Source organism: Hetaerina americana, unplaced genomic scaffold (genome assembly GCF_022747635.1).
Source record: "Hetaerina americana unplaced genomic scaffold, ioHetAmer1.1.p SCAF_1, whole genome shotgun sequence".
NCBI lineage: Eukaryota > Metazoa > Arthropoda > Insecta > Odonata > Calopterygidae > Hetaerina > Hetaerina americana.
This window is the reverse complement of record NW_027286069.1, coordinates 103,855,882-105,009,314: the sequence shown is the minus strand read 5'-3', so window position 1 is coordinate 105,009,314 and position 1,153,433 is coordinate 103,855,882. Positions and strand designations below refer to the sequence as shown.

The 1,153,433-nt window shown below is 39.2% G+C and overlaps 6 protein-coding genes and 1 non-coding gene across 10 annotated transcripts; 4 read left to right on the top strand and 3 right to left on the bottom strand.

Annotated features, from left to right (window-relative positions):
• The first annotated feature begins 132,452 nt into the window (after window positions 1-132,452).
• Window positions 132,453-368,261, top strand: rhea (Talin_middle and talin-RS domain-containing protein rhea). Of its 3 annotated transcripts, XM_071594371.1 has the most exons (47): window positions 132,453-132,903; window positions 139,669-139,746; window positions 186,475-186,551; window positions 242,537-242,682; window positions 321,074-321,266; window positions 322,839-322,936; window positions 323,170-323,299; window positions 323,395-323,565; window positions 323,740-324,010; window positions 324,155-324,323; window positions 324,530-324,787; window positions 325,489-325,565; window positions 325,649-325,743; window positions 326,870-326,958; window positions 328,627-328,770; window positions 329,158-329,266; window positions 329,894-330,099; window positions 331,054-331,353; window positions 331,987-332,207; window positions 332,461-332,641; window positions 333,561-333,794; window positions 334,519-334,746; window positions 336,261-336,539; window positions 336,773-336,972; window positions 338,155-338,287; window positions 339,780-339,904; window positions 339,990-340,158; window positions 341,280-341,419; window positions 341,915-342,105; window positions 342,644-342,903; window positions 343,478-343,640; window positions 343,971-344,292; window positions 345,245-345,482; window positions 345,962-346,132; window positions 346,910-347,206; window positions 347,341-347,607; window positions 348,044-348,272; window positions 349,242-349,366; window positions 349,917-350,042; window positions 357,407-357,523; window positions 358,402-358,587; window positions 358,865-359,078; window positions 360,936-361,072; window positions 361,760-361,885; window positions 362,688-362,933; window positions 364,494-364,795; window positions 365,809-368,261. In XM_071594371.1, the coding sequence occupies exons 5-47, from the start codon at window positions 321,131-321,133 to the stop codon at window positions 366,356-366,358; spliced, it is 8,430 nt and encodes a 2,809-aa protein (XP_071450472.1). In that variant the 5' UTR covers window positions 132,453-132,903; window positions 139,669-139,746; window positions 186,475-186,551; window positions 242,537-242,682; window positions 321,074-321,130; the 3' UTR covers window positions 366,359-368,261. The 3 variants fall into 3 exon arrangements, with proteins under 3 accessions (XP_071450472.1, XP_071450477.1, XP_071450478.1); XM_071594376.1 differs by lacking the exon at window positions 139,669-139,746; XM_071594377.1 differs by lacking the exons at window positions 139,669-139,746; window positions 186,475-186,551.
• A 29,824-nt stretch (window positions 368,262-398,085) lies between these two features.
• On the bottom strand, window positions 398,086-423,597 carry hyx (cell division cycle 73 hyrax). The gene is made up of 11 exons (XM_071594358.1): window positions 423,467-423,597; window positions 423,207-423,312; window positions 422,951-423,070; window positions 422,368-422,513; window positions 419,456-419,669; window positions 418,028-418,301; window positions 417,487-417,632; window positions 410,454-410,572; window positions 408,540-408,769; window positions 402,667-402,808; window positions 398,086-399,239 (listed from the first exon to the last, which is right to left on the bottom strand). Exons 1-11 carry the CDS (start codon window positions 423,595-423,597, stop codon window positions 399,203-399,205), a joined length of 1,665 nt encoding a protein of 554 aa, XP_071450459.1. The 3' UTR covers window positions 398,086-399,202.
• A 2,400-nt stretch (window positions 423,598-425,997) lies between these two features.
• DNaseII (deoxyribonuclease II) lies at window positions 425,998-490,823 on the bottom strand. The gene is made up of 8 exons (XM_071583977.1): window positions 490,659-490,823; window positions 476,260-476,591; window positions 466,292-466,478; window positions 443,829-444,132; window positions 439,020-439,217; window positions 433,380-433,485; window positions 431,806-431,938; window positions 425,998-426,263 (listed from the first exon to the last, which is right to left on the bottom strand). The coding sequence occupies exons 2-8, from the start codon at window positions 476,403-476,405 to the stop codon at window positions 426,150-426,152; spliced, it is 1,188 nt and encodes a 395-aa protein (XP_071440078.1). The 5' UTR covers window positions 476,406-476,591; window positions 490,659-490,823; the 3' UTR covers window positions 425,998-426,149.
• TRNAD-GUC (transfer RNA aspartic acid (anticodon GUC)) lies at window positions 428,471-428,542 on the top strand. Its single transcript has one exon. It is a non-coding gene; the product is annotated as a tRNA-Asp (tRNA).
• Window positions 490,824-515,816: 24,993 nt separating the features above from the next.
• On the bottom strand, window positions 515,817-1,065,228 carry LOC139695520 (14 kDa phosphohistidine phosphatase-like). Its single transcript, XM_071594346.1, has 4 exons — window positions 1,065,149-1,065,228; window positions 1,064,605-1,064,790; window positions 548,889-549,013; window positions 515,817-516,322 (listed from the first exon to the last, which is right to left on the bottom strand). Exons 1-4 carry the CDS (start codon window positions 1,065,183-1,065,185, stop codon window positions 516,230-516,232), a joined length of 441 nt encoding a protein of 146 aa, XP_071450447.1. The 5' UTR covers window positions 1,065,186-1,065,228; the 3' UTR covers window positions 515,817-516,229.
• On the top strand, window positions 658,595-1,048,288 carry LOC139686909 (phosrestin-2-like). The gene is made up of 11 exons (XM_071583976.1): window positions 658,595-658,666; window positions 984,181-984,246; window positions 990,294-990,429; window positions 993,937-994,086; window positions 996,623-996,770; window positions 1,038,306-1,038,413; window positions 1,040,896-1,041,119; window positions 1,043,493-1,043,696; window positions 1,045,027-1,045,044; window positions 1,045,339-1,045,401; window positions 1,045,988-1,048,288. Exons 1-11 carry the CDS (start codon window positions 658,602-658,604, stop codon window positions 1,046,198-1,046,200), a joined length of 1,395 nt encoding a protein of 464 aa, XP_071440077.1. The 5' UTR covers window positions 658,595-658,601; the 3' UTR covers window positions 1,046,201-1,048,288.
• Window positions 1,065,229-1,065,247: 19 nt separating the features above from the next.
• Window positions 1,065,248-1,083,073, top strand: LOC139695513 (pseudouridylate synthase TRUB2, mitochondrial-like). Of its 2 annotated transcripts, none has more exons than XM_071594322.1 (6): window positions 1,065,248-1,065,539; window positions 1,065,723-1,065,914; window positions 1,069,617-1,069,842; window positions 1,070,322-1,070,458; window positions 1,077,678-1,077,972; window positions 1,082,938-1,083,073. In XM_071594322.1, the coding sequence occupies exons 1-5, from the start codon at window positions 1,065,416-1,065,418 to the stop codon at window positions 1,077,968-1,077,970; spliced, it is 972 nt and encodes a 323-aa protein (XP_071450423.1). In that variant the 5' UTR covers window positions 1,065,248-1,065,415; the 3' UTR covers window positions 1,077,971-1,077,972; window positions 1,082,938-1,083,073. The 2 variants fall into 2 exon arrangements, with proteins under 2 accessions (XP_071450423.1, XP_071450433.1); XM_071594332.1 differs by lacking the exon at window positions 1,082,938-1,083,073 and adding an exon at window positions 1,081,610-1,082,017.
• The last annotated feature ends 70,360 nt before the right edge of the window (window positions 1,083,074-1,153,433 follow it).

Sequence of the window (1,153,433 nt, the reverse complement as noted above, 5' to 3'; positions counted from 1 at the left end):
TGCAGTCTTTCATCCTCTAAAGTAGGTGTGGATTTGTTCCTTGCCTTTATGAAGAACATAATCTCATATTTAATGTTTTTCAGATACATATTCATAAAGCATCTAGATTCTTTCTGTCATGTCCTGATTACATATAAATGATCTTTTAATCTTGTCCAATTCATGTAATTGTTCTCAAAGTTATCCAAATAAACAAAGCTAGGTGAATTCATCTGTAAAAAGGAGGTGGAGTTGATTGTCTTGTTAAAAAATATCATGCCTTGCTTAAGTTGCTTGTCGCAGATCTCGACAATGTACCAAATCATGGAGAATACACTTGGAGCAAATATAAGTTCTCTGCGGAGGTCTCCCTCAATTGATTCTCTTCCCTCCCTCACGTTCTCCTTCTTCCAGGCCAGACACCCTAGCAAATATCTAATGTTGGATGTAGCCATTTTTTCCTTTTGAAAAAATGACCTCATGTCTGACATAATTCCAAGGAAAACTGAAAAAATCCACGAAAATCCTTCCTAATATTTAGCATGGATGTGCAATGGACGCAATTTAGCAATTTCCTACAGGGGCCTGGAGTTCTGAGCATGATAACCAGTGCAATGTCCAAACCATGGTTAATCGTCTTATCTCAAGTTTCTGTTGTAATGCAGGCTGCATAACCACTCAATTGTTGATTACTCGTGTGCATGAAGTGTGTCACTCCTGTACCAGATTGGGACCGCTTTTTTTTTCATCCTAATACTTGTAGGTAATTACTCATTTTTGAGATCTGACTAACTTACTCAGACTGCTTCTCATCAGTTGGTTACATTTACTTTGAAAAGAAAATTGGCCAAAGCCACTGAATAGGGAATGGTTTACTGAGTCTGGCATGAAATCTTAAACAGGGAGGTTTTGAGGACACTGAATAAAATTGTGCTGCATCACCAATGCATATTTCTCAAACTCAAGAATTATATCGAAGGGATAAATCACTCCCATGCACCACTGACATAAGATCTCTCACCTTGATTGAAACTGTCTCAAATTAGGGATGTGCTATTAAATGGCATTTTAATGGTAGTGTACTAGTGGGATAGGTTTTTGATGGACCCAGGTCCCCATGTACTTTCTTACTATATATGTACTTCCAAGATCCAACCAACAGGGCAATGAACACCATAACTCCTTTTAATATCGGGGATCAGGATTAGTGTGGTGGCTATTGTACTGGCTTCACACCCAGAGGGCCCGGGTTCAAATCCCGGCGATGTTGAATATTTTCAGAGGTATGTCGATCCCTACTCGAGGTGGTTTGTGGAGGGCACTTTGAGTGAGTATGCTGTCCGTCGGATGGGACGTTAAGCTGCGGACCCCTTGGCGCCTTTCATTAAGAGTAGGCTAATGCCGACGCCAGGTTTCTCTCCACCCTTCATCCTTTCCTATCCATCCCCTATGGCGTAAATGACCTCAGCTGTCGGTCGCCCCCCTAAATACTACTACTACTCCTTTTAACATCAATGAACCATATTTCGACTTCACCTTCTTTCTATTTTCCTTCATTCTCTCTAGCATGCTTGAAGTTTTCCTCCCTCTATTTTGCTAACTCAACATTTGCCCCTCCATCAGTCTTCAGACATTCAATTATCACTCAATATGACCTGCATCTATTTTCCCTGCCTTCTTTACATTCGGTCTGAAGACCTTCCTTCTCCTCCTATCATGTCTGGCACTTATTCACTTGCTTTCCCGTTGACCGATTTCACTTTTCCCTTCTTTTCCACAACCACATCTCAAAATCTCTGACTAATGCACGTCCTCTGCCTCAACGGTATCAAGTTTCCAAGTCATACAAAATCACATACGTCAAGGTTTACACCGGCCTTTTCTTCACATCTCTCCTTTGTCTTTTTCATCAACTTCCTCATCTTATTAAAAGCTACTCAATCTAATGTCATCATTTTTTCTATGTGCACTTTGCACATCATCAAACACATTTTTTTCATTGACCTCTTCTACCTTGCTTTATTTTATGCCCCCAAATTTAATATTCAACTTAAATTTTCTATTTGGTAAGAATCTCAGTACATTCATTTTCTTATCATTGGTTCCCATCCAATACCAATCACACTGATCCAGCTATGCTTATTACTGCCCATCTCGCCAAACATCTAGTAATATATTCATTAATTATATACCATTAATATTTTGAACGCAATCTCAAAATCCACAAATCAAAGAAATACATCCTGGTAGTGTTTTACATTTCCTACGATCAGCATTCTCAAGTCCAATGGCATTGCACATACCTCTCTCCTTCTAAACTCAAAAAAAATTTCCACTATGTAAACCAGTTCTCCTTCTTTAGATCTATTTATTGGCGATGCCAAGTACACTTTATATGCTTTTGATGTCCTACAGTCCTCAACGCACTGCTGCTTTCCAATTTTTGGGGATTGATAATAATCAATGGCATAGGCACAGAAGGACAGTTCCTCCTACCCAAACTTCTGCCCTAGCACATTTTGGCCAAAACCACTGACCTACAACAATAATTAATCGATTCAGTTCAAATACAAATCAATTGCAGAAAAGTTCGGCAATTGATTTGTGTTTTTCTACTAACATATTAATAACTAAGGACCACACTTTTGGGCAATGAACTGTCTTTACCTAATGAATTGACATGATTCTAAAAAGGTTTGATGTTTTTGGATAAACTGGTAGAGAAATTACACAAATTGAGTAGTTTCAAGCGTGATGCGGTGGAATTCAAACATAACAGTTTAATCATACGACCCAGTTTCAATGTATTACATCTAGACCTAAAGATGATGTAATACATCGAAACCTGGTCGTACTATTAAACTTATTCAGTGGAAAATTGTTACTCTCTTTCCTTATTATGGTACAGATATTTTCTATTGTTTCAGGCTTCACTTCGTGGAAGTAATTGATATCCATTATTGAAATAGAAAGAAAGACTCGTACTTTTCCACAGATTTTATTATACGGCACGATGCGTTTCACCGACTTGCAGCATCATCAGGTACCTGATGATGCCGCAAGTCGGTGAAACGCGTCGTGCCGTATAATAAAATCTGTGGAAAAGTACGAGTCTTTCTTTCTATTTCAATAATGGGTACAGATATTGTTCATAAAAGAGTAATGGCATTCTTTGAGCTAATTTCTCACATTTGACTCCATACTCTGAAAATAATGTGTAATCATTGGAAGTTTTAGTAACCTTAAATATTACAATGATATGTTGTTTTTTAAGTCCACTCAATGATTTCATTTTTTTAACCCTGACTTTGGCAATAGGAGTTACCAAAATTTAATTTGGATGTAAACTTATCAATAGCACTATTCACAGCAGAGTAAAATATAGTGTACATTTGCAGAATTATTACACCATAGACTTGGCCGGATAAGATTCTCAAGGCATGAGCTAACCGAGGCATTATAACATAAGGAGAAATCAAAACCAGGGCTTTGCTTCTAATGAAGACACAAATCAAAAGGGATAATAAGTTGAGGACAGGATGATGTAAGTCACCTGGCATAAGTGGCACACAACAAAAGGCTACAGAGGATATTTCACAAAAAGCTGGATCTAGCATTCTGTTCAGAGAGTCAAGGGTCTAATTAACTTCGTATAAGTCCAAAGAAATTAATTGTCTCAAACAGTATTTTCCCTTGTAAATATTTTGTTTAGCAAATATGGTCAGGGTCTTTAGAATCACAGTTAAAATCACTAATATTTTAGTCACCATGCAAAAGAATTTTGGTGAATTCATCTGAGGTAATATTGTTTTCAATGTTATTATGTATGACACAAATTGTGGTATTCACCACTATGGGACCAGGTCTAAAAATGATCTGCACCGAACTTACGTAAGAACTAGAACCACCGCACTAGGCCCTAAATCTATGGGTCTCCTTATGTTTAATAAGCTAAACGAGGACCTGAAATCCAGCACAAACATTTATCTATTTAAAAGAAAATTGAGAGCTTTTCTTCAAAGGAATTTGTTCTATTCTATTAGGAATTTCATGGAACATGAAACTTAGAATAGGCATATGTATTTACATTGTGTATTATTGTATATATTGACGTGTCCTATACTATGTGTACAATTTTTTTGTATGATGCAGTCTCTGGACAAATAAAAATTATTATTATTATTATTATTGTAATGCTCAGTTTTCAGGACTTGAATCAGGGGGCAGACAGGTGGCACCAATAAAAACTGACTGGGTTACAAAATAAATACATTCATACAATCAACTGCCTCATTGAATGTGAATAATTATTTGATTGCAAAGATGGGAGAGAAGAACAAATCGAAATCAATACACCACCAGCCCTCATTTAGCTGCTATACAACTTGCTTCTGTCTTTTATTAGATCAGCTAAACCAGCTCTAACAATCCAATATTTGGTGAAATCATTGCCTCAGTCAACATGATTATATCATATAAATGATAGGTGGAGCACGTTCATTGACTTGACTTTGTCCCTTAAGACCAGAGTGTCAAAAAACTCAACAAAGAGGTAGAATATCGAAAGAAAATATATACTTTTTACATATGTTTATCATTGTTTGTATTCTTTTCTGTCGTAGTATTATTATGTTAAAATTATAAATGCTCATCAGCATTTTTAATTGTAATTATGTTAATTAAAAATATTTTATTGCAGAAAATAAAAAATAAGCGTCTTATTCTTAATGCAAGGACTGATTAGTATGTGCTGTTTACTGAAAGAATACATCAAAATCAACAAGTAATCAATAAAGAACATTTTGTAAATCATAAAGGCGGTTTTTAAATACCCAGTGAAGTTAAATTCGAATAGATAAGAGCCACCAAGGAGTGATTGCATAATATATTCTAAGATTAATAAATTTTTATCATATTTAGAGGCATGTAAGTAATTATAATTTCTTCATAACTTACTGAGGGGTGGATATTTTGGTGCAATTAAAAAGCCTTGAATTCTGGTTGCAGGTCCAAATCTGGTTGTGCCGGCTTCAATCCATTGGGGCCCAGGTACTACAAATTTTCTTGGTGGTGGAGGCTTGTGTCCAACTGTGTATGCAGGACTACGAAATCTGGTAACGTCATAGCCCTCATAACCAAATGTTGGTGGTATATGATAAACCCCTGGTCCAGGACCTATTCTAAGTTAAACATAAATAAATATCTATGTTGCACAGAGTACAGACCACTTACGGGAAAAAATTCTACCCAAACAAAACCATAATTATACAAAAATAATCATTCAGCTGAACCCTTATTCTAAAAATTGAATATTACATTAAATATTAAATATTAACAAAAAAATTATTTCCAATTAAATATTAAAACAAAAAGTTCCATCAAATATTAGAACCTGGTTTGAATATGCTGATGCCAGTAATTGACAAAGTGAAGTACTTTCAAAGCTTGAAAGAAATCGCCATAGATGTTCCTCAGCAAAATGCTATCAGTTTAGGTATAATCATCCTTAGTATCCAGTCCTAACCGCCCTTCGTACTGTACTCCGTACTTACTTCCCTAATCTTGATTCTAGGACCAGATTTTTTTGCTATCAGTGCTACATTCCATATAGTTATTAGAGCTTAGGATAATAGGATTTCTTAAAATTTGAAGATAGTAATGCTCCAGTGGCATGTAAATTGAAAACCTTTTAAAATGATAATTTTTGTGTGATCATGCTATAAACATCAGTGGAAACTCTCCCATAATAATTAATAATATAGCAAAATCTGACCTTTAAGGCGATCTATGAAAAAGATTCATTATTTTACTGCTTGATGCAAAAAAAAATTAGTTTAACTTTTAACCATAATAGACTTTTGAAGAACATTTTTAAATATTTTTTTGTGTTATCAGTCCCTATCCAGAATTAGGTACAATGAGTTACGATATAAATGAGGGTTATGGGCTAAATGTCAGTCAAAACTCATAGACAATTTGAAGAAATAAGTTTACTCTGTGAAGTCATTGTTATTTCAAATTATAGCGGATATGCTACATTAGCAAAAATGGAGTTGTTTTATTTAAGCTTCAGAAGCAAGAAGATTATTTACATAAAAATAAATATTTTTACACTATTTACAAAAATAAATTCGAATATGCCCTATCATTTGCACATCCTTTAATGAAGTACAGTAAGACAAAGGGCTGAGTATTACTGTAGTTTGAAGATGCATTCTTCAAGTTGTATGCATTTATTCTCCATTGCCACTGTCTTTGATGTTCGAGATTCCAGCTGAATGATGGATTCCTGCAGTTGGTTCCACAACTGGTCCATTAATCGTTTAGCTTTATTCAATCTCTTCCGTGTCTAAAAATAAATTTGCATATATATTCAAAATTAACTAATACAATGCAATACTTAAGGTATTTTATTTTAAGTCACACCATATTTTATGTCCATGTTAACTAATTAGTACTGCTGTAGAAGATAATACACCTGAAATAGGTAAGGCTACTAATAGGTAAGCCACAATAAAGTTTGATTATTTGATGGATAACATAATTTCTAGATTTGTTCCATTTTATGGACATGTCTTTCAGTGGTCCAGCAAGGTTTTAGGATATACTGATTCAGCTATGTTATTATTATTTGCTGCAGTTTTTTGCATGTTTTCCTTCATGAAAATTTCCAATATAAATACCAGAAATGAGTGATGTCTGAAACTGAGTGTTTTTCAATTCTTGGTATTATTCCTATGCTACCATTTTCACAAAACATTTTGAATACACATTAAGTTTTATAGAGGTGAGTGAAACCATGAAACTGCTTTGACTGATTCCATTCAGGGTTTTAAGCATTCTTTCATTCAGGAAAATCTTCAATCTGTTTATCCTTGCATTAAATTCATTCATTATGTTGGATCACAATCTAATATATTTTGGACTTTACCTTGTAGAATTTCTGAAGAGGCCAGTTATTGCAAAATTAGTGTCATTATCATTTATATTCACAAGGGCAGCTTTAGGAGAAATTTCAGGAACTTACTTGATAAAAAGACAAAGCATGGCCATAATATATATTTCTATTACCTTTGGGAAAAATCAGGTATTTTCCATAATTTTGGGTTTACATCTAGGCACTTTTATTTGTAAATGTTAATGAGACATTAGGTTTGTTGGAAAGTAGTGGTCAGGTAATATAGAGCCCTTGAGTGCATGGCATTTACATATTGAGTTTAGCATCTCCTTTTTATGTGTCAGCTATGATTTCTGAGCTCTAAATGAAATAACTTACCTCATCTCTTTCTGCTTGCATAGCATGGGACCTAGCTCTGGTTGCAGCCAGTTTTATTTCAAGGCCTTTTATCTACCTTTGATATGACCTTGCTGTTCTGTCATATCTTTTCTTGGCTGTGGCTACTTGCCTACCATTGTAGTCTTTTATGTGCTCTAATTTATTATTAAGCTGCAGTATTTATACAGATTTTTCTTCCGCCAATTGTCTAGACAGAGCTGCAGATTCTTCAAGTTTTTTTATTTCTCCTCTGTAAAGTCAAAAGCAATTGCTCCATATCATTTCTGTTTCATATATTATCAATTTACATAAAGTACACACACATAACTATATATATATATAATTATATATATTATAAATATAGAAACACTCACACGAGCAGCACAATAATGGGATGGCACAATTGAACACAAAGAGAATAGTAACATTTAATTAGACACTCACACGGTAAATTGTTCGAGCTTTCAGCCTTCTCCGAGGCCTTCTTCAAGTAACACTGACTTGAAGTGAGAAGTAAGTGAAGTAAGAAGACTTGTCTTACTTGAAGAAGGTCTCGGAGAAGGCCGAAAGCTCGAACAATTTACTGCGTGAGTGTCCTTTTAAATGTTGCTATTCTATTTGTGTTCTATTGTTCCATCCCATTATTATAATTATATATATATATATATATATATATATATATATATATATATATATATATATATATATATATATATATATATATAAATTTCTTCTAAATGGAGCGCTATTTGACAACGCACTAATATATAAAAAACACAGATGTAGATTTTTAAAGTATAGTAACATAAAAAAAGGACATTCACACATGTAGTTTTGATGTTTTGATGGCTCGACCTTCTGATAATGATGGTTGAGCCGTCAAAACATCAAAACTATATATGTGAGTTATATAGTTATTAATATTTATATATATAAGGAGGATTATACTAAGAAAACCAAGTAAAGCAAATAAAACTAGAAAGATCTATTTTATTCATTTTCTTATTTTTTTAATATGATTTTCTGAAAGTTATTAAATATAGCAAATAAAAGGGCCCACGAGCCTTTGTCTCGTTTCAACTTATGGATCATAGCAAAAAAGAAATAAGGCAAATATTTTAGTGAAACAGATGACCTTAGCGTAAATGGGGGTAAGTAAACATGCAGGCTAGTCAGCATGACCATATATTAGTGTCTTTCTTTTAATTTACATCTGACACTGTAGGGGTTTAATTTTGTCCATGAACGATATCCCATCTGAACATATGTTAATCTCAGTGAAATTTTAATGGTAGAGAAAATTGCCATCATTTCTCTTCATTCACAATAAGAATGAATTGACAATGTTTTCCTGAGATGCCAACAATTTTCTGACACCTACGAAATAAGTTGGAACAAGTTTGAACATCAATTCAGATTCTCTAGCTTGTAAAAAAATCAATATTTAAGCTTCTCTATAAAAAATAGTATGAATTAAGTACAAGATGTAGAAAGCTTTTACTAGCTTCAGATATGAACCTGGCATGATTATTATATGAAATTATATTATGCCACTTACATTCAACCTGTATCATTTTTCCTTTGTTTCCTTTTGATACGAGTACACTTGGTGGAATTTTTACAACTTTTATTTTAACATAAAAATAATTTGCTAGTGAAAATCGCAAGAACTTATATAAAGATAAATGTGAAAAATCAACTTTTTGGAAAAATTTACACTAAAAATCAAAAAATTATGATATTATATCTCTTGATATAGTGTCTTTGTGAGTATCACAACCTAATAACCAAACAGTATAATAATAATAACAGCATATGATTATATTCATACATTAATTATAAATATATTATTTATTATTAGGTAATCTATGGGTTAAGGTAGGGTTTTGGATGGACACAACTACCAAATAAATATTTTATGACCCCTAGCAAAACACGATTCAGCATTCTACCCTACATCAGGTCCCTCTTCATCTCTGAGGACTTCCTTCCTCCCTTCATCCCATCCAACATCCCCATCCTGTTCCTACCCTTTCCTTGTTTGCCTAGCATTCTCCCCTCTATTACTGTCTTCAACATCCCACTGCCAGTCAATATCCCCTTCATCCACTTTTCCTGCCTCCATAGGATTTCTCCCAACAAACCCCTGTCCTCGACCACCATACCAAGTACTTCTTCATTTGTTTTCCTCTATGTCCATTTCACCTTCTCCATACCCGCATTTCAAAAGCCTCCAATCTACGTCTATCCTCCTGCTTCAATGACCACGTTTCCGCGCCGTACATAGCTACGCTCCATATCAAAGTATTAACGAGTCTTTTCTTAATATCCGTGCTCAAAGTCCCTTTCATCAAGTCCCTCTTCCTTGTGGAAGCCTCTTTGCCTACGCAATTCTTCTCCTTACATCCCTACTACTACTTTGACCGTGTTGGTCCAAAACACTACCGAGATACGTAAACTGTTCTACCTGCTCTAGGTTTTGCCCTCCTATTTTAAGGTTTAGTTTAGCCTTTTTCTTTCTAGAAAATAGCATAACCTTTGTTTTATTAATATTGATTCTCATCCCATACCTGTCGCACTGAATTTCCAATTCACTCAGCAATGCTTGCAATCCTTTGACTGACTGGCAAACTAAAGCTTGGTCATCAGCGAACCTAACTGATTTTACAAATTCCCCGCCCACATTCACTCCTACCTCCAGTTAATTCGATGCCTCTTTAATCAATTCCTCTGCATACAAGTTGAACAGCAACGGTAATAATGGGCAACCCTGCCTTACACCTCTTCCTAACACTGCCCATCCGGACTCCCCATTCCCCACCCACACCTGAGCAGTCTGAGACATGTACAGATTGCGGATTAGCCTCCTTTCCCTCCAATCTATTCCTATTTTCTGCAATATACTCATTAGTTTTTCCCAATTCACTCTATCAAATGCTTTTTTGAAATCTACGCAACAGGCAAATACCTCCTTGTTGTGTTTTATATTCCTCTCGATTAATAATCTCATTACTGCAATGGCATCATGCGTACCTCTCCCCTTCCTAAACCCAAACTGATCATCCCCGAAGTAAACATTTTCCCTACTCTCTATCCTTTTGCTTATCATCCTGAGAACAGCTTTAGATGCGTGGGATATCAAACTTATTGTCCTGTAGTCCTCGCATGATGTAGCCTTTATCTTTTTCGGAATAGGAGCTAAAACTGATCTCACAAAGTCTACCGGCCAGATTCCTTCCTCATAGATACTACGAATCAGCCCACAGAGCCTCTTCCTCTCACATTTGCTTGACATTTCAATAGTTCCGCGGGAACGTTATCCGCCCCGAAACCTTATTTAGTTTCATCTCCCTTAAAGCCCTTTCTATCTCTTAGGCTAGTATGCCTCGACCTAAGCTATCTTCCTCTACGTCATATTCTTTTTCTATGTCTAACGTTGTTGGTCTAAGTTCTTTATTATACATTTCTTCTATATACTCCTTCCATCTCTCTTGGATCTTTCCTTTGTCAACTATTATCTTTGCCGCCTTATCTCTAACTGTTAGCATAGATCTCCCTTTCTTACTTCCCGATAAACATTCAACTTTGCTGTACAGCACACTAATTTCACCCTTCCTTTGCAAATTTTCCATATCCTCGCACTGCGTGTTCCACCATGCTTCTTTTGTTTTATTTGTTGCCCGCCTAAATTTATTGTTTGATTCTTTGTACTTCATTTTGCCCAAATCTGTATTTACATTTTTCCATTTTCTCCGCTCAACCATCTTTGTAATCATCTCATCCATGATCCATGATTTCCTAGTCCTTTTAGCGTTAACGGTTCCATTAGTGTCTTTTGCGGCTTTCGATTCACCCTTTCTTGATCCCTTCCCATTTTTCTTGGATAGTACTTAGCTGTTTACCATCCTCCATGATTTCCTCTGCCGCCTTTTTGTACTCCTTCCTTTTCAAACCATTTAATGCTTCTATATTCCATTTTCTAAGCCGCCGCCTCTGCCTTATCCTTTTACCCTTCCTCACGTATCCTTCTGCCTTACGGACGCTACATTTCATAACAACTAAATTGTGGTCAAGGTCCGCATCCGCTCCCGGGAAGCTGTGCGAATATATCACACTGTTCCTAAACCTGTGTCTAACCAGAATATAATCTAGCTGATACCTTTCTGAGTCGCCTGGTATTTTCTATGTATACCTCCGTCTTTTGTGATGTCTAAACTAAGTGTTGGTGATGACTAACCCCTGTCTCCTGCAGAACTCAACTGCATTCTCCCCGCGGTCATTCCTCGTCCCTAAACCGTAGTCCCCCTCCTCATCACCATCTCTTCCTTCGCCTACCGTTGTATTCCAATCCCCCATCACTATCAAATGTTTCCCTGCTGGAACACACGCGATTATGTCCTCTAACTAATCGTATATCCTATCGACCTCTTCTTCCTTATGGTTGCTCGGTGGCATGTATACCAGAATAATAACCAAGGTTCTGCTTTTGTGTCTACTAGTAATATTCTATCCGTTACCTGCTCTGTGTTGACTACGCTTCTTCTGACCTCTTTATTTAATAGTATGGCAGCCCTTCTTTGGCTCTCGTCCCCGCCGCTGTATATTATTCTATACTTATCACTCCAGTAATCCCCGCTATCCTTCCATCTCACCTCGCATAGACCTAAAATATCTACAATTCCCCTTTCCATCTCTCGCTTAACATTCTCCAATTTCCCTGTACTCATGATTGTCCTAACATTCCACGTTCCTATTCTAACGAATTCGGTCTTCTCCTGCGTCTTCTGTCCTGCTGCTGCTGGTTTTCCCTTGCAAGGTTTTCTTGGGATGACAACCGCGGAAACCTTGCCTCCCTGCTGCCGGGAACAACACACGGCCGATTGGGCCGAGCCCCATTGTTGCCAGGACTGAAAATCTCTGTAGTGACCATCATATTTATCTTGGGAATGATAATTGAGGTGATTTCCCGTTGCCTCCCTCAATAGTGTTTTTAACGTGACACCATTACTAACTGGACGCCCCACTGGGATCAGACGCCTTTGCAGCCGCCTCACTGAGGAATGGACGCTGCGTGGACTACCTTTCGTCTGGCTCCTAACCTTCGACCTATATGGAATGGGTGATCCTACCAGGAGCAATTATTATTGCTGCCACCAACACAGCTCTAGGGGTCATCGGAACGCACAAGCCCTTCCACCATGTCAAGGTTGTAGTCCGGGGAGGGTGGGAGGATATATGTGGTCTAATATGTTTTGAGTGTAAAGTGCGGTTTGCTTGCTTTTTTGACAGGGGATATTAATATCTAGCTACTTTTCTCCAGGCATATTTTTGTAAAAAATATTTTATAAAGTTTTAAAGTTCACTTTTTCATATAATGCATAGGTTTAAATTTAACTTACCGTGACCGTTTGAATATCTTCTTTGAGTTGTTTGGTTATTAGTCCATTTTCTACCTTCATTAGTCCTATTTTTTGCTTATCTTCTTCAACCTTTTCCTGAGCAAACGAATCCGGAAGAATGGATAATTTTTTCAGCCACTTTTATTTTTGAATCAAGAACCTCAACATTCAATTTTAGTGTCTAAAAGCCACGTGATTTTTCAAAACATTAAAGTTTTATTTTTATTGCATTATGGAATACAGTTAGCTTACAGCCCGTAAATCATTAATTGTCGACCCCACTAAAAATAATCCTTTCTTAGTGGTAAGAAATTCTTATACCTTTTGAATTTCCATATTTGATTCTTTGGCTTGGGGGGTGAGGGTGGTTTAGAATGATTATTTCTTTGCTCAATATAAAATGAAAATATATATATTCACCATTTGGGGATGCTAAATGAGCGTAAGAAATGCAAACAAGGAAAACAAATAGAAAAAACGTAAGTAATTGTGCAAGACTAGTGCTTTAATATAAAAACTAGAGAAGACGTGTAGTTATCCCCGCTAACACAATATTTTTCGAAGAGTTTTCTGTTAGTTGGAAAGATTTTTTTCCAATTTTTTATCAAATTGACTAATTAATGGGAATGGAATTTAAAAATGCCGCCCTTAGACCTAAATATTACGAGAAAAAACCGCATATACGATCAGGAAATATCTCGTTTAAGTTTCCTCAATTATGTTGTCTGAAAAACGTCTCGAAAGATCTGGTTGAACATGTCCTCCTTTAGTTTCCTATGGAAATCTGATGGAGCCCAAAATGCGAATATGGTGGGTGTGGAATCAATCCATATTATTATATTTCAAGTTCTTTTTGCATAAATTCGACATTTGTGTGTGGGCGTTATTTTGTCTTCATGGAATCTGACCATATTCCTTGCCATTCTATTTGTGTATTTTTCTAATATGGGTCCAGGAGACTTAAGTAGTAATAATGTTAAGAAATTTTTTTAGTAGTGGGAAAATAATCTAATAGCATAATCCCTTTGGCATCTTAAGAGGCTCTAGTCATCGCCTTAGAGGCGGAACTCATTGCTTTTGATCTCTTTGGTAAACTTAAATCAACACGTTTGCACTGGTGTTACTACCGTATTGTCTGTTCGGTACAGTAATAAACCCATGTTTTTTGTGATTCAAAAATGGCTCAGGAAATTGCGTTGAGCTCATTGAGCGTTTTAGATTAGAAATTATACCTTAAAATAAAATATGTTTGCTAGAATGAAGCAGGAGACCCCTGCGCACTCCCTCCCCGCGACACGCACCCGGCGGTAGCAAATAAAAAGAAGCCTAAGCTCTACACCAGGAGTCAAGGTCAGTCTTGATCCAGTAAACAAAACAAAGGCACGGCCTTCCCGGCGGAAGAAGTCGAGAGTCAAACTGCACGCTTCTTGATGAACTAGGCGGTCAACCGCCGCTCGAAACAAAACACGATCGGAACCTCGATTTCCGAGAGAGTCCGGCAGTGCCGCTCTCCAAACCCCGGCGGCCGAAGCCTCGGACGCCGGCGAATTTTAGACACTCGGTGAACACATGCACGTCCTGCTATCGAGGCGTCCTCTTAAACTCTGAAATTTTGGGGCTTTTAAAGGAACAAGATGTTGTGACGAAATACCGTACATACAATGTCACCGGCATTCGTATTCGTGCGTGACGCGCCACATTTGGTCGAGGGGGCTCTAGTCCGGGCTATTTGGGGGCCAGAACTCCTTTGACCTGAACATGTCAATGTTATCTGAGAGCCAGTTTTGGACTAAATGACTCGTATGAGCTGGTGCATCCTCCTGTTGAAATACATATTATCTCCCCGAGGCCACAGTTACCATCCACAGTTTCACGACATTCTTCAAAATTTGTCCATTCGCAAAACATTGCAAAATTCCTCTGAAATCAGCGCCTGAGCGTTTCCTCTCCGGGTTAGCGAAACCTTCCCCAGACTTCTCCGAAGCATTATATAGGTATTTAGCCACAATACCGTAAACAGTTGATCTGGGGTACCCGAAGAATGGAGCTATTTCACTGGGTGAACGCCCAGTGCAAACATTTTCGATAATACCGGCTCTTCGATTGTACTCCGCACTTGTACGTAACATCTTGGCCGTTTTGAGCTTATGACTGTTTACTAGATGCATGTAGCTTCATAGTTATCTTGAAAGTGTGTAGATGTGGCGCATCAGTGTGTGTGTGTAAATATATATTGGGCGTCAAAATACGTCTATATCCATACAAGGGGTGATCAAAAAAATACAGGACTATTTTATAACTTGTTTATTTCGACGGATACAGCTTAATCGAACTTGTCGCCCTCAAAGTACATTCCTTGGCTGACGACACACCGTTGTCAACGTTTCTTCCAGCTCTGGAACCCTGCCTGGTAAGCCACCTTAGGGATCCTCTTCAGGTCCACCGTAGAATTAGTTTTATTTCCGCAATAAAGTCGAATCGGCGCGCTTTCAAGGATGATTTTAACTTTGGAAATAAAAAAAAGTCTGATGGAGCCACGTCTGGAGAGTAGGGTGGCTGCGGGATCACGGAAGTTCCGGTTCTGGCGAAAAACTCTTGTCAGGATCAGCGCAGTGTGAGCCGGTGCGTTATTGTGGTGGAAACTCCATGCATTGTTTCTCCACGTGTCCGGCCTCTTTCGGCTCAGTGCGACCCTCAGCCTCTTCATAACCTTTAAGTAGAAATCTTTGTTGACGGTTTGACTTTGAGGGACGTATTCGCAATGAATCAGCCCTTGCTAATCGAAGTAACACACCATCATTGCCTTCACGTTGGACCTGGACATCCGAGCTTTCTTTGGTGGCGGAGAATAAGGACCTTTCCACTGAGAAGACTGGGCCTTTGTCTCAATATCATAACAGTAAACCCAGGTTTCGTCACCGATTGCGATGGTTTTAAGAAATTCTGGGTCGGCATTGGCTCGATCCAGGAGTTCCAGAGAAACTTCCACCCGTTTTTGTCTCTGTTCATCAGTCAGCACCTGCAGGACGAATTTTGATGCGACAAGCGTCAAGTCCAAAATGTCTGTCAAAGTTGTCTGAAAGGATCCAAAACTAAAGTTCACTTCCTTGGCTATCTCCGTAACAGTTAAACGGCGATTTTCCCGTACCAAATCGTTCACCAATTTGAAATGGTTGGGGTCTGTCGAAGTGGAAGGCCTTCGCGAATCTTCACCTGTCAAGGTTCTGCACGATTTAAAACGACTATACCAATCAAAACACTGGATCGGACTCATAGCTTCATTAACAAAGGCTTGCTGAATCATTCCAAATGTCTCCATAGCACTTTTGTCAAGTTTGAAACAAAATTTCTGCACACACGCTGGTCCAGCAAGGTTTTTGGATGTACTGATCCAGCTATGTTAATATTGCTTGCTACCAACTTTCATGTTTTCCTTCGTGAAGAGTTCCAATATAAGTACTGGAAATAAGTGCTGAGAGTTTTTTAATTCCTGACAATATTCCTTTGCTTCCATTTTCACTCACATCTTGAATACACAATAAATGATATAGAGGTAAACCAACCTATCAAACTGCCTTGACTGATTCCACTCCGAAATTTAAGCATTATTTCATTGACTTTTCATTTGTCATATTACAGGCTTTTGCGGGGGATGAGGGTTTAGAATAATTATTTCTTTCCCTCCATCATCCAATATATGAAAATTTGTAACCACCATGCTACTATGCTAAACGAGTCTCAATAAAAATGAAAACAATATATGAAAATGGAACAATGCAAAGAAATGTACCAGACGAGATCTTGAAAAGAGGGATTACTATAAAAGAGAAAGTGTTCCCATTAAACCCAATTTAATAGTTGATGAAAAATCCAAGAAGTAAACCTATGGGAGACGTGCACTCATCCGCGGTAACTGAATGTTGTTTGAAGAGTTTTCTTCAAGTATCAAAGACGATTTTCCGATTCTTTGAAATATATTCCATCATAATGAAAGAATAAGGGTAATAGAATTAAAAAAAGCCGCCTTTAAGATAAAACATATCGAGTAATTTCCAAGCGTACGATTAGCAAATATCGGTTCATAGTTTCCCCAATTACGTTGTCTGAAAAATGGCACGAAAGATCTGGTTCAAGATATCGGCATTCCTTTTGTTTCCCATGGAAGTCTGATGGAGCCAAACAGGCGAATATGTTGGGTGTGGCAACCATTCGTATTAGGGTTCATGTTTTTTTTGCATGAAGTTTTTTTGCATTTGTGTGTGGGCGATATTTTGTCCTCATGGACTTTTATTTTTGAATCAAGAATATCAACATTCCTTTTTAGTGACTAAAAGCTACGTGAGTTTTCAAATACATTCAAGTTTTATTTTTATTTTGTCTGTTCGGTACAGTGATAAACCCATGCTTTTTCTGTGATTCAAAAATGGCTCAGGAAATTGCGTTGGTTTTTTCTTAAGCTGGTTAAATATATTACGGAAATTCCCTATTTGATGTGTCCCTGATCCTTCGTCATGAGTTCCGGCACCCCTCTATCTGATGATTTTCTCATTTCAACTGACATTGCTAAAATGCCATAAGCCCGTTCAGAACAAATACATCCGCCCTCCAGAGATTTCTCGCCCTTTCTAATCGGCTAATCTCCACGCATATTTTTATAAACTTATCCAATTAATATCTGGAACATTGGCACATTTTGACTTCAATCTTTTAAGGATCATTATCCAAGGTCTCTCGACAAAACATAACTTAGAAATCTTAATCTGTGCTTACAACAAAACATAACTTAGAAAAATTATTAATTTAAATGGTTTTCAAGAAGTTCTCTCGGGTTTCCCACCGGGTCAGGACATCCGGGTCACGGGTTCTGACCCGGTGGGAAACCCGAGAGAACTTCTTGAATACCATACGCCGGGAAAACCTGAGATCCTTCATTGAAATGGTTTGTTGATAATGGACCTCAACTCAAATATTTAGCCCATGAAAAATCATTTAGTTATTTATGTATGTAAAGAAATTTCTAACTGGTTTGCATCCATTAGATGGGATTTCAGCTTTATAAATTATTCATTGATGGCTATGAAATCTTGATGCAGGATTTCTATTGCCCCCTCTTCCAACAACAACAATTTCACCCAACTCAAAATGCCATCCAATTATCCATGTGGCGAATATCTGAAAAAGTTTGTTAATTATTTTCATAAGGAAAAACTTAGTAATTTCAATGCAATAATTTCAGAGGGTAAAAATCATTATCCTTGACTGGGATTCGGACCTGGATCCCTTGATGTCTGGCCGAGCGCTTTAATATGCCTCGATAGCTATAAGCTATCGAGGTATCCTCTTTTCCTCAAAATTTCATAGTTTAATAGGATGCCTTGATAGCTTAACTGACTGAAGCACTCGGCCAAATATCAAGGGATACAAATCAATCAAGAATACAAGGGTTCAAATCCTGGTCAAGGCAAATGATTTTTGCATTTTATATTCATCTCCCTAATTCACCCCTTTCCTCGACATATCCAATGAAAATCAAGAGTGATAGTGAACATTACTGTCTCATCTATCACCCTAACGCTGCCCATTCCGACTCTCCATTCGCCACATGCACCTAAGCAGTTTGACATTTGTTTAAGTTGTGGATAAGTTGCCTATCCCACCAGTGAATTCCTTTCTTCTCTAGTATATTTAATAATTTTACCTAATTCACTCCAGAAAATGCCTTTGGGAAATCTGCAAGACAAACAAATGCATCCTGATTATATAGTATATTCCTTTCTCTTAATAATTTCAACACCGCATTACTCCTTTAACACTTTACCATTTCTTCCTCTCATTTATCTTTGTAATGATATTCTCATTAATACATGGTTTTCTTGCCATTTTCCTATTAGCTCCTATAGTTAAGTTTGCTGCTTTTGAAGTTTCCCTTTCAATAGCTTCCCATCTTTCATCTTCTTTAACCATTTTTCTGTCCTCAAGGATAATTTTTTCTATCGCTCCCCAATTGCTCCTTTTTTGTCCTAGTTAATGCTTATACATGCCATTTCCTCACTTGTCTTCTCTACTTCATCCTTTATAATCTGCTGTTATACTTTATTTCTGCCAAATTATGATCAGCATCCACATCATGGTGGGGTCTGCAACTGCAACTAAATCCACACCCTAACCATAATTGCCAAAACTGTTATTTTCCTTGATCCCCAGCATTTTCGGTTTGTACCTTAGTCTATTGTTGCATTTAAGCCATGTCTTCATTGTGATTAAACCCTCTCTCCTGCAGAGCTCTCTTGCTTTCTCCCCTTGGTCATTTCGTGTTTCTAAACCGGAGTCCCCTACCTCACTACCAGCTTTTCCATCGCCTACCGTCAAGTTCCAATCTCCCATCACTATAAAATGTTTCCCTCCAAGAGCACTCGAAATTATGTCCTCTAACTCGTCTGATCGTATACCCTGTCGATGTCTTTCTTCCTATGATTGCTTGATTACATGAGGACCTGAACAATCACCAAGTTCATAGGTTCAGATTTTCATTCTGTTAACAACGTTCTCTCCCTCGCTTATTAACGTTGTTCACTGCGCTTCTTCCTTCACTTTTATTAAATATTATTGCCCCTTCTCGCTGGGGTGGAATAACGCTGGCTCTCTTACACTCTGCTGTATATCACTCTATAACAATCGCTCCAGTAATCACTAGTATCCTACCATCCTACCTCGCACAGCGCTAGGATATCAATACGCTCGTATTTCTTCTCTTCATATCTATATAGTGCCTAATTTTTTTGCCCTTTGTATTGTCCTAATATTCCAAGGCCATATTCTAAATGGTTCGGTCTTCTTCTGCGACTTCTTCTCTGCTGCTGCTTTCAATTTTACTCTGCTAGGATTTCGAGAGTTGATAACCGTGTAAGCCTTGTGCCTCCCGCTGGTGGGCAGGAAACATGCCCCAGTAGGTCGAGTCCAAGTTGTCAGGACTCATACTCAAATCTTTGTCCATCATTGTTTGATAGGATAATGAATTGAGGTGATTTACTGCTGCCTTTTTCAAAAGTGTTTTGGAAGTGGCAACATCACTCAAATGGCCGCTCCACTGTGGTTTGAGGCCGTTGTAACTGCCTCACTGAGGAATAGAAGCTGCGCGGCCAGCCTTTAGTCTGGCTCCAACCTTTTTGCCTATCTGGTATGGATGACCGTACCAGAAGTAGTTATCAGTGCTCCCGCTAGCACAGCTTTAGTCTATCTATAGTCATCTTTTTTATTGAAATCTTCGTTTCTTAGAAGTTAAATATTACTTAACGAACGCGCATCATCGACAACGAGTCAATTATCAAAAATATTTGGGGGTTCTCAAATCAAGTATTTTCGTTGAAACCTCAGCGTCCCAATTTGTTCAATACACAATACACTAAGTACATTACTGAACTAAAATTTGCATGTAGAAGGTGCTAATTTTCATGGGGTAAAAGTATCCCAAGCATTTATTTTTCTGGATTTCCCAAAAAATCGTGTATTTTACCTACCAGCTTGTATCGTGCTTCTCAATCTTTATGAGCATGCCCAACAGCGGGAGTTTTTATAGTAGTAGGTCAAAAGGTCTCGAAATGTTTGATCTAGAAGTACATTTTTTAATTTTCGTGAAAATTGATACATGATTCAAACCATTTGGTGCTGAAGGTATATGTTGACCTTTGTCACTCTAACCACGTTTAATTCCCAGCTCTTGGATTTTGGTGTTTCCCCAACTCGATGTACTGAGAATATGAGGTCAAATAAATGTGTGAATTTTATCCCTCGCCAAGAGGATCTACCTACTGCATTAATAATAAAGCCAAATCAAGACCTTCATAGCAATAACCTAATATCTTTTTCATAATCCCTCCCTCGTGTATACATCACTCATTTCTATTATTTTCCACGACCATCTATCTCTTTTCGTGAGACCATCACGCACACAGAAAAACTGCAGGCGAGGATTCTTTTATTTTTTTTCCACATTTCACCGGACCTCATCCTTCCTCCCTCCCTCATCCCATAAAAGTGATTGCCGGCAGTAAATATATTCTCCCTCAGACTTTTGTGAGAATTCCAAGATTTCCACGTTATTTTTTTTTCTCTGCACTTTGGTATCTGTGGTCGGGCAAAGTGGACAAGCAAGTGGATGAGAATGTGTGAGAGAGATGAGGAGAGGGTGGGGATGTGGCGGGGGAAAGGAGAGAGAGGCGAAAAAAAAGGAAAGAGAAAAGAATGAGGGTGAGGAGAGGTGTGAAAGGGGAGGGAAATTTCCCCGGGAAGTTCACGGAGGGGTGAGGGGTTACGTGAAGCGAGTATTTGTGAAGGTTTTTGGTGGAAAGGGGTGGGCGGTGAACACTGCGGTGCGTCGGAGGAGGAAGAGTGGGGAGGGGGTTTAGGGGTGTGGGGATGTGAGCGGCAAACAGATTACTCCCGGGGAAAAAAGGTGGATGTGGAGGGGGGGGGGTTAGGGTGGTTGAATTTAGTGCTTGCCCGAACGGGCGGAGTGGGAAGGAGGAGGAGGAGGGGGTAGGTCCGGGGGAATGGTTAGAAGTTGGCAAATGGGCCTGGGGGTGAAAAAGGACTAGAAATCATAAATCCGCTCGCGGGAGGGATGAAGTTTCCTCCCCACTCGCCCTCCCCCGACCGGTGAAAGAGGGTGGGGGCGGCCCAGAGGATGTTTTGGGAAAGGAGTAGGGGGGAGGTTAGGGGTGAAAGGGGCGGGTGGGTGGGGGCGAGGAACTCTCTGTTTGCGTGAACGTTTCGCGAACGTAAAAGGGGGATTTGTAGTCGAGGTAGGGAGGGTGGGACCGTGAGGGTGGATGTCGGAGGGTTTGGGGTGGCAGAGATGGCGGGGGAAGGGGACCTGGCTGGGAGAAGGGGGACAGGGAGCTCTGAGAGGTGGAGGACGATATTTCCCAGATATATTTTATTCTGAGATATGAATGTCGGGGAAGCAGTAGGACTTGAAGAAATTTTTGATTGATATGGAAAGCAGAAATCTCTGGACCCTTTTATTGAGATGAAGAGTGATGTTCAAGGTATGAAAGAGCCCGAAGTATCCCGTTAAAGTTTTGTGGGCTAGGTGCTGAAAGTATTTTGCGCCTAGACCTCCAGCAGGAAGTCCTGTCTTCCGTCGGCGATCAAGTTCTTCGCTCAAAGCATCTCCTGGTCTCTGTGTTCCTGTTTTAAACATGAGCGTTTATGCTTACCGGGCGGTTGTTGAATGGTACCGCCGTTCCGTGCGATTGATGACTGTGGTCATCCCTTTACGATCGTAGTCGAAAGACTGTAACTGCTCAGTATTTACTCTGCACTGCATTATATGATACAAGAATACCTACGGATGCAAATATTGTGCTCATCTGGTATTTTACAGATTACTGATTGTAGAATTGCATTTTCTGATGAACTACTCAAGAAAATTAGTGCTTCTTGATCCTCGTCGTGGAAATCTTATTCTCTCGGTATTATATAAAAACATGAACAATAGGAGGTATATATCGTTGCCTAATATGAGGGAGATATGTCAATTATGTTATTATGAGATTGACTTAGTGTACAAATGTTATTTACTTTAATTTTGAACCTACACGTTGAGTTGGACTGGGATGATAAAGAAACGGTTCTTAAATGGATAATTTATTTTACACGTAGGTCAGGTATTTACTTTTAAGGTATTACAGTCACAATTACGGTGAAAAACTGCCCACAGTACTCATGTGGACTCATAAAAATATACGCTTTAGCGTGGAATAATCAGGTATAACTTTAAGAATAGATTGAAAATGGAATTAACAATAGAAAAATAAATAGTGATTTTGCTGAACGCCAAAATATGCACGATAATATATGTGCGACATTTTCAAGTGGATGGAATATAAATTTAGTAATTTAGTTCAGTTATATACTCTTTTCGATAAGAGCTACTTAATACTGTAATTTTGTTGAAGTGCAATACTCAAATTTACGGCAAATATTAATTGTACTGATAGGTGCCTACTCTGATCAATTTTTTGTGCGTGATCTAATTTTCCATAATTTAATCAGGGGCTTGTTTATATTGTTTGATTGAACTGAAGTACAGAAGTCATTTGTGAAGTTTAGTTCAAAGTAAATTAAATTAGAAAATCAAATTAGAATTGGTTTAAATTAGGATTATAGAAATTAATGCTTTGGCTGTGAGCATGTATATAATTTGACGGGAATTTCAGCGACTGGTAAGATTCCATGATGCCTAATTTTTAATTACTTACGGATTTTTTTTCACTTAAGTTTTTCTAGAATCGTATCAAAAGGAAAAGTAATTTAGGCCCTAGACTAGCTAAAGTAACTGATGGATTTTTTTAGTTAAAGCGCCTTTCCTCGCCCTGCATAATTTTATATTGCACGAATATGTTAAGCTGATTTTGCTGGGTTCTTAATGCGCTCAAATACTCCAATCAGAAATAATATTGGAGCAAGCAAGTGTAGCGTTTTCCTGGATCCCTAACTATTAAAATTGATTTATAATCCTTTTTATTCGTTCATTAGCATTAGGATTGTATTTCCTTTGAACATGATCTCATTAATTAGCGAGAGACTCATTCACAGATTTTACCCAAAATTAGTACTTGTTGGCTTCCCGGAATACGATATTTTAAAATTTTGCTATTACCGTGACTGAAGGAACTATATAGTATTAAAATAATGTAACAAAGCGTTTTAATATAATATAAACGACATATTTAAAGATTCACTGCTGAATTCTAACGACCTCAATCTCAATTGAAATTTGACTAAGCCATGTGAATGATTCACTCTAGTACAGCTGGTAGTTACGCATATGCGCATTTATATATAGTTCAGTCAGAACTTTGACTGAATGAATATCCTCGTACGCCTCCTAAGCCTTCTAATCTATTCTTTCTCGAATCTATCTTTTCCGCTTTTCCTTCTCCCCTCCTTTCTTTCCGTTTCGTCCGCATATTTCTCCAATGACTTCCGTTGTGAGATTCCCCGTTTCGTGCTTTTCTGACTTCTTCCCCTTGTTTCCAGATACTATATGTCCAATGCATCAGGTCTTTCTTTTCCATATGCTATTCCATTATGCTATTTTTCTCCTTTTCTTTATTCTTCCTCATTTTTAATCCGGCTTCTCCAATTGTCCATTCTAGTATCAATCGGCGATCACATATTGTACTTATCGTAATTTCAGAAATCACTTTCATTTCCTTGAGCATGATATTGATTGCAATGATACGGTTATCCCGCATATCGCCGTGACACGTACAATTCAATCGATAGCGAACACCTTAATAAAATTTTCATTCATGGCCAAACTTTCCATTTTTTTCATAATCTTCTCCAAAAACGGATAACGTAAATTCACTGGCGTTGTGAAAAATCGTGAAGATTTGACTTTTAATATTTACTTCAAATTTTGTCAAATAATTACATGCGTCATCTTTTACCTTCGATTGCGTTATGCTGAACCTTCGATTGTAAAATTTTTATTTTCTTGATTTTTTTTATCAGCCACATATTTCACCACGGGCGACGATTTGTCCACCGTTTTCCAGTCTTGGGAGTAAATGGACGGGGCGTTTTCGTTCGCACCTCCCCTCAGTTCCTCCACCCCTCCAAAGGGGATATTATTCTCCTCCCTGGAGCTCCTTGCGCCTTGTTTCGACTGCATGGATTGTCTCGAAAGGACTTGCCCGCTACCCGGAGATGACAACAACTCGTCAAAATGAAAGGAAACAAAGTCACTTAAAGAAAAGAGACAAGTTGTAGAGGGTTTCGGGAGGATAAAGGATGGAAAAACAAAGAGAAAGGACGAGAAGAAGATAACATCGCCGCCTTATCCAGTTTGCTTGTCAGCCATTGTTATTCCCTTCCCTCGACGTCCTGGGTGGGGTTTTATATTTAAGGACGGAGGGGAATGGTCTGCGCCATTCGTGGGACGAGTAAAAGTTTCCTGCAAAGAAGAAGAAATGAGAGCGGTGGGTGGCGAAGAGGAAAATGTGAGGAATGGGAGGAAATGGGGAAAGTAGAAATGGACGTGACGAATAAAGGATAGTTCCCAGGGTACGACGAGAAAGCGTGGTAGTAAGGGATCTTGGGATTGCAAGGGTGTGGGGAGGAGCGCGAAGATTAATGGGATGGCTCTTGGGGGAGGGGGTTGAGAGTGAGTTAGGAGGAGAGAGGGTTGATGAGAGGACGGGGAAGGGTGCGCAAGGGTACGCACGAGGGCCTGGTGAAGGGGATTGCGGTTAGAGAGGAGCAGAAAATTTGCGAAACTCGATTTGTTGCTCGCCAATTTTTTTACTGCTCGTGTGCGTTGATTTATATCTACTGACACGAGGAATGGGGAAGTAGTTTCGGGAAAATTGTTAAGATTTTTTTAATTTCTTCATTTATTGAAAATGATTGCATTATTTTATGCGAAGGACAAATTTTCCATTAGTTCGTCATCATAAACTAAAACTTAGTAAATATTATACTTAAAAGTTTCAGACTTCACTTCGTGGAAGTATTCGGTATCCATATTAAAAGATTTCGTAATTTCCCACATATTTTATTTCGAGATGCAACGCGTTTCACCTACCTGCGTCATCATCATGTACATAAGACGTTCACATACAGCAATGGAAAATGTGCGCTTACTTAAAAATTGATTGTTCATTCATTTTTCATTATTAAAGTACGTTACAGTATTCATGACTAAAAATATTGATACATTGCCGTAGGTCGTACGAATAGGAATAAGGCATTAGGTTAAAAAGATAAAAAATCAAAACTAAGCTTTGTATAACGAGTGCAGTAAATTGAACTATTAACACTTGTGAGGCGGTCAAGTATAATTTTCATGATTTCGGAGAGTAGCCATGCAAAATGTATTCATTTTAGATATTATATTGCGAAAAAATGGGGTTATTTTTGAATGGGTATGAATTGTTTTTGTCAGTACATTTTCTTTTATAGTCATACATGTTTCTACCTATATGGGATCTCTCCTTAAACCTACAATTCATATGAAGCCATAGAATGCGGAAATAGAGAAACTTTGGCTCGCAACTCACTACGATGAGCTTGCGTACACCGTATTGTAGGGAAAAAGGTGTTAAAACGTTTGTTCGATATGAACCGAATGTAACAATAAGATATTTAATGATACTTGAAATATGACAGAAGACAAATGAGTAGTAGCAGCAGTAGAAGAGAGGAAAGGAGGAAGAGATGGGGATGGTAGAGGAAGGAAGGGATGGAGGGTGGGGTGGGGGAGGGGGAGGACTGGAGAAGTTTGGATGGTGTGGGGGTGGTGAATGGGGTTGGGGTGGAGTGCTGTGTGGGAGAGTTGTCGGCGCCCGGCAGTCGCCGAAATCAGTCGACCAATCAGAGAGGGGTCGCTTCTTGCCCTCTTCCCTCCGAAATTTCCGAAGAACATTCCCTATCTCCTCTCACAACAATATTTTTTACCCCACCCACCTATTTCCCCTCCTCCCCCGCATATATCTTCTTCCTTCCTTCTCCTCCCCCTCCCACACCCCCCCCCACCCGCCCAGCTCAGCTCTCTTTCCCCGGACGTCTTCCCTGAGCGTCTCCAACCTACCCAGGACTCAAGGCGGGGAACTCTTAACCATTCTTTTTTCCGAGTCGCTTAGGAAAAAATAGGACTGTCACTGTGGAAGAATTGAGTCTCGCTCGTGAGAGCAATAAAATGGATAAAGACTGCGGCCGTGTGAATGCTTAATTTATTTTTTTTAATGGTTCAGTTTTTCATGGAAGGATTGATGAATTTTTTCCTGCTTGCAAGATACTCGCTAAAATTATCTCTGCAACTAACGTAATGTGGAGGTATCCTTTTATTTTCTTGCGGTTTTTTCAGCATTATTTTAAGGTTGGTTGCTTTAACTCATATTAAAAATAAACCTTGAGCATTATTATTGTACTATTCTGGTAAAAGTGAGTTTTCTGATACCTTCATGTTTCTCGTAATTTGAAAATTATGGAAGATTTAAGAACGATTGAATTTATGTGGAGAAATGGGAGAGTTCAATCCGTATCATATTCTTTGCTTTAAATTATTAACCTATGCATAATGGATGGGATAAGGCCTGATAAGAACTATTTTACCCCATCCAATGGGCATTCAATATTTGAACTGTTTAGCCATCAGGCAAAACATAATTGATTTGTAAATTCATGATAAAATTACAAGTGATTATCCCGTGACTTTAGTAATTGTGAGCATAACATTCTAAAAATATTCAAAAGGTGCGCAAAATTCACAATAGTTATTCTTGACAATCAATTTGGTTACTTAATTATATGTTCCATGAAGTGTTTAAGTAACTGTTCGAGGAGAATAATATTATTTTTAATGCATAAGATGTTTATATAAATTACTGTTGCAGAATAAAAAAAAATGTCACCCTTATGTATTTACATGCAGCGCAATTAATTATTCACTCACTGTGGTACATTTGAAATATCTGCTTGCGCTGAACAAATTACAAACGAGTTGATAATTTTTGAAACATTATAAACTCGTAGACTAATTCAACAGAATGCTGGCTCATTACCTTTCGTAAGGCTTTTTAGTAGGTATGGGGCTGTTTTTCAAAGCTACATATCAGTTTTCGAGTAGCTGTAATTTATATATTAAAGTTTTTTGATGATGATAAATGGTGCAGAAATTTTCATTCGCCTTCAGTACACAAAATGACAATTTTAGAACTTGGAATAGCATATTCGAATTTTCATTGGATATGTAATTCGACTTATAGCGTTGAGCGGATTCAACGAGGTTTTGTATGCTAGAAAATCAACTTAAAAATATATTGTAGGTGGTTTTGTCAAAGTATAGGTAATCAGAGAGACTTTGCACGATAAAATGAACCAAAATTACACGCTGAATAATACATTGGGTCAATGGACTACATGCACAACGAAGTATGTATGATGGAGAGCCCACTTCGTTGAATTGCGAAACCGTCATCAAATAGTCCTGGAGGCCCGCAATTGAGGACAGACAGACATAAAGATACATACGACAATAGTTCAGCTACATAAAAATTCTGAACTTTTTGCAATGGTGGATTTCGATCTTATACGGGAAAAAATTCAAAGTAACATCTAAATATACCAGCATTCTCGCGACTGACTTGACCACAGCGTAAATAGTTCCCTTGTGAACCTTAAGGGGATTATGGATCAACTAAATCATGAAAAAATATGTTTGTCGCATTCAAGTAGGAATGGGAGAAATGAAATTTCAAAGTTAAATGACTAATGGAGTTGGTTAATTAGGGCAAAGTGATCACAAATTACAGAATCTTTCCCCGCCATTGACATAGACTCGCACAGAAGACTGTGAGAGTCTACGGATGATTCCATTCGTATGTTATTTCATGTTGTGTAATTCGAAACATTTTTATTAATATCTCTAGAACGCATCGTGCTTTTACGAAATCCACTGCCGGAGATACTGAAATATGGAGATAACGTCTTATTGATTTTAACTCATATTCCTCCAAGTCTTGTATACAAATCATGTTGGTCTTTCTATCAGCCTCAATTTTCATCCATCGATTGAGAGGATACAGTTCTCTCCTAATGCATTTGGAATGGATCGAAACTTTGATCCTTCGTTATTCTGAAGCAGCATAATCGAATGGTAATGACTCAAGACATGAAGGTAAAAATATACACAGGGTTGTATATATGCTCCTTCGGCGTTCAGTGATGTCCATGTTCTATCGTCACGAGCAGAATTTCTGTGTAAACTCCGCTAGTAAGTTTATAAAACTGAAAATTTTCCGAAGGATCTACCGAGTTCGCAATATATAGATAAAAATTATCTTGAAGGGATTTACGTAGACGGACACTTAAAATGAGATGCCTAATGTTGTAGTTAATGTTATTATTTCAATGCAAAAATGTAATTCTAATTTGACCTTGAAATTTAGACTATTACCTACCTAAGAAAATAGATTTATTTGTTACCGTCTTAGGAAGATGCGCTGATATTCGCTGGTTTACTCGTCATTTATGAAAGTCAGGTCCTACACACGTTTCCATCAGTATCCTACATCAGATTAACAGCATAAATGAAACATTTTATTACAGATGGTTGCATATTTCATTTTTTTCACATTTTTCTTCCACTTTCACGTGAAAATTCATGATTTCTGGCTTTCTCTTGTTTTCCTTTTGCTATTGAAATTTTTTTTTGTTACGGTAGAGTAGAGCATATTTGATAAGAAATTGGTGTAAATATTTTTGATAGATACCATGTGATAATCCACAAAATTTTATATTCCGTTCACGTGGAAATCAGTGGGAAGCAGTTATAATGTAAATAATATTTTTTTAAATTCGAGTATTGATATTAAGTGTTCCATAGTTATGCCTATGAGAATCAATGTTGATACGATTTCTTAAAACTTAGTTCAAAGCTCATTAATTTGTGAAAAAATGCTATCTCACTCACAGCTGTAATATGCGGGCATTAAGGTTGCGTCTAATTTTCGATATTTTAGTCGGATTATTGACTAATTACATTTCATGCGAGGGGTCTGTCTATGAGCATGGAATCTGGGCGGAATGCTTTGTGAGACCAGTGTTAGTTCCTCTTCCGAAAAAGGTAAAGGCTACATCATGTGAGGACCACAAAACAAAACGTTTGATATCCCACGTAGCTAAAGTTGTTCTCAGGATCATAAATAAAAGGATAGAGAGTAGGGCAAATGATTACTTAGGGAATGATAACTTTGGATTCAGGAATGGGAGAGACACGCGTGATGCTATTGCAGTAATGAGATTATTAATCGAGAGGAATATAGAATACAATCAGGAAGTATTTGCCTGTTTCGTAAATTTCGAAAAGACGTTTGATAGAGTAAATTTGGAAAAACTAATGCGTATATTGCAGAAAATAGGAATAGATTTGAGGGACATGAGGCTAATCCGCAACCTGTACATGTCTCAGACTGCTCAGGTGCAATAGGGGGACGGAGAGTCCGGATGGGCAGTGTTAGAAAGAGGTGTAAGGCAGGGTTGTTCATTATCACCGCTGCCGTTCAACGTATATGTTGAGAAAATGATTGAAGAGGCATGGGAAGAACTGGCGGTAGGAATAAAAGTCGGAGGGGAAGCCGTAAATTCAGTTAGGTTTGTTAATGACCAAAGTCTAGTTTGTCAGTGAACCAAGGGGTTGCAAACATTGCCGAGTGAATTGAAAATTCAGTGCGATAGATACGGGATAAAAATCAATATTACAAAACAAAGGTTATGCGATTTTTCAGAAAGAAAAAGGCTAAGCTAAACATTAAAATAGGAGGGCAAAAACTAGAGCAGGTAGAACAGTTTATGTATCTAGGAAGTGTTTTGGACCAACGCGGTCAAAGTAGTAGGGACGTAAGGAGAAGAATTACGCTAGGCAAAGAGGCTTTCGCAAGGAGGGTTGATGATAGGGACGTTGAGTAAGGATATCAAGAAAAGACTCGTAAAAACTTTGATATGGAGTGTAGCTATGTACGTTGCGGAAACGCAGTCACTGAATCAGGATGATAGAAGAAGATTAGAGGCTTTTGAAATGTGGGTGTGAAGAAGGATGGAGAAGGTGAAATGGACTGAAAGGAAAACAAATGAGGAAGTACTTGGTATGGTGGGCGAAGAGAGGGGTTTGTTGGGAGAAATCCTATGGAGGCAGAAAAAGTGGATGAAGGGGGTATTGACCGGCAGTGGGATGTTGAAGACTGTAATAGAGGGGAGAATGTTAGGCAAACGAGGAAAGGGCAGAAAGAGGATAGGGAAGTTGGACAGGATGAAGGAAGGAGGGAAGTACACAACGATGAAGAGGGGCTTACCATCCAGCAACTTACTCTACCTAGTAAAGTAGGTTGCTGGATGGTATTTGTTTAGGAGTCACCAAATATTTATTTGGTAGTTGATTCCATCCTTAATCTATCTTAACCGGTAGATTACTTAATAAAAATAATATTTCATGCGTCTAAAATTCATCGAAAAAATCCTTTGACGAAATGTACTGACATATGAAATAGACCGACACAAAATGGACTGACACTAGGCACCCTTAAGAAAATTTATATGATCTATAACGGAAGATTGATCCACGCTCTCCATTGAGTTCTGGTGAAAGTTATTAAAAAACTATATGCTGTAAAATCAGGGATGAAGCAAGGTATACTAGTAAAAAGTAAATCAGGTATGCTAATTTTCCATAATGATATTAAGTTGTACATTAGGAAGGCAGTTAACGTTGTCAAGGAAAAGATAAGAGGAGGCGTACAACCTCAAGTTTTAATGATAAGTATCCTACGATTTTCCGACAACATAGCTATAATGGCAGAGAAGAAAGAAGACGAACAATTGTAGAGAAAGGGATGAAAATTTACAAATTCACTCTAAACGAGGATAAAACTAAGATAATACTTGACAGTCAAAGTGGTGCTGAAAATTTCCGAGAAAGACCTTGGAAAGACAGTGAAACCGGTGGAAGAATTCAGCTAGTTAGGCAGGAGGATCACTAGCAATAGTAGAAGCAAGAGGAATAGCCGAATAGGAAATGGTGAAGAAGGTTTTCTACTAGAAGGAGCAACAAAAACGGGAAGCACTACTAGCATAGACTTAAGAAGGTGATTTGTCAATCTCCATTAGGATTCGTTGACTTAAGGAGACGATTCGTCATTAGTTATAGATATTAAGTCTACTTTTCTACAGATTTGATTCTTAGCCGATAGGAGCAGCCGGGAAAATAAGATCGGAGGCGATGAAAATGTCATACCATAGAAGAATGCTAAAAATAGAAAAATTCAAGGTAAAAATGACGGAGAAAGGCTGATGATGAACTATGAAAAGCATGCAAAGGGAAAAATCTGTGCAGGGAGCCATGAGGGAATGAAAAAATTGGATAAAAAAAATTGGAAAACGGGATAATGTGGAGAGCTGGCTAGCGATCCTCGGATTGACAACCCATGATGTTAAAACTTCTGATTATGTATTAAACTACGGTAAAAAAAATATATTCTTGATGCAAGGACGTAAGTAGTGAACAAATAGCCCGTGGTTGAGTTCAACATAATTAACTTGATACAAACAGTTCAGACATCATGTTCACCGAACTCATTTGTCGATAATCCGCGAGCTGCTAACCTAATTCCATGGACTAAACAAATAGCAATATAAATAAGAGGACTTCATGCTAACGATTTAAGTTAAATACAGTTTCCTTCTTTCTTCATTTTTACTTCGATTTACTGTACGGCCAACGAAATTATTGGAGCAACTCATAAATAGAATAAATATTTTTTGCCGAAATTCAACTTCCTCAGGTAAATTCAAGAGAGAATCTGCGAGTAATAGAAGTCATAACCAAAGCAAATATTTATCGGATACCATTTATTTAGAATGCGCTTCTGTATTAGGTGACATCAACGTATGGCATACGTTTTTTTTTAAATCTATTCAGTATGTAGTAGTAATTGGGGCTTCGCGGTTTGTCGGCAGCTTGAGGCATGTCGCAGCGTAAACTTAGTTTAGGAAAATTCATGATGGCCTCTCCGCATCCCAGCCTGAGACAAGATTCGAACTCTTGCCCTTCATGTTAGCCGATGATGACGTTACCTCCAGGACCAATGGTATCAGCACCTAATATTTTTGGAGTCAAGGCAAGGAAACTCGAGCCTTCCCCGCTGCGAATAGTTCGCAAAATTTACGTCCATGTTGCTTCAAGGCATAGCTAAATGTCTTCCTTTATTCTTCGAAGCGTACTGGGAAGTCCCCACACACAGTACACGCAGGGACTAACGCGAGCCATCTCCTCCTTTGATCGCACCCTATGTAGTTCCACTGCCTCGCCCTCTCGACTCCTATTCCACCCCTTCCATTTCCCTCTCCACCCACACCCCCTGGTCTTGGCGACAGTATCCCCGATCCTTCGCAGGGCATTGCATCCTCCCGAGGCATTTCCTTTTCCTCTTCTCATGGCTATCATTCCCATACCGACCGTCTAATCCAAAGTCCCATCTTCAGCAACCCCCGCCTCCCACCCCTGATCGTTCCCGACGCACCCCTATGAACCCCCTCCCCCTTTGCCCGCGCACGCTCCCCCGTTATCCCCGTTCTCCAGAATTCCCACTCCCCGAGTCCCTCAAACCCCCCGCCCTACACATCCCCCACGTCATCCCGAAATCGCGAAATCCACCGGCGCCAGGCGTCGCGGCGCTCTGCCAAAAAATAAACATTTAACAATAAAAGAAAAAGGGATCCAGGAGGCGGAGAGAAGAGAGCGCGTTTGGGGTGGCGTGAGGGTGGGGAGGAGCAGGAGGGGGTTGAGGAGAGAACGGGACACGAAGGGGAGCGGACGAAAGTTTTTGGTGGGAAAGGGGGACGTGGAGGGAAAGAGAGAGAGGGAAGGGAGCGGGAGGGAGGTGGGTTGCAGTTGTGTGAGTTCACGTTGGCTTGGGGGGACTCGCCCGGGAGTGGGAAGGGTTTTTGCCGAAGGGGTGGGGGGGAATGGTCCCGGGAAGGCGCCAGTCAGACAGACGACTATCGAATAGTCGACGGGCGGGAGGGTGGAGGAGGGGTGGAAGTTGGGCTGACGGGAGGGGGAGGGTTTTGGGCGGGATTTTGGGGAGGGGAGTGGGCGGGGCGTGGGAGGAGAGGCATGGGAACGAGATTTCGGGAGAGCACACGGATGTCGGGATGAAAGAGGCAAGGAAGGGAGGAGGGGGGGGGTGGAATGGAAGAAATTGTGGGGGGATGTAGGGGGGGTCGCTGGAAGTAAAGCTGGAAGAGTGGCGAGAGGCTACCCTTTTTATTCGGTGAGCATTTGGGGCGCCTGAGAGATGGTATTGCCGTCCGCCATTAAAACACAGGCCGTTCCCAGGATGGACTAGATAACCCCGTGGAATGGGCGTCGAACGTGGTACCCTGCGTTCCGCGGATATGGCGTATTTTTTATAAAAGGGAGCGGCTAGAGAATGATTCCCCACTCGAGCGTTTTACTCAGTGCGTGGAAGATGGGGAGAGGGGGTTGGCAGATAAATGCGCAGCGCCAGCCAGCGAATGGGGGTGAGGGAGGGATGCGGGCGGAGGAGAGGAGGCAAGTGCTTCTCTCCCCCCCTCCCCCCGATGTCTATCTCTCTCTCTCATCCTAATATCTTCATTCCACGTCCCGACTCCTCTCCTCCATCTTCCCTCATACTTGATCACAATCCCCAAATACTTTCCCAACTACCATTTTACCCTATCTCTGCTTTCGATCTCCGCATTTGTTACTCAGCCGAAGATATTGATAAATAATTTTATACGTTTTTTCTTATCTTCTTCTCCTATCATAAATAAATTTATTTTATCCACATACTATTCAGAGCATAACTTAACATTTGAATGATCAAGAGCCGATCTACCGCACAGAATTCTCCTATATATTGCGCCACAACGTTTAACTGATCAATGCATTTACGCATCTCCGTGTTTTCATCCTTAATAAATAATTGCACTACAATAGGCTATGAGTATTCATCCCACATAAACTTATCTAAAAACCTTATCCTTTTTGTAATTGCGATCTAAATCAATTCCCTTTATGAAGTTGATGGGCTTATGGTGTAACTTTGTGGAAGGACTGAATCATCCGAATTAAATTTAAAAAATTTATTTCCTCCAAAAAGTGTTTTTTATTAAATAGCAAGTGTAAGACAATGCAAACTTTAATGATAAGCGCTGCGCGGAAAACACAGTTTATAATTTGATAGGGATAATTCTTTCTCTAATTTGGATGTCAACCTCGATGGTATTATTTTCAACGATTTTAATTAAATTTCTAAGTAATCTTATCCGCGTTGACATGGCTTGGTTAAATTTTCCCTCTTAGATATTCCATAGATACTTAACATTTACTTCTACATCCTCTTCCTTTTAGACGATCTTTTTCTCCTTCCCCCCCAAATACTCAGTTATTTTTCGTCGCTCTGATTTCTCCCTCTCTTGACTCTCTTATACCGTCCTGTTACCTCTCATTTTTATTAATAGTTTCCCAGCCACCGGTATCGTGGATACTGTCTTTGAAAGCTGTATGATTTATAGAGTAGTGAAACTTTTTTCTGCCGAGCACACTAGGGGAAGGGGCCATAATTCCTATTTATGCTTTGTGTAATGTAATATTCATGTTCACCTTCGGCGGTCGCGTCACTTGCAATGCACGACTCTCATCTGATTCAGCGGTGGAAAGTTTTGCCTCTTTTCCAAGGGAAGAATAAATGAAGGAGGGATACTTATCATGGCTGAAGCAGTGCCTTCAATTTTTCCTTCCCTTTTCTTCAAAATATAGGCTGGTATAAACGCCCCCTAAAGCTTTTCTCTCTCGCGCCGCTCAGGAATTTACATAATTGTTTATACTTTTGCTAAAGTTCTAAGAAATATGCTAAAGTTGTCCTGCTACAAGGATCCTTGCCGATTATTTTTCAAAAGGGGATAATTTTTTAATGCTTATTAGGCAACATGGAATATTGAAGACAGTGATAGGGCGGGAAAAGTTATGCTAGCGAGGAAGGGGTAGGAAAATATGGGTATACTAGAAGGAATGAAGGGACGAAGAAATTATAAGAAGTTAAAGATGGATGTATTGCAGCGTTAGGTGGCAGGTAGTGTTTTGTTAGCAGAGGCCAGAAGGAGTGCAGGAGGCATCATTGTACGGTCTTGGATCATCCAAAGCCTACCTTTAGTAGTAAAATAACAAAAGAATAGCCAACATTTAAACATATTGATTTCCATAAAAAACGGCTAGGTGACATAGTGCATATATTAGAGGCGTAGTAGATCTAAATATATATTCAAAGAAAAAAGATTTTTTTGCGGAATAATGCATGTAGGGTACTTACTTTACGGCAGTAAATTAGATTGACTATCTTACCACGATATTTATTTTTGACATTCCCGACTAAATCGAACACTTATGAAAAATTACCTGGAAGATTTGAGTGACCAAGTCTCCAGGTTAGTTTCAGTCTACTTATGGCACTGAAAATCGTTATGCATCGGCTGCCATCAGCAGAGTGACTTCGGCTTATGGCATCCAATGGAGAACTTCTCGTTCAATAATTTCAGATTCACTTATACTTCGTCTATGTAAATTTACGGAGATTAATATACCATTCAAATATTTAATTATTGAACTGCGGCATAATGGCTCTTTCCAGTTTACGTCAAGACTGGTATAAAAATTTCCACCTTTATATCCTCCGTCTATCGCTTGAATTGCTTTGATAGCATGCCAACTATGGGTAAATAATCTAGGGCGAAGAAAGAGCGGATCGGGTCCGATGCCGTGGGGGAGAATAAATAAAGATACATTAGGAAGACAAAGAGAGTAACGGGGAGGATATTTTCGAGGGATGGACGTCAGGGGGATGTGCGGAGTAAGGTCGGTGGGGACGAGGGGAGAAGGTGCAGGTTGGGGGATACTAATGGGGAAGGGAGCGGAGGCGGGGGAGGGGTGCGTGAGGGGCGGAGGGAAAGGGGGGAGTTGTTGCAAGGAAGGGTGGACGGACGGCGTGTGGATGTGCGTAAGAGGCTCCATCACAGAGGGCATGCAAGGAAATGGATTGATTGGGAGGGAAGAGGATGAAATCATTTTATCCAGAGTATACACAAAGAAACCACCAGATTTTTCCTCTTACACCACAAAAAAATTCAGAAATAAGCATCCTAGGGTGAAATAGTATAATGTGAAAAGAAGGGATACAAAATATTGAAGCTTAAAGTTTCACCAGAAAAATTACACGTGAGTGGAGGAGTTAGCTTCGTAAAATAAAATTGAAAGGATAATCAATGAATTTCGTTTACATGAATGATTTCCTCGAATACTTCTCAGTATTTTCCTCTGAATATCATCTTTTTTAAACAAAAGGGGAAAGAAAAAAGGTTTAAAAAGTTTAAAAAACTTTTCATTATTCGCGGGAAACAAAATGCTATATATATATATTATTATGGTATTAACATTAACGGCGAAACTGGTAGTCACCGACTACTCCGAGGATCGAGAATTCTTTGAATTAATCTATATATCGTATCAAACCAGTCCCTAAACACTACACCTATGAAATTTCTTCCCACCTCCGTTTCTCTTTCATGGTTTTCTCATTATAATTCTTATTTACCGTTGGTGCCACGATGCTTTCTACCTGCTGTTTGCTTAAAAAGCCAGACCTGCTTCTATGTGAGATTTGACTCAATAGAAAAACTGACTAACAAATTAGCGGCTACCCTTAAACTAGGGAAAACGTAATTTGTAGCATACGCGCCTAAGGCGGCATTTAGAATTCTATCATTAATGAGCAAGTCATAATAATATTTTGATACCGGACTAAAAAGATATCGGACTGAGTTTTAAAACTTGTCCATGGTTAAGAACAGTTAATGGAATTTTCTTAAATAATTTTTGAAACACTATAATATTATAAAAGTGGTATTTGAGCATAAGAATTCCCACTGGTCCATCATCTTATTGTCAAACTTGCACACATAAAGCCAAGGGTTGGCTCAATCCAGTTTATCACTCAGGACTCATCCGATATTCCATTCACACATTCATGTATGCTATCCGTTGTCCTTAATTAACGCAGTGAGCCTGAGACTTCTCCACGAGATTTCATTGCCGCATAATGATCCCATGAACGCGTTACTAATAATCATCTCACCAAAAATATTCAAGATGAAATTGGCGTATATTAAAATATTAGCGGATATCCTACTGTTGACGTCGAAAAAATGGGAGGAAAGACTGTACAAGAAATGGGAGAGAGAGAGAGCAAGGAGATACAAGCAAGATGAAGTAATGGGAAGAGAGAGAAAGAAGGAAGGAAGAATGGCATGGGAATTGTTGTGATTTGATGAAATAAAGAAGATAGCGAGATGGAATGAGTGTGGGAGGCGAGGAAGTATTGCAGGTCTTAGAAAAGCGGGATGGAGGGGTTTGTATGAGTGTTGGGGGGATGGACGCTCGTAAATCGGAAAGTCCTATGGTTGAGTGAAGAATGGGGGGGGGTGGGGAACGGAGTGGGAGGGAGAGGAGGTTTGCCCATGCATAGTGAGGGAAAAAGAGATGAATAAGTGGATAGATATCCATAACTGTCAACCGGGTTACTCACAGGCTAATTGCGGGGTCGGGCATCTCCTATCCTCCCCCCTCTCACTCACTCACCTCCCTCTCGACTCCCCCCACCCTTCTCACACCCGCTCACGGAACCCCCTCGCCCCCCCCCCTCATACCGGCCCACCGCATCACGCACGTCATTTGTTCCTGCGCCTCCCTCTCCCCATTTGCAGCCCCCACACCCCCCTCCTACAGTTTCCAATGTTAAACCCAGCGACATTTCCTCCATCCTTGCCCCCATCCCCCCACCCCTGGGTCCGGCCTCTCCGCGTCAACCTCCCCATCCCCACCGCTCTCTTCGCTCGGGGAGATCAGAGCAGCCGTCCTCTTCCGCACGGGTTCCTTTCTCTCTTGTGTGTGTCGCCCCTTCCACTACTTCGCCCCCTCTTTCCTCCTCTTCCTCCCTTTATCGCTCCGCGCGGAGAGTTGCTCCCTCCCGCCCGTATCTTCTCTCCCTCTCGTGGTCGCAGTCCGTTTTCTTTTGAAAGGACTTTTTTCGCAGTTTTATGCCTTTCTCCTTCCGCTCCCGAGAACGCTACCCTCGTTCCTATTCTGCAGATCTTACGAGGGCAGTTAAATTATCCCGGGGTGAATTTTTTCCCTTCTCGCCGAAAGTTGGGCTCCACGTGTTTTTTGTTTCATTCCTCCGTCGTCGGAACGGACCCGTATTAAAAAAAGTATACGAAACACGCACCTTTTTTTCACGCTTGCTAAACAGTAAATTGGATCGTTAATCTTTTATAAGAGCTGGAAATATAACCTTAACTTTTTACCATTTACTTTTTTTACTTTTCTCCGGAGAATATAGTACGGCTGTTTTCGAAACTGTTTTCTCTTAATCCGTTGACGAAAATATTCAACTAAATTTTCTCTTTTTGAAACGATGCTATTTTTATTTTGAGTATACTGGGAGAATGTTACAAAATTAAACTTTGTTCACTACATGTAATTTTATACTTTTTTTACAAGTTATTTGTAAAATTATAAGGTTTCCATTTGGATTTTCTCTCCCTCTATTTAGAGAGAATCTAATTTTTTAAGTAAAGGAAAACCGAAATTCTACAGGAAAAGGAGTCTATCGACGTTTTTGGAGGTTTGAGATATTTATTTATCTTTTACGCCCAGTACGCTGTATCTGAATCTCATAAAGATTACCGATGTCATCAACATTCATATCAGATAAAAAATCAAAGTCTAGAATGCAAAATGTAATTGCAGAAATGAGACACCTCATAAGAACGTACTGATATCGTTCTAAGTTTATTTATGTCGTACGTAAACTTTTAATTTTGTTCTCTAGGATGGCGATGATACAAATAGTACCATACAACAACAAATTTCTTGCACTTTAATTAATCGAATGAGATCCCAGGTATAGATAGAGGCTGTAAAATATATAGGCAGGAAAAAAGTTCATCTATTTACATATATACAGTATATATATGTGTGTGAGGGTCGCGGTAGTCTAGTGGGTAGAGCGTTGGACTGCTGACCGGAGGGTCCCGGGTTCGATTCCCGAGCAAGGCACTCTGGGCACCTGCAGCTCAACCCAAGCTATGTGATTTTTCGGGTACCAGTTCTTCCTGGGAAACCATAACCGGCACAGGGAAAGGAACTGGCAGCCCTACCCTGATGTGTGAATTTCACACGCCGTCGGGCTCAGTACTGTGTGAACTCTACCATGACCTACCAAACCGACCTTCGGGTATTGGTATACATACTTCCTTCGACCCTTTATTCTATTCAGCATGCATATTCTCCCCTCTATCGCGAACCTCAGCATCCCATCGCCAATCAAAATCCTCTGCATCTAACTTCCTTGCCTCCTTGGGATTTTTCCTAACAATCCTCTCTCCTCCCCCCCCCCCAAGTGTAACATTTCCTTATTTGTATTCCTTTCTGTCCATTTTATCTTTTCCATCCTTCTCCACATCTACTTTTCAGAAGCCTCCCATCCACGCCTATCATCTTGTTTCCGGGCCGAGCAAAAATACCCTCCATATCAAAATCTTAACGGCCCTTCTTTTTAATATCTTATTCAACATCTCTGTCATCAATTCCATCCTGGTGAGATCTTATTTTCCTAGCGCAATTTTTATTCTTACGTCCGTACTACTTTGACCAATTTAGTCCGAAAAACTTCAGACTTTCTGACCTGAACAAGGCCTAAGAGAAGAAGAGCTAGTAGAATACAAGACCTGAAGAGGCCTTGTATTCTACTGACCGGAGGGCCGGGGTTCGATACCCGAGTAACCCTCTCGGCTCCACTCAAGCTATGTGATTTTTCGAGTACCAGATCGTCCTGAGAAACCATAACACGGCACAGGGAAAGGACCTGCCCCCCTGCCCTGATGTAATACTGATTCTTCTGGAGAAAACGGAGCTTATATATATATATATATATATATAAATATATATATATATATATAAAAGCTCCGTTTTCTCCATATATATATATATATTTCTCCTGTATATATATGTATACATAACATTTGAATGGTACAATAGAACACAAGATAAAATAGATAACACGTAAAAGGACACATTGTACATTGTTTGAGTTTTCGGCCTTCTCTGTGGCCCTCTTCTAGTCAGACTGGAAGTTCTCGGAGGTAAACAATGGAGTTTGGTGAGGGAAGGTTCAGGGCATGCTGGGAAGGGAATTCAAGATGGTGGTTAAGAGTGGGAATTTAAAAAGATCGGAAAGCTAGTTTATATGCGGATACGCGATTTCTCATCTCTATATTGGTGGCTGAATCGGGTAGGGATTCTAGGATGGCAAGGGCAAAACACTTGTGATCGAGGGCTTTGGAAATGTAATCCATAAAGACTCCTCAGTTGTAATTCGTGGTTAGAATTACAACTGAGGAGTCTTTATGGACGGTGGCGACAACGATGTTGAGATTGGACTGTACGGTTTTTAGGGCATGATATATATATATATATATATATATATATATATATATATATTTATATTTATTTATTTATTTATATATAAAATGGGTTCTTCGGGATACGATGCTATAGTGCATCGGCGTCGATGGAAATATAGACCGGTCAATTCGTGTCATCCGCGTGGTCCGAAAAGCTAAATTCTCCAAGTGAAGACAGTGAGCACATCTAACATGTACACTTTATGTTTGCATCAATGCCTTTTCCCTATCCCACACGGACCCGTCCTTTTTGGCTTCTGATGAGTCACACTTCCGAACTCCTTCAATATTGTATTACGTACTAATACAGTAGTTACATATTATATGGCAGTTTTCGAGATAATCGCTGACGATGAGCGAAATTAAAATATATTTTATAAGAGATACCAAATCACAAATTGTATATCCATTTGTGATTAACGTATTTATTATTTATTTTAATGGTGGTATTGTTCCGCATGCATTTTTGATTGATCTGATCTTCTACCATTATTCGAATGCGTCGTATGCAAAAGTGCACAGGAGTTGCACTGCCTTGGCATTATTCTGCGTGTCAGGAACTATCCATTACATAAGTACGCGGTTGTTTGCATAAAGAAGAACCTACGTGTACGTATTTTCAATCTGGTGTCTTTATCTACTCTTAGTTTCTCATTTCTTTACATTTTAACTCAGTCGTCTCCAGATGACTTTCATTTAATCTAACCAAAGCTATAATTTGGGAAAACGTAACCAGAATACTAAGTAGTAGTCCTAGTATTTAGGGGAGGCGACCGACAGCTGAGGTCATTTGCGCCATAGGGGATGGACAGGAAAGAATGAACGGTGGAGAGAAACCCGGCGTCGGCATTAGCCTACTCTTTACGAAAGGCGCCAAGGGGTCCGCAGCTTAACGTCCCATCCGACGGACGGTCGGCCCCCGCACCATCTCGATCCCCTATAATATTAAATAGGAGCATGAAGTATGTCTTCATAAGTGATTCAATAGAGGAAGTCTCACAAACTCAATTTCTTATCAACTGCTGGTTGTGAGTATTGCTTCTTTCCAATTTGATGGTCACATTCATGCCTTTTTTGCACTAGCTGTTCTTTACGCGAATGAAGACTTGTGTAAACGCTCTTAGAATGTGTTTCGGCCTCATAATTTGTTTTAATCCTTATTTTGCAATCCACGCCTCTTTTTTTTGCACAAACGTTTTTCCTTGTGCAAAGGAATGTGTTGGAATATTGTGTCCTGTCTCACCTTTTCTTATCAAGTAACTCCCTTTACTTTTTATTTTTCATTTTTTTATATTTCATATAAAAAAGTATCGGTTCAAGTTTTCTGGTTCGGTTGAATGATTTAAAGAACACATCTATAAAGTTTGAAAGTTTTCTGAAATAGGGAGTCACTTTTCCGAGTCCGGAATATTTTCAAGCCCGCGGGCCATTCACGTTTTTAAATAAATATTTAGCCAGTAAATACGACGTTCACCAAGTAAAGGCAAAAGAGTCCATCCGCCGTACCAGTACTCACACTATCACAGCAGTTCGAGCTCCCTCCCTGCTCTTCGGACTATTTTCCAATCTGTATATATGTATTATATTAAGGTTCTGCCTCACTATCCTTCTTCCGATGCTTGTTTGCGGCCCGCCCCACATTCCCTAAACCTTCCTCAACTAACCTCTTCTGACTGCGGGAAGTGGATTTGATCGTATTTCACGCAATCGGTCCAAGTGCATCCATCACCGACCGCGTTCGGTTATCGAGTTATTCCCCGCCCCCACCTCGGCCCCCATCCGTAGATCATATCTGGTCCTCGGTCCCCGCCCCACGCCCCCTACGGCACCCACTCCTCCCTTGCCTTCGCACCCCCCATTCGCACCGCCCCTTTCCACCTCAGTTCTCCCTTCTACTACGCCCGAAATTTCTTCTTTCCCCACGCAACACACCCGCACCACTTTTTCTAAGCCAATCGAAGTCGAGGCAAGCTCAAAGAATGCGTAGATGCGCTGTGCCTCATTAGCTAACAGCGTCGACAGTGCTCAAGTAATAGCAGCCAATCCTTGTGAATCCACCTTTCATTACGAGAATTCCTTTCTACGAACGATATGATCTTACTGTTTTTTTTAATTATCTCATTCACGGCGTGCTCTTTTATCACTATCACTCAGTGGTATCATATTCGATAATTCCAATCTGTGTTAAATAATCTATTACTTCATCAAGTTCGATTTTTTTGCTCTAATACTAGCATCTTCGGAATTGAAATCTGGAAGATTTGTCTGAAATTAAAAAAAAAGAATTTCATTACATCTTGGCACAGACTGAATAGTAGTTGGGTGATTCCACTTTATTTTATTCACGGTTAGTAATGGCATTGAAGTATCATGAAAATAATTATTTTACAAAAAGGAAGGTTTTTTAATGAGGGTCAATAATTTATAGATTTTTTTCCTGAATTGGAAGCAAATTGCGCATCAATTTCCCAATCATAATCACTTTTCTCAAGTAATTCCAATTTACACGAATGCATCAAAACGAATTATTTTAAGCTAAGCATAAGTTCATCTAGTTATTTATACGGGTTACCATCTGCGACACTTAAATGCCTGGTGGAGGACATGGATAAGGTACCCTCGCGTTCTGCACAGTGTTGAACTAAATTGACCTTCCAAGCGAATTCGTGGATAAGGCGCTCACTGGCTGCCCTGAGACTAACATTCAACTCTTGACACGGGTACATCGCTAAGTACTGAATTCCGTACTTTTTGAGTTAGTAACGCGATATTACCTATGTTACTCTTGGGAGCCCCAAGGAATTTGGCCGTTCTCATTTCACAGTCGGAAAATATAGTGCTGTTCTCTCGCCCGATGAGACTTCACCTGACCTCCCACTTTCATTTTGTCACTTAACGCTCTTTCAATATTCTAATAACGGTTGGACTAGAAGTATCGACAAAGAAACGAAGTACGTATTTAAGAAAATATAAATTTATGGAAGCATTTTCTGCATTTCATATTCGATGGAAGTAAGATTTTTTTCTATTCACCTCTTGAATCCTGTGTACTCAATTATCCTTTCTGTCGCCACAACTCAGTAAAAAATCAATGAATCCGTTAATACTTTAGACTGTAATCAAACTAACAACGTTACGCTACCTTGAAAAGTTAATTCATGTCCCGTTAAAATGAAACGGCAATGTTCCTCATCTTTAATGGGCAATCAAATATTCAAACAGTGACTTTAATGTTAATGGAGTCAAACATCATTTTAGCTTATGCTTTTATGATTGATCCCACCTTTATGCATAAAAAATAGCCATAACATGCATTGAAAGTTCGGAACGTCTTTTGAAAATATATTCGTTCCTTTCCGCTCAAGCCTTAATTTAAAACCGAAAATGCTCCATGAGGATCAGCCGATAAGTATATTACTTGCTACAGGAACATGAGTAGGTACATGGTTAGTAATCTTAGGCATAGTACATAGATATTATTTCAGAATAATTGATGATTTAGTAGCATGCCACGTAGCTTAGTATCACTCTTCTCAACCCACGTTCAAAACTCTTCAAAACAAAGTTTCCTATGTGAGATGCGTAGGTATTCCCTCCCGCCTTTGATTCACTCCAGTCGCATGCATGCATGCGATGCCTTCGTGCCTCCAATCAGTTATGTTTAAACTGCATGCGAGTTTGCACTTGGTATAAGAGTTTTTAGATCTCCCTCAAAGTTTTGCCATGGCGTTCCGTGTATTCCATGAATGCCTTACGTCGTTTCCCCACTGAAGCATTTCTCGCCGAGAAATGGCGTTCCACACCTCTGAAATTTTCTTCATTCTTTCTTTCACTTCATTGCCTTCCTCACGAGAGTAACACGAAACGGAAGGCATTCTACGAAGTCGGAGCAGAAGAAACGGCGGTTAGGGTACAGAAGAGGTCATGGGGGGTTTGCCTCTCGGGGGGTCGGGAATAGGGGAGGGGAGATGGGGGGGGACGTGCCACTGCACCTCATTCGACATGCACTCTCAATGTAAGGGCGTGTTTCATAACGGCCGAGTACAATGCGAACTTTATTATATGCGCCACTCTCATTCGGGGAGTTTATGGCGATGCGCTGAGTCAGCGCATCGCCACGATCGTGGATGGAGGGGAAAAGGGATTCGACAATGCACCTCATGAATGAGACTCGAATTATAAAATGAAATGGTTTTTAAATCATTCTCATCTGCGCGTATTTCATCACAAAGAAGATAAAACCAAGCCATTATTATGCTAAGGGTATTTTGGAGTCTTTGAGTCCGTGTCACTCCTTGAAAGCGAACTCGGAGGACTAGCGTAGGTGATGATGAATCAAGTTTGTCTCAGTTTGTGCTACTTGAGCGTTGTTAACAGTCATGGTGACTTATTCCTGAACGAATAATTGCTAGTTCATGGTGTGAATATATTATTATATCGCAAGATCATCAAAATAATAAGTAATCAATTCCCTCTTCGTCCCTGAAGATTGTGGATGGCTGAAGAATGTGATCGGTTGAGCCCTTAGCACCGATCAATAGCGCGGGAAGACTCAAAAATCCCATTTCGATCATTATGATTTGGGAGAAAGCAACATCTGCAATTCGCACGGTCCATGCTAGAGGCTTTACGCGCATCTTACAAATTAAATACGCGTAGAGTAGGATGTCCGTCGACCACACTTGAAGTTGGTATTCCTGAAGTCATTTTGAATGTTGTATTCCCCTTGAAACTGCTGTTCTGCTCATTTCGAATATACTTGGTTGCATACGGCAAGTTAAATAGTAAGGGAGAAAACTTAGTAGCAACAGTATCGTGCGCCAATTATTTACACAATAAATATCAAATTCCGCGTACGTATGTTTTTCTCCGTCTACGTATGAGGTTTGGGTGTTTAAAAACGAGTCTATTGTTATATGCGTCATCGTTAGAAGTCCGAGGTAAAGCCAAAGTGATGTTTTCGGATTGATGAGAAATAAATAAAATTAAATAACTGATTAAAGCAAATAATTTGATCAGTGCAAACAGCAACAAGTACAATTGAGCTCCCCTTTTAAATAAATAAGAATCAAAACCATGACTCTATACAGCTATAATCAAATTCAGAAATATGAATCACCAATTGTAGATGAATATGAAATTAACTTTATTTATCCAGCAGAATATATACTTCCCGTTGTTTTCTGGTTCTGAATGAACCCCAATTTTTTCAGCAATCCAACCTCACCCAATTTTTCCTATATTCATGGCGAGCAGATTAAAATCTTTGAAAATAGTGCTGCTTTTTGACATTTTGAAGGTCCGTGGTTATCAGCAAGACACCTATCAATAAATGAGAATTACGAAATAAAGTTTTATATGATGTTCATCTTTGAAAGGGGGCGTTAAAACAAATAACTTTGATTTCTTTGTTAAAGGGATTCGTTGGAAATTGGAATGTCAGGTAGGAATTTGGTTTTTCGATCAGTCTTTTTTGGAACGTATTTAATATTGGTTCTGTTGAAATCATGAAATGTCTAAGGGTCAAAAGTGTTTGCTAGTGGTGAGGCCAATTTCTCTTACTTTAACAATTATTTGAGCAGAAGGGTGATCAAATTCCATAGACGAGTTCAAAATGGACTTGCATGCTGAAATCTAGCTCCACAGCGATAAATGGACCCAAGCATCATTGTGAAAGAGATAATAATTTATGCGTGAGAAGGAATGTCTTTAGCTGCCTGATTGATTTTATGGAAATATGAGAGACTATTATCTTCTTTTTCTGCTAATACGAGCCTGGCTGTATTAGCAGAAAAACGACACGAAACTTAGCCGTCAAGTCGAGAGAGTAAGGGTAAGCTTCGAGCGGCAAGCACCGCTGCACCACACGGTGGAATGGCGCTATTGCCGAATGATGGGAGAGGAAAATCTGGACAGTGCATGCGCAAAATCAGAGGTCTACCAATTGGGGAACATAACTGCTACATGTGGAATGTTACACCACACTATCCATAATATTTCCATACATTTATTTTAGTCTCAAAAATATATCTATTTGGTTACTAACATAGCTGAAATAAAAGATTCTTGGCAATTTCTTTTTCGTTTTGTAGTGCTATTACTTCCCTTCGTGGTAATTTCTACCCAGTAAGTTTTCATCTGCTGAAGAAACTGGCAATGGCAATACCAAATTGGTTTTATCATAAACAGTTATTGTGCTGGATAAAATATTTAATAAATTCAAGTCTCTCAATTTAATCATTTCTGTCTCAATCAGGCAATTCCCAAATCTGGTAATTTGTTAAAATTGAGATTGTTTTTAATTTAATCCCCACTTTAGATGATAAGAGATTACATCCTATTTTGATCCGAACATAAAAAACTGACCAATTCCTATATTTGTTCTACAGATGGGAGATTGTCCAAAGATAATTTATTCCATGTCGAAGTGATGTTGTAAAATCACCAGACGTGTTGCATAGTAAAAGTGTTCTCTTCAACATTTAACATTTTGTCTTTGATGTTTCATTTATATCCTTTCCGCTCGATGTTCGATACGGAAGTGAATTTTTTTCAGAGCGAAATGCCTATGGAGACGTCAGTTGTCTGGTTCTCCTCTCTCCCTCTCTCTTTCTCTCCCTCCTTCCTTCTTTCTGCCTACCATCATCGGGTCCTCCTCTTGCATCTCCTCCCTCGCATCACTTGCGCGCACTTAATCTCGGTTCTGCCAGATCCTCGGAAACTGTCGCTTCCCCTCCCCTACCCTCTCGGCCCCCACTCACCCTCTCATTCAAGCGACAACCCCCGATCCTACCCATCTTCGTTCCTTCCTCCCTCACCATTCATCGCTTTCCTTGCCCCCACAGGCTCTCTCACTTCCTGCATCACCACGCCAAACTCTCGCCCCCATCCCCACCCCCGAACACCCTCTCTCGCTCACTTCCCCGTGGAGTCAGCTTCCTGTTCTTGGTGCCGAGAATGTCGCGATGGGGAATCCGCTCAAGGAGAAAGAAGACGACGAGGATCCCCGCTGGAGAGAGGAGAAGGCAGTGGGGGGGAAGGACATTGTACTCCTCCCCGCCCCCCCATCCGCCACCTCCCCTCTCGCATGGGGGAGGGTGTTCCTCCCCCGTTCCGTGCGACCCATCCATCCGCTGACGGAGTGCGTATCCCTTTTCTTAATAGTGCACCCTCAAAAGAAAGGAAGGGAAGACGGAGTGAGGGGGGCGGGCTTGGAATCATCATGTCTTGGCGGAATTATTGGGCGTCTCCTTTTTTCACCCTCGGGTTCGGAGAGGAATCCGTGCAATGGAATGGACGGAGGAAGCATTATGGATCTTTCCTTTTCCTAATCAGCATTGCGCACAGTAATGACGGGCAATTAAATAATTCAAGGACCGACGAATTTGTAGTAGCAGTAGCAGAAGGGGGGGTGTTGTAGGCAATCAGCCCCTCTGTTTCTCCTGGGACCATCGCCGCGCTCAATTTATTTCCTCCAGTTCCTTTCCATTTAGCTTCGTGATTTTTATCCTCGTATCTAAAATTGGTCGAAATAACACGTTAGCCATGGTCTCCAATGTCTACTTAATATTCATTAATAAGGTTACGAGTTAGCCATTATTGACTTGCTTAGTCTACTCTCCATAATGGTTCTCTAATTCAGGGTGTGCTGTCCAAATTTTCAACTAAATGTAGATTATTTCTTGAGTAAACTAAATGAATGACCTCTTTAAAGGCAAACTTAGTTTTGATTATTTCACGTGCGTTTTCCGGAAAATATCCTGCAAGTTATCCTCTCTGCCAGATATTGTTTTTATTAATATCCTCTTATTTTATTTACTCAATGACGTCAATGAAACACCATAGGAAATGGGAACCATGTTGAAATCTGCAGTAGTATAGGAGGTAGCCATACTATATGTTGCTTTCGGGGATTATTCGGTGGAAATGTACCACAAGAACAAAATACTTGCTAGATAATAACAAAATGATGCATAAAATATGAAAAACTAGTTGTCAAAAGAGTGGAAGCACTAGTAAAATGAAAACTTCAAGTTGGCCTCCCGTCATTTGGACTCAGCAACGACTGTTATCGTTCTGTTGTTCCGCATGGACCTTAGCATAATCTAAATGCTACCGAAACAATGGTTTTGACAGAGCTTTAAATTGATTGCACGGGATAATGCATTTCGTTCATCAAAATACTCTATAAACGCTCCTGTTAGCTTCCAAAACCTGTCACGAGTTTACCACATAGAAAACGCCTCCACGAACAAACGTAATATTTAGACAAATAACCCCATTCAATTCAAAAATTTTAACCATATCACAGTCATTTTTAACGACAGTATCATTAAGCCATATTCATGTCAAAAGTTGTTCCATTTGATATTTCAGTCTACTATATTTTTACTGGTTTTTCCACTATAAGAAATAAACATCATTTTTTTGGAAAAATACTACCTCCGAAATGGTATGTTTTATCTTAACGGATTATCGCTACTGATTCATCCCCACTCCCATTTCTATGCCATAAGTCTTAAGGGTCAGGTTTTATGGTGCACATCTCCATGCAACTGAGACGTTAACATCACTTTTCCTTGAAAATATATCAGACCTTTTGTTCTGAAAAATAAATCGTACTCAGAAAGTCGTCTTGTTATTGGAACTTCCGGGTGTTATTCTATATTATTTTTCTAAAATATCCTCCTATGCTCATATAGTTCCCAAGTAGGTATCCCCCAATCACTCCATGAATACAGTCAATGGGAAGGGTTCCCGCTGAGGGGAGCAATTGTGGGAGGGTTGATGTGAATGAAGAGCACTGGAGAAGTGGTTTGTTCAGCAGTTGAGCAATAATATCTGTAGGTCCCCTGTCGTTTCCCACGCGTTCCCAAGTCCCACATCCACTCCTCCCGAGCGTCAAGCGTTCTGCATCTCGTCGTTCGCATTAAGGTCCTCTTCTTCTCTTTCCGGGGCCTTCCTTCCATCGGCTCGTGCGGACTCAACCCCCGGAGGAGGCGTAAGCAGTCGATGGTGAGGAGGAGTACGGCGACAGAGAAGGTCTGGGGGGGTGAAGGGGGGTCGGAGGCGTGGTTGGGACTCCACCACTTCCATAGCGTTCGGGGACACAAGGGCGTGTGCAGTTACTGGCACTTCTCCCTGGCGACTGTTTTTGCTATCACGAGACGAGGGAGGATGTTAAAGAAAAAAAGAAAATAAAATGCTGGAAGGCACTCCAAAAGCTGCCGAGAGAGAGACGGAGGGGACAATTGGATGCTTTGGCAAAAGGGGTTGGAGGGAAATGAACCCGATTCGGGGTGAGTAATTGAATGGGTGGGTGGAGAAGGGTGGTTTTGCTATTCGAGGGCGCCGGAATTGGACGGTGGGATTATGGGAAGGGAGGCCTGATATTGCGCCATCGCCTTTTTTTTGGGTTGCTTGCTTGTTTAAGCGCGGATGCATTCGGTGAAATTGAACGGTGCTTCAAAGCATTACGTTGAGAGTCGCCGAGATGGTGATGGGATCCCAATTACATCCTTTTGCTGTTGATACTTGAAATCTGCTGTTATAGGTGCGATGGGATCTTGCATTGTATGTCTAGGGAAATGGAGCAATATGAAGATCTCTGGATAGATTGCTGTGAAATGTCAATGCATATGTATGTTTAGTTTGAGAATTTGTTTGTAGAAGTATTTTATATGTAGCATTCTTCAGGGTTATGACAGAGGAATACATGGATTAGAGTTCTTGTTTATGAGATGGTAGGAATCTAACAAAAGAGAGTAGAGAATATTCGACATTCTAAAGAGCTTCATTAAACAATGATGAGTAAAATTAAAAAAAATAGTTTATATCTTTTTCAAGTGTAAAAGAACTAGCTGTATAAATGATGGATAAAGACTTCTGTTTAAATATTTTCCATTTTGGCGCATGCAAAGGCGATGTAGCCATTTCAAATAATATTATTCAGGGATTGTATTTCTCTGTTTAATAATATTCGTAATTTTAAATTTAAACAGAAAGCATCAGTAAATATCAACTCTCTGTACATCTTGGTGGAAATGAACTAAAGAATTAAGAATGTTGCAAAAAATTTCTCGGGTATTCCTCCGTTTAAATCCCATAGTTGAAATTCTGTAACTCTGTCCATATTAATTTGAAAATGGAAAACATTTTTTAGACTCCGGAATCCTCATTGAGTAACTGTAAAGTGCTAGAAGATGAAAAGCCTCGGCTATGGTACCGAATATTCTTAAATAACCATTTGTTCTCATGAAATCCGTAAATTTATGAAATTGTGTGTTTTGAACTTCCGAATCCTGAAAATTATAATACGATATAAACCGGTGTTGAAAGGTTGAAGGAAGTTTCCTTGTAAACTAGTAATAAAATTATTCGGGTATCAATAAAATCAACGGGATACTTCCAAAAATATTCCGTTTTGCTCGGTGGTACCTAATTTAAAGGAAGATGCTGGCAACGTTACGTATGTGTGTGTGTGCCTGCTTGTTCAAATTAGTCAGTTGGATTATTTCCTGACGCAGGCTTTTACTTCACGACTCCTCATGTCGTGAAGTATTCCAACCGCAACAGAATCGAAACTGATGACATGAGAACTGATGTATCGAGAATTATCAAAATCAACGTTCCAACTTCTTGGAATCGTTTTGAAGTGAGCAACGGTGTGTCTAATGCCCGCGAGCATAGTTCCCGTGAGAGTTAACTGGACGTGGTGTGTGCGCTTATGCGGAGCGAGGGAGGGAGGGGTTGAAGGTGGATGGGGGAGGAGATGGGCCCGAGTATCGTTCCGGTGCGGCCATGTTTGCTAATGGAGATGCACTTCCATTTGGGGCGTTATGTATCCAAACTGGCGTATTCACCGAGGGGGCAACAAAAGGGGTGCTCCGAAGTGAGGGTGGATGATGGGGGGGTGATTGATGGAGGGAGGCGGTCGGGAGAGGGGTGGGGCTCTCGCCCGCGCACTGCGAAGCGGCATGTCAGCAAGCGTCGGACAAATGGAGCTAATGGAGCGGGGGGAGGCGAATGCGGGGGTGGGGGATTATTCAAAGAACTATTCGCTCGAGTGCTCCCTTTAAATACGCTAGGGTTAAGGGCGTTACGTTTTCATTATGAATTCCGCAGGGAAAAAAAAACAAAATTATTGCCTTTGGGTTGGAGCAGAAACCGCAGTTAGTAATTACTGAAATCCCAGTCGTCAAACCTAAAGCTACTCACGCACACAAGGATGCACGAGTATTTTGTCGAAGGCACGTCATATGTGCTAGCCAGTTAAAGTAAGCTTTTTGTCAATAACAAAATACGACATATATTTTAAATGTCAATAAATATCACTTCTTTGAATTTTGTTTTTCAATTTAAAAGTGCCTCACGAGCGCGATGCACGAAAGAAACAATTTTGTACTGTTAGAATTATACATTTATATATAGTTACAATCGTATGGATATACATTTGAAATATTTATTTTTCGTCTCTATCAACGTCGTCAGATGAAATATTAACATGATGGGGCGTAAAAAATAGTTTTCCGCCGCATAGCGGAGCTTAAATATAGAATTAAAAATGAGAATCGAAGTGTTAAGTCTCTAGCGCCCAGCTATTCGTCGCAGGCCACTATAACTTCCGTGGAGGTGCTCGCATTGTAGCTTAAATATCCTCGATGAATATTTATTAACAGATATATACATGTATATAACACTCTATTTCACTTATTACATGTCTACATTAAAGGTATTTTAGGAAGTATTTATTTATAATATCTGCTTAGAGAAAGGGATGAGTAACACAACTATTTCTTCATCAAATTATTAATCAGTTCAGTTACTTGCATTATATTTTGATATTTTATTATTAGCAATAAGCTGTACTTAATGAGCCCTTCAGTGGGCGATACTTTGGGAAATACACTTTCGAAATGAAAGCGTCGTTTGGCGAGTTTATGTTTGGTCATTAATTGTAATATATTAAGTTATCCAAATGTTAAAATCCATTAGTGGTGCGCAACATATATTTGGGAAACTGAATGAAGAAATTTTATTTGTCTTAACACATATTTTAAATCCATTTCAAATGGCAAAATATAGTACAAACCGTTGGAATATGTACGAGTAAAAAATATAGTTATGTTAACATGGGGCTTTTGAGCTGTTAAATATCTCTGTTTTAGGTAAGAACTCCAATGATTGTGAAACTCTTTGTTACTAGTCATAAACCTTGTTTACAAAACACAAACATGAACTCGTTACTAAGCGTTGATGTGCGGCAAAGGAATCCCGCACCGGGATTCAGAGACACGCAAGCTATAAGTAAACAAAATATTCACATTGGTCTGTAGTACACAAATCTTGTGGTTGTTTGTAGGAATACCAATTCCAAACCAGTGATAAACATAGGCCACAATCAACCTCCCATTTCTTGATTACTCAGAGAGTTATTCTTGAGAGAACTCGTCAAAGGATGCCGCTGCCAGGTCGCGAAGAGACAAAGTGGTTTGCGAGGAAATTAATTTCACGCCAGGGACCAACTTATTACACTTACTCAAAACTTCCTCGAAGTAGCTTGCAAGGAGTTTAAACAGACGAGAAACACTAGCACAGCGGAAGAGGTACGCACTCACATATTTTCGAAAGTTATTAATAATACTGATTGAGTTTTCATTCCAACTGGAGTGCATTATATTCTAATTTAATGGCAAAAAGACATATACATTCATATGCAAGGGTGCATTCAGACAACCCGATTAATATATAGTTCACAACGTCACAAGACAGTTGTTAATTTCTCAGTACTCCGTGTTATATTTTGTATGGTGATCAATCTGTATGGATTTAATAACTCTCGGAATTCCATGAAGCGTAAAAAAACTAAATAGCATCAGACCGAAATAAAAAAAGTGGGTATATATTAGTGAGGAATGATTGGTGTGGCTGAAAAAGCCACTTTCGAGCTCTCGCTTTACCTTGGTCAGCGAATTCAAATGCCCATGCCATCAAAGACGCCAATTTTTTGGAGGATGATGAATGGGCAATACCCACTGCAGAGACTGATTTTTGCTTTATTGATCGATGACCGGCACCGCTTCCTTGGTCGACTGAGAGAGCCCCCACCCCACCCTCAGTCCTAAGAATCTCTCCCTTCAGCACGCCGCTGCGAAACTTCCTTGTATGGCCATTGTACCGTGGGTTTGTGCCTTACAACCTGCTCCCCGCCTATTGTCAGCATCCTCCCCCCTTACACACACATTGCCCCTTGCCACGTCACCACCCCTCCGAAAACGCCTTCGCACCCTCCCGGTACGAGGGGGTCCCCTACCCCTCCACCCAAGTCCCCCTCTGCCCCTCTCCGTCACGGTCTCCGGAGTCGCGGAACGACCGCCCTCAACAAAGGAAAGGAAATGTCCGTGGTGCCGCCGCCACGGACTCCCGCTTTGCGTTCCTTTCCTTGGGTCCAGGGCGGGGGAGGCGGCTACGCCTGGAGCGGTCTGAAGGCGGCCGAGTGCCTAGTGTCGCGCAGGCCCCGGTGCCGCTGTTTTTTCAATGGAACCCTTCCTATCAACTGCGGCGTAAGTTGGCACTATGCGCTCATTACGATATGTCATTAGGGATACTGGCTTTATCAAATATATATGTTGGCTTTACGGACGATAGAGTTTTAACAGGTTAGAATAATTTTTGAAAATTTACACCAAAAGTTTTATGAATTCAGTGGAAAAATATTGACTGTATAAAAATAAAATATAATAACTATAGAACTATAAGTAGATAAATCAGTTCCAATCGTTTGACTTTATCCATTTGATTTATTCAGACTTTCTGCGTTATTTTTGGTGAATGAACTGGTATTTTATATTATGGAATATTTTCTTTGCGGATGATTTTTACCATGTGAACTTTAGTTTATGAAATTCATTGTAGTGGTAAGCATGTATCAGTGAATCGAAAATTTGTGTTAACTTCGATTTAATAAAGACTTATATCACCCTAAATATTACTCGTAGACTATAAATCCATGGTTCAGAGTACAGAGTTAGGTATTTTATTCGAATTTTTATAGCTCTCCAAAGGCTATTTAAGATTTTAATATTGTTACTATTCTAAATTAATGGAATATATTAATCCAATTATTCTATTTTTCCCATAAATCCTTTAAGATTCGCGGATTTTTAACTCATGATTAATAGGCCTTTCGCAAACGGATGGGTATAAGAAGCCATTAAAATTTTAGAATCGCTTCGCCAGTCCAAAGTGAAATCATAAAAGATGTTTTTAATCAAAGCGATAAGAACTTTATATTCCATCTATTAGAAAATGTTATTGTTTCAAGTAGTTATATTTTTATGAATAGGTTAATGAGGGTTTATCCGAATTTACAGTGAAAGTTATGCATTGTTTGATTTTATACCAAGTTCTTAAATAGATGGATCATGGCAAAAACTCTTTGACTTTTATTGCCTTAAAATTCTTAAAAAATCAAGAAAAGTAGGGTTGTGCTTTACATATCGGGAGACAAGGGAGGGGGTAATAAGAGTAAGAGGATAAGAGAGGTGGTTGCCGTCGCGTGAGAGGAGGTTCGATCCATTTTTTATTCAAATGAGTGCAAAGAGTTTCAAAAAATTCCGACTAGAAATTCGAGCTATATTTTCCGTCTCCAGTGGCGAAATGTAAATGAGCCAGGATAAAAATGGGTGGATGGGCGTGGATTTCGGGGGAAAGGAGCTGGGAGGAAGTGGGGTTGGGCCAGAGTGTTAAGGGGGGAAATTCTCGCCGATGGTGATTTCAACGCTTGCAGTTTTATGTTGTTGGCAAATGAAGCGTAATAAAAGTAAGTCCGTAGTTAATGCCGCAATTCATCCTGTCCCCATGTCATGAAAATGTTTTCTGAGGAAAAATCGTCCATTTTTCTTCATGCAATCATGTAATTCTTGTATTCACTTACCTCTGCATGGTAACTTTCATTTCAACAAGTACGGTTTGTAGAAAGGGATGACAGGTATTCCATCATTAAGGCTAAGAACTTAAAGACAAGTTTTATAATGTAAAGACGACAGATTTTCAGGTACTGCGCTGTTTTTTTTATATTTTACTCTTCAATTGAGACAAGCTGTCAGTAGTGATTTTATTTTAATAGCAGTCATATATGAAATTAGCTACTCGCTAAGCCATATAGTCAAATTATTGCATTATTTTCGATGTTACTCGGGGGAATTTCTCCATTATGGAGGTAAGAGAAACACACAGCAATATCACAATTAATATTGATTGCCAACAATGGTTTCGTCACTGTGTGGCATCATTGTCCGATGATGCCATGGTCGCCAGTAAATACTTAATGCGAAATCGCTGGTTTTCTATTTTCAATTAGTCAATTTATCTCTTTGATGATTTCTGTAATAAAATAGGTTGTTTTCTGATTTCTATTTGTATTCTCATTCCCATTCATACAAAACAGGACGATAGGCGTCTGCATGTCAAAAATATTTGCTTTTATCGTATATTGAACGAGACTTAAGCATTTTATTGTTATTTTCCATTGCATAACATATATATATATATATATATATATATATATATATATATATATATATATATATATTTCATTTCCAAGGAGTCATCGGTGATTTCGCTGTAGTAGCCTTTTTTTTCATGATATTTAAGAGCCACTTTGTAATGTTAGGTACAATATAAGTGCATTTCTAAAGGGTGGCCAGCCATCTTAGAAAGCTCGGAAGAAACAGGAAAAGAATAAATTGTTGCAAAAATCTGGAAAACACCTGGAATAAAGTATTAAATCCTAAAATTTTGGAGAGTTAATTCTATTTTACCGGGAAATATATAGCGGTGGAAACAAATAATTACCGGCCGGGTTAGTTAGGTAAACAACGCGGTTGGATGCTGAGTACATATAAGGTCATTTGTTCAAATTCCACCTTGAGCATGGGCTCAGGGTCTACTCGGTGGGTTTAGACCTTGGTACTTGGTGACAAACCCTGGGCCTCCGAGAATACCAGAGAGCTAAAAAACGGGAAAATGACTAAAGTATTGTCTTCATTCAAATTTAATATGAATGACTTTTCTGTATGTATGTTTAAACAAGCAGTTTTCAGTATGTTTTATGTTCTGTAAGACATATTGTAGGCCGCACCTGTGCACATTGACGGAGCATTCGTGCAGTTAAACGAGTTAGTGTCGCGTTACGAATCAACTGTCTACCTACTGCCTCTGAGCTACAACTGAGTAGTAATCGTTAGGTACTTATTTCTTGGAGTAAGAACACCATGGTAGATAAATACTCCATGATAAGATTGATTTTCTTAAGTTATACTAGGTGCGTACTGATATTCTTATGTATCATCAAGTAGGTATTGAATACTTCCCGATTAATATTAAGTATTTCATGCTTGTGCCTCATCTGTTTTTCAATAGTTAATCCAAAAGAGAATATAATTTCCTGTCAGGTCATGCTAATTTCCTTTTCAAAGCTGTAATGAGTTTTGCATTGGTATTCGTTAATGCACTCGTATTTGTATTTCATGAATTATATAGCATATAAAAAAACGCAAAAAGATTTGAAAGCATGGTTAATATTCGTCTTAATTCTTGAAAAGGTCAATAACTTCAGGGTATGACTCAAGAACGGCAAGCAAGGTATTGGATCTGTCTACCATAAGTGGGATTGGTGAACCTCTAAATTTTGAAAACTATTTTGATTCAGTCATTATCTACTCATGGATTTCCATGATACAGGGGAACATTCTGAAGTATTTGCGCATGCAAACTTGTCACCCCTCATTGGATTTCATACATTAAATACGAGGTAGAAACCTTGTGCGAACAGATTTTTATTTTTTTTAAATCTGGAATTAGACGCCATTTTATAGCTGGCCACGCTGCCCTAAATCTCTGTGCTCTGTCGTAATTTTTGGCAAAAATATTCAGCAAGTTGGAAATGAAATGTCTAGATTTGGCCAATTGATATACCCTGGGAAATGTGAAATTCGGACATATGGCAGTATTCTGCACAGACGTGTCTTCTTAATTTATGTGTAAATATTTTTTCTATATTAATTTTGGTTTGCGTTACTGAATTTCGTTATTTTGTGGTTCTGTTGTTAAGAGTTGCGCTAATATTGTAGTGCTTATTTGCATTAAAATATTTTTTTAAATTCACAACATTATTTTGCTACTATTTTTCAAATACGGGTTGTAATAAATCGTAATTAATTACATTAACCACGTATAATTTTCTTTTTGTCGCATATTCAACTCTTAGGACAAATATACTCTAAGTAAATCGCAAGCGTTTCACCGTTAACGGAATGAACGAACAAATCTCTTACTTGAAAGTATCCTTTGAAGGACCCCAATTTGTGAAATTAAATCTGAAAAGAAAATTAATAATTGCGCTTATTAATAAATTGTGTCATGAAAATAATTCTGGCGAACTTGATAAGTTATTATCAATTAATATTTAGCTTCAGTTTTTGAAAAACTTTATTTCGCACTTATTTGCAGAAATCCACTATACACATTTTCACACCACTTTGGTAATTATACTCACATTTTTATGTAATCAAACGCGCTGTTTCCACATAATTTCTCCTTCTCAAGCACAAAACGATTATGTACGGAAGTCTACAAAGCCACTGCATTGAATCACAATCACCAAACGCCAAATGTCACACTTTCCATTCAAAACAGTGCCTTTCTATTATTCTATCCATCAAATCAAATTCGCCTACTCTAAGTCACCAATTTTTTCCTCTCAATTATTGAGCCAATCTTTCTTCCCCCGTGTCATTGATTTTCTCCTACTGGGGATAAACACCCTAATTTATATCCATAGTGTGTAAATAATTGAGGAAAATCAATGTAGTTACATCATTATTTTATTGGCAATATGATCTCTTGTCTTTTAATTTCATTCCTTACATGCTAAGCAAGTTATTTCAAGGCAGAGATTGGAAGGCTACAATTCATTCGCTTCCTCCAATTGAATTGTTTGCTTTCTAAACTTTCAGTAACCTGATAATAGTTTATGCATGGTGTGGAATCACCCAGCGATACACAAGTGGTAGCTTACAGCATACTATGCTCTTTTAGATATATCTAGACTAAAGAGTGAGTACGTCGGAGTGCCATCCTCCTGTTCGCTCTTGCTGTAATTCAGTTATATTTGCGTGGCTTTTCGCCGGTTCGGGAAGCTTGAGATGCCCCAAGGCACGCGCTCTTGCCGCCGGGATATTGCTATCCCGGGGCACCGGTCGTTCAGATTAAGATGTTGAACAACGAAGCTCTTTTATTCTGAGGTAAATATCATAAATATTCCTCGTCGTAACCAAATATGTTTTATTTTCTTTATCAATTCACAAATCTAAACTTTTTAGGTTCGTATTTATCAAGAAATTGTTACATTAATAATTTTCATACATAATTTAAATAGCCGCTAATTTGTTCGAATATTAAAACTATTGTGAAAACGGATTATGATTTTGGGTTCCTTGGCGCTGCAACATTAATTGCCCTGAAACGACCAAAATATACCATGAGCATGCTGGGGCTCGAACCGGCGACTTTTGGGTATCTTGGGGAGCGTATTACCCACCAAAGTAAATATCCACAGCTATAGATAATTCTTATAGACAGAACTCAATTATCACGATATCGCAAATAGATATTTTGAAAAGGTGAACATAAAAATTGTTCACCGATACGGAAGTATATTGGAATTATCATTAGTTAAGAATATTCACAATTTTAATGGTCATTACTTCAGTTCTCTATTCCATTCTCTCCTTGATTAATTCGTCAATTTTACGTATTTCTTTACTCAGTCTTCTTATTTTATGTACTCCTTGAGTCTCGTATGAGTTCTTCCTTTGTCATCTTTCCCGTTCACTTTATCTTGAGCGCCTGACTTCATACAATCGCTCTATCTCAAAATATTTCCCTCCCATCTTATTTTTAAGCGTTATGTTTGCCTTACTATAACTTTCCTACTTAATGGTCTTGCCGACTGTTATTTGACTCATGCATTTAATTTAACAATTTTTTCGTTGTACCACAGTTCCGTTGCTTAGAAACTCTGCTTTTCTATTGCGGCCATTGTCAATGTTTCACTCCTAAAAAACCATGCTTTCTATATGCATTTAAATAGTTGTTTCCTGGCATGCTTATTATTCTCATGTTATCCGACTTTTCTTAAAACAGAATACCCTCGTTCACTGGTCCTTTCTGCTAATTATATTCTTATTGCTTCTAATTCTACTTCTTAAATGGCAAAACTCTCTTAGATTTTGATTCCTCAGTTTCACAACTGTGTTCTTCTCTTCTCCCGAAGGAAAAATAAGCATTTTATTCTCTTCGCCATTAATGGCCTCAGAGTTAAAATAGCTTCACTCAAGTCCTCACTTTCACAAAAAGTAAGTTGTTTCCTCCTCGAAAACTCCCTGAATTAAACTTTAAAACTTTTAAATGCACTTGTCAATGTGTACGTATGTACATCTTCATGTATGTAATATCACATTTTTCAGGCCTCTTCCTGCATAGCTTATATTTCTAATCAATATTGCGTTCCTCTAGTTCATACGCTGCCCCATAATTGCTGCATCAAATGTTGCTTTCTCTTTAATGTCTCTTCATGATTCCCTAAGCGTCTTTTTAAAATATTACAGCTCGGAGATATTTTCCGCTCTAAAATGTGTTCCACTCATTATTTCCTCCGCTTATTTTTTATCCATCCGTTAAAGATTTCCACCATGTTTTTCCAAAGATGAACGTGTTTTTTATTTGATTTAACGCTATCGTACCGCTTATCGTTCGATGTGCTCTTTTAAACTATTTTTTAAATTTTTACGGTTTTATTCAACGTCTTTACATATGATATTCGTTCTTACCTTCCTGGCTTGTATTGAATAACGATTTATTTCATTTCTTATCCTTTTGAGATGATACTGTTCTTCACACTTCAGTTGCTTTTATTGTTTTCTTTTCAGTTAGTTCAGCTACTTTTACCAGCAGCCATTCTATCCATGCAGCTTTTATTCGTTCATGGCTCGTCTTTTTCCGTTTTTCTTCCTTCTGAATTAGTATTATACCATGTGCACTTCCTAACTCCCTCTAAACTCTTTGGAAGTTGAGTCTCCTCTCTCCACTTTCCGTCATTTCATAAATACAAGCTATAATAGACTGAAGACTATTGTGACCAAGTGTGATAAAACCAGAACAAACTAAAATATTAATGAGACAGAATACTTATTCCGCTCAAATTGCCTTCGCTGTTTCATATACCTATACAACCCGAAGACAACCAATAGATTTTATCAATTGGTATGTGATGATTTGAAAATAAATGGAGGATGGCTTTGCATGGTATACCGACTATATAGCAGCTTATGCTTGAAATTAAGAGGTGATGAGGATACTAGTCTCGAAGTACCCCCAATAAACAATGGCTAGAAGATCTTTTCCTAAGTGGTAAAAATTGTTCAAGTAAAAATAGACAAGGCGTTAGTGCAAAAAGTCTAATTAGTGGACAAAATCTAGTACTCACATGAATGCCAACAATGAAAGATAATAAACTGAAGAGTACAAACATAGGCATCCTATAAGAAGATGCAACTGCGAACTCTAAAAGACAATAGCCTTGACATCAGGAAACGCTTCATGACAAATTTATTACTGGAGTTCACTGTGAAGCTTAGGCGATAACAGCAGCAGATAGGAGGGGATCATAAGTGATGGAAGTGTGAGGTTAAAGAAGAGTAATGAAATAAAATGGAGATACAGTGATTAATTTAAAAGTTTTTCAAAATTATAAAAAGCCTGTGTAATACAATTACGAGAAGATTATTGAATTATTTTGGGTGCATTACAAGAATAAATAATTAACTAAAAATAGTAAAACAATGGATGCAGTCATTTTTATGTTCGGAAAACTTCACAGAAGGGGGCTAAGGAAGTTTAATGAGGCTCAAATGAGTGTTCTCCCTTTTAGAATGATACACGACTCTCTGAGTTTATTTGTGACGCTGGGGTAATCATTAGGACCCAAAATTATATTGGTAGATTAAATCATCAGGATTAAAGAAGGGAAATAGGACCAATCAATGTCAAAGTTAAATACTTATTATCCCCTCGTGTAATCCGCGTTAGCAATATCACGGTAAAGTATTCTAAAAATTGTAGTAGAGGAAGCCTCAAAGGGTTAGACTTAACATGGCTCTGAAAAATGTTTGCCTCACTAAGTTTCAGTGGAGTGTAGCATGTAAATTCAATTGGAAGCTTAAGTTCACAAATGAATTACCGGCTCTTTTTTCTTAGACTGTCAGTATCCATCCTGTTTTTAATAAATTTACTGTGCAGTGTTTATGAATAAAGATCTTCAGGGACAAAGGTGACAAACGCATTCCGTAACTTATGTTCCTTCTTACAATGTGCTTTTGTTTTGCACCTTCTAAGTTGGCCACCGTATTCCATTTCATGTGTAACATTTTGTATATCCTCGTCATCTTGATAATTGCTTTTTCATGAAACACTTAAGGCAGTACCTTGTCGAAATAGCCTCTCTCTGTTCACTGCTGTTTCCTTCAGGCTAAAAAATGATCTGAAGTCCATCTCATGCTCAATTTTCTCGAAGAAGGCAGCTCTGGGACGTCCTATTAGTTTCTTCCCTACAATTTTTCCTTCAGTTATGTTATTAAGGAATTGGTTATGCCCGATTCATTTCGCTCTTTTTTGTCTTTCTATTCTTGTGAACGATCTCCTTTCTTTCACTTCAACTAACGCTCTTTAATTACTTATACTTTCTACCCAGCTTCTTTTTGTTAGTTTCTCGCAATTCCACATCTCCACTGCCTCTTGCATTTTTCTTACCGCTTTTCTGGTTGTCAATGTCACACTTCCATATAACAATGCACTCCAAACGAACGTTTTGATGAAGTTTTTTTTCTGGTTTCTATGCTTTAATGGTTATTGACCAGTAAATTCTTCTTATTTACTTTGTTTCTTTACTTAATTAATTATTTTTAAGAACATTTTTATTAACGTCAGTATTGCTGAATTTTGTAAGAAAGTATTCGCTCTTCATGTACAATTGCAATGATAAATCTAAAACCCTGGGGCGCATAACTTCCATATTTTCGACATTCATATAAGTATTCTCCCCTGGCAGTTTTTCTCAACTTCAAATTGTCAAACTTTACCTGCGATTTGGTCTCATTAGTGACCTCGGGACTCATTCCGAAAGAATTCAATCTATCGACCCTTGTCAATCGCGAAGTTGAGGATCATGAATTCGTTGTTATCGAGGCTCGATAATTTCGAGTCCATCTTGAGCAATCTCTTAGGCACTTGCTATTCTCTTGAACGGGAAACCAGGTAAAATTTGGGAACCGCACACTTTCTTCAAACCTTCTCGAAGAAATGGGTAAAAGGCATATTTTTTGTAGGATATCAACTTGATTCGGGAAGTCTTACGGCTCCATTGTCGTGATTTGTTAAAAGAACTGCAGATTCAAAATTGGAGTTTTCAGTTGTTTCCAATTGCATAAATTAGTCCAGTCAGAACGACCGCAGTAACACCAGTGGCAACCGCGAGTTGATAAGCTATATTTGAGGTTAATGTTGGTGTGAATAAATTTCGAGGAACTAGATTTCTCAATGTAAATACTCAAACATTTATCAGTCTTTAATCTGGAAACTCCTATGGTACATTATTATATTTTCAGCATGAACTAATTAAGGTGCAATGCATATCATATCGAATATCATTAAAAGTTTATAGATTTTGAGGGAAACGTTGAGACAAATCAGTAAAAAGATAGCATCATTTTTTGGTACAAAAATCGAGAACAAGTTGGAATACGAAATCAAGAAGACAAATGGCCACCTAGAGATATTATTATACTCACGGTGACGTCTCCTTAGGGCTAAAATAGATAATCACCCCTGTTGGCTAGAATAGATAATCACATTATTATTATTGTTATCCCAAACTATCCCGAGCTAGGATGAGTTTTTATAGCCACTAATGATGCAAGATCATTAGTAAAATTAAGATAACTACGCTGTGATATAAGCTGCGATTGAGCAGGAATTTATGGTTTCTAAGGAGAAATAAGCCAGTACTGTAAGGTCTAAAATTCCATTTCCCTGTAATCAGTTTGCAAAGCACTTACAAGCACATACGGGTACCATTAGCACATTTTAAACACGAATTCAGTGAACCTCAAACTCGCATCTCCTCCGGACTATAGAAGTCAACTTTCTCTATATATATGGTTTTCCCCTATGAGCTGGTTTAAATGTAAATGAGGAAATCGATTGAAATCAAACTCGATGGAAGCTAATGAACGGAGGGAACATTACTATTTAATCAGTTGAGCATTGGTTGAGGTGTGTGAAGCGTGTCTGTAAAACATTACATGGCCTGAGTTTGGAGCAACGAGATCTCAAGGAAGCCCGACGGGAACGCGCAAAAGTTAAGCGAGGACTCTTGAAGATTGATGATTGGTTTGGTAGAGCTCCGGATGCGGAGCGAGGAAAGGAACGGGCGAAGAATGCGTGGAGGACAGCCAGAGGGAATGGCAAGGGGTGGGAAGGAAAAACGATGCATCTTGGGTAATAGTGGAATGAATAGAGCGGCGGATTCATGTACAAGGATAGTAGGGGGGGGGATGACGATGTCGTAGTGAAGGCACCGGGAGGAAGGGAGGGAGGGGGGCCAACGGTACGGAGGGTTGTTTCGGAGGGGGGGGGAGTGGATGTAAGGACTGGGTTGATTCATTTGTGGGAAAAGGCAGGGCACTGCGTAGTTGTTTGGAGAAGCGTGGGGGTGAGTCTTAACTTAGAGGGAACGGAGGGCGGTGGGACGGAGAGAGGGGGTAGTTATGTGGATTGCCGGGACCGAAGTAAGTGTGCGCATGGGGGGCGCTGTAGGAAGGGGCGGACAGGGAAATATAACGTATTGAGAGGTTCTTCGCAAGCGTCAGTGAAACGGGGGTTGGATTTATTCGAGAGCTGTTTTCGGGGGCAGGAAGGGGAGGAGGGGGATGGTTTATCTAGATGCGCTGATGGATTTGCTTCCCTTCCGACGAGTCCGCTCAGTCATCGAATCGCATAATGCGCGTGACTTCGCCAGGGCTTCGCTTGCAGTCCCACACGCTCCTCAAATTACGAGACTTACGTCTTCGGGTGCCGAATGCATGACCGCATTCTTATCGAGGATATATATATCGCCGAGGGAAACACCGAGTTGACTTTCAAGGATGGATCATAGCCTGCGTCCGTTCCATCTCCTGCTTGTTCGGAATATTTCTCCGGAGTGTGCGTTTACATGAATTCTTCCACGGTAAATGTTGAGTCCCGTGGCTCAATATCAGCCTTAATCCTTCGAACCAACTGGTAAAAGTCCTCTGCCAGTTTGAGATTAACAACTTCTTCGTGGTTCTCCGAGGCATACGGCACTTACTCGTATATATTCCGTATCGTAACTGCATCGAAGGACTTAAAGTTCTACCATTCTTCTTTGACAGATTGCCGTCAAATGGGACTCTTTACATTGCTTTCATTTCAGATAATTTTCAAGATGGATGATATTTTAGTCTGAAAAAGGGCCCAAAGATTAATTTCCACCCCTAAAGTAATTTTATCTAAAAAATGATCTATGCATAGTATTTTTGTTATTTCTGACTCGTAAACCGTGGTCAGGCTTAAAATTAATTCAGAGCGCATATTGTAAAAAATTTCTCTGACAGAGTAGTATGCTAGTATTATAGAAACTTTTGGAAATTTAGTTTTTTGACGACATTTGTTCCATTTTATTTAGATTTCATATCATATGATTGCTGTTTCTTATTGTAAAAATTCCGATGAAACCATGAAATGAAAGCGTAACAATGTTGACAAAATGTTTTAAATGTAAGATTCTCTAACCAATAAATGATAACTTGTATTTATTGTGTTGGAGCATAGTGTATTACAGCTATAGAAATAGTTGTTCAGGTTGATACCTTAGTTCAAAGTTTTACTACTGTAGTTAAGTTACTATTAGCAGACTTTCGATGCAATAATGATCAGCATAAACAAAACCTACGTAAGGATATCATATTTTTATCCCATTCAGAGTGTTCTCAATACTTAAGCTTTTTGAATGTATTTTGTCGGTTATAAAAAAATTAATTGCAAAAAATATGGTTGTAAACACATAATATGCCTAGGGTCATAAAACTAAGGAGAGCCTAATCTGTTCAAATCATGTGGAAGTGACCTCGGTTTTTGCCAAACCGGGAATAAGATAAGATAGACGTAATTTCGATAGGCAATCATTAATGGTCAACCCTTCCACTTAATTTTATTGAATTCCCGTTGGCTTAACTCTCTCAAATATTCTATATCAAGGAAAAATATAATTTGTTTTGTATTTTGTGATGAAAAATTACTTGAATCAAATTAATTCCACTATACGAGTAATTCATTATTCTCTGGTTTTACTATTAGGAAAAATAGTTTCAAAATAAATCTTTTTACACTAATTTATGGACATTAATTTTCTTACATATGCTACAATTACATTCTTTTAATAAACATTTTTCATACAAATACTTGATTCATTTACTTATATATCGACCTTCTGTGTCGTCAAGGGGAGCTGCACAAAATTCTTCCCTTTCCTTAAGGGTGGAATGTATCCTTCTCGATGGCCCCAGGCCAAATCTCCTCGTAGTAAATATATCCTATGTCAACGGATTGGATATTACCCTACTGAAACTTAGCGCTAGGGATTTCACTCCATTCCCATTCAGAGTAAATAAGTTGTATTTTTCGTTATAATTCTGCGATTTCTAAATTTACTTTATTGGTGTATCAACTTTCTTGTCAGCCTGATTTCTATCTTCAAATTAATTTCGGTTTTTGCCAAGCCGCTTTTTTACTAGTTAGATCTCACGCTCATATTTAGCTATAATATCTCTTTACTCATATTCTCTAATTGAATATCATGACCCCGAGAATGGAAAAGATATGTATCAGTATTTCAATTCAAATTGACTAATATTTTCATAAAATTTATTTTATGCTAAATGTTATACCACCGTTAATGATTACCAGTAGTTAAGATAATATTAATATTTTGCTTTTCAGGTCAGCACAGCTCATTTTGAAACGTAGCTTATCGGTACGATCGTTCTCATAGATTCAACGAGTGGAAACAGCAGGAATGCCTGATTAGAAATTTCATTGCCCGGCGTCGAAACCTCAGGTTAGGTCTCTAAATAGGAATGTCAGCATCCAGTCCTAACCATACAATTTTAAGGTGCTGTTTGAGTTTTAAATAATTAATTCTTGACAAATTCCAAAGAAACTGCGGGAGATGCCGCAACAGTAACTTTTAACGGAGTCATCCGCTAATGTGCATTTCAATGCAACAATTTCAGAGTGTAAAAATCATTCGCCTTTCCTGGGATCCCTGTCAAGGCGAATGATTTTTACACTCTGAAATTGTTGCATTGTAATTAATTCTTCATTAATTGATCAGTCGTTAGTGTTCATGTATTTATTTGAAAATATTATTCGGTCAAATTTTGCTTTCATCTATCGTGGAGAAAATCATATCTAAGAATTATTAAATTAATTTCTTAGTAGGAAAAATAATAAAAAAAACAAAATGCTGTGGTTTCTTCCTAAACCTGAGCCATTCACTAATATGTGTATCAATGCTGAGGATAAGACATTAGAAATTAAATAATTGGTTCACATCCGCTTGTGGATGTGCCGATGAATGCGCATCTACTTTTGCTCTCACGTGTGTCTTCATTCTCCAACTTATGGCATTTTTTCACATGCACAAAGTATTCATTAGCTTGATTAAACCTGAGGGATGAACCGCTTAAGAAAATATTTTGATTTAATGAAAGCACAATGCTTCTAAAACAATGTAGTCTAATTTAAGATAACATAGTGTACAGAAAATATATTTGTTTGGTATCCAGCCTAATTTAGCTCTTGATTATGTAAATTTTTCTGTCTTTTGACTCGCTTAATTTAATTATGATAATGAAATTTCATTCAGATATGTGAACTTCTAACTTGCTCACTAAATAATCCAAAGTAACTCTTTTCTACAAGTTGTTTGTATGCTTAATATACTTTATTTTCTGAAATGGACGTCATAATATACTCCATTAAAGAACAAATTATGGAAATAAATATGTTACCTAAATCCTTATGCTTGAGCAGTTCCGTGGACCTTTTTTTGTATATTTATTCCGCTTCTTTTTTTATTTTTGGATAAAATCCAATGAATCATTCCTCTTTCACCTGTATGATCCACAAATACACCAAACATTCAGTTTATGCAAATTATCTTCATAATTATTGGCTCTTTAAAGTGCCTAAATAAGACCAATGCATTGGATGATTTTTATTCCAACTTTTTTTTAAAAAAACATTGACCAATTAGCCGTAGAAACTGGGACTTGGCAGCAAAAATTGTGACGCACCAGGTACCAACTTTTTTGCCCCCTTGACGTCTGGCCTTCCCTATTTAGTCACCCTAAGGTTTTTCCTCTGATTCCACGTCTCCCCTCCGTCAAACACTAGCGTCCTGCAAAAACCTTAAGCACGTCACTCGCAGTGGGCGTTGTTGCAAGAGCCGTGCAGAAATGTGTAAAAAAGGGACACCAAGGCCCCCCACCCCACCCCCTCCTCCATTCCACCCTCGGGAGAGACAGATGGGGGAAGATGGCCGCCCGGTGCGCGGGGAAGGAGAAATCGTGGAGGGAGGAGAGAGGGTGTGAAGAGGAGGGAGGAGGGCTGTGGGTGGAGTTTGCGAGAGTACCATGAATGCGGAAATAGCACCTGATGTCGTGACCACGCCCCTCCTCCGAGGCTCCCCGATTGGACGCGCGGGGGTCGGAGGCGCGCAGGCTCCGCCGGCGAGGGGAGCGTTTGGCGCCAGGGGGCGCGCGGACGAGGGAGGAGGAATATTCGGCAGTGGAGAGCGGGAGGGGGCGGTGGGAGGGCCGGGAAGGAGGGACGGTCGAAGGGGGGTGGGGTGAAAAGGGGTGGAGGTGGCATAAGATAAGGGTGGAAGGGGAGGATTCAGTTGGGTTGGCGTCACCCCCATTTTTTTCAAACGAGTGGCGGGGGGCTGCGTCATGGAGCTTCCATGCGACGCAAAATAAAAGGGCGTGATAAAATCGATACCATAGGAGAGGAGGATCAGCGCTTGATTCCAAAAAATCATGCTGAAGCAATAAGGTTCAGCGACGATACGAGTAACGCAATGCGAAAGATTTTGATTCAACCAAGTTTTTACGCGGTTGTAAAATTTTCTACTTTTATCTTTTTCCGATAAAATCGACGGTCGTTAAAAAAATCACTTCCCCGCGTTTGATGGCACGAGTATAGTTGTTCGGACGGAAATAGTTGTAACCATTGTCCTTTGACTCCCCCCCTCCAGTGCCTTCGACGCCGCGGCGATGAAAAGTTTAAGCCTTATTTTTTCTAAGATGAATAATGCTCGTAGAAGCGCACCGTATTATTAGGAAAACCGCATCGCCTGGCAATTTCATGACTACACCAATGAGATAATGTATTCAGAAAATGTTCTGATTTTAACCATTTTATTCATTCTTTCTCTTTTATTTTCAATTTTTGCAAAGGGTTAAACCAAGCGATTTGGTTCATTAAATGAGGAACCGAAAACTTCAGATTTGAATGGACAAAGAGACATTTCTGCTTTTTCTGGAGGGCATAAATGAGCAGTTATGTAGTGCTTCATAATAAAATATACCGTAAAATAAAGATGACCTTGTGTGCCTGTAAGTGCGGCGGCTACTTTAGTCGAAGTTCTACAGTAACTTGCAGGAAAGTTCATTTCTTTTGCTGGATCAGAAAATATGCATTAACTTCATTTACGACGCCCACAAGACGGATTCCTGTGTATGCTCATACCTGTTGAAACTGTATTTATTCACAGGCACGAAAGATTTAGTAATCAATTGAGAAATGAGACTAGTGTCTTAATACACTTTTGTGCTTAGATACGTCTTCTCCAATATATCCGGACGCCCTAATCACCAACCCCTTTGAGGTATGCTATTTGCTTATGTTATTTAAATCTTTCTAAAGTACCACGCTGACAGCGTTGTAAATAAAAGAATTCTAATTTAGCCCTCAAGAGGTAATCGCTCAAGGAAATTCAAACTATTTGAATACGTTAAATGTTTGAATCGGTAAAACAATGACACTTGTTTCTCCTCCATAAGAATGTAATCATTACCTTACTTTCTTACCAAGGAGAGAAAAATGTTTTTGCTAGTCTAGCTAGAATAGAGCGAAGAACAGGGACCATTCCCATAGTAAGTATATTTTATAAAAGTGGAAAAATTGAATGAAAAACTAGAAATAATATAATTAATGTCATAAAAAGCTATACAGTTTACGTATTGCATAGTAATGTTTACACAATTTGAGTCATAAAAGAACGCCAGGGCATACAGATTTTTAAAATTTTATACTCGATGGTATATTTATTCCATTTTTTATTATAAACAAATATTCATTAGAATTCAGTAAATCAAAAAAAATCAGTTGAAAAATTCGTTCAAGGCACTGGTGAACTAACCAGATAAGATCATTATACCGTTTTCAAGAAATGTTCTTTTAATATAGCGGAGAAATTACGCAGCTTCACCCAAACTATGTTAGCAGTAGTTCAAAAAACATTTTTTATGCACCAGATCTTTCTGGGAAACCATAGGTGGCGCAGTGAAAGGAACTGTTATCCCTAACCTGAATCGTGAATTTAACTCGCCGTTGTACTTAGAATTAGACGCTAAGAAACCAATCTTTAGGCTGATGACTATGGAATGGGGATGGAATGCCTTATATTTAGAAATTTCTTGTAAATGATTAAGACTCCAGACATGTCTGAAAGGGTGTCAAGAGGATTTCAGTGGCAGATATCTTCAAATCAGTACATCATTGCTTCATAAATGACATCTGCTCATCAATAAAGTTCATCCTTCTGGGCGCTTGTTAATATTTCTCGCATCTCTGTGAACAACGACTTTTTACATCTTCATGCTACCTTTCAGATCACCACTAGAGTGGCGGCGGGTAATAATTCCATACCAATCATTTACCATTCACATTATTTTGTGTAAAAACTTAGAAACTTACGGAAAAGCTACATACAACCAACAATGAAAGTAACACGAATTCCAAACAGCTGTATACTTATACGTTACAGTGTTTTGTAAAAGGGTAGTAGATTAAGCTGAAAAGCTTAAATTACTGCTCTACGCATTCGGGAAAATTGTTATTACATAATCGTTAGTCTACAGAATGATCTCCATTCAAAAAATGCTATAAAATAAGCTGAGGAATTATGCATTAGAATAATTTGCCAATTGCAGTGAAAATACAGATCAATAATCATTCCTCGGGTGGCAGGTTATTCTAAAACGATTTAGAATCTGAAAAAGTTTTGTGGATTTTAATTAATTCTTCATAAAGATGAAAATTTTATGTGATACTAAATGAATTGGAAGGCTAAATAATAATAAACCTTGAGTGCAGAAACTAGAGCAAGCAGACAAATTCTCTTATTTTTGAAGCGTTTCAGAAAAAAATGGATAAAAATTAGGGTAGGGCTTTATGTAATTAAGGTTTTTCGAAGATGATGGCATTGTTATTAAGGATTGTGAGTCAATATGTAAAGAAAGAATGTGCGAAAGCTTAAACTCGAGCATAATAATATTTTTGGCTCCATAAACTGGTCGTTGAAAAAAGAAGGTACCCAAGCGTAGAGTGATCACTTTCGAGATATTGATTAGGAGAATAATTAAAAAATTAAATGGACAGGAAGGAAGTGCGAGGTATGGTATGCAGGAAAGAAAAATTTATAAGAGAAATTCAAAGAAGATAGGATTAGTGAATGCTGTTGTATAGGCATTGTGTTATAGGCTTGTAGTTATAGGCATTTTGATAGGCAATGATATGTTGAAGACAGTGATAGAGTGGGGAGTTCCGGATTGGATAAGGAGAGGAAGGAATAGATCTGGCTAATTTTACGAAATGAAGGAAGTTAGATAGTGTCAGGAGTAATAAATTACTTTATTGTAATGTAGGATAGTATTTGCTGTGATAAGAAATATAATTGTGCCTAATCTGTTTTTCCTCAGATACCTGCCTCAAGCTACCTTAAGTGATCGGCTACTTCTGATAATAATCATCCTAACAAATATATTATGTATAACGTTTGGAGCAAAAGATATTCTAAATCAACCACTTCATTTTTAAAATGAGTGATTCATTTGAGTAAATTGAAACAAGTAAGCTTTCTCTATTACCCAAAACCTTTCACAATTCAAGAACTTTGTGAGGTTATAAAAGGCATGCCTTCCAGAAATCAAAATTAAATCGAGTGTAAGAAAAACATAATGATAAAGCAAGGAAGTAGTATTGATTGGACCGAATCTGAAAAATGTCTATTGAACGACCTCTGAAACGACTACTTTTGACTGCAATTTATAATTATTACTTAAGATATTACATAAGAAGGATATATAAGTAGTATATTTACGCAGCATTTGTGGAAAATTAACGGAGAAACTAAGCTGGGGATTCCCCCATTTCACGATGGCAGCAAACCACAGTTGAAGAAAGATAAACATGTACTTGTACTGCACTCGAGTTCATAATTCACGTCCGTCTATGGATTATAATGGACTGTTGGCTGTTAAAAGCAGAAAGTACTTCCCAGGAAAAAGATTAGAATAACAGCTCTGCGAATGCTTGAATCCTTTTTTGAAATCCACTTGCTAGTGCTTTCCTCGCGTATTACTAAATCACAACAAAACCAAGACTTAATCACTTTATCTTTTCTGTTGGATGGTCTTGGTTCAATTTCCCATTCCTTAGGCTCTCACTTCAATTTAATCCACAAATATAACATTAAATATCTCCCCATACCCTCTGTAACTTGGAAAATGGCAAAGTTGGCTTAGGTGTAAATTTAAACAGAAGTTTCAGATTACGTGGATAAAGAGACAGGCTGGAAAATTGAAACAAATTGTTGAAAATATTTTGAAATTCAAGAAAACATGTCAGTAACATAATCTCCGCGATGTTAATGACAAGTATTTAAACCCTTTCCTGTAGTGAGCGTGAGTTAAGCGATGAAGACATTAGAGAGAGACGCTTGAACAATTGGTCTGAAGCAGTCTTTCTCTCCCGCGGAATCAGAACTGAAAGAGATGGGACTATTGAAAATACTTATCTCTTCAGTAGTCGTTTTAAACTTTCCGTGCACTCTCTGACCACCAATTCACCCAATAAAATTGAAATATGTGGTATTTATCAGTTCTGAAAATCTAATGAAACTCACCAAAGATTAGCCCCAATGTCATGTATTGGTAAATCAAAATTTGAAGTTTAAATTATAGGAGCATAGAATATAATCAGAATTTCTTGATGTTCTCCGTTTATTTGGAATGAGCCCTCGAAAAAGTCAACTCTCGACTTGTCCAAAACTGCACATGAATCAGACGGCGTAAATTATGATACGTAGTCGGGATGACAGTAATCGGCAAGGAAGTAAGACTGGGTTGTCCATTACCACTGCTACATATCCTTTAAACTTATATTCTGCGGTAATATCAAGGGTGACATGGAAAGGACTTGAGCTGGAAGTAAAAATGGTCGCTGCGATGGTTAAGGCTGTTCTGCGGAAAATCAAGCAGAAATCAGTCAGGCTATCAAGGAATCACAGTTATTGGTTATTGTTCAATGCTTTACAGAATCAACACAAGAAGTATGGCATGAAGTTTAAGATCCACAAGCGATCCAAAATAAAAAGATTCTGAAAACGTAGGATGAATAGGTTAATTATTTAAGTTTAAGGGAATAAACTAGAGCAGGCGGTGAATTTCACATATTTGGATAGTATTTTAGTAAGTAATTGGACCAAGTTGTTAGGAAATAGGAAGGAGAATGACGTTTACCAAAGAAGAATTTACAAAAAGAAGAGAATTGTTGATAGGTACACTAAATTAATGACGTAAAGAAATAATTAGAGCAGTCTTCAATATGGAGAGTAGCACTGTATTGATGCAAAACCTTATCCTTAAGGCGAAGTGATGAGACCGTGGGTTTAACGTTGCTGTACAAGGTATAGAAGGCTGCACAATACATGTATTTTGGGTTTATTATATAAGTATTTGTTCGATTAATTATATCCACTCTCCTCCTGGAGGAGAGTGGATATAATTAATAACTATAATTAATCGAACAGGAAGAAGACTAAAGAGGAATTATCTGGGAGAGGAGAGGAAGTTGGTGGGCGAACTTCTAAAAACGCAGAAAGAATGGGTGGAGGAAATACTGGGAAGCAGTGGGATGTTGAGTGCCGCGATAGGCAGGAATATGGTAAGTGATACAGGAATTTTACCTGTAATTGAAAAGGAAGGAAGAGAATATGCTTCCAGTGCGGCATGAAGGGAGAAAGAAAACATGAAGAAGAAAATAATAAGAGGGTGTTCAATTGATCTACAGTAATTTTTAGGGAACGATCAAAAATACGTTTACTAGATAGATAACTAATGAAGAGATATGATTTAAAGTGCCTTGTCATATGTGGAAATTGTGATACAGCTCTGATTTTACAGTAATGTAATACTATTTATTTAAAGTAGGGCTTAGAATACTATTTCAGCATAAATAAAAGTTTGATTTTTCATACCGCATAGCGTTTGGATTTTATTATTTTTGGTATATAAGAATTAATAAAATTGGACTTAATTTATATTATAAACTATTTCTTCAGCCACCAGGAGGATTATTTTTAATAGAAAAAGAGAATATATTTTAATAGGAAATAAAACCACAGTATCCACCTCACTTATTGCTTTACTAAGCCCGTAGTCATGCAAAATCAGGGTAATGAGACCAGTTTGTTTTCTTGCGTTTCCTGCTGTTTCCCAGGAAAATTCGGTACCTCAAAAATCATACCGCTTGGATAAAATGGACGGATTCTAATATCATCGAGTAATCAATGTGGTCAGTGACTGAACGTTGAACCCACTAGGCTACACACTCAGGCAGCACCAAATACAAATGAAGGGTGACATTTGGGGCTCAAAGGCGGTGTCCACTGATTCAGGAATAGCTAAATTTGTTCTCCAAGATGGTGAGTGTGGCAAGACGGAAAATAGTTATTTTGAGGGTATATTACTTAGTACTCTTCCACTTTTAAATGAACTTTATTTCGGACTATCATAATCCGCCCGTTTCAATCCGAGGACAAAATGAAATAGGGAGATATGGACAATAGATCACCTTTTTCGCCCCCTCCCTGGAACTCCTGCCACCCATTGCCACTCCTTTCTGGGTATTATATGGAATTTATGACGAATAGATTAGTTAATTAAAATCTGATAATTGTTCAGTGAAACTAAACCGCGTTGTTTGATGAAATTCATTCAAATTAGAAAATTGAAAAACTTATGCCCTTAAATCACTCAATTTCTCCAAAAACCCAGGAAATCCCAGGCCCGAGTTCATTGAAAAATTTGGGACCATAGTTTGCAAATCGGGAATTCCTGATGAGAATTATATCACCTGTTACAGTTGAAACAATTCGTATTTTGTGTAGGCCAAAACTCTTACGCACTCTGGAATAAACTATGGGACTGAACTTAGCGATATCAGTGGCATGCACAATGATGAGGGATGATTCACAAAAAGTAGCAAACATATTCATAGCACTCAGGAGAAAATTCGCGAAGACATCATTTTCGCCAAGAAAATGTCGGGAATGGGTATTTAGAAAAGCGGCCATACTAACAAAGTCTCCATAGGCGAACCCTCGTTTGGTCAGTCTATTGAGTATACCTTTTATTACCGAAAACATCAACACTTACCGCATATAAGCTATAACTCTGGGTAGTGGCTGCACTATAGCGGCTCTCTAGTGATGCTATTTTGGTCTATAATGCTGCCTGTAGTCCTCAATAGATTGCTTGCCCTTCGAAAGTCAACTTATAATAGAAATGTATGGTAATGAGTGATGAGTTCTGGAATACATAAGATTCGTTAAAATGAAGCATCTCCACTTTCCTACGGCATTTTAAACAGATTTTTCATGTTAAAGAGGCGATTTTCCATCAAAAGTATTTCAGTTCGTAATTTTGCATTGGCAAGTGCATTTGGTAAAGAAATTTCCAGTTCCAAACTTGTTTGCAATTTAGTCTTTAAGATTTGCGACACCATTATTTACTACAATTTCATAACTTCCCTGATGTTAAAGCACGTATCCGTCAGGAGACGAAATGAGAGTTCGGTGAAAAACTAAGAAGTCTTTTTGTAGAGTAGAGCATGGTTTCTTTCTGGGTATTATTGCTGCCTTTCAATGAATTATGGCTCTTAGTAACGATTTAAAACAATATATATATATATATATATATATATATATATATATATATATATATATATATATATATATATATATATATATATATATATATATATATATATATATATATATATATATATATATCCCTTTTACACAAGAAGCAAAAATAGAGGCTACAATAAAACTGTTTTCAGTAGCATCGCTGGCTATAGAAAGTAACTCCTGAAGAAAGTTTGCCGTGATATTGCATTATTTTACTATTGTTCCGTGAATCACTTAGTAGAAATGGATGCACAGTGAAGTATTGCATCTTTGTAATGGCATGATAGCTTCAATAAATGAATCTGTAATGAAGAGAACGCATGGAGACGGGCGTCATGGGCTAAAATGTGAAGTGGTTCGTTTTAATCCTAATAAGGAAAAGTTCGACCGACATCAAGCGGAGAATAGCCCAAGCTAAGAACGCATTCATGAAGAAGAGTCATTTGAGCAGTCACTATATTCATAGAACCTAAGGCTGGAAATAAGGGAGCAATTCGTTAAGACTTTCGTGTGGAGCATGGCGCTCTATGGCTCCGAGAGTTGGAACATTGGAAAAGTGGATCAGCGAAGAAAAGAAGCCTCTTAAACATGGTACCGGAGGAGAATGCTGAAGATTTAATGAGCAGACAAAGTAAGGAATGAGGAAATGTATAGAAGAGCAGAAGAGGATAGGACAATATGGGGAACTACATGGCAAAGAAAAAATAGATGCATTGGGCCTACATTGAGGCACAATATATTGATTAGGAATATAAAAGAAGGAAAAATAGAAGGGAATATTTCACGAGAAAGACCAAGAGACATGTACGAGTACATAGAATAAATTAAGAAGGACGTAAAACAGAGAAGGTATCAGAGATTGAGGTAATTGACTTTGAATAGAGTAGAACGGAGGGCTACAGTAAACCAATCCTAGGATTGAAATACTGATGATGATGAATGTGGTAGTAATTCGCGTATTTCCTGGCGTTGGAAATTTTTATGAAGCGGTCAAAGACCAGCATTTTGTAGTGAAAGGTGCACACTGCCTCATCTATAGCACAAGTGAGAACACTACGCTTGAAATAAGACATCAGAGTTGATTTAGGGAAATACTGTTTCTAGCAAATTGCATCATGCGGATAAATCGGTTCTTTTCTAAATCTTGGTTTAAATTTCTTATTACATTCTCATCATGCTATAGCATTTGGGGTTGGTAATTACTCAAGAAAATTTAAATGAACCACTTTACTGCTGATGGTACCATCGCTAAGCATACCGCATCCGGATCTGCTGGAATTCTTCGAATCCCATGATTTATCTTCTCCTTACTTTCGAATAATTCCCATAAATATGAGGCGTACGAGTTGAGTGATATTTCTTTGAATGAGATCCATTTCGAAGTTCTATTGCTTAATCTTCTTCCGGAATGTCAGGTCAAAAAATATTGTGGAAGTAAATTACAGTCTCACAAAGACGTAAAATGCGTTTACGTGAGCAATAAAAGTTAGGATGGGTGGAAGGGGGATTGAGTTCGATTTACGGCAGTTCTTCAATTAAATCACAACCTTTCCGGCGTAAATGCCCTCCACCACAGCCACCCCCTCCTCTCTTTCCACCCCCTAGTGTCCGCACCCTCTCCCTCCACGCCTTCATTCCTCACCTATGGGAGAAGTCGCGTCCTCCCATCCACAGCCCTCATCCAATACGGCGCCCCTGGATGTCCGCCAATGGTGTGGGATCGCATGGGCGTTGGGCGTGACATGCGCACCTGTTACCGCCGTTCGCGCATTCTGCATCTCCCCCCTCCCACGCCTCCTACACCCCCTGCCGCTTCCGGCCCACCATCTCCTCCCCAACCGCGTGCCCCAGGGGGGCTCATATCCAGAGCCTGCGTGAGAAATTCGCTTTGAAATGTGTCCTCTAGCCATGGCGCCTAGACGCCTTCACGGGCGTATATGGGCGCATATCTTGAATATCCTAGTAATGCAGTATCAAATGCCTTCGCAACTGCATACTACTACAACTAAATAATGTATATTTCAGCGCAGATGAAATATGAAAAGTTAAGCTGTTAGTTATGTGTTTTCACGTCGCGTTATAAATAAATCTAGTAAGCCTAATTCATGTCACGGTTTTAATGTTAGCTTTTATTCTCCGACAACATTGCAAAGTGTAAAGGATTTACAATATCTCTTTAGAGGAGTCTTTATGGTGGGTAAATAGGGATAAAACTTTTAGAGACACGCTCGAATTCTCGCGTCCCCATCAGATTGAGTCAAACATATACTCGTATATTTCTGTTAGTCACAGTATTTGTTCTTAATTATTTTACGATATAGGTGCAGATACTACCTTGATCAAAAAGTTCCCGGAATAACCACCGTGTGGCGCTCCCATCGTTCCGATTTGAGTTCTGTATTTTTTGTTAAATTGGTACATCTGTTGTTGATATTCCCTTTAAATCTTAGTGTCATAACTTGACATTTGCAAAAGTTACGTAGCCAAGAGTACATCTATCTCTGTGTGTGTTGGCGATTTTTTACAATTGCAGAAATGGATTTAAATTTGCAACAACGAACTTGTATTAAATTTTGCGTAAAAAACGGATTTAGTGGCGCACGGACGTTGGAAATGTTGGAAAGGTGTTTCGGCAACGATTCTCTAAAAAAAACGGTCGTTTACCAGTGGCACGAGCGGTTCAGAAGTGGTCGTGAGTCAATCGAAGATGATGAACGCAGTGGCAGACCATCGACATCGAAAGTCGGTGAAAAAATTGATAAAGTAAAAGAAATGTTGGTCAATAACCGCAAATTAACCATCAGAGAAATAGCGGAGGACTTGAACATTGCCTATGGATCCGCCCAAGACATTGTGGTTAATGATTTGGGTTTCCGTCGTGTAGCATGCCAAAAGACCTCAATTTCATGCAAAAAAGAGACCGTGTTGACGTCGCAAAAGACATGATTTGCGAGGCTGAATCCGATCCCACATTCATCAAAAGGATCATTACTGGAGACGAGACGTGGGTTTATGAGTACGACACGCAATCCAGACATCAGGCAAGTGAATGGCGTTCACCAAATGAGCCGAGACCAAAAAAACCACGTCGTTTTCAGTCAAAAAAGAAGGCACTGCTGACGGTTTTCATGGATTACAACGGTGTAGTGCATCATGAATTTTTGCCAGAAGGCCAGACAGTAAACAAAGAGTATTATTTGGGCGTTATGAGACGTTTGCGTGAAGCAATTCGCCGAAAGAGACCAGAAATGTGGGCAGAAAACTCGTGGATTTTGCACCATGATAACGCACCGTCGCACAGTGCTATCATTATTCGTAATTTTTTGACGAAAAATGCAACAAATACCATCCAACAGCCACCGAATTCACCTGATTTGGCTCCCTGTGACTTCTTTCTGTTCAATCGAGTTAAAAAACCATTACGGGGAACGCGTTTTAGCAGCCGAGAGGAAGTAATGGAAAAATCGCAGGAAGCACTGATGGACATACCGAAAACCGAATATAAAAAATGTTTCGAGGATTGGATCAAGCGCTGGCATAAGTGTGTTGCAGTCGATGGGGATTACTTTGAAGGGGACAGTATAGATTTAGATGAATAAACTTGTATTTTTAATTTTCTGAATAAATTCCGGGAAATTTTTGATCAAGGTAGTATATCATAAAATTTACGAAATAGGGCTGGAGAAAACCTCTGTATCCGTAGAGGAGGGTTTTGATAAGCATAGTTTTAAAATTTTGCGTGTAAAGGTGGATTAAAACTGATTGAAGATGCCCTCAAAACAAAAACTATCAATCGATTACAATTGCAAAATAGGCTTGTGTTGAGATTATACTAATGCCGCAAAAACTTCACATATTTCATATTCTAATAAGGAATTATCCTTCCTCCACTCTTCTATGATTCTCCATTGCTTTTCTTAAAATCTTCTCCACTTCTAATTCTTCCATTAGGTTTGGGGAGTTGGGTCCGATTTACGGCAGTTCTTCAATTGAGTTACAACATGCCTCCATTCTATGTCAACTACGGACTTAATTAATATTTTTTAGAACTAATTTCCTTCATGTAGGCTTTTTATTACAACTCAGTACTGCTAAACACAACTGGTTCGGATGGCAACGTCAGAATTTTAGCTCAAACTTCCTTGCTACGAACCTTTGGTGCAAGAAGGTGTGAGAAGTACCAACTGGTTGTTAGTAATAGTTGAACATTAAATTGCCTGGAAAAACAGAGTTTTGTATAATTATGAAGAGGCTATAAATTATACATATCCTGAATGTTTGAATTAAGTAATGGTTTATACTCGTATATTAATTTAAACGAGCGGAGAGTTAAAAAAATGGGCCGCCTAAAACTTTTAAACAGATGTGGCAGCCATAAATGATGCGCTATGAAGAAAAAACATACTATGCATGTTCAAAATGTTATCTTTTGGCCGACATATTCAAAAGCAACTTTTTAAAACACGAGAAAAGCAGCACATTAGTGGCAGCAATGAGTGTGATTATCTCCTTCAATCCATCTACTAAGAGTGATTATCTCCTTCAATCCATTGCTCAGATCTCCGAGTTCTTTCGGCTTCTTAAATATCGAAAAAGGGTACCTTTTTCTTATTTGTCTTCATCATAGTATCTGACATGAATCCCGTGAAGTTGGTAAAATGAACGATTGTCACCGGAATAGAAATGAGGGCCTTACAGTTTATATTTTGATGCGTAAGTCGATTTCGATTGATGTGTACATCGATTTTATATTATGTTATCTTATGGGACTTGTTACCACAATTGATAACCGTCATACATGATTAGCTTTAATCGTTACGTGGATGAGTAATTCACATGACTAAGATTTAATATCCATGGGCATTAATTAATGATTAATGGAAAAGTCAATGTTACGGATAAATGAATGTTTTATATCTTGTTTAATTTTGCGTAATTAATTTAATGATTTATGGTCTGAGTTTTAATCATGAGAAACCCCTAGTTAGAATCAATAGCTTCATACAGCAATAAATAGCGGGTTACGAATCCATTTCCTGGCTTAACCTGACAAACATGTCATACTTGTTGTCTATATACAAGGATACGCGTAAGATTAGCTTGCATTCTGCGAAGATAGCCCGGTAAATATGTACATATAACCTTACATTATGACTTATTCCATTTTAATTGGATTTCTCTGCAGGATGGTAACCTTACTACGTATTTCCTCAAAAGCTTCTCTCGAGAGCATGGCCACTTAACATTTATAGACGGCGAAGTACATCGATATTCTCTTCAGTATATGAAAGTGTACCTACCTGCGTAAATTTGGAATTCGTAAGCATTTTCACCGTTAGAATCTACTCTGGTAGCCATATATGTAATGATAAAATTGGCTGTCATAGTCAGTTGGCGTTCTCAAAGGATGATCACTTAGTCGTGAAGATCGATAATGGAATTCCTCGATTTCTTCAAATATTCTGTTATCAATCAGGAATACGGCTGGATATTTCGAAAATATCGGGAATCTTAATTTCTTTTTCATATTTTTACCGGTAATTGGGAATTCTTGATGACAACTACGTTCCTACTAGTTTTGAGATTAATTTGTGTTTTCCGCAGGCCATCGTACGCGCATAACCGGCAAAACCTAAATTTTAAAGCATAGCCAACTTAAGTGATATCAGTGACAAACACACCGAGGAAGGTTGATCCACAAAATGCACCTAATAGAAAACTATTAGATTCCAGATTCCAATTACTCAGGAGGAAATCCACGAGAAAAAGGACATCATGGTGGTCGGGAAGATCGAGCAAAACTCGGGAATGGGAATTTGGTAAAATATGAGTGAACACCCTGACTCAGAAAGTTTTATCGCATAAATTGGGTGATTCTTTTAGTTAGCTGCTTCCTAATTTAGCACCACTGAAACATTTGATATTTCAAGATAAATTTAGTCGGTTTTAAGGTTGTAAATTGTTTGTTTTACTCATATGTGAGTATGAAGTGAAAAACTGCTGCTTTTTCAAAGTGTCCTGCTTGTAGTAAAAGTGCTGTACGCATACGGACAGCTTGTCTCAGCATTCTTTGTATCTGGGTGTAGCCCAAGATCAGAAACGTATTTTAAAGGCGCAAAAGAATAGTGTTTGACAGCCATTAGCCACTTTCTATCAGGCTAAAGCAAATCAGTGGACCTTTCGTCTGCTGCACGACAAGCAAGGAAACGTGAGATATGAAGCCGCATCCAACCCTTGAACTTCTTTCATTTGTGCACTTCATGGCGACGGGTCATCGTATAACTCACCGGGAATATAAGATATCTAAGCAAAAATTCCAATCTGAGGCAGAAATATATTCCGAGTGGGTTGTTTTACTGCTTGTCATGTTTGGTCATGAATATGTAAATTAAATATGAGTAAACCTAACATATTCATGATTCATTTAATTATATATATACATATAAATTCAAAATTCGAATCTGTAAAAAATCAAATGAATATTGACAGGATAGTCTCTCTGTACTATTTCAAGGCAACCATTTTTTTTGCAGGAGCTCGAATATTTTTTGAAAATTCCATGCCGCTAGCCACGGTTCTGCTTTTCATAAACCACTCATCTAGACTGCAAGACTGGGCCAAATAAATATGAAGTAATCACTGAAATTGTTGAATGTCAGTGTAATAGTTTTCAAAACAGACGAAGATGATTAATTATGAAAAACAACAGGAAAACAAACTACGACTCAATGAATTTTCCTCAGTTTTCAATCTCTTAAGATTATTTCTTTTTGATATCGCGTAAATAATTTCTAGTTTTTCAACAAGGATAAAATATACAGCTTAATATTTATATAATTGTGATTATTTTAATAAGTGTCATGTATCGTGAAAAATTCCTTATTGAGACTCTAAGATACTTAAATCTTCCCTCCCCGTCGACTCCTGTGACTATCCCTTGTATCATGTCATGTACTCGCCTGTTCACAATAAACCTTCAGTTTTTGTTCGCTTCGTTTGACACCAGAATTTCACACCTTTACAAAGCGTTCTGAAGTTTAAACTTAAAATTACGAAGGGTCGATTTTTGTGTGATTTTCCCTCAATAATGGTACTGTTGCGCATCTTTAATTTTTCTCGTAGAACATACTCTCTCACCAATTAATGCAAGCTATCTCACTCTTTTGCGCCCATAAACTCTTGTGTGCTCCGAATTTCGACGTCTCTTGAAGTTACATTTGTTCACATGCACTTATATTTACCAGCGCTAAGGAATGTATGAAAAAATCATGGAACTGGAGGCTATCCATCTCCGCCAAATCTTGCTGCCACTCTTGATTATGATTCCCTCTAAAGGGAAATACTGGACGAGAAAAAAGGGACTTTGATTTATGGGGCTGGAAAACACGACTCTGTCTATAGTGGTGGTGATAGATTATCTTCTCTCAGCTCTAGTCATGTTTGATTTTTAAATCAGTTCTCTGAGAATCGTTGAGACTCACAAAGATGGCGTCACACTCGAATTCGTCCGCTTCTCGAAGCATTTGTGAAGTACAATAAGAATCCTTGAAGTAATAACTCCTATTATTTCTTTTTAAAAATGTCTTAAATAAGTTACCAGCACCTTATTATTCATATAAATGCCATAACCATAAATGTTAAGGAAAAGCTATTGTCAGCATCTGCACTGTATAGCAACACCTGCATTATATACACCACAGATGTTCATAAAGAAATTAAACAAATTTGCTGTAGCTCCATGTGTTGGTTGAAAGCAATAGTTTGGAGTTTAATGTTATCTTTATTTTCGTCCGTAAGTTTTTGTATTAATAAGCTAAATTCTTACATCCTGAACGGGTATGCAGAGCCTCCTACCAGTTTTCATTCGAACGACTGAAGGTCAGCTATGAAATTCGCTAAAGGAAACAAATCAATTCTGTTGAATCATATCAAAATCAATACGATTGATATAAATCGAATATCGATATCAATTATATCATATCATACCGAAAGAAGTAGAACGAATCGTATATCTTGTATTGATATTAACTTAGATTTGACAGATAAACAAAGAACACAATAGGGGTGACGAAGCAGATCTTTCTGAAAACCAAAACGAAATTCTGCAAACCATTAGAATAATGAAGCGTTTTGTGTGGAGTGTATTTGTGACAGATCCAGAGACATCGATGAAAACAGATGAAAGGATAGTTCTAATATGTAAATATGAAGGAAAATGTTTAAGATCAGTTGGAAAGATTAGGATTTATTGGAAAGAATGGAAAGTTAACGCCTTTGGAGGCAATACAAACGGGAATGCGAGCTGAATAAGGCATGTGCTTGGAGGGAACGGTTTGTTAAATAACTCAATTGAAGAGGCGGTTGGAAATGAGAAGGGAAGAGAAGTAGTATCTTGACACTAGATGGACTGAGAAGAGGAATTCAATGACAACAATGACCATGGGAAGTGAAGAAGAAAGTGGTAAATATTTGCCAATCAGGCTCCAGAATCGATCTATTTATCTGACGATCAATCAATGATGATCAATCTATGATGATCAATCTAATGTTGCATGTGCTCTAAAGGGAAGTAAATATTTTCAAATTGTTTACTAACTTACGCTTCATATTTTCTTTAAAATGTGGTACCAATACTCATTCTTATAACTACAATGAACAATTTCCGCTCATAAAAGCACATTTGGAAGAATATCAGAAGATAATATAGGCGATTTCAATAATGGAACACATTGTCAATAATTAAATATTAACCTTGCTAAACAGGTTTCAAAATAACATTTTCAATTTTCATCGTTATTAGTACCATAGGACGTTTTTATCAACCCTTTTAAAGCAATTAACATAAAAACTTTACTGATAATGATGTTAATTGAAGAATATTTGTCCGCACCTATCTTGATGATAATTCAATGATAAACTACCTCTCTTTGTTTTCCGGTGCTTTGCCACTTTGGTAGTGCTGTTTTATGAGGAGGTTTAGTGAATCGGATATTCATACTATACTAAAACTTTATAGCATATATTGTAATGAGAGACGTAGTGCGGCGCGGTAGAGATGAGTTGGCTGGGGGAAAACTGGACCACAAAAGGCAGGAAGTATTCGAAACAGTGTTAAAACCGCCAATACTTTTGTGATTAATTGGGTAGATGAAGAGAAAGCAAAATACAATACAGATGGAAAGAATGAGTTGGATTGGTCCCAAGTTGAAACTTCCGAAAATAGTCACATTCAGTTCGTAGGAAACGCATCCGAAATAAAATTTAAAAAGAATAAATGGAAGGGGAGCTTCATAAAGCATTTTTAACGGAACTTCTAAGATTCTGATCCTTTCTTTCATTTAACACTTCTTAAAGTAATGAATAACACAAATAATAATTGTTAATTATAATGTGGATTGACATTATATAATTTAAAATATATGCTGTTTAAAAATGTTAGTTTAGATATATGTCAACACAAGAAAAATTAGGAATTTTAGGTCTATTATATGATTAGCCAAAAAATCACTGAATAGAATGTCTACACAAGGCATAGTTGTGTGAAAAATCTGCGCAGCCGTCTGAGATATTTACTACGAGGGAATGATTGAATACATGTAAAGAAAACAATGGTTCAATAATTCATGCTCTGAAGAATGAAACAGAAAAAGCACTGTTTATTTGCCATATTTGCAGGTATTGTGGAATATCGTATCCTGTATCGTAGAATACTACATAACCATCGGAAGAATAAGTGAACATAGGGGAGGAGACTTTATAAATGAGTGCGAATGTAGAAAAATGAAGTGCCACTTTCACAAATTTTGAAAATTACAATTACAATTTGTCCACAAACTCAATTGTTTTTAAGATGCATCATATTTATTTATTTATAAATTATATTTATTTTCATTTATCTGTTTTCTTCATATTGGTGGCTATGTTCCTTTAAGCGTCGTACGCCCTTTTTATTTGGGAACTTCTCGGATATGGCGTTTACTATCCTCCTCGTGCCTAGATTTTCGTAAGGACGCAAGGAGGAATTATTCACGGAATCCATGAAATATTCAACCAAGTAGTGGTTTATTCAATGAGATAAAATTCTAGATGGGCGTTACCCGGAGATTTGTTGATGGAAGATACCCGGGATCTCGAATTTTCCTTACATAATCCGAGCAATTTATTCCCTCTTCCAGGATAGCCCCGTGTCAGAGTCATGCCATTCCTCATCCCTCCAAGTTCGACCCTCGCGGAATTCGTAGGGGGAGTGGTGCCCGCGGAGGGTGAAAGGGGAACCGCAGGAAAGGGAGGGGCTAGTATCCCCTCCCCCTTTCCGGTTCACCCGGTTCATTTCCCGGGCCTCGAACCTCCGCCCTCCCCTTACTCGACCCCTTCGAGACCTCCTCCTCCCTCTCTTTCCCTTTCGAAGCGCGAAGGGCCCCCCTCACATCGACAACCACCCCAGTTCGGGCGACCCCACGGTCGTAGAGGACGAACATTTGGGAGGGACGCATCAGGAGAGGAGAAGGCGAACAGAGTGCACTCTCCGCCCGCTCCCCTTCCGAGGCCTTCCCTCGTAAACCCCCTCCTCCCTCCATATTTCCCTCTCGCCCGACCACTTGGGCCCCCGGGGGCTTCGATCCCGCCCGGGAAAGGCAGCAGCCCGCATTGCGGATGTCCCCGTGGCCCACCCCCTGGCGCCACGGCTCTTCATCCTCCAACCATCCGCACCGCCCCCGCCTCGACGTCGTATCCAGCTTCTCTTGCCTGATCTCCCCATTTACCCTTTACTGCGAATCCCTCTGCGTCCCTAGGCTCTCCTGCCTTTGGAGAGAAGTATCTGTTCGACTCCCATGGCACGCCTACCCTTATTGAAGTTAACCTTCTTCATCGCCCCAATTAGGTCCTCAGCAGTGGGTTTAGATATTACTTTACGTCTTCTCGTCGTCCCTGTTGGGAGGAAAGAAACGACGTAAGACTTGCTCAGTTATAGGCATTCACTAAAAGATAGCTTTTATTCACAATTCACCCTTCATATAAAAAATGGCATTATAATTCTTGATATTCAGAAATATACTACCAAAATCAAAGACATACGGCAATATTTGCCATTGAAAATGACCTTGGAGATAATTGATACTGCTACTGCTTTCCATTCTGTGGAAATGTATTCATTAGTGGAACTCATGTTTAAAAATAGAACACTATGAGCAATGTGCATCGCGCCACCGTTGTCTCTACTTCTAAATTATGTTCAATATTAACTTCGATGGAATTGGTATTTACGTGTATTGTTACAGTTGCGAAATGAAAGGGATCAGAATTACTTGCAGAATGCCGAAAGATTGACGGCTCGCAAACTGCTGATAATTTCATAGGATTTTATTTTAGAAATTATTCAACTAGGTGTATCGTGATTTGTATATACAATATTTGTATAAAAGGTATTGGGAAAGGTTTCGGAGAATAGATATATTTCAGATATTGCTATAATGCCTTAAAATTCTTCTAAGTACATCCCTTGAGCTTTGACACACTTTTGCAAGCCAGGCTCCCCGGTAGGTTAATTTCTGGAAGGTCATTCAGGGTACGCGTGCAAGCTTCTTTGACGGCACTTAGGGTCCCATGGTAGTGTCCTTTTAGAGAGAAATTCACTTTTGTGAATTGGAAATAGTCTGCTGGTGCCAAGTCGGGACTGTAAGGGGGTTGGGGAATAGTCGCGATGCCGGGGCCGAAGGTCTTTGCAAACAGGCACTCAACTCTGCTCTTGGTCGACCGTCAAGATCTTCGGGACGAATTTAGCGCAGATCTTTCGCGTCGTCAAACTTTCAGTAATAATGGAGTGCATTAGCCGAATTCTTAACCAAAAATCTTAGCAATACAATCCGCGACCATGGGCACACTTGACCGAAGGGGAGGATCGGGATGGTGCGGTGGCTAACGTATTGAGTTCCCACCCCGAGGGTCCGGGTTCTCAGTAGCGGCAGATATTTTAATGTGGTATCCCGATTCCTACTTGAGGCTTTGTGGAGGGCACTTTGAGTGATTGCACCGTCCGTCGAAAGGAACGCTGCGGACTCCTTGGAGCCTTTCCTTAAGAGCTGGCTAATGTCGACGCCGGGTTTCTCCCCAACCTTTAATCTTTCCTGTCCATCCATAACGGCGCAAATGACCTCAACTGTCGGTCACCTCCCCTAAATACTACTACTACATACATGACCGACGGTCTGAATTCAGCACTACACGCACACCTTGCACGTTGTCGTCGGTTCTTGACGTCGTTGGCTGTCCAGCGCGGGGCTCGTCCTCCACACTCTCTCGGCCATATTTGAAGAGCCTGTGCCACTTAAGCACAGTAATTTGTTAAATGCTTTCATCCTCGAACACTTAGCAAATTGTGCTCAGCATCGCCGTACCCGATTTCCCCAGTCCAACACAAAATTTGATGGCGCACCGCAGTTCAATTGTTCGCTGCATTTTGTGCCTGCACCGACTCACTCGACAGGGGTTCACTAAAACCGCGATCTACCCTGAACGAACGCTCGCAGGTGATTAGCGCTTGACGCGTATTGAAGACCAGACCCCCCACCACCAAGTCTACGTGGTGCGAACCGCTGCAACGTACAGACACGTGAGGGAAATATTGTTTCCGATACTTTTAATCCATTCCATTCATAGTAATCATCCATGCACTGGTGGGGAATAACTTTCAGATTGATTTTAGAGCCTTGGAAATTAAAGATTAAAATACGATAATTTTCTTGTTTTATTTCAATATTATAAAGGATTGAACCAATTTGAGGAGATCGATTCTATGGATTCGAGGCTCAAATCTTATCCTTTCACGAAATCACCTTGGCAACGGCGATATATGACGAATGTCGTCCGTAGTTCCTTCCTAATTAGTCATTATCAATTCTCAACGAATTTGAGCGTATTTTTAGCGTATTGGCATATGTTGACGACACCTAATTCTAATGCCGAATACAAAGCTAGGAAACTTTGTTGTGATTGATTTAATGCTTTTACCTAATATGGACAGTGATATGAAGCCCAGAGTCACAAATTAACTCCTACATTGTAACAATAGTAACTAGTCATAGAGGATCTATTACCATTCTGTGGTATTTTTGCAAATTAACTCTCATCTGGTTATCGTGCAAACATACATACCTGTATTCCGTTACGAGTAATGTATATTCTCACATACCTAAAAGACATATAGTTTACGTAGGCGTAGGACTTATGATGAAGATACTTTACGAAGTAAGAAAAAACCTTTTTAATTCCGATCGATTTTAGGAGTAAATGGGCAATACGATTACACCGCATAACCGTTTTTTGCGCTGCACAAGGGGAACAGCGGACGACTCTTCAGTTGTATTTGCGATGCAATAAACTCTATTTATTGAACTATTAATATTTTCATCGAATTATAAATACAGGCTTTCCGCAATCTGCTATTTACAACATAAAATCTGTGAAAATAACATCAGATTATCGTCCTGTATTTTTTGACCCAATGGCAAATACCACTGATTGAAATAACTCTTCGCAAATCATCTTAAAATGAGTGAAAAAGATTATTTGTTCATTTAAGAGTTAATAAAAATTTGTTTTAAAATTAAATCACTCGTCAATTTTATGCTTAAAATCTTCAAAGGTTTTATGTTACTTTGTGGGAAAGGATAAAATTATGCATGTGCTGAAAATATCATAAGAATTATATATTTGAATTTTGATTAAACTTTCCAAGCATTCGGTTAATTATATAGCGGTGGGCATTCTCGTAAATTCAATTATACCAAAGGAGGATCATGCTTTTGGATTCAGAAACAATATTTTTTATTAAACGCATCCATAATAGTTTTTGATTATATTCTATTAACCAACATTAACAGTTTTTTAACATTTCAAAATTGCTGAAAATGAAAATATTTCCTGTTTCGTCCACGTTCACATTAATTTATATTCTACCAGCTTAGAAAGTCTGTAAATCATTTATTAGTATGTCCTAATTAATGAATCATCGAATTACATTTTAGGTACATAATTATTAAGCTAATAATGAAGATAACTTGCGAATAGAATTTAACGGTTGTTCAATAAATAGCTTTAGAGCAAAGCAGGGCGCTTTCAACGCATCTCCGTGTTAAGTTCTATGGTTTGTCTCAAGCTATGAAGCTTCTGATAGAGGGCGTTGAATACAGAAATTGTCGGAAAAAAACTCGGCTCCATTCAACTAATGGCCCTTTCCAATTAATTCAATAATTTTAGTAATGAATAGCTTGAATAATGCTTCATTTAGATCATTAGTATTACTATATTATTTACTGTTTTAGGAATCCAAGTTAAAAAAATGTTTCTCAGCTTGTATTATTAATGAAACTTGTTTTATTTTCTGACTTCAGTTTTATAGTCAAACTATATTTACACTTGAATTTGACGGAGGAAAAAGAAGTATGATGGAACAGTATCAGGGCAGCAGGGCTAAGTACATAACCAACAATTTTGTCTCGTATGCATAATATATAATTTTTATATGCCATAGTAAGCAAATGAAGCTCTCGATTGAATGCGATAGTCATGGAGTAATTACAAATTAGGCTTAGCTCTCCACAAGAAAGGTTGTTTCGGAGATTTGTATTAACTATTTATTAAATTATTTTTAGACGCAATCTATGGTAAAATGTTCCTTCCCTATAAAGAAAATAGCTCAATTTGTGTTTAAAAAATAATGAGCTAGAGGAATACGGAACGTTTGAGTGTGGCGCATACGCCAACTGGCAGCTCTGTCCGTCGTTGGCTTCGAATCCTGGTCACACGCGAATGAAAACGTAGTTTGAAACGTAAAGACTGGCCATTGTAAAAAAAAGGGGGGTCCGGAGTGGCAAAGTATGCTCACTGACAATTATTTCTCTTTTACGAGTTCTCCCCTCCGATTGTGGGACGGGTCCACAAATTCGTCCAGACACTCGTCTGGAACTCGGGCCTAATGGATCCCACGATGCCACCACGGCCCGCTGCATCCGCCCAGACGGGTGCTTCTTTGTTTTTGTAACCCCCTCTCCCCCCACCGATCCCTCCGTCCACTGCAAGTGGGATCCAGCCGTGGCAGTAACATTGCAGTCCAGCAACGAACGCCTAGAACAGGCGTTTGAGTCATGCCAGAAACGTAGAGTGAACTTATAATCCTTAATAATCTATTTAACTTTATTTCGAAGACACTATCAAAAATATAAATCCAATAAAATTTTTTATTGCGGTTCCAGCAAAAATTAACCATTTAATACATTCGGTAATTCTTTAAGATTGCCTCAGTAATGCAACAAATGGTATTAAGTATGTGAACACCACTAGTAGTCAACCATTTGACTTATATTCCTCGTCCTTTTCCCTTTAATTGTGTGGTTGCGTGTTAGGATCTCCATGTTCTCATAATTTTTTACGATTATTTATGATCGAGTACATTATCCTTAGCAACAGATGTGGTAAATAAGACATTAGGTAGTGGATATCAGTGGTGTCGTTGAGGAATTTAGAGTAATTTAGCGGAGGATAAATAATGGCAATCAGTCAAATGAACTTTGATTTAAAAATACTTATATTTTCTCAAAAGTTTAAAAAATCCTATGATGAAAACAACCTTATATTTCAATGTCGACTTAGGACTTGGATAGAATGCAATAATATCATAAGACTTTGCAAGTCGCCTAAACCACTTTCGTGGCCGTCCAAATTAAGATAATCTTTCTAAAAGTTCTTACACATAGCAAACAGCTTTGTTGAACTGAATGCACCTTTTGAGTCATATTCCATATTACCTGCGGAATTGCTTTCCTAATCTATTTCTCTCTTTATTCTTCGCTCTACTATGGGCTATCTAAGTATCTCGAAAGTTACATCAGCTATCATGAATATGTGTGGAACATTTGTCTCACTTAATAGTGATGTCATTTTAGACGTCGGCAACTACGTATGCTATTGCGAATGAGTTATAAATAAGAGCATCACTTTCCGTTATTTCTTGGGTAATTTACTGACTCTTCTATGTATTCAGGTTCTTTTAGCATTTTCATTTTAGTATTTCTGTATGCGTAATTCATTTTTATGCACATTTTAATTCTTTTTGTGAAATATGGGACGATTTTTTTTCGGATTTTGGGGATTGATCCAAACATATTCATATCTCTCCATGTACTTAAATAAGACGAGGGCTTTTGCTTAGCTTCATCTTTCCTGCCATATACATACCATTCCTGGCACATTTTTAAAAATAGCACCAAATCAGAATATAGAGAGACCAGTTCAAAATATTTCTTACGGTATTAGTCATTCGATCAGAAGAAATCTCGATTGCAGCCCTCCATTTTTCCCTCCCACTTTCGTTGGGCCATGATGTATTATAATCTTCGTTTGCAATCTCCCACTCCTCTCGTGTTTCCTCTTCTATTATACTCCCAACAAATCCATTGAATATTGAGATAAAGAATGTTGAAAATCTTGAGAACCAATCAACATGATTCATCTATAGTCCTCTCTATATGGACTTATGGTTTCCCGCTCTTCAGAGTACATCCTAAGTTCATATTTAATCATGTGTCCTTTCTATTTCATGTGAAATTCCTTACTCCACTCCAATTTTTCATGCGCTGATTCTTTCTTTGTTGGCTTTCCATAAGCGTATTACAAATGACTGGAGGTATTATCCACTTTCTGCATAGCGGATTGGACCTCCCTTATCTTAGCCTTTCTCTTCAACATTTTCATCTCTTGTTAGCGAAACAGATCATTTTAATACCTTCTCCTGCCACCTTCATTAATTTTTATAGCATTCAAAGGAGGTTTAACTATTTATAATACAACTCAAAGGGTACTATGCATAGTGGTATCCTTAAAACCACGCTTATGGTTTAGATTCATTGTTCTGTCGGTGATTCTTCCATTGAGATATTTGACACCAGTGTCGTAACAGTTGTTACCTAAATATTTTCACATGTATCGACCCTTCTCCTTTTTCTAAAATGTTTTGGAGAATATTCCACTAGAAATTCGCTAGTATTATACATTTCAGTGTATATCACAAATTATTCTGTAATATACACCTTTGAAAAGTTCAAATGCCTAATATAATTTACATCTTATCAATTGGTCTTAATCTTATGCCATCAGTTAACCTTTAATGAAAATGCCATTAGTCTATCCTCAATTTGTATCACACATTCTGTTGGTTTCCAAAAAATGGTTTTTCACTATAAAGCCAATATTCTTCAACCTTTCCATTCAGCTGATAGCTTTACACTTTTAGCCCTCTTTGCATAAATTAATCCCAGGATGTTCTTTCCTTAGAACTTATGTCATCTCCCGTAGCGTTATTTCACTGTTGACGTTCTTCTGATCTCCATTTCTTTTTCTTCACTTCTTTATCTCCAATTGTTTGCATTACTTACTCCGTGATCACAAGTTTTCCCATGGTATCTTTCTTTCAACTCACGACTTAGTTTCTTTTGTTTGTCCACATACTTTCAAGCAGCGTCTTTTTCAGATTAGCATTTCTCATAGAAAGACAAAAATTTGCGGTCTAATTTATTAAACTAAAACCTCTATTAAAATATAGTTGATTGATTGTATTTCCCATTCATGGACATTCATGATGCAGGTTTCTCGCAGGATATTTGAATTTTTTTTTAGGTTTCCTTGAGCTCGTATTCCATGAATAGCTGAGCATGTCAAACGGTCAAGAAGTTTCCAGGCGAATAATAAACAATCCCCTCTCACCGTGGCTCGGGATCCGTTACGCAGCAACGCCTATGGTATCGGAGCCAACGTTGGTTGGGCCATTAAGTTAACAACGCGAGGCGAAGCGCTCCCAACCTCACCCCTTTCGCTCCTCTGCACTCGCCCTGTTTCAACATCCCTTATAAACCTTTCCGATAGCAGTTTTCCGCCCGCTCATCCATCTCACTCAAGGCATTTCGACGCCTCTGTCACTTTGTCGCTCGCTCTTTCATTTCGTTAGGTCGTAAACGGAATGCCTTCCGCTCTTCTTTTGTTCCCGTAATGGCTCCGCCGTAACCCGGGTCGTCGTGGAAGGGGATATCGGGGAAGTGCCCTGGGATTGCATTACGCCGTCCCTCCCAAACCATCTCGGCGCAATTAACACGCCCGTAGCGTCGTTCCCCGGCCACGAGTGCGAGGCGGACTGTTCCCTCGTGGCGGGCCGGAACGCCCCTACGCGCCGGGCCACTTCGTCGACGCGGCCGCGTCCTCGTCATCCCCTCAGCCGAACCTCCGAGCGTCCAATGGGTGGGGGACTCTAGGGGTTCTGCGTGCGGTGGGGCTCGTAATCTAATAACCAGCAGCCCCCCTCAAGTTTTAAACGCGAGCGTTTCAACGATCAAAGCTATCCGGGAGAGGGAAGGGAGGCCAAGAGTTGTGAGGGCACACGCCATTCTGCGTTGGCCGACGTGTAAATTCAAATTAAGCGATAGGGCCCACTCACTGTAAAAGCCTGGATGTATTTCCCTCGATGGGTTTAATCGGCGTCCTTCTCTTAATTTCATCATTGCCATTAAGGCAGGGGTAATTGGATTGGTTTTGATTGTAAAGGCGGTTGCGAGGGTCCCTCTCCACTTTCATTCTTTAGCGCATTTGGCTTAAGCATATTAATCTTCCTTCTGTATGGCATACGTTTGAGAGAGTGTCTTTCGCTTATAATATACGTGGGCAGGTATGAATTCAGGCAGAAGTTCACTATGGCTCTCAGTGTTAGGACCGGCAAAAAGCTAAATCTCACATAGTTCGGCTACGTACATATTTTAGAAGGGATCGCATCTATGTAAATAAGTTTTTAATCAAGTAATATTCAACTTTCTAAACTTATTCGTCTGTCAAAAATTTTTAATATTAGTAGCACTGATATCCTGCAGTGTTCAAGGACCTCGGCATAATATTACGTTGTCTTTGCCATCTTGCGGTAAATATTAGCAGTAATAGAGGACAATAGCGATGATAGCGAAATAGGATCAAAAATAGAATGATAGCGTAAATATATTAGGGCTATACTTTCGTACACTACACTAAAATCTGGGCTCTAAGAGTTTCTGGACACCGGACCTTCTTAGGAAACCTTAGGTGGCATGGGGAAGGGAAAAGCCTCACATGCCCTACATCAATGAAATTTCAAAATTTTCAAGTACCAGGTAGCATTTACCTTTACCCCAATTACCACTCAAATCAATCTTCGTATTGCTTTGAGTAGTATTACTATGTTTTTGAGCTTGAGAGCTGGAAAACTGAGTAAATAAGTGAATTCGTGAACTAAGGACATACAACAAGATAGACTAGTGAAGTATTATAAACAGTGAGCCTGCCAAATACTATGGCTGAAACCGTTTATTTTAAAATCTATTTCCAGTTGGAAGTGTTTCTTTTATTTGTCTGAAAATAATAATAACATTCAGTACATGCATACTTTATTGCCAACACCACTGGCGGTCAATTGCGAAGAAGCTCATTCCAGCTATATTGATGGATGGTGGCAGAAACCTTCGTATAGATTCGCATCCACCACAAATGAGGTCCTATGTACGAAAATTTGTACTGTAACAAGTACGAAAAATAATTGAAGGGGTGAAAAAATAAATAAAATAAAGGAATAAATAAAATATTTGAAATGGTCTTTCCTTCCCTGATGGCAATTGGGATTTGTGATTGATGGCAGCGAATTCCAAGAAATAATGGCGGAATTTACTGGCCTCAGGAAATTTGGACAGAAACTGTTTATGGCTCGCCCAAACTGAAATCTACGTGATTACAGTGACTCTTTGATTGATTCTTAATTTTTAGTTCGTTTATTTGGAAAATTGTGGCCCGCACTCTCCTTTGCAATTGAATTAATGTTAATATCAATTCATTCATGTAACTCAGTATCATTTAAAACCATAGTGGAGCATATGTTACCCATTGCCTATTTCGTTTCAGTTGGCGAATCCTTTAGTGTTACCACACACTACTCGATTCCTCTGGATTTCGAATTAGTCGTTCTACATGTTACTGATATAATGCTGTTCCAACAGCGAAAATTATAATGCTATGTGCCACTGGTCTGATGTAATATAAGCATTGCTCTTGTATGAATTTTGTCAGCGAAATTACGTTGATGATATGATTAAATGTTGCTTTAAAAATACATTCATTACATCAAATACTTTGCGAAAATAATATGTGACCGAAAACATCAATTTCTCTACCCATATTTAATTCAATTCTCTATACTTATGTTTGAAACATTTCATTTCTTACCGGGGATAACATTCTATTCATGATTTTATTTCTAAATTTTATCCACGATAGGTATGAAATATTAAATAAATTCATAATTATTAATAATTATTTTGCTAAAAAAGTAAATTCCGCATTAGTCGCAGCTTTAATTTTGTCAAATACGGCATCAGTATTAAGTACTTGCGGGGCTATTATATCTTTAGAGCTTAATGTGCGGCAGAGTTAATAGAAATTTAGGAAAAATTAATTAAATTTAAATAAAAGAGTGCATCTAATTTATATACATACACGCGCACCTTCATTCATTTTGCGTGGAAAGAAAATTCAATGCTACGCACTCGTTCAATACTCGAACATTAAATATTACGCCCGGGCGTCCCCGTTCCGGATTCCTGGGAAGAGGTTTTTACACTCTGAAATTGTTGCATCGGAATGCACATTAGCGGATGACTCCGTTGAAAGTTACCATTGTGGCATCACCCGCAGTTTCTTTGGAAGTATTAAATGGCCTCAGTTTCACTCAGACAAGGAACTGATTCAAGCATTATGTTTAATTGAAGGCCATTGCTCAAAAATTCTATTAAATAGATTCATTTGCAGTTGTGCTTTAATTTTCGGAGAAATTTAGAAATAATGAAACAAATAGGTTATAACTCTCTTAATATTTGTATAACTGTCCGAACTCGGAGTGAGACGCATCAGTATCATACTTTGCAGTCTCTGTAATCTTATTTTTCTTTTATATTTCTTTCGAACCTTCAAATAGTAGGAAAAGCTTTAATAACTAAAATCCAGCTATTGGCGCATTCGTAAGTGCACATTATGTATTTAATTTTTCTATATACGAGCATTGAATTCAATTCTATTCAATATAAGAGTGTGCACCCCCACTTAGTGAACGGAGGAAAGGGTGTTGAATTGGTGTGGTGACTGGTGGCTTCTATCGAGGAGGGTCATTACCAATAAGAATATTATTGGATTGTAAGTAAAGTTTTGGTAAAAATCGATGCTTTATTTCCATCTAATTCAAACTTGCGACTAGTAGCGAACATATGTTTAGAACCCACCTGAACCCTTTGGTTATGTAGTAGCCTTAACCAGATCTGTACCCTGAGCTGCAGGTGCCTTGTGTTTAGCACTTAGGCAATGTTTGTTCGTCTCACCCACCTTTAAACCTCACTTCTGTTTTCTAGTTCCATCTTTAAATATCGGTCGAAGATAAACGAGAATAGTAACCTTTGCATGTTGATGAAATTAATGGGCTAACCGAAGATTACCTCTCTCGGAAGAAACTTTATTTGGGCTTTGTATATTGCACCAAATCATTAGTTAAATAATGTCTCCTGAGGGCATAGCTTAAGCCTTAATTCAGTGCCATGCGAAGATTGCCTCAAATTACCTGTCTTCTGCATGGTATAATAGCCCTTCTCTTCAAGTCCTTTTTTCCTATCAAGAAATGCTTTAATCAATTTCCCCTGGACCTTATTTTTTAATTTGAATCAAATATCGTATTAAATATTGAATGCTGCTAATATTTTAAGTCATCATTCATTATGAACTGAAGTGTTTGATTCGTAGAGAAGGAAACTATAAAGCATTGAGTAGCATGCGTTTCGCTGTACCATACAAGTGAGAGCTTAATTCATGAAACTTACTCCAACTGCCATGGAACAGTCCGTTGAATGATTTTAATTGTATATTTAAAAGCGTGTTTACTTCTGTCGCGCGTGTTGGCGATTTCTTTGCTGCCATGCGCAGGGGAATCTCGTTCGAACTGGCCGCCATTTGGTAAAGAGAGGTAGTCGGATGCTCCCGCTACCTAGCGCCCATGTGGAGAAGCACTCGCGATCCGTCTCGCAGCTATCAGACGCAAATGTGTGACTCACGCGAGAGGTAGAGAGTCGGGGACTTCGAACGATTTGCTACCGAGAAGTCGGAAAAACTACCCGAAAGTGGAACATGAGGCATCTATAATGACGACCGTCTAATTTTAGCCATTTTGCGAATTGCGGATCCATCGTAACTTAGTGGTTACGATGTTCGGAGGATGATGTCATCTCAATCAAATCAGCTGATTGCATGAGGCGTGTATTCTAAGGAAAATATTACAAATCAATTTCAAGGAAATTCGCGCTTGATTGAAACATTGAGGAATTCTATTTTAAAATGCCGATTAAATTCGTGTGATTTTATTATGTCGCCCGATGCATACATTTGTTATTTGTTCTAGTTCTGTGACAGTATTGAAATATGTTCACGTAATCATTAACTTGTATTTTATCTGATACGGTTGGTGTCTCCTGCCAGAGTTTTTTACTGTGAACAATGACAGCCATTTTAGTGACATGAGAGGAGCGACAGAACAGCCTAACCAATATGTCACACTTAACTAGGGCAAATATCTCGCTGAGTGGAGTCAGTGCCTATGATCTTCAGGTTTGACATTTTAACTTCCACTTGCATCTTAAGAGAGTGGATCTTAATTGGGCGCAAAACCCCCGTAGATTGTGCTCAAGGAATCTTATTTTGCATTTTCGTTTGCGAGAAATGTTTTCTTTAGTCTATGTCTATAATTAAAGAATTTTAAGAGTTTTTCGCGAAATAATAATCAATGAATTGGCAAAACGAATTTTCAAGTGCTGAGTTTAATATTTACAAATGTGCTCCAACATTACATTTAATTGATTTACTTTTCACTTTATCGGTTAGTTTTAAATTAGAAATAAATTGAAAAATGATTTTTCATAAAACAGTCCTTCGATTAAAAGAACTGTATGGCTAGGCTATGATTATCATTAAAAAATGTACGACAAAATAAGCCAATAATTGGAGTACATACACAAAGAAATTGTGGTTACTTTACATGTTATTACGCATTGCATTGCGCGATAGAAATGGTTTAGTTAGTCAAATATTGCATCCCTGAGCTGTAAATGAATATATGTTAATAACTCTAGTAATTCAATAAAACATTACCGTATACGAATCTACTATATGTAGGTAGGGTCATTAAAGTATTAATACCGAGATATTCCAAAACTGGCATGCTATGCTCCAAAAAGTCATCTTCTGCCTGCAATACACACTTCAGGCAATAATTCACATGCTGCAATAATGCATTATATCCTACCATATCTTAGAGCACTACCGATGTGCTAAATAGCGAGGTGACAAATGTAATGGGTAATTTTCTCAATTTTTCGTCTTCAGTTAAATGCCTCGAAAACACTGATGCAATTCTGCTTAAAATTCGGATAGGGTGAGTGGATTCGTCGTGTTTATGCTTGGTTGCGTGCGTGGACACATCTTGGATGTCCCGAGCATCGGCATAAGTGTATATGTGGCCCTTCCAGGAAAAACTGTCATTGACGTCATTGTTGCGGGTTAAATTACATGCCATTTGCCGCTCGCACGGCCGGATGAGCTCTTCCAGATCTCCAAAATCTCTCCCTCTCCAACTCAGGAATTGTTTTAGCGAGTGATGGCCAGTGAACAGAGGGGTGCGGCAGTGGCCTTGCCTAGGAGGCGGGTCTTAGGGGGACCGCTATGGGGGGAAGAGATGGGGAGGTGTGGGACCGGAAGCAATCTCCGCCGGGGGTGGCATCGGACCAGGGTACCACCGAATCAGCTCCTTCCCCCGTCGGAGCGCCCTTCTCTAGCCGTCAGATTGGAACGAGTGGGGCGACAGAGGGAACTTTTATCTCGGGGGCAATAAATATTTTTCCATTCTTTGCGATTTCCACGGGAGGCCCCTCTACTTCGTTACCCCCCTCCCCCCGCTCTTACTCTCTGCCCCTCCCTTCTGGCTCTCCCGAAAGGGCTCCAGTCGCGAATCATGTTGTTCGCCACCAACCTCATCCACTTTCCCTCGTTCACTTTCCGTTGGGTTCGTGCGGGACAGGTTTGGAGGACAGCTAGATACGAATACTGCACGCCATTCGTAAAGGAATCCATCGTTGGTGGCCGTCGTATCAATGTGCATTAATTAATTTTCATAGAGTATAAATATGTCATCCGTCGCATATGAAAATAAATGTGATCGTCCTTTTTCGTTCCAACTCTAGTGATTCGAACAGAATTCATTGCAGTACAGTGATACTTCTTCGCTACTGTTCTTCAATCGAGGCACAGCAGACTTAATTTTTTTACTTCCCAAATGAATGTACTCGTGGCCATAATTTATCAGAAATACGCATTTTGATACAATCTCAATGAGTAGTTTTATAAATAAATATCATGTATCCTCTCGCTCATTGCCGAAAAGTCGTAAAGGAAAGGAAAAATTTAACAACACGTAGTTTCAAAACGACACAATCTGAAATTTTAAATAATCCAGAAGTTGGGAATGCGAATGAGGAATCGGATGATTAATACATGTGTGTTTAAACCGTAGTATTTTCTTATATTTTTTCCTTCCATATGTGTTTCGTAATATTCAGAAAATATATGCTGTATTTCATGGGAAGAAAATATGCTGTTGAAACAAATTCCGTTGAGTGATAATTCGCCAAGGTATTTCTCTCTCTCTCTCTCTCTCTCTCTCTCTCTCTCTCTCTCTCTCTCTCTCTCTCTCTCTCTATCTCATTTAATAGATAATATGTGTACGGATGCATTAGTACGCCTTATCAACTAACCATAGCGCAGCAAATATTGGCGCGACTTAAGCCCCCCCGTTCAGAGAAAGTACACGTAGTAGGTGCGGCTAGATTTCAACAAATATAAAGGTGAATCGCTGTAAGTTTGTTTTTAGCTATAGTATCATTGCGATTGGCACCAGCTCTGGATTTTTTAAAGAATTTTACATCCGCAATAGCCTACGAGTTTTATTCATTAAGTTCTTTAAGGAATAGAATCTAATTTATTTTTTAAAATGATGAAATATAAATAATTCATGATTATTGAAATCATGACAATACTATGTGTACGTAAATATTATTTAATCATGGATGTACCATGTGTAAAGAGTATATCATAAAATTATAAAACATATCATAACTCCGTGGATTAATACGGATTTGTAGTGGAAAATAGGATTTAATATGGAAATCTAGCATGTTTTTGTAAGCTGGCTATAGGTATTATTGGCATGTACGACAACCTTTCTGATGCTCCAGAGCTTTGGGTTGAGAACTATTGGTTGACTAGCCGTACCGTACGTGGGCTGTGCCGTACGTGAACCTCAGAAATCAGACCGACTGATACCTTCTGGTAGAGATTAACAAATTCACTTTCCTCCCTGAGTGACAAATACTCTTTCTAATAAGGCAGTAATAGGCATTAATAATCAAGGTTAAATGGTACTTTAAGTCCCGCGATAATCGGAGACCCGAGAAGCGAAAGCCCTTTTAACCTATCATGGTTTTAGTACCAGTACTATGGCAGATGGGCCACGCAACAAAGAAGCGAAACATTTTTCTTGAGCAAGAGGAAGGACCATTGTGATATGAAATACTCATAAGTAACTTAAACGATGGAGCCGACCTCTGATTCAGAATAACGATGTCAGCCCGTGATTTCCATAGTAAATAATTTAGAAAAAGGTTAATGTTCGACCCCGATGAGGTATGATGTGAATCTTAGTATGATTGCCAAACTATATTTAGAATAAAAATCACCTTCTGAGACAACTGGATTTACCCTTATATAAATCAATGGTACTGTTTTAATTCATGTACTTGCTTCTTCTCCTTATGAGCAGATGTCTGTACTATTGCATTAAAGGTAAGATTAATTATCCGTTTCATAAATCAAGTGGAAGATTTTATTTCATACATAACTGTGAAATCTTTCAGTTAATATTCTCATCAGCAAGTTTCCCCGAGTGTTTGCTAATCTTTATAATTACGCTTGTCCCATTTTTTTTAATCCTTGAATGAGAGTAGAGGTCTAATTTGTTCTCTCCTCCAAACGTCATGGAAATCGAAACGCTACGGCGAGAGGGCTCAACACTAAGAGTTTGTGGCACCTCCAGGCCATTTCTTTTCTGTGTGACTCATCGCCTAGAGCCCTCGCTCGCTTTCGTGCGCAAAATTACTGATAGCGGAAATAGCCTAGGAGCGATGGATTCGTTTCAAACCCCGATGGCAGTTAGGTGCCTCAGGAGGGGTGTGTATATATATAGTTTGGGATAAGAGAGTATAAACATCCCTCCTCATCCACCGCGATGAAATCGGTTTAGGCTAATGCTCCTTCCCGCTACCCCCCTCCCCCACTCCTTGGAGAGTGCACCCCCGGGACTAACAGAACAAAACCGACCCCACGACTAGTGGGGTTTCCCTTCTCCTCACAAGGGATATATGGTCCATCTCTTATTTCTCCCACTGGGAGACTACGGAAGAAATGGTGGATGAGATTCGGAATTTGCAATGAGCACGTAAGTATCTATTACCTGGAAACTTAGGTTTTCAACTAGAGAAGAAATTATGTTCATTGAAATATCTTGAAAATTTGATATCTTCAGTCTGAATTCCTCAATTGATACATCACTAATGCATTGATTTCAAACTTTCGAAGACTTACGTCTAACTAAAGCAAAATCATAAAATAAATAAGTATAGAATTCCACTGTAATCTTTCTTATTCTCTCTCATTTCCAACGAAATACCCTAGTTTAAGTCGAAAACTTGTAGTTTATTGAAATCCAGTCAAAATCGTGCATTCTAGTTGAACCCTTGCATTCAAGTGAAAACAATTCAAAAGACGTAGCAGTGAGAAAAGTCCAGTCTTGATAGTGAACGCTACCTGAATAGTGGAATTCCTCAATTATTTATTTCAAAATACGAGATGTAGATTCATCGTAGATGAATCCTACCGCAAGTAGTTTAAAACTTTCTCATATTATAGCATCATAAGGCGATGCGCGCGCCGCAGCTTTCTGCACTTTGCCTTCTTTCGGAAGCATTCTGCTGACTTTAGCTGTTTGCTATGTTTATTCTGCTGACCGGATTTTCCTATATAATTCCTTCAGCCTGGCTTCTCCAAGGAGCAACAAGGTAAGCATACAATGGAGGAACATGAACCTGGCAAAATCTTATAAACAGGACACACACACTCATGCAAAATCCTAAGTTATGACAAGTAATCGCAAATAATAATTTGTGAAATCGGTCCGCAGCATCCGTCCAAACTGCCCTGTTTCATACTTTATTCTTGATCTCTTCATAATTCATAGCGTCTATGTCTTCCATTACTTACTCATGGTAAATTATCCTTAACTCTATCTCTCTTTTGCTCTGCCCTTCCATGGTGACTTGATTTAAGATCTGCAATATATTACGAATATGATTCCTTAACTTCTACAGTGAGCCTCAAATCGAATGTTACTAAGTTTATAAATAATCAAACCGTTGGAGTGCGAATTGCGGATCAGATAACCTGTCTTCATTTAAATTTTCAACCGAAAAATGCATTACTTTTATCCCAGAAAAATAGGGGGAATCTGCCTCTGGGCAACTGTGGTAGCAATGGCATGAGGGCAGGGCGAGGCGGTGTTTCTCGATGGACTCTCGGTAGTGGCTGCGGCCTCCTTGCATGATCCAATCGCTCCAATTGCGCCATAAAAATATTTGAGAGATGGGCAATTCGGAGATTTGGATTCTGGGAGGGAAACAACAGCCGGGGAAGGGCTATACTATTTGGGGTTTGGGCGGGTGGCCGTACGGTTGGTTCCGGAGGGTTACGGCGAGAGAGGATATGTATCGGTGTGAATAGAGGGGGGTGGCTTCAATTGCTCTGATTGGGGAAGGCAGGATGGGCGTTACGCTCTGTGGTTTTCAAGTGGGGTGGCGTGGTTGGGAAGGGGGGGAGAGGGGGTGACGATGCACAGTCGGCGCTAGGGGACTGGTCTCCTACGGTTGAGGTAAGAGTTGGACTATGGGCTCGGATTGATTTTTCTAGCTCCTATCTGGGTCCTAAGATTTTTCCTTCGCTCTCGTGTTTATCAATTATGGTTTCTGCCTGCAAACGGAGACCGCGAAAGTATGCTTCTCAATTTTTTCACTCAAGAAAATAACCAAATTCAGTCTTCAACGCGAATTTCGGGTGGAGCCCATCTGGCACCGGTGGTAAGTCTCAGGTGCGTCAGATTCACAGTCACGGCTTTTGGAAGTCACGTGCGTGTACATTCATAGTGTGGTCTCCAGATTCTCAAGAGAATGTCATACGTAAGAGCATAAAGTTTGCGAATAGTTGGGTATATTGCCCGTATTGGAACTTGAAATCGCTCTGCCAGTTCCACTAACTTACTCAAATTTTCTAATTCTTTACCACACTTTTTATGGCAGATAATAGCAATGTAATCTATGTATATTGATTTCTTCAAGATCATAGGGGATCTGTGAAATCCATTGTACGGATGGTGAATTCCGAGAAGAGTAAAAGACTGAGATCTAATTTAATTTCAATTACGGGTTTGAACAATCAAGGTTTTAAGAGGCGTAATAAATTTTTACGATAAGGCAATTGTCTGTACAGGTATGCGAGTTTACTCCTTAATCGATTGAACAGCCAAGTAAGGGACAATATTAGTCCGGATACTTGCATAGGTTTTATAAACAATTTTTTAGTGATACAGTGAGTTTTTTAATTCCATGGTTTTGTATATTTTGTTTTATTGTCATATTTTTACACGCGAAAGTAAAATGAATATCTAATTCATTTTAAATTAGAAAATAAATGATAAGCGAATTTTAGATGAAGAGACGATTTTTTAATTCTAAAATGTGGTGGTGATAAATGAATTTGCAGTTTTATTCCTTTGCTCACTTTCTGGTAACTTCTGAGAGTTACGTGCAACCGTCTAGACATAGTAGTAGCAATTAGGAGAGCCGATCGAAATATGAAGGTATTTGCACCATTGGATGGATTTGTCCTGTACAGATTGGAGTCTGATGGAGCGAGGATAGGTTAATCCGGTATCCTAGGCTTAAAAAAAGACAGTAATAGGGCAACAAACCAACGTGATTTCAGATGGATGGAATACTGTGCGAGTTTCTTTCAAGGCTTCAAGAGACAATTATTAGTAAATGGTCACCTAAAGGCTTTGAGCTTGGAACGTAATTATTGTAAACCGATGACGAAGCCACCACATACGATACCCAACAATGGTCATAGTCTCGTTTTCCCAGTACAATACATAGGTGAAATACACCAATTTTGTGGAAAAATAAGTTTCAAAAATAGACATTTTTTTAACTCAATGTATGTTTTAGTAATTTGAATGCTTTCGTACGCCGCAATTTTAATCTTGTCTTATTAGAGTGAAAATTTAAGTTCAGAAAGTTAAGTGGGTCCGTCCGAATAAAGATATATGAATGACATCCTGAAACTACTACGAGAACTTTCCTTAAACCTTTTTATGTTTAATAGCATAAGTGTTACAGTGATTCATACCCAACTGGTTTGGGAGACGTGGGAGAATAGAATATTCCACCCTACATTGATGCTACTAAAATTTTAGAGCGCCTAGTTCACTTTTGAATTGAAATGTGTCATTTATAGCCCTTAAGTCAATATTTGTACCCTGGACACGAATAAAACATTAAAATATCGACAAAATAGAATAATAATATATCATTATAAATTTTAGTTTAAATTAATTATTATACTATAAGTTAAATTATAATATATCGAACTCTTAATGAGTTAAAGTATAAAACAGAATCGAGAGATATAGGAGTTAATTTCCTCCTCGATTAATATTTGATTTCAACAACTCCCTCAGATTCCTTTCCCATCCAGTGTCCATTCCCATATGTGCTTGTGTCCGTTGTAATTCACGTTCGATTGCTTAGCAGTATCTTCAATGAATCAGTCGGAAATTGTCCTTTCTAGGAAACCTACGCTTCTAAAGGCAGGCTTTATTGAATTTTTTAATTTTCTTGTTGAGGAGGAGAGTTATAAGTATCAATTAAAAATGAAGTACACGGCTAATATTACAAAATCATTTAAAATGTCGGACATTGGACAAATCTCCGTCATGCATTACCATTGAAGTGCAATGAAGACATCAACTTATATCACGGCTAAAAATATTGTACACGGTGCAGCAACATAATTTCCTTTTTTAAAGGGGTTTTCCTTCATAAAAAAGGACCTTATGTTGCCACACCCTGTATTTGGAGCTATGCCATACCATTTGTACCCTCTTATATTTTCATAACCCTAATATTACCCTATAATTATTAATTATGTTAACCCAAGTTTGCTTCATATAAGAAAAGAAACATATTTACTGCATTATAATTTAATATAAATGCGCTCGAATTTAGTGACTGATGAAAAATTAAAATTATACCACTTTACCCCTAATAAAGGATTTATTACGACGCTCACTTCGACTCACATAACTATCATCCAGCAAAGAACCAAAGATGAAGTCTTGTGAGAGAGCTGAAAGACGCGTCGTAACGTATCTTTTATTTAGTGGAAAAGTTCAATGCTTTTAATTCTCAATCGTGAAATCCTTCCACCACATCAAGTCTGAAATCGTAAACCTCGAGCAAGTGGCTATTAAAGTTTCTCTCGGCGCACAGAATCAATCTTTATACCGTCGCCATGACTCCCGAAGAATACCATCATCGATTCCAGATTAAATTTATCGATAAACCTCATTATTCGCGTCATACATAGATGCATTCTGTTGAAAAACAATGATATTCTGAATTGTTTTTAGTTCAGTGAATTAGGTTTTAACCTTCTTCCTCTGATCGTATTTATAAAATAAATATTTGATGAAGGCATGACACCATTCTTCCTTAAGAGCGAGAGCATTCGCAATGAATATGGGGCATCTCCAAAATTATTATATTTGTTATATCGGGCGCATAAAAATTTCAGAGCATTAGATAGAGGGGATGTATAAGGTGCAATTTAAGTACCACAAGGGGTAGTTAATCGGAGGCGAATGGAATAGTGGTAACCCCTTAGATAGGGTGAAAGCAGTATTTTTTTATCTAAAAACAACTCGAGAACGGTTTCTTTCACGGATCGTCGGTGTGCATGTACGGTACATTTCCAATACGGCGCAGGATGCACGCGGAGAGGGAAATGACAAGTCCGTTCCAGCCCTGGATCCGGTGGGCTAGAGCAGAGGCACGCCACGGCAGATAGCTGGGGCGTGTGCGTGCGTGGCCATGTCCGATTGTGCGTGTTCGTGTGCGCTTGTGTGTATGTGCGTCCGGAGGGGATCGAGTTTGTGGACGTGAAATCGAGAGGGGCGGGAGATAAGAAATGAGATTTCCCCCAATATATTTCGGGCGGATGGCCCGACATGAGAGATTGGCCGGGAGTGATTTCGTCGGATTGGATGGATCGGAGTGCCGAGTACGAAATTGAGAGAGTTGGGATAAGTAGATAAGGATGGGAGAGATATTACATGTTGCCACGGCTGTACAACGGGCGGGTGGCGGAGAGAACAGTAGCCGGCGGGCATGTCAGTAAAACAGTCTGAAACAGCTCTGAATGTGCTCCCAGGAAAAATTAATACAGAGGCAATCTGAGGAACATCGCCGCAAATCTCTCCGAAGTGCCTCTTTCCTTTTGCGACGAGAGAGTATTTATTGACTCCCGCTTGACAGCGCGAATGACTCGTTATCATCTCTTTATCATTGGTTTAATTCCAGCGTGCGTGAGTGCAATATATATATATATATATATATATATATATATATATATATATATATATATGTATATATATATATATATATATATTGGGACGGCACAATAGAACACAAATAAAATAGTAACACTTAAAAGGACATTCACACGGTAAATTGTTTAAGCTTTCGGCCTTCTCCGAGGCCTTCTTCAAGTAAGACTCTATATATATATATACACTCACACACACACACACACCACAGAGGTTAAACTATGCATTTCCTTGCTGTCCTTAGGTTTCGTATTTGAAAGTTATTGCGGCAGTATTCCCTTCGGTAATTTTTCTGGTTTTCAACCGCATGTGTCAAACCAAGGCTTCATTCATTTGCCTTCGCAATTGGATTGTTATATTCACATTGAGAGTTTCTTATATTAAAGCATTACCATATAGCCATCCCAGTACCCATCCGATGATACAGCTCTGTGAAATGACAGGGGCATATCCTTTCAGTTTTTGCCTGGGTGGTAGGGGGGGGCGCGGGGAGATTGCTTGGGAAAAATCTTATACGGTTTGTTCCCCCCTCCCTATTACTCTGAAAGTAGGAATCTCTTTTCCATAAATTCACAGTTCCCAAGCGTTTACTTCTTATCGTAATTTGTATGTACTCGATCGCTGTTCCTATAAAATGTCTGTGCATTTTTAATGCTGAAATCTTAAACTAGGGGTAGAGTTTACCATGCCCTCCTGTTTGTCCATAATGGCGTCTCTTTCAAATTTCGCTGAAAACGCACAATCTGATTGTGAATAAGGCTAAAGCATCCTTATTTCTTACCCATTATGGTAACTAGTAGTAAGATTACTTCAAGTGATCCATGAAAACACCGATCGGTGACTCAGCCCTTGGAAATTCTCACTGAACTAGAGCAAAACTCACACACTAAAGCTAAAATGAGAAAACTATCAAAATAAATGGAAAGTGGACAGAAGTGCCTAGATTTGAATCTGGATTAATAAATATTTAGAATTAGAAGGGATTAACTTCATTTCGAAGCACAATGGCCAAAAGGAGAAGTATTAAGGGCATTATTCAAATTGAGACAAGGCAGCAGCCAGAAATGGATTCTGTTCAGACTAAATAGTAGCCAGTAACCGTGAAGGAAAACTGGTACGTAAGTGATATAATGAACCCAAACTGGTGATGTATCCATTAGGGTTGTGAAACATAAACAATCGAAGCAACAGAATATACACCCGATTATAACAGGGAAGAAAATGATATAGATTAATATGATCTGGCACATACAATAGATTCTGTGGTTGGTACATACGAGTATGTAAAGCATAACTAATGCTAAGGAAAGAGAAACTTACAGGAAATTCTGAGGCACCTGAACTTACTGAAAAAATATTTACGTAAATATGTAAATATATTGTCGATCCTTAATTTAACAACGTTCCATGATCCAAATTCTGGCATAAAATTAATAATCAAAGAAAAAAGGAAATTTGATTTTGTGAGAGAAAACATGATAACAGGAGACTATGCATCGAAATCAACTTCGATGAGAAATATAAAAATGGAAAGAACAATAGATAAGTTCATAAGATAAAAGGAGATTTAAAGGAGATTGTAATTCATAAAATAGATGGGAAGTGCGAACGAAAGGAAATGGATTCCTGGAAAAATATGAGTAAAGGTTTTGCATTTTCGAAAAAAGGAAAAAGTGAAGTAAAATTATCATCCATGCAAATTTGTTCCAAACCGTCAGTTTAGAAGATGTATTTTAAAGAAAGGTCAAACCTTGGATCAAGGGTGCATAGCACATATGTTTTGTGGATTCATGAAGTTGATTTTGACGAATTAATATGAATTTTGTGTTTATGATGAAAAAATTAGTGAAATCAAAATCGAAATCTTGGCAAATCGCAATCTCGGCAAACCACGTTTGTGCCGATTTATAAAAATAGCAGCCATATACGAATCGGGGATATTTTAGGATGTTCGACAAGGAAAATGAAATGAGGAAAGAGGATATATGGATTACCAGCCATGTTTCCTACGCGCATGATTCAGCCGAATAATCACCTGATCTTTCCGCCAGATACCCACCAGATGACCAGCCAACTGACTGACATTTGCTCATATCGCATCTACCATAACCATCGTAGAGGATTTACATACCGTAACTTTCTTTGACAATGGAATACGTTAACTGAATTTCTCCCTGCTACATTGTTGCAGATGACAGCGTTTCAAGTAACGGTCCAGGCAGTTCAATTTCTATTTCAATGGAAAAGAACGGCAGTGGTAGAGGCTCCATTATAAGTTCTTTAGGACATTCATAATAACAAATGGTAAATGCTATTTCGTATATATAAACACTGGATGTTTTCACGTAGCACCACACAAGATATTAGTCGTTAGTTTAAATGAACACTTTGTCGTGCACCTGGCATTTATAATTGTCACATGCATATCCAGTTTGTCCTGCTGACAGAACTCTCGCGCTAAACCGAAGGCCGCGAGTTCCAATTACGTCTTGGGCATGAGTGTTGGGTGATGTCATGGTCTATATTGAATTGTGTTAACGGTAAAAAATGGTCTCATCCGACGAGGAACATAAAGTATAACCGATTATTTTCACACTATAATGAAAGTAGTTTGCCATTTACAATAACCACCCATGGTTCTACGTTAAATGTCATGTTGAAATGATTGTGTCAAAATGATCATGCAAAATGGCCATTTTAAAATTCTATTTCACCCGTCCTATATTCTGTTTATTCGTGCTATGAAAGGGGGTGATAAATGACAATAAAAATCAACGAAACCTCTTATTACGATTTAACTATGATGATGTTGTTCTCGAACTATAAAGTATGGATAAATAATTGCTGGAAATTGACAGAATAATTTTTGTAAATTCAGTGGTTAAGGGCAGTAAATGTGAAGAAACGAAGACTGGCTTTATTATTTGAATTTTATGCAGGTGCATTACAGTAGATCCGTTGTTTATTAATTTATTAATCTACTCAAATGGAAATATCTTGATTTTTCATATCTGCCAGAAAAATCTGTAGGCCTTCGATGCGAAGAAGTGAATGACATTGCCCATTGAAAATCACGGAATGGATCTCGAGTATGAGAAACTGCAGTTTTATTGATGCACGTAATGATTTTCAAAAGGTATGCATAGTGATTATTAATGAAATATTGGAGTGCGAGACAGTGAAAAAGTTCATCAGACCTCACTTGAGGTTCAAAATTGAAATTGAATTTGATTGAAGAGTGAATTTTCCCTGAAATACTATATTTCTTAGACCGTTCACTTTGATAGTTTTGTAGAATCTATCCTGCGCTCCCTTTGTTAGTTCATTTACACTCTAATATCTCACCACTTATGCAACTTTCCCAATCGTCACCAAGTGCGTATTGGTCTTCAAACTCCCTCGGCCCGCTGAGGTCGCTTTCCCTCGACCTGGTTTGGTGGTATCCGTTCAACATTAACTTTTAATACATCTAATATGGAAGCATTTTGTCATGTGGTGTCCATTCGCCGTCTCTTTTTCTTTAATGTAGTATTTTCATGTTCCATCCTGCATAGGTACTTCCCCATTTCCCAATAATTAATTTTTATCAGAGGTCTCCGTCACTGCTTTCCGAAAGCTTTCGATCTTCTTTTGTACGCTGTCCCAATCGTCCCCACTCACTTGGATAGTTGGAGATTTAAAAAGCAATCATTCGGTTTTTTTTCCGCGCATCATTTTCCTCTCCTCACATTTCATTTAATTCCGCGGACTCTCAAAGATGAAAGTCTCCCGTGGTATCAATTTTCTCCTCGCCCCGGTCGTTAAACGGTCTTAGCCTGACGGAGGCGATTTCCCTCCTCGCTTCAAACGAAACGGCCGCCGCGGGAACAGGTTGCTCGCTTAGGTTCTCGCGAGCGTGCGGGGCGCTATTCAAATCGCCAATCAGCTGTTGGCAATCTGAACCCTCCTTGGTGCAATCCTATGGAGGCAAAGGAGGTTTACGAATTCCTAAGGCAACTCGATCGCCGCCCACACGTGCCCCCTCCCCCTCCCCCAACGCAATCGACCCCAGTGCCCGCACGCGCTCGCTCGTCAGTGGCACTCGGACCATCCCCTTCTTCGCCTTCGCACGCATTTCCGCCCCACTCGGACGAGGTGGTGGGGGGTCGGCGTGAGGCTCGGACGGAAGGGGGTGGGGTGGGTGGTTGAATCGAAGGCCCCCTCCGCCACGCACCACGGTGTCTCTCGCCCGGCTCGCGCATAAACAATGAAAATAACTTCGAGCGCTGTGCTATACGTAGAATCGGTTCTCACTCACGTCGCGACATGACAACCTCTTCGCAAGCGCACTCCGATGACTACTAAAGAACAACAACTGCACGACCCCACATGAAATGTCATCCTTGCCAATGATTCGGCCGATCAAAGAGCAAGGAAGCTACAGAAGGTCATTCGGGAGAATGGCGATTTGTCATGAATGAGATTGTGAATGTTGATAATCAGCGTGAGCCTTTTCGTTTCCATCGTGCTCAAGAAATGATCGAGTTTAAGGGCCAGAAAAAGAGCAGGAAAACTCTCTAGGTTTAAAACGTGTTTTTTTTTGTCTTTCTGATGGCATGGAATTGAGTCTGTTTATTTTGCACGACATATAATGTCGTGAGTCCCTGCAATCTTTGATTAGTATTAATGAAATATTGATTTAATTCGTACCTGATCAGGTTTTACCGTCAATCCATCCGTCAGCAGAAAAAATGACCATTAATATTTTGATATACTTACCATTTACTAAGGTCCGAAATCATAATAGCTAAAAGCATGGATGAAGAGAGTTAAAAACGCATTTTAAGTGTATAATATTAATTGTATTTTATAATTTCTGGAATTTCCAGCCTAAATAAATAAATTCTATTTCCTGAATGGACTAGGGTAGTGGAAAAGAACCATGAAAACCTCAGGGCTGGTGCGCGGGATGGACTCTATTTTTGGGGTCGAGGGAGGAAGATGATGCTGGTAATGTTTTTAGATGGCTAATTTGAGCATTTCGGTTTGTTTAAAATTTTGGTCACTAGTACGTTAAATCTCAAAAGATTTTCGAGGCATACTATTGCATCTGTTTCCTGAGGCCCCTAGGTAGTTAGTTTTACTCATCAAGGTCGTAGATTGAAGGAGGAAAATATGTTCATTCTGTTTTATCTAGCTATATAATCCCAATGCATTTGATTTCATTGAGGATCGACCAGCTAAGATTAATCCCATCACGATTTACATGCTCCAAGTGGCCATGTCCCATGAATGAAGAGTCTCGTGGAATGGTTATTTATTATTTTCATGTCACCGCTAAGTATGCTGGGAATGAACGAAGTGAATTTATTCATCCGACGAATGCATTTCTTTCATTAATTATTAAAACTTCGCATTTGAATTTAAATGCATAATGCTATGCATTCATGTGTATGTTAAAATGTAAAATTTCCTATGGAGAAAAATGCACGCTCTTCAATGGTGTTGTTTTTAAAATGAAATAAAGCAATTATTATTACATGATTATAACTTATAAGATTACCAATAGGTTACTAAGCTAGTATGATAAGTCCCGTCTTCTCCCTATTGTAAAATGTCCATTTTTTTGCTCCAAGAATCTTCATAGATTCCGGATTGTATGCTGGAGTTAGGGGTTCAAAGTCTGCATCTTGCTCCTGGCGTAGCTTCAGCCATCTTCCAGATGGCTGTGGCCATGCCTGTATTTCTACATATTTCATTAAAAAGCTATTTCAAGACAATTAACCAAATGTCCTGCCACTTAACGGAGATATTGTTATTAATTTTTGGTGCGAAATAGATCGTGAAACTTCCCTAAGAAAATCCCATTTGTCCTCTTGGGTAACCAGCCCAGCGGACTTCGCAAATTATTTCCTGAGCTCCGGGCGAAGTACTAATGCAGCGGTCCTCAATCAGACGTGATGCCGCGTAATGAAGTAAGTTTGTTTCCATTCAAGTCTGATCTTTCGTCACTATTTCTGCAGAGACAATCGGCGAGCTCGAAACGCACGTTCGTTCCAAGAGCTCCGTGACTTCTGGTATGGCCATCTTCCATCCCCCTACAGGAATGTACAATCCATGATAAACTGTGTGATAACACCACTTAGAACCACAATCAATTGTGATAAACCATCGATAATATTCCATTGTTAGTGTATAAGCTATTTCCTTTATTGCTTTCTAGTGCACCGTGATTTTACGGACAATGTGGTAATATTATCCCCAGCGTGTATTTAAGGCAGTGGGCATCTCTTGAGAAAAACTTAATTGGTGACCCTTGATATAATATATTGGACGTATAAATTCATATTAGTCACGCAGATATCAATATGCTCCCAAAATGCCTGTACAATGTGCTTAATCTATGAGGAATGAGAATCAGTGATGATTTCCCTGTTGTTACCACCGACACAACTTCCGAGGTATCAGTGGAAATGTATTTTGATGCTAATTATTTGTCGCTACGGCCATCGGTGTATTTCCAATTGAAGATCTTAGGGGTTGATGGACGGACATCAGTTTTAATACATTTACACTTGCCACTATTTTAGCTAATGCGTTCCCCAATGAGATCGTGTACCGTGAAAATAATATCACATTTGTGAATTTAAATGTGATACCGAAGAACTTTGAATAGGTTGGTAATCGTGATCAACATTATCCTATCGTAAGAATTGCTCTAATATGGTGCATCAGAATAGCCTACGCTCCAAGCGCAGCCTTTTGGAAAATCTCGCTTGTGCTGACAAAATCATCCAATTAGTCACACCTAAAAATGATCTCCTTTGCTTGGAACATATCAAATGTTTCCTTCACTTTCTGACCGCTATTACCCTTGCTTTTTTAATGATTATGAGCAAAGCGTGCTTGCTTGTCCCTGGTAAGTCATTCATGCATGCAGTGTGCCGTGTGTTTCTCGGAAAATTGAGGTATGCTCCCGGTATATTTAGGGCGCAGAGATTCCTGTGAAGCGAACTCCAGGGATCCCGCTGGAGGCACCCAAACTCCCGCCCCCCCCTCCCCCCAATACGCTGCTTCCTCCCTCCCCTCTCCTCCTCGCCCATCCACCATCTCCGCATCGCCCTTCCCGGGGGGCGACGAGCCCCGCGAGGGTGTGCGTGCGTCCACGGTGAGGAGGGGAGGGTGCCCGGGCCATTCGCACCCCCTTGGGCTTCGAGCCACGGACCCGGAACGCATCCCTCCTAACTAATGTACATGCACGGGGTGGACGTGATTTATTCTCCACATGGCGAAAATCCATGACGCGCGGGAACCGCGGGGAGTTTCGCTCGGCACATTTGAAAGAACCTCACACGGAGTTCACATTGGACAGAGTAGATGGCAGTATGGGATCGGGCGGTATACTGATGGAGAAAAGAGGTCGAAATACTACTTTTCACACTTTTTAAAAGGGAGAATTGGATAGCGAGATATGGCGCATGCTGATTATGATATTCGTGCAAAATGAACTTATCTTTATCGGTATCTTAATGCGTTTTTAAGTGCTAATGTTTCGAGTTTTTGTTCCGAAACATGGTTGTAACGCATTCCCAAGCTAATCAAGTATGAAATACAAAAGCCCTTGTAGTGAAATAAAGTGTGGTACATAGTCTTTCTTACACGTGCGTACCAATTTTTTTTATTTTTGTGCGATACACGAGACCGAATGAAATATTAAGAATTCTGTCTATTTCTCTCAGCGTTCTCAATGCGTCTTCATTTTTACAATGCTACCACCCATTCTGGAAATTCTATTGTCTACTCAAATATTTGTGATCTCTGAGAGTTGAAAACAGTTGCATATGCCAATGTGCGATACGTTTGATATTTTTGTCAGCCCGCTGGAATGAAGGAAGTATTTAGTTAGTGGTTCAAACACAAAGCCGAAAATGCAAATTTAAATCAGGTAATATCACTTTTAGATAACAACTGTTTTTGGCCTTATTATATCTTATTATTAGATCCTACTTAAATATATATTAGCATTATTTTTTATATATTTTTAGTATTATATTTATTAGCATTATTAAATTACGCATTTTCTTTTAGAATTACGTATGCCTTCATTTGAAGTAAGTAGGCGCTCAAATTCTTTCCGAGAGGAATTTTTCAATGCAAACCGATGCATTTCCCAAAGTTGGAAAACAAATACCCGGATATCCTCAGCCGCTGAGTTCAGGGCTGTATCGACGGCATGGACGAAAAAATTCTCACTCGCACTTCGCTTTTTTTGTAAATATGTTGTTATTCGACACAATGCGTACCTCAAAGTGAGAGGAAAGGATACGTTATGGACATGGGATGGAATATTCTGTGGTCAGTTTACGGATACGATTCGATGAACTTACTTCTATCCAGATCTCTTTATCTACGAGTTATTCGCTGCGAAATTGTGCAGAAATGTAGGATTTGGAACACTTCTAGACTGACTTTAAACAACCCATGGTAAATGACCTTGTTTCTTGGAAAATGTGTGCTTCTATACTACAAAGATACAAGGTACTCGTGCAATGCATAATTTTAGCAAAAGAAGATTTCAATGCGTACGTATTATCAATGGAAGGGAGTCTTTCCATATTTTCTCTTTCAATGAAAGCAGGTTTTCAACCTCATTTTAGATAATAGTAAACGTATTATAATTTAACCTACTGTTTAATTTCAATTTATTATACTTTTTTAAATTGCATTTATTCAGTGCATGTCCTTGAAATGATGGCTTCTTTGCTGTCTTCATGTTACGCTCACCACCCCTGCATCTGACCACGAACAAACTGGAGCCGAATAATCAATGCACTAGAAACAAAAACAGTGACTTCTGGGAACGTACAAAGGAAATGAAATCAGACAGAAGCTGTACCAGAAGGAAGAAGTTTGCGGAAAAACTGAAAACAAAGAAGTAACATTATTTAAAATTTTCTGCCACTCAATCAGAGTCCACACATAAACTCATGGGAAGAGAAAAAAAGCACTTAGTCCTCGCAAAGCTCCCAAAATAACCCTGATAAAAATGTGAATCGCCAAATTATATTCATTTTAAATGCAATTCACTGTGAATAAAACGTTTCTGACCCTCGAGAGATAATAAATGGCCACATATCTGATTAATAATAAATTTTGTTGTTTCTTCTGATTAATAATTAAGCTAGTACTTGCAATGTTTCTCAAGTGAAGCGTAAAGAAATCTAAGACCATTAGATCAGGTACGGAGAGCGACACACACAAGGACTAACTACAGTTAGCTCTCTCCAAACAAGGATCTTTGATGGAATAAAGAAATATTTGCATATTTTTCATTGCATTATAGTGATTGCAACTTTGTTATTTTTTAAAGGGAGACTTCTTAAGCCAAATATAATATAGTATTTGCGGTTGGATTAACGGATTGGTTGACGAATAGTCTTACAACCTTTCGTCAGTAACTAACCATATTCCTTTAACCGTTACTCTGACCCACGAGGACTTGGCGCATGTGGGTGGCGTGGATTTGCATAGCCATTTGGGGACTCTTAGTGGAGAGATGCTTCAAGAGCACGGAGTTAACGGTCCACCGTGTTCCGATACACTCGCTTGCACGCTCACCCAACGAGTCCAAAATGTCTCCTTCTCGGACGTTTCCTTCCATTTCGTGTCTCTCAGCACTCTCTTCTTCTGCTCTCCCAAGACCGCCGCCTTTTTCTCTCTTCCCTCAACTCTCTCCCCCGCTGGGGACGTGCGTCATGCCAGACTGCAAGTATGAATGACGGAAAAAGAGAATGATGGCTACTCTCATTGTCCTCTGGACAACATTTAGGCTTTACCTCGCAACACATTTGGTTGTCTCATGAGAAATCATAGGAATCTGAGACGAAGTAAACTAAACAGCTTTGCGTTGATACAAAATTACGCTATTTGCGGACGGCAATGCATACTCGTGGTGCAATTAACAGATGGAAATAAATTATTATGTTTAAAATGTTTCCTTATCTTCTTGCTGCCAGACCCGATTTAAAGCGAAAGGCAGGTAGGGGACTCACCCTGTTCGTTAAAAGCGTGCACGTTGCAAATGGTGAAGAAACCTTTGGAGGTCAGGGAGATAATTTGCGGGAAGGGAGTGCTCAATCTCATCCGCTACCCCTCTGCCTCTTCTTCGATTTCAATTGAGGGAATAAGCATAGAGTATCGCCAAGAAGATGAAAACGAAGTGCAGGATGCATTCAGTTGAAATATGTGAGGGAATACGCAAAAGAGAGGAGGTTAGTCGGTCACTTCATTAGATGGATTCGGCAAGTCATCGGACCCCGCGGACCTTCCTCCACGCGCTCACTCCTCGCCGAGCTCCCCCCTCCTCGCCCTTGGGTTCCCTTCCTTCACCTCCGCAAGGCCGCCTCCGCCGCAGCAGCGGTGCATTCCGAGTAGGGGGGAGGAGCGGAGTCGGAGGAGGAGGCGGAGTGGCCCGGGGCGGTTATAACAGGAGTAGGAGTGGGGTACTTGGGTTCGGAGAAGGGTTGGGAGGAGGAGGTTGCGGCGAGGGTTGATTGGGGGAGAATTGGCGGCCAGGCTCGGACGTGTTGTTGGTTGCGCGGTGGGGCTCGTGCATGACCGATTAGTGACGCGATCGGGTCATGATTCGCACGTTTTTGCTCCCTTGGTGTTTTTGTCCGCCCGGATGGCGGAAGGAAGACGAGCGAGTTGGGTGAGGGAAGAGGCACGGACTTGGGAACGGAGAGAGGGAGCGAGATCGCTCAGATGAGCGAGGGCGTTTTGCGGCTGAGCGAGGAAGGACCTCATGAATGGATGAAATGGGAAGGGGAGGAGAGGAGTGGGGGAAGGAGCATAACTGTTTTAAGCGACGGAGAGGTAAGGCGCCCTCTGGGGGAGGGGAAGAGAAGGGCGAGGGAAGGGGTTTACGGGGAAAGGGGGAGTCACAGGTTGACCCGCTGTTCTGGAAATGGAGTTACACGGACGGGGATTTCCGGGCAAGGACTCCTCGCTCACTCACCTAATGGAGCTTGCGTGTTGAGCGCCACTTATCCCGCCCGCCTTCTCCTCATTACGGATTCGTATTCTGCGGATTTTTCCCATTATTCACGTGAACGATCGAGTCAACACCTTAACTATGCGGCCAGCTTGTGTTTTCATCCGTATCTATCAAGTTGCATCCAAGACCTCGGCGTGGTTCCCTCTGAAATTTTTTAGACGGACGTTTTACCTAATTAAGTCCATCTGGTTCTGGTGAAGGTGGAATATTTAAATGGTAAAATTAATTCCCAATATTCTGTGGCAGCAAAACGTGCAGGTTGTATAATTTAAAAACATCTTTATAGTAATGCAAAAATTGCTTACGATTATCAGCTATTGTCGGTGCTTGTTCAGTGTGAAATGAGAGCAGGAAAACAATTGTTCTTCCTTTTCAGCACTCTATGCTTCGAAAATTATATTTTCGTGTTTCATGCCAAGTTCTCAGTCGCGTCGCCAAACTCAATTCCTAACTCCTTGCGACGTTTGCGGGTCATATTATCCTTCATGTGATACTTTCGGATTATAGTTGGGTTTCGTGCCCCCCTTTAGTCTCTGGTGTAATTTTGTTCTCTGGTTAAGTTTGTCGAGATGACCGTATGGTGCAATATAGCCTATCAATTACGTTAGGAGTGAGAGTGGAATTTAGAGTGACATTAAGGAATAATGGCCTGAATATCTAAAGCCATTGTTTTAATTCACAGAAAAACAATTAGGTTGCTCGAACTTTTACTTTATTAATGCCTGTCTTTAAATGCTCTCTTTGAAATATTGAAATCTTTTACTAAATTAGCTTTCACTGCAAAGTATTTCAAACAAATTGTGATGCTCAAAATGTCAGGGTATGGCCATAGAAATATTTTTATTATTCATACTCATTAAGCAATGATGCAAACAAATTTTTTATGGTGTTAAGAATGACGCTGAAATTATTCTTTTACTCTTTCTTGAAAGTTTTCGTATTGATTCCACCATGCACAATATGGAAAATAAAATTTTTTGATTAATTTTTCCTCTTCATTACAAACTGGGGTGACTTAAATCCCGCAATTAGTGGGTGAAAATGCAACACGGGTTGTGCTTAAGAGAACGATAAATTGGAATTTTAGAAATACTCAATTCTGTGAAAGTTACTTTTAGAGAAAGACGTAAATTAAATTTTCTTCTCAAACACGTGAGAATCCGTTTCGCTATATTTAAATATACCATAAATGTTTAATATCTTTAAAATTAGAACCTATGCGCAGAGAAATTAACGAGGGAAACATCTCTCGTCTTCCAGAAATTCCAATTGAATTGACACACCGGTAATGAAGTGGGATCTTTACCTATATCATCTCAAAAAGAGCCTTTTCTATGTCATCATGACAGCCATATGAACGATCGATTTCCACTGAAAACGTGCGCAACATTTTCCCACTCTCGTCATGTTCACCCTTCTTACGAACCTCAATCCAGAAATTCACGCCTCTCCACGCAGGCATTCCAAAAACCAGAAAGATCATACTGAGAAAAAGATTTCCATTCCAGGAGAGCATTGCTTCATTCCTAAAAATGATTCTAATATCTGGAAACGTCGGCCGGCTATTGCAAAAATTGTGAAACCTAAGTGTTGAATTCGTTTCCTTTTTTGTGGGAATCCTCGTTCCTGCCACTCTTTCGACGCCTTCGCCGCAAACTTCCGGTCTTCTACCGCTCATCGTGGGCCGCGAAGAGGTCACCAAGGACAATGCCCGCGCACCACGAGGTGCCCTTCTCGTGTATCGGCAGCAAACGATTCATTGAGCTAAAGAGACGCAGCTCATTCCGTTCCCTATATCAAAGCTGGTAAACATAATACTGATAAATATATACTTTCGTTGCCACTAACTGGATTTCCTGTATCGGAAAACATTGGAGCAATAATAAGACAGTAATGTGGGCACAGCGTCCTTACATCAATGACGTGTTTACGATCGATCGAAGCCTGAGATGTTGAGGAGTGCCGGTTCAAAGCGCTCCGTAAACGATACTTCATAAGAGCCATTTCACTGCGGGGGCTTTTGTTCCTGCTGAAGATAAACGGAATTCAAATATTGCGAGCATAGATAATGGACAATTTAGCCCACGAACATTTTTGCCTATATTGTGGATTTGCATGCGCAATACAGTATGTATACAATGCATGATTATTGTCTTAAATATGTGTAAACCCAAACCGTTATATTTTAGCAATCCATAGATGTAACGGAATTTAGCCGGCATGAAAATATGGTACGATGCCAAGCGTTACTGAGAAACTACACAAACAGTACAGCCAAAAGTTTGTCACGTAGGGTCCAAAGTCTTTTGTAAGATATATACTAATAATGGCATTAAAAGTTAGTAATTAAGAATTTGGTTTGCTCTTGACCACATCCATATTCCCGATAACCACTGGGAACAAAATATTTGAAAATCCCAGATTGCAGATTAATAATCAATTCGAGTTGTGCTGACAAGTGCTTGCACATACTCAATGTACACCAAACAATGGATGATTTCAACTTATTCTTTCCGCGCTAAATCGATATACAAAGGTTATACTGGACGTGATGTCGATAACTCGTGGAAGGGCGTAACCCTGAGTAGAAGGAGCTGTGGGAGGGGGGAGAGGGAGAACGATGAGCGAACAGACGCGCTTTATAACAATAAACCTGCCAGGATTACAAAATTAGACTCCTCGACTGCAAGGTCTCAGTCCGTATCCACATTCATGGACTTAGCTTCAATGTCTTCCGCGTAAAGCGCGCTTCGTCATATGTGGAAGCTATGCAATACCTAGACGTGACTTTTACTAAAAACCTGACCAAGAACTTGTGAAAAGCCTTTACGAGGATTTTATGAATGTGGTGATATTAGGAATAATTGAAGGGGCATTAAAGAAATGCATTGGGAAATTTGGTGTCGGCGTTTCATTTAATGGTCTGATATGGGGATTCAGGTTAAGGTTTCCTAGATAGGTATATGTGAAATTAATTTTTGAATTGTCGTTTAGATTAAGCGCAACAAAGAGAAGGGGGATTAGTAAAATGATCTTACGTTAAACTTAGAGAAATGGGATTGTTAGAATAATTCGAATACATTGACGAACGATTACATAAAGAATAAATCTCTTATAGTATCGCATTATCGTTCTATATAAAATCCATCTTACTCTTGTCAGTTGAATCATAAGGGTATAATCAAAGAGATAAACTGTGGAATGAGCAGGGTAATGATATCTTATTCTTATAAAAAATCATCAAAGGGTTTCTAATTCCTAACTCTTTAGTAGTATGTGATGTCTACAAGTCATCACTAGTGCTGAGTCATACCCTACCGCTAACCCCAGCCTTGTAAACGAGCTTTGTAGTATACAAATTCACTTTAGATAAGAACTATTTTAGCACTAAACATACCTAACATAAAACCATTTGATTACTGAAATAAAGGCATGCTTCATCCATCTTATCCATATAATTTTATTCGAAACTGTAAATGGATATTATAGATAAATTATAGAAAGGTAACTATGCACATACGCATATGCAATAGATACTTTGAGGTGGATATGTAATCCCAAATGTTAATTGTCCATGCGCGGATCCACTTTGGCGCAGTACCCTTGTAATTCCAGGCTCTCCTTCGCGGCCCCTTCAATTGACGTGTCTCCTGACGGGGTCACCGCAGGAAGGGGAAAGTCGGGCGTTGCCGATCGACCGAGGAACGATTGGCCGCGGAAACGTGAAACTGTCAAGTGAATGTACGCGTGGTTTTCTCACAAAAAGAATTTTCTCGTGGAATTGGACTCTCCCCAGCTTGAAGACGTTTAGATTACGTATGCGGAAACCTGTGATATTTGCTAGGTGAAATAGAGAAAAAGAAATATTGAAAACGGGAAACCAGTGAAAGAATCGCATTACTCCCTCAGCAGTTTTTTAATTGAGGCAGTAGTCGCAAATTTTGCGTTCCGTTTTTGAAACACCATACGACTCGGTGACTGAGTAAACAACTAACTAGGTGTTCGTGAATGAGTTTTTGCACATGTTAATTGTAGTTGTTGAAGGAACTGAAGGGTCTAATAAATTCAATAAAAAATGGCGTCTCTGTCATGTTTGCAACAGATGTTTGTCCATAATTTTCGTAGGACGAGTGGAGATCCTATTGACATGATTATTTGGGGAATTCAAAAGATCGCCCCTTCCCCTTAGGTACTTAAATGTACTTAGTGGATGGGTCGTCATACCGTCCGCCTAAAATGTGTCTGCAACCGCAGGATAACCTTTTAATTGTCGCAAGAGCAAGTGGCAGCAGTACTAACATATCTGCTATTAAAAAGAAGATTAAGAAGTCTTCGAAGGGGAGAAATGTTTTTTTTTAATTTGTGTATGGTTTCCCCTTTCTGCCCTGATCGTAAATTCTGCGAGAGGTGATAGGAAAGATCTGTTTCCAGAAATGCGCAGGACGAATGCTATTTTTTTTACAAATTAGCTTCACGAATACTACTTACGTATATATTTCCAAGTAAATTCCAATTTGATGGAGGCATACTGGTAACCAGGAACACTATTTGATTGCATCCAAGAGTGTTATTAAGGGTTCTTATCTCTCCGAATTCTATTACCGTTCGTAGTTCGATAATTGTTGATTTAGTCTCAAGCATTCACGAATACGATATCCGTGTTTTTTAAGAAAAAAATCTCTGAATAAATGTTTCCTCCATTAGGAAGCACAATAATTTTTTTACTAATAGTTTTAATGATTCGACAACTTGGGAAAGTGTGCGTAATTTCGCCCCATCCTCTCCTCGCGGGAAACTGGAAGTTCCGCTTGTGGGCGTGGCGGATGACGATGCACTGTCCCCACGCTCCGAGGACTCGGGCTCCACCCCCGGGAGTTGCGTTTTATTGCACGTTTATGGCCTCCACTTTCGGCGTAGTGAGGATCACTCAAAGTGCACAGCACCACACATCAAATGAGATGCATAAACATCTGCCTCTTTAATTTGGGTGGGCGAATGCTAAGCCCAGATGCGCGTCCAGTCTCTCTCTCTCTCTCTCTCCAACCTCCTTCGTTTCCATAATTCCCAGCTATTATGCCATAAACTCGCATACCGAGAGGTGCAAATGACTGCGTAAATCATACGCTTCCCATTAGCAATTCATACAATGCCTATTGACGGCGTCACAGAACATTACGGAGCCCTCTACGTTTCGCATGGTGTCTGACGTGCGCGAACAGGAATTTGTTCAGCCGAGAGCTATTGTCTATTACCGCGGCGGGAGTCCCGCGTCCCGTATTGCGTTGTTTAGAGAGCATGTGGGTGGATGTCTTTTTATGCTCTTTAATCCGCTCGAGAATAAACTACACGGATTGCGCTGTGTTCTCTCTACTCCTGTATGTTGTTGGGCCACAGTCGGAGTGAAACACCAGGCAGTTGCTCGAGCAGAGGAACCTCCAAACTACATGATTCGATGCACCGCAGGCATTGTTAAGGTGATATTTTTAGCTTACGTCTTGCATTCTCCAACTAAGGCCAGAAAGTTTCTTGAAACCTCTCACTATTTCATTGCCTCCATTGTGTGCGACTGAGAGAAAGAATGTCCAATAATGCATTTCAAGATTTTCCATTCGTCCTTGCGAAATGTCTCGCCGTGATCGCTCGAGGAATTCAGACAGCCGTCTAGTATGTTTTTCCTCGTGCGTGTGCTTCGAACGGGCGCCAGCGTCGCCCTCGAGGCGTTGGTCACGCATTTATGCTGGGCTCGGATAATCCTTATATGGATTGGGAATCTCAGATCTTGAGGCCAAGAATCGTTGTGCATATTTAATAACCTCAGCACTACGGTAATATTCTCCCCCAATCACTACTTTTTTATGAGCCGAACACGCAAAGAGGGCATCAAATTGAAACTTCGATAAATAAAACGAATGATGAGACATTTCATCTAGAAAAAAATGAATTTGAATCAAAGACATGGTATATTCCAATCATTATTGCTATGTCACGAAGCCATTGTGATAATATGGTGGGGATACGCTATAGATCAGGAGATATTTACAAGGAACGTAAGGCCTCCAAATATACTGTTCAGTTAATCCATATATAGTGCTTCTAAATAACATGAGTCTAAAATTTTGTTGTAGCGTATACGAGGTCTGTCCAATTAATACGCAAACTGAGGCCATAAAAACTTTATTTTGCAAAATTTAGTCTACATCGATTTTTTTCCCCTTCAAAGTACTCTCCATTCGTTGCTATGCACTTATTCCATCTTCTTTTCCACAGTTTGAAGCACCCTTGGAAGCCCTCGGCAGTTAGGCTTTTTAGTTTCTTGGTCGTTTCTTACTTTATTGTGCCCACATCTTCCCAGTGATGTCCCCTCATCACATTTTTGCATTTTCGGAATAGGAAAAAGTCGCAGAGGTCGAGATCTGGCGAATAAGGAGGATGATCAAGGATCAAGGTGATTGAATTTTTTACCAGAAACTGGCGAACAATCAATGCTGAATGTGCAGGGTGCATTGTCATGGTGAGGGACCCATCCATCGCCTTGAGTCAAATTTGATCGCACACGACGCACGCGATCGAGAGATCTTTAGATCGAAACGCTTTAGAACTGTGAGGTAGAATTCAGCATTTAATGTTGGTCCATCAGGAATAAATTCATGATGAACAACACCTTCGACATCAAAGAAAACCAAGAGCATGATTTTGATTTACATTCGGATTTTTCTTGATTTTTTAGTTTGATTTAATCCATTTGAAAACGGGTGTTTTCTTCAGAGCATTATCAACGTAAACAGTTGTCAACATTCCAGTAATTTCTTGGTAACTTTTACCACACTTCACCAAAAACTTGATGTTGATTCGCAGCTCCGTGATTTCGTCGAGTTCAATATTCGACAAACAGTAAAAACAAGGACAACAGAAAGTAGCATAACTGGCAACATACGCACAGCTCGACGATCCGCCTAGCACAGATGGCTCATTGGGTCTCAGGTAACTAGCGACGCTAGTGGGCACGGCTATAGCCCGCGTAATGGCCACCAGATTGCACCAGTTCGCGTATTTATTGAATAGACTTCGTAGTCTATGAAATTTGAAGGGAAACTGATGCAATTTTCTAAAATACGAATAGTTGGGTGATTTGAGCATATAAAACATTTTATAGAGTTAAGTATGAAACCCGGTGCTGGCCGACCGACTAACTGCCAGTGGAAGAAGCCTCTCGGCGGCATCGACTAAGCCATTCGCCACATCCTGGATTTAAACTTGGACCCTTCAATTGCCAGAGAATGTAAACGCTGGTGTGTAACGATAACAATGACTATAATCCCCGAGAATTCGAGTTGAAATAAATAAATATAAAAAAATGAAGATTGCAGTTAAGTTGGGCTTCACTGTAATCATTAAACGACTTAATACTTAGCTTTAAGGCAAAAAACATTTTTGTGTTGCATGCTTATAGACTATACTAAATATATATGTATGTGTGTGTGTATATATATATATATATATATATATATATATATATATATATAGTATATATATTCAAACACGAAAACCCACCAAACCGTGAACAAATATGCTGTATTGCAAAGGAAACACTTGGTTTTTCCACAGTGGAAAAACCAAGTGTTTCCTTTGCAATATGTATCGTTTCCACAAAGTGACGCCTGAAGCTATCTCCTTTAAATATGCTGTAAGTAATATACTATGCCATACGCTTTCGATATTCACCATAAAACCTTTGTTGATTATTTAGTTTGTTGAAACATTAGGCTTATAAAGCCTTAGTATTGGTGTATATATATATATATATATATATATATATATATATATATATATATATATATATATATATATATATATATATATATATATATATATATATATCTTCGAAATGGAACGCTCTATATATATATATATATACATATATATACACAAGCACACGAGTAGTAAGTCTTTATAAGCCTAAAGTTATTGTCAACAAGGGTATTAGGATGAATATCTAGCCATGAAATTTTAATATTTTAATTGATTTCATAATTTCAATCGGAGGTCAAATGCTAGCTACAAGTAAATTTGATTTAAAACTAATAAGGTCTTTGAAATTTCAATTTCCGAGCCGTTCGCGATTTTCTGTCATTATCGCCTTCATCCTCACTGTCATCATATTGGGATTCATAGTTCATTCACCTCATTTTTTGATCGATTTATTTTACTCCTGGCCCTCTGGGCAACACCTGACGTCCATCCCCTAATCCTCTCGCTTTCTTTGTTCCCATTTGTATGAGAGTCTATTATAAGACACCGCTAGGGCGCGGTCGTGTTACGGCCAATCGCTCAATTTTAGTTTCATGGAGCAAGTGCGATGGCCAAGGTGTAAAAACAAACACCAATGTGTAAGCGCTCGGCCTCTTCTTTTTTGATGAATCTGTTTACATCTTGACCACTCTTTGAAACCACGGAATTTTGATAAATCGTCGTTACCCGTCATCTATACTCTCAGTATGACTTAACGGATTGATGATTTCTATGGGCTCAGCTTCGAAGTATTCACACGTGAATCATGCATGAAAAAATGACTTCGTCCTGGTGATCTAACAATGAAGCCAATGATGCAGACAACTGAGGCTATGTTTTTCGTGATTACAATTGTGCATACATTCTTCTACATGGGACAAACCTATTCAACCAGAGTTTACAATCGAAGGTAATTAAAAAAATAGGTAATTGGAGATTATTGCATGATATTTTGAAAGGAAACTACTCAAAAAATTTGTAAAACTACTGCAAATGGAAATTAACGTGATACCAGATTCCAAGAATATATGGGGAATGAAAACAGTTAATGTTTTAGATAACTACCAGATGGAAAGAGTCTGGAAAGATGAAAAGGATATAGTGCAGCAAAGGTATAAACCAATTATAGCCACGTATAACCAATCCTAGGGTTCTTTGGACGTGGTAGTCCAGGGGTAGAGCGTTGAACTACTGACCGGAGGACCTGAGTACGTGTCTGGGCGCCCTCAGTTTTACCCAAACTGTGAGATTTTTGAGGTGCCAGTTCCTCCTGGGAAACCATAAGCGGTACAGGGAAAGGATCTGACCCCCACCCTGATTTGTGACTTTCAAACGCCGTTTTGTGCAGTTCTAGATGAGCCCTGACTTCACATATCAAACCAACGTTCGGGTTTATAACTGTGGTTATAACCAATCTTAAACATCAATAGTGTGTTTTATGGCGAGCGCAAACTATTTAATTAGTTTCTGTAATAAACAACTACTATATGCGAACCACCACAGGGCACGTGGCGGCAAATATTAGCGCTTTAACAACGAAGGAGAATTTGTGATACCATCTTTAGACTTATAAGAAGAGAGGCATGGGTTTAGTTAGTTGTCAATAAGTTTTAATTATTGTGAGTCATGTTTTCGACTTCCATGATCGGGACTTTTGCGAAGTAAATAGGATTTCATGTATCGGTGCGTTCGATGGTCTGTTTATCTTATTTGTCATAGTGGCTATGCTTATCAATGAAATATGGTCAAGGTATATTGCTCCGGAGTCAAAATTAAGCTAGTTGTTTATCTCATGGTAAAAATAAACGAAAATTTTCCGGGAACAAAAATAATTCCAATAAGTTATATCATCGGAAGAACTTTGCAACTTCTTTGCATTCCTTCAAAAATTGATCTAATTTTGTCATTCTGGGTCAATTTTTTCCTATCGTTTAATAAATGTTTAAATATTTACCTGTTATTTTATAAGTTCCCATCAAACCTCGAATTTTATGAATTGGGATAAACTTAACCTGCACGTTCAGTCTTTGTACATGATGACGCCGTAATTCGTTGAAACGCTTCGTTTAAATAAACTCCGAGTAATAGTACTTTGTATGTGTTTTAATGTGAATAGAATAATAAGGAGATTGTAAAGATGTCGGTAGAAATTAGGATATTGCTGGGTTAAATCTTAAAAAGGCAGAATTATGGCTGTTGCTACTTTTTAAACCATATCCATGAAATATGGAAACTTTGATGGTAGTAAGTCACCAGTCTTCTCCTCTACTGACATTTCCCTTTCTATGAACTGAAAGTAAGAAACTAGTTAAATGTCCGGAATAAAGTAATTTTTAGCGGTGTCATCTTACTCTTGAGTAACTGGGTCTTCGCATGCCACGTATTTAAAATTACAAAAGCTTCGAAAACTTGCAGGCTCGCTAAAATACCATACATAAATGAGACGAATATTTTACACAGATCTAGTACCAAAATTTGCTTGTTTGGGTTTCAGAAAAGCGGATACGTAAGGCATAACATATGCAGGAGATAATAATGTGCAACGTGGTTGTAAGCCAATCGCACGGCGGACCTATCAAACATTTTGTTTATTAGTGGTTCTTTAGATCTACGAACTCTTGTCTCACCATAATTGTTAACTATGATGTTATTTGATGGTTATCTATGACCTAATGAGAACAATCTTGGGTCAGCAATCAGCGCAACTGTGAAACCAAACATTTTGCAGTAAATGAATGATAAGGGAAAAGACGGCAGTGATTTTGGGTTTGCTTGATTATGAAATAATGGAGCAAGGCCTTTGGTTTTAGTGTCGCTAGAATAAGCATCAAACTAATATAATTATTTCGGTGCCATTCCTAGTAATTGCTAATGAGTTTACATAACCAATTAGTAAAAAAAATTAACTAAATGGTCCAAAAAAAATAACTGAAATGTAACGCTTAACTTCCGTAATGATTCAATTAGATGAGCTATTATTTAGCAATTTTTTTCAATGGAAATGCGTGAGTTGTGCTTGTATACACCATATGAAAGAATCCTTTCTCTTTCACTGTGATATCATCATGAGTTGCCAATCCGAGGCTTTGTTTATAGAGGCTTGCCAAACTATCATGTTTCTTGACAATTTCTTAATTCCCTCAGAACTTCTTACACCGACATTTTCCATTACCTGCTTCTCGTAGTTCATCCTTGGACTTCTATAGTTCTTTCCCTCTATATTTACTTCTATTACGGCCTTCATTTAACTGAAGATGCGTCAAAAGTTTCCCTTTTCTGTTTATCTGTCCGCTCTTGGCTTACATGCATCTTTTCAACCACTCTTCCAAGTATATCTTTGTCTTTATTTGTTACTCTGTCTATTTTTTATTCATCATTCTTCGGTACCACCACATTTTCTTGTCAATTGTTCTCTGCTGCCTGTCACGTCTGACATCCATTGAAAATAGAACACAAGATGTGATTTTTAATGAGACGCTTTTTCATTCAGATACAACTACTTATATGTATATCTGTTGCATTTCCATGCAGTGGTGGAATTTTGGCTTCTTATTCCAGTTTGCATGTAATTGGATACATTTTTTGAAATTCTAAGGTGCAATTGTTTGTTAGCCGATAGTATATGTATTTGCATGCGTGTAAGTTGATAGGGTTTTTGCATAAATGTATACGCCTTTGTGGGTGTAGGTTTGCATGGATGTGTTTATTTTGCATGTGGTTTAGTTCTCTTTTACGGGTAGTGACCTCGGATGAAAATAATTGTCACTTTTTGTGTGACCCAATTCTTTTCCCTTATCAGTGGCAATTCGAGGCGGAGGTGACCATAATCTAAGCGGCCCACGCCCGCCCGAGGACTCCCCGCCCCCGCCTTCCACGGCAGGTAGGCATGCTCTCGGAGGAAGGGAGGGACCTGAGGAAGTTGGGAGGGGAATGTGGCGCTGGTGGGGGGGAAGGGGGAGGTGCGGCCGGGTCGTCCATTTTTGGTCATCTCTACCTCACTTCGTGCTCTTCCTCCACTCCCAATGCCGACACACGGGGTACATCCATTGGAAAATAAAAGGGAAAGGGGAGGGGGAATAATGCCACCAGATCCACCCACACGCCCGCAACCATCCCCAATTTCGCCGACATTCCAAGGTCTCTAGTCGCAATCCTTCTGAATTCCATGCTCGACACCCACTTGCTCAGGTGCCTCATACGCGTGTTCCCGGTCGAGTGTTTTCTATGTTCTATCTGTCGCAAGTTGGAAATGTTATGTTAAATTTATCGCTATTAATTATACTATTTCGTCCTCTTTTCAAATCAATTGTTTCATGATTCAATAAGAATGATCCACTTAAGGCCTTTTTGTTTACGGTATGAAGAGGATTGTTGGCTCAGTTTTCCACAGGGGTCGGCACGTTGGCCTCACGCTCTCAGCAAATGAATACTTTCTAGACCACATTCTTTCATGATCTTGAAATTTTTCTTTGCAATTTCGGTTATATTTCGTCATTGAAATCTCTTATGCATATAGCATGGATGAAGTGATACCAAATCGCTCTGAATGGTGAAATAAAACTTGGGAGACTACTTTGGTATAGTTAGCACATGCAACTTTGAGACATTTTTAATCTTCTTAAATCAATGAACATTTGATGAAGAATTATCATAAAGCTATAACTTGGATCAAAACTTACTTTGTCTTTCCAGAATGTAAATTAGTTGATTATGGATATTCACTAAATGATGACATGTATTCATGCTGCATTTTCTCGGGAATTTCATTCATCCCGGCATTGAAGTAATAATAGTTGAGGAAATATTTTTAACAAGAAGAGCATCTAATATTTCAGATATTGTATGAGTTCTGCATTACAAATTTTGGTTTATGTATTTAATACTGACGCTTGTGTGGTTTTGGAGGAAAAATTTGTGGTCTTTAAATAAAAAGCTCATAGAAAGTACAATTTAGGCCCAAAATATTTTTATAATAACAAGATCATCATCCACTGATAGAAGTAATTTAAAACCATGTAAAAATCAAAATATGGATCTCTTTTCATTCAGTAGAGTGTTGTCGGTGTATTAATGAAGAAACGATAAAATATCCTCTGATAGAAACGACTTTACACCACGGCTCTCAGCTTTTCCTTTCAAGTAGCGCGCTGGGATAAAAATGACGTAGACTTGATGGAAAGGAAGGTGGAGGATATGAGAACACCCACTCTCTTCATTCTGTCTGCTAGCGAGAGAGAAAAAAAGACTCACGCTAATGTTAGCTTCTCCTTAGAGCTACCGCAAATGTTTAAAGAAGCCACGGACACTTTTAAGCTGTTTCTGTAGCCATTTAGGTACTTATGAATCCACGACATGGTCTTTATTTTTACATCTGCGGCCTGTATAGTGTGCATAAATGTACGGCTGCCATCGCCATATATGGTGGACCAGTCTGGAGATCAGCTTGTGTGAGACGAGAAAGCGACTGTGTGCGTGCGCGCGCGAGTGGGCAGACAAGCCAACGCACGTTCTCTTCGCCGTTGTGTTTCCGAATCGATCCAGCTCCTCGACGCTCTCGTTCCCAAGCGACGCCAAATAATACGCCAGAATTTTCCTTGTTACTGTGATTTTCACTGTGGGAATAGTATAGGAATATCTTTCGGACAAGCCTTCTCAGTGTACGGATGTAAACATCCGACTGGTGACTGTGGCAACATCCGGTGGTGACGTCACAGAAGTTCTCTCTCAATCCCTCATCCTCTCAGTTTCTCCCCTTTGCTCTTCGAACGCTCACGTTCATTCCCCGCCCAACAGTTCGTCGCAGGCCGATAGGGGTGTGCCTCACAAGAGAGCGAAGCTAGCCGCTTTGGGTGGGAGCTTATGTGTGTATGTGTGTGTGGATGAGAGAGAGCGGCAGGAGCCGTGAAAGAGGACCGAAGGAGAATCGCCAGTGTGTTGTATCGCTGGAACTAAGGGGTAAGTTCATAGTCTAAGAGAAGTAAATTACGGCTCCCAGATCCGTGTGGCGAACCCGGTGATACTTTGATGTTGTGTCTGAAGACCTTATCTCATTTTGCAACACCATCGATTTATATTATCTTATCGGGAATGTGTGATAATCAATGTCTGTGTCACAGATGGGGGCTGCGTTACCGTTATGTTGCAAGGGAGAGAGCGCCCCTCCTCTTTCCTTCCTACCTACCCTTCGTTCATCATCAAGGAAAAAGTAGACTGTGCTACTAGTGAATAGTGTAGTTCCATTTTGCACCATATGTATTTGCATGATAATCTGCAAGATACAATATTTCCTCTTGTTCACTCTACTGCATGGAAGATTCAGCTATCTTTACATGTCGTGATGCGTTGTGGGAAGACTGATTCTGACAATCGACTAAAGCTTCTGCGCAATGCGCCCATGAAATACCAGTTAATATCACAGTTTCTGCGGTTCTTCAGTGAAAATATTTCGTAAACTGGTTTAAAGTGTAATAATAAGTTAGATTTTACTAACTTATGAGAGTTTTTGGGCAAAAGAGTTGCATTTTGATCAGTGAGTTCAGCTTTCGCTTCTACGTTTGTATTGATTTCTTGAGTTTTATGTTCTGGGTGCTCGTTCATATCTATTTTACTGGTTTTTAGTAACCTAAGTGCATTCCAAGCTATGCAAGTGATTATATTAATGGGTATGTACTACTTATTTCGGGTAGAAGACCATTAGTAACCATATACTTGTTTGAAATTTGCAGTGATAGGCCATACCTTTGGGACGTGCTAGTAAACTGTGAGATTATGCATGCAATATTGAGTTCTTGAGATTTACGCGAAGTTAAGATGTGAGTGACTGTGTAATTGTCCGAAATAGTTTTTATTTATTGCTACGAGTAAACAGTTCCGATCTGATCGGAAGTGCGTATTTATGTGGTCATAATTATTTTTGGCGATATGTTTCTGAGTTCATCAGCCATTTTTAGGCTTTAATTATAACCACGTCTCGATGTTAACGGAAAGTTTCAGTAATTATTTGAAAGAAAAGTCGGTAGAATAAGGACGAAATCAATACGCCCATGCGAACTTCATTGCGTAGGTAGCTACTTGAAAATCAATATTGTACTGTTCACTAATTTACATATGCAACAGTTTGTAAAACTAACGAATGTTTTAGAAAAGGAAATTCCGATTAACATATACGAGTGGATTCGCTGACCGAAATATGGTGGTTATTTACTGGCAATTGGCACCATTTGAAGTAATTACTCAAAGCAGCTTCTGTGTCAGTGATGGATGGAATTTGGAAATACCTGTGTTGTTTAATAGTGGTGGCACTATGATAACTTTAAAATGCCAACTTTTTGTTTGTAGTTTGTCATGTACCTAAATCAAGTATTGAAAGTTGACCTCGATTGTTAACGATTTTGTGGTGCTGGTTCTTTGGATGTTGCTACCTTAATTGTGAATGTGTTTAGACACGAGGGTTCATAAAATCTTAAGGAAGTTCAGACACACTCGAATTTCGAAAGAGATGCTCTTATCGAGAACATGTCATACACAATTGTAGACGTTAACTGCCTCCAACGTTAGTCACATCAGTTTGACTTTGAGTAGTCGTGTATAAATTTCAAATTACTTTTTTGGATTGGGAAAGTACAAAATATTTTGGGTATATTTCCATTTATGGTAAATAATTCGAACACAATCTACGTGGTGCAAAAGAAAATTTCAGGATATTGTTGCAGGTATTGCTAAATGTACTTGAAATGCTACTGTAAGGCTGCATAAATATCTTTTCCTTTTTATTTCAAAAAAATAATCCCACAGTTTTTCTGCCTTAATATGGCAGTCTAATCAGTTAAAGTTACTGCTTGTGTCTCTAAAACATTCACTTAGGTTTTTCTGTTCTTAATGTCATAGTTATTTATTTTTTCCATATTACTTATATGTATTTCACTGTTTAATAAACTCCTGTGCAGTTCAACATTACTAACGCCTTAATTTATTAGAGTTGAGGGGGTGAAGGTGAAAAGTTGCTGCATTAGTTTTACTTTTGGATATTACCTTGATCTTACCCGATTCCCCTTTTAATAGTCTGAATCGTCTCCCTTCTTTGCAATTCATACAAAAATGAATGATTATGTCCTATCAGTTTACTGCTATTAGCATTTGTTTCAATATGATGTGCAAAAATGAATTTGAGTAAGTTCCTGTCACACTATTTAAATGCATAAATTAGCCTAGTTATTAGTCATAATATTTGTTTTTTAATTCTCAAATTCTACAGAGACTTCTACTATGACGTTCAGTGTGTTCACTCATTCAGACAGAAAAGTTGTAGTGTGTCCAATTTGTTTTGTTCTTATTGTGTCGCTTTTAATTTTCAAATAGGAATTAATAGAAATGAGTACCAAACCAGATTGCAGGCCACTTTACTTCAAGAATTTGTACTCATTTAATGGCTCCACAACAATAAAGCAATTAAAATTTATCATGCTCCATAAATTTCTATAAGCAATTTGAAAGGGCCAATGATTTCATTGTATAATATTTCGGTGATGCAGCATGTTTACAAATTAAAGGAAACATTTTGATGAATGGTTTGACTGGCATGCACATATGTATTCTATAAATAATATATGTATAGCGAATGGTAATGCATGATATGAATGGGAGATGCAGGAAAATAAGACGTATAATGAGGTCTCAGTGAATTTTATATGAGCTTGATTCATGTGTCAGAAAGAATAATGAAATATAATTTGTTATGACTATTCTCATTGCTTAGGATTTTGCCTTGCTGTTTTAATTGCTACTTCACCTTATCCTCAGTGGTGATGGAAGTCAATGCATACCTTCCAAAGTGCTGGTTATTAATTGTATGACTTATTGATGCCAAAAGCTTGGCTAGTCCAATTCATTTGCATTTTTCAATCAAGGAATGGAAAAGTTCTTATCCTACATTGCATATATGCATCTTATGGTTTGATATAGTCAATTATGACTGTGTAGCAAATAATAAGCATTCATTTTTTATTTTAAAAACAATGCAACCACATCACAAAAAATGATATCAGGTGTCTTTTTTGGAAATCTTGAGGTGAAATTTGGTATTGGACGTACTTGTATGTGTATAAAATATTAATAAACAGAGGAGAAGTTAAATAAGTCATTATTGTTAATAAAACTGAATTCAATTATCTTAAGTTACCTCTACTGGAAATTCAAATTTTCCATATGCACGGGCATGATTTGCTGTTTCTGGGCTCACAAGTGGTTTGAGTCTCTATCGCAAAACGGTCTACATATGTTGTCTTCATGCTGAGTACGTTTCCTAGGTATGTTTGTAATGATTCTTGCCATCAGTGAATCTGGCACATTTTAATGAGTAGGCCTTTTTACTTAAAGAATTTGTATGAAATCTGATGCTTTGCTGTCCACATATTGTCTAGCTAACACATGGTTATGTACGTTTTACCTTAGCTCAGATCTTCGTGAATTATTACTTGATGTTTCTAGGGCTTTCAGTCTATTACGGTGGATAATATGTTTTAATTTACCCTCATTCACAGCTTAAAGAGAAGTGTAGGAGTTGGCTCTTATCAATCTTTTTGTATTTGCCCTTTCCAGCAATGTAAGGTGTTGTGCTGCCTCAATATATTCACAGCCCCGTCTTTTCAACTTAATTGTGTGTGCATGCCCTAAGCACAGAATAATGTAGAATTGATGTGACCATTTGAGGTACATTGAGAATTCAGGGCAAAAAAGCTGGGTTATCACTTTGAAAATGACATGGAAAGCTCATGGGGTTATATCTGAGTGCAAGGAATATTGTTAAATTTTTACTCTTTTGAAGTACATCTAAGGTATGAGATTTTATGAGAGAATATTTGATTCAGTCTTAGTATAATTGAGAAAAGTAAATTAGGCTCCTTGCAATTTATATTAAACATTTTTTCCAAGCCAAGCAAAATTATATTGAGACAGCATATAGAACTAAAAGTATGGCGATTTAAGTATGACTATTTAAGTATGACCTATACATACTGGTGATAAAGACTTCGCTGGTATGATAGCAGTAGCAAATCGAAATCCCCCTTAATGCAAGACGTTATTACAATTGTGATTTTATACATTTGGAATGAATATTTTAGTATTAAAAGTTTATGGTGAGGGTGAAAGAAAGAGAAAAAACAACTTTGCACTTCCACACACTTTTTAATATAACACGACCATGGTTTCGATGCTGCGCATCATCTTCAGGTGGTTCATCTCCACCTGAAGATGATGCGCAGCATCGAAACCATGGTCGTGTTATATTAAAAAGTGTGTGGAAGTGCAAAGTTGTTTTTTCTCTTTCTTTCACCCTCACCAGGAAAGAATTCCACCAAGTTAAGCCTGAAACTGTTAGCTTTAAAAGTTTATGGTTATAATGCAGCTTTAGCTCAAAAAATAACTTTTTCATAAATGACTATTAATTCGGTAGTTTTCCCATTTTCATAATATTCTTTTATAACTTTATTACCTTAGGTAATTTCAGGAAAAAGTGGATCCTTAGAGTTATGATACTGTTTCATGTATGAGTCCTTATTAAGCATTGGCTGCAATGAATGCTGTTTCAAAGCTGATATGTTTTTGAAACATATTGTTTGTTGGGAAAGAAAGTAAAACCCAAAGCCGTACAGCCGTACAACTATATTGTTTGTTAACCGAAATATATTCAGTGAGATGCTTTCTGTCTAATTCGTCAATGTTTATGTAAACTTGTTTCTCTGTGTGTAAAAATAAACTACAATTTTGATATATATCCAACATCTCAGGTATGAGGTCTCATCCAAAAAACAATGTGCAAATGCATTCACATTTTTCACATGATGATTGAATTTTGAATATTAGCACACTTGCGGAAGCATATCAAGTCTAAAAAGCATGCTCAATAAATTTATATCTTTGCCACCCCCTCCCTTTGGAATCATGTTTTCACAACTGCATGCTGTGTGAATGACGTTGAAGATGCTTCATTGGTCGATGCACGTTTTTTATTTAATGGAATAAAGAATTGGCCAAGAGTAGCAGCTTGGTGGTCTCAACAAAGCATTGTCCATTATTTTAAAATTTTTGTTGTCACTTCACAAGCTAGTTTATTAATGTAATGTAGTGTAATTATTCAGCTGTTTAAAACATATATGCAGAGAACTAACATACAGAATTGTGGATTGATGGCATTGTTATTTTTAAAAATGAGAGATTTGATTTTCCTACCCATTTTATTTTTGAATTCAATAGGGTAGACTTGCCCTTGTTTTTTCATGTTTTCCTCCATTCTATCTACTTGTATTCATGCCCTCTCCCTATCCATCAGTGTGTGACTGAAATCCCTACTATATCGAAGGATGATCCCTGGATTTGATTTTGTAGTGCAAAGAGGATATGTTCTTGGAATGATAATTTATCTATTGCAAAAATTAGCTTGCTTAAAAAGGTATAATCTCTTTTTAGTATTGTCATAGTGGATTTATTTTTTCATGTTTCTATATTCATCATTCATGGTATGCAGACTCCTATCCTTCTTTGCTAAAGTCAAGTTCATTAACTTCGTAAATATATACATATATATATAAATGAATTTATATTACATACAGTAAAAAACAGTTCTAAGTATACCCTTATTATAAAAATATTTACTATGTACTATTTGGATTATCTGAGGTCGGTCCTGTGCTGAACTGAAGCTGCCTTTGTTGCACCTTTGGCATCACGGTACACTCCTTAAGCCTTCTCTAAAATACTAAATCGTAATTAATACAACATTTTTCAAAATATTAATTGTTTTTAAGTGGCAATTAATTAAGGCAACATTAGATGAGCCTTTCATCTGAAGTGCCAACCATGAATTTACTTGACCAAGTTGTGTACCACCATCAAAACCTGCTTGCTGATGTTTTTCAATCTCATTACACATATGCCCATCACCCCTGAGCTTAGCAACATGCTATTTCATCTCAGCGGAATGTTAATTTTGTGTCTTGAAGGTTGTAAATTAATCATTCAACATCCTCTAATGGTGAATAGTTAAGACTTCCATTGTCAAGGCAAATCTTCCTTAGTCTTATCACTCTCCTTTTAATAATTCATTTTGTCATGGCCTGTTGCATTTGGTTTAATGAAAAATTAGTGACCAGCCATTTAATAGAAATATTTTCAATGAAAAATTGAAATTTGTTGAATTTCATATTTTTTGTACAAGACCTCAAATCCGTATTCATTGATCCATAATTTTGTTTGACCAACCTGGTTTCTTACACAAATTTAGATGTTTTTGGATTTCTTATATGGTGACTGGCATCACAAGGGTGGCAGTTATAATTTTAGCTCTGCAATTATGAACAGTTCATAAAGAAGGAATATTATGACCAGTATTGAACGATATAAGTACTGAATTAGTTTTCTTTCTTTGTAAATTCAGCATGTGAGTAGAACACTTGTATTGATTCTTCGATATTGCCAGAATTTGGCATTCATTTTATTTCTATTTACCTAGTCAATGGTATGGAGATATTGAAACATCACATAATGCACGATATATACACAGAGTGCATTTTTTAATTAATTCCTCGCATTGTGATCATGTACTATATGGAATTCAGAAACGGATTTAAATTCTTATTTAGGGCTCTTTAGTAGGTAATCATTGTCTTCTTTCTCTCTACATTATAAAGAGTTTCAAATATTCAAGTTTCCCTTCCTCCACAGAACTTCCTCATTCACCAGATGATGACCTAAGAAGGGGAAACCAGGGTTTTGGGCTTATAGCTAATTAACGCAAAAAAGGTATTTGGCTTTTCGATTTAATTGGAGTTTTAATTAATCTGGTAGTGTAGCGCAGTTTTCCTGGTTTTGTGATTTTATTTTTCGTTTTTCTTATCTGATGATATTTTATAGTATCAATATTGGAATTGATATTCGTACCATTGTTCTGTGTTGACCACATTATTCACTCAGGAGAATAATTTCAGTTTTTGTTGTGCTATGTGGATGTGTAGTTGTGTAATAAAGGTTGTTTATGAGGCACCAGTCTTTGAAAACAATTCATATATCTCCCACATTCTTACAACTTTTGTGTATGTAATTATATTTCATTGTGGTAATTTATTTGGTGTTTCTTTAAATTGGCAGTCATTACTGGGATTGTCACCAAAACTCTTCATAATATGTTTGGATAAGAGTTTATTCAGTTCTTCAAAAACTATTCAATTTGGTAGTATTTTTTAAATCACTTTTGATTTCTTATAATTATGACGATTTCATCACAATGTCCCTTTTAGGTGGAAGATCCTGATAACACTTAATTCTTAAGTTGAAGAGGTGACTTATGTTATTACACCAAAAAGTTTCGCCATCATTCATTGCTTCCAACAACCTCTGGGCTAATGTCCAATTGTTGGCAGAACTTCATAATAGTAAATATTGGAAACAGTCAAAACATTTTTTGAAAGGAAGAAGTTTTTAATGGATGTAATTTTATTTAAATTAAATGATTGATATGATATGGAAACACAGCTTTCTGTCCATATTGACATTTAGGAATTGTTTTCATCCAAGCATTCTCCTTTGAACTCAATCTTGTCTCTTTTTCATTCTGAAATTCTATTTTTTATTTCAATTTTGTTGGGCTGAGTACTTGAAGTGCGTGCATGTAATCATGCTTTAAACACTTCCTGTCTTTGAGAGGATAGTTCATAAGCCATAAAAGAAGTCAAGTAAGTTTTTGCTAATGAATACATATATGGGTGGCACATTTGAGATTATGCCTTAACTAGTAATAGCGTAGGTTCTGTACCATACCCAAATAATGAATTCGGTGGTGAATAAAATTAACCACTCTCCTACTGTGCCTCCATTCTAAATTAGTTGTCTCGATATTCCTGTGGCAAAAGTGGCCGACTAGTCTTGGATCGTTTTCGTATTTGCTTTCAGTCAAGTGGTCAACGCTGCTACTCGGCGTTGGCCGGGATGGTCGTTAAAAAAAGAAGTCTCCATTAAGAAGAAGGGCAGTTCCTCCTACTTATTACAGCTGCCTACTGGTCAGGACACACATTTAGAGTGTGGAGGAGGAGAGGGAGTTACATGGCATCCATTTCGAAAGGAGTTCGCCGTCTTATTCTTTGTTCGGTGGGTGGAGCTTCGAATGTGTAGGGAGTTCGTTGTCACGAGACGGAGGGGGGCAGGGTTATGGAGTTCAGCGCAGAGTATAGGGTTGGCAGCAGGGCTGGGGTTGTGGAAGGGTTATATGGGGGGAAGTTGTCGGAGGAGCGTCTCTCTCCCCCTTTTCCTCGTCCTCTCCCCTCCCTACCACCGCTCTGCCCCCTGAGGCCCATGACAACATCGCACCGCCTGGAGACCCAGACCTCTTTTCCCCCAGGCTATCCATTCTTCTCGTTGTCCGAGATTCTTCAAGTCCAATGGACAGAATGGAGTTGCACACTTCGTGAGGATTGTTTAAGTGGGTTTAGAAATTAGAGCAATGCATCGTGATTTACGCTCCGCTGTCCATGATTTAACTCCCCGGGTGCGTTGTATGTCATCGGTAGCTAACAATTCCATCTCAAAGGATTGGCCTCATCATTGTTTTTAAGTTCAATGTTCTAAAGATACTTTTAGAATTAAAATTGTTTACGTTAGGTTGTGTTACGTTAAAGCAATCATTTTGGAGTAGCTTTTTATTTTCCTTGTAAGCTATATTTTATAATAGTAGCTCAATAAATTAAGTCATTTTTCGAGGAAAGTTAAGTGTTTCATGTACTTCTATCGCTGGACAGACATGTTGTAGGAATGGCCCCGTTCTGTTATTTGTCTAGGATATGGGTGTAGGATGGTAATTCATTATATTCGAAATGATAATTTTATTCCATTCAAAGTCCAGGCGGGTTAACTAAAATGATGCAACTATTGAGCGAAAAATCCCTCCTTTCTGAGTATCTTTGCTTTAATACCAGTTCGAATGGAAATATTAGCATCGCATCATTGCATTCTTGACAGCTTTATCGGATGCTAAACCCCTGACGAGTGTGTCATTCAATTTCCGCGGTTGTTAGCATCAAAATAGAACCCATGCTCACCGGTAATTTTTCCATTGTTTTCTTTGAAAATTTTGGCTAGTTGGTATCTTTAAATGCCTTTCCTCCATATGGTTCTCATCCTGACTTCAGTCTTGTCTCAAAAGCATACGTCAGTGCACGTGCGCGGTCGTCCTTGCGAACATCTGTCGACTAAATGTGGTCGAGACAAGTAATATTCGAGGTTCCGAAGATAGCGTGCCTTTGATCCACCGAGCCAGAATGCAAAATTCTCCATTTCCACTCTTCCGTGCCGAAGTCATTGCGATACTCATTTTTAAAATGGCGGAACCAGTCGAATGATTCATATTTTGCGTTACCCAGTTGATTGGGTTTGACACTCAGGAGAAGTTCTGATGCACTAGATCAGTTCCGGTGATGTTTATTGTTTAAATTAATGCAAGAGCACTGTCGAGCTCACGATAACAGCTAAGTCGTTACAGGCGTCCGAAGAAAAAATACGTCGCCTACAAACCTCGGAACCTCAGAAAGCGGCCGCGCGACGTAACTTAGGAGAGTGCCATCATGTTCGCGGGAGAGGGAGAGGGAGATCGGTGCCAAGTGACGTAATGGGGCCCGGAGGCGTGCTTTTGCTTTCCGCGTATAAGGCTTGTTCGGTGGAGGGAGAAACTTCATGTAGAATAAATCGTGGGAATGGCTGCTTGGTGTGCTTCATTGTTTTGACTTTAGGATTCGATTCATACCGGACTCAAGTCGACGGATGTGTCGTCGTTCCTTTTTATTGTCTTAAATGAAGCAGACTAGAGCACTGTCAAGGACTCAGATCTTTAAAGAACGAAGGAAAAGTGTGATGCCCGAGAGAGTGCGTGGGATGGAGGTGTGCATGTATATATATTTAAGGCGTGCGGAGGAACTCTCTCATGCTTTTAAATGGAAGTTGTCCGGTCTCCCAAGTCTACCCACGTGCTCGCCCGACCTCTTCTCCCCTCCTTCCCACTATCTCTCCCAAGGCTCCCCACGCGCTTATTCGGAGAACTCGCAAGTTTTTATTTTTTTGATGGATTGTAACTTTCGTATAAAATGTTAACCGTTATAACGAACCCCTTTGCGTCGACCAATTTTCATGGGAAGTAGTAAGTTAATGAAATGATTTCAATAGCAATGTCTTTGTTAGAACTAATATTTCCTCTTTGATAATGGTGACACAGTGCTTTCTGCTGGTCATCTCACGTTGGTTAGTCAAGCTCTTCCTGAAATCTGTCGCCAAACGATGTGGACATTTTCTTCTTGATTTTAAGTATTCGATAAGCAGTTCATATAAATAGTTCTGAAAAATATTTTTTAAGGTTCGACTGTTTTTGGGAAACAATTTTGTGGACTCGATTTCGTTTTGTTAATTGTATGTAGCCAATTTTGCGTGCGCATATTGGTCATTTAGCACTGTTACTGATTTGTTAGTATGTTTCGAAAATCTGCAGATGTATCTCCTTTCAGCTCAAAGTCTGATTGGTTAGGATGAGGCTCACATGTTACCTCATCCAAGAGACCCACCGCGGGCTGAAATCGAAAAAGCTGCACACTCAAAACTGATTATTTTTAATACTATATGTAATGGGGCATTTCACGTAATCACTTTAAAAGAATTGAATCGGATATCTATGTTATCTCTGCTGTCTCTACCCTATTCCAATGTATGAAAATGATCCATTATCTCCTTGCTCAACTGCTAATACACAAAACGCCTGTCTTCAACTTTCGCTCAAAGTATTCAAGTAAGTGCTTTGTGGAGTTTATCAGGGAAAAGTTGTGAAATACAATTTCTAAAATTGTTCTTTTCCTTTCAGTTTTCCTTGTTTCTGGCAATATATTGGGCTCTTTTATTCTTCTCTATTAAAAAATGGTGGGCGGTGTTTTTAGCGCGATATTTGCCAGAAGCGTTAGATCAATTTCAACGCGGAGCGATGCAAGAGAATTCTAATATGAGATTAGCTAAAACCTTTAAAAAGTAAATTTGAATAAAGTAATTGCGACAATTGCCATCGCTGGCAGTTAAAACGACTTATGTGCTCCTGCGGATTTTGACCTCGGCAGGCGTAGCCTTTACGCTTGCTCTGAATATAGGTAATTTTCATGATAAAATACATACAAAGCCAATTAAAAAATTCCGTAACTTGACCAAAGGACCTCGAGATTTACTTCCAAAGACAATGCTGAATAAGAATTTTAATGTAATGGCATATTTTTTAAATGAATCTCCTTTTGGCTGCATCGTCATATTCATCACCCTACGTTTATTAATCACTATACGGCTGTTTTTCATGTACATTTAGATTGTTTTTGCAGTATATGAGAGGGCTGTCTGCAATGAGCAGCGAATAAACGTAACATTTTGGTTCAAATTAATGAAGCTGTTTACTGAGACCCATGAAATGTGAACGTTTGTGGCGGTCAACGCGCAAGTAGTACAAGTTGTTACGAATACTTAACTGCAAACTAAGGTCGATAGTCAATTATGATGATTATTGGCTGCCCTTAACGTATTCTGACGATGCTCATATTACCTGAGTTCGCGAAATCTGACATTCGTTTGACAGGTTGGGAAAATAGCGGAGAAGTGTAAACATATCGGTAAGTTCATGTGATGATATTCTCTCGACAAAATCAGAAATGCACCAGACATCTGAAAAGTATGCTCTACCGTCTCTGATACGGTCAGAGAGATGCCAGGTCACGCATCACCACCTATACTTAACTTGAGTAGTTCAAACCACCATCGTTACCCTTCCTCAGCATGCCTACTCACCCGACCTAGTTTGATCAGGCATTTTCTTTTCCGTGAACTGCAACCCATCATGAAAGGACGATGTTTGGAGACAGTTTAACACAAATAAACTCTGATAGTGGCGGGCCCGCGAGCTAACCGGAAGGAGACTTCCTAGGAATTGTCCTCAGAAGTGGTGAGGGCGTTGGAAGCGGAGCGTCAAGGAATGAGAGAAGGACTATAAAGGAAATTGGCCGCGCAAGGTTGCCCGAATGTAGGAAAAATGTGCGTTAAAATTCCAGAACAGTCTGTATGTTGAAGTGGACTTCCATTGACAATCTAAAGATCTGGGAAAATTGAATTGTACCTAATTAGTTTCAGCTGTAAGTGTTAGTATTACCAATACCGTTCTCTTTCGATGTATCGTGGAAGAAATTACGTGATAATCAGTTATGTGTAACTCCTTTGTTAGCCTTAATTTCGCGAAACACCCGTCAAATTCTGCTGGCGTTTGAAATGCATTGCCCGATTATAGATTATGCATTTAATATAATTTAATTTTTTTCATAGGAAATGGGTGCTTGCTATCTAATAACTGTAGCAAATTCAAATAACTATTGGAATACAAATAAAGTATAAAATAAATAATTGTATTCGTTTTTCAGCCCAATATCGGTATGTATTTTTAAATGTTTTCAGCCAAATTTGTTCTTCATCTCACTCCGCTGAAAGTGGTCCTTGCTGATTTTGTGTCAAATTTCAAAAGTGATGAAATTATTTTTAAATGTCTTAAAGCCATTCACATGTAACTCGAAAGGTTCTTAGAAGTAGCAATGGGGACCTCAAAATAACTTAACTATAGCTACAAAAATCAACGGACGCATAAAACCAAATCTTAACGTAAAAAACGATCTTAACACATTTTTGATTGAGAAGAAATTGCTCAATGAATTAAGGCAATTTATTTATTCTCGTTCGCCAATCCCCTTTGATTATTACCTAGAATATAGCCAGGCGCAAGGGAGTATGGCATTGATGATGTGCGGGGGAAATTAGTCGAACCCAAACTTTCTAACCAGTAGCCGAACACTCAACCCACAAGGCTACCACAACGCAAAATTATTTAATCATATTAAAAAAAGACAACTCAAATCTCGTTATGTCATATTCTATCCCCTGTACAGGTATATTGCAAGGTAAAATGTTCCTTTGGGACTGCAATAGATTAATATGTGTAGAATTTTAAAATGTGTTTATTAATCCTAATGATTCAGAATCCATCATCAAAGTCTGTTGCGCTCGCAAATGCACGAGTCACGTCCCGACCCTTGGAAGTAGTTTTGATTGAGCCCAGTGTGATCCTCTCTCTTCTCTTCGCTCTATCACTTTCTTAGAGTCCAGTTTAGAAAGGATATTTATCGCTTTCCCTGCAGAATTTTTGTGTTCTTCCATGGAATTTAAGATGGGCGACGGTCATCAATTACACCCCCGTTGAAGGTAGTGGTCTGTTATTGTGGCTTTTGGCTTTCACCCCCATTTTTCCCTCGTGTGCCCAGGCCTCGGAGTAATTGTAGTGGCCGCCGCCTCATCCCTTCCTTTCTTTCGCTGATCATCGCCGTTTGTTTTGGTGCCGGGAAGAGACGCCATATTCAACCCCCCCCCTCACTCCCTCCCGTGTACGAAGAAAACAGCCGGGAGGCGCCACCCACGGAGAAGTCCCGCACACACACACATGTATGTCTTCGCGCCGTGTGGAGAGGGTGAGGCGGGGAGGGGGTGACTGGACTCCCACGGGGGGATCGGGTAGGGTGCGGCGGGTGAGGGTGGAGGAAATGATATTACTCCCGTTTCGGCGACGCGCTCTCACATACATTCACACGTAGGTGAACGCGCTCCGTCTGTGTGGCAGCGGCCCACGATAATGTCCGCTTTGAGGGGAGCAATAGCCTTCGTTAGCCTCCGCCAGCGGGGACACGGCCAACGATGATGCGCTTGATGGAAGGGGGGTAGCGAAAAAGAGGGTGTGATTGTGTATGTGTGTGGGACGGGGGAGGACGGACGGACAGCTTCGCTTCCACGCTCCCCCTCATGCGTGTACACTCCCCGTCCCCCTTCCCCCACCCCCATATCATCTCTCTCCCACTCTTCCCATTGCCATGACGACGAATCCAGAGCTGCTCTTCGTCCATCCCTCTCCTCCCCTCTCGCTCTCTCGCTGCCCACCCGTGAGATCGCTCCCGAATGCCCTTTAATTAGAATCCCCTAGGTTGGCATCCCTTCTTCGCGAAGGCAGGAGCGGCGCGGGGCTACGGCATTGGGCCGCGCGCATGATATCACTGCGAGGGCATCCGACCGACCGACCGACTGGCTCAGTATGTGTAGTTCGGTGGTTCGCGAGTGCACGGGGATGAGAGGTATGGCCCGGAATGACAATGGGTCGGTGGGTCCGGCTGGGGTGTGGGAGGGAGGGGCTTTATGAGGAGACGGCTCCGGAGGGTAACGAGATTTTGGTCGGCGCGGATCTAGCGTGGGGGAGGCCGTGGGCGTCGAGGCCAGCGCGCCCATTCTTGGTCATTTTCTTCTTCCAAGAGAGTTCTTCCCCTCGCGCGACGGCATTGCCAAGGTCTCTGATCTTGCCTCAGTCCATGTAATCCTCGGGCTCCAACCGTGCGTCGCGATGATTGCCTCAGGCGAAACGCCGCCCAAGTAAGAAGACTATTTGAATATGAATGGCTCTTATTGCCAACTTCCAGGTAATGAAAGACTGAACGTGGATTTGCGCAGTTCCAAATATTTATTGCATTTTGTAATCCACCGACTGTTAAACTTGCTATTACTGATGGGATAATGGAAGCATGTTCGAAAACTCAACTAGAACAGTTTGCAAAGAGTGAACTATATTATTAGACCGTTCTCCAGCGGGCTGAACTTCAAGTGAATCTGCTATATAAAATAACTTTCATTCGACCTAGTAAGAGCTAATTGTTTTTGGTCTTATTTTTTGTTATTTCATATTAGTAATAAGGTAGCAATTCGTTCGGTATTTTGCGATACTGGGGAAATGTGTTGCTGAACCACGCAACGAATGCCAAATGCTTAAGCCCTCGATCTCTGACTTCACCAAAGTGAAGTTGTTATTTAATAGAAAATCCGTCGGTTACCTCGTACGTCGGTATTTATCAAGCTTTTTGGAATTCAATCTGGAATAAATTGCACTCATGATCTTAGAAATCGAAGCTTGACTTCAGGTTTTCTCATTATTTTCTTTCGACATTGTAAGCTCTTAGTTTATTTTTGGTGCTGTCCCTGTCGAACGCTCGATAAAATTCTTCCATTCCCTTTCATGCCTCACGCTCTCTTGAATTTCGGTCATCATTAAGTAGCGACCATTGGTTCTCGCATAGGAAACGCTCGTGGCAGACCTTGGGCGCTTGTTAGAGCGCTCGTCATAACTTGTTTCCATCTCGTCTTCTTCTGAAGGTGGGTGTGATTTGTCTGGGGGTGCTGCTTGCCTTTCGTCATACGCTTATGTCATTCTTCCTACTGCTGACGAATTGGATACGCTAAAATACTCTCTTTCGCCCTTTTAATTTGTTACCAGTATATAGTTGATCGCGTAATTGTATCCCTATATTTTCTGATGGTTAGTTATGTGGTTAGTTTAATGACTTCAAGTAAGTGAAGAAAAATTGGAACTCACGGAAACGTCAGGATCACAAAATATCAATCTGAGAAAATGAGTCGTGGAAAATCACTTAATTAACTTAAAATTTTCTGGTAATATTTTCGGGTAAGATCGTGAAGAAATTGTAGAAAAAGATCCTCTATAATTCCTAATGTGACGACACTGTAATGATATTGATTCCAGTATAGTTATCGTAAACAAAATTGTAGAGGCGGATACTTATAAAACTGCCAACTTAATTTTTGATACAGTGAAACGTTCAATTTTGTAGTGGAAACTTGTGGGAACAATTTGCGTGTTACTCCTGATTGCACTTTTTTTGTCAATGTGCGTCTTTTAATAAACCAATTATCGTGTTTGTTGAGGATGTAATAGTATGAGAAGTAGTCAGTGCTTAATTTATGGAGTTGGAGTCGTGCTCATTAAATTACTACCATGGTAAGAGGATTGTAAACGCTCACTGCCATTCCTAGTAGGTTATCGATGAACCTTTATTATTTGCAATAATTTTACAGTTACCTCCTTATAGTATTATGCCGATTCCAGTTGGTTTATTTGTTTACAATTATCTGGCATTTCAAGGGCTTCACATTAATATTATATACTCTTTTTATTTCATATTTTCAAAACCTTACCTAAATAACTGCAATAGCAGTGGTCGTTTGTAATCTAAATGAAAGCCAGTTTTTATATTTTCCGTAGACTTATAAAAGGGGGAAGACGATCGATTTGAACTGGAAACTGTTGAAGGCCGTTATTCCGTTGGCTCTTTTTTTATTTCAGTAATACTAATCTCCTTTCCTTTGGGCGTGGCCTGCCACTCGCTCTTCCCCTCCCCCACTTTTCCTCCTCTCTTCGATGTATTTATTTATATGTGAGCTCCCTCGTTTTCGGGCAGTCTTTAGGGAGGGTCGGAAGTGTCCATTACGAATTGCCGGGGCCGGGAGTGTGAGGAGGAGGGCAATCATCGTGGGGCCATCACGAGAGAAGCGCCATGAAAGCATTCTATAATTCCCCCCCCCCTCAGCCCTCCTCTTCGCCTGCCCGCCTCCTCAGTCGCTTCCAATCATTTGGGAAACCGCCGGGGGTTGGCGAAGGGCGAGGAAAAATAGAGTGGCGTTCTGGGGGGGGGGGGAGTGGCGTGGCCGTGCGCTCGCTATTCGCTCGTAAACTCGGTGGAGGAATCAAAGGGTGGACGGGGCGGGAATTGCTCTTCCCTCTCGTTCCCTCCTCGCACTCTCTCCCTGTCCCGCCCTCACCTTCATTGCATCTCCAATGAAATGACTGCTATCCTGGGGCGAGGTCCCTCATTTTCCTTCGGAACCAGGTTTGTTTTATTCCTTCGGAATTGGCGGGATGCAACCTCGAGCGATGTAAACGTGTTGGTTGTGCATTTTTTTTATGACCTGCCTCGATTTTTTACCACTTAGCCTTTTCATCGAATTAACTCCCTTCTATAAAGAAGTTTAGTATTTTGAAACCATCGAAAGAAAGAACGTTGCCGCTATTTTTACAGTAATTATCGCTGCACTATAGAATTTTGAGTAACTGCTGTGTGTGACGTTCTGTCAGTTTTTATCGTTAAACCGTGGATTACTAATTATTTTTACTACATTTAATTACTAATAATTACTTCAAATTGCATAGAAATTGATATGATTTCGGTTATGATGAAGATTTAAAGAACCAATACTTTTGTTTGTGCTACGTGGTATATCATCTATGCTCACTTTCCTATGCGATGAATTCGGAATTTCACTTTTCCTTAATCTAGGGGTGAAGTCCACAGTGGCCATTTTATTCCTCTTAAGCTAAGCGGGTCTACGCAGCAACGATGAAATGACGTTTAGTGTAATGCGTGTTTTACTTCATTTATCTTCCCGTGATTATTGAGGTGACAAGACAGTATTTCAGGCTCATAGAAATTCATTGCTAAGTCATCACCCGAATGTGATTAACTCTGCGCATAAAGCAATGCATTATTGTAAGTTAATCGAATCTATTCCGTTGAGTAAGGGTTAAGGTGACATTTTAAAACAGCTTAACGCATAAAATGATTTGAGGCGTCACTTTGTGGAAGCGATTCATATCGGAAAAAGAAAAACTTAGTTATTCCACATATATTGTTTTATATTTCACAGCTTCACGTACTTATTCACTTAAATATATCAAGATTTCTTTTGCTATACTCGATTGATTTAAAGAATTAAATAACTGTATTCTCACAATTACTCACTTTAAAATTTCTCCCCTGAGATCGTTGTCTGTTTATATTTTTGTGAGGTTTTTTAGAGCGATTATGTGTTCTCTTGGCTATTCTCTGCCGTGTTAAAAAGTCACGAGATAATCACGAGCGGTATTTTTTTATCAGATCGTTTGACGCGCGGTTTATGGTGGAAAAAACATCCACGTGGAAGAATGCGCGAACATTGTCCATTTGACCTTTTCTCCTTCTCAATTTTTGTCCTCTGCCACATATAGGGCAAGAGAGTGGGAGGGAGTAAGTTTGCAACAGAAATAATATAACTGTTGGCGCATCGTTCCCGGTTTCGGGACCGGACGAAAGAGGGAGCTAGAGATGGGAGGATACGTTGACGAAGTGGGTGGGTGCCCGCGAGAGGGCGCAGGCATTCGTGTGGGAGCGGTTTGACGGCCGCCCCTGTCGGGGGCACGGGGGCTCGTATGAAATGTAGTGCGTGGGAGGGAGTTCCGGGGGTCCGGGAGCCCCAGCCCTTGAGGTCTGCAGGGGGGCGAGTGCAGTGCCGAGCGCACGTACTTGTGTGTTTGCGGGCAAGCGTGGCCGACCCCTATCCTCGTACGCTGAAGAGGATGCCAAGGGTGTAGACCGGTTGGATACGATGTTGGCAGAGGGTGAGAGAGAGGCAGGGGTGTGTCGGGGAAGGGGAGAAGGAATGGAGCGAGCGTCTGTACGATATGGCTCTGCATCGACGTGGTGTCGTCACATGGCCCATTTTGATGCGCCCCTTGTAGGAAGCGTGATGGAATCGATGCATTGAGGTCCTGACAAATATCGTAAATTAAGATGTTGCCAGGCACAACGTCAGTGCATGCTTTAATACCCGCTTCGACCTCTGTTCCGGATCTCATTCGATGGCTGGGCGTTGAGTGAAATGGCATATGGTCATATCAAATTATCGCTAATTCGATGTTCATTGAATAAGAACAGTTTCACAGGAAATAATTTTTCGGCACCACATGTTTCCCCGCTTTATACTGCATCAGCATGGAGTAGCTTAGTATTTCAATTAGTTCGTACCGATGCCCCAAAGCGAGAAAAGCCGTCGTACCATTAAAAAATATTTTCTGGATAATATAACAATTATTATTCTTTTTCAATGAATGTTCAAAACTTCCTCAAAGCTAAGTCTGAAGTAATTGAGTTTACCTCGCGATGTTTTTTTTTAATATCGTGGGTCGATATCGGAATGGAATATCGCACAGCCCCAGGGGTTGTGGGCGCTCGTGTGTGCGGCTGTGCGGGGAGAGGTAGGGTCGATCGGGAGCGGGGGGTGTTGGGCGTCTCCGGGCGGGCGTTGGCCGGCGCGGGGTGCCCACGTGGTGGCCGGGTGGGGCGGGAGGAGGGGATGGGGGGAGGAAGTGCGTCGACAATCGGGTGGTGGCTGGCTGTAAATCCATAACCCGATAACAGCATGCAAAACGCACCCGCCCCCTTCGATATGCTCTCGTGATCTTCCTCCTCACCCTCCGGTCCCGCCATTGTCTCCCACGCCACCTCTTCCGTCAACACCTCTCCCGTGAATCTACCTCTCCCCTTTTCCTCCCTTCAGGACTCTCTCCCTCCCATCTCGTATACTTTATTCCTTTACTTTTTGCGGCGTTGTGTGCTTACAGCCGTTTCCAAGTGCCGATTTCCGACTTTACGACCACCGGGCCGGGCGAAATATAAACACCGTGGCATTTCGGTGTCTCGTCGACCTCCACACATTAGTTCGCAAGCCACCGAACGGGTATGCAGCGGTGGATGTGGGCACGGACTTGTGCAAAGTGCAGATGTGTGAGAAATGATTGAAGATTTTATGTGGAGAAATGAGCGAAGGACACGAATATGGAGGAGACTGGAACCTCTTCTGTCTCGTCGGAGGAGTGAAACAGTCTGATTGCTGTCAAGCACTCAGTAACATTAAAAATGGTCGTGATTTCCTCTAATTTGTTAGAAAAATAAGTATTTCTGAGATTTGTGTATAGTTTGCATTGTTAACTATATTTAATATTAATTGATACCATAGAAACACCTTAATATTTATGCAGTTATAAGGATTAGTTAAGTTAACATTGAATATCCGAAAAACTTTTCCTTAGCATAATGGATTGACACGTATGTTTTTTAAATGAACTGCAGAAAGTCGCAGGATTGTTTTTTCTATCTGTCAATTGATTAATTTTATCCCATGGTATTTAATGGTTTTAATTAATCAACTATTGACTACCCCTATTCTAAAAAAACTTTGGTTGGATATCTAAGGTTGGAAAACCACTGCAGTCAGGTGCGTGAAAACATCCACTCTGAGGTGGAGGTAGGAAATGCTCGCGAAGACCTTTGAGAAATAGCGGAAATTATAATTAAATATTGAAAGATGCTCATAGAAACCATTTGTATTCGAAAAATGGGGACAGATATAAAAACTGACGAGCATGTTGTTATGGTGACGAGTGTAGTAAATATCCTTTCCGTTGCTCTTGTATCATTAAGGATATCACACCCGCCAACAAGGCCCTGCTGTTGACACTCACGGTTGAATTTCTAAGGCCGGGACCACGATTCAAAAACAGGTTTTTGTAATTGGCGCAACCGCGTTACGGTGCGCATCCGTGGGAATAGTAACTGCATCTCTGCAGCTCCGGCTTCCATACCGGAGCGCCCCAAATGTGGCAGTCTGGAGTGTCTTTCTGGTCTCCTTCACCTCGTCTTTCCCCCCTCTGTTTATTTGCAGCGGGCAGTTTGCGTTAGGGGTCAGTTGAGGAGCGGGACATCCCCCCAGTCAATCAGCGAGAGTTTTTCTCTGTAGGATATAACTGTATTAATGCGTGTGTTTTGGCAAGAGTTAAAGCTTTTCGCGGATTGGATCTGGACTACACTCCTCGTCTGACTTGTCTTAAAAAGGCGTAGTACATTTTGTCATGCGGTGGGGAACGCTGCTGTGCTGCGTCTCGCCTCCCATTTATGCGTACCTAAGTTTACCGTCGTGTATCCTTGTCCCGTGCTAGCTTTTGAAAGAGGGAAATGAGAGTAATCTCTTCACTTCAGCGGCTCAGCCTTATCAGTTATCCATTTCAGAAGGCATACTTAAAGTTTATCTCTAGCGTGGGATTCGCGTCCAAGGCCTTTGAACAAATGTGTATGCCTCGCTGAATAAAAGAGGAGAAATTCAGAATTTTGCGCAAAATTTTCTTCGTCGTCTAGTTTAAGTGGTTGTTGATTCCAGTATAATGGGTAATTCATTTTAATATGATTAAAAATCATTCATAAGGAAAACCTAGTGCTCGAAGGAGCTAGGGAAACGTTTTGACATTGCTTATATATTTTTAGGTGAAACGCCTGAAGTGGATTGGTGGCAGTTGAAATTCAGCAACTCTTATTTCCCGCGGCTAGGGAGCTGCCGTTGCCACACGGAATGCGTAGCGACTTACCGTCTGTTGTAAAGTATCAACTAACGGTTTCAGTTAAAATAATTTATGTTCTCCTAAACCAAGTTCAGTGTTCGCAGGACTTGAGCCCTCCGTGGCCTTCAAACCGTAGATGATTGGAGACTTGAGACGTCCGGTAGGTGCGAACGTCTGGTAAATGCCAAGTGCAATTCACGACGAGTGGCCAAATAGGCGGAATGAAAGCGCCAACGGGTCGAAATAGGGGTGTGGAGTCTCGGGCCTCCCCTGACGTAGCATGAGGAGTGACTTTCCTTACGGTAGGGATTGATGCGTGGGGGGAGTGGCGTGCCTGCTAGCCGGTCATAATCAACTCGTGGGATGCCAGGCGGCGAAAGGCCAAGCAATTTTGGTCGTGCCGGATAACCACGGAACAGGCTCGCTTCGAGAGGAATGGTAAGCGTATGTGACGAAGACGCGTCTTTTTAGCCGTGTGCAGCTTTAAACAAATCTTTGCGACGGCATAGAAGCAAATGCAGCTGACAAGCACATCATACTATATTCAAGTTAATCAAGCGAGGTAGGGGAAGAAAGGGGTAGGGATGATGGTGTGGGGTGTCAGGTTTTGTCTTGCGAGGCGAGGAAATGTAGAAGAAGTGTATAGTCTGTATCCATCCAAAACCCACCTTAAACGGTAGACTCTCAAATATACATGTTTTTGTAAAGAACGACTGCAAATGGACATCTTTTCTTGTGCTGCTTTCATGTACGTGACAAAATGTGGTCATGAAGGAGGATTAAAAAAGTGTAATGGCTAGAAAGGAAAACAAATTAGAAAGTGCTAGCGTAGGAGGAGAGGGGATTTTTTGAAGAAATCCGAAGGAAGCAGGAAAGGTGGATGCATAGCGTTTAGATTGGCGAAGGAATGTTAAAGACAGTGATAGGGAGGGGGGGACGTAGTCACACGAGGAATGGGCTGGAAAAGGATGTAGGGATATTGGACGAAATGGAGGAAGGAAGTTTACGGGATTGAAGAAAGGTTTATTGTAATGTCGGATTTCAGATTGTTTTGCTTGGAGTGGCGGAGAAATATATCGTTGATTATTCTGTGCCAATCTAAAACATACCTTAAAAGATAGAGTACCAATAATAATAATAGAAAATGTAATTTAATGATGGTAAATAGAGAGACTAGTCGCTCGAATCTTCAGAAAAGAGAGGCACTGTCTTCAATTCTAAGCTCTAGCAATCCGAAGAAGATGGTTTACAGTATGTAAGTTAAACTAGTCACATCTGAAAGGAATAGCTATCGTTGAAACCATTGCTCTCTGTGGAACCGTAACCCTCTTCTCTTTTGTTTGTTTATGTTAAATAAAACAAACACTTCTTATTTCCTCATTCCTTCTAGCAGTGCTATGCTATGGCATTCATGAGAGTAATCGACTTGATGCAAATGAACATGCAAAAGTTGTATCAACCCCCGCTTAACCATTGCGGAGTAATGAAAACGCCGAGAACAGCTCAGAATTCGATACTCGTTGTAGGAAATTGGTCCCTTATCAGTTTAACGTGTACCATGATACAAAGATACCATAGAGTTTCAGAAGAGATATTCCAGGAAGTTAGAAGAAAAAAAGAGAATCATTTCTACCCTATTTAAAGGTGGTCCGCAGAATGAAGAAAATTACTTGAAATTGTAAAATTTTAAGCAAGTCTCTATTTATATTTTTATGTATTGTTTGATGATATGCGGTTTTTTAATAATTATTAATATTGTTGAAAATAAAGCGTGTTGAAGTTGTAGGCTGAAAAATAGCAACTAACATGATGTGCAGTAGAATATTATGTAAAAGGAGCAGCACTTTAAAATAAAACATTTATTTCCTGGCACGTCTCCATTAATGCTCATTACGTACATCTTCTGATGACTCTTCCCTAGCGCGTCCATTTCCTTATTTTTAATTAAAATAAATATAAACTCTTATCTTTCTTATATCAGACATTCTATATAGCTCTCTACCCACTGGACTACCAGACCATTCCGCGGAGTTACTTATGCATTAGGCACACCCTGCGAAAGTGATAAATCGGGAGTTGTCGGGAATACTGAATCCCCGCCGGGGGACAATATTGAACGATTGTAGATAAAAAGCATTCCTGAATGCGAGAGTCACGGCACGACATCCTCCTCACTTATCTCTACGACGTTGGGGACTCTGAATACAAACGTACAGTAAGTTCTAAGACGAGCTGGGGGCAACCTCCGCTGCGAAAGATATCGGAAATTTAAAAGATTTGCGTGCTTTTTTGAATTTAGCGGAACTCTTCGATACTTAAGATGCAGCAAAATATGCCATCGACACGGCGAAATATATCTGTTCATTAGGTATATTCTTAATCCTTGATTTGTAGGGTCATAAAAACTGTTATATAAAATTTATATTGATATAGCTGGAAGGTTCAATCTTTCAGACCAATTCTATTTCCATCGCCCCACCCTTTATTTTTCACACTTTGCTTACACAAACCGGCAGACCCCTTACAAATGATGTTTGGTATGAAAAACTGAAATGCATGTGGGGAAATACTGTTCTCCTAAGTATTTGTACGGAAGCATTTTTTTCTCGGTTAATCAAATTGAGAACGTAACAGTAGGAAACAAATTGAATTTTCCAACGCCATGGATTCATGTATCATCAGTCTCTATCTTGAGTGAGCTCAGAAGAACAGAGTTCAGCAAAAATTTCAAGCCTCTGAACATTGCATTTTGGTGGGTAATAACCTCTTGCCACACACCCTAGCGGATATTTGCAGTGTACCATGTGAAATTATAACATTCATAAATACTTGTATAATAAAATAAAAACGTATTGGTGCTACGGGATGAATATTATAAAATACGTCAATATGAGATGTGCTTTTTGTGTTGGCCAGAAATGTAAAACTCAATTTGTAATGGAGCCCCGTAAATAATCTTGATAACAACCCATTGATGTATTGGACCATGCAATAATGCTCACAGTTTGAACCTGCTCGTTAATGTCTAGTGGATCTGAAAATTAAAGATTAATGCGGCAGAGAGGAATAGGCATGTGTATATAATAGTGTTCTAGTCAGTGAACATGCCACAGTGTTTCGAACGGTCGGTACGCTCCATTCCTTGGAGCTCTTAAAGTTAAAGCAGGCGGTGCATTCATGAGGCACGAACCAAAACACTCGTGAGGTCTGATTTAATGAGCGCCATCAATATTTTTACAGATTTCGCGAAATAGCTACTCACCAGTCACATTGGAGACACTTCAGATTTTTTTATATCAATTCAATTCGTGAACTCATTTCCTTAACATAAGGAAAAATCATGGTAAATATTCGATTGCCTGTAACTCAAAATTGCCAATGATTAACTTTGTAGCATCAGCCCTCGACAGGATGGGCAGCTCGTGGAGGAAAACAGTTTTCATGTCGTCTCATCTAATTTGTGCCAATAAGGAGGAAAATTCCGATCCGATGGCGCATAACAGGTAGATCGGATGCCGCCTTCGACTTCTCTCTCCACCGGTGACGGTATTGTTTTCTGCGAATCTCGTGTGGCGACGGTGCTGTTTCCCCGAGGCGCTTCCAGTTTCATTTTTCGATTGCCTTGATTTATCAAATCGGTAGCGGCTATCCTCGTGAGGTCCTCGTTTTCTCTCCCCACGCTATAGTCTGGGTCATCTCTTTCATCCCCCTCCAATAATGCCATGGGGCATCCAGTGCCTCCTGCATCCTCCCCCTTGTCAGCCCTCCCCTTCATACTGGCGGACGCCTTCCTTCCGGTCAAGAGGTGCCCCGAGGGGTGGAACGAGTTTAGAAGGGTTTGGGGGGGGGGGCTGGATGCAGTCTGCCTGCACCGTTATTGCTAGTAAGGGCATCTCAAGTCATGTGGGGGGAAAAAGAAAGACGGAGGTTACCAGATATATTTTTCTTTTGTTTTTTTTGACTGATTTAGGTGATCTAATCGGACCCTATACTATCGAATCCAATATTATGCGGTTATGCTATTTTCAAGAATGAAGAAAGGTAAGTTCTGAGAGTGGATTTATTCAGCTAGAGCAGGTGGGACAGTTTTACGTATCTCGGAAGCGTTTAAGATCAAAATGGTCACAGTGGTAGGGACGTAAGAATAGTAAAAATGCGTTAGGCTAACAGAATTTCCCAAAGAAGAGAGAAGTGATGATAGGGGACGTTGGATAAGGATGCTAAGAAAAGGCTCGTTGAAACCTTGATATGGAGCGTGGAACTGTAAGGCGCGGAAACATGGTCGTTGATGCAAAATGTAAGGCGATGATTAGAGGCTTTGGAAATGTGTTTTTGGAGAAGAATGGCAAAGGTGAAGTGGACAGAAAGGAAAACTAACGAGGAAGTGCTAGGTATGGTGTGAGTGGAGAGGGGATTGTTGGGATAAATCCAAAGGAAGCACGAAAGATGGATTCAGAGCAAATAGTTTGGGGATGGGATGAGAGGAGAGAATATGGTGCGGCAGGTGGAAGAAATGGTGGACATTTTGAATAGTATGAATGGAGGAAGCAAGTATGCGGAATTGAGTAGAGGATTATTGTAGTGCCTGATGTTAGGTTGTGTTTCGTTAGGAGAGGCAGATAAATGTATTCCTATACCGTTGCATGGTGTGTGTTCATCAATTAGCTACCTTAAACGGTAGAATGGCAATAATGATAATACAAAACCTGGCAAGAGTCGGTAACACCAGGATTATTTGTAAAATTATCATTTGCATTGGTATAATTAAGAAATTTCGTGCAATTGTTTAATTATTGTTAGTTTTCTAGGCTTACCCTGCGGCATTTCTTAAAATTCCTAAATATTTAATTGTCGACGTATGTACGTGTCCCGATATGTTAATGGTAACTCAATTAAAGCAATAGTGAATGGCGTGACAATGGAATGGAATAAGGGGTATAAATACTAAAAAACCTATATATTGCCTGCTTCAACTTTTGCATTGATATGGGAAGAAATATGTGTGAAGGAGTAAGTAATGAACTCCGCGTAGAAACTATTTTGGCGGAGGAAATTGGGTGGCCGGGAGAGTGAGATGATATTGAGAAAAGGAACTTTGGTAAAGAGGGGCAGACAAATAAATAGAGAGGAAGTTCTTTGTTGGGAAATTAGAAGGCAAAAGTGTGCATGGCGGAATAATTGAGAAGTATGTGCGATTGTGATAGTTGTAAGAGGCATGTGTGTTTAAGGGATTGTCCAAAATCTACTTTTAGTCGGTAGATTACCCTCGATAGCAATTTATCCTCTCATGAACCTTATCCAAACATATACCTTTAGGCAGCGTACCCATTTATTATCCTTATAGGTTAACGCTGGGTGATGATAAATGAAATCAGGCGACACTCGTATGTTACAGATAACAGAATTATGAGGCGCTCTCTCACAATACCCGATAGAAGTACGCAGGTTCTAAGAAAGGAAATAACTGGTTGATGAATTGAGTTCATAATTTTGATTTGATCTAAGTGCGGCAATTACACCTTTTTGAAAACGGAATCGTTTTTAAGAAACCTCGCATATTAAAGCATAATATATTGAATATTGTCAGATTCATGGGAATTCTTAAGTGGAGTGTTTTACATTTTTGGCTGAAGATATAAGCTTCATTAACTCATTCATATGAAGCTTGCGAAATTTTAAATTTAGCGATTTGGTATTATTTTTGTAAAACACACATTTGAATGTTTTTGTTGTGAAAAAATTTGAATTCAAGATTTTAAAAGTACCTAAGCTTGTCCTCTTGTATTAGAGTGATGTTATACACAAATCATGCAGGTGTTACTTCGTGTCGTACTGAATCCCAGACATTTTTAACATCGGAGAAGTTAACATAGGTGGCAAAATGTAATTTAATTTAGAATAAAAAGACATTCCATCCTTTTCTCCTATTTCTTATATCAACAATGACGAGAATGTGGAATGAATACGAATTTTATGCGAAAGAGAGGGAATTGGTCCGTCCTCCGTCTCCGCAAATCTTCTTGTTTCCGGTACTCTTCGACAAGCACGGCCATAAAAACTTCAGTCGCACAATTTGTTTTCCTCCAGTAGGTTGTATGGACGAAGTGACTGACTTCTGTGGAATTCCAGAACGGAATTGGTTTCAAATAGTGGGCACAATACGCTCAGTGGCGCACAATTTAAGGGAGTGGAGGAATGTTGGAGGAAGCGAGAACCATCGGGGGAATGCTTTCGGGAGGTGTTTATATCTTCTTATCTCAACCCCCTCCCTCCCTCGCCAATTAACCTTGCCTCTTCCCCTCCCCCACCACCTCTCCCATCCCACCCACAAGCGACGCTCCCCTCTTCTCATTCCGCTCTCCTCCAGTTTGGCCGTCCCCAGTACTCTGCTCTCTCCTCCCTCTCTCATTCTCGGAATATTTCTGTAATGACCAATCCGCCCTCACCGCCCACTTGTCACCGACTCGCTTCTTGACTTCGTCGGCCGCTCTGTGTTTCGGTGTCTCTCCCATTCTTTTGTGATTGTCGCCTTTTACTTCGTCATGGTCTTGTTTCCCGGTACCATTCACCCCTTATTTCGTCAGTAAAAATGTTCTTTTTTTCTCGAAGTTTAGGGTTACGGAATGCAATTTTTCGTTTTCTTAATTTTTAAAATTAAATTACTAAAATCAGACTCTCCTTTCTTCACTTATTATCATTACTCCTCGATGGTTTTAGTCTCATAACCACTGCAGTAAATCAACCCGAAGCAGTCTCTGATCACAAGAAAAAATTAATATTTCGCTAATGAATAACATAAATACATTTAGAGTACATATGTGATCATTCATGCAGACCCTGCTTTACTTTCTTTCTCGAGTTAGTGGCTTATTACTTGCTTTGGTGTTGGACGTGATAGTGTACAAATATATTAAAATATGAAGTTGCATGTTGTACAGTCTCTTCCATTTCGTCTTCCTGTTAGTTTCATAGTCTTCAGTTTTTTTAGGGGGAAGGAAATCATTTTCCGGTGTAACCAATTCAAATTATTTTTTCATTTTCCCTTATAGCTATAATTACAAATTTTCGGTATCGGCGCAGGTTAGCTGAATGAAAGTCGTGTTTAAATATTAATATATCAGTGATTCTATTTGCCAGGCTACCATGACTGTATTTCCCATATTGCCATTACCATCTGGAATGTTCTACTGCGGTGCGGCGTCAAATCTGTGCTATTCGGCTGCATGCATTCGAGGATTGCTGTGATGCTAGCCGACGGGCCCACGACACTCTTAATTGTTCTGGCGGAAGATGGACCGAGTTATATTTTCGGTCAACGTCTTCGAAGGGGCGTTGAACTGCCTGATCCCTAGTAATATCCACACGTAAGCGTATGCGCTAGTCAGGTTTTCCCTTTGTGAAAATCATTTGGCAGCGAGCAGTCGCACCTGCTCAAGTATTAATACATGATCGGTGGTCATGTGCACCCACTGAGAATGTCCGAGTACATTTCTACATTCGCCGGGAAAAACGTTTCAGTATTCGCCGAGATAAAGCTCGCTTTATCGTTGAGTGATTTACGCACAGTTGTTTTCATTCGTCAGGGAGTCGTAATCCACCTGCTATGTGCCGCCCGCCGAAAGTGGGTTGCTTCCTCTGGCGTATCGAGCGAAATGATCTTTTCCCCGTGCAATTCGGGTCATGCTTCAAAATCGTCCGTGATTTATTTGTTCTACATCTACATCTACTCAATACCCCGCAAGCCGCCGCAAGGGCGTGTGGCGGGGGGTGCTAGGACACCACCCATAATTTAGAAAAGAAAAATAATAAAAAAAAAAATCGCATGCAATAACGACAAAATCATATATAAAAAAAAAAAAACATGGCATACATTCATGCATGAACACTTACACCCCACACACATGCAAACACTCAAACTACCAACTAACATACACATGCACCTGAAAGTATACCTAACATCTCTATAGTGTTTCATTTTGTTCCGACTTGTAAATTCAACGTTTTTAATATTTCTAAAGTGACTTCGGTTTCTTGCAATTATGATTACTGATTGTTCGGGGAAAGAATGAGTATTTGTACCTATCTGTCTTGGAATCTATCTCCCTTAGTTTATCTTTGTGGTCTGATCTATCTAAGTAGTGTGGGGCCATTATAATTCCTTCAGTGTCATATTTAAACTCGTTTGTTCTGAATTTGTTTTCGCACATCCGTGCTCATATTACTAATGTGGCCGGGTCACCCCACCATGTGCTCCCCTCTCCATTCCCTTTCCTCCGGCGCGATCTTTTCGGCCTCTTTCACCCTTCCCGGCCCTCTGGCTGCGTACGTACGTGTCCGCTCGCTTTCCTCATCTTCTCTCCCTCCTCACGTTCCCTTCTCCGCCGTGGCCTTTTGGAGTGAAAGGGTCAGCACTCTTTGAGAGTTCGTTCCTTTATGGCGCTTTATACCTCCGCAGCCCTTTTCCCTTCGTAGAGTAGCTCAGCGGAACTTAAGTTCCCCCATCCAACCCCGGTTTGCTTTCCAGAAGGACAGGCACCGATTCAACTTCCTGTCCAAATTGGAGAATCATACAGGATATATTTGGCGGAGTCCGATTCTTTTCGATTTTCTGCAAGGTCGATCACCCCCATCGCAACTCGAGTATATTCGAGAAGACTTGGGTTCTACCAGGGTGAACTGTGTTGGACGCCGGGGTCACGGGGTGATCGGTGTTTGAGCTGACCTGGTATCGGAACTATTTTGCAGTGGCATCCAACCTCAGTGTGAGGTCTGCGAAAGGGTCGATGGAAAGGTGACGACGGTTCTGATGGAGTGGAATGGAAGCGCTTCGTTTGTGTCTGCTGTTGAACAGTGTACGGACAGAGAACAGTGCAAGTTATCTCACCAAGCTTCAAGATGAATTTCTTCTTGTCAAGATTTTAAAAGTTCTTTTTGATTTACTTCTTCACGACTTCAATAATACCAGCGATTCAAGCGGTGGAAAACTAGCGACTGGAATGAGCGCCAATAGTGTTTCACCGCTCCTTTAGATTAAATCGTTTTCTCTATATTCGATTATTATGTTTTTTTTTCACAAGACGTCACAAGAAAGACGAACGGTTCAGGCTAAATGGCAGTATTAGTCTGTCACTTCGAACGTTTTCACTAGCCATCGAAGTTAAACCCACCAGCTCTTGCCATATAATTTTGTGAAAGTAGGTTACAGTCAGTCGTTTATTTGATTTGTTTATGGCTGTTATTGGGACGTAATTGGTATCGATTTGGCTCGTTAGTGGCACGGTTTTGATAATTTGTTTTCTGTCCACTATGGTGCAATCCTGAATAGTGACTTTTATTAACCATAAGTATTCTTCTTCCCTTGAGGAAATCAAAAAAATATCTAATTTGAAAGTTCTTTTGAGGCATTCGGCTATGCGATTGTCGCTGACGAAAGGTGAAAGTGCGAAAGGTTTGGCAGAAGAACTGCAAAAAAATCCAGGACAAACGAGCGTCATTGATTTGGGAAGCGCGCGAGTTAGTGAAATTCCTTAAGCTTTATTCTATAATCGGAAGCGTAAAATAATGTTGAATATAGTGAAATAGATATGTTCATTTACGAAGGTCATATATGTAAAAGTCAGGATTGTTGTGTTAAAGCTGGTAGATTTTTTGGCTTAACGTCGTGTACGAAAATATCTGGTTAATAATTACTCGAATTTCATTTCGGTAAACGTGTCATTCAGTTGTATGAATTTTCAAAAACGATTTCAGCCACGAGCCAAAAACTATTTGGTTCAGCGTAGACATTTTTTCATTACTTTTTCAATATGCTACTTATCTTCCCAATCACTGATGAAGCTTTCGTCCACAAAACAAAATTCTTCACCAATGATGCGTATTGCAAAGCCCAAGTTTTTCTCGGCCGATAATTCTACGTTTGGAAGACTCTCGTTCGAGTAGTAGTAGTGTTTAGGGGAGGCGACCGACAGCTGAGGTCATTTGCGCCATTAGGGATGGATAGGAAAGGATAAAGGGTGAAGAGAAACCTGGCGTCGGCATGAGCCTACTCTTTACGAAAGGCGCCAAGGGGTCGGCAGCTGAACGTCCCATCCGACGGACGGCGTACTCACTCAAAGTGCCCTCCTCAAAGCACCTCAAGTAGGGATCGAGGTACCTCTGAAAAAGATTCAACACCGCCGGGATTTGAACCGGCGCCCTCTGGGTGGGAAGCCAGTACGATAGCCCCCGCACCATCTCGATTCCCGAGTCTCGTTCGATTATGATGTATTTGTGAACAAAACTTGCCAAATGGTGGGTTTACTCTTGCAGGCTAAATAATCATGTGTATTCAAATTAGTTGGAAATGACACTCATGATGTTGACTGCGTTTCTGCCTCTTAGGTTATTCGATTTTAATGCGCGAAGACGCGATTACCCCAAAAGTAAGTTGCATAAATCTGGCTATGATATATCGGGTATCTGTTGTTAAAACGGGTGCATAAATCTTCAATCCAATTTTTCATAATTATTACATTTTTGAGTAATATTTACATAATGTACGTAAATTCAGAATTATATATTCGTTAGCAATCTTTACACTCTTATGAAACCATATTTTCTATAATTGGTTTCAGGGTAAATCCTTTTTGTTCACACTGTTCGTTGCCTCCAACTCAATCAAACTTTGTACTCTCATTAGTATTGACGAAACACTGCTCTCTACTGTTGAAAGGAATCGCAGCATTTTCGCAGGCACTTTTTCGATTGTATAAAATATCCGAATTTCTTTACGTGTTTGTTTGAATCGTTCCGCAGCTTTTGGGAAAAGTGTACTACGAGTATTTCAACGTTGTTAGCCGATTAAAACGCGACCTAAAATCGTCTGCATTACGATTCCTTTCGAAAAACCCTCATTTTTGCATTACTACGACCTATTTCTAACGAGAAAGTATATTCAATATCCATTTAATGCCATGGCCCATAGTAAGTAATTTATGGAATTATGAAAAAGAATCATGGGGTGCCCCTTCGACAAGAGAGGTAAATGCGCTAAAAGTGCATCTACATTACGCCTTACCCATGCAAGATACCCAGGAGGCGTGTGGCCGAGGGCCAAAAGGCTTCAGTAACTAAATGGATTAGTGTTGGAGGTTAGCGGGCGGCAGTTAGATTCAATAGGTACGTCAATGCTGAAAAATGAACGTTCTCATGCGTTAATTTGTGGGATGTCTGCATATTCACATTAGTGGCTGGTAAGAATGTGTACCAGATGATGCCGTAATGGGCGAGACCGGTCGTGCTGCAATTCTATTTTGCTTGGAATTTTAGTGTCCTTTGGTCAATACTTTTTTTTAACGTCGATGATGCGCTTTTTGCCGAATGAACCTTTCCACTGGGAATATGAAAGACACAATAAAAAATGATCTTTCATCACTTTTGGTTTTAGATTTAGGCCTATATCAGAAAGTTCCTGTAGATTAGTGTAAAGACGAATTGAATTTGGGTAATTCAACACAGCTGCAGGGCAAAACTACTTAATAATGTTTTACTTAATATTTTCTCATGTTCATCGTCAGTTCAGAATAACCGAGGCGTACTGGAAAAGGTCAAATGAATATCAAGGAAAACGAACGAGGAAGTGTGAAGCATGTTGGGAGAGGAGAAGGTACTGTTAGGGGAAATCCAAGGGAGGCTGGAATAGTGTATTTGGAGTATTTTATTTGTCGGTGAAATGCTGAAGACAGTGATAAAAGGAGAGAACGTTAGGCAAGCGAGGCATTGGTAGGATAAAGATAGGACATGTTGGTGGGAATAAAGGGAAGAGGGGAGTATGCAGAATTGAAGAAGGGTTTATTGTAGTACCGAATGTCGCGTTGTGTTTTGTTAGGAGAGGTAAAGAACTCTATCTTTGTAACATTTTTTATCCATTCCCACCCAAAACCTTCCTTAAACGCTATAATACTGATAATAATAAGCTCATTGGAAATCTCAGATGACTAAAAATTACGTAAAACTAATTGTGACGGGTGTAGGGAGTCGTTATAATCGCAACTTTGAAGAAGTACTCCAATCACTTCGCGGTTGGACGTCCGCTTTTGCCTCCCGCTCGTGACTTCCCTCTCCGTCAACAGGCGGCAATTATTGCAATCGCCTTCCTTTCTTTTATTTCTCGATCGTCGTCGCCCTTGGCATTCGGATGCGTGGCCGTGGCGCCTCTCGGCTCAGTCGGCCGTGGGGGGGGGGGACATGAAGTCACCCCTCTGCGGTTTGTCTCCCATTCCGCACCTCCCTCCCGCTCCCCTTCCGCTTCTCAATTGTCCCAGGGTGCACAGAGCGTGGAGAGGCAGCCTCCGTCTCGCTCCCCCACCCCGAAAGCCTCCCGCCCACGCCCTCCCCCCTCCCAGAGCCCTCCCCCCTCCCAGAGCCCTCCCTCCGTTCTTTCTTTCCTTCCTTCTATAGGTTGGACCTCAGCCTTTTTATTGATTGGCCCGTGCGGAGGGAAGAGAGGAAAGAGAGCAGCTCCCTCCTCGGCTCTGTTCATCCGTTGCACTCATTCGCTCTCCAACCCTCCTCACCCCCCCTCCCTCCTCCATTTTCCCCTCCCTCCTCTCTCCTCCAGCCTCTCCTTCTCAGGCTCCTCCACGGTATCCCTCCCCCGTATCTCCAGCCGTTCGAGCTGTAGGATCGGGCTCGCACGAAAATTATTCTCCGCAGTTCATCAGGAGAAAGTGGTGTCATTATGGAAATGGAGGAAGCTAGGTACACAGCCATTGAGCTGCTTCCCATGACAGTAATGCACTTGGAAGCCTTGGAAGTTTCCATTTTTGAAATCGGAAAGCTTCATATCCCCTCACAAGTTTTGTGTGAGAGAATTTTTAGCGGCAGCACGCGCGTGTAACAAGTATTATTTCAGCTTTATTACTTTTTAATCCAGGTGCTGTGACAAAGGAACAAAGGTATCGCGTCAAGCAATAAATTTCTCGCCGTTAAAATGCTCTCTTTTGTTGTAATGAGCGAGAAAATTATCTTTAAATGACGATGTCGTATGTTTTTATGGATATATCAGAATAACTTTATTCATGCATATTTCAATTTTTTCTTTTATGTGAAACGGTGATGGTGATATTGTAACCTTAAAAGAAATTTTTATTATTGTTTTTACTGGTTAATTTAACTAGAATATGTATCTAATAATATATATCATCGATTAGTTCGAAGAAGTGAATGTTCCGAGCTAAAGGGGCAATGACCCGTGAATGAAATCATTGCACTAATGACACTCTCCTTTTATATGTCAATTATCTATGCGCAAATGGCTCCTGATGTCTAATCGCACTTGACAATTGATTCATTTAGTGACCGATCGGTTTAGAGGAACAGAAAATCGAGTTTCCTCGCCGTCATGAAATATTTGTTTTCGCTGAAGATTGCGTTTTATTTTTAAACCCTTCCATATATTTTTGAAAATGTGGGTTCTCTTCCTCGCCGCTTCCTCCACACGGTTATATTTGTCAGCTCAATCCCAGGATTTTGCAAATTTTATTGCTAATACACACTAACTCCGCATAATGATCCATCATGACAACGATGCATGCTGTACAAATACTAAATATTTTTTCTCTAATAACGTTGTCACTCACATAGTGTCCATGCGAAAGAGAATACTGAAGAAATACATTCTTGGGAGAAATGATCATTGATCTGTGCTCTAAGTAACCTCTTTAATTAAACATGATGTTTATTCAATGACTCACTCTGTTGTTCTCCCCATACTGTTTTAATTTCGTTGGTAACAATGGATTAGTTAAATGATGATGATAAACATTTTGCATAATCTTTTCCATATTATCTGTGGTATATCAGCAATATTTGTAACCTATTTCTCATATCATTAAAATGATCAACAGACCCTTTAATCCAAAGTTTCTCTTCCCGTTTGCATATGATGCATATGCATAGCAAACATTCGACTTAGTTTCCGCCAACGAACGATACTTGATCGCCAATTATTTCCTGATTTTCCTTTTACCTGAATTCCATCAACCAAAAGCAGCTGTAATCCGTGATCAAAGCATCTTGTTGGCTTCAGCGACAAAATACCCATTAATTAGGGAGGGATAAATAAGTATAGGTGACTGATTAAGAATTTTAATGAATATGATGTAATGATAAGGAATTAATTGCAGATTTAGTGATTGGTTATTGATCAAGAGTCGGTGGCCTCGGCCTCGTGCATACATGTTCCAACCATGCATCGGCAATACGTATGTAGCCGCGAGTGTAGAATTGTAGCGACTGGATTGATGAGAGAGCTCATCTTTTTGCAAAAAGAGCCCTCTCATTTGCCTCGCAATAAAACGTAGATTCGAGCGCGTAGTGGTGTTCCCGGAGCAGGTGTTGGCATCACCGCCCCTGATCCCGCTCGCTTTTCACTCTCCCCCGTCACCTCCTCCCGCCCCCGTAACTCCCCTGGGTTTCATCTTTTTTTTGTGCCCTACCCTTCATTTCTTTATCTCGCCCCCTCTATCGCTGGTTGTCAAGAAGAAGAGAGAAAGGTCTCTTTCCATTCCACCCCCTCTTTCTCCCTATTTTCTCTCTTTCTCGCTCTCTCTCCCTCTCCAGTCGCTCTTTGTTAGCGCTTGGAAGTGTGCGTGCTTTTGATCTGCCTTGAAAAATGGCGGTTCCGCGATAGCCCAGCAACCTTTCCCGTAAATCACACGAAAGGCCCAAGTTGGTGCCCTACGACCCGACGAGTCATGGGTGTCGGAGCAACGGGCCGAGTTGGGTCCCGTTTGTCGCCAGTCCCAAGCCACGGGGTTGAGAATTGCCAACTTGTGATCGAATAGCGAATGAACAATTAACGCCATTTCGGTGAATAGCACTTGCGCTAACGTTGGCTTTTGGGGCAGAGAGCGAATTGACGACTTGGCACTGCGGAACTCCACTGAAAGCGGCCTTGCGACATTCTGGTAGGAAAGTAGATGAAGGTCCTGCCGATAGAGCTGTTGAACACAATCCGCCGTCTTGATTTCGTTTATTATGTCTAACCATACGTAAAGTCCACGTGCTTCCATAGTCCATGCCTAAAAACAAGAGAATAGAATTATTACAATTGTATGCCGGGCTTTAGAAATTTAAGACGTTAATCTATGCCAACATATTTTCCCGGAATGCAACTCCTCTTCGTTTTACACGAAACCTTAATAGTTGGTTAGGCACCCCCTGCCGATGTCTTTTTGTGGCTTGAAAGAAACCTAGGGAGTAACTGGCGAAAGAGTGGCGTGACGGAGCGATGAGGCTTAGGGGTGTCGAATGTTTCTAGCCTTGTTTCAGGGGAAGTGGAAAGGCATGGTGAGATGAACGAGTACGCTTAGATCCTGCCCCCTACCCAGCTGTGTTACCGGCTGGAGGGTATATCCTGGATGAAGGTAGCTCGGGAACCAGTGTCACCCAAGTCGGAAATTATGGCTTCAACGAACTCAGGAGTAGTAGATATCAACCATTCCATATTTGTCAGAAACGTTGTTACACTATAAAGATAGGTGTTATCGTATGAGAATGGTTTCCGTTTACCTACCGCTCTCTTCGTGTAGGCAGTGAAAGTTCAATGCTTACCGTCTGATCTCAGCGCTTTTAACAAGCGGAATATGGCTAGTGGGCGTGGATATGTCTCAATAAAATCGGAGCCAATTATCGATGTCATAGAATGTTATCATTATTCACAATCCTACAGTGCCAATGTTAATGTTTCAGGCATCGTGTCATAATGGTTTCAAGCCGTTGCTTTCAACGTAGTACTCAAATATTATGACAAGTATTCTTTTGACCAACGCCCTCATTTCTCGGTAACGGCTCAGTTAATTTCTTCAATGTAATCGTATTCTGTTCCCTACGTATGCGTCATAGGAGTAAATACTGTTGGATGGGATCAGAGAGAGGACTGGAGGGAGGAATGAAATATATATCTGGAGGAGTAAGGAGGAGCTCACTTCCCTTGGATGGTTCAGGGTAGTTTAAGTGACGGAAGGTCGCTTCCTCTCATCTTTTTCTATTCATTTCCATTGTCCTTGGACCCTCCCTTTTGTGTTAATTTATTGAAGTTCCTGTCTAAATCAGGGAGAGAAAAAAAGAAGTAATTTTTAAGGAGTGACGAAATTATTGCCCCAGTGTGATTAAATTACAAATGATAATAGAGTGCTATATTTCTGCATGTATGACTGGTGCCCTAACACCCCCCGCCGCATGTCCTTGCGGTATTATTGCGTAAATGTAGCGCGAAAAATTTGTGCGTTGCCATCCGTGGTATGTATCGGCGTCGTTTTGCCAATTGAATTGTCTATGAATGAAACTGAGTAAGGCTTAACGCTCCCACTTACATGTATGCGTGAATGCTGGAGTGTTCCCTAGTTGTGTACGACTGTGGGTTTGCGTGGCTGTAGGATTTCGGTATCGTACAGTCGCCGGAGAAAACTTAAAATTCGGTAAATCCAACCCCAGCGTAACTCTAAAGAAAATATATTAGCCCTTGCATGGAGGTTATTGCTAAGAAATTTAGGGCGCAGAATTTTAGTTCGCGAATAAGTTACTATCCACCTATAGGAATAATTTGGAATAAAATACACCTAGGGTTAAAGAACTACTTCATTCTTTTCGTCTTTTGTACACTCTTGACCGAAAGTACGTTCAAGTAGTTCGAACTCGATTTTATTCTACCGATGCCGTAGTTTCCATGGACAACAATATTGTCCATGAAAACTACGGCATGTTGATTAGCAATAAGGCTATAAAAGCCTAATTGCTAGGAGTATTGAGCATTTCAACGATATCCTGTTTTTAGTATTGTCCTAATGATAGCGTTGTTTATTATACGACCTGTGTGCCTTATACTTGCATTTATGTTAACTCAGTCATTCATATCTTACCCTTTGTATCGTGTATTTAATCCGACAAAGCTGTATTTCTTTTCTAATCATAAGATTCCCAACTGTTTTCCTCGCGGCTATCGTGAAGCATTCGAACCAAGTTACGCGTTTAGCATATTATCCTATCTACAATTCCAATGTTTTATTCTCCTTTCGCATCCACGGGACATATTGAAAGCCAGGGACTAATGTGCTATGCTATGCCGCGGTATTCGTGCCAAATGTCCACGTATAGTGAAAAGGCAAATACCTCCTCATTTGTGCCAGGCACGCAATTAAGTTTGTCTCCATTTATTTATCATGTAATTTATTATTTGAAAATAGTCCATATCAATTACGCTTTCAAGAAGCATTCCACGGTCATCTCATCGAAATAATAATAATATTAGTGTCGGTACCATGTAATTACATGTGTGTAATTACACGTACCTATTCTTCATGCTCTTTTACCATACTCATTTCTTCTGTTTCAGCCATTATTTATTGAAATAGTGCACATTATTATTGCAATCTGTTTCGAGATAAATGCTACTCCTAAACTTCATACTCATTATTAGTATGAGCTTAATTATTATTTTTTAACTAGTTAACTGGTTTTATAAGGAATATTTTCATTGAAAACGATGTTTCAAGAAGCATAAAAGCATGAAGGATTCGTAGATGGAATTTTTCTCTGTCTTCCGTAAGTACCTGCATTTTTGTAGGTGATATTTAAACTCAAAATCGTGTAAATTGTCGTGGTAGGTGCTCGTTAAATATCCACGCTTTTGGATGGAGTTAGCCAGAGAAAAGTTTCCAACAGTATTTTCCAAACTAGAAATGTTTGTTTTTTTTGTCAGAGTTTTCATGTGGCCGATTTTCGTGTGAAAGACCTAAATTCGATGCTTCCATTTCAGAGTTCAAGGAAAATTTTACAGAGTAATTGATGAAAGTAATGCACAAAAAATTGACCTCGGTGTGAAATCTCGCTACACTCCCTGATCTCTTCAATTGGGTGCGGCCAATATTGAATCAATCGATTGTCGATATGTTTTCTTGCTAATATTATCGGTGAAAACGGTCAATAGATCGATTTTCGATATTTCAAAACCCTCTAAAAACGCAATTTGAAGAGATGTTGGCTCATGACGGATGATTGCAGTTTTTCAAATACGCTGTTGAAATTCTTTGAAAATTCTACATGTTAATAAGCTGCTTGTGGTTAATCAAGGTCAGATAATATACTCTGGTTGGGTGAAGAATGGTTTTAAATCGATACTATGATTGGTTTTATTCAGCTAACACAGCAATAAATTCGTTGTGTAATTAATTCAAAATATTTATAGAATTACAGTTTTCATTGGAGTCGGCTTAAATGCTTCTCAGGACTGTGATTTCTAGATGAAAAACTACTGGATCAAGTAATAAATATCTCCTTGGAAATCAAAAGCGAAGAGAAGACACGTCTCATTGATGGAAGTGGTGACAGATATCAGACATCTATTTTAGATGAATTCCTTAGGTTGTTGAAGTCCTATCGCTCTTACACGTGTTTGTTTTACTGTCAACGTGTTACTTGAGTACTCAGGAATGGATTTCTTTCAAACAGTAATCTGTTTCCAAGAGAATTAGATTTGCCGCCAAGCGATGTTACCACTTCATACATTTATGTTCTGTTTGTTAGATATTTAAAATAGTTGCCTTTTATTTTCCCAGCTCGAACTTAACAACCCGGCTTACCGACCCAGGTCATTTGATATTTTCTTCAAGACATTCCACTGGTGTACCTACTCGAACAAAGTCTATGAGAATGACTCTTGATCTGTGGAAAGATGTCTGCGATGAATTTCTAATGCGGAACATTAAAATGCGTGCATTTCACTTGAACGGCGGAATCATTCGACGAAGTTCATCCCGATTTCTATGTAGTTCCGTTTACACTCGACGGAATTTCTTTTGAGAAGAAGGCATTAAGTTAACCGCGGCACTGGGATAGTTAAAATAGCTACGGACGCTTTGGTGGGACTCCTTAGGAAAGTGAATGGGGGAAAAATGTTCGAATGAGGTGGATCTAAAATGGAGTGAAATGACGGGAGAGTTGGCTCCCGAGAGGTAAGTTTCCGCGGAATAACTCGTAATGAGTTGTGAAAGAAAAGAGGAGATAGCAGGGAAGGAGATAGGAGGGAATGAATGGCCTTCGTGCGAGGAGAGGGTCTGGAAGGAAGAGGAGAGCGGTCGAGCCGAAAGGAAGGGAGCTGAATAAAGTGAGCAACGTTGTTCCTCTTAGGAATGGGAGGGAAGAGCCCGGAAGTGAAGAATGGGGAATATTCATGTCGGAACAATAACCGGTACTCTGTAGAGACGTACGCTTTCACAGGAGTTTTTCCTGATTTGTCTTCCATTCCCTTTATTTGTCTTTCGTCATTTCTCTTGCTTTTGTACGCATTTCAACGGTTCACTCACGTGAGATGTAGTAGATACAGGTGCTGTAAAAAGAGTTACTCCATCGTTACCCATTGAATGGGGTAGTAGTATTTGAGGCCAGTCAGGCACCACCCCTCCGGGGGAACATTAAGGATGAATTACCCAGGCGGAAGTTCCTCAAAAGCAATTATAAATAGACGAGAAATATATCTTTTCCATCGTTGCTGGATTACATTTCAAGTCGGATTAAGTAAGAGAAGCATTGGACACGATTTATTATTATTTTTTACCCAGCATTAAATAACAATTTACTCACCAAGTTTCATCTGTGTAAAAATTCTATGTAAGTGCTTCCGCGCGAAACGATTCAAGTTTTGCACCTCATAAGAAACGTAATGTAGTGAATCTGACGAAGAATTTGTTTTGCCGATAATGGGAATTCTGGTACTCCATATGCGACACGGCTTCCAACGACTCAAGTGCCACACTGTTTAACACAAGTTTCCGGTTGAATTATGAGATTCGTTGAGTTTTGTTAACCCCTCCCTTCGATCGTAAAAAAATGTGACGTTGATAAAACTAGAATTAAACGAAATTTTAAGCGTTTCGCTTTAAACATGAACGGGCAAAGTGGAAGAGGAGCGTTGGATGAATGTGATGGCGTGGCCATTGGCGCAATAAGCAAGGGAGGGGCTGTGGAGGCGTGGAAGAGGTTGAGTGCTTTAAAAGATGCGGTGGGGACGTTGGAGGGGTGCGGGGGCGGGAGGGATGGAGGCGGGAGAGAGGGAGTGAAATGGTGGGAGATCGATGATTACGCAGCGATGGGGGAAAGGTTCGCGGGAGTAGTTGCGTTCGTGTGGCAATGGGAAGAGGGAAAGAGGGCGCGAAGGAGAGATGAGTGACGGTGAAAGGGAGTTAGTTCTCTAGCTTCCCTTTTCCTCGTCATTATTTGGAGTAAGTTTATGTTATTTTAACGCCTCCTTTATTTTTTTTTCAATGGCGGCAATGTAGACGGCTGACAACTTCCAGCACCTTTACATTACTCAGCATTAAAACCTCGAGATTCATTCTGCAGTTAAGGCGAGAAATGTTTGCTCTGATTGAGTCCTCTTGAAAGCTGGGTTCTTCGCAATAAAAAGTGGAAAAGTTGCCATTAAAGGTGATGTAACGTCCCTTTTTTTACTACTTAAATGGGTACAAAACAAGACCATCAAGAAAGGGCAATGCATTGAATCAGTATTTAAAATAGTTTTTTTTAATTATTATTACGTTGTGTTTACAAAAATACCCAAGGGTTTAATGAAAGCATGGTTTTGGTTATGATTATAGCTCCCGGGAAGTATATGTAGGTGTAGGAGGGTATAAATATTTCGATAAGCAAAATTAAATGCAATGATAGGTTAAGTAAAGACAGGCGCTACTTCAGTTGATGTTATTCTGAAACTTGTGATGGCAGATTCATTCTCGAGCGAGTCGATATTTCGGAATTAAAACCCTGCGATAAGTAATTTTAGGTTTGCTAGATGGTAGCATGTTATATGCATCAATTATTTTAAAATAAATCTGAAGAGTGCATTTCATCGCAATCAGGCATGGTGGTGCAAGTTCTCGTTAAGAGTTCACGTGCATCCAGATGTTATATATATATATATATATATATATATATATATATATATATATATATATATATATATATATGTATATATAACATCTGGATGTATATATATATATATATATATATATATATATATATATATATATATATATATATATATATATATATATATAATATCTCCATGCATTCGTTGCAAAACTGATTGAAATGTAATTTATTTTTTCCATTTTGTGTGCATTAGTGAGGATTGGCAGTTCACATTGTGTATCCATGGAAATAAATGAAACCGTTTATTTTTTCTCTTATGAGAATTTTTTTGCTGAAGACTTTTCTCCGCTATTTCTCTTCGTTTTGTGTCCGATTCTAATTTCAGAGATTTATTTTGGCAGTTATCTAAATAGGGTGGATTAAATTTTGTTTGTGACGCTCGGTTGGGAAACCGTGGTCTTTTTTTGAGGTATCTGATTCTAAATCCTGACGTTCATCTTCAAGAATATAGCTCGGGTTATTTTTTCAGTTTTAGCGAGTCGCTGTGGAAATTCTCAATCGCATTTTCTGCGCAGTTCTCACCATTTACCGGCAGGTATTCTCCGGTCAAGAATTCCTCAATTCCAGGCTGAACAATCTCCGAGGAAAAATTTTTATCATGCTATGACGGTCTTTTCTATCACTTGTTCCCATATGCTCAGCAATGAATCGTAACTTCGATTTTGTCGCCGGGCCGCTTCAAAATTTATGAAATTACTTTTCAATTCCAAACTATTTCAAATTCTATAACACCATTGCCTTCGATTCGCCTCATTAGCCTGAGTCATTGAATGTTTGTTCAGCATTCAAGTGATTATCAATTGTAAAAATCATTCACCTTGACTGGGATCCCAGTCAAGGCGAATGATTTTTACACTCTGAAATTGTTGCATTGAAATGCACATTAGCGGATGACTCCGTTAAAAGTTACTGTTGCGGCATCTCCCGCAGTTTCTTTGGAATTTGTCAGATTATCAAGTAGTGAAAATATTTTTAAAGGAAAATACTGAATGAAACAATGGCTGGGCATTACAAGCAAGAGTTAGCGAACAACAGTCTTTATTTTACATTGTGATGGTTCTTGGTCTTTTTAATTCTCTCGGTGTCAAAATCAAACTTGAGTGCTTGATGCAAGGTCAAGTTTTGCCCATTCTCTATAAGAATGGATTGATTTTGGTTTCTCTCCTCGCAAGTTATAGTTTCTGACAGATCTCACGGATCTTGAACTTTTTATATATATCCTTAAGTAAATACCGATTGGTTCCCATTACTTATTGTGTACTCAATGTACTAAAATATTCTTCTAATGGCTGTTAACCCTAATAAGTGTTTGTACATCGATTACGATTGGCCATTAGCCAAAGCGTAGTAGCCTATGAGGTGATTCCTCCAGTTGTGCCTTTCATTCAGATTAACTTTTGCGCCTCCGTCTCCATTCAATAACCATTCCTTTCCTTTCTCTCATTCGGTGTAAAAAGCGATCGATTCACCCGCAAGCCCCATTCTGGAGAAGTAGGCGCGCTCTGGAGCGAGCAAGTGGGGGGGGGGGTGAGGGGTAGAGTGGTGTTTGGTGGTTATATTGTCTGAAGCAATTATTGAGCGCGACGAATGGGAAGAGGGAGCGGGGGAAAGAAGAGGAGGGTGGTTTGGCAATGGAGGGAGAGGACGATAAAATGGAAATACGGATTCGTTTTCATTCCTCGCAAACCTCAGATGTCGTGGCCTCATGCTTTCGACATTTTATGAGATATAGCCGGCTACCAACACGCTGGATTTCAGTTGCCATTTATGGAAATGTAATGATTTAGTGGCGAATTGGCGTCTTTTTCTCAAAGATAATTGCCACAATTAGTAATTGCTGGTCATCGCTCCCCTTTTTTCGGAATGATGTATTTGGCAATAAGGTTACTAAGTTCACCTTCATTGCAGAGTGGTCCTTTATTAAGTTATTGTAGAGCGAGACATTTTTTATGGATTTAATGTTTTTATTTCGTGGCGAGGACTCTCTAACCATTGTATTATTTCAATATTAATTTGAAATTCGTGGTTCGATATTCTTTAATGTTGGATGACGTAGAGGTTTTCGGTCAATGCCCATATTCAGTCTATGCTTTTTTCTTTTGCTCCGTTTTTCCTTGGCTACTTCATAATTTGTCTTGGAGTCATAATAAGTATAGTTTGTCTAGGAGTCATAATACATAAACAATTTTTATGCCGCAATTGCACCTTAGGTTAAGGTTAACTGAGAAAAATTAGTCCTACATTAATTTCATGTACATTATTATTGTAGTATCTGTTGAATATGTCACCGTCGGATGATATACTTATACATGTTTTCGTAATTGACGAAAGATTATTTTAGTAGGGTTGAAATCTAAAATACCACGTTACGCTAAAAAACTTCGTGGGCTATACTTGGTCGAATTCAACCGTTTTCTTTTATTACTTTGAAGTATACTTTGTACTTACATGACTTATCTGAATGATTTGCGAAGGAAAATAAGAAGAGGAAATGTTACATACCGTCCAGGCATTTATTTTGTAAATTACCTGAAAAATCACGATTGTACTGTGACGATGCACCAACCTTACCGAAATCCCAAAATAACCCTTCCGAAGAATTTGAGTTATGTTCTGTTGAAAATCATGTTTTATTTTTAAGGGCGCAGAAAGGTGCAGAGTTTTAAAATGTTATATTTTTTACTTCCAATATGAACAAGTATTTTTCCATGGCTCATAAGAAGAAATCAGTTTTATAGTACGTGGGTACAACCTCATTGTAGATAGTAAAAATTCGTAATCCGTAGTCCACAATTCGGTTTACCCATGAGAATTTATACGATTATTTATGTGTTGAAAATAACTTTTATAGCAACAATGTTGAATCAAGATATTAAGTATAGTCCTCACGTGAAAAATATTGTATTAAAATTCCTTCAACTACGATTGCCGTTCTACCGATACGAGCCTACGTACTCACAGTTTATCGCCATGTATCGGTGGAAGTGTCAGTTAAATTAAGAAAATTTATTTTTAATGGTTTATTATATCACAGTGTTAATGCTGTATTAGTTGGTTTCTATGTTATTAGTTTTTGTATGAAATTATATTTTCAAGTAGTTATTTTGTAATTTGAAATACAATGTACAATCGTTTTTCCCTTCACTGCCAGTTCCCGGTAATCTCATTGACCGTCGAAGCTTCTGGATGACCTTTGCTGCCCAATATCAGTTTGCGCGATGTGCAAACCGTTAACTCTATCACCGATAGCCTAATGTGTGGTTTTACTCCCATGCCCAGCGGCGAAATTCGGATGCTTACTTGTTCATTGTAGTTCGCTCCGTGACATGGAAATTGCCCTTGTAATGGACGTTGCATTCATCCTTCAATTAATTGCAGGGAATGGTACCCTCTCGCAGCATAAAGCTACCGCAGTCGTAACGCGTTTGCCAACGTAGTCATTACCATGTTTTAATTGCGCCGAAAGTGTAATTGTTTAAATTCCTGCAACAATTTCAAATTCTGCATGTGTATGTTGGTACTCTGCCATTGCATACTAGTTATTTGAATAAGCGGGCAATTACTCCAAATTTCATGTTGTCTGGAGTCAAAAATTGACACGACGCCCACCCTTTTTTATGGTTCGTTCTTTACAGCATGAGACCGAAAGTGTACAGCTGACCTTATACACCCTAGTATAAAAGGCAAGTTGAAGTTTTCATTTGCCTGTATTTGACCCAGAATTGACTTAGTGCGTTGGAAACATGAAATGTGGATTGGATATGATATATGATGTATGTTCATCATGCCGTATTTCGGAAACGACAGCATTTTGATTATTAAGAACATAAGTGTATAAGTATACAAGGGATAACTTGCATATGCCTCATAATGAGGCATATATTGTAAGATGCAGTTGACGTATCATATGCGTCAACCATTTCTAAATAATACTTGTGGCAATATTTATTTCGTCCGCTTCTACGTAGTCGATTCATGCTCATCCAAGGGTAATTGTGTAAAATTAAATGCTAGTGCTCAGACGAGCACCCAGGATTTCCTCTCACAAAAAAGGATTTCAAGAGGGGGATATATTTTGCGGTTATAATGTACATATTTATCTATTTTAAGAATTGAAAGTATAACGAAACCGACGTCATTGAATTTAGCCGTGTTGGTTTGCCGGCTGAAACATTTCACCGCAGGATCGTCCCTTCCTTGTACGCAACCCGCGAGTCCCGTCTGCGTCATTACTGCTGCAAGCCTGGAATGATGCATAGTTGTTCTAGCCAAGGTTAAGTAGCCTAATGCATCGCTTTCCGAATGGAGTCGCGCCCCAAAGCTGCGTGTTGACCCCATCGTAGGCAGGGGGAGTCTCGTGTCTCGCACTCAAAGCTGTAGAGGGCAAACAAAATAAATTTGGCATAGCCCTTGGGGTCGACTGACTCCTTTCTTCGAACCTTCCTTCCTCACCCTGCTGGCGAGCACCCCTCTGGGAAACATCCCCCTCTCCTCTATGACCCCGCACCCGTTTGCTTCCCTTCGGACCTCTCGGAATGGAGAGGTGACGCTAGGGATTGCGGAGGAGGATGGCGGCGGCGAAAGCGGGCTCTTGTCGCAGGCCACGGACGGGATGGCGCGTGGAAGTGGGGGGGGGGGGGGGTAGAAAAGGTAGTCTCGCCGTGCTGTGGCGACGGGGCGGAGGGTGCCTTTTTGAGGGCCGGCGGTCGGCGAGCCGCGTGCCGGCTATCAAAATGGCGACTGGCTTCGGTGAATTTCACCTAATGCCGGGTGTGAGCGACTTTTCGTACTTCTTCGAAACATCTCATTGCACTTGGACCACAAAATATTAATAAACAGATTACGGGTTTAACGTGAACGGTACGGAAGAGAATTGAAACGGGCGTCTTGCACTAAGCGTATGGAAGGTTTTGACGTCCACAAACGATTTACTGTAGGGCATAAATTCCATGAAATATTTAAAAAAACCAGGTTATTTGCGGGTATTGTGTGAAATTATTGATATTTTTCGAATGAAAACCGTGAAGCCTATTGCGAGTAGTAGGCGATGTAATGGTTTCATAATAATAATAATAATAATAAACTAGCATAATTCCATGCATAATCTTAAAAATTTTGTCATTTTCATTCAATTAATATTGGGACCTCATTGTGCTGGTACTAAGCCGGTCATTCTCTAATTAGAGAGTTGAAGTGATTAATGTCTAATCGTAGAGAATTCCCTTGCGGAAGGTTTCATTTTGTACGTTTGATCGAAACATTGGCGCAGAAAAGTGGAAAAGAAAAATCTTTAAATAGACGTATCGCATCCATAACATGGGAACGTACCAGAACTGAAACGAGAGTGGTCTTCCGTTCACGCTCTGCTTTTGCGCACCGACAGATTTCCTCTTTGCCCAGTCTGGCAGCACCATTCCTATCGATGACTCTAGCAGGCGTGGACCACGGCCGCATTGCCGGTCCTCCGAAACAGCATGCCGTGCGGGGCTGACCCGTTAGGGTTTCCTCGCACCGTCCTCAAGAGGGATCCGTCGGCAAGGGTGAGTGGAAAGCTGGGAAAGGGGATGGGGCGCTGCTCTTGTCTGCCATGTGGCGGGGGTGGACGAGAGGGCGTACTGAATAGAGGGGGGGAGAGTGGGCAGCGGTGCTCTCTCTGTACGTACGAGCGGATGGATCGAGGTGCTGAGTGTCTGGGCGGACGGTATGTTAAGAGGGCATCACGGGTCGGGAGCGTGAGTTTTGCGCTTGAGGATGCGCCGAGAGGTGCGGCTGGGGATTCGGGTGTGTTTAGCAGTGCTGTGTGTGCATGTGGGGAAAGTTTTATGTTGTTGAAGGCGAGAGTTCACTCCGGGGTACAAATCGGGTACTCGACATGTTGTATTGAGAATTATGAAAATTTCGCAAGGTTCGTCATAGAGTATCACCACAATGCATCTCATTAGGTAACGAATAGGTAGTATATAATGGAAAACCCGAATAGAATCCGGTGCCACAAAAAGCAAATATTTATACGTCATTGTGAGTCACTTTCTGTTTTTAACTTTGTTTACAATCCACAATCGAAAAGTAAATGTTATTCTTGACCTCACACTCGCCCTTGTGGTGATTTGTGGCTATTGAATAGGCGTAGAGCTGTAAAACAAAATGATCATCCAAACGAATGATGAAATAAGTTCGATTATGAATATTATATATTTATACTATATACTTATCAAAATTAGTCATTGAATGTTAAAAATAATGCGAAACAAGTAATTTAGGATCAGGTGCAAGTAAGTAATGATAATAATCGTAATTGATGCAATTCCTCGTTATCCCCTCGCATAATTTGAGATCAATATGAAACCAAGCCAAAAAATGACCTATAACCGTTTTAATCGAAATACCTTCGCCATTCCCCTGACTACACCATTAAAGGCTGGCCTGCTCGCACACACCCTGCCATCAGGCCCTCGCGAGCATGCGTGGCGTTGAAAGTGGGTGCAGGGAGCGGGGTGACTGGACGCGAAAGAGTGCATGTACTGTGCGCTGGACTGGACGCCTGGGTCTTTCTCCACTCCCATAATCTGTCTCCCATGCCGCCCTCTTTCCCCACCGCCGTCCACCCCGTGCACTTCTAAACTCTCTTCCCCCGGGAGCAAGCGGGGGAAGGAGTGTCCAAGGGAGTAAAGGGGGTGGATCCATCCTGTCAAGAGGAGATGACTCCCGCTCGGCGACACTCTTCCCATCTCCCGCTCCCACCCCCTTCCATTAACTCCACTACTCACTCCTCCTTTCACCCCCGCTGTTCACTCTCTTCCTTCCTTATCACTCACCATTGTTCAATTTGCCAGTGTGGAGTAGCGTAGCGGGCGCTGTTGCCGCATCGCACGCTAAGGCGTGCCGTTGGCACGCATTGTCAGGATAGGCGCGATTCGCGAACAGATTTTTCTGCCAAGTTTCCTGAAAAGGATGATTGGCGATGGTGAAATTCTTCCTCTCCGCGAATGAGGCATCCCCGGCAACGCTTGAATCGGGAAATTCCTCTATGAAGAGGGAATAATGTTCTTTTCCGGGGAGAACAAGAAAATATATTCGGTATTCCTGCACCATTTCCCCTTTGAATGTTAATATCAAAGTGATATTATCACACAAACTTCGTTACATAATGTCGTCAGCATTCGTTTTTCATCTAATACTTCGCTTGGAACATTGAACCATATAAACTTCCTTTGAAATGGTGTATGGTATTTTGGAACCGAAAAGTAATGTCCCCATTGATTAGTAATGACAATCAAAAAATGACCAACTTCTCGGCAAGATGGCGGGTTTCCTGAAGTTTAAAGTATGCATAGCAGTTCCATTAAAATAAGATGAGGTAATAATGCTTTGAAAGTTATTATTTCCTGCCTTATGCTACTGTCGAGCCAAACATATCTGAAGATAGAATTTCATTTTTCGATTATCTTATATTGCTGTAAGTCTAGGTGACTGCATGTTATGATTGCATTTTTATGCGGTGTCCTTTTTGTTGTAAAAAATGAACAGGAATATTAGCTTGAAATAAGGGCTCATGCTCTTCGTTTTTCAATTGAGCCAATCTTAGAACTCGGAATTATAATAACTGGCCTAAATGATGTAAGATTTTACTCGTGTAACTAACGACATGTGCGCTCTCTTTCTCCATGAATGGAGTTGTATTTCTCGCAAAATTTGCCTTTTCGCAATTTATTTGTGGCCGTCGATGTTTTCTCCGTCACACTATTCTCGGACAACGGATTATTGTCAGTACGGAGCATTTGGAGAGCCTTTTTTGGGTCTCGTCTCTCGGAAGTCGTTAATTAATGTTAGACCCAGTTTATCACGAATGGGAGTATCCCACGTAATTGGGAAGAAGCAAGTCATTATTTTAGAGAACATTGATGAAACATCCAGGATTTTTATATCATGAATTTTAGAGTAATTCCTTGCTGTTATAATAATGATTAACCTCACAAATAATCATAGAGTCTTTTTAAAAATGGATTTGTAAAATGCTCTTTCAACTAAACCTGACAGGTTACACCGAATTAAAAATTGAAATTCTGTGGAAAAGTACGTTCTCTTTTTCATTTGATGCTCTTTGAAGAAAAAAATAGCGGTAATTTTAGACGGAAACATCCCAATGTGGAATGAATTCATGTCTAAAAACTTTTAACTGAAATTTCCAACGCGAATAATGAATAATATTGTTTTTCCCTAATAGGAACAAGTATGATGAACTAGGAACTAGCCGATGGAACATTTCTCCAATGACCACCTAGAGAGAGGGATCGTGGTCTTTCACTGTTTAATTCGGATATTATGTTGAACAAAATGAATTCATTTACATATAGGTTTTCAAGAAAAAATCGTGGGCGTATTCTGCCGAACTTCCTTCACTCCCGCATGCGCTCAGTGATAGTGTTTTGTCACTCCCCTGCACGCACATTCCTAACCACTTTCCACCGCCGTCGTTCAGTGACCAACCCCCTCGGCTCCCTCCTTACCCTCCCACTACTCCACCCCCCCACCCACATCCATTCGTCTTCTGACATATTGCGCAGCCCCGCCTGCTGGATGTCGGACGGCCTCATAAGGGGGTCATCTTTCAATTAAAACAGTTCTTTGGCCCTGGTCCCTTGAAGCATTCGCTGGGCCTCGCCGCTGTTGCCCGTGGCTTTGAACCCATCGCCCGGCGCCGGCCGAGGGACGCCGAGTACTTTGGAGAGAGAAAGAGAGGGACCCTCAATTGCAGCCGCTCGAAACCGACTCCGCGAGCATCATTTGTTGCCGAGCGTGCCTCTTCCCCGAAGGCACTCGTGGCCCAGCGGAAAGTCCGCCCTCCGCGGGCGGCCATTACGAGTTCGAGTGCGGCTGAAGCACTTCTCCGCGCTTCGGAATTTTCGGGGCTCTGATCTATCCCTCCGGCTGTATTCAATGAAGTGTGTTTTCGGGTCTAGTCCAAAGGAGTTTCCGGTGAAGGGTTTCAAGCATCTAACATTAATATAAATTGCTTGCTCGACTACGGTTAGTTGGAATCTCACAAGGGGAGTTCCGTGGATTGAAGTAGTGCAGCCGGATTTGGGTGGTCGTGTGTAAGAAATTGATGATTTCCATTTAAAAATTGTTGAATAACAATGCATTAATTTTGTTAAAGAGAGGGAAAGCCTTAAAATATCACCCGTTTGCACCGGTCTTAATTAGTTATATTTCGCCACAGTCGAGATGAATTTAATGTTCGTAAATATTTTTCAACCCACGCTTGAGAGATTTTTTTTCTACACAGTGTGCGTGAACGTAGGTTTGGACCCCTGGTTTTCATCGTCTGTCTAGGATGGAATTTTTCAAGCGCGGTCTTTCGCGGAAACCCCTCAAAGGAAGCGATAAATATGAAGGATTCCGAGTCATCGGATGTTACCCCGAAGCGGTGTTTCATTACCTGTTCGAGTGATTGATATTCAGCAAATCCCATTTTGCGGAGATGCTAATGGAAGCGAATTAGCAGTGGTGGGGGTTCATAATTTTCACTTACTTACTTCCTTCCCTTTCCAGTAACTCTCCCCGTCACTCCCGACACCCTCCACCCTGTCTTCTCTTCTTCCGCACCCCGCCTGTCTGCTGACGTATCTCTCATTAAGGCCCCCACCCACACCCAAACGCCTTCCCTCCCTTTCATCTTTGCTGATTGGAAATTTCAGCGGCCCGAGCACCGCCACCGTTGGAACGCTGCGAGGATCGTAGAGTCGGAGGGAAGGAATTAGGTATCGATTGCCTCTACCCTTGCGCATCAACCCCTTCCACCTCCCCTGCCTCCCTGCGATGTTCCAGGGGAAACAAGTAAAATATGCTGCCCCCCTAATTTCGGACCAGTGATTAAGTGCTTTCAGTGTTAGTCTCCGTAAAAAATGTATCCCCCAATTATAAGATTCGAAGGTGGAAAATTAAACATTTGTCATTGGGTGTGAGAGAAGTTCATTGTTTTAGGGTCCAGTGACAGGAGGGATTACCCTTATTTCGTTTGTATCTCATAGTCGAAAGCGCCAGAGCAGAATTCCTGTTTTTGTGAACTGCCGTAGTTCCTAAAGGCGAATTTTGAGCTCGCGTTGGTAAGTTTATCATTGTTAGGTTTTTGACAGAGGTTTTCGATTGTTTATTTGAAATCACTCTGTTTTCCGTACCTTTTGTTTGCATTACACTATTTCCGTGCCCGGGGGGAGGATTAGGGCTCGCCCATGAACAGTTTTTCTTTGCATTCCTTTAAACTGCACCATTGATTCATTGTTTCTCTTTCGAACAACCTATCCCTGTTTCCTTGCAAGCTGTAAGATTTATGAAACTACAGTGCTAATATGAGGATTAGAACTGTAGTAAAATTGTTCTTTTCCTGTAATGCTATGATTTTATTTTATTTTTTTATTTGAACAGATTATCGGAAAATAAAATACTTTGTTCTTTCACGTATATTTTATTAAGGAAGAGCAAAGTATTTTCTTTTCCGATTTGAATCGCCTCCACGAAGTGACGCCTCAAACCATTCTATTAACTCAGATTGTATATCGTATTCTTTGCACTGTAATCATTCGCCTATCCGCAAGATTTCATTAGACTCTTGTGCCTCTGGTTGAATTCCTCGGAAAGCCAGCGACTCCGCTGAATTATATTAGAAAATCATTTATAAAAAATCTCCCTTTATATGTTAAATTATATGTTTAAAAACCATTGTTCTTTTAAATAAAACATAAACTCGACCAAAAACAGAAGAATACCGTAATCTTGCATAATCGTGCGGTCACATATACCCTTGAAAAAGCAAATAGTCAGAAGCTGGTGGTTCAGTCTTTATTTGAGAAAAAGTGCCCAATCGGCGTAGTTATGTGGCATCCATTCTTTCATATAACTGGTCGGTGCTGTCATGATTGTTGCGAACAATCTATTTGGTAATATAATTAATGACATCAGTGGATAAAGATGATATTTCGATGCTCCTGAAGTGGTATGATTATAAAACAATATAGCTATAAAGCTGAAAAAATTGATCCTGTGGAAGAACTACTCGTATTATGTTTTTTCTGTTTTAGCTGAGTATTTTTTGGGATTCCACATAGTATGTATGCCATTTAGTCAGAAATAATTTAATAATTATTTATAATGAGTCAACTTGATTGCGACTCAGAACGAGACATTGATTTGGAATGACATAAAAATTGTCGATCGATGAGCTTGGTGAATTTATGTTCTAGTTCTTACGTAAATGCTGATATTGTGATCTGGTTTTGCCTGTCTGATACAATTGGCACCATGCACATTGTGCTCCTTTCGAGCTCACTTTTCCTATCAAAGTGTAGTCTTCCTCACTGACCTAATGTATTTCGATTACTATTTCGGAGTGCGGTAGATGATGATGGGTTATTTTTGTTTCCGCCTAGAGTTGAGCGCGGAGGCCGCCGTTGGCGCCTGGAGGCATTGACCGCATTCGGCGAGACTCGGCGACAGCAGTGTGTGGGTGAGCAACCGACTTTCACTTTCCTCCCGGTCCACTCTGGCCGGATTTACTCGGACAAAATTGTTGGTGGGTGGGTGGTGGGGAAGTGGAAAGAGAGTCCCCATATGCCTCCACATATTCCCGAAGAACATTCGAAATCCTTCCCTCGAACCCCTCCAACCTTCAAAGGCGGGGGGGGGGGGGAGGCACACCCGGTATTTACGCTCCCTCCTCGCTCGCTCCTGGGTAGCGCCACCCGCCCATTAATTCACGATTTTCGAGGGGCGTGTGCAAGATGAATGTGTGTGGGAGCCGGAAGTCCTGCAAACTATCCAAGGATTGATTGCAAACTATCCGGGTATCCAAGGATTCGGCTTTTCAGGTGGGGCTCGCCCCGTTGCTTCGGACTCGGGAATTCAAATACTTCATCCTTGCAGATATTCGGCTTTCTGGGTCCTGTTTCTCGAAGTTTCATCACGACACTGTTCCATCCTGCCACTTGTGGAACAAACTCTTTTTTAATGCTCATTTTTTTCAATTTTGTAACTCTTCTCAAAGCACATCTCGCAGCAAGAACAACACCTTAGGATCAAAGTCGATGATTTTTGTGGAACCAAATATTTGTTGAAATACTCGTAAAATTGAAAATTGCATCCTTCGTTGAACGGATCTCTTGGTAATATTTTTCGGCAATTAATTTACAACCGTCTGTGGTTTCAGTGGGTTTCTGTCATTATCAACGATAGTTATATTTTGGAATTATGTTCGGCTGTTTTAAATTTTAGAGGATCATCACGAACTGATTTGTTCATTCTACTAAGGACGCATTCCACAAAGTTAAGCTATCAGTCTATTCTTTATATTGAAAGTCGCATTTCAGGATATTCTTCTTCGGTTGTGACAATGTAAAATGTATAGTCACCAACGAAGATGATGATGCTTAGCTTAACTTTATTTATTTCCGTTAGCTTTAGCGTATTTTGTGTGAGGTTAATTTTCACTCGAATCTGCTGGAAAATTTGGGGTTTCAGAATAAATCCGAGTAGTAGGCGCAACTTCGCGGCACAAGTAGTGAAACTGTGATTCATGATTAATTCTACAGCCAAACCCCTTTTCATGATCATGAAAGGTTTCTTGGAATTTATGTAGCGCTACTGTTCAAATTATGTCCCTGAATGAGCCCGTTGCACTTTTCCCTGTAGCTGGTGGTAACTTCTAGCCCTACTACCTTGTACAGTTTCCCTGAATTCCTCAGATTCTCCTAGTTTAATATTTTTACCATATCGCTCGCTTCAATGTACACATTACTGAATGCACGTGTCCAATATGAAGTTTATTATGGATTAGGGTGTCCGTTTCCTAATTAGTCGTACATAACTCAATTGTATTGTTAAATTAGCGATTTAATATCCATGAGCATACTCGTAGATATTCAGCGATGAAAAAATGTTACTGGCACAGCTAAAGTGGAAAGAAATATGAATTAGGTTTGCACCCTTTGTTATTAGATATTACTTCACGAGTCTTCGTGCTCTATTAATTCGCGTGAAGTCGAAATACGAGATGATTTAAAATGCGCAGAACTGTTAAAATTATACCCATTGCCCTACCTCATTATTTACTGTACGTCTTAAGAAGTGAACTCCCTCTAGTGTGGAGTCCAAAAATCATGGCATGTTATGTCAGGATGCTATTCCCACATTTTGCGGCGTATGCCTCCTTCCGTATTTTATTCCGTGAAATAGCGAAACCACTACCGCGCCTAGCAGAATTCTCCGTGGACGCTCGAAGCCTTCGCGACGGCCCACCTTGAATGGGAGAAGCGACCGTCAAAACCGTTGCAAGGTAACGGCACATTGTAACCTTAGCCGTACCTGGCATCGGCAAAGGAAGGAACTCTCCTCCCTAGGCCACCCCCATTGTCCGCCCTCGTCGAGGGTGACCCCACGAACATGCGCCCATCTCGGGCCCCTTCTCGGAAGAGGCACCGTGCCCTTCCAGGCAATGTGTGGAGATCCAAGCTCGTCCCTGCGCTGATGTCTGTCCTAAGCTTTCGAATTCCGAGGGATAATGAGGAGTGGGAGGGAGAGGGGTTGAGTGCGAGCGATACACTAGCCAGCGCCTCTGAATGGGCCCCCTGTTCTCTCCCACACCCCCGTCACTCCCCCCTCTCTCTTTTCCCTAGCCACTCTCCCAGCATCTATATGCTTCCACATCGCTCGCGCTATCACTGCCTTCTTCCCCCCCCCACACTCACGACCACCTCGCGCTTCGCCTCACTTTCTCACGACCTCCTCCTCTCGCCTTCTCTCCATAGTGCGGGAGCCCCACCCCCCTTCATACCCGTTTGCAGATGTTTTTGTTTGTACCGAAATGAGGATGCTATCTTAAGGATTTACCTACGTGAATCTGAGTATGAATAGGTTTGAAAAACAACACCCACATACTTTTATTCTAGACCAATGCGATTCATTTTGAGCCCAAAATATTGTAATTGATCTGTTTCTTAAGGGCAAAATCCTATTCGTCACTCATCCCTACACTGAGTCATCTTGACCTTTTCAATTGCGCGTATTCTTGCTCATGTCATTTCCTCTAAGTAGTTACTTAAAAAGAATTCACACTTAGTATGCAGCTGTACTTACTTCGCCAACTCGATGTGGGCGAAAAATTCTCTCATATAATCATATCCCTGGTGCGTATTGAGACTCATGCCCACTAGATTGTAATTCTCTCTAAATTTCAACAATTTCACCGTAACTCCGAATAAACAATTTTCTTAAGCTCCCAGTGACATCGAGCCAAGACTGGACGTGTTATAACATTTTTCTGTGCACAATTCCTCGCAAGTCGCCGTAAGAGTAAGCACTTGAATCTGTCGCTGACGTTAACCTCTCTTATTTTATCTTCGTGGTCGAACCTACCAAAATATTTCAGTGTCATAATAATTCCCTCGGTTTTGCAATAATACTACTAGTATATAGGATAGTGTTGTATATTTGCAATGAATGATTAATTATTGTCGTCGCCCAGATTGCACTTATGTTGGCTGCGTGGCGGCGATGAATGGCGTGCAAGTCATGACGGGGTGATGGTTAGGGTTCGGTTGATTATATTTTCGTTGTTAACATATTCCGCGCTGGAGTTTATTTGCCGAACGATGGTAGAATGGTTTTGGCGGAGAAATAGCAGACGGCCTCTAGTTCGTTTACCCCTTAGGTGAAGTACATGTACTCTGGGTTAAGTTTTTTTTCGTCCAAATATCGTCCCATCAGTACAATTTGTTGTTGGTTAAGTATTTAACTTTTTAAAGATATGAAGATTTAAAAGTTAATGAAAATATTTGTCAATCCTTTGGGTAAATTGATCACATTGCAAATGCCCTCACCTACTGGGGAACTGTGTATGTACTCTCTCGACGCAACTCCATCGACAGTAATTCTTTCCCCTCGGTTTCTCTCGACTTCCTTTCAATCCCACTATCGCCACTGAAGGTGGTTTAGGCAGACCAAACCTGCTGGTTCTGCTGGAAGATAGGTTATATCTTCAGCCCTTCCCCCTACCCTCCGAAATAGGGTCTTATGTGTGTGATATCCCCGCATTCAGGTTGGAAGGCGAAGAGAAGGCTTGATAACATTGCAGTCCTTTCCTTGTGCCACCATTCTGCTTCTCATTAAGTTCTAGTGACCAGACTATCGAACCGCTTGAATTTTAGATGAGGATGCCCGAAGGCATCACCCGAAATTCTATCTGGGGCTCTAGGGTTTTTAGTGGAGTTCTGAACATATTGAGCTCCTCGCTTAATTACTCTTAACGCCTTCTGTGTCGCAATTACCTTCGTCTATTGATTGCCTTCTAATGTGTTCACTACGGAGGGAGAATTGGAATGCGAGAAGTGTGGGGATATTCCGTTCGCGCGCCAGGGTTATTCGATCGGCATGTGGCGACCGCCGCATGGGGAGATAATGGGTTAGTTGGGTCAGTGCGAAGGCGATCGCTGAGGGGAATGAGGGATCTTGACCATGGGACCGATAGTAGGCACTCGAAAGCGAAGGCAGGCGCAAATAGGGTTAACCTCCCTCCATCCTCGCACGAATCTCCTCAGTAGGCAATAGATGTTAAATATTGTTCTTGTATGGACGAAGCGATGGATTGAGCGATGAATTTTATGATGTTCTCATGTCGTATTCCATGCATCAATTATTTTTACGAGGAGAAAGATAATGTTCTGATAACAACGATGTTTATTTTGTAATTTGTCGCAATACTCCATTTTTTACCTTAAGCAACCCGCTATCATCCTTGGCGAATGTAACTTTTGGTCCCTGCACTTATTCAGATGGCATTTGATGCACGTGTCTTTGTCGTTAAATGTTTTTTTAGTTGTGGACTATTCCCAAATTTCTAGGAAATTAGATAATATATAAAGTAGGAATTAAGTTCCTGGAAGACACCATAAATAGAATGTTTCAATCACGAGTCTTTTAAGTTCACTGAAAGCATAAAAACCTCCTTGCTTTCCAAATTGATAGAAATCGTCTATTAATATGTACAAGTTTGGGATCACTTCTTCCGCAGGTGTTTAAAACTGATCAAATGAAAAGTTATCCCTCACAAATGTAATAAGTATGTAGACAATAGTTTCTTTTATCGTTGCCTTTAAAAAACGAACATTATTTTCCTGGAGAATGATAGTGGGAAATTAGAATGATAATGGGTTGCGGAACGTGATTGTTGCAATTTCGATATTTTGATTACTTATCTGGTTGAAAATTGCATTTTAGTCGCGAATGACGTTGTCGGCGTGTGAGATTCTTTAAAATTGATTTCGCTCGTCAAAGCGAACCGAACATTCGTTGAATGCGAGCTGCGAGAGAGAATTCCCCTTCTTAGGTTCAGTCCACCCCTCTTTCACTCTCCGCCATCCCGTTCCCCTCGCCACACCTTTTACTTCCTCTCTCTTCGGCTGCTTTCCTACCCTCCTCCCCTGTTGTTGGCTTTACTCCTCTGGGATCCTGCTTCCGCGGGCGGGCGAGGGGTTGGTTGGTGGGTGTTTGCAGGGGCTCTTGGAGAAGGGGGAGCGGTGGGGGAGCTCGTGGGGGAATGCTCGCAGGGCTGAGGGTTTTCGGTGGGGTGGGAGTGGGTTCGGGGTGGCATGAATGCCGGGCGTTATAGTCGAGCGTCGCACGCCTCTCTCCTACTCCACGGTTGGCGGCCCTGCTTCCCCCCTTCCCCTCCCTCCCTTAACCCTCATCCCTCGCTCCCCTTCACCCCCTCCTCCCCTTCTCCCCTCATCCCTTGGGAACCCATATTCCTCACCAGCTCTCCCGTCAATGTGTGCGCGAGTTTTCGAGAGAGGAAGCGTAGGCGGCGCTGTTGGATGCAGGAGCGGAGTTTCGTGGCGGGGGACGGCGGAGAGGGGGTTGTGGGCGTGTGGGAGCGGGGCGGGGGAGGGGGGGATGAATTCTCGTAGTGTGCCGCGCGGTGTATACGCGTGGCTAAAGAGCGTGGGAGAAGTGTGTTGAGGGTGGGAGGGTGAGGAATAGGTGCATGAGTGGAGGGGCGGGAGGGTGAGGTGGCTTCGAGTGGGTTAATGGGGATGTGCCGATGCACAGGGAATCGATGCGAATCGTGCGCAGAGTATCGGTTGGCTTGCCATGGAGCACTCATTATAGAGAAATCGATATCACCGTCGTGTTGATTCGAACATGAGATATCATCAAATAGGCTTGAATCGCGTAAATGTTGATTGAAATTGGGATTCCACTCGTTTTGCCGAAACTAGATCTCCCTTCTTCTTTTCACCACGGCGGACTGCGGTGCACTGCGTATATGTTTATGTACGAAATTAGCTCTAAAAACTAGTTACAGTTTATATTAAATATAATATACAGAGTGGAAAAAGGCAAAGGGCAACTCTAAAAGAACCCTAATCGATAACACCAAATTGTGTTTGACTCCAATGGGCTCTATCGGAGAATATTTGGACCGATTTAATTTCATATTCAATCTTCTACCTAATATCATAAGAGGTACACTTGCAGAAAAACTTTGCTTTTGATGTCGTTGCCATCATAGCTAACAGTAGCATGATGGAGTGAGATCAAGAGATTGTTCCTTTTCGATTACGGTGCGTTATGTATCTTCCTCATCCTACGAAAAATGTGAATTTTGGGAAAATATTTTGTAATATTCTGTTAAATACATGTGAAAAGTTGTTGGTGACTAATATGGAGGTAAAATGCGCATGGTCAAATATATCGAGAGGGTGATGCAATGTATTTAGGTACATATATCGATACATATTTCGATGCATCAAAATCAAGTCCCTGGCGTGGCGGACGCCACCATCGGGTTGAATCTGGAGTCGCCTATCTCGTCAGCTCTCGCGTGCAGGAGCAAGGGTGTGATTTAGGAGAAGAGGGAGGGTGAATGGAAGAGGTGGTGGGGTGTTTGGAACCCCTTATCCCCTCTTGTCCCCTCTGCCCTCATTCCCACCCCTTCCCCTGCACCGCATTCCCCCCCAACCCCCTCTCGCCCCCCTCATTCCGCCCCTCCGGCGTGGAATGGAAACGTAAGGCACGTGCTGGCGTGGAGAGCATCCTTCTTCTCCCTTTCCCTCCACTCGTGCCCCGCCCCCCTTCCCCGTATTTCCTCCTCTCCCTCTTCAGAGTCACCACCACTCCATCCCTCTCTCACTCCTCATCTCGTCCCCCTCCACCCTCTCACCCACTCCACCCGCCCCCTCCTCCAACCCAATTGCGTCCCCACCACCATCATTCCCCAAGCTCTCTCTGCCATGGTGTTCCCGTAGCATCTCTTGCCATCGAGTCATTGCGGGAAGCAGGAGAATCCACTTCCTCTGACCTCTTCTGTCCCTTCGAAAAAAAAAACGCTTTCAAAAAGTATCGCGCGGAAAAAATGGAAACTCTCCTTTGCCTCTACCGATTTACATACTGATAGGACGTGTGAGCGTTGAAATATATACATAAATAAATATGTGTTATGTGAGCTTTTTTGTGGGATCCCTTTGATGCCTGCGGCGCAGCATATATCATCGCAGAAAGTCTCGCGTTGAGGGTTTTGATTTCTTTTTATTAATTCAAAGATTTTGTCATTCACCCGTGACGTAGCGCTTAATTGGAAACACGCATGAGGAGATGAAAAGGAGGGGTTTGGGCTGGCATGTTAGAGGTTTTGAGGGGTTCGAAGGGGGTTGTTGGATGCCGAGGCATTTTATTAACGGATTGGCCGACTTTCCTTCGCAAACGGCTTCTTCTCCCGCGAATTTATATTCTCGACATGGTAGCGGGTGTGAGGACTAAGTTGAAACGGCTCGCGGTCTTCACTGAGACACCGTTTGTCATTTTTAAAATGTATATTTCAATGACGGATACCCTATAAAAATGTGAGAAATTTATGGAGTAAGGCCATTCAGATTCGAACTACTTCGGCTGTCTTAGCGCGAAGGGTTTCCCTAGGTCGGTTCGTGTTCCTGTGACCCATGGCAGCATTTCAGTGTATAGTTTAGACATAAATGCGTTTATCAGTAATAGATGTTAAATAAGAGCGGAGTCAGCTAATAGAAAGGCCTGAAGATGCTACAAACGGTTAGTTTTATTGTAGCCATCGAGACGTAGTATGCCCAATCAAGGATACGCTGGCAACCTCACCTCGTGATAATGAACTTATTTTTTGGATGCCCATAAACTTATCGCGTTGCCATAAAACCACATCAGATCGTTATCGTTTCTCCCTGTTTTTTTGAGAGATGCGATTTTCTGACAGGCTAACTTGTTGATAAGATTTTCGTTCGTTTTCTACGTCAGCTGTCTTTCAGTATAACCAGATAATGTGGAAGAAAAATGTTATGATGCTAGGAAAAATGTTTGCTCTGTTCCGTAAATGACGCTCAATAATGTAAAATAACTCATTATTACGAATCGCAAATACTTAATGTTATATAGTTGGCGTTATCCACCGTATGGAGAAAAATGGAATCGTATCTCAACAGTATTTTTGGAGTCGTCGCACGTTACAGTTCTTCTGTCGCAACGAATTAAACGTTTCTGATAAGCTGCGAAGTTGATACTTGTTCTTGGTGAGTCTTGACTGAATTAAAATCAAGGAATATGACTCCTAAAGTTATGGAATCACTGTTCGAATAGGGTAGCGTGCTTGCTTTCTATGTTAGTGGTGTGCGATGGTAAGAATAGCGTGAGTTAGTGCAATTTCATGAATATAATTACTAATATTCATAAATGAACGGTGGGTCGCGGTAGTCGAGGGGGTAGAGCGTTGGACTATTGACCGGAAGGTCCCGGGTTCGATTCCCGGGCAAGTCTGTGGGGTCCTGCAGCTCCACCTTTTCGGGTACCAGGTCTTCCTGGGAAACCATAACCGGCACAGGGAAAGGAATTGGCCCCCTACCCTAATGTCTAAATTTCACACGCCGTCGGGCTTAGTACTGGGTGAACTCTACCATCACCTAGCCTTCCCTTCCTTCGAGTTGATTACTGTGTTTAGGGTTTTTTATAAATTAACGGCGCTTTCATTCGTTACAGAGACGGGTATATAAAAATGTAGAAAAAGAGGCAAAATAAAAAATGATTTAGCCGAGCATTCTTATGTTCTCCCTTAGCGTTCCCAATGCCTTCTTTCCCGCGGGCAGACGAAAACTTTCCAAAGAGAGAAAATGCCGTCTCATCAGGATCAGGGAACTCGAACATGGACGCAAGGATAAAAATTCAAAATTCTTGTGCTGCGACTTTTAATCCATCTCAGTCGTTCATCTATTTGGTGTTTGAAGGAATTTATTTCCCTATTAAACGCCGTTCTTTGAAATCGTTTACTTCTTGTGGTCTGAGACTCAATAGAAGAGTAAAAAAATGTTATTAGTGTAAAGAAGTGACAGTCACGGTGCTTTATCGCCGTTTTTATTAGTACGAATTCGACTGGGTTCAGCTATTTATGACATTTAATTTTGTCTTGATCATTCCAAAATATGCCTCAGATGAAGTGAAATCGGTCACATTTGTTTTAATAAAAAGTGCGGAAAAGTACCTCTTCCCTTATCTTCTTTCCATGTTGGACACTACCGCAAAATTACGACTAAAAGTACTGTCTATTTTAGTTCTTTCTTATCTAATGTTAGCGGTTTTCAAATACTCTTTTCATCTCGTTAAACAGTGGATTGATGTAGCCCGCGATTCCTTTTTCACAGGTTGAGCTGAACGGCTCTCCTGAAAATCCAGTTATCGAAATCGGTTGTTGCGCTAAATGGGCCTTAATCCTAATAGTCTCCGAAATGGTCGATCACATATCTGGGATCAATAAGACGCCGAGGAAGTGTTTATGTTGGGTGCCACGGAAGCCCATTTTAAATGGTCTAGGAAAAGATAGACAATGGGTCTCACGATTATTCTTGATGATTTATAGGTTAGTGTCACTTGCTGACGTCATCATTGAAGTGTTCCTCACTTTATTTCATTGGGTAGCAAGGAATGATACTACTAAACCACCACATTCCACAAAGCGCACAATTTCATTTGAGCCATTTTGATCTTGGGAAAGTTCAAAAACTCTTGGATAGAGATTTTATAATTTTTAAATGAATGAATCGAAAGGCAACAGAAATAAGCGATCTTCTTCGGTGTTTCAATTCCATCTGATAGGAATTAAGGGATATCTTCGAATCCTTTCGAACCCCAATTAGAGTGTCCGTGTGCGAGTAGCTCTTCGATTTTTCGTCGATAATGCCCTTCACTGGGCTTTGTTCGCCCTTGGCGCCATCTCGTGGCACAGGAGGCCCTTCCTTCGGGACGTCGTCGATCCTCAGCCCTGTGTGGACACCGAAAACATGGGGACCGCGGGAGAGTGGCCACGACCTCCCGCCCGGAGGAAGACGACGGACGAGGGGTCTGAACGGGGCAGTTCCCTTTCCCTAGCGTACCCCAGATGGGTTATGTGGGTTTGTGTGTGTGTGGGAGCGAGGGTGGACCCTCATTGTGCGCGGAGAGGGTTTTCGGAGGAGACGCCGAAGATCCTTACGCGGCCGAGTTTGGTGTGTGCGTGCGGAGGTTACCCCCCCCCCCTAGAGGACGAAGCGGGCAGGGAAAATGCTTTTAATAAGGGCTGTAGGGAGGCATTTAAAGAGTGGAGGGGAGGGGTTGAAGGGCGAAGAGGGGTTAAGAGTGAGAGAAGAAGGGGGTGTGGTAGGCGTGGAAGGTTTTTTTCCAGTCGGAACCCGGAGGGAGAGGGGTGCGGGGTTAGTAGTATTAGGAGGGAAAAGGCCAAAAGGGTTCGCAAGGGAAAAGGGTTTCGGAGGCGGGCGTGAGCCCCAGGGGTTGTGGAGGTGGAAGGGCGGTTTTGGGGGATGGGTGGAACTGGGACGCCGCCGCTGCTGCTACTGCTTTGGCACCTCCTGCGTCGCTCGATACGTCTTCTCGAGTCTGCTCACTGGCTTAATCGCCATATCGGGAAATAGTGTCGGTTACCGGGAGAGGTGAGGTGGAAGGGGGGTCGGGGGGGGGGGGCTCTTTTTGGTAGCTTCTAACACGTACACTCGCGGCACACTCCTGGCGTTTCGTCACCTCTCTCCTTCCATCCTTGCTGATTTAGTTCATCATAAGCTGTAACCGATGCGGGCCGAACTATTAAGATGTTATATTATATGAACCGAGGACGCAATGCTGACAGTGTAATTTGGTATAAGATGCCTCTTGTTGTGATGATGTATCGGTAAAGTTATCACAAAAGGCGGAATCCTGAAGCCAGTGAGATCAAAAAAGCAGTATCTGAGATCGATATTTCAGTCAATCGTGAGCGTCGTCAAGAAGGACATACGCGTGCTCATGGAAAGGGGTCTAATGGAAATAGATCACTGCTGTGCTCTGATCTTCCTGCAAAGTTGAATACAAAAGATTTTTTACTCTGGTCGCATTTTTTTCATTCTTTGGAGACGTAATGTTAAGATAGATATATCGATATTGGAGAATGTTTCTCATGTTCTATTGCCTTCATTTTCACTGGTGACACCTAGGTACCTTATTTCTTTATGTATTTATGGCTATTTAATGTCCAGTTTTCGGCACATTTCCCGATAGGTTTGTCGTTTGTGTTAGGTATCTTTCTCTGGAAATCTTCACTTGCAGAGCTTTTACCAGAGGACGTGTATGTATCCGTTGCTCATTCTCTGTATTATCTCTAGCACCGAGTCCTGCTCATCCGAAGTGTGTGGCCGGATCGGGGCGGCCAGTGTTAGTACGCGATAGGACGCCCAATGTTATCTCTTCCTCGGAGATTAGCGTCGTTGGAGCGATTTTCAGGAAGCCAAGTGCCTCGTTCGATCCGGGGCTGCGAGAGGAAAGAGGCAAGATTATCCAAGGTGCCAACCGAGCGTTGGAGGAAGCGCTCGGCCAATCGTTTGGCGAACTTTGTTAAGCCTTCATGCCACCCATTCCCCCGGCAGTGTGCGTGTTTAACGCGGTTCGATGCCGGCACTTATATATAAGGGCCACTACAAGGCTGGTAGTTATAATAGATATGGAAATGTTAGGCAAAGAAAATGTAATGTTGAAAACCTATTGCTACACTTTGGCATGGAAAACCATGGAAAGTCCGTTCAATTATAATTTAAGACTATAATAAGTTGGCGTCTTGGGCATGTATATTTTGTCTTCACGAAACCATAGGATTTAACGAAACGCTCTTTGAGAGATTGTGTTTGATCAATGCGTTGCTAAAATTTCACTCTGATCTGTTGGACGCCCTGAAATTTTCATTTGAAATAAAATGTTATGTTCATATGAAAGAACGATATAACTCGGGTTGGTTTTCGTAAGAGGACAAATGTGGCGACTCTGGTGTCCTGTACTTCCGTGAAGCATTCAGTTCCTAAAATGTGGAAAGCGATGGCAAACCGGATCTTTAGTAGTATTTTTTTAAGTTGATATATTTGTAACTATTAAACTATCCTGTGTTGAAATCTAAAAAATTAGTAAAATTAGTCCAAAATTATTGGTCTTTTCATTCATATTTATGGAGAAAAATTATACGGTTTCCAGGAAGTCCGAAATTTTGAGGGTAATTTTTATAAGGCTCTCTGCCAAAGGGTCTAATTTTGTCTGACATTGAGTCAAATATTTCTTTTCCGATAAAAGCGTATTTTGACATAATTAGAGTACCCATTTTACATTCTGCTTGACAACTCGAACCTCCGTGAGTCTCGGAAGCTGCTTGCTTGTGCCGTCGACTCTCTTCCTTGTCGGTGTGCGACACTCTCCAGTCAAATGTCATCGATAACCGTTTCCGTAATCCCCCCCCGCCTGTCTTACATCATTGATTTCTCCTCCCAGGGGTCGAGGCGCACTCGCTCAGTTGCACCCTTACGGTATTCCAGCCCCTCTTTGTTTCCATTCAGTTCACATTTTTTATCCCGGATTGGTTGTTTTATAAACTTTGAAAATCTTCTCTAGAAGTCGGTCAAATAATTTCAATGTCTGCTTGTAATCTATCTCAGTTAATCTAGAATTCTTGTTAAGATATACTTGCAGTATTTTCTTAGAGAGGGTAATTCTACATTTTATGGTCGATATCGGCTTACCATTTTTATCAAGGAGTGAGAGTTGTTGATATTCATCCTGATAAAACTTCACAATGGTCAAACTATGTGTTTACAAATGTTTACTACGTCCATTTCATTGGAGTTTTTGTGGGTAATTGGGAGAAAAAATTAAGATTATGGATGCTACGATAAATTTTAGTCAGCTGAATCGTAATAGATCCAGTTAGATCTCGTTTTCCGCACTTAACATTTCATAAATACCTAGCCTGAGGACCAATTTCAGCGGCACGTTTAAAAGAGTATCCGTGAGAATGTTCTGATGGAGGCTTTGGTATTTAGATTCAGTTAGATTTATGTTATTCAGTACCACTTGTCGAAGAGGTCTTACTCTGAGAACAAGAAGCGGCCAGCCGTTGCCCTTTATGTGCTAAGTGATGATGTGTGCAAGCTTACGGATGTAGATCATTAGCAGTTAATAGTCCGTTTTAGTAATTTGTTTTGTTTTTACTTCATTCTTTGTTTTTAGCCCTTAAAAAATCACATTAAATGTAGTTGGTGCGGTTGCATTTTGTGTCCTATATCCATTGCCTTATCTTCTTAGAAAGTCGGATATGAATTTTATATTTTTAATATTACAAATAAAATAACTTTAAAGTACAATGATAAATATCATAAATTTGCTACAGAATATTGTGTGCAGCATTTCGTCAGATAAAATAATTTCGTTAAATATTCTTACTTTTTTCGTGTGAGGCTTGGTACCTTAGCGGGTGGAACGTTTCACTTCTGACACGAAAGTCTGTGATTCAAAGCCGGGCGATGCCTCTGGATGCCTTCGCTAAAATTTAAGCAGTTTAGTTTTCTGTATATATTTTGTAATGCTATAAAGCATTTCGTTGTCTAATACATCTCTCAAATTCACGAGACAAAAGACACGAAATAGGTTATTTGACAACAGCGAACGCATTTTCGCTCGCAGCTGTTGATGGAAAAGGTAAGAAACGGCAGCTCAGACCTTTGTTGGAAACTGCTGGTGACGAAGGGAATGTAACTGGCAATTGTGCACTAAAAGTTTGAATCCTACTCGCCTTAGGGCTTAGTACGAGCTGTAAACTCCTCTCTTTATTTGAAAAGCAACGTTTGGAATTATTTCTGAAAAAATGAGAAGCCTTTTTTTAGCACCCAACCAGAAAAATTAAAGTAAAGGTTCTTTTAGTGTATGGCGTGCATTTGGTTTATTACGATACCCAATAGTGAATTTAATTTCTTACGATGTGCGATCCCACAAAGTTACCACGCCTACCATCGAGATTATCGGCGAAGTGGTGGATTCTTCCAAAAAAAAAGAGAAAATTCCAACTAAACTCCCATTTGTAATGAATGAGTTACCGATTTCCATTCGTTCCCATTGCCAATCGACACGGGGGTGAGTGCGGCCGAGTTCCCTTGGGGACAAGTGCAGGGTGGGACGAGTGCCCCTCGAGTTTTGGAATCGAGGTACGCGCGTGTCTCCGGCCGCCCACTTGCCCGGCGAGGAAGAAGCCAGTGACACGGATTTTAGTGGCAGCCATGAGATGGGGTGACGGGCCGCTGCTTATTGATAATCGATCCTTTAACCATCCTTCGTCCTTTCTCCCTCAAAATCTCCCTCCCACCTCGAGGGTGTTCTCCCATACCATCTCTGCTGAGGACGCCCCTCTCCTCTCGTTCGTTCCCCCCCCCAACCCTCCCCTCACCATCCACTTCTCGCGTCCGTCCGTCTTTCGTTTCATTTTTCCTTCCACAATCTTCTCTCGTCGCGCGTGAAGTGAGAGAAGGGTCGACTCTTTTTATTCCCTTTCTGCCGCGTTTATTGTGCGAAAGTCGTGCTTGCCCTTTGCCAGAATTTTCCTTCTCGCTCTTTACCCGTGTCTCAATTCTCCAAAGCCCATTCTCGGTGGTCTCGTTTCCATTTAAATATTTTTAAAAGGACCATTTGCACCCATTCTTCTTAATGCCATTGACCTCGTGGGAAGGTGGTATTTAATATAATATAAGGTAATATTTTTATTAATTTAACGATTAACGTCAATGGCATGTGCTTGTCGAGGGCTTCATGCCAGACTGGCGTAGATATGCATCAAACTTTTCAGGAGAATTCCTCCAACCTTTTATGCCGTAACCAGTTCTTTATGATATCTTATACGTTAATTTTTCTTGTACGTCGACATCAATATCCCCATAACTCCTTAAACTTAGGTTTTAATTGTGTTTTTTGTGGGTTTTTAATTTCAGAATTATATCTGTAATGTATGTAGTTTACTCCTCTTGCCTCTAGTTTGGTATCGTGATGGGTACATTCCCCTGGCATGAAACCCTCCTAAATATGTACAATTTGCGTAAATTTTTGCGCAAATTTTCATTTCCATTTTCGTCTCTTGCCCAGTCTCATGGTGTGTTTGGTGATGGACTCAATCACAGCGAACGGGAATACTATATATCTAATTCCCGCCCTATTCCTCGTCTTTTTTTTCGTCTAACGTTCTTTGAGATTCTTGCTTCAGACCTGTCAGAAATTTCTCGGAGAGCGGAACATTGGAACCCGGCGTCGACTAGAACCCTTCATCCCCCCCCATCCCCCTTTCCTTCTTGCGGATGACGTAATATATGGAGAGCTCCTAATGAGTTCGTGTGCGCCTTCGTCTTCAGACTTTCCTCCCCTCTTGACCTCCTCCCTCCCTGTCGCGGCCGTTCATGTCTTTTCCTCCCTCTCTGTCTCCCCCGCACTTCTCGCTTCCTACTCTTCGTCCCCGCCTCGCCTCTCCACTTCCCTTAATTTACTCCCGTCGCTAAAACGCCTCCGCCCCCACCCCAATCGCATCCCTTCGCCATCACTGCTTTTGAAGCACGCTCCCCACTCCGCTCGCTGCCGTGACGCGTGCGTGGGCACGCTGGCTGCGCATTCCTCCGTCGCGACCCTCCCCCCTCCTCCCGCCGTGCTCCAAGGCGCTCGTAATAAGCCACTCGATATACTGTTACAAGAAGTCGCTTGTCTTCCCGTTTCTCATCTTCTACCCGTTCTCATCTCCACTTCTAGGGCTTTGCGATGTCCCCTTTCCATTATCGATCCTCGGTGTTGAAGAAGCAGTTGATGAAGATGTATCGTAATGACGATACGCATAATGGCCAATCGTCATCCTCGTAGATAATGTACCGACAAAGAGGTAGTGTTTTGGCGGGCACCGAAAAATATGACGCATCATCGTGGGCCTCGTAGCGTTTCCTCTACCCCTTAACTCTTGTTTGCCCTGCATTATTTTCTCTTTCGTCTTGTCTCACTTCCTACCCATCTTTATTTTGTCCAAAGAAAAGCTATCAATACCTTCCTCACACTCTCCTACTTACTACTCTCATCTTCAGCACCCCACCACCTGCAGTTATCTCCTATATCTCCACTACTGGCCAGTAAACTTCATCTCCTCCGCCATCACGTTTAAAAAGTCTTCTTTTATACATATTTCTGTCTGTCAATCTTATTTTCTCCATTCTTCTCCATGCTCTTATCTAAACTTATTTGCTTGCCTTAGTGAACGGTTTTCGCATTTGTGGGACACGGAAATACCTATTGAAGTTTTTACTATATTTTACGTCTTTGCTTCGAGTACCATCTGTGGGGAATGTTCGATCTTAACGCCTTACCTCCGAACCGAAAATATACAATGTATCACATACGAGATCTTCGATATCAGTCTCCTGTGCATCAAAGTCAACCACTTGTATTCGTGGTTATTTCTTTCTTCGCACGCAGGTGTGAAAAGAAAATGAAAAATATGGAAAATATTGTCATTTATCTAAGGTAGTCAAACGTGTTTGATAATATCTGGGCAGTTCTCTATATAGATCCGATGATTGAAATTACGTCTATACGTGTATATCAATACGTCATATTGCACCCCACCCCCATCCTGAGGTCTCCACTTTGGGTGTTTGGTTCTTCCGGTGATGTTACTGAGGGGAAGGTACTCGTAATTGCCTAATGTTCGTCGGAGCCGAAATACCCGACAGTGATTTGCGATGGGGGAGGGGATGGAAGCCGACTGGCAGAGGCTTCCCGCTATCGAGAATGGACTCCGTCCGTTGCCCTATATTTCGTTTCAAGAATCCTAGAGCATTGCGAACATTGAAAGTAGCATCTTATGCTTACGTGTTATTCAATATTCACGAGAAATTTTTAATCAAGGAAGTATTGGGCACTATCACATGAGATCCTATCTCATTTATTCCAACATTTTTGTCCCTCTCTGCCATTGCCGTCGCTTGCCTTGCAACATTGGCTTCATTGGTAATCCACAATCAAGGTATCAAATCACGTCGCTCTACCCGTGAATAGATAAGGATTCACGCTAGAAAGTTTTATCTACGAATTAGGCAACTAGGGATCGAACGGAGACAACTGGGCTGAAATGAGCGAAGCAAAATTGACCCTAATATGACGTTAAGATGTTGGGAGAATGGAATTATATAACCACATAGACTTTTTTTAGGCTTTCGCGAGTATTATTTTGAGTTTCACCGACCTGTCCGTTACTTTTTATTGTGTCCAACGCGTGTTCATTGAAAGTTGGAAGGCTGCACATATCAACAAGATTTACTAATAAAAAAGGACGTTTCGGGCTTGATATGGTGGAATATCATAATTAATTAAAAATTGGCAATATTTCCACAAAGTAAAATTTATGAATGCGACCGGTTTCTAGATTTACTAAGTTGTCCTACATTCTATTTGCAAATGTATGAATTACAAAGTCCCCCTGGAAGGCTTTTGCTCGTACATGTAAAGGACCGGCACAATTTTCCCTCTCACGAATGTAGTTTCAACAGGCTCACCGAAAGTAATGGCCTGTGTTCTCGTCGGAGTGAATAGCCCCTGGCTTAACGCAACGCCAGAGGCTGCCCAAAGATTAGTTTTTCTTTAATCTCTGAGTATCAGTAATATCATATCCGTGGCCCGATAGAAGAGCATGAGGAAACAGCACGGAGGCCAGCGAATTTGGTGTATGTTCCCTTTTAAACCAACACAAATAATGTGTATGGGCATAACCCCACGACGGATTTGTGTGGGCTCCTCATTAGGGAGTGGGAGCGATGAGAGATCGTTCCCCACATGGATGGGGGCTATTATAATTAGATCCAAAACTTTACTTGAAATGGTTGCCTCTTCCTGTGCGAAGAAATATATTTTGCAGTAAATTTATTTTTTTCCTCTGACCGCAGCAGTCCCTTTCGCCTTCCGCGAGGCGATCAGTTCTTACAGAGTCCGTTGGGTGTAAGGTTACAGGTGGTGGTTTGTAACGAAGTAGCATGGAGTGAAGTGGAGGGGGTTTCGTTCTAATTGCATCGCGCGGCGGCGTGTGTACCCCCTACTCCCTCCCCCTCCTTCCCGCTCATTCGGTCTTTTCATCCGCATTCCCTTTTTCACCGACAAGGCCCGAACTCCAATTACGACCACCGCCATTTTCCTATGCTTTCCCTCTCTCTCCTCTTGTCACCCCCCCTCCTTCCCATCCACCCTCCGCGGACCCTCCCCTTCACTTCATCTGACCCTCGCGTACGGGGGAGGGCTCCCCGCGGCGACCCTTCGGGCACATCGGGGGGGGGGGGGGGTTAGAGTGAGTATTGGAGAGGAATGGGGCGGGCGCACGTGCTCTCAGCCCCTTTCAGCCCTCTCTCGCATCATTTCCCGCTCTCCGTCGCCCTTGAGAAGTTGCTTTTTCCACCTCCTCCAATCACCACAATGCTCTGTGTTGTTGCTCTCTGTGGCACTCCTACGTGTTTGCACCCTTCTTCTTTTAATTAGTATTTGCTCTCCGTTTTTAGTTTATGGGGTTGAATATTGGCTTAATTTATTTTCCTCGGATGGCATGAGTTTTTCTTTTGCTGCCACTGCGTGATTGTTAATCATTTTTATGTTTTAATGGAATTTACGAACAAAATCACTTTTGTCGGCGATAAATGAAATTGATCAAATGAAACTTGGTCCTTAAATTAAACTCTATCCCTCTCTATTCCGTGTCAATGTTTTGTTTACATTGGATTATTCTCGGATTTGAAATTTAAGATTTATGAAATCTTTATTATTATTTATGATTATTTAATCTTTTAGATGAAGGAATTGAAAGAATTTAGCATTAGAAGTATCACGCCCACTAGTATCGTGTATTGTGACATCGGACGGGCTGCATTATCTATATTATTGTGTCATCAGTCATCTGTATCGTACTCTTTATCATAATTCTTCTATGAAATCGCAAATGGAGAACATATTTCATACTTCCTCTTTTTTCAAGTTTTCCCATTTGGTAACTCATAGTGCGGGGAAAGGAAATTTTTTTCTCATTCAACTACAGCTATAAATCGTTTACCTCTGTTTGTTAATGGATAAATTGTGTTCTGAAAAATGTGCATTGACACCTACCCGGCAGGGGTATCCATGGGGAAGTAAGTTTGGGGAATATACTCTCCGGGTGCAAATGCGTTTTACTGGTTTCGAAACATATAATAGGTTTTTGAGAGTAGAGCGGAGTCAAAAACAAGATCCCAACTGATATGACTACGGCGAATTTTCCTTCTTACTAAAATACTTCTTCTATACGCACGAAATTGAGCACTATGTATGTGGTTGTTCAATATATTGACGGAACTCATATTTGAAAATATTTCGGCTCGAGTTTCAACTAATTTACATACTCTACTGTCTTTTACTGAGTTTATGATAGGGTCTTGAAAAATGTTACGCACATACCTAGATACGATTGTATTGTTGTATCTTCGGACTCTCATGCATTTTCTTCTGTACGTTTTCAATGTTATTTTGTTTCACTTTATCTAAGATTCAACCATTTTGCCTATCGTGTAATTGTCCGCCCGGGCAATATTAAAGTTAAAATTTTTTAATCAGTCCGCATTCTAGTCACAACCCGCTCGAAAACTTTTCATCACACACGTTATGTAAATCATTGCAGGCATTAAGAACTCTGGATCGGCAACGAGCTGGCCGCGATCCGCAGCTCTGCTCCCGAGATAAAAACCACTCTCGCCCCGTTCACCGAGGCGGGGATTAAAATCCATCGCTCGGTGGCGAGGGAGGTGAGCGGGGAATGGAAGGCGTCTCATCCTCTCCACTCCTACCCCGACCCCCCACGGCCGCCTCCCAGAAGTATTATATAATACATAACGGTCGGGCCGAGTTTAATTTCGGGCGTTCCACGAGCGCAGTGATGCCGCACCCTCCCTCTGGCCATGGATATAAACTTATAATGCACTCTGCTCCGTGGAATCGCCTCTTTATCCCTCCCTCGCGTTTGGGATGGAATGTGGCCGCGGACCTCCCTCAACCACTGACTGCCTCACACCCACTCGGTAGTATTTCCACCCTCCCCGTGGCCTCCTCACCCCCCCCCCCTGTGTGGTAGGGAGCGATTCCCGCGTGCCCCGCTGCCGGGAGCCTTCGTGCTCTCGTACATCCATCCCTCCGCCGCTCCCACATGACACCTCCCCCCACGTCCCCCCACCCCCCTTCGTTCCTCTCGTTCAATCGCCCCCCCTCCCCGTACACCCTTCCATCCTTCACCGCCCCCCTCCCACCACTCCGCCTAAATCCAACTCGCCACTTCGTCCCACCCTTCTTTCTCCTTATTCCCCTCCTCGTCTCAAAGCCCCCCCCCCACAGCCCCCCCCCTCGTTCTTCCAATGGTTTCCTATTCCTCGTTCCCATCCCATTCCTTCTCCGCTCCCTCCCGACCCGCCCTTCGGTTTCCATAGCGCCGGACGTCCGCCCCCACGGTTTTAATACGAGCGCTTACATGCAAACTCGGCAGGGTGGAGGGGGGACTCCCCATCCTCGTCTTTATTCTCCGCCACCCCCTCATCCTCCCATCCGCGTCGCCCCCACACCGCGCACCTTTCCTCGGTCCCTCCTCCGTGCCCACTCCTCCGGAGCCCCTTCCACTCCCTCCCTCTACCCTCTCCATCATCTGTTTTTTCATCATCTCCTTTGGCTCCTTTCATCACTCCCCTCCTCAATCTTCTTGCTTTCAATATTCATTCAGTTCCCTTCTGCTCCGGTCGCATTTTTTAAAAACATATGCGCTCTTGTTTTTCCCGATACCTTTCTTACCGTTGTTATGTTTTTACTTCGCTCTGGTTATAGGTTCATCTCCTATTGCTTTCAAATTATCCTTATATGTTAAACATTTCTGAGTTCTCTTCTATAACAGTCCCCGATCTAATTAGACTCGTGGATCGTGTGTTGATTGAGGTCAGTTTTCTCTTCTTGCTTGGGCTATTAGTTTTTATTCAAACCAGATAGGTCTTATTGCAATCTGCGGAGTTTTAGGTAGTTGACATTTCATCGTCGTCTTTCAAATTTATTTATTAATTTTTCTTTAACTGTATTGTTTAACGTTGCTGTTCTCTCGTCCTGAGATAAGATCTAAAAATGTTTGAAGCCCTCTATCTCCCCTAATAATTTCGCGTCCCACGTATTTAAGAAGGAATATATTCTTCGCCTACTGTCTTGCTGATTGTATTTTTCCTTCTCATAAGTTGTGACTCCTTTTCTCTATCGGGTGCTCTGCTTATAATTGCATTGCTATCCCCTGATTCCTTTACCTTTTTCTTTCTTTCTTCCTTCCTTACGAACCAACGTGAAAGGTTCAACAAATGGCCGATTATCCTTCATCTCTCTTGATTAGCGGTAATCCTGTGGTGTTAATGCTTTTTCCAGTATAAATTTGATTTCCCCTGCGGATTATTTCATTCAAGTTATGAACCTAAGGAAGGGCCATGTCACTGAGTTAAGCGGATTTTGAAGACATAAACCGACTCTTCCTCGTCGCATACTTGCACCCACTTCGAGGAGTCTATGTTTACCGTATTAACCTCTAACCTTGTTCTCTCCGGTCACCAAAAATAATGGTGGATCTGCATCGCTTTCATATTTTTCTCCCTCCTCGCTCGGTAAAGGTTTCATGCTCCTCGTCATCTCTCTCTAATGAGGGGAGGCTTATCCCGCTGCCCTCATTACCCCCGCGTCTTCTCATAGTCCTGAACATCTTTATCATCGCCTTCTGTCTTTACAATCACCCCCTTCATCTCCCTCCCATCCCCGCCTGCCTATTAGTCTCGCCCCGTTGATTTGTGTGGCCCAGGGACTTTTAAGGGTGGGCGTGAGTTTTAATGTCCGACCCTCGAGCTCTGCGATCGCTTAGTATACACGTATTTCTGAAGGCCGTGTTGCCGCCTGCTGTGGGAAAAATCCCCACAAAAAAAAGAGCCACACGTCGCCCTGCGGCTTCTGCTCGCGCCTCTCCTCCCTCTGTCGCATCACACTCGTAATCATGAGGAAGTTAGCTGCGTATTGATGCCTTCGGCTCTGAGCAGTCTTCTAGGTTTCATTTGAATCTCTGATCAGATTTTTTAGTATGATCACTTGAATTGCCTAATAACACAGTTTTAGAAGTATCATACTTTCAGATTCCCTGATTATGTACCGAATGAGGTATTCGGCATTTGCGTCGAATTTCTCTGACTTTCATTCCATTATTTTTTAATTCTATTGACCCTTATCGCAATTTTTAATTGTACTTGAATAGTTTCTCTTCGAAATCTTTCAGCCTTTAATGCTAGATTTCATGTATATCATTCGCGTAATAATTTAATTTACAGGGAGTGTGCTACTGTTTCGTGCAATTAATTCGTGAAGAGTTTTCTGTGGCTTTTGCTCTACACGCATCTCTGAGAAATGCTAACGTATAAATTTGTTGTGTATCGAGTTATGAGCGCTTTAAGGGGTTATGAAAATCAAATAACTCAACTGCAAAAGTGACAAGAGTCGAAATTCATTTTCGAATAATTTTCCAGTTTTTCAGGTTGGGTTATAATTCAAGTAGAACGGTCTCAACACTTTTACCTAGTAGTCGTTATTAAGGGAGTCGATCGACATCCATGATGCTTAACTCCATGGTATTGCTAAGTTTTCCAGCCAACCTTTTAGAGGAAGTTTATGGGATTAATATTTATTTATGAATCAGTTATTTTCTTTGGGAACTTAGCGTTTGCCCTTCTATTTGCTCGGTAAGTTCTATCCTGTCCCTTTCCTGCCCATCGCATTCTCTTCGGAATCCTTAACTCGGCGCAAAGGAACTTCTTTCCCATTAAGAGAAAAGGTCTACCCAACTACACCTCTGGCCTCCTCTCTGCACTCTCCACCGAACTGGTTTGCTCTGCTCCTCGCCTTCTTATCCCCTCCCCGGTAGGGCCGCTCTCTCGTGTCCCCGCTCCCTCTCGTTCAGGCGATGGGTCGGGGGAAGGGGGGGGGCGTCCGTCGCCGAAGCCGCCTTGGACATCGTCGCGGCTGACGTCCATCGGCCACCGTCGTCGCCATCTCCCCCTCGGCACCCATCCTCCACATCTCTCCTCCTCTCGTCCGCTCTCTTTTCATGCGACGGCCTCCACCCGTGCTTCGACCCACCCGGACGCTCCATCACTCTACCCCTCCCCTCACCACCCCGTTCTCCTCCGGCACTCCCCAGCCTCGCAACCCCATCCCGACCCCCCCCTCTCCATCCTCCTCCCACTCCCGGTGCCGAATAAAGGGAGACCGAGTGGCGATCAATAATTTACTCCATCCCTTCTTCCCTACCTCCCCCCTCCCTCTCTCTCTCCCCGCCTCCCCTCTCCCCTCTCCCCAGCCCGTCACTTAGCCTCTCTCACTAAGCACTCCTTCCCACCCGATTCCCCTCTCGGACTCTCCTACCCTCTCCATCCCATTCTCTCTCCGTGCTCTCCGCTGGTTTAGTTTTTATTCCATTTTTTCCCCTCTCGGCCACCACTACCGCAGTTGTTGAGAGAGCGTTTTGTGACCGACCGGTTTCCACGGGCCGTACGTCGGTTGTCTCCCTCCCCTCCGCCCCACCCCTCCTCATTTCCCCGCTCATCCCCAGACTAAGTGTGTGGGGTGAAGTTTCGTCATCCGCGCGGGGACGTGTTCTTTCAGAGGGCCGCGGGTAGGGAAACCACGAATGGCGATATACGGTCTTGCGAACCGGAGGATACGTTTCCTGCTCTTGTATCCTATGTTAAATGAGAACGAAGTGATCCAAGGGTTAGCAAGTGTATCATACTCGTCGTCAGAATGATTATGTTTCTTTGAACTTTCTAATGAGTAAGGAAATAAGTGAATTTAAGTGTTGAGGACCATTCAAGGGTACTCATGAATGGATGTTCCCAAAACATTGCCCGAGAAGGGACTTAAAGAAAACTGAAGTGAAGCCCTACGAGGAAATGGAATGAATGTGAAAGAAGGAAATAAATTGCTTTGTGGAATAACAGGGGATATGTCGAACTAAAAGAATTACGACCGCGGGTGAAAAGTTTTACTCATCGGTGACGAACAGTCATTATTGAGTTAGATTTACTGCATCGGTAATTGCAAATGTTAACTGTTTAAGTGTAGGTCGGAAATTTTATAGCTTTCGTTGTAATTACGGAGCTATGCATATTTTACTCGGTAAACGTTGCAATACCTTCTTGCCGTATGTTATTAGCTCGTTTTTAACTGTCGAGGCTTTCCTCAAGTATTATAATTCGCGGCTGACAGAAAACGGAATAATAAGGTTTTACTATGTAATCCTCATCAGTTCGTTACTCTCCCGTCTTTCTTTTTGCACGGATGCGGTTTACTTGAATACGCATGCGCGATTTCCACGATGGTCATTTATGCGCCCTCGGTTACCCCCCCTTTCCCTCCCCCGCCGCTTGTTCGCGAAGGCGGGCGAAAAGACAAAAGAGGACCTGCACGCGGCTCTGGGTCTTTGGTCTCCGCGGAAAGAGGGAAGGGGTTGACTCGGCAGGGACCGGGAGGGATCCGAGAATGGTGGGCGAGTGAATGCGAAGAAGAGAAAGGAGGAGAGTGGCGCACAAATCACGACGTGAAGCGTTTCGTTGCTTCCACTCACCACCGCGCGCCGAGGTTTACGCTCCTTTTCGTATCGCGCTCTTTTTCTCATTCCCAGCCTTTCGGAGTTTGAATTTGACGACTGAAATGCGAATTCCTTACTCGCGGAGCACAGTAGGGATTGTAGCGATGTGTCAAACCTGTTGCACCTTAGGAAAGGTCGTAAACTATTTTACAAGTCCGATGACTGGCAGGAATTATTTCCGTGACGTTTAATTTTCATTAAATTAGCGTTTCTGAACTTCGGGTCGATATCCGCATCCAATGGTCTTTGATTACTCTTTGGTGAAATCAAATCCTTGTGCAAGCATCGAGGGGTCGTAATGAAGAAACTTTTCTCTCATGATATAATTGTGCATGAAAAACACTTCTACCTTCTCTCTTTTGAAGAATCAATGTCGCCAATTCGGCTGCCATTGACTGTTTAATTTTATCACAAAACAAATTAGCACTATCATTCCCTCATTTCGGAGGATATGCTAACAATAGAAGCTATTTATGCTTTGCTTTTTCTTAATTTTGTGGCTAGACTATCAATAACGTTGCCCCGTATTCGTGGGTATTGTCAAGTGGGGAGCGCTGTTCCGGCAACGCTACCTTCCCAACTCTCGAGCTTAGTTTTTGGCCTAACTCCCAGGAGTGTAGAATAGAATTTATCGTCAGAAGACGTCTGGTTTTGACCCCGCTCTTACTTTTCCCTTTCTGAGTCTATTATGTCATTAAATGCTATTATGGTCATAGTCGCAGTGAAGGAATGGCTTCTGGTAAACATTCGGTCGGCGGTCATTTTCGTTCCTTCCTGCTTATTTGCGGTAAATATTAAGTTTTTTTTCCCAATTGAAACCGTCCAAACGTGTTTGCGTCTGGTATGTGTTTGGAAGGAGTATATAATTTTAGGGTCTAGAAGACAGTGTTTTTTATAGCTGTTCTTATTCAGATGCATTTTTGGGCGCGGAAGGCGGAAAATGGGTGCGTGAAAACTTAAACGACGTAAGACACTTTTAAATGTATGAACGAAACAATGAAAAACTAACAATTTTTTTAAGTTGGTCAGTGCAAAGAGTTGGTTATGAAAGGAGCATCTCCGAAAGAGTTTATTAAAAAATCCATCCCGGGGATATTCTTTTTATTGATATTGAGCATTTTTTAGGCAGCTACTCATAATAGATAGTACCCAGGGGTTTCTTTTCCAAAGATACGCTTTTGGCGTGATTCAGATTATACATACGCGGATACAAAATAATTACAAGTTTAAGCGGCACTTGTACAAAATTTTGAGCAAAAAACAATAAGTGTTTTTGTATTTTCGCAGTTTACCGTGATGACGTCATAGTCTCCGGAGTAAAAAAAAACTAAGAGAGCTGGGCATTTTCCTCTCGGAGAAGAACTAATACTCGTAGAAGTACTCGTAAGTATCTTCATGTTATAAATTTTGTTTCAAACGTTATATATGCGTAGAAATATCCCTATTTTATTAATAAATGTGTAGGTAACTACGCTTTGTGTTTAGCAATTAACAAAAATATAATTAATGCACTTATTTTTAGGCATATATTTTTATACAGACTCGAATAGGCATGGGCATATCGCGTACATCCGTCGAAGACCGACAGTCGTAATGAAAAACTCAGTTATAATATCTTTTTTAAAATAACCAGATAAGTCGACTAACGAGGTTATTTTCGCGTATCTCTGCTCTTCTGAAGAAATATACATCGATCGTTACTTCTTCTTCTCAAGTTTCTCTTCGAATGAGTTTTGGCGTGGCCGCCCTCGAGGGGGTGCCGTTCCCCCACCCCTCCACACTCACCTTCCTCGCTATTCCCCCTCTTCCTCCTCGGCCCCCCCAAACCCCTGCACGCCCCGCTCGCGTCTTCGTCACCCGGCGTCACTCCCACCCACCCCTCGGTGCGTCCTGCGCACTCCATTATTCCTCCTCCCCCTTTCCCTCTTTCCGACATAGGCGCACACATAAACGTACACACAAACGGAAAGACGTTCTCAGAATTTCCCCCTTTAACTCTCTCCTCTCACACCACTACAGTTTTATATTTATTTTTCCATACGGCAGGGGGAGAGGGAGGGGACGGAAGAGGGAGGAGGTGGGTCGGACGCCCCAAATTGAATTAGGGAACCATGCCACCTGAGGGTGCTAGCAGGATAAGATTTCCTTTCACGGAGGGTGGTGGCGAGAGGGGTGGGTGTGGGGAAGGGAGCAAAAGGCGAAGGGCAGATGAAGAAAAAGGTGTCCTGAATGTAAGCCGCCGAGAGATGCCCATTTTTCATTCTATATATCACGTCCCGGCTAATTCCCTGTCGTATTTTGTGCACTTTTTGGAATTAGCGCCCGTTTCTTTCGCTGTGTTTTATCGTTCTATGTTGGCTTGAGAAATGTGTTTCAATGGTGCTCTCTGCATTTGTATTACCAGCTCGTGGTCGTGAGATCAAGTGAATTTAGTAAAACCTTTTGCCCAACAGGATTTGATTTGACCATTTCTGCTTTTACTTTGCCTTCTTCTAAGCGGTCCGTGCATTCGCTCTATTGGTTATTGCTTTCTGCCATACTGTTAGCTGTTCAATTTAATGCCGGCGAAACGTGTTTTCGCGATCGAATTCTCTGTTCCCATCATCTCAGATGTGTAAAAAGACCATTAATTAATGCTTGAAAATTGTGTAATGGCTACTGACTTAGTGACCTAGAACTCACTCACTCACTAGTCCAAAATTATGACTATCCATTATTTATGCGTTCTGTGTCGCTATTCTCTTCCTTTTTTTAGCCATTAATGTATTGCGCAGGAAATTAATGTTAGCATCGGTATGAATGTGTAATAAGCGAATAGAGAAAAAAATGTGATACCCTTTTTGTGACTGTCTACCTTTTAAAGTTATTTTTAGTGCGTTTTAATTGTAATTATTGGCTATCTTGGTAAGTTTCATGACGTTTTAAACGAATCAAGGAATGTCATTTACTTCGTCGAAGTATTTGGGTCGCTCTCAGAATCGGACGATGTTGTTGAAGGTGTTAAATCCCTATCCAAAGCCAAACAGTCGTTCAAATATTTAACTTCTGAGATTAAGGGCGTGATTATCCCAAAAATGATAATATCAATGCTGTAAACAGTGCATTTAAATTAAGATTACCGTTCTCGTGAGAACATACCGAGTGGTATTTATTGTTCTACTTGATACAATGGGTGTACTTAGTTGTATCTTAGCACTCAGTAATATTTTTGCTGGTGTAGACTATTTCCTTTTACCGTAATTTTTGTTTTTATATTTCAATCAAATTATTGTTCTCTCAGAGCTTGATATTATTGGACTTGGGGGTCTGAAAAGTTTCCGACCTAACAAAGATGCAAGACATTTTTTCTGAAATTTTATGAGTTCGGAATTGATTTACGGTTTCAAGGGTCTGAACATTTTTCTTGCTGATGTATGCTCCCTCCATTTCACAGAATTTTTGTCTCCTGTTCCTTTTTCTCTGTGGAAATCACTACAGCTCACTTCGTGTTCGATATTCATTCACTCCGGTGCACTCGTTAATGCTGCAATGCGTCTTCCGGCCGCCGGGTCACTGCCATCGCCGCGGGACACCGCAGCGCCCTCATGGCGGTGCTAGTACTTGAACTTTTCATCAATGCCTTTTGTCCACCGATCCTATTTGACCGCCTCCGATTGGACGTAACTCCCCTCCTTTGTCAATTGTCGAATTATTGTAGAAATTGGAGACTGTGTAATGAATTGTCACTTCATCGAGCAATGGCGTAAATGTATTTATTTTCTTCCAATTTTATGTCAATAAAACAGGTTGCCCCCAGAAAATGAAACCCATCGCAAGTAATTGTTTTCGATAGGAATATTATAGTATTCGATAGGAATCTCCGCTATTTGTTAATTGCTACTTTGAAACATTTTTTATGATTAATATTTAATTATTTATTGTTAATAATCATATTGACGTATTCTATCCAGCATGCGTTCACTGGTGTAGTAAAACGGAGAAGGAAGGCCTTCTGAACTCCACCTGCTGTTTTCGGCCGTGACACCGCATTTAACGTACGTAACCGTCTGTTGGTATTCTACATACCCACTTCACCTCTTGCATCCTTCTCTCGTGCAATTTTGTAGAAGTAGAGGCCTTATGGAATATTCCTACATAATCACCCTGAAATGAAACCTAATAACATATACTTTAAGAACTATTCCTCTAAATATTTTAATCCTATTCACTTAACGATTATCAAGGCTTGACCGATTTGGTGTGCATCAGAAATGGATGTTAAAAAACATTGAATCGGAAACATTGTATGTATTTTAGATTCGCCACGTCGACCCTGCTGTACGATTGCCACTAGTGAACATTCGTCATTTTTATCATCAAGTGTACTGAAACCCGTTCCAGGTAGCATCGAGCCAGCAGATGTGGACGACGCGAGGGCTTCTTTAAAGTCGCCTTTAGACTCATTTCATTCATGAGTTTGCCGAGTGTCTCGTGTGTGTCACGCGTGGGAAAAAAATAGCGATTCGTGCACCGCCGCCTCAAGTTTTGGTGCCAGACTTCCCCCTCCACCCCCCGGTGGTGACCGGCGGAGAGGTGGTGGGCAAAAGGGGGGATGGGGTTTTGGATGGAAGGGCTCGTGAAAATATTTTGATCAAACGAGCCTTCTGTGCACGACATCAATCGGGTCGAGTAACCGTGGAGGAGGTGCGAGGTTTGGGATGGGGTGACGTCCGCACGATGATGCCGTACGGTTGACGGCTTACCCCGCGCGGATTATCACTGCTCGCCTCGCGACGAGTTCACCGCGCTTCTGAACGCGACCAGATGAACGGGGTACCCTCGAGGAGGGAGCGGCCGTCTGCCTCTCCTTCTCCCACCCTCATCCGCGGTCTCCCCCCATATTGCCCCGCCACACCCATCTCATCCCCACCTCTCACTCCTTCCCGCCCTGAGGCCTCTGTCGTTTTTCCTCTCCCTCTCTTTCCCTCGCCTCGCCCCCACCCCCCAAAGAGCAGGGCCCGCAGCCGCCCCCCGACGGTCTCCTCAACACCACACGCCGTCCCAACACTATAAATACATTCCTGACTTAAGGATACAATTTTAGGATCGCTCGAAGCGCGTCGGATCCTACACGAGCGTGGCTGCCTTCGCTCCGAATTTCGGAGACGTCGTCGATGTAGGGCGCAAGGGGAAAAGCTTGACGGAATCAACTGCTGTCGCGCTCGGTGGCAGTGTTGCACGCAAAAATATGCCCGCTTCCCTCGGAATGATCGAGAGCCCTGCGGTTCACGTGGACTTATGGAATTTGTTAATCCGGGGAATTTGAGAATGGGTATCTCCTCACGATAAACATGGAATAAGTCATGAATTTCCCTACCAATATTGAAGCCAAGTGGAATATAAAGATAGAGCCCCGTGTAGGCCGATATTGTGTAAATAATGTGTTAATTTACCAGCAAAATAATTAATTGTTCAACAGTCACTCCGTGATCTCCCTTGTGGGCTTCGAGGTACACAGCTGGAAGCATGTTGTTCTCAAGTTTGTTTAGTTTAGTTGGCAAACATTTGGTGAGTATGTTAACTTGTGAATTGCTATTCGTTCATCTCATAATTCACATTAGTCTTAATCACTTAAACTGCTGTTTTAGTCTTCACTACCTACAAACTTAAATAGTTTATGATCAAACGATATCTGTATGATAACAATATGAACTTTTTGGTCTTATTGTGTGAGTGTCATTGTATAAATATTGCTGTAGAAATGAATGAACGAAATCGAGACATTTTTATTTTACCTGAGCACGACAAAAGACAAAGTATTTATTTCCTGCTGTTTTTCTAGGAACCATTTTTAACATCTCCCGTCACCATTTGGGGACGAGCCATGTTGTCGAAAAACATCGGGCCAGAACAGCAGAATATAGTTGTTTTTAGATCCCATGCATGAATCAACGTTAGGCATGTTCAGATTAAGGTTTTGTAAACTCTGCGTTGAAGGGCATGCATAATTTTCGATATTAGCATACCAGGGATGGGGCAATTTTAGTAGTTGTAGTAGGAGTATTAATTTTTGTGGTGCGTCAGCATCTAAGGTCATTCAGCGCCAGAGACGTTGCGTAACGTTCAAAATTATATTTAGAGTACTTTTTGAAATGCATAAAAATGGTAAATGTACATATGTATATTTATTTAATAACTCAACAGGCAGTAATAATTTCGTTAAAGATGCTAAGCATGAATTTGCTTTGAGTGAAGAACGCTTTAATCTCGCTGACAATTTAAACATTAGACCACTGTTAAAAAGGGATGATTCATTCAGTTTATATATTACAGTGATTTGAAAGTTATTCTAAAATAATGGCTGATTTTTCTCAATTCTTCGTGACTTCACATTTGTCAGTTCAAATTTTTTCTTTCTTCCTTTTTTCTCTTCGGCGTCGGTTGTAACTTCTTGGAAAAAATCCCAATGAGCCGCTTGCGTTCTATTGCGTTCTGGATAAATATAGACTCTAGAAAGTATTTCATCGCGCCGTCGAAGGGTGATTTATTCAGTTTATTCTGGAACTGCCTCCTGGCGCCTCCGAAAATGCCGGATACATCTTTATTCAGAGTTCTATTTTATCCCCGAACCATTATTCCACCTTGGTGTCCCAGCGCCGTACTGGATTCAGAATCTCCTTACTGCCTGAAAAGTTTCTGCTTAATCTTATCCACCAAGTTGATTATCCTAGGCGACTTCGGGATAAGAGATGGGTTCCCTCTTCTTATCTTTCGCAGCCTCCTGATGTCTTTCCCTTCCCCTCTTCCTTCCACCATCTGCCTTCATCAGTCCTCCGCACCACCATCCCTCCCTCCCTTCACCGCCCCTCTTCCTCCTCCCAAACGGACCAACCCCGTGCTCTCTCCACAATATCTCTCATTTCTCCTCTCTTTGGACTTGACGGAGCAATGTGATGGCTGGACGTTGAAAGCTATTCGTTCTTCGTGAGCTTCTCACAGATCTGTGAGTTGGTTCCGCGTCTGGAGTATTTAATAGAGATCGTTTACGTTTAAGACGTGCTGGATTCCTCCGATTCTTCTCCGATACAGCTTTCGTTATTTCTTCTTATCAATATTATTTCAGCTTAGTTCATTGTGTCGAGGGGAATTGGAGTAATTGTTTGTTGTCGATAGCTAACCGGGAATCCCTCACGGAGAGAAGGGTGAATTAGAGATAGACTCTCTTGCATAAATTGGAAGGAGTTTTATTTAGCGATGATGTTGAAATTGTGTTTGAGCTCCATCACACTACAGTAAGTGAGGTCATGTAAATAAAAGTTGAGAGATTAAGTGTAGAACCGATATATTTAGATGTAATTTTTCCCACGAACGGTAAATGGATCAGAATAACTTTATCCGACCGTGCTACGGGGGAGTAATATTTTGCGTCGGAAGTAGTCCGGTTGGTAATCATCCCCTGCCACACACCTTTGGCGATTGCTTGGAGGGTACCATGTGTGAACGAATGGGATAGACCGTCCATCCACCACTCACCTCCCAGATCTGGAAAAGCTTTGCCTCCGTACGATTCTCTCTCGCCTTTTAAAAAATGTTATTAGTTTCATTAAATGAGTCTCCTTTCGTATTGTAAAGTGAGTGGTGGATATGGTGAATGTGAGGCGTATATGAGCATTTGTGTAGTAATCCAACACAATATAGGAAAAATAAAATTCCGATCAGTGATTTGTGACATGATATTTTCTTTTAGCCTAAAAAAAGAACGCCCTATATTCTCTTAAATATTTCGTTTCTACCTGTTACGGAAAGATTCCACGATATGTTAGTGGAAGAAGGTTGCACTTCTTTCGGGCCCGGGACAAATCGGGAGTGTCCGTACCATTAGCTGTTTCTCAGTAGCTCAAGCAGGTTTTTCACGCACTCCTTTCCGCGTGGGTTCTTTCACTAGCGTTTCCCCTCGATTCCGAATGCCACAGTAAAACACCTGTCGTTTGTCTTACACCTTCTAGTTGTTTTTTCCAGTGTTTTTTTAATTTCAACTTTTTTAGTTTTTCCACCATTTGATGTCGCGTAGGTGTATTTGCCAATGTGTTAGCATATGTATGCACTTACGTGCATTCATCTCCGACGGCGAGGTGGGTGGAAGAAGTGAATTATTGGCGTCACTAATGTCCAAAATAGAGGAGGTTATCTATATATACTCATTTATTATCTGCCGTTTGCTTCGCGCTCACTTCCTCCTCACACCCGACTTCGGAGCAGCTATCGCAGGCATCCGGGGCTTCTTTTTTTTCAACGCAGTACCTCCCCACCCGTCCTCAAGGGATGGCCTCGCGGATGGATGGAGGAAGAGTACAAGTGGTAGGGGAATGATTTCATTGCGTCTGTCCTCAGAACGTCGTCGTCTGCGGAAAACCTGTCTTCGGCTGTTTTCAGACCGGCCGGAACAACCTGTCTCCCCTCCTCCTTCTTCTTCTGCACCTCCCCCCAGTCTTTTCCATCTGTGCCCAGATCCTTTCGCAATGCACCGAAGCTGCTCCTCTCCCCCCTCCCCCATAACCCCGTCGTCCCCCCGCCTACTCTCCCTCTTCCTCCCCCTGCCGCCTCGTCGCAGTGGTCGCTGCTTTCCTCGAGGGTCGGCGAAGGTGGTGTTGGCTGCGCCCGCCGCTTTGCTAGGGCCGTGCGATTTTGCTCTGTATCGATTGCGATGCGAGTTGTTCGCGAGGTATCCCATCTGCCGGGAAATTCAATGGGAAAATGAAGTGTCGAAGAGACTTCGATGTGGGTTATAATTATTCTACATGTACATGATACCCCGCAAGCCGCCGCAAGGGCGTGTGGCGGGGTGTGTTAGGTCACCACCCGTAAACAGGAACAATACCACATGCAAAATCAACAACATGAAAACTACGCCCGAAGCGGCGTATACACTCGTGCAAAAATCCCTTCATCCAACACTCATGCAAACACATATACCTTAAACCAACAAACAACTGCACCCCAGGATGCAGTACGAAAGCCATCCAACATCACACAAGCCAGGACACAACAAGCAAGAAGGCAAAACTCCACCACCACATGAGCATGCAACACAAAACGCTCTCCTCCCCCCCAAGGAGACTGTGAAAGGCAGGGAATGCGACCCAACGTTGCCGGTAGCGGGCGGGTCCTCCCGCGGAGAGGGACGAGTGATTGAAGGGAGACTTAAAATAGATGAACAGAACAATGATGAGGTCATTCGTAAAGGATGGGTTATGATAACAAAACACACGAGGTTAGTGAAAGAGCATGTAATTGAGTAGAAATAATTATTCCCTAGACGCGGAGGCTGGCAAGTTGAATTTTTGCGTTGTGGTACTGCATAGCAATTCGACGTGCGGTGCAAAAGGCGATGTCGTCCACCATCCTGGTGATGTAAAATAAATGAAGGTTTTCGCGATCTTCTATTATGCGAGGTTCATAATCGACCATCAAACAACTCCATCCGCGGCTCATCTCGTCGGGTTTCCTTTTCAAGTCCTAAGTGTGGTGCGATTTCGGTACTCAAGGTCGATTGTTTAAGAAATGGTAGCTAATTTCATACGATACAAGAAATGGTATGAGAAGGTCTTATAGGCGATTCTTTTTCCTCAATCCACGGTGCCATTAATGATTTCAACGTTCAATCCTTTACTAGTAACCGGATCGTCGTTGCCTCCATATTCGTTTATATCGAGCTCGAAGAGCGGAAGTTACGTCAACATCCCATTCTCTTCCTATGACGGTCAGGAACGGGAAACCTAAGGTTTATAAGGAATGTTTATACCTAAAGTTTATAGGTTGTCGTGGGAACTACTTCTGTTATTCGAATGAAATAGAATGGCGTTTTGCATTTTAGTAATCTCATTCGTAAAAAAATCCCTACTCATTCAAGTGATTTGATTCACGTTTTGTTCAGGATAGGTTTCATCGAGATCATCGCAATTTTTTCCTTAGTGTTATATAATCGTTAAAGTGATTTATATATTGGCACGTTGTACTTTAAAAGCATCTAAATTGCATTAAGCATCGAAATTTATAGTTAGTAGTCATCGTTATAATTTAACGAGAGTATTTTCAGTCTTTAGATTTTTCGGCAGATTTCGGCAGTTTCATGCATTGAATTTTTAAATGTAAACTCATTTTTTACCTACCAGCCCTTTCTTATTCTGCAGTACGCAGTTTATTCCAGCATAACGTCTATAACATCTCATTCTTCTGTTACGATCCTGAAAAGCGGTAGGCAGAAAACAGGGTGGGTCCTTCCTTGACTACGCACTGCCTGTTACTCTTGTTTTCCTTTTGGGCCGTGGATCAAGACAAATTCCCTTCTCAACATCATCCCGGTCCACATTTAACCCCCTCTTGAATTCAAGGTATTTGGTCTAAAAGAGAAAATATCTCCATGTGTATTCATGTGCTAATCTTGTCAGCTCTCGTATACTCTACTGTTTTTGATTCTATCGAAGAATCAAATACGCCCAATGAAACGCGACTCCTTTTACTTCCCGTTTCTTATAACCCGGCTAGTTACATTTTTGATTCACAGGTTATTACATTCATTGGAATTTATTTTACTACCAACCGCGTCCTAATGAGGAATCTTTTCCAATTTGTGCGAAGCCCTACGACACGTCGTCTCATTCTTTAAATGACCGATTAGGGGTCATTTTTTTAATTTTAAGATGATTGTCAAAGTTGGACAGATTTAATGTTATAATGGTGCTTTGGCAGATTTATGTACATGACAGTTTGTGTAAGGTTAGCTTACTTTATTGAGGTAAAGGATTATAAAAGTGATTGGTTGTATATTTTTGTAATTACTCGCAACTTGTACTATATGTACTGGTGCGTAGGAAATAAAAACACTGCTATACCACACAAATATATCGTATGCTACTTTTCTCGTAGCTTCTTTCTTTTTGCAAGGTCTATTTTAGTATCTCATTTAAATCTGTAGTGCTGTTGCTAACGATGCTGAGTCAATCGGCTTTGTTGAATTTACTAAATTCCGGCCATGAAAAATTTGATTCGTCAGTGCGTCATCTTCCGCGTTGGGTATACTCGTTTGAAGAAATGATCCATGGAGTGGAGAAGTTAGAAAATGTGTTTTAGAAAACCCAGGCTCCTACTTTGAACAAAATCCTAGCTAGTCAAGTAAAATATCCCGCAAGCTAATTTTATTTTATTGCAATAGAATTGAATTTCTTTGTGAAATTGAAAATTATTTGCTGGCTATACCTCGTAATGGGTTATTATAAGTTTATTAAGTGCGAGTTTAAGGTAACAGCCAGGGGTATCTGTCGTTAGCCATTGAATCTAAAACTGGATTCCTCGTAGAGCATAAAACTTCGAATACCATTTTATATATGTTCACGTGGTTTTTTTGTGACTGAGGGTGTTTAGAAGGGAGCCAAAAAACATTTCAATTAGTCGGTCGCAAATGGAAGTAGTATGTGGAATATTTTAAAACTTTTCCGTTCCCTCATTGAAAATTAGCGCCTACCTGAAGAGGCTGCGTGGAGCTCGCGCTTGATCTACTGAGGCCAAGGGCACACCATTCAACACTCGGACGCGGGTGCATGTGCTTGCGCCGTCTCTGGTCTCGCTTCGCCAGCTGCCGAATTTGCAACCGTGCAGACCTGTGTTCGTTTTTGAGGGGACCCAAAAAAAGTGAAACCGTTTGCTGAACCCTTCTTCAACTAGACTCGTAATGGGGAGGGACGTCCGAAATATAAAAAGAGGGAATGGCGTTTTTTCCCCGATTCGCGAGGCGGTGGTGTCGGTAAGGGGGGGGGGCGGTCGGGGAGTGGTTCATGCTCACTTTCATCCCGCCTTCCCTCATCTCTCGCTCACCCCTTTCCCACAGACGCCACCCCTCCCTACCGTTTCCCGATCGCCCCACTCCCCCTTCAATTCCTCATCGCCACACGTTGTGGGTTGTTTTTGTGGTTCGTCAGAATGCGATGTGTTCGACGTTGGCTTTGTGAAAGGGAAAGAGGTGGAGTTGGAGGATGAAGGGGGCATTTCGATGGAAAGGAGGGAGGAGTGAGTGGGTGGAGAGGGGTGGTCGGAGAGAGTGAGTGTCACCAAAGGGAAGTGGATATCGGTCGATGACAATTAATCGCCATTGTTGGAGGGAGCGCGAGGCGCGAATGGGGTTCAAGGAGGGCTTTTGCGGCGAGGAAGAAAGGAGTGGGAGGGAGGCTGCAAGGGGAGGGAGTGGGGTTTTTTTTCAAAGGGGGATAGGGCCGGGGGAGTGGTCGGGGGGGACGGAGTGTCTCCGTGGAAGGAGGAGGGTGGGGTATCCGAGAATGGAGTTGGCGACGGGGGGAGGGTCCGGGGGAGGGAGGAAGAGGGCCCTGAGGGGCAGAGGGTGCGGAGTCTCTCACTAAAGGAAGGCGCTATCGAGCGACTTGGCAACATCTGCATTGTCACACGTAGGCTGCTTTAATGTTTAAAGCCGAAAACCTTGTGACATGGCTAAAGCTTTGGAACCTTAGATCTAAATTGATGCCACATGCGTTGTTGATTGACTCTTTTAATTAAACGTAACTCTCTTAAAACTTGGTGCCATATTTTATTCGTTTACGATAACATTAGCGTAACAAGAAAAATGGCCGAGGATGATTTTGTAGTTGTATTCATGTTGATATTCCATGTGGGATATAGCACTGTCCTCTAAAACAAGAGAGCGGCAAAAGTTTAATTTTTTTTTCGACAGCGTGGTTTCTTGGATAATAACTTGCATGAATGAGGCGCCAGTCGAAAAGTAAATTTAATTATTTTTCCTGTGTTTCATGATCTCTGAAACCTTGATTACGGCCTCGTTTGATTATTCACGCATTCTGCTCACGAAATTAGGCCTCGTTGCTCTCTCTATGTTCTTTTGCGTTTTATGTTTGTGTGCTGTACGTACGTCTTTGTCGCGCATTATGATTAGTATCACTTCCTATGTTTTCCTTCACCTTTCCACGATTGTGAGGCAATGGGTCCCGTCGGAACTTTGATCATCCGTAAATTTGCTAATATTTCTTTAATAATTATTTCCTTTCCTCTTTGTGGTTCCCTGGCCCGATTCCTCTATTCATCTGTAGTCAGTATATTTTACAAAAATAATACGTCTTATTTAAATTACTAAATTACTACCTCCGGCATAACATTATTGCCCTCTGTCTTCAGGCTGTAAAAATATTTCATTCCTTATTAGAATAATAATTGCGATGAGATATAATATATTTTTTGTAATAAGTCTATTCTTCGACAGTCATCAAATGCTAAGCGAACTTGAATGCTATCATCGAAGGTATGTCGCGTCGGTAAGGATCTTGCGATGTATTTTATTGCCTAAACTGAGCCACCAGTTACGTTGTCGGTAGCTCCCTGGTGACCAATTTTGGGTACTTCAATTTTCTTCGGCCTTTTACCCGGGGAAAGAAGGCAACTTGTCCGCTTTGACGAATATATTAAATGGGTGAGCATAGGGTGAAATGCAGAATACACGAGTGGCTCATTCGTGTCAGTGTCGTGTCAGCAAAGGTTGCTGGGACGCCCGTGCCTAGGAGACTTAGTCCAGCAGTTTGTCTCCCGAGCAGTCGACCGTAGGCTAATAGGTTTTGTCCAAATAAATTAATCTCGGGTGTAATTTATTCATAGCTAAAATTTGCATGAATGACAGGCAGTTATATCCCCGTGTTAACGCGGAAGTCGACGTTAAAATGACTACCGCAGATAAATATCTGAAACAAGAGAATGTCGCGGATGGACACGCTGGTGGGGTGGAATGATAAAATGATTTGTTCCATTTGTAGCATTTTTCTTGCAGTCTAACCAATGCTTTATCACGCTTAGATAATTTTAGGCGAATTGCGACAAACCTAGCCACTTATAATCATTCACAATGATTTTCTAACTTCATCCATATTTGGCTAAAGATATCTATGCATAAAATTTCAACCCCGAGTTTAAGCGTTTTGAGAGGCATTCTGGTTCAAATACTGCACTATTTGCAAATTACCTGGTGCTCTACCTTGAATTATAACCTGAAATAATGAATGAATGTATGCATCACGTGGGTTTACTGTAATATTATTGAAGTGATTATTAAAATTTAAGGAAATTTCTTGGACCTGTAAAAAGTTTTTATTTGACTGCGCTTTAAGTTGACTCATTTGAAAATTATGCAAGGCGTAGTACCCAACGCTCTTTATAATTTTATTTTGAAATGATCTTCACTGTAATATTTCCAATGAGTACAAAATTATCTTATTTATTTTCGATTGAACGTTTGGTTTTGGAATCTTGCGCGCTTCGAACCTGTTGTTCTCGTTCACTCCCAATATCTGTATTACACCAGTATATCAAATGAAACTCTCTAATCTCAATGGAGAGGGGAAAGGCATCCGAAAGCAAGCCAATGTCGACTTTTACATGAATTATATATTTGTGTGGTAATCTTCGCAATATATTTTTTTGAATCTCTATAGTTTTGGTACTAGTGTTTACTCTGCGGCACAAAAACTCCAACTATTCTATTTCATAAATATTTAGAAAAACACTTCCCTCTTAAATGAAATAATCCCATTCCTGCGAAAAAACGGTCGTGATTGCGTTTAAATATTTGTGTGCAAATGAGTGAGTGAGTTTTTCTCTTGAATATTCATGCATTATTCAAAATCTCCGAAAATATTCGTCCAGCTTAATTCGCGTCCATTGCAGAACATTTGTTGAATACATTGCTTAGATGATAAGCAGGCACGTACTCAGATGGGTGGAATCGTCTTCTAACTAAAAGGATACAGCTGGTTAACGACCTTGCATTCGGCGTAAGCGGCGATGGTCACCGTGAAAAGTTTATTATGTTGGGTGGTCATGTGATTTAATTTTTCAATTTTAGCATTCGCTGAAGCGTGATCGTGCCCTTTTCGATCTTCCATCTGGTTTTAAGGGTGCACGAGAAATAAGATATCACCACAGAGGAGCGCCAAAGAAAATGTCTTTTGGTTCCGTATCGAGTTGTTTGCCATAGCGGGTGTGCGATGTATCGAATGCCGATGACCCGAAACCTTCCGCAACGGTGACGTCCCCAGAGAACAGTCCTGGGATTTTCCCTCTGCCGTTCTAGGAGGAAAGCCGAGGTGGGAGGAACCCTTCCCGTCCAACTCATAGACACGTATTTTCCCCCTTCGGATGCCATTCGTCATGCCATATCCCCCCATCTCTCACAATGGCCTCTACCCCACCTTTCAGACATCTCCATCGAGTCTGTCACTTGGTGTGCTCTCGCTTGCGACGTGAAATATTCTTCATGTCTGTCAGGTGACGCCCGCGGGAATCCACCTTCACAGCCCGCTTTCCTTTTCCGAATATTCCGAATCGTCAACTTCCCCTCTGAGAATCAATACTCGACATGATGAGATTTTTAAACTCTAGATACTATAGAATATTGATTTTCTATTGTTAACTTAGGGCCGAGCCGGATATAGCAGCAAGGTTTGAAAAGCTTAGGTGAAGATAAAACGTGTGACTGGGCTGCACATTCGTTGGGCGACGAGGGTGTTTCGATATCTAGACTTTGAATTCAGACATCATTTGAATGTTAAAGAACTTTTTTTGAAAGCTCTTTCGTTTAAATATATTAAAAATGTTTCATCCCGTGAAGAGACCAGATTAATTGTAATGATAAATAGTAAGAAATAAAACATGAGCTAATGTAGCTTTAGTCGTCTACAGTTTTTAATGCGACGAGATTGCATTCTAGGTATCGATGGCAACTTGTGTTTATTCAATATTAATTAAAACTGCATACTTAAACTTAAACCCGTTTGCTTTGCTTAAAACTTGCACCCGCAGGTGCTTTAATGTATAGCTTAGACTCTCTAAGCGTTATAACTATAGCACTATCTATGCATTGTGAATAGTATATTCGTCTCCGGCTATATTCCCTTGCGGTGTTTTATGGGGTAAAAGTTAGATGTATAGTGGCTGTGGTGTGCACTATTATGGTACCGTTGGTATCGCTAATCTGATTTCGTGTAGTTTTGGTACCAAATATCCACTGTTATAATTTGCTCAAAACTAAAATTTCGGAAAATCCAAACATCTTCTTGTAGCGTCTGAAAAGGTCAGGGAAATTTCCAAATTCCGGTCTTCCGGTTCGTCCTTCCCCTGCTTCCCACTACCCCCGTGCCCATTCCTCCGTCAGCTTCCCTGCTTGCTCTCCGAGAGGTCCCTCCTCCCCTCGCCGTGCCGGATGAAGCCGGCCGGCGGCCGAGAGTGCGGTGGCGTTAGAGAGTGGAAAGTGGAGTCCAAAAAAAGTTCCTTCCCCTCCGCCGTGCTCCCGGTGCGTTTGATTTGTTTGATTTCCCGTAGAGCGGAGATTGTTGAGTGGATCGTGGAGTGGAGAGGGCAGAAGTTGTTGAGGGGCGTAAATATAGGCGGTTGGAAAAAGCGGAGGACCTCGAGATGGAGAGAAATGAAGAAAGGATGGACTGGAGGAACTCGGGAGAAGAGGCCGAGGAAAGGAGAAAATCTGGTTGAAGTTTTTGGTATTTTGGCGCTTCACTCGAAATGTCCTTTCCCTTTGTCCGTCTGTTTGCAGCAAATTATAGGAAAGGGAAGAGGCAGAGCGGAGTTGATATTATTCTTGATGGGTTGAGCCTTTTTATTGACCCTATTTTAAATGTATTCATCAAGCGTATGTGTATGTTAAGTGTTGTGGTATATTTATAAAAGCATGTGTTAGGCCCAAAAACATATCTCATTTCCAAAGCGCCGTGAAGAACACCCATATACGTAATGCAGGACTTGAAATCTCGATCACTCTTGTCAAATTCGTTAAAATGTTACTTTCTGTACATTTCGATCGCCACGAAGCTGTTAGTAGTCACTTAAACCGGATACTTGAACGAGAAAGGGATTTTATGTGAACATTAACCGGACGATATGGCTGTTGTTTGGATAACGATTTTCCTTTAGCGGAATGCGCGTTAATTTACGGATCATAGGTGACGTGTCGAGTTTCTGAATACTTAATTAAGTCTTAATTTTAATTATTTAGCTGATACAGGTGACTGTTACTCTCCATGATATGATACTAGGTAATCAATTTCCATGAAGGGAATTGCTGACAGATAATTTAAAAATTACGCAAATGCCCATCATTGAATTTATTCCGTTTCGTCTTATATATTCTTTCTTTCCTTCCTTGTGGGTGAGGTGGGTGTTCTCTCAATTATTAGGTGGAAGGGGAAGATGGTAGCCATCGAGAAGCGACTGGAAAAAAATCGTCACTTTCGGAATCGAGAGAAAAGATCAAATTCAGTTTTATTTCGTATGGCGATTTTTCTCAGGAGCTCTGCTCATTTGAACCGAAATCAAATTATAGTTAGTATTGAATGGAGTTTGAACCAGTTTTCACCGATCTCATTTCCCGTCGTTACCGCGGAGGTATTAAACCTCGCGAGGCTTAGGGACTTCCCCTCCAACTTCCGACCTTTGGGGCAAATTTTACGGGTTTACCGCAACCAGGTCACGAACGATATGCGGCGACGTTGCGCAGAGCCGCGGTTTTAAGCCTTCCTCCCTGAATTCCCATCTTCTCTTCTCATGATTTATGAGAAACCATTAAGTTTTCCACCTTAAGTAATAAGATTTAAGTTTTCAATCCATTGTTTTGATCGTTTTGTGATATGTGGATGTAATTGTAGCAAGCGCGTAACTGTGTGAGATTGTAAATACCAAAGTAATCAACTCTAAGGTTGGTTTGATAGGAGAGGGTAGAGCTCACCTCGTACTAAGCCCTCTACGGCGTGTGAAATCGAGGGTTCCGAGATTGATTGGTGATCATTAATTGATTGATGCTTCAATGAAGCTGAGAGAGGCCAGATGCCTCACCCGGAATCGAACCCTGGCTCTTCGGTCAGTAGCCCAGCTCTTAGCCAACTAAGCTACCCTTCCCACGTGTGAGATAACATCTCCCAAAAATTAACTGCTTCCATTTCTATGACTTATCCGAAACCAGCCGTAAATCGGCACATGGCTTATTGTTTGGCCTTTCTTCCTTCCGTCTCAATATATGACAAGGCGAGGTTTGCCAAATCCATCGTGGCTCCGTTTTAAAAAAGGGTAGAAAATCATGACTGCGATGAAACTTGTGGCAAATTTTCATTGATAGTGTGTGATTCATAATAAAAATATTTTCTTAATTGCAATTTATTGCAGGATTAATATTAGTGCTTAGAGATGAAGACAAGAGGTGCTAATAGTACGTTTTCAAAATGTATCCACTTATAGTTCATTTTAATTAAATATTAAGAAGATTCCTTGAAAAACCTTTTGTTTTATACTTCAAGTACCTACAAGTATTTTCAATACTATAAAAGCCGCTGTTGTAATGTGGTACTTTAACTTTATTCCGATGTTGTCCTTACATTGGAGAGTCCCATATTCAAAAGTTGTTGATTATTTCTCTTGCTTTTAGGAATTATGTCTGAAAATAGAAATGCAGATGATTACGAAGATTTTTCGGCAGATTGGTAGTGTAGTGGTAAAATCAAGAACTGGCGCCAGTGTACAGTTTGGGTTGTACATCTCTGTGATTTTGCTTGCCAAATAGTGAAAAAATACTTTTTAATTATCCTCATTGTAATCTACGCGGTGACCCAAAGCCGCGAAAATTCAGAGTAAAGCGTTGGCTAAAAATTCGCTCATTGACAACAATGACGGAATAATTTATGATGACTAAGTGGGCTCCCATTAATTATTTGTGTAACGTCGAAGTATAAAAATATAGATTAAGAAAAGCATCCAATTCACCGAAAAAAATTGTCAGATTCAACATTAGCGAGTTGAAGACATGACGAAAGGATTGGAAAACATTTGTCGCGTAAACTCGCTAAGTCACTGAAAAAATATTCAAAGCATTAAGAAGTGTCGGGCGTGTTGGTAAATTTGAAGATGACATGAGACATGAAGTCTTCTGTAAATTAAGGAGTCTGAAGTTTGGCAAGGAATTCAGGTTTTCACTACATTCCCTGTGAGGAGGGGGAATTAATTTGATTTAGGGAAGGCTTGTTTTTGCCCTCTCGTCGATTGAAGCGGGTGTGGGGGAGAAAGGAGGGAGAAAGGGGAGGTGGCGAGCGCCAAATGGCGGTCAAGGAACCGCTGCCCCTTCCTTCCCCTTCATCGTTCCCCTTCGCAATCAGCTGGTCTTCCCCGGCATGTAAAAAGTGCCAAGGAGCCATGCGCTTCGATACTTGCGATGGCGCCACCCTTATCCCATGTCCGTCCGTCTCCTGGGGGATTCTCGGAAGAGTTAATCACAGGGACACTTAATGCAACAATCTGCTTCTTTTTGTTCCTTTTGAAAAATGACGATGCAGATTAGATGCTCGACTTTGGAAAGAAGAAATAATGAATGCGCTGGGCTGATTTTCAGAAAATGGTACTTCTTGAAAATATTTTTACTTGAGCCGTGACATGTTTCAATCGCGAACTCCGCTTCTCATTACTCTCTTCTGAAAAGAGTAATTCTGTCCGTTGTTGGCCCTCTACTCGTCAGTTCGCACGCGTACAAAGATTCCTCACTGAAACGCCACTCGGTGGATCGGTAGTGAGTGTGTATTCGGACATGGGTTTAACCGTCGGCCGACCGTCCGTCGGTGACGTGAGAGCCCTCTTACCAATTGCATTCCCCTGGTCGACCGGGTCACGGCGCCGGCCTCACTTTAGTCTAGCGCGCGCTCGCTCGTCTCAGCGAGGAGGTCGGGAAGACGCGCCCGTGGGAGAGGGGTCGAGCTATTTTTGGAGAGCGACCCCCGGGATAAGGCGCGGGGTAAATTTAGGGGGTGTGGTGGGGGTGGGTGAGTGGGTTGAAGCGCGGGGGTGTTGTTGTGAGTGTGGGGGAGGAGGCCACGGATTTTCACTATCCTGGCACAGACGCCCACCCGCCGCCCCTGAAATGCCCAACATACCCCTCCATCCACTAATCTCCCCCCTCTCCTCCCCGGAGGCGCCTTTTTTTTACGCCTTTCCTGCTGATTCGAACGCATCGCCTCCCCCTTCTTTCATTTGCCACTTTTCATCCCTCCTCCTCCCTAAAATGAGAATAGTTTTTTCATATTATTTTTTGATTGCGAGCGTGGCTTTCTCGCTTTTTTTCTTCGTTTCGACTACGTCCGCCTTGCAGCGTGTTTATTTCCTGCCTTATTTTTTTGAACCTGTTTTCCCCTCATCGTCTTCAATTATTCAATGTTTTCTTTTCCGAAATCCACTGGTGAGGAACTAGTTGTTGGTTTTTCCCCCGATCTAGCCTGGATCGCAGCTATCCTATTTCACAAAATGCCATACCTAACAGGCAATTATCGCCCTTTGTGCCGGCGTTTTTCGCGAAAATCGGTGGCGACGCAGTTTAAATGTGAGATGTTTGATCGTCTTAATTTTTATCTCCGTAAGAACCGATTTGCTTCGAGGAATGCTCTCGTGTGCGTAGTTATGGAGGTTATATAACGTTGAACGCAGCGAACGTGCGAGGGGGAGAGGTCTTGCAATCCCGTAAATATAATTTAGTGAACTTGAACCTCGCTCAGATGGAATATTAGTACCCTGTTTTGGGGAAACCGATCCGAGGTCCTATGTTGCATTTTCGCGCAAGATAATTTGGGTCTTGAGTCTTTATTTTCCTAACGTTTGGTTTTCCTGCCCAGTTTTCATTGTGTCATCGGTATAGCAGATTTAATTAATTAAGGGTGCCGTGTCTGTTGGTGTCTTTCCCTGATTTCTGGAAAGGGTTAGTAAGAGGAGACTTGAGGATAACTAGGCCAGTTGCTACATCTTCCTCCGTTTCGACTCCACCGAGTTGATTGCCTTCCCCTCCCCCACACACTCCCCCTCTCGCTAGTGGAGACCTAATTCCTTCAGATCCCAAAATATGTGTTTCCAGCCAGATGTCAGACGACCCGGAGTCTCCAGCTCTTTAGTATGCCGAGGACTATTTATCCTTGTCGCAGTCTTCGTTAATCGGCTTGGAATAATCTCGCTTGATTCAGTGATATGTTGAGACCATTTAGGGCGGCATTTTGTCGGTTCTTGTGTATGTCGTGGCCACGTTTTCATTCCGTCCAATTCCTTTCTTTCTTTACCATTGTTTGGGCGAGTGTGTTCTTGCATGCCTTCTCGCCTATCTTGACGACATTTATCATCGTCATTGTGCTTTTCGGATTTTAGGAGAGGAGATATGCGGTGGTATTCACTCTACTGACTCAGCTCAGGTCGATTCGGTCGGTGTTCTGAAGATCGGGGCAATTACGGTGTCCCAGCGTCACCGTTGCTCTTGTTTTCACGATGGTTTTTCGTAAAGTTTATGTTGTAACAAGGATTCGTGGGTGCTAACGTACTCGTATGCTCTACAAGAATCTAATGGCCAGCCTCCGAGACGGGGGCAAATGATGCCATTTCCGATGGAGAAGAGTTTTGCACTTTTCCTGTTTCCCTTCTTCCAAAAGGAATACACCGTTAATATTCCAAGTTATTTGCCAGATATAAATGATAATTCATCGTATTTACGTACGTGTGTGTTAAACTTTTCAGCTGTTCAGTCGAATAGAATATCATTCAAAAAAGGCGAAATATAAATGAATTGATTTCATGATTGCGAAGTGAAAGTTTTTGGGTTAAATTTGAAATTAGATTTTAGCTGCCATTCAGTCGCCTTTAGTTAAGACGCATTCCCAACGATGATTCAATCTACTCTTATTTCATTCCTTATATTTCTTAGGGAAAAAGTAAGAAATTGCTTGGCTCCTTCTTCCCTGTGGTATGCACATATATTCTCTTCCCTCATGCATTCATATTCACTGTCACGAATACATTGTATCGCACGAGGTGTGTCATTTCCTTCGTATCCTTAGTGTGTTCTTCCCTTTATTTCAAGTGTGTATTGTAAGACGATATAATAGTATTTGATGGTCTGAAGTTCACTCTGTAACTTGTGCTGTCTTAATTAAAACGACGCAACACACTGAACCAAAGTTGAAAGTGATCGCCCGGTGGAGTTCTCTGCCCGCCGTTTCCTACTGTACGACTCAAAATTATTCCGGCCGTATGCGATGTGTGATCAAGAAGTAAGATGACTTTTCAAATTTCGCGGGCAACATGCTGTCGATTTTCGATTTTTTTTGTTTTGTTGTGTTGGTACACATGTCACAAACAATTTCAACAGTATAGCATATTTAGTTTGTTATTGACAGATACAAATGTTAGACCTATTTTGGTGTGCTCGGCGATTTTCTGCTATTAAAAAATGGACCGAAGAATTTGCATCACATTTTTTGTAAAAAATGGAATGAAGTGCTCCAAAACACTTGAAATGTTGGCTGTGGAATACGGTGAGTCTGCTCTTGAGTAGTGAGTGGGTGGTACAAGCCCTTCCAAGATGGCCGAGGAGATGCCACTGACGAACCTCTCTCTGGACGCCTCAGCACGTCAACAACAGATGAAAACGTTGAAGCAGTGAAGAAAATTGTTTTGAAAGATGGTCGAATCGCTATTAGAGACGTTGCTGAGGGTGTTGGCATATCGGTTGGCTCGTGCCATGCAACATTTTTGGATGTTTTGTGCATGAGACGTGTGTCAGCGAAGTTCGTTCCGAAATGGCTTAATTTTGACCAGGAGAACCGTCGCATGAGCAACGTTCAGAAGCTGTTGAATGACGTCCTGATTTGCTCAAAAGGATCATAGCTGGTGACGAATCATGGGCGTATGGTTAAGACATCGAAACCAAAGCCCAATCGTCCCAATGAAAGACCTCAGGAGAACCAAGACCGAAAAAGCACGCCAAGTTCGATCAAAAGTACATCAGGAGTTCTTACCACAAGGTCGCACAGTCAATAAGGAGTATTAACTTGAAGTTATGCACTGCTTTCTTGAAGCAATACGAAAAAAACGTCCGGAATTTTGGAAAAACAACTCGTGGCTTTTGAATCACGATAATTCACCGACTCACTCATCGTTGCTTGTGAGAGACTTTTTGGCGAAAATAAACACCAAAATCATGCCTCAGCCACCATGTTCACCGGATTTGGCGCCTTGCGACCTTTTCGTGTTCCCAAAACAGAAGAGACCTCTGAAAGGACGGGGATGTGCAACGATTGAGGGGATAAAGACTGCATCGCCGGAAGACCTCAAGGCTATACCAAAAAGTACTTATCAGAATTGCTTCGAGGATTGGAAAAAGCGTTGGCACAAGTGTCTTATATCTGGGAGGGATTACTTTGAAGGGGACAACTTGAATATTGAAGAATATACAAATGAGTAAACACAACAAATATTACATGAAAATGTAAATTCATCTTACTTTTTGAACTAACCTCGTATTTTAGGATTTTTTATTGTCCTCTCTTTTTTCTTTTTTCCAAGCTTCTCTTTTTTGGCTTTTCCTGACACCCGCCTCCATTCGCCGGTCGCGGCTGCTGTAGTGCTTGAACTCCGATGTGTCGATGGGAATGGAGGGTGCGGATGCGGTCGAGCGTAATCGTTATTCGATCTATTCATCATGCATCTACATGACCTCCCTCCCTTCCCCCTCCAACCAATCCCCCCGCTCCGCAGTCGCCCCATTATCGCCAAATTGATTATTTGTTCCGTGATCCTCCTTCGCCACGGTGAAGTTTTGACGTTTCCATGTCGCTTTCGTCGCCGTCGTTTGCCTCTCTTCCACGGACGGATTTCAAGTGCGTTGGTGACTTTAATGAGTTGCTGGGTAGAATTTTAACGAAAATCCAGACGGCTGGGAGTGGTTTAAGTGTCCCTGTCGTGTCGTGGTTCGCAATGGAAGGCAGATAATTTTGTCACGGAGCACAATTGCATCGCTCACGTATTTCCTTAAATATAAGCCTCTTGTTCATTCTTTCAGTAAAATGATACCAAATCCGGTTTATTGTTATTAATTAGGTAATTTTTATCCATTGAATTTGAACTTCGGCGTTTTCATTACAGATTTGTTCCACGTATTACAACTTTAATTTGCACATGAACCTGAGAAGTTTGTTGCTCTGTTTATGATTAACCCGTCCCTTCCTTTACTTTCTTAACTTTCCTCAAGTATTCTTTTATTATTCCTTTCCTGCTGTTCTCTTTAATTCATTAGAGTACACTTTACGCTGACGTTTTGGGTCGAAGGTCCCTATACAGATGCATTTTAAGAAGGATACTTACAAAGTTTGTTTTTCCTCCGTCTTGTCGGAGTAAGTTGTGCATGCAATGGTTTCCCCCACTTGGGATTTTTAACTACCCTTTTCTCCCGTTACGAATCTATCATATCAGCTCCTGCTCTACAAAATACGAGTAGACCTTGTGATTGATGAACCAACATAAGTCAATAAAACTTTTGGGCTTTTTGGAATCATTATTTGTGTATCTGTCTAGTTATAACCCACAATTATTGTGCTCTGTACATATACCTGGGGGATTCATCCGTAGCTAATCATGCAAACGATGGGAAGATCTAAGACATGTTTTTGGATTTGGTTTTTCAGAAAGTACGGTAATTCTCTTCGATGTGATTTCCATGAGGGTGTACGATTTTTGACTAAGATTCTCGTGCAATTTCTATATATTTTCTCGACCTCAATAGCGATAGCAATAGATAAATTAAGTTCCTAGAAATGTTGGTGCCGAAAATCGCAGTTTGCAGGAGGCCTGTTCCCATTTCAGGACCAGGTTGTAGGATTCACGTGAACCGAAATAAAGAGTAGCATTTTCCATTCATCTGTAACAACAAGGTCAAGCATCATATTTTTCATGAAGTCCACGCTCTGGTAATTTCTAATATAAATTACAGATTCAGGTGTGATGTATTAACATTGTTCCATAATAACAGAGACGAAAACTCTTTACAATTTTTCACGTAATAAAAATTTATTTCCTACTAGTTTCGATATACTACATCATTTTCAAGTCTTGAAATTGATGCAGTACATCGAAACTAGCCGGAAATAGGTTTGTATTAAGTTGAAAATTGTAATAGTTTTCTTCTTTATTATCTGGTAATTATTTTTCTAAAACAGCTTCCATTCATCCTCTTCGTCAACCGTACAAAGTTCATATTTATGTTTTCTTCATATTCATGGATATCTTTGATCAAGAGAGACTTGGGATTAAGATGTCACCGCGTAGGAAAGATTGATGTAATTATCTTTCAATTGTTTAAAAGGTGCTCAAAATTGTGTCAAGTTTTCTGTTTGTATGTAATCGATTTTGAATTTTATTAATTCCGTCTAAAGGTGGAAGGTACTTATTAATAACTGCCGAGGCCTGTAAATATGGCGCCAAATACCATCGAAAAATAACTCCTTCATTTTGTTTCTGTTAATGCATCTGTTAACTTAGATCGATAATCAAATTTCTGTTTCGGAGGTTTCATTTTTAAATTTGAAAAGCATTTCTCTTCCTGAGCAAGTATCCAGTGTTGGTTAGTATCCGGCCTCATAGGAATTCAATTCGCTTAGAATCTCCGTTGAGGCAGATGTTTACTTTTGCGGAAGAGGAACATTTTTTATGAGTGCTATTGTCACATGAATCCGTAGAATGATTGTGAAAAGACAGCGTCTGCATGGACGTTCATCCGTGAGCGTACACAATGCGGGGCATGAGGAGGGGTCTTTCTTTGGAAAACGAGCGGTGTTTAAAGTAGACTCGCGGTAGTTGATTGGGAAATAACATGAGTGGATGAACTCGGAGCGTTCATGAAGGCGTCTGGACGGGTGAGGCGTAAACATCGTCGCGGCCGCTGCACGGGATTGTCCGCCACCCCCTCCCCCCTCCTAACCCGGCGTGGTCGCCCTTGCATCAATGAATTCATTACTGCTCCTATTCTGCCCGTTTCCTCCCCCCCTCTCTAGGTCTCTCTTTCTTCCCCAATTCCCCTCGCGCCCCGCACCCAAGCGTACCACCGCCCTGGGGAACCCTTTACCCCTCACCTTCCCCCCCGGCTCTCGGTCCCTCTCCCCCACCCGCCGCGCACATTCCCTCGCCATAATTTAATAATTCAATCCCTCACTCACTCGGTGGACGGGACGGGCGAAGGGTGATCGGCGGGGGAGGGGGGGGGGAATGGGTGACGACAGGTTTTGCGGTTCGTCGTTGGCTTGCCGCTGTGCGTCCCCCCGGTTTCGGCCGTCCCTCTCCCCACCCGAATACCCCTTAAACTCATCTCTTGAAGTAATTTCTTCGCCTCCCCTTCCCCGAGAACAAAAGTGTCTGGTCCTTCTCTTGGGCACTGAGATTTGGCACATTCTGACCTTGTTCCGAAATAGCGGATGCAGAGGTGGGAATTCAAGGGTGAAGGTGCTTGAGAGGTGTCTTTGAGCGGCGGGAGGAGGGCGTTCGGTGGTGCTGTGGAATCGATGTTCGAGAAGTGGACGAAAGGAAAATAAAAACGAGCATACAAGTCTTCACATAGTTCAAACACTGTTCAAGTACCCACTAGTGATTGGAAAGGAAAAGCGCCTTCGGCCGTCACCTGCCTTTCCAAAATTTCTGATTTTTTTTCAAATGTCCTTTATCGAGTGGAAAGCCCGAGGAAGCACCATTTTCTTGTACGTTGAGTCGGACTTGGATTTTTAGCTACGACTTCATAGTAAATCTGTCATTACAAGTTTCAGAGGAAGTACACAATTGTATGTCTAATATTTTGGCCTGTATTTCTTAGTTAACTGGTGTACCTTATTTATCATTGTGCGTACATCACCGTGTCTATCGTTCGTTCATCAATGAGTTTTCCTGCGCCCAATCTCTGCTTTAATAAGGCTGTCGTTAATTTAGTTTTTCAAGATCCTCTAAAGATTGAGGATATATCGCTCTGTGTGACATAATTGTATAAGATGGGTAGGCACCTCTCTATTTGGTTGTGCATACCGTAGACAGAAATGTTTCGGTCAAAATAAATCTGCTGAAGTTACCTCTGAAGATAATATCTAGCGTGAACCAAGGAATTTGAACAAAATGCCATTTAAAAGTGTTTTTTAAAGCGTGCATCATTCATAAGTGGGCAAGTTTTTAGTTTGCGTGGGGTGTGTAGATAAGTGAGCGTAAATGAAACATGAATAGAAAGCATAAATGAACCAATTCTTAACTCTCCAAGATATCTTTATTCGATTTGATTTGTATATTTTTACAAAATGAAAGCGTGAAAATGGTTCCGAAAAATAACGGGGGAGTACATAGAAGTGGACCATTTAGCTGAACTCTGTTCGTTTAATCCTAACGAGAGCACGGGCGTGCACCTTGCAGAGATCACGAGTAAGGCTCCATTGCTTTGGCGGTATTCGTTTCCGCCTCACGACGGCAATTCCTCCCCTTTTCCGCACACTTCAACTTCCCTCAATCCCCCTCCGCTCCCCAACGCCCCCGCAACCGCTCTCGCACGTCGCCCTCATCCTCTCCGCGGCCCCTCTCGGCCCCTCCCTTCCCGAGCGTCTTCTTGAGAGATCTTCCCTCCCTCTTCCGGAACTATCGTCACTTCCTGTCTGCGTCCGTCGTTTGGGAGGGGGGTGCCAGCGTAGGGGGAGGAGGAGGGGGGTCTTCCTCCCTCCCACGTGTATTTCCCTCCCGCCCGCCGCCCCTTTCGTTCCCGCATTCACCGAAGCTCAAAACATTCCTCCCTCTCACTTCTTCCTCCTCCTCCTCGCCACTTTTCCTCCACCAGTCCAATTCCCCAGGATCCGCTTCGAACTCACAGAGCAAGCAGTCTCGCGAGGCCCCTTACGTATGCTTGCTTCCCTTTCCTCAAGCATTCCGATACCGCTGTTGATGATTTGGCTTTTAAATTGAAGCAGTGCTTCGTGCTTTTCCTTGTATCGTACCTTGAATGCCAGGTGCTCTTTGTACACGTATTATACCTGCTCTGTTCCCTGTTTACCTACGGAACGTTGGGTGGTTTTGCCTTGTGAGCTGACAGGCCGAAATCTGCGAGGGAAGGTGGATGAAAGACAAATGAAGCTTCCTCATTAATCATCACCTTCTCCTCTCGACTCCTTTGAGGTGGCTGTCATTTGCTTCCAGCGCATATTCTTGGCAGGCTTAAGTGGTGTTGGATTAACAAAATAAATGAATGGGTACGGGAAATTTTTATGGTCATCAAAAAATCTATTTAATCCATTTCGCTGCCGCGCAAGCTTGTATCCATATCGAAATAAGCGTCAGCAAAGTCTTAAGTGAGTGATCGCCGCGGTTTCATCGACCTCTGCGTAGAAGTCTAGCGATAACTGGTTGAGAAGTGCGAGCGAGAAGTCAAGTTTAATTCGCACAGTATGCACATTTCGTTAATGTGTCATATAATGGGGGACGAAACTATCTTCTAGGTCAGTGAATTCCAGGTCCTCGATTTGAACTGGCGTGTGTCAGAATGATGTCGGTGTGAATCGTTGGACGGACTTCCAGTTCTCCATCCCTTAGTCCTTGGTTCTTCAAGCAAGGAGATAAACCTCCCATTCTGCCTAATCAGGTTGGCAAACGTATTTGGCAGCCATTGAAAACAGTTTATCTCTGTGGATTGAGAAAGTTTGTTTGTTTATAACCATTTAGCGCGGTATCTGTTTGTATAATCCTCCGGCGTTTTGAAAACATTGTGGAGAACTCATAATTTTGAACGCCTAAATTTGAAATGTAAAACTTTTTTCATCATAAAAAATCGAATGTTCACTTATCACGTAAACTTATCGTACATTTAAGAGAGTGGCCAGCCATTCATGAATTCTTGAAAACCACTAAAAAACCTGGAATTTTGGAGGCGTAATGTTATTTTACTGGAATGGTGGATAGGCGAAACTGGACGGTGGACAGGAGGAGTAACAATGACTTTTGTATTTTCTTCATTTAAATTTACAATAAATGCCTGCTTTTGACACTTGTAGCTTTCAATCTGCGAGCAGGTAAAGAATTTTCTGACATATCTGTGTTCATTTTTAGAAGCGTTCGTGCAGTTTATTGGGCTGGGTGCTTTGCTATAATACAACATCCTGCTTAACGCCGCTCTACCACTTAGTAGTAGTGGTTAGGTTCTTACTTCTTTGGATGAGGCTACCTCTGTAGATATACAATACGTAATACGAAAGGAATGACTTTTTCGCTTACACTAGTTGCCTACTTTTATCCTGTATTACCACGAATTGGTACTAGTTACTGAATGCTATCAATAAAACTTAAAAAATGTCATTTATCTTCGTATTCATCTGGATGTTAGTATATTTTAGCACCCTACAAGCCACCGCTAGGGTGTGTGGCAGGGGTTGAGTAGACACCAGACTAATTTTGACCTGAATATAACCCTATCGCGGTCAGACTATGTTATTCTGATTCCATATCGTTCGTGGGAAAAATAACATCTCAAATCTGTCTTTTCTGCACTTACGCTAACTTTATTGTCATGATCTCGCCTACCGTAGTTCTATGTGGCTAATAATATATTGTCAACATCATCGCTTAAAAGGCATCCTTCCAATTTATTGAAAAAGGTCAAAACCCGCAATGTAGAACTCCACAATGTAGAATAATGTAGAACTCAAAAGTGCAAGCGAGGTGATCTCTTTACTGTATTAGGGATTTTTATTTGGGTGTTGCATCAGACTTTTGAAAAATATTCTGTCGCTTGATTACACACTGACGAATGCCTCTGCTACTGGGGAAAATGCTGGACTATTTGCGCGTGTAGATTTAGCGGTGTCCATTGGATTACATCGGAGAAATGTGGTTGTTGTAAAAATGGTCGCACGAAACATTAAAATATGCATTTTTATCCTTATGAACCTGGAATCAGAAACCATCACGTAATTGATAGCCACCCTGCCTCATTTAATCCTGGATTAAAATACCAAAGATCTGAAACGCTTTGGTTACAAAACAAAGGAAAAATTCACTCATTTTGAGGTTGAAAGTTTCTTTTGTTTTAGAAATGCCTAAGTCAACATGTTTATCTCTACTTCTTTGAATTCTTGATGTATGCAAATACGTACCGCGCTTACTTAATCAGCGATTAAGATGCTCAAATTATGAACCATTGGAAGGACCCCAGGTCTCAAAATGCTGAATTAAAATGCTTATAGAGTAATATTTTATTTCACATACTGCGTATAAATGATATTGTTTTAATATTAATATGCGCATTGCACTGAGCGAAAGTGAGTAGAAAATATTGTTCAATTTTGCTCATGGCCGACGCGGTAACCTCGAGGGTGAGGGGGTAAGGTTCAGAGTTGAGCAAGGGGGGGTGTTTGGTTCAAATACAGGAAATAACGCGGAATACCCTCAGTGTAATGAAATCCTTATAATTTCCCGAGTGCTAGGTTTTTTGCATAACTAGAGAGCAGCAAAGGAAAGTAAATGACTCCTACATGAATTAATTTTGCTTTTCTGAGAGCACATGGCCGATCTCTCTCCATGTCGCTCCATTCTGACCTTGGCTTTCAGTCTGGTGGTTTTTTTTGTAGGCTTTGAGGCTGTCATTTTTTTCATCGCCCCATGTGTTGTTTTAAAGGGCAATTTTGCTACGCAACGCTCAGCCAAGTAATAGCTGGGTGGTAATGAGCCTAATCTTTAAGATAAGGATGGTGTTGAAAATGACCTGTCTCGTACTGAATCGTTTCCCTGTATAGTAATCATACACTCGTAACTGTGCCCAAAATTTGCATGTAGTGCATTTCTTCATATGGATGATATTATTGAAAATTGAAAGTAAAATTGGGACAGAAAAAACTCCAGTTGATCTTTTAAGTAGAAAACCATTATTAAATTAGAAAAATAGTATATGGTTGCATGTGGAAATTGTTAATTCGTAAAAGTGTGATGAATTTATTGATCTTTAGTGTGGTAAAATTTGTCAGTCAATTCTTTGAAAATATTCAATCAATTTGGCAGTTGGGTTAGTCAGGTGGATTACGCGCTCGCTTTCTGACGCAAAATTCTAGGGTCCGAGTCCCACTTCTGGCATGTCAACTCTTGTGGTTCGGCCCATGGGCAACCCGATGCCAATCCATACGCCTATTGGGATACCAAACGGCTTACAGGCCACCAGAGGTAAATGGAGAGCAACAAAAATCCCCTTGACTCATCGCTGTCATTTCGGATTATGGTATGCTAGGTATGAACGCGGTAATTTCCTCTCGTGTTAATTCTTGAGTAGGTCGGAAGCATCAGGGCACCTCAAGCACCTTCGTGTCAGCACCACCTTTGAAAGGCATTCTAGAACTGAGTGCCATGATAGCATGGAGAGGGAGAGAGAGGGTCTAATTCGAATTAAGTGCTCTTCAGTAGCCTTGGGTTTTCATTATGTCATTAATCTCTGCCATTGTTTTCCTTTTTTTATAATTATTAAGTGTAGTGTTCCTATAATTTGCATTTCTAATGAGATATTGTTTCTTTTGATCTCATTTCAGTACCCAACGGAGAGGTTCACGCGAGGGGCTTCATCGGGCGAGAGAAGGAAGATCGTCAAATTGCAGTCAGCTCTTCGGTCAGGAACGAAAAAGCCGAACGATAAGGGAAAGCGAAGTGAGGGGCAAAGGACCACGAGCCTTGAGCGGTGAGTTGAAGCGTTCGAACGCGCATATGCATATCCCGATTTCAATCGCCCTTGCGATCCGCCTTCGGGGAGCTCCCGGCCATCCCACGCGTCATCTGCCCAGCCGGTTGTCCTTGACACTCGGCTGTGTTTTCTTTGCGCCGATGACCGAACATGAAAGGTGTGGAATTGCGTCATCTCCACGGGGCCTCCTAGCCTCGGAATAGCGACTCCATGGATTGCATTTGGCCTAGATTTTGAAGCTTGGCTTAGTTTTAAAATACTATAAAACTATGAAATACAATTTGGAGGGCACTCTACTTCTTAGAAATAACTTAGGCCAACTGTACTTGGTATAGTTGGATTTCTAAGTAATCTTATTGGACGTGTTTTTGAAGTCGCTAATCGTGGAGTGATATGCGGATAAAGGAGTCTTCTTTTGGTCTAACAAAGTGTCAGTCATTTGTGTGTGCGTGTCATTTTTTTAATTAGCTAAATTGGTTCTTTCGCTCCAATTTCACAGTTACGGACATTCACAAAGCAGGGTTCCTGCAGCAATAAACACCCTTGCAATCATTCGTGGATCAATAAATGATTCAATAAGTTTCGTAATATCCATTACAACGAATGGTAATTTACGCTGTAGTCAGATCTTTCAATATCAGAGTAGTGAAAGGAGCACATGTTACTTTTTCGTCAGTTTGAAGCATTGAGTATGAAACAAACTTTAATGATAAGAGAAATACTCACGCAAGGGTAAATATTATGACTGTTATTTTGCCTCGACTGTTACGATTAGTGTTTTCTTATATGCTGCATTGGTTACAGTTATTGTCAAAGAAACCGGTGGTGTGAACTGAATTTATTACTCTCGATTAAATCATCATAACTTCCTAATGTGGAATTTTATGGGCCGGCTTTGCGTCTCTCCTCAGTCTTTCGTTTGAGATAGATTGCTCCATTGAATGATAAAACACTCCTCAGCCATTGCGCACCTCTTAGCAATACGTTGCATAAATTTGGAAGTGTGACCTTATTTGAAACCTGTATGACTCAAACATTATTTTTAGTACTCTGCTTAAAATGGCATGGGGCCCACATATGTTAAATCTTTATTCTTCTTTAGGTGAATATCTGTAACAATGTAATTTCCCTTGTGCACGAAAAACAAATAAGACTGCCTTATAAGTGAACGTTGTATTCTTGTGTCATATTTTCAGTGCATACATAAGTGTCTAGCGGTGGAATATACATATTTTATACAATATGCAGCTATGGAACGCCGTTGAATGCTTTCCCTCGTTTTCCTTTTGGCATGTCTGTTTGGATGGACTCACGACTTCCGTTTAGAAGTAGAGAAACCGATAGCGTAATCCCGATGAAAGCAGAAATGGTAATAATTGTCACTCGCGTGTGGGAATATTTTTATCCTTTGGACGATGTGAGCGTCAGAGAGGAAAGAATATGCATAGCATATGAACACCATGTCTCTGAATGAAAGATCGCATTGAAAACAATATAACAGTTATATATACAAGTATCAAATCACAAGTTATCACAGCTCTTATTCCAAACTAGAAAGTAATAGTTGCAATGCAGCTTCTATTCACGGTGATATGATATCTCCATGTAAAGTAAGAATATCCGTAAAATTCATTTTTACATTTACGATGTGACAGAGTTCGTGCCAGTGCTATGCCGGCTTTTTGGAAAGAAAAAAATGCCTTCTCTTGATAATTTGTGTTTATTTTTCTATTGTAATGACCAGTGTCTTTAGTGGATAACCAAATACAAATATGCTGAATTTTGAAGCACATATTGCTCGCAGATGCTAAATCTAGAATTTGAGAGTTATTTTGTGCTCTTTTTAATGTTCTGATATATCAATTTCGAATAATTTGCAAATCGGGCGACAATTTCCTCGGCTGTCTAGAGTGCTAGTAAGTTTTTGTCTGAAAAACCCATATAGTTACGTGTTGTCCATAATCACCCACGACCATCGGCGCCCTTAGTGACTCTGCGGCTTGAAGACACCCTACCTAATTGTATATTTCGCCCCAATACTTAGTTTTCCAAACGCACGTTATCTATTGAGCATCACGAAGATTACGTGGCTTTTAATACGGGGAGTGCGAGCTTTGTTGGAAAGTGGAGGAATTCCAAGGGAAGAAAGAGGGGGCCGCCGAAAGGCAGAGACACGCAAGAGGGGGGGGGGGGAATGGGGAGTTTCGGTTGGGAGTGTTGCGAAATGAGTTCCATCACCCATTGCGACCGTCGATTCATCGCGCACGCCTTGTCATCGCGGCGGCGGTTGGGTGGGAATAGAGGAGGTGGGTGGGGAAGTGCAGTCGGCGAGCTAGCGGATGTGCGATATTCCATTATCGTAACTGGTTGCGGATGGAATGTCAAAGCTATGACTCTATCTGTTGCTAGTTTATGCATTGCAATATTCAGTACATGAGAATACGTTCATTCTATGAGTGTGTTGTTACAAAATACAAATCCATGTAGCTAAGCACAAGTATAAAACGCTCTGAAATTTGAGTAAAACCAACTAGGCCAAGAGAAGCCCAGGTTTGATCTAATAGGTGAGGTAGAACTCACCTTTAATCAAGCACCGTGTCGCGTGAGATGCAATCATATTGCCCTTTCCTTTCTCTTTGTCATCTGTGGGATTTCTTGCAGCCAGAAGATCGCACAGCTTGGGTCTAGCTGAGAGGCATCTCCTGGATTTGAAACCAAGAGCCTTTGCTCAGATGGCGCAGGGTTGACACACTCTACTACTGCGGTGTCTCATATTGTTCAACGCACAGAATCGCCGCGAGAGTTAAGTTTGTTTCCATATCTAGGTTGAAGTATCCATATCTAACTAATTCATCGAAAGAGTTCGTTTCACTCTTAAAAGTAGGTTATTCTCTCTCCCCATTCTCTGTCATAGTGTGCTGGAGATGTGCTAACAGTACGTGAGTGAGTCATGTGCCGAATTGATGGTAATTTCAATGCCAAATTTGAGTTTTTTTATATTTACAGTTAATGGACTTTAATTTTGATTTTAAAGTTGTAATGCCTCAAAGGAGCTTGTTAGTGCTTTGTGAAAGTGTTCTATATTCTAGTTCGCCAGTATTTGTACTTTGAGTTTTAGTTTAGTGATGAATTTCGAGTTGGTTATCGAATATATTTGTATATTTTGTAATAATTATGCTCAGTAGTGATGTCGAGAACTTGATATTCCTGACCAACTGTGTACTTTCCAAATTATTTGAATTTCTCAACCGATGAGATTCACTTCGGAAAACAGGACAAATAGAATAATTCCTTAGTGCAATTATTGTTGAAATTCTGAAAGTTTTTCTTCGGTCTCCATCGATACTCTAGATTAGTACCAGAAGCTTGTATTTTCCTGAAAATTTCAGCTCTATAATATCTTGAGATGTTTCATATTATCGGTTTTATTTTAAATGACCTCTGATGCAATCATATGGAAATGAAATTGGGAGTGTATGCATCGAACCTGTGACACCAAGTGCATTTTTTGGCGAGGGTTTGCCCATATTTCACTCCGTCCCCAAGTGTTTTAATAGGGCTGAATCCTATCCTTTGGTCGAATTTTAAAGCATATCTAACACGCGTGTTAGTACTGTCTTACCGTATTTCTTAAATCTAACGAGCCAAATTAATAATTTTTATTATTGGGCAACGTTTTCGAATGCTTTCCCTTCTCAGCAATAATGTTTTGAAGTGTGAATTCAGCTGTAACAATCGACGTCCGTAGTACGAAAGTTAAACTGTCATAAGAGATTTGATTCACAATCGTTATAAATATTGTTTTTCATTTAAAATTATTCCATGGAATAGAATTTGCTATTAATTATTACTAGCATCCATCCGTGTAACCTACTCTATTACACCACCCTCTTGTTTTGCTTGCTATAAAGAAGATGGTGAGAATCCGATAGCCCTAAAGCTTTCATTGAATCAATTAACTGTTGGGTATACGGGTGTGGAATTATTTTGACACATGTCAATCAATGGCCAATAGTCTCTCCATTCGGCTGTTGCTCACTAGCTGAACAGCTTTACCTGATCCGATCGGTGCAGATATATTCTCGGGCAATCGAGGTTTACGGGGATCGAGATGGTGAGGGGGCTAACGTACTGGCTTCCCATCCTGAGGGCGCGGGTTCAATTCCCGTGTTGAATATTTTTCAGAGGTATCTCGATCCCTACTTGAGGTGCTTTGTGGAGGGCAGTTTGAGTGAGTACGCCGTCGGATGGGACGTTAAACTGCGGACTCCTTGGCGCCTTTCGTAAAGAGTAGGCTAATGCCGACGCCGGGTTTCTCTCCACCCTTCATCCTTTCCTGTCCATCCCCTATGGCGCAAAAGACCTTAGCTGTTGCCTCCCCTCAAAACCACCTACCTCGAGGTTTACACGGACCATTTCTTTGCCACCCAGAGGGCCCGGGTTCAAATCCCGGCGGTGTTGAATATTTTTCAGAGGTATCTCGATCCCTGCTTGAGGTGCTTTGTGGAGGGCACTTTGAGTGAGTACGCCGTCCGTCGGATGGGACGTTAAGCTGCGGACCCCTTGGCGCCTTTCGTTAAGAGTAGGCTAATGCCGACGCCGGGTTTCTCTCCACCCTTCATCCTTTCCTATCCATCCCCTATGGCGCAAATGACCTCAGCTGTCGGTCGCCTCCCCTCAAAACTACTACTACTACCATTTCTTTGCACACACGAATCTGTTGTTTTAAATAAGATTCCTAATGTTTCAGCTCTATTTGATTCGGTGAAATCTAATTCGGAGCCATACAGATTCGAGGAAATATTCGACTATCACCCACTTCCTTCGACGATTTGAAACCCTTCTATCGTAAATACTGTCTAATTACGGCCTGTGAATACTGTATCGTATTTTCGATATTTCAAACATCTCGTTCACTCAGACCGAATTGATCTCAATGTTCATATTAATTAAAAATCCTATCCGATACTGTGGGGAAATCAGTTCACGTACCGTCAAATATGAAAAAGTGACTCTTGTCGGGTAATCGATAGGTACGGTTAAATTTGAAAAAAATCTATCATCTAGTCGGGCCATTCGTACGAATCGCCCATACGTTAACGTTTAACGTGCGTCCATCGTACCCGCCAATCTCCCACCGTCCCCAAGTTTTCTTTACTCGTCCCTTCGATTTCAAAAACTGTCTCGCTCGCTGAAATATTTGTGTCAGAAATGAAGTTCCGACGCTTTGCTCTTTCGTGCCGCACCGACCGTGTTTGTGCCCTTTGTGTGTTTGAGTTCTTGTAGTATGGTAAAATAAACATCCGAGTCGGAAGGAATATTTCCCTTGCATTTTTTCATTTTTTTTGTTCTCCTAAGTCGTCGAATCGGATACATAAACATAAGATTTTCGTGTTCCCCAACGCAGGAAACTGTTGCTTTAATCTCCATTTTGCGAAGTTTTTTTGAAAACTTTTACTGCACGCATACTATGTAGTGAAAGAATCTGCTGAGAGTCTATACGTTATCACAAGTGTGCACTCTTGTTTAGCTATTTATTTTAAAGATAGAAATAACTCTTTATTGTACGAGAGAACGTTCCACGGAAATGTACAGTAATGAGCATGATGAATTGGGCATTGTTTTATTTCCTAAAATCATTTTTACTGTTAAATAAATCTGTGACGACTGAGCGGATTACATTGTCTTGGGCAGATCCAAATTTTCCGTTGTCATCACCATGGCGTCTTCCTTCTGAGGCGGATCGCTGTCCCCAATTTGGACGGAATGACGCTCTCTCCATTTAAAGCAGTCCAAAAAGTGTAGCGAACTCACTCCGGTACGCCGAGGTTGTGATTCAGCGCCTATGCGCTTGCACAATAGGTAAGCTCCTATCTCACCCTATCGCACACTCATCGTGCACTGCCAGAAGTGGCCAAGACCTGGGCTGATGCATTAGATACAGGTTTCCCAACCTGAATGTTGCGTGGTGGGGGTTGAACGGTTGGCATACTAATTTTACTTCTAATCCGCGTCAACCACCTGTCCGAATTGGCAAACACAAAAATGTATTGGAATTTTCAATGCAAATTTTAGTTTTAGAGAAAAGGTAAAATAATATCTAAATTCATACAATCTCGCTGTAGTGGAGGTGATTGACTAGGGTGTGAACATGTTGACTTTTATCGTATAAATTTCTGCGCTTCTATTGGAAAATGACTTTATTCTTCGATATAAATTCTCAATGTTATTTCATTATTTGCCTGTGATTAAGTATTGAGGTTTGAAAGTGTTGTTTAAATAAGTTTTAAAAATAGAGCATTGGATTAATACTTTTAGTTATCCAATTTGGTTTACCCGACAAGATAATTACAGGAAAAACAATAAATGTAATATATTTTTTATAGAATTTCGTTCTCTAGCAAATACTTTACTAAAGTGCATAATATTTTTTAAGCTACCACGTATTCAAATTATTACAGTGTAACCACTTAACGGGTAATTAGGCGGTTATTATATATATAAAATGTATAAATATATATAAATAAATATATATATATATATATATATATATATATATATATATATATATATATATATATATATATAAGTATATGGTACATTCTTATTAAAGTGTCAGCGGCGAATTTGCTGGACGAACTTGGTGCGATGGAGCTTATCTCGGCAGTATTCCTTCTCTGGTCGCGGGAGGGGTAGGATGGCATGCACTCTCGTTTTGATGGTCGTCGTAGCCTTCCGGAGGTGCATGCTCTTTGCAGCGAGGCCAGGCCGAGACTAGTCGCCTCGCCCTTCCTTCCTCCCCGTTCCACTTTCCGCCGTGTTTGCTCTGTCATCGTATCACACTCAAACTCTCTTCAATCTAAGTTGATAGTGACGTCATGGACCTTTTTTTAGCACATCATGCTTTAACCTCCAGCGAGAAATAGGAGAGAGAGTTCGTAGAGAACCTCCATGTTGAACTCTACCAACTTCGGTGTTATGCGATAGGGGAAAAAAAAGAAGTTCAGAAAATTTTGCTATATTGGGCCAAAATCCATCGTGGCGTCATTCGAAGCGTTGGGAATAGATGTGATTGACATCGAGGTTTTTCTCTATGCCTTGATCATTGAAGGAAAATCAGTGTCAGAAAAACCCTCGACGCCACTGCCATATTTCAGAGAGCCTATGAACCTACTCTGTATGAACCTATTGGAACCGGTAGAATTCATCCTACCCATGGTCTGAGCGGAAAATCGAGCCACCAGTAAGCTCTATCTAAGGCAGTCAGAAGCTCTGCTGTTGCAGAAGGCGGCCTTTTATGGTAATCAATTAATACGCTCTGTGTTTGAGATCATTACAACTCAGAATACTCGATGAATAAGATAGCCATCCATTGAATCTTACGAGAGGGTCATGGATACCATATATTTTCTTAACAAATGTAATTAAATTAGCAGCCATCAGGTTAATGAAATTTAGTTTAATTCGTATTTTTTGTTTTGTAAAAACGTAGCGTAACTTTAGGGTTTTGAATAATTAATGAACATTGAGTACTTACTCAGACCATTTATGCATTAAATTTACGTAAGCTTAGGTACTTGACGGGCTAACCAGTCAATCGCGTTCTAAATTCCTTCGCGAGTCCCACCCCGCGAGTCATCGTTGAGATCGTCTCCCAATGGTTCGAGTCCGGGGGTGACCTACTCAATCAATGGGTCTGATTTGGACCTTGTCCAATACATGTAGATGGCATCGGTTTGGAGGAGGGGTGGGCGACTTTTGGGGAGAGGGGAAGGGTGGATGAGAGGTGGGACGCCCATATCCAGTGCCTCGCTCCCTCCGTGAATCCGCCTCGAATCATCCCTCAAACTCCACCGCCACCCCCCGGATTTCCCGCTCGTCGTCACGGCCACCCACCGAACTCCTTTTTTCCCCTTCTCAACCCTCGTCTCATCCGCCGTCTTCTTGCGGATATGCAAAGCGTCGTCGCCGCTCGACCACTCGAGAAACGATGAAAAATGGACAGCTTCCCTCATGCGAACTACTTCGGGTACCTACTCTCTCTCTCTCTCTCTCTCTCTCTCTTTAGCCGCCACCCCCCATCGACACCCCCCCATCCTTTCTTCTCTTGATCGCGATGCGCCTCTTCCAGTGGGGGACATCCATCCCCCCTCGCGATCCCCACTCTCGACTGTTATTCCGCATGTCGTGCGTTATGATGTTGATGTTTTCCGAGGGTGGAGGTGAGTGAGGCGTGTGGGACGGAGTGGGAGGGGCGATTAGTGTGGAGGGTAAGGGGATCTGAGAAAACGCTTCGGTGTGTGGGTCGTTTGGCGGCGGGAGACGGCGTGGGGACCTTTCTTTTTTTTCCTGTTTTGTCATTCGTGGAAAAGGGGTCCAGTCATCCATTAGGGTTAGAAGGGGAGGTGTTATTCGAGGGGGGGGGGTCAGGCTTTGCACACGCGTCGCGGCGATCAAGGCAACTACCCCAGATGAGGAAGTACGCTTGCAATCGGGGGTCTTCTTCTTTGGTACCGAGGAAACACTCGAATTCGTTACATTAATTGAGGAAAGGAGAGGGATGTATAAGCAGGCTACATTTTTAATCCCCTAAATACTGTGAGTATGCATTTCTCCTAACCGGGAAATATTTTACTGTATATTTGTGCTTTTCAGATGAAACAGGCTGAATTGAAATGCTGTACTTGGTTTGGTCGGTTTTTCGTATACTCTTTGTAATCAGATATGCCAGAAATTATTCTAATCTAGATTGTGTAAAAAATTATTCTCTTAAAATAAATCGGAAAATCTGGTGGTACTCTTTTATAAAAGGTTCATTGGTGTTAATAATTCAATAACTACATATAAGGCCGTAAGTAGTTCTCGGATTTGCATGTACAGGATGCTCTGCGATTAATGCCTTCATTAAGTTAAAGCACCGAGTAAAAATATGTCATTAATGAGAGCCATATTTACATTTGTTACAGAACTGAGAGCAATTGATATGATTCGGAGAACTGAGGGTAAATAAAATTGCATTGAAGGTAATTGAATTGTTATTAAGCCAGAGTGTGCAAGAGAGGAGTAAAAATGAACTCGGACGATGCAACGGCATTTCATGATTACCATGAGTTTTGACGTTTTTAAACTTTTCTAAGAACATATGGTAAAATATTAATGCGCATTAGGGCATTAGTATTCATAGTGGTTTTTTCATTTATTAAATAGATATAATTATTAACCATAGTTCTGAAGCAAGTAAGATTCGGACCTTGCGCATCCGATAATATTAAACCCTTGAGGTTCCATGGGGAGGTATTGCCGTTGTGACAAATCTAGCGACTGCCAGTGCATTAGCCATTAAATTTTCCACATTTAATGAAAAGAGAGGAGGCAATAATGAAGGCAGATTGGCCTCTTAGGGAGTCAGATTGACAAACTGCTGTAAATGCTTCTGTTGGGGTTTGTATGCAGCTGCCTAGCCGGTACTCGTGGGAGTAGTGTGATTAATGCCAGCCAATATTCGTTACGTATTTATACAAAAAAATAATTTCTTCTTGAAGCCCTAGAGAAATTTTGTCGCTCAGTGTGATAAAAGAAACGATCCTTGAGCTTAGAGTAAATTTAAATGAGAACCTTCAGTTGTGGGGGCTCCTAATCCTCTAATCCTTGGAGAGGCGGCGAATGGTTTCCTGTCGTTAAATTGACTGAAGAAAAACTTTAACTAGTACTTATATTTTATAGTATATATTCCTGGACTATAATCGCGTTTTTATGCTTTCTTTTGGCGGTTCTCAAGTCTGTATGGAATACAAGTCATAAATAAGTAAAGAAACCAGTTCTCTTCCGGTGTGAATTTTTGACATCATCTGGTGAACTTTTGTGTTCTATTTTACATTCCCCATATTTTTATTGGCTCGCAATTTTTGATTGAAGCAGAATTATATTTACATTTCACGGTTAACTAATAAAGTGACAATGAAGTTATAGTGAAGTGAATGACGTGACGAATGGTGTCCTTCACTTCGTTTCAAAAAAGGTGTATTTTTATTTGAAATGACGAAACGAAAGGGCGAGTTTGGGGTCGCTCCTTTCTCCCCAAATTCTATTTGCTGATAAGTCTGCTGCCTTCGGCTCTGGAAACTCCTAGGGCTTCTTCCTTGAGCGATCCGGTGGCTTGAGAGCTCACAACTCTCTTCGGAGGGTTTCACCGAGGAATTCCTTGTCAGGGATTAAGGGAGGGTCGCGTTTCTCGGCATCCCCCCCTCTCCCCCAGAAACGGTCGATCGTGTTCTGTTTTCAATTATCATTTTGGGCGTTCTTTAGTTTTAACTCTTTTACATTGACTTTCGCATGGACAGTATGCTATTTATCGCGTAATTCACGTCGATTGTTTTTAAATATTATCTCCTTCGTACTTTTTATTGTTAGATATTTTCGTTTAATTGTATAATTATCTAATAGATGTATTTAATGGTACATAAGCTGTCGTCATAGTAGAGCGACGATTAACGGGGAATTGTGCCCAGAGATGCGATATAATTCGAATCGTCAGATGTCTATAACATCGTTAGTTGTTCGGGGCACAAATGCAATGTATTTAATTCCACACGTGCGAGTCATCTGTTAACCGGCGTATTGTTTTCACGCGAACGCTCGCCTCCTCAACCTTGTTCGTCCTTGTAAACGGCGCTAATTTGTTGTCTGCGGCGACTGGATTTTCTTTTTCGTCAAAAATGAAGACCGTTCCTTTGAAATTCGCGTGACCCCAGAATTGACTACTTTGGGGAAGGAAACCTCGTAAATTCCATTTTTAGTGTCTTTCCTACTTGGAGGTTGGGGGATGGAGGTTGAGGGAAGGGGAGGTTGTGGGTCCACTGGGCGTTAAGTCCGAGATGTAACCGGAAGTGAAGAGTTCGCTGGAGCGCGAGGACGAAAAGTGATTAGGAGTCGATTCCGAGGGAGCAAGAAGTTGGGGGGGGGGGATAAACGTGGGGGAGCGGAGGATGAGGGCAGCGGGATGGGGAGGTCGTGTTTGAGGGGTCGATCTGGCATCAATCTTTCTCTTAGCGACGGCTGAGATGACATAGATCGCGGAGGGGAGCTTTAGGAGGGTGGATCGTATATGGATTCGGTCGGGGGGTGGTTGGGAAACTGTGACGCTGCCGCGTTGCCGTGGATACCACATTAAATGGAGTGGGCACGCAGAGTAGGAGAAGCAGTGGCCAACTGCGAGCGGTGGGAATGTTTCAAGGATCGGTAAGGTTCCTGGAATTACTCTCTTCCTTTAATACCGTGAAACGCCGCTCATTCGGGAACAGAAAATTAAAAGGATGAGAATTTTAAGGAACTTTCAGCTTTATGAGTAGTATATTAATGCAACCTTTTTCCTCTAGACTTATGGATGAATGAACAAAATTCTCATCTCACGTTTGGTTTCCGTTTTATTTTCGTGATCGCATATAGGGTGGTACTTCATCCCCGAAACAATCTGTTGGAGTTTTTTATGGAATCACTACCTCGGTAATAAAAATATCTCTAGGTATTATATGAATAATTCACCGAGTTCTTTCCGTGTTTAAATTGTAGTTTTCGCTCAATGACGTGGGGAAGTGTCCAGCATCTGTTTTCTTCCTACCCCATGACTGCTCTCATGGCTCCCATTTGTCCATTTTCATTTAATATAATGTAGTTATAGAGTGATTAAAAGGTCTTGTGCTGTATCTTAGTTTATTATAAATACTCATTGATTTGATCCTTTGATGACCTGCTGATAGTATGAGTTATTACCTAAGTTAGACCGTGTATTGTTAGAGAATCGTTATATGTGACGTGTAATAGTCATATGACATATTAAAATACTTCAAGGTGTAATCATTTAAGCAGGCGTGTAAAGGCATGGCTAGTGGAATATAATTATAATAAAATGTAATATGGGTTACCTTGTATTTTAATCCCTTTGTTCAAATGAGTGCACGTACTTTCTTGTGACTTCGTGTACTCGCGTGGGCAAAGATCAGTCAAGATGATCAGCTAATTTTATTGGGACACCTACGGACAGTGGCTAAAGGGCAGGCAGAGCCTCCAAATGTTATATCTAGTGCGTGCGATTTACGAATGTTGATTTTCAAATTTTCTCCTTTTTCAAATAGGTATGAATAATTGAAATTCTTCAGGAGGGTGTGTCATAATTGATCTCGCCTCTGTGCTAGTTCATCGACAGGGCTGCCAAGTATTTTTAATTTATTCCAATGCATTCCGCTTCATGTATCGTCAACGATAATTTCGTTGTGTGTTTCAGTTTTGCCCCTCCTAGCATGATCCTTTGAAAATTACTGTCTCAAAAGTCATCAATCGATGCTGAGCACTGGTGAATTATTTACTAAAGATTTGTTTAAAAATTTCGGTAATGTATTATCTTGTAGAATAGGTGACCACATTAGAAATTTGTGTATTACATAGAGAGTTATATGTCTGATTATGGTGTATATTTTTTCAGTAAAACCGTGGTGATTTGTTGATATATTTAGTCCTCTTTTCAGAAATTGCCCTTGAATCTCATAAGTTTCGAATCGTGTAGTATGGCATTATGATAATAACCTGACCACTGTGAAGATGAAATTGAGTGGTTATTTCCTCTTATCTTGCATCTATTAGTTTCAAATGTTTTCTATAGTTGCTCATTTAATTCATTCGTCGGATTATGCTGCCATTTAATAACAGTCATTCATCGTTAATGAAATTATATTTCACTGATAATCTATTCATGCGAACTTACCCTTCTACTTTATCGTTGCTGCTAAATAAATGTACTCTATTTCTGAAATAGATACGCCTTATATTGTGTGAAAAAGGTAAGCAATGATCATAAAGCGTTGGTTATTCCAAGTAACTATTTTGGCATCTCCCCTCTGGCGGTTGTGTAAGGGTTGCGTGGACTTAGTGAGCGGTGAGTTTGATTTTCTTACCCAAGGAGCGGTTTTTCACATCCAGTAAAGGGTTTAACTGCCCCTTCGGTTTCTCAGGAACTCATTGCAGGTTATAAAAATGAAGATCGTAATGGTCGAATGAGTGTATGAAGACCACCGTCGTTGAAGAATGGTGAGGGATTGAGAATTTTACTTTTTTATCGCTAGAAAATTCTCATGAACTCGATATTCTTGTGCTGCAGAGATTTGTGAATCGCGTTTGAACAGATGGCGTTCTAGAGCTTGAGCCAATGTTCCTTAACCCAGTGCAACCGTGAGGATGAGTGTTTTCTGTACATTTCAACTTGAAATTTTATGTCTTACCCGTGTGGGGGAATCACTTCGATTGACATGATTGTCGCCTTGCAAAATCATGAGTAATATCTATTTGCCTAAAAACGCCTATCCTACACGTATTTCAACACCCTTCCACGCGTAGAAGAGAGACTGAGCACTTTTGGCTTCAAAATGTTTGCGTTCGATTTGCTGGCTGATAACAAAATGAAGCATTTGAAGCTCCTACTGTGAAATGTAGACGTATTGTGAGTACTAAATTAAATTTAATGATTTATGAAGTGTTTTGCACTGCGCTCCGAACAAAGGGTGTACTAATTCCAGTCAGATTATCCCTCTCATAACGTGCCCGAAACGTTTGTTTCTCCACCTCCCGATACCGATTCCTACCCTTACCCATTTACTATCATATCTATCACTATCCATGAAATGATCCAAGAAAACAAGGTTTTTAGATTATTTCGGAAACAAAACCATAAATAATTGGTTGTTTTTTATACTCATAATAACGGTCATTAGAGAAGGAGCTATCGAATTGTATAGGAAAATATAAACCATGTGGTTTTATTTAATTATTATTCCGGTTATGTAAACTGTCGCAACCCCTGGTTAATCGGTATCATGGTGTACGTTTCTTTCCGCAATTTTTAGTGTCTTATGTCTTGTGTGCCTGACAGCTGGCAGGATTTGACAGCTGACAACAGGCAGGACAGCTGGCCAACCCTTTGATTTGATTCAATTCCAAACGATATCCACCGAAGCGCAAATTGGTTTGTCGCGATTTTTACAGCCACATGCATGTGATTTAGTCCGAATAATTAAATTGTTGATATCATAACTGCTTGAATAAGAACCAAATATGAATAATCAAAAAAGAAAAATTCATCCTTTCTTTTTTTTACCTCCTCCCATCAAAACGTAGGGAGGGAAAAAATTAGCATTTTTAAGTGGTGACCCATTTCACTCAAGTGCTTCATTTTTCTCCCAGAATCGGACATCCCTTTATTTCAGGAACTCCTTCAATCGCCGAGGAGCAAATGAGGGCCCTTCCACTTTTGCTCGTTGTTCTTTTAACCCTTCGCGACGAGTCGAATCCACGCCGTCGTTCGAGGCGGGAGAGAGGGTGGGGGAGGAAGGCGCCGAGAGCCGCGGCGGCGCATTTCGGTTTTCACGGCTCATCTCGGCCACTCCCTCTCCCCGAAAAGAGGAGAAAGTTTTCGTTCCCCCCCCCCTTGTGCCCCCTCATTCGACCCCCTCCCCGCCCAACCCGTTCCCGAACCCTCACGCAGCAACCCACCCCCCCGGGGTGGCGGGGTCGTCGGACGCCCGGGATACACCTCAACCCCCGGAGATGATGCAGCGTGCGGACGGGCTCCCTGGGGGGGGAGGGGAAATTTTAGATTCATTCTTCTACATCCCCCTCTCGGCACACATGCAAGCACATCTTCTCTTCCCCCGCCCCCCCTCCTGAACTCCTGGGACGACGGGAGGAGGAATTACGGAGGAAGACGACCCGACTCGTAACGCAATTAATCAGAAGAGGGGGACAATTAATAAGGGGGATTACTAGCGGTAACCGCGGGGGGACAATTACACGAGGCCCAAGATCGTGGGCTTTTCACACAGCTCGCGCGCGTGTGCGTGTTAAAGATGAAAAGTGAACACAAAAAAATTGAGTGATGGTTTCGAGAGAGAGGGGTCATGGGCGAGCGTATGCCGGAGTGAAAAAAGGAAGGAAATACATATTAACTTAGTCCGAGGAGTTGGCAATGCGGAAAAGACAGATGAGGAGTGGCGGCGTGTGCGGGAGAAGGAGGCGGAGTGCGCGTGGGTGAAAGCTCGGGAGGATGGCCGTCGAAGTTCTCCCGCGATGACAGAGGCTTCGTAAGATGGTGGTCGGTGATCCAGCATCTTTCCGACGAGGTGGAAAGAAATGAATGCGTTGGGAGGGACGTGTCGAGACGGGCAGGAGGAGGGGGACACTCTATTTATTGTTTTAAGTTCCGCCATTGTTCTCCCGCTGGAAAATAGGCTTAAGAGCTCTAGAAAGGAGCTACGCCCTCCTTCGTTGAATCCCTGCGCTTTGCTCCGAAGATTCGTCGAGCCGCTTTGGAGGCCAGGGCCTCGAAAGGGAATGGTGAGATTACGACCTCACATTTTTATCCCCACCTATGAGGCACTGTTTTAAGTCGTACCGTTGGTAATAAACTAATATATTAATCGAGGTTTTCTTGAAAATTCATCTTCATTTTCAATTAATCAAGCTCATGCTCACTTTTGGGACTCCGTGGGCATGGACATAATGCTTGTGTTGGATTCATTTTTGGGTGCTTGCGTTAAATACGTCCACTGTACTTCGATTGGGGAAAAAAAATTCCACTGGACTTTGATTGCGCACTCGTTGTTGCGAAATATTTATAATGCATTTGTGGGATGTACACCATTTTGTTGCTTTTGGAGCGTTTAAATGTTTTTTTTAAATATTAAATTCCATTTAGTCATTTTCCTTCAGTATTAAACGAGCTAATTGAGTTGCTTCAGGCGTGATGTGGTGGAAGTCGAACATAGTGAATAAATGATCGTAGCACTTTTTTTCACTTCGCCTGAAGCTACTCAATTTGTTCTTAACGCTAGCATGGCAGTACTCGGCAAAGTTGTATCTAAAATTGTTCCTCAAGTGGCGCAAAACCTCTCTCAACATGTATTTCACCAGCAGGTGTTTGAAATTCGGTGTTACCCTAAATTTTGCGCATATCAAAACCTTTATTTCTTCGTCAGCAGCCCAAATTTTGATGATGTGATACATCGAAACCCGGTCGTAAAATAAACATTTAATCAAGTGGAAAAGTGCTACGATCAGTTATTCATCATACGAGGTATTCATAGAAGGTATCGTATATCAGTTCCTTCTGCTGATTGCAGCGGGATTGTTTTCGGGGGCTGGCTATATGTTAAATTAAAAAAAGTTGTATTTTAATCAAGCAGAAGTTGTCGTATATGCTACACTTTACTGCTGTTGGCAGTGCAGTTTTATAGATAATCGTTCTGTCTGTATTGAGCATTTTAGAACATGTATAGTATTGGAAGTGCTTAGGGTGGAGATTTGTCCGTTTGCATTGAGTACTCGTTCAACTTCAGTTGACTCCGTGACTGTAGCGTTTACGTTGAGCCAAAGCGTTGGAAGTAAAACCCAAATACTTGGAATTACGAATGAAAGAAGAATGTATATTGACATCTTGAATTAAAAACATTTATGAATATTTAAATGCTTGAATTTGCATTTCCCCTGAGGTTTCCATAATGGTTTTAGTTGTTACTGATTATCTTTTCATAATAATAATTATCATTGCTCACCCATATCATACAGTATCAGCCACTGATAGTAAGAATGGCGATTTTATTTACGCGCACGAATCCATACGGCATCATCTCGTCTCCTGAGAGTAATTTTTATTTGGCATCGAAGGTAAAATTACTTCGGGTGACTTGACTCTAACATTTTAATTGAAGATAGAGAACGGTACCTATTTCACCTATGTATAACTTTCGAGGAAATTTTTGGCGCCGTCTCTTCCGAGAGAGCGAGAAATGGACCTCCGTTCGGATGCGCTTTTCTGTGTATTCGTGGGCGGGGTGAAGAGTAAGAGAGGAGGGAGGAAGAGGTAGACGAAAGTTTAGCCCTGAATTGAGCCAACGAAATGGGAGGGAATGGTAGTAGTTTTAGGAGTGCGGCTTTGCGAGGGGGAGGGAGCAGGGGCGAGGGGGCAGGAGGGGATAAGAGTTTTGCGGTGATCGTGAAAGTGGATGGATGAAAGGCGTAATGGAATCCTGGGAAGGTGATGAGGAGGATGGGGGTGGATTGGTGGGTGGGGAGGCCGGCGGTACCGTATCAGGGGCGGCGGAGGGGGAGTGTGGAGGAGGGAGAGCCGGAGAGGTTAGGTGGGCCGAGACAGGGGCGGATAAAGATGGAGGATGACGGACTACTAAGCGACGACGGCGTCGGGGCCGCTCGGCGCCGGGGCGCCAGGCGTCCCTGTCGGCCGACCTGGCGACGTCACACGACGGTAGTGGTGGCCCCCTCTCGTATGGTCGGCCGCTGCCACTTAAAACGAGGGGGGGGCAATCCCGGGAGTCGTGGGGTGCCGCGTGCGCGGGAGGGCGCAATGAGACCCCCCCGCCCCATTCCACACTCTGTCAGGACGGCCCTGGACCACATGCCCCTCGGGCCTCATATTACCTGCTTATCAAAATCATGATGAACATTTCAACGGAATAACCCAAAAAACAGAGCATCCGGCAGCGTTTTCGTGTGTTTGTAATTTTCTTCCCGTTCTTTCAAATTCAAATCATAGAGTAAATTTTGGGACGCAAAATCCAATTCATCCTTTTTGCGTCCGCGTTTCGTAGTTTTAGCCTTTTGGAGAGACTTCTTGAGAAAAATTGTATAATTATTCGGCATTAATTCAAGGGGTGTTGTTGATATTTCTTTCGTAGGGAAGATTGTTGAACTAAGGTCACTGTACAACTTCTCCACGGTAGTACGAATTAATGGAGATTAGGATGCTCAGAATTACTAATGGATAAATCATGATTGGGGATGCAAATATTTGGCATTGAAAAATAAGAATATTCATGTTACCGCGTAAGTCGATATTAGTAACTTGTAAACCTATGATTAAGAGGTCTCTTTGGCAGAAAGATGGCTGTAATTTTTAAATAGTACCGCCGACATCGATAGTTATTCACACCCAAGTAAACCGTGTAATCCACGCGTTCATATATGTTTTCAGGCATCTTTATTTACACGTGTACGTCCTAAATTATATTATAACATGTCGTTGAAGGTGATTATTTGGGAACCGCGCCTCCAACTGCCTTGTCTACATTGCACCTCCATTGGTCTCTCTCTGCAGAACGCTACTGGTAATCCATGTGCAGCTAAAATCGCCGTAATCTTATTTTTGGCATGCGGTCGAGTTTGTCGGAAGCCGCACTTCCATAGTAAGCAAAAGTCCCATTTACGATGGATAACTCAAGCCAGCGGCCCTTGGGTAAACAGGAGAACACTTTCTAGCAGAATATCATAGCCGTCTGTTTATTATCTTTCATATATCCTCTGTTCCTGACGAATTCATCGTGGTTCGTAGTGTGTTCGATGTTTCTTCTTCGGTGATGTCGCTGGATCCTCTATCCCCTTTTATGCCTTATTACTCCGCATTCGTGTATACATCCATTTGTTTTTCTTCCATTGTTTCCGTCGATGTAACTCAAAATGTTTCTTGAACTCTTTTCTGTTGTCTGCTCTCTCGGAGGTGGTTCGCATTGTCATGTGCAAGTTTTAATTAGGTGCTCAATCAAAAGGGTAGTTGACAGTACGGTAAGTGGCAGCTTGGTAATATGAAATAGTTGTCTATTTTCTGTAAGCGTCCTCATACCTCGTGTTCTGCTGAATATGATTCGTGTTGAACTTCAAATACTCGACGTTACCTCACCCATGAGCTGCGTGTAATCGCATCTGGCTTCATACACGTCTAGATCCTCTTCCATAAAGGTTTGCATTTTTGTGTATTTCTGTTAATATTCATTTTTGCATTGTCCATACCGCCCGCTAATTACTTGCATTTCTTTATTGTGATTCCCTTCGGCAACTTCGACAAATTCTGGTAAAGTTCACATGTTGTATGTCCATCCAGTCTTCTATAAAAATGACTAGTTGACTTACTTTTGCCTTTCCACCCTCGTAGAAATATCCACGTAAAAACTGAGAATTAATCGTGCTTGATGTAAGTTTAATTGCAATGAAACCTCTCATTAGGTGAATAATTTCTATGCTTCGTGGACATTTTAGTGGCAGTGGTTCTTAAAAGCTTGATTAATGTTAAGTTAAAGTGATGGTGGTAATTTTTGTCAAGTTGAAATGAAGTTATTTGATAGTTTCTGGGGTTATGTTGTTTTATCAAAATGCAAGACGATTGTTCAATCTGATTGGAAAGCATTTAAATTCTTGAATTTTATTTTCATCGTGCAAACGGTGTGGAATAAAATGAAAATTTGTAATAAACCATTTAAGGAAAAAGATTATTATTATTATCATCAAGTCGCTATTGTGCCCCTATATTTGATTTTTAAAATATGAATGAAGGGTTGACAATGTTTATGAATATTTAAACAAATTAATAATACTAAGTCTTTTATAGATAATAGAAGCCGCTGGCAAAGTCTTGCAGGCAGTCTCTCGTTAAGGATTACTTAGTCCAAATGCATTCTCTAAAGGCTATGGTTATGGAGAAACGAGCAGCTAAATAAATAAATATAATTTCATATCAACAAACCATCAATTTTAATTTAACATTTTATTGATACAATTCCATTCCATTATTATTGTACTACTACTTTTTTTATGCCGTGTCGTGAGGGATGACGCATTGCTCCGAAAGTTCCCTTTATTCACGGAAACGACTTACTATTAGGTGAGACGGACGTATTGCAAAGCGGATGCCCTTACTCATTCCAACGAATTTCCTAATAAGGAAAATTTCCATCCTTTTCTTGGAGGGCTTTCTCCAGCTTATAGCAGGAAAAAAACTCGTTTATTAAAACGCCATCTTTGGGTTCTACCTACACGCTTACTCATTGTTCTGAGTAGCAGCATCATTAATGTTATTTTTCATTGCAAATACGAAATCGAAATTAAAGTCTCTTTCCCATCATGAATGTAAGTGGTAGAAATTCCTCTGGTTTGAAAACTATTTTACCAACCCTATATATTACTATATAGTTTACGGAAAAATCGAAATGAAATATTCTAGGTAGTTCCTTTATTAACGGTTTAACTATACATATATTTATTTATTTATGACCGAACCGGAAAGGGGTGAAATTGAACTAACTAGGCGTTTTTATTTAGTCGCGTGATTATGGCCTGCGTGCTTTTCTCTTGAAGTTAGTACGAGTATTTTGCGTGATATACCTGTATGACCCTTTAAAGGTTCATTTTTAACCTTTTAATGCATTAATTGTGCCAGATAGATTGTTGCGTTTCTTGAACTTTTTTTATTCTGTTACTCCTACTGATGTGACCACTTGGCTTTTGCTCAGGTAGTGAAATATTTTCTCTTATCATTGCTATTTCGTTGAGCTTACCCATTTTCTCCTGTGCCAGGGGTGAGGAATCTTGCAGCACACTTCTGGGCTTCATGAAATCGAGCAGCCTCCTCCACATCTTTCCAATCCGTTGTCTTCTCACTCGGAACGTGAGACTTTGAAACGAAAAAATTAGCTCTTCAGAATTGAACAATTTCGTGACACTGTGGTTGTTTTTGCAACTGTTGCAGTTTGTCTTCCGCTTTTGGTGAGGCATTCACGTCCGCCTTGTCCCCCCTTCTTTTCCACCCCCTCCTCCCGACTTCTTTCTCTCTCTCTCTCTCTCTCTCTCTCTCGAAAATACGTGGAAGCGCCTCCAATCCCATCCGATTTCCGTCATCTCCCTCCTCCTTCCCTCCCTCTCCCAACCAACCCAACACCCATCCGCTCCCCCCACTTGATCGCTCCCCACCCGCATCCCCACCCCACGCTCCATCCCCCACCCCCACCCTATTGTTGCAGGGGTCGGCGAAGAACGAGGGGGACTGAGAGGGGGCGGGGGTGAGTGTGCTGGAACGCGTATTGGTAGGGTTTAGGGAGATGCGGGACACGGGGTGGGGAGGAGGCGTCGCTTTCGGTGGGTGGCAATCCGAGAGGGACGGGGTAGGGTGGCGGCGAGAGAGGGGGGGAGAGAGAGTGAAGGTTCGGGCGCCGAGTCTCTTCGGCGTCGCTTGGCGCCGGCGTCGCGGCGCCTCCGACGCCAGAGATGTGTAGTGTGGGGTGGGTGGGAGGGGAAGTTTGCAACCGGATGCTTTGGGGAGGATCAGGATAAGGGGTTTTAGGGGGTGGGGTCGGGATGTGCCGCGCGTGAGGTCGGTGTGGCGGGGTTTTGGGAGAGGGAGGGGGTGGTGGGTGGGCCTGTGGATGTGTGCGTGTCTGTGGACGTAGTGTGGACTGAAGTGAATGGGCGAGCGTGAAAGAGTGGGGAAGGGGGAGTGGCGTGCGCGTGTGTGAAAGAGTGATAGCCATTGATGAAGGCACACCTCCGCTGAGGGGAAACTTGAGGATGCCCTCCGCCTCGCTTGAAAGGAGACCATTTGAGTCTCTTTTGCCTGTTCGTGGTCATCAGCTGGTTTGAGGAATAATTAATATTTTCACACAATTCTAACAATTATGTTTTTTAGCGTTTATTGCGTGGAAAATTGTCTGCTAACTTGTTTTTTTCTTATTTCTCTACCCGCCGTCGCTCAAGCTCTGTTGCCTTAGTGAACCAACGTGATATTATTTATGGAAAGCGAAGACCTGTGTATGTGTTGATTATGACAATTGTCCCACAATTTTTCTTTCGAAGTCTTTGAAACGCTAGGATACCTGTCCACCCAAAACTAACCTCCTTTCCTAAGACATGCCCATTACCTTATCATCTGCTACCGTCTGGAGGGTTAGGAGGATCTGATGGGTGTGTATACACTGTGAGATTGTTCCTTTTCCAACTAGGATTGTCATGGTGTTGCTTCGATACCTTTATTTTGTATTCCCTAAGTATCTTGCCACGAAAATTTATGAGGTTTTGGGAAATGAAGTGTCCCTGAGGATTCATACGGAAAAAAGGAATGTTAGATTGTTCGAAAACACAGCTTCGGTGGCGTTGGGATTGGCTTAAGTCCGCCCCCCAATAACTAAATACAATCCCTTTCGATTCACCGTCAACTTGTAGCCGATTTGAATCGCAATTTATTGGCCACTTGCCATGAAAAGAAGAGATTATGAAATTATAAATGTGGCGTCTATATTATATTCATATTGAACAACAGCCCCTGCTTCGTCGCAGCGGAAGGGCCACTTGAATGAAATGAAATAGTAATAATGAAATTGAAGTACAGATGATATCTCTTTCCAATGCGACGCACTCTTTGCAGCATAATTATTTAAAACATCAGTCCAAATGATTACGGTGACTTTTGATATGGCTAAATATGAAATCGGGCTGGAAGTCTTCCTTTTTTTTAAATTCGAGTGATTCATAGGCATTAGATTATCGTTCCTTATTTATTTAAGCGACGTTTAATTGATAATTATTATGGATTTCAAAGCATGTCATTGTTATAGTTATGAATAACGGCCCCGAAACTTATTAGCTGAAGTATCATATGAAATGAAGCCAGCATAAATTGCTCATTTGAAGAGGATTTGAAGTCATATCAGCTAGTTATGCTACCACACTCTAAATCTGCGAGCGTAAAAATAAATAATTTAAAATTAGTCTTACTGAAGACCCGAATTCCGTTATCGGTAATGATCTATAAAACAGTAAGGCCAATTTGTAGAAAGACATCATTCCAAGAATCCTTTGAATGTTAGGAAAGGTTCACTTATTTTACTCGTTATCAAATAAAAAAAATATCATCATGTTTATTTCATCAAAAAAAATTACAAACCTTGCTGATAAATAACAGACAACTGAGAGCGGTAATGTAAAAATTTCTGTATTCTTATGATGCATCTCGTATATCCTCAGACGCTTTTTATTATTCTGCGATTGTTTGTCATTTCAAACCTGTTTCGATCCCAAATTGTTATCTTAATCATGTGAGAGTTATTCGTTGACTGTTAGAATAGCTATTTCAATGTATGCTTGTGTCGTAAATAAATCTTCTTAATGCTTGGACTTACCGTTACTTCAGCTGGTATTATACTATCGAGCACTGTCGCAGTAAACTGTCGAAAAGATATTTAAATCAATAACATTTAGCGAATGGTGCCAATCCATATTTGTGACTGTATACTTTTGACAGAATGGTAATTTCATGAAATCAGTAAAATTTAAAATGTAAGAATATAGAATATATCTAATTTTTACGCATGACATGTATTATTCTGTTTGGACCAGGTTTTATGTTTCAAATTTAATGGAAGATGGTTCATAATCTTGGTTTTCATGTTTGTGGGTTTGAGATGTGGAATCTCCAAAAATAGCCCGGCCGAATTTTATTCTTACCATCTATTGTAGGGAGCTCACATAATTTTAAAACACGTTTGCGTCCCATTTCCGTCTCAGACGTTTTTGCAAGACCAGAACATTTTCAAAAGTTGTTAAATCTGAAAATTTAGTGTGTGGAGATTCTCTGTCCTGTTGACTTTCATGAAAGATTTCTGTGTATTAAAGCTAACCAGGTCCTCCTGTAGATGTTTTAGACACAGTCAGCGTATTGAATAACGGGTACCTACATCGTCGTTTTACCTCCTACATCCATTTATCTACCTCTCCTATGTTTATCCGCCAACGCATTTAATAGCAATGGAGACAGTACCGTAGACGATACTTTACGATATTCCTGTTTCTTGATGTGGCAAAATATGTTTTGCTGCTGTATCGTTTGGATTAACTGGTATTCAGAAATATTTCAGTCTCCCTTTATTATTTACCCTTTTCACTCAGTAAGTTCCATTTTCAATAGCCATGTCTATTGTTGACAGGGTGGTAAATTCGCGTAGAATGTCTGACCGTTCCTAATCTTTCGTGGCATTCGGAAACCTAAAATATGGAGTGAATATTTTGCGCATCGTGCTTCTTTTGTCATTTTTGGAAATTTCTGGTCAGTGTATTTGAGCCCCTCCCCTCTGATTCTTTGTTCGGAGTCAGCAGCGGAGAGTGAGATCGTCTCAATGGATCGTTTTGTTTTCGTGATTTGTGGTTCACCGTTGGCGTTTTCGAACGCAGAAAATCATGTTTCTTCTCCTTTTCAGGAGGGAAAATATTATTTTTGGAAGGCAGGGCTCCCTTCGCGTTATCCAACTTATTTGGGTTGGGGACTCCACCAAGAGCGATCGTGATCGCCGAGTGATTACCATTTGCGTGATAGGAGCGTGCCGTCCTCCCACGTCCCTCAACTACGCATCTTGCCACGGTGCCGTGGAATATCCCAGCGACCCCGTTAGCCGCCTCCCAACCCGAACTCAACCTACGCAAAACCGACCACGTTTACGTTTTGCGGTCCACTGAGAATAGTCTATTGGCTGGCAGAGCATATCGATTGGCAGATTGACGTGCAGGTTTTATAGCTCATTGTGGACATTCTTCTGCTGTTTCTGTTCCGAATGCTGACTGCTGTTCGTACATTTGTCATCGCGAATATCAAAATTATACAAAATCTGCTGTTTTCTCATGTCTTTTGCTTTTTTCATTCTTAGAATTTTTTCAACAAGCCGACCATGTTAGTCTGACGGGTTGAGCGCTCACCCATATATAGCAACCGGTTAGCCCCTCGGCGTTTAGCGTGCTGAGCACGGATTTTATTGTGGCTTTTAATTGGTGACATTGACTAATTTTCTTTGTGCGCTGACCTGTTTGGAATGGCGTTTATCACCTGAGCGTTGGAAATTTCAATTTTGACTGCACTTTTTATCGCGCTAACCGTTGTCAAGCCTTCTCAAAGCTCTGCATGTTTCTTGACAAATTAACTTACATATATTACTTTTCTAAAATAATATATTTTTTGTATAGTTTCAGCGTTCCCTTTTTCGAAAATCATGTTTTCTTTTAAATACTTACATTGAATTCATTTCTCTTAGGCGCTGATAAAATTCAGCATTGGGGGTGTGTTGAAAAATATAAATGTGAACATAATTTTATTACTCTACTGTTTTAGGCCTGTCGCACTTTCTTGTATCAACTGCCGGGTGGAGCAAACTTAGTAACTAAGCCCCATGGCGTGTGAAATTCACACTTCAGGGTGGATGGGCCAGTTCCGTTCCATCTGCCTCCTATGGTCCTCCAGAAACTTGTCGGAATATTCGCATGATAGTTCCCCAGACATGAAATTTCTTTTCGCTCCATGTCCTACCACCGGCTCTACCGTAATATATGACATCACGCTCGTAAAGGCGTGCGTTACTCTTTGCTCGCAACTATACTTCCGAGTTCCCCTACATTTACTCGATTTCTCTGCATGCAAGGCGTTAAAATGTGTTCTTTTATACACTTTTCCGATACTAAGAGGAACATTTCATAAAATTAGATTCATTTTTCCAATTCTATGACCAAACATTTTTCACGGTTAAGAAAGCAATAGGAGGACAATCATGACTAATTCCTTAAATTCAAGTCTTAGTAACCACTTAGAGTGCTTCACTTATGAACTCGAGCGATTCCATTTGTCTTTGATATCACCGAGTTGAAAAGAGGTAAAAGGCAAATGTTTGTCGTTCCTATGTTAAATATTCCACCAACGTGAGCAATTATGGCAGTATAGAGCTAATATTGGCATTTGAAGGTGATGTTTTCCGCTAGTGTATTTTATATTCCATTATGACCATTCTCGGTGGCCAAATCTCTGAGAATCCTTCCATGGCTTCCAGAGCCTCCATAGACTATGTGTGTGTAACTTTACCTGTAGTTTCTCATCCCTCTTCAAGATCTCAAGATGAATTTCCTGAAGGGCAAGAGAATCGCTCCAATTTTACCATTATATATGGGGACAAATGATTGCTTGGCTGGTTACTGTGTTTTTTTACTCGTAAATTGAGGGGTGGTTAAAGAAAAATTGGCATGGGAAGTTCGACATGGGAAGAATTAATTGCAAATAAACGAAAATCGCATGCAATATGCGATTAGCAGCTTCCTTTGGTGCGAGTGTTTGGCTTACAGTAGGAGACGGAAGATTAAAAACTCCCTCACCGGTACTTAATGTTTTCGCATCCTCATTTGCCGTGTTTCTCGTTCACCCGTTATTGGAGCGCTCCGTAGTGATGAATGTTGGGTCATTCCATTTGGAATCTACCCTTTGTTTGTTTGTCGGGAGCGATATCTCGGACTCCCGGGCCCCCTTTCTCTCGGCCAAGGACAAGAAGAAGAAAGACTCCAGAAAAGAAGGCTGGACGTTGGTGGGAGGCGAGGAACGGCCCGGGGGGCGGAGCCAGGAGAAAGTGGCGACCCGGAGGGGACCGGAGAATTGAAGATCATCGGAGGGGGATCGAATGAGCACTATGGAGTGAGGGAGGGGATATTTGAAAGGGAGAGGCATCCAAGATTTAAGGGATCCGAAGATTAACAGAAGAGGGTATGAAAAGTAAAACATAAGCATAAAAGTTTTGAGAAATCAAACTCTTTTCTCTCGGGTCGCAATCCGTTAACGATCCGCTTACGAGGGATGTTTTCAATCTAGATCTAATTGAACTTCTCAGTATAAGCCTTTACCGTCAGATCCGCAATTTTTCTGATTTAGTTCGCGCATTGGAATTGAATGTTGAAATCTAGTTTTAATTGTTATCTGTCTTTTATTCGTTTTTATCCTTCGGGAAACGAATATTACCAGAAATACACGTATATATCTTTTCACGTATTTTCTCTGAGAATTTTATTGTTTTAACAGGGCAATGGTTAATGACTTCATTCTTCTTATGTCGGGCCTTACTCGGTATTCTCTCGTCTCGCTCTACATCTGGATATTGTATATTGTAATTTGATCCACTCAATAGTTTACCTCTTAATTTGGAAAAACAAAGATAGCCCAACCGCTTGTTTGGTCTAAAAGAGAAGCTTTTGAGAAATGGCATCAATTGTTTCACCTCCTACTCTTCAAGAGTAATTCTATTAGGTACGTTTTGAGAATGGGGTTTAAAAGAGGCAATTTCTATTTTTCGAAATCCTCCCGCGCCCTTCTTTCGTGGTACCATTCGCAGAAATTCTCACAGTGGCCAGCGGGCAATTTTACACTTTAGGCGGTAATGGCGGAAACGGGCGGAGGTCAAGTTGGGAGGCCCCCTCTTAAAATGGGAGGGGTTGGGGAGGGGGTTGGTCATGGAGGAATGGAGCCGGATAAACCGCTCTCTTATTTCTCTCCTCGGGCTGAGGGGAGGGCGAGGGGACGGAGTCCGATGGAGGGAGGGGTGGAATTAGGAAGGTGGGGGGGGATGGGGGCGATTTCTCAGATAGCGCGGCGGGTGGGAGGGCACCCTGGAGAAGATGCTGACCCTAGTAGCACTCTTTATTTCTTTTCCCTCTATTTCCCTCCCTCACCACCTTTGCCCCTCGCCTCTCACTCCCCCCTCTCGCCCCATCCCCCCGCGAACATTCCCCCTCCCTTCCACCCATTCCCTTCTCAATATTCTATAACTTTCATTCGGGTGCTTTCCTTTAATTTCCTTTCTCCTATCCTCACTTCCCTCTCTGACCCTTCTTTTCTTTTTCATCTCCGTTGTCTTTATCTCTTTCCTTTTATGGTGACTCGTCTCCTTTTCTTCTTTCGTGGCAATAAAAGTCATCAGGAGCGTGGGTATTTCTTTTCTCTTTCCTTTCGCTACCATCCTCATGTTTTTCTTCCGAGTTCTTTCCTTTCCTATTCTTCACATTACAAGTCTTATTCATCTGAATAACTTAAACTTCAGTCAAGGTTTATTAATAAACGTAGGAGAATTGGAGAAAGATAATATTCCCTGCCATATCATTTTCACGTTTTCCTTGATTCTGCTGTGAAAAATGTCGAACTATAACCGTTTTTATTTACTCATTCTCTTCTGTCACTCCTGTCCTCTTTCTCCTTTGGTCTCCGCTTAACTACGTACTCATATTCCCCCTCGCCTTCCAATGGTGCCATTTTTCTGTATTTCTTTCTCTACGAAATCGTACTATTTTGTCTAAGATTTCTCCGTATGCTTATTGCTTGAACATCTTGGAAAGTTAAGAAAACTTTCCCTCTGGAACTGCGGAGGGATCATGATGAATTATTGGTAAAATGTGAGATTTTTATTTTTATGTTTCTCCTTTGAAGTGGTGTCGAAGATCTATGCGCGTTACGGTTCTTTTGAAGGATCTTCTCAGTAGAAATTACGGGCGTTGTGGAATTTCATATTCGATTCCGTTTTCGCCATCTCTCGTTTGAGTCCAGTTTCATCCTTCAGTTTATACAATCCGTTAGACGAGCTCTGAAAGAGCGTGGAAGAAGTAACGTGTGTGTGTTAACGTGGAGCACTAGCGAAGTAGCGTCATTTCCGAATAAAATTAAGAGTGCGCGAAGGGCGAGGAATATTAAACAGGTTCATGTTAGATTAGTTAGTAAAGTGGCCATGCTATTTTCGTGGCGGGCCTGCTGTGGCAATACTGCCCGAAGAATAACTTCATCACATATATTTCTTTAAATAAAAATTATTGGGTCCGTCACTCACCGCATTCAGGTCAATTAAGGCAAACCACATTTATAAACTTGGAGTGGATATTTTATTATTGGAGTGGAAGCGATGGCATTTAATTAGCGGCTGCGAATGTTAATGGAATTGTGACTGAAATAATATCTTTAACTCCTATTATATCGCTTTTTAGTTATTGTTGGTATTTGTATGACTGCGGTACTAGTTGATGATTTAAAGAATGAAAGCATTTCGTTTGTATTTGGAAATGAGTGCAATTTATTGGAGAAAAAATTGTCAATTTCATCTACTGATATCAATTACTATTACGTGAACTCGTTTATGATACAGAATATCCATGACGATGAAAATTCACATTCATTGAAAACGACTTCAGTGTCCTCCACCTTCTCCTCGGTATAAGTTAGTTAAGTGGATTATCATAGTATTCATTAGACTGTTGTTAAAGCAAAATGTCTCTAATTTAACTTTTCAATTATTACAATTGTGAGGCAAATTGTTTTCAGAAGGCCATGTAAATCACTCGAGATAGCTTGGGGTGATTATTTTGATAATCGCTCTTGCTCAGCACCTCATTGAAAAAAACACTTTGTCACTTATAATGATTGTTGCTTTTTAATTCCAGAAAAGCTGTTATCGTTTTTATTTTCTGGCGCGCAGAATTGACGCTAAATGCTTGATGAAATACATGCCTACGGCAGAACATGTATCTAAATCAGACTTTTAAAAAGCGGAAGTTTCTACCTTTAATAGCATCATCTGCCCTGTGTCGTTGTTATTCAACCTTTAATGAGCGTATGATCGTCAGCGTTTCATTTTTTAGCTTACCGTCTGCAAAATCATATTTTTGAGTAGGAGATTTCCATGCCAGAAAAAAATTTAATGTACTTTTTTAAATTGAGGAGGCTTTCGTAATTAAGGTTTGCGGTTGCTACGCCGAAAAAATATGAAAAATTATATGAAAAGAGCTGATATCGCACGAAATACTGAAACTAGTTGAATTTCGTTGTTGCCAAAATTTCGATATTCTTTGAAAAGCTCGACGTGGTTTCATCTCCGCTAGGAGCATTCAAAGAAACTGCGTGGTTTAGGCAAAACGATGGCATCGAGTCCAATAAAAGTGTAACAATTTGCTCATTCTGGCGATTATGGCTCCGTGGAAATATATTTTTTTTAAATAAAAGAAATTTGTCATTGCTTGGGAGTCGTGAGAAATCAGAGTTGTATTTTTCCCTTGCTTTGTAATTCACTATTCGTCGAAGTATTCATTTTTCTCGGGAGACGTCTTTATTGGAAAAGAAGTTTTCGGAAGCTTGAAATTAGAGTTTCACAAGCATTAAAAATGATCGGGAGAAAGTATGTTATTTTTTAATGAAATTTTACTGATATCTCTAGGGAAATTTTCATTTTTCTCTTATTTTTAAAGCGAACCCAACCCCTTTCAGGTTACAAGAATTTGTAGGACATTGTCATGTCCTTTGAAGATGAGTAATGAAAAGGGAACTATTAATTTTGCTTCCTGTGGGACCCGATGTTCCATTCTTTTTTTAAGCTTGTCTGGTGCAGAGATAGGGTTAATGATGCATAAAGAAATTTCGCTTTTGTTATGTTGTTGTACGTTAATGGGGAGCTTCGTCGTGCGCTTGAGCTTTTTTTTCATTATTTAGCATATTTGTAGGTTGAAAGGGTTGACTGATTACTTTGAGTCTTGCCTCAGTCGATTTCCCGAGATCTGCCATGGGCATAAACCGTAGATGCGTGAATTGAACGATTTTCGTCGATGCCCCCAATGTTTTTCCAGAATTTTGGAGAAATTAGTCTTCGTTCTTACCCGCCTCCCAGGGAAAGATATTTTTACTACCTTAGAAAAATTAGTTAGTTTTCTGGGGCATATCGGTCTATTTCGCAAATAAAGGAATTATCAATGGATTAATTGACCCTATAAATATTGTGAAATGGTGACAATAAACGTAGGAATTCATTACTTCTCCTTTCTAAATGTATAATTTTTTCTGGACATTCCTCGTGGAGCCGAACAGAAAATCGATAGTTAATTATTATTATATATCCGCCGTTTATATTTGAATTATTGTTCGTCCTCCTTAATGCTTTATGAAGTATAGTAGAATGGAGAAAATATGTATTTCCCTTACCTTTTCAGTTGAGATTCAGAGTTCAGTTCAGAAGAAGCTGTGTTCATCGAATCATTGTACGTAGAAAAGGTCGGAATGTCATGGGAAACAAAAATTCCTGTGCTGACGGTATTCCAAAGTATTGTTTTTGGCCTAAAACAGAATTATTTATTTATAGTTACCTTTTGGCTGCGTTGGATTGCCATTGCGCTGGGCATTACTCGGTATAATCGAGATATCAGTTTGTAAAATGTTCATCGGAATCAATCCTTTTCTGAGCAATTCTCTTTCATCAGTGGGGGGTCAGATTTCCTTCCTCCCAAACCAGAGCGGCCGGAAGACGGTTTTTTCCACGTGCGCGTAAGAAAAAAAGAGTCGGATTACTGTCGAATGAAACGAAATCTGTGAAAGAAAAGGTAGAGGGAGATTGGAGTTGTACCGTGCGCTTGTGTGTATGCACGTGTGCCGCGGAATGGATCTCCGGGGAATTGTGAATTTTCCGCGGATTTGTTTTCATTCGATCGCGCTGTGCGTTAATGGTTCTTCACATGCGCCGTGGCAGGCCGACCCAAAACCTCCCCTCCCCCTTTATCTCTCTCTTTCTCGTATGTGCGCCCTTCCCCACGGACCACTCCAACCCTCTGTGCATCCCCCCCCTTTTCACCACGGCTGCCGCCACCCCCTCGCATCCATCCCCTCTCCCTCCCTTGAAACTTATATCTATTCGCATCCGCTCCCCGCCCCGGCCCTCCTGCTGTCCCCTCCACCCTGTGTCCCCTTGCCTTTCCTCCATCCGCAGATTCCCCCTCCCCACACCGGAACTACACCCCCACCCTGACCCCGCTCCCCATCAACCCCCACCCCTAGCTAGTCCACCGTTCGTCCACCCCCACCCCTCGTCCTCTCCCCATCCCCAATGAAAGCATCCCCTTCTCTCCTCACCCTCATCCCTTCTCCTGGTCCACAACCCCTCTCCTCCCCTTCCCTCTATTCTTCCCCCCCCCACACGTACACGGTTCCGCCACTTCCCTCCCACCCTCCCGTTTCCCGCTCCCTCGAGTTTGCCATTTAGCCCACCCCTCGCCCCGACCCATCCATCTGCCCCCGCCCTCCCCTCCCGCCTCCTCTCGCCTCGCCCGCACTCCCTCCCTTCCCCCGTATCACTCTCTTCTCGCCCGCTCTGCAGCCAGCATGTGTCCCAGGCGATCCTCGCCTCCCTTCGCAGCATCCTCGCCGCTTTTCCCGACACGGGAGATACCTCCTCCTCTTTCGCCTCTTCTTCAGAGGACCCCTCGGCGGCAGCGGCGGCGGCGGCGACCATGTAAGTGAACACCCCCGCGCGGACATCCCCGGAGCCGTATCTCTCTCACTCCCGGCCTCCGACCCCGCGGTCCCTCGTCCTCTCTCCCCGTCCGTGTGCACGCCTGCCTCTCTCCCTCTTCGCCTCTCTCTCTCACCCACACACCATAGCTCTCTCTTTCTCTCTCTCTCTATCCCGTCGCCTGCCTCCCTCCTCCGCCTTTTTTTTTCTCTTCGAGCACGTTCACCTATTCACGTGCGTTCGCCCCCCGCCACTTTCCCTCCTCCTCCCTCCTCATATCCATCGTCGCCAACTCACCGTTTATTAGAAAATCCGAGGCGTGTGGGTGTCTTTTGTTGTTGATGTGTGCGTGTGCGGAGATTTTGCGATTTGATTTTTTTCCCTCCGTCTTTGTCATTAGAGGTGTCTTTGATGACGGATTGGGCCTTCGTCACCGGTGGTATTACGTCCGCCGGCTGATCCGCGATTACCCTGCGCCCTCCTCCTTCCTCCCTCCTGGCTCCCCTTCCCGCCCGAGTTCTCCTCCGCGCGGCTGTCATTAGGGTGATTCCATCCGACCCCGATATCTCTTTTGTGCCTTTCAGATCTTCTTCCAAGTATTAAGCCGCCGAGCAATTTGTTGCGACTCGGTCGGTTCCATTTTTATCGCCGATGTCACCGAATGTCCCGCCGATGTCTCTCTCTCTCTCTCATTCGTTTTTTCGCATCACGTGCTTAGCTCCGCATCAGGAGTCGTCTTCTCTTAAATGTAATTTTTTCCATAAAGCAGTAAGTACTAGTGGAGGGTTAAAACGATTCCAATTTATTCCTTAGTGTAATATCTTGTGGCTACATTGAAATAATCGGTAGTATTCCATGACCGTATGTGTGCTTCTGTGTTGCCAGCGCTTGACCTTATACGAGTATTACTTTGAATTTTCTTTCTTTTGTAAAAAGTATCTGGCGTGCTTTCAAACCATTGAGACGTATTTATAATAGCGCGTGGGTTCTTTCTGTCTCACTCGGCTCAGAGTTCATTATAAGTTCTTAATATTTATTATGTATAGTCAGATAATTCTAGGAGAGAATATGTATCCGTCCTGTAGTGTCCGTAATTAGTGCATTCTTGTGGGAGTTACGCATGCCTTTTAAATTTAGTTGCCGTACTTCTCATATCTTGATAAGGAAGTGTTTTCGCGGTTAGTTGATGATACGACTTAGTTAGTTCAAACGATGTTTTTCACACTGTAAAATGACTACATCTTAATTTGCTCTTAATATTGCATTTATATAAGATATACTGTTTTAATCGTTCGGTGATGACGTGATTCGTGATCGTAGAGTTATTTCGTCAGAATGCAGCCGTTGTATTGCTATTTATTATTCATAACTCATGGTGATCATTAAAAAACGAAATGTACATCAACTGCTGTTTTTCAGTTTTATTTATATGGTTTGAAATCCTGAGAGGCATATTTATTCCCTTATAGTGGTCAAAATTTGCTGACGAATCCATAATAAATGCAATAGTTCGTTAGTTGGGTGGTACGTAGAACTTCATTGGAGTACAGGATTAGACTTTTTCTTATCATTTTTAGTCATTACTTATAATTTTATAATACGATTTTCATAAGATTCCTTTTGACGGTGATAAACGGCTGGCGTCCACACTGAAGCTGTCATCGGGACAAGTGGCTGCGCATCGCAACTACGTGTTGCTGCTTCTATCTCCTTACCAGTTTCCTTACGTCGTATGTATTGGAAGCCTCAATTCCACTCCCTAATCTCCCGCCTTGAATCTCCTTCAAATGTTGGTTTCATTTTGCAATGTGTATTTTTTGTTGCTCAATCACCTTTCTTTGAGCCATTATTCATCTCAGTGAGCAAAGAAGCTGTATTTTCCGTCCGTTGAATGAACGTGCTTTGTGTGTTGGTGTACTTACTTCGACCAGAATCGGCAAGTTATGATGCAGTATCTGCCAATACCTAAATTCCGCGTTACTTTATGATACTAACGTATTTTCCATTTCCAGCGAAGTTTACTAAATGTATTTTAATTCGGCTTTCATATTTTAGCCTTGCAGAATAACTTAAGTCGCTGGGATTCCTTCTAGACTGTGTGTGGGACTTCGAAAATGAGTTCTGCCGAATAAATCCGCAGCTACCACAGGGCTCGAGTGTTTCGACTTTCAAAACAGTTCTGGACGTGGCAAACGTTAAACTACATGGATAACTCCACCTGGATGTCATGTTCTCGGATGCCATCCCCCTTGAGAAATAAATTCACATCGTCGCAGTTGGCGGCGAGCGGTTTGTATTCGTGAAGCTCGGCGTCGTGTCCCGTCGCCCCACACCCCCGCCCCGTCGTGTCGGCCGTGGGCCGAAATATTTGCGATCGCCCGGTGTTTCGTCGTAGCCCGCCCGTGCCGCCGCTCGCGGCGAACGCTCGGTCCCCTTGCCGCCGCCGTTGACTCACCTCCTCCCCCGCCCGCCCGCATCGCCACCCTCACTGCTGTATCCCTCTCACCCTACTAGCCCTCCCGTCTCTGGGGAATATCCCCAGATGAGCGGCGGCGGATAGGCGTCAATACTCGTGGTGGTCGTGTTGGTCTTCCGCCGCCGGCGGGGGGCGTGGAGGTTCCCTCGCCTCCCATCTCGTCGCCCTCCCTCTCCTCGCCCGCCCAGACACACACAGACACACACGCTGCCACCCTCCCGCTTTCCCATTTTCCCTCACACTCGGGCGGCGCGAAACACTTTCCGCCACGAGCTCTCCCCCGCTCCTTGCGAGCCCCGTTATTGCTTCGGTTTGCGCGCGGGGTGCCGTGTGGCGGGGGGGGGGGGGGGTGGTCGTGGGCAGGAAACGTCCTCCGCTGACACTTTTGCTTTTTTTCATTTCGCAAAATTAAATCCCGACCGTGATTTCATTGTCGTGTTGAAGGATGGGAGCGGCGGCTCCTGTATTTCGAAGTATCACGCTTCTCCACCACACTTACCTCCTCCCGAGACTCTGCATCCCGACTTTTCTTATGTTGTGACGTTAAAAAGGGATCGGGTTGGAGTTTAGAGGATGATAGATCGCATGGCGTGATTTCGTGTGACATTGAATGCATGTGAGCTTGCGTGCCACTCTTGCGCCTCCACGGCAAATATTTGGATCGCGATTTTTATTTCCTTCCATCGGATTGGCATTGCTGAGAGTTGTGCGGTTTACCCTCCTTAATTATTCAGGTAGTACCTATCGGCATTTGGCGTGTCGTTTTATTCTATTATTTTAAGGTAGCATTGAAAGATGAATATTTACCTGAAATTTACTATGATAAAATTATATTTGTATGAAGTGCATGATTAAATGCCTAAGTTTTGTTTTTTTTTTCGGCAGCCTGGTTGGTCAGGTGGATTCTCGGTTCCATTCTCTCTCTGGTAGCCGATCATTGGAATCTGGTTTCAACTTCGTTGTTAAATATTGTTTTACGTTCTGTATGGATTTCCTCCAGCGTAGATTTACGTTTTGGTATGGCCTTAGCAGCTGATTTATTTTCTCTTTTCTAGCTTCTGTGAAAATATCGTTCTATTTTATGAGGTCTAAAAGAAGACTTCTTTGCCTTTTTAACATGATAGTTTTTGGATTTCATTTGTATTACAAACAAGGAGTTAACTATTCATAGGTTGACCAATTTTCTCAAATAAGTAGAGACCAGTAGTTGCTCGGGAGGTTTTCTTCCCATGGGATGTAGGTGTTAATGATTTAGATAGGCTGTTTTTAATTATATTATAGTAATAGTTTTCGAATTTCAAGATCTCTTCATTCATTTCTTCTTTCTTATTGGAGGCATTTTACATAATGTGATGTACGGAAATTATGTGCAAAGTGTATTATTAACAGTCCCCGTAAAAGTTTACTTTTATTTTGCAGTATTTCCCTGTACTATTTCACACTTAAAATATTTTTAGTGTTATGGGGTTGAAATTCAGTCAGATGAATAAATTCACTACCAAAAAGATCTCATTTTAGTATTGAACCTACCTTACGATTAGGAATTTTAATATGTGTTTTTATAAAAAAAGAGATCAAGTTGGAGCTTTCAAATGTGCTGTTTAAATTTAGCAGATGTGTACAATTGTCTTTTTGTAGTGTTCATGAGTTTGACAAATCCTTCTCCTCCAGTAGTATCTCCACTTTCTCGCCCTTGTCCATACTCCGTCCACACTTCCTTTTGCTAGGATGACCATTCAACGAGTGGAGTGGCATTATGTTGGAGTGAACTTTGTCTGAGTCAGCTATCTATAGTCAACCATAGACGTAAACAATGCGTATTTAGATGAAAGTTTTATTGAAAGTTTATACCTGCCCATCAATTAGAGGAAACTTCCCAAATGATTGACGCCGATCCAAGGTGAAGTTGTCTTTGTCGCCGTGGATTGAGGTTCCATGAAAATTTTTTTGGTTTAATTAATTTTGGGAATCGCCAGTGCTGCATTGGTATGTACATTTCATTTTAATATTTTGCTATACTTGATGAATATAGAATTAATTACTAAATTCTTAACTTAATATTCCAACATTCATGAAAGAAAGTAAGCTTTTGTAAGCAGCTCCTTTTCGGTTACACCGGTTTTCGGTTTCGGTTCGATATTAAAACTTGGTAGTGCCGTCTAAAATTGCGGTCAGTCTGTAAATCTCTTGAGTGAACTTTAAATCATTCCATTCTTTGTCAAGAAAACGTGACCGTACGCATCTCACAGTCTCTTCTCTTCATCGCTGAAAGTCTCTTACTTCCGTTTTGGTGTGCTCGAACATCGGATTTTCGCAGCACTAAATCAGTCAGAGTGATAATGTATGAATTTTTTCTCTCACAAACTCTGTTTCCCACTAAAGCATGGAATTATACTGTAAAGTATCCCCATAAGATTTCAAATGGCTTACAGTAGTTATCGTTTCGCCTTCTCTCGCCCTTTCTTCTTGCGCCAGAAAGTAGAAGAAATTAATCTGCTTGAGGTTGTTGGTGAAGGCAGTGATTTTTCCTGTAATGTATGGGACTACTAGTCTCAGTTTTGACGGGATTTTTGGATTGTGTGTGATCAATCGAATGTACGAAATCTGTCGAGGCTTGTTCACCTATGCCTCCCTTTCCCTCGGCTGTTTGTAGGGAAGCGTTGCGTGTGGCCGTCAAATACGGCGCACTTACGTACCCGTAGTGCCAGCGAAGAATCCTCTGTCTACTTTGCACGCGCTTTTCTTTCAGCTATTATATCTTGTTATTTACTCTATGAGTCGATAAATGAAACTCTAAGCTGGCGGTTATTGGTATATTTTTAACGGCTTATGCGTGTTGGTCGACCTTTCAAATTTCATTGAAAAAGAAATGAAGCTAAATGGCTCAAAATGCGGTTTTTATATAATACCTTATTTCTTGATTCCAGTTCTTCGTATGAATTTTAATGTCTGCATTTTTATGCTAAATTTAACGCAATTAAATTGTTTGCTTTTCGCTTGAAGTGTTTCGTTTTATCTCCTCTTTGAGTATCTGTTTAGGGATGACTAGTACTGTTGATTTTCTTTTATTCTGAGTTTTTTATTACCTGAAAGCAAACATTTAATTTGAATAATATTTCGCTACACATCAGGAAAATGATCGCATAGGTATTCAGAACGGAATGGAAGAGACCGTAAAAATTTCAATTCGTATCTTTTTAATCGCACACAGCTCACTCTCTCCCAGAGGCATCGTAATTAATTCCGTCTACATTTTCTGTCTTTTATTTATTTTTATTTATTTATTTATCGACTTCATTGGGCGAGGTTGAGACTAATAGTCCCTTCTTCCACCCAACCCTACATTACAGACATTATATTGAAGACAATCACATACAACCAAGCCCTAGATGAATGGAAATCCCCCAAGGCGGGAATCGAACCCGTGACCTTTGGGTTGGTAGGCGAAGACGTTACCCCGCCGCCACGGAGGCCGGCTGAGCGGAGGTCTTTACGGTGGAGTTTGTGCAGGAGAGCGTTGGGGGCTCGGTTGTTTGTGAGTTGGAGGTACCGTTGGATTAATCTTAAACGCCGGCCGCGCCCATCTCCCCGTCCCTTTGGTCCCGCACCATGCGACTAGGGCTCCCCTAACTTCTCTTCCCTATCCCTCCGGCCCCTCTTCGATCCCGGTCCCTTTCCCGTCCCCTCCGGCCCTCCACATGCCCCCTTCATCCTCAACTTATCTTCTTTTATTCTCATTTTAACTGCATCCTCTTCTCTCAGCCCTTGCCTCTTCTATTCTATGTAGGATTTGACCTCCGTTCTTTGCCCTCTTCCCTCTCTTTCACCTTGCCTTTTCCTTCTGCCAATCTGATTCTATCACCTTTGGATATGCTTATTACTTGCCAACTTGTAAATGTGGTGATTACACCTGTGCTTATCGAGAGGGAAAAAATGGTCAAAAATGACAACATTTAGCATCGATCCGGTTGATCTCAACTACTGTCGTCAAGTTTTTTATACGGATAAAAGAATGAATGACTTTACTGTTCCTCATTTTTTTGCGTGTCATTAAGAATTTCGTGTTTCCCCCATTTGCGGTACACCGTATTACAAATTATTATTTAAGTTGGTTTTTTGGTCTCTTGGTATTTTTAGGATGGTGTAGAAGTTGGAAAAAGCCACCCCTATTATTCTGGTGGGTAACGCACCCGCCTGCTAAACCCAGGGCTCGTCTCCCGCCACGGGTATTGGTGTTGCGGGGGCTCATGTTGTTCATTCCTTGGGAAACCTGAAAGGGGACGCGAAAGGATCCCGGGAGCGAACGGGCCTTCGACAGAGTTTTCAGTCAGTGCAAAAATCCAAGAGAAACAAGAAAAAAATCAGGGACGAGGCAACCAGGTTTCGGCCCCACGGAAAAAATGCTCCCAACAACCCCTGTGCTCTTAATCTATCAGGATCCCGTGCTCAGGGCGTTATGGGAGGGGCGTCCGCAAGGCATGGGCATCGGATGGCACGACACCACGCGGCCCAGAACTTTTAAGCACCCTCCCTGATGTGGACTCCCTGCTGGCTGCCTCCGCCCACCTTCCCGTCTTTTTCCTTCCCTGCCTCCCCTAGCCACCTCCACACTTCTCCGCCTAATTGCTTCTCGTATCCGGCGCTGTATCTAGGCGCCCCTTCTGATTCTGCCCTCCAACCCCTCCCCCCTAAGCCCGGGGTCTCTTCCTCCCACCCTCCCTTAAGCCCTCCTCCCCCCCACCATTTTACTTCCTTACCGGAGATCCCTCCCTTCCCCTCCCGTCGCCCCTCGGGGATTCTCCCGGTGGGAGGCAAGGTCCCAACACTCAAGATCCACCTCTCTTTCCGCTTCCCATGCACAATCCCCTCCCATCGCTCTCACTTTGCCACCCTTATCTAAATCTATCTAAACTACCCCTTCCTCCGCTTTCTTTCACCCTTCGTCTTTTCCCTTCAGCCCCCCGAAACCGCCCCTTTTCGCAGATGAGGAGAAATTTTTGGTTCTCCTTCCGTCTCTTTTTTTCTCGCCCTCCGCCCTGCCCTCTCCATCGCCCCTTGGCGGCACTCGTGGGGTTCCCTCCCGCCTCCACCCCGGAGCATCGCTCCCCGGCACTTAAACGCTCCGATCCTTACCGTCCCCTTTCGTCGTTCTTTCCCATCTCCCTGCCCTTTGACCTCCTCCCAAAGGTTCTCGGCCAAATGATAAAACGCTGGCAGGGAATTGCGAGAGAAAACACTGTGATGCAATTGCGAATGAAATATACCTGCGATGTCCCTCCACGCTCACATTGTAGAGATCGAACTCCTCCCAGCGCTCATAGGGGCTTCTCCCGTTCTTCTTAAATGCTCGGAGAGCGCCGTTTTGTATGATTCCGAAAATGGAAGATCTCATGAAATGCGGCGTCGTTTCTTTCCTTTTTTCTTCCATTTCGCATCATTTACCTCGCGTATGATTCTCGATGACACCGTTCCAATTTTCAAATAACCTCGATTGAGTCTCACGGTCTGTCCAGTCGTTTGAACAAATTGTTTTTTCACAAATGTTCTTAATTGATGGAGACGACGAACCACGAAATTCATAGTTTTGGGTTGGTTTCAAATGTTGTTCACTAGCCTCTCTATAATATTTGTCACATAACTTTGAACAAAAAGTAAGATTCGAACAGTGTACTCATATCAGTTTCTGGCATTACTTTGTGAAAATGGGAAATATGTAAAGGAGTGTCTTAGTCTTTTAAGTCTTCAGTCTTTTTTTAGGTCTCCATAGATTTTTTGAGATAGTATTTCCGACTGTTATTGCTTTGGATAAAGCCAGACTTTCTGTTATTGCAAAAGTATACGAAAACTCTTGTCGGTGCTAAAGTGGACAATTTTTACTGAGTCTGTGTGAGCTCATGATGAGGAACAATCGTTCCGATGGGCCCCTCTATGGATTCCTCCGCCTCCCCGGCCGCACTCGAAAACTCTCGTTCCGCAAAATCGGACCTTATCCTGCAATTCGCGGGACCAAAGGCATACATATCTTTTCCTCTCTCTCTATCGCCCGACTCCCATTCGCCCTGGTTTTATTCGTCGGGCTCCCGTAGCCTCCCAGCCCTTTGCCCCCCCTCCCTCGAGGGGCGTGCGAGGCCCTCCCTCCACTCCATCCGTCGCAGGAACTTTCCCTCTCTCGGGCTCTCCTTTCCGGAAGCCCAGGGGCGGGGAGAGGGAGGGAAAGGGTTGGTGCGCGCCTCCTGCGGCTTTGCGCGGATCGGGCGGGCTGGGGAGGAGGGCATCCCCAAGGGGGTCGAGGAGCTAGGTTTTTTTTCTCGTGTGGGGCCGGGGCAGGAGGCGGTGGGAGTGTCACCGGGAAAGGTTTTTCTTCTTCCCGTTTTTTCCTCCCCTTCATCTTTTCCTTCCCTCCCCGAAAAAAAAACTTTTCTCTCTCGCTCACCATCGCAGGAATATCACCCTCTGTCCCCCTCCTTTCCTCTTCCCTCACCCACACATTCGTCCTCTACATACCCCCATCTCCCCTAACCAACCATCTTCCGAGTGCGGTGGGAGGGTGGTCGAAAAGGATTTTTCGGGAGGTGGTATCCGCAAAGAGGGAGGGAGGGGGGGCGTGTTGAAGGTGGGTTATCGAAGCTACTGGGGGGGGAGGGTGGTTGACTCTCGGGAGAGGTGAGGAAGGGTTGAGTCGAGGGAGGGGAGGAAGGAGGGGGAGCGGGAGGGAGTGAGAGTTCAGGAGGGAGGCTACGGAGGATGTGAGTCGCTCCCTGGAGGAGGACGGCTCCAGTGGAGGACAGCTCTACGCACGGGCTCCTGCTCCGGCCGACATTAGTCGGATCCCTGGCCCCGTGTGCCGCGGGAGTGTGGCGCACCTTCCTCCCCGACCCCTCTCGCCTCCTCCCTCTTGCCCTCTCCGCTGCCCGCCCGTGCTCGCCAGAGAGATCATCATCTCGTGCCGTCCACTCATCTCGGCGGATTATCCACCGGGTGAAGGCCGCATGCCGCCTCATTCCTCCGCCTCCCTCGCCGCGGAAGTTCAGTGGGTGCACGGCACGGCATTACGGAGAAATCACGGCTTCCTGAGGCTTGCACTTCTGGGGATCTGCGATATTTTTTCCTATCCTTGCCCTCAAAAGACTTTTGCTGTTTCCGTTTCCACCACTCGGGAACTCGTTGGATCCTCGGCTGGAGAGAGGGAAGGAAATGTTTCGTCGAGCGAAGCGGAGTGGGGCTTGTTCGGCGAGCGCCCCGGGAAGGAAGGGAAGGAAGATCCTCAAACTTGGAAGTGGGCCTGAAAAGTTAGTTTTGTCGTTTCGACCCGTCGCTGGTGATCCCGCCCCTCTGTATCTTCACGTGCGTTCGTCCACTGTAACAAGGGCCTCGTGCGGAATTCTATTTCTGTGATGGATCCCGTAGAAATATATGTATTTTTACGGAGGAAGAAAAAGAAGTCGAATTTCGAGTGAAACTCTTGAGCTTGGTTTTCCTCAGGGAAAAGACTGTCTGTGGATGACTTGGGGCTCTTCGGTTTACTTTTGCCAATCCGACAGAAGCTGGTGGAAACTACTCACTGTCAAATCAAAGTTTCTCCCGTTATTTGTGATTTTCTGTGATCGGAAGTCTGGGAATATCATTTAAAAATCAAGCCATGATCTTTGTTGTAATCTTTGCACGGATCAGTGTTCCTTATCCTAGCCGTATTCAAACTACGAGTAAATCCCCCGATCTCTTCCGACAGTGATAATTAAGATGAAACGTTGAAATGGGGTTTAAACATTTTTTAACTATAAAATGTTGAAAGGATATTACTTGTTGACTGGATGTAATATTGTATTCTCTCTGCAATATTTTTGATAAAGAGATATCTCTTCTGAAGAGATTTTTGAAGTTTACTTAGCGAATGGTGTGTTTCAAAAGGTGATTCGCTAAGTGCTACTGAAAGGTGTTCTTACACTGATCCCGAGAAAAGGCTGACCGTGGTCTTCATCTTTTTCGCCGCCATAAACGCAACGCATGAGAGCCCAAGGGTTATGTAGTTTTCGAAATTCCCTCTTTACGACAATCCCCCTCTCCGAAAGCACCTCCAATTTCTGCACAGCAGCCCGCCTTGAAGAAGATTTCATCGTAGCGTAAAGTTACTCCCGCGATGGCAGGCCACTGATTTCTCTTGCGTCTCCGCCTCCCTCCACTCTCGTAGTGTCTTTCCCTCTCCTCTCCTTCCCGCCCATCCACCCTCTATTTCCATCCGCAAGAGGGTCAACCGCCATGAATCGGTCCGAGCACCACGAAGATGCCCTAGAGGGCCGCTCCCTGCCACATGGCACCTCCCTCACCATCCCCCCGGGGGGGCCACGCCCCCCTAATCCGTCCTCCTCGCCCACCCCCTCTTCCAATTCCTCCACGGGCCACGCGCGCTCTATGTCCTCGAGCTGCTGCGGCCTTCTCTTGGGCCTCTGGTGTCCGGCGGGAACGGGCGGGGGGCTCGCGGCGGCGCTGAGGAGGCGGCGGGCCAGGAGGGCCACCGCCCCCCCCGCGCTCTCGGGATTCCCAGTCCCCAGCCCCTGGGACACGCCCCCCAACACCCCCTCGGTGAGTTTTCCCTTCCTATCTTTCTCTTTCTTTGTTTGTCTCAATCTCTCCCGCAGGGTGTTTGCCTTGCATTGAAATAATAGAACTATTACTATGAAATGTGTATGTTGAATAAAGAATGCACGTTTGGGAAACGGGTATATAGCCTGGAAATTTCTTCCGGGTTATGCATCCGTCCTTGGGAACAAGTGTATCTTTCAAAAGTATACCATCCATCAAATGATTCCAATTTTGTGATTTTTAATATTTTTCCATCGAAATGTAAGGCAAACTCTTTTGGTTTTCCGAGTTCAAATTTCTCCATCTGTTTCAGCATCACTCTTATTCCCTCTTAGAAGTTCCGTACAGATATGAGTGCATTATATAAGAAATCTCTCTGAGGTGTACCTTTTTCTAAGTTTATAGCTGTACTTTTTTGCGCATTACAACGACCCGAATATTCTAAGAAGAAATAAGGAATATGAAGAATTTTACATTTTCTTCGTGTACTACTTTTAGTATTGGCTTACTGCTTGTGTCTTACTTGTGGTTTTCCCATATTTCTTTTCTTCTCTGTTCTTCCTTGTTTTGTTAAGTCCGTGCACGATAGCTGTTGAGATCATTGGGAAGTGCATGGCTGAAGTAAACTCATTGATTCAAACGTAATTGCAGATTTAATTTTGGTTCAATGATTACCTGGTTTACGAGCCCCGTTTTTTATGGATTATATATATCACGGAGATCGCCAACATTCGCAGTCAGTTATTTGCTTGGTATTATTCCGAATAATTGCGTGTGACTATTTTCGAACAAAAGCTTTTTATTTCACTGTCGTTCTCGTAAATGTACAATTTTAATGAACCTCAGCAATGGAGATAAAATTCCAAGGGGTAGGTATTTAATTAGAAGTACCTTAATACGATAAGGCTGGGCATTACAAAGGAATTGACCATATCTTCGGGGACGTTTTCCTTCCTGTTCTATTGTCAGTTTCCTTATTCGTAAATACATGACACTACGATATCTTTATTGTCTGAATGAGAGGCGCCACGTTCTTCCGTTTTCATTAAATACCGTGGTTAGTGAAAGCCACGAACTACCGTTCTGGAGTTTTTTCCGGAGACAATGGAGAGACCTACAAGCAAATCTAAAGGGCCAACGAATTCATAGCCATGTTGTGTCTTCACTATTACGAAAATGGTGGGCCTCTGGTGTATGACGCACCTTCGCAAGGCAATGGAAAGCGTCTGAAGATGATATCCAGTCTCTCATTTCGTTCGGAATTTCTTTAGTGAAATGTTACGACTTGGAGAGTCCATTATGCGGGCAAGTTCATTTGCAGTTGGAGTATTTTACAATGGGTAGTGGATATGTAAGGTACCGAGTAGGGGTTAATGGTTAAACGGAGAGGAGTTGATGAAGGCGAGGTATCCTCCACTCTTTGCCATCTACTCTGGAAAGATGATCTCCCCACCACCCCACTCTAGATTCGATCTTCTCCCGTAACGACTAGAAGATATGGTCGCCCACTTTATGGCCCTTAACAATGAGATTCCCACAATGAGGTTTTAGCCAGCGGAGACCCTTTTTGAATCACTTGATTGGAGCCGTGTTTAGTGTACCATATACGCGAGACGCCTCATTGATGTTTCCCCATGGATTTTAAGAGGGCCTAACAGGATGGGGTGGTGCCCCTCGCGTCGCACTAAACTTAATAACGTCACCGCGGAAATATACCTTTTTGTTTTACGGCCGCATATTTGTTGGCGCATTAATAGGCCAAAAATGGGGCAAGCGACATTAACCCTCCCAAACTCGCCCCCATGATATACATATTTCGACGAAAATAGTCGCACTTAAGCTTTCCAGCGCCATTCAGTTTTTGAGGTGTAAATGAAACGAGAACAATGTTCATAAAAGAGGCCTCTAAAGGAGATCGTTATGTTTTTATCTTCATTTTGAAGAGCAATGAATAAGTGTCGTATATAAGGCGCACTTTTCCTTCAATATATCCGTAAAATATTCCCTGGGAATTCCCTATTATTCAAGATATGTGGTACCCTCCTTTGCTGGAGGAACGTTTGAAAGAAGTCACCGAGACGGATACTAGATTCAGCCTCTTTGTCTCCGTCCCTTTCGATTCCTCTTTAAGTTTCCTCTGGTAGGAGTATAGAAAATGAGATTTTCGAATACATTTTACTTCCTAACGATGAGGAAATCAAATTTTCGCTTTTATGGCGGAATATTTGTGAATACCGCGAATCAGTTTTTGTCCTATCGATTCGTAATGATTTTTTACTATTTTTACTATTAAATGTTTATGCAAGTGCGTTGCTGTCTCCGCAAAACATCATATTAACCGCATTTATCACCAATACGTCGAGACCAAATTTGAACTGCGCGTTTTCGTTGGTCGTACAATTTCGTCCCCTTAACCGCTGCCGCTTGTGGCTTTGAAAAATGTTGGCGTAAAAATTATAATTTGACCTTCGGTGTCATCAGCTCTCTTGGTCTTCCCGATGATTGATACTGCGAAGTTGATACATTCGGTACATTCCATCGTGAAATGCTTCCATTTCACATCTCCTAGGGGAATGGAAGGGACCTTGGCGGCTCCGATAATTCTTCCCTCGGGCAAGAAACAAATAACTCATTTGCTTCATTCATTTGTTTCGCGAGCGGGGTCCTGGGGCATCGGGGACGCACCCGTTCAATTTCGTCACCGACCATCAATCAATCGAGTGAGGAGGGTGGGAAGTAGGGACGGGAGTTAAAGGGTTTCTGGTGTTGCTGGAGGGGGAAATTCTTCAAATTACTCCCTTGTCTTTACGTCTTTTTCGCCCCACTTCCTGCCTTCCCTCTCTCCCTCGGACTGCGTCCCCTGGTGATGGTTCCCGATGCAACTCGCCTTGCCTAATGCTACACGCTAGGACCGCTTGACTACTGCCCACCCCCTGGATGACTCCCAATTTATCTCGCCCCTCGCAACCCCCCGTTACACGATCCCCACCCTCCCTTCCACGTTTTCTTGCGAATCCCCCCCACCCACCCCCTCCTTCCTCCCTGTCCTCCCCTCCAACTCGTTAGGTGCCCCCTCGGATCTCATTCTTCCATTCCGTCCCCGTTTAATTTTTAATCCCCAAACGAGCAAAGTTTCCAAGCGCCCTCCTCTCTTCCACGAAGACGGAGATGAGACATTTTAAAAAAGAGAACGTGTCCGTTCTTTTCTTTCTCTCCTAGTCCGTTCGGGCGGATCTTTCTTTTCTCTTGTTTTTTTTTACTTTCTTTCTTTACCCTTTTAGGAGACAGCCCACCGCCCCTTGCCCACCCTCTCCCTCCCTCCCAGCCGGACGTCCTCCGGTTCACCAACCCCACTCCCATTTCCCCTGTAACCCTCGTGGGGGGCGTCTCCCTGGGTCCTCTTTGCCCGTCCCCTCGTGACCCCTACCGACCTCTCCCTCCTCCACCCGAGTCCCCTCCCCCTCAGTTTCTCCGTCTGCCTCACCTTTCGACCTCTCCTCCACACACACCCGCGCACACACATACCACCACCAACACCAGCCGTACACGCTTCTACCTCAGTGCACCTATTCTCAGAGTTCCCCGGTGTACAAGTATGTATCTGTGCAGTCACATGACTAATGGGTATCATCTGTAATTTATCTGTATACTATTTGTTGCGTAAATGTTTATTTCAGTGTTTTACCGTCGCCGTCCATGTCCGATTTATTTGCGGTCCTTTTTTTTCTTCAAAATACGTTGTTCAGCTGACCATCTTGATTCCTTGTCCATTGGCGCACGCTCGTACATTTATGTTGCATGTGCCTCTGTTTGACATAAATGTTCACGTTGGTTCTAGCATTGAGGAAATCAGTTTTAACTCTTTCAAAATCATCTGAGAGTACACCTCTTTGCCATCATTAAGATAATGAGTTTTACCACGAGAGTATGGTGATATTTTCAGAATTAATTTGGATGTGATAAAAGAGATAAAATTCGACATTCCATCGAACTATGTAAACCTGATGGGTAATGTCTTGACATTGTTTTTATATCCCAGCGTATGGCATTATGCACGCATATAATCTCTTTAGAGTGATTCATTAATGTTCAAACTTATTCGGGACTTCTACTATGTAATAGATCCCTAAGTATTCTTTACGAGGTTTGATGGAACAGAACCTGAGTAATGCTATTGCTTATTACGAATAATAGTCGGTAATCGTAACATTTGATCATACTCTTTGCTTGGTAATGTATTCATAGGTGATCCTGGTCAAATGGATATCGTTAGAAATCACGGTCATGCAAGTGGGATTCCAATGACGCTTCAAATTCATCTGCTTTGTTGATAATTTTTATTAGACTGGAATAGCTTTTATTGCCTTGGCTGAGAGTTCCTCACATGATGTAGGCGGTAGGAATGAAGACTAGATTTTTCACTGGGTATTCTTCTCGGTGTCCCCTTTTTGCCAATGCTGTCTGTTTTCATTCGTTTCCTCTTTCATTGTAAGTACACGTAAGCTTCTTAAACCGTCACTCTTATTCTTCCACCTCCGTCTCGCTCTTTTTTTGACACACTGTGAATATTCCAATACCTTACGTTTATACTGGACCTGGATCCCATTTTTTCCCCAGTTATTATTTAGTTTTTTTGGCCACGGATAACGATGGGATTGGCATCGGCCTCTCGCGCGCGCCGAAGCAATGAATTTACTGCCCCTTTAAGCCCATCGCAGCAAATGTAACGAGTTTCCCGGACGCCATGAAAATGGCGCCGGCGACTAGTCATTGAAATGGGGATACTTGTGGATCGACCCGGCTCAAAGAAACATTTCATTTCTCTCCAGCCTTCTCCTATGTTCCGGTGGAGGGGGGGGGGGGCGCCATCTTTAGCGGTTTTGCCTGCGGTGCCGAGAAATATCGGGGCGCCCGTTCCCGGATTTCCCGCATTTTGCCATCGCTTTCTCCTTCTTACATCCTCCTCCTCCCTCCACCACGCCCCTCCACCACCGCACCCTCCTTCTCCTCTCCCTCCCACCTACCCCATCGCCTCAACCGTCCCTCTCTTTTACTGCGCCATCATCCCTGTCACTCTGATCCACGTCCTCCATTCATCTCGTGCACCCTCCCTCTGGCTCCCAGCTCCCCCCCCCCACGCCCTCACCGCGCACCCCCTCCCCGCCCCTCGCCGGCAATTTCCAGGGTTCTCGCACCATCTCCGACGGCCCCCACCACTCCCGCCCGCCTGCCCTTCCTCGCACCCCCGACCCATAACTCCTCCGCCCCTCTCTCCGCCTTCTAGGAGCAGTTAAAGCCGTCGTTCCTCCGGGGCTAATTGAGCAAACCTCCCCTTCCCTCTCTCTCTCTCTCTCTCTCTCTCTCTCTCTCTCTCTCTCTCTCTCTCTCTCTCTCTCCCTCCCTCCCCATTCCTTCATCTCCCTTCGCCTCTCCGTGCGCAAGAAGGGTCCCCGGAAGGGTTGGATGGTTGGGAGGAGAGAGAGAGAGAGAATGAAATGCTTCTTGCTATTCGAAGGCGTAGCAGTAACGTACGTAGGTGCATGAGTTTTTAATAGGAGACCTAGGCGATCACCTCCGTGGGGGTGGCGGAAAGGCGAAATACGTGTCGCGGCGTTAGTGTGGCTTTCTTAAAAATTGATGGTTCAATCAGAGTCCCCATTCTTCGACTGACGGGTACCTTGAGCAAAATTCTAACCAAATTTTAAGCTTTTCATATCCTGTAATTTCTGTTAAATCTCATGTTTTGATTATTGTGCTAACGAATAATGGGTTTGAGGTTGAGAAATTTGAGCACGAAAAATTCGGGGTTTAGCTATCTGGGATTCTTCCATTTTGGAGTGCTTTTTCGAATTTGTAATTTTTTGTCATTGGTAATTTTTTTATTACTTCCGCGGGTTCGCGGCCTCTGCTGATGTGTGGAACGGGTATGCCGTGTTGGGAGTTAATAACGCTTTCGGTGATGGCTGGCGATGCTTTAGATTCTCTGAACTGCGGAACTATAATGGATTGGAATATTTCCCCTTTTATTTTATATTCTGTTTTACTAGATGCCACTTCGACCAGTTGGTTTCCTCGTCCCCCGTTGTTTTGATTCGAATGTTAGTCATTGAGGACCGTAATAAATGAATCTTGACAATCAAATGAAATTTAAATGTTTGCAAATGAGTTTTTGCGTGTTCATCTTCATATTTGTTTTTTTCCTGTAAATCATTGTTTCCGATGTGACTGATGGCAACGGCATGCCCTAAATTACAGGCTATTCGAGCGCAATGAGTGAAAAATAAATGCAAGCCTGAATCAAGGGGAAAAATATCTGGCTGTGGCAAAATTTTTGGCAGTTGATTTTTTCTTTTAGCTTATTTTTGGAAAAGGTGTGATAATATAGCGGCAGCGACTCCTGTCTATGTGTGATCCTCCCTCTACAGTTCCTTTCCCATTTTTTTAATAAATGACCTCACCTCCGGTGGGAATATTTCATGATTTTCGTGCAATACTTGGCTCTCGCCTTTTAACGATCTCTTAATTCTCACGAGTTTAGTAATGGGAAAAGATAATGGTGGCGAGCGTCGACTTCAGAAGCAGAAATCTCGAGGGTTTTCGAACTCGAAGAAAGACAGCGAAATTTATAAAACTGATGTACAATTAGGGAATACCTAGTATTTAACTAAATCTTTCTTGGAGAGCGACTCAAGAAAAGCTAAAGCCTGATTTTTGTATTTTCAATAATAATTTTAAAAAATTAGGGTTTAATTATTTTTTATTTGCTTTGCTTTGTAATTCCCTCTGCTAGTTACCCGCGCTCAACGGTACGATAAGGAAGATTTTCGATGGGCGTGAAAACTGATTCCAAAACGGAGAGTCGCTTCATAATATGTAAATAGCCTTTGGTGGTTACAGAGAATTTCGAAAACCAGGTGAATATTGAAAATAAAAACACTATGGAAATATCTGAGAATTTTTCTTTCTGGTTTCTGTCGTTTCCACGAGGGGGCAGTGTGTTTCGCGTACGGGTTTTTGTGGTGACTAACGAGACGTAGGTATCGCCTGTTCCTCTGGTGTCTCCATGCCAACCCTCGGCCGTGGGTTTGTCCGGGTGATTTGTAGACGTGGATAGCTCGCCCATGAAATCTGCCCGAGCGCGCGCAACAGGGCCGCTTCTGCGGTCCACCCCTCGGGGAACACAGCTCCGCTCCTCCCGCCGCCCCGAATAGCATCACGTCGTCCCCCCCCACCCCTACTCACCCTCCCCGCCCCTTCCACACCTCCTCCCTCCCAACTATCCACAACATCTCCCCGCACCCTCTTCACTCCTCTCCGCAAAAAAAATAATTCTCTCTCTCTCCGGCAACCGACTTTTCGGGGTTCTTTTTTCGTCTTGTTCCCTCATTATTTCTATTCTGCCTCCCTTAATTCCTCAATTTCCATTCCTTCTCCCTTGCGATTCCGCATCTTTGGATTTCTCTCGTTAAAATTTGACTTTCTTACCATTTCTCTGAGTGAATGACGTCATGATCTCTACAGCTTACTTACTTCAACTCAATCTGGGCCACCGCCACGAACACCAAAATCACCCCATGCGCGGAGTTGTTGTCTCCCCAGTTGTTAAAAAAATCAAATTTTGAAAATCCAAGTATTTTACATTACTTGATTGAATTTTCAACGATACAGGTCTAAAAGCCCAGACTCTGCTTCTCGTGCAATTATTATTTTCCACGTTTTAAGGCAAATAGGCACGTCTGTCAAGTGCCATTGGACAAATTTCATCCTCCCTCGCATTATTTAGCTAAAATATTCCTATCTCTCTAATTATGTTTAAATTTAGAGGTTAAAACTCTTTGAACTCTAAAGAATGGCTGACAGATAGTAATGTTATACAGGTAATTTCGATCTTTCACGGTACCCGATGGATCTCAGAGCTACCACACAGCATCCTTTGGTATATTTCAAGTCATCACTCATATACCGTAGGGATTCAGAAGAAGCCTTTTTCTTATCGTGGTGCACGAATTCCTTTCGAAAACACGGCCTTTTAGTGGATTCATTAAAATCTCATTGTAATTCGGGGTTGACTCACGCCCATTCAATTATCTTGCACCGTCCGCTCCGACATCTTTTTCTCCGCGCCCCTTTGCCCTCCCTCTCGGCTCTCCCCCACCGGACCCTTCCCGCCTAAATCCCTCCCACCCGCGCCCCCTCCTTCGCTCACCCCTTCGCAGTTCGGCGAAACCCTTTAGTGTGCGGGAGATTGTCTCCCCTGGCCGACTCTAGAGTGAATTTCTCCGCCCTTTCTCCCCCCTCTCTCCCCCCTCTCTCTCTCCCGCTCTACACCCAATCCTCTAGTCCTTCCTGCCCTCTGCACCCCCACCCCCTTTAATCCCTGCCGACGCTCCCCCCTCTCCGTCCCCACGCCTCCCTCCCTTTGCGTCTAATCCCGCGACCGTCACGCCCACCCATTCCCATCTCGGTAACCCGCTTCACCGTTTAATCGGAGAGGGCCCCGCCCGCCCTCTTCACATCTCCTTCCCCTCTCGACCCATCTTCCACCCTCTCCTCCCCTTTCTCCTCTCTTTCTCTCCCTTACCTCATCCTCTCCATCTCCCCCTCTGACCTCTCCCACTCCCCTGCCTCCCAAATCCTCCCCGCTCCTCTTTCTCTGCTTTGCGAGTATTTCTCCCTCGCTTGATTTTATTTACCTCCCCTTTCCCATCCACGCATTCGTCGGCCAAGCCATTCTTGTAAACATTACGCCATCCTAGCAGCGCGAAGATTGTCGGTTCGAATCTTGTCGCGAGAATGGATATTTTGAAGGAAAAAACGACAATTGAAGTACTAGTAATGTTTGTAAAAAGGTACTATTTTCACTCAGTGAATTAAGAGGACATATTATTATCATCCATCGTTACTTTACCTATTCTATCAATATTTTCGTCGTTAATTGCTAAATATTCGTAATCGCACCAGGATATTTGCAGGTTGATGGACGGTGTGCTTCCTCATCTTCGAAACTTTTTGATAAAGAGACCGATTCAGAGTCGCTCAAAGTATTTTCCATCAAATATAAACCTCTGATTTTGATTTTTTTATTTACCTCCTTGTACTATGTATATTGCAATGAAGATTAAAATGGAAGTAGCTGCCAAAAAATGTCTTATGTTGTGGAACAAATGGAAAAATGTATAGGTATATCTCTGTATGTTTCCCCTACTTCACATTCGTCTGCACTCTCTCTCAAATGCACATTTTTTTCCACGCTCGCTGATTTCTAGGATTTCGGAGTTTTTGCTCATGGAGATCGATTGTTCTAGCCGATCCTTCGATTGATTCGCATTCATTAAACTTACGACAAAGGCGCCCCGAGGCCTACAAACGACGTGAATATTTTTTTCAGAACTGGATTTATTTTCTTCGCGACACGTCACTTTGGCTTCGTATTTACTCCCATCGAAATAATTAACGAAAACCTGGCGGCGTTCTGAGATTTATCGACTCAGTGGAGACATGGGATTTTTTTTTTACGTTGTATCACAGAACTAGACAGCCCTTAGTGATTCTCATATATATGTTAATCCACTTCACTTCTTCCTTCATTCTGACCTATATCCGATTAGAAGTTTTTTTTAACATCTTATTTTTTTATTTTTCCATAGCCCTAAATCAAAAATATTTTGTATCCGATTTTGATTATTCTACATGGATAGGAATTATTGGGCTGTTTTTGCCTTTTTTTGATTCACCGTAGAGTTCGCAAGTTTGATCGATTGACTTGAAATGTTCACTGTCGTCTCGACAGTCGCACCAGGTTACAAGGTGTCGGAGCTTAGTTCATTGAGCTGAAAGCGTAAATATACTCGTATACTGGTTCAAAGGAAATAGAAGGAGCAGTGCAAACCATTTGCCAATTTACCATCAAAAGAGACTCATCTCTCTGGTGAAAAGAGGAAGATAAAGAAACCTAAGCATTCAATTTATTTCATCGACGACGTTCATATATAAAATAATTAAACGGAACAATGAAAATGGGTAAAAGTGGATGATTTCCATTAGTATTTAACCGTTCGCTGTCCACATCATTGAATAAGTCACTGATTGAATTGTGCTGGAAACACAGATCAGTTCTGAAGCATCCGTCGCCGGCAGGGTGTTACGGAGTTGGAAGAAACAACGGTTCGCATTTCATCTTTGCTAGTGTATCACCCGATCCTATCCCTCCCGAAATTCACCTGCCCCATCTTGTGTTCTCTTCTTTCCTATTTTAATATTCCAATTCACTCGTCCCCTTTGGTCATCTCCCTTCACATTGTCTCTTCGCGAAGGCTGTTTTCTGTGGGCGGTGCTGCCCTCTTCCCACGTCATATTTCGGTTCTCTCTCCGCCCCCCACTCTCCCCTTCCTCACCGAACCGTTTTAATCCTCCGCCCTTCCCTCGTCACTTGGTGTCCCGTCGTCCTTCACCGGACCCGACCCTCTTTATTTTATGAATCCATTCATTACGGCCAGTAATTGCCGTTATCGTCATCCAGATTAAGTTTTAAGCTGGAAATATGTGAACTCCATTCTTTACTTTGCAGGCGTAATCGCCATCGATTTTATTTGGTTTTCCACTTGTGCTCTGGGACTTCTTTTATTGCCATCTTTCTTAATGCTTTATTTGCCTCATATTTTTACCTTTATTTTCATCTCCATTGTAGCATACACATGTGTGTGTATGTATACTATATACATATATATATATATATATATATATATATAGACATACATATATGAATTAATATTTGTTTGCCTAATGGTGGTATTGCGTGTTTGAATGCGTGTATATATACGAGTATGTGTGTGTGTATATATATACAAATGTATGTATCTCTTGTTCGAGAAAAATGTCCTTATAACGGTCGTAATTTTTCATCTTCCATTACTTTCCTCGTATATTAACCTTAATTTCCGTGCGAGCTTGATTTCTATTTTATTGTCTGATTACCATTGCTCAAGCTAATCTTCTTAATTATTAGATTTGCTTGATAACCAAATACTTTTCAAGGCTTAAAAAAATGTTAGCATATAGCCCTTTTTAACTTAGAATTGTGGGCTCTTTTTGCTGAAAATGTGCGATGTATTTTTTTCAAATAATGAAATGTGAGAGGTTAAGTGCAACTAATAATCCAGATGACGCTCTGTTTATTATGTGCTTGAATATATTGTTTCCTAGTTTGCCTAGTGCAGAACTAGACAGGACGCTTACTGTTTCAGAATCACCGCGAAGGAGAAAAAGTTAACTATTGACTTTTCAGTTCTGATTTTCCCTATCGTCCGTAAATTAACACTTTGTTTATGCACTTCTCTCTTTCTTTTATAAGCGCTGTCTATTCAAGCAGGAAATTAAAGAAAGATTATTGGTTCATAAATTGTACTCTCCGAGAATATATCGTTTTCTTCGTAAATCTAATCAATTCTTCCCGTTCCTAGTTGTTTTCGCGCAAAGATTTGCGATCATTGTGAGTTCGAATATTTCGGTTTTTGCTCAATTTATTCCGTGTATATTAGGTACGTATTTTCATTTGAGAAATATTGTTGCTCGCCAATACCTTGTTAATATAATATTTATGTATCGCTAATGTTCACCGAACTGCAATACCAAAATATAATGGGATAAAACGATACTGCCGATGCTGGATTCATCACTACCAATTCTGCACGCTGAAAATTCCTCATATCTCTTGTCCCGCTCAATCACGTAGAGCTATCGAAGTAAGCGATATTTTAAAGTGTAACAATTTGTAGTTTATATTTTGTGTTCAATTATTAACTTCGGTTTCTTTCGATCTGTAGTAAACCTTCAACCTTCCTCTAATTTTTTCACGTTTAAGAGCTTGCCGCCTGGGCGAGCCGCTCGCCGAATTGCGAAAACCGCATCCATAGAAAAGTATTAAGCATCTCGGTCTCTCTGGCCCGCTTGGTGCGCACAAAACCATCAATATACTTTCACCCTTCCGGGCGCCAGGTTTATGTCACTGGAGGAAATATTAGAGCGGAAGTCGATTTCCCGAATTATCGTTGAGAAATCAACTTCTTCTCTCGCGGTGAAAAAAAAATAGTGGCAGCGGAAAAATGGTTTCCTGAGTTCGTGAAACGAATTGCGCTGCTGGAGATAGCGTCCCTTTCTAAAGGGTTGCTCTCCTTCTTCCTCCACGTCTTGAGGCCCACGGAGGAGGGAGTGGCAGGGGTGTCCAGGGCGTGGAAGGAATTAGGGAGTCCGGAAACCTTTTCCCCGCCTTATCTCCTGTCTCTCTCTTCTCTTTCTTCCCTTCTGCTCTTTTCTCTTCTCCGTCCCCCCCCCCCCCAAGCCTGCGATCCGGACGCCCTCCGCCCCCTCAAACCACCTTCCTCCCCGACTTCCTTCCTTCCTCCCTCCATCTCTCCCTCCCTCCCCCTTTGTGCCCTGCCCCGAGAACTCACTCTTGGCGCAGTTTATAGTAGCCCTTCATCATCCTTCCCTCTCGCACCTCTCTCTTCCTTTCGCTTCTCCCCGCCCTCTGCTCCTCCACTTCTTTCATTCCTCTGGGTTTGCACCCTTGCCTCCCTCCACGCTATAAATTTCCCTTTGATTCACTTCTTCCAACTAATGCTTTTGTGGGTTGCTTATACGTTATTAATGCGGTGAAGCCTGCCTCGAAGGCAATCGCATGCTGCCTAGAAAAGCGACCTTTAAGGCCGAGTTTCCTATATGTGCTCTGTAGAAATTCAAGCGCTGAAGTCTCATGGAGTCAAAGAAAATTATGTACGTGTATGTGCAGGTTTCGATGTGGATGTATTCAGTCCATTCCTGTAATTTTCATGGTTTTATCTATGAAATCAAGGAAATTTTCGTTTTATTTCTCATTTTCATTTCCTCGGTCCTCTCTCTATTCTCTATTTGTTGAGCTATAGATTACCTACTTTTAATTTAGGGGAAAATTCTTTGATCGTGATGCATTTCCGTAGTGATAGTTTTAGTACGTTTTCATATTTAGCTCGCAAATCATTTTTCGCTGTGTTTTTTCATTGTTCCTCCTTCATTCTCTTTCCTCTTTCTACGTAGCTTCTAACCTCCGCCAATTTGGACCCTCCCTGGTCACCCATCGACGCCCGTAACAGTGTCACGCCCCCGATGCATTTTCATTCCCCCTTGCCGTGCTCTTGATCCTCTCCCACACCCTCCCGCTGTCCTCCGCCCCGTCGACCAGAATCCCGTCCCCTCCCCTTAGCTTTCGGCAGTATCCGCGAATGTCGCTGTGCTCTCGTCCGGCGTTCACGCGATGACCCCCTTTATGACTCTACCCGTGCGAAACCGTCTCCTCCCATTGATTTCTCGACCTCCTCACGCTTTGTTTTTGCGTGGCTGTGATTTCTCTCATCCTCTCTCCATCTCTCTCGTCCTAAGAAGTGAAAGACCATAAGTCACAACATTATTTGAAATCATTTCCACTGGAGTCTATGAATGCTTACTTGAAGGCTTAACTCCGTAAAAACTCATCGACTTTCATTCCCAAAATCCTGAATGCGATTTTACACATGGTCTTAAGGCGTACCGTCGTCTGTTTGTGGATCCCACTACTGTGGGAATAACAGTATAACAGTATATATAAAAAATAATATTTCATTAATTATATCGAGTAAAAACCTTGCTCTGTGCGATGTCCATGACATCACAATTCATAATTGAATGGACATTTTACTCATTTTCAGGCTCTCCGTCGTTACTCACTACTCCTGTTTTATAATTGCCTTTTGCGTTGCTTAAAATGCTCAGTTTTTTCAATATTTTTTGCCAGTAAATTATTATTCTAGTTGTTTTAATGGTGCACCTTACGTTTTCTGTTGATTGCCTTTCTGTCATGCAGTGCTAGTACTAGCATGCTTAATGGCCTAGTATGCTTATACCTATGGTAAATCCATGGTCACATTATGCTAAAATCTCCAGTTCAGTTTTCCTAGTTATGTATGCATTTCATGTATGGAATAAGTCGCAGTCTTTCTTCTTTCCTTCCGCTCTCTCACGGGATAGTTCTAATGAGTAACCGATGTCCTATGAAACAAGAGGCGAGATGAGCGGTTTCTTTTGTGTTAAATTCGTGGGGTTCCGGTTAATGTGCTTCGTTAGACTATGGCAGAGGCTGCCACGGTGGCGTGGTGAGTTGGAGCGATCGATAAGTGCTGTGTACGGAATAATTTTCGCAGTGTTTCATTTGCAAGGGGTCGCGCGTTCTCTTCTCCTGCGCGGTGCATTATGAAGTGTTGTAAATTATGTAGTAGTGATTACGGAATTTTGCCATAGGACCTTGTGTTGTATTGTGGACCCTGTGAAAAAGATCCGTGAGTGCAACAAAAACGTAAGAATTAGCTGAGATTGCTTTAGTTAAATATTTAGTCTTTAGACAGAGGTAAATATTTGTATCATAAATTTATGCTTGCACAGTCACACATGCCAGCGCGGTGATGTAATGTTAGTCCAAACGGTGATGTGTCGAGGAAAATCGTAGATAAGTGCACAAATACTTGTAGCTTGATTCCGGAATATTTCCATGCAGAGTTGTCGGGCAACGTTGTGTCGTTTAGTTATTATCTTTTACTTTTTATCTTTGCTGTTAAAAATATCGTGGGTCTGTGCATCCATTTTCAAAGAACTTCCGGAAATGTACATGCGCTGCGTGAAGATTATCTTGTGAATAACTTCTCGTCTTCTGTCCGCGGACTTGAGAGTTGTTGAGATGCGTGATCGCATGGCATATTTAGTTGGAAATCACTCAAGGAATGAGATACCCGAGTTGTGACATTAAGTCACGGGACACTCTTAATGAAAACGTTAAACGTGTAAATTTGAGGATTGTCTCATGCAGTCTGGGAGCGCTTGACTCTTGTCGGCATTTGTGGAGGCTGATGGGATGAAGCCTCCTTAGGGAGGAGACGTTATACATTCCGAAATCCTCTTTAGGTTAATTGGGGCCCGGTAGCGTTCCCATGGCCTGGACAACGGGCGGATTATCCGACTCGGGAGCTACCCCCGATCCTGTGGGAGAAAGGGCATGGAGATCTCGGTGTAAGAAACGTGGGTTTGTCGGGGAGAGGGATTTGGGGAGGCGATAAGGAAGGCGAAGGGATAGGGTGGGCGGTAACTGCGCTTGGAATTGGGAGACGGCTTCCACGATCTAGGGAGGAAAGGATCAGTTGCAGTCAACATCGCCCGCCTCTTTTTATCTCTTAGTCATGTCTGCCAAATGGTGTGAATATCATAGAATCTGTTATCATTTCAGCGATATGGAAACATGTAATTTTGGCTATCAAGTAGGTAAACTGTTAAATACCTGGGTCCCGTGAAATATAGTTACTGTTGTTCCCATTGCTATTTTCTTTTCCAAATACTGTACTAATAAAATGGAAACCTTTAGGGTTTATTTAAACGGCATTACCTTTGCCAATCAGAATCCAATTTCCACTTTATCTGTCGTTATTCGTCGTAAGATTCAACTTCTGACCAGGAATAGCACTGATCATTGCTTGGTCGTGTTTTATGCCCCCTTGCCTGTTTTTTCATAACACGTAGGCTTCATACGTAATGTTTCTACAAAAATTACCACCTATAATGCATATTTTGTCTATACTTTTGTAACGTTCGGGGTTAGGATCTCCGGGACTGACCCATATTTTTTTCTATTCTATTTTGGCGACGTGTGTGGCCATTAATTGCTGTGCCACGAGTTCAAACACTCACAGTATACTTCAATTTTAAGGGGTATCACCCGTAATTCGGCGGACTGGATTGCATCATGTCACGGGCTATGGGTTGCGAGCCGCTTACGATGAAAGTACACTCTTTTCTTTACCCGTTCACCTGTCAAGGGACAACAGAACGCCGAGAAATTGAAATCTTGACCTGGGTTCTCCTGGAGTTGCATCGTATTTTTTTTTCAACAATTCGAACGAGTGAAATTACGACTTGTCGATTAGTCTTTAAGTTTCCCAGAATCGTGTCTCTGTAGGTACCATACGACCCTCTGGGCATAGGAAACACCATTTAAGTCACTTTCCTCAGTGTAATGAAAAAGGGCAGGTACGCACTATTTCTTTCTTTACGGTATAGGCTAGGGCTCTGTAAAATCTTCCTTTTTATGTTCACGTATCAAATTTGATGACCAAGCAATAATCTAATCATGTTTAGCTGATGAGTATACACCCTAGTGAAAACTCAGGTTTATATTTCGAAATATTTGGACCAAATTATATTTTACGATAAATTCCGTGTTCTATCGGTAAAATATGTGCGCATACTGTAATTGGAAACTCGTGGTAAACTATTATAATGAACTGTTTATTTTTCTTAATATCTATGTATTATTAATGTTGGTTTCGTTAGCTTGAGGAAACAGAAAATCGTGATATACATTTTAATGTAATTACGAAGCTTTCCATGTATTCTTTAATTCGAGTTTGCAAATATTTGGTGGCAGAAGATATATCTAACGATGGACGAGCAAAAATAGAACCGTCATCTGACGAAAATTATGCCTATTTTGTTTTTAGTTCGTTCATTTCTACGAAGTCAATAGCGTTAAATATGTTGCTTTCTTCAGAGCAGAAATATTAAAGTCAATAAATAACGGAAAAGTGCGGAAAAATGTACAGTGTTGCTAAGTTTCCGGGAAGAGAAGTCGAAAGTTGGCAATGAGAAACGAGAAACGACCGAGAGAAGGAATGTGCTGCGAGAACCTTAATATTTTTGACGCGATGAACCGAATAATGCGATGAACGAAGAATAAAATTCATTCATCATGATCGGAAAATGTATGCGAAAATTCTTTTTCCGGAGGAAATTTTACTCTGTAGAATAACTTTAATTGCTGCGCGAATATTTCGATCTGAAATTTCTTTCAGTTGGCAACACAGTGTAGTCGACACTCGCAGTACTTATAATTTTCAGAAGTCTCCCTTTTGCACGTCAGTTCAGCAAGAGGCGTTTTGCACATTGTGTATTGTCCCGCGAATCGGAACTGTCATATTTACGTGCATCCGGGTAGTAATTATTTTTGCTTTCACAGTGGTACCTTATCTCCTCTGTACATGTCATTTTTTTCGAATTAAAAAGGGTAGTCCGAATGTCCATTGGACTTGTTTTTGTTATATATTTTTTCCAAAAATAATATTTTCGCCCCGAATCAATGCCCACCTCCCTCGGGGGGGGGGGGTCCAACCTTCCCCCTCCACCCCTACCGTCGCTCACCCTTCTCGTATCTTCTGTTCCAAGAAACCCTCCCTCGCTGCCGCAGATTCACCGGCCTTCCTGCCTTTCACGTCCGATCTTCCCTCCATCCCTCATCTCTCCGTCAACCCCTGCCGACGGCCCCACTCCCCCTGTCGCCCCCTCACTTCCATCTGCCGAAGCCAACCGCCCCCGTGTTTGCGGAAATCCAAGCTCATCTCTCTCGCCCTCCCTCCCCCTCCTCTCGCTCCCTCTCACTCCTCCAGACCCCACGTCTACGCCCCCTTGTCGCGGTCAATTTGGGGCATTCTCTTTCTCTCCCCATCTTCCCTGGATTCCCCCCTTCCCCCTCTTTTTTTCCTGCGTTCTTCATTTGTTGACTCTCTGTCGTCTTCCCCCCCACCCCACCACTCCTTTCTCCCTTCGCTTGCGTTCCACCGGATAATCTTTCATGACGGCCGAGTTAGCTTGGCGGTTAGTATACTTTCCAGGAAAGACGAAGCATCGTAAGAGAAATTGACGTGTCCCCTGTGCAAAAACCCCCTGGCTTGGGAAACGCGACCACAAAAAGTGAGTTAGAGATTCAGAACATTGGTCAAAATCATTTTCGGTTGTTTATTTCTGACGCATCTTCAATGTGTTCGGGTAGAAATAGGAAATGATTCTACCGCTGAAGTTCGAATTGATTTAATTTTAATGGTCAATTTTGACGATTAAGGTTATAGTCAGTTCAGTGGAATGAATTCACCTTGAAATAATAATTTCACTTGGTGGTTTAATGTGATTTTCCTTCGGAAATAAGAATCGACTGCTTGGAAAAAAATTGTTTTCGAGGGTCAATGTGGAATATTTCGACGACCATGGCAACTTCACCTATTTAGTGTAACTACTGACAAAAATGAAATTTTCTCTTGATAACAATTCCCCGTGAAAATAGTACTTTTACTTTAAAAACTAACATTTGGCAGCGATCGCAGATTATCATTTGGCATGAACAATGTTACCTGAACGTAAAAAAGGATGATTTAAGAAAATTGTTTCACGCTGTGTTAAAGTAAAAAATACGTAACATCACTTCTTTTCACGTAATAAATGGTTTTATGATTCCCTCCACAAAGACTTCACCCCTTTGATATTATTTCCAGCAGATAATAATATTGTCCAATGTTATATTTGGCTTAGATTTTATTCAGCCGATATAAGCTATCCTTTTTTTTTAAACCCTCACATGCTTCCATAACTAGGATATAAAATATTCTAAATCCAGGGGGAATTCTTGTCATTATTGTATGGCATTCGCTAATTTTTATCGCCAAATATTACCCTCTTGATAAATAGTGAAATTAGGTGTTCAGTTCATCCAAGATGATTGCTGGTATTTACAGTTTGGAAAAATGAATTGCTAATTGACAACAATTTGCAGAGACTAGCTTATTCGCTTATAACTAAAGAAACATGATGCTAATAAGAAATCCAATTGCTTACTGAGGTCCTACAACAAGGAATAAAAAGCTTAATTATCGTCGTAATTTCTGCCGTCATTTTTGTAGAACGGCTCTTGTGCTAAAAATCTTAAATACCCACTCAATTAAACTGGCTGATCCATTGCAGAAAGTATTCTCCATTTGGTTTCTCTTCCGTTGACTCGTGTCATAAAATAATCCTATGTATCAATGCATAGCCAACTATTTCAAATGGATTAACTGATTTCCATTTGGGAAAACTCAAATTTATGCACGAAACAATAGGTCATGCCTGGTGATATTTTTTCAAGAATAGACGATTGTTAAAACTGTAAAATAGCAAAAGTCGTACAGCTGGATAAAAACCAGATATGTGTGTTTTCCTCAATTTTTACTTACCATAATGTCGGTGATCACTTATTTTATCTAAAAAGAAACTCGTTAATCTCTCGCCGCAATGTGGCGAAACAAATATTCGTAAATGTATCCTTCATCCACTTTTCTCACTGCCCCATCTTTCCTCTCCTCAAAGTCCACCCCCCCAAAACCCGAGATCCCGCCGACTTGCGCCCTCCGCCACCCTCTCTCCCAAACGTCATCCCCCCTCCTTTTCCGAATACCATGGAGAGACCCTTCTCCTCACACATACCCCTGGATCCTTGCAGGATTAGTGATCGTAAATATCGCCTTTTCTTGGGTTTTAGGATTTATTGACAAATGTTCCTTCCCTGTCACTTGTTCCACGCGGAGAAAGAGGAAACAATCAAAATGTATTTTTCACCAGCATTGATTGCGGTCCTGTCGACTGTTAAAGCATTCCTTCCCGCCTCTTGCCCACCCTCTCCCGTCATTCCTCCACCTCACCCCTTCCTCGCTCTCAGCCTTTCTCTCTCTCCCTCACCCTCTCGATGCCAAACCGATTGAATTAAAGCTAGCGTCGCGTCCGCCCTTGTCTCTCCGGTTCTGCGATCGCTGCTAGTCGCGCTGCGGTCGACGGAGGCTGGAGGTTTCTCGGTTTGCCGGGGTGGGGCGGGGGGGGGCGGAAAGGGGTTGGGGAGGGAGTTGAAAATTGAAGCCGGTCCTCCAATGGAGTTGTGCCTTAAAGGGGAACGGGGATTATTTTCTCCGTAAATTTTTATTTAGGTTTCGTGAAGGAAAATGAGTTCACGAAGAGTGGAAACTCGGAAGGTTAACTGCAGGGGAAATTTACCACCTTTTCCTATTGAGTTTGAAACACTCAGCTTTATATATATATATATATATATATATATATATATATATATATATATATATATATATATATATATATATATATATATATATACTTGGGTGGTCTGAAAAGTTTCCGACTCAGAAAATTTCAGACAAAATGTCTTTTATCTTTGTTAGGTCGGAAACCTTTCAGACCACCCTCGTCTCGTGTGTGTGTGTAAGTGTAAAACAAAACTTATTTTTTTAAATTTCCGTAGTGGTAGGATTAATATTTTTTATGAAATTATATAAGTGAATCGCCCAATTTATCCATTGTCTGTCATTAAGTAATGCAAGTGAAAGAGGAACAGGAACGAGACTGTGTTAGATCGTATGGGAAAAGTGGGAGGATTCTGAAATATCGGATAGAAGAGAAAACCAGAAGTAAGCGCGTAAAGGAGGAAGAAAATGTGAATGGATTTTGGGTTTCAGAAAAGTGGGTAAAAATTAAGACGTGGAAAAGCTAATGTTGTGAAACAATATAAAGTGCAATTCCTACGAGGCAATGGTGATTTTCATAATTTTAAGTTAACAAGTGGGCGCAAGTTAAGTGTCATGGACCAAGCACAGCGCACTTTCACCCATGGAATGCGTGCCTGGAAAATCTGTGTACAAATCACATTTTTGAAGATTATGAAATGAGTATTTTTGCTAATTGGGTTAAGATTCCGTCTGTGTAATTTGGATTACTTCTCGTTTTTTGGTATTTTCTCGGCCTTCTCGGTATCAATCCTTACAGCTGAGGCATAAGTGTATCCACACACCGGCTGACTTTTACGGCCCCTGCTAAGTTTTCGGGCCGGCTGAAGCCCTTTCATCGATTCGATCGTATCGATTTTTCGTCCTCGGATATGTTCCTCCTCGCAAACAGTGGCGTACGTCGTTCCGTTCGCTTTTAATGTAAGTGGATTTATCAGCTCGCTTCCGAAATTAGAGCCGTTGGTAAAGAGAAAAAAACGGTAATTTTGCGACTTCCCCCGGACATGTTTTATCGGCATGGATGTTTGCTTCGGCATTTCCGCCCTTGTTATAGCAGGTCCGAGGCCAGCCAGCATTTAACCTCTGCGCAATGGTGTGTGTTTTCCTCCCGAGAGGAAGGAGAGGTTTGTTGCGGGGAAGGGCCCGAGGTTAGGGAAGGATCCCCTTGTTATCCCAAGGATGTAAGGTGAAGCTCCTCTCTCCTGGAGGGAAGGAGGGGGCGGGGGTTGTTTCCCATGGGTACGATTGACCATTCCGCCTCCCCCCTCCCACCCTCTTAAACCACCCCGCCCCTCCCTCCCGTCGTCCAATCTCGTCGTCATCGTCCACCCACACCATCCCCCTTCCTTCTTGTTTCCTCTGCTTGCCCGCCCACCTTCGTCCCACCCACCCGCTCTTTCCTTCCTTCCCTTCATCGTCTTTCATCATCACTCCCCCCCTCTTCCAAGTTTGCGCTCCTGGAAGAAGCAGCAGAGAACCCAAGGGGAGGTGTCCTCCTTCCGCTGTCCTCTCCAGGGCACATCACCGTCCCCTCGCCCCCACGCTCGTTCATCGAATCGTTGTAAGAGCGGTAGCCGATAGAAATTCGATGCTAGTCACATTTGTGGTTTACGGTTTTCCTTTTTCGTCACATTCGAGAGAGAGAGTGAGAAATTGTTAAAAAAATGCTGCGTGAAGTAACTCATAAATATAACAAAACCTTAGCCTGAAATGCTATCATTTTACTCTGGAATAATGTCCATCTGATGCAGTAATCCAAAAAAAGTTTATGATGGTATTAGCCACACATTGATCGAAATGATCATTCATTACAATTTAGTATCGAAAAAGTATATTCACGGGACTATTTAGCTCTACGTTCGCCATAGCTGAATTTTCTTCTAAAAAAAAGCTTTCCCGTCGGCTTGAAAGCGCCCATATTTTTTTATTTTATTGTTTATATCTTCAAAAGTATCCGCAATTACGTATCCGTCCCACGTGGCTGTACTTTTTGTCGGCATTAGCCAAAGCCGCATATATTTGGCGCCCTTGCGTTCAGACCTTGTGTTTCTCTCCCCTCATTTGCCTATAGATCTTGGGTTTCTCTCCCATTGCTTGCTTAGATTACCTAATTTATTCTCAGAGATTATTTTTATCCTTAATATGCGGCTACATGTAGAATTCAGCAATCAGGAACGGTAACGCGATTAACATTTGAATAGAGGAGTTTTATTCCGCCCTCCTACTTATTCTGTCTATTCTTTCACCCACCCCGCACTGCTATGCCGTATTCTTCTGCTCTGCTCCTTATCCTCACTTCTGACTGAGCTAGCTTTACCTATGACGTGATATGCTCTTCGTTGTTGATTCGCCTGGGCATTGAGTTTAGAGGTTTACTACAAATGGCGACTTACACCGCCAAATCACTTCTTCTCTCGCAATACCTCAAAATCAAAACGGGTGCTACTTTTACATCAAACAGGTCAGGTTCTAGTGAAAATACTAGATGTAATAATAAGTAGGGGGGGGTTAGAAATTTGGAAGTTATCCCGGGGATATCAGGTTTCCCTATTTTTATTGGAGCCTCAATGATTGCGATCGTTTTATTGAAGGATAAAAGCCCTTTAGTGCGTTGTTTCCGAGTGCGATTTTTATAAGCCAACACCTACATCAGGCCGCCTTATTGGTGAGAGAACTCATCAAAATTCATTCCGTTTATTTTAGCATCTACTATTAAGAGTCACATAGGGACCGCATATTCCCACTTGGGGTAAAATGGTACGACTATAATAGTGTGAACCTAACAACCCCCGAGTTTTCTCCCGCATCATCTCCCCCGCCTGTTTCCATCCCCCCTATATTCTTCCCTCCCTGTGTTCTCTCCCCCTATATCCTTTCCTGGCGCCCTCCTGAGTTTCCGATCCTCCTGCACCCCGGTCTCTCCCTCCACGTATCTCACCCCCCCCCCCCTATCTGTCTCTTTCCCTTCTTCGACCCCAAGGGTCGCTGCGGCGAATCCCGACCCGAGCATGGATGCTGGGTCGCATCGGAGGTCAGTCCAGTGGATTATATGGAAACCGATCGGGGACCATCAGCCCTTGGTTGAGCCTAATCTTTGATATTATTTAGAGCATATCTCCACTATTTTAATGTTTTTTAATATTTTTCTTTTAATTTTTTATTTACTTTCTAATTTAATTGTTTAAACTTATCATTTTCTATATTTTTGTGTTCCTTCCGACTATCCCTGGTGTACGTTCTATCCCCTCAAGAAGTAAGGTGCAGTCTACGTTTTATCTCTCCGTACGTTTAGCGATTGCATTGCTTCATATTTGTATGAAGGTTTGCTAAAATGCACAAGCATGACCTTCCCACGAAGAATTCTATTAATATTCGTTTTTACCTTAAAGCGTTGTTCCTTCTCTCCAATCCCACGCGCCTTTCCTCTCGCAGCATAATGGCGTAGCCCTTGATCCACTCTTCTCTTCCTGCCGCAGTTTTCTTCCTCGTTCTTCAGTCATCGATTCTGAGAGCACTGCTCTTAAGTGGAGAGGATAATCGCCCGAGAAACCGGTAAACATCGGAGAATGTTCTTTTAAAAACGGGATTTGTGACTGCATTCAGAGCTGAGATGTTTATCGAATCTCTCCGCACTCCAACAGGTTTACCACTATTGCAATCGTTTGCATGAACATTATGGACTTTTTTGATGGCCCTTCAGTGTCTACTTAAAGCCTGAGGGGTCAAGGGCTCGAGATACGAAGTTGACGATCCATTTCAGATGACAAAAAATAGCGCATGCTCGTATGGTATCTCGAGGCGAAGGTTTGGTCGGAGACTGTCTCGGGATTAATTGGAAAATATCTTGGGCAGTACCCAGTACTCTCGCTTAGGTGTAAAAAACTTTCTCGCTCCCTTACCAGAGCTGCACATGTCTTTGATTAACTAGTAAATAAATTGAACATTCAAAGAGGTTATTTCCACTAGAACGATTAGCTTAACGTATTGCCTTCGGCTTAAAATTACAGCTTCAACTTTTCTTAAGATTCAATAATTTTGTCCGTAGTGGTTAACGATTTAGCGGATTTTTCTCATATTTCAATTACCTCCATCAGTTTGACATCGGAGATACGTTGATGTTAACGCTTCCTTCCTAGAGAGCTTCAGATAGTATTATCTCCGACGATATTAGGTGAAGGATGGTCATTAACTGAAAATCTCCCTTAGTATGCAGACTAATGGGCATCGCCCTGTTTTTGCGAATGTTAAATCCTGTCGTTTATCTTACTGTGGGGTATTGCTTCCTTATGGACTGCAAAATGCACTAAATCTCATCTGGGGGTGGATTTTGGGGAATGCTCTAAATCTACGTTTGCCAAATGGCTGCGAAAAATAAATCTATTTTTAACTAGCCAGTCCTTACGCACCCACCCAAAGTTCACCTCAGTCGTCACTCTCCCTCGGTCCGAGCAATCTCTCAATGGCGGCACGGGGAGGGATGGGGAGAGGCGGGTGAGAGGCCGACTGAAGGGTCGGACCAACTCGACCCTGAAAGCAAGGGTAGGAACGTACCATGGCCTTGCAGTGAGAATTCCTAAATCAAAGAGTTTGGTTCGTGAACTCTAGAGGTCGGTTGAGTAAGTATATTATGAGAACTCATTATTATTACAGTAATACGTTAATAGCCTGAGTTAAGTGACATGACTGCCCAGGGGGAACTGGGAATGAATCTCGAGCGAAATACTTTGGGTTATTTATTTTTGGATCGTATTTTCTTACCCTTTGAGGGAGAAGAAATACCATCCAAAATCATCATATCCGAATACCATACACCCTTTGAGGGAGAGAAAAACACTTAAGAATCCAATTTTTAACCCTTATTGTTTTTGTCTTCCTCTTAAATCCCTATTTTAACGTGAGGGGTTTCAGATTCAAATTTGTAATTTCAATTTTGTAGCGTGACTATTTCGATTGGAAATCCATGTGAATCATTTGTGTTGCCAGTTATTACTTTGGTTCTCGGCTTACTGAGTGCATAACGGTAAACTAAGTTCGTATCAATTCCGGCTAGTCTGTTTTCCCGTCCGAAGGGAGCCGTTTATTTTTTCCATTTTGTTTCTCCCTTTGCCTCTCTCCGTATCCCCTTTCAATTGTTCCCCTCACTTTCTCGGTGTCATCCCCTGTAATAGGAAAACACTCTCATCCTCAATCCCTCTGCCCCCCCACCCCTCAACCTCACCGCCTCTCTCGACACCCCACGAGCACACTAGATTCCCGCACTCCCATCGGCATCCTTCTCGGAGGCCCCCTCCTCGTCATCCGCCTCGCGACGACATTCCTACTCCTCCGTCCCCACCCCCTATTCCCTCCCACCCCCGACCCCCTTCATCCCCCTGCGACTACGACATCTTCCTCCTCCCGAAGTCGCGCCTCTTCCTTCTCTCCCAACCCCCCTTTTCTTAGAGCATCCCCTTTGTCTCCGGTGCCTTTTATTTCTCCCTCTTGGACCTCCGCGAAACTACATGGTGATGTAATTGATTTGCCCCTTTCGACGTCTTTTAATGGATCGGTGGCAGTTTTGTCAAAAAATTGGCTTGTCATCGGATTAGGGCGTTATTGGATATCGTTGAATGCTTGGCGGAAAAATCGTTATCCTCTCTTTTTTATGTCCCCTTTCTTCTTATTTTATTTTTTTCATGCTGTTACTCTTTTCGAAGCTGTTGTAACCTCTGCTGGGGTCGCTCATTTCACGTCAGTAATGAGCCATCGTATTTCCATTCTTTCCCGTGGGATTTGAAGCTGCTTTCATGTCCATGAGTTGGTGTGATGAGGTTTCTCACTTTGTCATTGATTTCAAAGTATTGCGTGCATGTTAATAGTTTATTTTTTGGTGTTAAGATTGCCAAAACTCATTATGGCCACTGCGCATAAAATTCGTTAATTACAACACTGCACGTATAGCGAGAGAAATTTGAATCCAGGGCATATTTTCTTTGCTCGGCCAACGATTATACTATTCCTTGAACAAGGCATGTCGTCGTTTTGTATTCTGTCGCATATCTTTTTTTAGAATTAAGTCACAATTTCCTCTAAATGTTAGCATTAATCGCAGATGGACCTTCAATAAATTGAAATGTAATGAGTTTAGGGACGTGATTAAGTACTATCTCTATTTTTATTGTGGGTGATATATAGGTGATATACAGGGTTTTCGTGAAGTTTTCAGTCCCGAGATCAATTAGCTGCAGCCCTCTATTCCTTCACATTACTTCTCGCTGTCAACTCTTTTGATCCCTATTCTATTTTAATTTTTGGTTTTCATGAGAGTCAAGTCTAATAGTTGAACTGTTAGTGTTTATGTCATTCAGACACCTGCCAATGATTCATAAATACGAGTATACGAGTAATACTCGTATTCCTTTGCTTCGGGGAAATGCCATTTCAATGCTCCTTCTTTGATAAGTGTTAATGCAAACGCTTACTGTTTAATTCAAATACAATTGAGACATCATCCATCGGCGAGGGATTCTCTCTGCATTAAAAGTAATTTAAATTGCCATTTACAAATATTTGTGTATGCCAGTTATCTTATATATTTTATGGAATGTAAGCATTTTAAACGACCTAACTGTCCTTATTCATTGAGAACAAATTAAAGTAATGAATACCTTAAGTTAATTTTACATTTCCTAAAAAAGTGTGGTCGTTTTGGATTGTTTTTTAGTTTTCTTTCACATTTTCTTTTGGTACTTAATTTCTGTATTCTTTTCTCAATTTTTAGGTTATACATATTCTTGTTTTGGATGTTTTAAATCATTTTGCATGGGTGTTCCAAGTGTGTTCTGTGTTCACTTCATTTTTTGGGATTCTTTAGAATGGCACTGTCGGATTTCGAGCTCTCGCGCTTAAGGATTATATCAGTTGAGTTAAATTTTTCCCTGAAATCTTAAATGCTACAATCTTAGTATTAATTATATTTTGAGAACCCTTACCGACTCCTTTGCAAAATAGATGGGGGCGCTAGAATTACGAAATGTATACGGCATATTGTCCTGGGTGTAATCCTCCCGTTCTTTGATGCGTTGACTCTAGAACTGTGGTCTTAGGAGGGAAGGGGTGGTAATTAGTGCGAGGAAATTTATTCATTTCCATAATTCTGCCGCCAAATAAAAACAGCCTTCGATTGCAGAGAGTGCTCGCAGCTTCTCTCATCTTCTCCCGCTCCAGGTGCTCGAAACAGACGTTTGCATCGGAATGTTCAGATTTTTTTTCCATTCGCTTTGGTGCGTTTACTGGTCTATCTCCTTAAGTTCCCACCTCGGATCGATCCAGTATGCGTTGACCGAACTTAAACGCTTGGAACATGATTTACGTAAGCTTCCTGCGCCCGGAGTCGATTCTTTTTTTTTCGTTGCTAAATCGCTTCGTCTCTTTGCTTGATCAAGGTGTCAGAAGGGGAGTAGGGTGGTGGGGAGGGGGTCAGCGACGTGGAAGAGATCAGTCGGGAGTCTTCTCCCGTGGCATTAAATTGCTTCCTCGGGCAGAAAACACTCCGCTGCGCCTGAGGACGGGCTGCTTGCTAGCGTCTGAGGGCGCCTAATGGGGGAGGGATCGCGCGAGGTTTCGCTGGGAGGGCGTGGACTAGGGGAGGGTAAAATGGCGCGAGATGTGGAGAATTTAGGATCTTCCGAGAATCTCCCCCGGGGGGGGGGGACGTGGAGAGTGTGTGGTCAATGACTTTGATGATGTCACGCGGATGGTGGAAGGGTGGGCGAGAGGATAGGGGGGGAGGGGTTTCGCGGGTCGGAACGATTTTCGTGGTCGGTTTCCGTGGCGCGACGGATCCGGAGGGCGGTAATTGGGGTAATTAGGTAAAATGTCGCTTTCGTTTAAATGAGGCTGAGGTTCGTGACTCCGGTTGCATCCGAGCCGCGGTGAGGATGAGTGGGGAGAGAGAAGGGTTCGGGCGGCAGGGATTAGTTAGATCCCTCGGGGGAGGATTTGCGGGAGATGGAAGGAGGAAGTTGAAAGTGGAGAAATGGGGATCGGGTGCGAGAGGTGGGCGGGTGGCTTGGAGCGGCGCTGTCTGTCACCATGGAAACGGCGGAAGCGCTGGCGATGGTGGCGCCGCGGCATGACGCCTTGGGAGCTCTGATTCCAGCCTCCCATTCCTCCCCCTGCCCTTCCTCCTTTCCCCAAGCCCACTACTCCCATCCCCCCAACCGTCCGTCCGCCCCCTTGGCTTCCCTCCCCCATTTCCCATCGACGAGCCACCCCCAATTAGCCCCCGAAGCCCCCTCCCTCCCGCCCCGCCTCCGCATTATCCCCTTGCCATCCGTGGGCTATCTCTGACCTTCCCACGGAGTCAAGTGACATCGTTTCCTCGTTTTGTGTGAACAATGTTTGCTTCCTTCCCTCATCTCTCTCTCTCTACCTCGGAAATATTCGTCCCCTCGCACTTCTTCCCCGTGGACTTGCGTCGCGTTCCCTTTTTTCTTCCCCTTCCTCCTCGCTTGCCGGAATGAAGGCACCGCCGGCCTCCTGCTCCCATCGGGATGTCGCCAGTCCGATTGCGGAAGTGTCAGGACTGCAGAACATAGCCTTTGTGGCTTATCTACTTTGAAATGATTGTTTCACCATTGCGATTAACCTCCTCGTCTTGCGTCTTTGTAAGGAGTAGCATTCTCAGGATCTTCGGATTTAAAAGGATGTTCGTGTGTTCTCTATTGATAGATTGGAGCTCTGCAAGACGCTCTCTTCTAATCATGAAGGTGTAAATGTTCTCGTGTCATCGGTTAATGAACACTCTCCAAATGGCGTGATGGGTCGCCCACAAAACGTCAACTGGATCGGAAATTGTGCGTGCAAGATTGAGAATCTTGGGTGCCGCGAGAATTTCATCGCCAATTCACGGAAACGAAGGTATATTTTGTTGGCTCTTAAAATTTCCAGACGCTTGTAAATGTCAGAAGCGATTGAGATTCATCTGATTTTCGTGCTACAGTTCTGAACCGTAGTCTTTATATCACTATGCGTATGTAATGTGGCATTATTTGAAATTGACTGGCATCTCTTTTCCCCGTCACGAGCATTCGGTCTTGGAATAGATACAAATCTCTTATTTTGAGGTTTCAAATTGCAGACCGTTTGGCACATATGAATGTGAGAACCGTTGAGGATTGTCACTTTGCTAAAGTGATGGTCTTTTTGATATTCGGGCATTTCTAAATTATGAATTATTTTTTCGGCGTTTCAGATACTATAGCCCTCTACCTTCTTGGGAAGTCGAGTTGGTCTTAGTGGGCCGCCAAACAGCTACAAAATACTTCCAATGCCGTGAATAACCCTACTTTTTCATTTAATGGCTTTTTTATTTGCTTAAATGTGCGTCCCTGAATCGACGAAAAAAATATTTAGGTCCATTGCAACAATACCCTTGCAACCATTCCAACCTGTATGTAATTGTCCCCGGGGTAATGGGTAAATTACTCCTGCCGTTTCCTATTCATCATTATTTCCATCACTGTTGCTTTCATATCATTATCTTTTTACGTAATTTTTAAATAAATAAGTGTAGCGTAGTTGTAAATTTTTATCGTGGTCATAGAAATGATTTATGCCATTCCATTCGCTTCCAAAAAATCATGTACGTTGGCGGGTGAAACAAAGTTACGGGTTGAATAATAATATAAATGGTCTAAAATATAATAATTATTGGTTAATATATTCTATTGTTTCAGGCTTCACTTCGTGGAAGTATTTAATATCCATACTAAAAGGAAAGACTTGTACTTTTCCGCAGATTTTATTATACGGTACCACGCGTTTCGCCGTATAATAAAAATCTGTGGAAAAGTACAAGTCTTTCCTTTTAGTAGGGATTATTGGTTAATGCTCAAAATAATTCTTAGAGAAAAAATAATCAAATTGACGTGCGGTATAAAGGCAACAAAGAAGAATTACTCACTCGAAGCACATTAAGTCGGCGAGTAAGTTCTTCCGAAGAAGATGCGGGATAAAAGTTAAGAGTTATTCACAAACCGTCATCCTTCCTGTGGTCCACGAGGTGAAGTGACCGAGTGTGTGTTGTCGCTATACTTCTACTGGTGACAGGCGGGGTTCTCGAACCAAAGGGGGCTCCGTTGCTATAACATGGTGAGTATTCAACTGGCCAACTGCAGCAAGACGAGCAACGGCGACTCAAGGGGGCGTGCGGTCAAATTTCGAAGCCGAGGGATTGCGTGAGTCGGCCACGAGTGCCGAATCCGCCGTCGAGTCTGCTTGCTCTCTCTCTTCCCCCCCCCCCCAGGGTCACGCCCCCACGCATGAAATCGCGCCTCGCCTCCCCCTCTGGAGCACCCACACACTCACCACCACCCCCCCAATCTCCCTCCCCCCGTCCCTGTATGCCCCAAACTCCCCCGGTCGGCGGCAATAAGGGGAGACTTCCGTCGTGTTTCGTCTTTATTAAATTCTCCGTTATCGCGCGGATTCCTTTCGCTGCGAATTATTACTCCTTCGCCCGTCTAGGTTCCAACCCGCGCCCCATACCTTGCTCCCTGCCGGTGTCTCGCTGGAAAGCAGTATGTATCTGTCGGGCATAAAAAAATCATCAGAATCCTGGAATTTTCGCGGAACGTATTCGGTCTCTAGAGATCATGAATTTCAGCGGCTGAGTCAGAATATCTATTCATTCATGAGACCCGATATGTTAATATGCGATTCATTTTATTTGTATTTTCTGTAGCTTATCTCTCTCATTGATATTAATGGAACTGGTTTAAAAAAATTGAATTAAGGAAAATATTTCGTAAACGGTTAGTTTTGAGTGAAATATATAATACAATAAAAAATGTTGTAATTTCAACTTTTGAAATATTAGTGTATAAAATTTTGAAGTTGTAACCAAGTGTCTCTCTCCGCGGATCGGCTGTGGCCTGAGTCTATTTTGTTAGTTTTAGAGAAAATTTTAATGACGAAGTTAGTTTCCCAGATTCCCGAATTGTTTTTTTGCGGCAATGTGCCCACAAGGTTCTCAATCATAGTGTAAGCGCACACGCACTCAAGAACATATACCGCAGGAGAAATGTGCGTTTTTAGAAGACTTCTAAACATGCATTTCCCTTGTAGATATGTTCTTGAATGGCAGTGCTTTCCCATGTACTAAGCATGGAAAGATCAATGCAAATTATTGTTCTCAACGTAATAAGTATCCTTAAAATTTTGTATTCGTGAAATTCCTGCGATTCCCCATTTGAGCTTTCCACCGTATGAGTTCTGCTTTTCGCGGTGCATATATCCAGAAGTACGCGATATTAACAATTATACTTCGACCTCCCATTTATAAATAATCGGCACTACAATGTGTCTGCAAAAATCTAAATAAGAAAAACATCACTCATCACACCATACTTGAATCAAATCATTATTCGTTCCCTTACCACCTCCGAGGCTTATTCTAATTGACAGAAACTCAGGTGTGGGTACTTCTTTCCGTCGGCCATGCTCTCTTACCGATTAAGGTTGAATCACTGGAGCGACACCGCACTGGTGCTGTTATATTGCTTATTTTCATTAAATTTCTTAGCCCCCCTATCGTAGCCAGGAAAATAATATGATCTAAAATGTAGCAAATTTCTGGAATAAATCGTGGAAATGTGAAGTAGTTCCCTAAAATTTTGACAGACGATTTCCATACCCATCTTCACTGTCGGAAAATATTCGTCGGGTGATAGATCCTCTCTTTGAAATTAAATGTCTTCGGCCCTGCAAGGCTGCGCGCATGACACGGAAGTCTCGAACTACATTTTGTGTTTCTAGCATCTGTGAGAACACATTATTTACAAAGGAGACCCATCAGTCAAAGTGATTCATGTATAGGTGTCTTGCCAATCGATTGATGTGCTTCAAATAGTTGTCACTCCGGTTTTGAAAGGCTGATTGAAAAAAGGAACTGATTCTTCTTCGAATCATGCTTCCATCTTTTCTCTTTGATTTTTCCAAACTTTCCATTCCACCTTCAATTCTGGTGTCAAACCGGTTTTTCGGCTTTCCAAAAGTGCAGAAGTTAAATGTCACCTCGATGTTACATCGGCTGTACACACATCCATCGAATTGCTCTTCGTTTTCTTCTCTTTACGCAGTTCATGCACATTGTCAGAAACCAAACGCTCATAATGTTGAATGTCTCTTGTCAACTTCTCCCTTTATCGATTAATTCTTAACAACGCACGCCTCTTAATTCTGCTCTCATCTAAAGAACGTTAGTAGTATCTTCAGATAGCTAGAAGTTAGCTGTAGTAAAAGAGTAACGGAGGGATATTATTTCGCGTTAAGCCACGTAGTAATGCTCTTCAAGTTTGGGAACTTTGAAGACGTGTTAATATGAATATTAGATTAAATTCAGAGAAGATTCGCTGTGGGACAAGGGGAAATGTTTCGGGTTTATTAGACGAGCTAGAATGGTAACTTATTGAGTTATGACGAGAGGAAAGCATTGGATTGTTTTTAAAGTGCAGACCCTACTCATTTTACGGGCAGTTTAGACGTCATGGTTAATGTTAGGGAAGTAAAGACTCCGCACTAATAGATGACAAAACCCGTTCTTTATTTTTAACAATTCGTGATGCAAAAAGAAACATGCCGTTCTGTGATCAGGCACCCTAAAATTCGTGATGGTTTCATTTTCATAAATCATTTATTCATGTCATCATAAAATTATGTGACGGCTTATCAGAAAGTAATCGAAGGCTGGTGTCCTGAAATCCCCTGCCATACGTTCATCTTCATGTGCTTCAACCACCTGTCTAAGGCCATGAATAGCCTTAGCTCTCACGAGTCTTCAACTATCAGGTACTTCTTTAGTATTTTTCTTATCGTAATGGACCAATCAGAGTTAAAATTTTCGGTCACAGTATTGGTGGTTTTTCACTCTTTTGCTATAGTTTATTTGTTTTAGTGTGCTACTTGAAACGTTGCTTTCAAATAACTTTTTGGTGAAATTTACGTTGCGTTTCAATTTCATTTCCTAATTTTTTTCCTTCCCCTTCGTCGTATAAATAATTTCTGAAGTAGTCTGGATCCTCGGATCCTCCTTCTTGGATCCTCGTGTATATGTATTTGCAGATGGATGGGCACTTTCAATATCCGATGGTAACATGCAGGCGCGTTTATGCAATGCCCCCGCTACAACTCTCGATACAAGAAAAAAACGCTCCTAAATTATCGTCGAAGGTAAATACGTATTCTGAAGGAACGCTCGGAATTGCTCTGGTGCCACTACTTCGTCTCTTTTGCTACTCTTTCCTCAATTGTGCTCCTCGGAGTATTTTATTGCCACCTTGTTGAAGATATTATGCCAACGCAGCGAACACGGATTATTTCTCTGAGAAACTTTGACAGTCATGCCCAACTCTGCGATCTGTATGAAACATCGGCCAGTACTTCACTTTCAATTCTGCGAGACGCGTTATTCATCCATGTCTCACTCGGATTCTCGAGGTACTGACTAATTTCGTAGGGTGTGAATTGATCCCTCCAATTCACCGCCGGCGCCGCGTTCGTCTTACCGGCGTACCCTCGCGCCTCTAGCCAAACAATTGAGAGACCCAGGCGCTGGCCATCGCAGCCAAAACATGGGTGTCTCGCATCCAAATACATTTCCCTAATATTTTTCTCGCCGGAAATTTTCCTTTCGTCCTCCCCCTCACAATTTCCCTGCACCCCCCTCACTGGTCAACTCCTGTCCTCTCTCTCTCTCTCCCCCCCTTCCCCCTCCCCACTCCTTCCTCCTTCCCACTCCTTTCTCCTCCCCACTCCTTTCTCCTCCCCCCCCCTCCTTCCCCCTCCCCCGTTCGTATCGGAGACAGGGGAGAGGAGGAGGAAGAGTGATCGCTTCTCTACGGGAGTCTAGATCGGCGGTTGAGTGGCGGCACGTGTTTGCCCAGTCCCTGCGATGGATTTGCGACGGGCGGAAGGGTGGGGAGGCTCTCCATTCTGCGGGAACGCGAGCACCCGGCGGCCTCCTCGGGGGGTCGGTGTTGGGGGAGGGGGCGCTGGAGAGGATAGAGGCTGGGAGGGCGAGTACCTACATAATGGGGAATGGAAAAGAGAGAGAGTTTAAGAGTGAGTGCGGAAAGGATGATGTGAGGAGATGGATTGCGTTTTTAAGTCTCAAGGCGGGTGGCCGGTGGCGAAGGGATGCTGGTTGTGGGGGTAGCTGGGGAGGTGTGGCTCCCTAGGGCGGGGCGATGTGACCGAGATATCGATAAAAGGGCAATGCGTCGACATCTCTATGCATATGGACGACACAGCCTTTCATAACTCATGTCGTATTTCCTGTGCAATTTAACAATAGCTTGCAGTATAGGAATATTTAAAGTTCCTTATCCCTTCCGACTCCTTATAGTAAATAAAAGTAATGCCATCAATAATTATCGATATGTCCGTTAAATATCCATATCACCAAAACTAATGGTGATTTTTTAAAATGTGGGTATTATCGAAAACCACATCATCAAATTTCTTGTTGTGTTTGTCCCAAAGAAATCTTAGTTTCATAAACATAGTCAATGTTCCCCTGGAATCGCAAATACTACTGAGAGTAAAATTATATTAAAATAAATCTTCTGGAATTAAATATATCTATCCTAGACATCCTGAAACCTTTGGACATAGAAAGTGATGGGATTAAATGTTAATGCGTATAGTATTATGTACATTAGTTATATTCTAGGTATGGGAATATGGATGAAGCAGAAATGGAGGGATGAACATTGAATTAAGGGTGTGGATGGATGTCCTCACTCTTTCTTCTACCATAGAAACTTCCTAATGTTGGTATTTATGGAGATGTAGGAGATTCGTATATCCTTTTGCTAACCCACCATTTATTGTTTTTTATATAAGTGATTCTCATCATCATGGCCATAAATAATTATTGTTAGGTCTTTTTGCATAGAGTCAGTGGTAATTCTTAGGAGTATTCTTGAAATTAAATCCATGACCATCTGCTTATATCAGTCAGCTCTTGATTATACATCAGACTTATTTTCAGAGGTTTATGCATGTGTGTTTTTTTCTGAATCTTCTCATTGGTATAAAATACTTGGAGAAAATAGTAAATTCAAATATTTTTATGAACTATATTGAGTGAATGCAACAATTTCAGAGTGTAAAAATCATTTGCCTTGAAGGCAAAGGCGATTTCAGCGTGTAAAAATCATTTGCCTTCAAGGCAAATGATTTTTACACCCTGAAATTGTTGCATTTAAATGCATATTAGTGGATGACTCTGCTAAAAAGTTACTGATGCAGCATCTCTCGCAGTTTCTTTGGAATATATTGTGTGAGAAAAACACACTAATTACCCCTGAACATTATCACTATCATTATTGATGCATGTAGGGCCAAGGATCATCAATAGTTTCAAGATTTTACATGATACTGTAGTTACTATGATGTGTATTACAAGAAAATGATAATAAAATGTGGTAATTTTCTTTTTATTTCAGGGAGTCATTCAGGATCCACCTAAGAGCTTCTGTGAAAAGAGAAGAAGAAGTTGGAAGATGGCTACTCTATCGCTGCGTATCAGCATTGTTGAGCGGGATGTCACCAAGACAATGCAGTTTGACCCATCCACATCAGTTTTTGATGCATGTCGTATAATTCGAGAAAAAATCTCAGAAGCTAACCTTGGGCAACGTAAGTGTATCAAATTATGCTTAAATGGTTTCTTATCCAAGTTAATTTTTACTGTAGACTTCCCTTTCTCTCTGCTGTTTATAATGCCCCACATCATTTATTTAAATTATCTTAAAATTATTTCAAATTCATCCTAACCTTATAAAAGGTAATGTTATGGAAACGGGAAATATCATAAATTATTACAACTGTAGGTATTATTATGCACTTATAACTTACTTCCATGTCTCCTTTCACCCCTTTAAACTTTAGGCCAGCAGGTGTTCGGCTTCATTCCTATTCATTTATTCTCTGAATAATTGTTATTCCCTTCATCTTAGGCATTAGTGATCAATACAAATTTTATGAGACTAACTAAATTATTTACATCTAGTTAGGAAGTGTTTACCGTCAATAATGTCATTCCTAATGAAAAAGCTATGCCACTATTTGAGTATTATTCTTCTATGAATCTTAAGTATTCCTTCCATTTATGTTGAATTCCCTATAAACATATGAACATTCAATACAAAAGGTATTGTTCTTTCCTTACTTTAAAAACAATGTGAGAGAGTTCAAAGAGTGTTCACTGCAAAAAGGTTGCTGTTAATGCAGGTGCTCAGTTCTTAAAGATAGATTTTGATCAATGATATTTTTTTATTAAATGGCAAACCAAGTTTCATACTAATTCCTTCAGGTAAATTGTTAATTTTCTAATTGATGCCTCTGGAAGTATTGCATTTATACAATGCTCATTGAAACAGGAGTCTTTATTAAGCAACCCAAGTAATCTTAGAGTTGAGAAATAAGATTATTGGGTATTTTAGGATTAACCAAAGATAGTGTTCCTAAGTATTAATGCTGTTTGTAGTAGTTGTAGTTGGTGGTTCTGTTTTAGGAGGCTACGGAATGATGGTGGATAAAATTATATAATCCGTAGTGAAAGTATAGCTTTTGATTAATGAGAAAAAAATGGTAGTAATTGTTATGTGCCTAGTAATCTCAATTTATTAATGCTAAAAATTTATTTCAAATGTGTAATGTAGCACGTTTCACATTAGCTGCCATTCCATGCCTCTAGTCATTGCAATTGTTGGTTGATTGCCTTTGAATGGAAAATTTTGAAATATTGTTTGTTTTATTCAGACAATCTTACCGTTCAGAAACACTTTTATTTTTGAGCTTATTCATTATTAACTCAATTGACTAGAGAGATGAAATAGAGTGCAGATGGGCTAATGAAAAACTCATTGAAAAAAAATGTAAATGGGATGAGAACTCAAAAGTTAAAATCTTCCCTGAACTTCCATGCATCAAGTACTCCTGAAATGAAGATGAGAAGCATGAGAGTCATGGCATCCAAATTGCAATTAGAAGTTCTTAGGTTGAAGTCCGCTTCTCATTTTTTCTTCCACGATCTTTTTCATTATACGTTAACACACTAGAAAGCCAGTGAATGAAGGTCCCGGTATTTCTGAAAAAAATAATTATTGAGTGATGCTTTTGATATAGCTTAAGCTTATCATAGTGATTGGTTTGAAATTAGTTAATTCTTATACTGTTGTGTATATGATTTCTTGTGTTATCTTTCAGCCAAAGATTATGGCCTCTTTTTGGCTGATGAAGATGTCAAGAAAGGGGTTTGGCTTGAACCTGGAAGAAACTTGGAATACTACATTTTGCGAAGTGGGGTGTGTATATGTGTGGTTTTATTTAGAGCTGTTGTAATTATTAGTATCTCTCTTTAATCTTTTTGCCAAAATCTAATGGGAATACTCCAAATTATATTTTTTTCAATAGTGCCTAACACCTTAATAATCGTGAAATTTTTTATTAAGTAAGATTTTTGGTTAAATGTCAATTATTTAATGTAAACCCATGTTTGTGTCGTGTATTCATTTCTCCAAAACATTGTTCACTTCAGGATCTTCTGGAATATCGTAAAAAATTAAGAACATTACGTGTAAGGATGTTGGATGGGATGCTCAAGACGCTAATGGTGGATGACAGTCAGCCTGTGGCAAACTTAATGGTGGTTATATGTACAAAGATAGGTCAGTTAAAAAAACCCTATATTTATTGCTTATTATTTTGGTGAAACTATGTATTTATGGTTAAAATTTTTATGTTATGTATTCTGCATCTGCAGGTATAACAAATCACGATGAATACAGTCTTGTTCGAGAAACTCCAGAGGAGGAAGAAAATGAGAACAAAGGGCACAATTTTGGAACGTTAACATTGAAGCGAAGGAAAGAAGAAAAGGAGCGTGATGCCAAGATGGAACAATTAAGGAAAAAGCTTAAGACTGATGATGAAGGTTAGTTATTCTGACCATCTCAGAATATCAAATTGGTTCTACTGGAGCCCAATAATGAGACTGATTTATTTCTTATATCATTTGTGTATGGTATTTGTGAGGCTATCCTCATGATATTCTCTTTGTGATGTCTCAGTTCAAGATAAGGGAAGAAACTTTTAATTATTTTTACAGTTAATTGGATTGATCCGTCAAAAACACTAAGAGAGCAAGGCATTGATGAAAGTGAAACTGTTCTTCTCCGCCGAAAATTCTTCTTTTCCGACCAAAACATTGATTCTCGGGATCCTGTACAGCTAGGTTTGCTTTATGTGCAAGCTCGTGATGCTATAGTTGATGGTACACATCCTGTGACACAAGATAAGGCTTGCCAATTTGCTGGAATTCAATGTCAAATACAATTTGGAGATTATAATGAAAACAAGCACCGACCTGGCTTTTTAGAGTAAGTGAAATGTTTTTACTTTTCTGTTATGGGTATTAATTATGGAAAATGTACTTTCTAAATTGCATTTGGATAAAAACTTTCTTCTTACTTAATTCTTATACACAACACTCATCCAGTATTCTGTTCATCATTTCTCTACAGTTTGAAGGAATTCCTGCCTCAATCGTATGTAAAAGTTAAGGGGATTGAAAAAAAAGTATTTGCTGAGCATAAAAAAAATTTAGGACTTTCGGAACTTGATGCAAAAGTACTTTATACGAAGACTGCCAGATCACTCAAAACCTATGGAGTAACATTTTTTCTAGTTAAGGTAAGTATTTTCAAGCTGGTGTAAATATTTCTAATGTTGTACTTTGGCACAGTATTCTACATGCATGTTTAATATTTTAAGTATATTCAAGTAAAAATTGATAGAATAGATTTTGGTTCCCTAAAATACTATAATTGAAATTTGGTTTGTAGTACTCAATAATCATGGTGCACAATACTAACTATTTGACCTTTTTAAAATTCCAGGAAAAAATGAAAGGGAAAAATAAACTTGTTCCCCGCCTGCTCGGAGTGACCAAGGACTCAGTTCTACGTCTTGATGAGCGAACGAAGGAAATTCTGAAAACATGGCCTCTCACTACAGTGCGTCGTTGGGGAGCCTCCCCAAACACGTTTACTCTTGATTTTGGTGATTACTCGGATCAGTATTATTCAGTTCAGACTACTGAAGCTGAGCAAATCCTACAGTTGATTTCTGGATATATTGACATCATTTTGAAGAAGGTAAATTACACTTCATGTTGCATAATGAAAGTCCAAGCAGACAATTGTAACCACAGGGGTAATTTTTTTAATTAGTAAAATGCATGCATGAATTTTATTTAAAACAAAAAATATTAACATTTTCCTATTAAATTATTATTTAGAATATAAATTTTTAATTTGCAAAATAGTTGTATATGAGTGTATTTTCAGTAAGAGTATTGCTGTTTATAGTCACATTGGTGTGAAAGTCACTTGTTAATGTGTTAAGGTTATTTTTGCTAATTCGAAACCTGAAGCCTTTGCATCAATTCTTTTTTTATAAAGACTTATTTCATTACCAGAAATGAGGTTGAAGCTGCAGTTATAACATACTGTATGGATCAAGAAGAAATTGTTGTCCCTATACTTTAAATCTATTCTGTTTTCAAGGGCCATATAGAATTGAATAAATGTTGTTCATGGGCTTTTCATTGTTACAAAATTAAAAAGTGAGAAAGCATTCGCCAGTTATACTCACATTTGTGGTTGTATATTAGTAAACTTTGGTTTCTGCTATTAATAGCATAAAATATAAAAATGTATAGATGATATGGTGGAAGTCTTTGCAGCAGTTAGGAATTGCATAACTGCTGGCTCTTAACTTGGAATACATACTATAAGGTGTCAATGGATCTTTTATTTTCAGTTTGTTAGTTGTAAATATTGTTTATTTTTTTCAGAAAAAATCTAAAGACCATTTTGGTATTGAAGGCGATGAAGGCTCTACAATGGTTGAAGATAGTGTCTCTCCATTAAAGTAAGTCCGTATAATGTTATATTGCATCAGTTTATTATTATCTTGAATGAGGATCCCCTAATTATTGAATTTTAATTTTTTAGAGCCACTATTCTTCAGCATGAAACAGCCTCCAAAATGGAGAAAGTGAACACCGAATCAGTGGCTAAGCCTGCCGTTATGAGAGCTGGAGCTGATGGTGAGACATGTTCACATTATTTTTATTTTTCTGTTTTTCTACTGGAATTATTTTTTTTTGATATTTGTGAAATTAAAAATTAAATTGTTGGATTTTAATGCTTTTTACTGCATTGTTTTAATTTGAGCAAAACATATCAATTTTTAGTTTTCATTTTTGCTTACTGTTACAAGTTTCATGAGGAAGCTGAGGCTCAATACCATAATAGCAAACCATAATTTTGTAAATACATATATACATACATTTTTATAAATAAAATTCCATCATTTTTAATTATTAGATGCCATAAGTGAATGTATTGATATTTAATGAAATTCTTTTGTTATATATTGGCTTTTAAAGTTCTAAAAATATTTTTGCCATTGATCAGTTATAATTTTATTAAAGCATGTTAATTGGGTCACATTATGATGTATAGTTATGATTTTATTTAATTTTTTGTTGAAGCACAAATCATTATTTGGCCAAATAAGGTGTGGTATGTGCCCTATTAGTTATGATTTGTGTAAAATTGTTGTGAGCCATTTGATATCTCATGGCTTCCCTAGTTCCATAGCATAATTCCTAGATGCCATTTTTTATGCTCTTTGATTTGCAGCTTGATATAATTCCTTAAGTATATACGTACAATAATACATTATTAAAATACTGGAAAATCCTCCGTTAGCATTTAAGAATTGAAATTGCATCATAGCCGCAAACGTGTAATTTTGGTTGACTTTCTTGATCCCCTTATCTTATTGCCTAAACTTTTTTTCATATCAATAAATGCTTTGCAATTTTAATTCCACTCTACGTATAACATCTGTTAATTTTCATACTTTATGAAAAATGGAAGAAAATGACCCAAATAATGTGGTCTGGCTTTGATCTAAACCTGGAAACTGTTAGTGTTGAATGAGAATCTTTCAAGTCTTTCAAAGTTCCATTATTTTGCAAATTCACGGTAATCAAAAGTGTTTTGTAAAAGTTTTGGCCTAAATAAATGATGCTTGTGCCTTCATCATCATTTTGCGACCTTATATGAGTTACAGGGTTCTCAATAAATTTTTTCATAAAAATTTGGAAATTGTTTTTGCATGAAAAAATTGGTGGCTGCTTTCTGGCCATCAATTGCCTCTTTCAGGGGCAAGAACCTACGGCACGGGGCACATGGGTTTGGCTCAGTACACCACAGTCAGTGGTCAGGCTAACATTGCCCACACCCCACCCATGGTAAGATCATGCTTAATTTTTCTCTTGTGAAACTTATAAATATATGTATAATCTAACATATTTCCAGAAAGTGAAACCCTGTGCACTCAATTATACATTAAATGCTGATGCTGAATTGATCGCATAAAAGCAAACTGCATTGAGAGATTATCTTTTGTTCATCTGCATTAATTTGCTGTAACTGAATTCAAATTTGTGTTTTAGTTTTTCAAAGTGTAAACTTCTGTCCGAAAAACTTGATATATTAGCAAATTATCATTAATCAGTGCTTCCCTTTCAAATAACTTCATTCCTTTACAAACAATTAATTTTTCATTTCCCCTCAATGCATCAAATAATGCCTCAGTGTACATTTTTGCTTTGTAGTTTGCAGTTATTTTTTTGGAAAATTCATGTATATAATCTCGTGCACACATCATAGCTTGTAGAAATATTTTGGCATACTTGCAAAGCTGTATGAGCAGATTGTTTCCATGAATTTTTATTGTATTTGGTTAAAAATAAGTTATTCATTTGTGGTTTCTAGCAAATGCACAGATAACAGATAATAGAACAGTTAAATGTTCTTACAATTATTCTAACTTATAAAGATTTTTAGTGAGACTTTTGCTGTCGTTGAAATGATCAAACTATGTCATTTGATATTTTCTAAAAATCTGTGGTTTATATGTATAAATAAATTTGATTGAAATGCACCCAGCATTTCATTACTCTTCTGAAAATGTAACATTTTTTTTCAAGAGTTACAATATTGTTGAAGTAGATGGATGCCTGTGTTGGTCAACGCAAATTCATTTTTAAGGATTCATTTTATTATTAAGAATTCTTCAGTGATTAATGAGGTCTCATAGTAATTTTATTGCATCTTCTCTTAAGGCTGTGGCATTTTGATATCTAATTGTGTTGCATTCCCTCTTGGGATTTCTTCCCTTTCATTCCATGCTTACTTTAGATGGATATCTGGGGATCAGAGTAGGTACATAACGTTTTTGCTGGTTCTGTATGCTTTGGTGGGATACTTTGAAACCAAAGCAGTTAGTAAGTAGTTGGGATGTAGATTTTTTAGATTCTTGGTGTTAAATACTTTTTGTGTCATTTCTGTTATCAGGGCAGGCTTAATTATTTTTGTGTATCCCATGAATTTTCTTTCAAGTTTGTTTGCTTGCTCTCTCTCCATTTATTTGGTGTAATGATACAGTTGTTGTTGTTCTATTTTTGCATGATTTAGGTAATTTTATTTTGTCATTATTTTAAATTCTTTCATTAGAGTAAATAATCTTTCAGAGCCCTCATGTAAATTCATTCAGTCATTAAATTCAATGGCAGCAGTACTGCTATTTGATTTTAGGTTAACTAAATTTTAATATTGAACCAATCCTTAATATTTTACTCTAAAAAATTTACTGAATCAGGTTGTTACTTGACTTGAGAAGAATTATAGTTATAGTAATACATATTTAACCGTAGTATTTATGTATAAAGTATTGTGGCTCTTTTCATCCCCAACATTTTACTGTTTATTAATATTCTGCTGCTTGAAGTAGGGCAGTTTATGTTGTAGCTCAGGAGTAAAGCACCAGCAATGTATTGAGTGCACTGTATTAATATTTCACAGCTTTAAACCTTCTGACTTCCTTTCTAATGTCATTCTTAATGCATGATTCGCAGGTACAACAATCAAAGGTTACAAGTGTTTTGAGTGAACCTCAGAGAGCTCTCTTGAGTACCATAAATGCTGGGCAAGGTGCAATCTCAATTGCAGAGAAGGAACTAACTACCAAAGCAGAAATACCCGAACTTGGATCAGATCCAGTGAGTTATTTTTTGTCATATAAGACTTAGTGAGCTGAAATTTCTATTTTCAATTAACATTATCATGATTTCCATTCAATTAATGTGATAACTATACCATCTTTCTTTTAAGAAGTATGTATATATAGTATGTGCCAATTAAAAAATATATGGATATCTCCCATGGTCATAAGTGATACGTACTATTTTTTAGTTTAAGAATAAAAAAATATGTTAATTTAAATTCCTAATAGTCTGATTACATAAATGAAAACTATTTGTTATTTGATAAGGAATTTTTCTAAATAAAATGTCATTCGAAACAATTAGTCATTCAATTACTTCCAAGTTGGATTGTCCTATTGCCTTCAGATTTTTCACTCAGCCGTGGTTTTTATTTTGTTATAGGCTGCACTGAAATGGAAGGAAACAACTCTGGATACCAACAAGCAGAATGTGAGCTCCCAAATTGCTGCAATGAATGCAGCTACAGCTCAAGTTGTTACACTCACATCAGGTAAGATTGATATGCTTGTACTAATGTTGTATTTACATGTTTAACTGCAGTCTCAAGGAGCTGAGATGAGGGTGTTTTATTATTTCAAGCCCTCATTTTCCATGGCTCCAAGAATTTTTTCATAATTGGAAACTATTTCATACAAGATTCATTTAGGAATTAGACCTTAAAATTTGGTACTACCATCTTTTAATATGAGTGCATCATCTTTTTTGGCATAGAAATATGCACCAAATAATTACTTTTCAAATATAGTGTGTGCATATTTACATTCACTGACAAATATGTATTGTAAACTAGAAATTGTGAAGTTGAAAACATTGTTGCTCTTAAAAAATGCAAATTTAAATTTTAAATAGAAATAGGTTATTCGATATGTTGGTTATGCACGTAACATGAAAACTTGTATCAAGAGGGCATGTTTATTTTTGACAATCTGGTTTACCTTGCTCTTATTTGCCAAGATTTCATTTGGTTTCATCTTTGTGTTTTGCTTACAAGTCAACTATGAATGTTTTTAGAAGACTTGTTCATACTTTGCAGAGTGCTTGTCAAAAGCTTGATGCATAAAGTTTGAAATTTGTTTTGGCATGTTTAAGAATGGATTATGTTTATTCTTGATTTCAGGCCCTGTGGAAGAAGTGGATCACACTGCTGTTGGTGCAGCAATCACTACCATTACCACCAATTTACCGGAAATGACTAGGGGTGTTCGTATGATAGCTGCACTAATGGAAGATGACTCCTCTGGAGATAGGCTCCTGGATGCTGCTCGGAAACTATGCTCAGCTTTTAGTGATATGCTAAAGGCTACAGAACCCGAAGCGAAAGAGGTTAGGATCTTATTTTATACCGTGATAATTTCTCTCTAGCCAGTTTCACTGAGCATCACAGAGTTTTACAACTAGATTGTCGAATTTTATGTGTTAGTGATGCATGTTTTTTTGCAGTTTTCTTCGAGTGAAGTATAGTAAATTTTGCTTCTAAATAGTTGATTCTACAGTCTATCTATCTTCAGATGTAGAAATGTAAACTAATTTGGTATATTTCACAAAACACCACAAATTTTCTCAGTATTAATAATAGTGTTACGACGTAACAAATGTAGTATTGTATAAAAGGTTATTTTAGTAAAATAAAAATGTGAATTGATTCATTTAAAAACTAAGTCTCTGCCATAGTTGCAACATATTCATAGTCTTCATTTCAGCATGTAACAAGGACTATTTCAGGTTTTTTAGTACATAAATATTTAGGCATAGAATGCAAATGTCTTTCTGCATTTCTGTAAATTGTCAATGTACTTACTTTTTTGTGCCTTTTATAATGATCTTGTTAAAACCATAATTAAACGTTAATATGCATGATGTGGCAAAAATATTTAATATCTGATTGTTAAAGTTGAATTGATGCGATAAGGTCACGATTGGATTCTGGAAGTTGGATTCATTGTTATTTCAAATATAGAACTGTTATTTAATGCTCTAAATCAGTTTTGACACTGCTGTCGAATACCATGCAATTCAATAGTAAAATCATTAGAATTAATAGAATGGTGAAGGGATTAAGAAAGTTGGAAAGTATGCAGCGTTAAAAAATGAGTCACTGTAATTTACAGTAGGGGCTTTAAAGTTGTTTTATGTTGTGTTAGTCAGATTCTAGGAGTCCATTGGTGCTGATTTGCTTGGATCCATCAAAAACCTACCCCACCCCAGTAGACTTAAGCTAATATTTTTTTTATTCAGGAGATTCCATTTGTTTAATTTCTAATATTGCTTGAATTTCAGCCAAGACAAAATTTACTGAATGCTGCCAGCAGGGTGGGTGAAGCTTCCCAGCAAGTGTTGAGCACAATGGGCGAAGATGAATTTGATGGCGATGATGGAGAGGAAGGTGAAAGGCGGCGCATGGGGGACATCCTCCTGGGTCTGGCAAAGGCTGTGGCGAACGCCACAGCTGCATTAGTTTTGAAAGCAAAGAATGTGGCAGCCACGAGGAGTGGAACAGACCAAGCTATGCAGAACAAAGTCATTGGAGCAGCCACACAGTGTGCCTTGTCTACATCTCAACTCGTTGCATGCGCAAAGGTGAGATGGGGAAACTGATGGCATTTTCTTTTTAATGTTTCTGAGCTTAATTTTGGCATTCAGCTGACCTGAATTTTTATAAATGTTATTGTTTTCTTCATTGGCATTAGTAGTTACATCAATGTAGCAGAATTAGATGTAAATTAGCCTTCAAAGAGTGCTGTTTGCAGAAAGTGTCACAAATAGAAGCAAAGTTTCAGCTATAGAGAGCACCTTAGTATTTGTCACTTTATTTCACAAACTTAAATATATTTCCTCGTTATGATAATGTATATCATTATCATTTAATTCTGCCATTATTCATTCTAATGTATGGTTTCCATCATAAACTTTAGAAAAAATATTGCAGTAAGTTATCAGCCTATGTCATTATGTGTTGAGTGTATGTATGGATATCCAACTCCATGTTACTCTGATCTGGGCAAGTTAGGAAGTTAATGTTCTTTATTTCAATTGAAACTTATTCTGTGAAGAAAAATGTCAAAATTACATTGTTATGCCCATAGCGTACATTAATGAAATTGTGTATGAATTGTTGCTTGGTTGTTTCATAACAAAAGAACTAAATTATATTGTTCGCACCTGGGTTTACATTTCCAATTCTCTATGGTTGCTTCATCCCTCCTTGTGAAGGTGGTTGCGCCAACTCTAAATAGCCCTGCGTGCCAGCAGCAGTTGATGGGAGCTGTGAGGGAGGTGGCTCGTGCTGTGGAAGGGCTAGTGTCTGTCTGCCAGGAGGCATGCCCAGGGGAGGAGGGAGAAGTCACTGAACAAGATGAGCACGTGCTGCAAGAATTGTCACTTGCTGCAGCAGAAGTCACTCGCACTCTCAATGATCTTCTCAACCATATCAAGTGAGTGAATTTGCAATTTATTTCCATACCATAAAGGCAGGACTTTATAATTACTTGAAAATCTTCTGTAATTTAACCCTTGCTGTTTAGTTCTGTCAAATATAGTTTGTTTTGCATCATCATTTTCTGTTTACTTCATATTTCAATGCATATATACTTTCAGCTGTATATTTCCATACTGATTCTTCTAATACTTTGAAGTATGAAAGTAACTTGCTCTACTGGATTATCATATGAGCTCTTTTGTCACCAGGCAAGGACCAAGGGAGCGCAATGCCATCTCTAGTAAAGAAGTGAGTGTGACGGAAGGAACCGTGGAAACAATCATGGTTGCTACTGATCGCTTGTTTGCCTCATCTGGTGATGCTGGGGAAATGGTTCGTCAGGCTAGAGTTCTTGGACAAGCAACAGCTCAGCTAATTCAGGGAATAAAGGTAAATTGGCTTTAATATTCTCTCTCCAGTCGCATCTAATGCCTTACAATATTGATTGCTTAAGCCAAAAGAAGAGTGGCCACTTGTAGAACACAAATGGATACCTGAGATGTAATTATTGAATCAATAAGGTGATGCTTAATAGCTGTGAAAATGGCTCTTAGATGTATGTTAAGTTGTTACTGAAATGCATTCCCCAGAGAGTGAATTTAGCCACATGCCTAACACTTGCCAGGTCTGTATAACATAGCATCCTGTTCCTTCAAATCAACCCAGGATTGCCATAGGATCTTGTACAGTGCCATGATATGTAGATTTGTCCATTAAGTGACTTTTCTTTATTCTTGTTGCATACATGAGATTCTTGTCAAGTTGCAGTAAAAATTTTCATTCATGATAACTTTTAAGAAAAATATATGTTTCAGGGAAACTGGGGTTTTTCATATTGCATAATATGAGATGAACTCCTTAGCTCTTCACTTTTGATCCAAATGCAGAAATTTCTCAGTGTAAAATAATAATTTGCCTTTACCAGGATCTGAGCTACTAATTAACTAGCTAACCAATTAAGCTACTGAAGCATCCACTTGAACTGTGAACTTCTGGGCTCGATGAAAGCAAATGCTTTTTAGAGTATGAAATTTCTACATTTTGGTGCACATTAGTAGTGCTCCATTAATGTAACTGTCTTGACATCTCCTGCAGTTCTCTGAATCTGTTAATCTAACTTTTGCATTTAACAATGTAGTGGGCCTATAGCAAGGTGTTTTCAAGAGAGAAATTTAATTAAATGTTAAATTTAATATTAAAGTGGACAGTGTATTCAAAAGAATCTTCTGTTTGCTTAAAAACCTACAGATTTTCTTTGTGGAAGAAATCATTGGATTGTGAGACACAATTTATTTTTCATTTCAAACAGGGAGAAGCAGAGATGCAAAATGATTCTGAAGTACAGCGACGTTTGCTAGCTGCTGCCAAGGCACTGGCTGATGCTACTGCCAGAATGGTAGAAGCTGCTAGACTGTGTGCCTCTGCCCCTCATGATGCTGAGCGCCAAGATCAGTTGCGGCAAGCAGCTGAGGAGCTTCGAATTGCCACAACAGCAGCTGCAGCCACACCAGCTTTTCGAAGGCAGCTAATATCAAGACTGGAAGTAAGGCATAGGATAGTAAAATCTTCATGTTTGTTAAGCTAAACATTAATAAATCATCATGCATGGAAATATGTGTATGGTGTGTGTTTTCTATTTTTCCCTCTCTTGGAAAGCAATTTTTTCCATAAGCACTTAGCTGTATTGGATATCATAGGGCATCTTATTCCCTCAATGGTAACCAATTTCATACCAATAATTTCTGTGTTTAAACCATCCATTAATCAGAATCTTGGTTAAAATGGCTATTTTTTTAAGTCTATATGATTGATAAAAATGGCTAGTAAACAATGGAAAATATTATTTTGCTGTAATATTTCGGTTAGCATGTTGTGATTTTATGTGTACCACAAAAATCAGTCTGTTAGTGGTATAACTGTTCAGTGTCATCACTTTTAGTGTTAAAAGATGTAGTAGTGAACACAGATTTATCTATCACATTTTATATTGCTTTTGTCCTCAATGGTGAACAAATAGAAATGATCTTGAACGTAATAATTGTACATGTGGTAAATGATATCATACAACAATGAATTCTAGTCATAAAATATATTTTAGCCCAGTACAGTAATGTATTGTATTTGATTTTTATTGTGCTCTGGGATGCAATTTTGTATAATTGTTATTATTTTTTGAGATAATAAATATTTTTAATCTGGCCAATCTTGAGAATTCTCCCAAAGGAAATGTCTTAGGTGTTAACATTTTGGTCTGTAATTTCCATTAGAATGCTGCCAAGCAAGCCGCCAGCACTGGAACTCAATGCATTGCAGCTGCTCATGGGGTTGGCCCTTATAATACCAGCCGCGCTTCTCAAGAAGAATTAATGCAAGATTGCCGAGTCATTGCTGAACGAGTGCCTTGCCTTGTGGAGGGAGTCAAGGCCAGCCTTACTCAGCCCAACTCAGCCGCTGCTCAGTCAAACCTTGTTGATGTTAGTCAACAATTTGTGGATGTGAGTAAATTGCAAACTTTTATTTTCATTGAATGTGCTTTACATTTTCATTTTGATTCATTCCATTGCATTTATTTAGAAGAATATAATTTTCCCAAAATATCAGTTTGTTTTCAGATAGGGTTTTTCATATTGTTCCTCTTAGTAAGTCAGATCATATAGTTGATGTGATAAATATTTTTATTTTTACCGCTACAGTTATTTGTTTTTTCCAATTTGTTGTTAGCTGTGCGTAATTATTTATCATCAACAAGATATCTAGGATTTTTATAGCATTTTAGCCCAATCCACCTGGAGGTTCCTAAATGGATTCTATCAGTTATATCACATCCCAAATTCAGCGCGTAGGTTCTGAAACATTCATATTTAAGTAATACTTGTGCATTGATCACCTATTATTGATGAGATCAGGAATTCTATATGAAAGAAGATAGTTTCAAAAATGGATATGACAAATTTTCTTATGGACAGATAATACAGCGAACATTTGAAAGAGATGATGTGCCTAATCGATCCCTCCTTATTTCCTGATGGGAAGTAGATGCCAAGAAGTAGTTAATATAAAAAAGTTCATAAGCTAGCAGAAAGTAATCTAACCCACAAACTTCTATGCAGTGCAACAAAAAACACCAAACTGCCTTTGAATGATACACAGAAAAAGGTCTGTGTTGACCAATTTTATAAAAATTTGCTATTTAGACATCTGTAGAGCCTACTTGTTTCTTATTGTAAGTAAAAACTTTGAATTAACTCTTTATTTAAAATTTACGTAGAGAATAAAACTTCGTGCTTAACAACTTCAATTTTGCATTTTCAAATTGTGAATCAGCTGGAGTTGTATGAGATCATACTTTGGTGTTACAAGACAAAATTACTTAAGAGTTCTCATTATGAGTTATGCTATCATTGATTCATCCCACCAAATTTTTGCAGGATGACGATACAGTTTTTGAGCGTTGGGATCATCATTTTGGAAAAAATCCCACCATAAGGAGTGAGTTTCTAAGAGCTTGGGCTAATGCACAGCATGAGACAAAATTCCCATGCATGCATGAATTTTTCTTTCATGTGGTCTCATTTTAAACGAATAAAAGGCCTGAGGGTATTCATCATGGAAATGTTTGTGAATTGTTTATTGTCTGTGACCAGTTTTCATAACCAGTCACTAAAATTACGCCTTAACTATTTTGATGTCATACAGATAAAAGAGGGATTTGTGGCAAAATGAATTCTATGTCAGCTGTGGAATCTTAGTATAGAGTTGGCTACTTGAAAGAGTTTCAGGTTAAGTTTCATCAAAATATGTTTTAAAGCATATTGAACTTTAAATGCTCAAAATTGAGTGCAACAATAATTTGCGTCTTTTATTAGTAGTTGTATGATCCTGGCTCTCCTCCAACCATCCTCATCTTACCTTACTTAACCAATATTTTATGATGAACAACTTCAAACCCTCAAAAGATGTTGTCATACTCTTCAAACCATAAATTTTTAATGCAAAATTCTTTTTTCAGCCGGGGAGCAGAGTAGTTCAATCTGCGCGTGCTGTTTTGCCGACAGTGAATGACCAAGCAAGTGCAATGCAATTATCACAGTGTTCAAAACATTTTGGATCTGCCCTTGGAGAGTTACGTTCAGCTGCCGGTAGGGCAAGGGAAGCCTTGGTTGCTGCCGGTGAATGCCCGGTTGGTTTGGATTCAGCTGCTGAGCTGATACGTGCTTTGAAATTAGAGCTAGAAGCATTTGAAAGGGCTGCTGCTCAAGCAAATCTTCGCCCTCTTCCAGGAGAAACAGTAAGTAAATCAATGATATATATATATATATATATATATATATATATATATATATATATATATATATATATATATATATATGGGGATTACTTAGGGTTTTCAATTCTATCTTGGCATGATAGTGATGTATGGAAAGAAAAAGGATATTTTAATCAGCACAGTAGTAGTGATTGAATTCATTTTTCCAAAATGCTCTGCAAAGTCATAACAAAGAGTTTTTGTGCATAAAACAGGCTGAATCAGCAGCTTTGCAGTTGGGTGTAACATCTAAAAATGTTGGTTTTGCAATGGCACAAATGTTATCAGCTGCTGCTCAAGGAAATGATAACTACACAAGCATTGCAGCGAGGGATACTGCTACAGCCCTGAGCCAATTGACAGGTGCTGTTCGAGCTGTAGCTGCTACATCAAATGACAGAGAAGTGCAGGCAAAGTAAGTCAACTTTTCTCCCTTCCAAACATGACATTCTTGTCACTGAAATTTAAATACTGGCCCATAATTTTATTTTATTAACTTACTTCAAAAGTCAAATTAAAAATGAAAATATTTAGATGTCCTTAATCACACATTAATAAAGCCACATAGTGTAATAATTTTGATGAAGTGAATATAATTAAGTGGAATTAAATGGGGAAGTTATCTACTTGCCACATCGTCTCCAAAATCCTCGCTGTTCACCTAAAAATGTATGGGAACTTTTTTCTCTAATTTAAAGTGTTAATTTTAATTTGGTTGCATTCAATTAGTAAATAACAGTAGCATTGCTGTTTAACTATCCCTTATTGGGGACTAGTTCGTTTATTTTCAATCACGTTCCTGGCATGGCAAAGGATCATTATAAGTGCAGAGACAGTATTATTGAATGTGGTCCCTTGAGTTAATTCAAAACTTCCTCATCCTTATTCCCTCCTCTTTCCTCAGTGCTTTTCACGGTTTAGTATGCCATAAATATTTATTAAATCATGGTGCTGTTAGAGGAGATGTCAGCTATGCTGCCATACTTCCCTAGTTCATTTCAGTTGCACATTACCCAAAAATTCAGACTTTTTGTGAGTTCAAGCACATTCATATAGCCATACTGGCAACCAGGGTGCATTCTCCTCCATTCCTCCCTCCTTCTCTGACCATGTAACACCGCATCACTGTCTTGCTCAATGCTTATGGTATATTTGCTTATATCAACTGTTTAACTTTACAGTCATTTATAATTTAGAAATCCACTGAATTTTTCTGTATTCAGTGCAGAGAAATTTCAATGCAAAACTTAAGAAAGAAGTTTCATTTTTAAGAATTACTTCTCTTTTACCTGGCTTTGGTACCACACTATTTTGTTACCAATAAAACTTTACTGATAGCGGCCTTCATTATTTTCCTTTATGGATGTTGCATCTCTGTCTCAAGAATGTTAATACTATAGTCTATTGTTCACTTTGAATAAAAATTAGGCTGAGTTATTCTTTGAATATAACCGTTTTTATATTTAGGTCAGCTGTAATCTTTAATTGATAATTTTTTTCAAGTCCGGGAGTATCTTAGGTCCCTAAAGTTGACCTCTAACATAATTGTTAGCCCTGTAATAATTGTATATACATTCTTATATTGTTTTAATTTCAGGGTTATTGCTAGTGGTGAAGAGGTAATGGATAAATCTTTGGCTTTGATTGAAGAAGCTAGGAGAGCCCTTCAGAATCCTGATGATGTAAGAAATTCTCAGAATCTTACCATCGTAGCCAAGGAAGTTTCACAGGTATATCATTTTCCCAATTTCATTTTTACTCAGTCATTTTTAGTTTAGTTGAGTAATAGCATTTATTTTGTTGTTAAATATTAGAATGGCCTGAATTGGAGGAAATGTACTGACTAGGATGATGTATTAACTGTAGTAATTCATTGGATCATATTTTATTATTGGCTAAAATGTTGGTGTACAAATTAGCATCTGTACAGTAGACCCTGTACTGACACCACCTAATTATGTCAGCACAAAATGGAATCCAGATAATGATCAAGTGTAATAATTATAAGAATAGTTTTAGGAAAAAGTTTCATTCAAACCCAGTTGGAAAATATTTCACTAAGTGATATCTGACATCAAGAATTTAATCCACATCAGTCTTAAAGGGCCAACTTCCAAAATGAATTCATTAAAATAACTAAAATTTATTTTCATTTATGTTCAAGAAACATTACCTAGGTTTCTTGTGGTGACATTCCCATAGACAATCTACAGAAAAGCAGTAGCTGTGAGTGTGGTCTTGACATTTTTCTTCCCCAGATAATGGTTGCTGTAAAAATAATTTGGTGAATCATTGTGGTAAATGAATGTATAGTAAGTTCAAACTCATAGCTCTAATACTTTGGAGTCATATGATGAAGGATTGTATATGTACACCATATTTTCAATATGTACAGTAAATATTAGAGATATTAATGATTTTAATGGCTAGAGTTTTTGCCTTTACAGCTTATTTAAATCATGTACAACAACATAAAGAGTTCAGTTAGGTCAATAAGCTTATTGTAGGCTGCATGGCATAGTAATAGCTAGGAGTTAATCATACTATGAAAATTGGAGGCCATTTAGTGATAGATTAAATGGAATTAAAGTTAGCACTTGAAGTGTGAGAAATGACATCTTCCTGATCTATAAAACAATTAAATCATCTCTGCAGCTTTTGCTTTCAAAATATAATCTGGCAGCATTCAGGAAATGAGCCAACAATATACAGCAATCTTGTCAAAAATGTTAAAAACGTGACAGCCAGGCATTAGTGGCTAATTGGTTGCATTAGAGTATGTTCTCTTCCAAGTTTTTCCCTCTTGTTTTGGCATCTTCCCCATGTAAGGTCCCATTGTCAATGTCCCCCCTGTCATAGATGGAAATCAATTGTGAAAGAATACATGTGCATTAATTCCTGTATGTGCATTTGATAATGGGCTCACTACTTAGTTCCCAGTATGGAATAATGATTGAAAAATGATGTACTAAAACGGTTAATGTTGGAAGTCTCATGGTGAATCTTTTTTAAAAATAAATTTCAAATCATCATTTAGGTATAGTAGAGCCCCAATTAATATTCATTACATTACATTGTCAAAGAAAATTTTGAAAGGTATTTGCATTCAGCTTCCATAGCCAATTGATGTTTACTATCAATTTTTGTTTATGTTATCCTTTTTGAAAAGCTCTTTATTTCTTTATGAAGTTTGTCTAAGATCACTATCTCTCTTCCTAACAGTCCTTGAGTAAGTGTGTGAGCTGTCTGCCTGGACAGAAGGATGTTGATGAAGCTATAAATTCAATAGTTAATGCCTCTGAAATACTGAATCTTGGAGAGTTTCCACTAACTAATAAGCCATACAGGTAAGTGAGATCGTCAGTAATGGATCATAAACTATTGCTTTTTCAAATCTTAATCTTCTATTTCATACAAATCTTTAACTTTCAGCCAACTACAGCAAGAGCTCAACTCTGCTGCGGCAGGTCTCAATGATGCATCTTCTGAAGTTGTCGCATCTGTTCGCTCTCCCATCAAGCTTGCATCATCATCAAAACAACTTGGAAGTGCCTATGAGGAGCTTCTGGGTGTTACGATGGAAATGGCTGGTCAAACAAAGGTTTGTTGTAATTCATGCTAAATTATAGTTCATTCTTTGGATTTGATAATTCTCTGTGCCTAATATTTATTTATTTATGTAACTTGTTCATTTATTCTATTCAAAACTGTTGGTTAACATGTGAAAGACATGTATGAACCTACACAATGTTTGACCTAATTCTGCATAGAAGTCTCTATCTTCTTAATTGGCAAACAAGTCCATTGTTGTTTGTCAAACAACCCCAGTTGTCTAAAAATTACACTCTAAAATTTGATAATTACCATGGGTACATAAGTATCCACTGTAGCGGGGATAAGTACATAAAATGAAAGCTTATGGTTCCCATGAAATACTTGTCATTTCGTTCTCATTATTACTGATGGTGATTTAATAGTCATATATTAGCTAAGTCGAATGACTTCTTAGGATATTATAGCTATAGGGCGTTCAGAATGTTTTTTCTATTACTGATGTACTTATTTTGGCCTTAATTAGAAGCCCACTTAATCTGGTGATTTAGCCCATATTAAGTATATACTCAGTTGCTGTTCCCTGCTGACAAAATCACTTGAAAAAGGCAAATTCTGTGACATCCCTAATTTTAATATAAATCCTTTTACAAGCAATGATAGTGCCGTGCATTGACTTAAATGCTGCCCCATGGAAAACAAATAAGCCACAAAATGTTAATTTACCCAGAAATTATCAATGGGCAGCCTGAGATGGTCAAAATATTTATGCTTGGTCATAAAATAAAGCTGCAATTTTACTATGCCTATTTTACACAGGTGTTGACCCCTCAACTTGACCACTGAGTGTCATGCATAAGCTTCACTGTCACCAATTTATTTTTAAATCAAATCATAGGGTCATAAACATAGATATTACTTATTATACTATGAGTCTCGTTATATCAGACTTCCCTTGTGCATGCATAGTTGACCTATGAGGATATGGTATTTCTATTTTCAGTGTCACCATTTGAAGAAAAGTATATGAAAATTACATTTTTTTAATTACAATGTGGTCACCTCTCATAACCCTTAATTATACTCATGTTTATACATAATGCTTAATTTATGTGAATTAAGCCAGTTGTTAAAGTTGAAAGAAATTATTTAAGTTGTTTTTATCTACAGGATACTGAGGTTAGAGGACAAATGGTGGTTTCTTTGAAAAATGTATCAATGGTTTCGTCAAAACTTTTGGTCACTGCAAAAACTGTAGCAGCCAATCCTTCCGCACCAAATGCCAAAAATCAATTGGCCTCAGCTGCAAGGTGAGATATTTCAGTGGGATATTTTCCGTAGTATTATCTTCACTCAGTATAAATTATAGATTTGGCCCATAAAGCCCAATTTTTCTGCATTCCAATAATTTCTTTGGATGATTGTTTGACTCATTTTCCTTGTATCTTTGTATATTTTCCTCAAGCACTCAATTTTACTTTTCTCCTAATTCTTAAAAACATTTCTTCCAATATTCTATATTGTACTCCCTTGTGTACACATTTCCAAAATCAGAAAGGAATAATAATTAGTTAAAATTGTCTCCAAAAATGGACTTTGTTTAACTCTCTGGGCCATTTCTATAAAGATTATTATAAGGTAAAATAGTACAGCAGGTTTTCAATGTATTTTTTTGTATTTCTGTTATTTAGGTGCATTTCCTAGGGTCATGTTTTTGCTGTTATTGATCATTAAGACCTTTAAAATTAGCTCACCTTACTAGTTACAGTTACTTCAACTGAAGGCTCATTATTTTCCGCTCTTAGGTCAGTCACGGAAAGCATCAATTACTTGGTGGATGTGTGCACCTCTGCTGCTCCAGGCCAAAAGGAATGTGACAATGCCATACGACGTATTCAGTCCATGAGGCCACTGCTTGATGCACCAACTGAACCTCTTAGTGAAGCAACATATTTTGAGTGTTTGGATGCAGTCATGGAGAAGTCAAAGAGTTTGGGTTAGTCTTGTCTTCATTAGTGTGATACCAGATAAGCTTCACATTCTGCTTTCTATGCAATTATTTTTAAGTAAAATTTGTCCAGATGGTGAGAGTAATATTTTCCAACTACAATATTTTCCCATCTTCTCATTGTGCAATGGCATTTTTGCATAGCCAAAGAGAAATGAGAAATTTGCATTTTGTGCATATATATATATATATATATATATATATATATATATATATATATATATATATATATATACAATGACTGTTCATGTGTAAATTCTGTGATATTTTGAAATCTTAAGCAACAAAAATGTCCATTTTTGCCATTTTTTATACAATGGCATATTTGCTGGAAGTAAAAAAAGCAGCTAAAGCTTGAATTTTTATCTCCAAATGGTCTTTGATGGTGATGAGCTCTGTAATTTTTTTTATAGTGTATGTATATGTGAATTTATAGAGATATATTGCGCATTTATATCTACACATAGTTGCAAATGTGTGCTGGAAATGTCACAAAAGAAGGATATTTTCTCCCTTTTATTGGCAGGAGATGGAATGACAGGGATTGCAAATCGTGCCAAAAGATCTGAACATGAGGCATTTGGAGAAGCTGTTCGTGGTGTATCAGATGCTATTTGTGGATTGGTGGAAGCAGCAGCACAGGCTGCTTACCTTGTGGGAGTTTCAGAGCCATCAAGTGTAGCCGGTCGTCCTGGATTAGTTGATGCTGCACAGTTTGCTAGGGCAGCACAGGCTATCCAAACAGCTTGTCATAGTTTGGCTGATCCTACCAGCAATCAGCAGCAGGTAAGAGGATAGTGTTCCCCATTGTGAGGGAAATCAGGATATTAAATAGGCTTTTCAGAGAATGAAATTGATATGTCGATAGCAGCATCGAAAGTCTGGGAAATTATGGAAGTACTTGGAGATTTTGAGTGTATGGTAAAGTATATATTGCAAAAATAGAATCAACATTCTATGTATTGCTGTAGTAAATAATCAAAAAGTATATAATTAAAATAGCTATGTAAGAATAAATCCATATTTAGCCATGTATATGACACTATTCTAATGACTAAGTCATTGTGACTTCAATTTAGTCGAACCAATGAAATTAATGTAACCATTGACGGCGCTTGGGGCATAAAGTCAATTATTAGAAGTTATCCTTTGCCAAAATTTTCATCTGAAAAATTGCAATCTTGTTCTGGAAGATATGAGAAAAGTCTAGTGAACTAGGCAATCTAGAAATTAATGTACCCTATGAAGTTGCAATAAAGTGCAAATTTGTCCAGAGAAAATAAAATTCATAATGCTTAACTCACAACAGAATTAAAAATACTTAATGGATTCTGATTTATTATTTTACTGAATTTTTTAGGTCCTTGCTGCTGCCACAATGATTGCAAAACACACCAGTGCATTATGTAATGCTTGTCGTCAAGCCTCTTCAAAAACATCCAACCCTGTCGCCAAACGTGCCTTTGTGCAATCAGCAAAGGATGTGGCTAATTCCACTGCCAATTTAGTGAAGGAAATTAAAGGTAAACAATGCATAATGTATATATTGTGATTCTCTTTTAAATTAGATGCTCACATATCTCTAATTCAGTTAAGACATTTTTGTTTGTTTTTAATTTCACCTCGCTTTCTTCTAAAATATTCTGGAACTATAGTAGTCGATAAAAATTTCTATGTCATAATTTTTGTCTTGCCATTACATGTTTTACAACAAGGAAGAAGTATTTCATTCTTATTGAAAATGCCATAGTATCAGGGCTATGTCGATTAAGGAAGTGACATTAATTTTTATAGTAGATCTTGCATATCTTTTTCGAATCCATAGTAATCTTTTAATGTCTTTGTGGTTGCAGCTCTTGATCAGGATTACAGCGACAGAAATCGTGAAAGCTGTGGAAATGCTACAAGACCATTACTTGAGGCAGTGGAAAACCTGTGTGCCTTTGCTGGATCTCCAGAATTTGCTGGTGTACCTGCTCGCATATCCTCAGAGGCTAGAGAAGCCCAAGAACCAATAACAGCTGCTGGACGTAAAGTGGTTGATGGATCATGTGCCATGATAGGAGCTGCAAAATCTCTTGCAGTCAACCCTCGAGATCCTCCCACATGGCAACAGCTCGCAGCTCACAGCAAGAGTGTCTCAGATTCTATCAAGAAACTAGTATCTTCCATAAGGTGAGACCATATGTTTCTGGAGACTTTTGAGAGACCCACATCCATGGCCTTTCAGCGCAAATTATGAAGAAGAAATGTAGCGCTATTCAGTATTTACAAGTGGGCTCTCCTCCAGTCCAACTAAAAAAAAATATATTTTGTTCTTCTATGGGACTGCCATTTAATTATTCAAAGCTTTTTGGGAGATAGCAGTATGCCATTTAATTACATTTCATTAAGAATATTGTGGGGGGGGGGGGGAGGGTCAAGTGGAATCTTAATTAAGGTTTAGCATTATTTCAATCAATGTTTATGAAGAAAGAGTTTTAATAATTCTTGATCACCCAAGAAGCATTGAGCAAGAACTCAATGATAAAACTGTCTCTACAAAATTATTCAAGCTTTTATCCGTCTAAATATTTATTTAATTTTATTGTACCTGTTTTTATGCCAAAAGAATTTATAAAATTTGTCTTTCAAGATAGTGTACTTTTTCAATGTAAGCATGTAATTGAATAGAAGGTGTCTGTTTTATATTACTGATTGTGTCAATTTCACTATTTCATTGACACATTTCATTTGTGTCAATGACACTAGAGGAGAGATGCGATGTTCACATTGCATAGGTCCTTACAAAGGGTAGTGAGAAGGAAAAAAGCCAAAATAGGCCTTGTATAATTTAAGGGTGTTCCCTTTATGCATGCTAATAACAATTAATTTTATGATTCTAACATCACATGGTAGTATCAACTCTAATCTGTCGTGCTATGTGATATTTTTTATGCATTCGTAAATATCTTTTCTAATGTTTGAAGCTCTTATCAGTATTGTTTAGGAGTACTTCTTTGTGATTACTTAATCAATTTTCAGTGAAAGAAAATTAACTATGTATGCTGGTAGAATGTAGAGTTTACTTCAACACAATTTATTGAATTATTAGAATTGACTGTCATGTATTGTTTGTCAATGACAGAGACAAGGCTCCAGGCCAGAAGGAATGTGAGGAAGCAATAGATGCTCTAAACCGACGTATCCGGGAGTTGGACAATGTATCACTGACTGCAGTTTCACAGAGCTTAACTCCTCACCGTGGAAACACGTTGCGTGGCTATGGTGAGCAGGCTCAATCAGCTGCCTCTGGAATTGCGGAGGGGGTCCTAGGCCCACTTGGCCATGCTGCCAAGTTTGAGGCTGAGAAGATTGGACACTGTGTAAGTGCCTGATTTTCATATCTACTTGCTGTTGAAATTATTATTTCTAACTACATGCACATCATTCATTTGCTATGAAAAATAAATTGTAGGAATGAAGAGATAGTGAAATAATAAAGTTAATGACATGAGATATTTGAGCACATACATAAAAACCTGTCAAACTAATTAATAAAATCTAAATATAATGATAAAATTGCCATTTTGTGTCTTGTTCATGTACATTTCATAAGCTAAATTCAGATTTTATGACTTTCAGTTGTTATTTTCTGAAGTTTCTGAAGAATCAGTCACTCAATGCAAATTGGGGAACAGAGAAAAAAAAAGGGTTTGCTGATAAAGTAGCCCAAAGTACAATCAAAATATAGCCCTCAATATTCTCAATAACTTTTTATGAGTTTGTTATTTATCCGCTTATTGTAATGAATGAATATCATAACATTTTGATATCAGGGAATTCTTCTAATTTCCTCTCACAGGTAAACCAAATGGTTCTTTATTTTGAACCGTTACTGTCTGGTGCCATTGGAGCTGCCTCACATATGACTCATTCAAAGGAGCAAATGGTACTGCTTGATCAAACAAAGACTGTTGCTGAGTGTGCCTTACAACTTGTTTATGCAGCAAAGGAGGGAGGAGGAAACCCGAAGGTATTTAATGCTCATTTCACACGGGCTGTATTCTCCCCATTTATTACCAATTTCTTTATTGGTCTAGGGTACAGGTTTATGATGTATTACTGACCATCTCAAATTTTTGGAAGAAATTTGTGTTAAAAATTTTACAAATTTTTAATTTAAACTTTTCATGTAAAAAGCCTTGCTTATTTAATTTGTTATTCACATTGCCAATGGAACTATGATCTCACATTTATAATTTTTAATTTTTTGGCCATGAGAAGAATAGATGCTCAGTGAAAATAAAATCTGCAACCTTCAGATTATGTTTCCCATTGCAATCCTTGACAATTGCATTGGGTCGCAAATATTCTTGTGATTAGGTTGTTCACAGTGTGCGGACTGATAAGTTAGCATCTGCTCATTGCTCCTTGCCACTTTTTTTATTCTACCAAAGTATTCAGTAAATTTCCATGAAACTGCGGGAGATGCCGTAACAGTAACTTTAACAGAGTCATCTGGTAATGTGCATTTCAATGCCATAATTTCAATGTGTAAAAATCATTTTCCTTGACCATGATACCGGTCAAGGATTTCTACTCTCTGAAATTGTTGCATTTATTCAGTATAGCTTGGAACTTTTCTCCCTCTTACTTGTTTGTTAATTTCTTAAAGCATTTTTACTTTTTAGATAAACTGTGATTAAGCTGTGATGTGAATTTAGTGGAATTAATTGAGTAACATATTGGGTATTATCCATCAAATGATAATAAGTTCATTGTTTAATGCAGAGTGTATTAATTATTGCAGGCTGTGAACATACATCCCGATATAGATGAATTTGTGGAAGGAACTAGAGATGCCTTATCTGACCTGGGTCAGACATTAGAAAGACTTGCTACCCAAGCTGGAGTCGTGACAGGGTTAATAGATGCCATTGAGAGAGCAATGGCTCGGGTTACGATCTCAGGAACTTCCACATTGACCAGTACCTCTATATCAACTGCCCAAATGAACTCATCTGAAAGTACTTCCGACTCCTTTGTTGACTACCAGACTCGAATGGTCAATTCTGCCAAAGAAATTGCTCGAGTTTCGCAGGAAATGGTTAGTGCTTGAATTTTTTTTCAATTTAAATGGAAAATATTCTGTACATTCAAATCCTTCTGAGATGTAAAATTAATGGTGTGAGACAAAATGAATGTTGTATTGCCTTCAATTATTTCTATTTGTTCGTTTAGGTCACGAAGTCTAGCAGTGATGTTGGTAAGTTAGGTGCCTTGGCAGCAGAGTTGTCAAAACAATATGGGCGTCTAGCATCTGATTCGTCGGGGGCTGTAGCTGCATGCCCCAGTGCGGAGGTGTCTGCTCGGCTGAGGCTTGGTGTTCAAGAGCTCGGTAGTGCCTGCGTGGACCTGGTCAGGTCAGGGGGAGCTCGGCAAATTGCTCCTAACGACCCATATGCTCAAAGAGATGTTGCAGATACTGCCCGCCATGTCTCCGAAAAGGTAATTTTAATACAGGTAGTGCCAATGTAATAATTAGCAGGCTAGTAAAGCTGTTGAAATAATAGCCCTATTTATTTTAATATTTCAATGATTTCCCTGATAAAACTATAATAAAAGTTATAAACTGTCTATGTACAAACTTATGATTATTCTTATCCCTCGATAATAAATTACCTTCTTATTAAAAAACACTGCCAATCATTTCAATATATTTTTGCTCTATATTCCAAGCTCATGGTTCATTGATAGCCATAATCTTTTACTGGTATTTTCCAAGGTGGAAGTATCATTTTCATTCATTTTCACAAAGTGATAGATTTTTGTCGTTGGCATAATGAATATCTTCATCCTGATTTCTGTTGATATTAATTTTCCTTTATAATGAGCACAATTGATTTCAATCCTGGAGATTTATGTGAGAAACCTGTATTTCCAGGTGTCTCAAGTTTTGGCTGCCCTCCAAGCTGGCTCAAGAGGAACTCAAGCTTGCATTAATGCTGCATCCACAGTGTCTGGAATAATTGGGGATTTGGACACCACAATCATGTTTGCTACTGCTGGCACATTGCATTCAGAGGGTGAAATGGACACTTTCTCAGATCACAGAGAGAGTATCCTGAAAACAGCAAAAGCCTTGGTTGAAGATACAAAAACCCTTGTTGCTGGTATGTCTTTATGTTGTTCTGAACAGATTTAATTGAGTATACTTAATTATATTGCAAAAGCTGCCTTTCTCTCAAAGTTATATCTTGGAGACTTCTTTAAATTCTTAGGTCTAATAACTTGAGACCCCCTTGGAACTATTTTTCAGAATATTTACAAATAAGCACCCCTCCTCTTTCTTGGTAGAACATCGGGTACAAACAGAGAAGAAGTCCTTTTTTCCTGAGAATGATCCCATATAAATTCAGTAAAGGCTAAGAAAAATTAAACTACATATGCAAATAATTTTTGTTGGTATATCAAATGTGTATTGTTACAATTTAAAAAATTGTATTTTCCATTTATTAAATTCTCTTTCTTATGAAAGGTAGATTTGCATAATATAGCCTGGTGAAGACCATCTGCTCATAAGAAAGCATGTTGAACAAAGATATATTGAAGGCCTACGGCTCTGTTAAAAGATTAGCAGTAATGTGAATTATACAATACGAGATTTATTTTAAAGATATATATGCATTATGAAATTGAAAATTTTTATTATCACTCATTCTGAAGTTAATATACTAGCAGATCATGCCTTCTAGGAATTGTACTTTACCTATGAATCTGTGTGTTTCCATCTATAGATTCATTGACTCTAAACTTCATGGTTTCATACTTCACCTTCTGTAAGGTGTACATATCCATAACACTGGAAGGAGAAACTACTTGGCCGCAGAATTAATTTAGTTGGTACATTGTATTTCATCATGATATGGAATCATCAGGTAACCCATCATGTACCCAATGATGTTTCATCATGGTGAAATTCATGGTACCAAATAATGTAATTTGTGGAAAAGGAATTTGTTTCTTCAAATTTTATGGATTTATTTTACATAGTTTTGGAACTTGAGAAAAAATTTTTATCATTGCTCTTGAGCCATGCAAATAGTGAAGTTTGTTTAATTAAACTTTTTGTATGTCTTTAGGAGCAGCATCTTCTCAAGAGCAGTTGGCTGTGGCTGCTCAAAATGCTGTGTCGACAATTGTACAATTGGCTGAAGTTGTGAAGTTTGGTGCTGCTTCCCTTGGTTCCAATAACCCTGAGGCTCAGGTGAATATTAAAAATAATGCTGAGTCCATCAAATTAGTAGTAATCAAGATGTACAAAACACTTCACCAAGCATACCTAAATGACATCTTTATCCATCACATCAAGGGAACTCTATGAATGGCCTTATCAAATAAATTAATCACTGCTGTAATCCAACCCAACATAGCTTGTTTCTCCTCTTCACTGCAACCAAAATGTGGGCTTTGAAAATTGCCAAATTGGTGGTTTTTGCAATTTTTTTCATTGTTAAAATTTGGATGCAATATACTGATTGTGATTTGCCTGTTGTCCAGAATTTTTTGCATCCGCTAGCTTCAGAAATTCATTCCTTTCCAGTTGTCGGTTACTGCTTCGCTTCTTATTGTGAATTTCATGCTAGCTTTAGTCAAACACTCAATTTTAAAAGGAATGGCAATCATTGTAATTTTGCATTCATCAAATTGTAGTCTAATTCAAAAAATCAACGTGAATGTCAGTACTTTTGTTTTTGCCAAGTTTGCAAACTAAATAGAAATGACATTCAGTTAAATTCACTGTATAATGGTTCCAGGTTATGCTTATCAATGCTGTCAAGGATGTAGCGTCTGCTTTGGGAGATCTAATTCAAGCCACCAAAGCTGCTTCTGGAAAAAGTATCAATGATCCTACAATGAACCACCTCAAAGATTCAGCCAAGGTTTGTTCAGTTTTCTTTACTCTTTATATTAAAAAGATTTTCCAATCCAATGATAAATTTTTATGATTTAGTTGTGGTTGATTTGTTTGTAATGTTCTCTGCTTTTGTTCTGTGTCAACACCCTGGATGATTTTTTCCCCACTTAATATTTAAATACCAATGTACAAATTCCTAAGAACCTTCATTTATGCTTTACATGTATGAAAAGACAATAAATGAAAGGCATAAAAGTTGAAGATGTATTATAGACTTCATGTGCAAAATTTTGTGTAGTCACCACAACCTTTAAGATGTGATTTGCATGACTTGTAATGACTGAGTGAGGATGTTCTTTTGAAAAATTAGTTGGCATGAGAAGTTAATGCTAAAGTTACGATGAAGGAATTTCTGAAGTTTGTCAAGTACAATACCCATCTGATTGTATTTGAGTAAACTTGTTTCCTCTTGCTCTTTACATTTAGAGATCTTCTTTGTTTAATACAATTTGGTAAAGGCTACCCAACCATGAAGGTTCATAAGCTCTGACATAGCCATTATATCGTCAAATCTGTTAACATTTTATAAGATTATATTCTTGTTTCCTGTGTTTTATGTTTGTTCTGTTATATGCAGCAATTAAAAGTTGGTTTATCTAACTTACTTATTCTGACCACAACCAATCCATCATCATCATAACTCATTTGATGTAAGAAATAAATTGTTTCTTCTTGCAGTCTGTTTTTAACGCGAAAAAGGTCATGCTAGACGTAATGGATGCATATTGATGCATGCAATTAAACATGCTCATAGGATAATTAATTAAATTTTGTGGAAAAATCTTTTCTCTGAGTAGTTAGTCAATTGGTGAGACACTTCTTAGCAAGTTGATATCCTGATTTTATCTTTATCTGTTGACATACATTTGGTTAGTGTTATGCCAGTTGCCAGGCTTTCATGCTATTGTGACTATTGTCACAATAGTGCCATATGTTATCGTTAAAATACTGGAAAACAAGGAATTCTCTTGTAATGGAAATCACAAATTTCAAGAAGGCAATATTTTCTTCATTCAACATCATCTTCAGACAGTTTTTCGATGGTCCCTAATGACTATAATGTATATCTACATATCACTTGAACTTTCATATTTGGGAATTTATTATTTCCTTTTTCATTTCTTCATACTTTCCACTCAAATTCATGCTATCCAAAAAATATTTTCTCTTCCTTCTTCCTCCCCTCTTACGAAACAATGTTAATACAGATTATCTGGATTATTACTATAGCACATCTAGAACCTATGTAAGTTGCTGGAAAAAAAATTTCATGAAGTTTACTATGCTTAAATAGTGTATTGAATTTTGAATGCTCTTTGAATGATTTTTTACTAACAGTCTTTGTTTGAGAGAATAGTTGTATTTGTAGTTATAGTAAAATAAAGATACTGGTATGTGATCAAATTAAATCAAATCACACCCCATAGGTGCCAATATTTTCTGCCAGGAGCACCAGTAGTCTCAGTATATGCTAATTTTCCCCTAAAATCCCAACTGTGTTTTTGTGGACTAGGGGTCAAATGAAAGCTATTTTTTCATGAAAACTGTGAAAGATGGAAAGTTTGAATCATCTAATTTTTGGCCTGGATGAGGAGTAGTTGTAAAAGCGCTTAAATGGTAAAGCTCCCTAAACTATTGCAAATATTAAATGAAGAGTATTGGAAAATTGAATTTCCCCATTCACTTCCATCAGTTCATCAAAAAAATACCATCTTTTTTGTCTTCTTTATCATATGTTACTTCATTAGTCATTGTTAAAAATTTGATAAATGAGCTTTTCTCATTAGTATTTTTTCAGAAAGTAGGTATATTACTTGCACTCCTACTATTAAAATTGTTCTCTTTTCGAACTAATTGTACCTATGATTTTGTTTCTTCGCAGTAGACTATAATTTATTTCAGGAATAAGCTTTTACCTTCCATCTCCATATAATTCTTCTTAGTTTCCCAGGGTGTTGCTGTGTTTTCTTGTTGCAGTGATAATTTTAAAACATTTTTGAAACTGCATGTTATGTTATATTATTCTTGCCTTTGGCAGTTTTCTTTTACACTTATTGCCCAACCTTTCATGAACAGGTAAAATTACACAAATTCTAAAATATGAACTAAAAGAAAGAAAGCATTTATAGGTATTTTGCTATTTTTAAATTCATAGTTGACTGTTTTTTAACATTCCTAAGAAACATAAGAATGCATGTGTAGCTTTCAAGTGGCATAACATTTGTTAAGTGCAGTTATTGTAAGTTGTGCTTGAGGGCCATCAATAGGGGGCCCTTTTTAATCACTTTGCTTAAGTAGTATGAAAGTTAGTACCAGCAATTATGCCACCACATTATGTAAGTTAGATGTCACATCAATTAAGTGTTTTTTGTGAGCTGAAATGTGAATTACTACATGGAATATTAATTAGGCCTGGATATTGTCTTCACTCTTATTTTAAACATAAACTGATATTTTTCTGGTGGCAGTACTTATATGGCAAACATTAGTCTTTGTACTTCTGCTTGGTAACATTCATTTATGTGCAACAATGAACACTGTTATCTCACATTTTGAAGTGATATTTTCTCATCATGACTTCAAGTATATGTGCATATTTTTAATAAGTTTTCATAATGATTGATTGCTTTCTCGCCAAAAAAGGTGAATCAAAAGAATACAAAGAAGCATGAAGGTAAAGCCTAAGGCTTTGATTAATTATGTGTGTGTCCCAACTAAATCTGCTAAATTCCAACCTAAATTTGAGTTTATCATATGGTGTGAGAGGAGAAATGTTTTAGAAAAGCCCAAAATTCCCATTTATTGAGGAATTATTGTTAAATAATGCTGAAGATTGATTTTCTAAGGATATTTCCATCTGCTTTGCATGCTATTAAAAGTGATATTGTGTAACTAGGTGAAAAAAGGTGTACTACCACACTGACATGTGAAATGTATAGGCTTTGAAAAACCATATGTGTACTTCTTATGTGAGAATTCACTGAAACCTCCTTAAAAAATTTAATTCAAACTCCCAAATGACTTTTTGCATCCATTAAAAATGAAGATGTCCCTTTAGACCGTGCTTTTGATTACTACAGAGGTTGAAAGTCAGCTCGATTTCAGTGAGCCCTTCATCTCTGTTCTTTGCATTGCCCCCCCCAGGTGGTGCTGGAGTCTGTATCTGACACTGAGCCACCTGATTGGTTTGTGTCGGACCAGGAAGAAGAACTTATTCGACTGCTTAGCATCGAGAATCTAAACCAATCTGAGCCAAACAACCCTTCACCAAGTGATATTCCTCTGCTTGTTACCTAAAGTCCCAATAACTTGTGTTTTAGGTTATTTCTCTACTTATGGGAAGAGGTTGCAATGTGACAACTTATGAATCTAAAATGTCTGCTTTTTTTCATCCTTTCAAGTTTACTCACTAAGGTGTATATGGTTTTTGCATTTATTGCCCATTGAGGTTAAGAGAATAGGATGCCAAACATATCACTATTTTAAGAGCTCAAAAATATTGTTGCCAAGGCCTGTAGAAATTAAATTTCAGGTTTCTAGGTCTCTTATTCGTATTGTATGTATTTAAATTTTCCTTGTAGCAGTGCTTTTACTTTGCAATGAAGTTAGTTGCAAATTTCCGCTTAATGGCTTCAGCCAAATCACCACCATTTTGTAGAGAACACATTTATGTATGTATTTTATATTATGCTTGTAATCTGTACTTGCTGAATTCAAGCAGAATCTCATGCACTTGGTGCATTTGATTCATTGATCAGTGGTTCAGTTACATTTCATATCACAAATTAACAAGTTTTCTAAGTATATTAGTTACCTATATTTATTGCAATGACCAAATGGAATTGTTTTATTAGGCAAGAAAGTAATGAATAATTAAAATTTTGCCAAAATTGGGGCTGTGAAATGTTTTATATAAATTCGTAATTTGCCAGAAGTACTCATGACTTTTCATTTAGCACATACTTGATGTTTTACCATTGCACTCATAAATGCTGTTTATTAGAATGGTTACTTAGTTTTCATATAGTGTCAGAAGCATAGTAGCTTATAGTGAAATTCTTTCCTATTGTTTTTTATTTTTAATTCTGTAAAATGAAGCATAATTTTTGATGAAATTAAGCAAAGACTTGTAATAAAAGGTCGAATCAAATTGCCCAGTTCAGTATTATTCCACCCTGCCTACTCAGTTCAAATTATTATTTTTTTTTTAATCAGCTGAATCATTTTCTTTAAAATTTCCATCATAAATATGCCCATGGTAAATCAACATCATTGGACTCTGGTATGTATATTTTCATTTAGGTAGTTGTGTGTTATCTCTTTACTAAATATTTGCATGGAGTGAGCAGATGAAGCCCAGAGTTCCCTTTTCCCTCAACAGTATTTTAACATTTTTTAAGAATAATTTCTTAAGCCATCACTCAATGTAGAAACGTAATCATTGTGTAACAGAATGACTGTCTGCAGAGGATTCACTGTGGTATGTGTAGAGCATTATGTGTTTTGTCTCCACCCTGCTATTTGTGAATGTGTAATCCTGCTCTAATGTCTTTTAATTTGTGTCATTTCGTAGCTGGTCCTTTGCTGTATAACTGGGTATTTTGAAGCTGTATGCTACTGAGCTTTCTTTCTCCCTCACAGTCAGTTGCTTTGATGTAATTTCTTACGTTTGCTTTATAGGGCTTGCTCTTCTTATATGTCAGAGCCTTAAGTCTTTTAATGAAAGATTTCATGTTAGAAGAATATGATTCTTATTTTTGTTGGGCAATATGTTACTCTTCAATTGTTAATCATTAACAACTCTTTTATTATAGTATTATGTAGATACTTTGAATTTATTCTCATGACAGCTGCTGTGTGTGATACACTTAGATTATTATTGCCATTCTTTTCACCCACTCTGCTTTCACTAATTCCATGCTACAAATAGTTTATATTGCTAGTTATTTCAATTGTTTGATGGGTGTATTTACAAAATACAAATTGGCTTTCTTCGAGGGGATGTGTGAAAACAATCAATTAAAACTTTTTATAATGGCTGAATTTATTATTTTCCAAATATTGAATTAATCTTTCGGTTATCATATGGGCTATATACACCTTATACTTTCAGTTATTTCATTTAGCATATTTTACCAAGTGCATTTGAGTTGTCACATTCAGTAAAAGTTGCTCAGATTGAGCTCCAAATATTTTTAGGAATCCATTTTAATATTATGAGTAGGTTAAATATTCAGTAATGCATATCCATTTGACATTTACATTTTTAACTGGAATTATTTTCACCTTATTACGTAGTGTTGATTGAAAAGTTATTCTTGACTGTTAACTGCTATATAAGTGAAGAATACTGATTTCCCAATTGTAATGCTAGTAACTGCAAAATGATGAGTCATTATGCCTTGAATTTCAATGAGCCTGGGCTTGAAGATTAATTTGCACTTAGGCATGGAGCACTAAATATAGACAACTGGTGGCAATTTCCATTTTAGAAATCATATTTGGGAATAATTAGGCCTGCCACATTGCAAATAAAATTTAAATCCTCTATCCATATTTTGCTGGTTAGCTGCTACTAATGATAGCCACATGTTTTTCCAGTAATTTATTATTTTGGTAATAATGTTGTTGCATGCAGAGTGAATTATACCCACAGGCACTCAAAAAACATTGTATTGAAATCAAATGACAGCAGCAGTAAGGTTACAGCTCAGTTTTTGTGATGCAATAGCGAGCGTAATCCCTTTATATATGTAGTAGAAAGGAGTTAAAGGCAAAACTCATCTTCATTGAAGAAATTATTCCATCATTTTGTTGACAGTTTTAAAACATGCTACATCACTCAAACATATGTCTATATTGAAAACATTTCAGGTTTAAAGATTGATTTTCACTCTCATGTGTTTAAATAATTAGGCCAAAATGGAATATTAAGTTGCACTTTTCCTGATCACAGTTTTTAAATGATGTCTCACCAATTCAGTCAATAGGTGCTACTTTCAGGTAGAGCCCAGAGGTGAAAAGCATACATATCATTGTCCTTTCAATCCAAAGAAGTAAAGAAAGAAAAGGAGTCTTTGCATCCACTTACGACTCCCAAATACATCATCCATCAGAGAGACGGTGGTATTATTTGCCCTCACACCAAAATTCTGCTTTCCAATCATGTAAAATGTAACCAAAATTAAACTCACCAGAGTTATATATCCTGACCACCCATAATTACTAACTGCATAGAAGTTCTACCTCTGCAGCACCTTCAGGGAATTTAGGTATGACACATCATGACAGGCATATGTTGTTATTGCTGTATATACTCTTTGCCTCCAGCTTTCTGGTATTCCCTGAGTCTAAACATTTCAGGTGCATTCATACATTTGCAGTTATTATTACACTCACATATAGGCAAAATATTCATGTGGTCAAATTAATGAAGCTCTTGCATTACTCTTATAATTCCTAGCTATTACATTTAAATTTTTAAGAGATTCATTTGAGTCATGGCTGAGAAGGTTAACAATTTTGTCCTGATCATAGAGAGTAAGCATAGCTTTTCATATTTAATTGTGCAATAAAAATATCTGGGAAGTCCATAAAATATTCTTATGGTTTGTATCCCATTAGTAGGCTTTTATGTTTAATTGTAGGTTCCAAGTCTGTGGAAAGTTTTGAATACTTTTCTTTACTGAAGTTCTTATATGGACTTACTTAATAAATTCTAACTCAGCCAATCAAATCAACTTGTCTTTTTTCTTTTCAGTGGGATTTAGCTTGATTCAAACTTAATTCTTTTCTGACTTAATTCGAGCAATCATAGGGAAAAAATGCATGAGCATTTCAGTTCATTGTAAAGCTATTTATTTTTGCCTTAAACAAATTTAATGCCATCATCAATGCATATTGGTCCAAGCTAATGCTATTTAAATTATGTTATAAGGTATTTTAATAGGTCTATGTTTTGTTTTCAAAATCAGATTGTTTATGTTCATTGCTTTGGGTGTTTAAGGTTAGCATGTTTCTTCTTTTGGGTTTATGAGTTACAAAAATACTCAAAAGCATCTAAAACTTCATGTATTCGATCCCTTGTTACATAAAATCATGAAAACCGTGAATTATGAAATGCTTTGCTATCATGTTCATGTTCACTCACTGTACATCTTGAATGCATGTAAAAATTTTCATCTTCATTGTCCTCAATTTTTACCTGTGTATGTTTCATGTAAAAATGATTTCATAACAACTATTAACCCTTAGAATGTATTCTTTAAATAAAATATCCTGGCTTTTTATGTTGTTCAAAGTTAATAGTAGTTGTGTTTCATGTTTCAGGTAATGGTAACCAATGTGACATCCTTATTGAAAACGGTGAAAGCTGTCGAAGATGAGCATACAAGAGGAACAAGGGCTTTGGAGTCAACTGTTGAAGCAATTGCACAAGAAATCAGAGTAAGTTTGGGATTAGATATCAAAATTAAAATTTTTGGTAATCATAAAAAAGCTGTCCTTAATTTAGTCCTGGATACAAAAAAAACATGCTTAAATATTTGGTGTTAAACTCTAAAAAAATACTCATTTTTTGTGCATGTGAAGAATTCAGTCCAGACAATAAGTACATCATACACTCACATTTGTAAGTCATCATCCATGATATTACTGATTTAATAATATTTATGGTAATATTAATCATCCTAGGGTTGGCCTTCAGGAGAGGGAAGCAGGAAAAAGGAAGAATGATTTTATTTTTTTTTATAGTGATTAGACTTGAGTATCTGAATCAACAGATGATTAGTTGGTCTCCATAAATTTCAAACTTTTTATTTTCTCAGACCAACATTAAAATTTGAAATGTATTCAAAAATTAGAGAATGGGTTTTGAGAAGCAGAAATGGCTGATATAATCTGAAACTAGCATAAACCTCTTTTGCAAATCTTGATCATGGAGTAGCCCCATATTTCTTTGTAAATTCTCTAAAATAGTTGTTCTCAGCAATATTCTTCCTTTTGGTTCTTTTAGAAAAACCTACCTTTAATTGAGCGCTAAAATGTTTGTTCAACTTGAAATACTAGTATGGAAATTTAAAAAAATTCATTTACCCTGCTAATGTACATTGTCCATAACTGCATAAGTCAAAAATCATTAGAGAAATTCTAAGTCCCCTACTCCATCTGCTTACGGCTCCCTGAAAGGGTTCGAATGTGCTGTTCAATTTGGGAAACAGCTAAGTTGAAAACCTTTTTAAAATTTTTACAAATGTTTGAGTGACAGGTTTGCAATTGATTCTTTTGTGATTTTTCTTAAGAGTTGCTTGTCATAATTATTCCAGGCATTAAATTCAGGAGAACAGCCCAGAATGAGATATTCGCCTGAGGACTTGGTGCGGTCTACCAAACCTATTACTCTTGCAACTGCCAAGGCGGTTGCTGCAGGAAACAGCTGTCGGCAAGAGGATATCATTGTTGCTGCCAATATGGGTCGCAAGGCTATATCAGATATGCTTACATATTGTAAGGTAAGGTTAACTGAAAATTTTCATTGTTACTATCATATAGGTATTATATTTTAAGTAAATAGTTATACATTACAGTTAATTGTTTAATTTCATTGCATGTGTCAACAAAAATTTTCTGCTTACACATCTCTGATATTAATGTTCTTAACTCTACCTTATAATCTTAGTGTTCTCGTTAAATTAATCGATTTCTTAATCTGATAAATGAATAATTTTGACTAAAAATTGTGTTGCATATGATTGACTGCATTTCATGTAATTGTGTATGATTTTTCAGGGAACTGCCTATTCAGCGGAGACAGTGGAGTTGCGTGATCGTACTCTAGCTGCCGGTGATTCTGTTGCCACACATTACAGAGAGTTACTACAGGCAGTTCTTATAGTAATTGCCAGAGGAGGGACAGCAGAAGCTCGTCAAGCACTACCACCCATATCTCGACAAATAGCTCAATCTGTCACAGAGCTAGTTACAGTAGCTGAGTTACTTAAAGGTTAGTATGAAAATATGTATTTTTCTTTCATGGAATCATCACTTTTCTTGATTAAATAATTATTAATATGCGACATGCTAGAAAAATAAAAATGTGCCGGGTAAAAGTGTGAAGCCAAGAAATCGCAAAGAATTATTAAGTCTTTTGCTCTTGGGTACATCGACATCTGTGGCTCCTGGTTATTGAGAAAGTCATTTCAGTCTTTTATGTCTGTATTTTAGTTGAAGAGATTACGAAGAGTAGACCATAGTCTTGGAGGCAAAATTGGAGGAACAGTGTTCATTAGGTGGTTAAAATTATTGACCCTCTAGCTGTTAAAAAGAATAAAATTAATGAATATGCGTACAACTTTGAAGTAAACAATACTAGAATAATTTAGATAAGCATCACTATGAGTTGATTATAATGCAAAATACTGAAGGACTACCATTTAGAGTTAATCATGTTAGTGCTCACCAATAGAATAATTTATTTAGAATTCCTCATAATTTTCTGAAAAGTCTGGCCGATTTCTTGGGTTCTGACTTTAGTCATCCTGTTTCGAATGTAACTCTCTTAGAGTTGATCACTGTTCCTGGCATTATGCTCTGCCCTTTCGAAAACGTTTTTATCACTTTTCAGTCACCATCATATAATTAACCATAAGCACTGTGTGTTGTGTATTTCAGTTTCTAATCAGATGAGTGACAGTTCACACCAGTGCTAAAATTGTCAAAGAAGACACATCAATATTTATACTCTTATCAGAATTCATGCAGTTGAGCATTAAAATCCATTAACAAATGATTGGTAAATCTCAGTTAAGTTAATAGCTACACACAATTGTGTGCAAACTGCGGATTGGCTAAAGTAATTTAAACAATATTCATCCAAAGTGATAGAAACTTCTTTTAAATATAATGAAAAAGAATAAAAATTGCTATTCCTTACACATTACATGGACCTCAGAAATTTATCATTTTTTTCAGAGGTTCATATTTAAATCATTGGGTTATTTGTTCATTTATAATTCCAAAAAACGTTGGCTTATATTCTGGCAGATGTGGATTATTTATAACATTGGCTTGTAGCATGCATAGTTATATGTTGTATATTGCATGTGTGTCACAATTCATTCATTTACACATGAATAAGAGTGGTATTGGACGTGAGGTGAATCATTGAGGGCAGTATGATATGGTTGGAAGTTTATTTCTGGTAAATAAGATATAAAAGTACAAATGTTTGTAATTAAGAGGATAAAATCTGAGTCTTCTCAAATGGAGAGTTCCCGACCTCATATGGCGAGTAGTATATGAATTATAATTTCCCTGATGAAATGTTTTATTTGGGTCAGAAAGTAGTCCCCTATGTTTCTTGGGCCTACTTTGGCATATAGGATTGAATAAATGAATTGTTTGATATGTTGTAGCTGTGGTCGACCTTCCACATTGCAAAAACAGTATTAGCTGGTAGAAAGTAGATTTTCTCAGTATATTAAGATCTTTGAATAAATAATTTTGTCAAACCATTAAGAAAATTTTTTGCACTCCAGTAGGTATAGGATAGGATAGCCATTATTTTTACATGAATGGACTATTTTAATTATTTTCAAAATTTTGGAAAGCTACCATTGATCAGAAGCAAAGGAGGAAAGTGCTTAATACTAAGGTTCCATGAGATCTTTTATAATCTGTGTCCCATTAGAAATTCCATTTGTTTTTCTTGATAATGGATTCTTTTTATTTCTGTTTATGTCAATACTGTTGCAAATATGTACTGACTTTTGAAATAGTGAATATTTCTACTTTATTTCCTAAAAAGTTGATTTACCTTGAATAATGTTTCTAGAACTAATCACTATGTGTTTTTTTATAGGAACTGATTGGGTGGATCCAGATGACCCTACTGTAATTGCTGAGAATGAACTGCATGGAGCTGCAGCCTCAATTGATGCTGCTGCCAAAAAACTTGCCAGTCTCAGACCCAGGAAAACGTCATCATCATCTATAAAGGTATCACTTTTAGAACATATTGGGTTCTAAAAATATCATAATCTTCTTGAACTTATTTAGTGATGGAGAAAGAAGGATTTGAAGAAGACAATAGTGTGCCTTGGAGAAGATTTAATGCTTTTTTCTCTGAGATATGTTTGATATTCTTGGTTGTGTATTTAACATCAACCAGGAATCAAACATATTATTAGAGCGAAAAGCCTTTCCTCACTGAATGCATCATAATCCTTTAGCAGTTTCTATTTTCCTAATTTTTCAATTTAAATTTGATTTAGGGAAAATGAATGCAATGTCATCATGACAGTTTTTATTTCATTTTAAAGGCAGTCCTTGCAATGAAATTTTCTATCCACAAGTTATTTTTGTTAATTCTAAAAGAAAGATCTATGCATCGTTTGTGTTAAACTGATATGAGAATACCCTTTTTCATCTCAAAATAGAGGCTAATACATAAAATACATTTGTTGACCGTGGATAATTCAGGGGAAGCATAGAAAAATATTTTTTTTGTTAAAAATATGCAATTTCTTGTTAACACTTCTGTACCAATATCTTGAATGTTTTCCATTTTCGAATTGTGTCACATTTCTCTAAGCAATCATTTTTTATGCAACTCTTTCTTGAATTTCATGTGTGAGTTTAATTTTTTCACTTGTAATATTTTCACTTGTCTTATTTTCATTTCAGGAAGCAGATGAAAACATGAATTTCGATGAAATGATTTTGGAAGCTGCAAAATCCATTGCTGCTGCCACATCTGCTCTTGTTAAAGCAGCCTCAGCAGCGCAAAGAGAATTAATCGATATTGGAAAGGTATTAATGGAGATAATTCTTTTAGCTAATGTAGTTTTCTAACAGAAGCTGACTTATAAATATACATACTATTGATTATCTTTTTTGCTAAATACCCATATTGTTCTCTCTTCCTAGCTCCTCCAAATCTTAATAAAATTAAAATCATAAAGATAATTAAATGCTTTGAAGCTTTGATATACTTTTAAAAAGTACAAAATTGTAATACCTTTGCTTTCTTGAAACATTTTTGTATCATCTGTAATTTCCCATTATCATTTCCCTTGAATTCATTACTAACCCTGAGAATTCCATATTCTCCTTAAACGTGAGCTAATACTTAGTTTTACTCTGCGACAAATAAGTCAATACTAGCTGCAATCGCTGCAATTGTTATCAGTATTAAATGCCTAGTATGAATTCATGTCAGCAATTCTTTGTCAATATTTGTCCTTAGCATGTCATTCGTTTTTTCCTAGCTACATGATTCGTTTAGATTTCTGACAGTATGTTGTGCTATTCACTTGAAGAAGTTTCTGTGTTCTTGTTGGCATTTGTAATCGTGAAAGTAATCTCATAGGGAAGGGATTTTCTGGTTCAACATTCTTTAGCAGTCCAAGTTTTTTCTAGTGTAACTATTTTTTGCCCCATGTAGTCCAAATTTATATGAATTCACTGAAGATGTAATATATGATTCATTGACCTCATTCATTTGTTTCTAATTTTGGACATGTGAAAAACTGTTTTTGTAGAATTTGTATTTAATAATTTAGAAGTTGTGTGTATTACCTTTGAGTTAACAGTTTAATTGTCCAATGCATAGGTAAGCCGAAGGCCTCGCTCCAGTTCAGATGATGGACAGTGGTCAGAAGGTTTGGTGTCAGCAGCAAGGCTTGTGGCTGCCGCTACCCACAGTTTGGTTGAATCAGCAAATGCCTTGGTTCAAGGACTGTCATCGGAGGAAAAACTGATATCATCTGCCAAGCAGGTTGCCTCATCTACTGCTCAGCTGCTTGTCGCATGTAAAGTCAAGGCTGACCCAGATGCTCCATCAACAAAGAGACTTCAGGTGAGTTATTTTTTGTGCCATTAATTCTTTTTTTTTGGCTTGGAATTACCGCTAGTACTCGAGTAAGAATTGTAAAAAAATGAGCCAGGTTTAATGCCCATTTAGATAGAGTTGTCGTTTCCATGTAGCTTTGCAAAGAGAAATAACTTCATGGTTTGATGGAAGATGATTTAAAAAAAGTTCAGATGCCTTGAATGTGTGGGTGTCATTAGATGAATTGTTAAATGGGTGATAATTTTAAATGTATTCTTGTGGTAATATTATCGATAGGCTCCTTGGTATTTGCTACATACTGATGTAAATTTTGATATTTATGTATTTTTTTTATTTTTGGGATCAAAATTATAGATTTATTTATCTTATTTCATTTGTGGAATCAACCTATGTCATAATAAATAAATTGCCTCAGTTGTTAACCAAAAAATAGTTTTTTCCATTCACCACAAAGCAAATTTTCCTGTTTATGCTGGTAAAATGGTATAGTTGGAGGTCATTGATCACATTCAATAAAGTGAGTGGACACAAGAATACTGAAAAAATTGTAAATGTTTTCATGGGGAAAATATTCTTCTATAAACAATTGCTTTTGTGGGCTTATGTTAGTTCACCAAAATAATGATAAGAACTGGAAAATAAATATTCTGCTCTATGTGGATGAGACCACATCACCAGGATCTATGCAATGTTGTTGAAGGGAATGATTTGAAGGAAATATTTATATCTCCCCTCCTGCTATAACTTTGTCTGCTATCCTTAGCTAGGTGTAAAATATTAAGGAGCTTTTTTGGAATATTTCCATTATATTTTCTAGATACACTTCAGAATTTAAAAGATCATTAGCTTCACAGCAATGAAAATGCATATCCCCATTTGGGAGTTCATGATGCATTAATGCATTTACATAGTCCAGACACCACCACTCAATCAAACTGAAAACTTGTAGGTAACTCACTGAAAATGTTTTTTCTTAGCCATGGGCCATGTAATCAATCCAATATATCATTTTGATAAATTTTCCAATTTTATTAATTTAATTGTTGCATTTTCATAATAGTAGGCGTATTAATGTTGCTCTGGGAAAAATATTTGTTGTGTTATTAGGCCATCTTTCTTTTAGGCATATATTATTTATACTGCATAAGAATGAAACATTAATAAAATATCATTGGGAGACTTTTAGTCGTTACCGTTATTTAAAAATATAATTTTATTTTCATACTATTTCTCAATTTTATAAATTTTTTGGACCCAAAATCCACAAATGTCCATCATCTCGCTGTGTACATGGAAATACATAATTTTTACATTTAATGTTTTGTCAATGTAGGAGGCTTGTGTTTTGGCGCATACTGTAAAACTGAAAATGTATCCTTCAAAGCAAACTTTCATGAGAAATTAATTGAATAGGAAATAATCTTTCAAATATGTCAATAGCTACTTCATACTTTTCATTCCATTGGAAAGATTACGAATATGTTTTATTTTTTTAAATATTTGTTTTGCCACTGAATCAAAGACAATAGTTTTGAATCCTTCTCATGATCATTTCCGAACTTATAGGCTGCCGGAAATGCAGTTAAGCGTGCAACAGACAACCTTGTTAGAGCTGCACAACAAGCCCTTCAGCAAGAAGAAGAGCGCAGTCTGGTGCTGAACCGAAGAATGGTTGGAGGAATTGCACAAGAAATAAATGCAAGGTCAGAAGTTTTGAGGATAGAGCGGCAGTTAGAAGAAGCGAGAGGAAAACTCACAGCCATAAGGCAGGCAAAGTACCGCCTCAAAGGGCCAGGTGATGGAGGGGCTACTTCTTCAGACACGGAAAATGAAGCAGGCTATGGTAGTGGATATGAATCTTTTACAAGGTCAGTAAAAAGGAGAAGTTGCGTCAATTGCAATTAGTAGTTACTTAATTTTCTCCAGATATAGTAATGTGAACAAAAAAAATTTTCTGGTGTACCCTTGTTTATTTTTAGATAGTCAATGTATAAAAAATTTATTTTGAACCTATGATAGCATTTCCACTCATAATTTTCTTTTGCTTTTACCACATTAGAAGAAATGGAATGCCTAAAGAGGATCTCTCTCACACCTCTCCCACCCTCTCTCAACCTGCCCTTCCATCCTTCACCTTGGTCTATGTTTATGTATATACAAAGTTCCTGCCCCTTCATACCCCCAAATACTCTTTTTTGCTCTATTTAAAATTTCTTCTACAACCAGTCATTAGCTCAGAGCATAGAAATGTACTGATGTTGCAAGACATAATGCAAATTTCATTTTTATTTACAAAATGAATGCATACAATCATATTATAGATAAAATAATTTTCTTTAAAGACTAAAAATGTGGAAGCAAAGTAGAAATATTTTGTTGCTGGTATGGGTAAAAAATAAGTCAACCTTTGGGTTGTTAAATGAACTTATTTATAAATGTATTGGTGAAATAAGCTCCATGCATGGTAGCTAGTTGATAATGTTCTTGCTGGCTAAACTGAAGATTGCTACGGCAGTATTGCATATCAACTCAGTAATAGTCATTTTTTGTAACAAGAGAACTTCTTTGATGGAGTTTACAGTTTTATATGACCCGTCATTTTAGTCCCCAAAAATCCCAGCTTACAATAATTTTTGTTATTGAGTGAAGTATAATGATTTGGAAAAGCACATCTTCTTCTAGAATATTTGAGTTCCTTCCAACATGCATATCCATTTAAACTGTGATTATTATTGGTAATATAACTAAATATTGATAACTTTTGGTTGGGCACAAGCTACCAAATGGTACAGTGGAAATTTCCTTGCCTCTCCCAACAAAATACAACCCTACATCCTTTAAAGTAATTAATTATGAATAAAATGTGACTCTTACGTTTCAGGTATGAAGCAAGGTCATTTGATTCCAGTATACAGTCCAGCCCAGGAAATATTCATAACCAGCAACAGTCAATGCTGAATTCATCATTCACTAATGGGGTCGCAACCCAGTCTCCTCTGGGTGCAGCGAAATCTAATGGGCCTGCCCTGTCTGGAATTTCACCAATGCAGTCAGATCGTCAATATTTCTCAACAGAGCGGAAGCTTTCATCGCAGAGTCAGCACAGAAAAGTTTCATCTTCTTCCTTCTCGTCCAAAGCGGGGGGGCCCCCTTCCCCTTCTTCATCTCCCCCACCTCCCCCTCCTCCCCCATCACTCGCAAACCTAATTGATCATTCATCTGCCGCAAACTCATTCAGCTCTTCTAATGTCGTCTCTCATGATTATAATTCAATGTCTCAACTCCCTCCACCCCCCCAGGCTTTGGCCACAACCCTCTACGGAGATACAAATATCGAAAGGATTATGCATCAGTCAAGTCAAAGGATTGAGCGAACTGTAACAATGTCATCATCGTCGGCATCCAAATCTTTCCACATGGAGAAGAGCTAGAAAAAGGTGCATACTCAGTCAAAAAATATTATTTTCGTGCTTCTTAAAGATGTACAGTGCACTGGTACTTTTAAATTGCCAAAAAATCTTTGTTGTTGGATTTTATTACCTTGGGCGAGTGTCTATTTATACAAGCATGGAAAGTTTTGCTGTAATTATTTTATTCTATGTTTTTTCTTGTGTGCTTTCTTATACACATTTTTATTATTTCAAAAATTAAAGTGATTTTCCCAATTTTTGGTCAGCAGTGCAGAATTTGAATTGTTATTTGATTTGCTCCCTTTATACATTAATTTTTAAATAATTCAGCCATTCAAAAATATTTTTTTTGGCTTTATGTTTGCTTGTGTTGCTTCTAAAAATATTTAACATGCATTTCTTACAAATTACCACCTTTTGGGTGTGGAAGAAATCCTTTAAATTGTGTGTAGATGTGGAAAGTGTGAATCATCTCTTCAAATCAATGCCCAAGACATTGTAATAAATTCTCAGCAGTATTGCATTAAACTGTTGATCCACGTCCTGTTACAGAGGTACGCACAATTTTTAATCATGTGATTAAACATACTCGAGGAGTAATTGGTTTTGGCAATCAAAAAAATGTCCAGTTTTTTCCCTGAGGAGCAATTAGAGAGGCCTGTAAAGAGTAATCCCAAGGTAACTGTACTCCAGTTGCATAGCAAATTAATTCTGGTGAAGTTTCATGCCAATAGCAATACATCAGGAGAAAGGATTATGAACTTTGTCAATGATAACATGCGTCATTGTAAATGATTTTGCCAATGCTTCATTGTTTGCATTTTCATTGTCCCTATCTTTATTAAGTGTCATGTAAATTTTGTTTGCTGTTTTAGTGTGCTCTTGCAGTGTTATCTAGTTTATGAATTTATGTATATTTTAGGAGTGGTTGAAAGAACATGTGCTTGCCATTATAAGAATATTATTATTACTCTAGGGTAACAGTTTGGTGCTATTGTGTATATTTTTATAGTAACACTATACCAGTTTGTTAGTGTAATACCAGTTTTCTGGTGAATGGGACCGAGTCGGTAATTTCATTTTATACTTGTAATATTTCCCAAAACTTTTCAGTTCCGCTGTGCTGAATATTATTGTCAAGTATGAAAAGGATCATTGTTACATTGCATTCAATTTTTAAATATTCTTTTTCATTTTAAATGTTGCTATTCAAATGGATAAATCAAAAGGTGGAATGTTATAATATTTTGTTATCTTTTTGTGTTAATTGTTTAGCAATTCATTAACTTATCAAGTAGGTAACTTTTAAGCTTTATTTTGAGAATAATCAAATCTACCATATCAATTTAAATTTAAGTGATATAATTTATCTCACCATGCTATTGTTTTACTTTTAGTGCACCAAAAAATAAGTCATTCACTTGTGCACAGATCCAGATATTAATTTTTGCTGGTTTCATTTTGTATTATGAAATATGAGTTCAGCATACAACATCCTGTATGAAATATGAAACTCCTCAACATTGTACCATTTATATATCATAGGATTGGATAACTTTGTTATACAATTGAAATTATTTTATCAATTGTTATAAAAACTAGTACAAAAATGTTCTGGCTTGAAATAGCAAGCCAGCTGATGTCCTCAGCTTCATATTCACCAATAATGATGTTATATTAGAATTTAACCTAGCCCCAAGTGCCTTTTTCAACAATGATTACATGTGAAGCTAAGATTTCAATTCCAGTAAGAGTTAACATTTGTTGAATTGATAATAAAAAAATCTTATGGGGGTTGCAGTTCATTAATATAAAAATGAGTTGGCATATCTTTTTGCATGAAGGGAACTGTGTGAAAATCTGAGTAGCTCCATGGAAATGTAATCATTTTAATGTCTTTTCAAATAAAATGAAAATTAAAGCAATTAAATGTCATAATTTTTTGTCATCCCAAAGTAATCACTTGATATCATGTGGTGTCAAGAGTCCCATTTTGGCATTTTCAAAGGTGGAGCAAGCTTCAGTAAGTTAAAATTCATTTGAATTAAAATTGGTATTGTATTTTTCCACTACTCTTCTTATTGCTAAAGTACTACACATTATGATGCTCAATGCATCATATGCAGGTACGAGGGCGGTTCAATATGTACCCGTGTTTGACGACAAAGGGCGTTCGTGAAGGAAGATTGCGTTATCATCATGTGTTGCCATCTATCAAACGACGGTGAAACAAATTTCAGCCTGATTTAAAGGTTAGTTTGGATTTTGCAGCCATTCGAGTAAGACATGTTTCGCGATTTTTGCTAAGATGGAAAAAGAGTGGTATCATTCGGTAATTTGCTTTTTGTTTTTGGATGGGAAGAAATGCGAGGAGATAAAAGCAAATTTGGATGCTGTTTATGGGGGCACTTTGCCATCTATGACCACAGTTAGATATTGGTTCAACGAATTTAAATGTGGGCGAACATCTGTTTTTGATGAGGAGCGACCAAGACGCTCGGCAGACGTGGTTACCAAGGAAATCATTGAAAAAGTCCACGCCATGATTCTTGCTGATCGACGAACCTAAGTGCACGAAGTAGCAGAGGCTGTGGGTGTGTCAACCGAAGCGGCAATTGACATTTAACATGATAAGTTCGCGATGAAAAAATTGTCGGCCTGATGGGTGCCGCAATTGCTCACAGTGGACAACAAGCTGATCCCGATGTCAACTTCGAAGCAGTGTTTGGAGCAATTTAAGCGAGTTCCGATGGTGTTTTTGCATCGAGTTTTCACTGTTGATGAAACCTGGATTCATCTTTACTCAAGAGGAACTAAGCAACAATCAAAACAATGGATTTCTCCCGGTGAATCTGCTCCAAAGAAGGCGAAAATGGTCCGATCAGCCGGAAAAGTCATGGCGACGGTTATTTGGGATGCAAATGGCGTCATCCTCATGGATGGTTTAGAAAAAGGAAGAACGATCACTGGGAAATACTACAGTGAGTTATTGCACTGCTTTGACAAAAAATTGGAGACATGGCTGCATTTTGTGAAAACGGTGCTGTTTCACCACGATAACGCACCAGCACATTCATCCAGAGTTGTCGCCGCCAAACTGCATGAACTACACTATGAATTGCTGCCTCACCCCCATATTCATCCGATCTGGCTCCGTGCGACTATTTCTTATTCCCTAACATGGAGAAATGGCTCGCGGGAAAAAAATTTAGCTCAAACGAGGAAGTTATCTCTGAGACAGGCGTATTTTGGAGAGTTCGACAAATCCTGTTTTTTGAAGGGGTTAAAAAAATGGCCAGAACGTCGGGAGAAGTGTATCTTTCTAAAAGAGGACTATGTTGAAAAATAAAAAAATTGTTTTTGAAAAAATGGTTTCTTCATTTCTAACATAGGTACTTATTGAACTGCCCTCGTTCAATACAACTTTGAGGTCACCTTACTTCAACGTTTAGTGGAATCCCTTAAGTGATCTGGAAGAGTGGGGTTGTGATAGACAGTGAGTCAAGCCTTATGAATGTATTTTGGCATGTATTTTCACAAATTACCCCATATGGCTAACTTTTATATGGAATAGGAGAAAAAATACAATTTGCTAATATATATATGACCCATATTTGACACTCCTAAGTTCCTAATTTATGTCATCTCCTAGAACAGTAGTCTGGTTCCACGGAGAATTTGGAAGATGGTTGACTTTTTTGGAAAATAAAAGACATTAAAAAAAATATTTCACAAATCCTGACCGCATTTCAATCACTTTCGAGTCCCATACATCTTTTTATTTGTCATTTACATATTTAATGCCACCTAGTTGTGCTTGAATTCATGACTTCCGTATGTACCAAATTTCCAATAGGAGAGGGATATTCCTCATTAACATCATGAAATAGCTTAATTGGTGAGAATTTTCTTAGGTGAGTCGATCAATAATGGCTGTTGAAAAGGATCATGCCCCTGAAATATACAATGAAATAATATTTCAAAGTTGTTGCAAAAAGAAGAGCAGCTTGTCTGTTAAAAAATAGGAAACCAAGACCCTTTTCCTGACCTTACTTATGTCACATCCTCAGAAACACTCCAGATGTATGTGATTATTTGGTTTCCTGATCCTTCTAGAAAAGCAATTTCCTCCTCTCACCTGTATGTTTTAATTAACTCAAAATAAGGCTTATCATAAAGTGATGCATAAAAGGCAGATATTCTTGGGAAGTCATAGGCAGCAAATGGCATCAAGTTGACCCTCCCAAGATTTTTATTTTTAGTCAAAACGGAGAAATTCATTGCGGTTCCCCGAGGACTGCAGGGGAGCAAAAATTCCATCCCAGGTGGACCGCTCCCCCCTACCACCTATGGTAGTAGGTATTGCTATAATATCAGGATCTGTTCCCAAAAATAAGTAGAATAAACCTGGTGAAAACATTTATTGCAGATCAAAGTTGAAATTTCTAAAATTCTTTATAAGAGTGACCTAATCTATTGATATATCAATGCCAGTGCCTCCACCAATTGTGGTATAAGGCATCAACAAGACCCTTGTTCAGGCATCTTGTCATGGCCTCTTTGATATAATCCAGTGGTACCAGTGGTAACTTTACATCCAGTGGTCCAAATTGAATCTCTAAGGGGTAATACATACTTGGGTCATACTCAAAGACCTATGTCTCGTCACTAGTAACCACCTAATCTAAAATATTTGGGTCACTTTCCCCAAGGTCCACGACAGAATTATCACTGAAGCAGTCTTCTGACAGCACCTTGGAGACCACCTTGGGAGACCTTTCTCATTCTTCTGTAAGAATGCAGTGCCCTCTGGTTGTCTGAATATTGCACCAGTCTGCTCACATCCTGACACTTGGGGGGTCAATCAAAATTCAGCATGTGTCTCACTTTTTTACATTTTCATCATACTGCGTTGTTGATGAATGTCCAGGGCATTTCTCATCAACAACTTCCTCACGGAGGGGGGGGGGGGGGGGAAGAGTGAGAAGGAGGGTGCGGGGGTATTGCTACTTTCAAGGTAAAACGCAAAAAATAAAAAATTGCAAAAATGGATGAATTGCCTCCTAAACACCTTAAATGTTTAATCTAAAACAGAAAGAGGACTTTTTTGGCAAAATAATGAAAATATTTGCAGATTAATAGTCCAGAAAAAATATGATTAATCCTTGTTAAAACGCTATTCTACTCTTCCAAAGCATAATTCTGGGTGTTTTTGGTATATATTCTAACATTGAACACTAATCAACACCCTTGACACCATTTGATTCTATTTTTTAGGATTTAATATTTCGCATTGAAGCCCAAGGGGTGGTAGTGCTACTTTTCAAGATAAATTGAGAATAACAAAAAATTGCAAAAATGGATAAAATGCCTTCTAAACACCTTAAATTTTTCATCTAACACAAAAGAAGGACCTTTTATGGCAAAACAATGGAAATATTTTCGTGTTAATAGCCAAGAAAAATTTGATGAATCAAAATTATCTCGCTATTATACTCTTTCAAAGCATTTATTCTCTGTTTTGGGTTTATATTCTAACAATTAACACTTATCAACACCCTTGACATCATTTAGTTCTATTAATTAGGATATAATATTTTCAACATTCAACATTAGGATATAATACATTCAAAATCTATCAAAAGACATGTTCAAAATCTAGTCTCTACCCTAGATAAGACATAAACATTTGTGATGCATGCTTTCTGCATTGATGAAAAATTTACGTTATTTTTCCACTCATACTCTCATATTGACATGAAGTTTTGTGATGAATAGATAAATGAATCATAAGAATAAAACGTGAGTAATCTTTCATGTACCGTCTTTGGTTTGTTTTCATCATTGATTCACCTGCATCATAGGATCGTGAAAGTAGAGAAGCTTCAATAAAACAACCTATATCTACAAAGAAATTTATTAAGGGAAATTCATATTATGAACCATTTAAGTGACAATTGATGTTGCAGAGTCATAGTTCAATTTACCTACATGGTTTTTTCCTCCAAAATGAATGTTAATCTATCATTTCTTGTCTAAGAAGTCAGTGCATTTTACTTTCTTCTTTGCTGTGTCCATTAATCAACAATTTTACACACATAAATTTGGTATTCTGTGACATTTTTCATTTTCACCCAATAAATAATAATTATACATATACCTATATATTTAAAAGTCCCTGTACAGTATTTCGTATGCTAATTGAACTGTCAGTATTGGCTAATATTATTTTTGGACTGTATGAACCAATCTTCAGGAAGAGTCTTATTTGAGACCCCACACATGTATGCACAACACTGGGCTTCAGATGGCCACTGGGGCATTTATGACCAGCCTAGTCCCAAGCCTATATGCTGATGCAGGGGAGCCTCATTTGGCAACCCACAGGAGCTCTCTGATGGGCAATTATTCTTGTAAAGTTTTATCTGTGACTAACCACCCATTTGTTAACATTCTTTTAAATCAACTTTTTTTAGACTTATTTAACAGGTGGAGTAGGACCGTTAGGCTTCCTGCCATTGGTTTCAATGATTTTATCCACGAACTGAATTTTATCTTCCCCAAAGTATAATTTGTATTCTATGCTAAATCTTCACCTTGGTTAATACCAAAGCCTGATGTGAAGATCATGTCACACAAGCGCACTAAAGTGTTCACAACTGAATCGGAAAACCAGCAACTCCGGTGAATTGAAGTCAGAATCTGCATGTGCCTTTGCAGTGGTCTTCTGCTACCATGGAGCCCTGAAGGAAAAACTACATAACTTTTGCAGTATATTCACAGTCGAACTGTTAGGAATAAGGAGATCCCTAAATGAAATAAAAAGAAATAATGGCTCATGCCACAAGGGGGACAGGGTATCCTTCCTATGGACCCCTGGTCATGCAGGAATTACTGGCAAAGAGAAAATCAAAAAAGCAGCAAAGGAAGCCCTGAGAAAGCTGGAGACCGATTCCACCTTGGTATTTGTGCAAGAGCTCAAGAACGCCCTGCAAAACTCAGTTTTCAACCAGTGGAAGGAAGCTTGGTGGTACGTCGGTACCAATTGATTGAAGGCAAAAAAATGTCTGTTGTTTCAGTGTGGCCCTCTTCCATCGAGCAAAATCAGAGGGAAGATGTCAACATCACACATTTGTACCTCTTCACAGAGGAATTAGTGCAACCTCGGTGCAAAGAGTGTGGCCTACTGCTGACAGTGAGCCATATCCTGACACAGTGCGACAAATACCAGAGAGCTAGGGACATATTGGTGCCCCATTTTTTAGACTTTTGGTTTTAAGTATTTATGTACTCATGTGTTTAGTACTAGGGTATTACGGTTATTAAACTTTGGACAGTGGTGCAAAATGACCATAGATGTTGACGCACCCTTACACTATACCGCTACTAATCATGTCAAGTTGATGAAAACACATTGATATATGATCCCATCACTCTAGACCTGGAGAAGAATATTAGGAATCTATAGTAAAATTTCTCGCATGGGATACTAACTGGCAGAAGTATTATCATTAATTAAGTAGATCTAACTAAGGAGAACTAAGAGATTTTGGGGTGCCATATACCCAATGAGACTCTTCCTTAGGTCAATTTACAATACAAATGAAGCAGTGTCCACAAAGAAAACAGACATCTATTATATACTATATATATACTATATCTTCTAAAGGGTCTAGCGGTGCAATGTGTCAGAAGCAGTCATGAGTGTTAAATGTGTGTACAGGATATCTCTTTCCTGTTTTTATTATGAGGAATTCAGAAGAGGGAAGAAGTATTCATGGTGGCAGGTATGCATTTTAACAATCAATGTATTGACATGCTTGTTGGTAGAAGGAGCATTAGTTTATTGTAATGAAGAGTTCATAATATAATTTAATTCTGTCTCATTGTCAAGTATGCCTGGACCTAAGCTATCTTTCTCCACCTCTTGTTCTTTTTCTATGTCTAACCTTGTTGGCCTAAGTATTTTACCATGATGTTTTTCTATATATTCCGACCTCCTAACTTGGATCCTTTCTTTTCTTTGCCGACTTATTTCTAACTGTTAACAGATCTTCTCTTCTTACTTCCAGGTAGTGCTACTTAGCAAAAACCTGCTACATTACTTTATAGCACACCAATACTGCAATTACTTTATAGCACACCAATTTCAACCTTCCTCTACAAACTGTCCATATCCTCACACTTGATTTTCCACCACCCTTCTCTTGCTGTATTTGTTACCCATCTCAATTATTTAATTCTTTTTATTTCCTTCTGCCTAATTCTGCGTTTACAATAGCCTATTTCCTTCTCTCATCTATCTTTCCAACCATCTCATTCCATACATGATCCTTGGTTTTCTTGTCCTTTTCCAATTAACAGTTCCTATGGTTTCATTTGCGGCTTTCAATATTTCTTTTTTGATATACAAGGTGCAGCAACATAACTTCTTTTTCTCAAAATGAAAACCACACCAAAAAAGGAAATTATGTTGCTGCAGCCTGCATTCCCATTTTTCCTCAATATTACTCTGCTCCTTCCCCCATTCACGGTTTCCTCTACATACAGCTTGCTTATACTCTTTCCTTGTCAATCTACTAAATGCTTCAAAATCCATTTCCTCACTTACTCCTTTTTGAATCTTAATCTTTTTGAATTTGACGCTACCCTCTATGAGTCAGAATCCATATTGGGTCCCAGAAGCTGGGGAAATTGATTTCACATGTTCCAAAATCTATTCTTAACCAATAATATAATCTAACTGATACCTTCTTGAGTCACCGGGCATTTTCCATGTATAGCTTTTATTGTACTGAAACAAAGTTTTGGTGATGACTAACTCTTGCTGCCTGCAGAATTTAATTTATTTCTCCCTGTGGTCATTCCTCGTATGTAAACCATACCTCTCCCTCCCCATCACTATCAAAGGTTTCTGTCTCTATCGACTTTTTTCCCTATGATTTCTTGATTGCCTATATACCTGAACAATGACCAAGTTTGTCAGTTCTGTGTTTATTTCTACTAGTAATATTCTAACTGTTGCTTGTTCTATGCTGACAACACTTATTCATACCTTTTCATTTAATATTATGGCAGCCCATTGCTGGCACTCATCTCCTATCACTATCACTCCAGTAATCCCTGCTATCCCCCCTTGGTGGGAGGTAACACCTGAGGGTACACCCTCAGGTGCTACCTCATTAAGAAAACCTTCATCCATTGAAAGTAATTATTAAGTAATACCTTTTTTGCCAATGACCAGTCATAATTTCAATTTCAACTGACCACTGAATAATGGGACAGTCGTGCATGGGTGGACCCTATCCCTGCTGAACGCTGACTGTATGATGTAATTTTAATCATGATTCTAATGACAAAAAACTTGTAATATTTTCAACATATCATGAATATCAATAATACTGTTCCCTTCACTTGGATGTGAGCTTATCCCATTAACAATTGCAGTCCTGATTAAGCTAGCAAAGCTGGGAAAGGTAGGCCTAATTGCCTTAAGTTTCAATGTGGTTTCATGCAGCTATACTGTATTAAATTAAGGAAATAAAATAATGGAGCTCGATAACATAAACAGTTAACTCTTGATTATCTATGGCATTATCTTCCCAGCACCTCAAAATTGTAATTAAATTGTCCCGAGGTGGGCGGCCGCGACATCATTGGTGGGAGCGTAGCACAGAATGTAGTCGTAGTCGTATACAGTAGTCGTATTCAGTTTATGCATCTTTTACTTAACCCTTTAAGCAATGGGGCTCAGGCACCGGGGAGTAGGGGCAAGGGAGCAGGGCAAGGCTGGCCATCTCTGGTATGGTCGTAGGAGCCTACGACCAATGGACTCAGAGACAGGGTGGCAGATGAGGAATCGGGGGTAAGGAATGGGGTTCAGGAGTCGGGAAGGGAATGAGGGACATGCTTCAGGAGCATCTTGCTTTATATAGGATCGCGCCTTTGAGGGGAGGGACTTCTGAGTCACTACATAGTGGCAACATTGTAGCAAAAAGGGAATTCGGTAGCGAACATGGAAGGGAATGAGGGACATGCTTCAGGAGCATCTCGCTTTATATAGATCGCGCCTTTGAGGGGAGGGACTTCTGAGTCACTACATAGTGGCAACATTGTAGCAACAAGGGAATTCGGTAGCGAACATTGTCTTGCCTTGGTTTCCGAGAAACCTGCGCTACATACATTGTCTGGTATGCTTGGGAGAGTTCACCAATAGTGTAGGTTTCCAAGAAACCCACACTACAAAATTACTGTTGTAAGGATAATAACTGGGCTGTAACAAAAGTTTTTGATTTTCATATAATAAGAGAATGTCAGTAGTAAATAATGTATTAATACAAACATTTAAGTACTTCTCTCCATCTATTGTTTCCCTCACATTAATTTAGCTCTGAGAATTCCCTATACTCCTTTCAGTGCATAGTTTTACTATGCAATGAAAAAGTCATCGGCTACCTACACTGCATTATTTTAATCAGTTTTGTATGACGAATGTGAATCTGTGTCAATGTTCTTTTTTTGAAATTTGTGCCTCACATCGTTTATTTTTTTCTTGGATCCTACATTGTTTTAGCTTGCTGAGGAAAATATGTCACTGGTTTAGCATTTGGACAAAAATATGTTCTGCCATTTGCGTAATAATAATTCTTTGTTCTTGTAGATCTTAAGTACCAGCCTTATAATAATGGTTGAATAATGGGAATTTTTTCCCATTTCTAGTTGTGAATGCACATTCCATCGGTGGATGGCCTATATTTCAAATTTGGTAGCATTTGTCTGAACCTAGCATCCATTTTGTGCAAAATCAATTCAAGTTGGAAAAAAAAATAGGTCTTTGTCCTCTTGTTCAGATAGGAATGCATGTCAAGTACTTCTGTACCTTCAACAGAGATCTCCACACTCAATGATTCATGGAGCTTCTCTTTGTTTACTGCTCAACACTTATGTTTTCTTTTACTGTCTTGCCTAATTGATTGAATAAAAACAATTCAATGCCAAACTTGATTTTATTAAAAATTTTTTTGGCAAGACATGGTCAGTGTGCAGATGGAAAACATTTGTCCAATTGTCATAAAATGTGACATACTTTTTATTACTTCTTATATAGTTACCTTTCAATTTAGATAATTAAAATAAGTTCCTCTCCATTGACAAAGACTTATGTGTTTTCCAAGATTATTCGGGTCTGCCTGGGGCATGCCCTGAAGACGATGGACGACTCGGCCATTGAAACGTCGGCAAACCTACGAACGTGGACCCGGTGGGAGACCCGAATAATCTTGGAAAATATTATTCGCCGGGAAAGTACCAGATCATTCTTCAAAGACTTATGTGGCTGCTGCCGCCGTAATACCCAAAAAGCTAACTCATGACTGCAAGCAGTCATGTTCAAATCATTTAAATGCAGTTGTAGATGAATTTCTCTGCCGCTCAGAGCTTGCTGCTTCACCATGAATCTCAAGCCTTCGATTTCGGTCATGCACAGCTTTTCTAAAATACTTCTTCTGCCAGTGAAGATCCTAGTATCTTCTTAATGAGGTCAGCAAAATTCATATTAGTCTCCTGACAAATGATATTCTTGTTCATAGTGTAGCATTGCAATTGCTTTTCATTTATTCATATGAGAAGAAACCTATATGTATTTTTGTCACTCTCGTTGTAGCATCTATCTCCTTAATCTCGTCCATGTTTTTGAATGCAAATTGATGATATTGACCTATTGTGAGTGGACATTTTTAAAACTGCAAAAATTATTATTAAAGTTACAACCGCAAATGTCTAAACACAGGTCAATGTCAGTCAAAATTGATTCAGTCAAAATTGTTTCGCTCTTAATGCAAATAACTCACTCTGCTAGTTCATAGTTGGGTGAGGATCCAATGTATTTAAGAAAGCAGAATAAATGCTGCACTGCACAGTATGTATTTTACTTTCTTGGGTTTTGTTGCCTCTGTGGAGAAATATAAAAATTAAATTGTTGTCCAATTGATGAAAGGATGGGTGTACAACTTACACGATGTCAATGGTTATTTAATATTTTATTACAGATTTCTAACATGGCTAGTAGTTGGTTTAAAGCATTTTGAAGGAATAATGAATGTGGAAGTTAAGAAGAACATCGTGAGAGGGAGACTGAATGAAGTTCAGGCAGTGGTCAGAAGAGAAGAGTTCTGAGTACCTTTCCTTGAAGCTGAAAGCCTTAGCCTACCCCTCAAATGCTATCAAGGTAAGCCATGGGAGAGATTAGGAAAGGTAAATATAAATGTACCATATATTGTCTATGTGGTGACTCATTTATTTGTTAGAACCATGATTTAATTCGTCAAAATTTCTTTGTGAGCCCTTCAACACCAATTGTAGAGGGTTAGTACCATCTATTTCATAACCAATCAATCAACATTCCATAAAGGTTTATTGAGTGAAATTTTGTTATTTTGCGGGTTGTTCAATAAGTCTTTCAAAAAAATTGAGAAGCGAAATAATAATAAAATAACAATGGTGTATGAATTACTACGTCAACTAGCACCAAATAGAATTTTTGAGGAAGAGTTTCACTTGAAAGAGCTCTCGTGAGCTCTCTTGAATTTGCCTCTGCATTTCCCTAGTGTTGAACCTGGTTGTGCATCCTACTATGGCTTCCTTGCATTCCTTGTGGTGGTCCCATCTGTGGTCCCTGGACAACTTCACTAATTTGTTTCAACTGATAGTATTCCTTACATTTTTGAATGTATGCGGCAACTTTGATCAAAATGACTTCAGCTCTTTTTTAAGAACAAAGTTGTAGGTTAGAAGTGACTTCTTGATGGCTGAAACTTTCCTCTTGCCCAGATTCCAATCATTTCTTGGTTTTCACAGCATTGTTATTCTTACACTGGTTTTGTTCAAGGAAGATGCATTTTGCTGAACATGGATGATCTTTTCTGAGAGCAAAATCACGGAATCATGGAATTGGGTGCATATTTCAGACCTTTCTCCAGCATTTGCAATTGTCTGTTCAAAAGTGTGATTCCAGAGATTCTCAAATATGGAAGTAAAGGGATGAAGTTCACTGTTCATGTTTATATCTTTTGGTTTTTATTAGTCACATTTGTCAGCTGCTTTTATTTATTCATCATTATGCCTTTCTATTTTAATGCAATTTTGCTTTCTCTTGGATGGACGGAATGATCCAACAACCAAAGCCATTAGACCCAATGAAGGACTGTAGTTAATTCAGTATATAGGAGATATAAGTAATGTGAGAGAGAGTCTATTTTCACATACGATTCTTGTATTTCTCCCCAATCCCCAGGCCCTTTATGCAGTTATGAAGGCAAACCTTGGGGCTGAAAAATTGGATTGGGTCTTATGTTCACATATCTTGGTATGTCCAAGGGAAGGCCCTTGCTAATGAAATGGATGTTATGCTTGGCATTCTCTCATTTCACAATCAATTTGTGTTAAATGCTTGCCTTCACAGCTCTGCTGGCACTCTCAATGTACGCAATGATGGATGGCATTACTTCGTGGAACTCCTGCATGATTGGTAATAAAGAAAAACACGGTGCTATTCCACACAGATACAAATTGGTATCATTATCAAATTTCTCATGGGCTGACATGTTTTATTAGGAGGGAGTGATGGGGAATATCTTGGTGTTACACGACTTTGCAGGGAACAACTAGGATGCAGTGGGCAGGATCTTGCTGCAATTCGGTCACTCCTTGTCGAGTGTGTGCATTTCCTGAATATTGTCATACTATGTTGCCAAATCTTTGTTCTCTTCTGAGACTTTCGATTGCTGTCGCCAGTCATCATGTTTGCATTTGCTGTAATGTTTGCATTTATTGTAAATGTGCAGGGTCCTGGAGGGTGATCTGGTTCCCAGCAGGGTTTCGGATGCCCTGCATGGACCGGATAGCGATAACCCTCTTCGGCCCTGGATTTCGCATAAACATGAGTGCTAAGTCGGAGATGTAAGGGTTTTGGTGGGCCCTTGCTCCAAAGATCCACCCCAAAACAGACCATCACTCCTGAGCGTCCAAAATGTGTGGCTGGGGAGGCCAAGGGACGAATTATGCATTATTATGGAGGAAAAATCTTTTCCACCACCGAAAAGATCCCGTCTGGACATGGGCTGGGGAGATAAGTGTGCTGGTACATGTAAGCGCTACTTCATAATGTCATGTGCAAAGGAAGGTGAGACCTTGAAAAAGGTTTCTCCTTTCCTTATTCACAGAGTTTTGTCGCAGATCATACCAGGGGACCCTAAGAGGGTGAAGAAGCTGAGGGATGGTACACTGCTAATAGAAACCTTAAACAAAAAACAGAGCGAATAATTGTTAATGACGGGCAATGGGAATGCTCCATGACATTCCGATAAAGGTGGAGGTGCACCGCAAGCTTAACACCTGTCGGGGAGTCAGTAGGTATTACGACCTTTACGTGGATGTCGACGAAATCAAGAGAGAAATGTTCTCTCAGGGAGTGACTGATTGTTGTCGACTCACCACAAGGCACAACGGAGAAAACATAAATAGCACCTCCGTGATCTTAACGTTCGCGCGCGATAGACTACCTGACAAGGTATAAAGATAAGGTTCGTTGGCTATGAATTGGTCCCAGTGAGGCCATTCATTCCAAATCCCGTGCGTTGTTAGAGTGTCAGCGGTTTGGCCATGTCAAGTCGTGCTGTGAGGGCAAGGCAACCTGCCCATGCTGTGGCAAAGACGTGCACGAGGATAAAGAGTGCTCTTCGGAACTTCTTTGTGTCAATTGCGAGGGTACTCACCCAGTGTACTCTCGTGATTGTCCAAAGGAGTAAGAAGAAAGGAGGGTCATGGAGAAAAAAACGCTGGAAAAAATCCTATACGCAGAAGCGAGGAGAAAATACAGGGCGCTAATCGCCCCAACCTTCTCCCGGTCCTTTGCTTCCGTTGCGACCACGCCATTGCTAAAGTGTACCATCGCCACGCATACTCAAAAGACACCACTATCGACACAAGCGCTTAAACCCAAGAGGATGAAAGAAACAAAGAGTAAGGTAGACAACAAGCGACCTACTCCGGTGGGCCCTACAGAAAAGAGCCCACCTAAAACCACCTAGGGGAACACGCCGAAAGGGCGTGAGAATACACCTTCCCCACCATGTCCAGCCAAGCCAAAAAAGCCGGAGGTCATTGAAGGGGACCACAGTATCTCGGATACTGAGGTCTTTGTAAGCAAGTAGAAGATGAAACATCGCTTCAAGCGATAACCACAATAGTTGGTCATCTCACCACCTTTTAATAAACCTATTTATTTATATATTTATTTTAATTTTACAAGTTTCATGTTTTTTATATTGCAATGGAACTTCTATGGTTTTTATCGGCACAAGGAGGAGCCGGTCGTTTTAATCCATGATTTTAAACAATCTTGAATTTGTCTGTAAGGGACACATTTTAAGGCCGAAGACAAGGGTCTACTAAAGAGGTAGCAGTTGTGACTCGTGAGGCCCTTTACACCTCCGGAGTCCAACTGAACTCTCCATTCCAAGCTGTCGCTGTCACAGTGCACACCCCTGAGACAATAACGTTATGTAATAGTGTTGATGAGTTTGAGACGACCTAAGGCGAATATCACAACTGCCGAAAGACGAGCTCTGAAGAAACTCCAAGAAAACGAGAGCATTCTCATAATACCTGCAGACGATGGGAACGCAAATGTGATATTCAACAAAGAGCTGCTGGAGCTACTGGAGCAAAATTGTCTTTTCCTTCCCCGACAGCAAAAATAGAGCGAAACACCCTCTTCCGTCCATACAATTAATCACATTTTAATCATGACACCGCTTTCCATTGTAGCAAAACATTTTTTGGTTTACAATTTCTACTAACTCTATAATTAAACACCAGAATAAGATTCAGCCGTCTAAAGTTGGAAATTGCTTAACCAGTATTCAGGAAAAGTAGGTATTCTGAATTTATTCAAACGATATTGCTGATATTATTTTTTTAAAAGGTGATAATTCTACTTGGTTTAGCTAGCTCAGAGTCTATTCTTAAAATTTAAAATAATAGACCGTCCTAATCTAATGCTAGCTAATCTAATTTAATATTATATTCTTTATAAGTCAAAGTTACCGGGGAACCTATTCTTCTCTTTTATTTTATTCCTGTTAACGCTAAGGATTTTCATTCGGGCGAGGAATACGAATAGATTGATCAATGGTAAAGCATAACTCTGAAGTTAAGGAAATAAAAATTCAATATCTATAAGAAGGAAAGCTAATTTTAATCTTATTGCAGAAGGGAATTGATGTTGATAGAGCGAACATTTCAATATTTGGGCTGATTATCATGGATAAATAGCCAGCAATAGCATGGATAGCCAGCAAAAAATACGAGATACATGGTGCTAAAAAGTGTAAAATCTGGATTGTTTGATGCCTTCTTTAATTTTCCTGACAATCCTGCATGGTGTTTATACTCAGCACCCTCACCTTTATATTCCTTCGCTGTCATTTCTTCACAGCCGATCCTCAACACTAGATCAGGTTCCCTCGTTCTTCAAGGTGAACAGCCGTATTGCAGTTCTTGCATCCGCCACCTCAAGTCTCCACTGAAAGTATTGGGCAATTGAATTTGAGCGCTTCAACTCAATCGTTGGAATTGATGGGGAAAGGAGAGTACGACCATTAAAATTTCAATTGTCGCGGTAAAATAGATTTTGCGGGAGGCGAAAAATAGGTATGGGTTCTCAGTAAAAGGTTTCATATTCTTTATGAGTTCATATGTGTTTATAAGTTTAAATGTGTTTATAAGTTTAAATGTGCAGTGTCATAAGTTTAAATGTGCAGTTCCATACCTGCGAAATTTAAAATACTTGCCTGGCATGTTTTGATGCAGTATTTTTTTCTTTTAAGTTCTTAAAATACCAGTTAATTTTGTCATTAATTCGAGTTTCAGCCATTTATAAGGGTTCTATACGTTGAAGAGGTTGCTTTTGTTCCAGTTTTGTTGGAAGTATTTGGTCTTAAAGCATTGCGCAGGCATCCTAATTATTGTAATTATTTGCATGAGGAGAGTGCCACTGTTAAAATCTGAAAAGCACAGTTTTATCGAGGAAAACTTGTATCTCTACAAAAAATGAGGCTATAAATATCAATCTTGTGGAATTGTGGATTTAAGCATTGTTACACGTTGTTCAACTATAGTAAGGGATTGAGAGCGTTCCTTCTCGATTAGATTTATCTTATTTACATGAAAAGTCGCGTTGGCCTCATCTTTAGTCCCGAAAAGCACCTTACTCACTTCGCCTATAAAGTTGAATAATCCCCTCCTCCTCGCCTTTCCCCCGTTCATTCGTCGCATTCCTTCCAGTTTAAAAAGTTAAGACTTCACTCCAGGAACTATGGTACTGCAGCCCGTGAGATGAATCCAGCTTGTATTCTTATGCAAATCACAGTATTCACCCGTCAACCTTGCATACTTGTTGACGGTGTTAGCGTTGTCATATTATTGGGCTACATTCACGTAAGTAACTATTTTATACTCACTATTGAAGAGCTGAGCCTCATTTATATTATTGTAGAAAATCCCTGGGGTCTTCTCCTATGTTTTCTGCAGATAATCTCTGTTTCTGTTTACTGCTAGTGACTTGTGCCATGGCCAGAGATTGAGACTAAGGGACTCATCCTCAGGCTGCCTGTAGAGAGAACTTTTACTTCTCCTTTTCTACTCCCCTTTTTAATGGTGATGTTTATTCCATCCCTACCAATGACCTAACCCGTCCATTGGGAAGACAGTTTTTTCGATCTCCCTCGACGCACACTTACGTCATACAGCAGCACCTTGTCCCCCACTTCAAATAGCAGCAGGTTTGCTGACTTGTTCCTTGCTTCTTTCCTTGCCCCTTTGTAGCACTTCTTTAGCCTTATAGTGAGTTTCGTTCATTCTTTGTTTTAGTTCCCTTACGTAATCGTCGCAGGTGTAGATTCCTTTTGCAACGATATAGGAAGATTCGCCTTTCTACCGGACATCATCTCGAAAAGAGTGAAACCTGCCGATTAGTGTGGTGTTGTGTTAAACACAAAAATGCAGTATGGGATCAAACATCCCAATTATCTTGTTCGGAGGAAATGAAATGTCTGAGATATTCCGTCAGTGTCCTATGACTTCTTTCTAAGGCGCCGTTTGATTGCGGCCGATAGGCTGTCTGTAGTTTCTTTATTCCTGGCAGGCGACAGGTTCTCTTCGCTGAGGAAGTTGCTCCCTTGGTCGGATAATAGAAACTTGGGGACTCCATGCTTCAATATTATCTTTTCCATCAGCGCTCTGGCCACCGTTGATGCCTCTTGGTCTGGTAGCGGAATGGCTTCCGTATACTTGGACAAGTCGTCCTGAAATGTCAGCAGATACTTATTTGCACTAGAGGTCACAGTTAAAGGTCCCACGATGTCCACATTACATTTTCGAAAACAAACTCCGGGGTCGTGGTGATGAGCAACGGCATTTTGGTTTTCCTTTGAGTCACCTTATTTTTCTGACATGACTCACAAGATCGAACATACTCCTCCACATCACGCTTCATTCCTGGCCATCATGAAATTCGTGCAATAATTCTCTCGGAATTCGTGCAATAATTCATTAGTCCTGCTGGAATTTGGTCGCTTCTGCTCGTTTCATGCACGGTCTCCTGGCCAGAATCTACAACACATATCCTGCTGAGTGCATCGGCGTTAGTGTTCATAGAACCCTTCTTATAGACTATCTTAAAATCGTATTCTTCTAATTTAATCCGCCACCGCATCAACCGCGAGCTTGGCTCCTTAACATTCATTAGCCATGTCAGTGGTTTGTGGTCGGTAACCACAGTGAATTTTCGGCCATACAAATATGGTCGGAAATACTGTGTCCCCCACACAATTGTTAAGAGTTCTCTTTCAGAAGTTGAGTAATTTATCTCAGCTTTATTTATTGCGCGGCTTGCATAAGCGATTGGTAAGTTCTTTCCTGATGCATCTTGAGATAAAACGGCCCCCAGAGCCCTGTTGCTAGTGTCCGTAGTAAGGGGGAAAGGACGCGTGAAATCAGGATATTGGAGGATTGGCTTCTCCACAAAATATTCCTTTAGGCTTCGAAAGGCTTCTTCCTGCGCGTCCTCCCATTTGAAAAAACCGCATTAACCGATTAATTAGGAGTCTGATGTGATAACATGGCTCCCAAATATTGAAATATTTCATACAGAAATTACACATATACCATGTACAAAGGTGTCTGGGATTGATTAACATGGGGAAGATGTATAATCTTGACATGTGAACACCATCTCACCTCAATGACCCGGTTCTTGGGAGGCCTTCCGCTCATACGGCGGAACATTCCATCAATGGGCGTTGCCAGTGTCATTGTCATTGTGTCTTTAGCTAAGCTCAACCTTCTCGAGTACTCGTGCATTTTTTAGTGGTCAAGCCTACGAAACGGTTTATCAGTTGGAAGAATTATCTCACGGCAATTTTCCTGCAAGAAAAAAATAGATTTTTGAAAACATAAAACAAACCTGAATTATGGTCTTTTTAATTAATTTTACAATTATAAATTAGAATAAGATTTTTGAGTACATAAAATTCAGAGATTTCAAGGGGAATGATTTCAATCATGGAACTCTCAGAGCATTTAACGCAGGAATGAATTTTTGGTACCTTGGTATTTATTTCTCGTATTATATTTAGATGACTTTTATTGTACATATTGCATAATGTAATGAAAAAAAACAGTAATTTTTCCATTAAATTTGATTTAAGTTTACGAGAAGCAGCAATGATAGTACTTCTCCTTGTTCTGGAAAGGACAGTCTGATGGGCATGGTCAACAGGGCTCTTGCCCAACTTCAACTGTCAAATAAAACGCCTCTGTTACTTGTTCCTGCTGCTCATGATTCCTGGCGTGCTCACAAACAACATCTTTCGACCTGCAGTGATTGAAGTAGCAAAATCAAGTCATCATTACTACAAATTGATTTGAAATTCATTAATCACAATCAAATTAATTTGAATGTCAAAAATCTTGATGAACCCATTATTATGTCACTTTAAAAATATCATAAAAATCCTTCAAAATTGTCGAAACTCATTTTCATCCAACAATTGATAAAAGTAATGCTAAAATGTAATGGTACACTTACACTGAGAAGCTTTTCAAATTCAAAAATCCAGCTAAAACAGTTTAAAAGGTAGTATTTAGGGGAGGCGACTGACAGCTGAGGTCATTTGCGCCATAGGGGATGGACAGGAAAGGATGAAAGGTGGAGAGAAACCCGGCGTCAGCATTAGCCTACTCTTTACGAAAGGCGCCAAGGGGTTTGCAGCTTAACATCCCATCTGACGGACGGCGTACTCCCTCAAAGTGCCCTCCACAAATCCCCTCAAGTAGGGATCGAGATACCCCTGAAAAATATTCAACACCGCTGTGATTTGAACCCACACCCTCAGGGTGGGAAGCCAGTACGTTAGCCCCCTCACCATCTCGATCCCCGAAAACCTCGATTGCCCGATCTGCATCTGAGGTTTTTAAAAGGTCCATTTTCAGAATATTTTATTTTTCTCATTTCAAAATGAAATGTGCACATTTCGACCGAACCTATCACCTTTGGCTTTTCAAACCATCACCCAACCCCACCATCAACCAACCAACCAAAAACCAACACTTAGCCTTCCTTTGATGAAGTTGTCATATTAAAGGTGTGTGTATCTTCAATTATTCAAGGGAGAAAATACTTTTTTGTTAAATTTGGATATTTATTAAATTAAGAAAATATGTACAGAGAAAAATTAAAAGTAAAAAAGTTCTCGTTACAAAGGAGTGAAGCAAACACCTTTCGGTTTTTCACGTTTACCTTAACCACCCTTACTTGTCCCCCATTAAAAAAGTAAGAGTACAAAAATTGATTTTGAACCAAACTAAACACCTACGGATTTTCAAGCCAACGCCTTAACCACCCTATCATCGATGAAGTATTTACATCTTTAACTCTATTTATTCAAGCAAAAAATGCTTTTATTGGGTTATATCAATGTAATAGGATCGTCAACATATGTAAAAAAATAATTAAAAGTAAAAAAGGTGCTCGTTAAATTGAAGCGAACCAAACACCTACGGTTTCCACGAAAACCACCATCCTTCGATGAAGTGCATATATTTTGGTTGTGTGTCCCAATACTAGATTCCCACAAACTTCACTCGATTAAGAAGTTATTTATTGGGAAAGTGACCCAAATATTTTAGATTAGGTGGTTACTAGTGACCAGACATAGGTATGACCCAAGTATGTATTACCCCTTAGAGATTCAATTTGGACCACTGGATTATATCAAAGAGGCCATGACAAGATGCCTGAACAAGGGTCTTGTTGATGCCTTATATCACAATTGGTGGAGGCACTGGCATTGATGTATCAATAGATTAGGTCACTCTTATAAAGAATTTTAGAAATTTCAACTTTGATCTGCAATAAATGTTTTCACCAGGTTTATTCTACTTATTTTTGGGAACAGATCCTGATATTATAGCAATACCTACTACCATAGGTGGTAGGGGGGAGCGGCCACCTGGGATGGAATTTTTGCTCTCCTGCAGTCCTCGGGGAACTGCAATGAATTTCTCTGTTTTGACTAAAAATAAAAATCTTGGAGGGTCAACACAGTTATCATCCTGAAGGTTGATTTGATAGGCTATAGTAGATTTCAGCCCAAACCTTCCAAGCTAAGCCTTAAGGCATGTGAGTCTTACGTGAGAGTAAGGGGGTCAATTCCCTTCCATTTGCTGCCTATGACTTCCCAAGAATATCTGCCTTTTATGCATCACTTTATGATAAGCCTTATTTTGAGTTAATTAAAACATACAGGTGAGAGGAGGGAGGAAAATGCTTTTCTAGAAGGATCAGGAAACCAAATAATCACATACATCTGGAGTGTTTCTGAGGATGTGACATAAGTAAGGTCAGGAAAAGGGTCTTGGTTTCCTATTTTTTAACAGACAAGCTGCTCTTCTTTTTTCAACAACTTTGAAATATTATTTCATTGTATAGTATTTCAGGGGCATGATCCTTTTCAACAGCAATTATTGATCGACTCACCTAAGAAAATTCTCACCAATTAAGCTATTTCATGATGTTAATGAGGAATATCCCTCTCCTATTGGAAATTTGGTACATACGGAAGTCATGAATGCAAGCACAACTAGGTGGCATTAAATATGTAAATGACAAATAAAAAGATGTATGGGACTTGAAAGTGATTGAAATGCGGTCAGGATTTGTGAAATATTTTTTTAGTGTCTTTTATTTTGTGTTATTTATATGAAAAGTGTATCCTTTGGAAATACGAAATATTAATTTTGAAAAAAAGAACAAAAAGGTTTCAAGAGTTAATGTTCTCCGATACCATATGAAAAAAACCTAGAATATATGCAATACCTGAAATTATGAAAAGTAGAACAAAAATGTTTCAAGAGTTGTAATTTTTGTTCTTCGTTACACCATAAAACAAAAATCCAATAATTAATGCTCGAGAAAGAGAATAACGCAATGATTTTTAGAATTTCTATTTTTCTCATTTCAAAATGAAATGTGCCCTTTAACTTCAATACAAAATATTTGATGCTTAAAAATATATTTAAAAGGGTTCAATGAATGGTTTGAATGAAGAAAGGTTTCATTTATTGAAGGAAGGCAATAGTTTTTCCTGGTTCTAAGGTTTTTAAAGTTTTAAAACTGATAAGATTTCAAAATGTGTGGAGAAACAAATGAAAAATAAAAATAGCGCCCGATATAAGAAGGGATTTCCGTTCCCTTGGGATTGGTAACACTTGGGACTTCTAGCGGACACCCTACCAGTTGGCTGCTGATCTTGATGAATCTTGGCTGCATCTTTGATGAAGTAGTTTGAAATGAATAAGATTAATCATGAAAATAATAAGAAATAATTAAGAAGGGAAAATAATTAAATTGAAAAAAGTGCTCGTAATGGGAACCAATATCTAAGGATTTTCAAACCTAACCACCCTACTTCTTTGATTCCTCCCCGACTGCCACCAACATCCTTGGATGAAGTATTTTGTGTTACTCCATTTAAAGCAAAACAATACTTTTTTGTTCTATTTTTAAAATTGATAAGATAAAGAAGATATGAAGAGAAAAAAAATTAAAAGTAAAAAGAGATATAAACTGAACCAATCGATCGAACAGAAGCAAATGCCTATGGATTTTCAAACCAACATCTTAACCCATCATCCTCTGATGAAGTTGTTAAAATTTTTATCTTACACCATAACCACTATTGGCCCCAAGTTGAAGAAGTAAAGTTTTCGTTGTGTGTAAATTCATTTTTTCGTTAAAAAATACACTTTTTGTTATATTTTTAAAATTCATAAGCTGAAGAAAACAAAAAGGGGAAAAAATTTAAAATAAAAAATAATGCTGCACCATCGAACGAACTATACACCTTCAGATTTTCAAGGCAACGCCTTGAATTCTTCGATGAAGTATTTATATTTTAATTGTGTTTCACTCCATATATTTAAGAAAAACAACCCAGGTAGCCCCCACCTTCGATGCAGTAGTTGGATTTTAGATGTGCCATTTGTTTAAGCAAAACAATTCCTTTTTGTTATATTTTTAAAATTGATAAGTTAAGATTATTGTAATATAAAAAATTAAAAGTTAAAAAAGTGCTCGTTATATAGCACCGAAAGTGAAACAAGTACCTAGTTAGCGTTAACCACCTTTCCATGAACTTCCTTCCTTTTTTCGAATCTAAATGTCTTGATATTTCCATAAATTATTAACTTTAAATACATTATAACGTCATTCCTTTGTTTTATAGTAAATACTTTTTTTTCGAGGAAAAGAGGTTTTCACAAGGCATTTATTCCTACCTGTATTTTAGAATGTTTTATTTCTATGAAAAATGGTTTCAATGTTAATTAATGTTCATTGTCACCATATAAAACAAAAACCCATAAAACGCCATTTCTTTGTTTAATGGTAAATACTTGAGTTGTTCCAAAGGCATTTATTCCATTTATAGAATTTTTGATTTTTCTCATTTCAGCATGTGAATCCTTTGGGTTTTATACGAAATATTCAATTCTAAAAATAGAACAAAAAGGTTAATGTTGTCTGTTTACCACCGTATCAGTTGGCCCGCACTTCGATGAAGTTGTTACATTTTAGTTGTGTGTTACTTCATTTATTCAAGAAATAAATACTCTTTGTTATATTTTGAAAATAATTGGAATGAGATGCCAAATTGCCAAAATACTGCCGCTGGCGACTTACTGTCGATTTGCTTCCAATTATATACTGCTTAGAAGGTGCAGTGGAAAGGGAAAAAGCTGGGGTGATGAATGGACTTTTCCCGGTTAACTCAATTCTAGTTCTGTCTCTCTCTTCATGACCCCCGCTTTAAATGTCATTTTCCGATTAGAATAAGGAGGCTGTGAATAATCGGAATAGAATGAGAGAATAGCAAAGCGAAATTAAAGAATAAGCGGGATGTTCAAATTTAGGTCTTGAGAACTTTAATTAATTTTTTACGGGCTTATTTAAAGTGCTGTCAAAAAAGTCTATTGTATAAAAGCGTTAATTTTTGTTATTTCAAATGCGGAGATGGAGAGATAGAAGACCTTTAGAAGGCTTGCCCCTGGAAGGTGGCCACCACGTGTGCCTTTCAGTCATGTACTAGGACATACATTTTCCCCCTACTTAAGTTACAGGGGTAATACGTGTACGTGTATAGGGCGGTCATGCAAGTTGCCTTTATGAAAGTTAACATCAATTGTCGTATCCTTGCATCTTCGAGGGGATAATGGCGACACGAGTAAAAGTACCCCACGAGTCGAGTGGCTGCCTCGAGTGTAAACCGGGGCCTTTAGTTTGGTGGGTATTGGTGTGGAGGAGAGTTCGTTGGTAGGAATGGGGAAAAGAAAGAACCAAAAAGAGTACAACGGCGGTCCCGGTTTAACCGAAATTAAATGTATTCTAGGCAGACAAAGTTTACAACAAATATCCCTTGACACGGCTTGGCGCTTCCAACCAGGAGAAGGGGCCCAGCCCAACCTTCCTCTCTGATCTCGAGTCCCAGATTGGCTTCTTTGGGATGACATCAGTCACCCGTCGTCGTTATCAACACCCTCTAAGAGACAAGAAAGGGGGGGATTTCGGCATCAGCCAATATCGGTGGTCACCAGCGGTGACTCGGCAACGCCATTGTTGACCGGTGAATCACACGGCAGAACACGCGGATGCAACACGTCCCCCATCACCAGAGAGGAACATGGGTGAACATTGTTTCCCTTGACACCGAACACGAATGGGCGCACTAGCCTCTGAAAGTTTTACCCATAGCAACATCCTGCTTAAAGTGTCACAAGTATAAAATACAATAACAGATACAAAAAAAATTTCATACATGATAGCCTTAGTTGCCTAATGTTTTTCAGCCAACCAAAGGAATGCAAGCATTTCTGATCAAATTGGAAATTTAGTATCAAGATCTGGGATGAGAATAAATATTAAAGGTTATACAATTTTCCAGAAAAAGAAATGCTAAGTTTAACGTTAAATAGGAGGGAAAAAACTTGAGCAGGTGGAAGAGCTTAGATATCTCAGTATTTTGGACCGTCAAAACTTTTGGATTGGAGGCTTTTGAAATATGGGCATGGAGAAGGATGGAGGTGGTGTAATGGATGGAAAGAAAAACATGAAGCGCTACATATGGTGGTCAAGAAGAGGGCATTGTTGGGAGGAGTCCTTAATGGGGAATGTTAAAGGTTCTTATAGAGAAAGGGGCAGGAATAGGATAGGGATGTTGGACAGGATTAAGATTTGGGGAATTCACCACTTCTATTTTGGTCCAGTGGACTCCCACAGGAGAGGGGGAGAGAGTTAGTTTTACCTGTAGAGTTAGACAGCATTGATCCACACTCAGCGTCAAACAGAAAGTCACCTTGGAGTAGAGGGAGAAAAATATGACAAGCTAAGGAAAGAGAATTATCAAAGGAAAGACGTTGTATATTTGCAAAACAGTAAAATGGTACTGGCAAAACAAGAGAGAGGTTCTCAGCAAGACAAAAACAGCTGCTTTTTGTTCTTCATCACAGCATCCTTGTAAGCAATGGCTAGAGGTCCATTCATGATAATGCCCCTCTCAATCATTTCAGGGTATCGTATCACCAAACTCAAGCAATTATGCCACCCAAGTCATGAGCCACCAAAATGCACTTTTCTTTTCCTGGAAAATAAAAACCAATGCACTTACAAACAGACATTTATGCATCATTGCCAATAATTTTGAGAGATACATGCAGGCTGCAGAGAAAATCATGGAGTAAAGAGTCGAGTACTATTGGAAAAAATGGGAATGAATCAAGAAAGGTACATCGAAAGCAGCGAAAGGAACTAGAGGAACCGTTAACGGGAAAAGGACAAGGAAACCATGGACCGCAGATGAGATGATTGCAAAGATATATTAGAGAAGAAAATGGAAAAAAATGGCAATACCGAGTTAGGCAAAAGGAAGTACAAAGAGTTAAACAATAAATTTAGACGGGCAACAAATAAAGCATGGTGGAAGACCCAGAGCAAGGACATGGAAAGTTCGCAGAGGAAGGGTAAAATTGGTGCCCTATACAATCCGGAGGAAAAAGCACAAGTTTACAGAAGTAGAAGCGGCAGGCTGGAAAGACACTTGATAAGGCATTGAGATTGCAAGTAAATCTAATTAGGAAAGATTAGAAGCATTAAAGAAAAGAAAGTGACCTAGAATGAAATTTATTGATGGTAAAAACAAATATATTTGCACTTGAATGTGAAAGAACTGGCATAGCCAGATAACTCCTTACAAAGTGATCAAGCATTCCACCCACTAACTCTACTGGTCATGTTTGAAGTCCTACTGAACCAGATAGTGTCACTTTATGAGGTACATGCATTGAAATATATATCCTATCATAGGTACAGTGTAATTCAATCACCACCAAAATTAGTGAAATATAGTATTATGGAATATCACAGTTACACCATATTTGTTTACATTTACTTTAATTCATCTTCAATATGTAGAACTTGTTGAAACAGTAATTTTCCATTAAGTCATACTACATTATGCTAAGATGCTAAAGATGATCTTGCCAACGAAATTTTGTATCCCTCCCACTCCTAGACCTACCACTCTTCTAAATCAAAAATGTAATTCTCTTTTCTTCCCAGCTACATTGTAACCTTTTTACCCCTCCAACCTCCCTCTCTGACCAGCCCCCCCCCTCCTATGATCAGAAGGTATATATAGCCAGCGTGCTTCTATGAGGACCACCTGATGATGACGTCCAACGTAGAAACCTGGGTCGTGTTTTTAAATAAAGTGTGTGGAATTACAAAGTCAATTATTTCATTACATTTCAATACATTATGCTATGTTTTCCTAGCTGTTCGCAAAATCAATATATCAAATTCCATTGCAACAAAAAAATCTACATAACATTTACCCATACTAAAATATGTTATTTATATCTCTAATAACACACTTTATGTAACTTGTAACAAAGTTTATCAAAACAATGCTCAATGAACTTCAATGCTTGATATTTTATATTAATGAACCCCTTAATGTATAATATTGAAAAATCCTATAAAATCGTGTTTCATTCATTCTTTCTTCTCCAATTTTGCTCAAACGACAAATGCGAATGAAAGCAAAGTGTAAACAATAAAAAGTTAAGAGCTCAGTGTTGAAATGAAATATATGCTACAAGTAACACAGGCATCCCTAAGCTAGACTAACAATTACACTGCATTCATAAAATAGACAACTTCAGCGTAGTTCTTACGAGAGACACAAGGGAAGGGGGCGGTTGTGTGTCATGCGTGGGCGTTGGTAATAGATTTGACGGAGAGATTCTAACTTCCGGCGGGGTAATGCCGCCCGGCTCTGTATACAATTTATACCTATACCTGTCATGCTTATAATGTTAAGCATTTTAATTAGGCTGAATGGTCAAAATATTTTGAATGAACAATTCAGTAATTTTAAGTAAAGTATGAATGGAATGAAGACTAATTTTTTGACAAAATGCAACTTCTTTATCTTGCATTAATTTGGAATTAATGTAAAATTCAAGACAAAATCAGGTTTCAATACTTCTGTCCACCTGTTCTGGGGACTTGAATATTAACATTCAGTGGCCATTGAAGAGGGGTGAAAGATGACTACATGCAACCCATCTTGCCCCATTCTGCCAAATAATAAGTAGAGAACCACAGGGTAAAGAAATGACCAGACAAATCAATAAATTTTTCTTTGGAGGACATACTATGGTATACAATATGCTCCCCCCCACCATTATTTCCTATTCCTGATATTTCAATACCCTACCTGTTCCCGATCAACCCTCAGAACTAATCCCCACAGCTTAGTATTCACATACATTCCACTAACTAACCCTAGATTGTAAATTATATTGAATTGGATCTGGTTAATGAAAGTCTATGCTCGACTGAATGATGCTATAACTATTTCAGTTATTTTTGAATGAATATGCCAATTTGTGCTAACTTGTTACATGAATGTGTTTTTAAATTAAAGTAATCGCCAAGTTTTTATCATGGCATGGTAGGCAAGAAAGGCAATTCACCCACTGAGTTAGCGGCGTCCGCTCCTCGATGAAATATTGCGAGATTTATAATCAATACTTGCCTGCTGCATGTCTCCTTCATTTGTGTCCATATGTTCTTTGGCCCGGCGAGATCTTTGGCGGCAAGTAGGAGACGCTTCCTAGTAGCTGTGAGTGACTCTGTTATGAGAAAAGCGCTCGCTTTTAGGTTTCTTTTTGCCCTCCAAACTTGATCTCTATCTTGATACGAGATAAACTTTACAATGATGGGTCGAGGATGCTTGTTGGATTCCTTAAATGGACCGATCCTGTGGCTTCGGTCAAGGGACATGGGGTTCATGCTTACTTTTAGTTTATTAACGAAGAAATCTGTGGCTACCCGCTAACAGTTCTCACATTTTTCTTCATTGATCCCATGTATAAGAAGACAATTTCTTCTTGAGTACTGCTCAAGATCATCGAGGTGGTAGTCGAACTTGGAGACGCGTTCTTCAATGTCCTTCAAATTTTGAAATGTAATCAATGGAGACCTAAAGCATCTCTCTGAAAGGTTGATGTCTTTCTTCGAGCAACGTAATTTTCAACATCTTTTCCTCAGAGGGAAATTACCAACTACCAGGGAGGAAGTTAAGGGAGAACAGGTTAAGTGAACACGCCACATTGGCAACTTGGTTTGAACGAACCACACCAATCAACCCCAATGTCGGTTTCATCGTTATGGGTAGGATGCACCCAATAAGGCAAGTCAATTTCACACATCTAGGTAGAGTGGCCAGTTCCTCATTCTGTGGTTTACCAGGAAGATCTGGTACCCCTAAAGCCTCAGTTGGGGTATAAGATGAGGGTACTGTGGCCCTTCAACCAGTAGCTCAGCATTCTATCCACTGGACTATGATGCTCCAGTTTAAAAGAATCAAAAACTTCATTCATGAAATCCTCCACATCGGGGAGACCAAAGATTTCGCATTGAGATATATTTTATTCCAAAATTGCAGAGTAGTACCTAGTACGAGGTCTGTCCCAAAAGTAATAGGATTGAGTCGACTAAAAAAACATTTATCGCCAGAATTGATGCATTCACTGTCAAGTCTTCAAAGAAGCACCCTTGTTCATCTGCACACCACTGCCAGCAGATTTTCCACGCTTTGTACACCTTCTTGAAGGCAGTGTCTGGAATGCTGCAAAGCTCCCTCATCACGGCCTGTTGTAATGCTTCCACCGAGCCATGGTGACGTCTTTTCAGTACGGAATTGAGGCAGGAGGAGAGGAAGAAGTCCGGTGGGGCAATGGCAAAAAAAATTTGGATCCTCACTCACATGGTGGAGAATCTCATGGCGGATCAATGTGCGAGTTTCCTTTTGTTCGTCTAAGAGCACTCATGGTACCTACTTCACACACACCCCTCTCATACCCATGTTTTCGGCCACAAGTAAATGCACATCACTTTTAGGGATGCCAAGTTCATAAAAAACCATACAAACTCATAATCTGCAATTCCTGTCCAACAGAGCCTTCACTCTTGCAAGACTTTAGTCACTTTTGAGGTCGAAGGGAATCCAGAAAGTTTTGGAGTCTTCAATATCTTCTCTACCCTCCGGAAACAACTTGTGCCACTCAAAAACACCCAATCTACTAATGTCATTATCACCATCAGCTGCCTTGAGCATGTCACGAGTCTCTCTCTTGGTTTTGCCGAGTTTCATGAAAAATTTTATGCTTGGTTTTTGTCAATAATTGACATTATTAAGGTTTCGTAAACGAATGATCTGCACCTAACAAACCCATTCATTTGTCTACATGGAAAAAAAATGTCATTCTACTTTTAAGAAAGACCTTCAAAACCAGAATTATTACAATTGCAAGTGTTCTGAAAGCTAAAATCACTTTAAGGTGACCATTATGGCCCCCAGACTATGTAAAAGTAACTGTTTTGGATCATGAATGACTACATATTGTTTAAATCAAATGACGAATACACTTACCAGGCAGACATGAAATGTCCCAAGGTGGGGCCCTGAGTGGAGGACAGAAATCCACCCACACCTGCAGGCCCTTGTTCTGAAAACAAAAGGGAAAGTCCATCCGATTTCGGTCCTTTATCCTAAGTAAAAATCCAATGCCAAAAAGGTACCTCAATGGTCTACAGGAAGGCAAGGTTTAATTGCCTTGATACCTTGGGACCTCAAATGCACAAGGATAAATTTAGGGTGTTACGGTCTGACTAGAGTCAATGTCAGAAGGCTAGATGACTGAAATGATTTCTTCTGCCTACATTACTTAAAACTTCCAAGAGTACTCATCCTCTAATGAGCTGGAATGAATAGCAAGACATTGCAATATTAGGAAATGCAGCAGGTTAATATGGAGACTCCGATATCACAACATTGGGATGAGTAGTTTTTGCCTTTTCTCCCTACTAGACTCACTTCACTGGGAAGCAAAATGGAAGAAATTTCTCAAGTGAATATCGCTATTACAATTATTTTTATGCCAAATAAACACCAATGGAAAACTCCCAAATTAGAATTTCATATCAATTATTGCAGTCATTCATGTTTAACCTTCAGAAACCACATAGTTTTACTCTAAATACCCTTAAAAGTGTTGATTCAATCCACCATCCCTTAATGACACCATGCCCAACAAGTCTCCATTAACCTACTCTACCATCAAGTCCTGGATAGTCCTAATCTGAGTAAACTGGACCAATCCAGTTTCCCCAAAGTTGAAAATCCTGGCGCATGAAAAAAATTATAATTCTAACAATTCAATAGACAAGCTTTAAAAAGTATCCCTATCCCTAGCTGTAGAGTAATATTTGAGTTAAATGACTTAGGAATTTTCCCTCGGCTGGCATGGCAGGAGATTCTTTGATGCAAACGACAAAAATACATATTTTCTCAATTTTGTCCTGTATAAGATCACTAAAAAAATGATCTAACTTGTTTTTAGCACACAAAAAAAAAACTATGGTTTAGTAAATGACTTGGCATAAACCATACTTTAAATATCATCCAACACCTTATACCTTGGTGTGCAATTGGAAGAGAGACACACAAGAAACCAGCTCAAATTTAAGAAAAAGGAAGGCAACAATGACAGAATAGATGTACTTTTATTTTCATTGATACATTTAAAGTGAAAAACTTTCATTGACTTCTGACTCCTTAAACATTCTTTGATGAAATAAATATTTTTGTTTCTGAGATTGTTTATGCTGATGAGATAGCTTCAAACAAGCATGCAATATAGTTACCGACAATGGAAATGTATGGATTCCCTTGCTTTCAGTAAAACTCAAAATGCTATAATTTACAGGATGGATTTATGAGTATGCCTGTCTTGTAAGTACTCACTAAAAGAAAGCAAACATGAAAACTGATTATAAAGTTAACATACAACAAATGATAAAAATTTACCACTTAATTTATGAATGGGTAACATCCAGTTGTACAATAAAATGAGCACAAGATCAAAATAGAATCTTAAAGAGCCTGAAATAAGACTGTACACAAGGAAAGTTACAACAATTATTCATGGAAACAAATATTTCCACCAATTGTGTAATTTAATCATTAAACAAAAAAGTGGATGGAATAGATTTCAGATTGCAACTAGTTTACACAAGTCTTCTGAAAATTTTAAATGTTCAACAAAGTAAACAGAAGTATTTACTGACACATTCATGAATATAAACTTTGACCCATCTAATCAAACTTGACTCAATATCTTTTAAAATCACTGCAGCATATGAACAATGCTAGTTTTATGACCAGATGTAACTTATCCGGGAAAAATGCAAAACACCATGTACTTCATTACATCCAATGTCATGTCAACATTTTTTGTATTTTCTTCACTGTTCCATTCAATTTACACTTTGTGGCAAAGGAATAAGATTGAATGTAAGAAAATTAGCTTTGCATACGTACATCAATGGTCAACTACAGAAATAACTTCTTCAATCGGTAGATTTGATTATCCTTGAAGCATTTCTAAGAGGCCAAACCAATTCCAGCTCAAAATAATCCAAATATATACGCATGGGCCAAAACACTCATTGGTGGTCTTCAAGTTATGCTATTTTGAAGACGCCTGTGACTTGTACATATTATCAATATACTCTCACATCTTTTTAATCACTCGAGTCTTTCATCACATCAGTCATAGCACACATTGTGCACTAAAATGGTCTGTAAGAATGCCTCCATGAACCTATCTTCAAAAGTAGGCTCTTCAAAAACGTAGAAAAGGCTTGTTTTTAATCATGTGCCTGTAAAAATCAAAACAATAATATGAGCAAAATATTTAAATGATTTAAGGACAGCAAATGAGCACCACACATTTACAGGATTGTTCTAAATTAATGGCTAAAATACTATGGCGATTAAGTTTCAACTGAACATGCAACTGAATTATATTCACTTTCAAAATGTTCTCCCATTCAGCATATGTTCCGTACGTATTACATATGTACTTCACTGAAATCAAGTCTTGTACTCTCAAACATAGTAAGCTAAGTCCATTGTTTTATCATTTAAATTTACACAATTAAAGATGTACAAATTTGACTCGGAGCTTGCTGCTTTACCATGCCTCACAACACTGTGGATGATGGCTCTTGTCAACTTCTCAAACCACTCATGGCTCCCGTTAAAAACTTGTCAGGCGATCCGGACATTTTATTAACATGATTGGTGAAAATCACATTACCCTTCTCACAAATTATAATCTAGTTTCTAGGCATTTCTTTTTGCTTATGCATATCAGAGGCAAACTTTCCGCATCATTCAGAATATGGAACCATTGCATAGATACTCTTCAATTTGAAAAATCTATCTCTGCAGTCTTGTCCATGAGCGCTAAAGAAAGGGCCATTCATCGATGTCGACCAATTGTTGATGTATGAACTAGGTCAGCCATGGACACACCTTGCCCCCTATTTTCAATGATATTACTTTTCATTTTTACTGTTATTTTTTTATTTTTATTCACTTCTCGAGGATTTTTCTTCGGGGTCAATTTTAAAACTATGCAAAAACTATTATTAAACTTTGCACAAAAAATCACAAACAAATGTTTGAGCACAAGTTTGGAAATGTGTGTGATAATCAGCGATGCTAAAATGCTAGCAGAACGAGTGCTAGAGACAAACTGCAGTGGCAAGCACGCAACGAATCCAGGAATTCCCCTCTCCTCGTCACTTGTTATGCAAAAAGTCAATCGTTAAGCAAGTCGTTTTCAGGATCAATATTTTGCTCATTATGTAAATTACTCCCAAAGCAAGAATTCCAATGCACATAATTACATTTATTTCTTTGTTTTTTAGGTAAAAACACTACTGGCAGTTTATTTTTCAATTATCCTTCACAACTTCACAATTTCTCAATTCAAATTAGTACTTGAAATTTTTTTTGCAATACACATGGAGGATGTGGTGTGTGTACATGATATAAGGCACATTGAAAAGGAGTAAAGATACAGGCTCAATTAATATTTAAAAAAATGGTGCTCACAGTTGAATAATATTTGGCACAAACCCATGAACATTGACTGTGTCATGCACATGAAATATCAATTTAGAAAATTTATTGATCATTTCTATGAACTAGACTATGACCAGTGCTATAAACTAAGTGCACGAACTTACTGATCAGGAATATTGCTCAGATATTTGTTAACTGAGTAGAACATATTAGGTTATAGATTTTTAATTTAGTGTAATTTACAATGGATATTGTTGAGATATTTGTCAACCGAGTAGAACATATTGCGCTGTAGATATCTTTTTAATGTATGCCTGAATGCAGCAGTTCCCTTAGTATCCTTTATACTTTTGGGTAGTTTGTTATATAATCTGATGCCCATGTTATTGGGCCTTAACTTAATTGCTTTAGCTCCTATGTTCCCATAATGGATGTAGTGCCTTCCTCTGATGTAATGATAATGATAGGCAGAGTTCATTAAGAGAATAGTTACCAATGTTATTTTTAATATACAGAATTAAAAACAATGTAGATGCACGGGATTGACAGCAATTTAATTCATGAAAAATAGGCCTTATTGGAGCACTCTGAGGTTTCCCGGTTATTATTCTAATAGCTTTCTTTTGCATTTTAAAGATGGTCAGAGAAACAGCAGCTGATCCCCATAATTTTATACTGTTGGTTATATTTGAATAAATTTCCCCAAATTGAATGACAAACTTTTGCATGTAGTCTCATATAGCAGTCTTAATAAATAGCAAGTTGAACTGAGATTATGTTAAAGGGCTTTTACATGCATATCCCAAGAAATATTTGCACACAGAGAAATACCTAGAAATATCCATTCCATCACATGCTCAATTGATTGGTCATTAATTTTTTCACCAGCAGATTATCTGTCAAATTCTTATTGTGTGTGAAGTATACTAATTTACTTTTATTTACATTTAAGTCTGGAAAGTTATCTGTACACAACTTGTTTATTGCAAGAGTGATAGATTTTGATTTTTCCGTAGGGCTGGGATATGCTCGTGTTTATATTATTACATTAGTGTCATCGGCATACAACACTGGTATAATTCCTTCACAATTCTTTAAGCAGTTAGGTAGGTCATTGATATATATCAGATAAAGAAGTGGCCCAAGGGGTGAGCCTTGTGGAATGCCTTTGTAAATTAGGTATAATTCGGATGAATATTTTAACCCATCAACTGATAACACTACTTTCTGAGTGCGATTGAAAATAAAGGATTTCAACCAATTTAGAGGAATTCCTCTAATTCCTATTCTATTGAGTTTAATTAGTAGTCTACAGAGGTTTACATTATCAAAAGCCTTTGACAAGTCAAAAAACATTCCAAGAGTTTTACGTTTAGCATTTAATGAATTTAGTATGCTGCTGATTGCCTGACATATGGCAGTTGAGGTACACCTTCCAGACCTACATCCATACTGTGAATTGGAGAGTTGGAAGTTTTTTTGGAGATAAAATGCTATATGCACAAGCATGGCTTTTTCAAATATTTTAGCAAATGTATTTTGATAGCTATTGCTCTTTAGTTGTTTAAATCATTAACTCAGCCATGGTATAATCTTGGAACAATTTGCATTAATAAAACTCTGTCATTAAACCTATAAAAGCCAATGAGTGAGGGGCTCAATCAAGTATACATCAATTGGCTCAGTAATGCGAAGTAGATCCTTCGCCATTTCGACATTATACTGACTATATCTGACGTCAGTTGCTACGAAGGGATTTTTACAAGCTTTTCTGAAGCTTATTCATGACTGACCACACCTGATAAATATTACTGAATAATGTTAATTTAATTGGACTGTAAGGCCATACATTTTTGCCATCCACCCAATGGCAAGGCTTTTTGTTTTACATGTAAGTTCCAGAAAATGAAGGAACCTCAACTTATTGTTTTGTCTTATAATTGAAAAAAACATTTCCTCAGTCTAAATGCAGGTGCAATTTATGAGAAACCCAACATCAACTAAGCCTGAAATGCAAATATGAACATTAAATTTAAAAATTTATTTTTTCAGTTTCATAAACTTCGTAATGGAATTTCAGTGGCATCATTATAATAGGACTAATAATCCAATCTGCTGTGATAGCAATAAGAATTAAAGTAGCACACTTACTCTTTAAGGCATAAATGAACAAATTTGGATTATGAGTATCCTGAAAAAAGTTAAGTTGCTTACTTGTCTAATTTCTCCCAGAAGACCATGAGTGCTGCTCGATCAAGATGGCGCTTGGTCCGGGATAAGTCGGTCACATGGACAGCCCATCGTGCCACATTTGGATCCAGGTGCATTTCATCCCATTTGAGATGAAAAGCACATACTGCGAAGAGATATTCATTGAAAGTTTTAATAAATAACCAAAATATCAACTGACAATATGCTGTCCATTTCTATTAGGAACACATTAGACAAGGGCTGACTACAATTTGCTCTCAATTTAAAAATTTAACTCATATTCTAGATTCAAATTTATTCCAATGTATTCAAAGTGTACTTTGATGTTTTACAGATTATATACGAGGGTCATCCGGAAAGTAGTACCCGTTCGTGCCGCATGAAGTGCTGACGACGCGAGTAGCCGCTGGACGAGGTCAGATAGCTTCAGTGGCTTGTCTGCCTTCTCTGAGCCAAGTTGCGTGACGCTAGCATTGCCTGTGTTGTTTCTGTGATTGTTTACAATGTTTAAAAAAATTGAGAACGCCGCCAGTTGTGAAGTGAGGGCAGTGATTAAATTCCTCAATGCAAGAAACGTTCGCCCATGTGATATTCATCGCCAATTAAAGGAGGTGTATGGAGACAATGTAATGGACGAGTCATCTGTTCGGCGGTGGTGTCGCAACTTCAACATGGGGAGGGGGAACACACACGACGATGAGCGTTCGGGGAGACCGTCTGTCATTACAGACCAACTGGTGAGCTCAGTTGACGAATTCGTGAGGAACGATCGGCGCGTCACAATTGATGACATCTGTGAGCATTTTCCCAATGTTTCTCGAACAATTGTTCATGAAATTGTTAAACACCATCTGCATTATGCAAAAATTTGTGCAAGATGGGTCCCTCGCGTATCTCAATGAGCTGGCGGCGAAGGACTATGCAGCAGGAATACAGAAACTTGTCACACGTTATGACAAATGCCTTAATTTGCTTGGAGATTATGTTGAGAAGTAGTTTAAAGTATCCTCTTTCAAATAAAATTTTTTATGTTTGTTAATATTTACTTTTGTGTCTTTATTTCACGAACGGGTACTACTTTCCGGATGACCCTCGTATCTCGGATCTTTAAAAAATTTCGAATCTTAACATCAAAAATTTGGATACACAAACAGGTGTGATAAATTAAAAAAAAGTATTCACAGTAAACATTTTTAAGCATAATTCCTCATATCAAAAATGTATTAATGGAGAATACATCTAAAGCTGTTAACCTACATATACATATTTTAAGATGGCATCTGTTGTTGTTGATCTGTCGTGTGACTCCTGTAAAAATCCCATCGATTATACCGACAAATTTACCTATTGTGACTCCTGTCCGTGATTTCTTCATATCAAATGTACCGGACTCAAGGATCTTCCACAAAAAGCATTATTAGAATGCCGTGACTTATATTGGAAGTGTTCTTACTGCCGAGCATCTGTCTATAAAATCTCCACCGGATATTTAATTTTTAAAGGAAGAATTGACGAAGTTAAAATCTGAACGCGAACTTACCACTGAAGAGCCTAAATGTGTGAATACTTTTGCAGACTGTTTAAAATCTGTTAATGTTCCGAAGCTTAAGGCTCAAGTTCAACCGCCAATGCTTACAGAGAAAAAGCCTATCGTTGGTGCTCCGGAACGTCCGCAAACTTGTGCCTTCAAACGGAATGCATTTACAGTGCCTGTTACGTCCCGTGTTCAACCTCAATCTACTTCTGTGTCTTCTGCATCTACCACTGAAATCCTCGTCACTCAACCGAGTGAATACACAGGTGAAAATGCTTCTCTTAGTCAACCTTCTTATATTTCTAGTGATGGCTTTAATGTTATGCAACATAAGCGGCAATGCCGTACACCCATCATGGGTTCCTCTAGTAAAAAGTGCTCTATTTCTGGCCTTAATTGACGTTCTCATGTGCATGTTAGGAATTTTCATCCTGACACCATGACAGAAGCAATTACGTCTTATCTGAAGGACCATCTGCCCCAGCTCCCCGATACATCAGTGGATATCGAGCAGCTTAAGGTATCCAGAGGTAATTATGCCTCTTTTAATATCTTGATTGACGAAGATCTACGTGAAAAGCTCCTTTCCCCAGAGTTTTGGCCAAAAAACATTTTCCTTGGCAATTATTTTTTTCTGAGGTCCCGCCGGAATACTCCGGAAGATTAGCGCACCAATTGAAAACTCCCGAAACCTCAGGTAGTTCTAGTTCTTTTTCTGTCAACTTCCTTGGGCTAAATGTTCAGTACCTAAGAAACAAGATTTGTGACCTGGAAATTTGCTTGAACTCGGAAAATTATGATATTTTGTGTCTTTCTGAACACTGGTTACATGAGCAAGAAAGTGATCTGTATCAAATAATGGGATATACTCTTGGCTCAATCTACTGTAGAAAATCTTTCAAAAATGGTAGTGTATGCATCTATTTAAAAAACGATCTCCCAAGTAAACAGTTGGATTTACATCATTTTTGTACGGATCTACATTTTGAAATTGCTGCTGAAAATTTGCTGACCGCCAAATCCTCCCCTTTGGTCACTAGTCATCCCTTAGAAGGAGCAATGACCTCGCTGTCACCTCCGCGCGTCAGCAGCGACCTTCGACCCTCCACGACCCCTTATAAGGCGAGGCGATCGCGGAACAGTGGCATTCCCCCCCTGACCGCCTCTGAGCTGCGGGTGTCATCCGACCTCCTCCGAGCGACCTCCTGTCCTTCCCAGCTCTCTGCGCGGGTCGTCTTCCGACCTCCTCCGAGCGTTTCCTCTGAACAGCGGGTCGCATTCCCGACCATCCTTACACTCCCTTGCCTACCCTGGAGACGCCTCCCGGATACTCCCTCGCATACCCCGCCTTATCCTGCTCTCCTTCCGCCATCCCCTTGCCTGTCCCCGGAGCCTGCCGTCGGCCTGAGCGCCCTCGAGTATCCGCCGCCGCACGCAGACTCCTACGACACATTGCCATTCCCGTTGACGGGGTTTCGAACCAAGGATCAAAGGCTGTCCCGACCCTCTTGGAGCCGCCGTAAGTGACTGTTCGCCCCTACTCCCCGGTGCCTGACCTCCCTTGCGTAAGTTAAGAAGGGCTCAATAAAGATGTATACCAAACCATCTCTCTATTATTTAACTCGGTCCTAGATACGCTCCCACCAATGATGCCGCATCTAGCAACCACGCGACACTATAACGAAACTGCCAAAACTGTGTATGTTAGACAGATGACTGTACACCATGCCTATGAATTCATAACTTTGCTTAATAATACTGACTGGGATGCCCTGCTGACCTATACTGATTGTGAAAGAAAGTTTGCCAATTTTTTTCAGTCATTTCTTGTTATTGTTTGAATGTGCATTTCCAAAGAAATTAATTCAGCTGAAACATAAGCCCAATCTACAGGCAAATTGGTTTAATATTGACCTTGAGAATAAGAGAAGGAATTTACTCAATTTATATAAACAGTATACGGTATGTGGTAGTGATGATCTTAAAAAAGCCTACAATAACCAAAAGGAGGACTACTATACTGAGTTAAGATTAGCTAAATGTCATGCCAATGTTAGCTACATTAATAGTGCATCCAACAAATGCAGAGCAGCCTGGACTATCATCAAAAAGAAACAGGATTAAGTAAAAAGTCTGATGATGTTCCAATAGACTCTGAATCTTCTAATAACTACTTTATTATTTCGGTTGACAATATTATAGCTGATATAAATAATATTAATCAAACCTCAGCTAACACTGCTAATAACCTATTGTGTAATACTCCCACCACCAATTCTACATTTAGATGGAAAGAAGTTTCTCAAATAGATATAATTAAAGTAGTGAAAAAGTTCGAAAATTCTAATTGTTAAGACGTGTTTGGGCTTTCAAATAATTCAATCAAATCCGTAATTGACTGGTTAGCATACCCTCTTGCCAATGTCACTAACTTTTGTCTCCAGTCTGGTTATTTTCCAGACCAGTTGAAGTTTTCCAAGGTCATTCTTATTCACAAACATAGATATATCTGTTTTGTTCTCCAAACAATTATCGTCCTATTACAATTATTTCTCCACTTGCAAAAATCATTGAATCAGTTGTATTTACCCAAATCCTGGACTATGTTGAATCTTTAAATCTATTTAAACCGACTCAGTTTGGTTTCAGACCCAACAAATGTACAACCCAAGCTGTTGAATATGTTATAAAGCAAATCATTAAGGCTTTTGAAGGTAATCAATGATTGGCTCTCTCACTATTTGATCTCTCTTTGGCTTTTGACTGTGTTAATCACACAATTCTTGTAAATAAGTTGACATATTATGGTTTTAAGGATACTGAACTAAAATTTATTTCTTCCTACTTATCCGATCCTAAGCAGTCAGTTTATGTAAATGGTAAACAGTCAAAACCATTATATATTAAATATGGTGTACCTCAGGGATCTGTGCTAGGACCTCTTTTATTTCTGGTCATGATTAATGGTTTGTGCTCCAATATCATTACTGACTGTGTCCTCTATGCGGATGATACTACTTTTCTACATAGTTCCCCCCACCATTCTGATGCGATGAATAGAGTTCCTATTACACTTGAAAAGGCAGTGGATTGGTTTTCTGCCGACAATCTCCTTATGAATCCCGATAAAACTCAGCATCTTTTCTGTATACTAAAATCTGCTACACCGGATACTGTCCCTCTGAAACTGCAGGGATTTTATTTAGACTCCAAGTTAACATGGAGTGCTCATATTCTACACACTAGGAAGAAACTTGCACGAGCCTTATTTCTGCTCAGGAAATTGAAATTATATGTGAGTAAGGACCCCTTAATTAATGCCTACTATGCATTCTTTCACTCACATATGGTATTAGACTTTGGGGGCATGCATCTGATATTAAGCTAATCTTAGTGATGCAGAAAAAGGCAGTCTGTACCTTATCTAATTCATGTTCACTTGAACACGGTAGACCTCTCTTTTTAAATTTGAAAATTATGACTGTCTACAATTTGTATATATTCTATTCATTAGTTCATGTAAAATAATATACGACTATGTACTCCACTACGGCTGACGTTCACAGCCATAACCCCAGAGCAAAGTCTAATATGGATTTTCCATACTGTAGGCTAGACAGGACTTACAAGTTGAAGGTCTACCTATCAAATTGTTTAACATGCTTCCAAATTCTGTAAAGTCATCGCGCAATGTGGTGTTCTGCAGGGTGCTGCGTGATTGCCTTACCTCCAATCCTTTATACTCAATAGAGGAGTATTATGAGCTCGACTTTACTAGCCTAAAACTATAAGGTCTAGTGTGAGTAGAATATTAGGTCTATGTATACAAATATTTGCAATACAAGTATTTTATGTGATTGTATATTGTGCTGTATAGTATATTATCTATGAACAACTGTATGTTCCCATAGAAAGTCGCAATATATGTAACAAACTGTACAAATGTGAAAAATGACGACATCTACCATATGTGAATATGATCATAAGATGAATAAAGTATATTATTATTAAATAAAATGCAGAGTAAAAATTATCCCTAGGTTCACAGTTTTTTTTATTTCCGGAGGACAGACAGCAGTCATTGACTTAATTATACCATTAAAGTGAATAAAACATTAAGGTGCACTCCGATTAAATATATAAAATATAATCTATAAAATTTATATTCAATATTATATTCTATTATTATTATTGCTACACCTTGCACTCATTAGGAGGATACAGATAATAAAACTAAAAATAGAATAAAATGAATATTTAGTATTGATTTACTATGAAAAAAATTATGATCTTAAATGACAAATCTGTCTAAGCCAAACACAAAGATGCAATTATAACTCACTTTTTGAGAAAATTATGACTGGATTTCCATCCCAAGGCCAACCCTTAAACTGCCAAGCGGGACCCATCACGAAAACTGCAACCACCCTTTCCCAATCAGCTGGACTAAGCTTCTGAGGATTGTCAATAACTCGATATGGCACTGTTGTGGAGCCTTCTTTACGACGCTGCAACAGTATTTCATTATCTCTTTTTACACCTTGTGCCTTCTTTTCTTCTGTGCTCACAAACCTGAAAAATTGAAGAGAGAATGAGTTATGTGCCCACTAAGTTGACAGTTACTGGAGTCATGCATTTTCTGACACATGGATCTATAAAAAATTAAAATATACGAAAAATTAAAATATGTTTCCAAGTAATGACATTTAAGTTTCCAGGGTTTTACTTGAGGGCAACAAAAAAATATTTTAAAGGATTTGGCCTATGCATGATTACAATGATGGCAATAAGACCATGCAAGAATTTCTTATTCACTTTTCAATGTAATATTGAGAGGAAATAGTAATAATATGGTCACAATTAAAATTCTGTTGTAACAGGTAACCCTCGGAAACTGCAAGCGTCTTGAAGTTGCCCATGAAGTTCTCTGCTACCTTTGAATTAGAGTTTACTGCTTCACCATGCCTCAGAACACTGTGGATCCCAGTTCTCTGCTTTAACTTCTCTAACCACTCATGGCTTCGTTTAAATACTTCTTTTTCAGCAGTGGTTGAAAAATAAGTATTAAAGGGAAGCCAAATTTCAGTACTTAAGTTGCCGAACCCAGTGGCGGTAGGGTAACATCCTCGCCTGCCAACCCAGAGGACGTGGCTTTTCCTCCCCCTACAGCTAGGGTGTTTGTAATTGTCCTTGTTATATAATTGTTAACAGTCTAACATAAAGGCCGAAGTGCTATTTTTGGATTAACGTGAAATAAAAATAAATTGAGGATCCTGGTGTCTTCTTAACAAGGTCGACGAAAATCACTTTTGCCTTCTCACAACTGATCTTCTTATTAATAGCATAGCCTTGCCAGAAGTTACTTATCAATCATTGAGAATAGGTAACTGCTGCACACATATCCTTGTCACTCCCTTTGAAGCATCTATATCTCCTTAATTTTGTCCTTGTTCTCGAAGAAAATGCAAATTGTTGATTTTGACTGATTGCGTGTGTGTGCTACACATCAGCCATGCTCAAACCTTGTTTCCACCTTTTTTTGATTTTACTTTTTATTTCTGCTGTTATTTTTGCTCTCTCAGGGCAATCTTCCCATTGATTTTTTTTCAGAGACATTTTCAAAACTATGCCCACAATATTATTATTTATCTTTGCACCAAAAAAAAACAAATAATATGCGTGAACACAAGCTCGGAAAGTGTGTGATAGCTAGTGACACTAAGATGCTAGTGCAATAAAAAACAACAGGATTTAGCAACTTATAATCGAATCAAACAATCCCATTAATTATAATATGAACTATTAAATCCAGTAAACCTGCATTACATTAAACCTTTTTATTTCAAACCAGGTTCAATTCCTGAAGGGCACCTCATGGAACCCTATGTTTCACCCAAGCTGTGTGATTTTTTTGTGTACCAGAACTTACTGGGAAAACATAGATGACACAGTGAACAGAGTGACCTTCGCCATATCCTTCTTTGAATTTCACAGGATGTTGAGTCAGCTCTACTAAGCTCATTGATTGAAACAACCTTTGAGTCGATCAATGTAGTCCATTTTTAAGCTGATATTAATGACTATCTCAATAGAATGACATTGCTTGAGTTTCGAGAAAAAATGAAATCACAAACATAAATAATACGTATAAGAGAGATATGGTATGTCTGCAAGAAAAGTCCTCAATCAAGAAATCAGAAGAATAATAATTCCAATGATACAAAGAGCTGTATTATAATACTCTATAGTAACCTACCTGAGATCCTGAAGTATATCCTTTGCATTATACATTGTTATGAGGGAAGTATTAGCTGCTGGAATGATGATAATAGGAGTTCTTGATGTTCGCTTTACTTGAGGAGCTCCCACTCGAAGCTGCAAGCAGAAATAAATGTAATATGAAAGTAGGTAAAAAAACCAACAGTGGTAACAGTCGACATTCCTGGTTATGCTAATGACCATCATTTGGCCAATGATTTTCAAAAGATTTTGTCTCCACAAAAATGGCTGAACAGGTTATAATTATTTGATGAACAGTTATTTGAAGAGAATCTTATTTTGTAGCTATAGTCACTGAGAAAAATAGATAAAGAGTAAACCCTAACTAATCCAGACTAAGTCTAGCCATGTAGTGCAGGTGATTTCTCATGGGGTAACAAGATGGCTATAATGTAGTACTTCAAGGAAAAATACATTTCCTTGCAAATTTTTAAGAACATGAATAAAAACACATTTAAATGTCATCTATTTCCAGTAGCATTGTGAATAATGAATTAGCACGGCTATGAGAAGTAAATTATTCCTTCATTCAGCAAAATTCTGTATGTTGCATAGTCTCAATTAATTTGTTTATAATGGATAGGATGTTCCTTCCATGTGCTTTTGTTACTTCCAAAGCACACACCTAATAATTTTGAGTTCTGGCAGAGAGACTTCACAAAATGTGGCATGAAAAAGAGTGGATTAAAAAGAAAACACTCAACTAAGAACATTGTAACCAAGGTGAAGGTACTTAGAAAGATGGAAGCTGGAAGTCCTTGTTGCCAGCTTGGTTCATGAGTTTGTGTTAGAGCTTAACTGACTGTGTCTGATCTAAAGAAGAAGAAGGATAATATCAAGGTATTTGCTCTCAAGTTCGATGGTAATACAAGAATATCAACCAGAAGCCTCGATAAACACTTAAATTATCAGAAGATGAAAGAAAAGCTGGAAGAAGTCACCAAATGAATATCTCAGACGTCCAGGAAAATCTAAATACTAAAATAAATTTTATAGATGAAATATTGAAAATATATGCAACAAATACTATGGAAATTTGAGAACTCTAGAGGAAATAGTTATTCGGAAGCAACTTCCAAGCAGCAAGTAAAGTACTATAGGTAGCTTTTTCAAAACATTTCTCTCCTTCCCGTACATCTCCATAGCCTGGTATACTATATATATGCCAATGATGGAATGCATAAAGTTCATGTGCATGCATGCATATAATAATAATGAGTAAAAGATAATGGCAACAACATGAATTATAATTAAATAAATACGGATAGAATGAGATTCAAATATACACTACACAAACACAAAGTAGGTACCACCATACATCATCCACAAGTTACAGGACAATGATTAGACCGGAAGTCCGTGGATTGAGGATGAGACTGATGAGGGGGGGGGGGGAGGGATTTCAATTCCAGAAGAAAGTAGAATGAGGGAATTATAGGTGTTCAGGAGATGGCAGGTAAGAGATCTCAAAGTAATGGGCATATGGCACTGAGGAAAGTGAATTAATGAAGTAATTATACTTTTTACAGTAGTTATTTTTTCTTAGTATTAATTTTTTAATCCCTTCATTTAATCTAACCATTCTTCATAATTTTTAGCTTACTTTGGGTTGGATAGAATTAATTTACAAATACCAACAGCAGTACCTTGCTTTTAAATTTTGATATAACAGCCATATAGTGCTTTAACTCTATCAAGGAATGATCTAAGCATGTTTTTAGCATAAAAATGTGTATTATTTCAACTCACTATACCAAGTCATTTTTAATAATTTATTTCAACCATACTGCTATGAGAATGAAAACAGACGCTTTCACTGATTTTTTTACTAGTCAAAAGCTGTACCTAGTCAACTTCTTCTGTACATAGAATCCTGCTACCTTCAACAAAATCTAGCCTAATTCAATTACTATTATGAGAAACAAATTTCCACTTTTCCACAGATTTAAAAATTCCACTTTGCACTTTTCCACACATTTTAAATCTGTGGAAAAGTGCAAATTTGTTTCTCATAATGATGAACTTCCACTACGTCTCGCCTGAATCTGTTGAATATATTCAATTACTATTGACCATGTTTTCACATTGAAAACCATCAGCTGTAATAGTCAAACTTTTGAGCACAATGAGCAAGTGTACGCTAAATGTGTATGTCTCTTATACGAATGCTATAATTTAAGTATGCCTGAAGACAGAGTTGACTGACCATTCTATCAACACAGCTAACATTTACAAAAGAAAATTATAACAATTTTCTAAGGTTAAACTCATATATTGTATAAAAAACTAATTGATTAACAAAAAGTATGTAACTACATCAAATAAATGGGATCATAACATTAATGAAGAAGGTAATAATACATTACCATTATTGATTGAAGTTACTTAAGAATAAGCGAACTAATTTCTGAGGACATCATGCCAAGTATTTTATTCAAATAGGATTTTGTTAACTTAACATATGATTTGTTGTCTGAGGCATAACTTTATGGAATTTGCATAACATATTGAAATGTAATGAAATAATTGACTTTGTAATTCCACACACAAAGTGTGTGGAATTACAAATTCAATTATTGTTATATTGGTATTATAATAATTCATCAAAAATCATATGTTAACATATGATTTTTGTTACATGTGAGGCTTCCTCTTCCCAACATTAAGTCATTTTGATTGGTGAGTCATTTAAAAGCACACAAGAATAGAGGGTAATACTCATTGGGACTATGTGTTAAATTCTTGTTTAATTCTGATTTCATTTAATCCAGACCTCTGGCCCCATACAGTCCCATTTCAAACCCCTACAGGACACCTACAGGAGACGGACCAGATGGGCAGAGGAGTTATGGGAGGTGAAGTTGTGGCAGAAAGAGCGGAAGTTTTCACCAGCATCCCTGACAGTGGAAGTTTTTGCGGACGCTCCCCTGTTCCAGGTGGCCTGGATAATACCAGCCTGGAGACATACAGAAAATTGGTGTCTGGACGGGGAGTGCCCCATTAGGCGCAATAGAAGCAGAGGCGTTAGCGGCTTTAATGGCGGCAGTTGCGCCACCCGACATCAACCTAGTAGTTTATACTGACAACCAATCTGTATTACATTCCTTAAATAAAGGAAGAGGCATGTTAATGTATGTAACTGATGTTAAAACTTTACATGTGAGCCTAATAAAAGAACAACTACGCAATTTAGCCTGAAGGTACGTCCTCTCGCTGGAAAACCTGGCGGACCATCCTTCCCGGACCGTCCTACCTCCCTATGCCATGTTGGCCTACGATTTGCCAGTGACTGCCATGGTATATAGGTCGGACGACACCTGGGATGAGCAGTCGGTTGGAAATTCCTAGAGTGAGTGGACCTGCCTCCAGATCTCTCTCCGACAGTCCGGGAAGGACGGTCGGCCGGATTTTCCAGCGAGGGGACATACTTCCAGGCCATCTTGCATAGCTGTTCTTTTATTAGGCTCACATGTAAAGTTTTAACAACAGTTACATACATTAACATGCCTCTTCCTTTATTTAAGAAATTTAATACAGATTGGTTGTCAGTATAAACTACTAGGTTGATGTCGGGTGGGGCAACTGCCGCCACATGATGTGCCGTCATTAAAGCCGCTAATGCCTCTGCTTCTATAATGGGGCGCTCCCCATCCAGGCTCCAAATTTCTGTATGTCCCCAGGCTGTTAGTAGGAGTAATGAGGGTTAACTATGTAATTCTGCTACAAAAATTTAAGCTCTGTCGTATGAACTACAAAGAATTTAGTAAACTTTGAATGTCACCTGAGCAGCAGTGAACCACAGTAAAATTTAGTGATCAAATAAAATGTCTACCACTCAGTCTTACTGTATAGTTTTGAATCTACCACCTAAGCTTACCAAATAAATTTGAGCATACAGAACCAAAGCATAAACATGTACTTTATGTAAATTCAAAACCACTGATACTGCAATCATGACACAATTTTCATGCCTGCTAATTCAAAAGTAATGAGTAATTTTTTGCCAAAGTGGAAAGGTGGTGCTCAACCTATAGATCACAAACCTTATCTAGTGAGGTACTCAAGAGCAAGCGTATTAGGTAAACAAGAGAGGATTTTATCAATTGGAGCTTATAGGCATTTTTTTATGCCAGGAAGAATACCCTAGGCAATAAAATAAGAATGCATGAGCCATAAAATAACACTTTTCATTAGAAGATTCACAAGATTGGTTCTTGAATATATTCTGCCTGGAATATAATAAACAAATGCAGAGGCCAAGAACCTTGGCAATAGCTAACAAAACCTAAGTATGTTTACAGGCTATATGAAATTGAAAATAAACTTAAAAGAGACCCAAAATTCTGAATATGCCAGCCATTAAAACATACAAAACAGGTTTGATCTCCCAAATTGAGTTGTAATGCGGGCAATACTAATTTTAGGTGGTTAAGATGAAGCAACTTATAACTGTTAATTCTGCAGCCCGTTTGTTAGAACATATGGCCAAACCTTTCACTTTCACTCAATATTATGAAACCTATAAATGCATTTCATGACTATCCCTCTTCAATTGCTATGTTACTGATATTTTATAAATCTTAATAACTTAGTAGCATATTGAAATGTATGCAAATTCCATAAAATTACGCCTGAGACAACATTTTTTACTTAGTAGCATGTTCCATAAACGGTAAATTCCCAATTATCTGTGAGCTCATTATTTGGGCAGCATGTTTTCTGTGTATTTCAAATTGGGTAATGTATCGTTGCTAGTGGTATATTAGAGGGCAGTGAGATGGATTGCTTGGATGCATACAAGGACTAAGAATACAACAGAGATACCAGAGAGGAGATACCAGATTGCAGACAATGTTTTTATGCTCCTATATTGGGATGACAAAGAGCACTATATTACCTCCTCAATTAGCCGACCTCAGAATAAGTGGTCCTTCCAAAAGCACAAAGGTCACTGGAAAACAGGGCAAGGGACTTATTTCCCTATCTTTATTAGGCACATGGTTATAACAAGCAGGCCCTATTCACAATTTGCCCTGGATGGTGAAAACAGATTATGCACTTTGTTCTCTTATATAGTCTTTGTTCAGGTTAGGGCTTGTCGCTTGAGAAGTATTAGTTTTTAGGGGATGGGACTGTCAATTAAGGTCATTTGCACCATTAGGGATGGATGGAAAAGGAAGTGTGGAGAGAAACCCAGAGTTGGCATTAGCCTACTCTTGACGAAAGGTGCCATGGGGCCCACAATTTGGTTTATACAGAAATGCAATAAAGAAATTTCTATTTCAGGTCCTATTCGGAAACAGAAAGTGAACTTTTTACATGGATCTTAAGGGGCTGAGGGAAAGTTTTTGTACTATGTCAAGGAGAGTATTTGACATACTTTAAAAAGCCAACCATAATCTGTCCCATGGGAGTTGCAGGGGAACAATTTTGGGCTGACAGAATAAAGGAATAAATTTTATGCTTAATTTCAAAAGTCAAAGAAGAAAAGATCTGCTTCCAGAGTAAACTTTCAATGCCAAAGAAACCGGTATGCATTGCCCCTATCAAAAATATTGCTTATCGCAGAAAACAAAAAATCAACTCCTGGGCACAAGACTTCAAAAGAGAGATGAAATTCTATCCTGTGGTAATGCATCATTGCACAATTCTTTCTCAAAGTGTCATAGTGATTCATTTTTTTCATCCATTTCCAAAATTTTTATACTGCTGGATGGTTTTATCGTATCCACTTATCAAACTTGTCAATTTTGATGTTGATTTGATGGAAGGAATTCTAAGAAAGAAATATTACAAGCCTAATTGATTACTCTCCCCATTCACCATGAACTTCATACCAGCAATTGATGCATTTAATACTGAAAATTTATTGAAGCTAATATGATGAAAGTGGAAGAGGTATTCATCTATATCTACATCAATACCCTGCAAGCCACCAAAAAGGTGTATGGCAGGGGGTGCAGCACCAGGAGGAAAGGGTAAGGGATGAGGGGGTTAGGGTTTTTCAAAGGGAAGGGGAAAGGTGGGGGGAACCAGCAAAAAAAATTTATAAATATACTAGCATAACCATGCGCAGTTGCTCCCTTGTAGGTTAATACTTATTATGTCGAGGCGACTAGTAGGGGATTTCGATTACAAGCATTCTGGTCTCCTTTTGTTCTTGGAACATATGACCATTTAAACCTGTCAGTCTAGCAGTCTATCTCTCTAATCTTACATTGGTGATCCCTCTGCCCGTAATACACAGGGGTTTGTATTATATTCTTGATGCCATCGAAAAGGACCCATCTTTAAATGTTTTTAATAAGTTTAATCTATATTGTAAACGCCGCTGTTTAAGGAAATCCCAGCCTAAATTTTAAGTAGTTATGCTACTGTGTTGGTCATAACAATATTTGACAAATCCAGCCCCCCTCCACTGAACTCGATCCAATTCTGAAATCAAATTTATCTCTTGAGGATCCCATATACTGGCAGCATACTCTAGGTGGGGCCTGACTAGGGCAAGAAAACATCGTTCCTTCACTTTTTCGTCACATTTACCCAGCACTCTTTTTACAAATCCCAATTTTTTATTAGAAGGACCGCATATTTCTCATTTGTGCTTTCCCCAGGACAGATCATGATTATTTGTTACACCCAAGTATTTAAAGGAATCTACCCTCGCGATTTCTGTTTGTTTCACTTTGTAACTAAATGGGAGGGAATTACTCCTTATTTATACACATATTCCAGTGGGTAGAGCGGTTAGTTAATGACTGAAGGGCCTGGGTTAAATTTTAGGTGATGCATAAGCACTTTCAGCTTCATCCAAGCTTTACGGTTTCTTGGGCACCAGATCTCACTGGGAAATCACAGGGACAGGAATTGGCCCCCTTACCCTCATGTGTCAATTTCACTCACTGTTGGGCTACGCACTAAGTGAGCTCTACCTTCACCAATGAAACCAAACTTTGGGGGTGTGTACCTTGATATCATGAAACTGTTTGGAAAACAACAAGACATATTACCTGTGCACTGGCAGTTGGTTGAAGTACAGGTGCTATAAGTGAAGTGGGAGGTGGAACAGCCTTCTTAGGCTGGCTCCCTTCTGTCACCGATTTAAGAGTCATTCCATGATATGTCCCCATAGTGTCAATTTTAAAACCTTCCGTTTCTGTGGGAAAAGCATTACATTGTGTAAGTATTCTCACCAACAGTTGACTCAAGATGACTGATTAATTCACATTGGCAATAAAACAATACTTAACGTTGGATTCAGTTTTAGCACAAATTTCAACAGAAAATATCAGATTTTTGAATTTTCCAAATAAGGCACCTATATTTTTCATTTTACAGCATTAAATGTTCTGCCGGGATCATTTAATCTAACTTCATAGTGCACCTCAATTCTTGACAAATTTGTATGAAAAAGCACAAAATATGATCATTCCAAATCATCTTAAAATTCTCCCCGAACTTTGAAGTCATCACATTCGATTGCTATGAATGTCAACGGCAATACACACTACTACCAGGATATGCAAACAAGTGTATGATTTTCATAAATACCTTCTTTCCCTCGAATGAACCTTTCTTGATCATAACGATTATACACGGCTGGTTGAGGAGTTGACCTAATCGGGGTACCATGTGGATTGCTCATACTGTCAAAGGCAGATGCAGTGAAACCAGATGCAGATGGCATTGATGATGGTGTCATCATAGGGGCGGACTGGAGGCCATTTGATGGCATTACAGGCCGAGGTCCACCCCGACCATCACCTCGACCTTCTTCCCTGGCCTTTATTGACTGTAGAATGGCAAAGATATTCTTCCCAAACGTCTGTAGTAGAAAAATGAGAGGACATATAATTTTCACACTCATTTCATACATAAACTTATTGCAATAAATTTTATATTATGTTAATGTTTGCATACATTTCCAACAGATGCTTTTCTTTGAACCTACAACGATCAATGCATAAAAATTGTTTTGCAACTCATCAAATTCTCAAAATACAAAAAATTGGAAGAACAAATAATAATGCAACAAAGTGAGGTCTTTTTAGGGTTGAAGAGAGTAATGCCAACACCATTATCTGAATCTTCTTCTCCTAAGTTAGCCATGCATGTAATAGCTACTTGAAAAAAATAGTAACAAGAGTAGAATGAAACACCCCTAAATAATTCAAATACATCCAAGGTTAAAAAGATGAAAAAATGTAGCAAATACTATGGACCTGAACTCAATACCCAGTCATTTACTTCATTGATGTTAGGGAACACAGATGCATTAATAGTTCTAAAGTTCATTTTTTTTTGGGTACTTGGAAAATATTTGCCCAACTAAGTTTAAATTTATACCAAATAAAATCAATAATAGACACCATCGCGTTTATCTCTAACCTTATGACTACTACATCTCATGAGTGTCTGTATTTCAAACAGAATTGCAATATTTTAAAGAAGTTAAACATTTCTAGCTTCAATATTTACTGCTTTGTACCCGTGAATTTATTAATGCAATTTTTTCTTTTAATATGCCTTCACATTACAAATGTCTTTGATGGGCATACATCAAAACATGATGATGAATACAATATTGGACAGAGAGAGACAAGTCATGAAATGCAGCATCATTAGCATTGTGAATGACTCAAGCAACTGCAGAGATATTTGACATGTTGCAGACAAAGAATGAAGCCATTTAAGCCAAACTTAAGACGAAAAAAATCTTAATTTAAATATACTATATGCATCGCACTATTTCATAAAAAAACAGGTAAATGTGATAGAGTATGCTCTACATGATAACAATTAAGCCAAAATAGAGAAGAAGTAAAAACAAACACCATGCCATTACCTTAATAATATGGTGTACACAGAAATTTTGTGTGGTTTTCTTTAATCTGTGATGCTAATGAAATCAATGTTAACATAAGAGTAAGACACAGTAACTTTCTAGCTATAGCATTTCTGTAAGTTGAATAGCCTTACCTTCCCTGTGCTTTGTAAGATAGTTGTCCTTGTTCTCCATTGCCTTTCTCTAGACATGATGTCTTTTGTTACGTCAACATCAAAGTCAAGCATTGCTCTTAAATCTGATCCAAGACCAAGATCATCATTGCCCTTTATGGTTGTACGTTTCTTTGCCAATCGTTTTGCCTTTATAGCTGCAATTTTCTCCACGGACATGGCTTCTGAAAGAGACCTTTATACCAAATGGTACAGGCTTGCAGCTCATATTTTATACTGCATAGCAGTCAAGCTTCAAGTGAAAATAGTTAAAACACAAGCATGGCTTAATTTATCAATGCCAAAACTCTTTAACTTCCAATGAGGGATGTGTTTTACGGTGGTGACAGAAATTGAAAATTTCCAGTATTTATTTTTCCAAAGTTCCCCAAGTTTTGATATTCTCAGATCTCGCAATAGAGTGCTCATTTGCCTATTTAAAAATAATTGACGATATTTAGCTTTCTATTGAAATATCTGTTGGACCTATCAAGTACATTTATATCAATGACATGATAACCTTCAGCAGTGTTACCATATCCTCTGACATAATACTAATGATAAGATAAAATGCCACAGAAATTAAGCAGTACATGCTCACTTCATTAAACGAGCAACATATTGTAGTGCCCAGTTAAAAAAGGTTTTTTGTAACTTCTGGAGTATGATTGGGTTCTTCCCATTTTATTCCCTGACTTAAGTTAGGTTATGTGCCACAAATTTCCCTGAATTTCTATATTTCCCAATTCTGTCACCACCCTGGGTGAAATAACCACACTTCTTGACAACCTTACATATACCATTCCCCCTTTCAGGATTTTTACAGCCATCAATCTTCTTATATTTAATGAAAATTACACTTATAGGATACATTATAAAACTGTAAAGAAACATTTTCAGCCAAAAGGAAGAAAATATTGTCATGCACAACAGTAATTTTATGGTGGATTTCCCCATATACTAAACCTTAGCTTGGCCTGATTGTATATTTCACTCAAATTGGCAATTGTAGGGGCTAGAGGGTAAGCATGATTTGGTAGCCTAGGAGATGCAGGTGTGGAGAATAACGGACAAGTAAAACAGATGGAGAGAAAAAAACCAATGATGAAGCACTTGGCAGGGCAGTGCCTCCACTAATCAGTCTAATGGAAGAGAGAAATTCGAAGAAGGGACGACAAGTGGGTGTGGGGATATTGAGAGGCCATGGGATACTGAAAACAGTATGTAATGTAGATTGCAGAGTAAGCTAGGTAGAGGGAGGAAAAGAATATGCATTTTGGAGGTATTATTGGAGGCTGAAAGGATACAGATCCAAAGAATGAGTAAATGTAATATGTAGTATGGGATTAAGGATATTTTTTTTCGTTAATAAGGGATTACGAAAACAGTAGTGTATAGTGCCAGGGACCATCAAAAACCTACCCTAGGACAGTAAATTACTGCTACTGAAAACCTATAGTATAATAGTATAATATAATTGATATGTTCTTTGGTAACTACTGATATCCTATATCTCAATGCAGTACTTATATCCCATGAAATGTGATATTTTGGCTTGAAGGTTTACTAAAACATTGCATTTCATTTAGTAGAGCTTTCATTTAGTTCTGTAGTCCTTCAATGCTACATTGGTGACTTAAAAGGATTTGTAAGTTACACCTATTTCTAAGTGAAACCGGTCAATCAATGGCTACTCTATAAAAAACATAAACATAGTAATCAACCCGAAGGTTGGTTTGGTAGGTGATGGTACAGTTCACCCAGTACTAAGCCCGACGGCAGATGAAATTCGCACATCAGGGTAGGGGGGCCAATTCCTATCTGTGCCGGTTATGGTTTCCCATGAAGATCAGGTGGAGGTGCAGGTGCCCAGAGACTAGCACGGGAATCGAACCCGGGACCCATCGGTCATCAGTTCAACGCTCTACCCCTGGACTACCGAGACCCAAGGCCGCCCTATATCTCTCTTTATTTTTAGCACAAGGTGACTAGGGCCTGATAAACCCCAAGGACATCAAAAGTGAGAGAAATGAAAGATTGATACCAAACCATTTAAATGTAAAACCTTCAATGCTTACATCATCAACATATTGACATGCAACTATTTTTCTGAGAATGACCAAGGCAACTTAAACATGTATTTAGGTTTGAATGGAAATACTTTTCAGTCAGGGCCTTGGCTTTATATTTGTATCATTTCTTTACCGCTTTATATTTCCATAAATATTAATTCACAAGGGCTGTTGGGAAATAGTAAAAATGTGATCCTTGCTAAAAAAACCAGTGGAATTAAGATGCAAATTTTTTCCTCTTTTCAAATGCTTCTTTTTCCAAAAGAAAACTTGTGGCTCAAAATTAGACTTTCACCCATTACCTTTGAGTTAGCAGACCAATTCAATCGGCAGAGTTGATTTCCATAATTTTCCTCAATTTTCCACCAAATTTATTAATGAGATGTAATACAAACAAAATGTACCACTAACCATGATTCCCCAAAAACTCATCAAATGAAGGCTAATGTAAATGCGAAAATAAGATAAATGTAAAACAGGATAGTAAGCACTTGAGCATGAGGTAGTTGTGCGTTAAGTTCTAGTGAAAATGATGAATTTAAAAATTTTTCCATTTAATTTATTCACTATTCCTAGTATCCTAGCCATGTACCCACAGAACAGTTTAAGGCATTGACAACAGTGATCCCTTACTCTTTTGATTTGGACTAAATAGAAATTTTTGATTTACGGTATCACTCTAAATCATTTATACTTGACAATAAATGGAAATTTATCAAAACGAGCCAATGAGAAAGCCAAATCCAATATAACTGAGGCAAAAAACTATATTTTAATTGAATGAACATTTTAACTGATACAAAAATAATTAGTGAATCTTACTTGATATTGTCAACAGTTACAGATGCTTCTTTGGGGGCATCTAATCTTGCAGCCAATTGTTCCATTACTTTCTGCACTTCAGTTTCTTCAATTCGAGGTTTCTTGGCTGCTAAGGACTCGAGGCTTTCTTCGGCGACTCGTTTTACCTAAAATTATATATAAGAGGAATACATTTTAAATCAGCAATATCATACTATTTATATGATAAACAACCTTTAAAGCTGCCAAGCGAATAAATCATTATCATGATAATAGGCTAGTTTTACCCTTAATTGACATCTAATGATAGCCTTCCGAAGGGTAAATAGAGATTACGTGCATTTGCTATTGCAATGCATACTAATTTACACTCAAAACTTAAAAAGAAGAATAATTCATAAAGGGATATAGGTAAAATGGAAATAAGTAATCAAATGTCACAAATTTATGATGATGGCATCTACTTGAAACGACTGCCAATAACTCAAGCGTGCACTTGGTTTTATCACAAACTAAATATGTGTGAGTTTAAAAGGTAAAGTATTTTTTGATAAATAGCTTTTCGTCCAACTTACATGTAGATTGCCAACAGATGTCAACTAACCTGTGTGGGAATTTCAAGCGGTGCAGATTTATCGATATTTGCAGATGCTGCAGTTTCTCCATTAAGATACGCCAATAAGTCTTTCCGATCCGGTCTTCGTACGCCAGGTATGTTCTCAGCCTATGAAATGACGAAAAAAAAATAAAACATGCTAACCTAACGGGGAACAACTTATTCCATTCTAAAATTTTCAATTAGTGGGTAATTCTAAAACAAAACTGGTTGAATATGAACCGCATGTATGTTCTATACTCACGGCAGCTTGACGAACGTATACAGGATGGGTGAAATGAACATTTTTGAGAAGGAACAATAAGCATTCAAGAGTGTAATATTCTTTTGATCCACCATCCTTCCCCGATCTGTAAGCGAGATGTTAATTCCATCACAATCAATTGTCAAAGGGTTATACCGAGATAGCACTCAAAACAAAATATGTTTGCGTACGTTGCTGCCACACGCAGGCAACATATTCAAGTTATAGGTAATCCATTCGGATTACGATCAGATACATACCCATACGTCAAGTAATTCGTCTTAACCGTTTTAGGCCATGAGAACTCGCCGAATATAATTTGGTTGTCCCTTTCGATAATTTCTTTTTTGTTGACATTGTACTGCCTCAACAAACTCAGTGGGTCAGCCATCTTGACTGAAGCGGAAGTAAAGTCGCGATAGACTTAACAAAACATCAACAAATTGATAATAGGCAAATATCATTTATATTTTGCAGCCAAATAAAATTAAAAAACATTAAGTATTTTAATATTACCTTTTATGTTTCTTATTCAATCTTAAAAAAAACAACTTTTTTAGATACGGACAAAATTAGCGGCACTTTCGAAATACTTCAGCCAAATCCGATAATTTAACTGGCTACACGTTAGATCGGCAATTTAAAGATGGTATTTTTTCCACTAAACTATGAAAATTTTTATATAACTATATCCCTTCGAAAAGGTAATTTCGAGATTTAAATAAATTTATGCGCTACATAGGCATTTTATCCAATAAGCGACTAGGTTGTGCATTTTATTTAATTTTACCGGCGGTTTAAATAATTGGAGTAGCCCGAGGTTTCCAAAAACCAATAATTCACAATATTTCGAGTTTTACCTATTTCATGGGGATTTTTATATTCACGATCAACTCGGTCATGCCCACTGAAAGAATTTGCCTTTTTAAAATTAAGTAACTTCTTTGCTACTAAGATCATTTAACACATAGCTTTCCATTCGAATGGAATTAAGGCTATGTCATAAATCTTTTAGCATGCTATCTTCTGTGAGGATTCTATAAGAAGTGAGGCGAGATTAAACATCTCACATTCAGCTGCGGCTTTTTGCTAAGGCATTATGTCTATTTTGTGAGGAGATTAGGAAATAATGTAGTGATTTCTAGAGTTCCTTAGTACGGCTGACAGTTACAGTCATCCCATATTAGCAAGGAAGAATTCTGGTAAATCTAGTTTGCTGCAATGGAATTGATCTTTCATACACGAATAAGAACCCCTTCTCACCCCAAATATTAAAAAAACGAGACAAAACATTAAGTCCCGATGATGAGAAAAGAAACGTTACCTGCAGCAACAAGGCGGCAACAACACCGTAAATACGAGAACGGAGTGGGTATCATCGCTAGTATGAAACAGGTTCGCCTGAAAAGATTTTATTTCTATAAATAAACGTCGAGACTCATTCTTGATGTCACCTTTCTCTGGCATTGTTAAAAAAACCCTTAGGTTTCTTCCAAGTATCGCGATTGACTCCCGCTTCTAATTAATAGTGAGCAAACACCGTCATCAGACCAAAAGTTGATTTGATTAGTGCGGGTAGAGTTCATCAAATACAAAGCCGGCGTGTGAAATTTATACACCAGGGTCTTGGGGCCAGTTCTTTCCCATGTGCTGCCTCTTGTTTCCCAGAAAGATCTGGTACTCAAAAGATAACTCAGTTTGGGTGAAGCTGAGGGTGCCCAGAGGTGTCACCGGGGGATCAAATCCAGACTCTCCAGTCAGTAGTCGAACACCTTACCCACTGGGCTACCACGTCACCCTACTTGCTAGTACCGAAGATTGATTGCATCCGCGCCCGCTATACCCTATTCAGATGGCTTGTAAACTATCAGCTGCTCTTGATTGCAAAATGAGCACGTAACGATTTCATTAAAATTGAATAAGCAGCTGGACGATTTTCCCCGGAGAGAATACGCGTTTTTGGCGCGTTGTGCATTTATATTCCGCCATTGCTCAGATGCTGGTGGGAAGGCCCCCTCTGTGACCTCGCTGTTTTTCTCGCCTCCCGCGTCGTTTGAAAGATTCAACTTTGTGCTATGCGTTTGAACTGCCCCACGCCGAGCCATGGCCGCCGGTCTCACCTACGCCGCCCGAAAGAGGAAAACATTCACGACCCTTGGCCAGAAAAGTATCCATGAGCATCCAATTCCACGCAACGACGGAACTGCAAACACAAATAATCTCATTTACTCTTTTCAGTTGCCAATTAAATTTTATCACTTAAAGCATTGATGAAGACAGTAAATACGCAATCATGTGCTCGGAGTAGAATAGGATACACTTGTGGTATTAGAAATATCTTGAGATATCTGTCCGCCGTTAGAGTTAGAATCCACAATTCCACTGGCTCGTCCCGCTGTGGTGTGCCCAAGGCTATCTAATATGCTGCTTGTTGTAGTTACGCTAATCCGGTCCTGCACATCAAAGTAATAAGGAGGAAAACACCGTATGAAATATTATTTTACCAAAAGGTTAGTATTCATTTTTATATAAACCTGATGTAATCATATTGTTGCTTGATTTTTGCGTAATAGCATATAAAATGGTCACAGAGAGGTAATATTTCAAGTTAAAAGATGCGATAACTTAAATATCTTCCACTGACCTTCATTTTTAGACAATAGGAGAGTATTAATTATGCTTAAAATATTATTAGGTATTCTTATTTTCAAAATTCTTTACTTGTAACCATTCAACGATAGAATGTTTAAAGGAGGCAATTAATTTTACAGGAATGACTGAAGTCTTTGATTTTTATTTTTATAATATTACAAATAAAGTCTCTTTTTGCTGCTAAAATTATTAGATATTCCTCAACATTAAATGAGCAAGTAAAAATGTTCAGCACATTTATCCCTCGAAGGACTTCATTCTTCACTGTTATGCAAGAAACTGGACCCCTTTTCAATTTAAATGCAAAGGGCAAGCTTCCACATCTTTAATGGAGTTTCTGTAAGCTCGCCATAGCAAAGGATCTTCGGTGCAAACAGTTCCGCCACCTCTTTCTTCTTGGCTTTCCTGAAATACACAAATTACATTATTTTAAAATCTTTAAAGTATGCCAATTGACCATCCGCCCCTGATAAGGTTACTAATAATAGAGAAAAAATATATGCAGATGCTAAATCATACATCCCACATCAGAGCTAGAAACAATGCACAACACCTTTTCTCAAAAGTAATGGGGAATGAAAACGTAAGCAAACATTTCGGCAATTGTGCTGAGCTGAAGCAATCAAATACATGTGCTACATTGTCAGCGGGAAAAGGGAAATTTAACTGTCAAAAATTTAACTGAGAAAACTGAAGGTTTGTTAAATAACACTCCAAATACTTCGTTCAAAACTAAAGTTGTTTAGCAGCAGTTCAAGTGACTGATCTGAAAGGTCTATTGCAAGTAATAGGTTAGAATTATCATTTATTGTAACATGTTACCATAATTTTGCTTGTGGTCTCGTTCCGGTTGCCATAAAGAAACCATTAAAAATAAATTGAAATAGTGAATTTCAAAAGAATGGGGTGCTTTCCTTCAATCTCTGGGGATTAGAACTTTCATGAAACTAGTGACAGCTACTTTCTCTGAAAAATGCATTACAATATATTAATGATTTAGTGACAGGCTTATTTTTTTGTAAGTGGCATGTTATTCTGTGAAGTTTTGTGATTCTGGCTCTGTAGTTCTAATTCTATTCTGTGATTTGTATAATTACAACAGTACACCTTTTGCTTTTAATATTCCTCGCCATTCAGGAAACTATTGCGCGCAGATTTTCCCACTCATTGCCATAAATTTGCGCATGTTGATTAGAAAGTGCCCTATGGCGTATTACACCCGGCCCTGGTGCAGTTTAATTGTGCTTTACTTGTGCATAAGGCTTAACATGCCCCTGGGCATGTTACAACGGCGGTAAAATATAACGATTACAAAGAAATTTTTATTCCAATAGAATATCTAAATTGCTGGCTGATAATAAAAATAATCACAAAATTACTTCTGTCCGTGACAAGTGTTAGAAATGAGAATAATCGGACTTTCTACTGATTTTTCATCATGAATCAAATATTATCGAATAAATAAATCAAATAATAGGTGGAGTTCCTCTGAAGAATTATTTTCTGCTTGTTGGTTTCACCGGGGGGTTTTGCTGGCTTACTTTAACATGCAAATAATCAATATTATTGGAGCGGAGCGGCCCAACTTCAATTAGATGTTCTTTCGTCTCGCATGTCTTTAAGTTCTGCCTTGCGCCTTCCCAAACCAAAATTAAACTTGTTTAAAACAGTTCAATTTATTTTCATCGTGAGCATGGATGAAACCAGTATGGCTGGCTATATCTTTTAAAGTCAATTGTGCTCCGCAGGAAGTAAATATCCCTTCCTGGAGCAGACTAAGTTTTTAAATGCAACTATAGCTTTCCTAGTCGTCGTCTTCGTTCGCGTAAAATTATGAGCTGAACATATCAGCTCTATATAGATAATAGTTTAACATTGTCATTTTGGTAAGATAACGAAAATTAGTAAGTTTAAATTATGTTGAACTTCACTCATTATTTTGCTTATAATTAATATCCCCAGAACACGATGACTAAAACCACAATTTGTTGCCAAATTAAATGCCCTATTCCAGCGAAAATTAATCAAAATACGTAAAAAATAATAGTAAAAAATTACGAGTACCTGCAAGTATTATTGCTTGAAGTATGCTACCGCTAACAAAAACGTGTCTGCATGAGAAATAAGATGTTAAGGTGACAGTACAAATACAATGCCCGGTACGGGTGACAGGATGAACGGGTAGGCTGGAGTAGTACTGGGCGAGTTCGGGTCTCGTTTACAATACCAAACAAATTATAACGTGCGGATATGGTGACTACTACGAAGGAAGGTGTTCTAATTTTGCTCAAACTATAAGATGAATTCGAAAAGCTTTATTGAAATGTAGCTAGAGTTTCTGAGGCGTAAACACAATGTGTAATATTATTCATTATTGATTGTTGCCTAATATAAAAATGAAAAAATATGTTCTAGAGATGTTACATTTGTTACCATTAACGCGATTTGTTCCTAAGCAAATACTTATACCGTATTTGGATCAGTTAATACCCTTGCACAACCACTATCGATTACATTCGGAGAGATCCAAGTAAAAAAAGGATTCTTCCCGATAACAAGCAAACGGAACATACAATATATTTATATCTTGAAAATCGCCTCTCTTTTCGCCGTCCTCGGTAGTATAGTGGTCAGTATCCCCGCCTGTCACGCGGGAGACCGGGGTTCGATTCCCCGCCGGGGAGATTTTTTTTCAAATTTAAAATTTATCTTTGCAGCTCCTACAGTAATTGTAATTGCGAAAAATTTATTTTTTGCTTGAATGGGAAGTTTTAACAATGTTTTCACACGTTCAAAAGGTATTTTTTCATGCTACCTAAGTTACGTTGTGGCTTACTCTATTGGCTGCTACATTATTAACGAAATGAAATAATAACGAAGTAGTGCAGCAAATCAGGATAATTATTGACTTCACTCAACAGCTCCTCAGCGATGATCATGCGACGGTTCTCCTGGTCTTATTTAAGGAGTTTCGGAACGAACTTCGCTGACACACGTCTCACGCCCAAAACATCCGAAAATATTGCATGGCACGAGCCAACCGATTTGCCAACACCCTCAGCAACTTCTCTAATAGCGATTCGACGATTATTCAAAACAATTTTCTTCACTGTTTCGACGTTTTCATCTGTTGTTGACGTGCTGAGGCGTCCAGAGAGAGGTTTGTCATTCGCATCTTCTCGGCCATATTGGAAACACTTGTACCACTTATAAACATACTTTTTACTCAGAGCAGGCTCACAGTATTCCACCGTTGGCGTTTCAAGTGTAAATAATGACAATAAAATATAATAATACAATAATATTATTTCTATAATAAAAGTAAAATGTTTTAAACGAATTTTCTCGATAAGGTAGAGCTTCATTCATAAAAGGGATCCCGCTTATAACTCATTCCTTAGTCTGGGAAAGATGTCGGGCCCCCGGGAATTTCCCAAAAGAGATAATTTAACGTCCAGATTATCGGTCCAGCCACACCGCTAAACAATGTCGTGATTTTATGATCCAACGACAGCATAGCTGGATTTTAAAACTTAATTTTTACTGACAATGCAGTCGAAATTTAATTTTTCTGAGAAGTTTTGTCTCTGCTGTTGAGTTATTGCTATATTGACTTTTTTGATCCGCATGCTTTATTTTACTTAAAGACTAAAAAATAGAAGATACGAAATGAAAACAAATGGAATGAATTTAAAGTGGAACTTTTACAAGGAAACATATTGAGATCCTTATCAAGAAAAGTGTGAAGAACCCCTTAACAGGATAAGAAAAATACGTAAAGCGGAAATCATATTGAGTGCAAACCCAAATGACTCAGAAATATGGAACGGCCAATGAGTCGATGGTCAAGCGGAACATGGAACATGCCCTAAGGCCTAAAAAGAAAAAGTATACGGGAACAAGGAAGTGCAACTACGGGGATATGATACTTCAGGACAAAATGTAGGAAATTCCATTGTATAGTACTTCTGGAACCAAATAGTACTAGATGGTGTGGTTTTGCGTCACAGAGCATTCAGCAAAGTGAATTAGATCACTGCATTACACCTAGGGCCAATTAATAGGACAGTGAGGAACACTCGTATTGTGTCGAAACTCTTCTCAGAGAACCCAATTGTTACACCATACCTGAGTCTCCATGAACCAAGCAGAGTTCTAAGGTTAGAATTCGCAGGCGCGTGTTCCGCCCACCTTATTTTATAAGCCGTTGGATACCTACTGGTTTGGACAAAGATCCCAGCTTGAACGTATTTACATTAAGGCCCGTTTATTATTTCTGTCTTCTTTCGTATTCTGTACGTCTACAAAATTTCCTGAATTGAAATTTCTCTCCCGCCTTTAATTTTTCTTTTGTTACTCGTTTCCAAAGTATCCACTGTCAACGATTTTACAATGCTCTTACGCCTTGTCCTCTGGCTAATTCGTTAGGGAAAAATGATTTATTCTGCCCTACGAAGTTCCAATCATTCATTGGCGAATTATAGTGATTTAAATCTCATATGACCGAGACTGCCATTATTTCTGTAAACTGACTGCTTTAGAATATATAAATTCACCAAAAACGGCTATTCACCGACTTGAATTTTCCATTTGGGTCACTATTCGTTCTATACAGCCAGACGCAAAGGAGGTCAGGATAGTGCGCAGCAACCTTTCCTTTGAAGATCGGAGAAAAGTACGTAATAACTAGCGGCACCATTAGGAAGGGGTCACTTCCCGATCGCTCCTGGATTCATGAGCGTTCTCCGATTAGGTAGATATTGTATGTTATTTATACCACTTATTTATCAGTGGGCATTTTGCTTTATTTGTTTTCTAACATAATGCTAAACCTATAAGGAAATGATTTCATTTCCTAATTGCACTTTATCGCGTAATTCTGAGAAGGGGCATGAGAATTGGGTAAATAAGTAACCACGAATACTACATTGCGCATTCAATAGATTTTCTAGCTCACTCTCACCTTAGGGTACTTACAGGGTATTATACGATCCGCCATACAAATTATTTTTCCTTGAAATATTCATTAACAAATTGCTCTTGCAAAGTTTTCTTCTAATCCTTAATTATTATAGATCGGAAAAATTTGCAAGAGCAAGAGCATTGGTGGCAAGCTCCGATTGGAGAAGGAATTTATGGGATTGATATTGGTGCCCATTACTGTAAGACAGTGGTCAGGTGTGCCCTCATTTCCCCAATGGCCCTAAAAGCTACCCGAGTGTTTCTTTCTCCAGAAATAGTGAAAGAGAAATTGCACCGCATGGGGCCTTCAACTGTATTGGAACTCAGCTCTAATCATGCAATATCACCAATATAATCGCGAAGGCACGAGTGCTCATTTTAGAGGCTGCGAAATAGAGACGAAATTGAACATGCTGTGCTCTAAAAAATGATTCCTAGCTTTACCAAATTAATCTAAAGATTAATTCTAAAGGCATAGAACTTTTCTGTACTTATTGCACATTCTCTACAAGCCGAAAATAGTGTGGCATTTCGATTTACGTGCATTACATATTGTGAATAGTTACCAACAGAATATTTTCCTAAATTTACCCTTGTTACGTAAACATGCATAAGCATTTTTATTTATCATTGTTTTACTTTCATTCGTCCGCTTATGAGACTTATCGACAAGAATTGTGATTAGTTTTTAAGAAATCCGCTAAACTTTTGGAGCAACTTCTCAATGAAGAGAGGGATAGCGGTCATGATAACATTTCTATGCCTCATTATTGTGTTCATCTAATGATCGAAATACACCTCTGGAAATTAACACGGTTACTCTGACGAGTTTGAGGCGACGTCTTGAAAAATTTGCAACCGGCAATTCAAAGGAAAAACGTGCGATATACGTCGAGGACGAAAATAATCGAAAGCAATGGCACTCATCTCGGGCGTAACATTAATTTGGAAGTGATTACTCCTCGTTGGACTCAATCGTAGGTACCATTCGATTGATGTCGCCCACGCAGGTCCAGGCGCCATCGTCTTCTTCCTCGTCTGCAACGGCCCATTTGGAGTGGTCTTGGGTCGTTTTGAAGGCTGAAGCGCCGATGTTGATAGCAGCCACGTTTTCAACCCTGAAGATGAACACAATTAATCAAAATGAAGACTGGTATAATTTTAGTATTTTCCCTTGTTCCGATTAGTTAAAGCGGCTGGTTATGTGGCAAAATTTTCCCCTAATTTTTTATCTTTATAGAACAAAATTTGAGACTCAGAGTACTGTTTCAAAAGTGCTTTTAACGTGATGACTTCTCACAGCATCACCAGAAGGGTGAGGTGAATAAGGCATGGCTATTTGTTATATGTTATATGCCTGCAAGCCTTCTTAATATCCAATAGTTACAAGTAAGAATTTCTAGATTTAGAGAGTTACTCTTCGTAACCTAAGCTTCCAGTCTTCCACAATATCTGCGAATGAGTGAATCCAGGGAATTATTTCAATGATGTACAGACAACACTTTTTAATGCATGGCATTTATGCTACTGGAAACATGCCGATGGATTAATAAAATACATGTTTCTAATTTCACGAAGAAGTAAAGCAGGTTTTTAAAAATAATTGAAAACTTTAAACAATTAGTCACGTAAGGAAAAAGACCTGGCGGATAACATGAAATGCTATGAGGAAAATATCCCTTCTGCGAGAAGATGAGGAATGGACAGTTATAGCATATGTACCTTTGTAATGATTGACATCTGACGTCTAATTAACATAAAATTCATTTTAAACCAGGCGGGCATGGTTTAATGTAGGAGAAGAGCCTGTTTAACACCTTGATCGATAAAAATCATCAAAAAGATTTGTTTTGGATTAGGAATTCTGGATATTACGGTCAACTACGTATCTATACCTTCGGCAAATGAAAGGGATGTGAACCCATCCCCGGATTGCAGAAAATTTTCAATAGAACATTTAAAATATATAAAATAAATAAATGCATTTATTTGCATCCGTTATGGCAATACCTCGTTGCAAACAACTTTGAGGATTCTTCCCGGGGTGGTCAGGATTTTGACAATATCCTTGTTTCACTTGTAAGCATGCTTGAGTTTATTTATTCCACGTGCCATTACATAGTTGCGGCTAGACTGCATGATCCTGATACTCGATTTTTGAGCGGACGCCAAATTCTTTCTGATTCTGTCACTGATTATTTCTAATTGAGTTAGTTTACGCGTATTTCGAAAATTTTAAACTGTGGACAAAATTACAGCTATACCTAAATTTTAATGAAAGCCATTAAACCAATTTTGTATGTTAAGAGTGTAAATCAGCGCACGTAGTTCTAATTGTACAACTACTATAACTCAAAGCCTGCCGGTAAAACTTAAACTTTTACTTTAGGTTTGAATGCCATCCCAGGCTGAATCCTTTAATATAGCAAAGTTGTGGCTGCATTGAGATTTCATTCATATCGGAGTAAATATATATTATGTTACAATTTAACAAGTTCAATTATGATCAATGATTATCAATTCATTCCAAAATCTAAGATTTGCATAGTGCATACTTACCAATGAGGCCTGTTACAGAAAGAATCCAATTTCCCACGTCCATTTCTCCAGGATTCCACGAGCAAATTTGATCGCAGAGCTGATGCTACCCAATCACCATAGAGCTCTGAGAAGAGAAGAATTTGAATATAGAATTTCCATGTAGCTCGATGGGCAAACACAAAATTCATTCATCTAGATGAGGGATTATTCACGATAATTGGGACATGGGATCCGGCAGTCATTTGAGAGCTATTTTGTATATCCCTTTGCCTATAACATTAATACTGCTAAAAGGAATTCTTTCAGAATTAACTTTTCCATTCCTCTTAGACTCCTTAAACACAGCATAGTTGTTTCCAGCAGAATAAGTGTATTATACAAAAGGTAATGGGAGGAACTTCACCAGGAAATGAGATTTATTTTTGTAAATAATGATATTATGTGGTAGTAAACCGTTTAGGGAATGTTTTGGATGAGGTCCCACCCGTGCATTTTTAAGTTCCATCTAACCGCGACAAAACGTGACATTCTATCCTAAAATAAACCCTTCTTAAATTTCAAACAATTTCTGCCTCCCTTAATCCCACCCAGCATTCCAGCTATTTTCCGTCCCCTATCTCGCTTGCGTAGTATTATCCTTTTTGTCACACTCTTCAAAAATCCGTTGACAATCAAAATGTTCCGCGCACATTTATTCCCGCCTCCTTTGTATTTCTCCTAGCAATCTCCTATCTCAACCTCCACCATTCCAAATACTTCTTCGTAGAGTTTCATTTCCATCCTTCTCAACACCCGCATCTCAAATTTCCGCGCCGTACAAAACTATACTCACCATCAAAGTTCTCACAAATAATTACTTAACATCCTCACTCATGGTCACCGTCATCAACTCCCTTTTCCTTACTAAAGCTTATTTGCCTAATGCAGTTCCTCGTCTTTTTATTTCACCCATAACTTTGACTGTAATCGTTCAACCTTACGCAGCAACTAAATGCAAAATTAATTTATATTTTAATGCTCCGTTTTAAAGACGTACTTTATCATATCTTTTAACCAAACATAGAACTTATGAATTTCTATTAATCATAAGGCATCATGAAATGATAAGTACTTTCAAATTCTGTCCAATAAATGAGCTTCGCCATAAATACGACGACTCCTCAGTCAAGCATAAATTACATTTTCAATAGCATACTTCATTGTGCAAAAAATTGGTTGAATATTTTTAACTTTTTTCGTCTGTATTTGGTTTGCTTCATTATTTGCGCTCCAGTAATGCGCTAACGGCAGCCGTTGCAATTTTTAATAAGTGCAGTTAGTCTAAGCTTGATTTTGCCGATGAAAAACTGTTTTCACGAAGATATTCCTTCAAACTATGTAGGAAAAAGTCACATGGGGCGAAAATGAACTACCATGAGGATAAAGAACACTTCACATTGATTGTTGCGAGAAAATCGCTATTTCGCGGAACCAGCAGCGCACAGATAAGTCACATGTGCAATTTTTCTGTTGATAAAGTGCGGGTAGCACCCAATAAAATTTAATATTTCCGATCATGCTCATCGACGATCTTCTCCCACAATGGCAGCAACGGTGTTCGTGTTGATTTCTGTTTGAGCAGCGTCTGAAAGTCTGGGTACACCACCTTTTGACTTTGAATGCCTCTAATCTTTAAACAATTTGAACCGCCTTCTAGGTGTTTATAGGTGAGAACAGGCTCACCGTTAGCGTCCTGTAGAATTATTATAGACATCGGCTGACGATCGATTCTGTCGAAGGCAAAATTTAAATGGCATATACAAGCATTTTTGCACGTTACGCGTTACCACCATCGTTGCTGCCAGTGTACTGAGCTTTTAGTTCTCAACGCCTGTACAAGACGGAATACTGAAGTCAAACCGATGGAAATTGCACCGCATCTAGATTTCTAGTCGTATTTCCCTTTAAATCCGATGAAAGATAGAACTTTGATCTGCTGTTATCATCACTTCGCAAAAGTGATTGAAAGAATTTGCGGCACTTGGAAAGACACATAAGCATTTTATAATGTTCGATGGGATTGTTCGGAAGGATATTATTAAGGCGTTTTTAATTTTCTACCCACGACGAAAATGACTGCAACTTTTCTGCCTCAAAATGTGTGGCATTCAGGGCTCGTTAATGTATAAGAATGCCCTTTGCCCGTCTGCCAAAATGGAAACAAAAGAGGTAGAACAGTGCATATATTACGTAACAGAGTGTTGTTAGTCTTTTTTTCACGTCTTCCTGAGATGATTGGTTGAAGGGAATGCAAACTATGCCACGGGTATGCTATGTAGTCGTTTATCTCTTTTCTCTCGATACAAGATCCGCAAATGTTCTCAGTATTGCCAATATGCCTATATCTGTCTTTCAGTTTTGTGCGCATAAAATTATCCAAGTCGGAAAGGGGTAATTGCTGTGAATATTGGCAGTAGATTTAACCGTAAATCACTCCTTAAATTGATTGTATATCTAGATGAGTAGTATTAAGAACATGTATACTTCTTCGATAACGAGTCATAAACAACCTACCATACTGATATTTCATATTATTTTTTTAAACAGGATTAATTATTAGAAATGGGATACGTGTCACTCATCCCCAAAGACATGCACATACCCACATACGCAACACCGCTCGAATTTGCTTAAAGAATCTACGTGCAACCTAAAGATAAGACTCATGCTTTGTCTAACGAAAAAAGACCATCCGGGAAGAATGATGCGGGGGAAAGCTTCTAGTTATGCCCTTTTCTACATTTGGGATGCAGAAGGGGCAAGTATATCGCGTATACATATGAGCATTATTATTGCCTATATGTTGGAATTTGGGAGGGGGCCTACACAGACCTTTCTATTCTAATTCTCGGTTCAGGAGACAAGGAATCATTTGAAACTGATGAATTGGAAAAAAAGGTACTTTTAGAAACCAAACCTAACTTACCGGGTATACTTCATGGTGGAGGTCGCACCTAAGAAGGTAAATCCGCAAATAACGTTTATAAATATAGAAACTATTAAAATAAGAGTAATTAGCGGCTTTTAAAGATTAACTTCAACTCTAATAAAAACGTTATTTATAAACCTTAACGCTGCTCATGTTAATAGTTTTTGAGTGATTTTGCTGGCGAAAAAGCTAAAGCATGCACACAGGCACACGGAAACACAGGCAGCCATCATTCGAAAACTTGATCTGAGGACTAAAAAATATATTTTTGTTTACATATTGAAGTCAAATTTTTCATGCAAACAACATTTTATACTATACGGAGGATTTATTAATGAACATAAATGATTTTTCACGTAAAAAAGGTTAAAATATCCTGGTTGCTCGTTTTATTATAAGTTTCGGAGAATTACCAAGTTTTAAAACCGTTATTTGACCTATACTATGCAAAACATTTAAAAAATCTGAATGTATAAACATCTTTCTTTTGAATATGTTGAAAAATTATTTTGCAAAGCACCAAAAATCACTCACTCAGTATCACTTAACGTGCGCTCGGAAGCGATGTCCAAGGCTTCAGTTTCCCAACAGCTTATCCCAATGAAGGCTGTTTACATTCGCTGTCAGAGGTGATAGCTGATTAATTCAAGTGAACCGGTGACCAAGACCGAGTAGAACGCAACCGAGGATAAGATATAACAATACAAGTCAAAGGCGGGATTCGAAACTGCCATCTCTGAACATTCCGGGAGTACAGGTACGTTACCGGCGGATTCATGGATACCATCGTGGATTCATTAATATATGTTACCCAAATTAATGAGTAATTTTGTATCATTTGTCTTTTATTGCTCATTTAAAAGTTACTTCTAAATAGCTGAGTAATTTAATTACAATTTATAAAAAAGTAAATTTTTAAATACCGTTTTATTAAAAATTCTAATTGAGCTGTATAAATGAATGTTTTCGCTCAAGGAGTTATAGTACTTCATTTTTCTCTCTTTTATACACGCACTTACACTCACCGGAGTCCACTATATATTACAATAATACGAAAGATAACCACAGTCCCGTAAAACCAAACTGATAGAAAATTGTACCATATCACTAGTGGTAAAACTATGGTTTCTCTATGATAGTTTACCTCCTTTTTAACGTGAATATTATTATTAATTTTATTCCAGGCATTAAGAAATAAAATTCTGATTGAATTTGCCTCAACATCAAGAGTGGATCCCTCGACGGAGAATTCGGCTCCGTCATTCCACTCTTCAGACTGTCAGCATCAACAGCGATCGGAGTAGAATCTACCAGTGATGTGATTTAGACAACAGAGCATTTCAGCAATTAACAAGAGAACAACAAAACATTTTGTTTATCAAAGGGTTACGGGGATAATGCTTCGAAACGGAATAACGGAATTTGTACATCGACTCTCACAATTATGGAGTTTGGACGAAGCAGCACAATGCATTAATTTCTGTTCTTTGGAGGGTGTCGACTGGCTCAGACACCTTACAAAGCAGATTATACCTTCACCTTCCTGCCAGGAAACTTTCATGGTTGATGGTAATTGTGCTTATAAGGATCCCCGACGAGTGGACTTAATCGCATCGCAAACTTACCCAAATACAAACCATTGCATGACAAGAGAGCGTAGATACATGCCGGAGGCGAGATTAAAATGTGTCGACTTCGTTGTGGCCGGAGAATCATGCAGGGGTTATGCAAGTCGGCAGCAAGCAAATAATAAGGGAATATTTCAAAGAAAGCACTGTATTTGCGAGTGTTTTCGAGTATTACCTATAGATATCCAAAAAAGTAATTGAGAAAAGGAATTATAACTGGGATTTCTTACCTAGTGTGATAAAACCATAAACACAGTAATCAACCCGAAGGTCGATTTGGTAGGTGACGGTGGAGTTCACCCAGTATTAACCCCGACGGCCTGCGAAATTCACACATCAGGGTAGGGGGGCCAGTTCCTTTCCCTGTGCTGGTTAAGGTTTCCCAGGAAGATCTGGTACCCGAAAAATCACATAGCTTGAGTGGAACTGCAGGTGCCCAGAGTGCCTTGCCCAGGACTCGAACCCGGGCCCTCTGGTCAGTAATCCAATTCTCTACCCCTGGAATACCCAACCCTCACCTATTATGATAAGGATGAAAGAATGGGAACTGTGCAATTCGTAAAATTTCATCATAGATAAAATAATTTTTGTTCCGATTCATTTCTGAGCCGGCGCAGACCACTGAAGCCCTGGATTGCATTGATTACCGAATGGATCGCGTGCCGCGAAGAGGAGCAAGATTTGTAAGACATTGTTATGTTAAACTTAGTAGCGCATCCAAAATATTGGAGCGGCTAGGCTGGGAATCACTCATGGAGTGAAGGTTAAATTATAGATTAAATCTCTTGAATAAATTGGAAGATTATCTTTTTAGTAGTGATATTGAAAATGTATTATTACCCCCATCCTACTACGGTAGGCGATATCATGTAAATAAAATTGGAGGGATTAAGTGTAAAACACTTATGATGTCATTTATTCCACAAACGATAAGGGATCAGAATAAGGTTGTCCGACCGCGGTAGGGGTAAATAAATATATTCGGGTCAAATTAGTCTGGTGTGCTGATGATTCCCTGCCACATACTCCAGCGGTGGCTAGCGGGGTACTAAAAAACCTTACCTTTGCGAAAACTTCCAGCTTTGGCGAATGACACGAACTTCCTTCCGTCGACTGATGTGATCTCCGCCTGGCGGTACCAAGGAGAACTCGTCACTCGTATTTCGCGAGCAGCGCTGCTTAATTCTGGGAAGTCTCGCGAGAGGGATACGGGCAAGGATGAAGCGTAAACCATGGGCTCATTGAACGTCAGCTGCCTTCCTGTGAAAATGCAAAGGCACAAAAAAATCATTGCAACAATTCGTGATGAACCCCTATGAAAGCATGAGACTTGGAGAGTCCTTTCAGGGATCTTGACAGGATCTCCTCCGGCCCGAGGGATTCGTCTGTTAAAAATAAGATGAAGCATTTCAATTATCCATATACGGAATGTAACATCTATCATGCATTCAGGGGGCCAATGGATTGATTGTCTAAGGTCAGCATTAGAGATACATTAGAATGAATTGCTCAAAAATTTGCTTTGTGCTCTTTAATTGATTCGAATTTCTTACTGGTTTTTGAAAGATTCCACAATTCAATTTACCTTCAGGAAAGTCCAAAATATCTTTGGATTGCATTCTGAAAATTCGTGCAGTATTTTTATTTTGAATATCTATAGGACTGTTGGCTAAATTCGTCTACCTATGGTCGACTTTTTTCAGTTATATCAGATTATGGGAAAATACACGGTCATATCAAATGGATGAATTTATGCATCTCAACTTATCCATATGTATTTACACATGACTGAAAATGAATTAAAACATGTATTACGAAAATATATCAATTATAAATGCGTCGTAAATTTGCCTCAGTGGAGATTGCTTGGGAAGACACCAATGGTAGTGAAAAGTCAAAAATAAGAGTTGTAGTACAATGTGCGAAAAATTAAACCAAACTTATAATGCCACAGAAGCTTGAAATAAAAGTTGACAATGTTAATTTCATCTTAGAGGTTTATTTTCCTTAATCCCCATTTCTTTGAATTTTTCCAAAGTAGAAAATGTAGCAGGATTGTTTTTGTATTAATACCGTGGATGAGTAGATACTTTTGCTTTACTAATGCATAGGTGCAGAAAAACTAAGGGTAAAAAAATATGCAATACTTGTGCATAAATATGCATAAAATGTTTGAGAAACTAGTGAAATTAAACTGAGACTTAGGGCTCTGAGGGGGTCTTCATTTTACGTGACTTTGATTCTTCACTCTATTCTTTGAATAGGTCAACAGCCATTGAAGGAGATTCCATTGACTATAACGCGAAATAAAGGTGTTGGAAAGAATGAAAACCTTATAAACACGAAAGGAAATTAAAAAAAGAATATTCGTGGGCGCAATGGGGAACGAAAAAGGACAAAAAGTATTTCCAATTTTGAAAGAATTTTAACTTAAAGGTAGAAGCAAGGGTCGAGTTAATTAAGGGCTGTTTATTTAAGACTACACATTAAAAGAGTGTTTCAAATTGAGAAATGGAAAATTTCAGGAAAAATGTCTTAAGCTTAATTGAAAGGGTCAAAATTTTGATAAGCGTTTATAAAAATGGGCAACATGAAACAGTGGCAGTTTATTTGTCTAGTCAGATAGAGAAAATTTAATTGATGGTCAAGAAAATACAATGGTAATGATTTATTTGATAGCCCTGAATTCATCTATAAATTATTATCTTGAAATATATATTACGAACAACATGAGGCTCCGGGAGTTAAATACTTGTTAACAGGAGATGCTTATCAAGCACATTTCGTTTTCAATTTCCTTTTCCTTTTTTATTATCAACAACATAAAGAGGAATCGACGCAATAGCTCATAAAAAGTTTCGTGATCATCCATCTTCTCTAAGTAGAATTCAATAATAAAGTAGTATTCAACTTTAAAAGCTTACCGCCTCCTCCTAGAATTCTACCTACTCTATTGCTTGGAAATGAATTCATTGATAAAATTGTTCATAACGTAATTCACGTAGAAGTTAATTGGGAGTTCCAAGGATTTGGGCAAACATTACCGTGAAAATAAAATATGTTGCAAAATCTTCTTCACATCTATTATTATTTATAATTTAACCCCTTCCATCCCTCGTCTCTCTCCGTTGGAGGGGGGGGGCTCCCGCTGCCTGCATCGTTGTATCCCATTCCCTACATGTGCCCTTGAGGTGTCCATTGTATATTGCATGTCCATGTGGTAGTAGTATTTCGATTTCTTAATTTTCAAATTCTAGCTTGCACATTATTGGATACATTTGTACTACATTCTTAAGTGCATGTGTTTGTTAATTGATAGAATATGAATTTGCATGCGTGAAAGTTTAAAGGATTTTTGCGTGAATGTATGAGCCACTGAGGGTGTAGGTTTGCATAAATGTGTTGATTTTGCATATGGTTTAGTTCTCTTTTACAGGTAGTGACCTAACACCCCCGCCACACGCCCTTGCGGCGGCTTACAGGGTATTATGTACATGAAGATGAGCCCCTACAGAGCCACTAAAAACTGAAAAGGGTTAGGTGCCACATGAATACAAAGTGAAAACCGAGTCATGCAATGGAAGGGGTCAAAGACTTGTCATAGCCGATTTTCATTATATCCGTTTTCATTTTCATTATATACGTTACATATCGAAAGATCTCTACGAGCATTCACTCATTGCTTTCTTTCTCTTACATACATAAGTGAACATATATAATGTGATAACGCAGAGGTGATAAAAACCACAAAAAAAAACAAAATATTCAAATAATTTTTGTGTTACCTTCTAAAAGCACGATGATGTCGATCATAAATTCGTATCTATAAAGGGGTTATATGTTGCAACCAACTGAAATGTGGACGGAGCCATAGAAGGAAGAGGAGTTTGCCAAGGTGAAAGGTCACATAAGGGCATAAAATAATAGATCTCAGTCATTGCTGTGAGGGCTCATCCTCTGCTCTTTCGTTTGGAATGAGTATTCGAAGATCAAACTTTTTAAAGCTGTGCCATACAGTGATCGCTTAAACTGTGACTTGCTGCTCATTTTTAATGCTTAATTTCCAACCAACTCGTCTGCTTCCTCTCAATTGCCGACACTTCGTCATAACCATTCCCGATATGCATGAGTTTGACTATTCTTTCTTGACTGTACGACATCAAAAGATGTCAATGCCCTCCTCATCTTAGAATATTCAGATATTTTTGATCGATCTTCGAAATGAGGGCAAATTGTGGCTAAAAATGACCTGATTTCACTAATGTTCGAAAGTGTGTTACTTGTTGCTAAATTTTGAATAAAACCAATCCGTATTGATGGAACGTTATCTGTATTGATTGGAACGAAGACCGAAGCCACACAAATATTTTGGGCATCCTTCTACAAAAGAGACATAATATACAACCCAAAGACTAGTTTGGTAGACGAGGCGAGAGCGTGGCCTCTGTTCTCCATGAATTTCCACAGAATCTTCGTGCGTTCAGAATATCTCAGTATCGGAGTTAACTGGTGTCGAGCACCATCCTCATCTTCTTAAGTGGAACCGCTATACGACAGGCATCAGCCGGACGAATTTCTACACTCCTTTCTGACCCACAAAGTTTTTGTGGAATCTCCTACCTCTTGCTCTGTCCCTCCACATTCCGTATCTTCTTCGCCATTTCTTTCACTCGGTATTTTTCCTTTAAAAAGTCGATTTGTTGGGCAGCAATACCTCAGAATGAGGTCTAGACAACTAGTTCCCCGTGTGTGGAATTACAAAGTCAATTATTTCATTACATTTCAACTAGTTTCCCCTTTCGCTGTCAATTCTTCAAAGATATTTCTTTCCCTACCCATTCTAAAATTGGCCATTCATCACTCTGGTTGTCTGTTTAAAATTTGACATTTTCCTCCATACTTACTTTAAAAAAATAACTAATTGTCTTTCTATCTTCTTAGCAGCCCAAGTTTTCGACTTGCAAAGAACCATCATACAAGCATACAACATACATACCTGGTAACTTTAGTATTTAGGCTAAAAGCGATCTTTTTTCCGTAATTAAGTATTTCATCCTATTGAAGGCCTCTACACCGTTGTCGATTCTACATCTTATCTTATACACCTTCCTTATCATGCCCGTATTATATCTTCTCTAATTTCCCTCACCCATCCTTTGCCCATTTATAAGAGTACGGCTGGGGTTGACTCTTCCCATTAATAAAGTTGAGGTTTGGCTATGTGAGGGTAGAGCTTAACCAAAACGAACACGAATGGAGCGAAGGTCAAATTATAGATTAAATCTCTTGCATAAATTGGAAGGACGTCTCTCTAGCAGTGATCCCGAAAATGTATTATTACCCCCATCGTACTACGGTAGGAGGGATCTTGTCAAAAAAATTAGTGAGATCAAGTGTAGAACAGATAGACTTAAGATGTCATTTTTTCCACGAACGATAAGGGATCAGAATAACATAGTCCGACCGTGGTAGGGTTATATTCGGGTCAAAATTAGTCTGGTGTCTATTCCCCCCCTGCCACACACCCTTGGGGTGGCTTGTAGGGGAATAAAATAAATAAGTAAAAACAAAGAACCCGGTGTGCAATTGAGGATTTCAGAGTACGGTAGCAGAGAGTTATACCCGACTGCCAGCATCTGATTTCAAAAGAAGTTTCAATGACCAGAAAAAAACAACAGTTGTGAAACTACGAAGGAATCATATGCGATTGGAATCAGGCACCCTCCGATCAGTAGGCTAAGGCATTACCTGGACCACGAATCCGCCAAGTATCTCACGCACTGTCATTTACCGTGTTCAGCAGTGAATGAAAATGTAAATGGGATGAAGAGAGCTAAGAAAATTTGTCTATCAAATGACGACGCGACTCACCGACTTCCTCGAGGGCCTCCTTCCCCAGCGTCATGCAGAGGAAGCTCTGGCCGAAGTGCTCCCCCGTGGAGGGATAGCTATAGCGGAGGTCGGGCGACTCCACATCGAGGAAGTGTGGGACGCTGTGCACGAGCCAGAAGCCCGTCTCGCCGTCGGTGAGAACGGCGCCTTTGGTGTGGCCGTACTTGGTGCCGAAGGGGTCCGGGGGAGGAGGGTCCTCGCCGGCCGCTGTTCCGTTAGCCCCGCCCCGACTGCTGTTGGGCGGCTGGTCATTGTAGAGGAGCCAGAGGATGTCTTGCGCCATCTGCAATCGGAAGCCGGAGGGGTGGTTGATCACCGGAGTTGTGTCGGAAATTTCCGCGAGGACATCTCGACAGTCGGGGATTGCATGAATACCTGACGCCATATTGCGACCAATTTATTCTTTCATTTTCCTTACATTTTGATGCACTTACCCAAACAAGGGATGACTTTCCTTCGGCCCGGACATTTTTCATGCCATCATTAAAATTCGATTATAGACAACAAAAATAAGTTAAAATTCAAACTGATATGGAGCTTAAGTGTAAACAAATAAATAAATACGGAAACAAAATCACTGTATCTGCAGGTAGTAGGATTCATATGTCCTCTATTTTACGGCTACTATCCCATCAAAAATAAACACGAATACTATGTGTTCAACTGCTTCCCAGTTAAATTAAATATCTTTTGTAAGTACAGGGTAAGGCATTACATAGACTCGGGCCTGGACCTATGTGAGTTTTTAGAAAAGTTTTTCACATAGGACCTGTAGAACCCAAATATATTTATTATTTTGGGAAGTTCTCTATATTGTCCAAGGCGCTCGGTAGTTTGGATTATTTTCAGGATTGAGAATACGTGGTAACTTATGCACATACTGAAACGAGCGCTGAAAGTGAGGGTTGGGAGGAATACGAAGTCGGCCATAGGTTAGCCGTACTCAAGTATGTTGGATTGTGACTGCGCGAGCCGATGTGCCACAGGGGTTCATGTATGAGCGAAACGTAGTGTACAAAAGTAGTGTAGAAACCATTCATACATACTTTGTTAACGAATATGATGTAAATATACAATTTTGAAGGACTAATGAGTTTCTCATTTCTTTTCAGACGTGATCTAAAACTTATTTTGGACAAGTTTTGAGGCGCCAATTTTAGAATCAATAAGATTTTGGCTGTTTTTGATGCCACAAATCATTTCATATCGTTTCAAAAAAGGCAAATTGGCATTTACTTATATTAAAACTTTGATATAATTGTGCCCATGATATCAGTTTTTCATGAAAACGACATGCATTTCTGCGCCAATAATCCACGATGTTAGTGGTGGTCCCTCACTGTAATGAGTGCATTAATAAAATGTTGGATTTTTGACGTCAATATTTATGAAAACTAATGCGAGCAGATCAAATTTTATCATCGTCATTTGATAGACCACACTTTAAACGACAACTTCAGAAACCTTTATCAAATGACGTTTACAGAGACATCTCGATGCAACCTCCATAATATAAAGGGCAGGGGAGTGCGAGGTTCATCTTTCGTAAAGCTTAAGGCACACCTCAGTGATATTCGCAATGCAGTCAGGGAGGGAGAAAAAACAAAAAAATATATTTCCACATGCATGAATCAAGCCTAAGTACGCTGCATTGGGAAATAATTCATTTGCCATATCGATAAATAGTAAATGGTATTTATTCCGAATTGCACCAGCAAGTAAATTAAACAAATGTACACAAAACCACAGTACGTTTAGGAGCACGAATGCTGAGAGCAAAGGGTGATTTCCGAACGAGCCCAATGGGAAATAAGTTTTGAAGTTATCTTTTCTTAGAGGCATATTTATGCACTCTGAGGTGAAAAGAAGGAATGAAAATGATAAATGACTAGGAACTTCGGGGCCCTTCGTAGGAGACAAACAAGGAGTATACAAGTTATTCTTCGTCCATTCTAATATTAATTCCTTGATGCTTGATAGATGGTATCAGTCTATACAGGCTGTCAACCTCCATTCTAAAGGGTAGACAAGTGTACGAAATAATAGAACACTAAGCCCAACTCTGAATCATAGGCAATGAATCTCAAATATTTTCAATCGCGAGATCATCACTACTGCTTTCTCACTCTGCATGCGTGCAAGATGCCCCACGGCGATATCCATGCTAGCATGTCCTTTGCTATTTTATTCCCTATTTATCTTTTTTAAATTTAATCTAATTTGGAAGACCTTCTGAGGGCTCATCGCTGGTAAGCTGCCGAGGGAACTGACTCCACCAACATCGGAGGAGATGGCAGACCAAATGGTCGGTCATCTCACTGCTACCATCACCGCTGCCATTGAGGCTGCGATTCCTAGAAGGGAGAGGCGCTCGTACTACTTGCGTGTGCCGCTTCCTCCCCCGGTTCGCGGACTCATCACGCGCCGGAATAACATCCGCAGGCGCTGGCAGCGGTACAGGACCGACGACCTTCGGCAGCAGCTACACGCGCTTGACCGGGAAGTCCGCTGCGCCCTCCAGGAAGTCCGCTCGGACAACTGGGAGGCGCACCTACGGGAAGATCTCTTGCGGGAGGATGGCGCGGAGGACATGGAAGAGATCTGGAAGATCTGCAGGAAGCTGCGAGGAAGCCAGCGACTGGACCCCATCGTATTCTGCGGTGATGAGGTGGCGACATCTCCCGGGGCGAAGGCAGAAATGCTTGCGACCTATCTCGAGGGCACCTTCAGTCCTAACCCCGGGAACGCGGATTCGGCGGCCATCGAGGAGGAGATCGCGGTGTCGGAGAAAGCGGTGAATGCTGCCCCTGAAGATGCTAAGGCTGCTCCCCAGTTCCGGAAGGAGGACGTTCTGGGCACGATACGCTGCTTACGCAAGAGGAAAGCCCCGGGAAATGACGATATACCCAATATCGTCATCCGGGAACTTCCGAATGCAGCGGTGGCGTACCTGACCAGCATCTACAACGGCTGCGTCAGGATTTCCTATTTCCCGACCACTTGGAAGAGAGCGAGGATCATATGTCTCCCGAAGACGTCGAGGACGGAGGTGGGACCCGGAGACTTCCGGCCCATTTCTCTACTCGACGGATTCGGGAAGATGTACGAGAGACTTCTGCTGGAGCCGATAGTAGGTTTCGTCCGAGAGGCTGACATCCTCCCGGATGAGCAGTTCGGCTTCCGCGAGCGGCATTCCACGGTCCATCAGCTGGTGAGAACCACGGACTTCATCACGGACGCCTTCAACAGGAAGATGTCGGTGGCAGGCGCATTTTTCGACGTCAGCAAGGCGTTTGACCGCGTCTGGCACCAGGCACTGCTGTTGAAGATGCGGAGACTCCACTTCCCGACGTGGATCATCGAGGTGATCCGCTCCTACCTAAGAGACAGGACCTTCGTCGTTTCCTGGTCTGACTCGTTCTCTGGGGTGCACCGGATCTCCGCTGGTGTCCCCCAGGGTTCGGTTCTCGGGCCAGTATTATTCAACATCTTCTCCCATGACATTCCCAGGAGTCATGGGAGGCACGAGGTCCTGTCACTATACGCGGACGACGCGGCGCTCCTGTGCAGCTCCCGGCGAATATCTTTCGCCGTGGAGAGGCTGCAGATCGTCGTCGACGAGCTACTTTCGTGGTATCGTCGCTGGCGGTTTGCAGTCAATGCCGGGAAAACGAAGGCAATCGTCTTCCATACCGGCAGAGGAGCGCCGACAGAAGAGGAGCTGTCGGTGAATGGAGTCACCCTTCCGTGGGAATCCGAGGTTCTCTACCTCGGAGTGCTGATGGACCGGAAACTCCTTTGGAACGCCCAAGCGCGACGTGTCCGAGGGAAGGCCTTCGCGGCGCTTAACCGGCTTCGGCCGATTATTCGTCCGGGGGTCCTGAGCTCGGAAACGAAGCGTCGACTGTACCGAGCGTGCGTGTTGCCTGTCATCACGTACGCAGCGCCGGTATGGTCAGGAGTGCCGAAGTCTACCCTCGCTCTCATCCAAGTGGTGCAGAACTCTGCGCTACGGTGCATCTTGGGATGCGGGCGCTACGCCCGCGTGGAAGAGATGCACCAGGACGGGAACATGGAACCTCTGAACGTCCTTCTTCCGGAGCTGTCTCGAAGATTCTTCGAGAGGGCTGCGGATTCAGACGTCGCCACCATCCGACGCCTCGGAGAGATCCAGGTTTCAACGTGGGACCGCTATAAGCGCCCCATTGCGAGCATGGATCGCCAAGATGCCCTCCCAGCGAAGAAGAGGCCCAGGCTTCAGTAGCAGGGATCGCCAGAACGCCGTGACAACGCAGAAGACGACGCCCTGCCTTAGAAGCCTAGGCGGCTGGAAAGGCAACACAGTGGAGCCCCGACCGGAGTAACGGGGGTCCGTCCACGAGAATTAAATTAGAATCTAATTGGTTTGCCAAGAGTGGAACTAGAAGGCATTATCGACGAGTGACATAAATCCCAAAATTTTAGAATACAAGCATAAATAAAATATTAAAATTTACCACAGATTTTCAAGCAATGAAAATTATCAGCACACTATCAATTCTTCTTATTATGATCCGAAACATTAAGACCTTTAGACTATAAATAAACGTAACTCCAGTCAGTAGGGCTTGGTTAAAGTAAAACACTTCTTACTAGTTTAAAAATCACTGTGCAGCATTAAAGTCTCAAGGAAATTTCAGAACTTAATTTAAAATATTTTCTCTCCCTCCCGTTTGAGTAGTTTACAGTTTAAATTTCCTGCATATCCTAAGCCTCCTCAGGTTCATTGAAGATTCGGAAGAAAGTCTAACGTTAAAGGAACTAAAAAAAAACCTCTCGACTATAGAAGATTAATGACAATCCATTTAGATAGATTTGTCGCCAAATGACACGAAAGCAGAGGCTAAAGAAATAAAATTACCCTGGTCGGCCTCATGAAAATAACATTTAAAATTATTGTGCACGCATTTTTCGTGTCCGCAGAAACTTTTTTCGCCCTGCCTTCCCAGACGACGCCCAACTTCCAAGTCTGAGCGATTACGTAAAACAATTAAAATGATTTGCGGTCAAAGGGCCTTGAAAATGTTTTGAAAGAGGAATTAGAAGTTTGGCGATAAACCCATTCAAACTGGCAAGAGGCACGTCGCGGCGCCGAATAATGGATTGGCCAGCGTCTGACGTAACATTAACTGACTTCCCATTTTTCGCATTATACGATATATATATAAATGTATATATATATATATATATATATATATATATATATATATATATATATATACTCACACGTTATTTCCTGATCATTTCGACGGAATTCTGCTCCGCCTTCAACGGAAGATATAGAAGTAATCTATTATTATTCTAAGATTACTTCTATATCTTCGGATGAAGACGGAGCAGAATTACGAATTAATATAGTATGTAGATGATTTCGTCGACGTAACACAGAAGTGTTGAATAATAAATTGGACAGCAACAAACAATATAGAAACACATAAAAAGATCACACACACGTTATTTCTTGATATATATATGTATATATATGTATATATGTATATATATGTATATATATATATCATTTCGACGTGTGTGTGTGTATATATATATATATATATATATATATATATATATATATATATATATATATATACATATATCGTATAATGCGAAAAATCGGAAGTCAGTTAATGTTACGTCAGACGCTATATACATATATATTTATATATTTATATATATATATATAAATATATATATATATATATATATGTATGTATATCCTTCCCTAAAACTGCTTCGCTATAACATAGGGGTACTCCTATTTTCTCTTTCGCCTGCCATTTTTTCCTTTCTCCTCCACCTCTCCCTCACCGCATAAAGTTTACTCGATTCCTCAGCGAAGACATCTGTCGCGGTATCCATGGAAACAGATTACTGATCCTCCCCACGACACTTTCAACTCTCCACAGCAAGTCCGCGGCCCTGATTTTAACCCCCACCCACCCCCTCCCCATTCCCACGAAGGAAATACTACTCTCCTCCACCCACCCACCCTTCCTGTCTTTCCCTCCATGTCTCCTCCAATGCACACTCCTCCCAAAATTACCCCTCATGCCGACCCCTGACGTGCCGAGAACTCGTTGAAAATTCTATCTTGACAGATTCTCCGGCCTTTATTTCGGATGGCCGTCGAGTCTCGTTATCATTCTTTTCTTATTCGCCACTTTGCACATGCGCACATTATTCTTCGTGTCAACTGGCGCAACAAGACATAATGTTTTGCTTATCAAACTTCTGGAGTCATTATCCTCTGGCTTGCTTATGGAGGCGGCCTTTGCATTGGAACTTGGCTTGTGAAACATGAGGGAGAGTATTTCTGACCTTGTCCGTGAGAATGACTGCCATTTTTAGGGTAGGGTAGTTAGGTCATGGGACGGAGGCTAAATTTGGAACAATCGATAAATGATCGAACCAACCTTAGCGTCTTATTTTGAAGGACCTCATGTAACACCCTTTATACGAGAAACAGTTCACGTTTGCGGCTCGAAAGCTTCAATGCTTTTTCACTAACAATACTTCATATATTTTTAATGCTGTATATCGGTTTTATGTGCCGTGGATTGTTACATTCGCAACGACCAAATATAATGGCGGAGGAGCTTAAAGAAAATTGCATGGATGTGGCAATTCACAATTTCAGAGAGTTCTTTAATTTCAATAGAGTTAAAAATACCTCTTTATTTGTCGTTCATTCAGTGGGCCATACATTTTCATGCATTATAAACTGTTACATGTGTTCTTTATGTTTCTCTCAGAGGGCATTTCAGACATTTTAATCTGCCCTTGTGGGACTTTAAATACAAATAATAAACGAATAGTGTCTAATTTATGGTATTAAAATTTTGTCAGAGTCCACTGGAAAACGTTTTCAGGATCTTCTTTGCTATAAACATAATTTAAGGGAGTCCAATAATATCAGAGTTGCCATTTAATACGGTAATATAACCAAAAGTTGACATTTGAGGATCACCTGATTGGCTTTACGGCGCATGAAATTCACATTCAGGTTGGGAGGGGGTCATCGAGCCCTTTCCCTGGGCCACCTTCCTATTTCCTAGATATCATCCCCGGAAATTCACTCAGTTGGGTGAATATAAGAATGCCTCAAGTCACCCGGAATCAAATCTTGATCTCTCCTATCAGTATCCGCTCGACTACGACGACTCCTCACTGGCCTCGGGTGATGGATCAATTTACAAAATGCGAGTTTTAAATTTGAAATGAAAGTAAACGAAGCAACGGATAGAGGCAGATCGTGTTTTCAATACATTTTATTGTATTACAAAGAAATATAATCGCTGAAGCCATATAAAAAACGCAGCTCAAAATGAGATAGATTTTCATTTCTCCGATTTTGACGTTTTTCGGTAAATAATAATAGTAGAAGAGTGATTTGATAGGAATCCTTCTCTCAGTTATTTTAGTCGGAAAGGTTCAAAGATGTGGACGGTCATCTTTTCCGTCAACAGCCTAAATTATTATATCAAAACCCCTTCTATTTATACATTTTTGTGAGGAAGGCGCCGTGCGTTTGAGAAGAGGACGGAAAGGTGTTGCAGGACTAAATAATGGCCGAGTTTCTTCGAGGCCTCCTGCAGGGATTTGTCGAGCAGGATCGTTGATGGAGGAATATAACGGGAGAGGGGAGGCTTGGATTTTCAGGGCTAATGAAAGTCCTCCGGGGGCCAGAGATTTGAGAGCCTTCGTTAAGAAAAGGCCTCGAGGAAAGTTCCAAGTGTCCCACGGTAGAAGTGGGAGCCAGAGCCCTAGGTTCGGAGCATTTCCGAGGGGTACTTCCTCATGCTTATCTTTTTAAGCACACTCTCATCAAAGAAATAACTTTATTTTATATTTAAAGTATATTTGCTCTAATATCTTCAGATAAAAGGAGCACACGATAATGAAGTACAAAACTTTGTCAGATAGGATTTAATATACCATTGATTAAAAGCTTAATTTATCTTTGAACGAAGAAAATGTCTAAATACGCCGAGAAATAATCGAAGTGATTACGTTTGAAATACCTTTACATCTATCTGATGATGTACAGGTACACCTGTATTAACTTCCCGTTTGGTGTTTTTCGAGAAATTGATATTCAAATCTCAAACTACCAGCTGATTGGTTACCCTAAGCAGCTTATACGTGCCGTATCAGTGCAGCATCAAAGAATTACTAAAATGCACATTTATTCTTTTGCATAATATCTAAACATAAAAATCAAAATAGAGTTTATAATTCATTAAGAAATCATAATTAACTTGTACTGGTAAATAATACAGGTGTACCTGTACATCATCAGATAGATGTAAAGGTATTTCAAACGTAATCACTTCGATTATTACTCGGCGTATTTAGACATTTTCTTCACATCTTGGTCAGAATAAATACTGATATAATTACGTGAATGTTCTGAATCAATGTATCAGTGTCAAAGAACGGAAAAATGTAATTTTCTCTGCTTAAAATGAGAGAATAAAGAGAAAATAAACATTGAGCTACAGGATTTCTAAACTTCATCCCCTTCATTCTCTTCGTAGACTTTTGTACTCATCAAATTTACAAAATAGTAGTAACAACATTTTCATCTCAAAAATATGAGCACGATGAGGGGAAACTAAGAGAACTAGAAGCGAGAGGCCAAGTTTGTTCAACCTGGCATGAAATTGATGTTTTGAACGAGTAACTTCGAGCACAAAAGAATGGTTCCAGATAAACCTGCCAGCGCCGTTTCAGGCGAGGTGTCCGGCGCCCCTTAATGCCTCCTCGACAAACAAACAGGGATGAGAGAGGCAAGGGGAAGGTGGAGGATGGATGTTAAAAAGTTATGGAGGGCTGGAGTTGGGGGCTGGGTGGGAATGCATTTAGGAAGTGAGAGGGTTGTTGAAGGAAAGGGCAGGGAATTACAGGGGTGTGAGGGGGTGCAGTGAGTGTAAAGGCCCAGAAGGAACGCAAATGACGTTTTGGTTTTCGTATTTATAATTTATTTTAGGATTAAAAACTGCAAAGATTTTCCATCCTTCAAAATGAATTTCATAAATGGGAACCGGATACAATGTGATTTATTAAGACCCCTTTGCAAAACACTCATCACGGAGTCCTAAGTCATTACTGTAAGCAGTACGAAAGACTTGCTGCCAAAGTTGGGAATGACTAAATTTGAATCCTTCTTAACCAATTCATACGATATTCAAGTATGTAGGAGAGATTCTCAGGGTGCTTCATGCTCGATTTAGTTTGTAGAAAACCCATTGTACGGCGAATAATATAGTACGGATAATTTTCGGAATTTCCCACCTTTACCATATTGCTATCGAAAACATGATCACTAAAATGGACTCTAAACAATAGGTTTACTACGTCCTTTCTTTCGGAAAGTAAATTGACGTCACAAGTTAACAAACCAATTTGAAATCGCACTGAATACCAAAACATTGCCATCCACCATCACCAACGACGAGTTTTATATTTTACCCCCAAAAAAACACTTTCAGTGGTGCTTTCTACGAGGGTCATCCGGAAAGTAGTACCCGTTCGTGCCGCATGAAGTGCTGACGACGCGAGTAGCCGCTGGACGAGGTCAGATAGCTTCAGTGGCTTGTCTGCCTTCTCTGAGCCAAGTTGCGTGACGCTAGCATTGCCTGTGTTGTTTCTGTGATTGTTTACAATGTTTAAAAAAATTGAGAACGCCGCCAGTTGTGAAGTGAGGGCAGTGATTAAATTCCTCAATGCAAGAAACGTTCGCCCATGTGATATTCATCGCCAATTAAAGGAGGTGTATGGAGACAATGTAATGGACGAGTCGTCTGTTCGGCGGTGGTGTCGCAACTTCAACATGGGGAGGGGGAACACACATGACGATGAGCGTTCGGGGAGACCGTCTGTCATTACAGACCAACTGGTGAGCTCAGTTGACGAATTCGTGAGGAACGATCGGCGCGTCACAATTGATGACATCTGTGAGCATTTTCCCAATGTTTCTCGAACAATTGTTCATGAAATTGTTAAACACCATCTGCATTATGCAAAAATTTGTGCAAGATGGGTCCCTCGCGTATCTCAATGAGCTGGCGGCGAAGGACTATGCAGCAGGAATACAGAAACTTGTCACACGTTATGACAAATGCCTTAATTTGCTTGGAGATTATGTTGAGAAGTAGTTTAAAGTATCCTCTTTCAAATAAAATTTTTTATGTTTGTTAATATTTACTTTTGTGTCTTTATTTCACGAACGGGTACTACTTTCCGGATGACCCTCGTACTTCCCAAAAAGCACCACGCTGAAATCGATCCCACTCTGGTCTCTCATTGCGGAACGATTCGAAAGGATATACGAGGGAATGCATTATTTTCACATTCAGCAAGGATATTTGAGACCGACTCTGAAAGGTGATCATTCAGCCCTTAGTGTCGCCGAGGACCTATTTTAAACATCCCAATTTCCGTACCGATTTCAGTACACGGTTGTGCACCATCGAAATGCCTTGGAAAAGGGTTTCGAGGAGGAGACTTCATCGAAGAGATGGATGGGTGGTACGAAATGGAATTTTTCCCACACCTGGACGAAGAAGGGCAGATGAAAGGTGAGGTGGACTCCTGTCTGCCTCCTCGTGTTGTGGAGCCCCCACAGGAGGCGGGACGGACGGTCGGGAGCGTTGCGAGGGGAACGGAGGGAGGCGGGGAGGGACTGGGCCTCGCTCGAGGGGCTCGCATGGGGTCGGGGGAGGCGAAGAGCCCCAGGGGGGCGCCCGCCGGAGAGAATGCAAGCCAGAGAAAGGGCGTCGATGAGGAAGCATGGGGTCGAATTTCAAAGCGGCGCGGAAGCAGAGGATAAAAGAAAAAAAGAGGCCGCCTCCAAGTAGAATATATGATTAACTAATTTATTCGTAAACACAAACTTAAGCGAGTGCAAAAACAAATGGCGAGTTCGAAAACTTTTCCATTGAATCTAATGCTTGAGTGGTTGCTTTGCACAACTTTAATGCCAGAACTAAATTATCTGATGAAAGGAAATGTGTTTACTTTACAAAAAAAACTAAATGCAGGAATGTATACGCTGAAAGAATGTGAATTGGATAAATTGGTAATAGCAAAGCATGAAAAAAATTGCTGAAATGATTTATTCACCTTGAGAGAGTGGTTGAGAGTCATATGACGAAATGGACAAATACGAGAGAAGAGGAAATGATTTGTGAGAAAGGGACGGACCAAGAAAATCATGAATGATGAATGTGGTCGTAGAGACTCGAAACGAACCAATATGTCAGGAATTTGAGGCCACATTTTGAACAATGTACGAAAGGAGTATGCAAGGATGGATTGGGAAGTTAGAAATTGCTGAAAGGACCCAAGTTCCCGGAAATTATTTAATATGAGTCTCTTTTGACTAGGCTTTCCCCAAAAAGAATTACGCATAAAGGGTACATAGATTGTGAGGAATGGCATTCCAAGTCATTGGGACAAGGGATTTTCCCATTTCGTCTAGTCCCTTCATACTATTATAGTTGTTTGTTCGCTTTCGTATCTCCGACTTTTGCAACACAAATATTTTCCTGGGTTTACTTCTGGTTTGCTTTGTACACTCTAACAACGTTGTCCAATAAGCTGCTGCACTTAAAATTACGTAAACCCACCAATTAATGATTTGAGCTCGTATTGTTTTCATTTATGCTCCTTCCGATAACACTATTTCATGGCCAAATGTCAATTACATATAATTGCAATGATTGCGTATTCGCACTCTCGTAATAATTTCTTTTCTTTCATTCATTGTCCAATCTACGTAGATGATGTGGATTACGGATGAGTGTACTCATCCCTGCCTTACTATCTACTAATTCATGCTTCTTCATTATTAAGACTGATTTAATTACAGTCGCCTTGTTTCAGGCTGTCATATATACTTTAAAATAAAATTACAAGCCCTTATAGGTAGCTCATAGAGAGCCTTTAATGTATCTTTTCCTTAACTAGATTTTGCAAGATCTTATTAAGTAAGTTTTACATTATTTTACTAGTCTTTTAAGGGAATTATTAGTTTTCATACAATTTTGAGAAACTGGGGCGCTGGTCTTTCATTGGGTTTTGATTAATAATTTTCTCATTACAGGGCACTCAAATGCTCAGAATTATGTTTTAGTCGATATCGTTGATCGCGTACTCCAATTCCAAGAACACGATGAGACTTACAGGTATAATACGAGAAATAAATACCAAGGTACCAAAAATTCATTCCTGTGAAAAGTGAAGAGTCAGGCGTGATATTGTGGAATCGAGACATAATGAAAACTTCGTTGCAATTTTCCACAGTTAAAATTTTTCACAGTTTTAACTGTGGAAAATTGCAACGAAGTTTTCATTATTCATTCCTGTGTTAAATGCTCTGAGAGTTCCATGATTGAAATCATTTCCCTTGAAATCTCTGAATTTTATGTACTCAAAAATCTTATTCTAATTTATAATTGTAAAATTAATTAAAATGACCATAATTCAGGTTTGTTTTATGTTTTCAAAAATCTATTTTTTTCTTGCAGGAAAATTGCCGTGAGATAATTCTTCCAACTGATAAACCGTTTCGAAGCATACTTTGAAGATTATTAAGTCGATGTAAGTATATCGTCAATAAAATTCTTGTAAAAAAATCAGTCCTACCACTTTTGGGTGCGACCCTGTACCAGAGCTTACTCCTTTCCCGTGCTAAAAGTAGCATTAGAGTCAACACAATTAAACTTTGGTTCCAGTATTCTTTACATAAAAACTGTTTTTCTCATTTAAATAATTATGATCAGCTTTCTATTTTTTTGTAACAGATTATTTCCAAGATCTTCTATTCATATTTCGTCAGACTTATGATCCGAAAATGTTCACATAATGAAAATGGTCTCTTCTCTTTAAGAAGAGGTATTATTATGTGCTCTTTTGTAGCCAATCGATGTTTTCACATTTAAGCTTATGACACAGAATACGTTTTTTGTTTGTTTTATTTTTTTAAAGCTTGCTATTACGGATTTCAGATACTCTTCAGAGCTAAATTATACTTGTAGATTCCAGGGAGCTTAAGCAAGCAGAAGTACTTAGCTGCGGCATAGAATTTCGATCTCGTACTGTCTCCTTTAACATATTCATCCAATTGTTCTGCATGCTTCATTAATTGTTCACCAAAGTTCATTAATTGTTCACTTCCCTTTTAAATTTGTATCCAATCATGTTTCGATCCCTTAGCCTCACATAAAGTAGCATTTCACCCCGTCACCAAATGCATTGCATCATTTACAATCCTTATCCTAACAGCTACTACAATATTTCCCGTTCACGCGTTTCCACTTCCTTACTTACATTATTTTTATTATAAGGTAATCTACCGGTTAAGGTAGGTTTTTGGATGGACACGGCTACCAAATAAATATTTTGTGACGCCTAACAAAACAAAACATAATCCAGCAACCTACTCTACATCAGGTCCCTCTTCATCTTTGAGTACTTTCTTTCTCCCTTCATCCCGTCCAACATCCCTATCCTGTTCCTTCCCTTTCCTCGTTTGCCTAACATTCTCCCCTCTATTACAGTCTTCAACATCCCACTGCCGGTCAATATGCCTTTCATACATTTTTCCTGCCTTCACAGGATTCCTCCCAACAAACCCCTCTCTTCGCCCACCATGCCAAGTACTTTCTCATTTGTTTTCTTCTCGGTCCATTACACCTTCTCCATTATTCTCCTCCTCACTTACATATAGTATATAAATCCTACCTGGCCTGATAATAGCTTTTTTCATTTTTTTTGTGATTAAGAGGAATAGTCGAAAAGTAACAGTCGTTTCCTTGTATTTAAATAATGTCGGGTCAAAACAAAGTAGTAGGAATGCAGCGATATCTACTGATTGTTTCCGCTGAAGCCACTGAAGTCGTTGCTTAGAATCAGAAGTCGCTCACCCGTCGGTGAATGCAGATAACATTGTCCGCCAAAATCGTTGCTCCAACCAGTTGTAAAATGCGTGCTGTGTTTGTGTGATAAAGGATGATCAACTGCCCAAATTCATCTGGAGTTGTGTCTAATTTATGAACCTACCGTAAGCGGCCGACTGAAGTGAAGGAGCGATCTGAAAATAGTGTTGAAACTGCAAAAATGTATGCACAAATGTACAATATGAAGTGCGGATATGGCAGGTCCAGTATCCAAACGGATTGAATCCTTCAGCAAGTGGACTAAGAACTGCGATCTAATTGACGATTGACGATTAGTGCTCTGGCTGATAAATTTCCTTTTGTTGGGCGCACCACTATTTACACGATTGCTGCGGAAGAGCTCGGATACCACCAATACCAGTAAGGTGGATACCGAAAATGCGCACCGATCAACACAACGAGCATGGAATGTTGAGTACACGAGGATTTTTGTACTTCTATTCCCAGTCCCGATCTTGCACCTTGTAATTGAAACAGTAATTTAGTGAACGACGGTTTGAAGACGAAGAGGAAGTCGAGACCTCCGTTCTCAACTGGTTCAATTCCCAGGTGGCGCACTTCTATGCTGAGTGTTCATAGAAGCTTATGCAGCATTGAAAAATGTGCTTACAACTGGTTCATGTATTAAAGTGAAGTAGGCTTGCAGGAAACTAAAACTGTTGGTAAAAAAATGTTATAACTCATATTTTTAATGGCCAAACGGCCCTTGGTTTTCGAAATATGCCTCGGGCTTGGCTTCTCCGGTTATGGAGTCGTTGAATATTAATTTTGGCTTTTCCACTACTTTCTTCATCTGGTACCTCTCAACGGATCTAATTTTTTCAACTACTTTCCCTGTTACTTCGAAAGTCTAAATTTCATATTTGACATTCATATTTTCTCTACTAAGTCTCTGTTAGCAAATCTCATGCTGAACGCAGACACTCTGACCCAAAACTAGTCTATGACTACCTTCAGCAGTCCCTGGTGTACATCTACATAATGCCCCGCAAGACGCCGGAGGGCGTGTGGAGGGGGGTGCTAGGTCGCCACCCGAAAAAGGAGCAAAACCACATGCAAAAGCAACACATCCATGCAAAACTATACCCAGAATGGCATATACATTCATACAGAAATCCTTTCATTCTACACGCATGCAAATACATATACTATCACTGATACAAATATTGTATTAGTGTGTATTTGCACTTCTCATCGCACGATCCTAATTATTAGCGCGCATAGTTATATTATAAATTCATTGTTAAAGCTTTTATAAAAACTTCCCTGAACTCAACATTTCACGACCATAAGGCAATAACTCTTAGATATTGATAGGGATAGTGACTTGAGTGAGGGTATAGAGCTGGGCTTACGAATCGGTACTACATAACGGGATGGAAAAAGAAATATAGGATGTGAGCTTGGAATGAATAATATCCCAGGAGAATTAATTCTTCAAGAATGACAAAAAATGTCAAGGGACTTCGTTTAGTGTTTAAATTTAGTGAAGTAACTTTGGTAGCATATTTGATAAAAGTGTTTTTCTAAAATATTTCGTTAGGTCAATAATAGGTTTCATTGTTAAAAGAGCAAAGCAGGGGAAGTAAGATGACATAAATATTTTTTTTACTTGGTAAGGTGGTACGCATTCGTCATCAAAAGATAGTAGAAAGGAAAGTAATTACCTAAGATAAGATAAGGTTTGTTTAAAAGGCCTGTAGAACGCGCGACGCCATATTTTTAATGAGAAAATTAATCGAAAGAGAGTTAAAAAATATAGCCGGGGAGTCTTTTGTTTGTTTCATAAATTTTGGGATGGCGCGCGACGAAGCAGAGTTAATGAAAGCATTGAAGAATATGCGAGTTGACTGGGGGAAGAGACGACGACTTATTAAAAACTCGTCTTCCCTATGAATAAAGTGGATTATGGAAAGCAGAAGGGAGAATTGGGATGGGCATTGGTAGTCAGAGGTGTAAGACAGGCTCCACGTTATCACTTAAGCTTTTAAATGATATTCGGAGGAAATGGTGAGGCATGGGAAGGCTTGAGGGTGGAAATGAAAGCAAGCGTGGAGCTGATAAGTTGAGTAAGTTTTGCGGATGACGAAGCATTAGCTTTTCATTGTCTTAAGTCATCCAAGTGATTAAAATTGAGCTCTTTATAGAATGTGCAAGAGGCATGGGATGAAGATAAATCATATAAACTTAACTAATGAAATTTTCAAGAAATGGGGAGGCTGAGCCAAAAACGAGATAAAGAGGGTATAATATGATCGGAACTTGTGTGAGTGCCGGTGGAGCACTTTCAGTATAAAAGCAGCATTTGGAAAGAATATTGACAAACTAACAACGGAAATAGAAGAGTCGAGTCATTACCTTAAGAAGCATTTGATAAGAGGAGGAAATTGATGAGAGGTTTTCTTTAGACGAAAGGAAAAGATTGGTGAAGATAGTTTGACTTGGAGCGAGTTGTATGTTTCCGAAGCTTGACCTTTGAGGAGGAAAGATGAGCGTGGATTGGCCTTTTGAGATGTATGGGGAAATATAAATAAAATAAGTTGGAAAGAGGAAGGAAGACAAACGAAGCAATACTAGTGTTGGCAAGCGAAGAGAGGAAGTTCACGGAATAACTTCGAAGAAGGCAGAAAAGTTTGAGAGAGGATATTATCTGAGGTATAGGTTTATGGATAAGTGTGGTGGGTGAGAATGGCGGTAGAATTTTGAGTAAAAATGGAGAGTAGAGTACAAAAAATAAGGATTTAGGGAGGCATGAAACGGTTAAGGAACATGAGTAACTGCAGGAGAAAATATCCTAGATCGAAATTGAGACATTTAGAGTTCTAGAAATTTTTGAGCAATATTTCAAGGACAGTAAAAATGTACATTCAACCGCAAGACTATCTTCAATACTATTTCAATGCAACAATTTCAGAGTTTAAGAACCATTCGCCTTGACCGGCGAATAATTTTTACACCCTGAAATTGTTGCATTGAAATGCCTACTAGCCGGTGACTTCGTTAAAAGTTACTATTACGCCATCTCCCGCAGTTTCTTGGAATTAAATAATATAAGCTGAGGTGAACTTCACTTTGACAAATAATATTTTTCATTAAAATTTGCAGCCCGGGTTAAAATGTAAACGTGACTAATACATAAATAGATATGAGGTCTGCCCGAAAACGATCCAGCCATGCAATCTTTTGAAAAAAATAGCCTTTCTAGATCGATGAGAAGGCCTTAGTCCCTCTCGAAGTACTCACTTTGGAACCTCATACACTTACCCCAGCTTCTCTCCCGCTAACAAAACAATAGGCAGAGTCATTTTTTGGAATGGTCATCAGCTGCCTCATCGCATTCTATCTCGTTAACTGACTGTTTGGAAGACTGGGCTTTTGTTTCAGGGTCATCGCCGTAGACCAATGATTCATCTCCAGTTATGACTTTTTTTAGAAAACGTGGGTCATTTTTTGCGGCTCCAAGCAATTCTCCCGCAACTGCATTACGAAATTCTTGACGCTGACGAGAGAAAAAGGAATGCGACGAGGCAGCAGATGACCATTCCGATTTGCCGATTGTTATGAAAAGTCGAAGAGACGCTGTGAAAAAAATGTGAGGTCCCAAGCGGAATATTTCAAAGGGGAATAAGGTCTGATTGTTCTATGTAGGCTATTTTTCCCAAAATATTACATATCTGGATAATTTCCGGACAGATCTCGTACAGCATAATTTTTTCTCTCAAACACAAATTCATGGTAACAAGCCGAATAACAATATCAGCGTGAAATAATCCAAAACTTATCAGTACGGGGCAAAATAAAAAAACCCAGCATATTTAACGACACTCAGAATGGGTTAAGATTTGAACTATTTAGATTCCACTATTAGCTGCCAAAGTTTTCATTGAATTCCCTCATTACTTAAAAAATTAGCAGCAAATCCTTCAGGAATTCCTGAGGTCACATTGACTTGGAAAATTTTCTTTTAAAGTTTTAATCGGCCAATACATGAAGTATAGTTTTTCATTCTGTTGCTCCGGAACGATTTCTGAAAAATTACAAATAACTTCTCAGTTATTGATGTCAACATCAACCTTCTTTTTAAAAGAAATTAGAGTCCATGAAACCTCATCCAAATGCTAACAATTCGATATTAATAATTGCATGACTTTGGTTAAATTTTTTTACGCTACGTGTAAGTACATATTTGAAAATTCACATCGCTTTGAGCTATAATTTAGTGACTTAGACGCATTAGCGATGACGCGATGCAAATAAGCCGATAAATTGTATTGATATGTTTTTTCATTGATTTCTTTGCATTTCTATTGATAATACCGAGAATGCTCAAATTTGGACAGCTGGATAAGCTAAAATTCATCAATGCACCGCTTCTTATATCCTGGATTGGAAATATTTATGAAAAAATTATATGATTTCTTGAAGTAATTATAAAAGAGATAACCTTTGATCCCTGTAACTCATCTACAATCTCATGTTTTCCAATTATAGCATGAAAATAAAATCAGAGAAATATGGGTATCACTTGCCAATGTAAAGACTGATTTCTTTCGTGAGAACTACGTGACAGAAACTACCCAAGGTTCTCCTCTCCTATTTAATTTCCTTTCTCCTTTATCCATTACCATTGGTATTTTATTTCTTATAATAAACCATTGGGCGGATTAATGGATGTATTTGATCACATTAGAACTTAAAGAGCAGCTGATAGTCCTGAAAAGCCTAACGTTGAATCAGCTTGAACATCATAAACTGAGAAAAACTCCAACCAAATATTTAAGAATTACCTTAAATACAGGGAAAACCTAAAGACTGAACTGTACTGCCCATGAAAACAAATGGAATTATGAAGAGACGATAAAAATGTATGAGCTAATAGACTATTGAAAAGCATAAATTTGCTCCTCAAAATATTTGATAGCTCCAGCGGAAATTTGTCTCTAACTACACCCATAACCCTTCATTACATTAAATAATTCTACATGAAATTAATGAATTAAACCATAATACACGTCATCATCACGTAGTTTCTGATGTCCACTCATTAAATTAACGCTGCAGTGGAACACAATTCAGAGTTATTTTTCCAGTATTCGCGTAATCAGTCGGGCAGAGAGAAGGAAGCCATTCCAATGATCGCATTTCTGGAATGAATCCTAGCCAGACCTCGTGAGATAATTTGGTTTGAGTCGAGTTTCCCACAAAAGCGTCACTCAATCTGTAATGGGAAGCCGTGTTCCGCGTCATAGTAATTTTGCAGAATGTTAAATTGATTTTTCTGCTTACAAAACCGTTTTCGATCACTTTGAAGGCGTTCAGGTAGCCATCTGTGCCAAATAGGAATTCGATCTTTTAATTATTCAATAAACCTTTCCCTTTCACTGCTACTGGGAGTAATTAACTTTTTGAAGGGAATCATGAGGAAACCATGCAGACATCCTTTGTGAGAGCCCTCCTTATAACAAACTCTCTCGAAGCACGAAACTTATAACAAACTCTTTCAGAGAATGTATTGGGGGCAACGGTGGAACAAAAATCAAAGATTTTTCACTTTGACGAGTGTTTTCCTTCTCCTGAGCACAACGTAATTTTACCCAATACAGAGACCGCAACAATTTAAATTAACCAACCCCCCCCCACCGTAGAAGTCATTTTCTTCTCCTTTCTGAACCCCAGCTCCTGGCGGGAAACACCATGATCCGAACGCAAATTTTAACGAATACATAAATCGATAGTAAAGGTCAGCGTGCTTCAGTAAAGGCAGTGGGAACCAACGAACGTTCCCATTAACGTGCAAGGCGGTCGATAATTTAAAGATATAAGCGCTCAAGTCTCAAATTATCGTAGGCAAACACATGCTTGTTATTGCGAAAGCGATGAAACTTTATTCATACTTTAAATAACAGAAAAAACAGCTTGGTACAGTTTGACATCTACATAATACCCCGCGGGCCGCTGCGGGGACGCGTGGCAGGGGGTGTTAGATCACCACCAGTAAAACAGAATAAAACAACATGCAAAACCAAATAACGTTACCTTTGAACAAATATTAGTTTGATCATGCACTCGATAAATTTAAATTACACGGAAGGAACTACTTTCATGCAGCAATATTCAATAACAGGATATTTATATTAAAAACATTCTGTAGAACTGTTAAAAAGATGGGTCTATTAAATAAAAATAATGAAATGCAGGATATTCACCTAAATATACACTACCAATTCTAATTGTCTGCTACGCTTGCTGCCACATCTATTTTGATCAATAATTGTATGAGGAAAAAATGAAATTTTAAATATATCCGTTCTACTATCTATCTCCCTGATTTCACTGTACGTGATCTGATCTACCATAGTAAGCCCGCGCCTGTATTATGTCTTTAACATCCTCAGATAAGTAACCTACCCCAAATTTACGCAGTAAATTTAACCTGTATTTGCGCCCACGGTCAAATAGTGGCTCCCATCCTCATTGTTCCAATAGTGTCGTGACACAACTTATCACAAACCTAACTGCTCTATATTGCACTCGATATTGTTCCAAAATTAAACCTACTTATATGAGGATTCCATATTTTTGCGGCATTCTCAAGGTGGGGTCTAACTAACTTAAAATTACAAAGCTCCTTGACTCTTTCAATAAAATTCCCAAGCATCCTTTTCATTAATCCTAACATTTTCTTAGCTACTCCGCGAATTTTACAAATGTGTTTCCCTCAGGATATTTCCTTAGTTATCGTTACAACCAAGTGTTTTACCGATTCCATGTGTTTTATGTTGGTACCCTGTATAGTGTGTTTTCTGGTGAAAAACTTTTCCTCCAGAAGTTTATTGAACATTTATCCAAATTTGATTCTAGCTCCCATGTCTCGCACCACTTTTGAATTTTAGTTCTAATGAATTTATTTCATTTTAGTTGATGAAATTAAATCAACATACTGTTTACAAGGATCGCGAATAAAAAGGAAATGAAGATGATTCAACAGCTTTAAGAAGGTGTGTATAGGCATTTTCCAAGAACTGAACCCAGGATTCGCAGGTCAGAGGTCAAATGTTCAACCTAATGCGTCGCTATACATCAAAGGTTTTTAATAGAACATAATTTCACGTGGGCTAAAATACATTTCTCTCTGTATATTCTGAATGAACCCATAAAAATTACCTATGGGTTAATTTATAGAGAAGGTATTTAACATTTCCGTAAATTAAGACGAGAGAAAATTATATGTTTCTAAAATTCCAAGAAACTGCGAGAAATGTCGCGACAGTAACTATTAAAGGAGTCTTCCGCTGCAAGTGCATTACAATGCAACAATTTCAGTGTGTAAGAATCATTCGCCTTGATCAGGATGCCTTGATCTCGGTCAAGACGAATGTGTTTTGTACAGTGAAATCTTTGCATTATATGTTTCTTATTGGTAGCCCGACTGCTCAGCATACCTATATCCCCCTACTACCTAGCTTGCTTAAAGTCCTCCGCTCAATCAGTTCCACCGCCAAATAACTGTATTCACCTTTTCTGTATTCCTTGGAATCCTCTCAAAAATGGCATCCAACCCTGGCTAGTAATTCCTTGTTTTCATTTCCGTCCAGTTTACCTTTTCCATCCTTTTCTACTATAACATCTCAAATAAAACTTAGTAAGAACTGTCAATAACTTAAACGGGTCGCAATGGCAAGTAAAATAGCTTTCAAATGCATACATTTTCCTCTAAAAACTCTGTAAATAATGAAAACTACGTTTTAGGCCATTTTGAATTCCATTACATTTCGGTCAATTAGATATACTTCTAATTGACTTATCAGGTCACTTGGTTTTGGTGGCTATTCATACTAATGTATCATCAAAGTTATTTTTTAACTGAAGGAATTCGAGGAGGCCGGTGAGTGCGACTTGCACGATATTAAAGGCAAGGTAGGAGGGAGGTCTTGATAAACACAGGATGAAATTAAAATGAGAAAAGTATGCATTTCTGATATGTCGAGGAGGTATGTGTAAGAGATACTCAAGAGTAGGAACGACTATTGTGCAGAACGTCAATCTAAAATTTTATAGAACTTAGGGATGCGGGATATACAACTACCTACCTATTATATTATAATACAAATACTACTCAATGCAGAATTTCAGTTGATGTGTTAATTTTAACACTGAAAAAACTATATTTTTACAATGAAAACTAGGATGGATTTTTACGGGCGGCAACGGACTCGCAGACCCACTCGGTCGGGTGAAGAGCCCAAATATCAAATTAATGTCGCTGCATATTTTCAGTGACCCTTAATATCTCATTTCAGTTTCTTGCCTACGAAACCTATTTCATAATTCATGATTGCATGAGGCTTACAGGAATATTCAACCGAAGAACATGCTAAGTTATCAAAGGCATTTGCAACCTTCTTTCCAAGGAAGGGCCGAGGCACCACTCCAGGTACTTACATTTTCCGAGTGCACCACTGCAGCGAGGGTCCTTCCCGGCATCGATTTCTCATCTCCCACTGAGAGGGAAGACATTCTCCAGCCTTTATCATCCAAAGTCCGCGATGTTATGTACATATAAGCCAGGCCATCTCTCTCTATGGCATTTTCGCTCTCTTTCTCCCTCGGCAGCTTGTACATGACATACCTCGATTTAGATGGAGAAACGGATGTAATGTGAGCACAAGAAATAAATAATAAATTAATAAATAATTTTCTTACTATGAACAGAAATATTTCATAACAGGATTATTAGTATTTTTATATTTATTAAATTAACTGCTGTGGGAGCCGTGGTAAATACTTGAATCTTCGAGAACTTTTGGACGCATTGAGTCCTGAACTGGCCGTCATTAAATGCATGTACAACCGAGGCGCTACTATCTCCCTCGTATACAAGATTGGGTATCCACATCCCGCTTTGCTTGTATCGGGGAAGTTCACGTGATTGAATAGCGTTCAAAAAGTGCTTTATGAAGGTAGATTACCTTTTAATGCATTTCACTTAAGATATCACTCGGATTTGATCCTGAGACCCTTCTGTTAGTAAGTCGACCCATCCACTCATTAGCCACGTATGTTGTGGAAATAGTGATCAATACAGGGATTGATAGGCGAGGGTAAAACCCTCACTTTGTTTTAAGTCTAACAAGGTTTGAGCATCACACATCAGGGTATGGAGGGAGAAATTTCCATTCCGAGTGTCGTATGCGTTTCACAGGAATATTTTTGGCACCAAAAATATCGCACATACCTTCGGCAAAATTGGAGGAAACCAGACAGGTCACCTGGATTTGAGCACGGGATGTCTATTCACTAGGAAACCACCAGTATTCAGAAACTCAGTATTAAGGATAGGAATTAAAAATACTTAAAATATGACTGCAACACAAAATCAATTTAAATGGAAGAAAGAAATTTAAACTTAAGTAAGAACAATACATTGATTGTCCAATGGATTAAAAGTACCAACTGACAGTGATGAGCCTTTCAACCGTAACCAGATGGAGATAAAAGGCTTGCTGACCATGAAACGGGAAATATTTTGCCTTTCTTTTTTTAAACAACGTTTTGTCCTATCAAATAGATTAGGTGTGGGTATTAACCTTGTATAACAATTTACATAATTGACAAATTAATTCTGAACAACAGGCCAGTGCAAATATTGGTTATTTAAACGAAAAACCTAATATATAATTGCATCAATTCATGATGAACATAAAGTATTTCATACCCTTATTTCAAACATAGTTTTCATTTCTGATAAACCTTTAAAATATTAGAAATATCTGCCTGAGATGGAAAGCCACCAAGGCTTGATGAAATAAAATTCATGGGATATTGACTGGATTACATTGGATTGATTGGAATACTGTCCAACTTTCTAATATTCAGGTGATCATCATACACAGAATCACTTAAACACGTATAAATTATTTATTAATCTGATACTTACTTGAAAAATGACTATTGTTACTTATCAAGTTCAATCGGCTAAGAATTTAATTCTCCACACCTTTCAATTGCCAATGAAATCGCTAAGGGTGTGCTGCGACGTAAAACCACTTTGGTTACATTAAAGGGAGGTGAAAGCCAAGTGTCGCTTTGGCCTTAACGAGCATCTTTCGCGCTGAGTGGAATAGCTTCAAGTCCCTCCAAATTAAGATTAGCTGCTGAGACTTAGATGTATGCCAAATAGCGTGTTTTATTGACTTTCGCTTCAAACCCAATGAAATCAGGGTCACTGGGAACCAATGAGTCACCTAGATAAGGAGTAAAACCATAACATAACAATTTGGTTTTCTTACTCGTGGGATAGGAGTTAGCGAGTAAACATGAAAAAGGGTAAGACTAATGTGAAAGTTGACGATGGATATGTCTCTCCGCTCAAGATCATAATTTAAAAAGCGAGATTCCACACACGCCGTGGATGAAAATATTCATTTCGTCCTTCCAATAAATTCCATGTTGAATGGAATGAGGGAAAGTTCATTCTCTCTCTCGCTCACTAAAAAGAGGTAATCTAGCACGGCCATTCGGAATAACCCACGGTTGAATGATGGAATACCGAACACGAGGCACCAAAAATATCATGTACCACTAATTACAGGAAATCCGTGCGTGGAAATTTCCACTGTGGCTGAATTCATTCAGAATACGTCCTCATGACCGTGTTAGAGGTCTGTTTCAATGAATTAATTATTCGGGCCACATTACCGGTGATATAGTACGTAATGCAGTCATTTAGAGATATATTGTCCAGACTATGTTTATGCAAACTAATCCATTTTAAGCATGCATGCATGGGGGAAACAATAACAGATTACCTCCATTATTATTAACACACTCTCTCTTTTATTGACACAAATTAAATCGACGAAAAAATTTTATCGTGCAAAATGAATATAAAGTTCATCACAGGCTATTAAATACCTAAATAAATGGTTCTTACTTTAAATTAAAATGTTGTCGATTAAAAGGAAGCTAAAAGAAATGGGAAAATAATGGGATTTATTCTGAGACCATATTATGCTGTAGGCTGAATTAACTACTACTAAATACTTGAAAAAGAACTTGGCTGAGAAATAGTTAACATGTGCAAAAAAAATGAAAAAGGCAGAGACATGATGACAGTTGCCGGTCCCAAAAATATCAATCGAAAGCATGGGTTTTCTCCGTTCTGTTCAGTGCTTCCTCTCAAGAGAGTAGGTATTAAGTAGTAGTATTTTGTGTGGTAACGCAGCTGCAGAAATGTAGGGGCAGCTAGAAAAATATAACAAAATTGAGGGGAAGCTGAAATTCCAGCCTACAAAAGGTGATGATGAAATGCCTCACTGGAATAAAGACAGTGTTACAATATGTTAATGTTTTGAATACATCAAAAATAGTTTTCAAAATGAGACCTTAAGATTTAATAACGGGGACGAAACTAGAGCTCTTGGCTCATTATTGGTGGCTGAAATAACACTGATGTACGGTGCGCATAAAAATGATGATGACAAAGGTAAATTATGGAAAGAAATGGAGCGTTATCTCTCCGAATAATGATGACAGAAATAAAGGTGTACAGGCATCTATGTAAAACATCCGTTGAACAAGAGATGGAAATAATAACTTTATTACACTTATTTTATGCATTCCCTAATTAAATAGCCATATACAAAATTCTTTACATTTCATCGGGTTACAATTTACACTGTGATGATAACTAAGCAATTAATGATTTATGCATGAAAAGGGGATAATTTCATCAATTAAATGGTTCGTTTGACAGCATACATTCTTCAAAAACTTGTCTATTTCACCATCTGGCTCAGGCAATCAATGTTAAATTCATTTTGACTCTAATGGTGCTGCTGGATTGCAAACTCGAACGTGATTCTCGGAATTTCCACTGTGGAATTTGCGTCATCGGATTAATTAACGCGTCTATGGGCAAGCTTGTTAATATTAGTTTAAATTTCTTAACAAAAATTGCTATTGTTCCATTTTTTCCATATTTCTGAAATATGTCCAATGGCAAGAGGTCGATGGAAGTACCTATGCAACATTTGAATTGAAAAAGAACGCTTTTTGGCAATGTAAAAATATATAAAACACTATAATAGAATTTTTAAACACAGAAACAAACACAAAGAAAGGACACTCACAAACAAGGTGTTATCAAAAAAAGACCGGACTGATTTTCTTCTACGGAAACCGTTCAACAGATCGAAACGAGACAAAGTGCGCCATTTAGCGACTCACGTGACGACTAAAACGAGAGAATTTGCGTTTGTTTACCTCGAGTAGTTACGCACTCACTTACACATCAACTCCCTCCTCCTTGTGAAAGCCTCTATGCCTGGAGCAATTCGTCTCCTTACGTCCCTACTACTTTGACCGAGTTGGTCCAAAACACTTCCGAGATACGTAAACTGTTCTACCTGCTCTAGTTTTTGCCCTCCTATTTTAATGTTCAGCTTAGCCTTTTTATTTCTTGAAAATCGCATCACCTTTGTTTTATTAATATTGATTCTCATCCCATACCTGCCGCACTGAATTTCCAATTCACTCAGCAATGCTTGAAACCCCTTGGCTGACTGACAAACTAAAGCTTGGTCATCAGCGAACCTAACTGATTTTACGGATTCCCCGCCCATTTTCATTCCTACCTCCAGTTCTTCCCAAGCCTCCTTAATCATTTCCTCTACACATAGGTTGAATAGCAACGGTGATAATGAGCAATCCTGCCTTACACCTCTTCCTAACACTGCCCATCCGGACTCCCCGTTCCCCACTCGAACCTGAGCAGTCTGAGACATGATGAGGTTGCAGGTTAGCCTCCTTTCCCTCCAATCTACTCCTATTTTCTGTAATATACTCAATAGTTTTACCTAATTCACTCAATCAAATGCTTTTTCGAAATCTACGAAACAGGCAAATACCTCCTGGTTGTATTCAATATTCCTCTCGATTAATAATCTCATTACGGTAATGGCATCGCGCCTACCTCTCCCCTTCCTAAACCCAAACTGGTCATCCCCTAAGTAATCATTTGCCCTACTCTCTATCCTTTTGTTTGTGATCCTTAGAACAACTTTAGCTGCGTGGGATATCAAACTTATTGTCCTGTAGTCCTCACATGACGTAGCCTTTACCTTTTTCGGAGTAGGAACTAAAACTGATCTCACAAAGTCTTCTGGCCAGATTCCTTCCTCATAGATAGTACGAATCAACCCATATAGCCTCTTCCTCCCACATTTTCCTAAACATTTCAATAGTTCCGCAGGAATGTTATCCACCCCCCCGGCCTTATTTAATTTCATCTCCCTTAATGCCATTTCCATCTCATCGTCGAGTATGCTTGGCCCTAAGCTATCTTCCTCTACGTCATGTTCCTTTTCTATGTCTAACTTTGTTGGTCTGAGGTCTTTACTATACAGTTCTTCTATATACTCCTTCCATCTCTCTTGGATCTTTCCTGCGTCAACTATTATCTTGTCCGCCTTATCTATAACTGTTAGCATACATCTTTCTTTCTTACTTCCCGATAAAGATTTAACTTTGCTGTACAGCGCACCAATTTCACCCTTCCTCTGCAAACTTTCCATATCCTCGCACTGCGTCTTCCACCATGCTTCTTTTGCTTTATTTGTTGCCCACCTCAATTTATTGCTTAACTCTTTGTACTTCATTTTGATTAACTCCGTGTGTAAATTCTTCCATTTTCTCTGCTCATCCATCTTTGTAATCATCTCATCCGTGATCCATGGTTTCCTAGTCCTTTTATCGTTAACGGTTCCAATAGTGCCTTTTGCGGCTTTAGACAACCCTTCCTTTATACTTTTCCATGCTTCCTCGATAGTACTTAGTTCTTTACCATCCTCCATGATTTCCTCTACAGCCTGTTGGTACTCTTTTCTTGTCAATCCATTTAATGGTTCTACATTCCATTTTCTAACCCGCCGCCCCTGCCTTATCTTTTTGAAACGGACGCTACATTTCATAACAACTAAATTGTGGTCAGAGTCCGCATCCGCTCCCGGGAAGCTGTGGGAATTTGTTACACTGTTCCTAAACCTTTGTCTAATAAGAATATGATCAAGCTGATACCTTTCTGAGTCACCTGGCATTTTCCATGTATACCTGCGTCTTTTGTAGTGTCTAAACCAAGTGTTGGTGATGACTAACCCCTGTCTCCTGCAGAACTGAACTGCTTTCTCCCCGCGGTCATTCCTCGTGCCTAAACCGTAGTCCCCCACCTCATCACCATCTCTTCCTTCGCCTACCGTCGCATTCCAATCCCCCATCACTATCAAATGTTTCCCTGCAGGAACACACGCGATTATGTCCTCTAATTGATCGTATATCCTATCGACCTCTTCCTCCGTATGGTTGCTCGGTGGCATGTATACCTGAATAATAACCAAGTTCGTCGGTAATAATCTATCCGTTACTTGGTCTATGTTGACTACGTTTCTTCCTACCTCTTCATTTAATACTATGGCAACCCCTCGTCGGCTCTCATCCCCGCCGCTGTTTATTATTATATAATTAACACTCCAGTAATGCCCGCTATCCTTCCATCTCACCTCGCATAGACCTAAAATATCTATTTTTCCCCTTTCTATTTCTCGCTTAATATTCAAGAAGCGATTACAAACAAAAACACAGAAATACACAAAAATATAACTTACTCATATTCCGAACTTCCCGTGATCAAACCTTTTTTCTCACGGGAGAGAACTCTCAAGGGAAAGAAGGCGTTCCTTCTTTCCCTTGAGAGTTCTCTACCTGGTTTGACCACCGAAAATTCGGAATTCTTGTGAGTTTTACTTGTGTGTGTTACTGTTTGGTGTTCGTTCTCGCTTCTCCGTTTACATATGCGAGGGTGGTCTGAAAAGTTTCCGACCTAACAAAGATACAAGACATTTTTTCTGATACTTTTCAGACCACCCATGTATGTGTGTGTGTGTGTGTGTGTATGTATATGTATATGTATATATATATATATATATATATATATATATATATTTATATATATATACTCACACACACATACAAATATGTGATTTAGCGGAATTAAAATTTCTAATTCACGTGCCTTTGTTGTCACTAAGCACCCGAAATGAGGGAGGATGTGTTCTGAAGGGAAATTTTTAGAGAAATAAGGTATTTTATTTAATTCCTTAAAATATGCAAAATATATTTATTATACCAAAATGGAGTTTTAACGATACAAACATAAGCTCTACCTGTGAGAAATAGATTTTTCAAAAAATAGACGTGGCTTTACAATGAAAAAGTCACATCAGGCACTCGGTGTGAATGGGTAGCGCATTATTAATTTCAAAATTCTTCTGTCATATATATTCCTCGATTACGCCACAACTGCTCCTACAGCTGAGGAAGACCGAAACTGGTAGACCCATTTGCGAATGTTACAAGTTTTTCTTTTCTTAATGACGGACCTGAGTTGAGTGAGATGCATTGAGGTGAAGTTGAAAAGTTTACACGAGGATTGTTGACATAGTATCTTCTTCTTTTTACTTTATTCTCAGTTGCACTCAGTTACCCCATTTCGTTTAGTGAAACATTTAGGGGGTGACAGCCATGGTCATACTTCTTTCACATGCGTTTTCACCATAATATTTCACGCAGATAATAGTTATGCCTTCAGCTTCAAAAGATTCCAAGACTTCGGCAAAAAATGTCAACGATAGATTGGTCAGAAACTGTTTTTCTAGGATAAACAAAACATAATCTAGTAAAAAGTCAATCCACATCAAAGTCTTCACTGTCCTAAAAATAATTTGTGTAAAACCTCAACAAAATATTTTAATTATTTGTCTCACTCCCAGCAGAAGAAATTCATACTCCGAGTCTCCGGTTACTCACGTGTATTCCTCGCAAAAGCTAATTTTTTGCATCAATCCTTCCCCTAACACCCTTTATCAATCATAAACAATAAAAATACTTCCCACAACGGAAATAAACCAACTGCTAAATTTTTTCCTCTACGTCTAAGACTCGATAAGAAGATGAAAGCATGGCAATTGTGACGGTGAAGATTTAAAAAATGAAGTCACCCAAAAATGTTATGAGATTTATGGTAATAAATAACCTAAGGTCCATGGTAGCACACCTTGGGTCACAAAAGAAATCCACGTTGAGGCTAAGGTCGGCCGAGTTCAATCCGTAGCACAGAATAGGTCCTCAGTTCCCGTGGTGTGGTCAGAAAATTTGATTCTTATCAGCTCATCGCCAACGAAGTTATTGATGAAAAGGGTATGAGAAAAATCGGTTCAAAAATCACCTTTATGCCAATAATCTCTTAAATTTAAAACAGAGGAAGATACTAGCTCAAAAAATGTCTAACAAATTCATTCCCTGTGCCAACTCAAAAAATATTTAAAGATTCTATTGAAAGCTCTGATCATTTCTTTGATACTTGTAAAATGTTATATATTTAAACAGAATAATCAGAAAATTTCCTCCTGATAACAATGCAAAGAACAATACAAAAAGAAAAAAGATGAAGCAGGTAATTTCAGAGCTGCACCCTTTGGGATTCCGCTTAATTGAGGTTATTTTCAGTACGCACCGGAATAATCAGTCCATTATCCTCCACGGGGACATTAAAAAAATTAAAACTTATCCCGGCTTCACAAATGCTAAATCAATATAAGCTGATGTGACTTGTTCTAATGTCAGCGGGCTAAAAGAATTTCCAAATAAAATATGCGATAGATTTATTTTTTGTAGTCTGGATGTGAAATAAAAACTGCCAGTGTTAAACATGGATCACTACAAACTTCTCGTAAATTTTCCGAAGATACATTTTGCGTTACCTTCCCAACAGCAATGATAAATTTGGAAACCTGGGTGGCAAGATCACGGAAAACTAGACGCCCCATAGAAGTTATTCTACGTTGAATACATGTCATTACTGCGGAATGCGTATGATAAACGGAGGCAATCTAATCTGGAGCATAAACTCTGCTTGGATCAGTCGCCGTGGCAACTGGCTAAAGGGAGCTCGCGAACAGAACATACGCAACCAAACAAGGAAATCGACGAATTTAAAACTGTGACACGCAAATACCTCAACCGTAAAGGGAAGTTCCACGACAGATTAACGCAGGTGTGGATTTAATTAAACTGAGTCTTCGAGTTTGCGGCTGATGAACTGACTGAAACAGAAGTTCTGCTACGATTTGAGAAGTTATTCAAGACAATGTGCTTCAAGAAAATAATCTTCAATTTATTCATTGAGCGTTGACAAGGGAAAGATTTTAGTTAATTAGCAAAATCCCGTTGAGTCAAAACCTTCGTCTTCTCTCAGCTCTCAAGATGATACCTATCTGAGGTAACTCTTGCCATAGTGTGTGCAAATAATACTATGCAAACATCCAAAAGGAATCACTGGAATGGGTAACCGTGAATTCAACAGAATTATTCCTGAAACTGTAGCGAGCAAAATAAACTAAAACATGGATTAATCATGTGGCCTCCTTCAGTGACCTTCGAGATTAAATGAATTTAAATAAGTATTCTTTTCACAGAACCTGGTGACGCCTACATGTAGGCCAGAACCTATCTATATGTATGAGGGATGTTTCCAAGAATTTGGATCGCCCACAAGTACGTAACTAAAATAATGTCAAAACTCATTATCCCTGAAATACAAAAACAGTTTCAAAGAATTTAAAATGGATTGACACTCATCTTTAGCAAAGAAACTCCGAAAGATTTTATTCAGGGAAATCCTTGTTATTTTTTTTTTGTCACCCTGCATCTTTATAAAATAATTACGTAGCTTGTCTCTAGACAGGAAGCTCACGCGATTTTCGTATCTTCTCAAGGCATATTACTAATTGTGCAATCAAGTCAAGTACTATACTGAGAACAGCTATAACACCGGACGCTAAAAGAATGTAGAGTGAAATATTAGAAGTGCGTATATGAAAATGCCTGCTAATTTTATTTCACCGTGAAAAAGTCCACACTCTTGAATGACATCGCAATGCCTTTTGGTGCGATCATTAGAATATTTTATCCAACTATCATTACATCGAAGCTGATCTTTCTTCGTTTCCCTTCATTGGTCTAAATGTTTAAAAAAATGTTGTCCGTAGTATTTATTATCTTCAACACAGTAAAGGTAGGGTTTATTTACTACTATATTGCTTCTTAATGATAGATGTTTAAGTCACTTAACGAATTTTGCTACTTTTAATGCTACGAAACACATAATATTTTATATTAAAAGCCTTAAAGATATTATTATTAACTACACACGTTAAAAATATAAGAATAAAGAAAAAGATATTTCCAGAGAAACCTTACCTTCCGTAATAATCTCGGAGGCTAAGACTTATTCGACTTGGACATTGTCCTTCTGAGACACAAATTAATCCCACCTTTACTCACTGAAGTATGCTTACCAATCAACGGGCTCTCCGTCTTCATCCACGCATTGCTGGGCCGTCGTGAGCGCCACCAGGAACAAAAGCGCCATTGACAGAGAAACTAGAGGATGACTCGGCCGACGAGCTCTCAGAAATGAACTTCGGTGGAGCTCGGTTGCCATGGCGACCAACGTCGAGTCGAGGATTTTGTGGAATTCTGCTCTCTGACCGGAATATTAAATGTTAAAAAAAAACCCTTTCCCCGCAAGGCTTTCAGTCGGCAACCTCTCGTAGGCAGCTCTCGAGTTCCCAGCCGGCAGGCACTGAACCCCCGTTTCCCTAGGGATTCTCTGAAAGCCAGGGTATACCTACGGACGAAATAAACGGGCATAGAGAGAGAGAGATCGAGAGAGAAAGGGAGAGGAGAAGAATAGGTAAAGCAGTAGTTTAATAAAACGGAGACATTGTTTTCACAACGCCATGTAATTCCTGTGGGCATACATTACCTGATTACCATTCGTCCCAAAGGAATAGGTATACAAATGAATAAAGAGTTTTAACTTGGTTTATGCTTATTACATGGATTCATTTCCTCCCTCATGAAGCTAAAAGGAAGTATATTTTCATTTGGAAAAATACCGAGATGATTAGAAATGGGTTAATTTTCAGGAGGATCAAATTTTGAGGCAGAAGTTTGTGGGAACAATGGAATCAATCAAATTAATTACAACTTGCTTATTAAGCGGCTTCCAAATGAACTCTAATTGGGCAATTAACCTTCGTAAGTATAAAGCTGTTGGATTTAGCTTTTTACTCGAAATATTCTGAAACGGCATATCGTTTGGCGCTTTAAAATGATGAGATTGAATCGTGACGGTTTTATTTCAAATGAGAGATATAAACACGTTAGGCTCTATTCTTCTTCGATATTGAGATTTCTATCCCCGCCGTCAATTGTCCTTTCGCTAATTTTAAAATGTTCACATTTTTCCATCCAATATTACCATTATGTACAAGTTTTAATGGACACAATCCATTCTGTATAAGATATTATTACAATTTTATGCAATGAGAATTTTAAAATAATTGGTGAATTTATTTATTTATAATGTGACTCCAGGAAATTGGTCTATTTTCTACTAATATTTACTGGAAGTTGGACTACCTACAGGTATAATATGATCACTCAGCTCACGCAAGAAATTGCAGGGCATAGTCCTCATTTCTAAGGGAAAAAGTTGGCACCAGTGGAGCCTTAAATATGACCAAAATTATTTCATGTTCCACACGATGAAAAGAGGCAAGTTGGAACTTATTTTTCAACATTTAAGCAAAAGTAATCGCATTACCACGATATTTTAGAGCATATATCGATATCATTTCTCTGAAACAGGTACACATTGCATGATCATGGTACGTATAACCCCTACTTAATATATCTTCAAATCCTGATGAGGTTTACTCTTAGCATCTTTTGGGTGAATCATTCCTACTCAATATGCCTAAAAGTTACTTCACTCAAATCTCATTCGTGGCCAATTGAAAAGAACGGGGGTTGACGTTACGTTTAGGCTAACCCATTTTCCATTCAACATGCTTGCTCAACTTGCGGTCTGTAAATTTGGTGGCGAGTTGTATTCGTGACCGTTTTGGCATATTTACCGGAAGAGGGAGGAGTGCTGAAAACGCACTTTTTCCGCATCCTCACCCTTTCACTTTTCGCGCTGAAGGATAGAGAGAGGGCGGGGCAGGAAGGCGGGCGCCGTCTACGGGAAGACAACCAACGACGGAGACATCGCATCGCTAAAATCTCTTCGTCGTCCCTGAATTCGCAGCAGCCACAATTCCTTTTGATGAATTTTAACAGTTCCACTCGGCGAAGGAGCCAGTTTTTATTTTGCAACTTCAGATGAAGACTGGAATATTACTATGTGACCGATTTAGACCCATTGGAAAGCATTTGCTCTGCATTTCAATACATTTTTGTGTACACGCAAAAAAGTAATAAATACGTAGTTGCGATTGGGATGACAACAATATTTTTTTCCAGGAACGGAATTCAAGTTTCCTCCTCGCAATGCACTCTCGAGTGTTTAGCGGTTTGCTCCGCCAAGGTAGGTTAGCTATGGGGCCACAGTCTAAGCACTTTACACTTTTAAATTTCCCAAGCATGAAAATATATACCCTAATACGACAGGGTACCATGTTTCAACTCTAAATATTTTCTAGTTCCCTTCATGCCACTCAAAATGCTAATTCTTTTCCTTCGTGGACCTTGTTTCTCCAACTTTCTCCCATCTAGCACCAACTTCAACATTCGACTGTCTCTCATCCTGAGTTTACTTTTCCTACCTACTTTGATTTATTCCCAAGGAACTCCTATCATTCCTGCCTGGTCAAAAACTTCTCTATTTCTTTTCCTTTCCTAATATTTTTTCTTATTCACATCTAAATTTCAAAACTATTTCTGCGGGCTTCTTAAACATCCAGGTTTCAGAGGCATGCACACAATATGGTCCATAACCTAATTTTTACTTGGATTTTCCCAAAACCTTTACTCTTTGTCTCTTTGATTAACTGATTTTTATTTGTAAAATCTTCTATGCTTGAAAAAGTATGCTAATGAATTGAAAAATGCTTTTATTAAAAACAATTTCAAAATAAGTGTACCTTGTAATAACCCTAATTTATGCCCTCTAACTTAAATTTTTCAATTAGCTTCTCATGTCTTAAAAACCTAATTACTTTCATTGTCTTGTGAATGACTCTCTCCCCACAATTATCAGACTGTTCCTCAGAAATTATTGAAACCCCTTGTCCAGCTTGAACGGGCATAACTTCGGTGAGGGAAGGAAATGCACATTTTATAAAAACTTCATTCCATGACGTAACCTTCATGTTTCCCAGGACAAAACACGTCCTGGAACTGTTATTTTTATTGATTTTTTCTATTTATATCAAAGATGATAATTGATATGTTACTAACCGATATTAATGTCCGTCGAAGGCGGAATTGAAAAAAAGACGGAATAGAATCCATAGACCAAAAGACCGTGAGGAACAACGAAGTGACGAACTGGCATCAGTTCAAGAATTTAAATGTTTTATAATGATTTCAGAAGAATTATAAAACATAGGTCAATTATTTATTTCTCTTCCTTGACTATTGATGATGAGGTATTTGGCAATAGAGTTTATATTTTGTAAAAATTATGCAAGCCAACAAGATGATGTTGGTGGAGAGATTTATCAACCGAAACTCATGCCTACTGAAAAGTGTGACTATGGATTAGTTAACAATGGAGAGAAGATTTGCAAAGTCATAAGTTCCACCACACTCGAGTTTATCAGATTTCATGAATAACTGATCGTAGCAATTTTCCACTTTATAAAATCAAAGTGGAAAAGTGCTTCGATCAGTTATTTATTATTTTAGACTTCCACCAAAATACGCTTCAAGCTACTCAATTATCAGCAATTTTTCGTTCAGCGTGGCAGTATTGACTACGATCGAATTTTGAGAACATACAGCAATTAACGAACACGGAGTTATCCAGAGCTATTTGATATTTTCAGCAAACAAGCTACAGTTTTGGAAATGAAAATTACCATGAAACTGACGGTAATTTCGACGGCGTAAATCAATATGTTCCCTCATTACCTTGGAGAGGGAAGTGCAAAGGGGAAAGCGTGGAAAACTAATTACGTCGACTTCCAATGAGCGTGCGTCACTCCGGTCCCGCTTGGCCGCTGGAATGATTAGGCAGCAACTCGACCAGTGGCGTTAAAAAATGAAGGAAGTCCGCAGACGGCCGGTCTGGGAATACGACAGAAGGCGAGGGGAGGGGGGCGGGAGACCGGGCCGCCCTACCGTCGAACCATCTGCCGATGACTGCCCCCAGTGACGTCACGCAGCCCTCGTCACGTGGGAGGGGGAAGGTGGGAGGAGGCGGGACCTTGAGTCGCGCTTTGCTGGTCACCCTGCTACTTGGAGGTCATCCGTCGTAGTACTTGTCTTCGAATCACTCATATTATTGCTTCCAAACCAATCTTCAATAGAAGATTTCATAATGAGAAAAAACAAATTTGCACTTTTTCACAGGTTAATTGCTAACGTAAAACACGTTCCGGTTCACAGACTGCACTTGAAGATGGTTCAGTGAACCGAAACGCGTTGTACGTTACCAATAAACCCGTGGAAAAGTGGAGATTTAATTTTTCTCACAATGATGAACTTCTACTACAACTCGCCTGAATCTGTTGAATATTGAAGATTTCGTTATACCAGTCTTGATTCCCAGTCCGGAAAGCAATAAATATACAGGAATGAAGAGTTAAGAGTGCAACAGGATAATTATTAATGGAGATGAAAGAGATTTGGGGAAGCTGGGGAGAGTATGTAGAAAAGCTTAAGGGCAAAGACAGTAAACCACCCTGCATACAAATAGATTGAGAATGTGACAGGGACGAAGGCAGGAATACTCGCACTAGATAAGAAGATAGAGAAATCACTACAGACACTGGAGCCGAGTAAATAACAATAGGTAGTCCCGATATTTATCAAAAGATGAGTACAGATTTGGGCAAAAAACTAGGTTACTTAGGCATTGATCCGTTTGGGTTCAGGAAGGAAAGACAACTACGTGACGAAAAAGAACGAGGATACTAATGGAAAGGAACATAAATACATAAATACAATCAGTACGTCTTTGAGAGAAAATATTCGACCGCGTAGAGTGGGCAGGGTTCATGGAAGTATTACGGCATATAAAAGTATACTGGAGCGATAGTATATACTTAATCGAAACGTGCATTTCAATCAGAGAGTAAGTTAAGGTTGACAGAAAGAGAATCGGGAAGGTCAGTTATAGATTGGGAAGCGAGAAAGCGCTGCCGGTTATTGCAGGTGCTCTATAAAGCAGTGGGAATGTTAACTGTGGTATGGAAAGGCCTAGGTATAAAAAGTGGCCGGGAGCGCGATTAAGAATGACAGCCATTTGAGCATTTTTTTTAGCATTGCGAAAATTATGAGATTAAGTTTGCCTCGATAGAACGAGACTGATAGCGTCCTCAATTAAAATGAAAGCTAAGTTAAATATCAAAGTTGGAAGGATGGAGCAGGTGGAGTGATTCACATATTTGGGCAGCATTTTAGAGGAAAATGGGTGTAGCAGTGAAGATATTAGGAGAAAAAATGCCTTGGTGACAGGAGCTTTTACGAGGCAAACATAAGAGAATTTATTTCAGGTAAGCTAAGTAAATACGTGAAGAAAAGATTGGTTAGGCTCTTGATGCGGACTGTATCGCTGTCTGGATCCCAAACCTGGCCTTAGAAGCAACAGAACAAGCGTAGAATTGGAGGCTGTTGAGATGTGGATATGGAGAAGAAAAATTAAATTAGTTAGGGAGAGAAAAAGATAAGAAGAAGTTATAAACACGGTGGGTGAAGAGAGAAAGACGAGATTGGAAATCCGAAAAAGCCGAAGAAGTGTGTGGAGAAAATATTGATAGGCAGCGGGATGATGGAGACCGTGATAGAAAGGGGAATAAGTTAGGTAAGAGGAGAAGCGAAAACAAGAGGATAGACATTATGAAAGCATGGGGGAATGTAAAAGTTTCGAAAAACTGAAAAAGGAAAAAATACCTGTATACGGCATAGAGAGTAAGTTTTCACAACATGTAGAAGGCGTTCGTCGTGAAGCATGACCCAAAACCTACCTTTGATAGAATACTTTGAAAAAAATTCTTCATCCAAGCCGAGCAATCATTAATCTAACGAGTGCTCTTACGCATATAGTGAGATTGATCTGTGAGATTACGGGGCACACACTGCGCTCTATTTCTACTCTCAACTTATTCTTCTGTCTCCAATGCATGGTGACAAAAAACTGCTTTTCACCTTAAGACCCTTTGGCGGCTCAAAAGTTCATAGCTTACACCTTCCTCTCCCGTTTTCTCACCAACCAATATCCGATTACCACCAAATTCTCTCCTCCTCATGAAAAGTGTTTTACCTAACGCAATTCTTTGTCTTATGCCCCTACCACTCCGACCATTTTGGCCCAAAACACTTCCATGATAGGTAAACTATTCCTCCTGCTTTAGTTTACGAACTCCTATTTTAATAATAAACTTAGCCTTTCTCTTTCTCGAAAACTGATTAACCTTTGCTTTGTTTACAATTACTCTCATCCCATAACTATCGCAGACTTTCCAATTCGAACAACATTGCTTTTAATCCCCTGGAGTAACTGACAAGCTAAAGCTTGATCATTCTCAAATCTACACGCATCTGATAATACGAATTCCCCACCAAATTTCATTCCTATCCACAGTTCTCCTCATGCCTCCTTAACCATTTATTCCTTTTAACGTAGCAGTACAGGTGATAATGGGAACACCCCTGTCTTACTCCTCCTCCCAGCACTGTCCATCCAGACTCTCCATCCGCCACCCGAGCAGTCTGAGACATTTACAGGTTGCGGATACGCCTCCTATCCCTCCAATCTACTCCTATTTTCTGCAATATATCCATTTGTTCTACCTCATTCCCTCTATTACATGCCCTCTCAAAATCTACGAAACAGACAAATATATCCTGATTTCTATTTAGAATATTCAATGTTTCTCACTGTTAGTGATCTCATTACTGCAATGGCATCATGCGTGGCTCTCCTCTTCCTGAACCCATATTGACCATCACGTGAGAAATCATTTGCCCTGCTCTCCATCCTGCCATCAATGATCCAGAGAACCACTTTGGCTGTGTGTGAAATCAAACTTATTGTTCTGTAGTCCTCACATGATACAGCCTTTACCTTTTTTGGAATAGGAACTAACAGTGATCTGACAGTCTTCCGGCAAAATTCCTCTCTCATTAATGCTAAAAATTAGTTAATGAACACTCTCTCTCCCCATTTTATCAAAATTTAAAGTAGTTCCGCGGAAATTTTGTCAGCTCCCACAATCTTATTTGATTTCAAGTTTCATAGCGCTCTTTTTATTTCGCCATTGAGTAAGCTTGGACCATAGTCTAAATCCATAGCCTCATCTTGGTCATTCTCCCTTTCTATGGCTAACCTCGCTGGCCTTATGTTTTTACCGTATAGTTCTTTAATATGTATATTACTTACATTGATCTTGAATCTCCTCTGGCTAAACTAATATTTTGACCGACTTATCTTTGTTTGCTATCAGAGATTCTCTCTTATTACTTTCAAAGAGTGTTTTAACCTTCCCAAATAGCGCACCAATTTCACCCTTCTTCTGCAAACTTTCCATATCCTTGCACTAGATCTCTCATCAAAATTAATTCGATCTGTTTGTTTTCTACCTCAGTTTATTATTTAACTCTTTGTAATTCCTTCTGTAATCTATTTTTCTAATCATCTCATCCGTAATCCAAGGTTCTCTTGTCTTTTTCCTATTCACTGTTTCTTTAGTTTCGTATGTGGCATTCGATTTCCTTTTTTTGAAACACGTGTATTTCCATTTTTCCTCTATAGTACACAACTCCCTTTCCTCTAAACCCTGCTGATCCTCCTTTCTTGCAATTTCTGTAAATGCTTCTACATTCGATCCCTTACATCGTCTTCCCTGTTTCTTTTTTTTGACACTGCACGCCATTACTACTGAATTATGATCTGAGTCCGCATCTGCTCCCGGAAACTGCGCGAATTAATCCCGCTGTCTCTAAATATATCCAATCATAATATAGTCGAGCTCATACCTTCCACAATCCCCGGACATATTCCATGCATATGAATACTTGCCCCTTTTGTGGTGTCTAAACCAAGTGCCGTTATGAATAACCGCTGTCTCCTGCAAATCTCTATTGTTTACTCCCAGTGGAAATTTCTTGTTCCATTTATATTATAACTGAAGATATGCGTATGCCGATATTACGCCATCTTACAATGGAATATTCTATGATATACTACCTTGATCAAAAATTTCCCGGAATTTATTCAGAAAATTAAAAATACAAGTTTATTCATCTAAATCTATATTGTCCCCTTCAAAGTAATCCCCATCGACTGCAACACACTTATGCCAGCGCTTCATCCAATCCTCGAAACATTTTTTATATTCGGTTTTCGGTATGTCCATCAGTGCTTCCTGCGATTTTTCCATTACTTCCTCTCGGCTGCTAAAACGCGTTCCCCGTAATGGTTTTTTAACTCGATTGAACAGAAAGAAGTCACAGGGAGCCAAATCAGGTGAATTCGGTGGCTGTTGGATGGTATTTGTTGCATTTTTCGTCAAAAAATTACGAATAATGATAGCACTGTGCGACGGTGCGTTATCATGGTGCAAAATCCACGAGTTTTCTGCCCACATTTCTGGTCTCTTTCGGCGAATTGCTTCACGCAAACGTCTCATAACGCCCAAATAATACTCTTTGTTTACTGTCTGGCCTTCTGGCAAAAATTCATGATGCACTACACCGTTGTAATCCATGAAAACCGTCAGCATTGCCTTCTTTTTTGACTGAAAACGACGTGGTTTTTTTGGTCTCGGCTCATTTGGTGAACGCCATTCACTTGCCTGATGTCTGGATTGCGTGTCGTACTCATAAACCCACGTCTCGTCTCCAGTAATGATCCTTTTGATGAATGTGGGATCGGATTCAGCCTCGCAAATCATGTCTTTTGCGACGTCAACACGGTCTCTTTTTTGCATGAAATTGAGGTCTTTTGGCACCAACTTTGCTGCTACACGACGGAAACCCAAATCATTAACCACAATGCCTTGGGCGGATCCATAGGCAATGTTCAAGTCCTCCGCTATTTCTCTGATGGTTAATTTGCGGTTATTGACCAACATTTCTTTTACTTTAACAATTTTTTCACCGACTTTCGATGTCGATGGTCTGCCACTGCGTTCATCATCTTCGATTGACTCACGACCACTTCTGAACCGCTCGTGCCACTGGTAAACGACCGTTTTTTTTAGAGAATCGTTGCCGAAACACTTTTCCAACATTTCCAACGTCCGTGCGCCACTAAATCCGTTTTTTACGCAAAATTTAATACAAGTTCGTTGTTGCAAATTTAAATCCATTTCTGAAATTGTAAAAAATCGCCAACACACACAGAGATAGATGTACTCTTGGCTACGTAACTTTTGCAAATGTCAAGTTATGACACTAAGATTTAAAGGGAATATCAACAACAGATGTACCAATTTAACAAAAAAAACATAACTCAAATCGGAACGATGGGAGCGCCACACGGTGGTTATTCCGGGAACTTTTTGATCAAGGTAGTAAAATGACCATGAATATTGATGAATCTTAAAGTAATGTTAAAACTATTCTCGATTTCAATCTATGGTGCGAAATGGTCTTAACCATTAGATAGCCGAAGAGTTCAATTACGAATACTGCTAATGATATTATATTGAGGGTTTTTAAAAAACTTACTAGATGATACTGCAATAAAAATGTTAGGATTAAGTTAAAAAAGATTGAGAGTTCATGTTAACAAAAGAATAATAATGTGATGATTATTCAAAACAATGCGTAATAGTGGATTCCATGCTTTCTGGATTATGAATAGAAATCTTTACTGACTTGAAAATGAATAAATACATCGTTAAAATATATCCTTTCGACAGGTATACGCCTGGCAGAATCGTGGTTTATAAAACAGTCCATAAAATATAAAATAACTAAAGCCTTAAAATAAAAAAATAAATAACTTTTAAAGGGAATGTAATAGAGACATACCTGTAAATACGAGTTTAAGTTACTTGAACTATTTCACGACAAAGGAGCATGACAGGATTTCAAGAAAGGATGAAATAACGGCGTATTTGGCGGTCTTTTGTATTCTAATCTTTCATACACTGTCGGATGATCCCGAATATGAGTCAAGAGCTGCCGAGCAGGAATGGAGTGAGTCGGAATAATAACATCCCCGCGGGAGGAGGAAGCGAACGGATTCGCTTTGGCTTTGGGCGAGTAAGTGCGCCTTGTGTCGAGTTCATACAGGTTTAATACGGTGCGCTGAGTCGCAGAGGAGTAGCGATTCTTTTTATTATGACGCCATTGAAATTTGGTGCGATCATGCGATCCCTGAGCTAAATCGATCCTCCCTATTGCGCCTCTTGCAGCGTCACCAGGAAAATTTCTCTTTAGAATGCGTGCGAGGGCTGGAATTCAGAATGCGCAAATATGACGCAGTCCCAGAATTCATCCCAAGAGTACTCAGAATTAAGGAACTGATGCAGCTCTCCGATTTAATGGTTTTGAGAGGTGATAAACATATTACTGAATGTGTCTCGGTCATCTCAGTAAAATTTAGTGTATTTTGTTCATAAAATATTATAGATACATGGTTATACTAATCAATGTATAAATAATCATCGGTCTGATAAAAATGTGATGAATTGCCTAATTAATGTTTAAAGGATACTGGATTTTCGTTCTATGCTGCCAAACAAAGAACCAAGAATGTACGCTAGAGAAAACGGATCGTTAGATGGGAACTGATATCATGGGGAAGCGTTTCATTGAGCCTTATTATATGTAGTCTACTCGTTGAAATGTACAGGGTACTTTAATCTGATCGTGTTCATCAACCTGATTACTCCATTTGGCGCCGAGGTTGTTGACTAAATTGTTTGCTGCAAATTCGAATCATACGTTGATGTAGCAATGTTCAGTAAATTACGTTCAGGAACTCATTTTACGATACGAGGTGCTGGCAAGTCAGCAGTCAACTAATCCTCCGTCACTTATTTGAGGATGTTGAAGACGTGTTACATGCCCCAACTTACTATGGTAGATCAGATCACGTACCTAAAATTAGGGAGATAGGTAGTAGAACGGATAGATTTAAAATGTCGTTTTTTCCTCGTATCATCAGAGATCAAAATTTATATGACCACAGGAGTGACGTAGATAATTACTATTGCTAGTGTATATATTTTGTCGATGTCCTGCACAAATATTAAATAACCCATCTTTTTAACACTTCTTCCGCATGGTTTGTATAAATCCTGTTATTGTATATGCTAGCATTGTATAGGTAGGTACCTTCTTTCGCATGATTTCCCCTCTTCCAGTGCATGATCGAACTGATATTTGTGTAGAAGTGTTATGATGGAGGTTGTACATACATTGCTGGTATCTTAACATCCCCGCCACACGCCCTTACGGTGGCTGGTGATGTATTAGATGTAGATTAGTCCCTCTAATCCTTTTTTATCAATGTTATCAATGAAATGTATTGTTTATTTATCGGAATGTGAGGTTATTTCTAGCTATTAACAGAATATTAGTGCCAGGAGTGTGGTCTCCATTTAAATCTGAAAAAATTAAGATATGAATCCTTTGGAGAGAAATTTGAACACCATTATATCCATAGACTTATATGGGTAGTAAGTTCACTCTAGCACTCACTAGCGAGGAAATATTAGAATGTAAAAAGTTAATAAATAAAATTTTGCACCGGTTAGACCTCGCCTCAAATTCACATCGAGCCTACACACATTGGGACTCATACAGGACCTCATCTCAGGATTCAACAATATACAGAAATACGTAAGCAGCCCATTCAGTAACTTTTAAAATAGATATTTTAGTACCCTGCAAAGCCACCGCTAGGGTGTGTGGGACGGGGTGAATACACACCAGGACTAATTTTCACCCTAATATACCGCAGTCGGAAAATGTTATTCTGATCCCTTATAGTTCGTGGAAAAAAATGGCATCTTAAATCTATCTGTTCTACACTTAATCTCTCTAATTATTGACATGATCTCTTCTTCTGTAGTACGATGGCAGTAATAATACATTTTCAGCATCACTGCTAAAAATACATCCTTGCAATTAATGCAAGAGAGTTAGTCCGTGATTTAACCTTCGCTCAGTCAGTGATTCCTAGCCTAGCTTCTCTAATATTTTGGATACGCCACTAAGTTTATCATAAAAACGTTTTACAAATCTAGCTCCTCTACGCCGCACGCGATCCAATGCGGCAATCAATCCAACTTCGTGAGGATCCTATATACATGCAACATAATCTAAATGAGGCCGAACAAACGAAAGATAACGTTTCTGCTTGACCTTTTCATCACATTTACCTAGTAATCTTATAATAAACCCTAATTTTATTTTAGTTTGTCCACATATTCCCCATATGTGTTTCACCCAGAAGAGGTCGTGAGCGAGGGCAGCGCCTAGATATTAAATCGAGTTTGTGTATTGCATTTCGGTGTTCCCGATGCAGTTGTAGGAGTTCGGGAGGGAAGAGCAATTTTTCCAAAAATTCAACACTACGCACTTTTTTAAGTTCAATTCTAATTTCCAAGTGTTGCACCAGCGTTGCATAGCGTTAAGGTCATATGATAAAGCTACTGTGTCCTCAGGATTACGGCTATCACGGTAAAGCACCGCATCGTCGGCAAATAAATGCATCTTACCAGTGACTCTGCATGGAGTCAATGTCGTTTAAGGGTAAAGTAGGAATAAAAGAGGTCCGATAACACTTCCCTGGGAAACACCTGAAGTAACTTCTACTGCATTTGAGCTAACTCCATCAGTGACGACTTTGACTCCATTCAAAATGTCTTCAGACTTTTAAAGACTTTTTGAATGGTCGGGTACAAAGCCCGGCCCAGGACATTTTTATCTTTGCCATATGCTCATAGCTTTATGATTAGTTTAGTATGAGGTACTTTGTCGAAGGTTTGTTAATATCTAGAAAAATCGTGTCCACTTGAACATTGCTCTCTCCCAAAGTAAGAATATCATGAACAAAAAGCGCAAGTTGTATCTGGCAGGATCTGCACATACGGAAACCGTGCTGATTTTTCATCAATAACTCCTGACTATCGGGGTGTTTCACGCTCGAACTAGCAACTACATGCTACATAACATTGCATTAAGTAGTGGTGAGGGAAATTGGGCTATAATTGCTCGGTTCCACCTTGTCTCCATTTTTAAATATTGGTATTACGTTAGCCGTTTTTCAATTTCTGGGAACATTGTGATCTACCAGCGACTGCTTATAAATCATTTCTTGATACGGCGCAATTTCCGAAGCTAGTTCCTTAAATATACGAGCGGGTATTTGATCGGGCCCGGAGGAATTATTAGGATTAATATTTTTCAGCGAAAGTTCTATTCCCTTTTGTGATATTTCAATTTTGGGCTTCGGTTGACCGACACGATTGAGTAAGCTATCGGGGGTATTCTGTGAGATATTAGTAAATGCGCTTTGAAATAAGGAATTTGATAAGTTAGCCTTTTCCAAACTGCTGGTTACTATTCCAAATTTATCATTTTTGAGTGAGTAATCAGTTGACTTATTTCCCTAAACCTCTCTGACGTACGACCAAAATGCTTCCGTATTCTGTTTCGAATTTTTCGCTAATCATTTCCTTTTGAATTCGCTTAACGCTTTCCGAAATTCATTCGTGGCATTCGCCCTAAATATCTTGTAATCATAAGTGATCTAATTCTTTTTGCCACTCGAGATATCATCCGTGATATTTTTCATCTTGGCGTGGCATAACCCTTGACGTTGCAATGCCTTTCTAACACCCGCGTTGTACCATATAGGTTCCGTTCTATCTTTTATAAATTTATTGGAAATGAACTTGTTGACTGCTGAGCATGTGATCTCAGGAAAGTGATTCCACGTATCCTCAATAGTTCTGTAATTACTATCTTTTTTAAAAACTATCAAATTTACTCTGTAGCACGTATTTTAGGTCATTATAGTTCCTTCTTTAAACAAGTAAATTTATGTTTTAGGCTCCTATTATCCAACTTAATGTAGCGAAAACTTGGAGAAAAATCGGTATGATGGAACAGAAAGCTTTGGTTAGCTTGGGTTGTGATATACTGGAAGCACGAAGATTAGCGGCAAGAATAGTCGTATTACATTCATTGAAATCATTTGAGTTTGATAGTGACAGCGAAGGAATATTTTTAATACCCCGTTACACTGGTAGGCAGCGAGAAATTAAGGGAAATATACTGCCGAACTGGTCTCTGTAACGCATATTTTTCCATCTCTCGACTCGTGAAATAACAGTTTGAAACTTCACGTCTGGCAGTTGTATAATCACTAACCACTCTAATGGCTGGTGTGACCGAACTACCAACTACCCCAACCTCGCTTACTCCTGGCGGCCTCCTAGGTAAGACTCGGGCGACGGTGGATATGAAGTCGCCCAGGGAAAAAAAGCGTTCCTAGTGATATCCAGGGGCTGCACTTTCTCATTGGAAGACGCCAGGAGTAAATTCGAACATCTTAGCAGGTACGCATGGCCATGGAAGAAGACATAAGAATGTGGTTTAAGGTGACTCACAGTCCAAACGCTGAATAATTGCGTCATTCTGACTCATGCGGCGGAACTGTGGCCGATTCGATATCTCGTATGTGACCGCGGAAACCAAAACATTCGTTCATAGGACTCACCTTTCTCAGAGGCGTCTTTCCTTGCACTTCCTCTTCCGTCTGCTCTCGGCCGCCCAGTCGCCGGGACAAATTTGAGCGGTCAAACGACAACTCTAAGCGGACACAACTCCTCCTCCAGCACTATTCCTTTTCACTTGGACGTCCTTCCCGTCCCGAGTCAGCTGATGTTCCTTCGGTCGACTGGAAGCGCGTTGACTCGCTCGCTCTCCTTCGAAGCCTTCCACCCCTCCCGCCCTCCCCCTCTTTGCTGAGGGCCCCCGACCGCATGGGGGCACGCAGATGACGTTGAGCCAAGGCCACACATAAGTCCCCCTCCATATTCTCTCGTGCGACTTGTACAGGCGAAAGTAGGAAGCCATTTCATGCACAAACACACGCACCCCTCCTTCCACCAACCAAGCTAGCACTCTGCAGCGCAGACCGTAAAACCTCATCGCAGTATGCAGTCAAAGACCAAACGTGTCCTAGTGCTGGCCATAGCGGGGCGAGGACAGTCGTATTTCACTTCGGCCTGCCTCTGTCCTGCGAGTCATTAGCCATGCGGACGAACCCACTATACGGGACAGCACCGCCAGAAAAAGAATCGAACGAATTTTAAGAGCGGACGCATTCAATACCACTACACATAGACAAGCAGGATTCATGAATCCCAGTTTCCGATCGGTAGTTCACTTTATTCAGCCTTATCGCTCTTAGATGTTCCCCTGAGTATCATGCTAACCAAACAAGCAAGATATTTGGGCACTTCGAGCACTTGGACACTGACCCCAAAGCTTTCTGGTCATATGTTAGGGAAGTAAATGGGAGTAAACCCGTGGCTTGCTTAAGGGATTGTAGCAAGATAATTCATACAGACAGCGAGGGTAAAGCTAACATCCTAAATTCATTCTTCCAAAGCGTTTTCTCGAATGATGTTGCCACCGCATATCTCCAAGAAACAATACATACTCCACCCATGGAAAAAATAACAGTGGACCAACAAGGAATTCTAAAATTGCTTAATGAGGTTAAACCCAACAAATCCCCGGGTCCCGAAAATATACCAGCTAGGGTGATAAAACATTTAGCTCCAAACATTGCCCCGTACCTTGAATTTATATTTAACAAATCCCTCACAGAGTGCAAAGTACCTAAGATTTGGAAAACCGCGCAAATAACGCCTATTTTTAAAAGTGGTGACAGAGAGGATCCCAGTAATTATAGACCTATATCTCTCACTTCTATCTGTTGCAAAATCTTAGAGCACATAATTGTCAGTTCAATAATGAGACACCTTGACAATATTAACTTTTTAAGTGACAATCAACACGGATTCAGGAAAACCCGCTCCTGCGAAACCCAATTAGGATTATTTACACATGATTTACTTTTACCTAGTGAGAGAGGTAGGCAAGTGGATGCCATCTTCTTAGATTTTCAAAAGGCATTTGATAAGGTCCCACATGGTAAACTCATTCATAAATTAAAGGTCGCGGGTATAAACAAGGGCGCCATAAGTTGGGTTAAAGATTTTCTTTCAGACCGGGAACAGAGGGTAGTCCTTGATGGCGCTAGTTCCGACAGCGTTCGAGTCACGTCGGGGGTACCTCAGGGAAGTGTGATCGGGCCGTTGCTTTTCTTGATTTTTGTTAACGATTTGAACCGCGAAGTAAAAAGTAAAATTAGGATGTTCGCGGATGACACGGTGATCTATCGGGAGATATCTGGGGATGAGGATCGTTTTATTCTAGCGCAGGATTTAGATTGCATTACTAAATGGTGTTCTAACTGGGGATTGACTCTAAATTATAATAAATGTTCAGTGGTAAATTTCTTTAAAAGATCAACGGGATTTGCTTACAAATTAGCTGGAGGTGACCTAGCAGTAGTTGATACGGTAAAATACCTAGGTGTCACATTCACAAAAGACTTAACTTGGGGGACTCACATACGTAAAGTCTGCGGTCAAGCATATAAAAAATTGGGATTCATTAGACGCATTGTCGGCAAAAGTGACTCGAAGGTCAAGGAACGTTGTTACCACGCTCTTGTAAGGCCTCATTTAGAATACGCATGCAGCGTGTGGGATCCGAGTGAAAAAGGTCTCATTCGGGAAATTGAGAAGGTTCAACGCCGGGCAGCCCGTTTTGTAAAAAATTCCTACGGTAAAACGCAAAGCGTCACCGAAATGCTCATGGATTTGGGGTGGGAATCATTGGCTGAGAGACGATTCAATGCAAGATTGAAATTATTAAATAAATTTAGATCCGCATGTTTCAGCACCGAGGTCTCGCAAATTATTCGTACTCCTACATACATTGGTCGCTTGGATCATGCATATAAAATTCGGGAAATAGATGCCAGAACTAGCCGACTCAATGATTCCTTCTTTCCACGGACAATACGGGATAGCAACTGCAGGGTTATATACTACCTTGATCAAAAATTTCCCGGAATTTATTCAGAAAATAAAAAATACAAGTTTATTCATCTAAATCTATATTGTCCCCTTCAAAGTAATCCCCATCGACTGCAACACACTTATGCCAGCGCTTGATCCAATCCTCGAAACATTTTTTATATTCGGTTTTCGGTATGTCCATCAGTGCTTCCTGCGATTTTTCCATTACTTCCTCTCGGCTGCTAAAACGCGTTCCCCGTAATGGTTTTTTAACTCGATTGAACAGAAAGAAGTCACAGGGAGCCAAATCAGGTGAATTCGGTGGCTGTTGGATGGTATTTGTTGCATTTTTCGTCAAAAAATTACGAATAATGATAGCACTGTGCGACGGTGCGTTATCATGGTGCAAGATCCACGAGTTTTCTGCCCACATTTCTGGTCTCTTTCGGCGAATTGCTTCACGCAAACGTCTCATAACGCCCAAATAATACTCTTTGTTTACTGTCTGGCCTTCTGGCAAAAATTCATGATGCACTACACCGTTGTAATCCATGAAAACCGTCAGCATTGCCTTCTTTTTTGACTAAAAACGACGTGGTTTTTTTGGTCTCGGCTCATTTGGTGAACGCCATTCACTTGCCTGATGTCTGGATTGCGTGTCGTACTCATAAACCCACGTCTCGTCTCCAGTAATGATCCTTTTGATGAATGTGGGATCGGATTCAGCCTCGCAAATCATGTCTTTTGCGACGTCAACACGGTCTCTTTTTTGCATGAAATTGAGGTCTTTTGGCACCAACTTTGCTGCTACACGACGGAAACCCAAATCATTAACCACAATGTCTTGGGCGGATCCATAGGCAATGTTCAAGTCCTCCGCTATTTCTCTGATGGTTAATTTGCGGTTATTGACCAACATTTCTTTTACTTTATCAATTTTTTCACCGACTTTCGATGTCGATGGTCTGCCACTGCGTTCATCATCTTCGATTGACTCACGACCACTTCTGAACCGCTCGTGCCACTGGTAAACGACCGTTTTTTTTAGAGAATCGTTGCCGAAACACTTTTCCAACATTTCCAACGTCCGTGCGCCACTAAATCCGTTTTTTACGCAAAATTTAATACAAGTTCGTTGTTGCAAATTTAAATCCATTTCTGCAATTGTAAAAAATCGCCAACACACACAGAGATAGATGTACTCTTGGCTACGTAACTTTTGCAAATGTCAAGTTATGACACTAAGATTTAAAGGGAATATCAACAACAGATGTACCAATTTAACAAGAAAAAACAGAACTCAAATCGGAACGATGGGAGCGCCACACGGTGGTTATTCCGGGAACTTTTTGATCAAGGTAGTATAGCAAAAATTCCACTTGCCACCCTCAGCGTCTAAAAAATAATTAGTTGTATTTAAATGCATGCTCTTCCACTAACCTTATGTGTTTTGTTATAATAACCCATTCTTTCCGAATGACCTCATTCGTGTTCTGTTCATCTGTTTTTAAGTTTCCCTTTCAATCCATCGTCCCTCTCCGCGGGGGGAAATTCCTGCTACCTGCAACGTTGGGTCGCATTCCCTGACTTTTACAGACTCTTTGGGGGTAGTGTTCCGTGGTGCATTTTCATGTGGTAGTGATGTTTCAATTTCTTGCTTGTTGTGTCCTGGCTTCCGTGTTGTAGGATGACTTTCGTGCTGCATCATGGGGTGCAGTTTTTTAGTTGTTTTGCGGTATATGTGTTTGCATGAGTATTGGATGAAGGGATTTTTGCACGAGTGTGTGCGCTGCTGTGGGTGTAATTTTCCGTGGTGTTTTTTTGCATGTGGTATTTTTCCTTTTTACGGTTGGTGACCTAACACCCCCCGCCACACGCCCTTGCGGCGGCTTGCGGGGTATTATGTAGATGTAGATGTAGATGATATTTCATGAAATGCTTCACAACTGAAATGGACTTCGTCAGTGACATAATCTCACAGTCCCATCTCATGATCCCGTTCAACGGATTGAGAACCACTTCCGTAAGACGAAGTCAATGCTAGCACCACACGCAACCCTTACTCGTTTGCCTGGGGAAAGGCGGAGTTGATAACTTCTTCGTATTGGAGAGCCTCGAGATTTTTAAGGGAACGCTATTTGTGAATTCCCTATGATTGGTAGTTCTCCGCTCGCAACCGGTCGTATACACTGTGTCCCAGTTCATTTAGGGCTGTGCCTAAGCAGATTAAAATACCAATTTTATGTTAAAAATAGGACTGTATTTATTCAAAACAGTCTCCCTCTGAATCAATACACACCTGAAATCGTTTGAAAGCATTTTGAAACAGTCACTGTAGCAATGTTCCGGAATTGCATTTAATACTGCAGTGCAATTTTCTTGTATTTCCTAATTGGCATCGTAACGGTGTCCTTTCATTGCCAAATTCAATTCAGGAAACAACCAGAAGTCTGCAAGGGTCATGGCAAGCGAGTGATTCAGGGCTGTGATCCATTTTCTGGCCAAAAACTCCGCTTCGAGGGCTGGGGCGTTGTCATGGAGGAGCGGCCAGGAACCTGCCTCTGGTATTCTGGTCGAATTCGGCGAATTATTGCCCACAAGCGATGGAGAATGCTGAGATAATATTCTGAATCAGCGATTTACCCTTTTGGACCAAACTCCTCGTGAATAATCATTTGGAATCAAAGAACTTTATATTCAATGTGATAGCATCTGGACAGGAGGAATGAAGCTTTAGTAGAATAACGTATAACAAGATACAATACTTTGTGAACCTAAGAATTTAATTTTGAAAATATTAGGAGGCTGGGAGAGGAGTACTTGGGATATGTTTATCCAAGTTTTGATTTCAGAAAATTTATGAACATAGTTGATTGCGCAATTCTGTGTCATTCATAGTAAGTACGTCAAAGACAGTATTACGCTATAGTTAATGGGCATGAAACAGTGCGACTCTGCAGTATATTTCATTAACACTGCATAGTAAAGGTCAGGCATTCTCTTTGGCGCTTCTGTGTAAATTGAAATGGTAGTGGATGGGACGGTATTTATCGTATTTCCTAAAAAATATACACAATTTCTGGACACTGTCCTTAGGTCGAGAGTTGTGTGCGCCCAGTCGCTCTCCATTATGAGTGGTCTGTTGTCGTTTGCCAGGATTCTTTCCACGAGTATACAACTCTCCAATTCTGCGTTCCAAAATTACTGATCAGAAATTTTTTGTTTCTTCTATAAAACCCGCTGATGTCCATTATTTTCAAATCTGTTTTCCTTTATTTACCGCTTCATCATTAATTCAAGACACTTACCTTAATTCATTCTGACAAGCACCACTATAATGTTTTAATTTTTGTAGCTTAATAAATTTAGGTATTTGTAGTTTTCAGTCAGAAGGATTTCTTTTCAGAGTGTTTTTCTTCTTTGAATTACATATCTGATTGTTTCAGCGGCAAAATAAAACCGAATAGTAACAGGAAAGATTTCTCAAACATGAAGTGCCAGGGAGGATGACGATTCATGGCATTTATAAGCTGAGAAGATCATTACTGTGAGAAAAAAAGGTTTGACGATTGTGGGCTTGGAGCTAGCATTACATTGACATTTTCCGCTTTCTGAGTGATTACAGTATTTCTCACTTTTTATAGTATACGAGAGCTCGTCACTCATTGATTTATATTTCTCAATAATTCCGTTACTTTATACCAATTCCGTACAGTCTTTGAATATATACACTCGCGGGATTCTGCTTTACTATTTTCGTCATAGTCGTACAAAGAATTTTCGTGATGCTTAAAATGAGTCTCATTTTAGTGGGAAATATTCTCTACTCGCTCGTGAATCCTCCTGGCTGAAATAAATCCCTCAATTGTTATTTTCTTTCTTCATAAGCGGAAATTGATCAAACCAAACTACAATGATACTCATGCGATTTCTCCTTTCATTCACGATCACTAAATTATACGAGAAAGGATTGCATACAATGCCAGTATAAGTCATCGCCATTTTTTTCCTTATCTCGTGTTCACTGCGGCCTACCAAATAATCGTGAAATTTTTCACGACCGACGAGTTTCCCGGTTTTTCTTTAGACACAGTGGATAGGCAACAACGAAGCACTATGATATACATCGTTTATTTTTTGTTTGAAAGCGAAGTAGAAATATAGCTATGAAGGTGAATATTTTGCTAAATAATGGTTTGCAATACCTTGAAATGTTTCAGCAGGGAAATGACCAATTACTTTTGTTTTGATGGAAAGTTAACCATAGCCAACATTTCAACAGGTATTAACCACCGTTCTATCCGTTTGCTAAACTGTTACGAGGTTATTCTATCAGAAGGGAGGTAGAGACAGAACTTAATTCATGGTAGGCACCAAACGTGGAATGTCCACGCCTTTTAATTATATTCTGCGAAGTACTACGGCGTGTGAAACAGATAGGGGGCTTGAATTCCTTCCTCTGTGCAGTCTATAGCTGCACACAGATTGTCAACAGAAGGCGTCACCCAGAATCGAAGCCGAACTCTCCGGTCATTAGTACAACTCTCTTTTTTACTGCAATATCACGTCCCAACTTGGACACAAGAGAACACAGAAAAACTGCTTGTTGTTTTAAGTCGCAGTCGCGCAAAAGTAATTGATTGCGATGTTAGCAAAGCTCATGCCCTAGTACATAACAACGTTTCTTGCTCCTCGACCTGAAGAAGGCAAGCACCACTTCTGCACCCGTCCGCCGCAGTAGGCCGACGGGTGCCTCTTTGCTTCTTTTTGATGACTTCCGCTGTACTCACCATCGAATGACTGGAAATAGAAAATGTCGTGGACAAAAGCGAGGGTTGCCACCAACAGAAAATCCTTCGTCCTCCGATCGGATTGCATTTACGGGAACGGGATACCATGCATGCGTTGGGTTTCTTCGATTCGACTCGCCATGATTGGAAACGTTCATTAGCCTCCTTTTTACGTCTTCCTTCCGATACGCCGGGGAAGTGAATGAAAGGCTGTGGCGTGGCATCTTCCTTGATTGGTGCTTTGTTCTGGAAGAACCCAGTTGGACGAAAAAAAACCCTTAGTTCGGCGAGTAGTTTAGGGAGATAGTGTTGATTACGTCGAGGTAGCCTCGAAGGCACTCCGCTCACTATAGTCTGACTTCCATCTCTCCTGGAGGTACTTTTATTTGCGCCAATTCCGAGTTTTGCTAAAGAGCATCGAATTTATAATTCCAGAATCGTCTCTGATGTTTCACAATAATTCAGAAACGAGCTAAAATTGTCGATACGCGTAATTTCGTATTAAGCCATTAAGATTTGCGGTGCTGATCTCTCGGGATCAATGGTGTTACTCATTTTTTTAGAAATATCATAGTAATAGAGTATAACTGTCGAAGTTTGACGATGGGAAAATGACCCACTCACAGTGAATCTCTATAAATGGGATAGAGAAAACTATTAATAGTAATACTAAACTTAAACAAAAATTATTTAATAATTAAATATAAATTATTGTAATGAACCACTGATTTGCATTAAAGCTGCGACTTTAAATTAGATTATCAAAATCCTTTCCTGCAAAATAATCCTTTGCTCTAGCTATCTAGGGGGATGGATTATTTAACTATGATTATTATTAACTAACTAAGATAATTAACCAAACTAGGTAATACGCTAAAGCGGATAAGGTCCTGAACGCTGTAAATTAAGATTTGAGAAGTCAGCAAATGGATGAAATACGAAAGGAAATATACGAGGGGAAAAATTCGGTGTGATGAAAGTTTCAGCCGTCACTTGTGGGGAGGAAATACCAAATATATTGATATTTTATATTCCATGAATATTTAAAAATAAGATGAATAGGTATGGCTAATGAGTCACAAAATCATTATTGTCAGGAAAAATATTTTTGAGACATGCAATAATGCACAAGACGTCATAAATGTATAAAATATAAAATTTGTTGTCTCCTACGTAACTTTATGTATTCGCATAGTATGTTGAAATGAAATGTCATTATTGACTTTGTAATTCCACCCAAATATGTGTGGCATCACAAAGTCATTAATTTCATTTCATTTCAATATCACAAAATAAAACTTGAAAAAAGGTTTCGAGCCCGTGTACCTCGATAATAACTGCTTCTCGTTATCCAAAAATAAGAAGCCCCTGAAACTCCTTGTTGTGACTCTCCACAGACGCGTATTTATACGTAGCAACGCTCCGACAGCGATTCTGTAATTGTATTGTGACGTGACTTGGTTGCATTGTGTTGCTGTCAGTCGGTTTTGCCATTCTCTGCAGTGATTTATAAATTGGGCGCCTCATTTCCAATGCTAATGTGATCTCATCTATTCCACCATATTATCATAATTGAGCTAGATATAAACCAATACGCATGGGTTAGTGCCCATTTGGTATATCACCGACCCGCGGTACATGATAGAGTTAAAATCATTTCTTACTGCACAACATTGATTCTATTTCATTTAAGATTTGGTGTTAATTTTAATATACAAATTTAAATTCTACATCTACATCTACATAATACCCCGCAAGCCGCCGCAAGGGCGTGTGGCGGGGGGTGTTAGGTCACCAACCGTAAAAACGAAAAATACCACATGCAAAAAACAACACGGAAAATTACACCCCAGCAGCGCACACACTCATGCAAAACTCCCTCCATCCAATACTCATGCAAACACATACACCGCAAAACAACAAAAAACTGCACCCCAGGATACAGCACCAAAGCCATCCTAAAACACGCAAGCCAGGACACAACAAGCAAGAATGTGAAACATCACTACCACATGAAAATGCACCACAAAACACTCAACCCCCCAAAGAGACAGTAAAAGGAAGGGAATTCGACCCAACGTTGCAGGTAGCAGGAATTTCCCCCCGCCGGGAGGGAAGAGGGACTGAAAGGGAAACTTAAAAACAGATGAACAGAACACGAATGATATCATGCGGAAAGAATGGGTTATTATAACAAAACACATAAGGTTAGTGGAGGAGCATGCATTTAAGTAGAACTAATTATTTTTTAGACACTGAGGGTGGCAAGTGGAATTTTTACTATCTATAATCCTACGTGTTTGTTAACGATTTGAACCGCGAAGTGAGGATTAAGGTTGGGATGTTCGCGGATGACACGGTGATCTGTCGGGAGATGTCTGAGGATGAGGATCGTTTTATTCTGGAGCAGGATTTGGATTGCATAACTAAGTGGTGTTCTGGCTGGGGATTGACTCTGAATTATGGTAAATGTTCAGTGGTAAATTTCTTTGGAAGATCGGCGGGATTTGCTTGCAAATTGGCTGGAGGTGACCTGGCAGTGGTTGATGCGGTAAGGTGCCTAGGTGTCACATTCACCAAAGACTTAGCTTGGGGGACTCACATACGTGGAGTCTGCGGTCAGGCATATGAGGAATTGGGATTCATTGGACGCATTGTCGGCAGGAGTGACTCGAGGGTCAAGGAACGTTGTTGCCACGCTCTTGTAAGGCCTCATTTGGAATGCGCATGCGGCGTGTGGGATCCGAGTGAGGGGGGTCTCATTCGGGAAATTGAGAGGGTTCAACGCCGGGCGGCCCGTTTTGTGGAAAATTCCTACGATGGAACGCGGGGCGTCACCGAGATGCTCATGGATTTGGGGTGGGAATCGTTGGCTGAGAGACGATTCAATGCAAGATTGAAATTATTAAATAAATTTAGATCCGCGTGTTTCAGCGCCGAGGTCTCGCAAATTATTCGTACTCCTGCATACATCAGTCGCTTGGATCATGCATGTAAGATTCGGGAAATGGATGCCAGAACTGGCCGACTCGGGGACTCCTTCTTCCCACGGACAATACGGGATAGCAACTGCAGGGTGATGGATAGCAAGGATTCCACTTGCCACCCTCAGCGTCTGGGGAATAATTGGTTCTGCTTGGATGCATGCTCTTCCACTGACCTTATGTGTTTTGTTATAGTAACACATTCTTCCCGAATGACCTCATTCGTGTTCTGTTCATCTGTTTTTGAGTTTCCCTTTCAGTCCCTCGTCCCTCTCCGCCGGGGCAAATTCCTGCTGCCTGCAACGTTGGGTCGCATTCCCTGCCATTTAGAGACTCTTTGGGGGTGGAGTGTTTCGTGGTGCATTTTCATGTGGTAGTGATGTTTCAGTTTCTTGCTTGTTGTGTCCTGGCTTCCGTGTTGTAGGATGTCTTTCGTGCTGCATCATGGGGTGCAGTTTTTTAGTTGTTTTGCGGTTTATGTGTTTGCATGAGTATTGGATGAAGGGATTTTTGCATGAGTGTGTGCGCTGCTGTGGGTGTAATTTTCCGTGTTGTTTTTTTTGCATTTGGTATTTTTCTTTTTTACGGTTGGTGACCTGACACCCCCCGCCACACGCCCTTGCGGCGGCTTGCGGGGTATTATGTAGATGTAGATGTACAGTTGCTATCCCGTATTGTCCGTGGGAAGAAGGAGTCCTTGAGTCGGCTAGTCCTGGCATCTATTTCCCGAATTTTATATGCATGATCCAAGCGACCAATGTATGTAGGAGTACGAATAATCTGCGAGACCTCGGTGCTGAAACATGCGGATCTGAATTTATTTAATAATTTCAGTCTTGCATTGAATCGTCTCTCTTCTAATGATTCCCACCCCAAATCCATGAGCATTTCGGTAACGCTTTGCGTTTTATCGTAGGAATTTTTTACAAAACGGGCTGCCCGGCGTTGAACCTTCTCAATTTCCCGAATGAGACCTTTTTCACTCGGGTCCCACACGCTGCATGCGTATTCTAAATGAGGCCTTACAAGAGCGTGGTAACAACGTTCCTTGACCTTTGAGTCACTTTTGCCGACAATGCGTCTAATGAATCCCAATTTTTTATTTGCTTGACCGCAGACTTTACGTATGTGAGTCCCCCAAGTTAAGTCTTTAGTGAATGTGACACCTAGGTATTTTACCGTATCAACTACTGCTAGGTCACCTCCAGCTAATTTGTAAGCAAATCCCGTTGATCTTTTAAAGAAATTTACCACTGAACATTTATTATAATTTAGAGTCAATCCCCAGTTAGAACACCATTTAGTAATGCAATCTAAATCCTGCGCTAGAATAAAACGATCCACATCCCCAGATATCTCCCGATAGATCACCGTGTCATCCGCAAACATCCTAATGTTACTTTTCACTTCGCGGTTCAAATCGTTAACAAAAATCAAGAAAAGTAACGGCCCGATCACACTTCCCTGAGGTACCCCCGACGTGACTCGAACGCTGTCGGAGATTCGTGAAATTTAACCAACATTGCAGGGTTCAGTACAAATAACCGCATTTAGAGCTAGTTTACGTGTATTTTATTCATCGCGAAGTAGAAAAATAAAAATTCTTTTTTGCGAATAAAGTTGAAAGATCAAATGAACCGAAAAAATACGTTAATGTTTACCTATTGGTCAAGAGTTACCTTATTTAAAGGAAAAAAGCAGATCAAAGTCAGCGTTTAGACTATTCAACGAACATCACTGTGCATTTTGCTCGACAAATCACATTGACTTCATATCCATTAGTTTTGCCGATTGCAACGCAGACTGCACCTCATACCATTGGAGAAAACAAAACACCGTGCCCTTGATTCATGCGTGTCACTTCCAGAGATTACGTTATGAAAAAAAGAGCAGCGGACTCTCCAGTCAAATGATAAAATTCATGTTATCTTCGTATATATGTCGATAAATACTTACTTAACTCGTTAGAGCCATATACAGGGAGGATTGGTGGGTGGATTGATACAAGCAATGGTGATTATGCTCATGCTCACGCACGAAAACCAAATGTGTTGTCTTTTGGTGGATTCCATTAGCATTAAACTACGGAAAAACAACAATATTATAGGAAATATTGCAGTTATTACAGGTCTCAGCAAATAATTATATGTTGGGGTCAGAATTTTATTTCTAACGGAGGTAAAAAACCAAACTACAAAGTAGATCGTAGCCAAAAAAATACCTAAGGTGTTTATTATTGCACCTTAATGTGATGAGCTTAAAAAACCTATTGAAATCCGCATTTAATAAGATTTACTTATGTGTATGTAAGAAATGCGCCTTTAATAAAGAGGGCTGATTGAATTTTTGCCTCCTCAAATGCGTAGGGAATGAAACATTGCTTCTCCACAAAATATAAAGGAGTTTTAATTCCGCGCATCATGTAGGAGTTCCATTAAATTACGTCATCCACCATTGAATTTGTTACCATTTAAAACAGAAAGGTTAACATTATGAAACTCATGAACTTCTTAATAATACAACTAAAATTATTTCTAATTACTATTAATGTTTTATTTTTAACTTCAACAATGTGCTTAAGCATAATTGAGAATAATTTTTGTAGCGCATATTATATACGAGAGAGTCGTAGAACCACCACAATGTCCAAGATTTCCCATTCTGTGAGTTTCCATAAACACACCTAAATATCCACTACAATCTCAATATGTGTATATTTAAGACACCTTGAAACTGAGGAGTCACCTGAAAATGATGAACGAAAAGAGTGAGAATATAATATTATTACGGGAATAATTATGAAGGCGTTGTCATCATTAAATCATCTCAGTTACAATTAGAAGTTGCAGAAGATGCAACTGATCCATTCTTCGATGACCAGCTAGATGACTACATTCATCAACATCAATACCCTGCGAGCCACCAAAAGGTGTGGCACGGGGTGCAGCGCCAGGAGGTAGCGCCAGGGTAAGGGATGAGGGGGTTAGGGTTTCATCAAATGGATGGGGGAAGGTGGGGGGAAGCTAAATAAATAAATATATATATATATACATACATATATACATACATATATATACACATATATATATACATATATATATATATATATATGTATATATATGTATTTATATATAAATATATACTATATGTATATAACCATAAACACAGTAATCAACCTGAAGGTCGGTTTGGTAGGTGATGGTAGAGTTCACGCAGGACTAAGCCCGACGGCGTGCGAAATTCGCCCATCAGGGTAGGGGGGCCAGTTCCTTTGCCTGTGCCGGTTATGGTTTCCCAGGAAGACCTGGTATCCGAAAAATCATGTATGTGTGTATATATATATATATATAGTATATATATATATATAGTATATATATATATATATATATATATATATATATATATATAAAACTTGGACAGCAACAAAAAAATTAAGAACACATAAAAAGAACATTCACACGTTATTTCTTAATAATTTCGACGGAATTTAGCTCGGTCTTCCTTTTCTACTACACTTTCTTCTGAGGAAGACGGAGCTAACTTTCGTTGAAATTATTAAGAAATAACGTGTGAGTGTTCTTTGTATGTGTTCTTATATTGTTTGTTGCTCTCAAAGTTTTTATTCAACACTTCCGTGTTATTTCGACGACATCATCTATATATATATATATATATATATATATATATATATATATATATATATATATATATATATATATATATATATATATATATATATATATATATATATATATATTACCATGCGCAGGCCACACCTTGAAGGAAAAAATGACATTTTAAACCTGTCAGTCTTGCAGTCTATGTCTCTAATTTTATATTCTTGATCCCTCCGCCCGTAATATGTTGGGGTTCGCATTATGTTCTTTATGTCATCGGAAAAGGACCCATCTTTAAATGTTTTTAATAAGTTTAATCTATTTTGTAAAGGCCGCTGTTTAAGGGAATTCCAGCCTAAATTTTCTAGCAAAGTAGTTACGCTACTGCGTTGGTCATAACAATGTTTGTCAAATCTAGCCCCCTCCGCTGATTGTCATTATTAGCATAGGAAGTCAGGTGTAACTAGAGATTGTAAAATACAATGAGAAAGAGGGGTGGGGTAAGGGAAATGGGAGGTGGGGAGAGAGAAAGTAGGGATGGCTCGCTCTGCATGCAGGATTGAGAACAATACCGCACCGAATCTCAGTGTCCCGTGGAAAGTGTATTGAGCAAACAAGAGGTATGGTGGCGGAGGTGGGGCGAACGGGGAAATGAGGGAAGCGACCTGTGAGTGAAATGTGAAGAGGCAACTCAATTAACGGATGGGGCGAGGAAGACGAGCGAGGGTGGTGCGGAAGTTTGGACATAATGCGAAGTAAAAGCATGGTCATTAGCTAAAATAACATTAGGGCACCAGCATCGTGCGATATATTTTATATTCTTCCGGGAAGTTCATCTCTTTGATTTTCTGCCGAAAGAAGATGAATTCCGACTGGTGATCTCGAGTGTAATGTTTTCAATCACTTTATTACCTCCATTTACGAAATCCGAATTTTCTGCTCTTTAGCAGTGACCGACGGATTCTGATGCAATCTTAACCGTTTTAAAATTGAACCTGCACAACTTAATCTGTTCCAGTGTTTCAAATTTAATTTTGGATTATTAGAAAAGATATCTAGGGATGGCCAAGAGGCTGTTGAATCAGAGCTTTATATCATTGTAGGAGTATACCGAAGAACCTTAAGGGTTGAAATTATGGGGCATGTTGTCTACAAACGCGATTTGAAACCATTCCTGGAGCTATTATTTCTGGTTTAACTCGGTTATATCCATACCAATGAGCTTCTGGTGGTTTTACGGTGGCCGAGGGCGTCAATTTATAAGAAATGATCCACTAGAAAAGTTTAAAGGCAGGAACTTACAAAACTATTCCAGCGGTATGAAACATCCTCTATTTCGGTGAAGACTAAGCTGAAAATCCAAAGGTAAACCATAACACTGCACGTTTATGGTTTCTGTAAAATATATGAATAATAGGTCAAGAACATTTTATTTAAAAACTTATTTCTTGAGACACTTTCTCTTGTCTCTTCTTTCCTAAGTCAATCATAATCTCTCTAATGGATATACATCGATTTATTTTGTTTTATTCCGAAAAAACACGGCTGCAGCGGTTTTAATACAAATATTCATATCATATGTTAGTTGAAGTTGTATAAATAAATTAATCATGGTATAGTCCCAAAAAAGCACTGCAAATATACTAATTGTCAAATGCTAATTTTTCTTCTTAAGAAGCCACCAGTAAAATGTTTTTAACTCTCCAAACAGAAAATATACGCACAAACGTTTTCCAATGACTTAAGATGGCTAGATTTCTGAGACAAATAAGTTGATGGAGATAGATTTTAAAATGCCTAGGATAATATATTACCTATTATATATTAAAAGGATATGAAAGGCGATTTACCATATTCTTTCATGTTCTTGAAGTAGACGAACGGATGAAGAACGGTGATGTTACAGTGAAGTAGAATTTTATGGTATTGGGCCATTTTTATCTGGAAATGCTTACCATTGGCTTATCTCTTCAACGGGCAATTGAATAGTACCAATAATTTATTTGTCAGGAGGCAGTGATAATTGTGAAAAATATATAAGTATATGTACATAGATAGATAAATGAAGATGAAAGGGCAGTGGGTAAGAGGAGAAAGTATGTTTAGTATCCAGAAAAGATTTTCTTACGAGCTTTCATACGCCAATCAGCCACGGTGAACGGCTTGACCTTAAAGTAAACAAATGGGAAGAAGAAACACCCCAAGAAAATTGCTCTTACAATTAAATTAAAAATATGAAAAGTCATCTTAGTGTTGACCTTAGCATGGAGGGACATCATTGTTGCTCATAAAATGTGTGGAAATCGTTAAAGCAGATTTAATTTTTCCCATTGGTAAAATTTTGGTTAGTAATTTTAACAAGGTATTTGGTGCTTAAATGTAAGCCTTAAAAAAATACTACTCTGATGCTCTAATTTCTCTCCACTTAGTAAGCATTCAGAATCTTTGCACTCTTTAAATTCACTTTATCGATATCGGTACCATTACAGAACAACCAATAGGCTCTTTTGAAACTTTGTCCAAACATTCTGATGGTTCACCCAACAGTTAAAATATCACATTAAATGATTTTTTTTAAATTCGGTACCCTTTGAATTGTCGATCGGCATGCGATATGCCAAGGTTAATGCTTTTTACAGAGATAAATAACATTTTTTATATAATATTCGCAAAAGAGAATTAAATAGGCATTCCTGGATTGAAAATAATCAATATAAAATGATAGCGCACTGGCAGCCCTGAAAATCAAAATTCTATTTGAATCGGGACCAGAGGGTTCCACGTTACAATATCAATTAAATTATTGACACGCAAAATGACGGCAAAATGTTAAAAAGTTGACGAAATATTTAAGGTCCTGAGAGGTCACAATATATACAAGAAATATGATTGAACTCACACTTACAATTCTTATTTTTTCACTCGAGACTATCAACAGCTAGCAGTATTCAGTAGTACGCTTGGAACTTATTTGGTGACTCGAAAAACTCAATGCGTAAGATTAAACTTGCATAACTGAAATTCACGTCCACTTGTTTCCCGTAAGATAGGAAATGCTTTGCCCGTTGGTTAGGAAATTAGGTCTACATTTTAATCCAGTATTCTGGGAAAGCAAGAAGTGCTTCTTGAGTTTTCTTAGCATTCAAGGAAGCCATTAAGTTATGAGACAGAATAAAGGTTTAAATAACTTCAGTGGAGAGTAACCAATTTTCCTTGCCTTACTATAAACAAAAAGTGAGCTCATTGTCAGGATATTTAAGTTCCACGTCCCATGAGGCAGATTTAGTAATTAAGGAGAAGTTCTCAGAACAATGCAATACAATAATCATTGTTGTTATAGAATCAAACAGCAATGTTTTGCTATCCATGGGGAATATCTCCCGACAGCAGAAGCGTTACTTGATAAATTTATTTAAATTTAATTTTATTTCCGGAAAAATATTCAGCCTCTAATGTTAGTGCAAAACTGCGGAGTGCTTTAATGAGGAAGGAAATCATGACTCCCTCTCAAGCAAAATCTTTGGAACAAGACGATTGGGAATAAGGGTTTCGGTGATGCTCCACATGACCTAAGTTAAAGGTCATCTCCTGAAGAACTTCCCCTCAACACTTTCAAAAGTTTTGTTCATAACACAGCGTCTACAGATTCTTTATCATGATTACGTTAAGAGGTGTCTCATGTTTATCTTTAATCAGGAGGAGAACTAAGGATTTAGCGGAAAGTATATCAATTCTGGTCATTTATACAATATAAAAAATAAATTATAATCCAAAGAAAATTTGTATCTAGGAGAGAGGTTACGTGCTAATGGGGTCAATGGGGGTAACTGTGTACCATATCAATGACCATTTATTTAACTCTATTGTTTTTATCGTTTGGAAACTATCAGAACACCATTAAATACATCCTCTTCTCAGCTTTAAATAAAAAGTTAAATGACCTCTTCTCATCTATTTTACATATCCCTTTATGGTCACATTATCACTAGATACAAAATTCATCAATCACAAAAAAATTAATCTAAAGAAGTCGAGATAGTGAATCGAAACGCATTGCCCGAACTCAAGTGCCGTGGAATATTATAAATTCATTTTAAATTTATTTCGACCATCACTTTTATTTCCAATTGAATTCTAGGAAAAGGGGTTAAACGAAGAAATGAAATATGAAATTCGATTTGATCAACATAACTTATTTAGAATTAATGTGAAAAAAGCAGTGTAGCACCATGGTGACTACCTCTGGAAGGAGAGCTTCCTAGCACTTCTGCGAACAATGATGCCAAATTAAAAGAGAAAATTTGATGAAATCACCAAGGCCTCTGGATGCGGAATTCGGGGAAAGGGCTGTATAATAAGGGTAGATTCGCTTTGAGCTAAAAATAAACTAAAGAGCCTGTAGTTTTGCGCAGGTGATGTTTAATTTAATAAGCATTTATTTCCGAATGAGAACCTGGATGAATGAGTGAATGTGATTTTCAAAACTATTTCATAAATTGTCATCTTAGACCTGATTTTGCTTTGAATTTTTGATGTTCCGCCATATGTTTTAGCAATGTATAAAAACGCGTATAATCTTATCAACTTTATACATTGGACTAATAACAACAATGATAAGTTACCGTAATTTTGCCATTGTATTTTGGGACGAAATAATTCTACAAAAGTTTCGCAACAAAAGACTCATTACTTCATATCAAGTTTATAAAAAGGCAGGTTTTAGTTTTAAACGCTTCAGATATTTCCAATCAGTACAACCCTATTACTCGTAGCTAGGGGCGTATGTCTGACCCAATCACTTTCCTCATCTCCCCCTCTCTGTCGACTCTCTTCTAACTGCTCTGTCCTTTCTTGGAAACGGGTCTGCATATTAGGACTTCATGTATTCAAATGAATGAAAGGAAATCAAATGCAAACATTGGAAGTTATCAGAATGTATTGGCACACTAATTGAATATTATCAGGTGTCCCTTCATTTAAAGTGTATATGATGTATTCTAAGAGATTGTTAATAGGTTTATCTAATTTTAACCGAGAAACTTCCTGGAAAATGCCATGATTACAAGTTATCGGGTCTCAAATGAAAAGGCGATTGAAATAACATTTTGACTAATAAAATTAATCATTATTTAACTAATATTCTCTGTTTTGACTTTTAAAGCAGGAGGATTTCGAGCGACGAGGCGATGAAATATTACTGCTTAAAAGCTCACCACATGAGTAATGTAAATTTTTTCAACTCACGCTTTTATCATGCGAGACATTTCATAAAAAAAAAATCACCAAGGACAAGAATAAAATCCCGGTTTAGTGGAATGATTTTTTTATCTATGAATTCCCGTATTTTTGGGTCACATTAGCGGGTTACTGTAAGAGTGGGTTTCTGCCAAGTTACTGATGCAGCATATACCGGTGTCTTTGAATAAAAATCGTATGATTTATTGAATACGGTGTAAAATATACCACCATGTAAATGTTCATCAGTATTAATGATGAAGTATCACTATTTTTGTCAGAATAATGAATTTAGAACTTAGGAAAGCTTCGAAAATATCCTTCGCTTGCAATTATTGAAAGATTTGTAAAGCTGCTATCATTATAGTATTTTTAAATTCTACGTAAACCTCACACCATCAACCTCTATTCAATCTTTCAAATGTTCTAACACTACAAGGGAAATCGTCCTTATTACTGTAGCCAAAACGATATTTGTAATATATGGAGAGTGTAGGCAATAAAAAGACAAGACTTTTTAAAAACTAAATAATGTAGTGTCACGTGGTACTTTATTGGGAGAGGCAAAAGACTTTACCCTTGTATAGTCTGTCTTTACCCAAAGCATACCATAAATGGTAGAACACTATGAGGGGCCGCTCAAGGATCAAGGGATATGAACGAAACGAACAGTAGAGATGAAGTTTGAATGTGTTGTCATTGATTGCCAATTTTTGTCCACGTGCATTCCGTATGAATTGACGGAAAATAATGCTAATCGCATTAATTAATGGAACGCCAGTGAACCACTGGTAGATTGAGAACTTTATCAAGAGATATAAAATATTTATCAGGTTTATTTATACAGTATATTTTATAAATACGGACAATTTGCAAACCACACCTTACACGGATTCTCATTAAATACATGTAAATACATTGGTATTCAAATACATTAATGAATACTTTAATCTTGTTCTGAAGAGGTCACATTGTACAAATTAAGCTCTTGTCAGGAAACGAGCGCTTTTTCTCTATTGCACAACTGTTGAAGGGGCAACCTCCAGGCTGCGAGTAAGTTTCATGTTTTATCATAGAGAAGCGAGTAGCCATGTGAGCTCAGGACCGTGGGGAGGAAACTTTTAGGATTCCTCGAACTAGACTTAGATTCCTGTGGAGGGTATGAAGGAGAGGCCAGGGACTATAAAGAAAAGACCAAAAGGGTTTTCCATACCAAGCTTCATGAACACCCCGCGGAGTGCGGGGAATAACTACACCTTAAAAAATGAAGGTGGTGCATTTAGGTGGGAAGTAAATGATGCGACGTTGAGGGAGTGATGAGAAATTTTAAACTGTGACAAATTGTGGTATTTAGTAAGGGTGAGAAGGAGGGGACGGCATAAACGGCGACGATCGCTAACGTTTGGATAGCGGACTTCCAATATATTGATTTGAGGGATGTTGGAGAGACTGTGTAAACAGATCCCTTGGAAATATTGAAGGAAGCAATGAGGCAAAAAAGAGAACGTTTGGCATCGAGGTTTATGGCACAGCTGGTGGATGCCGGGGGCTTGTTGGTTTTTAGTGTCAAGTGTTCCTTTAGGTGTACACGTCTACAATATTTCCAGGAATACTGAAACTTTAGGACTCTATCAAACTTTCGTTCAACATTTTAGAAAAAAGTGAGCTTTCGAACCACAATCGCAGCCGGCATATGGCGGTCTCCCACCAAACCTTCTTAACGATCCTCATCCTAGCTCTTTGATCTTGAAGAATTTATGAAACCAAATAATTTTCCATTCCTGATATTCCATAAATTTAACCATGGAACTAATAACATTTATTATGATAATCAAGTCATTAACATGAAAAATATTGCTCAAAGAATGTTATTTTGTGTAAAATATTTATTTAAAAGTTGCGAGTCAAGGGCCATCAAAATTGCTTTTGCCCACTGCCAAATTCTCTGCTTTAAACGATGAAGATTTGTCGATGCTAGTACTTTGATAGCGGTCGGCTTTCAATTCATATTGCCTCATAGATTTTACCTCACAGCAGGGTCTCGAAATGCTTGCTTCTCTTGAAATTGAATTTAATAGAGGCAATCAAAATTTTTATATCCCTCCGCTACCTCATTTACTCGGACCATATATTCTTTTTGCTCTCTTTCTTGATATTTTCTCACGAATGAAGGCACTATGCCCTTGCATCCTCCCTCAAACTCTGTAGAGGTGCCATTTGACTTCAGAAGCTTCACGTTGTAAGACCGAGTGCATTAAGGGGTAAACTTTTTGCGGTTGACGCAGTAGCTTCAATTAGTTTTTCCAGCAAAGGAATCAGCTTTCCCCTCTGGAACCTATTCAACGGGACACAGCCTCTCAAGATGCCTTGAGCTAACCCTCCGATCCCCGCTATTTGTCGCGTCTCGTTTATTCCATTACAAGGGGAACGACCGCTTTTACTGCCGGCATCCCATTTGAGGGGAACGGGAAAGCAGGGAGTCCCTCTCACTCGCTAGAAGCGTAGTTTTCGAGGACGCCAGCTGGAGAGCCAAGTGACCCAGTCATATATGGCGAACAGACTGTTCCTTTCATGCATGCTACGTTTGTGTGTATAATTAAAAAAATAAATGAACAAGTTAAATTTTTAAACAAGAGAGCATTACAGGGGATGAAATTTTGGAGCCTATCACTAAAATTTCTTATGCAATAATATCAGAACCGCGTTTTTATTTTACACAGTGGAATTAGTGCTCCTGCATCCTTAAAGGCTAACTAGACGTAAAATGTATTTTCCGCAAGACTAATGAGCTTGGGAGATTTTGCTCTAAATGACAGAAGACATCATAACCGAAAATAATACAGACAGAGAGAAAGAGAACGTAAATGCAAATATAACTACGTCTAACAAAATTGGTGCATGAAAAAAGGGTGTTTGAACCTGTGTTTCGTTTTGCGTAAAAGAGACCTCAAGTGACCATTTGTGAAGCGCGGCTTAAGCAGTAACCTTATTCGGGGTGGAATTAGGCGTTAAGGTAAATAATAACTGATCGTAGCACTTTTCCACTTGACAAATGTTTTTATTTTACGACTGGGTTTCGATGTATTACATTATCATCATCATGCTTGAAGGTACTTACAGGCGTTAAGGTGTTTGGTTCTCGTGACGACTCCCGCAGCGTCTGTTTAATGCCGCAAAAGCAGGTAAAATATTCATATACTCTTCGATAGAACAGAATTTTATATTCGAGCATGCATGGCCTCTCCTCTAGATCTCTCCAGTTGATCACCACTGAACTTTAAAGTTTTCGCAATTCACACGGCCGATGGGGTACATACATCCCCGAATTGTAGGGTAAGAGGAGTGTGTGCCACCCATACGCAAATTAAACCTGATAATATTATCGTTGCAAACACCCGGAAAAGATTTCACGCACATTTACGGGAGACATGTTTAGCGTGATGCCAATTATAGAGAATAAAATGAGAGGCAACGTGGGAATAGACGGAAAAAAGAGTACTGCCATGCACAAATTTGCGGACGAAATAGCTATACTCGCAGAGGAGAAAGAAGACGTGACAAGGATACCAGTCAAAATGGAGAATGGGATGGACGATTATATCGCATGATAAACGAAAATAAAACTAAGGTAATGGTCTGGAGTCAATGCGCAGATATTAATCTCCAAATATAACTTGGGACAGACAACATTAGATGATTAAAGAAATAGTTATGATATTCAGTACTTAGGATCATCAGTGATGGAAGGAATAAGATGGATGGGGATGGAAAAGAAGGCTATCGGAGGAAACAACAATAAAAGCCAAATATTGTCAGCATTGGTGTAAGATTGCGATCAATAATAACCTATCTAGTGCCGTTGGACAACAGGAGTAGTAGGGAAAAGACGATTAAAGGCTATGAAAATGTAGTAATACTAATGAATGATACGATAAAATGCACGGCTGAGGAAGTTATGCGAAGAGTGAGTGAAGAGAGAAATCGGTGGAGGACGCTTACAAAATGGGGAAAAGTGATTGGACATTCCCTGAGGCACATCATTCCATTGAAGATCCCGAAATGGACGAATGAAGAAGATGAGTTACGAGAAGTCGGTGGTGTGAGACGTCAGCACAGGGGATTATGAAGGAATGAAGAGATTTGCTGATAAAGGGATTGCTTGGAGGAATGCTACCAACCAATTCTCAGATGAACACGGTGATATAAAGGGAACGAAAATAATCAATCTTAAAAATTCCTCCAGAGTAAACGAGACACAACCTCTCTTACTCGCGTGATATTCGGCATGCACCCACATTTATTTATTCGCACACACACCGGCCATATATAGGGCCATAAGTTATCTCACGAGTAGCTCGTAAGATACCGCCTCCGCCAGTAAAATCCCGAGAACAGCTTTCCTTGACCAAGAGAACGGCGAGCTCCTTTAAACGATGCCCATCTGAGGAATGCAGGGCATGCGCGCCGATCCAAACGCCCCGGAGACCGAGAACGACGCGGTGATGAACGACAGGGTGGGGAGGGAGAAGGGGGCGGATTCCTTATAGCGATGAGGGGGAGGGAATCAACGTGGACGCATTTTTCTGACGCGGAATTCAAATAAAATTCTTGGCAGAAAAGGAAAGCGATGATAGAAAACAAGGAAAGGTAGATGATGAACGTAATTCTTCAGCCAGTTAGTGAAGATTGCCATGTCCAAGCCCGAAATAATGACCAGTTCCATGGCAATTGTGAAATTATGAGATTTTTGGACGAAATTGAAACAATTTTTGACGCAATAATAATATTAATAATATATGAAACTTACGTATTATAGGATAGAATCAAAACGGAAAAAACATTTACATTTATTGTCATTGCCGTAATGCTTATTATTGATGAAGTTGGAGTTCCCATTCTAAGCTCACGAACACGATCATCTCCTGGTCGTTGTCTCGATTAAATACCATTGCCGTCCCAATCAAAAATAATTTTCTTAATTTAAATACATACAGGTATTTCTGTCATATTTACTCCGACGAGCTGGCGACGCGAGAGTGAGAGAAAAATATTCTGCAACACCCGAAATCTATTTCAATTATGAGTCATGAGCCCCGGAATTACAATATATACGTATGATATAATGCTTTCCCGGAGTATCAGCTTAATGAAGTTTCCTCGGGTCTTCCACCCGGTCAGGAGTTCCATTTTGGCTGACATTTCGACGTCTCATCTGCCCTGAGGACGATTCTCGAGTCGGGCATCGGAACGTCGGCCAACAGAGAACACCTGACCCAGTGTATAACGTGCATCCAAAAAGAATAAATGTATTTAAAGGAATTTTCTAGCCCCAATGAAGGTGAATCATATTTTTGGGCAACCCAAAATGAGAAAAAAACATGTAAAAAAGCAGGCAAAATTTGCCCGAAAAATTTCACAGAGCTTACTCATATCCCGGCAGAAAAATGGAGCGATGCCTTTGATTTCGGTGATATGTGTTTTCGAAATTGTGAATTTAAAAAACTAGGAGTATTGATTTAATCAATGGAAAAATGAAAATATTAAAAACAGAGAGATCAAAGAGAGTTTGTATCCCAGCTGGATATTTTCATATTTGTGTTTTCCTGAGACGCATGACCTCGGAACACTTAAAGCATTCGCAACTCCCACCGCAGAAATTATAGTTCCCGTGTTTTTGCATCACCTTTATTCATTTCATTCAAGGGACAAGGAAATGACAGGAAATGTATACAAATGTTGAGTTGCTTTTCAGCATGGTAAAAAACTGTTTTACATTCAAATATATAGGCTCCAAAATTGTTAGGCAAAATATAAGACTACATTATCCACGTTTAACAATTTTTCCCCGTGGAATTTTCATTTATTAAGAAATACAGAAATTCATTCCCTGCACATAATTAGATGAATACATACAATCAGAGATTATGTATATTTTCAAATTACAGAACCTGGGAATTGGTACAATACCCTATAAGAACAATGATCTAAGCGTTACGCATTCAATTACAAAATTATCCTTTAAGTTACACATTTCAAACGAAGACGATACCAACATTATGAATCATTTTCGCAAGCCGTATACCACGTGCATGATCAAAAAAGAAGACATAAGGATATCTTTATAAATGATGGCCAAAATTAATCAAAAAAAATGATCAAGGATTCTCAAAGTACGGAGGATAAGATGGAAAAAGCAATAACAGAAACTTTCCTTTGAAAAAACGAAATTATGAAGGCTGAGCTTAAATTTGATTACAGTGGAGAAATGAGAAATGTTTTCCAGAGAAGGGAATAAAAACTCGTTCGTAAATAAAGAATATTCTTTGGATCAAAACTTTTCCGGACTCACTTAAGAGAACGACTGAAATCGAACCGAAACTCGGGCTGGTAACGTTGGGTATTAGCCTCAGGTAAAGGCTATGGAGCATGAAGGTGATAGGCTTGGCGATTGGCAGAAGGCTACGCTAAGGCGACAGGAGCAGGCTCCACAAGGGGCAAGACCCATCGAAAGTTGTCGCGGTGAGAGGATGCAGAGTCCCAAGTCCACGAGCCGGCCCTGACTCCCTCAGTATCCCTCGTCGCTCCAGGTGACCTGGTACTCTGGGTACACTCTCTTAATGAGGCTGACTGAGACCTCGTGGTCGGCCTTACCAAAACCCTGGGAACAAAGTAGAGAGAAGAATGTAAGTCTTCGGTTGACAGAGTGATCAGCCGACATTAGCAGACACTGTATGTAAATACATGAACGTACAAGTAAATTAAATTAAGAAGTGCGAGTGGAAACAATTTATAGTAAGAAAAAATCAAATTACTATGCCGAATGAAACCATCGTATTAGAACAAAGTTTAAATGATGTTTCCAACCATACGTTTATCTAAATGTTTAAATTGGTATAAACAGAAAAGGGTAAACGACACAAGAAGATGAATAGATAAAACAACCTTCATAATTATATATATATATATATATATATATATATATAATGTATAACACTTAGCACTAGTGGACACGGACGAAAACACACAGAAACACAAAAAAGAGACTCACTATTTTTCGAATTTTCGGTGGTCGTGGCCACCTTTATCAAGGAAGAGAGGGACAGAGTTCAGCCACGATCCACGAAGCCACGCCACGCGGTGGCCACGATCACCGAAAATTCGAAAAATAGTGAGTCACTTTTTCTGTTTCTGTGTGTTTTTGTCTGCGTCCACTTGTGCTAGGTGTTTTTCATTATTATTCACGTCCGTGAGAATTTCAAAAAGTGTTATATATATATATATTAAAATATTATATATATATTAAAATATTATATATATATATATATATATATATATATATATATATATATGTGTATGTGTGTGTGTGTGTGTGTACATATATATAGACACACAGACACGCGCGCACACACGCGTGCACACACGCTTACATGGCACAGACGCGCGCGCAATATAAATTTTCTTTAGAATGCATACCGAGAATATAATATTTTTCATTTTTAACAGTAATAATCGGCAAGATTGCTTTGATACGTAGGCGAGGGTAGGGCTAACCAGATACACACCTGAGCCCAACGGGATGTGAAATACACAAATCAGGATATGCGGCCAGTTTTTTTCTCTTCGTCACCTGAGGTTTATAGGAATATTCATAGTCCTAAAAATCCCTCCGCTTGAGTGAAACTTATGGTGTCCAGAGACGTCCCGCGGAATCGAATCATGGCCCTCCGGACAGTGTCCCAGGGCTCCACCCCAGGACTACTAGGTCCCTTTATTTTTCGCTTAGTTTATATTCAGAAATATTTAGAGTTGGAGAGGAAAGTTATCTTAATATAAGCATAAGACGGAATCGCTACGTACATACGTGGAACTATTTGTACCTATCTTCATACCCTTTCTTCATTACAAGGTATAATTATTAATAAGATTAAACTTCACTACATAATTCTGTACTTTTATCAGGATTTTAAATTAGTTGTCCTTCATTTGCTATATGAAAATATGAAATTTATTTTATAATCAAATATTTATTTGATGAGATGACGCTCAAAATAGTGAATCAATTTTTTTCCATTTTACTATAACGGAAGAATAATTTTCAAATAGATGAGCATTCACAAAAAACGAGATCTTTTCAATAAATCGTCATCCTAAACTTTTCTACCACATAATTTATTGTACAAAATTAATTTTAAGCTATATCGTTGGCTTAATGTTCAATTCATATGCAGTACAGGCTACGTTGATTTTACTCAAGTATTGCGCCATCGGAGGGCGTCGCACAAAAAAAATTATTTAGCTCGCCTATGGCAACGATGGAGTTAACACGCGATAAACATTACGCTGGACTGTAATTTCGTTTTCATCTGAAAAATCGTCAATTAGAGGTTTATGTAACGCCATATGAGGCTAAAGGAGAGTGTGCTCTTCCCTATGTCACAGCTAGGAGATGGTGGAAAATGTTTAAAGTGGGGACACAATCAATTTGGGATCAAATCAATTAACGTTAAGAACATGATCAAAAATATTAATAATTTCATTGTGTGCAACGTGGGAATAGAAATATGAGCGAGACGAGTTTATGTGCGTACGATGGGTTCGGACCAGGATTCACAAATAACACTCGAACAAACAGGACGTTCCTTTGCCGGATTGTTCGCTTTTGCAGTAGATATCGCAGGAAAATAAGGAGTTTCTTTTGGTCTTTTGACATCATTTTGATTGGAATGACATGAAAATTTCAGAAAATATGATTTTTTGGGAAAAAAACATTTTCATCATTGATAAGATTGATTTGGAGGGGCTGTCCACCGAATTCTGATACCTTCTGCGTCCTTACATTTTAATTTTTTTTTAATTCTGTCACTATATACCTGTTCCAGGTACCTTAATCATACCTCATCATGTTATACAGGTGCATGGTGTTTATTTTTATGGGATATTCAACATATGCAACCATCGCAGATATAGTATTGAAGAAATTTGAGTCGGAGGCTATTGCCATTCCCGGTTTCCATAAACCTTTCCCCCACTGCGAAACGCTTTCTAGTATATTGAAAACATGAATGACGAAACTGGAGTGTTTTTTCAACCACCGAAACTCCGTCGGCAACAGAATAGGATTCACTGCGAGAACTGAAAAAATAAATGTAAGGTTACTATGGATCGAAGCTTTTTCGAAACAAGTAACAATTTGACTTTTGGGGAAGGAGTATACGGAAACGCGCAGAAAATTTTGCCTCAACAGCTTATTACTTCAATTTATTTCCAGAAGAGATGTCATACTCGTAATGGAGGACGTGAGCAATCCGTCAGAACGACCGCATGTAATTGATTACCTAAAGGATGAACTGAAATTTTAAAGAACATCCCTTTACGCGACAGATATGCGAAAGGAAATAGAAACAGAGTCATTGAAGATGAGACGAAAATCACCAAAAGGTATGAGTCAAGAGTAAAAAAAAAACTAAAGGAAGTCTTCCTCCATAATGTGCCCGGAACAGCTGACCGCACAGTTGCCATCAGGAAATAACATCAAAAGGAATCCATTTTCGGGCTATTACCACGACTTAAACATTTATTGAGGTTCACTGAGAATGACCGCCGCTGCAAACGGAAAACATACATAATATTAATTCCCTGTGGTACCCGAGAGGGAATTTACATGTATGAGGCGTCAGCACCATTCGCCACGAGGAGCACTGAATACCAAAAGCGCCGCCCCTGGGGTTCAATAGAGAGAGGCCACGCAGCCGAGGGCGGTGTCATTAATTATCGACAGCACGAGTCGACTCGTGAAGGCCAAAGATGTGTTTTCAGTGGATTATCCTATTAGCTGATTCATGAGGAGCGCCTAAGAAATTAAATTTTGGATCTTTACACGAAGATAAAAGACCTTTGGATTCCACAAATATGCAGCCAAAACATTGTTTAAAATACGACATTTATAAAATTAATGGATACATAAAACAACCTCATTTGAAAAAGAAAAATGGAGTTTTTTTCCTGCCAACGTCAGAAAAATTTAAGACGATCATTATTAAAAAATAAATTACGTAACCGTCAAAGGGACCTCTCCGGGATATTGAGATGACATTGCTAGGGGCATTGGAAATACTTTAAGATTGCTCAAACGACGTCACAGGGTTCGAAGATAAGAAGGCTCTTAAACTATCGTACAACCTATCACTCTGATAAAACACACAATAGCAAAAGCGACATCCCACTTTAAAATTGTAACAAGGTGCTACAACAGTTTAAATTTCTGAAAGTTATTCCCAAAATACGAACGTCACTATTCGTCCCGAATGCTAGTTTACAGTTTTTCCTCCGACTTTTCATTACACGCTACCATGCGCTGGACCCATGCCTGGCGTTTTCCCGACAATTGAAGAGGGAGAAAGATTGTATTTACATTATCTTCAGCCACTCATTTACTCAACCTCTGCAACATGGTCAATAGGCCGAGAAAGTTGTGACCGTGGACGTTAGATGAAGCGTACACCGTCGGGCGAAGTCGTGATTGTCAGAAGTGCAGATCTATGCTTTCACGAGTATCGTAAGTTAAACAAAAAATGAAATTTAAGTTGTCATTCCACTTTCACGGAAATACATCTGTCTCTGACGTTTAGTGCGCAGGTATCTACGCACTCACCAATTGGTGTGCGCCTCTCACAAAAATCTTTCGAAAAAACATTTTCCGTACCCATATCAGGCAGGGAGACATTTAGGTAACTATTTCGTTTATTCAACTTCTACGTACAAATCTGATAAATCCGCTCCTGTATTCCAAACACGTTTACCATCAATAATTTTCGTTCGTAGAACTGGTAAAATTACATCTAGTGCAGTATAGTACACCATGGTAAGTAATCCAGCACAAAAGTATAAATTAGCAATTAGAATGGCCTTTTGGATAACTATTTAGGACGAAGTAACCTTAAAAACTGGGCAAAGACAAAATTTAACTGGCAGATTTCCAATTCACCATAAATAACTATTTTCCAAAATGAATCCTGATGGCCATTGTATTGTCATTTAAAAACTATATTTTCGCTTTAAAGTTACTCTTCATGAAAAAATACAAGCGGAACGAAGAAGATGATGACGATAATACGTGCGGATGCAGAAGATCATGAAACCCTTCATCCCAATTCCAAAGCAGACGCACACGGCTGGGTAACGGTAAACACAAGCAAATACGAAGGCAAACCATTGGCAATAAACCTGTTGACCCAGTATTGAATTTCTCCCTTTCTCCTTGCGTGGGACTGCTTCTGTTATTTCATTACATCGTACTGCGATGAATACAACTGCCTTCTTCTGGAGCGATAAAGAAAAGATACTCAGGACTATTGTTTGTGCGCCACTTTTCATTCGGAACCCGTTATTGACCCAAAAACGGGCAAATACCGGTACCAATAAATGAAAAAAGAAAAAAATTATGGTTATTGGTAAAAAGGTATTGAAAAAAATAATGAGAAATACTCGTTTTCGATGCTGTAAAGACCATTTCATCGTCAGTATCTTTCGAATACACAGGCATATTTTGAGCACAATGAAATTGAGTGAAAAAATTTCAGCCAGTATTTTTATGCATGAGGGAAATAAACAGTATGAAACACTAAATTTAGCCTCAATATATTCATAAGTACGTATTTCAACAAACACACATGCATAGAAAGACGAATTTTGAACCGAGCGCATTCCAAGTGAATGACCTACCCATCTCGGAATTTTCTGATAAGTGCTCGGTTCGCAGTGTGTGTGCCAGTTGGGAACTCCCGCCCCGTTGATTCAGCGAGGATAGGAATATTGCACCGCGAGGAAAAGGCAACCTCGACAAATACGAAGGGAATGATTTTGAATGTAGAAGAATAATTGTTTTAGGTCATTGAGTGTCGATATGGGTTATTTTGGCGAATCTTTATCCTGGGTATAATTGATGTATTTATTCGCAGTTAATGTTAGCCTTTAGATTAGGGCTTAGAGGGGAGGTACCTTTCTTGAGAGGTAATAAGATATTTACCATTCTGCGTGCTCATGATCATTTGCCACAATTTTTGTGATTTTTAGTAATTTTAAATTAATAGAATTGCTGATCATTCAGATACATGTTCCGGCTTGTAGCTAAAATTTTCAAGATCGACTGAGGACAGAATTTCCGAAAAATAAATGATACTTTGCAGAGCTAACTTCATTTCGACCTGCACTTCGATTAATGTTTATCGGCATGAAATTAAATTCGCAAAGCTATTTTCGTCGATTGTAATTGTTATTCCAATCGCATATCGTAAAATAAAATCTGCGTGCTTTATAATAGGTCTAATTTATAGCTTGCCTTATGCTCACTGAAAAAAAATATTCGTGGGCATATTTACGGGTATTTACTCTATCAGCAATTTTCTAGCAGCATGTTAAAACTTTAATGCGAATGATTATTGGGTGGATGTACACAAATATTTGATGATGAAGCTGAATAACAAGTTTGGTGAAATGCCTATTTTTTTGTTTCAGTATTTCCTCTAAATAAAATTTTTTGAGAGGTTCCTTTGTCTTCTTCAGGTATTTCTCTACAGAGCTCACGTCAAAGATACGATTTCCCTAAAGTAAAACGAGAAAACTAAGGTTATGAACTATTAATGTGTAACACGGAGAATAGTAAAGTGATATGTAAATTAAGTTTATATCTACGTACCGAATCGTTATCAGATATAAAATGTTAATCTTTAAAAGAAGGAAAACTAAGGATTTCAAGACGGAAGATTACGACCGAGGATATCTGACCCCTCATAGTTATATAAAATGAAATAATCAAATATGCAAGCATTCTCATTGCTTAATGCCCTTGTGTGGCTTATTTATTGTGTCCATAGCGATAGGACAATATCAAGTTATTTTTTCTATTCTCTACTTCAGACCCTGGTCTAGGTCAGTCAAATATTCGGCCGGCAAAAAAGCTTTTAAACATTTCTAGCTCCAAGAGAAGCACTTGAAATATAGAATTAAAAAATGCACTTGCCTGTCGTGTTTGCCGATACGCAATCGCATGGGTCGGCCAACGAATATCAGGCGGCCGGGAAAAGCATTTAAAAAATGAAAGCATTATGAAAAAACTCCCGCTCTTCTGGTAGCATCGGCGACCATTAGTGAAACCACGCTACAGACCACGGTTTCTTTCAATGATGTAGCGCCCTATTTAGTTCAGAGCACCTTCAACGCTAAAATGCTATCATGAATTCTTAATGTAGTTTTTTTCAGCATGCTACTCTGGAATATTGTGGGAATTCAAGCAAGACTTCTAAGCACACATCTATGCACTTCCTTTACGAAGTTTGAAGGTTATCTCACTTAACTGCGTTCGTAAAAGTGGAAACAGCCGATGACTACACGGCGTGACCTAGGAAAAATATTTATGAATCTCAAAGTACAAAATACTTATTCAAGTGAATGCGCAAGAATGCGCAAGTGGCCACGTTCTACATCGAGAGAGGACAAGTGAGATTGAGTTAGGGCTGGGCCTGTTGCCTAGGTGTCATAATCTCATTTCAAACCATTTAAAATACAACTAGTCATCCTATATAATGTAACCTGTATCCTTGCAGGGTTTAGGTAGGTAGGTGATTTGTTTTGACAGTAAAATAAACTAGATTATATTTAAACCCGGCGAACGTAGAAATATTTTTTCTTCAGAAGAATATTTGTTTTATGAGCAGAGGGATGCAGAGGTATTTCATCCAATGAAATTTAAAAAAATCGGAAGAACCACAGAAAATAATTAATTACCCGTACTGGAAAGCACAGTATGGATGCCGTACTTCACTTCCGCTGTTTTTCCTGCCACCACAGTCACGTATTCAGGTCGCCCGCAGTATGACTGCAGCCAATGCAGAAACCATATTTTTGGTCACAAAAGCTGCTTTCATACGCCAGGCATTACGGAGTTTGGTGATATGAAATAAATATATTTACCTAAAAAGGTGAAATGGTATTTAAAAATGTGTAGAATTAATTTTGCAGGAAAATTCGCAAAATATGAGAAAATAATATATTCTCTATTTACGGCGAACAATTTGTTTTCACCTTTATTCTTTATCAATACGCCGCTAAAAACTCTCATGCCCGCCATAATCCACCGGGAATCGGATTGCGACGCTTTTTTTGGAGTAGTATTTAGGTACCTCGACCACTGAGGTCATTTTCAATTGGTACGTTTCTTGGCTTTTCATATCGAAGGCTCATTCGAATACCAGCGATGAAGGATATTTCGGCTATAAATAACCTATATGTCACTTACTCCATCCGTCGGATGCGGTGCTCATATGTTGCGACCTCTTCCTTTGAGCAAATGTTGGCGACCAAGTTTCTATCGAATCATAAAAAAATACCACAAAACGAAAATTACCAACCTCTTCTTAATGCGGGAATTGACCTTAATGAAAGCTCGCTAGTCTGGTTTTAACTAATACTTCCGCAATTAATTATTAATATTCATGATGGTGCAACACACACACTACAGTGCTGCAACATTATAGGGCCGCGAGTGGTCCTCCACTGTTTTCTTTGCTGCCCGCGGCCGCTGCTATTGATTTAAAAAAATATTGGTATTTTCAGCATATAGTATTCCTTCCTCACGTTGAAATAATGAAAAATTTAATACCACTGTTAAATTTAATTAAAAGCGACTCTTCCCTATTTCACGTGTCCACCAATGTAATAAATTATTTCTAATGCCAGAAGAATTTTCTGTATTTGTTACAATTTTCCTAATGAGGTCCTCTAGCTCTGAGAATATGTGGTGCAGCAATGATGTTGAAAATGTATTATTACCAATATCGTACAACGGTAGGCGAGATCATGCTAATAAAATTAGAGAGATTAAATGTAGAACAGATAGAATTAATATGTGATTTTTCTGCGAACGATAAGGGATCAGAATAACGTTGTCCGACCGCGGTAGGAGTAAAGATATTCGGATCAAAATTAGTCTGGAGTGTATTCACCCCCTGCCACACACCCTAGCGGCCGCTCTCAGGGTACTAAAAATACGAAGTGATAGAAAAAGGATGTGTGTCATTAGTTCAGGTATAAAATATCGCTGGGGAAGGGTGAAGTGTCGTTTGTTGGCTACAGGGATGGGTGGGTTTGAGGGCCGTGAGATATTACGCGAGAAACACACGTGTTCTGTGTGATTGGTTATCGTAGGGATTTGGGCGGCGAGGTGGACTAAGTATTCACTGCGCTCGAGAGACAGCAGATGAAAACGGTTGCGGGGACGAGCATTGCCATGGTGAGAGCGAGAAGCTGACCGAGTTGCGATTGGAGGGGGCGAGAGTTGCGGATTGGTCACGCAGTGGATGTGGGGTTAATAAAATTGCTGTGAAGGAGAGAGAGAGAGAGAGACAGTGAAAGTGGTTGGTTGATAACCAAGGGAGCTGTCAATCGAAGAGTGAGTGAATAATCTTATAAAATATATTAAATATGAATCAAAACTACGAATTCATCCAACCGACCTCCATATCATGTAAAGACAATGCAGCATCGAGGATTTCTATACCATATGGAAGGCATTTTTATTTTTAGCAGTAATGACCGGGTAATAATTCAAAGAAAAGAGCATCCTGGTCCTGAAATAAGATATGCATATTGTGAACTCCTATGAGGGATTAAAACTCACCGATCACGATCCTGGGTCTTGATGGGCAATTGTGTCACCTGTCTAAAAAAAATGAATAACATAAATATTACCGCGATCAAGACCCCCTGTCTTGTGCTGGGGTCTTGTTTATAAATCCTTGTAGTACATTCATGTCTAATGACAACAAGTTTATGCCTTCACCTCTCACATCTACTTCTCACCGAATAGAAAACAGTGCAGAATATTTTATTTTAAATTTTCCTCTTTTGAATTTTTTTGTGGGACTCGGAAACTGACTTTGCTTCATACCACAGCTTTGACAAACGCGCGGGACACAGGTATTTTAACGCGGCGGCCACGTCAAAACTGGGAGTAATGGGCAAAAAGAAAAGAAAATCGCGTCGTAAGAGTGAGGCTCCGCAGTTTGCATGCTTTGGCTCTCGGTGCCGCATTGCTCAGTCCTTCATCGTCAAGTCACACGCTAAGGATTAAGGTCGCCGGGGACGCTGTCTATTATTCAGAGAACACAAAGACATTCACCTATAAATAGCCGAGCTCCAGGGGTATCTACGAAAGGTGAAGGGGAGGGTAAAATAGATACCTCTGGAAACAGGTAGCAACATTGCTCATTGGGTGCCCGCGTTTTATGGCTGTCGGCAGGCGGCGCGGCGTCGAGGGCGGCTGTTCTGCAATTACAGGGGGGGGGGGTTACGGGGAGAATTATGGAAGGCCCGGAGATGGAGTTGATGCCCCGAAGCGTGAGGAGAGATAGTTTAGGTGGATTCTCTCAATATTTGCCGAGCGGGCGGTCTCCTGTGGCCGGCGGCGGAAGTTGTGGTTTCCTAATTTCTGAAGGATTAAATGGCTACAAACTTCGTCTCTCTCCAAAAAAGGCAAAACACAAACATGGTCGAGAAAAGGTAAATAGGCTACTTTTGCAGCTAAAATCTGCGTGAAATGTAATAGTCTTGGGGGAAGCGTCAAAAGTTAATATTAATTAATTATGATACAAGTGCCACAGTCTTGTCGATGAAGTCAATTAGAATCTTTAACAAAAATCAAAATCATAGTTTCATTTGCAAATAAAAAAACTCTTTGGAGTACATTAGAGAAAATTGTAACTATATTAATGGTGACAACACAAAAAATGGGGAGATTTTGGAACCTGTGTTCTTGATTTTTGTTAAAACTGCCTTTTTTATGCGTGTACTATTACAACTATCTATTTATCGATAAAATAAAAGGCTATTCAATCATATTATGTTTAGGAAGATATATTTTCCTTCGCCCAACTTTATTCTTCCACTTCTATTCATTAAGGATAATAAAACCACTATGAAAAAATGGACTGAAATTAAGGGGAAATACACGAACACAAATCGAATATACAAACAAATTATTTCCCCCAATTAGTGCGCATGGTTGTGGTTTAGATTTTAACAGCACCACAATTAAAACACTATTAGCTGAGAAAAACGAAATTTGACATTAGCAATTCATATTAAAAGTAGAATTGATCACGTTTCGGCTTTTATCTTAAAAACGTGACATTTTGCTGATAGTAATTTCATTATTTTGTTAATTATTTTGGGAAAGGTATCAAACCTTATAAGTAAGCATCAAGCAAATCAAATAACTATCTGCAAAAACTTTTGTAATACTCATTTACAATTGAAAAATCACAATAACATGGTAATAAGAATGCTTGTATTACCAGAAGAAATTATTTCAACTTGGGACTCGATTATGGCACACTTGGACTTATTCACATTTTAATGAAATATCTCCATCAGCTTAAAATTTAGTGTTGATAGATACGATTTTTGCTGTTAATACATTTCCTATACTGACTGTTCAAAAAGAATTTCCGCAAAAGTTATGATTCCAAAAATACTTAATTATTTCACAACACGTTTCCGTAAAAACGCCATTTCATAGCTACGTACGGAAACGTCAATAACGAAAATAGCTCAGGAAAGAATTAAATATGACCTCATTAAGGCACAACATATGAAATATGAACATGAAAGTATATTTACAGAATTTAATACTTTAATGGAAGAAGCCCATAAAAATGTCTTCAGACTTCACACGAATTATAAACCTATGACACCGCTCACGTGGTCAAGGGATGTTTACTTGAGAACTAGTTATGCCAAGAATATGACAATTTAAATACAAGCTCCTCATTCCCTGGTAAATTAACTTTTATGAGTTACGCAAGCGGTACTGGATCCTCCGACACATATTCAAGGGAAAATTACTTCTTATATAATTTTAAGACAAATAAAATAATAGTAGTTTCTTTTCTACGGCATATCTATCATTATAAAATGGCATACTTTAGTAAGATTACAACTGTAAACTGGGAAAAGATGTTATCGTTTACTTAATGATTACTCATGTCATTAATTTTATAATCTGACCATTAAGTTAACAATACCAATGATTTATTCAATTTGATAGAAATAATTCAAGTAAATTATTAGCCTAAATAATTATCCCCTCAGTTTTAAAAATATGAATACCATATTCACGGGATGTGGTGTGTAGCGTATGTAAGTTCAGTTTAAAAAACTAACTTATTTGTTATGATGCGAAGTTCTATCTAAGTTACTTTTACGCCCTCTTTTCCTAAAAATAAAACCGATAAAACCATAGAACTTCCACGAGGATGAATCCCACTCTCAAAATGAATTTCAACGCCACTTGTGAAATCAAGGAGAATCGAATGGACACCCCGCATTATTTTAATTTTCACAACGTTTTTGAGAATGGGTCGACCTATTTCCCCGAAGACACAAGGGATAACTGAGCGACGGCTAAGCTTATATTCAAGGGAGCTGACCATTAAAGAATGCAGGATAAGGGTAGGTGTCGCATCTCCCCTCGTCAATTCGCTTCCGTCTTAAATTGAAAAAATGATAAATTCCAAAGAAACTGCGGGAGATGCCGCAACAGTAACTTATAACGGAGTCATCCGCTAATGTGCATTTCAATGCAACAATTTCAGAGTGTAAAAATCATTAGCATCCCAGTCAAGGTGAATGATTTTTACACTCTGAAATTGTTGCATTGAAAAAATGATCAAAAGAATCCCTTTGGTCATTATTGCGCTGAAGATTTTTCTTTGAAGAATGATACAATTCGTAGCCGGAAAGGAAAATCAGGAATATGCTTATTGGAGAGATTTTAATGTTTAAATCAAACCAAGTTTGACTTAAAAACTGAATATTTAATAAACAGAGCATATTTGAGCAAGCAAAAGTATTGACCATCTGGCCAGAGTGAATTTGGAAAACGTTGTCGGTATGATACGTTAAGTACACCCTGTTACTCGGAATGGCTTCCGTTTGATTTTCTATACTTTAAAATAGATTGTTGGACCGGAATGGCTTCCGCTGTGTTTTCTTCGAACTCGATAAACCATTTCTCGTGGCCCCATTTCACACCATCGTAGTTTATTTTTTACGCTTAATAAGAATAAGACGTCCCAACATGCGACATTCTGCTTATCGTTTTAGAGGGAGGACCAAGAACAGCTTCCTTAGTACTGAAACTAAGAGATAAAACACATCGACGTATATTGTGAAGAAGATCCACTGAGATATTTGTGCCAAAGAAAACAACTAAGCAGGACGATACATGTAAGACTGGGGCGGAACGAAAATAGGTCGATAACCTTGACATCGGAGGAAATATGCTTGAAATTCAATTCTCAGCATGGGGCTCTTGCTGTGTGCTTCCGCGCCGAATCCCACTTTTTAGGATTCCACGCATAAAGAAGGAATATTTCCATTTTTTATTTTCATGCATTGAAATTCCTTCCAAAATGAAGACGTCGAGAGAATTCAGGTTTTGCATTTGGCCATAATACACCATGTTTATGAATGTTTCATACGCGTTCAAGTTCATGAATGTCGACTTTTCAGCAAAAATAGTGCATTTGGATCCGATAGACACGTGAAGGATACAAGGAGAAGAGGAAATCATCAAAGGGAGAAAAATATCCCCGAGTCTTGAGTTTTTCTGCTCGTTTTCAAGAGCAGGCAGATGAAAGTAGACACCGACGAGGAAGTATATACTTTGCGTTAATGTTTCAGACATCCCACAAGTATTTCAAAAACCGATTTACAATTATCCTTACTTTCGAAGAGTGATTGATAAGAACCTTAAAATTTTCGCCAAAAATGCTAATTCTCTTTTATCCTGATAGTTCATCGTCTAATTTACACTGACTAACTTAATGGAGTAGAAAATGAATACACGAAAAAAAACAATCTTTCAGATTTTCATTTTATGACGTTCCGGCATTTATTTCGTCATGACACATGCTCCCAACAGCAAGTTTACGTTATAACTTGGTAAATAGGTCATGCTCCACGAAGACCCAATAACTATAAATACTCTAACCGTTGAAAAAACATATTTATACAATCAAGCACCGAGTTTTTGTCAGCCATATCCTTCCAGCCATGACACAAATTCCATTAAATTATTGTCACCAAACATAGCCCACTGCCTATATATGCCGCTTATGACGAATAAAACAATATTTCCATATTACTGCCATAAAAGTTTCCTCCACTAAGTTTATATAATACCCCGTAAATTTACCTGAATTTCCCTCTTCCCCATTATTTTTCACATTCGCAAATTAATGGTCAAACAAAAACCTATTAGTGAGCAGAAATAATTTCTCATTTCATAGTGATTTCTTATAATCACATTCGAATTTTATCCTTAAAAGAGAAAAACTTTGAACGCTTGGTTCATTCGTTTGAAAATCGTTACTGGTATTTTAGACACACTATAGTTTAGCTTAGGCTTAAAATTTTGTTTCATATAGTTCCATACCACAGGAATTACAATTTTGAAATATGAAAAATCATATGGTATCACAGAAAAATCGGCTAGTAGAATGCACTACATTTAATAAATGGAACTTTAGTTCCAAATAATTTATCTTTACCAGTATCAGTTACTAAATACTTTTTGATGAGTTCTCTTTATGCATAAGTAAAAAATAATATTGGAAATCGCCACTTTCCCTGAACGTGTCTTCCCACAGCTTCTAATATCATTATATTCAATTATATAACAGGAATACAATCTATTCGAGAAGACATATTGCTTAGAGAAGGGTTATAAGAAGGCTTGCTATCAACTTTCACTTCCACAAAAAGACGTCCTTCCTCAAAGTGTTCCATAATGACCTATTCTTGAAAGAATTATTCTTGTTATTCTTAAAATATATCTCTCTCACACACACCTTTTCCTCCCATTGGTAGTTGCTTCCAAACTATCAAAGAAAAAGAAAATGCCTTTGACTCTCGACTTGCACATAAAACCATGAACCTTACTCGCACTAACGTCGAAGTTCAAGTACAATACGTTTCTTCGGACAAAGTGTGATATTAATTATGCCCGTAGGACATGGATATAAATAATTATCCTACCATATTTTTCATAGTGTTCAAGGCATTTCCCTTCTTAATTCTTCATAGATCTTTCACTTTTCTGTACAGCGCACACATTCCACCTTTCCTCTCCAGGTCCTCACCCTGCGTCTTCCATCACGCTTCTCTCACCTTATAGTTAGTTCCCGCCTCAGTTTCTTATTGTACTTCCTCCTACATCCTTGCACTTCCTTCTACCAGATTTTGAGTTTATACTTCACCAATTCTATCTTTAACCTCTTTACAAATCATCTCATCTGTAATAAATGGTTTCGTTTCCCTTTCCCTATAAACTGTTCATATTATGGTTTTGTTTGCGACTTTCATATCTCTTTCCTGAATCTTTACGAGTTTTCTTCCGCTGTATCCGTCTCTCTATTCTCACTCATACTTTTCTCTTCTGCCTCATGGATTTCTTTTTCTTTCGTAACAGCTAATGATTTCACAAATAATATCCTCACCCGTCTTTCCTGTGTTATCCACTTAAATCGCAATTCAAACGTCATTAAATTATGAAATTAATCTGCATCCGCCCCTGGGGGAATGCGCGACATGATATTCCTGTTCCTAAATGTGTGTCTCTTACCATAATTTATTGCAATTGATATCTCTCTCAATCCCCGGGCATTTTCTAAATATACACTTACACAAGTCTATTGTAGTGTTTCGACCAGGTGTTAGTTATGCTTAAACAATGGCTCCTGCAGAACTTAATTGCTTTCTCTCCGCGGTCATTCCACGTTCCTAAACCGCAGTGTCCTCCCTGCCTCACCCCCCATATCTCCCTTCGCCGACCACCACACTACGATTCCTTTGAGTTACTATATTTAAGACCTTTTCTAGCACGTTCATTGCTAACAAAAGTGAAGAATATTGCTGCCCCTGGTTGGTGAAGTGACAAGCTGATGCATGGAGTACAATGAAAAAGAATGTCCAAGTGACTCGCAGGTATATTTGTCTTTACTTCCTGCCTAAAAACTAGAAGTATCCAATTCTCATGACAATCCTCGCGAGACCCCATTTAGAATATGCATCTAGGGTATGGGATCAGAACGGAAATAGGTCTCATTCGGGAAATTGAGAAGGTTCAACGCAGAATGATCAGAATCTTTAAAAGCTGTTTCGAAAAAACGAAAACCCACACAGAAATGCTTCAAGGGATCGGTAGGGGAATCATTAGAATTACAGGTATGAAGGTTTAACGCCAAGTTTCATTTATTTAATAAATGCGGAGCCTTTTTTTCACTACGGACGTTTCGTCAATTATTCATATTCCAATATACGAGTACGTTGGTCGTTTGATTCATGAGAATAAAAATAGACGCAAAACTAGCAGACTCAAGAACTTCTTTTTACGGGCAATACGGGATAATTACTTAAGGGTTATGGCCATCAAGAACACCACCGGCCACCCGCCTCGTCTCACCCATATTTTTCTCTAGAGAAGTTACCTTCTCTTCAACCTTCGATCGAAGTTTGGACCCGATACCCTCAAACGCAGCGATACGAGCCTTTGAGGCGAGCTTTCACCGGCGCAGGCGAGCATCGTGGGAGAAGACCCAGTAGTTCTATCGAACTTCACAAATTTTTAAACACTGTTCTGTTGTAACCCTGAAAGTTACATTTTAACAGATAATTTCCTTAGTCTCAAAGATTGTTATTTAAAGTTGATTAACGAGTATATTGATTTAACTTATCTAATAAATCCACATACTACCTCATATTACCCTCGAGAATACAAACTTGGACGCTTATTATGAATGTGGGCGGTGAGATGAACTTACATGATCGGCCTAATCAAGAACTAACGCACAACATAAACCATTCGCTCCCTCATTAGATGTACATGCATGATTTTACTCTCAAGAATGTGGAGAGACTGCTAAGGACTAAATATTGCTAACGATTGAATTGGAGCGGTCAGCGTTATAAATAAATATATCCACTAACCATAACAGCTAGCTGTTGGGTGGGCAGACCAGGTGGGTGGAACAGGTTTAAGCATTTATTCGCTGAGGCACGTCCTTTCACTTCAGCAGCCGAACAAATCTATAATTATGACATGTTTCCTCCGAAAGACACCATTCATTATTTTTTTAAAATTAATCGTATACCCTATTTCTTTCTTCCTATGGTTTTTATTTGGTGTGTACGAATGCACGTGAATAATAACTCTGTTCGTTGGTTCAATTTTCACTTCTACGACTTCTCTCGTACTAATCATATTCTATTAAATAGTTGTTCTAATGTTACTACACTTCTTCCTACCATTTTATCCAATACAATTTCCACCTTCAGTTAGCTCCTTTACACTATATTACCTTGTATCTATCGCTCCAATAATCCCCACTCATCCATCTCACCTTACATAGCGCTAAAATATATGTTTTTCCTCTCTCCATCTCCCGCTTGATGCGATCATACAGGGTTCGTCCGGAAAATAAGTGTACTGAGCTTAGGAAAAAAAATTTATTACACTTTTACATATCTTAAGCTAATATTCCTCAAAATAGGACCCTTGTGAGTCGATACAATTGTTCCAGCGGCGTTCCCATTCCTGGAACGCTCCCGCGAAGGCATCATCGGGAACCTCTCGAAGACTCGTCGTCGACCTCTTCTCTGCCCTCCACGAACATCTTGTGCCACCGAAAGATCATGTTTCTGGACATGGCTGACTCCCCGTAAGCCTGGTTAATCATACCGACAGTTTCGGTAGACGATTTCCCAAGCTTTACCGCAAATTTGATGGAATAACGCTGCTCCAAAAAGTTCGGCATCGCGTTCCGTGACGTGGGTCGAGCGTGGAGGTTCGCGTTAACAGAGCTCCTCACTACACCACAGCTCAGAGCCGACTGCCTTTTTCAGCGTCGCTTGCCAACATACCCCCCTCCAATCGCAGCCCGTCAGAGCGGTGCTGGAGCGGCGCGCCCAGCCCAGGAGTCAGCACACTTATTTTCCGGACGAACCCTGTATTTCTTCGTTCTCAAAATCGTCCTCAAAAACATTCCAAGGCCCTGTTCTAACTGGTTCGGCCATATTCAGTCTTCTGTGCTGCTGCTGCCGATTCGGCATTGCAAGAATTTGTAGTGATGACGACCGCGGACACATACCCAGATATACGTATGACCATCACTGTTTCCTGTGATAACTAATTGAGCAGGTTTCCCGTTGCATTCGTAAATAGTATTTTTACTACGCGATACCATCACAAGCACGATAGATAATATCAGTAATCAACCCGAAGGTTGGTTTCCGAAACGAACGCGAAAAATATTTAGACTAATTTTTCCGGACATTAAATCATTAGGAAATCATAGGAAGTCGTGAAATACGTTTTGAATTATAAAAAAAGGACAAATTGGATGAAAATGGAAAATACGAGACAATTCGTAATCTCTTCGAGATTAATCTTACCCTATCCTTAACAGCTGGCTTTAATTTCAACAGATACAATTTAAAATACTAAATCTGGATCTAAAGCGCAACGCTTTGAAATTGGGTGACAAGAAGGAGGTTGATTAATTTCTCCCTCACAGGTCGTGTGAGGATTTCCAGCCTCTTCGTAATTTTAAGAACTAGGTAAGGCAAGATCCTCGGAAAAAGAGTCAAGCATGGACCGCTCTATTAGCTGATGCCAGCTTTTGGCAAAACGTCTCGGGTGGCAGCTTCTAACGCGGTCCATCGTTAACTACCTACGGTTTAACGAAAGATGAAAATCACTTGGCTATTGACTGCGAAAGGTGAAACCACCACGACTTCCCTGTGTCTTCACCGAAGCAGTTTGTCCTCAGCTCTCCTCATCATCCGTCTCTAACAAGACACCTAAGTGCAAGTAATTTGCGGCATTCGACGACCTGAAGCCAATGCCTCAGATTTCGCCGTGGACGTCGCCACTCTACTTGCGACACTGCCCGATTACCTCTATTACGCTCCTGCCATTCCCTTTCCCGCCACCACTTGCCCTCCTCCCTCCCACTTCCTTCCTCATTTCCGCTGTCCGTATACAATCTCCACTTCCTCCGCCACGTCTATCTCTCCTTTCTCCCTACTTGTTTACTGTATTCACCAGAGGGCCTTCTTTTCGCTCCCCCACCTCCGACCATCAACTCAATGACGACGCGGCCCTCTCGATGATTGACAGATCTGGGTTCGAGTCAGAATGGCGCCTTTGAAAACCTTCGCTCCTACCCAGGACCATTTCTCATCGATTTTCGAGATAACTTATTAACCTGATTTTTTCTCGTGAACGCCGTTCTATTCGTAGGCGCGACTCTAAATACCCAGACGCCAAAACCTTAAATTCTTCATAGATGAGCAGCAGAGATTCGTAGTAGGTGAGGCAACTAATACTTAAACACCTTTGGCAAAATGTAAAAGTGATTGCATAATCATTGTTCAATCGGATAAGACAGCCAACTTTCGTACGGCGATAGCAATTAAATAACCAATAATATATAAGCCGATTATCTAGGTAAAATCAACACAGTATAAAATTGGCGGAAGCTATGTTTGTAATATACGCGTAGACGCCAACAACAAATGGTTGAACGAATAGTTCCTGAATCAGCCTCCGCAATTTGAATGGATCCTACGCGATGATATGGTGATAATTTTCAAAGCCAGCATGGATCTATGTTATCTGTGGTTCAAATGAAGCTCTCTCATAAATGCTACACGTATTAAATTGAAGAAAACATGCAAAAATAAAATAATTAAAATTTAACATTTTATAAAGACTATTCAAAATCACATTCCTTAGGAGTACGTTCCCAAAAAATATTAATGTTATAATAATTGGTTTAGGGTGGAACAATATTTATTTCATGGAAAATTAAATAGACACGTTAAGTAAAATAAGCAATATCATAGGAAAGAATGGACCATCATATCTTTAATTCATAAAATGGAAACATATTACTTTATTATTGATTCTCTGTGAATTTGACAACAATTCAGAAAATATCAATCTCCTCTAGAGCGAAACGCCTCAAATAAAAATTTCAATTTTTAAGTCTATATCCCTTCGCAGAGTTCCCATTTTGTTCAATGTTCACTCATCGCAAGAAATTGCCGGAGGGATAACTGCACCCGAAAGCACACACTTTACGTACAACACTCAACGCGGTGAAATGTCCACTCTAACCATTCGGAACTAATGCGATGGGGAGTGCGGGTCGCTTTCATTATCATCAGAATAATAGCCAAGACGGAAACAAACAGTGCTCTTTTCTACAGCTCCCACGATAGCACGCGGCCCATGCCGTTCTTCCGCCGACATGCTCTCATCTTCTCCCCTCTGCCACGGGTCCATTGTGGAGAACGAGGAGAGAAAACCCAAGGCCGGATTTCAATTGCCTCTTTATCGGCGGCCGGAGACGGATGTGTCACCGCAAGGGAGAAGGAGATGCGGGAGTGGGGGGGGGGGGTGCGATAGGAAGGGAGGGAGGGAGGCAGAGGTCTCATTTCCCGCCCCCTCCCCCTTCATTGCCATCTAACAGCACATCACTTCCAGCCTCCCCTCCGCCATCCTCTTCCATGGGGGATTCCCACCCTGCCTCCTCGCCTATATTCGGCTCCGCTCCTCGAAAAGTGACGGGGGGAAGAGATCAAACGGGGAGGGAGGGGCGGGGGCGAGGGGAATGGAGGGTTGAAGGCGATCCGGGGGAACGGGATGGGATGGGAAGGGGAGGGAGTGGCCGGAGTGGTCGAGTCACTCGGCCGGAAGCGATGCGAGTCGGGGCGAGAGAGGCGCAGGGGAGATTGAGGAAGGGACGCGGCGGGCTGGGAGGGGGGGGGGCGCACGGCGGGGTAGCGGTGGAAAAATAGGTACCACTCACTCACTCTCTCTCCGTCTGTGATAGGCGGTGGGCACAGATCACGCGCGTGTGCAGGAGTGGGTACGTATCCACGGGCACGCCTCCCGCTCGAAGGCGGCGGGATCGCACGCATCGAACCTTTCGACGTGACATTTGCGCTCGGATCGACCGAAAAAACCAGTCGACCGACCCTGGACCCTTCGCCGTCTTCTGCCCGCGGGCCTCCGCTCTCCATATTTGCATTTTTTTCCCATTCGTCCGAGGGATCACTAAATGAAATGAAATGTCACGCCGGTTCAATTGGTGGGAACTGATTTATCGACATTTTTCTATTTATTTTTTCGTGATTGATATTTCTCTTTTTAACCACTTTGTTTTTTTTTCTGGTGAATCTGAGAATTAATTTAGCTTTCATGAGAGTTCTCTGGGGAATTAGTTAAGGATAAGAAGTGCTCTATGAACATTTTATTTGAATACCATATGTAAAAATAATTTCGCATAAACCAGGTAATCGACGGACATCGTCATCATACTTTAAAATAAGAAACCCATCCTTATTTTTTTTAGGTTATTGTAACTCTTCGAGTCATTTAATGCATAATATTCCTTCTGCGAAAATAAAGGCTATTTCACTGTTGAAAGGAAATATTTAAAAATAAAATTGGCCTACGATCTTAAGAAAGAGTAATTTATGATAGCTGTATTTCACAGCAATAATAATCGTTTGAGTGTCCTAAAGATTATACATTTTTCGTGTTTCCAATATGATTAGTTTTTCATTGGTGATTAAGAATAGCATTTGGGTTTCCGATACTAACATAGTTTTATGAAATGATTGAATGAAATTGAAAGAATGGTAAATATTGTTGTATTTATCAACTTTAAAAAGCTTTCGACAACACGCCTCACTCTACCACTTACAAAGCTAGAAGCCCATGACAAATAAATATATCCTAAGTTCAATTAAAGATTATTAAAATGGGTAATTGCATAAAGTTAGTCATAGATAGCGTTAGCTCTAATGATGTCAAGTCACGTTGGGTGCATACGCTTATTTGTCGACGACGCAATGATCTACAGAGATATCCGTAAAACTAAGGACAGAGTACCATTAAAAGGTGACTTTAATGCAAAATCAACGATGGTGCGACGCTTTGGCAATCGGAAGTGAACTTAAAAAAGTTGGTAGTGAATAATATCTGGAATAGGAGTAGTTTTCTCCTGAACACCAACTGTATCAAAAATACCCGAACGCCCTCTCCTCGGAGACAAATGCAGGGCGATTACGCGGACAAGCTAGCATAAAAAATGGAATTTTTCGGAGGAGTGTTTCGGAAATGTTAGGAGAAGTTTAAAGAGCATATACTATATTTCGCTGGTAGGGATTCATTTGGAATATACTGTTAGCATATGGGATCCTTATTGAAAATGGATTGATTACCGAATCAGGTCGCTCACTGTGTAGAGGATTAAGATTTGGAAAACCTTTCGGAATAAACTAGGTACTGTGTGGTCTACTACGGGTAGAGAGATCATGAAAATAAGATTAAAGAGTGTAAAAATACGAGAACCGACAAATTTGAAGGCGTCACTTCTCCCGCGAACGATAAGGGATCAGGATAACTGCACATGACCGCGCTATAGGAGGGGGAGGACTTGTTTTTTTTAATTCTAAGTTGACTAGTATATTGTCATTTTTTACCTAATCCTTATTTGTTATTCTTCTTACAACTATCAGGTCGTTTCGCAAGGGCAAAGAATTATTTCACTTTGAGAAAATGTAGTACATGTACGGTACATGAAGCTCAATATTATTTCCATCATTTGAAAATGTTCGCGAATAATTAGTAATTAAGTAAAAATTTAATTTGTGATACTGCATGCCTTAATTCCCTGCAACACACTCGAAATGTTCATCTACACACTCCCACGAAGGCCGTCGCTAGATCGGTTGACCGATGGCGTTAGTTACCACTCAACCTACACACTTCTACTCCAGTAAACCTACATATGCATACTTGGCCTCCCGCGATCTACGGAAATGGCACATGGAAGGGGAAGACCGAAAACATTCCTGCAGCATTCATATCACGAATATTACATGGTTAGTAGCTACTACAATGGCAACACAAAGAGACAAATAAGGAAAACCATTAAAAACGGCGGGCTCACATGCAACGCAGCCATTAATTAACAGTTGGAATTCTACTCATGCAGGGTGAAAAACTCGCAAAAATATTGGCTCAGCGCCTTCTAACTACAAGACATCATGCCACTCAGCACAATAGTGCTGGGAGTTAGGAGGCTAGCTATAAAATAAGTTGAGATGGAATGTAACTTTAATTTTCCGAAACTATTTTCGCCTGAGCCTCTCCATTTCTGTCTTAATGTTTCCACCGTGTGTTCTCGTCGCGAATAGTGCGCGGGAGGTTAAATTATGCCTGGTTATCTTATATGCCGGATCCAAAACCACACGATGGGTATCCTTGAAATAGCTTTAATCTAGCTGTGAATATACGCATGTCTAAGGGTTTCCATCCCAGACCTTGCAGTAAATGCGTTACGCTTTGTATTCTTTCGTACTATTTTCTCACAAATATGGTGGCCTTATACTGTATCTTGTTTAATTTTGTATTCAGTGTCTTTTGAGATGGGACCCATATGCTCGCCACATACTCTATGAGGGGTCTTACTAAAGGAAAGTAAGTCGCCTTCACTTTGCTATCGCTACATTTTCCAAAATATACGTTCGATGAATGCCAGCTTCTTTACGGCTCCTCCGCAAGTAGTGCGCATGAACTTTCCCCATGCAGGATTGGTTGCAATGGCGACACCCAAGGGCTTTACGTGGTCAGAAACGCTCATCAGAATACCTCCTAGTTTTTAAGAGCGTTAAACCTTTTTGCATTAAAATTTTTTTAAAGAGATTCATTTCCTAACATTTTTTAGTATTTAATTCCAGATACCATTATGTGCGCCGATACCAATATGTTATTATGTATTTTTTAGAATTAAACGATCTTGCGTCGTTCGCCTTAAAGATATTTTAACCTACCCGTTGTACCATCGCGGTTCGTTGCTTTTGTGTTTTGTTTTGCTAGGAATATATGCCTCTATCCTATGCCTAATTAAATCTAAGAAATACTTCTATCTAGTTTCAGTTTCAGCGTCGCACGTTTCCGTAATGAGTGGTGGTATATTTTTCTTAAGATGGTCGGCAAAATCCTGGAAGTTTCCATTACGCCCTGTAAGTTTCTTACAGCGTATCAATAATATTAACAGTAGCCCACCGGGTTAGGCTAGGTTTTTGATGGGGCTTGCACTCCCTTGCGTCCTAACTTATAGGACACAAAATATCCTTAAACCCAATTATATATTACAATAAATATTGTTTTAGGTGTGTGTACTTTCTGCTCCTCTTGACTTAAACCATATTGCCTTTTCTTTTCCTCCCTCTGGCTCGCTTTCATAGCATTCTCCTCTTTTTAGAATACCATTCCCTCTCAGAATCTCCGGTATCCACTTGACCTTCCCCCTTCGAGTTTCTCTCAACAGCCATATCTCTTTTATCGACCATTCCTCAAAATATATGGATTGTTTTCCTGTCCGTTCCTTTTATTTTCTCCAGTATTTCCCAAGCTAATTTTTCGAAAGCGTTCAATTTACGCCTAACCTCTTGCCTCAACGATCAAGTTTCCATGCCGTATAAAACTACGCTCCTTAAAACAATTTTCACTTGGATTCCTTTTTCTTTTTCACTTAAGGTGCCTGATACCAATTCCCTCCTCTTCGTTCACTGAACTAATGTAATTCTTTCAATGCCCCAACCACTGTGCCTGCCTTCGTCCAAAATGCTTCCTAAGTAGGTGCATTGTTGTTCCTGTTCTAGTTTATGCCCCCCAACTTGAATGTTTCCCTTAGTTATACTATTTCTTGAGAATTTCATTACCTCTGTTTTATGTTTCTCTTTCCATTTCTAATATACTAATTTTTCGATGCGCTAAGTAATGAATACTATATAACGCAGGTTACCATGTAAAATCTAATTTACATTGCTGGGTGAACACGTCCTTAAATCTGTGTTAATAAACCAATCATGACAATAAAAAAATGTACCTGAACACTAAATCTAATGCCAATTCTTTTTATTAGATATTGAAAATTATTTAATCCAGGTGACCACCTTGGTGAGCGATGCACATGTTGAGTCATTCAAAAAGGTTTTCGAAAACTCTTCTACATCTACATAATACCCCGCAAGCCGCCGCAAGGGCGTGTGGCGGGGGGTGTTGGGTCACCAACCGCAAAAAGGAAAAATACCACATGCAAAAGAACAACACGGAAAATTACACCCACAGCAGCGCACACACTCATGCAAAGAAATAGCTCTCTTATCAGCATACTTGATCAAAAAGTTCCCGGAATAACCACCGTGTGGCGCTCCCATCGTTCCGATTTGAGTTCTGTTTTTTTTGTTAAATTGGTACATCTGTTGTTGATATTCCCTTTAAATCTTAGTGTCATAACTTGACATTTGCAAAAGTTACGTAGCCAAGAGTACATCTATCTCTGTGTGTGTTGGCGATTTTTTACAATTTCAGAAATGGATTTAAATTTGCAACAACGAACTTGTATTAAATGTTGCGTAAAAAACGGATTTAGTGGCGCACGGACGTTGGAAATGTTGGAAAAGTGTTTCGGCAACGATTCTCTAAAAAAAACGGTCGTTTACCAGTGGCACGAGCGGTTCAGAAGTGGTCGTGAGTCAATCGAAGATGATGAACGCAGTGGCAGACCATCGACATCGAAAGTCGGTGAAAAAATTGATAAAGTAAAAGAAATGTTGGTCAATAACCGCAAATTAACCATCAGAGAAATAGCGGAGGACTTGAACATTGCCTATGGATCCGCCCAAGACATTGTGGTTAATGATTTGGGTTTCCGTCGTGTAGCAGCAAAGTTGGTTCCAAAAGACCTCAATTTCATGCAAAAAAGAGACCGTGTTGACGTCGCAAAAGACATGATTTGCGAGGCTGAATCCGATCCCACATTCATCAAAAGGATCATTACTGGAGACGAGACGTGGGTTTATGAGTACGACACGCAATCCAGACATCAGGCAAGTGAATGGCGTTCACCAAATGAGCCGAGACCAAAAAAACCACGTCGTTTTCAGTCAAAAAAGAAGGCAATGCTGACGGTTTTCATGGATTACAACGGTGTAGTGCATCATGAATTTTTGCCAGAAGGCCAGACAGTAAACAAAGAGTATTATTTGGGCGTTATGAGACGTTTGCGTGAAGCAATTCGCCGAAAGAGACCAGAAATGTGGGCAGAAAACTCGTGGATTTTGCACCATGATAACGCACCGTCGCACAGTGCTATCATTATTCGTAATTTTTTGACGAAAAATGCAACAAATACCATCCAACAGCCACCGAATTCACCTGATTTGGCTCCCTGTGACTTCTTTCTGTTCAATCGAGTTAAAAAACCATTACGGGGAACGCGTTTTAGCAGCCGAGAGGAAGTAATGGAAAAATCGCAGGAAGCACTGATGGACATACCGAAAACCGACCGTAACTTTTGCAAATGTCAAGTTATGACACTAAGATTTAAAGGGAATATCAACAACAGATGTACCAATTTAACAAAAAAAACAGAACTCAAATCGGAACGATGGGAGCGCCACACGGTGGTTATTCCGGGAACTTTTTGATCAAGGTAGTATCTTGCGTTATTCCAGCGATGACATAAGTAATTGCCTCCTTAAGAGCTTCCAAGGTTCTTGGTCGGACTTTGAAAACCTCGGCTTTGATATATCCCCAAAGAGGGGGCTCAAATCATCAGGGAGCTCACATGGGCTCAAATCTGAGGGGCAAGGGGGCCATGAAACATCCCCTCGTGAGGAGATCAGGTGGCCGGGAAATTGTTCTTGTTAGAATTTGGTGTGAACGATGGGCGGTATGAGCCGTGGCACCATCCTGTTGAAACCAAAAGGCTTTTGTGTCATATTCGTCAACATAATCTTCCATTCTGGGGAGTAAAAAGTTCTCCTGCGTCTCACAATAGCGCACAGAGTTCACAGTAACATTTGATCCTCGACATTAAAAAAAAGGAAGACCCAATAATGCCTATGGAGGACACAACGTACCAAACTGTCACTTTGGGGCTATGAAGAGGTCTTGTATGAAGTTCACGAGGGGGTTTTCAGTCGCCCAGTAAAGACAATTTTTCTTATTTACTGAGCCCGAGAGGAGAAAATGCGCTTCATTGCAAGACCACAGCGCCCTCTGCTTCGCCACCACACTATCATTGTTCTTAAAGAACGTTTCTACGACAAAGCCGCAATACTAACCAAACCACTGCATGCTAATTGGTAAAAATGGCGTTCTTCAGGTCAGACGCAAGTCACAAACACTTACTCACAAACATACATACACGGATTAGTTCATTCAGAGTCACTAAATGTACAATACTTATAATGTGAAATATTATGAAAATTGGCTGTCGCTCGTGAAAGGCTAATTTTAAACTACGCATTTTGGAAATAATTGCCAGCGTTATGTGACAGTGGCATTATGGGGAAATATATAAAAATATGCGTGTGTGTGTGGGTCGCGGTAGTCCAGGGGGTAGAGCGTTGGACTACTGACCGGAGGGCTCGGGATCGATTCCCGGGCAAGTATCTCGGGGCAACGGCAGCTCCACCCAAGCTGTTTGATTTTTCGGGTACCAGATCTTCCAGGGAAACCATAACCGGCACAGGGAAAGGAACAATATACCATGAAAACAGTAATCAACCCTAAGGTCGCTTTGGAAGGAGATGAGGTGTACATGTATATATGTATATATACGTATACACACACACACACATATATTTTACCCACATTTTAAGTTGAATGCTTTGGATGGATACATATGTTCCATTTTGCAAAGGTGAAATTGTGTGTACAAGAAAACGCTCTTAAAATAGGAACAACAATTTAAAAATCTTCTTGTTGAGAAAAATTTACAAAGTAGAGAAGACTCGGGTATTCCGTTTGTTGAAGATGCTTCTCTTTTGTCCTGAACTGCAATAGGTGATCCATATCTGAAGAATTAAGCCATTCAAAACGAGAGATTTGCCCCAGATTGCGTCCAGATTGGCCCCTGGTGGGGAAAAATGAGAAATGAGTACACAAAACTAATGACCTGCAAGAACATGCAATTAGGACTTTCCTGGTGAAAATTCCTACAGCTCTGATATGTGCTCTCGATGCCGCACGTTATATTTAGCGATTTTATAATTCGCTGAATCAAATTCATTGCAAAGCTACAGCCATAAAATATATTTATATTTGTGTCTCAAAGTTAATCGTTATTATAGGTAGTACTACAGTTGCCAATTATACTTCGGTTAGAGCTCTTAGCTCAAATATAACAATGTTTTGACTCATTTTTTAATTTCTAAGGCAGAGATCTTCAAGGATCAGAGAGTTTCAAGGATGTTAGAAAAAAGACACATATCTCTGATGCACTCAAAGAAGAGAAACCCTCAAAAATGCGTTTGTTGTGGGGGAAAGTTACCCATACAATTGTGCTTGAATGGTTTTTAATCACTAGGGTCCCGGTTTAGCCCACTCTAGGGATACAGATGCAGTGTTTTGGCAAAGTTTTCCCCTCTTTATCTCTTTTAATGTTTATTATTAGTCTGAGAAATACCTTTGATGTTAACTCAGTTTCGTGTACACTCTAAGAGAGTTGTGCCTTATCGTCTCTTCTCGCTCCCTAGCTCCTTCAAAGAGGTCGACGTCAGGGGGGGGGGGGTTATTCTTTCATTTGTTTGAACGGGGTAGGAGCATTATTCATCTTCTTATCATGGAATTCAAGAGACATTTCTTGCTTTCTGTCAACATCTGTTCTTTAGTCACGGACAAACTGATTCATTTTGGCGCCGTTTCGTTGTTTACCATGTCTCCCACCTTTTAATCATTCAATATTCTGAACAAGCTGGCATAAAAAGGACCTCAGTCGATAGCAGGCATTTAACATAACTATAAGTAAAAATAAAAGTTCACTTGACAAGGAAAATATACGAAAAATTACATTAATGCACAACTCATTTTGTTGTTCCTACTCATTTCTCTGAGGAACATGAACATGAGACACCGAAACAACTCCGAGGGATGATCTTTATGAATAAAACATTGAGCGAATTGTTGGGACAGTCGAAGAGCTACCATTTCATACACTAAAAGCACCAGAATAAATGTTACCATTGACGATGAAAAGGAAAGAAATGTACCCTTCATTGATACCGAGCAAGACGCTAAGAGAATGCAAAGTTCATTCCAGGAGTTTACCTAAAAAACGTTTTGATTTATTAACGTACTGCTATGTCATGCCATTGATATAACAAATAAATCTGTAATTTCAATGAAGTTTAATAATTTCAGATAATAGCTATGTTCTAAACGTTAAAAGAAGAAGAAAAATTTGAAAAAGTGCTTTGAAACTAAAACAATATTCGCTTTCGAAATTCAAATGACACCATAAAGATAAATAGAACTAAAAAAATGATATCAGATGAATACGTAACACTACCGTAACCTGGTCATTCTTTATCGATTACAATAACAAGTTCGAATCCAAGCACCCAAATATTTTTGTTTAAAATGAAGATTTAACTATTAGTAAAAAATGGCAATTATTACAGGATATATACATCCATGTTAGTGTGTGTGTTTACAAGTATTTGTGTATGAGAGTAAATATATATTTACATCTCGGCAGTGCTTTGGACTAAGATGGTCAAAGCAGGGGAGGCATTAGAAGAAGAAATGCCTTCGACAAAGAAGCTTGTTTCAAGGGGGGGAAATTGACGAAAGGGTCGTTGAGAGAGAAGTTAAGAAAAGGTTCGTCGAAACTTGGATACGGTACGTGGTTTGGTATGGTTCGGGAACATGGTCGTTGAAACAAGATTATAGACTTGGATTTAAGGCTTTTGAAATGTGGGTGTGGAGGTGGATGGAGAAGGTAAAGTGGGCTGAAAGGAAAACAAATAAGGAAGTGCTAGGCATGGTGGGAATGGAGAGCGAATTGTAGGGAGAAGGCCAAAGGTGGCAGGAAAGATGATGGATGCGGGGCATTTTGATTGGCAATGGGATGTTGAAGACTGTGATGAAAGGGAGAACATTAGGCAATCGAGGAACAGGAATAGGATAGGCATGTTGGACGGAATGAAGGGAGGCAGGTAGTATGCGAAATCGAAGAGGGACTAATTTTTGTGTTGGATGTCAGGCTGTTTTTTGTTAGGAATGCCTAGAATATGTGTCGTTGTACCGTTGTATAGTTTGAATCTATCCAACATCATCCTTTACCAGTAGAATACCAAAAATAATTATTAAAAATTAACGTGTGAACTCATATTTGTGCATGAATAATGCATGCTGCATGTGGGATATTGTGTTCGTGTAGATGAAAACTACAACTTGCTTACTATAAATAAAACTGGATTAAAAATTAAGAAAATTTAAGCATAGGAAATATTTGTATAAATGAATTCTTCCATTCTTTCCCCACTAAAGGATTCATTTATACACTACTATACGATAAAAATAATTTTGATAATATTTAATACACGTAACTGAGAAAAATTAAGATTAAAATTTGAAAAAAGATTTTTCCTGGCTCTTTCAATTCATATTATCGCATATTAAAATAATGCTGCAAAATTCATCATTAACTTCGAGTGCATTTTTATCCGTGTTTGTTTTTCATGAATATATATATTTTCCATTTATATTCTGTGTGACTCGAAGACTTATACAGATTGCCACTGCGAGCAGTAATGAATATTCTATCCATCACTTCATCCGTCATTTCGAAATGAAGTCGGAACTAATATGCGCTGACGGCAAAGGCATTCAAAAGTGCTCAACTGTAAAACGATAGTCAGACCAGAGATAGAGGATCAGTAACCCACCTCTGAAACAAAATAAGCTCACGGTACAAATATAAACATCATGTTTGATGGACTACACAAAATATGTTAATATTTTTCCAGTAAATATTTGAAAGGTTTCCATGGACAAGTGCATTCTTCATATTAGTATCATAAACGAAGCTGCTCCCAACGGTATCCGAAAACCTCACCGAATGCGGGTGATTAAAATTGGCCTCATAAAAATGGAAATGTAAAAGAATTAAAAACACCCCGTATATATATTCTTTCCCTTCTAAGAGCAAACTACATTTTTTACCGTCATGAGTCCCTGGATGGAAAGAGATATTAAATGAAATATGGCATTTAGCATAAGAAACAAACTGACGTTTTAATTCCTAACATAAACTATGGGATGGCAGATACTAGTGTGGCTAATATTTTTGGCCAAACTTTCAGTGTTAATAAATGCTAAACCAGAGTAAAACAGCTATCTTCATGGCGTGACAAACATCAATTCAATGATGTTGATCATGCTATGGCCAAATGAACAAAATGAGGCATTCCATTCGTGCTTAATAAATCGAACCCAGGAAATGTGTTTCTGTTAAATGTATGCTTCAATACCTGTTCCTGCTTCATTAGTGAACCAAGAAAGTAAAATTTCTACGGATGTATGGACAAAGGGTCCTCGGAAGCCTTAAAAAAACTGGATTTTGAAGAGACAATGCTCGTAATGTGGTAACCAATAAAAATTACCGAGTCATATTTCCCGTAAAATAAAAATAAGTTTTCAATTTTATAGTAGCAATTTTGAATCCATTTAATGACGTCTGCCTGGGTAATGCTGATTCTTGGAAATAAAAAAAATGATCTTTAACGATAACGATATAGGCAAAGTATGATTTTCACAGTACTTAATTATGCTTTTAATAATGCTTAGTTACTTCACTACGCTTCTATTAAAATGCGTAAAAAACCACATTTTCTCGGAATAAAGTTCACTCAAAATTTAATTTTCCAGTTAACTGTGGAAATTTCACGATATTTTTAATGAAAGTTTAGTATTTAGTGGCCCAACGGTAAATTTAGTTGAGATATGTTAAGATAAGTAATTTGAAAGCTTGTATTCAAAAGGGATTAGCTACATTACTTGATAGTCCACCGTTTAATGTAAGTTTTGGATGGAGAAACTGAACTAGGCCTTATTATTTATAATATTCTCTAGCGTTGTTGTAAATCACAAAACCACGCTTAATATAACGATTTTCACTAGTTTTTTCTTAACATTCTTACTCATCGTTCCTGCCATTAACTGCCTCCTTGAGAAAGCTTATTTGGCTAATAAAATTATCTTTCCCGTGTCCTTACTAATTTGATCATCTTGTTAAAAACACTGAAAGGATAATTTTGTAAGCATAAATGGTCTACTGTTACAAAGCACCTGCCGATTACATACATCATGATTCATGGCTTTCTACAAATTCCAATTGTCATGCTAAAATATTTCACCATCACCAACTAATTTGCACTGACAATATTCTAATATACGGTTGAAATGATTGCAGAACCGCCCTGGTAATATAAAATATTAAAATGGCGGATATCAAACATTTAAGAAGGCAAGCATGACATTTGACTGTTCGTTGCCCAAAACATAATCCATCATGCAATTTAGATCCTTCGTGCTAATTATGTTTGTAAATTAGCGATTCTAGGATAAGATATCTGTGGGATAAAAACCTTAATTTCATCTTACCAATTTGCGGACGAGTTGTAAACGGCTGATACTGGTACTCCACTGGCCAAGTCACACCCATTCTGATCAAGAGGCACATAACCCTTCATTAGTGTAACCAATTACCGACCTCTGCTCGAGATAATTGTGATTCGGTAAATATAGTTACATTGGCAGATGACGTCACGCCACGTTTTCAATAAGGTGTATGAGTTGATCTTTTTAGTTGGCCTATATCCGAAAATTTATATTTGCCCGCAATATTTGAAACGTTTGCTCAACGAAACCGCCGTCGGAAATAGATTTTTATTCACTGAGCCGCGTTTAACGGTAGGTTTTCACAGCTTTTGACGCCGATACAGAAGGCGAAGGAAGAGGAGCACTTGGGATATGGCCCCATCACCCTCTCTCCCTCGATCGAGAGAATATACATGTAGAAGTCGGGGGGCTAAGATACCCCCTGGGCCCTTTCCTTTGGTATGCTACAATAACTTTCTGATATATGTACGAATTCAATTATAATTGACAGTAAAAAGTATCAATATCGTTTTCACCATCATCGACTAAGGCGAAACACAGCCATACACGGTTATTTGTTCCTTAATTCTATGGGAATTGTTATAAATACTCAATTTTGGCATTAATAAGTTACCTGAGAGTATCCAAAGACGCTTATGGTTTTCTTATCAGGATCATGTATGATTCTTCCACCTCCCAAGCACTCCGTGTCCAGCCCTAACTGCGCTAACTTGGCCGTGGTATCGTCATATATGTCAGCTGTGGGGAAAAAAAGAAAGAAAAATAATGTACATACTTCATGCTAAAAATATCCGTAAAAGTCAGCAATGAAATCAAACACTGGAATATTATTTACAATTTTAAATCATCAGAGGAAATCAGATAGTTGATTTGGCTTTGATTTTGTCACAGCCGATGGATCTGAAAAGGTTGAACATAAAAAGTTTCTACGATTATGGCACTCCGTGGCTTACAACTTTCATACTAATAGGAAAAGATATTATTTTCAAAATTGTCATATTGAACTGCCATTATATGCCTTGATTAAACCATTGATTGATACAAAAGTAAACTATATATATATATATATATATATATATATATATATATATATATATATATATATAAATACCCACGCATAGAGAGGGAGATATTTCCGAAGATAAGCTTGTAAAACTTGACCTTTCGCCAAGGAACGTAGAACCCACGGCCGGAAAGTTCTTGGGCAAAATATAATCAATATGAGCTCTCATGAAAGTAATCATTCTCGCATAAGCATCTTCCTATATCCTAGACAGCAAACGTTTAAAACAATATTATCCGTATTTTCCATCTTATTGTAGTTATCAATGTTAAAAAAACCCAAGCAATGTTTTTAATCACAAAACCTTTAACGTTAGGTTAGATAACTCATGTAAATACATAACTGCCTACATTATACAAACCGTAATTTTAATTAATTCAGTATTAGGATAACTAAAAAACGAGGAGTGGTGATAAGAAGAGGAGACGAAAAGCGAATGTCGTTTGCGTCATTAGATATAGGGTTGGCAATTTAGTAGAAGAAGGGTGTTTATGGAATAGGAGGAGGCGGAGAGAAACCCGGCGTCGGCATTAGCTTACTCCTAATAAAAGACGCCAATTGCAGTGCTCTCCGCATCAAATCCCTAGCAGAGATCGGGATGACGATGAAATAACCTACCACTTCCGCGGTTCGAACACATGTCCTCGGAGTGGGAAGTTATTACAATAGCCACCGCATAATACCGATACTCAGTAAGAATATACGAGGGTCATCCGGAAAGTAGTACCCGTTCGTGCCGCATGAAGTGCTGACGACGCGAGTAGCCGCTGGACGAGGTCAGATAGCTTCAGTGGCTTGTCTGCCTTCTCTGAGCCAAGTTGCGTGACGCTAGCATTGCCTGTGTTGTTTCTGTGATTGTTTACAATGTTTAAAAAAATTGAGAACGCCGCCAGTTGTGAAGTGAGGGCAGTGATTAAATTCCTCAATGCAAGAAACGTTCGCCCATGTGATATTCATCGCCAATTAAAGGAGGTGTATGGAGACAATGTAATGGACGAGTCGTCTGTTCGGCGGTGGTGTCGCAACTTCAACATGGGGAGGGGGAACACACACGACGATGAGCGTTCGGAGAGACCGTCTGTCATTACAGACCAACTGGTGAGCTCAGTTGACGAATTCGTGAGGAACGATCGGCGCGTCACAATTGATGACATCTGTGAGCATTTTCCCAATGTTTCTCGAACAATTGTTCATGAAATTGTTAAACACCATCTGCATTATGCAAAAATTTGTGCAAGATGGGTCCCTCGCGTATCTCAATGAGCTGGCGGCGAAGGACTATGCAGCAGGAATACAGAAACTTGTCACACGTTATGACAAATGCCTTAATTTGCTTGGAGATTATGTTGAGAAGTAGTTTAAAGTATCCTCTTTCAAATAAAATTTTTTATGTTTGTTAATATTTACTTTTGTGTCTTTATTTCACGAACGGGTACTACTTTCCGGATGACCCTCGTATATAAATAATTTGGGGCAAAAAATGATCAAAATATTAATAATACATATAAAAAATATACGATTAAATTTAATCTTTAATCAAGTTTAATACATAACTGGTTTTGTAAATCTGAATATAATCAAGAGAGTGTATTTTTTGTTGATTGAGAGTACTTTCAGATATCGTATAACAGTCTGGGGATCCACTGGCTCAACAAAATTAACACATAATAAACTAAACATAGAGACATATTCCAAAGAGAACACTGGATGCAAAATCCAAGAATTTTAATATCTTAGATGGAAGGTACTTCTTTCAGCAGTTGGGAAGGTTGCCAGTTGACAGATTGTGCAGATGTGCAAGGATGATTCTCTAAGCATTTTCCTTCCTGTTCATCATGATGGAGTTTCACAGAGTAATGCTATCCACCACTGAATAACATAAATAAATAATAACAGTAAATTTTCAATAATACCAAAAATGGAAGACATACAAAAACCTGAATTAGTACTTCGGGACAATATGAAATTTAAAATAAACGATTATTACGAAAACAAAGGTAAAAGCAAATTGGAGGTATCTAAAACCACTACGTAGCAATATACTGTGTAAATCCTTAATGCAACTGAATTCCACAAATAAGGTGAAAGTAATAAAAATGTGTTATCTATATGTGGAGGAAAGTAATAGGTTAAATTATATTTGTTTGGCAAAATATGTCATTATAAGTCTTGTGACATCGTGTGATATTTTTTCTTACATGGCACATGCTGACAAGCCAACAGATGATTGTTTAGCCTAGTAGGACCATAAGGAGTTAACTTTAATTTTCCAATTCTTCCGATTTGTATTAATCTCTTCGATAGCAATATTTTATTTGTGTGTTCAAAATTTAGATTATAATTCTATTTTTAATAATAAAATTAATATAATTAAGTTTTCCCACTTAAAAAGAACTAACGCAAAAGACGCTGGATAAGGAAATAAAGTTTGGCATTCATCTATGGGCTTATACTGACGAGCCACGAGTAATAGTTAAGAGGCGTAAAATTACACTTCCATCCGATTTACAAGGGTTCTTCAGAGTTTAATTTACCTCAGAAGAGAACAAAATGCTCCAATTTTGATTGAAGTTAGCTACTGAATAGTCGCACGTATAATCCAGGCACTATCGCCAAACTAAAAGCGTGTAGCGTCATATCAACAGAAAACGAACCATCTGAATGCACAAGAGGACGATTTTTAAATGTCGAATTAATACTCGCGTAGATCGATGCTGTTATTTCCTTTCAGAAGTGAAGGAGCTTTGACGATCATGCCACTACTTAATGACCGAAACAGTTCATATCACGTAAAACGCAATTGAGATTACTGCAAAAACATACAGCGGATAAACTATGAAAATCTCGGGGAAGTCAGAAGTTAGCAGAGGTACATTATTTGTACGCTTCATTGGAAAATTTCAATAAATAACAGCTGTGCCATTCAAAACTTCCACTCAATCATTGATCTCCAGATTTTACTCCAGCAAGACGCCACATTCGGGAAAAGGGCTTGGATTCCTAATGGATTGCATTTTCTTCACAACGGCTAAGCGTCCAGCGAACAATAATAAAACAAGCGGAGTTCCCTCCGTCCTTGCTCACGCTACGATGGGACGTTCAAAACGGCCTTTCAATCCTTTTTTCCTGGGCATTCCTTTATTGTCCCTCCCTCTGGGATCTTGTAACTTACAGTCAAGCGCGCACAGCCGTGCGTCGGGGAAGGCCAGGTCGCTGCAAAAAAGGGAAAGGAAATGGAGGATTAAATGGCGTGATAGGGATTGATGCGTGAAAAAACGAAGAAAAGCTCCGTCTGCCTCGGTGCTCAATAGACGTGGAGGTTCTTTGGGGCCTCCGCCGTAAAAGGCGACGACGTCTGGCGCACACCGTTCGTCAAAGGCCCTGCGTCGGAGTGGAAACTCTTGTTCAGCGCCGCGGGCGGGCGCTATCGCAACCTCGACTCGCACTCCGCAGAGTCCCTCGTCGTATTTCCTTCGTGTGTGACTGTGTTTAGCTCCGAGTTAATCCTAACGCTCACTCGCCGCCTGCGAGCTTTGCAGCCCCCGGGCTCGTCCCCACCCCGCGGCGCACAGATATTACGCGGGTAGAGTTACTCCCTTTTCTCCCCTCTTTATTCTTTCGCTCCCTCCCACTCCTCCCTCTCCCGGACTACCACGTACCACTCGGGATGCACTCTAGATCGATCTTCGCTCGCTACGAGTCAAGGTTTCCGCGGAAAATGAAATAAGATCATCCAGTCAACGTGATAAATATGCGGGTATTTTTTCCTTAATCGGAGAATAGATGTCCGTGGTGACTCTCGAGTAGAGGTTGAGGGGAGGAGAAGGGATAGTTCATTTTACCCGGAGTGTTTCGAGGGAAACTTAACAGAGAAACATTCATCCGATCCGAGGTTCCCTCACGTGCGCACGTGTCCGACATTTTACTGCACACGGGGGAAATAAGCGGAAGTGCGGTCGGGGGAGGGGGGGGGGGTGTGCATGCGGGGGAGGGAAAAATTAAACACGACGCTCAAGGTGATGCATGTTTGGAATTTTTCTGGAATTCCGGCATGTGTGCATTAAAAAAAAATTAAATTATAATGTCAGGGCCACGCTCCATATTCCGTAAGTTCACGCGGGTCGTGGGGCAAATTCGAATGACTCCAAAATGTATTTGCGATGTAATTCGCAAAATGATACCGAATTTCATGCGTTCTTACCACGCAATTGGGCGAGAAATCTTGTAAATTACGAAAATTCAACGTTATCAACGTTCCTAATATTTGGTAGTTCAAAGAGTTTCAATTTTATTAGAGAAAAGATAGAAATGGGGGGTTAAAAATCTACCAACGTTAATGACTGAATGAAATGAAGGGTGGAATACAGGTATTACCTGTATGTCAATGTAACTAGTTCAAGTTACAGTTGAATCTCGGAAACTAAAACTTCTTACATGACTTTTCGTCCATGCATGAGTCTTAACTGACTCTGTCGATCATTCCACAAGAGAATCAGAAAAAAAATATTCTGACGGTCTGTTAACAGAAAATATGCCAAGCATTTCTATTATAACTAGCGATTGACCATATTTGTCGGGGAACAATATATTCCTTAGAAAACAAAAACCATTCATACAAAATACGTTGAAATTCTGAGAGGCGATTTCAAGGATTCAAATAAAATCTTCCTAATGCCAAGTATAAACATCACAAAAAATCTTACCATATTTTGCATCCAAAGACATCGAGAAAATAATAATGGATGCCAAATTGGCGTTGTGAATGCGCTTAGAACGACGTCTTATTTTAGAAATGCCGCCGGCCAGTGCGCTCAGGAGAGCCTCTCAAGAACAAGGGGAAACCGGTAGAGGATCTTAAATAGAGCAACACGTTGTGGAAGGAAGGCGAAGGGGATACTCCTCCCGCGGATATTTTCCCCTCTGCGGCGAGGGCCAGATGAAGGTCAAGAGTTCGACCCTGACGGAGAAAATACCGGGTTTTGAAAGGGATCCGTCATGTCTACATCTACATAATACCCCGCAAGCCGCCGCAAGGGCGTGTGGCGGGGGGTTTTAGGTCACCAACCCTAAAAGGGAACAATACCACATGCAAAACAACAACGTGGAAAATTACACCCACAGCAGCGCACACACTCATGTCTACTTGCATGTGATTGCCAAAAGGACAACGCGGATTTGTGACGTCGCTGTCAATTTAATGTAGGCGAACTTTGCATCGCGGGAGATGAAAAGAGCGTAATTTAATCTTCCGCACTCGAAATAATCAGTCTTTCTATCACGATTTTGTGAACAGGCCTCAGAGGTAACGCTAAGAAAAAATTAAAAGAAAACAACAAAGGAAAGGTGATGAGGTAATCTCTCAGCCGGTATTCTTTCCCTTTTTGTATTTATTTGATTGTCTACATCGGCAGCCTTGAAAATGCCGCGAAAGAAAAAGGATCGTTCCAAGCCAAATATTGATTGCCCTATACCTTTGCACGACTGCTTGAATCTGCTTTCGCCACGAGGAAAATTTCGAGAAATGGAGGAAACGTGGATGTTATGGGTTTTCTGCGAAGCTTCTAACTTTGTTTCCAAATTAAATTACATGAAAGTCGGGTCGTAAAAAAATACGAAAAGCATATAAAAACAAGTATATTTTTTTGAGTAACTTCATCATTATCGGAGATTAGATAAGCAAGGGTGGATCCAAAAACTTCCCTGAGGTAGAAGGGAGGCCATTACGAACCATTTTCTTACTTGAGTGGGGGATATCTCACTCTTCTCCCTTCGATGGAGCCGACTCTTGGGATCAATTGGAAATAACTGGGTAATAACTCGAGGGACCAAGGGTTTTGTATTCGGTACCTAATTTGCTCCGACAAGATGTGGTTAGGGCAGAATAGATCAAAATTGTATGGATGATACGTGCCTATGGTTGAGAATGCTTTTAGGCGTTATGGATGATTTTTTTTTAGCTTTTTCCTTCTCCTTATGTGAAAAAGAACTCACATTTCGTTTCACTCAGCTCATGATGCGTCGTTTCCTAACCACCAAATCATAATACCTCGGATGGCGGAAGATGAAATTCCGATGGAAAGTTGATAGTTTACAACCACGTAAGTTCTGGTCACGATAAGAATACCTTTATAAATGACAGTTTATGAAACAGGAAGAGCACTCTAAGAACAGGAATCGTTATCATTTTATTCAGTTCTGCAACTTGGAATATTTTTAGGTAACAGAGCGCAGCCCTGACAGCTTTCGGGAATTCAGTAAACTCACGTAACTCAAGATGGGAAAAGGTACTTTCCAGGTCTTCCGTTATAAACTAAAAAGATGTACGTTTTGATTAGACCTTCATTTTTATTCCGAAGACAAACACATCTTCAATACAACTCAGGCTCAAATTACGCAACATTGTAGTCGGAGCTCAACAAATTGAAAAAAACATACAAAATCAAAACTTACACAAAATTGAATGAAAAATTACAACACTCGATGAAAAAATTAGAGATACATTGCTATTTATGCTTTCATAATATTTTCTAATCTAGTTTGCAAAGTATGGGAAGAAGACACCGGTGAAATTGTAACAACAAAGAGAACAACATTTTCAAGGCGATTATTTAAATAATCACTAAAATACACAAAAACACATGTTCCTTATTGGGAGTCTAAACTACATTATGGAAAAAACGGGAAAATATTAATTCATGGCTTAGTGAATGAAACACAGTTGAACCCGTCTTAATTACTGATCTCCTAGTTAATTTAAAATCGTTGTTGACTTATTTTAAAATCTTTGGCAAAAATAATAAAATATGAGGGTAAAGTGAAAAGTTCTCGGCCTTACAATGAAAGACTACTATTTACAATTAAAAAGTAATTTTATTTTTCCACATAATCTCCCTTGACTTCAACACACTGGGTCAAGCGTTTATCCAATATTAATATTACTTACCGGCTTTCAGAGCCTGGAAGCCTGTGAAAATATTCATCTACATCCCTCTTTACTTCTTCAATGGACGCGAATTGCTTCCCAGAAAAAAATGTCTTCAAGTTTGGGAACAGATGGCAGTCTAAGGGTGCTAAATAAGGGGAATAGGTGGATAGGCCGAGCAAATTGTACCCAAAAAAATATTTTTCCCACCTTTGCCAGCAGGTTGTCCTGGTGAAAGATTTTCAGAAAAATAAATACTTGGTTATTCCACATATATTTTTATTAAAACACGACCCAGGTTTCGACTTACAAAGTCATCATCAGATAAAGTACAGAAAGACACAGAGCTTTACATAGTAGATAGAGAAGAGGAGGGGGAAGGTGGTTCAGAGGTGGGAGGAGTGGAAAGAGAAGGGAACCTATTATGCATGTTTGGGGGAGGGGAGGAAGGCGGTTGGGTATGGCGTCCGGGTGGGAGAGGTCGGTTGGGTAGAGCGTCAGGGAGGGAGAAGGGCTGTGGAACAGAGGGAGGTCCAGAAGGGGGAACGGGAGGAATAAGTTAGGTCATTAACTAACATACCCCTATGATGACTGTTCTTTGAAATTTCCAACCGTTCCAAGGCATCCAATCTTAAGCCTTTTTTCTCTAATTGTAAAATTTTAGGGACAAAGTCGCTGGAGGACACGGTCACTGAATTTCCTCCCGGTTTGCCCAATGTAGGAGGCTGAGCACTCACAGCTCAATTGATAAACTCCACTCCTTTCCATTATGGGAATTTGGTCTTTGCAGCTAGATAAAAGGTTCCCTAAGTTAGCTCTATTATAGAAGGCTGGTTTAATCTTGTTTTCTGAAAAGTATCTGGTGAATTTACGGGATAAATTTCCCAGAAAGAGAATTCTTTTCCACTTCGCGAAGTCTTTTTTGGGGGTTGATTTGAAAATTGATTTGACCGCTATTTTCTCTAATTTTTTTCGATACAATTTTTTGACTGATTGGGAGCAAAAGCCGTTGTTTTCAGCTATCATTTTTATTATATTAAGTTCCTTTAGGGTATTTTGTGGAGACAAAGGAATGCTAGTCAAACGGTGGACCATGGAGTTAAACGCCGCTAATTTTTGTGGGAAATGATGTCTAGACGTGGAGTGAATGATATGATCCGTGCAAGTATCTTTCCGAAAAATGGAGAAGTCCAGTTGCCGATTATTCTTAGTTACAGTTACATCTAAAAAGTAAATGGACTCGTTGAGTTCTTTCTCCATAGTGAACTTAATGTTTTTGTCCAGGGAATTAAGACTTATCAAGAAGCTATCGAGTTGTCTTTGTGAGCCAGCCCATTCACAAAATATATCGTCTACGTAACGGTGCCAACAGACTATGTTTTTCATCAAGTTGTTGGAAGAGGAGAACAGAGCACTTTCCACCTGGTCCATATAGATGTCGGCTAGTAGAGGAGATACAGGGGATCCCATGGCCAGATCATGGGTTTTTAAGAAGTACTTCCTGTTGAACTTGAAGTAGTTCTGTGATACACATGTTTTTAGGACCAAACACAACTCACTAATCACTGGAAACGGGACACCTTTCCGAAAAAGGATTTCCTCGGCTAACTGGAGGGCTTCTAGGGTGGGAACACTCGGAAAGAGGCTGCAGACGTCGAAAGAGACGAGGATACACATGGGGGGGAGGACTAACTCTGCAAGGCGGCGGGCCAGATCGGCGGAGTTTTTGATTCCAAATTTTGGGGCAAACTTGGTGTACTCCTTCAAGATGGAGTTTGCTCTTCTTGCCAGGAGGTGATTGAGGGCCGAAATATTGGAAACCACCGGTCTGATGGGAATATCTGGTTTGTGGGTTTGTTGATAGACCAAAAACCATCAGGTAAACCCGGACGCCATACCCAACCACCTTCCTCCCCTCCCCCCAACATGCATAATAGGTTCCTTTCTCTTTCCACTCCTCCGACCTCTGAACCACCTTTTCCCTCCTCTTCTCTGTCTACTATATAAAGCTCTGTGTCTTTCTGTACTTTACCTGATGATGACTTTGTAAGTCGAAACCCGGGCCGTGTTTTAATAAAAATATATGTGGAATAGCCAAGTGAATTCTGAAATGAATCGCTTCCACGAAGTGACGCCTGAAACCATTCGGTTCATCTGGTGAAAAATGTTTTTTTTTCTTCTTCAAGCCAGGTCTTTTCTCCCACATGTCGGCATCCAGCTGGTCAGGACGGTTGGAGTGATATTCGCCCGTAATTATTCTACCTTTTTTAAGGTAATCAATTTAGAGGATGCTTTTCGCACCCCAAAACGCACTGACCATGGCTTTTCCGGCAGATGCGATCGACTTCACTATCTTCGGAGTTGAACCCCCGGCTTCCACCCACTGATTCGACTGCTGTTTCGTTTCCGGCATGTAGTGATGGACCCATGTCTCATCCATGGTGCTACTTTCCCCGCAAAATTGGTCGCTTCTTTTTTGAATCGGTCCAAACATTGCTGCGAAAATCGTTATCGCATTTGCTTTTGATCGGCATTCAGCCAATGCGACACCAACCTTGCGCAAAGCTTTCGTATCCCTAATTATTCCAGCAAGATGTTTCGCACCCTTTCTTCCGATATCCCCATGGTCTTAGCTATCTCACTCACCTTCACTCGCCTACCGTCCAACACCATATCGTGAACCGATCGATGGTTTCCGTTGTGGTTTGGCTGTACTTCATTTGGGTTACATTCGATGGATGTGAAACCACGTTTAATTTCAGCTGCTGCCCACCATTTAGCGGCTGACATTGAAAGAGAAGAGTCTACGTACACTTTTTTCAACCTCGGATGAATTTCTTTAGGGGTTAATCCATCCAAAACGAAGAATTTCATGACCATATGATATTCAAGTTTTTCCATTTTGAAATGAAATGAAATTATTGACTTTGTAATTCCACACACTTTGTGTGGAATTCCACACGTGTGTGGAAATACAAAGCCAATAATTACATTCCAATATGTTATGCAAATTCCATAAAGTTACGCCGGAAGCAACACATATTTCCATTTTAACGAAAAGCACGAAAGACACCAACTGCAGCAATAAGTGTGAACAAACTACACGAGAGAATAAGTTGAAACTTGTTTTACGAACGAATGACACGTGCAACCCAGGCAGGAATAATACATTTTCATCGATGGGAACGCCATCTCTGTGTCAGGTTTTCACCTTACCCCCGTAATATTTATTTTATTACAAATTAAAAAAAAAATAGAATATTTTTCATGAAATCCGACAGAATACATTTGTCATGAATAATAACAATTAATCACAAGAAGAGGAAAAGAGAACTCCCTTGAAACTAGAGGTCCCTGTTCAAGATGATTCCACGGACAGGGCAATGCGATAGAGCAAATGCTACTTCGGTTCACGGAGTGTGTGGCGGGGGACTGACTCACCGTAGGGTATTCTCTGATACCCTCGTTTATTTACCACCATAGGAGGTGGTAAAAAATTGATCATTATGAATAACTTTCCAGGTCTCCAGCAAAGTAACAATCATGGACGCATGCACTCTAAACGTGGAATCATGGATGAATTCCAAGGGATTCCCAAGACAAGTAGACACTAAAGATATTCCGTTTCGATTCCACGCACGTAGGATTTCAGCGATAGAAGATAGCCGCTCGTGCTCCAGCAATTTCGAGTAGAGGTAAAGGAATGTAGGGTGCCTTTGCGTACGACTGTTACGAGGCCGGAGATGTTAAGTTCTTAATTTTTAATCCCCTGTTGTCACCACTGCAATCTCAATCGTATTTTGAAATCGTGTCGGAGACGTTTCGTTCCCTCTTTAACCGTCGAGGGTCGCGAGCAGAGAGATATTCGCAATAGCTCTTTTTCAGTGAGTCACAAGGGCGGAGGTTATGATTGAGGGGGTGACAGGAGCATGTTGAATCAAGTCCGGGCAATGGGAAGGCGATCACTTACGAGGGCATTTATGGGAGGTCATCGTGGGAGCAAGGGGCAGTTTCTGACGCGAGGCTTTCCCCCCTGTTCTTTCCTCTTTTCCCAGGATCGTTGCTTACGGAGGACGTGGAGGGAGATTGGGAGGAAAGAGGGTCAGGAATTTTAAGGGTACGAGGGATGGGGTAGGGAGCGAGGTGGGAGATGCCTGAGAGAAGGGAATAGGTTATGTGACGTTAATGGCGCCACTCGATGAAAAAATAAGGAAATGACGACAGGCTTTAAGAGGATGGTGAGATCGAAATGTCACGGGAGATCAAAACAAAATTCACCTCCCAAACCCACGAATTTTAGGTTACTTCTTCAAGGATGAGTGAGGGGAAAATATCTCTCCTTTTAACGTCTCTGAAACGAATGCCCCAGTTAGACTTACGGGAGGGATTATTACGCAGCGCCCATGGGTGAACTTCTGGATCGGGCTTCGTAAATTTAGAGCCACGCCTTCAAACATTGACCTACATGTTATTTCTTCAAAGTATATATCACCCACAAGGGTTATTAATGCCTGATTATTCTGCGTCAATGTAAATGAGAACATGAAATAGATATTGGATGACTAACTCAGAGACAGGCAATCAGGAACTCTTTTAAACCACGAAGCCCGTCACCCGTTATAAAACATTTCTAATCACTACGAGGCAAACCATTTGTTACACAACGAGAAAATTCTAAAATATTTTTATACAAACATGAAACTGTGGAGTTACCTTCATTTTTGTGAAGCAGTGTTAAAAGGTAGCCTCATGTTTCAGGAATGGTAAAATCTCAACAGGTTTGGAACATGTTACACAATAAAAGGCAAAAATACCCTACAGTTTACCAAAAAAGATTCTCCCGCGTAAAAATGTATCCAAAGAAATCGTGTTTCTTAAAATTGGGAATAGAACAATTGATCTTACTATTTTATCGAAGGGCATATTAACATTTATGTTCTGCATGTAGACATTAAATTTTCCCTCAGATCAAAAAACGGCATATTCATGGCGCTCGAGGTGTTTCATTATCCACTGACACGCATCATTGAGGGATCGTTATGGGCCAACTTATGAAGAAACTTGCCATACTAAATTGATAAAGCAACAGTACCCTTCTGCAACGCACGTGTTCAGCAAATATATTTAGACCTGAGATTACGAGATACCTGCATAAGAGACTTTAGTCGTTAGTTCAAATGAGTGAACCAATATCTCACTTATTACCACCACTTCTTTTTTTATACATGATTTTTAATATCCGGTTTTTCGGAATGAATTACTGCATAAAATAAATTTAAACGATATTTATGATTTTATTAATCAAAAGTGTAACATAGAAGGAGGAAAGCGTGAAAAATCGACGACCAATGGCGCAATAAGCTATTCAGGTTTGCTGCAAATTATAAAAGCAATAGATACAATTAACAGAATGGGATATTTTGATTCCTATCTATCTTAGAAGGACAAATGTTCAATTATAATTAAAAATGGAATATATATTCGAATATATTCGATCGTTTAAAAAGAAACATTTAAAACTTTTTGCTCTATTAATTAAAATACACGAGAATGACTTGTTCACGGCAGAAATATTTTGTTTCTCTCCTTGTACAATAACACTGAGATCAGCAGTCATCATTTTACGCGATTCTTTGTTCAAGTTTTTCTCTCTTCCAAAGCAACTGATACGCTATAATGAGTTTGGAAATTTCGGAAAATCAAAACCAAATTTTTAATTGAACCACAATCGTTTGATCCCTAGTGATATTACACCTCCATTATAGTAACAACGTCATAACATCCTGTAGGCTCTTAAGTTAAATAATGTGTGTTATTTATTTAATGCGATCGATAGAAAAGAAAGAGGTACACAAGTCTGACTGTGTCAACCTACGTCTGATGTCGTTGAAATAGAATTAATTACTGGCGACAGCAAATTTAAATGCATAACAGTGGTTCCGGTGAGGCTCTGTCGTGTGAAATGGGACATGCGGGAGAGATATTGCGATCTCGCAAACCAGAGTTGTTTCCCCGCAATTTTTTTTGTCCTCTGCGTTTCAAATTAGACATATTTTCTCAATATATCCGTCTGATGCATTAGCTTACGGGCTAATTCGAGGATATTGCATGCAGTGCGAGTAAATATTCAGCAGTTAACTTGGGCACCATCACCATTCAAAAACGAAATGCGGATCGTATGTAAGGCCATAAACAGCGGAGGAAAATATATGCGAAAATATGCAAGCGTATCATTTGCATGACTGCATTTGTATTTACGAGACATTTCTATATGCACCAAAAAGTGTTTTATTTACAATTCTGAAGAGAAAAAGGGGAACTAATATTTTCGGTTTGGTTCTTTTAACACGAATCAAACCTGTACGTGGATATACACGTAATTTGAGTTCCAAAATAAGATAATCGAGTTAAGATCTCATACCATAACATGGAATTCAGTAACGATAACACAACTTATGAAGTTAATAATTCAACCATTCAACCATGAGAAAACGTCTCCCCTAATCACATGAACTTGACGGGGAAATGATATACTTGGATCCATTAAATTTTTATTCTTTCAAAACTAAAAATTCTGCACAGATAGTTGGCCAATATTTGATTTAGAGCAATGTATTTAGCAACGATTTATAACAGTATTATAAGTATAAATTCAATGAATCAAAAACTCCAATAACATTATGAAAGAAATCATTCACACGATTCACATTGATGCAAAATTTGGTTCCATATTTTTACAGGTGTAATGTGAATAAGTGAAAATTACCAAATAACAAAATTAACATAGATGAAATATTAAACAAATTACGGACAATTATGCATATTATTTTTTAATGTCTCTGATCCAGGTTTCCACCAAGAGTTATCAATTTTCACGCACGATTCTTTTGCATGTGCACTATTTTAAATTTAATTTTTATCGTCAGATTTGGGTGTTTTCCTGGCGCCCAATTGCGGTGAAGTCTTCGCGGGTTTTCCACCGGGTCAGGGTGACGTTTCGATGACTAGCTTCGCCATCGTCTCCAGGTCGTCGATACCGGATCATCAATTCAGTTTTTAACTAGTATTAATTTCCGCGATCACATTCAGTTCATAATAATAACAACAGACTGTATAACAAACAATGACTCAGAATTCCCGTTTTAAGAAAAGTTCCTCTTCTGGGTCGGTGAGAAAGCACAGATGCTACATAGATTGCAGCGGTGGTGGAGTATTCTGTCGTCCTTATGTATATATATATCCTCCGCTTAGGCCCAGGTCACTTCTGAATCATGGGTTAGGCTGTCCTTCGGAGTCTTGTGTCCCAGATGGTACTTCACCCGGACGAGATGGCTTCTTAGTTTCTCCGGTGACTTGTGGATCTAGGACCATCTGCGACTCAAGAGTTTACTGCATCCCGAGTGTGTGCGGAGAAGCCCAGGTAGGAGAGCACGGTGGAAATACGAATTAAGGAACCCAAGAGATGCATTAGACTGAGCTATCCCAAGGGATCAGCTGATTCGGAGCACGGCCTCACCCAGGATTATCGCATTCTCTTCGACGACCTTAAACTTATTAGAAGAGCAAACGGCTACTGGATCAATCTGACAAATGAGATGATAGAAATCCTTCTTGAAGGAAAAAACTTCAACCAAGATACGCCCTCAGTCAATCGTCGAAGCCAGCGCTCCAGATAATAGAGAGAGAGCGAGGAGAATGAGACAGAACGTGTGTAACAGCCACTCAGGAGAGGACTGATTTTCAGCGTTGGATATTTAAGGACGGAAAAATTATGATCCGGTGTGAACACCCTGAAGACGACGACGGAGGTGGCCATTGAAACGTCCGCGGGTGAAACATTGAGTCGGCGGAAAACTCGCAATGGCTTCACCGTTTACTTTTGACTTTTTAACACTCTTACTTCTCTATATGGATTCAGTAGAATCGATACATCAACGAGAACTCAAAATTTATAGTTTTATTCTTCTAACTCAAATATTTATTTATATTTTATCACTTAATTAGGAGCTCAATACTTTTGTTTTCGTGCTATTGTCTAACTAAGAAGGAGGTATAGATCTAATAAGATAGCGCTCGTAGATAAAAGTATGTGACTTAAAATATTGAGGCTTCAAACATTTAAAAAAATGGACATCCTTTTTCCAGTCAGTCGTACGCGTTGTATTGTACTCTATCTTCACTGTCATTTAATTTGAGTATATGTAGGTGTATTCTTAATTTATATATGTATATGTATGTATGTATGGGTGTATATGTGCGTAATTATGTATGTATTTATGTATGTATGTGTATGCATGCATGTATGTATGTTTATGTGTGTTGTGTATATGTATGTGTGTGTGGATATGTATGTATATATGTAGGTATGTGTATGCATATAGGTATGTATGTGTGTGTGTTTATATATATATATATATATATACTTTTTTCTTTTCGATGTGCAAATCTGTGCTAAATGAATTGATGTCTGTCGAAATGTATTTATGTGTACACATGAATGTAACTATAAGTTTAATGCCTAATATAATATGTATACGACGATGGGTTAAATGGAAGAAGGAACCATTTGGTCTAAATTTCGCCCAAATGAAGACCACTATCTATCTATCTATCTACGCGTTAATTTGTCCATTACTTGCGTATCGAACCAATAATTAAATCCAGGTATATTGTTCATTGGTCATTTACTGCGACGATCATTCATAAACTCTATTTAATATTACAAACTTACCATAACGAACAGCATGTCTCGCCATAATCCCCACGTAAATGTTTTATTATTTGAATCTCATTTTGAAAAATCAATCCAAATAAATGTCATAACGCAAAAAAATTAAAAATCAGTATGTCCATTGACAGAAGCATGAAAAATCGAAGATGGATTTTTCTTTAGAAAATAATCTTTGAAATACACTGCTTATATGAGAGCAAAGAAACTATTCATCTGGTAAAACTAAATAAATGCATGAAATATAGAAATACCCCTTACTTCACAAAGTGGTGCATTAATTCACCATAATTGTCATAAGAGAGAACCATGAAACTTGAAATCAAAGACCTGAACACTTAGTTATGATAATGATAACGTGATACACGAAACTGGTTAAATTATATTGGTCATAATAATACTTTTTTGGCACAAGAAATATATTTTCTGTACTTGAAAGAAGCCATTCGATGAAAGAATATTACTACTGTCACAGGGACAGTCTCCCATGCAGAGATGGCCGCGGACGTTTTAAAAATATTTTAGTGCACAAATTTTAGCTCGAGCCAAGTGAATTTCACAATGAATATTTATGCCAATGCAGAGAAAAGCGTTGGCGTCTAAAGACCTCTCGCTTCGTTTGTTCTTTCGACGATTTTTGCGGCTCCACCGGAACAATGGAGGCACAACAAAAGCACCTGGTGTCGCAATCCAAACAATTGATCGAGCGATTCCGGAGTTCTCCAGGAAATGGAAACTCCGTGGCGAGCAAGGTGAGGAGTGGGCGGGACGAGATGAGAATGAATTGAAGGGGAGGGACGATGAGGTTAAAAAAAAAACAATTCTCGTACGGCGGACAATTAACACGATATCCTTCGCTTCTCTCCCTACTGCACTTTAAGGGTTCATCCCACTTCTCCAATGAGAGACTTCCCAGGGAACGCTCAAACAATACAACAACGAGACTGTCGCACAATGCAAATATTGACCACCTTCTCCGAAATTGGCACTTGCCCTTCCTTCGTTTGTTTTACCCGATACGTTTCGAGAATGGCAATGGGGGGATTCTGACGACGAATATTCTTTTCTGGAGCATATATTGAACCACATTTTCAAAAGAATATCACCAGGAGGATTGAAATTATTTCCTGGTTTCGGGAATCATTTCCCGAGAATACAATGGGAATCCTTTTTTCCAAGAAAGGGTACAGAGGTCGTACTCGTTAGCTCAACCCGCTTAAACAAACGCGCGGGCTCCAGCTGTCAGATGCTTTCTCTGGAAGAGAGCTCTCTGAATTCGAAAGAGAGATAATTTATTTTTAAACTTGAACAAGCATGAAAAAAGAACGCAAGGAAGCGAAACAAGAGAGTTAAAATTTGTTACTGACAAAAAGAGTTCATAAAACCATTTCATCAAAGTTGTTGATTTCTCATGCACCTATAAATTATTTAAAACCCTGTCCGTGACTTCATTTGCATGATAATTAGTAAAATAATCCCTCAGATACTTGGAGAGGCACTACAAGGCAGTAGTCATCGTGAAAAACTAAACTGTATCTACATCTACATCAACACCCTGTGAGCCACGAAAAAAGGTGTGAGTGTTAAAACTGTAAATAATATATACAAAATAGATTGGCATGCAAATAACCTGAGAGACGTACCCTAAGAATATTTACAACTTGATACCTGAGGAATATCAAACGATATATAAATCGAAACCAATTTTAGTCATGTCTCAAATGGCAAACGAACCGGGGCGACTGCTCTGATATCTCCCTGCCCTCCAACCATCGCGCTACCAATGAGCGCATCAATCGCGAACGAATTAAGAGCTACCAAGCAGCCTTCATTACGTAATGAAAATTTGCCTTGTTAAGGAGGATTCGAATACAATTTAGGGCGAGATGATATCATTAGTGTAAGGCAGTGAAGCCGAAAAGACAGCTTGAAGTTTAGGACGAGTTGGAGGAAAATGAGAAAAATTAGTGGCAGTTACTCTTTGCGGGTTAAAAGGACTAGCTTGTAATCGGAGAAATTTGGGAGTGCGGAGCCACAGACGTTGCGCCATTGCGGCGGTTGGGGATGCCGAATTAAAACTGTGAACTTAGGTGAAGGGGCGTTCTCAGGAGGAGTCGGAAAAGCTGAAAACAAACGAATGAAGCCGGGAGAAGGAAACGTCTTTCCTTTCTCTCCACCCTTTGAGGGAAAACAATGGCTAGGAGAAGAGAAACCCCATTGATGTGCTCGGCTTTTGTCCTCTTCAGAACGAGAAGTTCATGCAGGGCTTGGAGAAGCCAGCAGTGGAATGAATTTTAAAGAAACCAAAACGGGAAAGCAAGTACTTCTTGAAAAAAATATTCATCATGATATTCGGTAAAAAGGATTTAAAAAGTTAATTCCTGAAATTAAAAGGCCATACACTAAAATTCATTTTACTGCCAATTCTTCCAAGAATGCTATTTTCTGGCCTCGTGATACCGTTTTAAAGGAAGAGAATACGAGCTCAGGCTGTTGGCAACTAACCTTGAACACCTGCATTTTCCCATTTATTTAATTTTTGAAGAATTTTGAACAGCGCAAATAATCCTAATTTCGAGGAACAAAAATTAAAAAAAGCAAGTAAACGAGAACGTTCATAAACAACATACAATCACGGTTTTCATATATTTTAGAATCCATATAATAACCATAACATCAAATTATACTATTGAAAATACAGGCATTATTTCAAAAAGGCCTTATTCCCAAAGGATTCACTAAAGTCACACATTTTGGCTTGATTTTGAAGAAAATTTTACATTATTGATTGATATATTTAATCAATTGCAATTTTAACAAAAATAATTCTAATTTATTTATTTTAGAGCCTATAATTATAATTTGCAATCATGAGGAACTGATAAATTTTAGTAATTATTCTTGCAAAAAAATACAATTTATTCGGGAAACAAAAGTAAATAAATAACGAAGCCCTTTTTAGATGAAATATTAGTATATAATTAAGGAATGACATTTGAAAAGGCTGAATTAAATGTGGTAGATATTTGAATCATTATAAATCTTCTGAGGATAATTAATTATAAGATTAAAATTTGTGCATGGACAGATTGGAAATATCTTACTTCTCGAATGACGACTAACATCCATCGGCCTAAAACAAGGTTATCATAACATATAATTTTGCTTCAATATTTTGCATCTATTCAATTGTAAAGTTTCTCTATTATTATTATTAGCAACTGCCTAACGGGTTAGGGTGAGTTTTTGATAGGCGTCGGTACTGCTATATAATAAAAATTACTGCACTTCTTACTCTTAATTGACATGACAAGAAGTAATCTTAAACCCCAAGGCAGTATTTATTACAATAATTCCTTTTTAGCTCTTCATAATTTCTACTTCCTTTAATTTAATCCACAATGTCTTTTCTTTTCCTCTCTCAGCCTCATTTTCCCAGAATTTCCCATAAATCTCGATCGTTAGTATTCGAGGGACTTTCAGTATTTCCCTTTCATCTTCAAATTTCTTCCAATAGTCATTTCTTTCCCCCTACCTTGTCTAGAATTTAAGCGTTTGGTTCCTTTCCGACCGTTTAATTTATCTATTTTTCTCCTCAACCACATATCAAAGACTTCCAGTCTAAGCTAATCCTACTGTCTTATGGCATTCAAAATAACACTCCATTTTAAAGCTCTCACTAGCACTTTCTTCATATCATTAATCAAAGTGCCTGTCCTCAATACTCATCTCTTCTTAAATTCTTCTATGCCTAATTAAATTCTCTTTTTAATGCTTCCATTACCCTGCCCAACCTTCTGCAAAACACTTACTAAATAGGTGAACTTTATTAATTGTTCTATTATATGTCTCCCAACCTTAATGCTAAAAATAGCCATCCAATTCCTTCAGAATCCTTCCCATTAATATCGTTGTCTAATGATTAATTCTAATGCCATACCCTAACACCCTGATTCAGCAAGGCGCCAAGTAACCATTGTAGCCTTTTGGCTGGCTGAATAACTTACGCCTAATTAAACGTTAATACAATTATCGAGCAGTTCCCCACCGTATATCACTACAGCCCTTTCCATGCCTACATCACCATTGCCTGTGGAAATACATTGAAAAGAACGGGTGATAAAGGAAATTCCTGTCTTACTCCACAGCCTAGCTATGCTCATCCCCACTTTCCATTCGCTTCCCGCCCCTGTGCAGTCGGAGACATGTTCATCTATCGGATAAGTCGTGTATCCCTGCAGTCTACTCCTATCTTCTGCAAAATGCTGGGTTTTTAATGAAGGCGGTGCTTTACTCGGGGAGGGCAAGGGGTGTTTTCAACAGGGGGAGGATTCATTGAAGTTAAGAATCTTGCATTACCAGAGCTGAGGTAATTCCAGATAACGGTTTGGAAAGTGCTTGGCGTTCAATTAAAATCCTCAATCCAAAAGGATCATGTAAGCGCATTTTAGAGTACGCCGGAGCTAACTCCATTCTGGAACAAATAAAAGCAATTCAAAGGCTTCTCATCTCAAAACAACAAACGAGGCATTATAATCGGTGGAGATTTAAATTCTCATTCCATTCACTGGATAGCATAGTTTGAAGACAGGAGGTGAAGACAAAGATACCTGCGAGCGTGGTTTACATTCTTTTACCCTAAAATTCAAATATCAGCATGTCACTTGGCCGACTAGAGGGAACAATATTCTGTATTGGTGAGAACCCAATGTACCCGAAAAGTTATTAGATATAGAAAATCTTAATTTAGCTTAATGCTAAATTGTTTCTACGTTGATCAGAGATAAGTAGCCTACAAGAAAAAAATTTATAAGGTGAAAGCGGGGACGGGCTTCAAATGCGTGAAATAGAGTTAATTTGCTAATTTTATGAAATATTGCAAGCACCGAAATATTGAGAATACGTGGAATAACTTCCTTGGTATTACGCACTCAGAATTTGACAAGTTCATTCCAAAGTAAAATCATAAAAGATAACTCGGAATTTAGATGGCACGTTACGTAAAACGAGGAAGTTAGTAATTCGTGGTGACGTTCAAGGCTGTGTCACGTCAAGGTCAAAAATACACGGATTGATACATCAAGCGACGAACGATAAAAGATAATTCACAATTATAAGCTATCTATGGCGAATGCCGAGAAAGAATTTAAAAAAGCGTTAAGCGAATTAAAAAGAAAAAAAATATAAATGAGAATTCAAAAGAATTTCGGTCCTATATCATAAAGGTTCATGGAAATAAGTCAACAGTTTATTTTTACTCAAAAGGGATAACAGAGTGACCGGCAGTTTAGGCAAGGCAATTCACCGAATTCTCACAAAATTCTCCAATAGCTTACCAAATCATTTCTTCATCAAATTGTTAATTACCATCTCTCTCCAATATGGAAAGTTTCCACCAAGTTAAGCCTGAAACTATACGGTTCAAATCATTTCTACCCACCGATGCATGAAATTAAAATTCCACAGAATGGAGTCAACGCTTGCTGAAAAATATTGACTAAAACAAATCCTCTTGGCCCGATATAATAATTGCTCGCATATTTAAGAAATTTCATCAGAAATTGCGCCGTATCTAGTGAACAAATTTAAGAAGTCCCTAGTAGGTCACGGATTTTCAAAGTACTGGAAAATAATTGATGCATTACCTTTACTCAAAAGTGGCCAAAGTGACGAAATGAGTAATTAAAGAACTATCCATGCCATGTGAGGTCATGAATAATACATTTTAATTTCCATAACGAGGCATTTCGATAGTCAAGAGTCATTGATGAAAACAAGCACGTTTTCCGAAAGGGTAGATCCCGCGAGACACAAGTAGTGCTTTTTTCATTATATTTCAGGTTGGGGGAAAATAATGTTTCAGTAGAGACGATTTTTCTAGACTAATAAAAGCTTTAGCTAGTTAGAAAAACGCATCTTAGGACTCCGTAATCCTGAGTAGCTTTAAAATATGACCTGAATTATATACAACGTGGATGCGACACTTGGCTATTAGAGTTCAAATTAAAAACGTGTGTATTGATACATTTTTGCAATCAGAGAAGTTCTTCCCTAAACGCCTACTGCGTCAGGAATACCGATATAGAAAGTGTAGATTCACTTAACACTTAGGCGTTACCCACACTCACAATCTCTCCTGGGTGAAATATAAATGAGGAATATGTGAGAGAACTAGCTTAAAATGAGGATTTATTATGACAGTATTGCTGAAGGTTAAAGAGATTTATCTTCATTTAGGCCTCATATAGAATACGCGGCTAGTACATACATAGCATTCTCATGAAGTAGAATCAATTTCCGATATAGATCTCGAGCGGTGCAGAGGAGCGACAGTGTCCGCACAATAAGTATCGTGACTGGTTCGCTGAAGCCTCAACGGAGCGTGGATGGGGGTCCGACCGGTCGGCTCGGTAGAGGGGGAGCGCACCGTCGAGCAACACTACGCCGTGAAGTTTTGCGTTAAACTCGGAAAATCCGCGTCGGTGACCCTTTAACTCATTATACAGGCTTATGGGGATGATGCCTTAAGCCGCACACGAGTTTTTGAGAGGCACAAAATGTTTAAGGAAGACCCGGAGCTCGTCGAAGACGAACACCGCGTCGGGCGCCCGACGACCCCTCCAACCGATGCTATGGTGGCCAAAGTGAAGAAGGTTTTGGACTCTGACAGGCGTTTAACCATCACCCTTATCAGTGAGGAGACCGTCCTTTCAATCGGAACCGTCCACACCATTGTAACAGAGGAACTTTCGATGAGAAAAGTGCGCGCGAAGCTGGTGCCGAGAGTTTTGAGCGAGGAACAAAAACTGTCACGGGTGGAAATTTCGCAAGAAATTTTGGACTGCGTCCAGGAAGATGAATATTTTTCTCGACAACGTTATTACCTCAAAGGATAGCTCAAAAGGAGCTCTAAGGGTATCGGTTCGACTCCATCAAGGCGTTTCAAGTGGCGACGACAAAGGCTCTCAACAGTATTCCGGAAACCGATTTCCAGCGGGCTTTTGACGAGTGGCAGACGCGCCGAACTAAGCAAGTATCGATGCAGGAGGAATGTATTTTAAAGATTATTAAGTGATTGTAATGATAACTGCAATAAAGTTTGATTTTTGGTACGTCCCGATATTTATTGTACGGACCCTGTAAATTCATAAAACGCTGTTATGATGGACTTGGCGTATTTAGATTACTGGAGGAACTAGGTTTAGAATCAATACATGAACGTTGGTTATATTGTGTATAAATGGGAAGCAGATAGATCTAGTGAAGTTGCTGAATGTATTACAAGCCTCTAAGTACTAAGCCTAAGTACTAAGGTGGGGAAAATAATGACAGCTATGTTAGGGCGATCGGGAGTGGAACCGAAGAATTTTATAAGTCATATTTCCCACGAGCGATAAGGGATCAGAATAAATGTACCACGCAAGGAAAAATAAACATTTTTCTTTTTCCATTCTAAGTAGCCTAGTAAGTTGTGCTTATTTCACATAACCTTGTCTATGCTAATTGTCTTCCTGCTACTGATAGTTCCTCTCTCATGCGTATAGAAGTACATTTCGTTAAAATACCGTAATTCATGTACCAGCCATTGTCATGGCCTACGTTATTTGCCTTGTTATATTTATCATATAGTTCTTCTACACTTTCTTTCTATTTGGTCAGAATGTCTTCTGATTCTATTAATATTTACCCGTTGAACCATAGTGGAAGCGGATTTACCTTTCATATTGAAAGGGTGATATAAAAATGAACTACGTGATTCTTTGAATTGACGTACAAGTGAAATGTCGTGAAAACAGTGCAACGGAATTATCCATTGGTTCGTTTATCGTTCACCCAATAAAAATCTAACTCTCTTCGAAGCGTGTTTGGATTCTCAGACAGGCTCGAGATTAGGGTGACGTAATCATAAGTATTTGGGGACTTTATTTACCTATTCATTGGAATTCACACACTAGTGGACGTTACCTTATTCCCAAAGGTGATTGTTTTATTACGTACTTCATTGAAGGGCTTGGGATTGAGCAGTGAAACTCCTATCTTACAAGACATCCACTGGGCACGTTGGATTTGATTTTATTCTCTATAATTGTTCTCAGTTGCTGCGGGTAGGAATGATATCCTAAAATCTGGGGAAGTGAATACCCAAGGGGATCCTGTTTCTATAGATTGCAATAAAATCTTTAACAAGATCTCTCACGAGAAATTAACACAAAATCTAAGATATTATGGTATTAACGAGAAAGAGACTCGCTGGATTATGGACTTTCTATCCAAGCGTAAACAACAATTAGTTGTTGAAGGATTGAGCACATTAGAGCCACACCTAACTTAAGGAGTGCCACTAGGAAGAGCTATAGGGCCCCTATTCTTCTCATTTTACATTACCGACCTTTGTCCCCACGTTATCAGAAATATTATATTATTTGTAGACAAAACAGTGATTCCCAGATAGGACATAAGGACAGCGTTAGATTGCGTGCTACTCTCTAAGGATTAATACGTACCCAACCGTGCGATATCTTTCTATCGGAGATACAGAATGAGGGATAAATTTTCATAATAGAAAATGTACAACCATGAAGTTTTGGAATGAAAGAAAACGTAAACAAGGCGTAAATAATAAAATAGATCTTTTGGTTTAATAAAATATATTTCGAAATAAGGCAAAACAAATTCATTTTGGTTTAATATAAATCCATATATTTTCTACCGGACGCAATTTTCTAGTAATATCTTCTACAGTATACACATAATGTTCAATAGTAACTTCAGGTCTCACGAATTATGGCCAAAAACAATAGCAAAACCAGATTATAACAGTTGTATTTGGAATACGACGGGAATATGGTGGTAAACTCAATGAGCTTAACTCTCGAGTCTCCAGAGCGGCTGAATCGCTCAGGTTAAAGGCATTGCGAAAAGGCGAGTTCTCAATTCTGAATCAAAGAGAACCGGCGCGAGTTGCGGTCGGGAACATCAGACCAGCGTGGGCAGGGATCTGGGAAGCGATGCAACGGGAAAGGGAAGAATGGGGAAGGCGAGGAACAAGAGTGCGCTACCGCAAGCGGGGGAGAAAGCCCACAGCCACGGGGCGAGGGAGGTGAAGACCCCACCAACCAACCCCACCCCTTCCCGAGAGTGCGGTGAGGGGAAAGGCGGGGACTCCCCGCCCGATGCTGGGAAGATGTTTCCGTTGCCGTGGGAAGGGGGGGGGGCTTAGATGGGGGGAAGCGGGAAGAGGGATGGAGTTGGAGCGGTGAAGGCGAGTGAGGCCGTGAACCAGTGACCCAATTGCACCTGAATGCACGAGAAGGCATTCCTTTCAGGGTAACCTGCTCCTCACCCGTCGATTGACGGGGCAGTCACTTCAGGGTAGGCTGCTGTTGTCGGGAGGATCAGGGGCACCTGTAGCAGGGTAGGGGGACGAAGGGAAATACCATGTTTATGTTAGGATGAATGGGCAATGGCCGCTATTGTAACCCAGGGACTGAAGGTCGCCGAAGGCCGCCAAAAAGCAACAGGAAACAATGGAGGCGTTTTAATTAAGGTTTTTTTTAGCCATAAGTAAACAGAGAGAACGCGCACTCAGTGAAAATTTCAAATCAACGATCTGTTTAAAAGCTGAAATAGAATAAATTAAAACTTGCATGGGCTCAATTCATTTTGGCCTACTCGGCACACTACCTTTTCATGGGTACGTTTGGCGGTAGGACAGAGGAGGGAAGACATTTTAGCCAAGTTGAAGCGTCTGGATTGGACATGTCGCACTCTGAGATTTGAAACAGCGCTTGAATCTCCTTCAAAACACTTCAATTTTTATACATTGTATATAATTCAGACTATTTTAGAATTGTGAACGCAAGCATGGGAGCGTTAAAGATAATATTCGTTTCGAAGAATTAAGAAAAATATACCTTCAAACTTTTGCAATGAATAATACAATAGTATCGCATTTGCGAATGTTTTAAATCTCTAATTTTATTTGAGTACGCAGTTTAGAGTTACTCGAGAGTAACGGAACTTCGAGGCTGTAGTAATTATGGATGGCCTGAAAACGCTGCGAAATTTCGTACCTCTCGGGCAATTTGGTTTTTTTATTTAGATATGACTGGAAGTGCCGAGCATTACCGCTTCTTTCCTTGGGACATCATAGCCTCAAAAATGTCGATTTTTATGTTCATAAATAAAGATTTACTACAAATTAAGTCACTCTCGAGATTTTGCTTATTCCATTCTTTCCAAAATCAGATCTACATGTCCTATTTAAGTTTTTAAAAACTCTCAAATACTGAAAAAAAATCTTCCATAAAAATTGCAGACTAAACTAAAAGGTTCAACTTTTGCACGGATTTCATCGCATCAAAAACCAATAGCCAATTTATATGAAGTGGAGAGTTTCCTAAAAGGGTTTGGGAAAAACGCCAATGAAGGCCTAACTGGGGTACAATATATTTTTTGATTTTGAAATTGGAAGGTTGAATCCGTCACCCGATTTGCCGCACGCTAATGGAGAAATAAGTCAATCGAAAAGTGTCACCATACTGTAGAATAAGCTAGGATTTAGCATCTACTCTGACATTCACGGATACTCGTCCTGCTCTACAAAAAATGCACGCAACCTTTGAAAATGTCAAGAGATGAAAGCTTAGTAATGTTAAATTTTTATATATTTCATTTATGTGGGCATTTAAATTTTTCAAAAGAATTTAAGATAATTCTTCCCGGTTAGATTTAGCAAATATAAAATAAGCACATTTTCAGAGTTTCAAAATATCATGGTATAGCAATGTGTTTGCCGTGAAAACTCTACATCATGAAACCCTTTTTAGGATTCATGATGGGAGTACATAGAACGAACTCAACTGAATGGCCGAAATCTGAACTGAGTCATTCATTTTTCGTGCCAAAAATCACCCAGAGTTAAAATTTGCAAACAAGTAAACATCGCTTTCAATACAAGGTTTTACCGCAATTCATTAGCCGCCAATTGGTATAAGTGAAAGATTTAGATGGAACGACGCGGTGGAATTGTAACATCATTAGTAGCAAAAGTATTCGATTGTCCCAAAATTATACCTACATATTTGATATAGTTGTTTGCAATAGGTCATTTATAACATTGAATACAAGATTCCAAGCAGACCATATTTAAGAATAGCCTCGTAAAATTAGCTATCCTTTGATACTCGCCTCAGCCAGATCTAACTTCCTCTGAAAAGCAGACGTAAATTAAGTCTTCAATTTTTCTCACTTTACAAAATAACTGTGATTTTTATCGACAGAGATTCAGAAGTGTAACTGCTTAAGGCTAAAGGCATAGAGTCTGTCATGACGTAAAATCAACACCATGTAATCGTCACGCGAATAAATGAAGTTTTTTCTCGCCGAAATTTCTTGGTCTAGATTCTAAATGATTTCAGATTAAGTTAGCATTTAATTCCATGTTCAAATCAACTTCATTACAAAAATCGATAACCTTTAACGCCAAATATAATAACAAACTTTGGCAGTAAGGAATTTACAGTGAAAATATGCAAACAAAAATAATTATTTTGATTTGACGATGGTGACAATTTGTCACAGAATTCGGTGTTTCTATAATTAATGACTTCTCTGAGGAGAACACATTTCTAAAAATCTTACAATAAATCATTATGTCATCGCCAAAAGTAACCGCTTTGCACTATATTACTCTTTCACTGAATACTTAATATTCATTGAATGCGAATGTACATTCTGAAACTTGAAAAAATTACGTTTATGAAACAAAGTTGATTTAGTCAAGGTTGGTTAGTCAGAGCCAACTCCTCTGTAAGCGCCCATTACCTTCTGGAGAAGTCAGACATCCATAACAGTCACGTAGGAGGAATCTAAAAGCAAAAATCCATCAACATTTGCGTGTTGCTCTGTCGGTCTTTTAGATTAATGAGGTTAAGTATCTCTCGGAAAAAGAAGTATTCTTTCGCTCGACTGACGAAGACGACGTGTAAAAGAAGACCCCTATAAAATTTTCATACATTGTTTACACAACAAACTGGATTTAAGTTAAATTTTTCCCGTAGAAATAGCGAGAGGAGGAAAATAAAACTTCTGAAGGGTATTATTAAATACATTATGAAATATTTTCAATATGTTAAGTATTTTCAAGAGGTTAATCACTCATTAAAGAAAAGACAGTATGAATTTCCCACTAGATAAGTTAAATAGTAAGACCGAGTTTCGATGTATTACATAATCTTTACCTGAAGATGATGTAATACGCGAAACCCGGTCGTACTATTGAACTTATACGGTGGAAAATTGTTACTATCTTTTCCTTATTACATTCGAATTCCACCACATCACGCCTGAAAATACTAAATTGATTTATCACTCAAATCATTTTGAAAACCTGCCAATGGCAATCTTTCGGCATTAAACTGGCGTCAAGAAAATTGGCTTTGGAATTAGTAGAAATAAGACTTCATCAAAACTGATAGAAATTTGGAGATCCGGTTTCCAGATGTAAGGCAACTTAAAAATAATTTTCCTCCGGGCGATTTTTCTAAAACTAACAACTTTTATTTGGTTATATCGATGGAAAGCGAATCGTGACTCCAATTAAAATTTTCTGAATGGAGCTTACGGTTGAATCGTAATGCATTTTTCAACTCTGGAATGAACACGTTCAAATGAAGGAAGAGAGGTTCAAAGGAAGAAATATCGTTGCAGAAAATACTCGCTACAGTGTACAACCCTTAAGATTGCTTATAATGAGTGTGAGTCGAGTTGATACCTAAAAGTCAGTGGTTTCCCCAAGGAATTGAGAAAATTGCAGGCTCTAACTATTATGCCATCACGCTACCAGGGAGAAAAGGTAGGGTTGCCTGCGAAAGGAAGGTGACGAGGAGTTTCTTAAGTACATGTTTACGTACGTGGAATGAATTTCTTGCCTCTAAGGATCTCGAAGAGATAGCACAACATGAATAACTAAAAATTACGAAAATTCGAAAACGAGGTTTCCCGAGGACCTATTAGAAAGTTAAACTTATAAATTCCCAGTAAATTTGATCCAATATATCTCTTCTGGATCACCAGAACTGTTCTGAAACAAGAGAGAAGAAGAAGATGAAACTCTGCACAACATCGCAAACAATATGTATATTTTATTAAGACATAGATGCGGAGTTATGAATTATTTCCAGTGGTCAGAGAGTTGCTGGCAAGGACGTGACGTTTAGAAAGGGCACCTGGATAGCTATCCCATTCCAGCAGTGAAACGTGTGGGAGTTTGGTGCGCCTTAAAGGAAGGAATAAAAAGGATTTCTGGTCCAGAATGGATGCGTGACAGGAGTGTGGCGTTTCCGAAAGGGGGGAGGGTTAGCGGGGCGGGCAGCGCGAGGGTTAGGGTGGAAGGCGGGGTGGAGCGATGAGGATGCAGAGGCGTGGGAAAGGGTCTACTTGAAAGGCGGAAGAAGTCCTCAGTATCGTGAGGCCTCTTCGACGCTCTCAGTGGAAGGTCTTTGAGCAAAGTCGAATGCGGAAGCCTTGGGGCGTTTTCCTGAAAACTTCGCAGGGAAGCCTTACAGCTCGCTCCTTGCCAATAAAACTGCGACAAGTAAGTGTTCTCCTTTAGCCCTACTTCGCAATCTAACAAACAGAAAGCCTATAAGTTTGTCATATTAAAAGAAAAGCCCTAAATATCCGACTGATGGGCAGAAACAATGGACGAATAATCAATAACTCAAACGATAGAAAAATTTTTATGGTAACATACCCGAATGATGACATAAAATATATATTTCCAATAAGAAGTTCCAAATTAAGACGACTTTCATAAACGAAATCCTAGCCTCGTGGATACACATAGGTCCTGAACATGGAATATTGGCGTAACATTTTATGAAGTACACCTCTAAAGATTATTTAGAGTGTACGAACAATTAAAGCGGAGAGAAGTAGAAGAGAGACTTGACGTCTCGGTCCCAGTGATTTACGAATGATTTTAAAATATGAACGCTCAATTCCATACATCAAATAAGAAAAACCCAGTTCAAAACTACTCCATAGAGTTGTGGAATAAATTTCTGAACAATTTTACTGTTGTATAAAAATATTTTGATATAAAAATATGTAATTATTTCTAAAAAAATATTTATTTAATTGTTAAGTAATTGATTCCATTCTTCCTGCACAAAACTGGATACAATCTGAACACTTCGGCATAATATCCTTTCAATTAAAAGAGCATCCTCTGTACATACATTTTTCCTCATCAGCTGGTATTTCTATTAATGAAACATCATAGGAGCGTGTGTGTGCATGTGTGCATAAAATATGAAGGTCTCAAATCAAGTATTCATTTACATTATAAACAATGACCAGCTAAAACAGGAAATCTAGCTGCATAACATATATTATGGGCGTTCTTTTCATTTCCAGACAGGTAAATCACGTGAAAAATATACAAATGGCAGGAAATAATAAAATGGAAAAAATAAGGCGTGAGTATATAAAACATACGAGGGTCATCCGGAAAGTAGTACCCGTTCGTGCCGCATGAAGTGCTGACGACGCGAGTAGCCGCTGGACGAGGTCAGATAGCTTCAGTGGCTTGTCTGCCTTCTCTGAGCCAAGTTGCGTGACGCTAGCATTGCCTGTGTTGTTTCTGTGATTGTTTACAATGTTTAAAAAAATTGAGAACGCCGCCAGTTGTGAAGTGAGGGCAGTGATTAAATTCCTCAATGCAAGAAACGTTCGCCCATGTGATATTCATCGCCAATTAAAGGAGGTGTATGGAGACAATGTAATGGACGAGTCGTCTGTTCGGCGGTGGTGTCGCAACTTCAACATGGGGAGGGGGAACACACACGACGATGAGCGTTCGGAGAGACCGTCTGTCATTACAGACCAACTGGGGAGCTCAGTTGACGAATTCGTGAGGAACGATCGGCGCGTCACAATTGATGACATCTGTGAGCATTTTCCCAATGTTTCTCGAACAATTGTTCATGAAATTGTTAAACACCATCTGCATTATGCAAAAATTTGTGCAAGATGGGTCCCTCGCGTATCTCAATGAGCTGGCGGCGAAGGACTATGCAGCAGGAATACAGAAACTTGTCACACGTTATGACAAATGCCTTAATTTGCTTGGAGATTATGTTGAGAAGTAGTTTAAAGTATCCTCTTTCAAATAAAATTTTTTATGTTTGTTAATATTTACTTTTGTGTCTTTATTTCACGAACGGGTACTACTTTCCGGATGACCCTCGTATTTCAACAAATTGATATTCATAGTTTAACAGATACTAGCTGAATACCCGGCTTTGCACGGGTTAGGGAGAAACAATAATATAAATATACTACATAAATGAAAACAACAAATTATAAAGTAAAATAATACACTACTTCATACAAATTTAAGAATCTTTTTTATTTAACACCTGTTTATAAACTACATTTTTTGTTTCATATCCAAGAGAAAGAATATATAAATTTTTAGATAAATAAATAAACCTACTCTGGAGCAAGCAACATAAAGTTGCCCGTGGCTAAAACATGGCGATCTTAGATCAAAACCACAAAACTTTAAAGACTGTCCCTGTGATTTATCAATGGTAATTGAAAAAGGTAGCCGGACTGGAAACTGTAATCTTTTAAAGTTGAAGGGAAGATCAGTTGGGATTAGAGGTATCCGTGGAATAAAAATTATTTCACCTTTTCCTTTTCCAGTTAAAATGACTGCCTGGATTATATTTTTCATTAATTTTGTCGCACACAATCGTGTTCCATTGCAGAGTTTTGGTGGATCTAAATTTCGCAATAAAATGATTGGAGATCCTACTTTAAGTAGAAGGCAATCCAGCTGGATCAAGTGAATTTAGGAATTCCGTTGGATAATTGACGGCTTCGTCAGCATCCACTACGGTATCAACCGATTTATATTCAATCGTCTGCTGGCAGCATGGCTAGTATTTCCTTGTTAATTTCATTAACAACATCATTCTTAGGAGCAAGAATGGCTCTTTCTCGCAACCATTCTAAATTTCTATAATTTTGATTAATGTTAGGATAGACTGCTTGTATCATATCGCGGACAGTTTTCACCGATACACATAAATCTGATGACAATTTTATCATACCAGATGCTTCAATAAGTAATCTATCTTCTCCAATCTCCAAAAGTTTATTTGCAAAATTTTGAGCATTCCCATCTCTTAAGAGGATTGGCATGTTTGGTTTAAGGCTAATTTCTTGGACATGATTCCATAGAACAGAATGTTTTAAACAGGCATAAATTTCATCGGCTGGAGTCGATTTTGGAATGACAGGCAGAGTTTGACGGAAGTCTCCACACAGGAGTACCAGAGCTCCTCCCATTAAACTGTAGTTTCCTCTAAGATCTTGAAGTGTTGCGTTGAGGGCCTCAAGAGATTTTTTAATAGCCATCGTACACTCATCCCATACTATTAATTTACATTCTATAAGAACTTTTTCCTGGCCGCTTGTTTTATTTATATGACATGTGGGATTTTCTTGTCGGGAAATATTAAGTGGCAACTTAAGGGCAGAGTGGGCTATTCTTCCTCCTTCCATTAATGTCGCTGCAATACCTGAAGATGCAACGGCTAGAGCAATTTCTCCATGAACCCTGATTTCAGCGAGAACTAAATTAATTAAAAATGTTTTTCCCGTGCCACCAGCAGCATCAAGAAAAATGATACCTCCTTCTTGTTTATCTACTTGATCCATTATTGTTTCGTACGCGAATTTCTGATCTTCATTAAGAAGTGGCTTTTTATCCGCGATGTATGCTTCTAAGTCTAAGACATTGTAGCTAGTTTCACGTATATAATCTGGATAAAATACACCCTGTTGATCTTGTACAGGTGCAAAAAGACCGAGTTCCACTAAAGTCTTGTTAAACATGGTGATACACTTTTCCTCCAAAATAATCAAAGCTTTATTAAAAATGTCGGAGTTGAACGTAGTATCCAATGTAGGATTTTCACTTCGAACTTTAGCCAGTATATCCTCACTCATTGATTCTTTATATTTTTCCCATATTGTTTTTGGGTTAGATGGATTACAGGAGGTTATTATGATGGCAAACAAAATTCGGATTTGTCCTGGAAGAGAAATCAAACTGGCCTCTCGCAATGAGTCATCCCAGTGTTGATCTCCTTCTAGCAACCCTAAATTCTGGCAAGCTTCTCTGAATGTCTCACATATAGTATTTCTCCGTTTACCGTTCTTAATTCTGCAAATGAGCGAGGTCCTCTAATGGTATGTAGAAGCATTTTTAAAAAATAACATTCGGCGTTGTTAGGATGGACTGCGTAGACTCGGCCCAATGCGTCACATGAATAAATATTATTCTCAGGATCAGAGTTGCCCATTTTTCTTCTACAAAAGACTTTCCTTGATGTATTCCACGTATAATATCTCGGCAATTCTGAATACAAAAGTGGTCTTGCAAAAGTATCCTGCTGGCATAGTTGGAAAAATTCTGTTTCTATGACAGCAAAAAAGTAAACAAATTACATACATACAAACAAACACTCTCCTTTATATATATAGATTATGAGAAAATACGATAGAGAGAAATAGCACAGCATATTAGAACGATTGCTAGATGCCCCGAATAACTTAAATCATTAACGCTGCCCCAGAAGTACAGGCCATATTTATGTTTCGTTTCCTTCAACACTGACATTTACAATTACTGAAAAAAGGAATTTACAATTGCCATTTCAGTCCTATTATTTCATATTCTTACATTACATAAGATCACGAGCGTGATATTTATCCACTTTTACTCTCAGGAGAAATTCCTCGAGCAATAGAAAGTAATGAAATGATAATTCACACAAAGATACAAAATATAATAATATAATGGTATTCAAGTAGCCGAAGGAAAAATAGCAAGAGGAGGAATCTTAAAGATTCAAATATCTCACAAGAAATAGAGTTCTGGTATTATATCATAAGGATAAGTATTCCTTTGATATAATCTTAGGTTATTATTCTTTAAGATATTAAATGTAAAACTTAATTGGCAGTTCACGATAAAATTTAATTTTGCAATAAACAAGTGAGCAAGGTTTAGATTTTTCATAGATGTACGCGTGAAAAACATTGAGAATATACGGTCGATAGGTGTGTGAAGCTTTCCTTGTTTTTCCGCATTCGCTCCTAGCTAAAATTCGAAGGTCGAACATCATGGGGGAAATATACCCATCTAATCGTGCTTGGCTTCTTCGGTATTACCACTAATTTTGGTAAAATTATAAAAGCAGATTGATGTGTCTTACATTTTCGGGATAATACACTAGAGGGGTTTAGTGGATGATAATGATGAAATGAAACAAGAATATGTTCACCTTCGGTAGGGAACGTATACCGCGGTAAACAATTCAGCAATCTGTTGGCCCTTGCAAAATAAAGAGCAACCAAAAACTCGTGAGCATATTGATTTACCTCTAGAAATTATCTTCACGCATCCAAAATGAAGGGACCTCCCACATTTTGTAAGGTATGGGAGCATTTGGCGGATGAATCGATTCTTGCCCGCTTCCCCACGCCCCATTGAGTTGAGACAAAGTTCCGGCAAAGTCCGTCTCCCTTTCACAAATAGAGGCTTAGCCACATTGTGGCATCACCATGGCAACCGTAGGTCCAGCCAGGAAAAGATAGATATACCTCCGAGGATTTGAAAGGGCGGAGGGCTTCCCTCAACCCGCTCTCAAATCCCATCATACCCTACATCCGAAGTATGGGGGGTTAAAAGGTAGTTCCGCAGGGTGTATGCTATTTCCCCTGTGAGTGAACCGTATCCCTAAGATAAATAAATTATGGGCCTCCATCAAAAGAGGAAACGTCTTTCACTTGAACGCGAATTAATAAGAATAATGGCTATGAAATCATATCCTCAATAAAGAGCGACAACAGAGTCTATTTTTGATATACAGAGAATGGCCACGCAATGAAATTAATTAACAATGAAAACATTTCGATTCCACCGGTTTTTTTACTTTCATGAGGAAGGAAAAGAAAATACTATCCCGCCTTGAAGGGAAACAATACGACGCCAAAGGAATTCTTGTGAGCTTTAATTGAAATAATGGCCAGTTGGAAACCCACTCTATTATTTTCGATGATGAAATAAAAAAACAGGTAATTCCACGCAAACATCAAATTGAGAAGTTATTTTTATTTCGATGTTTTAATAGCTTCACTTCAAGGCCTTTATTTAAAGGTAATCGGAAATTGAACTGGAGGCGGAAGCCATGACTTAATTGACCACATGATGGCCACATTTTTTTAATTAACCCTTGCAGCTTAAAGAAGAGGTTTATTACGAGAAACTAGGATTTAGAGATACAATCCAGGAAGATTAAGGACGAATTTTTTCTAGCCTTTATAAAATAACAAAGATTCACGGTTTATGTCAGTTTTTAGTATTCAGTTTATGGGGTTTTAGCCCCATCGGTGCCTATCTCCGTAAAAAAATTGGTAGCCCCCATAGAGTCAAGAGGCGAGGGTATTAAGGCGCTAGCCATGTATCCACTAATATTAATTCATGCGTGAATTTGAATTATATCCGTTCATATACACACACAATCTACACACAAACAAACCACGCACACACACCGCTACATGTAGGCACTAAGAAATAATTGGTGCATTTTACTTAATAATTACATTTTGGTCTTAAATAATCTAAATAAATTCGGGTGTTAGCGTTCAATTTTGTTAGTGTTTGTTTAAAAAATAAGTAATTAAGATTATAGAGTGTGCCTTCAGGGTTGATGATTGCTCAGGGAAAATGATGATTTCTGTCCCCAGGGACACAGAAAGCGAAGTGAAAGTTTTACATGGAAGTGGAAAGGCTGTGGAAAAGGGAGCAAACGAATCGGGAAGGAGATCTTTGCCAATTGGAGACTGCATCATGCCAACGAGATGTCCCATACCACTTTCCTCGAGACCAAGCACCTGGCCAAGCACAAAGTAGCGCGCTGCCTCAACCGTTCTACAGCTTCAATGTAGCACCGCCGATCTTCTTTTAAAACCCAAGAATAAAAAGGAACTCGAAAGGCAACCATTTTGGAACGCTAGATAACTTAAAAGAGTTCTTGACAAATTGCCTAAACAAAGATCCCGTTGACTCTTTCCAGCGTAACGCGACTGGTAGAGGCGCTGACATCAATGAACAGGGGTTCTATTTTGAAGAATTTTAGTAATTTTTACTTTCGTCTGCCATAATTTTTCCCGGATATATTCTAATTTTTCTTGGACCGAACTCGAACGATTGAATATCGTGTGAGGGAAGAAAGATCACTGTATCTGTCCGCAATACTTCCTGTCTCTTAATTTTATCTTTGGGATCGAATCTACCAAAATAATATAAGGGCTATAATAATTCCCAAAGCATTATGCGGGCAAAAAAAGAGAAACTTAACACTTCCAAATAAAGATATCTATCTTCTTAAAGATATCTATCTTGATGTGTCAGTGCAAAGTTTCTTTTCTCTACCCTCATCAAGAAGGAATGCCACAAGGTTAAACTTGAAACTGTTGTTTCCCAAAGCATTGTTTGGATTGACACCTCTTCCTTTAATTAAATCATTATGGCCGTTCGTATGAAAGTTTTTCCATAGCTTATGACGCATTCATACCCAAGGCCATGCGCCAAGGGTTCATCATTTTGTCTTCGAATAGCTGAAAATTTCAGGAATTAAAATGCTTAAGGACGTGGGATAACATTTTTTTCGTAAAAATAAACCTTCATGTTGGTTCGCAGAAATTATTAATTCGTTTTTAAAAATTATTCTGGAAATTCCGAGGAGCTCTTCATATCATCATTTGCCAAAAAATGCCTACATTTCCATCCGTCGTCAATGAAAGCCTATATTTGTACAGCTAAGGTTCTAGAATTTGAGCCGTGTTAATAGCGTCAAGTCTCAGAAAGTATTCACATACAGTTTTTTACGCTTAGCAGTAAGGTAAAAAAATAATGAAGATTATAGGGGATGCCGAAAGAATGAAGAGACAGTAAAAAATAAAGTTAAGAAACGGTCTTCGTATGGCAAATTACTTTGGTCATCAAGGATGTAGGTGGGCGGTTCTGGGAAACACTACGGAATAACACGGGTTGAACTTATCCAGGGATTTCCATGAAATTATTTTTCTTGGAAGGAGGGCAAAATATTTTCATATTACAAAGAGACTCTCACGAGATTATGACCATCATATATTGCCAATTTTCTGCTCCTCTTTTTGAAGAGCCTTTGGAAATACGACACCAATTTTATCGCCTGCTATGTCAAAATCAATTCTTCGTCGCTGCTGACACAAAGGTCTGCTAAAGAAGCCCTCCAAATCATAAATTAATGATAAACAGTAACATGTTACACAATTCAAGTGTAAATAACCCAATTTTTTTCGCTTCAATTAAATTGAACGTGTTCAAGCGCGAAAAAGTTTGTATTTAGAAATTCATAAGATCTATTCTTGATATTTTGAGATGCCACTTAAAATTCCGTAAAAGGTTTATTGGCCGATTGAAATCCCATTATCTCAGGCTTTATTCTCTCATAAAGTCTGTAATTTTCATATCTGTTGTATCATATCTTACCATCCAATGGCATCATACGTATTCCAAAATTCACCGGTCTCACATCAGTTTACGACAGGGTAGAAGACGTCTCATAAAGAGATGCTCTTTCATTACATCGCATTCAAAGTATTCCCACATTTAGTCACGACCTAACACGACTGACAGCAATGAAATAACCTGGTTCCGTAAAGCAGTTCGTGACTCATGGGAGAGTCATTAAGTGTGGTCAGCCGGTAATGCAACCCCAATTTTTCAAGTATTAACTTCATCAGCAAGAATGATTATCAAATCAAAATTATATCAATTTCAAAGTTAATTTTTACCGACATTGAGGGTCCTAATTCTCAAAACTACAAGTCGATTTCAAAGCAATCCATACATAAAATTTATTTATTCATATACATAAAAACCACAGCCCTGATATGTTGATTCTTCTGCGCAGATCCTGAATTCCAAGTACTAGAATTACAAATTTGTCATGACGGTCCCTCTGGTGACCACTGTAAGTGTTAAGAAAGGAGTTCCCGATTACATATTCTGGAAGAGTTTTATACCAACTTAAAAGGGAAAGTCCCAAAGCCCTACGCCGCCGGAACAGTAATTAATCCTAAAAGTTTTAAAAACATTTTCAATGTAATCGTTGTATCTCTCTAACTCTTTCCAGGTTTTTCCTTCAGTAGCACAGTTAATATTTTTAAAAATCTTTAGTTCTGCACAATCATGCTAACAATAAGAATATATTAAGTCCTCAGGGTAAGTCTGTCACTTATGCTCAGATATTTCGACGAAAACGAACACTAAAGTAGAAAATTATAGAATTACGTGAAGGGATTATTATTATCACATATTGGATATATTTCACTTCCATTCGGAAGCACTAAACACAACGGACTCAGAACAGAGTTATTCTACTTCCAGTTATTAAACAGGTTCCCGTCTAATAAATGTGGAATTTTCAGTATTCGAAAGCTATAGGACATTTTTTTGCACATGTATAAATAGTCATTCAGATGGACATAGATATAAAGGAAAGGGATAGGAACACATGTACAAGACGAACACAGGAGAGGTAAGGAAGGCGGAATCGAGGAGATCACAAGCGCAAAAATACAGGGTCACACCCAAAAGTGGTAGGACTGATTTTCTCTGGCACAAACGGAGCGGTGGAGGGGGGTCTGCCTGGCAGGGTAGGGTGGAGGGGGCTCTTAGCAACAGACCCACACCAGAAAATTTCCAGCGGGCGTACGGGGAATGGGAGCAACAATATACTAAGTGTGTAGCAGCTCAAGGAGCATACTTTGAAGATTATTAAGTCGATGTATGTATATCGTCAATAAAATTATTGTTAAAATATCAGTCCTACCACTTTTGGGTGCGACCCTGTATATCCTTGACCGGAACATGAACCACGGACCTTTCGACTTACGAAAAATCGAACTATGACAGAATAAGATATAATATACACATATTCAAACAATTTATTTAACCTTTTTTCAAAGAAAAACAAATATTTTCTAAAGCAAAAATGTGAAAGTGTGCAGATTTTAGTACACATGCGGAAAAATTCACTGCTAAGTGAAATAGGTTCCTTTCTTTATGTGCCTATGCAACATTCCGTTTTACTTGCATTATTTAGTCTAAAAAATATACCAAACCTGCTCGCATTATTAGGTTAAGTTTGATTATGTTGACTAAAAATACGAATTAAAAACTTATAAAAAGAAATAAATGAAACTGTCGCAAATAAGATGTGCAAAACTATAGAGAAAGTGGAAATTTGCGTTTAAAACCGAAATGAATTGAACATTGCTCAGAAAAAAGCGAAAAAATTGGGTAAAACCCACGTTATCACACACGAGAATCCTATATTGTCCTATGAACATGGTATAGACAGACGCTACTTTTCAAATTTGTAGCTTGTGAAATAAATGGAGATAATAAAAAGGAAGCAGAAGTCAATTGCCATATAGTCTACAAGTATGTACATCACTGACCTACCAGCTAACCAACTAATGGTTGAGTCTAAGGCAATTTTATGCTAATTAATTATAAGCACTCCAAGGAACAAAAGTGCAGTCGTATAAAAGAACAGCCGAGCCATAGTTAGAACAGCGAACATCCGCAAAGGTCCCCGGGAAAACAAATTCCAGCCACCGCAATCCGCTAAGAACGTTAATACCCATGATGATATGCCTGATTTTCTAGATACCCGCTCTTCTTCAAATAAAGAAGACCACAGAGAGAAATTAAGAATCCTGTTGCTTTGATATGCGAACTTCACTTGCCGGAGAGTTTTATACAAAGCGTAATCCAGCCTCAACTATGAACGCTAAGTTTTAATTGATTCTTGTGGATTGATGGTTGAGAGTACATCAGTTCATCAGTGCTATTCCAAGCCTACAAGTATTTATAGCGTTTTAGTAGATATAAAATGTAATATGACGCTATAGCCATGAAAAAATAGATGCACAGGACCATTTGTGAGCATTAGTACGTTTTTCAAGCCGTATAGCTTCCCAAATTAGCATTTGTTCATTTTAATATAAAACAGACCCACGAATGTGTTAATAGCAATGGTCCACCGGTGATTCAACCCCTGTAAAGCAGGCAATTCTTAATTAGGGGAATCATCAACGGTACTCTATACTTCAGGATAAAACGATGCAATGCAACATTAAAGTTGAGAGATTTCTGAAACTCTCATCATACATGCAAAACTGTTACAAGCTATATCATGAATGCCAAAACCTGAATAATAATAAAACATGCGTTTACAGTTTAATGGCTTTCCAACAGACCTATAACTTAGCCTTGTTTAAGACGAATAGTATGCAGAGGGATGTTTTAAGATTCTATAATACTATTAATTTTATTTTCCTCCGACGGGTATGCTGAATATTATTAATGTAATATCAGAAATTAGCCATATTACAACTCATTAAAAATGCAGTCATAGGCATAAGTAATGATGAGCGAATTGTGATATAAATCGATAGTCAAACCCCTTTAGAAATTCCATGAGAATTATGGATTTAATTAGAGTTTCGAAAAAAATGCTCGTATAGGATAAAGATTCCATTATGCTACGCACACGCATAAATATCTGGCTACTATCTAGATAGACTGTTTCTTTTCCAAAGTTCCAGAAGAAGGACAATCTCAAGGGCTATTTTTGATTTTTAAGGGCATTACAGCATGCACTAATACTGTCCTACGATGTGTGAGATTCACGAAATAGAAGCATGGGAGCCAGCCCGAACTGTGGTCACCCTTAAAATCACGTATCATGGACAAAGCTATGGCATTTTACGAATTTAAAAACTTTCCCTTCAGGTAAATAGCCGACCTTACTACCCGTTCGGTTAATACGCCATATAAAGCGGATTAAAAAAAACGATTTTTAATTTATGCATAGCGTTAGCGGAAGCTTTTCATGGTGCTAGTATGAAAACATCTTAGAAGGCTTATACCATTCTAAGAAGTTTTCAGACTATCACCCATTAGATTCTATTTGGAGCTTCAAATACCGTACCTAGTAGCACAATTGTAAAATTATTAACGTAATAATGGATAATTCCCTCCCCGGACTACAACTTTGACGTGGTGGAAGGGCTTGTGCGTTCCGATGACCCCTGGAGCTGTGCTGGCGGGAGCAATAATAATTGCTCCTGGTAGGGTCACCAATGCCAGATAGGTCGAAGGTTTGGAGCCAGACGAAAGGTAGTCCACGCAGCGTTTGTTCCTCAGTGAGGCGGCTGCAATGGCGTCTGCCCCAGTGGGGCGGCCAGTAAGTGATGGTGTCACGTTAAAAACACTGTTGAGGAAGGCAACGGGAAACCACCTCAATTATTATTCCCAAGGTAAATATGATGGTCACTACAGAGATTTTGAGTCCTGGAAACTACGGGGCTAGGCCAAATTGGCCGTGTGTCATACCCGGCAGCGGGGGAGGCAAGGCTTCCGCCCACGTCATCCCACGAAATCCTTGCAAAGGAAAACCAGCAGCAGCTGGACAGAAGACGCAGGAGAAGAAGACCAAATTAGTTAGAATAGGAACTTGGAATGTTAGGACAATGATGAGGAATGTAAAGGAAATCAAGGAGGATGGCAAAGAGCTAAGCACTATCGAAGAAAAATGGGAAAGTATCAAAAATGGGTTGTCCAAAGCCGCAAAAGACACTATTGGAACCGTTAACGCTAAAAGGACTAGGAAACCATGGATCACGAATGAGATGATTACAAAGATGGATGAGCGGAGCAAATGGATAAATGTAAATAAAGAGTTAGGCAAAATGAAGTACAAAGAGTTAAACAATAAATTGAGGTGGGCCACAAATAAAGCAAAAGAAGCATGGTGGAAGACGCAGTGCGAGGATATGGAAAGTCTGCAGAGGAAGGGTGAAATCGGTGCGCTGTACAGCAAAGTTAAATCGTTATCGGGAAGTAAGAAAGGGAGATCAACGATAGCAGTTAGGGATAAGGCGGGTAAGGTAATTGTTGACGCAGGAAAGATCCAAGAGAGATGGAAGGAATATATAGAAGAACTGTATAGTAAAGAGCTTAGACCAACTAAGTTAGACATAGAAAAGGAACATGACGTAGAGGAAGATAGCTTAGGTCCAGGCATACTAGACAATGAGATAGAAAGGGCATTAAGGGAGATGAAACTAAATAAGGCCGTGGGGGTGGATAACATTCCCGCGGAACTATTGAGATGTTTAGGAAAATGTGGGAGGGGGAGGCTATATGAGCTGATCCGTAGTATTTAAGAGGAAGGAATCTGGCCGGAAGACTTTGTGAGATCAGTTTTAGTTCCTATAGCATTTCGACAAAGGTGAAGGCTACATCATGTGAGGACTACATGACGATAAGTTTGATATCCCACGCAGCTAAAGTTGTTCTCAGGATCATAAACAAAAGGATAGAGAGTAGGGCAAATGATTACTTAGGGGATGATCAATTTGGGTTTAGGAAGGGGAGAGGTACGCGTGATGCCATTGCAGTAATGAGATTATTAATCGAGATGATAATAGAACACAACCAGGAGGTATTTGCCTGTTTCGTAGATTTTGAAAAAGCGTTTGATAGAGTGAATTGGGAAAAACTGAGTATATTGCAGAAAATAGGAATAGATTGGAGGGAAAGGAGGCTAATCCGCAACCTGTACATGTCTCAGACTGCTCAGGTGCGGGTGGGAAGCGGGGAGTCGGGATGGGCAGTGTTAGGAAGGGGTGTAAGGCAGGGTTGCCCATTATCACCGTTGCTGTTCAACCTGTATGCAGAGGAAATGATCAAAGAGGCATGGGAAGAACTCGAGGTAGGAATGAAAATCGGTGGGGAATCCGTAAAATCACTTAAGTTTGGTGATAATCAAGCTCTAGTTTGTCAGTCAGCCAAGGGGTTGCAAGCATTGCTGAGTGAATTGGAAGTTTAGTGCTAGAGATGTGGGATGAGAACCAATATCAATGAAATAAGATTTTGGGATTTTTCAGAAAGAGTAAGGCCAAAGTAAACACTGAAAGAGGATGGCGAAAACTAAAGCAAATGGAAAATTTTTCTGGCTTGGAAAGTGTTTTGGATCAAATTGAGAAACGTTGTAGGGACGTAGAGAGAACAATTTTATTTGGGAATGAGGCTTTCGCCAAGGAGGGAGTTGATGACAGGGATGCTGAGCGAGGATGTTAAGAAAAAGCTCGTATAAATATTGATATGGAGCATAGTTATGTACGGCGCGGAAACGTGGTCACTGAATCAGGAGGATAGACGTAGATTGGAGACTTTTGGAATGTGGGCGTGGAGAAAAATGGAAAAGGTGAAATGAACAGAGAAGAAAACAAATGAGGAAGTACTTGGTATGATGGGCGAAGAGAGGGGTTTGTTGGCAAAAATACTATAGAGGCAGGAAAAGTGAATGAAGGAGGTATTGACCGGTAGTGGGATGTTGGAGACTGAAATAGAGGGGAGAATTTTTGGCATATGAGGAAAAGGAAGGAACAGGTTAGGGATGTTGGACGGGATGAAGGGAGGAGGAAAGTACTCCGAGATGAAGGGGGACCTGATGTAGAGTAGTGTGTTTTGTTAGGAGTCACAGAATGTTTATTTCGTAGCTATGTCCATCCAAAAACCTACGTTAACCGGTAGATTACCTAATAATAATAATAATGATGATGATAATAATAGTAATAATAATAATTATTATAATTAATTACGCAATAAACTCGGATTGGAGTATAGAATTTTGATTAATCTACACAAAGAAGCAGGTAATATCTTGTAAGGTTTTTTAATATGATATATTTAATGAAAACCGCATTAGAAGAAATAAGGTAATTCCACATCACATTTTGAAACATTTATTAAACCCTTTACTAAGTACATACAATGTAATAGGAGCGAGTAAATTTCTAGCAAAGGTCGCTGAAATGCTATGTTCTTTGAAAGTATTTCGTGTTGAAATTAATTAATGTTATGGTGAAATAATAAAAGTTTTTATAAAAATTAAACTACCTACTTCATCGTATTTAGACTTCACAAAGGCTAACACTCAGAGAAATTCATTAAGCCATAAAAAATACATGCAATAGTTTTCTTACTTATACGGGGGAACTTTCAGCCACTCCATCATCATGTAATATTCTTAAAGTACCCAACTTCAAATTTAGCTTTACAAACGGGAAGCGTTCGTCGGTCAAATTACGTACAACGTTCCATGCCCGGTTCTTTGTCGAAAAAACAGTGTCTGTAGAGATATGCCTAGACTCACTGCATCCTGGATAAAGATACATTTTCTCATTGAAATGCGGTCACTTGCGAGGAAATAAAAGCGATTTATTCTTCCTGCGTCTATTCATCAACTCGAAACATCCATTATAAACTATTGGAAAATACAAAAAGATGCATTCGGTTCAATTTGTTATCATAAAAATAGCAGTTTTATCAAAGGTAGAGAAGATAAAAAAATTGACATGAATTTCCTACACACATTTCTCCATGATGGCATCCTATCCATTTAAGGGTTACAATCGTTCTTCTATTCAAACCTGTATAGCTGGGAGAAATTTCTTTCAATAGTTTCAGGATAAGGGTCTTCTTATTCCATGAAATTATTCTAACAATGAAAACAAATGGAAACATTTAAATTGAGATGAAATACAATTTTTTCAAAGTAGGAAAAAGGTGAAAATCATTCTGTTATATATGGCTGCAGAAATGGTACACCTAATATTAGATTCTGCGATTTCTCTAGAGCTAACCGACAAGAAGTCTCGAGGGTTAGGCTGACTAAGAAAATCGTTGAAGCTAGCATGAACATTTGAAGCCGCCGTGAAGCACCAAGAAATTCCAATGCCACTTTGCCAAGCATCCATAAAACTCCCTCGCCATTACGCTTACGTCAAATTTTTCCTCCCTAGCCTGGCCACAAAGTTGCTAAATGTAGCCACAAACTCATTGACTCGATCGGGTACATTGAGTTTATCCGGTCGAATGCTTTCTTCTCGCAAGACCTTCCTGCCCTTCCGATGTGTGGGAGGGGGGACAATAAAGGGTAAGAACGAAGGGGTGAGGGAGAGTAGGGTGGCAACGGGCGCATTTCCCACCTCTGGAATCCACCTTTCCACTAGTCCAAAGAATGCCTCCCTTCCCTTCTCCTCGAGGCTTCCCAACGGAGCGCCCCAGCCTCCTCCTCGAAACCTCGTTCCGCATCCACCCCCCCTCCCCCGGCCACCTCCCTCCTCCCACTCCACGAACGAGATCTCCGTGACGTCAGCGGCGGCGACGATCCTCACGCATGGATGGCCGACTGAACTCTCAAACCCCGCCCCGGTCTCCCCGCCCCGCGTTCGCACCTCCCCCACCGGGGCGGGAGACGGGAACGGAGAGAGGGGTTCGAGAATCCGCGCGGCCTCCCCCCCCCCCACGCACACGCGATAGTCGGGAGAGGATCGGTGGTGACGCAAAATGGGTCACGGGAGAAGCGTTAGGTCAGGGGGGGTACGGCGAATGAGTCCTGCTGGCAATGGGCGGGGAAGAGGGGCAGTAGGGTGGTGTAGAGGGGGAAGACGGTGGGCAGAAGGGGGTGGGAAGGTAGGTGGCTAATTGGGAGCTCGTCGATCGCCAGGCCGGGCTACCAAGCATCGGGCGGCGTGGGAACGTGAGGAGTCGCGAGCATGAACTTGAACGGGACTTAAAAGACTAAGCGACGGATTATTCACGGAGGGAAATAGAGAATTATCCCATCAAGAGATCGTTCTTTTGTCCCCAGAGCTACCAACGAAAGTGACCCTAACGGCGTTAACTGGATAGTCAACGTGAGACAGGGTTGTGAAACCAAAAATATTTCAAAGCTCCCACGTAATTTGTTAATGCATCGTTTAGCAACGGATTTTTAATTTTTTTATTTCTTAGTTTGGTAAGGAATTATACTCAAATATTCGGATGACATCTTCATGCATTTATTTTATACATAAGGGAGCAGCAGCAATTTGAAGCTACTGTGGGATTACATTTTGCGAAAAGCAGTAGGGATACCAAGGAATGTGTTTCAAGCGAAACATGTTCTCTTCCGGTAGATAAATTGAGCGCTTGAATATTCTGAACTTGAGTAAAATTTAAAATGAAGCAGGTTCGAACATGGTATGAGCATTTCTACAAACCTTCGTAGCAAATTTAAATTTCTTCTCCCTTTACAATTTCGGAATGGAAGTAATCATTTCCATCACGTTAATTTCAAGACCAAAGTAACTTAAGTTGTTAAAGATGTTTTACTATTTTTCATGCGATTATAATGGCGTATAATGTTTTTAAATTTAGCATCAGATATTCATTACAAATTATTATATTTTAATACAATGACATATATTGAGTTCTATAAAGGATATAGCATTTGCATATAAAGGAGATTTTAAGTAAATCGATTAAAAAGTAGGATGAGTTTTCTTAGTACTTAGTGACATATGTAAAGGCGCTACTTGCCAGAAAATGAAAAGTACGAGGGTGATCTCATAAGTACCCGGCCTGACCTAGAGATGGCGGTATTTATTCGAACAATATCACTGTATTAGAAAAAACGCGATCAATAATGCATATGTTTTAAGTTTGAAGACGCTACGCTGTGTAGTCTTTGTTTGGCAGCCATCAATAGTGAAAGTTTTCAGTGAATTTGTGAAAATGGAGAAAATTGGGCATAGTTATGTGATTCAAAACTTTTATTTGCGCGTGGGAAAATTTTCATTGACTCTCATGAAAGAGGAAAACCCATCATCGACGAGAATTACGCGAACTTCTTGCAACATTTTAGCGAAGGCATCAAGCAAAAGCGGCCCTATACAGCTAAGAAGAAAGTGTTGTTTTAACAAGACACTGCACCAGCTCACAAATCCGTTATTGCAACGGCCAAAATTCATGAATTAAAGAGTTTATTTTCAATACGTGGCAAAATTTCACCTGAAATTTCCGCTCGGTTGGTCTTTCGTGCCACGGTCGGCTGAGGTTCACAATAACTTACGCCCTGCCGCTTCCACAGCTTGGAGAGCACTTAGACCGGTTTCTCGGCATAGCTAAGCGTGTTTTTCACCTGCTTCAAGGGGTTCGATCCCACTCCATCCAATAGGAGCGGCGTGGGAAATTCAATTGCATTACTTTTAAAACGCACCCTGTACTGACTCATCACACTGCATTGAACTTTTCAATTCTGCAGGCATGTTACCTTCCTTCATTTTGTCCAACATGCCTTTCCCGCCTCCGGCGTACCTCGTTTACCGAACATTCTCCCCTCAGTCACAGTCTTTGCCATTCCTTATGCAATTAAAATGCGCTACATCCATCTTTTCTAGTTACTTTGGATTTTTTCCGGTAATACTCTTTTCTCCCCCTCCATGTTAAGTACTTTTTTCCTTTCTTCCATTTCACCTTTTACATGGTTCTCCATCCACACTCATATCTCAAAAGCCTGTAATCTACGCCTATCATCTTCTATCTACGAACATGTTTTTCGCCTTACAAAAGCGTGCTCCATAACAAAGTTTTAAAGAGTTTTTTTTCCTAAAACCATTACTCAACGTTCCTTTCATCAGCTCTATCCTTGTGGAATCGTCTTTAACGGACGCAATTCTTCTTATGTTCGTCCTACTTTGACCTTCTAGGTTTAAAACATTGTCAAGATGGCTAAACTTTGCCCCCTGCTCTAGTTTTTGCCCTCCTATTAAAATGTTCAATTTAAGCTTTCTTCTTTCTTTAACTCCTCGTTACTTCTCTATTGCTTACTTTGATTCTCATCACGTATCTATTACACTGATTTTATCATGCGCCCAAAAACGACTGTAGGACATTGACTGATTGACTAGCTTAGCCAGATCATTCGCAAACGTAACTGATATTATGAATTCCATGGCGATTTTCATTCCAGTTCTTCTCATTCTTCTTTTACTCTTTTAACGTTTTACCCCAACCTCCAGTTCTTCTCATTCTTCTTTTACTCTTTTAGCGTTTTACCCCAACCTCCAGTTCTTCTCATTCTTCTTTTACTATTTCCTCCACACATACGTTAAAAAGAGTGGGTGATAATGGATACACCCGTCCAACTTTTAATAACGTTGCCCATTACGTTTCTCCATTTGTTACATGCGCCTGAGGGGTCTGAGACGTGCCGGCTGCAGACAAGTCAGCAATCTCTGCCTTGTGTTCTTTTCTTCTAGCATACATTTATTAGTCCTTCTCAATTTACTCTATTAAATACCTTCTCAAAATGCACGAACAAATATATCCTATTTCTAATATATGTTCTGTCTTTAGTGACTTCATTACTGCGTTGGCATAATGCGTACCTCTCCCCTTCCTTGAACACAAACAGATCATCCTCTCTCATTTGCCCTCCTCTCCATCCTTTTATTGATTATCCAATGTTGAGGGTTGCTATTTATACCTTCAGCCTAATAATTAAAAGACAGTAATTTATTGTTGAAAATGGCTTTATTGTGTTTCAAAGTATTCCCCACGATAATCAATTCACTTTTTCATGCACTCGAACCAATTTTTGTGACAGTTTTTTCACTCCGATTGAGGCATCATGGAGAATTACCTCCAAAAATACTGAGACAATCATTAAAAACACTCTTAAAAGTGAAATTTTACCATGATTCAAAAATTACGAGGAAAACATGGAAAGCCTGCGGCCACTTACAATTTTCTCCGTCAGAAATCGAATGAGCACCCTTTCTGATGTTATGCTGGAAATAACATTAAATTTTTACTTGTTTCGGCTGGTCCAACAAAATACTATTTTTTAGTCTCTTTCACTCGGGAGGGATGCAGAGAGCGAGATGTTTTTTTGCTTTGCCCTTTTCGATTCCACGGAGGAATCCGATTGCAGAATATATCGCATGGGAGCTCACGGCAGTGTACCGAGAGAGGAGAACGATGAAAAAAATGAAACAACTAGGTCACAATTTACAGCACTCGGAGCATGCCAATGATTGCTTTTGGGATATCGGGACTCGCGGACCGGAGAGGGTGGAAGGGAAATTGGGTGATGGTTGGGGGTGGGTGGAGGAATCTAAGGGCACGCATCCCGCGGCCAGCCCCTTACTGGTTATTACCTTCCCCTTTCGCCCTTGCCACCACGCGCGCAGGCGCCCTCGCTCCGACGCTGCTGGTGAGCGGCGTGCGTGCATGCATCGCCGTCTTTCCCTCCCGGCGTGTGATTTCGCGCATGCGCCGCTCGTAATTTTGTCCACCTCGCCACCCCTATTGTTCCGTTTCGGCGTTGATCATTTACCGTGCAGTAACCGAACATTGTCGACGACGCTTATCGCGAATCCCGCCGAGTTTGGGCGCCATTAGGAGTAATAGCGCATCCATTGAGACGGACCCAGGGCCGTGCGCTGAGGTACCTGTTTATACCCTCCCCGTTTGGTGCACGCGTGGAAATAAATTTCGCCCTCCAGTCAACCCAAACTCGAGGCCTCTTTGGAGAACAGGGAGGGTCGGAACGCGAAAGGAAAGCGACGAGCCACAGCTCCCGTTTCTCTCGAAGAGAATGAGCAACCAAACCATGGCACGCCCAAATGCATGGGTTTCGTGCCAGCAAATTTTATAGTTTATGTGCTACCGGTATCTAGGGTCAAAAATTTGCGTTGGCACCTTCTATTTTTGGTGTCTGCGTTAAACCTAGTGGCTTACCACATGACTTTAATATATTGATTCCGACGTGGAATATGAATACATAAGACTGAAAAAAGTTCATTTTTTGTCTCATACGATAAGAATAATAACATTCCATTGTTATGCAAAGAAGTCGTAGAAATTAAAGTGCATGGATTAAAACAATGTAATAATTAAGTACAAAGATCCTGATGTTATGCCGACATTGAGATAATTTACAGAGAATCTTGAGAATTCCATTGTACATAACATAATTTTTTAAGAATAAAATTAATCCAAAGGTATCAGGATCAACCTTGTGAAATCGCAAATTAAGGGATTATAAAATTCTTTGTGGATTTCACCAAATAATGCGTTATCACCAGTTTCATCACCTATATTACAGTTTTTCTCTCTCTCGAATGCATAAATAAGATATGCACAAAGAGTTTCCTAAAAGGTTTTGGAGAAACAGATGCTTTTCAGGTATTGCTATAATGCCTCAAAATATTTCAGTGTAAATCCCTTCATCGTAGGCACACACTAGCCAACGACTTTCCCACGACTCTGAGGCTCCACAATAGGCGGATTTCGGAAGATCCTTAGGAGTACGCATGCAAGCTTTTTGATAGCTTTTAGGGCTCCATGGTAGTGTCCTTCGAGGGAGGATTTCACTTCTGGGAATAGGAAATGGTCTGCTGGTGCCAACTCGGGACTGTCCGAAAAGTCAGGGTCTTTTTCAACGCGTTGCAGGTCTTCGAGAGCAGACTTTCGACTCTGCTTTTTGATCGTCCGTCAAGACCTTCGGGACGAGTTAAAAGTGATCTTCCACATCGTTAAATTTTCAATATTAATGGTGGGCACTGTCATCATAGAATCTGCGATCATGGGCAAGCGAACTGACGGTCTAAAGTCAACACTTTATGCACAAGGCAGGAAAAATTGTAATCGATACTTTTTACAAAAAATTAGTGTATATATATTATATATGTGTATGTTACCAATTATATGTTTATATAAATGTATGTATGTATGTATACACACACACATTTATATATAAATATATATATAAATATATATATATAAATATATATATATTTATAAATATATATATATATATATATATATATATATATATATATATATATATATATATATATATATATATATATATATAGCCATACTCACTGAGAATCATGATAGAGAAAAAAATACAGGTGAACAAGCAACTATATGAGGCATTCATAAACTTGGAGAAGGCCTTCGACAATGTGGTATGGAGCAAGATATATGGAGTGCTGGAAAAACTCGGAATAGAATACAATGACAGAAGAATAATCCATTAGCTATATGCACAAGAAGGAAGTAGCTACAATGTGAATGAGAGATGGACGCCCTATAGCGGCTAAAATTAACTAAGGAGTTGGGCAAGGATGCAACCTCTCACCTGCATTGTGCAACATGTACCTGGAGGAGGCAATAAGAGAATAACAAGGCATCAGATTAAACGAAATTAGGGTCAATAGAGAAGAAATAAGCATGCTACGCTTCGCCGACGATATTGCAATGATAGCAGAAAACCAGGAGGATCTTCAAAGGTCACTAATTGTATTGTATCAAGTTCTACAAGGATACAACATGAACATAAACAAGACGAAGACTAAAATCCTAGTATGTAGAAGAGAGAAGCAGAACAGAGTAGTCACACTAAAGAAATAAAAATTAGAGCAAGTGGATTCCTTCATCTTTCTCAAAAGTACCATCACATGGGACGGACGAAGTCCTATATACATCAAGCGAAGAATATCTCTAGCTAAGAGAGTGTTCATAATGAAAAGACAACTGCTGTGCTCAAAGAAGATAAAACTACATACGAGGAAACAATACGTGAAAACATTCGTATGGATCGTGGCATTCTATGGATCAGAAGCATGGACCATCGGAAAAGTAGACCAGAAGAGACTGGAAGCCTTCGAAACCTGATGCTGGAGGAGGATACTTAAGATCAAATGGACGGATAAAATAAGAAATGAAAAAGTATACAGAAGAATAGATTAAGAACAGACCTTATGGAACACCATAGGAAAAAATAGAACCAGATAGATTGGTAACACCCTGAGGCACAATGGATTCATGAAGAATATAATAGAAGGAAAAATAGAGGGAAAAGTCCCAAGAGGAAGACCCAGGGATAAAAACATTGGACAAACAAAGAAGAAACAGCATTGCAAAAAACACCAAGAAGTAAGCCAATTAGCATCAGATAGGGGAGGATGGAGGGCTGCAGTCAACCAATCTTAGGATTGTACGACAAATGATGATATATATCGCATCCTGTAAATAAGAGTTACATCTACATCCGTACACTACCCCGCAAGCCATCGCAAGGACGTTCGGCAGGATGTGTGCGATTACCGGTAATTTTACTTTCCAGATATCACATACATATGTGATGAAACTGGTTGTATTACAATAGGTTTGGTGAAATCTACGAAATCATAATTCTATTTTTCTAACTGTTTGATAAAATCAATTATAATTTGTACCAGAACTAATTTTTATTAGAATGGCAAGCCTACCATTATATTACAAATTACTGAAGGACACTCACTTTATTAAAGGTATCTCTAAACAATTTCATACAAATTTTTCATCGATTTACCTACAACCCTAAAAACACAGCACGAAAAATTTTGGGATCAAGTCTGTCGGCTCCTCACGCTCAACACCCTCGTCATCCGTGAATTATTTGGTGTCAAGGCGAGCAACCAGGCGGGTGCCTCTTGAGAATGAGTCGCGGCCTTCTTAAGGCGGTGGATGAAGGAGCAGTCACTCCCGTTCTTCATTTATTTCCTGATTCATCAAACCACATTTGGACTGGAGCTATTTTTATGGAAGAAGTCTCCGGTAATATGTACACCTCGGCTTTCCCTTCGATTTGCAGCCCAGAGCATCAACGGTATTTCTGAATATTTGAATTTCATTCATAATGATAATGAGAAAATTAGGGCCAGTTTCTTAGCGGGTATAAAAAAGTCAAAAACGGATAAATTGAATTTAATGGAATTCAGCCAAATTTTGAGAGGTAAAATACTGTCGTAGGAAACTGAAAAAAATGAATTTTAGCGAACAAGCTGCTGTTGTTATGAGGAATTAAGACCATAATAAGCCTCTATATAATTTCTAATTAATAATAATCAGTGAGCAGTTATTAACCCTCGGTGTATATATATATATATATATATATATATATATATATATATAACACTTTATCATAAAAAATAATAAAAAGATTAATAAAATATGTACAAACTGAATACTTTTGTATTTCAGTGGTCACATCCACTTTCATCACAGTAACTGACGGGATGATAAGGAGAAGAGGGGATATTGGGGCTAATAAGAATAAAGAAAGGGGCATGCGATATGGTTCATTTGTTTCTGAGAGACAGGAAAGGAAAGTACGATTTAATGGGAAAGTTACGAATCCCGGTCAAGGCGAATGATTTTTACACTTTTTACATGAATCCAGGGTATTGGGATTTAAGTAGCCAAAAACCCGCTAATTACTGGGCACTTCATTTAATTCTAACCATGATGTATCTGCATGCCTAGGAAATAGGAGGCAGACGGATGGGGTAAAGGGCTGTTAATTATAATACTGAAGAGCATGTTGCATTGGCCAGAATAATGAGCTGGGCATAGTTAAAATTTTAGGAGATAAATGACAGTTTTTCAAATGCAGGACGAAGTCGGAAGAGACAGAAGATATTTGAGCAGGTGCAGTTGCGGTAGGGAATTTGTGACAAGGATGGAGCAGGTTTTGCATCAGGCACGATTGAATGGAGGGGGTTTGGGAATTCAAGAGGATTTAGAAAAGGGCCGGGTGGATTCAAGAATATTTGAAGAATTTCCTTGACGCTTTAATGATACAGAGCGTTTGAGAGAATGCATCGAAGCTTATATACATGCATGCATACAAACATATAAAGCCACTAAATTGCCATTATAATCTACCAATAATCCACTTAGGAACACCGAACTCAGGAAAATGGCGTTAGTTGCTTCAATTTATGAAGCATATTCATCTTTCAATTATTAAGCATAGAAACGTACGCTTCTACGTAACGAGCTGAAAAGAACCCAAAAGGCAATAATTAATACCTAAGGTATAATGAATAATAATTCGGTTTTTATTACTGTAGAATACAGAGAATATAGGTACTAATAAATGTAAAAGATACATCTAATTTAAGCTAAACCCGAAGGTATAACTCAGTTATCATAGTTTTGACTAAGAAAATAAAATTTAGGAAATCGGTATAATAATCAGGTTGTTAAATTTGAAAGAAACGTAGGGATTTTTCATCAATTTTCTACTCATCTACGAATAAATTCGCATATAAAAGGATATTTTAAATTGTAATAACACAAAAATAACAGAAAACGTTACAATTATCTGGGAACATTAAATAGAGATAACTTCAAACTAAAAGTAAGTTTGACATGAGAGAAAAGTTAGGTAAACATACAATGAAAAATTTCCCTTAGTGATAAAATATTTCATTTACGAAAAACTGGACAGTAAATTTAAAAATAAATCCAGTCATTGCTTTTAACTAATGCTCAAGAGAAACTCGATCTGTCAACAGAAAAGGTAAATATCGATGAAGTGCTATACGTACTGATAATTTGACGATTTTCGCCTCACGTGACAGTGTTCCACTTTCAAGTCTTTTCACCAATTGCGATAATAGGATGTCTGTATAGGATTCGGTAAGCATCTACCTTGTGTTTCCACGACTCAAGCTATCTTTCTTTATTACTCAATGGAATTCTAGGACCCGACCACTGTCGTCAATCATGCTCTCATTTCCTTAAGTCCAGTTATCTTGACTTACCCAGAGTTGTGCTCAGTCCATCTGTGCATTCTTTTTGTATGCTTCACATGCCTTCCGTAAAGTCCAATGCGCAACGATGATGTCCATGCCCTTATCTTAAATACCTCTACTAGTATAACAATCAATGTTTCAATCTATTCATTTCTTTGATTTTTTTGATCACAGCAGCTTTCAATGCAAACATCTTTAGACAATGACAGCATTGAATGATTTGGCTCAATGACACCTTGCAGTGGCCTTCCCTTGTCTTTGTGAGTAAAGTAAGTTGAAATAAAGCCAAAAGTATCCCAAATGAAATGATCCAAGACAGGGAAAAAAGTATTAGAATACCACGGGACTTTGAGAAGAGTGGAAGTGATTGCGCCAAAGAAGAAAATGAAAACCACGGTGCGCGAATAAATTTTGAATTTATTTTATCACATCAATACTAAACACTGACATATTCAATCTGGCTAGAAGGAAAATTTGAACAACTCCTCCCCTACCGGAAAGCCAACTGGGTCCACGAAGAACAAGGGAACTAGGCGGCACATTGCTGTTCTGAGGATAATGGTAGAACATATTATACCCACACGTCAGCATGCTATTGTATTTTGGCACACATGAAGCTAAGAATTGTGACTTCGGAAATTCGAGCGAAAAACGTCGCTCAAGTTACGGGTAAAAAATAAAATGAATTTTAAGGACAGAAGCAGAATAAAATAACCAAGCCATAATTTTGTGAAAAAAGAATAGAATAAAACAAACGTAGTCAGACAAGAATGTAGCCTTTAATCAGCACTGTTCCTCATTTTCGTGGAAGAGGCAATAAAAGAAGGATGAGGAAATTGTATCAAATCACTAGATGATTTGGGAAGAAATAAAAACATCCTTTTCGCAAAAACACGTCGTATTTGCAGGAAATTATTAAGAAGTGAAATTCAAAATCTTCTCAAAGGCAATGGATCAATACTTAAATAAGAAAGCTTCAAAATCAATAGGAAGAAGACTAAAAATATAGTACGCTTTAGAGAGAGGCTTAAGATAGAAGTTGCACCACTATGTACGAAATTACACCAAGTGAAATATTTCAACCACATCAAAAGCAGCATGACTGTTGATGAAACAAGTTGGATGAACATTAAGGGCAGATAAACTCAAGCCGTGAAGAAGTTCTTAATGAAGAGGCAGCTGGTATTCTCAAAGAGGGCACAATTATAAACCGGGAAGGAAAACTTTCGCTTTGAGCGTGACACTATATAAATTACGAGCATACGAGCAATGGAAAAGAAGACATTTTATATACAATTTGATATTTAAACGGATTATTTAAACTGAAAGTTCAGATAAACTGCGAAACGAGGATGTGTGGAGAATAACCGAAAATAAAAATGATTTACAGCGTAATATACGCAGTAGATGAGGCAGATGCATTGAACCTTCGTTTAAACACAACAGATATATTTTAAACATAATTGCTGGGAACGTCCTATCAAGAAGGCAAAGGGTATTAATGTGCAGACTAAACTAATTTCCACAAAAAGAGGTTTAACGAAGTACGGGATGGGAAAAATTGGATGGAAAAATAGAAGAATGTAAAGAACTTGGATTAAATTTGGGAGGTGGTTGTACATAACTTCAGTTCAAAAGTTGGACGAACGAATGAATGTAGCACTGCCACGAAGAAAAAGTTTAACTGCACGAACTAACTACATCTTGAAGAAGAATTCATTTAACGAGATAACCACTGACAAATCAAACAATATTGATAATTGTCAAAACATAACCTGTGCCAAAGGAAACGTTTATTGATTTGCTCAATACACGTATAACCGCATTCTATTTTATACAGATCTGCTACTGTTATAGTTATTTCATCTCATAAATCCAAGGGAAAAAGAAGAAATATATAATTTCTACGCTTCATTTAATCTAATACGTAGTACTTCTTTATTCTAATACATAGTTATTCACGTATGCGTAGAGTACGTCATATTATATACACGTACGTATAAATATATGATAGGATAGGTTAATCACTGGAATCCAAGAAATTTGTCACCTGAATCACAATTAAATTAATTAAGTGCATTAGTTATCTCTTAAGGCACATCACTGAGTTCACTCTCCTAAGCTAACTCTTCCTCATCTTCAAGCACTGGCGTTTAAATATTGCCTAAATCTTTTTCAAATGCATTTTTTACACAAGTCCCTCTGACACCATGCTAACTTTCCATGATCCATCGACTTATTTCTTCATAAGACACTCTTTTAATCCTTCCCGATTCTCTACAGTCTTTCATACCAGACATCATCCACTTCTCCCAACTAGAACGTAACTTTAATTTAAAAGATTTTTGAATGGATAAATCCTGGCAGCCTCGCGATTTCCTTTTTCTTTCCCGAAATTGATGAATTTTAGCTTAAACATCGCTGTATACGATCTTCTTCTCCATGGGTAATTTTCTTGAGAAAATTCTAAATTACTAAAATTCAATTCAGGTTTGAAACAATCACCATGTAGGCGGCACTTTCATGGAACTAAAAAGGTGTCTAGAACAGCTGAGCGCTGATACTAAGAGCTACATACTATGTAACACAGCGAAGTAAAGAAAACAAAACAAGAAAATTCTATTTGAATAATTCCTTTTAATTTTTTTGTACTTGATTTGCTTAAAGTTACCTAATATAGCAAATAAAAGGGCACACAAACCTATGTCTCGTTTCGACTTACGAATCATAGCGAAAAAGCAATAAGGCTGCATATTATGCTAGCTAGTAAATATTGTTTAGTTTTTCATCCCGTTGCTTACAGTTAAATTAAATCAGCTCCCTCTAGTCTTCTGTATACTTACGGTAGATATAGCCTCGGGCAATTATGATTCCATTGGTTGTTACCATCTATTAGTATATACAAATTCATAATAACTTTAAAGTTCTGGATGCGCGTTGCACTTAAGGTGCGCGTTATCGATGGGAAAATACGGTGCTTATTGTTCATTTGCTTACAATCTGTCCAAGTTTTAGTCTCCGGGAGTATATGTTAGACTTTCGGATGTTAAACTCTATGCAGTGTTCTTCCTATTGTTTATTATCTATATTCTATTTTAATAACCTGTATTATTAAAAATTATCCCACTTCTGTGGAAAGGCTCTTCAATAGTTCCCCATACATAGATTTTGACATACCAATTATAAGAGAGACGAAAATAAGGAAAATTCGATGCCGAGGGAAAACATACAAAGCTACAAGGAATTAGATTACATGTTTGAGAGCAGTCAGCAGAATGCTCCACCTGACTTGAAGCATTTTCAATTTCAGTACGCGACCGACCTCCTCATTTTTACGCACAAATATTATCTACTCTACTTCCATTAAAATAGAAATGGAAGAGAAGCGAGGAACTAAGAGTAACTTTATGTGAATAAAAATTAAAGGCACTTTTGAAATATGCTGTTCAAATTAGTGCTCACTCGTATTTTATTTGGCAAAGAAATGAAGTCAACAGCATATATTTGAAAGCTATAGATTTTCAGTGTGGTAAGTATAGTCAACCACCACCTTAATCAGGAATAAACACCAAACGACAAATCTCCTTAATAAGACATTAAGCCCTAAATATACAATTAGTGGTTTTCATATTTAATTTACATGCATGAATGTTCACTACGCGAATAAATGTGTTTTAAGCTGAGCTGAGAGCATTTTAAAACCCAAGGCTATGATTAACTGGAAGGAAAACTGATGTGACGTTACTGGCTTTTTAACTTTCAACTAGGTAAATTATCGTGATGAATACCCGTTTATCAAATGCTACTTTTTTAACTCGAAATGATTAATACACATCCACGTCCACTTAATTTCAGATGATGGTGATGTTAATTTAAAAACAATGTTTCCTTTTCATCAGCAAAACTATAGGGGAAAGACGGAACCTTTTCTTTTAATTGCATTTGAATAAATTAACTACAGAATCTATGACGAGTTTGGGTAACACTCTTTATATCTTGGCGGGTTAGGATTTCATATTTAGAAACACCCATTGTCCATTTCCTCAGACTATGTCTAAGTCTGAATCACCTCAAGCATACGTTAAACCCTTTGGTGATTAGCTATCAGGGATTCAACCATATAGATGTTTAAAAAAATACTTGGAAAAATGTAGACTTCAATTACAATTAGGTATAAATAAGCCAAATTAAAATCTATATTTACGTCAATTCTATCAAAAGAGTGGATAAAAATATAATAAAAATTGTTTTTACTTTGCTTCAAATAGATCATTATGCACTATCAAAATAACGCTAACATGAACAACATTCGATGTCAAAGAGACCAAATACGTATGTGTGGTCTAGAAAGGGCATTCGTAATTTTATATAATTTTCAGGACATTTATAATTCAAACCAAGTAATAATTGAGTATATTCAATATATGATTACATGGCCTTCATCTTCAGCAATGAGTTACATTTTACTAGAAATTTTTCAAACTAATTAAAGCAGTCTTTTATTTCAACCGAAAAGAGCCTATGAGTTAAAGGTGAATATTGGCACAACACTAATCCCCTAGCAAAAAAAACCGTCGCTCTCTCAGACTCTACGTTTTACTTGGTTGAGAAAAACGAGACGCAAGTTGGTAATATTAGCAGTTCCATCCACAGTAAATATAAAAAAAAATCTTTTCTGTTAAATAGAAAAAATCCACCAAATTCTTCATGTCCTCAAATAATTTTTTGCGAAGGGTTGATTGTGGTCAAATGGCTACAAAGAGGAACCACCTTTCAGTACCTCACTTCAATTGTTTCATCGAAATCCTTAAATAAAGCACTCGGTGCCTAGCGACGACCAAAGAGCGAGAAGACCTCTCCGGGTGGATAATTCCGAGTCGAATTTAACCCCGTAAATTTCCACCTGGCCTTACCAAGGCGACACGACTACTGACTAATCCACGTAGTGTGGCCTATTCCTTCCCTCACTACTCCTTTCTATTTCTCTGCATTTAAATGCGCGAAAGGGAACGACCGTGACGCTGGGCGGGGGAGGTTGAATGTGGAGTAGGGGGGGGGGTGGCGGAGGATTGGTTAAAAACAGGTGTCGTCTCCGAAGGGAGGCGTCATGGACGTCAAGTGCAGGAGGAACAGGTGCTCACCCTCCCGTGCAAACACGTTCACAAACAGACCCACCGCGAGCATTTTCCGGCCTCTCCTCGACCGCCACCACCCCCGACTCGCACGAACACTCTGCCTCCAATCCCTCCTCCTCGCATGCATTCCTCGCTTCCCTCGCTCCCTTCACCTGCCCCGCGAGGCAACTATTTGGGGGGCCTTGGGGAGGTTCCAGAGAGCTTTCAAAAACTATCCCGCAACTTCTTGATGGAACGTGGATTACATCCGGAGACATCAGCTGTCCCCGTCATTGCGAACGAAATCGGTTCACCCTCCCTCCAAAATATTCCTCTCTCCTATCTTTTTTTTAATGAAAGATTTTTTGCATTTTTGGCGACTTGATTAGTTGATACTAACGTTTATGATGTCGCACACAACCATGTATCGGGCCGGACTGCAAGCAACTAGATTAACTAGCACACTGATGAGATTCTAAGATAAATGCAGTCGGGGAGTGGGATTTCTGAATCAGGGATAACTGTAGCAAATGCTCAGCATAATATCCGGAAATAATCTCTGGATCAAAAATGTCCGAGCCGAGAATACGATTCCAGTTTCTCATTTTCTGTATTGGACAACAATCCTCCTGCCTCAGACAAAAGCAAGAACCATAATTACCTTTAGTTCCCAATCCAAGCATTTATCGCCTGTAGCTCTACACTCCATTCTCCATCATAGAACCCACTTTGGTTCTTCATAATTTTCAAATTTTCTGTTCTTGTTTGTATTAATTAAGCTATTTGGGTATTTGCGAAATTAGTTTTATTTTACTTTTGAATAAGCTTTCCAGAAGGTTTCCCTTATCTATCCTTCTTCAATAGAAAATTTTCATAATTTACAATCTTCATTATTGTTTCTGTTACTTAGGTTACGTATTCCCCAAGAAGTATTTTACAAATGTATGTTTTCCTTTCATATTTTCATGATTCCAGGCTTCTGTCAATTCTATGCAATTATCGGTTACATTTTTTCTGGTAGATTTTTTAATGTCTGCTTATTTTAGGTACATCTTACGTATCTTTAGGCATTCTTTAACCGTTGGAAATGGATGGTGGATGGCATCAATGATGATTTCTAAGCTTTATTTACTGTTGTTTTTTCTCCTATTATTCCATAACCGAGTAAAAAACAAAATAAGTCACACATTTTATCCACCTTTTCCAAATTAAAGAACTTCTATTTCTGAGTTAGCGATTCAGTTACCAATTAAGAGGTACGATAAAAGAAGAGGACAGAGTATTAATGTATGTACCTTTAGAGATTTTAACTGCTTTCGAATATCAAAAGTTTATCACTCGAGGATAACCTCCTAGGTTTTACAGTTGTGATGCAAAATCCCAATAAAAGGAAATATAGACACCTGTACACATCAAAACATAAAGTTTTCTTTAAATGATGAATGTTCGTCAACGCATCTCTTACCTCCATTTAACACCACCCAAAGGTGCAAACAACAAAATGCTTCAGTTTCGCACACGACACATATGTAACCTCAATTCACCCTTTCCACTTATCACAGATATTCTGAAATCTCGTAGATAATTTACAGATGGCAAAATTATCGGGCAGCAAAAAATGAAATCCAACAGAGTCAATGTAACAATTCGAATATGCATTGATGAGCACGATTATTACTACCAGAGTTGAGGTTCCCAAAAGTCTCCAGAGACATATTGCCAAATCAAATAATAAATAATGATATTTGAATTAGTGTATAAATATTAAAAGGATACATTATTTATACGATCATCTCTCTTGGGGAAAATTAGTAATTTAATTTTATCATTCAGGCCTGGGAATTATAATGAACTTCGCCGGCGGCAGAAATTTCGCGCCAACAACATGTGTCGCGTTCAGCTGATTGCGAGTCCTGCTTTACAAATATTTTGCATGGCATATTAAGGCAACAAAAAACATTTCTGCGGAAATTACTCCACGCTTTATCCTATTTATTCCCGAATCGATTCCGACACTCCGCACGGGAAGAAGTCCCTATCGTTCTGCAACGGTTCTGTAATGGCACCCTCTCGAGGGTGCGCCCAAGCCACCTCCCGAGTCATTGCGCCCCCCCTCCCCCTCTACTCCTCATTGTGCCCGCGCCTTCTCATCTCCCCCATCAAATTCCAGCGAAGGGTAAGTGCGACCCCCGCTTCCACTCCGCGACGAATTCCTTCGTTCTTCGGCCGGGAGGGAAACACATACCGAGCCCACCTAGTGCCAATAGCAAGCACCAAACAGCCTTCCTCCGCGAATATTCACGGAACGGCCCCGCCGACATCCATAGTCCGCCCCAACTTTTCTTTGAAAATGCCAGAAACTCTCTCCTTCCGTCTCACGCTCACAACATTTCGACGGTGGCGGTGCTTTGAACGGGCTTTCCCCTTCGGTTCGAATTATTTAGCCCAGTACAACACACATGTTTTAGAATTAAATCGAGCGTGAACGGCATTCAAATTGTCATGCAAAATCAAAAAACGCGAAGCAGAGAGCCGCGGTACCGAAAGATAAAGGCGTTGGGCATTTTAATAAGAGCTTTCGGAAGTGGCTCTCGGTATGCGCGGGGGCCGTAGCTGCGGTGAAATACCATTCAATTTCGGTAGACTACTCAAGTAGAAAAAGAATGAGGTCACCTATTTCAGAAGTGAGTCAGTGTGCCCGAAAAACATCTCTGAAATATTGCTGAAGCACAATCACGGAAGGCATTCAGTCGCAAAAGAATGATGGAATGAGGCGGGGAGAGTGCTGAGTAGCGCGAAAAGTGAGAACGATAGGGAGAATGGGGACTGGCAGAGGGAGGTCCCAGCTAAGGGTAAGTTATTCGGAAAGAGGAAATTACAGGAGCAGAACTACGGAAGAGGAAGGACTATTGTGCGAATTTGACAAATAAATCGCGGAAATTGACTTCGGCGTCAAGGACAGACAGTGGATTTTGAATCATTCTGAACACCCACGCGGCATATTTAAAAAAAAAAGTTTTCGTTTGCCTATAGTTTCAGCGCCGCGATCGTTCCTCCATAAATCTCATTACTCACGTCATTCAAAATTCTATTGTAAATACCTACTACATGGCCATGAAGTAATGCATTTTCTCTTCTTAATTTTTAGAATCAATCCTGAAGGCGATGAAGAATTTCGAGGCAGAGAGCTTTAGAACGTCAGTAACCATGGAGAAAATTATAACAAAATGATCATGCATCCCGGAGCTAACACGAAAGTAATGTTTTATTAAGCAACTATTATAATCGTAATGGCTTAACACCATTTTACTGGTTAAATAGAATTTTTTTTTCATTTTTGATTTAAGTAAGATTTATAATGGGAAATGACCAACAGCTGACATCATATACAAAATTTAGATTGTTGAGTGATTTTTGAACAGGAAGGATTTTAAGGTATTGAAGAAAAAAAACTCGGTGTCGAAATTAGTCTAGTTCGAAGGAAAGACGCAACCAGGTAAAAATAAAAAAAATTATTTTTATAAATCCATTGAGTGCTACATTCACTCTCACTAAAAGAAATCCAAACAGGTATCGCAAAGCATTGCGTGCGACATTGCGTCCAGTGCGGAAAGCGCTGACCGTCAAACTAGAGCCTTCAGAGTTGGAAGGCGATACACTAGCCACTGCACTCATGGAATTGCCAAAATTCAGGTATTTATGTAAGTTTGTAAAAACAGAATTTTGGCGTGGGTGCTTATGTGCTTAGTTCCTTCTAATATTTTTCGCGAAAGAGTAATTCATGGCTTCAATTTTTTTAATCACCAACAAATTTAAATTCCTCAATGATAGGCTTGCTCCTGTAAACAATAAAAAAATAAGAACTTCCGCAATGTTTATCAATCTTTGCTTTGTCTGAAAACAAACATGAAGGAAACCCATTTGTCATTGATTTCAAGTATTTACATTAACGTTACCATTGGATGGAATCCGGAGTCATAAAAGGATTGAAAATATCAGGGCTGTTCATAAAGTAACTTGAGTTTTGCAATAAACAATGAACCTAGTGACGTGCATACGTTTTATTTTATATATATATATATATATACATATATATATATATATATATATATATATATATATATATATATATATATATAACGATTGTACGGAAAAACTCATACGAGCGGCACAATAATGGGCTGACACAACATAACACAAATAGAAAAGAATAGACACATATAAAAGAACACTTACACGGTAAATTGTTCGAGCTTTCGGCCCTCTCAGGGGCCTTCTTCAAGAGAGACTCTCTTGAAGAAGGCCCCGTAGAGGGCCGAAAGCTCGAACAATTTACCGTGTAAGTGTTCTTTTATATGTGTCTATTCTTTTCTATTTGTGATTTGTGTTATGTTGTGTCAGCCCATTATATATATATATATATATATATATATATAGTACAATACACAGTAACACACAATATAGAAACACAAACACTCACACGTATTTTCTTGATATTTCGACGGAAACAATCCGTCTTCCTCTGAAGATATAGAAGTCTATATCTTCAGAGGAAGACGGATTGTTTCCGTCGAAATATCAAGAAAATACGTGCGAGTGTTCTTTTTTTGTGTTTCTATATTGTGTGTTACTGTGTATTGTACTATTCGGCACTTCCGTGTTACGTCTACGAAAATATATATATATATATATATATATATATATATATATATATATATATATATATATATATATATATATATATATTTTTTTTTTTTTTTGAAAGGCACATTATAAAACTATTTTTCTACATAGTCCCCATTCAAATTGAGACATTTATCATAATGATAGACAAAGATATCAATTTAGTCCCGGAAGAAATCTGCCGCCTTACATTTTAACCACCCGTTTACACCACCATACAATTGTGCGTCACCGTCAAAGCTCTATGTTACAAGCCACGTCTAGCAAGAGATCCTTAATCGTAAATTTGCTTTTTTCACGAATATTTTCGTTGATTTGCCCCGTCGGTTCATCTTTCACAAGGCTGAGCCGACCACTGCGGTCCTCGTCGTGAACATTTGGTGCGGCCATTTGTAAACTGAATGCACCACTGCCTCACTACGCCTTCACTCAATTATTCCATCTCCGTACAGTTCACAAGTTGCCAATTAATGTCAATTGGCTTGCGGTCTTACGCCAGTAGAAACCTAATCACAGATCGCATTTCACAAACTCGTAGGATTTTTTATTGGTGCGTACATTTTAACAGTTTTCAGTGAACAAAGTAGAAGAACCACAGTGTGCACGCTACCAAAGCAGGATGCGTATTGAGTGTATAGACATGTAGACATCAAGATGGCGGCCCTTCCCACCACCACACTAGGTTGAAACGTATTTGCCTTCTTGACAGCACTCGTATATTTATTTGTATGATGTCTCAACGTTTCTGAAGTCATAGAAATTCGTATTGGAACGGTAAAAAGAAGTGAAGACGGAAAATCAATCAAGTTTACGACAGGCTAGGGTATCCTACTCTTATGGATGAGCTAACTTCACGGATGAACATCGATGGCAAGGTCAAGTGGAAGTCACCGGAGTGAGATTGTGCAGCTGGTTAACAGTAACCCGGACGGTAAACAGCGGGCAAGGAAAGAAATCGTCGAAGGTGTCATATGGGATAAAAGAGAGAACCCAATCGCCCAGAGAGACAACTGATGGGCCGCTGAGATTAGAGCTTCACATGGAGGAGGGGAGGGTGCGGAGATAAACCAAAAGAGGTGAAAGAATTGAGAAGAACTGGAATGGGAATGAGAGAGGTGGGGAAAGAGTTTCAGGAGGGAGCACTTGCAGTTGCGGAGCTAAACAACGTGGGAGTAAAGAACAAGGCGTAAATGGATAAGGCCCGAAATATGACGGGAAAAGACGAGGGGCAGTAGATTCGAAAAAGTCATTATGGAAGGATGAATCAATAAATTGAGAACATTCTAGGTAGGTTTACATGGTCGGAGGTCAGCTTCAATCAAAAACTTCCATATCAATTTCGTTTTGAAAAAAAGGCTCGCTGGGAACAAGCGAACGATAACGTCAAACCACTGGCGGTGATTCCTCAGATTAAAGGCAAATAAAAAGAAACAAATTACTTCAACCTCGAAAAATAGCTGACCAAGAATTTTATTAGTTTGAAACGAACGATGCGGAAATTTCAATCGGGATAAAAAATAGTCAAATCCATGTTACACTATTACAAATATATAATTGAAACTCCATATAAATTATAACTTGATATCAGTGTTCAAAAGATCTCATATCCAATTTAAAATGCATTTTATATTTGAGAAAATGATATTATTGGTAATATCAAGAGCGAATATACTGAGATAATAAAATTTATAAAAGGGTCATGATTTTTGTTATTTCTAATACCTACCTATAATACGATAAAAATTCAAACCTACGATTGAATGACCCTGGGCGCAAGCAAGGCGGTTTATCGATAATAATTCCCCTATTTTCCGATATATCCTCACGTAAAAAATAAACACATATCCTTTCATACTAGTGGTAATAAAAACTGACATTTTTTTAGGCAACGAAAATAAGAGTCACCTTTCAGAAAAAATAGTATAACTACAGTGAAAAGATTCACAATAACATTAAAAAAATACCACTGAGTAAAAAAATGCAGTCATTATTCCACTTGATTGCTCATAGATGGATATTATAGCATTGAACTCAGAAGGATATTTATGACTCAATTCTAAATTTTAATATACGAATTTATGACCACGATAAACCTCTCAAATTCATTTATAGTTTTTATTGTATATAATTATGCTAACGATTCGATTATAATTTCCGCCAACTAGTCCAGAATATTAAATACATAATAATTATTTCATTTTCAGCTGTAGTGCCTATAAATTTTCTTTGAATAGAGGATGCATTGCAGTAATTACGTACGGGTTATGAAAATAAGCAATTCACCGAGAAATTGCAATTTGACCAATATCAATATTAAAAATATGAAAAACATTCTCCTTCAGCATATCCAGAAATATCTAAAAGAATTTCAATAGGGGCGTAGGTCAGCCTGAATATTCCCCAGGATTACTAGGCAGACTGTATTTAATAATGGTAATTACCAATTACTATTATTAATAATATTTCGAGTACCCCTATAGCATCTAGGATTCACATATAACTTTGAATTTCAATTGAATTTAGAAAAAGGTATTCCCTGAAACGCAACTATGGATATTTACGAGGTTCCCCAAACTGATCATGGTGCCCTTCAAATAATTAACTTTTTCCTAGTATTCGGTTCCCTGTTTTTGAAGGAGACTCATACAGATGGCTAATTTGTAAAAATAGCACAGGTAGCATGCAATATGAGAAGAGAGTTTCGAGTACCCTTTAAGACTCGGGAATCATCAGATAGAAGACATTTTACTTATTGTATGGAAAACGATAGATATAACATCAAAAAAACACTAAAAGACCTTGTGACTTTTAGCGACTATTAAACCTTGATATGATCAGTCTCCTAAATACGCGATAAAAACGACAATGGCTGGTTTCTAAAATATCTAAGTATAGGGCAAACATATGTGAGAAAATGAACAACATAAAATATTTATCTTTAGGGCTATATCAAATGACAAATAATTTTTTCCAGTGTTTATTTTTTACGAAAGAACGTAATCTCAAAATAAAATTCGGAACCAAAAGATAACATTCTTTTGCCCTTCATCCACAGGAACATAACGTTATCTTGCTGCATTATTAACAAGATTAAAACTTTTAAAATCACGCATACAAACAGATTAACCACATGGGGCTATGAAACTATTATCACGAAAGCGCAATGGGTTTCAATACGAAACAATATGGGTACCGCGCACATTTTTCAAGAAACACATTTCAAATATTCCGCCAGCATTTCCTGCTTAATTCTTTTTCCTTATCTATAATCAAAAAGAATAAAAAAATTACTATACGTCTTACCATAAATATGGATGTCTGTGCAGCCAGAACGCAGAAAAATAACGTTTCTTGGAATCATATCGAAGGCTTATAATTTTTGGTGAACGAATGAGGGAGACCATAGGACTGGCCATGGAAATTAACCCGGCTCGAGACACCCATTCCCAGAGCTCACAATTGGAAAGTGAAATATTTTGCTATTGAGGCGAAGGAGATAAGAGGAACAGGAGGAGACCCAAGGCGCGACGGAATGCGGGTCGGAGATACATAGACTTGAGCAGTCCAAAGGAAACTTTACGCTGTTTTTACCGGCGGGGCGCGGTGAGAGAGAGAGAGAGAGAGTGACGGTAATGGGACTCGCGAAGAAACATCCGTCCGAAAAAAATGCGCTGTTTAGATTTTCATAAGGATCGGGCGAGGGGATATGAGGGAGCTATGTCGAAAATATTGCCGGGGGGGAGTGAAGTGGAGGGAAAATGAAAAATTTGACTGCAACCAAGATATTACGGCTTCTTTGGAAACGGGAGTGAAATGAGCAATAAACATGGGATCAACGGACAAATATCGGAACATCTCTTTTTTTTCCTCGCGCGCAACTGACGTACATTAAATTTTATCACCAATGTAACGCCATTGCCGTTGACGGAGGACACACATTTCCCAACAATGGGAGTCCCGAGGACAAGATTAAACTGGATACTCGCACGATACGCTAGCCACCGTATAATTTTCAACCACCACTACAACGTATAAAACGAGAATTGAATCGTAAAATTTTTAATTTTCGTCCACATACGTAATAAATCGACGTTTCCTTAAAGAGCCAATAGGCTATAATTGAGAAAATGAGTCGGAAAAATAGCCGTGCGGTTTACCCACTACAGGATGACCGTTTGGACAGGGAAAAGGATTCACGAGAGCAGGACAATCACTGCTCGGGTACAGAGAGAGAAAGAAATACTGGTTGATTCAGCATTAGCATAGGGCACAAGCTTCCCCGCAACGCTAATATTTCGCCAATATAATATGATTTCGTGAAACGCATAATTCAGTATCAGATTATTTTTCTTCTTTTTCGAAATCCTATTCATTATTATTTTTCAGCCCCCTCTTATTTCGTAATACAGTCATCAATAATAATATTGTAGTTATAGAATTTTGAGGCACCAGAGTGGATCTGAAGATCATCCTCTTGGTATCCCCCAACCCAAATGGTCAAGCGTATTGCGTATTGTAGCACAAAGTAATAAAATGAGCCATATAATGCATGCACACACTCAAGGATGTGGTCGTGGGGGTATTAGGCGTGTGGAGGCGGGGGAAGGGACAATAAGTTGGAGTTCAAATGACACAGCACCTCCCGCTCTCGCCCTCTCTGCAGTCTTCGTGGATTGTCTCCGCGCCCGCAACTCGCCCTCCCTCCGGGGCGGAATAGGACGGAGTGAGAGCAGGAGGGGGCACGGGTGGGAGGGGTTGGGGGTGAAGGCCGGGGATGGAGTCCGAGGAGGGCGGATGGACGGGAAAAAAGGGGAGGGAGGAAGCGCTCTCTCGCACGACTGACTATATTTGCTCCATTAATTGCATTTCAGCGTCATAGCGTAGACCCACGGAGTGTTTCCCGACTCATTCCTGGGTAACAGGGTCACGACGAGAAAAGCCTTCTTATTTTATTTTCTTTTCCATGGCACCCAGCGTTGAGAGAAGCGTGCGCATAACGTTAATAAACTGGAACTAGATTATGATCTGGTAAAGATGAAAATTTCGTGATTGTGGAAAAAATTCGAAAAATATAATGGAGGGAGACAAATAGCGATGATGGTCGCCGCGGGTTGCTTGAGCCATTCTGAACACCACTCGGAAACCTTTGTCGAAACATGAAGACGACCGGGATAATTTGAGTTTCCTGGCTTCCGCGGATGTCGAGCACGCGAATTCACGTTCAATAGAAATCGCACGATAAGCAAAAAAAATGTGCGATTCATTTATTGGAAGATACCAGGATTGGAATACAAGGCAGTTTCCACAGAGAAGTAATGAATTGAATAGATTTTGTTGCATAAATGGAAGGATTACATAACAATACATGGCAGGATACAGAATATAATACACAAATAAATTGGCACATACATCTTATATATATAAAAATGATCTACAACTCCATACAATTTATGAAATTGAGCAAAAAATCATGCAATAATGAAACAGCTAAGGATAGCAATAATAATATTATTCAAACGAACAAAATTGATAGGGTAGACATATTATCATCTCCTAATTACTAACCTAAAATATTTAAAGATTATAATGCAACAATTTCAGAGCGTAAAAATCATTCGCCTTGACTGGGACTCGAACCCAGATCCCTCAATATCCGGTCGAGTGCTTTAGCCACTTAAGCTACCGAGGCGTCCTCTTAAACTCTGAAATTTTTGGGGCTTTTAAAGGAACTAGATGTTATGACGAAATACCGTACATACAATGTCACATGCATTCGTAGTCGTGCGCGAGGCGCCACTGTCCACGAGGTTAAAAGCCAACTTTAAACACGTATGGTGTTTTCCCTTTGACAAATTCCGAAGAAACTGCGGGAGATGCCGCAACAGTAACTTTTAACGGAGTCATCCGCTAATGTGCATTTTAATGCAACAATTTCAGAGCGTAAAAATCATTCGCCTTGACTGGGACTCGAACCCAGATCCCTCAATATCCGGTCGAGTGCTTTAGCCACTTAAGCTACCGAGGCGTCCTCTTAAACTCTGAAATTTTTGGGGCTTTTAAAGGAACTAGATGTTATGACGAAATACCGTACATACAATGTCACATGCATTCGTAGTCGTGCGCGAGGCGCCACTGTCCACGAGGTTAAAAGCCAACTTTAAACACGTATGGTGTTTTCCCTTTGACAAATTCCGAAGAAACTGCGGGAGATGCCGCAACAGTAACTTTTAACGGAGTCATCCGCTAATGTGCATTTTAATGCAACAATTTCAGAGCGTAAAAATCATTCGCCTTGACTGGGACTCGAACCCAGATCCCTCAATATCCGGTCGAGTGCTTTAGCCACTTAAGCTACCGAGGCGTCCTCTTAAACTCTTTTAATTTTTTAACTCTTTTAAAATTTTTTAAAGATTATGATTTAATATCGCATAGCACAGAGGATTTTGATTTTCGTATTGTTTATTCATTGAATCCATAATATAAGACGTTCCATAAAAATATTTGCTAGTAGCTTAGAAACAGTGATGAGAGTTATACTCTTCGGAGTACAAAACGTTAGAGTAATGTTGTGTTTTCCATTCAATTTCAAGATACTCGATTTATCCAAGAGTTGGATCGAATGTATTTCCTACGTAACATCATAGTCGCGCGTCCACCATGGGGTCACGGGAATGCTAGTAGAAAAATAGCCATAATTAATTAGAAAGGATGAATGATGGATAGTAATCTTCAAGCTCTTAGTAGATCTGATGTAAAGTCTAACACAGAGTGTATGCACTTATAAGCAGTGAAAAATTAAGAGAGAACTCAAAAGTTACAAATTTTCGAGAGAAAGGTTAAAAAAAACTTCCTGGGATAGATAATAATTTACAGTTAATAGGTCAGATTTCACTGCTTATACAGCAACACTGCGCTGTACCCGAGGAAGATATTGTCTGCGCCATCGGAACCTGCGATAGACAACCGGTAGAATTAAGGGCATAAAAAATGTGGAAGGAGTGAATAAGGAAAGAAGATTTCGAAAAGAATTCGGCTAAGTTGAAAATAGTTTCAATTTTCTAGTGTGACTCTCTTCTCTGCCTGTCTACCCGCAATAATGAATGCGGACGTGCATACAAGACTTAAATGGCATGAAGATTAGACGACCGATCATCAGAGGTTGTTTTACATCCTGTGTAAAGTAAACTCGGAAGGTATAATGCAACGTGAGATATATATGTAGTTCACGTCACTAAAAATCCAGGATCGCCTCCAAACCTGCGCACACACGAGTTTATTCCAACAGCGAATGAGCTTTGTGCGGTGAGTTTGTTTTACCGTGTTTTATTTGTAGTCAAAGGACCGTATTTGCTTAAACTTCACTCTTATCTCGTCATCGCACTCTGGTCAATACTTGACGTAATCTCGGATATTACAACCATTATTATCCATTTAGAGTGGAACAGGGTAAACCTTATTTAGTTCTCTGTGCCAATAAGAAGGACCATTTATAACATAGTATTAAGGCAGCCATGAATATCAGCCGTGAGGTCACAAAAACAGCCACGGATTTCCATTTTAACACGATATTTTTTATATCAACAAACAAAATTTATTAACAATATCTGTCCAATGTAGTTTAGATATTCGCTTGGTTATGTACTGCTTATACGCTGAATTTAGTGTATAGGGCGGTCATCGTTAATTAAGATATAATATTCTGAATGCATAGCATTTTGATCTTATTTCAAAATGAAAATATTTTGACTACAGGGGATTGGAATGTCGGATGTACTTGCAATAAGGCACAGACAGACTGTTTCATCAAATTTACACCCTTTTCCACGAGAAACATTTGATTTAACTGTTTCTCTGACCATTCTTTGTTAATCTGTCCACAGTTTGGCTCAAAATGCCCATACGTTCGAAGATAAGAGAGGGAGATTGCACGAAGTGGATCATATTATACAAATATGCGTATATATAATACTATATAAAAAACGTATATATATATAAAATATAAATTACGTGTGAGTGTTATTTTTACGTGTTCTTATATTGTTTGTTGCTGTCCAAGTTTTTTATTCAACATTTCCATGTTACTTCGACGATATTATATATATATATATATATATATATATATATATATATATATATATATATATATATATATATATATATATATATATATATATATATGCGTGTGTTCGTGTATGTATAAGCACACTTTTTAGGGTACTGCTTACAGCTATGCAAAAATTATGTTAAGAAGGCGGGAAAGTTACAAGGTTTGTACAAAAAGTATCAGTAACAATTTTTTCCTAACGTATGCGTGAAGTGGGTCCCGACTTGGCACCAGCAGACTGTTGCCTATTCCCAAATGTAAAATCCTCTCTTAAAAAACACCATCATGGGATCCTAAGTCCCGTCAAAGAAGCTTGCTCGCGTACCCTCAAGGACCTTCAAGAATCCGCCTATTAGTGGCTTTTACACGCCTGCCTTCGAGTACTGGAAAAGACGCTGGCAAAAATATGTCGACGCTCAAGGGATGTACATTGAAGAATATCGCGGCATTGTAACAATAGGTGAAATAAATTTATTTCTCTGATACTTTTCATACAAACCATGTATTTAAATGAAATAATATAAATATATAAATTTCCTTATAATATATACATAATATTAGTTTTATAACTTGCTATACTATGTTCAACAAGAATATTGATGAAAACCATATTAGTCATATCCATCTCAAAAACGTTTCGAATTAGTGAAATAAAATAATACAATAACATTGTCTTTTCGTAAAAGTAATCTAAAGATAATGAAATTTAAAAACTAATATTAAAAAATAATAAAATATTTTTTATTGCGAATGGTCGCTCTAAGTTTTTGATGAATATTCCTTTTTGTAGAAAAGGCAATGCGCGAAGTTGTAGCTTAGTAAGACGAAATTATTAAGCAAAACTCGAATCAAAACAATCTCAATATAATAATGAAATTTGGATGGATTGGATCCAAATATACACCAATATGACGACAAGAAAAACCGCCATCATAATAAGAATATAGTCAAACTTATTTGGCTCGGAAATCATTTGATTTCCCAAGAAAATACACGAGTATTTTCTCCTTGAAATCAAGTGAACTCAATATATGAGCCGCAGACAGCAATCGACAAGGAAATCACTTTATTTCGCCGTCTACCACCGCTCCTTTATCATCAACCCCACGTCATGTCTTTTTTCAGCCCCTGACAATCTATTTCGAAAACCACTGTGAACACTGGATAAATGCCAATCCGAGTAAAAAAGCGACGAGAAGCGGCATTTGGGCATGACTCTCGCTAAAGCATGGCCTCGAGCTGTTACTTACAAAATTGGGATATCATGATTCCCTGTGACAGGAACATGTCCCTTTAATAGAACTGCCATTAGAGATCGTGATACTCTTCTTGCCACTCACTCAGAACTCCTCATCTTTCCCATTTTGTAGATTTCACGAGAGAAGGTGAGCCTCTTTCTCCCTCTATAACATCTCCAATTCTCCGGTGCGCAGAAATGTCAACATCTCGGATGTCTAACATCCTTTCTCCTCTTCAAATATAGTTACACTACGGTTATGACCACAATTATATCGTAATGAACTGCGTGCATCAATTTTCAGGCCAAAATAAAATCCAAGGAGGAAGAGGTTAGCACTAATCAATTCATTATCTAGCAGTACCAATTCCCTGAAAACTTTCATTTCTGACCTCAATGTTTCGTCCTCTTTCTCCTTCAGTTCTACAGTTTCCTCCTCCCAAATCACCTTCCTGGATGTAAATATAACATTAATAGACCAAACATTTCACACCTCTGTACATATAAAACCCACTAATAAACAGCAATACTTACACTATGATAATTGCCACCCATATCACACCAAACGCTCCATTCCTTATTCCCGGTCTATGAGAGGACACAGAATTTGCAATAACCCTCAATAATTTTCTTTCAAATCTACATTGTTCCCTCCTCAGACGAGGTTATCTCGAATCCCTCCTGAACAAAAGGATCCGAAAACATGCCTACACTCCCAAAACTTCCTCGCCGCGGAACCCCACACTCTTTCAATTTGCACCACATACGTCATGGGATTAGAATCTCTGCGATTAATCCTAAAAACCTCTACCCTATTCTCAAAAATCAAAATGCCACCGCCAACCTTTTTCCCAAATCTCCCTCGGCTACTTTCAAACGCCCCACCAACCTATCCGATCTTCTCAAATCAACCAATCCTCTCCTTAAATACCCACCTCGTCCCAAAACCACTCCAATGCCATGCAATAAACCTAGATGCAAAACATGCCCTATTTTCAAAACCAAAATCCCATCCCTCTCCCACCCGCTTTTTAACTCTCTCCCGCCAATTCCCTTCTCTACTTGCACATCTAGCAATGTAGTTTACCCTCTGAAGTGACAACTGTGCCCTGCATATAATATTGGACAGTGTACCACATCCCTTAATATTAGAATCAACAACCACCGGGCCTCATGCTAGAATTCTTCCCTAATTGATATGCTCCCTATCCCCAAACACGCCTCCGAACACAACACTCCCTTTGATAAATACTATAGTGTATCCATCGTAGCATCCCTCCCACCCTCTGATCCTCCACTGAAACTCAAAACATTAGAGCAATCCTTCATCTGGCTCATGGAGTCCTGGCATTGGCCAGGAATCAATATTAGGCATTAATTACCCTGCTCCAAACATGTTTCCATCCCCCCTCCACCCCTATCACCTCCTACATTTTCCCCACCCTTCTAACGCTGCCCCTCCAAACCCTTCCCTTCCGAATTCTCTCCCCACCTTCACCTTCCATCCATCGCTCCAGCCCTCGTATTCCCTTCAGTTCTATCCCTCTCTTCCTTGATGAAGGTGGCTACGAACACCGAAAATTCGAAAGTTAGTGAGTCTCTTTTTTGTGTGTTTCTGTGTTTTTGTCTGTGTCCACTAGTGCTAAGTGTTTTTCATTGTTATTCACCTTCGTGAGACTTTCAAAAAGTGATATATATATATATATATATATATATATATATATATATATATATATATATATATATATAGGCGAATTCTCCTCTCCTTTTACAAAGGCGAATGCATTACCCCCTTATCCATCCGAATGAATAATCACCGGTACTCCTCCAATTCTGCCTCACTCTCTTCTCTTCCTTTCCCTTCACACGCCAATTCCCACAACCTTCCATTCGACCAGTGTTTTACCCTCAGCATCCTAGAATCCCTACCTGATTTAGCCACCAATATAGAGGTGAGAACTCGTGAATCCGCCTACATATTAGTTTTCCGTTCTTTCAAAATTCCCACCCTTAACCGCCATATTTAATTTCCCTCCCAGCATTCCACACTCCACACCTCCCCTTCCCAACCATACCTCATTCCCGTCTTCAAAGCAACGATACATTTCCAGTCTCTCTTAAAGAAGGCCTCTGAGAGGGCCGAAAGCTCGAACAATTTAATCTGTGAGTGTCCTTTTAAATGTTGCTATTCTATTCTATTTGTGTTATATTGTGTCAGCCCATTATTGTGCCGCTCGTGTGCGTTTTTCCGTACAATCGTTATATATATATATATATACATATATATATATATATATATATATATATATATATATATATATATATATGTATATATATATTTAAAACACTTTTTGAAAGTCTCAAGAACGTGAATAATAATGTATACTTCTATATCTTCCGATGAAGACGGAGCAGAATACCGTCGAAATATCTTTTTATGTGTTTCTATATTGTTTGTTGCAGTCCAATTTATTATTCAACACTTCCGTGTTACGTCGACGATATCATATATATATATATATATATATATATATATATATATATATATATATATATATATATATATATATATATATATATATATATTGCGCCTTCTCTGGGAAAATAATTCATTGTTCGCACTTGTACAATTGCTTAAAATTCTTCAAAATACTCTCCCCCGGTATCAACACACTTGTGGAGACGTGTCTGCTACGCCTGCATGGCATCCTGAAACTCCTGGACGGGAATGTCTCTCAGTAACGTGTTATGTGTTTGCTTTTGGATGTTTTCCACGGTTTGCCAATGCTTTTCTTTCAGGCCTCTCTTCAGTTGGGGAAACAAAAAAAGTCGCACGTATCCAATTCGGGACTTTAAGAAGGCTGGGGGACAACCGTGGTGGTTCTCCGGGCCAGGAAGTTGGTAACGATGAAGAATGTGTGGTTGGGGGAATTGTTATGGTCAAGGGAACGCTCCATAGCGCCGAGTTACAGTGTCGAAAAAAACACTTCACGCGGAGGCACGTCTTTCCACCCAGACTGCTCAGAGCAAACAGGTGACCAGATGCGTTGGAAGGGAGGCCCCCCACCGCATTCCCTGAATAGTTTTACCACGCTGCCATGGATAGTTGCGTCAGAAAAAATCATGTGTATTACTTACATAATGGACCATGTTTTATTATTATTAGGTAATCTACCGGTTACGGTAGGTTTTTGGATGGACACAGCAATTAAAATAAATATTTTGTGACTCCTTACAAAACACAAAATCCTGTATCCTACTCTACATTAGACCCCTCTTCATCTCTGAGTACTTTCTTCCTCCCTTCATCCCGTCCAACATCCCTATCCCGTTCCTTCCCTTTCCTCGTTTGCCCAACATTCTCCCCTCTATTACCGTCTTCAACATCCCACTGCCGGTAAATACCTCCTTCATCCACTTTTCCTGCCTCCATAGGATTTCCCCCATTAAACCCCTCTCTTCGCCCACCCCACGTAGTACTTCCTCATTTGTTTTCTTCTCTGTCCATTTCACCTTCTCAATTCTTCTCCACACCCACATTTCAAAGGCCTCCAGTCTACGGCTATCCTCCTGTTTCAATGATCACGCTTCCGCGCCGTACATAGCTACGCTCCATATCAAAGTTTTTACGAGTCTTTTCTTAGCATCCTTACTCAACGTCCCTGTCATCAACTCCCTCCTCCTTGTGAAAGCCTCTTTGCCAAGCGCAATTCTTCTCCCTACGTCCCTACTACTTTGACCGTGTTGGTCCAAAACATTACCGAGATACGTAACCTATGATTTCACCCTTCCGCTGCAAACTTTCCATATCCTCGCACTGCGTCTTCCACCATGCTTCTTTTGCTTTATTTGTTGCCCGCCTCAATTTATTGTTTAATTGTTTGTACTTCATTTTGCCAAACTCTGTATTTACATTTTTCCATTTTCTCCGCTCATCCATCTTTGTAATCATCTCATCCGCGATCCATGGTTTCCTAGTCCTTTTAGCGTTAACGGTTCCAATAGTGTCTTTTGCCGCTTTAGATAACCTTTTCTTGATACTTTCCCATTTTTCTTCGATAGTACTTAGCCCTTTACCATCCTCCACCATTTCCTCTACAGCCTGTTGTGCCCCTTCCTTTTTAATACATTTAATGCTTCTGTTTTCCATTTTCTAATCCACCGCCCCTGCTTTATATTTTTGAAACGAACGCTACATTTCATAACAACTAAATTGTGGTCAGGGTCCACATCCGCTCCCAGGAAGCTGTGCGAATTTATCACACTGTTCCTAAACCTGTGTCTAACCAGGATATAATCTAGCTGATACCTTTCTGAGTCACCTGGCATTTTCCATGTATACCTGGGTCTTTCGTGGTGTCTAAACCAAGTGTTGGTGATGACTAACCCCTGTCTCCTGCAGAACTCAACTGCTTTCTCCCCGCGGTCATTCCTCGTGCCTAAACCGTAGTCCCCGACCTAATCACCATCCCTTCTTTCGCCTCCCGTTGCATTCCAATTCCCCATCACTATCAAATGTCTCCCTGCAGGAACACACGCGATTATGTCCTCTAACTGATCGTATATCCTATCGACCTCCTCTTCCTTATGGATGCTCGGTGGCATGTATACCTGAATAATAACCAAGTTCGTCGGTTCTGCTTTTATCTCTACTAGTAATAATCTATCCGTTACCTGCTCTACGTTGACTACGCTTCTTCCTACCTCTTCATTTAGTACCATGGCAACCTCTCGTTGGCTCTCGTCCACGCCGCTGTATATTATTCTATACTGATCATTCCAGTAATCCCCGCTATCCTTCCATCTCACCTCGCATAGACCTAAAATATCTATTTTCCCCTTTCCGTCTCTCGCTTGATATTTTCCAGTTTACCTGCCCTCATCATTGTCCTAACGTTCCACGTTCCTATTCTAACTAATTTGATCTCCTTCTCCTGCGTCTTCTGTCCTGCTGCTACCGGTGTTCCCCCGCAAGGGTTTCGTGGGATGACGACCGCGGAAGCCTTGCCTCCCCCGCTGCCGGGCACGACACGCGGCCGATTGGGCCGAGCCCCGTAGTTGCCAGGACTCAAAATCTCTGTTCTGTCCATCATGCCAATCTTGGGAATGATAATTGAGGTGGTTTCCCGTTACCTTCCTCAATAGTGTTTTTAACGTGACACCATTACTTACTGGCCGCCCCACTGGGGTCAGACGCCATTGCAGCCGCCTCACCGAGGAACAGACGCTGCGTGGACTACCTTTCATCTGGCTGCTAACCTTCGACCTATCTGGCATGGGTGACCCTACCAGGAGCAATTATTATTACTCCCGCCAGCACAGCTCTAGGGGTCATCCGAACGCACAAGCCCTTCCACCACGTCAAGGTTGTAGTCCGGGGAGAGGGACCACGTACATAATTATAATATAATACAGGTATATCTCCCTATTTCACCGCCCACTAACCTCTGTCGTACGGGTCATCTTAAAAGGAAAATAACTTGTTTTGTATTTCTGAAATTAAAATATATGTAGATTACACCGAGAAAGAATAAATGTTAAGCATCAACGAGGTCGGCTGCGGTAGATTATAAGGAGGGCACACGCTGGAACACTGCTTACTACATCGCTGTTTTCACCGATCAACATTGAGTATAGATACACGCACAAGAAGTCACAAAATGAGAAAATAAAAAATGATGAGGATGGTTGGGGTTGAGAGGGAGGGGGTGAGGACGGTGGGCAGAGGATGGGAGGGACCGTGTGGGAAAGTCTTTCGCATCACGGGAACTCAGCAAACAGCGCATCCTGGCCAAGCAACGGTGGCGGAAAGATGAAAAGGAGGGGGAGGGTGCAAAAAAGGGGCGATATTCCCACGTGCAACGCGGGGAAGGGGCGATGCGAAGATACACAACCGAACGGGTAACCCATTCTCCGGCTCCTTGTTTGTTTGGATCACCATCCACTAAAATGTTTGTGCAGTCATTCCGACGTTTTTCCTTCTTCCTCCCATTTCCGCCAACTCTTACTCTTCCCCCTCCTCGCCGGTTCCCCGTTTCCCAACGAGCATCTGATATTCATTTTGAGCGGAGGGAGGACTGCGAAAGGGGTCGGGGGGTTGAGAGTCAGGAATGAGTCGTTTCGGGGAAGGGGGAGCGGGGAGGGGAGAGCCCGGATTAGTTTTTCCGTCGTCTCGGAGACGGAGAAGAGTTCGACGGTAGGAGGGTGTGACTTGAGTGGTCACCCCACTTCAATAAGGACCCAAGTTCAAGTCCCGGCGATGACATTTTTAGCATTGTGGCGATTAAAATGACTGGGTACATATCGTTATGTTGTTCAATCTGCTGGATGATTGGATTCCCTTTGTGCCCTGCCGGTCTTAAATCGACATTATCTTGATTTTCTCATTTTTGCATATTGTAAGAGTGCCATTTTACTGATTTTTATCCATTTTCTATGGAAGTATACATATCAAATTATAAAAGAGCCTCCAAAGGTTACTCCTTGAATATAGCACTCATTAATAAATTCCAGATTTCTAGATGATGAGCTCAATTTACTCGCAAGAGAATGGTTACAAGGAAGAATCATATTGAGCGGTCGGAGAGAGTCGAATGACGGGGGTGCATACTATTTTCCATCTGACAGGGAGTGCTGGGCCATTGTGATCTAAAATAAAAATTTCAAGAATTTACCTTGTGACAGCGAGTAATTCCAGATTTCTGATTTCTCCTTTTCTTCGCGGTGAATTCCTGGTTCCACATATAGTTCGATGGATGACCAACAATATGCCGTTTGTAGGGTATTTCAGATTCAGTATTCCGTTCGCTGGATGGGACGTTAAACCGCGGGACTTAGGGAGAATTTGGCTACCAGTATTTAATTCCTCCATTTATTTTAGCCGGACGCACACTGATTCGACTCGTAGTACCTTGTTCTTTGCCAGCAAAAACGTTTCGTCTTTTGTGACCCAAAGCGGGCCGGATCAAATCTGCCATTTGGATGAGGTACGGAATAAGTAATTTTAACAGACCTAGTTGATATTTTTCTATGATATATATTGTCGATGACAATGAACACGGCTGCAATATCTACTCACTCTAGGGCAGTCTCATTCAGAAGAGTGGCACGGATTGGCGAATTTGCGGGAAGTGGAGAGCACTGGGTTCCGACCCGCACATGCGCATAACGCTTCGCTGGATTCTTTTGGGTAATCCAAAAAAGGGGAAAAGTGGCAGAGACATTCCTTTGTCCGATACATTGTTTTATCAAACCGCGTCGAAAGCTTCCTTGGACAAGAGTTTGCGGCCGTACCAAAATAGTTGAAATTCGATTTCCCTCTCCGACAGACTGCGACAAAATGTTTTTGATTGAAAGTTGTTTTGTCGAAGCATTTAGTCCTCTGTCTTGCAGCCCTGTGACGTACCCACATATCGCTAAAGGTGTAAATTACCTTTCCTCTCTAATAATAACGATTCGGACACTGCCAACCAGGAGGGGAGAGTAGGGAGCCAAACGAATTTTACAGTTCAGAGATGCGACCATTTTGACTGAGAGACGGAATCACTGTTTTATTATTCCGAACACTGTGGACGTACGCCATAGAGCGGCTTTCAAACACGCGCTGATGAAAGAAAATTGGGTCACGAGCAATTCCCGTGGGCAAAATCACCATGCCGATAATTTTATCCCGGCGACGACGAGTCATGAGCTGTTTTATGGTCCGTGATTGCGGGAGGCATCGTCCCACTATTTGGACATCGCGCACGACTGTCTCAATTAGCCCAATCGAGCGGCACGTGAGAGAGGGCGGCAAAATGCACCGCTTAATTGAAACAGAAATGAAATGGTGGGAAAGTAATCGAAGTGGAAAAAAATGGAACTTCTACCCCGTTCAGGAACAAACATCCTTTGCTACTGAAGACCTCAGTGAGAGGACATCAGTTTTCGAAATCGCACAAAACGACTTTGGGATGTTTCACTTATTTTTTTGGCAATGAAAAAGGTTTTTGTGTAAAATAATTAAATCAACCTCGAGGAGTATGCCTCATTTCTTAGATAATAAATTAATCGCAAACACAACCTGTGTGCACAAGTTTTAAAGAGCCAATATTTTATTTTCTTTTTCGTATTGTTTCTTATTTCTTTTCGCAGCGTCACAAATGAGACGATAAAACAGTATTGAAAATAATTACGTAATGAAAAGTTCATAGAAATATAATTATATTTATTTAATAGGAAACTAATATTTGTCCATAGAGAATGCCTAAACGGTATCTACGGATGAGTTTCAAGCGAAGGAAAATACTCATTATATAGAACTATGGATGAATTATTAAGTGATTATTCATGAGTTATTTGAAAGCAGTAAGCGTTCAAAATACTATCATTTATATACAATCGCTTCTTAAGTTTTACCAATAAAACATTTTTTGCAAGCATACGCACGGAAGTGAGGTATTCAACTAGTCACTCAACGAGTTCCTCTATTCAGTATTCCTAATATTCCTCAAGTCAGAAATATGTCCCCAGAGCCAACCCATCAAAACTAAGGTCTAGATCTGAATTCATACCGGGGCAGGCTTTACACGTGTTTTGGTCAAAGTCATAAAACTTTTTCAGCACAAGTACGGCACCCAGACGGCAGCTTCCAGCAGAATATGCGTAGTCACACGCAGAAGGAAGACCTTGCAGGCGCGTTTTTACTTTTCACTCTCATAAGATTGAATCGGGTCGTCTCTCGTTTCAAAATCATTTACAGCTGAAAATTAGTGGGAAAAATGAGATCACTGTAAAGACGATAACTCATGAGAATTTCTGAAACTAATTGTTGGGTTTTACGAAAACTCAATCGCTCCAAGAACATAGACTTTCTCAAAACCCGCTGAGCCGTATACGGTCATATTATAGCGTGGAAAAAATGAGCGGTGAATAATTAAGCACCAGACGAAGTGCCATAGTCTCAATAATTCAACGTCCTTTAGGTCCTCGCATATCTCACGAAGCCGCGGAGGAATTGCGCTATCTCTGGCGACCAAGTTCTACTAGGGGAAACCGACGTATCCCTTATCATTAATACGTAGTTTGTCCCGGGGGCGGGTGGGGACTAAGGGATCCAAGGAGTCTCGGGACTGAAAGGAAGTGAGTGAGGTATGGGGATGGGGAGAAGGAAAATGTGCCGATCCCAAAGACGGCTTCCTCTCGTCACCATCCATCTCCTCCTCCAGCCTCCAGTCCCTCTCCTCTCAGCCATTCCCTCCCTCCACCCCATCTACCGAATGCATGAATTCATATTCCATAAGGTCGGGTGCGTGAACTCACCGACACGAGACCATTTCCTGAGCTTCGAGGAGGGAGGGAAGGGCGTCTTTACGGGGGAGATGGGAGGAGGTAGTAGCGAGTGGGGTGGGTCCACGACTCAGGGCTGCACGGAATTGAACGAGGGAGGCCTTGCCGCTTGCGCAGCTCGGGGGGTTGGTTAATGAGAGCAATTAGGGAGGCAGAGCGATACGGAGGAAGAGACGGGAAGGGATATATTGAGAGGGAGAGGGGCGGAGGGATGGGAGCGGGCGACGGATGTCACGGTGCCAAAGGGGAGATGGAAAGGCCTCCGCTAACGTTGGTCGAGCAACGGAGATTGAGTTCAGAGTGACGGCAAACATAAAAAAATATGAATATTATTTCTTAGAAAAAAAATTTCGCTCTAATATTTCCATGAATTCAATACGCCGGTTTAATTCATCCCTTTAAAAACTATTAAAGGAGGCTCCGTACTTATTATCTTCGGTCCATTTCTTTCGAGTGCTTCCGCTGCTGTAGACGTTATTACAACTCTTAACTTCACGACAGTAGCTATTTGCTGTGAGAAAGTTATAGAAAAATATGTAACATTAAAGGCACTGACGCATATAATGGGAAAAATCAAATTTTTGAGTCAAAATTTTATAGGAAAACATTATAAAGCCAAGCACGAATCGAACGCAGCAGGCAAGTAATCCAGCATGTCGAAAAAAGTCCAATGTCATCATTATGTAAACAGGAAGTGAATATAATTGGTATTACTACCAATAATTCCAAGATTAGGAATGGAGAAAAACACAAAACCAGCAATCTTTTTACGCGAAAAAATATCTCGGCCGGAAAACCTTAATGGTGCGTAAGAATCAGGAGAAATGATTATGCTCGCAATAGCCGATAGGATAAAGAATTAGCCCTATGATCTATTCATTTATAGGAAATATTATCCCATAATGATAACTTTGGGAAACATTATCAAAGTTAAGGTAAAAGTTCTTGATGATGCAACCATCTTACCAGACTTCAAAATTTTTTTGGCAAAATTGATTATTACAATTCATTTGCTATCAAAATATCAAACTATAAAATTAAGTAGGCCCAGTACTTAAAACTTCATGCTCAAGTTTTCCGTAGCGGAAAAACCTGCATTTGCAGAGTTAAGTAGGTAGGCTAACTATGTCTTTGGGCCGGATGGCTTGAGGAGACGGAACACTACAAGGAAACAATATCGACTAGAGCACTAGAACAGGTTAAAGGTTGTAGAAGCTTTCTATGGTAACATTTTAAAACCAAGATACATTAATGCCTTATGTAGTACTGAACCAGTGACAGGCTGACGGCATATTCATAAATTTACGGATAAAGAGGTTAAATACTTATGTACCTGATGGTGCTGCAAGGTAGCGAAACCATGGCCGTGAGTGATAATTTATTGTGACATCACAGACCATTTTTTTACCATTCCTTAGAATACTTTCGTATGAATAAATTTCTTTCGTAATTGGGAAGACCTTGTATACATATACTTGGCAAGGCGACTCTCCTTATCCGTCACCTTAAACCCTGCCATTCAATTCATTAACATGAATAGAAGTATCTGAAATTTAGAGTATTAGAGCCATTAACCATTTTCTGCAATACGAATTGCCATAATTTCAAATTTAAGGCTCTTTTCTGGACTTTCGACTTCTAATAGAATTAAGTATAAATTGAAAAACTTATATTTCAGAAGGCTAATGCAGAGAGCCTCCTCTTTATTTTTGAGCGCAAACCTGCAACAGAATAGGAATATTGAATTTAAGACCTGAGTCCTATTGCTGAAGCTTATTTTCTCGTCGTTGGTCATGAATATTAATTTACAGCTTCCATTTTGACAGTCGGAGTTGAACCGTAAGAGTTAAGGCACACACGAACAATAGGCCGCGATGAGGGCATTTAATGCATCAAATAGCCACAATATGCTGTCAAAAACCTTTCATCAAATATCTCCCAAGAAGAAATGCATTCGAGAAAATTCAATAAGGAAAAAGACATTCGAAGACTTTGAATTAGTAAACAATTAACCATTTAAGTGAATAAGCGCAATATCTAAAAATTCGAATTCTGAATCTACCCGATTTGAAATCATGTACGAAGTACTACATTACCCCCACATATTACAAAGGGCAAAGCCAAAATTAATCTAAGATGTAAAATCCGTCAGCATTTCAAACAACGAAAAGACCAATGCTCTCAAAATTACACCGTTCTATTTTCTACTATGGCTGACCTTAATCAAAATCAGAGGGAAAATAATCAGTGATATTTTCGCATGTATTAATTAGAAGTTTATTGGGCTTAAAAGTGACAAACATTCAGCATTCACTAAATTTGTAAAAGGTTATGGTTAGGGAAACACATTTTGCAGGTAGCCTGTTGGCTTTCATTTGATTCAAAAACGAATAATACGTTTTTCAGTATTTCCTGCCCTGGTGCCGCTTGTTGTGTCGTCAGAAATAATTCGATCCTAGTGCGACGAATAAATTCATTTCCACTTAAAGACATCCAACGAACAAAAACGTCCAACCTATATCATATTAAAGAATCAACTGTCCAATCATTAACAAACATGGAGTGAAAGTGGAGGAGAGAAGCTATGGTAGCTCAATAAAAAATGTGCATAGCGGGTAAACGCCGAGCCCATATAAAGGGATAATGTGCAAAATCGTTTGAAAGAAAGGGAATGGCGAACTCATAAGCTCTAATCGTGATGGGGTTTTCATATTTTTCTCGTCTACCATCAGTATTATGTGGGCCAATATACGATTAGTCATAAATACGGTTCACTCTCACACTGATGGGAAGGTAACCGTAAAGAAAAGTTAATTCAGGATGTGAAGCAGTGAGCGCATGTATTACGTGATTAAATTGTCGGTCCACTTGCCGATTCCATTCAGAGGGGAAGTAGCCACGGCACAGCCTCCAATTGGATTTATCTCAACCAAATGTGCGGTTTTCATGGCAACAAGGAGGAATGCTATTCATAAATATGAAAGAGATCCCCCCAAACAGCAGTACCTCATGCTGATTGAGAGAGTCGATCACAGTTTTATGCAAGTAAAAAAATAGCATACGTCTTTGTCAAAACAACAGCATACAACTATGAAAACAAAACAATACCACCAATCGATAATATTTAATACCGTAAAATTCCAGAAATGTGGATTTGTTTAACTAAAGAAAGGATACTAAATCATGCTGCATATGGAGACTCACTTTATTTCTTCAAAACATTTAGTTGCAGAAGAAAATTCATTTTCAATATAAACTGCTTTCGAGCTATGGCTAAACTATCAATTTAAACTTTTATCAATTATTTACTAAGTCAACAATATTGAACATAGCTCTAATCAATTTAAATTATGGATTTAAAAAAAACCAAGCACAACAGTCCGGTTTTCCAAGATTGATTGAGGTAATAAAATCAACGTTACCAAAGCTGCGAGCCAAAATTGGCTGAATTGCAGCACGCATTCATAATGGCTGTATTATGAAATAAACTATTCGCTACAGCAAATCCTAAAATAGTGTTCAAACTGAAAAAATAGGGTAGGGAAGGTCATAGTCAGGAATAGGATGCGACCAGCATAGATAATTAAGAATATTTAGAGGGTCATTAGGTCGAGACAAGGTAATATAAATATTTTAATTTTTGAAAAAGCCCTCCCATTCTGATTTCGTGACAATGCAGTAATCTATGCTGATTGCGAATATGCCATGCTTATTCATCTTGCTTGATGGCCGCCAATGAAACACGCGCTTTTGTTATTTGAACTACTCTAAATGAGAAAGAAATTACCGAAATGATTCGTAATTATTTCTGCAGCTTTTAAAGTGGAACAACTACTTCAAGACCCCTCTAAAGAGCTAATAATAATTTTTTTGGCAAAACTTACGATACTATATATTACGGATATGTTTAATTTAATAGCAGAATAAAATAGTGATTGATATGATTATATTTATTGAAAATAGAGAAAAAATTAAAAAGGAAACATATCCAATTACTTTAGGTTTATTCACAAATGAGTACTCTGGGTCGAACGACAGATATTAATTGAATGATATAAAGGAATTATTTGACTACCATTTAATTAGCCTATGATTGAAAAAATCGATATCGCGATTTGGAAATCATCTCCTGTGAGACAAAATCAAAATGGTCAGGATAACACCGTAGTATAATTAAAATAAAAATATTTACTATACCATTACCACCGCAAAATCACTAGACTGGACATAATTTGGTTTTGAAAAAATTACACAAATCCGTCGGAAAGGGATAATGTATGCAATTACAGGAAATTTGAAACAACGGAAAGAATAATATTGAGTACTGAATAAAAAAATAATTTAGCTCTTTGAGTTTAGAATTGTCGCCTAATTATCTTCTCTTGTAATATTCAAATCATTCAAACTGCAACGTAATAATTCATGGAATCGTAAATTCAATAGTAGGAAATTCAGAAAATCAATAATGAGAGAGTACATGAGTATATGCACAGATCTTTATTGGCTTGAACATCATTTGAGACAATTATGTCCCGGAGAACTCTCAGTTTTTGTAAAAACTTACAATGGCTTGAAATTCTGTAACTTTTCATTCGCCGTATTTCAGTATAAAGGACAAAATGAATAGAAGTATTGAATAAATTAGGAATACATTGACCGTATATTGATTCAATTCATAGTTATTTGATAATCAGCACAAAAGAGATAGTAAATATACATAGACGATATAAATTTGCATATTATGAATATACAGGGACGCACCCAAAAGTGGTAGGACTGATTTTCTCTGGCGCGAACGGAGCGGTGGAGGGGGGTCTGCCTGGCAGGATAAGATGGAGGGGGCTCTTAGCAACAGACCAACACCAACCTCAGTCGCCTGCGGGCTGTCGTTGAGTGAGGACACCGATTTTAGTGAAGCAAGTTTTTTGTCCGCGTCGAAAAACAAAATGAATCTGAATTTAGAGCAACGTTATTCCGTGAAGTTTTGTGCGAAACTCGGGAAGACGGCAACTGAGACCCTCGATATGATCAAGCAGGCTTATGGGGACACTGCCTTAAGCCGTTCCACAGTATTTGAGTGGCACAAGTTGTTTAAAGAGGGTAGGGAGCTCGTTGAAGACGACCATCGCTCCGGACGGCCGTCGACGGCAAGAACCGACACGAATGTGGACAGAGTGAGGACACTGCTGAACACAGACCGACGCTTAACCAGTGAAGAAATTGCAGACCAGTTGGGTCTGTCTGCATCCAACGTCCAACGCATTATTTCACAGGATTTGGCCTTGCGCAAGGTGTGCGCCAAGATGGTGCCGAAAATCGTGCCATGGCGCGCTCGTCGTCAGACAGCTCCTGGCCAAATACGGCGTTGCCACGTTGCAGCACCCGCCCTATTCTCCCGATCTGGCACCACCGGACTTCTTCTTCTTCCCCCTGATGAAAAGACAGCTCAAGGGACGACGTTTTGACTCGATGAAGGCCGTTCAAGAGGCTTCGACGAGGGTCATCAACGGCATCCCCAAAGAAAATTCCCAGCGGGCGTACGGGGAATGGGAGCAACGTTATACTAAGTGTGTAGCAGCTCAAGGAGCATACTTTGAAGATTATTAAGTCGATGTAAGTATATCGTCAATAAAAGTCTTGTAAAAAAATCAGTCCTACCACTTTTGGGTGCGCCCTGTATATCACTGAGGAAAGTTTATTGGAGTGGAACCTGCAGGAAGTGAGAGGAGACCAAGTAATCCAGTTAGAATCATTTCAGTTCGTCAACCAAAAATTGGCAAATAATGGCGAATGATCTGCAAAATTATTATATTACCTATAATGTATTATATAACTGGAAAACCAGTTATACGACGAACATGTGACTTAGGAAAAGTAAAATCGGTGCACTGTTAAAGAAACGATGGAAAATATTACAAGATGAGCAATAGACTAAATGTATTACACACACATTTTTGGATGAACGGTTTACGAGATTATGAAATTGGAACGAAGTCGTTCGCTCTCTTTTCCTTTTTCAAAACAGCGAGCCAAGAGAAACATCATAATTTTTACTGTACGTGAATGCCGGAAAACTACAATGCAACAGTGAAATCTGAGGACATAAGAAATGCGCATTTATTTTGGAAGCGAGAAAGGTTTTGGGTATAGCAAGAAGAGTAATGGCGAAGAAAAAAAATAGTCGAATACGTTTGCACGAACCAACCATATACATAACGGTGACCTGTATTAATGGTGATATTCAGGTCGGATGAAACTTAAAAATCAGAAATTGGGCAATCGTCAAGGAATGACATTTTTTCGGGCAACTGACCGTCAGTAAATAATTTGACATCACCATAGAAGAAGCGCATTCCGGATAAAATTGCTTTCTTTACGATTATCGAGATAACAAAGTGAATACGTAAAAGTCTATTTTTCATTAAAATATAAAAATCTTTCAGTTCCAACAAGGATATCCGATAGGATGACGGGGAATCAAAGGCCTTTTTACAGTGTTACAACCTCTCTCAAACAATTTGAAGTTAATGTTCCTTTTTAACCCGTTTTAATCATGGAATGATATAACTGTAGAGAATGTTTACAAAACTACCACTTTAATCCAAATTTGAATATAACGCCGTTAAATTAACCTGAAAATACGACAACCATCTCATATTACGTAGCTTCAATAAAAACGGATGGTGAACATGTGTTTGGGAAACAACGGATTGCGCGAGTGGTCAGGATCTCAAGAGGCAATAAAATTACCAATGCATAAAATCATTCGTTTCGCGAGTAGCCAAAATTAAGTACATAGGTTCAATAAAAAAAACATTATTTAAATAATTAGGAAGCTTTCTCTAACACCCACAGTAATGTATAATTTATGGAGTTAATGAACTAGTTAAGTAAAATAACTTTCCTATAAGGTACAATACATTAAAATTCCACGTACCGCATAACTAAACGTAAATTTATGGTTGATTGGGATATTGAACTTTAGCAAGTAATCTACCTTTGACAAATGATGGCGAGCTTTAAATTCGCGCACACGTGTGAAGTAGATATTTGGAAGTTAAATCGATTCCATTCACTAAGGACGGAAGAAAATCACAAGTTCAACACACATTTGTTCTTATTATATTTTACTTTGATCAGGAAATGCATTCAATTCATCGGTAGTGTGAATACTATGCCCGAAGAAATAATTCCTTTGATCGTTAACTAAATAATAAAGCCAATGTAAGAGAGCATGCTATTAATAACCCTCCAATTAATTCCCTATTTACACTTGTGATGAATCACTCCATTATTATTTTGGCAACTCACTAAGTCCCCTCTTCCTTTAAGCTTTCGAATTCTGTGCTTACACGTAAGTACTCTCAATTCCTTCTCTCGCCTTATTTTCTTAACCACCCTTCTGTAATAATAAGTTTCCAGGGTCTTTCCTTATTTTTCTTTCCCATTGTTTTGTTTACTGCCTTAGTTCCCTGATTCAAGAAATAACACTTGTTCTACTGTATCCTGCCCCTTTTTAAGGATTTTATCTATTTCTTCCAGGCACTGCTTATTGCTCGCCATAGTTAAAGCTTCACCACTCCATTTTCTTTTAATACCTCTCTTCATTAAGTCTTTGAATTTGGAGATTGTACTTCTTTAGAATGAACTGCGTACCGAACCCTCAATTATTCCCGGGAAACTGTGCGAGTTGATGTAACTACAAAAAAATCATTGAACATCTTCTAATTCTACCGGTATCTTTTTACATACCACCATCTCTCACCACCATCCGCTCCAGAAGACATCTTTGGTGGACACACTAGTTCACAGAGCGTATGAAATCTCTGACGCCGATTCTTTGCTGACTGAAAAGAAACATCTCCTGAGAGCACTAAAACAAAACGGCTATCGGAACGATATGGTCCTAAAAAGGACCGCCAGGGAAGAAAGGCGAAGACGAGATTCTGACAAGTCAATCAAGCAGACGGAACCGGACCCAAAGGCATACGCGACTATCCCCTTCGTATCGGGAACATCCGAGAAGATAGCCAGAATCCTTAAAAAGCACGACGTGTTGACAAGATTCAACTGCACCAAGAAAATAGCGGACGCGCTCCCCGGACTGAAGGACAAAATCTCGAAAGACCTATACGAAGGGGTCTATCAAGTACCGTGTTCATGTGGGAAAGCCTACATCGGGGAAACATGCCGAGCTATGAAAGTTCGGATGAAAGAACACCTCCGGGCTACTACGAACAAACAGTTTCACCTCTCGGCCATCTCCGAGCATAAGTGGAGTGAACCCGGCCATGATATTCTATTCCATGACGCTACAATCATAAGTAAATAAAGTAGATATTACCCACGCCTAATCAGAGAAGCTATTGAGATAGCCAAAAACCCGGCGAATTTCAATAGAGATGAAGGCTACCATCTCCACAACGCGTGGAAGAGAGTCCTCCGGAAAAGGACCAATCAGAGAGCAGCACCTGGACGGGACCACCTATATAAGGACGGCCAAAATCTGAGTCCCTCATCTTCGACCTGAAGACGCCGGATGAAACTTCGGCGAAACTGTTGTCGGCTTCAAACAACAACGCGGTGAAAACCCGGACATGCAGAATTCTTCATCGATGAGATTTAATCTATTGACGTGAGATGTTCAATTCCGGTTGGTTTAATGATCTAAGAGACCAAATGGTGGCAGGCTTAACCGTTCGGATCTCGATGAGCAACGCATCAATTGACAGGGAATGTAATATTGCCACTTTGAAGCAGCAGTAAAACTTTTTAACCATAGGGAAAAAATACTTTGCCATTCCCATACCAATACTCCCGACATTCCGTTTTATTTTTGGATATAAGAATTAAAAGCGCTTTTTACTTACGCTGTATTGGGCTCATAAGTTGGGTTTCTAAAAATCCAAACAAAGCTCATATTTCAGGCAGATCGTCCAAATTTCGCGAAGTATTACGCTTAAATTCAATAATAAAATTATATTTTTGTGTTCATTACGCTATGCTTGCATAATAAACTACGCTATCAGTAGTTCCATATATACTTATAAATGATGACCACGTAATTAACTTGCAAATAAGGGTGAAAGTCACTAAACGCATTAGCATTGCCTGATAAAATAAAAATGAGAGGAACCCATGAGTGCAGTCTACAATAAAACGTTTTCTATTTACAATAAAATTCAGGGCAACTTTAAAAGAAGAATAAATTACGGATGTAAAAATGGTGAAGAAAAAATATCAGATCTTTTACCTTACGTCACCTATATGATGAGGTATATAACGTGATTCTAGCATTAATGAAACGCTATAAAGCTGTTTATTCTCATTTTCGCGGATAAGACTGTCACTTTTAGAGGCAGTGAAAGAATTCAGTAAACATGCATGGATCACCATTGTCACTAAGATATTTTTACTATCCTTAGCGTTCATGCAATATCTCTGGTATGACAAAGTGCAAAGGGATGACCGTTTCGCAGGATGGTGCACTCATTCTACCTTCCCTCAATATAGAGAAATCGGCTGGGGACAAAAATATGTTTAAGAGGAAGATCACAAGTGAGACGAAAATCATGGTACCGGTTTCTCGGTGACGTTGCTCCTAGGGATAGTTATGTGAATTTCTTCAATAACGTATATCGTATAGCAATCAACTCAAAACAACTAATTTCTGATTATAGGCCACCAGAGAAACTAATAGTATCATCACCATGACCAAATATAATGGAATCATGAATGGCGTGTTACGAAACGAGTGTAATAGACGCGTATCTTAATTACATTAAAAGTCGACATGCCACCTTACATATTTTACAAAGATAGAGTGTAACTACACATTCATTTAGAAGGGCCATATATTATATTTATAAAAAAATTACATTAATTTCACTTATTACGTCGCAGAATAAAAAAAAAAAATTTCAGGCTTCACTTCGTGGGAGTATAAATTCATAACGTCAGAAGGAACAGTCCACTTTTCCAAGCAGTTTTACCAACTGATACAACGAAATTTACCGGAATGATGTCGTATCTCGCTGAAACATACGGTGTTTCCTCTGATGTTAAGGCTGTTAAAGTTAACTTGGAGTTTTAAATTATGAGGAAAATAACAACACCTTTCACCTATAAAACATTTCTATGATGGGATAATTAATTACCTGAAAAAACTACGAGCCCCAGTGTTTCCAGAAAAGAGTCCAAGGTCATATTAACTGTTTTTCTTGAAGCACATTTACTGCCTTTTAGCAGATGGCGAGGTCCGCATCGCTGTACTTGTGCCTTGAAACTCAAAGAGCAACGAGATTGGAGAGGGAACTGCAGGAATACGTTCAGGTGTGAAGAAGCGGGAAGGACAGAGAGAGGCTATTGTGAGGGGCATTCGGGACGGCAATAAAAGGCCAAATTACATCTCCTTCGAAGACATCCACGTGGGCGACTGATTCAGATAGAGGAGAATTGCATGAGTCACTGACGTCACGTAACAGTGGGTAAATTGAAAAGAATGAATGAAATGGGAAGTTTCGACGGCGGCAGTTAACCGATCACAGGGCCTCCTTCGTTTCTCAACGCATAGGGCCTTTAGGGCGACATGGCGAAGGAAAGACCAGAGTGGGTTAAGAGGATTGACCTTGGATTGGAAGAGCGCTAGAAGAAAAAAACACGAGTGAATAGATACGCGTACAAGCAATCCACTTCCAACTAGATTCTTAATGGCTGTAAAACGCAAGGAAGTAGAAAAGGATTGACAATTTGAGAATATCCCATACTTCTGGCTTAGGAGTTTTAAAAGACCTGTTGCAATTTATAGCAAGTACTAGAATAATTTGTGGAATTGAGGCGCAATAACTACAAGATGTAAAATTGCTTTAAGTTTCAAAAAGAAAGTAAAAAATCTTAAACTTTATTACCATTTCATGTCAAATTTCAATATGTAAAAATTGAAGGCAATGCGGCAGCGTTAGTAATGATAATTAGTAAGCATTAGGGACATACTTGTATATACATTGAGATATGATGTGTAATTCACCAGAAAATATTTCACAAACAATATTTATATAAACATGGTATGGATAAAAAGGATCGGAAACAATATTTTCCCTACGCGACTTCACGTCGCAGTATGCCCATACCACGTAGGCTCGGTGGTGGGGGAGGGGTTTGATCTTCAACAAGCCCCAAGCGCCAATCTCCTGCAATCGTTCGCTAAGGTTAGATTTAGTTGGATGGACCAAAATACAGCGAAGGATTGAAGAGTGGTGCGTTATCAAATTTTGTGTTGGCCAAGTGAAATCGGGTACGGAGACGTCGGGCATGATTCGAAAAGCGTTCAAGGATGAAAGCATAAACTACAGTTTTTAAGAGAAAAAAGCTCTCCAAAGATGGCCGAGAGAGTGTGGAAAACGAGACCCGCGCTGGACGGCCGTCGACGTAAAGAACCGGCCGTCAAAATAATGAACGCACCAGAGTTTTAAGTCAATGTAGCAATATCTGAAATAAATATTTTTCTGCAAAAAAATATATATATATATATATATATATATATATATATATATATATATATATATGCATACATATACCTTTACTCATGATAAAGATGTGCATCATCACGAGAATGATTTGACTATTAGTGTATATTTCAAGTGAATATGTAACGATTCTCACAATAATACGTCTTCAATCAAGGCTAATCATTTCTTATGAACTCAGGCAAGTGAAAAATGAATTAGGTTGAAGAGTATTCCATCTGATTTAAAAAGTTATCTTCGGTGAAATTAAACAATTGGCATGCCAAAACCGGCCTTTTAGTCCGTTTTGTAAATACTCTTTCAAATGTTTTAAAGGTAAAATGAAATTCACCTTTTAGGACAGATATTTCCCGTTTTTCCGCATCATTGAAATAAAAGCCTTTGAGCCAGTTAATCCTCAATGGAACAATGATTGGACTGTTTTTGCTAACGGATAATAATTAAAAGTCAAAGGAACCGAATTCTTTTTTGTGAAGATAACTTTTTAAGGCATCGCGAGTTCAGACCAGCATGGCGTACCACTCTGAAATACTCTCCGATAAATATCATCCACTACTGGTGCTGAACAAATAATTTGACCCAATAATTTTTTAACTACCGATATACCTGAAAAATTACATATTTTTATCCATTCTCAAGCGACTAATATTTAAAAAACTTTATTCTAGGCATTATATTCTAAAAATTAAAATTTCAAATGGTGGAAGCATTTATACAGAGCTCAAATAATAAAGAAGATTCAAGAAGTACCTGAACGAGAGGCCAAGGTCCAGGACCTTCAAAAACGGAAAAACCGCCTTGCATTCATTGCATGACGTGGCAAAAACATCCTGCATAAGACATGTATCGGTGGCGTAGTTATGTTTCAAAGGGTAATTCAGTGTCCGTGGTAAGATCCGAGATTTAAACTGGGAAGAATTATTTATCGAAAAGAATTCAAAACCCTAGACCATTAGCACGCCGAATGCGGAACTCTTCAACGGAGAATCGCTCGCTAGAATGCCTATGCCGTCCCGGAGTCAATGCGTACCTTCACCTTGAAAACAGAACAGCAATTAACGGTGGTTCGTCCTTGCCCCTGCAGAGGTGGAAGTCGGCGAACCATTCGGCTACCTCACAGTAATGTACCGTGAAAGCCATTGCAGGGAATAAATTACGCAGCACAAGGATTATTTGGAACTGCTTGTGAGGGCTTAAGGTCTCATCTCCCGCGAGGAGACGCCGCTCAGCTCAGGTGCAGCAGTGGCCTCTCTGCGTGGCCTCTAGGTGAGGACGCCGGGTTGTCGGGAGGGGCTACGGAGGGAGCGGGCGATGGGTGTTCAAGGGAAGATCGGGGGAGGGCCAATTACGGGGGCAATGGGCGGGAGAGGGCGCGAGGCGAAAAAGAGCTTCACTGGCGACGAAGGGAAGAGGGAGTATCCTCGATCGCCCCAGGGACCCTCCGTGAGTTTATGTTTATTCAAAACCATTGCTCTGGAAAGAGAGGCTCCCGCCCGGCGCGAGTTTACACAGAGTCGGCAAGAGGATTTTGAGACCCTTCCAGTGACCAAACATCGGTAGAAACCAATTAAAAGTGATTATTTTTTATCGAAATGGGCAAAGAGCTGTTCACAAACTGAAGGGAAATGTCCCAACAGGTATTTCAACTCAGTCATGCGTGAGAGGTACCAATCTAAAGGGCGTGGGCATGTATGCGTGTATGCATATATGTATATGCATACACACATATATATATATATATATATATACCTACTTGAAGAAGGCTTCGGAGAAGGCCGAAAGCTTAAACAATTTACCGTGTGACTGTCCTTTTAAGTGTTACTATTTTATTTGTGTTCTATTGTGCCGTATATATATATATATATATATATATATATATATATATATATATATATATATATATATATAACTTGCAAAAAATTTGATATGGAGCGTAGCTATGTACGGTGTGGAAACGTGGTCATTGAAGTTGGAGGATAGACGTAGATTGGAGGCTTTTGAAATGTGGGTGCGGAGAAGAATGGAGAAGGTGAAATGGACAGAGAAAAAAAAAATGAGGAAGTACTTGGTATGATGGGCGAGGACAGGGATTTGTTGGGAGAAATCCTATGGAGGCAGGAAAAGTGGATGAAGGGGGTATTGACCGGCAGTGGGATGTTGACGACTGTGATAGAGAGGAGAACGTTGGGCAAACGAGGAAAGGGAAGGAACAGGATGGGATGGGGACGTTGGACGGGATGAAGGGAGGAAGAAGGTACTCAGAGATGATATATATATATATATATATATATATATATATATATATATATATATATATATATATATATATATATACGAGTATATATATACACACACACACACACACACACCTATCTTTTTCAATAACTCGCTTTTTCTTGTATCACCTTTCAGAAATAAATACTGATATAAATAGCAAACTCTCAGACATCCAAATTCGCGAAAAAGGGATAGTCATATGCGAGGGGCATTAGCCAGATACTTAAATGATATTATTAAACATAGCCCGATTGGCCGCAGTTATATTATAGATTCTACATAACTACGTCTCAAAAAGATGGTTCTATGTTTAACGATCGTCGAAAGAAGTACTATGTTCACAGCTACCAATAGTTAGGTATGTGGGGACTTTGCGCGCATGCCACGTATTCATTTTCATCCTCTCACTCGAATGGTAAAGCAAAACGAGCTTTAAACGAGTCACTTTTATGCCTCGTGGATTTACAAGATAGCGCGTGAATGTTTTCAGGCGTAGTTCAAAATTTTACCAAAGGCAGATAGGTGATGACAAAGATAACTCTTGCTGGCAGTCAGTAAATAACTTTGACTGGTGGCTTGGTGTACCAATACATGCGGTTTATATTTCATTTATACATTATCCCAAAAATAAAATCTTGTATGTAACTAACCATAGGCAGGAACGCAAATCATCGTGCAAAATACAAGGTGAAAATATTCATTAAATGTGAAATGAGAGCGACTGAAAAGAGATTAGGAGCCACGTTAGATAATGGCCTGTCTAGTCAAAGTTATTTACTGACTGCCAGCAAGAGTTATCTTTGATATCTGCTTTATGCCTTTTGTAAAATTTTGAACTACGCCTGAAAACATTCACGCGCTATCTTGTAAATCCACGAGGCATAAAAGTGACTCGTTTAAAGCTCGTTTTGCTTTACCATTCGAGTGAGAGGATGAAAATGAATACGTGGCATGCGCGCAAAGTCCCCATATACCTAACTATTGGTAGCTGTGAACACAGTACTTTTTTCGATGCTCGTTTAATATATAACCATCTTTTTGAGACGTAGTTATGTAGAATCTATAAAATAGCTGCGTATAACTGCGGCCAATCGGGCTATGTTTAATAATATCATTTTAGTATATGGCCAATGCCCCTCGCATATGACTATCCCTTTTTCGCGAATTTGGATGTCTGAGAGTTTGCTATTTATATCAGTATTTATTTCTGAAAGGTGATACAAGAAAAAGCGAGTTATTGAAAAGGGGAGTTAAACTGCTTCCAAAATTAGAACATGTAATTTGAAACTATTAAACGAAACTTTCACAACTATTGTAGCGAGATCAGCCTTGACTGGGTGGTCGCTGGAAAGCAAAAATCCTCCATTTGTATCAGTAGAATTGTTCCTTTCAAAGCATTTATGCATTGATTATTTTTCTCTATGTAAACGTTATATGCTATGTTATGCGTCTCCTTTCCTTCAGTTGCTATCCTCTCTTTAGACACATTATAATTCCATTTTCATTCTACTACGAGGCGTCACCTTCTATTCTCCCAACCATACATTTTCCACACAAAAACATAATTCAAAATTCATTCCATTCCAACTTTTTAGCATGATTTACACTTTCGTTTATTATAGTACTTTTCCATTTCCGTCTGATCAGAGGAAAGATTTTTCTTGGGCGTGAACCGTGTGATCTTTCATTTCTTTAATGCACTATATTCAAGAAATATTTATTTTTCGTCATCCTCCATATAGTTATCGAAATCCAGCTTTTATCGTTATTATATGTACTTATAAGTGCATGCATCTCTTTTGTACGGTGGTAGTTTCTATTGTTCCATCCACACGTTTGTTATTGTTCCATATATCTTCTCATGATACGGTTTATGTTTAAGACCGATTGATTTGACTTGTCTGTTCTATATAGCATTTCAAACGACTTTTCATTGTCTACGGTATGCTTTTCCTCGCAATTTTCATTTTCTTTGTTCCTTTAATCTTCAGAGGATGCTTCCAGCACCAACTGCCAAAGGAATCTCCTCGTCCCAAAAACAATTAGGTACGTCTCTAATCCATAGAATATTTCAATCTATGCCAATTTTTGCACTCACTGCTTTGCTGTTGGTAGCCAAATCTTCTATTGGGATATTTATTCCATCTTCATGAGTAATACTGCAACTCTCCTGCATTTAGCTTTCAAAAAACTTTTCTATTCCATGCCACACTGCTTATGTAACAAGTAAAAGATTTAACTTGGTCTAATTTTCCTCGCTGTAGTAAACTTTAGGAATTTTCCCTTCCCTCGTCGGCCAAGTATATTTCATTTTATTCCTTTTGATGTGCAGACTACATCTACGATGAAGCATCTACCAGAAGTATATGCTTCATTGGTTATGCCTGAAGGTTATGTCTTCAAAGGATACCTACAATTTTTCTACGTTCTGCTCTGTAGCTTCAATGCCATCAGCAACACGGAGAATGTTAATGCCTTTTTCATTTACATTCAACCAAATGATCCCATTTACATCTAACTATTTTACTACTTCCTTCACTTACCTTACCCACTTATTTCATTTTAATTCTATCTCTTGCTGTCAGTATGGTGACTTAGCTCTTCATAGGACAACAGATTCTTCACACACACTCTTGCAATTTTTGAAACGTGGAAAAATGCATGGTTAATCATCCTTAAAATAAATATCTTTCACTACATCACGCCTACCACCATGGAGAATTATCTTCCGTCTTTTCAAAGCATCTGTCCTTTCTCCGTTCTGCCTGAATTCGATTTTTTTAACAGGATATATCCAATTTTTGCATTCGTTTTTGGCGTATTTATTTTCGAAGACATGCCAAACCCAGGTTTTACCATCTTAATGTTTCTCGGACCTTCATTCTTTGTTGCAAGCATTAAAGCCTTCTCGAAGTCCTACGGCGTTCTTCCACGCTTAAAGCTGCCTAATGATTCCGTGAAAGACGTCTTTATGTTGGTCTCCGAAGGCTTTGATTCTTTCTCTGTTAATATTATCTGTTTCAGGCTTCTTTCTTTCAGCCTCTTCCAGAAAATTCCAGATCTTTTACAGCTCTGTCGGATTTACTCAACTCTCGATACATGAGGACGGTCGTCTCCATCTTTCTCCCTCATCTTTGATGAAGGCCTCCAATATAGATTTCTAGTCTTGATACATTTCCTCAAGGAATTCCTTCCTATGTATTTATCTTCTGTCAGAGTGTTTGAATTTGTATTTCCGTTATTATTGCAACTCGTTTATCTTTCTCCAAAGTACATACCTTTTCACTAACATGCATTCTGTCGCAACGTTTCTCTTGTTAATATTTGCGTTCATTCCTTCGCAGAAGCTTTCAATCCACTCTTCCTTGAACTTCTTAGACTTGCAGCTTTTAATCCACTCTTCCTTGACATTCTTAGAGTAACGTGTGGCTTGGTTCCATATTTTTCGTGGAGCACTTCTCCTTTGCTTCTTACACAATATTCCTCCTTTGTCCACAAAACCTTATCTTGGTGTTTATCTATTGCCGTCTGGTGTCAATCTTTTTCTCAAGATTTATAATTCCGCTACTTATAATAAATGTATACTTCTTAATTTTCTCCACTATTCTGTTCCCCTATGCTTGACTACCAAACGTTACTACACTTAGGAGAAATCACTGATATTTGAATTTCACGATAAAGTAAGAATGGTTCTAAATTAAGCAATTAATAAAAACGAAAGCTTTCATTTCCTTGAATCCTATTCAATAATTCAGTAGTCATTTAATATCATCGACTTGTTTATTTATGCTTAAAGAAATTAACACAATACTGTCACATTCTGAAAATAATGAAATACATGTAACCCTACTAGCTTTAAAAACATTATGAAGAAGTTAGCCCAATAGATGGGCATGAATTACGTGCATGAACAAAATCAAGACCGACTTGGTTTACACCCTGGAAATAATTTTAGCAAAAATATTTCCTTAGAACACGAAACTCTGACAATGACTTTTCTTCCGCATGTTTTTCAACCCGTGATCCCACGCTTGTTTCGAATGGGAAACTGCCTCCGCTCTCAGATCTCGCCCGAGAAAACTTGTTGGAAGGACTTGAGAGCCAAGAGCGTCATCTCCGATCCCTAAATAGACTTCTCCTCACGAGACTCAAGGCTTCACTAATGCAAAACAAGTATTAAAAAATAGCACCGGGGTACAACAGCTCTCAAGCCGCTTCGGAAATGACGACTTGACTACCCGCAGCCAAAACCCAAAAATCAACGACGACGTCATAAAACGAGATCAACATTGTCGCCTTGAAAAAAAATCTTGCTCCCAAACAAACTTCAAGATTTACGAGGGTGCCGAAAATTGCGGATGAGTGTAAATCATGCCGCTAGGTATTTCAGCATGCGTTAAGTCTCAGAGGAAAAAAAGTGTGTCTCCTAAGGAAAAAAAGGATTAATAATATATAAAAAGACATGCCTTCTTTGCCACTCACGAGCAAATGCGTCGTGCTTTTTATTATTCCGGAGCAGGAGAGAAAAGGTCTGCTACTTTTTCGTTGTGGGAAGCAGTAAATCCTTTTACGGGTGGGGATATATTCAGCACTGCCAAGCCTCGGAAAGAAATGTTTTCGCATAACCTGATGAAGAGTAAGGATGAGCTAAGGATGCGGTCTCAAACCAAGCCCACTTTCACAACCTCACCCACCCTTCCCAAGAGCGGGTCGACAGCCTCAACATTGCGAACCGCTCTCCTTCTTTCCAACCGCAAACACCATTCACAGAAAACCACAGGAGAAATTTTCAACAGTGTCGGGAAGCTTACGAGGTGGAGGTATGAACTAAAAATTGCTGCTTAAAAAAGCTTCATTTTTTTTCTGTCGTGTTTACTTGAATATTTGAAAAGGCATAACTGAAGGAAAAATTTGGACCTACGTAAACATGATATCAATCCATCGGGAACATTACCCAATTTAAGAATAGCCTTATTCAAAGAATTTCCCATGGCATGACTGTCTATTTCAGATACAAACAACATGAGGATACCTTATGTTATTATATTTATTTTGGACAAAGTTTATCAAGTGTCCTCTTCCAATTTAAATTAACGGGAGGTCAGGGCAGTGAAAGTAGTTCAGGTTCACTGCTCTAAAATACATGACTTTAGGAGTTATATTTAGTCCATCCATTATAAATAGTAGCATACAAAGTCTTCTGCTAGATAAAGAAATTTCAATGAATATTTATACGAAATATTATGCATGTATTCATTTTAATTTTATTTGAATAAATATTGGCGGTACACATGCTAAATTTTCAAGTTATCATTTTAGTACCCATATCCTGGGTTATCAAAATTTGGAAACAGCAAACCAATTGAAAAAAAACCGATTGTTGCCAAAATGCCAATATATTTATTGTTCAGATATCTTGGGAACACCAAATTAACTCGGCGTCAAAATGGAATTGCAATGACGCATAAAATAATGGGTACACATAGACTGAGAAGTATAATTAGAGAATGTATGACAACACATTGAAATAGAGATAACAAAAAGATGCGTTTGATTAAAAGGTAAAACCAACCAGATCAACTTATATATATACATATACGAGGGTCATCCGGAAAGTAGTACCCGTTCGTGAAATAAAGACACAAAAGTAAATATTAACAAACATAAAAACTTTTATTTGAAAGAGGATACTTTAAACTACTTCTCAACATAATCTCCAAGCAAATTAAGGCATTTGTCATAACGTGTGACAAGTTTCTGTATTCCTGCTGCATAGTCCTTCGCCGCCAGCTCATTGAGATACGCGAGGGACCCATCTTGCACAAATTTTTGCATAATGCAGATGGTGTTTAACAATTTCATGAACAATTGTTCGAGAAACATTGGGAAAATGCTCACAGATGTCATCAATTGTGACGCGCCGATCGTTCCTCACGAATTCGTCAACTGAGCTCACCAGTTGGTCTGTAATGACAGACGGTCTCCCCGAACGCTCATCGTCGTGTGTGTTCCCCCTCCCCATGTTGAAGTTGCGACACCACCGCCGAACAGACGACTCGTCCATTACATTGTCTCCATACACCTCCTTTAATTGGCGATGAATATCACATGGGCGAACGTTTCTTGCATTGAGGAATTTAATCACTGCCCTCACTTCACAACTGGCGGCGTTCTCAATTTTTTTAAACATTGTAAACAATCACAGAAACAACACAGGCAATGCTAGCGTCACGCAACTTGGCTCAGAGAAGGCAGACAAGCCACTGAAGCTATCTGACCTCGTCCAGCGGCTACTCGCGTCGTCAGCACGTCATGCGGCACGAACGGGTACTACTTTCCGGATGACCCTCGTGTGTGTGTGTGTGTGTATATATATATACAAATATATAAAAAACACAGATGTAGATTTTTAGAACACAAAGAAAGGACACTCACAATTTGTTATTTTACGTTTCGACAGCACGGCTGTCGTCTTCAGAATCACGGCTGTCGCCTTCTGAAGACGACAGCCGTGCTGTCGAAACGTAAAATAACAAATTGTGAGTGTCCTTTCTTTGTGTTCTAAAAATCTACATCTGTGTTTTTTATATATTTGTGTGTCGCCGAAGAGCGTTCCATTCCGAAGATATTTTATATATATATATATATACATATATATATGTATGTGTATATATATATATATACATATATATATGATTTCATTGATGCAATAAGCATTCGCAGGGCGTAATACTTGTGGATCACACTTCCCAATCTTTCGTATGCATCCAATTTTATTGCTCCGTTTTATGCATGTCGCACGGCAGGCATTTCATTTAACGGCTCACCCTTTTCCTCTCGCCTTCCGAGCCCAAATACCAATTTCCTTTCCTCTCCCCACCGCCAGGGATTCTAGGTTGACCGACAAAGCCTGTCGCAGCACGATGATGATCCGGCAGTCGCAGTGCTGAAAAATTCAGCCACTCAGAATCGAATCACAAAGTAACCTTCCGCTGTGAGGAAGTCCTGTTTTCCTGTCCACCGCAGATGGACACTACGCTGAGGGGAGCCGATTCCGAGGAAAGCTTTCATGAGCTACTCCATTAGCGATATGACGATGAGAAACCACTCTGGGTAATCCCTTAATGCATGCCTGGAAGTCAAAACCTTTTCCTTAGACAGTACACAGCGTGCCTAATGAGGCATCTAAAAATGAGATACGTCCAATAACCTCCTTGAAATCATTATATTATTACATCTCGGAATTGCGATAGATTACGTTGACAGTGGAGTGGAACAGCGGACTACATGAGAGAAGAAAAGGAGGACAATGGATACATTAGCGGAAGAGAATGAAGACTCCACGGACATACATTTGAGACAAGACACATGAGAGAAGAAGAGGACAATGGAAACATTAGCGAAAGAGAATGAAGATTCCACAGACATACATATGGGACAAGATCGCTTTCTAAACACAATGTAGAAGGCAAGAACAGTAAACAGTACGGAGGATGGCCTGGGATTAGAGGCATGATTTGGCTGACGTAAATCCAAATAAAAACGGGCGCGAAGGAAAATTGATTTTTCAATTGAGTGCTATCATATGCTAAGGGCTGAATCATATTCTTAAAGATAATCACCATAAAGTTTGATGGCATTTATAATTTTTTTCTAATTCTTCAAGATGGGATTAAAATAATTTTAGCCTGATACCATTAAATTCATGTCATTAAGCATGCTGAGGTACTTAAAATCCACCCTGAAGAGGTATGCTGACTAAAACGAGGTTTCATTTGGGTAAAGTATGGTCAATGGCGTGACACAAGACAATAACATAACACAAAAGTAACTCCTCTCGCACTGATGAAGTTGCCTAAGACAACCGACATATCTCAAACTTGTCGTTTCATTTTCGTGTGTGTTCATGCAAATGTATTTATTTAAATTTTTATTCACGCACAGTACTTTGTAATACAAAATATTATTAAACATTTATTATACAAATACATAAAATTACCAGTTCTGGGTTACTAAATGAATAAATACCTTTTGAAATTTAAAATCATAATTTAGAGAAGCGATGAGCCAAACCAATCTCAGTATTGAAAATACTTCATGAAAAACGCGGGAAATTTAGTTATTTTAAAATTCTACACACTCAAATATTGGAATTAATTCAAAAAAAAATTTCTTACTTTTATCTGAGAAATTTCGCAGTTTTATTTTTACTGTAACACATTGGTACATTCTTTCTTGACAGTGTTTAGGACCGAGATTGTCAAAATAGTCGGAACGTAAGAAGAAGAATTTCGCAAAACAAAGAAGCTTTTATAAGGAAGATTCAATTGACAGCTGGAACGATGAGTTAGGATATTACGACGACGCTCGTTAAAACTTTGGTATGGGTATGGTTTTGTAGGGCGCAGAAACAAGATCGTAGAAGCAAGATTCAGGCGTAGATTGGGAGGCTGGTAACGTGGGTAAGGGGGAGCATGCAAACTGAAAGGAGAGGAAAAGAAACGAGGAACTAGACATGGTGGAAGGGGAGACAGATTGTTGGGAGGAATTCAAAGGAGAGGTGAGAACGTTAGGTAAGTGAAGAATGGGGAGGATAGGGATACGAATGTGGGACGGAATGACAAGAGGTACAAAGTATATAGAATTGAATAACAGTTTAATGGAGATTTGGGATTTGCTTTGTTAGGCGTAGTGATGAAATGCAGCGAAGTTCAGTTTGTGCCAATCCAAAACCAAACTCAAAGAATATATACTACCAATGATGAGGAATAGAATACAATTATACGATTGTTATTTTAAATTGCTAGAAGAGGTCAACCGGATTTTTCATCGATGACAAGGCTCCATCTGCGTGAAGATTGAAAACTCCAACTCTAAGTATTATAAGAACACACACACGCACATGAAAAAGCTCATCCGTTCCCACCGAACTTAATGCTGAAATATCACAAAAAATGAGACTTTTTATGCTGCGTAGAGGAGCGAGGGGTTTCCGGTATTTTTTGCATGGAGAGACGACGGAGACTTAACATAAGTAAAAAAGCAGGGGTCAGGATCCTGGTTCTCTTTCTGGAGAACATATTGAAGATGTAAGCCTTCGAGAGAGGATTTGCTGGCTGAAAAATGCTGACGGGATGTTGGAATTGCATTCCCTATTGATATGACTGATCAGACCAAATTCCTTATGGAAATTATTTTATGGATCTTCTACTTTTCAAATTGAAATACGAATTACAAAACTTAAAGAACATACATTTTCCGAAACATTTCTTTGTTACAAAGTACATGCGTGTAAGGAGAAGTGTTTAAGGGGAGATGGGCATAACCCCGAAGATATAAAATCGATTGAGATATCCACTTCTTCGAGGTAATAATAAAATTCTAAATTAACACGTAATCATGGTTTTAACGGTGTTAATTTAGGGTTACTCGTCGACAATCAAATCGAGGTTGAAAATTACGATAACTTAAAATCGGACTCCTATTTCTTGCATTTCCATGGATATTTAACACAGGATTCAATGAGAACGACGAAAACATATCTTAATAAATCGTCGCCGATGAAAAGACGCGAAGAAATCAAACTTGGCTCGCCTCACTTCGTGAGGCCAAGTTTACTAATGATACTGTTCTAATCTAAATATGTCTGATGAGAAAAATACATTTAAATTCTTTCTTTGGAGAATAAAATTTAAATTAAAAGATACCAACAGTTTTCCTATATTCAGCAAAAGGTGTTACTATACCTGACGGCGGGGCATATATTTTGATTCTAAGGCAAATATTATTTTATTACAGCTTCAAGTCAAGTCACTGCCCTGTGCAATGTGATTCACGGAAGGGTGAGATCCGTCGGAACAACTTTTTTTAAAGGGACGGAGAGTTAGTCCGATCGATATGCCCTTTCACGGAGGTTGGGGACACGTGCATAATGAGTAAACGCAGGCAGCAGGGGTCGCGGAAGAATGAAAAGGAGAGAGGGCTTCAGAGACGGTCGCTCGAGTGCTCGAAAAATAGTTTCCCGAAAGCAAGAGGAGTTCGGGACAAGCCTCCGTCCGAGTCTGGATCGCGCAGCAGCGCCCCTCACTCCCTCTATCCGCCGGCTACCCCTCCCTTCCCTCCCTCCTCCCACGCCCCCTCTCCATCCCTTCGCACCCCTCTCGCTTCGCTTCGCTCCAGTCCACCACGGAACCCCAAAGAGGAGAGTCGCCGGGGACTCCGCGGCAGCAGCCCTCCTCACTTCGCGCGCGCGCGCGATCCGGACTACGCCCACGCTCTGACTCCGCGGAGGAAAGGGACGGCCGTCGCGGCTGTCCCAGGGAGGAGAGAGGATCGAGGCATTGAGGCCGAAAGAGACGACACGCGACCAAAACAATTCCCATCCGACCGGCGGGATCCTCTCCGTGACCAAGTTGCGGAAGCCGTCGGCGGGCCGTCTTCGCACGGAAAGAGAGAGTGAGGAATGGAGGGAGGGGGAGAGCGGCGTCGGAGAAGTGGACCAGGAGGAGTGTGACCGTGGTCAGTGACGGGAGGGCGCGGGGGCACTCTATCACGGGGGGGAGTTAGGCGGGAGCAAGGTGATTGAAAGAGGAGGGGCGGAGAAAGGGAACGGAAAAGTATAGACACATCTGGACTATAAAAAGGGACGAAAAAAAAAATCCACCCCCCGACTCGTTTCCACGCGAAATCTGGAAAAGAAAACTCGCAAGTTCGGATCGGAAAAGACCACCCTGGACGACTACCACTGCCGTAATTGTTTTTGGCAAATCGGTCTAAACTGAAAGGAAAGACACGGGCTCAAGGAGAAAAGAGATAGCCGTGGTGGGCGTGGGGAATAGATAATCGATGAGACTCTCATTTGTGATTTTTTTAAACCACCTCCGAAGCGAATCGCAGGCGATGATTGCGGTGATGGAGGTTTTTTTGTGACGGATTTCGCAAGTAGTGGAGCGATCCCACCTTTAGAAGAGGGGTGGGAGGAGGGACGGTCGGAAGCGAGGCGTGGAATGCCAAGAGGAGATCAGAGAGCCATTAGCGAAGGAGAAGGGATTAGGTTAGGCGGGAGTGCACGCAGTGATGCAAGAAGGAGTGCTTCCGCGCGCGAACGGCCGCGCACTATCGAGACCCCCAGAGGTTCGTGCCGAGCGTTGAAATTACGGCGTTAAGCATACAGAGGCTCTCCCTTTTGATAACCCTGAGCAAAAAGGAGAAAAAGAGAGAGAGAGTACGACGGGCGCCTCCACTTTCTCCATCGCGGCGAACGCGAGGTCACCGGGGGTCGGGGCGCGAACGGTCTTTCGGTCACGTGCCGGAGGGGAGGGGCGCCCTTCGGGTGTGAAACGGGACGGACTTCTTCCCGTTACTCCGTATCGCCAAAGAGGAGGCCTCCGCGAGACGGGAGGAGGGGTCGAATTAAAGGGCCCCGGAAGTTAAGGTAAAAGAGGTGGCACCTCTGCCTCACGAGGAGGAGGAGGGGACTAAAGGTGAAGGAAGAACTCGGTCGCTCGCGCGCGCGCTCCGCTTTCTGTGACGCGGAGAAGGGGGGAGAATCCCGCTCGCCGGAGACGGCCGCCTCGGGACGAGGGGTTGCCCGAGCGGGGAAGGGACGCTTTCATCACGCCGGCGAACTTGTTGCTTTATGACATAGGTTCAAGGGCGAGTATCAGAGCGAGTCCCGAAACACACCAGGGCTCCCCTCCAGCGGGCACACTCGTACAGAAACTAGCACACGAACAACAACTTTCCCTCCTCGTATCTTCCGAATCCCACTACCTCAAAGGACAATTTGCCCCGATGCTGCGGGGTCGTGCTTCCCTCAATTCGTTCGCCCGTGGCGCTTTTTAAGAGTTTCCTCTGAACCCTAAGCAACCGGGGCTTCTGACAGGAGTAAGTGGAACTTGGGTGTCGTCAGGGATCGACGGAAATCTAACCCAGGAGGACCGAACGATAAGGGAGAGAGGTGCACATTCTCTCAAACCTCGCATGGAGTAACCAGGATGGTCTGACTGGGCAAACATTGATTTTGGACCACCCACGGTGCTTCGCTGTAGACTTGCCGCACTCATTGTTTGAGCTCCGATTAATGGGGAGGTGCGGAGGATTAATGCGGAAAAACAAGAGTAAACGTTGGACTATTTGAGTTTACTAAATAAACAAAGCGCCCAGTCAATCAATCAATGAGAAGGGCTTTATTCAGTCAGATTTTTTATAACTTATCGGTTTGATCATAGGAGCGGCATCTGAAGCGGAAGTTTCCGTCTCATACTCTTTCAGGGGAGCATTTTAAATTATTTTCACCGTACTGGAAAACGAAGATTTCTACCATCACTTTTGTGAATGGATACCTAGAGAGAGACTTGAGTTTTTACTCACTTCAGCGAAAGAATTAGCAAACGGGATAAAAACCCCAACGGGACATTAGAGACAAAAGGAGTAGGGGTGGGTCAGTCACTTACGAGGAAAAGGTGGTCCACATTGTGCTTTTTTCCGTGGTTTCGACGATAAAACGAAACAGCCGGCAGCTTAATTTCACCGCGTGGAGGAGAAGGACAGGGTCTACGGGAAACGGGAAGGCATTAGAATCCAAGAGAGAGATTAGGGAGGGAGAGAGAGAAAGGGGCCAAGGAGAGGCGGCCGTCAGTTGCACGCAGTTGGGATCTTCGCCCGGCGTTCTCTCGGTGTTGTTCCGCCAGATGCCTGTGTGAGTGCGGCAAGGATGGACAAGAGCGGCGGCGGGAGCAGCGGCGGCGTTCAGCGGAAGGAGGATGCCGGCGGCGGAAGGTAGGTGCAACACGGCCCGAGATGAATAAAAATCTCGAAGGTGGAGCCCCCCCCCCCCCCACACCCCCCAAACCCCTCTCCGCCAAGCTAAGACACGCTTTATTTCAAGGGGTGGAGTTGACAGCAGAAAAGTTTGCATTTACTGCGAAAATAAAAATTCCTCTTTTCTTGTATAAAATGGAATACACTGTGGGAATTTAGTCGAACATGAGGCGAAACTTGTACTCTCGAGGACGAAAGGAAACGATTGAAAACTCCTTTAAGTTTCATAGCTGTGGTGAATGCTGATTAATGTCCATGAGTTGTTTGCTGGCGTCAGTAAATTGCAATACCCTAAAGACTGATCGCACGATGACTTACTTCTTCTATAATTACGATGACATTATAAGTAGGACTAACTTCAGAGACGGTGTCTTCACGCATGGCAATTACTCGGCATCTCAAGCGGCCGCCGCTACTCTCATGGTCGGTCCAAAAAGAAAATTAATTTTCTATACTGCAGTAATTCACAACTGCAGAAATGTAAAATGATTCGCCCGCTTCGTTACTTTTTACCGATCAAAATGCGTCCCAATATTAAACCGCGTGAAAAGAGGAACAAGTTTTTCTATATGAGAAGGAAACTTGAAGAATTCCCAATTGAGAATTCTGAATTAAGTAGTTGCGGGGCTCTAGCTTTCTTTGAGTCTCAATTTGCATTCTAATTAATGTCTCAAATTTAGACTGCCTTTGAGTTATGAACGTGAGAGTTATGCTGAACAGGCAAAATTAGTGATTCCGAGAACGGGTCCCCTTTTCCGACCTTACAGCGAACTTCTCAAATTGCTGCCGAATTATTTACATATATACATATATATATATATATATTTATTTACATATATATATGTATACATACATATATATATATATATATTTACATATATATATGTATACATATATATATATAATATATATGTATATATATACATAATTATAAACACGCGTATGTATAATACTTTTTAATAGCTAAATGATGCCTACAATATTGTTTCATTGTTGAAAAAAACCTTTTTAACTTCTATAGTGTAACGTCTACTTCAATTGCTTTAAAGAGTCTGCTCTTTTTTCATTAATGAGATCCGTATTTTGTTTACACACCTGCTGCAAAAATGTCATTTTTAAGCCACTCGTTAATTGATTTTTGCCCGATAGTATCAAAAGTTTGAAAGCAATTATTTGGATAAAATGAAATGAGAAATTGCCGGAGACACAAATCACTCGTATTTCGAATATATTTCACATGAGGGAAAAATAAAGTGCATCATTTAATTAATTCTGGCAAATATGGATCGACAGGTGAATCGGAAAATTAATTTAATTGCTACATAAACGGCTACTCATTACATTCATTGTAAATTACATATGATGTAAAATTAATATAACATTAATTGTAAATTACAGATAATGTAAAATTGGAATAATTTCCATTTTATATTCGGAAAAATGTTCTTCAGTAAAAAACAATCCGACGTGCCCTGGAAAACTACTGTGATACTACTACTAATAAACATTCGCCATTTTGACTTGCACAGAAATGCTTGAGACATTGTATTTTAATACTATTGAGAGAATCAACATGTCGTGTATGAAGTGATTCGTCCAATAAAGGGAAATTCACAAGTCAGAGCACTTATCGTCAATCAGATCTCAGTTCTTGGTTCGCAGTTTTATTGACGATTTCATCGGCCTGGATACTGCTCTTCATCATGCACATTAGTGCGACCATTTCTGGAGTCTCAATACCATTTTATAACATTTTATTCAATAATAACTGTACGTTCATAAACTAGGGACAAGTCCCAATGAATTTGGGCAGCTGATGATCCCCTTGTACAAAAAACTCGACTCACTTCACATCTGGCGGGAGCAATGATTGTCGAGGACATTGTCATCTGATTCCACTACTGAATCGAAACAATACCTTCAGTGGCTTTGGAAACAATCGATAGATGGCACTTCCTGCGTACAACTTTGTTCTGAGCCGTTAATATTTAAATATGAGAAAACGTTCCTTTCGAATATACCTCGCAGTTATTTCAAATCTTTCAAAAACCCAGAAAAATAAAGGTTTATGCAAATTACTTAGTGCATCGGAAATTATAAGATACATAGTGATAAATGTTTTTTCGATTCTCTGACGATGTAGAAGGTTGTTAAATGAAATTGTTTCTCACATTCACAATGCAAACCAACTAAAAACTCGTTTAAAGGAAGAAAAGACAAAATGTCACCTCTATTAAGGTAGGTCAATGACAGAACGAAAAATGACAACAAGAACATATATTTCTCCCATTAGTTTCCAAACATTTTTAGCCAAACAAATGTTTACAGAAAATAAACTTATCGTCAAGCAATTAAATCGCAAGCATAAGGTTGGGTGAATGGTTATGAAACCAAGAGCCAAAAACAGGTAAAATAAATAAGTAATTTGAAACAAAAACAAGCTCACCAACACGAGAACGTGGTGCATGCATAATGACAAATATTAACGAGACGATGAAATAAACATAAGAATAAATAATCCTCTGGACACATGTAACAGAGACGCACAAGCGGAATCTGACATGAGTATTTCAACAAATTTAGCGAAAAAATGAATCAAACGACACCCCAAGGGAGATGAGTTAATTGGAAACATAGATTCGACCTTTTATTGTTTTGAGTAGCTCGTTGTTACTAGGAACGCTGGAACCATTGCATTAGAATGAACAACTAAGTATGTCTACCGTCTTAACCGAAGTAACTCAATCAAAAAACTAAGAAAGTAAAAAAAACGACAGTGGTAAATCAAGGAGGGGTGAAAATAATGACGAACAACGCAGATTAATATTTTAAGGAAATGCCGGTTAGGAAAAAAATCCGAGAAAATGGTAAACTTTTGCTCTGAACTATTACACTTCATAAATACTAATTTAACAATTTAGGAATATTCTTACGCAATAAAATATTACTTTGCCACTGTGAAAATAAGAAAGAATAAATAATTACGGGCAGTGTTTTTTAGATGATATTTTTATGCAGCGTGACATGGTTTCTCGGTAGACTAATGACCGAATGAGAAGTATGCTGAGGTTAACTTTCATGTAAAAAGAATATATATTTATAAAAACGACGGAATAAATACGCGCGAAATTCAAGTCCACTGAAAAGAATAACTAGTAGCAAGGCAGTATTCCTCAAAATATATACGCTCTGTTTAACGAAAAAAATTTCCAAAAATATTATTGAATTTTCTAATTTAAATTTGAAAAAAAATAAAAGATAAATTAAACTCACCAGAACACCCATAGTGAGGCGACATTCGATGATTGGCCTATTCTATGTTAATGTGATGCAAAAAACCTACACTGTAGATGATTTCCCATAAAAATACGGAGTAACCTGCATCACAAGCTGAAAATAGAATATCTTCATCTTATTACTCTCCAGAAAAAAATAATTATTTTAGCATAATTGTGCATCCAAAACTTTTAAAGTAAGTAATGAACTACTATCCATAACTTGACCAGACTACTGCTCTAAACTAGCATTGGCGAAGTCTTACCAACACATTTCGCATGAGAGCGTACCTCGACCCGACAATACAGCTAACAACATCTGAAGCGAGAGAGCTGTTAACGGTTCACGCCCCATACTCAGGGGTTGCAGTTACAGTCCACGTACCGAATGGGATTGGGCGGCAATCCTCACGCGCTGGGTCGAGGTTTCGCGGCGCGGAGAGAAGTCCATTCCCCGATGCGCTCACTTGCTCGTTGGAGGTCGAGCACATGGCGGTGCCAAAGGGATTAGACCCCATCTCTCTTTCTCTCTCCACAAGCACTCGCCGCTCCTCTTGAGGAGACGAACGAGCAATGCTTCCCACCTTCCGGGTTCGCCTCTAATTCTCTCTTCCCTCTCGAGGAGTACCACTATTCCCGACGTAGAGGCAATGTTTATGCTCGAGTTTTCAGATTACCCAGCGATAGTATCTCACCCCAAGTTGCGAAACGATTCGCGCGCGATATCTCAGCATCACTGCTTACAAGCGGTGCCGATACGATTGAGAGAGGCGTATAGGGTTTAAGGAACTGTGGATGCATGCACTGTGGTTATGGAGGTCGCTTTTTACTGGAACGAACTTCTCTACAATTGATATACGTATCTAGTCTCAGAGCTTACTCACCAAATCCATCGAGCAGATTGGTGGGATTCAAGAATGTAATAATATCTATAGAACCCAGGACGGTTCAGAGACGAAGATGTCTCATTGACAAACACACGCTTAGGCGACATTCCAACATTTAAGAATGCATATTTGAGCCAACGCAAAGGTGGCCGTTATGTACATGATAAGAACCATAAACAAGTATTGGGAATATTTTGAAGACTTTCAATGCAAACAATTATCATTGGTTTTAAGTTTACGGTGGTGACCACAACGCATTTGTAACAATAACTCCTTGATTCAGGAGTAATGGGATATTAGGTACTTAGATGAAGATAAGTTTTTATTGCTTAAATTTTCCTCATGGTATTAACTGGAATTTAATTAAAGTTCGGACGTCCGATTGGCCCATTACATGGGAAAACATTAACTTAGAAAAATTTATTTTATTTTCTGATAATAGATGGCTTACATTTTTCAAACAGTCCAATTCTTGCCCACTGAAGATTCCGTATTATCTAGCTATTCATATTGTAAACCTAGTCTAATCATAATCGCGGACACCCAAAACTTACCTACATTCGGACGATAACCGGTCGAAATAGGCAACGCATGCGAAAGACTTGGCGGCGCCTTTCAGTCAGGTCAACCCTCGAAAATATCTCACGCGGTCTTAAAATTGCGGCAGGAAGAGTTCACATAGTATCTCTTCCGGAAAAGAGTAGCAAACATACTTCCAGAGCAAATCGACAAACCGGAAACCCCCGATGAATTAGACGCTATGGCGGATACTATTACGACCGCCATACAGAAAGGAATAGAAGACACGGTCCCCCGAGGGACTACAAGAAACCCGGACTTTCTCTACCTACCACGACACATAATCAAAATGATCAGAGAGAGAAATCGTCTCAGGAAACAGTACTTGCGATATGGAACCAGTATCCTGAGACGACAATATAACAAAATAAGGCACCAGGTGAGAGACGACATAAGAGAGCTTAGGCGGAATAGATGGGAGAATAAACTAGCCTCTTTAAATATGCAGGATGGCAGCTTATGGAAAATAGTCCGAGAAGCCAAATTAAATGCATCCGGAAGAGAAAAATGTACTACCCTTAGAGCGCCAGACAAGAAGTTGACTACTGCCGAAGAGAAAGCCAATCATATGGCAGCATATCTAGAAAATGTGTTCACAACCCCAAACTTACAGGATGACGACGAAGAAAACAGCATTCCAGAAACAATCATGGATGACGATTTCCCGGAAATAAAAATTGACGAAGTAGCGGCAGTAATAAGAAGATTGCCGCTCAGAAAAGCCACTGGGAATGACAACATACCGAACGAGATCCTCAAACGCCTACCCAACGCCGCAGGAAGTTATCTCACTGCAATTGCCACGTCATCAGTAAGACTTAGTCGTTTACCGAGACCCTGGATGAAGTCAGTTATAGTATGTATTCCGAAACCAGGAAAAGGCCCATTAACGGCTGAAAAGTATCGACCAATTTCACTCCTCTGTGGTCTCGGGAAAATATTGGAAAGATTAATTCTGCCAATATTTTTAAAAACCACTGAAGACAAAGGAATCCTCCCGCCAGAACAGTTTGGTTTCCGGGAGGGAAGAGGGACGGAGCAACAGCTGCATCGGGTAGTTGAATTTATCGCCGACAGCTTTAACAGGAAAGCACACTCTGCCGCGGCGTTCCTCGACATATCCAAGGCGTTCGACAGAGTGTGGCATTATGGACTCCTTAGCAAAATGACCGCAATGGGCTTCGCCTACTGGCAGACAAAACTTGTAAAATCATACCTCAGTGACCGCACCTTTCAAGTCAGGTGGGATAATGTACTCAGTAAGGAAGGTATGATTTCTGCGGGAGTCCCACAGGGATCAGTTCTCGGTCCGTTCCTCTTCAACCTATTTACGGCAGACATCCCTAAAATAGATAATAACGGCAATACAATACTCGACCTTTACGCCGATGACGCGGCCATCATCTGCCGCAGCGTACAAGTTTAATTTGCGGTAAAATACCTACAAGACGCACTAAAGACATTAGCAGAATGGTACAGGCAATGGAGGATCGATTTAAACCCAAAAAAGACACAGGCAATACTTTTCTCCCGAAGATCCACTGACAATCCCGACCCTTTACAAGTGGAAGGAGAACCAATAGAATGGAAAGACAAGGCGCTCTACCTTGGTATCACGTTGGATGCGACACTACACTTCGCCCCACATATCAGGAAAGTCAATTTAAAAGCAGCTGGTAGCAGAGCAGGCCTCTCGTACCTGCTAAGGTCAAAGGAAATTGACAAGAAACTAAAGGTTAAAATCTATACGGCATGCGTTAGACCAATAATGACATATGCCAGCACATCATGGGCTGGAATGGCGAATGGAAAAGAGAAGTCTAATCTAAACACATTCGAAAAGAAGACGCTTAGGATGATCCTATGGTTGCAAAATAACTGCCCCGTGGAAAAATTATACTCGATAGCCGGAATCAAACCCATTGATGAATACATTAAAAATTATGCTATTCAGTTTTACAAAAAACATGAAGGACTTGAAGAAGAAATTCTAGGAAATATCGGAAAAAACACAGTTATCAAAACATGGGATATACACAAAAGACCCAGAGCTGTTATCGAAGAAGAAAGTGACAAGCCACTAACGAAAAAAATGAGAAGAGGAATTTAAAAATTAAATAAATAGCTGAGAGGTAGATCAGCAAAATATTAAGTAGATTCGTTTAAACGAAAACGGCCGCACTGGGATAAGCCACTAGGGAGGCAATCCTAGAAAATATGAAGACACACTCCATAGTAAAATAACACCATCGTAAATAGTATAACATTAAAATGAATTTTAAAAGGGTCCTTCGCGGAAATGTTCGTGATTAATGTAAGAATTGTTCATCATGAGATGGAAGTTATAATCATTTGTTCCAATAATCCTGGAAAATGAGACCTATTTTTTCTGCACTTGGAGTAACAACATGGAAATAAAGGTACAAGAGGCCACCCTTTCGCCACACCGGAGTTTGTGAAATTTTTTTTTGCCCCCGCGTCCGCTCGAGTGAATATGGTCGATTTCAGACTCAGCCTCTGAGCCCCTCGCATGTAATTAACTATTCGCATGCACACTCTCCAGAGGGGCCGTTTCATGAAACGGCGCCGCCGGCTGGAGGTCGGACGTCATTCCGAGAACTGAGGGCCCTCTCAGGGCCGCCACGCGAGAAGGGTTCGCCTCCTTCGAACTCCACACCAAAAAAACAAACAAACGGGAAGCTTAAACTTTAGGGTCGGGAACTGCACCCATTGGAGGCACTGTCGAACGATGGCCGTGTGGGTCCAACTTTATAAAGCTCGGAGGGAATAATGGGGTGGGAGGAGGCGAAACCCATTGTGCCGCTAATACTTTCGACGGTGCTACAGGGGCGAATGGAGCGCGAAAGGGAATAGGCAAGAGTGAGAATGAAGAAGAGGATGCGAGAAAGGGGTGTGGAGGGAGAACGGAAGGAACCACCTCGCTATTCACTTGGCTATTCGATCCTATCGCAGCGTTTATTGAATTTTCCCTTCCTCCAGGGGACATTAATTGCAGTTGAGCGACAGAGATTGCGGGAGAATTTTTTCGCCCTCCGCTGAGCGAAATTCAGTTAGCATAACGCAATATAAGAGTGACCAACGTATAGAAGGAGGCTTTCAAGAAAGATTTTTACATGCCAGAATTACTAAGAACTCACAAAACCTATGCATAAGCATAAGGCATACCAGCCCAACACATGGGCCAATCCTAAGTTGAGCAGAATTTCAATATTTCACACATAATAATTAGTCGAAAAATATGTACGTACTCCATACTAAGGATTTTGATGATGACTCGTACTTTTCTCTAAGCACGATTTACCTTGCCCCTCATTTTGGACGACATTGGCATGCAATATCAAAAGATAAGGATCTAGACACCATATTACTTCCGATTTGGAGACTCCGACGCGACAGTTGCGCCAGTGAAATGAAGATCCAGCAAGGTTGAGCATCGTGGTGACATTTCAGCAATATAATTCTGGCGCCACCTGGGTGGGTAGGAAGGAGGCAAGGAGAGAGGAAATGGGAAGAAGTGGAGGTGCCCTCGACGGCGAGTGGGAGGGAGGGAGCAGCAGGTGAGTGGGGTGGGAGAAGGGGTGCGGAAGAGATCCGCGACCCATTTGCGCCAGATCAAGACCCTGCCGTGCTGCTCCGGATTCGACGGGTTGACTGCGCCCCCATGTGGACGATTCTAAATGCGGAACCATTTGATTTCAAGGAACGACCGAACGTTTTCCAAATGTGAAGAGGGCATGAAGGAGCCAACTGGAGGGCACTTTACGAGTCCTCGTTACCAAAACAGCCGTACTTTGGAGAGCCTCGCACAAACATTTTCCATTACGGCACGCGTCCATCTTATAGAAATTCTCAATTCTAGCAACTTCGGCATAATCAGTGAACCATCAAAACTTACGTTATCATCTAGTCCATTTTCTGTACATTAAGGAAATGAAACGTGCATAAACGCATGTAGGTTTTAAAAGGAAAAAGATAATTAATATCAAACTTACACACCCTAAACTCAAAAAAAATCATCAACACACAGGTATAGCGAGAAAAAAAACCCTTTAAAGAATTCATTTTTCACCGCCTGAATATGAAGATCATTGGCGGCCTCTCTTAATCACAGATGGAACAAAATATTTATTTGATTGTAATTCTGAGTTTTTAAAAGTAAAAAAAATGTAATACAGAATTACATAGTTATAAATCATTAAGACACACATGCCTAATAATGATATTTACTCGAATACGATCAAATTTAGATCTTGAATAAAAAGCCGACGAACTCATTTCTAGGTGAGGAATACTAATTAACCTCTGGAGATAGGTCAGCTGTGAGAGTCAAGTTAAGCTTGGATGCGAGATGCCCGTAAAAATCTATTACGGATATGGTCATGCGCCTACATTTTAGTTGAAAAGCACCGGGTTTGAGCCTTGATTCGCGAATGCGTGTCAAATAAATCGGGTGAAAATTTTGGTGAAAAGAAAAGAATTATCGAGATCCCTGGATAAAAGAGTTCTAAAGGTATATTAGAAGTCAAAATAATAGTCTATTACATGGAATTACGTCACAGAAAGAAAAACTTTGTGAAAAAAAGCGAGCCAGCAAACCAACGGAAAGCGATTCCTCGAACGATAAAGAGTAACTGCTTGAATGAGAGACAAAGTGTAGACGGAAAATTTAAGCTACAAGAACGAGGAATGTTAAAGGAATAAGCGAAATATGACAAAAATGAGAATAAAAGATGAAAGGAGAACTGTTATAGGAAAAAATACACATAGAAAAATCTGTGTGCTAGTAAAATTCGAGGTTAAGGTTTCTCCAGGAGAATACTTACCAGTATGATAGTAGAATGTCAAAATGTCCAAAAAGAAAGCTCAATCGTCATTCATATTGAAATGGACTTGGAATTATTGTACAGCCATTGGAAAATGTTAAATTGAAACATTAAATCTAAACCGAAGAGATTAAATTTATTTAAAAATCCATTGTGATATTTTTCTTTCCTCTTTACAATCTAAAAGTGCGACAATGGAATTACATTACGCTTAAAATAAACTGCGTGCCAACGATGTATGGCTTTGTAATCTTAGCCTTTATTCTTCGCATGACCTCTTAATTAGTAAAATGATCTTTGGGCGCGGACTTTGCCTTCATTAAAATAAGCGTTATTATTCAGAGGATTGCTGCCTTGCGTTTGTAAATTATCTGATCATAAAATGATGCAATATTGAAATTGCTCTTCCCTTTCATTCTCTAGTTTTTTACGATGACGGCTAAAAGAGGTAAACTAACATCAAGGAGCCCAAAGTTATTTCTAGGGATTACACCCAAAACCGTGAAAAACAAAATGTTCCGTTTCGGCGATATGCTGCTTAAATTGGAAAAAAATGTTGGTTTAAATATTTTCCTGGTTCATTGAAACTTCACTTAAAATTGTCTTGATTATAATTGAGAGATTATTCACCATTAGTTGCCAAGAATTTATTCTGTTTCCAGGAGATAAAATTCGTTACTTGAATGTTCTTTCAAAGAAAAAGTGTTTCCAGGTTAAAAATCCATTTTTTAACTCTTACAACTTAAGATTTTGCTAATAAATTAAAGTGGCATCGAAATTAAGTAGAATAAATATGGGTGGAGTTGAGAGATTAGAGGAAAAAACTGAAGGGAGACCCTGAAAATATAAAAAACTTGAGCGAATAGTAGTGAGATATTGCTTAAAAAGTGGGCTGGGAGTTCCCTCGATGCCTATCAATGTCACAAAATGTAAACAACATACGAGAATCAACTTAACAAGCAATTTATGTAAACTGACTCTGCACCTCGGTCGAAACACCCATAGCTATTTATTTTCAGAGTCAATTCATTTTATTTCACTGTTAATGTTTAGAGCCAACTGTACCATTTACGTGATCTATGTTATTACACCTTATGGGGTGAGTCTACATTCTAGAGCAATTATAATTCTTATCGTGGAAAGGGAAAATTTGAGTTTGGAACTAATAATACTATACACTATATTAAAAAAAGTTTTAAAGAGAATACGGAGATTTAATTTTAATGCTTGTTCTTCCATACGCATGAATCATCCCTTCTTTGTACATACATATGAATTATACATATATATATATACACACATATATCGTGTGTGTATATGTATGTATGTATATATATATGTATATATATATGTATAATATATATATATATATATAATATATATATATATATATAATATATATATATATATATATATATATATATATACTCATATATACAGAAACATATATAAGGATATATATCCTTATATATGTTTCTGTATATATGAGTATTTATTCGCCGTTTGGCGGTATTTCGTGTTTGATTGTGTGTGTGTATATATATATATACACACACACATTGAGACGGGCAACAAATAAAGCAAAGGAAGCATGGTGGAAGACGTAGTGCGAGGATATGGAAAGTCTGCAGAGGAAGGGTGAAATCGGTGCGCTGTACAGCAAAGTTAAATCGTTATCGGGAAGTAAGAAAGGAAGAGGTATGCTAACAGTTAGAGATAAGGCGGGTAAGGTAATAGTTGACGCAGGAAAGATCCAAGAGAGATGGAAGGAGTATATAGAAGAACTGTATAGTAAAGAACTCAGACCAACAAAGTTAGACATTGAAAAAGAAAATGACGTAGAGGAAGACAGCTTAGGTCCAGGCATAGTAGACAATGAGATAGAAATGGCATTAAGGAAGATGAAACTAAATAAGGCCGTGGGGGTGGATAATATTCCTGTGGAACTTTAAAAATGCTTAGGAAAATGTGGGAGGAAGAGGTTATATGGGCTGATCCGTAGTATTTATGAGGAGGGAATCTGGCCGGAAGACTTTGTGAGATCAATTTTAGTTCCTATTCCGAAAAAGGTAAAGGCCACGTCATGTGAGGACTATAGGACAATTAGTTTGATATCCCACGCAGCTAAAGTTGTTCTCAGGATCATAAACAAAAGGATAGAGAGTAGGGCAAATGATTACTTAGGGGATGATCAGTTTGGGTTTAGGAAGGGGAGATGTACGCGTGATGCCATTGTAGTAATGAGATTATTAATCGAGAGGAATATAGAACACAACCAGGAGGTATTTGCCTGTTTCGTAGATTTCGAAAAAGCGTTTGATATAGTGAATTGGGAAAAACTAATGAGTATATTGCAGAAAATAGGAATAGATTGGAGGGAAAGGAGGCTAATCCGCAACCTGTACATGTCTCAGACTGCTCAGGTACGAGTGGGAAACGGGGAGTCAGGATGGGCAGTGTTAGGAAGGGGTGTAAGGCAGGGTTGCCCATTATCACCGTTGCTGTTCAATCTGTATGCAGAGGAAATGATCAAAGAGGCATGGGAAGAACTCGAGGTAGGAATGAAAGTGGGCGGGAAATTTGTAAAATCAGTTAGGTTTGCTGATGACCAAGCTTTAGTTTGTCAGTCAGCCAAGGGGCTGCACGCATTGCTGAGTGAATTGGAAATTCAGTGCGACAGGTATGGGATGAGAATCAATATTAATAAAACAAAGGTTATGCGATTTTCTAGAAAGAAAAAGGCCAAGCTTAACATTAAAATAGGAGGGCAAAAACTAGAGCAGGTAGAACAGTTTACGTATCTCGGTAGTGTTTTGGACCAACATGATCAAAGTAGTAGGGACGTAAGGAGAAGAATTGCGCAGGGCAAAGAGGCTTTCACAAGGAGGAGGGAGTTGATGACAGGGACTTTGAGTAAGGATGTTAAGAAAAGACTCGTAAAAACTTTGATATGGAGCGTAGCTATGTACGGTGCGGAAACGTGGTCATTAAAGCAGGAGGATAGACGTAGATTGGAGGCTTTTGAAATGTGGGTGTGTAGAAGAATGGAGAAGGTGAAATGGACAGAGAAGAAAACAAATGAGGAAGTACTTGGTATGGTGGCCGAAGAGAGGGGTTTGTTGGGAGCAATCCTATGGAGGCAGGGAAAGTGGGTGAAGGGGGTGTTGACCGGGAGTGGGATGTTGAAGACTGTGATAGAGGGTAGAATATTGGGCAAAAGAGGAAAGGGAAGGAACAGGATAGGGATGTTGGACGGGATGAAGGGAGGAAGAAAGTACTCAGAGATGAAGAGGGACCTGATATAGAGTAGGATGATGGATTTTGTGTTTTGTTAGGAGTAATAAAATATTTGTTTGGTAGTTGTGTCCATCGAAAAACCTACCTTAACCGGTAGATTACCTTAAAAAATATATATATATATATACACACACACACGATTTTCACAGACCATAATTCTGATGCGGGGCCAGAGAATAAGAATTAATGAATTTCTTTGAAAAATTTTGCCTCGAGAATAATTTGATAAATTAATGGGCTTAACTCCATCACAAGAAAATAAAAATTATGAAACGCCAGGTAGGGGTTCCACTTTTTGAAATAAACAGGCTTTAAGTGCAAAAAATAATATATAATACTCTTGGAAGTCATTTTTTTGACGATTTATTTACTAACAGTCGGCTTCCAACCCAATCGGCTTTACTGAATGAATTTCATTTCGTGCCTTTATGGTAACTAATAATACACTTCCACGTACATCAGAGCAAACTATCTGGTAACATTTTCCTGTGCCATCATTGGCAAAACATTTTTATATCGCTGAAAAACACGCGGGGGTACATTAGACGCTTGACATATACCTAGGTGGCCGGAGTACGATACTAATTTTATTAGATCCTGCAGCATCCTCCCGTTTCAGGATCCCCAGTGTTACTTCACTCCAGGAACCGAGAGCGAGAGAATGCACGCCGCCGCGGTGAGGGAACATTTTGGATTCAGGGTGAGGCAAAAGATTAGATCTCCTCGCGCGACCAAACAGGTGTCCAGTTTTACGTTCGGTACACGGAAAGTCTACGGGATACGAATCTCTGGGGGCTGGGGAGGGGGCGGGAGTGGATGGGAGGTAGAGGGGCATGACAAACGGAAGGGGTGTCGAGGTGGGAGGGGAAATAACGGCGGGTTGGGGTACGAGGGGGAGACCAGGGGTCACTGGGGTTGCCGGCGGGGGAGGAGAGGGATCGATACGACGACGACCTGTTTCCCGCAGCCGCGGTGCGAATTAAGACCGATGGAGTCGCGGGATCAGAGCGGATGAAGGTATCAGCAGCGGTCGGATAGAGGGCTAAATGGAGCGTGCCTTTGTACGAAATTGCAGCACGAACGAACCTAGGTGAGCGAGACGCTGGTGAATTGAGTGGCGAACATTACCTCCAGACGTGAGGACGGAAATCAAACGACCATAGCCCGGACGGGTAGCCGACACGAAAGTAGAATTGCGGATAATACTTCCAGGATACTAAGAAGGTCGGGCTAAAATGAGACAGATTTCATCTTCAGAGTGACCAGAACAATTTAATAGCAAAATTCTTAGATATATTCAGGTTTTTCACGGCAACATTTGTTTATTATCCAAGTGGTGTTTTCAGCCTGCGGTTACCTTATGAGAATATGATAATAATGTTACCTTAAAGAAATATGATCTGAAACCTGAGAACAAAAGGGTTCATAAAAACATAAATAATACTCCTTTAAATAGAGGAAACCTTCTCAACAGTATAAGAAACATCATTATAATTATAATAACATAAAGGCAGGGCATGACCTTACATTTAGAGATTTTTTCAGTGGCTCATTCAAACATGGAATAATAATGTGTATTTATATTCTGAGCATGGCCAATGGAGCAACCACAAACGTACATTGTTTCAGACTGGGGCAGGAATAAGGAAAGAACCCTTCACGATAGCACTGCAAGCACTGCTAAATTTCTCGCAAATTAACAAAAATATGCTGTCACCACAATCTTTCAAAATGTCATGTTTTTTCGCAATTACCCAAGAAATTCCAAGGAATATTAATATGCCAGAATATATCCAGGTTTACAGAAGCGTGGGCGTGGATATCTATTGATAATCACAGCAGAAAAATCATCATTTAACCATTTTGGCAGAATATCCATTAATAGATACTGACGTTATACTTGTAGGAACTACACAAGCAAAAAATAAGTCAAAAAGATGCGAGCAGTATTAATTTCAAACTCTCATACGAAGCCTTTTAAGGTTCGGGAACACGGCGTGGAGAGAATATGGCAACTTAACTGTTGTACATTGTTCATAGAGGAGAAGGGAGAAAATAGGAGGACAAAATAGTAAGTCTTAAAGAAAAAATGTACACGAATTTTTAGGGGGTAGAAGGGATTAGGAGCTGCAGGAAAACCTTCATGCAAATTATATTTATGCAATAGACAAATGATTAACATATTCAGAAAAAAATGCAATCAAGAATAAACATGGTAGTTTTAGAGGTTACTTAATGCTTGGGGAAAAATATGTTACAGTTCATTGGAAACTATATATTTTACCGACCATAGTTTTAAACTAACAACACAACTATGAATATACTAGCGGAAACCATAGGTGACACCTAAATGGGTAAAATAAAAAGTTAATCGCGAACCAAAATAAGTTTCCCTTTTCACCTTTGGTGAATAATTTTTCTTTGACAGTCAAAAGCCTGTCTTTAATAAGGGTTGTGCTGTATAAGTACTATATCATCTATCAGCAATATTTCCAAAATTATCCTCCAAGGTTTGCGCAAACTGAAGCAACCAAGTTGTGAAGAGATTAAATGGAGTTTTAGTGTGACTGTTAGGACCGAACATAATAAAACACCATATGCTCCGTGAGATAACTGGGGAAAAGAGGTTAAGTTCGCAGGAGTTGGCCGCGGGAGGACTATCCGATGTGGAGCGGATGATCCTCTGGGCAGCCACGCACACAAATTCTAACAAAATATTTTGCCAGGAAATGGCAAAGGAAAAGCCGATCCGTTATATTGTCGTCGCAAAATTTATGCAGGAATTCGTGATGCCAATAAAAAGTACTATAACCCGTCTGTTTATTTTCTTTTCAGGCCGGCAGCAAATTTATTCGTTAAAGGCGCAAGCATAATAATTGTGATAAACCTTAAATTACCCATCGGTGTGAATATACGCCAGTTATATCTTCCGCACGTTTATCGTAAAATGTTTTGGTTTACGCAGATTTACGCAATTATATTTAACCTTTCCCACCTTTGGGTGAGAGTGCATTACGCGCACTCTGCAGGACCAAAATGCAGTACCCTAAGAAAACGCCAAAAACCAGTGATACTCCCCATCACCTGCAAAGTTACGTCGGTCACCTGTTCGGAGTAAACTTCGCAGATTAGAACCGCAGAAATTCCACCCGTTGCATCACATATATAATTAATATATAAAATTATAAAAATATTGAGATTTTCTACACAAGAGCAACGGGGGTATATAGCCTGGCTTCATGGTTTATTGCACGGGCCAAAAAAAGACCTTTGTACATTCTTGCCCACCTTGGATATTATGGGCCCATGAGGTCGAAAAACAATGTCCATTTCATTGAGAAGCGTCGTAAAAAATGCGGAGATGGCCATTAATGCACCTCTCAATGATTTTTATAGGGATATAGGAACTAATTAGCGTCATATCACGAGTAAATGATATTTTGCACAAGAAGGAATGATCCTGTTAATTCTTTCACCTGTCACACGCCCCCGCGCTGGCTTGCAGAGCAAGATGTAAGTGCAGAGATTATTTGTTATGCTCGTGTAGTTAGGCTCGAAATAATTTCGTGAGAGTGATTTTTATTGGGATTCCTATGAAGAATTAAGGTAAATTACTCATTTATTGACCACACTAGAACCCTATATAGGAATGGCTCCCCTCACAGAAAGATTTAATATCAGGATAAATAGAATCAAGGATAAACAAGAGCCACAGGCCGCCTTGATTGATTTTACCCTTGTCCGATCGCATAGTACTACGAAGATCATTGAGAAGAGAATAAATTTAAGGGATTGAAACTAACATCTACAGATATAAGCAGCAAATCTGTTCATCCCCTCTCTCTGCAAGGTATTTGCATAGGTTGATAGCAAATTAGTAAAATAAAATACGAAAAGAAAACTAGAAACAAGCAAAATGAACGACACTTGAATAGAAAAAAATCATGACCTTCAGTACACGTGTCTGCAATGCGGTAGTAGGACAAATAAAAAATAATTTCTCGAATACCTCATAATAAAGAATAAAAACATTAGAGGTACGATTTGGTAACAATACAGGGAAACGTACAAATTCACAGCCGATTTTCCAGTTTTCTTGTTTATCAAAATTCACTGACAAATATATGATTCCAAAGGCTTCGCGGTTGGATGGCAAACCAGAATATCGGATAGGCTTTAAAAAACACATCAGAGAATGAGAGGAGTTAAAGCTACGGGACGCATACCAATTGGTAACATTAAATAATTAAAAAAATCTTGCACATTGTGATTGCGTGCAAATCATTTTATCGTTGATAAAATTGCCATCCTTTGGTAAATTAATATATAAATATCATCTGAAAAGAATTTTAGAGGTAGCTCGCAGCGAAAATTAAAGCTTTCAGGTGCAAAATTTCTACCAAGGGGGAAAAAACGTGCAAGGCATTGTATGTACAAGTGGGAGAGCTTCCGAGAAATGAAGGAGAATAAAGGAATGAGCACGTTTGAAATGTCAACGGCATTTCGTCCGCGCGCTCCATTACGACGCACTGTCAGAAATGACTTCCATATTTACACAGAATAGAATGAGATATGACTTTGGATGTAAAGTCGCATTGGATGAGAGCTGAAGCTCGGGAGCGGAAAGAATGACTGTCGAACCGAAGAATGGAAAGATACATCACGGGACTCGTGGCATCGCAATAATGCCTCTCATAAAAAAATCTCGCGACGGATGGAACTTCTCGCATCATTAAGAGAGAACAGGCGGGAGTGGTGGTTAAAACCATTTCCGCGAGTTTGTTCCTTTTGCAAGAGAATGTTTCCCCCTTCCCGCGCGTTGAGTGTAATTTATCAGACAAGGATAGGGAACTTCGGAAAGAGGAGAACCGTATTGTTGCCACAGTAATATTGAGCAGACAAAGACGTATGACTCGGAAGGGAGGAGACGAGAGGAGGTCGAGAGTGCTCACCTACGCGAGGAAGAAGCGATCATTAGTCCGGCAATAATTTCCCATACGATTAGGACATTTGCTCAAGGAAAGCAGTTCGACTTATCATATCACACTGACTGAGAAGTGATCACTAAGCGGGAATGATGGCTCTCATAAATCAGATTCCATTCGATTGTAAATCGATTCGGTGGTCATAAAATGAAGAGAAATGCCTAGGGCAGAGAGGAAGTTGGGAACGGAGGGCAGAGTTCCGGAGGGTCAAGATTTCGTGAGGTCGTTCTCCATAAGCCAAACAAAAGTGTGTGGTTGCGACTTCTTACAGAACCCCGAGCTAAAAAATAGGCAATACAAATGATTTGAAAAAAATTGGAAGGGAATTCTAATGACGGGAATAACTGCGTAAAGGTCTTTGAAATTAAAACCAAAGAGAATATCATTGATCAAATAACATTAGAAATTCCGTTTACAGATGTGCAAGCGTGCTGGTTGCGAACACGAAATTGAGATGAGGTCAGAAGAATCTCGGCAAATACGGTAAAATTAGACGATAAGCGATAATTTTACCTTTATCAAAATTATTTTCCACAAAAAATTATTTCATTCCTACAGTATATCACACTATCAATTAGAATTATCAGAACATATTACTATTTATAAAATTAAAATATTTTAGACACAAAAAACAATATTAATTGCATATTTTAAATGGAAATCACCGAGATTTGCCATTGCCCAGAGAGACTCAAAATAATAATTTTCTATATTCTTTTCTTATTATTCATTCTATACTTATCTTAGAGTATCCAAGACTACGAATAGCATATGCAAATAAATTAAAGAAGTTTAAATTTACGGGAAAATTTGATTAAACAGGCTCTTACTATAGTGATTCGAACGTCAGAGTTTTAGTGGGCAGGTATAACATACGTCCGTGCTGGCATGACACAGATGTATTTTGATAATAAGCTTATCAAGATGAAGTTCAAGGTTCACAGGGAATTTTGAATTATTTTGCATCAGGTACTTAAGTTATATAAACCACAAAATTTTCCAAAGGAGCCCAAACGTTCCATTATTTCTTTTTATGAACAAATTGTAATAATGCCATTATGGCACCGAGCCATTACCAACAAACGCACAATACAGATACTTTAGAGCGTGTAAATGATTATAAAAGCAATACAATTAATTGTAGAATTCGAAGTAAAATTGAGACTAATAAGGAGTAGGAGACAGAGGGAGAGAGAGGGAGGGAGAGAGAGGGAGGGAGAGAGAGGGAGGGAGAGAGAGGGAGGGAGAGAGAGGGAGGGAGAGAGAGGGAGGGAGAGAGAGGGAGGGAGAGAGAGGGAGGGAGAGAGGGGGAGGAGAGAGAGGGAGGGAGAGAGGGAGGGAGAGAGAGGGAGGGAGAGAGAGGGAGGGAGAGGGAGGGAGGGAGAGGGAGGGAGAGAGAGGGAGGGAGAGAGAGGGAGGGAGAGAGAGGGAGGGAGAGAGAGGGAGGGAGAGAGAGGGAGGGAGAGAGAGGGAGGGAGAGAGAGGGAGGGAGAGAGAGGGAGGGAGAGAGAGGGAGGGAGAGAGAGGGAGGGAGAGGGAGGGAGAGAGAGAGAGGGAGAGAGAGAGAGGGAGAGAGAGGGAGGGAGAGAGAGGGAGAGAGAGGGAGGGAGGGAGAGAGAGGGAGGGAGAGAGTGATAGAGGGAGAGGCGGGAGGAGAGAGAGAGTAGATATACCACTATTTAATGACATAGGCTGCATTTTTCTTTAATTATGTTAATTTAAGCAAAGTTGAATGAGGGTATTCTATGTTCACACGAAAAGCATTATTTTGAATGAATTATCCACCCAAATCGCGGCTCTGATTCATGCCTTTTATTTTAACTCATTAGCCGTGTATATATATACTTATCATTTTATATTTTCCTCAAATATAATAGTGTACGTCAATAGAAATAGTTTCATACACATAATAAAATATTTTTATGTTCTATCATTACGAGGGTTGCTGTTTATATTTTAGCCTAATAATCAAAAGACAGTTATTTATTGTTGAAAATGGCTTTATTGTGTTTTGAAGTATTCTCGCTGATAATCAATACTCTTTTGTATGCGCTCGAACCAATTTCGTAACAGTTTTCCACGTCGATTGAGGTACCTCCAAACATTGTTTTTGAATGCATCAACGGCTTCTTCAGGCACCGAAAAACGTTGGCCACGCAATTCGCAATTTTTTCTTGATAAACGGGAATAAAACGAAGTCATTTGGTGCTAAATCAGGGCTGTACGGAGGATGACCCATCAATCCGATGCTTTGGCCTGTTAAATAGGTAGTTGTTTCAGCCGATCTGTGAGAGCTTGCATTGTCATGACGAAGAACGATCCTTCTTTGCCGCTCGTTTCCTGTATTTCACGAAGCACTTCTGGCAAACAAATTCTCGTGTACCATTTAGCATTCACGGACCTACGTTCCTCTAACGGTATGATTGCCACATGTCCAATTATTCCGAAGAAACATGCGATAATTTGCTTCGATGTGCTTCGTGCACGAATCACTTTTGTCGGATTTGGCTCGTCTTGAAAAACCCATACAGTCGATTGCCGTTTTTTTTTCGGGCTTGAACGCATAGATCCAAGATTCGTCACCTCTGTAGATGTTATACACAGCTTTAAATTCCCGCGATTGTATTTGTTGAGAATTTCTTAGAACCAATTGGCACGAGCATTTTTTTGAACTAGGGTCAAATTATGCGAGATTCAGCGAGAACAAATTTTATACACAGCTAAATGTTCATGCAATGAATGCAAGTTGACGCTCGTCATACTAATCCCCAAGGATGCCTCAATCTCACGATAAGTCACATGACGATCTTTCTTTACTAGTTCTTGCACAGCATCAATGTTTTCTGCACAACAACTGATTTTAGACGACCTTCACGACTTTCGTCGCTGAGCAAACGGCGGACATGATGGAATTCATTTTATCAGCGTTTCACAGTGGCAAAAGATAGGGCTTCATCGCCATAAGTGGAAGTAAGTTAATCGAAGCAGTACTGTCTTGATAATCCACGTCGAGAGTTTTAAACAATCATCGCACGAAAGTGTTCACGAGTTAACCGCATTTCTTCGCTTAAACAAAATTTTTGAGTCACTGTAAACAACAAAAGTTATGATCAAGGACAAAACGTTCCGAAGAAAGTTAGCGTTAAAAGGGTCAAACTTTCAGATGAAAACTTCAGATGACGCTTAAAGCACTTAGTGTTGTCAAGGCTCAAAATATCAATAGCAACCCTCGTATACCCTATTTCATGTTACTAAGCGCTAGACTAGACCACCATTTCTATACCTGTGCTAAACTAAATCTCATTTCGGTCACTAATACCACATTAAGAAGTGGTAAAAAGGTGAAGTCTCCACTCTAACAAGCAAATAGGAGAGTGGATTCCTGTACAAGCATCACCAAAAAACCTTCAACCTTTGTATTTATAATAGTTTAAGTTCAAAATCCCCTCTTATTGATAAATTAAAACATATGTTGCCTCATTGTTACACTAACGCATCAATTTCTTTAAAGTATTTCCTTTGAGTCCAGAAAAAGTTGATTATGGAATAGTATCACAACACTGGTGGCTAAATAATTAGTTGTGCATTATCCGAAGGTGAAACGTTAGACTTTCCATTGAGTCAAGAAATATATCACCGTTTATTTTGTAATTCTACAAATGAAAAATTGTTTTGGTTAATATAATAATGAAAATACATTTGATCGATAAAAACATTTTTTTCTACACAACAATGCTACAAAACAAAAACCCTTCGGCTACAGCAACAAAATTCCGCTTATAAATATTTATGAGGTATATGGTCGCCTCCCCGAGGAGCTCTTCTGTCCTAAACTAATCCCCCACGTGGAGCAGAAAATGCTATTCGCTGGCCAGTTAAAGGTCGGCAGAGGAGAGACATGGTGGAGGAGGGAGAACAAAAGATAAGGGGAAGGTGAGACGTGTGGCGTGGGAGGAGGGATAGAGAGACTCCGTAATTCTCTCGCCTTGCTACATGAAATTTCGGATTCAACGTGGGTTATTAGCTTCGCTATAAACACTCAGGTGGGGTAGAGGGACAAACGGGGATACAAAGCCAGGCAGAGTGAAGGAAATGTGCCTGTATTCGCCTTTCGCATGTTGCTATTTCTCTTAATGTTCCGAGGATTCACTCGCTTCGTATTCAGGTACCTACCTCGAGGTTCATATCTCTTGCCAAGAAAGGAGGAGTAATGTAACGTTAGCATAAACATATCAAAAACGCAGATTAAAATTCTACAACGCCTAAATAATTTATGAGGATATTTTACAAAGGTGTATCTCACGTTTATAATGTACTTATTACAGCAATTTTGAATACCTTCCCGGTTATTAAAGTTAATATCGCCGGGGAAACATGTGAACACATCGTCCACGACAATAAAGCTATGCCATTTAATAGCACCCGATAATTCCCTAACACCAACTGGCCTCAAAGCGCGAGAAACATAAGATGATTAAAAGCTAGAAAATATGAAAGTTACAGTGAGCGTTTGCAGTTTTGCATTTAAAGACAAAAAATGAAAAATTGATATTGCTGAAATATTTGAATACAGTAATAATACAAAACTGAGGCAGGCTAATAATATAAGCTTTTTGTATACCATGTTGTATTAAGAAAAATTGACGAAATTTTAAACTGAAGGGATTAACTTAGCGATGTCTCCCTCGGATTCAGCATTCAGTCAATTAAATCATTATTTAGGTAGATTATATCATGAATTATGCTGATAGTTGAAGTTGCCGCAAAGTTAGTCAAGAAGAAATCAAAAAGAAAAAGAGAATTAAGGAGGAATAGAAGGATTCATCAAAATCTAGAATTAGGATTAATACGGTTAGTTACACGCGATATTAAAATCAATATTTTAAATATACGGTGTGACAGAAAGGATTCCCTCATTTGACAGGTAAATTGTAAAAAAAACAACCAAGATAATTAAATAATGTTTTTATTTCTGAAAACTACTTTGAATGACATTTTATTTTCATTAGGTTTTGAAAATTATATCATCCAGGTGACAACCTTGTTGAGCGATGCACATTTTGAGTCGTTCAAAAATGTTTTTGAAAACTTTTCTCAGCATATATTGCATTCTTTCAGCGATACCGTCTTTAATTGCCCTTTTAAGTGCTTCCAAGGTCCTTTGTCGAACTTTGAGATATCCCCAGGGGGAAAAAATCAAATGTGCCCAAATTCGGGGAGGAAGGGAGCCATGGAACATCCCCTCGTAAGGAGATCAGGCGACCGGGAAATTGTTCTTGCAGGATATGGCGTGAGCGACGAGCAGTATGAGCTTTGGCATAATCCTGTTGAAACCAAAAGGCTTCTGTGTCATAGTCCTCACCATACTCTTCCATTCTGCAGAGCAAAAAGTTCTCCTGCATTTCATAATAGCGTATAGAGTTCACAGTAGCAGTTGAATCTCGAAATTAAAAAAAAGTAAGGCCCAATAATATCCATGAAGGACACATTACATCAAACAGTCACTTTGGGGCTATGAGAAGTTCGTGAGGGTTCTCAGGCACGTAGTAACGAAAATGGTGCTAATTTACTAAGCCGGAGAGGAGAAATGCGCTTCATCCAAAGACCACAGAATAAAGTCGGGTTACACAGAGGTTAAGATTGCATTGCAAGCATCTTTACGTTTCACCCACCCCTTCTGAAGTCAATTCTTGAACAACCATCATAGAGGTGTAAGTGAAGGTCAGAGTGTAAAATTCGCCTTACCGTTCTGGGCGATCTTCGAAGAGCAGCAGCATGTTTCCGCGCGTAACGCGATGGAGACTCACGCTCTCACTGCAACGATGTTTCCAGGTGTCCGCACACTTTTAGTTCGCACAGTTGGTTTTTTGGGTAGTGCAGGATCCTGTCGACCGTACACAAGTAATGAATTTTCTAATGGTTTTAACATCAGGAACCCGGTCATGACGAGACAAACTAAACCGCTTCCGAAAACCCCTCTGCGTCGCCACCACACTACTATTGTTTATAAAGAACATTCTACGACAGGGCCTCGATTCACACCAGACCACTCCATGGTAACCACTGAAAATTGCGTCGTTTCGCCCAGCAAGGCCACTACTCCCACTCCGCCAATTTATCTGCGCGCTCCTCGGTGGTTTGTTGAAACTAGGGAGTCCATTCTGCTCCACCCACTACGTATTTAGTGGTTTCATTAGTCAAGTAACTGGTTATCGTTCTTAAATCATGTATACGGGAGAACCTAAAAGGTTAGGCTAGCCTAAATAATTGATGATTATTCAGGAGTTATAATTAACGCAAATAGAAAGGAAAAGAAGGATGGCTAATGCTTGTCGAGAGTTTAAAATAGAGTATGTTTAATATATTCCGAGAGTAGACTGCGCACTCTTAAATATATAACGAGGCATTTTCTTCTTGCGTTTTTATTCACGAGGTACTTTGCTTGGTAAGGAATTTTCAAATCCTACTTAGTTTTCGTAAATTAATTGAACTGTCATTCACTCACTACGAACTTCAATTTAGTAACTTTGAAGTAATTTATCGCTAAAAAATTCCTGCAAATAATCTTGATTTTATGCTGCTTTTGCGATGTCACGAGCTTTATTTTGAAGATAGCATCGCAGTTGACCTTGAACGATATAAACCAAGTGCCTCTCGAATAAAACTAGAAAAGTAATTGGTAGAAAACTAAACACCTTGCGCGTGGGAGATAGGAGCCAAAGGCAGGCTGAGCAACGACGAGCCAATGTCGGAAGCAGCATCACGCTTAAATTCGACAGACATCACACGTATTACAGATCACTTTAAAATGATGTTCCTGGTGGGGACAAAACTAGTGTTTGATGAAAATACAGTCATAAAGAAAGAAGTATTAAGTGAAAAAGGGGAAAAAAGTGAAAAACTTCGCATGGAATTTGATATATTTGGAGCCAGTGGAAAAACAGACCATTAAAGCATAATGACCCTTAAAAATTGATTCCGGAGGCGGATGATGAAGATGAAATGGATACATTCGGTAACGCAGAGGTACAGAGAGGACAGAGGGGTAATAAGCTGTATGGAGCACTAGGAGGAAAAGAACAGATTTGGGTACTTACATAAATGAAGTGATTTTACGGAAAACATAAAAGAGAGAAAATGAAAGTAATAGGATCACAAGGAGGAAACAGATACACGTATTCAAGCCAATTAAATAGCTATGCGAGACGGGAGAGCTGCCACAAGGCTTACGACAATCATCATTGAACGTGGAATAAGAATGAAGAGCCGGAATCAAATGTTCTCATGCTTAAGAGAGAAATTGTAGTTATAATTTCACACAAACGAATATCGAAGCAATATTAATTATATGATGGGATTCACTGAATTATAATTCGTCAAAATGGCAGTACATACTGAATAAACTCAAAAATCTTTAAAAATACCCTATTTAGCCTTACACATTCATCTAGTAGTGGGGCTAGAGCTTTTGCACGTTATCCATGTTCCAGCTGGCGAAATGTAAAGTTAAAGGGCAGCCCATACTCGAGACAAGGCAAGTATCTCATCTCGGGTTACATTGCAAGCTTTGTAACTCACTAGGCTGACTAGGTGTAGGCTGAAATTAAGTGCATAACGCCCAATTGATTACTAAAAAAAGGGCATTTGGCATTAAGCGTGTCCTGGTGCATTTAAATATACCGCTAATTAACCATCGAGGTGAAACGAATGCTAAATATATGATGTAAAAAATATTCAAGGTGGGTTTAAAACAGACCCTTGATTGCGGAGTGGATCCAGCGAACGATAATTCTATTCCTGATTATAGTGATGTGTTCCTACGGCGTGAAGTGGGGGCGGCATGAGAAATCAACTCGCAGATCCAACGTTTGGCTCGCGTCATTGGCCTGGTTGCCATTCATATCCATCTTTATTCCATCGACGTTGTTTGTGATCGCAAGGACTGTTTTCAGCTTCCCCTTCTCGAGGGATTTGCGAAGGGAGAGAGCTCGTGAGCGTTTTCACTCCACGGATTGCAAACATCGAAAATTTACGTCGAATAAATAAAAATCGTAGCGTATGGGGATGAGGTTTTGAACTGGAATCGAAAGCGTAGTTGGCGGAAGGAGGAGAAAATTGAAAATCTACTCTCAGATATAGAAAATATTTTTTCTACAAAATATGAGAGCAGTGGACCAATATAGATATTGAGAACGAAGATTGGAAAGATAGCTCGATCGTCAACTCAATTTGGTACATAAGTTGGCACATGTCAATGCAGATGCCTTCTTTAGGGCGTGTTAGGAACGAAGCTGTCAGCGCAGCAAGAAGTCGAGAATATTTTTTCGATTTGTCATTATAATCGAAAATTGTTCAACACACAATTTCGTCGGGGAAATTGAGGAATTTATTTAAGTGGATACCCTAGGAATCAGCGATGATAAAAGTAAATAACATAATCATACGCATTGATAAAATCGCAAAAACAAATATTACTACCCCACAAGCACTAGATGGAATTTAAAAGAGCAAGAACTAGGTATGTCTGATACAATCGTTTTCAAATGCACGTAGAACACATGTGTTGTCTGAATGATATGCATCCAGCAGAATAAAGAGAAAAATATTACATTCCTACGACCCAAGTTAAAACAATCTCAATTTTAAACTGATCATTGGAAAGGATTGATTAACTTTCTGCCAATTAACAAAAATCAAAGCGTTGCTTCAAACCACACTAGGATATGGTGCAAATAAAACTATTAGAATTGTAGCCAGTATGAGCTCTTTTACCTTTGAAATCTCGTTTTTTTAAGAATAATATTGACGGATAGATCATCTTCATCGTTTTCAACGAGTCAGGAAGTTTCTTGATACTTTCTTTATGAACAATTTTTTTCGAAAATAGTGACCAAGAAAGTTTTGATGAAGAATGGTAGTGTGCGTAGACATAGGCCAGTACATTTAAAAAAACATTAAAAATATTATTTTTTCGAAAAGAAAATAAACATTTGTCCGCAAATGAGACCCTCTCACTAAACACTTGTAGGTCTCGAATTAACTTCGATTCCATCCGATTAGATGCCACAAAAGCCGTTGAAACCATAATTACCCGTGATCACTTGAAATATTTAGGTGGAATCTCCCATGATTCTTGCTTGAAGGAATCCTAAGAAAAAATAGGAACATTCTAACGGAGGGACTTATTTAAGACATCAAATATTTATCAATCTGCCGCGAGGGGCTCAAGCGGGAAAAGCCCGTGTACACTTATTCTCGAAATATTTTGTCACCTGGGTTTTGCGAAGGTCGCGACGAAAAATTCGACCCGAGTAAACAACTCGACCGTCATTTCCCCCCACACCCTTCCCCTCTTCCCTTTGAATCTCCCCCGCCCGCCCTCAGGCAGCCGCCCTTTCCGCTTGATATGGAATCTCATGCATGCGGTGCGGGTAGGAAAAGCGATTTCCGCTACGACGACATTTGCATTTCCACCGTTCTAACAGCAGCGACGACCCCCCTGCGCTTCTATTTCGCCCCCGCTCCTCCTCCTTCCCCCCACAACCCATCGCACACGGTCGCTCTGATGGAAGGGTGTGTTGTGGGCTGAGGGGAAGGGGGAGGCAGAGGGAGGGAGTCATTTGCGTGTGTGCGGCTCTGCGTTGTCGTGCGGAGTCGCCGAATGAATATATTGATGCGAAATGGCGCTGTCGACGATTTGCTCCCGTTCCTCGCGTCTCCGATGCTGGCGCACACAAAGTACTTTTCGCCCTCATATTGTGTCGCCTTTTTTCATAGCTTCCCTCCTTTCTCTAGAGATTCTTTCACTTCTTCCTCCTCCTTTCCCCTTGAGCGTCTTATAAACGAAATTAATCTTGCCAATTTTTTATTCCGACATCAGAAAAAATTGCGTGTACACAGTCTAGTGCGCGCTATCTTTGATTTTGAAATCCTAATTTTTTTACGCAGCCAGAGTAATCTCGAGAGAAGAATCCAATACCCGCGCCATTCATTTGCTAAATCGCAGAAAATGGTATGGATTAATGAGCGGTTTATCAAGAATCAGCCCAAAAGCCCGTCATGACAAGACCCGGGAGACCTACGGCGATGAGTTTCAAAACGTAAACATTTGCTATGGATCGATTTATGGATTATCGGATAAGACTTTTGGTCGATGAAAACGACCGAAATTCCCATTCATATCGCAAATCGGACTTTTAGACATTAGGAAGCTGTCAAAATTCCATCAAGTTAGATTGGAAGAAACAGATTTCACACAATTTCACGAACACTATTTAAATCGAACTTAAATCCCCGCAGAGCTTCATATAGCTTGAGCACTATGCGGTACTTGTTCCTAGTTCAAATTCGAAAAAATATTTCATTTATTTTGCAAGAAAAACAGCGTACCAATCGTTGATTTGGCCAGAGTAAACCAGGCCGAATTGAAATTAATTGGAAAAACTTGAATTATCATCCCAATTTGAGGAAATTCAAAGAGTATAATGGATACCTTTAAGTCAATGTGTCTACTGCAGTCCTCAAATTCTAACTATAGAATGGTATCTTGTGTCTCTGAGCAAATCTTAAGGAATCCACCAAATGTAGTCAGGGTTTAGGCAAATTTTTACATAACTCTTCTAATTCTTACATTCTCTGCATAATCTCGGATGAATGTCAGATGCTGGTAAGATGTTTGAATTCAAACTAACTAACAAGATTAAGTATCTCTCCAGCATTTTTTCCACCACTTTATTTTCCGGTTACGTTCTTGACCAAGTATAGATGTATCTTGATAGCATTGCATATTCTATACCCGTGTTATTTTCGATATAACGACGAATCTAAATATACGAGGGTCATCCGGAAAGTAGTACCCGTTCGTGAAATAAAGACACAAAAGTAAATATTAACAAACATAAAAAATTTTATTTGAAAGAGGATACTTTAAACTACTTCTCAACATAATCTCCAAGCAAATTAAGGCATTTGTCATAACGTGTGACAAGTTTCTGTATTCCTGCTGCATAGTCCTTCGCCGCCAGCTCATTGAGATACGCGAGGGACCCATCTTGCACAAATTTTTGCATAATGCAGATGGTGTTTAACAATTTCATGAACAATTGTTCGAGAAACATTGGGAAAATGCTCACAGATGTCATCAATTATGACGCGCCGATCGTTCCTCACGAATTCGTCAACTGAGCTCACCAGTTGGTCTGTAATGACAGACGGTCTACCCGAACGCTCATCGTCGTGTGTGTTCCCCCTCCCCATGTTGAAGTTGCGACACCACCGCCGAACAGACGACTCGTCCATTACATTGTCTCCATACACCTCCTTTAATTGGCGATGAATATCACATGGGCGAACGTTTCTTGCATTGAGGAATTTAATCACTGCCCTCACTTCACAACTGGCGGCGTTCTCAATTTTTTTAAACATTGTAAACAATCACAGAAACAACACAGGCAATGCTAGCGTCACGCAACTTGGCTCAGAGAAGGCAGACAAGCCACTGAAGCTATCTGACCTCGTCCAGCGGCTACTCGCGTCGTCAGCACTTCATGCGGCACGAACGGGTACTACTTTCCGGATGACCCTCGTATTAATTGCTATCACTTGCAATGTAACGTAATGTATGATCGCATAAGTGTAGATTTGTTTGTCAGTTCGTTTCGTTAAAGAGGCGTGTTGGTAAAAATATTTAGCTCAATTTCAAGAATTTCAGCTCCCATGTACTGCTCCATTCCTGGATGCTCTTTAAGTCCTAAAACTATATCATGACGCATAAAGCTCGTCTTTCTCTGATAATAACGACACTGTCCATGATTAATATGACTTGTTTTTTAATTCTGAGCAGACAATATTTATACTCGTGGTAATGTTTCAAGTATTCTTATTGTGCTTTTAATAAGATGACATCTTCCTCGGACTCTTACATAATCGAAGCAAATTAATACCACAGTAATCAACCCGAGAGTTGGCTCTGATAGGCGAAGGTAAAACTCACCACGAATTACACTTTCAACCGTGTTAAATGTACACATCAGGGTCTGAGGTCAGTTTATTTTCCCGTGGCATCTTTTGGCTTCCCCTGAACTTTTTTTACTAGTTTCCCCAGAACTTTTAGATTGGACTGCCCTTCGAACCTGGAACGCTCCGGTCACTATGCCTAAATTTTTACCCAATGGGCAACGCCGTAGTAATTATACGCATGTTAGAGAAGCACTTATGGTCTCTCGTTCCTGCTTGATAAGATTCCACTGCAGTGAGGTAACTGCAGCTCGTATTAGTTTAAATAGTACGGCAATCAAGAGGGATTTTCATCCTTCAGTATATACTGCCCCCTTAACTTAACTGCAACATATTCTGCCTAATCCTTTAGGCTATAATTTTAATGGCACGGCTCACTACAAAAAGTTAATGACTTCAACTGTATTGAGCAATAAATTGACAAAATCAGGAAATGGAACAGGGACGCGAATATTTTCCTTTCCTCCTTTGAAAGCATTACTTTTTAAGTGCGCGGTAAAATTAAGTGTGAAGTTCACTCCCCTACGTGAAGCGATAAGTAGGCAAAAAAAATGAAGGCTCTGAATTACGAAGAAAACTAAACTGCGATGCTGTTTGGACAATCCGTGGTCAGTTGAATCCACTCGTAGGTCAAACTTTCCTGACTTTGGAAGCCTTTAAAAGCCTTTCGGATTCCTTATTTACGGGACGAAGGAACACATTCTGAGGGAGGCAGCAATATCTCTAAGGCAGGACGGTCGGGATTAAGCAGACGGTCTCTCCTTATCTCATCCCGTAGAGCGAGTTGGAGAAAATGTACGAAGGTCGGGCAGGAAAGAAGGAAGGGGTGCTTACGGGCGCATTTATGAATCATGTGCGCGAGAGAAAGATGGGGAGAGATTGTGAACCGTCCTTATTTCCATATTAGTAGCGGCGAACCCTCGGCGCATGTCATTCCCCCCTCTTCCCAGAACCGACTTCGGGGAAGAGATGGGGGTAGGAATGAGGGGAGGGAGAAGCGGGAATCCGGTCGCTCTCTCACATCTGTCGTCCCTCTTCTGTTCCTTATCACAACACTTCATTCCCATCGTTCTATATTGACTCAGGCGCCATTCCGCCGCCGACTCCCCCCCCAATCCCACAACCTCCTCCCCCTTACTACCATGACTCATCCCCCCTTCCAGTCGTACACCGCCTAATTCTCCACCGACCCCACTCCCCGCGCACAGCAATTCGTGCCGACGCCCGCCGTCACACCCTATCACATTCTGAACCGCGACCACCAAAAATGTTCGCATTCCCTCGACCCCGCGGGCCCATGCCCCCTCGTTCTTCCGACCCCGCCTCCCGTCACCCCCTCTTTCATGAAACGACGCGCGACTATCGATACGAGGGTGGCATCACAATGGGTGAGGAAGCGGGCCCCCGAGGGGCAAAACACTGCAAGGGCCACGGGAGGCGGAATTCCACCCGAAGGCGGAGGTCGGAAGGAAGGGAGGGGAGAAAGAAGGGAAGGGAAGAGAAAGGTAGGGAAGGGAGGAGGAAGGGAGACGAGGCACGAGAGATGAAAGGGGAATTAGCGGGGGAGGGTTTGCGGGGAGGGAGGTTGTGGCGCTCAAAATACTCCAAGCTATGGAAGGAAATGATGCCCGGACCACTTCAATTGTTCCTATCGATGATTCTGCGCTGGGAGCTAGGTGCTAGAGTGGCGCGCGAAAGGAATGGCGACCAATTGAATGGCGGTGACTGTGGGGGGAAAGGAGATGGTACTTACCAGGAAATAGTGCTACCTTGGGCATTTTGGGCCGAATAATATCCACCGGAACACGCCGTTATGCGAAGCACCTGAGGATGTGCCGTGGAGAGCATACAAACGCCCGCAAACGGACGGCGGGGCGGAATAACATCACGCCGGCAAGGATATCTGAATTTATTACCTTTTTGGGCACTCTTGTTATGGTCAACGGATCATTTAGCAGGAATTGCCGGAGTAATTTATCGAGCTTCAAAATATGAGTAAAAGGAAATAAACCGTAAATATGAATTTAGGTCACTCGCCATATTTAAACTAGATTAAAGCATTTGTGCGTAACGTACCATTACTAATCCCCGTCACCTAAATTAGCGAGTAGTGCCCCCGTGTGACTAGTGATTTGGGAAAAAATATCAGTGAGGAAACAACGATGAGGTAACAAAAGACAATTGCAATCTGGAAAATGGGAATACATGCACCATTTAATTCACTTTTCTTTCCGCTCTTTTATCAGTTTCTTTCGAAACGGATGTGACTCAGGGACTATGAAAAGGGTACGCGGAAAGAACAGTATACACAGGATCAAATGGCTAAGGGAGAACTCTAAGGTAACGACGGGGGTGACTTGAGCAAGTCAGTGCCTTAGGCTGCGGAAACCGGGCCCCCAAGTAGACAGCCTGCGGTTACGCCATCATGGAACGTTGTTTACGAAACCTAAGGATGACAAAAGAGGCGACAAGTCGAAGGGAAACTGCGGAAGAGGAAGGCTGAAAGGGAGGTGAGAGAGAGAGTGAGAAAAATGAAGACAACATTGTAGCCAGAGGAAGAAGAGGAAGCGGTGAGGGACGGAGCGAGGGGTCGTGAGGGGGGCCAAACAGAGCAGAGACAAAGGTGAAGTGAAAGAGAGAGAGGGGGACTGGAAGGGGAGAAGAGATAGCGACGGGAAGGGTGAGAGGACCATTGTTCCCACTCGCTCACGACGCCTTGCTCGGTCGTGGCCGCTACCTTTCCAAAATCGGCTAATCAATGAAATGAGGGCAATCCCTCACAATACATCCAAAATAAATTCAAACAAGAGAACAATGACGGGCCTTCTCCAGCCCCTGACAACGCTGTTTGTATGTTCCCTCGTAAGGCGTTTTATCAACCCCTTTGCCAAACAACAAGGATACTTCATCGCTGGTGTTCAGAAAGCTGTTCCATTTCTTTACGTATTCATTATCAAATACTCTCTGAAAGTCTCCTAAGTAACGGGCGATAGAAACTAGTCCAAGACACAGCTTGGTTGACCCAAATAAATGCCATTTTCCTGACTCAGCCTCAGTGAATAAATTACGTATGGCTTTAGAAAACCAAAACCTAGGACCAAATGAATACAAAAATCTTTCCGTGAATCAGTATTTTAGTATATAGCAGACTATTTTCATCATCTGCCCATTTCCAAAAACTACCTCATATACATCAAAGTGTAACTCTAACATGACTACACAAAAACACACATTCACACTCTTTTTTATGATCTATCTGTACATTATTTTTCCAAAACAACTCCTTTTTCGTAAAAGCAAAACGAACGTACTTACGGCCGTTAAACAATTGAAAAACTAAATAGCCGTTTAATATAGAGCCGAACTAAAAGTTTACGGCTTTGGCTATTTCGTTTTTCCAACTCCTATTTTTGCAGAGACGTAGCTAGAGTTCTTAAAAATTTCTTAGATAGCGGTGGAGAAATTTTTCTGTTGCCGAATTCAATCTGGAGAGCTGGAAAATAAATTGATTCAAGAGAAAAAAGGAATGAATCACGAGTGGGAAACTTTCTGTTCTGAAACATTCTCAATCTAAAGATACACCGTCGGAACGGGCCCGGTTTTACTTTTTGTGAAGTTCCCTACCCCCACTTGACAGGCGATCAATTGAGAAAACACCAAACATTCATTTATCGGGCAGTTTACGGCCAACAGTTTCGGAAACCGAGTTTCATTTCTTTAATAGCCAACGTATCCAGCCCATCCGCATATGGATCACGACGGTTTTAGGAAAGCATTGTTGGTGAAATGCCAAATGGATGTAATTCTGTTGCGGACGGTCGCACTTCTCGATAAACAAACCATGAACTAAATCGAAGAGTAAATTAGGAGAATGAACTTGGAAATGGATGGGTTTTCGCGTAATCACGCATTACCGTTAACGACGGCAGTAAAGCAGATAAAATTTCGTACAAGAAGGAGAGGGCTATGAGGAAGGGAAGAGAGGGAAAGAGAGAGAGAGAGAGAGAGAGAGAGAGAGAGAGAGAGAGAGAGAGAGAGAGAGAGAGAGAGAGAGAGAGAGAGAGAGAGAGAGAGAGAGAAAGAGAGGGAGAGGGACCAGGGAAAGGCTATTAACACTCTCCCCACTCCAGCCACTTTGTCCTTCCCATCCCCCTCGGAATTTTCCTTTTGTCTTGCCGCCTGCATTTGCTGCTCTCAATTCATCGCCCTTTCCCTCAAATTCCCTCCCTTTAATTATCAATCCGCCCTGGGCCAAAGGCAAAGCCATTGATCCCGGCGACGGCTATCTCCCCACCTCCGCCGCCTTCCTTCCTCAACCCATTCTACACTCCACACCGCCACTAAACCCCCAACAGCGCATTTACGAGCCCCTCCCCTCCATTTTCTTTCCTTCCTACCTCGTGCCTTCACCAGCTCTCCCTGTTGCTGACCTCCTATCTATCCAACACCAATTTACCCCATCCCCAGTTCTCCTCATCAATTACTGCTCCCTCTCTCTCTCTGTCACTACTCTCAGAAACCAATAGGAGAGAAAATGCTGGCGGTTTTGCTTGTTCTGCTGCACCTGTACCCGACGCTTGTAAAGGGGGAACGGGAAAGGTTCGTTCCCCTATTTTTTAAGTGACACCAATGAAGAAAAAATGTTCGCATTAATCTAGATGGATTAGGATGGGGAAATGTAGATTAATACTTTGACATGTTTGACGCAAACCATTTACACGAGGGTGGAATGCAGAGTGAAAATGAAGCATACAGTTTTCTAAGCTTTATGCCATCCGAGGTTGTAATTTTTTAAGCACGATATTTTGAAATTTTAATCGTATTAATCGGAAAGTACCCAACATGTTTATGATTCAGTTAATAATCGCTATTATAATGGAGTTTGAAATTATAAAGTTCTATTTCGAGGAGTCCGGTTTTTTTATCAATTTACACGAGACGAGAAATTGAGGCGACCATTACTTTTTTGTGAAAGTAATACAGGTAGTTTAGGAGCAATAAGACATTTTCGCCGGCAAGCAATTTTCTAATGCATGATGTCAAAACTTATTCGACTACTTCAATTTACGATAAACGGTGAAATTGTTTTCACAAACTGAAGATCTGAGGGTTTGAGACGTGACCATTAATAGGGGTGGTGCGCGAAAGAGAGAGAGTGTCGGGAAACATGTTGAATTAGATACTGCGAAAAAATTATTATTTTCTCAATTTAAAGCAAATGACTTAAAAACCCCATATGGCTTAAAACTTCCAAATGAAGACTTCTATCACCAAAAAATACTTGGAGCTCTACGAAACTCATGCTTGTCCTCAGAATCACCACGTCTCTGAGAAAGCCTAAGAACGAAACAAATGAAAGACTCGAGTGCAACATGGGAACGTCAATCTGGTGGCTAAATGAAGTTACGCGGTAGAGATGAAGAAATCTTCCTCAGATCGGAATTAGCAGAATGAATTTCCAATTGTGATAATCAGGATTTACCATGCCCCACGAATAACAAAAAAAATTATTCAAATCAAATTATTATTCTACCAATCTCGTTGCAAATCAGACAATTGTCCTGTAGGCAACGGTCAAGTCTGGTCCACAGCCACTCTTATAATGTACAAACATACATACACAAGAAGATACATATACAATTGATCTACTAATATTTGCACGTGGATCTCAATAAGAAAATATATAGGTTTTATGTTTTGAAAGCATTTTTTGGCGCCGAGAAGGAACCGGCGCCATTTTGACCAAATTAAAAAAAAATATTTTGTTTTCACGCAGATAAACGCCATTATTTTTTTAAAAATTTTCCCTTAGGGACGTCACACTACACTTTAGATTCTCCAATTAATCACCTAAAACTATTGTTTAAGGGCAACGCCTGCATCAGGGAGTCAATTCGCGGATAATACCTGTTTTTGGCAAATTGCACCATATAATAAACTGCAATAACCAACCCAAAGGTTGGTTTGATAGCTGAGGAAAGAGCTCATATTTAGTTGTCCAGCAATTGATCCCTGGTAATTATTTTAATATTTTTTTGCTTATTGTACATCTTACAATAAGTAACCAAATAAAACGTTGACATAAAGCGGTAAATAAGCGCAATAGATCGATTTCATCAATTATGACACGAACTAGAGGAGGACCATGCAGACTTTTTGGGTCCATTGAGTCAAAAATGAATTATTTATTCAACACATAATTAAGTATTCATTAAAAAGGCATTCAAAGATCCTCAAAGCTAGAAGAAAATACCACCAATCATAGATTTTGTCTAAATAAAGCCATTATTTAATCCACAATACGAGAAATTGATCGTTTTGCGCGAGATGGGCGAATCATTTTTATTTTACTTTTGCTTTTTTATGATTGTGAACCTGGTTCCCAAAATATTTGTATGATATATAAAGTAATGGTAATTTGAAATTCTCTTCATTCATGGTCCATATTTAAATCAGTAGGAATCGATCTGGAGATAAATATTGACTATAATAGCATTAGCACGATTAAATTCCAGCGCAAAAAAATTGATTGGTGAGTTTCCATCCGAGTAACGAGAGAAAGTTGAGAGTTATAAAGGGTAAACTATTCGCAGCAATATCGTCGACCTCCATCAACATGAATGTCCTCCATCGGTAAAGGTTACCGGTCAGTAAAATATGACGAAAACACGAACGAGCAGAAATAACTCACCTAAAATACAACACTCGAAAATCTTCAGCAACCGGCTTTGAGTAAGTTGGGACAAAACTATTTTCCTGGCAACCTCGAAATAACATTGAAAATTAAGATACCAAAGCATAGCAAAATTAAAATTTAAAAGTGAAAGTTGGCAACTAATTTATGGATTTTTTAATGTTTTAAAAATTAACAATTACATTTGTTTTTTGGTGCCGTCATCAGAGAAATTTCCTTTAAGAGAGTTTTCACACATGTGACTCAGCACGGATGTTATGATGATAGGTAATATAAGGCATATAGTCTTTTAAGCGATTTTTAACCAATGTTCCCACTTCAGGATGACCCTTTTTCATAAGGTAAACATTTAATACTTCGAGATCTATTCTTCATTCTAAAAGAACCTGAGCAGAGAGAATAACTTTTAGGACTGGGGAAATTATGGAACGATTGATTTTTGCAATACAGCCAGTTAAAACCCTAAGATTGCTTCAACTGTGAGAAATGTAACATGGAAAAATATTTTATGGAACTTTTCCCACGGTGATAGCCGAGATGTAGTTGAAGAGATCCATGTTGAAGAATCTATATCTTAGTAATATTACACTTTTTACCCGTTGATCTCACGCCTCCCAGCAATCTTGTATTAAGCTGGGAGAAACACAGCGGGGTTCAATGAGCATTATTTGTTCACAGCGAATTAAAATTAATTTAAAAAGGATAACCACTAAATTATTTACGCTTTAAAATTAATTTCAAACTATTTTCCATGACATTCTTTTTGCTCCCAATACTGTCCCTAAAAGTCCTGTTTCCCGAAGCAAAAAAAAGTGCTCCGTTTAATAAGTTCGTTAAAAAATCCAAAAAATCCGGATGGGCGTACGTTGATTTTTTTCATTTCTGGTGGTAGTGCAATTTTAGAGACTAAAATAAAACTTCTCTTACTTTTCTTCCGGGTGAGAATATTAATTTTTTTGCAAGCTCTGCGCTATCTGGCATGCATTCATGCCTTATTCAGCCATAAGCGGTTTCAAAGTTCCAAAAAAACCTCACAAAAAGATCCCCTCACAAGATTACCCATCCAAAATACGTAGGGTATAGAATGGAAGAAAAAGAGAAAGGTTTTTGCTTTCGGAACGGAATAAAGTTCCAACAGCAAGATACCTTCGCAAGGAAATCGCCGACACCGCTTCAAAGTCTCTCCAAATATCACTCGAGAGATTTGAAAGAGAAAAAAATTATGGAACACGGATAAAAATGTGCATCTCCATCTCACTGATGAAGTACGATGCCAATCTGTAGCTGACTCCGTTCTCATTTGATGACACAGAAAGAGATATGATACCGCGACGTATTTATATTTTCTCTCAGAGCGACAGCGATTGACACTTCGAAAAAGTAAAACGTGGAGATTGCGGTCGGAGAAGAGGTGGCAGGGAAACGGGGAAGCGAAGGTGCTTTGGGGACGGGGAGAGGGAGGGGACGGATTGACAACCGCGATAATGCGGCACCGAAAGCAAAGATTGGAACCATATGACAGGACGAAGGGCAAATATAAAGGGAAACCATACGCCAAACAGCACCACAATAAACCTTCGCTACTATTGAAAGCTAGAGAATTAATGATAAGGTGATAAATGTCGACAGCAATATGTCGAGTGTCACCTTACGATTCTATTAGCTTTGCGGGATTTCAGATTGGGGATGCCGCGATTCCTTTGATCCACACCGAGAGGGAGAGAGAAAGAGAGGGGGAAGATGATGATAGAGAGGGGTGAAGAAAATGAAAAAAAGCGAAAGGAAGAGATAAGAATATGGGGATAGAAACAGAGAGAAGAAGTAAGAAGGAAAGAGAGAAAGAGGGAGTAACAAAGGGAGAGAGAGAGAGAAAGGGTGGGAGAAAGTTGATAAAGAGGGCGCGATAGAGAGAAAGGAAGGGAATGAGATGAGGATAAAAAGGGACGCAAAGAGAGAGGCAGAGTGAAGGGGATGATAGAGATGGATGCGGCAATTGCAAAGTTATTTCGTCATCTATAATCATTTTGGAAGAGTTCATCCTTGAAATTGCGATCGCGAAGCCATGAAATAACTGGAATGGGATTCCACTCGGCAGGTGTTGATCCTCTCCGAATCCCGTGACTGAGCTGTACTTCCCCACCGTCATTTATCGCGACAAAACCCCTTTCGCCTCTTTGATGCACGAGGAAAGAGAGGAAGACCGTCCCAATCTTCATGCTTCCGAATCACAGCATGCTGCAACTCGATCCGTGCCTCACTCAGCTCCGAAAGCCAGATCGTTCGTGTCCTCGATCTTTTACGACCTGTGAAACTCTTCGGATTCTCACGAGCAACACGGAGCGGAAGTCGAAGGGACGATGTTTAGAGAAGGCGCAAAATACGAGGCCCCACGGAATAGTTCCTTCTCTTTGTAGAGGTGTTTGCGCATCCGTCTTTCCCGGGGCTGAGGAAACTCAAGTGTGTGCTCTTAAAGCCCTTGTAAAGGGGCGAGCGTTCCACTGGAGACCTCACACAGAAATACAGTCTTCAAAGATTTTAATCATATTCCAGGTTACGGAAAGGAGACAAAAAATCTGTTAATTCTAAATGAACATTACTCAAGGGAGTGCTATAGAGGAGCGTGCTATGCCAGCATATTCGAGGAAAAAACAAGAGCGAGAGGAAAAGAAGAGATAGAATGACGTATTATATACATAGAGAACAATTGTACGTGAGATATGGAAGTTGATCATGTTTGCCTACAGGATCAGAGTGAACCGCGATTTCGAAGCGCAAGACCTACTTTAAACAAAGGGACGATGCAGTATTACACGGGATTGATCTACTGTAAACTATTCCCGAGAAGAGCCGTATTTATTCAAGCATGCATTTTTGTTATATGGTTATAAAGTAATGTTATAATCACGTATTTTTCCTGCATTCGGTAAGTCATCAAACCTCATGACGGCATTCTCAGCTGCTGCTAAAATAAACCAGGAAATAGTCTCGCATGTGGCCTTATATATATATATATTTGGGTCGCGGTAGTCCAGTGGGTAGTGTTCGACTGCTGGGTCCCGGGTTCGATTCCCGGGCAAGGCACTCTGGGCACCTGCAGCTCCACCAAAGCTAAAGTGATTTTTCGGGTACCAGTCCTTCCTGGGAAACCATAACCGGCACAGGGAAAGGAACTGGCCCCCCTACCCTGATGTGTGAATTTTCACACGCCGTATAGGGCTTAGTACTGGGTGATCTCTACCCTCACCTACTAAACCGACCTTCGGGTTGATTACTGTGTTTATGGTTTTTTATATAGATATACTGTATATATATATATATATATATATATATATATATATATATATATATATATATATATATGAAGATTTGAACTTCTATCTCTATGTACAAACCTGTCGTTATACTATTTACCTTAAAACTATTTAAATTTTAGATTTAGATTAGACATATCAATAGATTTTACCGTTGATACAAAAAGAATAGTTTTCTCACATCAAAATTTAAGTGCTATTACGACTAGTAGTTAAGGAAAATCGACTTGAATGAATTCAAAAACTCTTTTTCCTTCGCAAAATATGTACTCGAAGCAGTAACAAGAACATACATGTATGACATATGACAGATCCTCGAACCTACCAGAAATAAAACTATACGGAACGCGAATAACCGCCAATTATAATAGTTTCTTAAATGAATCCCCAGTAACAAATCCAAATGTAGAATGAAACATAAAGTTATCATATGAAAACGCTGCCTCGAGGGTACTATGTTGCTTGCAACTATCTTCATATTTTACATACATTTACAATGATCGATTAAATGACGGATGTATTCCAAAAAGGTTTTCGCCTATGCCATTTTAAATTTCTTTTAGACTTTCTTATGGAAGGAAACTACTTTCAATGAGAAATGAGATGCTATATACGAGTATTTTGTAATATTTATCAATTCGACTATGACACAATTTTTAACATTTATATCTTAGTGGTATGAGGGCTTAGCGTCATAAATATGTATGTACTTTGATAGTTTCATGAAGGTTTTTGTTAAAATTTTTCCTTGGACTTAATACGTTGCGACTAAAATTACATCAGATAGATCATCTGTTCTACTTGCTTTCAGAAAGATTCTCATCTTATAGCTAGTAAGTCACTGCTTATTCCATAATCACACCGGATCCACCGACATGTAATTTTGGAAGAATTCTTCTATCAGAGCTCAAGGATTACCAAACAATTATAGTCAAACTTCATATTAGGTATCGAATAGAGAATAATTTGGCGGAGATTTAACGACCAACTACACCAAAAAGTCAATTAAAAATCAGAAAACGTCTCGTTAAGGTCATGTATTAATTTTTTAGTATGAAGGTACAGGGAACTGACCACATTTTGCCGAGCATGACCCAAGAGTTTCTCTCCCGTGCAACTGTCTTGGTTTCCGCGTGGGCGGAGAACTAATAGGCACATTTGAGCCACTTCAGGTGAAGATGATTTTGGGCGACAATTCAATGCTAAAAAACGAGCAAATTTTGGCTCCTAGTTTCTACGGCCATCCGAATCACATTATTTTACTGCTTCCTCTTTATTAAGGACAACATCACACCCACACCTTCCTGGTATCCTTTCTCTCAATCCCCCGCTCTTCCCGACGGGGCCATTTTCTCCGGGCCGTGCCCACTAAAAATCCCCCCGCCCTCTTTCCCTCCATCCCACACACGAATGGAGCAAGGCGTGGGGTGCAGCCGCCCACTCGACTGCCGACCCTCATCACACCATCCACCCACCCCTCAAAACCGCTCCCCCGCTCGTTTCAATCCAAACCCATCCAATTAACTCCCCTCTCCCCACGAGGCTCTCCTCCCACCTCCGGCCACACCCCCCTCAGACCTCCCACCCAACGGCACCTCACCCATTCACTCCCCGCCACGCCCCAACCCCCTCCTCTCCTGACGGCCGGCAGGACGAATTTTTCGCCCACCCTGCCTAACGCACTCACCGCTCCCCATCTCAAAATTCCCTTCAGATGACTGCCCTCCTCCAATTACGAAAATTCTTTTTAATATGTGGCTCGTGGGATTTCTAAAATTGCATTATGTGTCCCTTTGGCCGAAAGTCTTCAACGGGCTTTCACTGAGTTCCAAGCACCAGGAATATTAATTCCTGAAGTAAAAATTTTTGAAAAAGAATGCCGACATGAAGTGACCTAACTTTCGTATTTAATGCAGAACTCAATCTTGGCTCTGTTTATGGGTATCTCCACTGATCAATTGGATAATCATTTCATTCCTTTTTCATTTTGCGATAATTCTTAAATAGACCAACGAGAGAAACTGCCCGGAGCAGATTTTAAAAATTTTCTTCGATCATGAAACCTGCAAATCGAGACATATATGTTAAAGTTCACATTTTGTTCGATGATACCTATTACCGTATTTTCCCATCGATAACGCGCGCGTAATTTATGAAAAAATCTTCAGATGATTGAATAAATGACGATGCGCGTTATGTAATGAAAATTGAAGAAATCAAAACGAAGACGTATTTTTACACACACGCATCCGATAAAGACAAATTTTTACTCACACTATATATAATTCTTACGCGCATATATATATATATATATATATATATATATATATATATATATATATATATATATATATATATATATGTACATGTGTGTGTACACAGATGCGCGGCATCCATACACGTTCAAGATAACTATGAAGCCCTCAGCGCGCGGCATCTATACAAATTCATGATGACAACAAAGTTTTGGGTGTACGTTATATATAAGGTGCGCATTATCGATGGGAAAATACGGTAATTGACTTAAAATCTGTAAAATGATACTTTTTCAAAACCTCAAAGTCTAGTTACACGCAGTAATTTGCGTTAAAATACCCCACTTAAGAACAGTGTACTTACAACGGAAGAACTGCGAGTGTAAATTTGAATATATCATGAGTAATTTTGCTAAGGCAGTAATGCTTCAACGAACGAACAAATAAATTTAGGTTCACAGTTCCCCGCAGATCACTGTTTACTCTTCCCATGCGAGAGATGCAGCGTAAACAATCGAATTAATTAGAATGGCTAACGGCATGATCACTATTCCATCCAAGTATCGAACTAGAATGTTATAAATAATCTAGTAAGTTATAAATAAGTCTAGTAGTAATACTATATTCGTAAAGGTTGGGCTACCAAATGGTATCATGTACGAGTAGAGCAATGCATTCATCGGAGCTTCAATTCATTTTATCGAATAGTTAAATCCATCCAATTACTTCAACGAAGAAATCATGTCAACTTAAAATTTTAAAAGTATAATTCCGATCATACCAATAACAATATTTTCATTTTTTAACATTAATATTCCCAAAATGGCATTGGGGAAACTCTCTCATTGATGAAGTTGACAAAATTTTGCGTGTATTCAGAGAATTCTCCATTAAAAATCAAAGTGAATTGAATTTCTCTAGAAAAATACGAATTCTAATTAATAAGAGGGTGGTCTGATAAGTTTCCGACCTAACAAAGATACAAGACATTTTTTGTGAAATTTTCTGAGGTCGGAAACCTTTCAGACAACCCTCGTATGATAGCACCTTCGCCTTCGTTATATTTTTTCCCTGTCACTAGTCGGAATACAACATACAAAGGTACCGCTAATCAGTTCCCTAATATATAAAATGACCGCCGTTTCCAAAATCTACGAAGTAATATTTAAGGAAAGAATTCCACTCATTAAAGAGTACCACTATTAAATCCGACGATTAAATATATTTATTTAGAAAATAAATTACAGAAAAGAGTAAAAATTCGCAGACATGAAGCAGAAGAATAACAAAAAATAGAGCTTGAATGACTAATTAAAGCTAAACCATCCTGAATGAATAAACAGCAATGACGCCACTTGGTAGCATTATTTCATATCAAAAGATTATTCAAAGTAACTTTGATTGCCACATGTATTAGAGTATGTCAAGTAATCAAAATTATTTCTTTTAACATACCTAAATCAATACAAACTCGTGGTAGAGTTGGAAGAGAGAAAAACAATCTGTCTTCGAGTGAATGTGGAAGTAATTGAATTTTAAGTATAGGAGAGTATTTGTCAAGGTTAATGCATAGCTTGTTGTGATTAACGGTTCATCTCATTCTTCCCACTTTACTTTCAGCCTTGATTCCCGAAGTTTTTTAATCTTGCTTCATTGATGCTCTCTATAAATAATTCTTCATGATAACAAAGAGGTGCGCCAGCTGAGGTTTAATAAAATGGCAGGGAAAAAAATCGAAAACATTATACATATCTATTGTCATCTTTTTTAATCGCTAAAATTTACATAGGGAAAATAAGTTGTCATGAGCCTCGCCATTGAAAGTGTTCACATTATCGTAGAAAATTAGGATAAAGTATCCATGGACACTTGAAATAAAAAAAGAGAACTTCGAGTGGATGATGAGCGAGCCCATCTCTTTTTAACATTCTGAATCAATTTGAGTGCTTCGCTTCAACCGAAGCTACAGCCAGATTTGCGAATGGATTTCGTGAGGGACGAGGCGACGTAATCACGCGATAGTAGAAGCAAAAAGCAGCGGCGAGGCAAATGAGGGAACTTGAGAGGGGCTTGTTTCCTCGCACCCCCTCCCCCAAACCCTGACCAGAAGCGATCGAGTGCTGTGCCGAAGAATGAAATCGCAGGACCGAAAACACGAGAACCATGAAGCACCGAGTCATTTTGACCACGAGTGTAACGGCGACATTAAGGGCAAAATATCGTCAGGTCATTAAAACCTCAACTTGTCGTGAGACAGAGGTGGCGTTTGTGGCCGGTACGTAGCCGCAGGGACGTCTGGCATAATGGGTGAGATTTGGCTTTAAATCACCACCATGTAGCAGGCATTCCATTTCACCGTGCTAACTGGATTCTATGGAAAAAAAGGTAAAATCAGTCAGATTTCAAGCGATTAATTACTTCTCTCCGATAAAATGAGAATGATTTTTTCACCAATTACTCAAATGTCGGGGAAATCCTTTAGATTAAAAACCATCCCATTCCTGATGTGTATATCCTTTACTTTAGATTATGGGAATGCCTTAAAGGAGTAATTATTTGAAAAATGGAAAACGTTTTCTAAAGACATTTCGAAGCTTAATTTGGAGAAGGATTTTACGATGGAAGGATTGGAATTCTAAAAAAATTATTAAGATTTATGCGATTCTCAATTTCATCTATAGACTGCATTGGTATTAAGATTTTAATTGGTGATGGGATGGTCTGAAAAACGAAATGACATGAACACCTCATCTAATTCCACGGATTACATTACCAGAGTTGTGACAGTTAAAATATTGTGGATGGGAAAAATGATATAAATTAATAAGAAGAAATAATCGTAAAAGTTGAATACCTTTTGCGTTGTACTGAAAATAATTGATGATATTGATCCGTGAGAAAAAACCCTACAATTCTCACAAAAAAGCGAAGAAAGACGCCAAGAAATAATACAATTAAGACCACTATGTGTTAGGCAGAAAACCGTAAAAATAGTACAGGGCAAATTATGAAAGACCGATGATTAGAAAAGACTAGCCGGGAAAACACAGATATCGTGAATTCTAAGAGAAGTCATAATCTTAGAAACTTGACTGTGCGAAAAGAGAAACTGAGAAAAAGACGAAAACAACAAAAATGCTGAGTGAGGTATATGCATTGGGTATATGAAAAATATGCATTAGTCATAAAACATGGAGATAATATAGGATTTGACAATAGGGAAGACTGAGTAGGATAGATTTATGAGAGAAAAACATTCTTAGCCCAAGCATTCATTTTCAAAGGAAAAAATACTCGGGAAATCTGTCAGGGGATCTCGTTGGAAAAAGTTTTAATCAGAATTGAATTGTATAAAATCACAAAATAGAAAATTGAATTTCACCATTTCAGGAAAATTTTGAATGAAATTTATGTAACACCAATGTTTCATTTGTAAGATATAAAACCAATCCAAAAGAGGCAAAAATTATTTCCAAAACCACGTTTTTTTGAAATAATTAATTCAATTTAATCTTTAAAATTACTGAACCTACCCGCGGGCTCGCGTAATTGATCGCGGATTTTGGAGAAATCACGCGTCGGACGACAGGATGGAAAAAAAATAAACTGAAAGACGAAATCTGCGAATGACGAGCGAAGTTTGAGAGGAAGTGAACGGAAAGAACAAAGCGCTTCTTCACTCGAGCGGAATTGAGATCTTCCCACCTCCGTCCGCCAGGCTCCGTGGCCGTACCGCGGAGGGCACAAGAGGAAGGGCAAGGAGTGAAGGGCAGGTGTGATCTGCCGTCACCGTGCCTGCGAGGGAAAGGGGCTGGGAAGGAGAACCCGAGAATTTCTTGCGAGAAAGGATGAAATTGAATTGTGCGAGGCAAGGGGTGACTAAGGGAGCGACAGCTGGAAAGAATGGGGAGGAAATAAACGGGGGAATCGATAGAGTCGGGAGCGAAAAGAAAGCACATACGGAGAGTGTAAGAGAGAATTAAAAGAGGAAATAAAGTACTGCACATCCGGTGAGGAAACTTGGGATAAAACCAGCGGCCGATCTGGCGAATGCTGCTCTGAGAAGTTTTCGTTTAGGTCACAATTCCCGGAGGTAGTGTATTGTTTTTGCTGGAACGTGAAAACCCCACAAACAGACATTGGCGATCGTTTGGGACTCTAAAAAGCAAGAAAATTGGGCCTCCTTTACACCAGCAGGCCCTTTCTATGGTTTCCTACTGATTTTCTTTTTATAAACAATGGAGCAACCATCTAACGACCACTGACGAAATATGAGAATAACCGACAGAATTTGAGAATAACAAAAAGCGTAACGAAAAAAAGTACGTTATTTCGTCACATTATGTAGTTAATAAAGATCATAAATGACCACACAAAATCTCGATTAAGAAATGAAACAAAACTTCTTCATTTCTTGCATTCCACGGGTTAACGCCCTTGCCATCCCTTTCTGTCTAATGACGCATCTTTATGTACAATTTCCCTATCCCTTCACTCCCTCTGAGGAAATTCGTCTCTACATCAGTAAAATGGCTTAATAGGTTCCTCGTTGTATGCATACGTATACCAAATGGGAACATTGACCGGATTTTTCACCATTCCACCAAAGAATGCACATTTCAGACGTGTGGGATAGGGTGACCAAGACACAGAAGTAGTTGGAGAAAGGGAGAAGGAAAGACAAAAAGTATTGGTCTACGAGTCTCATATGATGCGCGTCAACATTCGGTAAGCATCCGTTTCGTAGACCTTGGGTAAGCAATTGAACTAGATGAGAGGTAATAGTGCGCTAGTCGTCGATGGTCTAAGAGGGCACCACAGGATTGGCCTCTTGAAGGGCATGCGCGCAAATAAAGAAAATAAGAAATTAGGAGAAAACGCGCTCTATCAAACAAACCATGCCAATCGCCTGATGCGTTATCAAAACAATTTCCGCGTAGAGGTCGTTAACATCGAAAAATGACAACTCCGTTGTCATTAAAATTAATTGGAGAAAGAACTCAGGAAACTAACAATCCTATTGATCATATTTTTCAGGAAGTGAGACAAACAAAAAAAAGGCTTTAGAGAATTGCCTCCATAAACACTGCATACATGAACATAAAGGTTTTCAAACATGGGGAATATTAATCTGAAGCCATTATGGCATTTAAAAATCTTAGGGAAACGTTAAAAGAATGGTGGGACTGGTAAAAAGTGCTCGACGCCTAAAACCCAGCATACACCCCAATAAAGCCAGGATAAAGTTAAAAATATAGTCATCTCGGAAGGTAGCTTAGTGGGAGGAAAATAAGAGATTAAAGGCCGAGAGACTTAGAGATATAGGAGAAAGGTGGGAACACGAGGAAAATAGGGATGGAAGGAGGGGAGGAGATAAAGGAAAGGAACGGAGAGTGAGAAGAGGCGGGAGGAAGGATGGTAAATGGGAGGCTGAGACGTGAGTGGGGAACTGGTAAGCAGATTATGGGAGTGGGGAAGGGTACGAGAGATATTGCGGGTGGCACACGAGGAGGGAGGGGAGGGAATAAAAAACATACGGATGGGAGAGAGGAAGGAGAAGGGGAAATGGGTGGGACACCGTCTACCTTTAAGTGGACGGGCGTGCAAGGGAGGGGGTGGGGGAGAGCTCCCGACTGGGAGGGAACCAAACCCCTCACGACGAGATAATAAGGGCCTCTTCGGCAGCGAGACGGAATAGCGCCGACGCCACACGACGACTGAATCGGTCGCCCCGGGACCGTCGAGGCGAGAAAGGAATACACTCAACCATTCGCTCGGCAAGTATTCTCTCCTTCGAAAATATCTCATTTTCCGCGGGTTCCTACCGATAGAAATCTCCATCCGATAGCATAAAAAAATAAGAGGGCGACGCAAACTCATTTCCTTGGAAATTTGCAAGAAGGCGAGATACGTTACTCTGTTGGATTACTTTGAAGAGTCAAATTTAACGCGAGAAAGAAAATACGAGGAAGATTAAACTTTTCTGAAATGAGGCAGCTTTTCTGGATTCTGTTCTATCTCTTAATGCACGCAGACCCGTAAATGTCCTTTCTTCGACTTGTTTCAACATTTGATGCAAAAAATGAAATCACATATTCACGAGCGTTATAATTGCAGGATGTTAAAAATCCACATGGATGTATCGCAGACAAAAAGAGGTTGAAATGGTTGCGGCAAACAAGAACAAATTAGATGAGAAAACGAAAGTATCACACTGGAGAGTACAAGCAAATTTTGGCACCTTCGATGCAGATCACATATGATATAATAATGAAATTTACCCCAAATAAAATCGACAAAGCCTATACATCAGTTTCTCATATTGCCACAAGTTTATTTACCAACAATTTTCACTCATCTCTCCTTCAATATTTCCATAAAGTTTTGGGTCACAGGTGATATTTAGTATTTTACTTCGTTACACAGGTGATTAGACCTAATAGCTGGGCATTCACGGCTAAATCAGCAATAGATAGTAGTTAGAAATGAAAGAAGTAGAGTCAGCACGTATCAACGCTTAATACTTAAACTAAAAGGACTGTATGAACTGTATCGTATTTTTAAAATTCAGGATTTCAAAGATCACTCGGCCTTTCCACTACACTCTCAGATATTAGGAGCATTGACCAAGCATTAATCAAAGGTAGTTTGCAGGTTAAGAGAGAAACACGTGGTCACCAGTACCAATATTCACCAGGCGATCCAATATCCCTCTCTCCGAGAATGGCTGCTACAATAACTTGCTACAATACTCTCACTCTTTTCATCAGGTATGATATATTTCACAATACAATAAATAAAATTTGAGCAAAAAATATAAAAATTTAAATAAGAAAATATTAATTATTTTGTAGTAATTATTTACCATTGTACATTTCTGTTTAACTCGTAACCTTGAAAATTCACGCTGTAATTTGGTAGAGTTACTTAAAGACTCAAATAAAATTCAAGACATTTATTTCCATTTTTAAAAGCCTTATGTTCCTTACAAGATGTACCTGAAGAGCACTTTGCGAATGGTAAAAAATAATGCTAATGTCATATCCTTTTAGTTAACGAGATAGTTAAAGGGAAAAAATGCTCGCTAAGTAGCCTTTATAATAAGTAATTAAACTGAAAGAGGACCTAGAATTAAATTCCAAGGCATACTTAAAGAAAGGATTTATAAATTATTCACGAACATTTATGAGGAAGGAAGGGGAGATCTTATATCAAGATAAGGAGGCATGCAAAGCATGCACACTAATTCTAAATTTAAGAAAAATGCATGCTCGGCGGAGAAATAAGAAATGAGGATGGACTTTAGCGAGGAGATGGAATAGGGTAGGACGCCGTATGTGGGTAGTGAAATAGTAACACACTTTAGTCATGTTCTTCATTCATTTCCTTAACGGTGGACGAGACCTCGGCATCATATACGTAGGCAACCTCGGTTCCATTTAGATAATGAAAGATTACATGAGGGAGGGGGCACTGGGAAAATCGTGAGGAGAGAGGCGTGAATGGGCAAAAAAAAGGAGGCTAATGAATACGGAGGGAGAAAAAAATTCGGATTCGGCGAAGGCCGTTGTTGTTGGCCGGGCGGTGAGATTATGAGAGTGGCGGAGGGTTTTGTTATAGGCGGCGGCTGCTGCGTGGGACGGGGGGGGGAGGGAGAGGGCAGTGACGGGAGCGGAGAGGGTCACCGGAGGAGGGTTCAGGGCCCTAAGGGGGAGGGGAGGGCGCTAGAAAGGCCGCCACGGCGTCCGCCGTCGAGGGGAGGCAAGGACGGTTGATTAAACGCCGCTGCCGTGGGACGGGCAAATGAAACAAAAGGAGAAAGGGAAGTAGTCGGGCCGGAAATGGAAGATTGAAAACGGAGGGAGCCGGATCCCTTTTGGATGAAGACGCATATCTTTACGTGAGGGGAAAGAAAATGGCGAGTTCTCTGCCGCATATGTACGGCAACGAAAAATGGTCGCTCGTTCTGAGGATTAAGCTGGGTGCGAGTCACGTGGGACGGATCTGCTGCTCCCTTCGCTCTCTCGACTTCTTCCCAACCCCCTCGAAAAACTTTCCCCTCCACTCCCGTCGATTCCCCTCTCCCCCTTCGCTTCAATACGGGAGTGTGTCCCTCGCCCCTCCCTCAACCCCCTCCCGCGGACCACGCACAAGCCAGAGAGATCTCGTGAGGGAGTCATAAGAGAAACTCACTCCTTTGTCTTTCTCACCCTCTCATCTTCTTCCCCTCGGAGATTTTCTTTTCTACCTCTTAGTTTTTCTCGCCCCAAATAATCCGCGAATTCCCCGCTGTCTGCCTCCCAAGAACCCGAATTTTTTTCCCATTTCTTCCTCAATCGAAGAGTGAATGGGTTTTCTCTCGTATGCGATCGCTTGGGAGCTCTGAGAGTCAATTAATTGTGAAGACCTCCCACTCTTTTATTAATCCATCCCTTAGAGATGAGAGTTACCTTTTAACCTACTAAGCTGTGTGTGTGTGTTGTTTTTGGACACCGAAACGCTCGATACCTCCAGAGTTTGAAACATTTAAGTGGGCTAATTAAGCCTTCAGCCAGGAGCAAATTCACGTTTTTGTGAACATGGCTCACCTGGTCTTCATTCCACTGAGCGCAATGGGTAGGTGGGTCAGATGTCTCACGCTTTACAGCCCCCCTGAGTTTCACTAAAAGCCATGACCCCAGAAAATCCCACGATTTAGGCTTAACTTGGGTGGTCCATGTCATCCAAATTAACATCCGAGACCCTGCCATTAACATTGGAACGCTCCACCACCAGTATTCCATGCCATCAATCGCATATGCATTATAGGGAGGAGGTTGGACAAAGATTTTTTGCTACCAACATGTATTATCATACCACTAACAAGTATCCATTACTGCGCTGAAAGTCTTCAACCCCTTTAACTACAAGCTAACGATCACTCCTCCTTATTAAAGTGCAAACCTAGTCACGGCTATGCCCGTTTTCACTTTAGATGACGTCTCCACCTGTTAATCCACGGATTTCGAGTCCAGCTGCAAACCTGAGTGTTATGTGTTCTTAATTTATTTTAAGGAGGGACTTGATTGTACTTGACCATCAAAATCTCTGATAAATTTCATTTTCTGGGTCCATTTTCCCAATTAAATGAAAACAGAATTATTATTAATATTTCTTGAAAAATAAATGCCGTGACTTCAAACTGACTTCCACATTAAGGAAATCCCTTCATTGAGCGGGCAGAATGTTGAGTTTCTAGCCGTTGGCAAATAATAACATTTCACTTGCTTGATTGGGACCCGAAAGAAAATATGAGAGACTCAAAAGAGGTCTAAAGTGAGGGTAGCCCAGCTTTTGGCAGAGAGTGATGAGTGGCCCAGGGAGAGTCGTGAGGGAAAGGCCAAGTGACCGACGGGCCTCATTCCTAGGTGTGAGATCACGTAAAAATATCCCCCTGGGGCCATCTGTTGACACTGAAGGAGTTCGTTATGAAAGATAGAGCTGCCCGTGATGGAGTCCTACGGAGGGGTACGGCGCAGTTAATAATCCAGCTTCGAGGCACCTCTAGCATACAAAATGACGGCGTTTCTATTTAATGGTGGAATAACTTTGAAAGAAGTCGGCGTAAAAGCATGGAATAGGCGAAGTCTTTACATAGTAACTGCGTAAAACGAATATCGCTCATCTCGAATGAGTATGAAAAGATGAAATCATGTTTGGATGGAAATCTCCGTCTAGAAATGGACTGATTTAATTATATTGATTACAAAATTTAATACAAAATTTTAATATGAATCGAGAAGCTAAAAATCACCTTTTAGTTCGAAATCATCTCGTCATGCCCGTAGCGAAGCATTACTGAAAATAGTGGTAATTTTATTTCTATTTTATGACATTTTTAATGAGAAAAAAAGGAAAATATACATGACAAAAGATTGGAACACGCATTTAACAATACTGATTGAATTTAATTGTTTTAGGAAAGGATTTAAGGTTTTACGAAAGATAAATTTATTTAGGAAAATGACAAGGTGACCTTATTACGTAAATTTTGGCACTGATTAATCATTCTTTAAGCTCTTACGCTTACCCATCAAAATTGGAACACATTTGGAACACATTTGATTAAAAACAATATCAAGAGGTTCAAGTAAAAGTATATGATAAAAACATATGCTTATAATAACTTGATTTAAGAGAATTAAAACACATTAAATACATGAATTAACGAACAACGGCCAACATTAAATTACTTTTAAGATTTACCATACCATTTTACTGTATGAAAATGCTTACTATATTTCCATTAAAAAGGAAAATAGGACATTCAGAGTACTTAGTGCCATTAATTACACCTTACAAGGTCAGAAAATGTGACAGAATACTAACACAAAGTAAATAATTCCTAACTGACAATGTTCTTCTTAAGCCAAGAAGTTATACATTTATTTGAGTAGGAAAATTGTTTCAGATGTCAGAATAAGACCTACTTAACGGGCGAATCTGACAACTCGCCAAGATAAGTGCCCAGAAGAGTCCAAATTTTACTCCAGCATCATTAAAAAAATTGCACCGACACTTGGAGATACTTGAAGCTAAAAATAAAACGAAATTTCATCAGGTGAACAACTAAACTAGCCATATTGTTGGCGCATACGTTTCATTTCAGTAAGACTGTCGTTTCCGCTCTGTAACCACTCTAAATGGATTTTCTATCCATTATAAGGTGTTGAAATATTTTAACTTTTACTTTTCGACTTCCAACGCGAGTAACAGAAAAATGAAGTAATTATCCCACGCATTTGATCGATACCTTAATTGAGTACTCTAAATGAAAGTAGTACGCAAACCTACATCTGCTATTTCCAATCTATGATTTTGCCTCACATATTTATACCGGAGAGAAATAATTAAATGCTGAAATATACATCGTCCAAGAATATCTTGGAAAGTTGTCAACTAAAGATAGGCTACGGAGAGAATTTCATTCTTGGTCAGTTTTCCATCGGTATTGGCTTAACTCCGATACCATTTGAATCCTAACCACTGATTCAATGCTGATACCTAGCACTCTCTGCCCGTCAATTAAGGCTCTCAACTCGCAATAGCCTTCGTTTCTGCAAGCATACGTCCCTAAGGTTCTACCGGTAACTTTTTTCATAAAAACTGCTACACTTACTTTCCTCCAAAAGTATGCCAGGCATTAGCTACAATCCCTCGATCGCTCTTGGCACGTGCCGGGCTCTAACCTCTATTTCCTCAAAACCACCCTTCCCTCAACAATAATTCTCCTACCTCAGCTTCCATCTCCCCTCTCTCCTTTCCTTCAAACCTACCTTCTCTCTTTCATTTTCTTTTACTTGCAGGCTTTCCTCAGCCTCCCCGACAAGCTTCAGCGTTTAACTTCCAATTCATTATCCTTTCCAATCAATTTCTTCATATTCCCTTACTCTTTGTCAGCTCCATCTTACTTCCCAGTCTAATTTTCTATTTATGCTGCAGTATTTCTACGTACTTGACAACTCTTACGACTACGAGGGAGGGAAGGAAAGGGGTGGACTGTATTTAGATTTATTATAGGCAGCACCACCGTATGGCGGTCGCTCCGTAACCCCACTACATGAGTGCTGCCTTTGTGACGCCCTAAAATAGCGTTAAAACCTTGCCGTATTTTGCTCTTTCTGACAGGAGGTATGGATGACATCCCTGTTTGAGCACTTGGGCGAAAATGTTTTATTTCTCCGCAAACAGTATCTCAAATTTGACAGGAGGAGAGAGCCGGATGAGTGCTCATCCATAACCGATCGGACAAGACCAGAATTCCCGGTCCTCGTGATGCTAAATTGAAAATTAAAAAATGGTATTCCTGACCAATTCGGAAAAAAGATACTGTCGCTGCAAGTCGTCGGGCGTCCCTTCACCGACACTCTGCTGAGAATTTGCAAGCGCCTAATTTGGAAATGTACACTGTAGTATTCAGATTAAGGTCAGCCGCAGATAGGATGCTGACACTACAAAACCACAAATAAAGACATCTTAAAGCTGAGATGGCCAAGGGAGTACTCTCTTGAGAGCACTCCCAACGAGGGCATGAGGACTTTCAGGGGCGATGGGGGAGGCGATGGTCAGAGGGATAATGAGTTAGAAAAAGAGCGACCCACAATGGATGAATAAAATCAAACGTGATGCACGCATGGGGGTGTACTATTTGCTTTCAGTTCCAAAAGAAAGAGCAACTTCCCAGCACTGGCCTAAAGGGCACTCATTTTAACGGATTGAACAAATTGACGATGGCATACCAAGGTTGATGGATATACTAGAATAATGGAAAGAAGAACATGAGGCGGAATATGCGGGAAAATGTATGTGAGTGTACGAAGACACTATGAATGATCACCATGCACAAATGATAATACCAAGAAAATTAACTGTGGGGATAAAGGAGACATAAACAACGTATCTTAATGCAATATTTCCAATAAGTTTTCCAATAATTCCATGGATGAATGCAAATGATTTTTTTCAATAAATAGCGTAGTTTTAGAGAAGAAACTAATTTGAGAAGGATATCCTCCAGATGAATCTGCCACACGACCGATTGTTAAAAATACCAATAGCAATCGAAGGTGAATTAAAGAATAAATATTAAATCATCAGCGATAGCTTGGCTCTTGGCAAATCAAGGAAGAAAATATCCAACTCAGTTCAATTAACTCTGCTGCCAAAACCGAGGGCAACAAGATGAAATGTAAAGCATATCTCACTTAAAATGTTCAAAAATTAAGGCCACGAAAGGGCAATCGAAGTTCCACATCGAAGGTTTTGGAGCTTCCAAACACTCAGGAATTAAACTTGACGTGGAAAAGGAGTCTACAAAGGTTGACTGCGTTTAAAAAGTGTATTCACCAACATGGGTTATTTTAAACTCTCATTTGGAGAAAGAGCGGAAAGAATAAAACTGCTGAGGAAATTTGAAGCTGTTTTCTCCCTATTTTCTCAGAGTAAACCCCACAGTGCCTTTCTTCGTATATTTTCTCCGTTCTCTTCTGGCCAATTTATGGTGATATCATACTAATTCACTCTTTATACTCACGGTACATTTTAATCCCTTCCTGTATGCCCTCCATCTCTCATTCATTGTCGCCTAATACGCTCCGCTTCCAACTGCTGCTGCCACCTTCACCAATCAGGCAAACCCTCAATCGCGTTTCTTCTACACCTGTTTTATCCCATCGCGTACTTTTGCTTCTATCCCTTTCCCACCCGACGTCTCCGGCTCTTTGCTCACGGGATAAACTCATCCGCCACGCACCCCGCTGCGAAACAAACCCACCCGCCCTCTTCGCCGTCCACACCACTCTCTCGCCGCATTTTGAGCCTTCATCTTGGGATCACACCCACTTCCTCCTCCGCTCACGTCTTCACTCCATCGAAATCATTTCCCTTCGCCTCGCCTTCCGTGCCCGCAATCTTTCTTCACCGGCCTCCTGGCATGAAAAGAAAACATTGTTTTCGCAGTTCTCGTGAACGGTAGGACGGATTACGCGGTTGCCTAAAGCTGCAGTTTTCCAATTTCGGGAAAACATGCAGCTCAGATCCCACTACACTTAAAAATCAAATCATCAGAACTTTGGCAGTAGGTGAAAGAAAAACTTTGAAAGGAATAAGAAATAGGATGTATGGGAATCTGGCCGGAAGACTTTGTGAGATCAGTTTTAGTTCCTATTCCGAAAAAGGTAAAGGCCACGTCATGTGAGAACTATAGGACAATTAGTTTGATATCCCACGCAGCTAAAGTTGTTCTCAGGATCATAAACAAAAGGATAGAGAGTAGGGCAAATGATTACTTAGGGGATGATCAGTTTGAGTTTAGGAAGGGGAGAGGTACGCGTGATGCCATTGCAGTAATGAGATTATTAATCGAGAGGAATATAGAACACAACCAGGAGGTATTTGCCTGTTTCGTAGATTTCGAAAAAGCGTTTCATAGAGTGAATTGGGAAAGACTAATGAGTATTCTGCAGAAAATAGGAATAGATTGGAGGGAAAGGAGGCTAATCCGCAACCTGTACTTGTCTCAGACTGCTCAGGTGCGGGTGGGAAACGGGGAGTCAGGATGGGCAGTGCTAGGAAGGGGTGTAAGGCAGTGTTGCCCGTTATCACCGTTTCTGTTCAACCTGTATGCAGAGGAAATGACCAAAGAGGCATGGGAAGAACTCGAGGTAGGAATGAAAGTGGGCGAGGCATTCGGAAAATCAGTTAGGTTTGCTGATGACCAAGCTTTAGTTTGTCAGTCAGCCAAGGGGCTGCAGGCATTGCTGAGTGAATTGGAAATTCAGTGCGACAGGTATGGGATGAGAATTAATATTAATAAAACAAAGGTTATGCGATTTTCAAGAAACAAAAAGGCTAAGCTGAACATTAAAATAGGAGGGCAAAAACTAGAGCCGGTAGAACAGTTTACGTATCTCGGTAGTGTTTTAGACCAACACGGTCAAAGTAGTAGGGACGTAAGGAGAAGAATTGCGCTAGGCAAAGAGGCTTTCACAAGGAGGAAGGAGTTGATGACAGGGACTTTGTGTAAGAATGTTAAGAAAAGACTCATAAAAACTTTGATATGGAGCGTAGGTATGTACGGTGCGGAAACGTGGTCTTTGAAGCAGGAGGATAGACGTAGATTGGAGGCTTTTGAAATGCGGGTGTGGAGAAGAATGGAGAAGGTGAAATGGACAGTGAAGAAAACAAATGAGGAAGTACTTGGTATGGTGGGCGAAGAGTGGGGTTTGTTGGGAGCAACCCTATGGAGGCAGGAAAAGTGGATGAAGGGGGTGCTGACCGCCAGTGGGATGTTGAAGACTTTGATAGAGGGTAGAATGTTGGGCAAAAGAGGAAAGGGAAGGAACAGGATAGGGATGTTGGACGGGATGAAGGGAGGAAGAAAGTACTCAGAGATGAAGAGGGACCTGATATAGAGTAGGATGATGGATTTTGTGTTTTGTTAGGAGTAATAAAATATTTGTTTGGTAGTTGTGTCCATCGAAAAACCTACCTTAACCGGTAGATTACCTTAAAAAAATATAATCTAACTAGTAGGGACGTAAGGAGAAGAATTACGATAACCAAAGAAGCTTCTACATGGAAATGGGGGATTGATGACAGGGATGTTTAGTATGGATGCTAAGGAAATGCTCGTCAAAACCTTGGATAAGCAGCGTGATTTTGTTCGCCGCAGAGACATGGTCATTGAAGCAAAATGATAAGCGTAGAATGGAGGTTAAGGAAATGGGGTAGTAAAGAAGGAAGGAAATGTGAAATGGGCAGAAAGGAAAACAAACAAGGAAGTGCAAGGCGTGATGGGGGAGAAGAGGGAAATCCTAAGGGGGCAGGAATGGCGGATGCAGAGTATATTGATTGGCAAAGGGATGTTAAAATCTCGGATTGAGTGGAAAACGTTAGGCAATCCAAAAAGGGGTAAGGATTGGATAGGTATATTGGACGGAATGAAGGAAGGTAGAAAGTATGCGAAATTGAAGATCATTTTAATGTAGCTTGAGGTGTATTGTTTGAAGAAGATAAGGAATGACGCAACGATCAAACTGCGTCCAATACCTAATTACAATAATACCTATCAATAATAATAAAATATTGCAAATTGAGTGAAAGTTAGCAGATAAGATGTTAATTATTGTCGGAGTGGAATGGCCTTCCAACAGCTTAGACCCCGTGGTACGCTACACACATAAGACTTAGAAAAAAACACTATACATCTGCTACTTCTGGGGCCAAGGGTGAAATTATAAAAATATCATGACAGTTTTTTGCCAAATACTTATGTTACTGCAAAGTTTTAAATTTTAATCTACTCACAACTTCTCCGTGCATACCACATAACTTATATAATGACGAGAGATATTAGTCTGTTTGAATGAATTAAGAAATGTAAGTCCATATGAAATGTATGAGTGCGAAAACAGTTACATAAAACGGAAAAAGGAAATACAGCGAACATGGAACATTTCTTAGATTTATGGGTCCCTCTCTATAGGTTCAATCCAGTTGTTATTCCTTCAAACTCAACTTTTCAGTCCAGATAACGCTTAACTATATTTTCTTCTAAAATATCCTCGATACATGTTTTCCAATTTAAACTGAATCTTCGAAGCTTTCATTCAATTGAAGGTCACAAATGTATAGCATCAGATGGCCCTTTTGTACCATAACTGATTCCACGTTTTTGTTGGATTATTTTACGCGGGGATCGAGATGGTGCGGGGGCTAGCGTACTGGCTTCCCACCCTGAGGGCGCGGGTTCAAATCCCGGCGGTGTTGAATATTTTTCAGAGGTATCTCGATCCCTACTTGAGGTGCTTTGTGGAGGGCACTTTGAGTGAGTACGCCGTCCGTCGGATGGGACGTTAAACTGCGGACCCCTAGGCGCCTTTCGTAAAGAGTAGGCTAATGCTGACGCCGGGTTTTCCTCCACCCTTCATCCTTTCCTGTCCATCCCCTATGGCGCAAATGACCTTAGCTGTCGGTCGCCTCCCCTAAAAACTACTACTTATTTTACACTCCACTGAGTCTTTGTAATGTGAAACACTTTTTCAAACCCTTGCAATGTGGAAAAAATCTCATTTGCACAGGTGAGTTTAACAGTTTTAACGATATTTCATTGATTTTGCGTCGTTGATTTTGCGATTGAACGTGTGCACGTTTAACCGAAATGGGATAGAGATTCCGTAGCCTAGTTTTCATTCTATATCAATTACTTATGAATTGAACGTAAGTATGTACAGTTACATGCATGCATATCTCCTTGGCGATGGTCATAAAGTGCACAACGAGTAGGCCTCTTCTAAAAATAATATTGGCGGTATAAGTTTCTCTAATAATATTGATCCTCAAGACACGTAGAACATCCATGCAAAATCACCCCGAAGTGAAGCATGAATAACCTTTAGCCATTAAGAACAACATCAATTTCCCATTCAGATACACTCGTAGTTGTTTTACAGCTTAAAAAACTGTGGATCTTCCCTAATATGTGAATGTGTCAGAAAATCGATCAAAATTCTATCTAACCACCCACAAGTAATCACGCCTGGTTACTGAGGAATCACGATGCAGTTCCACTTAGAATATGGTTTAAAGTTAACATGCAAGAGGTGACATGCGCAAGCACTATCATTTTTACAATCCTTTTATTCACCTATTTACAAGTATCAAATTTGCCAAAGAGCCGCTTTTTTATCGAAACCACCCTTATATTAATTGTAACTGTTATTTACTGTGGCTGACGGCATGCTGAAGCACTACGCTTGAACCTGCTGCAACGCTTAATGAAAGCCTCCCGGCGAGCGACGCAGCCCTCCCACGCGGAGGAGAGGACGCCGCCTGAGAGGACTGCAAACACACGGCCGACAGGTGGAAAGAGACCGAAACCGGGGATGATTACTACCCGACCCACCCTCTTAAAAAAAATGCAAGCAAAAACAAAGTAAATCAAGAGGCGTGCACTTTTAATCTCCCCCAAGCTCTCGGGACACTTCTTTCTGGGTTAATTGCCTTGATGGATCGCTCGGGACAAAGACGATCAAAAAACGAAGGGCAAGGGACACGGAGCAACCCTCCGCCTCCCAGTCCCGCGCCGCCCCAGGGACGTCGAAAGCCCATTACCCGCGAGGCAGGTTGGTTCTGCCTCCCGAGTGCCAAAGAGAGCACCGTGCTCCCTTCGGACCTCCCTCCACCGTCACCCCGCTCCCTCTCGCCAGCCCTTTCCTTCCTCCACACTCCCCGTTGCCTACTCCTCCGGCACCCAGCCGCTAATCCTTTGAAAATCCGCTTAAGGGTACCGTCTCCACGGAGAGCGCCCTTAAACATTTCAACAATAACGTGCCCATTAGTAACTCAATTCCAAGGGTCCTTCCTCTCGCTACCTTATCTCTCCCATCTTCCCTCCGGTTCGTTTCTCCCCAACCCGGGCTCCCTGCGCCGTCAAGATTTCCGGCGCCTCCTCTCCTCTCTTCCTTTCCATCTCCAAGAGAAATTACCGTTCGATCTACTGCAGAACAGGCTCCTTTTGGGGTGACCCCAACATCACCTTTCCCTACCAGGCCTCACTCGCATTAGATTCATTTCTTAATCAATTCACTCCTACAGTTGTGCTGAATTCGTGGTAAGCCTCACACGCGGTGTCCCAGAGCAACGGCTCCAACTTTATGGGGAGTCCTGCTAGCTAACAGAAGATAGCCACGACATACGTAATAATTGATCCAATACACTAAAATAATCTTTTCCTTTCTGCTTCTCAGATAGAATTGATACGCAAATTATATCAGCAGGCAATCAGTTTCGCAAGAATTGAAACTGATCCTTTTAATGTAATCAGTGTGGAGATATTTTCTTGTGCAATTAATTTCGCTCATTTTTTGTTCGAATTACCTTAAGATGAACGTATAGACAATTCACAACCTTTACACCGAATTATTTTCATTCTCATCAGCGTACTCCTCTGCCATGATTTCCTTGGTACGGACTTGAGACTTCATTTGTTTGATTGAATCCTCATCACATAAATTAAAAAAAAACAGTGACATACTTCATACCCCGCGAGGGAATAATTAAGATGCTACTTATTACATGACTTGTTCCGTGATATCAATTACTTTTATAATGATATTTTCGCAAAAGGCAAACAAGAACTAATACAAGATTTAAATACATTAGTTTCAGCACTTTTAATTGAGTCATTTAATTACGTCCTCTGTCTTTGTATAATTGAGGTGATATTGGTATGTTTATGATGCATGAATACATCGACCATCTAATTAGTACAAAGCCAGCACTATTTACAATAAATGAAGTCCACTGTTATACCTTATGATCGAATGAGTCCTTATAATGTTAATGGAGATATAGAATGACCCATCAACATTTGTGCCGTTCAATATCATGGTGCAGCATCCAGCCTTATTCTTTGAGACATGGTAATTTACAAGTGATACAGCCTAGAAGAATTTTCAATACATATATGTACCAACAGACAGAAATATTTCGCCCGCTGGCACAAGAATCTGATACACAATTCCCGGAATATCGAAAAATGATTTGAACGTAACTTTCTCAGCAGAAGTAGGGTTTTTTTAGGTTTTGTTAATGCTACCGAAGATGATCTGAACACAGGGCTTTGCCGCTTGCTCTTAGGATCAAAATGATGAAGTCAAGTCACCTGGATGAATAAACATTTGGCCGTTACTGTCTTAGAGGCACCAAATGAAATGTTCACTATTTATGATGGTGCTCTCAACCTCATTAAATGATTTTCACTCAAAATGGCAACAGCGATGTTAGTGTTTACTTTTATGAGTGTAGTGACTGGAGCTACAAGTCCACCTTTCCTGAAATTTACAGTCTAGTCTTTTCAAACATTTTTAACCATCTTCTAGCAAGGATCTAGTGAGCAAGAGATTTTCCATAAGCCCCCTGTAGTTATATAGGGTTCAGCTGGCGATTTATTCAGACGAAAGCAAAATTTTAAAGCAACGCCGAGCGCTACCTCCATATTTGTCCTGTATACTTATGCATCAACTTGCAACGAATGCCGCTGATTTAATGCTGGAGTCAAATCAATGGAACTTTTACGACATGTACATTAAACGTTACAACAATAATATAGCATAAAATGTCAGCACTATATATTGTGCAAATATTAGCTAACTATCTTTAACACATTGAAGAGCCCTCGCATTCGACAAACATAGCAAAGCATTTTAAATTAGCAATTAAAAAAGCATATTATACTTAAAAATTGGTGCTTAAATCATACCATTAACATTTACTTTCATATGATCGTATATAATTACTTATTATCATGCAGTTTTGCATCACACCGAAGCTTATGGAATATTCAAGCTGTTGGTATTTTTTGGATGTTTGGGCCAAGGAGGGAATGAAATTCGCCGCCGCGAATAAATCAAATTTCCATGCTCGAGGCGGAAGAGCGATTAAGGGGAAAAATTGTGTGCAAAATGTGTTCCAAAGGCCAAACGTTACCCAAGCCATTCCAAAATCGAATTTCAAAATTTAATTAACGGATGCAAAATTAACACCAGTTTAGTTTTGAAAAAACGGGAGAAATGAAAAAAGCGAGCCTTTTTTAGGGATAGAAATCTTTTGAAACAGCAAATTTTTAACATTTTTATCAGGATTGCGGGCTTTCATCCGCAAAGGGGAAATCTCGGGAGGGCATGAATGCAAAGCAAAGGGGTCGTCTAGCCTAGCAGGCCTACACTCATGAAAATTACTTGTACTTAACCGAAATTGTCTCTTCCTCGCAGGAAATATGAAACTGGAAGCAGTGGACGCTTTTCTATGGGCAAAATGTCGATATAATATTATGCCTAAATAACTTCAAAGACAATATGCACGGTGGTCGAGGATAGCAAATTACAACGTTTCCAAGTTTCGCCGTTAAATAGCCGTCAATCCCAAATACTATTGCTCTCACCAGGTTAATTATGCATCATACATCGTAATAAAAGCAGAAATTGGATTTAAACGGCACACCCTTATTTTATAGAATTCTCTACGAAAATTTTTCACGACTTTGCGACAAACATGCCGCCTTTTTCCTGATTTCTCTCCTGAGTGTTCCTCTGTTGATTGGGGATTTTTTTGTAAATCACCCCTCGTTGCTGTGCGCGCCTCTGGTTTCATCTAAACTGGTTCGAAACTACAGTGGCGGATTTTGCCAAGGCCTGCAAGCCCGAAGGCATAGAGTCATAATATAAACTTTTACCACACGAAAAGGAATGTTTTTCGAATCGGAAATTTCCGATTTTCATGTTATATTCCCTGACTTCAAATCCAATTCCCGAAATAACAAAATTTCCTTTGTCCCATTTTTATCTCGAATTTTTTAAGAAATTGAAGTAATCTCAAACTTTTTCCCCGATTTATCCGCCCATTTTAGTTTTCATGACGGAATTAAAGGCTTACTGGTTCTTTTTTTGTTAATTTTGGCAAACATAGATTCTGGTCGCACGAAGGCTATTTCAAAAAGTTGCTAGCAAAAATAACAATGAAAACTGGAGAAGGAATTCCTCAGAAATTTTTAAAATTTCCCAAATAAAACCTTTAATTACTCTCTGATTAAAATATAATAAAAATATCGCTAAAATTTGGAACTTAAATGAAAATAACGGATACTTACCAAGTATTTCTACGAGATGGTATTCTTATTTAGCTTAATAGTCTTTATGAGCCACCATTACTTCGATATTAAATTAGGCATGCACTAACTGAATAAATTGACTGGCTAATTTGTATTCTCTTTCTCTTTTTTTGATTTTTTAAAAGTGTTATCACGCCCACGCATCATCATTTATCAATGCGCATGATGATTTTTAACAAAAGAAATCACAACCCCATTTTTACAAGGAAAATATTATTATTTTTAGCATATTAAACGTGACTCTTCCATTTAATTACGAATTGATATTATTAACGGTGATCATCAATCGAAATCATCGAAAATTACAAAAGCATTCAGGTCCATGTGAAACCAATGTCCATTCAGCGCCGTTCTTTCTTTAACTTTATGATAACACCTAAAATTAAACCTTTCCTATGCTGCTGCCCAGCTCAAATATCTATTCGAGGGATGATAGCTAAAGCGGAGCTCATTATCTAGCACGAGAACAACCTTCATCGACACCAGGCCTCATAGTGTTTTAATGTTGTGATGTTGGTCAATGCTGTAGAGGCAGAAAATAGATCCGACGTCGGTCTACAAGTGTGAAATTACACACTCAAAGTGATACGTGCAACCCGTCCCCCTTATTCTATTTGTTGGAGGATTTCCCGTCTTCCCACTGACGCGGCCAACATTTTTCATCATCTCTTCATTCAAATCACGGTTCATTACATACATTTTTCGCTGACGGCAAACTGGTGAAATTCGTTAGGGACCATCCTTCCAATTATACGACTGCTGACCTCCTAAGCAGGTAGATACACGCACAAGGAGATTATGGAATGGGCATGGTTTTCTGCCAGGCAATCCTTCCATTTGGAGATAGTTAATTTTGGTGCCATTCCCAAAGTGGTGTGAACAGAGGATAATGAATTTAAACATTATAAATTGATTCACTTGCATTTGCAATGCGGTTGTAAGTCGCAACTTACGATTCTCATAGCGTCTATTTATGGTTCACTTTCAACGTTCAATGGATTCGGGAGGTAATAGAATTTTAATGCACACGCTCGTGTTTCTTTCTTCGCTGGAGTGGGTTCTGCATACACTGGTTTCAGGGCGCCTGCACGAATGTGTCCACTTACGTAATTGAGTATGAATTGTGAGGACGAAGTTTATTCCTTTGCTAGTCCAAAAACACGATTTCTTTATCAATCTGACGCGGGACGCACAGGGTAATGGTGATTGACAATTGCAGTCATTAGTAAAACTCGCGGGAAAAATAGGACCAGTTCCCTCCGCGAAATACATCTAGCTAACTAGCCAGCATTGTCAGCAAGTGAAAACACCGAACGGCAACCGTGGCTATACGCAAGCAATCCATCAATGGGGGACGCAATTCGTGATCCGGGCTTCATTTCACCATCAGGACACCAAGTGTGAAGGGAGATTAAAGGAACGAGAGCAAACATTTTCAATACAATGGCAAGCGTCGTCGAAACCCGACGGCAAAACAAAGGAGTCGTCGTTGATTCCTTCGTCCATCTTTTGTTTCGGGGTGAAAAAATATTTTTTTCCATTGTGATCCGGTTGGGTCGCGGGCGGAAGAATTTGTTCATTCATTGAGCTCTCCGACGCTGACACAAGCTCGGGAGCCCAAGGGGGAAGGGAGGGATTTTCGAAATTTTCACGTCATTTGACCAATCATACTCTGCCGAGGGCGTTCTTGCTGTCGATCGCATTTTGAGTGATTGATGGACTGATTGAATGATTGATTCTAACTCCACGTCATTTTCCATCGGATAATAACGGTGGGCGGTGAAAGGCCGCGGCGAGAGGAAATCCGAAAATACTACGGGGCACCGACGGATAAGGGTAATCCCAAGGATCCACCTTTGTTTTTAGCTCGAGGGTGAGATTGAAATGCGATGGGTTATGAAAGTTGTGAACGGAAGAAAAAAGAATTCCCTACGGCATAATTGTAATGTGATTTTCTATGAATCTGACTCTATGAAATTTTCTTTGTTCTCTCGAATTGTTCCATTGTATGAAACATTAATCAACTCGGAAAATTTTTGGCGGTCTAATATGACCTAAGCTTGGCCAATATGAGAACAGGGCAGTTCTTTGAAACATGAAGAAAGGAAGTGTATGTACGTATATATATATATATATATATATATATATATATATATATATATATATATATATATATATATATATATATATATATACATACACATTATTATTCACATCCGTGAGACTTCCAAAAAAAGTTTAGTACATGCATATATATATATATATATATATATATATATATATATATATATATATATATATATATATATATATATACATATACACATTATTATTCACATCCGTGAGACTTCCAAAAAAGGTTTAGTACATGCATATATATATAATTATACATATATATATACATATATATATATATATACACACACACATACACACACAAATAGCTAATACTCAGTCAAATACACATAAAAAATAACATTTCTTTGTGCATGAAAATGGACCATTAAATTAAAAAGAAAAAATTATTTTAGTGGCCTTAAAAAACTTATAGTTAGCTGCTATAAAAATGAAAGGTTAAGCAAGTTATATGTAATCAATATGAAATAAAATCCCCCGAATAGGGGCATTAGGTGCACCCTACTAAAATTTCAATATCATTATTCTAACTAAAGGACATGACGAGAAAGGAATATCTAATAAATATTGACACAACAATGCAATACTCAGAGCACTGCTAATATATCTCAGAGCATCGAGGAGAAATCGCTCAATAAAAGTTCATTCAAATTTGAGCCCAGTGAAAATTTTTCATCACCAGCGCACCTGGCATTTCCCAAACATTTCGAAACAAATTTTTAAATTAAGTAATGGCTTCCGTGCACTAATGCACCAAAATATTCAAAGGTGTTATAGGCAATTTACTGCCCTCAAATTAAGATATAAAAGATTGGAGATCCTTGGATATTCTTGCTAACCTCCCGGTAATAAAATATTTATTACTGATATAAAATGCCACAAAATATATTACTCAGATATTGTAATGAAAGTCCGTGTAAACTTTATTATAAAGAATGATCGTTGCAAAGAAATCATCTCAATAAAGTATTAAATGTAATATAAATAAAACATTAATGATGAAATCGATGCTAAGAAAATCTTTTTTTGAATATTGGAGTCTTATATTTAAAAAAATAGTTCGTTTCCGGAATGGAAAAATTCGTTTGAAGAATACTGACAATGAATGGTACCTTGATTTTAATTTTACTTAGTACTTCCTGTGCCACTTTTTTCTTTGCATCCTAACCTTTAAAAGTTCAACGAGGCAGTCCAAATAGAGGCGATATTATAAAACTAAATTTAACTAATCCACCTTCGGGCTTTAATAATGTAATTAGTGAGGTAATGGAGAAAATTAATAAAAGTCTCATTTTAACTCTAAGTTCCAAAAACAAACTCCTTGAAGTTTTAGAGTTCGGCATATAATTTCAACCCTTTATCCCGTAAATGGCTTAATAATAAGTCGGTAGTTCTATCTGAATAGAATTCAACTAAACTAGCAAGCAAGAGAACGAACGCTGGGAACATACAAAGTAATTTTCCGGGAAATTCGCTCGCACTCCACCTCCAGGCTCACAAGGGGAGAGTAGGGAAGTAGAAGCCAGTTGGAGATTTGCAGGAGATCGAATTAACTTTCCGCAAAATAATTAAAGAGTGTACAGTCTTAACTTTCCAGCTTGAACGGAGACGGCGCCAGAAGATCGAAAACTGCACGTCGCAACACGAAACTTGCCGCTGTGGAGAAGATAAGTGCAGGGAATGCCTTAAGGGAACCGAACCTTCGCCCTTCTCCCCGGTGGCAAAATACACCAGAGCTTTGAAACCAACAAACTCAGTCACCGCACGTGTTCCTCTCATTAGCTCTTCCCCTTGTATCGAGTCATCTTAAACCACTGCTTATTATCCGGATCCAATATTACGCAAGGAATTTCCCGTTCGGGACACCTTTCGAGTCCGCCCACGGGATCCAAAATTTAAGCCCGTGGGCTTTCAATCCGACCTCTCTGCACCCCCACCCCCATATTACCTCTCCGACAAACTTATCAAAGCCGAGGTCTCTTCCTTAGTCTATCACACTCCCTCCACCCCTTTATCGAGCGCGCAATTCCAATACGAAAACATGACATAGAAAACATACCAAAGAGCGTTGACGACACAAAAGCGTGGCCTCTGAAGAATTCATGCCAAAAAATCTTGTTCAGTAAAAACTGAATTGAAGCATCTTTATAGTACAAACCTATTTAAAACTTTAGATTGGCCACTAAACAAGGTTAGTTTCAAAAATACAATTGCATAATTATCTGTGAGAGGTACTTAAATCATTATAAAAAACGGTCTTAAGCCAAGGATTGGTTTTTTTACTCGTCTCTATTCGTCTATGCACTACCAATTTTACATATTTGCTTTATTTTCCCATTTATTCTTTCATGGTTCGCTTCTGCAATATTTCACTGAACTTATTCTCGTACAATTGACTCTCCAGCCGGTGCATTTTTCGTGGAACTCTTGCTCGATTATTCGATCTATCATTTCGGTCTTCATAAATCTCCCACAACATTAAATTTCCATTGATTAAATTTTTCGTAATACAACCACAATTCCATAACTTCATTATATTAATGGCTTGCTTACTATTTTATCGTAAATTAAAAACTGGTTCCCACGAATCGCCATCTTCATTCAGTTTTACAGCTAAAACATAATGAGAATTTAAGGTAGTTCTCATTTAATATATGGGAGTGGTCCGAAAAGTTCTCGGTCTCACCAATAGTTGGCATCACTACTCGCATGATTTTTTTGCCATAAGTAGACACCCAATGAAATTGCAAGCATTTCTGTTACAATAGGTACAACATGGATTCGCCATTACACACCAGAATCGAAACAACAATCCTTGCAATGGATAGAGTTCGGTTCTTCAGTTCCGAAGAAGGCGATGACGATGACATCTGCGGGAAAGATGGTGGCGTGGGTTTTTTAGGAGGAATTCTGTCGATCGACTACCCTGAAAAAAGTAAATTTATAATGGGGAATTATTATTCTACTCTTACAACGAAACCGGACGCAATTATTCGTGAAAACAAACCCGGCTTGTAGCGCAGAAGATCGGTTTCCATCAGGACAATGCACCTGCCAACAAATTTGTCTTGGCGCTGGGAAAATTGAGGGATTTTCACCATGAAGTGCTGGGACATCCACCCTATTCCCTGGATTTGCCTCCCTCCAACTTTCACCTCATCCGAAGACTCAAAAGTTACCTCGCTGGTCAACGTATTCCGTCCAATCAAGAAGCGATTGCGGCTGTATAAGAGTACTTTGCAGCAATTCCGGAAGAACACTACGAAGACGGGATAATGGAAATGGAACACCAATGGATTTATAGTAAAGGCAATTATGTTGAAAATCAAACTTTTCTCATAACATAAATTGTCATTTTCTTTATTAGGCTGAAAACTTTTCAAACCACCCTCGTAGAGATGAATTATTGCGGCATCCAATTGATTCCATGAATCTTATTCTTCAAGCAATCGTTGGGACTGACGGTTGTAAGTTAAATGTCTTACAATTCTTTTTTCTTAAATCTTAACTGCTGAGACATTATTTAATTACATCCTCTGTTTATACCGCCAAATGCCACTGTTTTTTCCGTAAAACACTTTCTTTTTGGTTGCCAGTATGGAATGTCTCCAAATCTATGGATGCGATGAAAGTTTACACTTCTATTTCCATCTTCTGCAATGACATATATTCGATACCTTCTCATACATCTACAATGTTCCTTAATCTGATGAGATCTTTTCTCGGAATGCTTTGATTTTCGTTCCAACCTTCGACAGATGGTTCTCATTGAGATTATTAATTAATTTCTTATCACAATAATTAGCCAAGTTTGCTTAACTCATGTTTACCTTCTTTTTCAAAAAACTTGCTTAGCATTCTTGGAGTTATCCCTTAGTAACTCTCTCGTGCAGCAATTTCTTAGATGGGATACCCTCAATTCCTGAATTTCTGTCCAATCCCGGTTTCAATTTCACTCAAGCTATAGGGTGCGTTCCAAAAGTAATGCAGTTCTTTTTCTGAGAAATTTATTGAACAGATTTGAAAAAACACTAAACATTCTTCTAAGTACTGTCCTTGGGCCTCTACACATTTTTTCCAGCGACTCTGACATAACCGGTACACACCCTGGAAGGCGTCTTCTGGGATCTCTCGCAAGGTCTTCGTCACGACTGATTGGATCTCTTCTAAGGACGAAAAACGGGTTCCTTTCAGGGCTGCCTTAATCCGAGGGAACAAAAAGAAGTCTGCTGGGGCGACGTGAGGGCTATAGGGGAGGTGGGGCAGCGTTGGCCCTTGGTGTATGGCCTGGAACTCGCGGACTAGCGCGTTGTATCAAACACCTTGGGCACGAGCTTGGTGCACACTTTCCTCAAAGCTAAATCGTCAGCAACAATGCGAAACACAACAGTAGTTGACACGTCCAATTCATTGACAACCAACCATCTTGACACTCAATCGACGGTCAGAGTCCAAAAAATGTCGAGCACGAGTCACATTGTTGTCGGTGTTCCTGGTTGATGGCCGCCCAGAGCGTTGTTCGTCGCGAATCTCTTCCTGGCCCTCCTTTGAGGCCTTTAAACACCTCGAAACTTGTGAGTAGGACAGAGCAGAGTCCCCATAAGCCTCAAGAATCATTTTGATAGTCTCCTCAAGATATATTTTCAGTTTAGCACAAAACTTATTAGTCGCATAAGTTTACTCGATCGTATATTCCATTTTTTTAGTGACACGGTCGGCGCGCAGAAGATTACAATAACTGACGTCCTGCTGCTTCAATAGTTCAAAGAGCACTGAGACCGGTTTCGCAGCAAAGCTTAGCGTCCCCCACCCCCCCCCCCACCTGCTCCAAGTGGTTTGATCCCACTCCAACCAATAAAAGCGGTGCGGGAAATTCAATTGCATTACTTTTAAAACGCACCCTGTATAGTCGAATTCTACTCTCGAGTAAAGTCTGTGGACAACGACTTACATAGTAATAAATTCTTTTCTGTTAAGAGAAGTAATTTCCAATGCTACAGTTTTTCATCATGTATCGCAAATTTCAGTGCGTAACCGGAATACGGTGTCGCTTACGATTACAATCAGTACGATTTATTTCACTTGGCCCATTTTAGAATATTAACCTGAAGAAATTACACAAAAAGCAATCAAATCAAAATATACTGTCCAATACTCTCTATTTAAACGTTTTCCCCGTCACATTTTCCATTCGGTGAATACGCCAGCAGGCGGATCGAGTAAGAACGAACACACAAAGGAACGTGTACACATAAACCCGCTGGGTTCTTGCTCAGGCAGCGTAAGGACCCTCGAAGACGACCACCATGGATTCATCGCTGACCCGCTTTTGCAAGCTTCCTGCAGCTGGGAGTAAACATATTCCGGGAAAGACGGTGGAAAAAGAAAGGAGAACGACGACGAAGTACAAATGATTCAGGGAGGTAGAAAAGAAGCGGCGGGGGAAGAGATGTAGGTCGAGAAATGAATACCTCCAATGTGTCCAAAGACGGGCATCAATACGTGTCTGGAGGCACCAGGAGACGACATTTTCATTTGACGAAAGCATTTTCATAGACATTTTAATTCATTATGCCTTCACTGCTGACACCTTTCGTTAAATTATGCTCCAAACATCATTATTATTTTGCTGGAAGCATTATTTTTTCATGTTAATTTTAATCATTAATATTTTTTCTTTCTGTTCGCGGTTGATATCCCAGGATTATCATCTGACATCAATTTCATTGGACGGCAGCATTTTAACGAATATTTTCAAAACTTTAATATTGACGGTAGGCTGTCTGTGTGTGTGTGTATAGTGTATATATATATATATATATATATATATATATATATATATATATATATATATATATATACCACGATTGTCCAGAAAAACTCATACGAGCGGCACAATAATGGGCTGACACAACATAACACAAATAGAAAAGAATAGACACATATAAAAGAACACTTACACGGTAAATTGTTCGAGCTTTCGGCCCTCTCAGGGGCCTTCTTCAAGAGAGACTGAAAATATGCTATGGATCAGGAGAGGGGAAAGAGTTATGGGCGTGGAGGGGAGGTGTGGAGGGGAGGTGTAGAGGGAATGCTGGGAGGGAAATTAAATATGGCGGTTAAGGGTGGGAATTTTAAAGGAACGGAAGGATAGAATGTAGGCGGATTCACGAGTTCTCACCTCTATGTTGGTAGCTGAATCAGGTAGGGATTCTAGGATGCTGAGGGAAAAACACTGGTCGAATGAAAGGTTGTGGGAATTGGCGTGTGAAGGGATAGGAAGAGATGAGAGTGAGGCAGAATTACAGGAGTACCGGTGATTATTCATTCGGATGGATAAGGGGGTAATGCATTCACCTATGTAGAAGGAAGTGCAGTGTTTGCATGATAAAAGATAAATAATATTTTTTGAGAGGCAATTAGCGTGGGAACGAGGTGGGGGGGCTATGAGGGGATGTAGGGAGAGGGGAGTAGGCATAATAAGAGGACAGGTTTTACATCGGGGGCGGTGTCTATTCTTTTCTATTTGTGTTATGTTGTGTCAGCCCATTATATATATATATATATATATATATATATATATATATATATATATATATATATATATATATATATTGTATATATATATATATTGTATATATATATATATATATATATACAAACACACACAAATACATACATACACACACACACAAGTATACATACTATACTATTTATGGAATATCGCACGTTCCGATCGTCATATTCCATGCACGAACCAACAGTACGCCACGCATAGAATCGAGGGCAGATCGCGCATTACGGCGGACATATCGATATTAACGGTGAGTTGGGTTTTCGTGTCGTTTGGAGCTCGAGCTATAGAGGGAGAGGAATGTGCGCTACACTCTCGCCCAGGATCAATGCTCGACTTCGCATGCGTTCTGAAGCGTTAGGGTTAGAGGAAGGAACGAATTACAGCGGAAGGAGCGGTTTTACATTGATTACAAAAGGTAAGATCGTATTTAACTCGCATTTAATAGATTGGGAGGAATTTTTGACATTAAGCCTCGCAAATAACTTCGCTTCGAAAATTTAGCTAAAGAGGTAGCCCGAGAGGATTGATTTCTACAAATATAAAGCGAGGAACAGCCGGACGTGAGGAATCCGCTATCGTTCCACCAGATAACCCGAAAACTTACGATTTTTTAAAAATTTTGAATCCGGCAGAGCAAAATATGAATGGAATCATTTTTCAGAAAAAAACGAATGAATCATTTGTCCTTTAATCAGAAAATTGGCGGACACAACTCCTCCATTCACCCATCCGCAACGGTAGTTCTCTTACACCCGGATAAGTTTCTGCCCCAAGGCTTACGATTTCATCCTCTGATTTTCCTCGTAGTATCATTATTTTCCCTTTTCCATGCATTATATCCCTCCAAAATCCGTTCACCGCAGGGTGAGACCACACTGTCTGGTTCTATGAAAGAGAATCCCTTGTTAAGCTTCTTTGAAGGTAGGTGAAATGCTTGATACACGCCCCAGTAGAAATTAAAGCTCAATCTCAGATATGATTGAAACCGCGACCATATTCACCTATTCGTCGTAATCGCGATGAAAAAATAATGAAATCCATCAATACTTCAAAAAATACATACTCCACATTAAAGAATTATAAAACTACAATGAATTCATTCGCGGAATGAACCGAAAAGAATTGTTTTAGAAAATTAATCCGATATTTAAATGAAGTTATCCAATCTCAAAAAGAAATATGTCATCAATAACCACAGGAGTAATTCGAGTAACTTTCCCCCTTTCCATTAAGAATGTCTTAAATTCAGGGATTCCATTAGCCTCTTCTATTCCAACGTGAACATAGGGGCTGTAAGTGAATCCATGTGCCTCCAAAATTCGGTACCAGTCAGTGATATTCATGCCACTCGATTGTCCCGAAGTTCTTATCGTATTGGAGCTGTTTGATTGCATGACTTTCTAATACTCCAAGAAGCAGTTTTGACAGTAGGATATATCCGAAGCGTCGACTTAAATATAAGGTAAATATTGATAATATCATTTCTGGCAAGGCAAAATATGAAGGGCGACTTCAAGAGGATTAGAAACACCCATCTATTAACCACCTTTGCTAAAACTTCATTTTTGATCGATAAAATGCCCAAATTGAATACGGATAAAAATATAAAAACATCGACTCTTATGGTAAACGTATGAAAACTCTTACTCTAAACTATTTTAAAGATGCATACTTACAGGGTACATACATTTTAAAATGACATTAAAAGCCGAAAAATTTGAAATAAAGAAATACCTAACGCTTTAAATAGATCGATATCGCTAATAGGGTGATGTTCCAAATAGTATATAATATAACAAAATTAAGCTGCTCCATCTTCTTTGATTGGCAGTTGGCTTCGTGACGCGGCGGGAGAAGGGAACGACGCCGGTATTAAAAAGCTGGTTACAAGGATGCAAAAAGTGATTGATCGTCAAGATGACTTTGTATAAAAATAGCTAAATGCTCAGCCTTTCCTACGATGTCCACAAAGTTGAGTTAATTTGACTTTTCATGAAATGAAATAGGAGACCTCACTTTTCGAATCGCCCTTGTATATGTGTGTGTACACACACATTCACACACAAACATATATATATATATATATATATATATATATATATATATATATATATATATATATATATATATATATATATATGAATATATTTATTTTTTTTAATGTGAGGGTTGCGGTAGCCCAGGAGTCCAGGGAGTTGGACTACTGACCGAAGGGGCCCGGGTTCGATGCCGGAGACACTCCGGTCCCTGAACCCTGATGTGTGAATTTCACACGCTGTTGGGCTTAGTACTGGGTGAACTCTACCATAACCTACCAAGCCGACCTCCGCGTTGATTACTAAATTTATGGTTTATGGTTATAAAGCCTCTCTAATAGGTGGTAGTTTTTATTTTTTCCAAAAAAGAACTACCATCATACATAATAAATCAAAAATTTTTTACCTATAGGTTTGAAAGAATTTGTACGAGCACGCAAAAGTAATTTTAAATAATAGGTATGCCAACATTTATCTAGCGTCGAGAACACCTTTCAAGTGTTAGTGTTATATTTTCAGAATCGATCAAATGAATCATCGAATATTCGGTATACTCCATGGAGCTCACTTTAGAATCTTCTCATCTTACGTGGAATTATGCAAATTGCACGGAAAATACTGCTTATAGCGTCAGCGGCAGAGTTTTTCATCGCCCAATTTTCCACTTTTGAATGACAATGAGCAAGCGGAGGTTTTATATCGCAAAACCATATTTATCCCCTCGCGCGCCATGGAGCGTTAAAATGAACGGAAAAGAAAATATATTCAATGGGCACATTTTCTTCATGGCGCGTGAAAATTTGACCGAGTTTTCATTCCCACGCGAACGTGCAGAGGGTTACAAGCACTCTCTCTCTCATGTTTAACAAAGATATAACTCAAAGAGTTTTTTGCTCACACCACCTAACAAGCTTATGCATATCATCCTAGGTTATCAGTGGGATAAACGTTAATTGGCATTCCACAGTGCAGCCAATCTAGAGGCGGCTGGCGTTTTTTGATCTTCATTTGTACGTTCAAAAATCCCAAACAAACGATGCGGTTTCATGAAAGCATTATTTTCTCTCTTGCCAAAGCACTACTTATGCACAATTTTATTTGATCACACAAATGGCACTTAAAAGTTTAATGCGGTCACATGACTTTGGAAATCAAAAACGTGACTGGTTCATCAGCTGCAGGATTCTGGATGGTCCCGTCGAAATTTTTCAAAACGTTGGGGATCATTCCACATGGATTATCTCTTGTAATGTTAGTACAGGTTGAACTATCGGGATGGATCGCATTATTGGAAGTATGTTACATAAAAAGTAATAGAAATGCCGGAAGGTGAATTTCAAGTCAACTCTAGGACGAATGCTGAGAAATAGAAGGAAGTACGAAGAATTGCATCGTAGATTGCTTATAAGCAGAGAGGGGAAAAATAATTACAAAGCCAATTACGGACATTTTTTCCCTCAAGCGTGGCAGAGCGGTACGACAAAAATTACACAACGTACTAGTAGCAGTGATAGAGGCACTAAACACGTAGCAAAAGAAAAAGTCTCCGAAATCAAGAATTAATGCCGAGAAGTGTTTCGGACGGCCTGATAAGACACCAAGATGTATCTGTGTTTGAATAATTTTTTCCGCAACCTCTGTTGTCAAACGATAAATAAATAAATGTAAATACATAAATAAATAAATAAATAAATAAATAAATAAATAAATAAATAAATAAATAAATAAATAAATAAATAAATAAATAAATAAATAAATAAATAAATAAATATATATATATATATATATATATATATATATATATATATATATATATATATATATATTCGTTTATCCTCAACCGAAATTGGTTGTGGACGATTTGTATTACAATGGGTTCATGTCTAATGCTCTAAAATTGATTACCAAAACATCAAAATTTACCATAGTAGTGAATAGCTTCCTATCGCAACTATGAATTCATTAACACAATAAAATGGCAATCGTTACTAGAGGAGGAGTTCTTTGTTCTTAGGAGAGTTCTAAAGTGGTGGGAACAGTACTTATGTTGCCTTGATAAAAATAAAAATAAATGGATTTGGGAAAAAATAATATTTGATAGAAAAAGAAAAGAAACACCACCCACCCTACAAAGCAAAACGACTGAGGGAAGAAAACGGTGGTTTTGGAGAGGATTTGGATGGGAGAAAAAAGATAAAAGGAGATTTCAGCCAACCTTCTTGAGGCTTACAAACAAAAAAAAATGTTTGAGATAAGATTTCCACAACGTTTTCGTACGAATTGACTCGGGGAAGACTGCGAATCCGATTACCACAAACCGGCATCTGTATCGTAGGATTATGGAAACTTTACGGGTCGATTCTCAGTCATGATTCCGAAGAGAAACAGATGCGGGATCGCGGAAGGGAGATGCAAATAAACTCACGAGGGCGCGCCGCAGGCGATCCCGATGCCGGATGAAAGATTGAAAGGGAGAGGCGGTTGCGGTAGGGAGCCCCGCCCCGTGAAAAACAAACTGGAGTAATGGGCGGTGGAAAGGTGGATTTATGTCCTCGGCGTTTTGGAAGCGGACCCGCTGACAGACCCCTTACGCGTTTCCCGAGTCGGAAGGGGTTCACAAACTTCCGATATTTCACGTGGCGTTGTGGAGGAGAACAAGGGCGGACGAGCGAGCGACGGGCATTTCGTGAGAGAGAAGGGATCTCAGAAGTGGCACAACAGGTGGATTGATTTGTGGGCATCGTTAGTGAGAGTGGAACGAGGTCCACAGAGGTCTAGTTTCCAGTGCTTCCCTCCCTAAATCCTCATTTCGGTGGCCGTGGTAGATCTTGGGATTGATGCCTATCGTTAGGACGTTGAAAAGAGCATATTTTGGCAGGTTTCGTGATCTATTAGCCTGGGCCCACGAAAATGTAAGGAACGGCTGCGAGGGGATCAGCATTTTTGATTTTTAATGATTCTTGCGAATGAGGACTGGTAAGAACTAGAAATGGACACGCGGTAAGTTGCCTACGACGTAAACTTTTTTCGAGCTTCATTGCAAAGTCCACTGTTAGAATTGCGAAATATCATATCTATAATTGGATCTGTTAGAATGAAGTAAACAAACCATTAACAAATTCAACGAATGGTTAACTCCATGCCACGTAACGTTGACGCCTGGGTTTTTATAAGCAACATGTGAGCATCGTTTTCTTAATGTGGCAACGGATGAGGAAGAACCAACAAAAATCGTCATTGTCTTACAAAAATTTGGATCCTTGAAAGTCGAGAACAAAAATTGTAGGTAAAAGGTGTAAAATTTGAAATCAATCACTCGCTTAAGCACATCAAGCCCAAAATAGGTAACTACGACACGAGAGTCTCAAAATGGCCCGGCCGGATGACCTTGTTAGAAAATAAGTGAGCACGGCAGTAATCCTATCTTAAATGTAAACTTAATATGCAATCGAATATTAATAAGGTCACAAGGAGAAAATGAAAGAGAGAGACCTCTATTAATGGCATGGCGCGCGCGATAATATTTTAAACTAAGGTTTTTGCACCTAATCGCATACTTTATCTAAAATTTCTTTTTAGGTACGGGATCTAATTCGCAAAAAATATCCATCAAGGAAAAACACAAAAGAAATGGAATTAATGCTCTGCGGTAAGGTCGCACTTTTTTTACAGATAAATTTCGCGAATGAATGAATGCATTAGATTTCAGAAACGTTAATGGAATCAGAAAAAAAACCATCAGATTTCATAAACCTGCGGCGAAACTCTAAAAAAAAGATTGATGACCAGAGGCCGCGAATATACCCAGTTATCATAGAAAAAGGATGAAAGACGCAGTCATGCGCCCTAGTACTCTCACCAGTGACATCGAACAATGAAGGTCGTAGCCTGTGAGGGAGGATAGATGGCGGCGGGTAGGGTTACTCGAGACTGTGCAAATAAATTGCTATTGTTTGCTCCAAACTACGCTCAGCAAAGAACTGCGACCATGCGTGCATAAAGACAATACGAAATAATCGTAAATTCGATGGTTTGAGGTTCTACTCTGTGAAAATTCATGATCACTGGATTAAAAAGCTTGGTATTTTTTTACAAAAAACTTAATTATAATACTACCGGTTTCGACGCATGGGCGATAATGATACCTGATGATGTCGCCAGTGTGTCGAAACCAATGGTATTAAAATAAAGTTTTTTGTATGATAAAATACCGAGTTTTTTTATTCAGTGAGATAATCGTAATCAAAAATAAACACCGTTAGATATGGGTTTGAATTTAAAAACAAACAATCGTGCATGAATGATTTCACTGAACGCTCGGCATTCAGAAATAACACGAAAAAATTAAAAGCTTAAAACGACCACCTCAAATGACTGTTCCATAACTGCACGTTTCACCTTACAAAAATATAAGAATTGTTGATTCAATTCACACTTCCCTAATGTTCATTATGCAGCCATAGAAATTGTCGAATCGAAAATCTATTTCTATAAAATTTCAGCACACATATATTTAAGAAAATGCAGACAGGAAACGAAATATCTGAAGAGAGTGATTTATAAAATCGAATGCATGAGCTCAGAAGAATTAGCGGACGCAAGTCAGTGGTAAATTATGTAAAAGATACAATGAATATTTATTTACAGAGTATGGGGCTTACAAAATGTTTTCAGGAGGTATTTCTTCCGACTTTTCCTATCTTTATTTCTAAGGACCTGATAAAATAGTACGATATACAGAAATAGTAAGATTAAGAGTATAGAGTTTATCTACAGATTTAATCTCCAAGGTATTTCTTAACTGCTGATTCTTGGGATCAATTCAATTGGAGTTTTTTTCTTTTCTGCAATTTTTCTGTAAAGAAAAGCGCAAAACTCCTTCAGAAGTACATTTGATATTTACACTTCAGGTTACAAGAATATAACTACCACAGTTCGATATATAGAAACGTGGTAAGTTTAATTTTCTTCCTTGTCTCAATTTATCATTCTTCCATGATAGCTAAGAAATATTTGCTCCTGGATTGCAAATATCACGTTGTACACGGATGATTACTAGCTGCTTGAACTACAGGCTTTGCACCAATTTTTAAGCATGAAATTTAATTTGGAATAATGGAACATTGAACGGATGTTATCAAGATCTAGGTTGACCAAGTAATACATGAATCTTCCAAGTTTTAGTTTTCTGGAGCACGCAAAATATCATGAGGCCCTCTGTGTTATCCAAAAACACCGCCAGAATCGACTTTCATGTCCGAAATCCCTCTTAGGCCGAGATTTTTTTGGATCTATCATGATCATATGATACAAATCCAATATTTGCAAGATATTAGCGGTAGTTATCGTCGTATACCTCGTCGCATCTATAGAGTAGTGAATAATTATTAGTTTATTAATGCCAGCATATCCAAGTGAAGATATCAAAAGACATTCTACTTTTTGAAGATTTTTGAGGCGGAATAAAAATTAATGCTACCAATGTAGTCACACGGGTTACATCTGAAATTGGGATTTCTTAATTCTGAGTTCCGTTGAGGAGTTAACGCAATATACTGCATACGAGACAAGTAAGCGGGAAGATCACTCTAAACCCTCGCTGGCGGGGGGGTGGGGCAAATCAAGAACCACAGGACTCAATCGGCAGTGCCGCGGGCACAACCGACTCCAGAAAATCATCCACTTTCAAGGGCAGACGATTAATCTAGAATGAAGTGAACAACAAAATTTCTGGAAACATAAAATATTCGAGCAAAGCAAATTGGAGACGAGCAAATACTCTCGGAACGGTAAATGGGACGGCGAAAAGGCTGTGGGTGAGAGAGACGCTAAGCCGATGATCAAATAGGGGATGTAAGCTGCCTGGCACTATGGGGTCGAGGCGAGAAGAGGGCGAAGGGGAAGAGTGACATTTAGACGCTGCTGCGCTCTCCCTCCCGTCCTCCCCTCCAGCTTCTTATTAAACAGACTTCAGAGTTCGTGGAAGAATCAGAGCATATCTCTGATTTGGGTAAGGTGGACCAACTAGCATACGGTGGAAAGACAGGTGGCCAGGAAAGTATTAGGCATAGTATCTTCGACACTGGCGGTCAGAAGTGACGTGATTCTGTAATTTATTCAAATTATTTCGGTTAAAATATATCCTTACAAGGTCATGGTTATCCCTTAATTAAATTCAACCTTTTCCCACCACCTACTAAATTTAACTTTCAATATTCACCAAAATGGTGAAATTAACCGAAGGAAATCTTATGAAAACTTTGGCAACTGTTTATACGACTTAATGCGTAGTTATTTCTCTGTTATTCACCCGAGCGTTAAATCTTACTCTATTATCCCTATGAATTAAATATCGTATTTTAAACATCAATATTTTTTGAACAAGATTATGACTTTGAGAAGTTCAGACAGATACGATTTTTCATTTTTTCACTACCGCGAGTTTTCACAACTGAAAATCGAGGTCGAATGTTGACCTAGACTTTGAAAATTTCCCATCTCTCATTTATTGAAAAAATTAATAAAATCGGGGATTGGCATGGAATGGTGAAGAGTATTTTCCCATGGACAGAGTCAAAATTTATTAAGTAATGGTCTACAAAAAATACAGTCCAATTGTTTTTTCCTTAAAAAATTGATATTAAGAAAACTATAACAAATGTAATAAAAATTAACTAAATATTTGTTTGTATAATCAGCCAAAAACCAGCCTTGATAAATAACCTTCTTCCCAAATTTTGCGTTTATATTTCTCTCTACTGAAATGGCGATTGATCTATAGGATTCTCCACAGGGTAAAATCGATTTTTACTGGGTGCAAAGGACTTAGAGAAGTTCCCACCAATGTAGCACTGCACGCCAACAATTTTCTGCTATACAGAAATATTTTATGCTGTCAAATAGATCACTAAAAAATTAGGAAGTAGCGTCAATTTTCCTCCGCAGTAAAACTCAAACTACTTCTCCGTCGACTTTCGGCTCCTCTTAAGTGGCTGTAAATAATCAGAGCCACGGTTGGTGATAAAAGGGATAAAATACGAAAGACGACGTGGTTTATAGTTTCATTTCTCCACTTGGCGTCTCACGGGAAGCAAGGAGGACCTGCACTGGTATTTTCGGAAGAAAGCGAGGATGGATTTAATAATCCAACTCCGCATTAGACGATGTAAAAGTATGGAGGCCTCGGAGGCTTAGCTCTCATTAGTGCGGAGAGCGAAGAGGCGAGCCATTCGGACGGCTGAAATAATAAAAGGCGGTGGATTTTGAGAAGGGCAAGACAGGATGGGGGGAAGAAATAAATAGGATCCTCACTAATTTGGAGAAAAGAGTCGGGGATACGGCAAGGAAGGTGAGGACAGTGGAAGGAAGCAGGGATGAGGAGGAGAGAGAGAGAGAGAGAAGATGGAAGGAGTATTTTATAATTACTTCGAAGCGGGCGGGGTGACTCCTTCAAGGGAGAAGAGAAATTATGAACGCACACCTGGACCCGGCGTTTGTTTAAATCTCGGTGAATAAGTGCCCTCGTCCCATTCTTTTACTCCGCTGAGACTCGTAAATATTTGATTAGGCTGTCTAGTGGAGTGACATTTCAATTTCTTTCATCTTAAGACGGAATGTTCGAGGAAAGAAACGTTTTTGAGCAACAATGAACGAGGTGATGTGAGGTCGACATTTTCTTGTGATAAAATAACTGGGCCAAGGATATAAAATTACTTCGCTCCCCTTCACGCGTTTTATGAGCGGCATAAAGTCTTTAAAAGAATATTTCCCAACGAAATATACCCTCCAACTTTAAACAGGAAACTTCCTGGAATTGATTCAATACTCACGCAGATTAGATTCTTTATGTGCGTTATTAACCGGTATTCATAGCACGCATTAGAGACATTAAAGAAACGGGACGACGTGTATTAAGGAATAAAAAAGGGAATTCTACCACATAGTGGATATGATGGAGTCCATCGACTAACAGGATTGAGTAAATAGCGTATCTCGCAATTGTAAGGGAATATGCTCTTCCTCTATTTACATACACATTATAGAAGCCATTAAGAACAAGAACGAGGGTAAAATTAACAGAGGAATAAGGTAATCTTCAGAGCAGACTTTCGCTGCATGTACAGAAACATATGATACGTAAACAATTGAAGAACGTTTTCGAAAAAATAAGCCATTCTGAAATTTAAAAAAATGTGGTGGGTAAGCTTGGGCACTTAGCATACGGTTTCAGGCTAAAAATACTATATAGGAGTTAGTCCCTTTACATGGGCATTAATCAACTTTAAGGTACATTATTTAAATGTAGTAAACCAGCTATTTCCAATAATCGTTATCTCGAAACTACCCCCGGATAGATCAATATTTCAATGACCGGTAACAATTCTTACACATTGCAATTCATTGCAATGGCCAAATGGATTACAAGCATCGAATGAGAAAAAAATGCATTGGTTAAAAGTAATAAAAAACAGATCCGCGGAAATAACTGGGAAATGCGACGAGAGCGCCCCTAACACCCTCGCTGCCTGTTTTACGACCTAACGGAAAAACTTTATTGAATTTTATTGCGACAGAAAAACTCATTAATTCGATTTACCTATAACCTTTTGGGGAATATTTCATTTCCTTTGCGTGATATTTTCCGATAACTAAATTTAACCCTCGAAGTTACGGGCTTCTGATCTTTTATATTCTAATTTAGAAAGTCAGCAATAGTATTATAGCGGGGTTAGCAAACTTTTTCAGGTGATTTTCAAAGTCTAAATTACAAAACTTTCAAAATGTCGAGGTCAAAGACCTCCCGTCTTGTTATCATAACAATTATAATATCATTACTGTTAATATTCATTACCGTCTAAAAGACTGTTAGTATAGGCATATTCCGCAATCGATCATTAGGTTTGCACTAAGGGATGCTAAAAAATAATTAATCATAACCTTATCATTCTTTAGTGATTAATACGATAATGAGGAAACTTATTTGTAATTATTCGCACTATACGAAACTTTTATGACACTCAATTTGATTAAAATTCTAAATTTTCAATCCGCAATTCATGAAATGTCATGTAAAACGTACATTAATACGCATTACCTGTCTACATAACCGTGAGCAAAATTGCATAGTTGAAAAGCGTGTCAACTGCAAAACACAAAACCAGCAAAAATTAAACACCACCCTGCAATGGCAAGATAAGTAAGAAGAAGAGTGAGAATAAATTTTCAAGTTATTCGAAATTAAAGAAAATCTTGCACAGGGTGCGGTAACATAACTCCCATTTTTGAAAGCGTTTGACAAAAGGAAGTAATGTTACCGCACCCTCCATTACATTGGCCCAGCCTTTTTTTCCTGAGTGTCAAAATAAATATTGTGGAACTGATATTTTAAAATGAGATTTTTTCGACAAGTGACAAATCTCAAGCAACAAATTCCGGTTTTCTAGGCCACCCTTTACGAATGAGTCGCCTTTCCTCACGATTGGTTTCATATTATAACGCTTTCTCACTGACGGCGAGACATATTCTGCTCTCGTAAAAGGTCGTTTATAATTACAATTTGGCATTATTTTAAGCCGATACCTTAAAGCCACAACGACGAAGTATTGAATGAAAATCAAGCAACTGCAGGAAAATTTCGAAGGAGAACGTTCATTTCAAGATAGCTAAGTGCACGGGTAAAGACGTTTCAAAAGTATAACGAAAGAAACGAGCTAGAGGCGAGAACTGAATTGAGGATAAAAAATGAAAAGTGATAACATTATCTTTTTCTAAGAAACGCTGAAGCAGAGCCGTGATAAATCACTAAAATAAACGTAGAACGCGCGTAATTATCATTGGAGAAAGCAAAAATAAAATTAATAACTACAGAACAAGATAATGGAACAGCAGTGCGCGATACCTTACAGGAAATTATCAAGAAAAGGAAATGCATGGAGGAGTACTGGAATTATAAAACCTGTGAATGGTACCTGTTAATGGTAAATGAAATACGATGATGACCTGGCGTTAGAATAAAAGACTCAGATGAAATAACCACCCAGGATACGCCAAATGCCACCAAATATAATTGAAAATTTGGTAAATACTGTCCGTATAAATGGAGAATCACTGGTTTACTTTGGAAAAGACTAAGGTTTTCGTAAACCGAAAAAACCTATAGTATTTTTAACGTAAATTTAAAGTAGGATTAATTAGGTTGAAGCTATTCAACATTATTCCGAGAATAAGTTATCCAAGATGTCCATTGAATGCTTATAGGAAAGGAAATTCAACATCTAGGGCATATTAAATTCTGCACAGATGGATTTAGTGGTTAATAAGGCATTAAGAGTCGACGCGATATCATTGCATATCACGAAAAACTAGTAAAGTCAAAACTTCATTCCCTAAATAACAACCTATGGGTTTTGATTCATAAAGTTGGAGGGAGACGAATTCTTGAGGAACAACGTAATTATCTCCAAATCGAAAGAGAGATACATATTTTCAAGCTTTCAACCAATTGGCTCAAGCGAACAAGGAGAGAAAATAGGTAACTGAAGAAGGAAGGGTCATTTATTGGATTTTGATATGAACTTAAAATCAGACGAACAAGCGTGTTCTTTTTCTCAAACTTATAATGAAGAAATAAATGAGAAAAAATACAAGATGAAACAAACACTTTATTTCGTTCATGAATTTGAATGAAGTTTTTGACGTGGACTGAGAAATTAAGTTGACTGCTCGGAAGGAATGAAATGACTCTAATGAATTGATTTCCGCATAATGTCAGTAAACGCAGTTTTGCGGCGATGTAAGTTAGGAGGAAGCATACATATTGAAAGGACGTGAGGAAGGATTCTCATTGGGATCCTTTTATACGAATAGGAAAAATCAAATTAAAGAACATATAAATACGGGTGTAAAAATACAAGAAAAAGTTATTAGTTTCCTTTGCGGATGGTACGAAACTACATACGGAAAAAGAATATTACAGTGTGATTCCTACCACACTGTAAATGGAAGATGAATAAATTTTTCGCCTCCAACAAATGTCACCCACATATAATGGATATTTAAATAATAAAATAAAATTAGGAAAGATTGACTTCCTCATTTTATTTCATTCTAAAAAGCACTTCTGACCACGATGCAGTTTTTCCTCCTTAGGCAGAGAGATGATAAAATCCTGAGGGGAAATAATACGCACTGATGTTCAGGCAAAGAATCTCCTACGAAGAAGCAGTACAGCAAAACCTAAAGGCGAGGTTTGCAAACGTACTGCAGTCAGATTTGCACGATAGGGCGAAAATTATACTATGAAAGAGTTTAAAAAAAGACAACCATCAAACACACATCGAGTAACAATAAATTATTGAGATCACAATGAAAGGGAAGAACGATTAATATGATAAATACAAATTATTGGAGATGGATTTGAAGGAATGGAGAGCTTGAAAAGCAACAGAACCTAGAATTTTGGACGGCTCAAAGAGGTACTACAACTCTGCCTCACCACTACTATCTATGATTATGCACACATGGATAATGATTTGCCCAATTACCCGTACAACAAATATTTTCTTGGACTTACTGCTAATTTAAAATCAGGCATTATTTGAATATTAACACACAGCAGACATTTTAGTGACATTTGACCCTTTTGAATTCATATCCAGGAAATTTAGGACGGCTTCAGATATTTTATGGGTTCTACGTCGGATGATAGAATCATGAACATCCTCAGGTTATAAAAATGTCCAGATGAAATTTTGTCCGCATATCTCAGGTTGCCCACTGCGCCCTTGCTCAATTTACTCAGGATTTGGAACTAGTAAACGATTGAGGATTAATTTCACAAAATCCAGATATTGTAAATAATTGAGAAGTAAAAATATGCAAACATTTATTCTTCAAGCTCTAATTCCATAAAATAGATAAACGCTAAAATCTGCCGATAATTTCTTCAACAGTTCTTACGCATTCAGAGGGATGAATTGCATTAGTATTTATTCTGCCGCAAAAATTCAAGAGCCTTACCAAAAATACAGGCTCTTTTCAGGGCGCCCAGCTATAAATGAACGCAAAGGAAGTTTTATTCGTGTTCCACGACACACTCATATTTTTAGATACTTCAGTGAAAACATAATAACCAATTTGATCTCTATTCATCGCGTATTCGTAATTTTAATGGCTCACGATCAGTGAAAAGCTAATGCTAAAGTTCATCCATGAGAAACCAGAGGATCTTATAAGAATTTCAAATTTTCTCTAAGGACTCGAAACTGAGATGATTTCCCAACCGAGCGCCGTCAAGACGTGGGTTGCGGTAGAAAGACGCTCTACCAAAGAATAAAAGCCCGTCCCACCGATGCCCGCTCAAAAATATCTCCAACCTCCGAAGGCTCTGATTTCGCATGCACCCCTGAAAAAATGATGGATATGGAGAGGGAGCCCAGAGGGAGAGGATGACGGAGAGACGATCACCTGCCTCCGAGGAGTTTGTCCTTCCGACGGGCGTAGGGTGGAAGAAGGGGCGAGGAGAGTGGAGAAGAATGGCTGCACGGAGGCAAAGAGTGCCCCTGCGATGTGGCAGACGGCGGGCGGCGCTCTTCATTCATTGATGAGCACCTCCTTCCACCCGCCCACCCTCTCCTATTCTTTGCCCTCTCACCGCGGACTTATCTGAAAAGGATTTCAAGGTGCGTAGTCGTCGTGGGATTTTAAAGAAATGCTCAATGGAGCACACAGACGAAGAAAATAAAGAGGGGAAGAGCTAAAATCTCGAGAAAATTTGAAATCAACATTAGCGATGGCACAATAACCAGAGCAATGCGGATAAAGTAAGAAAACTAGAATTCACTCCATCAATGGAAAGCTTTCAGGGCAGTTGATTTATTTTCCTTTTTAGGGAATTTTATGGAAAATTGAATGAATATAGTACGGTTCGCGGATTGAAATTAAATTGAAATAAAATTTTGAAACACATTTTAAGAAATTGGCGTGGAAATTATGTTTTTTTACATCTCCACTATTTTAAATAGGCAAAAGTTGTCAACAAGGGCAATGGACCAAAAACGTGCTCTCTTTCGGAATTTTCGCGCTTCCAAAATTTTTTTCCAGAATGCGTCACTTTCGTCTGCCTCCCGACGGTAGATTTATTAGTATATCTGCGCTGGACCACCTGCATCATTGAGAAACCGTGCGCTGCGAAAAAGTTGGATATAATGTCCAAGCATGCTGTGGATTGCAAGAAAAATAACTAGCGATGAGCACCATTACATGTATGCTGTTTTTAACAAAACTTCAATACGGTTTGCTTAAGAGAATAATTTATATGATAAAAACCTTGAATGGCGTTAATCGTTTACACCTACATCTGAAGCTAAATTCTAAAAAACATGTAGGATGATTCATAACGAGTTCGCTGCAAAAAAATTGAATGGCATTCTCAATATTCGAACGTGGAAACCAAACACCACGCAAAGTAAAACTATAGGATTACCTCAAATTTCAAATAGGAACTAACTGGAATATTTCAGGATTATTATGAATGGATAATTTTTAAGCTGAAGAAAAAGAGGAACGAATAAGTGGAGGTAATTCAAAGAATGAATAGAATTACCTCTTTTTATTATTCATGAGAACCTTTTCCCTTCCCTGGAGATAAGTAACTACAGGTTTTAAGCCTTATTGTTTTGTGTATTCAAAAGTAGTAAAATAAAGTAAGCCTTTACATGGCGATAAACTAAGAAGCTGAATCTATCTTCGTAAAAATCATACCACTGGTATCTTTGCCGCAGATGAAATTAAAGAGGGTGTGTACAGATTCATAGACCAAGTTAGATCCGAATCCACTGATCCACACATCCCGGTGGTGACCCATTCATGAACGGAATTCCGCACCACACACCCCATTTTGGGAATAGTTGCTGGGTTGTCGCGAACTGGTATTTTTGGAATTAAGTTTATGAAACGAATTGTCCAAACCAGTTGGATCATCTTAAAAATACTGACAGCTAATTTTGATGCTCATGTATTATGATTATTATGATGACTGCAATTATTAAAAAACAATCATTACATCTTAACTTTCAAATGTGCAAAAAATATGTCCCCCAGTTTACCCGAAACGCCAAAGTTCCACGACACATATATTTGTAAAAGTGGTGCCATTCAATGAGCGACGAGGAGTATCTCAAACGACCTATCTTTATTGAAATTTATGAAGAGGAATCATTAAAATCGGCGCGTAGTCGAGCCACCGAGAAGCTCAACACCATACCATAAATGGAAGGGAATGCTGGTGGTATGGTCTTGACCTGACGGAAACATCAGAGAAATAAATCTGCCCAGAGGAAGTGGTATTATGATGGAGGAAAAGAACACCTTTCTTCTCGGACGGCATCCTAGGGTAAGAAAAACAGTGAATATTTCAGGAACCGCTCCGTTTACGAAATCATCTCTCGACCAACAGCTTTGAGTGCTCTCATAACCCAGTCTGTCGCCAAGCTCTTCAGCTTCAGTATTATTGTGGTGGAGGATGAAAGTGAGTGATGGGGAGGGAGGGAAATGGATTTCTCTCTCTTTTCGTGGTTACCCAAGGCACCAAGCCCTGCCTCACGTGGAAACATGACGTGTATGCTTAACCAAAAAAGTGAGTTATGATGGAAATTTTATGAAAATACTACCTTGATCAAAAAGTTCCCGGAATAACCACCGTGTGGCGCTCCCATCGTTCCGATTTGAGTTCTGTTTTTTTTGTTAAATTGGTACATCTGTTGTTGATATTCCCTTTAAATCTTAGTGTCATAACTTGACATTTGCAAAAGTTACGTAGCCAAGAGTACATCTATCTCTGTGTGTGTTGGCGATTTTTTACAATTTCAGAAATGGATTTAAATTTGCAACAACGAACTTGTATTAAATTTTGCGTTAAAACGGATTTAGTGGCGCACGGACGTTGGAAATGTTGGAAAAGTGTTTCGGCAACGATTCTCTAAAAAAAACGGTCGTTTACCAGTGGCACGAGCGGTTCAGAAGTGGTCGTGAGTCAATCGAAGATGATGAACGCAGTGGCAGACCATCGACATCGAAAGTCGGTGAAAAAATTGATAAAGTAAAAGAAATGTTGGTCAATAACCGCAAATTAACCATCAGAGAAATAGCGGAGGACTTGAACATTGCCTATGGATCCGCCCAAGACATTGTGGTTAATGATTTGGGGTTCCGTCGTGTAGCAGCAAAGTTGGTTATAAAGACCTCAATTTCATGCAAAAAAGAGACCGTGTTGACGTCGCAAAAGACATGATTTGCGAGGCTGAATCCGATCCCACATTCATCAAAAGGATCATTACTGGAGACGAGACGTGGGTTTATGAGTACGACACGCAATCCAAACATCAGGCAAGTGAATGGCGTTCACCAAATGAGCCGAGACCAAAAAAACCACGTCGTTTTCAGTCAAAAAAGAAGGCAATGCTGACGGTTTTCATGGATTACAACGGTGTAGTGCATCATGAATTTTTGCCAGAAGGCCAGACAGTAAACAAAGAGTATTATTTGGGCGTTATGAGACGTTTGCGTGAAGCAATTCGCCGAAGGAGACCAGAAATGTGGGCAGAAAACTCGTGGATTTTGCACCATGATAACGCACCGTCGCACAGTGCTATCATTATTCGTAATTTTTTGACGAAAAATGCAACAAATACCATCCAACAGCCACCGAATTCACCTGATTTGGCTCCCTGTGACTTCTTTCTGTTCAATCGAGTTAAAAAACCATTACGGGGAACGCGTTTTAGCAGCCGAGAGGAAGTAATGGAAAAATCGCAGGAAGCACTGATGGACATACCGAAAACCGAATATAAAAAATGTTTCGAGGATTGGATCAAGCGCTGGCATAAGTGTGTTGCAGTCGATGGGGATTACTTTGAAGGGGACAATATAGATTTAGATGAATAAACTTGTATTTTTAATTTTCTGAATAAATTCCGGGAAATTTTTGATCAAGGTAGTATTCATATAAGGATGCTGAAGTGCAGATGTAGATTTGGATGAAGAAGAATTGCTTGATCTCTTCAAAACTTTGACTATCCCTGTCTACTTTTAGGAAAAATTGATAAATGTTTGATAGTAACTATTATGGGAAGCGATAGGCAGCTGAGGTGATTGGCACTGTTAGAATTAGGTGGTTATAATTTTAGTGGTATTATTTAGGGGAGGCGACCGACAGCTAAGGCCCTTTGCGCCATTAGGGATGGACGGGAACGGATGAAGGGTGGAGAGAAACCCGGCGTCGGCATCAGACTACTCTTGACGAAAGGCGCCAAGGGGTCCGCAGCTTAACGCCCCATCCGACGGATGGCGCACTCACTCCAAGTGCCCTCTACAAAGCACCTCAAGTAGGGATCGGGATACCACTGAAAAATATCTGCCACCGCCGGGATTCAAACCCAAGTCCCTCTGTGTGGAAATCCAGTATGTTAGCCACCATACCCTCCGATCCCCGGGTATAATTTGATAGAAGTTGAATGTTCAGGGAATGGGAGAAGGGTGGCGAGGAACCTAGAGTCAGCGATAACCCCTTCTTAGCGGAAGACGCCAAAGGACACGTCCCAGTGTACTCCACTTAAAGTACTCTCTACGTGTCTTCTAAGTAGCAATAGTAGTAACCATCTATGAAAAATATTGCCACGGCCGGTATACGAATCCGAGCCTTCGGGGTGGGAAGCAAGTGCTCTAACCACCGAACCGAGCCGAATCCTGCGGTAAGTACGAGGTTTGTTAAAAAAATAACCAAACCTTTTGTTAAACATTTATTTTATAGAAGAGAATTCAATGCTTTTTATACCCTTCAAAAGATACGCTCATTCTCGAGAGACACACTTATTCCAGCGGCGTTTCCACTTCGCTATACGATCCCGAAATGCTTCTTTGGGTATCACATTCAACATCCGTGCCGAATTCTCTTTCATGTCGTCAATAGTGTCAACACGACGTTCTTTTGAGCACCGATTTCAACTTGGGGAATTAAAATAAACCAAGTGGGGCCAGCTCAGGTGAGTAAGGGTGGGTGTAGAGAGTCACTTGAATGTTTCCACAAAACCTACGAATTGACAAGGTAGAGTGGACTGGCGCGTCATCGTGGTGAAGAAACCACACATTGCTGCGTCACAACGGTCGCCACTTCTCGCAATACTTTTCACGCAACCTTTTTAACACACTTTCGCAGTGTTGGCGGTCGATTGTTTGCCCTTGAGGCGCACATTCTACATGTACAACGCCATTAAAATAGATAAAAACGATGAGCATTAGTTTGACATCCGAGTAAGAGTGGCTTGGTTTCTTTGGACGTGGAGAAGCTGTTCCAACCCACTATAATGACTAAGGACCATTTTGTCGATATCGTAGGCGAAAACCAAAATTTTGTCACCTGTGAAGATTCTTCACATGAATGTTTCGTCATCGTTTATCTAATGAAGGAAATCCTGGCAAATAGTTACTCGGCGCAACTGCTCGGCTCTCATCAAAGGAGGAGCAGATTTTCCTGAATGTTGATGCATGTGCTATGGGTCAAATTCTCATGACATGACCCAATTGAGAATTGAACATCTTCAGTTAATTCTCTGACAGTGAGACAACGGATTTTTCCTACGCGCCTCGATGATTGAGATCACTCAAAACCTACTCGGTCCATATTAAGAAAGATTAGTAGTATTTAGGGGAGGCGACCGACAGCTAAGGTCCTTTACGCCATTACGGATGGATGGGAAAGGATGAAGGTTGGAGAAAAACTCGGCGTCGGTATTAGCCTACTGTTTTACGAAAGGCGTCAAAAGGTCCGCAGTTTTACATGCCACCTGACGGATGGCGTACCCACTCAAAGTGCTCTCCACAAAGCACCTCAAGAAGGGATCGGGACACCAATGAAAAATATCTGTCATCTTCAGAATTCGAACCCGGGACTTCTCGGTGGGAAGCCAGTACGTCAGTCACCGCACCAACCTGATCCCTAATAAGGAAAATTAAGGAAATAGGAAGATGTAGAATATGCTGATTTTTTTGGTTTTGTATCATGTACGCTAAAATTTTACCACTAAATCTACGGTAAAAAGTACTACACGAGCCGGAATGGGTTGGTTTCCTTGAAAAACAAAAGTACTCTGGACATCATCAAGGATAATGTTAATGTCCCCCTAATATTTAGACGCTGGCGTTTTGCCTCGCACTTTATATATCACCACTACATATCGCCAGAAGATGGCGATTTCAGAGGAAATCGTAGAAAAGATGGATGTCCAATGGATTCAGGAGTCATTGAGTAGTGGTCAGACGAATGTTGACGCGCACCGGAGCCTTGATTTTCTAAGTGTTGGAGTCGTCAAATGCCGTCAAAGACCTTCATGGTCGAGGATTATCTTGAACTGACGACCACTTTTGGACCGGGTAAACCATGCACAACAATGCGTACGACTAAGAGTATTAGCTCCGTAAATCCCTTTAAACTTTCAACTTTTTTAAAAATGTTTCTCCCTTCTCCAAGTTTCACGTAAAATTTCAGAGAAAAACCGGTTATTTGAGAAATTATAACAAATTCAGTGCAGCCAAGGACTCATCATAATGAGTAACCGTTGCCACACAATACAAAAGGTTCGGCTATTTTTTTAGCATGCCTCGTACGTACACTGAAGTGTCGCAAAAAAAATAAACGACAGAATAAAAACAAGTGGGACTAAATAATGCAACTTTAGAGAACAGCTCGAAGAGAAATTAATATATCTAATAAGAGATATCGGGATTAAAATAAGGCAAATGATAAAAACGAAGGAAAAGACGCCCAATAATGGGAAAATACTGGATTTGAAGAGCTGCTAACAATAGAATGACCACATGCATAAGAAGCAACCAAATTTCGGAAATGCATATGCTTCAGTACTTCCCTTTCAACATTTGCTCAAGTTGTCATAATAACTATTCATTTCTGTTCGAGAGGAAGAATTTGATCTTTGATAACGGTAAACTGATTTAATTAACAGATTCTATTTCGGTTAAGACTTATCTCTCTTATGTGGACTTCAATAATACCATAACGTACGCCCTCTGAACTTGTCTTAATGACTAAATTTATCGTTTTGAAAGTGATTTATAAGACGCCATTCCGGAAAAGGTTTAGAATAAGAATACTTTGAGGAATAACAAATGTTCAAAATCAACATGATAGAGTACATGGCATACGGTTAACAAGGTCAAAGCGCAAGAGTAACTTTCACTAAAATCATTGTAATACCCTAGATACATGACATCACTTAGTTTTAAAAAATGCGAATAATTTCATTACGCTTTAGATACACTCTCTTCTCAATTTTAATATTTAGATTCTATAAGAACATTAGATATTCAGAGCATAACTATTAAATCAAAGCCCTTTCATATGGTGACAAAATCTAATCCAATTCTAATAAAGAAAAGAACACCAACCTACATAAATTTTATCCAGTAATTAAATCCGACACACCTTACGGATACTCATTAAACGTGAAGCCGTACATCAGCTAATGACACGGATCGTAAAACGTATCCCACCTAATTTATAGTGATTCATTTAACAACCTCAGAAAGAATGAGTGCCATGCCATGATACTACGAGTAGCGCGATTTATGCAGGAAAGACAAATTCAGTTACGGGAATCGTGCTGACCTAGTTTTTACAAGTATGCTCAAAAGATAAGGCTATACGTACCGATTAAAAAGCTCTTCCATAATGCTTGCGAGGCACTCAGCCGTTTCACTTGGAGATATCTTCTAGCACGTGAGGGATTCCCTGAAGGATTACACAGGAGGATATCGGAGAGGTTGGGGAAAGAACTGGGAGATGAGCTATTACTAAGTGGCCGGAGGCATAGTTACACAATCTAGTGAGCGACATTTTGCCTCGCCCCCTCACACTCAAAGGATTAGCTTTTACTGGTTGAAACACTGAAGATATACATAGAATCTAATAAAAATGGTAATTCAGTAGCGTTCTTTGAATCCCATTTTCAGCACTTGCGAATCAATTACTGAATCACTGCTGGTTTTTAAAATAAATGACTCACGGATCCTATCACGCGATAGGCTTTGGATCCACTCTCAAGCTGCAACGGAGAATATAAAATCCGCATTCTCTCCTGATCCATTGTGCGCTCAGAATGCAAGCGTTGTGAAATTTAAAAAAAATGCCAATTTTTTATTCGAAGCCGGTGCCACTCGATGGACGGTTTCGAAAGCACAAAAATTCTCGGTAAAGCAAAACGCCAGACTTTAATTATTCACATCCGCTTGGGAATGATCATTTGTTCCTTTTCTCTGGACCGCTCGTAATACGCTTCGGAGGGTTTAACCATACGTGTCACGGGGATCATTAAGGGCTTTAAAAAAGGTTCATTTCGCAATCCCAGTTTTTTGTTGACCATAGCCCAAGTTTGACGGGTGCGTTGACTTACTATATATCCTGTGCTCTAGAAAATGGGTGAGTAAGACTTGCTCGTGAGGTCAAAAAACACTTTTTAACCATTAAATAATGCTAAGGCGCAAAGAAGAATCACAGAGAGGAGTAGGCACCGATGTTTTCATTGACAATTAGAGGCTCAGAATACAGAAAAATGAACGTCGACCCTAATAAAAATAGGTTCTACTTGCTAGACGTTCACTGAATCCTAAAAGAACAGGCGTAAAATATGAAATTTGTTTGTCCACTTCTGCGCTTATCCTTGTTAGGAACAATTTTTCACAGAATTCTGATATCCTAAGATACCTTACCACACTGTAAAGTGACAAACAGCATTACACACGTTAGAAGCAGACGCATAAGCATCTTTAAATTATGCAAAATGAAAGCAATCACCTGTCAGAGCACTAATTCCAGTGTTAGAAATTTAAAGCGCTCTAATAATTCAGTTGGTGTGATGTAAATATAGCTGAGTCAAAAATGCAGCTTTTAAGTTTAATTAATGAATGCAAAATTTACTGAATAAATCAATTCTTCCGTGAGTATATGTTGACGAAAACGTTTTCATAGTTTCAAGACATTAAGATTAGGAGCTCCGCAGGAAGACGTATGCAAGGTTACAGATCCCCTTAGGGGAGGCACGGCCAATTTCTCGACGAATACGACAATAAGGAAGATAATAAACGTTAAAATTTACATTCTTCAACATGTAGGACTAATATTATGACGAAGTTAGTTTTAATCTCAAAAATAATTCCCCAGTCAAATTATTTTTCAAGTTAGGCTAACTAAAGTGGTTATGAATTGAAAAATTGGTGCAAATTGGTTCACTAAGAAGGAGATTTGCTGTTGCATGAATTGTTCTCAGAAATAATTTGGATAATGAGATGTAACTATAATTTTCGATTTCTCAATGCTTTTCTTCCTTGAGTCCTACTATTATATAAAAAGATTCTTATTATGATTGAAGAAACTAATCGTATGATTATTTTCTACCGAACAAATGAGAATTTCATGAGGAACAGTTTTTCAAAATATTAATAGGAGAGACTAAAATGCTACAAACTATCAAACAAAAAGCATAGTTATCAATTACATTACCTCAGTTGGCAAAAAATGTGTAATTAACGACATTAGCAGTTACTCAAGTGTAAAAGAGTGAGAAATCGCTTCTGGGAACAAATTATCGTCCTCAACCCTTTTGGATGGAAGATAAAAGGATTAAACAAACGTGATACTGAATATATTGCCCAAAAGAAATGTTTTATACGAGGCGAGAGTTGCTATTTGTCTGAATGACCTCCATTCATTTTTCAAAACTCTTGGCTCTTACGATTTCGGGTGCCAGATGCTTTTCCAATGCTCCGGAAATATTTATAGAAAGTGTGAAAAATCGAGATTTCTAGTGATGCGGTGTAATAGAAAAAATGACAGCAATTACTTTCCCAATAATAACGGGTAACGGGAAGAAAACGTCAAATCCACCAATCGGAGAATATATGGAGTTTTTCAGCTGCCAATTCGATTCTGTGGCCACAATAAATGATTCTCAGACGACCCCCTCACCGCACACAACCAACTTCCGAGAAGGCGTGGTGCGTGTGATGGAGAGGTGAAGAGTGAAGCGAATGGAAGGGATAAAAAAAGGGAGTATCCCGGGGTCCAAGCGAGAAAGAGAGAGGAAAGCGGGAACGTGGAAGGGAAGGAAAGAATTGAGGGAGAGAGGACAGAAGCAGAGAGACGGAGAGAGAGAGGGGGGGGTGCAAGGGTAGGATTTAAGGGCCAAGAGGGAGAGTAGAGGAGGGGGCGGGAGGCAGGACAATCTGCCGACCAAACTTTCTTTCCCTATTTCCACCAACCGTGGAGATATATTTTTTTCAGTTACCTCCAATCGCGTTAAGGATCAGGGGTTTAGATCCTTCGTTTGCGAAAGTAGGATAAGGATTTAGGCCACGCTAAACCAATGACTCACCATCGGGTTTTGCCAATACGCCTTTCCTATCCTGCGCCCTGTTAGCTTGAATGTGAATAAACTAAAATGCACATGTAACGAATTTCACGATGCTTAGGATTCAGCTGATGGCTGACAAAGAATACAATCAATAATGCATATGAAAGCCTCCGATGCCAACTCGCACATAACATGTCACGCTCAAGCTTTTACACTCCAAATACCTAGCACTTCAAGTAGATGCAAAAAAAATGAGTGGAAAGCAAGTGTGGTGAGAAATATGATTTTATTTTCCTATTTCGAAATTCTCTATATCCCTCCGTGAAGGTTATTTTGTACATCTGACTAGGCTAACTTAAGAATCTAACGTAATACGCATGAGAATAATTACAGCCGCTCGTACTTTGTGGTTCATAATATCTTAACTCTTATGCTATTTACCTGTTTAAATATTAGCAGAGATTTTCCGGAATAGTTTTTCGTTGATTCTAACTTATACTATTGGCGTAGCCACTCAGATTTGGCAAAAATATGCTTCATTTTTCCATCGTGCAGACTTCATTAGAGATAATAGTCAATCGAAAAAGAATATTTTGAACCGACAGCGCCTCTAACTTCCTTTTCAACCAACTGGTGTGTACAGAAGGACTCGACTTAGTACATATTTAAGTGTAACGGCCGAAATATACGGGAAGTGAAAGATTTGAGTTTGAAACTGTTCAGTACAGTTTTAGTTGAAATTTCATATGGAAATATTGCACTCGTGAAGTTCAACGAGGCAAAAACGGTGGTAATGAAATAAAATATTTAAATATACCACGTTGTAAACATTAGTTTGGATATTTTCCTAAGTACCTACCCCTGACAAAAGGAACAAGAAAATTTATCAGTACTATATTTTACATTCATTTAAGACGAAAGTTTTGCTTTTAAACTTCTGACAACAGAGAGAAGTATACTGAAGCTTCGAGCAAGCGAGAATGTTCAAGGCTCATTACTAACAATAAAAAAATAACTTCTGAGAGGGAAAGTTAATGAGTTCTTTTCACCTGAACACGCCCTTGACGTGAGCATCAGAACTCCCCTTCCACTCGCAACAATCTAGAAAGGCAAGGAAAATGGTTTACAGTCCCGCGACTTCACCGTTGCGAAAATTTTCCTCCGATGCTGAACAATTGCTGCGAAGGCGTGCCTCCACCGACTAGCGACTTGAAAGCGGTAAAAATAGTGGCAGAAAACGCACACGTGTGGGAGAGGGGATATTTATGCATGAGAGCGTACTACATCCGTTTGGATGCCGACCGTCACATTTTCCATCTGCGCTCGCTGAGAGGGAGGGCACGCCCCCTTCCGGTGCGACGCAATCTCGATTTCGGAGGGGGGAGCGTTGCCACCCCCACCTCACCCTCCCCGCGTAGGTTGCCCATATAATTACCGATTGAATTCTATTTTCCTCGCAATTACTCCCTTTTAGGGCTAACTACTACCGAAATCAATATTTTTTCACTTTGATCTCAATGTAATGACTAGCTCCAATTACTGGTTTCTTTTACGTGTACTCCATTATACTCCGTAAAAAAATAATGCAACCGCTAGTTCATTCGATACATAGTAAAGGGTTTTATCATAAATTTAAGCTTTATTGATTAGATATCTTTTAGCTTCAGCTTAGGAAATAGCATCGTGCAAAAACCAGTAATTTTGAAACATGAGTATACTCAAGGAAATTTTTTACCGCTCCATTTTTCCGTTATTTTTTTCATAAGGTAGTTAGTAGAGATCCCTTGTTACCGTATGTGACCAAAAAATTACTTCTTAGCATCCTTCGTTTTCCCCAAGCCTCCAAAACTCCCTCCAATTCCTCTCTCAATGACTCCATCCAACCCTCCACGACCTCTCAACATTTTCACCTCGGGTGACCCGAATCTCTGCATGGGAGGGCACACATCACTTAAGGCAGGCACAATTTTTCGGGCGTAAATCTCTTTCTCATCCACCCCGCTCTATCCCCAGAGAAAAACACACTCCATTCTAAATACTGCCAAAACCTTCGCCTCCACTCCCGATCCAGCTTCCTCCTATTCTCTTCTCTCCTCTCTCTCCCCTATCTTCGAGGTACTCCACCTTCGAAGGAAAAAATAAATCAAAAACCCCCGCCGGTTCTCCCTATCATCCGCCGCACCCACCGCTCCCGCATGGTGGGGGAATCCTTGCCGTCCCCGAAAAACGATGCTCATTGACGCCATTCGTCCTGGGCCAATCGCAGGTCCTCGTGGGAACCTTTGCCATACGATATCCCGGCAACATCCCCCTATAGTGTCTCGTGGAGGAACTGTACTTCCAAACAGAAATGCGTCTCAAATGCGTCTCATTTTCCTTCATTCCCTATGCCGACGACCTCCTATCCGGCAACAACCTGGCCCCACACAGATTAACTGAGGTAACAGCGAAATAAATAATATATACGGTGAAAAGAATTCGGGGCGGAACTGGAAAGGAAGAGCACCACGCAGTCGCGCATGATTTTCCTCCTTTTGAAATTTTTTAGGCTATGCCAGCGCACGTAGCCGGAATGGCGGAAATTTCTGTCACCTTGGTTTTGAATAGCGACCTACTCCATTAAAAAATGACACTTGGAACGAAGGGACAAATAATGCTTCGACGATAAGGAATGCTGTTCGCAAAAATGATTTTAAATTAGAATGTAAAAATTGGTAGAATGAGTCAATATTCGCCTTAATATATACTTTCTCTTTCCCTCTTTTAACATTGAGCTAGGATGAAATATATGTCATAAAAGCTCTGGTTTCTTGTCCATGGATCTAAACAAGTCACTCTGGCACCTAAGCCCACCCATTTTCTGCCACTTTCCTCCAATCCTCTAAAGGGAATTTTTAAACCATGAGAGCATTACCATTTTCCTACCCACGATTACCTTAAAAAATAAAGAATATTCGACGGATATTAACTCATGATTTGAAAGAAACTGTGGAAATGCCGCGACAGTAACTTTTAACGGAGTCATCCGCTAATGCGCATTACAATTTAACAATGTCAAACTTTAAAAATCATTCGACTTGACCGGGATCTCGGTCAAGGCAAAAGATTTTTACTTTGAAATCGTTGAACAGACATGAACTGCTCAAATAATCGGCCACTTTCCTGGAGGACGATAACCCTCTTCTATTGCGTATACTATCTAAAGTTCATGGCTTTCACATTCACGATTCAGTGAAGGTTGTTAGACTAAAAATTTGCCTCGGCCGCAGTCATTTTCAAATAACAGTTTCATATATTTTCCTCTTTTCATTTATTCTTGATCGGCCTCCATGGACTAAATTTGTGGATTTCACAGACCATAATGCCTGGCACCGGTGAGTATAAGTTCAGCCATCACATGTCAAAATGATCGCCTGAGAAACATACTCTGGCGGATCGTAATTTATGTCCATCAATTACCAATCCAGTACAGCCATTGTAAAAATTAAAAGTTACTATTACCTATTTAGTGCAACTACATATTCATCGTACGATAGCTTACGTTTGAGCGCATTATTCAAACAGCAACAAATTGTCTTGTTAAGCAAGTAGCCACGCGATCCAGCCGAATCACCGAGAATTCCGAAGTTCCAGTGCGGACTCAGTCATTTCCGCAATGGGTATCACTCTGACCTTGTCCTGGACTCACGCCATGCTTTTCAGACGAGTCACAGACGCATGGAATAGGCACGATCCATACCACTGACATAATTCTGGATGGCCTGGCAATCTGCACATTTATATTCTTCATTGTGGAAGGAGGGTATTCCAGTTCGGTTACGCCGTGAGATCTCTTTGAAAGTGCATTCAGTCATTATTTAATTGTTTCTTATTATAAGAGCTCCTAGATAAGCATTCGGGTCGAGAACGAAACAAGACAAACATGATCATTTTATAAGAAAATTGCGGATTAAAAACCAGACTATTGAACAATTTATTTGGTTTATTCGTTCAGTGTCCGTCCGAGTTATGCAGGCCATCTATCATAGGCCCGCAAAATGTCACAGCATATCAAAGTTGATAATCAGATTACCCAGAACTTTGACCAAATATACAAAACTATCAGTAGAGCATTCTACGGGCGATGGATGATGGTTTATTTGGATCCCAAACGGCCCTGAATCCGTTCAGTCGCGTAATAAAAAATGCCTCCCGTAAATTGGTCGACTCCAGTGACTGTTGGATTCAGCGACTGAAAACATTCATGATATTGACTTAGCCGCTTGATTACATTCCCGTCGAGCTCGGTTCCAGCATGGTAACGGCGGATTCTACGTTTGAACGGCGTCGACTGACTAAAAGGTTTAATGTGTCCAGATCAATAAAATCAAAAGAATTAAGAAGTCTATTCCAACTTATGAAGTCGCCAAAAAATATAGTTCACAATACCTAGACGGTACGCTAATCTAACGTAAAAAAGTAAACTCGTACATTGAAATGGGGCTAGATAACTGAGTTTTTCTTTTAACAAGAGGTTGTAAAATGCGTGCCAAAGCTCATTAAAATTAAGTTTTAAGTACGAATGAAATTTATATTACATTTGGAACTAAATAATATTAATTCCAATCAGAATTCAAGTAAATAAAAGAGCAAACAGTTACATTATTATAAATGTAAATCACAATTGGTCGGGGAAAACAATAATTCATGATATATGCTATTGCCCTTATGTAACTGACAATGTTCCCCTGTTGCGAGAATGAATATTTTAAGTCCGTATAATGAACCCGTCCAACGTTTGTAAACACATAGGAAAGGGCAAAAATCGGCTTGTTCTTAGTCATTTCGAAGGCAGCAAAGTCAAGGAACTGCATTTCTTGTAGACCAAAATGGCCATAGTGTCTTGAATGAACTACAATGCATGGAAAAAGGCAATATGTAAATGTACGCCAGGATACAAGACCAACAGATTTTCCAGTTACTTTGAAATCCCTTTTACTCTTGATTGTATGTTAATAGTGTTTCCAATAAGAATAGCAATGAAATTCTTTTTAAGAATTAACTGGCATGGCTCGGACGCGTGTGAGATTCTTCAAAATTTCAGTCGGGTAATCATTTTGAACATCCGTTATCCGTAGGAACTCTACTCATAACATAAAATATTTTGTTCGACGGGTAATTTTCTAATAAAAGAGACATTTCAGGTGTGATATGGTGGAATATTAGAATTAATTAAAAATTGACAATTTTCCACAAAATATTGTAGGTAGTTTTCTATAATTTGCATTGTATGAGAAAGGTAGAAATTGATGGGTGAAAGTTGTGCTTTCATTGCTATTAAAACATTTAGTAGAATGCTACTAATATTTAATGTCAATATGCATCATTAACGACTAGACCATCTCCAATAGCTGTTGCTAGTATTGCAATGAAATTAGTTTCAAGTTCTCCGAGCACTAGAAATACTCGGTTACCCACGATTTTCTGGAATAAAAAAAATTTAACCTACCATATTGGCAGATCATACATGCACGAACCGTATGGAAATTTTAAATATAGGTCGAAAATAACCATGAACAAGCACTATTAACACGTCAATATTTCACAATGTGTAGTATTTAAATAGAGTAAAAGTTCTTTATTTTCATCGAGGTGTGCCTTCCAGCCATTCGATGACCATTCAACGAGAAGCTGACAGGTGATGGCACACCTATTCAACAACCGCTTTCATTTGCCATTCATCATAAAAACATTTCCAGCCGACTCATAACTCACTCACTCTAAACGTTTATCTCAGTTAGGTACGGTTTATTTTCACCTTTACCAAGCTATGGAATAAATACAGCATTATTATTTAGGAAATACACCAATTTTACATGGTGAACCTCGAATTTCAATCGAAATTCCTTCCCTTTGGTGACAATTTATCAGAATTCTGAAAGGTGACGGCGCGTCTACTCGGCAACAACTTTCATTTGGCACTCCGATTACAAAAATCCGCTAAGCTGTATTCAATTTACGACTCGCACAAATTACACTCTGGATTAATATATATATATATATATATATATATATATATATATATATATATATATACACATATTTCTATACAAATACACATAAACATAAATTCAAACAAAATGCCTAGGATTTTGCATAATTAGAAAACTTATTATTTGAAGCGTTTCCGTTTTGGATAAAATGCACACCTAAAAATTTGAACCTTTGTTAAAGAGGGTCCAGCGCATTTGGGGCGAGATCTCTCCGATGGACCAGCTACGGGAAGCAGATACTACATATTAACATATTAGGCGTAGATATAAAACATCTAAACTCAAAAAAATCTCGACAAACTCTCTCTACAATGCCGCGGTGGGATACATTTACCCAAATCAATTTGTGATTCAAGCCAAAAGTAAGAGGCTTAACTTAACAGAAACGTAAGAGGCATTAAAATAAGTAGAGGTACGCCATATATTACATACTGAAGCTATAAACCTTTGTCAATACCTAATGCTAGATTAAATATGAAAGTAAAAATGTAAAAAAATACCATTAGCTATTAACACATTTATCAACCCCAATCAGAGAACATTTGAGCAGAGGTAAAAAAGATGGACAAAACCAGCATCAATCTTTTCAGACCTGAATACCCCGACTGGAACACCGGCGAAACTGTTGTCCCAGAAATATGGACCAACGCGGAGTATATCCCGGCAGACTTAGATTTTCAACCCGAAGGTTACTTTGATAAGTGAGGGTAGAGAATCTTTTGTTATTAAGCCCTACAAGGCTGTATACGGTTTGTGAAATTCGAAGATCTGGTTTTATAGGCCACTTCCTTTCCCTGTTCCACTATGGTTTCCGAGGAAGATTTTGTACCCGAAAAATCACTCGGCTTTGATGACTCTGAGGTTGCTCAGAGGCGTCACCCAGAATTGGACCAAGTCCCACCGGGCAGTAGCCCAGCGCTACACCTGCTTAACTACCAAGTCCCTTAGAAATAAAAAAACACCATGCAATTAACGGACTAAAAAATTTCCTTGATTTCGAAAGTAAAATTGCACGATTGCTGTGTTAAACGTTTCATCTACCGTTGGGTGTTGCATGTAGTGGAATTCTCAAGCACAAATTACGTTGCCATCCACTTTGTGCATTTTCCCGGCAGTTTTTTAAGAGACCCAAAGCTATTTTTTGAACTTGACCTCTTTCTTGAAACAATGATTTATGAAATGTACCATAAATGCTCAAAGCATTTTCAATGTGGCGTCCATTCAACGAGAAATAAAACGCTTTTCCCTCACCTTTTCATCGCTACAGTTTCTATGCTTTGTTTACAAACATGCTCCAAAAAAGTTTTGTCCCAAGGTTTGATTGGATGTAATGGTGGCATCCAAGTGGTTCAAGTAATCAGGAACGCGAGTCTAATCACATACAGTGGAGCTCTGCCCATCTGCAGTTCTTCTATTTATTTATTATGCGCATAAAATGTAAATCTAACCGGGAGATTCGATTAGCAGAGATGGAGTAGTGCAAAAAAGGAACTCAGTCCAGTGAAAAATTATGTAAAAAGCAATGTACTCACATATAAGCGGTCACTCACTCATCAGGATAATGGAATAACTCGGTACTCACCTGAATAGAAAAGAAAAGATAATTATGAAAGAGACATGGGAAAATGGTGAAGTAGATATTTTCAATCCTAAAACATAGAAAATAGTAATTCAGATAATATCCTTTGACTATACACATAAAAATTCTGGAAAACACCAACACCTTGATAATGCCCATTTGGCTAAAATCTCGTTAAAAACTACAATGAAATAGAGGAAGATACCAAACATTTAGCAGCTAAGATTCGAAAATATTAAAAACACTGACAATATTTCATGAAGTGTACATGGACTAACATCGAGTTATATTACATAAGGTATATCAAATAAGATAGCCCAGGGATAATTAGCATATTTTAAGGGAAATGAGACAAAACAAGATAACATACCCTTTCTTAAATGAATTCCAATACCTAATACTGTGATGTCTAAGAGGTCACACAAGAAATACATCTGATAAAAATCATGAACTATTTAGCATTTTGCCACGTTAGAATATGATTAAGTTACTGAGAATTTTTAAAAAAAATTATGTTAATTAATAAATCGTCATTTCCTTAAGGAAAATGTTTTCATGTACTCCAAGTCTCATGGATTGGTTCATCAAGTGTAGTAATCAAAATTAACATAACGAATCGAAAATAAATTATATAAAATAAGTAATTAGTAACATTCCAGAAACCAGTGTTTTTTCAAATACTTGTGAACGAGGTTTCTATAAAAATTAATAAAAGCATTCAGGAAACGCCACGACAGATTTCAATTCCGGAAAAACGCTTAAAATGGCTCTGGCTGGCAGAGAGGGGGAATAAGGACCAGGAAGTAATACATCTGTTCCACTTCGCTGCACTCGCAATCGTTTGAATTCGGAAAGATAGATGAGCGAATGAATTCATCCAAGGAAGTTTATTGAGCTCAAGGGAGAGGAAAAAGGAGGAATAAACGCATCAATATTTGTCGGAGATGTCTCTGCCAGACTCCCATAACAAATCTTAATGCCAAGATGTAAGATGATGGAAGTTTGTACTTTTAGGTCAATCACTACTACGTGTCCGTTACTGATGCTGGCCGGCATATTGTCGAAAGGATGGATTCTGCAAAATATTTGCCACCTTTATATTTTTCATTACACACACACACACACACACACACACACACACACACACATATATATATATATATATATATATATATATATATATATATATATATATATATATATATATATATATATATATATATATATATATATATATGATATTGAAGGACTCACGAGAGAAATAGAACATTTGGACGGTGCAATTAAATACAAAAATATTAATAGAGAACACGTAACAGGACACTCACATTTCAGAAAGTTAACGCCCCCGGCCTTCTCTGAGGTATCCTTCAGGTCATACTGCTTTATTTCACACATCTATATAAGTATATACACACACATGTATAAAAATACATATTTAGTGAATATATATACAGTTATATATAAATATATAACTATATACTATATATACATAACAGAAAACACAGCAATCAACCCGAATCTCGGTTTAGTAGGTGATGGTAGAGTTCACCCACTACTAAGCCCTATACGGCGTGTGAAATTCACACATCAGGGTAGAGGGGCCTGTTCCTATCCCTGTGCCGGTTATGGTTTCCCAGGAAGATCTAGTACCCGAAAAATCACTTTAGCTTTGGTGGAGCTGCAGGTGCCCAGAGTGGCTAGCCCAGGAATCGAACCCGGGACCCTCCGGTCAGCAGTCCAACGATCTACCCCCTGGACTACTGCGACCCATTTATATTTATAGATATATACAGTTAAATATAAAAATATATATCTTGTATATATAAAATATGTGTGTGTGTTCATACATGTAGATAACAAAATAAATTTTAGTATTACACATTTCTTGGGATAGTATGCACCATTAATTACGTTTCAGTATAGGACGAACTTTAACCATTTGTGATTGCTATACATGTTATGGTGGTGAATTTTTTTATAGACACATCCCGAGAGGGGGCTCGTTATAAATCTACTTAATAGCTATAAGAAACTGCTAACTTTTGAGGATAGTAGTTTATCGAAACCATTGATATTACGTGATATGTGGTCGATAGTTCCCTAGTGGGCTCGTATTTATTTTCTCTCAGGTTGATGCTTTGGTTAAAAAAAGGATGGCCACCCTTACCTTTTCCTCCATTGTATACTTAATAATTACGCTGCTTTAGAACAATAAAATCCATTTTTTTACAAAAATAGCAATTGAGTTAAACATTTTTCAAAGCAAAGTCATTCATAAAAATGTTCGTTGGTAAAGGTGATAGAGTGGTGAACACATTTTTAATCGATGCGTCCCCTATTAATTTTTACCCCAGAAGTAAATAATATGCCTCGTTCCACCTTTTTAAAAGCAGACGACAGCTTAAATTTACGAACCTTTATTTTTTTAATGTTTATAAATCTTTTTCAGTATTGAGAACATGATAGGCGAATATTTAAGGGCATTTGATAAAAAAATAATAAATACGAAGAGCTGTTAACGTTAAGGTATGCCTGTTATCAGCACGCTTCCTGAGCAAAATACCGATAAAACTTTCAATGGCATTTGTTTGGTTCGACGTGGACAAAAGTCCATTATGGTGAAGAATAATGGAACAAAAGTGGCGGGCGTTGATCGGTTCATTTACTAATGCCCGCTGCTGTTGAATAGCTCGAGCGGAGTTCTCGATGAAAGCGAATGCTAGAGACGAAATCACAATACGACGAGAGGAGACAATCGTGAAAGGGAGTGGAGAGTAGAATGAGCCAGTGTGCAATTGTGGGAGTTAGAGAAAGGAAGAAGAGGGAGACGAAGAGGGAGACGGAGAGGGAGGAGTGGTGTATCCAGTGAGGGATTTCGCACATTTGGCATAGAAAGTAAAACATAAACAAAAAAAGCCTCGATGAGCCAAGCATGTGAATTCAAAGCGTGAAAACTTTGCGACTAAGTACCTGCGTCAGATTTCTAGCGCGGCTACTCGCTCGAGCTCATGCAGGAAAAAAATACTAAGTTTAAATAAACAACAGAGAAAACTACAATTTATCGTAGCGCGAAATGTTTTTGATCAATCGTACAAAGCATGTTTTACCCTGAAAATATTAAAAACAAATAATATTAAGGGCGCCTAAAAAATATAAATGATAGATCACTCAAGTCAAAGTAACCAATGAATCCGAAAACAAACATGTTTCAATTTGCATGAATTACTAACATTCCTTTCAAGACCAGAAAGACTCACGCTTTTCATATTTTGCTTTTCGTCCAATTTCAAACCATTCCGAATTTTCACGTTAAATAAGCAAGAGTAGTGGTTATATTAGCATTAAGAGAGGGTCAGAAAGAATTGTTTCTAGGAGAGTGACGATTCAATATAAATGGCATTTGAAAATATTAGTATATCGGAGAATGATACGGAGAGAAACAAGGAACTTGTGAATATGAATACATCTTCGCTCACAACTGTTTACCTTTGCGTAAACACTCTGTGGGGAAAATGCTCAACAAGACTGATTTATAGATCCAAGAAGAGTAATCTTTTATGCTGCCCAACACAAATGATAGGAAATGGGTCGTTGACATAACGAGGGCTTCCAAAAAAGCAGAGCAGAAGAGGATTAACGTAGTCATTAACGTTTAGCGGTGGATATAAGAGCGAGAGAGTTTGTAATAGACCCAAAACTGCGGTATTTAGATAAAAAAATAACGTGATTTGAAGGTTTTAGAAAAGAAAAATCGTTAAATTTCCACCTATCCAACTGAGAATAGTAGTTATTAGAGTTCGTTAAAATAATAGAAATGTAATAGGAATAATTAGACTTTCTATTAGACTAATAGACGGTATATGAGTATTACCTATATTAAACTACATATAGGAAGGGATTATGATTATAGATTACCATAAACTCTGCATTATAAAACCGAAGCTTACCATTTTAAAACATAATACCTTTAAAAAAGAACACAGCCAAAAAATAAACACATTGTAAGGTATTTAATCACATCAAAATCCTTAAGGTCTAATTCTGTTCTTTTTATTGATATCCTGTACATTACGTTGTTTAAAATCAATTTTTATCCAAAGCAAGAAAAATTACCTTTCAAAGAATGCGGAAAAGTCATCACTGATCTCTTGAATCTACTATTTTATATTTATCTGATGGAATTGGCTCATGAACGAGAGCAACTTTTGGAAACGACAGCGAAAGTCAAAAGGAAAAATGGCTCTTAAAATAAGCACGCAATACAAGCAGTATAAGATTGCAGTATTTTTATCTAAAAAATAATTACAAAATCGGAGAGTATACAGGTTATGAATTATTGAAAGTTTTGCGTGAAAAGTGATGGGAATTTCTTTCACGGTGATAAGTATAACAGCTAAGTTTAGCGAACGATGGCGGACTTCATTAAAAATTTACGTGAAAAATAAATTAATCTTAAAAAACCTACTTTATTAAGAGTGATCACAATTTATTTTATTCATACCACTGATTACGTGTTAACAAACAACTTTATTTTATGTCATTCTTTAACTTAATGTGTGATTTTCATTTTTTTACTTTATATTCGGTGCAAGATTCATTAATTAGACGCCAGTTTTGACGCTGACTCAATACTGTGTCAGAGGTAGCCGTTGCAAGTTGAAACATACTGAGTTCACTTGTGTACACCAATGGGGGTACACAACAAGCAAAGATGCATTCGAATTTTGCTTTCGTCTAAAGAAACCGTCAGTTGAGACCCTTGTAATGCTATTGGAGGCTTATGGAAAATCCATTCTACCATTTGGCAAAGCTAAAAGGTTATTAAACATGCTTAAAATGGGAGTAAATTTCAAAGATGGGTACACCCAAAGGTCCAGCCCCTGCTCATACGGAAGTAAATATTAAAATCACCACTGCAATCATTATAGAAAAACGCTGCAAAAAGTGAAGAGCAATATTCGAAAAATAGAAAATTCGATTGGATCCCACCCACATATTGGTAACAGAAATATTACACATGAGACTTGTTGTGTAATGGGGGTTCCGCAAAACTCTAGCGTAATCGCGATCATCTTGCAAAACGGAAATGTGATTCTCATCCTCCTTATATTTAAGAGTCAGCCCCAAGTGAATACTTCATATTCCCTAGCGTGATGAAAAACCTACGTGGAAATATTTTATCATCATTAGAAGCATGGGTAGACGAAATGAACATGTTTCAACTCAGAACGGCTGACGCAACACTGGATTTAATTAAACGAAATTTTTAACTCATACAAATTATGCATTAAAATACTATTTTACACTTGAAAATAAATTTTCATAGAATACATTGGGCAAATAAAAAAAGTTTCGGATAATGCTTAATTGAACAGCACACGTATCTGAAAAATGTCATGCCGTTGGCGTAATTAAATCAAAGTACCGAATGAGTTTCCAATTTTTCGATGGATTGCATTAGCGCGTCAACTAAATCATTAAATTATTAATGCATTTAACCTCAGTAAAAATCAATCATAATTGTGAACTGAGGAATATTTTTAGCCACAAAAATGAAATTCATTCTCCATCTCCCGGTATTTCAATTGAAAGATAAGGCCTTTGATTCATTTACAGAGGAGGTGGAAGGGAAGAGGGCGTCAAATTAAAACTGATCATTGGGAGATAAATGATGAATCCGTAATTGCTTCAATGATGCTCTCCAAACAATTTGAACATTTGACATGAGTTATTAATCGTTTATGAAATGCTCACTTATTTTCCATGTTATAATACAGCAATGATGATCAAAATTATATGACTTTAAGAGGAATTAAGCGGGCAGAATGTAATTTCAGATGAAACAGTGACTGAATAAGAAATACGAGAGAATATCGTATTCCTTTAATAATTTCCATTCGGTGGTTTTGTTCTTCTTCAGCATTGGAAAAAGAAATAAAGCCTATTCAGTTACCAGTATAACGGCATTCATACTGCATATGGATCTTAAATATTAAACTATACATAAATACATATAAAATTAAAAAGAAATCCGTGGTTTCAGGCGTAACTTTGCAGGATGAAGGGTGTACGAAAGCCAGAGTAGTTTTCCTTGTGAAGGTAGTAGGATTATTACGAAAAAAACACCAAGGCATATGCCATAGCTTGGAGGAAATGAACAAATCACAACGCATTTGGATAAGTAAATGGTGACAGAAAGGATCGAATAAAATAGGGAAAGTCTCTTCCACGTAAAACGCCAGGAAGGACCGGACTAATTTTAAATGAACGGCCCGCAAAAAGAATTCGAGCCTCCTGCATCATGAGGCAGCGAGAGAAAGCCAAACTCGTAATGAGTTAGACCGCCTGACCGATAAGACAACTGGGCGTTATTTCAATATCCGTACTTCATTTTGTCAGCATGACTGCACAAATTCGACGGCAGATATGACATGTAATTGATAAGTAATTTGCAGCTATATCCTCTAAAATAATTTTCATAAATGTTAAACATCATCCTACATTTATACGTGAAATTATCACCCATTAGAGGTTGTGATGAAAGCTATAAGTGAGAAGTAACATTTTGATTACTGAACTTGTGCTGAGAATTGAGAAACCAGATGCGAATCGATCCATTCCAGCTACCACTGAAATAAGGGATTGATAGGTTTCCCGAATAAAACTACATATAGAACAATAGTTTTTAGGGATGCCTGAACTTAAAAGAAATACCAAATAGGTTTTATTTTGATACTTATATCGTGAAGTAGGAAATGTAGGTTCTGCGCACCAATCAAATGGCTACAAGGAAATTCAAATATGATGTCATGAAACATGTTTCACATAAAATGGTGTCTCAATAGAAGGGAAAAATAATTATACATCAAGCAAAACAAATTTATTATTCACATTTAATTGGAAAAGAAGGCACAAATATTCACAATATTTTATGGCCGTGAAGCGAAAATTTTATTTAATTGTGTAAAAATTGTGAAATTATATCCATTAAAAATTACTTTATTAGTGTACATTACTTAGGGCAAGGTGGTGTTTCGATGTACTAACGTAGATCTCGAAGCAAGAAGCACTTTCTGTGGACAGCAATATGAATGCGTTGCATAAGACAGACCGAAGTTTCTCGCAGAATTCCCAAGTTAAACTGACCCTACCCCTTCAGCCCGCTTCCCATTCCAACCTCCCCCCTCCACCCATTCATGATCTTACACGCTAACCGCCTCTCGCCGATTCACCGGAAGATTCTGTAACCCTCCACATGGCGTACGAAATCGCAATGAAACTACGCAACCATGCCAGTTCCGGACCCATTACCTGTAATTCCCGTACACGGGTATCTTGGGACTTAGAGACGGCTATATTCCTCATGCACGCACAAAATCCCAAAGGAGTGGTTTTTTTCAACGTTACGGGAACGCATCTTTCTTTAGCACCTATTTGTCATGCGAATCCGAGTACTTTGAGAGTTGCTTGGGAGGAGAAGACGGTGCTGTGGGGCAGATGGGATCCTCTTGGTAAGTGTCGCGGCCGGGAGACAAATGTCACCGCGGAGAAAAGGCTGAATAGGGGCGACTCGGTTTGCCGGGGGGATAAGGCGGGAAGACGAGGTTGGGGAAGGGAAAGCATCTTCAAGGGAGGAAGGGGAATGTGAAGGAGACAGGAAAGGTCGGGAGAGGGAAAACACGAGAGGAAATCCTGGCGCCTGACTGGACGCTAAAGAGCTACGCTTGGGGGACTAGCATATTAAAGAGTATTTGAAGAACTCCAGGCTATGGAAAAAAAGTGCAAATGAAATAACCTGTCACGATCATTAGTATTTCTTTCTAGACATTGGCTGAAAGAAGCCCTCCACTCTCCTATCCTACCTTATGGTAACTCACTTTCTGATAGGCCTTCCTTCTAACTATATCTTCTACTAGTCCTTAATATTTGTATTTGTCCCTTGGCTTTTCTCTTAGGGCCTTCCCTTTTCCCTTCAAATATTTTATTTCTTCTTTTTTTATTGCTCTCCATGTTGCCGGTTTTTATACCTTTCGGCATACTTCATCGATTCTTATTTCATCTATCCACTTGGTCTTCAGCATCCACTTCCAGCACCAAGAGTTTGTGGTAATTCTTCTCTGGTCTGATCTTCTCTGGCCCAAAGAGTGCTGCACTCCAAATTAATGTTTTAACACATTGCTTCCATGTTTACAAGTTCATCATTCCTGTGCGCACAGTGGCTTCGGCGAGGTGAAAGCCACCCTACCTTCAGATTTTTTTACACTTCTTGATCTGCATCGACTCTTTCCATTCCATAACTCACTATAGGTGCGTTAACAGTGGTTCAGGAATTGAATTGTAACGAAAATGGTACATTAGGATTGTAGTTTATCAATCACAAAATTATTTTTTATCAAATCTTCCCAAGATAACTTTTCCCCGGCCTATTTCCCAAAACCTTCATATTCCACTGCACTGACGTTTCCCATAACCTACTTCTCATCATTCGCCCTTGGCCTTCCTTCCTCCCTGATTTCTTCCATATACTGCTTCTTTGTCTTGGGTAACCGTATTGGATTGGGTTTTTAATGTAAGCCTCATTTCCTTTGTAACAAGAAATATAGTATCCCACTCTTCCAAGTACTATTTCATATGCTAATCTGTCTACCCATATAATATTAATCATTCTTTATTGTAAACACAAATCGATCGCCTCCAATCCCCTTCTCTTCACAGGAACATTTTTATTTACATTAGAATTATGTCTTAATCAATAGTTTTTTCCATGAGTGGTAGTTCAATCTGTTATAAAACCCTCTTTATCTGCGCTACTGTACTTACAGGGAGATGCGTTTGATTTTATCTTCGTTGGTGATCTCGCCTGAACAGCACAAAGGAGCATATTAGAATGGACAGCCACGGTGCAAAAATAAAGGATTTATTCACCCTGTCAACTCTTTCATAGTCATCCTTGATTTAGAACTTCTCGTTCTTCGATTGGGAGGACAAAAGAGGAAAGAAATCCAGCTTGGACCCAATGGAGAATAGAATAAATTATTCGGAAGAGGAGATCTCAGGGTAAAGATAGTGATTCAGTTGAGACCAAGGGAGTAGAGGAGAGGGAGATGGAGAATGGCGATGACGGAAGGGACGCGATAAAGTAGCCAAAGGAGAGCGGGAGATAAAGAGTAGAAAGAGAGGAGATGAGGGCAGGGAGGCAGCGGAGCGAGCTTCCCGAACTTAGGCCAATAAAAAGGACGGAGTGCTCTCTCCTTTTGTGCCCTCACGTACCCTGAAGTGGGCCGCTCACGTGCACAGGCTATCTTACACACAGAAGGGTAACCCCCTCAGGGTATAAAGCCACTTGAGCGACTCGCTGCGTCGGCGATCGGCTGACAGGGTTTAAGGGTCGCACATATAGACGCATGCTATTTATAAGTGGGCTGGAAATTGAAACGCCTCGCTCCGGAATGCAATGAAAAGTGTAATGAAATAAAAATATCTTCATCTTGCCATTTTTAAGGCTGCACTGCACGGATCAAACCAATTTTCAACTTTGAGTAATCAACTAGAGAACGCACTTAGGTTCAGAGCCATACATAGAGGAACTGTTCTTCGATAAAATTAGGGAAGAGAGCTGAGTACACACAGAGCATATAAAATACCATAAATGCAAGCGCGCTGCAAATATTTCGTCTTGCTTTGCCGCTTCCCGGTGAATTTCCAATGAGAGGATCAAAAGAAATGATACCTCTTTTCAGTAACTACTTTGCTGAGTTTCGTTAACCATTATGTATGCCAGAACAAAATGCCGCATTCGCTCGGAGAGGGTTTGCCTTTTGAGTCTACGGATTAAGCACACACACAGCTAAATATTAGATAGGCAGTTATTCTTACGCTAAATATCTGTAAAGCTAAAGCTAAAAATCTCCAACGCATTACAAAAGGATAGACGCACAGCTGTCATGATACGTATACATTTTCTGAGTTGCTTGGACGATTCGAAGTGACTAAGGTTGTCCTTTAATTCCATTAATGATTATCATTTACTATACTATCCAACAAACATATACTTTATTTTCCGTATTCCTTATTACTATGAAAATATTTTTGATATCGGCATAAAGATTTTGGCGAAAAATTTTATTTCCTTATGCACCACATATAGATTGGAGGATTTTGAAATGCGGGTTTGGAGAAGGAGGGAGAAGGTGAAATGGACCGAAAGGAAAACAAATGAGGAAACGCAAGGCACCGTAGGGGAGGAGAGGGGATTGTTGGGAGAAATCATAAAGAGGCAGGAAAAATAGATGAAAAGCATTTGACCGGCAGTGGGATGAGGGGAGAATGTTAGGAAAACGAGGAAAGGGCAGGAACAGGATAGGGATGTTGGACGGGATATAGGAAGATACAAAGAAGTAGAGGGGCTTGCTGTAGAGTAGGATTTTGGGTTGTGTTTTGTTCGGAGAAACTAAATACTTATTTGGCAGTTATGTCCATCCAAAACCTACCTTGAATGGTAGATTACCTAATAATAATAATGCATTACAATATGAACGGTAATATGATAACCCTATATCCTGTGGCGGATGAAAAAAATGAAAAAAACGGGAAGGTACCCTGATGTTTAAACAGACGGATAATTGCTAATTAAACGCCTAAGTGCGACTCGGGGCGGTCCCAGACTTTCTCCCTACCTCTCAATACACATCAAACAAAAATAGTTGGAAAAAAGCCAAAACAAAGTATCCAAAATAATTGTTGCAACGCCAATTAGCAGTGCTTGTTCTGAGATTATCATTTTTTTCGAACCTTGGAGAAAGAGTGGTTTGGGAATCATACAAATAAAGTTGGATAAAGACGTAAATAGGGTACGTTGACACTAGAGAAAGGTAGCGGTGGAAGTCCGTAATTCACACGAGGGATATTTTATTACTATGGTATATTTTTATTTGATTTTAACAACATAACGGCATTGAGGTAATTAGAACGTATATATATAATTAAAAAATGGTTAATTATGATGATTTGGTTAAGAGATATTTATTGCCTTATTGGCGGGACTTACAAAGGTGGCACAGCTCATTCAGTGATCCATAAAAAGCCAACTTCCACCAATAGACTACAATAAATTGATGATCATGTAGATTCCTTCCAACGGAAATAGGCAAAAATATGGCTTTCATAGAATAAAATTCAATCTTTAATAGGAGTGTGTACAAGGTTATTAGGAAGTGCTCGATGAGAGCAAATAATTTAGGGTATTCAGTACGTGGAAAAAGGCTAAATTTTAGGCGAATATTTAGCGAAAGACTGTGGGAAATTAACAATAAGCACAAATTAGACAAACAAAAATAGTGAATGCATTTTAGCCGGCAGTGAATTTCATTTGCAGGTTTATTGACCTTACATTTGCCCACAGATTTCCATTTTTCCCCCATTTGTGGTAATTTACGCCGATTGTCCAACACTTCAGGAGACCAAGAGTAGCGCCCACAAATAAATACCACCAGGGGCGGAGGGCCCCTAGCGCTCCTCTCTCCCCACACGTTCCATGCTAGTGCGTTTAATCGTCCCATAAAGAAAATATGCTAAAGTTTGGCTGAATCAGATTATACCATTTGCCTCCTGATGGTGAAGGCAAAACTTTTGCAATTTCATCAACAAACAGGAAAGATATATTTGCATTTTTGCCATATTATTCAATTTCTTCGTTTAAAAGAGGAAAGTGGCTAAGAAATGAATATTTCGGAGGTGACTGTTTGAAAAAATTAAAGGAGAGCCACAGCATTTGAATAAAGGGAACAAAACTTGAAAGAGAAAGAAACGTGTCGAAATAGTGACTATATTTTGTACAATTAGTCATTATGTGTAAAGAATTAACGTATCTAATTCTTCTTCTTATAAAAGTCTTAAATTGTATCCAAAAGGTATTTCGTAGATGTAAATGATGAGATTAGTCGATGAAATCATTCCTAGATGTCCAATCCACTATTCTCGGAAATATCATAAGGAATATTAAATATTTTTCCCCGAAGAAATTTAAAGTAGTCATTTTTACCCATGCCATATACAATGTTGTTTGTTTAGAAAGATTATTAATCAGCATATATGAAAGATATGAAGATTGTCATGTCATGAAGGCAGAGAAATTAGATTTATAACATCATTAAAAACCTACCTTTAAACATAAGTATTAATGGCCGGCAAAATTGGAGTTTTGACTAAAAATCTTACCAACAGAAATCCCGAAAGGTTTTCTGCCGGAACGAAGAGAAAACGTGGTGGATAATTGAATCCCCGGATTTTTGTGTTCTCTGGGCTCAGTTCAATGTTTACGGATGATGCGCTCATAGTACCGTCATGATACGAGTTTTTTCCAAGTTTACCTTATATCCTTTCCGATAAAGAAAAGCGCTCGCCATGGATGGTCACTCTTGAATTATGATGGGAGTGATAAGGTCCTCCAGCGATAGCATCAGAGGACCCACAGTGCATCGGCTATCGATTTTCCCGGGCAAAAATAGCTTCGAGAGCGGCGTATCGCGCCCTTTCCCCCGCATTCGGGACGCCGCCGTCCCCTCCTCACGGGTGCGTGAGCAAATGAGTCGTACTCCTGTCACTTGCTTAACAACGCGCGCAACCTTTCGCGCGAATCATACACCCGCCGGATTACACGACCCGCGGTGGACCGTGGAGGGCGGATTAACCCTCCTCTCTGCCACCCCACCGAGAAACACACAGGGTGAATACCTCCCCTGGACACGGGAGGTTTAAAAAAAAACATGCAAATCGTTGAGAGAATGGTGAACGCATATCCATCCGAAGCAAACTTCGCAAATTCGCGAGGGAGAAGAATGTGATGAGTTTAGAGTGGAGGAGAAGTTTCGAAATTAACGCTCTCAACGCACTCACCGAGGCCACTCGCGGTCGGGGGTCATTGCCTCCCTCGTGTGCAGGGGGGGGAGGGAGGGAAGGGAGGAGGGGGAAGGGGGTCCAGCGCCCTAGTCTTCATGCGGGTGGGATTTATTTCTTCTTTCTCCCTCGCGATAACCGCACCTTCCCTTCCCAGTTTTCCTCTAAGCTCCCCGTTTACAGCATCATTATCGAGACGGGTTGCAGGTCGTGGATAGGTTAGAGGTCGTCTCCTAAGGGCCCAGGGGGAGGAAAACCTGTCGGACACATCGTGGGAATGGCTATCATTTCGCAAATTGATGCGCGAGAGTCGTTGTTCTCTCCCCTCGCCTCGCCATTCTCTGATATTTTTTTATATCATCCCTCATGTGAGCCCTCCTCCCAAGAGCCAAGAGGGAAGAAAACAAAATATACATATTTTAGCCGCCACCTTCCGTGTTCCCAAACATCGTCCGTCGCTTCGAAAGTTTTAATTCCTTTTTCCTTAGTCCCAAGAGCCCCCGACTTCATCAGCGCCCTCCTTCCCGGATTAAGTCGGTGCCTCCAACCACCACCTGCTGGATCAATTTCCTCTCGCCTCGGACTTAGGCGCGCCCGCTCCTCAATTTCTCTTTCATCCGCTCCCCGGTTGCGTGTTATTCTCGAACGGTGTTGCCGATTATTAAGGGCCCGCAAAGGGTGCGGTCTCCATGGAAACGAAGTGAAGTAGAGGTTAAGGATGCGGGGTCGGGGACGGAGAGTGCCAGGCTGGAAGAAGAAAAAACTCTCGGGAGGATATGAAACGTCATTTCTGGTCCGCCCATTGGCTGCGGGTTCCCTCATCACCCCGCCGGGATGGAGATATCCCTTAAATTCCGGGACCTCCCCCAACGGGACTGCTCTCATACATACTCCATTTTTAACAACAGGGATGCCCTGGCCTCTGCCGAACGAGGAGGGAGGCATGATGAGGGAGGTATTGCCGTGAATTGGTCGTTAGGTCGTGCTTAGCCTGCGCCTCCTCTGATTAACGGTGAGGAAAGCTCCAGCTCAGCGCACCATGCTCAGAAGAAGACCGTGCTACTGTAGCAACGCCTGAGCCACGGCATAATTAGTTAAAGCGAGGACCAACTAATGTGTGCATGAATTACTGGTTCAGTGTACGTAGGTATTTCCTGTTTTTACGAGAAAATTTACGACAGATTGTGTCTCTCATTAGTCCAATTTGAAAGCCGTTAAAATGAATACATAATTTTATGAACTTAAGAGAGGAGACTATTTCACCCATTCAACTCGAAGAGCTTTTCGTGTTTAAACAAGCATTTATGAGCTCATGGGTGTACATTTGAATGAGTATTGAAATTTAAAGTAAATCTTCAACTCACCGTCACTTGTTCTTGAAAAGATATACCCCAACACATACGGAAGAATCAAATTCAGAAAATTTGCTTACCGTTAACTACGAATAAAAAAGCTCCATTTGGCAGCCAATCCCTACAAATCATATGGAATATAGACATAGAAATTTCACGTAGAATACAGACTGATAAAAATTATTTTTTTATTACTTTTAGACATTAATAAACTATTTTTGTTTGCAAATTAAAATTTAGAAAAACTATAGTACACTTGAAGGTTTCTGCATCATCGAGTTTCACCGCGTCGTTATTTGATGCTGACAACAGTTTCGCCGAAGTTGCATTCGGCGTCTTCAGGTCGAAGATGAGGGACTCGAATTTGAACTGCACCAAGAAAATAGCGGACGCTCTCCCTGGACCGAAGGACAAAATTCCGAAAGACCTATACGAAGGGGTCTACCAAGTACCCTGCTCATGTGGGAAAGTCTACATCGGGGAAACATGCCGCTCAATGAAAGTTCGGATGAAGGAACACCTCCGGGCAACAACAAATAAGCAGTTTCACCTGTCGGCCATTTCAGAACACCAATGGAGTGAACCCGGTCACGAGATCTTATTCCAAAAAGCAAACATAATAGCAAAGGAGAGTTGATACTACCCACGATTAATTAGAGAAGCAATTGAGATCGCAAAAAAACCCGGAGAACATGAACAGAGATGAAGGCTACCATCTCCACAACGCGTGGAAGAGAGTTCTCCGGGAACGGACCAATCAGCGAGCAGCCACTACACGGGACTACCTATATAAGGGTGGCATAATTCCGAGTCCCTCATCTTCGACCTGAAGACACCGAATGCAACTTCGGCGAACCTGTTGTCAGAATCAAACAACGACGCGGTGAAACCCGATAATGCAGAATTCTTCAAACCACCGCCGCGAAAACCTACGCAGCCCTCTAGTACACTTGTTTGTAAAAACTGTTTAACCCTAGTTCAACGAAAGAGAAACGTAATAATGACAAAAAATTAGCAAAGTTTGTCGTTTTGTAAGGAAATAATAAACCAACATTATGAAACCAATACAACCGAAAGTATACAAAGGTGCGTGCTCGAATGAAGAGGATCCACCGGAAGCCTCTGAACGATATCTGACCGACGTGCTTCCCGTGAAATAGTCGAATAAGCGGGAATTGAAAATCGTATTGCTTAAATACCATCGGAGTTTCACGCCGTGGACCCTGCACCCTTCGTCCATTTCCACTTAACTGCACCCCATTCTCCGCTTCCCTCTTCCACTCTCTTCCCTCGCTCTCCACCCCGTCCGAGGTCGATTCCAAGCCTCGGCTGCCCGCTCAACGCAATAAAACGGAGGAGATATAACGTGCGAGGAAGCAGAGATGGAGCTTGCTGCATATAAATAACGAAAATATGGGAACGCTCGATTTTATCACTGACGTGTTCATGAAGCCGATATTTTTAAAGGCCAAATTCTTAATGCTCCTGAAAGGCAAATTAGGCGTAATGAAAAGTCATTAAGTATAGTTAAAGCGAGCATCTAAAATATAATTGATGTTCCACATAGCAGGTAAAAGATAAAGTGCTTGATACAGACGACTACACAGTATGTATTTATATTAGACAAAGTAGCTCTAAATATATTGCACTATTAACCATCGAAATATATTACATCACTATATGATTTATTCCTCCTCGTTATATATACTGTCGTCGAGTCGAGTAAAAAATAAATTTATTAGGAGACACGGTACACTTAGGCTAAAAATACTGAACGAGGAATAAGGCACTCGCACACGGTTACGTTGAGTCTTATTCTTTTGTTCCCACACGTCAGTGTCCATGTATATCGTTCAAGATCGTATCCATTTACACCCTTGCACTTCATCCAGGTTAAAGTTGAAAATAAAAAAAAATCCACTCGGCGGCACAAAATATTTCATAAAATTTTCTCCACTACATTAAAACAAAATCAGTACAAGATCATTTAAATGTACATAAATAAACCAAGGCTTAAAAATGCTCCTTAGTTCATACAATAGTTTGATTTTTCAAAGAATCTTCCACGCGGCGAAAATGAAGTAATTCTTCAAAACATAAGCAACTTATGCGAATGTGCTGAAGAGGGCTACTTAGTGGCCGAAATACGCGTATTCGTATTCACCTTTCTTATCCCTCTCCTTTTTACCTTTTACCCTTTCTTGACTTATGGCGTTAGCCAACTAATTTCATTTGAACTTTGTTTAGAAAGGTAATCTGTTTACGGCTATTGGAGTTTTACATTCATTCACTTATGCGACAAACTTTAATGCACTTTTCACCGCGCTAATTACAAATAAAATATGCGATGAAGCACAAAGAGAATTTGATTCCCGATAATGGATGGTGGCACGGAAATTGTGAGACTGTCGGGCTACGGAGTTCTGACAACATATAAATGAAACGCAAGTGAGAGATGGGTAACTACTCGAGATTTTTCTCATAGTAGATATGGATGATTTTACTGAACATCTTCACTTCTCGGCCGAGGTGAGGGGGATCATGTGTCCTGAAGCTACCAAGGCACACCCAGTGTCAAACCTCTTCACCCGGACCGGCCAGCCCTCCACCGCCCGCCACTCCACACTCTCCTTCTGACCTCTCCCCCGCACCCAGCCGGACACGCACTCTTTTCGTGGCGCCTTCTTCACCTGATGGGTGTGGACATTCGAGTTTGGGGGCGCACGGTCGAGGGACGGGACTGGCCGTCCGGTGCTCAACGAGGATGTGGGCGAGAAGGGGAGGAGTTGGGGGAGGGTACCCTTCCTCTTTACACGCCTTCGTCCCCCACCCCTACCCTCCCCCTGTCCGACCGCCTGCCCCCTCCTCACTGTCCTCGCCGTCCCCCGGAAAACACGACCGTTCCTACCTCGCCCGAGAGCAACGTCCACGGGAAACCACATCTGTCGGGGCAACACGCCCCGCGTCGGTCTGTGGAGAGGGCGAGAAAAAGGAATCGGGGCGGAGCGAGGGAGGAAACGGGTCTCAAAATGCGTGGAATGGGAGGGTTCGGTGGGGGAGTGGAGGTGGGGAGGAGGAGGTGGTCCTTTAGAGGTACATTTTCCATCGTCGAGGTGGACTTGGAGAGGAAACGTGGAGGGAGGGAGGGGGGAGAATGAAATTTCATGAAAGGGGTACGAGAGGGAAAAAAATTCGAGGAACGCAAAAGAAATCTGAAAAGCGGCCGAACTCGGGAGACTAGGTCGTAACAAATGACATGAAGGACGTTTTTTTTAAATTTCTCCCCATTTTCAAGATATTATTTCCGAGGACTCTAATAGTATACCGAAATTTTTCGCAATTCAGTCTCATGTTTCCTGGGCATTCTCACCCCCACAGTCCTATGAATACCTTTTCCCTTTCCCTTTTTGATCCGACTGGAATTGGAATGGGATATGACATCATAAGGATTCTCCTCTAATGGTCTAGCTACCCGTGAAATACGGGAATGAATACCCATTTTCTGGATGGTTTAAATATGTACTAGGATTAAATTAACACGGCAAAGATATGATTAATTTCACGGAAATACATGGAAAAACCATTACCCTCCGAATGCTCAGAAATAGCGAGGCAAAAGATTCCAATCCACTACTGGACGTGAAATGGAAATGATATATGAGAAATAATATAAAACTCCTTTGCCATTAATCCTCTTGATTTTCAAGCAGTTCCAAACCAGTGCAAGATTTTACGATCAGTAGATCTCGTATATTTCTCAGAAAAACAGCCACTGTTTATTATAAAAGATAGCGACCGATACAAGAGCTTGGCCACAAATTTTCATCAAAAGTTTTTTATATGAACTTCGAGTATACACACGGTAGCATTTAATTTAATACATTTTGCTAACAAACAATTGAAATCGGACAAGAGAATACAAGCTGGATTAAAATACAGAAGTACGTAAGATAATATGAAATAATAAGATAAATTAAGTCAAAGGTATTTAAGAGACCTAAGGTTTTCAATTTTCTTAAATGCTATGAATATAATATTTCATCTTAATCTTACCATAAAATATTCATTTCGCCTAGGGTTAACCTTAGCTGCCAGCAAAATTTTATTTTTTATCAAATGAATAAAATTCATTGGTGGGATAAATAACCGTTAACCAACACACTATGTGTACACAAAATCCTGAAGCGCAATTATTACAAAAGATATTATTCACGAAATGTAATGTTCACAATTTTTTGCAATGTAAGGAAACTGCATACAAATGTGCGAGAATGGAGTTATATTCCGGGGTGAAATATAGTAATCTCCAACAAATTTGCCCATGGATGTAAACTTCCCGGCATATGCCTCTCTTTTGCCTTAGCATTAGTACTGATACTTGAAATACTGCTAAGCGGCGAGAATACTTTATACGTTGATTTAACCAATGCGAACTTTGATAAGTAATGAATAAAAAATAGACTAGTGTCTCCATTGAAACATTAATATCCCTTTAAACTTATATGAACCACAAGACAAGAACACAGGCACAGCACGAAATGTCTTGAAACGCATTAAATAACTTCCATGTTCTATCAATAATTTAATGAAATCAGGTATAAAAATACGCTGGCGGAAGGAAATCTTTAATAACGGAATGTTGCTTTAACCTTTAACCTCTCATGCTTTTATCAAAACGCAGAACAAAACATTGTAGACAATACAGCATAATACAAAGACAGCGAGAGCTATATTTTTTTGCGACGGACCACGCCTATTGGAAACAGATATGCTTTTTTTTGGCTTCATGACTGTTTAAGCAATAAGATCAATAATTCGGCAGTTGAATATTTGATACTGTGGTCAAATCCTCCACCTACTGTAAATCTATCCAACACACATATTGGCGAACAATTGCTACAATTCAATGCATTGGCACAAAAACAATTAAAAAAGCATTATTCTTCGTTCTTTTCATGAGGGTGAAGTTGACGGGTGTGGAAAATGCCTTCTAACAAATTCCTGCGCTCAAAAAAAAATTTTATTTTGATCTCTATTCTATAAATACGTTCCTTTAAAATAAATAATAAACTTAGAATTTTGTACCCAAAGAGGTTTTTCCGTCGACATTAGAAAATGCCTAGCTGGTTAAATAACCGAAATACTTATTACATTGTTGCAGAACATTATTATAAAAATTATAGGAACCTTAGCTTGAAATTATAGGATATACCGTAGCTTGAAAAATTCTCTACCAACAAGCACATTTTTTGTAGCTTAAAAAGAATGAGTAATACAAGGAAAAGTAAGTAAGTATGTATGCATAATTATCACTTTCATTTACATAACTTTCATGAAGAATTGCAAAAGAAAAAAGTCATCCCGAGAATGAATAACAACGTGCCTTTTAAATTTATTGCGAACTGCCTTAAAATTTAAGCTTTTCAGGTTTTTAATTGGGCTTGCCTATTATTAATTTCATCGACCTTTTTAATTTAAAAAGTATTTCAAAGATCAGACGAACAGCAAACCCCTCTCCTTTTCAAATCACCCCCTACATTCTAAGTTATAAATGGAATAAAATATTAGCTGCAACGATTTACTGAAGGACCGACCGATACACATGCCATTACACGCATATTTTCTCGCATCGATGAGACCCTGCATCGATCTGACCATGCCAGATGGGGGAACTGTTCCCTCATTGAAACTCACTATTCGGGAAAATATCTGGTGACGTAATTCTCGAGTGGGTGGTTTATATTCCTTATTTTCAGGTTTCCTTAATGGATCAACGCCTGAGTTTCAAATAGATATTTTTCACCGAGAGTTATTTTTTGCGTATAGCTTCCTAAATGGCGGAAAAATTGAGATTTTCACCCCAGATTCGATATCCAAAATTTAATCAAAAGAACAAAAGGGCGAGCAGGAAAGCAATTGACAAACTTAGAAGAGAAAGGGCGCAATAAAAACGAGTAAGACTGAAATAATGGAATTCCAATGGCTTTTGGTGAGGATAATGAACCCTGGACATGGGGATACCAAAAGAGAATTCAAATAATCAAGTGAAAATGCAACACACTACCTAATACTAACCTAAAAGACGATATAAAATACAAAATAATCGGAGTTACAACGAAAAGTAAGGTAACAATTAGTTTTCCTCGTCCTTTGTGCGACAAATATCATTTAAAAGCCTTAAAATATCAGAAAGGTAGTAAAAAAAGATAGTCGGTTGAACAAGACAACGAAGAGAAGGGTGAATGTTAGGATTTTTGAGAAAAAGAGAAATTTGAAATACAGTCGCTTACTGGCTAAAAAGCTGATTTTACGCAAAATAAATATGGTGCTTCAAAAGGAGAACTGAACTTTAAAAATACTTGACGCGCTTCTGACGACGATAATTATACCAACGAACTATCACTTCGACGAGCTCGACATTTCCTCACATACCGGGAAGTCACTTCACTTCTCGGTAAGCGCAACCATTTCACCGGGGAAACCAATCCACAGGGGATATTTACCGAGTTAGTAGGAAAAATACAAGGAGAGCTGAAAAAATATGACCAGAGGGGAAATGAAACAAAAGAGAGAAAATACTCCTTCTCAAAACGCTTTTGGACGAATTTCAACGGTGGAGGAAAGCACAAGAGAGGAGTAAAAGAGAAAAGCGATTGGAGAGGGGGGGATACGACTGGGGTGATTGAAGAAGGGAAAGTTTTCCTGGCTGGAGAGTGAGGGTGTAATACCATGAATAGAGGAAATATTAGAGAGAGTTGGGAGTTGGAGGAAGTTGTAGTAGTGTACGGGCACTTGGGGGAATGGGTTTGAGTAGATTCAGGGACGAAGCAGATAAGTGGGCAAGCGGAAAAAATAAAAGTTGAAATATATTTTTAGCACAATAGAAAATATGCGACGATGGCAGAACAGAGGTAATTCATATTAATTAAAACTATTTCAACAAAAAAATGTGCATGAGGGACGCACAATTTTCAGGACATCTTTTTATTAGAAAATAGGATTAAACCAACGAAAAGGTTCCTTCTGTTAGATCACATTAATTCGTCCGTCTTAAAAATTTGCCAAATATTTTTAAAACCTTAATATACTATAAGTACGCAGATTGGAGGGCACTGCCTTGTACTATTAATAAAAAGAGTATTGAAATATGGGCGACGATTTCCATCACTATTAATTATGCAGTCAAGAATGAATATATTTATGACAATAAAACGTAATGTGCGAAGTTGTCATATTGTACAGAAATACACACTTCAATGAACCACCATATTTGAATAAGTCCCTGACGTCGTTTTATCGCCAAAATAGAGAAATCAGCATATGCCGAGATTTCTTTTGGGAAGCGTATCGTTTCGACCCAACTGTTTTTTTGACGACAGTCATATTTTTCGAATTCAAGAAATTTTCTAATATGGCATTGAAGGATGTAAATATGAAGCAGTTTGGATACCTTGGGGAGCAAAGAATCAGTTATAGTTCAATTCCATTCTTTAAGAATAGTTGGGCATCTGTAATAAGGTTCGATGCAAATAACTCTGTATTTCTCAAGATAATATAATCTAAGACTAGCAATCGAGAATATAAGAAGCATCTTAAAAATGAATATAAATTATGCAATTTCGTTGAGACCAAAAAATACAAATATCAGTTTTGTTTTTAATGAAACCATTGATCTACACTTTCCTCATTTTATAAAACCTTCTGATCTGAAAGAAAAGATAAATTTCTTTTTCCAGGTAATTTTATTTAATTCAAAACTTGAGAAAACTAAAGTTTAAGTCCTTTTCAACTAAACTAGATTACTTTTGTGCTGTAGATATTCAGGTGTGATGCAATGGAATCGTTCCATAATAACAGAAACAGTTAAAAACACGCAGTTTTCCACTTTTTAGATTATTTGATACCGAATAGTTTTGGTGTACTATACCATTTTCAAGTGTAGTACTAGTCGGTATTGAGGAATCTAAACGGTAGAAAACTAAAAGTTTTTTCCTCTGTTTCTGTAATTAGATTACTTCCCCCATTTCCTTTCGCGGTACTGCATTAAATGAGAAGATTAAAAGGATTGTGGAAGGCTCGAAATAGGAATGATTTAAAAAAACTAAAGTTTAATCAAAATTTCATCCGAGATTAGCGCAATAATACAGGAATCCATAGCGCACGTGTGTGCTTTACTCTGAAATAAAGGAATGAGGAGAGGAAGGGAGAGAGAAAGGAGCCTAAGTGAAGGGATGAGAATAAACCTCACTTGGAGGAGATGAGTAAACAGAAGGAGAGAATGAAATGGGAACAGAGTTGGATAGGGAGAAATGGAAGTGGAGAGTTGTGGGAGTGCTTCGAGTAGGTGACATTTTTTACAACGATTCTGGGAAACCCTTCATCCTCCGTGGCACGCCGCTCCGCCTCGCTCTGCCGCCTTTCAATCAACCGACCCAGGATGAGGGGAGGAGACGAAATATATGTAGATAAAAGAGCCGGCAAGAGAAAGACAATGAGGGAAACTGAGTAAAATGGAGTAAGAGAGAGAGAGAGAGAATAAGGGTTGATGGACTGAGGTGGGACGGAAGGGGCTGAATGAGGTAGGGTCGGCGTGAGAAAGGGAGCGCTTTGCATGAAAGACCCGCCTAATGCAGAGAGTAAAACAGACGATATATGCCCATACCTCACTAAAACTCAGAAGCGAATGGCATATTGAGAAGGAACAAGTTCCGAGTGGGGCTAATGAAGGCGAATTATCTAAAGGATTGGCAGATACGACGGCAATAAAGGCACGTCCCAAATGTGGTGCGATTATCTACTGGGACTAAATTTAATATGGATATCGCGGTTGACGTGGGGGTTTACGCGGACACTGCTTCAAACTACTTTAGGATTAATGGCCCTCCTGCACTAAGTCCTTGGTTCAATGATACGTATAGGAACTTATAGTAAGGGCCTGATTTCAGGGAGGGCAGACATACTTGTACGAATCTACAATGAGGGTTTACCAGTATTAGTGCAGTTTTATTATCACTTCATGCAAACATCATTGCATTGACAGGAAAGATCACATCAACTCATGATAAACTGGACAAGATGATTTAACGGCGAACCGAATTTCATCAAAAATAAGAAATTCAACTTCTTAAGTTTTAAAAGAAAAAGAAACAATGAAAAATACCAAGGGGCATTTTTCCTCAACACCCTTCCTCACACTAAATTCCAAACACCTCCTTTCCCTGTCTTAAACTCAGCTCCTCCACTAACCTCACTATCCCTCTTAATTTGAGAACTCCATTGACAACGGACAGCGTCCATTAAACCAACACCTCTTCCTACATCAGGTACCCACACATTACCTTTCTCCCGGGTGATAATCCCCTGGTTGACCAAAATACCGATGCCGGAGAATTTTTTTCTCTCGCTATTATATTTTCGGGTAAAGGATTACAAAGCATTTACGCGGCGCATATCTCGCTCCAAAAATGAAACGCACGGGTACCATTTAGGTGGCGGATTGTAAGGTGGACGAAATCCCGTTGGGCCGTTTACCTTTGGTAATTTCCAAGGGAAAACGTGGCAACCGAGCAACGAATTCAGCAATTCAGAAGCCAAGCATCTCCTTTTCGCGGCAACGTACGCCTCGCAAAAGCCTCTTGCCGAGGGGCTTCGGAGAGGATTTTCTCCCCCAGAATCTTTTCAAGCGGACAGATACATAAGCCGTCGCTGCAACCGGCTGTTGGAGCAGAACAGTAAACTTCAAACGAAACAGGACGTCCCGTTTGAGCTCTTCGGAAAAGACAATGGGGAGAGGAATTGCGTCCGTTTTTCGAAATCTGGTGGATTGGGCTTGGGGATAAAAGGCGACGGGGAGTAAGACAAGGGATTTTCTCTCCGATGGGGGGCGGCACCATTTGAGCGGAGGGGTCCGCTAGGCTTCGCAGGCGTGCACGCGGTGAAATTGTTTCTTGTCTCCAAGCGTGGGCCCTCAAACAAAGGGAAGTCTGTTACGCGCAAGGAATAATAATTGGTGGATCGACTTCACGCGTGCCCGAAAGGAACATCTCCTATCTTTAGCTAGCTTGGAACTCAAATACTATACCCCAATAGTTCAAAGACTGTCAAAGGTGGAAGAGCAAGGGACCACACAATTTTTAAGAGCAGAAGAAAGGTTTTCATGCTACGCATTCAAAAATTGGCGAAAAACTAAGGGGCAAAAGTGAGGAAAGACAAATTTACTTCAGGATATCGTAAAAAAAATACGTGTACAGTTCAAAAAAGAAATACATATATCATTTCAAAGAAAGAGAAGTTTGGATCTCAAGTGGTGTTCTAACTGCATATAACTGAAAATCCGAAACAAACTACACACTAAAATGTTTTGAGAAATTTGACTTCCCAACTTTCCAAAGAAAAATACAAGAAATGTGGACAGGAATATTTAAGTCTGCATGCGGAAGGATCCGACGTGCGGAGGATTTCATTGAGAATAATATAATTACTGCTCAACACTGCGCGTTGACAAGTTTTCACCTTGGGCAGATCTCATCATTCACAAATTTCAATGAAACATTGATAAACCAGATATCTTTAGTTAGATTTACTAAACTGTAACGTTACTTGATTGTATAACCTTTATAGACATATGAAAACAACTTACTGAGTGCCAGCAAGTAGTATAATTATTTTAAGGTAGCAATCGCTAATAAACTGCTTCATTTTATTTTTTAGTGCGGGTGTTGCACAGCCTTGGCTGTTTTCGTAACCTTCACGGCAAACGAGTGTGCCATGAATGTTGTTATCATTTAATTGTCTCTTGCGCATGACTTTCTTCATTCCTTGCCCTTATTCTCTTCTCGGTCGTCCCCTCCTGATTCTACCTGTAAGTTCTCGGCAACACTTTTCCAAGTATCACCTCACCTCCTCGCTCATTATTCCCAGGTGTTCGTAACAAGACAATCTCTTTCCTACTATCCTATCTACGAGTAGTATATTCTCTTCTCTAAATATCTTCACTCTTTCTCTAAAAACTCATCTAAAATTTGCTGTAATGTCGAAACTCTACCACTACTAATTTCATCTATCTCTAGGCATTGCGTCCTCATATGATAAGGGGGTATATTTGTAACTATATCCAGATAGGAAATCACATTCCATTTAGAAATATAACCTTGCGGCCTTCGTTTCTGCGAGGGTTTACGTTCTCTTCACAACTCGGCTTATACTGAAGACGAAACCAATACACAGATACATGAATTCCTTACATATTTTGACAATGTTCCCGTCAGCATCTAAACCATCTCCTTTATTACCCACATTTAATCATTCCGTCTTCTCAGAAGTCATCTAAACTTCATAACATTAATTCTTGGTAGAGTTTCCACGCCATGTAAGCAGCATCATTGGCATCTATTGTAATGATAACCTGGCCATATGCCAAACAAAGTGCATAGAGGTGTGAATCGTCAATCGTCCACTCCTACTTTGCGGCATTTTCTAGTTCAATTGTTATGGGGTATGGGGTATATATGTACATATATATACATATAACTGCATTGATAAATAAGAAAGCTCGTGAATGACAGCATCCTTATAATAATCCTTTTCTCCGTTTTAAATTCGGTTGATTTTCTTTCCGAATTTCACAGCTGTCTCTATGCCAGTATATAAAATTGTAAAGGCTTAAATATTGCTTTTGTTAATTCATGTCTTGTTCAATTTATCGATCATAGCAGCCCGTGGAACGGTGTCATATGCCTTTGCTCAATCTATAAATACAAACGGAGTTCTTCGCATGAAAAATTTCTGTCAGGGTTCTTTAACAAAATACATTATTCGCACCACTTCAAAAACCGGTTTTCTCTTTGACATTATTGATTTTCTCTCGAACCTAGCCTTGGTTATATATTTAAAAAGCTTCCCGAATGAACCTGAGACGTTGATCCCTCTGAAGTTATCGCGGCTTTTCTGCCCTTCTTGTATGATGGTGTCCCTTCTTGTATGATGGTGTAATCCAAGCTAGTTCCATCTTCAGGTGTTTCGCATTTTCCGTTAAAAAAAAATTATTATTTCATCGATTCAGGATTTCTTTCGCAGGTCTGGCTGGCCAGTGCTTGCCCATTTGAACGAGAATTCCTTCGGTACTCGATGCTGCATCATTTTTTATTTGGCATAGTTCTTTTTCCAAATCGCAGAAACTATTATGTCTTCAACATTTTGTTGCATTCATTGCTTTCTTTTGCATGTGAAATGTCATCACTCCTATTCTGTCTCCTGAGATCATGGAAATGCAGTCTCCATTCGCATACAGGGATAAAGAATATATGGAATTTTATAGCCCATTGTCTCATCTGCAGAAAGAAATTTCCAGGCTTCTTTACATCTGCTTCCTGCAATGGTGTCATCGATTTATTCGCACTCTTAAACAATGATCCATCTTCACTGCCCTAAAATCCTCATTTACCTCTCTTATAAGTCTTGCATAAACTCTTTTGGCTTCTAAATACCATTTAATTTACCATTTCTGAGAAGCATTACTTTCTCTCAAATTAGCTGTTCCTAAGTCTTTTGCGTACGACTCCACGAGACCACGAATCCGGTCTTCCTCTTCCTTCCCAAGAGCTGCACACGCTGTTTGATGCATACATGTTCTCAGACACTCATATCTCTCTCTTGCATTACCCCTTATTCTTTAATAAAATTTTCTAGATAATCTCAGGGTTCATACATAAAATACAGAGTCTTCATTTAAGGAGTCAGCTTCATATCTTGAGTATTTGCCCTTTATTTTTTCCCCTTTTCTTGATGTTCATCATTTATCTTACCTCTGCATTGAAAAGCAAATGTGCCTTAAGTAGGAATGGCCTGAGTCCAAATTTGCCACCTTATATGTCTTTTTGTCATATCCTGTAATTGATTAGGTTTTCATTAGAATTATGAAATCTTCGACTGGTCTTAGTTTCTTTGCTGGCTTGTACTGAGTATGATGAAAAACCATAGCTTTGTGATTCCACAGTATTTTACTCGCATATCAATGTCGAAGCTCAACGTCATCATCAGATCCCTTAAGACCAATGATGACGTTGAACCTAAAAATTCTGGTCGGAACTAAATAAAATAGTGTGCTCAAAGCTAAAACCTTTCATTATAAAATGAATCGATTCCGCAATGGTACGCCTAAAATCACAAATTGCATTAAGGATATTGATGTATTTACCATGGTGAAAAAAACCATCTAGAGTATGCAGATACAGAATTTCAAAAATTTACAAAAATATTTTTGCAGAGAGACTTTCATATTATCCAAAATGCCAGATGCCGTTGTTATTTATAGTCTTCTTACTGTTTTTCCCTACTGCCCTTTCATATTTCTTGTACCAAAATCGATCATTAAATCCACCTATTCAAAATATTTCTTTACTACTGCCGGGGTTGGATATAATTTCAATAAGCGACGATTGAAATTCAACTTTCATTTCCAAGGTAGACACATTCGTGGCGGCGAAGATAGCAAAAATGTGCAAGTCTCAGCCATAATTTTCCATTTGAACCTTCAGGATTCTATGATGAACACACAATTCTATTCTTTCGTAAATTTCTCAAAAATCACCATTTAATCTCCTAATTGATCTCTATCTTCTTTTGGAGCATTACTATAGACATGAACGTACTCCTCCGTAACTTCCGTTTCTATCCCTATGTTCTTAGTTTCCGTTTAAGCACAGAAATGTAATACACCCATTGAGTTACTGGAAAACTTCGTTACAATTTTAAACATAATAGAATACTCTAGGTATTAATTCATTAATATTTCACGAAGCTACTTACATTTTATAAGAGGGAAATCCTGTATCCGAGGGCTGACGTTTGCATTCTGGCACATCGGGTTTTATTTAAGGGGATTCGCTGTAGAGCCCATCGCTCAACCCTCGTCTCGGAGTGCCAGGATATCTCATTCAGTGTTATCTCTCTTTGAGGTACTATCCTCCCTCTGAAAGGTATCAGTACTGAGTATGTACCAACCTGGATATTTCGTTTCTCTAGTACCTACAACATCTCGCGAGCATCGCCCTATCCGCCACCTGGGGAGGCGCTCAATGGGAGGCAAGCACCTCCCAACACTTCATTTTCATTTAAAATTATTAAAATTCCAAATAAAAAAATTTCTACAATCTAAGATAATAACACAAACTTGCTTCTATTAACTCCTATTCATCCCGGCACCGTACTCAGGCTACGTAAACCTATTACCTTCTGAAGAAATCGGTTTGCCATTTTTCTCTTAAACTATATTTTCACAGCACAAAACCCCGAGGTTCACCAGGGTACTATTCGAGCATTGCAATTTAGAGGATGAAAATCATTTCGTTCACCCCTTTACGATAATTTAAAGTAGTTTGAGGACATGCCGTCCCCCTTAGAGACCACCTCAAGTAAACAGACATGAAAATAAATGCTACAGGAAAACTACTTCAAAATAAATAAAAAGCATCTGGTTAATAAGGCCATTTCAACACATTGGATACCCTTACTGAAAGTGAGAACGCATTGGATACCCTTACTGAAACTTCTCACTTTCAGTAAGGATATCCTGTGATGATGAAATCAAGAGTTTTTGCGAAATTATAAGTTTCGTTCCTATTGCGATTGGAATTACTTCTTCAAAATTCAACACTGTCTCAAGTTTTATTTAACACAGCTACGCTAAGAAGCGATGCGAAAATGAAAACCAGAAACTTTTATTCCCTTACTTTCTCGTATATCTGGAAGTTATGAAGAATTCTTTAGTACAATTCCCTCCACTTCCAAGAAAAGATCGTCCTTAACAGAGAGTTGAGGAAGTTGAACAGAATTTATTCCTTCTGAAGGAAGTCAAAAATATTCCTCGGGCTACCCCATGGAAGTTACAGGAAAGATGGGGCATATCTCGGGATTTTGCGAACAAACGAATTGCTTTGAAAGAGCCAAATAATCAATCATCGAAAGCATACCGCCGAAATTTTCGTAAACAAGGATTGTGTATCCAAAAGAAAACAGTTGAAGGAATTTAAACGGAAGAGAGACTTCATGCGATATTATCAAAAAGCTTCCAGAGAGTATGAGAGAGATAGATCTCTTTTAATGAATAGCGTCCATTCACCAAAGGTGAAATTAAATTGACGCAGGAAATGGAAAGACGGATGGGAAATCTTTTTATGAAGAACGAAATGTCCTTCTGAATTAATTATGATTGAACCGAGTGTACCCGCGACTATTTTTATTACCCCTTTCCAAATTAATAGGGAGAGAGAGAAAAACGAGCATTGAAGCGTCCTTATCAAGATGCCAGCGGTGAACTCAAATGGAAATATAGAGTTGCCCACCACACCACAATGTATTGGAGAGAGTGAATGAGCGAGGGGAGAAGATTGGGGGTTATGGAAGTAAAAGGGAGCAATTGAGATTCTTAGAATCCTCTGTCCCCTTGAATTCTTTCCCTCTCCATTATCCGTCACATCCCCTCGTCCTCGCACATCCCACCCGCATTCTTACTCCAACCCATGCCCCCTTGACACTAGTGTCTTTATTCTCCGGATTTCTCTCTTCATTTCTTGCCCTTCCCCTGCCGAAATCGGTAAACTGTTGGCGGAAAGTATTTCCCCGGGGAATGCGGTGAGGGGGAGGGGCTGTGGGAGGCGAGAACGAGGTTGGGGTTTGGTGAAGGGAGGGTCGGGAAAGTAGGGGTAGGAAGAGAAATACAGAAGGAGAGGCAGGCATGATGGGATCAAGGGCTACGACCGCTCTTCCTCCACTAACCATATCTCCCATCTTTCCCTCCCTCCCGATTTTCCTCTATTTAGCCTCTTGGAATACTCTGGTAGCCGGCGAGAATGGACAAAAGAGGAGCCGCGGCCGGAAACCCGTCCGTGACTCGTTGCCCGTTTTCCGTGAGGAAGGGGAGGAGCAGGGAGAGATGCCGGGTGAAATTCTCCCATCGACTCGCCCTCATCGGCTCAATTTGACCGAAACGGGCGCCTCGGAACTTCGTTGTGCTGTTGCGAGTGAGGTGGGTTGGTGCGCGCGCTGTGTTCTTCAGGGCGGGAGATCGATTCCAAGGGCTCAGTCTCAGGGCGACAATCAGGAGGCAGGTGACGCAGGAGATTCAGCGGGGAAGCGGGGTTTACCTGGAGACCGGAGTCGTAACTGAAGTCACCGGGGAGGAGAGATCGGCACAGAGACAATGTAGTGCCAGTGTGACTGGATTCCGCAGAGGAACTATTCGATCTCCGCTTAAAACGATGAGGAATTGAAGCGATGAAATATTCCTACGCCCATATCCACGTCGTCTTAGGAATACCACCCGCCTAGTTTGTTACACTTCAAAATGAATGTAGTCGAACTCCACAACTCCTGTGAAAAAATGCACATTTTCATTCAAATGCAAGAGACATATATGCACGCATACTATATTTTTAATAATGACCATATGTAATAACTATTTTTGGTGACCATTTTAGTCCTGAAATTGAATAAATTAAGCTTGCGAACGAAATCAATTGAAATTATGAAAAATGTTCTCCGTTATATTAAGAAGCCGTAGTATTTTTGGGAGGAAATCGTGCATTTTATAAAACTCAAAACTCAGAAACATCGTCAATTCCACCAAAACAGATAAAAATTAACGGGAAAGTTAAGTATACTTTAGGACTATGAGAAAGAATATACTTTCACATGGGCAGACGAGTAACATAAAATTAGAGAAAATATACTTTTGGCTTACTCGGCTAAGTTCCATTATACTCATATCATTTAAATTCTTTTAAATCTTTAAATATAAAAATAAGGATAAATTTTCACTGAAACATCTACGTATGTTAAGAAAATTACGAAAAATAGTACGGCGGTCCCATTTTGGCAGAGTATATAAACGTCAATTTAGTCAGCAGCTCTCTCAAAGCTTTTAACAAATTTAGCTTCCGATTACCTTAAACGTACACTTGGACAAGTAAAATCATTGATTGACTACATTCTTGAATTCCATCACATGATTAATCAGTTTTTTGAAATATTTTCACCAAAAATGAATATAGGAAACTATGCAGGAGATCAAAGCTAGAATAATACGACTGACTGACTTGCGGCATACATTCATATAATTCCATTTAAACCACTGGAATTTGTATCTATTCCAGGTAGCATGCACACTGATGGCTAAAAGCACCTGATGGATGCTTCACTAAAATTTAGTTACTATATATATATATATATATATATATATATATATATATATATTTATCCCTCCCCGGACTACAACCTTGACGTGGTGAAAGGGATTGTGCGTTCTGATGACCCCTAGAGCTGTGCTGGCGGGAGTAATAATAATTGCTCTTGGTAGGGTCACCCATGCCAGCCAGATACGTGGAAGGTTAGGAGCCATACGAAAGGTAGTTCACGCAGCGTCTGTTCCTCAGTGAGGCGGCTGCAATGGCGTCTGAACCCAACGGGGCGGCCAGTAAGTGATGGTGTCACGTTAAAAACACTATTGAGGAAGGGAAAGGGAAACCACCTCAATTATCATTCACAAGATTTAAATGATGGACAATACAGAGATTTTGAGTCCTTGCAACTCCGGGGCTCGGCCCAATCGGCCGTGTGTCGTGCCCGGCAACGGGGGAAGCAAGGCTTCTGCGGTCGTCATCCCACGAAACCCTTGCAAGGGAAAACCAGCAGCCGAAGGACAGAAGACGCAGGAGAAGACCAAATTAGTTAGAATGGGAACGTGGAATGTTAGGACAATGATGAGGACAGGGAAATTGGAGAATGTTAAACGAGAGATGGAAAGGGGAAATATATATATTTCATGTCTACGCGAGGTGAGATGGAAGGATAGCGGGGATTACTGGAATGATCAGTATAGAATAATATACAGCGGCGGGGACGAGAGTCCACGAGGAGTTGCCATAGTATTAAATGAAGAGGTGGGAAGAAGCGTAGTCAACGTAGAGCAGGCAACGGATAGATTATTACTAGTAGAGATAAAAGCAGGCCCGACGAACTTGGTTATTATTCAGGTATAAATGCCACCGAGCAACCATAAGGAAGAAGAGGTCGATAGGATATACGATCAGTTAGAGGACATAATCGCATGTGCTCCTGCAGGGAATTAATTGATAGTGATAAGGGATTGGTATGCGACGGTAGGCGTAGGAAGAGATGGTGCCGAGGTCGGGGGCTAAGGTTTAGTCACGAGGAATGACCGCGGGGAGAAAGCTGTTGAGTTATGCAGGAGACAGGGGTTAGTCATCACCAACACTTGGTTTAGACACCGAAAAAGACGAGGGTATACCTGGAAAATTGCAGGTGACTCAGAAAGGTATCAGCTAGATTATATCCTGGTTAGATACAGGTTTAGGAACAGTGTGATAAATTCGCACAGCTTCCCGGGAGCGGATGCGGACTCAGACCACAATTTAGTTGTTATGAAATGTAGCGTCCGTTTCAAAAAGATAAGGCAGGGGCGGCGAGTTAGAAAATGGAATGTAGAAGCATTAAATGGTTTGAAAAGGAAGGAATACAAACAGGCGGTAGAGTAAATCATGGAGGATGGCAAAGAGCTAAGTACTATCGAAGAAAAATGGGAAAGTATCAAGAAAGGGTTGTCCAAAGCCGCAAAATACACTATTGGAACCGTTAACGCTAAAAGGACTAGGAAACCAAGGATCACGGATGAGATGATTACAAAGATGGATGAGCGGAGAAAATGGAAGAATGTTAATACAGAGTTAGGCAAAATGAAGTACAAAGAATTAAACAATAAATTGAGGCGGGCAACAAATAAAGCAAAAGAAGCACGGTGGAAGACGCAGTGCGAGGATAAGGAAAGTCTGCAGAGGAAGGGTGAAATCGGTGCGCTGTGCAGCAAAGTTAAATCTTTATCTGGAACTAAGAAAGGGAGATCTATGCTAACAGTTAGAGATAAGGTGGGTAAGGTAATAGTTGGCACAGAAAAGATCCAAGAGAGATGGAAGGAATATATAGAAGAACTGTATAGTAAAGAACTTCGACCAACAAAGTTAGACATTGAAAAAGAATATGACGTAGAGGAAGATAGCTTAGGTCCAGGCATATTAGACGATGAGATAGAGATGGCATTAAGGGAGATGAAACAAAATTAGGCCGTGGGGGTGGATAACATTCCCGCGGAACTATTGAAATTTTTAGGAAAATGTGGAAGGAAGAGGCTATATGGGCTGATTCGTAGTATTTATGAGGAAGGAATCTGGCCGGAAGACTTTGTGAGATCGGTTTTAGTTCCTATTCCGGAAAAGGTAAAGGGTACATCATGTGAGGACTACAGGACAATAAGTTTGATATCCCACGCAGATAAAGTTGTTCTCAGGATCATAAACAAAAGGATAGAGAGTAGGGAAAATGATTACTTAGGGAATGATCAGTTCGGGTTTACGAAGGGGAGAGGTACGCGTGATGCTATTGCGGTAATGAGATTATTAATCGAGAGGAATATAGAACACAACCAGGAGGTATTTGCCTGTTTCGTAGATTACGAAAAAGCGTTTGATAGTGTGAATTGGGAAAAACTAATGAGTCTATTGCAGAAAATAGGAATAGATTGGAGGGAAAGGAGGCTAATTCGCAACTTGTACATGTCTCAGACTGCTCAGGTGTGGTTGGGGAACGAGGAGTCCGGTTGGGCAGTGTTAGGAAGAGGTGTGAGACGGTTGCCCATTATCACCGTTGCTGTTCAACCTGTATGCAGAGGAAATGATTAAAGAGGCATGGGAAGAACCGGAGGTAGGAATGAAAGTGGGCGGGTAATTCGTAAAATCAGTTAGGTTTGCTGATGACCAAGCTTTAGTTTGTCAGTCAGCCAAGGGGTTTCAAGCATTGCTGAGTGAATTTGAAATTCAGAGGGACAGGTATGGGATGAGAATCAATATTAATAAAACAAAGGTTATGCGATTTTCTAGAAAAAAAGACTAAGCTAAATATTAAAATAGGAGTGCAAAAACTAGAACAAGTAGAACAGTTTATGTACCTCGGAAGTGTTTTGGACCAACACAGTCAATGTAGAAGGGACGTAAGGATAAGAATTGCGCTCGGCAAAGAGGATTTCACCAGGAGGAGGGAGTTGATGACAGGGAAATTGAGTAAGGATATTAAGAAAAGACTCGTAAAAACTTTGATATGGAGCGTAGCTATGCACGGCGCTGAAACGTGGTCATTGAAGAAGGAGGATAGACGTAGACTGGAGGCTTATGAAATGTGGGTTTGGAGAAAAATGGAGAAGGTGAAATGGGCAGAGAAGAAAACAAATGAGGAAGTACTTGGTATGGTGGGCGAAGAGAGGGGTTTTATGGGGGAAATCCTATGGAGGCAGGAAAAGTGGATGAAGGGGGTGTTGACCGGCAGTGGGATGTTGAAGACTGTGATAGAGGGTAGAATGTTGGGCAAAAGAGGAAAGGGAAGGAACAGGATAGGGATGTTGGACGGGATGAAGGGAGGAAGAAAGTACTCAGAGATGAAGAGGGACCTGATATAGAGTAGGATGATGGATTTTGTGTTTTGTTAGGAGTAATAAATTATTTGTTTGGTAGTTGTGTCCATTCAAAAACCTACCTTAACCGGTAGATTAGCTAATAATATATATATATATATATATATATATATATATATATATATATATAATGTATATATATATATGTATACACACACATATGTGTGGTTTGCGGTAGTCCACGTGGTAGAGCGTTGGACTAGTGTCTAGAGATATAATTGATGGTTTCCGGCGTAACTTTATGGAATCGTTTCATATTATATACGGCAGCGTTGCCACGCCGTGGTTGGCCAAGAAGTCCGACACGACAAGCGCGGTGTGAGACGGCGCATTGTCGTGATGCAGCCGCCAGATGTTTTTGATCGCTGGCCGGACGCGGGCGTCTCGTTTTCGAAGATTACACTGCTCTGCTATCATCCGAACACTAAGACGACGATCAGAGTTCAGTACATCGCGAACTTTTCGCACATTTTCGTCGGTGAGTGTCGTTGATGGGCGTCCAGGCCGTGGTTCGTCGTCGACTTCTCTGCCCTCCACGAACATCTTGTGCCACCGAAAGATCATGTTTCTGGACATGGCTGACTCCCCGTAAGCCTGGTTAATCATACCGACAGTTTCGGTAGACGATTTCCCAAGCTTTACCGCAAATTTGTTGGAATAACGCTGCTCCAAAAACTTCGGCATCGCGTTCCGTGACGTGGGTCGAGCGTGGAGGTTCGCGTTAACAGAGCTCCTCACTACACCACAGCTCAGAGCCGACTGCCTTTTTCAGCGTCGCTTGCCAACATACCCCCCTCCAATCGCAGTCCGTCAGAGCGGTGCTGGGCGCGCCTGGAGCGGCGGGAAAAAATCAGTACACTTATTTTCCGGACGAACCCTGTAGAAGAATTAAGTCTGCTCGTGGCAACATTTAATGTTCTGTTAGCAAATGGCTTTATATCTTCCTTGATACAGGTATAGGTAAGAGTCACATCTTCTTGTTGGTAGCAGTCGTATTTTGGTAGTATCCAAAACGCTTTTTTTAAAACTATCAATGATTTCGTTATTTTCAGATTAAGTCTACCAAAAGACATCCGAGGGCAGGCTTTTCTACGTTTCCTCAAGCCAGGAAATATACATATTTTCCCTCAAAATGGACACAGGATGTTGGAAAAGAACCTAATAGTACTTTTTCCTCCGTATCCGTAACCTCCGTAACCGTAAATCATAGAAAACACAATATGCATTTCGCTTTCGCGGAAAAATCACACGGCGACAAAATTTTGATATAGGAGTCTCAACTATACGTTGCCATAAATAAATAAATTGGAAATATAACGAGTGAAATGCCCTGCCCGGAAATGGGTAGGGCCTTAGCAACCGATAAATTAGAGGAATGGGGAGGAATTCCACAACTTGACGGTGGGTGCCGCTGAGCGATGCAATTGGGAGATCTCCGGGGTGGAATTCCACCATTCCTCGCTATCGTAAGAGCGAAAAGAAAAAGGCCTGCCCGCGCCATTGTCACCCGGGAGGAGGTGTAGCCCGCAAATAGGTACGCAGAAGTATTCGGTGACCATCATACGCTTGACTCTATCCTATGGCATCAATTCTGGGAACTCACGGTTACACACAAAAATAATCACAACTATTTCAAATTTTTATACACATATCCGAATGGATTATCATTCCATTATGGTAAGGAATAAAAAATGACAGAGAGAGAGACAACTAAAATTATACAAATCGAAAATGTAGGTAAAGTCATTTTCTTGCCTTTTATCAATCTGTTAAGGAGGAAAAGTTGTTAAAGTGACTCATTCAAATCATTATTGCAGGGATTAAGTTGAAGAATTTATTAAATGGACGTAATGAGTTTCAAAACAGTTCAACATGACTGGAGCTATATCTTTCTGTGCCATAATATAAATCCATATTTGAATCAACGTAATTTTATTTTATTGCAAGAACATATTAACGGGAGGCAGTCGTCAATACGGTGGATTTTACTCTTTGGCAAAAGAATAAAGAGATGCGGAATGGACGGAGAACGGGAAAATAGTTACAGCGCTCAAGTTAAGTTAAATCCGAACAAAAATTGAGTAGTTAATATTATAGGGGGTCCACCAATCTTGTGAAGGATCTTATGAAAATTGAATAAGAACCAAGTAATATGCACATTAATCAATCAAGAAATTATATTAGTTGAGATTGGAAGAGAAACTCATATGCTTTGAGCAGATCTTAATTTAACGATGGCTGACGCGACAGTATTTCATTGGCCAGTACACAATCACAAAATGTGACAATATTTATCGAGAGCAGAGAGCCATTTTCAATCCGGAATTAAAAATACATTATTGTTTACTCATGCAGACTACTTTACGATGGTCACGAAAATAGGTACACGTACAAGTGATTAAAAGTTTTAGTGTAAACACGATGCGCGTAGACGCACTACTGTTAATCGTGTTACGCCCTTGTTGGAATATTATAAATTTATCTGGTTCCTATTCATATCGTATGGAGGAGGGCTCATGGTACGTACGTTCATCCTACTCGGATCGGGGGAGGGAGGAGATGGCTGCCCTCATTGCGGCTCTACCCCACTCCCAGTGGTTACCCGCACAATGTACACCTTCACTACAGTAGGGCATTGCAACTCACGCACATGATGGGTTTAAATTATGAAAATGTATTCACCAAAGCAGCGGTTTTCCGTAACATTCAGATGACTATGAAACTTTGGCGTACAAATTGGAACATTCTAGTCAAATTTGTAATGGAAGGGAGCGAATAATTCGCCTCAGCGTGCACATTGTGCAAACGAGGTGGTATGCTAATATTTACGTGGATCACTTTTCTAGCAGATGCAATATGCAAAATAGGGATTACGACATAGGCATGGATCGATTATATTGTTTTTACGTACAAATCATGTCGGGTATATACGAGAATACTCTAGCGAAAGGCGTTAGAATATAATGCTGAATAATATGAGCATGTGCACGGGTCCTTAAGCATCCCACTTCGGATAAAAACGTTCAAAAAACGGAAATATCCATTTCTGATAGCCATCAAAATCAGCAAACATTTATCAGCATCGTATTTCGTTAATAATAGTTCAGATTCACTTTCTAAGCTTGAAGGCAATCCAAAATAATCGCATTAAGTCGAACGATTGAGGAAGACGGTGAATTAATGATTAAGTTCGGTGCTTCCCGAAAATAGTAATAAAGTCACATCAAACATTTCCGTCGCCAACCCGCTAAGGACTACGGTCTGAAAACATCACCCCATGAGACACTCGATTTTTTATGAGGAGGCAGAAAAAAGACTATTCATCTTACATTATTGGGTCTGATCTTTTGAGAAATGATACAAGGTTGGAACAACGTTCCGCCTTGGTAATAAATAACCAATTACATCGGTGGAAAACGTGGAGACGAAACAGAGCCCGGCATTCTATCTTTATTTATGTCCCTTCTTTCGAGGGAAGGAAATTATTTCTTGCAGCCCGACCCGGAGACTATGAAGGGAGAGGAGGAAATACCAGGAAAAAAGTCCTCTCGGAGAGAGATCCAGCGGGAAAGGGCTTTGGTGATAATTTCTGCCGACAAAAATGGAGGTCAGCCCGTGTGGAGGCAATGCTCGCCATTTTTCCTTGTCCCTTCCTCCTCCCTAATCTTTTGTTGCCCGTTCTATTCTTCATCTTTTTAGACGTTTCTCTCCTCGATTTGCGGAAGAGAGAACGCTCAGATTGAGGATTGGTGGATGCGGAGGGAGAATAATGGGGAGGAGGGGGGGGGCAGAGGATTTTGGGGGATTCGAGAAGGAGGGGTGATTTCCGGAGGTGTGGGAGAGAGGTGGGGAATGAACAAGGGCATATGGTAAAGGACTGAGGGGTGTGCGGGTTAAGCGTGACCAGCGTACAGAATCACCAGAGGGAAAAGATTGGAGAAAAGAAAGGTCAACTTGCCGGATGGAGGGAATAAGAAAGAGAAATAAAAGACTGTAGCGGGGCTGAATGAGACCTCGGGCGTGGATGTAGAATTGCCATTCGCTGAAGAGTTTTTCCTAAACTAACATCCATAGAACTTGGGGATTCAAGTCACGCTTCACACTTGATGCTGCATCAGCGTACATAGCTTTTAAACTTTCCTGGTTAGATATGAATCTAAATAATAAAATCGGTCAGACTAGTTTCTCCGGCGTTTTAATACATTGGAGTCAATTATTAAGATCGAAATGAGAGCCTCTACTAAATAAGTAATTAAGTAAAACGTCGAGTATTACGTTGTTACTAAGGAAATGTGCTCAATGTAATCCTACAGACAGTCTGAGGCGTAGCAGAATTTTTCCCATTTGTTCTACAAAATGACTTGTCATGACATACTCAGTCGGACGAGCCTGTGAAACTACGAAACCCAAAGCTCCTTCAATTAACCGCAGCATAATTCTCAGTCCTTATCCACACGTACGACGCACCAAACCTACCTGATTCTAATTTTCGGAATATTCATGTCGGCTAACTAAATTCTATTTCACTTTAATTAAAATTTGTTTTTTTACTCATTTCCAATAAAGTTATCAACATTTTAATTTTCATTGCTTCCAAACGTTGATACCGTTTTCCTTCCGCAATAATTAACACATTTATTCCAAATCGCTATGCAACTTCAATTTTCCCATAAATGAATAACTGATTGAAGCACTTTTCCACTTGATAAAATTTTTATTTTACGACCCGGTTTCGATGCATTACATCATCATCATCAGGTGATGATGATGTAATACATCGAAACCCAGTAGTAAAATACAAATTTTATGAAGTGGAAAAGTGCTTCAATCAGTTATTCATTATGTTCGACTTCCACTACATCACGCCTGAAGCTACTCAATTTGTTTCCCATGAATCATGACTGTTATATTTAAAATAAGATTGTCATTCTTTTCGAATGGCAGAATATGGTATTAATGAAACTATTTCCATTGCTGAACATAAAATTATTGTATCGGCGCAGAGAGTGCCTATTATCAAGGATAGGATATGCGAAATGGATTATGGGAAAGCTTAGCGACAAAGCACTTCTACAGTGATAATTTACAGTGGCAATTTCCATTTAAATGGAAAGAAAATGCAAACTATATCGGAGTGAAAATGGAAATTTCGTTTTATGAAAATGCTTTCTCGAAAAGAGCTCGAGATGCAAACACAAATTGGGCCATTACGTTCTTCAGTCTGCTTCCCTAAGGGCTGAAATTAAAAAAACCATAGTGATGGTCTCATTTGGTGCCTCAAAATTTAGGAAAAAATAAAATGAAACAAAGGAATGCGGTATGATTTCTTTACTTTACGAATACCATTTCTCCTAAGCAACCCTAAGTTTTCGATTTGATGGATATATATATGTATATATATATATATATATATATATATATATATATATATATATATATATATATATATATATATATATATATATACACACACATTCAAACACGAAATCCCGCCAAACGGCGAATAAATACTCATATATACAGAAACAGATATAAGGAAAAGGGATAGGAACACATATATAGGACGATATATATATATATATATATATATATATATATATATTTATATATATATATATATATATATATATATATACAGGGTTCGTCCGGAAAATAAGTGTACTGACTCCTGGGCTGGGCGCCCAGCACCGCTCTGACGGGCTGCGATTGGAGGGGGGTATGTTGGCAAACGACGCTGAAAAAGGCAGTCGGCTCTGAGCTGTGGTGTAGTGAGGAGCTCTGTTAACGCGAACCTCCACGCTCGACCCACGTCACGGAACGCGATGCCGAAGCAGCGTTATTCCATCAAATTTGCGGTAAAGCTTGGGAAATCGTCTACCGAAACTGTCGGTATGATTAACCAGGCTTACGGGGAGTCAGGCATGTCCAGAAACATGATCTTTCGGTGGCACAAGATGTTCGTGGAGGGCAGAGAAGAGGTCGACGACGAGTCTTCGAGAGGTTCCCGATGATGCCTTCGCGGGAGCGTTCCAGGAATGGGAACGCCGCTGGAACAAGTATATCGACTCACAAGGGTCCTATTTTGAGGAATATTAGCTTAAGATATGTAAAAGTGTAATAAATTTTTTTACCTGAGCTCAGTACACTTATTTTCCGGACGAACCCTGTATATATATATATATATATATATATGTGTGTATATATATACATATATATATATATATATATATATATACATATATATATATATGTATGTGTGACTCCTGGGCTGGGCGCCCAGCACCGCTCTGACGGGCTGCGATTGGAGTGTATATATATATATATTGGAGGGTATATATATATATGTATATATATATATATATATATATATATATATATATATATATATATATATATATATATATATATATATATATATATATATATATATATATGTGTGTGTGTGTGTGTGTGTGTATACAGGGCCGCACCCAAAAGTGGTAGGACTGATTTTCTCTGGCACGAACGGAGCGGTGGAGGGGAGTCTGCCTGGCAGGGTAAGGTGAACGGGGCTCTTATCAACAGACCGACACCAACCTCAGTCGCCTGCGGGCTGTCCTTGAGTGAGGACACCGTTTTTAGTGAAGCAAGTTTTTTGTCCGCGTCGAAAAACAAAATGAATCCGAATTTAGAGCAACGTTATTCCGTGAAGTTTAATGCGAAACTCGGGAAGACGGCAACTGATACCCTCGATATGATCAAGCAGGCTTATTGGGACACTGCCTTAAGCCGTTCCACAGTATTTGAGTGGCACAAGTTGTTTAAAGAGGGTAGGGAGCTCGACGGTTGAAGACGACCATCGCTCCGGACGGCCGTCGACGGCAAGAACCGACACGAATGTGGACAGAGCGAGGACACTGCTGAACACAGACCGACGCTTAACCAGTGAAGAAATTGCAGACCAGTTGGGTCTGTCTGCATCCAACGTCCAACGCATTATTTCACAGGATTTGGCCATGCGCAAGGTGTGCGCCAAGATGGTGCCGAAAATTTGGAGTGTCGACCAACAGGCAACGCGTGTGCGCATTTCCGAAGAAATATTAGCCAATTTGCACCGAGATGAAAATTGTTTGGACAATGTGGTAACTGGTGATGAAACATGGGTTTTTCAATATGACCCCGAAACGAAAAGACAATCCGCGGAATGGCACACTTCCGCGGAATGGCACACTTCCGCGTCCCCACGTCTAAAAAAGGCTCGCATGAGCAAATCAAAAATCAAAACGATGTTGATTGTGTTTTTCGACCGTCATGGAGTGGTTCACGAGGAGTTTGTCCCACCAGGGGAGACTGTGAATGCGAACTTTTACGTGCAGGTGCTCACCCGCCTCCGAGAACGCGTGAAAAGAGTCCGACCGGCCATCGCAAACTGCTGGGTGCTTCATCATGACAATGCGCCGTGCCATGGCGCGCTCGTCGTAAGACAGCTCCTGGCCAAATACGGCGTTGCCACGTTGCCGCACCCGCCCTATTCTCCCGATCTGGTACCACCGGACTTCTTCTTCTTCCCCTTGATGAAAAGACGTTTTGACTCGATAAAGGCCGTTCAAGAGGCCTCGACGAGGGTCATCAACGGCATCCCCAAAGCAAATTTCCAGCGGGTGTACGGGGAATGGGAGCAACGTTATACTAAGTGTGTAGCAGCTCAAGGAGCATACTTTGAAGATTATTAAGTCGATATAAGTATATCGTCAATAAAATTCTTGTAAAAGAATCAGTCTTACCACTTTTGGGTGAGACCCTGTATATATATATATATATATATATATATATATATATATATATATATATATACATACATATATATATGTATGTATATATGTATATATATACATATATATATATGTATATATATATATATATATATATATATATATATATGTATAATTAAGTTAGCAAATCCAAACTGGAAATCCTCCAAAGGCGAAAACTTATGAATGCATAGGAACAATACTTTTAGAATAGGTAGATTTAAGATAAACACAGGCTACACAACGGCATAACGATACGCTTTGTATCGAATAAAGAAACAATTTCACTTTTTGAATATTTCGGTGGCACAACCACGTTTTCAACGGAAGGAAGAAGACCGATTTTTCATATACATTGCATTTTTTTTAATGGTCAAATAAATGCTTTTATGCTTTGGCACCACTTCTAACGGAACGCACTATGATTAAAACACGAGATCAAGTGAACATATTTCTATTTAAAAATTTGGGCAATGGATGCCGTTTAAATATGATTTCCTTGAGTATTTTTCTGAGAGTGTTACTCAAATAGTGTTTTTTCTGAAGTTCTCTACGAAATAATTGAGAAATATTTAAATATTCATCATGACTTTGTCATCTCAATTGTCTCTATTGGATAATTAATCAAAATTTTCTATATGGCGGGAACAGAACACAATTTCTGAGGGAGGCCATAGAAAAAAGTTGTCACCCTGAAAAAATTCACTTATATTTTTTACGATACGATTTTACTGGATGAAAGAGAAGAATGGATGAAAAAGGCGAGACATTCCATGCCTTATTAAGAAAGCGTAGGCATTAAAAAAGGATCTTTACGGACAATAAGAACGAGGAGGCGAGAATTAAGGAGGGTGAGGCAAGGGACGACCTAATGACCTCCTTTGATTCAATAGATAAGGCTTTATTTGTGGTAGGGCTGCTGTAGCGAAAGGACTGACAGTTTCCCCGGGGCGAAACATTTAGAGAAAGAGAGAGAGAATTCTGTCCGAGGGATAGGAATATATCACGCTAAGTAGGACTCCGGGTGCGAGGGAGATGAACGATGATAATGTTTCAGATGGTGGGGCGTGAATCACCCACCCATTAACACCTTTAAGGGAAGTTTATGACGAAAAGGATGAGAGAGTACACGCAGGCCATTAGGGCTCACTAGGTTTTAACATGAAATTACTCTCCCCGACATCGTACAACGGTTGATAGATAACAGGGCATGCTCCATCCTACGCGAAAGGCAGTACACCGATTAATTACTGCGCGCTAATGCTTGACGGGGATTTTTAAAATGGGGAATAAATCGCCGGCCCAGGAGGCGGCGGGGTAACGTCCTTGGCCGTCAACTAAGAGGTCGCGGGTTCCATTTCCGCCTAGTTGGGCTTTCCTTCACCTAAGGCTTGGATTGTTTTCATTTAATTTTGTAGGGATTGAGCGGAAAATGGAACTAAAAAGCCTCAATCTCAGTCGAATGAAGTTGTTAAATAAATACATTAATTAAAAACATCTTGAAACAGTGACTATGTGCTCTGTTGTGGCATTTTTATACGAAGTTTAAGAACTCCGAACAAATAGTAATAAAAAAAATAGTTGTGAACGGTAATAGAATGGAAGTTAAATGGATGTTGACTTTTATACTTTTACATCATAAATTTTCCTTTATTCTTAAATTCATTAATGAGTATTCACGCAATCACAAGAGTATAAAATGCATAATTTAGTTCCTTCTCTTGCAAGAAGTTCACAGGTTTATAGTAATTTTCCATTGTATTAAAAATGTACCAATGGCAAGCAGCGAATACCAACTTGAAAACACCCAAGTTGCTAAACTATGGACAATACCATAGTACTCCGTCACATTTATCAACGTTTACAAAAGGTTGGTTTTACGGATGAAGATGAAGTTTATCCAGTATTAAGCCCTAAGCCATGTGAAATTTACACATCAAGGTAATGGGGTCACTTCCTTTCACTGTGGTTTTACAGGAAGATCTGGCACCCAAAAATCAAACCTGGGTTTTCAAGTCAAGAGTTCAGCTCTTTACTCACAGCATTACCGATAATTGAAGGGATTCAAGCGCATAAGTGAAAGGTCCATCAATTTGCAGAAAAACGGATAAAAAAAACCAAGCTTTCTTATGGCCACTGAAAATTTTCTGGATAATTGGAAACGGGTTACTAATGCGATAGCTTACAAAAATTGGATGAGATAAAAACAGAGCGATAGGAATTCAGTTTTGCGATAATGCAGAAGAGGTCATCGAAACATAAAATGAAGGACCACTTCTCATTAAAACGGCCCTGTGTCGGTTTAACGATTCATTACGTCAATGGTGGTGAACAACAAAAAATTAAAATGAGAATTTAAGTAAAAAGGGAACGCGAAATTACAGAAGGAAGACAACCTTTCACAAACTGCTAAACATACCATCTGTTGCTTCTGTATAGCATACCTTCTACGAGTGTTCATCAAATGTTCTTAACTATGCAGTCATAAACATACTTACTGGCTGAACAATACAAGAGTGTCAGAGTTAAACCTCAAAACGTAATATGCCATCCTAAAATTGCAAATTACAAAGGAGGATTTTCTAAAAAAGCATTCTATCGATGATAAAATTCACAACTCTTCATAAAAATTCGCTCATTTAGGAACCTGTCTTCGTTTAGGCATTCAGACGCTAAACTTTTTATTTTATTCGAAAATCAGGGTTAGAAAGAATTTCTGCGTTTCTAAATAACGTCCCGTCGACCAAAATTGATATTTGAAAGACATGCCTTGATATGCTATGTAACTAAGGATGAAATTACTGACTTAATTTTTCGCATTAAGTATGTTTATCATTATTATTACTAAGTTAATTTTACATTTACATTTAGAATAAACTCCATATTATTTTTAATGTGATATGAAATTGAAAGAAAAAATACAGTGAATATGATAGGGTATAAAATATGAATAGGGGCGTGTCATCCTAGAGCTGAGGTCATCAAATGAATTTTAAAGACTAATTGAAATACGTAATTAACCTACATCAGCTCTTTATCCGGCTAACAGCAAACCAGGAGGTTGTGAAGAAAATAAGGGACATGATTTCCACTCGATTTGAAACCTTGCGTCATTCAAATAAGGCAACTGGGCACATATTAAGTTTATTTTAGTTGTTCACGAATTGGTAGAGTGCAATGGAAAAGATATCACGCCCACTGAATTCACTCGGATTTCGCTTGACGTTTCTCAAGATGCATGCAAGGATGTAATCAGTTACAATGTGAAATGGTCAATTATTTCAAAATTTAATGGGATTTACCAAAAAAAATATTCCCCGAACCAAAATATATAACACTAACTTAAATAAAATTATAAAAAAGGTTAGTAAAAAAATGTTATCGGGTAGAGCTGTGGTTGATATACGGTCGCGGTTGCACGTTGGATGAAGTGTTTAGTGGGTGAAAATGAAACGGATACGTATCACAGTAAACCTTCTGGCTGATATCGAGGTGAATTATGTCAACTCAACAGAGTGGAATGTTCGTTTCCGCTAAAATAACCTAGACGAAACACACGTTAGAGGTGGACATGAGGATTAGAAGTAAAGCAACCGGAGTTGGAACCTCATTCGGCAGGAATCAGATATCGCCGACTATTTTCCGACCAATATCCACATCATTGAAACGTGGGTTGACATAGCGGGTCGGAATCCCCATCCTTATCTTCCCCCATCCCCATCCTTATCCCTCTCATCATCCATTCAGGTAGTACAGCCTGTTCCTCATTCGTTCCCTCGGCCGCTCTAAAGCCCTCGCCCACTGCCTGCGACCTCCTCCGCCCTTGAGCGGCGACTTGGATTCATGAAAGGGGTTGATCGGACGAGCCGACAACCTCTTCATCCACGACAACCCACACATCACGCAATACGTCCATAATCGTCAGAAACGATTCGCCAATGCAATTACACAACTTGACAACTCCGGTCACCTTCTGGCGGTGCCTGCCCATGCGGTTTAATACAAAACGTAAAACCGAAACGCCGCAGAGTGTATTGTAAAATTAATGGTTTTATGGGCATAATGCTCAGTATATCTAACTAACTTAAAAATATTTGTCCAACATAGAGTGACATTCTATTTTAAGAAGATAGTAGTGAGAATACAATTACAATATCATTCAATAAATTAACTTTCCAATGGTAAAAATTAACAAAACGCGCAGAGAGTACTTTGATTATTTCTTAACGCAAGACACGTTTAGTGTATAATGAATTACGTTGGTAAAATTCATTATCATGTGTGGAATAATCAATGACATAAAACCATTATTCTGGTGGTTTTCTTACTATCGTTTCATTTGCATCAAAATAAAAAAAAATTAGGCAAATATTTTGGATTAAAAATAATTTAAAATTATTGATTTCTAGATGTAAAAATAAATATATTCGCCCAAAGGTCAATGGATTTAATAAGAATTTAACAATAATAATAACAATTTCACTATGTATAAAAATATTGAAAATAATTAACATTTGAAAAATTCCAGAAAAATACGCTTTCATTCATGCCACACGAACAATTTCGCCTATTAGAGAGAGCGTCATTAGGTACCATATACAGAATAAATTTACATTTCAACTGAAATTAATGAAACCAATAGAAAATGAAACCATTTTGAAATGGATAAAAAGTAAGATAACGGCCATCATGTTTGATTTAGAATAAGTTTCTGATATCATATATGAAGGCATTGAACCCTAAAATTTAACGTTCCACGTTTTTGAGAATACACAAACGGCATGGGAATATCACTGAATCACTGACTTTACTCTTTTTTTTGCAACTTAAATACTACATCATAATATAAAAATAAATTGATAACTAAAATTCCGATTAATATGCAAATATTTTAAAATTAAACGCTAAAATAGAAAAAGATTATCGTTTCTGTAGCAGCGACTTGTGCTTTTCAAGTGAACATTGTGAACGAGAAACATCGGGCGTATTTGGGATATATCTATATTTTCAGGACATCAACATATTGAACTAATTCATATATAATTAAAAAACCGCATCATTTTAGAATTTTTAGAGTGAATATGAATTACAAAGAATAATTTTAAGGCGCAAGCGGCTAACCATAATTCGAGGACCATAAGAAAAGAAGGAACGAGTTCCCACTGAATTTGAAACCTTCCTCTTTCCCATATGCAATGGCAAACAGCCATTTCAACATGTTGCTTGTCCGAAAATGACAAATTGAAGAAGTGTACGCATCATATATGTGGTCAACCTACGGTATCAAACGAGCGCCAAACGCCGAGGGATCAGGGAGAGAATCGTAGCGACGCGGCGGGTGGAGCAGGCGGGTCGGAGGGTGGACGGGAAGGGGATCTGACTGGCTGCCGATAATCCGAATGTCGACGAGGACGGTGATTGACGCAAACGAAACCACGAGCCCACGTTGAGCAGCGTCGATTGGCGCGCCCGGCGGGTTCGCGAGAGAGAGGCAACTCAAACTTGACGACGCCGTCTTTTCCCGATTTTGATAGGCGGTAGAAGAAGGGAGTCGAAAACTCCGCTGGGGAAATTGGAACCATTCCTACCGCAAAGCAGCAAGCGAGACCAAACACTCATGCCATGGACTTATCCAGCCTTCGATACGTTTTGACTCAAGAAATCGGAAAACTCGAGTCCCTTAGGTGAGGTGAGCCACCAAAAATAGATCGCTGGCGCAACAGCAGGCAATTTATCTACATCTACATCAATACCCTGCGAGCCACCAAAAAGGTGTGTGGCAGGGGGTGCAGCACCAGGAGGAAAGGGTAAGGGATGAGGGGGTTAGGGTTTTTCAAATGGAAGAGGAAAGGTGGGGGAGAACCTGCAAAAAAATAATTTTAAAGAAACTAGTATAACCATGCGCAGTCGCTACCTTGTAGGTTAATACTTATATGTCGAGCCGACTAGTGGGGGATTTCGATTACAAGCATTCTGGTCTCTTATTGTTCTTCGTGCGATTACATATCACTTGCAGGTAAAAAAAATTACCTTTTCAATTGTCAGGATAGGAAACGAATCGATTCCTAGCGCAGATAAGCACGGTTATCCCGGATTCTTCATATCTTTATATAACCGATTTCACGTTTTCTTATTTAACAAGTAATCAATTCCCAAATTCCTCATTGTTTCCAAAACACTCTTTTTCGCAAAGTGATCTACTACTTAATGATTTTATCCGTATTTCCAACTACAGATCACTTTCTATATAAACTATGGTTATATAATTTTTTCATTTAGGTTAGGAAGACATTTTTTAGCGATTTAAACACTTTCCTGCAAATATGTCGAAATTATTGAATTACTATAGTAATATGTAGTTATTAATCAATAATACTAGAAATCTGTGATTAATGGCGTTCTAGTTAAATGAAAGCGTCATACTCGGTTGATGGGTGACAAAGAGTGATATCTAGCAAACTTGCAGAATATAATGCTGATGAATGAAATCGCATGTATATTGAATGCAAATCGTATAGATAAATAAAATATTTAGAAGAAATGACGTTAGTTGTATAAAAAATCGTTTAACTTAATTTACTGGAAAAAAAATTGAAACTTCGCCACTTCGGAATTGGGATTTCATCACTTATATTCTTAACTCCGGGGATGATGATACAGGATGAAAAGGATACGGAGGAAGCCGTACTGAAAATATTGGAAACCTTAGGCATAGAGGCCCACGAGAGCAAAATGGTGTGGGGACGATGGAACGCCTTGGGATTTGCATGCAACGGTGACGGCCATCCAGAAAAAGGAATCGGTGGAAGGTAACATTGGAAGACTGAAAGGCAAGGAAACTCAATGGTATTATAATCTCAAAATTAACAAAAAGGGAAAGAATTAGGGAGCAGTGGCCAGTATCAACCATAACCTATGACTAAATTCCACAAATTGAATTATGATGCAAACACTGTTGCAATTTTAATATTATTTCATTTTGACTAGTTTCGGTCTTTAATCTTTTGAAAACGACGAAGTATGTCAAACCGACTCAAAGTAAAATATTATTAGGCGGAAAACGCAAATTGGTTTTCAACATTAAGAAATAATTCCAATACTTCAGGTCTGACACGGTGCCATAGCATGGACACCGCTCCAATTTCAGGGAAAACATGAGTTTTGAGTATTTTAGCGCGCACAGGTAACGCATACTTGTAAACAATGGAAAAGAATAGTATTTTCAATTTAACATTCCACGCTGAAATAATGTAATATCATTTATCAAGGTATTTCGCTGATTAAGGCATGCTTTGAGCGGATACGCGGAGTAACAAACGCTACTTTTCTAAGGATCATCTGACACAACACAGTGTTATAGCCTACACTATAATAAAAATCCTACTTCAATGATGCAGATTCCCTGCGCCCCTTCACGTATTCCGCCCAACACACTCTGATTCTTTTTTGCACCCTAACTCGTTTGCTCAATCCAGCAAAAATTTCAGAAAAGTGAAATGATATAAATTTTTAAGGAAGCACACTTTTTTACAAGGGGAACTAATACGTTTTCACTAGAGGAACGAAAATTTCGGCTAATTTTTCCTTATGTCACACTGAGAGTGCGTTTGCGTGAGATGTGGTGAAACGTCACATTCTGTTTTTAAACTTGACGCTACACGGTTATTTCCTGTGTAACTAACCTTAACTTATCCCACGCTTTTTTGGCCTCCAACAGGTTAAAAGCTCGAAGGCTCATTTATTAGATTCTGACGCTTTAGAAAGCAAAACATTGAGTAATTAAAGCTTGCCGAAGCTTTTAATGTCCACTGCTTTTTTTTAAAGCAAAGAACTAGGCGGTTTTAGAACTAGGATCTAGAACTGTCGCTAGAAACAGTTTAGACAATAACTAACGACTAATAAGGACCACACTTAAAAAGATAATTACTATATTTTTATAAAACATAGCCACGATTAAAGGAAACTGTTTAACTTATATATTTGAAAGGAAATGGGAACTATTTCTGAAAAGTTTCAAACATGAAATATTTGCCCACACTTTGTACCCGGCAATTTTTTATGCGGCCATAAAAATGACGACATTTTGCCTGATGCCTAATATACCGACAATCTTCCTTATCATGAGCTAGGTTCAATTTTATGACTCATTAATCAAAATTAACACAAGTAAAACGAAATCAAAAGAAGGACTTAGCATAAATAAGTGGAAATGAAGGCTGATATATTTAATAACAATTGTAACCGTTAATCAATGCTGGGAAAATACTTTTTCCCATTACAGCTCTTAAATTAAAATATACCTTAATACGTGTATTAATACGCTGGTTTCAAGCCATTTTAAAAAACTCTAGCGCATGCAATCATATTTATCCACTGCTATATTAGCTATCGAAACACAGATGTCTTATGCACGCGAAATTTAAGAACTACCATGAACTAAATATCTAGTGGATTGCTTCGATCTTAAACACAAATTACTTAAAATTCACCATGGATTTTCTCTTTATTTTGTTGGAATATGCCATTACTTCATTTAGAAACGGCTGTTTGCAGCCAGCCACGAAGGGACGGCCCTAGTTTCCCAAGCCATTTGACCAATTACTAGCTATACGGCGTATGAATCCTTAAATCCAGTCTCTATGCAATACTTTGGCCAGAATTTTCACTGAAGTTCGATACTATGCAGAGGCACGCATGGAGATCGACACTGAGCAGATGTCGTATCTATTTGCATTTCCTATTACGCAGCTTTGAAGAGAAATTCGTGTAGGCTTCATCTCTCTATTTTCCCATGCAAATATATCAAATGGCGGATGAACAACCAACGCGGAACTTTGATCCTCATGAAAAAAGGAATCTCCCGTCCCTTGCTTGCCTTGCTAATTTGTTATTTCGTTCGTTTGCATTATCAATAAAATCCCGAATGTCTCGGGCAGGAATGAAGTACAGGAAATTATTACTTGAATCTTGACATGACCCTTCTAAGATTTTTGAGTCGAGTTTTTATTTCAGTACTGCGATATTTACCGGGTACAATAAAATGTAGAGGGAATAAAAATGTACAGACAAAATGATGGCCTAGATAAAACATGATACTAATTATGTTGAATGAACTCTGGAGCTTGTATGACTGCAATAAAAACATAAAATTCGATCTGATTACTTACGTTGGTGAAGGCAAAATGTGTGTACTTCGATCGAAACACTATCTTCATAATGGCGTACATCCCTACTCTGTCGCACTCAGTAGACGACAGCAATTTCGAATGTAAAACATTGACCGAATATTATCTTCCGATTTCATTTTCCATCTAACTAACGCTAATCTTTCAATACTCAAGTTCATGCCCACGATATTTTTTAAACTTTTGCAAGACCCGATGTGATAAATGAATTGGAATCCATTATTAGCCACGCTACCTCGAAAAAGAAAATGTTCTCCGAAAGCAAATAAATAAATCGTCACAATCCCCAATATATACCATGATGTAAAGACCGAAAATCACATTACAACTGCTACCATATTTTTGCAGATTTTGACAACAGATCAAACAGGGGAAATACACTTTTTAACTTCGAAATTTCCCAGTCAGCGCATAGGTAAACCTTTCAATAATAAATTTTAAAAGAGCCTAAATAATGACCAGGTGAAATTATAATGGTTCAATTTACGATGAAGGGGTGTTGACATTTTTGGTGATAAATAACAGCAATACACAACTCGCTTTTAAATCCTGATACTTAATTAAATTTTTATTTATGCCCGAAAACAAATGGTATTCGCAGGAATCCACAAAAAATCACATCGATTATAGCGTGTCAGTAACAACAACTCTTGACAATACCGTCTGGTTTTTATTTCCACTTCTCATTAAATTTATCAAGATCGGAGGCTGTCATGAATCTTGAGCGAAAGGCTCAAAGTCCGAACAATCTCCAGAAGAATAAATTATGAATACCAACCGAGGACAGTCTATGCTTTCGCGCGCGTCGTCCTCGGAAGTTAAAAGATTAAGGCAGCATGGTAAAAATGACAAGAGGAACGTAGAAATAGACATGGAAAGGTGAGAGAGAAATAAATGGAAATTTTATAGAGAAAAAGCTGAATATGGCAATGAGGGGAGAAACTTTTATCAATTCCTCAATCTTCACGGAAGACCCATTTGAAGGTGAAAATTTAACAAGCAAATGCACTAACCGAAGTCAAAATTTATCCTTATTCCAAATATATTTTCCCGGATAACTTTGAGGCACCTGTTACCATCGATACCTATGTCGGGACGATGTGAACACCTAAAACTGAAACCATTGCGCCCGCGTCGAATACCACTATCGTTATTACAAGTGCAACAAATCCTGAAGTAAATATTATTAAATAGCCATCAAAGACCACACGGATTTTTTAATCTATTATTTTACATAAAATATCCTTAAATGGTGACACAAAGGACTCTTGATTTCACATCAAGATATTTTTTTCTTAATCGTCTGAAGAAAAAATAGCAGATGAAATACGAGTAACTAACGATGACCCGAAAACGGCAAGAACTAAGCCAGATTACTTTAAATAATAATGAAATTAATAGAATCAATAATTAATGGAATAAGTTGGCATTCAGTACTCATTTGAGTCTGGAGTAAAGAAAACTACTGGATGGAATTGTCGGGGTAAAAAGGAGGCGAGGGACTGGGAAGATGACACGGGGGTTAGGCGTGGAACGGCAGAAACGGCGAAACAGACTGCATCCGCAGAAAGGTCCTCACCTATCTGAACCGCTATAGAAAGCATCTCTCACCGTGAGAGAGGAATGAGCGCGAGAAAAAATGCGCAACGAGTGAAGCCGAGAACGCAATTTACCAGCGACATTTAACACTGGCAAAGCAAATAGACTTTGAGTTAGTCAACTCTTCCGAAAAGCGAGCCGATACTTTGACTACTGTCGAGAGTGCGGTGCGAGAGGTGGGAGGGACGCAGCCGAAGGCGGGGGAGGAACCACCGCCAACCAATTGCAACGCCGCGATTTTCCTTCTACGGGAAGGGCGTTCCGTTTTCCTTCCCTGCGGAAAAGATGATTATTTACTACTCCGGAGCACGGGGCGCGTATCAGGCAACGCATGCGACTTTTTGAGTAAGCACCACGCGTTCGCCGTTTGAGGAGAGTTTGAGTGGAGCGCGTGACAAAGGAACGCGGCAAGGCGCTCCCGGCTCTCGAGGGTGGATGAAACCCGTGCGTGGGCTTAAGCCCGTGGGGGCGCTTCGCTGCTTTAGGCGAGACGGATGCGCCCGTGAAACCCGGGACGGGGAGCCGTTTTACACAATGCCTCGACATTTCGAATATTCGCCCCGGTGAACTCGAAGAATGAACTCATGCAGAGGCCGCGTAGCACAACAATGAGTGTTCACCGCTTGGGATAAAAATGAATGAACCCGGGCTCGCTTCTCCCGAGCGGTTGGCAGCATTTCCAGTGGTGGAGCATGCCCAATGAAAAGTTTCGTTAGGGTAATGGCATTGAGGTGTTGGTTAAGTTCTTGCTTAAATACCTAAATCTTATTCACCAAATGTGATATAGGAGGAAAATGAAATGTGGGAGAACGTGAAAATAGAGCATTTTTTACAGTGGATGATTTCACGAAAAATGGAAATATTTTACCATTTACAAGAAATTCCCATGATGTCACATTGGTTCCCATGGTTTGATGGGGGACTCAATAAGGAGGTTTCAATAATTTAAAACATTGAGCCAAAGTCAGAAATACTGAGATTTCCATTATCGTCTTTCTTGAAACACTTTTCAAACCGAAGCTTAGTCGATGGCGAAAAAAGTGATTAAAAAGCATTACCATCGCTCGTCAATGATTATATTTTTAAGGGAAATTTGAGTGGATGTGTTTATTGACGATTTATCAAATGTTACTTTTACGCATGTACAAAAGGAATATATTTATTCACCATGCACACTAAATTAAATGCCCGACGTTTGCCCTATGAGATCGTAAGGAGAGCGTGGGATGACTAACTACGGCACATTCTCTCCGAAGAAAAAAGGCAATGACCATATTTAAGCCCTAGCGGCACTCCTCTAGGGGTAATATCATTAGTTATTCATCCGCAACTGGCTGTCACATACCAGATAAACCTCTTTGCCTTACCAACTGAAGAGCACACTTTAGATATGAAGACAAGGGAAATTACTTAACGGCCACCCTTGCGGAAATTTTCCGTCGCCGGGACATGACATGTAAAAAGCGTCACCCATCATCGAAGCCCTAATCCATGTTTTCCTCTCAGACTATAGACACAAATATAAACAATCTAGCAGTAAGAGCTTTAGTTCTATGAGCGATTCACATTGGTAAATAGTCAAAATATAAATTTAAACAAATGCTACGTGACATATAAAGAATCATTCAGCAAGTCAAGGTTTTACTGCTCAAATAGCCCAAGCCCCTAAGAGTAAGCACACTAAAAACATTTCTCTTTTGTTGCAGGTGAGTTGAGAGATGGCTGTCCTCCGGGGAAAAAGAAATATCGCGCTTTCAATGTTAACAAGGTCACGTAAGTAACTACGCCAAGCACGCAAGGACGGATAAAAGCCATCATGAAACAGAACACAGTGGTGGAGGAGGCTTTTCGAGATATTTGCTGAAATGTGCGGGTGGTTTCAAATTCCGCCAATTTAACGAGACAGTGAAACGCGAGGATAAAGATCTGAAAGGGATGAGGGAACGGACAACGGAGGGAGAAAAATGGAAGAAGAGATGAAACACACGCGAAGAAATGGAACTGACGAGAAATAAAAGGGGATAGGAAAAGAGGCACCCAGGAAGGGTATTTAATTCACGGCCACACCCCCCGGAACTTGTGATTCGTTCCTTTCGTGTTGGAAATCCATCCAACTTCCCCCTCTCGCCCATCCACGTGCCGCTCCCCCCCCCCGTTGCTTTTGATATCATCATCATGTGCGTCCCTTCGAGGAGATTAGCTCCCGAATCCCCGCCCTCACATTGCCATTTGCGATCGTGGTTACTGGCCTCGTTCATCCAATCCCTCATCCTTAGATACCCAAATCGAGATACGTGGATGGACAAAAGCTAGTTGGGCTGAAACAGTGATTTGGCGGTTTTCTTGAAAGAAATGACGTTATCTTTACATTCCTCAGGCCTACCATAACTTTTAAATATTCAAGTTGGATTTAATATGTGACCTGAAATGAGACCCCTATATAACATGTGTATACATATCTGAACGACTAAATTGTTTAATGAGGATTACTGACATTATTTTTATAATGTTTCCCAATGGATGAGGTATTACGCGTATTTTTCATTTCTCAACTCTGACTAATATTTTAGCTAGATTAAACAATATTCAATAGGGGTTTCATATTATTATTCCCTTCACGATAATCACTGCATGGTGAAAATTAATTAGTATTTTGGGAGGTATAATATATAGAAATCGAAACAACGAACAATGATAAAGTACCTGATGATGACGCTTAAGCGTTGAAACTAATTGTAGGTAAATGAAGAACAGAGGACATATACATTGTGTTCATCAATGAACTATGATAAATATAAAAGTGAAGATACAATATTTTAATTCGAGGTTCTTAATTTACATCTCCATTGTAGTGAGCTGGACCTGTTCGATAACACCACTTAATTTATTTGGTTGAATTTTACGTGAATTAATTTTACATTGGGAGTTGTTAGAAAGAAAAATAAAGGACAAGCGTTTTATATGCCTCTTTATTTTTAACAGTAATATATATATATATATATATTACTATATACTATATATAATACTATATATATATATATATATATATATATATATATATATATATATATATATATATATATATATATATAAGTACAAGATATTTTGATTCAAGTATGAGCGCTCCAGCACAGATCGAGATTAACCCGCTTATTTCTAGGGGTTGAAAATTCATGTATTCATTATTTAATTTCTTATAAATCTTGGTGGTATTATTTACGTTGGGGGATAATTAGGAGGACTAATCAAACCGGAAGCACACAGCATGAATTCTGTCACGATATCGAATGAGATGGAGGAGCAGCTTTAAATAGAATGAAGGAAGCCCCTTAAAAATAGTAATTTAAAGCAATAAATTCCGCTTGACCTGCTTTGAATACTAAATGTGCGTTGATGCACAGTGGAAATTTTACATGCCATAAACTATTGCGGTTGAATTTGGTGACATTTTGTAACACGAATTCAGGCTAAAAATGAATTGCCTAATTTGGAGACAGTGAGTGAGTTCTAGAAAAATTATCCTTTATATTTCAGCTATTCACATCATGATTACTATCTCAATTCCCAAAGCTCTTAATTAACAAGGAAAAATGCTATTCATAGAATGGGACCGCAAAATTAATTTATCAGAGAATAGCATGGCACAGAGATATGCATAAAAAATACATTGTCTTTCAATCAATACTAAATCCTTACTTTTCACACGCCACCATGTATTTCGTACAGCGATTCCGATTTCGAGCCGGTCCCAATCATTACTAGCAAGTTGCTGAAAAGAGATTCCTCCATTCAAAAGTGAAATAACGAGAAATCAGACAAGACACAACGAAAAGCTGTTTGTTATTGAATTTTGAAATCAATTTTTTATTTGAAAAATAAATAGAACGAGTTTCAACGATTACAATCTTTGAAATGTTTTGTAAAAATATTACACACAAGGAAGGACATGATGTGTCATAAGCAGCGTAAAGAAGTTTCAGCCTCAAGTGGACACGAAGCAATTTTAAAACTTTATTCATTATATAGGGTTTTCATTAGTTAATTTGATAAATATCGGATATGCTCACTAAGAGTTAATCCTTGTTTCACAATCAGAACAAATTTGCTTAGCAATTGACATAATTCAAGTAGAAGTCGTCCACCAGCATTCTGGGAAATAAAGCTGCCTTTGTAGTTTTTGCGACGTAAAATCTCTTCACTGACCTTAGTTTGGGAATAAATTTTAAACAGTGTGCGGATTCCCACTCCCAATCACGTCGATAATAAATTAGGAAAATACCTATTTATACCTGTACCATCAGCATGAAGATGACACACGTTTCCTGCGAGAGTTCTGGAGTTCATTTAATTAAGAAAGAAATATTAATGAGCTAAGAATGGACACCAGCGGGACAGCGAAGTTCACCAAAAATAGATCAAAGAAGTCCCTTTGACTGCATGCCAACATTGCTTCAAGCATTAGCAGGCCCATGAAAACACTGAGCGGGAAAGTTTTAATTCTTGTAATCGGCTTATAAGGATGACCTTTTCCACTCATTTAAACACCTTTGATCAAGTCAAATAAAAACGTTTGGTTAATTTCTACTTTTCAATTGGAAGCCTTGTTATTTCTTTATGCTTAAGATGGGGATATTATCCACACGATCCCATTATCGGGAATTGACCAAGTAAATATTACACAAGATGTGTTTTATACTTTGGTGGTGATTATAAACCAAAATGCTTTCTTTTCAAGGAGCATGGAATTTACGAAATAAATAATGTGACAAAATCATTGAATAACTTTTCCCTGATCAGTTGTGCCATAGTGAAAATTCTGCGATAGCAAAATAAAAAATAATAATTCAGTGAATAGCTGTAAATTGGTTATAACATGTGTCCAACTTCCGAAATGGTCATTTGAATGAATACAGTGCTTAGCTAATCACTTTTAAACGATTTAGATTTCATCTGCCAAGATGCATGGATTCATATAAGGACTAAAGCATGGGAGGCAAGGTCCTATTGAAGGGGTAAATAAGGTACTATTGCCCCATTGTGCCAGGAATTCTAGTGAATAGCTTCCATTTTTTTACCTGACAAAACGAGCTCACATTTCAAATTTTAGTTGCGATACCAATACTACGATAAATATACCCATAGGAGAATTATTTCCAATCGGTCATCTTCAACATTACACACACACGCATTATGGGACACATATAATATCATAAATATAAATATTTTTTTAATTTATCTACCGGTTAAGGTAGGTTTTGGATGAACTTCACTACCAAATAAATATTTTGTTACTTCTAACAAAGAAGAATCCAGTAACCCACTCTATGCCAAGTCCTTCTTCATCTCTTTGTACTCCCTTCCTCCCTTCATCCCGTCCAACATCCCTATCCTATTCCTGCCCTTTCCTCGCTTGCCTAACATTCTCCCCTCTATTACAGTCTTCAACATTTCACTGCCGATTAATACACCTCTCATCCATTTTTCCTGCCTCCTTAGGGTTTCTCCCAAGAAACCCTTCTCCTCGCCCAACATACCTAGTACTTCCTCATTTGTTTTCCTTTCGGGTCATTTCACCTTCTCTATACTTCTCCAGGCCTAAATTTCAAAAGCCTCCAATATACGTCTAGCCTCCTGCTTCAGTGAACGCCTTTCCGTGCCGCACATATCTACGCTCCATATCAAAATTTTGACGAGTCTTTTCATCCTTACTCAACGTCCTTGTCATCAACTCCCTCCTCCTTGTGAAAGCTTCTTTGCCTAGCGCAATTCTTCTCCTTACGTCCCTACTACTTTGACCGCGTTGGTCCAAAACACTTCCGAGATACGTAAACTGCTCTACCTGCTCTAGGTTTTGCCCTTCTGTTTTAATGTTTAGCTTAGCCTTTTCCTTTCTAGAAAATCGCATAACCTTTGTTTTATTAATATTGATTCTCATCCCATACTTGTCCCACTGAATTTCCAATTCACTCAACAATGCTTGCAACCCCTTGGCTGACCGACAAACTAAAGCCTGGTCATCAGCAAACCCAAATGATTTTACGGATTCCTCTCCGATTTTCATTCTTACCTCCACTTCTTTCCATGCCTCTCCAATTATTTCTTCTACATTCAGGTTGAACAGCACCCTTGACAACGGACAACCCTGCCTTACAACTCTTCCTAACACTTCTCATCCGGACTCTTCATTCCCCACCCGCAACTGAGCAGTCTGAGACATGTAGAGGTTACGGATTAGCTCCAATCTATTCCTATTTTCTGTAATGCACTCATTAGTTTTTCCCAATTCACTCTATCAAACGCTTTTTCGAAATCTACGAAAAAGGCAAATACGCCCAGATTGTACTCTATATTCCTCTCGATTAATAATCGCAATGCTGCAATTGCATCGCGCGTGCCTATCCCGTGTATAAATTTTAATAGAATGATCAGGGCTATGTTGAGTTTTATTAAAAACGTAAAATTACAAACTAGAGTTAGAGAAATATATTTTTCCAAGTAAATAATTGAACATAGTCAATTAACTTAGGGCGATTTTCTTTATACGGCTAATTTTTATCCAACTATAAGAACAACAGCTTTGGTCAGGATAGGTTAATTGAATCGTAATATTGACTACTGTAGGATATCGGCCAACAGTAGAAAAACTTATTTAATTAGATTCCACAAGTAAAGCATAGGGTGACTTCTTATTTGAATAAAAACCACGTTAAGAGAGAAATTACATGTAATGCCTAATGCATAGGGCAACGTGAGTTATTGCAGAAACTATGTAAGCGTAGTAAAAGCGAGCTGCACGCGGTTGTCTGTCAGGACTGTGAGCAGGAAAAAGAGAAGCTAAGTCGTTCTAAACCCAACGCCCTGCAAGTCTTCCATCCTCTTCACGGACGACGACCTGGCTCTTTATTCTTGCAATCTCCCAGTACACCTTACTCCCCTCCGGCCACCCTAGGGTTTCCCTCCTGCCTTCCCTCGCTCTCCCGACCCGCTGCCTGCGTCACTACTCTCCCGTCCTCCCATCAATCTCCGAGAACGAAATTCGCTGTGACTCCTCCTCTCTTCTAATTCCACACTCCCCTTTTGCTCCCATTTTGGCTCCCCTCCCGTCCCGCTGCCCCTTCTCCGTACACCCTTCTAATCCGCTCTCGCTTCCACTCGCCTCCTTCCTTAAACGCCAGATCTCACCTCCGAACCAACCTCTCCTTCCGTTTTCTCTCACCCCAGTCTCCAACCTTTCTCGCCTCTCCCCTTCCTCTCTAAAAACAGGCAAATTCAGAATGGCTTAACCTTGCTCGTAAAACGTAATTTCGTTGTCTCCGTGTTTATTCCATCTATGAACATGACGAAATTAAATATATTATTTCTTTCAAGCATCTTAGAATATTACATGTCGTCGTCCGTTTCTCCCATCCATTGTGTATTCGGCTGTCATTCGACATTGTACTTATCCCAAATTGTATTTTGATACTAATTTATGGGTGCCATAATCATTCACCCTTTTGGTATGCTGTTAATTTATAGGATACCCTGTTTCCCGAACTATTTCTTTCTCTGGAGATTCAAGGGATAAATACGCAAACATGCGAATCAATATAAATAGTATTATGCATTTTCTTACCTAACAGTGATTTTCTAAAATTCTTCCCTTCGATAACTTACCCCACGAAAGTATTTTTTTCTTTATCTCGTTGCCTATCCAAATATACCCAACTGTTTAATCTAAATACATCTAAAAAATGGTCATAGCTTATGTAGTCATCGTAGTTGTGCACCCATTAAACTTATGTCCATCTTTTCCAAATCCTTCATTGGTTTCCTGCCCGACCAGTTCACACCCTTCATAGCCCGCATACTCATGACCTTAAAGAATGCCCATCTCCTCATATGGATTGCTCTTCCATTTAATCAACGCTTCAATTCCTATATCTCCATAAACCAAGAATGCGCTTCAAGTAATATTTTCACTAATTAGCAGCTCAAGCTCTACATGGGAGTTCCTTGTAAATATTCAAAAAGCTCTCCTCATCATTCTCTCATGGCTTACTACAATTATTCTCGATTGGTCCACTTCTTTGCAATAATCGAGTGTCACGTAACTATGGAAAAAAATCACACACTTCTTCAATGTATTTCTTCTACTTTTACATTTCGTCTCGGTTGCATTGAAAAACGTTTGCGCACAAAATGCTAGGAAAAATCTCTAATAAACCAATCGAAATAGCTTTTAATGTTCCAGAAGATGGCCAAAAACTGAAATTATATTTCCGCGTATAATTCAATTTCGTAAACTCATTTCGAAATATTCAAGGAAAGTTCCTTTTAGGGATTTTTGTTAGTAGTGTTCAAGTTTTAAAGGTTCTCAATTTTCTTCTGACAAGCTATGTATGTCAGGGTGTCGACATTTCTATTTCTTCCCCTCATAATCTTCATGTAAACGAACATATTTTTTATAACATTAAATCCATGATTTCATAGCCGCCTCTGTCTTTTTTCCTTTTGCACACTGGAAATACCGACCGGTCCTTGATCAAGGATTGATGGGCTCGTTGTCACATGGCTCGCGGCATTCTTTAAACTATCGAGGGGGGATCGGTATGGTACAAAATATGGGGCTAACGTACTGGCTTCCCACCAAGAAGGCCCGGGTTCAAATTCCGGAGGCGCAAAATATTTGTCAGTGGTATCCCGATCCCTGCTTGAGGTACTTTGTGGAGAGCACTTTGAGTGAGTACACCGTCCGTCTGATGGGACGTTCAACTGTGGACCCCTTGGTGCCTTTCGTTAAGAGTATGCTAATGCCGACGCCGGATTTCTTTCCACCCTTCCTCCTTTCCCATCAATCCCAAATGGCACAAATGACCTTGGCTGTCGGTCGCCTCCCCCAAAAACGACTGGTACTTCTTGAACTGTCACACCCAGGAAGGCACATTTTATACACTAATGTCACAATCACCGCAATTCTCACTTATTTGATGATGGATATAGACAGATGATAAACCTATTAAGTGGAGAAAATGGATGATCACGCGGTTATTCTACATAATAATGGACGCCATTTACGGCACTAAAAACGCTTCCCATTCTATAAGTAGACGAACGAACATTGAACAATAAACACGCTGCAGTAATCTATGAATTTTCTTTATATAGAGAATCCACGTATTAGGTTATGCCACATCGTCCTTTTATCTCCAATCCCTAGAAAAAAATTGGGTGACCGAAAGAAAATGAACGCACCTCATAAGCATAGCCATTTAATTACAAAGATTTACTCCGCTGGTTTGCCTACCAAATTATATAAATATATGACTTACTCACTAGATAAGTCTTGCTTTAGACATTTTCGGTGGAATAAAAGGAGCACATGAAGACAGTGATCACAACGCTTTATTTTTGCGATTTTTTGTTTTTTTATGAAAATTTAATGGGCAATCGAAAACTTTTTCTTCATTATTAAGGAGCTCATTTTGGTAGGTATTAAGAAGTGTTCCGCAATAATATTACACTTAAGTGAAATGGGAATGATTCATAAATAAATATATATCATACGCTGAATTATACGTTTCCAGCAGTTTTACTGCCAATGAAATAATAATAACACTCACTTTCGTGCAACAAAATGTCCAAAATAGATGCCAGTTCCAAAATCTCATTACTCCTTCATCTTCAATCCACCAAAGAATTCGAACTTGATCTTTTTCCTCTTCGAGGACCTACCCTCACCATCACCTCTCCCGTCCCGTCATCTTGCCCCTCTCCAATTCGCATAAAACTTCCTCCTCTTTTTCCAATTCACCAAGTAAAACAAACGGCATATTTCGGCGCAGGGCATTATGTAATATTACGGCTAGTTTTTCCGGGCGTTATGATCCCGGTGAATTGATGGTAGAAGAAGAGATTAGTAAAATTAGACCTAGTACTCAGGGCTACGTACCCTCTTTTATTTCGTAAATTCAAAGTAAGAAGCAATTCCACAAAGTGCTATTAAACTTCCTTCCACATTCTTTCATCCGCCACACCATTCCGCGCCCTCTCCCCTCTTTCACACGGCCTTTTAGATCCTTTCTCACCCGCACCCATCCTCCCCTTCAATCCTACCCCTCCGGGGTGCAGTTGCTCCCTCGGCGTGTCCCTTTCCGCGCTCCCTGCACCTTCCGCGAGGGAAGTATGTTCTCTATCGTTCCTTCCACAGAAAAGGAATTTCTTCGCGCTCCTCTCCATCCCCATCCTAAACTACCAAAAAAAATGTTTCTCGCTCTCCTTCCCCTCTCAATCCTTCCCTCGGGCTCAGCCGCTACGAGATTGTCCTTTCCCATTAGAGGACCGGCTGGAGCGGCGGATGCTCCCAGATAACAGCGGGGAGCCGGAGGAGGAGCAAAGGTTAACGGAAAGGAGGGAGGCTCTTCCTCTTACCCTCATTCCCTCTCTCCTTGCGCGATATTTTTATTTTATGCCCCCGGAGATGGAAGGAAAAAAAGGCTCCTCTTTAAGGGCTGAAAGTACTGACAAAAAAAGAAGCAACAACTGTTTTCGTTAATACATGTTCGCCTCTTACCTCGAGTCAGTTGTTGATCGTCCCATTCGGGGTCTCAGGGGATACAGAAACCCGAGCTGTAAATGGTTGGCGGTCACCGGGTGACTATAGAGAGAGACTATTGTGATGCACCAAATTAGCAGAAAACAACATCCCTATGTCTACGATAATAGCCATTTCTCAGTTTCTCCCACGTGCAAGTTTATATCGCATTAAGGGAAAATGTATGTATTTTGATGGATCATTCACTCATTTAAATTTATTCAAATAATTTGGTTCTTTATCTCCGCATATTTCTCAGATTTTCACCGCGTTCATTTTTGACATGAAAATACCAACCGGAGAGCTGGCGAAATTGTTGTCCACTCAAAACAACAAATGCAAGAAAAACTCGAGAAACATGCACCACTCATAGCATCCACGCCGCGGAAACCTTCCAAAGAACGTCAATATGGTTCTAATTTCTACATCAAGCCTGTTTTAAACTTTGATTATTCATCCCGTTTTTATATAGCCCGAAGAACTGTTTTCATAATCGCCAAGATCGGACAACAACAAGTAAATTACAACAAACGTGCGATCAAATGCTTTTTGAAACTGAACAGGAGGAATTGCTTTTCGGGAAAACCCTCGTTAATACAGCAAGTTATCAGTTACAATTAAGCACAATGTTTGAAAATTATAAAATCCTTGAAGCTGAAAGTAGAGAAATAACTGGAAAGTTGCTATTATTGACATTTATCCATACAATTACTGGTAATTTTCATTTAGTCACTGCTTTAAAGCCTAAAATTACCCAAAAAAAGAAGGAATGCAAAATGAGAGAGAACGTACAATAATCCTTGGTCAATATATGAATGCAACCGTCGTACAGAGATATGAAATATGACTTCAACGCAAATTTCACATCAAAGTTAAATTTGGTCTAAGCTATGAATGAAGCTGCCAACTAGCACTAGAAAAATTTAGGGAAAAACTACGAAATATTCAAACTATTTCAAAATCCTTAATTCAGTGAGAGTTGGGTATTAATTTAAGTCTCAAACGCTAAAGGAGAAGAAAAATCTAGCGAAAGTAAAAAGTCAAGTTTTAGAACTTTATATGATGAATACTGTATAAAGAAAACAATGAAAGATGGCCCAAAAAGCCATTGAGTCAAACCGGCCTTATAAGCACTACTGCAGTAGCTATAGTGGGAGATGTTAAACTGCTGAGATTCTTTGCAAAAATAGGGAAAGAAAAGTAATTTTACAGAATTGAGCTACTTAGCAACAAAGATAAAATGTTGTGTATCCCGGCATTGTCATCAGCATGACCTGAATAAAGAACTAACTACTTGGCTTAACACTCCGACAGAAGGGGAACTTTTACCTTCGATTGGAACACACTTTTAAGTTCAGTTTACTTGACTCCCAATAAGGGTCAGGGTAGCCACATAAAATCTGCTACTGCCTTGATTTGAAACGGAGAGCTACGTACACTGAAGGATAGTGAAAGGAATTTTGTTATCCACAAACGCCGTTCTATTTCGGAGCAGAACTTGCCTGGCGATTGGAGACTCGCTGCCTTTTACTAATTTGTTCAATACAAAACTATCTTTGAATACTTCCTACATATTTCTATTACAATCATACATTTCTTTCTGTCCCTTACACTATTCTTCGTTCCATTAGTTCCTTCAGCCACATTCATCCGTGACTCGAATTGCCCCTTCCTCTCAAAACATTTGGTTTTCACTTAAAGTTTTCGTGATACGAGTACTATATTTTCTCAAAACACGACGAAATCTGCGGGGCACATTTCATTCATGCTTGTCTCTTACCGGTTCATGTGATACACATTTTTCATATCCAACTCACAATTCTCCCTATATTTCATAAGTATATCACAACACTACGTAAATGGCCGGTAACAAACAAAACTCGGTTTACGTTTACGTTAATCTCAAAACCAAAATTATACGCATAATTTGCTCCCATGCATGCGGGGTAAAAGACAATTTTCTAAACTGTAATTTTTTGCTGCCTTGGGAAAACCTCTTTTTTAACATAAACTCCATTCATTGCCAAACAATTTTCCCCCAGAATTCACACGACTCGTCAAAACATACAATACAATCGACTTGTTTCATTAGTTCGCTCTTCAAATAATTATGCGACCATTCTTTCCACCTTTCGGATAAAATCATCACATACCCAAGTCAAGGGGATTCTTTAAACATGTTGGTGCACTCAGTCGGGCACATTTGTTCCTTCAATCCGCAAGTTGCGTCACCCATATATCACACATCTATATAGCATAACTAATTGGACAGCAAACAATGCACCAAATTGCCACATTAATTTAAGTGAAGGTTACATAAATTCAAGCAAAAAAATAAAAAACTGAATTACTGTAACTTTCTAAAGATAAATGAGTTTAATTGACGGACTACAAGCTATGCAGAAATCGCCAAGAAGAGAATTGGCGTTATCAATTGCTTAGATTTGAAACACATTTATTTTTTCACAATCTTTTTACCTGAAAATATATTTCTTAGTGTGTGCATACGTATATAGCCTAATTCGCCTTGAAGTGTCACGGACTGGTAAATTGATACCCTTTTAAAGTAGAAGTTAGGTCGTTGAACCCTTGAGGAATACCTCGTATGCTCATATTACGAAAAAATATGTCCCCGGAGAAGTCACTTATGGAGCAAGGGAAAAGAATTACTGTGGGACGGCGCCACAGGGAAGTTAAAAGCACTTGATGTCAATCTGATGAAAAAATGTGGAAGGAAACTTTACGGCTTCTTAAATGGAGAACGGGGGTTTGGACTTGGTAGCGGTGAAAAACACTCGCCTTGGAGTTGGAATAAATCGACATTTTGACACATCGGAGACTTATTGACCTCAAGTAACCTCAAAGCACTCTCATTCCATAACTATGCATTAAAAAATCGTTGGCCTTCAGTGACCATTATAAACTGTCATACATACTTTCGCACATTAGAATCATTTACAATTTATTGCAAAAATTTGTCAAATAATTTAATATATCATGTCGACAAGCCTTGCTAATGATAAATCAATTACAGTAAGTACCCTGTCTGGAATAAGGGAAAAGAAAGTAGGAGTATAAAGAGGAGGAGTAAAAATCGGGCAAGAATACCACGAAATATTTCTGAAACAGAAGCTCAATGCTAATAAAACCCATTGCATTTTAGCAACGAGATTTTTATAATAAGAACTGCACAGCTGAGACCGGGAACCACCTAATATTTACGTAATGAAAACAGCAGTTAAATTACACGCTTAAATATAACATTTGATGTGAATAAATTATTAATGATAATTATGGTATAATTATGATATATCTTGCTTTATTTTTATAGAATTACTTTAGTTTGAAATAAAATTATAATAATACTAAGATCTTTATAAATCCATTAAATTGAACAGGAAAATATATTTTAACTTTGTTTTCGACACTTTATTGATAGCGATAGAGATTTACGAGGGATAAATGGTTTCTCTACGAATAATGAATGGATAACATACAGTTGCATGCCGCCATGTCATGCTATTTTTATCTATCGAAGAAGACGTCAAAAAGCACTATTTCTGAACTCCTCGAAAGGATTCATCAATAGAAGTCCCCGGAAGTAAGTTTCAGTTACAGAAAGAGATACGCCGGGGGGGTTGGGGTTGAGCGGAGGAGTAATGCTTCCTCGCCACAAATGAGGATATAAACGCTGGGATTATATGAGTAATGTGATTTGAACCCCAAGAGCTAATAAAGAGGAGTCACAAATGCCGGATAGAACGGGAAGAGGTTGCCGTAAAAGAGGCTTACTGCTTGAGGTCATTCGTTTTGTATATTCTCATCGTTGAGTTCGTATATTCTCATCGCGCCCTTTCGCTGAGTAGTCAATCAAAAATTCGGAAGGATAGCATAAAGTATGAGTGCATAGCGACAGAAAGCGATGAAAGAGTTATTCGAAGTTTGTTTGGATTTTCTTGAGGTGGAGATCGTAAGGCTTATATTATTGCTACCAGGAGAGCTATTCATGATGTCTTCTGGGTTAAGATATGGTCAATTAGGCATCCCGGCGATAGGGATGCTGATAATCCAAGTTTATGGGTTTCATGGATTCATGATTAAATGGATCGATACCCGGCGCAAGTCTCAACTTAATTCGCAACCGCAGAATGCAGCTAAAAGAGAATGGGTGGTCATAGGTAAGCATCGAAAATTTTACGGGAATGATAAGAAATTATGCAGAATGATAAGAGATTCACTTAAGAAATAGAATTACCAATTTGTTGAAGAGGCTTACGATTTTTACTTCTCTTCACCATGACAGAATGTGATAGCTATATCACTGTATCAATCGTCATCTTCAGACCTATCTCAGGAGCCAAAAGCAAAACTTAAACTGACAGCATGCCATTTCATGCCCTGGTTTTGACCATTTGAACGCCGAACTTGTTAATGCCTTTGCGTTATTTTCCAGAAAAAGATATTTAATGCGGTTCATCAACAAGATCTCGAAAAATTCCAAAGAAACTGCGAGGGATGCCCGCAACAGTAACTTTTAACGGAGTTATCCGCTAACGTGCATTTCAATGCAACAATTTCATCCCGGTCAAGGCAAATGATTTTCACACTCTGAAATTGTTGCATTCAAGATATCGTTCTCAATAAATTCCTGAATGCCTATGTGTCTGTACTTTTATCAATTATCAAATAGCTCATACGAGAGCTCAACAATTTGTAGTTATTTAATCATAATGTGGAACTTAATGCCGCATTTTTTACGTTTCCGTTTGAAAATAATGAACTCATTCGTTTATAAATTCTGATATAATGGAGCGGTGCCTGAAATTAAACTTTCGCTCCTTCGTCGGCGGAAATAGTGTACTCTTAAGGTGACCTTGATGGAGTATCGACAAGTTGTGAGAAAAATTAATCCCTGGAACCCATGACCCAGTGGAAGACCCGAGAAAACTACATCAAGCAAATACGCCGGGAAAGCACCAGATATTACTTAGCATTAAGTAACATTTAAAAGTTTTTCAATCCACGTAATTTCCGTTAGACTGCTTTTCCAATTAATCATATTTTTCTCAGTGCAGTTTGATTATTTTCCAACACAATGACTTCGTTGTCAATTTATTCCATTCACCTAATTTACAGCTCTATCTTACATTTACCATCAATGATGCCTAATTTAATTTAAGTTACATACAGATTTGCCAAATGGACCCACTTGTTTCTCGCAGTCTCCGAGTTATTCCCAATATCCAAAGGCAGTGCCCAAACATCAATTTTACACTTTAAATTAAGGTAAAATGTCATTTATGGGCATATACTTCATTGCTAAACGGGCAAACCGTATCATAAAAATCCCATAAATCACGAATTTACAAATTGCGGGCAGGATATTTTTCCAAAATATACATTTAGCAAAATTAGATTTTTGGCAGCCCATACATGTACTAATATTACAATATTCTATTTTGATAAAATCGTGAAAATAATTAGACCCCTACAATTTATAAAAAAGGGTAATCAACCCCATTTTTTAAACAAGAATATTTATAAATATAAAATTAGGAAAATCAGTTTTATTGATATTTATCCTGCGATACCTACAACATAAGCTATCACAGCCACAAAAAAAAATTGTAATGGAAAAAATATTCCGAGTCACACATAAAATGGTGCCAACCACGATTCCTTCCAGCACGATGCGAGGGCCGACGACGTGCATGAAAAACAAACAGTATTTAAGGAGCGGCAGCACGGGCGGCGAGCTACTGAAAACAAACACGAGGCATGACACAAACGTATAGCGGTCTCCGCTTCCCGGAGAAAACGCTCGGCACTGCGGTCGTTAACGCGCGGAAGGAGAAGTACCGCGAGCTCCAACCATCGCATCGGAAGGCGAGACAAAAGGAGAAAAAGAATGGGCGTCGTTTCGCAGTGAGACTCGAGGGAGATAGGGGGGTGGAAGTGGAAATGGGGGAGCGGAGGGGGAAGAAATTACGGCGTAAGAAAGAGGAGTGGGTCGGTTGAGGGGGAGGAGAAAAAATAAAGACTTGAGCTAGAGAAGGGGCCAGCGGCCTCCTACTAGAATGCGACGGCCGCCAGTCATCTCTCGTGCTCCGACTCCCCTTATTCCACTTCCGCGATCTCAACTCACCCTCTGAGACTTCGAGCCCAGAGGTGAGGACGTTGCCTGAGGTGAGGATGAGGTAGGGGGGATAGGAAGGAGGGCGAAAGACGAGTTGGAGTGGAATTGGATTTACCCGCTTGAGTGAGTCAAATGGACGAATTACCGGGGACATTAGCGAGAACTTTTTTCCCCAGATCCAATTCCGACTTTAAACTCACAAAAAAAGGAATAAAGTGCATGCTTCCCAGATTATAAGCACTCTCCAATACACTTACTTTAACACTATGCCAATTGAATTAATTATTGAGTAAAATATGTACAAATTGAAACCTCTGCCTTTGAAACAATATCGCAGTGAAATAGTGAAATCAATGAAACCCAATGGAATCAAATGTTCGTATAATCATGTATGCTTACAATTGGTTTTATTTTCTATGGAGTATAATACCAGCATGAGCTTTGCTCGTATCGCCGCAAAGAAAATCAATCATGAATATTCTCAGAGATTTTCCCTGAATAACATACCAATGGAATCGCTTTTTTATCCTTTTCATAATACTAGCGTAACTAAGCTAATAACGAAAAATATGCCAAATATTTGCGGTTTCCACCATTTAAATTATATTCAAAATTTCAAGTCAAACAAAAAATATGGAAATTATGCTTGGATCGGCACTGGCGTATTCATAATCAAACCAGAGACAACTTCATTTCCAGAAATACCAGAGAGAGAAAATTAGACAGAAGCCTTCAACGCTTTCTGTGAATATTTTAAAATCCCTAAAGTGAGAACAATCCAGTGAAAAGATACATTATCTGAGACTCGTAGAAAGAAGAATATGCAATTCAATGGGAGTAATTAATTAAATTAACAAGCCTACATTTTCTCTAAAACTTTCAAGAATAGTTTCATTGATGCTGAAGTGTAAATAAATAAGGGTATATATTGTGTGTTATTATTAATTAAGTGTAAGATCTTTATCCACTATATATAGTGGATATAGGGCTTACACTTGGTTATATTGTGTGGTCAAAAGGTAAACGGTGACTTTAAATCAGTCCAGTTCATACTTAAAGAGGGCTAAAAATCCTCAATAAAATGTTGATTTAGGTAATGTGACAACGATAAACTTGTAATGGAATTTTTGAAAACCTTCTGACTCACCAGCACTTCTTTAGTACTAGGTTCTAAGCTCCTCGGAAAATCAAATGCCAGTCTAAAATGTCCTTCACCATAACCAACGAACACTGGATGAATCCCACCCTTACCTCAGTATGGCCAGAAAATTTGGAGAAGGTCATCAAATTAAAAGGGTTGTTCTGCATTTCTTGCCTAAGAGTCTCTTCTTAGTTAGACTACGCATACTCAAAATAGAATCAAAAAGTAAATGCATGCCTACCATTTTGGTCATTGAACTCTTTGAATTGTGCATGGGAAAGAATTGACAGTAGCAAAATTAATAATTTCTCCTTTTGTTCAAAATAAACTACTATATTTTAATTACTTCTATTAAGACCTCAAGTTACTCATGCAATACGTTGTCGAATAAAACCTTTGATAGCGATTTCACGGAAGGAATCAGCTCCAAAATTCAAGAACGATTACAATTTATTGGGTGTCCCATCCATAAATTGGGTGAAGAATATTTTATGTTTCCAAAGAGATTTATTTAAGCATATATGTCACCTTAAGTGAAAATCTATTACATTTTTTCGTAAGAAAACTAAATAAAATCTAAGACTGATACATTCGCTACCTGTGTCCTTGGGGGAGGATACCGCTGTATGTTGCATGCCAATGTGGTAATGGAATTTCGCCTTCTTAATTTTCAAATTTTAGCTTGCACGTAATTGTTTAAATTTTTTACTGAATCCTTAGGTTCAATTGTTTGTTAGATGATAGTATATGTATTTTCATGCGTGTGAGTTGAAAAGATTTTGCATTAATGTACATATACAACGCTGTGGGCATAGGTTTGCATGGATGTGCTGATTTTGCACGTGATTTTGTTCCCTTTTACGGGTGGTGACCTAACACCCCCCGCCACACGGCCTTGCGGCGGCTTGCGGGATATTATGTAGATGTTGATACTAGTAGCCACTTAAGCATTTTAAAAATCTGTTTTGTGTTATCACATACTTCTTCATAAACAAAATTGCGACTATAGTTTCTACAATAAGCTGCCGATACTTGATGTGAGTCCACTTTATCCAGTACACGATATCTCGTATTTAGATCAATGACCATGGTTGATTTCAAGGCAAGAAACATTTATGTACATCCTTTCTTTACATATGCTCAGGGCATCAATAAAAAAAATCACAATCAATTCTTAATTTTCAGGCATGATGTAATTTGTTAACGATATAGAAAAAGATCAATCGGTGGCGTAGTAGTTTTGTGGTTGTCATCCTTTTTTAGCCAGCCTCTCCATCCATACAATGCGCGTATTTTACACTCCTTATTAAGAGGCGAGGTTTGATCTCACCGAGAAAATCTCTTCCGTTGATAACTTCAGCAGTAGTACCCACATTTTGACTTTAAAATATGTAACGTTGATTTTTATGTTTATTATTATATTTCTTACAGACTTACAGCAAACTATCAAAAACCTTAATATACGATAAGATGGGATAAAATGCAGTGAAGGGAGAGCAAAGCATGAAGATGAGTAGAGCTCCACCAGAAAATATTACTTCAGTGTTCGGTATTCAACTATTCTAATAAAAAAAGCTGTAGGTCCAACTCCTTCAATATGAGCATCATCCATTATTTCTCCCAAAGTCTCCGTGTGCACCGCATGAATCCTTCTCCTCTATCAAGTGGAACAGGAATAAATGAAGCCATGTTCATCGCTTAGGGGATTTTCCCTTCAATTTAGCTATTCACCGTATTTCCAATTAGTGCGAAGTACAGACATGCAGTCAAATAAAAAGGCGTACGTTTATATTGCATCGCATAATAGAATGTTGAGGCCTCAGTCGCTTTGCATGCCTTGACAATCCATGATGCCATAAAAAGTCTTATTGAATAAGGGGATATGAAAGAGTCTGGAGTCTAAAAAATAATTCTGAATGACATAAATAAGTACCCTGGAGAGCGATGCAATATATCACAAGGTGGAATAAACATTACACCCTTTATCGAATAAGGGGATCTGAAAGAATCTGAGGACCCAGGGTAAAATATGAAAACATAAAGGGAGGAAGAGGCGACCTTATAAAGAACGTTGGCCCGTGAACGGATTTTTCGGGATGGATGCACAAAGTTCAACCCTGGAGAAGAGTGTTATGCGCTCTCTCCTTCGCCGAACGAGGTAAACTCGTGAAAAAAATGCATTCGTGAGAGGAAAACGAGAGAGGGAGAGAGAGGTTAAGGGGTGGATTCCACAGGGGGAGGGATAATTTTCCAGGAGTCTTACAAAGAATACCACCTTCCATCCTGCTACTTTCGGCCGGGGCCGTTACCATGGCGACGGCACCAGAGCATCAGCAGCGCTGCCCTCAGAAATGGGATGAAAACTTCGGAAGAGGATTTCGTCATTTTAGGAGGGGTCGGGAGGGGGGGGGCGAGTGGAGGGAGGCAGGTAGGTAGGTAGGAGAGGCAGTAAGAAAGACAAAGGACCCCTCGGTCGGTCAGGAAAAGGACACATGCCATTTAATCTTGGGTCGGAAACGAAATGGAACGCAAAGACATCCGGGAGAGGAATGGGGAAGGGAGGCTGTCTAATCGATTGAAAATAAAGTCGGAGGGACCAACTTCGGCCTCTCCCCCGGACCTAGTTTCTCCCTTTTCCGTTTAAAAGTCATTGGCAGGGGCACACGTCAATTCAATTTTCAGGGTCTATTCCTCCTTGGATCGCGAAATCTCTCCGGTTTCGCAGGATGATTTATAATCCGTTTTAACAAAAGTATGTCGGATTGCCCGAACGTAGAGACTGGTTCAAAAAAATTTGCTAAGCTTTATCTTGCAATTCACTCCGGCCTGATCGGAGGACAGGAGGAGGAAAAGCAGTTGAAACGTCGCCACCGAAATATGCAAACTTGAAGGTATCCCGAAATCCAACCACTCTTATTTGGCTTTACATCACCCTTCAAACGAAGGCACTCATAATTTCCCCTAATGAAATTTCCCCTAAAGATTTCCTCATTATTGAATGAGGAAAGAGAATATTGGTAATGATGATGCCGTAAATCCTTTCTAGAGGATAGGCAAAAAGTAAAGCTTTTGAGAGAGCAGGCTTAAAATTATACATGCACCTTTATGATTTCATTCTGAAATTCAAGAATAGATACATTGATAGGAACTTTGGTATCGTTTAGCTCATTTTTCGACATTTAAATTAGGCGATAAAGTTTTAATTTTAATCTAAGTATAGATTTAACTCAAAAGGTAAAAGTTAAGCAAAAGAGATCAGAGTTAAACTCATTTTTCAAGGATGATTTTTACTCATTTTTTATTCCATTGCATGTGGCAGGTCAATTATCAATTTTTAATCTCAATATGTGATATGATACATCCCCAGGGAATACGGGCTCAGTAGAGAAATACAAGGAGCGTTCCGGAAGTAATGCCATTTAATTTTCCGCGCCGCTCCTATTGGTCGGAGCAGGATCGAACCACTTGGTGTAGGTGTAGGTTGGGGGATGATACTAATCTATGCCGCGAGACTAGTCTCAGTGCTCTCCAAGCTGTGAAAGCGGCACGACATAAGTTAATGTAAACCTCTGCGCGCCGACCGTGACCCGAAAAAAATGGAATCGACGATCCAGCAACGTTACGCGATTAATTTTTGAGCTAAACTGAAAAAATGATTCGTGAGGCTTACGGGGACTCTTGTTTTGCCCTGCTCACAAGTTTCGAAGTGTCTAAAGGCCTTTAAGGAGGGCCGGTACACAAACCCTCGTTAAGTGCTTGTACAAATCTATTCAATAAATTAATTTTAAAACGTAATTGCATTACTTTTGGAACGCACCCTGTAAATTAATACAAAGTAAAGAAAACTGAAAATTAAAAAACATAAAAAACCCGACAAGTGCTCGACCGAAAGTTAATTACGAAGTTGTTACGAAAAAAATGCATTAAGTGAAAGTCCACATATTGGGGGTTATAAACATACGTAATGCTGATGTGTATTCGATCATGTGCCTTAGTGAAATATAAATTACCATTCTTGAAAATTAGACGAAAAGGGGACAGAAGAAAGAACAAAGTTTTCATGCAACGAGCTCAATACGAATGTAATGAGACTTACAGACTGAACCGGTCGGGGCTGTGAGATAGGTAATTGACACACATCCCTGGTGACCAAGGCTAGGTATTTCGTAAGAACATATCAGATCAATGTAAATATACGGAGAAGGAATACCACAAGAACAAAAGCGAGAGGGAAGGGAGAAAATGCAAGGGTTACAAGGGAGATATCACTCGACTCCACCGAGGTGTTAATAATGCATCGAAATGGATGAGAACAAAGAGAGAACGAAGAAGGGGAACGGAGAGGATGCTGGGAGGGAAGACGCAGGGGGCAGCTGCCGGCTCATTTTCCGAGACGCCCCTTGCGCGTCGAAGGAGAGAAACAAGAGGGGGGCGGGAGGGTGGGAAGTGGAGGAGGCGAGAGGGGAGGCGGGTTTTCTAGGATGAACGTCCAGGGATACGGGTGACGTCAGTTTATGACCCTATGGGGTTGCGTCGAAAGGGATGAAGAGGCGGTGGACGGACGGAGACAGAAAAACGACCCGACCGAAAGAGCTTTCTCCGTGCCATCGGACGAGTACACGTTGTGAAGGGCATGCAAAGTGCGCCTGCCGCTTTTAGTTTCGGAAAAAATAAAAGAGTTCGGCGCAATCGATTGGCCATGTTTTTTTATATTGATAATTCCGAAAAATTGGTTCGGAAATGATGAGATTTTATTTTCCCGGATCCTAAAGTGATTTTCATTAGCCTTAAAATCAAACTGATATAACCGTAAAGGCAAGTTCTACGGTTTTATGCGTCACCTACGAATTCATTCACAGAAATTTCAACTCTAGCTCTGATGGTGGCTGAGTAACAATTGCTAATGCGGAGGACGGGGATTTACATCGTATTCTCGATAAGTTTATCCATTTTCATAAAAGATTTATCAATTGATGCATGAATGAGGGAGAGGGTGTGTAGTAAAAAAAATAATTATGGTTGCATCATATAAATACATTTAAGTTCCAAAAGCAACTAACACAAAATATATTAACGAGAAGAAAGTAATTTGTGCCATGTTAAGAGCTACAACGGAGTGAGGGGAATAATGCACTTCATGGTAGGGTTCAGGAGAAAAATACTTGAATAACTGATCCTGAAAGATCATGGTAGTACCACTATTAGCAAGACTGTTGTCAGTTCCGCCTTTTCTATCCCTACCACCTGATCTCATTTGCCACTTGACATGCTTGTTGAGTCCCAAACGGCCCTTATTTTTCCCTAAACACATCGTCACGCCTTTCAACCTTAAATCCTGCCCTCAACTCAAACCTTCTTTCCAACCCCGAGCTTCGATACCATTCAACCCATTTCCCACTCCGTCAATCACCTGTCTCCTGATCCTATTTTTATCCCTTAAGTCACGCAAATTGTAATACTATAAAAGAATCATTTACATTTTTTCATCCGGGATCAACTTCCGGAAATACGTCCATTAAAAATCCTTCACAAAAGTACCTGCATAAGAAAAATAAAAATTGAAGGAAAACATGCTTAAAAGGCGCTCAGAGTATGAGGGAAGAACTACAGCGCACTAGAGAGAGGGTAAAGGTGAACTGAAATTAAGAAAAAGAAGGAATACTCCGAAAACTATTCAAAGCGAAATAAAACTGGTGAAACTAAGCGGGTAAATAAATATTCGTCAAATATTCGCAACGAAACGGTAATTATTTGCTTCGACTTAAGATGGAGGCAAGTTCGCGAACTATGAACTAAATTTGCCACCACCTTCCGGCGCAACATGAAGGAGATTTGCTCACAGTGGAAGATTCATTGGCTCAAAACCGCTCACTGCAGTGAATAGTTCCCTTAGAAAGCTTCACTCGCTAATTACCTCTCTTGACTTCAAAGAACTTGCGCCTCTGGTAAAACATAAGACTGACTTGCAAAGCACACACGAAATGTTATAATCTCCAAAAACTTTGATAAACTCGCAAAAAGCGGCTAAAATAACTCCACATAGGCTAAAACATGAAAGAAAAAATTGAAATTACGGGAAAGGAAATTAACAAATATAATTTTTTTTTAGTAAAAATGAAACAAAAAAGGAGAGCAAGGGGTCAGAAGCAAATAGTAACTTGACCAGTGAATTTCCCACAGAGTATCTTTAAGGTTAGAGGTCGGAATTCATCCAACACTGCTTATTATGCCTTGGCCGGGAAAAATACTGAGAATTACATATGACTGACTTATATATGGCATATAGTATATGTATATGTATGTATATATATCTATGCATATATATATATATATATATATGCATATATATATGCATATATATATGCATATATATGCATATATATATATATATATATATATGCATATATATATATATATATATATATATATATATGCATATATATATGCATATATATATGCATATATATGCATATATATATATATGCATATATATATGTATATATATATATATATATATATATATATATATATATATATATATATATATATATATATATATATATATATATAGATATACACACACACACTGTATTTCAATCGTAGGATAGGTTTACTGCAACCCTCCATTCCACTTTATTGGAATGCAAGGGATATCTAGGGAGAATACATTATGGGGGTATATATGGTTGTTTTCCACATCGCAGTACTGCGGCCGATACTGTGAACACTATCCCCGCAACTGATACCGGGCCGAACCACTCGGTCTGCACCACAGGCCCCATTGCCTTTCATCATGGGTTCAGGGTAGCTTGTTAGTAGGCGTCTATTTATCTCGTTTTATCTTTCTGAAATACAACTATTGTGGTTTTTCCGTTAATTTTTGGTTGCCGCGGTCCGAAAAACCATTAACAAAGGTGGAGTATTTCCGCCGGTAACGGGGATAGAACCAACGACCTTCGACTCTACGTGGGGTCACAATATATCTGGTCAACCCCTGACCCCATACACATGTACTAAATACGCATTCCCCAGATCTAGCCTCCAGTGACTTTTTTCTTGTCCCCGAAACTGAAGAAGCCTATGAAAGGACGGCGCCTCGCTACGATTGGCGAGATAAAGTCTGCATCGAAGGAGGAGCTGAACAAGATCACAAAATGATTTTTTGAAGTGCTTCGAGGATTGGAAAAAAACGTTGGCACAAGTGTATAATATCTAATGGAGATTACTTTGAAGGGAAAAAATAGATATTCATGAATCAATATATAATTTTTGAAAAAAACTCAAAAGTCGCGATACTTTTTGGACTGACCTCGTATATAAGATTAAATCCTATAGTCACAAAGTAAGGGTCATTGCTGATATTAGGTTTGTGAATGTCCTTAACTACCAGTAAAAGACGGTTAGGACGAGTAGAATTATCGTTCAAACACTTTGATAAAAATATTGATTAGAATGAAAACATCACGATTAAAATTAAAATCAAATAGAAAAACTTGGACTATTTTGGGATAACAGCATCACGATCATTCAAAATAGACAAGATATGGATTGCCATTTCGTTATTCTAAGGAAAAAAATTCATTTCGAAGGAAAAATATAACTCGGCTCACGGCGTTAATTTCCAGAACCATTTATGTCGTAGGCACAAGAAATAGGGTACCTGAATAAATAAATAAAATAAATGATTTCACGCAGTTTTGACATGGCCATTGGTACTTTTAGTGCGATACTTAATGCACATACTCGTATGTGCTAGTACGAGCATACGGCTCGAGGCGTGGCGAAGGGGGAAAGAGAAGAGAGGCGTGGATTGAATATCGTGATCCTAGCGGGAAACGGAGAGAGCTAACGAGGAGGGAAGGCCGTCTAAGGGGGAGGCGGCGATACGGAGATTACGTGATTAACGAGGAAGTCGGCAGCGAGGACCGAGTAGAGTGATGTCTCCCTAGCCTTCCACAGGCCCGGAGGGCGAAGGTGGCGGGTGAGCTTCCCTCCAATGCCCCCCCCCCCTCGACCCATTCTCCACTCACCAAGCCTCCCAAGTCTCGATTGCGGACGGACGTACGTATTACTAAGAGGTTAGGGAAGAAGGTTAAAGTTGCGTGGGATGAGGGACACGCTCTCTGTCGAGGGGCCTTCCCTTTGACACTCGTCTCTTCCTTATCCAATCCGTTCGCCTATTATCGTGGAGCTCCTCCAACTCCAACCTCAACTCTCCCCTTTCCTCTTGCGTGGAAGTAATGCGAATTTCACCCCGATAGGCCTTCCCCTTCATCCCTATGACGTGAAGGGGAGACAGTAGATGACGTAGGGGCGGTTTGATAACAACAGAAAGGAGCGGTGGAGTGGAGGAGGATGGGTTTGCCAAATTTGTCGACAAGGTTAAGGACGCTTGCCTTTTGCCCCTCACCGGGAAAGTTGTGTCGATTGCCGTGGGGAAGATACATAGCCATGGGAAACCATCGCCTTCGACGCCCCGAGATTTGCAGGTGGTTAACCGGCGCGCCGCGCGATATGTAAGAGAATTCGGAAAGCGTTTCCGAGCCAAAAAATAAGGGTGTGCACTCTTCGGGATAATGAATGAATAGTTAAGGTCTCTCACATACTTGGAAATATTTTCTCAATTTTCTTCCTAAGTTCGTAAAAAGGTGAGCGCACTTTACGGTTTACATTATCACTGGCATAACTTAATAAAAAATCAAAAATGCAGGAATTTCGTGGTTTAAAAATCACTCACTTTGACCGAAAGCACTAATCCCAGTCAAGGTGAATGATTTTTCTGCGGTGAGATATGCATCAGCAAATGACTACATTAAAGCAATGCTGCGGAATCTCGTGTAGTTTTCAGGGCCTTCAACTTGGTCGGAAAGTCAGCATTTATGAGTCAAGCAGACCCCATACATGGAGACACCAATTATGAAAAGAGATCGTAATGTGATAGGGTTTTAAAGATTGCATAAGCATATTACTAATTAAAGAAATTTTAAAGGTCAACCTTCAAAAATCTATTTTCTTTAAGTGTCAAAATGTAGGTAGGCTCCAGGTATTTTTTTCTGCACATGCTCGTAAAAACTATAAAATGTAAAGAGAGACAATTTTACTCTTACTCTTCACTTAATTTTAATATCTTGGCCAATGATTGACATTTTAATGAAGATCACCAGTTGATTTTTCCGAAACACACATGCTTAAAATAAAATACAGAATCACTATCACCGGCGAGAGATATGAGTAAAGTACAAAATTAATCTGCTGACAGATGATTCCTGGAACAAGCTAGTCAGAAACACGCTGGGGGTGAATTTGGGAAGCAGAGAGAGAATCAAAGAAAGCATTTAAGTGATATCATGCCTGGGACTGGCAAATTCCAGAAATATATTTCCTAGGTGTCCTCGGGCCGTTAACACGTGGTAAGAAAACGTCAAATATGTATTCTATATTTTACAGCTCTGTCAAATGCCGTATTCGTAAAAAATGCGTGATTCTCGTAAACTTGAGAATTCTTGGGAATCCAAGAAACCATTAGGTGAGCACTGAGAAATATTCCAAGTAAGACACAAAATGAGGACCAATTACCACACCCAGATGTGCGCCCAGGGGCTGAGCATTTGAATTAGTACTTGCTCATGTGCTTGCATTTATTCCGCAATCTGGTCACACCTTCATCAGGAACCCGATAATCTACTCCAGCACGTTTCCTATAGCTTTCCTCCTTAATTATGTCCCCGTGTCTTTTCCCCACCACCAAAATAATTCCTCTCAATATTATTTTGGAATTAACTGACTTCAATGAGCCTCCTTTTCTCATTTACTTCTGACTCCTCTTCTCTGCTTGAGCAAGGTCTATCTGTATCACATGTAGCTTTGATTGGGCGCAATTTGTCGCGTGACATAACGGCATGAATATAAGAGGTGCAGCCTTGAATTCATACCCATCATCATCACAAGCACCATGACAAGGCATTTAAAATACATTATGATAAAGAATTAGTTTAAACTGCCATAGGTATCACGTTATCAAACTCCCTATACCCGACGCAAACAAAGTTTCTAGGAGAGAAGTGAAGGAGGCATACCGTGCAAACACTAAGCCATAGATATTCAATATGAAGACGATTACAGTGCAAACAAAAGGACGAATAACAACTTTCAGGTAATTAACAAGATCAATGTTTTGATAGCACTGACCTAGTTTCAGAGGAATTAAATATCCTGGTCGTGAGTCTTGGAGCCGGGCGATGGAGGGCAGGGGATTGAATCGGATTTGACTAGCCGTGCTCGAAAACCTCGCGGCGAACGTGACTATGAATTTATGGTGGAAAATAACAAGATTTTGTGGACAAAATACATGCCACACACAAATGCAATCTGGAATAAAAGACATGGTCTCTGTTTATTACTGTAATCAATTATACATGCTAGTCCAAAATTAGGTCACAAACGAAACCTTTCAGTTTTAGGACAGGCATAAATCCACTTACATTAGGCTTTACTTTGATCTCCCAGCAAGAGACCAAAATGTTATTTTTGTGCGATATGAGTGCAATTAAAAAAATATGAAAACATCCAAAAAATGTTATCGATCTTCAACACTCATTTACCACGCTCAAAATGCATCGATGACTGCAGCAATATATTCGTTTAGTCGAAAATGAACACACGCTTATGAATATAAAATGATTGAATCATACATCAATAGCGAAAACGTGTTTCGTCTTAGCTACCAAAAATATAATTAGTATATCAACACATAAACTGTTTTACAACACTATTATTATTTGCCCATATCAAATTCACGTATACCTATACAAGATTATGGCTTATTAAATTCACCATGAGAGCCGTGACTTGACGGAATTCCGTAGCTATAAAAACGACTAGTTTAAAAGTTTGCATTAGTTCCACCCAGTGACCCTACTCCATGCCACAGGACATCATTCCATGCACCCAAGACTTCACTTTATCACACCATTTTGCGACAGGAAAGCCATCTCCAAATCCCTTCTCTCAGAGAGAAGAGACAAGTATGCATAAATTAACATACAACCGCTTCCAACAAAAAATGTATGAATATAAAATTGTAAAAATCTACTTTCTTATTCGAGATACAGCTTCAACTCTTACTCCTCCAACCCACAAACTAGCGGCATAGTTGCGACATACTTTATAGCCATTAGATTAAACATTAATCTACTCGAGGAAAGCATTATAAATTCCATGTTGAAGTTGAAATGGTGAAAATATCGCAAATCTCCAAGACGATATAGTTCGACATCATCACTATTTTTAAAATAATTCAAGTGAATGAGGCAGTGCGCATAATGGAAGAACTACTAACACGTGAACAGTGTTTTCGCCTGAGATATAAATATATGTCCCTACTGAGGTTTGATGCCATAAAATGTTTATTGCTTCGGAATGAATTATTTGTGTTTCAAAAATGTATTTTTACTAAAGTACATTATGATAAAGCCTAATGTACATAATGATGAACATTATGATCCTAGCCTACTCATCTCTTTTGACATAAATAGCGACTATTTTCATCAACAAATGCTAACAGAACCATTTTCATGGCAATTTTGACTTCGCTAATAATATTAAAATGTCGGTCCAAATATGCTAATAATATTTTTTGTTTATGGAAGAAAACATCGAGATAGTTAGATATATTTCTATCTTTCATTAATTGTTTAAACCCTCTATCTATCCACTTTCTTCAGGAACTTAAGGAAAATCAATCAATGAAGCAATTTGACCAAAAACCGTTTAATACCGACCATTTAATATCTAATTACCTGTCTCATTACCTCCTTACTCCCTACCCACACCGTTGGAACTTTTTTATCGATATATTTTCTTGATCTACGTCATCAGTTTTTCTGATGAAACTGTTGCATGTCATCATCCTGCGAGATCCACATATCCCGTTTAACCCTATGAAGGTGTTAGTCTGAAGTCTCCTTGGCATACCGCCGCGGATGATCAATGGCTCGAAGCGAGCACCTGCAGAGAATTTGCGGGAACCAAAGTTATATCGATTGGAGCCGGAGAGTGAGAAAAGGAGCGAGGGAGGAAGTAGGAAGGAAACGTGTAAAAAAAGAGCCCACAGAGAGCGAGACGAGGTTTCTCAGAGGACGAGGACGTAGGGTCGGACATGACATCCTCACAACTTCCGACGACAAAGCCGTTTGCTAGGCAGCCCTGGAAGAGAGGGACAGGTGAGCCAAGGGTGGTTTGGGGATGAGAGAGGAATGGATACCCCGCGATAGAGTTTTCCGTGGAAGAGGTGGATAAGATTCTGCGGGAGTTGCTAGGGGATGTGAGGAAGGGTGGTCGCGCGAAGCGAAAAAGAGGTCCACGGAGCCGAGATAGGTGAATAGATCTTGGTCGGGGGAACAGGTGGGGGCGAGACGGATGAAAAAAGACGGGGGGGTGCGAGAGGAGGAGAGTGTAGGCGAGTGAGAGGGAGTGGTGAGATGGGAGGAGCGATGGGTGCAGGGAGAGAGGGTAAAGAGCAGCGGTGTTAGGGAGAGGAAGGAAGACGGATGAGTGTCGGGAAATTGAGGTGGATGTCGAGGGGGGTGGTGACAGGGGGAAGAAACCGAGGGGGAGAGGGGCGTTGATAAGGGGACGCGTCTCCCTTAATCCATTGAAAGATGCTGAGATGTTGGTCTCAGGGGTCTCCTGTCCCCCGTGAAGGGGCGGGGGGGATAGGGGTGGGGTGCTGGTGGGATGACAGGGGGGCATGTGGAGTATATAGGTTTCGAGTAGAAGGGATAAAGGGACCAAAAGGGATAAGCAAGGAGGAGATAGAAGTTCTCTCCGTTTTGATGACGGGAGTCAAGGCTTTCGGACGAGCATTATATATCCAATAACCTTTGGCTTATCGAAATCCCATTTCAAATATGTACCCGAGGCGACTATATTTTTCCACCAGTGGTTAAAAACATTACTTTTTTGTTCAGCAATGCAACATTTCTCAGTAATTAACAGCTACTGATAATTTACCACAGAAATTTCCTGATACCTTAGCTTTAGAAAGCAATAAGCTGTCGATACCTAAGGTATCAATCAATAATTAGTTGATAAAATGAGACAATTATTTCAGTACGCAACTGATAACAGGTAGTCCTCTTTTCATCGACTCGGGAAAAGGTAATTGTCGAGGGGTCCTAGGGTCTTTTTTCAACATCAAATACTAATTGCATTACACAAAAATATTCCTTAGCTTCACTGACCTACTTGATGCCGATCAAAATACCCAATCTTGTCCACTGCCTAACTCACCTCCCTTACATTTCCATCTTTGTCTTAAGCATCCAAATGCTTCGAATTATTCTTCCATTCGAAATTTATAAATATTGTGGTTTCTCTTAAATCTAATTTTTCCTCGTAACTGCCTATCACTGTTTCTGTAGATTTTATTTTTACCCAACTTGGTACTCGTATAAATGCCCCAATAGACGCTCATCTTCACGCCTCATTGCTGCCAAGTTTCAGAATGATAAAAATATTTGCTCCTATTAGATTGTTTCACTCGTATTTTCTTAGTTAAAACAATTCATTATCCTGCCACCCACACACTCCACTATGAAAATTCTCATTTCTTCCACGTGATACCTCTTCTAATTCTTTTACAATTCCTCATTCCCTAGACCGAAATAAGAAACAAGAAATGTCTACCATGCCAGCCATCATGTTTTCAACAAGGCAATCATGTTTTCATGAAATCATCTGTAACCAAAACACCTCTTTACAGCCCTGCAGCCGGGAAACGCCATGAAAGTCACATTTGGGTATTAAGAAGTGAGTTGGAAGTCGTTGGTGTAGATTCTTTGTTATAAAATACCGGAAATTTTGTATCCATAGTTCATTTTACAATACTTTTCATTGAATTAGCGCTTAACATCGAGAAATAAATTGCTGACGATCTACCAAAGGATAAAAAATTAAGTGAATTATTATTATTTTTTATCTACACCATTCGTGGTCTCACAACCCTGATGACAAACGGGAAAGAGAATATAAATACGGAATCAAAGAGATCATTTTCTGGTTTAGGAAATTATTTTACAGTTAGATGAAAATAATGAAAATTGCATGGACCGGAATTAGGTAGATGGACATATGGGGCGTTTTAAGGCAGATTGACAATTCAAGCATCTCAATTTTTTAAATTTATAGTAAAGAATTTCATTTCCATGTTGCCAGAAAGAGAAGATTTTTTCCGATTGCACACCAAAACACGAGGTAATTAAATAAGCTTTTCATTGACACTGGGATAATTTTTAGCGATTCAATAATTTGGTTGGCTGAAGGAAGTATATACACAGCATATAAATTAATCAAAAAAATTTCAAAATAAGAATGAAGTCTACGTTTGTTTAGTGTACCCTAGATTTAAATACGTGGGTGTGAATCCACCCTCCACAAACATTAGAAGGGTATTCATGTTCGCATTCAAGTAACTTTGCTTCAACATGCCAACCATAGGGAAATGTGATGAAATTGTGATAAGATGTTGTTACACCAAGATAAACACATTTTATTTACAATAAAGACAAGTACTTTGGACCCATCGCGAGAAGTAGGGGTTTAATAAAGTACAGAGAAAAGCCGCTACACCTCGAAACAATCAGTATAATGTGGAGGTGAGTGTGACAGGGGTATTGGACCCTGCATTTTAATCACGCATGACCACGAACATTAAGAGAGCAAGTGAGAATAAGATTTTTGGAAAATTGTTTGAGCATAGTGTATACTAATTATACAAAGAGAATCCATAGTGCTAAGCCATATGTCTGCAGATTAGACCACATGGAAACATTAAGAGAAATAGATTGTAGCACGAATAGATTTAAACAGCCACTACTCTATCACAAAAAAAGTCAAAATGCTGAAATTCTACATTGTTGCAATCAAATAATCAATTTTTATCTTCCACTAACTGCCCGAGTACATCACTTTAAACGGATTTTAGGATCTAAAGGCTTCTGTCCTAATACATTCCACAACACGCGCCAGTGATGCCACACGGGGTATTAGTGATAGTGAGCACATTAATTATTTAGCTATTAATTTCCCGCAGGTTCTAAATATCAAAAAATATTTCCGTAAAGCAAAATTTATCATAAGTTCTTGTAAAAAAGAGTCTACACTAATTTCTGATACCAAAATTTCGCTTGATTTTGGGAAAATCATGGCAATAATAGGATTCAAGAAAATTCGCTAGCACGAAAATCCCAGAGTTTTTCCAAAGACCGGTTTCGATGCCGATGGAGGCATCCGAGAACGCAACGGCATAATATGCAGAGTCAAGAATGCTACGTGGACAGCACAAGATCGCCACAATCCACTGCCCGCGCACCAATCCTCTCCGCAGGCCTGATATCCCACTCGTGCGATTTCAACGACCTTGTTTCGAAGCGCCAACGGCAATGATCCCGATTCGAAAGGTGAGCAGAGCGACAGTGCGGAGGCAGGAGCTTGCTGGGAGAGTGTAGAATCAGCTTCAATGTGTGGTGGAAGTCGGATAGAATTTCCGTGGGCATTTAGTGAAAGCTTTTTTCCTTCATCAAACAGAGTGTGGGAGAATATAACACGCTGCTTGGTCAAATCCAAATAAAACGAGAAGTGAGTGAAGGAAATACTGAGAGGTAACGTGATGCTAAAAGACATAGTATGGGAAGAGGGAATGTTATTTAAGTGGAGATGGGAAGGAGGAGAATAGGCTTTTTACGCTGAATAAAGGCTAGCAGGAAGTAGAAAGAACTCAGGAAGGAAATAAAATAGTTGTGGTAAACTTGAGGAAGTACATGCAAAAGATAATACATAATATGGATCTATCTTTAGTAGGTAAATTATTATTGATGGAGTTAACGCTTTCACCTATTTAACTCGCTACAAATTGTTGATTTGGTTTTTGTGTTAGTCTCCAACACGATTAAATCACATAACTATGTGTTTAAAAATATGAAAACATTAATTCAACGATACTGACTTTGAAAGCTCTTAAAAATACAATTCAATTACACTATCTAATTTCCTTTTCCACCCTTATTCAACATTTATCTGTGATCACGTACTTATGTAACCAGATATTAATTATTTATATCTCATAAATCCACTTAGATATCCTTCTCCACATCTTTCTCACTGAATTACTTCCTCCGTTCATTCTTTAACACCATTGACTCATTTGTATTCGCTCGTTCTATTTCCAGAAATCTTATTAACCGGACTTCAACTAGCTATCGAACTCTTTTTAAACATAAACATCTGTAATTCGGCTCTGACTAAAATGAGCATGGAAACCTTGCAATAATAATTATTCGTAATTCCGTCCACAGCGTGGTTACGCATAAAGCTCAAGTTACTCACCCAATTTATTACGCACACATTCGTTCCCATGTATTGTGACCTGAATATGAATACATGTGTATTTTACAGACAGTTTTCAAGCCCTATGGTAGGGTTAGGGAAAAGACGGAACACGAAGGTATAAATATTGAACCGCCAAAAAATGTCACTTCAGCTTTTAAAGTCACCACGACATCCGAGTCGGCAAACTGAGACTCGGGAGAAATTCCGAAAAACCAGTTAGATGTTAAAGGAGGCTGCTTTGAGAAAATTTCAAATAAAAATATTTTGCGTCTGTGAATGAGTATTTGAGTACACTGTTGTGCGATTGCAACTGAATCCATTATTAGTAGTACCATGATAATACAGTTAAGAGCTATTGAACAATTTTCACATTGCTTAATTTACTTTTGGCTATTTTCAGCAGACATTAGGAAAAGGCACTATGAGTCATGATTGATTGCCAAGTTACTGCAGCGGTTTAGTATTCATTTAAAGCCCTATAGAGTTTGAGATCATTGTTCATTCTCATTTTGTGAACTCCTATTTTTATTAAAAATTGGAATATCCGCCACAAGAGTGGAGATCTTTTTGTACGGTCACCTTCAGCGTAAATGATTAAGATAAATCAGCGCACTCACTGTTTAAACGACATCAAATGTGTTTTATTTTTATAGGCCAGAAAGGCAAACCGCGTTCGCAAAAAGTAAGAAATATTAAATCATCTTTCACTTATATATGATTAGTCATCGGTTAGAATGAATTATTCGTCTATAACAGCTTAGTGCATTTGTTGTTACCTATACCCTTTTTTTGAACTGACACCTTGAACGAAATTTAATTTATGTACTCGTAACCAATGCTACGGATTTTCTATGCATCTAACACCAAGGAAATAAAGATAGATTTGAGAATCGTAAAGCATAGGGTCTTAATTTAGGCCCATAACAGTAAGTTCCAATGCGAATAATAAATAGCGAGCCATTCATCACTTACACTCAAACCTCCTCCGGGACATAGAGATATGTACCCATGTGCTGTTGTAACATCGTCGCATTAATAATTCAGATTTTAAATGCAAGAACACACGGGAATGTCATGCCAAATCAGCCACGTTATGTACCCCGGATGAGCACCATAATTTATCTTCCGTTTTGGCCGAAAATTCTCTTCGCTCTAGTGTAGTCATTTCGATACACGCATGGGCTACGAAATGAAATCGACCCAGAATTTTCATGAAAAATAAAATTCGCACCATATGCCGAAGAAATAACTAACGCTAGTTAATAATAGCTAACGCCAGAAGAAAAGTACCAATATGAGAAAACTGTTACTGACATCGGAGAAAGCCCTTTCAGCCTTCATTAATGCATTAATCAGGGATTGGCAGCCGGCGACCGACAAAGGACTTCGATTCGACCCGGTGGGTGCCGGTCCACAACCCCTTGGATTTATAGTAAAGCTTCCTTTGTGGTCGTAGTGAGCCAACCAACAGGGTTCACGGCCCACCTACACTTTAACAGCTTGAAAGCGTCGCCCATTGAGCGGAATTCCGCTCGCATCGCGCTATTCAAATCCGCCGCTAGGCATTTGGAGATAGCTCCATCCACCGAAATCCGCCAAATCTGGCTACCTTGCCCCTGAAAACAAAATACCACTTCACTCCAATCAGTAATCTAATAAATGGAATCCCATTATGAAGAGTAAAAATATAAGTCGTAAAAGTAAAAAGTGACCCTCCTTAGCCTAGATATGTAATCTTTCCAAGCATAAAATGTCAATTTATCAACGGGTGTGGTCTTCATGGCTTATGCGTACTGGAGGCGTTCTATTGAGAGACGGACAGAGAGCCAGTTGAGAAGGCGCGGGTAGGGGGAGAATGTTGACAGTGCGGTTGGCACCAGAGTTTCAACAAACACTGAAACTGGGGATTTCTAGGTGCAAAACACACGGGTACATCTAGCACCAGTCCTGGTGAACGTCCTTCAACGGATAATTGGTGAGAGAGGGATGTGTCGTAGTCCTGTGGAGAATAGGAGGGTTAAGGTCTCGCTCGCACGGCGCCGGTAATACCAAAAAGGAATCACATCGGTGCACCCCCTCCCTTCCCATGGGCGGAACCACCCTCCCGCCACTGGTGGGAAGGTGGTTTCACTTTCCACAGGGAGGAGGGATGGGAATGGAGGGAGGGAGGGGGAGAATAAAACATTAATTCGAGAGTTTACGGCGCGAGTCCTGCGCCACCAGAGGGAGGGAAGGCGGCGTGAGAGCACGGGGGAAGGGGTGGAAAGGGGAGGGCTAACAGCTGAAGGGTCGAGTGAAAGGTGAGGGAAAGCGATAAGCGAGAGGAGTGGGAAAGACGTTTCTCTTAGGAGAGGGCGCCATTCTAGCAGCACCGTTGAGATGGCTTTTGTCACGTCACTTGCTCGAGTATACTGAGTGGCGTGGAATAAAAGCCATTCAAACTTGTGGGGATTCGCGTCACTGGCTCCTCTCTTAAGGGATAATATACAAATATATGTACGTATACAGTTTTGAAAAGTGAATTCAGACGATGAATGATAATTTGGTAATAGTATAGAGCTACCGATATGCTTCTTCCAAGTTTCTGGTAGCTGTTATATAGCCAAATGCATCAATGTACATAATAGTGAGATTAGGTGGATAAAATTCCAGCATTGCTAAGGGAAGACAATGTTACTGTTAATGACGCTAGAGGACCTAACTAGGCTCGCCCGCAATTAGTTGTCTTTGCTGAGTAACACAAATAAACAGGCGTATTTGCCAAAAGATATTGAGGTAATAGACTAAAATTTAGATTAAAACAATACGTTAATGAAAGGAGAATTAACGTTCGGAGAAAAATTGTAACTCATATAACTAGAAACTATAAGGGAAATGAATTATTTGAATGAGGTATGGGATATTAGGGAAAGAGACAAAAATTTAGATCAAAGAAAAGTGGAGGTACCGTACTAATTACCGGTACGCATACTAAATCATTCCAAATAGAGTGGATAGAGAATGAAGTTTATATACCTTTCCGCGTGAAAACAGAATAAAATTTATAAATCTCAAGCGTGAAAACCAGTCCGATGAGACCTTTTTCACTTATCGAATAGTATTAAAGCCATATCTTGAAGCGAGCCCATTGATTCTCGTATCCAGTCGCGGAATCTTATCTCTCGTTCACCTATCAAAAACCAAACTCACGGCTGACTTCTTTAGAGGTGTTCAACACTAACATTATTTTCCATGAGCGTTTGTTACTCGAATCTGAGGAGTTTGGATTTATATTTTGGATTTGTTTTAAACGTCAGTTAAATAGGCATTGATTCGGATTTTAAGGTGCTCCCTCCTTGGGATAGTACCGAAATATGAAACCACTACATTTTAAAGTCGCATCTATGTCCGTTGCGAAATCCAATAAGTGACGCCAGCATTATACAGTGTTACCGATGCATTTCTTAAGGTCGGAAGAATTAAAAACCATATATAAAGAAGATTAGCAAAAAATGTTTCTATCTAGACATACGGTGATAATCGTTTTGCCTTCTTTGAGGCTCTTTCACAACGTTTACGGGGGAGTTCCTCGAATTAATTAATTAATCGAAAATAATCGATTTTCACTCCATTGATCGCTTCTAGATTGTAGCCAGGAGGCTATCGCCGGACTAACTGCCAAACTAACATGGTCACGAATTCAGAAAGATGAACTCTTAGCCTCACTAATTTCGTTTTACTCCTGCCTTGTAGTTTCGCAAATAGAGCAATAAAATAAAACTAAGGACTACTACCTTTAACGGAAAAGAGACTACCCCTGAAAATAATGGTGATGACTGCCGAGTGTTTCAATATTTATCCAAGCATCGATTGCTTAACTGTAAAGACGACACCATAAAATATTTCTATTTATTTGAGATTTTATTTAAAAAATGCAAAACAGAGTTATTAATTCATGAAAAATGCACAGTTAGTCCCAAATACATGCAATTTCAGCATTTTCGAGATTTGAGATAGTTCAAAAAGCTTACTTCAGACGCTAACCAAGCCATTGTCACAATATTTAAATGAATTTCGTTAATTACTACATGTAATTACTTTAAATTTTTACTTTCAATAAAATTAAAAATAAGAAGGAGAGAGGAACATTCGGATTAGCGGATATTTTGTAAAAGTCAACGTCGAAATTCTAAATGGTCCTCACAAAATCCCACAAGTGTTGACTGTCTATCTTGAAATATGGAATTAAATATTGACATGTTTGTGAAAACAAAATTTGGTGAAAATGAATTAGGAAACATCATCAAACACGAGATATTCGAGGTGGAATTAAGTGACCCGGAACACACTAATTACATAAGGAGTTACCCATACACTGGGCTTTGGAAGTTTTATACCACATGCCTAGTTTTTATGCCTATTATATAAAATAGTGCAGATTGGTAGTACAATAATTGTGTGCAATTAAACTCGTATTATGCTAGTTTTCCTCGCAGACACTATGAAAAACTTATTTCAGGATTTAATGTAATAAAGGACATTAAATGGATATGTTCAATAGTCGCTCGTCTAACATTATTAACGAGAGTAAACACTACAATAATAAAAAAGATACCGAGAAAGATACCACGACTTTTTTTCAAACTGTTATAGAACACCATACCTCTGATAATTACGCGTTGATCCAGAAGTGGAGTTACAAACAACATGGCAATGTTGACGCCTGAAGAATCCGAAGCACAGCTCCTCCCTTTCCCCTCGCCATTCGTTTCAAGCAGAAAACAAATATTTGGCGATGAGTCGTCGCAATGAAACGCGAATATAGCCATGGGACTCGGCGCCATTTAGCTATCCAAATACTATGGGGCATTAAGGGATTCAAAAGGGGATAGGCAATCTCAGATTTACAAGCCAACGGCGCAAGGATTAAAGACACTCGATCCTCCACACATACAAACCACCTCGACCACATCTCTTTAGACTTGGTCGAGTAGACAAGCGAAGAAAAAATTAGCCAAGGGCAGGCTAAAATATTTTTCATTGCCCCGCTACGGGCTTCCAACACCAAATGAAGTGATCCCACGAATACCGATATCGGTTTCCATGGCGAAAATGGCCACAGTAACACTTAAATGTGGGTTCTGCGGGACTAAAGAGGGTACCCACACGCCAAAGAATTTAGGGATACTTGTTCTTCGTATTCTGAAACGTTCCGAGAGAAACTAATCGAGATCAATTATCGAAGAGTGTTTTCGTGTCGATAACGGTGAATGATGAATAGGATTCGAGGGAAATAATTTTGAGAGATTATCTTCAGGGAGTCAATTTCCGCAGCGACGTGAGAGAGAGAGATCGGACAATTCGCAGTATTGGAATGTAGAGTCGAGTAAGAAGGGCTTAAGGAGGAAGGGGTACAAGAATTTGGAATACACGGGGCATCGCCTGGGAGATAAAGGTCCACGCCTGGGTAAATGGGGTAAGGATCGGGATGGAAATTGCCGGGGAAGGGCAAACGTGCAAGGAAGTCGGCCGGTTGGATGACATGGGCTCCACAAATATGCCACAGAGCATAAATCGGATGAATGTAGACAAATGAATGGTGCAAGGCGCCTTGGCAAAGAGAGCCGGAGGAAGAGTTGTGTAGGGCAGGTTTTCACGTGGCCATAGCCATTCTAGGGTGACGGAAGTGCATTTCAACGTCGGCATGGCCGAAAAGAAATTTGATAAAATCGGTGCCGAGCGAAATATATCACATTAATGAAACCCTATAGAAAACGTTAACCGAAAAGGAAACACGGAGAAGCGAGTTGTACCATTTACATAAATGATTTCAGAAGTATTACGATTCTTTTGATAGTTACCAATGAGATATAAGCATATTTACGCGCCATGATAAGGTAAATGGAAGAAAAAAAATAAAGGCCATTTTGGCATACGCACGTTCGTAAGGAATCACTACGTAGTAATTCGAATGGCTTTACAGTATAATTACCAAATATTAGCCTCATACCGCGGAAGAATACATTACAATAATGCAAATGAAATTCAGAATATTTTAGAGAGGATTGAATGAATTTGAAAGTACCTGCCGAACCAGGTTAGAACCGTCTCCAATCACACTTTTGCCCATTCAATTAACGAATGTGGACCTGTAGATTTCGACACACCTAAGTCTGTTCAGAGAATCAATGAAGAACTCCTGTAAATTTTGTTCGGACCATCCCAGCACATCCTCTCTCACAATGTGCCGCAGGCCCTTACCACCCTCTGTCAATTCAACCCTTCTTCCCCCGACCTTGAATACTAACACGACCTTTCGTCCGGAGAAAGATAACTTACGCAGTGATTTAATCAGATTTTGCAAAGAGTTATCGGTATAATGCGTCTTAAGAAAATTAAAATGAACCAATATTTACATTAATCCTTGTGAATAATATGAGTGGGATATATTATGGACACCGACTTGATTTAAAAGAAGATGCCAAAGGTATTTTTATAAGGTCTTCGAAAAGAAATTTATATCAGACAGTTAAACTTTGATTTAGACTTGTATGACCCATGAAAACATACATCCTGGTGAACTTCTGAATGTGCTCTTGAATCAAATCTGTACTAATCCCTAACATACTCGTAATTCGCAACCACAACAACAGAAAACATATCGAGGGACATCTCAAACTTTAAGAAAATAAAATGATATCCAACGCTAAAAAACAACAATAATCCTTATGACTCGTTTACCAACACCCTCTGCCCCCGCCCTCGAGTTAGATCCCAGGCTAAGGGATATATATGCAAACTTCGTCCTATACCACATTTTCTTCGGTTCCTTTGAATTTTCATTTCCTATATATGTCACCCAAAATTTCTGTTCTCTTTCACACATTTCCTCACTTAACGGACATTATCCTATCTAACCTTCCATCACACCGTCTACTCTTTGTACACACTTTCTATACCTTCGAGATTCTTTCATCAACTTGCTCTCACCACACCCTACACAACAAGCTACCATTGTTCGTCAACTGGTTAATCCTCCGGTAATTGCTTCCGTCCTAATCCGGCCTAATGCCTAATACACCAAAGCCTCTTTATTATGCTCAAAATATTACATACAACTAATTTATCAATAACTGACACTCTTAATAAATTAAAGTCTCACATAAAAATGCAAAATTTCTGCCATAGCTTTATCTCTTCGAGGCAGATTCTAGCATGATTTAATGGCTTTTACCTTCTTATCGTTTTAATTGTGAAAAAATGCAAGAGTTCTTTCAAAACCTTATTAAATTATCCAATTAACTCTTTCTCGGGCAGGTCTTAAATTCTAGGTTACCACTTACTCCAAAATAATGCTCTACTTTTTCTCCATCAATTTTCCATAATTTAACTAAATTTCAATGAATCAATTCCATCGAGAGAGATTCTTCTGATGTTCTTCAAATGATTCCTTTACATATTCTTCAGATTTGGATAAGAGAATTACGCATTTATACGAAGTAATTTCATAATTAAAGACCATTAAAACTACTTTTTACAGAGCCAACAGCCTAATTTCGTGCCGGATGTTGAATCGACCTGGAAAATATGTTCAGTTTCGTTGTAAGAAAGAGGAGCAGAACCCTTTTTATCTACAACACCAGAGCATTGCTTTTTTTTAATTAACATTACTTCTATTTAATGATGAAATAACTAATGGGCAACAACCTCAGGAATACGGAAAAAGACAGTGATTCTTAATTACGTTTCAGAGACTCACTGTCATTCTGACACCTCTAACATTCAAAATATGAGAATATAAATATAAGTATACTTTAATAATAACATAAATGAAAAACAAAGGATGAAATAAAAAGGAGGGTGAACTACGAAGAAAGAGAAATATGATAACTGCCGGGATTTACGGTTGAAATTTTATTTTATAGATGGGCAGTTTTTAATTTTTATTTTGAACACAGAATTTTAATGCTGAACGGATTTTTCGGCTAAAAAGCGTACAAAAACTAAATGGAGAATTACAAAGGAATTAATAAGTATGTTGATACAATCATGGCGGGTGGTTTAGAGGAAAGAAATGAGGGTTTGTGGACGGTGCGGAATGTCACATGGGAGGATGATTCGCCGAAACGGGGTCGTTGCGTTGTGCCGGAAAGAGGCAGCTTTGATGCACATCCCAAATTACTGGATCAACGTAATATACTAAATTGGCAACGTCTACAATCAGACTAATCAACATTTAGTCGAAAGGAGGAAAGATTAAGGATTAGCATAACAATTAATGGTCCTAACACTAATAGCTCAAAGCAATCTTAAAGATTTACTACCTTGATCAAAAAGTTCCCGGAATAACCACCGTGTGGCGCTCCCATCGTTCCGATTTGAGTTCTGTTTTTTTTGTTAAATTGGTACATCTGTTGTTGATATTCCCTTTAAATCTTAGTGTCATAACTTGACATTTGCAAAAGTTACGGTCGGTTTTCGGTATGTCCATCAGTGCTTCCTGCGATTTTTCCATAACTTCTTCTCGGCTGCTAAAACGCGTTCCCCGTAATGGTTTTTTAATTCGATTGAACAGAAAGAAGTCACAGGGAGCCAAATCAGGTGAATTCGGTGGCTGTTGGATGGTATTTGTTGCATTTTTCGTCAAAAAATTACGAATAATGATAGCACTGTGCGACGGTGCGTTATCATGGTGCAAAATCCACGAGTTGTCTGCCCACATTTCTGGTCTCTTTCGGCGAATTGCTTCACGCAAACGTCTCATAACGCCCAAATAATACTCTTTGTTTACTGTCTGGCCTTCTGGCAAAAATTCATGATGCACTACACCGTTGTAATCCATGAAAACCGTCAGCATTGCCTTCTTTTTTGACTGAAAACGACGTGGTTTTTTTGGTCTCGGCTCATTTGGTGAACGCCATTCACTTGCCTGATGTCTGGATTGCGTGTCGTACTCATAAACCCACGTCTCGTCTCCAGTAATGATCCTTTTGATGAATGTGGGATCGGATTCAGCCTCGCAAATCATGTCTTTTGCGACGTCAACACGGTCTCTTTTTTGCATGAAATTGAGGTACTTTGCTGCTACACGACGGAAACCCAAATCATTAACCACAATGTCTTGGGCGGATCCATAGGCAATGTTCAAGTCCTCCGCTATTTCTCTGATGGTTAATTTGCGGTTATTGACCAACATTTCTTTTACTTTATCAATTTTTTCACCGACTTTCGATGTCGATGGTCTGCCACTGCGTTCATCATCTTCGATTGACTCACGACCACTTCTGAACCGCTCGTGCCACTGGTAAACGACCGTTTTTTTTAGAGAATCGTTGCCGAAACACTTTTCCAACATTTCCAACGTCCGTGCGCCACTAAATCCGTTTTTTACGCAAAATTTAATACAAGTTCGTTGTTGCAAATTTAAATCCATTTCTGCAATTGTAAAAAATCGCCAACACACACAGAGATAGATGTACTCTTGGCTACGTAACTTTTGCAAATGTCAAGTTATGACACTAAGATTTAAAGGGAATATCAACAACAGATGTAACAATTTAACAAAAAAAACAGAACTCAAATCGGAACGATGGGAGCGCCACACGGTGGTTATTCCGGGAACTTTTTGATCAAGGTAGTATGCATCTACAATACAAATGTTTTCTACAGTCTTCGCAGAAATATCACGTATTAACATTCTGTCCTTCATCACAGAGACCTATTCATTTTCCACTTTTATTACTTATGCCGTGTATGTGAAGGAAGAATCGTTGTGCATTTATCCAGTCATTTGTTTCTGAAATGAAAGAATTTTCAAAACGCAGAACAGAAAAATTTTTAGAGCAACTTTAATAGCTGATGTTTATTAAAATTCATGTATTCCCCATTTCATTTATGTAATCCCCTTTCATTTATGTATTTCCTTTTTAAACACCATGGTAAATGCTTAAAAAAATATTACAAAGCAAATTTTGTTACACCATTTGACTATTGAAACTGTTAACAAAATAGCAGAACTGAATTCCACGTTTCATATAAAGAACAGAATATGAAAAGTATACCTGGATTCTAACTACAAAATAAAAGGAATCGCAGTTTAGGGCCACGTTCAAACAACCTCATAGAGCGTCTCGTTCACTTGATATCATTCTAGAAGTGAAAAAATAATACCACGCCCACCTAATTACACCAGACTGGGTTGACACGACAGAGTTGAGCGAGCTCGTTATCAGAGGGCGGAAGAGGAGAGACTCCGACGCTCCAAAATAGAGCCTTTCACAGCATCCGACTCGCTTGGAAAAGTTTACCGTCACTTTCTCCATCTCCACATGAACATCCAAGCCAGCCAGCCAGTTCCCCATGCTGTCGCAAGGAAAAAGATGGGGGACATTGTGACGTTTGGAGTAATGAGACCTTTAAGGGAGTATTTTAGCACTCATCAAGAAACTGCGAGGAATTCTGACGAAAGTATACGTCCAGCGAGAGATAGGAAGAGAGAGAAAGAGAGAGAGATAGAAAGCGGGCAGTTAGGAGGGAGAAGAAGGAAGACAAGGCAGAATGCGTGCGCGAATCTTCGTACAGAATTGAGGGGTCCCTCCCCCCTATTCCCTCATCACCCCCCATTAGGGCCAAATTTTGAGGAAAGTTTAACCGCTCGACATAAACATCTCTCCGTGGAAGGCATAAACTCATCTAGGGCACATGGATCGGCAACGTGTCAACTGGGTCGCAGCTTGGGCATGGAGACCCAAGTCTTTGTAGCTCGGAGACCTTAGAAGTATGACGTGTGTAATGAACGTAAGTCTCATGCAATAGCCTTCTGTGTTTGTTCTCGGGATGTAGAGAGGGTGAAAGTGAGGGAAGGGTGAGGGAGAGAGTTGAACTGATTAAAACGCGCGGAGGCGTACCAGAGGTGGATAAAGGTCCATCCGTATTCCATCTCGGGCATTCGATGAAGGGATAAGGGATTGACAAGGGGAATGCCGCTGTATTTTTTCCAATTATAAAGAATCATCCCGCTATATTGAAAGGTGAGCGGGAAGACTTTGAAGTCCTTAGCCAGAATGATTGGTTCGGAAAAGTTAATTCTTTTATATTAACCCACATAAGACGTAAAATATGATTTTGATTAAACTAAAAGAAAAAAGTAATTTGAAACTTGAATCTCCCGTCTTTGCCTGGCAGGCGGAGGGAGAATACGTTTGAGTGGCTCCGAGACGAGGAAGAAATTCGTGGGTTTGGACGGGGAGGAGAAAGGGAGAGGAGGGACCTCTCGTTACATTGGATTATGTTCCCAGTCGAAGGAGCGGAGAGTTCACGCGACCAAAGGCAGTGAAAGTGAACTTAGAATGAAGCCGAGGTTAAGTGGATCGCTGACAGTTAGGACCGTCGGAGTTTCCGCTCTCCCCCTTCTTCTTCCACCATCCAAACCATCAGAGTTCGCTTTAAGAAGGGAGAGTACGAGCGGAAATGATAGGGAAGCTGTTGATCACCGTGTTTTGATGCTTTCTTTACCGCTCGCTCACTCTATTATTTGTTTAATGAGACCCTTATAACGGCTAAAGACCATCCATTACCAGATTGTCTGGGGCACATCTCGTGGAAATATTCCTTAATTAATGAACTGATCACTTGCCATCTTCTAAGCAATTTAAATAACTGCCAGTATTAAGGTACCCGCTCTACAGAAAATGACGGCTATCTGTATCTTATTAGCTTGGAAGTAGATAAATAGTGCAGGGAATGCCGAGCGAACTACTCATTTTACAGTCTGATATTCTTAAAAAATCTTTACTTCTAGCACAATTATTGATATTATTTAAAGTTTCTCATGTCACCCTAGAAAAATTACTTTCTAATTAAATTATACAGTATAGCAGAATATAGCGAATACGAATTACGTGGTCGCATCTTATTCTAACTGGGATGTAGCGGATAATCGGGTGTTCCGATTTCACAGAAGTAGCAATACATTTAATGAAATATAAAATAAAAATTGGTTCAAAAACAAAATTTATTTTTTAATAACCTTTTTAATATCCTACACACGTGTGCATTTTTAACAATCAAAGCAGAACAACCATCAAAACTTTAATCTATTCCTATTTTAGCCAACACGGTTCCCGGGTTCCCACCTACGCATCTCAAAGGCACACATACAAATCCTATTGGCTTCAAGTCACGCCTTGAAACAAAAAAACTGCGGAAAATGATCTCCTCTCTCTCTCCTCTACCCATGTGGATGATATGAAATCCTCATTTCGAGCCCTCACTGCTTCTAAGCGTATCCACCGCCGCATCATTGGAAGCGCGTCGGGAAGTTTCGAACAAAAACAATCGTTTCGCACAGCCTCGCAAAAATAAAAGGTAGGAAAAAAAGACACCGGGCGGCGAACAAAAACGCTTGAAGCACGCACGTTTATATGCGCTTTATCACGAACCTTGACGCGTTCGCCCGTGACTTATTAATTCAAGCGGAGAAGGAGGCCGCTTTATGCATCCAGGCACATACCGTGCACCGTGTGTGCGCGGTGGAGCATTTCATCAGTGCCGAGAGAAATACTCGCGCGCCCGCCGCAGAGACACACATTTTTACGATCTGGAACTAGGGTCGAGGATACGGCTAATAAAAAAAAAACACACTTTAAAGCTGGTCGCGCGGAGCGCATTCGTGGGCACGTTTGTATACGAAGTTGGGAGGGGGGGAGGCGGAAAGAGGTGAAGTGACTAACGGTATGGTGGGCAATATTTATTTTTACGACGGGCTTCTTTTAATCGGTTCCCCGATATCACGATTAAAAATACACCATGCATTCATTTACAGGTGGAGCCCTTTTTTCCCAAACAGAGAAAAGCCGGTAAGAAGAAAACATGAGTACATAAGAAGCAGATAATGTTCAGTTAATAAGGAATTTAACATGGAATATTCTTTGATTGATGCTATTCACAGCGATCACTGTTTTCCCCGGACCACGATTTCGGGTTTCCCTCCGATATATTCATAAAATTAAATAAAAACAAACAGTCGGAGATCTGAAATAAAATTGCTTAGTCAATTTCCTAAAAAGACAAAAAAGATAATGTTAGAATTATTTTCAAGTTATTTCACAGATAGCCTTTTTCTTCTTCCAGTCATCAACGTCTAACTAATAGATTCCCATTTTAAAAGGTAAATTGAGCAAGATCCCAAAAATTACGGACTGATAACAACAAGAATTCTTCCAAATTCTAAGTAGGTATATATCATTCATGGCGTACTCATAGTTCAATTTGGCGAACTCAAATTCATTTTACAACCAACCAACACTGAAACAAAAAAAAATGGCGAATGATTTGAAGAATATTATGCCAATTATCCATGCTATTGATCTTCGCAAACCATGGATGTTTTAGCTACTCCTTCAGATTAAAGGAAAAATATTCCTAGAACCGAAGGTTATACCAGAAAGAACCCTCAAAGAGCTCTCCTAAGACGCTGCACGGGGGTCTTTACAAAATATTTAAGATGCTAGTTTCTGAAGGCATGCCTCCTAGGACTGGAAAATAACTAGCGTCACCCCGATCTTTAAGCGTCGAAATAAATATGGCTTTATAAACTGCGAGCACATTTAATTAACCATAGCAACGTAAAATACTCTATCACATCAAAGTAAATAATGTTATGCCTTTTTAAGACATTTTTTATGGCTTTAGATTATCCGGATAAAGTGGTACACTACATTACTATTATACTCGCATTTGGTTATTGTTATACATCCATTTCATTCAAGGAAATATTTCTATTAATGGTAGGCTTTAGAAGGCCCTTGAACGGCTACTGTGATCTAAACATCGCCTGAACTACGTCTTGTTTGCCATATACAAGTACATAGCATTTTCTTTTTCATTTCTTATAATTTTTTTATCTGCCCTAACGCTGTCTAAAAAAAGCTGTCTCTCTTCCTCTTTCTGTCCCACTCATCGCACATTTTCCCCTCTTTAGGTACAAGGCAAGTCTGGTACCTGAAGATGGTTCGATGAACCAAAACGCGTGGTACGTTACAAATAAATCTGCGGAAAAGTGCAAATTCGTTTTTTCTCCTAATGACGAACTTCCACTACATCTAGCCTGACTCTGTTGAATATATTCGGACCACTGTCTCTCAATATTTCCTCCACTCGTTTTTCTACTTCGTGACTTCACTTCGTGTAAATACAATGATTTAGAAAAGAAAGGGTAGTCTAGAGGTTTAGATATTCGTCTATAGATCGGAGGGTCAGAATTCGATTCACGATGACATTGGGCTTGATTTTTCGGATAAGAGATCTTTCTGGGAAACCAGAGGCAGCGAAGTGAAAGGAAGTATTTCCCGTTTCATGATGTATGAATCTCGCATACATTAGGGCGTACAAAGTTGTGAGCTCAACCTTTATCCACTCACCTGCCATTTGGCAGCTGATATGTATACTTATGTATAAATTCAAAATTATCACAAAAACCACTTGTGCAACTACAAAGTCGATATCTCCCAGTCTCAAAATGAGTGGAAAAGCGCCAACTCACTACCAGGAGATATTTTACGGCACTAATTATACAGATATTATTTCGTGAGGTGAGTGCATACCAAGTGATGAGTATCTAATCTGCCCCTAGTTGAGCATTTTTTAGTTTTGAAAGCTAACTTTAGAGCATTTTGCTTTTGACCATTATGTATTAAATTGGTACAATTTCAAAGGAAAGACCAAAAACTTTTGATTGACGGAACGTACTAAATCGATACCTTAAATATCTTCTACAAAAATGATAGATCAAATCTCTTTGTGCCCTTTGTGGGCTTTATAGGCATGGTCAGATTGTATTTTCCTCGAATTGTTCCCAGCAGGAAAAAAATAGCATCAGAATTTCCCTTTCTCTATCGTCTCTTCCAACCGGGAATATCAAGACCCTTCCATCGACCCATATTTCAGCTGAGCACCCTACCACCGAGGACAATTGGATATTTTATCTTTCCTTTAAGAAATACCGCTTTTATAATAACGGCGGATATTTCCGTTCTATGAATAGCACATATTATGAACAATTATTAACGTAAAAGTAAAAGTTTTAGAAATATACTGAAAATTCCACATCACAGATCTCATATAATTACAGAATATATGAACTGTGTCCAATGGAAAGTTTTATCAAAACAATTGGATATCCACCCGTCGATTAAAATTACATTCCGTAATAGTATTGTGCATCCACCTTTGGTAGCGCTAGAAGAGTTTATTTTATGTTTAATGAAATATTTTAGCAGTACGCAGTAGAAATGAAAACCAAGACAACAGGTACATAACATACTATCATGTTTTAATATGCCATTAACCACAACTACGTTTATTTTAATTTTAAGTGTATAAAAAGTCTATCAAGAATTTTCCACCTATAAATTTTTGTTCAGATATTTATAAAATATTTCAGATTTTTTCCGCGCATCAAAATTTTTCGTTGGATATTTTCCTAATCACTACGGAAAATTCGTTCCCCGTTTATAATACACATCTGCCGATAAGTTTCCTATTATGACCTCCATTCTTTGAGAAATGTAATCACTTCCCAGGGAATTGAGGATATAATATGGAGGGAAATAATATAACAAAAATTTAGGTGATCAAAACCTGAAAATATTACCAAGGCTACAGGAGAACTCATAAAAAAGTAACATTTTTGAAATAAATTCAGGGAGGTTCAAGAACCATTCATCACTCCATCTAAACCCTAAATATATTGCCATTGTGTGGAAATAGTAGGAAAACGCAAATTAACGGCATAAACGGTGGGAGTGAAGTATTTCCATCGCAATCCAAAGAGCCAGGGGAGGCAAGCGGAGGGGGTGCAATACCTTTCGCGTTGCGGAGAGGTAGCAGCGGCGGCACTACCCGAACCACAAAATGAAACGCGGTCAATAAACTGAAGCGTCCCCATCTCTTCCCTTCCTCACTGAAAAGACTACCGAACCTCCCTCTCTTTATTATCTCCCCTCTATTTGAGTCTTCCTTTATCTCTTCCCACAAACCGCTCCCCAGCCCACCCTTTGCACGTATTTTTTCCCTTAAACTCATGACGTGATTTTGCTCGCAACTCCCTTCAGTCGTCATATCACCCACCACCCCCCTTCCTTCACCTACCCTCTCCATTCGCACTCCATCCCATAATGCACAACCGCCAAATCTGCTCTAACCCCTCCCAACCCATCACGCGCAGACATGCTGACGCACGAGTCCAATTTACCTGGATATCAGGCAAAGGGGTAGCATCCCCCTTCCTCTCCCACTCACACGGAACACCATTTAAAAGATTTTCGGAAATGGTTTCTCGTCCAATTATCCCCACACACGTTACGTCACCATCCCCGCCACACAACTTCGGCATACGTAACAGGTTGACTAGTTAGGGACGAATCTACACGTCCCCATGGAAGAAGGGCCACTTGCCCACGCGCGTGAAATTGTTCTTGAATATTTAAGAAAACACTTTTAGTTTAAAGGAGCATAATGAACGACAAATAATTGCAATCATTATCACCTTATATTCCTCATTGACATTCTGAATTTCGCTTGTTACTTTATTTTTTATAGCTAGAACAGTACTCTATTAGTTTACTGAAGTAAAGTCAAAGCTAGTTTTACAGTAGGACAGTAATTTAAAGGTTGGAAATTTAACAGCCCACCCACCGAGGCCATTCATTTGACCCTAGCATGTTTTAATGGAGGAGTAGAGTTATCGAATGCATAAAACCACCCTCAGATCCCTACCTGAAGCAATTCACAAACAAATGACCTAATGTACATAATAATCGTTTATTCTGGCTACTTTAAAGCTCTGAAAGTTATGAACTGCAAACCCAGCGTTTAAAAAAATAAACATTCACTTTTTTGGTATCGTTAAAGAAATAGCAACGAGTATCTCAAGCAAAGCACGTGACCAACGGTAACCTACGCTCACGGCACGCAGTAAACGGTGCTTTTGATATGCGATATCATCTAGGATAAATGCTTATTTCGTTGCTGCACACCAATAATCTCCACGAGGACTAGGTGAATTAGAACCCATACTAACGGAATTTTTCATTTATTCAATTCAGACGAACCTATGACACTTAGGTTAATGGATCAAATAGAAAACTGTCACGGTCATGACTCGGGAGAAAATTTGAAATTCGATAAGTCCATCACGGAAAATCACTGCTGATGAAATTATTACAATACACTTGGAAAATTGCTTGGAATTCTTGCGCATGCTAAAAATAATTTAGTCTATCGGACGCTGCAAGAGGATACACGAGTAGAATATCTCGTAGAAGACATGCATTGGCTCACTTGCCCACAGGCCAGACCAACAGAGAAACAGCCGGCTTAGGATTCACCCGAGTGTAGGTGGATTTGATATATGAGAGCAGAGGTCACCATGTAAGGCGGGTTAGGAAATGCCTCAAACACTGAGGGGTTTGAAACTCACGCCTTCTAGAATTGAGACATTTCCCCGCTCGGTGCCACACTATGGTTTCCCAAGACGTTATAGCTACCAGAATAGACAACCTTCTGGATATTAAGGGTCTAAGTTATCTCTCGGGGATTAACACCCTGCGGTCAGAAATCGAACGCTCTACCCACTCGACTACGACGCCCATTATATTTTGGGGCAAATATTTTCTCTATATTTACGACCATAAGAAATGGGGCCATGCACAACGAAATAACATACATCAGACTTCATAACCTTTTTTCCCTACAGTCCGTTCCTTTTGCGAAGACTCACGTACTTCGTACAAAGCACGTCCTTCTCTTCCCCAAGGCATCTATTCGAGCAAATACCTATCCCTCTGTTTCTCGTGTATCCCAAATTCATGGGTCAGTATTTCATACCTATTCTCCATCTCTTTCTCTCGTATCGCACTCAACTTCCCCAAGGTCAATAGAGTAAATTCCAACCCACTCAAGCGGCAGCGAAACACCCACCCATTGTGCAAGCACAAACAGAGGACCCTCGGACCTCAAGCTGAGGGCTTGCTGCAGTAAAAAAATAATAAGACGGTGAAAGAAAACGATGGTCGTCTACCCCGGGAATGATAAAAAAATGAATACCTAATGCCTCCGTGTGTTGACGGTGGAAATTTTATTGACTTTATCGGTCGGTTTACGGACAGGTCGGGTCGCGAAAATATTTTTATTGAGGATCCTTAGACGTTTCAGAGCGGTAAATTCCGATTCCCTCGTTTTATATCCTTCTATTCCTCTAATCTCTGCCCTATCTCTCTCTTATCCCTCTCGTCCGCACCCACCCCTTAAGAGTTCCATCTCTCTCCCCAATATTTTCGGGCAGAAAGCAGGCCCTCGGGTGTACTCACCCTTCATTGCCCTCATTGCTGCGCGCCCACACAGTCAAACCCTTCTCTAGCCACGGAAATCTTTCGCCAAATACCGATATCGCCAAAAATTCTGTTGCGATGCCTACCAACAGGGAACACAAAAACATTTTCCTTTTATGAGTCACCTTTATGAATAATTCATTTACCAACTGCTAACTATATATATATATATATATATATATATATATATATATATATATATATATATATATATAGGGTTCCGGGTTCAATTCCCGGGCAAGGCACTCTGGGCACCTGCAGCTCCACCCAAGCTGAAGTGATTTTGCGGGTACCAGGTCTTCCTGGGGAACCATAACCGGCACAGGGAAAGGAACTGGCCCCTCTACCCTGATGTGTGAATTTCACACGCCGAATAGTGCTTAGTACTGGGTGATCTCTACCATCACCTACCAAACCGACCTTCGGGTTGATTACTATGTTTTATATATATATATATATATATATATATATATATATAATGGGCTGACACAATATAACACAAATAGAAAAGAATAGACACATTTAAAAGAACACTCACACGGTAAATTGTTCGAGCTTTCGGCCCTCTCAGAGGTCTTCTTCAAGAGAGTCTCTCTTGAAGAAGGCCTCTGAGAGGGCCGAAAGCTCGAACAATTTACCGTGTGAGTGTTCTTTTAAATGTGTCTATTCTTTTCTATTTGTGTTATATTGTGTCAGCCCATTATTGTGCCGCTCGTGTGAGTTTTTCCGTACAATCGTTATATATATATATATATATATATATATATATATATATATATATATAGTAAAATCTACAAGTATTAGGTAGCACAAATGGTAATTTTAATGCGGTGACCCCCATTGTGATTTTTCCAGATTTTAATCTTTAAGATACCGCATTAGTTCCACTTATCAATTTTGTCCATCTCTTAGTATTCCAACATTTGATAGAGAGGGCCAATTTCTCCAATTCATTAGTCATTTTGAAAACTTTCCAAAAACACGCTTCATTGGAATTTTAAATATTCTTAATCATTCCGTGAAATCTTTGCAAATAATAAATATTGCAAAATTCATTGACATCAAGGGACTTCGTAGGTAAAAGTAGACGTTCTTACAAATTTTATTTTAGTATTGAAAACGACCGTCTGCTTGCCTAATTCCAGAAGTTGAAGAGATATTAAATTGGTAAAAAATAACTAAGCACAGAGAAGGAACTTAGATGTATATCCAAGGGGATGAAGAAATAAATCCAAAGTAGGATTTAGAAATTATTAAAGAAAAAATATAAATGGAATGTCCAGGTTTATTGGTAAATCCTAAAACTCAGCTTGATTGGACTTACATTGAAGAGTAGTGGGGTGAAAAGTATACGATATATTTACGTACGGAAATATGTAATTGAAAATAGAGCATGTATGAAATTCTGAGAAATACTTGTAAGAATAAAGGATTATCAACACAAATACATGGTAAGACCAATTAACCTATGTACATAATAAGCCACCGCTGAAATTCTTGGTAGTGGGTGATACGTTGATGCAAGGTGAATTATGGTCAACTAAAGTTACGTGCACTATGGTAGCTAAGCGTGAAATTCTTATTTACGCATGCGAGAAGAGCTGCCAGTAAGAGTAACAGGGTTAGGGTACTAACTAAGATTAGGTAAAATAATAACATTTATTGCTATTTGGAATGTAAAAATAAAAAATAGATTCTTCCCCTAGAGTAGTCGTGTACAGTTACAAGTCTTGTATACTAATCCCTTGCTGTCCGAGGAAATATGACATCTTAAAACTGTCCGTTTTACATTAAATCTCTCTAATTTTATGATCATTATATATCTTAACCGTAGTACGACGGGACTAATAATACATTTTCAACATCATCGCTAAAGAGGCCTACTAGCAATTTATGTAATAGATTTAATCTGCAATTTAACCGTCGCTCCATGAATTATTCATGACCTAGCTCCTCCAATAATATGGACACGTTACTAAGTTTATAATTTAATTTCTTTACAAATATAGCTCTTCTATGATTCGCGCGATCACATCCATAGCATCATATTCCATACGAGGCCTAACTTTAAAGAAAGACATAACTGCTCTTTAACCTTCTCGTCACATTACCTCAATATTTTTCTGATGAATTCTATTTTTTTACCGAGGAAAGATGCCAATAAAGGTATCCAATAAGGTATGCCAATAAAGGTATGCCAATGCCAATTTTTATTTGCGTAATATTTTTGGAATATTTTATTTTTACTTTATGTGTAATGTATTTAAGGTACAAGCTCCATAGATTTAAGCCTATGTTGCGTCAACGGCAGCCGTTGAAATTGGAACGCGTTTACTTCGCTTACGGAATCGATGGAGATGACACGCAATGCTGCAATGAAATATTGCTTTCTCGTGAAGGAATCATTAGCAGAAGGCTACGTAATTCTACAGTAGGCTCATGGAGTGTCTGTTATTCCCTTTGGCACAGTGATACGATCGCTTAAAATGTTTAAGGAGGGAAAGAAATAAATTTCAAAGAAAGCCGGAGCTCCAGCCACTGGGCCTATGAACGCAAGCATTAACAACACTGTTATAATTTTGAGAGAAGATCGTCGAATAATGCTAATATGGATAAGAAATGTTGAAAATTTCATTGGGTGTCATTCAAACGTCGGCAACACACCTATTGCACATGAGACGTGTCAGTGCTGGGAAAACCATGGGTACACGACTTTTCGAAACTCAGTGAATCGCGTATCAGCAAGTCGAACAAGCACACAAAACTGCAAATAGCGATTTAATGACGATTTTCCATGAGTATATTAAGCACAAAAGGTGACATTTCAAGGCAACAGCCCGGATGATGCACGACGGCAATGCACGGTCGCAGATCGCAAATGTTGTTGCCCAATATCACGCAAAAATCAATGACAAGTGTATTCCTCGAGCACCGTGTGACTTTTACTGCTGCCATATGCAAAGAAATACTATGTTGGAAAGCGATTTTCGTTTAAACAGGTCTAAGCTAACTGAACGTTTCCACTCGCAAAGGCTGCTGCTGACACATTACTAATTTCAAATAATGAAACTTGTACCTTTCACACGCTACATGTTAAGCTATAATATGATATTAAATTAAACTTTTGGATTAATAAATAATGGAAAGAATATATTTATCAGCATAATTCTTTTACGGTCCTCTCAATTCACGCGAATATGTTATTTAATAGGCCATTCACCAAAAATCAGACAGATTCAAACAATGGCGGAACGAAAGAGTCGGCTGTTTAGATGTTATATTGCAAGCACACAATGTAATGCAGAATACAAAATTTTCTCTCTATGCCATGAATGAAATGGAACTAATATTGGCGAAAATTTCCTTATTATTAATTGAGTTTCATAGAGAAATATAACTGTAAAATACCTGAATAACTGACACTTCAAGTGTCAAGAATAAAATTGAAACGTTGGAAGGTAACAAATATCAACTGCTTATCAAAATTGAACCGAAGAGCTAATCATTTTGCACATTACGATTGATCGAATTTAAATTACGCATTCGAAGTTACGAAATAATTTATCGTTTATGTCTTACAGTATTTTCATGTATAATATAAATCATAAAATTATAAAAAGTAAAGGGTGATAAAACTGAGGGTAACCAACAACAGGGAAATCAAAAACACTTGGGCATTGATTTCGTCCGACGTAGCTCAGAAATGACTAATTTTTTTTAGCAATTTTTCTAAACAGAATTGTATTGTAGATTTTAACTAAGATTACATTTTCAAATGCAACGCCTCAGTTGAGTAACTACGATGTAATATGCAATGCTTCTCTTTTTCTTAAATTTCTTTTCTCCCACACGAACTCTTAAAAGGCTTTTCTCCTGTACGTCCTCACATATTTTATGCATGCATAAATTCTAACGAATACATTATCCATAGAGGTATTAGCTCTAACGGCGACTATTAAGGTAGCATGCATAAATAGAAGCATTATTCTGTAAGTATGTTCAGATTAGACGCTGAACCTGAAACTTTGAGAAATGAATTTTCAGTGAACTAACTTATCAGTGACAGCAAAGAATGCCACTGAAGGAGAAAATCACCAAAAAGAGGGCGTGGCACTTCATGCATTTACCATTCAACGGGTAATATTTTGCGAGTAAGAAGATGCCTTTAGTCCTTCGAAAACTGAATACTATTTACATGCATTATTTTATCCTGTTAACAACATAATAGCTAAAAATGATAGACTTATACCATCAGAAACCCCAAAAAAATTATGATTCGATCGGTATTAGAAAATAGGATAACAGTACAGATAAAATCTTGCAGACATCTCTATACAGCGAATCTCCACTTTTCTATCTGCAATAAATTGAAGATACTGCTAGACTTGAAGTCATTTTCCCTTTATAATTAAATCAATGAAGACTAAACCTTTCTCATGATTATCACATCTACTATGAAGCTCAGGGTGAGTGAGGTGCTTAAAATTTCGTTTAAAAGATGACGATTTAGACCCCATAAAACTAAAAACAATGAAAAACTTAAAGAGATCGTCGACATGGAAACTCATGCGTCAATTAATGAATAAGGGAAAAAATCGCTTCGGGTAGCTTAAAGTACGTTTGTGAAAGACTGCGGAAGGTCAACCCATTTAATAGCGTGAGAATAAACAAGATTTTAGGACTCCAAGCTTTTAAGCACAAGCCTCTTTGGGCATAATTGCAAGGCAAAGAGGGACAAAGGCGAAGCGGGTACGACGGAAGCCTCCGGAATGCACGGAGGCGTTGAGAGGGTCGCCTAGGAGAGCGTAAGGTTAACGGATTAAGGGGCACGTGAGGTGGGTATTGATGAGAAGGGAAGGTGGAGCTTGGGCAAGGCCCTCAGGGGGGCCCGAATGTCAGAGAAAGTGTCTTGGGGTAAGGCAGCCTCCGACGGGATCTCTGAACCTACGCCCTACCCCTCCCTCATTACCTTGCACCATTGTTGAAAATGGGGTGGTGAAACAGGATTCATTATTTAATATGTGGTTAAGATCTTTATTTACCAGTAAAAAATAATTGAAGTAATGATAAAATAACTACATTGGTGATTTAAGGTTCATATTTTTCGGTTATAACAATGAATGTTTGCGATATTACCATTCAAAGTTCGATTATCGAAATAACTAATAAAAAATAAAAAAAATACACAAAGTTCCCAGCAATGGAATACAATTTCATATAGGAATAAAGGTGTTCATGAAAACCGTCGAATTCTGCACTCCATATCTTAGATCAGCTTGAAATTCTGTGGCACTTCATTAAGTGGGTGAAAAATCATCAAAATATTAATTACAAGCACTAGTAAGCAAAGGTCAGCCCCAAGCAAAATTTCTCTTGCCTGCTTCATAGTAAATACGTATTTAACTATTTAACTCGTATATAACTATTTAAAACCTTTCTATGACTTTTTCAAAAAAATTTCTGTGCAGCTGCTCTCATAGTTTTTTTTTAACTTACCCTCTGTCATGTTCTTCATGAAATAAGGCGACCATGCGCCAGAACGACCAGCTATTGCAGCGTATCACATTGAGGAAGGTGCACGACGTGGAGACGAGTACTCGGCTTCAGGAGTACGTACTTGAAGTGGGCGGTTGTTACCGAGGGCGGAGGAATCATTTCTACACAAGGGCTTACGTGGGCGAGGAGACGAATTGGTTGCGATGGAAAAGGGAATATTCCGGGTGGAAATAAAATGTACGGTAAACTTTAGAGGAGGGCACTTCATATCTATAGGGGAAACATATACGTATAATAAAATATATATGTTTATGCTTCGACTTTTGCAAAAGTCTGTGGTCTTCAGAGACACTAGAGGTTCATAGAAAACGCACGTGTGTAACTCACATAATATAAGTAAGTCCCTGCAGCATAATGAAGTCACGCGAATATATTTTTGTAATAAAAAATTGATGGTTCAAAGAGTTTTCCGATTCTGATATTTCTTGCTTCAGAAATTAAGAACTAAACTTCAATGTTACTCTTGGTGTAAGCGATTAACATTCCAGTTGGCTCGACAGCCTCTGTTTTGACACTATTAATGGAATACTCTTTGGCGTACTTGAATTACCAAAGCGTGAACTCGGGTTCCCCGGAAATGAATGCACGAAATAACTTTTCAAAAACAAATCAAGCGGATTGACATCTTAATTTTAGTAAAAATGTCTTTAATACGTGCAATAAAATCTCTCCGGACCCATGTTTATACATGTTTTTCATAAATTATGCATACGCGACCTGTTCTCGATTCTTCTATTGACCTTGATTGTTAAGGTTACTCCTCAAGCAAACCTTTAAGTGATAAAATTTTATTTTATTTTTCCAAGGGACTTTGAAAAGTTTCACAGAACTCATCAAATAAATATTCTGCAGGATGAAGGTTTAATTAGAGTATTCCGCTCCGATACCCGAGGGATCTAAACAGCTCAAACGAATTGCATTCGGATGAAACTTTCCGCTTCGAAACGGCTTTAATACCATGAGAGGAGTGCAAATAACATTTACATTGGGATGAAATTTAAACAGAGATGCCAAGGGACTTCCCAAATTTCCTAGGAAGACTCACAGTGGCCACTCAAGCTGTGGAATAGGACAGTCCGTGGGCGAAATGGCAAATACGAGAACTAGGAATCCATTGCTTACATTTCTGTATCCATAATTCATGAACTACCCAAATTGAAAATGTGATATTCAGTCAATAGAGAAGAATGTGCGTCATAAACGCGGAATGGGACTTACATCAATGAAACTCATAACCTGACAAGCTACAATGTCATTAAAATCACACTTGTTTAAGCACCTACTGACGAAAATTATCGAATTGTGGAACATGAAGAATTTGAAGAGCTCACTAGTGAAGCTGCATGACGGTTCTCGTTGCCAAATACGCCGGAAAAACATTTCACAATAGTAACAATATATAAAAAAACACAACCGTCTCCACAGCACCGCGAAAATATGAATTGTTTATGCCCCCGGGACGCGGCCAGGGAAGTATCTCACGCAGTCGGTAAGCGACATCGCCGTCAACCTCTCCGTGCGCATCCCTTCCAACACCCGCTCCGTTCCCGCCAACCTCTTTGCAGCCGCTCCCCTATGTGGGTGGCTTCGAGGGCCACTACGTATCCGCCACAGCTTATCCTTATTAGCTCCGCTCTTTTTCGAGATTATCGCGGCAATTTATGAGTGTGCGTGCAATTTAGTACTCAACGTTTTTTTATCACCATCCTCGCTCTCAGTTGAGTGGGGAAGAGATACAGAGGAACTCTTTGTTTCAATTCACGCAAAAAATTGTTCGCCATTATGCGCCTACTCTCCTTCCTCAGCTGCTCAGGACTCCACCGTCCATGACATACTAGTTTATGGAGATTTTCTCTCTCCAATAATTATATAAATACTCAAAACTATTTCTCACAATAGTGCAATTGAGTTCAGCATCTGAATTCGAAACGCATAATTGTAATTTGACCCCTTTCTCTGTTCGGATGATGAGTATGACGAAAAAAGGAGCATATTTTTCCATGAACCAAATTTGATAATAAACTTAGGACTATTAAAACTTTTCTAGCCGACAAAAGTATACGTGGGTACATTAAGATTGTTCCATTGAAGCAGGCCCATCATCATAGAAGCAGTCAATGAGCTTAGTCGATGAGCTCGTAAAACTTAGAGATCATCTCTTTCGCAGGGTAAAGACACAACAGCAAGAGGAGGAAGTTGGTGACAAAAGAGTTAGGATAGACGAAATTTAGAAGCGAAAGTTTATTTAATGAACCCATTAATCACTACAATTTGGAAAGCCTCCTTCTAATGTAAGTACTTACAGACTCTATTCTCTGCTCGCCATTCAATATCCATTGCGCTTTTTGCAAATTTCCTCCCATACAATCAGTAAATTGTTTCGCTGGAATGCATTTAGATGCGAACGGTCGCATCTTCCACAGTTTATTAATTCTTTAAGTCAGCTCTTCTTTAATGCTCCACCCCACAAAAGGCGAGGCTGTGAAGTTTCAAGGAAGTTTCCCTGTTTGAGGCCATCACCATCCAAGTCAAACAACACATCCAAACCCTCAATCACCTCTTTTCATCGGAAACAGGGAAATGGCCTTCAATTATTTTCAATTCATTATTTTAATTACATACTATTTTCCATTGGCTCATCTCTTTTAATCTACATTTTGGGTAACCATATGAATTTATGTTTGAGGCTGGCCATTTTTTTATAAGGTGATAGAGACCAGAATAAGGGTGCTTATATTTCATATTCATCGAAGAAAGCAAATAAAACATTCTTTCTAATATTACGCCTATTTATGCTAATTAAAATATCCAGGACGAGCTATGTCAACACGCAGGCATCCGCTTAGGGAGGACCAGACCCATCACTCCACGCAAGAATATTTTCAAGGACATTAATTGTAAACGATGAAAATTAAACTTTTTTCATGCTAACATTTACTAAAAATATAGGAAATGAGAACAATGTATGCTGGCATTCGAGACCAAATCGTTGTCTATTGCCAGCATTGTCGCTGATTTTGTTTTTTGCAGTGAAGCACTTTGAATTTGCGGCGCAATCTTTTCCTGACTCGATTTCACCTGTTTACCAGCGTGCGTTTTCAACACCGGAGACGAAGAGAATGAATTATATAGCACCAGGGATTGCGTGCCGGCTTCGCCTCATGTTTTATAGCCGACGAAACTCGAAGTGCTTTAATAGAAGCGAAGAGGAAAAAGGTAGGAAAAGAATTCTAAAAAATTCTCCATGGAGAGATAGCTCGGGGCGGGATCTTCGCGCAAAAAGCTTGAATTCTAATGAAAAACAGGATGAATGGAGGAAAAAGATTGCGATTTCAAGTAAAACGGATTATTTCTTCTAAATCTATCACAAAACTGCTTTTCAGACTCTTTCATCCGCAAATGCAGCCAGACAAGTGATTTTCCACTATTAACGAATCGGTGAGTTTCCGTTTTTCGATCACCGTTTTAATCCATAAGAATCTAATAAAATATGAAAATTCAACATTTCACTCCTTAAAAGTTAATGTTTAAAAATAAATTTGAATAAAAAAACAGATGCATCTATATAATATGTTCACACTATTTCATCCTATAAATTGAATCGGGTAAATTCAGCGCGTTGAGGATTTGCCAACCCTTAAAACTTTATTTCCCTTTTCCGATTATGATTGCCAGTAAGACTATAAAGAAACCTATACAGGTGTAATATCGCAGTTACCTACTCAAATAAATAGAAAACTCAAATAGAAAACTAAAAAAACAGCACGATTTTGAAGATAGTGGCAAACTCCCAGGAAAATATAATTAAAAATGGCAGGCAGCCAATTGAAAATGATTGTTACACTAGCAAACTCTTTACCTGACGTATCATAATTTCTACATTCAACCAGTACTGTTCATGGGTAGCAGATTTAACCCATACAAAAAGAATCAGGCTTCCTATTTTAACTTGATTCGAAAGAGGCTCGGCTGGCTCGTTTAGTTCAGGGGGTGATCGAATTATTAGTAGCATGATCATGCGCCATTGAATGCTATCAATGCTCTAGTTTTCATAAATTATTTTCTAAAGATATTCATTAATGAAGATTCCGAGCCTCTTTAGCTCATGATATCCGTACACATTACTTGGAACCAAGTTCCAATAATGCGAACGAAATTATAAAACAATTAACGGATTGAGTCGTCACTTGCCGGAAGGACGCATTCGACTATGTTACTTTAAATGTAATATTAATTTATCGAGGAAATAGTTTACCTCAAGATTAAATTTTACCATAAACATTTGGCTTGACGTGCAAATGAGGAGGCCGCGGTTCGATCCCTACTTCAAATAAACAACAATTATGTTGAAATATTGGCTTTTTCATTAAATTAAACACTTTTTTAAAATTTTTCATTATTATCATAAACATATTTCGTCGGCATATTCATGGTAGAATATATTTTATTCCAGAACTTTTTAAGATAAATATCACCTACTAAGAACCATGCTGCATTCTCTTCACTTGAGATAACGGTAGGAGCCACGCCCGGCCTATTATAATTCACCGGCTTAATATGCAGCGGCGTGGTTTCCTGCAAAGTGATGGAATAAGGTTTCACATAATTGGCAATTCTTTCTTCTCCCCGTTGAATTTGGTAGTCCATCAGCAACGCCGACCCGCAAACATACCCTCCTCAACCAACGAGCCTAACCGAACCCTCATGCTACTGAATGACGCCCACATCCCCCGGCCAGTGATCCCGATGGGAGAGAGATAAAACCTTCCTTCACCCCCTCCGCCACCCGCGCGTTACTGGCATAGCTGCTTGGTAGCTTATAGGGACGACATTATCCACCGCCGACCCATGCAACAAGCGTCGGCATCGTACTCTCAAATGGAAGAGGGACTCCCCGTTTTTAGAATTAAGCCGTCACAGAGTGGGGTAATTTTTAATCAAGGGAATTCCACGAACGGGGGAATCAAAATATTTCTCTCGTTCGAAAAATTAAAAGATATCTGAAGAATCAACGAGAGAGAGGGAACTCAGGAAATACGAGGGAAACTAAAAAAGCTTTTACTTCAAGGCCAGAAAAATAAATTACTTTGGTGATTATAGGTTTCCGGAATCGGCTTCCGATTAAATCAGGAAGGCATTGAAATTTCCGGAAAAATATATTTTTCATCCTTACCAAAAGCAACAGTTAACAAGAAAGAGAAAATGAATAGTAACATTTTTCGCTTTCGATTCTCCTTTTCGTGGAAATAAAAGATCTGGCTTTACATGGAAGTAAACGGAGGAAAACCGACATATTAAATTGGAGAATGCCACGAATGGATAGCTGATGGGGATAATTATACAATGATATTGAAATGAAGAAAATAAAAAGATTCAATGCGATCCATTGATTTTATGAGGAGGTTGGCTTGTTTAAGGTATTAGGAATTTTGGTATTTTGTTTTCAGACGTTAAGATATGATATGCTCTGAGTGACACATTAAGAAATTGCCAGAGAAAATTCCACCGTATGATGGTGCCGCTATTTGTTAGCAGTAGTGGAACGGGAGCAACGCTGCTGATATATATAATATAATATATATATAACACTTTTTGAAAGACTCACGGACGTGAATAATAATGTATAACACTTAGCACTAGTGGACACAGACAAAAACACAGAAACACACAAAAAAAGAGACTCACTATTTTTCGAATTTTCGGTGGTCGTTGCCACCTTTATCAAGGAGGAGAGGGACAGAACTGAAGGGAATACGCTCCAGCCCTCGTATTCCCTTCAGTTCTGTCCCTCTCCTCCTTGATAAAGGTGGCAACGACCACCGAAAATTCGAAAAATAGTGAGTCTCTTTTTTTGTGTGTTTCTGTGTTTTTGTCTGTGTCCACTAGTGCTAAGTGTTATACATTAATATAATATATATATATATATATATATATATATATATATATATATATATATATATATGTATATGTGTGTGTGTGTGTGTAAGAGTTAGAATTAATGAGCTTTTACGAATCATGCTTGCTGCGACAGCTCCAAAAGGTTAACACGAAAAACTGTCTGCGAGAACTAAAACTTCAAATATAAAGAAGGTTAAAGTATTGACATTTCTTTGAGAAGTGACATTTTTGAAGTGTGTCTTGAATAGCTGGAGGAAAATATTTTACTGCAATCGAGCTCTTAGGATGCCATCATGATAGATAAGTACAATTTTAAATCGAATTATGTGTTCTTTCATACCTGGACGACCAACACGACAGGTCCGTAGAGACCAAAAAAGCTTAACACCCCATTTTATTTTGGAAACAGCTCAGAAATTGATATGGCTTTCTTTAGCAACAAAATTATAATTCAGCTGTTTTCGATTTCCACAAAAATAGCACAGCCACACGTTTTAATGGCAACCCACAGTGAGACGTCCGGTCAAATAATAATAGATGGTGTGTCACGCAACAAGTATGAAAGGAAAACGCATGCATTATAGATATTCTGCGCAAGAGTAATCTCTCGTCCTCTATAAAAACGATAACTCATGGCTTTGTTACCTCCTTCCTTTTCTCCACATACGCTCAGGACACCTGGTCTTTGAAAATAAAAGCCCCAAGGTGACGTGAGCGCGGGGATTTAGAGCGAGAAGACGCCGCATTAAGTTACGGACTGGAGCAAATCCTTCCACCATTTGTATGCAGATTGCATCGTCGGAATCAAGTCCGATATCGAATCCAAAGCTTCCACCACCAACCGCGAACGATTATGGCTGGCGCAGAGGTGAGATGCTCCAAGGTTATTTTGTATCTGCGTCATATTTTGCTTCATTGGGATAGCTTCCGTTACATGAGGTGGGAGAATGAAATCTAAAGAGGCAGAACTGAGCACCTTACTGAGTGAAGTAATCAGAAGCCCAAGAGCACGTACTCGTAAGACGGCAATATTAGGAACCAACAGAATATGTTTAAAGGATAGGTGGAAGACGACAATGAAATGGTGCTTGAAATGGCAAATGATGATAATCAGTGATCAATAATCTAGGAGCGTAAATTATACGATTTCAAGATGTATCAAAATTAATGAAGTATTTTGATAAAGAATTTAAAATTCTGACAGACAAAATGTTGATCCTGTTAAATTAAAATTACTTTAGGGATAATAATACCGTACTAGGTATTCCGTAATTAATTTTTTATTAGCCGATTGGCATTAAAGTATAGGAATGCAAGTTTGGTAATATACTTAAAAAATATATTTTAATGTAAATGATTTTAGAAACTGCAAGTTAACATTGAAACAGGCTCGACAGAGCGAGAACAAGATTTAACTTCAAAATATTCATTCCGCGAAACGTTTGGGAAGAATATTGCACACAGACACGCCCATTGATTTATGCTAATGAGCAAACTTATGAAACTTTATATTCCTGCAAATTAGTTCTGAAAAAAAACAGATTTTGGATAGAAGAAAAATGCAGACGCATAAAAAAGCACTCGGATGACTGTGTGCAATGGAAATAAATCTCGGACATTGCTCAGAAAACGTAGACCGTTGAATGGTCGACGCTTCTGAGAATTCCGCCGTTTCTTTCCTTTCCTTTCTTACACAGCCTTGGATCCGGAACTATTCCTTAAATCTTTCCGCCAAAGAGGGAAGGCCTACGCGCAGCGACACGACACGAACTTCCTTCGGCACACGCACCTGAGCAGCTCCCATCATTCTTCCGAGTGAAACGACAAAATATTTTCCCTTCCTCCATTTCTCTTCTCGACGGATTCTTACTTCGGAGTTAACTTTCCTTTCAGGTGGAACATATTTTCTTTCCGCAATCACCGTTCTTGGAAACGGCATCAGATTTTTAATGCTTCCTTCCTGCCCTCCCTCTTAAAATTGTACTTATGTTTGACGCAGAACAGTTCAAATTTATGATTACCTTTTCTTTTACGCTAACGGGCGAAATGAAAGAAAACTAAAAGTCCACCGTCCATCCCATTCGACTTAGGTGCTTGTCTACTCGATGGGTTAGGGGCCATTATTTTAATTTAAAAATGTACATCGGCTATATAAAATGAAAGACCTTTTACGACTAAGCCATAATAATATGTCAAAAACCAACAAAGTGATCTTTTGATGTATTCAACGAAATGAATTTAAATCAGAGAGAATAAATGGTTTATCAAACAACCACGAGTATCAAATATCCGGATACTACAAGTGAAGAAGTTGTGAAAGAAGGAAAGACTAGTAGCTATGAACATATAATATTCGCATGGAGGGAGAAACTACTTCCACCTCACCAAAACTTCGGGATAGTAGAAGATCCAATTGTCTATGATCTTAATTTAAACCAATTCGCACACATAAACACGTGCTTAAAGGATTAAGAGTATTTTTTATCCTGCAGCTCACAGAAGCATGTTTTGACTGACTCATCCTGGTGTACCCAGAATTTCAAACACACGATTTACCTATATTTGAAGAATGGGTTAGTAAGAACTGACATAATAATGACAATATAATAAAATTAACATAATTATAAAGTAACAAAGATCGGTGAATATTCCCATAGTGCAAGGCTAAAAGTTTATTATTAATTAATACTTTTAAGCAAATAAGTAAATCTAAAGACAAGTATACAGATATTTTTGTTCACTATACACTCTCATGTTCCCTATATGAATAAAAAATTCCAACTATTCAGTGCTATAATATTAGAAAGATAAAACTTGGGAATAATTTTTATTTAAATAAAGACGTTATTATGAATAAAAACTATAGATTATGAGTTGAATGCCGTTCACGTTTACGTATTTGAATAGTTAAAAAATACTACTTCCAAAAGATACAATCTCGGAGCTGAATGGCTAACTTGGAAGAGGCGACAGCCATTCCCTTTATTGAGAAGTAACCGAGAAACGGAGTCGAAAAGTAAACACACTCTTGTTATTTTTGGAATCGATGGGGAAACGGACCAGTTATATAATCTCCATCGGCTGCGGGGAAGAGAAATAAAATTCTGGAGTATTGGGGGCCATGAGAAGTCCATCTGCCAATGAGATGCAGGGAGGGACAGCTTTTTCTTTGCGGGAGAAGCGAAGAGAGGTGCTGGAGGGATGCGAGGGGGCTCGGGTAAGGAGGGGAATCCAAGGGGGAAAGAACTCGGAGGCGAAATAATCGAGGGAAGGGAACCGCCAGGCAAAAGAATAAATGCAAGCCCTTCCCCGGCAGTGGCCGCACGAAAATAAGCGCGTTCCGTTTATGAATTCCAAGCGATCGACCTCGGGATCAGCACGCATCCCCCGGCCAATCGCTTGAGTGAAGGGTGTGTGGCCGTCGCCGAGTCTGTCGCAGAACCTAGCTCCTCCCCTTACGAGCGACAGAATGGTAGGCAAAAACAAACATCAAACTTTCCTCATTACTGGGAAAATCAATGCCATTGGAAATTCATATTTCTAAACGAATGAATTTATAAAATTCTAAATTCATGAACCGACACCAAAACCTATTGGTTTTTCTTTATATCATTAATATGCTAAAACATTAATTATTACTTGATTAAATACAGAGAAATAATATAAAATGTAATTTATTCCCATTAACAAAAAACATCAAATTGTTATTGAGAAAAATGAAAAATAAAATTTCAAGTTTATAATTAGAAAATCATCAAAAATATTATTGAAAACTGTTGACCGAAAAGAACCCATGCGGAATTAGATAAAAAAATTCAAAAGCGAAGGTACTTCCAAACACCCAACTTAAACAAGTACTTAATTTCGTGACGGCAAATTTTATTGACAAAGGAATGATAAATATGGATAAATGAATACAAACAACAAATCACGTATCCAAAATCCTTCAAGTATCCAACATGCTTCTCCCGAGTAAATTTTGCCTCTTAAAAAATCAAAATACTTCTCGTATTACCATTACTCCGCCTTTTGTGTTAGGTATATTAACAGCGGAAGTAACCCATTATTTTCAACTCCCATTCCACAGGATATATGATTTCATAAATTCTTTACCTATAATAACTTAACATTAAACTGGAATATATTTCCCTAAAAAAGTATTAACTTTCAGAGCGATATTCTAACTATAATTGATACAATTATTCTTACGGTAAGAGATACGATCAAATAAAAGAAGTAATTGTGAAGTTCCTGAAATAAAAAGCTTCGTAGAGATAGAGGTTGAAACATTGTTTTGCTAGGGAATAGATATGGAAAATGCTGGCAAATATTGGGATGCACCAATTGATTCATATTATGTTACGACATACCTTTGGGAGTAGCTTATTTCATTTGCAGGGATTACAAAAGAGAAACTCGATTCAGGTCGTAAGTTAATGGTTATAAAAGGAAACGTAAGATTCAAGAAAATCAGACACGAAGAGAATTAAGAAAGTGCAATGAAGAAACCGTAAATAGAGAGTAAAATACTAACAGCCGATAAAATTTTGCACAATGCAAACGGGATATCATCAAATATTACAGTAGGTTTAGTGCAAAACAGACGGAAAGATCCTTAAAATGGATATTGATAGCTGTAAATAAACAATAGCAAAGGAAGATAGGAAAAATTTGGCGACTACAACTTAGCGTATCCAACGCAATTGGAAAGCGGATATCTAGCCAATCCAAACAGCGGAAATACAACAACCCACCCGACAGAAGAAGATTGAAGAATAATACTGATAAAAGATATTGTCATTTATCATTCGGTCAGCCTTAATCACAAAGATCTGCAGCGCTGACGAATCGATGCCAAAATAAATCACTTCATGTGACTGGACGATAGATAAAGCGGTCTTGACAAAAAAGTCGCCTAAGGCTTCGTTCACGGAATTTCGTCCCACGCACATTACAATGACAAACTAAGCTATGTATGAGATTTATGCGAAAATCTCGGGTAGCATCAAAAGAACGCTTTTTTATTTCCTTTGGACAGGCAGAATATTAAAGACGACCAGTAAATCAATTCTTTGACGTCCAGCTCCTGGGTGTCCTATGACCACGAAGCAAGGTGGGCGGTGAAAAAGCTTCGGCCATACCCAGCGGTTTACGAAAAGGCGAGCTACGCGAATCCCGCAGATAATTCGGAGAAAAAAGACAATCTCATCCATCCAACAAGGGAAAATATTTCCTAAACGATGTCAGGGATTTGTCAAAGAATAGCATTAGCGTTCGACAGGGGGGGGGGCACTGTTTGGAGCATCCGTGTTGCTTTGTGCCGGACATACTGGATTACAATCGTGGGAAAATCGTGAAAATTGAAAAAAATGCAGAATAGAACACAGACTACCAACAAAGACATGAGCCACGTACACGTTTCTTTGAATGTCGGCCATCTCATTCATCGCTCCCTCCAACCAAATTAAGGGCCCTGGTCCCACTTTTCTCTGCTGAAATACCTAGCTTCATTTTAGCGTAACAGAACACGCAAAAGGAAAGCTAAGATCTTCGAAGCAGTATTGAAAATGGTAGGTAGATTGATTTTCTTTATCAAAATCTGTAGTTTTATTGCATTTCTCCAGTCGGCTAACACATTTGTTCACCTTATACTCTCCCATCTTTGTGATCTGCAATGATAGATACGAGAGGAACCGTTTTCCCGAGAGAGCCTTCTGGATAACGTGGTTACAGCGGTCTTGTTCATGCGACTTTTTGTGTGACTTTTTCCTAAGTTTCATAGAGCATGATAGAGCAATTTAGAATTTTAAATTTAAAATTGAAAAACCTGAAAATGTAATGAAGAGTTGTTTATTTCAGATTATTCTCCATGATATGAATTTCAAATTCAAATCAAAATCAAAAAGATTAGTCAAGTAACAACAAGAACTTATTTTGAGGGAGGTAAAATAGCAAGTTGGTGACCTTGGAAGGAGTCATGTACAGTGCTTTCTCTGGATTACTAAATTTAGTCTAACTCATCATTATTTCCGCCTGTGTCTTCTCAGTTTATCCTGCTTTTTAGTCTTGCTGTGAGACATTATTTTAATCACTCCGAGGAAGATGATGTCGCGGTGAAAAATAGGCAGTGGGAACATTTGGCTCCGCAACTGTGTCATTAGCGTTTAGAGAAAGTTATCAACCTATAATTCAAAGATAAGGGTTTGTTAATACTCTCAAAATCGTGAATTCTGCAGATTTTGAGAAAAAGCTATATTAAGTAATTATCGCGGGAGGTTTGCGACTGTTTTGTGCAAATTTTACTCAAAGACAAATACTTTAATCAGCACGGTTTATGAAAAGGTAGATCCTGCGAGACACAATTGCTTTTTGTTCATGATATTCTTATTTCGGGAGAGAGCAATGTTCCAGTGGACGCGATTTTCCTATTTTTTAAGAAAGCCTTCAGTACCTCAAAGTAAAATACTCGCAAAGCTAGAGACATATGGCATAGATAAAAATATCTGGGGTTGGAATAACCCTTTGCACTCGAGTGCTTTTTTCTCGATTGCCTTAGTCTACTCGGGATTCAATTTTTTAAGTACCCCATATTAGCTAAGCGTGGCACTAGAATGAAAAACTGCAGTTTATTTTCATACAAACTTATTTATTTGGATTTTTTGACATAATTATTGATAACTTTATTGATAAACCATAACTTAAATACTATAATTTTTCATGGTATGATATTTTTGGAAGCATTCACCAACATGAAGACCTGGTTTACATTCACACGTCTCACAGATATATATCGTCTCTCTTCTTCCTCCTTTGATTTTTCGGTCAGAGCAAACCGCACAATCTTTATGTTTTTTGTTAGGGTCAGGTGTGAATATATGGAGTTTTCCATCTAAACGTTGCTCTATGTTTGCGGATGGTAATCTAACCCTGGACGTTTGTGTATCATCTCGGAATTCTCCAAAGAGATTGTGTAATAGTTTCCTAACAAATTTCACATGCAAGATCGGTTTTTCATTTTTTTTGTTGGCATTCTTTATACAATATAAATGAATTTACAACACTGACCTGAAGCCCCCAGAAAAACAATTTACGCCACCATTTTAGAGTTTTCCTCATGAAACAGCTGCTTTCTAATTCTTTGGAATACTTATCCATCGTGAGGAGGGGAAAATCGTTCAGAATGAGCAACTACTAGCTGGCAAAGCATTCGTCCAAAGGGAAAGCATCTGTTATTAGAGAACCCTCTGTCATTACGGAAAACACCTGCGTTATGCTTCTAGAAACGTAAGTAAACCTCGGAGACTAAGATAAGGAAGGTTTTTTTTACCACAGGAGGATGATGCAACCTCAAAAAAGCACGACTCCAGGAAAAGGCCTAAGGTTCTTGTTTTACTATGAATATAATAGATCATATCTTGGACCCTCCTACTCAAGATTCCTGACTGCATTAGTTAGGAAAAGAGCAGGCAGAATGTTTGATGAGACAGCTTACACTAGGAAGAAAAGGAAATGAAAGAGTCAAAACTAGAAAGCAATGAACTAAGGATCAGCTGACTGAGGTAACTTTACATTCTGGCGATCTTTTTTCAGGCACCAATAATCTCTCAAAGACATTGCTTTACATTTCGCTGACTTCCAAGTAATGAAAGGCAAACAATACAAATGAAAAAGAACTTACAACACACTAAATAGATTACAAAAAACATCTGCGTAGGTGGTGGCATCCTTTGGGAGCCGGCATTTATGTCGACGACGGCATCATGGGTCGTTACCATTCATTTATAAAACAAGCCATGCTAATAATTAAGCTTTAAGTTTCCTTTTCCTTTCATTCAGATGATTACAAGAAAAGTTATTGGAAAAATAGACAAAAATCCCAATTCCCCTCGTGGTGAAACTCCGTGTCGAGTGTGGCTCGACATACGAGCTGCTGCCGTTGCTAGCCGTGTCGAGTCACACTCGATATCCGAGTGCAAAAGGTTAAAGAATTTTTGAATGGTCGGGTTCAAAGGGTAGTGATAGATGGAGTTAGCTCAAATGCAGTAGAAGTTACTTCAGGTAATGTCCAAGGAAGAGTTATCCGACCACTTTTATTCCTACTTTAAGTTAACGACATAGACACCGCAGTCACTAGTAAAATACGTTTATCTACCGCCGATGCAGTGGTTTACCGTGATATCCATGATCCTGAGAACAGAGCAGCTTTGTCAAATGACCTTAATGCTATACAACGCTGGTGCGATACTTGTCAATCAGAAATTAAACTTAAAAAAATGCGCCGTCATAAGTTTTTGGAAAAATAGCAATTCCCACCCGAATGCCTACTGCATTGGAAATACCGAAATGAAATGTGTACACTCGATTAAATACCTAGGCGTTACCTTCACTCACGATCTCTCCTGGGTGATATACGAGGGTCATCCGGAAAGTAGTACCCGTTCGTGCCGCATGAAGTGCTGACGACGCGAGTAGCCGCTGGACGAGGTCAGATAGCTTCAGTGGCTTGTCTGCCTTCTCTGAGCCAAGTTGCGTGACGCTAGCATTGCCTATGTTGTTTCTGTGATTGTTTACAATGTTTAAAAAAATTGAGAACGCCGCCAGTTGTGAAGTGAGGGCAGTGATTAAATTCCTCAATGCAAGAAACGTTCGCCCATGTGATATTCATCGCCAATTAAAGGAGGTGTATGGAGACAATGTAATGGACGAGTCGTCTGTTCGGCGGTGGTGTCGCAACTTCAACATGGGGAGGGGGAACACACACGACGATGAGCGTTCGGAGAGACCGTCTGTCATTACAGACCAACTGGTGAGCTCAGTTGACGAATTCGTGAGGAACGATCGGCGCGTCACAATTGATGACATCTGTGAGCATTTTCCCAATGTTTCTCGAACAATTGTTCATGAAATTGTTAAACACCATCTGCATTATGCAAAAATTTGTGCAAGATGGGTCCCTCGCGTATCTCAATGAGCTGGCGGCGAAGGACTATGCAGCAGGAATACAGAAACTTGTCACACGTTATGATAAATGCCTTAATTTGCTTGGAGATTATGTTGAGAAGTAGTTTAAAGTATCCTCTTTCAAATAAAATTTTTTATGTTTGTTAATATTTACTTTTGTGTCTTTATTTCACGAACGGGTACTACTTTCCGGATGACCCTCGTACATACGGGGAATATGTGGACAAGCTAACAAAATATTAGGATTTATTAAAAGAGTACTTGATAAATGTGATGAAGAGGTCAAAGAGAAATGTTATCTGTCGTTGGGCCTCATTTAGAATATAGTATGCTGCAAGTATATAAGATCCTCACGAAGTTGGATTGATTGCCGAATCGGATCGCATTCAGCGTAGAGGGGCTAGATTTGTAAAACGTTGTTATGATAAACTTAGTAGCGTATCCAAAATATGAGAGCAGCTAGGCTGAGCATCACTCACGGAGCGAGGGTTAAATTAAAAATTGACGCTCTTGCATAAATTGAAAGGTCTCTTAAGCAGTGATGTTGAAAATGTGTTATTACCCTCATCCTACTACGGTAGAAGAGTTAATGCTAGTACAATTGCAGAAATTAAGAGAAAGATTTAGGATGCCATTGTTTCCACGAGCAATAGGGGATCATAATAACATTGTTCGACCGCGGTAGGGTCATATTCGGGTTAAATTATTCTATTGCGTATTCACCCCCTGCCACACACCCTGGCGGTGGCTTGCAGGGTATACTATATAAATAAATTAATAAATAAGTAAACTTTACAATATACTTAATTACAACCGGGGATGTCGCCAAAGAAAAAATATACTTTACACACGACCTAGAATCTACGTACTGTATTTGCTTTCCATCGAGTCCACACTAAACGACGGGGAAATTTGTGAAACGCGAACCGCGGCACTCAAATGTCTTTAAGTGACCACAGTGACACATATTTCACATGCTTTTGGGAAACATTTTCCCATATCACGAGCATAGCAAGTCCAAGACCGGAAGGTAATATTGCTGTAACGTGTGACTGCATTAGGTTGGTATTAAGATGTTACTTTTTTAATTTTAGATGTATGCTAAAATTCTACGAGCAAAAAAAGCTCTAATCTGATAAAAATTTGGCATTGATAGAAATACGAGTGAAAACAAAGAGATAGATACAAGAACGAGAGAAGTAGTCGTCTATTATTTTTCCATAGAACTAGTGTACCTAACTTTATCAAGCGCCATCGAAAAAGAGATTTGAACATGTCAGAATAAATCTCAATCGATTGAAATACTACTATGTGGCTATATGAAACATATGGCTTCATTTTCATACACTTTATGTAAGCAAACGAACACATTTTACATATTCCACAATTATACTGCAGGGCATGAGTCGGACTTTGCTCAGAAATAATTCAAATTCTTATTCTTCACATGGCTGCGAAATGCCTTCGAAAGTAACACAACTTTAGCTAAACTGACTTCATCTCTGTAAACTAAGGTGCTGTCGGCAAATAATTTAGTATTTTTTTTACTGGAAAATACATGTCGTCCATATGTAATAGTAAAATTAGGATTATATGAATATTCTATCACACTTCCGCTATTATATCTTTAGAGGGTAGAAAATTAATTTCAATTTATTGATAGGTTTTTCAAGAACTTCAATGTATAATTTAACGTACTACACTTGGAGAAGAGATTCTGTTCTTAGCATTAAGCCAGCCAGATCTGTTACGTGGAGCGGTCATTAAATACAAAACCCGAGACACTATCAACCCGAGGGATGGTGACGGAGACAGCGTGGTTTACCTTATACTAAGCCCTAAGGAGTTGTAAATTCATTCATGAAATAATTTTATTGTCAAAGAATTACATGTTGTAAAAATGTTTTTCACTCGTATTGGACAGTTACACGTATTTTCATGTAATCCATCGTGTCATTAATACAAGAGTAATTTCAATAAATTTTCTGTATTTGGTGACTGCGAATGGAAACTTCTTTTTCCAGATAAATTACCAAAAAAAAACTTTCTAACATAAAACTCATTCCTAATATATCCCAAATATTCCCAAGAAACGACGTGTCTGACATTGAGCACTGGGCTTATATCACTTTAATGTAAAAAGTGGTTTTTAGGACACGTACTTTTTAAGCTCCCGACAGCCGGAGAAAACACGCACTCTCTCCTCTCCAGTGGCATTTCAAATCGATTGGCTGCGATAACGAGGGTGTGAGCAAACAGTCTCAACTGGAAAGGCAACGAGTTGTGAAGAAAAAAGGAAAAAAGAGCAATGGTAAGGAGAGCGTGGGCGGGAGAGATCGAAGAATGATTCGGAATGGAAGGTAACGCCGGAGTGTAAGTTGGATGCGAATCAGGCGGCAAAGGAGTGTGTGAGAAAGAGAGGGAGAGAGGCCCTTCGCACGTGCCAGCGCTGGAGAAATGCGGAATTTATGAAAAAGGAGATAGAGGTAGAGAAGGAAGGCGACGAGAGTGAGAAAGGCGTTTCTGCGGTAGTACTAGGACAGCTCGAAGTCTTCCTGGCTTCCTGCTTAACACCCAACTACAATGCGATGCCTAAGAGGCAAAAATGGATGACAGCATTCATATTCGACGACTGAAAGCAACGTTTTTACAAAATGGCCGCGTAGAATCATGTACAGGGTTCGTCCGGAAAATAAGTGTACTGAGCTCAGGAAAAAAAATGTATTACACTTTTACATATCTTAAGCTAATATTCCTCAAAATAGGACCCTTGTGAGTCGATACACTTGTTCCAGCGGCGTTCCCATTCCTGGAACGCTCCCGCGAAGGCATCATCGGGAACCTCTCGAAGACTCGTCGTCGACCTCTTCTCTGCCCTCCACGAACATCTTGTGCCACCGAAAGATCATGTTTCTGGACATGGCTGACTCCCCGTAAGCCTGGTTAATCATACCGACAGTTTCGGTAGACGATTTCCCAAGCTTTACCGCAAATTTGATGGAATAACGCTGCTCCAAAAACTTCGGCATCGCGTTCCGTGACGTGGGTCGAGCGTGGAGGTTCGCGTTAACAGAGCTCCTCACTACACCACAGCTCAGAGCCGACTGCCTTTTTCAGCGTCGCTTGCCAACATACCCCCCTCCAATCGCAGAAAAGATCAGTACACTTATTTTCCGGACGAACCCTGTATTTTTAGCTGTCTGTGTCTTCGATAAAAAAACAGATACCCTCTTGAACTTTCACGTCTGGCCATCTCGGAAGGTGACGCATGTTGAGGTAACACCCCTGGTAGATTGTATCCATACATATTCCTGATGAACTCAGATTAACATTTTTTCTTTCCATTGATGCAAAAGATCAAGGGAAATAGCTTAATTTGCAATTATCTTTACCATAATAATATACACCTATACAACATTTTCCTTCTATTTATTTTTTTAACCATTTCGGAGATATTTTTTTCTCCACTTTGACCCCATAATATCAATTTGATGATTTATTTTTAGTATAAAACTTCTTCACAAAAATTTTTCAAGACGGAAAAGATAAATCAGAACTAGGTGATGGCATTGACAACTGGAATTTCTACCTGAGTAATATGAGCGTGAGTAAATAATTTCAATAAGTAGGTTTTGGAATGATCCCTATTTAGTATAAAAAATATGGCGTTTTAAATGCGAGGGCTAGGGAACATCACACATGTCGAAACTTTTGCCTAGTAAATGAAATCGGTCCGCAGTTCATTTTCAATTCAGAAAAATACCTTTAGCAAAGTATATAACAAATATCGATTAAACATTAGTTTTGAGCATCGCCTTTTAAAACTAAACGTCATATTTAATTCTGTATATGATACATGTAGAAATTGGCAATGGAATATCAAAATTTAGTTTAAGAATAATAAAAAGTGACTACTGATTCCTAGGTTGTGATAAAATAGAGATATTTACGGCGGTATTGCCCTTGGCTGAATTTCATGACTAGGAAATAAAGTCAAATCGCCTTAAAGATAACACTCCCTCCTTCTCACCTTCAAGTCCTATTACAGATTTATACCTATTACGTGAATTCCAAGGGAAACGCTGGAAGTGATCGAAGACTAACCCTCCTTAAAATAAGATGGCCGCTATCACCCAATTCGAAATGTAACAGAGAGAGAGTCGATGAGAGAGAGAGAGAGAGCGATATACGTCCTCATCACCCTAGATGCGATGCTTTTCACTTCAGCTTTTCGTGCACTCGGCCGAGGCCATAAACCCGGTCGCTCGCCTCATTGTGACGCAGGCAAGTTGGCGAGTTTGACATCTCCCCGCCGTAAAAGGGAGAAAGTGAGAGAACCCGGTGGGCACACACAAACACACGGGGAGAGGAGAGCAAGAGGGGGGTGTGGGATGCGCGTCTCCCCAACACCCCTCAACCCCCCCCCCCCCCACCCACCATCCCGCACTCCACTTTCCCTTTCAGAGCGCACCAGGGACTCAAATGTGGTGGCTCGATTCGGAGGCAAGAGGACGCGGAGGGGGGGAAGAGGGTAAGGGTGAAGGGAGGAAATGGCGGACGTGACGTCACATGTGCGCGGCGGGCCAAGGAGGGGGGGATACTATGTGGGGGCGGAAAGCGAAGTGTGCTCTTCGCGACGGAAAGTAAGCGGGAAGGATGGGATTAAGGGCACGGGGGGGCAGCGGCGGGCAGGGGAGTCGTGGGGGTCGAGGGGGAAGGCGGTTGCGTGCCACCCAGCCGGGGGAGGGGAGGGCGAAGAGGGGGAGATCCGTGGGGTAGGGGTGAGTTGGAATGGAAGTGGAAAGGGGGGGGGAGTGGGAGCAAGAGCCACAGGTATTAAGGGAGAAGGTTCGATGGGACCACGGCGATGGTGACGAGCGAGTGAAGGCGGGAAAACGGATATGAGAAATGGATATATCATCCATCACTATCGACCCAGAATTTTTCCAGAGAAAAAATGCATACTCTCGAGTTTGTCATTTAAGTGGCGAGTGCCGTTTAAACTTTCGAGGCCACTTCATGTAATATTGACCGTTTCATAAAGTTAGGGAACGCCCTTGAGTTAATTCTTTAATTTAAAATGTGGTGGTTCCGCAACTGTGAGTTTCCTTCTAACAGCTGGAACCGATTCCCTTATCCTCATGTGGAATTAAGTCTAAATTACAAGCCGGGCTTTGGGGCCAAGTTATCTCAGCACAGCACATACCGCAATCTTCCTTGGACTTCCATGCATAAGGCAGCATCACACCCAGCGAGCTGGTATTGGGATCGTGGATGTGTCATTACTAAAAGAGCCAGTACTCATACAACTACAGGGAGTTACTTAGGCGTTAAATCAAGCACCACTACAGGGAAAAAAGGTAAGTTAATCAAGAAATTGCGCTGTTGGGCGTCGTTCTACGTAAATGAGAGTAGAATTGCGAACAAGCATTTACAATTATAACTGCGGTATTCAATTTAACTTAATTTACTAATCACTTACTCGATGATAAATTCTGCCAATATGATTACACGATTTGTACACACCTAATTATTTCCTGGAAACCAAAAATTAAAGTCATTACGTTCATACATTTTTTTAAACTCTTACTCGTCACATCCTTGTTGTAATGGGGGGAATGATAAAATAGTTTTTATATTAACTTTGTCACATTTCCTTACGAAGCAAAATACAAAGCATCAGAAGAAAAGAAAAAATAATAGAATCAGTTGGAATAGGGACTTGGAATATTATGATGATATTTACAGAAAATTTGGAAATTAGATAATATAAAGCTGGAAACAGGGAGAATAAATACAGAAAAAATATGGATGAGCGAGTTGAGATGGCAGAGTAGTGGGGATGATTGGAGCGATAATGATAGAATAATACACAGCGGCAGGGAGAACAGCAAGCGGAGGGTGGCATTAATATTTAAAAAAAGGCTAAAAATAGGTAGTGAACATAGAGTAAGTGAGTGATAGAATATTATTAGGAGAAATGAAAGCCGAACCAACGAACTCGGCCTCTATTCATGTCTATATGCCAACAAGGAATCACAGGGAAAAAGAAATACAAAAGGTAAACAATCAATAGGAGAATACTATCGTGAGTGTGCCTGGAAGGAAAAATTTCGGAGTTGTGGACGATCGCAACAACGCCGTAGGAGAAAGGACGGATAACAGCCAAGTATGAGACTACGGATTATAAAAAAATAAAAGACTGCGAGACGAATAGATAACTGCAGAAGACAGGGTTTAATCATACCAAACAATTGATTTAAACACCAAAACATACATAGTTATACGTGGAAACTGCCTGGGTACCTAGAACTACATCAGCTTGATTATATGGTTTACTAGACTATAAACTATTATTTAGACAACAGGCTGATATGGTTTAGCGAACATTTTGGAATAGTATATTTTCCTGGGAGGTGATGAGGATTCAGATCATAATTTATTGCTCATGTAAATTAATAAGAATAAAATAGAGAACACAACTGTGGAAATGGAATGTAAAAGGGTTAACCAGGACGATAAGGACTATGAGCGGGCTGAATATACAATTATGAGTAAGGTAAGGAAAAAGGGTAAAATTAAAGAAAAAAGAGGAGCATATCAGAAAGGGATGTCTGAAGCCGAAAAGAACACTATAGGAACAATAAATAGGCAGAGAAAACCATGAATTACAGAATAGATGATTAGAAAGATGGAAATAGAAGAATTTAAATACTAAATTACGAAGAACGAAGTACATAGAGTTGAATCATACATTGAAGTAGGAAATTAATATGGCGAAAGAAGCGTAGTAGAGGATTCAGCGGGAATACTACCTTGATCAAAAATTTCCCGGAATTTATTCAGAAAATTAAAAATACAAGTTTATTCATCTAAATCTATATTGTCCCCTTCAAAGTAATCCCCATCGACTGCAACACACTTATGCCAGCGCTTGATCCAATCCTCGAAACATTTTTTATATTCGGTTTTCGGTATGTCCATCAGTGCTTCCTGCGATTTTTCCATTACTTCCTCTCGGCTGCTAAAACGCGTTCCCCGTAATGGTTTTTTAACTCGATTGAACAGAAAGAAGTCACAGGGAGCCAAATCAGGTGAATTCGGTGGCTGTTGGATGGTATTTGTTGCATTTTTCGTCAAAAAATTACGAATAATGATAGCACTGTGCGACGGTGCGTTATCATGGTGCAAAATCCACGAGTTTTCTGCCCACATTTCTGGTCTCTTTCGGCGAATTGCTTCACGCAAACGTCTCATAACGCCCAAATAATACTCTTTGTTTACTGTCTGGCCTTCTGGCAAAAATTCATGATGCACTACACCGTTGTAATCCATGAAAACCGTCAGCATTGCCTTCTTTTTTGACTGAAAACGACGTGGTTTTTTTGGTCTCGGCTCATTTGGTGAACGCCATTCACTTGCCTGATGTCTGGATTGCGTGTCGTACTCATAAACCCACGTCTCGTCTCCAGTAATGATCCTTTTGATGAATGTGGGATCGGATTCAGCGCTCAATTTCTTCTGCTGGGAGTGAGACAAATAATTAAAATATTTTGTTGAGGTTTTACACAAATTATTTTTAGGACAGTGAAGACTTTGATGTGGATTGACTTTTTACTAGATTATGTTTTGTTTATCCTAGAAAAACAGTTTCTGACCAATCTGTCGTTGACATTTTTTGCCGAAGACTTGGAATCTTTTGAAGCTGAAGGCATAACTATTATCTGCGTGAAATATTATGGTGAAAACGCATGTGAAAGAAGTATGAGCATGGCTGTCACCCCCTAAATGTTTCACCAAACGAAATGGGGTAACTGAGTGCAACTGAGAATAAAGTAAAAAGAAGAAGATACTATGTCAACAATCCTCGTGTAAACTTTTCAACTTCACCTCAATGCATCTCACTCAACTCAGGTCCGTCATTAAGAAAAGAAAAACTTGTAACATTCGCAAATGGGTCTACCAGTTTCGGTCTACCTCAGCTGTAGGAGCAGTTGTGGCGTAATCGAGGAATATATATGACAGAAGAATTTTGAAATTAATAATGCGCTACCCATTCACACCGAGTGCCTGATGTGACTTTTTCATTGTACAGCCACGTCTATTTTTTGAAAAATCTATTTCTCACAGGTAGAGCTTATGTTTGTATCGTTAAAACTCCATTTTGGTATAATAAATATATTTTGCATATTTTAAGAAATTAAATAAAATACCTTTGTATGTGTGTGTGAGTATATATATAAATATAAATATATATATATATATATATATATATATACTATATATGGAGATATAAAAATTACGAGTTCAGTGGGTGCAATGCAAATAAAGGTTTAAGTACAATCAGAGCGTAGCAAGAGAAAATTCGTTCACATTATCATATATAAGGAAAATTATAGGCTGACTCAGGAAAGATTTACGAGAGATGGAAAGAATACACAGAGTATCTATATGTATATGGCAAGGATATTAAGCCATCTTGTTTAGACATGGGAAGAGAATATTACGCATATTAGAAGAACGGCTAAGATCAAGGTACACTTGATTTCGAGAATGCAAGGGCATCACGGGAATTGAAATCAGATAAAGAAGTGACAGTACGCAAAATGATCGCGGAGCTACTAAAGGGTTAACTAAACATTAATTCGTAGTATGACCGAACAAGGCATTCGGCTGGAAGATTTCATCAGACCAGAGTTACATCTAATCCCAAAATGGAAAAAAACACCCTTATGTGATGACAAAGGAGCAATAAGCTTGACTTCACACTCAGCAAAAGTGGTGCTTAAGAGCATTAATAAAGGATGGAGAGGAGGGCAAATGATTACTTAGGGGATGAAGAGTTTACGCTCAGAAAGGGGAGAGGCACGCGTGATACTATTCAGGCAATGATGTCACTATTAATGCTAAACACAGCTTATTAATTTGCTTCATGAATTTCGATTAGGCGTTTGTTAGATGGAATTGGGTAGAATTAATGAATGCATGGCAGAAAAAAAGAGCGAATTGGAGGAATCGAAGACATAAACGCTACCTGAACATATCTGAGTGGAGGACGCAGAGTCGGAATGGCCAATGATAAGCAAGTGAGTGAGAAAGGGATGCCCAATATCACCTTCTATTTTTTATATCTAAACGGAGGTAATGAAAAGAGAGCATGAAAAGAATCGAAGATAGGAATGCAAGTCAGTAGACAATTTATAAAAACGATTAGGTTTGCGGATGATCAAGAATTAGGTAGCCAATCAGCCAAGGGGTTAAAATCACCGATGAGCGCATTAGAAAATTTGCGTGATAAGTATGGAATGAGAATTAACGCCTACAAAACAAAGAAAAGAATGGTTTGAGGCGTCACTTTGTGGAAGCGATTCATATCGGAAAAGAAAATACTTAGTTCTGCCACATATATTTTATTATACACGACACGATAAGTTATTATCGGATCTTTGTAAGTCGAAACATAGGTCGGGTATAATAAAATATATCTGGAAGAACTAAGTATTTTCTTTCCCGATTCAAAACAAAGGTTGTGACGCATTCTAGAATGAAGTGATCATTAAAATTGGAGAATAAAAGCTAGAGCAGCTAGAACAGTTTTCCTATCTTTGAAGAGTATTGGACCAAAATGGTTAGAGCAATATGGTCCTCAGAAGGAAAATTGTGTCACTCAGAGAGGCTTTCACAAGAAAGACGGACTTAATGACACGTTAATGGGACTTTGAATCAGAATGTTCAAAAAATACTATCGAAAACTTTTCTATGGAGTGTAGTTTTTGGGGTGCGGAAAATTGGCCATTCAAGCCAGATGAGAGGTGTGCAATAAGGTTTTTGAAATGCTTGTGCGGAGAAGGTTGGCAAAAGCAAAATGTACAGAAAGGAAGTAAAAGGAACAAGTGTAAGGCATTGTGAGGGAGGAGAGGGGATGGTTGAGAGAAACCCTAAAAAGGTATGAAAGATGATTGCAAAGCATTTTGTTGCCAGTGGGATGTTAAAGACTGAAAGATATGAGGGGAGGAAGTTAAAAAAACGAGGAACGGAGAGGAAAAGAATAAGCATGTTGGATGGAATGAATTGAGGTACGAGATTGGGTGGGTAATTGAAGAAGAGTTTAATGGTTTTGGGTGTAAAGGTGTTTATTCCTGCTAAGAAATGCAGTTTAAGTTTTTGCTCATCCTATCTTATCTTGATTACCTTTAACAGTAGACTACCAAGTACAAGTAATAATACTTCCTTAGGTAAAAAAGTTTTTCTATGCATAGCGAATATCTTAAACCATTAACCAGATTCCTTTCATAATAATTTATCGACAGATTAAAATACCCAATCCGTATCCTACGTGTAGCTTCACTAATTTAAACTGACACCGCTCTTCTTTTGTTTATTTTAGTACCCTGCAAGCCACCGCTAGGGTGTGTGGCAGGGGATGAATACATACCTGACTAATTTTGACCCGAATCTGACACTACTGCGGTCGGACGAATATTTCTATATTATTCTCATCCCTTATCGTTCGATATCATCACAATGCACAAGTTCCTAAGTTGCGCTTCCGGTAATAGTAGTAATATTTCTAAATTTTGTACGCGTGCCAGGAATACTAATTCGAGTATTCGTATGGTTATTGGAATGCCAGATGTATGCAACATGATTGCGTCGATTGAAGGGTCACACCGTTCATGTCCTACACTCCCATATTTTTTCTTACCGAAGGCCAGTATTAATAGGAAGTAGTATTAATGTTTTAGTAAGAAGCACTAATAGAAATGAAGGTAAAGATAATATCAATTGAGAACATTTTAAGATGAGAGGAAAAGAGGAAGACTGCACCGAGGGGTGTAGAAGACTGAATGAACCAGAGAAGACAGAAAATTCAGCTTCACCACATGAAGATGGGAAAAGATGTGGAAGAAGGAAAGATAAAATATCAATTGAATAGTGGCCTGAAGTAATCGCAGAATACTTTCAGCCTTAATAAAGGAAGATTCAGCCTTGCAATAAATGAAGTCTTCTCACCTAAGGCTTAAAACCAATGCTTCAATACGTATCACCCATTCGTAGTATGAGTATTTGATCCTTAATCGTCGCTTCCCCGGGCCTCATTATTTTTTAAGCGCAAGGACAATTTTGTGTTTGAAAATTATTCGTATCGAAATTAAAGGGATGAGTTCAATAAAATAATACCTCCCAAACTCTGTACAAAGGGGATAAGAGCATTCATGCTAATTCCCAAAGGAAAATAATGATCAAGAGACTTTATTATGAGTGCGATCGTGCCGGACGAAGAGCAAATGATTCCAAAGCGATAACTGCGCGCAGATATAGAAAGTCTCCGAGAAAATAAAAATGCCAAGCCAATGTGTCCGACGGCGAGTACGATCGACAGAGTGAAAAGGGTTTCCAGGAACAGCCGAGAGTTCCATGGAAGCGGGGGATACACTAAGTGTCCATTTCCACTTCCTGGAAGCCCGCCTAGCGGGGATGTGATTTCTTTTCCGAGGCCATACAGGGCAGACACTTGTCGCTCTTATACTGATATCAGTCAACCGTTTCCTTGCAAATACCCTAACATTATTTGTACACAAAGGCAGGTACTAAGCCAAAACTTTCTTGCGAGACTCTCCAGACTACAAAAAAACGACAGCTATCCCACAATTTGTGACGGATACTGTGTTCTCCTTTTCTTTCGTATCTTTTTCCACAATTAAAACAACAGTACACTACCAAATGTGAAGAAAGTCCACTGTTTTGGTACACTCTACTACGCGTCCACGTTGCGCCTCGTTAGGTCCGATGTTGAATAAACATAGTATCTGTTTGGCCTTCCCCGGAGGGAGATAAGCGTCGGAAAAAATATCCCCAAATCGATAATTCCTACGTATCAATCGTAAGTGTAGGAATAAAAAACAACAATAGTTTTTTTTACATATCCTAAAAAGGAACAAAAAACTTACTCCGAAAATTTAATGCTACTACCAAATACTCATTCTTCATTACAGATGACAAATGATAAATTATGAAGTTGACTTTTGTGCGCTTAGGATATCCACTCTACCCAAGAAAAATAGCTCTTTTGGATTTTGGTGGCATTAAGAAAAGAAAAATTGTTTTCTCGAGTGCTTCGTACAATAGAGAAGAATAAACATTCGTATGTAAGATAAAATACAGTAAAACTTTGGAGTCCTATACATCGCATTTAAACATATTTCACGAATATCCATAGTTACGGCCATTAAAACGGAATGTTGGAGTGATGTTGAATTTGGGAGCTGGAAAATCAATGATGGTAAATTTTGAAGTTTAATTTTCGTTCTTCCCCTCTCAGTGAAACCACATTTGAATTCCGACGGCTACAAAACAAACAAAACTTGAAATAAAGAACTCTAACTTTTTGAACCGAAGCATTTCAAGTAAAAAGGTCAACCAATAATTAACACAGTGAAAATCGGGATGCTGAGTAGGGAAAAAAGGGAACATTGTAGCCACAAGACTCGACCAAGCTAAACTTATAAGGCATAACTGAACAAACATTCTTACACTCAGGATTAAAAGTACTGTACTGCACAAGAAAATGACTGTCAAACACTAATCATCATCCTATTTTCGTTTTGTTCCCTCAACAGTTATCGACACTATTCTAAGAACCCATAAATATTACAATTCTTCAAAGAAGAGCATTCTACATCTTCTGTATCGCATGGTTGAAACAATGCATCGGTATTTCTGAACTAGAGGAGAACCTCTAGGTGTAAATTGCAATTTACATATTATTTTAAAATTGTAAGAATAAAAAACGGTTCGAATTTCAGCCCTTAGTCTCGCCCGTATCTCTAAGGATGTTGATATTTATTTAGGAGTTTTCATGAAAATAATTTTAAATTATTACAAGAATTGCAACCACTTCATTTTTATAAAATAAACCGGAAGGGAACCCTTCAAAGGAAAAAATTACAACTTGCTTCTCTCCCTCTTCTTATGCACAACTTTTATACAGTCCTTCTTAATGACAGAATTTTAAACGAGGAAACATATTTCAAGTTTTACGCTGTCGATAAATGCCTAATCAACTGAAACAATATGTTCAAGACGAAATACGAAGAGTTAAAAGACAGGCTGGGCTTAACTTATCATCATTGCCATTTGTGACACAGCTAGCCAACGACCCAAACAAACGAGAGTATGAAAATTATAGCCAATTTCTCCTAAAATAGCAGAAAGACCTGTCGTGAATATTACAATGGATACGAGAATCCCAAGGATTACTTACCATTCCAAAAAATAAAATAAAACTCAAAAGAATACTATACGAGAATTAGCGAATAAATTCGGAATAACTACTTGTCAGATAGCGAAGAATATACTAACTTAAACCATTGTGGTGGATTTATTTTACAATAACACACTTTTTAAATGAAATATTCATACGATTAACGGATTTAAAACCCAATGAACGTTCAAAATAAAACAAAACCCGTTAGTTTTGAAATAGAGAGAAGTTTGTAATCGGTTGATTTTAGATATGAACGCACTGCGACAATTTATTATTAAGATTCATAAGATCGATGATAAGATAATAACAAGGACTTACTTTACAAATCACAAATATGAAGTATGCTTCCCGAAGTCTAATGGAAATGGAGGAAATGGACTTACCTGCAAAGAAAAAGAAGAACGGTTATTAACTTATAATATAATGTCATATTCAAATCTAAAATAATGAGATAATAAATGTACATGAATAGGTTTAATTATAAGAGATGTCAAAAAGGCTTAGGTATGTAGCAGAATTAATTCCAAGCAGGAGGATAATGAATCTGTTTTCACTATTTGAATCGATAATGAATCTGTTTTCATAACTTGTGCATTCACTATTCGAAGGGCCTTTGAAAAATGTTGCCCTTCATTTCGCGGCATCCACAGAACAAAATGACAAGATATTAAAATGCGCAGAGGGATCGGTTAGAACTTATGATACTCTTAATACAAATGTTTTGTGTTACTTACGCGCCGTTTTATCGAAAATACTTGTAAACTAAGGATGCGTTTTTTAAACAATCTATGTCAACCGTCTATGTTAATTATACGCAAGGTTTGTCACGAAATTCGCTCACATGCATGCTTTCAAGCAAAGCGGAATTTTAGATGCCACGTATTTCGAAAACCTGGATGGCAAGTAACACGATAGGGAGGCCTGCAGCAGCCGGCCGAACGTGTTTTGTCAACCACTAATCTAGGAAAAATTTATTTCAATTAGAGCGTTCGACGCTACCATTTCAAACGCACACCGCTTTGGCAACCGTGGCAAGCAACAATAACAAGGCTATGAGAACCACAACCATTTCCCAAATGTAACCTCATCCGAGACAAAAAGAATCGTATCCGAAAACAAATTGGAGAAAAGCATTTTACAATTGATGAAAAACTTCTGAACCAGGCAGCATGAGTTAATGAAATTTATATTAAGCAGTAGAGTGCATTATTTACCGCTATTACTTCTTAATGTGGGTCATAATTATGCAGTTGTTAACAATATGCCCGATGCTCAAACCAATACCTGGACAAAATTGTCTTCCTCTGATTCCACTGAGGGGTGGAAAATTCTAATGACACAATTATGCGTAGGAGACACATTTTGCCGAAGTACCATTTCCTGTTGATTCTGGTTCAGTGCCAATAAAATACCTCTTCAAATTATACTCAATGAGAAACTCTCCCATATTATGTCTATCTATTGGAGGCAGTATAAACATTATAAGAAACCTTGATTAAATCGTCGCGAAAGAAGAGAAAGTGACGCGTTACGTCTTACAGCGGTTCCGGATGCAAATAAGCCACGGGGAGCACGCACAATCGAATAGGAAGAACTAATGGCGACGAAACGAGCCAAGAACACAGCTAAAGAAGTAATTAGTGTAATAACCAAGATTTTGAAAATTTAATTCGAGAAATTAAAAAAAAACTTATTGGAATTTCGTTTCCCTACACATGTCTGTGATTTCTATAAATACAAGCACATAATTACTGAACTGGTACTAACATCTTGACCAGCTATAAAAATCAAACGGTTGAGTTATACTTCAGCACTGCACTATATCTCGACAATTTTTAAGTAATTATGAAATTAGGACCCCATTACTACAGAAGTACCTATTTATACTAAGAACAAAGAACGTACTCATAGCGAATGTATTAATCATGTATAACTAGCGTATTGCATTAATCGCACAACCATCTGGAACATAAATGGGTGTGATGCACATAGAGAGTCACAGCAAAGGAATTCCAGGGAGGCTTCTCTTTAATCAGATAAGACGACAAACATTCCCAGGGGAAAAATATTTTTAGTCAAATTTCTGCTAATTTTGCTCCGAAATGACAGCCATAATGACACGGAGTAACTAACCGGACAAATGCGGCCGAATATTCGGCCTGTCCGGAACAAATGGGAATGAGAAAAGATGGAGAGACTTGGACTTCATGAAAATTCGGGTTAAAATTATCAAGCAGTCCTAATTTTATCAAGCTCCAGCGGAAAGTATAACATTTAATGCGGCCGACAGTCCATGAAAAACAGGGATTCGGAAGACGGGACAAATGAGGATTTTTAAAGGTGTCAACACAAGGACTTCAGTTTCCGAGGGGGGGAAGAGAGAGAGAGGATTGGAATGGGGTTTAGGGCGTTGCGGGAAGCGCGTTGGGGAGGGGAGTGGGGAGGAGGAAGAGAGGGGTCGTGAGAGGGAAGAGTGCGAAGAGGACTGCGAGGGTTCTCACACTCCAGCATCCCGCCCAGCCGTCCCCTATACTTCCACGCAACCTCTTTCACATCCTCGCAAGGTTTTTCTCCCCCACTAGAAAAAATATTTATTTCCCTTCTTTAACCAACTACCCCGGAATAGAACAAGGAGGAAGTTCACTCCTACACATCAATTCCAAACCACTTTGGGTTACGTCAACATTTCGCACCGTTTCCCCTTCTAAAATCAATACGTCTTGGTGATTCCATTTTGAAACTTCCCGCTTCAAGTAGAGCAGCTGATTTTTAACCAAACATGGAACATGAGAACAACAGACGCGCCTCGAACAACATTAGCCTGAGAGAATATTCAATAATTCAGAAGTCCAAGAAATAGGATTAACGACAAGAGAATAGGGTCTTGTTCTCATAATGCTACCCAATGATGGTCAAAGTAAATTTCGAATAACACGTAACAACTTCTCCATAAAGATACATTAAATTGATTTCCATTTCATTAGCGCACACATCCAGAAAAAAATAAATATGTGCAAGAGTAAGGATACTTCCCCAGTTAACCCACCACCACACGCCCGTGGTGACTGGCAGGGTAAAATGAGGAGGTAATCTCACCAACTATTTTGATGCAATTAATCATGTAGACCCTGAATCGATGAAACTGCTTCATGTATAATTAAAAAAAACATTCTTTGGGGTGACTAAGAAGAACCTTAAACCTGATGATACTCAATCATTCATGTCACTTCGGCCGCATGAAAACTACAAGGGAAATAAATTTACTCTTTAATGAATAGCCTTTTCATTTGCATGGAACGTTCATACTATAGAGAATATTTCTCCCTATATTAAATACTCTTTTCTCCTACTTTTAATCCACTAAAATATATACATTCACATGCAACCGTTTTGAATTATATCTGCAAATGGTAAAATTCCACCGAGTAACGTCTAAAAAAATGCTACATTCACAGCTTTACCGATTGTAATTGTAATTGTACGTGTTTTCAGGGGAGAAGGGCACATGGTCTTAGTAATTGGCCTTGAAGTGGTGGAATCATCCGATCAGGACACCTAGAAGAATTCGCGAGAAATATCTGTCAACTCCACGAAGCTTGCAAATTATTCAAGGTGAACGTTCGTCAATGACAATAATAACACCAAACCGAAGAAAAATGAAACAAATACTCCTATAAAGTATTCATTCCCTCGATTCCCCATCACTGCACCTCTCCGACTCCTCGTGCCTCGCTCAGCTTCCGCTCACACCACTCCCGTCTCTCGCAACCACCCACTCGCGCTCTTGTTTTCCATTTCCCACTCCTGCGTGCCCCCTTTCCTCGTCCTCTTCCGCCGTCGGCCCACTCTCCATCCATCTCAGCCCCTCTCTATCCCTCTCGCCCACTCTCCATTCCCTCCACCTCCACTTTGGAGCGAAATCGATATTCCCTTGCCTCAGGCTCGAGGGAAGAAGAAGGGAGTGGAAGAGAAAAAATGAGCGCAAAAAGTTGAGAAAAAAGGTAGATTGAAAAATCGATACAACCCTCTTCCAATAGGCAAGGGAATACGGTCATTTCTTTTATGGTGGGAATGGGAAGCATTTTCCGGGCTCGGAAACGGACAAGAGTATCACTTCATGTGGCGTAAAAATTGAAACAAGCTTTCAATAAAGGAATTATTGGGGATCTGATTCAATGACCAATCTGAATGGAGAGAGAGAGTAAACACTGCTACGCTGAAATTAATAAATTCAAGAAATGCGAAGTTGTTTACTTCGACGTGAATTATTCTGCGCATTACTTACGTTATTTATCTGGCAAAGTCAAACGCGACGCGAATTCAGTCTTTTTCCTCCTCCACACATTAAATCACACGATGGAAGATGCTAGGTCTCCGAGCTGAAGGACACTGGGCCAAGGGCGCTAATGGGTGAAATATTTGCTGGTAACGGTTTTAAGTGTGCCGGGGAGAAATATCAGTTGGCTATGGGTCATAAACCAGAATGCAACTCAGAAAAGTCGCAGATAGGAGAACTTGGATCCACTATTCGGCGCGCATGACGCAAAAACTTTCCTCTGAAAAGTGCATTAAGGCCGTCACCGTTATTCATATACGCCCTACATACCGTTTCAAATGAGAGTTTTTATTCTGAGTATATCACCAGTCGCATTACTATATATCCTGATAACATTCAACTAATGCTAAAATTGATAAACAATAGCAACCAAACGAGGGTACAAAGAACTTTGATGCAAAGTCATTGTCATTACTGTTACACGACTACACGAAATATTAAAAAATCTTTCAGGGAGCTTGCCATTTGAGAACAAAATGTATCGGCTATCGAGGGCATAATGTATAAATACTTTTTCATGCCCAGTGAAATATTATACATTAATGGGGAGCATTTGGAGTCGCTGGGGCTATAGCTGAATTATACATTATCAATGAAGGAAACAAAACTGGTGACACAAGGTATACTCAGAATCGTTGATGAAGACGAGGGAGGGAGTGAAAAGGTTCGAGAATGAATTGTGTTCGAGAGAATTTACTAAACGAAAAGTGGAATGTTAAAACAATATAAAAAACGAATACGTGCATCTGAAGAACGGGAAACGCACAAGAGGAGGGAGCTGAAATATTAACAGGTTGTTCTTATGAAAAATTGATATGGACAATTGTGGAAGAAAAAAACATCGAAACAGAATGGGGATTCAGCTTAGGGAAAGAAGTGCTTGTAGTTCGTACACTGTATTTGTATCAGAAGTTCCGATCCATTAATTCAGATATATTATTCATTTCTCTAGCAAAGATGTACTCGGGGTGGCCAGCAGTGAGGTGCTTTTCTGCTTCCTGGTTTTTTTTCAGGTTTTCGGCGATAAAGATTCGTGTTTTTTTATTCCACTTTTACTACCTCGTATCCCAGACGTAATGTGAATAATATAGGTTTGCAAATATTTCAGATTTTGCCTCCGCAGAATACACATTCAAAGATGGACTGTGAATTACCAAAAATAGTGTTCCTTTTTTCACGGCACAATCGAATAAAAATACCGCTTTCGGCAGAAAGATGACCTTCGTTGTAGTTTTTCAGCCCTGCATTGGAATATTGTTGGCTTTTATGCTTTGGACTATAACCAAGCAATGACACCGTTTTTTAAAGCTGACATGTAGGAAATAGCAAGAAGTAAATAAATATGGATGCGAGCACATTACGGCTTTGAATGGGAGGTAACCCTTCCACGAGTTGATATTTTCCTTGCGTATTAAATCTTAAAAAATGAGCCAAAAGTTTTAGATGCTTTATATTCAACGGGAAATATTTTCTACGTACTCGTTAATACAAGCAAACTTCTGTAGGCACCTAGTAATATGGAAAAATATAATTTTTTGCTATGAAGTGTCTATTTCCCGTGGTTTTCTCACTCAATACGGTTACTTGCACGCAGGTAGTTGAGCCGTAACCCGACGCTCTGTTAGCTCGATTAACGGAACTAATTAATCCTCTATGATCACAGACATGACGCAAAATGAGTTACCCTCTTGCACAATACAAAACACATTGAAAGCAGCAAGTTCAAAAAAACACTGCACAAGTAATTCATACTGAATTCAAAAAATTAAAAAGAAATCATTTTTATCTTATTGTCCACCATCTTTTCTCCAGTTAAACAAAGGTGTATCTACAAACTTTCAGGTTTTACTACTCAATTCTACGGTTTTTACCGATTTTTTTCCATTTCCAGTTTTCCTGGTTTTCAAGGATTTTTATTTGGCTGATCTCCATGTGCAAAAGTATTTACTGAATCTTTCGTGGAGAAAGAGTGCGACCAGATCTCACATTTAAATTAACATTTGCCCTGGAAGCCATCGTTAGGGTGTGTGGCGGGAAAATACCACACCAAGTAAACAACATAAAAATTAAGTGCTGTTTTCATGCTAGTTGATATTAGTTAAATAATTTAAATATATTATATCATTTTTAAAACGGAAAATAAACTAAAGCTTAGATAATATGTAGGCCAATGAAATAATAAATTCAATTCATAATTTAATTATCAAAACATTTCCAAAGTCAATACATGAATATCAGTATTACTGTGAACGAAAACGTATTTTCTTTTAGCAAAACAACTTTGATACATCGAATAATACAGTAGTGCTTAAGAAGTCCCAGAAAATTATATTTTTGTCTAAAAAATAATTGTATTAAAGAAAATTTATTTTATTTAAGCCACCCAAGAAAAAAAATACTTTTGAGGCCTAGAACTCGGCGGCGGGCAGAGGGAGAAATGGTAGTGGGGCAGGGCACTGTGCTCAAGGAACAAGGAATGACGAAGAGGAAAAAGTTATGGCGTTCTGCAATAGACCGGGTTCAAACGCAATGAACACTCGGTCTAAACATCACAACAGACAGATATATCTGGAAAATGCCTGGAGACTCGGAGAGATATCAGTAAGACTATATTATAGTATAGTTAGAAATAGCGTGCTTTTTTACACCATTTCCCGTGAGCCGATGCGGATTCAGATAATATTTTATAAACCATTGAAGTGTAACGTCAGATTCAACAAGGTAAAATGAGTTCACCAGTAATGTGATGGAATATAGAAGTAAATGTAGCGTAAACTGCAGAGAACATAGAGCGAGGAAAAGGAGACAGTTACAGTAGAAGAAAAACGGGAAGAAATCAAGAAAAGGAGATTGAAATCCTCAAAGGAAACTTTAGAAAGAATCAAGAGGAAAATGACAAGGAAACATAGATAATCTGGGATGATTAAGAAGCTAGATGAGAGGAAAAAATGGAGTAATGTAAAAATCGAATTAGATAATGATACCACAAAGAAATACATAATAAAATGAGGCATGAAACATAGGTTTAAAGAAGTGTGGGGGAAGATGCAGTGAAAGAATATGGAAATTCTTTTAAGGAAGGATGAAATTGGGGCAGTGCACAGGAATTCAAAAACACTTTCAGGAATTAGTAGGGAAAATACGCGAACACTACTATGTATACGGCAGGAAAATTATTAACTGAGCCAGGAGAGTTCCTAAGAGATGGAAAGAATATCTATCGGATTTATATGGTAGAGATATTAGGCCAGAATGTTTAAACACGAGTAGAGAATATGGAGATGGCTTATGGAGGATGGGGATCAGGCATACTTGTACGGAGACAGAAAGAACACTATGGGAACTGAAATCAAATAAGATTGTCAATATAAATAACATCCCCGAGGAACTCCTCATGGGTTTATGAAAACGTGGGAGGATGAGTTTGTATAAAATAATTCTTAACATTAATGAGGGAGGCATTTTGCTGGGAGATTCAATTGGATCAGTGTTAGTTTCCATTTCAAACCGGGAATCTCTGTTATATCTGAGGAAAAGAGTACAATAGGTTTGATTTAACCAGAAGCTAACATAAATGGAGAAGAGGGAAAATGATTGTCTAGGAAATGATCAGATTGGACTCATATAGGTAAGAGCTACGCGTGATGGATGCCATTACGCGTATATTATATTTTGTTGGATTAAGCGAGGCATTTAGGCTGTGGCTTTATTGATGTTCTGCTAAGCTAAGGAATTTTCTCAGATAAAAAGGATTTTAATAAGAGCTTTCTTGTGACGACATTCCACATCCGAAATTCATTGAATGGAAGATAACATTTTGCATATGCAAATAAAGATCCCTCAGTAAAGGAATCGCAATTACATTGTAAAATATAGTGTTGGGTTTTCGGCTCAGATAGTTAATTGCTTGGCAGCGGACGTTAGCACGAATATTAATGATTCCATTGTGTTTTACTCACATAAGACTTGAATTTTCCGAGAAATTGTATCAATGTACGTGATTAGAATAAGGGAATACTCTAATCATTCAGGCGTAAAGGTAACTGGTAACGCATTTCTTGTAACTGTTATCCGAGGAAAGTTTTTTTTGTGGCCGTAAAAATGTCCGAGTGACACCATTACTATTCCTTCTTGACTTCCCCGAGACCTCTGTACGTTTCTCTACCATTTGCCTTCCCCCTTACCCTCACTTAGAAACAGGAAGTGCGGTTGGGAATTCATGTGGAATACAAGAGGGAAGAATGATGAGTAGGGAGTGAGAGAGCGGGAGGCAGAGTAGGACATTTATATGAGATGGGAATTAAAGCGAAAGAGGAATCGGGTTGGCGGTAAGGCTGCGTGTGTGCGGACGTGCATGTGTGCCTGAATAAGCGGGAGGGCTGGATGGAGCGTGGACGTCGGTCGGCGTATTAGCCTCTAGGGAGGTATGCTTTCCCGTTATCCGGATGAAAGAACAGAGGGAAAAGTGTCTCGCTAGGGTGAACGAAGAAAATTAGGGCTTGCGTGCGAGGAGCGCGCACGTGGATGTAGGTGGGCGGAAGAATTAAGGGGAAGTCAAAGGAAAAGAGAGGAAATGATATGGGAAGGGACAATAAACGGAGGAGTGCAGAAATATAGCTAAAATACTTAACTGATAATAAAATGGGAACATGCACGGAAAGAACCCTTCGTCAAATGACAAGTAGATAAAATGTAGAGCAAAAATTACGGAATTTCCGGAAAAGTTCAAATTATTATTTTGAATAATGAAAGCCATAAATATTTGAAGGCGCCAACGTCGAAAACTGCTGGCTAATTTTCGACTTTGCAACAAGGGTAAAATACCAATAAATGGAATGGAATTTTTAAAATCTACAAAAAAACCCATACTGTTTTTGCGAAACCGCCAACAAATAGAGGGAAATTGCAAAAATTGTAGCGTGTTAGTAGTAGAAGCATTAAGAGAATGTATATTAGGGGATTAAAGATACAAAACAATCCTTAGAGCAAAATGGTAAACATGTCAAGCGATAGAAGCAAAGTTTAATTCAACTCATAGAAGAGAAAATATAACCCCTATAATCACAAAGGGGGAGTGGATTAAAGACGATTAATTCCTTTAAATTTAAGAAATCTAGGGACCTGACCTCACTATGTGCTCCGACTGAACGCAACCAATTGGTATTATTTATTTTTCAAAAGCAAGACACATTTAGTATTAAATTGAGCGTCATAACCAGGGGTATTAATATCAGCTTAAGTGAAAGATGTACAAATATTAAATTGCAGATACCATAATTAGGTTCCAAAATCTTAGCGAAATAAATTTCATTTTGTTATACATCGCTACCATGATTATTATTGTAAGACAAATTATTATCTTAGAGGCTTGATTATGTGTATCCAATATTCCAAAATTATAATGGTGGAAATTCTTAGTAATTCATCTATTAAGTTTTTGATAATTGTATTCATGGAATTAATACCTCAACTATCTTGTATTTCGGCATTATTGTATTAATGTCCACTTAATAAATACATTATTTCCGGAAACTAGCAAACGATTTCAGATCACGTAAATCAAATATCATTTTTAAGCAACATCACCTCCGCTGATTTTTTCAATCCTTCAAACTTTCCAATGATTAATTCGTGGAAAATAAATAATTTCGGGAGCCTCCTGGCTCTGATTCTGGCCCAGCCGCCTTGGCGCTGAAATTTCAAACCAGAGGTAGTTTCTCTCACGCGCCCCTTCTCATCTCTTTCCCGCGTGGTCTTTGGTGAAATATGCGATTGGATTCCATCTTGTTCGTGGCTCGTTATATTTTCTTTCTCTTTTATTACACACGCAACGCCCTCTCCCTCCAAATGCACATCCTCTCCTCTCACTCTCTTATCCATCGCAGTCTTGACCTTCTATTTTTTCTTTCGTCTCTTCAGTTCCTACCTCATCATTGATTTCCTTACTCTTCTCCGTTTTTCCTTTGGCGCCATATTATCTTAACCAATATGACCTTCTCATCATCTTCTTCCCTTCCGCTGTTGAACCTACCCTTATTTTAAGTGGCTTTGTATGTTAAAAGTTAACTGTTTGTGCAATATGCATATACCATGATTGGGCAGTTCACAATTTCAATGCAGACTCTATAATATTCGGCGAAGAATTTTTCTTTATTTTGGACGAATCCGAAAATAATGTATTTATTTTTGGTTTCAATCAGTTACGCTAAACATCTTTTACGTCATCTGTTATCGACTAGGTGTATTTTTTCTAATTTTTGTTTCCCCATTTATTAGTTCTGTTATTAGTTTTAACACATTTTGCTTTCCAAATAAAAAATCTTCTAGCTGAGAATATCTATTTAAATTCTACACTTTTCAACATCCCTTTTTACAGAATTACTCTTTTCCCATCTCTCCCTCTGCCCTTGCCATTTCGAAGCAAAAGCGATTTGGAATACTGCTTCTGGCCCAAGCCGGATGACAAATTTAAGTCCACCTGCTCTTTTCCTCTTAGTCTTTCATTACAATCTTCGCCTCTCCTTCCTCGTTTATTCAGTATATTCGCTTCTATTCATTTCTATGCGAACAGGATAATGTTATTTCGTGTCTTAGTGGGTAGCTCTTTTTGTGCATTAAACCGGCAGACTTCGTCAGAAAAATAATTCTTACATTAAGTAGATGAATCGCCAACAATGAATGCTCTCCCGAAGCCGTGTTCTGAGGCCGTTTTTCTATTTAAACATTCAATCGACGTTGTTCTTTTTTCATTTTTGCACTAATTAAGGCGATTTCGCACTAGAGATTTGGGATTTAGATAACGGGTGGTATTCGCGCTCTATATGAACAGGAATCCGATTTTTGCTTAGTCTTCCAAAAACCAAATAATCCATTTCCCCTTGTATAAATATTCTGCAGTGTATTTTACTTTAATCACCTCCGTTGGAATGAAAATGTTTAAACGAGCTTTTGTGTTAAAATTACTGAGGAAATGATGAATTTCTCGTCCAGCGACGTTTAACCCGTTTGTTTTTAAAAATGAAACGCCTACCAGTATAAATTGAGAAATTCCATGCTGTTCATGACCATCTTAACAATTACAAATTGTACTTGAAGCATTAAAATTACGTAGCATAGTTTTTTATCATAACATGATATCCATTGCCTAGCAAGCAAAATTATTCATCACTCCAATTTCAAAGTCAAACTTGAAGTTATTAGTTATCTTTTATACATTGCTAAAATTAGCGGTGTGAATGTAAAAACATCCTACGTGGGAATTCCAGCTCGAGAGAACAATGTGAACGAAAAACCGATTCTTGATAAAAAATAATATTTCGATTCACACCCTATCACATACAATAAACCCTATCATATATAATATATATCCTATTCATACCCTATCACATATAATATATATGAATTGGGAGCACAGAAACTTATTTCTTTGAATTAATTTTCCATTCACCTCAGTCAAACGATTGTTGGTAAGCCTCCCTCATACATTATGGACCGAGTAACCTTGAGTGTTTCGGCCCCAATCAGAAAACTATAAACCCCGATAGAGAAATTCATTTAGAGACTCGAAGTGGTTAATGAAACCGTTGGCTGAGATGTTTGCAGATACAGATATACCATCTTTTTATGCAAGAGAAATTCTTCATTCCTGAATAAGCACATGACAGTTTAAATTAATTAACACTTATTCGATGATCATTTGAATATTATATAGCATAACATAAGGTGCCAGGTAAGTTTTGGACGGACACTGACTGTGACCCCTACGTTTCTTAGCTTACGCTAACAACAGAAAACATGACACCCCACAGAACAATAACCTGCTCATCTATTCCACTTACATTCCATCACCCTTCATACCGCCCAACATTCCTATCCTTTTCCTACACATCCTTGCTCGTCCAACGTTCACCCATTTATCACAGTCTTCAGCATTCCATCCATATACAAAATGCTCTGCATTTATCTCTCCCGCTTCTTCGGGTTTTTCCCAGCAACGCTTTCTTCTCCCCAACCATGCATAGTAATTCCTCCTTTGTCTTTCGATTCGTTCATTTTTCCTTTTCAATCCGTCTCCTCACCCACGTCTCAAAATCCTCCTATGTACGAGTATTATCTTGCTTCAACACCAAGTTTCCGAGGCGTGCTAAAAACTCTACATAACAATTAATTCACACAACAGTTAATAACAAGTAATTGTCCTTGTCATTCGTACTCATCGCGTCTGTCATCAATGCCGTTTTTCATGTTCAAGCTCTTTTGGGTCGCTCAATACTTCTTCTTATATCGCTACTTATGTGGCACATCCAAAATACGCAAATTGATTCAACTGCTGGGAAGGTGGTGGAAGACAGGGAAGACTGTAGGCACACTGCTTCAAGGGAACACAGACACTTTTCGATGAACAAAGCAAATCTAATTTTATAAAATAAAATTCATGCAGCAGTAATAACCTGAATTATAGAATTCAAAGATTGATACTAGTTAATTATTTTTTGCTGTTATCCTTGGTTTTAGAGATGAAAGCAATGCCATTCAATTTTCTTTAGTTTTAAAAGCGAATTCTTCTGGTCCTCATCGAAAACCTGATTTATTAAGAATGAATTTAAACCATAAGATATGGTTCACGGATTAGAGTACGGTTATAATTTTGTTTTCATTTAAATGGGACCCTCTATTCTAATGTCACGATGTTTCTATCCCATAAAGCCCAGTAATCAAACAGTCGAACACATACATTTTCCTTTTCTGAATTACAACGTATTTGATTCGTTTATACGCCTTCCTCTTTTTATTCATGCCACAAACATAAGAGTTTTCGTCCTGCACTCTAACGAAATATTCTTTTAGGTTGAATTCCATCTCTCCGGCTCGACTGGACCCCTTTCACTTCCATTGTTTCGTCTTTTTCGTAATGCCGCCGTAATAGCTGTCATCCGTCTCTTTTTCCCTCAGCCTCCAACATCTGCCGGAAATTGCCTTTCTTGTTTCCCGAGTTCCAAAGGGGGTTTGTTCATTCATATTTCTCATTTGCGTATACCTATGAGCAAAGCATACTGCAAAATCTGCCTTTCGCCAAAAAGTCCCACGGGGATGAAAGGATTTACTAATGCAAGCTCTTATTAAATTACTCGGAGGACATAACATTCGGTTCTTTCGCGCATGTCTAAGTTCGGAACAAAAATCAGTATGCCGGCTACATTTGTCCTAGGGTTTTGGGGAAATTAATACAAAGAGCAAAAAAAAATGAAGAAAGGTTATTAGAGAGATAAATCCTCAACAGATTTTTCCTCAACGTCGGATTGATCTCACCTCGCATTGATATGGCCCAACGGCATATGATATTCATCCATTCATTATTGCTACATTTCATAAGATTAAATATGATTTTCACTAAAAAAAGAAATATTTTTTATTTCAGGACCAACATACAAATATTATCATATATAATTCCCCAGAAGGGAGTAGATATAGGTATACCACAACTGAAAGAATACTGATGAAAAAAGAAGATAAATGAACTCTCTTCCTTTTGAGTTGTTCTAAGCCCTGAATGAAAAAGGGGAAAAGACTAATGCAAGGAAGAGACGGCCATTCATTCCTTTAATTATGAAAAGTTCAATGGCGTACGTGGCATATGTATTCAGTGGGATATGTAAATCAAAGTATGTCTGTTTGAATATTTCAGCGTAAAAAATAGTATGGGAAAGTTTGAGGACAGTCGAGCAAGCAAAATCATACTCTTCACAGCCCCTTCTCTGTTGCTCTTTGTTCCTGCTATTAATCAATTTATTCTGTTGCTACTAAAAAAAACGATGATTTTCCAATATTATTAATGCGAGACTTCAATTTCACTGTTGAGACGTATCCGTAATTAAATAATAAACTTTGTTCTTGATAGGAGAAGCTTTTCAGATTTATTCATTTTTAACGATTTGATTTGACATAATTATGCAATACACGAATGAATTGGAAAACCAAGGAAATGCAAAAATATAGAAAATAGAATCAAAAAAGTAAACTGCTCCGAACTTTTAATATTTTAGCTTACTTAGAAGAAAGATTGTTTCATGCGATATTTCAACGGAAATGAGAAATGAAATGTAAAAAATCGTATTCCTCACGGCATTAAGAAGAAGGACACATACAAGAGGTGACATGAAGAAGAAACATTCCAATTCTATTAATTATTCAGGAAGTACTACAATTGGCCTTCATTTAAACAACAAAAAGTTAATTCCACACAAAAATTGGGATGTGAAACCAAGAGAAGGGACCGAACGAAAGTTGATGACGTTGTAACATGCTCATTTTCAATTCAACCTTCAAATTTTCACATGCATTTTATAACGAAGTACCTAACTGATACCAGAAGGAAAATACTGGGCACAGAGCATTTCTGGAAGATATTAATTGCTAAAGTCATCTAATTTCTACATTTTTAAGGGCAACCCACAGAGCGAAAAAATCGACAAAGAAATTGAAAATAAAGTAAAAAATAACGTAATAACAAATGTCAAGCATATTTAAAATTTAAATCATGAGGTTATGTATAAGCAACGTCATGAGGCATTAGGAAAAAACTCGGGGAGATTAATCATACAAAACTGGTTGGGCTACTAGCGTGCTGGGGAATCCCTTAGGAAGGGAGGAGAATTTATACCATTTACACTAAAGCAATACATTCCATACTACACTGGCATCAATATAGGAGGAGAGGAGATAGGATCACTAAGTCCCTGAAAATATAATCGGAGAGAAAAATACACAATTCAGATCAAGTACCTTCACCCAAACATCACAACTAACCTTTGATATATACAAGGAACTAAACTTCAGAAATTATAGTCAGCAGTTTCTTTTTATAACTTCCAGGGTCTACAAGAACCTTTGCAGGGATACTCTGTTAAGGAAAACGATGTTCGAAGGAAAAATAATACGGTGCGACCATTGCATAACTTGAAAGGCGCCGAAACTTGAATAAGCCCGAAAATACAGGACAGTTACATTAACTGGAAAGCGCTTAATGGATTATTCAGTAAGATGACGGCGTAAGAATTCGGAAAATTAACTTCAGATTTTCATTGTTCACGTTTTGAAAGGACCCAACTGAGGACACCAGACGAGTAAGAAGTTTTGAAGAATATTAATCAGCCCTTCTTACAAATGAAGCACAGATGTGTCTTGAAAAATCTTACTTTTTGATGGAGCATCACCAAAGAATGGACAATTAAGAGTGGTGGATTTTAGCATTTGACATTTCGGGGAAGGGAAATTTTTCTTACTGAAAACAGTAAAATGGACAAGAAAATATTTTCTACCACGTGACGAACAGCGAGCTTCAACTCATTCAAAGATGATGGCTTTCAATCCCTCCCAGAAGAGAGAAACAGAGCAAAAGAGAGCCTCACGGAGGACAAAGTGATTTATTCGAGCAAATCGAAACCATCGGCTTCACAGGAAGAGGAACGGGGCGAAAGGGATCGTAATACGGGGTGAAAGGAGATAAAGAGTGTGGGCGTATAAAAGGGTGCATGCTGCGGATCCCGAGAGGAGATAAGCCTCCGGGATGTTTTTGCGGAGATACGATGCGGATGCTGGATAAAAAAGTTGACCGGTGGACCTACATCAAGCATGCAAGGACGTACTCTTGTAGCCGCGAATCCGAAGGGAATATCGAGGTGGGAGAGATAATAAACAGACTGAGTGATGAACATGATGCTCGCCACTAAAAAAAATTCATCTTCATTTGGTGGATTTCGAGGGCAGATTTTCTACTCTCCGTTATACATATTTTACCTGTCAGTTCATGTAACGTCAAACAAAATACAAATTTAAGGCTTTTTGTCATGTCTACATATCCAAACAATTTACGAGATGACCGACAAAAAGTCAAAATATAAAAGGCCGCGCCATTAAATTTCGAGTTGATGTTTACTTTGAATGAAAAACATCCTTTATTGATTCATCGTTCCCCAGCAATTCGATCAAATAACAAATTGCGACAAGCTTGAATTACCATGATCTCCAATTTTCTCGACATATCTAGGTGGATAATTGTTAGCTCACATAAGAAATGAAAAGAGCGGAATAAGCGAAATGAAATGAAATGCAAACATATGAAAGGAGAAAAAGAAAGTGACGTTATGAATGATTAGGAAAAACTCATAAGCCGCCACAAAAGTAGGCTGAAATTGGGCAATATTTAAGAATGGTGTAATTTATAATCATAGAAATAGAAATTAAAACTGAAGAGACGGATTTTATTCATGTTGTTGGATCTATATAAGATAATAAAAGGAAATGTAGAGGTACCTCGGAAATAACAAAATTAAATCCATATATATAAAATAATAAATATGGCTCATAAGATTACGTCCAACGTGAAATTGTTATTGAGCGCACCTTAAACACTTAAATAAAGACGCTTGTTGTACGGGCTGTATAAAGACAAGACATGGCGGAAAAGAGATATAATACGCATAATCTATTATTTTGAGGACATCCAGTGAATCAGGTGCATATGAAATAAATGAGGGTTTTATTGCTACATTTTCAATCAGATAAATACTTCAAAAACCAATCGGAAAAAATACAAAATGAAAATAGAGTTCCCATTCGTTAAAATACTAAAATGATCAACAATGAACCGACACTGTTAACTCGGGCAGAACGTGTCTATATTTTCAGAGAGTTCTAATTTCGATAGAAGACGATGCTGTCAACATTCTAATCTAAATGGTATAATATTTACTTAATACCTATGCTTGCAGCAATATTTAAGAATGCACAGAGTAAATCACTTAATTCTATGACATGCAACAACTGGCCTTGCACATGTTTAATGAAAACCACGATGAGAAAAATAATGATGGAACGAATGCGTTTGGACGATCGGAAAGAGTTTCATCGGAAGGGGAAGATGGAACACAAAAGGAAGTATGGTCGGCAGAGATCAAAATAGGGGAAAGAGAATGAGGACAGTTAGGGGAGAAGGGGGTGTGGGCATGAGGGGTGAGCAGGGGAGTAGGGTCGAAGGGAGGAAAACGGAGGGAATAGCTGAGGGATGGCCCCACAAAACCCTATCGTAGACACTCTACCTTCCCTAGAGTTTACGAGAAGAAGAAGGATGATAATCCCCCACTTGAAAGACATTACTGGAAAAGCTTCTTACGGGGGAGTAACGGGGGAGCAGATCGAGGGATTCTTAAAGATAAAGCGAGGAATAAACAGCTGGGAAAAGAAAAAAAAGGGAATCACACGAGAGGAGAGGAGAGAGGAAGGTGACTAGGAATCTGGAATGGGCGTGTCCGGGGCCCGGGATGGAAATGGGGGATTGGAAGAAGAGGCGGGGCTAGGCGGAAGAGGTGGCGAGGGAAGAGGGGAGATGTAATGGCAATTAGGAAGGGAGGAAGGCGAGAGGGGGGACGATAACTTCGGACATGGGAAGGACCGGAGAGAGGTGGAGGAAAAGGGTTCACGTGCTATTTTCAATGTTCCACGCCAGACGGAGTATATCGGGAAGAATCAATTGCCTACGCAGGGCAAACTACCAAAATACAGACTCACAGAAGAGAAGGCCATTTTAAAGTGGAACATTCTCTAAGTCAACTCACGGATGCGAATTTATTTTTAAAGAAAGTTGTTCACAATATGACATTATTCTTGAATAGAGTAAAAATATTTGGATCAAGAAATAAATGCGTTGTTCTAGTGCTCACTGTAATATATTAAGGGCATCACTTGGAGTAACTTCGTAACCAAGAGTATGAGAGCCTCTAAGAAGAAGAGCTTTTTAGCAACATTTGAGGAACTTCATTTCCTACAGATGGTGTTTTATAGATGAATAGTACATGTAATTTTTCTCGTAAGCTTGGGTTAAAACTTTAAAAGTTGGATGAATAAAAAACCACGCCAATACTAGTCAAAAGACAAGAAAACAACGAAGGAGAAACATGTCATGCAGGGAGGAAAATTCATAGTTTTACTAAACACCTTCGGGTAGTATGGAATATATAATATAGGGAGTTGAACGAGAATGAGTACAGTCATACTAGATATTAGGAAAGTACAATTATCATGGTAAACGAAGCGAAATAAAAAAGTAGGAATAGAAAATATTCCCATAACTCTACCCTTTGTCCACGAAATTGGATGGAAGAATTGTTATGGATAAGGGCCATTTAAGAGGAGGATGTTTAGGCAAAAGGTTTCTTCAGTTAAATTTCCACAACCTTGAAAATAGTTAAGTCTAAACACTTCAATATTACTGAGGTAACTACGTATCCTGCTGATAAGGAGCTTATTACCAAGAATTTGGAAACCAATGGATACGACTAATTAGGCGGAGTACTCTGTAGAGGTAGAGAATGTGAGGTTGTATGCTATACCGATAATAAGACGTTAAATGTAATACATTAATGTCATACGATCTCTATACTTCATAGACTCGAAAGGCTTTTGATAGAGTAGTATAGTGCGTGCAAATCTAATGACAATATCAAAGAATCTTGATGAAATCAAGAGGGATATGGATCCTTTTTTTTGCCTTTAAGTATTTACGTATTAACAAGTAACCACCAAGTCAAGAACAACTATTAGTTTCTTTTAAATAGTTGAAATAGTTTTCCGGACCCCTTTGCTGCTACTTACTGCCCTGCTTTTGTTTGATAGAAAGTTTTTGATAAAAACTAAAATGTTACTCAAGGTCTAAACTTATTCTACTTTATAAGTTAGATGGTGGTCTAAAACGACTAATTTGAAAAATAATAGATTATCACTTCTTCAGTTTTTCCTCCTCTAATAATTAAAAGAAGCTTTACAAATCAACGCTTTTCATTTCCTAACCATAATAATATTCTTAAGCAATTAAAAAATCAAGGAGAGAACCGATGAAAGGAATTCTTAAGAAAGATGATACGCAAACACAATTGAAGACCTAAAATGGAGCCGGCTGAAGGCTGGATACAGCCTTTGAGGAAAGAAGATGAATACAAAGGAATGAGACAATGATGGAGAATTTTGAGATGCTTGAAGACAACAGGGTGGAAGAAATAAGGTGAAGAGAGAGGATAAAAAACAAATTGGACAAAGGAGGATTTTGCAGGTTAAACTTGGAATAACAGAACTATTGGTTGAGGAGATACTTTAGGTGACATGCTTGCTAAACAGGTTAGAGAGAGCATGAATGCGAGAGTGCATTCTGGGCAGAACGAAGTGGTATAATCTAAAGGCCATGATTTAGGGGTAGCAGGTGGTCGTATTACGTGAATGTTTCTTAGAAATTTACAAAGATTGGTTAAGCTGTTTCTTCAATGAGTACTTACACCATAAAACGCAAAATATACATATTCATCATTAATTTCTATATGAATGTGTAAAATGCATACCAATATGTAATTGTAGAAGGCTTAATGGGAAATCTATGTTTTTTTATAAATACGAGTTACTTAGAAAAGTGTTAACAAAAGATAATTTATATATCTGAATGCTGTAGTTTTCTCAAGAAAAATCATGGATGCTTAAAATTACCCTGACATGCACCGCTGTTTAAGACGTATACGTTCCTAAATTACATTGCGATTATCTTGTCCCCTCAATTTTTGACAACTCTTTTTTTTATTAAGTCGCCAATTGAACTAGTGATCAAATAATTCCCATTACCCTAAACCGAATTCAGTGCGTCGACTTACCCCTAGAAGGATAAAACAATATCTAAGGGAGGTGAGGAAGGACAAGCTGAACTCTAGAAAAACATAATGGTAACAATGAACAGCTGAGACGACTTTTCCACAAGACAATGACTTGCTACACGACTAATTGTGTAATAAATCAATATCTAGAGGAAAAGTGTTATCATTCGTCCACTATAATGTTCGAATTCCACCATATCACAGCTGAAACTACGCAAAACGTAAAAGTATTAAACGGAGACGAGGGAATTGCAATGGAGAAGTTTATTTGTACGCTCAGGTTGCAGATTACACAAAAAGGTTGAAAATTGAGTAAAAGAATACTTTCATTGATGTGTTTGCCTTAAAGAAAGAAAATGACAGAAAAAGCGGGCGATACAAAAAGAAGAGAAAGGATTATACGATACATGACACCAGGTGAATACTAATGAATATAAAATGAAATGAGTACTAAAAAATCCAAAAATGTTACAGAGGCATGAAAGAAAGAAACGGAGACCAGAAGCATAGACATAATCTCAAGAGTATTGTTACCAAAGACGCCTTAGGATAATGGAAAATACAGAAAATGGGCTGAAATTTGAGAGGTGCAGAAAAGAGGAAATGGGATAGGGCGAATATGAATGGTGATGAAGAACGAAATGCAGGAAAGAAAACGAATTCCTCCAGAAGAGCTGAGTTGATAAATTTTAAATGGGAACCCTAAGGTACGGAGCTGGAGTGGAGACGGGGGAGCGAAGGAACAGTGCGAGAGGGAATACGGATTGAAGGCTAAATTCTATACAAGATGGGCCAGTCGAGAAACAGTCACGCCCAGGAGTTGAGATGCGAAAATTTAAACAATCTCATGGGAAGTCAATCAGGAAGAAGGTTCTCTTTCCCAGTTAAATTCACGATTCTCCATAAAAAAAGGTTCCCACCGTGTTATTATTAAATGGAAACAAAGTAAAACATTAAAAAATCAGGGATTCAACTTCAACGAATTTTAAACTCTGAAAACTGTCATTTAAAAAGTGTGTAAATTAAAAAAAACCCCTATATTTACGTAATATCTAAACAAAAATGAAAATATTATCTAGATAATTTGACAATAAACTCCATGAAAGCATTGAAAAGAGCACAAATAGTGTTCTAATCAAGATAAAATCTTCAGGTTCTCTGAATGTATTTGACACTCACGCAGCTTACACGAGTATTACTAGTCTTCCAAACGAATTCTTCTTATTTTCACTAGCAGTCAACAAGTAAACCAAAAGCTTGAGTCTTACCGGGTAATTAACAAGAGACAAATGTTGCAATACAGCACCCTGTTCGAAAGGATTTAAACGAGAAAAGATACCTAGCAATAAAAGATCTTATTTCTTCTTATTAGGCTGTCACATTCTTCAGCTAATCCGTACTGGCAATATCTACGGCTATACTTCAAGATGAATAACCATTTTTAGATATGTATACATAAAAATTATGCAGCCGCCTCAAACAGCACAAACTATTCAATTTAAAAATCTCAGCACTATTTACATTTGTCAGCAGATTTCACCTTTTTTATCAAAATTCAAACAATAAACTAACTAAAAATTAGGCTCTCATTACATTTTTTATCACTTGAGATATATGCATTTATTTAAAAACAACGTACATATTAAAGGTCAATATGGAAAATACAACCACCATTTGAAATTGATTGTAATAATATTCAATTCTATATACTAAAAACCTTTTAATCCCAACACAGAGAATGTCCTAAGAAATAGGATGCCCATATTGTGCATCGATATCCAATTGAAATGAAATAACAATTTGACATCAATATCGAAAAAATATGTAAAAAACATATCTGCAGGTACATTTAGCTTATTTGGAAGTGAACACTCATATGGATTAAGACACACGAGGCCCTGGGGTAAAAAAGTTCAGTGACCCTGCCGAGTAAACAAATAGAGATCTATGAATTTTGCAGATTTCTCGGCGAAGTGGATTATTGAGGGCTGGTGGGAGAGGTTTGGGAATACACAGATGTCTTCCCACAGGGTGAGAGAGAGAGAGGCGGGAGAGGGTCGTGTTGTATTCCGTGGGAATGTTTCGCAAGTGCTCGAAACAAGGTTTTTTTGGGCGCTTGAAGGCTGTGTAAACAAGACTCCGCCACAAATATAGCTATCGTACATCGACTTTAAGAAGCTAAGGTCCTCAATGGCGCTATAAATATGGGAGGGATAGAAAAGAGGCGAGCGTGAGAGCGTATGCAGCCAGAACGTGGAGAAAGAAGGGGAGCGAAGAAGAACGAACGAAGAGGGAGGGCTGGAGTTGGGGAAGGGAGTTGAGAGGAAGAGAGAGGGCGTAGCCCATGCTCATTAGCCCCGCTGGGCATGGGCCGGTGGAAAAAGCGGGATGGGGAATATATTCCACCGGGGGGAGATTGCGTCAACAGGCGCAGGTAGGTGGGGAAGGAACCCACCTCGGCGCTGCTGCAACCCTTAACCTAACCTCCCCCGACCCCTACCCGCCCACTTTGGGTCCCCGGGGTGTCTTGATGAACTCTTTGCCGGTGCCCAACTCCGTGCCCCACGCCGAAGTAGCCGGAGCGGACTGCGACCGAGATTCCCGCAGGTCACACGAACGTTTTTATTTAATAGGGTTTCCCAAAGTCTATTTCTGCGTCCCTGAAGCAATAAAGAAACCCTGAGGGTTCATTGCACCTGGTTGTACATATAATCATTGCAGGGCCGTTAATATCACTATTTATCCCTATTGACTCGTTAATTAGTATTACAAATGAGCGCAAGGATAGTAAGAGGACGGTTAGTCATTTATTTGAATCATTATTTCGAGGGTAATTTCAAATGTTACGAATATTAGATGATGCTTCCACGATGCCGACATGCTTTAATTTCCAGTACACAGGAAAAATATAGAAAATACCAAGTTATTAGTGACTGGTAAACACTATGCGTACAACAGAGGTGGAAAATTGGAAATACACATTGATGTACATTTATAAGTTGAAGTTAGAAGAACGTAAAGTAAAAAGATGCAACATTACATTTTGGCTGACCCCTTCAATGCGCTTAAATCTTCTCCAATGCCATGCAATATTGGTATTCAAAGTGAGATCTTTTTTGCTTTAACTAATTTACATGCGGTAGGACAGGAGGATGGCGGAGATGGACACGAGAGAAGAAGAGATGAGGGCGACAATGGGATGCTGAAAAAGGTAATAGAGGGAAGAACTCTGGAAAAGTAAGATAAAGGGAGAGAGAGGGCTTCTGGATGGAATAAAAGGTAGAAAGTAAGCAGAGCTAAAGAATAAGTTATTGCAATAGTTAGTATGGATTATAAGGATATTTTCTGCCATGATAGGTAAAGATAATGTAAACTGTAGTGTTTAGTCCCAGCATAAATATATAATGTAAAGTAAACCGGTATAATACCACAAAAAACTAAATTTTTAAGTATTGTCGCATAATACTCAAACGCCCCACAGAGAAAAACCTGTCCGTTAAACGTTCGCCTGAAAATTGACGAACACTACCCACATGATTTAAATGTCGAGTGTGGTGCGTGCATTCACGGGGGTAATATGAAATTAACGAAATTGAAGACAGGTTAGGATTAGATTTTTAAAATCTGCCCCAACCTCACAACGAAAGGAATCATTTCATATATTTTTTCTTACACCTGCGTAGAAAAGATTTTCATCAGTTAGTAGTTGTACCGTCATTATAAACCATTCGCCTAGTCATAATGTCATTTAACTGATCAAAATATTTAAGTAGAACTCATGTGATAAGTAGTCTAGATACTATCCTGGTTAGACAGAAAAAACGTAAGTACTGATAGGAACTCCGATAATGACGAGGTATAGTGTTTCCCTAATATTGACTTAAAACGCGCAGCCACACCAAGTTTCTCAAGATTAATACAAAATAACAGGGTTAAAATTTCTTATTTGTAAGCAGAAATTCATAAAATGAATTGCAGAATTTTAATTTACATTTCAATAAATCCTAAAGATTCTAATAAAAAATGGATCCAAAGATGATTTAGTAACAAAGCACGCATTTCATACAGGCAGTTTATCTTCAGAACAATAGCGAATTTTCAGAAGAATCTCTAGGCTGATTGGTAAATAATGTAAATTTTGAACTATGGACCTTGGTGTAGTGATAACATACGTATAATGGCATAACCACATTAAGGTAGAATGCAGCCATTTTACTTCGGTGTAATCCTTTCTGCCGCATGCAGGTAACCAAAACTATGCTGAATAATGGGCTATGAAAGTCAGTGACAATAATAACAGCGATCAAAATAATTTAACTTACCAATAATATTCAATTTACTTTAAAAGAGAGCCGATTACAACGGAAATGATTGAAAATACAGTAAAATGGCCAAGAAATAACGTTTTATTGAGAAAATTATGCCTACTATAGAATGGGGAAATTAATGACAAACATGAAAGTTGGAAGACATGCATTCGAAATGGTAGAAGAGTCTATCGTAGAGTCAAGGTCTAAGAAATACCTACCTTATGCCGCTAGACTTCTAGGAGTAACGCCTTGTGCGTATCAAATAAAATATAAGAAGAAGAACTAATGAAAAACATACGGCTAAAATAATATTTCCAAGTTAGTCACACCGTCATAGTCACAATTGAATAAAATTAAGTATCACTAAATACCGTTTAATTACTAGCAGCTAATTGAGCCATGGACATTTGGTTAAACCATAGTTGTGCTGAATACTAAGCAGTATTAAATAGTGATTTGCACGAAAAGCAAAATATTTGAAGTTCGAATTCAGGTTCAGGTGAATTGTTTGCAGTTTTTGGGAAATTTGAATGCAAATGTGATGATTCGATGAAGCACTGAGGCTATCAATTTCCTAACCAATGAATGCTACACCTCGCACGTTGCATCCTTGATACTGAATTTTCAAACTTACTAAATGAACTGAATCGTTATTTACCTCCAATCCCTTCCATTTTCCGTAAAAAATATTTACAGGGGCTGAAGAGTCAAAGTGAATAAATCATGAATTTTACACTCTGAAATTGTTGTATTACGACGCACAATTAGCGGATGACTCCGTTAAAAGTTACTGTCGCGGAATCTCCCACAGTTCCTCGGAGTTTGTTAAAGAAAACGTAACTGAGAGGAATATTGTATTCATTATTCAATTCTTTATTTGGCTAGACCTAAAAACAAATTTCGCAATTATAAGAAACATTTCAATAGCAGGTAGCAACCAGTATAAAAATTCATGCAAAGTAAAGCAAAATTTTAAGAGAAGGAAAATATTGTAAATTTTTATAAATAAGGGAAACCAATAATATTTTTCCTCGGAAAAAGTCATCTCATATAAAATACAATGAGAATCTGAGAACTCTAAACAGAGGAGAAAAGTGCAAATGCGTGAAGAAATAAGGTTTTAAAGTAACTATGCACGAGGGCCATCCGGAAAGTAGTACCCGTTCGTGAAATAAAGACACAAAAGTAAATATTAACAAACATAAAAAATTTTATTTGAAAGAGGATACTTTAAACTACTTCTCAACATAATCTCCAAGCAAATTAAGGCATTTGTCATAACGTGTGACAAGTTTCTGTATTCCTGCTGCATAGTCCTTCGCCGCCAGCTCATTGAGATACGCGAGGGACCCATCTTGCACAAATTTTTGCATAATGCAGATGGTGTTTAACAATTTCATGAACAATTGTTCGAGAAACATTGGGAAAATGCTCACAGATGTCATCAATTGTGACGCGCCGATCGTTCCTCACGAATTCGTCAACTGAGCTCACCAGTTGGTCTGTAATGACAGACGGTCTCTCCGAACGCTCATCGTCGTGTGTGTTCCCCCTCCCCATGTTGAAGTTGCGACACCACCGCCGAACAGACGACTCGTCCATTACATTGTCTCCATACACCTCCTTTAATTGGCGATGAATATCACATGGGCGAACGTTTCTTGCATTGAGGAATTTAATCACTGCCCTCACTTCACAACTGGCGGCGTTCTCAATTTTTTTAAACATTGTAAACAATCACAGAAACAACACAGGCAATGCTAGCGTCACGCCACTTGGCTCAGAGAAGGCAGACAAGCCACTGAAGCTATCTGACCTCGTCCAGCGGCTACTCGCGTCGTCAGCACTTCATGCGGCACGAACGGGTACTACTTTCCGGATGACCCTCGTATATTATTATTAATTCGTTAATCATTCAAATATTCATGTACACTTATCACATTGACCACAAACTAATGAGCATTGCCAGGTTTCGGTATAAAAAGTGGGATAACGCAAGGGTAGAAAAAATAGCCTTTATATTTGATAACATGCATAAAGGAAATAGATATTAAAATTTTACACATTTATAGACAAAGCCAACATTTTAAATTAACTTCGATGCCATTAAAATATTCCAGTAATACTTGTTCTATTAACTTGACAACTATAAATCTTTATAAATCCTGTTTTTTCCAGCATTACTACCAGATATGCCAGGGAAGTGCTACAAAAAATGCCACCCGAAGCTTTTACTACCACTTGGGATGCCGATAACGGGGATTGAAACGATAATAGAAACTAGTAAATCACGTTAAAGGTAAATTCAAGACAAAATTACTATTTTTTGTTTGGAAGTGAAATTCCTTATAAGGAGTAGGATAGCGGGAATTAGGCTGAGACGTTATCGAAGACGCGATTGGTGGGAAGAGTATCTAAGGGATTGGCCCTTCCTCCTCTGTCTCACCGAAAGGGAAAGCATGCGAGCCAGGCCATTCCCATTCCGCATCCGTTCTCCTCCCGGATACATGGACGACTCTTGCTATATGACTGAGCAAATTGGGATGCAAGGATGAAAAGGAACAGAAGAAGGGAGATGGAGAAGATAAAATGTGAAAGTGGTGAAGGAGAGCAACGGGGTCAACTCTGGGGACGAGAAGGATAAGGCAATGTGGGAGTATGAAGTGGGGAATCATGAGAAAGAGGAAGAGGTGCTTCAAAAGAATAATTCACGGGTGAAAGTAGAGATGGAGAGTGCAAAAAACTTTTAAATTGGAATTAGAGATGACAAGAGACAAAAAGCAGACCAATTCGGTTTCATTTATCAAGGGAATATCTCGATTTTGGAAGCAAATAAATTAAAAGTAGATCAACCCTTTTCGTATTTGCAGTCAGTAATCCATTTGTTAATGTAAAATAAAGATAAAGAACTCCTGCTCCGATTCCCATTACATGGATGACTTTTATCAGACAATAAGACTTTTTCCTAGACAGTAAATTTGGAGTTACCACTTTTTTCTTACATAAAGAGAGGGAAAAATATTTGATAAGAATACCCTCTGACGTTTACTTGATCCATACCTATTTTGATATTGAATAACCGCTAATATGCGTCAATAGCACATAAATTCACCGAATATGCACAAGAATTATCAGCAGCTTCTAAGAAAGGAGTTTATTGAGCCGGGAACAATAATGGCTCCATGCCATTAATTATTATTTGGTATTCTACTATTTAAGATTGGTTTTATGTAGACTCATACTTTATTCCCTACATTTCTCAGCAACATCTAACAAGGCACAACCTGAAACATTTTCTCACTGCATTAAATCCATAAAACCTCAATCACTGCATTAAATCCATATTCAATTCCGCGTACATATTACCTCCCTTTATTCCAACCACATGCCTTTCCTTTTCCTCCTTCCTCTTTGTTGTCCCTCTTCCTGTCTCTTTCATCACTTTTCCTCATTCTGTCATTGTTCCTCTTCTTTCAGTATCATTTTGATCTCTTTTGTAATTTTCCTGAGTGAATTAATGATTAACCTGCCTAGTATCTGAAACCACACATGGATTTTCCCTTCTTATTCTCTGCTAGTGCTTCCACCTTCCTGTAAGGCACACCCATTTCTTCTGTCCTCTGTGTACTTTCCATATATTCGACTTTGTCCTCCACAGCAATTTTTCGACCGATTTTTTTCCCGCCTTAGTTCTTTATTCATATCTTTCATTTTCCTTCTACCTCATGCTATGTTTAAATTCTTGTATTTCTTACTCATGTCTACCTTTTTAATGAACTAATACAGTGGTTTCCAGCGTGGGCGCTACCGCCCTTCATAGGGCGGTAGCTCCCACGCTCCCACGCGCTCTCTAGTCTGTGGGGACGAAAAGATGCAAGGGGGCGGTGGGGGAGCACCGGAGGGTCCTGAATATGTGTCATTTTCGAAGGCTCGGTAACCTTCCTTTTGTCTCAATTTTCCAGCTTCGGTTGCCGGCTAGATATCAATTGAAAAAATTCCCGGTTCACTGATCTAAGTCACGATTTTGCTGACATTGTGTACTATATTTCCTTGAAGCAGAGCTTTTTTCAAGCGATGGGTAATATTCACAATAATTCTTCGAATTAAAAGAAAACTTTGGAAATATAGCGTCTTTACGAGTAAATTGAGTAGTAAAATAACTTCTTCACAAAATCCCTCTTAATAATATATCATCAAATGAAAAGGGGGCCTTGCTATTGAAAAAAAAATTAGTTGAACCAACGCACACACAAGTATCCAAAAATTGAATCACAGCCAACTTCACCGCGACAGTCCCTTGAACTGTCTTTCTTATGAATACAATTTAGGAACATTGCATGCACTAATATGATCATAACGACAGAATACGGGCCAAAGAAATGTTATTTCATCCTCAACTGACTAGACCAGTCCTGTAAATCGAATTCGAGAGGACCTTACTTTGCAGCCGAGTGTTTGGTTTCTCTATGAAAGACGGCGAAGGTGCACGTGCAGACCTCTCGAACAAACTCCCTTCATCCCATTTTCGAATTTACGCTCGCCTGATAAAGGCATCGCATTTGGAAATAAAATGTACAATATTTATTTATAGAATAAACCGCATCAATATTTTAAGTTTACCCGAAGTGAAACTACTATCGTACAGAACCCTATACTTTCTCCCCTCAGTAATCCCTGGTTCTTTAACTGTAGTCCTTTCTTTCACTCCTATCTATACCTAAGGTATCTGAGACAAATTATAAGAGCTAAAAAAAATCCCAAAACAGTAACTTTCATTAATATGCACGAAAATGCGAAACTTCGTGTTTAAAATAATTCATAAATAATAAATAAAAGTAAAGAGGTTTAAATCCCGTCTTGACTCATAATATGCAGGATAAGGATTTTGCAATAATACGCATTTTTTCTTGTAAATGTGGTAAATTTGAGATAACAGAAAAGGATCCTTATTTGCCACAACTACTAAATATCATATAGTATAATGAAGATCTCAATGATAGTTTTGTTCACTTGTTTTTGAACTAAGAGAAAATTCCCAGCCACATTAAAACTGCGAATAATTGACAACGAAAATTCCGGAATTTAGATATTTGCCGACACCGAAACAACTTGGAAACTGGATAACTACGTAAAAAGAATAAACTCGTATAAAAAGTAGCGTATTTTTATAAAGTACCTGTTTAAACTAAATGGAAACAGTGGTGACCCTTTAGTGAGTCTTACGAGTAACAAAAATCCAACTTCGAAAAAATACCGCAGAGAGAGAGGTGGATGTGAGCGAGGGAGGGGTGGGGTTTCTGAGATGAGATGCCGATGAGTGCTTAGACGAGGACCGAGGACGATGTAGGAGCGACAGCTGGATTGATCTCCCAAAAGTGTTTCGCAACGCATCAAGTGGCACAGACAGGAAGAACTCTCCGCTCACCCAAACCCCTTTCTGCTCTCATTCTGAAGAGGCCCAAACTTCAAACGAGATCCGAGAAACTATACGTAGAGTGGAGTCCCCAGGACTTCGCCGAAATGATCTACCCACGCACATACTCCGGGACCAGAATCAAGCCCCTCCCGGGATCAGACATATTAAAGCGAATTAAAAAAAGGGATCGGTAATAAGCATATTTCTACGGTATGATTACATCTTCCAATATTCGCATACAAAATACGGTAACGAGAAAAAAGCAGAGATTCCATTGATCCCAAATATTTTTAAACGAACGTCAAGAAGTTATTTCGTTAACGGACGTAGCTGAAACATGTTTTGGAATATAAATTAAATCCGCAGGAAGCAGTTTATAGGCATCATGAGAGGGCTTATTTTATAACAGAGGGGGATGAAATTTCGCTGAGTTAAGGAATACTTTTGTAGGCGGTAAAATCAGATACATGAAGTGGAGACGGATGGTGGTGAGGTAAGGAAATAGGACCTGCAAATGAAAACCGTACATTTTCTTAGAACGAATAACGGATGGAGCGCAGGAAGTTGAAGCAGAAACGAGGAAGAGTCAGTAAGCGTAGTTTTAGAGTAGAAAATTTGAAAGGGAATGCAAAGTTGAAAATTGGATACTGCTTTAAAGGGTATACCAGCACATTTGATACACAAACAATATAAATTGATGAGCGCCGAAAGAATAGCGAACCCCAAATAGATAACCCAGACGACAACATTCAACATATAACAAGCCGGATTTAACCTCGAGTGTATGATAAAAGAGAAAGAGAAGTGATTGGAACAAGGTTGAATTGACGAATTTTGGAATTCAAGGTAGAGGCAAGGTTACTCCCCTTGCCTCAACATTAAACTAGTATAAGAGGCAATGAATACGATGGTGAAATTAGGGAAACATCATACAATCGAATATAAAAAGAAAACGTATAGAACTCTCATCCGCTTAAAACTATGGTTTAGTTCAGCTTCCTTCCAAAAAGTCTGTTAAAAATCCCGTTGACTATAGAGCCAAATGAGAAATGATCATTGACATAAAATTATACGTTCTGCTACTCGTCTCACTATGGAACTACTTTCGCAAAAATATGCTCCCTTATACAGAGGGTAGTCGCTGTGAATTCGGAAACCCAAGTGCATGCGAAGACACAGCCTTTTCCCCAACTGTATTGTACGCATGAGATAGGAAAAATAAGGCCTCATGTCTGATCATATTTACATTTCCCAATTAGAATAGGGGTGTCGCCGAGCCCGAATGATTAGTTTTCCAGTCAACAACTACGGAAATAAGCCGAAACTACTACGTGTACTATTCTCTTCCTCTTAGTGCTGTAAATACACTGGTTTAGTAGTTCCCCATTTCCACACTGAAGGCAACGTCGAAACACCCTATACAACGATTTTGATCCTTAAGATTAGTTTAGAACAGGTTAGTGCTAGTGGACGAGCTGTGTAATGCAGAAATTACTCCAACCAGCGTTTATTCGATAGGTAATGTTCGTAACTATTTATTAGATGATGCCATTCATTTCCCCTTTCTTCAACGGAACCAAGACACCCATTCACTGGAGTTAAGGAGATGACGTAGAAACTGAAGTGAGAGGAAAAGTGAGAAGGATGAGGGAAGTTTGAACAAGAGGGAGCCGATAAGAGAGGAAGGAGCCGCAGGACAGGGTGGGAATGAGAGAATAAATGCGGTGAAGGGCGGGAGGGAGGGAGGTACCGCTGGACGAGGAGCGGATTCATCCTTGAGGGAAATCAAAAGGAACAAGGGGCCGTGAGAAGAGGGATGATGAAACGAAGGCCAGGCGCAAGGGAGGTAGAGAGGGACCAGAATAAAAATAGCACCAGGGTATCTCAAAGGAGCCATTTCTCCTTTACACATATACCCGCCTCTTCTCTCCCTAGCCGTCTTTACCCTTTTTATTCTCATTCCCAGCAACTATTTCCCATGATCTCATCCATACACTCTTTCTCCGTCCTATAGCGGATAATTAGGGCCTTAATTAAGGGTCGGTTATTAGGGGAATGCTTAATGCAAACCCTAAAGGCCTCTCGCACGCGGCAACCTTCTTAATGACAAACAGGAAAATAATTTCCACAGAGTTGCGCAACTGAGATCGTGTCGGCGTCTGTGTAACTCTTAATGATTTGAAATGAAGGAAGCTCGAATTGGTGCGCACTCGAGCGTTATTTTTCGCCGAAACGCGCCGAGTTTTAAGGCTAAAGGCATTCGGAAGGGGAAAAGAATTTCGCGAGTTTTTGCCGACAAGGAGCATGAACTGCTGTCAAGCTGGGGTTAGAAAGCCATCCAAGGTTATTTGAGTAGAAATGGTAAGTGGAATATTGTGTCCTGCAAGGGAAAGGATGGGTTGTTCCCAAATGCATGAGATATGGTGCGAATCTTTCGACCCTTCAGCAGGGCTGCTCCCCCTAAAAATATGTGGCCACGTCACTACCACACGCATTGTGCATTGGTGCCAATTCATATATTGGCATATAACTAATAGTGCTCGGGATAACATAATGCCATTCATACCTGCTAAAATGGTAACAGTTAATTGGTAGTATTCCACAAAAGATCTATTGAAATGAGCAACGTTTCGCCACGTGGCAGCATCTTCAAGTGACCTGACGAAGTTGCCAAGCGTCGAAAAGGTTGTTTATATAAAATCTCGTGCAAAATACAACAAAGTTATTCTGTTCACTTAAGCAGTCTCTGGACAATCTTAGGAACTGCCTCAGAAACAATAAAAAAATGATCAATACCGAGAATTTGCTAATACGTAATATTGTTATACATATGTTATACATATTGTTATAAGGCGAGACAATACGATAGGTAACTTAGAATTTTTAAAATAATCAAAGTGAAATTTTGAATCGGAAATTTGAGAAATTAGAATGCAATTATGTAATTTTACAAGGGTAAAACTACAAAAAGAATTATTACAAATGATTTTCGATGCCTCGTTTAGCAAACTTTAAAACACCATACTAAAGAATAACTTCTGGTAGAAATATTCCAACCTAAATAAGCAATTTCACCCACACTAAAATTCAATATTTACTCCAGATTACATTTTTTCAACTTTAAAGCTGAATATGGAATCTGAAGTCATTTAATCCCTAATAAGATAGACATTTCAAAGAGGGTAGGACAAACATAATGTTACGCCTAAGAGACTTTCATTGAACGATCGGTCTTCTTTTGTCAAAATTTCATTATTTTTTATCCACAAAGCCATCAGCAAACATTAAGTCTTACCATATGGCGTAATTTTCTCTTCAATAGAATCCAATTACATCACTGCCATAGAAGTCACTAAGGATGCAGTCCATGTCTTAGGAGGGAAGTGATTTCAACTGAAGTGCTGTCGAATCCAATCCAAATTTTCATCACCTGATACATTCTGCTCTCACTCTCCCGAGAAAGTCAAGAAAGGCAATTTTTCTTGTGCTTTCTTTCAGATAACCACCCTGGATATCAAGACTTCCGCGGTGCCTACATCTAAAAACGTCCCCTTCGCAGTTAACATTTGATTTGAACACTTGGGAACGAAAAAAATCTTTAAAAATCAGCGTAAATGAAAACTTTCGGAAACAAAATGATAAAGATTAGTATCCATATTGTGATAAAATACTTAAATGAATATATATTCTTGAGAACAAACACATATTATTCATTTTAAAGTTATACAAGAAGAAATTTAGCATTTTATTTACGCGCTGCTGTTATACTATGCCATAAGCTTTATAATATATAATAATAATAAGCACACCATTGAAATATTTAAATCGCACGCAGTCACTGGAGTGGAAAATAAATGTATTTTTAAAGACTTACACAACAAGAATTATAATAATCCCTACAGTAGACCCATGCAGGGGATCGTCACATAAAATATGAATGAAGATGTATTCTCACTGACTTTTATACTCACATATCAAGGCAATATTAATTTCCATAGTACTGTTACACCGTGAAATATGAAACTCAAAAAATAATTCACAAGCAGTTACTACTGCGATAAAACAGAGTTCCAGTAAACAATACGTTGTTGAAAAATGGCATAAGAGAGTAAATAAAAAATTCCTACCAAATTAATCAGTCATACGGGTAGATTCACACATTCATTCAAACACATAAAAACCTACTCTAAGCCGTGGGGAACGTTCTCGGGAGCATAAGGGGATGGATGGTTATGAAACTCACGGAGAACACGACTTATTTCTTTAATATACACGATTATAGATGACAGATATACACTTTTTGGTAAAACAAAACGTAGGTTTACCGTTTTTGAGAGGAGTTACGCTAAAACTCGTCATTGGTGGGAGCCAAAAACGAGTAAATATCTCACTTTATTCTCGGAAATAATTATATCATAGTAAAATACTACTCTTAATGATATAAAATAATTTCAATATGATGTTATTAACCACTAATATACCAATATTACGCCATGAAGATAAGAAATGTTTCTAGTATACAGTAGTTTTGATTTAATCTCGGCAAAATCTGAAAATTCAGCGAGTAAACAAAGCCATCAATTTTTTTTAAAAATCGTGTCCTTCGTTTTCTTGCTCATTCTTGTGTTACTTTTAGTCCGGAGCTTTTGAAAATGATTGACTAAACAATAATAATTCCCCACTTAAAGTTCTCTCTCTACTACCCTTATACTCCGACTCCGAGTAACCAATACTAAGTAAAGTCGAAAAAGGCACTCAAAACGCCACTCTCCAAATGAGGAAAAAATAATTTTCTTGTATTACAAGTTAATTCTTTAGTTTTTGCATGGTTTTCAGAAGAAAAGAGCATAGGAAGTAGGCGTAATCCAAGTGCATTTGATGGGAAAGCATAACTAGCCTTTAAAAGTTTCAACCGCACTAGAGGAGAATCTCACCAACAGAGAAAGTTATTTCTAAGGGGAAAGTGAACTAGATAAGAAACCTTGCAAAATATCGGCATGCATACGGAGAACAGTCTGTATGGGCACGACTTTACGGAGTAAAATACGTAAAAGAAGGATAATGCAATGCTAATAGGAAGCGAAAAGGTCATGAAATTAACGAAACATCTGTTCAAGAAACATTTTATTTTAAATCACGGATCTTAACTTTGCATTAAATGGGAAGCGTGAAGGAAAAGTCCTGGGAGCCAAGAAAAGGAGACAAGAGCCGCAAAAACTCCTCGATTTGAGAAATATGAGGATGGGCAAAATCATGATTTATATAGGAAAGGAAATAACATACGCACTTAGCAGCCTCAAGCAAGAAATCATGAATAAGATTTCGTGAAGGATGCATGCGAATATCAGTATCGTCCTTAATATGTATAGAGAAAGGCGATTTTTCCAGAGATAAAGATGGGGGAGAGATTTAGGTCTGCACCCCAGAGACAAAGCCTTTTCCTACATACTTCACCTCTTCTCACTCCCTCCATAAATCATTTTAAGCAATCCGCTTCGCACCACAATAGGCACATGTCTAACAAAATCCAGTCTCATTTTCCTTACTCCTACTGTGAAAGAAATTACCACACGGTTTATTGCAGTGGTCTGGAATGAACAACGCATCTGGTGTCATGATTAAGCAATAAGAGTCACTATCTGAAGTCATTCCATCTCGAAAGTTGTAAGTGGAAGGAAAATCAAGCTTTGTTTATCATTTCTATTCGATATGCTACGAAAAATTCGCAGGATAAAATTGCCACATTCTTGTCAAAAGGAATAGAATTACTGCTTTTTATTGATTTTTCTTATTTCTTCTCCAATGCTGGAAACAATCATAAGCGAAAGGCTTACTACCAAACCCCCGAGGTTTTTAAAGGAGCACAGCGCAAAATAAATCATTCCCTACAAAGTTATGGCCAGAGAAAATAAAAGTTGGAATGAATAAACAAAGAAGAGTATTTATTTTCTTAAATCCTTCAAAATTGGTTAGATCATCTCTCTGCATTTCAACAACCAGAAGCAGGAATGCTCCCCGTTGATTTTTGTACGAGCGAGCAGCGGTTAATAAATTGACATTTGTGATTGAGAAAAGATATCTTAGCGTGCTTTTTTGATTCCTTAACAAAAAGTGATTCCAGCTTTCTCACCACTTTCCTTTCCGGTTTTATTGAAAACATTCCTGTCATACATTCTACAATATCTCTCGCTCCGACTATTTTAACACTCGCCCTTTTTATGGAGCGTATTTACTCTATCCAGTCTTTGGAAATTGTTCACAACTGCAGAGTAATTTCAATATACGCTCTTGAAAAGCATTATTTATGTCTGTGACACTATACATCGAGTGTTCCAGGATATTAACGAATGATATATTGATTTGGTCATCTTATTTTCAATTCCTGATTCAAAGAAAGTTCACATGCAGTATTGAAAAATATTTATCAGTTTCTTAACATTAGCTTGTAATTTCCAAATTATGGATTCCAATCACACTCTTAAAAGTCATGCTTATTTCTTTGCACGACAAGAAAATGTCGGAAACTGTGGGAAATAAATGAATTCCAGGAGTAGAGTCTATTAAGTAAATAATGGTTCCTTGCAATATTCCTCCATCTCCTCAATCCTCATTCTTGCTTCTTATTTGCGGCAAAAAAATAAGGTGCCAAAAATTAAAGAGGACAAGGCAGTCTTGCGGAAACGCCGCGGACTGAAGCCCGGCCTAGATCTAAGCGGAGAGTGGAGGGGATGCGGAGGAGGATGGAATCAGATTCGTAGTAGTAGTTTTGAGGGGAGGCGACCGACAGCTAAGGTCATTTGCGCCATAGGGGATGGATAGGAAAGGATGAAGGGTGGAGAGAAACCCGGCGTCGGCATTAGCCTACTCTTTACGAAAGGCGCCAAGGGGTCCGCAGTTTAACGTCCCATCCGACGGACGGCGTACTCACTCAAAGTGCCCTCCACAAAGCACCTCAAGTAGGGATCGTCGTTGCCGACCCTCACGATTCTAATAATTCACCCCTTAGGAGAGACTAGTGGGCGTGGAGGAAATGGGTGCGGGTTTGGGAGGGGGGGATCTAGACCCGAAGGACACGGGGGTGAGGTATAAGAGAGGGCATCCAGATTGGGAGGGAAAGATGAGTGGCAAGGAGCGAGGGGTTTCCAAGGGTAGGCGATGGCGTGGAGACTGTGAATGGGTGTTTGAAAGGAGGAGGTTTAGAAGTCACAGGGGCAAGTTGGCGGGAGGAAAGGCGGCGAGGGGGGGGGGTGAATGGATTGCTGCTGCCTCTGAGGCCATGATTGAGTTCTTCGCTCCCCTCTCGGATGGCCCGGCCACCCCACGCCTCAACCCTCGGACGGGCGCACTATGGGAGGGCGGGCGTCCTCTGTCGCCCCTGATGTCGAAAGCGTCTTCAGCGGAGAGGGGCGGGGTGGCGGATGAAATGGGCGCTAAACAAAGAGAGAGAGAGACCGGCACCGCCCTCTGCCCTGAGAACACAAGAGACCAACTTCCAACCCGAAACCTCCTCCTACAATCCCCCCCCTCCTCCCTCTTCGTCCCACGAGTTTCGCAATAACTCCGCAACGAAATGATAAAGGCGATAAAAATAAAAAAGAAAGGGAAGCCATGAAATGTATTTCGGCAAACCTTTACGGGCGTGCACCGACAAGTTATTACCTTCCCAGGGAAAACAAAGCCTATGTCACTCATTCTTTGCGTTGTTATTTTCTCTTTTTCGTTCGCTTCCTCAAAGAGAAAATGGTATTGCAACGAGGAGCCGCCTTTAATTAAAAGAGACTTCTACGGTCATCACTGGACATTAAAAGGCCCTTAAACTAAAGGATTTCTGGGCATAAAATTCTTGCGTTCAAGACTTCACACTTTAAAAAAAATCAACTAACTGGTTTTGTTATACCTTAAAGGTTCCAAACGTACCTACAGTATTTAAATTTTATGCAGATTTAGTCGCGAATTATTAGGAAAACCATAGTCGCAGCAGCAATTAAAACCATAGAAACATCCCAGCTCTGGATATTGAGTAATCATACTGATATTTTTACAGAGGCTGGTTAGCAAGAGAAATACGGGCAAAGTATAGCCTAGATCTTGTCTCATCTAGTATGTCATCACCATTTAACTTAATTAGCTTAGCAGAGTACATAAAGGGTTTGTCCTAAAAAGTAAGTAAAACGATTTTTCCTTGCGTAGCGGCCGATTGCAGTGGGAAGTTTTGTGGCGGGAAAGATGGTGAGAGGTCTTGGGAAAGCCAAACGACCCGCGGCAGCTCTCTACGGTCCATTACAGTCTGCGGATCGCTACAAGACTGAACCCCTGTTCGCGGGTCGTGTTAGAAATTCACGATGCCAATTTCCATGGAGCAATAATCTGCGATAAAATTGTGCTTTGCGCTAGGAAAATTGGGTTCGAAGACCATGCGCATGGTTATGGATACTTATGGGGATGGAGAAATGTCCCGATTGAATGTTTTCTGCTAGTACAAGATGTTTTGGGAGAGTAACGAGGAGGTTAACCGGGAGGAATACCCTGGACATCCATCAACAACACAGTGTGATTAAAATGCGTCAAAATTGAGACATATGCTCAATTCTATTTGACCCCCGAGTGTCAACATGTTAGCAGAAGAGTGCAATAGTCATAAAACCACAGTGCATTGCATTTCTACAGAAGATTTAGTCATGAGTAAGGTGTGCCAAGTTGGTTCCCAAGGTGCTGTCAGAAGACTGCTTCTGTGACAATCTTGCCTTTGACCTCTTGGACCACTGTGAAAGTGACCCGAATTTTTCGGAATAGGTGGTTACTGTTGACGATACATGGGTGTTTGAGTAGCACCCAATAATAACCCCTTTGAGTACAATTCTGGACCATTGGATTATGTCAAAAAGGCTACGACGAGGTGCCTGTACGAGGGTCCTGTTGATACCTTACAGGCAGCATACCAGAAGCGTGGCAGAGGCGCTGACATCGATGCGTTGATGCAAAAAGGTGCTGTTTTGAAGAGCTTTAGTAATTTTTACTTTGATCTGCAATAAAGTTTTCCCTCAATTCATTCCACGTATTTTTTGGGACAGACCATGTATTTTGAACAGCTTGCCTGAAACTCTTGATAGAAGCAGACGTAATACGCGCTTAGTCGAATATATGTTAAGGATGAGCATTGTGTACGGGAAATTCGTTGTAATATTTCTTTAAGCCACCAGAATACTGACGCTTTGGTTGAGTAAACTTTACTTTTATTAGTTTCTATCTAATTCACAACATTTAGAGCGAATCAAAAATTTCAAGGGAAGGAATACATCGGAGGTAATCCAAAACCCAGATATCCTCGCACATCAAAAACGTGTCATATCATCGGAAACGCCGGTTAATTTGTTTGAACTTGTGATAGAGCGTCTCTTAACCATACGAAAAATTTCTGAAATAGCTAACATTGATATAGTAAAATTTAACATGGCATGTTTCGCACGAAAACTTGCGTCTTCCACTGGTGCAGAAATTTTGCGCTCCTGAGCCAAAAGCAACATACGAGAAATTAATTAATTAAAATGTATTTAATTGTTACGAAACCAGAAAGTTTTACTTAGATCGAGAAAAAAACTCTTACCATGCGCAAGCAAAGTCGCAGTTCACTAAGAATCAGAACAAAAAACGAAAGAGAGAGTCAAAATTTAAAGCCATAATGGTTTTTGTGTGATGTCAGAAGGATTGTTCACACCGATTGCGTACCTGAAGATCTAACAGCCAAACAATCCCATTATTGGTCGTTTTGAAAACTTTTGGTGAATAAGTGAAGATAAGAAGACGGACACCATGGAAGAACAACTCGTGTCTCCTTCATCAAGACGAAGAACGGGCAAACCAAACATTGTCTTTCGAGCAGTTTTTGGCGAAACAAAAGATCCCCTTATTGGGAAATCTATCTTATTCGTCGCTTCCAGCCCCTTTTGTCTTTCTTTTATTCCCTAAGATCGAATCGTCATTAAAAGGGCCCATTCCTGCAACGTATATTTTATTAAGGCGAAAGCGAAGGAGTGAATGCCAGAGATATGGGAAAAAGATGCAGTATTGCTTTCGATAATTGAAGATTCCCATGAAACAGAGTAGGGGTCGGTGAGGAGAGTGTTATTGAAGTGAGTGATAACATTGCCATTCCAGTATCTTTCCAATAAAATTTATATTGAATTTGCCTGGTTTTTTTAGCCAGAATTAATGTACATCCAGGAAAACGGAAGGAAAAGGAAACAAGTCACCCTTCCCAAGACAAAAATAATTAGTTTGCATTCAAAGAATACATGGGTTTCATAGACAATTGAAAATTTATGAACCGTTGAATGCAATGGCTAATCAAATTTTATCCTTACCAACACGAACAATTGGAAATGTATTTAAGATCACGCGTCTCTTTCCGTAAAGTAGGTTGTTGCTGAAATATCACGTTATTTCAGAGAGCCATTTTTCATATAGAGCAAGTTTTAAGAAAACTTAATTCGACAAAATCTGTAAAAAATACAATAGTTCCGTAAATTATTCATTCGGGTAATAAGTTAATACTCTCCCAGTATAATATTTTTTTCAATTTTAATTTCTTCCTTAACGTACGCCGGTACATTATGTTATATATTGAATAAAAATATCCTCCTAATGTATTTTCGATTAAGTACGATGGGAGTGTATCACTGGGAGGACATGATTTTGCGCACCGGGAATTATAAGCATTTCGATGTTGGTTCAAAATGCAAATTGCAAAAAAATGACGCCGGCATTAAATTGGTGGAGGTATCCTAAAACCGTAGTTTAACCCAAACAAATAAATATACATTTATATACGTTAATGTATTAACAATGGTAAATTTGTGATTTTGTTGGTAAGCTGACTTTTTCACATCGCACACATATAGCTCTAACCACTTGCAAACATCGTCCATTTTTGTGTTCGTGCGATCTACAATTCCGTAAAAGAATATACAAGTTTGATTTGCAAATATTAGAGGGAGTAATAGAAGAAAACTTAAAGCAATTACATTAGATTTTCCAGATAAGAAAATGATTGAAAAAAATGTCAATGATATCTTTTGCTATAGTTTTAGCATGCAGTTGATGTCTTTCAGTGCAGTTTGGTAGTCATGAACAGATATTAATATATCTGCGCAGGTCGCGGATTCGCCTGCACGCAAACGAACATGCTGAATCGTGGTAGATAAGCTGAGCGCTCGCCCATATGCGTCCAAGAATCAGTAGTAACTGCGGTCGGGGTCAATAAATTGAACTGTGTCGTCAAAATTTGTAGCCAAATAAGAATATAATATCAATATAGGCCTGCACACATCTTCCTGAGAAACATTCACACAGAAACTGCTATAAAAGCAACACGAAAAAAAACAAAAAAACACCACAGGAATGTTTAGAAATATTTGACATTTATTTTGGCAACCAATTGAACTGAAGAAGAAAAATCCTATTTAATTTATTCATAAAGACGAGAGTTAAAAAATGTATCATGAAGGTATCTCGCAATTTTTCCTAACAATGATGATCCGACACATTCATGTGGACAAGAATAATTTTTCATCTGCTGCTCATAGCTAGAAATGTATATGCCATATCGTCTCGCAGACAAGATTAAGTGTTTGCATGGTTTTTGATGAACGTGGCATCTCTTAAAGTGATGTACATCGACTTGTGACCGAAAACATGGGCATGAGAAAGGTGTGTGCGAAGTTGGTTCCGTGAGTGCTCTTGAATGAACAACGGGAAACTCACACGCGGACCCTCCATGAGCTTCTCGACCATGTGAGGGTGTAACGGTTTTAGACAATGCCACACTAGACTTCTTCCTCTCATGCCCATATTTATAATTATACATATATATTGAATTGAAGATGGAAAACAGTAAGTTCTTTCCGGAGAAAAACACACGGAGGCGTAGATATCTAGTGAACAGACTGGGAGCGCTTGTACCAACGAAAACACTGTGCCCGACTCATTGATTCACTCCCGGATGCCTCTTGAATCATTGCAGACTGCACTTTTCCCGAGATTAAAACAAAATTTATTTCACACGCAGTGCGTCTCTAGCACCTTGATTCTCACCAACACAATACTCGTAATTTGCAGAGCAAGTGTGAGCAAGCTCACACAAGAATCGCTGTTGTGCGGAGACAATTCACGGTAGAACCAAGAGCAAGGAGGTATTTTACTTTTCACAGACGTCACTAAAAGGCGACACCTCACTGATTGTGGTCCGTCAAGCAATTCGCGCGTAGAAATACCAATCTCATATTTTTTTAACATACCTTGTACCTTATTTCAAATGATTACTAGGGTACCAGGAGAGCATCCAAGGTCAACGAGCAGTAGCGTTAATCATTATATTTAAACATATAGAAGTTCTATTTAATTATTTTATTCGTGAGATTTTCCTTTTTTGCTAATTCTCCTCCTGTCTTATTTCAACTTTCGTCATAAAATACTCAGTTGAAGTTTTATATGATCCAAACAATCGTACAACGAACTTAATTCAATTCAACCCAAGAGCAAAGCGTACGACACAGAAATAAGAAATGCAAAATAAAACCACCTTTAAATATAAAAAGTAACGTTTTCCATTAAGTCAATTTTGTTCGGCTGAAATACTTATTTATTTTATAAACCAGTTTTTTCATTTAAAACGTTGACTTCCAGGAATTTTATCTAATTTCAATTCTACGTAGAACAAGTATAACATCAGCAATGTAACTTGTGTCTTTATTTAAAACTAGCGTTATTTCTCTTTGACCGGCGGTACCATCGCCCAAGCAAATTACTTAATAACGGAAAACTACGAAGTCTCAAGTACTTTCCAGAAAACGTTAACATTCAAAAGCATAGTTGACCAAATTTTGCTAGGAAGATACATACAAAATACTCGTTCCTGAAAAGTTGCTGTATTATCGCAAAAGGAATTTCCTAGAATATTAATGTGGACTTTTTGCCTAGGGGTACCTTGGTAACCCGTGGAAATAGCATATTGTATCGTAATCGAGAATATTTTTCTGCGAAAAGAAATTGATGCAATTACATTTTCAATTTTTAGTCCTTCGGCTTATCAGAGTATTTTGAACTAATCTCCCCTGTGGTATTAATACATAATGAGATCCTATGTAGAAAAGTATCTTTCCGATAGTAGGTAATTCTCATCCACCGTTTAGATTTAGATAAGTGATGCCCTCTTGTTCTGTTCAAGTGCTGGATATTTTTACTGAGGAATTGGGGGCTTCTATTCCAGTAGGCCAAAATAACGACCGCAAAAATCAGATTTTGGAACATGATAAGCTGATTTTATATCTCAGAGAGATCATTTAAAGAATATTTTATACCCACCTTTAATCAATGCAAAATTATACGAAGAATGAAAATACCGAGGAAACAGTTACCAACTATGAGTAGCATTGGCAATTCATCGATTAATTTCATTATTCATAATTATTATAATATTATTATTATTATATTATTCGATGATGCATCAAACTCCCAAATAAAACCCCCGAAACCCCATTGAGATAAAATGTGATACATTTGGAACAACAAGTTTTTGACTCATATTTTATCACCCTAATAGTTTATTCCCCATTTAATGAGAATTGCTCTTAATAACTTGGGTCGATCTTTTGATCTACAGCCCAACTTGAGGCATATTCGAGCTTTTTAGTTGTTTATTATAACGTTGTAATACTGGAAAATTTCAAAATCACATGACGTCGGACAGTAAGATTACTCATCTATGCCATTTAATAAATAACTTTCATATGCAGGTAGAAAATAACGAGAAAATAAAGGGGAATAATAACTTGGGCTCTTAGCAGAAGAGATTTTCGGGGAGGATGCAGAACGCTGGGTACTTTCCCAACCTCTTCTCCGAGAATATAAACTCTGCTCGAGTTGTTTTGACACAGGAATAAACAATTTGATTAGAGGAGTTAACGATGCCAAGATAATATCGCTTAAACGACCCTCGACACCGAGCACGGGAAGCTGAGAAACGCCGTGATTTCGGAGTACTAAAACATGCGCTGACACACGTTTTGCTGGAAGCATGAACCTGGGGAAATCAACAAACAAACAGATCCGATGTCAGCCTGGAAGATAAGGCACGGCGTTAGAGAGTCTGCTTTTTTATCCCAAAAGAACATAAAGGCACGGGAATTAATTTTTCACAAATTTGAAAATGGAATCTCAAGCGAAATATCTATGGATTGGGTTCGTTCTATCTTCCCATCTTCCGCGAGTACACGCTGTGGTGGGTTAATGCGCTCGACAGAAAGAAAGTGATTGAAATATAGCACCGTTAAGTTTCGAAGATCACATTATATGACGGATTAACTTTTACCAGCACATTTTACTTCGTTAATTTGCTAGAGTATAATGCAATGCCATTAACAGAGCCAAAGTAATGAGCGCGAAGGTTGATGTAATCATGTGATTAGATGACATCAATGGTGCAGTGCCTATTAATTATAAAACAAGGGAATCGAGGGGAAAGAGATAAAATCTGAATCCATTATCACACACTTATGCCCAAAATCACCATGACATGTTCATTAATGTACGAGGACGCAAGAAATATGTACGTTGGACCAACTATTCAACACTTAATTTTTAAAATTAAATATTAGAGGAAAATACCTATATATCGGCGATTTGTATTTAGAAACACTTATATCAAATAGGATTTCTGAAAAAGTTCAATGTTTATGCTACACCTACAGGAAAAGTGAGACTTCAATGCGGCACGAGCAAAAATAATGTAATCATCACAGTATCTAAAATAGCAGAAATAGGTAAACAGGTAAAGTTTTTGTTTGTAAGGCGACAAAATTAACTTTACGTCCATTTTTACTCCAAGTCATAAAAAAAGAACAGGTGAGAAGAGAGGATGCCATATAATTGCATCTTGCAACTATTTTTAAGATGAAATCGACACTTTTCAATTGCTGTTAGGAGGTTATATCTCCCAAAACCATTCTCTAGTCCTCAGTTTAAAAAAAAATTCATTTCATAATGTTGTTTGTTTTAACGAAACCGAAAATAGAAGTTTCATAAATGGGGAAGATATAACACGATAAAACAGCACATTTTCAATTAACCGCTGACCCTTCCTGACCCCGAAAATGTCTTAAAGAAACGCAGAAGATGAGTACGTAATTTAATTTCGCTTTCGAGCCATAAATTGCCTCCCTGAGGGGGCGCTCGACCGCAACTGGGACCCCGTCTGCCATCGCCGCCGCCCAAGGAACCACGGCGAGTCTACATTATCACGCCCAGGAGGAAGCAACCCCACGGACGCCATAACTCACGCGCCAAATCCCCACCAAAGCACGGCCGACTTTGCGCCGATCTCGCTGGAGTGGCGGCGGCGGGAGACGGTGGGGTGGCGGCCGTTTCGCCTCCGACGCCCCTTTGCACGCGGAGGGGGAGGATTAGGGGAGGACGGGGGTGGCTGCCTCTCCTCCGAGGTCTTTCCACTTTTTTTCTTGTTCCACCACGTCCTCCTCTTCCCCTTGAACCCCCCTAACTACCCCCGCTCTCGGCCCCTCTCGTGGAACCCTTTTTCCTCAGCTGGTGCTTCTCCCTGAGGGAGGACTTAACGCGCGGTTAGAATCCACCTTATCCCTCCATCTCATCCACGTCGTCTCCACGTCACTCACTCACCTTGACGACGACACCTTGGAAAACAAATGAACTCATCGCCTCGAAGGAATTCTCGGGAAATGGAGAAAGGGGAGGGGAGAAGGAAGTGGAGAGACACCCAAGGAAATGGGGGATAGACGGGGAGGGAGCGATAGACAGTGAGAAAACTTGGAAGAAGGGGGGGGGACGAGAAGAAAACCAATTACGGCATGGGTCTGAGGGGAGAAGAGGTGGGAGAACCTTTTAAGGTTCGCCATCCTTCTCTCTCCGTCGCTGTGGATATTCTATGACATCATCAATATCCTCTTCAGCGTGTTGTATCCTGAACACTGGTGCAAAGAAAGAGACTCGAAATTTAGATTGCTATCTGCACAATAAACGCCCGAGGACTTCTGAAGGTTTATTATCAGACCGTTTATCTTTATGGAAGTATTTATCGATCACCAGTAGCGACCGCGTGAGAGCGGTTTTCCACGAGGGTAATTCCAAGACTCCACGGAGATGCCGTCGTCAAGGACGCTTGATACCATCGGCCACAGCCACCCGAATTCGAAGCATTCAGCAGGTTCATTCCGAGGGGACACGCAGAAAGAGGCCGTTTTAGTCAAATGGTGCGTCTGAAACTAAGACTTAAACACTGTTCAACATCATAGACGGGAGGGTATAATTTTCACTCACTGAAAGTAGTTAAGCAACTTTCGCACACCAGCAAAACGGAGAAACTAAATAGTTTTATGGATGAAACTGTTAAATGTAGAGAGATATATAGATCAAAACGATAAATTAGTGTAAATGGAAACTCTTTTACAGCAGACCGGGGTTAGTTACTTTAATTCAATAATATATAAGGAGGAATGTACTTACTTTAAAATTCAGAAGAATTAAATTAGGCATAAAATAGTATTCAGAAAAGTAAGAACAAAATATAGCAACTACGCGTCTCCTATTTCCTATTTAAGAATGTAAATGGTACATTCTTATTGTGTGATTTGTAAAGTGTGGAAGAGTATCAAGTCATCAGCCAATAGGTCAATAGGCGATAATATGAATTAACGCTTCAGATAATTTTCGGGTCAACTGGAATTGCACGCAAGTTTTCCAACCGTTAAGCGAAGGAAAAATGATGCTTTATTTCGATCTAATTATCAACTAATTTCCATTATCTCCCTGGCTACCAATGCAATTCGGGGCTAGAAATATTCTTCTACTTAATCAGGACTAGAATTACCTGATTTGTATTCACAGTAAAGATTAAGCCGCGTACGTAATCTTTGCTTTCAATGACTCCAAACTAAGGATTTAAAAAAATAGTGATTGTTGTTCGATCTCAACGATTTTTCACGAAATGGGCAGCCTTTCTGTGCTTTGTGGTTTATTTTCAGTCCTGTGCAAGGTCCGGAAAGAGTTACGCTCTAATCACCGCGAAATAACACATATCTCATGAAGGTTTTCATACGAATGGTAGCCCACTATTCGTTATATGGAGCCAGTTCTCTTGAATACAGCACCACAGATGCTCTTAAAAGATGTTTTCCCCCTAAAATCTGGACTTATTCTTCCAAAGTGATTGACTTGTCCCTCAACGTTTACATCTACTCTTCCGAGTCCATAAGTGAACTCTAAACGTGAGTAAGTGTAATTGCGAATTGATTCCATTCATTAATGCCATGCTTCCAGTTTTGAGGACTCCCACTTGAGATGGATCACTCACTAATATTGACGAGATCACTAGAAATAACTTCACAGTCCGTCTTATTCATGATATCTCGTCTGATGACCGTTTCATCGCAATTATCTGATTTATAATAAATTGCACAAATAGAGCTCTGCATTACCAAGATACTTTCCAAAAACTACAGTCGAGATAATATCGAATAGAATAGTTATAAACAATAGAATCACAGCCGAATAATATTATGCCTAAAGACTAATATTTGGTCGTGGAACATCAAATGCATACATGCATGCAAAACATGTAATCTATCATGCTTCTACGAAATGAATTAGATTCGATAAATCACTTGCTGATTGAGGAATCTTACAATGACCATCTGAATTGCGTTCTTGTGGACGGACTTCAATTACAGTGAAGTATTTTTGCGTTATTTAAACATGCAATGTTGTTGAAAATTGTAAGATTGTATCAAATTAATAAAACCACTATACGAACAAGATTAATTAATAATGACATTATCAGAAAACGGAAATGAAGCGTTTACAAGACAAGTACACAGCCCTATTATTTTACAATTTCTACATGATTTAAACTGACCTGAAACATTCATACCACGTCTGGACCCACAATGCTCCAGAACACATTGAATATCCCTGGCTTTCTCTTCCACTTAAGATCGGATCACACGACTAGAACGGCTGTGAAGTTCACTGATAGCTCGCCAAGTTTCTGTCCCTTATCAATACAATTACACCCATGTCTGCCTCGCTACCTTCATCCCCACCTACCATTCCCGGGTAGATAATTTGTCTCGCCACCAAGATATTCTCCAACTGTCCCCTCTCCAAACTTTGTTGCAGAACTGACGAGGTCACGTGAGCTCACAGACGGCCGGATGAAAAGGTTTGCTGCAGCCTTTGTGTGCTTGCAAAGGGGGATTTCGTACGATCAAAACAGCGTCCCGCCCTTTTGTTCACTGTCCCTTTAAGACTCGCGTGAAAAAGGTGCCTGGCGGATGCTTTAACGAACTGCCATTCTCCGTCGGCCTGTGACTCAATCGCATTTGGGCGAGCGCCTTTGTGAGAGCTCTCCAGCACGGAAATCACGCGGGGAAAGACGGGAACATTCAAATCATGCTGGCGAGACAACATGGAGAATTTAAGAGGATGGAGCAAATGCAAAGCGGAATGGGGAAGCTATACTACTCTTTCCTTTCTTCTTTCCATTGCCATTACAGAAAGTCAGGAGAGGAAGAAAATCAAAATTATACAATACTAAATGGCTATATAAAATAAATATGTCACTTTACGTACAGAAGATTTAATGAAGTTTAAATGAGGCCATTAAATGAACAGTACTTAATTAATTTGAGGAATGAGGGGCTATCGTGCTGCTGCGCATTATGTTAGTTAATTTAGGAGATAGCTTTAATGAACGTCAGTGATCATAAATACATTGCACTCCTCACTGTTTTATCCAAAATACTGCATAAATGTGACATTTTCATCGATTACCGTACACATATGCATACGTTCTAAGTCACATATTAATCAAGCATGTGTAAATTCGCAAATTTAACCCTAAATTAACCTCAGTAATCATCCCTAATCTTGGTTTGAGTGGTGTGGGCAGAACTCACCTCATACTAAGTCCTACATAGAGTTTCAAAGATACGCATCAGGGTAAGGGGACGCAGTTTATTTCCAAAAGTAGACTGTGGTTTCCCAGGAAGATCTAGTACTCGAAAAATCACACACCTTCAGAGAAGTTAACGGGGCTCTACCCACTAGACAGGTAGGCTCCTCTTAAACTATTTTACCTAATTAATTATTGTACGAAACGCTTATATTAAAAATAAATTAGCAGAATCAAAAAACCCATAATCTTCACCATGCCGTATAAAATTTTACCCACTTCAACACTGATATTTTCGTTTGATATCAACTTCTCACTCTACACCACCTACTCTGCGTGAGTAATCACAGTTACAGCGCATGTTTAACCCTTCAATGGGAATTGAAACCGTCAAAGTTCAGGAGTGTACAATTTAATTCCATTCCTTTGACGTGTGAGGAATTTCTACTTCGCAATATCAGCACTGCTATCATCATGCATGGTTATAACCGTAAGCAAATATTGTCAACGGTTTTCAGAAAAAACACAAAATAAAAGACAAATATTTTTGGGACTTTCGGAGTGACGTTTGATTCTGTCTTATTTGATGTGATTGACATTCATAACTTCAGAAAGCTAGTGAAAATGTGCAAAATTCGCCTTTTCATTCGGCATGAATATTCAACACTTCACGAGACCAGACATGTACCATTGATGCTTTCTGAACAAAAGATAACACACCAATTCCCATTCAGCACTCGTAAGCAAAGCCTTTTAAATGCCATTTTTTTCGCAGCATGCAAATAGAAGTTATTGGATATTGATTAAAACGGCGATTTCATAAGCAGACACGCCAGAATCTAAGTCCAATTTTTTGGGAAATATGAGAAAATTAAAACAAGGTTAAATGACATGTTATAGCTCCTCATTCCTATTTTAATAGGGATGTTTACGCGAAACATTACGATAGCTACAACAACCAATAAGACAACTTTAAAAAAAAATCAGCATACACAACCAGGATATCATTGATTATTCTATATATATCTTAAGACAATAATACGAGGGCGGTCTGAAAAGTTTACGACCTCAGAAAATTTCGGAAAATACCAGAAATTTACAGAAAAATGTCTAGTATCTTTGTTAGGTCGGAAACTTTTGAGACCACCCTCGTAGAGTAATTAATTTGGCATTGCAACAATTATGGCTCAAGAATAATTATGCTAAAAACAGAAGGTAAATTAGTTTATGAGGAGTATGCTTTTATAGATTTTTAACAGACAAAAAATACCGAATATTAATCAGCCCCTTTATACTCCTCTTATCAACTGTTTTTCCACAATTACAATTTTCTTCTTCTCTCTTAGACGCTCATTTTAAGCAAATGACGTGTGCAGTAAAAAGTGCATAGAATTTACTAACTGCAATACTTGAATTCCCATTCCAACGAAAAGTAAGGTCCGAAACAAGAGAATAAATGAAACTTCACAGCATAAGGATCGGATGAGATACGACAAAATCTAGTTGAAGTAATAGGCTAGCCTGTCAATTCGAAAGACGAGGGTGTTTACTCTTGAATATTTGCTTGTCAGCAATTCATTCGGGTACCACACACACATTCCCCAGCAAATCAAATGAACCACGCCATCCCTCATCGATGAAGCCACCCGTTCCAGGATGACGGCGGGGGTATCTTTCTACCCTCACCGCGCTTTCTCTACACTCCCTTCCCTGCCTACCCTCCTGCGACACGACCATGCCATCGATTTGTCGACCTTCTTCCACCTCCAACCTAACCCAACTCCCTTCCTATTTAGCCTCCCACTCATCGTATGAGAATCGATTGTATTTATCACGGTGAGTACAATCAACAATTAATATTTCATGATGACCGATGGGATCACGGATAATTTTTCATAGCTCTTCGCTCGAATCTGGTGAGACACTTTTAACATACATGGCACACGAAATTCCCATTCAACTTATGTTATTCCCAGTCTAAATGTAAACATTTCTAAGAAACGACGGACAAATATTTTCGGTAGTGGATATCACCATGAGATTTTTGAAAATTTTATTCCAAGCTATAATATTTAATTTTATTGATATTCATAGAAATCTATGCCTCATAATCAATAGTCGCACATTTTTACGTGATTTCTATCAGTTTAACATCTACTTTTAGGTTTTATGATATCTTCCCTGTTCTCAAATAAAGCTTCTAGATGAGATCAACTAAGCTTGAATATACATATTTACGTATACCAAGCAGAATTAAGGAAATTATTAGAGAATCGATACAATGGGAAATAGGAATAGTGATAAGTCGAGAATAAAATTTAAACGGTATGAGAACCATAGCTAATTGAGCTTATTTAGCTCATTCAGGGGAGAATTACGAAGCAATATACATACAATATCAAATATTATATTGAAATTATTTAAGGCGTTTGTTGCTTTTAAATCTTTTGATTTTAAGTACAACGAATACAAACAAAGCCGATTTATCTTAGGAACGGAACTGCGTACCTCTACGCAATGACATCTAAAATCTAATTTTCCTGCCATTTAATTTAGAATAGTATAGTTTAGTATAGAAATGGCAAAATAATTTAAAAAATTCACTTTTATGAGTTTAGCAAAGCAATTAAAAAAGCAGTTACCATATGAACTGCTTCTTTTTAAAAACTAAATATTATAGTTAAAAAATAGATGCGAAACTTATTGTACGTATTTGTTAATATTTTGCCCAATATGAAAATAATTCAATGCAATACTTTGAAAATACATATTCTACATTTGCGCTGTGGTTTCAAAAGAACGCCGACTAGATTTTCCCCAAATCCAAATTTCTTCGTAGCTTAAAATTTTGACTGCCATCATTTGCCCTCGCGCAAACCAGACCAGCCCTGTTTACTTGGTAGATCCTTATTTATTCATTTATTTCGGGGAGCTTGAGTACGTCAATATTTGCTGGTCTGGTTTCCTCATCTCATCATTCATGGCCTTCTTTCCCACTTCTCTCAGCCCTTAAGAAGCCTTCTGTCGACCGGGCCCTAAGCATCACAACAGGTATTAATGCACGTACTCTCTCATTATAATCTGCCTTCCAAGTCTTTGTGTACCTCACACATTCTCTCTGCCCATCTTTCTCTGATCACTTGATCCGATGCAATCTCACCAGAGTTCCCGAAAACTGGCCTAATGACGGGAAAATAATCAAAAGGATTAAAGGAAATTCTTGCAAGCAACTCATCAGAGCCTAAATATTCGCAGCAGACTTTAATATAATGTTACACTGTTTAATATGCTACATTTTCCTCAAATTATGCATTGGCAAAATAGATTTTTCTGAATTAGGCTAGATTAATTAGTTCTTTTAGTAGCAAAGTATTATTTGATATTAATAATTTAGGGGAATTGAACTTTATTTAACAGCATTATCGAATGTGCGCATTCTATAATAAATTTCCAAGAAGGCTAAAAATTTCAAAGAAAGCATTCAGAAAGATTGAGTTCTTTATTTTCAAAACTTACATACGTAATATCACTTTGATGTAAACTACCATAGTACCCTTAAACGCTCACGTGAGATCAAACTATGTACGCAGAATAAAGACAGTGACTACTGTATGCATAGGCACACATACATTTCTTCAACAATAAAACCAATGTTTATGGTAAACATTAACGAAATAAACAAGGAAAACCGAGCACGAGCATGAATTTCCCTCCTCCCCCAATGGTGTGAGACGGAATTGGATGCTTTTGCCAAACACTATTCTGCGAAAATTCTCACGATATTCAAAACCTGTTACTCAGCCTATTTTTATGTCTTTGCGCGATAATTTTGAATTTGAATGCGTAAGGTATGACATGAACGTTCATATAGAATATCTTATATGTTCATACGTAGAAGGGATCTGAAGCTCATCAAATGATAGAATTTTAGTAACAAGAAAGTCTCAAGCATTTTACCTCACTTTTCCTTAAAAATGGATAGTTAAAAAATAATGTGATAAATCACTAAAGAACTAAAAGTTTGGATTTATGCTCGATATTTTTCAATATACTCTTCCGCTAGGATAAACGTCAAAGGAAGTGATAAAAATGTCCCAATCTATAAGTATGTTTCGCATACCTGCACACTTTCTGGTGAATACTGTGTGTTTGTGTTGCGCCCTTCATTCCCATCACTCTTTCACTACATCATCCCCAGCTAATCAAACTCCAAGAGTTTTATTTGCACCATGTTCTTTCCTTACGCGTCGAATGCCAAAAAGGCATAAAACTCGACATTGTTCGGCCAAAGGCATTATGCAAAATCAATTTCACACTCCCATTTTCATGCTTGGACGTTGATCCGCGTTTCTATTTTTGCAACTTTTAACGTCATATATTTCGAGGGTAATGGGATATAAGCTCCAGTTTTCCGGAATAAATCTTAATAAGTATTCATACAATTTGATTTATGAAAGAAAATCTTTGATGTGCACGGCAGAACAATTTTGGCTCCAATTAAATGTACTGGTTTCACGAGGCGAAGGCCTAATATGAGCCAATCAATAAATGTTCTCTAATTCTAGTTCCAAATAACCTCACTTCGCAAGGTAGCGTTATACTCGACGCGCTCTTTCATGAAACATGAAAAATGAAAAAAATTATGATTTATTTTAAAACGGCCAAAAATGTTCGAATAAATTACGCACTTCAATTTAAAATGAGTTCTTGTTAAGAATATACTTGCATGCTTAATTAAACTGCGTATTACAAAAAAAATGCTTCATGAATATTCGTTCATACAGCGTTTTAAGTTTACTAGTTCCCTTGGAATTTAGTAATTACAATAGTACAATTTTTCCGAGTACTATTACATACAAAAAGCAAAGTAATAAAGAAAAGCATTGAGATTTTTCCCATTAGACTGATGAAATGAACTTTCATCACTTACTATGATCAAGAAGAGCCAGAAGATTTCTAAATGCACAAAGGGAAGAAGTAGACCATTTGAATGTCTGATTTATTGCTGAAGATAAAAACATTTTAAACCTCGTTACCGTTAAACGTTATTCTTGTTACAATTTCAAATCAAGAGTGTTAGTCATACGATTCAGAAACAGTGCGAAATTTGTAAGAACGGGAGAAAAATTTTAAACTGTTTATAACAGGAATCGAGAAAGCTAAGTAAGGGTATCGGAACATAAGAATGTACCCAAAGCATTGCAATAGAAACACGGTTGTGGTCTAGGAATATGATTTTCCAACCATTTAATAAACAAGAAGAAAGATACCAGAAAAGGGTAACATTGGATTCGGTACAATTTCACGGGAAGCAGGAATCGAATATTTCTGACGGCTCTAACAAATACGAATAAAAACTTTGCACAAGGAATACATATCATCCTGAGTAATATCTTCCATTCCCCTTCAGTGGTGGTAACAATAATACAATGCAACTAATCTAGCGCAATCATAAGCACATTAGATAATGAATATTTATACTTGCGTACTCCCAAGGAATACAGAACCGTGCGGCTATGTATAACATACGGGATTTCTTAATAAACAAAGTAAAAAGACTTACGTCACTAATCGGTTTAAAAGCGAAGAAGCGTTGAATGAAGATTGTAGTAAGGAGAATAGTAGGGATTGAGGCAAATATCCGACAGTACAGCAAAACCGAATCCCGAAATAATTTATGATCGACTTTATCAGAAATATCCGAATATACTGCTGCAACAACATTGGCCGTTGCGTAAAAAAGTTGCAAGAAGGATATTAACTTTACTTCCAAGGGAAATGAGCAGGTGGGAAGCGGATTGAAGCGCAGGGAATAACTAGTAAGATACAAGGATGCGGATCTGCAAACCTTTCCATCTTGAGATGGAGCTTTCACTCCGCTACACCGACTTCATACTGTCAGCCTGTATATTGTGGATATTTAAAGATACCACGAAGTGGCACCGTCGTAACAAATTTTAAGAGCGTCCTAATCAACTTTCATACTTGACGACAATTCAAACATTATTAATATCATTTCAACACTGTAACCAACTTCGCATGCTTCCTACAAGTGTGATCCATAAAGAAGGCTCATACTGTATTTTATGTGATGATTTACACGCTCTGCAATTATTTTAAAAATATAAGATGTTTGAAAATATCGCAAGTCATATCAAACGTAATTCTAAGTACAATATTCACGTAGGAAGTCGCAGTAATAATCACAAGTGGAATTTGCTGTAAGCCTAGGAGCGGGTTGGAGCATGTTTGAAATAAAGTCACTGTTAAATCCAACAGATCTCTCCCCAATCGCATTTTCCCCACCTTATCCTGCGCATGTAAATATACAAACCTTTTGTAATGTTTGGATTTGCCACAAACAGATGCTTTTCATATGCTGTGCCTGGGATATCTAGAAAGGTATACAAGGACAAAAATAACAAATTTACAGATACACACTTACTTTTCCATGAGTTTTCACGGGAGACTAAAATTTAATCGAGTTAAAAAAATCCGTTATTCCAATTCCATTTGAAATTTCAGTTATATTCGAATCTCGAAAAACCAGCACAAACATAACAGATATAAAAAGGGCCTACAAAATGTTAGCAAACAAGAAATTAATAAGCAATCTCATCAGATTGTCAATAGTGCCGAATACCACGAACAATCAAGCATAGAACAAGGTACATATATTCGACAAAATCTTTTTCCCGGATTTGATCACAATATGCAATCACAGCATGAAAGATTATCAAAAACGGAATCCACTAAAGGATAGAAAAGTTCTCTGGGTTAAAAATTCAACCTTGATTCAATAAAACTTCAAATGCAGCCTTTTGTTCCACAGAGCAATATTTTGTTCTTTCTTTTCAGCAGAAATGTATTCGGAGTTCCAGATTATACTCAGAACTTCGAAGATTATTAGCGGGTCAAAAAGTACAAAGAATTTTTCCAGCATAAAGGTAGATTTTAAATATTAGCATTCTTTATTCACATAATTGAATCGTAGGAAGAATTTTAACACGAGTTCTTAATATGTTACAAATCTATGGCTATACATGCATCACTTCCAGATCTGTGATGTATTCCGATGAAAATAACCCATCTGCACATGCAAAATTACTATAAAGCGGAATACTTTTTATCAAATAGACTTGAATAAGAGTTTCCAACATTCGGGCATCGGTGGAATCTTTGTATTGAAATATATTTTCCCGTCAAACCTTAGCCGGGCATACTATTTCAATCGCATAGCTTTTTATCAACTTTATACAAGGTGATATTCTTTACGGGAGGTCCTCTTTGATGTTTTTGCCAACTACCGTCATGCTCTTATAGGCTTCTTAGGTTCTCAGGGTAACCATAGATCCAAATATAAATAATATATACCTAAATACATTTTTGTGTTCTTAGTAGATTTTTATTCACAGCATTAGTTTTTTGTAAAAGCTAGTAATTAGCTAAGGACTGTCAAAAACATTTGATGGAAAATCACTTACGATTATATCCAAACCATACCTTTAGAAAGGCTATTAATGATGAAACTACTATCGTCATTCACTTAATGGAGCCCGAAATTATAATTGATTTAGTTCTTATAAGGTGATATATATATATATATATATATATATATATATATATATATATATATTAATGGTTACTTTTACTCTCCTTCAACGTTTTTTCAAAGAAATCTTTACAAACAAGAAATGTTATCATTAGGTTCTTCAAATATCTAAGGCAGAGAAGGAGAGGTAGAAAGTGTGAAGGAGAGAGAGATAATGTACCCACTGCAGTAAAACATTTTCCTTGAACTTTCATGTATATTTTCAGGGTTTTAGGAATGCGCATTGAAAGGAAGAAAAGGAGGTACACGTCAGATGGTCCGAGAGATAAAATGAAGAGGCAAAAAAGGAAACTAAGCATGCAACGACTAGAGCCCCTCTCCTTTCAAATGGGACAACTACAGTTCCTTACCCTTTACACAAGGATATTAATACTTTTGGAGGCAAAGACTCGTATTTTTTCCGTCCACTAAGATAGGAAGTCTGAGTGCGAGTGCGACAGCAGGAATTCCCGCAATGCGACCTTCCTCGTGGATGAAACATAAAAATGTTTCCCACTCTCCTCACCTAAAGGCAAAGAACAGGAATCTGCGCTCGTGAGATGAGATGGTGCGTAACAGGGGAAGGACAGCGGAGGAGGGGTACTTGCGTTGGGTAGGGGTATGGGGTAGGGAAAGACGACGAGACTTTACGTCCGGCGGAGGAGAAGGGATATGGAGGGAGGAAGGGGACGGCTCCCTGGGGGGAGGATGGGAGCTGGAGGGAGAGGGAATTTCATAAGGGAGGAATAAAAAAGAATGGAGTGATAAAATTGAAAAGGATATTCAATGACGAAACTGAGGAGGTGTCAAAAGACAATGAATCCACATTACACCTATCGGTTGGAGAACTGACATTACCATGGCACCAATGAGGCGTAGAGTTAGCAAACTTTCGAAAACGGTACATTTCATCCAATTCCCGCAACGAATACAAGAAGCAATAGTAAGGGATGGAAAATGAGAAAGTATTCTAGAGGATACAGTTTTGGATTCGAACTAGTCCGTCGTTGCTGTAACGTATTGAAGGTAGAGGAACTAGAACATTAATAATATCTGAAACATTACGCCTACAAGTTAGTATTGAAACTATGATTAAAAGTTAAATGAATAAACTATGTACCGAGACTAAAAACTTGAGGTCTTACCCCTCACAAATAATTCATTTCAATCCAGAACAAAATGTATTCCATAATATTTCCCAAGTCCAGGTATACAGGGTTCGTCCGGAAAATAAGTGTACTGAGCTCAGGAAAAAAAAATTATTACACTTTTACATATCTTAAGCTAATATTCCTCAAAATAGGACCCTTGTGAGTCGATATACTTGTTCCAGCGGCGTTCCCATTCCTGGAACGCTCCCGCGAAGGCATCATCGGGAACCTCTCGAAGACACGTCGTCACGGCCTCTTTGACGGCGTCCAAAGTCCCGTATCGCGTTCCTTTCAAACTCCTCTTTATCTTCGGGAACAGAAAGAAGTCCGGTGGCGCCAAGTCCGGGCTGTATGGCGGGTGCGGCAGCGTTGCCACGCCGTGCTTGGCCAAGAAGTCCGAAAAGACAAGCGCGGTGTGAGACGGCGCATTGTCGTGATGCAGCCGCCAGATGTTTTTGATCGCTGGCCGGACACGGGCGACTCGTTTTCGAAGCCTGTCGAGCACTTGGACGTAAAATGCAGCATTTACAGTTTGTCGTTCAGGTACAAATTCGTAGTGGACGACTCCCCTTTTGTCAAAAAAGACAATGAGCATCGCCTTGATCCGAGATTTGATCATGCGAACTTTCTTTTGACGGGGTGATGATGGGGTGTGCCACTCCGCACTTTGTCTCTTCGACTACGGGTCGTACTCAAAGATCCACGTCTCGTCACCCGAAACAACGTTCTCTAAAAAATGTGGATCATTTTTGCAGTGATCCGCAAGTTGTGTCGCGATTTCCAAACGATTGAGTCTTTGCTCATCACTGAGCACTTATGGCACCAACATTGCACAAATTTTTCGCATCTGTAATTGCTCCCTAATAATCTCGTGCACTATTGTTTTTGGCACATTACACTGCTCTGCTATCATCCGAACACCAAGAAGACGATCAGAGTTCAGTACATCGCGAACTTTTCGCACATTTTCGTCGGTGAGTGTCGTTGATGGGCGTCCAGACCGTGGTTCGTCGTCGACCTCTTCTCTGCCCTCCACGAACATCTTGTGCCACCGAAAGATCACGTTTCTGGACATGGCTGACTCCCCGTAAGCCTGGTTAATCATACCGACAGTTTCGGTAGACGATTTCCCAAGCTTTACCGCAAATTTGATGGAATAACGCTGCTCCAAAAACTTCGGCATCGCGTTCCGTGACGTGGGTCGAGCGTGGAGGTTCGCGTTAAGAGAGCTCCTCACTACACCACAGCTCAGAGCCGACTGCCTTTTTCAGCGTCGCTTGCCAACATACCCCCCTCCAATCGAAGCCCGTCAGAGCGGTGCTGGGCGCGCCTGGAGCGGTGGGAAAAAATCAGTACACTTATTTTCCGGACGAACCCTGTACGTTCATCAGTATAATTCTCAATGTTTTCATCACAAGTTACTACAAGGAGAAAACATGATTTTCAACTATCATGACTTTTGCCTGGAATTGAAAAATCATGATGTCAACGCAATTTACTTGAAAGTTTTCTGCAGTTCGAGATGGAAAAATTACTGGAGTGAATTACTGATTAAGAATCTTTCCTCGTTGCTTCAGTAATTGACTCAACTATCTTTTCGGTTGGAGGCAAAACCAGGTGTCGAAAAGCTTGATTTGGTGTTAGTCAAGCACTCAACATCCATGAGCATCTGATTATTGCACGTTTCACAGTCCTAGAAACCAGATAGACCTGGCCAATCAAAGAGGAGATATGCATAGCCTAAACAGCGTACAGCAGAAAAACCAACCACTGAAAGCGGATAACTGAAATATCCTCAGTTGTTGTAAGGAGAAACACGATTAATGAAGAAAACTTATCAACGAAAATAAAATAAGATAGATTTTTCAGTACCCAACTTACAGGTATATAATTCTAACAACTAGGTGGTCTAAGATAATTATAGAACTATTTACTCCTCCGGTACAGAGAATATATTTTATTCTTTAAATTCTTCTATCTGGAGGAAAAAAAGGAAACAAACACACCTATAGAACCACGAGAGGAACAGATTAAGATTATAAAGCAAATTACTTATTGATATAATCTAATTGATGCCGTCCTATGTTCCTGTCAGGTGTATTTGTGAAAAATGAGATGAAAAAGGGTTTTTAAATTCACACCCGCATACACACCAACATCAATAAGTTAAAGAAAGTAAAACCTGATGTGATCATGGCATTATATTATTCACATTTGTGGCTTTATCATTTTAAAACAAGAACTAAGCAGAAATTAATACTAAACTGTAAATTAGAATGGCATTTTGCATTCTGGTTATGAAAACGAGGTTTTCAGTCTCGATGATTCCTGAATGCTCTGTATATAAGTAGTATTATCGGAAAGAATCATGGTAGAGATATCATCACTTCCAGCTGATTGAGTCCCCTTCCATTTCTCCTCCCAACTGTTTTCTCCCAACAAAATGATGCATTTGCATGAATGTATTGATAGTAAAGGTGATAACCACATAATTATAGTCAACCGGGCTATAATTATAGCAGATCGGTAAGGAAGCCCATTAATCATGGACGATTCAATGATGCTGATAGTATGGGCTCTAAAAGGACCATGAAAGAGCATGCGCTATGAATTACTTCCTCAGTCTTTCTCTCGGAAATTTAACGGTGAAAAATGAAAAAAGGACAGGTTAAAACTTGAAAATAACAATACTTGCAGCCATCACAAACATATTTTGTTGTTGTTGGTATTTTCAGAAGGTTTATAAGGAAAAGCAACACTACAAAATAGTCGGATGGCAAACCAAAGAAGCAATGATTCCGAGAAAATAAGATGAGAGAGTGGTGAAACACCTATTAATAATAAAGTCGAAAAAATTGAAATGAAAGAAGGCTAGGCGAGAGAGAGACCTTCGCAGCACAAAAGCGAAGATTGTGAATAACGGCGGAAAACGAGAAACTGGAAGGAAATCCACCTGGTAAAAATCAAAGGGATCGAAGTGAGGAATTTGGAAATTGAAGGAGGAAAGGTAGTGACGAGGAGGACAGTCAGAGATTTAGGGTCCGTAGAAGACATATCAACCCGATATGACTCTATTTTCAGAGCTTAGGTCGAAAATGAAGGTATATAGATGAAATGCGGACGTATATTGACAATCATACAGATATTAACTCTGGCGCAGACTTGTTTTTTACAAAATATAAAGCACAGAAAGCAACCAATTTCCTCCCGTGGTTTTTTAAAGTACACTGGGTCAAGTTGAGTTCATATAATATTCACCAGGGGTCTACGATACATATTCAGGCCTTAAAACTGTTTATCATAATGGTGAAATTAGGGGCACTAAAGGAATACTTTTGGTAAAATTAAATCACCATAATTCAACATTCAGGCCGTGTGATTGCATCTTGTGGAAACCATTTGTTATTGCTTCTACATTTAAGTATTATTTTCTATAAAATGAATGGGAAAAATTTCTCATGGCGCTGCGTCATATGACTAAACCTTAGCTATCAGAGCAGAGCTCGGTATTCGATTCATTGCCACCAGAATATTCACATCGTGATAATGTTACAAAATGAATCAGGGTGTCATATCAGGGTAAGGGGGTTGATAAATATCTGTCCTTCATAATATATCTACCCCTATAAACCCACCCCTAGCAAAACCATAGAAAATACGTTCCCCACGTTGGGCGTATTTTTGTGTAAGAATAAATATTTATGTTTGCATGCATCTGCAACATGTCACAACTCACCGATGCTCATCTATCCATTAGCGCAATGCTTAAAATTATTTGAGTAGACAGTTACACGTATGCAGCAATTACTCATAATTATAATTATTCTCGAAATTATAATTTTCAAATATGAAAATATTATCAAATTCATGACTTACTTGTCTTTTATGCAAGGAAGAAGTATGGTAATATTTGGAATTAATTTCTGCTGTGTTGAAAATTTAAGAAACAATAACTACAGAATGAAACTTACTCCACTCCAGAAAGCGTATAAAGAAATATGAAATCATTCAGGAGTAAAAAGATAGTTCATCCTTTCATTTCATGTCTGCCTTCTTCAGAAATTATACATATAAGCATGTGGACAGAAAACAGGTAGCAGAAGATTAGAGATAATTTGCATGCAATAGGACAGCATCCATAAAACGTGCAGAGAGCTGAAGAATCACCTCTAGAATAAAATGATGCAAACTCTAAGATGTGTAAATTAGATTTACATGCAACAAATTACAAAGACAGACAATCCGCAACACTCAGAGGGATATGCAAATAATGGAAATGAAGGATTTCAACTGGCGAGAAAGTAAGGGAGTGAGGGAGGATATTTGGAAATGACAGCGAGGACGCGCAATGGGAAGGACAATCAGATAAGTGCTGCGGAGTGGCGGGGGAACTGGAAGCAGCGGCAGAACATCCCATGTCTGCAGAGTGAGCGGACTGGGCCCCTAATATTAATTAGGTGTTGCCGAGGGCGGGCACTGTGGAGGTGCGGGAGGGATTGATCGCGAAAAGGGAGCAGTGGAGAGGAGATGGAGGTTCCCTCAGGGAAGGAGGAGCCGGCGAAAGGCAATGGGATCAATGGCTCTCCAGCCTGAATTTGGCGCCCCAGTGGTTGGAGAGAATCTCCAGGGATCGCTGACAGCAACACGTGTGTCCTCACGAACTTCGGCTCAATCGATAAGAGCTCTCAAAACATGCTTTCCTCACACGTGCAAATGAATACATTGGGTTCCCGGGGACTTGTTTTTTTTTCTACATCCATGAAAGTTATATCGTAAGCTAACAGCCTGCGAGCAATGGTAAATAAATTAATTGGAGAACATCACTACGGCCGCCCAAATAAAATGCGGAATAAAGATTACCTCTGAGGCTTTACTCCTCGTGGGAAAAAAGTGATTTAGGATGAATTAACGGAAAAATTAAAGTAAAATAAATTGCTTAAGTAATGAAAGAAGCACTGAAAACTGAGAGAAACAGATAGTGATACTGAACCGTTTATTATTAAGCAAAAATTAGAATGTGGATAGAACCCGCAAATTGCGCAAGGAAATAATTACTTAACATATTTTTAAGTTGATAGCCATTTATTTCGGGGCATGTTTCGGATTATATGAGGCACTAATGAAGCAGGAACCCATTGCAAAAAATTGAAATGATTCCATGCTACCATTGAAATGGATTCAACACGATTAATTGTACATCTTGAAGCCTTTCAGTTCCAGTAATAATGATAAATAAACATTTTTGCGCCAAGCAATCAGCATATTTCGGACTCTATTAAAACAGCATGTAGTATTTAAAATGAATTGTAATTTTATTAATTTTTAATCAATATAATTAATTTTTCAAATAATCCATAAAGACTTTATTGCAATTATTTTAATTGATTTTTTTCAAAATTCAAGTAACTTTTCTCACTCCTTACTTGAGAGGTGAAGTAGAGCACAATCCTCAATTTCCTCCAAGTTAATTGAAAATAAAAATTATTTAAGTAAGAGAACAGCTAAGAAAATATCCTCCATAGTGTGGTGGAAATGGCAAGTAGATTCCTCTTCAAAGGCGGTCCTGTTCCTATATTCGATCCTTTGATAAACATACCCATTTACTCCCTGTTTGACGCAACTGCTGAGGAGCACATGTTTTGGCCATGGCATTCGAAAGATGGTAAATGTTTCTCACTCCCTTGTTTCAAAAGAAGAGCAAGAGCAGACTCTCGGCACTTTTCGAGGTCAAGCGATCGCACAGTTAACATTATGGATGGCAGAGAGCTCGTCCAATTTGAAAGAAAGGCAAGGCACACAACATCTCAATCGATACAGAAGCAACCAGTAGGGAGACATTCAGGCTGCTTTCCTATTCATTTCAAAGGGCAGCCATCCTTTTCTTTGGACCCTTTTAGATCTGAGTAGAAATAGAAAGGACCCATGGAAACACAAAGACCATTAAGGAACGAACTGGGAAATCAAACCTCGGAAAAATGACGGAGCCAGCGGTAGCCCTCGTCGAGCATATTCCCTTAAAACAATAGTGGGTAAGACGAGAATTTCTCCGCTGCTTGGAATTCGATCATCTCCCATTCACTTAATAAACCCGATATCCAATAAACCTGCAAAGGCGCCTTTCCCTGGAGGCGTGGGACCGAAAAGAGCAGGATAGAGTGGGGAAAGTTTTGAGGGAAGGTCTCTTCGCATCCTCAACGCTAGTGTTCGGGGAACCCACAGAAAACCCGGTTCCTTATTGTTGGAGCTAACATGACAGGCCAAGAGGTAGGTACAAAAGATTTTACTGCTGCGAAATTGACGCCGTTTGAGCATTCTCCCTGTCACTCAGACCTTAACGAGGCGACGGCGATGGTGAAAGGCAAAGGGAGGAGGAAATTGGCGAAAGGAACTGGCCTAATCTCGACGGAATGTGCCCACAGAGAAATGTTTGTTATCCAACATGCTTTGAGGAAATATTCCACTCTACGAGGAAGGATGCTCAAGAAGGATGAAACGCTATGATATTATCGCATTTTGTGCCCCATAGAAAAGCTTAGAAGCTTACGTAAGGCAAAGTAGATTTAACAATTGAGGCAAAATTAAGAGATTTTTTCGGCTGAGGAAAAATCAGAGGTGAGAGGCGGACAATCAAAATGATGCTCTTGCTGGATACTATACTTAGGAAGTCATTTTAAATTTATTTGCATGTATATCCCACAAGAATTAGACAGTAAGAAAGCCTTTCGAATCTGAAGTTACTTTATGAGTTATTATTAATATATGGCGAACACTTTGCACCGGTAAATTAAAAGCGGAAACCGAATGCGATCCTGAATCTTATCAATTTAAGCCAATATCATCTGAGAGAGTTGACGCTCCGTCATTTTTTTAATTATCTCATTTTAGGTGATAATATTATTATCACAATAGAATGTTTCAAATACTGTGGAATTCATCAATAGATATTCAATGAAATAATTCGCCAAGAAGGAGAATATCACACACACACACACACACACACACACATATATATATATATATATACATAGGCATACATGTGTGTGTATATATATATATATATATATATGTATATATATCCTCTCCAGTGTTCATCCTTATATATATATATATTCTGCAGGTAATCTGAGCATGGATCATATGCAAGGATGAAGAGATTGAAAAACACACTCGTAGCAGGTCTAATCCAAGGGTAGAAAAGAAGTACCCATATGAAGGGGTTGAGGGACGGGAATCGCTGAGGAAGGTGGGAAGGAGTGAAGAGTGAGGTGAGTGGGGAGGGGTAGGTGAGGGAGAGGAGGGGAAAGGTCAAGTCGGAACTCGGGCCGAGCAAGGGCCCACGGATGCCCCCTCCTCGAGGCCACGTCCAAAAGTCAGTATATCGCTTCCTCCTTGCGTATCTTCCTCCCTTCCAAAAATACCCCCGACCCGCCCCTCGCTCTGAAAATACATTTCCTGCCGAGATTTTGGATGTCGGGACCCGACTTCTCTCAAGATGAGGGAAATTGGAAAAGAGGAATTTCCCCCCACCATTCAGGCGTTTCTTTGTCTTCCCTTGAGAAAACCGTCGAAGAAAAATCTCTCGCTCGACATGAGTCGAATGCCACGTAGGCATTTGCTACATGCGATAGAGCTACAGACGTGGAACTGACCTGGAAAATCGACCGCACATCCGAGTACCCTCCCGTTTGACAACTTTATGGGTAAGCAATGGGTTACGAAATCCAGAAAAGTAGGTATCAATTAATAACAGGAATTTATATGGTCAGGTGTTTTGAAAATGACTAAAGGAATTGTCCATTGCGTCAACAGAGACCCAAAATAGATATTGAATGAAGTATAGGATTCAAATATCTCTTGAATTAAATACTTCCGGAACCATACAAGTAAATGGCCCTTAATTGACTTCCTCGTGCCTCTCGGGAAGTTTCTGGAGCAGAGCGTACGGCTTATGAGAGTCAAGGACATCGGCCTAGACCCCAGCCCTGCGCAATTACCTCGTCAATAACCGTGACCCATGCTGTAGGGCTTAGCTTACAACCCTTACCTGCGACGGAAAGGGCAGAGGGGATGGAGGGTGGTGGCATCCCCACGATCACCTCGCGCAATCTGTTCTTTCGCCTTTCATAGCCCCGATTCATTCCCTTTCCTCGGGAAATGTTTTTCGACGGATCTCTGATTTGATTCCTTCCTCCCGGTATGTTCACAGGGAGATAAAAGGACCACGAGGAAAGTAACAGAGAAATTTTTACGCCCACCATCGATTACTCCCGTGGGACCATTCTAGGGGATCAAGAAAACAACCTTTACAGAGAAATTTTCATCGTTCAGTATTTTTGCTGGATGAGAGACTGGTGGGGAAGTTTATTTTTTTAATATGACGGAGTAAGTAGAGATGAAGGAATAGAAGCGCAGTCGAGGAGGTAAACTGAGGCAAAAATAATTTTTGCGTCTTTTTAAAACATCAAAAGAGATGGCCTCTTCGGGAGATGAATCACTCGGCATTGAGATTTGAGAGCAGTCTGGCTGACGCAAAAATAACTAGCAACGTCGAATCGCAAAAAAAAGATAAATGTTCCCCATCTTTTTATCGTTACGCACGGCAAATCAACAAGAATGAACATACACGCGCAAAAAAACGAGAACACCCGCCATTCAAAGTATCTTGTGGGATAACTTTAGTAAATGTGAGAAAACCATTGTAACTCAGATTGTTTAAATATCTCTGGGGTTTATACGTGGTAAACATAGCACGCAGTTACCGATCAATATGATCAAATCTTGATTCCGTAGGTCCATTCCTCGTGGTCCATTTATGGTGAATATACCTCCAGATATATACAGGCTATTCGCGAAATAAGTGAGTGCACTCGACGAGTTACCAGTTGAGGAGGAGTAGCGGCGGTACTCGGGCAACGTAAAAGAACATCCATCCTCGGGTAAGATGGTCTCAAAAATAGATGAAATATCTTTACGGCACCGGGATTTATCGAGTGACTGCCGCCAATGACCCGGGCGAGAGGTTTGGCAGCCCTCCTTTGAATGAGTAAAGGTGAAGGAATAAGTGACCGGCTGAGCAATAATCATCTTACTGCATGCGTGGTAAATATCAATTTATCATGTCGTGTGCATTCCTCATTCGGACCTCCATGCGGGGAATACACGACAAGCGTATCAGTCGAAAATTGTCAATTAATTTAGGATAGGGACTTAAAATGCCGGGTCCTGGCATGAGTGTGGTTAGAAAAAGCAAAAATGGAAATGCAACGAATGGAGCTGGACATCTTGGTTGCAAGGGACACGGAATGACTCGAAGAGGAAGAATTTTGGATCTGTAGATGGAGGACAATTTCAAAGGTATGATAAATGGAAATATGGGCATTCTAAAACTGAAGAGCACTGAAATGAGAGTGAAGAGCTTCCTACAGTAGATTGAAGGAATCATTATGGTTTAGATAACAAATCAGTACACATACATATGATCGACCATGAAAGCGAATAAAAAATGAAGTGCATGACAATATGATATGTAAAGCTAAGGGAAAAATATACTCATATTTGAAAACCGGAATTCAAATTTCGGAGAACGTCTAAAAGATTAGCATTAGAAACATATGGTATAGGAACGGAAATGAAAAAAGAAAAAATGTTGTAAAATTCCGCGATTAGAACAAATGATTAGAAGAATAACACACATTTAGTACAACGAAGAAGATACTTGAGAAGGATGCCAGAATATGTAAGAAAATACCAAGTAGACCGAGTGCTCGAAAAATAGAAATTTAGAAACCACTAACCTGACGAAATTATCTTTAATACGAAAAATTATGCTAGAACATGGGAATTAAATGATACCGCCGATAGAGATGAGACATGAGATTATTCCTTCACATCTAAGTTTAACGCTGTAATAAAAGACGTAAGGGCAAAAAACGATCCATGGATCGGCGGAATATTTTCGAAACTAATAAAAAAATCAGGAAATAAGAATATTACAGTCCTATACAACCGCGAACAAGTAACCTATATGATACTTCTATAAGAGGAGAAATGCCGATGGACTTTAAAGAAGTGTGTTTTCGCGCCTACACCAAAAATAAAATAAACAGGAAAATATGAGAAATTAAGAATAATTAGAATGAAAACCTATGCATCGAAGATTATGGTCATCATAATGTGCCAAATAATGGAGACAAGCAAAATTGAAGTAGCCCGACTTGTATCTAGTAGAAATAGATGAATAAGATACGCCATTCACGCTCTCAGATACTAAGGAATTCGATACTGAAAGGTCAACATATCTATATTGCATTCGTTGATCTGGACGAAATTTTTGACAAAGTTGACGGGAATGTAAATACTGGAACGGAAGAAACACTGGATATAAAAGAACTTGGAATTAACTCCTAAGACAGGAGATTGATAAACACTCTACAGAGCGAGAGCAAGCTGCACTGAGCATATGAGATAAAAGCAGAAAGGAGATAAAATATAGAAAAAGTTAGGCAGAGTTGCTCATCATCGCCCTTGACATTTAATGACCACATAATAAGTTATAACTTAGATCGAGAGATGAAGCAGTGAATTGATACACGAAGAAATTGTCGACAAGATACGATCTGTGGAGGGAATAGCTATACATACAAGATCTCGTACTTGTAGGGATGAGTGAAGACCTGACAAGAGTAACTAGCTATGGAGAAAATGCACGAAAAATAATAACTTCAAGATAAATAAGATTAAAACTAAGGCAATAGTCTGCAGTCAAAGATAATCTCCCAGTAAGGCTAGGGAAAGGCAAGCGGGAAGAAGCGTAATAGTTCGGAAGAAAAACCAAAGCGATATATACGTAAAGCAAAATAGAAATGACGAAGAACGTTTTCAATCCGAATAAATAATCTCTAACGACGCATAGCACTAGTATACATAGACATACGGAGGCGTTCAGTGAGACATAAAGATGATTTTTTATGGTTGCGAGACGCAGAGAATAGGGACAATTGAGAAAAGTAGAATGTAAATGTGGTGCAACAGAAGAATGCTGAGAATTAAGTAAATAAACTGAGTAATAAATGAAGTATTATTTGAGGAGTGGTGAGGATAGAAGCCTGTGGAAAACATTTACCAGAAGAAGAGGGAATATCAAAACGGAAGGATGTATTGAGGAAGAATTTAGTGGATAGATTACGATGAGCTAAGAGAATAGACAATATACAGGTAATAGGAAGTGATGGTGCAAGCAGCTGTGAGGGAATTAAGATATTGGCAGAGTACAGGATATTCTGGAGAGCTGCTACGAACCAATCTTAGCATTTGATACCCTTATGAGGGAACACACATACAGATAATACTTTACGTAATTAAGTTATGCCCGTTGGATAAAATAAAAAGGTTTCGACCACTAAGATACGCCATTGAGTAGACAAAGAGAGGGTTTAAATAAAGGCCGAATAAAAAATATGCGATAATTAGGACAAAAATTAGCAAGTATAAATATTTATCAAATAAATCTGTATTTGATAATGCGACAAGTTATAATACTTCAGCAAGGTAAATAACGCGCAAAAAATGTTCCTTTCAGCTTGTTATAATTAGCTTTCAAGAGAGACAAAAATAGAGGCGCGAAATAAATTAGCACAAATCACCGAATATGAAATACACAGAATTCAATCTCACAGCTTTCAACTTCAATTCGTGAGCGCGCAAGGACTTTTGACTGCTTATATCTTAGATAGGAATTCAAGTCGTGGCATCACTTAAATGAGGGCGAGAATTACAATGCCACTAATTAATATAACATAAACCGAATACAAATCTCTCTAATCTGAGTGTTTTCATTTTTTAGTACAGGGTGTAAATAACAGAGAGGCGCGTAATCTAAGATTACTTGAAAGGGGTCCAACCGTCTATGTCATAAAGTGACATCGTTAAAAATCTTTTGAGGACTATTTCACATAAACATATACATGAAAACATAATACTATATAAACGTGTACCCTTCAGCTAGAGTTTTAAAATCTAAGTACAAAGCAAAAGATGGCTTTAAAAATATTGAGATAATTAGCGGTAGTCTAACTCCTGCTCTCTCCTCAAAGAAGAAATATTGCGATACATATTTCCGAGACGCTGCGATTTTTTTTAATTTCCTTCGCTCAAGGCCCACCACTCCTATGAAGGAAGAAACAACGACGTTCTAAAAAAACCATTACAAATTAAGGGAGTAGAAGCGCTCGGGATTAAAAGTTTGAAAACTAAAAAATACGAATTTGCCATGCACTAAAATAACTCCAAGCACAGAAAGGCTTAGGCAAACACCTTTCAGGAAAACACCATCATAAATTTACACGAAACCCGAAGAAGACTAGAATACTGTTGAAACAAATCCAAACAAATTACCCCTAGAGCTTGCGGCCAAAATATGCCCCTTAATTAAATTTGACGATAAGTTATTATTCAACTAAAAGTTGAAACTGAAATAAAAATAGGAGTAAAAGCCCTCTAAGTAATTTAATACGATAAATAATTCAAAGTTAAAACAATATTTTAATATAAGATATAAGAAAGTTCACACACAAAGCTTTTCCGAGTACCCCGTTTCTTTCTGACATGTATAATTTCCAACAGTTACTTTTCAAAAACGTAAAACGTTTCAACAGGTAAATTTTACTCTGCGAACGAAAGCGGGCCAGAATAGGAAAATGCATGGCCTACAAATAGACGATCTGAGAGAGATTATTATCTACAGGTCGAAACAGGAATCAGAAATATCGGTTGAACAGAAAAAGCAATTTTCTCTCCTTACTAAGAACATTCAATCCAACAAACTTGGCGGGATAATTATTTAAAAGCCGGTAACAAGAAAGAAAACAAGCAATGATCTTCCGTTATAGACATTTTTTCCAATAAAAATCAGCATATTAAATTTTAAAAGCACCGACTGAGGTTGATGGCAGATAAAATATTGAAGCAGTGCATACGAGACACGTAAAACACTATTGAAGGGTATTGTACGTTATTCCTTTTGCCTTAGCCATTGGGAAAAATGAGTCTGTGGGGTCGCCAGTAAACATTGGGACATACTAAAGTCACAATATTTATTTCTTCATCCCTTTAAGGTTGACGCATTGTTGTTTGAGGCTTCCACATTATCAGGTAATTAGGATTCAGACATCATAGATCTCAGTCCATGTGTCTTAGGTATTTCGGAGGATTATCAAAACCACTCCCGCAGTAGCTCTCGTTGAAGTGATCCCTTTTAGTCTTCCAATGCAGTGAATCCCCAGACTTTTTGAGTTACGAGATTGAGATTCTAAGGCAAAGAAAACTTACAAGGTCCTGCCATATATGTACAGGTAGTTTTAATATAAGGAATCGGCAAAAGGATTATCATGTTATCAATGAATGTAATAATGATATAACATAGAACAAACTCACAGATAAAAGCTAAATTAAATTTTGTGCAGGAAAGGAACTCGAAATTTAGACAGAAACGACGAAATATAAGTGAAATATTCATTGAAAGAGAGATGTTTTTTTCATTTAAATGCGATCAAAATTCCTAGGGAGAGGCGAATTACATCTATTTCGTCAAAAAAATAGTAAGAATTTCCTGCACAATGATTTAGTCAAAATGTATCGAGAGCCATGGATTATTTTGGGCACAAAGACAAATATAATAAATTATTTAATGTTTGCTGCGTTTAGGATCTTTCATATATGTTTTGAATAACCATTCACACGCACCAACTTGTCAATACAAAAGTGCACTTAACATGTCTGTTCAAAAAGTATCACGACTTTTGTGTTTGTTCAAAAATAATGTATTTATTCATGAATTTATATTTTGTCCCCTTCAAAGTAATCTCCATTAGATATTATACACTTGTGCCAACGTTTTTTTCAATGCTCGAAGCACTTCAAAAAATTATTTTTTGTGATCTTGTTCCTCTCCTCCTTCGATGCAGTCTTTATCTCGTCAATCGAAGCATAGCGTCGTCCTTTCACGGCCTCTCCAGTGTCGGGAGCAAGAAAAATCACTGGGGGGCAGATCTAGGGAATACGGTGGCTGCGGCATCATTACTGAGTTTTTTTTCCCAAAAATTTGCGCAAAAGTAACGATGTGTGAGCAGGGGCATTGTCATGGGGGAAAAGCAAAGTTTTGTTCTTCCACAAACCTGGGCGTTTGTGGCGGAACTTCGGCTTCGTGCAAATGGCACATAACTTGTAGGTAATATTCCTTATTTACCGTTCTACCCTCTGGCAAGGACTCATGATGTACCACGCTCCTGCAATCGAAAACAACTGTAAGCAAAACTTTCACATTCAACCGAACTTGGCGCACTTTTTTCCGTCTTGGCTCGTGCTGCAGCTTCCATTGGAATGATTGAGCTTTAGTTTCCACGTCAGAACCATAAACCCATGATTAGTCACCAGTCTAGGGCAAATTTGGGTCGTCACCGATAGAGTCATTAGCAATGTTAATGCGTGGCTGTTCTCATTGAAATTGAGCAATTTTGGCACGAATTTCGCGGCGACCCGTGTCATGCCCAAATCATTGGTAAACATCGAATGGCACGAGCCAATCGATATGTTTAGATCCTCAGCCACTTTTCTAACGGTGATTCGACGATTGGCCAATACTATTTTCTTCACTTCATCAATGTTTCCGTCTGCCGTTGACCTGCTCGGGCGTCCGGCACGCTCTTCGTCGTTCACATCTTCTCGGCCCTCTGAGAGGATTTTGTACCACCGATAAACATTGCTTCGGTCCAAGGTAGTTTCTCCACATGCCACAGTAAACATTTGCAATGCGTCCGCGCAATTAATTTCATTTTTCAAACAAAATTTGATACAGAATCTTTAATCCATTTTTTGGAACAGGCAAAAATCGAAGACAAGCCAAAACACGTCCCAGCAAAACAGCTGTCAAAAATTAACGGAACATTCAAAATGGCCGGACGTTTCGGCATAAGGGAGTGACATAAGTACCATACATAACGCCACAAAAAATCAAATATAAGTAAGACGCGGAAATTCAAAATTCGCGATACTTTTTGCGCAGGCCTAATACGCATCCACTTGTCAGCATATGGAGCCGAAAATGTGTTTCTGCCATGCGCACTAAACGATAAACAATTGAAAAGTGGAAGAAAATGAAAACCCCGGTCTTGAAATATAATTAATTCGAACAAAGTGGCCTTTCTTGGTAGAAACACTCCCAAGGTTAGTGGAATCCTGTATATTATACGAGTATAAAAAAATGCATAATAAGGTAAGCGACCTGGCAAGTTCCTCCTTTGACCCAGTCTCCTATTCATTACTTGTACGCAGTATCGCAACGTCAAGGATTTTTCCACAGCAGTTGTGGTTTCCAGAGCAGTTTTTCAAGGTCGACCGAGGTTTGTTTTCCTAATTCCGCTCTGAAGTAAGAAGGAATATTGTTTCCCGAAACGAGCAGTTGAAAGGTGGATCAGGTTCAAGCCAACAGCCTCGGGGAATTCTTCCTCCAAATTAACTCAAGTACTCATTTTCATATAAACAATTAACTCGGAAAATATAAAATGAAAACAAAATAGATTGTGCGAATAGCGAAAATGGTTTGAATCTTGTTGTCTCTCTATCATCCTTTATACGAGACGAGGCACTAGCTTTATTATTTCCTTTGGACACTGGCTTGCCTTTTCTCCATTTTACACCGAACGGAAACAATAACTTGCCCTTAAATGAGTCTGTGGATGTGTTTTTCTTGTATTTATGCCTATAAATAATAATTGGATTTTACTGAATTAGGTTTCTAATTTTTCACTTTATCTCATTCATTTCCTTTCCCTGCAATACCTTTCTTTTCTTCTTCGTTTAGCTCTGCGCTTAATATTCCCAAAAACCATCTCCTACCATTTTGCATTAGATATGCATAAAATATGAAAAGTTTTTAAAGATTTACAGAGGATTTTTTCACTGACGTTAGTGGTGAAGTCAGAGCTTGTTTATGTTTAATCGTGTCACAATAAATTCGGACATAAATGTACTTAACACCATACATTTATTTGCAAGGAGTATGAATGTGAGGACTGGAAACAAGGCGGCAGAATTGAGACAATATGATACAATGATGGTAACACTACCGTGATTCTTCGTAAAAATTAAAAGATATATCAAGTATCTTGTATAGGCCAACTTTGTTTCAAATGCTTCATGAATTTAAATAAATAAATAATATTAGTGAATTGAAGCTGATTATAGCTGTGTTGGGGAAGATAAATGAGGATGATAGAAGCAAAGCTACATGCTGCTAGACTGCTGAATACATTGGGACTTGCCGAATTTTTAAAAATCGGTGATTTCTTAGAATAAAGTAATATTTACGTTTTAGATTATCTCAATGATAAATCAACAAAAAATTATTCTCCAATATGTGAAAATTGCTTTTGAACTTCATTTCACGGAAATAGGAATGTATCATTGAAAATTTCGCAAAATAACAAATAAACTATATATTTTCATGCTTCTTAATGCCAAGAAATCAATTTACATTCCACACACTCTGTATACTAAAGTAATATCCTGTTTCTTACAACTAGCATTAGTAAAAATTAAAATACTACCGTTGTAATCCATTGCATGTTTTTGTTAATGCTTTGCACTCTAAAGAAAATACCTAAGATGATAAATAATATGATGAGAATGATACAGGAGATGTTTCTCGATAGCAAAGTTTAATACGTACGAAGCTATTTACATACTATAATTTAGTTAAATCTCAAGTCTGTGTTTCTTCGGTTAAGTATGTGCATATTCAGCTCATATTTTCCATGTTACTCCGTCGTGATTGCTCATTTGCCGACTTCCAGAAAGATTAGGTTGTGTATTAGGCATTGTGAACTAATAAACTTGCGAAATTCTTAAACTCTGGCTCGGCGTCACAAGACTTTCCGCGCGGAGTGATTCTGACGGTTTTGGGCTTTCATGCAAATGGAGGTGGCTTTATTTATCCTGGCTTGCGCGTTGTTGGATGGATTTCATGCTGGATCCTGGGGTGCAATTGTTTGTTGGTTTATGGTGTACGTGTTTGCATGAGTGTTGGATGAAGGGATTTTTGCATGAGTGTGTACACCGCTGTGGGTGTAGTTTTGCATGTGGAATTTTTCCTTTTTACGGGTGGTGACCTAACAACCCCCGCCGCATGCCCTTGCGGCGGCTTGCGGGGTATTATGTAGATATAGATGTATCTGGGCCGCGCTACAAATCGTCAGCGCATGGACGAGCGCCCTTTATTCCCACAAATAGAACGCCTCATCAAAATCTCTACCACTCATAGTCAGGTGTTAAAAGTTAAATTAAGGTTAAGCAGAAAAAAAAACAAAACTTTAAGAGTTGGATTTACTAAACGACTGGCGAACACAATCGAAAATAAAGAAAACTAAGATAACTGAGCCAAGTTTGTAATTAAAAATTCGAAACGTGATAAAGGAAACTCATTAAGTATCCGATTAAAAGTGAAAAATAAATCGGTTTATAGCCAACAATACTCAGAATAATCAATTATTTCTTTCCAAAAACAAATTATCCGCTGCTGATGGCATAAGAACTTGGTGCTTTGAGGATGGAAGTGAGGAGTGTTTTCAGGTATGCGTTTCTGAAATCATGAACGATAACCCGAGTCGAACTTGGAGAGGGATGGGTGGTTGGAGAGGGAGGCATTACATGCAGTGAAAGTGGAATAGATGAGGAGGGCGGGCTTTTTCTTTTCCGAGAGCAGAGTACCCATGGTTGCCAAGACACAGGGGTGGAGGAATTGTGAAGGGGGCAAGGAACATTTGAAACGCGATGCGTGTGGTGAAATAAGGCCGCGAGGCATCACTCGAGGATATCTGGAAACGCAATCTGTGAACCCGAAGGGAGATAGATAGAGGAGCTCGAGGAGAAAGGAATAGCCCAAGAGGAAATTGGAGATATGGAGGATTTGGGGTGGTGGGGAAGGGGGGTTGAGCTCAGATTGAGGGCGGGGAGTGGGCTGAGAGAGCGAGGGAGGAAGGAAATGGTATTGGGCAGGAAAACGAGAGAAGGATCCATCGCTCCCTTCCCTCCACCCGCAACGAACGAAACACAATAAACATTTTTTTGAAACTGATGTCTCAAACGGAAATATTCACGTCAAAATCTCTTTACGAAATCCGAAGGAATAGATGGAAGCTTACTGACGCGTTGCTTTAAGTGTGGACGTTGGATGCAGGCGGTGAATGAAACGCAGCAGCAACATGACGGCAATAAAGGAAAGAGATGATGATTAGGGTCGAAATTATGTTTACGAGCAGCTAGGACCATTCTTCAGAACTGCAAGCTAAACTGAGTAAAGGTATTCCGGATGAAATGGAATATGTTATAAAATCGCGAATGGAACATTAGGTACTTACATTTTTTGAAAATCATTGTCTCCAATGTAATATCCCATCCTTGTATGTTAAATATCATTAAATAATATATTCACTAAGAAAATGTTTACCGCCAGTAGAAAATTATAATTCGCAGAAAAAAAGTAATATCTAAGCGTCAATAAAATTTAATAAAATGTACTTATTTACAGCATGTTAATAGTGAATTAAATTAGTAATTTTTCCAGCAAACGAAAATGTTTACTCAGCTAATATTTTATCTTCTTTCCCTGGCATGACTATTTATGAATGATTAAGGACACTTCGTTACGAGTATAGACTCTGACATTTCAATTGGAACAATGTTGATGAAAAAAGTTAACTACGCGTAAATAAATGCTTTCCTTTTTTTTGATTGTGCTATGAACTGATTGAAATTTACATCCAAAGATTAAAAACTCGATGAGAACCCTGGTATCAGTTTTGTATAGTTAATTTATCTGACATCATTATTCTGAAAGTTTAAAAGCATGATTTCTGCACATTGTTTAAATGTTGTCCAAGAAAAACAGACGAATCATTGATCGAATTGGCGCAGGATTCCAGGAATAATTGTCCAGAGGGCCACTTTTCAACCCTATTGGGCTATTAGCTTTTGCTGGCTTATAAGCCTTCTGCATACGCTAAGAAATCCATATTCGACGCAAGTGGCAACAATAATTTTAGTGAATAAGTTTGATATGCTTGTATGCCTGTGAAGACCCCTAAAAGATTTTTTATACCATTCCCGTAAAAATTGGATATTCGAGCAAACCTTAAACATTGATTGATGTAGGTATGCATTGATTTATTAACTAACACATTTAGGAAGTCACTAGAGCTGCAATCGGTAACCATGTCGGTAATATTAAAAATGCTCCTTTCTTAGTGGCATATTATTCAAATTTAAAGCTATTTACTTTTTGCCAGAGCTAAAAACATAATCACATCGCCGACATAATACGAGTAATGCACAGCATTCCTTCTAAGAATTATTGGACCTACTTCAGCTATGAAATTTTTTAATTCTGTATTCGAGCTTATACTTAATACATCAGTCTACAGCAAATCTGACTAATTTGGCTATGTTAGATGGATGCTTGTAAATAATTTGTTTATTCATTTTTATTTATACATTTATTTTAAACCATTATTCACATAGAGCAGTAGCGCCAATTCACAGTAAAAAATATATAAAAAAACATGAAAAGAGGACAAAATACAATAACAGCATGACAATAAACAACGAGAACTGAACATGGACAGAGGAAATATTTAATTTGCTGACAGGTGGGATAAAGCTTGGGTGGTGAAATTGTTGCATGATAAATAAAAAGGAACGACAGTGTGAGGGAGTGAATTTAGAAGGGAGGAGAGGCGAAACAGTAAAGGTGAGCGCTTGGTGAATGATATCCTAGGAATGGGAAGATATAGTAGGGAGTGGGTGCGGGTGGATCGAGTTGGTATCCTGAAGTTGAAGGGACAGAGCAGTTCAGAGCAATCAATAGTCGAATTTAAGGTGCTGTGGTGGAGTTTTAAGTCAGCTTTAAGTCTGCGGTTTTGGGGTCTAGAAATTGATAAAGAAGACAGAACAGCATTTGAGGACATATTGCGGAGATGCAGGACTCGGTATTTGACTATTTTGGCAAAGAAGTGAGAGATACAATAAAGAAATATTAGATTAGTTCGAGCCGAGATGGACCAAATTGGGGAGCAATATGATTGGAGGACAATTGTTGAGAAGTATGAATGGAGTGCTATTGGATCTTTTATTTCTGTGAAGCGGTAAAGAAGGCCTATTAGGGGCATTGCATTATTTTTTACAGTGTGAATGTGGTCGGAGTAATTTAGTTTATGGTCGGTTAAAACGCCTAGGTTTTTCATAGTTGTTACTCTGTTTATGGGAGTTGAGCTAATGGTGTAGTTGAATGTCAGGGGTTTCTTTTGAGAGCAAGAGTCATGACGATGCATTTTCCAGGGTTTAAGTTAAGCTTTCAGGTATCACACCATAGGGAAATTCGATTAAAAGCAAGTTGAAGGTAAATACATTCAGTAGTATTATTAATTTGCTTGTAAATCTTGCAATCATCAGCACACAGAAGGCTATGAACTTGGGAGGAAAGGAGCCGGGAAGGAAGATTATTAATGAATAAATTACAAATATATGGCCCAAGAACACTGCCCTACGTAACTCCAGACGTCACAGGAGACCAAGAGGCAGAAGCATCCTAGAGTATCACACGCTGGGTAATGTAGGTGAGAAAGCTAGAAAGAAGGCCGAGGAATATACCATGTATGCCAAACTGTTGGCTGAGTTTATAGAGGAGGAGTTGATGATGCAGGGCGTCGAAAGCCTTGCAGAAGCCAAGGTAGATGGCCTGCATCAAGCTGACTTGATTTGCCTATTGCCATGTCGGCGTGGTGCTGAAAAACAGCAAGATTTTCCAGGCATCATCTTCCTGGGAGGAAACCAGTAAGATCATGCCTACCTATAATAGCCAATAAAACTATACATGCTGAAAAAAATGTCTACAGTGCTACGCGAAACTAAACTTGCTTCTCTTTAATATTGCAGAAACGAAAACTGATATCGAGCATTAATCATTTTTACGTAACTTGGACGGAACGTCTTTTCTGGAAGTGGCGCCACCGTGGAGCAAATAAAGTTTCAGTCAAAAGAAGAATGAAGTTTAATTAATGGCACCTACGCAGATGGTAATTGATTGGACTTGAAAACGCTGAATAGCCACCTCTGTATCCCTCTGATATATTTAAAAAACTTTTGCATTACAAGGACGCTGGAGGGACTGAAAGGAGGAGTGCCGGGTACGTAGATTAATGCGTCAAAAATGTTTGATGAATTGAGGAAATTTCGCGGCGGCAGAAAAATAAGAGGGAGGGGATGGTATGGCCTTGAAGAGATTCCGACTACGGAGATGATACTTAGGGAGGGAGCGTGAAAATTTTCAACGGAGGCCTCGGATAGCTGACTGTTCAATGAATGAACACCAAGCGGGGAGAGATAAAAAGGAGGATGGTTGGAGAGGGAGGAAGGATGGGGGAGAGTCATGAGGGCGATCGGGGGCAGGAAGGATAGATGGAGGAAGGGTAAAGGGAGGAAGAGCAGAAGGGGGAAGGGTCGAAGCGAAGGGTCAGCGGTCTGAGTGGGCGGAACAAGGGCAACGAGAGCTCGACACGCAAGAAGGAAGCACGCCCCTCGGGCTCGTGTCACACGGCGGCGGATGAAAGTGCACGAGTCCCGAGAGCGAGGCTCCGGCGTCGGTTTTCGGGCAACGTGACGGCGATATTTATACATTTATCTCCCCGTTCCAACCCACTCACTACACGTCCGTTGTACATGTATTATGAGATGCCTACTTGTTCCCGGGGAGAACTAACGCTTAGAAATGAATTGACGCATATCTCCTGAAAAATTCAACCTACCGCATTGGCAATGGTTGATTGCCTTTCCTTAAGTCCCCGTACTATGCTCAGTTTCTGGCATTTACTATTCAATACTCTGGGTGTTCGTTTTAAGAGCGAATTAAAAGGTCGCATAAAAAGCATCGGCAATAAATTTTTCCAGGCATGTACGTGGAGTGCCGAATTCAGACCGTATGTTAAATGTGCGCATGATCGCAGATCATATTGGCATTCATAAGATGGCAATGCATACCATTATCACTGCAACTTTGGCGATCCGAAAGATCTGCGTTAAACTCGGCCCGAAGGCCTTAATAGATGACCAAAAGAAGAGTCGAGTCTGCTTTGCGAAGACCTTCAACGGCATCACGACGATTCCCCAACCCCCCGATATGGCACCAGCAGACTATTTCCTATTGCCAAAAGTGAAATTCTTCCCCAAAGAACACCACCATGGGACCCCAAGAGCCATCAAAGAAGCTGGCCTGATTACCCTTAAGGATCTTTCGGAACCCGCCTCCGGGTCGTGGAAAAGCCACTGGCAAAAGTGGGTCGACGCTCAAGGAATGTAATTGGAAGATTTTTGAGGCATATAGCGTAGCCATATATCTGAAATAACTCTATTTTTCCGATACATTTTATACAAACTATGTATATTACGAGAAATTTTAACGCAGGCTTTATTTCTTCAACAGGAAACCCTTCCAATATTGACGAAATAAATAAATGACTTGTATATGAGACGCTCATAGTCAGTTGAAACAAAGTTTGACACATGAACATTTTATTAGTGTTTAACCTCCACATCCAAATTTTACGGACACACCTGCACTGTATAAGATGAGTGGGCGATGTGAGAGCAAAATCAAGCAGCCGAGGAGCAAGGAAGGCATTTACATGGGCAGGTGAGGGATATGATGCCAACGACCAGGCGCCGGTGACACGTGTCAAACATCCAAAAATTGGCTCCCATCCAAAAATATACTAGTAATCATTGATGAACGTCTTATAGAAATTGAAGGTCACGTCGTTTAGAGGATCTGGCAAGCTCATGCAAGGGGAAAAAGGTCAAGAACCACTAAAGCGAATTGCCAAAGATAACTTTGAAAGCTGTGCATAACAATCTTCTTCACTCAACTGTGCCAAAGGCGAGGCGGGAAGGGAGAAGGCGGGCGAAGGGATGGGAGGCGGAGAGGAATAAGGACAAAAGTGACGAAATCAGGTTTCCACTCGGGAGAGCGATTTGACTAATGGGGTTCGAGGAGTGGATGAAGCCAAGGAGATCGAGAGAAAAAGAAGGAAGGAAGGTGGAAATATGGTTGGCATGACAGCGGGGATATGAAGTCATTACGTAACAGGAAAATATACAAGAATAGCAGCTGACGCCTACCTAAGGGCAGAAAACTTGAGAGCATATAATAATAACAATATTTGGCAGAGCACATTGAAATAATGGGTTTACTAACTTATTGATACATATAATGCACACATGAGAGAGAATATGTTTATAAATATCCACATTTCTGGGAGTGAATAAATCACTAAAACGTCAATCACTACAATTTTGAAAAATATTACATAAAACACATTATGTGACCTTCTATAGCAGAGGTATTTCATTTACTAAACTAAGTTTGAGTATTTTTTTATGATAGGTGCAAAAATAACCCTTCGAGTGACTGAATAAAATTTGCACGAATTAAATACGCGAAATTAAGATTAACTTCAACGTATATCCTAAATTGCGGTTTATTTTAGGAAGATCATGTAGTTAAATGATACCCCTCGGAGATTAATCAAACGGATTCCGAGAAGCAGTTCGAGAAATTTACTCTCGAGCGGGTCGAAATTAACGACTGCCACTCAAAACGTCAATTCTCGTTCAAATAATCGAATCTCCTTAAATTGGATTCCTAAAGAAACCGAAACAGGTACTTAATCACACTGAATTTTAATTTAAAAATAAATAACTATACAACATCTTTGTGACTGAACGTTTCCGTTTTCACTAAGAATTGCCCTGGAACGCAAGGACGCGGATTCTACGTGTATTTTATGGAAAAAAAATTAATTAATTTCTCCGCTACCCCTATTCACGAAAATGTCCGAACAGGTATCATTTTGGATTCCTGGCGAAGACGGCGGAAAAAAGTTAAGAACTAAATACCACATTGCAGAACCTTATTGGCAATAGGCAGTACCCACTTGCTACTTTTCACACATTCAAGGAGAAACTCATGGTGTCTAATATAATTTAAATAGAAACGATCAAACGAAGAAATTATAGCGAAAAAGGGATATTTCATATCAAATTTCAATGTCGAGTGCATGAGCAATATCAATGTACAACAATATATTACTTTTATAACTTTATATAGTTATGATATTTTTTCCTTTCAACAGAGTTGCCGCTAGCGTGGGGGAAGGATCTAAAACAAGTGGACCGGAGCCGACAGTTAATTCGCAAAGGTAAGTAATAAGTGCCATCAATACACCAAATGAAGGTTATTTTGAAAATCAGCAGACGGTAGACAGGAAATCTTAGGGTTAACTGCTTCAAATGTGCCGAATGGGAGGCAATGATGAACTTCCGAGGAGTCCTCATGGAGTTTCCAAATCGCTGCGTTAACGCTCATCAATCCCCTAGAGAATTCTTAATTGCCATGGCAACAGAGGAAATAGCCTAGGTAAGTTTCGATGATTATTCCAAAAAAACGATTACGAGGAGAGGAAGGAGTGATAAATCATATCTTAACAGAATAAGCTTACATCCTTTCTGTATTCACTATTTCCAAATGTTCCACCAAAAATACGTGATTAAAAAATAAAAGTACTGCAGCACGCATTTAATGTTACTTTACAGTTCACCTTAAAGACCGTTAAATCTTAATTTACGTAACCATATTACTGCCATGAAATTAAATGAAATAAAACATTGCGAGTGAAAAAATAAAAGGAAGTATTTTTTTAACATTTAAATTTTTTCGGTCCACCCATTCCTAGCTAACATCTGTCGGGGGAGATTTACGTTATCATCTACGCTCGCACAGGAAGTTAGATTGTACATAAAGCGATTACAACATGGGTGAACATTGGATTTAGGGTCGGGTTACATTATTGTAAAAAACAACAATTTTAGATCAGCTATCTCATACTCGAAACTCAGTCGATATTTGGTCGACTGTGACCCTATTCCGATTTTCATACAAATGTATGAATACTACCTTGATCAAAAAGTTCCCGGAATAACCACCGTGTGGCGCTCCCATCGTTCCGATTTGAGTTCTGTTTTTTTTGTTAAATTGGTACATCTGTTGTTGATATTCCCTTTAAATCTTAGTGTCATAACTTGACATTTGCAAAAGTTACGTAGCCAAGAGTACATCTATCTCTGTGTGTGTTGGCCAAACGAGGCACTGAAGGAATCATACATTCTTCAGTGGTATCACTATATATATATATATATATATATATATATATATATATATATATATATATATATATATATAGTGATACCACTATACTATATATATATACTCAGAGATGACTCCACCACTATATATATATATATATGTATATGTGTATGTATACTTATGTGTATATATATATATATATATATATATATATATATATATATATAATATGTATATATGTGTACATACTACCTTGATCAAAAAGTTCCCGGAATAACCACCGTGTGGCGCTCCCATCGTTCCGATTTGAGTTCTGTTTTTTTTGTTAAATTGGTACATCTGTTGTTGATATTCCCTTTAAATCTTAGTGTCATAACTTGACATTTGCAAAAGTTACGTAGCCAAGAGTACATCTATCTCTGTGTGTGTTGGCCATTTTTTACAATTGCAGAAATGGATTTAAATTTGCAACAACGAACTTGTATTAAATTTTGCGTAAAAAACGGATTTAGTGGCGCACGGACGTTGGAAATGTTGGAAAAGTGTTTCGGCAACGATTCTCTAAAAAAAACGGTCGTTTACCAGTGGCACGAGCGGTTCAGAAGTGGTCGTGAGTCAATCGAAGATGATGAACGCAGTGGCAGACCATCGACATCGAAAGTCGGTGAAAAAATTGATAAAGTAAAAGAAATGTTGGTCAATAACCGCGAATTAACCATCAGAGAAATAGCGGAGGACTTGAACATTGCCTATGGATCCGCCCAAGACATTGTGGTTAATGATTTGGGTTTCCGTCGTGTAGCAGCAAAGTTGGTGCCAAAATACCTCAATTTCATGCAAAAAAGAGACCGTGTTGACGTCGCAAAAGACATGATTTGCGAGGCTGAATCCGATCCCACATTCATCAAAAGGATCATTACTGGAGACGAGACGTGGGTTTATGAGTACGACACGCAATCCAGACATCAGGCAAGTGAATGGCGTTCACCAAATGAGCCGAGACCAAAAAAACCACGTCGTTTTCAGTCAAAAAAGAAGGCAATGCTGACGGTTTTCATGGATTACAACGGTGTAGTGCATCATGAATTTTTGCCAGAAGGCCAGACAGTAAACAAAGAGTATTATTTGGGCGTTATGAGACGTTTGCGTGAAGCAATTCGCCGAAAGAGACCAGAAATGTGGGCAGAAAACTCGTGGATTTTGCACCATGATAACGCACCTATCATTATTCGTAATTTTTTGACGAAAAATGCAACAAATACCATCCAACAGCCACCGAATTCACCTGATTTGGCTCCCTGTGACTTCTTTCTGTTCAATCGAGTTAAAAAACCATTACGGGGAACGCGTTTTAGCAGCCGAGAGGAAGTAATGGAAAAATCGCAGGAAGCACTGATGGACATACCGAAAACCGAATACAAAAAATGTTTCGAGGATTGGATCAAGCGCTGGCATAAGTGTGTTGCAGTCGATGGGGATTACTTTGAAGGGGACAATATAGATTTAGATGAATAAACTTGTATTTTTAATTTTCTGAATAAATTCCGGGAAATTTTTGATCAAGGTAGTAATATAACCAACTTAGTCTCACTCATTTAAGAAACTATCATAGCGATCTCCATTTCTACAATGACATTCCCTTACTTCAATCTCACCTATGACTTAGTGGCAGGCAGGGAGTTATTAGGCATGTGTTTATTATGATAAAAATCTTCTAATTGACTATTGTTCGATTTATGTACTGGTGAAAACTGTTATATTTCGGATTGATGGTGAAGGTACTTTTGCACGTTTTCAATTCTAGAGAAACCTTAAGAGAGGCTCTTCGAGAAATTATATGACCATGAAATAATCCTACGGCAAATTTAATCGCGATGGGTAAATGCTCAGCGACATTTTTGCTCATCAAGTTGCAATGTTATGACCGATAAATAACTAAAAAATTTTCATCGTTTATTGAATCCTAATTGAAAACTGTGCGCAAAAGATTATAACTTTGTCACAAGGACTTCTGAAATAGCAAAATCCGTCTTGAAAATTCTAGTTTCCACGTTCAATGAAATGTAGTTACATAACATGATATTCGTACGCATTCATCACTCTATTCGTACTTTCGACATGATACAGTCACACAAAACAACTATTCTGAAAAGATACTTTAAATTTTTTTATAAATAATAACTGTTTTTAATAAATATAAAAAAAATTGAAAGAAGTATTCACAACTCACATATAGGAATGGCCTATATAATCTCTATAAAGATGACCTTAAGCGAAGCTCTTCCGGAAAATTACGATCAGCACGCAAATGCATTACTTGTCCACCTGATCGCTTACGTCAGAACAAAGGCATAAAGTACACCACAGCATAAGTGAGCGATAAAATGTCTTTCCGTGTCTCAGAAAAACACACGTATGTGGCTCCACATATCGAGGGTGGATTTTCGTGCATTGCGCACGCGTGGGTCAAAACCCCATCCCTTGGAGGACCGTATTCAAGGAGCTGGCGTGCAGCCAATCCGCTTAAATGCAGCGCTGGGACCACCTGCGCCCCAAGTCGGCCAATCCCCTGAGTAACCCCCCATCTCTCCTCTCTCACTCTTTCACGAACTTTTCCATTTCACATTTCCTTACACGTGCACAGACCCAGCTCTCTTCGTTCCCTCCGCCTTTCTTTCTCCACTCCATGTTCTACGCTCTTACATCCCTCTTATCCCATCGCCATATCATAGAATTTGCGCCCTTACTGAGTGATTAAAAACTTTCATGACCGAGGCCGGCACGAGCTGATGAGGGAAATTTTCGATCTTATAGGGATGTACCGAGGGTGTAACAGCTGCTTGTGTTAGAGCCGAGGCATAAAATTTTGAGTGGAAGCTAAACAGCGACCGCGCAATTAGTTTTCGATGCTGGAATTGATTATGGCTGGAAGAAAAGATTTATGCTGTTTCCACATTATTTTGCTCTCTGTTTGGGGTTCCAAATTCCACTTTTTAGGGTGGACACATTTTAAAAGCAGATAAGATGGGCCAAAGCGAAAGTCTGAGCTGATAGCGATCGGGGCTAGTAATGAGGCGAATATTCCTGAAAAAAATATCCCGCTCCATCCACTAAGATGGCTGGGGGCGAAAGGCTCCCATTCTGTCCAGGTGGCAAATTTCAAATCACTGTAAAAACATCCCATTTAACAAGAATCCTAACATGTTCATTTGTAGAATGAAAGGAGGAAATAATTTGTGGGAATGAAAGAAAGATGGAGGATTTAAGTAATGTGTTAGAACTAGTTCATCTTCATCTAAATTCTCATCACCGTCTGGTATATTGTCAAAATAGTTTAGCACTAAAAGGTAGGATTCGGTTTAAGCCAAGGGAAAAGTTTTCCGCTCCTGCACGCTACTACACCATCCACTTTAAGTATAAGGAAGAAAAGGAGACGGGAAGGTCTCTTATACATGGAAACTGGGGACATTAATCATGTTCTCTAACCATACAAAAAAATAACTTTTCCCGGTTCTTTGAATCATTTTGAAAGATGATTTCCCTTATCAATCACTATGAAACGTGACAACTTTTTCACTTTCGAAGACGAAAAATCAGGCATATCTTTCACAATGTAACTACTTCCTTCAGAAATACTTTACCACGCACAAAATACGTAACTGCAATGAATGTAAACATATTTATACGGGGGGATCGAGATGGTGCGGGGGCTAACGTACTGGCTTCCCACCCTGAGGGCGCGGGTTCAAATCCCGGCGGTGTTGAATATTTTTCAGAGGTATCTCGATCCCTACTTGAGGTGCTTTGTGGAGGGCACTTTGAGTGCGTACGCCGTCCGTCGGATGGGACGTTAAGCCGCGGACCCCTTGGCGCCTTTCGTAAAGAGTAGGCTAATGCCGACGCCGGGTTTCTCTCCACCCTTCATCCTTTCCTATCCATCCCCTATGGCGCAAATGACCTTAGCTGTCGGTCGCCACCCCTCAAAACTACTACTATATTTATACGGGAGGTAATGAACAAATGCCGTTGCCCTATGTAATTCAATGACATTTTTTTAAATTTCGGTCCATGGTTTTCAAAACCAGACCATGCACTCACATTTCAGAAAGTTTAAGCTTCCGGCCTTTTTCAGTCGTCGTCAGCCTGGAAGGTTTCGGGCGGAGGGAATGCGAGGGCTTGTGCAGGGAGAGCGCAGGGTGTGCTCCTTCCTTCCTTCATGCAAACCCACATAGTTCACTCTAACCGCAGGAGCGCGAGTGGCATCAGCAAACTTTCGACTATCGGGAAGGACTTGTTTATGCAAGAGTCGAACAATTTCGAACGGATTTCACTCAATTACTACTTGCGGCGGGATAAAAAAAAGCATAATTTTTTTGGTCGAAAATTCGGTCGACGCTGATCAACTCTGTCAGGAACCCGAGTTGGGGAGGGGGGATGTCGGAGAGGAACACGCAACATGATCTGCGTCGATTCGCCATATTCAGTGATGGACCGGAGGAAAATGGTGGCAGGGGACGGAGGGAGGAGGCTGGAAAAACTCCATCCGTCCGCGGATAGACTGCTTCGAACAGGAGAACGGTGGATATGTGCCATAACAGAGGTCCGGAGATAACTTTTTCCTCTCGCATCAATTGATTGAAGCCGAGCGACGGAAACTTATTCCATCCTCCCGTCCTCGTGATCAATCATGTCTGTTCGTCCGCGTGCTTACGCGCACGCCGTACCCAAGTGCGCTTTCCTTTCTATCATCGTTACGAAAGGGTTCCACAACCGCCATCCCTCGTGAATCAAATTTTCCTCGTCCTGTTTTATCTCGATGAACAGAAAAAATATTACTGTTCATGGAAAAACTCCTGTTTCGGCACTAACAAGAGTTCCACGTTTGATAACCCATGTACTACCAAAAGCTTTCGTGTCTTAAGACTGCGAGATTTATACTCAAACCTAGCGCACAAAACTCGAGTTGATGGAGGCGATTCAGTTTTGATTTTATATGACTCGTGAGTCCAATTTAGAGCATATTAAAAGAAAATATTATCGAAGAAAGAATTTCGTTCTTCAAATCGAGACAAATAATTAGATCCGATTACTTTTGCATTCCAGGGTTTTCAAGAAATCTTCGCCGAACAACAAAGTTACCTTATACGTCAGTAGTCGCGACTTAGTAGTGCGTGAAGAAGGTGTGGACTCACTGCAAGGGGTCGTCTTAGTGGATCCAGATTATGTACAAGACCGAAAGGTAAGTTTTCTCACCACGACTGTATGATTAATCAATGGTATTTTATTACAAATCAAATAATAATTACTAAGTTCAAGTTTTCCATTCGGCTGTCCTTCAAATGACATTTTTTGGAATTAATAAAATGAAAGACTTTAATAACAGCATCGCATTGACATCAATGGCTTTAATTAAAGCATTCTAATGGAAAACAGCATATATGTCCAAAATGTGAACATGTACTACAATTAAATGAGTGGTTATTTAGGTTGATATAGTTAGATTACTAATTACATATAATTAATTTTCACTACAAATTAAAGACCAGCAAATTTTTGAAGGCCTTCATATGTAAACAAAGGCTCAGATTCCATGCTGTCCTAAGAATTTAATGAGCCTAATTAACCACGCCACATACATACATGTATACGGCGTAGTCTACATACATAGTACGGCGTAACATACATAATTGTAGTTCCGATAGGACATATATTAGCATTTAGATATATGAAGCGTCATAGATTGTTTTAAGATAAAATTACTTGGAAGGGTGGATAATTTTGAATATATTTGTTGTGTCGACTTTGGAACTGCAGTAAGTCATGCGACTGCGCGGGAGAGTTTCAGATGAAGAACCTACGTTTTCCCAGGACGGGGTGGTATGAATGATTAAAAGGAAAGGAATTCAAGGAATTTTTCGAAGACATTAGGTTTGAAATACATGCAAATTTCGTGCATTAAAATAGATTAAAATGCAAATGTATTTTACGATAATTCTTTCAAAATTGCTAAAAACAGCCAGATAAATATACAGACTCATCATAGTAAAATAGAAAAACCTAAATTACAAGTAATAAATTGGAATAATGAATTAATAACAAATAATGACATGAATAAACGTACACTCCGAAGAAAACAATCAGAATTTTTTTTATTAAAAAATCCCTGACGATTTACCGCCCCCGATATTATCGGGCTGGCCGCAAATACAGGGAACCAACAAAAAACTATTTGAATAGCAAGTAACTGGATGTCTCATTCATGCAAAAATGGTTAAAAAAGGCAGGTGGGTGGTGAATCGAAATCATGCCTGAAGGTTTGAGAGACGCAATATTTCATTGGCTATGGATTCCCCAGTGACCTTTTGAGTTAAGTCAAGGAGACGATGGCCATTGGGGAATTTCTTCTTACAGGCATAAAATACGGAGCAAAAATTTACCACTCGCAAAGTTCCCTATTATTCTTATTTCCGACTCCATTCTCTATCTTCCGTCCGCTTAACAGCTTCCGTCTAAAGAGAAAAAGGAAGAAAGTCGGAAGGATGGACGAGATATAGAGCCAGATGGAGGGCTTGGGAAAACTTCTTTCGCTGAGAGTAGAGGACGAGCACTTTCTTGCCCGCCACCCGCATGGCGGATTGGAACAAACCACAAACATCGCTTCAATCTATTTATAAGGCCGGGATGAAGAGTTAGCCAACTCAGTGTCCATTCACATTCTTTCCTACATGGATGTATACTAGATCTCGTGATTTAAAGCGCATGATTTTTTAATGCTATTTATTTCCCTCTGTTTTCCTCCGGGAGGAAGTTTTTTTTCCTTGTGGGGTGCTTTATGAGCGTGTACTCATTCAGTGGTGAGTGGGGGGATGCACCCAAAGGAAATAAATCGGGGGCATTGTTGTGATGGGAGCATGATACAGGAGGCTATTTACGCGAGAAAATGAGGAGATGACATGAATAAGGAAGCAAGCCAAACGCCATTTGCATTCTTCCCAGGCCAGATCGTGGCGCGGCCATGCATGAGAACTGAGAACTGTTCTACGGGAACTAATAGCTAAGTTGTTTTTCGTGCAAGTTACAAAAAAATGTATACTAATAAGTAGCCTAATTAAAGAAATATCTCTCTAAAATTTAGATGCAAAAAAATTCTTCACCTTTCTGGTAAATAAGATTCAAATGAAAAGCATTATTCCATTTGAAAAAAGATTTTAATAAGAAACAATAAAAGGATCACTAAATTTAGACATAGAACTACTTTTCAGATTATACGATAGTTTGAACGGCCATATGTCTAAAAAGCTTTATTACCCACCTTTACTTCGCTGTTACAAAATGCTGATAGGTAATAACGATGAGTGATTAAAATCTACAAAGATTCTCATCCTTTTAGAATCAACACCACGCCCACAGTTGTTCATTTCTTCTGCATTGTTTTCTTAGGCACGCGTTTTCAAAAATATGGATGGATGATATCAAATAATGGCACATAATCAAATAAATCTCAGACATTTTCCACAAACTATCTCTAGCGGAGTAAACTTTAAACTTTACAACATTTTTTAACAATTAACGAGTGTAAAGGAAATAACGTAGTGACCCCTTGGAGATCGAAAACTACACAAATACGATGAATTATTTATTAACATTTTTGGAACAGAAGCCTTTTTAGATTGGCAACACAAGTTACACAATCTTTCCCACGTACATTCGCAGTATTTCAATAAATCAGAGAAAAATTAGGCATTCGCAGTAACATTCAGTGGGCTTTGGCCATGGGGAAGGCAATTGCAGTCAGTAATCTTCACAGTTACACAGGGTCGAAGATTTTAATAATTAATTTAAGGCTTGTAGCAGAAAACGCTTTCACTCAATGATTAAAGTAAAACACGCTATGTACTTCTCTGAATCTGTCTTCAGAATACAAGCCCTTAAAATCTGGAAAGATGATGGAAAGATAATTTTATTTTTCTACTCGATTTCCAAAACCGAGTGATGGTAGCAATTAATAATGGGCTAGCAATGAATTCAGAACAACAACAGCGAACAAGGAATATCCATAAAGACCAAATTCAGTTTGTTTTTCTTTCTTTTTTTCCTACATTTTTCAATACATCATTTTGCAAATGCTATAAAAATTTACAACAGTACGACTGAAATATTTTTACTTATGGAAGAATACTTGATATTATGCAATCAAAGAATATCAATTTTTAATTGAAATCTGTACGCTAACGATGTTATATGAATTACCGAGACCATATGGAATCACCAAACATGCAACTTTCCCTTTAAATTACTGTATTCGAGAAAATTAATACATCATTTAAGGATTTAGATTCAAATATGTTATTGAACAGTTTATTTTTCCATTGCCACAATACTTTACGCACAGTATGTATGAAGCAAATAAATATTAACATTACAACATTAATTTGGGGTAGTCAAAATGTTTTGCTCAAGCACCCTAGACCAAACGTTCTAGGGTGCGGGAGAGAGATTAAAGCGGAAGAAAAATATAAAACGCGAGAATTTATAATGAAAAAAAATAACTTTGATTAGTACTAATTTCGTATTGAGGCAAGTCTGTTTATCCAACCCCAGTTCAAACAGTCAGCGGGAGACCGTTTAAATACACGCCACTCAGACGATAATAGCACCCCATTTGTTCCAACTTAGTAATGCATGCTAAAGCGATCCATACACCATCATGATAACGGACTAAGTGCAATGATAATGTCATCCACAGGTTTACGGCCAGGTAACTCTGACATTTCGCTACGGCAGGGAGGACGAAGAGGTTATGGGGCTGAAATTTTGCAACGAGGCCATCATGGCCCTGGGTCAACTCTACCCCCCGCACCCCCACGCCACGCCACGGACGCTGACCCCGCTGCAGGTAAGTGCGTGCATTTCGAGCTTCCCGCCCCTTGCATGCAGCCAGCGCCTCGGGCCACCCCTCGTGGCAGAGAGGCGACGTTAATGGCATTATGCACCGAGAAGTAGAGCAGGGAAGGTCTCCATCCGCCGAGACTGCACGACACAAGACCCAAATAGATTTGTAGCGTGGCGTACATTTCGCAGGATTGATGCCACTCCTCTTTTTAAGTGTCTAAAAGGTTAGTGGGTTATTTGCTCTTTGAGAGATGAGATTTGATCCAGTCGATTGCAAAGATATTCGACTTGAGTGACATCGAAATAATCTGATTATTGTTAGTTGATAGTTAAGCCTTCCCTCGGGAACTGACAATGATCTCCCCACCTTCGTGAACTTTCAACACGAGAACTCGGTTTCCTTCAAATGATATATATATATGGATGCTTCTGGGCCTAGTTAGGGTCAAACTTAAACAAAATACCATGTCTGATGCATGATAATGCTATTTCTCACTCAAACTGGAACGAGGAATACCAAATGAAACAGTTATGCCAATATTGAATGCGAATAAATTCAAATTTCAGAATTTTTGCAAAACAATACCCACAAGCGTACCTGGTTTGTGTTTTAAATGGGACCTATTTAACAGTGTAATATACCTTCTGCAAAGAAGAAATAAGAATTTAAAAAGGAAACTCGAATACCGTCGAAGACACAAATATTAATCAATTACCAAACCACAATAGCTTTAGTGTTCATTGCTTTTGTCGGTGCAAATTAAGGAATAGTAGGTCATTCGAGAAGCACTGAATACGACAGAGGTATTACGTGTAACACTTTCCCAAATAGTATTCAACTCCGTGGTGCGATAAAAGATCTGTGAGTCCCCAGTATATAAAAAAATCTGCAATTTTGCATAACTTATTATAAATCGATGTTACAAAATTACGAGCACCCTTTTTTAAAATTTAATGTGCACCATGTTTAAATTTTTTCAAGCACCCCATTTTTGCTTGAACCTTGGAAAATCGGTGCATAGACTGCCAAATAGAATGGTTAGCGAAAGTATTTGACATTTATGACACCTTAAACGGGAAGGCGTGAGCAATGCTAAGAGAGTTAACTTCGAAGGGCATGAGCAAGTATCTTTCATCAAGTGAATCATTTCGTCACATTCTTCATGGGTTGTAAAAGTTCGGTAGATGGTGATTTATTCATTCTCAAATTCCAAACCCAAAGGCAAAGAGAAAGAGAGAAAGTGAGCAAGCCCAGAAAAGATCTATCCGTGAATGAGGATTACCTTTCCACCATTGTTTGACCACCTGGTGAGAATTATAAATGCTAACCATTTAAACTTAATGAGATTTATTTATTTTATAAGAAAGCTTAATTCTCCCAAAAATAATTTACGCTAAAAATATTGGAAGTAAGTCACCCTAAACGAAATTCTTCGATGAATTCGAAGAGATACACAGTACGCACCTAGTGAAGCATTAAGTTCAAAGCTACGAGGATATGGAGTGGAAAAAAATATCCGGAGACAAAAAATGGAACGCAGATGACGCAATCTCAGTGTGGAAGAGACTTTGGATTCAAAACTTTTCTGCAAAGTGATACGGAGCGACTTTTACGAAATTCACCCTGTGGGAGCTTCTTCCAGGTACTGTCGCATTGTATTCCACGGAGAAAAAGAAACGAAATGAATGGCCCCCCAAGTTTTGCTTGCCGGTGACAAATGGTTAGTCAGGCGACTCGAGATAATCACCAGGAAAAAAAATTTCAATGAGAATTCAGCCTTATGTTTTTCTCAAAAAGCGTCTTTCACATGCAGTACAAACAATATTCAACAAAAAGTAACCTGAAAATTACATCCAGGGTTACTAAATCAAGATTTAAACGCATCAAATGACATAGTTCTGCATTCTTAGCATACCTTATCAATGACAGGATACCACTTGGAAGGATATTCTTATTCTTTACGAGTCAGAGCAGCAGACAACAATGTTTCCTTATGTTAAAAGAAAATAGCTCAAAATTCGCGTAAACAACCACTTTAGTTTTAATAATTCAACTGCTCCCAAATATCATTATACACAATTACATATTATTTCGTGAAAATTGAAACTGATTGTGGCGTTCACAAAATAAATCGAAAACATCTTAATAATAAAATTAAAATTTTTTGTGGCCATAGCGTAAATAATTGCATCCATTTACCCGATAAGACAAGTTTATGATGCTCAACTGAAAGTCTTTATAATTTGTCAGTGCAAAATTTAAAATAAATGTTCCAAACCATTCCACGTGATTTTTCCTTGGGAAACAATATATTTTTAAGCGAAGAAAGCGGGAAATTCCGTTCACTCCCTTTTGCAGCAAAAACACGAAGAGAAACACAAGACAGACGCGAGGCAGATGATGAATGCGCGACGGGGTCTCGCGAAGGACTGAGGGGTAAAGGGTGGGTTGGGCGTAAAGACTTAAACAGCCGTCGTTCTTCCCATTTTCCTTTGCTGGGGAGAAAATTGGACCTGAAGCAATAAATTTCCATTCGCAGGAAGCTTTGCTGCGGCGCCTCGGGGCCAACGCGTATGCGTTCACGCTACACGTCACGCCGCTGGCGCCGCCGTCGGTGCAGCTCGTGCCGGCGAAGGAGTACAACGGGGCGCCGATCGGCACCAGCTACGAGATGAGGGCTTACGTTGGTGAGTAAGACGTCACGATGGATAACCGTGACTCAAATATCACGCTCGCAGCTTTGCGAGCTCACAAAAAAGTGGAGGCCATTAACAATTTTTGAGGGATTACGAGCAACAAACGAGAAAAACGAGGCATGTTATCCAGCCCAAAAAGATTCAGTTCAAATTAATTTCTAAGAGAGCGTTTGCAATGACTCCAAACGCAAAATTGCCAGTTTTCCAAGGTGTTGTTGCTCGAGAATAACTCGGAGGTTGAGAATGAATACATATCTTAATCGTAGAAATTGAATTAAACGGCCACTAATCTGCAATCATTTTAATTAATTATTTACCAAACAATTTAATGAATAATTGATCAAAATTTTTAATCTCGTGCGTCAAAAGAAATAATGAGAAGGCATATTATGCACCAAATGTTTTCGGAAATAAACGAAAATAATGGGCAGATCATTAATAAGAAGTGAATAAATTAGGCGCAAATCGCCTCATTAAAACAAAATAGAAAAGCGGAATCATAAATTTGGCGAAAAATGAAAAGCGAGAGAGAATTCATTTATCAAGATATTGGTATGGGCTTTGCTTGACTGGTTATATTTTGCATCAAAGCAGGAACGCAGGAAAGCAAAGCAGGAGTATATAGGGTTTATAAAAACCCTATATTTGAATCATTGATCACGTTCCTCCACAGTGAATGGTCGATCATTAGAATAAAAATTCTAAGAAATGCTATGAGAATAGGAAGTGACGTTATCGGTGTAATTAAAAAGCAGCTGCTTCTGGTTTAAGATAATTAGGCGAACTAAAGATGGGTAGATTCTTAACCACATAGCCTCCATTCCGAACGAGGTGGTTTAGCCACCTGGATATGCCATTCAGTGATATTATTTCCAGAGTGTGACTTAAAACCCCCCAGTCTAAATACAAAGAGAAATCTTTAATAACAGAAGGAACAATACCGAAAATTGAAAAATGTAGCATTTTACCAAAATTTTGCCACACAACAGGTGAGATGATTATCCAGTCTAATTCAATCCCGTCAGTCCCGTACAAATATTTTTGTTTCAATAAATATTTTTTCCATACAACCATAAAAAGCTTATGATCGCTAACACGAGAGTTTTTGCGTGAAAACCTCTACTTTCACTGATGCGGATCTGAAACTAGAGAGCTTACTTCATGGGCTAAGCTATAAGTACCTATCACGGACAGAACGGCAACGTTAAGTCGGGAATCAATATTATTGACCTTTTCCACTCGTTAGTATAATCATAAACGTATTATACTTTGCTGGGTATTAATAAGGATAAAATGAGCACCGCGATTGTTTATGAGCCCTAATAGTGTTTTACTGCCACAGGTCAGAGCACTATGGCTAATGACATTTCTCACAATGGCTTATTCTATTCACCAACCAATATCTCCTACTGCTATAATTAAGAAGGAAGAGGAACGGTTTTAACCTTTCTTTCCCTAGCAAATTCTAGAGCTAGAATGGTTGTAAATGCGTGAATAACTACTATAGCTATCTAAACCCCACCCGCAGGTAAACGTCCATTTGATTTCTTGCAGGTGCATTGAAGCATTCGTTCCCGGACGGAAAGATCTTTTCCTCGGGGTATCAAGAAACCCTATTTATACAGAGAAATGGGGAGGGGCTATAGAATCTTTTGAATTCTATAATTGCATGATGTTATCATGTACCTATTATCGAAGCCTGTAGCTTGGAGATTATTCAAATGCTCGAATAAGTTAAATTAATATATTGGCTTCATATATTTTCATATTCTTTTTTGAAGAAGCAATTAAGTTTAGAGTAGTATCTTTCACTACTACGCTCTAATGGAGCCTAGCTACATATGAATTAGTAATAACAATGAGTGACAAAACAAATAACAAATGGAATAATAGATAAAACCTAAATTTCTACTTAAACAGATATTTTATGACCCTATCGTCCAATGCCTTTCCAACAACATTTCGATCGCGACTCGTAGGACTTGAAATATTGCGACAATGGCAAAAAAGGCTCCGGAAAGAAGTGATTGTTTAACGGCAGGCATATCCAAAGAAAACTAAAAAGCCTGAAATAAGCATAGAGAGCATATAAAAGTCCAATTTTCACTCAAATCATGTACCCAAACCACAAGAAATCAGACGTCTATACTCACCTTTCACGCTTTTTAATGAAACGTCATTAAATATAAAGCCACCGAACCCATACAAATTATTTTATGCATACTTTTTTCTTGTATTTTGAAAAAAGATTATTGTAAAGTAATTTTGACTATAATCTATAAATTTTAGGCGACTCATTACTGATATATTTAGCAACGTTTGAATAGCTGAGTAATACAGCAGAGATGGAGTTTCTGAAAAATGGAGACAGGTTTGTACAATACTGAGGCAACAGCATATCCCACTCTTAACGAAAGAAGCCACGGAATTCAAAACATACACAACATAAGAACCATTTCGGCGGCCGGGGCACTTCATTGAACCGGATCTCTATGCAGCATCCATGTTTGGATAGAAGTATCTCTGAGAAGTCCGCCATCGCCAGCATTTTAATCGTGGCCATCGGGAGACAATAGTCACCGCTTCAATCCGATCCCTCAATGCATAATGATTATTTGATGCTAATGGCGACGGTATGTTTACGGAAGGCTAAGTGGTCTTACCCAATACACCATCTATATTCATCAATTCATTTCTGAAAGGCAATAATATCGAACTAATCCAAGTCAATCGAATGGTTTGAATATCGGAAAATTATCCCAAAACTGCTTATCAACACTGATATGCCGCATCGTGAGGAAGTTTCATTTTATCACCAGCATAATTATTAGACCTTTGTAACATCGCAAGCACGACGAGGCACATTCGATTAAGTTTCCTGATCAAAATGGCTTTAACTTGAATGAATCATGTAGTCCGTACGTACGTCACCCGAATGGAGTGAATAAACAAATTTCTTTTTCAGGAGTGTTAAACCTTAGGTCGAGCAAAGGTCTTACCGCATCACACGAGCGTAGACGACTGACGCTTTGCTAAAATTTACACTGATTACCATTTAATTGGGGTTCATTCGTCCACCCTTTCTCCTTTCCGGGATGGCGAGGGAAATCCAATCGGAAGATCCCGAGCAGAGGGAATGAACGCCGCCTTATTGACACAATCAATTAATTCCTAGCGACAGGGATTCCAAGGCATCCTTTGGCAGCAAGAGTTCAATTTCCTCCTTTAAAAAAATGGGAGCATGGAAGGGCGATAGTGTGGGCGGTGGAGGTCGGTGACTTATGAAGGTGAGTGAAAAACATAAAAGGCATTTAGAGATTGATGGATGTAATGAAATGACAGAAGAATGTGGATTTGAAATACATAACTGCATCCTTTATGGTAAACCTCCCGCCGAAATCCGATTTGACGTGATCTGCACCGACGGGAATCCGAATTTAGAAAATGTCCTCATAGGCAAGTTATTTCATTAAATTAAAATTTAGCATTTAAGGGCACTAATGAGTAGCTTCAATGGAATACGTTATGCATAGCTCATTCCTTTTTTATACATTTGCCTTTGATTAGTAGGGATTCCAATTTGATAATCATAACAGGGATTTGTTCAATAATTATTATTTTTTGTTCGACTCAGGAATTATTACGAGTACGCTCGTAATAATTCCTGAGTCGAACGTAATTTATATTACTTACGAGTACGCTCCAAATGTAAAAAAAATCTCCGGTCATTAGCGTGTTAAAAATAATAAGTCTTTTATGCAATGAGTTTTGTTCTCTTAGATGTTAAAACTAATGAAATTATGTTCTTTGAATTTAATAGCTAAGGTCGTAATGAATTGAGAATTACGTGATATTTTTATTTTTGCCTATTTATGTCATCACCACGTACTGTTTAAGATGAAAAAGTGGCACAAGGCCATGGAGTAAAATTACGTCATCCGTATTTCATTAATCCCAAAAGTGAATTTTTCATATTGTAAGGTTCATGGTGGAAGATTTCAAAATTCTCTGAGATTTCCAACACCTCCAAATAGAGATTTTATGTATAAGGTTTAGATTTTCAAGGCACCGGCAGTAGCTCCCCGTAATATTTCAGAGTATCATCCCTAAACATTTTTAAGAATCGACGCCGGTTAAAATTCCGCTGGCACCGAGAATAATCTTAAGGTCAGATGTTTTACACCGATTGCATGATACATGCAACAAAACTATGATAAAAGAAAAACTTTAATGATTATTAAATAAAAAAGTGTTGTTTTTTAAATCATCATATCACCTTTTCTTGAGTTATCGATCGAGTATTATTTTCGAAAAACTCACTCATTGAATGCTAATTACAGCTACTTTTTCCGACACCTAACTAATTTTCGTAGCTTAATAATCACGAAATCCCCTGAGGTGACTACTTCTCAGGAAATACTTTCACCATGAACTTTCTTTTAAAGACTCTAAACTTGATCCCAAATTTCTCTGCGTAAGAATGACAAAATAGAATCCAAGGACAAGAAGTTGCGCCAAGCAAAATTGGTCCGTAAAGTGAAACAATGGAGACCAAACGATTGCATAAGGAAGGAGGGATAATTGAAGCGAAGGGAGTGATAAAATAAAAGAGCGACGGCGGAAAGGATGAGCAATCCAATTAGGGATCAAATGGAAGGTTTCACAAAGGGAATCGGAGGCATTTGTCACTGGGGATAACAACTGTAAAGAGTATAGAAAGAAGCGCTCACGGAGTTCAGAAAATAATGTAATGGAGGACAGGAGTAGATGTGACTAACGGATCGGAAGGACGGCAGAGAAACAGAGGCGGTGATCCTTAAAGAACTGCTGAGAAGAAAAAGAGCGAGGAGAGGAGGAGTGCAAGGAGAACGTCGAATGTGAGAGCGCCGAAAAGTAATAGGAAGGAAACGTCAGTGCTGCCAACCGAAAGGTGTCATGCGATTCACTTCGATTGGCTGAAATATTTCATGCCATGGGTGGCGTGCGCGATAAAAAATAGATGCTATATTTACGACATATGATACCGTTTATAGCGGCCGCCTTTGCCATTTTATCACCACTCTGAAGTAAAATCGATATATATTCTTAAAGACTTATTTTTGACTTTCTCAGGAATTAGCGACTGGATAGGATTCCAAAATCTAGCTCAGTTTGGGAAAGTCTGATTAAAATAGCTTGCTTCACAAATTTCCCTTGATAAAATTAAAACCTCACTCGTAAAAATGGTTAATTAACATGATATGGTCCCTAGAAATACACCCAAAAACTCGTTGCACATTAATCAACGAAACTGATATTTGTAACGAATTACCTTGATTTCAGTCTTTTAGCACATCATTAGAATCATTCTACCATTCTTGAGCTAATAATATGCCGTGAGCCCGAAATGAATGCGTAATTGAATGCTACTGCGGCTTTTTCACAAATAAAACATCTACGAAACCAAAGCCAAGCCAAACTGATTTTTTTTAGTGTCATAAATTCAGGTTTGGAAATACAGGATGGAAACATAAAGAATCCCTTACAAAAGCACAGATGCGATATCCTGTGCCTGTTCCCAGGGTGGAAGGTATTTTATGAAGGCGGTAGGAACGGACTGACGGACGAGATGACTGCATACTCGAAAATGCAAAGTGAGATAAACAGAGAATAAAAAAATGAGGAACAGCAGCTTTACTGAAATAACGACGGCAGGACCCGTCCACACAGTTGTTTGGAAAGCATAACTTTCGCCTGGCGATGAAAAAACGAATTGAGAAAGGAAAGGAAACAAACAATGTAAGATTCACTGTTAACAGGAAATAACCTTGGTTCCTCTTTCTGAAAACAAATTGCAGTCTACCCTCTTCGAGCGAAAACTCGGAGCCCTGGGAACAATGCTATCGAATTAGATGATGCGCACCAACTACTAACAAACCTAGTGAAGCAATCCATGAGCCTAACACGGCAGTCAACTGAACTATCCGATTCGGTTTACTGTAGGAGCACTCGGATAATGAATGCTTACCGAAGCGGTGGAGAGCAGAAATGAAATGGAGAGACAAGACCACTAATAATAATTTAAAATTGGACGGCAAAAATATAGAACACGAGCAATTTATTCTCAAGTTTACGTAGATGAATGCGTCAAACTCTGGAATACTGCCGGACACTGAAACATGTAGGGCACGATACTTCTTTCCGTAAATATAAAATTAAACTGCAAACAGCGTAATCAATTTTGGATTCTAACAGGATATTACCTGGAGTGAACTTGATGCGATCCAATTCCATGAGACGACTTGCCATATTAAGGCACACATGCATTTTTGTTTTTGTAAGTTTTCGTCTACGCCTGTTCTCACGACCTTTTGAAAATAGTCCCTAACTTTGTTTGTCTATAGTGTATTAATAAATCACACTCTTTTATTAATATGCGGCCCGTTTTTTCCAAGCACCAGATTGTTTCAAGACATTTAATGGAATGACACATCCACATAAATACCCCACGACCCACCAAAATGGTATGTGGCAGGGTGTACACGTACCAAATGGGATGGGTAAGGGACAAGGGACGATATGGGAGAGGAAGGTAAAGAGAAAAAATATTCGCTAAAAAACCTCAAACAGCGTGACAATTTATAAAGATGCTGGCAGAAGACTCGGTTCAAAACAACCGTTAATTTCACCCAGTAAAATAGTTATTTGTTGTACGAAAAAGGATGGAATAAAAACACTACCATTCATACGACAGACTGATCGTTACTTAAGAAGCCAATGCTGTCGAGATATCCCATTCTCGATCTGACAATAATATGCTCGAAAACTTTGGTACACATTGAAATACAGAATTGGGGAATTACAAGGGCCCTCCCTGTCACCACATTTAAAAATAGGCGTTATGATGATGTTATGGAAATTCCTTCCAATTCAACTTCAAACAAATTTTTGACAAACTTTCAGCGACAGAACTATTTCTTGAAATATTTGAATTACCTTATTCCTTCTTTGGTAAGTGAATTCAGGGGATGAAGAGGCCATGAGAATTTAAATTATTATGGTTTACAACCCTCAATTACGCAGTGTCAGGATGACTTGAGATTCGAAAACTATGGATAAGTTAGGATGGTTTGGTAGGTAGCATTCGGTTGAACCAATGAACGCGGTCTTACCCCTATGAAAGCAAACCAAATGTGTTCCTTCCGAGGATGCAGAGGATAAGTTTTTGGTATAAGACATTTTTTTTCATGAAATAAAATAATAGCTTCGATTCGTTCAAATAAGTGCACCAAAATAAATAAAGTATATATTATTATCGAAAATAAATTTTCAGGTGCGCAGCCAGGTCATCAAACGAAATCTGCACTAAAAAATGAAAGGGGAGAAATTTTGACGTTTTTTAAAATAAATAACGGCAGTAAATGAACATAAAAAACATGAGAGAGCGAGCAGAGGTAACTCGAAGCATAGAATAGAATCATATTATTTTTGAGGAAATGAGGGACCTCAGGATGAATCTGGAAGAATTTGGACCCGAATCAAATGTCGCTGATGATGAACGAAATTCCGCATGGATCGAAAATCAAATACACAGGAAGACGAAGACGAGAGAACGGGGAAAAAATGTTGCGATTTCCAGTTTGGAGACATGAAAAAAGAAAAGAGACGAAAATCCGATCGAAACCTTTATTTAATTTCTCATCCAGCCGTACTTTCCTCATCTCGAATACTGTTGTCTTTCACTCACCGAAGTTATCTTATCTCTACTTAAGGGTCGGTAAAAAAAACGGCCCAGAGGATATAAACGGCCAAAATACCACTGATTACATGCGAAAATACGCCTTGATACGCTTTCATTGCTCTCCAAACGGTGACGTCACATTATGTCCTCACGGGGCAGATAAAAGCTTTGAATCAGAAGAAGAATACCATATCTTCAGCATTCCTACCCTCCCTGGGACTCGCGTTTGCTGGACGTGATATTGCAAATGGCTTTTGAATTGAAAGGGCCGAGGAAGAACCCTCTGGTATTCCCCTTCCTCTCTACACATCCCTTGTAGTTAAGTTATCGCCAATTCTTGAGCTACCATTGTAAGAAAATTAGAACCAATAAACGAAAGACGAATGGTAAGAAAAGGAATGGTGGGACGCTTGGAATTTGATTACTGGCGACACAGCTGCCGGCCTGATGAGGAAGACTTTCCATTTGATACTCGACGCTTCTTTCATTTCCATTCCCCACTCGCTATTTTGTTTCTCTCCTTTTGCCTCTCTGCATTTCATTATCTTCTCCCTTCGGTCCAACCTTCTTCAGGCTATTATCCAATACAGTAGAGGAAAAAAATAGCATCTATCAGTACAAAAAGAATGCCTACAACATTTATAGCACGATTCCGGACATAATATATTACTACCAAAATAATGAAAAAAAACTCTAGCCTTATTTAATGAAACAACGGTTACAGGCATTAAAATATACCATTTAAGATAAAATTGGTAGCGCCGAGGATTATTACGAACCAGATTTCTATTTCTCAGCCAGATTCGTTTTCAGCAGACATAATTAGATTTTTGACACATAAGAACGGCAAAGGCTACGCATATGACACTGTTGACTCTTTAAGAGTCAATACTCTTTAGAGTAACTCCTTCATAGGACAACTTAGCGTCCACAGTTCGAGGTATTTACCTTCGACGTACCTAGGATGCAGATGTTCTACGCAAGTCGAGTTGAAAGAATTTCCTTCAGTTGATGGCTGAGTAAGGTGTACCTATTATAATCTAACTGCATAGTCCTGCTCATTAGAAATCGTTGTTAAAGGCGTGATTAGGAAATAAATTGGGAGATAGTTAGAGTAGCTAGCCTCCTTTTATAAAAACTCTCAAATTTGGTTTTTATGATAGTCACCGGCCTACTGAAATAATTCTCAAGGCAAAATAATCACACAAGGATATAACTTTGAATGGAGTTTGATATTAAAAAATGACAGACTAGTTTTCGTTTTAAACATTCAATAGCATACTTATTTCACATTAGTTTTCAACAGGTGATAGCATAGCGATTCTGAATCCGGACGGCGGCATTGAGTACATAACCAACGGAAATTTCATCGTAATTTTCTACCAACCAAACGTTAGAGTGATGTAAAAAAATATCCAGAATGTCATAAATAAAACTGATTTTTCATTTAAAATATTTTACTGAATCCACAATAAGCTTTTGTGACCCTCCACAGTACCAAAGACCAACGACAATTATATCTAGTACTTTAAAACGAACAGTGATAGGAATGCATCAAAAGAAATTAAATTCTCCGTCAAGAGCAGATTTTAATTGCGAAAACGAACGATGTGGAGAAATGAAGCAATATTAAAGGATCAAATCGAAAGGAGTTTGATGTCGGATATTGGAGGCGGCATTTATTCTTCGGAGGACGAGGGAGCGGGGCTAGAATAGAGGGAGAAATGGTGGCGCTGAGGTGGCCCGGAACGAGTTCGATGACTCTGTATACGTCAAGAATTTACGACGACGATGAAAAAGCCGAGATCACATTCATTAATGCGTTCCTCGAGAGGAGGAACAACGACTGAGAAGAGAAATGGAGGTCCAGGCTAGAGGTAACTGGGAAGCGTGAACAGCGAATGAGATTATACCCAAGGGCCAATATAGGGGTATGGGGTCATGCTCACGTGAAAACAGGAATGAAATTGAGGAGAAAAATCCCATTACGCACTGATACTTTAGCCGGAGAACTCATATTCGGTTTCGGATGAAACTCGCATACACAATTCACCTTATTCATGAAGTACATGAATTCCACACACTGCCGATAGCAGGGATTAATTCTGAAATTCATATTAAACATGCCCTATTCAATGTTTGTTTCCCAATTAAATTAATATAAGAAATTGGTCGAAGGTATCAGGATTTATTGATAAGCGTGGTTTTCTAGTTTTACAGCCATCAAATCAGAATGCGTGCTCCCACTTTTTACAAATCAAGAAATGACATATTACACAGCGTGAAAAAAAATATAAAACTAGAGGAGAATTAATTGACATTTAAATCATTATCCAATGCAAATTTCAATAAATGAATGCCCAGCAATTATGACACAATAAAAGCTGTGCAAAGTTAATGAACTACTTGGTATGAAAGAAAACGATGGCGAATGCCCTGAAAGACGAAAGGTATGCATAAAAAGATATTTCCCCCATACGATTAGGATTAGCATAAAGGTTAGTTGATGAGTTATAAACTATAAAATCTGTAAAAGAAACGTGGGTTTCCTGTGGGTAGAGACCTGGGCCATTGACCGGAGGTCACGAGTTCGATTCCGGGTAACACCTCCAAGCACTCTCAGTTTCACCGAAAGCTGAGTGATTTTTCGGATACTTGACCTTTCTTGGAAACCACAGGTGGTGCAGGGAAAGAAACTGACGCCCCACACCATGATGTGTGAATTTCACACACCGAATGGGCCTTAGTTAGTCGTAAGAGAGCTCATCAAGCAATTATTGAATTGATTACTATAGTTTTTATTCCAAATGGTATCATGACGGAGAGTTTAGACAGAAGAGAGAAGAATAGAGTTTACACAGAGATATAGAGGGTCAGGGCGATTTAAACCAGAGCATGAATAGTTAACGAACCGTCATAGGAAACTAACAAGTTAAAACACTAATAAAAAAACTTCCTCATCTGCCGACGATAAAACTGAACGAAATAAATGAGACTCTTAAAGACACTAAAATGAAATTCTAGACGGTTGAACCTGGAAAGTTCATCGTCTATTTTCCCCCCCTAACCTTGGAATAGAGAGTGGCAATAAATCTTACGCGGAACTATCGTCTGACCTACAGATAGATAGAAGACCTTTAAAATAGAGAGTCAGGAAGATCATAGGGCTATCTAAAAAAATGGAAAAGAGAGGGATAGCGAAGAAGCGGGGATAATATAATATCAGGAATATGAGGGGGGTAAGAGTGGGATGGATGGGTGGGTTGAGAGGCGACGTAGATTCGTCTGGAAAGGGAGCAGAAATGCTCATCCATCACATGAGAGGAGGTCGGTAGACAAAGGAACAACACGAAAACCCCATAAAAGGGACAGCGGTATGGATCAGCCTTGTGCAGATGAGATAAGGTTTCCACAGAGTGAGAAACAGCTAAAAGAGTAAAAATTTTCGCCAGAGAAAGTTTTCGTTAAATCCAAAACGTCTAATGAAAACTATGCATTGCTCTAACTTATCCACTTGATTTACTATTATTGCACACACAGTGTATATATATATATATATATATATATATATATATATATATATATATATATATATATATATATATATATATATATATATATATATAACACCTTGCACTCCTCAAACGCGGTTACCCAGAAAAGTTGCTACGAAATAAAATCCACCGTTCCACCCGACCAAACACACCACACAATAACAAGCCCACATCTGACGCAGGACTCAACCTTTGCACCACCTATTACCCCGGATCACACAGACTGAAAACCCTCCTTAAAGAACTGTTTCCAATTTTACATGACAATGACGCGACCTCATCCTTACTACCCCAATGCCCATCTATCGCATACAGACGACCCGCCAATCTCAAAAACCTTCTGAGATCCACCAACCCTTTGGCGCCCCCCCGTGACAAATTTCCCAATATTTCCCCAACTTGCAACCGCCCCCGATGTAAAACCTGTCCTCTTATTATGCCTACTCCCCTCTCCCTACATCCCCTCATAGCCCCCTCACCTCGTTCCCACGCTAATTGCCTCTCAAAAAATATTATTTATCTTTTATCATGCAAACATTGCACTTCCTTTTACATAGGTGAATGCATTACCCCATTATCCATCCGAATGAATAATCACCGGTACTCCTGTAATTCTGCCTCACTCTCTTCTCTTCCAATCCCTTCACACGCCAATTCCCACAACCTTTCATTTGACCAGTGTTTTTCCCTCAGCATCCTAGAATCCCTACCTGATTCAGCCACCAATATAGAGGTGAGAACTCGTGAATCCGCCTACATACTATCCTTCCGTTCCTTTAAAATTCCCACCCTTAACCGCCATATTTAATTTCCCTCCCAGCATTCCCTCCACACCTCCCCTCCACGCCCATAGCTCTTTCCCCTCTCCTCAGCCATAGCATATTTTCAGTCTCTCTTGAAGAAGGCCCCTGAGAGGGCCGAAAGCTCGAACAATTTACCGTGTGAGTGTTCTTTTAAATGTGTCTATTCTTTTCTATTTGTGTTATATTGTGTCAGCCCATTATATATATATATATATATATATATATATATATATATATATATATAATACATATATATGTAAATATAAATATATATAAATATATATATATATATATATTTATTTATTTATATGTGTAGTAGTTATAGTGTGTGTGTGTTTCCTTTTCTTCTCATTTTTAGAGCGGCCAAGGATACACAATAACACCTTTCTTTAAATCTTGGATTTATTGGCTGTATGTACATGTATGTATGTATATAGTATATATATATACATAAATATATATATATATACACACACACACACCTAGATTTATATTTACATATACACACAAAATAAAGGCGCTTAGCCGCTCTAAAAGTGAGAAGAAAAAGGATATCTAACGACAGAGAAACAATCGGAATTGTCTTAAATTTTACGTGCTTCCATGTGATTATGGTGATAATTTATTTGACGCAAGGTATCTTGTGTTAGGGTTTACACAACGCTTTCAGCCGTGAAAAGTTGCTCACAATAAATACAAGATATTCAGTTTAAGGACAAACCAGGATGAAAGTCTACTGAACTAAAGTGAAGAGTTAGCGACGAGTGAGACTACAATCTTCTTGACAGATAGTCGACAGTGTCACAACAGAATGTTCAAATAATCACAATACAAGGCTTGGGCATCGCGATCCATCAATTTCCAGCTCTGAAGTGTCCAATGAGTGATTCATCTGATTAATAAGTTTCACAGCTGGTCGCACTTTTTTCGTAAAATGATCGATAGGTAATCATAGAGAGCAGAAAAGCATTTCGGGCTGGAAGTTCATAGTATTCTCGGATGATTGATCTTTTCCAATGAGCGAGCTGAAACCCATTTCTTACTTCCAATAAACATGAGGAATAATGAATGCTTAGAATCCCAAAGATGCGATTTTGTATCGTGATTATTTGCGACCCACAGAAGCTTATCACGTTAAAGGAATTAAGCGTTGCCGAGAGTACGATCCGTGCACAATAAAATGTAGGGAACAAATTGGCCTCCCTTGTATCCACACAGTTTCTTTCGAAAAATTTTAAGTAGCTTCCGTAGGAATTAATGCATCCGTACGGTAGGAAATATTTCCATTTATATTTATAGTATAGTATAACACCATGATATTTTATAGGAAGACTGATAGATGTAGATATCTGTATTCAGATCAGATTGTATTAAAATTCTTGTGACTGTGACAGAAGTATCTATTAAAATTTAAATTTTTATTCGAGAAACAATAAGGGCAAAACTAGTCCATGTTATTGCCTACATTTATGCAAACGGATAATTTTTTCAACAAACACATTAGTAATTAAACCTATTATGTATCTAAAGTTCAAAAATTCACACCCACGCCTTCTTATATATGAGAAAAGTTGAAAATTTCCTACAGATAATGTAAAAAGGAGCGTTGTTTTTTTATGCTTTCTTTATGAATTTATGCAAACTCATTCACAAATATGAATAATGATTTTTTAAATTATTTAGTCTCCTCCTTCTATACGCCACTGAAGAATTAAAGTATTAAATGTGATAATGTGCCGAGTAAACGCAATATGGCATAACTCAGTGGAATAATGAAACCTGTCGGGTTTATGGACGCTTAATTTTATCCTTGAATTACCATTCTGAGCATTAATAGAGGTCGAGTCTGGAGGCTCTCGCAAGATCACGTTCGTTCCACGGGGCTATTCAGAGCTCTATGGGCCTGCTAAAAGCACGCCGTATGAGGCTGTTATTGCGGGGAGAACCCAAGCAGCGAGGAGCACTAAGGAAGGTCGGGAGTTTACAGCTGTGTTTCATTGATTTATGGCGCAGGTCCGACTCAGGGTTGCCCAGGGTTACTTAGCACCTGCTAATGTGTCGGGTGAACTCCTTCTACTATCTAACCTGAGAGCACTACAATGACGTTAGTACGTATATTTTGCTTAGATTTTCCTGACTTCACTTTTAAAACGATACTAACGCTTTTTCATTCAAATTTAGGCATAGCGTTTTCACAGGAAGATGTTTTGCTGGGAGTTCACTGATTAAAGTTATGCCGCTTAACGATAAAATATAAAACTGCTACCTCATAATTATGATGTCTGCTATGCAAATAAAATTGCAGATTCGATCAAAAGAGACGTCCTACTATCTCATTATTTCTGTGAAAAGAGCGAAATAATTTCAGTTAATCACAAAATAAGCTGTATATAAAGCAAATATATCTTCCATATTTTTTATATTTCATGCGTCAGGGTTAACTACCAGCGAGTCGCAAAACGAAGGATGCTCAAAAGGTATCTATCATGAAGGATTAAAATCAAATAGATGGTCGAGTAGGCATGCCATTACCTCTCAGAATTTAGATAAACAGTCACCGATGAGCTGGAATCGCCCTTAAAGCATGATCTTTACCCTAAAACATCGTTTCCCAAAGAAATAATAATAATATCATTATTTATTACATTGCAATGGGACTACTAAATGATTATAAACAACACACAACAGAGAGAGAAGTGAACTTTGTAGGAGTCGTAATTCGGAGACAGCTGAACAGATATTTATGCTTAAAATCTTTATCGCTTAGCGTGTTTCCTTAGCGGTATAGAATCAAGTTAGCCTTTAGGTGGAAGAATTATTTACAACCTCTTTTAATTTGTTAATGTCTTGGACAGAAATCACCATTTCGTTCATCAAACCGAAAAACAGTAAACCTATTGGTTAAAGCTAATTCTGAAAGAGCAGCAAATGGTGACAATCGCGCGAAAGGCCTTTTCACAGGAATCACAATTCAAGCAATACACTTTGCCCAGAAACATGCGTATACTGCGAAGTGAGATTGAATGCATTATGCAACTCATGAACTTTGGTGGCGGAAATAATCAGGGAACCCAGAAACTGGAACTATTGCGATTTGAGGAATTACTCGTATCCTCGTATAAGAGGAATATTTCAAAAAAACAATTACTGGAAATAGTTGACTCATAGAAACATATTGACATTATACTCACTTCATCAATAATTAAAAATCTATTCCTCAAACAACGTAAGTCTTTCCATTAACGATGAAATAACAGAAAATTTTCATGGCGAACGTGAACAATTTTATAGCTTGGGTGGTTTCCTTATGATAGCATATATGTTCAAAATAGGTACCCATTGAGTTTCTAAAGTCCCACAATATAGGCGACGTCCACACTAAATATATTTAAAAGAACGTCAGCATCATTCTTACACGAAATGTCAACATACAAGAATCATACTTTAATGGAGGTCGAATAAGAGTCAAATGAATGAATGAACATTTTTATAGAATTAACAGATTGCAAAGTATTAACTGCAATGTGCTGAGCAACGGATACAATGCCCCGTTGTTCCGGCCTTCGAAATGGTCATCGACAATGCGCAATGTGACTCTTTAAATATATTTGGCCTCCATACATGTATATTCACCATTTAATCTTTTTGCCCATGCTCAGCTTTATGCTGCTACAAGTTGAGTGCGTTCATTTGATTGGATGAAATTGTTTCCAAAACAAATTGAAATGGTTGCTTTAAAAAGAATATGCGTGTTTTCACGAAAAACATTGTCTTGGTAAGAGCTGTCATGGTTTATTAAATACTCAGCTTACTGGTTTGTAATTGATTCTGTGATTAATTCTATTTACCATCGACTATTATTTCTTGTTTCAATTTTATTTGCAATAAGTTACATCATCTATCGCTCAAAAACTATAAGAATCAATGACTTGTTAGATTTTGAACAACGGACTAATAAGTATTTGAAACGACATACTAGCAGAAAAAATAAAGAATGGTAACCAAAATTATAACTGCAACTGGGAAAATGTCTTTCAAAGACCAGAAATTTCTTTTATGATGTCATGCGACAAGCGCAGACCTAAAGGACGCTCGTTTTAATCATCGGATTAAAACGAATAGGATATGATGTAAAACCCGTGTCTTGTGAGGAAGCAACCTTTTGCTTTATGCAAAACGAAAAATCTCACCTTCAATCACTTAAATAGCATTAAAATTGCCTCTACTAAGAATTAGGAAGGCTTTCACCGGGTTGAGTTATTATTTTGAGTGATTGTGAAACATGTGACCCTTCATGAAAAAGTCCTGTCTTCCCATCAGTGGGATGGAGCGCTAGACTGCCTAGTTCTCGGTATACGAAATTGTTATGCGATTTACATGTTTGTCGTACCATCGATCGGGAGTACGACGGATAGGGTAAGGATAGGACGATAAGTAATCGTTGAAATTTCCTCCAACAAATGCAAATGTTAAAAAAGACCTATTAAAAAATGACACCTAACTACTGTCAGTAGAATTAAAAAGTCTTCATAATTTCAACGCATCACATTAGATAACGTTTACATGAAAAGAAATGATTTAAGTGAGCACTTTAAGCAGTATAAAACGAAGTATGAACGTTACTGTAACTGCGCGCAAGCTTCGTGCAGTGTAATAGCTGAGCCGCTTAGCTCAACTTTAAACCTTTTTTGGACTGCTGGTGCAGCTACGCGCACAAACATTGCCATTTCATGAGTTTTTTCTTTTAATGCTGAAACTCGTGATTTGTGAAAACAGGCCTTTCGCGTGAGGGCTATGAATTTAATCCGCCATAAAACTCGCGGTGAAAGAGTCTTCACCAGTTTTCGCAACCAACAACAAGACGACGCCGTTTCTATGCCGATTTCTTCGGAAACCACATCTTCTTCCCAATTCAAAAACTTTCCCGGTAGCTTCGAAAAAACAACCCCAACGGTGATAAAATAATTTATCTCGAATTACGTTGCTCCAAATGGGTCCTTTGAAGGAGAAAATCTGATTGCAACATTTTATGCTTTTGCATAGAATTATATCATGAAGAATGCAAGCGGATTAACGGAGTCATACTTCGGTCTCGAAAAACAGAGTAATTTTCACAGACAAATATTAGATGCTATTCCGCTTAAGAAGTGATATATTTATTACATAAAAATATGGAAAATAGGAATCAACCGAAGTAGCACGCTGCAGCTATCCCAAAGGTAACAGTCCCTTAAAACAAAACTTCAATTGTAACTGATATTAAAGAATATACTAGATATACTAGATATACTATATACTAGTATAACAGAAATTTTAAATCTGGAACTTGCTGTACACGTAAAATATCAAAAGAAGGTAGACAAACATAACACAAAACGACTCGACCGAGAGTTTTCGTGTTCAGGTCTCAATTTGGGAGACATTACACAGGAGCTGCGCGACATGACAAAAAGGGGGTAAAAAGATACAATGAAAGGGTCTGCATATGCTATTTTAAAAATTAAGACCGAAGACTCATCATTAACAAACGATATTTAACTCAGGAAAAAATAATAAGATTATTTTTATAAATTTCACAAAAACCAGGGTATCTAGTCAGCAGGCTTAGCGCTTACCATTTATCTCTAAGGTAAGGTTGAAGTAATTGCACATTGCCACTTCAGACGTAGAAGAACCTGATATCCAAAAATAGACTGTACAATTAAAAGCACAAGTTAAGCATTTCTAAGGAGATAATGTATTTAGAATAAATTATTTCTTTTGAGTCTCTTCAATTATTTTTCTCTTTGAATGACATTTACTTCACATAACGAAGAGTTCATTGAGGTCAAAGTCTTGAGCAGCAAGGACAGAGGGGGAACCAATTCAAGGGGCTACATCCTGACATTGCGATGCCTATATTTTGAATTCGACAGAGGATCTCCAGGGATAATTTTGAGTCTCCCCGCGGCGTTCAATGAAGAATATTCTCCGCCTTTTGTATAAATTACGGCCGGGTGCCTTCGACCGGCGTTAGTTTGCTCGCTCTGGCGAACGCATTTCGAGGGCGGGGAAGGAAAGACCTAAAGATCCCCGAGAGGTTGACAGGATAACATCCGACGACAGACTTTAAAACTGCTCCCCGGGAGTGAGAAACATCGCGTCGGCTGGTGAGCGAGGACGTGCGAGAGTGTGCGCGCGCCCGTGAGGTCACGTCTCTGCTCCGCCCGAGAGAGTAGACTTCTGGCAAACGGCCTCGACCTTCGGCCCATTGCCTTCCAAGTACTCCTCCTTGGAAGTACATACTCTGGAGCATCCTAACCTGGCTGACAAAGACATAGCCGCCACCCCGCTCCCTTCATTCCCTTCAACCAAAAGACCCTCTCCTCTACCGACCCCGGGTAATGAGATTCTCCATACGCGCATTCCGACGCGGGCGCCACTCCTGGCTCCCTCATGATGTCACATGAACCATGCGAGTGCCCTCATGAACTCACGAAAACGATGGTCGTTACCAAGATTGCTCCTGTAGGAACTTGGCACTTTCCGCGAGATCGAATCATCAAAGGCATCGATCTACATTTTAGGGAACGGAGGCGCACGCTAGACAACGCTCAACCGATTCCTTTGGCCCTCGAAGGCACACGGGACTAAATACTGGCAATATTGCTACTCTGAAACTGGATGGCTCATGTAACGTTTGCGTCGGTATTGCCTCTTTCGAAATATCACCTTGGAAGTCTCTCTCGTGCCGGTAGACACGGCCATCCCACGAGTGCAAAAGGGCTTTCTCGTGAAATATGCTGAACTATGAGATAGAGCAGATACTCTAGGCCATATTAAAGTATTCGCAGTCGTGAAGAGTAAAGCAAACATATTTTTTCAAACTCATTTCCGAATGGAAAAATTCAATCAGTTACCAATGAAAAATTTGTCATTTGAGAAGAATATACGCAACGTTGCATGTTTTCTTGTGCATCCGGCATGCAGTTAAGTCTAATAATTTCCACCTGCGTGCCCACCTGGAACCACTAAGAGTAAAACTTACCAGAGACACCCATGAATTCTAAGCATGAAGTGAGAAGTAGGCGAGACTACAGAAGATAATCGCTCGGAAAAGAGATTAGATGCTGGTGTGCTCTCGTCAACAAATTCTCGAATCTCTTCACGAGGAGAGACGCTATCGAGTGTCTCCGAAAAGGAACGAAAGGAGAGCAAGAGTGTGGCTTGCTCTTCATCGCTCCTGGGTTCGGTAGGACTTGATCCACGAAACTAAAATTCCCCACAAAATACTATCCCTGCGATGAATAGGAACCTAACGTTTTCCAGCAGTGCCATAAGAAGTCAAAAACAGGGCACCATGTTATAAAGTTTTTCAGGTGTTTTATTTGAATAAATACCATTTTTTGTCTAGGTGGTCATTTTTTCCACCAAAGATGGAATAGCATTGAGCAACAAGAGCAAATAATTTAGTAGCCAAAACTCGTGCATTAAGAACTTTGTTGTGAATACTGAAGATTACTTCATACAACAACGCACATTTGGATTTACTAAAGGTGATTAAGAATTATAACCAATAAAATGTCTTATCCCATAAGATGGTAAGCTATTTTTTACTTTTTCAATAACTTAAAATTAGTAAAGGCGTAAGATACTCGACTGGTAAAACTTGAGTACCTCCAAAAAACTTTGGCATTTTTATGCATTTTATATCAAGAAGTAAATAGGATTGGAATCCGCACGCCTCTCCAATTAATTCATCTTTTAATGTCCTAAAAAATAAAACAACGAATCTACACAAGACTTCTGCACAAGGTCATATTTGGGAGTTATGGCGTGGGTTTCTGAGCAACACGCCGGGCAGTGGGAGAAATGAATATACGTATTTGACATTACTCAAGCCTTTCCTGTTCCCCCAAAAGTTTTCCTTCCGGAATAATATTTCCTCATTAGATTTGTAGGCTAAAGCACATTTCGACATTAAAATTAACTTAGTTATTAGGGGACAGGGACAACTCATCCTCCACAAGTACAGGAAACTGTAGCTTTAAGGGAATAATTATATTCATTATCATATTACTTTTATTTCACTCATGCGTAAAATCTCAAAATGATTTTTTTCAGAACTAATTCTGGACCTTAAAATAACCATTAAGGTTAACAGAAGTGATCAAGCGATTTCCTACCCAGAAAAATGGCATATTATTCGATGCAACACGTTATTATTAACAAAAAGAACAATATTTACTCTAAATATAACAAATTTGAAAACGGCTTCAGTCAACCTAATCCGAATTGTTTTCTAATATATCAATACTCTTATGCCTCGCAAATTCGTAGAGCCAAGTCTTGCGGCACGGTAAAACATGCGGAAAAGGTTGAAACTATTAATTAATTAATTAATTAACTGCCAAGAGCTTTCCAACTTCAATACGTCACTGCAGGTTTAATATTCAAAATCGAGAAATTTACCACCCGGTCGTTAGTTACCAGGCAAGAAAGATGGTGAATTGACTGATACCACCAAAATTTCTCAGAACGAATCTCTTTTTGTAAGAGGATGGATGTCGGACGACAAGCGCAGAATAGTTTATTCGTAGAATAGGTAGCTGAACATAGCGGAAACTTGTCGATGCAGGTCATATGCTGATTCCGCGAGTCATTACTTCAAACGGAGTTCCTGAACTTCCACCAAAATTCCACGCACTCAAGGTAAAATACAGGCTTTAGAAGTGAAGGAATGGCATGAAAAATTGATCAAGCATAAAATAAAAAAAAGAAGGTAAAATAACAAACTTTAGTTTATAAACTACAATAAAAACTAGATAATAAGAACCATTGCAATCAATGTCAGTTTCTGATTCTGAATTGAAAAATTGTAAAGATTTATCATAACAGTAAATAGCAGATACGTATTGCCGTGTGCATTGGTTCCTGGAAAGATTATGAATTTGTTGAAGATTACTCTAAAATACTCTTACAAAAATTACGTTGCAGCTGTTACACCACATGATTAAAAGTATTATCGCGTATAAAATCGTCGAGTGAAAATTGGGCCAAATAATACACCATTTGGAGTACGAAGGCTGCCATATTTTAACTAATTATTCCAGTGTCGGAAAATATTCGACCCAATTCATCATGCTACATTGCTACATCATGCTACAAGGGACTGATCGTGAGGGCCAGGGGCTACTTTCATAGAGGGGCTCTATAGCATATTCCACCATTAGGGGACGCGACGATGGAAAACTCACTTGAGGCATAAAAAATATACCGAAAAATATACCAGAAAAATGTATAAAATACTGTATACAAGAAAAAAGATAAGCAATTCTAAAAATCAAAGTTATAGTGAGATTTCGCCTACCATTTACAAGTAATTGTATGCAATAAATTTGTTTCATTTTCTGCACAATATTTACCCAACGAGTATTAGAAATACGCTTTTCATAAAACATCCAAGCTACCACCCATGACAATACTAATAAGATTTTGTACAGAATTGCTTCGCTACGTGGAAAAGAAAATAATAACCACTGAAGCCGTAAAAAAGTATGCCCTAGGCCTTACATTCCTGGTTTCTGTCCTCGGTCGAAGCCAGAACAAGATAGGCAAAAATAATTACTCGCCCGAGTAATTATAGTTGCGTGAGCCATGAAGCAGTACTCCATTAATTGAAAGCTCTTCTCTGTCCACTTGTTTGTGCTTGTATCACGAAAATTTAATCGGCCGGAAGCTAGAAGACAAGAGAGACTGTAGGCATTACGGCGCACCATGACATTCAAGAGAGTACTCCCATCGATTAAACTTCAAAGAAGACATTTCAAAAAAATCACTCCCATCTCAGTGGACGCAGTCGATTATTGTCTCCAAGAGTTTCGGACGCCATCACAGCAATAAAACGGCGTAAATGCTAAGGATGGTAGTAGGATCCGTTGCATGAAGAAGCGCGTGTCAATAAATGAAAAAAATCATACAACGGAGCATAAAACTGACGAGAGGAGGAAAGGAAATGCAATCGATCGCATTGATGCTGAGAGAAAACGCGGAGAGTAGGGAGATAACGAAAAATAGTGACCAAGCCGGGGCAGCTGCCATGATGACGACCTTTAACCAAGGAGAGAGAGAGAGGCTGGGGAACGAGACACATTATCTATCCCTCGATATAATGCAATAAAATCAATATCGAATCGGTGCAATTACCCCCGCCACATCCTGAAGGGCGTAAGGTGTGCAGTATTATGAACGTTTACACTGCATGCGTCCGTGATGGAGAACACAAGCAGGTTAGATATGCTGGATGAGCTAAGTATAATCATAATGCTTTTTAACTGATTAGAATGCAATTAATAGTAACTCTTGCTCGGAAACAAAGTATTTCGAAGCATAAGCCAAAAAACTAAAAAAAATTAAACATGTGCGCCCTATGCACATGATTTCTGAAAACTTAAATTTAAAAGCTTCGTTTAAAAATTCTCCATTTTCTCCCATTGTTATGGAGTGTGTGTGGAATGGTATACGAGGATTATCACGCTTACACAAAAGACAGTTACATTATCGTATGCAAATACCAGCAAGGCTAGCCGATGAGAAAGCTTACGAAAATCGCGCGCCCCAATTTTCTCGCAAAATCAACAAAAATTGCAAATTATGAACTTACCAGCAGTGCAGCTTTTCAATTGCGCAACGATGTGGGTCTACTACCACATTTATCACCTGGTACCACTCTGTGATCAGTGATTCGGGGTTTGGGCACAAATATTCGCTTGTATTCAAACATTTGCTTGGCTGTATAAGTAAAAAAACAGCAGAGGTGAAATGTTAGTAATTTGAAATTAATATACCTGACATTGGGAAGCAATAGAATACATCTGATATGATTCCAGTGCATACATTTGGGAGTTTTAAATCAATAAATAATATGGATAATTAAATACCATAATCATTATCATATTATTTCAATGGTTGAAGGAGTCACGTCATTAGAGAGGGCTCTGGTACACAAAACATTTAACATTAAAATATCAAAATCATATTTATAGATTATTGAGCGTTTTTTGATTGATTTAAGTTTTTAGAATGAGTCGAGAATCAATTCGATGGATAAAATTTGTTTTATTTAAAAGTTTTTATCGACAATCTAAAATAAGCGCCTTATATTTCTTCTAATTAATATCATGTAATACTGAGAATACGTTTTGGACTTGAGTGAAGAGTCGTTTATTCCATCAAGACTCCATGTAACGCGTAACAAATATTATAATACGAAACGTTACTTATACAATACTAAACGTTACTTATACAATACGAAACGTTACTTATACAATACGAAACGTTAAATGTACAACATGCGATCTATGTTCAAGTGAAATAAATGTAATTCGTCCAGTAAATTTCCATGGACAGCCTTCTCATAAAACACAGGATAGCAGGTGATGGAAACGCCAGACATGATGGAAATATGATGAAATATTGGGTCAAAAATGCAGGAGTTTATGAGTAATCAATCCAAAATTACGATGGAAGTAAAATTAAAAATATCGTCATCCCCTCCATTTTTGGAATTTTAGACTGTTATACATGCTAAACATATTGATTTTGTATGGAGTCGATGCTGTAATTACGCAATAGTAATATACATTTCTTGCTTCTAGTACCGGCTGAATGGAACGTTTATAAGCGCCATTCAAATGATGTACCTGGACATCAATTGTCTTTTCTTGAAGAGGTAAGCTACCAGTTTCAATGTGTCAGACGAAGCACACGTGGTTATGCAAGCGAATGCGTAAAAAAAAATCCGGTGCACATTGGACCTCCATAGTCAGGAATTCAGTGTGAGAAGTGATGTTTGGCCGACTGACAACTTCGTCAATCTGAAATGGATGAGCGGGAGTGCAGGACATGCGTACAAAACGCCGTCTCTGCGGACAAAATATACAAAAGATGGAATTTTCGAGGACTGAAGTCAATACGAAACTGTTCACTAAATCTATGCCAGTCACATATTTCGAACAAATTTCTCGGAAAACCGACAAACTTAATCGAGAGAATTTCTAAAGCTGGATGAAATTTTCAACAATCAGCTCTTGTCCGAATTTCACACTAATGTGGATTACCCACAAGTGGTAGTTCTATGCTCTTTAATCGGGTCTTTATTTAAGAGAATACCGTTTAGAAAGCTGACAGAAAAAAAGGTATTGGTTTAAAATACGAATTCCATTATTAATTTTTAATAAGACCCAGACTTTCGGCTTCCGTTGTTCATTTTTAATTTCATAACACTTTATACCCCCATTCATGTTGTCCAAATCCTTATTATTTTCCTATTTTTCAGATGATCCATCATCCTACCTCATATATACTGCAAAATTCATCATTTCACTACCTTTATACATCTACTTCACCATTTTTCTCTGGCTTCTTCGAATTCCCTTCAAAAACTTTGCCGCTTCAAAAATAAATGGAAATATGAACCACCTTTTAACAAAGGAATTTTGGTACCTACTTTCTGATAACTGAGAACTTAAAAATGAATTTAATTCTACCCTTCAATTTTTGTTTCAATATATAAGCAGTAATTACAGGTATAATAAGGAAGCCTTGCACGAACGCTGATTAAAATTTTAAGAGCATAATACCTAACCCCTCAAATGTAAGCAATACTTTTAAAGTAAAAGACAACGCATGTGGGTCGCTCTCAATAATAGATTAGCAACATCCATTACCAATTATGAGGGTAACATGAAACTTAACATTTCCACCAAAAAGATTTCATATTTCACGACCATGGTTTCGATGCTGCGCATCATCTTCAGGTGGAAATGTTTTTTTTTACCCCTATAATGAAGGAATTCCAAAAGGTTAAACCTGAAACTGTTATGATTATCCATTACCAATTTTCATTAACTAGCTACACATGCCTTGACATACAAAAATGCAATTTTATATGCTTTGTAACGGTGTATTTTCATATGAAAAATATTGAGTAATTGCTGCTTCGCGAATTACTCAATGGATGGTGCATTTTTAATTTTGAAGCACCACGAAATCAATAACAACTGGGATTACATGTTTCAAGAAAATTAGTCAGAAGTAAAACATGAAAAAATTTAATTTCCTAAAAAAATTATCAACACAAACAATCAAACACATCGATAGGAAAGAAAATATTAAATGGGTAGGCGAATGAATGAAAGTATACATTTTCCATACGGTAGGTTTTGATAGAAATATATAATATGCAATTTATTGAAAAACATATGAAATTAACACTTTTATTGAAATACTAAATGCCTTAAATATGTTCGGCAATAGTGGATCAATAATTTGGGAAATAGTGAAGCAATTATGAGGAAAATAGAAAAAAATATACATGGACACCATGCATGTTAACATTCGGTGATCGAGTTTGGTCAAAATCTAATCACTCTTCTCCTTTTAGTGAAAATTATAGACATTCAATTTCTCAGTTAATACATTATTAGTTTTAGGGCTCCGTATCTACAATGACACACACTGAAACACGCTGAAAAACTGAGTCCCGACTGCTCGGATTGCAGGAGTACTCTCAAAAGTCAATAACCAACCAACATCAACCAACTCAATAGCAAAATTATTATGACAAATAAGATAACATTGAAAAGAATGCTAATATTAAAACTTTGTGAATGGCTGGCAACTGCAAACATTGTTCCCGGCATGAGTGAAGGTCATGACGTTCCCCGAACCCTAAATCGAAGAAAGCGATACGCGTTGAACCTGGCGATGACCCCAAGTTCCCCCAGGGAGAGAGAAAATAATAAAACCTCCAGATAAAGTACATCACAGTAGAATTGGATGAAACCCTCCCCATCCGAACCCCTATCTACTGATGCGACGTCTTCCAGTAAATTCACAATGCCATAAACATAAAGTTTTTCCTCGCAGGTAAATTGATTCAACTTCTATCGTCCGACCGATCAAGCACAATAAAATAATTTTCTTGTCAGCATGGGACCCGGACAACACATTCCAGTCCCCTCCCTCCCAAAGACGACTATGCGAATGCGTCAGGGTTCTGATCGTTGAGATATCCTGCGATCTATTCTTTAAATTCCCAGATGGTAGTGATGAAAAAAAAGGACGGTCCCATCGAACTATAACAATCCATTCCCGTCTCCCCCATCCCATAAACCTGCCACTCGCCGATTCCCCACCCACCTCTCTCCGCAAACAAGTCGGGACCTTCGCCCTAGGCTCAACCTTCACGCCCTTACGGGAGGGCACGCCCCAGTGGACACTGCCTACACCTTCAATAATTCACATGGGGCGAGGGAAGGCGAGCTAGGAGCCTAAAACATGAGTCTTCCAAGTCTTCTGCCACCCCTTATCTACCTGCCCGATCTAATTTGCGCGCCTACGCACGGTTTCACATAAAGCGATAATGCGTTTGATCGGCCCATAATAGAAGGCTCACGTGTTAAAACAACAAAAAGCCACTGCCGGTACAGCGATACCTATCCTATCTGAACAATAACTAACAATAAGATTTTACGTGATGAGCATACTAATGTTTCTCTGCAACGAATCAAACTCTTTATACTTCATTATACCTCTACTCCATTCATTTTCCAAATACGTGGGTGAAATAAGACAATTACGTAACATTTATTATTTCATCCATGGGCAGAATAGCGTCGAATGTAAACACATGTAAACGTAGACATTTTTTATTTCTGCTTATCCAAACGAAAAGTGATCCCAAACCCAGCTTGCTTTCACTTTTTTGTCTTCATTCCAAAACACTTTCAAGACCATCTCACGAAATCTTTTTTTATACGTTCACCTAGTACTCATGTAGTGAAGGGTCATCTTAGATTTACCGAAACTAATATCAAAAGCACTGGATGGTGGATAAAATATTTTTGCAAGCCGAACGCCACTGGTGACTTATGTATCGAGAGGGTCCAATAGACCAATTATGGCGTTTCATTAACAGTTGAGCCGCCTCATGTTGCAGAACACATGCCCAAGGTGGGACTCAAACAGGCTACGCTTGAATTATTAGTGGAGGTGGGATGTTACGTCCTGCCAGAGTTATCCGATCGACAAGCACCTATCATACACATACAAATAGATTAAACTGAAGCCATTTTCTGTGACTAACAATGGTACTTCATTTAATTTTTACCATGTTTTAACCTTTTTTGGAAATATTTACATGTCAAATTAAAAATCATCAATAGACCAATAGTATATAAAGCCCTACAGTAAAATTCATTTAACTATGCAATCACTTCACTTTCAAAACGATTTGAGATGGCTTGGAAGATTTTTAATTCACAGGTTTCGAAGAAAAATGTCAAAATACAAACATTACGACTATATGTCATACTTTGGGCTTTCGGACGGGAGGTTCAAAATATTTTTCACTCATAAAAACTTGGCAGCTATTCTCTTCACCCCAAGGAATCATTAACGCAGGAATATCGATGTCTTAGCAGTTTCGGTAGGAGTTATTTTCAACGGAGGGTTACGACTGAAATTATAAATCCACATGTAACCAACGCAGGGGCCTACGACGATATTTACAGGACCAATGCAACACAATCTTTTCCAAAACAGAGAACTCTATACTTCAACCTTCAATCAATTACAGCTAATTTATTACACATTTAATACTATGCAGATAAGGCTTCCGGAAACGATGAATTACTTTAACGCTCTGACTCAATCGATTCTAATAGTCGGCTCCCAGAAAGTTTTCTAGTACAAATAACCTCACGAATGAAATTAAAATAAGAGGAAAGTATGATAAAACTTGGCCACCTATAATATACACGGGTGGCAGTCGTTCACAAATGAGTGCACGGACATGAATTTTTAAAAATTCATGGATAACGTATATGTAATGGCAAATGAAAAACGCTACTATTCACTAAGCATTAACTCTTATAGACATATTTGATTATTGAAGGAAAATTATACTTCCGTGACGTGTGGAACTTTGTAAAGATATGATCATCTACAAGTGAAATCAGCATCAATCACAATACAATTCGCTGAAGTATTCTTTATTCTCAATAACGTTGATTTGCAACCTAGTCTGACATCTGGCTTCCGTTTTTTTTTAGTTGTCAAAAATCTTCAAAATACTTCGATAATTACTTTAAGCTTTCCAAATTCCGCTAATACCTTGTACTCCAGCATTCCACATTATAGGATAAAATAAGATAGTTCGATCCTCATTTTATTGGCAGTACCTGGCCACCGCCGTCTCATTCTTCGATTATCTCCCATCTCCAACTTCCATCCTACCTAAACGAAAACTCTTTCACATATACCCGAGACTGAGACTTCGGAAGTTTGGATTGACAGGAAAGCAAATGCGAAGACAGATTGAAAGACAGGTTATCGAAAACAGAAAAAGTAATTCACAACTCTTATACCAGTATCCATTCCGTGTTGAAGATCTCCATGAAGTTCGCATCACACAAACAAAATAAATATTATTTCTACTCTACCGCTTTAACACAGGACTAGAGAAACCCAAGTGATACAAATGTATGCATATACACATGCACAAAGTTAAATTACGTATTTAAAATTGCAAGATACTTGAATTCAGACAATTTTTGCGATATACACATTTGCGAGGAGTACACTGATGGAGCATATTGCTGGAAAAATTATAACAAAATCTTTTAGGCAACCCCGAAAGGTTTATTAGTTATTCTACATTAACACATACATCTGAACATGTTAATTTTTCCTCTGTAATAAACGGACAGAGTTTGAATTGGCTCCATACATATTTGGGATCGAATACTTCTAAACATATTAACATGAACATTTTGATTCCCTGCTCGAGTTTGAGCCCAGAAACTTTGGTGCTTATCAATGGCATTACATGGGAATAATGGGGAATAATTTTCATTTACTCATTAAAATATCAAATTATATACCAACAAGCATGGTTCTTGAACGAAAATTCAGACAATAGTTTAAATGTTTAATACTGTTAATAATTTTCCGTATTTCGATTACTTTCTGAAAACATGTCAGTCAAATGTGAATGCCTCTCAAAATCCATTCACTTGGGATTGGCCTCAATAGATACACATTGTTTCTTACAGCGGAGTAGCCCTTAATTGAATTGAAACGACTAACTATGAGGTCTTAAAGCGGGTATTTCAGCAAGTCACTAATTCAAATCTAATATTATTTCAATTCTTTGCCCGAGTTTAAACCCAGAAACTGTTGTTTATCAATGTCATCAAATGGAAATTATGCGGAATAATTTCTATTTACTCATTTAAATATGAACTTATATAGCTACAACAACGGATCTTGAAGGAAAATGCAGCTAATAGTTTAAATTTATAATTATTTAAATTTTTTCCGTATCTAAATCGATTTCCTGAAAATATTTCATTCAAACGTGAATGCCTGCCGATTTCCATCCACTTGAGATTGGTCTCAATAGATACACATTGTACCCTACAGTGGAGTAGCCCTTAATGGGATCGTAACGACGAACCTCGCTGAAATACCTACCTTAAAGGGGGTATTTCAGCGAATCTGCTATTAAAAATGCTTCAATTGAAAGCTTTGCCTTTTTAAGACTCCACAACTTTTTCATACGCGAACAAAACAAGACACGCTAAGATATGTGGAAACCACAATCGGGTAAGGACTATAATGAGAAGTCCATAATAAAACGGACATGAAACGGATTTTTATTTTTCCAACCCTTCATTTTTTACGATGGTGTGCATGGTTTTTCTTACTAACCACTCTTATACAATATTTTATAATAATCGAAATGTGAGAGGGTGAATTGATGATTAAAGTCAACTAGAGCTGGAAAATTCCATGATAGTTGATAGCAAAAGACATAACTTTTGCTTTCTTTTCATATCAAAGATTAGTTTTCTCATTCGGTTTTTTTTATTTAGAAGTCCCCGAGACAATTCAATGGATATCTTGAATTGCTAATTGCCTAATTTCAAAGAAAATTTTCCAATAAAACAGGTTTCAAAGAAAGAGGTAATCAATCAATTAAAATACGCCAAAGAGACTGCGAGAATAAGGACTGGAGAAGATGAAAATTAAAACGTAACCATTATGATAAAGGACTACGAAGCAATACAATGAAAATCGATACTAGCCTTACTTAAGTTTCAACAAAAAAATTATGAAAGTTTAGAACTGTCAACTATTCCACTAGGGATACAGAAATTAGCTTCATTACAGTAATAAAACAATAGTTTAAAGCGTATAAAACCTTGCATAGGATAATGATATATGTCTTTAGTGCAAAAAAAGCTCTTAATGCATTTTTCAACGCCAACAGGATTATTAAATAAAGAACTAAAGTTTGTGGAAGGTAGAATCGCACTTGGTTTCGAAAGAAAAAATATTACTAACAATTTGCATTAACTCGGTTGAGGCGAATCTTCATTCGAGGTTTCAAAGTTTACCTAATGAGAAGAAATTTTCAACAACATCTCACACCCTTCACCACCAAATTTATCGGAATTCCCTGGAGCAGAAGCAGAGCGTTTAATGCGATGTTTTCCAGGTCCTCTACGGGGAATGGTAAATGTCGAGTACGCAAGGAAAATAGAACCTAATAAAAGGTATTTTTTTAAAGTCATGATTTATGCTTCTATTTCAAGAGTAGTTATTCATGATATTTTAAAATGAAGATTTTAGCCACATAGGACCAACCACCTTAAATCGTCGACGATATTGCCTTAAAACGGATGAAACGTTCTTTTTAAAATTTCACTGAATTTATAAGATAGTAACATACAATTTCAGTTTCATCAACCCTTCTATGATTGCAATTCAGTTCACGAAATTCATGTTCTTTTCTGAAAAACGGTTAACAATTACAAAAATGAATAAGTTTTCAACTTAACATTTTGGCAGGGATACAAAATTCGGGATCACTACGAGTATAATTCAATTCACTCTTATATCAGTAAATTACCTAAATTTTTCATTACCATTGAGAGTATAAGCGAATAGTGGTAATTAATAATTAATAGTAGAAATTACCACGCATTCTAGACTTATCCGCGCGAGGAGTAAACTATTTATAGCTATCACAGAATACTTTTATCTTAAATGCACAGCATTTACGACCGAAACACAAGTGCACCTATCATTTCGAAATCTCCTAAAATAGTCAAAGAAAAAATATATTAGGGTCAGTTTGACGTTCAACAGACCAGTAAATATAATTACAACTACATTTTAAAGAATTGGAAAACCTAAGACTCGGGATTCATTTTACTGGAGCGATTAAATACCAAACAGCTTTCGAAAACAAGATATATTAATCTCCATCAATAAGATATTAAACCTCGTGAAAATTCACTAAAGACCCACGCGACGTCAGAAGCAATGCAACATGTACGTACCAGCAATGAACGCGGCTTTCTATGAACAACTAAGCACATTAAAATTGTTCGATTGTCCATTGCAGCAATTATTTTCGCAGCTAAAAATTTCATGTGCACACATACTGGGATTGAATATTCATTTTCATTTATTTTTTGATATTGTTACAATTAACTATCAAGATAATGCATGAAAATCAAAAGTTAACCAACACATCGACTGTAAATTTAATCAGGAATTAACTTTTAAAGGGACTACAAGATTTAATTTTGAACTGGGTCGAATAATAAAGCTGACGACACGTAATATTATGATAAGAATTACCAAGGAACTAACCGAAGAAATGTGTGCCGAATACTGTTCAGTAATTAAGTGATTTTATGCAAAAGATTACTTCGTATACGGCATTTTCGCGTTATTCACGAGCTACAGTTACAATTCCTTCACTACTAGATATACAGGCGTTTAACCATCGCCCTTATCAGTGAGGACAGCCTTTCAGTCGGAAGCGTCCACGCCATTGTAACAGAGGATCTTGCGATGAAGAAAGTGTGCGCGAAGCTGGTGCCGAAAGTCTTGAGCGAGGAACAAAAACTGTCGCGGGTGCAAATTTCGCAAGAAATTTTGGACTGCGTCCAGGAAGATGAAGATTTTCTAGACAACGTTGTTACCTCAAAGGATAGCTCAAAAGGAGCTCAAAGGATATCGGTTCGACTCCATCGAGGCGGTTCAAGCGGCGACGACAAAGGCTCTCACAGTAATCCGGAAACCGACTTCCAGCGGGCTTCTAACTAGCAGCAGACGCGCCGAACAAAGGGTATCAATGCAGGAGGAATATATTTTGAAGATTATTAAGTGATTGTAAAGATAACTGCTATAAATTTCGATTTTTGGAACTAGTTCCGATACTTATTGTACGGACCCTGTATTAATAGAGTAAAAAACGTTGGGCACATTTGTCTCCGCAGATTTATTTGCTAACTAATTGCTTAAATAAATGCATAATCACACAGTTTTCAGTGAACTATGGGTGAAACAAAAGCTTTGTCACTTCGAGCCTTAAGGAATATAGCGAAGCAGTTTAGACACCAATGAAATAATCATACATAAATATACGGATTGTATAAGATTTCCATAAACATAAATCCTTAAAGAGAATAACAAGGCCACACGAGAGTGAGATGACGCCATTTTCTTATTCAATAACGGGTTCTCCTCTCTCCTCCGCGTATTTTTACCCGTATGTCATCGGTGTTTTCATTTATCATTTACGGAAGTTGAGAAAATCAACCAGGAGAAGTTCTAAAAAAATTGTTTTCTTTAACAGCATGGCCAAGAAGTTCAACTATTTATATTTGCAGTGAGGTCAATTATTTCGTAACTACATCTGAGTCATCTGAGTTTCTGAGACATCATCTAAAAGCACCTTTAGGGGGAATACATCGGAAGATTGCCGAAATAATTATCACTCAGTAGTCTGATAGCAATATGTAGCAAGCTGTGGCGCGGTGGTACGGAATGTTGCCTTTAAGAGGTATGTATATTGGATAAGCGATTTGAATCAATAAAAGCAATAGTGTCAACTAGTCGAGGGAAACAGTCATTTATTCCGTCATATCTATCGTTTCCTCTCCACAAATATTTGCGTGAATCGATCCCAGAATGAATCCGAATCAAAAAATGAAATGAAACTCATACGCAAATCATTTGCACGATTCCCGCAGAATTTGCGGAGAGGTAAACAAGATTTCTGGGCGTAGCCATTCCGACGTTCCTTTGCCTTCCAAACTCTCGAAAACCGTTTCCACAAACGATATTACATTTGCGTATCAATTTCAGTGGAAGTGAACAACTGGAATGAAATTTCGGAGAGGGAACATAACGGTAGCCGTTTACAACTCAGTAATCCTATGAATAGGGAGGAACCAATTTCAGCAACACACAAACTTTCGGCAAACTCCAGTGACCCCCAGACGGAACTAAGCTTTTCACATCTCTTCCCGACCTAACTGTCCCACTCCCTCTCTCTCTCCATCTGCTCCTCTTGGGGATGACATGGATTGATCGAGGCACGCGGATCCAAGTGCGGGGGTTTGGAGAGCACTAGAGCGGGAAGGAACGAGAGGGAAACCTAATCAGGGTAGGAATGCGGAATGAGAGGGGAAGGTAAAGGGAGAGGAGAGGGTGGCCAGACGGGCCACCATATTCGACGAGTTGATCAACACGTGCGAAACTCAGTCCCCTGGTCTGGCGGCTATCTATCACAGTGGCGTTTAGTGACTACCGCCAAAAACAGGAGCCATGTAAACGTCTTAAACGTTAAACATAAACCACTCCCAAAGTGTGCGTAAAAGGCCATGGTGCGACTTTAAAATTACCCACTTTTTAACCTCTGATTTCTGGAAGGACGCAGGAGTATGAAACACCACCATGTGAATAGGAGAAGGGAACTGTATGCACTTGAGTTAAAATTAGAATGCAGTACATCATTATAATTTTCGATTTTAGTTAACTTTTACAAGAGACTGTGACAAAAATCAATTCGGGTAACTTGATGTGAAACGCAAGCCAAATGATTTCCCAATATGGATAGGACCTTAAAGGAATTTGTGATTATTCAATTATAAAAAAATATTAACATTGCTTTTGAGATAGTACATGGAGTTTTAAAAATCTTTAATTATTTATTTATCTTCTAGGTGGTACGGTTTTTTTTGACGTGATAGTATCTTTAAATATTTTAAGGAATCAATACATTGCCATAGAGCAGAAATTGAAGAAGACACTCCGCATTTGTACAAAAAATTAGAACAATTCAAAATATAACATTTACGTTGACACCAGAAAATCAGATAAACTTTTTATATGATCAATTTCACGATAATGTGATGTCAATCAAATGCAGACAGATAAATAAATTATGATTCATATCACACGTGATAGCAAAAATACCCTTTAATATAAGACCCTAAATGATGAATAGGGGATCTCGGGTACGAATTCAAAATTATCGACCACTTTTGAAACATGCAAACAAAGTAAGTAACTTTATCCAGGTGTAATTAAATGCGTTTCCTATGGTTAGGTAGGCTTGTAGGCACGCAACTCACCAATATTTGGGTAGTACAAGTTTAGGTCTATGCAAGTAAAATCATTGTAACTTTACAAGCTAACTAATTTGTGACCACATGATGATGGGGTGTTTTATGTATGATGAGGTGTTTTTAACACATTGAATTCATGAATATTTTAAAGGCAACGAATCAGTAAGCTCCCATTTGTTTGCGAATTGCTCAAGCAGAATAAACTGTGAAACATGACCGAACATAGCGTTTGAGGTTGAGGTTTCCATTCTCATTAGGTGGGTATTACTCGGAGCGGCGGTTGAGAAGATTAGAGATCAGGTAGAGAAGGGGAGAAATTACGGACTTCAATTAGGATTCCAGCGGTCACGTCAGGGTGTTGTATAACGCCGATTGTGATGGTAACATATTCTGATTAACTAATAAAAATGAGAGCATCCGGATCAACGAACCAGATAAGTCAATTAGGGGGATATTCTATAAAGGCCACATTTTTTTTCTAATTCTCAATATTTACAGTACAAAAATCAAATTTTATATTATATTGGAAGCATAATGTGTACTGTATATGTTGAACAAGCTTTATTTAATTGAATTCAGGATCGCATCAGCGGCAGCCTTTGCACGTTGAATCATGGCGTATTACAATTTCTGATAATGAAAAACGCTTTCCACGAATGCGTTCCCACATTAAGGAGAGGAAAAGGAGCAAGGTCTGGACAATAAAGAGGATGAGGAACACAATTCACATTGCTTTTCACGAAATATTCACGATTTCACAAAATGTTTCGTGGAACTCATCCCTCACAAACACATCTTATGCACAATTTTTCTGGCACCAACGTGCCAACCAATGAAATTTGCAATATTTATGGTTGTGCTTTTAATTTTATTCGACGCTCTTCTCTCATAATGGTAACAGAGCGCTAATTTATACTTCCATAAGAACATTGACAGGAGCCCAGGGTCCACCTTCCTTTGAAATTGATTTTTTCTCTTCTTGAAACATTTTAAACCATTTAAAAGCTGTATTGAAGGGAATTACGGACCCTCAATGTGCCTCCTGTAGCAATAAACAGTCCACGGCTCACGGTTTGTTCGGGTGGAAGCAAAATTTCAATGCTAGAATTACCTTCATCGTTATCGTATACATACTGAACATGTATCAATTTACAATGGCTGCTAATGACGTAATACTGGAGTAAAATCAATGAAACCGCATATAAATTACATACTAAGACAAAAATATTAATTGAAATACAAGTTCTCACAATATATTATGCCCAAACAACATTTACGATAATTCTATTTTAAACAGCCCTCGTACTTCTGTCAAACTCTCTACCTACCCCTTACCTATCTACCAACTCTTAACGATCTTGCTTGAGTTTCACAAGGAAAGCAAAAAATATTTAGATTTATTATGGTATCAAAACTATTTGCCCAAAGTGGAGCTCTAAAATGGAATAAAGTTTTCAATGTGACATGAATGATGCTGAATAATTTTATTTTAAAATGGTAAACGGCTTGAAGGAATAGAGGGAATGCTTAGGACATATAAAACATAGTAGTATCAGTCACAAGTGAAATAGCCACGTGGCACCAAAATATTGGTTTAATTCTTTGATGTGTCACCACTAATTTACTCGCGTAGGGAGTATTTCGCAGTTTATTGCAGGGGAAAACGACTGAACATAAACTATGACCTGAACAATTTACCACCGCACAGGAAAATTTAATCCACCACGCGCTTTAATTCACCCAGATTAAACTCCAACCAAGGCCTGAGATATGATACCGTAGGCCCGCTGGAAGACTAGCTCGCATCGGTTTAATTTGGAACAAACGTCAGCATGCTTCGTCGTCCTGAGAAGCCCATTAAACACTATAGCAAATATTCAATAACCCAAACCAGCAGCATAAACGTCGGCACGCAAGGAAATACTATAAAAACGACCATAAGCGGAAGGATTAATGCAAGGGGGTGCGTGTGCGTATATATGCCGTAAATACACACATGCAGGACGTGGATTTGCGTGGTTGCGTAATTCTATTCAAAATTGTGCAGCACAGACGTAACCTTAAGAAAGCACATAATACTTATAATAGACAGGTATTACGAAATTTTCTGTTGCACTGCCATTTTCCGTTGAAGGAGTTTGCTCCACCACCAAAACTTGTGCAGGGTGTCTACTTTTTTGTGTTCTATGTTTTCATTTGGTCGCGCCCGTGCCACTCAATTGTGATGTTGATTACATTCGATTTTGCAGCTGAACAAATACACACGCACAAGTGACATGCCCTCGAGCTATCCGGGAGACGAACGGAAGGGTAGAATGAAATGAAACACGTTTTCGCGGGCTGGCCCCTGGGTTGTACTATATTGTGAGGGATGGCGGTGGTGGAGGGGGTTGTGGATCTCCGGCGGTCGCATGAGCTCCTCTCCTCTACCTCCCTCTCCAGTTTCACCGCATGTACACGCCCACACTCGAATGCCCCTGCAACAGGCCGCACACTTGTCTGACGTCTGCTCTGGCCGCAACTACAAACTCGGACTACAAATGCGCATCACATTGCGTGGAGGAGTATGGGTACAAATTAAACACGAAAAAGGTGTTTCTGGCTATTTTTCAAGTGGTAAAAATTAACGGTCGCGCACTGAATACGCGGCCGAAACGAAATAATACAGAAAATATGAAGGTCCCACTACAAAATTCTCAGAAGCAAATTTCTTAAAAATAAACTCAACACTATTTTCTATCCCACGGAAAACGCATTGGCTTAAGAAACAGATTTATATAACATTTGGTATTTGAAAGGCTACACGGCTGAGTACGTAGGTCCACATCTGGAAGAAATACATAGCGCTACCTATAAAAAAACATTATTCACAAGTATGTAAGGGCATTGAAGGAACATCATTAATACAGCGTCGAAACCAGTTCCTGTGGCTTAAAATGACGTGAAGTGAAGGCTTCTAATGAGAAATTCACACAACCAGGGGGCTTTTTCGCATGAGTGCGACCGATACTGAAAGTCTGATTACGGTTGACACCTGGTATAGTTACAATAAAAATGATAAGTTACATAATTTGTAATTGTAATTCTAATATTGCCTAATTCCCAAAGACGTCGACCGAAACACTTAGCATTTTACTTTGCAGGCACAGTCTTCAAGTGAGTTTAGAGATTGATTATTGACACGCGGACCCGGGTTTAATTCTCGGTGACAACTCTGAGCAATCACTTCTTCACCCAAGCTGAGTGATTTTCCGAATGCTACATCTTTGCGGGAAACCACAGGTGAATCAGGAAAAGAAACTGCTTCCCCCCCCCCCCCCCTACAATTGTGTGAATTTCACACGCCGCTTAGTACTAGGTCACCCCGATATCTACCTATAACCTATTAAACCAACATTTGAGTTAATTACTGTAGTTTTTTTACCATATCTCAATACGGAGTTGACGACTAAAGCTAACGTTCAATGATCATGAAGAAAATAACTCTTTAATTAAGGCCTCAAGTCCTTGATTGATATTACATAATATGCTCTAACGAAAGATTCCGAAGTACATTTTCCTGGAAGATATATAAGTATACAGTATGTTTGAAAAGGTTCTATGAGTCTTATGCGAGTAACGGTATTGCCTTAGAAAAAAAAATGTATTGAATACTTGCTTGGGCAGGTGAAAACAGAATGATTCCGAAGTTTATAGAAATTATCTAAATAGAACCAGAAAAGCGGATATTTTTTGTATTAGAGACAGATCGAAATGGAAGGGTTTCCGCAAAAAATATCCTAGATAATACCTGGGGTTCACTTCTCGAGACTACAAGTCATTTCGCAAAACGTCTACAAAAGGAATAATATATGCATAAAATTTGACGCAATATTAAAATTTATAGATCACGCCTCGCAAAAAAGACACGTGGGAGGTGTTGAACATACGTACTTACATCAGAAAGCTCTGTATCGGCAAACTACAGATACTACAAACCACATGCACAAGAACTAGATAGTTGGCCGGCAGTTCCTGAAAGCGGGATTACGCACATTTCGAGTAAATTAAAATATCTTTAAACTGGTATTAATGCTTTTTTATGGGAACAAAGGCATGAATTCCACCAACTGAGAAACTACAATTGTAAAAATGGTGACCAGGCGAAATACTATAAGGCGATGACAGGAAATATGAGTTTTTGTGGGCATATGGAGTGAAGAAAACCCTGGAATAGCTTTAGAACAACAGCCAACCTAGACGGCGAAAAAATGGAGATACAGAGGTGAACGTCGTAGTTGAGCTTAATAAAAAGTAAGTTTATACAATGTAGAGAGCGCTGCAGTTAACTGAAGGGACAACAGCCCTAAAGGAGAAGGGACATAGTACAGAATGCAGGGACATACTCATGCCTATACTCTTTAGCCCATTTGGGCATGTACCGGCGTGGCGGTCCATAAGTGGCCTTCACTAAAAGCGACGCTTGAAATGGTGCCCATGAACGATCCAAAGAAACCATTACCCATAATGTGGAACTTCCAAGCGGATATATGATGAAATGGACATACATGAAATGGACAATGGAATAAACAATATCTGGGTAATTATCGTCTGCACCCTGACTCGGAGATGGCCATTTACCTTTCATTTAGCGGATGTCTTCAATGTCCAACGCGAACAAAATCATGAAGTCTCCGCTCAGAGAACTCCTTCCTTTTCAACGAGGAGGGAATTCTCTTAATAAGGTCGGCACAAATAAACATTTCAGCCGCAAACAAAACTAAATGAGACGATTACGCATTAAACCCGCCGACCTAGTTTTATGAACAAAGCATAATAGAAGAATCATAGAGGAACAGAAATAAATGTTTTTTTTCTTATATTGTTTCGAGTTTTGGAATTCATGATTACGACGTTTTCCTTTCCGCCCTCTCCTCTAACATGGAAGACTTTAGATGACTTCCTCAGATCTCTTCAATCTTGGTAGCATATCCTTTGATGAATTTTAGGGACGAGGGAAGGGACTTTATTTTTAAAAGTTCGTTTATTTCTCCTCAGGAAAAGGGAAGGGAATCCCTTATTGAACTCCCTTCTCTAAGAGAGTGGGGAGGCTGTTTACAGCGCAACCCTCGATCGGTGAAGAAAGAGTTCCGTACGAACAGGGCGTGTTTCAAGTTTCGAGTACCGACGAAGGATGGCAAAAGTTCATGGGCCTGAAGTCCATGAAGTAGTCCCAATCTACGATGAAAGAAGTTGACTCGTCATCAGCAATGCTTTGAATGAGTTAACTGGAGAAGTACGAACCTTTATGTAACCTTTATAATACCCTTAAGCTTATCAGCAGTTTAGAGTTTTGTGCATGACGAACATATGCTGATGTTTAACACATGATTTATATAAAATTCTTTTGTGCTAACATTCCGTTTCCCGAGCGAAAATTTACTTTCAAATTCTATAATTTTGCAAGTCTCATGTAAGAGTAATAAAAGAGTATTTTCCAACAAATAGCTTATCAATGAGGGATTGAGGAAATTCAGCTGAGCATATGTGGAGGTCTCAACCATATCGAAGTTTTTAGTTTTAGTTTAAGATATTACATTTCGATGGCTGTTAACATCAGCGTAGGTACTCATGGATTATCAATCCCTCATTTTTTGTGATTATTCGGTTAGAGCAAGTGATAGAGGTAGGATCTTTGATACTGAGAGTATTAATTTCTCATTGTAAACGTAAGCATAATGAGAAAGGCCAAATAACTAAGGTAGCTGATTAAAACTATTACACACCTCACTAATCCACTTAAACATATTCATTCGAGGAATTGAGCCTGATACCTGACCGAACTGCAGCGCTAAGGTAAAATAAACGTTGGTTAAGAAGTAATCTAAACAAGCATTAACAAGAACGCAGGACAATCTGCTATCTTCGGTAAACTGAAAATTGCAATAAATAAATGGAAAAAGGAAACAGAATGCTAAAAAAATCGATACAGACACTTTACAACGTTCACTGGAGCTGTATTAGAATTTTTATTACCTGTGAAACCAAAATTGACTAATGACGTCCGAGTTATAATCTTGCCGCATCATAAAAAATATTTAGAAATTATCAAGAGCGCCCTTATCGCAGAAAACGAGTGTCGTCATATCCGAGAAGATAACTCCAATTCAGCCATAATTTTAAAGTTTCTGGACCAATGAGATGACGTCAAATCGAATGTTCGTTCTTTTGTGAAAGCACAGGTTGTCTCTCTCATATGATAGTTAGGGAGGAAAAACGTAACGTGGATCGCGGGACTGAAGAAGATATTTGAGAATTGAGATGACAAGCGCCTGTGGGTTTAGAAGCAGGCTAAAGGCCCGGAAATGCGGCATTGAGAGCGGGCAAGGTCAAGGGGCAGAGCGACGGCCAAGAAGGAAAGGGTTGAATGGGAGGCTGAAGGGTACGAATTGGACTGAGCACGACACAGGCAGCCGAAAAATGTTTGAGTTCCAACAAACTTTATGAAATGAAACTTTAAAGCCATGTATTCGTGGATTCTATGGGATAAAAATAAATCTGAAAGCTTCAGGAGCCAAATAGCAAACTCAGAGGAGGCAATGTTGGAAGGAGTCCAGAAATCATCGAAGTCAGTCGAATCGCCCAAGGGTGTGCTCCCCTGAGTTTAGCGCAAAGATTAATATAATGCAGCAGGGAGTTTTAGCTATTAAAATGAAAGTTTTGTGATGACCTACAGATGTCAAAAATTGGAACCCATATTTTCAGTCAGACGCGACGCAGCATAGGTACTCTAAAGGTTATTCAAACAGAAAATGATCGAGCGTCCAAATTAAATAGCGATGATTCCATTTCCTCCACCAGCGATCCTTTTGTAAACCCGAGCCAATTTTTCCCTATCGAAATCCGATTCGAAAATGGGAGTCCCGGAGTCGAATGGAGAGGGAAAACGATTTCCGATATGCCTTCCTCATCCCTTCATTTTCCTCTCTTTACAGCGGACAGGCCAGACGAGAAACCCCACCGGAGGAGTTCCGTTCGCATGGGGCTGAGGGTGGTGCAGAGGGCGCCGAGGCGGTGGCGCAAGGTGCTCGGCGTGGACGGAGGTAAGAGTGGCGGTCTATTGTCGGTGAAGACGGAGGAGGAGGGCGAGGGCATCGGATGGGAAACGCTTATTCCATAAGCACCTGCCTCGGTGCGAAGTGCTCTCGCAAATTAATCCGGAATGCATACTTTGTGAAAACTGAAAAGAATAATTGTTGGCTATATCCAGATGCAAGAGGCTAATTAATAATCCCTAAATGAATTCATAATCTGAAATTCATAATATTCCCATATTAAAACCATTATCAATGCATGGGGAATGTATTTATTTGGTTAAAATTCATTCCATATCTGTAAGTAAAATACATAGTAAGCTTCGGGAATTCTAGGTGATAGATTATTATCTCATTTTTTCCAGTTTATGTTAAATATAATAAAACTAAAATTAGGATTCATTACTGTGATTTTTAACGTTACTACGGTTTTACTATAAAAATGTCTTTAAAATGCGCCAAGAAACCGAATCACACTAATATCGTCGGTTACGACAATAGTGATATGAAATTGGGTTCGAGTTGGATTTTGTAATTTGGTGAAAAACTTGCGACTTTTCCGGGGAAGAAAATGATATAACGATTTATGTTTTATTCTTTACGGAATGTAGTCGGTCGCTGGAACCGCTGAGAATTAGTTTTGCAAAATATTACACAAGAGTATAACGCAAAAAATTAATCATGAATGTTCTGTCTCCCCCTTCATTCAGGTTTAAATACATATTCCCTCAGTGTATAGCCCTGTTCCCTCTTTCAAAATGTTCTCTGAATGTGGACGAAGTTCAAATGGATATCGACGCGGCATCCTGCTAGTAAACAATGACGGGATATTGAATTTAAAAGGTCATTTTTGCCAGTATAACATGAAAGAAGTTTCGAAAAGAGAGCAGGGTGAAAACGCTTATCTTTTAGCCATGAACAGATAATCAAGGATAAAATCAGCCCTATCGAATAGCAAGGAGCATATTTTGTATATCCGGATATACGAAGCTACCAATTCCAATATTCGCGTTTTCGCAAGTCACTTGAAATGATCAAGTGCTAATGTTTGCGTACGTACTCAGATCTTTCATTACGACGGAAAAGATACAACTTTCTTTCGTTTCCTTCTAAGTATTGCCACCTATTAGATGAAAAATAAAAATGTTAACAAATATTGCCACTAAAAAGTAGGAAGATTTCCATCAAAAGTACTTTCAGCAATATAAAGTCGGAAATAATTCAGGCAACAAATATTTTCTAAATTAAAAGCCAAGAAATGCTTTTCCCTTTTTCCTGAGCAAAACTCGATGTAAAGTTGTCTCCGGTAAAATCACGAAACCAGGTGACCATGTACCTTTAAGTCCACAGTTCGACAATCAGGTAAACGCAGTTAACAGTAAAAATGGAGGCAACGGCTGAAAAAATTACTGGCTTTCGCCTTAGGCCAGCATTTACTTCAATCCATGCATGATGTTAATTGGTTTTCAAAACTTCTTAAATAGTTATTTATTTACCATACTAAATACTTAATATTTTGGTCACCATTTTTATATTTTCCCTATATATTAAGAAACTAATTTTACTCGTTGTCTTGTCTTTGACTGAATCGGTAGCCAATAATACGGTTAATAGTCCAGGTCGAAAACTGCACCTCGATTTATGCTCAAATATCTGCGGCAAGTTCACATATGAGTTGCTGAAACCGCTACTCAGGTAGGGAAGGAGGTACTGCCCACACGAACAAATTGCATTTAACTCTAATCCGATTATCACTCTATCAGTAAATCATGTCAAATATTAATAATATATTAATCATAAACGTTTTAATACAATGCATTAAATAAAAATTAAAGATTCCAAAAAAGAAAACAAAATACACACAAAAGAAACAATTTTTCGATCTTCCTTCCATTCTGTTATCCATTCACATCACATATTTAAGTTTTTGATTACATGTACTCGGATAACCGCAGTCCTATAACTAACCACGTGGCGATAATTACTCCACTTTTGTCGGTAAGCGCAAGAGGATTGACAGTTCGGCGTCCTATCCAGTAGACTTAAGTCTTGGATATGATGAGGGGCATCAAAATAGGGATAGAAATAGAATTTAAAATACAAGCTTAACTCGAGATTCGAGCCCATATGAAATTTAGGAAAACTTCATATCACAACTCATATTCACTCTAGTAAATTTTGACAAATTTGTCTAAACGAATCGGGATTAGGGTCGTGTTCAATTAATCTTCAATGCATGGTAGCGAACCCCGCATAATTAAATGAGAACGAGAGGATGCCCGCATTCTCGTCTGACAAGATACATTCTCAAAGTTGCCCTGTGCTGTGACTGCTGGTAGTCGCGAAGTCAAAATTGGAGAGTAAAGCTAAAAATACTATTGGAATTCTTGATGGAGCGTGGAGCTGCGGTCACAACACCGTGTCACGCCCTCCACATGTTAGCTACGTTCATAAATGCTTTTCCACCTCCTCCGTCCCCACCCCCCACCAGCTCTGCTTCCCAGCGTGGGGGAGAACGGGGAGCAGGGCGAAGGGAACGCGGAGGGCGTCCCCCCCGGAATCCACAGCAAGGCGGAGAAAGCTTTCCTGCTCCGGAGCGAGGGCCGGGTGGAGCTGGAGGCGTGGCTGGACAGGGGTGTGTTCGCCCATGGGGAGAACATCAACGTGCGAGTGGCCGTGCGGAACAGAAGCAGCAGGACCGTCAGGAGAATCAAGGTACGAAAACCAACCGCAGCGGCTTAAGTCTTTCGAGGGCGCACTGCGCCCAAGAAGGTTCCCCCACCATCACTACCTTTGTATGACAAATATCTGGTTCAATCGTAAGACTTTAAAAAAAACTTTAATCTAGTGTATATCCATCCTTGGTCAAATTTTCAAATTTAACGGCACTGCGGCCAAATTAAATTTGAGAACGTTTCTTACGTCAAAAATAAAAGCTTTCGGTGCAGGTGCAGAATTTCGACGCCCTTATGGAAAGCTGTGGGGTCGGCTGCAACCGTTAAGTTATCAAAGTCATATTATAAAAAGTTTAACATTAAAAGTAGCTTGAATTTTACAACATCATTATTTTAATGGGGCAGTTTATGTCACAACATAACGTAAACACATAGTAAGGATACACAAAAATTTAGTTGAATAAAAAATAATTACATGGCCTTGAGAGCTTTGTGATAGCTATTTCGCGCTTCAAGGTCCACTCGCTAAGTGGCTTCGCATGCATCATTTGAAGCCAACACTGAAATCACGACTGCGGAGAGGAGTAAGTCGACAACTCTTCCATCAATTACGTAAACATTCAACGCCAATTTCCACAACACTTCAGACCATTGTGTTAAAAATGAACCGTGATCGACCTGAAAACCTTTCATTTATACACGTATAGTTACTTTAAATTTATGTTTCAAAGAATTTTTTCCTTACTACTTGAAGCAAATCTAAAAGTGAATTTTGGGTGAAACGAATGAATGGACGCTCTTTCACTATTCCCTCCCGCACATTACCCTCCCCGCAAAAGTCTCCCCCTCTCCCCCCCGAAATTCTATCCTCCCTCTTCCGCTCATTCACAGCTAACGACCCCTGCAGCACAACCATATAATCAGAGTAAGATACGCGACGCCGCACTGTGAAGGAATGCAAATTGAAAAGGGAGAACAACAGGAGCTTAGAAATGAATTATTTATTCTTACCAAACCATACATTTCGGATTAAATTAAAAGCAATTTAGAAAATAAGCGGAAATTATTAGCAGTCACGACATTACCGCATCGGAAAAGTTTCCCTCGACGCGAGCTGACGCTAGGCGAATATTATTCTCCCCATTCCATCATGTATTATCATCATTTTCTAATGAGGAACTCGGCATGTACGCCTATTAAGCCGCACTTGGGGGCTTTCTAGAATTAACAAGGTGTAAGGAGATTTTACTTCATAAATTTCAACTTAATCTGAACTTGTCCCTTGGTTAATAACAGTTGGCCCATTTTGTGAATAATTTAGGAATTTCCTTATTAAGCTCGTGCTCCCCCTCCAGCATACTTACGAAAATCGATCTTCGAACTAACACAACATTCTGCGAGTCGTGAAAGGTTCATAATAACATTCATGCGATTCATTTATTTGTCACCGAAATCAAAGTAGCCCAGAAGTGAAATTTCGCACGAGCGTCAAATGATTAATGTTATTCGACTCAGCAATATGCCTCAACCTAAAACCTCCGGTTCGACCTCACTGGAAATATATCTTATATGAATAACATCTTAGCAAAAGGTACAACCACATCGGTAAATAACCCTATCGAACACCACCGAGTGTCATGCAAAATTCCCTAACCCTCTCCGAGTGCCCCATTAACCCCACGCTCAGATACACGGACTCAACTTTGACGACTAATTTACCGTCCCCTTAATGCACTTCATACACGTCAACGCTCCGTCCACCGAAATCCGAAATTTAAGAGCTCGCCACTCTATTGGCTCTCAAGGCATTCATTTACGTTCACTTCAACTGACCTATAACGTATGTCACAAATCAATTCATTTCCCATTGATTCTCATCACTCCCTATAAAATCGTGCCATCCCTTTCCCCTTCAACTTCTCTTTATTTTTGCGCACCCTTTAATTATCCCTATATTCATTCCAGACCACCTTCATTTCAGAAAATAATCCATTTAAACACCCTTTCTTATCCCCATCCTTTCCCCGGTCTCCCTTATCCACATTTGCACCCTCGCCGCCATAACCCGACCGCATTCAACGCACACTTTTCTCTTTTATCGGCCACAAATTCCATTGAGTTAAATCATACAAACCTTCTTACTTTCCCTCCCCCCGACCATGAATACCTGAGCGCCCACATCACGCGTTATTTGCTTAATCTTTGTTACGATACAAATTATAATCATTCGCAGCAAAAATACACAAGAATTCAAATCAACAGTTACTCCATGAACAGACATTTACATTATTCCGTTTCTATTTTTCGCTCAAGCTTTCATTTACATTCACGGAAACGGCTACGCTGACCGAGTACGTTTTAGCTCAGATCTTGCAAGAAATGTCACGAATAAGCGCCATGCTCTTCCCCACAGGTGCTAGTGGTCCAACATGTGGACGTGTGTATGTTCAGCAACGGAAAGTTCAAGAACGTGGTGGCGAGCGAGAGGTCTTCGGAAGGCTGTCCCTTGCATCCTGGGGCAACGCTCCTGAAGACTTACCCCCTGAGGCCAACCAGGGGTGCGACCAAGAACTGGATCGCCCTACAGGACACGCTGGGCGCGACTGCCGCGGGTGCCGTCGGCGGGCCGCCCGCCCCTGTCCCGCCGAAACTTCCGGAGAAGCTTAAGCTCCCTGAGAAGGGAGCGGAAGGTGGGGAGCAGGGGATAGACGGTGAGTCTTAGCAGTTAACGAATTCCATTGGGACAAAGAAATACAGAATACTTTCGCAAATAGTCTCACTAACTTGAATCCAGTGAGTTAAATTACCAATACCTAAAATAGGGAGCCATTTTTTTAAGTGTGATAATAGCCGAAATCTTGTAATCCTCCACCTACGCTTGGTTTTATCGTATATCGCTAAAAATATCTAAAATTCATTTTGAACTCAAGAGCTAACTCGATGCCAACGCTCAGCTGCCCGCGTTATATTCCAGGCTAAATTTTTTAAAATGACCATTTAGAAGAGCCTGTGACATTTTCTGAATGCAATGGATGGCAAATATCACTGAATATTATAAATATTCTGATAACCTAAATTTTTCAGTAGATTATCCAATTATTTTAACCTAAACATCCTCACAGGCTCAAACTCAACACAGACTCAAATGAGCGATCACAACCACTCTGAAAGTATTGATATGGAGAAAATGTTTGATAATTATTCTTTAAACCTCAAATATTGACTCATGACGAATTTACTTCAACCAAAAATAGTCACCATCTATTAAACTTAGGGTTCCCGTAAGTCTTAATTACCTTATGAATAAATATAAAGATAAGTATAATGTTTTGCCATAACAATTCATGATAAATTCGCGATAAACGGCGAATTCTAATAATTCATAAATTACGATGTGATTCGCCTCAATGGATAGAAATTCCATCAAAAACTATGATAACTTCCATTTCTTTAAGGATCAAATTCAAAGAAAGTGAGCTCCTTAATTCTGGAGCTAATGAAGGAAAGGCCACGCTGGTCAATCGTGGGCCATCACCATCATATCAATCAAAAATGGATCATAGATTTCAACACTACATTCACAACATCACACCAAAACTGAACTTTTTGCTAATAAAAAAAGTTTCAAGTTAAGCCACAAGAAGTTCATTAATCGCGGGATATGTTTAAGTTTACGAATTTGAAAGAGAAGTGTTTATATCGCTAATTATTATATTTCAAAATCAACTCTCTCCGACGATCAACGATATATCAAACTCTTTGTAAACCATCCTCTAACAGTGAAGGCCAACTTTCTCGGCCCTCCCGGGAAGACGCTGCGACGCAACTCGGCCCCCAACCCTAAAACGTCGGACCTGGAGGAGAGCGAACCCAAGCCCTCGCCCCCGACACATCAGCCGCCGCCGACCGCGAAGCCCAAGGCGCCGCCGCTGCCGCCGCCCACGCAGTGCCTGGCGTCCACCGTGGCACGGCGCCCCGCGCTCCCCGGGACAGGCGCCCCTGCCGTTGCGGGGGCCGCGGGAGGAGGCGGAGGGGGCCGGAGGGGGAGACGGAAGCGGGGGCCCGTCCTCCCGGGGGGCAGCAAGCGGATAGCAGGGGCCGAAGGTTGCTGCACGGGGGGCGGGGAAGAGAAGGGCGGCCGCAGCGGGCGCTTGAGGCGGGACGGGGAGGAGAATGGCTGGGCGGAGGAGGAAGGGGCGGGGGACGAGGGGGAGGACGAAGGGGAGGACAAGGGCTGCATCCAGGAAGGGGAAGACGAGGAAGGGGACGAAGACGAGGACAGGAACAACGTGTTTGCCATCTACGTGTCCTACTACGTGAAGGTGAGCTCGCGCCCCCCTTGTGCTTCCATGCCAACCCTCAAGCAACCAACGTAAACACTGTCAATGCAATTTTTATGTCTTTCCTTTTGAATACAGGCGAAAATTCTGGAGCTAATTATTCACAGGAGATAGCAAGGGGAGGGGCAATATATCCTATGCCAAAGAATTAAGCACTTCAACAAAGGTTTCCCATTCAATGCTTTCATATCCAGTATTAAAATGGATATTATTTTGGATAGCTCTAAAGTATTTCCCACAGATTTTTACTAAGGCAAAAATAGCTAATACCCTAAATGTTTTCGTCGAATAATAAACTACATGCAAACGATAAAACTAAATAAAATGATATCACCCTGCCATGAAATTAATTCTTAGGTTGGGCTAAAACTAACACGGGCGCATCACCCGTCAAAAACACGAAGAGATTTCATATACACCCCGATTAAAGTAAAGAGGTTCATTAGCAGTCGTACTCTTCATTTTGACAATTCCTTTCTTGCATGTCACATGCGAAATCGGGAGGCAAATCGTCGAGTAAAAACAATCGCAAAGTACACGTATGCATTAACAATTCCTTTCGCTAAAGGTTAAAGCCGTTATGGGTGGAGCCATGGGCGGTGCGCTAGCAGTCAAACTGCCCTTCTCACTCGTCCAGCCCGAGGACGACGATGAGGACGAGGACGACGAAGACCGCCAACCGGAGCCGAGCAGCTCCGAGGATAAGGCTGCCGGAGGGACGGAAACTCCGGCGGTAGTGCCTACCGAAGAGGGAGACGGGGGAGGCACCAGTCTCACCTGAGGGAGGTCCAAGGCCTCCTCGACTTCGGAAGGCGGAGGTCGGAGGCCTAAGGAGGCTTCCAAGGCATCGAGTGCGCCAAACCCCATTCGAATATTATGCTGTTTCCCCACGGCGACGACTTAGCGACAGGTATCGAAGACGATTCGTTTCCTTGGAAACAAACATGGGGTTCAAGCTGAATGCCTATGGAAACATTATTCCCAAACTTTATTATTTGACGAGAAATGCCCGCGGTAACGTTCCGCTTACGCTTACTCGAGTCATGGACAGTGACTCACTTGGCCGATACATACTCTTATTTTAGAGATGGAAATATTTTTCAAGACCCACAGTGACAAAAATCGCCAGACTTAAGACAAGAGAAACATCTGGCCGTATAGTACGTCCCAAAGAACAAATTTTACGCTTATGAACATGGTGTACAATGTTTAATGAGGCCACAATGCTATTTTGATGAGGGTACTTTTTTATTTCAAACTATTTTAGTGGATGACACCAAATTTTAAGAGTATGCAATCCTAAAGTATCAATGATGTTTAATAAATCTCCACTTTACGCTTACAAACTCTTGGCAAAAACAGATAACTTAGAAGAAATGTGTGCTTTATTTTTTAAATGAAATAACATTTTCAGGGATTAAATATCTGAAAAGCCCCTACCCTACACTCTTCATTAATTATTATGATGGAAATACTAAAAACGTTTACAAACTGTTGTCTCAAGTGTTCAAGGAAGCTGCTACATTTACGCTTATTAGAGGCAATGAAGAGTCAATAAAGGTGTAATTTATTTTCAGAATGAATACAAGTAGTGTGCTGGAGGATTTAATGAGACTTAAATGTCAAAATCCATAAGCCTTATTCTTCTAGGCAAGCATTTTGCATTAAACAAAATATTTCAATGTAAGGACATCTGCCAGTGATAGAGGGCAGATTTGGCCACTCATATCAACGTGTCTTAAACAAGAGGACGTTCGCACTGGAAGAATAAACTGAAGATAGAGCAATTATACACATATATCTTTCATGGAATCTACAACATGTGAAGCTGGTGTAAAGACATTTTAAGGTGCTTTAAAAACTCACGATGTTTTACTAATGAAGGAATTGTTTTCCGTTACACATATGATTGAGAGAAAATAATGAAGAGATGATCTTGTTCCTATGTTAATTTTCTATGGTATAGCAAATGTTCCTCATGTTTTCCAGCTATATGCTTATTATTTAATTTTTCACTTTGTCTACCAAACCAAAATTATAAATTTGGCATTGCCTATGAATCACAATAATGTAAGGGCAGCGTAATACCGAGTTGTGATTGTGTCCCAATGCTCACAAGTTCTGTTTCCGGAAACCAGGTTTCCAAATGCGTTCTCAGAGACTAATTACTCATATTAACAGTATTGTAGTAAAATAAAAACTAATTTTTATGATATGATTGCCTTGTATTAAGTGAAAAAATATTACATAGCATTTTTATTAATTTTAATATCAGATTGCTGAGGGTAAAGCCTTCATTTATATTTTCAAATCCCTATCCCCAATTTATGTTCCGTTATTACTAACATTGTTGGATTTAATGAGGATCACAGCAAAAAATGAGAACACTATTCCCATCCTCTTGATTTTTTATATTCATAGTAATATCAGCTGAAACTCTGGTATATTGCCCAAAACTATTGTCTATGAAGGGACTTGGGTTCATTCGGACACAGAAGTTTACTTCGCCAAATATTGAAAATTTATACACAATTGCAGATGGAACTGTCCAGAAGTTAACCAAAGTGCTTGAAAGGAAAACGCAAAAGTTATTTTTTAGTAGTATAAGAACAAGGAAAGTATGTGCTATGGCCGATGTTCATTTGAACAGAAAGTGAGAAATGGAAAAAACTTTTATTACATGAACACAATACATTATGATTTTGCGACATCATTGACTAGTGTCTCCCTGATTTTTGGTGTTAACAAAATACAATGAAAAATGTGTGGAATTATTGGTAACTGTCAGAAATGTTAGAATATGCTGTGAAATTTCTTGGATATTTGAAACTGTTGAGTATTCTGTGTTTCACCTGTAGTTTATGTAAAGAAAAAGCACATAAAGACTATTGATGTTGCACTGATATGTTTTAAGAATGTAAGTTAGTTCATGCTAGCCATTATTACCATTTATTTAAAAAATTAAAACAGCTTGTTTTTATTATAATGATTTGATTCCAGTGACAGCAATAACCTCAAACTATGTCTCTCTCTCTCTCTCTCTATCTATCTCAAAAATGCATCATGCAATTTATTAAAACCTGTCACTCAACATGAAAGCCATTTTCTACAATTAAACATCCAAAAAGGCTTGTTGACCAGAGCTAGAATTTTTTGAAAAACACTGTACAATCATAAGATGAAATAGGCAAAAGGAGCTTTCTCCTAAATGGCATCATCCTCTGAGGATACATGCAGCTTTAACTGAAATGAAGTTCAATCTTTTGCCCTCAACTGTTCAATTCTTAGGCATATCCAAGGATTCAACACATCACTAATGAACTGCGTGATTTACAAGAGCATGATTGAATATTTGAATGCTTTATTACAAACATTTACATACATTTCCAATCCATACTTTGAATCATTAGAGACTGAAACTCATAGAATTATGAAATATAAGAAGCCTTTATATTTGAACAAAAAGGGACAGAATTAGCATAGGGAGAGAAAATTTCACTATGGAGGTGAAGGCTTACATTTTCAATCCTTTGGTACCAAACACTCTTCCAATTGACCTAAAATAAGGCAACACTATTGATGCACATAAATTACATCCATTTGATTCCACAACTGCCAGTGTTGTGGCAAAGAGTGAAATTTATAGAGTAATCAAGAGTAAAGCAGCATGTAAATCACCACTTACACCTATTAAGAAATATCTACTTTGTATTTGAAAACATGATGTGATGGCATTCCTCGTAAATCATAATCCAGAGGAAAGACACTCCTCCAATCAGATATGTGACAGCAAGTAGGGAACTGTAGTAAGTAGAAAACTCTTTTGACTTCTGTTCCCTCTGAGAGGGAACAGAAGTCAAAAGAGTTTTATGTAAGGCAGGGTAAAGCAACACATGTATAAGATTTCTTTCAGTGAAAAAGAGCTCTTCTAATGCAAAAACAGAGTTGGACAGGCTGGGGTTGGGATTTCTAGGAGGTAGCGAGGAAATAAAATGGGTCAGAGTATATACCTGTATGTACAGATCTTGTGGAGTGAAATTTAATATTAATGAAGTAATAATAATGCACTTAGAAGGCCAGGATGCCCCAAGGGGCACTAGGATATTTAAAATAATGGGAAAATGGTCAAAAAATGCTGGAGCTAGGCATATTGAGAAGATACTGATAAAAAAAAAGAACCCCACTGAAAAAGTTATAGGGTAGGTCTATATTTCAACATTGCGTCACTGTGTAGGTAAAGGTAAGCACAGCAAAGGTAAGTAATCATAACTTGAGGCAGCTTTGGACAGTTAATACCTGAATATCAAAAACTAATGGTGACTTAAGAGCGGAAATGCACAGTAAAATAAATATGATAAAAATAAACATGCTCTTTAAGCACATATCATCGATTTGGAAGGTATAAATGGCAGCTGGAGGGGAGCACAAATAGATATTGACTACATCCTAATCAGAGGTAAATAAACTAACTAAAGCAGTGCAGGGAATATCTTAGAGTATATACAAACAATGATCACAACCTATTCATCATGTTAAGCAGCCAGAAATACAACAATATAAAGAGGATAAAACATAGATCATCAGTCAACATAATGACAACCCAAGATGAAAAAATACACATAAATTATGGCTATCAATGAAAAGTTTGAGAGAGAAAATCAGAGAACTTAGAAAAATGGAATACCCAATAACAAGCAATTACAACCAAAAGTATGTCACAGAGACTGGATGACAAGTGGCCAGGGATATGATGCCTTAATGACTGCGGGTAAAAAAAAAGAAAAAACAGAAAGAAACAAGATAAAGCTTTGCTTGAGAATTGAGAAAGCAGAATTTGAGCATGGGGTGAAACCTCTGGGCATCACAGGGGCAATTAGACTCATTCAACATTTCCCATAAGGGTAATTGTTAGGCATTCCAGGTATACTGTAAATTATATGTTATACCAGCCCTGAGGGCAGAATGAAGCCTACCATTAGACATGAACTGAGCTCTGGGAGATTGTTTGATGAAAAAAGAGTCAGTGGGTGAAGATGACCTTGGCCTGAGCAAATGGAGAATCGAACTTAAAAGAGCAGTTAAAGACCTGAAGATAATCACTGAGTATACATGATAAATCAACAATTTATAATTCAGATGTAAGAATACATAATAAAACAAATTGAATGAAGAAGAATACTGAAACAATCATATGGATATATGAAGAGGAGACAAGGGAACTGCCATGGCTAGTTAGAGATAAAGACAGAATTAGATCGAGGAGGAGGCCAAGAATGAGATTAAATATATGTTGAAGAAGGAAGCAAAAATAAGAGGAGAAAATTGGAAACAAAATCGTGTAGGAGAACAAATGAATGGACAGAAAGTGGTGGATAGAGAGGCTTTTTGAGGCAGAAACTCATAGGATAGATGGAATGTGTCTTCATAGATATTTAGAGAAGAATACTAATGATGAAATAGACGAAATCTTGAACAAAGCATAAAAGGTGGTTAAAGATATTATTGCAAGGTAGGGGAATACCGAAGGAAGAGATTAAGCTTTTTAAATGGCATGAGACAAGGAAAAAATGATACAAGGAAAATGAGAGGAAGTCCATGAGATATGTAACAACCATTGCTGTTCAGGGCTGTCTAAAACCTTTAAAATGGTAGATTACCAATGGTGATGATGAGTAAACTGGAGGATTGCTGGAGGTTTTCAAGAAAACATTTTTACTTAAATAAAAGAAAATGAGGACCAAGGGGTGCAAGATTCAATGAAACTTGAGTCTAAACCTTATTTCCCAAAGGTTTCTATTAATTAATCAGTTCTCATAGTGGGCCCGTGCAGAGCCTTCTAATAACAATAAATCTGTTTCAATATTAAGTGGGTAAATCAGAAATAATATGCAGTCTAAAATGTGTTAATTTTCAAATTTTTAGAAAGCTTGTGTGGCTAAGGGGAAAATAATTTGGATAGATAAAAAGCAGCAGGAAGAAATAAAAAAGGGTGGATGAAATACTTGGAGGAACTGGAATTGTAAATACTATAATAGAGGAGAGTCAAGTAAGAGGGGTTGAGGAAGGAAAATAATAGACATTTAGAGAGCATAAAGAAAATTAGCATATTGTTCTTCAGATGAAAAAATACCTATAGATCATTTTGAACAAACAGGATGACGTTCTTAGCAGGATAAATATGAAATTGAGGGTAAATATATAGAGAAAAGCTAAAGATAGATTTTTCACAATGAGATATTAGGACAAGTAGAATCTTTTATCTATCTTGAAGGTAGCATCACATGGAATGGTAGAAACTGAATGGATGCTATGTGATGAAGAGGTCTGATAAAGAAGGTATTCATGATGAATACTTAACAGTTGTACATGAAGAAGGTAAGGTTGCACACATGGAAGAAGCTTGAGGAAGCATTCATATAAAGTAGGGCAACACATGGATCGAAGATATGGACCATTGGAATAGTTGACCATAGAAAAACATAAGCCTTTAGAACCTGTTGTTGGGTTCTGATGTTCAAATTAACAGACAAAACAAACCAAAAAGGAAGTATACCGGATATAAGAAGAGAAAAACATCACAGAAAACAGTACACTATTTATAATACATCTAATAATGTAATTCACTTAATGTTACGTAAGAAGTAAAAGCCAGATGGAAACGATACAATTCTTAGGCATAATGAATTTGAAAGAAACATGAAGATCATTATCCTACAAAAGGTATCAAATTGTTGTTTTACCAATATATAATGATTTTACAATGTCAGTCAATGCAGTGAAGTCACCAAATACATTTGTTGCAATTATTAAGGTTCTGTTAACCTTAATAAGAGAAAATTACAAGTATTTGTAGGTCAGAAATGTCATAAAAATACAACAAATACAAAGACTGTATCTAACTCCGTTAATATACACTAAATTTCTATTATGACCAATTATTCACCATTACATTCCTAAGTTAAAAGCTCACAAGTTACAGTTGTAGAAGAATCGAGTAGAATGGTAATTAGAGCTATATCCAGCCTTGGGAGCCTTAGCCATGTCCAATAATTCAGCAAACAATAGTAAGTATCAATGCTGTAAATATTTATAACTGGAAAGTGTGCATGTGTGTGTGTTTGTGTGACTTGTTCGCTAGGATGGGGACAAAAACTTATAGAGCATGAATACTTTATTAGCCATCACAATAAGCATTTGAGAAATGACAATAAAGGTCACCAACGTGGGTTCTGTGAATAAAATGCAAAACATTGATTTGGTATTGCATACCTAGAACAAATTTTGGAAATCAATTGAAGAGCATTATTTACCACAGTTCATAAGGCAATTTGGACACGCCTGTAATTGTCTGGTACAATGTAATGTAGTAAGTGTACATCCTTCTTTGGACTACAACAATGAGAAGTAATAGAAGTAAAGATATCAACACCTACAGCATGATGGCAGAGGATAGCGCTATGGAAGCTATGATATAATAGAATAAGAAAACCAATGATATTAAGAAAAATTCATCCAGCCAACAAAGTAGAACAGACATCACTAAAATATTAAATGAACAAAAAAGAATAATGTAATTCTGTGGGAGATATTTAGCTAATACAGGGTGCAGTAACATAACTTTCTTTTTTGAAAGCTTTTTGCATTTGAAAAAAGGAAGTTATGTTGCGGCACCCTGTATTTTGAAAAAAAATCGTTAAATCATACAAAATGCACATTGAAGAGACATACATTATAAGATACAAATTGCATGCACCGTGAGAAACAGATTCCTTCTGGACTAGAAACTTCAAACAGTGACTTGATAACTCATTGAGCTGTACTGAGAGGTAAATGATTTTTGCTCCTTATATGGTCCATCTATTTGCAATAAAATAGGGGGAAAAATCACATGAAAGGTAATTAATGTAGTGGAGTCTTTCATTGAGTTTGCCACCTAAATGTCATAATGCAATTGAAAGCCATTGCACTGATTTTATCATGGTCAAAATATGCTTGAGAGAGGTATTTAAAAATCATCCCCGTTATTTTTCCCATTAAAAAGCATTGGAGGACATTTCTGGAACACTGGTAACATAAAGATTCAGCCAGCTGATGGATGTGTCTAGTTAGGGAAATCATCCTCAGATATAATCAAATGAATTCTGTGTGTGACTTAGTTGGAAGCAGAAGAAAATAAAGAAAAGAAGAGAACTGGAATTGTTGGAATGTGGGAATGGCATACTAGGATAATGCAGAGTACATACACATTTGAAATGTCGACCAATAAAGGAGAAGGGAATAATAGACAATTTATATTTTTATAAAGTGAGATGGACACACAGCAAAGACTACTTGAGAAAGAGTTATAACGTAATTCACAGGAGAGGAGGAAGGTAATACACAGTAGCCGTAGTACTGAGTAGGAAATTGGAAAAAGGGGCAATAGATACAAAATAAATGAGTGACCTGATACTATTAATGGAGATAAAATCAGATTCCGTCAACCTATTGTCAACCTAAAGAGGCACACCAAAATATAATCACAGGGTGGAAGAAGAGAGAACATTAGGTGCATATGGTCAACTAGAGAAATTAAAAATCTATGTTTCCAGAAAAAAGTACAACTAAAGATTTGGGGATTGGAACACAGTTAGAACAAAGGGAGACTGAGGAATCGTAAGTGAGAGTATAGTGTAAAAATGAGAAATTACTAGCACCAAAAAACTAATGGGTTTTCAAGAAGGGTTCAATATTAACAAAAATCTGATTGAAATACCATCACAGATCTAGACAAATATATAAAATGCCTGGAAAATGAGGAATATACATGATATATTGTTTCATATTTAGACTAAGATTTAAGAATGGTATTATATATGCATTAGGTGTCAGTCATAGATTTCAGATTGACCTTGGTATTAGCCAGCTAACCCAGAGGTCAAAGGTTTGATTCCTGCCAATGTGGGTTTTCCTGCATCTAGGACTTTGCCATTTATGATTGTTCTTTTTGATATTTCATACTTAAAAATGGATGTATATGATCAGCACTTACTGTTTTCAGATTAATGCTAAATAAGAATAATTCCCACAGTCTACAGGAAGTGAATGTCGATTAGGTATAGTACAGTTCACTGTACAATAGTGGTTTGAAAAGTCCATGTGAAACTGAAATATACTTCATTTTTAGGATAAACATTCTTTTTTGACCTAGTATCCTTCATGCTTATATATGTTGTCCAATATCTGCTCCAAAGTGTTTATCCCTTCCAAATAATGCTACTTTTCCCAAGGAATTTGTTTAATAGACAATAGTTCCTAAAGAATATGTACTTATTTCCGCAAAATAGGCATTTCTTGCCTCAGTCACCTCCTAATTTAAATTAAATCTCCTTACTGCCAGCCATTCCTTCATATTGGGAGACAGATCCAAATAATCCAAGGGATAATTGATGGTTTCAAGCATAACTTTACGGAATTGATTCATATTGAAAAATGAAAAATAGTACCTTTGTGATTTCACAGAAAATTTATTTCGATGCGACCTGGGTTTTAACGTTCAACGTCATATTCAGGTCACCTGAAGCCTGGGTTGTATCGAAATAAATTTTCAGTAGAATCACAAAGTTACTATTTTTTCATTTTCCAATAGTCCATGGGAGTAAAATGTGGAGGATAGGGACAGAGGAAATGATTTGGAATTGTAACTTGATCAATTTTGTAGCCAAACAGCATAAGAGGCATTTAGTTATGAAAATGAATTTTTTGTGGTCCAGTCATGGGCATTCTTCTTGTACCTTAGCTTTCAAACAGTCTAATAATGATGCAAACTATGCACCTGTTATATTTTGAGTCCTTTTTCAGGCTGATGAAGATTATCTCCTATGGATTCCAAAAACATACTATATACCATTAGCATCTGAGCCGAGGGCAAAGTCTTCACCTTCTATGGTGCCGACTCCTTAATGCAACCTACTGCCTTGTTTGTTCCTTGTTTTCTTGCATCGAGTGATGTATCCAAGTTTTATCCACACAGATGAAATCATTTCTTAAGTCCTCCAGATTTCATTGAAACAGCTGCAAACAAGCCTTGGAGCAAGTGACATGATTTATTTTTGCCCAACCTTTTTCAAATACATTTCTACAATATTCCACAATCACTCCTTTCAAATGCATCTAATCAACAAAGAGACTTCATATCATCCATATATTTCTTCCCAAATCTACATTAGAAACTACCACATAATGGCTTGCTCCACATTCAGCATCTCTAATTGCCCTCGTCCTTCAATAATGCTCTAGTCAGTTCAATAGTTTCAGCCTCAACTTTGTGGAAGTTCATTTTAATAAATGAAAAAGAAACACTTTGTTCCAATCCACCAATTTATAATAAATGAAAAAGAAACACTTTGTTCCAATCCACCAATTTATTACAGGTACGACTAGTTTCGACGCTACGGCGTCATCCTCAGGTACAAAGTTTAAAGTCACAATCATAGTATATATACTCTCTTCTGGAAAGGGTGGGGGAGTTGTGGGAAGAGGGGGCGGGGAGGGGAGTACGGGGGTAGGTACGAAAGTATGTGGGAGAGGGTAGGAAACACCAGGAAAAGCGTTAGTGAGTGGGGGGGATTGGAAGGTGGGTTAAGAAAGGGGAAATTAGGGGAAAGGGGAGGGGATTAGTAAGCTAGGGATTTCATTGGTCAGTATAATTTGAGTCAATGGCTAATGGGGATAAAGGTACGGGTTAGGAGTCAATGGGAGTTGGGGGGAAGGGGTTATTGGTTCTGTTTTTCTGTTATTGCTAGGGAGGCTTCCAGGAGAGGTGATACGTTTTCAAACAGAATGTCATTGAGTAAAGGATGTTTCTTCATTGTTCTCCGGATCTCCAACTCTTCCTTCTTGTCCATCCTCCTCCCTTTTTCTTCCCGATGTAGTATTTTGGGGATGAAATCGCTGGTGTGATTTTCCTCCCACAGGTGTTTGGCAAAGTGGGATTGGGCTAGGTTACACTTCTTGTAGCACCTCTTGTGTTCCTCCGCTCTTGTCCGCACCGCTCGACCACTCTGCCCGATGTACCTCGCACTGCAATCCCCGCAAACCATTTCATATATCCCACTGTTTTCCAGTGGCTCAACTTTATCTTTAGTTTTGTTTATGAAAATTTTAAGATTTTGTTTGTTATAGAAAGCAATTCTAAATTTGTCTTTCGGGAATAATTTGCTAATTTTTTCGGACGGGACACCATAATAGGGCAATTTTACCCACTTAAGTTTTTCCTTAATAGTTACCCCTGAATTGTAAAGTAGCTGTTGGGCTCTTATGGAGCGTTTCTTGCGGAGCATTTTGTCCACCATTTTTTCACTGTAGCCATTTGTAGTTGCTATAGATTTGATTTTCATCAATTCCTCGTTAAATTTTCCTATCGAGAGGGGAATATTAAGTAGTCTATTCAGTAGGAAGTGAAATGTGGATAACTTTTGGGATATATGATGGCGGGAGTCAGCAGGAATTACATGGTCTGTAGTGGTGGTTTTGCGATATAATTGAAAATCGAATCCTTTTTCCCTTTTAGTCACTGTAACGTCAAGAAAACTTAGTTTTCCTTCATTTTCTTTTTCACACGTAAACTTAATATTATTACACTGAGAATTTAAAACCGACAAAAAACTGTGCAGTTGTCTTACAGTGCCAGTCCATATTGCAAAGATGTCATCCACGTAGCGGACCCAGAAGTAAATGTTTTTTGTGTTAACTGAACTATTCATAAACAATTTTTGTTCGAACTCGTCCATGAAAAGGTCGGCTAGGAGCGGTGACAAAGGTGACCCCATGGCTAAACCTTCCGTTTGTCTAAAATAATCACCATTAAATTTAAAATAGTTTTGCTCCACACACACTTTGGCAAGGGTCACTAGGTCACTGACGACGTTTGTGTCCGTCACTGTATTTGATAAAACTTTCTTTGCCACATTGACTGCTTCCATCGCCGGGATGTTGGTAAAGAGGTTCACCACATCAAAAGACACTAAAAAATATTTGGTGGTGGGGGGTTTTATTTTGGAAAGTTGCTCACAAAAAGCCACAGTATTCTTCACTCCATATCTTGGCTGGAAATTAGTCAACTCTCTAAATCTAGAATTCAGCACCGCCGCGAGTTTTCTGGAAGGAGAATTCACACTGGAGATGACTGGTCGGATAGGAATGTTTAATTTATGCAATTTAGGGAGGCCGAAAAAGTTGGGAACTTTTACTTCTGGGTCCGCTACGTGGATGACATCTTTGCAATATGGACTGGCACTGTAAGACAACTGCACAGTTTTTTGTCGGTTTTAAATTCTCAGTGTAATAATATTAAGTTTACGTGTGAAAAAGAAAATGAAGGAAAACTAAGTTTTCTTGACGTTACAGTGACTAAAAGGGAAAAAGGATTCGATTTTCAATTATATCGCAAAACCACCACTACAGACCATGTAATTCCTGCTGACTCCCGCCATCATATATCCCAAAAGTTATCCACATTTCACTTCCTACTGAATAGACTACTTAATATTCCCCTCTCGATAGGAAAATTTAACGAGGAATTGATGAAAATCAAATCTATAGCAACTACAAATGGCTACAGTGAAAAAATGGTGGACAAAATGCTCCGCAAGAAACGCTCCATAAGAGCCCAACAGCTACTTTACAATTCAGGGGTAACTATTAAGGAAAAACTTAAGTGGGTAAAATTGCCCTATTATGGTGTCCCGTCCGAAAAAATTAGCAAATTATTCCCGAAAGACAAATTTAGAATTGCTTTCTATAACAAACAAAATCTTAAAATTTTCATAAACAAAACTAAAGATAAAGTTGAGCCACTGGAAAACAGTGGGATATATGAAATGGTTTGCGGGGATTGCAGTGCGAGGTACATCGGGCAGAGTGGTCGAGCGGTGCGGACAAGAGCGGAGGAACACAAGAGGTGCTACAAGAAGTGTAACCTAGCCCAATCCCACTTTGCCAAACACCTGTGGGAGGAAAATCACACCAGCGATTTCATCCCCAAAATACTACATCGGGAAGAAAAAGGGAGGAGGATGGACAAGAAGGAAGAGTTGGAGATCCGGAGAACAATGAAGAAACATCCTTTACTCAATGACATTCTGTTTGAAAACGTATCACCTCTCCTGGAAGCCTCCCTAGCAATAACAGAAAAACAGAACCAATAACCCCTTCCCCCCAACTCCCATTGACTCCTAACCCGTACCTTTATCCCCATTAGCCATTGACTCAAATTATACTGACCAATGAAATCCCTAGCTTACTAATCCCCTCCCCTTTCCCCTAATTTCCCCTTTCTTAACCCACCTTCCAATCCCCCCCACTCACTAACGCTTTTCCTGGTGTTTCCTACCCTCTCCCACATACTTTCGTACCTACCCCCGTACTCCCCTCCCCGCCCCCTCTTCCCACAACTCCCCCACCCTTTCCAGAAGAGAGTATATATACTATGATTGTGACTTTAAACTTTGTACCTGAGGATGACGCCGTAGCGTCGAAACTAGTCGTACCTGTAATAAATTGGTGGATTGGAACAAAGTGTTTCTTTTTCATTTATTATAAATTGGTGGATTGGAACAAAGTGTTTCTTTTTCATTTATTAATGCTCTAGTCTCCCATCATAGACACTCAAATCAATAATATTCCTGTAATCACCCTTTTGCCATGCATTTAAAGAATATTTCAATGCTTCTGCCATGCATTTAAGACAAGAAATCTTTTTTTCATTGCACACAACCAACAAGTTCTAGCTATTATCATTCATTCGAGGGTCATGAAATAACCTTGTCACTTCTTCTGAGGTATCTTTTATAAGATCAATCCTACAATTCAAGTCTTCTAAGACTATTATTCTTCCACCAGGGTAAACTCCAAAAAACTTATTTCAATTTACTCAGAACTCATCCTTTACACTTCCAGTCTAAAATCCAACATTTTATAACGTGATACAATCACAATTCTTCTAATACTAACTTTCATACCCATTTGGGAGTAACCTAGGAGACATTAACTCATAACACCTCATCAGCTCTATGACACTTAACTTTAGAACCAAGCCTAAACCCTGATTATTGTGCATACTATAATGAACTCCTGAACTAATTCTTTGCAATACTCATTGATTTCAACAATATCATTCCCTTTGCACTTATTTAATATACACACAGGGCATACATTCAGTTCACAATTGTTTCAGTCATCAACTCTCGTTCCTTTCCAAGCATACCTCTTGCATCTCAGGCACCAATTGTTCAACTGCCTCAATGTTCTCCTCTTGATGGCTCATTCTTCTAAGATCTAAAACGCTCTTCATATTATTGATAATTTGAGGCTTTTTGTTGGCTTTTGAAAGCTATGAAAAATGGAGTGTCTAGCTTCCTTTGATGAATATGTGATGCAAGTAGTATACCCAGCTAATATTTACAGTGCCTCTCCCCGTGCCACTCTTATCATTACCTCTGCATGTATATCGAAAAGAACATGTGATAATGAGCATCCATGTCTCAGACTCCAGTCTAGCACTACCCACTCCAACTCTCCATTCACCACACACACCTGAGCAGACTGAGACATATACTGGCTGTGGATAAGTCACCCATATCTCCAATCTATTCCTATCTACTGCAATACATTCACTGCACTCCATTAAACTTCATCTTCCCTTTGGTAGGCGTGGGGATTAACCTGATCTGATGAAACCTTCAAGCCGAATTCCTCCCTCATTAATACTACAAATTAATCCATAAAAGCTTTTCCTTTCACTTTTCCCAAGACCAGTAAGTATTTCCGCAGGAATTTTATCTCTCTCATCCATCCCTAGCCTCATTTGATTTCACTTCCCTTGAAGTCCTGGCCATCTTGTAATCAAGTATATGTGGTACTAACCTATCCTCATATGTCTAATTCTCTTTATATGTTCAAACATGCTGGCATTATATTTTTACCGTACAGATAATCTATGTATTCTTTTCATTCTTCTGAACCTTTCCTGGATCAATTGATAATTTTCTTACTTTATCTTTAACAAGGTTCATAGATTTTCCCTTCTTATTTACTGATAGCACAGATAGTATCTTCCTGTACAACACACTAATTTTACCCTCTCTCTGTTAATACTCCATATCCTCAAATTGCTTTCTACACCACACTTCTTTTTCTCCACTAATACTTAATCATACATAAAATGGATGATTAAGTATTAGTTTACAAGTACTTTACAAGTTAGTCTTAGTTGAAATTGCAGGCATGCCTTATTATACGAGTATATTATAAATAAATAAATTAGAAGGTGAGAGCCCACCAATATTTATGTGCCTTAATGATGACAGTCGGCTGTAAAAATTGAATAGACCATAATAAAAAAGCATGGAGAATCCTAAAGAAGATTATATTTGCTTCCTTAATTTGGAACAATCCTACAAAATTAATCCTGATCCCATCAGTTTCTAGACTAGCTTTATTTGTTCCAATGCAAAATTTATACCTATCGAATTGTCTTTCAGTTTATTGAAGAAAATTCACACAATATTTAAGGCCATTAAGGTAATATTTAATAAGTAAATATGTACCAGTATGCCATAACATTGAATAAAGGAAGAACTGTATTCGACATAGAACAAGCAACTGATAGAATATTACTGGTAGAAATAACAGCAGAACCGACAAACTTAGTCATTGTTCAGGTATACATGCTACCGAGCAACCATAAGGAAGAAGAGGTCGATAGGATATACGATCAGTTAGAGGACATAATCGTGTGTGTTCCTGCAGGGAAACATTTGATAGTGATGGGGGATTTGAATGCGACGGTAGGCGAAGGAGGAGATGGTGATGAGGTGGGGGACTACGGTTTAGGCATGAGAAAGGACAATGGGAAGAAAGCAATTGAGTTCTGAAGGAGACAGGGGTTAGTCATCACCAACACTTGGTTTAGACACCACAAACAGCATAGGTAAACATGGATAATGCCAGGTGACTCAGAAAGGTATCAGTTAGATTATATTCTTGTTAGGCACAGGTTTAGAAACAGTGTGATCAATTCGTACAGCTTCCCGGGAGGGGATGCGGATTCTGACCTCAATTTAGTTGTTATGAAGTGTAAAGTCCGTTTCAAGAAGATATGGCAGGAGTAGTGGGTTCGGCAATGGAATGTAGAAGCATTTCATGGATTGACAGGGATGGAGTATCAGCAGACTGCAGAGAAAATCATGGATGAGGGCAAAGAGCTGAGTACTATCAAGGACAAATGGAAATATATCAAAAAAAGGATATCACAAGGTGCAGGAGATACTATAGGAACCATTAATGGGAAAAGGGCAAGAAAACCATGGATCACAGATGACATTATTACAAAGATAGATGAGAGAGGAAAATGGAAGAATGTAAACACAGAGTTAGGTAGAAGGAAGTACAAAGATTTATTTAATAAATTGAGATTGGCAACAAAAAAAGCTAAAGAAGCATGGTGGAGACACAGTGCAAGGATATGGAAAGTTTGCAAAGGAAGGGTGAAATTGTGGCACTATACAGCGAGGTTAAATCACTAACGGGAAGTAAGAAAGGCAGATCTGTGCTGACAGTTAGAGATAAGTTGGATAAGATAATAGTTGACACAGAAAAGATCCAAGAGAGATGGAAGGAATATATAGAAGAACTGTATAGTAAAGAACTTAGACCAACAAGGTCAGACATAGAAAAGGAACATGACGTAGAGGAAGATAGCTTAGGTCCAGGCATACTTGACGATGAGATAGAAATGAAAGCATGAAATCAAATAAGACCGTGGGGTAGACAACATTCCGGCAGAGCTAATAAGAAAGTTTAGGAAAGTGTGGCAGGAAGAGTCTACAAGGACTCATTTGTAGTATCAATGAGGAAGGAATCAGGCCAGAAGACTTTGTGAGATCAGTGTTAATTCCTATTCCAAAAAAGATAAAGGCTACATCATATGTGGACTAATGAACTATAAGTTTGATATCCCATGCAGCTAAAGGGGTTCTCATGATCATTAACAAAAGGATGGAGAGCAAGGCAACTGATTACTTACGGGATGATCAGTTTGGGTATAGGAAGGAGAGAGGCACTTGCGATGGCATCGCAGTAATGAGATCACTAATCGAGAGGAATATAGAATACAATCAGGACGTATTTGCCTGTTTTGTAGATTTAGGAAAGGTGCTTGATAGAGTGAACTGGGCAAAACTAATGATTATATTGCAGAAAATAGGAATATACTGGAGAGACAGGAGATTAATCCGCAACCTGTACGTACCTCAGACTGCTAAGGTGCAAGTGGGGGATGGAAAATACATATGAGCAGTGTTAGGAAGAAGTGTAAGGCAGGGTTGTCCATTATCACCGGTGTCTGAACGTTTATGCGGAGGAAATGATTAAAGAAGCATGGGATGAACTGGCGACAGGAATGAAAGTCGGCAGGGAATTCATAAAAATCAGGTTTTCTGATGACCTAGCTCTGCTTTGTCCGTCAGTCAAGGGGTTGCAAGCATAGCTGAGAGAATAGGAAATTCAGTGCGATACATATGGGATGAGAATAAATATTAATAAACCAAAGGTAATGCGAATTTCCAGAAAGATAAAGGCTAAGCTAAACATTAAAATAGGAGGGCAAACTAAAAATCTGGTAGAATAGTGTACATATATCAGAAGTGTTTTGGATCTAAATGGTCAAAGTAGTAGGCACATAAGGAGAAGAATTGCACTAGACAAAGAGGCTTTCACAAGGAGGAGGGACGGAGGGAGGGAGTTGATGACAGGGACGTTGAGTAAGGATATTAATAAAAGACTCGTAAAAACTTTGATATGGAGGGTAGCTATGCATGGCGTAGAAACGTGGTCATTGAAGCAGGAGGACAGACTTAGATTGGAGGCTTTTGAAATGTGGGTGTGGAGAAGAATAGAGAAGGTGAAATGGACTGAGAAGAAAAACAAATGAGGAAGTACTTGGTATGGTGGGCGAAGAGAGGGGTTTGTTGGGAGAAATCCTATGGAGGAAGGAAAAGTGGCTGAAGGGGGTATTGACTGGCAGTGGGATGCTGAAAACTGTCATAGAGGGGAGAATCTTATGCAAACGAGGAAAGGGCAGGAACAGGATAGGGATGTTGGATGGGATGAAGGGGTAGATTACTTAATAATAATGATGTACCAGTAACCAGATCTAGCAATATGAACAGTACATTCATGTTATCAGATTTGTGTTTAAAATCCAAAAAATACCTATAGATTTCCAATTCAGCCTGGCCTGAGGACATATGCAGTATAGCTTGAGAAAAGTTGCCTTCAGAAGATGCCAACTTGGAAAATTCTGGAATAGAGCCTGCCTACAGAAAACCTCAAAAACATTCACAATGTTCATAAGCTCGGACTAGATTCCACCTCTACCTACTTATGGAAAATTTTCACTGACATTTAAAATTTATTTTACATTAATAGTAAATAGTGTCCTTATAATATTCCAACTAATTTCATTCAAAGGCAGATTTTTAAAAGTTTAGCTAGGCACATTTACCAGCAAATAAGATAAATTCAATTACAATGATTAAAAAGTACATTGCCAATGCCTGGCTTAATATGAGATTAATACCCCTGTAGATTTAAGGCAATGGCCTACCAAAATGGAAGAATTAAGGAAGATATATGTACATGTATTTCAGAGTAACCGTATTGAGTTTTAAACTCACCTTGAAATGGGAAAGTGCTGTGGAAAGTGAGTATAGTTAAAGAAGGGAAAGCATACAAAGGCATCTTGTAATGGGTGTAAGCCAATGATTTCAATAATGAGTAGAACTGTCATTGGGATAATGTAGGGGATACAATGTCAGAAGACCCTTCTATCAAAGCACATAGGAAAATATTGTTTGATAGATTTATGGAAACAAAACTAGCTGTTTAGTTAGGTACACAATTCCAAATCTGGGAGATATATTTCTTGATTTTTTTTCGAAGTCTGATCATTGCAAAGTTTTGCTAAAACGGCATAGGTTAGAAACTAACAGTGGTTAACTTTAAATTTAAATCTGATAGTTTACCATCACTTTATACAAATATTATTAAATGATTAGGCAACATATTCGACGTAGACATGAAAAAAGACAATGTGTGAATAGAAGACCTTCACTGTCGGCATTAAAAACAATAGCAAGAACTTACAATGGTATGGGGCCCACTTGAAACCACGGACGATTTTCTTACTCTCTTCCTTTCCATCTTTTCCTGGGCTGTGAACGTTGATGAGGACGTATTTAAATTTTCCTTCGCTGTCAAGCTCCACATCTGGTACACTGGCAAGTTTAGTGCATCCTCCAGCCATAGCTCTCACTAAGGTAATAGATTTAGCTGGGAAGAAAATATTTTAACGTTTTAACACCATTCTTGAGCGATTAGAAAGCCTTAAGATAGCACATCATGATAACCACAACTAAAATATTGCAATCGCACTCGTATTATTTTGTTTTATGCTAACTAAAAACAAGAAAAAAATGAGGTAAAATTGCAATGTTTTATGATATAGTTTGAAGCCACGCAAACTTTGCCTTGTCAACGAACTTTTCACCATTTTTGGATACCTGGCTATTTTTAACACATCCCCAAATATTTCTATAATACTATATTTTTTAGAATACCCTTTAACACCAAAAATGGAGAGCAGTTTACAAACCTAACCGTAATAAAAGCAGATATTGTAAGAATATACCTTTAAAAACACGACCGGCAAGCTGAAAGCAGACCATTCGTAAGGTGCCTTTCGTAAATTAAAACAAGTGAACGATGAAATTTGGTGATTGGCGTCGATGGTCATCGCATGGCAATAGATTTTATCTATTAACTTGCATATTGGAACTGAGAAAAATATTGAAATGAACTAGATTTTAGAAAAGTACGGCGAAGTATTTGAACCTCTAAGGAAGGGCGAGTCTCCATTATGCCGTTTGGTGAACTGTCATATTTTTAATCCTCTGCAATGGTTGTTATTGAAGAAGCTGCTGTGGCATTCCGGGTTTTGAGTGGGCTATTTTGTGTATACAAACCGGCAGGTTTAGATAAATATGTAACAAGGAAAAGAATAATAAGTAATCTCAGTTCTGGTAAGCAGTTATATTACGCTACAGTCATTTAATTTAAATTGAGTCAAAAATATTGTTTATTTATGTGAAATTACACATTCAAGTCAATATGTGGTATTAACTAATGGCGCGACTTTGGACCTCAACCGTGGACGCTTTAAGGTGTTTAATCATTGCATTTGCATTGTATAATGTCTTTTATAGATTTATGTGAGCTAAAATGCCGACCTCCAACAAAGCATGTTTTCATCGAAGGAGACCCGGAAAAGGCACTTACCGTTACTGTGGGTCCAAGCTACGCCGATATGCCTGAGGTAGTTGGACCAAGATATTTACCTAAGGATATAATTTGTCAATGGGCCACACATATTGGTAAAAGGACTTCTGGAGTGTTTGGTAACTATTTTTATTTGGATCAAGTGTACATATATATTTGAGTATTAGTATTCAATCGATCTAGAGCACTGATAAATTCCCACTCGACTGGAATTCAAAGAAATTCATTGGCAAAAATATATATACCAGTGATGGTTATGACCTATTTACAACATAATAGTGTATCGTCCAAGTAACCATTCAAGTAGAACAAGATATCTGAAAATTATTTCTAATTATAACGGTTTCAAATTACCATAAAGCACTGTGTTATTTTTCTCATTATAACATGAAAGAATTATTTTATTGGTTTTAAACTTGAATCCTTATCAGGATAAAGAATTGAAGTTGTCATATTATAATTTAGAAAACAATTTTTCAGGATTTTTAGGAATAGAAAGGCATGAAAAGAAATCATTTAAAAGTTGCAATTCATGTAAAAGAAATTAAAAGGTTATTTATGTTTACAAGATGCATGATGTTATTGCAATATGGTTGGTTGTATTGCATGATCAAGGTACATTATGTGTACCTTTTGCATGCGTAGTGATATCCATGCCATCTTGCTTTTTTAACTCTTTTATATAATATTCATAGAAAACCCATTTTTGGTTGTAGGGGAATGCAGTATTCATTTAACCCCTGAAGAAAAGGGATTTATGAGAAAAATTACTTATTAAGAATAAACTCTTAGGGTAAAGGTGGGTGCTTTCTAGCCAATGTCCTATCAAGTTTATTGTTCTTGTATAACTTGATTTTAGTTTGCGGTTGACTTAGGCAAATTTTGATATATTTATTTATTGGAATGCTGAATCAATGATGTAAAACTTAAATATTTTGATTTTGAATCATCTGAAATCATTAGAAGTTGCCCAAAAAGCCAAAACTTTGAAATTTTCTGTATTTTATTTGATAGTTATTTAATGAAGAGTAAAATCTGTATGGGACCTTTGGCACCCCAGTCGGCAGTGTCCCAAACCAACTTTTACCTGAAAGCATTTCAATTCAAGGTGAGGGATAGTGCCAGCAGCTGGGGGGTAGGCGAAAGAACTACAGTGAGGGGAGGAGGGAAAGATTAGGTTCCATCCCTAGGGAGGGAAGATGATAGGTAGCTAGCCCCTTGAAGTTGGCTGGTCAGGGCTGGTCTTCTTGTGAGTTTTATCCACACAGGCCTCTCTCAATCAGTATTTTCACCATTTTCTTCTTTTGTGATCTCAGTGGCAGATCCAAGAAATGCCTCTGGGCAGGATTTGCCCCAGGATGGAAGTTGGCTTATTGAAATTTCATTATCATCCTATACATCATGCTCAGATGATTACTGTGCAGATTTTTCTTCTGTTACTCCCTCTATGGACTCAGCTAAGTAGTGCAAAACTTTCCTTTAATTTCATTATTACCACATATAATATTCTTTTACTGAAACCCACCTCTCTTCACAGCAATTCTTTGAATTTACAGTAGGATTTAAGAGGCATTAAATTGCCATGCGATTCTATCTAAAATAATGCATTTCATCAAATGTCGGGATTAGTTTCATCATTTGCCTGATGGTAAATAGGCAGACTTCTAATCAATGACCGTTGCAATTCATAATTATTTCCAAATATTTCATGTATAATTTTTTGAGGAAGTATCTGAAATGTAGCAGATTTATGAATCCAAGCATTTGATATTATAGACTTAAACTTATTGGTGAAGGGGAAATCTCACCTCAAAACTTCCTATTTCCATGACTCTACTTTATTTTTCCATCTTAAGATCCAACGACTTCCATGTATATGAGAAAAGAACGGTTCCACTGGAAAACTTCCCTAAAACTGCATACTGTGTATATTCCTAATTGAGTTCCTCTTCAAAATGGCAAATTTCAATACTGCCAACGACATTGAGTGTGATCACATTCAGTTGAGTTTCATCACATTCGTCTCTTTTTAAGTCGCTGTACCATTTTAATTATGTTGATAATGCTAATGGATTTTTATCAAAAGTTCTGCTAGTGCATTGGTTCAGGCTAAAATCATCTTGCATGTGAACTTTACTGGAAAGCATCACTTTGGTTAAATATGTAATGATGTTATTCCCTGTACATATATTTTCCATTCTATTATTATTTTACAGCAAAACAAAGCCATGTTGAATTTGATTACCAATTCTGACATACATAGGCACAACATGAGAGATTGTATTGTCTGAAGGATAAGTGGCCATAACACAGCTATGTTTGCTAAAAACTCTTGTTATGCTGGTGTGATATTCCTGAAAACATACCTAAAAGACTAAGGGAAATAGATAATATTGTGTTATTTATGTCTAAATTTTATCTGTTTCTGTGTGGACATCAATGGTATAGAGTGGATGTCAATTCCATGCATGTATCAAACATATCTTATAGGAACCAATAAACATCATGATCATAATTCTTTCAAAATATTATAAGTTAACATCTGAACCACCTTAAACATGTGTTCCTGTTAATATCGTAGTAAGATGACCCAGGATCTCATTGCAAACAATATTAGCAGACAATGTGCATTGAATATTTCTGCCTGAAAAGAGCACCAGTATAACCAATGTTGCCACTCTGCTACTGATGAGGTGACTACATAATATGGTTAGAATGATAAGAAAGACAGTGGTAGATTGAATATTTAGAAATGCTATATTCCCACATAAATTAAGAAGTGTCACTTTCTACATTGTACTAAAAGTATGCATCCTATGATTGCATTCACATCTGCTCTTCTGTATGAAAAATTATGCTCAAAGAAACAAATGGATCATCCCAATAAGTAAAGAGAATACATTTGGAAGTTTATTCAAAGGTTTGCCTTACCTGCTGCTAGGAAATGCCAAGGAAGAAATAAAGACATTCCTTCTTTCATCCTTATTATATCCACTCTGCTGTTTATATTTCAGCTATGTCTACAGGTCAAATGCTTTCCGAAAATATTCAGTTTCAACTCCCCGCTTTCACCATACACTATCATGGTTGTTGACATGTGGATTGTGAGGATAGAGGAGTGGAACAGAAGGGAAGAACTGAGATGAAAAGGTGGAGGAGATATTGGGAAATTTTTGAGGATATTTGAAAATTTCGTGATTCTAAGTAGTTTTTACCCTGGGGCATACTTGTCACTGATAGTTGTGCCTTCCCAGTGGGGAAGATCCACATCACAGAGAACCAACCTTTAGCTTCAACAGGAAATAATTATATTGCTAGCCAGTAATTTGCGTGGCAGTGGCACAGAAAAAACTTTTTATTGACCCAAGTAATGCACTAAGTTAGTTTTTCTAATGAAACTTTTGTTATATTTGGTAATGGTAACGATAATTTGGTAATGGTATCCTCCTTTTTAGTCATGAAATGGGAAACTGTATGGAGAGAGAAATGTGGTGGCAACATCAGAATATTCAATTTGGAAGGAGTGCTCCATATTAAGTAGAAGTATAATTAAATGAAGAATACAATGTATCTTTCCACTGTCTTGAAGATTAATTGTATTCTTCGTTTAATTAAAATGAATTTCCACAAAGTTGAGCCAGTAACAATTGAATATTTAAGTAGAAGTATGTTTAGATGACAAAAATAAGAAATCCGCCTAAGGTTTTAAAATATGTTATGTTCTTAGTGCACATTGTCTGGTGCCATCACATCATCTTGTTCCTTTATTCTGAATTAATTCCATTGATTTTAAATATTGTCTATTCCTTTGAAAACCTTAGTCTTTGGTGTTGGAAAGGGTGGAATCAGGTCAGCCTTAAAATTTGATGAATCTCGCCCCCTGCGTGTCTACCATGTTTCTGCTCGTCTTGGCCAAGCAACAGATACCTGCTTCATATCACCATTTTCAAAGGTCATTGAAAAGGCATCATACAAGGCTGTTCGACGCACTGGAATAGATAGAATACTTGCTGCTCTTCAAGCTAATCATCAGCAACAAGCTTTTCAGTGAGTCAAATTAATGAATGTTAATTCCTACCCACACCTTTTGGAATTTTTCTGTTGGCAAAGGGGAGCAAATTGTTCATGAAAAATTAATTTATCTGGGGAAATAATTGCTGCATAAAGGTTTCATTATTTTGAAAAAATTGTAGTTTTATACAGCAATAATTTATAGGCTCTGAATGTAGCTAGAAAATGTAAAGTGAGATCCAAATGTACACATTTTTGGACTTCTTGATCAGTTATTGCCAGTTTGTTCTTTCACGACACATTCTTTTGTAATTTATTTTATAGATATCTGTTGATGTTGTCAATCGTGCTTTGGTTTATTAGTGTAGCGGTCATTAATAAAAAGTATTTAGATGTATTTCTTCTATTGGTTTATTAGTGTGGCCTTAAGCTGTAATTAATAAAAAGTATGGAAATGTATTTCTTCTAAAATAATTTTTGGAACAAAAGAGGGAATGCTGTAATTTGCTTTTCAGGCAAATTGGAGTGGATCCTCAAAGTCAGGCTGCCTATGACCTTGCTGTGAAAGGACCAATTAGGCCATTGATCAGAAAGTTACCTGTTATATATGGCCTTAAATGCATTGACTTCAATCCTCCTGAATTCACAGTGGGTAAGTTGTTTTGCATGCTGGTAGCTTTTCTTTTCTCATTAATTTGTATCTACTTTCAAATTTTTTATTTCAAGCAATCTTCTCATCATTTGGTCAGTAAGCCTCATAATAGTGCAAAAAATAGGTATACATGCTAATGAATACTTTCCTGTATACTAATACATTTTCTGCTCTTTCTGATCTATTTTATTAATTGAATAATTTATGTAAAATTTCTGCCTATTAGTTTCATTACATTATTTAATATCTTTTTTTTCAATAATTTACTCAAGTTGCAAACCTTCAGATTGTTTAACTGTGATGTTTTTGGTTTACCCGATCGGCAGTTCTCGATTCAAAGTTGTGTTAGTGATCTTCCTGTTAAAAAAAACCACTTGATTGCTGCAAATCTATTAATTTTCAGGCTAATAATTATTTTTGACCACTCGAATCAAGCCAGGAAATGCCAGTGGCTTATTGTGCTTATCATGGAATAAAGACTCTTAGAAATAAAAATATCTTCTGGATATTGAAAAGAGTTCAGAATATAATTTAAGTTCAGTAGTATATTTTTTCCATAATACTCTTTCCAAAGCTATAATGAGGCCATGTCACACTGATAACAATATCAGTATAAAGGGCAGTTAAAAGTATCATTATGTCTCCAATTTGGACTTAAAAATTAATATCTTCTGGTTACTACTCAATATGCTTGCATAATAAATCCAGAACAAGTATCCGTCATTGGCCAAAAAGGGTGCTGCAAACCTGTTCCACATTATCTCAAGCCACTCTTGTTTTAACTGCCATGTAAATGCCCTTTTCCTATTCATGCATTCTATTATGCTAGGTGTGATGTGTTCTTTAAGAATCATCTTCCTTCTTAAAACAGAGGACTGAGTGTTTGTCCATGAGTCTTGCTAGTGAATAATATTGTAATGTGGTCTTGGTCTGATATTTTTATGAGTATGGAAGGAATGTCTTTGTCAATTACTGATAATTTTGGGAAACTTTTTAAATAAATTATGTTTCATGAGCATTTCCTTTACTATTCAAAAGATAGTTATGTGCCTCAACTGTAGCATTTACAATATATTGTAACTGTAAGAACGTTTGCTTATTTCTGTATGAGCCTTGTGCAACTTTGTGGTGATGAATTATGATGGCACAATAATCTCTCTACCCATTAAGACTTACCATATTGTCCCATTGATATGGCACGCATTATCTATACAAAAATGTTCAGATGATCGAAAATGATGAAATATATTTAATGAAAATTGAAAAAAATCCAAGATTTACATACCTATGTACACAATAATTTAAAGATGTCCCGCAAAAATCTCACAAATCCATGAGAAAAAGAAGAAACTTATAATTTCTATACCTCATTTAATCTAATACGTAGTACTTCTCTATTTTAATAGTACTTCACGTGTACATAGAGTACATCGTATTAAATACACGTAGGTAAAAATCTATGATAGGATAGGTAGATCACTCGAATCCAAGAAATTCGTCACCTAAATCACTATTAAATGAATGAAGTGCATTTATTATCTCTTCAGGAACATCACCGTGTTCACTCTCCAAAGTTAACTCTTCCTCATCTTCTAGCATTGGCGTTAAAATATTGTCTTACGCTTTTTCAAATTCCTTTTTTACACAAGTCACTCTGACACCCTACCAAATTTTCAGGATCCACCAGCTTTTTTTTTCACAAGACTCCCTTTTAATCCTTCCTGATTCTGTGTAGTCTTACATACCAGACATCATCCACTTCTCCCAACTAGAACGTAACTTTGATTTGGAAGATTTATTAATGGATAAATCCTGGCAGCCTCACGATTTCCTTTTTCTTTCACGAAACTGATGACTTCTAGCTTAAACATCGCTGTATATGATTTTCTTTTCCACGGATAATTTTCTTGAGAAAATTCTGAATTGCAAAAGCTTAACTCAATTCAGGTTTGAAAAAATCATTATGTCGGCAGCATTTTCGTAGAACTTGGAGGATGTCTAGAACAGGTGGGAGCCAAACTATCATAGCGAAGTAAAGCAAACAAAACAAGAAAATTCTCTTTCATTCATTCTCTTACTTTTTTATATTTGGTTTGCTGAAAGTTTATTTATATAGCAAAGGAAAGGGTATGTATATAGAAGTATTTTTACACAGAACAATACATTTTTACGAGCATATATATACATATATTTATATATATATATATATATATATATATATATATATATATATATATATATATATATATATATATATATATATATATATATATATTATATATATATTATATATATATTATATATATATATTATATATATATATATATATATATATATATATATGTATGTATATACAGATGCACAGCATCTGTACACGTTCAAGATAACTATGAAGCCCTGGGTGCGCGGCATCTGTACAAATTCATGACAACTACAAAGTTCTGTGAGTGTATATATATATTTATATATTAATATATATTATATTTTTATTATATATATATATAATAAAAATATAATATATATATATATATATTATAATATATTATGTATATATTATATATATATATATTATATATATGTATGTATGTATATACAGATGCACAGCATCTATACACGTTCAAGATAACTATGAAGCCCTGGGTGCATCTATACAAATTCATGACAACTACAAAGTTCTGTGAGTGCATAATCGATGGGGAAATATGGTACTTGAAATTTAGCCTATTGGATCTCTGTGCCTTTAGCAATTTTTTAATTTCGTCAAGCCCCGTTTTGGAAGCCTCTTAGGCTAACATTGGAATTGGTAAATTCAAAGTTTAGCTGAAGACAACAGCAGTTCTTCTCTTTATTGAATAGCTGTATAATTTTTATGTTTTAAACTTATTAAACAAGTATGATGTATTTCTGTATATGCATAAATACACATTCTCTCATATGATCAAAGAAGTTTTAAATTTGAAAATGAAGGGTTGAGGCAACTAGACTTGAGCCTTGTTTTAACCATTGAACTTTTCATATCTATTGGGGCTCTTATTTTTTCAGGAATTTGAAAATGTATGCTCTGTTGGTGTCGCACAGTTGTGTTCACTCATTTCCTTGTTGTCTCTTGTGCATTTTGGTCTTTTTGATGCTTTTATGGGGATCGAGATGGTGCGGGGGCTAACGTACTGGCTTCCCACCCTGAGGGCGCGGGTTCAAATCCCGGCGGTGTTGAATATTTTTCAGAGGTATCTCGATCCCTACTTGAGGTGCTTTGTGGAGGGCACTTTGAGTGAGTACGGCGTCCGTCGGATGGGACGTTAAACTGCGGACCCCTTGGCGCCTTTCGTAAAGAGTAGGCTAATGCCGACGCCGGGTTTCTCTCCACCCTTCATCCTTTCCTGTCCATCCCCTATGGCGCAAATGACCTTAGCTGTCGGTCGCCTCCCCTAAAAACTACTACTTGATGCTTTTATGATTCCACCCATCAAGAATACAACTGGAAATTCAATTCTAGTTGAAGAAAAGTAGAAATACGTTATTAAAAAAAAGGTTGAAGGTGACGGTATTGTAACCCATAACAGTGCCTAAATTATATTTGAGTTGATTGAATCTAATTGATTTGGATTCCAAAAAAATATTCTATGAGGATGACTGGCTGGAATGCGCTGGCAGGACAAATTTACTATGAATGAGCCCTGTAATGTGCAGCAAAAATCACCTTTTATTTTCCACAATTGTCTAGATCCCTAAAAATTTCCTCTCTGGAGGTTAAGAATGCAATGCAGGACCTTCATGCTCTTAAAATGCTCATTTATGAAACCAATTAGCCAAAATACTGTGAAACCTTATAATACGAGCATAATCTATTGTGCAATCTTTCTTGTCAAGCAAAATATTTGTTTAGTGAAGCAACTTAATACACATAATTTAATTTACAATACAATAGTGCATTGCATGCTGAAAAAAATAAATTATGTACAAGGTTTATTCAAAGAAAATTATGTGTACATAGTTTAGGATCATGGATCAAGTTCACCTTTTCTTCTTTCATGGGATGGCGCAACCGGGAATGCAAATTCAACTTGTAAAAGCACAAAATAATCTAAATAAATTGTTAATTATTTATGATATAAATCTAATTCCTTTTACCAGAAGCTGTCTAGAGACATTTGTTTTCAGTAATGCTTCAAAATTTGGCAAAAATATCACTCGGAATGATTGTAAAATAAATTTATGATACATATCACCAGTCCTATTAGGGTAATACCTCGTATGCATGGTACAATGCAAAAGTTTCCCATCACCTCCACATCACATTTAGACTGCTGTTTTGGGCCTCTAGAAGGCTCGTGAAGTTTTTGAATGGTAAACAAGCTGGGGTTTGATTTTTAAATCCCTGCCTTAATGCCATTGCCTCTAATTTTCCTTAGTTTCAAGCATGTTTCATTCATGATGACAAAATGACACCTGAATTCTTATGAATTTTGCAGAAATGTCTGCAAACTGACCTTGGAACATCCATATGATTTTGGTCAACCGTTAATGATCATGGCACACATCTTACAGATAGAATCAAAGAGATGCTATTAACTGAAAATGTCCTTGACACACACCAGTGGAGGCCCCCTGTTTTTACCCTCCTCTCTTCCCACACCTGAGGAGGAAACTTTTCATGGGTTTTACAAACTATCCTTGTAATTCATCTTATATTTTTGCGCATTCAGCAATAATTGCCTAATATTATCTAGGATTGTAGTATTTTACTTTGGTATGTATAGGAGTAAATAAAATGATGGTTAACATGTTTCAATGCATGTATTTTTTTTTTTTAAGGTAATCTACCGGTTAAGGTAGGTTTTTCGATGGACACAACTACCAAACAAATATTTTATTACTCCTAACAAAACACCAAATCCATCATCCTACTCTATATCAGGTCCCTCTTCATCTCTGAGTACTTTCTTCCTCCCTTCATCCTGTCCAACATCCCTATCCTGTTCCTTCCCTTTCCTCTTTTGCCCAACATTCTACCCTCTATCACAGTCTTCAACATCCCACTGCCGGTCAACACCCCCTTCATCCACTTTTCCTGCCTCTATAGGATTGCTTCCAACAAACCCCTCTCTTCGCCCACCATACCAAGTACTTCCTCATTTGTTTTCTTCTCTGTCCATTTCACCTTCTCCATTCTTCTCCACACCCACATTTCAAAAAGCCTCCAGTCTACGTCTATCCTCCTGCTTCAATGACCACGTTTCCGCGCCGTACATAGCTACGCTCCATATCAAAGTTTTTACGAGTCTTTTCTTAACATCCTTACTCAAAGTCCCCGTCATCAACTCCCTCCTCCTTGTGAAAGCCTCTTTGCCTAGCGCAATTCTTCTCCTTACGTCCCTACTACTTTGACCGTGTTTGTCCAAAACACTACCGAGATACGTAAACTGCTCTACCTGCTCTAGTTTTTGCCCTCCTATTTTAATGTTAAGCTTGGCCTTTTTCTTTCTAGAAAATCGCATAACCTTTGTTTTATTAATATTGATTCTCATCCCATACCTGTCGCACTGAATTTCCAATTCACTCAGCAATGCTTGCAGCCCCTTGGCTGACTGACAAACTAAAGCTTGGTCATCAGCAAACCTAACTGATTTTACGAATCCCCCGCCCACTTTCATTCCTACCTCCAGTTCTTCCCATGCCTCTTTGATCATTTCCTCTGCATACAGGTTGAACAGCAACGGTGATAATGGGCAACCCTGCCTTACACCCCTTCCTAACACTGCCCATCCTGACTCCCCGTTTCCCACCCGCACCTGAGCAGTCTGAGACATGTACAGGTTGCGGATTAGCCTCCTTTCCCTCCAATCTATTCCTATTTTCTGCAATATACTCATTAGTTTTTCCCAATTCACCCTATCAAATGCTTTTTCGAAATCTACGAAACAGGCAAATACCTCCTGGTTGTGTTCTATATTCCTCTCGATTAATAATCTCATTACTGCAATGGCATCACGCGTACCTCTCCCCTTCCTAAACCCAAACTGATCATCCCCTAAGTAATCATTTGCCCTACTCTCTATCCTTTTGTTTATGATCCTGAGAACAACTTTAGCTGCGTGGGATATCAAACGTATTGTCCTGTAGTCCTCACATGACGTGGCCTTTACCTTTTTCGGAATCGGAACTAAAACTGCTCTCACAAAGTCTTCCGGCCAGATTCCCTCCTCATAAATGCTACGGATCAGCCCATATATCCTCTTCCTCCCACATTTTCCTAAGCATTTTAAAAGTTCCACGGGAATGTTATCTACCCCCACGGCCTTATTTAGTTTCATCTCCCTTAATGCCCTTTCTATCTCATTGTCTAGTATGCCTGGACCTAAGCTGTCTTCCTCTACGTCATTTTCTTTTTCAATGTCTAACTTTGTTGGTCTGAATTCTTTACTATACAGCTCTTCTATATACTCCTTCCATCTCTCTTGGATCTTTCCTGCGTCAACTATTACCTTACCCGCCTTATCTCTAACTGTTAGCATAGCTCTTCCTTTCTTACTTCCCGATAACGATTTAACTTTGCTGTACAGCGCACCGATTTCACCCTTCCTCTGCAGACTTTCCATATCCTCGCACTGCGTCTTCCACCATGCAATGCATGTATAAGGTGTAAAAAGAAGTTGGGTACCTAAAGTGGTGTCAGAATTTCAGCAAAACATCTATTTGAAATGAAAAAATGCAATATGGCCGGTCCTATGAATGAATAAATATAAACCATTCATTTTAAATCATGTTGAATGATATACCAATACCTACACACAGTAAGTAACAATAAATTCAATAGGTGTTTTAAACAACTATCTTCAGAACAAGAGGTGGCAGCAAGTATGCGCTAAAATTTTGCTGGATATGTTGAAACATAGATTCTTATCTTACCGGTATGTATAAAAAATATATTAAGAATTTAATTTATGAATTTATTAGGAATGCATTGTATATCTTCTAATATACAAATAATAGAAGGTTTTTGAACAACTTTTGAATTATTATTTATTAATTTTAATGTAATATCACATCTGATATAATTAAAAGTTCAAAATGATTTTCCTGGAAAGTATCTCTATATATTTTGGAAGGCAAACTAACTCTGCTGAAATTTTAAATATTTTCAATAATCATTCAATAAGTTTCATTATTTTTGTTTTTGCGGTAAGATTATGTATATAATTATGTGATTTTTTATCAGAGGTGCATTGCATTAATGAAAATGAGGACTTCCTGGCACACTTGATGCTTGATGCTGCAATGAAGCACCACACCTTGGCTGCATGTACAAGTATCCGGTGCATTCGTCATGGACCATTCACCTTCCATGATGCATTGCTTCAAAAACACTGGCGTTTACCGCATGTTTTGGATTCCATAGCTAAATGCAGAGATATATTGAAACAGCAAGTTGAGGTCAAACCACAATTGCAGCCAATCGTGCCCCTGAATGAAGAAATCCCAGCTGTAAAAGGAGCATTTTTGGAATCTTAATGGTTAGTATGATGCTTACTTTTGCTTAAATCTCTGGAAAACAAAATGTTCAAATGAAATGTTAGTTCATTATTAGTAAATAATGAAGTAAAGGTGAATCTTCATGCTATCTTGCTGCAGTAAATTTTAAAGATATGAATAATTTTTATTGACATTCACTCTCTGTAACACCTGTCCCATACTCTCAGCCAGATTCCATTTAGAAATATGTCTCATGCTTCATAAGTTCTGGCAGTATTTGAAGGAAATGTACATTTGCATAACATCTAGTGCATTATAATGTTGCTGTGCATGGTCTGACAAAAATGTTATAACTGACAGCAATCGTGTCTACTTGGATGGATATTTTTAGCTGATGGTGCAATTATGGTATTTATATATTTTTATGAATTTGCTTGTTTCGTTGATTGTCAAGTATGTTGAAGTGTCATGCTGAAGAGATCTAAATTTGAACACTGCATGCTAAACAAGCTCAAAGTCAATTTTCTGGAAACTATAAATGAAATATGACGTGTTTAGTTTTGTAGTTAAATAAATTTACTGTTGGCTAGGCTGAAGTCATAAAGCTGACCCTCTTTCCTCTTAGGGATTTGTGCCAGATAGCTAGGGAGGTGACTTCCAATGAGTAGTGCTAGTGTAAGTTAGTTCTCTCAGTCAAAAAAAAAGTAAAGATGTTTAAGATATAGTAAGAGTCTGTTTCCATTATTGTCAAAAACAGTCAAGATGACAGAATGTCTGAGTTTCTGTTCACTGAGTTTTATGGCTGGAGATCATGCTGATCTGTGGGCTTTGAAGACGTTTCATTGCGTGATTCACACTTCGGAGGTTGCCGTCTAGTACATAGCTTTCAGTGACAACAGTTTTGCTTCCTCTCCTGAGAGTCTTCAGGTTGAAGTGTTTTTGGAGGGCATTTTGACTGGTATTTATAGAGGCTACTCGTTGCCTCTTAGTGATTATACGAGGGCGATTCAAAATGTAAGGCCTCTTTATTTTTTTCATGAAGAATCAAATTTATTCTCAACTTTGTGTACATCGTAGGAAAGGCTGAGCATTTAGATATTTTTCTACATAGTCACCTTGATGATCAATCATTTTTTGCATCCTTGTAACCAGCTTTTTAATACCAGCGTCGTACCTTTCTCCAGCGGCGTCACGCAGCCAACTGACGACTGCTTCTTGCACTTCCTCGTCTAACTTGAATTTTTGTCCTCCAAGGTGTTTTTGAGAGTGGGAAACAAGTGGTAGATGCTGGGGGCAACATCAGGGCTGTAAGGAGGGTGGTCGATGATATCCCAGCCAAATTATTTGAGTAGGGTGGTCGTTTGATGTGACACATGTGGACGTGCATTGTCATGATGCAAACACACTCCTTCGGTGAGACACCTTGTTGTAACTGAGGACCTCTGACCCAATATTCTGCACGGAGAAGTAGCCACTCTCTTCACTAAGGCCTTCCTTTATCTCATGAAGGGTAATTGTCTGGTTATTGCGTACCATCTCGTCAATTGGAGCCACAGTTGAATCCGGCAAACTTGCTGCTCATCGTGGACTTTTCCCGGCCATCAAAATACTCCCTGCACCCTTTCCGCGTGCTTTTGATGTCCATACACTTCTAACTGTACACTTCCACTAAATGGCGATAAATTTATATCAGAGAAGCAGTTGTCAGTTGGCTTCGCGACACGGTGGGAGAAAGGTATGACGCCGGTATTAAAAAGCTGCTTACAAGGACGCAAAAAGGGATTGATAGTCAAGGCAACTATGTAGAAAAATGTTCAACCTTTCCAACGATGTACACAAAGTTGAGAATAAATTTGATTTTTTATGAAAAAAATAGGAGACCTTACTTTTCGAAATGCCCTCATATTTGCTGTTCATTTTAATGGCCCTTTTCAGGCATTCTCATTGGCTGTGGTTCCTGGCTGAAGCTAGTTGGTATTTGTCTTCCTTGTTGAAGTTTTGTTTGTTTTTTTTTGTTATTTCCTCTGCCTACCTAGTTATTCTCTGGTCACATTGCTTTTCTTCTGCTTGTAATTTGTCTACAGAATTAATTTGGCTGTGTTTCTGAATATTCATTGTTGGTGATGGTTGACATCCAAAAATATTTCTTAATTATGCAATTAAGAATGCATTTTAATGTTTTTCACTCCCAAAGTTATGGCTGTATATTTTTCTGTGATGCATGATTTTCTATACCTACGTATTATGTCTCACACCCCTTCATGAATGAGATCTGGAATATTGTCTTTGGATTAGGTATCAAGCCACTCAATTTTGTAGCTATGGAGAATCTAGTGATCATGTTTTCCATCCAGAGGGATGTGCTTATCTTTTATGATGTTCTGGTTAATAGGGGTAGGTGGCTTAAGATGCAGATCTATATTTCTCTCATTGCTCTTTCCCAGTTGTTTCTGTGGCCTGTTCATGGGTCTCCAACAAATTTCCTTTATCCACAGTCCTTCTTAGGATCAAGGGGTTTAGTATAAGTGCTTTGCTTGGCATCTAAACCGTACCTTTGTTATTTATCAGCTAATGGATCAAGGTATAATTATTTTAAGGGGATAAACCATAATAAAACAGTTTTAGTTAACGATAGTTTTAAGTTAATTTAATAAGTGCTGCAGGCAGGAAAAATTCCAAATATTCAGCTCCATCAAATGAAACATTAGGAAAAATGCAAGCAAATATTCTCAGCACTATTCATTTGTCAACAGCTGATTGACTGCATTCATTCATAGAAGTATGTTCTAGTGAAACTAACCAATTCATGTTGCCTAATCAAACGGCACCAACTATAATATTCATAACTATTTAAACAACATCAAATGTCAAATTAATTATATTTCAACTGTGTTGGGTAACTTCTAAGTATGTCAGAGAGTAGCGAAGACATTGTGTCGAAATACCAAAGAGAGCTAGTTGGTTTTCTGAAGTTAAGCTCTTGTTGATCAAGTAAAAACTTAAAAGAATAACTTAGTATTTTTGAGATATGGAGTGATGTTCACCATATGATTGTTAAATTAGCTAAGAGTCGATTACTATTTTTTTGCTTTAAGTTACTAGAGGATTATTACCAACTTAATTAATCTGGGCAATGTGCAGTATTTAACTTGAATTGAATTATTTCATGTTGAAATATAATCTAGATACACTTTAAGACTTAATGCATTATGTAGAATCTTTAGAAGTTATCAATGATGTAGGGCATACAAGAATGGTAGAGAAATAAATACTCCCATTTGGTTACATGGGTCAAATGCTTGAATCGTCCAGATTGCACCTTGTCTGGACTACCTATTCACCCATTTAGTCCAGATTATAAATGGCTTACAGAATGTACTTCTATTTTTCTAAGGCAATACAAGTGAAAGAAATGCTCTTTAACTTGTAATACTGGTACTTATACTAAGTTATACTTAAGTGAAACTCTTAAATACACTTGTATATTGCAACAATGTTCATTAAAAATGTGCTCCAGAGTGTGGTAGCATTTATCAACATCAGTACTATTAGTATTCGTTGCAGTCTTTGTTGACCAAGTGTAGCACTGACCTATTGACCCTGATGGCAGGTATCCTAGAAATTTACCAAGTGTCGAAATATATACAATTCTACTACTTATTTATTTTATTTATTTAGCCTTAGTCCGAAAACAGCTCTCTGGCCTTTACATCGAACTATTAACAAAGAATAACAATGGAGACGATTACAAACACCCAAGCCCTAGGTGGAAGAAACCCACCCAGGCGGGAATCGAACCCGCGACCCATGGATTGGCAGACGAGGACGTTACCCCGCTGCCACCGAGGCTGGCAACTTCTTGTTCTAATAAAGCCCCTTTGAAATATAATTCTTGCTACTGTCAAATTCCACTTCTGGATAAAAATCAATTTTTATAATTAGTTAAACTCACTTTTTTGTCATAAACTGAATATGTAATTGATTTATTTGTTAACCTGAATTGTTTTGAAGAACCAAATGAGTGAGTGAAATATTCAATTGTTCCCGGCTCGAACTCAAACGAGCGTTGAAACTGGTTGTACGTGAATAAAGGACAGTGGAAAGATACATTGTAGTCTTCATTTAATTAATTTGAATGAGTGAAATGCTGAGCTTTAGCTTTAGCAAATTTTTAATGAACATGAACCTTCTCATGTTGCATAAAAAGAACGTCTGCCTTATATTCTTTTTTAAGAAATGTATTTTTTTTTACAAATGCAGCGTGAGACAAATAAATCCATTGAGCTGCCCATTTAACATCTTTTTACCATATCCTGCATGTCTACATTGTAGTACTACCTTAAGGGTAGGTTCCTGAGGGCATAGATTATTTGCGCCAGTAGGAATGGATGGGATTAGGGGAAGGATATAGAAAAACCTGGTGTCAGCATTAGCTTACTCTAAATGAAAGGCACCTAGTTGTCAGCAGTTAATGTCCTATCCAATGGACGGAGTAATCGTTTAGAGTGCTCTCCGTAAAGCACCTCAAGTGGGATTCAGGTTATCACCAAAAAAACATTTTCTGCCTCCAAGATTCAAACCCAGACCCTCTTTGTGGTAAGCCAGTATATTAGTCACTGCATCATCCCAATGCTAATCACATATATATGAAATAGCACTGTTGATAATGGACATATCTCTTCTAATATATATTTGTAATTAATGATTGTGTGTGTCACAAATGTCTTACCTTACTCAGATATAATTGATGACACCTTAGTTGTCTTTTTTAGCCCATAAGAATAGCATCCCCTCACTCTTTACGTCAGGTATTAATTTGAAGGACAGGGACTAATATTTGGACAAATAAAGTAAAATGCTTAGCCAGCTAAAAACAGTAGAAAGTTAATAATTGAGTTTATTTTAATTTATTTTTTGTTAAATTTTTGGTTACTTGTAGGCTGCTAAAATAATTTGTTAGAGATATTTTTTTTCCTTTGGCCTAAAATGTAGTCTTTTTTTGTCAGATGCTGATCATAAGCCATGGTGTATCATCTTGGACAAACAGCATGTGGAATAGCAATGCATCTAGTGTGAAAAATACTTATTGCAGTGTATTTTTTGTTTATATTGACTTTGTAAAATAAATTATTATTTTGGTAATTTTTTATTGTAATTCTAACTTATTCTTGAATAAATCTTATCCTTTAGAACTAATTGCTGGAATGAGATGCACAAGTTAGCTATGGATAAAAAATTGTAGCCAATACTAAAAAGAATGAGGAAGGTTATTTTTTAATGCAATTAATATCTTTGTTTTTTCTCAGATAAATTAATTGACATATTATTCAAAAATTAAAATGCGGTAAGCACAGTGGTTTCTTACTTGAATTAATTTTTTCATTGAATTTTGTGTTATAAATAAAAGTTGAATACATCTAAAAATTTACACTTAGCCATTGGATTTGCTGAAAATCCACATGTTAGAATCCACTAATGTAATGATGAATATTTTTGTCAAAATAATTTTTAACTACACAACCCAAGCTATGTGATTGTTTGGATTCCAGATCTTCCTGGAAAACCATAAGCGTCACCGTGAAAGGAACTGGCCCCCCAACCCTGATGTGTGAATTTCACATGCCGTCAGGCTTAGTACTGGGGGAACCCTATCATCATCTACCTAACCAACCTTCGGGTTGATTAAGTTTTGGATCTTTACTAACAACAACTGTGCTTTCTCAGCAAATACCATTGCATGCAATCTAAAATGGCAATTAGTTTAATTTGTAGTGATCTTTTAGATGGTGACCTCAAATTCATTTCCAATTGCTCCAGGTTCATCCGATGTATTTATTATTCAATTTGGGTTAACAACAGGTTTTTCACTCCATTCAAGGAAAATTTATTTTATTTAATTCCACTAAAGGAAAAGTTACTGTTCAGTAATTATTAATATCATTCTAATGGCAGAATAATTCCCTTTTCTTCCCAGCAATTACTTATATGTATGTAATCTCTTTCATCAACTTAAGTAGCCTATGATGATAAGTGTAATTTTAATGTATTTAATAATGTGAAGTAGAATAAGGTGGATAATAGTATATATGTATCATATAATTAGCCATGGTGATATCCCAGGATAGAATGAAGTCCACCTGTTGTGTCCCTGCATCCTCGCGTGGAATATGGACGAAAATTTTGAAGTTACATTGCAAGTCGAGTGGCTGCCTCACCAGTATCTGGGGGCTTGATGGAGGTGGGTATTGGAAAGAATCAGAAAATAAGGTGTCCAATGGTGCTCTGATATAACCCTAGATTTTAATTAAGAAATGAACAAATGTGACAATAATAAAAACAATTTGCACTATCACCAGAGGGTAGGCCCAGGCCCCGCCCAACTGTGTTACCCAGTTGCAAGTCCTCAACTGGCTTTTTCAACCCTGGGAGTTTCAGTCATTCCTTAATCATTATCATGATGTACAATAGCAGGTTTGGTGACTCAGGTGTTCGCCAAGGGTCCTTAGCGGTTTATAACATCCGTTGTCTCTATCATGAGCAAACACTCACTTCACCTGCTCCATCATATGACAATACCATGATGCACAACGATAGGGTAGGTGACTCAGGCATTCGTCAATGTTCCACAGCGGCCATTAGCCTCAGTTGTCGCTTCCATGGGACAAACACTCACCACCATCGTATGATGGTTGCATAAATACAACACAACCATAATCCCAAATTAATATCATTTTGATTTTTAACATTAAACCACATTATTTTTGTATTAGCCACATTATTAATTCTGGCTTTTTTTGGGTTTGGTGATAATCCGCTGAGGTATCTATCTCACAGCTCAGTTGTTTGCTCTCAGTATCAATATGATGAAGCCAAGTTTCATTTGCAGTGATAGCTTCATCTCATGGTAACACCAACTCACCTGTGAACAAATCTGCACATGAACATCTTTTACAGATATTAGCAGTGCTGGAACCATTCGAGCAATATTATCAATGTGTGAGTGTTACCGAAAGAAATTGTCTAAATTTTTGACTTGTTTTTACATTATTTAACGATCCTGTCTCACAGTGGAGACTTGTGTTTACTTCCATGAGAGCAATGGCTGGATCTTTAGGCCCACCTTCATTTAGAAATATTCTTCTCTCTTTAAACATTTTAAGTCTTGCTAATCTCCCATGGGCAAGAAAAAACTCTCCATTATCCTCTTACAGTGCTGCATAAGCTTTGGTTGACAATTCTTTAGGCAAAAGCAAAATTTCAATGCTGCTTGGGGGGTGACCTCCATCTTTGCCGAGGGTGAACTGAAAATGTTTCAAGTTGCAACGGCTGCCGCTTGTGAAATACTGGAGTCATATCAATGAAATGCTTTCCACATGTCCATTACAGGTCAAACTAATAATATTGCATAAAATTAAAATTTACCCAAATTATGTGGATAAAAAAATTATTTGATAACTTTATTGAAAATTCCTCACACTATTTATTGCCCTGGCATTAATTCATAGTGGTCATCAAGATTATATTCTTTTATAGCTTTCCATTATATAAGGCTCTTTTTTTGGTTTGATGTCAAGTTATGCTTCCACCAGGTACAGTTGTCAGCCCTGTGGCCATCACCTCACCTGTAGTACCAGGGACAACTATTTGGCTTCTTAATTTTGATTTGCTTAGTGCGAGTGGCCTATCCAGGAGCTTCAGTTACAACCAGTATTGCTCTCAGGGTCATGGGAGCACACCAACTCTAGATACTGGTACCACATTAAATACATGCAGTACATGAGGACTGTACCACGTTAATTACATATTATATCCCCTCTTAGAGTTAGGGCTGGTCCTATCCAGATGGAGGAATGGGCCATAATTTTGCCCAGGCATAATGAAATAAAAGGTAATACCCAAAGAGGCATTGCAGGCAGATGTACAAAGAAGAAATTGAATTGATGAGTGCATAATTGGAGTTTTACATCCTCTAAATTATAAAAAATGCTTCTTATTATAAAGATATTTAAATAATGAAATACTTTCAAATTCTGAATTGATTAAGTCACTTAATTGTCTATACTTGGTAACAATGATAATTTCAAACAAATTATTTCATAATTTAATATTTTTTAAGGCTCCTAAGTAATTTCTTTCTGGATACTGCCTCTAATAATACACATTTTGAATTTCTTCTAGTAGCAAGTCTAAGATATGTGTTAAAATAAAACAGCTACTCTAGCATTTCAAGCAGTTTTTAATTAGTTCACAATATACACATTTCCTTTTAATATATTTGGACAAGGAAATGGGTAATCTTTCCTTATGATTCAGCTAAAAATGTATCAAATAACTCCTCCATTGATTAACATCAGCTTTGAAGTACATATTAATTCTGAATGCCATTAATAAGTGACTTTGTGACATGCATGGATGTTTCTACGCCAGTGTCATTGCCAGGATGATGTGGTTAGGGAAATTTTTTTTAAGGTGTCATCTCACAGAATTCCTATAGCTTAAGGAAGAGAGTCAGTGTGTAAATTAAACACTGTTTTGTCAAAAATCGTTTTATCATAATACATCATTTCTGGAATGAAAAGAGCAAATCAAATATTTTGTCATGATAGCAAATAATAAAATTTATGATGCCTGTAGAATTCAGTGAAATTTAACATAATTATTCTTTTGTATTCCTTGATTAAGATTCACTTTCTCTCACATTTTTTCCTGTGTAGCAATGAAGGATAAAGAGTTTATGCTAATTAAAAGTTTTTTGTGTAGCTATTGTATATTAGCCTACATTTAAACATTTTTTTCAAGGTTATTGGAATTGGTAAATGAAATAATATTGGCACTTTTTATTATTAGCACTTGAGTTGTATGCCAAATCCCTCATTGGAGACCTTAGGGAGGTGTGGCATCAAAATAAAAGTGTCCATGTATCACATATAAACTTTTATGCATTAGGATGGCATATGTAGACCAGTTTTAAGAGTATGTGCAAGAGATCAGTGGGGAGTAGAACTGAAAATGTAGACAGTAATTCTTGTGGGTAGGCCGGAAAATTTCATTATGATAGTTCACAGTTCTTAATTTTCCTCATCTAAAGCTGATAGTCATTCCTGACCTGGATGGACTCCCCTTCCCCTTAATTAATATCTTAAGTCAGCAACTTTAGTGGGGTTAGAGGTTTATAAAAGGAGGCTTATAAAAATTTCCCTGTGTTAATCGTCAAATAATTCATATGCCCTCCTTTCAAACTCTACATCACATTTATGCAAATATTCAAATCATTACCTCCAAGCTAGTACAGTCCCTAGTACATCATTCCTCCCAGACAGTATCAATGGTCTTATTCCAAAGAAACTGCGGGAGATGCCACAACAGTAACTTTTAACGGAGTCATCCGCTAATATGCATTTTAACGCAACAATTTCAGAGTAAAAATCATTCCCTTGGACCGGGATTCAAACCAGGATCCTTCAATGCCTCGTTGAGTGCTTTAGCCAGTTAAGCTATCGAGGCATCCTCTTAAACTCTGAAATTTTGGCTTCTTAATATTCTTAAACTCTTAATTGGATTCATCCCTCAGCATTCACCTCACTTTGCTGGTTTTACCCATTTCCAAAAATGGTCATCACATTCCTTCAAAGTTATTCTCCCATTTCCTGCCTCTGTCATTGGTAATATTTTTTCATCCAGTCTTTTTTGTGAACATCTTCGACTCTTCTGAGCTAATTCTCCAGCTTAATTCATCCTTTTCATTCATTGAATCTTTCACTTTTTCATTCCAATGGCCATCAACTTTCATTCATCCAAGCATTATTTTCCACATACACTTTTGGTGCATTAAAAAATTACTCCTTCCATGCTTGGCTAAACATCACTTGGCCCCTTTTTCCATACATTTACCCCAGATCACCTAATTTGAGTTCAGCTAAACATGTATTCATACTCTGTTCGTATGCCTATCTCTTGTAAGTTTTCTGCTTTTTCTGTCAATGGTATTCATGGTATAATATTCCTTTAGACACTTCCTCACTAGATCTACTTTATAAAATACCAAATACAAGTCTAATCCACATTCAGCTGCTCTCCTTACCCTCATGTTCTTCAAAAGTTCACTCTCCTCATATACCACGAAATTGATCATATTACTAGAACCACCTATTTTCCATGCACACAAATTATGGTTAAATAATGTATTGAAGGCAAAAAAACCTTTATTCAGCTAACACGTCTGACAAGTTCTTATCGCTTTCATTTATTGAAGTGTCACCAAGGTGCCCCGTCACTTTCAAAGTCATTTCACATGCATATCATAAGCGATACCAAAGCTTTCAGAAGAGGAATATATTGAGAGTTGGAGAGTCCAGCGATGGCTATCAGATAAAAGAGCAGAATAATTTTGTGTTGAAGGCGAAAGAAAGACATATGGTGTTGTTATTTATGGAAGAAAACGGAATGATGTTTGGGCAAGATTTAAAATCTCCCCGTCGTTATCAGGAACGGAAAGGAGATGTTTCTTCTCATTACATTACTAAGCGTTGGTAAAACATAACTTGGGTGTTCAATCTAGTCTATAACGAGGTTTTCGGTATATCTGGGCACCTTCAGTAATTATCCAAATGCAGAACTGGGGAAAGTTATAAGTCTCATGTTTCCGCATATATCGTGGTCAATATTAGGGAATTGTAGCACGTTATTGGTTTTAACGAACCTTCTTTTGAGGATCAAGGAGTAGCCTTCTTCAGGTATAATCTGAAAAGCGATTCATGGAAAAATCATGGCAATACAATGGAAACAACGGGAGTCGAATGCAATCGGAAACAACATCGTTTTTTAAGATGAGGCGATATTGAAAAAGCGATCGATTGATAGTGAAAATCAACCAGTCGGAAAACACGTAGTGTGAGAAATCGAACATATCAATGACTGTACTTACTTTCTTGCCATGTATTCGTTTGCCTCGAAGCCGTTTCCACAACGTATCAATTGTAATGAAAAGAATTTTAATCACGATTTAAGAAAAATTACCCTTTAAAGTATTTCTTCTGGTTTATTGAAACTGCTCTGAAAAATTTTCCCTTATACATTTGCCTTGGGGGAATTTTATTATAACTGAAAGTGAACTACCACTGCCACTAACAACGTTGTCAACATTCTTACATTATTTATTACGTACTGATCTTATTGCCTTTCTCCTGCATTAGAAACTCCAATGTTCCCTGGTGACCTTAACTGCAAATGAATTTTTTGGAGATGTTTCTGCACAATTACAAATTATAGCTTATCCACTAAGGCTCACTATTCAGCTTGCTCTGTTTATCTCTCCTTGAAGTTCATCTCAAACTTTCCGAGTCTTCCTGCCATAAAAGTTAAATTTTCCGCGGATTTGAGTTTTAAAGATACTATGACTTATATTTGATCAAATGTATATTTTACTGCATGCAATACCCTGAGCTGATAAGGGTGGAATTGGCGTCATTAAATGCATATCAGAAATATCTACGTAGCACATCGCCCGTGCGATGCCCGCAGCGAGGGGTTTGCAAAACGATGACTAGATTGTTCATGCTTAAAGAGAAGATTTTATTTTAGAAGGCCCTCAGCAACTGGGCCACTGAATCAAAAGGCTTGTTGGCACTCCAGCTTTCAGAGCCGCCATACCTTTTTTTGGCATTCTACCAGGAACGTTGTTATGTCGCATGGCTTCCAGTGACACACTAGGGAAATCTATAATGACGCCACTTGGGTAATTTGCCAACAGTTGGTGCGTATATGGTGCATTCATATCAGCACTTTTATTATAATTTCCGCCGAAAATAAATAATATCGTTGATGGACACTGCGTATTAGGTTATAACCTTACTTGTTCACCCTAAAAATGTTTTAAAGAGCCCAACGAATAGGGTGTGGAAGTTTCAGTTAAGTATACGTCAGGATTGAATCATCTTAATATGAAAATAAAATGGCGCTGTTCATTGTATTTTAAAGACGTTCATTATACTAATGTTTGCCTTTTCACCAATACTATAACAAATTATCAAGTCGTATAAGATGAAGAAGCCGATTTATTACGCCACAAATATGCGATGTAAAACTGTATAAACAATTGCATTACCTTGTCGGGGTAGATATTAATTTCATCTTCAGCAACTATTTTTATTAACAGTGATACAAGTTCTCTGACTTGCAAGGTCCAGCTGTTGTCTCGTAACAACTTGAACTGAAATAAGTCTTATGGTCTATAATTAATAACTTTAGCATCACTTAGCTTTCCTTTTTTTACACTATCGTCCTTTACTTTTCAAATTGAGTTTTAGCATTGTATGGCTGCTTCCATTTCTTACATTATCATTATTGTGCAATTTTACTGGACTTTAGTTGTTAAATTAATTTTAAATTATTAAACTTGTTAAATAAATAGTTTTTAATTCATATTAGTGGAGATTTCTCTTGCAGCTTTTCCCTGCTTTCATTAATTGATTTTTCTAAAAAGTATCTTCGACTTACCAGGTGACATACTGAAAATTGCTTTATTTATTCAAGAAATTTTGTCGAAATGAATTTATTATTATTTTATCGCGTGAATCGGTTTTTTCATTTGAATATACGAATTGGATCAAATACGAATGAAATGGCTAACATTGCTGTCGCGTATTACTAAGTTACAGTGCAATACATAATAATTGTATTTCTTTTGGCTGTTACTCGAATGAAGCAAGCTGTTATTTCAAAGTTCCAATTGCAAACCGTTAGTTTCTGCGACTTGGCCCATTGTCAAGTATTCATTTGTATTGACACGATAAAAAATTCAAAAACAGAAACTTAGTTTAAAATGCATATCCTCTACTTGATGAAGTAGCTACTTTGAACTTTTTTCTCTCTTGATTTCCAATGTAAGGGATTCCGATATTTCCTTAAATGGAAATATAAACCCACGTTACCATATAAGAGGCGGACTTACGGGTTAGTGTCTTAGCGACATCGGATTCCGATACCGTAGTCCGCCGAGTCCACCATTATCGGATAGTGAAAAATTCTCTGATATCCGAGCTCTATAAAAGCTCCCATATAGTATTTATTAACTGTGAATTTTAAGCCTTGGGATGGTCTTGAGAGTACCATTTTAATTTCAATAATTCACATACAATAGGACTTTTGTAGTTTTGAGGCGCCTATACTCTTTAGAAAGATAAGAATATGTTGAAAGTTACTCCCACCAAGACCAAATATTAGAACAGCCATCTTCCGCCAGCAGAGAAAACCATATTTTTGATAAATCAAATAAATCATTTATGATTCTCGATATAATAAAAGTTGTTATGAATTAAATTATTAATTTTTCATCTTTAAGACTTCCTGGAAAATACTAGCGTTATTCATTTACATCCAGCTACTTTCTCACTTTAGAGGACTGTTGGCTCCCATTAATTAATTATGGACTGTAGTCTACTGGTCGATGCCATTTTTCATAGATCCAGTGGCTATATGACTGCTACTCTGGGACTAAACACTTACCAATTCGTGACACGCTAAAGTATACTAAAAATATACATTTCTATTAACTTTTATTAAGGTCACCATTATTTTCTTCCTCACAACATTTCGTCCAACATGCCTATTTTTTCATACCTCTCTTACACAAACGTACTCCCCTAGAACACTTCCATTGCTCTCTTCTAAATTTTTTCTATACCCTGCTTTTTTCTCATACTACATTCAGCGCTCCCGCTGCTTATTTTATCTTCAGCTTTAATTAATAAGACCTCGCATAAATGAACGAATTTTCAAAGGAATTTCAAAGGAATCAAAGCTAGTTTCTCCGTCGTAGGAATTCTCGAGTTACGAATGAAGTTAGGATTAATTACGCATTAAAGTTGTATAGTCACAAAATTCACGTATTACACATACCAAATGATTATTATTTTTACGAGCATTATAACTCAAATGTAATTAACCTAAGCCTAGACATTCCCTTACAATATCTTAATACGAGTGCCCTCTAGTAAGTGTTTTGTGGTGGCAAATACTCTGGACGACCTAAAGAATGAAGGTAAGCTGGCGTGGTACAAACCTCGGGAATTTGCATCGTTTCAAATATTTGTCAATCTACATGTTTTCTTTTGTCTTCTCCATAATTTCTAGCCACAGGGGATATCAAAATCACTTTCTAATATGTGAGTTAAAAAAAAGTGTATGATCTATGTTCACCTTCAGTTCCTTTATTTCGCACTTTAGACTTATTTCCTTCGCTATTCTTTTTCTCTGGGCTCCCAAGTGATTCGCTTTACCGCGCGAAAAACTCGGTCGGGCACTCAACTTATTTCTACCACTCTTTTATGTCTTAGATCCCTGGCTTCATTCGATTTCATTTTTCCACTCATCCTCTTCTCCTTACCTCCACCTTTTTCCTTTTGGTTCATGTCTGGGTGAGTAAGTGGGACAGAAAAAAGTGAGATAGGAAAAAGAATTGTCCCTCCAAAGAGTTAATGTATATTCCAGGCTCGTATATTACCCCTGTTCAATGACTGACATTTCCCATTTTTAATTCAAATGTACCTGAAGCCATGCACTGGCTAGTTATTCCATTGTGGTCTCTTCAAACAAGATTCCTCCACCTTAGCCTCACTGGGAATCTTTATAAATAAATAAATAAACACACACACACATATATATATATATACGAGGGTCATCCGGAAAGTAGTACCCGTTCGTGCCGCATGAAGTGCTGACGACGCGAGTAGCCGCTGGACGAGGTCAGATAGCTTCAGTGGCTTGTCTGCCTTCTCTGAGCCAAGTTGCGTGACGCTAGCATTGCCTGTGTTGTTTCTGTGATTGTTTACAATGTTTAAAAAAATTGAGAACGCCGCCAGTTGTGAAGTGAGGGCAGTGATTAAATTCCTCAATGCAAGAAACGTTCGCCCATGTGATATTCATCGCCAATTAAAGGAGGTGTATGGAGACAATGTAATGGACGAGTCGTCTGTTCGGCGGTGGTGTCGCAACTTCAACATGGGGAGGGGGAACACACACGACGATGAGCGTTCGGGGAGACCGTCTGTCATTACAGACCAACTGGTGAGCTCAGTTGACGAATTCGTGAGGAACGATCGGCGCGTCACAATTGATGACATCTGTGAGCATTTTCCCAATGTTTCTCGAACAATTGTTCATGAAATTGTTAAACACCATCTGCATTATGCAAAAATTTGTGCAAGATGGGTCCCTCGCGTATCTCAATGAGCTGGCGGCGAAGGACTATGCAGCAGGAATACAGAAACTTGTCACACGTTATGACAAATGCCTTAATTTGCTTGGAGATTATGTTGAGAAGTAGTTTAAAGTATCCTCTTTCAAATAAAATTTTTTATGTTTGTTAATATTTACTTTTGTGTCTTTATTTCACGAACGGGTACTACCTTCCGGATGACCCTCGTGTGTGTATATATATATATATACATAGATGGCAGAAGAGAACACAAATAAATTAGCAACACTTAGAGGATACTCACATTGTAGATGGTTTAAGCTTTCGGCCTTCTCCGAGGCTTCCTTCAAGTAAGACTGTATGTAAGTGGTCTATATATAATTATAATTTCAAGCAAGCTATGCAAATTAAAATGTCGCATAGTGGAAGAGAAAGTTTAAATCCTTCTAGTCCGATCAAATATCAGCTTGCATACTTAAAGAACTAGCGGCGGAAATTGCGCTTAATCCAGAGATTGTTAGTTCGGTAATGAAGCAACTCAATAATCAAGAAGTATTGATGAAAAACCATCACGGTAGTTGAAAGGGTAGATCCTGCGAGATGCCAATTGCACTTTTTGTCCATAATATTTTGGTTTCGGGAGGAAATAATGTTCCAGATGACGTGATTTATCTAGAATTTAAGATAACTTTCAACGAAGCGTTTAATAGCCAACTATTTACAATATATATATATATATATATATATATATATATATATATATATATATATATATATATATATATCCTATGTCGGATGGAAGACTTTTTCAATAGTCCCGAACAATAGGTAGTCATAGATTCTATTAGCTGTAATGCCATAGGAGTCACTTCAGGTGTTCCCCGCTGCAGCGTTATCACTCTTTCTTTTTTTCTTTACTTTATAGCGACATTAGCTCCATGGTTAATGGTAACATACTTTTATTTTGCTGATAGCGCAGTGATTTCCAGACAGTAATGCAACTTAGGTGTGACACATAGTAAGTGGAATTAAACTTATAAAACTGCATGGTGATGAAATTTTGAAATGGGAGCAATTTCTTCACAAACGCCTACAGCATAAAAATTATTTAAATTAAAGGAGTAGACTCAATGAAATATTTCGGCATTACCCCTACTCACCACCTCTCCTGGGTAAAATATTCACGGGAAATATGTGGAAAAGCTAACAAAAAATTATGATTTATGAGAATAGAATTGGGAAAATGTGAATAGAAGGTTAATGAAGAGTAATGTTGTCTCTCACTAGATAGGCTTCATTTATAATGTGCTGCTGGTATATGAGATCCTCATTAAGTTGGATTTATTGCAGAGTTAAATCATGTGCTGCGTAGAGGAACTACGTGTACATTTGTAACATGTCGTTATGATAAACTTAGCAGACTATCTAGATTATTAGAAGACCTAGGCTGGGAATAACTCACAGAGCACAGGTTAAATTACTCGTTAAATCTGTTGCATATATTGCAAGTAAGTCTGAGTTGCAATGATGTAGAAATTGTATGATTATCCCCATCGCAGTACGGTAGGAGAAGTTACGACGGTAAAACTATAGGTGTACAAGGTCTGTTCAAAAAGTATCGCGAATTTTGAATTTTCGCGGGTAAAAGTATATTTGATTTTCGATATTTTTGTGGCGTTATGTTGGTACTTATGTCTCTCACTTATGCCGAAAATTTCGGCCATTTTGAATGTTCAGTTAGTTGTTGACAACCGGTTTGTTTGGACGTTTTTTGGCTTGTCTTCGATTTTTGCATGTTCCAAAAAATGGATCAAAGAATCTGTATCAAATTTTGCGTGAAAAACGAAATTGAGTACGCGGACGCATTCCAAATGCTGACTTTGGCATATGGAGAAGCTATCTTGGACCGAAGAAACGTTTATTGGTGGTACAAAATGTTCTCAGAGGGCCGAGAAGATGTGAACGACGAAGAGCGTGCCGGACGCCCGAGCACGTCAACAACAGCATTGATGAAGTGAAGAAAATAGTTTTGGCCAATCGTCGAATCACCATTAGGGAAGTTGCTGAGGACCCAAACATATCGATTAGCTCGTGCAATTCGACTTTTACCAATTATTTGGATATGACACGGGTCGCCATGTAATTCGTACCAAAATTGCTTAATTTCAACCAAAAACAGCAACGCATTGAATATTGCTAATGAAGAAATTGAATGACTCTGCCCGCACGACCCAAATTTCCTCCAGAGGTCCATAATTGGTGAATCATCGGTTTATGGTTATGGCGTGGAAAATAAAGCTCAATCATCCTAATGGAAGCTGCAGCACGAGCCAAGACCGAAAAAGCGCGCCAAGTTCGGTCGAATGTGAAAGTTTTGCTGCTTAAAGTTTTCTTCGATTGCAGGGGTGCATGAGTTGGGTACCTGCCGCAGGGTAGAACGGTAAATAAGGAATATTACCTGCAAGTAATGCGTAATTTGCGTGAAGCAATCCGCCACTAATTCCCAAATTTGTGGAAGAACAAAAATTGGCTTTTGCACCATGACAACACCCCTGCTCACACATCGTTACTTGTGCCCGAGGTTTTGGCCAAAACAACGCACTAAAGAAGCCACAGCCACCGTATTGCCCAGATCTGCCTCCCAGTGACTTTTTCTTGTTCCCAAAACTGAAGATGCCCATAGAAGGACGACGATACGCTACAATAGACGAGATTAAGACTGCATCGAAGGAGGAGCTGAATAAGATCATAAAAAATGATTTTTCGAAGTGATCCGAGGATTGTGAAGAACGCTTGCACAAGTGTATACTATCTAATGGGGATTACTTTGAAAGGGACAAAATAGATATTCATGAATAAATAGATACTTCTTGAAAAAACAAAAGTCGCGATACCTTTTGAACAGACCTCGTATAATCCTCAATGCATCAAGTGTAGAGTCTTCACATTTAGGATGCCATTTTTTCCAAGGTCGAGGTAGCGTAATATGCTAGTAAATATTTCATCCAACTTTATTACATTGTCCATCTTGTTACGGACGCCTCATCTCTCATGCCAAGAAAAGCGTATGTCACTTGGATACTGTATTCCTCGTGCCTTTAGTTATCACAAATTACGTTATTTGATTTATTTCGCCAGGCATGACGATGGCGTAATACAAAAAGATACTATTTTAGTAATAGATAATAAATAGAACAGATGTGCGTGTGGAAGTATGCATATATATATATATATATATATATATATATATATATATATATATATATATATATATGCATATATATATATGCATGCATATAGTATATATATATATGCATGCATATATATACATATATGCATGCATATGCATATATATATATATATATATATATATATATACTACCTTGATCAAAAAGTTCCCGGAATAACCACCGTGTGGCGCTCCCATCGTTCCGATTTGAGTTCTGTTTTTTTGTTAAATTGGTACATCTGTTGTTGATATTCCCTTTAAATCTTAGTGTCATAACTTGACATTTGCAAAAGTTACGGTCGGTTTTCGGTATGTCCATCAGTGCTTCCTGCGATTTTTCCATTACTTCCTCTCGGCTGCTAAAACGCGTTCCCCGTAATGGTTTTTTAACTCGATTGAACAGAAAGAAGTCACAGGGAGCCAAATCAGGTGAATTCGGTGGCTGTTGGATGGTATTTGTTGCATTTTTCGTCAAAAAATTACGAATAATGATAGCACTGTGCGACGGTGCGTTATCATGGTGCAAAATCCACGAGTTTTCTGCCCACATTTCTGGTCTCTTTCGGCGAATTGCTTCACGCAAACGTCTCATAACGCCCAAATAATACTCTTTGTTTACTGTCTGGCCTTCTGGCAAAAATTCATGATGCACTACACCGTTGTAATCCATGAAAACCGTCAGCATTGCCTTCTTTTTTGACTGAAAACGACGTGGTTTTTTTGGTCTCGGCTCATTTGGTGAACGCCATTCACTTGCCTGATGTCTGGATTGCGTGTCGTACTCATAAACCCACGTCTCGTCTCCAGTAATGATCCTTTTGATGAATGTGGGATCGGATTCAGCCTCGCAAATCATGTCTTTTGCGACGTCAACACGGTCTCTTTTTTGCATGAAATTGAGGTCTTTTGGCACCAACTTTGCTGCTACACGACGGAAACCCAAATCATTAACCACAATGTCTTGGGCGGATCCATAGGCAATGTTCAAGTCCTCCGCTATTTCTCTGATGGTTAATTTGCGGTTATTGACCAACATTTCTTTTACTTTATCATTTTTTTCACCGACTTTCGATGTCGATGGTCTGCCACTGCGTTCATCATCTTCGATTGACTCACGACCACTTCTGAACCGCTCGTGCCACTGGTAAACGACCGTTTTTTTTAGAGAATCGTTGCCGAAACACTTTTCCAACATTTCCAACGTCCGTCTTCGTCTTCTTTTTTGCCAAAACGTTCCCTCTTGACGCTTGGCTTGCAGCTGCCCGATGATTTAATCATTCAGCTGCTGTGTTTGCGGCTTCTTAGCCCGTCGATGAAGGAAGGTCCAATCAACTCCTTTTCCTTTTCAATGGTGGTTGGTCGTCGTCCCGTCCCGTTGCTGCTCTTGGGCGTTTGTGCCTTTCCCAGGAGACAGGTTTTAAGCCGCCGATCGACCGCAAGTGCTCTTCTTTTTTGCCTTCAAGCTCCTCGTAAAAGGCCGTCGCGCGAGTCTTGATGACATCTCCAATGGGCGCAGTTTCAGTTAAGGCGTGGAGAATTTCTGCGGCATAGTTCCAGCCAAGCCCAAGTACACTGTTGAGTGCCCCTCTTTCCGTTACCTCCAAGTGGTGGAAGGCCGTCTGAGTCATTCTGCCACTCCATGCCGGTGAAGCGTACATCAAGATTGGGCGAATTGCCGCCACGTACAGATACGTCTTTGTCTTGATAGAGAGGGACGGTGAACGCAGCAGCGGCGAGAGTTGTAGTCGTCTTCCTCTTGCCTTCCTGGTGGCAGCGAGGGCGTGACTTTTGAATGTCAGTCTTTTATCCAGTATCACGCCTAGATAGGTCACCTCTTCCTTCCATGGCGCCTCCTCGGTGCCCACGAGGATTTCTCCTGGTTCTCGCAGTCCTCCAGGTGAAAAAAGAATCGTCTGTGTCTTTGCGCTGTTGACGCTGATTCGCCACAGGGCGTACCACTCCAGCAGTTTGTCTACTGCTCGCTGTAGGTATGTTGCCGCCATGTGTGCTCTCCGCGAAGTGGTCACTATTGCTGCGTCATCCGCATACAGGGCAACCATGGTATGTCGTCCAAGGTCTACCGGGAGGTCCGCCGTATATAGATTAAAAAGTATCGGTCCGAGCACCGATCCTTGCGGCACGCCTGCGTGGACCTGTTTCGGCTGTGACAGCGCGCGTCCCCAGGCGACACGGAAAGTCCTTCCTGTCAGGTATGATGTTAGCAAGCGGCGCTGCCAATTTGGAAACCGCTGTATTGCAAGTTTTCGCCTGAGACCAGCGTGCCATACCCGGTCGAAGGCTTTCCTGATGTCAAAGAACGCCGCCGTTGAGCAGCATCGCCGATTGAATCCGGCCGTCACCTGTTCCACGAGACGGACGAGCTGGTGTGTGGTGGAGTGTTCCTCTCGAAAACCGTACTGTGATGCCGGCAAGATTGAGTAGGCCGCGATGTGCTTCAGGAGATGTGGCAGCAGTACCCTCTCAAGCAGCTTTCCCAGGGTCGCTAGCAGGGCGATCGGGCGGTAGTTCTCTACGTTCCTAGCGGACTTCGGCGGCTTCGGCAATAGGATGACTTTTGCCGATTTCCAGATGGCCGGAAAATGTCCCATGGAGAAGCAGGCCGTAAAGAGCGTAATCAGGTGAGTTGCGAGCGAGACAGGCATCTGTCGAAGGGCCTCGTTCGGGATGTTGTCCTCTCCTGGTGCTTTCTTGCAGCGTAGTCGTCCAAGGGCTGCTCTCAGGTCGTTTTCGGTAACCTTCGTTACCGTCATGGTGCCCTCCTCCGTTGTTTCATCCTCTTCAGGAAAGTCGCTAGGATCATCCGGTACCAGTGGATCCGGAGTCGACGTGAAAGTGGCCTCCAGCGTAGTTGCTGCAAATTCAGCCTTTTCGTCTTCCGTGATAAGAGGGCCACCAGGTGAGTCGATCGGTGGGTCGATCCGAATGCTGTGGCGAAGAGAAGCTGCCATTCTCCAGATGCTCCCATCTTCGGTTCGGAGGGAAGCAACCTTCCTTTCCCACGTCGTCTGCCTGTGGTCCTGGATGAGCTGCCTCACTTCGGCTCGTTTTCTTCTAAACCGTGCCCCATCCGCGGGACATTTGGTTCTTTGAAATCGTCGTCGAAGCCGATTTCTTTCGCGGATGCGGCGAAGGATGGAATGAGGCAGCGTCAGATGTCCAGAAGGGCGGATCAGTTTTATTGGCACGGTGTTCTGTAATGCTTGGTCCACGCCAGCTGTTATGACAGAAGCATATTCGTCCAGCATAGCTTGTGACGTCAGTGATGGCGGCTGTTCCGGTAAAATGTCGGACAGGATCTGCCTGTACCCTGTCCAGTCTGTTTTGTCCAGGCATCGCACCGGCCGTGGGGGAAGTAACGTTGGGCAGCATCCCAGATAGGCGCAGACTGGGTAGTGGTCGCTGTCCAACGTCGGTGTCGCCACGAGAGAAAGCGAACTCGTGAGCCTACGGTGCAGCGCAATATCTAAGACGTCTTCGCTCCTGCCGTGATGCTGATGCGTTGGCCCATGTGGACCCGCGACGCGTACTCCGTTGTTCTGAGCCCATGTGAGCAGCGCTTCACCCCGAGGGTTCGGTGTAATTGAATGCCATGCAGCATTCTTTGCATTTAGATCCCCGAGAAAAAGCGACGGCCGTGACCCGGAGAAGATGACTTCGAAATCCTGTGTGGCTAGAGGTCGTTTTGGGGGGAGATAGAGTGACCCCACTGTGAGAGAGCCGATCGAAGTATCTACTTCAATGGCTGTCGCCTCTAGATGCAGTCGAGCTGGTAGGTCAATTTTTCTCGCAGCCAGGTCAAGCGAAACGAGGACCGCCGTGCCCCCTCCTCTTGTTTGCCGGTCATCCCGGTAAACTGCATAGCCTGGAACGCCGTATGAAGTTCCAGGACGGAGATGAGTCTCTTGCAGACAGACGATTGAGATTCTTGCCTTCCGTAGAAAGGCAAGCAATTCAGGGGTCTTTCGCTTCAATGCGCCGCCGACATTCCATGTGGCTAGGATGATAGATTTATTTAATTCTCGCCTATGGTCCATTTTGGTTTGGGAAAATAGTGGTAAGGGCGACAGTTAAAGCTTGCAGCTGTTGTTGCAATAGCGCAGCAGAGGACGTCAATGCTTCCAGGATGGAAGAGAGGGATGTAGCCAAAGTTGGAGTCGGCATCTGCGAGTCTGCAGCCCGCCTCTTCTGGAGAAGAGGAATTTTTATTTCTTCTGCTGTCTCCCTGGCGACCGGAGCCGGCGTCGAGAGTGGAGGAAAGTCAAGATGCTTGCACATGGTCAGACGTTGGGTTGCGTTGGTTGGGTCTCCCGGCTTCGACGCGTTGAAGGTACCAAGCGTCTTCTGTTGAGGAGAAGGCAGCTCTGTTTCAGCGGCGGTGTTCTTCGCCCCCTGGGTTGGTGCGCCTTTCCTCCGGAGGCTAGCCATCTTCATCTCCTTCTGTTTGGCGTAGACAGGGCAGGTCCTGAAAAATGCAGGATGGTTTCCTCCGCAGTTACAGCAACAAGTCTTCTTCCTTTCCGTATCCGGACATTGGATGCCTTCATGTGCACCAGCACACTTGTAGCATCGCGGGGCTGCCGTGCAGTTGGAAGATGCGTGTCCGAATCGGGTGCACCGGTAACACATTTGTGGCTCCCTGTGCTGATATTTTGCCACCCTGACACGGGAATTGCCGATGTATCTTATGGCAAGCATTTCTTTTGTTTGCCATTCAGGGTTTTCCTTGACAACGACAAGGAAGAAGGTTCCCTGCCGCACCAGATGCACTCGTTCCACCGGAATCCCCATGGCGTCCATATCTTCTTTCAGTAGCTCAACTGGGTAGGTGCACGGAAGTCCACGAACCGCGTAGAAATTGGCTCGTAGGGATTTCGGGCCCCAGGTCGAGAATTGTGCATTTGACTGCACCAACAGCTGCTTTATGGCCGCATAATCAGCCGCAGTCTTTAGTTGAAGTCTCGTCGAGTCGGTTGTATGGATTGCAGTAAAGGACTTGTCCGTTGCCTTGGATCGGACAAGTTTCAGCAAGGCCGCGTGGTCTACTACATCGTATATGATGAGTGCCGGGGGGCGTGGTTCCTTTTTTCGGCTTGCCGGGGATCCAGATGGTGCAGATGAATTTTCAGCCTCCATCGCCACGGGAGCAGAAGAGTTGTCCGTGTCCGGATCCGTGACGAGCGGTGAGAATTTATTACTCGTACTTACCGGGCGCTTATTAGTTGCTTCTTCAATGGAAAGGAATGGTGCGCTACGCTTCCCGGCTCCTCTGGGATCCTTGACGTGTCGCCAGTCGTCGTTGAATTTCGCGGCAGGGGCAGGCGGCCCGTTCTGATGCATGGAAACGTCCATATTTAGAGCGCCGGCAGTATGAACAGGGTTTGAAGAAGTATTTTCCAGCTGCTGGTCGAGAGGAGTCCTTATAGTGTCCGCTGGCAGCGGCACGATGTCCATATTGGGCGCCACCGGCGCCTTGCTTCGCTGTCCCTCGATTATTTAATGATGTCAGCAACCAGGGTTAGAAGTATCCAGTAGAATATTCCAAGGGAGGCGTACGTCGAAATTTCTGTAGGTATATCCAGGTCTGATGGTCTATCCTCCGTCTCCAACGTTCCGAATCCAGCCCACACTCCCTACACTCAGGTCGGTCAGGTCTTCCCTCAGGTCTCCAACGTCCGTGCGCCACTAAATCCGTTTTTTACGCAAAATTTAATACAAGTTCGTTGTTGCAAATTTAAATCCATTTCTGAAATTGTAAAAAATCGCCAACACACACAGAGATAGATGTACTCTTGGCTACGTAACTTTTGCAAATGTCAAGTTATGACACTAAGATTTAAAGGGAATATCAACAACAGATGTACCAATTTAACAAAAAAAAACAGAACTCAAATCGGAACGATGGGAGCGCCACACGGTGGTTATTCCGGGAACTTTTTGATCAAGGTAGTATATATATATATATATATATATACATATATTGCCTTTGATTGACTTAAAAACTCAATATATCTAAATTCTGTGCAATTTGTTTTACACTCTTAAATTATTGCATTGAAATGCATATAAACGGATGACTCCGTTTAAAGTTACTGTTGCGGCATCTCCCGAAGTTACTTTGGAATTTCGAAATTCTATCCACCGAAGCCATTACTGCAAATGGGGTAAAGATTAAAATGGGATTAATATAACAGTTTCAGATTTAACTTTGTGAAATTCCTCCATGATGAGGGTAAAAAAAGAAACTTTGCACTTCCACATAAAGGTTTTATATTTCACGACCATGATTTCAATGCTGCTCATCATCATCAGGTAATGATGTACATGTCACCTGAATGCACCCGATGATGATGCGAAGCATCGAAACCATGGTCCTGAAATATTAAATCTTTGGAATGGAATGTGGAAGGGCAAAGTTTCTTTTTTCACCCTCATCTAAAGGGAGATTGGTTATTTGAAAAATCATAATGAGAGGAATATTGGTAATTTGCATAATATCTAATTGTTTTTCATCATGAAGTTGCCTTCCTCTGAACTCAAGTGAGTTGGCGAGTTATTCAAGGTGATTGATAATCGTCATTACATTAGTTGGATTGGATACGCCAATATCACATCCAGTGAAAAAACACAAGCATAATATGCTTCAATATATTTTTCTTTTATCATAATTTGGGGATGAACTAAGAATCGAAAAGTACGAACCATTTGAAATAAAAATAACATTATTGTTATGATGAGTGGATGTATATTTTTTCCGTTTGTGACCAGCGATGTGATAAATTTATGAAGTGTCATTCGCATACATGACCTTTCATTTTAGAAATGTAGATCTGAGGGCAGATTTGATAAAACATGGCAAGAATTTAACTGTGGAATTGACATTTTTAAACACGTCAACTTATAAATAAATATAATTCCAATATTATAAATTTTAAATTAGCTAGACTGCAAGACACCGCTTCGTTGATGAACGATAGCGCGACGACCACACGAAATGGCGTTCGAGGATAATCACATCTATTCTGTCTTGCATATCAAGAAATGACATTGATTATTGTAATCATATCGGGAGTAAAAATTTTGATAACGTTGAGAGAAAACAATAATTTCGTGTTTTGCTGTTATCAAATTTCCCTGCAATCTGAAAAATATCCACGTACAAATGCCACAACTCTTAAGTGTATTTTCTAGAGTTCACATGTTCCATTTTAAAACTGGACAGGAGAATTCATTACTATGTTCCTCCAGCTTCTCTTCGCCCTCCTCGGCCTCCCATAACCGTTTCACCGTCTCATTTTACGCACTTACTGCCTACATAAAATTAATATGCAAGCAAACGAAGTTCTAATTAGTCCGACAATTGGTCTTGCTGAGTATATCACAAACAATTGTATTTACTGTGAAATTTCCTCTCCTTTTATGTACCCATATTTAACCCCTCGAAGAAAATTACTTTTTTTCATTTAACATCGATTCGTGTTGATACATAATTTCTTGCAGTATTTTGACTGCTTCAGATTCGACATCGAAGTTTATTTTCTTCTAGGCTATTGCCAAGTGCTCACTTATAATGCAACTAGCGGGAATATTAATGCATAGAGCTGCCTAGCTTCTGAGTCACCTTGAAAATCTTTTGGGAGAACTTTGTATTATTTTATCCTACCAAATTAACTTTTACATTGTGGAACTATTTCTTTGAATTTTTAGAGCATTTCTCTGACAATAAAACTTTAAAATCAATGTGAAACATTCTATTCGTCAACGGGCGAGCCTCAAGTCGATAAACAGACGAGATGACAGGAGTAATACCGTGATTTGTTGGAAATAAAAGCAAAAGCAACCTTTTTAAAAGTATTCTGTCAATCAGTATTGCATCTGCCACGTGACGGATTCCCTGATATTTCCCCCTCTCCTATCCATGGAGATTATCAAGATTCCCTCCTGCTTTTACTGCATACCATGATTTGTGATGATGACTCTTACTCCGGCGTTCTCACTCTCTTCGTGCATATTCATGACTCTTAGTTTTCTCATTACGTAATGCATCTGTACCTCTCATAGAGCATTTACCTCTGTTCGCTTCGTGACGACTCTGTTCAACTCTACAGGTCAATTAATTTGGTCAAATAGAGTTAAAAAAATAGTTTTAACCAAATAAGTATATATTTCTTGCAGCATTTTGTGAATTTTTTCTCATTCCTTTGGTTTTCCGTGTTCGCGTTGCCATAATTCTTATTTCAGCCCTCCTATAAAAATTGCATTCCATCTCCGATGAGTGTCAATCTCTACCTCTTTACATGCTTAGTACACTCCGCGTTACTTCTCCGGCCACTCGCGTTTCATTATCTGTACTGGTATAACTAATGCATGGCATATATATTGTTTTCGTAATTATTGTAGTCCAGTTCCTTTAAGAAAAGGCTGAATCCTGAAAATTCGATGTCACTGTCAATAACTGACTTGGTTGATGGTTGGATTTAGTTTTATTGATGTGGAATTCATTAGTCTTTCTTAGCCACTGTTTGCTTTTAAATGCAGTATTTTACAGTTCTAAGAAATCTTTAGTTATTAGTCGAGTGAAATAGGGATCAATGTTCACTTAATGGAACGAAAAATAGAGGCATTCTTAATGTATATCTAGCAAAGCTGTCGATGTGCATTAGCTTGGTCCAAAGTATATGTCCACGCGTGAACGCTTCATCTTTGTGTTAATTTTACATTTTCTCTGGCACTTAACGGAATGATTTTTCTTTTAAATAGTAGTGTTTCTCGGTTCAGGTTTGGTTATTTCAGTTCAGGTTTTGACATTTAAGGTTTGGCACTTCTGACTGCTCTCAAAATTGTCACGGCTATTCGTAGGTTTTAGAAAAAAAGTTTAAATAGTGTTTTAAATCTATGATATGATACTTATACTGCTGAGAAACCTCGTCAAGACACCACCTATGTACTGTTGCGTAACTAATGAAGTCGAGAAAAGGAAAGTCAACATTTTTGTATTACTCTTTTTTAATAATACAGGGTCTGTTCAATAAGTATCGGGACTGGTTCCAAAAATCAAAGTTTATTGCAGTTTTCAGAACAATTACTTAAAAATCTTCAAAATACATTCCCCTTGCATCGATATACTCAGTTCGGCGCGTCTGCTACTCGTCAAACGCCCGCTGGAAGTCGGTTCCGGAATACTGCTGAGAGCCTTTGTCGTCGCCACATGAACCGCCTCAATGGAGTCAAACCGATATCCTTTGAGCTCCATTTGAGCTATCCTTAAAGGTAATAACGTTCTCGAGAAAAGCTTCATCATCCTGGAAGTAGTCCAAAATTTCTTGCGAAATTTCCACCCGCGACAGTTTTTGTTCCTTGCTCAAAACTTTCGGCACCAGCTTCGTGCACACTATTCTCATCGAAAGATCCTCTGTTACAATGGTGTGGTCGGTTTTGACCGGTAGGCCGGTCTCCTCACTAATAAGGGTAATGGTTAAACGCCTGTCAGAGTCCTGAACTTTTTTCACTTTGGCCGTCTGATCATCGGTTCGAGCGGTCGTCGGGCGTCCGACGCGGTGCTCGTATTCGACGAGCTCCCGGCCTTCCTTAAACATTTTGTGCCACTAAAAAACTCTTGTGCAGCTTAAGGTATCATCCCCATAAGCCTATTTAATGAGTTCAAGGGTCTCCGATGCGGATTTTCTGAGTTTAACGCAAAACTTCACAGCGTAGCGTTGCTCGACGTTGCGCTCCATGCTGGCGCGACGACACCACAAATAATCACATGTCACAAAAATCCACCTCCTGTCTCAACGCATGCCCGGAGGCGAATGAACTAAAGTGCGCCTGAGTGGTGGGGGACTCCTCTACCGAGCCGACTGGTCGGACACCCATCCACCGCTCCGTTGAGACTGCAGCGAACCAGTCCCGATACTTAATGAACGGACAGTGCATACTCATATTGCTGTGATATAAATCTCAGCATGTGGTCAAGGCATAATATGTCAATAGGTCAAGGTCAAGATATTAATTAACCAAAAAATACATTTTAAGAGTATTTTAATGCATTTACTGTTGAAATTTCCCCGCTATATGTCTAGTGATGGCTTATTCTATAATACGGAATGACGGAATGGAGATATAAAATATTTTATATCGTCTACTACACTGAGGGATTACAAAATAAAAAAAAATATCAGAGGTGAAAGAGATTGAGTAGCGCATAGAATGAGGTAATTATACACGATCGTATGTCGTACAGATTGAGGCAATCACAATTTTCATGGGACGTTGAAAATAACATGTAGTAGCTGATGTATTAGTTTAGTTACCAACTGGTGATGATCAAAGCTAACCCTAAAAAAGATATGAAGTCTATTTTTCCCTAAAGTTTGTTGGTTTCTTATTCTTAGTATTGGTCTTTTTAACGTTTCTATTTACGCCCATATAGAGTAATACCCCTTGAAGTTTTGAAACGTAACTGGAGGTATTCTTTTGCAAAGTAAACAGTTCAAACTGGCATGCGATATTCACTTGTGTACTCTCACAAAAAGTGGTAATTAGTTTTGGATGAGGGAAACTTAATACCCTTCACGAAATATCTTCTATTTCGTTTCACTTTGTAGCAGTCCATATCACTCTGAGCCAGTTTGATTTCATGCTTATTATTAACAATCATCCCTAATGAAGCCACCATCAGAACAAAACTTTCCTGCTGTAAATATTTTTGTTTTATTATATACCAGATGATAATATATTTAAAACTGATGATATTCAGAAATATCTGGCACTCTTACTTAGTTTTTAATTGAATAAATTAGTTTAAAGTTACGTCTTTTGTGAAAACTTTGTACCAACTTAGTTGAGCTCTTTCGTTTCGTTTTTGTACAAAAATTACTCGGAGTGAAACATTTGAAATAAAATTTTTGCTTAAAATTTCACCTGAAAACTTTATTATTCTGGGATGGAACATACAATTGTTAAAGCTAATTTATCAATCATTCAGGGACTGAAACAAATGCTGAGGCTTCTATCATATTACATGCACTTATAAAATTTAGAGTTTGTGTCGTGAAAGAAAAATCGATGCATCTTGCGTACCGCCATATCTTTGGGTGTGCATCGGATAATCCGGGAATCTTGTTAAATTGTAACCATGAAAATTGGAAGTTTCTGTGCAGACTTAATCCTGATGGATCATAGTGTATTATTAATATACATGCAAGGAAGACCAAACTGGAATAGAGGCAATCAAGTGTTTCCTGTAGATTAGGCAATTAACATACCTTTCATGTATTCGTTGGAAGTCACGATGCCGGGCGAAAGCTATGAGTTAGTTTAATTTAGACATTTGCAGAGGAAGGGATGTTACTTTTTAATATCTCCTGTTCGAGTAGTCAAATTACGGTCGGAAGAGGAAGTAAAATAGGGTGTTAATCGTAATGTATATATTTTTATTATTCAAGTAAAATTAATATTACTCCAAGACATATTATAAATTATGGGATCAAATGTAAAACGAGTATTTTTATTTAAAATTGCTCCTTGAAATTAGTTTTTGTGATGTGAGCTTCCATTAGAATTGCGGAACGGCAAGATCAAAAACTTTGAATGAAAAAGTCATAGAGTATCAGGAAAAAATAGCGTTCGTTTTTATTTTGGTGATTTAATGCCCCTCTTTCATTTATCTTTTGAAAAAACTCCAACTCATCCTATTTTTGATGTATCAAACTAATTTGTGGCGTGTAATTTTTTGTTGTTGTTTTTGAACTATTCTACCCCGGCGAATATATATCGATTCAAAAAATACATGAAAATGCAGTACTTTAGAGCCTTGCAAAGGTGGAGAATAAATCCCTTTGCTTATCTTTAGGATGGAAGGTAATTGCAGAACCTTGAAAAACACGCCAGGGGTGTACGAATTCACATCATTTTAAATAAAAAACTCTATCCCTCCTTCAAAATTCCTTGTACTAAGTTTCTTATTCCTTATTCTCTTGATTTTGAAGTTACGGCGTAACAAAAACACACATTTGCATTTAAATGCCTTATTTCACGGGGGATTCCGCAGTAACATTCGCACGTTCAGGTTTTCATAGCACCTAAGATAAAGCAAGTAACGGCTTTTTTCATAGCAAATATTGCACATTGAGGTAAAGCCTTGTTTTTATATCTAGATTTTATCTAGTATATTAAACAAGTTGGTTTAACATTGAAAAATGTTTTATGAAATTTCTCATCAATATAAAGCAGTTTATTCAGTAGCATCCTCGTTCATTGTTATTTGCTCTGGGGACAAAGCGTTTAGAATTTTCTTTAATTACGAGTGCGGAGTGAAATTCTTAGTATAAGTATATTTAATTTTAATATTACTGTTTATGTATTTTATGTCATTTATTTAAAAAATTCTATGGATGCAGGGGAGAGCTTTCTCAGGAAGAAAGTGCGAATCCTCAGACAGAACAATTTCTGCGTTAAGAGTTTTATCTGAGGCTTTATTTGCATTCGCGATTTTAAATCTTATTGTTTATTCTTGGTGATCTTGTGCACAATACATGGAGAGTGATTGCTAGGTACTTACACCACACTGTGTAATAAGAATACTTATTATGGAATTTTCATATAGCAAAGAACGTTTTTATTCCATTTAAAAATAAATGCTTTAAAGCTGTAATTGAAAAATATTTAATCTTTTAATCTATTTGGTGTTTCCATTTTGTATTGTTACTGGAGGCTAATTCTTTTTACATTTTTGCTATGAGTGAATTATTTGTCATACATCAATTGTTGCTGACATATCTCAGTTTAAAACTTTAAAAATCAGCTCATAATAGCAGTCCTCTGTCAAGACCGTGTTTGAAGCAGCAATCTATTATTTAATGTATCAATTAAATCTACTCCATTTTCAAATCAATTTTGAGAATATATTTTTTAAACTAAGGGGAATACTTACAGAGGGTGTTCCGTTATTAAATCTCCTTAATCCCTTTCTGCCTGTTGCCTGGTGATATAATTTTGGATGTATTCATTCGGGTGTGCATCGGAGATTCCGACGTTAAATCTGAAAATAATGCTTATTAAGCATTATTGGCAGGATATGATGCCGCATTAAAATTACTGAAAATAAAATAATAATAATTGATATTGACTATATATTACACTATACTTTTGACTGCACACTCTGTGTCCGTAGTAAATTGCAGGGTAAAATACAAACGCAGTGTTGATTCATTGCGTAGCTCATGAGACCCTTGAAGATTTTATGGAATTTCTAAAAGTTCGGGAGTTTCTTCAAGGTTTATAAAGAAGGTATCGGGAAAAGTTTCGGAAAAATAGATTTATTTCAGATATTGCTACGATACCTAGAAATTCTTCAAAGTACAACCCTTGAGAATCGACACACTTTTGCCAGCGGCTTTTCCACGACTCGAAGGCTCCATGGTCGGTGGATCCCGGTAGGTTTCTTATGGGTACAAGCCTCTTTGATGGCACTAAGGAACCCATGGTGTTGCCCTTTGAGGGAGGATTTCACTTTTGGGAATAAGAAATAGGTGGTTCCCAGTCGGGACTATAAGGGGGTTGGGGAATCGTCGCGATGCCATTTTTTGTCAGATAGTCGGTTACCTTGGAGAAGGTAGGCCTGGGACCTTAGGGAAGAGTTTATCGTAGATATTTTACATCGCCACATTTTCAGTGACAATGGTGTGCAATGCCATCTTATTAATGCCAATATGATCTGCAATATACCGATACGGTCTGACCGCAGCACTTCACGCATTTTTTGCCGTCGATTCTTGGTGTCGACGGCCGTCCAGCGCGGGGTCGTCCTCCACACTCTCTCGGCCATCTTTGAAGAGCTAGCGTCAATTAAAAACTCCAGTTTGTGACATACTACTTTTATCTTCAAACAATAAAAATATTATGCCCATTGTCTCCGCACCCAATTTACCTGGTGCAACACAAAATTTTATAGCGTGCCGCTGTTCAATCGTTCGCTGCATTTAGCATTTGTAACGTATTACTCGTCGGGGTCCACTAAAAACACGATCTAGTTTAAACGAATGTTTGCAGGCGATTAGCGCTTAGCGTGTGCTGAAGGCCAGACGCATGCCGAGCGTGGTACGACCACGCTGCCGCGTAGGCACGTCGGGAAAAAGCCATCTATGAATGATTTGTTTGAATTGGCTTCTACAAATTCATACATCACACTTAAAAATAATTTCTTCGACTTCTCATTGGCTGTATTTTTCTTTGCCTGCTATCCTTAATATTGTTAAAGAAAAGGGAATGACTTAAAATACTAATAGAATTCCCGTAAACCTAAGTTATTTCTAAATTTTAATACTGATCACTTTTTTTACCAGTAAAAATCAGATTTCTCTAATGTATCTGATTTGGAAACATATTCCAAGCAAGGAAAATGCAGAAAAACAGTTCTTAAGAAAGATAAGTCATTTTTGGGATCATTTGTGCCAGTATAAATTACGAGTACTTCTGGTAAAGAAATGGTGAGGAGATAGAGTATAAATAATTGATGCGTTAGAATTAGCGTTCACTAATCGAAAGACTCCGTTGGTTTTACGTCGCATCGGATTGGTACGGTACGTTCTCCTGAAGTAGTGGGTCGTTTTATATATCCTTAGAAAAAAATGGAAAAATACTTTGTTTAGACTTTTTTAATTTTCCAACATTTCTGCTTTTAGTCCGATACACTTATCCCAGCGTAACTCAGACTTTTTTAAGCCGTCAAAAAAGTTGGTTTTCAGAAGGCCCTCCAAATAGGCATCTTGATGGTGATGACCTACTCATTCTATGGGAATCGTTTTACATCGAGTCATTTTTTCAAATTTGTAAATTAGAAAAAAGTTACTGGGAGCCTAATTCGGTGAATGCGGTAGGTTTTATAATAATTTGAACTGTAATTACATAATTTTTGCAATCGAAACTACGCAGGTGAGCACCTACGAATTGCCTTGATGGAAGAGAATTTTTTTATTGCAAAATGAGGACTTTTTTCCTTTATTTATTTGCTCAATCGATTAAATAACGATGCAATTACTTTCCATTTATTGCTTTTCCTCTTTGTAAGTGATCAATGCACATGTATTTGGTTCCGCATGCCAATAAACCATGGTCATTACCTTGTCGGTGGATTCCGCCGTCTTCGCCTTTAGAAACCAACTCTTTTGACTTCCTTTGTCTCTGGAGTGTAGTTATGTATCCATGTTTTGTCCCTATTTATGTATCAACTCAGAAAATTGTCGGCATTGCAGCGGAAAATCGCCCAACCAACCTCTGAATCGATCACACGATTACACTTATCCTTGACTGAGAGCAAACGCGGTCAGTATCCAACTTGCCGAGATTGTTTTCACACCCCATTTTTTTGTGCAAAATCAAAAACAATCTAACTTGTAATATGCCTATGGTCTCAACTATGTTACGAACTTAGACTTTTTGAACTGTTAAAACTATATTGTTAATTCTGTCAAACATTTCGAAGGATGCCACTTCCAGTGGACATCTTAAAAGTTATTCATCATTTGTGTACGAGTAAGTACGGCCACGGTTAAACTCATTTACTTCAATTGAAAACATTCGTAAAAACGGGGGCAGATATGTCATAAGCTTCATCTAACTTTGCCTTGATCTCTTTCAGTGTTAAGCCTTTTCAATAGAAGTACTTAATCGCCGCACGAAACTCACTTTTCTCCATTTCTCCAAATGAACAAAAACTTGTTACTTCAATCGACGATTAAAATAAAACCAAGAAATAAAATAACGATACAGATGACACCTCAACAGCAGTTTAGTGAGAGGTGGTGATAACTAAAAGTAAACCTTTTCAGATACTACGAGCACCATAAATTGGATTTTTGAAGAACTTATTGAACTACCCACGTAATTTCCTCACGGAATCCATCATCATAGTTAGTGCTTTTTAATCCGTGGATTGCTTCTAACTAGGGCTAAGACCGGTTACTAATGTTACCTTCAAATTTATACGAATTCCTTGAGCCTCAGAGTTTCTTGAGCTGTGATACATAATTACTTGTTGTTCGTAAGTTCTCCTCCACGTTTACCTATTCCTTCTGCTTCCTTCCATTGAGGTCTCTTTTAGACTATTGTGAAACTGATATGTCCAATCAGTTTTCCTTTTCTTTATTTGTTTCTTTGTTTACTGGCATCTCCTTTTGGCCAATATCCGATGAAATGCATTTATCCACTCTCTTTGTTGACCACAAATATCTATCAATTCTGATTTTCCTGCAGACGTGGTGTGGGAAAAGTTTTCATTTTAAATTTTTCACAAAAAAAGCCTCGTTGATCGTTGTTCATTCTTACTTATATTTCAAGTTGAGCCTATTTTGAAGCTTTTTGTAGGCAATTTGAGCCGAGTGAACGGAGCTTAGGATCGGCCTCCACGACGGTCAAAGTATATAGCGCCTCACGTCTATTCCCACTTTTGGAAGGGAGTCGTCCAGCAGGAAGGATGATCCACCGTTGGACGGGGAGGAGTTGAAATGGCCGGTAGAGTGCTGTGCGCGGAGGAGGAGATGTGAGAGGATCAGCCGCTGGGTGAGAGACCAGCCTGTGCGGTGCATAAGGATCATGAATGCAAGGCTTTGTCAAAATAAAATCAGGAGTGGAAGTGACCGTAGTACGTACCAGTGCTGTGGATTTCGTTCCTTCCACTGGAGAGAGGAGTTGGGAATGAAAGGAATTGCTTCCGATGAAATACAGCGAAGCGGCGTTCCAAATTAATCAACGGTTTTACGGCGGTGAGCGAGGATTGGAAAAAAATTACCGATATATTTATGCGTCTGGGTAAAATTTTTAATTTTTTTTCAAAGCTCTGGAGCGACAGATGCTCCAGTTGGAAAAATTTAATTCTCTTCTCGCGCTTTAGAAATTCATGTGACAGGACTGGACTCATTTTGAAATACATACTCAGAGAGAGGAATTTACGTGAGCATACGAATGATTTATTCCCTTGGTAACCAACATTTTGGTGTAGAGTGGTAGTAAGTTGTAGAGTTTTACAAATATTTCCTGTATTTATCCTGTAGGATATTGGTAGATTAATCGGTAGATCTTTAATTCTATAGTTTGATTGGCCCCATAGCTAAAGGACACTTATCGTAAAATCCTAGCTCCACTTTGCTTTTCCTAAATTTTTTTTTTTCTAAAGTACGGCTTTGGGCTTTTTTCTATCCGGAAAAGATTCATCTGAATAGCTTCAGTTAGGATTGAAGAATTGAAAGTTGACAGAGCGGGATGTAGAATACGCATTTTGGGTTATACCCACCATTTATTTTGAAGTCATTAATTTTTGACCGTCATTTTACAGATATACCAATCATTTTATAGAATAATAATAATAAAAACAGATAACTTTCAAAAACTAGTTTAAAGTGGATAAGGTCTAAAGAACGAGAATACTTACGCTAATATGCAGTGATCAGCTAATTACAATTATACTAATCACTTTTTGAAAAATATCAGTTTGGAATTCGAGTTCAACTTCTCCGCAGGCGACGTATCATCCATCGAATATTGGGGAGCATAAAACAGGAATACAGAGACTGCCAAATTTCAAATATATTTTCAAAACCGCAAAATTCCAAACTTGGATATATTTCAATCTTAAATGTTATGGCTTTTGTCCCTTCACTAAAGTTGGTAGTATATCAAGTAAGTGCACACGTTAGAGTTTGCCTTTAAAGCACTCTTTTCATCATATTCATGTTTTCTTTGGTATACTTTTGTATTTTTCTGAATAGCGAGTGATTTGAATCATGTCACCATGTACGCCCTTATACTAGACTTAAGCAAGAATTCATGATGATATCTGAGGATCACTCTGCCAACTGCCACTCCGTATTTCTGGTTAACAAAGGTCTTTCAGGTGTGCCACCATCACCCCTATGATCATATCAGGGGCAGTCAAATGAAAACCGAACAATCACCATACCACATAGTCCGTGCGAAAGGTGACAACACTGTTTTTACATATCGGTACTGCCATTCTGTGGGAGAACTGCATAGTGACCACTCAAAGGCGCACGCATTTGTTGGGCTATACACTTGTGGGTGCCCGGACTTGTCTAGTGTGTTGCTGTTGAAATGGAGGCAAGCAAAGAAAAGCAGATAGGTATGGTTCATTTTTTGGTGGCTGAGGGTGATGGAGCACGCTAAAGTTATGGTCGTACGGTTGCTGTGTACGGTTATCACTGCACGTCCCATGTCCATGTGTTCGGTTTTCATTTGACTTCCCCTCAGTTATTTCCATCTTCGAAAACATTTCTACCATTATAAATAAATAATAAATGCATGATATTTGGCATAGGAGCCTCCTCAGAAATTTCCCCGTGCTGGGTTATCATACGGGAAATTTTACCTTGGGATTATTCCAAAGCTGCTAGGCGGCTACAGATATATCCCTTAGTCTAGCACGGTTTTTTCATATTATTAAGTTCTCTCAGTCTAATTTTTGAAGCAATAATGATAGACATACGTTCTCTTCGTTAAATGAAAGTTGCAAAGGTTAGAGAATTTAGTTTTGAGAAATATCTGAATAAACACATTTCTGATTAAATTGATCAAAATTGTTACTCAGTGGACAACATAATGTATATCCTTCTATTAAAGAGTCTTATAGATTCAAGTGCTCACAAATCACTCGCTGATCGAGTATTTAATTGATAGACAGGACGCATTTTTTGTTTTGCAGTTTCTATAAATACTTACTATGACTTAGATGTCTATTCTCAGTTGACATATTTTTATTGATATTTTCCAAAAACTTTTATTGCTGAATATAATTTTCAATTAGTGAGTAAGAAGAACACTATTATGCATTTCATTAATCAAGTTTAATTAGAATCACGGTCCCCATTTTATAGTATTACTGATCAAATGTTGAGTTAGGGAAATGAAAAACATAGTAAATATAAGTGAAAATTTCATTTAATATATTTAAGGTATATACTCCAGGTTACGAAAGAAATCTTTCACATGGTAATATTGCCATGCAGACACTATCTGCCGGCTTTTGGCAATGTGTAGTTACGTAACATATGAATAACAAAAAAATTGTTGCCATACACAGTATCGTATTTCGGATGCATAATTAATTTTAAAATGATAAGAAATAAATTGTATACATAGGGAATATGAAAAATCATATTTTTATTCCTGAAAATGTAGGTTTCATTTCCTCTTCTCTTTAAAGACAAGCGTTTACGTGATTTTTTTAATACCCTGAAAAACCAAATCAATAAGAAATGGTGTGTGCGTTTGGCAGTAATTACCAAGTAAGATTTTAATCACATAGTATACATTACATTGCTAAAACTTATATCTTTCACAGCAAATCGTAAAATAACCCTATCCACATGACATTCTATGCATGTTGTCATTAAAATAATTTTAAATTATGGAGCTTTTCGTCATAAATTATTGTTGATTGTTTCTGTGATGTGGACGGCATTTTGTATGTGATGTGGAAGTTTGTTTGTATATGATGTGGAAGTTTGTTTGTTTGTGATGTGAAAGTGTCATTGTATGTAAGAATATTTTCTCTCTTATCTGTTTTTCTAGTGTGTGTATGTGTGTAATTTTTGTCGTAAGAGTTATCTTTGACCAAACTTGACCTTGGCACCAGGAAAATCGCCTAATTGCAACGTAATTCTAAATAATTGTAATAATAATAACATTTGCATCGTAAAAATATTGTGATCGGCTGAGATTGAACAGAATCATCATTCAGTTTGAGGAATGAATTTGGTACCTACAAGGATCAAGTTTCACTCTTGTCATATAATCATTGTTTTACGTTGAATATTTTCTAAAGCCTCAAAACTTGAGCTTTAATTAAAGCCACACATTAAAGTACCGTGCAAAAGACAAGTCTTGAAAGTGCATATTATCGACGAATGGTAAATTATATTCCATATTTTAAAGTCAGACATTGAGTTGCTCTTTTGTTACAACTCACAGATGAAAACTGACATTCTGAATAGAAAAGACAAAATCATCGTGGTCCATGTAACTATAATTATGGGTAATATATAACAGACATGCAGAACCTGCATATCTATTATGTCCACATTTAACATAAAATATAATATATGTGATAAGAAATACTTTTGGCGATAGCATGATCTTAGGAACTCAATGTAGTATGGACTTTTTAGAGTTCGAAATCGGTAGCCTGTGTCGTGACTCAGATAAAAATGTCTTTTTCTATTGATAATACTGACTCAAATAAATATTATTAATATTAAAAAAGCCCAAAATATAAATACCCTTACTTTTTGTTCCTACAATGCTGACAAAATACATTTTTAACCTCTAATTGACATTGACATAAATGCTGGATGGTTTTGGCAGTGACAATGATTTTTTTCAATACTTTAAATTATTATTTTACCCTAAATTTATCTGGAATTTTTTGTCCGTCATTTCTCGAGATTAGAATAAATTGAATCTTAGTATTAGTAAGATAGTAAGAGATTTTTAATATTCTTAGCATTCTAAATTGAGTCTAAGTATTCTCGATTTAAAGGGCCGGTTAAACTGAGGTACTTATCGTGCAATGTGTAGCGAGACTCTTGGCATGTAGTGTTTAATGCAGCGGCGCTGGCCACGAAAGTCCGAGCCAGGCGAGCTGCACTTAAATACATATTCTGCACCCCACCTCAGCATCTTCTTGCTCCTCATCGTGCTGCACTCTATAAAAGGGCTCTAATTTTAATACCTTAGTGAGTTTTTTATTTTCACTAGTGAATTAAGCATCACCCCTGAACCGGAATATCACGTCGTGGGTTGTGGAGGAAAATTAAAAGTTCATAGAGAGCGACCGAACTTTTTTCGTATTTATTTCGCCATTCTTAAGCCTCAGAGCGTAAAAAAACAAGACTTGATTTAGGTAATAGAGAATTGGAGAATCAGCGTTTAAGTCTTTGATGGATATTTGATGCTTGAAACATTCTAATTAAAAATATGTCACAGCACATAAATGGCGATGACGAAAATAGTGGCGTAAAATAATTCTGTTTGAATTGAATTGACGTATTTTTTCAATTGCAAGATACATTAAAGTAAACATAAATGTACATTAATTAAGAGTAAAATATGTATGGTAAGAATAATTTTCCGAAGTTGAGAACCTAGCGTGTTACCTTCGTACTGGCCGAAGGAAAAAGGATTAATGAATTTTGGTATTTTTTTCAAATTCTACATAGCATAGATGGCTCTATCGAGAGAAGCCATCTACTTCCATATTTTTTAGTGAGAAACGCCTATTTATTAGGAAGATTATTCAAATATTTCACTTTAAGAGCATGCCCATAGATATATGCCTAGAAAAAATTGCAATTCTATGAGTGAAGGGTGATTTGTACAGGGTAACGTCACAAAATACAGTTTATTTTAGAGAGTTTATTATGATCGCACAGTGCTGCGTTGAATAAATGGAATTATTCAGAGCCTAATAGTATCGCCAGAATCACTGAATTAAATAGAATTTAAATATAGTTTTAAGATGAGGTGGCATCCAAGAAGAGCAATGTAATTTTTAAGAATTTAGTTGTTGGATAATAAGCTCGTGTTTCTACAGTCCTCATTCTCTTAATTTGATATTAGATTGAACACATTTGGACTGTTTTTGAAATTGCAAGTCAGATATCTCCATTGACATTACAAATATTTAATTAATTTATATCAGTCACAGATTGATAATATTAGCTACTAAAAATACTTCTAAAAAATGGCCAAGGAAAAACCTAACATTTTTTTTAAGTGGCGCAAACTAGCTCAAATAATGAAATTAAATTAGGAAATGCTGTAATACTTCGTGTAAACGTTTATTTTCTCCTCAATCTCTTTCTTTTTGGCTGAGCGATAATTTTTCCACACCTCTCGTGTTAAAATGTTTCACTTGCGTCTTGTTGACTTAGAGAGACAGAAGGGTGAATGAGAAGTTGGGGATAAAGATTGAGGACGTATGGAGGTAGTGTTGGGTGAAGAATGAAGGGAAGAGTGAGCGGTTAAGGTTTCATTAAAAGGCTCTTCTCTCAGTTGTGACAGTTGTCGTTTTTGCTTGCCTTTCTGCTGCCTCTCGCCACCAGATACGCCTCGCCGATCCATTAGTGAGCCCGTTCACCAACCGCTGCTCTTCTTCCCGTCCCCAGCGACGACTGTTTCGGTCGAGAAGCAGCGGGTGGTTAGCCCGAACACGGACCGGTTATGCTGCAGTCGTTCCGAGGACTTGACTAAAACCTACGACAAAGATGAATTTGCTAGCAGAGAGCGGTTGTAGGATTCGGAAGCATCTTTCCACGTTGCCCTGCTTCGTGGCCACTGCTGTTCTTTTTTGACGCGCCTTGCTTTGACAAGAGACGTGAACATTAAGGCTCTCAAAGCTTTACTTTAGGTTCACTCGTCCGGACAACACTTACAGCTCATTATCGGAGTTGAAATCAAGTCTACCGGCTCTAATAAAAATCGAATGCGACCGCTAAGTGCCCGAACTTTGTCTCCACGGTTTTAAAGGAAGGATAATAAAATTGACTCATGTCTGAAGACGTTTTTATTGAAATTCAAGAAACCATGACATTTGGCTTCAAGTCTTAATGATTGGTCATTCAGTAAAATTAATATAATTGGTTCTTCAAATCAAAGCCCTGTTGTAGGATACTGATATTTAGAAATATTAGGAGAATGTACATTGTTATTTCTTATTTCATGTATAATTTTCGAACTGCCAACATTTACTAAGACTATATGATGGATAAATAAATGTTTATGGACACACCGGAAATGAATGAAGAATATTTGATGGTCATGTGATGGCTTCTTTCATCCATGGTACATGATATATGGTCGGTGATGTCCCTGTAAGGTGTCATGGTGCTTGCAAATTGAAATTTTGGCTAAAGTAGGGGCAGCCTTATTCGCATTTTACCGCTCTATTGCTGATTTACGGAGGTTTACATATAGTACCCTATCCATACATTGTTGAGATTTTAATGAGCCGTTAAATGGGCGATAATTTCAAATAACATTGGGTGCTGAAGAGTGGAGTGATTCACATTTAGAGAGACATTTGGTATGCACGTTGTGAATGGGGAAGTTATTTGTATTGAATAACTTCATCAGATTCATCCATTACATGTACAGTTTTCGTATTACCTCCAAACAATAAACGTGGGATTATTTTCTCATTTATTTTTATCAAAAATTTACTGTAGCGATATCTGGTTTATTATGAAATTATTAGAGGAATTTAGAAGTTTTTTAGTGTTTATAGTTTTAGTTATTTATACAACTAACAAAGCTTCTTTTATTTTTAATGGCATATAAGATTCACCCTTTATTTTATTGCTCAAAATTTTGACCATATATTACAACTAGTAAATTACTATTAATTTTCAAATAGCAGGTGATAGTAAAACTCGGAAGCATACTAAACATTGCATCGACCAGATTTTAGATAAAGAGGTAGTGCACAGTGGAAGTAACGATGGTAAACAGTGTGGCGAGCAAGATTATTTAGAAATATAATTATTTTAAGGTGCCGTAAAAATAGCTGAGCGACAGCTTTAAATACCTTCTCATTGCTTCCTACGCAGGTTTTTGTACCCATTTTGTATTTTTTAGCGGAGCATCAAATTAAATAGAAAATGAAAGAATGTTTAATGCACGTCCAAAATATGATGAATTAAGTCATTTATTCGTTTTTAGTCCATTTAAATCATTCATATTAGGCATTATCCTTTGATTTAATTTATAATTTTCTCTAACTAAGCCATTTTTACTTTAAACTGATGCTCAATAAAATATTGATGGTAAAAGGTGATCAAAACCTGGTCAACTACTCATGTGGTAGTAATTCCTAAAATCACTCAGTTTATTCGACGGACATTTATGCGCTGTAAATATTGTGAATTGGTAAAAAAAACGTCTAATTCTTTATGTTTCCATGAAAAGTTTTCCCATTTCCTGAATTGATATTTTAAAATTAAAATGAACATTTAGTAATACGTTACTTTAGCGACGAAATAAATTAGGGAAATATTTAAAACAAAAAATATTTCAATGAAGCGTACTGCGTATTTTTATCTGTTCCAATGAAACAAGTAGTGTGAAGACTTCTGTTGCCAGGAATGTAATAGATTCTTTTGAGAACATTTTGATATTTCTTTCAAGGTAGGTACATTTAATTAGAACCTTACTCGTAATACGCACTAAAAAGTATATCCACCTATTTTCCGGATCCAAAATCAGCGAAACCAAAAATTGGGTTTTATAACGCTTTGAAAGCAAAAGTCGATTTTGCTAATTGTATCAGGAAAAAAATTTTCCATCAAACTCTCAAATTAAACCAAACACTAAAATAATTTATTTTTTAAGAAAAGTATTATTAAAATGGCAATAACTTTCTTAGTAAAAATGGAAATATAATCCATCTCGATAAAAAACTTGCAACATTAGAAAAAATGTTGCGATACTAGGATAAAATATAGAAAAACCGGTATGCCCCATCCCTTTATATTTAACGAATGATTACCCACATTTCTGTTTTGGAATTCTCTCATCCCCCAAGGAGTGCGGCTCCAAAAGGCTTAAGCTGCGTCATTGAGCAAAGCCTTTGCGGCAGATTCCTTCTTTTCCTTTTTCGGTAAGGTTTGAGCCAAAGTGCATTATTTTTCTTTAAATTTCTCAAACTCCTCAGCGGATAAAAGCAATCTCCCGACAAATTCCAGGAAATTAAAACGCGTGAATAAGATGCCCGGAGCAGAGGTAAAAGGGTAGAGAGGCATTATATGAGAAAGAGGGCACGGCGTGAGCTCATTTGAGCTGGGAAACTGCGGTTGAGAATAAAATCCGTACAAAGTTTGAGCGTCGGGGGAACTTTAGAATCTCGTGTGGGGTAATCTGAGCAAAAAGCAAGTCACGTATCACCCGGGGCGCTTCAGTAGCTTGCGTGATCGGAGATGGGCGGTGATAAAAAAAAGACAAGTACTTGGTAGCCCATAAAACCTCGGACCACCTTACTCCCCGACAGATGCCTCCCCTGTGTGTGCATTTATCTGAGCGGCTGGGACCCTAACGACCGGAGTTCGGGCCCTCCTCCGTTTTTGATAAAAGAGTCCCGCTTATGAAAAAATGAGGAGGTACACAGCAACTATGGGATATTCCTCTTTCCTCCAAAATAGCCCCGATTCCGCCACAAAACAACGGTCGTCCTCCCTCTCTTCAATCGGTGTCCTCTACTCGGTGGACCCCCGGAAATCCATCCTTCTACGCGCCCCCTAATCCCCTCCCCTCGTTTGCGTAATCTCTCTCCCCACGGCTTCTCCTCCTTCATCCCCCCAGCAGAACCCCCTGTCGACCCTTCCTCCACTTGAGCATCCCCTCCCTCCCTCACTCACCCCGAATCACCGTCTCTGCATCCTCCATTTCACGGATCAACTGGCGATTTCTCCCTATCGAGTGTTCATGCTCGCGTACACACATACACAGAAACACACTTACTCACGCAGCTATGACGGAGGAATCGAGAAAATTTTCGAGCTATTTATTCACAAATTCTCGTCTTCACTCTAACTCAATTATACCCTCAAGTACCCCCCGCCCTCCCTCAGGGTCTTCGCAATGCTCCGACCTCCCTTCCACACCCGCTCCTACCGTCCCTTACGCCCCCAAACCGCTCTCGGCCACCTCTAGGCCAACCCCGCCCTCGCCTTCCCCTTTCTGGCCCGGAGGAACACCATTCAAGGTGTCAATATTTTATAACCCTAAACCCCTCAAATTCTCTCTCTCCCTCCGCACCCATCTTCTTCCCGTCTCATCCCCAGACCAGTGCCACGCCAGTTCTCTCAACCCTGTAAACCCAAACGGGACGAGTCGACTATCATCCTTTTCCTGACTAAGTTTTTAGGATTTTTTTTGGCCGGGATTTCGGCATAGTGTCTGCGGTGAGAAGAATCATCAGACTTAAAGTTTGAACGTTTTGAACGGCCTTTTTGTCTCCTACCGCACTCCCAAAGCTGAAGAATATAATCGCCTTATTTTGGAAAATCACCGCACTCTTCACTGCTTAGTTACGTGGGTTAAATGGAAGAAGGGACTATTTGGTCTCAATTTCGCCCAAATAAAGACCACTATCTATCTATCTATACCGAAGCAGCATGCGATACACTTTAATTTTAAAGAACATGGGTGATATTCATGGTATTTAAGATAACCATTCTGAATCTGTTTTGATCGCTTATTTGGGTGATATATCTTATGAATACTGCCTTGAGATGGATGGGTAAACTTATCTAAATGGATGATATTTTTACTGACTACTAGAAACACTCGCCACTGGTCTTTACAAAAAAATGGTGCAGTAACTCAACTTGAAAAGTTTTCAGCATAGACTTGTTTGATGATAGATAAAAGGTCAAAAAACACATAATTAATATTTTGAGTTTCAAAATGGAGTGCAATTATAATACGTATCCTTAGTACTTAACGCGCTTCTTTTTCATTAGTGACATCTCAAATCAATAGTAAAATTAGAAAATTTACAGAAAACGCCATGTACGTCCATACAGCATTTTTTTTAAAGCGCTATAAAAAAGAAAGGCTACCATTTCTTCTGCTCTAGTTCTTATACGTAAAGGCTTCGTTAGTTTTTTCAGCACCATACTTTTCTCTCTACCTTTTGCGACCGAGAACTCGCCCCTCTCTCCCGCTTCCCCCTTTCTCCGCTCTAACCCGCCATATACTTCTTCCTCTCTCGGCACCTCTCTCCCTCCCGTACTCCTCCCTCGTCCACCGCCCCCCCGGGGGAATCACTTACCGGCCCAGCAATATCGCCGACACACAACTCTCCTTTGTCTCCCCTCTCAGCACCCCCTATCGCCTCTAGCTCACATACCCTCAAGAGCTTCCTTTTTCCCTCCTTCACCCAGAGCCGCACCCACTTCCTCCCTCCTTTCCAACCTCCCACCTATCCTCCACCCCTTTCTTCACCTTTTCATATTTTCACTTAAGGGAAAAATTTCATTTCATCCTCCTACCTCCCGAGAATCACCCTCCCCCTTTCTCATCTCCCATCTATTTTATTGCGACATTGTGTTTATATGAGCATGTGTCTGGTTGTTTTCATATATTTATATGTATCTACGCATAGGCACATATATATATATATATAATTATATATATATATATATATATATATGTGTATATATATATATATATATATATATATATATATATATATATATATATATATATTATTTTTATTAGGTAATATACCGGTTAAGGTGGATTTTGGATGGACACAGCTACTAAATAAATATTTTGTTTTTCCTAAAAAAATACAAAATCCAGTATCCTACTGCACATCAGACACCTCTTCATCTCTGAGTACTTTCTTCCTCCCTTCAACCCGTCCAGCATCCCTATCCTGTTCCTTCCCTTTCCTCGTTTGCCCTACATTCTCCCCTCTATCACAGTCTTCAACATCCCACTGCCGGTCAATACCCCCTTCATCCACTTTTCCTGCCTCCATAGGATTTCTCCCAACCAACCTCTCTCTTCGCCTACCATACCAAGTACTTCCTCATTTGTTTTCTTCTCTGTCCATTTCACCTTCTCCATTCTTCTCCACACCCACATTTCAAAAGCCTCCAGTCTACGTCTATCATCCTGCTTTAATGACCACGTTTCCGCACCGTACATATCTACGCCCCATATCAAAGTTTTTACGAGTCTTTTCTTAATATCCTTACTCAAAGTCCCTGTCATCAACTACCTCCCCCTTGTGAAAGCCTCTTTGCCTAGCGCAATTCTTCTCCTTACGTCCCTACTACTTTGACCGTGTTGGTCCAGAACACTACCGAGATACGTAAACTGTTCTACCTGCTCTAGTTTTTGCCCTCCTATTTTAATGTTTAGGTTAGCCTTTTTCTTTCTAAAAAATCGCATAACCTTTACTTTAATTATATTGATTCTCATCCCATATCTGTCGCACTGAATTTCTAATTCACTCAGTATGCTTGCAACCCCTTGGCTGACTGACAAACTAAAGCTTGGTCATCAGCAAACCTAACTGATTTTACGGATTCCCCGCCCACTTTCATTCCTACCTCCAGTTCTTCCCATGCCTCTTTGATCATTTCCTCTGCATACAGGTTGAACATCAATGGTGATAATGGGCAACCCTGCCTTACACCTCTTCCTAACACTACCCAACCGGACTTCCCGTTCCACACTCGCACCTGTGCAGTCTGAGATATGTACAGGTTGCGGATTAGCCTTCTTTCCCTCCAATCTATTCCTATTTTCTGCAATATACTCATCAGTTTTTCCCAATTCACTCTATCAAACGCTTTTTTGAATCGTATGGCATCGCGAGTCCCGCTCCCCTTCCTAAACCCAAACTGATCATCCCCTGAGTAAACATTTGCCCTACTCTCTATTCTTTTTTTTTATGATCCAGAGGACAACTTTAGCTGCATGGCATATCAAACTTATGTGTCCTGTAGTCCTCACATGATGTAGCCTTTACCTTTTTCGGAATAGGAACTAAAACTGATCTCACAAAGTGTTCCGGCCAGATTCCTTCCTCATAAGTACTACGCATCAGCCCATGTAGCCTCTTCCTCCCACAGTTTCCTAAACATTTCAATAGTTCCGCGGGAATGTTTTCCACCCCCACGGCCTTATTTAGTTCCATCTCCCTTAATGCCCTTTCTATCTCATTGTCTAGTATGCCTGGACCTGAGCTATCTTCCTCTACGTCATTTTCCTTTCTATGTCTAACGTTGCTGGTCTTAGTTCTTTACTATACAGTCATTCTATATACTCCTTCCATCTCTCTTGGATCTTTCCTGCGTCAACTATTACCTTACCCGCCTTATCTCTAACTGTTAGCATAGCTCTTCCTTTCTTACTTCCAGATAACGATTTAACTTTGCTGTACAGCGCACCGATTTCACCCTTCCTCTGCAGACTTTCCATATCCTCGCACTGCGTCTTCCACCATGCTTCTTTTGCTTTATTTGTTGCCCGCCTCAATTTATTGTTCAATTCTTGGTACTTCATTTTGTCTAACTCTGTATTTACATTCTTCCATTTTCTCCGCTCATCCATCTTTGTAATCATCTCATCCGTGATCCATGGTTTCCTAGTCCTTTTAGCGTTAACGGTTCCAACAGTGTCTTTTGCGGCTTTAGACGAACCTTTCTTGATCATTTCCCATTTTTCTTCGATAGTACTTAGCTCTTTGCCATCCTCCATGATTTACTCTACCGCCTGTTTGTATTGCTTACTTTTCAAACCATTTAATGCTTCTACATTCCATTTTCTAACTCTCCGCCCCTGCCTTCTCTTTTTGAAACGGACGCTACATTTCATAACAACTAAATTGTGGTCTGAGTCCGCATCCGCTCCTGGGAAGCCGTGCGAATTTATCACACTGTTCTTAAACCTGTGTCTAATCAGGATATAATCTAGCTGATACTTTTCTGAGTCACCTAGCATTTTCCATGTATACCTGCGTCTTTTATGGTGTCCAAACCAAGTGTTGGTGATGACTAACCTCTGTCTCCTGCAGGACTCAACTGCTTTCTCCCCGCGGTCATTCCTCGTGCCTCAACCGTAGTCCCCCACCTCATCACCATCTCTTCCTTCGCCTACCGTCGCATTCCAATCCCCCATCACTATCAAATGTTTCCCTGCAGGAACACACGCGATCATGTCCTCTAACTGATCGTATATCCTATCAACCTCTTCTTCCTTATGGTTGCTCGGTGGCATGTATACCTGAATAATAACTAAGTTCGTCGGTTCTGCTTTTGTCTCCACTAGTTAGTATTCTATCCATTACGTGTTCTTTGTTGACTACGCTTCTTTCTACCTCTTCATTTAATACTATGGCAACCCCTCGTTGGCTCTCGTCCCCGCCGCTGTATATTTTTCTATACTGATCACTCCAGTAATCCCCGCTATCCTTCCATCTCACCTCGCATAGACCTAAAATATCTATATTTCCCCTTTCCATCTCTCGCTTAACATTCTCCAATTTCCCTATCCTCATAATTGTCCTAACATTCCACGTTCCTATTCTAACTAATGTGGTCTTCTTCTTCTGCGTCTTCTTTCCTGCTGCTGCCGGTTTTCCCTTGCAAGGGTCTCGGGGGATGACCGCGGAAGCCTTGCATCCCCCGCTCCCGGGCACGACACATGGCCAATTGAGCCGAGCCCCGTAGTTGCTAGGACTCAAAATCTCTGTATGGTCCATCATTTAAATCTTGGGAATGATAATTGAGGTTTTTTCCCGTTGCATTCCTCAATAGTGTTTTTAACGTTACACCATCACTTACTGTCCGCCCCGTTGGGTTCAGACGCCATTGCAATCGCCTCACTGAGGAACAGACGCTGCGTGGACTACTTTTCGTCTGGCTCCTAAAGGGATATATATATATATATATATATATATATATATATATATATATATATATATATATATATATAACCTCTTTTGTGGGTCCGCTACATTGACATTTTTATTCTCTGGACACATGGCTCTGAGTCTCTCAATAATTTCTTATCCACCTTAAGTTCATCTTTCACTGTTAAATTTACCTCTTCCATTTCAAACTCCAACATCACCTTTCTCGACACAGGCATCTCAATTCAAAACAACAAAGTCACCACTTCAGTACATATCAAGGGCACTAACCATCAGCAATACCTACACCACACAAGCTGTCATCCTCAACACACCAAACGCTCGATTCCTCTCTCTCTCTCTATCAGCGGACACCGAATTTGCAACACCACAGCCACTCTCAACAAATACCTTGAAAATCTACACCTTGCACTCCTCAAACGCGGTTACTTAGAAAAGCCCCTGCCAAATAAAATCCATCGCTCCATCCGACCACACACACCACAAAAAACAAGCCCGCATCTGACGAAGGACTCAAATTTTGCACCACCTTTTTCCCCGGATTATACAGACTGAAAACCTTCCTTAAAGAACTATTTCCTATTTTACATGATAATGACGCGACCGCATCCTTACTGCCCCAATGCCCATCTATCGCATACAGACGACCCGCTAATCTCAAAAACCTTCTGAGATCCACCAACCCTTTGACGCCCTCCCGCTACAAATTACCTAATATTTCCCCTGCTTGCAACCGGCCCCCGATGTATAACTTGTCTTCTTCTTAGATTTACTCCCCACTCCCTACATCCCCTCATTGCCCCCTCACCTCGTTCCCACGCTGATTGCCTCTAAAAAAACATTATTTATCTTTTGTCATGCAATCATTGCACTTCCTTTTACATAGGTGAATGCATTACCCCCTTATCCAATCGAATGAACAATCACCGGTACTCCTGTAATTCTGCCTCTCTCTTTTCTCTTCCTATCCCTTCACATGCCGATTCCCACAACCTATTATTCGATCACTGTTTTGCTCTTAACATCCTAGAATCCCTACCCGATTCAGCCACCAATATAGAGGTGAGAACTCGAGAATCCACTTATATATTAGCTTTCCGATCTTTCAAAATTCCCACCCTTAACCGTCATCTTTAATTTCCCTCCCAGCATTCCCTGCGCCACCTCCCCTCCTCGCCCAGACCCCTTACCCCTCTCCAGCATATTTTCATTCTTGCTTGAAGATGGCCTCGGAGAAGGCCGAAAGCTTAAAAAATTTATCTTGAGAGTGTCCTGTTAAGTGTTACTATTTTATTTGTGTTCTATTGTGCCGTCCCAATATTATATTGCTCGTGTGAGTGTTTACGTATAATTGAAATATATATATATATATATATATATATATATATATATATTTATTTATTTATTTATTGTTAGTTATTTATTATTTATTGTGTTATATATATATAACACAATAATCAACCCGAAGGTCGGTTTGATAGGTGATGGTAGAGTTCACCCAGTACTAAGCCCAACGGCGTGTGAAATTCACGCATCAGGGTAGGGGAGCCAGTTCCTTCCCCTGTGCCCCTTATGGTTTCCCAGGAAGATCTGGTATTAGAAAAATCAAATAGCTTGGGTGGAGCTGCAGATACCCTGACCTACATATATGTTTATTATGTACTACCTTGATCAAAAAGTTCCCGGAATAACCACCGTGTGGCGCTCCCATCGTTCCGATTTGAGTTCTGTTTTTTTTGTTAAATTGGTACATCTGTTGTTGATATTCCCTTTAAATCTTAGTGTCATAACTTGACATTTGCAAACGTTACGGTCGGTTTTCGGTATGTCCATCAGTGCTTCCTGCGATTTTTCCATTACTTCCTCTCGGCTGCTAAAACGCGTTCCCCGTAATGGTTTTTTAACTCGATTGAACAGAAAGAAGTCACAGGGAGCCAAATCAGGTGAATTCGGTGGCTGTTGGATGGTATTTGTTGCATTTTTCGTCAAAAAATTACGAATAATGATAGCACTGTGCGACGGTGCGTTATCATGGTGCAAAATCCACGAGTTTTCTGCCCACATTTCTGGTCTCTTTCGGCGAATTGCTTCACGCAAACGTCTCATAACGCCCAAATAATACTCCTTGTTTACTGTCTGGCCTTCTGGCAAAAATTCATGATGCACTACACCGTTGTAATCCATGAAAACCGTCAGCATTGCCTTCTTTTTTGACTGAAAACGACGTGGTTTTTTTGGTCTCGGCTCATTTGGTGAACGCCATTCACTTGCCTGATGTCTGGATTGCGTGTCGTACTCATAAACCCACGTCTCGTCTCCAGTAATGATCCTTTTGATGAATGTGGGATCGGATTCAGCCTCGCAAATCATGTCTTTTGCGACGTCAACACTGTCTCTTTTTTGCATGAAATTGAGGTCTTTTGGCACCAACTTTGCTGCTACACGACGGAAACCCAAATCATTAACCACAATGTCTTGGGCGGATCCATAGGCAATGTTCAAGTCCTCCGCTATTTCTCTGATGGTTAATTTGCGGTTATTGACCAACATTTCTTTTACTTTATCAATTTTTTCACCGACTTTCGATGTCGATGGTCTGCCACTGCGTTCATCATCTTCGATTGACTCACGACCACTTCTGAACCGCTCGTGCCACTGGTAAACGACCGTTTTTTTTAGAGAATCGTTGCCGAAACACTTTTCCAACATTTCCAACGTCCGTGCGCCACTAAATCCGTTTTTTACGCAAAATTTAATAAAGGTTCGTTGTTGCAAATTTAAATCCATTTCTGAAATTGTAAAAAATCGCCAACACACACAGAGATAGATGTACTCTTGGCTACGTAACTTTGGCAAATGTCAAGTTATGACACTAAGATTTAAAGGGAATATCAACAACAGATGTACCAATTTAACAAAAAAACAGAACTCAAATTGGAACGATGGGAGCGCCACACGGTGGTTATTCCGGGAACTTTTTGATCAAGGTAGTATATGTATATATATATATATATATATATATATATATATATATATATATATATATATATATATATATATATATATATATATATATATACACACACACATACATTCCCTTGATGAAGAAAGCAGATTCTCAAGTACATTGGGAGAGGTATCGGAAACATGTAATAAGACAAATAGTTTAGTGGGGAAGGTGAAAAAATAAAAATCAAGGTAGAAAAATCGCTTCCGATTCGAGAATGAAACTTTGAACCTTTCCAGTCGATCTTCCGAAGAATTTTCGAGAAAGTTATATGAATATAATCGCTTCAATAAAACTGCAGATGTTTAATGGCAATGTATAAATATCATCAAATTGATTTAATTACGAGGGTCATCCGGAAAGTAGTACCCGTTCGTGAAATAAAGACACAAAAGTAAATATTAACAAACATAAAAAATTTTATTTGAAAGAGGATACTTTAAACTACTTCTCAACATAATCTCCAAGCAAATTAAGGCATTTGTCATAACGTGTGACAAGTTTCTGTATTCCTGCTGCATAGTCCTTCGCCGCCAGCTCATTGAGATACGCGAGGGACCCATCTTGCACAAATTTTTGCATAATGCAGATGGTGTTTAACAATTTCATGAACAATTGTTCGAGAAACATTGGGAAAATGCTCACAGATGTCATCAATTGTGACGCGCCGATCGTTCCTCACGAATTCGTCAACTGAGCTCACCAGTTGGTCTGTAATGACAGACGGTCTCTCCGAACGCTCATCGTCGTGTGTGTTCCCCCTCCCCATGTTGAAGTTGCGACACCACCGCCGAACAGACGACTCGTCCATTACATTGTCTCCATACACCTCCTTTAATTGGCGATGAATATCACATGGGCGAACGTTTCTTGCATTGAGGAATTTAATCACTGCCCTCACTTCACAACTGGCGGCGTTCTCAATTTTTTTAAACATTGTAAACAATCACAGAAACAACACAGGCAATGCTAGCGTCACGCAACTTGGCTCAGAGAAGGCAGACAAGCCACTGAAGCTATCTGACCTCGTCCAGCGGCTACTCGCGTCGTCAGCACTTCATGCGGCACGAACGGGTACTACTTTCCGGATGACCCTCGTAGATGATGGAACATTTATAGAGCAGGAGTTTTATATTTGGGTTGTTATATGCAAGTTATTTCATGTTCATAGGAGAAACATAACTATTTCATAATATTTTTATCCTTACCTTCAAAAATCAATTCATAAAAACAACTGTGTACAGTTTAAATTGTATAACGTCCGATAAAAATCGTACGGGTTGGCTATTAAATTTGATCACATATGCATATGTAATTTTTTGTTTACGCATTTGTATGTCCATTTATGCACATGTATATGTGCGGAAAAACTATACATGCACTAATTAAGCTAGTGCGAAAAACAGAAAAGGTTTCAAGAATCACTCCTGATTTTCTTGAAATAATGGATGTATAATTAATGGATTATAATTTAAGTAATGGATGTATTTTTTAGGAGGAAACTTCTTCCCACCCTTTTCCTATAGTAGTAGTTTTTCAACCGATAATTTCAGTGAAGCTATCCTTCCCTCTGTTATAATAACTATCTAAAGAAATAAAAACTAGCCTTGCTATATTACACTATCCCTACATAATAGCTCTACATTAGATTTTAGAGCAGTCGTCATGCTCACCCTTGTGAGCTCTTCTATTTATCTAGTTTTGCTCTGGTTAAAGGTATGTATGTTAGTTTATCCATGATTAGATAAGGAGTATACTTGTAAACAATATTACGTCTTACTTCATAAGCATTGAACAAAATAGAATTCTTTCAAATACGTAAGGTCATTAGAAAACTATATTTTCCCATTTCGTAGATTTTTTAATATTGTCAAATTTGTATATTTTTATTATTTGCCTTAAGGAAACAGCTATTCAGTTTATACTTCTACTATAGTTCCATAATATCTAAGATTAAGAATTTCATTTAAAATATCATGATTATGGATATTTCCAAATTTTAACATTCTAAATAATTTTGTGCGTAGGATTCTTTCGTTTATACATTAATTTTTGAATTTTCTACGTTACACTGTTTCTAAAACTTCCAACTACATTTGAATTGATTACTATTAATCCCATGAGCTTTATTTTTGATTTCAACAACGTCGGAGATGAAGGATTGTGGTACTACGAGAAATACAAGAATGCGGTAAATATTTTACGGTACATTTTGTTACCTGGAGGGAGGGAATGCGGCATGAAGCATTAGGACGCTGCAGTCATTGAAGAAAAGAGAATAAATTTAACGCTGCACTGTTCTTACAGCTGGTAAAATGAAAACCTTTACTATACCTATTTGGTTTACTTTAAGTATATTTTTAGACAGTCTGGATTGATCTGAAAATCCATATGGATATGAACCAATGCATCGGCTACACCATTTGCGAAATCACGTGTTATGCAGAGTTTGCTTTTGGTATGGATTAGGCACCCAAAGGAACACATGCCACACATCTCTTTTATAACCATTACTTGCTAAATCCTCCTTGCCACAGTCAAGGCTTGATTTAAATACTAACGTCCGAATCTGGCAACGTGCTCCGTGTGTTCCGAGCTGCAGCATTATCCACATGTGCGGAAAGTCCCATGCAGATCCTTCGGTGGTAAATCAAAAGATATTCGGGTCAACGCTCCAGCTTAATCGCTGGCGCTCTCGCTCCATGCTCTCTCGTATGCAAATCCTTGCAAACGCCGTCGTCTCGAATGCACTATCTGCTTAAAGGCCTTCGCTTTCTTTCCCGGATGTACTTGTATTGTGTGGAATAGCCAGTTTTTAAATGGTGGTCTATGTCAATGGGTAACGTCATTTTGGAATGTGACAATTTTCATGCTAATAACGACGAAGAAATTTTAAATCCAAATCGATGCTTTAATGAGTTTAAAATTTAAATAGATTAAGTATCAATCCTTATTATTCCCTTACTTTGCAATTTAACTCTCTTCAAATGAAAAATTAGGTGTATGTATTGAAAATCATTTAATGTAAGCAAACTTTACTTTGTGGTTAAAAGTAAACTATCCAAGTGTCTTATATAAATTGTGCCATAAAATTATCATTTACATAAATATAATCTGAAATAATATTATTGAAAATTTCATTATTATTCTGTTAGCAATGTATTAGATGAGTAGTGGGCTCGCATAATTTAGCAAATTATTTACTTATTAACTTTAATTACAATCCATGAGTCTAATTAATTCAAGCTCTTTACTGGTGACATTCTGCCTTTGCAAGGTACGCACGAAAGAAAAGTGCGTCGCATTCAGTTAGAAAGCATATATCCCTATATCTGGTGGAAAGTTACTGCAAAAACATTTGTATGAATATCCAAAATTTTGAAATTAAAAGGTTGAATAATGATAAAGCATTCTCCAATAAAATATACTAACATCAATTTTAATTTTACCATAAATAATTCCGCATGCCCTTTATTCTACCTCATGAATGGAATAAAAAATTAACTTCCACATTTGGAAGTATTATATCAGGTCTGATCATTGCATTGATTTATTGATTCTTAACTTTCTATATTTAGTTTAATTGCAAAATATTTCTTTGTTAATTGGAAGGATAATTAAATTTGTTTTTTTTCAAATTAAAATTAACAAATATGTCACTACATTGCGTACATTCCCGATGGCCTTCCTATTCTTCCCCGCTCATATATAAGATTAAGCAAAATTATCTTTTACTACCTTAATATTTATGACATTTACTATTGCTCTGAAGGCGGGGAGGACGAAGCAGGCTCGGAGGATATTAACGCTTTCAGGATTCGCGGGAACGAAGGGGAAAATGAAATAAGGCCGTGGAATGGGAGGAAAGTGGATTTAAATGCGTTGTAATATTTGGTGGAGATGCAAAAATTGAGTAATTTTAATTAGAATAGGCGAATTTGAGAATTCTTAGAATTAATTTTCACTTTTTTTAATATTCCATTTTTTAATAACTGCAACCAATGATCTGGTCTATCCCCTGGAGAATAAAAGCCTTTGGTATATAATGATGACGAGAACTATTACTGAGAGGGAATACCCACAGAAAGAAGAAGGAATAATGGCGACAGTGATGATTACTTTTTCGCATGATTTAAATTTTCCAAATACTATTAACATGAGGTGGCATTTGAATGACTATTTTTCCACAATTGGACGACGTATAGGCTTACCATTAAAGTCTTCGGGTTTTGAATTTCATCAGAATTCCCCTGGGTCCAGTTACCAAATTTCTCACGCAACCCAATCAAGAGGAGAACGAACTTGCGACCTTATGTTATCATGTGACCAAGTTGCATTCCAGGTTGATCTGTACGTTTTTATTTTTGGAAATTATCCCTGGTTTGGTTATCCGGAATACCTTTTTACTAGCTCATTATGCATGATTTTTCTTCCACATTAAGAAGGCTGTTTCATGAATTACACGAAGCCGAAACGCAGAGAACGAGCATGGTCTAAGGCCCATGGCATTATGCTTCATCTGACGGAAAGTGATATACTTAAAAATTAATCTATATATGGCCCAGAATCGAGAGTCGAAGCATTGCTTGCAAATGGTTGGTCTTTCTCCGGGCCTTTTTTCCTCTGCTTTCAGCTCGATTTTCGATTACGACCTTGATATGATGGAAGACCTAGCGTATGATCTCGACCCTTAGGGCACTCCTGGCGATGACAATGATAATTGCTCATGATAGGGTCGCTCATGCGTTGAAGGGGTCATAGGTTGAAGGGTAGATAGATAGATAGATATATAAATAGATAGTCGTCTTTATTTTGGGGCAAGATGAAGTTTCGCCTACCACATAAAACCTCTTTATACATTTACAATATTAAACTTACAGATAAACTACATACATTATGCAAGAATAGCAATAAAGTTAATTCATAAAATATCTACGGTCTAACATGCGGCAACACAATACATTAATTGCAAAGTTAATTAATAACTGTAACACAGTACATACAACGTACAACACATACGATAGAAACAAATACTATACATGCATATATCAATACATGCAAACTGCCTGTAAAACAATATTCCTAGTTATATTTACAATCGCCAATACAAAGTGCGTATGATGCTCCTGTGAAAGAAAAAGGAAGGATCTCGAAGTCTATTTACAGCTGTATTTTCACGGGTTGGTTTGCTGGGAAATTAGTGTTTTATCAAGTGCACGCCTCAATGATGGGAGAGATGGTGCATTAGTTATAACGAATGATAGCTCAATGACCACATGCTGTGACTGAAAATGACTGGTTGTTTGCAGTTGTTCTTTGATGATGGATAACGGGTTTATGATTATCTCTGGCATTTAGTTTATGTTCTATCAAGGCTATAGAAGTCCTTGGTAACATACTGAGGGGTTTTATAATTTAGTATTTGGTAGAGCAAGGGCAATATGTGGAGTTTCCTGCGAGAATCCAGAAATAGCCAGTTAAGTTTGATCAAATATTCTTTAATGTGATCTGTAATTTTAATATTGTAAATGGGGCGTACGCATGAGTTAAATGCCCTTTGTAGTTTTACCGACAGCTCGTTTGAAATGTGTTGATAGGGAATGTTACTATAGTAAAAATGAGAAAATATGAGAGGAGAAACGATCTGCCTTTTTGATGTAATGGGCATAACGTACTGATCTTTTCTAAGGGAGTGAAGGGATTGATTCACAGTTCTGAAAGTTTTAAAAACTTATGAAGACCATGAGAACTTTTCATCTATTAAGAGACCTACATTTGTAAATGAAATGAGTGTACCTTGAAGATACAAGTTGACTGGTTGAAATACAGCGATAGATTTGAGCAGTTTAGGATATCTAATCAGTATAGATTGCGGTTTCTATGAATTTAGGCCAACAAAATTTTGCGTCTTCCATCTTGTTTTCTTATTGAGATCAGCAATAATTTGTGGATAGCAAGAGGAAGGTTGTTGGGGATCGAGATGGTGCTGTGGCTACCGTACTGGCTTCCCACGCAGAAGGCCCGGGTTCAAATCCCGGCGATGTTGAATATTTTTCAGAGGTATCTCGATCCCTACTTGAGGTGTTTTGTGGAGGGCACTTTGAGTGAGTACGCCGTCCGTTGGGACGTTAAACTGCGGACTCCTTGGCGCCTTTCGTAAAGAGTAGGCTAATGCCGACGCCGGGTTTCTCTCCACCCTTCATCCTTTCCCGTCCATCTCTAATGGTGCAAATGACCTCAGCTGTCGGTCGCCTCCCCTAAATACTACTACTAGGAAGGTTGTTAATTGTAGTACTTTGATATATATTGAGGTCATCTGCATACAGGTAATATTTGGAGTATTGAAGAGATGAAGAAATGCCATTAATGTACAATGAGAATAGCTGTGGCCCCCGGATTGAGCCCTGTGGATCACCGCGCGTTATATCGAGCCATGAAGAATAAGCGTCACCTGCCACTAATCTTTGCCGGCGATCGGAGAGGTAAGAGGAAACCTATGTAGTGGTGGTTCTTTAAAATCCAAGGCAAGTTAATTTAGCCAGTGGTACATCCTTGTCAATGGAATCAAATGCAGCCAGGTAGGAGCCAGAAGAAAGGTATTGCAGCGTCTTATTCATACTGAGGTGGCATTCAAAGGTGTCTGACACCAGTGGGGTGACCATTTGGGTGATGGTGCCATATTAAGGACTAAAACTAGAAATAATATCGTACCAATTACAAATCCCATGTTGATCAGCGGAAAACATTCACAACAGCATTCAATTTCTTTTGATTCTATAGAAAAATTATTTTCAAAAGCCGAGAATGTAACGAATTAAAATTTGGAAATTGGTTGACTTAGAGGGATGCAGGGTCGGACAAAGACACACTCTCTGATTTCGTATCCAGTAAATGACTTATATATGAGTTCATCGTTACTACTATTAGATAATTGACAATACTTAGCGGAGAGACAAATGGGTGAAGATGTTTGGAAAGACAAATTTTTCTCCCCTAGTTGATAAGATAGGAAGTGACGGAGAGGAGAAATCGGACGGAACAGGTGGGCGGGGGCGGCCGCAGTGAACTGGAAGCGATGTGGGGGAGTGGGCGTTGGGGGTTGGGCGATGGAATTACACAAAAACGTGAGTGCGGCGACCCGCGAGGGCTTCCTTTCGGAGTAGCTCTTTCTCAAGATGCAGCGGAGGAATCATCATTAATGTTTTTTTCTCCACTCCGCATAATTTTTACGGCAACCTCACAGTCGTTCGAGGCGCGTTATTTTTTTTCGAGGAAAAGAAAACCCTCCTTCTCGCCCCACTGTGAGAGAAGCGCGGTTACGCCGCGGGGGGCTTAAGGCAGACGCAGCGGAGGTTTGTTGATAGATACCCCCGAGAGAGTGCGTCGGTTGGGAGTGCTGCCGCAATGAATGATGAAAGGAGGGAGACCGAGGAGTGTGTGGGGAACGGGCGGGGAAAGTGGCTAAGAAGAGTGATGGCGGGGGATTGAGGCGGGAGGAAGGGCGAAAGGGAATTAATGGCACCAGAAAATGGAAGAATTGAATCGCAGAATTGTGGGGAGGTGGTCGTGATTCGTCGTCATCGAGTCTAGCGCCAAAGGGGGTCTCCCAGGACGCTTTGTGCGCTCGCCAATATTACTCCCTTGCTGATTCGAGACGGTCGTTTTTCTCCTTTTGCGTTCACCTTCCCCTCAATTTTCACCCTCTACTTCTTCTGATGTTCTACCAACCGAGGGATCACCCCATCCCCACATAAAGCGGTATTTAAAATTAAGGAGGACAATGGGAGTGGATCTTTGCGAAAAATCTCACTTCTTTCAAGTTTATGTGTTTTTCGGAATAGTGGGCACACACAACACCATGCCACATACAACAACTTAGTTCCATCGCAAATAGCTATCGGATCCTTTTATAACTCATTGGTTTTAAGTTGATGCATTTGTCATCTGTATTGTATTTTAAACTTTTAACGAGAGGCTCAATTTTGTATTTCTTTTCCAATTTGTTCTTAAATGGTTTTGTTGTGATGAATTTTGAAAGAAAAACTTAAATGTTTGTTTATAATAACTAAATCCGTCATTTAGAACTTTTGATCCCTTGAATAAGCTTCAGATTATAAATTAAGAGACCATGTTTATCAGTGTATAGGTTTTCTGAATTTCTACTCAGCAAAGGAAGGATGCATTAAATAGTTTCTGACATACTTAAGTATAAACTCTTACAATTTGTCACCATGTTAATCATAGCTTAATATATAATTGTTTGTAAGTTATTATTTTATTAAGATTTTGAATATTTTAGGGAAAAATGAGATAAGTTTACTCTTCGAGTGTCTTTTCAACATGCATAATGAGTGAATTGTTTTGAGTATCCAAATTACCACGTGTCCTCTTTATAAAAGTTATTCACCCAGTTATAACTTGCATTCATAGCATAATGTGATAAAGGCAACTTATATAAGAATTTTAAGATCTTGGACTTTTTACTGTTTTTTCGTTCGGTCGTGTTACGAATTTATTAATCATATCTCCTAGTTAGCTAGTTTATTTGGATATTTATCTTTAAATTAAGGTGCATCTATAGATGATCTCAGTAAAATTTCCGATCACTGGTCAAGAACAGGTAAGTGAAAGAGAGATGGAGAATAAAACGCCTTAGGTAAACCTGGAAAAGAGGTCTATATATTTTAATTACATTCTTGCTTTCTCTTTCAATACAATTTATGTAATTCGAAAAGGGCATACAAATTCTCTTAAGAGCTTAAAGAAGTTGAGAACTCAAAAAAAAAACGTAGAGACATCCGGTTTCAAAATTTGAGTGTTTCGTGCTATTTTGTATGTAAAAATAAGGATACATACCTAGATACCTCAAATTTCTTCTTTCGTGCCAAATAATAGAAATCAATGAAGTCATAATACCAATGCATCTTTCTACTCAATTTTATTAGGTACCGAATAAAATTGAATAGAAAGATACATTGCTATTTTTACTTCGGTGGTGGAATTCCACTAAGTTAAGCCTAAAAACGTAAAATATAAATAGAAAGCAAGCTTAAACAAATACGAAAACACGCAGTACAACTTGTGTGAATGATACAAGTTCTAAAATGATAGCTTTGCTACCGCCCAGAGAGAAAATGGTATTTGTAATCAATTAAATTTAATGGCTTATTGTAAATATTTCGAAAACAGTAAGATAACTAAGTAAGATTGAGTAAATCTATAATTCATGCATATAAAAGCTATGATTTCGGTTAAGATTTCAAAAGGCCTAATCAAGCTTAAATCTTGGTTTTACTCATACTGCAGCCCCACCCCTTTCTTTATGGAGCAATCGAGAATTTTCATTTCGGAAGCCACTAGCTTATCGATCTTGTCTTATGTTGAAGTAAGTTAAACAGCGACCTACTTCTTCTCGCAAAAAGCACAGATTTTGCCAAGCTTTCATGTGCGCATTTTTTATAAAAAATAGTATATTTACAGAACATTGTGATTCATTGATATATTATTCTAAAAAGTATTTTTAATTAAATTTGTTTATTGTTTTCATTTTTGTAAGAATAATTGTTATGCATTATTTTTCTCTCTTAGACCACTCTTGAATTTAATTTTATAGCCTAAGGGTTTATGGTACGCGGTTTTACCATTTCCTTTTTCTTGTTATTATCGTTCTTCAGGTAAAAAGTGTTCGTTATTTTCATAATGGAAAAACTATCAATAAGCCTATTCGCAAGTATAATCTATCTCTGAGAACGTTTGAAGCTCTGCAAGTGAAACAAGATTTATTGACCACGCGACGTGGTATGGTTGGATTAACGTGTGTCGGTAATGGTCACCAAATATCGATTTCGAATATGTTTCGTCAATTATCTTTCCGGTTTTTATTTTTTCCCATTTCCTCAAATTATTAATCAAATGGAAGGAATGTAGAAGAGGACGTTATATTACTCTATCTGAATAATTAAATGCAGCCGCATTTGTTCAAGTGGTAATCTCGTTTTATTGTATCGTTGTTAAATTCTAATTTGTCAGCATCATTGGAAGCCAATCCTAATGAATGGGTAATTTATTTTCAAGCTACTGTTGTTTTATGAAAAAAAGTGAATTGATGTTATGGCGCTGTAAGTAAAACAGGCTATTTTAATTACATAGTAATCACTTTAGGGTGTAAATTCTACTTTTGGAGGTAAATACCAATTAAAAGATGAATGGCCGGTAAAAAATTTTTCCAATCAATACGTAATGCAGGAACTTTTTGCATACCTGCTCCGACCCTCAGGAAATATTTGTGACACATAGAGTATAAATCACATCAATTAAAGGCCATTCAGTTAATTAATTCACACTAACTTCTGCCCTGCGGAAAAATTTTATCATGATGTGATACGCACGTTGGCAGAAATTATATACCATTAATTTGTGAGAGTACCTAATGTTTTAATACCTACATACAGGAGGGCAGAGAAGAGGTCGACGACGAGTCTTCGAGAGGTTCCCGATGATGTCTTCGCGGGAGCGTTCCAGGAATGGGAACGCCGCTGGAACAAGTGTATCGACTCACAAGGGTCCTATTTTGAGGAATATTAGCTTAAGATATGTAAAAGTGTAATAAATTTTTTTTCCTGAGTTCAGTACACTTATTTTCCGGACGAACCCTGTAAGTTGAATGAAATCACAGTAATCGGTATAATATGATTCATTTGGGTGAGCCACGCTTTCTGGTAAGGTTAGCTTTACCAACGCATGATGATTTGGCTTAAATTGAAGCTAACGCAAATTTTTGATTAATATTCCTATATTCAGTAATGATGAGAAGGAGACGTTTCACCACAATCCACTGACGGTGCAGAACAAGATGGTCGGTCCATCACTAAATGCCATAGCTGTGGGCGAGAGTTAAAATCATATGGAAGGCAACAGGAAACTACTGCTTTTGTCTCCCTAGAATATTGGATGTAGGTAACTGTCAAATAATTATATTATTGTTTAAAGTTCCATGTGAAGGCCGCATTGCTGTTTTCGAACGAATGCAAAATAAATAAATAAAAATATGGAGACTTGCATTCAAATATGTTATGATGGCATTCCTATAATAATGGATAAAGTATTCCAGAGATTCCAAAGAAACTGCGGGTGACTCCGTTAAAAGTTACTGTTGCGGCATCTCCCGCAGTTTCTTTGGAATTTGTCATAGTATAAACACCATAAGTGTTTAAAGTTGGCTTTAACCTCGTGGACTGTGGCGCCTTGCGCACGACTACGAATGCCTGTGACATTGTATGTACGGTATTTCGTCACAACATCTTGTTCCTTTATAAGCCCCAAAATTTCAGAGTTAAAGAGGACGCCTCGGTAGCTTAAGTGGCTAAAGTGCTCGACCGGATATTGAGGGATCTGGGTTCGAGTCCCAGTCAAGGCGAATGATTTTTACACTCTGAAATTGTTGCATTGAGTATTCCAGAGATGTCATAGTTCTAAAATTAGATCCTCGGATGGCAACTACTGGGATAGTGACATCAGTCAAAGTGGACAAATTCAGGATAGAGACATGGAACATTAGGCTATTAGGAGTGCAAGGACATTAGGAAAATGCTATGATGGAGATGAACTGACTGGGAATAGATAGTGTAGAAGTAAACGAGACTGAATGGACTGTGGCCGACGACTTTGGATAGACAGATAGAGGATGATATCCTCGGAAGAAGACTAGGAAAGTGCATTATGGGGATACATACTCTAGAAGAAACGAGTAAGAAGACCAACTCGCGCTGGAAGTATAATAAGAAGATTCTGATGATAATATTAAAGGGAGAGTCAATAGACCCAATGCTAATGTGGATGGATATGCCAACATCCAGCCATTCAGAAGAGGAAATAAAAGAAGTATAAGTACAACTCCAATGGAACAGGTTCTTGGAGTAGTTAAAGGAAAGAATCAAGTAATCGTGATTGGGAGACTGGATTGGCGGAGAGGGTCAAGAAGGAAACAGTGTGGGACAAGTTTGATTGGAAAAACGGAACGCTACGGGAGAAAAACCGATAGAAATCTGTAATGAGAAAAACATGGCAGTTTGATATGCCTTATTCGAGCAACATTGGAGTAAAAGATACAAATGGAAGATGTCGGAGAACAGGGCAGGGTACTAAATTGACTACACCCGCGTCAGAATGAGATACAGAACCAAGTTTAGGTAGGTTGGAGCTATCCCTGCGCAGATATAAATAGGGATCACAGAATGTGCTCATGAACAGCCGACTGCGAGATCAGAGGACAAAGAAAGTGACGGAGAAACCAAACGGAGCAAAAGCAAGAAAAAAGTTCACTATCGGCTATCGACAGAATATCAAAAGGAACTCAGGAAAATAAAATATTTGTGATTTAGGCAGAGAAATCTAATCCATCAAGGAATGCAACTCTAATAAAAAACCTATGGGAATCTAGGGAAACTAAGGAAACTCTTTAGAATAATTTGCTGAACCAAGTCATATGAGAAAGCAAGAATACCTAGAATACCAAGAGAGCTTTTGTGAGGAAATCAATGGTGTCATAATCAAAGGAAATTACAAAATGGTTTATAAACTGTTGGAGACAAGTCGGAGAAAGAAAATCAAAGTCCCACAACATCCGCGATACAAACGGAAATATCGAAAAAGAAGATAAAGACCTTAGGAAGAGATGGAAAAAATACACTGAAAAACTCTACTAAGAGCACAAACTATTGGAAGGTGACTAATTCAAATAAAAAACCGTGATAGATTAAGGCAAATCGGGCCCGGAGATTCTGAGAAGCGAATTAAATGGAGCCGTAAAAGATCTGAAGAACAAGGCACCATGAGCTGACAGAATAAAGTGAAAAATAATGAAGACACTCAGAATCTAAGCAGAGTATTGCTTCTTTGGAATAATCAAAGATAACTACGAAAGTGACTGAAAGTGAAACTACCAGAGGACTGAGAAAAGAGTGTGATTTTTGGAACATTAAAGAAACCAAGAATATATAAATGTGAAGAGCACAGAAAGTTGAGCCTGATGTCTCATGCATCGACAGTACTTGCTCAGATAAATAGCCGATGATAGAAGAAAAGGTAGAAGAAAGTCTTAAGAAAAACAAAATTGAATTCAGGGAAAAACGAATAAAAGATGAGCCATATTCAGCTTACGGGTACTGGTCGTAAAAATGAAACATAAAGAAATAATATGGTATGACATTTGTGGATTTTGATAATACCACCATCAACATCGAAAAGAACAAGACGTTTAAGACACTAGAAGCTAGAAGCACACTAGAAGCGCTTGGAATGGGCTGTTCGAACAAGAATAATCATTACCTCTCCGAGAATCTGGTAACAACCATGAAAATTAAAAACGTAAGGAAAATAGACGCAAGATAAACGAAGGATTTAGACAAGGATGCATACACTTTCCAGCACAACTCAACATGTATCTAGAAGAGGCAATATAAGAGGCACAAAATTGGGCATCAAAGGAATCAAGTTGAATGGCGAAAACAATTTACATGCTCCGGTTAATGACATGGAAGTAGTAGTAGAAACGCGAGAGGACCTGAAAGAACTCTGAGTACTATGTCTTAAGTACTGCCAGCATCAGCAGGAAGAAAATTAAAATCCTTGTTTGTGAAAGAGAGAAGTTAAATGCATCTTAATTCAAGGAGTGTTACTAAATCAAGTAGAATTGTTCATCAACTTGGGAAAAGTATAAGTAATAACTTGAGTTAAAAGGAATTTGATCGGCATCAAGTAAAATATAGCTCAAGTTAAGAAAGTTCGTATGGAGGATGAAACACTATGGATTAGAACATGCGAAGAATATGGACCAGAAAAGAATAGAAACCTGTAATAGATGATGCAGGGGAAGAATGCTGACGGTTAAGTAGGCAGATAAAGTGGGATATATAGAAGAGCAGAAGGAGAAAGGACCATTAAAATAATTATTCGGCTTTATTTGGGCGAGATTAAAACTGTGATAGTCCCTTCTTCCATCTAACCCATCGCCAAATACGTTCGATGAAAATATATTTACATTGCAGTACTTAATGATAAAAAAAGAACTAGTTGATGACATTTGATTTCCAATGAATACAAAGAGTGTAGAAAGATATAAAAAATTGTAGGAAAACTTAAGGAAAAATGCTTTTATTCTTGACGAAAACACCCACACAGGGATGGAAGTGTAAAAAAGCTGCGAAAATCTATAAATAGACAATGCTGATGTTATAATTTACTTAATAAAAAAATAAACATGAAATAAATCAATGCATGAAAAGGAAGAGAAGAAACAAAAGGAGAACTGATATACCCATTATTGTGGAGAAAAATTAATTAAAATAAAACAAGAGAAGAACTTGAATACGAATTATTGTGGAGAAAAATTGATTAAAATAAATTTAATGATTAATAATACAGAAGTAAGAAGTACTAAAGAAAAAATGAAAGAAGAAATATTACTACAACACGATTAAATGATAATTTAAAAAAATTAACTATAAGCCATGACTAGAAGTGATATTTTAACAGTAAGATTCATATGTAAAATGGGATATTTCTGATTAATAGTTGAGTGAATATGATATATCCGCTAGCTCCTGAAATGTTTTACCTGTAATTCTGTTGTGATTTTTGGGGCCTTATGTAAGTTTCTTTTAAATGATGCAATTTAAGGAGCTTCTCTCGAGGTTGGACTGAGTTTGTTCCACTCGTGGCTAGAAGAAACAATAAATAAATTATTGTAGCTGACCGTTCGATGCTGCGGCATAGCCAGGTATTTGCTCGAGTATTTGTTGTATGAACCATTGGGAGAACTCTATGGCAAAAAAAAACTAGATGGACTGGACCCACTAAGAGGCATTATGAATTGGATAAAAACATAATATACGGAGAAACTGAAGAGAAGAATCCGAAAGTAAGACCAAGAGATAAGTCCTTGTACCCAGGAAAAATTAAGAACTTTATACAGAGAAACTGCGGGGTAGTGGGGAATTAACATGAAATACAGATGAATGGATTGCTGCGGTAAACCAATCAAAGGGCGGAAATACTTATACTGATGATGCATATATTTCATCGTATTCAGAGTTTTACGTAGAAACAGCTGCCTTTTGACACTAAAATTTTTAGGCTATTTGTAAGGCATAAACTATGTTATATGCTAACTCAGTTAAATGCAATACTTTTAAAATATATTTAATGATTTATTTGGAAGAGTGCATATATAGTTTTAATGTTTTTATTTAATGATTTAATAGCTTTAATAAGTAAGCATTAATGGCAGTCTCTGTATATTAAAATCTTCTAAGATGGCATTAGTACCTCCTTCTACTTTTATCCGCTGTTTATTTGATTTTGGCTCTAAGAAAAGAGTCCATATTATCCCACATTTGCTGAACTTTAAAATATTGAATGCGCTTCCATCACGTTAAAAACGTAGTAAAACTAAACCTTGTCATCGTCTTTAATCGTATGCTAACTAGAGAAAATTTTATCAATCGTATTTACTATCATTTCTCCAGACTGCGGAGTAACGGATGTTAATCTGTTCCTTAAATACTCGGAAATTTGAGAGATGATTTTTTTTGGAGTGAGAAGAGACTATTGACTTATTCAACTCCTATGGTGCTGAAAAGAAAAGTATTCGCATCGTAAAAAATTGCTTGGAGTCAAGTTAATAAGCAAGATCGATGAGTAACGAACATTACTACATGATGACGAGTTATTTGTGATCTCACCTAGCCACCGCGCGTATTATTACGTAAGATCTATGCTCACCCTGAAACACAGATACTCACCGTAAAACTCAAGAATGCTCTAATAATGGAAAATAAAAGAAGTATTAGCTTCATATACAAAATTAAGTACCTAAATAATACAGATAAATCACATATTATTATAGACTGCTTTAAAAAATGGGACAAATGTATAATTTTGCTTTGCATATGATGGAAAATTTTTACATAGCTTTCTGTTCCTCGGGCAGCAAACGGAAGATAATTTAGGACAGTTCTCGTATTAATACCGTACTGTAAATGTACGATCCTCCATATAAAATATTTAAATTCAAAACATTTGGCGCACTCATGTCTTAAGTATTGTCACTCACTATTAAATACTTTTAAGGAGTGTATTTAACTTTTTTTGTGATAAATATTGTCTTTTATCTTAAAAATCCTGCCATTCTTTGACTTAGGTAATTTTAATATACAGAGAAATGAATCTACTCTTTGTTTTATATAAAATTAATGCTAACAAATAGCTAAATAATATCTAGTGAAATATAAAATAATATCCTAACTGATTCAAACCCTTGCTTAGGACATGATACTTGAAGGGCAGGATGAATTATGCAAAGGATGCTCCACCAAACACAATGATGGTTTTGGCCTCCGATATCTCACAGAAAGGTGAAGGGAATATAATTTACTAACCCATCATGAATGCAATGATCTTTGGCTCTGTACATATATAGAGATAAATTTCGGCTAATGATGGAAAGCAAAGTATTCCCTAGTCTCTTAATAAAGAGCTGCTCCTAAGACAAGCTTTAATGCCTGAAGGAAACAAGTTTGAAACTTCTAACGCAGGGGGGTGTATTTTGCCACTCATACTTTCATATATGTAATGGTTAAATATGAAATGAAGGAAACCACTTGACTTCAGACGGAATAAATATTAATTCAGTTTTACCTAAAAATTATTATACAGGTACTTGTACGCAGTGGCCAAGTTTTTCTCTCACCAAGCAATGATTTGATATGCATGCATAGAGTATACTATTTAGATAAAATAATTGGAACGTATAAACAAAGAATATTATCAAATTAACACAAAAAGATTAGCTATACATTTAAAGGTTTTGGTATATTGAGTTAAAAAAGTAATTACAAAAAATAATAATGAGAAACAAATTTAAGAAAAGGTTTTTCAATTTAATGATCTTGAATTTGAAATTCCTACAAACGTACCAGAAGTTATTTACTCATAGGAATTATTGCAAATAACTTTTATGGAAATACACGTAAAATGTGAAAATTAGCGAAGACAAATGAGTAAAATTCAGCAGAGGTGAAAATTCTCAGAAATAATAATGATTGCACAAAGGAAGATAATGAATGAAACTAGACTGAATGTGAATCAATTAGAAAGAAAATTATGGAGATATAAGGAGAACTGGGAATTTGATAACACGTAAGTGAACATTCTGCAACCTGTAAGCGTTGAGCAATTAGTGGAGGGAGCCAATTTTGCCATATTTCATCTAAATATTAAGGGATTTCGAGCTCAAATTTAGTTGCTCTCACATCGTCTATCTTGGTTAATGGTTATAAAAGGTGCATCTTTTTAAATAAAGTATTATTTACTTCATTATATTCTATGAGAGTAACACGAACCAATAGGATCACTGAGTCGCACTCTGTTTGTTGAATATCCTCGTCGATGTAATACTTTATTTTTTTCGATCGTGGATTTCAAATTCATCAAATGACTCTGCATTGTCACACAAAACTCTCCTCGTAACTCATGCGAAAGATTATGTCGTGCAAACTTAATTATACCATTTGGTGCTTCCATCTTGTTAGCATATTTCCATCATCGAAGTGCAGTATTAAAATAAGTCGCACTTTTCAATCAACGGATCCGAATATGGCCAGCCAGCCAGCCAAACAAATGAACGCGCCCAGAAGGAAAAGAAGGGCGCCATGAACCTCGGCCTTCTCGAAAGAGCAATATTTATTCGACCCTCTTTTCATTCTTCCGGTGCTAGCGGCGCGCGAGAGAACCCCGCGCCATGCCCTCCACCCGTATTAAATGGACGCACATGCAAAAGAAGCGATTTGGATTATTGTTTTTCCTCTCCAAACTGCTCATTCTCTTAAACGAAGAGAGAGGTGGATGTGGGAAGGGAACCAAGTAAAAATTAAAATTAAGTGGGCGGCTTTTAATTATCTCGTTTTTTTAAATAAACAAGCGATATAGGGTGGTCGGTCAAGAGTTGGAGATGGGGGTTGGAAGGTATGGCAATACGGAATATGTCTGTAGATTGCGGGAGAGGGGGAAGAGAGAGAGAGAGAGAAGAGTAGGGGGTGAAACTGGCTTTTGAGTTGAGTTGAGGTGGTCGGGTGGAATGGAGAGGGAGTGGATTTGCGGCGAAGGGAGAGAGAGAAAAAATGCCCAGGGTGGAGGGGGGGCCTGGGTAGAAAGGGGAATAGGGGACATCGGTGAGACTTATAGCGGAGGAGAGGCACCAGGAATATCCGGGAAGTTAAAGTTGGCCGTAGGATCAGATAGGGGAGGCGGAAGGAAAGAGATATTACGAGGGGGAGATGCAGAGAAGGGCAGGGGTAGAGAAGGGCAGAGGCGAGAGATGAGTGGAAACAAAGGGAGAAGGGAAGAGGTTTGGAGTTAGGGAAACTGAAGGGATGGTAGAGAGTAGATGGAGAAGAAAGAAGAGAAGGCAGGAGAGAAGGCGTGCTGGGGAAGAGGAGGAGAAGCAGGAGAAGAGACAGAAAGAGACGAAGAGAAGGAAAAAAGAGAGGGGAGAGAAGTCCAAGGAGGAATTTCACGTGTTCCTTTTAATTTTCCTCTGTTATCCCTTTCCAATTACTGGTTCGTTTTCCCTCATTATGTCGCTTTATTTGAATAAAAGCGAGGACGCGGTGTAACAATGGACTCCAAAGTACAACCATTAACAAAAATAAAAAGTTTAAGAATAATTACTGTACGGAGGGATTTCGGAATTGGAGAGCCAAAGAGATTTCGGTTTCCTTCTAAATGAAGGGCGGAGTGGAGTGTGGGACACTAAACCTTCATGAAATGAGCTTTGTCTAAAAGTTATGGGTTATGTGGTTGAACACCTGGAGTTTCTAAATGTACACAAGACTTGTACATGCATACATACACACTCACACATTCACAAGTAAGCTGATAGAAAACGCGTCGGACCCGGGATGATATTTGGCCTACGTGCCCAAGGATCTGTTTTAATTCTCCAATTCCCCTTGGTAGAGGGTTTGTAGTAGAATTGGCTCAATTCAAATCCCTGCAGATAGTTTCAATCGTTGCACATAAGTTGTCAAAACGTGATCTCCTTGGCGACACATTTGAAGTGGATATTAATACCGTCACCCAATTCCTTCACATCTTACCAGATGCACTGAATTCCTGCATCGTTTAATGCGTGAATTAAATTATTATTTACTCCTAATCTTGAGAATGAGACGAGGTAGTCCAGTGAGTAGGGCGTTTGGGACTGGAGTTTGATTTTTCATGGGCACCAGATCTTCCTGAAAAACCATAGGTGGCAAAGGGAAAGGAATTGGCTCCCATGGCTTGATGTGCGAATATCGCACGCCGATGGGCTTAATACTAAGTGAACTCTACCATCACCTTTCAAAGCAACCTTTGGGGTTGATAACACGATTTACCTATTCATATTTATGTTATTTTTTATCTCATTCTTTTAAGTACGAAAAAGAAGTTGGCACAGTTGAAACAAAAAAATTTGGATTGAAATTTTACAATTCCCTATTATTTTCTTAAAAAATAATTAAATAAGTTTTGCTATTAATCACCCACTGGAATCAGTAATAGTGAGACATTTTCATCACAAAACACGCGTCCCGTACCGCCAACTGCTATTGTTGTCATAAAAGAGCTTTAGTAAGAAGTGAGAGAACTCACTGTTAGTGTCGGATGAAAACACTGAAAACAGTACTGAAATTATTATCTAAATTATATTAAATATATTTTATTAATAATTGAACTTTAGCGCAAGTATGAATAAATGTATTGGAAAAATTGTATTGCATTATGGAATAAAATCATTTCGTGTGAAAGTGGCTGAAGCTAAGAGAAAAAGGGCTAGCATAAAGTAATAACTAGAATCATAATTGGTAAAGTTAGCTCGGGAAGTCCACAATTAGCCATGAGAAAAGATATGAGAGACGAAATCTAGAGGAAGTGGACAAGGAAGACAGGCGAAAGAACGAAAAAAAGATCCTGGGATCAGGGAAGAACAGGAAGTAGTTTGCAGGGGCGTGGGGTTAACCGAGGACCATGATAGGAAGCGGGAAGAGGGAAAAGGAAATATGGTGAGGATGGGACTTAGAAGTTAGATATTGGAATGGGAAGGGAAGGATAGGATCGAAGAGGCAGGCATAGTTAGTTAGGAGCAGTGATAGGATGAAGTTGAAGCCAGGGTGATAGGTGCTCGAGGGATAATTAAGCTGTTTGAATTGAAAGATGGCGGCAAACGTGTGATGGGTAAGGTATTATGTAATTGACTTCAATGGAATAAAGTCTTATGGAAATAGAAGTTTGCTCCTTTGTGGCATCAAGAGAAACTATTAACGATTCATTTATTTACATAGTCTTTTCTCCAGTGTTCCAACAAAATATCAACGATGCATAGATTAAATGTGATGGTATATTATTTGATAATAGATGTTCAATATTATTTTAATTTAAAATTAGCGCGAGTAAAACATGAGTGTCCATTTCATGACTACTGATTATATTTACCTAGGTATCGGACGATAATCGTAAATTTGCATCATCGGAATTAGTTTAATTCAAATGATCAAGCAAACAATGCTAAATAGTTTATAATTTGAGTAAAACTATAAACAGTTCTGTTCATGATTGATGTTTATTCTTTAACTTCAATACCAACTTTGACGTCTAGTTTGTGGTTTCCTATTCCCAGAAGTGAAAGAGGATCTGCAGAAAGAGTTGGTTCGGAATTAGGTGAATGAAAGCTCTCGCATCTCGTGATGGGTTAGACTTGAGGGGGAGGAAGGGACGAATTGGGAATGGGTGTATGATGGAAGTTGAGAGAGGGAGAGAATAAGAGAGGAGGATATGAGGGAACAGGAGAAAGGGGTTCTCAGGGCTAGTTGAGGACGAGTGAAGAATGATAATAGAATGCGAAAAGAGGAAGGCTCAAGTTGGCCGAATTTCTGATAAGGGTTGCAGTCAAAAATTGAGAGTGAATTGATGAGAAGAGTGGGTGTAAGGATGTGAGCAGCGAAGTGAGGCTTTGGATGGTAGGTAGAATGCAAAGGATAGACTGGTTGTTAGGGTCACTCGAGCGAGAGTAGTTTGGTATTTCAAACAAATTGCGTGCGCGATCCATTGGATCGGGTTGTGCTCTCAAGTAGAAGGAACGTGTGATCAAAAGGTTAAAATCTTTCCTCATTCCGAAAAAAAATCCATTCGTTGATTTTATCCTCCAAAAGAAGTTTATTGAAAATCTTCCATTGGACGCGATTAGCGAAATTTACCGCCAATGAAAACTTTTTTGAGATATCGCTCATAAAGGAGCTCTAGGGCTGTGTAATAATGATTGGAAAACTTCGCTTGCACGGAAGGATCTACGTATTAAAAGGGTGTACGTGTTTGATATGGGATATGCTAACATCTTATGTATCTGAAATTTTGATGTACCCATCTTCTAAAATCCTAGTAAGTTCCTCAGCATTTATATCTTTAAGTCGTGGTACCATTGCAGCAAAAATAGGTAATAGAAATATTTTCTATCTTGCGTAATTCTCACAGCGTTTTCTAAGAGTCGGCCAATTAACAATAGGTTGAGCAATGTTCATGATTTCTTATATCGTGGATGGTACCTTATTTTATTACTTTATCAGGGGTTCAATTATACTTATCTCAGTAATTCAACATCTGGATGCTCACCGTAATAATGCTTTATGCTTCATTTTCTCAACCATGATGGAAAAGTATCATGAATAAATTTAATTTCCTCACAAAGAAAGCTTAGAGATAGACACTTCGCGATCATTGAGCGTGAATTAACCGCCAAATTCGATTAACTTCAAAGAATTCCTCAAAGTTTCACTGGAATACTTGCAGGTTGGCATTTTACTTGTTGATATTGTCTAATTTTAAGCAGGGAATGCGTCACTTACTCTAAGGCCTGCATGCTAAATCACTATAAGTTATTGACATGCAATTTCAAATATAGTGGGGATTCCAGTGATCTGCTGATTCGGATTCTAACGTAAAGCTAGTGCAGTAATGATGACATCATTAAAGTTCTCTTAGGAGAGAGAAGTAATTTGTGATGATTGGATCTTCCGATTTTCACCCGTAAACTGATTTTACCAAAAAAGGAGAGAGCACTCACGTTCTAATATAATCAGGAATTCATTTAGATAATAAGATTTCTATTTGAGTGAAATGCACTCTACGGTTGTTAATGGTGATTTGAAATCGAACTTCTTCTGTTTCAAAGGGATAACTTCAAAATTCTAGATTTATTTGATAATAAAAACAAATGCCATTTTTTTCCTGTTCCATCAGTAATTTGATGAATGAAAATGCTAATCGAAATGTTAAATCTTCATTTGTGGTTCCTAAAGTACTCTATTCTCAAACAGTTGACCGTAGTTATCAAAATAGATACGTTTGATGGATTCCTTATCGAGCCTTGTTGCTAAACCGTCACGTGCAAAACGTTTAAGCTTTGGCAAAGGAGTTATTTTTTCTTTCTCTTTTCCATCTACTTTTTCGATTCTGGTACGTGTACCCGGAAAAATATTCCGAATGTGCTGCTTAGAAGTATGAAGGCCTTTTGCGGATTTAAAAAAGGATTCCTTTGATGGGAACTGCTGCACGCTAGGATACCAGAGAGGCTACCTTTAAATGGTGCTTTTTCATTCCTGAAATTAATCTCTCCTACAATATATAAATTGTTGTCACTACCCTTTGAACCTTATGCGGAGCATGGTATTAAAATGATATACAATGATGTTTTGTCATGACTCCTTTGCAATATAGTTTTTAATAATATGCCTTTTAAGGAAAATTTCGATAATTTCTATTTCCAGTTAAAATTACAAGAAATGATGTCTATAAGTGTTGAAATCGCATTAATAATTAATGATATATATATATATATATATATATATATATATATATATATATATATATATATATATATATATACATACACACACATATATTAATATTTGTTAGAAAGATATATCATAACTAAAAAATATTTAGACACCCCAGTGATAATTTTTCCTTTTCGATAAAACTAATTTTAAAGAGGTATTGTTCAAAGCTGAAGATCTTCAGTTCGTCATTTAATCCCAAGGATAGACAAACGATAGGTAATTGATGAAATTATAATTATGGATGATGGAGTTAAACCTGGTGTCAACTTGGTGATGTTTTCACGAAATATGAAAACTGATATAGTGAAAGGACAATTTTTACGTTACGCTAAATATATTTAAATTTCCTCCAATTCGTATAATCGTAATAGTTAGTTCTATCAGTGAAAACTTTTGCAAATCTAGTTTTTCTCTCAAAATGCATCATATTACACAAAGTTAAATTATTCAGCAGTAGGCATGAAGCATGGCCGTTGGTGATGCTAAGGGGTTTGAGAGGGAAGTGGGAAGAGTGATCTACATTGGGTGGCAATGAGGTGGAGGAAAGATAAGAGAACCGGAGCGAGGGGTTTAGGGCACGCAGCAGAGGAGGGTCGGTCGGTGGTACATGGAAGTGAACCTAGCAGGACCAAAAATGTTATGAAGCCTGAAGTATTTGAGTATATAATAG

Bases quoted from the DNA above. Each gene is read 5' to 3' on its own strand.
- rhea (XM_071594377.1), top strand. From the start codon at position 321,131: ATGGCTACTCTATCGCTGCGTATCAGCATTGTTGAGCGGGATGTCACC. The intron at 325,744-326,869 runs GTGAGACATGTT...TGCCTCTTTCAG, and splicing joins TATGAGAGCTGGAGCTGATG to GGGCAAGAACCTACGGCACG. The intron at 362,934-364,493 runs GTGAGTTATTTT...CCGAACTTATAG, and splicing joins CATCAACAAAGAGACTTCAG to GCTGCCGGAAATGCAGTTAA.
- hyx (XM_071594358.1), bottom strand. From the start codon at position 423,597: ATGGCTGACCCACTGAGTTTGTTGAGGCAGTACAATGTCAACAAAAAA. The intron at 423,313-423,466 runs GTATGTATCTGA...TCTCGCTTACAG, and splicing joins ACGAATTACTTGACGTATGG to ATCGGGGAAGGATGGTGGAT. The intron at 418,302-419,455 runs GTAAGGCTATTC...TTTCTACTACAG, and splicing joins TCTTACAAAGCACAGGGAAG to ACGTTTGGGAAGAATATCTT.
- DNaseII (XM_071583977.1), bottom strand. From the start codon at position 476,405: ATGGCAACCGAGCTCCACCGAAGTTCATTTCTGAGAGCTCGTCGGCCG. The intron at 439,218-443,828 runs GTGAGTCGCGTC...GCATTTTCACAG, and splicing joins GGAGGCCCTCGAGGAAGTCG to GAAGGCAGCTGACGTTCAAT. The intron at 431,939-433,379 runs GTAAGTATGCAC...GTTCATCTTCAG, and splicing joins TTCTGTAACAGGCCTCATTG to GGTTGAAAACGTGGCTGCTA.
- LOC139686909 (XM_071583976.1), top strand. From the start codon at position 658,602: ATGGACAAGAGCGGCGGCGGGAGCAGCGGCGGCGTTCAGCGGAAGGAG. The intron at 984,247-990,293 runs GTAAGTAATAAG...TTTGCATTCCAG, and splicing joins CCGACAGTTAATTCGCAAAG to GGTTTTCAAGAAATCTTCGC. The intron at 990,430-993,936 runs GTAAGTTTTCTC...TGTCATCCACAG, and splicing joins ATTATGTACAAGACCGAAAG to GTTTACGGCCAGGTAACTCT.
- LOC139695520 (XM_071594346.1), bottom strand. From the start codon at position 1,065,185: ATGGTCTGCTTTCAGCTTGCCGGTCGTGTTTTTAAAG. The intron at 549,014-1,064,604 runs GTAAGTTCTTGC...TTTTCCCCACAG, and splicing joins CAAGTGGGCCCCATACCATT to CTGACATATATGACGATACC. The intron at 516,323-548,888 runs GTAACTTATTAA...CTTTGTTCCCAG, and splicing joins GCGTCTTTGGATACTCTCAG to GGTTTTGGTAAGGCCGACCA.
- LOC139695513 (XM_071594322.1), top strand. From the start codon at position 1,065,416: ATGGTTGTTATTGAAGAAGCTGCTGTGGCATTCCGGGTTTTGAGTGGG. The intron at 1,065,540-1,065,722 runs GTAAGCAGTTAT...TGTCTTTTATAG, and splicing joins AATAAGTAATCTCAGTTCTG to ATTTATGTGAGCTAAAATGC. The intron at 1,065,915-1,069,616 runs GTAACTATTTTT...TGAAAACCTTAG, and splicing joins AAGGACTTCTGGAGTGTTTG to TCTTTGGTGTTGGAAAGGGT.